This window comes from Oenanthe melanoleuca, chromosome 13, assembly GCF_029582105.1.
Source record: "Oenanthe melanoleuca isolate GR-GAL-2019-014 chromosome 13, OMel1.0, whole genome shotgun sequence".
Lineage (NCBI taxonomy): Eukaryota > Metazoa > Chordata > Aves > Passeriformes > Muscicapidae > Oenanthe > Oenanthe melanoleuca.
The window spans coordinates 14264880-15193406 of NC_079347.1; the positions used below are offsets into that span (position 1 = coordinate 14264880).

A 928527-nucleotide genomic window follows, 5' to 3' on the forward strand; every position below is an offset into this window, starting at 1 on the left:
GTAAACAGATTCCCCAGCATCCCTTCTCCTCCTGGAGAAAGGCACAGGCAGCCAGGAAGCAGCACTCCTGCCTGGCAGGGGTCTGAGGGAACTGGTCAGCACGGGACTGTGGCTGGTGGGATCCCAGTTCTCCCAGCAGCTCTGTCTCAGCCCCTGGCCTTTCCATGGGTCCATTCCTGCTGCTTCCTGAAGAAGTCCTGGAGCTTCCTGCAGTTCCCAAAGGCAGGAGGGATGGATTCTGTTCAGAAAGTTTCTGGGTCTGACAGTTTCACTTCAGGGGCAGGGTTGGCTTGGGATCAAGGAAAGGGACATGATTCAGCAGATCCCTTATTTACACTGAAAAGTCTGGGGATACTGAGTCTCAGCATCAGCTCCAGTTCCTCTTCCACAAAAAAAAAAAAAAAAAAAAAAAAAAAAAAAAAAACCCCAAAAAACCAAAAAAACCTGCAGCCAAAGGGAATGGCAGGGCTAGAGCTAGGAAAAAAACTCCAAACCTGTAGTTTACAGTGGCTACACCACCAAGGGCTTAAGCAGGAGGATTCAGTGCTCAAATGCTGCTAATGCAGCTCAGGCAAGGGCTGGGACAGACGCGGCCTGGCAGAGAGACAACTGTGCCAGGAGAAAAAGGGAGAAGAGATCAGGAAAACAGAGGAATGGGCTGAACAGTAGGAATTTTCATTCAGTGAATGGAGACATGATGCAGGAGAGGACTCAAAGCAGGGGAGGCACAATCCCACTGCAAAGCCCCTTTAGTTTTGTACCAGAAGGGCCTCCCCAATGCTCTCCTGAGGCTCATCCTGGGCCATTCCCACACAGGACACATTCCCTCTGCACTGGGCTCCAGGCACTGCCAGTGGTGGGAGGTGCTCCCAGTTCTGCCCCATCTGCTCCTCCCTGGGGCTGGGCTGGAGCTGTGCCATCACCCCTTTCCAAAAACCCTCTGGACAAGGACTTGGGCTTTCCTGGTGGGTGCCTTACACAGCATTTTTGAATGGAGCTACTTGACCAAGGCAGGATTTGACATAAGGGGAGATTTTAGCATTTAAACTGAGAGCCTGTGCTTACCTGTGCTATGCCAGCTCAGACTGTAGCACTTGGACTCGATGATCTGAGGTCTTTTCCAACCTACATGATTCTCCAATTTGAACAGTTACCCCACAACAAACTCAATAAAACCTACTTGGCAAAAACTCACCCTCTCATGAAGTGTCCAGTGTGAATCTGGAGAAGTTCCTACAGCTTTTCCATCAGCATTTTCCAATAAAGCACTGCAAGCTGGAACACTGAGTGCTTTGTGTTGGTATTTAGGGTTACAACAGGAGAAAAATCCCACGGAGCTTTATAGAAGTGGTAAATCCAGCAGGGTCAATCCCATCTCTGACTCAATAGGATCAACATGCAGCTGAAGCTCACCTGGCCCAAGGTGCCATGGCTGGGCTTTATCTCACACACACTCTCTGCATTTATCCCACATTCACCTGCTTGGACACAAGAACATCCAGGAACTGCTGTCACCTCACTGTCCTGCATCACCCCACTCACACATCCTCACCAACTGCTCCATTCTGCTCATTTTCCTGAAAATCAGAGCTGTTATCCCACATGGTGTCAAGCAGTGGGGATAAAAGAGGGGACAAGTCAGGGAAGCTGTGCACAGGGTTAATCAGGGGAATCAGGACATCCTTCCTGCAGCTGTGCAGGTGACAGCCAAGGGTAAGTGATAAGTACAATGATCCTTTTCTGGAAGCTCTGGTGACACCAAGTTCCTCCTCTGCTCTCTGCAACTCCCTGGCAGTAGGTTTGAACCATGTAGGGTCAGCCTCTTCTTCCAAGTGACAAGAAGAAACAGCCTCAAGTTGTGTCAGGGGAAGTTTAGGTTGGATATTAGAGAAAAGATCTTCACTGAAAGGCTGCTTGGGCATTGGCACACGCTGTCCAGGGCTGTGGTGGAGTCATCATTACTGGAGGTGTTAAAAAAAAATCTATGGATGTGGCACTTTGGGACTTGGCTTAGTGGGGGCCTTGGCAGTGCTGGGAGAGCTGCTGGACTCATGGGGTTTTCCAACCCAAATGACTGTTTGCTTGACACCCTGCAGAATTCCTGCTCCCCATGCTGAACTGGCATGCACAGACCTCCCAAAGAGCCCCAGACAGCAGCACTGCAGCAACTCACAGAGCTCCAGGTCAGGGGGCAGAAAAATAATCACCATCCCAAGCTGTAGGGGAGGTTGTTTCAATAAAACTTGCTAAACACTGACCCAAGAATAGCCACAAGGCAGGGAATCAAACCTCCCAAACAGCACAACTGCCTCAGGCACCTCAGGGGGTAACAAGGAGAGGGTTAGATACAAAACACCAGTTTTGCTGAAGGCAGACAGAAAGCTCTACAGCACTCACTCACTCCATGACTACCTTTGCTCCATCAGAACAAGGAATTAATGCTCCCCTCTTTAGAACACTGCCACTGGTACTTGTTCCCAGCTGTGGTGGCCCCAGGCCAGCTTATTCCTTTCTCCCAGCCTGGTCAGCTCAGATGCCTCCTCCATGGCCAACAGCAGAGCAGGATGTGTCTCCCAAGCCACCTCAGCTTCAGCTGGACACAGGGACCATAGACACCACAGACACTAGGAAGAGAGAAGTCTGGGGTATGGTGCTTGTGGCTTCAGGACACCAATTCACTGCTTATTCAAAATTCCTTTTTTATCTATACCCCAACAACTTGCTCTATCAACCCAAAGAAACATTTAGAGTTAAGCAACAAACAGATTTGATCATGAAAGGACAAGAATGGCAAACACACCCAACCCCCACTCGCCCCGAGGTGGTTTCACCTGACTAGACAACAATAAGAACTAAATCTCACACAGGGAAGGACAGGGTGGACACAGAGAGGCAGAAACACAATAAAATAGAACTGTGGGTGCCAAATCCAGGGAAGAGAAAGCCATGAGCTGTGGGAAGCACCAGCTCCAGCTTCCCCCAGCACCCCACGTGTCTTGTGCTCTGGCTCCAGAGCTGATCCCAGCTTTTCTCAAGTGAATCCACTGGATCAAGGACTGCGGTGCTGCAAACAGCTCATGATAAAATCAGAGCACCAAGACTTTCTATCAAGTCACAACTTCCAGAAAGGAACAGTGTTGGGCTTGGTGAGAGCATAGATATTTCTGCATGAAAACAGACAAACAACTCCCAAGGGCACTCCAAGTCACCCAGAAAGCACTGCCTGTGGTCAGAGCAAGCCAGGCTTTGCAGGAAGCTTAAAAAACAAGATGAAGGTGACTGGATATAGTTGAGAGAGGGACAGTGCAAGACTGGAGCCTCAGGGAGAAGGCACAGAGCAGGCACAAGAGGAAAGGAAGCAATGTGAGCCAAAATAAATGGGCAAAAGGCACAGGTAAAGCAAAATAAAAAAACAAAAAAGAAAAAAGCAATCAAACCAGAGAGTTTAAGGGAATTATTTAATGGTGATTGAATTGCAACACAATACAAGAGTACAGACAGTGTTAGCATGAATCTAGTCACACACACTTCCAGGTGAGGGAGAGGCAGCAAGGACTGGCTGCTGGGATTCCTCCCAGAGCCTCCAAGTGCAGACACTCACACAGGGCTTGGTCTCCACACCTCCTGCACAGCAGCATTTGTCCTGCTTGTAACCTTCCAGACACCCTCAGTGCTCTTGTCCCTGTGCATTCATATAGGAAACCACATTTGCCAAACCCCATCAACTGAGATATGCAGCTTTTCCTCCAAGCCTACCCAAAGAGCCACGAATGGAAGGAAGCAGTAAGTGTGGGGCTGAAACTCCATTCCAGCTACCTGCAGGAGAGGGAGGGAGGCTTCCCTGACGCTGCAAGGATGAGATTTTTCTGAGTTTCTGTATTTAATGGGGACAGCCTTCCTGCTGCTCAGATACACCTCCAGGCTTTTATTCTCCCAGGAAGTGACTTCCAAGCTCTGTCTGGACACACTGGAATGCCTGGAGCCTTAGCCAAGGGCTCCTCCACCTGGAACAGGAGTGCTGAGCACATTCAGAGCTCCTTTGTTATCCTGGGTCTTTAGGTGACACATCCACTCCTGCGAGCAGTTTTGCTACCCCCCACATCCCCGTGCCTCCTGCCTTGCTTCCCCCTTTGTGCACAGGCACAAAAAAATCCACCTTTCAGTGGGCAGAGCTTCCCATCGACCTTCCCTGGGATTCTCATCTTCTGTACATCAGAACCAGGAACAAGAGCAGCTCTAGAGATGTTTTGCTGTTGAAGATGATCAAGACTGTCAAAAAACAGAGCCAGGTATTGCTGTCTGCAGCCACAGCTGCCAAAGAACAGGAAAGACCAGAGACATGGGACAGGGAACAGTTTGCTACACCCACTAAGGACATCAGATCATATCCAACTTAGCCCTGCTGGTTTTCCCACATCATTTGATGGCTGCAGACTGAACAGAAGAGTCTGAGGACACTTCAGGATGCAGCTTAGTTGGAAGGACTGGGATGACACAGTAATAATTAATTAAAAAAATCCTTCTTGCCTTGCCCAAAAGCTATGACAGAAATGCAGCAGCACATCCCACCACATGACAAGCTGGGTATTTCAAGCACAGTAATCAGGTCTCCAGTACTTCTCAGGATCAGTTCCATCCCAGTCTGCAGGTCCACAGAGGTTGGGCTTTGAGCCATGGGAATGTTGAAGCCAGCTCCTGCACACTGACGAGTGGCTGCTCAGTGCTGAGCCAAGAGAGGTTCCAGAATACATGGATCACATTCCTCCTCTAGGTCACTCTGAGCAGTGGACAGGCACTGATGAGCACAAGGAACGTATCCAGGCACAGTGTTCCAGCTTTGCTGCCAGAGCTGGGGTTTTCTAAGCAGCCCAGCACTATTTTTAAATAAAGCACACTTAGCACATGACAGGATAGAAGGGAATTACATGAACACTCTACATCCACAGAAGGCCCAGCACAAAGAAAGCCATGCAAAGGGAATCAGGCGACTTAAATTACTAAATCAAGGTAAAAACTGGACAGCAATGGAAAAGGTTGATGACATGACAAGCTCAGAATTCCTAGAAAGTTAGTGACCAGAGCCCCTGGCCTCACCTGCTGTTTGACATTAGAATATACTCAATGCAGAGCTTCAAAGGAGCAAGATTCTAGTCCAAAAACTAGCTAAGCTGGGTTAGGTTTTTAGTTAACTGCTAAAGGCTCCTCCATCTAGTTCACAGTACAACCCTCAACAACAAATAGTCAACCCACAGAGCACATCCTCCCATCTCAAACATCACCAGACCTGCTTTTATTACACCACAACTGTGTCATGCCATCAGCAAAAAGGCAAAAGATGTTTAAACACCTTACTGCAAATGAGCTCATCCCAACATGAGAAGAGTTAATCCATCCTCAAAGCTGAAGCTGTTACAGGTTCAGGACTGTTTCCATACATGTTAACATACTTGTTAATGTCCTGTCACCTCATGTTAGTGGTTCCTGCCCCACCAGAAACCATCCTCCTCAGCTCCCTCAGCTGTCACTGCTCCCTCCTCTCTCCTCCCATACAGTCTCTGATCTCTTCTAGTAACTGCCAATTTCCAAAGGCAGTCAGATCTGCCACAAAAAACATTCTTGGGTGACTCAGTTGCAAAGGAGTTAAAGAGAATTACCCCAAACTGTTCACAATCAGTGCAACCCTTTCCCTGTATTTCTCAGTGACCCCATGGAAAAACATGGAAGGGAACTCCACCATGGCCAAGGTGTATTGGAGTCCAGCAGGAGCACAACAGGTCAGGAAAGGCAAGGCCATGGATCCAGGCTGGCACAAACCCCAGCCACACCAGCAGCCACCAGCTCACACTCCAGCTTGATGCCACAGGTGTTATCCAGGGTCACAGGCTGATTTCCACACAGACCAGACACCAACACCCTGTGGATAACACGAGTGCCACGAATTTCAGGTGATCCAATCTGAGCTTTGCAGCCCTGCACACCAACCTCTCCCCTTCCCCTGTGACCCAGCAGAGTCCCTCAGCCAGGACACACGGCCACATGCTCCCTTCCTTCTCCAGAGAAGTTCTGCTCTGCCCTGGAGCCCCTTGCCAGCAGAGCAGCAGGATCCTCGTGCCTCTGGAGAGGGCCACAGCTCCCTGCAGGAGGGCTCACACCTGCCAGCACTGAGCCACCAGGACATTGAGAGATGAGACAAGAGGAACAGATTTAGACCAAAAGCAGTGGACATTTATTCCTCGTTTGTGCAAGAGTGTCAAGATGCATTTGGGAATGGCTGGGACAGACCCTGTGGCCGGAGAGCCAGCGGCTCCAGCCTCTCCTGCCCGATGGCTTGGGTTACAATTCTACTAAGAGGAGATAAACTTGCAGACTCACCTACTGTCACACCAACGATGCTGGCAAATACACTTGTATACAAAGAAAAGTTTCAAACTACATTTTTTTCACTAGATTCAAGTGAAGACTTTGTTCCAAAAAAAAAAAAAAAAAAAAAAAAAAGACACATACAAGTACAATTTAAAACTGTATGAACATTTGCAAATGTTTAGTGCAAAGTAATTATGTAAAAGCTACATTTTATGAAAGTTTGTGCTGATGTGTTTGGTAGGTTTTTTCTTTTTTTTTACCCTTTTACATCCATTTTTTTAGTTACATAAGGTTTCACTTACCTACAGTACATATGCATTGTGTTAGGTCCCATGCAAGTGGGAGTAATACCATCAGGCTTTGTAAAATGTCACTCTGATTCGCATTTAGTAAACTGCTTATTTGGTTTAACAGTCAAGTTCCTGGCACACTACACATCCTGATTTCATCTAAGTGCTCAAGCTCCTGTTTGCCTCTTCAGGTGCCTTGTGTGATGCAAACCAAACTGCTTCACGACTTCAGCCCAAAAAGTTTTTTTAGAGAAATCCACCGTTAGTTTAAGCCTGTAACAAACTGCTCTGAAAATTAAAAGCCTATTCACACAAAGTTATATGTAATGACTGTAGTAATCAGTTTATTACACAGATTAATTCATTCTTGAACGTACAAGCTCCAGGGGAGCAGTTGGGTCTTTAAATACACACAAGTTTTCTGTCATATGGATTTTTTTTTTTTTTTACCCTTACATCCAGAAAGACCTAAGCAGTTAAAAAACTTAAGAAAAAATAAGAGCTATTAGCTAGGTATTAACTGAGAAACCACATACAAACCAAAAAAAGTATGAAGGGAGGGAGAGAGTTGAAACAAATCAACATCACTTGATGCACTAATAGCTCCAATCCATTTAAATGGTGACCGGTTAAACTTAGACCTTAAACACAGGATGTGGGTACAGTTTCTCATTGGTCATAACATTTACCTAAGGTGTAGGTCCTTCAGAATAAAATGAATACAGAAACAGCTTCAAGTTCTTCACCTTGCTTTTCATAACTATTATGAGTTTAAAAGGATTCCACTTAAAATCCTTCATGGATCAGCAACACTGTCCCTAGAAAATCTGAAACCCACCAGAACACTCCCCATTCCCATTTGATTTCCCAATTTAACTCAGCAAGGAATGCTTTTAGGCTCACAAAGTTATGACTGAAGAACCAGCTTTTCACACACACACTTCTCTGCTAGGAGTCAATGTTGGTACGGGGAAATACAGTATTTCTAGTTTGTTGTTCCAAGTATGTACAACACGCAGCACTGCTGTATCAGGTAAACATGTGCACAGGGGAAGATGAGGCGTGGGCTCATAGAAAGCAGTCAAATGGAAATCAAAAGGACTTTCTCTTTCAGAGTTCCCCTATCTTTATTTGTAGAGGTTATCCAATAATTTCTTTAATTACATCGCATACTTCTGAGTCCATTCCCGAGCTATTCTGTTGTACCTGTATGTACAAAAAGAGGATTTACTTAACATGGCATCTGCACAGTATTTCAGCTCCAGCACTCTAGTCTACACATGGCATGAAATCACAGTATTATCATCAGTTTGTGAAGTTTAAAAGCAAAATGAAACATTATGCAAACAGGGGAAACAAAGCCCACGGTGCTTCATGGAAAAGATACCTGGGTGTATTTACAACAGGAATACACGATCTTTGTGACTGGAAGCACAAAATGGAGCAAGAACAGGGCTGAGGAGAAAGGATTTTCAGGAAGGCTTTATCTGTGCCTCCCCCAGCCCCATCTGCTGTGTCCCTGGGGAAACTCTTACTGTAGGGTTTCACTTGGTCATTCTGGAGAAGAGATTAAAATGTTCCCCCATCTCCTGCTTCCCTGCAAAGTTAGGCCCAGGACCTGCCATCAACTCATCTTCTAAACCCCAACAGCCTTATTTCTTCCTACACATTTGGCTGTTTTGATGACTGTCAGGATACAATGATTTGTCCATCAGAATCTTTTTATTCTGAAGGCACAATATAATTCAGTTCCCAAGAAATCTAGCTTTTGCACCCAAATACCCTTTACAGCCAAAGGAAGCTCAGTATACTTGTGTAAAAAAAAGCAGTTGTGTGATTAACTGCACTGCTGAAAGCTTCTCTCTGACAACAGAAGGCAAGCTGTTCATGTTCTACAGAATTTGTAGAGTAAAACACAGCCTGAAGTTTCCTAGAGTTATATACACCAAGTTGCTTTGGTGTTAGAATTCAGTCTGTAGATAACGTTCCTTAGCTTAAACAATCTGACAATCCACTTGTAGCTAACTCTCCTTCATATCACTGCTCAGAGACTACCCAAGGAGTAAGTTCCTTCTGTTTAAACTCAAAATTTATTTCCCTATTTTCAGAAAAAATAGGAAGGCGTTCTGCACACTTACAAGTGCAGATAATCACTGCTGATTTTGTCTTCAAATATGTGCTGCTGGTCTTGCAGCTCTCAAAACCAGGATGCATAAACTTCTCTAACACTGCTCCCCAAGTATGCAGTAGAGGAAGCGAATTTGTGGACTGTTTTCCCTTCCCTGATCAGATCTATTAGGGAACAGAGAGGTATGAAGTGCTTACAAAAACACTGAACTGTAAAGTACTTGTAAGCACTGAAATTTCTCTATTATTGCTTGAAAGTCCTCCTGCCCCACTTCTACACCACTGGTTCTTCCCTTGTGTTGTTGAGTGAAGGTAAAAAAGGGAGATTTTGTTATTTCTTTGTATGACTCCAGACCCAGAGCTACCATGGAATATTCTCCCATTGGAGTAACTTGCTCTCCCTCTGGTGGTTACATGGGATTAAAGCAGCTCAAGTGGTGGCACTATGAAGATCCCAGGGAAAAACACAAAAAAAATTCTAAGACGACCACAGTGCTTTGATTTGCCTTTTTTCACTCTCACTCTTTTCCAAATAACAGTTCCTCTCAGTTCCCCTTTGCTGTGTAAGTGTGGATTCTGCCCTGTCAAATTCCATGGGTTTTGGCTTCCATACTCACTTTTCTCTATCTGTTTTGTAGATCCGTGCAATCTCAGGCACTAAAGGATCATCTGGATTGGGATCACACAACAGAGAACAGATGGACAAAAGTACTAAGGAGAGAAAAGAGACACTGAATTAGCTCCAGGACAGCTGAGGACACCTGCACCAGTCAGTCCATGCATTTCCTTCCCTTCCAGCCAGTAGCATCAGCAGCATTTATTTAAGGTTGCCAAGGAGCATCAATCCCACGTAATTCAGCTGAGTGATTTTGAACAAACTCCTTTTACCAGTGAACTACACAAGTCTTCACAACCACAACATCACAGTAACCTCCTGGACAGGTCTGTCCAGCAGTGGCCTTAAATCACAAGAAGTGTTCTGCCTGAGCCTGGTACCCAAGAGTCCTCTGGGAAAACATCTTGCTTTTGCACCCAAAATTCAACTGTGTTCCCTAAAGCAGCCACCTCATTGTTGGATGACTTGGACAAACATTTATCAAAAGTCAAACAGCAGACAAGTCCAGCTGAAATGAAGGAAACAAGGGATGTTCACAGCTACTTAAGAATCACAGAATGGTTTGGGTGGGAGGGACTTTAAAGCTCATCTTGTTCAAACCCCTGCCATGGGCAGGGGCACCTTCTACCAGCACAGGTTGCTCTAATCCAACCTGGCCAGGAAAACCTGTTTAAAAATAAGCTGGTCTTGCAGTGAATTGAGAGACTTAATTATTTTCCAAGCATAAGGGAAATTGAGATAGATTTAGTGTAGAGCAGCATTCAAATGACCCAAAAATGCCCAGCTCCTTGCTCTGCTATCGACCACAGCCCCTAGAACTGGAGTGTTTCACTATAAATACATGGTGTGTGTATCCCAGAAGGCACATCCCGCTCGGCAGAGTGACAACCCTCATCCATACAAGGAGCCAGGACACTGCTGCAAAGCCACAAATAGCACATGGACATTCCTACTCACTGCAGAGGAGAAAGCAGGAAGTTATAAGCAAAGCATATTGGGACAACACTACACCAGGCATGGCAGGGACATCTTGCCCCACTCCTGAAAATGCCAAACATTCCCTTCTCTCAGCCTGTTTGGATCAAACAGTGCCACTCCATCTGTCCCTTCACCAATTGCAGCAAAGCAGTTGTCACAGTGCAGCCTCCAAGCAAGGTGCAGATGACAAGAGCGAGGAGTTTGAAGACACTAAACACAAATCTGCTCCAATTTCCATCACTTGCAGGAGGCAGAGCTATCTATGAAAAATGAAAGGAAACAGAATGCAGCCCATAAAAACAACACAAGAGTTAAGATAGGTTAAAACAGGGCCACAAAACAAAGACCACAGAATGGCTTGGCTTGGAAGGCCCTTCAAAGTCCATATTATTCCACCCCCCCTGCCATGGGCAGGGACACCTTCCACTAGCCCAGGTTGCTCCAAGCCCTGTCCAACCTTGCCTTGGACACTGCCAGGGATGGGGCAGCCACAGCTTCTCTGGACAACCTGTGCCAGGGCCTTACTACACTCCAGAGAGAAGATGAAAACAGGTCTGATATTCAGTTTATTTTCAAGTGGGAAAAGAGTGAAAGCTTCCCTTAGGTCTGAACTGCACAAACTGCTAAGTGTTGTGAGCACCAAGAACCCACAAAGCCACTTAATTCAGTTTTCCCACCTGTTTCTGTAGACCCTTCACTAAGGAATTATCAATTCCCAGTTCAAAGCTTCTAAAACAGGTTTGGTAATAAACCAGTCTTGGTTTGGGTGAACATATTTCAGATTCTAGAAAAAGGAGCAAAGCTCTTCTCCCTTTTCCCAGTTTTCCACAGTGCATTTGTGAGAGTTAAGAGCTTAATGATTCTCCCCATCAACTGACACAGGGACCATTTACTGAGCTCCCTCTCAGCTCAGTGTGAAGGTCTGCAGAAGCCACTGCTGCTGAACTGTGTCCCTTAGCAAGGCAGGGCCTCTAGCACAGACCCAGCACCAGTTCTCTTCCCACCTATAAATCAAGTAAAGCCCATGTTAGTTTTCAAAGGGAACCCCTCTGCCACTTCACACTGCTCCCAGTCAGTGCAGTTTCAAAACAGCTGTTTCTCCAGCAATTTTCCTGAAGCTCATTTCTTTCTGTCTGTCAGACTCCACTGCTTTGGTCACTGAAGTTTCTTCAGCTGTAGGATACGCAAGGCAGGTCCAATCTGAGCCCTGCCTTCACCAGAAGACACAGGAAATCAAATCTAAACTTTTCTGGTCAACTGTTATAACTACTCCCTCAAGTTTTATCTTATCACAGTTCTTTAAAAACTCAAGGACTTTTTTTGAACACAGTGGCTCAGCCTTCATCAGCAGAACCACACTGCAGGTCTGCCCACTGCTCTCTGCCTACCTTCACACCCCTTTTCCTAACACTCAGCAGTTCACTTTTCAGTATCACTCCAAAAACACTGAATAAAAATGGACACAATCATTTGGCTTCAAGCTGCACTGCCACGTTCAGCTGCTTTGATTTATTTTTCTAAGTCTTCATTATTCCAAACTATTCTCATTACACTCGCTCTTGCTGGTGACTTCACATAATTCCCTTTTTATCTGTACATCCTCATCAAAAAAAGCATTTTTAACTAAACTGGTTTAATTGGATATCTTGCTGAACCCAGCTATTTGTCCAAAATCAATTCTGCAAGTTTCTCCTGAGGTTCTCCACTAGAATACTGCACATGCACATGTTTTTAGACTAACATGCAGAAAAATGCCTTGGAAAAGGCACCACCTCAAAGTTTCAAGTGCAAGGGTAAAGGGGAAGCAGCCCTTACAAATGCCAGCTGTTTATCAGAGTTCTTTGATGCATCAGAGTAATGAGTTAAACCAACACCATGGAATAAGAGACTCACCAGGCCACCCTCCTCTGCAGTCAAGATTACTGCAATGAATTCCACAGCAAAGCCTTGACATTTTCTAATTAAATGACTATAATGTTACTATCAGACAATAAAAAGAGAATTCCCAAAAAAATCTGGAACCACAGAATCGAGTTGAATAACTACACAAGGCAGGTAAGTGACACTTTACACCTGAACATCCTGCATGGCCATAGGCAAAGCTTGGCAGCATCCCCTCAAGTCTCTCACTGGCAGGGATGTACCGCAAGTGTGCACTCTTTGAATTCAAGTCTGGATTTTTCTCAGTAATAGCAAAATAAATTTTACTTGCCATTGACACAAGGGATTAAACCCTTGAAATAACTCTGTACAGAACTATTTCTCTTCTTATCACTCTTAGCTGTCAGAGCTGTCCAGCTACTAAGCAACTTAAACCACTGTCAGTTTAAAGCTCCTTTTCACTTGAAAATTGGTTTTGCTTTGTTTTATTTCACCAACCAGGCAGCCTACTGACCTCCAACCCTTCAACTACACTCCCCATCTATCTCTGCAGCCAACAGATACAATTGACTCTTCAGTGTGCTTCCTGCTGCCAGGGACTAGCACAGACCAAGTACTCCTCAACACCAAGGAGCAGAACAAATCCCATCAAGCAGAAGGACTGCTAACAAAGTGATTCTAGAAAATGGGCTCAGCTTCCCCACAGAGCATTGACAGAAATGCATTCTCATCAGGCAGAATGATCACTGAACACTTAAGACTGCTTGAGCAACATGCAAAATAAGGCTCACCAGTGTAACACTGCACAACTGAGATCCAAGTTCCCACTGCAAGTCTTTCCTTTACAAAGCATGAAACACTGAAATTCACAGGCAATCCTTCTCCAGGCAGTTCCTCTGTGCAGAAAATCATGCCACTGACAGCCTGTCAACAAGACCAGCTCCAGTCCCCCACAATCCACCTTAGCAGCTGCTGTGCTCTCACACCACCAAGGTCAGCCCACCATCCTCCATGGGCAACTGCACCTTCCTGGTTCTGCCCCACCTCAGACTGAGCAGATGTAGATGCAAATTCCATATGTAAATTCCATGGCTGAGTTTCCTCTGCTATGAAGCAGCTCAGCCATTTGTCAGGACAATCCATGGTGTCAGTACTCCACAGGTCCTTCCACTAGCCTTCCTTGCACTAGCCAAACAAGCAGTGCAGAAGATAATTTAAAGCCCATCTGGCTATTGGAACATCCAAATTTAGGTGTGTAAAATTCCTGGAACTCAGAGGTGAAAAGACTCTTCAAAGCAGCTGATCCTCTCATCTTCCAAAACACAAACCCCATTTCATTCACTTTTGTCTGCAAAGCCTGATTGGTCTAATATCCACCACTCCAGCCACCCCCTTGACACAGGGTACCAACCACTACAGATCCTGATGTTTAAGTCTAGCTGAAGTTCCAAACAAACTCGTTCCAGTAAAGCACTCATCTATGGGGCACTTCAGAGGAAGGAAAAGCAGCTGAGGAGCCATGGAATCTCCAGCTGAATTCACAGAAGGGAAATAAATGGCACTTATTTTTCCAAGGTAATGAGCTACCCAGAAGAAACAGCTGGTGTATTCTGATCCAACTGCTTTTTTGTGCAGTTACTGCTCTCCAAAGAGGAGCCACTTTAGAATCCATCTAGGAATAAAGGTCCATCTCTAGGCAGGCTCAGAGACTGCACCAACAAAATGCTTGCTACAGTACCAAGAAGGTGCTGAGATGTTGGTCTGCATGCCAGACTGGCAGGACAGCAGGATGACACTCTCCATCCTGGCTGGAGTCACACCAGAGTGTCAGGACCACCTGATAATGGAAAAGCTCATGCAGTGACACAGAGCAGTTGGATAAAACAGCATCAATCCCTGGCCATTACGAGCTCACAGCAGTGGCAGCAGCCCACCCCACATGCTCTGTCCTGGGTGAATGACAAACACTGTGCCAGGGCTTTCCAAAGAAAGTGATTTGTCACCTCCTGGAGGCCAGGCCATGGGTTCTGGCAGACAGTGCTGTGCTTCTGGTCCAGCCCAGTTTCTGAGTGTGAAAGGAACCATTTGTCAGCTCAGGTTTAACTGAGCCTGGTATGCTGGGAGACACCTCTGCCAGCAGAAATGGGAGCTTTGGACATGTGATGCTGCTGAGGAGTAGTTCTTAATTCTGCTTTGAAGGGTTTATCCAGCTGTCCTGCTTCTCTCACCAGTGAGGGCTCCTTTGTTCATCATTAGCCTGGCAGCCTCCACATCAAGATTCACTGCTGCTTCCATCTCTATTCCTCAAAATCAGGAAAAAAACAGATTCCTGTAAGGAGCATTCTCTTGCACAATCACTGTTTTTGAGTTTCAGGCTCCAAACTCTTGAAACTTGAGATGCACAGTTGTCAAAGTTTTATCAGCACTGACAGATGTTAAGCTTGCAGCATTAAACACTGGAAACACCACTGACCAACAGGTTCAAATGCCTGGCTCCTGACTGTGAACAAGCAAGATGCATCCAAATAAATGAAAGGAATTCTGGCCTCTGCTAGAGTTAAATCCTATTTCTTAACCACAACCCCATTTCCAACTCCTCCAGCCATCTTCCCCAGCCTTACAGGAAGTGTACCTTTAAATCTGAGCAGTTTAAACTTCTGCCTTCAAAGCAGCTTGCATTCCTGCTAAGTCAGTTCAACAATTTCTGGTGACAAAAGAAGAAAAGTTAAGTGTTGCCCAGTCTATCACAGACTGGTTGAAGCTGGAAGAGATCTCTGGAGATCATCTTGTCTCAAGCAGAGCCACCTAAGACAGGTTGTCCATGACAACCTGTCATGGACAGGGGCTCTAGAGTATCTCTAAGGTGGGACAGGCCACAATGTCCCAAGAAATCCTGTGCTGGTGGTCAGCAAACTCACAAACCACAACATCAAGTGCTTCCTGCTGTTCACAGACCCTCCTGTGCTTCATCTTGTGCCCACTGCCTTTTGTCCTGTCATTGGGCACCACTGAGAAGAGCTCTGTCATCTCTGTATCCTCCCTTCAAGTATTTACAGACACCGATAAGATCCCCCTGAACCTCCTCCTCTTCAGGCTGAACAGTCCCAGCTCTCAGCCTGTCCTCCTAAGGGGAGATGCTCCAGCCCCTCCATGGCATTCCTGGCCCTTCACTGGGCTCTCTCCAGTACATCCACTTTCCTGGGCTGGGGAGCCCACACTGGATGCATGTTCCAGACACAGCTTTGTCAGCACCCAAGAGAGGGAAAGGATCACAGCCCTCCTGGCACCACTCCTCCCTGCACAGCCTTTTCTGGCTGTGCACAGCTCAATTACAGTTGTGAGAGCTGAAACATAAAAATGGGCATTTCCCTCAGAACCCCAGCTTGGCACAGCTGGAGAGAATGACCCATGCTCTGTGACAAAGCCATTCCCAGTGATGTGGGTAAATGCTACAACAGGCAAACTACAAGCCAACATGATCAGAAACCAACTTCCTGATTTTGAAAACAGCACTGTGAATGTCCAATTCAATCTCTCAGTACTATTACTTCCAGCAGATCTTAGTTAAGTGATTCTTGAAGAGCAACATCACAAAAAACCTTCACTGCACCAGGCATGGAAGCCTGTAGAGTGGGAGCTGAGGTCATACACAAATGAGGCTGAGGTTGCTCACTGCCCCTCCAGCACATCCACACAGGCTGCATGACTTATTTGTTACAAAACATGGGGACAAGTGGGGCAAGCCAGCAGATTAGTCCAACCTTCACTCCAGAAGTGCTTTAGTTCAGAATTAACTCTTGCACAGCCACTTGCCAAATTCAAAAGAGTGTTTTTCCCCCAAAATGGCTGAAAATAGCTGTAATAATGTTAAAACACTTCATTCTCCTGTTTCAGGCAACAGGGATTCTTATTTATGCAGACTTGGAGATAATGTTTTTAATTTAAGCCTACACATTCTGCTTAAGCCTTGGAGTTCAAATTACCCACCACAATGTAGTTAAGACTATATTTCAAGATTATTTATTCTTCACTATGTATTCTTGAGGGAACACTGAGTTCAGAATTACTAATATAAGCAAGTCAGCTGTTGTACTGAGACAGCCACTGCTGTTCTCCCAAGTTTTAACAATTGTAGGAGGGACAGAACAAAACCCCAAAATGCCAATCACCACTATCATAGCCACAATCACTTTATTAAATTGTTTACAGAGGGCTGGCTCAACAGTGTGAGAAGCCAAGACCCCTACCTATACCAATAAACTGAAATGATTAAGTAGCACTGACATGATTTTTCAGTCTTTCAACCAAAAATTGGCACATTTAACCCAAAGGAAGTCACTGCAAACCTCTTCCCTTCTCTCTTTCAGGTTGAAGTGAAAAACATCTTCATTTACCACACATGAACTGCAAGGATAACAGTGAGCTGCTGACAGTGCTGCCTCCCAGCTGTCTGAGGAGGAAGCTGTGCAGGATAAGCTCTTTCCTACAAAGACTGTTTCTGCTCTTCCCAGATTTCTCAGTTAATAGGAAGCATATTTTTTCATAGCTGTGCTCTAAGTTATCTGCTTACAGATTTTAAATTCAAACAGCTTGCTTCCAGTAGCATCCAATTTAAAGGGTGGCACAATTTAGGAAATACTCTAAGAAATCTACACTACAAATAATAAATTGCTGATTTGGAAGAGGTGTGAGTTTATTGCTGAATGTTTTAAATCTTATTATTCACCCTGAATTACCTAATCCAACAATTTTTCCTGCTAACAACACATTCCTTCTTTGATAATTTCGCCCAGTTACTAGAAAGCTGAAATATCCCTGAAGACACATTCTAATTTGACTGAACACAAGATTTCAACCCCAAAAGATTCAAATTGCCTTTGTGGACTTTACTTCCATTTGTTCAAGATGGGAACACTTCCCCTAAGTATCAGCTCTTTGCTTATGAAGTCTGCCATTTGACAGGACATCCCTGTGATTCTGAGGAAAGTATTCCTATAAAATTGCCTCTAAGAATTTGCTTTGTTGTTTTAATTCCTTCAGTAAACGCAGCCCAAGGGAGCTGGGACAAGGTTTTCTCCTGGGTTAGAGCTGTGTGCAGCAGTGTGGGCATTCAGCTGAACTGTTCAGCAATGAGAAGTGATCAGCACTACAGAGCCCCCTAAACCCAGGAGGGAGAAGGGCACTGGAAGGGGCAGGTGGCACAGAACAGTCACCCTGATCCCATGGCTTATTCCAGCTGAGTCACAAGGATATCATTTAAAAAGGGTAAGAAAAAAAAGAATTCAAAGCAGAACATAGAGGGAGATTGAGATGTTGAAGCATATTGCAAATGTATTTGGGCAGTAAAATTAACAGTAGGATGTATTTTCTGAATGATTAAAACTGACAGCCACTAATAGGCAGCTCACTGTCACCCTGGACCAGCCTCTTAAATTCTTGCCCCATCTTCTCCCAGTGTCCTAATTGCTGTCTATCTTCCAGCATTTTCAATCGTGCTGTCTATCACCCCATCATCCATATGGTCACTTCAGACTCCCTAAAACAATACAGCATTTTCTTGTTAAGCACCAATTAAATAAAACCAGAACAGACATCAGTGCTTGGGGCTAATTTAGTGCTTCTAAGAGCAGCCAGTACTGACTGGGAGCACTTGTAAGGAAACTGCAGCAACCTGACAATCAACCATTTTTTCTTCATTGACACCACTTTTTCAGTTCTTTCAAGACTTTGAGCCTTGTGCCCAAGCAGATTCTGACAAGAGACAAGGAGATATTGTTTTGCCTTTCCATCTGCTTCTGGAAATGCCTTTAGCTGGACAGACAAGGTGGGAACTTCTGTGGGTTCAGGGAAAGGCAGACAGTGATGATGTCCAATGGGATGTACCAGGATCACCTGTCTGAACCAGAAAGTGCCTGGGAACATCACATGTAGTTGGAGATAAGGACAGGCAACAGGAGAGCCTCAGAGCAGGGACACTGTGAAGGACAATGTAATCAATGTGACAACTGCAGCATTTGATTACAAGGACAGTGTGAAGCTACAGAACAGAAGGGTTAAGACATCAAGCACAGGGTAGACTCCAAATACTTCTAAATAGCCATAGCTAGACCTATAGATTTGATCATCAGTTTGCAAATCTACTGTTTCAATAGCCAAAAGAAATACAGCCTGTGTCTTCTTTCAAGATGCTTAAAGCCTCCTATTTATATTAAATATGAATATTGCTTTACCAGACAAAGGCTACATTCCAGTGCCCCACAAGCTAACACAGTTCACAGGGACCAAGATGCTATTAGCTAATTATTTTAGATTGCTCAAGCTAGGTGAGTTTTAAACTGTGTTTCGGTAGTCTACATCATTGGAAGTTCTGTTAAATTACTAACATGGACTATGATGTTCCCTTGACAGAGAAATTTTTTTTAATGTGACAAAAAACTAGCAATTTTACTATTTTTTAAAATCCACAGCTGCTCCCTCCCTTACATATTTTACTCTGTGTGTATCTTGAACATTAAAGTCTAGGTTTTATTTTATACATATTTATATCTATTTTTAGTTGGTGTTCTGAGGTAAGGTGGCAGGAGTATGTACTCTGTAAGACTTATCTGATCCACTGGCAAGGCTGAGGAGTCTCCCTATGGCCACAGGGAAGCTTGATGTCCTGAGTGTCCCATGCTCAGGAATTTTCTGCAAGCTCCATGGAGAGTCACAGGACAGAAGCTGTGACCACAGAAATGGTGGATTCCAGCAGGAATGCAGCAGTTTTTACATCCCAAATCAGTACTTCATTTTAGCAAGTAAAATGAAATAAGCATTGGAGGTACCTTTTGAAATAGTTAGTGCTGGGGACCACTGTGATCGTAGAATATCAAGACAAATGCTGCCATTACTGTTAATATTTGGATGATAGATTCTTGTTGTAAATGCAACCTGCAGAAGAAGGAAAATTTCAGTGTAGGCTCACAAATATACATCACATGTATCCACATGGTACCAAATATATTTATGGCAGAAGCCACTCACCTTAGGTGGTTTGAAGGGATAATCTGTTGGGAAGTGAATTGTCAAGAAAAATACTCCACCTTGATAGGGACTGTCGTTCTGTTAATGAAAAAGAATCATTGCAGCTTGAGGAGTTACCACACGACCACCAGCCATAAAAAGCCACGAACATCAATTCTCTCATACTTACTGGTCCCATTATTGTAGCTTGCCAATGGAACACTGAAAAAGAGAGAGATTTACTTCAGTTTGGAGAAGCTCAAGTAATGATCTACTTTCTTCCAGACAAAGCAGCACAGAAAAGTCTATTTTAAAAACAAAGCCTTCTGAAAGGCTGCAGGGAAGCGAGCCAAGGAATTAAAGAGAGACAGAGGGAAGCACTCGACACTGCAGCCTTCACTCCAGGACTGCTGTGGTACCACACGTGCCCTGCAAAAAATCCCATCACAATAAAAATCCACCTAATTCCAGACAACTTCTCAGACTCAAAATTGTGAGTTTAAACGTTGTAATTTCTAATGATCAGCTGAATCAGCAGCCATGACTGCCCTCTTTGAGCCAGCTACAGCAAAGGTCCAGCGTGAACTCACACCTGTGACACATGGAGGAGAAGCTCAAGCTCTGTGTAAGCCACACGTACAGAGGTGACCTAAACCAGTGGTGTCCTCACAACCTTTAAGCCTAATCTCCACAGAGGCCTCAAGATTCCATTAAAGAAGCAGAAAGAACCATCCTAAGAGAATGCAGGAATGATAGGCTGCCCCATACTTGGAGCAGCATGTGCCAGGACACACTTCAGGTCCAATAGACAGAAGTTAATTCTGACTTGTATGCATCTGCCCAAGAGAACTTTCACCTGCTAACAGAGGATGTGTGAAGAACGTTGCTGGAAGAGAGTCAAAGCTGACAGTTCATTGGAGGTGCACAGGGGAACTCTGAGAACTCCCCCAATCTCCACAGGCTCCAGTGCCTGTGCAAAGAGCACCAGCCTAGGAAATTATCTGTGAATTAAGACTATGGAAGCTTCCCTCATCAAGGCTGTCACCTACACAGCACCTTCAGAGCTGGGGAATTGTAGATGACTCCAGTTGTTTCAAAGAAGTCTCCAAGACAGGAGATAAAGCAACCTGGAAGTGTCTGTGCCTCACTGGCACCTGGTGTCGTCAGCTGTCAGGACTATCTGGGCCAAAAGCAGGAGTGGTACTACCTGTTCTCATCTAGCACAAGCAGTTTTTAATTACACATGGTACAGGCATTACACAGGTACAGCTCAGAATGATCTCATACAAGGAAGGAGGAAAAAAGCAGAGTGGGAGCAGCCCTGCAAGGCCAGGGGAGAAGAGTGTTGGGTTGGAACAGGTTTGTTTTAATCTACTCCTACATTTCTACAGGAATGTGTAACTTTCTGTACACTTCAGCATTGCTGAGTAGCTCAGAAATTATTCACAAAGATCTCAGCAACTCATTTTTATCGTTTTAGAAAGGATACCTGAGCTTAGAGCTCTCAGCTCTAACAGAGACAGAGGATTTCACTATTTAAATATTCACACTCAGGAGCCTAGCTTTGAGAAACTCTACATCCAGTGCAGAATTATGAAACCAGGACAGCAGCTCACATACAGCATTCATCCATCTTCCAGGGGTTCAGACAGCTTCCCAGGAGCTCCCTGACACCTACAGCAGGACAGGGAGAAACCTGGAGGAAAGGACAGAGGGGCAGCAGAAATCCCACAGGAGATTGTAGCCAATCACAACAAAACCAGTAAAAATCTCACAGGCACCAGCAGATGCTGATAAGATTCACTGTGATTGCTCTGCAGAGGCACCACTGAAAAGAGAATCTTAAATAGCCAACAATTCCCTTAAACCCAACAAAACCCCAGAAATAAAAACCTATCCACAGGCAATCTCAACTTTTTGAAAGCCAGAAGGGAGGTTTGTGTTTCCTCCCATTCAACTCCCACCCCAGACTTGGATGGTTGTTTAACCTAAGCTTTAAATCCTGATAACATCCAGGACAAGTGTGGTGAATGCAGAGATGGATTTATCATGCAGACCTTATTCCAATTGATTCTTTCCTTTGAGATCAGCCATACAGAGGTATTTACACAGGCAGGGGGCTGTTGGCTTTCAGTAGGTCAGTACAGGTACATGTCTGGAAAAGGCTAAGCCACTGGAAGCACACCAATGTCATCCAGTCCCCAGCACATTTCCAAAATACAGGCCAGAGGTGGGTGGAAGCAAGTAAAACTACATTGCCAAGAAAATCCCATTCCTACAGTTCAGGCAGGAACAGCCCTTTACTTTCTGAGGTTCACGAACTACAGGGATGAGAAGCTTACAGCTGGGGACAGTTTGTATCAGCTGGAATAGCCACAGGACAGCACTTTGCAAGCACAGCATGTCCTGAATGCTGGGAAATGTCGCTGTGACAAGGCAGCTGCTGCAGACATGGGGCACAGGGACCTGGGAGAAGGCACCTTTCTGTTGCTGCCACTGCTATCCACTTACACACATCCAAATTGTGACTCTCAGGAACAAAAGTCTTTCATTAGAGGTCTTTGAGAAAGGTGGCACCAGGAGAACTGAATAATACTTTAAAGCTTTCTGTACTCAGTAGTAACTTTCCATTCTCAGCCTTCACCAACTTCTGTTATCACCTCCTCTGCCAGACAATCGTCATCACCTTTGATAAGGCTTTGGAAAACAAAGAAGTTTATCATGGCACAAATCACACTTGCTAATTTAAGGGAATAAAAGCCTCTGACTGGCTCTCCAAGCCTCTTTCAAATACTATTTGGAAAGCAGAAATCAGTTGTGAAGTAACTACTGCTGAACACCCTCAAAACCAAGCTGGGCTTACACTCATTTGAAAGAGCTGCTGAACAAAAACATTCCCACTAATTTCAGTATTTTCACCCTCAGGTTTCAAGTGCTTTTTTTAAAATGTAGCCCTATATTTCTACAGGAATGTATAACTTTCTATACACTTCATCACTGCTGAGTAACTCAGAAATTATTCAGAAAGACCTTGGCAGCATTTTTTAATTTTAGAAAGGATACCTGAGCTTAGAGCTCTCAGCACAAAGGAGGGTTTCCCTGCCCCACTCTCCCGTGTCTCAGGAGCCTGGATCTGACATCACTTGTCAGACCACACTGCACAGCAAATTCAGTGTGTGCTGTTTAGGGGGCATTGCAGTCACAGCTTCAGAGGGTTCTCCAGGGGCCTTTTCCACATGTCAGAGCTGCTACAGGTAAGAGTGTGAGCACAGACCAGAACAACAACCCCCAGTCACACCCTAGGTGAAGAGACTTGCACAGGAAGACCAAGACGATTGTCTGAGCCTGTCTCTTACACAGGACCTGGCAGTGCATGCTGATTTGAGTACAGTTTTCAGACACCATGTAAGTTTAGATATCTGAGTTCAGAAGGCTGTGGGCAGCTGCTTGGTTTGACCACAGATCTACTGAGGTTTTCTAACTCCATGCCCCATGAGAATTCCAGAACAGTAAATTTCAAAGGTGTAATTTAAGATGTGCATTGAGTTGCCCAATCAATAGAATGGGAATAACACCACTGGCACACAAAGAAGGTATAAGAGATAAGGAAGAGTAGCAAATTTCAGATCAGGAGGTGGAGTATTATCTAGTACTCTAAAAGAAACAGAAGGCTTCTCCTTGCTGAGGAACCAGACATCCCACTTCAGAAAGAAAAGCAAAAATGTGGGAGAGGGCAGGTGCTTGCTGAGAGCAGATACTCACTGTCATCCCCGACAGGCCCTGCTGAACACTGTGCTGGAGGATCACGTGCCAGGTCGTTCAACTCCTAAAAAACAGGAAGAGTTTGTTTCACTTCATTTCAAAAACAACCATGTCATTGCTCAAAGGCTGCTAGGGGCACTCAGGCAGAACCACAGAACTAATAACCAGGACTCTGCAAAGTAAAGTTGCATCTTAAACCCAAGAGATACATTTGGCACAGGCCTCAGTGACCTGTCCAGGCTCCAGAGCCCTGAGTCACAGCAATCCTCACAGGAGTTGCCAGGTTTGCCTGCACTGGTCCCAAGCATTACCAAGGTATTATATCTTCCACCAGCCCTGGGTCACAGAGAGATAAGATGGCCTCAATCCAACAACACTCAGTATCAGCCTTATTTTATTTCCTCAGTTGTAACAGTTCCAGTGCTGCTCCAGCTACAGTGATCCAGTTTAGCACCTCCACAGCCAGCCTGCAGCACACACAGCTCCCAGAACCTGGGGCTGTTTCACCTCCACACATATACATCAGTGACCATGGGTGAAATGGAATAAAACACGAGGCCTCTCCTACCTACAGACCTCATCAAAACCCCCACTTTTCAGTGGCTGTGTCAGTCAAATTTTCCTATGAAGAAATCCTATGAGTCTGAACAAGCTGAGTAACTCACAGTACACCTGAAATATACTATTTTGCTTCAATTTGAAGCAAAATTTCAGCATTGTTACCAGTAATTCACAACAAACATTTGCCCAGGAAGTGTATGCTTGGTGGGAAGTGCAAATAAAAGTAAAACTTTTAAAGTCAAACTTTATCTGCTCCATTTCTGGCTCAGTCACTGACCTGCTTTGCATGATGGGCCTGAACATATTACCATTTTTCTCTGTGAACTCAGTCTAGAAAGCTAAACACACACCAGATAAGGATTACAACTATTATCTAGTGCTCAGGAAACACTCCCATGCTGTCCCTGGTCCATTGTGTGTTCAGCTTTTCACCTCCCAGAACACTCCCGACTGGAATCTCCATACCAGGCTTTTGGCAGACAAAACATTTAAGTACAATGATTAAGACAAGCTGATTGCAGGAATGGAAGAAATTTGCCATTTAATGGCCTTTTGTTATTTACAGGCAGTGATTAAGCTCTTGAACAGATGATCTCTGGGAGTTCCAGCTTCTACTTCCCAGGAACTGGGAGGCCACCACTAAGCAAACCCACAGACACAAATGCTGCCTCACATCAAACACACCAGTCTGTGGATTTCCCCCTCTGGATGCAGTGCCCCAGAAAACCTCACAGGCCCTGACACACACACAAGTTTGGGTTTTGCCCTCAGCAACTTCCAGCTTCTAGAGAGCCCTGCTGGAAGCCTCCTTGACTCGACACCAGACTATGGAAGGTATTCTAGTGCTCCTGCTGGGCTTTTTCCACTTGGTGCTCAGCATGGACATGAACAGGAACAGACACTGAGCATGAGGCACCTGCTGAAGAGCCTTCTCCCTCCTGGAGCTGGAGAGAGCATCTCCAAGTGTCTTCCAAAGGCACAAAGCCCTCTGGAGTTGTTCAGCACCCTGAACCACCAGGGCAGCATGGGAACATGCAGAAACCTACACACACCTTCCTCAGGGTCAACCTATTCAGACTACAAAGGATGAAGTGAGTCCACACACAACATGAAAACTTTAAAAACAGCAATGTATCTACTCCTTCTAAAGGTGCATGGTATACAGTCTGCTTCCAAACAGTATTGGACTCAGATTTTCTCAAAAAAATCAAACTATTCAATACTATTGTATTCAAAACCCCAAACACACAACTAAAAAAAATGTACTCCTTACCACTTCTCATCCCATTTTATGCATCAATATTATACATCCACAAGACTTGGAAGGTACAATTGTAAAAATGAATCCATGTTTTCCATTCATGACCACAACCCACCATGGATATTGATGAACACACAACATGCACCTTCCCTGCTATAAAAGGGAAATAGTTACAAACATGAGCTTGGGCACACATTCCCCCAGTTAGTAGAATACACAGCTCCAGAGCTGCCCTGACACAACTCCTACATCCTGCTGCCCAAATACACCAACCACTTCACCAAACTGCATAACAGAGGGACCACAAGGTAAGTCCCCAACAGACACAGAGGCAGCAGTGAAGTTCAGGTAGTAGCAGTTTCTCACCAAAATACTATTTCATTCTCTACATCTTCAGTTCCAGGGAGACTTCTGAATTTTCTGAAGCCCTGAGTATTATCTCAGTAGAAAGTGATGACTTACAACAACCACTTGTACCAGTGACAAGGTGGCATTTCAGGTTCTGCTCTGTAAATTCACAGAGTGAAACATCACAGATTAAAAGGTCTATGTAAAAACCAGTGTGTAAGTTCCTTGTGCTTAAAAATGTATTGCACCAACTCTCAATTCAAGCCCCTGCAGCACAAAACTCCGCAAATTTTGCAAGAACAGCTTGGAGAACAAGTTCAGCTCCTCCCCTTCACCCCTCAAGACTCCTCTGGAGTGCAGGCACAGCTGCTTCTGCCTAGAGGAGAGGCAAACACACCCCTGGATTTCCTGGCAGGGCATGGATAAGCCCTTTAACACGCCGTGCCATTCCCTTCCAGCTGCTCTAAGACTCCCACTACACCTGCAGAGCCAAGCTCAGGAACAGGAAAGGAGCTGCTCATGGCTCCATCTACCCAGGCATGCACAGAGAGGAGCACCCACAGCTGCTGCACAGAGCCAGGCACCTGCCCCAGAGGTTGCTCTGCCTTCTGCAGGCTCCTGTTCAGTCCCAGAGAGGTCCTGGCTTCCAGCTGTTGCTGAGGGATTCTGAGAACCAGCTGGTTTCTGTAACTCAGAACAAATGACTGGAGTCCCCATAAAACTGGAACTCATAACACACAGAGGATTCAGTTACAGTTTGGTATCATCTACAACCTGAATGTATTGGATCCCAAGCTGCAAGGCCCACTGTTTTTCCCTGTGATCCAGGAAGTCTTGCTGGTCCATGATCAAAACTGACCTTGACCACACTAATATTAAGCCAAAACCTGAAGAAAGCCACAGCAGCTTCCACTCCAGACAGTTTTTGATCCTTAAGCACATGCAGGTTTTGCTTCAGGAATTTACAAGCAGCCTTTAGATCAAGTTCCAGTTTGAGTTACTCAGCTCCCAGGGCTGCCTCACCCTGAGCTGGCTTTCTAGCTGAAGGCATCTTACAGAATTTAAAGTTTCTGCCATCTCCCCTAAGCAAAATACCCCTGGGGCTAGGCCCACTGCTGTGGATCCTACCATTAACCTGACCCATCTCACAACTTTTAATGAGTCCCTTAGTAAAAATGAGGAAGTGGACACACACCACAAGCAAGGTTCTAGGTGTCCTGCCTAAAGGTCAAGTTGAACAAACCTACTACCATTAAATCCACAAAGGATATACCCTAAAAGCTACAAAAATCTCACAAGAAACTGACATTTAGGTTCCAAAAGGGCATGATTAAATTGGGTTAAGTTCACAACAAACCAATCCCTACTCAGGGATTTCAGGGAAGCATTTTAAAGAAGATGGAACGTGCTTATACCAGAGATCCCCCAAGTGTGCTTCCCAAGTCATGAAAGGCATCAGCTGCCAGCAAGGCCTCGAGGCTCACAGGTAAACCAGTGCCACCAGCCTCACTCAGCCCCACACCACCCTCATCCCTACCCTCCTGTTCTACTTCCCAGGAGCTGGTACATTGCCTTTAAGACACACCTCAGTGCAGGCATCCACAAACTGCACAAGAAGCTTTCAAAAAACTATCAAACACAAATGATTTAAGTCTTATAAGTTTAACCCTGCACATGTTTCAAGTTGATAATTATCAACTCCAAAGACATTTGTTAGTGACATTCCAATTTACTCCTCTAGACAACAAATCCCTTCCCAGTGTAACACACTCCTGGTAAAACCTGCTCTGGCCAAAAGATAAGACCAGTTTTAAGGATTAAGTTAATGCTAATACAGCCTTCAGTAAGAATAACCAACATAACTGCAACATCAAGAAGACAATCAGGCAAGTAAAAAGCCAGCACACTTTTAGTCAGCTCCAGCAATTTCACTGAGCCTTGGTACACAGTATAGCTCCTCAAATCCACTCCAACACACTATATGGTTTCCTCTGGATTATCCAAAGTCCTCTTAGCTTGAACTCCATGGGCTTTCCACTCTGCTCCAGTTTGAGCTGCTTTCACACCGTACTTTACTGAGACCACATTAGCTTGATTATAAACCTAATTTCTGCCTCAGGTTGCTGCTGTAAGTGAAATAAGCTTTCCATCTGCATTTGGCAAGTTTACTTGCCTGAAGCCCCTGAACCCTTCAGCAATAGGCAGTGTAGGGAGATGTTATAAAATCCTGACTTATGTAACCAAAAAGGAACTCGTAGCTACTTTAGCCATGAATTGCTCCCAGCTTCCAATAGAGTAAAGCCAAGCAATGGGGAATGAGGGCCAAAGTCGAAGGGATCACACCCTGCCTCACCTCAGGACCATGGTACAGAGGAGCTGCCAGCTCCCTGTGCAGGGCCAACGGGGCAGGAGGATGGGAAGAGCCTGTTTACCTTTCCTGGGCCAGTAGCATCTCCCTGCCAAGTGCCAGAGCCTGTATCCAGAGACATTTCCCTCAGCTCTGCTCTCTGGGCAGCAGACAGTGTCACATATGTGCACCAAGGTCACACCAACAATTTCCTACAGTGTCCATAGGTGCCCTCCCACCCACAGAACTGTCATTCCAGAGCATCTGCCACTCTAATGCTCTCCCCACAATTAACAGAAGCATTTGAATCCTTTCCCTTTGACAAAAATTGCTTTTGCAATGCTCAAAACCGCTCAGACCCTCCTACTCTGACCCCTCACAAGACTCTGAAGTCAGAAGGCAAGTGAGCAGCAGGAGAACTCATGAAACACAGCAATAACCAAAGTACATGTTATAAACAAGCTCTGATGTAACTGCCACCTTTCCTTTTTATTTTTTTTTTCCCAAAGCCTGAACAGGAAGAAGACCAAAGCAATGTGTAACTTCCTCCTGGTGTAGAGTCTGAGTATCAAAACACCTCTCTAGCTAACAGAAGCTGCAGCAGCATTCTCTGTACACAAGCTCTCCAACACAGATGGGCTGTGCTGGCAGCTCCACGCACGCAGCGAGAGGCCCAGCGGAAGAACCCAGTTGCTCCCACTGGCTGCTGTACAGAACTGGCAGCACAGAAATAACACCAGGTCTGCTCAGCACAGGTAGCACAAAGACAACTCTGGCCACCAATGCTGCTCTGCACCTTGTCCTCACACATCCCACCCACAGGCACTGCTCCTTTTGGCAGAAGTGATGCCTAAGCATCTCTGGACTGCAGGACTACAGCAAGTACTAGCACCCTCTTCCACAGACAGCTACACAGCACTATGCCATCCAGTTTAACTACCCGGTTTTTGGGTCTATGTGCTATAAGCAGTAGTAATCCCCAATTCCTCTGCTACAGAAAGTGTTATACTTGAGCAGGGCTCAAGCACAGCTGCTGCTTTCCCTTCCCCCTCACCCGCTGATCGCACAGGGGAACCCCTGAAAGACAATGAGCCAACCCTTCCCTTGCTTTCCCATTCAAAGAACTCCAAACGGTGCCCTAGTTATCCACTTGTAGGTACTGCATTCCCTGAAGGTAAGCAACACAGATGGGTTTGTGGCTGAATCCAAAGGGTTTTGGCTTAAACTTTAAAATGGAAGGTCTTCCTGTACATCTCTTCCATCCTGCCTTGGATTGCTTCACACTGCTTTTCTTATAAAATACATCTAGAATAAAATAGATCATTTTTACACATATATAAAAATACCAATTCAATTACTATACTATGCTACGTTACCCCCAAGGACCCTGCCTGGCAGTATTGCTTACACCTCAAATACTTCTCACAAGAAAAGATTTCAAGTTTCAGACCCGTGATCCAATAAAAGCACCTAAATAAGAATTTGGAGCCGCACAGCCCGAAATACTGTGGTGAGTAACACAGGCAGCAATCTGAGAGCAGCTCTCACCAGCCTGAGCTCTTTTGGAGCATCTGCGTAGAGAACAGCTGCTGCTGTGTGCACACATGTTACCCCAGCTCGAGCCTCTGCACAATCCCAAGAGCAACTGTGCCACCAGTGACATACTGGGACAGACCCTGCAGGCTCCTGTGCTGCCTCACACGCCAGCAGCAACACTGGCTCACTGCTTGTTCTGCCCTCCTCCCAGCCCAGTTCAACATACGAGGGGCCATTTCAGGTAACACTGTATCAAACCTTCACTCTTGGGATTTTCTCCTTTCCTGTGTTAACCGAGGACACAAAAATTTGGACAAAAACCTCATAGAAAGCCTTTGTGGTTCAGTAAAAACCCCAACTGCCAAGAGCAGGAGCCAGTGGCCAGACTGAGCCCTGCACACTGATATACTATGACTGATAACACCCTTAAAAAAAGCCAAAGCAGCAGTTTTCTCTCCCATCATGTCTCTGTGCTCAAGTCCACTGGGATTATTCCTACTCACTCCACAAGCTGCAGCAGCAAAGGTCAGAAACTGGCTGTCCCCTCGTTATCCTGACAGGGACAGCCACGACAGACTCCCAGAGACCAGAACAACCCTGAGATGATGATAGGAGTGCTCTCCACGGGGTTTAAAATAGCCAGAGCGTAAACAGCCAGCCATGATTACCGAGGCAGTTACACTGAGACACCCACAGCAACTCACTCAGAGTGCTCCTTCCAGCCTGTAGCTTCACGCCCATCCGACTTTCAAAGCATCTGGGCTGCTACAACAGGCAGATTTATTTCCCTCCTCATACGCTGTTTTGTGGAAATGCTGCCTCCAGCCCCATCACCTCCCTCTCCTGCACAAGCACCACACTCACTCCACTGAAACTCTCCTTTCAGAGCTCACATAAAACTGATTTGGTGATGTTCTCACTACTTCCCAAGGCTTTGAAGACTCTCATACCCCTACACAGTCCCTATTATCTCTTGGCATTCTTTATTCTTGAAAAGCAGCACGAAGAGCCAGTCCACAAGTACCCAGCTTTAACAAAGACTCCTCACGTGCAGCTTTTCTCCTGTCACAAACCAGCCTGGAAACACACATGCTCTCAGAGTGTTGACTCCTGACCCTCGGTATGCACTGAAACTACAACCAAGCAGCTTTCCTGAGTTACCTGACACAAGATGCACCCTCCCCACAACAGCCCTGCACTGCTTGCATGCGCCCAGATCCCCACAGCCACATTCTATTCAGCATCCATTGCTGTTTCTCCCAGGTCTATGAACCCACTGCCGAGGAGTAAGAGCTCTTCCAAAGCACCCGTGAACCCACAAACACTGTGGAGAGTCCTTACAATGCCTTGAGGACCACTGAAGTAAGGGACAGAAAACTGCAGAGAAGCAAGACTCAGCTGGAACACAATTTCCTTATTTAACTCACTACCAGATCCACAGCTGGAAAATCCAACAGTCTAAAATCATACTCAAAATATCTCCCTTCCCAGGGCTACCTATTCCACAAGCATAAGAAAGGCTTCAAGCTCTCTTCAGTTTTCTTCTCCACCTGAGCTTTAACCTGATCAGTAGGACACACGAAGCTTTACAAAGCCTCCAAGGTAACCTACAACCAAAGCAGAGATGTTAACACAGACCCGACACTACACACAAAACCAAACAGGGCTACAGAGTGAGCTATGAGGCAGTGCATTTACAGCTGCTTCTAAATAAAAAATAATTTACATAGTGATCAAAAGAAGAAACGCTACAGGAGAGCTGTTTCCTACACCAGAACCTTGTACAGATTCCAAACTGACAGCTACACATTTTACAGGGTAAAGGATAAAAATTCCCTGCCTTAGTCACCAAGGTAATATACGTGGACTGCAATTACCGTCGAGGGGTTTTTTTCCCTGCTAAAAGACACTGATGATCAAGCAAGCACTGTCCTAAGACGGCAAAGAACTGGGCAGCAGTGTTTTTCCAAAAGGCCGGGACATGGAGCACGGCGCAGCTCCCGCTTCAGGGGAAGGCAAGCTTGTAGCTCTCCCTACAAGCCTGCGGGATGACTCAGGCTCTACAACAGCGCTGGCTCCATTAAAAGAGCACACCAGAGTACTGTGTGACAGGTTTATAGCGCTGCCCGACACCGCGATCCTTGTCGCTGCTGGAGGAGGCAGAGGAGGCCTTGGACACGGGGCTCCGAGCCCAGCCACGCCGGAACTTCCAGCGCGGGCCACGCTCGCTCCTCGGAGCGCCTTCCCCCGTCCGGGCCGGGCCGAGCCCCGCGGAGCCGCAGCAGCTCCGGGGCCGCCGCCACCCCCGGCCCGGCCCCGCCGCCGGCGCCCCCTCGCGGCCCCGGCCCGGCCCCGGGGGCCACGTTGCTCCAGAGGGGGCCCGGCCGCGGTGCAGCCCTGCGGGCAGGCCCGGCCCGGCCCCCCTCGAACAAAGCGGCCGCGGCCCCCGGGAGCGGCCCCTGCGCTGAGCCCGGCCCGAGCCCCGCGGGGGGGAACCCGGGCGGGCCCGGCCCGGCCCGGCCTGCCCGCCCCCCCCACTGCAGGCCCGGGGCCCTGCCGGGTTATATAAGGGGAGCGGGCCGGGGGGAGCGGGGCCGTGCGGGGCCGGGCCGGTTCGGCCCTTACCTTGTGGATTCTCTTCAGCGCCATTGTGTGCGCGAGGCGGCGGCAGGAGGGGCGCGGGCGGAGGGAGGGGGCGGCCCGCGGGACTATTTGCGAGGGGAGGGGGGGAGGAGGAGGAGCGCGGAGGTGGCGGCTGCGCGGGGAGGGGACGGGGAGGGACGAAGCGAGCGGAGGGGCGGGAGGGGACCGGGGCCCCCCGGGGCGGCGGGGCCGGGGCCTGGCCGGTGTCGGGCGGTGGCGGCCGCGGGCTCAGCGCTGCCGCAGCTCCTCCGTTCCCTCCGCCGCCGCCGCTTTATGCGCTGCCTCCGCGCCGCCCGCAGCGGATCACTCCGCCGCGCCGCCGCCGCCGCTGCCCTCGGGCACCGCTCCGGTTCCCGGGGCGGAGACGCCGCCGTGGCCGGGAGGGGAGGGAAGGGAGAGGCCGGGGCGGGAGCGGCGGGAGGAGGAGAAGAAGCGGGAGGAGGAGTGGGGGGCGGGGAGCTGCGGGGACTATTTGTCGTGCGGAGCCGCCGTGCAGAACTCTCCAGAAGGGGGAGGGGGAGCGCGCGGAAGGATACGGCGGCGGCGTGAGAGCGCGCGCGCGCCAGGCGGCCGCCGCGGCTCGTGACGCCACTGCGCGTTCTCTCGCGAGAAGACGGGACGGGAAGAAGTCCCGGCCGAGCCGGGCCCGAGCCCGCGGGGAGCGCGCGGGCCTGAGGGGACAGGGACAGCCTGAGGGGACAGGGACAGCCTGAGGGGACAGCGCTGGCTCAGGGACAGGGACAGGGCCGGCATGAGGGGACAGGGCTGGCTGAGGGACAGGAACAGGGCCCGACTGAGGGGACAGGGACAGGGCCGGCATGAGGGGACAGGGCTGGCTGAGGGACAGGAACAGGGCCGGCATGAGGGGACAGGGCCGGCCTGAGACGCCGCCAGCCCCGGCCCCTTGTGGAGCTGCCTTACCCTTCGCCCCCAAGGTGCTGCCCGGGCCCAGCGCGGAGCCCCGAGGCCCTGACCCGGGCAGGGCCCTCCTGGAGCACTTCAGTGGCCGCAGGGGTGACTGGCCTGTCCTGATCGAGCCTGTGGGCTTTTGGTGGTGGCCGCTCGCGGCCCTGGGAAGCACAATGCACGTTAAATGGCACTGAAAGCACCGCTGGCGGCACAGTGTCCCTGCTCCTTCCTGCTGCCCATGTGCCCAGGTCGGGTTGAGGGTCTGTGGTGCTGCCTCTGGACCATGGTGGGTTGTTCTTACTTTGCTGCCAGCCTTCTGTGAGAATTCAGCTTTTCTGGAGGCAGTAGCACAGAGTGTATTTTGAATTACTTTCTTCTCCTTCCCTATTTGTTATGAATAAAATAACCCACAAATTCATAAAATGGTTCTTTGGGTGGGGTTTTTTGTGGGATTTTTCTTTTTTTTGCCAACTACTTTGGTTCATTTTGTGGCTTCCTGCTCCTTTGTTTCCTGTTCATTTTGGGCACCCCTTGATTGCCAAATTCCAGACAGCCCTGCACAGCTCATTGATCCCATGGCAAGGCAACACACCCTTCATCCTGGCCACAGCACTGGAAAGACTCAAACACTAATCCCAAGCAGTCCTGGCTCTTAAAGCTAGTTCTGGGTTGGGGTAAAACTGCTTTTCTTCCAGCATTTTCTGCTTTCCTTTTGTATGGCCCAGCCAATGCCAGATCCCAGTTGGGCAAGCTGATCCCCACCACTGGAGGTGACACCACAGATTCCTTTTCTCTAGGAGATGCTCCTGTGGTGCCTGAGAGCAGGACAGCCCCTTGCTCAAACCTGACCAAGCAAACATCATGGCTGGGACCGTATTCCAGGGCACAAAAAGCTTCCCACCCCTTGGGAATATCTCTGGAACCAACTTTTTTCTGTTTCTGGGGCAATTTTCCAAGTATCCTCAAGTCAGAGCTCTAAGGAGTTCACGTCAGCCAAGAGGAAAGTAACCTTCTTTCTTGTATTCACAGGAGAAGTGTTAGATTTTTGTCCCCAGAAAGGGATTAAAAAAATGGTTTTGTTGTGGTTGTAGTATGAGGGATAATGATCATCTGCTGCTTGCTGCCAGCTGGATGCAAACTGCTCCATGAGATAAGAAATGGAAGCAGGAAAGTCATTTTCATAATGCTTTTCCACAAAGTAAGACCCAAGACATCCAGGAATGACATTCCATAGAATCTCAGAGTCACAGATTGGCTTGGGTTGGACAAGATCTTAAAGCCCATCCAGTTCCATCCTCTGCCCAGGGCAGGGACACCTTCCACTATCCCAGGCTGCTCCAAGCCTTGTCCAGCCTGGCTTTGGACACTTCAGGGATGAGGCAGCCACAGCTTTTCACACCCCCCCTTGCAGCATTTGAGGAGATTCCACCTGCAGCTCCCTCTCTTCTGTCTCCCTGGGCTGGAGCTGCTCCTGCAGACCTGTGGGTGTGGCTGTCCCCATCCTGGGGACACTGCTGTGCCCTGAGCTCCTAAAGGAGGAGCCATCCCATGCTAACATCTCCCAAACATCAGAGCATCACCAGAGGAGTTCTGAGTCTTGCCTTATCCTCAGGTGACTCCTGTTCTCCATGTGCCTTTCCTTCACCATCTCCCTCTCATGGGCTCTGCTCCTCAGGGTCGAGTTGCAGTGCTGTATTGGGGAAAAACTTCTTGAAGGGCTTAGGGAAAGGCACAAGAATTTAAATGAATAGAAATTTCCCAGCCAATCTGACTAAATCTTGTTATTCCAGACCTTGATAACTTATGAGGCCTTGGTTAGAAGGTGTGAAAAAGTCACTTTAAAGAAGGAAAAACACAACTGGGAAAGGAGAAACCTCCAATGTTTGGCACACACTGGTGGGCAAGATTCAAAGAAAAAAGAAAACTCCCAGAAAAAAGGACCAGGAGTAGCTTCTGTCTCAAAGGTGCTCTGCCCAGCAGCTCCACCCCAGTCATAGGATCATGGAATCATTTGGGTTGGAGGACCTGGAAGCTCATCATGTTCCAATGACAGCCTGTGACACCTCCAAAATGGGCAAAAATGGTTTTTCCACCCAACATGTAAGGGGGGGACTCAGTGCTACAGGACACTGCAGGTACTGGCAGCTGACAGACTCAGAAAGCACAGATTGATCCCCTGACATCTATTAAATTCAAACTCTCCTGGGAAAGTTCTGGGGCAGAATCTCAGTGGATGAGGGCATGCAGCACTCAGAGCAGCCCCACGATCCAGGGATGGAGGGATGCTCCATCCTGCCACCAGGATTCATTGCTGAGGGGCCCAGGCTGGGGTCAGGGTGAGGCAAAAGATCTCCCTGGAAAGGCATCGCATCCCTATGTGGGCAGCTCCCAAATCCTCGGGCCGGGACACCTCCCTGGCCCCACTGACTGCCACCTCCTTTGTCCCACCGCTGAATGCTTGGACAAGAAGGTTGTCCGAGGAGCATCTGGACAATGCTCTCAGGCACCAGCTGGGATGTCCTGTGCAGGGCCAGGAGCTGGACTTGATAATCTTTGTGGGTCCTTTCCAACTCAGGCCATTCCATGATGCTGTGGTCTGTAAAAGTGCTTGGCTCAGAGAGTGAGAGCCGATGTGTGCTTAGGAGCTTCAGGAAGCAGCTCTCCCACTGCCAGCAGATCTCGTGCAGCACACGGTGCCTCCCCACTGCACCAGAGTCTGGCCTGGTTCACACAGCCCAAGGCCACACTGAATATTGCAGAGCACTTTATTTTTTCTATTTTGTGGCAAAAAAAGCAGCCCTGTCACACGGGGCCTCTGAGGGACACTGCTGGTGCAACTGCAGCACTAAAAAACACCGACTGCAGCACTTTTAGTCAAGGGACCAAAGCCACTTCTGACACCAGGCTGGCACTGGAACCCCATCCCTGCAGGTATCCCTGGTGAAACCTGTCACTGGGCAGCCTGCCCTCTACATGAAGCCAGCAGCTCTACCTGCTTTCACAGAGCAATGGAAAAAAGGAATTAAAGGAAGTGCTGCTGCCATGCCCATCCTGCAGCAGAGCCAGCTCTGTCACACTGCTTCTGCTGCCTGCTCACAGCCCTTCACTCAAGGGATGCCAGGGAAAACACCCTGTTCCTGGCCTGGCTTTTGATTGGGGACGTGCTGCAGGTATCCAGCTTCTGTCTGGGGGCAGGTCTGGGCACCACAATATGAGAAAGATGTGAAGCTGTTGGAGCATCAAAGGAGGGACATGAGGATGGTGAAGGGCCCAGAGGGACCACACAAGAAGCAGCTGAGGGCACTTGGCCTGTCCAGCTGGAGCAGAGGAGAATGGGGTCAGATCTCCCCAGGGGTGCAGCTCCTCCTGAGGGGCAGCTCTGATCTCTTCACTCTGGTGACCAGGGACAGAACCCAAGGGATGGCTGGAGCTGTGTCAGGGGGATTTAGTCAGGATATCACGGAAAGGTTCTTCCCCCAGAGGATGGTCAGGCACTGAACAGGCTCCCCAGGGAATGGTCCCAGCCCCAGCCAGAGATCCAGGAGTGCTTGGACAGAGCAATCAGGCACAGGGTGGGATTGCTGGGGTGTCTGCAGGAATGGGAGTTGGACTAGATAATGCTTGTGTGTCCCTTCCAACCCAGGATATTCCATGACTCCTCCTGATCTCAGCAAGGGCTGCAGTGTTTGCAGGTTGCCTTGCTGAGGTTTTTTATGCATCTAAAATCTTCCAGAATAATGTGTGACTTCTTGTTCCCTCTGCTTGAGCAAACAGGGACAGAGAGAATGTCAATCAAGACACGATCTGGAAAAGCAAATCGTTGGCCAGAGGAAGGCCAGGGAGGACAATGAGGGCAGTTTCAATCCTCACAGGGAGACCTTGGAGCCCCTCCAGTGCCTAAAGGGGCTCCAGGAGAGTGGGAGAGGGGCTTTGGACAAGGGTCTGGAGTGACAGGATAAGGGGAAATGACTTCCCACTGCCAGAGATGAGTATTAGATGGGATATTGGGGAGAAATTCTTCCCTGTGAAGGTGGAGAGGCCCTGGCACAGGGTGCCCAGAGAAGCTGTGACTGCCCCACCCCTGAAAGTGTCCAAGGCCAGGTTGAATGGAGCATGGAGCAACCTGGGACAGTGGAAGGTGTCCCTGCCCACAGCAGATATTGGGAATGAGATGAACTTTAAGGTCCCTTTCCACCCCAACCATTCCATGGTTCCAAAATTCTATGAATTTTGAATTTGAAATTCTATGAAACCTCATTCCTGGAGTTTAGACTCATCTCTTGGTGTTCTGCTCCAAAGAGAAGTGAGACAGAAATACTGCAGGTGTTAGTGTGCTGAGGGTAGAACTGAAAGCCAGGCCAGGCTTTGTGGGCAGGAGAGCCACCAACTGCTTGGGGAGCTGCCAGAAGGTGTCTGGAGAGCCAGGCAGCCCATGCACCACACTGAAGAGCCAGCCAGGGCAGGTCAGTGGAGCCTGGCTGGAATGGGACAAGCTTTATCCCAGCACTGGAGGAGGAAGTGATTCACTTGATGTTTTAGCTTTGTGTTGACAAAGCAAACAACATATTGGCTGTACCCACAGCCCTCCCAGCGCTGGGAACGCTGGCCAGATGGTTTGCTGGGGTTTCTAAGGTACCACTGAAACAAGCAGGTCCTTGCCAGGCCCTTCTCACTCAGTGGGTTTGAGGGTGCTTGAGTTGTGTCCACAGAAGGGCAGGGGAGCACAGGTCTGAAGAGGAAGAGCTGGGGGGCTCAGCCTGAAGAAAAGGAGACTTGGAGGGACCTTCTCTCTCCACAGCTCCCTGACAGGAGGGGGAGGCTGGGTGGGGGTGGGCTCTGCTCTCAGGGAACAGGGACAGGACAAAGAGAAATGGCCTCAAGCCAGCACTACTAGAGGAGCTTTATGCTGGATATTAGGGAAAATCTCTTCACCCAAAAGGGTTGTCAAGCACTGGCCCAGGCTGCCCAGGGCAGTGGTGGAGTCTCCATTCCTGGAGGGATTTAAAAGACATGTGCACCTGGGGACTTGGGTTAGTGGTGGACTTGGCAGTTCTGGGAAAACAGTTGGACTGGATGACCTCAAGAGTCTTTTCCAACTTAAATGATTCTTTAGTTCTATAATTTTAATTAAAAGTGAACCATGGGCACGTCTGAAGCAAGATCCTTATGCTGTGAGCCTGTGACAGCCTCCAGACACCCTGGTAATGTGGGTCTGTGGGGACTGTCAGGGTCTCCTGGAACCAGGAGCATTCCTGGACAGAAAGCAATGGGACCCTGAGTGTGTTCTGGACAGGCACTCCCTTTCCCAGCCTGTATCTAGCTAGTTTGGCTCCACAGAGGCCATGGGTGACCATGCTAAGGGCTTTGTGGAAGGGAAGGTTCTCCCCCCATCCCTACAGCCCGTTTTCATGCCATTCCAGGTAGCTGGGTCCAACACATTTGATGTGAAATCCCTGATGGCAGTTCCTGTCTCGTCCATCAGGTGTCTGACAAGGATTGTTGGGAAGATTTGCTCCATCACTTTCCCAGGGTTAGAGGTGACATTGAGCATGCTATAGTTCACTTCCTCAAAGCTGGGGGTGAGGTTTCCTTCTCCCATTCACCAGAAACCTCCTGATTGCTACAATATTCCAAAGAGATCAGAGAGGAACCTGACCAGGGCATCATCCATCTCTCTCAGCATTCTTGAGTGCATCCCACCTGCTCCTATGGGTTCACCTATGTGTCCCCTAATCCATGTTCTTCCAGGATGGAAATTCCTCTCCACTGCTTGGGACAAGGAGCTGGAAGTCTTGAGGGCCTCACTGGCCACCAACATCCTGGTGCAGGAAGGCCCTGCTGTGTTGCCAGCACTCATGGGCACTGCTTCCCGACCTGGCATCTCCTGGAAATATGTGGAGTGGGAGCATTCCAGGGCTCTGTGAGTCACCTTCTGCTAGATGGAACTTGAGTCTGTTTGTCCCCTGGCAACCTGCTGAGTTGAATCGATGCAATCTTCGAAGTCTACTGCCCTTGACAGATTAAATCTCAATAAATTCTGGTTTCCTTCCTCATTCCAGTTCCTCTCAGACCGCGTCCTGGCATATTTGGGGCTTTCCAGGATGTGCAAGCTCATGGATATCGAAACCTGGAACAGCCACCAGAGCCTGGGTTTTCTGTGGGCAGAGAGCTCATGGATGCCCTGTGTGGGAGAGCTCTGGCACGCTACACGCTGCCTGCTGCTGCCAGATCTTCTTTCATTTTCACTTTCCTGCGTGCCTCTCCTGCAGCTCCGCCCGTGGCCCCTGCAGCCCGCACATCACAGAGGTCCGGGTGCGTGTCTGCAGCAGCCTCTGGAAGGAGCCCCAGCTGCCCGGACAGAAGGAACCGCAGCGCAGGAGCCGCGGGGCTGGCGGCCGGGAGCTGCTCCGGTGAGTGCGGCCAGAGCAGTGCAGCCCTGTGGCTGCGGAGCGCCCGGGCTGGCATCCTTTTGGGATGGGCTGCCCAGCCAGGCTGCGTCCTGCCGAGTCCATCGGGCACAGGGCACAGCCCCGAGGCGGGAAGCGCAGGGGAGCCTCCCCAAAGCAGGTCCGTGCGCTTTGGGGCGCTCAGTGAGTGCTGGGCGCACGCAGCCCCTGACCGCTCTCACCGCTCCTGCAGGGCTGCTGAGGACGAGCTGCTGCTGTGGGCTGGGCACACGCTGTGCTGCCGCTGTCCCGCCGCAGATGAGCCGGGAGCCGTGTCCGGGGCAGCGCTGCGCCCCGCGGATCCCGCGGATCCCGCAGCCCCGCGGCGGGCGGGCGCGGCGCGCCGTGTTCGTGCTGCTGGCGCTGTGCGCCGCGGCGCTGCTGCTCGCCGGACAGCCCCTGGTGCCCACCGCCCGCAGCCTCTCCTTCCACTTCGCCACCCTGCAGATCGGGGCGCTGCTCAAGGGCGCCTGCTACCTGGCCGAGGAGATCTTCCACCTGCACTCCCGGTGAGCCGGCGGGGCTGCCACCACCCTGGGGATGTGCTGGGGTTTGCTCCTGGTCTCGGTGCCCACAGCTGCCCTCTGTGACAATGATGTGCTGTGCCCAGCAGCACACACTGTCCTCTGTCACCCTCCTGTCCCTCTGATCTCTTGCTCCCTGTCCCACCCTCTCCCCCTTTCCCACCTGCCCAGCTCCCCTGTATGTCTGTGGATGTCTCCTCTCCATGGTAATTCCCTAGTGTGCCCTTTCCCTGGGGAGAAGACCTTGGGCCCCAGCCTTTCCCCACCACCCAGTGCAGGGCAGGGGCTGTTATCTCCCTTTGCTGTCCAGGGTGACATTCCATCTGCTCCCTCTGAGTCCCAGGGGTGCTGCAAGGGACCCAAGCCCTCTCCTGGCTGGGGGCACTGGGGTGTGCTGGGCAGGGTCCCACATGGCTCTGTAGTGCTCTGGAAGGTTGGTGGCACTGGCCAGGAGATGAGAGCAGCCCTGGCCATGGCTGCTGAGGGTGGTTGGCTGGCCACCACACCCTGGCCACCACACCTCCTGTGTCCCTCTCCCACCCAGGCACCATGGCAGCTTCTGGAGGGCCCTGAGCACCTGCTTCCCCCCAGGCTGGCATGGGCCCATGCTGCTCATCTGTGGCTCAGCCTATGTGGCTCTCTTTGGTGATGGGCAGCCACTTGGCCTCCACTTCATCCTGGCCAGCCTGTGCCAGCTCCTCATCCTTGCCTTGGGGCTCCAGGTAAGGTTCCCACACCTCCAGCCTGTCCAGCTGCCTAGGGAGCACTTCAGCTCTGGGTGGATGTGGAGGTATAGCCTGTAGATGACCTCTGCATGCCCAGCCCACCCAGAATGAGCCTGGTGGGAAGAACACTCTCAGCTCACACAACCACGGCCCCCCCGACAGGAAAAAAAGGCGTATTTTAAATCTGTCAGTCAAGCTGTTGCTTGAGAGTAAAGCAGAGCCTGTGTGCTCTCAATTATCAGTGTGGTGTGGGGGCAGAGGTGCCTGTGCAGCATTGGGAGGGCTCTGCTGTGCCCCAGCGGTGCTGGGAGGGTCACACAGGCTGCAGGAGGTGCTTCTATCAGGTGCCTGTGGGACAGGACACCCATCCCCACCCAAACACACACCCAGAGCTGGCAGAGGCCACTGGGAACCCACCATCAGGCACTGGGGTGCCTCCTCTGCCACACTGGAAGCACAGGTTGCACTAGGACACAATCCCAGTGGAAGGTGCAGCCAGGGAAATGCCTGGCTCGCTCCAGCCCCAGTTCCCTCCCCTGTAGGGGCTGTGGGGGCTGTCAGGGGCTCTGCCCCATTGCCCTGCATGGTGGAGGAAGGAGCTGGTGGGGTAACTCTCCAGATCTCCTTGGAGTTCTCCAATCCCTGTGGAGAACTGACTGTTGCTGGAGGGCACAGGTGGCTGCTGTCATCACCTGGTCTGTGTGTCCTTCCCTCCACAGAAGCCCTCAGCAGTGGAGATGTCTGAGATGTCTGAGAGGTCCAAGCAGAACGTCGCTCATGGGCTTGCCTGGTCCTATTATGTTGGGTACCTAAAAATAGTCCTGCCACGTACGTAGCTGTTTCCCTGCATTCTCATTCCTACAGACAGAAATAGCCCCTAATAACAATCCTTCCACTTTTACAGTGTTAGCAGGGAATGGGGAACAAGGCAGAATGCAGCTCTACCCACACCAGGCACCTCTGCCTGATGCTTTTTTCCATCAGGGCTGAAAAAGTCCATGGAGGAATTCAGCAGAGGCAATCCCAACCTGCTGGCATGCAGGAAGACCTGGAAGCTCCACATCTTGATCCCTCTGAGCTGTGATGTCTATGATGACCTGGAGAAAGCTGACAGCAATATCCAGTACATGACAGATCTCACTGAAACCACCCTGGCCCGAGCTGGCACCAAAAAGAGGGTCTACAAACACAGCCTCTATGCAATCAGGGATGAAGAAAACCAGGTATGCTGAGAGCAGCACTGGGAGCATCATCCCAAAAGTCTTGCTGGCCCCAGAAGTGGCTGTAAGGACAGGAGACTGTCACCTCTCCTGTTACATACTCCCAGCTTCCACCAGGCTTCCACAAGATGGAGAGATCCCATTCCTGCACCCCTTCCTGCTGGCTGCCTCCTCCCAGGCTCAGCTGCAGGGACGGTGGGCTTGTTCAACCCCTCCTGGAGCTGATTTAAGTCCAGAAAACAGTAGAAAACTGAGCAGATGTGTGCTACAGAGCATCACTTCCCATAGGATTCATGTTTCCTTGTGTTGTGAAGGGATGCTTGAAGATGTCTGTGAGTCATTATTTGACTCCCTTTTTTGCCCCAGTCACCCCTTTTCTAGGCTGGTGAGCCCTAAATCTCTCCATCTCACATTGTATTCATCTCCTCCCACATCTCCTGGCAGACTGGCCCCTGTCCCTTCCCCTGGGAGGAGGGAACACGCCGGTGCCATGGATGGAGACATTCCTGCTCTGGGGAAGCGCAGCTGGCTGCGGGTTTTTCCCACTGCTGCATGCTCTGATGCTGAGTTCCATCTGCCAGGCTCCTGCTGAGTCACTCTGCTTCCTGGAGCTCCAGCAGCCTGAGCCTGGACCTGGCCTTCCAGTAATATTTGCCCCTCAGCTTCCTGCCCAGTCGCTGACAGTGACGCAGAGCCCACGAAGGCACCTGCCCCAGGGCACAGCAGTAACTGCCTGCCAAGGCTGGGAACTTCCTGCTGCTCTGCATTTACCTGGCATCACACCCCTCCTCCTTCTAATTCACTCCATTACACTTTCCAGTTTACCCAGTGTAAGACTTACTGGTAACACTGCTCCCCCTTGGCGTGTTTATGGCTTTATCAGGTTTCTCCTTGTTTCTTTGCTCAGCCTCCCTCCAGCTGTGCCTCCTCCTTTCCTTGTTTATGTTTATGTTTATGCTCTGCCCCCCAGCTCTCTGTTAGGATGCTCAGACTCAGAATAATAGAATAATGGAATAGGCTGGGTTGGAAGGGACCCACAAAGATTAGCAAGTCCAATGCCTGGGCCTGCACAGACACCCCAACAATCCCACCCTGTGCTTGAGAGCATTGTCCAAGAGCTCCTGGAACTGTGTCAGCCTTGGGGCCATGGTCATCCCCAGGGGAGCCTGTTTGGTGCCCAGCACCCTCTAGGAGAAGGAGCTTTCCCTGATATCCAACCTAAACCTCCCCTGACACAGCTTCAGACATTCCCTGGGTCCTGTCCCTGGTCAAAGAGAACAAAGATTGGTGCTGTTCCTCCACTTTCCTTTCTATAGCAAAAAGCCACCAAGAAGGTGTGATTACAGGGAAGGGATGTCTCCTAGGGGACCAAAGTCCATGGGGAAGGTCAACTTCCAGGCTGCTCTTGGGAGCACTGACAAAGCCAGTGGCTGCCCCCCATGGGCAAAGGGAGCCCACCTGGCAGAGGGGACAGCTGGACCTGTCAGGCCAGCTGCTCTTTCCCTGCTCTGCACAAGGCAGGGGAACCCTGGGGCCAGACCCTGTTCCCAGTGTCCCCAGAGCAAGGCAAGGAGCCACCGAGAGGCCCTGAGTGCTCTGCCCAGTGCCAGGAGCTCCCAGCAGCCCTATGCCCAGTCCTGTGCCCATGTGTCCTTCCCTCCGTGCAGCTCTGGCACTGTGCTGTGGAATATGCCACCCCACTGCAGTCCCTCTACGCCATGTCCCAGGATGAGTGTGCTGCCTTCAGCCGCGAGGAGCGCCTGGAGCAGGCCAAGCTCTTCTACAGGACCTTGGAGGAGATCCTGAAAGGCTCCAAGGAGTGTGCAGACACCTACCGGCTCATTGCCTACGAGGGTGAGTGAGGGGAAGGCTTGGGGTGCCCGGGACAGGGGCTGTGCTCTCCCAGCCCCGAGTGACCTCGGATCAGTGTCTGCGCAGGGCTCGGCTGATGGCCCCAGCCAGGGGACCACGGTGGAGGAAGGGAGGGGCTGCATCCCCACATAGGAATGTCACTGAGCATGGCATCACTGGCTGGGTGAAGGAGGGCATTGACCCACTCTGCTCTGGGCTGGGGCGGCCTCACCTTGAGCCCTGGGGCAGGTCTGGGCACTGCAATATGAGAGAGATCTGAAGCTGTGAGGGAGTGTCCAAAAGAGGGACATGGGGATGGTGAAGGGCCCAGAGGAGCCCTGTCTAGCTGCAGTAGAGGAGAATGAGGTCAGATCTCCCCAGGGGCTGCAGCTCCTCCTGAGGGGCAGCTCTGATCTCTGCTCCCTGAGACCAGGGACAGGACCCAAGGGATGGCTGGAGCTGTGTCAGGGGGATTTAGTCAGGATACAGGGAAAGATTCCTCCCTCAGAGGCTGGTCAGGTACTGAACAGGCTCCCCAGGGAATGGTCCCAGCCCTAGCCAGAGCTCTAGGAGTGTTTGGACAATGCTCTGGGACACAGTGTCTGTGCAGGGCCAGGAGTTTCCCTGGATGATCCTTGTGGATTTTTTCCAACTCAGAGTATTCCATGATTCTGTAATTCTAAAGACTTCCTGCTGTGGGTCTGAGGAGCAGGGAAGGTGGTGGCAGCACTGGTTGTCCCAGCTGGAGTCCCCAAGGACTGAGACAAGCTGTCTACTGCAAGGATTAACAGCAGGCATGCAGGGGAAGCAGCAGCTCCCCTCACTGTTGATGTTCCTGGAAGAAGCTGCTGGGGCTGTCAAGCCCTCCCCAGCAGTGGGATGAGTGTGTGCTGGCTCAGTGCCATTCCTGCTGACAGGGGATGGGAGGGAGCGAGGCTTTCCCTCATTCCCATCATCTTTTCATCTCCCATCCCCTCACCTCCACCAGATGAAATCAGCATCTTGCTGTAATGAATGCTGGTTTTTTCAGAGGAAACTCAGCACTCTCCCTAATGGGGAGAAGCATTTCCATCCAGTGAGGCAGTTCCCATCACAAGCACTACTGGGAATCCAGCACACAGTGCCTGTAATTTTACACTCCTCCCTGCATTTTTTCCCTCGGCCATGCTGAAAGTGGGAAGTAAAAGCTGTATTTTGACTGTGCAAGAAATTCTGCATATTTTGGGGCATCTCACAGGGACTTTGCTCCCTGCCCAGAGCAGTGCCTCAGGACAACCAGTGAAGGAGGGTTTTGTCTTCCTTCTGTTCCAGAGCCAGAAGAAGCAGAGACCCACTTTTTGTCCAGAGAGATCGTGTGGCACTTGCGGCAGGAGCACCAGGAGGAGATCGCCGTGCTGGAGGGGAGCGACCCGCACAGCCCGTGCACGGCGCTGGACTCGGCAGAGCTCAACCTGCAGGTCAGCGTGTCAGACCTGCCACAGCCCCTGCGCACTGACGGCTTCTAACACCCAGCCCTCGCTGCTCCTCGGGGCTCAGGTCACCTTCCCCCAGCCCCTTCCTCTTGGAGCCTGTGCTGTCCATGGCTGTGACCCCCAGCTCCCGCCCAAACCTCCTGTGCAGCACGGTTACTGGAGAGCTGACTCAGCCCGCAGCCCTGTGACATGCTTCCCATTTTCTTTGTTATGTACAGCTCATACGTTCTTCTGTGGGTGTATTGGTTTTTTTTATCTGCTTTGATTTCTGTCATATAAAGCATTTTCATCTCCGGGACAAGTTGCAGTATCCTAAATTTTGGGCACAATGTGCAGCCTGCCCCATGTGGGATAGGAAAACGTTTTTCCCTCAGAGGGTGGTTGGGCACTGAACAGGCTCCCCCAGGGAATGGTCATGGCTCTAAGGCTGCCAGATCTCCAGGAGACTTGGATGATGCTCCCAGGCACAGGGTGGGATTGTTGGGGTGTCTTTGAAGCACAAGGAGTTGGACTGGATGGGTTGTGGGTTCCTTCCAATCCAGGACATTCCATGATTCTGTGATATGCTCTGGTGTTGGATTGGCTTTGGAAATGCCAGCCACAAGTGTGCCTGTGTGTGCTGGGACAAACACACCCAGCCCACGTGGCTGGACTCATGGAGCAGCTTCTGCAGGCACAAGGAGCATGGGCAGGACTTCAGGGGAGCCTCCAGCCTGACCAAAATTGTTGGTGGAGAGCAGGCTCACCCAGGATGGGAAGATGCTGGGCAGGTGCAGGCTGGAGCTGACACAACAGCCTTGCTCCTGCCCTTGGCTGCCCAGCTCCTTTTAGAATCATAGAACCCTGGAATCACTAAGGCTGGAAAAGCCCTCTAAAGTCATCGAGTCCAGCACTGCCAAGGCCATCACTAACCCATGTTCCCAGGTGCCACATCCATGTGTTTTTTAATATTTCCAGGGAGACTGACTGTCCTGCACAGCCCATTCCAATGCCTGACAACAATTTCAGTGAATAAATTCTTCCTGATGTCCAAACTGAACCTCCCCTGGGGCAGTTTGAGACTTTTTCCTCTGGTGCTGCCTCTTGTTCTCTGGGAGCAGAGCCCCACCTGGCTGTTAAGGAGTTGTAGAGATGGAGATGGTGCCACCTGAGCCTCATTTTCTCCAGGCTAAGGCCCCCCTCAGCTCCCTCAGCTGCTCCTCATCTTGTGCTCCAGACCTTTCCCCAGCTCCTCTGGACATGTTCCAGCCCCTCAATGTATTTCTTGTTGTGAGGGGCCCAGAACTGGACACAGAATTCCAGGTGCCTCACCTGGGCTATATATATAGGAGTCCACCTTTCATGCACGTGGGAGAACATGGTGGGAGATCTCTGCCCAGCTCCAGCCCAGTGATCTTTCAGGAAAGATTTGGCTGCATGTTAGTCCTGCTGGGATTGGGAATTGGAGCCCATTTCAGGATGGGTTCCAATTCAGTTCAGCAGTAAAACCTTAATCTGCAGCCTAATCTCTGGGTACTGCATCTGTGCAAAAATGGCAAAAACGGCAGATGAAAGGGCTGTGAAGGGAGGGTTGGGACAGCAAAGGCCACTGCAAAGAGGCAGCTGGTTTGCAGAGGTATCAGGAATCCTTGCCAAGGCCTCTGGGACGTGCCAAGTGCCTGGTGCTGAACTGACTGGAGAGGGAAGACAGCAGGTGAGGGACCTGGCAGGAGACACCCCGAGTGCAGGGAGCAGAGTGGGGGTCTGGCCCTGGGGCGTGGGCAGGACGTGGGTCCTGGTCACCTGAGCAGCGTTCCCAAGGGCACAGAGCAAATGCTGTGGGCACCTGCTGGGATGCAAGGGAAATGCTCAGGGCTGAGCTCAGCAGCATGGAGCAGCCAGCAGCAGCTGTGAGAGCAGCAAAGCCACTGCAGCCCCCGGGGGCTCACACCTTCAAACCCATCCTTGTGGGGCACAGCTCCGTGTCCTCCTGGATGCCCTGCTCCCTTCTCAGGTGGAAGCTCCTTATCTCAGCTATCACTGCAGGCAGGCTGGGCTGCAGATGCCGATAAGCTCAGGCCATATTAGAAGGGGACAGGTTGAAAGACAGGCACAAGCCCAGAGGAAATGTGACAGCACAGCCTTGTTCCAGCAGCAGCCGTGCTGCCAGCCAAAGGCTCAGCTCCTGCCACTGCTCAAGGGCACAGCCAGGGCCAAGGTGAAAGCCTTTGCTGGCAGCAGGAACCAGAGGCAGGGCTGGATCAGAGGCAGGGAAATCAAACCTCACAAGTGGCAGCTTGCTGCTAAGCTGGCAAACACAGAAAAACCAATTCCCCCTTGAGCTCTCCAACAGCACAAATAGCTCAGTTTTAGTGCTAATCACAGCATCCCACAGCAGGTCTGACTCAGACTCAGGACTCTCTGGCTTGGAGGCAGACCCATCCTGATCCATGGGGAGCAGCAATGCCACCACACCTCAGCAAGGTGAGCTGAGCAGGACCAGGGACCACCACAACCCAGCAGGTCCCAGGAGCAGCAGGGAGGGAGGTTCACAGCCAGGATCCTGCTGAGCAAGGCACAGAATGGCTGCATCCTCCCTCCAGCCACGGCTGGGGCCAGGGCTCAGCTTAGATGCAGCTAGGACAGGGTTTCTCCCAGCCCTCCCTCACATCCCAGCTGTTTTCCCATCAGAAATCCCAGGAACCAGCAGCAGTGCCCACTCATGCTGCTCCACACAGCACAGAGCCTCAGTGTGGAACCTCGGGGGGCTGAGTTCTCTCACAGATTCTCTGAGGGCGGGTGCTCAGCTTCCACCATGATCTACAAAAACTGATTCTCAACAAAACCCAGAATGGCTTGGGCTGGGAGGAACCTTAAAGCCCATCTCATTCCCACCCCCTGCCATTAGAGAGACATCTTCCATTATCCCAGGGTGCTCCAAGCCCTGTCCAACCTGGCCTTGGGCATTTCCAGGGATCCAGAGGCAGCCACAGCTTGTCTGGTCACCCTGTGCCAGGGCCTCCTCACCCTCACAGGGAACAATTCCTTTCCAGTAGCCAATATAAACCTACTCTCTGCCAGAGGCAGGCAATGGGTTCACCTCTGGAGGTGAGAGCAGTGACAGATCACAGGGCTCTGCTGCCCTCACATGTTTTTCACCAATACCCAGCCTTGCACTAAGTGGCACTTTTCAAGTGGAGTGATTGTGTTCCAAGAAAGGCCCTTGCGCTCACTCACATAGCTATTTTTTTTTTATTATTTTTTTTTATTTTATTCCTTTCATGAAATAAAAATCCAACTTGAAATGTGGCTGGTTTGAGAAAAATGTCAGGTTCACCAAGTCCACACCTGCCTCTGGATAAAGTCTGGAATCCTGCAAAGCAAGGAAACAACAGCTCAGCACTCAGCCTTCAGCAATAGTTGGACTTAAACTGGCTATTAATATTAATAACAATATTAATGCTTCTTCTTTAGGCTGCACCTGCCACTGCCTCCTGAGTCTCTTTCCTTTCTTTTCCCCAGTGCTCAGTGGGAGCAGTGTAATAAACACTGAGAATGTATCTAAATTAACTTGGAGAGCAGCAGCCCGACAGCCCAGAAGGCTTCACGGAGCTGCCTCTGTGCTGGCATAGTACCCACGAGAGTAACACACACATAACCCCCAGCACCACGGGCTTTAATTAAATTGTGCCAAGCACCTGAAACCAACATTCCCCTCAGCCTTGCCTGCAGTTCTGCAGTGCCTGTTTTCCAAGCTGGAACACAGCAGTCCTGGTTTCAGTGGCAACATCAGTGGCTGTGTCAGCTGGAGCGTGGCCCCAGCACAGCTCTGTGGGGCTTTGGGCTCACACAAGAGGTGGAACAGCCCCAGGCTGTGCCAGGGACTGGATATTCAGGAATATTTCTTCACTGAAAGGCTGGTCAAGCACTGTGACAGTGCTGGAGTCACCATCCCTGTGGGTGTGACCCTTGGGAGTCCGTAGCTTTTTAATGTTTTTTAGCTTGGCAGGGCTGCATTGGTCGGATTGGATGATCACAGAATCATTTAGGTTGGGAAAGAACTCCAAAGTCATTTTTGCTCTTTCCTTATTCTGTTATTTCTGGGAGTATATGTGGAAATTCCACCCTGGAGCTGAGGAGTGCCCATCAGAGTGTCTCCTCGAGGCTGAGTGAGCGATTTGCCCTAGGCACTGAGAAAGGTGAAAAGCATCAATGTCTGTTCAGTAATTATTATCTTTAATATCATACTAATTGATACTAAATATTTTATATATACTTTAATATCATACAGCTATTGATACTAAATATTGATTTAGTATCAGTATTGCTTCAAAAATATTGCACTGCTCTAGTAGCTAGAACTACCTTCACTGCGCAGTAAATAATTCTGAATAACTTTACAACGTAATCCTTACAATCATTAATTTAAATATTGTATTTATATAAATAATTTTGGGTTACCATCCTTAATCCTGAAGGGAGTAATATAAAAGCTCAATTGTACTGCTTCAGGCATAAAACACTGGCCAAGCCTGGGACTGGATCTGACTCCTCAGGGAGGAAGAGCCCTGGGAAGCTGCTGAGCTTGGGACCCCCATCCATCCTGCCCCCAGGGCAGGACGGTGGCTGGGTCCTGGAAGCCCTGACGGCGCTGAGGGGCGGCCATGAACTCTGTCAGCCCGCCCGGGGCAGGTGCCGGGGACCCGGTGCCCCTCACGGCCGCTGCGGGGCCGGTACCGAGCTAAAGCCGGGCCGCGCCTCAAGAGAAAACACCGCCCCCGCAATATGGCGCCGGCCGGCCGGCGTGAGGGAGCATGAGCTATCACGTGACTCCGCTCCACCAACCAGCGCCAGGTGCCGCCCCCGCGGCGGGAAGGGGCGCGCGGGAGGAGCCGCTGCCGCCGTGACAACCAATCAGCGGCGGCTTGGCGGCGGAGCTGTCACGTGCCCCCCCGCCAGCCAATCAGCGGCTGGCGGCGGCGGCGCCAAGATGGCGGACGATAAGGTGAGCGGGGAGGGCCGGGGCTGAGGAGCCGCCGGGCCTGTGGCGCGGCCGCGCCGGTTTCTCCCGCGAGGGGCGCGGGAATTACCTCAGTGTCTCCTGCAGGACTCGCTGCCTAAGCTGAAGGACCTCGCCTTCCTGAAGGGGCAGCTGGAGAGCCTGCAGCGCAGGGTGGAGGACGAGGTGCAGGCCGGCGTTGGGCAGGTAACGTGCGGGCTCGGGGCGGGCCGGCCGGCCGCCGCCTCTGAGTGGGACTGGTTGGGGGGAAAAACAAATCCCAGGGAAAAAACAACCCACAACTCAGCCCTGGGGCACGTCCTGTGTCGCCCCCCCCCCAACCCCCCGGCCGTGCCTCACTCCCTGTGCTCTCCCCTCAGGACGGATCGCTGCTGGCATCGCCCTTTCTCAAAGGCTTCCTGGCGGGATACCTGGTAGCTAAGCTCCGCTTCTCCGCCGTCCTGGGCTTCGTGGCCGGCACCTGCACGGGGATTTACGCTGCCCAGAACTACGCCGTGCCCAACGTTGAGAAGACGATTCGGGACTATGTGAATTCACTGAAAAAAGGTCGGGACTAGCAAGGAATAACCCGGAGGCAGCAGGGACTTCAGGAACGGTTCTCCTTAGGTAGCAGGCACAGAGCACCCCCAGGGCTCTGGGAGGCACATCACCTGCACCCTTCTTTTCCTTGGAAAAGGGCTTTGCACCACACCACTGCGACACGTCAGGGGGCTGGGATGGGTGTTAGTTCGGCATCATGGCAGCAGTGATCACTGCACTAACCCACAGCAGCTTGAGAGCACTGAGGGGCTGCCAGCTGCCTTTTCTCCTTACCCCTCCCTGTGCCCCTGTGGACTGAGGGGCTGGTGTGACCTGTGTGCCCTGCCACCCAGCCCACGGTGTGCCCTGGCAATGTGCTTTGTGTGGCTTCTCAGGACGGCTTGTAGCTCTCCTCCTAACGAGAGACAGCACCCTGCTCTCCTGCTGCATCACAAATGTTGCAGGGAACATCCTGCTTCAATCAGGCTCATTAAATTCTTGGTATTTGGTCTCTTCAGTGTTGCAGGGTGAGAGTCTGTCTGGCCTCCCTACACTGGCAGCAGCTCACTCATGCTGGAAATGGGAATGTTTGGGAATGCTGCTGGCTCTGCCAACAGGCTGCTCCAGAGGGGGCTGTGGGCACTGATGCTGCTGCTGTCTGTGGCCATCTATGGCTCTCACGCCCCCCTCCTGACCCTCTGCAAGGTGGACGGGGCCATGCCCTTCAGCTCCACGTCGGTGGTGCTGCTGGTGGAGCTGACCAAGCTGGCGCTGTCCCTGCTGTTCCTGCTGGCGCGGGCGCGGGAGCCGCTGGCAGCGGCGCTGTCCTGGCGCCACGCCGCGCCCTTCGCCCTCTCCGCCCTGCTCTACGCTGCCAACAACAACCTGGTGGTGCACATGCAGCTCTTCATGGACCCCAGCACCTTCCAGGTGCTCAGCAACCTGAAGATCGTCAGCACGGCGCTGCTGTACAGCCTGCTGCTGCGCCGGCGGCTGGGCGCGCGCCGCTGGCTGGCGCTGCTGCTGCTGCTGGCCGCGGGTGTCAGCTACAGCTGCGGGGGGCTGCGGGCGCGCGGCCAGCGCGGCGGGATGCGCCTGCACCTCACCCCCGCGGGGCTGCTGCTGCTCGCCGTCTACTGCCTCATCTCCGGCCTCTCTGCCGTCTACACCGAAGCCATCCTGAAGAGCCAGGCGCTGCCCCTCAGCCTCCAGAACATCTTCCTGTACTTCTTCGGGGTCCTGCTCAACCTGATGGGTTCCCTGTGGAGCGGCACGGAGGGAGGGTTCCTGGAGGGCTTCTCCCCATGGGTGCTGCTGGTCGTGCTCAGCCAGGCTCTGAACGGCCTCATCATGTCCGTGGTGATGAAGCACAGCAGCAACATCACCAGGCTCTTTGTCATCTCCTGCTCCATCCTGGTCAACGCTCTCCTCTCTGTTGCCCTGTTCAAGCTGCAGCTCACCCTCCTCTTCTTCATGGCCGTGGCGTGCATTGGCCTGGCTGTGCACCTGTACTATGGAGTCACATAATCACTGCCTTCCTCCCACGTGTCTGGGCAGCCCCAGCCCTTCCTCAGGGCTGGAATCATTGCTGGTGGGTACCTGCACAGCTCCAAGAATCCCCCCAAGGAGTGCTCTGGGGGAGAGCAGCCTGTCCCTATTTCCACAGGGAATCTGCGCTCTGCTCCAGTCTATCCAGGCTCTGTGCCATGAAGTTCCCATTGGGATCAAGCATGTGCAGCCTTAGGGAGGCTCCTGAGCCCTTATGCATGTCTCATAGCCTCAGGATGTGCCAGGGGAGGTTCAAGTTGGTCCTTAGGAGTAATTTCTTCACAGAAGGGTTGATTAAACATTGGAAGGGGCTGCCCAGGAAGGTGGTGCAGTCACCAGCACCGGAGGTGTTTAAGGACTGCACATGGCACTTAATGCCACGGTTTAGTTGGCAGGGTGATGTTGGGTTATAGGTTTGACTCTATGATCTCAGAGGTCTTTTCCCACCTACATGATTCTGGGACTCTGTCCCATATCCTCAAGCTGCTTCCTCACACCACAGTGGCCTGGGAATGCTCTGGCAGTAATTGGTCCTGCTGTACCTCCTGCCAGCCCAGCATGGGACTGGTGCTGTTTCAGCTCCCATGGATGCTGCTTGATCCCTTCCACTCCTGGTGCTGCTTCCCTGGGCCTCTCCCACCTCCACGGTTTTCCAGCCTAGCCCCTGCCTGGAGCCCTGCTGTCCACAGACCCCATGTCCCCTTCCTGGGCTCAGTATCTTTGCAGAGCAGACTGGGGCCTGTGGGAACTTTCACCTGCTCTCCAAAAGGGGGATGTCCCCCAAATTTGTACCAAGTTTCTGGGAGGCAGAGGCCACCCAGGGTATTAAAGCTGCCGTTCAACAGCATCTGTGTGTCTGTCCTGTATCTGCTCACCCTGTGGGAAGGGCTTGGGGGCCAGCGGTGTGTACGAGCCTGACAACACTCATGGGTGGGGGGGCACCCACTTTATTCCATGTGGCTACAGCTGGGGGCTGCCAGCCCTCCCACCAGGCTGAGCCTGTGCTCCCAGCACCGAGCAGGGTTTTCCCTCGGGAGCAGCAGCCGGAGCCGGCTGTGCCTGGGATAACTCGTGGCTGGGGCTGGCCGGGCTCCTGGCATCCTGGCTCGGTGCAGGGAGGGGTCCCCAGGCCCTGGGCGTGGCTCAGGGGGTCTGTGTGCTGCCATCGGCCGTGCCTGCCCGTCGGCCGTGCCGCAGCTGCTGGTTGTGCTCGGCGAGTTCCACGGCGTCCCGGAGCGCCTCCTGCAGCAGCGCCCGGTGCCGGCGCTCCAGGGCGTCCCGCTGCTCCTCTGCCAGGCGCTGCTGGTCCCGGAGCACCTGCGGGATGCCCGGCGGTCTGGCACAGCCCTGGCACAGCCGGCAGAGCTGTCCCAGCCCTGCCTGCCCACCTGCAGCAGGTGCTGTCTGCAGGCCTGCATCTCCCGCTGGTGATGGTGCAGCAGAGCCTCCAGATCCCACTCGGCCGCCTCCCGCTCCCGCAGCGCTGCCTCCAGGCTCAGGCCCAGCGCGGTCACCTCCCGCTGCCAGCGCTCCGTGTCCCGCTGTGGGGGACAGGGACAAGGTCAGGGCCGCTCCAGGGTGTCCCTGCTCCCTCGGGCTGCACCAGGGAGAGCAGTGCCGGGGAGGGGAAGAGCTGGCAGTGCCGTGCCCACCTCCCCGCTGTGCTCCGGGGCTGGCCCGGCGCTGGCCCCGAGCTGCCGCTGGAGCTGCCGGCAGTGCTGGGCCCGCAGGCGCTGCCGCTGTGCCCTGGCCAGGGCGCGCTGCCCCTCCGGGGGTGGGCACGGCCGGTGCCCTGCCTGGGGGAGAGCAGGACGGGCTGGGGTGGCACCGGGAGCCAGTGCTGGCAGCGCAGAGCTGTCCTGCACAGGGACCTGTGCGCTCCCACTCACGCTGTCACACCCGGGCCGTGGCTGGGTCACTTTGCTCTGGGATGGCTCCTCCAGCAGCCCCTGCCCTGCGCTGGCCAGAGTTTGGCTGTTCCCTCTCTGGCTTCCACTGTCACCCCGTCCTGCTGTGTGGGGACAGGGGAGGAGGATGAGTGTCACATGGGGGGCTGAAGAAGGACGTTCAGATGGAGAGTGAAGCCTTTCCCACCCTGTAAAGCCATGCTCTGTGCCCACATATCCTCCACCCAGCTGTGGGATGCGTGCCTGGCCCCACGCTCTGGCTCTGCTGGCCCCAGGCTGGCACTGGTTGGGTGTGTCTGGGTCACCGGCTGCTGGCCTGGTGCTGTATTCTCTGCAGAGACCTGGTCCTGTCAGAGGAGATGTTACAGGGACACAGCTGGGATTCAGGGCCTTCCCTGCACCAAGCTGTCCCTGGATGAGGGGCCCTGGCCTGGCCTCTGCCCACCTCAGCACTGGGCTGGTGCATCTCTCTTGTCCCAAGCACCTTGGCCACTGCCTGCTTCTTCTCCCACCTTTGACTCTTCAGCACCTGGAAAAGGGGAACTGGAGGTCCTTGTTGGGGTGCTTCAGACCTCTAGGTCTGGCATGGCTCCAGGGGCACACCTCACCCCTGGGGCAGCTTCAGCCCCTGCCCTCAGTTCTGGACAAGGGTCCAGGATGGGTCAAGAGCCTGCACCTTACCCTGCCCAAGGAATGAGTTCCATCCCAGTCCCATGGATCCAGGGGATGGTTCCAGGGGTTCAATCCCATGGATCCAGGGGCATTCCCCACCTGCAGCTCCCTCAGGGCCCTCTGCAGCTGGGTCACAGCTGTTCTTTGCTCAGGGAGGTGGGATCCAGCCAGCAGCTCCACCCGCAGCCCTCGGATCTCCCTCCGGCGTGCCGAGATCTCCTCCTCAGGATCCCAGAGTGTGGCAGAGATGGTCTTGGCCAGCCCCTTCACCCGCTCAGCCAGTCCCAGAGCTGCCAGGATCTCCTCTCTGGAGGTGTCTGGGAGAACAGGAGCCCTGGGCAGGGGCCATGGGGACCAGCACAGGGGGTCCCAGTGCGATGGAGATGAGTGGAGCTGGTGTCCAGCTTCCAGTGGCTGCAGCAGCCAGGGACAGAGTGCCAGCTGTGGGGCAGGGTGGGGGCACAGGGAAGGGGCATCCAGAGTGTGTCCCAGTCCCAGGGGCTACCTGGCAGCGACACACACAGCAGCAGGAAGGTCAGGCTGTTCCCCTCCAGCAGCCGCTCCACCACCCAGGGCAGGCAGACAGCACCAGGTTCCCTGCACTCCCTGCACTCCCTGCACGTGGGGAGACACCCCAGGAGAGAGCTCCACACCACAGGAACCCAAGAATGGGTGGGCCACACATGTCCCCAGGCCCATGTCCCCAAGGAACAGTGACACCCCCTTGGCTTCCAGCCATGGGCTCCCACTGGGGTGTCCCTCCTGCTTCACCTCCAGGAATGGGATTCCCTGAGCCAGAGCAGGCACAGGGGTGGGAGCACAGCTCAGTGCCCGTACGTACAGCCTGGGGCAGGGCCCGGGGGCCCCTGGGGACACCAGGATCCTGAGGGCCGAGCGCTGGCGCCTGCCGCCCTCCAGCTCTCGCTCCACGGTGAGACTGAAGAGGCTGCCGGCCCTGGGGAGAGGCTGGTGTGGGAGGGCAGCCCCCACAGCCAAATCCTTCCCAGCCTGTGGGATCTGGGCCAAATCCCTCACCCCTGCACAGCTGAGCACCCATCTGTGAGGGGGTGCTGAGCACAGCCCTGGAACAACGCTGGGATGGCAGCCAGCCCCCTGGCATAGGCACTGATGGCAGCCTGGGCATCGGGCACGGCCACTTCTGTTGCCTCCTCCACCATCCTGGAAGCAGAAGGAGCCAAGACCAAGTGAGGAGGGTCACATCCACCCCATGGACTCGCTGAGAACACCTCTGTGTTCCATGTTCCCTGCCCAGCCCCACTCCTGATACCAGCCCCAGGAGCATCTGCTCAGCCATGGGCCATCAGGTACCTACAGGCCCAGGGGTGCCACATCCAGCACTTGCAGGGCCCGGCCATCAGGACAGAGCAGGTCCCAGGCTTTGTCATGGGTGCTGACCTGCAATGAGGGGGCTGCATGAGGCAGGGGGGCAGGAAAAGGGGGCTGCTGGCATCCCACACTCACCAGGGGCACACACTGCTTGTTGCCATGCACAGGTGAAGGTTGAGAAAGGCTGATTTTGGGATAATTCCCAGCTTTTCCAGCCCTGGCATCAGGGAAAGGGCAGAGCCCTGTGTGGAGCTTATCAGTACCCCAGAGCCAAAGGGCAGGACCCAGCCCAGTGGCAGGAGCTGCCATCACTCCTGTGTAGATCAAGGCACACTGGAGGGACCTTCAGGACACAGGGAGCAGTGACTGGCCCAGAAAGCCCAGCTGTGATGGAGCAGGAAGGGGTTAGAGGGCTCCCCTGATCCCACCATGCTGCTGGAACCTCTGTGGGCTGCTAAGGCTTCCCACATCTGGGAAATCCTGGAAAGAGAACACTCCTGGGATCCAAAGGTCTCCAGTCCCTGGTCACCCTCTGGATGAGAGGACTGCCCAGTACAGGGCAATGTGTGCTCTTGGCACAGCAGGGTCTGGGCAGTGGCAGAGAGGGACTGGGACCCTCCTGCCAGGACATCCTGCCCTACCTGAACCAGACTGACCATCTGCAGGCTCTGTGTGCCATCCCCCAAGGCCTCCAGTTCTTGGAAGATGGTGTCAATCACCTGTGGACAAGCTGGGAGCTGTTGGTTCCCAGGGCCCGTGGCTGGATCTCAGCCCCTCCCCGGTGGGATTGGGGTCTGCTGGGTGACCCAGGAGCCAGCACTGCACAGCCGTGCTGTCCCCTCTCCCTGCCTCCTGTTCCCTGTGCCCTCACCTGCCAGATGACACTCTGGAAGGGCAGCTGTGTCCCAGGGCCATGGGGGTCCCACAGCAGCAGGGACATGCTGTAGCCAAGAGGAACCAGGGCCAGCTGGGGTTTTGCCAGTTCCAGGACCTTCTCCTGGAAGGAGAGACATGTCCAGCAGGGCAGGGTCATCATGGCACAGCCAGCATGATGCAGATGGCCCTGGCTCATGTGGCTGGGGACAGAGAAGGACTTGGGGCTCTCAGTACCTGTCCTGCATCCAAGTGGAAAATACCATCGACAGTCAGGGAGCTCTCCTGGTGCAAGGGAGGGGGATAATGTTCAGCTTTCCCCTATCCCAGCATGACCACAGCAGGGCAAAGGAGGCACTGGGCATGCTGGGATGGAGATGGCAGGGGTGGCACAGGGGGCCTGGCATGGGCAGGGGTGAGGAGAGACCCCCTCCCTTCCCCTGCTCTCTGGGAGCCCCCAGCAGTCCCCTGCAAGGGAGGGATCCATGGGGTGTAGGGCAGGATCAGCCCAAGAGCTCAGCTCCCATCAGGGTCCCAGGTGTGGCAGGGGGTGGCACAGAGCCCCTGCTCCCTCCTGGTTCTCCAGGGACCCTCAGACCCTGCGTGTCCCTGTCCTGCAGCTCTCACCTGGGGCTCCTTCCCAGCGTAGAGCAGCTGTAGGGGATCCTCGCTGCTGCCCACCCAGCTTTCTCCTGGCCCTGAAAACACCGAGTGGGGGATGATGTGGGGGTCACCCCCACCTGTCCCAGCCCTGTCCTGCCCCCCTTGCAGCCACATCCCAGGGCTTCACACCATTCCTGAGCCACCCTGTCCCTGTCAGCACTGCCAGACCAGCTTGGCCACTGGTCCCAGTGCCACCACAGCTGTGGCTGCCACCCTGTCCCTTGTTCCCTGAGTGGGGGCTCAGGGGAAGGCTCAGGGATTCCTGAGCTCTACCTGCTGCCTGGTGGAGTCCCAGAGCTGCTCGCACGCTGACATCGTGCTCAGCCTGCCGGGACAGAGGGGAAGGAGCCACACCTCAGCACCCCCAGGAGCTGGATGAGACCCCGGGGAGCTGGGCAGCCCCTGACAGGTCCCTCCAAGCCAGCCTGGGCTGTCCCCCACCACGGCACTCACCTCGTCCATGGGCAGCGTGGCACCAGCGAGCTGCTGTGGGGCCAGGGCAGGGATGGGGTTACCTGGGGGATCTGGTTCTCCTGCATTATTGATGCATGTGGGCAGAGCCAGAGCCAGCCTGGAGGCACCCTGCTCCAGGGGCTGAGCCCTGCTGCCAAGGAATCAGCGGGGCACGGGGGCTGGTGGGTGCCTGCAGCCACTCACACCACTGGGGTGCTCCCAGCTCCAGGAGGGACATTGCTGTCAGCCACAGCTGGGACATGAGGGACCTTGGACAGGCTGTCACAAGAAGTGACACAAACCACAGAATCACTAGAGATCAGTCACAAGAGAGCACAGGAGGAAATGCCAGTGCTGAGGATCCCCACTGTCTGTGGAAATGCAGAGGGTGGGGGCCAGGAGAGAAAGCCCAGGACAGCCCCTGCCCTCCTTTGGAAGGGCCAGGAGGAGCAGATGCACACGTGTCCCTCTGTCTGCCTGTTCCCTGTACAGAGTGAGACCAGTGCTGCTGCCCCCAAAACTCCCTCACCTGTGCCTCAGCTGAGGCTGATGCAGCTGAACAGATGGAGCAGGCAGCACTGGGGCTCCATCAGGGGCAGGGCAGGTGACATGGCAGGGACAATAGGGGCCTGTTGGGGCTGGGCGAGTTGGAGTGGCCAGAAGGAAAAACCCCTTGGGAGGTAGAGCCCTGGGACAGGGCAGGGCAGGGGGCTTTGAGGGATTCCCCAGCACTGGGCACAGTGGGATAATGCTGGGGGAAAACTCTGCTCCTCAAGGGAGCCAGACTGGGGGCTCCAGGAGCCCCTCACCAACACTTGGGGGTCCTATGAGCCTTCCCTTGCCCCTGTGGGGCAGCACTGGTGGGAATGGTCACACATCCCCTCAGACAGATCCAGGAGACAGGGATTTCTCCTTCCTCATGCACCAGCCAGCAGCTGCTGCTCCCTGTTCCACGTCCAGCCAGCCCAGGATTCCCACGGTGCAGGGGCACCCTGCTGTACACCCTGGTTAACACCAGCAGAGCCAACACCCCGAGCCACCAGCCACCCTCCACAGCCCAGTGCACGGCCCCACCCTGCCCTCGGGCTGCTCCGGGCTGGCACAGCCCCACAGCCCCTCCACCCCGGGCACGGACACACCCTGGGCATGCAGCAGACCCCGACCCATCGTGATCCATCCCTGGACCCTGAGCTCCTGCCCCTGGTCCTTCCCACACTCTGTTCCCCCACCCCCAGCCAGCCCAGGTGTTTGCCTGCAGGTTATGTGTACCAAACAGAGAGAGGGAGGGACACAGGAAACACCCGGGCACACCTTTAATGCAGAGGCAGGACAGGCCCTGGGGAAGGAGAGCAGGGCTTGGCCAGGTGCGCTCTGCCTGCCACCAGCCCCTTCTCCTCACAAGGACACAGTGTGACAGGACACAGGGAATGGCTTCCCACTGACAGAGGGCAGGGTTAGATGGAATATTGGAGAGAAATTCTTCCCTGAGGGTGGTGAGGCTCTGGCATAGGCCACCCAGAGAAGCTGTGGCTGCCTCATCTCTGGGAGTGTCCAAGGTCAGGGTGGATGGGGCTTGGAGCAAGCTGGGATGGTGGAAGGTGTCCCTGGCTATGGCAGGGAGTGGAATGAGATGATCTTTAAGGTACCTTTCAAATGAAACTACCCTGTGATTCTGTGATTATCCCCCACCCCCATTTTTTCATGCCTGTCCCTTCCCCATCCACCCCTTCCTCTGAATATTCCCAGCACTGCATTCCCAGGCTCTCCCTCAGCATCCCATAATCCATTTTCTCCTTACTACGAGATATTATCTGAATAACTCAGAACCCAGAATTAACCCATTTTCCTCTTATCACCTAAAAAGTTTCTGGTTGAACCTCCTCAAGGTCCCACTTGGACTCATCCACCAGTGCCTCAGGTCGAGGAATAAGGAGCTGCTCCAGTTCATTAGCATTGGTGTGCAGGGGTGTTTAATTCACTCATTTTCCTGTCTTTTGTGGGTTTTCAGTTTTTCTATTAGGCTGAAGAGCAGCCAAGCAGCATCCTGACATCCTGGCCCAGCCATAGCCCCAGGTGAGGAGAGCGAGGATCAGCACAGGGGCCATGGAGGCTCCAAGGGTGGCTGGACTGGGGGGGTTAAAAAGCATGGGGAGGCTCTGGGCAGGGACCAGCAGACCCCAGCAAGGCTTGGGGCATCTGAATGCTACCAGTGGGAATACGATGGAGCTGAACTCTTGTCCAGGGCAGGTGACATGGCAGGGACAGTGCAGGTGTGTTGGGGAGCTGGAGTTGGCCACAGGGAACCCCCTACAGGAGGGTGTGGCTCTGGGTTAGAGCATGGGCTCCACGTGAGGGGTGTCCCCAGCCTTGTCTGGGCACAGCCACAGCAGGGTGACCCTGTGGACAGCCCTGCTCCACCGGGGAGCCAGACTGGGGACACCAAGAGCCCCAAGACCTGTGAGCCTTGCAGGGGAAGCAGCAGTGGGAAGGGTCCTGGAGCCCCTCAGGCTCTGCTGCAGGGCCTGGTCCTGAGCAGACACACGGCCCCAGCCACACCCAGCAGGGCCAGGACGACGCAGAGCGGGGCCACCACGGCGGCGAGGTGACAGCGCAGCACCGACACCGGCACCTGTGCCACCGGCCAGCCCTGGAACTGCGCCGGGGACTGGCACCTGTACTGCTCGGGCCAGCCCTGCCCCAGGTGCCCCGAGGCTGCCAGAGCCTGCAGCCCCCCTGCCCCGGAGCACGAGCAGCTGAAGGGGTTGTCAGCCACGGCCACGTCCTGCAGGTGCCCCAGGAGCGTCACCTCAGCCCGCGGCAGCTCCGAAATGGAGTTGTTGTCCAGGTGAAGGGTGTCCAGCCTGGGGTAATTCCTGATGGAGGGGACGGCCCGCAGCAGGTTTTGACTCAGGTAGAGCTTCTTCAGGGAGCTGAGGAGGAGATCTAGAGCACGGAGGTGGTTGTGGCTCATGTCCAACACCTCGAGGTTGGGAGGCAGCGGCATCAGCACTTCATCCAAGCCAGCGCTGGACAGGTTAAAGTGCCGGAGGGATGCTGGCCACTGGCAGGAGGAGGAGGATGAGTTTGCCACGAGCTGGTTGTGGCTGAGATCGAGCTGCCGGAGCTCCAGCAGCAGCCCCACGCCCTCACACACGCTGTGGTAGGAGCTGAGGCTGTTGTGGCGCAGACTCAGCTCCTGGAGCCGAGGGAAAGCTCCCTGGCAGAAGGCGGGGGCCAGGCTGCCGTCCCCGAGGCTGTTCTGTGCCAGGCTCAGGGAGCGCAGCGCCCCGAACACCCTCCCCACGGCACAGGGCAGCCTGGTGACACGGGAGCCGGTGACAGCCAGCTCCTGCAGGGTCCCCAGCCACCTGCCCAGGCTGGAGAAGGCCTGCTCATGGCCCGTCAGCGGGGAGGAGGTCACGTTGTGGAAGCTCAGGGACACTATGGGCAAGGTCTGGCCATCCATGGCACTCCAGTTGCCCGTCCCCTGGAAAATGCAGCTCTCAAAGGCCAGCTCCTGCACATGGGTGTAGGAGAAGAACCTCAGCACACGGGCGAGGAGTATCTCAGGCACCAGGACATTCCCAATTATTATTTTCTGGATGACAAGGGAGCCCAGAGTTTCAATGGCAGAGGAGTCCAGGTCCCTGATGGGGAAGGCTATGTATTTCTCCAGATCTCCGCCCTGGAACTCCACCACAGTTGCCGAGAGGCACTGGATGATGCTGCTCATGGTCTCCTCGGACAGGTTGTAGCACACACAGTATTCCTGAGTGCGGTTGAAGAAACACCTGTCTCTTCTGCCTTCTGCCACCAGCAGCCCCAGCCCCAGGAGCAGCAGCACAGCCACATTCATGGTGAACAACCTAAAAACTGGAGGAGAAACAGTGAATGGCAGCTGAGGCGACCGCTCTGACCCAGACTGGAGGATGGCTTGGGCAGGTTCAGCCCTGCAGAGCCACCCCTCAGGACAGCGCACTGCCCTCATCCCTCCTGCACCCGCCCGGCCGCTGCGCCGAGACTCGGGCAGCGCTCGGGCCAGCAGCCAAACCCCAGGAGCAGCACCTGCGCCACCTTCCCTCAGCACGGAGCCTCCCGAGGCTCTGCACTGCCCTGCTGGGCTGCCTTGCTGCTAAACGACCAGGAAATGCCTGGAGAAATTACAAACGCGGAGTTACAGACAGTGAAGCCAGATGTGTCAGTCTGACCAGGGAGAGCCCAGCTCTGTTTGTTCCTCTGTAATCTGGGGCAGGAAATTGCAACAGAGGCTTCGTGTTTTCTCCTTTCTCACCCAGCGATTTCATTAATCACCAGCCCCCTAAGGGGTGGTAGAAAATGACCCCTGAAGGTGTGAACATATCCCTGCCAGCACCAGAAGCCGGTCAGCTGACAGAGTCTGATCTCTGATCACCAGATTGCAAAAGAAGCAGCAAGCAAAGAGTAAAGGCTGCTAAATATGTGCTGACTCAGCTCAAAGGGGTCTTTGGGGGTCCCCAGTCCAGCCTCCTGCCCTGAGCGGTTCTGATCAGCCCCGATCAGCCCCAGCTTTCCTTGGCCACATCCCCAAGCCCACCGAGACCGGAGCTCTCCCTACCTGTCCGTGCCGTGGCGGGGCTGCTGCACCCTCCCGAGCAGCAGCTCTCTGTCCTCCGGCACCTGCACCAGCGCTCTGGGACCCCGGGTGGGTTTGTCTAGTGACTCACCAGCCAGCTCACACCCAAAAGTTTCCTTGCTCCACTTCTGCTTCCTCCAGCTGCTGCCAAATCCCGGGCTGGGGTGCCAAAGGCTCCAAGTGCTCAGCTCCATCCGGCACCCGGTCCTGCCCCGGCTCCCGCCGGACGCCCGCGGTGTTCCAGCTGTGTTCCAGCTGTGTTCCAGCTGTTCCAGCTGCCGCTCCCGCGGCTGGCGCTGCCCGGCCGGGTCCCCACAGCCCCGGCTTCCTGAGCAGGACGGAGCCTCCCGAGTCGCTTCTGCTTCGCTTCCCTGCGGCTGCGGGCTGGGAAAGGTTGTGGCCGGAGTGGCAGCGCTGCTCATTTTCCTAGGAATGGTGATGGAACAGAGCGCGGGCAAGGTTCCCCAAGCGCACTTTCGGGTTCAGCCGCTCAGATGCTCGGGTATTGCTGTACCTCGAGGCTCCCCGGGTGCTGAGCACCCTGCAGGCAGTGCAGAGGGGCACAGGACTGTCACATCTGCCATCCAGACCATGCCCAGGTGCCGTGTTCCATGTAGGATGGGGATGGCACAACTCCCACCCATTGTCCAGGCAGCCCGAAGGTGCACAGGACATTCCTTCACCAGAAGGAGCCAGAAGTGCTCCAGAAACAGCTGGATGTGGCACTGAGTGCTCTGCTCTGGCTGACAAGGTGGTGATCAAAGGTCGGACTTGATGATCTTGGAGACCTTCTCCAGCCTGAATGGTTCTGTGATTCTATGATCTCTCAGGAGTTTTTTCCTTTCCCAGATTTCCTTGCCTATGTTGGACTCAGAAAGGGCTTCAGAAAGGGGATGAAACTGCATGGCTGGACAATGCAACTCCCAGTTCGTTGTTGTTAATGTGGCACGACACGTTGGTGCCACAGCTGGGGTGGGGTCCCTTGCTCTCTGGGACTGTTGTGAAGGGGTGCTCAGCAACTCCATGATTCCTCTTCTACGTCCTCGGGTTACATGAAATTCCTCAGCACAAGAAGGACCTGGAGCTGCTGGAGCAAGTCCAGAGGAGACACAGAAATGCCTCAGGGGCTGGATCCCCTCTGCTGTTTAGACAGGCTGGGAGATGAGGCTGTTCAGCCTGGAGAAGCCTCAGGGGAGTGCTAAAGTGCCTAAAGGGGCTACAGGAAAGGGACCTCGGACGAGGGCACTGAGCGACAGGACAAGGGGGAATGGCTTAAAACTGCCAGAGGGCAGGGTTAGATGGGATATTGGGAAGAAATTCCTCCCTGTGAAGGTGGGGAGGCCCTGGCACAGGGTGCCCAGAGCAGCTGTGTCTGCCCCTGGATCCCTGTCAGTGTTCAAGGCCAGGTTGGATTGGGTTTGGAGAAGCCTGGGACAGTGGAAGATGTCCCTGCCCCTGGTGGAGGGTCTGGAATTGGATGTGCTTTAAGGTCTCGTCCTATCCAAACGGGTCTGGAATTTCATGAAACTGATGCTGAGTGCACGATGGAAAAGTCACAGCTGCCCCTCCTCCCGGCCCCTTCTGACCATCCCGGGGCTGGTACCTTTAATTTCTGCCCTCCAGCCGCAAATCCCCCAACACCTTCCTGGGGAAGCACGAACTCTGCCCCTCGGTCCCACCAGCACGGCGGAAGGTCCCGGGGCAGGGAGCCGCCTCGTTTCATATTTCTGCTGACTCTCTGGGGGCTTTTTTCGGCCTCAGCACAAGCAGCACCCATCGCTGCGGCTGCACAGCGGGTTGAGAAACGGGGCAGGGGGCGGGGATGGTGTTTTCCCCGCCCCGGGCCCGCCCAGGCCCGGCCTTTTCCTCCTCCTCCGCTGCCGGTGCCGCTCCGCCATGTGGGGCCGGCGGGCGCGGCGCGGCGGGCACAGCGCGGAGCAGCTGCGGCTGCGGCGGCGGCAGCGAGAGGCAGGTCCGGCCGGGACCCGGGGCTCTGGGGGTCCCCCGCGGGTGGGAGGGACCCCCCAGCTCAGCCCTGGCCGCCCCCATCCCGTCCCATCCCATCCCCGCCCCGGCCGGGATGCGCTGCCCGCTCGGGGAAGCGTTTTACGGCGTCTCATTTAACCCGTGCGGGTTCTGCCGCGGATTCGCCGTTTATTCAACAATCCCCCGCTGTTTGGGTTTTCCAAGGCCTCGCCTACATCTCAGCCTGGACAAAAGGAGGCTCGGAGGGACCTTGTGGCTCTGCCCAGCTCCCTGACAGGAGGGGACAGCCCCAGGTCGGGCTCTGCTTCAGGGAACAGGAGGAGATGGAACGGCCTCAGGCCGGGCCAGGAGAGGCTCAGGGTGGATATTGAGGAAAACTTCTTCATGGGAAGGGTGGTCAGGCATTGGAACAGGCTGGAGTCACCATCCCTGGAGGTGTTTTCCAAAAACAAGTGATGGGGCACTTGGGGCATGGCTTAGTGGTGTTCATTATAAGGCTGGAGCTGATGATCTTGCAGGTCTTTTCTGACTTTAATGACGTTATGGTCCCATGTGAAATCCAACCTCAGGTCCTGAGGCCTCTGTCCCGTGTTCCAGCCCATTATCCCAGCAGTGGCTTAACCCTTTGTGTGCCCTACCCTCACCCCTCACTCCAGCTGCAGGCCCTGCTCGTGCAACCCTTCCAGGCTTGCACCGGGAGCGATGGGCAGCTCCTCCCTGGGCTGAGGGCGGGTGCGGCTCTCGGGTGGGGTGGAGCAGTGTCCTGTGCCGTGTGACGTGTCCTGGTGGCCCGCAGCCCTCAGGAAGGCGCGGCGGCAGGAGCAGCTGGTCAGCAAGCGGCTGCTGCGGGAGGACAGCGCGCCCGAGGAGGGGCCACAGGATGGAGCAGACGTCGTGCCAGACCCACTCTCAGAGCATGAGGTGAAGAAGCTGATGTTCTCCATGGCAGTGGGGGTCCTGGGGGTCTTCCCCAGATCAGCATATGTAGGATGCTGGGCAGGGGTGGGTTTGGGAATGGTTCTGATTCGCTGCCAGACACAGTTAAGGCTCCATCTTTATGCCAGGGTTCCTTTGCCTTGAGGATTAACGGGATGAAATCTTAATGCTGGCAGTGCTGGAAGCTCACCCACCTTTGAATTGCCTGGCCAGGTTCTGGAGCTGCTCAGGGGTGTGCAGAGGGGCTCGGAGGACAGGAAGCGATCGCTCGGCCGCCTGCGCTGGGCTCTGCAGAACGAGGACACTCAGCAGAAGTTTGTCAGGTCAGCCCAGGCCTGCTGTGGCTGTTACCAAGGGCATGTCCCCAGGAGCCCCCATGGGTGAGCTGGTGTGTGGCCCTGGGTGGGAGGTGACAGCAGCCTTTGGATCCCCAGGCTGGATGGCAGCATCCGGACGCTCACGGGGCTCTTCACCAGTAGCCTGGCTGACCTGCAGCTGGAGGCTGCCCGCTGTCTGCACGAGCTGTCCCACTCCAGTGTCCCCACGGTGGCCGAGGCGTGCCTGCCTGTCACCTCCTACCTGCTCACCTACCTGTCGGGACACAGCCTGGAGTTCACGGTGAGATCCGTGTTTGCCGGGGCCCTGGCACCTGGGAATCCTCTGGGGTGGCTGGTATTGACCTCTTGTGTCACATGTGGCTCACGTGGCAGTGCTGCTGAGAAGGGGCCCTCTGGAAGCAAAAATATTTTGGGATCACAGCCTTGCCCTCAGAGCAGGACTGTTCCAGTGCCCAGGTGTCTGACCTGCCCCAATGGTGGGGTAACTGAGTTTAGTTAATCATAGATCCCTTGGGTTGGATTAGAGTGGAACTACACTGAATTTGTATACACTGTGTTTATGTATATATCTATATCTAATCTATATGTCTGTATATGTCTATATATATCTCTATATGTCTATATACCTATATATATATGTATATATGGCAGGTTTATTTTAGAACAGTTTGGTTGCAGAGGAAAGGAGGTATGTAGCCATTTTGGTTGTTATCTATAGAAATGAAACAATACAAAAGTATAAAGATACCACTTAAAAAAATATATATAAGAAAGCATAAGGGTAGAGTGCCTGTAGCTCCATGCTGTGCAACTTGATCTGGGAAAGGAGCAAACAGCTGGAGTAGCTCTGGGATGCCCACGTGTTTCCAGCTGCTCCATTGGGAAGCAGGCAGGCTCAGAGCTAAGGAGCAAGGTGGGCACTGACCCCAGGTGCTGATCCTGTTTGAATGCAGCACACAGGCAGACTCCAGGAGAACCAGAGGGGCCTCAGGGAAATGTTGTCCTGAAATTAGAAGCCTGAAAAACCTCCAGAGTGGGAGTGATAGATCCCAACTTCAGCCAGATAAATAAGGAATGAACTGAAGCTGATTGAGCTGGGAATGGGGTGGCTGCAGAGTCCAGCAGCATTGGTCTGTGTTTCCCCTCCAAGGCCAGCTCCTGCCCTGCTCAGGGCAGTGTGTGGGACCTGAGGCTTTGCTGGCTGCCCACAGAGTCACCTCCTGCTCTGCTGTGTTGTTGCAGGAGCTGTGTTTGTACACACTGGGGAACCTCGTAGTGGAAAGTGAGGCTGTCAGGAAGCAACTGCTGCCTCAGGGCATTATTCCAGTGCTGGCATCCTGCATCCAGGTGGGTGAAACAGCTTAGCCACATTTCTGCTGTGCCCTGGAGAGAATTTTCTGGCTGCCAGCCCTTCTTCCAGCTGTGGGGAAGCTCTGCAGGGAGCTGTTCCCATGAGCATGAGGGTCACTTGTAGGCTCCCTTGCGCTCATTTTCATGGCTCAGCTCACCACCTTGTGCTCTTCTCCAGCTGAATCTCCCTCAGCAGAGCTGTGGTTTGCAGGTCTAAATGCTCAAACCAGGACTTTTTCTGTGTTTGGGCTAAGCCCAGTGAATGTGGGGAGGGGGACAGCTCAGCTCTGGTGTGGCCACAGGCTCCTGTGTTCCTCCTGGTCCCCTCTGTGCCCCCTCTTCTCCAGGTTCAGCTGGGTTTGGTTGGCACCCTGGCTCTGTCAGGGGGGTCAGCTCTGTTCTCTTTGCTTGCAGTCCCCCCACGAGGCAGTGCTGGAAGGTGTGGGCTATGTCCTCTCACAGCTCCTCCAAGCCAAGGAAGCCCCCACAGAGATCATCCCGTGAGTCTGAGCCTCTGAACCCTGCACCAGGGCCCCGGGGCCTCGAGTGGGATTTGTGTGCTGGGGACACGACACCTTCCCCATCCCAGTGACACTGATAGTTCAGGGCAGAATCCTGCCACAGCTGTGGAAGTTTTATGCAGATCAGGGAGCAGGGCTTGGCTCCTTCCCCTTGGCCTCATCTGAGCAGACAGCTCTGGTATTTCAGTAAAGGCCAGAAAGGAGCAGGGAAGGCTTGCAGGGAATTCTGGCTGTGTTGCTCTTGCAAAGGAAAAGATCAACTTGAGAGCCCCCAGTGCCAAAAATGTGAGCCCAGTCAAAGTGTTCTGAGCGTCCCCAGGCCCTGCCATGGACGGGGGAGCCCAAGGCTGCAGCCCTTGGCTCAGAGTCCCTTCCAAGTGTGTGTTTGGATGCTGTGGCCCCCAGTATGGGGTATAGCAGCTCTCTGCTCTGTGGCCAGGATTGGTGTCTCCCTGTTGGTGTCCTGCCTGTGCCTGCATTCACTCTGCTCTCTGCTCTGTGCCCAGCCTGGTCCTGGACTCGGTTCTCCCCCAGCACATGCTCCGACTGCTCTGCTCCGGCCTCAAGGCCGGCGTGGGAGCGGCCGTGGAGTTTGCCTGGTGTCTTCACTACATCATTTGTAGGTAAATGCATTTTTCTCCTTGTTTTGAGTTCTCTGGGAACAGCCAAACAGAGGCACGAAGGCTCATGGTCCTGTGAGGGGATCTGGATTGCCTGCCCTTTTCCCTTGGGAAATCAATTCCCCAGCCATCCTGGGTACCCCAGCTCTCCTACCTGAGCACCTGTGCTGACTGCAGGATCACTGAGCTCTTTACAGGGTGGTAGTGGGTGATAGACCTGAGGAGGCTGTTTCTAGTCCTCTGAATGTCCCCAAATTGCTTCCCCATGCCTGGAGTTATCCCCCCCACTTCCCAAGGCAAGCTTTCTGAATCCTCACACTTGTGGGGTTGGCCTAGGGCCACCCATCTGGGCTGTGCCAGCAAACCTTGCCTGCCACTGGAGCCAAGGAATGTGTAAATACTCAAGGGTCAGGGCTGTCATTTCCAGACCCACACAGATAACTAAGTGAATGTTTTTTATGGGCTCTTAAATTTTCTCATAAGCTCAGGAAAAAAAGCTGCTATTCCAGTGTGAAAGAAGCCACTGTTGCAATATGAAATAAGCCCTGTGGTGGTTTGGGAGGGCACTCTGAATTTCCAGGCCCTGTTGTTTGATGAGGGGATGTGGCAGTTTCCTCACTCCAAGCTCCAAGGCCACTGCACTGTCCCTCCCTTTGCAGGCACAAAGACAACGGGGTGCTGCTGGCACTGGGGGCTGTGCCTGCCCTCACCTCACTTCTGCTCGACCTGGCTTCCCAAATCCCCCAGGACACTCCTGAGGGCCTGGAGCTGGTGAGAGGTGGGCAGGGTGCTGGCTGTTGTCAGGTTGCTGTGGGTGCTCAGCTGAAGGGTTGTCCCTGTGTCACAGCTCGTGTGCCCCGTGCTGCGGTGTCTCAGTAACCTGCTGGCACAGACAGGCTGCCAGGGCCAGGGTCAGGGCCAGGACGGGCGCCTGCTCGTCGCCCTCTTCCTCATCCTGCAGTGCTTCCTGCAGCAGCACCCCTTCCTCGTGCAGGAGTGCCTCTGGCTGCTCAACAACCTCACAGGTGAGTGTCCCACGGGGTGGTGGCACAGCTGGACACTGCTGGGACCCGCCCTGGTTTTATTCACGTGTTCCTTCTCTGCCTACCCCAGCGGATGATCCCTTCTTCTGCTCCGCTCTGCTCTCCCTGGACCTGCTCCCTGCCCTGCTGCAGCTCCTGACGTGTTCCCAGATGGCCACTGTGCTGGTAAACCTTGCCCTGTGCTTTGGGAATGGTGGGGAAGCGCTGGAGTTTCAGGAACTCGAGTCCCACACTGACAGTGCTGGGGTTGGAGGGTGGTTGGGCAGCAGTGACAGCTTGGCAGAAGGTCTCGTGTGGTGGCAGTCACCAGCCACCTCCCCTGAAGCCACTCCAGCTGTATTTACCCCTTGACAGAGCCTTGTCCCAGCATGAGTGGTCCCAAGGCAGAGGTTAACTTGGAGCAGGCCTGGGAAGGCTCCTGCCACTTTCCTTTGAAAGACCCCAAAGCTTTAGGAGACTGGGGACCTTGCCAGGGGTGGGGGGCAAGGCTGGGTGTGCCTGGCACGGGGATGAACAGTGCCTTGGGGGTAGGTGTAAAGGCATTCCAAATCCAGTGGTTTGGTGGGCACTTGGCTGCAGGCAAGCACCTGGCAGGACAAGAAAAAATGGTGGAGAGGGACTTTGGGCAAGGGCACAAGTGATGAGAGGACAGGGAAAGGTTTCACACTGACAGAGGGCAGGGTTGGATGGGATATTGGGAAGAATTCTTCCCTGTTAGTGGTGAGAGGGTGCCCAGAGAAGGGACGGGGCTTGGAGCAACCTGGGGTAGTGGAAGGTGTCTCTGGCCATGGCAGGGGTTGGACTATGGAGGAGGATGAGCTTCTAACCCAAACCACTCCACAATTCCATGCCGTGGGGAGTGGCTCGGAGCCCTCCCAAGCCTGTCAGGAATCTGCCCATGGAGCATTCACTGCTCCCTCCCTCTCCCTCTCAGGTCCTGACCGTGCTGTGCAACATCGCAGAGAAGGGAGCGCTCCAGTGCCAGCGGCTGCTGCGGCAGCCCCTCCTGCCCCGCCTCCTGCCCCTCCTCACACTGCCCCACCCCGAGGCCGTGGGGCAGTGCCTGGAGCTGCTGCACCTCCTCTTCCTGCACTGCCCGGAGGTGAGCTGGGAGAGCTCAGGGCGCAGACTGAGGGGATGGGGAGGGATTACCGTGGAGGGGGGATGATTATTGCAGTTTGAGTAACAGTGATTGCCACACTACCCTCCACCCCTCACACCCAGGCCCCTGCCCAAGGGGACACTGTGATGCAGAGGGTGGAAGCCCTTCTCGTGTCTGCAGTTTCTTATTGGCAAGGACTGGTGTTGGGCAGTTTGTTTCCACCCCAAGTTTTCTTTGATCCTGTTGAGGTTGCTTCACTTGCTGCAGATCACAGGAATGAATTCTTCCCTGTGAGGGTAGGGAGGCCCTGGCACAGAGTGCCCAGAGGAGCTGTGGCTCCCCCATCCCTGGAAGTGTCCAAGGCCAGGCAGGATGAGGCTTGGAGCACCTTATGGAAGGTGTCCCTGCCCATGGCAGGGGGTGGGAATGAGATGGGCTTTAAAGTCCTTCCCAACCAACCACCAGCATGGTGGGATTTACCTGGATGGGGAATGCAGTGTCTGGGAGGGCTCTGGGGAATTCCTTCAGCCCCATTCCCTGGGATGTGGTGGCTTGGGCAGAGATGATAACTGTGGCACCCAGCCAGTTCTCACCCTTCTCCTCTCACACAGGCTGCTGCTGATTTCACCAGGCAAGGTGGGCACCAGGCCCTGGAGCAGCACCAGAGCATCCCAGAGCTGCAGGAGCGGGCACAGGCACTGCTGGACATGGTCAGGCAGTCCCCAGGAGCCCCCAGTGCCTGCCAGGCCACACTGGCTGCCTTCTCCTAGGCTTTGCCCCCTCCCTGCAGTCTCAGGGGGAATAAACTGACTGTTCAACCTGTGGCAGCTTCCCAAGGGCTGCTCAGAGCTCTGATGTGCCCATGCTGGCTGCATGGGGGGGCTGGTCCTTGTCACCACCTGGTAGTCACCAGCCCAGTGCCCCCCAGAGCCTGGAGCAGGGGCAGAGCTGAGCTGCAGCCTGGGCAGACTCTCCTGTGCCAGGGAGGGGTGAACGGCTGCATCAGCCATTCCCTGAGCTCTCAGTCACCACCAAGCTCAAGGTAAGCACATTGTGTTTATGAATTGATAAATTAAAGATACATTTTTGACATTAAAGATAATCAGTCAAGTCTCCAGCACATGTATTTCCTGCCAGTCGTCACGCATGGCTTTTCACCACACTCTCCAGGGCCTTGCCCACTTCATCTGCCGTTAGGTTGTTCAGTGGGATGCTCTTCTCCTTCCCAAACTCTATGGGAAAACAGACAGGGTGAGAGGGGGCAGGTGTGTGGGTCCTTTCCTGGTGCAAGGGCACTGATGTCAGAGCCCAGGCTCCCATCACCAGCCCTTCACACTCAGCACATCCCATGTGCCCATTTTTGTGCAGTGAGTGGGGTGGGGGTGGGAGCTCACAGCCAGAGGCTGGAAAGCCCCTGCTGAGCACTGGGCCCGGCTCTGCTTCCCCCGGGTCATTTCCCTATAGTGACCCCACACCCTGCCCCAGGGCAGCTGCTCCCTTCACCAGCATCCCCCACGGAACCCCTGAGCAGCCAGTGCAGCCACAGCCGAAATTCCTCCCTGCGAGGGTGGGAGGCCTGGCACCCACCCAGAGGAGCTGCCCAGCCCGGCAGTGCCCCGGGCCAGGCTGGACGGGGCTGGGAGCAATCGGCCCCAGGGGAAGGTGTCCCTGCCCACGGCTGAGCTTTAAAATCGCTTCTAGCCCAAACAGTCTGTCATTCTCCCCATCCCCGTTTTCCCGTGTCTGCCCTTTCCCCACCCCTGCCCTCCCTCTGACCCCTCCCATAAATACTGGAAATCCCTTCCAACCCAAACCATCCATGATAACTCCATGGTGCTTCCCGGCGGGCACCCCCTACTCACCGTACCGAGCCCAGAGCTTGGGCTGGATCCCGGAGCACTCGCGGATCAGGATGGGGAAGTTGGGATTTGCCTTCTTCAGAGTCACATAGTGCTGCTCGATGAATTCCCTGCGGAGGGAAGGAGGAGGCGCGTCCCTGTGGCTCAGCTCGGGAGTGTTTCGCTCCCCTGGAGGAGCACCCCCGTCCCGGCCCGTCCCCGCGCTGACCTGACGCCGCGGCTGCCGGCGGAGCGCTGGCACAGGTGGATGCGCAGCTCCCTCAGCCCGCGGCCCAGCCCGCCCCCGATGTTCTTCACAGCGGCCGCCGCCATCTTCCTGCCCGGACAACAGCGACGGGGCGGGACCTCGGCGCCTCCGCCAATGGGAGCGCCCGCCGTGCTCCGTCCGCCAATGGGAGCTCCCGCCCTTATCGCAGCCGCCAATGGGAGCTCCCGCCCTTATCGCAGCCGCCAATGGGAGCGCCCGCCGTGGGGTGCGCTGGGAGGGCAGCGCTGAGCGGAAGGGCCGCGCAGCGGAGGTGGGAGCGCAGCAATGCCGGACCGCGACAGTGAGTTTGGGGACAGGGGACACGGGACAGGGGACAAGGGGCATTCCCGGACACCCCCGGCGCCGCGACACTTGGCTCGCGCGGGCGCTGTCGCGGCGCTCGGGGCGGGGCGGGTTGCAGCGGCCCGGCGGGGAGGGCGGTGTAGGCCCAACTGCGCGGAGGAGCGGGGGGACCCCCGGGGACCCCGGTCCCGGTGCAGGGGACAGCTCTGCGGGGACGGGAGCGGCCACAGCCCGCGGGGCCGGGGGAGGGAGCTGGCGGGCCGGGAGCCCGGGGGTGCGCGGGGCTGAGCCTCAGCGCGGGGACTGACACCGGGTGCGCCCCGGGAGTGGGGCCGGGTGGTGTTTGCGGCCGCTTAGAGGATGCAGGGGCAGTCCCGGCGTGCGGGGACGGGACACCCTCGGGAGGCCCTGGGACAGCCCCTGGAAGGCACAGAGCAGGGACGGTGGGTCTCGCAGTGGCACCGGGACCCCCGTGTGCTGTACGCGCTGGCGAGGCCGGCGATCCCCTGGGATCGGAGCTGCAGGCGGACGCCGGTCCCCTCCTGGTTTGTGCGCGGGTGTGAAGCTGTGCAGGCAGTGTCTGAGCTCTCTCTCTTCCCTCCTCTAGATGAGCCGTTCTCCAACCCCCTGGCCCCCGAGGGCCACGATGTGGACGACTCGCACTCCTTCCACCAGTGAGTACAGCTCTGGGGCACTGGGCTGGGACTGGAGCAGCACTGTGGGACCCCAGGCCGATTCCCTGGTGCACTCCAGCTTTTGGGTTCCCTCCACAGGCATCTAGTGCCCATCTCGGTCATAGAGGATCTGCTTCTCCTCCAAAACTCTTTGGGAATGATGATTTCTGTTCCTTCCCTCCCTTGTAGATCCAAGCTGACCAATGAAGACTTCAGGAAGCTTCTCATGACCCCGCGGGCTGCGCCAACATCTGCGCCACCCTCCAAATCTCGCCACCATGAGTGAGTAGGGCTCTGTTTCACAGGTCCATGGGGCAATCCATGCCCCCTTTCCCTCTGGGGCTCTGTGCCCAGCTGACCTTCTCCTCTGCACTCTGCGGGGGGATATCTACAGGGGCTTTTGCCAATGAGTGTAGGAAGTGGAGAAGCAGGTGGGTTAGGGCTGCTGTAAATAAAAGTGAGGCTTCATGGCTGTTAAGACACTTTGTACAGGAGGCAGATTTTGTTTGGTGAAAATCAGTCTTTTCTCTTCCTCTCCCTGCCAACAGTGTGGAATTAGGGGGAAATTAAGGGTGAGAGACTGCTCTGTTGCATCTCTGAACACCCTAGTGCTCTGCTGTGCTTGAGGGACTGTTCTGCCCACCTGTCACCCATGTGTCTCTGCAGACTGTACATGTGTTTTTTCACCCCTTTGCAGGATGCCCCGGGAGTACAATGAGGATGAAGATCCAGCTGCTCGCAGGAGGAAGAAGAAAAGGTAAGTGGGGAAAGAGATGCAGCAGGGCTTGTCATTATACATCATGTCCTGCTCATGGAAGCAGTCCTGATCTCTTGGGTTCCCAAAGAGGGCCTTGAGTGGGTTATTGAAGAGCTCAGGCTGAGGAACTGTCACTGCTTTTGGGAACAGCTGTGAGAGGGCAGCAGTAGGATGGGGCTGCGCCTCCAGAAGAAGCAGGAGAGGCCCTGTGGGTGTCTCACAGAGCAGGGCAGTGGTGGGACATTGCACTGATCACTGTGTGCTTTGGGGCATGTCTGCTCAGCAGGACTGCACTGGACCCCTTCCCTTTGGAAGGGAGGATGGAGCTCCTCCTTAGTTTGCCTCAGTATAGCAGTTTCCTCCTGTTGTGTCCCATGGTGCTCTAGTGTGTTTTTGGGGAAGGGACTGGGAGCAGAATGGGTGTGTGAGGCCTCAGGGGCTGTTACCTGATCTCAAAAACATGAGCAGGTCACTCTTAACCCGAGCTGTTTCCCATTCCCAGTTACTACGCGAAGCTGCGGCAGCAGGAGATCGAGCGCGAGAGGGAATTGGCAGAGAAGTACCGGGATCGAGCCAAGGAGAGGAGAGATGGAGTGAACAAGGACTACGAGGAGACAGAGCTGATCAGCACCACTGCCAACTACAGGGCTGTGGGGCCCACGGCCGAGGCGTACGTGGGCTGTGCTGGGGCCTGGGCTCGCCAGGCTGGTCTGGGGGGGCTTTCCCTGATCTGGTTCCCTTCTCACTGCACAGGGATAAATCTGCTGCGGAGAAGAGGAGACAGTTGATCCAGGAGTCCAAGTTCTTGGGTGGTGACATGGAGCACACTCACTTGGTGAAGGGTCTGGACTTTGCGCTGTTGCAGAAGGTGAGTGCAGATACCACCATGCTGCTCCTGCCCTGTCCTCTCCCACAGACACACGGGGTGGGTGTTAGCACTTGGTCTTGGCAGTGAGGATTTCCCTTCCTCCCTTCCTGCTGCAGGGCTGGGGATCTGATGGGGCTCACAGATGGGCAGCAATGGCATGGGTTGGGCTGTAATGTGTGGATTTACTCTGCATCCAGGTACGGGCTGAGATAGCCAGCAAGGAGAAGGAAGAGGAGGAAATGATGGAGAAGCCCCAGAAAGAAACTAAGTGAGTGATTGAGTATTTTGCATTCCTGAGTGCAGCTGCTTGCCAGAGAGGAGGATGCAGAGGAGCCAGTCACTTGACTCTAATACTTCTGGTTTCTGTTTAGGAAAGATGAAGATCCTGAGAACAAAATTGAATTTAAGACCCGTCTAGGTAAGACTGTGTGGATGTGTCTGTTTCCCACCTTGTCTGTGCTGTGAATGTGGGAGAAATCCTGGAGGGTGAATGGAGAAATGAGAACCGTTGGAGGGGGGAGAGTCCTGAATTTGAGGACTGGAGGAAGTGTGTCCTTAGGAGGTGATTCTTGTGTTGCTGGTAAACTAAATACGCTTCACTGTGGGCTTGTCCTCTGCTTTCCCACACTCTTCCTTCTGTCCAGGCCGCAACATTTACCGCATCCTGTTCAAGAACAAGACCTACGAGCGGAACGAGCTGTTCCTGCCAGGCAGGATGGCCTATGTGGTAGATCTGGATGATGAATACGCTGACACTGATATCCCCACCACGCTGATCCGCAGCAAGGCTGACTGCCCCACCATGGAGGTACCCAGCTGCTCTCCAGCCCGCTTCACCTCACTGCTCTGAGGTGGCCAGAGCGGGTTTTTCTGGGAGGGGTTCCCTGCCAAGGAAGCAGGATGCTTCCTCGTGGATTTCCCTTTCAGGCACAGACCACGCTGACCACCAACGACATCGTCATCAGCAAGCTCACACAGATCCTCTCCTATCTCAGGCAAGGCACCCGCAACAAGAAGCTCAAGAAGAAAGACAAAGGTAGGAGGTGAAAGGAGCCAAGTAGTAGGAATTTAGTGCTTGGAGCATATCCCAAGGGAACGGGATGTATTTTGGTTTGTGGTCCCTTGTGCAGTGAGACAGTGGTTTCCTGAGAGTTGTGTCCTGAAGGCAGCAGCACGTGGGCCAGGCTGCTGGGAGTTTGGAACTGGGAGCTCTAGTTTCCCTAGTTCCCCAGTTCCCTGAGGAAATGCCCCCTCTTGGAGAGAGACACAATGGCTTTCTGGGGGGACTGCATATGATGTGACATCCTCCAGGCTTGCCACTCCTGCAGCATGGAATCCAGACAGGGACAGGGGAGCAGCACGGGGGACAGAGTGGATGACATGGCTCTCACTGCTGTTGTGTCCTTGCAGGGAAGCTGGATGAAAAGAAGCCTCCTGAAGCTGATATGAAGTAAGTGCCACCCTGCCTTTAGGCTATGGGGTCACAGCTCTGTCCCTTAGGGAATGGCATTTTGGCCCACCACATTTAGAGAAGGCTGAGTTTGGAACTGCTGGACCTGTGGTTTGTAGGACAAGGCTGGAGGCAAGCTCTGGTTTGGATTTCAGGCTTGAGGCAGGTGAGGGCTCACTGTTGCCCTGTACCACAAGGCTCAGGTCCTGCAGCAGAAGGGAATAGAAGTGCAGTGATGCCTCTGTCAGATGTGAAAACCGCTTCCATATCTGGTGTCCTTAGCTCTCAGTGCTGGTCCTGTGTGCTCCAGGTCATAAAGATGTGGTTATGGCCTCTCTTCCTGCAGCACATGTAACTCCAGACTCTTTTCCACTTGTAGCATCTTTGAAGACATTGGGGATTATGTGCCCTCCACTGCCAAGATGCCACGGGACAAGGAACGGGAGAGATACCGGGAGAGAGAGCGGGAGCGAGACCGGGAGCGAGAACGTGACAGGGACCGGGAGCGCGAGAGGGACAGGGAGCGGGACCGGGAGCGCGAGGAGGAGAAGAAGAGGCACAGCTACTTTGAGAAGCCCAAGGCTGATGATGAGGTCAGTCTCTACTCGTGAGGGAGACTGTCCCACCTGAGCTCTGCCCTCTGTGGGGTTGGGGGCTTTGGGTATCTCTGGTTGTTCCCCTATACATGCCAGTGTCAGCTCTTGCTGAGCTGTCTGTCCCCAGGGCTTGCTGGGTGCTTGTCCTGTCCCTCAGCAAGTGAGGCAGCACTAGCACCAGCTTGTTGGGTTTGTGCTTCAGCTCTGTGTGATTGATTGATTGATAATTCATTGACACTGTCTCTCCCTCTTCTTTGCAGCCCACGGACATTGACAAAGGTGAGTCAAGTGGTGTGAGTACTTGAGAGGGATAGGACAAGGGGGAATGGTTTTAAGCTAAAACAGAAAAATATGCAGATTTGATATTAGGAAGAAATTCTTCCCTGTGAGGGTGCTGAGGCCCTGGCAGAGGTTGCCCAGAGAAATTGTGGCTGCCCCACCCCTAGAAGTGTTCAAGGCCAAGTTGGACAGGGTTTGTAGAAACTGAGGATAGTGGAAGGTGTCCCTGCCTATGGCAGGGAGTTGGAACAAGATGGGATTCAGGATCCCTTCCAAGACAAGCTATTGTAAGATTACAGGTCTCCTGGGGTCAGCTGACCCCATCAGTGCCAAACTGGTTTGCTCCTCCTCTCATACCTCATGTGCAGCTTACCTTCCTGTTACTGTGTCCCACAGGGACTCTGCCCAGCCCCAGCGTTCTGCAGTGAGCTGTTCTTCCTCCCAAATTTAACCTGCTGCTTTCTCTACTCCAGGACCTGGCTCAGCCAAGGAGCTCATCAAGTCCATCAATGAGAAGTTTGCTGGAGCTGCTGGCTGGGAGGGAACAGAGGCATATCCTTTACTGTCTATGCCAGCCTGGCTGGCTGTGGGGCTAGTCTGCCCTTGCACACACAAGCACATCTGGGGGGCTGTCCTGCTTCACCTGGTAGCAGGGAAATGCTGCTCAAGCTTTGCCTCTCCCACACCAAACAAAAGCTCTGCACTCCCCAGTTTGGTTGTGTTGGAGCAGGAGGGGTTTTTCTAGCTGGCTGTGCCCAGTCTGCAGCTGTAAGGCTCAGCTCATGTGGTGCTTTCCTTAACGGCTGCCACTTTGAAGAAGCCAGAAGACAAGAAGCAGCTGGGAGACTTTTTTGGCATGTCCAACAGCTATGCTGAGTGCTACCCTGCCACGTAAGGAGCAGTGGGAAGCTGTGGGGTGGGAGCAGGGTGTGTTGAGGGGCTGCTGTTCTCTGGCAGCAAGAACTTGAACATTGGCCTCCCTACTTGCTGGGGGAGCAGGCCTGGCCTTGTCTGTGACAACAGCTGACTGGTAAAACCATCCCAAGCCCTTGCTTCAGGTTTTTGTTAGCTGCTCTCTGCTGTAAGTGGCTGCCTGGAGCCTGCTGCCCCTCAGAGCCAGGGGGAGGCTGAGATGGCTGGGATTCTGCTGCATTCCTTAATCCATGTGGTTGTGGAGCTCTGGCTTCCCTCAGTGGAAGAGGAACATCTTTCAGCCTGTAGAGTCATTGTGGAATTATTTCTAACCTTGGATGTCCTGTGTTACAGTCACCTGCAGGGCTTGCAGCTGGGGCCACTTCTCTCTGGTCCTGGAACTGAGTGTGTTTGGTCCGAGCACATGAGACATGACTCCCACCAGGAGTCTCCAAGGCCGTGGTCCGTCTCGTGGACTCACTCTGAACTCTTTCCTTGCTTTTTTTCTCCCCAGAATGGATGATATGGCTGTGGACAGTGATGAGGAGGTGGACTACAGCAAAATGGATCAGGTATGTTGGCACCAGCCTTTAGGAGCAGCTAGCAAAGTAGGCACCAGTTCCAGCTGAGAGGATCCCATGGAAAAGAAACAGCACTGGAGCTGCATGCTGAGTGAGATTTGGGGTTTGCTGATCTGCTCCCTGTCATGTGAGGGAGCAAAAAGGTGTCACTGGCACTTGACCCAGAGGTGTTGACAGGCATGATATTTCCTCTTCCACAAAATCTTCTGACTTCCTCTTCCACAAAATCTGGAACTTCTTGGGGGGGTGGATCTGGAGCCAAGGCCATCTCTGGTGGGAGATGGAGCCTTGTGGCTGGATGTGCAGGGCTGTGTGAGAAGCCCTCCCAGCAGCAACTGAGGAGCTGCTCTGAGTCATTCACTCCCTGCAGGGTAACAAGAAGGGGCCTCTGGGCCGCTGGGACTTTGACACGCAGGAGGAGTACAGCGAGTACATGAACAACAAAGAGGCTCTGCCCAAGTGAGTGCGGCTCCAGGAGGGGCCGAGTGAGGGCTCTGGGTGGGATGGCCATGCTGGCCAAGCCTGAGTGCTGGGTGCTGCTCCTTTGTGAGAACCAGAGGAGGAGCTGCGGGTCCTGGGCCTGGTGGTTTGTTTTTGCTCTTAATGTCGCTCTTGAGGACATCTTGCTGCTTTTGGGGGCTCAGGCCAGCTCTGAAGCATATGCTTGTGGCTGGGGAGATGCATCCCTCCCTCTGGCAGGCTGTGGGTCCCCTGTGAGTGTTGAGCCATGTCTTGCTCCTCCAGGGCAGCGTTCCAGTATGGCATCAAGATGTCTGAGGGACGCAAGACGCGCCGCTTCAAGGAGACCAACGACAAGGCGGAGCTGGACCGGCAGTGGAAGAAGATCAGCGCGGTGAGTGCCCAAGCTGGGCTGGGGCTGCTGCACCAGGACACTGCCCCAGCCACTCCTGTCCTCCTGCCCCACCCATGGCTCTTCAGTCCAGCCACATGCTGCCAGTGTGTGTGTGAGCATCCAGCTCTCCAGCTGGCTTTGCTCCTTGCAAGAGCATCAGCCAAATACTTGTGGCTTCAGTATTGCAACGGTGTCCGGAGCTCTATTTGGAACTGTTGTCCTGGGAGCAGCCCCAGTCAGGGGCTTTTTGCTCTGGGCTGTGCAGCAGATGAATGTGCCCAAAACTGTTAGTTTGGAGCCATCCAAAGGGGATTGGAGGGGACAGGACATGTTTAGTGGCTCCCTGCTTGCAGGCTGGCAGAGCTGGGAATTGTCCTGGAAGGGTGAGTAGTATGGGATGGGCTGGAGAAGGTGAGAACCAATGGTCTGTGGTGGCTAGAAAGGAGCAAAGGGCAAACAGGCCAAGCTTCTCTAGCTGTAGCTCAGCTCTGGCCTGGCTGCAGCTCTCCCCAGGTGTATCTGGCACCCTCTAGCCCCTCTAGTAGTTGTAAGCAGCCAGATTCCCTGTGCATAACAGGATTTTGTGCTTTTTCCGCAGATCATCGAGAAGAGGAAGAAGTTGGAGGCTGATGGGTAAGTACAGTAGTCTCTGCTTGTGGCTTAGCTGCAGGGGGCTTGTTAGGGCGCCCCCCCCCCCACCTTCTGTGATGTGAGTGTGGATGTCAGTGCTGAGTTCTGGATGGGAGGGTGGTGGAGCTACCTGCCCTGCATCCTCACCACTCTCCTGCCCCTCTCTCTTTTCCAGGGTTGAGGTGAAACGTCCCAAGTACTGATTTCTCCTGTGTTTCTTCTTCCCTCTCCTGGAAGCCTGGGAGCTGCCTTCCTGGAGTGTGCTGGTGTGCTCTCCTTGCCCCAGACACTGTCCACTCCGCTCGGAGCTGGGGGCTCTTCCCTCCCTCTAGTTCTTTGCTGTAGAGCCTGTACTGTGTAAATGTTGTAGTCTTAATAAAACCACATTAAATTTGTGTGTGGACATTTGTTTGTGCAGAGAGAAAGGGCCTGGCCACATTCCAGCCTCCTTTGGAGCAACAGGGATGCTAGGACTCTTCTACTTACCAGGCACACTTGGTGCTGACAGGGCAGACTGTGGCTTAGTGCATTTATTGTGGGAGCCCTTTGGGGTGGGGGCAGCATGCCTGGATAAAATTAACAAGTCTATTTGGGGGCAGTAATCCTAGCTGAACATTCTGTGCCTCAGGCCAGGGGGAAGAAAGGGATCCCTGAGCTCGGGTACTGCACGTGCAATGACCTGAAGCAGAGGCTGTGCAAGCTGCTCTAAGCGCTGGTAGAGGGCTGCTCTGGGTGTGTGAGATGAGGCCAGCACCTGGCAAAGCTTGTTCCCTCGGGCTGGGGCGCTGCTGGTGGTCCCTGGCTGGGCTGGGGTCTCTATGGGGCCCTGCAGGCCCCAGACCCTGCAAGGTGCCACCTGGTCCCTGGCTGCCCCTCCCCTGGGAGCGGAGAAAGGAGATGACGGTGTGATTTAAGGAGCCTGTGGGGCTTCCAGTGGTGAAGCGCTGAAGAACAGGAACACACGAGGCCTGGTGAAATGAAGTCACGGCCCGCAGGCGGGAGCCCCGAGGCGGAGCCGGGCCGGGCCGGGCCCACAGCGCTGGAGAAACGAGGGCGGGCGGTGCCGTGTACTCAAGGGGGCGGGGCCATGCAAATGAGCAGAGCGGCATGGCGGCCGCCATGGAGGAGGTGAGCACGCGTGGGGCTGCGGGACCCCCGCGCTGCCGGCCCCGGTCCCACGGCCCCGCTCTCGCCAGGAGCCCCCGGAGTCCCCGGAGCCGGCGGCGCGGGAGCCGCGAGTGCGGGACACCCCCGAGGACATCTGTCTGGAGGCCACGGCCAACGCCATCGCGCTGCACCCTGCGCGGCCGCTGCTGGCCGCGGGGGACGTGGACGGCGACGTGTACCTGTGAGTGGGGCGGGGGCTGGGGAGGGGTCTCGGATCTGGGACCCCTCGGCACCGGCGGCGGGCCTGCCCGGCCGCCCGCGGGTCCCGGCGAGCACTGCCCGTGCTGGCAGGTACTCGTACTCCTGCACCGAGGGGGAGAACCGGCAGCTCTGGTCCTCGGGACATCACCTCAAGTCGTGCCGGGACGTGGCGTTCTCCCAGGACGGGCAGAGTGAGTGCGGGGACGTGGGGTGGCACTGGGGGACGCCGGGCGGGGGGCACTAACGCGGCTCTCCAGAGCTTTTCACTGTGTCCAAGGATAAGTCCATCCACATTCTGACAGCGGAGGAGGGACGGCTGGAAACGCGCTTCCCCAAGGCCCACGAGTAAGTCCATACAGGCGGCTCATTCTGGGCAGGATGGCTGGGGCATTGTCCCCTTCCCTCCCTGGGCCGGGCAAGGAGGGCCCGGAGCGCTGCTCCGGGAGCCGTGACCGTGGGGCCGCGGTCTCTGCAGGTCGGCCCTCAACTGCGTGCTGCCCATCGACAACCACATCTTCGCCACGGGGGATGAAGGCGGGGCAGTGAAGGTGTGGGACCTGCGCAGGGGCAGTGCCATCCTGGAGGCACGGCAGCAGGAGGAATACATCAGTGCCATGACCGTGGATGGCAACGGGAAGATCCTACTGACAGCCAGGTACCGGCGGGTTTCATGGTCTTGGGGTCGGGCTCCCCATGTCCCTTCATGGCTGGAGTGCCCTGTGCCATGTTCCGTGCTCACAACGTGTCCTTTCCATCTCCCAAGTGGTGATGGCACTCTGGGAGTCTTCAACGTGAAGAGACGGCGCTTTGAGTTGCTCTCGGAGCCGCAGAACGGGGACCTGACGTCTGTGGTGCTGATGAAGGTTGGCACTGCTCCCCAACATGGAGCAGGATCCCACAGACCCTGTTCTTGCTCTGAGTATTTTGTTCTGCCCTCCCTCGTGCCTAGAGGGGGAGGAAGGTGGCGTGTGGCTCCAGTGAAGGCACCATCTACCTCTTCAACTGGGACGGCTTCGGGGCCGCCAGCGACCGCTTTGCGCTCAGGGCAGAGACCATCGACTGCATGGTGCCCATCACGGACAGCATCGTGTGTGTGGGGTCCCTGGACGGAGTCATCAGGTCAGGGGGCTGCGGTGGGGAGGGGAACTGTGGGATGGGGTGAGGGGGAATGCAGAGGGATGGAAGGGCATGGGAGCAGGAGAGATTGTGGGATATCAGGTGGGATAGGGAGGGGACGGTGGTGGGACAGGAAGGGGAGAATAGTGGGCTGGAGATGGGGTGGGGTGGGATAGGGATTGTGGAGGATGGGATGGGATGGGATGGGATGGGATGGGATGGGATGGGATGGGATGGGATGGGATGGGATGGGATGGGATGGGATGGGATGGGATGGGATGGGGTGGGATGGGATGGGATGGGATGGGATGGGGTGGGGTGGGGTGGAATGAGGAGGGTGTGGGATGCGATCAGCCTTGCCCAGGACACAGGACAGGAGGGCTGATGGCGCCCCAGGCGCTGCAGGCCCTCAGTGCCCCCGTGCCATGCCCAGGGCGGTGAACGTGCTGCCGAACCGCGTGCTGGGCTGCGTGGGACAGCACCTGGGCGAGCCCATCGAGCAGCTGGCCGTGGCCGCAGACGGGAAGCTCCTGGCCAGCAGCGGCCACGACCAGAAGGTGAAGTTCTGGGACGTGTCGGCGCTCGGCTCCATGGTGGTCGATGATTACCGCCGGAAGAAGAAGAAGGGCGGGCCTCTGCGCGCCCTCAGCAGCAAGGCGCTGGGCAGCGGGGAGGATTTCTTCGCCGACCTGCGGGACGAGGCCGAGCCGGAGACGGCGGCGGCAGCTGGCGGTGACAGCGGAGACAGCGACAGCGACAGTGACTGAGCGGGGCCGGGGCCGCCGCCCCTCAACGCCGCCGCCCCGCCCTGCTCGGGGGCGGAGCTCTGCGCGTCCATCTCGCGGGGCGCGGCCAATCAGAGGCGAAGCCCCGGGGAGTGCCCGCCTGCGGGGCGTGGCCGCGCTGCGTTGTTGCGCGTTCCGGACAGAGCGCTGGCGTTCTGATTGGCTCCTAGGGCTGTCAGTCACACTGGGCTGTAGGCGCTGTTAAAGGGGCAGCGCGTGTCGGAGCGGGTGGGGTCCCGTAGGGGGAGCGGTTGTGAGGGGGCGGGGGTGGCCCCCGGATGGCGGGACATGCTGGCGATGGTGAGGCTGGGGGTCCTGCCGGAGGGGGTGTCCCTCACACCGGAGGGGCCTGGACGGGGGCAGCAGGGCAGGCCTTTACGGATGGGGGCACATAGCTGGTGCGAGAGGGGCTGGGAGAGTCCCTGAGGGGGGTGTGAGATGGGGGGACATGGCTGAGGGCCCCTGTTGGACTGGACATCCCTGGTGAATGAGAGGACTCTGAGATGGGGGAATATGGCCAGGTGTATTCATCCCTTTCCTGCCCTGCTGTCCCAGCAGGTCAATTACCCTTTGTTAATTAATTAAGACTTTAGCTCTGTTAGAAATAAATCCAGTGCCTTTCACTTCCCAGCGCCTTGTGCTGGTGGTTTGGCTCATCTTCATGAGGCAAGGACTCCTGGTGTGCCCCAGGAGGGACAGACAGTCTTCCAGGGACTGCAAGAAAGAACCTGGAATGCATCCAAAGGCTCTTGGAGGATCCTGGGGATCTCCAAAAGGAAAAGGGATGGGGCTTGGCTGCTGCCCGAGGGACTTGGTGGGCCCAGATGTGCATCACAGTGCCATGAGTGGGGAGGGGGAGAGGGACAGGGACGGGGATGGGATGGGTTCTTCCCTGGGGATGAGCAGAGTAGGCAGCAGGGCCTGGAGCAGCATCAGATATGGCTGGACACTGTGGCCGAGGCCATTGGAAGAACCCCTCCACCTGCTGGGAAATGGGGAGGATCTGGTGCAGTTCCACCAGGATTTCTACTCCTGGCTGTGGCTCATCCCCCAGCTGATCCCCAGAATTGTCTGGGACCCCTTGGACCACCAACTGCAGCCCTCAGGTGCTGCTAGCCCAGGGGTTTGTGCTGCACCAGTTGGGATGGGAGCTGGGCCATCTACAAAACTGAGAGACACCTGAGAACACAAAGGGTTTGAAAAACAGGTGTCTGCTAAGGAAGGCAGGAGCCTCCCTTGGAATAGTTATTGTTCCTTAGCAACAAAACCAGGAAAATTCTTTAAGACAGAGAAAAACAAAAGGAAAAACCCTAGCCTCTGACATGGTGCTACCACATATCCCACAGGTCCACCAAAAGACACTGGGGAGATGCTTGGAAGAGCCTGAGGTGTATCAAAAGCTGGTCAGAAAGAGCCCAGTAGGTAAGACAAAGATTGAGGTGCCAGGGAATGCTGCTTCCCACACAATGGGCCCACAAGGCTCTGAAGGCTCCAAATCCCACCCTCTCCCTTTCCCTGCCTTTCCTGGTGTGTGGGGAGATGCACTGGACCCGCAGGGACCTGACGATGCAGGAGGAAAAGATGACATGACACAGCTGGTGCTTTCCAGAAGTCTTTATTCCCAAAAGAACATGTGACCTCCCACTCCTGAGGAATCATTCATGGTCAGCTGGCAACCCCACAGCTGCTTCCTCATTATGCAAAGAGGTTACAGGCACTCCACTCCTCACACAGCCGCTCCACCAGCCCACAGAATGTCTGTGACCACTTCCACACTCCCTGTTTGTGGCCTTCTCCTCCCCTGAGGCTCTTCCTCAGGAACCAGGAATGCCAGTAGAGGAATTCATGACAATGGAATCTGATGTTGGCACCTCCTCCGAAGAGCTGCTGCTTCTCCTGGATCTGCCCCTCCAACACAACACAAACCAGCTTAACAAGCCAAACTTGGCAGAAACAACAACCAAAAACGAGAACCAACTGAAGAGCGGCCTGGGGACAGGGTGGCTGCCACGGAACAGGGCAGCAGCCTTTATCCTCCAGAGCCAGCTCTCAAAACCGATGCAGACATCCCGAAGGACAGCTGGAACAGGGCCGGCAGCCCAGCAGGGCTCAGGCTCCATCGTGGCTTCAGCAGAGCGCCTGCCTATATCAGCTTGCACATCTTCTGCAGTGGAAAGGGAAGCGTCAGGCTCTGTCCTCACCCCCAAACCCCCTCCCTCTAGCACCCTGTGCTTCCAAACAGAAATCCCACCCACAGCTCAGAGGTGACAGTGTTACAGCACTACCAGCCAGCCTGGGTCCCCTCCCTGCCCCAGAAATGCCACAGATCCACACTCCCAGGAGACACTTCAAGACTTTGTTAAAGGCAAGGAGTTGGCTGTGCAAGGACTCACCAAGGCCTCCCTTAACAGCTGGAGAAGGTGCAGGGCCCCTGCCACCTTGGCCTGGTCCTGCTCGCTCTGGTCCTGCCTGTCCGACAAGACCCACGTGAAGCACGCGACGGGCACACCGAATCCTGGGATCGACACCTGGCACCAGAACTTCTTCCAGCCATCGGGGTTCACCTGGACACACTTGGTTGAGAACACGGGTGTCCTCAGGCCATGCTTGTAGCACAGCATGATCAGGCTCCTCAGCACGCTCTGCAGTGGCAGAGACGGGGCCACTGGCTCGGGCACTGCCAGGCTCTCTCCTCCCTGCAGCCAGCCGGACAATGGCTTCTCCTTACAGAGCTGCAGATTCTTCTTCAGCTGGGGGTCCAGCCAGTCCACTCTGATCCCTGCTTTCCCGAGCCTCAGGTTCCCTAGGAGACAGGAGATGCTCACCTACCCTCCATCCCCATCCCATTTGTTACAGTGATTTCCAGGATTTTAGGGGTAGCTTGAATCTAGGGCCAAGGTGAACAGATACCAAAGCCAAATGCTCCTTAGCTGGGGCAGAAATGGGTTCAAACCAGGACTTTGGAAGTCCCAGCTTGATGTCTGGGAAGTGTGTCCCCATCAGGGTATTGCAATCATAGGACAGGGCTCAGAGGGATTGAGCAGCTCCATCAGGAGTGTTTAAGGGACACTGAGGGGTTGGGCATCTCCACTGGAAAGGTTTAATAACTTAGTTAATGTTATACATGCCCTGAACTGGTGATGCTCCTGCTCTGAGCTTGCAGCTCCTGGAGACCTCCAGCAGCCACTTCATCCCACCACCAGTAGGATTGCCAGAAATCAACTGCACCGAGTGCAGCTGGCATCCCACAGGACAAAGGGAGACAGCAAGGGGTGTCTCAAGGCTGAAGTCACCTTGCAGGCAAGCCTGGAGGTGGGAAACACCAGGAAAACCAGAATAAACAGTATCCTTCAGCACCACTCACCTTCCATCAGGGTTTTCCTGGCCTGGGCAGCAGCCTCGTGCGACTTGTACTTCAGCACAGCGAGCTTGGCCTGTCTCTGGTAAGGGCTGTCATGCAGGGTGACACTGTGGATCCCCTCAGTGACCATCTGCAGACTGGCCAGCAGCTCCTGCTGGCTCACCGAGACGCCCAGGCCGCGGACGACGAGCTCGCGCTTCTGCGTGCTCCAGCAGACGACGATGGCGCGGCCCGGGCGCAGCGGGAAGCGGTGCAGGGTGGCGATGGCCCTGCGCGCGTCCTGCGGGGAGGCGTAGCGCGCGTAGGCGAAGCCGCGGTTCAGCCCGCTGAAGGTGAGCATCAGGCGGAACTGGTAGAGCTTCCCCACGCTCTGGAACAGCGGGATCAGCGTGTCCTCGTAGATGTCCTGCGGCAGCCTGGCGATGTACACCTCGGTGCCGGCCGGCGGGGGGCCGCCCACCCAGCCTGCAGGGACAGGGGGACACGGTGGCACCGTGCTCGTGGTGACCCCAGGGGTCCCACGGCCCAGCTGCTCTCCTGACATACCTGGGGGGGGCCCTCCGTAGCGCCTCTGCCCGTTGATCTGCACCAGCTCGATGCCCATCTCCTTCTGCCAGGCCTGCAGGGACATCTTACCTTGGTGATTCTGTTGGTCCATGCCTGAAGAGGGAGATTATGGTGGTGATTGTGTGAGCAAAGAGCTTCCAGCCTCCCAGCTGGGAGCATCCCAACTCCATCAGGGCACTGCAAGATCCACTGCTGGCCAGTGATGCTGGCCAGAAATGAGCCCCTCTGCTCTCAGGGAACCTGAGGAGCCTCCCACCACTCCCAACCCAAGGACTGTCCAAGCCTGCTCCGCATGACACTAAGTCCAGCAAATTTGTTAGAGCCTAAAGTCAACAACAGTTTCCTACAGTCCTGCAAGGGCTTGGAAAGCCAAAACTCTGGCAGCGGCTGCCTGGTGCTGCAAGAGGGAGCTGGAGCACAGAGCCAAGGAAAAGGAAAGCAGAAAAGCAGCTGAGTTATTACTGCCCTTGAAAATAGAGCAGCTGCAGGGACAGTTACAGGAGGACAGAAAGGAAAACAAAAGTTGGAGGAAAAAGTTTATTAGAAAATTAACTTTTGAATATTGCCCAAATCCTTGACCTTGTTACAAAATGAGATTAAATTAAAAGACACAGCCTTTAATGAACAATTAGCAGGAGTGTTACTGAAATTTTAGAACACAGGGAAGTCCCCACCTGTGCAACACTAATTGCATGCATTTTTGGTATCACCACGACTTTCACTCCATCCCACGTCTCACTAAGATGGGTGAGACGTGGGATGGAGTAATTTTCACAGTGATACCAAGAACTCTACGTGTAATGTCAGACTAATTCACCATTCCCAAGAACTAGGATTTACAGGTCGTCCACAGAGAAAACGGAGGTCAAAAGAATTATATAATAATGCATTATTTTCAAGAATTAATAGAATTGCAATTCTTCTCCCTCGGGGCAAAGATGAAAGAAACCCCTGACTAAAGTTAGTAATAAAATTTAAAAGCTGTATTATTTCCAAGAGGAGAAGATCCTGTTACAGCAGGATGGGATTTTACCGAGCATGGCCCCTAAATATAACTTGCTTCAAACTGGTCCTGAACAACGGTACCTTCGCTGTTTAGTTCGACTGCATTTCAGGAGACAGAACAGAGATGTTCTGAATGGGAAAAGGGACTTTTAGCTCTAGTCTGAGCAGCGAAACGAGCTCACATTTTCCATAGAAGCAGGTACAATGGGCCAAAACGGCAGAATTCAATGGGTTTTCCACACCCCATATTACCCCAGCCAAATGGAGGCAGAATGGGCTAATGGCCTATTGAAGAGGAGCCCGTAGCCATACAGGACTGAGTGGGATACTCAGGGTACTTCGCACGAACTGAATAATCGCTGTGGCCTGCGCGAGCATTTTATGCAAACCCTGAACGAGGTGCTCCACCTTCCATCCAAGGGGAACATCGGACAGCTTTACAATCAGGACAACCTGCTATGGTAAAAGAACGCAAATTAAAACTGCGCCTGTGACTGACTAAACCTCGGGGCACACTTGGCAAAGTACGAATAGCAGTGGTACAAAGCACAGAATTAGCGCGCAGTGGCTCTTCCTCGTTTTTAATGGGATAATAACTTGTCCGGGCAAAACCCGCAGAGACTTGTATTATTTCACTTTTTCAGAAAACGAAACTGGAAATGATGCCAGCACGTTTCCACTGAAAATCAAGTTTTCCATTGAAGGACTGCTTATTCTCCGCACAGAAGGAATCAGCACCAGAATGAACCAGACTGAGCACATAAATCACCAAACCTGACCCACTGGATGGAAACGTTCATTTTCTCCATCTGTAATGGTCACTGTGGTAATGGCTGTAACCATGCTTAAGCTTTTCAATGACCATTGCCAATGAAAAAGCCATAATTATACAAATTTAGGAGCTTAGCCTAATAACATTAATTTGGTAGAGAGAAATATAACCGTAATTTGTGAAGCACAACTTTCCACCAAAAAGGGGGGAATTTATTTACCCAGCTTCCAATGCTTCACAAAATATAAAAGGGAAATTTTAGCGAAGATAAAATGTATCCGCAACTGTCAGTTGTGGCACAACGAAAACGAATTTAAACCTCAGAATGCATTCCCTGCCTCTGAGGCTCCTGATAAGATCGATGAGATCTAATCTCCACAACTTTCTAAAATCGGACGCTATGCCATCAAATATACCAGCCAAAACAATTAATTTATCCTATTTAATCCTTTATGGTTCTCAAAGCAGTGAATTATCAATGCAGGTTGGTATCTCCGCAATTCAAGCCGCCATTTCTGTCTAGTGCCTGTGCACGGTAGTCGGCAGGGCTGCATGGACAGACCCTGAACCCTCCAAAACAATCACGGGAATAGTGAAAGCTATCTTGGGGACAGAATTTGGAACACTAAGTACCATGGATGCTGGAGCAAACAAAATAAACTCAGTAACAAGGGATTTATACCAATGCAGAGATCCATTACGACCCTCCTCACCAGCATTAGGAACTAGGCCCTTATCAGACCTCAACGGGAAAGAGATAAAAAGCCAGCAGCTAACAGTGAATGCCATCAGGTGCTGGCACCTCTCCACCTCCAAGGGGTTTCATCTTTTATGAAGCCTAAACACCAACTTCGAACGAGAGCGGGGACCGCACTGCGGAAACGCGTGCTCCAAGCGGAACAAAAGACCAGCCCCGTTCCCTCCCCCGAGCCTCGTGGCTCGGCCCTCTGGCTCCCGCGACGGTCCCCGCGCAGGGAACCGGCCCGACGGCTGCTGGGCTGTGTGGAGAGGCGGGACCCGGCTCTGTTGCACAGCCCGCGGTGCTAACGGGGGTCCCGGGCACCCCCGGGCCCGCCTTACCTTGGGGAGCGGCGAGGGGTGCGGCAGCTCCGCGCTGGGACCGGGACCAGAACTGCGAGCAGAACTGGGACCGGGACCGGCCAGCCGTGCCCGCGCTCCCAGGCGGGCTCCGCTCCTTTGGGAAGGGTCTCCCCGAGGGGAGCCGTGCCCGCCCGGGCGTTTCCCCCTCCGCCCGACAGCGCTCACCTTCTCCTCGCCGCCACTCGCGTGCTGGAGCTGTTCGCGCTGTCTGTGCCGGACAAAGAATGGACCCAGCACCGCCCCCGGCACCGCCCCGCCCCGGACCGACCCCCGGCACCACCCTCCCGCCCCGGCCCGGCCCGGCCCGTCTCGCTTTGTCTCGCCGGGCGTCACCTTGCCTCACCTCTCCTCCTTCCTCACTCTGCAAGGCAAGGCAAGGAGCTGCTGTAAGGGGTACAGCACCACCGAACTTCAGAAGCGTCAAGGTTGGAAGAGACCTTCAAGACCATCTAGTCTCATCATCAGTGCAATTCGACCTGAACAGTGCAATTAGACCAGATAACAACGACCCCAAAAGATAGGCCGGGTTTGAACCTATTCGTACTTGCGGAGCTGGAAGGCTTCGTGCTGCTTTTCCCAATACTTGCTAACAAAGGCGAATTTTGGTGTGGGTCAGAAACGTCTAGTAAAAGAAATCCTTCAAGCAGTGTCTGCTGCACAGGAGAGTACACTGGCCTAAGTGTCCAGTGCGTTAGGAAGCGCACCTGTGTGCGAGCCTGAGCTGTTAATGGTTATTGCCGCAACAACTGCCCGTGTCCATTTGTGGAGGCCGCCGGTGCTTTGCTGGCGCCGGGTCCAGGGCGAGGACCAGGATTTTGGCAACATGGTGGCGAAATCTGATCTGCATGAGACATGGGCGTGCACACCCAACACCGGAGGCTCTGGGGTTTGAGCCAGATGAGGGAGAAAGTCAGACAGACCATGGTGCTTGTTTTCATGCCATTGTCCTCCCCCTGCCCCCAAGGAAGGGTGACATTCGCAGGACATTCACCCCTTTGGGGCTGAAGGCTTTTTTATCCCTTCTGATGGGGCATAGCTGGCTCAACTTTGCTTAAGTGAGGGGCAGGGTCGTGGGTTAAAAGGGGTCATAAACCACCAAAGACCCTTCAGACAGTGCAAAATTCCCCTCCTCATGGGAGGTACCCGCGCTTTCCATCTAAACCTAAATGTATATATTAACCCACTGACTGGTGTTTCTTGGGCTTTCCCCCACCCCGAGAGATCAAGATTGTGACCAGCACTCAGACCACCAGATATCAAAATTGCAACAATCAAGTCTCTTCAATCGGGTCTAGTTACTGGATCTACGAGTGGTGACATCTTGCTACTCTTGCCCTTCCTTCCTCTTTCATTCTTATACATCCTCTTACCTGTTATTCCTATGCTTTTATATTGTTGCATTACTACAGATAATAACCAGGATGGCTACATCTCTGCTTTCCATTGCTTCTAAATGGTTCTAAAATAGATCTGTAATATATGATATAATGTAATTTGTGTAAATTTGTAAATTAATGTAGAATAAGTAATGTTTGTATGAATAAAATAATAAAAACTCAGAAACCAAAAGGAGAACCACGGATGAAAGGACACAGATCGCTTCATCACAGCATTGTAACAGCCAACAAAAGCAGGACAGCCCAGATTAACAAGTAAATAAACGTAGCCCCAATGGAGATGGCTCTCTGGGAAACTGTCCAGGGAACACCCAAACGATGAGCACCCTACAAGCACCCACGATTACGGTAACCAGAGCCATCGGGAAAGATACTTCTCAATAACAGCTTCCAGTAAACCAAGACCTGCCTTCATCAAAATTCATCGTCTCCCAGAATATGGTTTTGTCCAGCCCAACGCAGTGAAAGAAAACCACATGAATATGCGGAACGACGAAAGGAGACAAAGACCTCTGCTCTGGGCTAGGAAAAACTGTATGGAAACTAGGCTGACCAAGGAGGTTTTGTGAACATTGGGGGATCCCATGCCATAGAGATCAGATCAGAGTGTGTTCACCCAGCGCTGATCCCGGGCTCAACGCTGTCCCTTTTTGATTGCAGCTATCGAGGACCGTATTTCGGTATCAAAATAAATATCGCTTATTTTGATAATATTTAATTTGGATGAATCTCTTTATTATCTGTAACAATCTTCTGGCACAGGAATGCAGCCCCTCTGTTCTGGACCCCAAAGAACAATTCCAAACCCTTCACAGCACTGTCACTTGCTAGGCTATACTCACTTATTCCATAAGACCCCAAAGCAGCCTCACAGGGTCTTGCAGGTCCAGATACGACCAGTACCTCACAAAATTGTGGAGAGGGAGAAAAAAATATTACTATAAACCTTGAAATACAGACATGCACAAAAAATCATATCAAGGAAATATAAAGTTAATATAAAGTTATGATTTTAAAAAACAAAGTTTAAAAGTTTTGCCTTTTCTCCTTAGGAAGGAAGAAATAACTTGTCCAGCCAGTCTGCCTCAAGCTCTCCTGTTTATTTCTGAAGATAAACTGCTTGGCTATACCACTGTCTTGGTAAAAAATCCAAGAGCAAGTAGAAAGGGAAGTTAATAGTTAATTCCACAAGGAATTCCACTAATAGTTAGTTCCACAAGGAAAAAAAAAAGAAATTACTAGTGATCCAGATTCATAAAGACAGATGAAACACCCTGGGATACTGAAATAGGCTCTGCTCACCCAAGTACCTGCAAATGGAAACTCATTTTAGCTATGTGCCTATTTGTGAGTGCTGCTATAAAATGTAACTAGGTTTCTTAATATTTTGAGTAGAAAAATTACTGATTTTTCCAAAGAATTAGTAACTCATTCCCACCTCTAGCTAACGTCAGCTTGCTTTTCTGAAATGCATCTCAGCAAACCAAAGTTTTGCCACTAGATGGCAAAGTGAGACTGAATCTTCTCTCCTACACAATGTCAAATTTTATTTGTTGGATGGAGATAAAAGAGAAAAATATTAATACATTTTTATCCGTTTTAACCCTCTGATATTTTCCTGGAAAACAGTAGTTGCAGGAATTCTATTATGCAAATGGGAAGGTGTTATGGGAAGTGATATTAAGTGATCCAGGGGAGATCCTACTCTGGTATTACTTTAATCCACATTTTAGAGAAGAGCCCTGACAGATCAGGACAGCTCCAATGGACAAGAACTTTCTACCTGTGCTCCTTCATAATGAGCCAGGGATAAAAAGAATTGTCTTAAAATCCACTCATAGAAGAATACATGTGTACAGTTTAAAATACATGCAAAATGCTTGTTTATATGAAAAAAAAAAAAAAGTCTCTTCTGAATTCACTATATTTTGAACATAACAATGAAAAGCTGAAAAGCATAGGGTGTTCAACAGTTCAGCTCCTTGGAAACTCTAAGCCAGTCATACAGAGGAACATAAAGACTGAAAACAAAACTAACATTAAAAACAAAACTATAGCCAAGATGATGTTGGCTAGCAGCAGCTTTTTTTTTTTTTTTTTTTTTTTTTTTCCCTCCGACTCACCTGTGTATTTTCTGGTCTGTGAAATTCACTCTTGAAAACTTTCAGGATTGACAAAATCTTTTCCTGAGAAGGTCTGAAATGAGTATATGTTAGTGGAAAAGCTGTAAAAGTTTTTTTCTCTTTTTTCTTTTTCACAGCAGTTCACAATCACAAATGCTTTTGTTACTGGTCAGCAAGGTGCTGGAATATTCAGAGAACTGGAAATCTGTTAGGACCAGAATCCAGTTCTGAGTTTGTGTATGGACAGGAAGTTGCAACTGCAACAATGACCAAAATCCCAGGTTGGCAACCAGTTTACAGTATAAACCCCGCAAGCTTCTCCAGAGTTGAAGCTACAAAGTAGCTTTGTTTAGGTTAGAAAGCAATTGCCTGGCTGACTAAAAGGAGATCCCTTGGAAACGATGTCAGAGCCAATAAGCTGCTGTGTTGGGTTGATGTGGCCAGAAACGTGTGTTGTATCACCATCGGTGGCACATATTATCTGCTAATGGGCCATCTTTAAGACAAGATGGGGCAATCACCTTTATCTTTTCCACAATCCATCCTCCCTCCAGGAAGATATCATCTGCTGTTAATGGCCAGTGAGTCCCAGTGCATGACTGATAAAATTCCATCATACCACTGGGAGATGCTAAGCCTTTCCTACCTAGATAAAAACTGAGATTTGGGACAGCAAGGTACCTTCTTTCCACTGGATTCCAGAGGAAAGCCAGACCTTTCCACATCATCCCTGGAGCTTCAGAGGAAACTGCACCTTCTCCAGGAGCACTGCTGCAGCTGAACCACATCTGCCCCTGCAGGAGGATGCAGCCACCATTGAATGGGACTGTGCCAACACCCTGACTGACTGACAGGGTGTCAGGTTGGATTCTGACTCTGGCAGGGTTTGGGATTGTTCTTTGTAATACTGTATTTCTATTTTATTTTCCTAGTAAAGAACAGTTATTCCTAATTCCCATATCTTTGCCTGAGGGCCCCTTAATTCCAAAATTATAATAATTTGGAGGGAGGGGGTTTACATTCTCCATTTCAAGAGAAGCTTCTGCCTTTATTGGCAGATACCTGACCTCCAAACTAGGACAGCTGCTTATGGGTGAGTAATTAATTTGATTAAAATAGCAAAATGGGTTGAGTTAAAATAATTATTTTATCTTTAGTAGTCAAATAGTTGGATAGACTTGAAATACAGCTGTTAAAAAAACTTAAATGAAACAAAAATCATACCTTTTGATATCTTTGCTGAAAGAGAACAATTTTGGTTTTTTAATAAACCTATACCAAAAAACCCCAACAAAAACCTTGCCAAAACCCAAAACAAGGCAAAGCAAATGGAAAGCCTGCTATGGAAACAGTGAATGGGAATACCTGAGGCCTCAGCTCCATCCAGGGACAGCAGCTCTCCCAGACTCTGGTTTCCAGTGGAGCTGGGAAGGTTCCCCAGCACAGCCCAATCCTGCAGTGCTGCAGAGGGGACAGGAGGGGCAGGGATAGCTGGGAACAGAGCAGGAGCTCTCATGGTGAAAGGAAGCTGGGCTGGTGGAAAAAAGCTTTGAGGGTAACTGGAGCCTTGCAGAGCCAAGGTTTTGGCAGCTCCCCCTGGGCAGCAGGCTGGCCTGGAGCTGGGGGAGGAAATCTGTCCTTTTTGACAGCACAGGTGGAAAGGTTTGAGCAGTTAGCCCAGATTAAAGGGTGTGTTTTTAACTTCACCTTCAGCACCAGTGTCTCCATCACACTGGTGAGCTCAGGTGCAAAGCTGGTGTGCTCACTGGCAGAGTTCTGCCCCTGGAAGACACTGTTAGTGTAGAAGGGTCATGTCCGAAACAGAACATCATTTCCAGGTGTCCTTTTGGCCCCTTCTGTGTCACAGTGCAGCTGAGCCTGTTTGGCTCCTGAACTGAGCTGCTGACCTGCACTGAGCAGCCCAAATATTGGAGGAGAGTTCTTCACTCCCCAGTTCCTCCTTCTCAAGCTTGCAGCAGCTTTTGTTGTTAGCAGAACCCTTCACAGGTCTTGAGAACAACTGACTGCTAGTTGTCACAAAGTCACAAAGTTTATCTCCTTTTTTCCTTCCCTCATCTCCAACTTCCCTTTCTCAGACTTAGCAAGCAATTTTTCAGTCTTTACTCAGTAGGCAGCTCTGTCGAGGTCTCCTGAGTGTTCTGGCATTTGTTTGCAGCATTTCTGGACAAACCAGACACATTATGCCACTTATGACCCAAACAGAGTGGAATGAAACATGTACCTGAGCAAACTGCTCTTGCTAGAATATCTCTAAGTACTTGCCTTATTTTTTACAGGACTTTAGTATATATTTGATTCTCTTTGGTTTCTGAATCGAGTCCAGCTGCACTCTACAGTGGCTGTGTTTTAGGATTTCAGGCCTTTTGGATTTGCCTGAACTCCATCTCGACACCTGCTCAGAGTAGTGCAAATCACTGGTAATGGAAAAGATGCTTCTTCAAGTACGTATATATTTTTTTTTTCCATCCAGGCAAATCTTTGCTGAGGCAGGTAGGTTAGTTGGAATTTACCTCAGCTGCTGTTCCCATTCAAGTGTCATATTCAGGGTCCATCCATCCTGGCAGTGTGGGGCTGGGTGGGGAGGAAGCCTCCAAGTTCCATTCCTGCAAATTGCTTTTCAGACTAGCCTAGGTGTGAATGTGAATATCCCGAGACTTTCCCCAGGGGGGAGCTCTACACCTGAGCCAGGTAAGGGAGGATATTGACGTGGTAAAAAGCATTATCCCACCTCACAGGGTCTGCTTCCCTTATCTCCCTTATCTATCTCTGAACACAGCTAGTGTCTAAGCAAAGATCAGTTTGTTGTGCTCATCCTCCTCAGGTGGATGATGAAAATATCAGAAATTTCAGGAAATATCTGAACCCTCTCAGCACCAGGGCTGTTCTTATGATCAGAGGTTTGTCTACCATGCATGCAGTCTGGCCTCAGCAAAGCACCAAATTAATGCTGACATTTTAGTCTCTCCCAGTTAGAGGTAGGTAATGCAGTCTGGGAATTGGGCATGTCATGTTGAAAGGAGAACTATAGGCTGTCTAGGGTAAAAATTTCCAGGGTAAAAGGAAGAATCTACCCCGGTCTTTTAAAAACAAATTTGGGCAGGACAAGAGAAAACCACTTCATAAAGATCCACTTTGCTTTGGGAGTGAGATGAACATGAAGACGAAATTCTTACAAGATTTGGACTTTTTTTTTTTTTTTGTTTGGCTGTAGGGATAATGATGTGTAACCTGAGTTACTCTAGAAAAATAAACCCCTCTGAAAGGGGTTCAAATAAGCCCTTGACTCCACTTAAAACAGGGACAGAAGACCACCAGAGAGAGGTGAGAGAAATGGAAATGTTGCTGCTCTTTGAAGGCAGCAGAATGTCGGCAGTGTGAACCTCCCCCCTGTGCTGCCTAAAATGGTTTGAGTCTCACATTTTCAAACAAGACCATCACTGCATCAGAAAGAACTTACCATTGGCAGGTGTTTCTGAGGAGACACTTTTTTTGTGTGAAGGTTGTGTGACTGCAGGCTATAAAACACCTATGAAACACCTAGTTCTTTAAAAAGAGGGGGAAAATTCAGTAAAAAGATATGCACTTGATAATAGCAGTAACCTCAGTGTTTCTCAGCTTTTGAAAATCTAAGTTTAAAATCCATCTCATGAGCTTGCCAGCTGCTGTAGGAGTACATCTGAAAATTGAAATGTAGCAAATACAAAGTGGTGTTTCCTCTGCAAGCCTCACTGGGGCACCACATCCGATGTGTTTGTGATGTTACAAAAGTTGGAGAGAAAGACAGAGCTCAAGTTCATATTCATTTTTTAAGAAATGCATGAAATCTGCACGTAGCTATGATGCACTCAGTGCCACAGACAGGATGCAAGCAAATAATAATAGATACTTGTGTTAGAATTTCTGTGTTAGCTGCTCGTGAGACTGGGAGACCGACTTTAGAGGCAACTGATTTCCTCCTTTCTCAGCATCAGAATAAATGATACTGTAATTCTATAACACCACCAGCATAAATTTTGACCAGACTAATTAGTTTCATATTAGTGCAAATAAAGAGTAACACAATTGCAATTAGATCTGCTACACTGGGTTTGGGATGGAAACCAGATTAGAAGGTAATGAAACACATTTTAGAACAAGCAATTAGAAATTTAACACAGGCTTCTTCCTGTCTCCCTGCTTGTTTCCCTGTGAAATCCAGGGGGTGAGATGGGATGTCTGAGGTGTAGTTTTGTAACCTCCCCTTTACCTCTGCTGACAATGCAGCAGCAAAGCAACTTTTCCTTTGAGGATACTTTGTCACCCGTTTAGTTAGTCCTATTTCATCCCCAGGGCTAGAGGTGATAATATTTCTGTGATACTGTCAGGACATGTCTCAGATGATTCACACAGGTAATTTCAAGTAAGAACCCAGAAAACACAGCTGGAGCATGTATTTGATAAATGCTACTCTGCTTAGAACATCTGTGATAGCAGTTTAACTTCAGAGTTTTAAATGCCATGCTGCCATCATTTACCAGAATTTCTCCAGAAAAAAAGTAAAATACTCTAAATCAAACTCTGAATTACAAAAGGAAAGCTCTTACTGTGAAGATTTGCAGGTTTGATGTCAAACACATGCACTTGTGTGCAACACACCTGCAGATTGCAGACATGAAGTTAGGAGGTCGTCAGTGACTGGAGACAAGAGGGATGTATTTCATTTCTCCAGAAAAAGAAGAGGAACTTTCCTTCCCAGCCCTTCAGAGCTATGCACCCATTCTTACTAGGCCAGGAATCTCAGAAATTACCACCTTTTGTGCAGTCTAATGGAGGAGTGAGCCCAAGGATTCACAGCAGCACAGCTTTGGGAGGAGGTTCCACAACAAGAAAAGGGAGAATGGACATGCTGGCTGCTTTTAAAAACCAGACACACTTGGAATTACTCAATGTATTCTCAGCAAAGGGACCTCCTGATAGGAGGGTGCTTGAATTGGTTGTGCAGGACAGATGAAAGTCTATCATGTCCCTGTGGTAATAAATATAATTTTGTGAATTCTTTTTCAGGTACAAAAATCCTTGCAATAAGTAGCCAAAAATGAACTATTTATACAAAAGCAGCATAATAATTTTTCATATAAACTTGTATATTTTTTAGTTTCACTGAGTGATTCTTTTTTTTTTTTTTTTGAAGGGATGCTGACTATAATTCCATCACTAATTCATTAGTTCCTCATTATGTACAGCCCTGACAATAACCTTTAATTGTACAAAGAAGGATATTTCAGGTGCTGAAGTAAATTAAAGAAGTTTCTTTTTAGTGAATGTTTTCTTCTTTGGGGGGGCTTACCTAAGCTAGACTTGCACAGAAGAGCAACCCACATCTGTGCAGATAATATGACAATATTTTTATGCATGTATAATGTAAGTACATAAATATCTATGTGTGCAATTACAAGCCTGTGTAGCAGGCAGAGCATTTTCAGCCCTCTGCTGTGCTTCCTTGTTTACTTATTTATATTCAGAGAAAGGAAGTGGTAAGGCTGACTAGCTGAAACTTTTCTGAGAAGAGACCATTTTGTAGCAGAGGAAGCAGTGTCTCTCTGGAACCAACTCACAGCTTAATTTAAATTGAGCAGAACAGTTCCTTGACAGAAGCAGCTGGAAGCTGGGCAGGGAATTCCTTGGAGTTGGCCACACAGAGGGAATCCATGGCTGTGCCTTTGGCTGTGAGCACTCCCTGACTGGCTCGGGGACAAAACCAACCATGGACCTGCGGAACGTCCCCTACCGCTCCGACGTGCTCACCTGGGACCCAGATGACTTGGCAGAATATTTCAGGACGGTGAGTTTGGCCATGTTTTGTCCTCATCTGATGGAGGAGCAAACTGCTGTAACATTGGTTGGGCTAAATTCAGGTGTTTTATGACGGGCAAAGCTCGCTGCAGAACTAAAAGCAAAACCGCTGGTCAGTGGAAATGAATCTTGAAAGGGATTTTTAAATTGGCTGTAAGAGAAACTCATGGCTTATTTAGAGAAAATGAAACACATTGCTACAATGCTTGTTGGTGTGACATGCATTAACAGCTGTGGAAGGCACTAAGGTGTGAAGATTACAAGTTTTCTGTTTCATCTTCAATGGTTTTCAGAAGTGATATTTTTTTCCAAATTGCTCGGTGTAACAAATGAGCCTCTGGATATCTTTGTTAATCACATCGGGCTTAATATTGAAATAATGTGAAGTTTATTTTTTTCAAGGTCTCCTACAACACTGTGAGAGTCTTATCTGGGGAGCTGAGGCAAGTTTGATAGTAGAATTCAGAACTACTTAATACAGATGAACAGACCAGACCTAGAGTCTGTGTCTATGAAATCTCCAGAGAAGTGAAACTGCCAACCACTTAGAAGCCCCTAATTTTAGGGTGCAGGAGTTACTGGCACAGGAAAGTGAAACCAAAAACTGGAGATGGAACAGATGAGATCATTATCAATAGGTAACTTCAGACAAGAACGAAAAACATGACAACAATGCTGCAGGGGAAGTTGGACCACCATTTCCAAGAAATTAGGAAGGGGAAAACGGCTTTCTGAAAGATCTGATAATAATATTCTGAACCTAATGGATAAACTCCACGTTCTACCATAACTGAATGCACATTTTTCTGTAGTGTTTCCCTTCTAGTGATCAAGCTACTCTCCAGAATAGAGATAATGGCATTCTACTCTTGGGGAACTAAATCAGGGCAAAAGCTGTTTAAGTAATCTAAAAAATCTGGATAAGACAACAACGTCAGCCCAACACAGCCAGCTCTGGGCTGATCCTGTCACAAGTGACCAAATCTTGTCCCCAGATAAACTCAGAGAATGAATGAACCAGAACTAATGAAGAACCAAATTTTCAAATAATTTCAGATTTTTTTTATTGTTTAGAAAAAAAACAAAGGTGTTCATATTTGGGATATTCCAAGGTTTATTTTTAATAGCTTAGCAGCATTTTTTACCAATTACCAATCAGGATTGAGATTAGGTCTCAATCACAGTGACATATTGCTTCCTCCTGCATACAGAATTGTGCTGGTAACATCATGAAAGCACTCACATTATGAAAGAAATTATTTACAGGTTTACATCCAGTCTGCACAAAAGTTTTAATCTGTATCCTAATATATTTACCAGAATTAGGTCTGTCTCTTCCTATGAATAATTGAAAGTGGCTCCTGAAAATATCCTCTCTGCTCTTGGGCTGTTTCCAGGACCCTTTCTCAGTATTCCAAGTTACGATGTTACACCTTAAAATGAAAAAGTGGGAAGAGTTACAGGGGACATAAAGCTCCCTGTAAGAGTTTCTCTGCTTTAGGGGAGCTATCCCAGGTCATTTGTCTGCAGAACTTTCACTGACTAAAGCTTCAGACAGAGTAAGAGTCATTCTTTTGTCTCGAAGCCTCCAAAAGTCACTTTGTCTGCCTGCTCTCTGAGTTCCTTCTGATATGGGCCTGACCAACTTGAACAGAAAAATGCCAGATCCAAAATATAAATTGTGTTCTTACATTATGCTATTACTGGTCAAATAAAAAAAAAAAAAAAAAACCCAAAAAACCCAAAACAAACAAACAAACACCAAAAAACCAAACAAACAAACAAAACCCACCCACAAAAAACTACTTGGGACAGCTGTTGGAAATGTTTAAAGTCATGTCTTCCTTTGTGGTCAGCCTGTACATGAGCAACTTCTAAGGAGCATCCTTGTCCTAAATGCTACTGGAAAACATAATACTGTGGAAAAGCTTTACAAATATTATAGATAATTTACAGGATTAGTAAGGAGATTTCCCTGGGATCAGTCAGCTTTAGTTTTCCTAGATAATAGGGTTTTTGTTCTACTTCTGCAGCTGCTCATCCCAGTCACTATCACAATAACCCATTTTTTCAAATATTTCTTTGGGCCAGCCATTTGTAAATGTGAGAAATAACTTGTTCCTAAATGATGGAAACCTTTAAGTCCACTGAGGAATGTCTGTCATAAAAATCCATGTTTATGGGACAAAATGAGCCATAGAATATGAAGAGGTATCTTGAAAGCATCTACTCAAAGCCAGCCATATGTTTAAGTATCTTTATTGATTCTTATAATTAAGGGTGCAATAATCATCTTCTTCTCATTGGCAGCTAAAGTATAAGGACTGTGAGAAGGTTGTGAGGAAGCACAGCATAAATGGACAGAGGTTTTTGGTAAGTGCAGCTGTAAAATTCCTTCCTGTTAAATTCCAGACAAGTGATGCTTTTGGCTCCTCCTCATTTTGCACTGGCAGATGAAGAGCCACCTTCCAGGTGGTTGCTGAGGTATAAATATGGAAGGTAAATGCTTTTGTTAAAATCAGCCACACAACTTGCTTTAAATATGGAATGCTGGGAGCTCAAGCATGTTGCTCAATTTGGATATTTTTTAGTATTTTTTAGACTGACAGGGAACTTCTAAATTAAGAATATTGTCTTGAATTCATCTCTTCCTTTGAAGAAGTTAATGTTTTCAAATATTAACTACAGAAAACCCACATTTATCAATTACCCTCTCATACTAAAGAAGACAAAGCCCTGCTCAGAACAACTGGTCTTTCATGGAATAACTCCTCCATTCCTCTGTAGATAACATTAGATTTCTTCTGTAACAATACACAAAATCAATAAAATTTAAGAGCATCAAAACCAGTAAGCAAAGTCCCAGTGGCTTTAAATCAACATTGTCCAAGGCTTGGCCTAATTTTAGAAAAAGATGATAACTTCCACTGACAGAGCAGCTGCTTGCAGGTCTTAAATACACATCCATAAGGTGTGTGAGAGCTTTTAGTATTACTGCTTTTTACTTCTATTTTCAAATATTAGCCATTCTATTTCCCCAGATGTAGTAATTTTGGTCTTCTGTTTAATTAGTCGTAGTGGGGAGACCTCCACATACCTCTTCTGAAGTTTTGTATTTTTAATTTACTTGTCCTAATATTCAGTTTTTTGACATTTAATTGAGACAAAACATAAAAATTGTCAAGCCCCTGCTGTAGGAACAGGATTTGCCCCTTCCCTCTTGCTCAGGGTGCAGTCAGCATTAGTCAGAAGTGTCATGGGATTTATCCTCCCAGCCCCCAAGATCCTCCTCAGCTCAAGCAGTGAGGATCTGTGGCTGGAGTGGGAGTTCTGGCTCTGGAAGCATAATGACATTATGGTAGTTTGTGAGGTGCAAATAGTGCAATAACTGTGATTTCTAAGGGATTTTTGTGATTTTCTATTATTTCCAGAGTTTCTGTAATTAGCTCAGAGTGCAGCAGCTCTTCAGAGGCATCCCAACAGATTTGAAGGATTGTTTTCTACTGAGCAAGCCAAGCAGCTGCTCACCTCTGCTCACACTCCCTTTAAGCTTTTGAGTTACTTGGCAATTGAAAAATGAAAAAAAGGGAAAAGGTTCACCTTTAAACAGAACCAGAGAAGACATCCAGTAAAATATTCCAGAGGACAAAGCAATCTGGAAAAAATTGCTTCCCTGTATGAATGGTTTTTCTAAGAAACATCTTTTTACATTTTGTGAGTGACTGGAAACTGCCAAATTACATTTGCACTGAAGCAGCTGCTGAGTGTTTGCTGGGTTTGTAGCTGTTGTCAGATCTACATGATCAACCTGGCATAAAAGTGTTGCTCTAAAATTAATCAGAATAATATCCTAATTTCAGAGCCACCTTTCTGTGTATACTGGCTACCACAAGGAAAGTCCTGTTGGGATGGAATAGGAATAAAACCAAGGGACTCTATATAACTTATTCTAATAAAATTCTCTATTATTTAAAGCAGAAATGTGGCCCTTGTAAAAGAGTTTATACCTCTAATATTTGTGAGGTTTATCACTAGAATAGAACTCCTGAAGGAAGGTTAAAAAGCCTATAGAAAAATTCTATTCTTCAGAAAGTACTGCAGGACATTTCCATAACAGCAGTATATTTTTCCTGTGTTTCACTCCTCCCAGAGGCAAAATAGTGTGGAAAAACACAGATAGGATTTGTTCTGTTCTGAACATTGACAGGGACAGCTTTGTGAACCAATGTGTAATTAAAAACCTCTTATTGTTACCAGTACAAAAAGACAAAAAGAATCAGACTATCACTTCTGTTCCAAAGAGAATTCATGAAGCTTGTGATAAACTAAACAAAACACTAAACCAATGAAATCCAAAGTCTTCATAATGCCTGAATGTGTCCTAACTGTGGATTTGCACCTGCAAAGGTAGAGAAGGGATGACTGCAGGAGCATCAGGACAGGTTTCCAGCCAGCACATCTCAGTCAGGAGGAATCTCAGTCCAGTGGCTGAGAGGGAACAAAAATCCTCCCCCATCCCTGTTTCTAGAAAGGTTTTTTTAGGCTGCCAAGGTTGCTTTTAAGTCCAAGGGGTTTTCTAGCTATATGTCCCCTGGAATATGGGATTTTTCTGTAGTCTGTTACAGATAAGGTTCTTAGAACACAACTCCAGCCAGAGGTTCTGTATTTTAAAACCTACAGTTCTACCCTGAAATTTTGCAATCATGCACAATCTTGCCTAATTTCACTGTGTAGATATGGAGGAATTCAATATATCTGACTTCTAAAGTCAAGTAAATTCCACATTTTTGAATACATGTGTATGATTTACTTGGATAAGTCACAGGGTGTTCCATGGACAATTTTGTCACATATCCTGTCTTTCCTTTCCAGAACATGTCTGAAAATGATATTCAGAAATTTCCAAAGCTCAGAGTGCCGTAAGTAAAGTCAAGCTATTTTAATGTTAAAAATTATTTTAGCTGTTTGGCAGTGAAGTCTCATAGGAAATATGGGGCAAATGATTTGTGAGTGATTGGTTAGAGACTTGTTTATTGGAGTGTACGGAGAGAAAAAGAATATTCCAAAATAAAGGGAGTGTTGTCATGACTGCTCAAGCAAAATGATACAAAACAAGAAGATTGTCTGGGGGATGTTCAAAAGAACTCGTGCATAAACTCTTTGACTGACAGCAGCTACACAAATGTTAAACTTTTGTGCAAGTATCACCTTTGAAGTATGACTTAACTGTTCACTGCTTAACTGCTGACTTTAACTTAAAGGAAAAAAAAAGTCAGTTATGTCCACAACAGCTGAGGATTGGAAATTATTTTCATGTGCTTTTGCTTTAGGTGGGTGTTCAATAGAAATCAGTCTGGACCATGTGATTCAAGGTTCAATAGGTTTCTTCAGCAGCTGTGAATTAAGTCTTGAAAAAGTTTCCAATTCTTCTGAATAGCTTCCATAATTTCATAGAAGTTAGTTAATGAAGAACAATAATCCCATTAAGTCAATACTGAGTAAGAGAAATTGGCTTCTTCTAATATTTCATGGTGAAAAATGAAAGATTTAATTTTGGTATGAGTTGTCTGCTACATACTTAAGCTGGAGGCTAAGGCTAGAAGATTTCTAACCATGAGACACGTGGAGATCTCCACAGTCTTCCAAACAAAGGAGGGGAAAAAAAAGGGAATTCAAGCTGTTCCAGCATGGTTGTGTCTTTGTTGCTCATTTCCCAGTTCCAGACTCCCTCTCTTGGTTCATATCTTGATTTTACTACACAAGATACAGTTTGCTTTGCCTTTTCTGATGCCTCAGACCTGTGGGAGGTGTTTTGGGGAATACAAGAATACTGAAACAGTTTGTGCTCATGGGTGAGCTGAACCCAGCAGGACACCCTTGCTCTGACCAGATATGGCTGAATTTGAAAGCCTTGGATGTGACATATTTCTTAAAATCACATCTGTATTTTCACACAGTAAATATCCTGATAATAGGGGTTGGTGGTGTACAATATATAAGTAAGGAGGTCCAGATATTATTTTAAAAAGATGCTCTGATGTCTCAGAATTTCTGAACTCACTTTCAATTAGAAGAAACATTTAATGATATTGATGATAAACCTGATTGTCTGTGACAGACTCCTCTTACCATACTGTACAACTTGGAACTCTCTGATAATTTGTCCTGCTTTAACAGTCCTTTGGCAGAATTACCTCTTGTTCTCATTGTCTGAGCCTTTAGAGCTACTGGTGATTTCCTTTCAAATTTGTGAGAGAACAGTAGTCAGTGGATGGTTTAATAAACTCAGACATACCAGAGATATTAAAGCCATAGGTGAAATCTAACCATGTGGATCTGTTCCTTCCTCTTCATTGAATCTATTGGTACCTCAAAATTTGGTTTTCACACCCTAGAAAAAGAGAACAGCCTTTTTTAGACAGGTCTTTTGGGTTTCTCACTTGTTACACCCCAGCAGAAACTGAACAGCCTTTTCACTCAGATCTTTTGGATTTCTCAGTCAGAAGAGAATTTGAAATCAAGATCTTTAAAAGAAGAGTGAAGCTTAGTGCACAGCTTGAGGAAATGAATAAATAAGTAGATATTTCAATCTGAGGGAAAGCTCTGGAACTAAGGCTTCTATTCTCAGACTTTTTCATACTTACAAACAAGCAAAATATTCACTGGAAAATGGTGATTATACATGTAGAAAGGCCCTGCATGCAATGCTGCTGTTTAAAACAGGAATTTAGAGCTTTAACAGGGAAGAGAACTGGTTCTCACTAAGAACAACCAATCAACCAACCAAAAAAACCCACCACAACAATAAAACAAAAATCTGCTTAACCCCACAACAACCCTCCTGGATAGAATTAATGGGCAGAAGAATCTGCCATTTTTTAAACATTCATTTCTTTACTTCAGAATTTCCACATCCTCATTGAAACACAAAGTGCTGGCTGGTGACTTCTGCTAGAACACATTCACACTTTTCTTTTGTATCATAATGCAAACCTCAATTGGTTGTATCAAGAGTTCTTCTACAAGCTGAAAGAGGCATTAGCATATTAGAGTTATACTACCTGATACTTAAAATCAGTGCTAAAACCTGACTGCATTCTGCAAAAAGCTTAATATAAATAGCAGGTGTTACAGCATTGGCCAGTGATGAAATGAATAAAAGATAGATTAACAAGAGAGATTGTTCCTCAGTAAGTTTAGCAGGAATATTCTGACCTACATGGAGCCAGCACCTGGAATCACTCAAGGTGTGCAAAGCACAGCCTGCATCTACAGGCCTCCTGAGCTGGGTTTGTGGGCTGAACATTTATCTCTGAGCAAACCCACTGCTCAGGTTTTGAATATAACTGTGTCATTATCTGGGAATGATTCTGTGACTTTTCAAGAGTCAGAAGTAGGTCACAGTTGTCATTACAAGATGACATTACAGGTCATTTCCTGAATCTAATTATAAAACTCTACAACTTTCTGTTATTACTAATGAATTATTATTTTGAAAGTTAATCTCCAGCAGCCCAGTTACAGGTGCATGTCTTCATAAAACTTTTGGCTTCTTTATAAAAGCCCCAGATTTAAGCACTATTTTGAAAATTAAAATACTTTTAAAATCTCTCCACTGAAAGGGCTGAACCTGGAAAACTTTGTTAAAAAAGTTAATATTAATACCACTGTGTTTGGATACACCCCTGAATCCTCACAAATAACACACTGTGTCCTGAAAGAGATACACTGGTGAGACTGGGAAGAGATTTGGTGTATTTTACAAGGAGCAGACACTGACCATTGGTCCTAAGTGCTAAATGAAACTCAGACCTAATCATGAGGGTGTTATTAACATTTTGATAATAAATCTAATGAAGCAAGAGGCAAATTTACAGCTTAAGAGAAAACCAGAATTTTCCTACTGTTCATTAAAGCTACTGCCAGTCAAAAAAGGTCATGAAGCTTTATACTCGTGGAGAGCAAATTTGAGTCTTGCAAAATATTCTAAAGCACACTCAACAGAATGTGCCTTACTTAGTGTGGTCAAAATTCATAAACATAAAAAGCAAAGATTTCATTAAAAATAAAGCTGGTGGTTGGTTGACACCTGAATCATGGTATAAACACTGCAATTACTCTGTGATTCCTATTGTTTACTATCTTGAGAGAAAAGGGTTCCAATTCTCAGGATGCTGTTGATCCTCCTGGCTATTCCAGTGGCAGGTTCACAGCAAACCTGAGATTTTGTGGAAAAAGCCTTAAGGCATATCCCACAGCACTCCAAAGTGTATCCCATAGCACTGGCAGAAATTTCCAGCAGCAGGAAGCTCATCATTGCTCTCGTGGCATCTGCCAGCTCAGTGTGACACAGCCAGAGCCTGCAAACATGGCACAGTCTGAAAGTCCTTCTACTTTCAGAAGAGTAAAAGTGCAAACACAAAACTGGAGAAATGTGCACTTTCTCTGTTCAGAAGGCAAGCCTTGGGCAGATATCAGTGTGTGTGCACACATGCTCTCAGCTGGGTCTAAAGGTGGTTGCAAGGTTTGGAACATAACTGGTGTTCAGTCTGTTTTGAAGTCAATAAAACAGCTTTGCATCTGCCCAGCAGAGTCTTCTCAAAGTCCAAACCAAAGGCTTGGACCACCAGCCATGCTTTTGACAGGGCTCCATTTGCAACTGTGCAGCCTCCTGGCTCTAGAGGAACTTTATTCCACCTCTCTTACCCATCCCAAGCCCTTTGTCCCAGCACATGCAGAGTGGATTCTACTCATGCCAGCAGTGAAGTGAACAAAAGCCAGTTCTGGAGTCCTGGTTTGGGGGCTGGTCGTGTGTTTTTTTTTAAATTTCAACTTCCTGCCAGTTTTAAGTTTAGCAACTGGTGGAGGAGGTAAAAAGAGAATGAGAAGTCTGAGTAACATTTTCTGCAAGTGCTGTTGCCTTATCCTCTCCCATCATCCACTCCCACAGCTCAGAGAGCAGTGTGGTTTTGGTACTTCCTTCCTCACTTGGTGACAGGCTGCTCAGTGCACCAATCTTCCCTGAGAATGTTCCTTGTAAAGTGTGACCCACCTAAAATTTGCTTTCTTCTAATAAACCCTCTGAGGAATTGGTTTTGAAGCATTTCAAATGAACTAGAAGTAAAGATTAGACACTGTTCTATTATTAGATTAATAATTATTTTAGATTATTTTAAGCATTATCTTAATTTTTTGGCAGCAAGATAAGATGATCAACTTCTTCCTGTCAGTTTTTCCTAAAAACCAGTTGGTGTAAATCCTCATAGCAGGCAGCCCAGGTTTAGTCCAGAAAGCTTCCAAACACCCAGGGAAGTCTGAACTCTAAGAATTATTAGCTCCAAAGCCAGAGAACTTCATTTCACTTTTTTAGCTGAAAAAACCCCAAGATATTCTGGAAGATTCTCTGCCTCTTCCACAGCAGGGAATAAGCCACAGACAAATTCCATAACACACTTTCTGAGCAAAGCAGTGATGTGTGCAGGGCACTGCTCACCCCAGAACTTTTCCTGATGTCTCACATGGAATTTATTATTCACACAACAACTTCCTGATCCCCTGCAGCAAAAGGAAATGTCTGGGGCAGAACAGTGTTGGTTCCACGGGGAAGAAGAGCAAGGGCACTCCCATAACTTGGTGTTTCTTTGTCCAACGTGATTGGGCAATGGTGTCAGATTTAGACAGCTGTAATCCTTCAGAAATTGTTAACACTTGTGCATGTACTTATTTCAAAAAGGGCCAAGCATGATAATATTGGCTTCAAACCAGAAAACTGCAAAATGCTGCCTTAAATAAGAAAACCTAAACATTATTCTTTCTCTGTATTTCTTTTTTCATACTTGGATCCTTGAGTGCATATCCTTAACTTCAAACCACTCACCTTCATCCTTTTCAGGGAGCACTACCACTCTGATCCAAAATAACTTTATTGTGTTGGCTTGTTTTTCATATGAGATGTCTTGAAAACCTCTCTTCCTCCAGTCCTGGCTCGGAAGAGCAGTTAGGCATGAAAGATGCTCTAATTAGATTATTTGGAAAAAAAGTAGGGGATTGTTATTGCAGAGTAGCAGAAAAAGACATGAGAGGAGAAGAAAAACAAAAATAAGAAATAATGGCAATTCAGAATCAGATCATGGCCCATCCTAAGCTTTCTTTGAAACAAAATAATCATAGAGGCAAACTTCATTAGTAGCAGAGCAGAATTCTGGTCTCTCAGTAGAACTAACCCTGTGAATCTCAGTACTGACTGTCCTCCACTTGGAAAGATCTCTCCAGGCATCAAATTATAGGCTTTTGATGTTCCATGAATATTTCTGCCATGCCCTGAAAATGTATTAAAACACAGAATTAGATCAGCCTTTCTCTCTTCTCTGCTGGAGGGATTCTAGATGAGGGATGGCTGCAGAGGTAGGAAAAAAAAATGGAGAAGGGAATGTTCTCAGGGAACATTTGATCCCTGCTTTTGCAGCCATAAGCTCTGTTTTCCTGAAGTATTATTTCCTTTTTCCATGCAAAATCATACAAATGCCATGGCCACTATTTGAAGCAGTGTGATGTCTACAACACCCATAGATCCTAAGGCTTGCTGGGTTTAATGTTTATTTTTAATAAATCCATGATCCAACAACACGGGGTTTTGCCAAGGTAAAAACAGTCTAGTTTGTAGTTGGATATGTAATCATGAGTTACCAGATTAAATTTACCAAATACTGAGGGATAATGATGAACAAAATTATTTAGCTGCTTTGACAAATAATGGGTTTCAAGTTTTTTTAACTATTTTTGTTCTTCTTTCCAATAGAATTGTAAGTAAATTAAGCCAAGAAATAAACAAAAATGAAGGGAGGCTCTCTTTTCTTCCAAAATGGTGAGTAAGACAACTCAGCTTTCTGGTACAAAACTTTCAGATTGATCTTTTCTGGACTGGCTTTCATTTGATCAATAATGCCTGGATCAGAAGTGCAGCCTGCAAATTCCATAAAATAAAGCTCTGTTTCATTAATGTCATCTGATATCAAATATCAAATCCTGAGCCCATGAACACCCCAGATCCTTCTGCCATGTCCAGAACCAAGGAACATTTGCACATTTCATGCAGTTTTCCACCTGAGCACACAGCCTTTAAGAAGGCCAGGAAGCCTAGGCATATATTATTAATAAATCATCATTAATGCATTCCACAGGTCTATACATCATTATACTCTTTAATTCTTAATATTTGTCACTGAATATAATAATAGAAGAAGAGCAAAAATTGCAAGAACATTCTCTGAGAAAAGAACAATTCATGTCCCTACCCAGTGAAAACCAAGTCCAGTCTACATAATGTGGTTTTGCATCATCTGGTAACATGATTTTACAGCTTCCATTCACTAGAACCCAAAACTAGAATTAAAAACCATAAAAACCTTATTCAACCTTACATTTATGAACTTGACTTTGAAGTTTCTGTTTTCAGGATTGGTAAATGTATTTATTGAGTCCCCTTGCTTCAAACCACTTGACTTCTCTGACTTAATTCTTCTTGAAACAGTTTAGATTTTATTGAGATCCTCTATGTAAATATGAACTAGACTGCTTTTGGCATTTTGGGCAGAGTTAAACTCATCTATGTAAACTTCATTCTACTGTGACATTTAACTGTTGCCTTTATTTGCAATAGAAGCATCAAACATTTGACAGAAATAATTTATTTTTTTGTGCCTTTGTTGCAGGGCCCAAACACAAAAATCTTCAGACAACACAGGTAAGTGTATACTGGCAGACCTTAACAACAAAAAGTGTTTAAAAATATTAAATTAATACTTAAATTAATAACTGATGGGAGCAGGGTTAGGAACCAAAAATTCAAAATAATAAATGAAAATATGGGAGTATAAAGAAGTTTCAAAAAAGAAAAGCAGAGATGTAGGAGAGTAAGTAAGCAAAAATGATTTTAAAGTGAAAAGATGGTGAAGGAAGGCAAGAGCTGAGACTTTTACCTGAAAATCCTCAAAATGTCTTTCTTTAACCCAATAAATTGTATCAGTGCTTATATATTTCTGTTCCAACATCTCCACCCCTGCCCTTCCTCCTAGCAGCACTGCATTAGTGAGGGAAGCTGAAATTTAAAAAAACCAAACCCTTCTAAATAGTCTTAAACAAGGAGATAAGAAGTCTGGGCTCGTTCTGAAAACCAAAATTCTGTTTCAAATTCTGTAATTGAAATGGGAAGGGAGACAAACTCGAAATGCCAGCACCCAGATCATGGCACAGCAGGGCAGGTTTATCTCAAAAGTTTTGAATCAGGGTTTCAGTTTTTCACTTTATTGGAATCAGGATTTTGCTCAGTGCCCTCCGTGGCTGCCAGCCTGGCTCTGAGGGAGCAGCTCCTTCCTGCTGGGCTCTTTCTGTCAAGTTATTACATCTTTGACAAAGCTGTCCCTGCTCAGAAATGTGCGATTGTTCTGCTTTGTGTGAAAAACGAGGTTCACTTTCCTGGTAAATTTAAAAAGGTTTAATAAAAAAAGACAAATAGGAGATAAAGATAATAAAGCAAAAGGTTCTTACAGCTGGGTGCTTGACATTCAGCCAGGAGCACACAGTAACTCAGAAAACACTTAGTTGCATGTTGCATATTCATAGACCTTTATGCATTATTCAAAATCACACCCCTTAACCTATAAATCAATTTTTTTTTAAATTTTTTTTTCGTGGTGCCATCCTGTGCCTACTCCCTGATCAATAAATTCCTTCCCTGGAGTTCTGGTTATTTTCATCCAGATAGGATAACCCAAGAATGTGAAGAATTTCCTGATTATCTTTCTACCATTCTCTGAGTTAGTTACATGAACAAAAGCTTTTTACATCACTATGTTGTAGTCGAAGAAAAGCATATTTATCACACTACTAAGTTTTGTTAATAACAGAACTAAAAGAAACTATATTCATACAGCAAAGTTTTCCAGCATTATGCATATAGGATTCATTTTAATATTTGCAAAATGCCAATAATATAACGTGTATTTGTAACACCTGCACAGGGTACGCCCAGGATGACGGCGGCTGGTCCTCGTTTGTGAGTATTTGGGTTATAAAACCCCCTGGCTCAGGGGGGCTGTCTCTTCCTGCACTGGCTGCTTTTCCTGGGGGCAGGAAAAAGCAGGAGCAGCAATGATGGGAGTGGCTTCATACAAATTTCCTGGCTGAGAAAATTCTCCCCCAGGAATTCAGAATTACCTTCCAACCAGGTCTCCACAGAGCCACAGCTGAATTTTACATGTTTCAAGCTCTTAAAAGAAGTGTCTAGTAGATGCAAGGTTGCTGTGTTCTGCAATGGCAAATTCTTGCTGTTTTATTCTCTAGAGCCAATTTGTTGAACATTATTTTTTTAAAGCCACCTAGACTGCAGAAGTTCCTCCTGCCTTTGGCACAGGAAATGCCTTGAGAGTCAGCAGGTGAAACACACCCACCTGAGCTGCTGGTGCACAGCCTTGTTCCTGAAATCTCTGAGGCTGACCAGTGCTGATGGCTTTTCTCCAAAAATAAAAGGGAGAGGCGTTTTTAGAAGACACTTGTTGCTGAGTTCAGGGGAGATTTGCTGCTATTCTGGGAGCACAACAGATAAGGTAACCACCTACAGAGGGCCTGGGCTCTGTGCCAGGGCAGAGGACTCAGGAAATTCCAGCTGTGGTACCAATGACAAGTGCAGTGTTCTTCTCTCAAGCCTTGGCAGATGTGCAGTGACCATACTGACCCTGTGAGGTGCTGCAAACGAGGCTGGTTTGGCTCGGGAGGACACCAAGACCCAAATCATAGACCTCAGTTTTTATGAATAATTTTCAAAAGTTGGGTTGCATGCTGTAGAGGACGTTAGAAAGCAAGAGTTAATATCAGCAGCATCAGCTGCTGCTCCATCATGCTCTAGGAACACTGGCTTGTTTGCTGGTGCCTTGTCTGTTCCCTAAAAACCTTATCTTGTCCTTCCACTGCACTCACTGTCATCAAATGATATTTGTGTCCTTGCTGAAGCTCTTGAGTGCTCCATGCAGTAGTGGAATGTTGCCTCCTTTCCCTCTATTATTTCAACAGATTTTTTTTTTCCCTCAAACCGGCTGTAGAAATTTGGTATTTTCTAGAGTGAAAATTACCACAGTGAAAGGCCCCAGGAAACTGCTCTGAAGGGTTTAGTGTTCTCTTCCTGCACCCACTTTTTGTGCTCGTTTGCCAGGATGATGATGATGACTATGAAAGCCCTGATGAAGACCAGGAAAAGGAAGATGAGGCTGACTATGAATCACCAACAGAGGAGCCTGAGGAAGCAGAACACGACAGTGATGGCTACGAGCCACCTCCATCCAATAATGATGAAGCACATCACAATGTCATATTTCCTGCCAAGTCACTTCCAAGCAGCACAGATTATATAGGTAATTACTAAAAATTAACTGCTATTAATAATTTACAAATTAGATTTTCCCATGTTGTCAGCCACATTTTAGGTGGCTGATAATGGAATATAGAAGGTAACAGTGTAGTTCATGAGCAAGATTTAGTGACACAAACTCTGTGAACTTGTGACTTTTGAAGTTACACTTTCTACTTTGGACAAGCTCTGTTGGAGTAAAGATAAGTTTTGTGTGATGTGTGCATTATTTAGCCTTGATTTGGGCCTGTTGATACCCATGTACATGCTGCAGTAGCTTTAGCAGTGCAGCCTTGGACAGAGCAGGTTGTCACAACAATGGCAAAAAGATTCTAGTGGAACTTGGGAAAAGAACAATCAGCTGTTTGTTTTATGTCTGATTCCTCAGCAGCCTGGAGGTGTGGAGTGCATTCAGGCTGGCTGGTGTTCCACACACTGTGCTGCAGGGAATGAAATGAATCCTGTGGCCAAGAGCCTGGCAGGGGAGTCACCCCCAAGGGACAGACCAGCCTGGAACTCCCCACACAACACACTGATCCTAAAGCAACTGCCAGTCAAATCACAATGTCTTTGTGACTGATTAACTTCACTAGCCAGGTTCTTGTGAGGGCTCTTTGCCATAAAGATTGAGTGAGATTTAAATAACCAAACTCGGTTAGTTGTTTAGTTTGGAATTTCTGTTTTCTTTAGACAGACCTTCAACAACCAGATCACCACATCAGCCTCCACATCAGCCTCCAGTACCACCCCAGCGACCTGGCCCAGCCTCATTTGGGGGAAGAAGTGCTACTGTATGTTCCTTTCTTAAAATCTCACCTATTTCCTATCCCAGAACCTTCTTAGGAGTCCAAGTGTAGAGCCATTTTTATTTACCTAGTGTATGAAGAAGAAGCCATCAAAATACATTTGAACTGTGTTACAAGGTGGCCATTGTTCAAGGAACAATTAAATTTAATGGAAGAAAAAGATTTGATATATTTAATTATTTAATTAAATGTATTACTTTAGATTTTTCAACCATATTATTAATTAATATTAATTAATATTATATATAAAATATTTAATTATTTCATATTACTTCATTGATTCTTACACTGGAAATATACACCTGCTTGTGAATGCCTCTCCCACATAGATTTATATTTGTAAGAGATGCCTCTGTTATGAAAAAAAGGGTGTTTTTCCAAGCTATAGTTCCAGCAGTTGCCCAAATGGATTAGGACCACATAAAAGTGTAAGAGACTGTATAATCAGAACACTGATGACCAAGGTTTGATTCCTTTCTTTCTCCTGCTGTGGATACTTCAGAACTGAAAGCTCTTGTGCTGCTGACAGCTGGCACTGTAGGTTCAGTGCTTGCCAGAACAGATGTTCTAAACCCACCAATGCACACACAAGTAAAGGTTTAGGAAGTGAGGAGGGACTTTTGGTGGATGCAGTGTCACAGAGATACAACAGCATTGTTGAAGCTCCTGTTCCTTTCCTTTGACATTCCACCCCCCTTCCTGAGGAGACATCCCACTGGAGTGCTGGGAGACACAGCAGATGGAGGCAATTCTGCATCCTCCAAACCCCAAAGAGTGCAGCCATGCCTCAGGAGGGTGCCTGGCTCCTGTCCTCCCTGCAGTGAGCAGAGACCTGCTCCTTGTGCTGGACTGGCAGATGGGCATGGTGGGGTTAACACAACAGAACGGTGAGGACACTTTTTAACCATTTGTTAAACACTTGTTTTAGCTGCCAGCCTTCCCTCCTTCACCGAGCAACGACTTGAGCAGAGACAGAAACATGAAGCCTTTGAAACGTGAGTACAGCTGGTGCTCTCTTTGTCAGGCTTTTCCCACAGACTGCAGCTCTTCTCTCTTCTGACTCTTCCTCAGTTCGACTCTCTTCTACCACTCACACAGGAGTCTGAATTGTTATTTTAAGAAGTAACACCAGGTCTAATCTACACAAAATAAAGATATATTGACCTATGGTGCAGATCAAGCAAATGTTCTCACACATTTGTTGTGTTTAGCCCCAGCTCCTTCTATAGACAGAAGCACAAAACCCTCTCTGGATCGCCTTGCTCCCCCATATGAAAGAGAAAGCCCAGGATCAGGTCAGTATTTGCCTACATTAATATCACTGGGGTTGCTTTATTTACTGAAAATCATCAGTTTGTATATAATTAATGCAAGAGAACAAGGCTCAACCAAATGTAAACAAAATAATCTGTTTATGAATAAATTATGTGAGCAGAACTTGCAAAGTGGGAGAGAAATTTCCTCTAGAGAACAGCAGCCCTGGGTTAGACAGGTGAACAGAAAGACATCCTGAGAACCTGTGCAATAAAGGTTTGATGTAAACCTAAGTGACTGAACAAGGAAATATGCAGTAGGTTAAAGGAGGAAATCACCTTTGCATACAGAAGTAATGAAACTCTGCATGCACTGCTGTAGGTAATGTGGCAACAGACTTAAAAGAAGGCTGAGAACTAATAAGACCCAGAAAAAAATGGCATTTCCTTCAGAGCTGAAAACCACATTATAGAAAGCATCTCCAGATATGACTCTACAATTTTATTTATTATCTAAACTCATATCTGTTATATAATGACAAAAAAGTATCCAGTAGTTCAAAGCTGAACCTTAGATAATGTGATTGTGACAAATACCATGTTGAAAAGGTTTAAATTTCCCTTTCATAAGAGAGATTGCAATTTCACTTGCAAAGCCAAAATATTTTTCTGGCTTACATTTCAGGATATGAGTTCTTCAACCTGCAAGAGTAACTTTCAATTTTATTCAAAACTCATTTATTTCATAGGAAGTTTAATTAATTAACTTCCATTTTTTTCTAAATGTAAGCTTTTGCTGTTTTCAGGGAAGAAGCCAGGCATTCCTGAAAAGGTAAATTTTTTTTTGTGATTATTGACAGTTTTTGCCTTTTTTGATAAACTTACACATTCTCTTAACAATTCCTTGTTGTTTTACAGCCTCTGGTTTCACAACTAAGGTAAGAGTTTGTCCTCTGCAAATGATCCTCTCATTGCCAGTATTCTCCAGTTTTTCCTTAATAAGCAACTTTTTGCCTTTATTTCATCTCATTCCTGCTTTAGATCCCTGGGAGAACAGTTAGCAATGATGCCAAAACCTCCTGTCCCACCAAGTGACAGATATGAAAGAGGCAATCCACCTCCTCTAAGGAAACAAAGCCCTGGGAAGTAAGTGCTCATTTAATTGAAATTCAATAAAGAGGAAATGAAATTTCACAAAAATATGGACAAGCATATAGGTATGCTTGCTGTAAATCAGGCAATGATGGTCAGATTTACTGGCACTGCATGACAGCAGGGTCTGTGCCTATCAAAGTTTTGGGTTATTAATATGCACAGGATGTGCTTGAAGCTGCAGAAAGGTGTGAATGCAGAAAAACTCTCTCCAGTCACATCTGAATGAGCCATTACATGGGGCATGACTCACTTCCAGGTCATACAAAGATATATATGATCCATGTGTTCTGCACCAGAGCAAGTTCTTGCCCCAGGGAACATTTTTACATGAGTTCTATTGCTGTTGTTTTAGAGTGTTAGAAAATGAAAGCTTTACTTTCCTCCCATTGATTTTATTAGCTTGCAAAACTCCTTCTTAACAGCCAGCAGCATTTTCCAGCAGAACTGGATCATTCCCCAGCTTTTTCTAGACAACCTGGGGGCTGAACACTGGCTGAATGTAAAACAAGAGAAGAAATAATTGAGATCTGCTAATCAGCCAGGATAATTTATCAGAGAAACAAAGCCTGATATCCTTATGATGTGCTCCAGCAGTGTTGTCAAATATTACAAATGAGTTCAGGACTTGAAGACTAATGTATCATCACTGTATAAACTTGTTTTAAGCTCTAATCATGTAGTCAATTCATCAGATATTTCCCTTATTGATAAAATCAAGATGGGCTAAGGACTACAATAATGCCTTAGATTATGGCTGAAAATTAGAATCTTAGATGTTTTTATGAGGAAAAAGTGTTTCTGCATCCACTGGTCTCTAAAACTTACTTCATGTTCTGGTTGAAAATATGGCCTAATGCACACAAAGTGAATGAGTATTATTCCACCTGTGATGAGTGTCTTGATTTCATTTCAGGCAGACTTGGCCACCACACAAGAAAAATGAAGTAAGTACAGTCTCAAAACACATATTTAAAAGTATAGGGGTTACAGTAAAATTAAGTACAGTATAAACTGATAATGCTGGGAAAGGTAAATTTGTTTCTTGTATAAATTATAAGGAATACTCATGAATCTTTCACAGCACATGGGGTGTTTTTAAACAGTTCTTCTGTGTCAAGCTCAGTTCTCAGTTCCCTGAGAACTTTGTCTTGGATAACAGGAAGAGTAAGGCCAGAATTTCTTCTATGACACGGGAGAAGTGGTTTTGATTAAAGGAGAGCTGGGCTTCTGGGGATTTTTTCCAGCTTAAGCTGACCTAAAAATTTCACTTTCAGAAAACTCTGAGAGTCTACACTTACTTGAAGGAGTAAGGAAAAGTTTACATCTGCTGAGGGTTTATGACTCTTTTAGGTTAAAATGTGTTATGGGACATCCATCACAAATCTTGTTTGTAAATAATAACTGTGCTTTAATGTGAAAACTTTGAAAATTATTTGGTGTTGATGAAGACAAAACACCCAATATTTTAGAGAGAAGTGACAGTGTAGGTATAAGGAGTCTTTGTATACTCAAAACTCACCAATGTCCAGATTTTGTTTTGTAAAACATTCCTAAAAACTATGCTATAATATGTTGCTAATTTTTTTTTTTTTTTTTTTTTCTTTTTTGCTCCCAGGAAGAAGAAGACAGTAAGTATTTCTACAGTGGTTTTTCAAACTTGAAATCTTTCTTTGTCATAGTTCTAAAGAAGAAAAAAGTAAAAAGGAAATTATTTCAGAGTTGTTTCCTCAGGGCCATTTCTAAAGTCAGGTGGTACCTTGATAGGCTGTAGAATTTTTATAAAGTGCCTCATGCAGATGTATATATCAAAGCCAGAAACCCCAGGAAATCAATAGCTAATAGCTTCCTTCAGTCAGCCAGTTACCAGCCAGCAGGATTTCTTATTTTGAAGTACAATACATTAGAGTGATTTGTGTTCTGCACACAGCATCAAACAGCTGGAAACAGAAACTTGTGTCTCCTAGTCCTCATCAAACCCTGCTGGCACCAGGCTCTGTGCAATGTTAGTCACTTTTATGAACAGAAGCAGAACTTCTTCCATGTACCAGCAGTGTTTATAAATTACTGCAGAATGCTGATTTCTGAAATTAAGTTGGTAAAGTGACTCCAGAACAGAAGCAGGACATTTGGCCAAGCCTCTATGAATTATCACTGCCCCTAAGCCTCCATAAAGAATAAGGTTATTTAAGCTGTGCACAGCACAGCCAACCTCTTCCAGTCTTACTGCTAGTTCAGGTCTGAGGAGACTGCAGAAAGAAAATGTTTTATTTCATGCTGGGAGAAATCTCAGAATGATGTTCAAAAAGGTGATATCAAATCTGCTACTTAGAAGCAATGTGACAGAAAACAGGTACCACCTTCAGCTCTGCTGCAGTTAAGGTACCTGAATTGTGGTTTATCCAAAACAGAAGTTAGAAAATATAAATGTTGCTAAAGTTCCAGTTTATTTTTGATTTTAATACCTACTTTTAAGTTCTCAGCTGATCATATGAGTTTCTAATCTGTAACTAACACACCAAGGACTGTTTATTGCATTGTGTTTATCTAATTAAACAGCAGTAAGGTGACAGAATTTCTTCCTTCTACTTCATTTAAGAATACTCATGTAGGATTTAAGTTGCTTTCTCTTTCTCTCCACAGCTGCCCTCCAAAGACCAGTGCCACAGCTGTCTTTGCCCCCATACAGCTCCAATGCATTCCCACCCAAATCTGTCAAGCCTCCACCTAAGCCAGTTTTCAACAGCATTCCTGCTGCAGAAAGGTTTGTTTCACCATTATTGGTCATTCCTTTTGTATCTCAATTTCTTGGTATTTCATTGCTGAGACTGTGCCCTTGCCTCTACAAAATGCTGGTTAGTGCTGTTGCTACTATCCAGGAGAATCCTTTGTAGAATTGAAGCTCTGTATCAGTGGAGCAGAGAGTGCACATCAGGCAACCATGAAAAAAACATGAATCTCTGTTTTATGGCAAGGAAGCTACCTAAAATAGAGGCTAGACAAACTTAAGGGAATAAAAGCAGGTATTTATTTATTGAAGGTCTTCAAAAGGTGCACCTTGGGCAGTCAAAAGCCTCTGAGGGGCTACACCCCAGATGGACAATGGTAATGGATTTTTCAGACAGTTAAAAGTTTGTGTGTACATATCAGGGGTTAATCCTCTTACAGTTTCAGGTAATGAAGTCATTTACTCCAAGTTTGCTCTGCCCCAATTCACTATTTACATCTCTCAGGGCCTGGGACAGTGAGGTGTCCTTCAGGCCTAGAGAGGAATTGTTTTGTGTGAATGAAATGGGAGAACAGGAGCTGACAGGCTGTGGAGTTTTAGAGTTATGCAGTAAAGCAGTGCAGAGTCTGAAATCCTGAGGCATCAGGATCCTACATGGTACAAGGTTTCCATGCTTGAGACACTCTCCCATTGCTTGAAGGATCCATAAGAATGTCCTTTTGGGAAGGGATCACCTCCTACAAAACCAGGCAGGAGTCAGGACAAAGGGCACACTCTAGGAGCTTAAGTGGTAGAGCTGCAACTCCTCACACTTCAAAACTTAAAAACCCCACAAGCCCAGTTGTCTGGAGTTGAATCTGAAAGAATTTTACGTCCCTTTTACTAAATTTTACTCTGATGGTTGATAATTCCTATTTAAAATTGTGAAACTTGCTGCAATTTTTTTCCCAGCTTCAACTTTCAAATATTTGGTTGTTATGCCTTCATGTGCTAGACAGAAGAGCCCCTAACTAAATTTTGATTTCTGATGTACTGTGTAACAGACTTTGATGACTTACAGTGGGCTCCTTGAGTCCATGTCTGATGCACATTTTCTAATCTCTGTATTTTTTTAATGGCTCTTTGATGAATTCCTCACATTTACCATCATCCTCTGAAACTGCTGACAGCCAAGCAAAACAAATATTGCAGTAGCAATTGCAAGGTCATATGCAAATTGGACTATTCCTATGATGAACACTTCTGCTTATATTCAAAGAGCATTGCCAAATTTTGCTGTAGCAGAGGCCCCTGGTTTGACTGATTCTCTCCCATAAATCAAGTCATGATAGGGTGTTTTTGTTGTGCAAACAAAATTAGCATATTTATTTCAGAGCCTTTTCAACAGCTCATTTAAGCAGAAGAGAAATATGCACAGAAAAGGAAAGGAGTGCAGCCCACTTGTTCTCAATTCGGCAAAGAAACAAAAAATAATAGCAAAAATTGAAGAGTGGGACTCTGTTTTGAGCAGTTTTGGATGTGGGTTGAGGCTGGCAGAGATCTCTGGATGTCTCCTGGTCCCAGCTCCTACTCAGCAAGGTCACCTTGAACAGGCTGCCTTGAACATCCAGATGGCATTTGAATGTCTCCAAGGAAAGAGAGAGACTCCACAACATTCCTGGAAACCTGCTCCAGTGCTTCGTTGCCCTCACATTAAAAAATGTTTCCTGATGTTCAGAGGGAACCTCTGGTGTTGTCACTGAGCACCAGTGGCTCTCCCTTCAGATATTTATGTGCTTTAAAAGATTTCTCCTGAGGCTTCTCAGCTCCCAGCTCGCTCAGCCTTCCCTCCCGTGGGAGATCCCCTGTCCCTGATGCTGCTGGCTCTTCTCAGCTTGCAACAGAAATGTGAAGCTGCATTTTTAGCTATAATGTTACAGAAGCCAGAAGAAAATAACTCTGTAAGTGGAACCCTGCTGCTAGAAAGGTCTGGTGAGCAGCTCCTGCTCTGGAAGAAGGACAGAGTAATTCCCTGTGGAAGCTGCACAGGCTGAAGGACTTTCCTGCATTGATCCTGGTACAGAAGTCTTGGTGGCCTCTACTGATTATCTTATTCAGATACTGAGCTCCAGGTAAACTTAAAGGTGGATCCACTTACACAAAAAGAAGGAAAGAAGAAGAAAAAGAAGAAAAGAGAAGGCTCTCCTCATCCTGCACTGGTCTCAAGGGACTCTCACATTCTGTAAAACAGGCACACAGTCAATCAGGTGATGAGAGCAGAGAAATGTTGTAAAGAAATGTTGTATTTATACTGACTGCTCTATTTTATTTTTATTTTTTCAAACAGTGCTAGAAACCTGTCTTCAGCTGGCTCTCTGAAACCACCACGTTTCCATCCAGGTTTGTATCTTGCATCCTTACCTTTTCTTTTATTTTTTCTTTTTTAAGTAAATGAAAGTTGAAAGGTAGTTTCAGTGCAGTCAATATAATATATCTTTTTTCTATGGATATTTCTACTTGGACTGTGAACAGAAAGCTGTCAAGTTCCTGAAAGGAATCTTGTGTACCTTAGTCTGAATCAAACATTTTTGGCTTTTTTTCCCCCATGATGTTTGGGCTTCCTGCCTAATTAAACCAGTGTCAGAATTTCATATAACCATCCTTTTCTGTATAGTACTGAGAGCTGAGCTATGCAAATCATTGTGGTATACACTCCAAAAAGGTCAGAAAATGCTTTTCATGTGAAATATGCTCCATATTTATCTTTTGAGAAAAAAATAATAAAGAAAACTTACACATCAGTTGCTTTACAAGTAATTTTTTTGCTCATGGTAACAGCTGTCAGTGTCCTACAGTGACATTTTTTACTTTCTAATTGCTGAGAAGGTAAGGATTGCAAAGAGACCATCTTACTTCTGTCTCTAAAGAAATCAAGATTCTCTCAAGTGAGTAATTGTGGTACAGAAAATTATAAAATTCCACCTCTATTTCAAGTTCATCTGTTCTTATGGAAATTTGAACCACAAAAGCTCAGTTAAAGTCCCTGTGCACCAAGGATGGAATTGTGTAAAGAGCCTGGTTCTCACAGAGAAGCCTAAATCTGATTTCAAATAATTTCTAGATGTCTCAGTACCTGGGTGATACAAATACTTCATGCTTCATAAAATAAAGATTCTGCACCCTGGGTGCACAGATGAAATAGTTTTCCTGGTTTTAACATTGTTTTTGTACTTCTGTATCTCTGAAGGCAGCAACAGCAGATCTCCTTCAAGAGGCCCAGCTGACATGAGACCTCCACTGCCCATTCCTAGCAGACAGACTGTTCACCAGACTAACATGCAGGAAGATGAGGTACAAAACATGAACCAGATCTGTAAAGACAACAAGTTTCCTGGTTTTAGAGAGAACATCTTTCAAAGTTGTTTTTCTAGTCAGTAGTCACTGTCAGGACACTACTGAGTACTTTCAGTTCCCTTTTCTGTGTCAAACTGTAGTGCTTTATTTTGTCATCATCACAAAAAACAACAATAGCTGAACCCCAGCAGAACAAAATAAAAAAAGTACTTGTTTGCTGGGTTGCTTATTTCGCACAACCTCTTTCAGGCAGCATCAGATTTTCAGTTTTCCTTCCACAAAACTTTGATGAATTAAGGACTCATTCTTTTAAGTGCATTTTTGCTTCACATTTCCTTAAATAAGTTTAAAGCAAAGTACTCATGGTGATAACACTGCTGGGCAACCACAAATAGTGCATTCACAGGAAGTCTGCATTATTGTCTCAGATGATAGTTAAAAAACAGACAAACGAAGGCAAAGGATTTCTTTGTGCCTAGTGTCCAGGTAGACAAAAGAGAACATGCCACTTACAATCTTTTACTGAAAGTATTTGAAAACATCTGTTTTTAGCTTACCTGCAGGGGCATTATAGCTAGATCTGTAATATTTTCAAATTTATCAAAGTGAGCAGGTAATTTAAAACAGCTTAGCAGCATTTTCCATTCCATAACAAACAGCAGTGTGATCCATGACGCCCATACCCCAGAGATTCTGCACACAGACACACACATCCCTCTCAGTGAGATTCCTCTCTCTCTTTGCATGTGTCCATCCCCTGGCAGCTGACTCTGTCCTTGTCCTGTCCCCAGCCCCAGGGCTCTCTGAAGGAGGAGTGGTACGTGGCTTTCCTCAGCCGGCCCGAGGCAGAGGCAGCGCTGCGCAGGATAAACAAGGTACCTGCAAAGGGCTGGGCATCCCACCCCCTCCTAGGCCACAGACAGCAGCAAAATGAACCACAGCTTCAAACAAGGCTTATTTGTACATGTGGAAAGATATTAAAGTCATAAATAGGATTATTGCTGTGGGAGCTGTGGTTACCCTGTGCTGCCCCACAGCACTTGCCATGAGCTGAAGATGGCATGTGCACTGCTCCAGGGACAGTACCAAAGTCCAGCTTATGAGGTCCCATTCAGTGCCTTTAAGAAAGTGATTTCAGTGGAAGACTTGCCAAAACAGATCTGAAATAAAGGAAACCAGAGGGAGTGGTACAGTATCACTGCCTTTACCTAAATTACACTGGCAGGGTCATTATTTTAAGCTGTCTATAAATACATCACATAGGAAACTTGATTGGCACTTAGCAGAAATGAACTTCTCTTCTGGTTAAAGTGATGTGAGGCTTGGTGTTTGATATTTTACTTCCTCCTTTTATGGAATCTCTCCCTCATACAACACCATTCGTACCTTCCTTTAGAATCTGCTTTTGTAACAGAACATTTGAAGTAGCAAACTGAAAGACAACACATTTGTCAAAAGACCTAAATGCTTTACCAGTGCAGTTTCTCTTATCAAAAAGGAACAAGATTTCAGAAAGAAAAAACACTTGAAAGCACAAGCGCTCTAGTGAAAGTTGTTACACTGATCAAACCCAGAAGTGTCTCTTATTTGTCATCTTTCATTTTTCATGTTTCAGGATGGAACATTCCTGGTGAGAGACAGCTCACGAAAAACTGTTACTCACCCATATGTACTGATGGTGCTGTACAGAGATAAAGTGTACAACATCCAGATCCGCTACCAGGAGCAGGACCACTTATACCTGTTAGGAACCAGCTTAAAAGGAAAAGAGGTACATCTGCTTTTCACACTACTTCTTTTCATTTTAAGGCATCTCCTGCCTCATTACTCCGTGTCAGGTGACTGTTCTCCTGGGGTGGAATTCTGCTTATTGTCTTAGAGTTATTCATGGGAGAATATGGGTATTGCTGGAAGTAGAATCAGGTTATGCTGTTTGCACTCAGGGAATGAAGGGGTAACCTTAGAACACAGCCATTGGAAATCCATGTGCCTGGTTAGGGAATGTTTGTTTACCACTGAGATACCAGATAAGGGACATGCAGAGCTGAGAGCTGATCCATACCTGCCAAGTTACAGCTTTGCTCCCAGACTGGTGGCTCAGCCCCAGCCTGCAGGACTGTGTGGATTTGCTGGCACCAGACAGACTGATCAGCACAGTTCTGATTGGGACAGAACCCCTGAACTCATCAGCCACCTCTGAACTCTCAAGTACAGTCATCACATCCAGCACAGTGACAACAGCATGTATTAAACAGAGCAAGACTATATAAATTAACTGTACAACATTGTACACAGAGTTTCTGAGGTACAGATCATGGCAGGAATGAGAACAGTTGATCTGGACCTTATATATATTTTTATAATATTGATAAATATTTAAAATTTAAAAAAAATATTTTGCTTCTATTGGTTACTAATAATTCTGATATTTTGGGCTTAGCCTTCTCATTTTTTCCATCCCACAGGAATTTTCTTCTGTAGCAGATATCATTGACCACTTCCAAAGAACACCCCTTCTTCTGATTGATGGAAAAGACAGAGGCTCAAGAAACCAGTGCATGTTAAAATATGCTGCAGGACATTTTTAAATGAAACTTTAGAGAAGATTACATATGGTACTGAAGCCTACTGAAGTTCATAAACTTCAAGATATTTCCCTTTTCAGCAAACTAAAATCATGAAGTCATTAAAATTCACAGTTTCAAAGAAAAAGTACTATGTTATTTTTAAATTATGCCTTAAATACAGTACTCTATGAATATATTTTTCCTACAAAGTGTTTATTACTTTCCTTAATCATACAGCACATGAGAATTTTTATCTTCCAAGAGATGTACATTCTCTTGAAATTATTTCCCCACCAAATCTGATAAACCATAAATAAATATCAGTACAAATCTCTGCTTTCATAAGGGCTCTTTTTTTGGATCAGAATTGCAGCAGCAATTTTGTTGTTTGAAGTGATACAGAGTAGACCCAAACACTGTCAAAGCTGAGGAGTAGACAAAATAAAAGCCAGTTTTTACCTCAATAAGTCTAACTCTACTTGCTTCTATAAAAATATCAACTCAGCTCTGAAAGACACACAGGTTTCAGTGGCACCAAAACCCCTCAGCCCTGGAAATGCAGGTGCCTGTCAGGATCTGTGTCTGGGTTATTCAGCTGTGAAACTGTCCCCACTTTTCCAGGAAAACACCAACCCACACACAGCACATCCTCTGTGCCACAGCACTGGGGATCCCATGCCTCAGCCCCCAACTGGAATTTTGTATTTCCTAGAATTCTCTAATCTCACTCAGAAAGAAGATTTTCTCCACACAGATCTCTCTTCAGCTGTGTCTTTCTGACCAAATGAAGCAACTGCATTTTTATAGGGAGCACATCAATAAAATTATCATCACCTTGAAGTGATCTTTAAGTGGCAGAACACCCCCCAAATCTCTTGGAAGGCACCCACAGTCAGGCCAAACTTACTTCCTCTTGCACAACTGCTTTCTGTTTTAACTGTATTTTTAAAGAAAAAAAGGGACAGTCACAGTTCAAAAATACAAGTTGCAGCTGAGGAACATTGAAGAGTTTTCCCTCACCTTTGTAAACTGGGATTTATCCAATCCTTTGCTTTGGGTTTCAGTTTTCTTTGTGTTCTGACAAGACCTTGGTTTGATAATTATGACTTTGTCACACTTTTACTCCTTTAAAGCCATTGTGTCTTTATCAGTTAAAGCACTGGAACCAAAATTCAAGGTAGAAAATACCTTCCACACAATCTGTAAAGCTTCCCAGGTAAAATAATCAGATTTAAGAAACAGTTTTACTTACAGAGATATGTTTTGTAAATGTTCCTTTCTAAGGTGTTTAGGTAAGAGCTGAAATTCAACGTTAGCAAAGTTCATTTCCATGCAGCTATGAGTCCAAAAATAAAGATAAAAATAAAATTTTAAAAATTCTTCAGCTTCTAGCTCAATATTTTTAAAAATTGACTACTAATCTGGTTAAAGAAAAGTCAGTTCTAATATTTTTCAAAAACTGTTAAAATTAAGAACTACCTCCTCCACATTACCACTAATTCTTGTGAACTGTAATGCTATTCCTTGAAAAATCTGACAACACAGAAACACCTCCTATGGAATTGTGTTTTATTGATTTTAAATCATCTCACCAGTGAAAGAGAAATAAAATATAAACCAGCATGAAAATTTCTAACATTGCATATTTTTTAAAGTAGAATAAATCTCTATTTGATTATTCAGAGAAATATATTTGGTGTAAGAATAAAAATACATCTCAACATTCAAGCATGACCACAAGTAAAGTATGATTGAATATTAATTGCAATGAACTACATGAAAATAGTGGCTGTGCAAATGCTGGGCCAAGATTTCAGCATTGAAACCACAAACTCCTCCCTATTTTTGTAGCTATTTGCATTAGAGAGTCATTGCAGAAAGCGGAATGAAAAGTACTTTTGGTTTTCCAGAAGTAATCTGCTCTTTGACCCATTCCTCAGCAATATTTTTAAGATGAGGAAGACAGCTCAAAACACAAATTGCAGTTCCTCCTTCACTGACACTTGCTTATCCTGTTTCCCCAAGCACAACTGAGATAAGAGAGCAGTGACTTGTAGCAAATTGCAAATTTTGTTACTGCTCCAACACATCTTTGTTTAAAAGGAGAAAACCACGTGAAAATCTTCATGCCCAGTTTCCTGACCTTTTTGATTAATCACATCAGTCTTTCCAGCCCTAGTGGCTTAATTTGGGAAATGTGGGTTGAAAAACCCTTCTCAGAACCAACAACCTACTTTTTTTTTTTTCCATTTCACATGTTTAGCTTAAAATAAAAATAGTCTAACTGCAGGAAACCATGCTAGCATTGTACAGTTCAAACTTAATTAAAAGAAACAAGATGAAGAAGAAAGAAGAAGTACCAGCAGCTTCAGCAGTATTAATAGAAATACATGAAAATGAATGTTACTTAATCTGTCAAACTCCAAGCCTTTTCTTCAGCTTCTCTTAAATCTTTGGCCTTCCCAGGATGGTTGAAATTCAGAATCAGGTCACAAAGCAGTAGCTGGCTTTCCACTGAAACACAAAGGGCAGTGTCTCAGCATGGTATTTATTGAATGATAGTGAATGGCAATCTACAGACAGCATTGCTTTAGTGTTCATCTATCAAATCACTCAAAAAATTGAAGGGTTGCCTTGTTTCACTTGCTTCAAGATGGTTAAATTCAGTTTGGTGTCAGCATGTTACTAATGTTTGCATTAGAAGACTCAGTGTTCCTAGAAAGGAATAACTGATCACCCAGCAGCTGTTTCCCATGGTTAACTAACACGATTCTATTGCTCTCTAACTACTGTTCCATTAAGTTTTCAAAACACAAGAGCAAAGCTATTGCTTCATTACATGAAAACCCAGTTGTCTGACACAGAAAACCAGGCCATTCACAACTGCACACTCTAAAAAGAATGTCTTACAGTTTTTTTGTTTAACTGGATGCTGAAGTCAGAATTACCATTTATTTTCTTCAACTCATTGGACATTGTGTCAACATTTTTAATTGCAGCCTCAAGGTTAAACTGTCCATTAGAATTTTTGATCACCTGTATGAAATAGGAGCAAAACATGACTGGCCAGGCACATATGATTCATTAACTCATTTATACAAATAACCATAATACTCCTGACATTTTTTTTTTTCATTTTCTTAAATAATATTTTACAAAAACTTCCCCCAGTTTATAATTATCCACTTAGACATGGCAAATTACAGCTATGGAAGGTGAACACTAAACACTCAGGGTTGGGTTTTTTCCCCTGTTACTGTTCTCTTATTGAAAGAGCCACAGTGAAATTAATCATGTCTATGAATTCCTCTCCTCATAATTTTTCATGTTTGTTTTCGACCAACCTTTTCCTACAGAATGGAAAATTAATCGAGAATAATCATTCAGCCACAAGATGGAGCTACAGTGACATTAACGTGACGAACACACCTGGTCACTATTAACACTGAGTGTTAATGAACCTGCCAAAACACACCCAGAAACATTTGTAATTAGTTTATAACCAATATCTTCTTGTCTGCTTTAGAAATCATGTTCCCTGACTTAAACATTTAATTAAAAACCAATCCAAATCTAGACATAATTAAGACTATTAACCATTTGAAATTAAGTATAATTTGAAATTTCAAATGTGTACTACACTCCTCTTCAGGAATTTTTTCCTTATGAAAAATTTCAAAGAGAAGTGCACACAGCACAATTTCTGGCCTAGTTGTAAGCTCTCTACTTGTCATTCAGGAATTCTAAAAATAAAATCTGGAAAAATTCTGGGTGATTCATAAATAATGTTCCTTATCTAGAAAATCTCAGCACATTAAGAAGTACTACCAAAAAAATTAACATACATTTAATACAGATTCTTTGTCTGAGTCTCTTTTCCCTTCAGTCAGTGGCTTTATGTTGAGTTCTTCAGTCATGGCTGAGGCTTCTGAAAAGACAATCCCCAAATTATTAAGGATTAGTAAGTATAAAATATAGAAATTTATATCTCACATAAAATATGTAATAACATTTAAAATATAATGACTATACATTATTTTCATTAGTGTTATTTGTAAGTAGAATATAAGAGGTCAAACAATTTTAATTCTTCTTGAGGAAGAATCAAAAGCTTGGATTTTATTTATTTTACCTTTAGGGAGAGTGTTTCAGTTTTTTTCAGAAGTTCAAGGTGGAATTACTAACAGTGGATGTGTAATGGTGGTGAAGAATTCCTCAAATATATTAGTGTGCTTTTTTAATTGAAAACTTTCTGAGAGATCTAGAAAGGCATTGAAATTGGTTTCTAATGTCATTTATGGAAGAAAAATCTAAGTCAAACACAAAAAAAAGTGTTGAATGTCTATGGTGGTGCATCTTCCCCTGGCCACACCGTGATCCAAGGTTCTTTAAGAGACTTTAAAACTCTCTTTTTGGCACATTTTGCTGGTGAGTAAGAGAGCTGAGATTAAATACCAGATCCCCGGGCTTGTTCTTCCCCCATTCCTCCTACTTGTCTCTCCTTACACGTCAGGACACCCCGGGCAAGCTGAAGTGTGTGACAGCTGTTTCAGCCCTAAAAAAGGGGGAGAAAAAAAGGAGGGGGGTTTATTTCACCCTGGGGGGTGTTTTCAGGAGGGGTGCAATGACGTGAGGCAGAAGGTGCCCAGCCCTGGGGCAGACAGACAGCGTGTCCCCTTTGAGTGCCCTCCAAACAGGCTTCAGGGAGGGCACAGCTCCTTTGGGCTCCTGTGGGCCCCTGCCCTGCACAGGGTGAAGCCCCTGCACAGAAGCCAGTCCTCCAAAATTATCCAAAACGAGCTGCAATATGGTTTATGCTGGGAGGCACCATAGAGGTAACCTGGTTCTGCCATGGGCAGGGACACACACCTTCCACTGGAGCAGGTTATTCCAAGCCATGTCCAGGCTGCCTGGAGCAGCTGGAGGGGTGTGCAGGCAGCAGCTCAGCCCTTTCCCCCAGCAGGGAGGACACTGCTGTCACCACAGCCAGGATGGGCTGTCCCCCACTGCAGCAGCCCCAGGGCTTGGCTGCCTCCTGCTTCTCTCAGCAAGGAAAGCCCTTGGTGTGTTCCTCTTCCAGCACATGAGAGGTCAGCGGGTTGCAAGAGTCCTGGGGTAGTCACAATTTTAGGAGTGGGTGGTAGAAAGCAGCTGCAAATGCTGCAAGAGCTGAAGAAGAAACGGAGAAGAGAGGACTGAGGTGTCATCAGGAGCGGTGAATTTCTTGCTGGCCTTTGAGACCCTGCCTGTGGAGAGCTTATTGTGTGTGCAGCAACTAATTTACAAACAGTCAGTTCTTTTTTGCCATCAATTCAAATTCATATGGAGTAGAGTAAGTTATACTATTTGAGCAAAGCTTAATAATGAACCTGAATTTAAGGAAGCCAAGAGAGGCACTTTGCTAGACAGATTTATCCATTTAGACCGTGCTCAGTGTTAATTTAGCGATGACCATTGCCCTCAGAGGCACATCCCTGACTTGAGCTGGAATCAACAAAACCTGCTAACTAATGATCTGGGTTTGGGAGCTGCTCATTTCTTCCCCAGTCTGTGCTGTAGTACTTAAAGCCAGGGACACCAAGCTGGGGAGTGGCTGTCAGCACTTTTCTCTAATTTACTGGAACCACTTTTCCTGCTGCTCAGCATTCATCTGTATTTTAAACTCACTATTTGGCACCAGTGGAGAAGGAATAACCAGGACCTCAGAGGAGAGTGGAATTATTTGGATGTGCAGGAGAGTTTGTTTTCATGAGATTTCTTCTTTAAAACAAAGCATTCCAAATATATTGGTTTATGACTGAATTGCAACTCAGAACAGCATTTTCTGGTACGGCACAGCTAAAGTGTGATTCAAAGAGAAAACATGATATGCTGCTTACATTGTGGGGCTTTCTGGAGATGAGAAATGCAGAGCAGGAAACCCTTCACACATGCACTAATTCCTGTACTCTACAGCCTTTTGGTTTGCAACCTCCTGCCAGCACCTCGGGGCAAACAAGTTAACTGTGCCCCTTCTGTGGTCTCTAAGGAAAAAATCCAGCTGAAGCTGCTGGTTTTGATGGTAGAATACAAAACAGAGGTATGTACAAAAGAATATATGATTGGTTTTATATATCTTCTAAACAAAAGGAATCTACAAAAGTTTATATAAATATAGATTCAAAAAACCAAATGGTATCCTAGCAATGTCCTGAAAATATTTGTGTCAGTAGAAGGAGCAGATATTTGTTTCACTAACCTGTAAAGCAGAATGCTTCAACTGATAAACCCTTTTCTGTCAGTTTACTTTCTACGTTTGATTTTTTTTCCCACGTGCTATAAATAATCATTCACAATGTATTTAAATTATTCTGTAAACTAACAGTAGAAGCAAAAACAGGATATTGTAATGACCAGAAAATTTAGATTCAAAATATGTACAATAAATTGAGTTGCCAGAACCAACCGGACAAACCAAATAGAGTGGTTCTTAAATCTGGGCCTTTCTAAAAATAATCTTCAATAATGTGAGATATTAAGCAGAAAGGTGACCAGCAGTGCAGGAGATTGACTGTACATGGCATTTTTTTAAAAAGAAGAGAGTGAGAGATATTTAATTTCCTCACTCAAACTTACTTGGAACAGAAACACTTTCTGGATTTTCTTTGTAAGGCAATAATTCAAACTGAAACACTGAAATTACAGGTTTAAATTATTAAGTTACACTGCTATGAGGAGCATTCTCGTAGGTGTTGCTGGCAATTTCACATCAGCATTTCAGTTTATGAGCTGCAGTTTGCTCCTTGCCTGAAGTAAACCCACGGGTTTATGTGCAAAGACACCAGAGCTGAAGCTCTTTAATCATGGGCTGCTCTGGCTGTGTGTGCTACTTTACACACAAACCCCCTCTGTCCCCACAGGCTTTCAGAGAACTGATTTGGTTGTAGCAGGCAAAGCTGTTCAGACAGTTTTATGAATTCCTGATAAAGACAGAATTACTACCAAACCAGTTCTCTAAGGAGGGGAAATGATCAGGAAGACTAGAAATTTATTTCAGGGTGCAGAATTAGGGTTATGATGGAGATGAGCAAGCTCTGCAGGCAGCTGAAATAGGCAGATCACTCTACAGCACTGCCTTCCTCACCTCTGCAGTAAAATTACTTTAAGTATAACTTCAGACAAAATAAAGCAGTCAAATACATAACCACTGGACAGGAGAGTTTGAAAACAATGGATATACAAAATTATTTTCCTGTATAGCAAAAGATGAAGTAGAAAGAGAGAAACCATGATCTTGTATTGTATCTTATGGTTACAAAGATGTTTAAAGAAATTGTTCCAGTGGGAAGTAGAAAAAAAGTGTATTGACTTCAAAACAATATTTGAGTGAGCAGCTTAATAAACATTTAGAGAATCTGTCCTTTAAGGAAGTCACATTTATGCCACTGCAGTAATAGATGAGACATAAGGAATCACAGAATCACCAAGGTTGAAAGAGACCTTCAGGTTCATCTAATCCTGCCATCTACCACCATAATAATTCTTAAACTACATCCCCAAGTGCCTTAAAAAGTTTTACTGAAAATATTACCATTTGCTGTTACTGTGAAGGCTTTAGCTTTCATAAAAAATTCCCTAGTGGGTCTAATAGGACAACTTAAAGTTTCAATGCATGTCATTAAACTTTCACATGACAGCTTTGGCAAAAGAGAAACTGATTTTTTACGATCACCTGAATATAAACATTTTTAATCCAGATTGAAAGGAAAGTCAAATAGAAACCAAACCAACACACACAAAATACCACGCAACCTTGAAAAATGACAATAATTTCAGATAAAATAATGTATTTTATAAACTTTGGAGCACATGTCAGATTTTAAGTGATGAAAACTGGCAAATGCTGAAGGCCAACAAAAATCTGACCAGATCATGGTACAAAAACAGTAAAGCAAAAGTCAGACTTTGTCTTTAAAAGTCCAAGTAGTTGAGGCAAAGAGTGGTAGGTGAAAAAGAGTGCTAAGCAAATGGCCTTGCCTTAAAACATGCTCATGAAATAGGAAGAGAAAACCCTGAGTTGAAATATATATTTATGGTATTATATATATATATATATATATATATATATATATAATATGTCTGATAGCTTTAAATAGCTTTAAAATGGCTCTTAAATGTAATATTTAAGGTAATTACATGGCCTGTAAAAAACTGGAATATTCAATAACTGAAGACGAGTGCACATCTAATGCTAATACAGATGGAATTGTGTGTTGAAGCTGCTTAGTTGGTATAAATATCTTTTATGCAAAAATAAAGGTATATTTCCTGCAGCTCATTCATATATAACACTTGTGCTGCTCAATTTTTTACTAAAGTCAGGTGCAGAGTTTCTTAAAAGATAAACAGTAGATATCAATTTGGCTCTGGTGGGATAATTTGGATAATTAATCACAAATTATATTTTTTGTGGAACTTGGGGAGATTCACAAATATTTTTGCTTTCTATTTTTGCTATCTGTTCTTTTTTCTGTTGTCCAAATATCAAGGAAAGGGAGAGCTGCTGGTGAAAACTTGGCATGCAAGGCCTGTGCCACTGGGATTTGGAAGCACAACTGATATTGCAGTGGTTTTTAAAGTGAAATTCACATACATTCATGAGTTGAGTGGAAGATTTTCAAGAAGCATTTAGAAATTCCTCGTGCTTTATGGATTTCACAAGAGAAGTGATTGCTGATGCTATCAAATATTTTCCCAGTTCATCATAAAGCCATTGAAATGACACAGGGCTTGACAGCAATTGTGAACCTTTACATGTTTACAAGCAGCTGTCCAGAGCCATAGAACTGTTTGCTTCTAGCTCTCAGGGACACTCACATCTGCTTCTCTAGAACCTTTCACACCAGATGCCATTTAAAAAGATTTTAAATCCACTCAGGGAAAGGAAGTTTATAAGGCAAGGATCTGTGAAATTGTCTCCAGATCCTAAGAAACCAGTGAATCCAGTTTCTTTTGGAAAGCACTGAGCCCTTTTGACTGAGATGTCATTGCTTGACAGCTCTGTTTATACAGATATTTCATCACTGATTTTTTATCTTCCTAGATTTTTATAGAAGTAACAACATAGTGCCTGAAATACTGCAGAGAGAAATAAGGGAGTGTGCTAATACCAGTAAGTCAAGTTTATAATTTGCCACGCTGCAAATTAGCCCTTCTTCATTTAAATGAATTTAATACCATCAACTGTAATGGTTAGAGATACAATGTAGATATTACAGTTCTGTTAACTGCTTCTGTTGTAATTATCCACATTATTTTTCATTTGCCAGCTTGCACACATTACTACATGAAAAGCTCTATAAACATTAGAAGTACAGAAATGAGAACTGAACAAAAGAATTTAATTCTGCTCAAGGAAATAGTATTATAATTTTGAAATTACAGGCTTGAGTTCTTTTGTTGCTTTATCAGAAGACTTCTTTTTGATTAAGTCATGACATGGCCAGGAGAAAGCACAATAAAACATCCTGAACCAATTCCTGTCTCTGCTGTTTGAATGGGCATTTCCCTGTAACTAAGGCTTTTTTTGCAAATCCTTTATTTCATAAATAAAGACTTCACTCTTGTAACACTTTCATACTCTATACATACAACTGTGTCACAAAGTCCACCTAACACACTCTCAGTGTCACAGTCTCTGAAAGGTGGAAGTAGAGAGCAACAAGAGAGAAGCCACTAGATGCCCTCCTTCCCACAATCAAAGTGTGCCAGGAAAAGGAAGCAGAAAGCAGAAGATGCTTGCCTGAAAAGGCTGGTGGTTCAGCCCAAATGTGAGAATGACAAGTATCTAAGAGATGTCAGATAATTAATGGCACTGCATTAAAAGCACATTGTGTTAGCTTCCCACTCAGGGATCCTGTGATCCTGGGGAAGGCTGGGGCAGGGGGAAGGAATACAAACCAAAACAGAGGTTGCTCACATTCTGTACTGGCTGTGATTATCCCTCCCAGTGTCACCCACAGGAGGGAATATTTATGTGCGGGAAAACCTCATGTTTGCACGTCCTGGCTGCACAAAACCCACCAGGTGTGTACCTGGATGATGCCATGCTCCATGTGCAGACGTGGAAAAGATGTATTATATTCTGAATCAAATAAGCAATCCAAAATACTGGAGTACTCACAATTCCTTTAGCAGAAGGGAGAATGTGTGAAATCAGTTATTTCAACTGGAATTTAACAGTTCTCCAACTTGGAGCAAGACTGCTCTGAAATAGCTTTGACAGATGTTAATCTGTTATTAGCTGTGATCATTTTGTGGCAGCTACTTGGCCTTAAAGACTAATATCTGCCACTGTCCCTGGAGGGATTTAACAGACATATAGATGTGGCACTTGGGGACATGGTTTAGTGGTGGCCTTGGCAGTGTTGGGGGAATGGTTTGACTTGATGGTCTTAGAAATTTTTCCTTCCTTAACAATTCTATGATTCTATACTTTCAAAATTGGGAATCAGGCCCTTCTCCTTGTTGCTTCACCAAACTTGGTTATGCCAAAATTATGCTTCTTTTCAGGGTCTTTCCTGTTCAGATAAATTTTATATATATACACCATTGCTTTAATTTTTTTATCTAATAAAAATAATTTAAAACGTGCAATGAAACTGTGTAAAAAAAAGTACCCAAAACTCCTCAAAAAGACAAAAATGAGAATTTGGAAGACAGTTTCAGGAACAGGTCTGACATTTGATAATTTCTCTTGTAAACTCTAAATGGGCAAAAACTCTTATGACATTAGTAGGTTTCTTTGGTACGACAGAGGAATAATTTAGTGACAAATTAGGCACATTTAAATGCAGCAAAATATCTATAGTTATACATAATCCCCATTTCTGTGCATTCTGATATATTAACAGTGACATTTAACCAGAGAAATATTTTCCAACCCTATTTTATTGTGCTCATTTTTCAACAAGCTTGGAAGCTGGATAAATCATGGAAAGGGTCTGTGTGATTTGGTTATTAGACTGATGCTGCAGACACAGCACAAAGAAATGGGAGGTGCTTCCCATTCCCACAAGTAACACAGGAGCTGGATTTGGTAGTAAATGAAGTCAGTCCTAACATTTTCAAACTGCCTGGACAAGAAATAGCACCATGTGTAAATTTCCTAAAGTGGAATGTGGCTGTCAAGAGTCAGTAACAGCTGACACAAACCAGGCACCTTTTCAGTGCCCTCACCACCTTGATTCCCTGCACATGATGGACCTGTGATCCCTCCAGCAGGGTGAGAAATGGATTCCAGACACTACCAGGTACAAATGAAGGCATATTTGCCATTGGCAAGGCAATGCCAGGTGCCAGCTGCCTCTCTGCTTTCTGTGCCTATGTCAGCTGTGTGCTGACACCAGTAAACTCACAAAACGTGTTTTCTGCTGGAGGCACTACACAGCTGACATCAATAAAAGGTTCAATAAAAGCTTTTTCTTCAATTTCAAATCCAGAGCTAGTTAATACACACTGTACCTTCTACCCTCACAACAGCTGAAATCCAGACTGTCTGGATCCTATGCATATTATCTAAGTGCTTGCAATCAAAATATCCTATTCCAGCCCAGCAGATGCTTTAGTTGCCCCTCAGTAGCAGACAAGATAATTTCCAGGACTTTTATAAACTTACATTGTGAGGCTTTCTCCCTTCACATCTCAGGTATACTTTCTGGAAGTGTGACAAAATATTTAAATAAAAGGGTGCTCTGTTTGCTGTATTTTGCAGCCAGGCAAGACTTGCTTCCCAAAATTAGTTTACTCAGTTGAAACCCCGAGCAGCAGCAGGACTGAACTCCCAGGCAGGATCAGTCATCTTTGCTGAGAGCACATCCCAAAGCAGTGGATGTGGAGTTGTGCACCCCAAACATTTGCAGATCCAGGCACTCTGATGTGGCTGCAAGGACTAAAATGACCTGGCCAAAGTTCCCTCCTTTTCTGCTTGGCTCCCACTGAAGGTGCAGAAATATCCTTGCAGCAAAGAGCTGTGGGTTCAGCCAGAGACAACATGTTTCCAAAGCACTGAATTAAGCTTTGTAAGCACCAAGAAAATAAAAATGGCCCATTGAAAGTGGAGCTTTACAAGCTAATTTAATAGGTTATTTTTGTTCCTGCCCTCCTCAAGAATCTGAGGAATTTGATATAGAACAGTTGGTTTAACTTTGGAGAATTCATGCACATTCACAGATAACATTACTTGACAGGTATTACACCAATTTCCTAATCCATTCACATTATTCCTCTGCACAGACCTCAGAAGGAATGAAATAAAGTAGGATTATTTCTTAAGGCTTAATACTGTTTAATATCTCTTTTGACATGTCTGGGACATGTAAATCACTATAAATTTCCTTCCAAAATTAAATGAGATATACCGAAATTAAGTAAAGTGGAAATGGTAAAAATGTTCTGACATCAATTTCCAATTTATGCATAATAGTGCAGGTTTTTTCTTGCTGACAATTGTAAGAGAGAGCTCTAAATAAGGAATCTATGAAATTGAAAACTCCCTTACCTGTGTAAATATTCAACTATTCTGAGCACACTTGCCTCAATATTTTATTCACAAACCCCCTCCCGTAATTTTCATTTGAATTGATATTCCTCAAAGATATTTACTTTGAATTTACACTCTTGCAATAGAGATGATAAGAAAAATGAGCAGCTACAAAATAAACTGCACACTGCTGGTCAGGCTCCTTGTCCATGGCTGTAAAGAAACTGCAGGTTTTTGTCACAGAACTGCAGAGGTTACTGTGCCTCAGAAAGAGACATACAGGGATCCTAAGGAGCTGTCTCTGAACTAAATCCAGGAGAGCACAAAGATTTTATTCAATGAGAGGAACAAAATTTGTCTTAGTGAATATTTGAATACAGCCGAAAGTTTGGCATTGAAGGGTTAAAATACAGTGTTATTCCAGAACAGTAAAAATCTCTGTGTGGCTCTAAAATCAAGGAAAAAAGAAAGTAGAGAGGATAAGGTCATAGAATAAAAGGGCTCTGCTTTGATAAAGACTTTGGTCTGGTAGCAATTTACATAAGTGACTTTTACACCTTATCATCTGATCATAGCTTGGGGCCTTTGTTATCTTGGTTGATACCAACACTGATCACTGAACTGTAGGATCATTTTGGTGTTGCTGCTCTGCTGTCATCCTGAGCCCACCTTAGCAGTTAAAGGAAGCAATGGGGCTCCACTGAAAGTCATGAGAGCATTTATCTTCTGGAGAAATGATGACATTTTACTGCCCAAGTTTTTATGACACTCAGGTTATATTGCTTCAGTGTCTGCTTTTTATAGCTTTCTCCTCTAGGAAAAAATTGTGGTGTAAATGTGCATGAAATGTTTGTAAAGAACCACAAAGAGAGGAATCTGGAAGAGTAAAATCCTAGTCTGACTTACTTTAATCATCATATCTCACCAGGGGAACGTGTGCATTGTGTACATATAACAAATCTTAGCCTTTCTTACAAATCAACCTTTGGTAAAGCAAAAATTCATCAGCTCTCTGATGCTCAGTGTTTCAAAAGTGACTTGTTTGATCTATTCTAGGAAGGCCATTTCTTAACTGTAACAAATTTGGTTTTGATAACTGTACCACTGAAAAATAAAAGTACCACAAAAAGATTCACAAATACATGTATGCTGTCATTCCAAAACAAGAAGGTCAAAACACTTCACCCAAATGATTCATGTAAAGTTGTTTTATTACCTTTTTCTTACCAGTTTCTCTGACACAAAGGCCTACCAGCTGCTGAACATTACTGGGCAGCCTGGCCTCAGCCACTTTTTGAAAAAACTGCCAGAAGCAACTTTCATGTCATTGTTCATTAACACTTTGATCACATTAGCAAGGATTTGTTGGCAAGTGCTGGTGCAATAAAATACATTTTAAATGCTTTGGGTGTAGAGTCTGCTGTGCCTAACCAGGCAGGCATTGCCCACTTTTGAAAAGTGTTGCATGATTTACCCTTAGCCCAGGCACTCTCTTTTGATTAAATCCCTCTCTCCTTGCTGCTGGGAAGCAGAATTGGCAGCAATGAAGCATCTTTAATATTCTGTGTAGCACACCTCTAGAGGTCTTTGAATACGTAAGTTCAAATTTTGGTTTAAAAGCTCCCTAAATTTGATTTTACTTGGCTGCAAATAGGTAACCTGAAAATGAGCAAGTAAAATATTACAGCTGATGCAGAAAAAAATTAAATTTCCACCTACCAGTACACATCAGTCTAAGGTGAAGCTCAGTTGTGAGTCACTGGAGCATTCCCACCTTGTCTCTGAAGAGCTGCCCAATTAATGGGTCTGTCACAGGTAACCCAGGGGCTACAGGATACAGCAGCTGGGAAGTGACATAAAGTCACTTTAAATAAAGCTCTGCACACCTGCCAGATTGTTAAAATTTTTGGACAGTGCAAACAGTTCATGAAGTGAGGGGCAACCTGGTTCATAGGCCATTGTTTTCAGAAGGAATTAAATGTGAGTAACATGATTATTAACAATTAGCAGTTCCAGTGCTCCTGCTGGTTTGCCTGAGCCTTGATGGTGTCACCAGTAAATGGAAGCACTTTGGACCAGATTGTTTAGGTGCTCACTGGACTGCATCCACTCCAACACTTTCATGAGGATAGCTGGGCAAGCAGTGACATTTTGGTCTTTTCCAAGACTAGGAAGGGAAAAAGAAAAGCTCTGGCCATTAAAATGACAGATTTCCCAAGCAGGCAGTTAGAACAAAGAAAAGCAAGGCACGTTTCATAACAACCCACATGCAAACAAAACACTTTGCCTCAAAAATGGATGACTACTGAAACCAATGTGTGGACATTTTTTCCAAAGTGCTGCAAGGAGAGCAACACCATTGACCTCAAGAAACTTTGAGATGGAGCAAGGCTGTTAGCAGGATCATACCAGTAAAATGCTGTTGAGGAGCTGAAATCTTTTCTCATATTTTCCCCACCTTCTATAATCTCCTGGGTTGTGGCTACAGTCAGACCTAAGCTACTGTATTTTTTTCCAGATTAACATCCTCCTCAGAATTTAGAATGAATCTCAGAATGGTTTGGGTTGGAAGAGACCTTAAAGATCATCTTGTTCCACTCCCCTGCCATGGGCAGGGACACCTTCCTCTATCCCAGGATGCTCCAAGTCTTGTCCAGCCTGGCTTTGGACACTTCCAAGGATCCAGGGGCAGCCACAGCTTCTCTGGGCACCCTGTGCCAGGGCCTCACCACCCTCACAGGGAAAAATTTATTCCTCAGACTTTCTAAGTTTCTGGAAAATGTGGATATTATATTCTTCTGCTACAATTTCTTTCTTTCCTTATGGTGTTTCCTGGCTGGTTTTCCTATGGGTTTTGTAATGATATTTGTAAAGAATTACTTGATAAGGACTTACTTCTCCATTTGTCTTATTTAATTAATATGAGAATTTGGGGTTTGCTCTGAAGAATAAATGAGTACTTTAAACTAACCAGGGCAGAACTTCAGTAGTTACACACAGAGAATTCAGAGATACTTGCCCAGACATCAGCTGGAAAACAAATCATGGCCCTGCCTCTTTAAACATTTAAAATATTTGAATTTTTCTAACCATTTTGCTTTTGAGATGAGGAAGATGCAAACATTCACCAACTGTCCTCTTACCTCTGCCAGTCTGAGCAGGTTGTTTATGGCTTGGTGATGAGGGGGCCAGGCCCTGTGTCACCCTTTGCAGTGACAATGCAGAACAAGGTCACAGTTTCTTTGCTACAGCTTCTAACACACCTCGTGCCTGGCTGCAGAGCTCTCCCTTCCCCACTCTGACTTGCTATGATGATGAAATACCACCAGCACTTATCCAGCTGGATCCCATAAGATCTCTTTGCTGCCTACTCTGCCAACATTTTGACAAGCTGGGCTAGGAAAAAAAGGCCATGTCCTGGATGGATATTTCTTCTTCAAATGTCATTATGGCTCATTTCCTTCTGCTGTAACCTTGTGGGGTGGTCACAGGTGAAGTGACAACAGGGCAGAATTGGAGGATTGCAGGAGGAAGTGGCTTTTAAATCTTTTCAAACAATCACAATTTCATAGGGTTCAGCCTGTAAGACAGACTGGGTGAGGAAGTAGAAGACAGTGCCTGCTTTATAAAAGAGAAAATAAAGTATTTATGAGATCTTCTTTCTCTCTTCTCCATTCTTAGCATTATGGGAGGCTTAGTCTGGATTTCTGACACTCTCAAAATTTGGGATGTTCAGGTTAGGAATTTTTATTCACTGTAGCAGGAGCCTTCCACTCTCTGCACTCAGGAAGTTTTTCCATGGCTCCAAGGTTACAGCAACCTTTGCAGCCAATTTCTGAGGTGTGTTCTGATCCAGAGCACACTGCAGAAATACCATCACAAACCAGTTTAAAGGAATTCTGGTAATGTGATTAAGGCACAGTAAGTGGGTGGTTGTTACATTGATTTTTCTTCAACCATTTCAATTTCAAGGAACACATGAAAGAGAATGCTAATTTTGTTGTTGCTGTTGTTTACTTTTATAGCCTTCTGTACTACATAAACTCAAAGGAATGAAAATGTGCTGTATACTTTTCTCATGCTCAAATCTATCCAAATCCCAGAGGATGCTTAAAAGAAGACTTCAAAAATTGGAGGAGGGGATCTGTTATTTCTCAACTATTTCCCCATCTCATATGCTCAAAGACATAACCTGATGTGAATTTGTGATGCATTTCAGCTTGGGAACTCTTACTCATCAGGATTTATCGTTGCAGCTCAGTTTCTGCCTGTGCCTCCTCAGGAAGACTGTAATTTTTTTTCATTGCAAATGGATTGCCTGGGATAAATACCTGACTCTTAGTTTGTAGGCAGGGAAGGTCAATAACAACCTTTATAGAATCTCTCCATAAAAGGTGACAATAAATAACAGTTTAACCTCTAATCTATATTAACAGACTACCTTTATTTATTGTTTGACTTGTGCAGAGACAAAGACAGGTAATCCAAAAGGAGCAGTCACAACAGCAGGTAATGACCTTCTTTTACAAGAATGAGCAAAACCCATTTCACTTCAGCATCATGCACGGGGCTATTTTGCAAAGAAACACTGTGTGTTAGTTGTTGAAACTTTTTCATGCATTCCCAGAAACAAACTACACTATTCTGAATATTTTCTCCTCTGTGCAGTAAATAAAGTCTTTCATGTTGACAATGCTAATATTATATTTTAAAAGATATTTGCATTTGTGTTTTTTGTCATTTTTTATTGCATTTTATAAATCCCAGAGCAAAGACCCACTAAGCTCACTCTGAGAAAGCTTCATTTCTTGGGATAGCATCACACGGTGACACAGGTGGGATTTCAGTGGGGGTCACTGGCTGGATCTCTGGGGACCATATTCCAACCAGAATCGAGGGTAGGAGTTGGGAGTACAAGTCAGGAAGGTTAATTTTAAGTGGCTTTTAAAATGGAATGATTTCATATGAATGATTTTCAAGAGTGAATATTCATAACACAAAGTAATCTTAATGTATTTTAGTCCAACTAGTGCATTAAACTACTAGATAATTGTGGGAAATATGGGAAAGGGGAGCAATAAGATAATTTTATCAGTACTTGTAATTCTGGGATATAACAAAGCCATTATGGCATTTGGGGGTAGAATAATAAATTACTAGCAAACATTATTTTTTACGTTATGCACATGTTGTGTTTTATCGAATAAGTATTTTCTAATATATGAAAAAATACATATAATTAAGTTGTTTTTTCCTTACTTTTATTTTTCAGTAATGCACAAGACATGTAGCTGGAAAATGCTCTTCAACCTTAAATTATGGAAATAAGAAGCTAATTTTTAAATACAGGAAAATATCTGCTGGCTATTTAATTTGTTCTTAAATTACATCCTCTTGGTTTAAGAACACCTTAAAAGATTGTCCAATTCATTTTTTAGTCTCTTTTTTCACTAAGTGAAAGAATTGATTTCTAGATGATTTTTAAAGATTTTTTTTCTTCCTCTTCCTACATTATGAAGTAATTTGTAACATCAAATGGCAAAAATCTCTCACATGGAGAAACTGAGGTGGCAGGTGAAGGATTATTAGAGTTGTAATTATGTGAGAGGGGTTTTTGAAAGCACTGAGTGTAAATGTAAATTCTAGGACAGTTTGCCTCGCCTTAGTGTAGGAAATACAAAAAGAAAGCCAAAACAGTTATGAGAACGGAAGATTTTAATTTTCTTTTCAATTACTGAAGGAGTTGGATACCAGCTCTGTAAATTTACAGAGCGTGTTTTTTTGACTTATACTGATTAATAAGAAATTGCAACAGATCTGCTCAGCACTGTGGGAAAGGTCAGTGGCAATTTTTGAAAAGATGGCCTTGGAAACACATTGGCCTTCCAAAACAGAGTCATCCAAAAGTGCCAGCTTATTTTCCTCCATTTTTGGCTTTGCAATTCAGCTTTCTGATTCTGCCATTTTTATTATGTGCAGTATTGTGTGGATCCATTCTATCAAATTCTGTTACTTGGAACAATAAGGCTGAGCATGATTCAAATCCTGAGTTAAATGCACATCTAGCAGCAGAAAAATGGATTTAGTGGTATGACAGGATTTGCAATATAAAGATACTGCATTAAAATTTAATTAAATAAAAGAATATTGTAAGGACTGCCATTCAAGCTAGCATTGTAGCTGTGACTAATTAAATGTTTGCACTGTGAGAACAGTGTGGAGATCACATGCTGGTTCCTTTGGAAACAACATATAATATATATTTTTGCTCAATTTTGGATGAATGGTCACCCTCTAGAAATCAGATGTCCTTTTTTCAGGATCAGCAATGCTGGTTTTGATACCACAAGTATTTAACATTGTGAAGACTTTCTCCTGAGCAGATTTATTGCAGGACAATTGCATTATTCCTTTGAACTTCAAAACACAAGAAGAACAGATTTCAAATCATATCAGCAGCCAGATAAGTACAATCTTAATTGCAATATCGATATGGAACAATTTTAAAGCTTTATGGCTGTATAGTCTTCTGTGCTAACATGTGGATCAGAGTAACACACAAAGGAGTTGGGCTACAGACCCAGAACAATATTCCTACATTTCTGTTCAGCAATGATTCTTAGTTGCAGGAAAAAAAAAAAAAGAAGTTGCTATTTTCCTATTCTTTTAATGGGGTAAGGGCTTTTGTTTTGTTGTTTTATTTTGTTTTGTTCGCTTTTTGTGAGAAATACTACTTTGTACATACACAAGGGAATTCAAATAATTAATTGATACTTAGAAATATGGAAAACCATTGTGATTTCTTTCTATTGCAAGTAGATAAATCCCATAGACACAGAAAATGTGCCCCTGTGGAAACAAGTGTCTCATTTTCATTACACCAAACAACTTTCTTGACAACTTGACAATATTTGCTGAACAAAATGTTGGCAATAGAAAGCTTTAAAAGGCATTTCATAAGGCTACACAATTCCAGCTATTTACTTTTCTTAAGTGAAATATTTGTTGCAAATAGGAAGTAAGGGAACAGGAGGGAAATGTTTCTTCTGTATGAATCCCTTTATTTCATGGCTGATGAAGGGAAGTGAGTGCAGGCAGATTGGAGTGCTGTGGCAGCACACAAACAGCACCTGACTCCGTTTGCCATATGAGAATTGGAGACAAAAATATAATTGCTCAACATTTTCAGAATCTATAACAACAGGTCATGACTAAATACTGCTCTCCTCTAATTTAATTCAAGGAGAGCCACATACTTGGATTTAAGTGCAAATTCAAACCTTTGAATTTAACTTGTCTTTCTTCTAAGTAATTGTGGCAAATGTATTTTCTTTAGTGATTCTTCTCAAATAGAAATAGATACTGAAATAAAAACTGACTCATGGGGTCCTAGGGAAGGCAAGATTCTGCTTAGAACATTTTAAAATTAATTTGAAAATTTCCTAAATATCAGTGACATTTCCAAAAGTGCTGAAGAGTACTGCTGTTGGATATAAAAGTAACTATCTTGTTTTTAGCTCATCTGTCTTTCAAAGATATTTATCTGAGACTTTGGGTAAATTTGTAGCCCCTAAGATAGACAAAATACTGATAACTGTCAAGGATTAGGTAATGCAAAACTAGGCATGATTTTCTTTGAAGGACATTGAAATTTTAATGTTGCAGATAAATAACATGACCCATTTCTTTATTTGAAATTAATTATAATATTTAACATATTGAGCATACACCACTAGAAAAGGTCATCTGATCTTTGGGATTCTCTTGTAGCACAAGAAATATTAATAATGCTGATCCTAAAAAGAAATAGTTTCAAAAATGACACAATTGAAATCTGGAAATACATGTGCCCAGGTTTCCATTTACATGCTGCAGTATTTCCTAATCACATTACAGTGTCACTTCTGTATACAACAAGAAATCAACTATTTTTATTTTGACCAGGGCTTTCACACAAAGTATTAATTTACTTTGCAGCATAATGGAACCAGTTCTGCTGTCACCACAGAGAGCTGCTGTGCACTGCATCAGAAAGAGAAATGACAGAAATTCCAGCAGCAGCAGAATTTAAATGTCTCTTTGTACATCTGACATGTGAAATATGTCTTTAGCTTTTGAGACAACAAATGACATTTGGTTTTGCTAAGAAGGCTTAGCAAGGGAAAGGCTCATTCAAAAATGTCACTTGTATTACCACAGAGGTGTCCTCTGAAAATGAGCCTAAATATGTATGGAACATTTTAATACTTAGAAATTTTTCAGAAAATACCATCAAGCAATTCAAGTTTTTTCCTTCTGGAAATGCAGGCAAGCGCTCTGACCTAGTTTTATGCATTTATTTCTCCACTATTTTTTTACCCCAGCCCTCCCAGTTCAGTGGACTTGGAAAATGCTAAAACATGACTTGATCTTTGGGAAGACAATGAAGAGCACAGCAAAACCTGAGCACATTTCTATCCCATTTCAAAGAGTACTAGAGTAGAGTGCCTTTTGAACTTCCTAAAGTTAAACATCCTGTGGCACGGGAAAATATATTTAAATACCCAAGACCAGTTTTGCTGAATTAAAAACACAAAAATAGTTGTTTGGAAAGACTAAAAGGTATAATTTTTTTCATTTATCAATGTGATAATAAGATTTCCTTAAAACCAGATGAACTTCAAATGTCCTTATCATTAGCATGCTGGTATTTTCCAGTGTTTGTATTTGCTGGCAACCTTTTTGTCCTTCCAGGAGAGAACACTTGTACTTATTTACACAAAATAAAGACAGCTTCACTTTGTAATTTCAATATTTTGGGCAAGCAGTAATATACCAGTCTGCTAGCCAGTCTTAGCAGGAAATAGTCCTAGTGCTGATCACAATGAGATGACTCGTGGTCTCAGCTCATTTTGAGAAGTTTAGTAAACATGTTATCACTAGCACAGGGCTGATGTAATGTTTATAAGTTCAGTCTGTCCTGTTTTCCAATTGTTGGTGATACTCTTGTTACCAAAACAGCCTAAAAGTCTTTTCTTCATCATAACCTTCTGAAGGTCACATACAGATGATGTTTCATAATGATTTCATATTTGAAACACATTTTTAAAGAGAAATCCCCCATGATGTCGAAACACTTCCCTGAATTGAAAACTTTAATTCTTATTTATAATAAAGCTTGAAAAATTTGACACTGCAGAAAGCTTTTAACTCATCATCTGATCTGTATGTAAGTAAAATCCATTTTGTCTAAATAATGAATAAGTCAAGTCGTGGTGGATTATCTATATGGCTGCAAATATTTACTTAACATTATGGTTAGACGAGTATCTACATTTGTTAACATAAGGATCAATACATGTCCTTTGGGACACATGAGCTAAGGCTGACATAATCACAGAGGAAAATCTTTATGTATAAATTAGAAGGAAAGAGAAAAGCTGCAGCCTGGATAACCTGTTTTGTTAAGTTTCTGAAAAGGCATCAGGTTTGTTAATACTCTTTTTACACTCAACACATTTTCCAATTCAAACTGTCTTAAGAGTGATTAAAGTGTGACTATGATCGTGTCACACACACTTTTCTCCCTTTAATTTCTAGGCTTATAGCCTGTCAGTGTAAATGAACTCAGTGTAATCCTGACACTCCAGGCTGCAGTGATTCCATCACCTCTGTGCTGACAGTGGGATCTCTGCTCTTGTGTCACCATCTGGGACCTCACTAGAAATGCTGTAGTGGAAAATGAACCCAGTTCCTCAACCTTTAGCTGAGCTGTGTCAGGGGTATCACTTGTAGCAGTGTTTCTGTAATCCCTCTTCACCTCAAGTAAGAAGTTATAACTGAATGCACACATCAGGAAGATCTGATGGATAGGGGAGTACAACTTTTAGTAATTTTCAGAATAAACCAACACTTCCAAATTTCTCAGCATTATACATGTATAAAATATTTATGATATGGAAACTCACTACTGCTCTCATGCCTCAGTGCAGCAGGGATGAGTAAGAAGTCATAGGGCAAGTTCTGTTTTCAAGATCTCAGCAACTTCTTTAATTACCTCCATAGACAGAAATTTCTTTCCAAGACAGACTTTATTGGATTGTGCAAATGTCTTTGTTTTTCCTACCTTTTGCCTGTGATAAAGGCCCTCAGGAACTTCCTTCAGTACTTCACTAGGAAGGTGCCCATGAGAATTTCAGGGAGAGCATCCAACACCTTTTATTTGCTATGTACACCATCTTTTATCATTTTTGCCTCAGCTGCTTCAAAAGTTGGGGTTCCAGGTCTATGTCTAAACCAACAGAACTCAGCTGTTTGTCTGATATCTGAAAGGGTCACTGAAAGTGCCACTTCAGAAGCACTGAATATGCAGTAAGAGAATGAAACCAAGTAAACAAAATGCTCCATTGTCAAGAAATGGAGATGACAAATTGCATAACTTATTATTATTAATTATACTTATCTAAGTATTACTGTACCAGCATAAAATATCTTATCTTAAACAAAGCCATAAAAACAGTTGCATAAGAAATTTCAGTAATGAAATACTGGCTGCTTTCAAGCCTACCATATCTGCAGACATTTCTACCAATTAGATCACCCAATTATGAGACAAGCCCAGATAATCTGCTAAAGTCACATTACATTTTCTTTTCAGTTGCATATATCTTTGCAGAACTAGCACTGAAAATAGAATTTTGCTTTCACAGAATCAATGTATAACATTTCTGAAAGAAACATATTTGGCTCTGTTGAAATCAAATGCCTTTCTGTTTACTCTTATCAAATTCTGTGACAGAAACAACTGGTTACTAGTTAATAATAGAATAATGCTAATACTGCACATTATTTGTTTCCTATTCTGAGAGGTTTCTCTAGTTTGGACATAAAAATGCAAGCATAGAAAGAGATTTTAGATCCACACTCTACAGTACAAGGGTGAATATACAAGTTTTTGATTAAATTGTACTTTACTGAGAATTTTTTAATAATGACATTTTGCCTTTCATCTTGTTCAGTCTCAGCTCTGAACCAGCAGTAAGTGTTACTGAAGGTAATTTCCTGCTTCTTCACAGTTTGGTGCCAACCCAGAGCAACCTAGTTGAATGGACCGAGTCATTAAACTGAATGTTTTGTGTAATTTCAGTTTAAAAAGAAGTGTAATGAGTAAAACATCCCAGTTTGCAGATGCTGAGTTCACAGCTGCTGCTTTTGTTTATTGATGCATAGTCCTACTGCACACAAAAATTTGAGCTTTCCTGTCTTAAGACTGCAATGTACTGGTCCAGGGAAATAAGATACAGGTGAGGTTAGAATAGAAGAGCTGAAATGTTGCACACAAATAAACAGACACTGTACAGCTCCTCCTAAATCTGCTTAGGCTCATGCCAGACATGTTTCACCAGGATATCAGCAGATACTGAAATTCAGTGTGCTTGAGCAATGTTCCCATTGAATGTTAAGTTGTCAATAAAGGAAAACCATGAACTTCCTATGAACTTCTGAAAACCGATAAAGCTCCTATGAAAAGTCTCAGCTGCACCTCTACAACAGCTTTTGCATGTGGGGTGTCTCAGCAAGTTTTCCCTTGGTGGCCACAGAAAATCTGCAAAGTGTTGCTCCACACTGCTGCAGAGGTTACAGGAAAAATGCCAGCAAGAGTACACTTGGCTTACAAAGTCACACATCAACATGTCTGAGTATACATTGCCTCAAAGAAATCTCTGGAGAACTGAGCTGCCACTGAGATATAAAATATAGAACAGATATTTTTAAAATTTCCTGCTTGTTACCTGTTGCTGTCATGTCCCTAGTTCTGAGAGTCCCCACAGATATTTTGCTTATTTCTTTGTGGAAAGGGCTGTTGAGCCCTGGCACAGGCTGCCCAGGGCAGTGGTGGAGCCCCCTTTAATGGAGGGATGTGCCAGACATGGGATGTGGCACTTGGGAACATGATTTAGTGGTGTCCTTGGCAGTGCTGGGTTAATGGCTGGACTAGTGATCTTGGAGGTCTTTTCCAACACAAAGTATTCTATGATTCTTTTTATCTATTACTCTCCTCTCTGGTAAACAGACCTTTCAAAAGGGAATATACAAAAGCAACATCACAGGAGAGATGGGCACCAGCTGAACACAATTCTCTATTCAGTATTTATTTTACTATAATTATGCACCAATATCCTAAGGCACAAGGACATATGTTAATATTTTCAATTTGCAGGTCTCTCTAAGAAGTTTGGAACAACACAAGTGAAAAGATCCTTCCAACCTAGTGAGCAAAAGTTGAAAGGCAGGAAACCTGCTGAAGAGTCACAAGGCCTTGAGGAGCAAAGCTATTCTGCATTAGGAAAAGGAAAGAGGTTGAACTCAGTTAAGTTCTTGCCAACAAAAAAAAAAAAGTGAAAAACAACAGTGTCCGTAAACAGGATTAATTTTCAGAAAGAAGCTTATGCTTATTGTTCCAGCAGACCTGCTCTTAAAACTGTTTTAATATACATTATTCCATACTTGAAATCAAACTCAATCAAGCTCTTTGGGTTTGTTTTTTCGTGGTGCTTTTCCCTTGCTGAAAGCCTTATCAAGGCTGATCTATATGAAAGAAGTGTTTGATCATTTAAAAATAAATGTTCAGCTTTCCATCAGACAATCAGTGAAAAAGGGAGTTCTTTATGACAGTCAGTTATAAACACTTCTGGTTCATTTTTTACTTGGATTTTTTCTTATATTTAGTGATGCTTACTCATTCCATGTGCCTATTTTTATAGAAGGAACACAAGAATACTTGAAAATCTGTTTAAGGAAGTGCAATATAGGGGGCCTGCAAATTTTGCATACAAAAAGACAGGCCAAGGAGTATTTATATCTACTCTTGAAAAAAATGAATACATGGGCCATTGCCTATTTTTCAGGAATTTTAGAAGGTCCCAGAAAATGACATTGGTTTCCTTTTTATATGATATTAAGAATACATATTTCTTCTATATTTAGTAACACTACTCCCTGCAATGGGGATGGTTTTGAGATTCATTGGCATTAGTCAGTCTGTGGGTATTTGCTCAGTGGAACACAGTTCCCAGTTTCTAGTCAAGGCAGGCAGACTGGAGATCACTTCAGGAGCCCACGGTTCCTGTTTGAGCAGCTGCAATGGAAAGTTCTCATGCAAAGGGGGCACTGACTGCGGCACTGCTATGCCAGGTGCCAGTCATTCCCACCTTGCTGCCAGCCAGGAGCCCTCTGCCAGCCCTGGCACCAGTGGCACAGAAGCTTCACCAGCCACTGGCTCTGGAGCCACTCCTGACAGCACAGCTGGGGCTTGAAAGGGACCTCTGAGCACAGCCATCAAATATTCTAAAACAACATAAAAAAATGGAAACCTTTGCCTCTGACCCAGGCAGTAGAAGTTCTGTTAAACTTTCTAGCATCAGAATCACTCCCAGCACACCTCTGCCTCTCTAGCATCCCCTTGGAATAGCACAGGCATGGGGGAGCAGGAGGAGAGAGGACAGATGGCTAAAATGTTTTCTTGTGTCCTGTCAATCCAAGCCTTACAGTAGCACAACACCACATGGGGCCTAACCAGCTCCTTCTTCTTTTGTTCCAGTCTGTTTGTCTCTGATGAACACACTACTTTAAATTGATTCCCAGAACAATGAATAAAAAATGAGCAATTAGGCAACCTACTTCACCAAACCTTATTCCCACCATTGTCCATCTGGTCTCATGCTAAACAATTCACTGAAGAGGGACTCTTGCACACAGCCACTCCAGTAACTTTCCTTTTTGGTGCTACCTCCCTGCCCAGCCATCAGTTTCTGTCAGTCTCCCTCCTCTGTGCTTATACTTTGCATGTCCTTCACAGCACTTGTTCTAACCACCTGCATTCCTGTCTTGCCAACATAGACACATTTAGTTCTCTTAAAGCAAACATTTCAAATGAGACTCTGCAGATGGAAGAAATCACGAGGTAGCCAGAGCTCTGCAGTACAGGTTGGATCAGTCACTGTGTACTCACCACTCTGGAGCAGCAGGACCATGACTGTGTCATGCAAGACAGCTGGTCAATACCAGAGCACTGGAAACAGGATTCTTACCATTCTGCAAATTAAATCTCTGTTCAAATCTAAATGGAACAATGTTTGTAAGAAAGCAACCCTATTTCTACTCCCAACCATTGGCTCTTCTAAATCTGTGGAATTAGGGTTGAGAAATTAGGTCATTTGCATGGACTTGTGTGGCCAGTTCCTTTTGGAACATCCAAAACATGAAGATGGTTTTGAAATTCTCATGTCTAAACTATTTATTTCCATAAGAAACAAATTTTCATTAAAATGTCATTTTTCTTCCAGTAACCACATAAAACTCCCCAAATGTGTTATGTACCCTCAAGAGGGCAGCATGGTATTTCAAAAATTCACCTTACAAAGGGAATAATGTCTTAGCATAAGAGTAGATTTTAATGAGAGCATGGAATTAATGTTGCTGTAAATATTAATTATAAAAAAATTAGGCAAAAAAGAAGGTAAGTCTATGGCAGGGCCATGTGCTCACCTGTCCATGGCTGCTGTTCATGCAGCACCACAGGGATTACAGAAGCAGCTGATGCAGGACTGCAGTTTCCATGCCAGTTCTTGCTTAAGCAATACCAACTGTGAGCAATCTATTCAAAATTGTGGTGGCATTGTGTATAGGGCAAGGAAGAGCCAAGCTCTGTGATAATGAAATTTGTGCCCGCAAGTAGTGATAGTGTTATTACACTAATAGTATATTAGTACTAATATTACACTAATAACACTATTCATGTTTTCCAATGGTACAGAGAAATTAAGGATTAAAGGAACACTGACTACAAGGTGATGCCATGAGTAACTGAGTATGGTTGACTTTCATGGCCCTGAATCATTTTGTCCTTCCATAAAAGTATTGTTTCATCACAGAAGACTTTTTTTCCCTCTCTCCTTGTATAAAAATTCCCATGAGGATCTATTCTTCACCAATTTATATCTTCTGATTCTTATGTCAATATTATCAGTTAGCCCTTACACTGCTTCTGTTTTGTTTAATTAAATATGTTTCCATCTTTCATGCTATGAAAAAAATCTTCCAGTTTCTTGATTGTTTTAGTAAAAATTCTCTCTGCCTGTTCCCATGTAAATCTTTCCTGAGCAAGATAATAACTTCATTCCAGATGAACAATCCCTGTCACTGTCCTTAATACTTCTTCAAGTATTCTTCAAGTATTTCTATTGGAAATACATCATGTCACCACATGTGCTTTTTCAAGCACTGATGACTTAGGGATGGCAATGGTAGCATGTATTTGGAAGACTTGAAGAAGGAACAAACTTGGGGGTTAGCTGCAGGTACAGGCTCAGATTCTGCCATCACTGTGCAGCAGGCCAAGACAAACAAGATTGTATCTCCCATAGCTCATTTTAGAGTGGTGATAATATCTACCATGCTACTATCTAACTGGAACCACAGCTATAAAACTATATAGAAATATAATACCATACATCTTAATAGGATACTTTTCAGCTCACTGAAGTAGTGCCTCTGCTGTAATTCCCTCTCTAATGTCCAAGGTCAGCTAAGTGCTCTGATACTGGTATACCACTGCATAACCCATAGCACGTCATGTATTAGGAGAATTTCTTTACTCAGTTGAATTTTCCAAAACAAAACTTCTCTCATTCCAGAAGAATGCTTACTTGAATTATTCCTTAAATTGGTGTGATTAATTTAATCATAAATCCTGTGTGCTAAGAAGAAAATTTCTAACAGCACTTTTACAACTACTGCTACTTAACACCCTTCTACTATCCAAATGTAGTACATTGCAAAATAAAAATTAATTTCTTCCTGATTTTCTGCAGGGTTGTTTTTGTTGTTAGTTTTGGGTTTGTTTCTGAGAAAGCATTTGACCTGAAACACAAAGGATTACTCCTGACATCAGTCAAGAGCGCAGTGATTGCACAACATCTGCAACATTTCACTTATGGTCAGGATATTACACGATATCCATCCCAAATGTATCAAATCTTCCCAGGTTATTTGTGCTCAGCACGGTGTGTTTTGACCCTACAGGGAATTATCTATGATTGGACCAAGCCAACCCTCATGGGGGACACTGAGATGGCATCAAACCCCTGCATTGCTGGCTCAGTAGGAGCTGTGCCAGTGCTGAACTCCTCCCAGGGAGCAGCTCCCTGCTCCTGTGTGCATCCTGGGTGAGCTGGGTTTGGTGCCCTGCCAGCCTGAATCCTGCTACAGACAATGTGTGTGTGATTTGGGGGAGATAGGCAGTGCTGCAGGGGAAGAGGAGCTGACACCACACTCATTTGCCTGGTGCTCACATCTAGAAATAAATCTTCCCTCCCCCCGAGAACAGGAGTTAACACCCTGTGAAACAACACAACATCCACAGCATCTGGCATTGCACAGCATCCTGAACAGGGAACATTTCATCCAGTGCTTGGCCAAGGAGCTTGGTGAGGCTGGATACCAATTCCAGTTACATGGCACAGAGAGCTTCAGAAAATACAGAATTTGAGAAAGGACCCAAGGTGAAAGACATTCTATCTCATGCATGTGGTGCAGTTCAGCAGCTAACACAGTTAATACAAAGGAAGATACAGTAACAAGTTCCTTTCTCCTATTCCTTGTTCACCAGACTGTTTGCAGGCTCATTTCATCTCTCAGAATGTATCATTGCTTCTTCTCTAAGTAGGAATTTGTCTTCCTCTCCTAAAGTTTTTTGGGGGAAGCTGTTGTAAGACTTCTACATTTCAAACACTAATCCAATTAGATACTCTTAATTTTATAAGGTTTCTACTCATTTAATGAGTGATTTGATGAGAAGTTAAGCAAACACTAAAAAGCTTTCAAAATGAATCACTGTAGAGCTGAAAAAAATATAGAAGACACCTGACTTAAAAAAGGAACAATATTTTCCTGACTGACCTATACAAGTGGGCTCTCCAGTTACATAATTTCTAGGAATTTATAGGTAGCCTTTCTACATGCCTGGATCACTGATTCATTTTGGTATTGTTTAATGCTCCTGCTTCTTGTAATGTATGGACTGTGCAGATGCAACCTACAGCCTTGCTGACATTTAGCTGACTCCTCTCAGATTCTGATTCAGAGATCAGTTTCCTTGCAGGGAAGGATGAGCACACTCTCATCTATGGATTAGTTCTCACAGCTTTTTTATCTAGTTGAGAAAGGAAAAGAGAAAAAGTGACAGACTGTGACTCTTCAGAATAAATCCCTAACTCAGAGCTGCAACACTAGAACAGTTCTTCTGATATGGCTCCATGCAGGTAGGGAAACTGCAGCTGGAAAAGGTTCTTTTTTTCTAGCTGACCTCTGTGTTTCATTGTCCCAGGTACACAGCATTATTCAGTCACACAAAGCAGGTACAAATTGTGCCATTTGCATATGTGGAGGTGTGTTATTGTAGTGAAAAACCATGAGGGTGGCATTACTCAGTACTGTGCACTGCCATCATTTATCCTCTTGAGAAAGTGTACACCGGCACTTCTCTCACTCTCCAGACTCTTCCTGGGTCAGATTCATCGTGCAACCCTTTTTTGTTTTGCCACTTGCCAGGTGGCAAAGCTTAAAACTGTATCTTCTGGAAAGAAATGGCAGGAAGATCAGACTCTAGTCATGTTTCCCTCCATCCCCAACACATGTGCTGTACTGAGGTTCTATTTCCTGACTGGAGAAATGCTCAGCCTTCCCAGCTGCTGAATACAAAGTTCCTTCTCAGTATGCTGTTCCAAAGCAGCCCCTTGTTTTCATGCTTCAATCCAAGTGCTTGGACTCTATGCCCACCTGCCCCCTCCTACTCCCAACCCCAAGTTCTACGTGACTGGACTCTTCCCTTTCTTGGCAGTTAGCAGGTTTTACACTGCATTATTAATTACCTTGAGAAAAATCAAAGGATTTTCACTGGAAAACATGAAGTAAGTAAGTTACCAACAACAGCAAAAAAAAGGAGCTTTCCACACTTAATGCAGATATACAATCACTTTCTTAAAAAAAATACCTATATATATATATATATATATATATAAAATATCTTCTGATATGAGAGCTCAGCTAAGAAATTTAGTGGTGCCTACTGACTTCTGTTAAAGAGTTCTTGGTGTTATTATTGGATAAAATTAACTCAAACAGAAGGCTTCTATATGATGAAAAAGATCTCTGGCTGGAGTGTGAAAGAGATAATAAATGGTTTTTGCACTCTGTCCTCCAAATACTGAAAGGAACATGTCAGCCCAAAACACTTCAATTGGGAGAGCACATTGGAAAAGGAGATGGAGAAAAGTAGCTCTGAAAGAAAGATCATAGGGTAAAATAATACAGATTAACAAAAATTCTGTAGGAGTCCTGTTTCTTAACATGTGTTAAGATTTCTATCATCACTGATGTTAATAATTGACATGAAGTACAGTGGGAGTTAGATAACAGCAGAAACGTTCAGGCCAGGACTCATTTCATTTTCCAGTGGTGTGAGGCACTGGGTAATGGGGGAATGCACAGCCATGTCAGAGATGATCTTGTTTCACTGAACTGCACCTCAAGGAATTTTATTCTGTCTAGAAAGAGATTCCTGCTTGTGTCATGCAACAGGATGTGTCCTTCAGAGAAGCAAAAAGAAAAGGAAGCTGAATTTGTGTTCATGAAACTGAGGAATTAATAGCAAAGCCTTAAGTCAGATATAAGCTGCATGGGTATTGTGCAAGCCTCATCACACAGCACTGCCATCTCACCCCAATTTATGACCTGGAACACAGCAACTTTTACAGCTTTTACCTGGAACTGCAAGTTGTACCAAAGCATACAATGATTTTATAAATACAAGGGAAAGAGGTAAAAGTTTCAAATTTGCTTGGCTCTTTCACCTAGCTCAAGTATAAGCTGGACACATTCTGATGACACACTGCACCTCCAGACTCTGCAGGTCACACTGCTGGTATTTGAGTTCAGGGTTTACATACAGTCACTCCACATTCTCTGAACTCAGAATGCATGTGGAGGCCAAGATGAGCTCTCTAGCACAAGTAAAAATAAATGAGCAGGATCAGTTTAAGCATGGACATGACCTGTGTGATCATGTGGGCAGGCCATATTTTAATTTTCACCATCATATCTGATAGGAGTCCTCACAGAGTGCCAGAAAATCTCAGCCCATGAGGTCAGTGTCCTCTGAGTGCAGCTTTCCAGCCCTCAGAATTCACCACAGAGAAGGAAATCCGACTTTTGCTTATCTTTACACTGCCAGAGTCCCTACTTTTTAGTTCATACCACCAAAAGCCAGCTCAAACCAGAGGTGAATCTACTTCATGATACAACAAAGGGCTATCACTGTTATTTGTCCTGTATGTTCTTATCTCACAGCCTGCAATTATTCACCACCCTGGAAATCAAACACTAAGCTATTTGTACATTCTCTTTGAAAATACATTTCAATTTCCTTTTACTTGAACTGCCCTGTCCCTTTCCACACCTGCTGAGTGCATCAATCTGCACAGCACACCCTGGATATACCTGAAGAGTCTGATGACTCACACGAGACAGAGAGAACATTATCACTATAGAGAGAACACAAGACTCAAAAGTGTGATGCAATTATATACAGAGGGATGTGTGTTCATTAGCAAATAACCACCAGAATAAAAAAACTCCAATTTTGCTTGGTGAAGTTACAGTATGTTGTGACTGAAGAGCAGGTTCTGTTCTCAGAAACATAAAGTTCTCTTCAGTACATGACAATGTCAGCTACATGGGCACCCAAGTCTGTATTAAACATCAAAATCCTGTGCAGGAAAACTGTAACTCTAATTCCATCTGTTTGATATATAGAAGCATTTTTTTTGCTGCATGCTAGTTTAGCCTTTATGAAATCTAAGTTTGTACTGTTCTAAGCTGTTGCAATCTATCTTTTTCTCTTCTGTCTGGAGGCATTTTGTACTTTGCAGAGAAGACAGTTGGGAGAGGCTGATTTTATGGGAACAGCAGGGCACATGGACTGGTCTCCTATCTAACATTTATAGGGAAGGTTTCCTTGGTTTCAGCACAGCTCATGGGTACAGTTGAAGGTACAGCTTATTTCTCTGTACTGTCATTCAGCTTAGAGTACTTGGCTTCAGAACAAATATTTTAGAATCCCAAAGCCATCCTTGTCCTAAATCTGTAACCTGCAGGGATGGCTGCCTTACCTCCCTCAGGTTTTGTATCTGTTGGTTTTACTCCTGAATGTTTTGATGGGTTTGTATCTGTTGTTCTTACTTCTGAAATATTTTTGCCACTCCATGAGGTATTTTCACCATGAATGAATAATTTTGCAAATATTCAAACAGAGGGCTCTGAAGATTGCTGGGCTTCAATGTTTGTGAAGGACAGCCACATTATTGCTTCACATAGTCTCTGCTCATTTGTTTAAAATAATCTAATTCTTACAAAAACAATAAAAAAAGCCTTGAGTACCTGGAAATCCTGAAAGTAATACTCCAATCACTGCACATCCTGAGGTTGATTCAGTGAAGTTCTTGTCACAGATCAAACTCATGTCCAGTCTGAGTTCTCTTTGTGTGATCACTCTCAAGTGAAAATAAGGTTAAAAATAAATTTATCTATTGTATTTCAGTTTTCTTTGTTGTGAGTGAGCTATAAAAGCACATATTTAGAGCCTTACTTTTATGCATTACTTGTATTAATTTGGTGTGGAACACCACTTCTGAATTAATAGCTGGCTGAGCCCTGAGTCTGCTGAATCTGTGTTATGAGGGAAGGAAAATGAACCAATACTTTATTCAAAGTTTTCCTGGCAGTTTGTCTGTTCTGATGATTTAACTGTTATTTACACTGAAACCAACATGCAAGAAGATTGCAGCCTATGACTCCCAAGGGAGCAGCTATGGAATTTCTGCATTCTGCAGAATGTTATGGGTTGGCAACCTCTCCTGTGTGCTACACAGATCACTTCAATCCCCTGTGTTTATCCTATAAACAAGAAAGTGCTCCACACTGCTGTGCTAAAGAAAACAGCTGAAATCTAAAGCGGCTCAGTCCTGTTTAAGCTGTCCCCAGACACACTCCCCACCACGCGGGTTTGTTTTCCATTGATTTGTTAATGAAAGCTGGCAGCAAGTGCTACACTTCTACTGAGCATATTAATCATTGAAAGAAAACAGTATTTCTTCAGCTTTGGCAATTCCTGTACTCCACATAAATAAGGCCTCCTGCTTCCCTGTTAACCCTGTACACAGTGTAGGATCCCCTAAAGCATTTGCTTTCTTTGCAGTGGTGGAGTTCTGCTCTAAGCCTGGGTGCCTGCTGTGGAGTCAATTAAGATCTGAAAGCATCCATGTGCTCCTGATTCAGAATTCCACTTGTGGCAAGAAGCACAAACACTGCATGACCGGTGCTTGGATTATTTTGAGAAAAAAGAATACAATGCTGGTGCAGCTGCTCATTTTCCCAGAACTGAGTAAGAGCAACTTCAGCTTAACCCAACAGGTTTCTGTCATTCACAGCTACCCTCCAGCTCTCACTGTGTGTGCTGAGTGCCTGTAAGGCATCAGGGAATACCTTATGCCACAAATGCCCTTCATAGGCTCTAGCACAGCCACTTTTCAACTTGTTGTAGGGTGACATGGGGAGGGTCTAAGAGCAGAGACTACCAGAGACAGAATTAGCCCTCAAACAGGCTTTTTCTTCTCCTCATCCCTAGTTTATGGGTTTTGTTACTAATGGTTCTCTTGAGGCAGCTTTGTCCCTTGAGAACAAGCTACCCTGCACACACTGCCCTGAGAAAAGCTGCTTACAGCTCAATACTGGACCAGAAAGCTCCAAAAATTTAGTTCCATTGCACTACTAATCTGTGCCATGCAGCACATGTCACTCTACTTATGGGGACTTCTCCAGAAGGAAGGATGGGACTGTTTACTGGCTATTAATCCAGTAGTAATAAATCATCTATCCTCTACAGCAAAGCTGCATTATTGCAGATGATAATCACAACATTTGTATTGCCATATCCCCACGTTCAAGGCTTTGACCAGGTTTACAAACATGAAGAGTAAATCAGAGAAATGCAGTTCATGCACCTGTGGAGGCACCAATCCACGGCTGAGGGAGTAATCAAGTGCAGGCTATTAAAAAAATATTTCACTGATAAAATAACCCACTATTCACATATAGTTGCTTTATCTCCTGTGATGGAAAAAATCCCTGAGGTCGATTAAATGCAGTGGAGGCATCAATGATGACTGTAATCATCCTTTTATTTCTATTATTTACACTCCAGCTGCACAGAAGGATATACCTGCTTGGTGACCAAATCAATTGTGCTGCAAAATTATGGAAAATTACTGTGAACACTTGAGCATAACTAAAGTCCTTGGTAGGGGGTTTGCATATACTAGACTATAAACAATAAAGTCCCACCAAAATATCAATAATACAGAATATTTTAGTGTCTTGAATTAGGTTTAACTTCTTTTATTTTTTGCCCTTCTAAGCCTCACTTTCAAATTGCTTCCTTAAATCAGTCCTTGGAGAAATAATTTCATTGCCCATCTTCATTAGTGTCTGGAATGAAATAAGTGCAAATTATAACAGGCAAATTAGTTTTACTCTGGCCTACTTGGGGGCAGTTTTATTCACATTTACTCACAATTTGATCTTTGCTCACTCAAGTACAGTAGCAGAGATTATCCTGGGGTGACAAAAGGGCAGTGGGCTGTCCCAGAACAGCACTGGACAGAGCAGTGCCAGCAGGAACATTGCAGTTCCTACAGCACCTGCAGTAGGCACAAATTTCAGCTCCCCAGTTTAGACACCTTGGCAATAGAGTTCCTGACAGATGGAAAATTCAGTGGTTGTTAATGATGTGGTTGGTCTATATCTCTCCAGCAGACACTGCATTTTTCAGCCTGAAACTGGTGTTTCCTAATAAGAACTGGACTAATCCAGCTTGGTGTTTCCCTGAATTTGTGTGCAATCTGCAAGTTCATTTTTCTTCTAGTTGTTTTTAGTTTTCCTCTGTCCTGCAGGTTCACCCTAACAGTGTAAGTTTATTGTGAACTGTATTTATAATATGAAAGATAGTGATAGTTGAAGCCCTTAGAATTAGAATTATTTCATTTTATTTCTCCTTTTGACATGAATGTTTTATGATTTGTGTGACTGCAAAGAAAATATCCCAGATGAATACTAACAGAATACTGATTCTCTTTCTTTTTAGTTCCTGTGGTCTTTAGCACAAGAAAATAGTTAGATTCCTTAACAATTTTTGAACTAATTTTGCCTCATTTCCCACAGAAACCAAGCTGTTCCCAGTTTACTGTACTAAAGAAATTCCTTCAAATCAGATCACCAAAAAAAATCTGTTACTATTTGCCTAAATTGTTAGCTAAAAAGCTCAACTATACCAGTGGAAAAGGATTAAAAAACATTTTTTTAAGCAATAACCTGCTTTTCTCATCTAAATCAACAAACTGTTGCAGAGAAGAAACAGCAGACTACAAAGAAAGAAGATGGAATGGAAAAAGGAAAATAAGATGATCTGTGATGTATTTAATGACTTACCATGACACATTTGTGAGCCTGTGAGCACAGAAGATACATTTTACACACAGGGAACAAATAAATCCATTCTAGCCAATAGAATTTATCCTCAGTCATTACTTCAGTAATATCAAACAAGTTTGATGTTGCCTCAGCAGTAACACCCAACTTCTGAGTGACATTTAAAAGCAGTAGTGCCTTGAATCTTCTATACCATTAACCCCCAGAAAAAAATTTGAAACATCTCTCAATGTGCAACTAGAACATAAATCAGAACTATTTTTTATGCACAGGATGATACCAAAGGGCTGAATTTCAGCCATTTGCACTGACAGAACCACACATTCTCACTTTTCCTGAACCTCTCCCCAAACATGGATGCTGGCATTCAGAGGCTGCCTGCTACAGGTGGGGGAAGAGCAATGACTCAGCCTTTCTGCTATAACTAAAAAAGAAATGAACTTGTAAAAACAGGGATTTTTAGTGTATCAGACAAGGTTATCCAAATAAAACACAATAGCTCTGTGATATCACTAAAGGCAATGACACCTAAATAACCACATAGAGAGGTGTGATCTGTTCTTTGCCAGTTACTCGTTAACCAATCTTCATTAATCATAAAAAATGTTTTTACATATTCTTGATTCTATAACTGCAATCTCCCAATCAGTGTTTTGCTCAGGTGGCCTTGGTGCAGCTACTATCCCTTCTTTTCTTGCTAAGATATTTTGCAATAGTAACTGATGAGTTGGAGGTTCCAGGCATAGTTTACAGATGAAATCTCTTGCAGTATAATCTTGATGTTTCTTTCCAAGAAAATTTTTCATTTACCAATTAAAAAATCAAAATATCTTTTATATAATTTTCATCAGAATATTTCAGCAGTCCATTACCTGTGGGAATATATTTTATAATACTCTCTGGGACAAATTAAAAATGAAAACAAATGTAAAACTAATTAAATATATTTCATTTGTTGCAATGAATGACAAACAAAACTGAACAAAACCAAAAATCAAATTCTGTATAAAGCTGTTTCCCTGCTTTTCAGAGCTAATTCAAAGCCATTTACATCATACCCAGAATAAATAGAAAAAAATATTAATATTAAAAATGCAGGAATCAAAACTCATTCATTCAGTGTTAATCCTGCAGTGACTGCAGTACTGTTGTATCTGTAGCCAGCATTCCAATTCTGTGCTAGGTTTCATTCCTTCCAATCCCATGATATTATTCAGAGCAAAACTTGACTTATCAACATAATTGACTTGTATCAATCACTAATCACAGTGCATTAATGCTGTTAATGAAGTTACAGCGGCGTGATTTAGATAACACTGTGAGGCACAGCCTTCCTTAGAGCTGTTAAGAGAACTGCACTGCCAGCTCAATCGTGCTCCTCAAACCCAACACCTGAAGTGTAAAAGCCATGATCTTCCCCCCCAAACACTTCTCTTTGTCAAAAGCAGGAGTGTCAGAAGCTCAGCCTCCAAGTTCCTTAAATATCTTTTCTTAGGTGACCAGACTTTCTGCTTGCTGCTCTTAACCTTGCAGATAGGCACAGATAACACAATGCTTATCTGACAAGCAGGAGGTCTGGCAAGCTGCTTTCCAGACTCAAAAAAAGCAGTCCTCTGTCAGGACACTGGGGAGCATAAAACTGGCTTGGGCCCTCCCTGTGTCCCAGTATATCAAGGTTTAAGCTTCATTGACTCCAGTATAGTGGCCCTAATCAAGATTTTTCATGCCTCAGAGAACAGTACAGCTGCTAAAGCTTCTTTAATAAGGGTATAGCTGGGGAAGCTGAACAGGAATTAGCTGAAAAGAGATGACTTACTTCTGGCCTTATTAAGCTGCAATTTATTTTAAGTCAGGCTGCAACATTGTTTTGCTCTAACATAAAAGAGGAATGTTGGTTGGAGTGATTTAGACAAGTCATTGATTCAGTTCCTCTCATTTCCTGCATTTTCTCTTGCAGTATCCTTCAAATTCAGGAAGCCCAATGCACTGTGCTAAGTCTCAGGAGAAAGTCCTGAATTTCCAATTTCCCATCAGGTCAAGCAGATGCAGCCATCTTCCCAGGACTCAGTGGCAATATGGCCTTTAAAAAGCTTACCTTTAGATTTCATAGCTTTTCTTATTTGAATGAAATTAATTTCCTATTACCTTATTGAGCCCATGTTGTCAATGTTAACAGAGCACTCTGATAAAGAAAGCACTGGCAGAAGGCAGGTCTTGCTAAATGGACACAGCCTGGAATTTCAGTCAAGTGGACTGAAGATTCTTCAACAGAATACATTTTACCTTTGCAGACCAGTATTATTGTAGTAGATTAAGAAAAAAAAAATCCCTTATTGAAGATCAATTTATTCATTTTTAAGTGGCACATGTCTGGCCTTACCATAATTCTCACAGGAATAGTCCCATAGGAAACATGATCAACATTGAGGTAACACTGAGCATATGGGGCATGGGGTGGCTCCATGGGCACCTGGAATAACCAAGCAAATAAACAAATAAACCCTGATATTCCTCTCTCTAGCCAGGACAAGGAGAAGCCTTTGCTGAAGCAGAACAGAGAAATTTTTCCAGAATGGGACATTTTTGTGCTGGATGGGCCACAGGACAAGACAATGCAGAGGAGGCACATCCATGTGTTAAATCTTGAGGCATCTGGCTCCTGATGGAGGAGGACTGCCAAGCATTTCTTTTGATAGTTTAAAGTTGCTTGATGTTCTCAGTTTTTGACCCTTGGGATTAGGCCCCTGCCAGAGGCACACTGCAGAACAGCAGCAGATTATCCCCTTTTTACCTTCCCTTTCCTACTTTTCCCACACAAAGACAGATAAGGGATCAAGCTAAACAGATTATTTCCTGCTGGCACCCACAGCAAAGTAAAAAATCCAAGTATTGCACAGCAAATGTGTGCTCTGAAGATTCAGTAATCTGGAACTGAGCAACTAAGAAGAGGAGTTAGAATGTGTTGAATATATATGATAACCTATATTTCCATCTGCCTCCTGGCTCAGCTCTGAAAGGCTGCTGCTCATCTCCTCTCCACTGACCTCACAGGAGGAGAAGGGATCCTGTGAAGTGCATGGAAATGCAAGATGATGTGCCATTCAGCAGAATCTCAGCTCCAGGACCTGGAAGTTCATCACAACTCCTTTTTCCCAAGGCAGGATATCTCCTCACACACTACCGTCCCTATTTTCTTAGTAATTGCCTTGAAGCTTCCATTAGGCCACAAAGTTAAAAATCTCACAAAATCTGCCTATAATGAAAGTATATAAATCTTTCACTTGCAAACTGCTCATTAAGACTATTCCCACTGTTAGGAGAATCTACTGTTGGTGAATACTGGGTCAAAAAGCTAATTCCCTTGCAGTCCTTTTACTGTCTTCTTAATGATTACTGAGAGTCCGGATATGAGAGCAAAAAGTATTTAATTCTTTATTCAACATGAAATTGTCTTGATTTATACTCTTGAAAAATTAATAAAATGCCTCTGAGACAGTCTATCTCTGCTGCCAGGCTTGCACAAAGTATCTGCTTTATCTGCTGAGCTGTGCAGAACTGTAATAGAGAATAATACTTCTGCTTTCAGTGCTGCATTTACTGTAAATTTCCATTCTTCCAGGAAAGTTCTGACTGACATATTTAGCATCTCAGATCTGACTTCAAGAGGGGAACTTAGCTATTATTTGTTCCACTAATACTTTTGAATGAAGATCTAGTAGTTGAATTTGGTGCCAGGACTCAAGACAGAGACAGGACCTTTGCAAGAGGCTGGAAAAACCAACCCCTCCTGAGCTTATGATAAAGGCACCACCCAGATGTTCCTTCTGTACCAGGGTTCCTCTTTCCACAAATCACAGCACCATCCATGCAGATAACAGGACTCCCATACAAAGCTTAGTTGGGTGTTGCCAGATTTACCCAATTCTGTCTGACAAACAGCATCCCAATTATCCTGTGCTTCATTACCTGTCACATGTATTTAATTAAAAATAGCCAAACATCTTGGTTATTCTTGGTGATGATGGCACAGATGCATAGGATCATTCACAAGGGTCTCAGGGAGGGAAAAAGTAGAATGTGCTGTGTTCAGGCTTTAAAACTTTATGTATATTTTCTTGGCAAACCACTCATTTATTGCTTTTCTGCATCCTGTTTCTTTATGATCTTAATTTTTTTGCCTGTGAAACTCTAGTCTGTCCTACCAAAGAGAAACATTGTCAAAACATGTACATCTACACACTTTAGGAAGGAGATTTACATCCAATGTAATATGAACCACAATGTGGAAAGTGACCATGTTTCTAATGTTAAAATCATTGAGGATTAAATGTGTTCTCTTGGAGACTGGAGCTGCTGTTCAAATGTTCCAGTCCTATAATATTGATAATTGTTTTCAGCTTCAGAAACAATCCTTGTTTGCTGACTTTCAAATAACCACTGAAGAAGTTAATCAGCAGCCAGAACAAATCAGCTTCCAGAAGGCAGTGTCAGTGAAAAGGAAGTCAAGCACAGTTGCTGCACCACCTTTTATCCCCTTACCTTTATAGTCTAAGCCCTTAAATCTGGAAATGCTCTTTGCATCTCTGTCGTGACATGGCTGAACTGCTGAATTAGAATTTCCATGCACTAAAAGTGTTAAACAGAGCCAAAGTAAAAGAACAATTGGAAAGCAGTTAATGAGCAATGAACTTCTCTTATTTTACTATAGAGCTCTTGAAAAGCTGCCATTCCACTTGCCCACAAATCCAGATGCACACATATGCACAATGCACACACAGGTTTAATCTGTTTGCATGTTTGCAGATCACTTCAATACAGCACAATCTTTATCAGTGATATGAAGAAATGTCTTTGCAGACTTGCCTGTGACACACTTCAGAAGGAGCTGAGACAGAGTTCTGGTTTCCAGCAGGTTTATCTTTTTTCTTTTACCTCTGACTAACACAGCAGAGAGTCTATTACCAGCATTTTTCACAGTTGGATCTTTTAAGTTTAATTTTGGGCAGCAAAGATATAAAGTAAATCCTTCTGTCTTTTTCATTCCTCTAAAATAACCCCACTCTCTCCTTGGAGCTTATCTGAAAACTTGAAATTGAACTAAAGAACATCTCAGAAGAAAACACAAACTGGACAATAAAATGCATATACAAAAGGCTCTGAGCATTCTTACCCTAATGCATAATTCAAAGAAGTTGAACTGAAAAATCTTTAAACTCTTCCTCACTTACCTGCACTAAAAAATATCAACAGATGATCCAACTTTGTTTCAGGTGCACCATCAGATGAGCAAATGTTTCTCTTTCTCTGTGAGAAGGGATTCCAGAGAAGGCCCCTTGGCCAGCCCTGCTCTGAGCCAGCAGCCCTCAGGGCACCTCAGCTTCCAAAGGTCTTGGCGTGTCAAGAAGGTTTCACAACATGCAGTGATCTCTAAAGAGGAAACAACAAAATATTTAATGTTTGCAATGCCTCATAACACCTTATTTCCCAACTTGCATCCAATTTCTGTCAGCAGCTAGCACTATTTTCATTATCCTCCAGCCCAGGCAAACCCTGTGATTCCTGCTCCACTGGAATGAGAAACAGAGTGAGAAGTGGAAGGTAACTGCTTTAAGGAGCACAGCAAATCCATAAACACCCCTGAACTTGAATGCATCAAAAAAACCAAACTACAAAACATCTTTTTCCATATTTCATAAATATTAGATTGGGTACAAATAATATAATCTATTGTATGTATGCTTTAATTCCCAAGGCTTCCACAGACATTACATTCAAGTGTTCAATTATAACAAACCAAAATACCAAATGCTGGGCCATTTAATGAGTTAATTGATTCTCAGAGGTGTCAGGCACTTTGTATCTTTACTTGCTCAATTGTTTCTTCTGCCTAAAGCAAGATGCAGCTCTGACTCTATTAGTTCATTATGCTGTAAATCAGAGAAAGAGGAAAGAGAAAAGACCAGCAGGAGAAGCAAACATCATCAAGGTTGACAAGAATGTTAAATGAATTTTCTCCCAATATTCTGCCTAAGATCATTTCAGTAATAAGAGTGAAATAAATTCCAGACATTTTGTTCTACAAGTGAAATGTTACCCTTTCATCTCACTAAAAACAATTCAAACAGAAAGGAAAGAAATGGCTGCCAAAAGTTCTTAATTAACAAAGACCCCTAGTGAGGATGAAAAACGTACACATCCAATCTCTTGGCATTTATTATCATAGCTCCTGTCAAGACAGGAACAAATTGTTCAGCTACATTGCAGAAGTTTTTAATACAGAATCCATAAAATTTAATTCATGGAATAAACCTCTTGGCAACTGCTTTCTAGTTAAGCAAAACTGGTTTCTTTCCAGATCACTGATCTTGTTTTGAAGGTAATTACATTTTAAAATTTTACTTTTTCTCAATATTACTTTGAAATATCTCTTTTTAAATAGATAATTATATAAAAACAGGCTTCTCCATTCTTCTGACATAATTTTTCATCAATATTTAATTATTCTAGTTACTATCTACTAAAAGGGCCCATATTCTGGAGTTTCATACCAACTTCCACTGTGGCTGGGATTCCTCTGAGCCTTTTGTTAATATCTACAAGAAAACAGATAATCAGATCTTTCCTTTTAAGGTTATTTTTTTGAACAAGAATCCTTCCTTATCCTAAACTGCTGGGAAAAAAAAAAAAAAAGAAAAAAGAAAAAAAGAAAATCCTGGGAGAAAAATATGTTTTCTCCTTGTTGTTTAACCATAAACTAAAATGAAAATATAAACACACTACCATGTGCAAAAATATCCTGCTAGTGTCCAAGGATATTAAAACTCCAGACATCAGATAGGGCTGGAGTGCAAAAGAGCCTTGGCATTCATGTGGGACCATGGGGCAGCTCCTGGCCATTCTGGCTCAGAGACCAACCCCTCTTGTGACTCTTCATCTTCCCTGCAGATCACTGCTCCTAACCCCTAGGACAAATATTTAAAGAAACAAAAAACTAGTTTGTGAGCTTGAAAGTTAGGTTAATTACTGAATAAATATATAACTAGAGAAGATAGAGGTGTACTTGGCTTATTTGACTAAAAATTCAGACTGCTCTCCTGATCTCCAGCCATGAGTGGAGATAAGTGAAATTTCCGGACACACCGGAAAATGTGTAGAACACAAGATGTGACTTGAAATCTTATCTCCCTTCCATTGACATGCAGGGATGTGTCCTGGCTTTAACAAGAGTGGGGAAGGCTCCTAAAAGTCTCTCTATTAAAACACCAGTGCTCAGTCTGCATCCTACAGGCTCAATATTGCCCCATTACAACACTGTTTCAACAGCCTGTGGAGCTTTAGTGACAGCGCCAGGCAAGAAAAGCTGTTATCAAGAAAAAAAATCACCAAGCTCACTTCCTTCTATTGCCTTTAAGTCCAAGGTAAAAAATATATATATAAAAAAATGATGCAGTCAGGGCAAGACAAAGAATTCAGCTCCTCCCATTCCTAGAATAAGGCAAGTCACCTTTTCAAAGTGGATATGAATGGGTAGATTAGCTCAGAAGAAGCTGCAAAGAAATCTAGAAATACTTTATTCAAGCAAAGGCCCTAATTATCTTGTCACAATCCAAGTTGTCAGGAAACAGGGACAAAGATGCAGCTCCAAACAGTTTCTGCTTCCCAAAAGTTACTGTATACCTACAGAAATAGGAGCATGACTACAGAATACATGAGTCTTCGTCAGAATTAATCTACAGAACTAAATTCAAGGAAGTTATCATTTCAAATGTATTTTTTTTCATTAAAGACTTGAGTATTTCCTAATTTAAGCACTACAGCAAGCTCCAGTTTCTTCTTACCAGCTCTCCAGTGCCATTTTGAATGGCACCAACCTCGTAATTATCCCTTATTATTTGTTTTTGACCCTTTTCATTACCTCTTCTCTGCTTCTTTAGAAAATTCGTTTTAAAATTACTGATCTCTCAGAAAGCCTTGATGTTTCACAGTGTTCTCCTATCCCAAATCTTTACTTTAGCACTCCAGTTTTCTCTCTAATGAAGATTTCAATCACTGTTTGCTTTACTGACAACCACCTTGACTGGCTGTGAGCATAATGAACTCCCTTAACCCCAGAGGAAGCCACTGCAAACCTGTCAGGGTTAATGGGCTCACGGGCTGCTGATTTCACTGCACGCTCTCCCAAAGGCAGCAGGAGAGTCCTGCAGCAGCCTGACCTCCACAGCCTGCCAGGAGTGGGAGGGCAGGAGGAGGGATGGCCAGGGAGCCAGGCACGCTCCTGTGTTTTCAGTAAACACTGCCTGGAAAATGGGCCGGCTTTATAGCCCAGATTAGAGACCGAGATAGACAGACAGAGCAGCTGGCTGCCATGGAAGAGCCCTCTGAGGGGAACTGCAGGGCTCACTTGGGGAGGAACGTGCCAGGGAATCAGGCAGCAGCTGGTGCACAGCAGCAGTGCTAGCTGAAGGTTGTAGTACAGACACAGAATTAAAGCAGTGGCATTCTCTGCTACCAACAAAGCTGTGCAGCTGCTCAGTCCCTGCACAGACCTTCCTGCATCTGAGCCTCATTCGCTGGAGCTTCAGCTCCATTTCTAGATTTTTTGTGAGGGTATGCACGTTATAGGAACTGCAGCTCACCTAGGAGAGTCCAGATCACCACGGGCACTCCTGGTGGTGGATCTGAAGGCAGGTCCCAGCTGTTTGCTGTGCAGCTGCACTGCTGAGAGTGTTGAACTACCCAGCCCAAAGCCTGCACAAACTGCAGTGTGTAATTCCTCCTGCCTCCAGTAAGAAAAGAGCCTGACTCAAACTGATTTGTCTCCAGAGAAGAGCAACATGCAATACATTTGCAAATAAGACACTGAAAAAGCAATGCAAGTTGCTGCCTATCTGCTAAAGAGCTGACTCTAATTGGAAACATGGGCACCAATGTCACTGGGGCAGGACATGTCCTGCATGGGAAAACAACGTGGATGTGAAGTTTCTTTGGCTTGGTTTGATAACAAAGTTTTGGAAAACATGCAGAAGTAGCTAAGCAAAGATAATTACTATGTATGGAGAAGGAAAAACAATAATTGCCAGGATACTTAGGCACATGTGGGTGTAGAAAGTCACAGAGGATTATGACTTTCTGAATTCATAAAGATGACATTTCACTGCAAAGAAAGCTCTGTTCATATACTGATTTTGAAGGAAATAGCCTTGAGGTTGCTCTAATCCTGCCAGGGAGATTGAGTACAATAAGTCTCAGATCACACCACTGCATAGGAAAGCAGCCAAGACAATGGAAGGAGTGGAAGTAAAAGTCTCCAGTGGATTTGTAGGTCAGGTCCTCAGCTACTCCAAACAGGCTGCAGTGCTCTACCTGCAGATCTGAGGCCTGGCTGAACACTGTGTTTGTGAGAGAGGAACATGGAACAGCCAAGCAACCTCTTATTTCTTCACACTGCGGCTTTTCCCAGGAAGCTTCTTTGCATTGCTTATATGAAATGCTGGAGCGAATCTGGATCTCTGAGATGTCTCATTTTCCTTAATGCTCACAGTTAACTGAAATATTAAACATATAAAGTGCCACCCTCTTATTATTTAAAGCCTAAATTAACATAATTACCATAATTAAGACAAATGCTTTTTCTAGTCTATTATGTCTTAGCTTTTCCTGAAGGCAAATTCATTATCTGCGGGCCAGCTTTTATCTAACAATGAAAGCATTATTGAAATTGGTACCATTAATGTTCATCAAGACATGCATGCATCACCTCTTACCTTGATATTACTGATTTCTAGCCCGATTGTCTAGGCAAAAAATTTTGTGGCTCATTAGGAAGATCAAGTATTAATTGAAAAAAAAAATTGAAATAGAAAAGGCTGTACTACCAAAATTAAAAGTACAGAAATCTTTAACACCGATCAAAAATGCGTTAAACCAGTGGTCAAAGCCATGAAGTCAAATCTCATTAAGTTTCCAGTTTGGAATTTACTTAAGGCTACAAAAAAGAGGAACAAAAGAGCTCACAGACATTTTAAACTAGCCAAGTGGGTTATTGTCAGGAGATGTGCAGCACAAGCTTCTCACTGACCGTATTCAAGACCACCCTGAGATGCAACAAGGCCTTGGGGATATCTTGATTATATCTCTTAGCTGCCATGATAAACACAATTAATTCATAGAATGAAGTTCTGATGGGCTATAACAAAGAATAACTATGAAGCCACATGGCACATAATGGCACTGCAGCAATGCCTCTGTACCCACAGCCAGTGACTGAGGTTACTCTCCAGTACTCAGCTACCTGCAGATATCAGCACAGAATCTTTTATCCTTCAGCTTTTATCCTTCAGAAAAAATAAATTCCAGTTTAGCTCTTCCTTTTGGTCTCGTATTACAGTGTGCACTCATAAAAGGAGTGCTATTTTATTTAAATATAATGTCTCAGTTACAGCAGCAGCAGTATAAACTTTACTGAATGTTTTATTGTCACACAGCATTCCTTGCACTAAAGGCACCTCAGCCTCTCTGAATGCTCCTGGAAAGGATTGCTCTCCTGTAAGGTCAAGCTGACAATAAGCATATCTCAGTTTGCCATTCCCCTTAGCATAAGAAAGTCCTTTTAATATTCCCTTACATGTTTTCTTCTTTATGAGAAGCCCAAGGGAGTGCTCAGAGGCCTGGGCAGTGCAATACACTGCAGTGAAAGAAGGAAAGCAGGAGAGTGGAACACACTAGAGGGACAAGGTTGGAGCCACTGCATTGCCACTGTCTCTACACAGACTCCAGGACCACAAGTGTGCCCTCTGAACAATTCACTGTGCTTGCCACCTGAGCCCTGGCAATCAGATACTCAGAGAGGATCAGTACTGGCACCAAAATTAATGTTCAGAATTCCAAAAAAGCTTACCACCATGCTAAAATTAAGGGTCTTCATTTGGTGCATTTTGCTGGAAGGTGAGAACCCAAACTCCAGTGTGAGAAGCTGCCCCCAGTCACAGTGGCTGCCCACTGTCAAATCTGTCCTTACAAATTAGTTCTTATCAGAAGTCAGACCACAGGCACAAAGTTCAAGTGGGGTCTTTGTGATCTGGACAGTTGGTTTCCATTTTTAGGAGTAAAACCCATTAAAATATTCTACCCTGATTTTCTTTTCCTGTTTGCTGAGTTTGTGGTATGCCAGGAATGCCAGCTGTTCATTTAATACCTCTCATGACTGTATAGAGAAGATATTTATTTCACTGCCTCATTACTGAAAAACTGGCAAGCAAGGGTAGTGCAGAAAAGGACCTTTCCATGGCAAGGGGTGCTGGCCACAAAAGTGTTGGTTTTCTGCTACAAATGATCAATCTGTGTGGCAGTCACTTTGTTGGTCCACCTAGAAATGTGGTTCAGAGATTGTTCATTCCTGGGACTGAAAGAGTTTTGTTAAGCAGTACAAAGACCAGCAACTGTCCTCACTGTTCTGCAAGGCAATTTTCCTTGATTGCTGAAGCAGCCAAAACTCTATCACCTTTTCTGGAAGAACAGAAATGTGATTCTTTGATTAAATACACCACATGCAAAGCTGGATTTGACAGACTTTATAATGAATTACCCTAATTTTCTATTACATTCATATAGAGTCCTTTACCCCAGCAGACAATTATTTGACTGATCCTTTTCCACTGTAAGCAATCAAAACAGCAGTGCTCATGATTCCACTGCTTATATCAACAGGGCCTACTCAGCACAGCTGTTCAAACATTTGTTAAATCACTTCACAGCAAATAACAATATGGTGCAGCATGCCTGTTTCTCATTTCAACCATAGCAATATTTAGCATGCATTAAAAAAACATATGCTATATTCACAAAATAATCAACAGCAGCCTGCAAGTCTCAGAGGATACTGGAAAGTTCCATAGGCAAGTAGAGTCTTAAGGGCTGTGAAAGATGAATAGCTTCATTCATCCTGAAACCTAATTCCTAAGAATGTGTACCCAGAAGTTCAAACAATCTGACTTTTTACTTTGGTGCCCAAAGGCTGGGCCTGATTCTGCATCTATTAATTTATTTTTTATATACTGTAGCATAATCCACAATCCACTAAAAATACCAGGAAACTGTTGTGATAGAAGGAAAAAGTGGAAAGAATGCCCAGCACTAACACATTAATGTAAGCAAACAGAGGCATGAAGTGACTCACTGGAAGAAAATAATCTACCAAGGGAGCAAAATTCAAATTTTTAGATTTCTTTGCTGATGTCCAAGCCACTGGACCCTTCTGGGTTCCCAAATGTGTCCTGATCTTCTACACTGCTGCACCCTTAAAATTTAGACAAGCAAATCTGAAAATCTTGTATTGATTACTGAGCTCTGAGTAAAGATGTATTTCTCTCCCTGCATATCTCCCTTTCCTACAAGGACCTTAGCAAGAACTTTATTAATTACACAAGAAAAGAGACCATCACCTGGACTGGCTCATGCCTATTCCTGTGCTCCTGCTCCAGGACTCCAGAGCACACTAAACCTGCTGGAATGTGCCAGGAGTGATAGAATCAGCAGCCAGCCCCACTCCAAGCTGAGACTGCAATAGCCACGGCTCCCTCTAGACACAGGTTTTAGATGAGCTGCTGCTTGGCAAAATATCAGAACTCTGTTAAAATTTTACTCAGCTGAAGAATCCACAGAGCTTGTTTTCTTGCAGAGTTCTGTTCAGTCTCCTTGATACAGATCTAGTGCAGCCTGCTGCTTACAGAAGGAAAAGTAGAGATGCATTCACCTGGCAGCACAAGACCACAGCCCCTTTCTCAGGACTGCTCTGGTTACACACTCAGTGTCTTTGGAGAGTCCATCCCTACTTGTTTCCCTCTTTTTATCATCTCTATATAGCCTTACTATCAATTGACAGAAATTTCCAAATCTTTCCATTGTTCTGTTTTCCTCCCTCAGAACAGCACAAGGCATTTTTCAAGTATCAAAATTAATTTAAAGATTCTATTATTTGATTCCAATATGAACACATTACAGAGACTTCCAGATTACAAATAGCACTGGAGGATATAAAAATCTAGTTGTGTACAGTGGTATTTTTGAGCATTTAAGCTGTTATCTCTCACTGGAATTCACTATGACTAAATTCTTTAGAACCATCTCAAAAGGATAAACCTTATAGTATTTATCTATGACTATAAAAAAAAAACTAGACATGACCCCTATTAAGACCACTGTGGCATTTGTGACCTCTTATAGAGTTATTTATAGAGTTATTTATTCAGTTTACAGTGTGTATTTTGAGTGTATACATAACATGAGGAGTAGATCTCATGAGTGATACAACTTTGTTCTGAGAACTGAGGAAATGTAATATTGGAAGTTCTCCATGAACTGTCTGAAAAGGCTTTCCACAAAAGTTTCTTGTGGTTGGAGCTAAACAGAAAAATGTGTAAATGCTGTTTGGGTTCAGCAAAGACCAAGTCTATATTGCCTTTTCTATTTCAAGATCTCTATTTATTTAGAAACCTAATTTCTCAACCTCTGGTTTGCATGTCTTTGACAACTTTCATTCACACCATATGCAAATACTAAATGTGTTACTGTTAGGAGTAACATGAGATGATTTATTATTCATTTAATCAGATGAATCTGCTAATTCCAGAAGACAGTAGTTTTGAATTCTATCATATTTGCATTACCAGTAACTGGAGTCAGCTAAGCATGTAGCTGGGTCAGTTTTATGGAGGGCTATTAGAGAGGGTTTAGTTTTGCATATTGAATGTAGACTGCTTTGGGATCTCCAAGGAGACTGCTGACTTTCTGCTCTTCCCTTGGACACTTCTGGCCACTGCTGGAGGCAGGATCCTGAGCTGGATATCTGACTACAAGGAACTTATTATACATGATACAGGTATTTTATGTGGAAAGAGCAGATAAAAGGTATTTACACTCTGTATTAGCAGGACCCTGCTTCACACTGAATATCCTCCATTCTCCAAACCAAGACTGTAGTTAAACAAGAATTGTTAAACAGCTAAATTAGTTGAAAATATGAAGTGAATCACTGCTGCCTCTCCAAGCACAGCACTTTTTTGCAGGCTTAGAAATATCTTCTGCTTATTTTTGCTAAACTCACAAAAGTGTGAAGTAGTTGTAGCCAAGGCAATGCCATGAGAAGGGCTCCCAGAGCAGCAGGAGGAGCTGGAGCCAGGCTCAGGGGGCTGCTGGATGCAGCACAGCCACAACCCAAAGGGATGGGCTACACCCCTGAATGGGCCACTGCATCTCCATAAACACCCATTGTGCTCTCTCAATTAACAACAGATTCAAAGCTGAAAACCATGAGTGTGTCTGCTTGGAACATTTAATTTGGGAAATTGGTAAAACATGCTCATCTCCTTTGGCTCCTTTTTCTCTATATTCTTCCTTAATAAGGCCTCAGCGTTTCACAGCCACTGAAGAATTCAAAGAATGCCATTAACCAAGATACCTCCCTGATAATTAAAACTAAATACTTGTTCTGAAAGAATTCCATTGCAAATCTCAAGTCTTACTCACAGAAACTCCTTTTCAAGCCAAAATATAACAGCTTTTTGGTTTTTATGTGATGCCTCAGCCTTTTTTTTTTTTTCTTTTATCACTCTTTCCCAATAATTACTCCAGCACAATAATGGAACTGTATTATTATTCTTTCATAACTTACAAACCCCAGTTTCCAAGTTCTGGCCTCAAGAGTTTGTTCTCTGCTTGCTGGGTTGCTTTTAGAGTGTGTTTATCACAAGGGAGAGAAAAGAAGAAGGGAAGAAGGGAAGAAATAATAAAGGGAGTGGTGGATGAAATGAATTGCTGGAACTTCTGTTCTCATAGGGCAAGGAAGACGTGCCAATGGCTGAAAAAATGGAGAAAACCATTAAGAAAAGCTCCTACATACTTCACCAGGATCTTCTATTTTTCTGGAGAAACAGATGAAAACTCAAGCTCAGATTTGTTCTGAGAGTTGTCATATACAAAGACTCTGATATGGAATTCTGTTTAGCACCCCAGGACAGGCAGGAAGTCAAGAAAGCCTTTTGGCTGCCAGCAGTGAAAATGCTGCTGCATTCATGCTGACAAACAAATGTGGGCACAACATCTACACATAAATATTTCAGGAAACCTGCCTCCTCAATTCAAAAATCTAATCCTTGTCTCATTATTAATGTTGGAGGGAAAAACTTATTAAATATGTCATAAAACCTTATTTCCCTGAATACATCCAAAAAAACGAATACCCCATCAAAACTGAGATTAAACCACACTTACAGTAGTTGATCACTTTATGAAATGCTACATTTGTACCTTGGTTTTGTATTGAAGCACCTGTGACTGCTTATGGGTATAATATGTGAATTTTATGCCTATCCAAATACAAAGAGTGGCTGTAGAGGAAAATAAATTGATAAATACAGCCATATCTGAATTCTTCCGTTCTGTGGATTGCCACAGAAGTTTCAATTCTCAAGGCATCTTCAAACTTGTTTGGCTTTAAGATTCACAGAAGGGAAAGAGTTTGTGAAATAACTAAGCCTGGAGCTCAGAAACTGCACCTCATTTCAAAAATGTTTGAAATGCTCTCATTTAACAATTTCTGAAATGAAATACAGCAGACTTTCAGGGCTGCAACATCATCTCTTCATTTGCAATGCAAAGTTTTACAAAAGCTTAATGGAATTTAAGCTGGTGTTTTTTTGTGGGGTTTTTTGGTGTTTTTTTTTTTTTTTTTTGTTCTGTTTTGTCTTGGTTTTTTTTTTTTTTTTTTGGTTGTGTTGTTGTTCTTGTTGTTGTTGTTGTGTTTTTTAATTCAGAGAATTATCCTTCTAGACTCTCAGAGACTGGCCCTGACAACGAAAAAGGAGGCTGAAGTACTTAATTTATGTTAGATACCATATCTCAGAGCAGTGTGAGACAGAGGAACACCCTGGAACTTGCTGCTCATCACCTCAGTAGAAAAGGGCAGCACTGCCCTTTCACAGACACTGACATAATACTCCCAATGTAACAAACTGCTTTACATTATGGGAGTGTGGCATTTCAAAAAACATCCATTTGCTTTCTTGCATCAAAATGAAAAAAGGCCTAGTGCATTGTTATGTCTTTTTAGTAGGTATATTAAGATCTAACAATATAGCTGAGATAATGACTTTGCTTGCTAGCAATTAATGTTGAAACAGCACAAGATATAAGAGAGTATATGGCTTAAGATTCATTTTTCCATGTTATAAAATCCAGAACTCTCTCTGCTATCTTACCCTTACCACAGTGCTGTGGGTGACAAGGCTGTAAAATATGAGGAATTTTTGTTATTTGTTTGTGAGGGGTTTCTTTGCTTTGGTGGTTGGTTGGTTGGTTGGTTGGTTGGTTGGTTGGTTTGAGTTTTGTTTGCTTTGATTTGGATTTTGGCTTGCTTGGTTCAGGTCACCATGTTTTCAAACTTTCATTTGAAACTCTCATGCAAACTGAGAGTGCTGAGACTCATATAAAACAAGGGTTCAGATAATGAATTTCAGTTTCAATTATTTCTGCTTTCTCAGGTTTGAGAGCTGTCTCTGCAGCCTATGAAGCCGTTTTGTACCATCACAAGATTTGTGCTTTAAATTCAAACCAGGAGCTCTAAAAAGCAGAGAGATGCAGTCAAGCTCTAAAAAGCCAAGATTTGCTATGCTTCTGTTTAAAAAGAACATTAAATTCTGCACCTGAAAACACAACTCCACATAAACTCCCTCAGAGTAAAGCCTCAGCTTGGTTCACTCTTGTTCTATAAAACTGAACAGTGAATAACTCTAACATTTCATTAATTTTGGAGGAATGGAATAATGTTAAAAGAGTACAAATCTATAGCCTGAAGTGGCGGGTGCGGGGGAAGAACTGGAGGCTTGGCTGGGGTTGGAATTCATCCCTTGGGGTTGTGAGGGGGGCAAGGACAGCACTCCCCACCTGCGGGGAAACACCGGCACTGGAGGAGCAGCAGGGCAAGGCAGAAGGAACAAGGACAGCACTCCTCACCTGTTGGGAAACACTGGCACTGGAGGAGCAGCAGGGCAAGGCAGAAGGAACAAGGACAGCACTCCTCACCTGTTGGGAAACACTGGCACTGGAGGAGCAGCAGGGCAAGGCAGAAGAAACTAAGATAACAAGGACAGCACTCCCCACCTCTTGGGAAACACTGGCACTGGAGGAGCAGCAGGGCAAGGCAGAAGCAGCTCGGGCATATCCAGAACAACGTGCCCGCTGTTGTGCTGCTCATCACCTGCCCAGCAGCACGGACATCCTTTCCTTCCCCATCTCCAAGTTGCTCTTTTCCCCTGCAGCCAGCAACCTCCATGTCCCATGAGCAAACCATTGTCTGTGCCCAGGAGCAGGGCCCTGGTGAGGGGCAGGGCCGGTTCTGTACCTCGGCACACGCAGGGACTGCTCCGCTCCTGCTCCCAGACACGGGAGGGGGGACAGCACTGGGGACACTGAGGGCACAAGGGGCCGGAACGGGCCGATAGGCGGGAGGGCTATGGGGGTTCAGGGGGAGCGCTGAGGGGGTCAGTGAGGGTGCTGAGGGGGGTTCAGCGGGAGCTCTGATGGGTTTCAGCAGGAGAGCTATGGGGGTTCAGCGGGAGCTCTGACGGGTTTCAGCAGGAGAGCTATGGGGGTTCAGGGGGAGCGCTGAGGGGGTTCAGCGGGAGCTCTGAGGGGTTTCAGCAGGAGGGCTATGGGGGTTCAGCAGGAGGGCTATGGGGGTCAGTGGGAGCTCTGAGGGGTTTCAGCAGGAGGGCTATGGGGGTTTCAGCAGGAGGGCTATGGGGGTTCAGCGGGAGCTCTGAGGGGGTCAGTGGGAACCCTGAGCAGGTTCAGCGGGAGGGCTGAGGGCCGGGCCGGGCCGATGGGGCTCCGGGGCCTCCTGCCAGCCCCAGCCCCGGCTCCTCGGTGGGCGCACAGGGCCTGCACTGGGCCGGGACACACACCAGGAAAGGGCCACAGCCAGCTCTAGGTCTGACTTTGCTTTATAGCTACAGTGACAGAGATACCAGAACCTTCCTGCAAGTCTCTACTAGGTGTTTGTTACTCTTGTTATTTTACACACACACACACACACACACACACATACACACACATATATCTATATGAGAGATCATTTATTCTGAGAGCTCAGTCTCTCTGCAGTGCCTGAACACCAATGCAGTGTTTCAGTGGGCCCTTACCTGTCCTCCTTCATTTCCACCTCCAGACTCCAGAGTGTGACTCCCTGCCCAGTCCCTGCAGTCCCACAGCCCTGTCCTGGCCTGTTCTGGGTCTGTCCCTCCTGCCCTGGCCCTGTTCTGGGTCTGTCCCTCCTGCCCTGGCCCTGTTCTGAGACTGTCCCTCCTGTCCTGGCTCTGTTCTGGGTCTGTCCCTCCTGTCCTGGCCCTGTTCTGGGTCTGTCCCTCCTGTCCTGGCTCTGTTCTGGGTCTGTCCCTCCTGCCCTGGCCCTGTTCTGGGTCTATCCTTCCTGTCCCAGCCCCATTCTGGGTCTATCCCTCCTGTCCTGGTGCTTTGGTGATGGTGCCCTGCCAAGGAAAAGGCTGTTGGACTGATTTGGTACGGCTTTTTTTCCTGACAAATTCATGTTAACTGTGACTTTCACCCTAAAGTGTATGGCCATTTGAAAGATACGTATTTGCTAGCATGGTTGAAGGGTTTTTCTTGGAATTCATTTTAGCTGGTTGACTTTTACAGATTTCCTATTTCCTTCTCTCTTAAAAAAAAACCAAGGCAAAAAAGGTACGTACCTTCCAGCCTTTGCAATGCTTCATCAATTTTCTGTCATAACCTAGAACAAACTGTGTCAGGTTTTATAAAACTAATGATTCATCTTAGTACAATCTAGATTGCTCTTTTTAGTTTCTCATATTTGACCTAAGAAAAAAATTACTAAGTTTTTGTTGACAAAAACAGAGACCAGACTGGTAGGCTTTGAAAAAGAAAACCTTCTTCAAGGAGATCAAGTCTTTTTCACACACTTGTCCATTTCCTAAATACACAGATGTCCATTTTGTAAATTAACATCCATTATTTTTGTTATACCAGAGTTCATTAGCACAACCTCATCATTTTGGCTTCATGCAAACAAAATTCTCTAACTCAGCAGCTGTAATCCAGCTTGCTGGAGTAGAAATACTGAGTGGAGAACAAACTGATTAGAAATGAATACAGGGATCCTACTGGAAAAGTGAGGTTTTCCAGAGAGAACACTATGAAGGACAGCAGAAGTGATCTAGGCTAGAAGGGAGGGACTGGACTTTCTTCATCACATAATGTCAAATACAGGAAAATGCAGGCAGACTTAATATGTAAAATGGTGTGAACTATTCATGATGTGGAAATGAAGGAAATCTGAGCTGCTGGTACAAGGGGTGTGGAGACTGCAGTGGAAGCTGAGTCAATCCCTAGACCAGAGCTGGTTGGTTACAAGGGAATAGCTGAAATTTCACTTTTACAGGCCTGTAGCAATTATATGCAAAAATGTGATTTATGAAAACGCTTTGGTGTTTACTGCTTATCTCCAACTGAGCTTTAGAGGTCCTGTTGAGAATAACATAAAATGCAACATTTTGTTCCTGTGTAATAAGCAGTAATTAGGAAGCAATTTTAATTAAAGCCAGCTAGGGTTTTGCTGTTTACAATAACTAGCAGACAATGACTAAGTGTACAGTATGTATGAATGAGGGATTAAAAATATTAATAATGAAGATGTGTTAATAAAAGTATTGCTTTTCATTACATGACACACAGCACAAATGCTTAGATAGGTTTTACAGGTTTAACTGACTATTTCAGTTCCTAAGTAGGCAACACTTGAAGCTATACACTTCATCCTGCATCCTTTGCTTGCTATCCTAATCCACCACATTGCCACTTGCTTTTCAATCTGTCTGTAATAACTCTCTGGATATATTTCTAAAATTATATTTAGACAAGACAGAAAGAAGAGACTGTGGTAAGCTCAATTCTAACTTTCAGTTCCAGTTTTTAGATGCAGAATTGTCTTCCAAGTATCTGCTTAGCCTCAGTGAGAAGCAAGTTACTTTTAAATCTTCAGAATGGAACATGGGGAATCTCTTTGTTCAGGAGACAATTGCGTTTTGTTTATTGACTGATAATATCAGCAGTAGAATTAAAACCATGGGTTAAAAACTGAAGTTTGAAGGCTGGAAGATTGAGAGAAATGAGAGTTAAGATAAAAACAGCACGACACTTGTGCTTAAGGCAAATCATGAAAAGGACCAGGAGGAAGTCATCAGCCAATGATTTCTCCAGTAATGCCTGATCTGCAACAGCCTCACCATCTGTTGTTTAGGTCTAAATATTTTGAAGTCACACTATATTTTTCTGAAATACTGATTTATTTATATTTTAAATGAATGTCTTCCTTCAGTGTTCCCCCACAAAACTCAAGCATTTGCAGAAAGACACAAAGCTGTTTCTGCCCTACCTAAGTTGAACAATGTATTAGAAAACCCCCAATTGGTTAGCAATTGTCAACATGTCTGCCATTTCTATGTTCTGTCTTAGAATTCTATTCTACTTAGAATTTTTCTAAGTAAAATTCTTATTGGCTGTAGCTTTAGGTCTGTCCCTTTGTGCCCTCCTGTAACTGGTGGTGAAGGATACGGAGTTCCAAAGATGGACTGGGTTAAAACTAATTGGACAGGAGTCATCAGTACTTTGGGAAATTAGACATACATTGGGCCAGTTTTGATTTGCCTTGAAAAAGTCAAGCCACTGAAAAACCATGCATGCTGAACAAGAGCAGAAAAATCAATCCTCCAAACAGAATCACAATAAAGAAAAGCACTTTGCTTTTCACTAAGTTCCACAATATGGAACTGCTATCATGACCTCATTTAAAGTAGAGCCACTGCCTTAGACACTGAGCTTCACCAACTTGTTTGCAAGTACAATTCATGACCCATTTCTCCTCTTCAGTCCTGGTTTTAGGTAAAGGTCCCTTCTGGTACTAGCTGAAGAAAAAGCTTTTAGAGCTGAAGATGGTGTGGCCATTATGCTGCCACATCAAGCATGTCAGTGACATGAGGTGAAAAGACCACCACTAAAAGCCCTCCCAAAGCCCCACCTTAACCCCAACCAAAAAGTGCATCGAGTTCTGCCACATAATAAAATTGTGTCTTTTTTATAGCAAACTAGTGTACCTTGTTGCATGGGCACAACATATCTTAGATACATTATGACCCAAATGAGTCATTTTTTATAGCAGTGAAAATAATCTTTGACGTGTCTTAATGCAACGGACTACTGTTTTGATTAAGGCCTAGATTACCTTGGCCTGTCTGATAACTTCTACCAAGGGCTAATTTTCACAATAAAGTTGGGCTTTTATTCAGTTTTCTACACCCTGCAGAAAAAGCTTCTGATATAATCTTTATGAGGATTACTGGCTGCCTCCTGCAGTGTGCAGGGTAAGGCCATCAGCCTCTTTGATGAGCACAAGAAGCAAATCTGTGGATTTGCTCTGCAGGAAGGATGCAACCTCCTAGTTCTCTACTGTTGCCCTGTCCCTTTACAGCTTCTTGTGTAGAAAAACTGTCACCTGACCAATCCCAAATCTCAAAATTCATCTCAGAAACAGCCTCCTCTCTGGTGAAGGCAAATTCAGACTGCTGAGACTTTGTCAAGCTTTCACAGATTAGTAACATTCATTGGACCTGGTTTCCTCCATACCAGATGAGAAAAGAAAAGCAGCTTGGCAGCAAGTAAATATTTAATTTATATTTCATTTTAAGTCTCACCAGATATGACCAGAAATGGAAACTGGAAAAATTATCTATTATGTTGAAAAATGCAGCTTGAGGATAGTATGCAGAGTATAAATTATGCTCCACATTTAATGAATGATGTGAAACAACTTTCCAGAGGAGTATCAGTAACACAGGCCCTTGTATGACCTATGCCTCTATCAATTTTTTTGGGAGATCCCAGAGATAATATTCCCTGGATCAGAGCAGCATGCCTGACGAGTGAGCTCCCCTCACTGCTGGAATGTGACACGAAGGAGTCCCTGCCAGAGCGGTGACAGCGCAGGAAGGTGCACAGAGTGAATGTCCTGCACTGCTGCACTGGCTGAGCAAGCTCCCAGTTCTGCTTGCCTGGCTCCTGGACTCTGATCCGTGCCCAGCCAGCAGTCTGCTCATAGATGTGAACTCGAGCTGTGCCTGGAACTTCACCTTGCATTCCCTTTAGGTGGTTGAGACAAATCAGCTCTCTCCTGGCCTGGCTGGTTTCCCTCAGCCCACGCTATCTCTGTGTGCTCCAGCACTGCAGTGCCCTAGGGCAGGATTAGGCCATTTGTTTATGTATAAACACATGGCACACTCCTCATGCACAAGTGTTTGTTTTTGCATAACTGGCAGATAACAGGGCTGTAAATTTTATTGCTAAATATTATAAACATAGATCTACGATGTTTCCCCCCAAGAACTGTGGTTTGAGTTGGATTCTGATCTCACTTTTGCCAATTTCTTACCTGATTTACCAATCATTTACCCATGCGTGATATTAGAGTAAAACTTTATGGGTTGCTTTTCAACAGCACTGACATTACTTGTGGGTACTGTTTAACATAATATGAGCAATTAAAAGAAAAAAACAGGCTATTTTTCATCAATATGCAAATGAAAATTATTAAAAAAATACATTTATTTCCATAATTTTTTACTTCATTCCTTATTATATATATTCCTACCGTATAATGAACATAACTCTTTTCTGATGGTTTTACGAAAACAGCTGTTTTTATTTCTGCTTTTCTCTATTCTTTACATTGCTGGGTCATGTCTTTTCCCAGAAAATCTCTCAATCTAAATTTCTATTAACACTTATTTCTTCCCATTGTTTTTCCTTCTAGAGTCAGAATTTACCACCACAGAGAACAGCTGCATTCTACTGTTCCTGCTCCACATTGTCTCAAGCTGCTCAGGACTTTATGAGGTAATTTCAGTACTATCACATCTCACCTGAAACAGAGTATCTAAAATATGTGATAGGAGTGCAAGAGTTTGCTCTTCTGTTCATATCTTTAGACACCATGAAATCCCTTTCCATACATGTTCCCTTTCCATTACCAGGATATATGGGATTGAAATATCAGGTGCTTCTTTGTACACTATTCTGTGTTAATTAATATGCATGATCCTGTCTTTTTGTGCTTGGGTTCTTAGGTTTCATGTGCTATGTCTGAAGTGTTATATAAAGTTATTTTATTTGTATCTATAGTGTCATCACTTGCTGGTACTTGAAAGGTCATCTGTTACAGAAGTGTTATTACAAGCAGCAGGGCAAGAGAATTAATGCAGTCACAAGCTAAATGCCTCAGACAATGGGAAATGCATTTACATTTGTATCACCAACTCAGCACTGGAAAACCTCCTTATAAATGTGCATCATGAACATGTGAGTAATGTCCTAACAGGGTTTAGCTATTCCATATAGCTGTTTTGGGTTTACCTTACAACTACTAGGTGATGCATGCTGAATTAATAACTATAATTCTCGTAAAGATCAACTTTTATACCTTGGCAGGTGTAGGGTGCACCTGATTACCAGCACTAATCAGAAGAAACTGCAGAATGATCAGGGCTCTTAAAATTTTGATCCTTTCTTAGAGTGTTTTCAGCCCAAATAATGACAGATGCAGAAAGCTAAAGAGAAGACAGCTCTACTGAGTCAAAAAATCTGAATAATGAAAATAAGATACATATATACACACACATACTTTTGTAATCAAATTCTGGTATTGTAGTTCTTTAAAGAGCCATCACAATTCAGCTTAAATGTGTCTGTTCAGTGGGAATGTTAGCTCCTTTCTGCAGAAAGGTAAGGAGGGCTTATTGTTTCTTAGGAGGCTGCACCAAGGAGATAATTACAAGCTGTAAGATACAATCACATGAACAGGGTATGGAGTGCAGGGCAAAGAGGGGTGATGGTTTCCACCAGTACCTTTGATAGCAGGATAGGGAACTGCACTGAGTTACAATTTTTAGCCAAGCCCACAATAACCCAGGTAAGCTGTGTCCTTGTCCTTCCTGTGACTGTCAGCTGTCATGGTAACACTGCTATGCAGAATAAAGGGGAAGGGATTTAAAAGTATCCTGAAAAGGATAAATCTGATTTCTGCTCATATCCTTGCTAGTGATTTTTTTAAAGCAATCTCAAACACTCTTGTTTGTGACACCAACTTACTGCCTCACCTCAATACGTCCATTCATTCCAAGCCTCAGTTTCCAACTGAACAAAATGCAAATACATGCCTGACTTGCAGGAGGCTGGCATTTTGCAGGGAAGCATAATGAAGACAGTTTTATAATGCTTTTTCCTTCCTTTGGAAGCAAAACATACACTGGACACAAAGGAAAACATCAGTCTGCATTTAATGCATACAGAATTATTCTCTGTCACATATTAGCAGTGTTCAAATGTGAGCATAAAGCAGACAGAGGACCAGGTTTGCAGAGCAAATTCCTGTAACTGTAATTGCTGTGAGAGATTAATTGTCCTCACTGCACCTTTACCAGGCAATTTGACTTCTGTGGATTTCTTTACCTTAATTGAGCTGTGCTGCCAAGTTGAGGACACCTTTTGCTTCCGTTCCAGCCACACAGGTTCCCCTAGAAAACAAGCAAACAAATAATTTAGTAAAATACTAAGGAAAAGCTGGTGTGCATGGACAAAAGACCTGACTGTTGGGCTTTATTAAATGGCCTTTGTTTTTTTACTGTATGTGGAAAGTGGATTCAATCTTCCCCTGAGTTACTGGCATTTGTTTGCTTATTGTTTCAGACTGAATCCATAAGCTTTTAAACTTGGGCAAGACAGGTAGGATGCATAAATCATTTCTTCTCTTGTGGTCAGGGCATGGGCAATGGCTGTTATGGCCTCATAATATCTTTTCCCACTCTCTCCTGGCAGATTATATACAGGCTGGATTTGAAGTACAGACTGATGATAGATTTCAAAAGTGAATAGTGGCTTTTTCAGTGTTTCAAAATTAAATAACTGGAAAAACCTTCTAAATACCTGGAACTTCTGACAGATATTTCAGGTCACTTTGCAGTATCAGACAAATTATTCTTATGCTGTAAGTGTTAGCAAATTTGGAAAAAGCTGTTCAAGAACTCTGTGATGAAAAACTGTTTTTCAGGTACATTTTCCTTTTAAAGAAGGAGGACATTCTTTTTTTTAATGGTGGAGGTAAAGGAATCATGTTATTGATCAGAGAGTGATTCAGTTAGGTGCTGTAGTTATGACAATGGGTTCCATCTGGACACACAGCTGAGTGCCATTTCAATGATAGTAGGAGCAGACATTTTCCACCTGAGTTTAACCTACAACAAATGCAATTAGTGAAATAGTAAAGCTCCCCAGGCTCTAGAACCAGCCAACAGAAGTGCATGTTATTATTTCACTGTGTGGGGTACAAGCAGATACATTCATTTCACTTGAAATTTGTGATGCAGCTTTAGCTACACTGAGAGTTAATAACCAGCAATTGGCAAAAGCAGTAAATTCTGGCCCTTTACACAAACTCTGATGCAGTTTTATAAGCAACCTTTAAAACTAGGCCATTCCCTTGTTTGTGTTTAATTACACATGCATTTAATTTTGATTGTTAATTTGTTACAGCTCATTTTCTCTGTTCTATCCATGTAATTATCCCATTCCCATAAAATAACTGTCAGGTCCAAAGTGCCTGTGTCCCCTTTCCAACCTGAGTGTGCATCTGCAGTATGTGGTTAAAGCTTGCAATGACCCAGGGACAGGGTAAATCTGGAGTGCTCTCTGCTCTCATTTCAGGGCTCAGGAGCCCTAATTCAGTGTCATTTGGAAATTCAATGTGGAACAAAATAGTGAGCAAGAAGGACCATTGAAATTCTTATAACAAAGCCCATCTCCCTTCTCCTAATACACACCTATTTTTAAAGCTTTTGATGATTTGAAGCTGCTTGAAATTTTCATAGTTTTTTTTCCCTTGGAAGATAAGATGAAAGTGTCCCATCAAGCAGTTACCTAAATACAGAATTAGTCTGAAATTATGTGAGACCATGGATGAAGCTTTGTGACAGAAACCTTGGTGGCAATTTTAGTTTAAGTATTCCAGAGTCCAGTCCCAGTCCCTGTCTGTTGAGTTTCATGCTTGGTCCACAAAGTACTGCTCCTTAAACCCTCCAGTTTATTATAGGATATGTGAAGCATAAATAGAAAAAATACAGACCACTCTTGCTTTTTATTTTGGGTTGTTGTTTCTTCCTTACTGGGAAAACATTGAGTGCAACAAGCAAAATTTGGAGGCAATATAGTGGGACTTAAAATTTAATTTTCACAAAACTTCAGGAGTATTTAAAGGTTAGCACTTCATTTACCTGATATTATTCAAATCCAGCCTGTACATATCTCCAGAATTATTTGCACATAATACATAGACCTGTGTGCTTTGTCCCTACAACTGTCCACTGAAATCTAACATAAAACTTCTAAAATAAATTTTGGGCGAAAATTTCCTTTACAAATATAATCTGCAAACTCAAACTAGTTAGCAGATGAATAATCTCAATAAATATATAGCAAAAATATGTAATAAAGCAGACAGCTTCACTGTTGGATCACACAGATAAGAACAGTGATACCCCAACCGCCCCAGGAGCTCTCAAAGTTGTGCAGAAACCACTGTGACACTGAAGTTCAAAATTTGCAGGAAGTAGTTAATACTTCTGCTGTCAGTTGTGTCAAAACCCCCTAAACTTGGAAAATTTTCGAGTTGCAGGCTTTTTGTTTGCTGTCCACACTGAAGGGTTTGGGTCAGCCCTTTCTCTGTCATGTTTGTTGCTGTTACTCCCCCTGTATTTGGGATAACAGGACACTCCAGCCATCACCTGTCCCACATGGCAACAAGGAAATACCAGCAGTATTAAAGGATTAATCTGACCACAACTGGTGGCTTCTGTTTCATTCATGTTCCAGAATTGTCATGTTTCTATCACTGCATTTCTAACTTTGCTTTTGTGTAAGTGCTTGACTGCTTCATTTTCATATTATCAGTTATGATCAACAGATTTTTCCACAGCTATGACCTTATTTTTCCCCTTCTGTGCAGGACTAGGAATGTTAAATACTTTGATGGGGGGAAAAAAAAGTCCTGATTGGCAGTGATCTGAGGACTTTAGGCCTTTAAGGGCAACCTTACTAACTTGCCAGGGGATAAAAGACCTGGCCTCTTTGCATATTTATTTGCATAAATACTGTCTTCAAAAATTGCATAAAGTTACAATATATGATTTAATGCTAACATAAAAAAAAAAAAATCAATTGAATTTACAATATTTGCTTTAAACAACACACTACATGAAAACCAGAAATATTACAAGCAAACCTGCAGGTGACTTATATTGTCCTATCCTTGCTTGAGGGCATGCAATTATATGTTCTTTGGCTGCATCTATTTTCTATCAAAGTGGTTTAGGGATTTTGAAGGATACATAGAACAGGAAAACAATGACTGTTCTGCATGCACATATCTTTCAGAGCATATCTCATTTTTTGGCACATGTCTACTTAAGGTGCATGGAGACAAGGTTAGATAAATCCAAATGTGAAAACAATCTTGCTCCATAACTAGCCAGAGTTAGCTCAAATTTATCACTTCCAAACAGAACAGGAGATGACTTTGTGCTCCTGGAAAAATGTTCAGCTTCTGTAAGCTTTGCATTTTTCCTCAGAACAAATCTGGGATCAATGAAATTTAATGCTTAGACCAAATAAAAAGTGACCAACTGGGTACAGAGGAGGCCATATGTCAGATGACACAGGTGATGAAGACTCAGTGCAAAGCACACTTTCTGAGCTGTAGCTCTGTGTGGTGTCTGCTGTGGTGCATGAATGGGAGTGGCCTTCAGTGCCAAGGGAGAAACAATGACCTAAGTGTGCAACATCTGAGAACCTGTGATTTAACAACATACAAGACTGACCCTGTAACAACCCAGCAACTTTTCTGTAGGCGGCAAGGAAAGTGTCAGAGAAATTTTACTCTGGAATTTCCTCTTATGGAGAGGGAAAGAGATTAAATATTCAACAGGAATTAGTAAGAATCATGTATCATCCCAGGAATAGTTTTCAATACTTGCCTTTGCATGCAGGATGCATGTTTGTTCACTGTTGTTCTAAGTGGTATTTATTCCACATGAGGAGACATATATATCCTTTAGCATGCATGTTTGCATTGTCCACCTGATGGATTGCATAGGAATGAATCCAGTAAAACTACATGAAAAATAATATTCATTTTATGGTACCTGTACCACTCATTAAAGCTTGTCTACTCAATTTAAATTAAAGGATGTGTGATAAGGCATTAATATTAATTTTAAGTCATCTGGGTAGAGTTTTTCATTAAAATATATCATATTAAAATATGTAATATCATAAAAAATTCTAAAATTATCTAAAATGTTACCTATTTCACTACAGAAAGAGAAATCATCATGCAAGTTCATGGGGTTAAAGAAGTATAAGCATGCCAAATGAGTATCTCCAGTCTGGCAAAATTAAGGAGCAGGTCCAGGAGAATTCCTCACACCTGAGCTAAACAGGGCTGTTCACAGCTGTGGCAGGCCCAGGGTAAGGAAGGACCCTACAAATTAACAGACAACAAGAGTAAATAAATATCAACCTCCTCATCATTTCTTCTTCTGTACAAGAATTGTGTTAAACTAGTTTGGGTTTTTTAAATAACAGTAAGACTAATTAGAAATCTTCCTACTTTGTGATGCAGTAAAGTGCAGGTACATCATATGGGCACAACAGTTGAAGTCAAGTTAGATCATGGCTTTATTAGCATTAAATATCCAGGTTCCCAGCTGACAAGGGAAAAAGGTATCCCTCCGTCTTCTTTGAACTTCTTGCATTCTTAACATTCCTTCCATAAATCATTTAATAGCTGCCCTATTCATAGGAAAATGTATTGCTGAAGTTAAACAGTGGTTTTTCTCCTTCCACTCTCATTGGAGACAAGCATAATAAATTCTGCCTGATTTGCATGCAAGTTTGCATACACAAAACTCGTCATGAACTAGCAAACAATAAACTGCTCATGTCAGAACACATTGTACAAACAACAGCATCAAATAGCTACTGAGCTGTATTATTACCCTGCTCTGCTGTGCTACTGAGACTTCTCCACACAAATCTACAGCTCTGCAGAGGCAACAGAAAGGATAAACTGAGCAGCTTTGTGTCTGCAATTGTGCGGCAGTCCAATAACCTCTACTGCTCTGTGGGACACCCTGACTCCAGGGAAGTTCTGAGGGCCCAATGAACCTGTATGCAGAATGTATAAAAAAGTTTCCCTGATGACACAAGTCAATTTACCGTGTGGTGCCTGGAAGCTTCCATCATTCAGGTACTGGGCAATGCACAATTAGTTTCTCTGTGTTGTGTTGCCATGAAAGTATCAGCATTACACTATGGGCAGGTGGCTTCTGCAGTTGGAAGCTCTGCAGGGATGAAGTGTGTTACTAATCCAGCTGTCATAGGTCACCTATACACAATTTCAAACACTGGGAAGAGCTCTCCTGATGTGTCATAGAGTTACATCAGAGCTTCTGAGAGCTCCTCATGCAGAGCTTGATGCTAACATCTGTTACTGCATGCCTACCTTACCTTCTGGAATCTGCCAGAGGAACAGAAGCAAAGGGAACTAATTAGTGGAACTCATCACTGGTGATGAGGAGGCAGCCAGAGAGATCTGCAGCTGCAGAGGATTGAATGAGAGGAGCTGGAGCAGTTCAGTGCAGTTCCAGAATCAAAGCACGCCTAACATGAAGAATACTGCTGGCTGTCACACAATGAAAGCACTTTCTAGAAGACTGGAATGGCTGCTTTTAGAATTGACTCAACTTGGCAGCTTCCTTCTTAAAGAGCAAAGGATATCTTATGCTGCACAAGGGTAAAACCACTTTGGGCAAAGACATTAGCAGAGGAATGCTTGTAGGATTTAAAAAGAATCAAAACCATGCTGAGGTAAAGCACAGTTTGTAATTGCAATTTAGCTAACACAAGACATATAAAATTCATTTTGGAGAGGTATCCTGAAAATGAATTTGCACAGAATATCAGCAGGCAGGGTATTGGACAAGTACACTTAGGAAGGGTTGTTTTGGTAGATCACAGTTCTTACCCCTTTAGAACTAGACTTGCAGCATAAATAAGAAAAACTAAAGTGTCTTTCTGTCCAGGGCATGACAGCTCTGCAGGTTTCTAGCCCATGGCAAGCACCAGCTGAGGTGTATTTAACAGCAATACCTCCAGGACTACACCAGTACAGTCTTGCAGCTGTCAGCACTTAAAGCAGGGAAAGCTACATGTTCCAAGTGTACAGCAGGCTTTTGGTTCATAGCTCACAGATCCAGAGGTCTGGTACTTAGGTAAAAAATTACCAGGTCCAGTGCTGCTCTTTCCTAAATCCTTAAGAAAGAGTTATAAGGATTGCTGCAAAGTGCTACAAACTGGAAGTCTTAGGAATTGGCAAACCTACTGGTAAGATGTTCCTTATTTTCCTCCCCTGGGAATGCTTTCACATGAAGTAACAAAGCAACCATTGACATTACTAAACAGTGAAGAGTTTCATAAAGTATCCCCTCATGAGAGAAAGTTAGTGCATTGTAATTCAGAGTAATCTGGCAAAGTTCCCACTGCTGTTTATGGAAGAAGTAAATACTGTGAGGCCTGAAATGTGATTTTCCTATGCAGGACACCTCTTGGTGTCATCTTTGAACCTTTAAGCTCTCATCAGTTTATCATCTGGGAGCTCAGACATTCAGAATCTTGCAGTTAAACCCAAACCTTTAAACCTTGTGCCCTAAATGTCTGAATTGTAGATGGGGTTCCAGGAGGGCTGCTGGGTCACAAGGAACCTCAGCTAAACTATTACTGCAGGACTCCAGGCTTGCAGCTGATCCCATAACGAGGTGCAACAACCCTGGCAGTGGCACAGAGGATCTCTGTGTGCCGAGCCCTCTGCTGTGAACCCCAAATCTCTCCTCTCCCTGGCACCAGAGCCACAGCTGAAGTGTCACAGACTCCAGGGCTGCAGAGCTAGGACACAGATGGGGGAAACTGTGGAGTAAGGACCCAGGGAAGGTGTTTCTAATGGGATCAGTGACAGTGCAGCTGCCCCAGGGACTCAGCAGCAATATAGCTCAGGCTGACATAGGAACTTGTTACTCATTAATCATTAGTCAGGACACTGCCTGCCAGTGAAAGCTTCTAATATTTGCAATTTTGCTGTGAAGGAAAGCAAGTAGTAACCTACTCTGGCACTTTAGGGCTGGATGTGTTTGTGTGGAGACAGGAGCAGCCTGTAAGGGTTAACATTTAAACCAGGAACAAATAATTGCAGAGTCATGAAACACGGTGGTATGTGAAGACAGCTGTGTCTCAACACAAAACACACTCTAAAAATGAACTAATCAATCAAGAATCTTAGCAGGGAAAACTATTCAGAGTTCATGGAGCCCAGATTCTCTTTTTGAGCAGTTTAGTAAATATTTTTATTAATCTCACTATAGATCTATAAAGATCAGTGATATTTCAAATATATTTTAATTATGAGTCCAACATTTGTAGTGTCTTTAATAGCATACTTAAACAAACAAAATAATAGGCAAAAAAAATCCCTAAAACCCAGATGCTCTTGCATCCAAAACCCTTACACTGATCATATTGGTAAAATACAGGAAGGGGAGCATTACCTTTGACAGAGCAGTGCTGCTGCTCATATGAGAATAGCTGCTAAGTTTCCCTGCAGCTGCTTCACTGATGTGCAGGAGCTCCAGGAATGCATTGACATGGTTGGTTACCAAAACCAGCTCTCTCTGAAAAAGACAAAAGTACAGATGAAGACTTGTTTCATTACAAAGTAGTGCTGTTTGGAGGAGAAATAGGATTAAAATGCATGCAATCACCTTTCCACTTCTCCTTGAAGAGCAGCTCCACCAGCTGAGCTGATGTGCCAAGCCAGCTCAGTGGCTTCAGGGGAACCAATTCCTTGGTGTTCAGGGAAGCCACTGGAGAACAAACCTTTGTCTGTGAACTGGAATTCTGGCAACACTTCTTCAGCATGCAGAAGCCAAGAGTGGATTGGGTTGACTGCATCTGGGAAGCAGCAAGGCACAAGCTTGTTTTTGTGCACACCTATATGGAGTTCCTGTTACTATTTGGGATTGGGCACTAGGAGAGTCAAACAAAGTAACAAAGGAGTTGCTTTTTACTCTCTGCTGTCACTTAGCAATGTCATTCCTCTTACTTTATTTTCCACCTTTTTCCCCCCATACTTTTGATCTCTAAGTTCATAATGGAACATTTTCCATTTTAGCACTAAAGAAAACAGTTCCTCTGAGTTTGTGGACCATGTATTCTACAGGAACTGTATTTCTGGGCAATTTGTGGCATCTCTGCTGAGTCCAAGGCAAAAGCACAGTGACTGAAATGTTTCTCTATGACAAATGCTGCCTCTGCAGAGATGCAGGGCATACTGCAGCCCACCCAGCACACTGAGATTCTGTAAAGGCTGGAAGATTCTGGGGCAGGAGTTACAGCTCAGGCCTCAGCACGTGCCTGACTTGAGAGAAACTTACAGTGATGGCACAAGGACACCACTTGTCCTTTTCTCTTCTTATTGAACAGAGGTGTTAGTAGTGTAGGTAGACTTCAATTCCCAATGGCAATTTATTATAGTGGATCTAACACTAGGAAAAAGTCAGAGCAACCTTGATAGTGAAAAACTTGAAACATAAAAGAAATGAAATAATAAATAAGAATGCAGGAAAATTGCAGTCATATTGGCTAATTGACACATGAAAACAGTCTGCCTTCTGAAATTTTAAATGATTGGCACCACTTTGCTCCAGCAGGAAAACTCCAAGGGTGATTTTTATTCAGTGATGGTATTTTGCATAATAGCAGCCAATTATATTTGCCAGGCATGCAAATGCTGTTGGCCTGGACATGTCATCTCAGCATCTGACCTTCTGCTACCACTGCCCTGCTCTTCCTCACACAAATTGCTCAAGTCCAGCTGATAAAGAGACTTTAAAAGGCTTAAATAGTGCAGGAAAAACAAACACAAATACACACTCTTCTACACAAATGCTTTATTAAAAATGCTTCTGGGTTTATCCATTTTGAGATATTACTCTACATAAAAATGTGGAACTCGAGTCAAGTCTTGGTTTAAAAAAACTTCTTCTATATTTTGAAATGTTTGTTGCTACAGTAGAGTGTAGGAAAAATAAGAATTATTTGTAATATTTACATAAGGACAAACAGCACAGACTTTTACAAAATGAAAATAATACAGTACAGAGACTTTTTACAATATCTGGAGTTGATACTCTGAAAGATCCAGCCTTTGAAACTAAAATTCAGAGACAGCTAAACTTCTTACCTTCCTTTTCTTCTTCCCTCACCTCCCACCCCAGTATTCAAACCCTTTACTCAGTTGAAATGGTTCATGTAGAATGTTATGATATAACAAATGTGTCTTCTTCTTAGAAAAAATATGTCTTAAATATATATATTTATATATTCAGGATTCAGGACAGGTCCTGTTTCCCTTACATGACTAGATTTACACATGTAAGGAATAAAATTGACCCTGTAATTAGAACTGAAAACACAAAGGTCCAACAGCAGAAGACAATTCCAGTGTATTTTGTTATGCTTCCCTTTAGCTTCAAAATCCCTGTTGTGCCCATGATGATGTCAGTTTGCTGCACAGCCACATTCCCCCTGGGAGTGGAAGGGGGTCTGGCTTCAGACAAGGTCTGCACTGGCACGAGAGAAAGCCAAAGACTGCACTCACCATTCAATGTTGGTTGTTACTCACTATATAGTGGTTTTTATTATGGAACCTGCAGTGTTCAGGAGAGCTTTGGCCAAATAAGAACTTGCTGAGCATTTAGTACAGGCAGCTTTTACCTGAAAACAGGATATTTAAAAGTACCACAACATTTCTGTTATCACTTTAAAAAGCACAGCAATGTTAATGCCATGCCAGAAAGAGCCTCCTGCCTAAGGCAAGCTGTAACTTCTCAAGGACTTCTGTAGAGGACCTTGGCTGGCAGCTGTACAAGCAGTGTCTGAGGAGAACTTTTCACTATTCTTCCTCCTATGATCCCTGATTTTTCATGTGGAGCTGCTGAATGTGGGGTGTTTGTGATTTCAGTATAATGGGTAACAAGTTTGTGGCTGTCAGGAGGTGGGTGCAGTGTGGCCCTAGAGACAAGAGGCTAATGCTAATCACCTGCCCATGGATCATTTCCTCTCATAAATAACTATCCTCTAGTGTCCAGAATCCTTCCTCTAAACCTCTGTCCCTTCCCTGGAGTACAGGGTGTTGTTTGTGCTGAGGCTGCTGTAAAAATGGGTGTTAAACTGGTTGAGCACTGAGTTGCTGTGGCCAAGGTGAGCAGAAGGCATGGAATTGGACCAGTCTCCCACACCATGGCTGGGGATACTGGAGAGTGGAGAGTAGGAATTGAAGCCTACCATGTTCTGCCCCATTTTGTCAATGGGTTCAGAGCTGAGTCCCACGGGCCCGGAGCGGCTCCCCGAGTTGGAGCCGTGGACATAGGCGGTCATGCTGGAGAGGAAGTTACTGAGGCACGGGCTGCTGGAGGAGGGAGGAGGAGATTCTTTCTCAGGTGAATTGTCAGTCCCAGGTGATGAGCTTTCCAAGATATCCTGATGCTCTGCAGCTTTGGGGCTGCCAGTCAGGGTACTGTCCTCGGATTTCTCGGACGCAAGAGCAGCAGCGCTGGCCTCAATGTCAGACTTCCTCTTCCTCTTCCTGCGAAAGTTTCCGTTGTCAAACATCTTTTCACAGTTCGGGTCCAGAGTCCAGTAATTCCCTTTTCCTGTCAAAGGAAAGAAATCCACACTTTAAATTTAAAAATATGCACACAAACAAAAAACCCAGTCATTTAGGTCTTTACAGTGCTTCTCTCATTTCACAGAAACAGAACAATTGCATGAGCAATACACATGTATTTTTAGTCACTCAAAAATACAAATCTGTTGAATTCAGAAAAGAAATTTAAAGTTCTGGGTTCTATCTTTTAGCTCTGACTCTTCACACAGGCAAAACTAAAAGTGGAGTCACTGGGAGGACTTTTTGTTTTGTTTTCTTGGTGAGGGAAAGAGGTTTTCAGTATACAGCTGGTCTTCAGAATTTATGGCAGAGAGTAGTCAAATCTCACATTGGGCTGCTCCTCCAGATTCAGTGGGGTAGCCTAGATTTCTAACTAGGAAGGAAGAGACTTCTGGCCCTCTACTGCAGAATAATTTCAATCAACTTTTAAGATTCTCAGTGGTTCTTAACAGCTATTGATAGGAAACCATGAATACAGGAATATTTGACAGCTTACCAAGCCAAGGGGTTGGTAATGGCAAGGGTGTCATTTCAAGGAAAACACTAATTGAAACAAACAAATGAAAAAAAGCAGCCTGGTCTCTTCTTGAGAATTAATGCTGACTCCCCAAAGACACTGGATTTCTTTGACAAATCCCCCTCCCTTGGATTCCCAGTTAAGTCCGACACAAGTCATGCATTACACCAGATGGGTTTTGAGTGTGCCTTGCCCAGTTAAGTGTTCCTGTGGGTGCTGAGTCTCAAGCTCAGCTCATTGATCCATTCTCAAGAAGACCCAGGGCAGGAGAGATTTCCCTTCCCTCTAGAGATCTCACAGCAACACTGATTCACACCTCAGCTATGCCCAGCTGCTTTCTGTTCAACCTTAGAAAACAAAGTGCTACTGTGTCTATGGGCTACGATGTCTTTTTACAGTGCACTGAGTATTTTGAAATTCATGAAGTTTAATTAGAGGTGGGGGAAAAGGGGGAGAGGGCTATACCTGGATCATCTTCATCTCGAGGCACCTTCTTGAAGCAGTCGTTGAGAGACAAGTTGTGCCGGATGGAATTCTGCCAGCCAGCCTTGCTTTTGTTGTAGAACGGGAAGTTGTCAGCCACGTACTGGTAGATCTGGCTCAGAGTCAGCCTCTTGTCAGGAGCCCCGTGGATGGCCATGGCAATGAGGGCAGAGTACGAGTAAGGTGGTCTCACCAGCTTCATCAGCTCCTCTTGGGACGGCAGGGGAAGCCAGCCAAGGTCAGCTCCTCCCAAGCTGTGCACGTTGGGCAGGAGCTGCCTCTGCATCCCGTACGACTGCGGAATGAAGGGGCTGGTGTTGGATCCTGGCAGGTACGATGGCGGGGTGATGGAAGGTCCATTTAGCCAGAGGTAGGGGTTGGGAGTGGCGCTGTAATCCGTCGTCTCGAAGGTGCTCGGTCGCTGCGGGCTCGGGATGTTCTGCGGGTGGAAGAAGTTCTCGTAGTAGATGTTCATCTCCGGAGGCTCTTGGCCGATATTTGGGAACTGTGGGCTGCAGCGAGGCGGGGAGTGCGTCTGTGGGTCAAAGAAGCTCATGCTTTAACCCCGGCAGCTGGGGAGTTGTGACACACCTGTGCTAGTGCTCCTTTCCTGGGACAGGTGCATCACCTGTGCCCTTCCCTAGGTACTTATGCACCTGTAAATGTTTCAGCCTGTGCTGCAGGCTCCACCCCGCAGCCCTGAGTGGCTGCAGATGAGGACGATATCCTTTTTGGAATGCTGGCAGTCCCAGTCAGTCATCGATGTCACATCAACCAAACGTGAAAGTTACAACTGTTTATCTTCTTAAATGAATGAAGGAATTTTCCACTAATGTGATGCACATGAAGAAAGCCTAGGGCTTCTTGAAGTTAAAATTCAGAGATCCTCCTCTTTTTACCTTTCACAGTGAAGCTTTTTTTTTTTTCCTATTTTTTTCTTGTTAAAGAAAAGCCATTTTGTGCTGCTGTTAGTAACACCTCAGAATGCAAAAGCCATTGTCACTAGTCAATGAAACAATAGAGATATATACTTAAGGAAAAGAAAAGAAAAAAGAAGAGAAAAGGTCAGACCTTTTCCTTTTGTAACTTTAATTGCAGACTTGCTTGTACTTCCCCCTAGGCAATCACAGTACTACAGGCAAATTCTGTGGCTGGTTACTCACGTGAGTAATCTTACTGATATAAATGGAATTAACTCCCTAAAGTAAGGATTAATCTTCTGCGGAAAAAAATTTCAAGCTTAATAATCAAACCTTTCTTTAGAGTTTAATTGGTGAACTGAGATGGGAAATCATTACGTTCTTCTTCCTCTTAGTTGCAGGATTGGTGCAGGGAGCTCGTAAAACCTCTCAGCACAACTTCCAAACAGGAAAGCAGTGACAGTGTTTGGCACAGCTTTTTTAGCCAGGTTCCGGTAACTTCATCTGTATCTATACAAAGAAAAGCTGATTCCTTAAAATTAACTAATAAGGAAAAACCTCTAGCCCTTTTATGATTTGCAGAAATCATAGTGCTTTGCATGGCACCCTGCATGTTTGAGGGAGGAAAGAGCAGAGCTGCAATCTCACCACCCCTGCCTCAGGATGGCAGCTCTCCCTCCACTGCATGAACGTCTGCACTGGAGGGAGAGCAGAGCTGCAGTTCCCTTCACAGTGATATTTGCATATTTTTTTGTGGTTAAGGCACACACATCATTTAAAACTTGCCTCAGCCCTAATACCCATGCAATCAAAGAAAGTCATGGTATGACAGGGCCTTACACATAGCTCTTGTACTATAATTTCTGCAGAAACACCAGTTTTGTCCCATGGATTTGAATTCCTGGCTCTACCAAAGGCCTTTTACTTTGTCACACATTTATTTTTATCTTTTGTGCTGTAGCACAACCACCAAGTCTCTCCACTCCCTAAGAATTAGTGATTCACTAATGTCATGTCCATATTGCTGCTTTGAAAGGTATGAAAAAAAATTCCATTGGAAATACTGCTAAAATATTGAGTACAGCATGACAAAGCAAGCCAATTTGCCAGCTCAGAAATGCAGCTCTACAGCTGTTACTTTAAAAATCCATGCTTTCACTGCACAGAAAATCATTTGTAGCACAACAAACAAGCTGCTACTTTAATTTGAATGGCTGAGAGCTCAGAATATGTAAATGCTAAATAACCTGTTCAGAGACACACATTAAACAGTCAACAGTTAAGTGGAGCATGGTGGGACTGGCTTATTTTCTAGGTGACAACTACTGTGTAAAAGGTGACTTGGACAAGAAAAAAGGAAGAAAAAAAATATTTTTTCAGGAGCTCATAATGTGAGCCTCCTCAAGGGGCTAATCTGCAATAATCTTTTTCACCATAAGAATCTGAGTTACAAACATGCAAAATATTATTTGAGCAACATCCCCTACATCTTCCTAGTTAACTTTCTAACATAGAGTTATATTTTAAAATTATATATGGATTCCTCCAAATAGTGGTAGAAATATTGCTAATAATAGCAATTCATTTAGAGAAGAGTCAATAGAATAAAACATATAAGAAACACTAGTAAAACCACATTTAGAATTAACTGAAGAGCAGAATATAGTGAGAAAGGTAAACATCATACATTTTTGACCTGCTCAATGAATTAGATTTTTGCCAAAAACCCCTTGAAAACAAGAAAAACTTGTAAACTTATTTCAAGAAGTAAAAAATTCAACTAACTGCACCATGGACTTTGATGAGTGACATCTAAATACTCATTCCCTGAGGTATGCTGCATGCACAGTGACAATAAAAACACACTCAAGTGGATGCTGAGTGAAAACAAGCTTTGAAAAAAGCCCAGGCATTGCAAAGGGAAAAAGCATTGCTGGGGAAGGCTGGAAGATCTCCTGTGCCCATGACTGCTGCTGAAGCTCCGTGCAGTGAGCAGGGGCAGCCCCAGCTGTGCTGTGCTGCTGCCTGGGGATGCCCAGCCCTGCCAGCCCTCCCACCTGAGCAAAGTGTCCCAGCAAGGCAGGGACTGGTGTGGCTGAGGAGGGAAAGTGCTGCTTTTACAGCAGGGAGGTGCAGACACATCTGGGCTGCTGCCCATGGAGCTGTGAAAGGGGGGCAAAGTCTGATCCCTCCCTGGCATGGCTGTGCTGGCACAGCTTCCAGCAGGGACACGATCCCATCAGCAGCACTTCCAGGCTGGCTGGGCCTGATTTACTCAGACTATAAACCGTGCCAGGAAAAAGGCACTTTGTCAGTACTCTGGGCACACCTTGCTGCTGCTGCACACACTCCTGGGTGCTCTTCTGCTGCAGATGCTCCTTTGCAGGCAAGGAGGCAGCAAGGAGAGAACCAACCCTGTTCAAGCTCTGGTGGCTGGGTCAGAACTGGAGGAAATTGAGTCTAACCAGGAATACTGTCCTGGGGTCTTCACCACTCATAGTCTTCCTTCTGGCAGGGCTGAAAGAAGGTAGTAATCCCAAAAGTGTAGAAAAGAGAAGGAAAACCAGTGAGGCTTCCATATAAAGGGGCTGGGAAAAAGTGGCATGCTGACCAAGCTATGCTAACAGATCTTGTTTAGGGATTAAAAAACCTACAAATAAATTGGAGACTGCTGCTGGAGAAAGTTTAGTGATCATTATTTCCAAATGCATTGGGTCAGTAAGGTCTGACTAGGCAGGACACATCATATTTTTAACATCTCTTTACTGCATTCCAGCACTGCACAGCCCTGAGTCTCTACCAGCTGGAAGCCTGGTCAACCACAGACTATTGTCAAACCCAAGACTGTTGATAACTCTTGCATTGTACAAATATTTGCTCCTCTCAGTTTCTTGAGTGAAGCTCCAAAATCTGCAGGGTTGGGGCCCTGCCCTGACAGAACCATTGTTATCCATAGGTTTTTTAGGTCATCTCCCATGTACCCCTCTACTCCAGCCATATTTCTTCAGGCTGACTACCCCTCTATAAAAGAAAAGATAAGATCTGAAATCTTGGGTTGAGAAAGGTTCAGATTAATTTCATTTAAACTCAGATTTCTCAGCATTTCCACTTATACTCCACAGTAACCTACACATCCTGTGTTTCTGAAATGCAGTGACTCAGGAGAGGTGTGCACACACCAGCACAAGGTTCGTACAAATGACTCCTGTGGTCACAGAGAAGAGGGGAAAATTGTTTTTAAAAGAAAATAGTCCATATGTAAGTCAATATACCAAGCAACCCATCTTATTTCAAACAATTCACACCCTGAATTCAGGAACTTGTCATCAATAAGACATTTTCACACAGTGAAAATTTCTCTATGTCCTCGGTTGCCTAGTAGATTACTTCTAGAAGTTTTCATGTCTTATTCCACTAGTCATCTGCCCAGCATATCCACAAAATACACCACACCATGAGAAGGAACAGGCTGTAGCAGGCAAAGCAATGTCATCTCAAGGACATTACAAAAGCAAAAGAAATGTAAAATACAGCACTGCAAAAACAGGGGAACTGAACTTTATTTCTAGAAAGGCAGGTTGAACATTAAATTAATGGAAAAGGCAATATCATTTGGATCTGTGCCATAAGTGCTGCAATGCTAGAATGCCCCTAGACTTTTCAAGCCTTCCAAATCACTGTGGATTTTTGAAGCAAGTTTATAACTGGGTTTTTAGAAGGCTGTGAAATCTTGTAAGGGCTCGTAGCTGCTCTCTGACCATGGGAATGATGACAATAAAATAGTCATAACTCCTACCTCCAAAAAGGCTTTCTACCATCTCCTAACATATAATAAATATGGTGGAGGGGATTAGGTGTCCCCTGACTCGTGTATCAGTTGTGACAGGCCACAGGCAGCCAAGGAATCCACAACTTCCCTTTGCAATCTGTGACAAATCCTTCCCGTGGTAGAATCTGAGGTGTCCCTCCCAGTTATAGGAAATTAATAGAGATACAGACCCTTCCATAAATTACACTTTGACAGCCTCACCACTGCTGCAGCTCCTGAGCAGCCAACAGGGCTGCCTCTTTCAGACTACCTGCTTGTTCTTCGACTCTCACCACTAAATGTGTGTTTATATAAGAAATCAATGGTGCTAAAATTAAATGAGATCTTGTATGGACATCAACACAGCTGCTGAAGAAATTAATCTGTACACACTTCCAAAACCCTTCAAAGTTTGCACTCTTGTGCACTTCGATGAAATTAATTTATTAATTTCAATGCATTTCAATGACTTATAGAAAAAAAAAAAAAAGTAGCAACATGCTACTGCTTTTGTTTCAGTCACATTTCAACATCAAGTTATTTGCTGCTGTGGGTAAATCAGCTCCTCCCTCTCCACTATTCAAATGGAGATTTCACTGAAAAGACATTTTAGAACCCCAGAACTTTTCAGAAAACATCACTTCCTTTTTTTGAGGAAAAAAAGTTTTTTCAGTGTTTTATACCCTTCAGTACTTGCACGACACAAACACTTGGGGGAAATTAATTAGAAGCTGAAGCTGGAAAGCGAATCGGTGCCAGCGCCGGGAACTTCTCTGCGGACACGGCCAGGCAGAGATAACTCCAGGTTGTTTTATTGCCGCCAGGTTTGAGTGCAGCAAGCTGAGATGACCCAGCCTGCCAACAGGCTGCTTCAGGGCGCTGTTAATCCTGGCAGCTCCAGGAGCTGCGCTGCGCCCCAGAGCCGCGACACGGGCCCACTATCGCGACATCCTGTCGCCCCCCGGCGACACTGTCTGGGAGTGCACAGCTGCTGCGGACTGCCCAGGATCATCGGGATCCATGAAAATAAGCCATTCGATATGTAAACATTTTAAACTTTCCCTAATTCTGGTAGATTTAAAGATGTGTTTGTTTTAGGTTAGTTTTCTTTTTCTTTTTTAATTTTTTTTTTTCCTTTTCTGTTTCCCCATCCTGATTTCCAATATTCCTCTTTTCCCATCTTGTGAAATTAGTCCAAATGCAGTTGTAAAGAAGAACTCTCTGAATTCAGGGACTGTGCACTAGTGCTACCCTGAGTGTGAAAGCAACTGAAGTAAAGTTTTGCATTCCTCATTATTTGTAGAATCCAGGTATCCAATCATAAGATACTTTAGTGTACAATAAAATACCATACAAAGTTGAAAGGTCTTCATCTAAAGCTACTCTATCCAGGGGTGTTTTCTTATATCTAAAAGTATATAAATAAACATTCTGCACAAAGTCTTCCCTCAAAGTATCTGTCAAACGTGGAGATTTGTTCAGACTTTTCTAGTTACAACAGTACAAGAGTCCTGCTGCCTCACCTATATAAGTATTTTTTGGCTGCCCTCCTGCCTGTTTTCTGATGTCCATCACCTTTTGAATCAGTCACCATTCATACCCATGGGGACACCATCAGCAGCCACCTGCCGTGAGCTGAACTAACCCAAGCACTGGCAAGGCCTGTCAAGGGTTAACTGTGAATGACAGGTCAGTCATGCCTGGCAATGAACCTGGTACTAAATGCAGGTTGAATACCCACACACAGAATGGGGATCTGGAGCTGCAGGGTGCATTAATCCACATGAAAAAAAATCATTATCACAGATGCTTCATTTGTTCCAGCTCTGACACTCACAGTGTCTCAGCACAGGGTCAGCCACAGAAGCTGTTCTGGAGCAAAAAACTACATTGAAAAAGGATAATTCTGTACAAAACCCAATCAGATCCAGCTGTCCTCACTTTAAAGCCATGATTAAATTTACCTAACATTTAAAAGTTTATGAAATCAGTGGCCTAGCCGTGGTTTGTTTGCAGAGCAATTCTTCATTTACAGTGTTAATCTTTAGCACATGCCGCATCATGAGAGCAAATCAGAACAGAAAATTACTCAGAGTCAATAAAGAACAATTCTGTCCTCACCCCAGAGCAGTAAACGCTGCCAATGCTGAAGTCCTTCCAGCTGAGGGCAGCCCCTGGAGTGTTGCTCAATGTTCCCCCTCAGAAGGACCTTGAATGCCTAAGGGCAAGTAGGAGCTGAGTTCTGGCGGGGAAATTGAAGTTCCATGGAGTGCCTTCTCCAAGGATAGGAGATGGCTGCAAGCTTTTTTTTCATGGAGGCTTCCATATTCTTAAAAAAATAAAGAGACACATCTAAAAAGATGGATGTCCCTTCATCCAAAAAAATAATGAGGGAAAGAATGCTTAATTATTTCGTTTTCTTTCCTCCTTGGAAACAGTTTTTTTAAAAAATGGGTGCTGCAAAACAAAAGTTGGCTTTAAATCCGCTGATTTCTCTTGATTTCTAAATGAGAAAAATGCTGTGTTTGGTTAAGTTATTCCTTTTATCTTCCTCCACTCTGGAGAATTGACTTGTGCTTTTGTTTTAAACAGAATGCCCTAATTCTGGATGATACCCATTGACATTGGCATATATGGAACCAGTCTCTGGGATAAATGCTCCATTATTTGAATAGTTTTGTACTGAAGCTAGAACAAAAAAAAAAAAAACAAAAAAAAACCAAAACAGAAACAAAAACAAAAAACAAAACAAAACAAAACAAAAAAAAAACTAAAAAAGGATCCTCTGATGTTTTAATGATACTTAAGCTAAAATCCTTGAAAACAGAAGAGAAAGTGAGCAAGACAATTATGTGGTTGGGTGCCTTTAAATACAATTCCTGGACCTTGGCTGACTTAAACATAAACCAGATTTAATAAAAAATAAAACTACTTTCTCTTTACCTCTTCTTTCTAAAAGTGCCCTCATCCCATGATCAGAGGGGAACAAATGAATTCAGTGATGTCTAATGTGTCAAAGGACTCCTCACAGCATAACCAGGGTGGCACCAGTACCCCCAGTGGGGACTGGGAAAAGCTGACCTTTAAGGTCTTTTCCAACTCAAACCGTTTCATGATTCTTCTCACCCACAATTTCTAGTGTCTAATAAAGAAGGTTACAGGCTGTGTGTGATAGAGATAAGAGTTCAATGTCAAGCAGGTACACAGACCTATCACACATCCAAGTTCCAGAACAACGTGTTCCTAAGGTCTGTAAAATCTTTAATAAAACTCTCCTTCCTCCTCAGAAATTTGATCCTTATTGACTTAGACTCTGACCATTTTCCTACAGCTCACACCAGCTAATTTTTAATGAGATTTTAAGGGCAATAATTTCCCCCCAGAATGAATACTTAAGTCATAATTTCATAATAAGGACTTGGTATGGCTTTATGGCACTATCAAGGGCAGGCTGGATGCCCAAGTCAGGTAAGGATACTCTGAGTACCCTGATGTGGGTAAATGCCAACATTTGCTGTGCAGACCTTGTGCTGCACTGACACAGCAGCTCCTGGGGCTGGACCAGCACCTCCAACATGGTGCTGTGCTGCTCAGAGACACCCAGGCACCTGTGTCTGGCTAAAATTGAGATTTCTGCCTAAACTGAACTATGTGTGCAGCTTAAATGCATCTTAGGTTATTGCAGTGCAACACCTCAGTGCAGGTCAGCTCTTCAAATCTCAGCTGCACCTGCAGCTTTCCTGCCCCTGCAAACAGCTCATTAATTACAGACCACACAGCCCCATCATTATCCCAGTGCCATGTGAGAGCAAACCAGACTGTCACCAGCCAGACGACTGGAAATGCCAGAGAGAAGGGAAATAGCAGGTACAGAAGAGCACAGAGAGCATGCTGTGCTCCTGACCTGCACAGGCAGAGCTGAACATTCCTGCTGCACTCATTCTCTCACAGCAGCCAAAGCCTGACCCTGTCCTGGAGGAAATTGCTGCCCTCTGTGCTTCACCTCAAAGAATGTCAAACACAGGTCCTGTCCCCCACCTCTGTACACATGAACTAAAGGCCTGTGGAGCTCATGACAGAAATGGCAGCAATCAGTGCTCACTCACATTTTTAAACAGATGTTGCCACACTGGCACTTTTCTGTCCCAGGGCATCAATTGTCCTTCATGATGTCCTTCATTTGTTTGGACTAAATGTCAGTATCCACAGTTTCTGGAAACTTGTGAAAGGCTGCAGCTTGTTGTCCAAACATGCTTAAAATTCCAGTTCTATGAATGCCCTGTTCTTGACAACTATTTTTCTTAGTTAATTTTGCTTTTCTGTTCAGAGTTGATTGACATGATTTCAGGCTTGGAACTTAGGCTGGCAAGAGAAGGATAATCTGTGGTGTGGGACAACAAATAAAATTATCGCTGATATTTAGTATACCAAATGTGAATCTAAACCCTTCACCAAAAACTGTTGTAAAATCTGAGCAAAACACAAGTATGAATCTTGAACCACTGGCTTAACACCCAACACCAAACTTTCTTTGGACATCATGCTCCTGCCTTCCTGTTGTTTGTTTCTGGGCACTTCTTTCACTGCCACTTCTGCTACTTCTTTATTTGGAGTTACAGTATTCCAATAACAATTTATAATAACAGCTAGAGGTAAAACTCTATTATTCCACTCACCTGAAAATATCTCTGCAAGATACAAGAAATGAAAGGTAACCTTTAACAGGTATTTTTACAAAGAATAAACAGCTCCTAAATAGTCCTCTTCTTACTCATTTCCACTAGAATAAAACCTTTTCTTTTAAAATACTTGTTTATTTTGTGCTATATTCAGGGTACCTGCAGATAATATTGAAGGACAGCTTTGATACCCTCCCTTCTCTTCCCCCAGGTTAGCAAGATGTTAAATGTGCACCCTTCAGCCTTTCACTTTCTCCCACTCACAGATAACCTCCTCTATTAAACAGAAGACTTTCCTAGGAAAACCTTTTTCTTCCTCTGTGCCTCTTCAGAAGCATCATCAAGTTGCTGTGGAAAGCAAATAAAACAAAATGAAACCAAAAGTCTATCAGAATTCATGTCAAACACTGCAGTTAGTGTTAAAACTGGGACCATTTTGTTTTGCTTTCTATGGTTATTCTTGGTGAAGGTGCAGCAATAATTTTCAATGGCAAATATTCCAAACTTCTCACAGAAAATGGTCACTAGACAACTTGTAAAGAGAGCCTAAATTCATAAAACTAATTTATTCACACTCTATGTTAAAGTGTTGATAGAAAAACTTAGGTTTAAACAAACTGCAGGTGTCTTTTCACAGATTGAACTCCACAAAAGAATTACTTTAACCTCTTTGTCTTTCCCAAAATCCATAGAAATGGGAACAAAGCCAGTCCCCTCATCCACAACACTGTACAAGAACATCTTTTATTTACTTAGTATAAACCTATGTCAGTGTCTGAAACATAAATGGATGAGTGAAGGAAATAAATTATTCACCTTTAGACCCCCCTATATGTGGAAAACACACTTGGAGAAAGGTTATAAAAGCTCTGAGGTGTTGATCTGCAGTGCTGTGGAGCTTCACACCAGTGAGGCATCACCTGGCAGCTCCACCTCAGGACGTGAGAAGACACAGAAAATCAATCTGAACCCAGAAAACTTGGGCTTGTAGAATTCTGTTTGCTGTCAGTAAAAAATGATTACCTTCCACATGATGGTACCTGGAGATGTCATGGAGAAAGGGTCAGGGCAAATAAACCAGATTTGTAACATTTTATTGAACAGCAGAAAATGGAGCTTTTGTTCATCATGCTGCTGGACATAAGGTCAATTTGCACATGTGTAAATAAACTTTTGCATGTTTGCCACATAATAGCTGCTGTTCTGAAAATAACTCAGGGAATGGTGTCAGAGCCACGGACATCAGCTGGGGAAGACTGAGGATACAGAGCAGTGTGCTGGGAGGGATCTGAGGGCTGTAAATCCAGCTACAGCCACACAGTAAATTGTCAGTGGCTATTTTGTGCTGAGCCATCTGTTGCCTTGGCTACACTGCCAGAGAGGGTTTAAGGATATCTGCAGGGTGCCTGTACAAGCTCCAGAAAACCAAAACTCTGCTCTTTGGAAAGAACAGACCCTGGCTTGCAGTGAGCATTGCTGCTGGCCTTTACACACATGTCACTTCCCAAGCTTTGTCCCAGGGATCATCCAGCTCCCTTTGACATGTACAGCCAGAGGTTTCTGTTCCAAATCCCAGTGGACACATCCTGCAGTGTTTTCCTCAAATGTTTTTGCTGTATCTGTATCACAAGTAACTCATCAGAGCCCATGGGGGTGTTGCTCATATTCTCCATCAGTGCCTTTTTTTAGAGTAGAGTAATTTTTAGGTGCCCTAAAATGGAATATTTGTGTGTAGATATAAGTAGTTTCAGCTGAGAAGTGGTCTTGTAAAAACTGATCACAGATCTGTTGGTGAAGTTTTGAAATGCTGCTCCACAGACTGCTTTCCATCTTCCAGAACTCTGGAAATGCGCTGAAAAAACACCAAAACAGATTTTCATATGTTAAAATTGACTTTGTGCTGGATTCAGTAATATGTGTATTAAATACTTGTGCCTTTAAGCTGTAGCTAGAAAATACATTGACCAAATCCTGCATGTTTTCAATTCAGCAAAACCTTAAACCTGTGTTCCAAAAATGGTATGAAGCACTTTACAACTAGAATTTTAGCTGTAGTTAGTCCTTTTTCTGCCTGTAAGAAGGATGTAAGAATGTAAGAAGGAACATTCTATCCTCTGTATTTTATATGCTATTTAGGTTTAAATATGAGTGGATGAGATAGTGCTGAAAAGCTGCAACTCCTGGGTCTGAAAAGAATGAGTATGTGATAAATTGAATGTAAGTGAAATACTACAGACTTCACATTAATAGGTTATTCTTGTTCCTACCAGAAAAATGTGATTATGAAAATATTTAACTGAAGGTTTTCCTAAATGTTGCTATATGGTCCCTGAAGGTGTTATCCTTTTATTTTTTATTTTTTATTTTTTTTTAAAGAAAACCCCAAAACACTGCAGAAAGTAATGAATACAAATGAAACCTATTGCCTAGGAAAAAATGAAACCAAAACAACAAACACTTTGCATTGAAAGCTCAGAAAAGTTGGAGTGTAAAACATTACAAATATTTCAGAATACTTATGCAGTAATACATGTTGGTAGCTACCTACATCTGCACTAAATGTCACCCACTACCTTCAAAGTAGGAAAACCTTCATGTTCTGTGTTCGAAAGGCTGCTCTGGAGTTATTTTTTTTCCTGTCAAACACTACGTTAGACGAAATAGTTTTAATTTTGTGAATATTTCAGACGTCAGTAAAGTCAGCTTTAAGCAAGAGTGAGACTCCAGCCGGAGCCGATTTCCACTTGGCGCTCATCATCTGCCCCAAGCAGAACCCGGCGCTGCCCCCCCGCTCGGGTCCCGATCCCGATCCCGATCCCGATCCCGATCCCGATCCCGATCCCGATCCCGATCCCGATCCCGATCCAGATCCCGATCCAGTCCCGGTCCCGATCGCGATCCCACCGGGAATTGCCGCTTCCCTCCCTCGGTCCCGGCTCTCGGCGGGCCGCCCGCGCCCTCTCGCGGTGAGGGAGCGGAACTGCACACGCAGGTGCATCCCTGCATCCTCCCGGACCTGCATCCCTGCATCCTCCCAGTCCTGCATCCCTGCATCCTCCCGGTCCTGCATCCCTGCATCCTCCCGGTCCTGCATCCCTGCATCCCTGCATCCCTGCATCCCTGCATCCTCCCTGTCCTGCATCCCTGCATCCCTGCATCCTCCCGGTCCTGCATCCCTGCATCCTCTCAGTCCTGCATCCCTGCATCCTCCCAGTCCTGCATCCCTGCATCCTCCCTGTCCTGCATCCCTGCACCCTTCCAGTCCTCCATCCCTGCATCCTCTCAGTCCTGCATCCCTGCATCCTCCCGGTCCTGCATCCCTGCATCCTTGCATCCCTGCACCCCTCCATTCCTTCATCCTTCCATCCCTGCATCCTTCCAGCCCTGCAGACCTGCTTCTCTGAATCCCTGCACCCCCCCACCCCTGCATCCCTCTATCCCTCCATCCTTCCATCTCTGCATCCCTCCATCCCAGCACCTCTCCATCCTTTCAGCCCTGCACTCCTCCATCCCTCCCTCCATCCTTCCATCCCTCCATCCCTGCACCTCTCCATCTTTTCAGCCCTCCATCCCATCATCCCTCCCACTGGAAGTGCTGCCACAGCCAGCTTTGCTTCCACATTAAGCTTCCACCCCTCTCTCTGACAAAAGCATCAAAGAAAAAAAAATCAGAGTTTGACTTATGAGCCTATTTGTCTCAAAAACAGTTAATTTTCATATCACAAAGTTTTTGAACATGTAACCCTTCCTTTCTCCCCCCTACAAACACACAGGACCTACCATTGTTCTGAATAACTGGTTCACTTTCTTCCTTTTGAAGGTTTTCTTGTCACCATCTGAGGTGGAAGGAAACACTGGCTGGCTCAGCCTGTGTGAGGCAATTGTTTCATCGGGTGCCACAGTGCTGACAGACAGAGTTAATCCTTAGAATGGAAACAATATTAGTTACACAAAATAAAACCAAAAAGGAGAGTCAGACTGTAAGACAAAGCAGAACTCAAAATTGTGAACTACTGCAAAGACTAGAAAAAATTGAGACATTTTTAATCTGGCTATAACTTTAGAATAAAAAAATTGAATAACAGGGAAACAATAAACTTAATTACATTGAAACTGATGAGTGAAAAATAAAAAGAGCCAATGTGGCCAAAGAATTAAAAATAGATAAATGCATGACAAAGAAGTGGGCCATGGCAGTGTGTTGTGCTAAACATCTGTTACAGCATCTGGAAAGAGAGGGGCAGTGGGAGGGATAGATGAAATGCAGGCTAAGAAATAGGATGTCCTATGGAACCAGGGGGTGAAACTGGGCCTGTTTTCTCTGTGTGCCCCAGCCCAGAGATGAGCTCCAGCTTTAGCCACCCTTTCCCCTTCTCTTTCACACAACCACCCCTCTGTCTAGGGGCAGCTGTGTTATCTTGCTTCCCCTGCCTCCCATGGTGAGGGAATCTATGGGATTCCTCTCTGGCTTCAAAAGCCAGAAGCTGAAATCCTGTTATGGGGCAGCCTGTGGGGATATTCATGCCCAAAGCAGAGCATGGAGCATTTCTCCCTGTTTCACACACTGCCCTTGGCTGTGAGCCCTCGTTTCTGCCCCTCAGACCCTACACAGCAGGGAAGCTGAATAAACCCTGCCTCCTTCTAGGCAGCAGGAATGCTCACACTGCACAAGGAAGTGAAATTCAGAGCTCCAGGAGCTCCGTTTTAGAATTGAGAATTCAGTTTTAGAATTTGCATTTTGCACAAGGTGCTATGGTGTTGCCAAGCATTTGGAGCAGTCCAGCCTCACATGCACAGTGCACTCTTCAATAATACCCTTTGTCCAGAGGATTTCACAGGGGTGGGGAGATCTGCCAGCCCTGCTTGGAGCAAACCCTTCATTGCTGTTTTCTTAACACCCTAATAAAGTTCAGAGCTCTCAGCCCAGTGCAAGCACCTTACCTGGGATAGTTGGCATGGAACGACTGACAGTGCTCATCTGCTTGAGGACAGAAGTTTTCTGAGGTGCCACCACGTGTTCTGAGAGGTTGGTGTCACTCATGAACTCGTATTTCCTTGAGAGCTGTTAAATAAAAAAGCCCCAAGATTAATGATGAACTGAGGCTTTGGTTCATGTATCATATTATGTACAATCTAAAAACATGCAAGACCTTTGCACATAATTTATAGTTAGATAAAAACTTTTCATTCTACATAGAAAAAAAGAATTCTAAACAAAGTTATAGAAGCAATCTGTGATCTGAAATCTGAATTCCTAGCCTATTTTTGGCATAATACCATCAGACAACTCTATGTGTGAACTGCAAAGCAAAATGAAGTTTTGAAAACATTTTTCTCTATCGTATTAACATGCCCAGCTTGGCTGCTGCAAAGCCTTGTCACTGCTTTTTTGAAGCAGAAGAAAATCCTCTAACTCAATACACAGTGGGATCCCCAGTTTAGTGTATGTGTTATCAAATTTCATCAAAAACCAAAGGTGTTACTTGGTTTTGTATATCAGTGCTTCTCAAAGCATGACTGTGCTTTATCTCTCTTTTGCATAAGGACATGCAGTGTAAGACAGTCACAACCATCTGTGAGTTTCTCTGTGCTTCCCCAGTCTTGGCTTTCTACTTCATTCATTTCACCTTTGATGATTCCTTCAAACATTTTTGATCAAATTATTTATGCTCCCTCCATGTAATTCAACAATCTGCTACTGCCTGGCTTTTTAATTCAGACATGGATTGTGTATCTAGAGGACATTTACTAAAATAAAATTCTCCTGAGGATTAAACTCTCTATAAAAAGGGCCCAGTGTAAGTTACATAAGTCACTGTAATGATCCAGCAGGGCAATAAAAGCCCTGGGATGATCTATGGAGCGAGAGATGCCAGCACTTCCAAACTTCAGTCTGGCACCATTTAAGGAGCTCTGTTTGCAATCTTGCAATTTCCTAACAGCTGCATGTTCCACAACAAGGTACAAAACGTACAGGGCTCATCACTTTTGAAATAGCCCTGACTGTGAGGAGCTGCCATGAAATGTCAGCACAGTCAATTGCCTCTCCACAGAAAAGCAGCTTAACCCTCCCCACTCAGTGCTCCTTTCTGAGCTTCAGAGTCTGCAGCCTTGGAGCTCTGGTATCTGTCACCAGAAGCCAGGAGAGATGATCTGATTTTCTCACTGATTTGTTTCCTCCACAGCATCTTGCATGTTTCATTCGTGGCAGGACAGATCATCTCTGCATCCTGCAATCTTCCCTTTATGGCAGCTGGAGTTCTCTGGGATATTTAATTATTTTTCTAAGGAAAGGAGTAATGTCCTCTTTTTCATGGATTATAAAATACTAAATCAGTAACATACACTTTTCATGTCAGTGATAGAAATATCAGCTGCTGTCTTCTCATCAGCAAACACCACACTGCTTCTTTTTGTTCTTTTTTTGGACCTTCTCATCTTGACTTCAGGATGAGGATTGATCTGTGGAGCAGTCTCCTCTGATTCTGCTTTTCCTTGCTTTGGTAGCACTGCTTCCAGATCAAAGCTGCAGGAGCAAAGGAAAGAAAGTACAAGTTGCTGAGTGATATTTTAAAAGCTGCTAGTATTCTGATGTCATTTCCCCATGAAATATAAATGCAGGTCATTCTTTCCTTCTACTTTCTAGGCAGCCTTGCAAACTGCTGGCAAAAGTATCTGATGTGCTTCAGCAGCTGGCAGCTGGAGATACAAATAAAGTGTCTTCAGGCAGTGTGACCATCCTAAAATGTAGTGAAGAACATAAAACATTCAAATGAGCTCAAATTGCTGTTTAAAGATTTGTGCAGCAGCTTAAGAGCTCCTCAACTGAACAGAGTAGAGCTGACATGGCAAGTTGATGTGTGGTGACTGTGGTGCTGAAAGCAAGACCTGCTGTTGTGGTTGTACAAGAACCAAAGTGGAACTGAGTATTGCCATCTCTTGCCACGTTTCAAATGCATCCTCCTATTTATTTCACCAGATTGGACAAGAATGCACATACCCAGAGATTAACCTCCCCTCCACCTTCTCTTTTCTGCTAATTTTTACAGTTTAAAATTTGGGCTACTTCTCACTAAACTACAACAACAACAACAAAGCCCATGAAATCAGTGCTGGCTTTATTTTGGTGCTAGCTTTACTCCCATCTCAACCTTAGGAACATGGGACTGAACTTATGTTACAACATAAAAATTGATATATCCAGAAGTGTGGTGATTCTGGTGACCTGTGCTTCCCAAAAACCAATTAGCATCCCAAGAACTAAAAGCAGGTGCAGGATGCTGTTGCTCCAGTGGGTTCTGTCAGAGGTGTCCTGCTGTACTGCAGCACACAAATGATGTTTGTCTGCTCCCCCCTTCTGGAGGGGAAGCTGCAGGGCAGCAGGAGCCTCAGGAATCTCAAAGCAGAACAAGTGGTGTCCTAAGAACCAACCCTTTCACATTAGGGTCATGCACCCCTGGACTTTTTCAAAGTGAACCAGTCAAAAAGGGAGATCAGATGTTTAAAAAATATTCAAACACTGCTCAACAAGTTCAGTTTTATCTGTACCTTGTTTGGGAAGAAGTTCTGTGTGCCTGAAGGATAATTTGTAAAGAGAAAAAAACAATTTATGGATAAAAAAGCTATACCTGTGATTGTTCCTTCAAACTTAAAAGCCTTTTTGTTTTCCAGTGTTGCAGTTAAAACACATTAGGCAAAGCATTTTACATTACTACAGACTTTACAAAAATCTTCCACCTCCTTTTCAAGTTTGTAAAAATTGTTCCTTTCCTATTCACATTTTACAAACAAAAAGATGCTAGTTAAGTTAAAAACTCTATAAAAAGAAACTTGTAAAAAACCCTAGATCTTGTTAAATTTTTGAAAAGTAATTTAATTTTTAAAATAGTTATTTTCTGAAAATGAAATGTCACTGTTTTGTTTTTTCAATGAGAGTTGAACACACTTTGTCTATTAAGACTGAAACACTGTAGTTTTCAGCCTGGAGGAAGTGATAGCCACAGTTAAAAATAATATTGGTGTTGTCTGAAAAGGCTGCTGGTGGTCTTCATTCCTTTTTAAAAGTCTTTTTGTTTCATTTCATAAAACTGATTGAAAACCAGAACTCTATATATTTATATTTATATTTATATTTATATTATATTTTTTATATTTATATTTATATTTATATTTATATTTATATTTATATTTATATTTATATTTATATTTATATTTATATTTATATTTATATTTATATTTATATTTATATTTATATTTATATTTATAACCAACCTTTCTGAAGGAAGCTTTTTGGGGGTGCTGCAGTCTGAACCCATGGAGCACATGGAGATGAAGGATAACTGGCGGTAGGACTTCAGCATCGACCTCGGCCGCCCGACCCTCTTGTCATCAAACTCTGGCTACAGGATGGCAAAGAGAAACAACCTGTCAAAACCCCTGCATCTTCAATTCACCCTCCTCAACCAGGCTGTGCAGGTGTGTAACACCTGGCATGAAAGAAGTTGTCTGCTCCCATTAATTACTGTGATTTATCCTCTGTCTGGGTGAATTCTCACTCTTCAAACTGCCCAATTCACAAAGTACATTCTCTCCAAAATTTTAAATAGGCTGGGTCTTTTTAAGTGCTGGTCTCCAAGAGTGCTTGAGGGTTCAAGCAAGAGGAAAGATTTCTGATTGGGAATTACAGCCTCTGTTATTGCAAAATAAAAACCATATTCAGATAGATATATAGAATTGTCATCATGCAGGTGTATAATACAGCACATATCCTAAATTTAAGTTAGAACCTTGCTACTTTTCCCCCTGTAACAGGAGAAATAAATCCTATTATAAAATTACCAATGCTGAAAGCAACAATATAAAATAATTTCCAAAGTAACTGGCATTTAATCACAAAAAACAGGCAATGTCATTCTTGCTAGCCTGCAAAATTCAGATAGAAAATTTTATTCAAGAATTGTCTGGAGAGTTTGTGTTCAGAAGTTATCCCTCTATTCCCAGATATTTCAGTTTGTTCTCAACTAATATTTATAGTATTATACACATGACAGGTTTTACTTCACAACACAGCTGGAAGTGGCTGGCACAGGGAGACATCAGTTGCAGATCAAAGCCCTAAACCACTAAGAAAAATTACAGAGAACAAATATGAGAACTTGTTTTTACTTCCTCAATAAGGCTGAAAAGACTTGCAATTTTAAGTCTTAATAAAATATACTCAAAATCTTCCAGAATGAGGAATGTTTGATGTGTCAGAGGATTGAATCAGCTCTTGGTTGATACAACTCAGATCCTACTACCTTTAGATCACGAGAAAACCCATAAGAAAAAAAACAGCATGCTTTTCTTTAGAACAAGAAGTGTGTTAAGTAAAGAGAAATTGGGGTAGAGGTTAAAAGGAGAGTAATACCAATTCTCTGGTTCCATATTGTTTTTCCACTTTGACTTTCAAGTGCATGAAACACTCCTCCATCCGGTCATGGAAAGGACGAAGATTATCAGAAACTCTTCTTTCATGGATTCTAATTCCAGCCCCAAGGAAAGGTATCTTAGGAGGAACAAAAGAAGAAAAAAAGTGAGACTTTTCAAGTGGGTCCAACAGCCTCTCTGTTTAGATTATCTGGGATATCAGCTGCAAAACTCTTCCTGTGACTGTGGATTTGCCCACTGATCTCAGCTTGGAGTAGCAAATACAAGATGCAAAAGGCTCATGGAAAATGGGCTTTTCCAGTAAACTTCTGAAAAATGTTGGCTGCCTCACAGAGGCTCTCTTCTCTCTTCTGTGTATTATCATGTTATGAGATTTGTGCAAAATACTTTTAGCTCTCCTTCAGCCACTAACCTTTTCTAACTGCTTTACTTCATCTTTTAACTCTTTTGCATTAATATCTGGAGTTTTTGGTAAAATCCACCTAGATTCCATGCTTCCTTTCTGTGTTCTGACTCAGTAAATATTGTGAACATTGGTTCACCCATCACATTGATCATATTTTATGGAAGTGCAATTTCAGTGTAACTTTTAAAATCATGGTATTAAAGCCCATCTGTTACAGGTCTGTTTGTCCTCCTTAGAGGGATTTGCAGGGATAGGTAGAAATTACCCCTTATTTCCTAAATGCCAGATGGACACTGTGGTCAGTCAATCCCACTGAACTCACTGAGTGATTCTGATGGCCAGAAAACAACAAAGCTGTTGTGGGCAATGATACAGGAGAAACTGTAAAGGTACAACTCAAATAATAACCAAACTGGGATGAATCAAAATGAAATAGGAAGAAACTTCAAAAACAGTAAGAAAATAGTACAAACAATTCCAATAAACTACTTGGAAGATTCATTTCAAGCTAAGAGAGGAATAAACAGTAAATTTTTGCTGTTCCTCATCTATGAAAGAGAGACAGAATCATAGAATCATTGAATAGTTTTGGGTTAGAAGGGACATTTAAAGGTCTTCCAGTTCAATCTCCTGCCATAGGCAGGGGCATCTTCAATTCCATCATGTAGCTCAGAGCCAACCTGACCTTGGATGTTTCTAGGCATGTTTTTAAAAGTACAAAAAATGAGACATGGAATATGAAGAGAACACCTTGAGCCATTCCTTTCTGATAGTAAAATCCCAGGTGAACTCTCACTATTTCTAACCATCCCTCTATCTCTCTATTGATACCAATGATTTCTATTCTGGACTGGTTAATGGAAATAGAATGGATAATTTCATGGGTTTTTTTCTGCCCCATTATCATTACCAGGTCAACAGAAAGAGCCATTTGCCATTGAATCTCAGCAAAAATAGAGTATTTTCTGCTACCACCTTCCATAGGTGCACTTTCCTCCTTGAGGACAAAAGGGTTCTGCAGGCTGGTTGTCTTAACATATATACACTGTATATAAAGTAATAAATAGTAAACCCAAATAACCTTAGTGTTGCCAGGGGAGGGAGAACATTCAGTTCTCCTCTGGAGATACAGATTAAAAATATTTCCTAGTAACCTTCCATGCTATTTGCCACACAGAAGACACATAGCAACAGTCTTGAAGGGTCACTGAGCATGAAAATAATTCCTGAGAGGAGTAAACACTCCATTAATGTTTCTATGAGAAAAAAAAAATTCCACAAAAACCAAATATTCTAGGAAAGAGTTGTTTCCCAAGAGAGTTTATGATATTTGCCAACTCCAGGAATTCATGAAATCATTATGGCTTTTGTCATGCTCTCAGTTTTCTCTTCAGCAATACAACCCAAGTTGGAAATCCTGGTCCTTTTAACCATAAATGTAACCTGCTATATGTGGCTTTTGATAAACCATTCCAGATGATGTGTTCTGCAAAATACCTTTCAGGGGTTAAAAAAAAAGAGTGGAAATGACAAAATCACTTCAATGCTGTGTTTCTCCTGCTAGACAGGGTTGGAACAAAGGAACCCCTGGTGAAGCCCCAGTGGTGGCTGCCAGTGAGAAGTTACCTGCCAAGCAATCAGATCTTTGAGTCTGTTCAGTTTTTCTGTATCCTCTGGATGGTGTTTGATATATTCTTCTGTAAAGAAAGCCTTAGACAAAAAAATTAAATAAATACAGTCCATCATTTTGACAGGTAAAGAAATCAAGCATGTATCCACAGAGCCCAGCTGGTGCTCAGAATACTGGTCATCAAAGAGGAGAGACTCATGCATGGTCCTCAGCCAGATGCTGCTGGTGATAATTTCTCCCTCTATCAGTTGGGAACTGAGGTGCACTTCATAAAAAGAAGCATTTGGACTTTATCCAGCACTTCTTACTTTGAGACCCTTATTATGAAACCCAATTATTGTTTCTTTCATTAAGTTTACAGTGAAACTAAAAAGGCACAGATTTGAAGTGTCATATTTTACATCAGCTGATAACTTCAATTATTCTGGTTTGCTTTCATAGACAGATGTGACCAGGAAATGAGGATATGAGGATCCCTTAACTGATGGAATGATGGCTTTCCTGTTCCCCATCCTCACTTTAACAAAGGGTGTAGGAGGATTATGAAATGATGAACCTGAGAATGCTCTTTGCAGTGACTCAAAAGCTCCTACCTTCTCATATTTAGCAAAGCCACCCATAACAGCTGGATCAACAATTCCATTCAGAAGCATGGAAAGTGGATTAATAGGGAGGTTCTCATCACTCTGGTACTGGTTAATCATCATCAAAATCTTTTCATTTGTCGTGGACATAGTCTCAATAGCATTCTCCAAAGGACTAATTGTGCACTGTAAAGAAACAAGAACAAGAAACTTCTAAGGTTCATAAAGACATAAACAGATCTTTTTGGTTTTATGAAACTCATGTACATGAATGACAGTTTTGCAATTCAGCAAACCCACACAGGCTTGTTCAACTCTGGAACTATAAATCAGCATAAGATATATTGATCCTGCACTGAGCAGGAGAAAGATTAAATGGAAATAACAATGGTTTTGTACATGCATAAAGAAGTAACTGTAGCCTTGTTGATAATTTTGCAAACTGGTTTGTACATGAGGATTCAGCTGCTCCAAATTGGGAGGGGCCTGGCACGTTAATACTCACCTGAGATATGGAGACCACCTCAAACCAGCGCAGGATTCCTGGAAGTTTGTAGGCTGTGACAAATGATGTCCTCTCAATCCACATAGACTATTAAAAAACAGCAGGAGAAAATGATACTTCAGGATTGAAACTTTAATATTTTTGTCTTCTGAGATGTCAGGGTGAAACAGATGTAGATGGAAAACATATGCATATTTTAGCATAAAAAGACACTGCAAACTAAGTCTACACTGTGATGTGAACAAATAATCTTCCTGATTTCAGATTAGGAAATCCCCAGGCACAAAGCCTGCACAAAGCAGGGGAAAAATAAAATTACCCTTGAATCTTTTAGTTTGTGTTCTTATTTTTGCCATTACAGATGGAATGACTGTCATTAAATGACAGAGCTCTCTCCTCTACCCAGATTATATTTCCTACCTCCACATTCAAAAGGTAATTCTGCAATTAAAAGCAGTAATGGCCCCATAACAACTTGCCAGCATTCTGACTTTTTGTTCCTCACATTTTTCTTTTCTAAACAAGGCTGGCTGTTGGTATTTTAGAATAGTTCAGAATAGTCACTGTTTCATTTACCCTGCTGCTCCTTATTCCAGTATCAGCTCAGTGAAACTGCCAGTACTGAGAAATACCATAACAGAAGTAATGAAGACACCCCAGCTGTCCCAGTTCCCACCTCTTTGAAGGAAACATGCATCTTATCTATTGTCTTCAGCAATGAAAACATCAACAATTCAGTTCTTGTCAAACCATTTCAAGGTATATTCATAAATGGGCCCAAAACTCTGTAGTTTGCAAAGGCAGCCAAGGTGCAGCCTGAGTCTTGACAATACATTCTGGGAGGTCAGGGTAGAGTTTGTGTCTGAAGTGTTGATTTAACAGCAGGTAGGAAGCTCTTACATGAAAGTGTTGACTCTGCTAATCAGCACACACCTAACAGAAATTGTACATTTTGGAAAGAAATGGCTTTTCTCAGCAGTATGCCAAGAGCACAGCTTGGATGGGATGCTTTTCAAAACAAACCATAAAATACCAGATACCTGTAAAATAAAAGTACAGACACTCACCACAGTTTTGTGCTTTACACTGAAAAGTAATTTATGGTGGTGTAGATTTCTTAGAACATTTGAAGAGTGAAGGCCATTCCTCAGCATTCCACCATTAGACATGGAAGTAAAAATGACATAGGCAGTTCTCTCATGAGGTGAGATTTCACAGAAAGCAGACAACACTCACCTCATTGCCAGGCTGGCAGCTGATGGAAGTGTTGCAAACACAAAAGCAGCAAAGCATTTGATATTTGCTCACCTGTCACCTCAATCTGTAGCAGAAAAATTACTGCTTAACACAAACATGCTGAACATGTTTAACTGCATAATGTTTACCTGCAGCTGGAACAGTGATGTATAATTATGTACACAGGGGGAGTGCTGAAATAGAGAAGTCTTGCATTTGGTTTTTTTGAACCAGATCTTACAGTTAAGGTGTCTATAATGAGTAATCTGAGCCTAAGGAAGGAGCTAGGATCAAAATTCAGTCACAGTTACCAGAACTACATCCATCACCTTGTCATTAATTTACTTACAGCAAATTCATTTTCAGGGTCAACAGATCCTTTTCTGACTGGTCTTGAATAGTGGAAGCGCTGCACGTTGTTTGACTTATAAAAGCTGAAAGATTTTAAATGACTCTTGTAAAATGCAGAAACCAGAAATTAATGGATCTCGTTATTGCAGAGGAATATTTCATTTTGAGTAGTTGACTTTTTAATTAAAAGTAAATTTACTGCTCAGAAAAAAAAGGATTTTACTGGAAACTCAGAAGGCAACTACTTTATCTATAAATCAGGGTGAACACACAGTATTTTACAAGTATTAAACTTCAACTTGGGACTGGGTGTATTTCCCAGGTATAAAAATTCTAGAACTTCCAGATGATTGTTCAAATCTACAGGAGGACTAGAAGATATTTCCCTCTCCTATCTTGCTGTGGCACGTGCCCTGCTTGCCAGCTTTATCCTGGTTTATGAAAGGAGTCTCTTTCCTTCAAAAGAATTGAGTGAGCAGGGCAGGGACTTTCACCAGGACTGGAACACAGCACACGACAAAGCAATTTAATCTTGTCAACAATCCCTGCTCACAATGCTGAACAACACTCAACAAATTAAACAACTGAAGCCATTAATAATGATCTCTTGAAATAGATAATAGAATGTGTGTAAGTGCCTGTAGAGGGGTACACTAATGTAAAGAATCCTTTGCAAGTTAATGTCTGTTCTGTTCAGCTAATGTTTCATTCTCCATCATTGTGAGCACATTTTTCCACTCAATTTGCAACCACTTGGCTTTCAGCACACAGGGACTGCAGAATTTTGGCCAAGTATTTTGCTGTCCACAGAAGAATCTCTTCTTCATCTCCTTTAAAGATGAATTAAATTTAAGCCCTTGTTAAGTAAAAACTAATGTTGTGGGGGCAAAAAAAATCTCAGAAATCTCTTCCAGCAAAACTGAACCATGTTTTGAAAGCCCAGAAAAACAAATGGAGAAGCCCCAAACATCTGAGTTAAGCAAACCATGATATGTTATTTCATAGGAAATGATAATTTCTGATCCAAACTGCTAAGATTATCTTAATCAGTAAAGAAAAGTAACTAAAAATATTGTCACACTGAGTCAGATCCCTTTATCTGAAAGGACAGATATTTTGGAGCTCTTTGATAGAATAAATGCATTGCCATCTCCTACCATAATGAGGAATTAAATTTCCAATAAAGTAAACTCATAAAAGTAGATCCTTAAGCCCAGATGTAATCAGCAGTTTGGGTGAATTCTGCAGCTGAGACAAACCATTACAAAATCTCCCCTATGAGCAGGGATTGTACTTTAGGTGGAACACTTTGCTTCACAAACTGAAGCAGTTTGAAGTGTGACTGGTTATACACCGAAATCTGGTCCTACAGGACCACATTTATCATCTGCCTTTCAGTTACTGATTTTAAAATGAATCAAGTTGAAATTAGAACCACAATTTTTGTGGCTTTTTGGCCTGTGTTTGTTTGTTTTAAAATCCTGTCACATTGGTGCATGTGGGAAGGTGATTCTTATTTTTCCACTCTGAGCCAGTTGCTGCTTCAGGAAAGATTCCACAGGGCTGCAGACCAAGGACACAACTGGTTTGGAAGCAGCTCTTGGCCAGTCTGTTCTCAGAACACTTTGGCCAATTCATTTCTTTTATTCCTCCACAAAATCCATAGAACCAGCAGAAATCATTTTGCTGCCGTGTATTCTGCACTGGAGCAGACAAGATAAAACAAGATTCCATCATTCCAGAGCCTACATTCAGAGCCCTCTCTCCAGTCTGAGAAGCTGTGCTGAAAACTCAGTAACTTTGACCCAAAGCACAGATTCCACCTCCTTGCCCTGAGTGATTTCTTCAGTGGGAGGTGGGTGCAGGCTCCTTGATGGAATTCCTGGGGAGTTTCCAGGACACACTGGATGGAGCTCTGAGCCATGTCCCTGGGGGTTGGACTGGGCAGCCTGTGAAGGTCCCTTCCCTCACAAACTGTTCTCTCATTCTCATCAGTAAATCCAGACAACAAAAACTCCAAGATTCATTGGCAAATGACTGAATTCACAAAATAATGGTTGTCAGTTTAATAATATGGACTGATTTTCATTATACTATCTAGAAATTCACTTACTTTATGATTTGATCAGGCACTGCCTTATTTTTGAATCTAGGTTGCTCCTCCAGGACTGGCTGCACTGTAAAACATTGGATATCTGAAATTGTGAAAGTTAAGGGCATGTTATTAACTACTAGCTTGACATACTGTAGGCTGTAGGAGAAATAAAAAAAATAATAATAATCAAAAGAGACATTTTCTGATGAAAAATATGAAGTGTCCAGGGTTTCATTTCTGGAGTTTCCTTGGCCAAAAAAGGAAAAATCTGCCAGTATTAACCAGTGAATACATATTAATTCTGAACTGTATATTTTTATTATTTCCTGAGCTTGAATATCTGCAGCAGAATTTATCACACTGACTCATTCATTAAATTTTTAAGCTCAGGCAACTTACAAAAATAACATCAACCACATCTGATGCTAACAGTTTCACTGTTTAGCTTTAGGCATGCATAAAGTCATGATGGTTAACATTTCGTTTTGAAATCTGTAACTCAGCAGCCCTTTTACTTGAGATTTCCTTTTTCTATAGAAGTGCTGTTCTTAAAATGTGAATACTGTATTTATAAGTAAATATATCACATTCTTACATATTTCAGTATGTTTGAAACTCATGCCCTCTGGTTAGATCCTTTTGCATAAGTGCAGAAGTAGTGCCTATCTCCTGCTCCTTGCAAATAGATGGGCAAATTCTACCTCAAGGACTGAAGCATGTGTACTCCAAAAAAAAAAAAAAATTAATTAGCTAAGAGACAAGACAGGATGGGGAGAGCCTGGATTTCAAGCTTAATGTCCTATTTTAGACAAGCCTGTAATATTCCCACTTCAGACCCAACAGTGTGAAAAGAAAAATAGTCCCTTTCTCCTCCAGAAAGTTCTACCAGAATAGACTCAAGAAAGTATGTGAAGTGCTACAATATTACCTTGAAAATTAATAAAGGAAAACCAGCAGGCAAAAACAAATGTCTGATAAAACGAGGTGATCATGTATCTGCTCAGTCAGTAATGACTCAAATCAGAAGAAAAAGATAATCAGAGTTATTCTAACCAAGAAAAACTGAGGCCATTCTACAAGTTGGTTTACAACATTTGTAAGTTAATTTTCCTAAGAAAATTTCTGAGGTGCTTAGAACATGTTTATGTTGCCAAGAAATGGAGTTGATACCAAAGTGTGCTGCCAGTCAGAGCAGTGCTCAAAAACATGAATTTATTATCAAAACACAGCAGCTATGAATGTGAGGTGACAGAAAATTTGCTGCTTTAAACTGGGTCTCTTCAAGTGTGTGACACTGCTTTTGCCATTTGAAGAAAATAAAGCTAAACCATGTATGAAGTAGAGCGAATTTTCTTCCCTGAAGGGCTGTCAAGCCCCAGCACAGCTGCCCAGGGAAGGGGTTGAGTCACCAGCCCTGCAGGGGTTTAACAGACATGCAGATGTGGCACTTGGGAGCATGGGTGAACAAGGTTTATGGCTGGACTCAACCTTAAAGGTTTTTTCCAACCTAAATATTTTTATGATGGATGAAAGAGACAGACTCCTTAGAGCTGCCAGGAAAACAGGAGCTCTCTTAGGAACAACCCAGAAAAGACGTGGAGGACGTGTAAGCAAACTGCAACCTGAGCTGCCACCTCAGTAAACTTTCAACCTTTCCAGGAAATCATAGTTTCACTCATATAAACTCATGCTAAGAAGGTTTCCCAGTGTGGACACTGCTGAAGGCTCATGGAAAAATCCAGATTTTTCTCAGGCTGTTTGCTTTCTCAGCTCCAGCTCAAACTTTTCCCAGGCTGGGGATTTTTCTCAGACACAAACCAGAGAAGGAAGAACACAGATAAACACCTGTTGCTGATCACAGAGCTGTGTGAGTGTCTTGTGATTTGCAGAAAGCATGTTTTCAAAGAGGTGTTGCCTTCTTGGACCAATGAGCCTTTTCTGCTTTGTTTCGCACGATCTATCCTATATAAGAGCGATGGTTTTTCAATAAGTCACTTCTTCCTGCTGCTTGGAAGGAGTCCTGTGTGTTGCTGCATTGTTTGGTGCTCCCAGTCGGGCAGGGACCCCAGCCCTCTGCCAGGTGCCACGTGTGCAAGGATACACTGGCCAGGAGAGCTCCTGACGTCCTCCCCGGGCGCCGCGGTCGTGTTCATCCTCTCGGCGCTGGGAAACCGGCTCAGCAGCTGGGCCTGGAAATCCTCCCTCCTCTCGTACTCCTTGCCACGGTAGATGAACACCTTGTTCTGCAAGGAATGGGCAGTCACTGCCTGGGCTGGGTGCTGCTGAGGCAGGAGCTGCACTTTCACGGGAATCTCATGGCAACCACAGCAGGGCCCAGGTTTTGGAATGGGTGCTGCTCTTTTCTGGGTGTTAATCAGCTCTAAGGCCAAACACCATTTTAACCAGGCTCTGGAAAGCAGCACTGACTCTCCAGAGACTCTGGACTCAGATTTTTATTATTCAGAAACAATAACACCAGCCTGTAATTCCACTGTTTTCCCAATGTTTTCAAGGCAGCTTTGGCCTTTAAACTTGGCAAGCAGGGCCTCTCATTGTTTCCAAGTGTGAAGAAAGCCTCCCTATTAATTGTTGTGTGTAAGAGAGGATTTTAGTAGTCAGAAATATAAAAAAAATAGGTTATTTTTATGGTCTCAACTCATGCACTACTGTGGTTAAAACAATGACCTCTTAAAAGGCTACAGTACAATCCAGCTGTGCACTACTTCCCGAGATCATCAGGTTTCCTTGAAAAACCAGAAGTCTGGATTTCCCTCATGGTAGTCAAAACCAGAGAAAAGTGAAGAAAAGAGAGTAGATTCAGCATATTTGAATAAAACCAGTTCAAACTTACCACAGTTGTCCTAAAGTAGGAACTGCAGCCATTCAGGAGAAAACTCAGAGCAGCACAAGACAGCTGTATGAACATGTCAGCTCTAAGCATATTAGAGGTCAAAAAGGGAATCTGGACATTGATCATGAGGAAAACAGGAAAACAAAAGGAGGACGAAACTAGATGAAAAAGTAAGAATTAATCAAGTTTACCCTAAGAAATGTTGGGAATCCTTGGCCATAATATCCAACAGCAAAATAGTCTGGCTTAGGTCTCAGAATTTTCATGATGTTTTCATAGAACTTTGCTTGCTGGATCTGAAAGCAAAACCAACTGAAATTACTCATCTTTGGGGGTTTTATCAACACTTTTTTAACCTCTACTACACTTGCAAGAGCTGTCAGCTGATGAGCCACAGCAATAATCAATTTCCACACAGGATGCTGCAGAGGGACATTAAACAAGTTAGGCTTAGAACAAGTTTTTCCATAAAATACCAAGTGTCATCTAGGTGTATGTCTGTGGGAATACAGCACTGCAACTCAAAACTGACACAAATATCTTTGAAGTCATGATAAAAAAAGAGCAAAAGAAGTTCTTTTTTAAATACACAGCATCATTCAAGAATATAAAGTTTTGATTCCCACAGATTTCCTGAGGAAGATTCAGGGATATCTATCGAATGAGCCCTAAACATCTGCTAAAAATCATATAAACATGAAATACTGAGAGTAGAAAAAATGTTTGTGGGGGGTGGGATCCTTTTTGGATTCATTAAATTTTAATGAAAACAAATAACTGAGTATTTTATTTTCCTTCAAATTTTTCCTTCTACCCTTTGGACCTCGGTCTAATTCCTTGTGCTGTAATATTTCCACAGTGCTGATTAGGACAGAATTATTCAGGCTTGTCAAGATCCAAGCTGCTAAAATTTAAAGAAAAATTTAGGAGGAAAAGTTCATCCAGGTGTTCCTTCTACCCTAAGGCAGTACAGAGGCTTCAAAACATGGCCTTTAAATTTCCCTAGGTGAAAATATGTTTATTTCATCTACAGACATTTCAAAATACCTCAATAAACAGATGTTCATGCAACTTTAACCAACAATTATTTATGAACCTTTCCTTTACCACTGGATTGCTACAGTGAGACAGGAACTCTTCAACACATGAATTAAAAATCCATTTTAGACCACAAGCTCATAGGCAGCTCTGCTGTTTGATAGCTGAAAAGCATTAATTTCTGTGACTGCAATAATTTGAAGATCTATATATAATCTTACCAAGTTTTGACTTAGAAGTTCATAGTCAAAAACCTCCTTTTCATATTGCTCTGCAAGTTCTTTGCATAAAGAGATGGCTTCTTCCCACATCTGCAATGCAACCACACATTCAGAAAGTAAATCCAGTCCCAACAAACAAATTTTCAATGCATCAGAGTTTAATAAAACTGCAGCTTTATTGATTATGCTGTCTTTAAGTGCAGTCATTTATTAACTGCACATTTAGAGTGGAAGACTCAGGGCAATCATAAACTTAAGGAAAGCAGATTAATGTTAAAAAATAAAAGTGTTTTACGACTCATTATAGGAAGGAATAAGTAAACCTACTTTATTATTAGAGTAACATTTTTTAAAAATTCACCTAACCTTTCAGATACATACCTTTCAGATAACCTTTCAGATTAAAGAAAGAAAAAGACTAAACCACTGAGGTGATAACATTCAGAACAGATCCCATGTACAGAGCAGTTTCTGAGGAAACTGACACCTGCCTGTCCTTAAAATACACACCATTTAACAAAATATTCTGCAGAATCACAGGGAGCCTTATCAGCTAAACAACTACAGCTCTGAAATTTCCACTTGCCCAGGGTAGCAGCTTCTTTCTTTCCCCACAGCTTAACAGCTGCCTGTAACAGAGTGTCACTGAAAAACCAGGACTGCTTTTCTCATCTCCTCTGGCCCTTCACTAAAGTCAGGATATTTCTCAAATTCTGTGTCCTCACCTGCTCAGAACAGAAGAGACAAAGGGGTCCCAGAGCAGAATTCTCTGCTGCTGAGAGGACAGTGCCAGGCACATATCAGACCATTCCCAGGGGCTGCCAGGGGCTCTTTGGCCAGGTATTCCTGACCCTGAGTGCTGGGTGCTGCACATCAGGAATTCTGAGGGTTTGGCTCTCCTGGGACAGTGGCTGGGCACTGCTGCAGTGCAGTCACTGCAGATGCCAACAGCAAATCTGAGAGGCTGAAGCTGAAACTTTCAACCTTGTGAATTATGGGAAGGGTTTCTTTTGCAAGAAGCAGTAATGAATTTCCTTCCCCCTCCATACCTTTGGTTACAGATGAACAAGACATAATGACTTAAAGGTTGTATTGGGTCATGGGATTAATTACCTGGCACTGCAGTTTCTTCCTGCTTTCTAGTCCTTTGCTTTATTTCCAAAATTCTCAGCTCTAATGCCATTGCATTGACAGGTAATTTTATTGACTTTTTTTTTTTTTTTTGTTTTAAATGGAACTGAACTGATGTACTGAGCATCAATCTTTTTAAGTTTAGGATACAATTCTCAGTCCTCTCTGAAACAAATATGTCTATTTTGAGCCATCTGGATTTTTCTGGGATAAGAGCTGAGTGGTTTAGAAATGGAGTCTGCATAGTCCATACTATTCTTTGAGAAGGGAAGTGGATTCACCATTTTTATTGTATTTTGCTGGTGCCTGACAGATGCTTGTGACAATGTGCTGAGACATTAGCTCTCTTTCTCTGTGAATGAGGTCATGGAAAGAACATCTTCCTATGGAACAGATATGCTCTGGGAATAAGCTCCAGGACACCATTTTCACTTGACCCACATTTCAAAGAAGCTTTTCCTCACAAATGTTTTATACAGGGCACATTCATTAAACACAGCTATTCAGAGCAGCACAGCAGAGAGATTTGGAGGGGAAGAACTCTCCAGACCTACCTTTCCTTTGTCAAAGTATTCTATGATCTTCTCATACAAATTCTCTTTCAGGTGTCTGTAGGTCTGTGAGCACTGGAACTCTGTTGACATGACTTGGGGTGCACACTGCTCATCTGACCACTGACAGTGAGAACACATCAAAAACAATTTTCAAGTTCAGTGTTTCACATCAAAGCCCCCATCCCACGAGGTCTGGTCCCCTGGGCTCTTCTGAATCTTCCCAAGTCCTTTCTACCCATCCACAGACAAACTGGGATTGCATTCACTGCCTCCTCAGACAAGTGCTGTGTTTCATGTGATAACCAGCACTAGACAGAATATCTAAAAAATATTTTAAAATGCTATACCTGCCCATCCTTGCCCCACCTACAAATTTTATATAAAAAAATCTAAGTGAGAACTTAGTTCTCTTTTTTTTTTCCAGTGATATCATCTTGGCTGACTTGACTTAGATCCTCTGTATTAAAATATTTCATATACTATTATCTTTGTCTATACTAATACAGACAATGTATCTCATATTTATATGATCATAAAAAATCAAAAGGAAGTGTAAGCAAAATAGCATAAATTTATATAGTTCTGCACTAAAGTAAATTCCATAAGAAATATCAGATTTTTGCTGACAAACATTTAAATTTGGAATGTCCCCTTGTAATGGAAATTGATCTTACTGACCATTTTAATTGATACTGTCCATTACATTGGTAAAGAATGATAGGTATAGTGAAAGATAATTAACTACCAGCTACAAAAGAAAGCAAACATAACTTGGTGATGTAATTAATATTATTTAAAATTAAAAGTTAGATGTCCCCTTGTGATAGCTGGAACTGTGCTTAATTTTCCTAACTTTTATGTTTAGGATAGTAAGAAATTAGGAAAATGAAAACTACGTTTGTACACAATGTTCTCACTGTAAAGGAAAACTATTTTTTCTACCATATTTAGTTTCAGCAATATATGTCTTTTAATCATCTACTGGAAATACAATTTCAACAATTAATGTTAATCTACTGCAGTATTTCTAACTAGAAACTTGAATACCCCTGTGAAAAATAACTCAGAGATTAAGACATTCACTTAAGAATATCAAATTGAAAACTGCAAAAGCTTAATTACATATTGAGTTTGGAAAATCTAACCTTCAGGAGCCACGTGTGGAGGAGAAGGGTATATGCTGCTTCTGTGTAATTCTCACAATCTAAATGAAGATCTCGCAATTTATACAAATACCTGATAGAGGAGAGAGCAAGGATTAGACTGGAGACTGGCATGACTGCAATGTGAGTGTCAAAATGTGCCAGATAACAGGAAACTCTGGATGTCACACTGTGACCCCAAAGAGCCTTCAAGGACACTGGGGGGGCTGGAGCTCTGGGCATGCGTTCACATTTTGCTGTGTCCTTTCTGTGGGTGGAACTGTGTGCAGGAAAGGAGAAGGAGCCAGCCCTGCCCCGTGGCAGACAGGAGGGATTGCTGCACTCCAGGGCCAAGAGAGCCCAAAATTCCTGCAGCTCTCCTCAGTGTCCTTCATGCACACAGGGGCAACCACAGCAGGTCACAGGAGGAAGCACAAAGGGGAAAACACCAGCCCAGAAAGGAAAGCAGGAAAGCACAACTGGGAGGTGGTGGGGGCAGAACAGCTGTAATAAGTTGAATTTTCTCCTTGATCCCCATGGCAGCTTCCAGCACTGTCACTGCCCACCATGGGGCTCAAGATGCATCTACAGCAGCCAGGGAGAAAATTGCATCCCTTCCTCTAGCTCACAGCAGGAGTTCTGAGACTTTCTGGGCAGCCCATGATGCTCCCATTCCCAGCTGCCAGAACAACAGAAAGTTTCCAACAGCTCCAGGGTGGGCTCTGAATCCCCTCCAGGGCTCATTTCAGATGGGATTCTGGCCTTTGTTATGCAGATTTTGCAGGAGAGGACAGGCAGGGAACAGGGAGATTTTGAAGCAGTAAGATTTGCTGCAGCCTACATGCAGAACTCTTGGAGACAGCAAGAGGCACACCTGCAGGAATTTGCCATTGGAGACAAGAGGCCATGGCACACCTGGAATTTGCCATTGGAGAGAAGAGGCCATGGCACACCTGCAGGAATTTGCCATTGGAGACAAGAGGCCATGGCACACCTGCAGGAATTTGCCTGTGCAGCTGCAGTTCCCACAGAAAATGCCTCAGCTGCACCCTGCCTGTGGACTGTTGCATTTTGAAGGAGATTCAGCATTTTGAAGGAGACTCAGCAGACTGGGCCATTCTATAAAACCAGAATGCTTTCCCTGCCGTCCTAAATGTGTGATACACCCCCACCTTAAACCTCAAACTTATCTGCTCTTTCTTAATTTTAAGCAATAGACAATGAATCTGAGTGATTTGATCAATTAAAAATTAATTCTTGTGGAAGAAAATGCTGCTGAATACATAGCACAGATTCCCAGTTGCTGAAGGCTAAGCTAACAACAGAGTGAGAATGCAGATGAGGACAGGGCTGCCACAGAGTCATTTGGGATGGCAAAGTAACAATAAATACAGAAATCCAAGCACTATGATAAAACCAGAACTCACAAGACAATATTAATTCCCTCTCCAAAAGAGATCCAATAGATTGGTTGCCATACCTGATGTACATTTCTTCACGGTTAATGTTCTTGTAGAAATTCTAGGGGCACAAATATTTAAAGTTACCTCCTAATGTCCTTTAATAAAATTATACACACACACACACATGCACACACACACACACACACACACACACAGAGACTGAGGTTTTGCTTTCCTTGGTAGTTAGAAAGCATAGAGAGCATGAAAAGTAGAATATTTACAGACTATCTGAAGTTTAAACTTGGAACTACTTCTTCAATTATTTTTATTAGTTATGTGTATGGTTTTATACATACATATACTTCTCCTAGGTCAGAATGGGACCATACTGAAGGCTTTTCTACTGAAGAAGAGGAAAATGTGGTTATCCAAATCATGAACAGAATAAGCCACATGCTCCAGCTACACTTGGTGGAAGCTGGTACGTATTGAAGCAGATGTGTAGCACTGCAGTTATGTACAGTGTTGTGCAATACCTCCAAAGAGGCCAGTTCCATGAAAAAAACTCATTTTCTGTCCCCATGACATGTTTGCAGGAATGCAAGCTGCTAAGGCTGTGCTAAATGCATGACAAGAATTGTGTCCTGAAGAGCTGCAGAAATTTCCACAGCATGGCACAGTGATTATTGAGGAACACAGAGTGTGTGAGTGGCAGAGGCTCCTCCTCAGCTTTGAGGAACTTCCTGGAGGAAGAACCTCTCTATGTGATATCCTCATTACAAAACAGGAATAGAAAAGAAGACAGAGTGGTCCAGGACAAGATGAGAGCCTCAAACCTTTTGGTACCCAAGTGCAAAGGTGCCTTGCAGGTTTCCTGCCCACATTTGAAAACTGTTACTGTTGAGATGCTGAAGCAGCAAGCTCCTCATCACAGCTTGACTCTGTCAAGAGCCCACTGTCCCACTAAGCCTGTCAATAGGTACAGGCATGTCAGCAGCAAACTTCCTTATTTATGCACAGAATCAAAGTGGATAAAGCACACAAACCAAACAAAGCAATGGGTGAGCGCTGCTCTCACACACATATATCCAAAGAGAGATAAAAACCTCTTGCCCCAGAGTTTAAATCACTACAGAGGGCTGTCATCCACTCCTGCCCCACTGAAGATTGACCCCATGTGTAATAAAGGGGCTGGGATGCCCTCCCTCCCCAGCAGGGCAGGAGGTACCAGCAGGTTCACAGTGCAGCTCATGCGGTTGTCCTTGCTCTCGTCGCTCATCACAGCACGATAATCCAGCAGCCTCTCCAGGAGCCCCCTCACCAGGCTCACAAAGCTTTCCACCAGGCTGCAAATGCCAGGGTGCTGCTTGGCACACTCTGTAAGGCTGCAAGGACAGAAACATCAGGACAGTTCTGGGGGTAAATACTGACTTAGCCTAAATCAACTGCAGAATGCACTGGAAATTCCCTCTGTGAGTTGGTAATTTAGATATGCAGAAGACAGATGGCATATAAATCAAATGGGAAAAAAAAAAAAAAGAGAGAAAAGAAACATTTACTTTTCTTGTCTGAAAATGACACTGAATTCAAGGGTGTACCCACAACTTCAGGATAGAGAAATCTGCATCTGTGCTATCACAAGCTCAAGTCTCTGAAATGTCCCACTATTGCAATAAACACTGCAACACTGCACCATCCTCCCCTCAGCATAAAATGCAAAAATGTTTTCCTTCTCTTTGTACTGTTACATATGAGTAAAAGTTCAAATGAACAAGAATTATAATTTTAGTTCAAAAAAGACATCACCAGAATATTTTACTTTGAGAAACAAGAAAAACCAATCAACTTTCTTCAGATTGACAAGAGCAACTTGATCTCTTCTGATAAAAATACAGGAAAGGGAATTTTATATTTTGGCATCATCAGTTTCAATTCACATTAACAAAATATTAGCATACACTGTTTCTAAAAAGTGCTGAAATGATTTAGGGGTAGAAATTTCACTTTACTGTCAGAACTTTGTTTTCAACATTTAACTGTTTAAACAACATTAAGTGATTACCTGCATCTCATTAAGGAATATTTTCTTTCTTTGCTTAAAAGAAATAATTTCTTTCTTTGCTTTTCTTTTGTTTCCTCTACTTAACATTCTGGTTAATCATTGGGATCCTCTCTGGCAAACTGCATTTTTTATACATAGTATATATATTTATATACACACACACACATACATATATTTTCACATATATTATTATAAATACAAGCATTGGGTCAGGCAGATATGCAGTTAATTTCCTCCAAGGCAGTCCTGCTTTGTGTGGGTAGCTGGGAAGGTTCTGACCTCTTAGTGCTCAATTATTCATTGAGCTCTACATCATTGTTTTGCAGACACTCAGGTAAAAAAAAAAAAAAAAAAAAAAAAAAATCAGTAATTTTTAGACACAATATTTTTTTAAATTCTAATTAAAACGTATACTGTTTTAATTAATAGCAACACAATTTTTGTAACTCCTCATAATTATTTGAACCTTCTTCAGAAAATACATATTCATGTTGACTTCAATTGCAAAGAAATCCTCCAAGCTCTGGCCTAGAATGGAACCTCTGCAGAATACCCAGGATTAAAGTTTCAAATCAAGCAAAGTAAAAGCAGCATCTAAAGTTTATTCCTTGGATTGTGCAGCTCCAGTGGAGTTACTGTCCTGGCACAGAGGGAATGTCTGAAAGAACACTGATATTGTACAGGACAGGAGGGACAGAGGCCAGCACATAAAACCAGAATATTCCAGTTACTCTTGTCTGACTGGTCTGAAACTGAAATATTTAAATCAATAACTGACACATGGCTTATAAAATACACTGCAAGTGGAATGGAAACACTACAGGGGCTGAAGAGTGACAACTGACAACAAAGGCCAGAGCACATTAAAAGATGTTTGGGGCAAAGAAAATAAGAAAGCCTCAGAAACACATAGGAGACTGGAATATTTTACAGGAAAATTGTGTTATTTTACATCTAAAAGTATCAGAAACAGTGTGAGACACTAATGAAGGAAAGTACAGCCACCATTCCAGTGACTATTATGGATTTCTGCCACATTTCCCCTGGAAAAACAGCAAACAAGGCAGGGCTGTGAACGTTCCCTGACTGCACAATGAGCATGAGGACCAAGACATCACATTTTTTCCCAATACAAGCAGAAAAACATTGACATAAACCACAAGCTATTGCTGGGTCTCACCCAGCATGAAGTACATAACTCCAGTCACTAAAGAAAGGTGAACCAGAGTCCACATAAAGAACTACAAAAAGAACAGGAGAGAAGAATTCCTGTCTCTTGAGGGAAGATTCAAAAAGTTGTATTGCTCAGCTTTATACAATAATCCCAATAAAAAGGACCACAAAACTTCAGAGGATTTTTTTACCCCCAGGAGGGAGCAAGAAACCTTTGAATTTTTAAACAGAGCTTGAAAAAAAAAATAGCAAATTTTAAATAAAGAAAGATTTGCAATAAAGCTGGAGAAAAACAACTGCATAGCATGGGCCACTGCAATGATGGGGAACTGGAAAGCTGCCAAGTGCCTTTTCCTGATGTCCTGTATTAGGAACTAAAACGTGGCAGAGCTCATTTTCTGAGCCTGAGGACAAGGGACAATGCACAGCTTGTGTGCATGGAGCTGCTCTGATCCTCCTGCCCTTCCCAGGCAGGGCAGCCCTGACTGCTCTGCTGTTGGGAACAACTCCTCATCCCCAGGACAGGTCACAGCCCTCAAGGGCCACACTCACATTTAGGTCTAGGAAGAGTGCTTAAACCTCTGCTGAACCTGTTTAGTTAATTTTTATGGGCATGGAGAAGTTCCCAGCACCCAGCAGCGTGGGCAAATGTTGGTTGCAGGGGTGAGCAGCAGCACAGAAACCACTGAGTGCTGCCAAATCTGCCTTCAGGTGACACTGGAACTGTACAGCAGGAGATCTGCTGATGAAAAAATGGCCAAATGAAGAAACCTGGAGACAAATTTAACTGGGTCTCCTTCCAGCTGGAACAGGAGTTTGGAGACAGAGGCCTGAAATCCCTGCTGTGAAAGGTGTGAACTGAGAGAACAGGTCCTGCCACAGGCAGGTCAGCAGCCTCTGCTCCAACACTCCATCTACAGGTGTCATTTAACAAAATCTGGGGATGGGATGAATTGTCATCTTTAGAAATGTGGAAACTTTGAACTTGAGGCCTGCTAGAAAGTGGGGCAGTACCACTGGGAAAACCCAGATCTGTCAGAGCAAGAAGAGGTCCTTGCAAAGGCAGGAGATCAAAAGCTCTGTGCTGTGTTTGATGACACTCCTTGACTGCACTGCTCAGAGATGGGGTTTGACTGGAGAAAGCCACTTTCCAAGAAAAGGGCTGGAATGAAAGAGCAAACAAGGCAAGCAAATAATGTTACACAGCTCAGGAAGAGTGAACTTCAAAGGGTCACAAACACAGGATCTGAGGGAAGCTTTGCTCTTTGCATAGATAAAGTCTCAGTTTGGACACTCTCTCTAGATTTAAGGCAATGTAGTATTTCAAACAAGATGGAACAATGTTCAGAAAACATTCCATATGATAAACTGAAATACTGGGGTTGTTTACCCTAAGGGAAATCCTGAAGGAAACTAGACAGCAACATTCAAATTTGATAAAAGCTGCTGCAAAAAGAAACAGAATAAATGATTCTTTATGTCCCCTGTGTGTGTACCCAAAGCCTTCATGGTTCATCTGATGAGAGATGTGACTTTGAAAAGATTGCTACCCCTACCCAGAACTGCAACCCATACAGGAAAAAAACATGCACAAGACATCACAAAGGCTTATTTAAATTCAGACTTGTCTGAATAATCTCTTGGAGTCTAATCTAGATATGTAAAAATGCAGGTTAGGTATAACTTCTCCATAATTTAGCTGAAGCACAAAACAGCAAAAAGCAACCAGGAAAATAATTTCAATGAGCAAACTACAGTGCAAACCAGGTGTAGGGAAGCATTATGGTATTTCCAGCCCCCTTCATGAAAAGAGTCGTTAAGATTCTATTTTAGGTAAGGTTACCAACCTGAGAAGTGGGAACAATAAGATAGAAACACATCCTGAAGGCATTTGTTCTATTTATTCTCATGCAGTACTTACATGGACTCAAACAGCTGCATGTAGTGTTCATCCCCTCGTCCTCCTTCCACCTCATGATCCAACTTCAAAATGATTTCATTTTCAAACTAACAAAGAAAGAAAAATCAAAACACTGAGCAGCTATCCTGAGGTCAACACACTTCAGCATGGCATAAAAAATGTACCTTTGATAATCATGTCACATATTCCCCAGGGTAAAATGCTTGGGCATATTCTGGTCTGGGCTGCTAGCACAGCTGAAAACCTGGACACAGATTTTCACAAAGCTTCCCCTGCACTGGGTACATGAGACACAAGCTGTCTGCAGCAGCTCAGACAGTCTCTGTCCTCATGCAAACAACTGCACCCTGTTCATTAGACAGGAAAGATCTACCTCAGGGCTCTTGAAGAGTCATTAACACATCAAGAGGCACAGGGAGAGCATTAGGGGAGACCTACATTGAAATAAAGCTCAGTTGCTTTACACAGATCTAATTATTAAAACCACTGTAAAAATGACAGAATTCATTACTGTGCTAATGCAGCAAGTTTTCATGTTCTTCTTTGATACAAAATTTCACACAATTGTCAGTACACGAATAATTCTGCTTCTCCCTGGAGTGTTTCTGTGTAATTGAGAGCTTTGGCAGGCTGGGATCATCCCATCAGAGAGCTGGAAGCCTCTCATGGTACAAAGAATTACTGTGGTATTTCAGATATAGTACTTTCAGATAACTGCAGTGGAAAACATTTTACCTTATTTCAATATATCCTCATCAAAACATTCAGCTCTGAGCTGGAGAAGCCAAGCCAGGGCTACACAGAGGAAGACAGTCCTTCCTCTTAGAGAACCAAGCAGGTCACAAATTTCTTCAGTTTTAAAGAACATGACATTCTAAATGAAAATATGATACTAGATGTACTTCCTTCAAGTAGGTCATGATTCAAACTCTCCACCCAATAAAATGATTCATCATTTTTCAAGAACAAAGGCCAAACTTCCCTCTCTTTCCCCCAGTGTCCAGCCCAGATCTGCTGGCCACCCTGATCCTGCAAACTGCTCTTGAGGCAGAAACTGAAGCAGCTGCTGCTTCTTCCAGGCTTTGAAACAGCATCTTGAGCAGCCAAACTCCTCCACTGCTCACACCAAGAGCAAAACCTGGGCTGAGAGCAGTGGCAGTGCAGCTGCACTCTGCTCTGGAAAGGGGCAGGGAGGAAGGAGCCATTTCCACCACTTTGTTACTCTCAGGTTTTACTGCTCTAATATTAATTCATTCTCTGTTATTAGAATACAAAAGAAAGACTGCCTGTTGAACAGTGCATGCTACATTAATATTAGAGAATAAAGAGCCATCATTGAAAAATAGCTTAGCAGAAAAAAAATAAAACTGCTCTGTCTCATCCTGGTTGAAATGGAAGTCTAAAGGGCTCTGAATTAATTTTTGTGTGCAAGCAGGATGTGTATTAGTATTCAATGTGGGTAGCACAGGTGCATGGCAGTTTCAGGACAAGGAAACATTGAGCAAAAACATCCAATCCAGCCATTTTCTGTGGGCTTACTGCAGTAAGACAAATCTGTGAATATAGTGCAGGTCAAGCACCAGTTAAATCCACCTCTTAAAGCCTTCCTAGTACTTATTCAGCAGGTAGAGAATTGATTACTTCTCAAAGAGGCAATAATTTCACATTGCTGGATCTGAACAAAAAACTCTTTCTAAGCATCTTTCCTTCAGTTTCTCAACGAGCTGTAAGAAGAGAAAAAAATCAGCTGCTTGCATCAAAACAAATAAAAAAGTTGGCAAAAATATAAAATAAAGTTTTAATGTTTCTGCACATCTAAATTAAGCTCTGGAAAGTGTATCTTTCCTCTCACTTAAACAGAGTATGCCTAATTGTCACTAATTTGGCACCCAAGTTCAAAGTTTAGCTTTAAACTGTCTTGAGTTGCAATACAAGATATGACCAGAAATGTGAATTCTGTCACCATCTGTTGAAACCAGGTTGGGCAGTGACCCTGATCTCCTGGCACATATTATCTGCTAATGGGCCATCTTTAAACCAGCTGGGCAATCATCTTTATCTTTCCCACAGCCCATCCTCCCTCCAGGAGATATCTCCTGTTAATGGCCATTGAGTCCCAGTGCATGACTGATAAAATTCCATCATCCCACTGGGAGATGCTCCAGCCAGGGGAGCAGCCAAGCCTTTCCTACCCAGATAAAAACTGAGATTTGGAACATCAGGGCAGCCTTCTCCACTGGATCCAGAGGAAAACTGGACTTTTCCACATCATCCCTGGACCTTCAGAGAAAACTGCACCTTCTCCAGGAGCACTGCTCCAGCTGAACCACATCTGCCACTGCAGGAGGATGCAGCCACCATTTAATTGGACACCCTGGCTGATGGGATGGCAGGTTGGATTCTGACTCTGTCAGTGCTTTGGGTTTGTTTTGTAATACTGTATTTCTATTTTAATTTTCCTAGTAAAGAACTGTTATTCCTAATTCCCATATTTTTGCTTGAGAGCCCCTTAATTTCAAAATTATAATAATTTGGAGGGAGGGGGTTTACATTCTCCATTTCAAAGAGAGGCTCCTGCCTCTCTTAGCAGAGACCTGTCCTTCAAACCAGAACATAAACCCAGCTGCTTCTCTAATAGATGCAAGGCATCTCCCCAGCTCTGAGCACACCTCAACACCAAAGCACAAAACACATCCATGTTTTCCACATGGATCTCTGAAACACCAGGCTGTGAAACTCAGCCCCTGCTGCTGAGATCAATCCTTCTGAAACCCCTACACACAGCAAGGTTTCAAGGGCTGAGAGGAAGAAATGGGGCTGTGCCAGAGGAGCTGGCTGAGGACTGCCAGGCACTGCCACAGAACCAATGTCTGCCCCCCAACATGGAGCCTGGAACCCCAAGAGCACAGCAGCAGCCAGCACTGCTTCCTGACACGGTCCCCCAGCAGTCAGCAAGGAAAGCAAACACAGAAACTTCCCCAGATGGCTCCAGCAACTGGCAGAACCCACGAGAGATACTAAACTGAAAATACCAAACACAAACAGAATGATTTATTTGAAATATAAACACAGATGAATTAATCTTTCCTAAGCCAAGTTAAATCTGCAGTGTAACTCAAATCCATGTTTATTTAAATGATATTTTAATTTTCTCTGGAAAGAGCTAATTTTCCTTGTTTATTTATTTATTTATTTACTTTTTTAAAAGCAAGAATTTTTCAACTCCTGGGCTCAGATCACAGTTAGAACAAGCAGAACTAGATCTCTTGATGATGTGTCTTCCTTTGGGAAGTCTTAATAAAATTCACAACCTGATCTTTCAAGGAAAGGCAAGGTGGGTGATCAGCATTTGGAGGATGGGACTTTTTTAACCCTGTGTATCCAACACATAAGCAATGAGTTTCTCTTCTGATTTGAAAGAGAAAGGGATCTATCTCCAGGACTGAATCTATCCACAGACACTGAGAGATGAATAAATTGGCTTTCCAAGATTCCCAGCTCTCTGAGCTCATGATAGGCAGAGCCTTGATAGCTAAAATTAGTGGATATTAATGGCTCCCTCTCTACATCTTCAATTAGAGTTAAAATTACAAGCTTATGTAACACTGCTCTGGTGAATGGAAATTACATGTGCTAAGTAGAAGAAAGGATTGCAAGAAAATGTCTTACTGTGTCCTACACCTACATACAGATTCCAAACCATTAAATGTATTTGTAGAACAATTCATTCTTGAGACAGCCACAGGTGGAATTGTGTTTTCTCTGGGATTAGACGATTTCCTAGAAATAGCTAAATAAAATTTCTTGCTTGATAAATTCGAATGACTTGATATCCTTACTGCCTGTTGGTTGTGTGCATACAGCCCCCAGCCCCAGCACACCCTCTGTGCCCCCCAGAACAGAGCCCTGTCCCAGCACAGCTCCAGGGATGTTAACAGACACAGGATTTTTGGGAAAGGTTATTAAATCATGTGGGAGGTACCAGACAAGCTCTGGTTCCTGTGCTGGTACAGACTCAGCTCATAAAGATGTTTCTGTTTGTGCTTTTCCCCCCCCCTCTTCTCTCATTAGAGAAGATTTGATTAGAAATAAATTATTTATATTTTTAAAGTTCCACAAAATTATGTTTTAAGTGAATGTCATTCTGGGCTCCTGAGTGCCCCAGGCACTCTTGAAATAACATGTTGTCATTCTCAAAATTTTATACTAAAGCTTTTTAAAAAACCCTTTATACTACTGAATGTCAATTTGCAAATGAAAATTGCCCACTACCAAAACCTGTAGTTTATGAATTTGTACATCCAATAATTATCCATTCATGTAACCTATTTTCTCCTTTTAAATTAAGGTGGTAACAATATTAAAACATAAAACTCAATATGCCTTTCCTTTAAAATACGTATTTTAAAAAACTTACCAGAATGGCTAAACTTAACAAAGGCAAGTTTTTTTAATCTTAATTACCTCATGCATAGCAACAGGGAGGATAAACCCCGTGATTCTTGATGAGGAAATGATCACAACTCCTAAAGCAGAACATTAGAGTCCAATGAGACTCAGCTGCTCAATTATGAAATAGCTTTTGCACCATCTGATGAAAACTCCTTCTTTTCCTTAAGCTGCAATAAACCAAATGTCCTTGTTCCTTGGCACTGTAAAATACCACCTGAAACTTATTTTTATGGCAGGAGAAGTGATTCAGTGGGCACTGGAGTGCCTGGCCTCTCCCAGGCTCCCAAGCTGCTGCTCCTGTTAGTCAGGCAGGATGACTGATGAGTTTTTGGGATTCCTGGGCTGCACAGATCTGTGTGTCTCTCCCAAGAGAGGAGGTATAAGCCGTGAGCAGGAAAACATTTTTAAGAAGGCAAATATAGGACTATCAGGACACGGAGGGAACAGATGCACAGTAACAAAGTGGTTTTTAATCTTGGCCTTGAACCAAAAGCTTTGCACTGTGGAATACAGACCAAAATGGAAATTCCATCTGCTCATTTGTTCCACACTTCATTGACACAGAAATGCCCCAAATGATTTAAAGTATTAAACATAGCTGGGTATACAAGATATTTATATTTACATGTCTCTCAAATGATGCCTTTTTGTTTGCCATTTTCCCTTACACAGACTGTCCTGAATTAATTATTTGTGTAACTACAAAGCTGAATATCCAGTTTATGATTTACTGTGGGAGGCAGAGTGCAAACACAGAACAAGGTGAGTCCATAGCCAAAGAGCTCGAGGAGAATGGAGATGTCAGGCAGGGATGGATATTCCACTGCTCAGGCAGACACAGCAAGCAGTGGCAGCAAATTTAGATTACAATCCCTAATGTCCTGCCCCACATTCCCATTTCTATTCCATCAATCAAAACTATTTCATAGTGACTTAAAAAGTCTTTTTCCTTTGCAAAATCACTGCCAAAAACACTCCAGGAATTTCAGTCCATCACAGTGATTACTTTTTCTCACAATAAACATTTAGAACAAGTTACAGTTTCCTGGTAAATCTGATAACATATATTTAACTATTCACTGCTCCTCCTGTCAGATACTCTGTATTGAAACCTGGAAGTTTTGGCTTACCAATATCCATGTCACAAGAGAGGTGGATAAGGAAATATTTAGATTATAGAGGATCCCTAGAGGTCATTTAATTCTATCTCCTAATTAATGAAGGGCTGACTTCAATGTAAGTCTTGCTGCTCAGAATCTTTCCAGTAAAATCCTGAAAATTTGGATTAAGATCCTGCAATCTCCCTGGGCCCCTCTTTGCTATTCCATCTATTTGTTGCTGCCATTGCAACAAGTTCTGCCTAAGTTGAACTAATTCACTCTGGAGATCCTACACTTGCTGTTTCTTTGCTTTTTAATATTTGGGATTTCACTTTGTGTAAGCAGAAAAGCTCACTTGGCAAACATTTACCAGAAATACTGAGCATGTGACATTTCAATGCATTTCCATGCAGAGCATTTGTAATTACCTTTTTGAATTCTCCTGTCCTCTGATATTCACACAGCATCATGTCAAAGAAAATTGGGATTGTGGCTTTTCGTAGTTCGACTTCTGGAATAAGAGTCATTTCCAAGATGGGCCCAACCATCCCTGGGATAAAGCAAATTTTATTCTGGCCTGAAACAAAACCAAAAATTGAATATTTGAGGAGCAAACCAAATATTTTTAGGAAGACATCTAGGAGTTGCAATCATTTAAAGTAGTGTTTAAGCCACCTGTGTTGGTCAAGTCTTACAACTCAGTCACTTATTTTCATTTCTTCTCTAAAGCTGGGGGCATGTGAATGGGTTTTGTCTCCTTCTAAGGGGCCAGAATGCAGTGCCAGGAATAAGCAGGAATGCCAGAGGATCTGATATTTTCAGTGAAGAATTCAATTTTTCAGTTTTTGACATATCCTTATAAATATTTAGAGCAGAAAGTAACAAATTACCCTAAGAACCTCCCAAATTCTACCAGCAGGAGAGCAGGACAGGGTAATGTCACATGGAGTAACCTTTCTGGAAGGAGAAAAACCATTACTGGCTTTTAGAATTAAATCAGACATTGCAACAATGAATCAAAAGCAACCAATGCATCAAAATCAGAAACACCATCCCCAGAACTCAACTGCTGAACCCCCAGGGAATGATCTGGTAGGACCAGGGTTCCAGCACCCAAATCTGCAGAACACCTGGCCAGGTCCCAGGGGTGCCCTGATAAATGGAGCAGAGCAGAAAACCCAAGGAGCTCTGTGGGTGTCACTGCTGCCTGAGCTTGTAAGGAGACAAAAACCTTCTCATCAGCAAATGTGAGACTTGTTCCAAACCAAGGAGTGTTCTGAGTCTGATGCTCCCCTCTGATGTGTGCCCTGTGATTTTTTAATGCAGATGCCACAGAAAAATTTTCCAAGATAAAATGAATATTCTACCTAAGTTCAGTTAATAGGAAATGATCCCAAAGGAGTTAGCAAGAAACTCTCAAAGGAAGAGCAGCAGAGCCTGGCAGTGTGACAAATGTAGAAATGTTTTTTGGAATTTTAATACAAACAGATTCTAGATCTGAGTCTCCTAATTTGCAGAATCACAGGTTCAGGCTGAGCAGTGACCATATCAGGGAAAATTCATCCAGTCTCAGTCCTGCAAAATAAGGCTCTGAAACCTGATTTCAGTCATGTTTGAAAGCTGAGAGAAGGTTGTGAGTTCTCTTTTAAATACAAACCTGGCTGTAGTCCAGCTGTATCTCATATTGGCTCCAAGCTTAATCACAAGAGTGAAAACATATTTTAAGTTCAAATTCAGAAATATTTACAAAAGCACTTCATGTTCAGATACTTTTCAATGGAACAAACATTATGTGACAGATTTAGGGGCAGTGAAGCTCAGTGTGCTACTCACCAAGTTTGTACCACATGTCACGGATAGCAAAGCCAATTAAACGTCTCATATCTCCATATCTGGGAGGAAAGGAAAAGGAAAGGTATTTTTATTCTTACCTTTTTTATCACTTTGCTACAAAATTAAATGTAAGATAAAGGATATATTTTGCTTACTTGTTCTGGATTTTGTTGTATTTTGCATGGGAAAAGTTTTCTAGCTGTAGTGAATCTTGGGTAATAAAAGCCACAGCCAAGTGAAAATAGTTGTTCCACAGCTGTAAATTGAATATAAGGAAATTATAATAATTTTGAGGAAAGCAGGAATAATATTAAATGATGCATAATGCAGAATAATTCATGAAACCAAATGATGCAAGCAATATGAGATTTTTATATTATGCAGAGATGTACATCGTTAGTATTATGCAATTAGCAGAAAAACAAGAAAGATGAATTTTAATAACCACTACTACACACTTGCTCTTAATAACAGAGCAGCTGAATAAATATTGCTAAAAAAAGATTCACATGAGATTCATTAGCCAGCAACATGAATCCCTGAACCAAAGCAGGACTGGGGGAACATGTTACATGCTGGTGGATCTTTACAAACTGGAGCTGAAGGCATTTGAGCACCACTTCAAAAGGCATCTCCTGCCTCCTCTTCGGGCACTAATTCAACAGCCATTTGTGTGAAATTCCAGTGTCATTTGTGAAGAGCTTTCCACATGAAAGAAGGACAAAATACACTCCTAAATAACAGCTGATTGTACTGAGCCTGCACTTGAAGCAGAAAAAAAGCCTCTGTGCTTACAGAGCACAGCCCTTAATTCCTGAAAGCAAACTATTTGTTCTACACACAATCAAAAACAAGCACTTCTCACACACTAGAAATGGAAAGGGAAAAGAGAAACTTCTCTAGGAAACAGAAATTTAAGGAAGGAAATGCAATTTTCAGAAGCTTTTAGACAGTCAGGAGCCGCTTCAAACACTTAAAAATGCAGCTGCAGCTAAAACCAGGGGTAGGGCTCAGTGAGAGAGCAGAAGGCAACGGGAAATCGATTCAGTGGTGATTCAAAGGGTGGAACTAAACATGGGACAGAGCTCTTCATTTCGTGTGGTCCAGTACAAGCCTGGGTTGGGAACCCCCAGGGAACAGCCTGGAAACAAAATGTTCTGTCAGAGCTGAAGTGGCCTCTGTCCTTTGTAGCCTGGAAAACTCTGGTGTGCAAATACCCAGGAAAAACAGATCCCAGCACACAAACCCACACCCAGAGCCACAGACATTTCCCGTAATAAATGCCATTCTCAAACGCCCTCTATGTTTGTAGATGATGCTGCTGTTAATTTGTTCCTCCCTGGAGGCTGTGCCCAGCCCCTGGAGGGCTCTGTGTGAGCACAGCTGGCCCTGCTGCACACACCAACCCTGTTCTGCAGCCAGTTCTGAGCCTGGCTCACCAGCACTAAGGCTGTCTGTACCTGAAGGGCCACTTTCACTCTCACCAAATATTTTAAGAGGCTATTTTGACCAGTGTGGAGTTCTCAGCCCCTTGGGAAGCTGTTTATTGATGTGCAAGGCACACACTGTGTATGTGTCAGTTACAGCAGTCAAATGGAAAATTTCTCTAATTGTTCTAGATTGTGGGGAGAAAAATGAAGGCTTACTCCTAAATGGTCTCTTATTTCATTTAATAGCTCCAAGTTGAGTGCCACCTTTGTCAGACACACCCTACAGGCTCCACCTGATTATTTATAAAATCCTTTTCCTTCCATCCTCAGAGTACTCCAAAATGGCTAAAAGATGGGATCCTTTCCCTTTCAAAAGCATATTCAAATTAAGGACTCACAAGGTTTCAAGCACCAAAACTAACTTTAAAACTCTGTGAGACAAAGCACCCTCTCTCTAAAGTAAAATAATATGGAAACAGATTTTAAAGATACAGTTATTCTTATGAGACACATTTTGTTTTCTCTTAACCCCACAATAAAATTCCAAGGTGTTTTGGACATCTGTTGAATTGGAAAATGTGGAATTAATTTAGCAGGAAATTTCCAGCCATCTCACAAAGAAAAGATTTGGTAATTATGCTAAAATATCATCCAGGAGTAAAGGCTGCAGCCTCCTCCTTCACACACCTCTGAAAGCTGATATTTGCTGGTGGAAGGATCAAATATGAACATCAAACTCTGTAATTTGATAATTTTCAAATGTGCAATACAATATCTAATATATAAAAATATAACAGTTTTATATTTCCAATATAGTTAATTTTAGCCAAATTTCCCAATGGTTTCACTCCCTATTAACCTCTGCATTGTTTCTGCAATGTTTATCACTGTCATACATACATTTTTTGCAGTGTGTATTTTTCCCCTGTGTATTTGTAATGCACTGAGGGTTTTGATTTTGGGATTTCTTAAAGAAAATTTTAACATAAAAAATAAGCTGCACAATTCTGTTTGTGATGTTAAAATACATTTCATCACTGGTGAGTTAGTAATGGAGCATAGCTCATGCAAGAGGGGTGGGAAAACACAAAAAATAAGCATTTCCTTTCAAATCACACTAACATTAGATTTTGGACCATGCCTTCTATAATAAAATTCTGTGGCATAGCTGATTAATATATGAATTATAATCACTATAAGAGCACAGATACAGAATTCTAATCCTTTCTAATGCCCTGTAGATGTAGTGCTAATGGAGGGAAGGGAGGAGGAGCAGGAATCAATAACATTTCCAGAGCAGAGGCTCTGCAGCAGCTGTGCCCCAGCACAACAAAATGCTTTGGGTTTGTTCACCCTGCCCTGCCCCAAATGTGTCCAGTGACATTCCCAGAGGAATTCTGAGAGGAATCCAGTGGCAGCAAGGGAGGGCACTGTCACAGGGCAGGTGTGTTCTGCATGGAAACTCCTCCTGGGCAGAGCAGGACTGGAAGCCAAAGGTGGTGCAGGTGACAGTGACAGAGTGAAAATGCTGTGCCCTGGACAGAGGCAGCACCTTGCAATGACATCAGCTGCCAACAGAAACAAAAATGTCCTGGAATCATCCTATCTACCACAGATGGCATCTTCTCAGACAGCTGTTGCAATATTGCATAACTACAGAAAATCGAAGTTTTTGTTACAATTAAGCCAAAGACACCAGGGTGACCTTTTTCAAAATATATTTCACAATTTTTAAGATTTTTGTTTTCTTGTTAAGCCTCTTCTGAAGAGCCCATCTCAACTCCTGCACCTTAAATCCAGAATTTACACCTTTTGATGGTGTAGCTGTTCTGCTGCCCTGCACAAGCCCAGCTGCAAAGCAGTGGTCTGGACATGGTGTCCAATCTTCACATTTGAAATTGGCAGATTACTAAAGAACTGCTACTTGATACAAACCAGCAAAATCCCAACATTACAACATCTTTTAAGAATGGCTGAATTTCCCTTGCCTTTACCAGGAGAAGCTGATAATGAACCCTACACCAGCAGCACTCCAGAGAAAAGGAAACATCAAAGGCAGCCCACAACAAATCCTCCTACAACTGCAGGAGTGCTGCTGACTGGGGGGCACCAGTGTGAGGAGGTGGTGGGGACACACAGGACACTGTGCCTGACACAGTTCTGCAATCAATTAGGAGAATCCTTGGAATATTATTTTAAATATTATTGAGAGCAAACAAAGAAAAAGATGGAAAGGAGAAAAATAAACAAAAAATATTTACAATCACACTAAGATAAGACTTTTTATTGACATGAAATGCAACAAAGAATGAAATTTTTAAAAACCAAGGACTAAGACACTGATTGTCATGGTGTTCAGGGCAAAGTCTAACCTCAGACCTGCTTGCCCTTTTTTTCTTGTATGCCACCAATATATCTCCTTATATTCTCTCCACAGGGTCATCCTGAATTCAGAGTTTTAATCTAGAATACTTTCCACAGTTGCAAGCCTTCAGATTTTTCCTTGCAAGCTCTGAACATGTACCTGGAAGGACACCTGCCAGCTGAGCTGCTCCAGCTCCACATGCCAAGGCAAGAGCTGCTAAACTCTGCTAAACTGATCAGACAGGTGAACTGCTGAATTAATTCTCCAGAATCCTGGAGTGAGAAAATATTCCCTGCCTTTCTAGATAACCAGTTTTAATATTTAACAGAACCTCTTTGTATCTAACACAAATGTAAGAAAATAAATTCTTTCAAATCCAGGGACATGAATAGAATAGAAACTGCTAAATATTGAGGGTTTTTACCTACTCCAATAATTCCTGCTGAAACTCCAGATTTCTGTGCATTAAATCCTCATGTTCCAGTTTATGTTCAGCACTGAAGAATGCAGAGTCATGCATTATGCAAGATTCTGTCCCTGTTTGTACTGTAGGCACCATGAATACTGGGAGCTCTCCTTCACTCCCACTTCATGGTTTATTTTTGGTCAATCACTTAATGAAATTTCACTCTCTTCTCTTCTGTAAAATTATTTCCTCTGGAGCTAACAGCTTTGTTTTATCAGCACAACAGTAAATATTCCATAACAGAAGCCTTGCAGGCAGACCTGGTTTTGTTGTGCTAAGTTTTGCTGCGTGCTGACACTGGAGAATCTCTGCAGGACACAACCTCTGAGTGCCACTGATGCACTGAACCCATCCCTTGTGCACTCTGTGTGCAAACCCAGAAAAAACCCCAACCCAAGGAAATCACCCCTCACCCAGCAGGCACTAAACTTTAGTTATCAGATGATTTTTTTACCTCCAAGACCAAAGACTCCCAAGCCCATGGTGGCCCTTGCTGCCTGCCCAGTGCAATGACAGCCTTGGTGCCAGAGCTCTGGGATCAGGGAAGGGCTCCCTGCCAAAATGGGAGGGTGAATCTGAGTGCTGACCTTGCTAAGGCAGGGAATTCACTGCTGTGCTGGGCAGGGGGTTGGGATTGTTCTCTCTATCCACCAGCCTGAGCATTGAACCTGTGGCTTTAAGGCAATGCTGAGCTCTAAGCTTAAGGACTGGAGCCACTCTTGATCAGACACAGCACATCCTTTCCCAGGCCCCAAATGGTAGCACCTCTTTCCCTTCTACCTGAATCACATAATAAATGAAAAAAGCAAAGAAAGAGGCCATGAATATTTTTTTTCTCCATTTAACAGGCTCAACCAGAGTAATAAAAAATTTTTTTCACTGCATTTCTCTAGATTTAAACCACACTTTCTTCACAGTTGACTTGCTTTGTTTGCTTTGGTTGTCTACTATTTATGGCCATGCAACCACTCAGCCAAGTGAAAATCCTCAGATCTATTTCTTTAAACAGCTTTTCAAATTCTTCTTTTAATTAAGACTTTGCTTCAACTCTTAATAATCTGATGTGAAAACACCATCCTGCAAACAGTAAAAATCAAGCACTTGTTTATAGAGAACTTAAAGTGTGGCACCTTTTTATTTTAGATAACACTTTGATTTGCATCTCTGCTCTCCCCAGCCCATTCAGCTCCTCCTGCAGTGTCTGGGCTCAGGGAGCTGCCCCAAACACAGGGCAGGGTTGGGATGTGTGGGGCTGGAAAATGAACAGCCCATGTGATTATCAGGCTGCAGCTCTTAACAACCATGACACTTACAATCTTCCAAATTTTCCCTCAAATCAAAATAGAAAAAGCAAGTTTCTTTGTCCTATTCTCAATTTTTAATAGGAATGTAAATAAAAATTGAAATACAGCTACACAGTACTATACAATAGGGTGAACTACTTTATGAAGTACAGGAGTTTCTCATTGAGTTAACCACTGCTCAGGTTTGCATACAGCCAAGATATATTAATTAAAAAAATACTGTGGGAAATCAAATTTATAATTAAGGATATTAGAAAATGTACTTTGCACTATTCAGACCTTTTTTAGTCCAGCTGCAATTTTTTAAATAGGTGTGTTTAGGGAACTCTTAGAAGGTTTGCAGAGCTTTTATTAGGAAAGAAAAGTAATACCTTGATTTCAAGTCTCTTATGAAGACTATAAGGGTATTACAATTCTTTACAGGGCATCACTTATTTACTAAAACATTGCTTACCTTACTCAGAGCCTCCAGATATTTGACAAGTCATGAATAAAAGAGCATTAATGCCTCCCCTTGAACTACAAGGGGCAGAGTTGAACTGCAGCATCCCTGGTTGTTTGACAACACTTTGGAAGGCACAGAATTGCCACAGGAAAGAGCTGAAATAAAGACTCCAGATCAAACTGCTGCTTTCAGGCTTGAAAAAGGCAGTGCACACCTTAATAAAACTTCGACAGATCCAGTCTTTATAGCCTGGGTGGTTTTGGTATCCTGCACATGGTCAGGCCTTTGTTATCTGCTTTTAAAAATTACTGACACCTCATGCAGCAAAAAGGGATCAAGTGCTACAGAAACAACAGGTTATAAACTGCTTGTTAATAAACTGATAGAGCCTAAGATTATCTCATAAATATGTCAAGGGCCTGAGAGTTTCCAACAGGGATATTTACTAAAAAAATACATTTAAAGTTCATTGGAAGAAATATATTTAATTGTGATTCAAAAATCTTTATAAAACCCATAATACATATACACATACATATGTATGTATACATATATACATTTGTATAATCCCACCTTTAGAAGGTAAAACATTTTTAATGAAATAAGGCAGGAAAAAGCTCTACATTTCCTACTTGGTGCCACTATAATTGAGTGTGAATCTTTTACATTTCTTTTCACCACTGCTTTTCAAAATCTCCCTGTGTAACCACGAGGCTCCTCTGCAGCTGTTTGGGACCAAGAGGTTTTGTGCTGAGCATCAAGAGACCAATTCCCAAATAGGTTTTAGCACAAGTGGAATCATTTAAAACAGATTGAAAACTGTGAGATGAACCATAAAATAATAAAGCCCTGAACTTTATGTAAAGGGTGAAACAGAATAACTTCACACACCATGATCACACAGCACTTAATGACAAATCCTGAATCTAAAAGTATATTTATATTTTAATACCAAATTAATGAATGTGAAAACTACAGATATTTTCATTTTTATCTAAAGGAAGCCAAACATGGTAAAATGCATAACAAAATAGTTCTGTTGCACAGAATGATATTGAACAAACAAAAAAACCCATCTAACTCTAATTAAAAATTATTACAGAAAGAACTAATAAAAACAAATAGATGAAGATAGATTTGTCAGTGAAGACTACAAGTCAAAAATAAATTCTATCTGCCAAAAACTCTAGGAAACAGCAAAGTTAAGCTCTTTCTGTCCAACATCCACAGCACTGACATTGTAAAGCCTCCATGTGCTACTACTGAGATCAACTTTCTGAAATCACTTGGCTAGCTAAGAAAAAAAAAAGTTTTGTGCTAGCCAGTCCTGAGCAGAATTACAGAAGAAAATACCCTGGTGGGGTGCCTTGTCACAAATGATCAAAGCCCAAAAACCATGGAAGATGGTCCAATCCTGCCACTCAGCCCCAGTATCCTGTCTGACACTGTGAATATCAGCCTGATGCTGACACTGAGCACAGCACCAGAGGGGCTCTGGCAGATGTGCACATGCTGCCTTGGCCCAGCTAAAACACTCAATACTTACTTGGACTTCAAAATTCATGTTCTCCAAAAATTTCTGGTTCATTGTCTCAGCAAATTTGTTGATGGCTCTCAAGAAGACCCTAAAAAATAATGAACAAAAGGCAGTGATATAGAAAAATGAATGTAAGCTTGGCAATCAATCCCCACTGTGTGTGATAGTGGTGGAAGCACATTTGGCACTGAACACACTGGGAGCATCACACCTGAGCACAGCAGTGACAATCTGTACAGTGGCACAGGATTTACTGTGCTGCCCATAAAAAAATTACACAACTGTCAAAAAGTTCCTCCACCTCTGCTGGAAAAGTCAGACAATAGAATTTTGCTTCCCCTGCTGCACACTCTGCTGCATTCCTGAGAAAACAGAGCAGTTCTTTCAAATCCAGTGTCACCTTCTGCCAAAGCCAGATCATTCACAAGGGTGGCAACACCTCCTGAAACAGCTCCTGTGCTCACATCATTAATTAGGAGCTGCCACTTCAAAGGTATTAAGTGCAGCTTTTCAGCTTTTTTACAGGTGGGGAGGGCAGGACAACACCTCTGCCCACTTTATAATCCCCAGGTGGATTATAAAAACATTCCAAACACTGAAAATACACATTCAAAACACTATACAGTTCTTCCAAGAGTAAGAGCATGAACATTACCCCTCCAGCCTGAAAAGCAGCCCCTATTTAAGCTCTTGATTAATGCAGCATGATTAAGTCATGTTTCTAAAGCTAATTTCTTTGTCTGACTTCCCAGCACGGGACATTCGTGAAACAAAAAATCAATTTTATCTTTAAATATTTATAAAGTTTATTTTAATAATTCAGTTGTTTTCAAAATTGGAAATTGACTGAAAGTGATCATCTGCCTCTGCTTCATAGGTAATTTTTTTAAAGCTATTAAGTGGAAGTATTTCTATGGAAAACACTGTAGGGGCAAACAGAAAGGTGAACACAAGGCAAAACCAATCCTAATTGCTCAAATATATTGATTGGCTGTCAACTAGATACTCCCAGTCAGGAAAAAAAATCTAATAGTTACAACAGTCAGGTCCAGAAATCCCCACTATCTCAGTGATTAGCAGCATCAGAGAAAACAATAATTCAATAATTAGGATTATCAGCAAAAGATTAAGAAACAGCAGGATATCCATATGTTACTGACAAAGGAATGCTGTGTCCTTGTGCTGGATCCTCTCTGGTGTTCCTGTGCCCCAACTCAAAAGGATAAACAAATAGGAAAAGGAAGAAGAGGGCAGAAAACACACAAATAATTGTGTGAGATTATCAGTCAGGGACCCTGACAGAGCAGGGAGGTGACAGGATCTATAAAATCGAAAGCACTGTGCAGATGAGAGGCTGAGTGCTCACAGCTTCTCAGGGCAGCATCAGAGAGCTCTGAGCACAACCAGGATGTGCATCCAAAATTAGCAAACCCAGCTTCTGTGTGAATCTTGCTCTACTCTGCAGCTCTTGGCTTTGGGATGCCTGAGTTTTATACTGGCTCAGAAGTGATCAGACACAGCAAAGGAGAAACTGAAGGGAGCACAATTAAATACCATTGGCCATTGGTAGAGCACAGCAAACAAGCTCTGCTGTTACACTGGTCCCCTGGCAGCAGAAACAGAACAGAACAGAAAGGAGTTTTAGTCCCATCACACACACAAAAAAAGAGAAATCAGAAGGGCTAAGTCCAGTTTTGTAACAAGGGAAGTAAAGAAAGAGTTCAGCTCTTGGCAGGTTTATGACAGGGAATCCCACTGAACCACTGAGCAACCACCCAGAGGAGTTCCCTGCTTCACTGGAGCAGCGACTGGCTGGAGTGACATCCCCTCTTGGGGGTTCTCCAGAGGAAAATGTTCTTTGCAAAACCTAAAGAAGAATTCTTTCCATCTGTGTAACACTCCCCTGTACTGCTGATGGGATCAAGGAACTCCAGTAATCATGCATGCAGTAATTATTGCATGCAGTAATTATGCATGGTGTCACACCTTGCCAAGGTGGCAGGGGGATGTAAGAGATTTCTGATGCTGCTGTCACTCACAGCATCACCCCACACACCCAGCTGAGCTCCCTGGCCAGCATGGTCCAGGGCATCCTCTGATCTCATCTTCCAGCACTGGCTCAGCTGATCTTGCCAGCTGAATTAAGGGGCTGATTTGTGACAAGCCAAGAGGCATCAAATCTCCTGCAGTACAAGAAATCAAATTTTGCTCAGTGCTCTCACTTGCTCTGCTGAACACCTGGTGCACACTCACAGGGCTGCCCTGTGCCCCAGTGTCATTTCCCAGGCTTGGTCACCTTTATGTGATCAGCTCCTAGATGTGATTCCTGCTGGAAGCAGTCCCACTCTGCCCTAGAGCAATAAACACATCCTTCCCCAAGGCTCCACTCACATGGGGACATTTATCTCCTCCAGCTGCCTGATACTTGACACAAACAGTTCAGGATGTTGCAAAAAAAGGGGATTCTAGAGGAGTGATTTATTTCAGGCAGCACAAAACCCCACACAGCTCAGCAGAATCAAGACAGGTTATTCTGTATCATCATCATTATCATCATTATTCTTCTGAACAGGAATTTTAGGTCAGGGCCTTTTCAGTGTTCAGTTTTCTGTAGCTTTGTATTGCTCTAGACCCTTGGATTTACAAAGTTTGTTTCTTGCCAACTCACATAAGCAAGTTCTTGAGCTCCAGCTGCTCAGGGAGAGCATTTCCCTTCACTCAGAGTTTTTGGCTGGAGCAGGAGGGGGTGTCTTCCATTTCTGAGGCTTTTAAATTCCCAGATTCTGTGCATTTCCACACTGTTCCAACACCATGGCAAAACACATCACCTAACTATCCAGACTCTGGTATAGTCAGGTGAGAATAACTTTTCTTGCAATAAAAAAATCCCACACTTTTCTCTTTACTTTTTTTTAAAGAGTACTTTACCCTTTAAACAGAAATATCATGCAAGATAAAGTAGAAATAATCACAGCTTAAACACACACGAAATTTATTAGTGGAAATCCATTTCCTAATATGGAGATATTACTGGGTATAATAAAATTTTTGTGAAGAGCTTGTGGTTTACTTTTAGCCACACAGAATAACCTCAGGGACACCTAAGAAATACTGAGGAATTGAATGCCCAGTAGAAATAATGGAAAATATTAAAAATATTTACTGGTTTCTATACAATATAATTATATGTAAGCTGTCTTCTGTAAACATCCCTTTCACTCTCACAAATATTTTTATCTGACAGACTGGAATGACACCTTTTCAGGGAGCTTGCAATATTTCCAGGCTGTCAAGTTCCAAATATTTTCATGCATTTGTATTTTGCCTAAAGGTGTATCTATTCCTGTCATTGGGAGTCATTTAGGCAGAGGGTTTGAATCTATTCCTGGCTCCTGCCAATGCCTCAATGATTTCACTGTCCTGCCTCAGTCTCCACTTTCACCAAAAATGGACATTAATTAAGTAGCCACAACCATGAAAATACTTGTAAAACAGTGTGAGATTTTGATGAAAAAAATGATAAAATATAATTTTAAATACCGATCTTTAAAGACTTGAATTAAATTGTCACATTTTCAATTAATTTTAATGAAATTATAATTTTTCTATGGTCATTCACTATGGAATTAATTTCTCATCAGTTTAAATAATTGTGATCTAAAACTGCTGAAATTCCTTTACCCACAATAACTTCAATGATATTTCCTGAGTTTATGAGGATTGATGCTTCTAATGTACAGCTCATATAAAACTCTTGGGCCTGAAGATTTATGGAAGATCTTCAAAGTCCAGAGTCTCTGGGCTAAATGTGGGTATAAAAATGCAGAGTTTTGGCTTAGGACAGCAACAAAATTGCCATGGTTCAGCTGCTCCTGTTTCCATCTCTGAATTTCCTGCTGCTTCTGCTTTACTTTATTGTATTGTCAGAGACATTTGTTAAAAATTTTGGCCAGAAAGAAAACCCAAAGAATAGAAACCTGTGCCACTGTACTGAGTTTCACACAATTAGATGTCTGTTCTAGGGGAGAACAGTACCTCGAGTAACATAGAGAAATAATTTAAGACAGAAAAAACTGAAAATTCATGTCACCCTAAGATAAAAATTTGATTTCAAGCTGTTTCTTGCTCAAAATAAAACAGAGGGATTGAGATGGAGCAAGGAAAGAATAATGTGTTTATAAACAACATATCAATCAAAATAGGATTTCAAGGCTATTTCTCAGAAGATGATGATTTTGTTTAACAGGAAAATAGGCCTGCATATTGTCCTTGCTTTTGAAGTGTAAATAAGTAATAAACCTAAAATTCAGATCTGCAACTCCAAGTTATTTTTAGCAAGCTAGTTAGGATTGTTACATCAGCTTCTTGCAACATAAAACAAGGAGAGGATTTAATAAAACAACCAACCAACCAAACAACATCCCCCTACAAACCCTAAACAAACAAAACCTTAAATTCATATTGACTATTCTTAGGTGGCTTTGCAAAAGCTGGCCTTTTTCCAAACAAAGAACCCTTCTGGGTCCACAGGATGATTCTGGGAAAGGTGCATAAATCAGATCCAGAATTAGAAATTTCCAAAATAATGAACAGACCTTTCCTCTGACTGTTCAGGTGAATTCTTTTAAAGCAGTGCCCAACTGCAGTGAGATGCTCTTCAATGTCTTTTCAGGTTCACATGACTCTACAATCTGTGAGTTCACTGCTGCAGCTCTCAGATGAGTAACCCAGATACTGAGGTGAAGGCTGAATGAATTCACTCAGCTCTTTATGAGCATCAGCTCCAACTCCTGCTTGCTGTGGCTCCTCAGGCCGTGGCTGCACTGATGCACTGACAGGTGGAAAAAATGAATCAAGTGTGACCTTCCACTGGATAATCAGACACAGAAAAAGGAAGTTTAAAAGAGTGTATTCTCTGTGTTGTGAAAACTTATTCAAAGAAGTCATTAAAATGATGGCACACATGAGGTTTTTAGTCACATCCAAAAGCCAGTGAAGGCACAGATAGTTTTTACAACTCAGAACTCCTTCCCACAAGCCCTAAGTGCTTTTCCTGCTGAGAGTTTTGTCCAAAATTGAAGCCAGAAGGAGTTACACTAGCTTCACTGTTTTTTGAAATCCCCCAAACTGATCAATCAGCATTTTCACCAGTGAATCCTCACTTGAACAGATGAGGAATATGAGAGAAGTTCTTGCAAACCCTGGAGGATTTACTGATTGTTATTTTTAAAGGTATTTTCTGATAGAAAAAGTTTGGCCATTATGCCAGTTCTATGAGATCTGGAGCAGGGAATAGCACAGCCAAAATAATACTCGTACATAATTTATATCAACTTAGTATCATCCTCATAAAATGTTGTGCAGGAGACACCTGATGGGGATTGAAACACAAGGGAAATCAGCTTAATTCAAATGATTCTCCTGTGGGCTTCTGTCACCTTTTCTTTGCATTGCTGTGTGCAGAACATGCAGAAGAAAGGACATTACAGAGTGAGAGGATTCAGAGTGGGTCAGACCCAAACCCCAGTGCTGGCCACTGTCCAGGACTGGAACAGTGAATGGCAACCATAAATTAATGCTGGAGGGTACAAAATACACAGAAGAGACCAGACAAGCAACCAGTGTGGCAGGAGAGACTAAAACACTCAGGTACTACAGGTGAAATAACAAAGCAACAGCAGAAATTATCTCCTAATAGCACAGCAATCACTGATTTAGAAACTAAGGGTAATGCAAGATGGAAACAATATTTAAAAACCTTGTGGCTACATGAAACCCAGTTATGAAGAGCACAGTAATGGCAACACTTGGGAAGAAATCCACTTCCATGGTAACTGGAGAAATATGGCCAGTGGCACAAAGAAAGGAGAATAATTTCATCATGTTTCTCCCTTGTGTCAACTCAGCTTCGCTACAGGCTGAAGAATAATTTCTTGAACCATTCATATTGAATTCTAATGATAAGGCAACTGCCATATTCCTAAAATCTTTTCCAATGTACACCCAGAGTGTAACTAAATAATATGATAAGAAAGCAACTGCTGCAAAATGGCTGTGCCCCAGCTGCTCCTGTCTCCATTATAATACTGGGGCTTGTTTCAAATATATATTGTGTTTTTCCTTATTAGCATTATTTGAAAATTTGCATTAAACAGCTATGCCAAGCATCCAGAATATTGCATGCTGTAATGTGTCAGAGTTACTCTGACAGCAGCACAATGAAATCCCAGAGAAAGTCAGGAATTGCAGTGGCTCTGAGCCAAATTTCCACGTGGGACCCTTGCCTTGGCCAACAGGCTCGTTGGATGTGGCTTTTCCTTCAGCATCTACCCAAAACATGCTTCAAACACCGTGCAGCTCTCATCTAGGAGCCAAAACACATTTTCAAGTCTGCATATTAAGTGCACATTTTATGCCAAACTCCTGGAAATGGGATGTTTTGAATGCTTTAAGGAGCTTCATAGCTTGAAAATGAAGCACACAAAGAGCTGCCAGAATGGGCTCTAAGTAAATCAGCTTGAGAGCTTTCAGTACTTCATTACTTTCAGTAATTTTGCTTATATTGTGACTTTCTTCTCATTCTGTCTCCTTTGCTTTTCTGTGCATTCCAGACAATTTTTTGCATAGTAGAAATATTCTGAATTAATGAAAAAATTAACAATCACATGCTGTCTTTAGTGCTAATCAAGACTGGGAATTAGACATGAAGATGAAACTCTTTTCTTAAAGATGAATGCAATGTCTTAACAAGGTTGTGTCAGGATGTCACACACTAATAAAACTCCCACAGTCTTCACTTTTAAAGGAAGTTTGAATTGATATTGCAAAATAACTTCTCCATTCTTCCACTGATTTTCATTGCATTGAACCAGCAAACTATGAATTTTAAAAGAGGTGATTATGCAGCAAATACATAATACACCAGCAGGGTTATTTTGTGATGCCTCTGGTAAAAAATGAAAATTAACTGTTAAAAATAATGTTCAATACAAGGAAATTGCATATATTTTATTTCTGAAAATCTCCAATTAGATGAAGTTCTGGTCAAAGTTACTCAGGATGGGGAACACAGAAGGATTGCTCAATTGCACTTACAACTAATGAAAATCATGAGTATTGAATTTTTAGTCTTTTCTAAAGTGACACAGAACAGTTTGTGTGGGTAATCTCTTCAATGTTTTTTACTCATTTGCACATATATTCTACAGAGGGGAAAATACTCCTTGTTGTCTTAATCCCCAGATGTTTTATTAAAATTAAAATACTTGAAAACGTTTTATAACAGGCCACACAGCAAAGAACCTTCGGGGTTTCTATCTGCAAGTTGAAGGAAAATAACAGTTTATCTCACTGACTTCCTGAGAACATCAAATTACCAAGTTTTTTTTTTTTTTTTTTTTTTTTTTTGGGTGTTGAGTTGTTCTCTCCACTGAGGACTTTTCTTTTACTTCAGGGATCTCTTAGTCTGGGGGTGTGAGCATCCCAGCAGCTGATAGCAGGGAAGATGAGACACTGCAGTGGGAGTGGGGATGGAGCATCTCCCTGCACGTTTTCTCTCTGCATTTCAGATAAAAGATTAAACAAATGACTGCTGTTAAAACCTGCCAGGCATCCACTCTGTACCACGACCACAATGGGCAGCTGCCTCCCTTGCTGAGCAGATTATCTGCTGCAGCCAGCACATGATGAGGTGTTTGGATTCCTGCAATCAGGTAATTCCACAGCACAGATAACAACCAGCAGCATGAGAGTTAGTGCAGGAGGAGCCCTTGGTGCTGGGAGGGTGCAGGTGGTGGCAGGGCAGGGTGACACTGGCACAGGCAGAGCCAGGCACCTGCAGGGGGAAGAGACTCTGTGCCAGGCTGGGTGCTGGAGCCCCTGGGAGTTTTGATCTTTCTGTGCTTTCTGGCACTGCCCCCAGGAGAACACTGATTTTGGTTGAGGCCTTAGAGAAGGCTTCCAAATTTGAGTGATGGAGTTGGAATCAAGGGTGTGTGGTTAAATAGAAGTGTGTCATTTCACATGGTGAAGGGTTTTAAATTCGGGGATTTTATGATACAGTAATAGGTATGGGATGAGATGGAGGATTTGGGGTGTTTATTTCTGTCTTCTCCCTTCCTCTTCATGATTTCAGGTAGTAATTTTTGGTTGTGCTGTACTGAGGGTCACACATGTTTGGTTATTGGGTCAAAAGTATAAACAATATAAGTGTTATTTCTTTACTGGACTGTTTTTCTTTAAAAGACCTTGTCACTAGCTATATTCAGCTCCATTTTGCTCACTTTGAGCTGGTAGCTGGAAGTGTTGTTCAATTCTCTGTACTTTAGATAAGATTTAATAAACAACCAAGTCTGAACACAAAAAAATCATGTCCTTTGTATTTTTAATCCTGGCTCTGAGTGAAGACAGAAGAAAATGAAGACAAGGCACTAATTAGGTGGTGCAGTTACCCCATTTACAGCTGGGAGCTGCCAGCAGAGTACCAAGGGACCAGCCACAGCTGGAAGTGAAATTCTCCATGGGAGCAAAGCACTGCCCCTGCTCTCACCCATTGCCCCAGCTATTGTTCATGTCATTTCCCTGATTACAAACTCTGACTTTTGTAGAGACTGAGAAAGACAATGAGGAAATTGAAGAACCTGGATTTAATGGGCAGGAGACACAAATTTGAGAAGATTGAGGCATTATGTACCAAATACCCCAGCATGGGAAACAACAAAGAAATAAATAAATTTCCCTCTGAAAGGAACTTTATATTAACAGGGAAACTGCATTTCAACAAGGACATTTTTAGTCTCATAACAAAGCCAAACTGTCCAAGGACACATCCTATCACTGTACACAATTAAATCAATGACTAAACAGTAACATTGCACTTGTTATAATACCTTATTTACCCCTTTCTGCAACTGTGCGTAAAAGAATATTTTTGTTAGACACTTATACTTGTTGCTTAAAATATTTTTTCATACATTAAAATTACAAAGTTCTGCAATATGTCATAAGCCTATGTATAAACATATTCTGCTCCCCTGAATATTCAAGCCCTTATAAAAACAATGGCATTTCTATAAGATGTTTAAATCAGTCAAAAGTTGCAGAGGAAAACAAGATCAAAGAAAAGAATTACTTGTGTACAGCAGATCAGTCCTCTAAATTCTGCCTTATTTGCAAAAAATAAACCATAACACCATCATCCAACCTTAGTTACATAAATGAACCAGCTTTCAGGGTAAAACTAACCTAAACTATTCATTTGGGGGTTGGTATGGGTTTTTTGTTTGTTTGTTTATTTTTAAAATATGACAAGTTTTATTTTCACCAACAGATAAAGGGAAGACTGAGAGGCTGCTCAAATATTTTAATTAATTTAAAGTTTTTCTGCCTTTCAACTTGGGTTCATTGAATCACAGAATGGTTTGGGTTGGAAGGGACCTTAAATCTCATTTCATGGCACCCCCTGCCATGGGCAGGGACACCTTCCACTGGGACAGGCTGCTCCAAGCCCTGTCCAGCCTGGCCTGGAACACTTCATTCCTAGCTTGTGCTCAGGACCATGAATCCCTATGTGGGAAACAAGTTTTTCAGAAGCCACAGAGCCATTCTCTGGTGATCTTTGGAAAAAAAAAAAAACCAAACCAACCCACAAAATGCCCCCAGGCTTGGAATCCCTACTGTCCTCCCTTGAACAAGAAGTCCCAGCAGTCCCTTGCTGGACACCAAAGGGGAATTTCCTCAGCATCCCTTTGCTGCCTGGCCAGGAGCAGGACAGCCCTGCAGGCTGAGGAGGGCTGGGGTGCCTGGGCTGCAGGTGATTGATTTGAAGGCACTCTGAGCTGGGGCTGCACTAACAGCAGTGCTCCAAGAGGGAGCTCCACCAGAGCCACTCTGCAGGGTGTCACAAAGCAGCTCATCAGCAAGTGAACAGCTATTTTTAGTATGTATAATGAAAGAAAATTGACAACAATTCCAGCTCTTTTGACAAATACCTGCAGTGCTAAACCTTTCAAGTTAGGCTTAAAAAGCACTGGGGAAGACTTGACTGTGACAGATGTCTGAAAATACTCAGATACACAGGTAATGAAAACATATTTTAGAAAAAGCCGAACTTTTGGTGTTAGAAAATACCCTACAGTGTTATCTTGCAGGAGTTTTTTCAGCAAGTAGGACCTGACCTTGAAATGTGCTGGTTAAACCCTGTTTCCATTTATTTTTAAATACCTGAAAAACAATGTGGGCAAGGTTCAAAAAAAAACCAACCCAAATTGGACGTGCAAACAATCAAAGTGCCCACTAAGACACTTCAGACTGGACACCAACCAAACTGATCCTAGGTACTAATTATGATAAGATCAAATACTTCAGACTCCCTGTGAGGAATTACCATTTCAAAGCCCAGAGGACAAGGAAATGGAAGGGAACACTTTCCCTATGTTTTCTAACCCTGTTAAGTGCTCCTTTCACTCAGGGAATCTGGCTCCCCATGCACTTCATGTTGACAATAAAGTACATGAATTTCCTGGGAGAAATTATAGCTCTCTAAATTAAAATTATGAACAGCTGAAAGATAAACAGACTATATGGTATTACCTAAACCAGCGTAGCATTTCCTCACAAATGCCATGTAATTAGGAATTACTGCTTTTAATAAGTTAATAGCTAATGTCTAAGTGTCATGAGTGGAATAAAGTGCCCACACAAGCAGTAGTAACTAATAAGAAGAATGCAGTAAGCAACTTTAATTATAACAAAAGTTAATTAAATCCACCACGGAGGATCACAAAAACAACTCAGATATTATATCCTCATGACCTCAGTGATGATGTTACTGTTTCCCAAAGTGTTCTGCCCTAGCTAGCATGTGTTCTTTCCTTCTTGCTGTTAATGGAAGAGGGGGAAAAAAAGGAAAAAGAAAAGGTATTTCACTGTTTCATTATTTATTTCATTATTTCATTATTTTATTATTTCATTCCCCCTTTTCATTCTCTGTTGCTCGTTGAGTGCTGCCTGTCACACACAGCCTCTGCCTCTCAAAAGTGCTTTGGGCTGAGCATGCTTGGGAAGCAAAGAGCACATTGTTTATCATAGTGGTTTAAAGTCACTGAAGTTAAATCATTCCATCCTGATATAGGAAAAGCTCAAGAAGTAAGTTGAGTCAGTTGAGCTTCTACTCCAATTCTTTCAACTCACCCACCAGAATTTCTCCTGGACAGGAATGTGCCATTCTCCCTTCCTTTGGAAGAATTTATTCTCTCACTGTGTGTCCCCATCTATGCCAGACATCAAATTTTATATCCCTGATGTCATTCAGGCACTGCTGTTTTTCTTCCAGATGACAGGAATTGGGGTGTCCAGCTCAGCAAACAGGACCAGACCTGCAGTGCTGGTGATGTTCCTCCCTCTCCTCTGCTCTCTGTAAATTGCTGATTTCACATCTCTGTGCTGCAGTCCCTCCTACAGCAAACTCCCCCCAGTTCCCACTTTCCTTGCAAGCCACAGAACCCACAGGGTCATGCAGGGGACCAGGATGTGCTGCACACCCTGAGGTGCCCCCAGCTACCCCCTGCCACTGCCCAGGGGACACCACACACCACAGATGTGCCACAGCCCTCCCCAGGCTCTTGGCAAATGAGACAAAACACCTTCTTCAGGGAGGAAAAAGCCTGCATGGAGCCTCCTGATCACAACAGGGGAGTAGAGAATGCAAGACTTGCACTGTGCTGATAATTTTTGTGTTTGGTTTGCTGGGGTTTTGCCTTAATTGTCTTTTCTTCTCTCTGTGTTATTATAAGAGACCTAAGCCTGATCCCCTGTGACTTTTTCCTCTGCTACTTCTCTAGTTTGTGGTAAAGAATGTTAACAAGGCAAATCTAGAAAACTAAATTAGTCTTCAATTTATTTTGTAGAACATCCATTCCCTCAAAAGAAAAGAAAAAAAAAAATCCCAAAACCCAAACAAAGAAAAAAAAAACCCCAAATTTCTTTAAAGACTAATAAAAATCCTCCTTCTCAGTTGATATAACATAAAATTAAGATATAAAATAAGATCAATAACTCATTTCCTTATGCATTCCAGAGAACAGCAACATAATCAAGGAGTATAAACAGTGCCAAGTCATTTTAGGTAAGCAATGTATTTACAGGAGAACTATTAAATAGCTTCTAAACAATTTTTTTTTTTTTTAATGCTGACTTATTTATTTACACAGGATAAAGCTTAGAGCAACAAAACCTGCCTGGAACAACTTGTGCACAGAGTTCAGAGTCATTAGGAGGCACAAGAACACACATAGAGTCCTCCAAAGCAATTTTTAATGTCAGGACCTGGTGCAGTGCAGACATCACCAGGTGAAGCCCCAAACCCCAAAGGCATTCTTTGACCAAGGACAGACACTTCCCACCCTCACAGAGTAAAATAATCCTGTAACTGTGGACAATGCAGGTGTCAGCAGCATTTTCTAGATAAGAGGAACAGTTTTACACATGAAAAGTTTGATGTGCCAGATGACTGTAGGTAGTTTAGTATTAAACTGGTGGTTTTTAGAGTAATCCTTGCTACATCAAAACTAGTTGCAATCTCAGCAGCAGCAACATGAGGATGTGCAAGGAGTTAGATTTTACCTGGGAGGCCAAAGACTGGCTCAGACAGAAAACCAGGAGGGATGAAACCCCTGTAATGTACAAAACATTACCTGAATTTACACATGCACCAGCACATCTGTAGCTGCCCACCTCAGAAGAGGGCTCAGGGATCCCTCTGCACAGTCATTAATGTCCCTGCACATCACAAGTGAGCTTTGAACACCTGACTAGCACCTCTCTATCCACTAGAGTACAATCTTCCCTTTTGAATCAGGGAATGCAAAAAGCCCCAAACAACCTTTTCATTTAACATAATTCCATTCAAATCCTAGCTTAAAATGTATCCAGTATAAAACTCTGATATCACAAAACTGTAAATTTTATTGACAAATCATTTCCTCAAGACTGAGGAGAAGATCAACTTTACTGAGCATTCTCAGTCCTCTATTTTTATATATTATAAAAGTGGAAGAATTGTGTAACTGTGGCATTTTGAATAAACAGCATCTGTGGACTAAATTAATTCAAACCTATGCACTTTTGACACTTAACTCTGAGACCTGTCCCTCTGCAACCTCTAGAAAACTCAGTGTTTACCACCACCTCTACAAAACTAAAATAAAGGTAGTACATGTGATTGTCAACAGAAGTCTTGCTTTAAAAGTGTATTCACTTGGTAACACAATCCAGCTCTAAACTCAATGTATTTCTTTGAAAACAAGAAGCCAGAATAAGTTCAGCAGTAAAGGTAACAGCCAAATAAATTTTTAAAAGTAACTAATTTTCTCCTTTCCATTTTAAGTGGACTTAAAGCACAGGCAACAAGCTGTTTAATGGATTGTTTCAGAATGTTTCAGAATGCCTCCTTGGCATTCCCCATTCTGGAATGATAAAGGAATCCTAGACTGCACTGAAAAATGTTTTGTAGGCAGTGAATTGAGTCACTCTGGACAAGCAGAGAGCACAGCTCTGCTCCTCCCCTTTACCTGTTCTGCACCATGCTCATGGCCATCCAGTCCGAGGGGTAAACGTTCTTCCCAATGAGATCCTTGAACATTATGAATGTCTCCATCAAGAAGTCCTGGAACAACAGAATGCAGTCAGGCCAGGGCTGTGTAACACACTTGGAAATATTTCTGAGTGATGAAGGAGCCAGGATGGGGGGTTCCACTGTGCTCTCAGTGAAGTCAGGAGAAGAACTCCTGGTGATATCAGTAAATCTGAGACTGGAGACAAAATCCTGTAGAGCAGCAGTCCCAAATTCCAAATGAAAGCTAAAGCCACAACATTAAAGTCATTGGACTGGGCTCTTTGGAAAGTGGAAGGCATAAATGAATGGAAAGAAAAAGTTGTGGTACTTCTGGGTAAACTTCGATATTTTTTATGAATTAGTCTCACTATGCATAAGAATGAATGGGTTTGAAAAATACAGGATTTTTTCATTTTTCACTCCACTTGGTCCACATTTAAAAATTCAGTTACGGCACCATTCTGACTTTAAGAAAGGAAGGAAAGTGATTAATTCTTGACAAATGCATCTATTGTCTCCATGGACTAACTGTAGATGTAATCCAAAGCTGTGCCACTACCCTGCCTTACCTGACAGCTACACCAGGAATGCAAAAGGACACACAGAGGACTATGGAAACCTGGTACCATTAAATTATGGCAGAAACAATTACAATAAAAGGATGCACTACAAGAATAGGGCATTTATTGCATTTAGCTTACAATGTTATTTGCACCAGGAGTGTAGACTCAATAGTGAAAATGAAAATGGAAATGGATCACCATGTGTGAAGTGTGAAGGGAATGTTAACTAGTTGAGGATAGGTTTTGCTCTTGTTTTGTTGTGAGTTTATTCTTTCTATTTTTCCCTTCCTCAAAAGAGTACAGCACAGAGATCCCATTACTAATTCTGGATCATTACATCACCACCTTGTTGCCAGGATTAACAGAGAAATTTGTTTCTTTCCAAATTTTTGGGTACAGGGTTGTCCAGTGCCACCATTAGAAGGGGGAGGCAGTGCAATAACAGAATTCATTCTAGGAAGAATCAGACAAGGAACTCCAATAAACAAATCTACTGATTTTTTACAGGGAATCAAACACTATAACTATCAACTCCATGATCCCTCAGTACTCACCACTAGTTCTGAGCTTGTCTGGAAAGTTTCAATGTACACTGAATAATGCTGGTCGTTCATCTGGTTTAGGATCGCTGTCATGCACGCCACAAAATGACTCTGGAAGCAAAACAGGCAGAACCAACACATCTGGATTATTTAAGATATTGGACTGTACTCCTTCTAAAGTTGAAGCATGAGAAATCCTGAAAAATCCCTTTATGTATGTAAAAATGAATAATATTCAAGCTTTGGCGAGCCCAGATGAAAGAAACAAAGTAAGAACTCCAAAAGGATTATTCCAAAGCTGCCTTGGCAAGGGATGGGCTCTTGTGAGAAAGCTGCATCATTAATGAGGCACCACATGGAAACACACATTGTGACAAGAAAACTTCTTATATAAAGTGCAACTCAGTATCACCTTAAGACTCCTAAAAGGGAGTTGATGTTCCCTAGGATTCTTCTATTTTGAATTAATGGGAAGAAAATATGTTAGAATCAAAAATTTCTAGTAATTCACAGGAAGAAATAGTGCAAGAAACCCTCTTTTTTACATTCTGCAGGTGTTTAAGCAGCTATTAGAGAACTCTCAAACTTTATGAACATTATAACCTTCATATCTCAAAACTTCTTTCAGGCCTCCTCAAAAGAAGTATTTAGTCTTTCTCAACTCCAAAAGTCAAAATGCTGAAAGATACAACATGATTTCCAGCCCTGAGTTTTCACTGTAAGTTACTGAAAGTCTCAAAGCTGTTTCTTTCCCAAGCAATAATAGTGACTCTAATGATTTGCAGTTTTCCTTTAAGACCGTGAAGATTCCTTCTTTTAACCTGCTGAAGTTTTAATTCTCAGTTTAAAAACTCCTTTCCACGCTTTGATTTTATTTCAACAACAAAACTGATGAGCACGCAAAATATTTTTCTTCGATTATTTAATTCGAGAATAAATAATTCTTGAATTATTTAATTTAAGAATAATTTCCCTTGGATCCTTTCAGCGTGCTGGCTCGGGGGTGGCCAGGCTGGGTGTGCAGGAGGTGATGCTGGGATGCTCGGGGTCACTCTGTTACATCAGTGGTACCCAACCATTTTGTCCCCGTTCCAGAGCAGGAGCAGTCCCTGTCTCAGCTGCTGCCTGTCACCACTAGAGGTCTTGTGCTTCCCTCCACGAGCTGCTCTCCGCCGTGTGCTGCCGGGGCTTTATTTATTTATTCCTACGTGAGCAGACCCAGCACACTTCTTGCATACAAAGAGTGAAATCACAACCTAAAGGACCTATCCTACCTTCTTTTGGAGTGACCTTAGTGCTAGTGAGAGCCTTGCCTACTTTTTAAGGCTAAGAAGACTCATTTTCTGCAGGTAAACCAAAAGCTTTCAGGTAAGAAATCGTGTGTTCTCGGGTGCTGATGCTCTTCTAAAAGAAATGCTGGATTTCCTGCAGTAGTACTTCACTTTTACAGTTCTGGAGCAGACAAATCTTTGCTGTGGTGTTAAATGCATAGCTGAAAGGAATAATGAATTGCAAAGGATTCGGTACCAAAATTGTGTGGGGGTTTTCTTCTCATGTCTTGATTTTGAAAAAAGATTCTGGGCAGAAGTGGGAGAATTGACACGAAAAGCAGCTCGTATTTTTAGTAGTTAAGCATTCACCACTGAATGCCTTTCTGGGCTCAAGTTAAATAATTGCTGCTTGAAATAAGCAGCATTTCTTCACAACCATTGAATAGATGTGTTATGATGCTTAAGGGCATAGAGACTTTAAGAAGGTTGTTTCTTTTGTTAAAACCAACTTCAAAAAATGTGCCTAGCTATGTCTGTGATTGTGGTACAGCAAAAATGCCTTAGTGACTGGGTATGGTGATTTTAAAATTAACAGATGATATGCTTGGAAAGAGCCATAGCAAAGATCACATCTTGCTGGCCAGGACCCCTGTCAAATTAAAACCTGTCAAATTCACACCAGTCAGACTGAATGAGAATAAAAAAGGTGTCAGTAAAGATGGTTTGCTGCACAAACTTCCTCCATCCTTTCCATGTAACTGTAAAGCAGGAAATTACAGATACTGTTTGATCTGTAATAATATTCTTGCCAGCAATCTCAACTATCAGAAATCATCTGATAGCATCTTTATAGGTTTAAATCTTGCCCCTCCCTCCTAATCCCCAAATGGCAGCAGTAAATATTCATTCAGATCTCTGAAGTGCCCTGCACCCCCAGCTCTGCCACTGAACTGAAGGATAACACAGGGCTCTCCACAGCTGTGATCCAACCTGCAAATATCTCTGTGCATTCACTGAAATTCTCCTCTGGGGTTCAAGTGCCTCTCACTGGAGTGTGCAAAGAGCAAAAACTGCCTGTGAACACAGAAAGTTCTGCACAAGAGCCAGCTCTTGTGCCTGGACACAGCCTGAGTGTTCACAGGATGGGCAGAAGAAATTCAGAACCACACAGCACTCTATTAAAACACTTATTTCATTAAATCAAACGTTGCACACGGGGAATGAATAGTATAAAAGAGGTTGAGGCAGACAAGGTGAAGTTCAGGTAGAATCCTAGCAAATAATGTTAGCTGTGCTCAGGCTTGTGAATTACAGCAGAAAACATTGATTATAACTAGGTCAAATGTATAAAAAATAAATGTATCAAAGTAAACACTTGACTGCTGAGACAACATGAACATTAAAAAACCCCAGAAACACCTCTGCATGATTGTAAAGTGATCTAATAATATATTTCCCAACTTCACTACATTAATTTCCTTATGACCACAAAAGCATCCAGAAGAGAAATAGCACTGAATTCTACTTTTTTAATTATCCAATTTTCTGTCAGACTTTACAAAAACTTGTAAAGGTATAGGAAAATTGACAGTATGAATACTGTACTGCTATCATGAGCAGGAACAGGAGTAAATAGGTAGTAAAATGAAAATAAAACGGAGGAGAAAATGCCCAGGAAACATTCAAATTCCCACATAATTAATACCATATAAAAATGAAATAAAGTGCTGGGTTTAGTATAAACACTGCAAAGTAGTGAGTAAGGTGAAAGAAATGTTTTGGTTGAGTATATACCAAGCACATCAAAAGGAATTGCAGATTTATTCTGTAAAACAAACAGGGCTCCCTAAGGTCAAGCAGGAAGATGTGAAATCTCTTGCACTGCTGAAAAAGTGCAGGTTAGCTGTGGATGCAACATGTACAGGAAAAGAAACAGCTGAGGAACATCAGGATCATATGAGTAAGATGACAAACTTCAACACCTAGCAACTAAAGCCAGCACACTTTATAATAGCAGATGGTGACAGGTTGCCGTAGTAACTTCAAATAGAGCAGCAGCAAAAGGATGAGGCAAATGCACTGGGAAAACAACAGAAATACCATGGAATAAAGCTACATGTAAGGGATGTAATCTTGTAGAAGGGTTTCAGTGGCTGCAGGGTAGGCAATCCTCATGCAGATGCACTTCTGGAAGGGCTCAGGGGGATATTTATTTAATGTAGGCACTTAAGTAGCATTTACCCTCATTAATAGAGCACTTTGCCAACACACAGCCTGAGTGCAAACACAAAACCACATGGAAGTGCTCATTTTGCTCACCCTCCCTGTAGGGTGAGGTGAGGGGGGCTCTGCACCATCCTCACCACCTGGGATCCCACACTAATGATTGATTAACACACAGCTTTCTGTATGGGGCAAAGAAAGTTATTCAAGCTACCCAGCATTTCTGTGGTGTTTGCAGCAATCATAGATTAGATTTAATTCTGAGCTCCCTGAAGTTTCAAAATTCATTGTATGTCAGAAACAGTAGTTGTAAAAGTAACACACATAAAGAGAGTGACCAAGAGTTTCATTGGGTCAAAGAGTTCTGTTTTGGTTGGGGTTTTTTTTGTTCAGAAATAAGTACAAACTTCTTTCTGGAGGAAAAGTCATAAATATGTCGTCTTGAGTGCAATTAAAGAAAAACTAACCGTTCCCCTATTTTAATGGAGTGTTAAAAACCATCAATATTTATATTGTACCACAAGCCTGTTATTGAGAAGGTCTCCAAAAATACTGTCTTCACAGAATCATTGAGTCATCACAGCTGCTCCTTGTCATGAGCTAAAGAGCAACTTGAAAACAAGTGTGGAAGATGCTCAGTGATGCCACAAAGAACCAGGGTAGCCTGAAACCACAGTTCCTCAGAAAACCCCATGAAACTTTCAGAACTGTGGCACAGGTTGAGACAAACATCTTGATCATATTATGCAAATACTAAACTATACCAGTCTGAAAGGAAAAATAAGCAGAATTCCAAGTGAATTGCTAATGCAGTAGTTCTGTTTCTCTCCAGAAATAGATGTCCCTGCCAATGCATGTGCAGCCCTAAAATGTACTGCTCTGAGCTGGGAAGGCACAAATACATAAACATTAGGGCAGGCTGCTATGCAACAACCTCAGTATCCATCACGAGTGAAATGGGGAATAACTCCCCATCCATCCATGCTGGAGCCTGGCAGAGAGCACATGGCACTGGGAATTCATTTACAGCAACATTCATCTACTCTTGGTGGGTCTGAGTTTTTAATTTCCCATTTAGACATTCATACAGTTCATTGGTTCTGTCTCCTTGTGTTTTATAGCTGACTGAACAGCATCCTGCATCCCTGTCTCGCTGACAGCCTTGGGTTTCTCACTGAAAACATGCTGGGCTGTTTCAGCTTGTTCCACCCTTCTCTTTGCATTCACAAGATTTAGCTGAGAGGATGTACAACTACAAAAGCAGCAGACTAGCAGGTGGAACAATACAGAACGGTGTTTTAACACAATGAGAGGAACAGCAGCAGCTCTGTGCAATTTTAAGATGTTACAAGTTAGACAAGTGCAACAATTTCAGTATTGTTTCATTCAAGACTTTTCCATACATAGATAAAAGCAGTAAAATAATGGTTCATGGTAGGACATAAAAGTAGCTTGATTTTAATGGATTATATCCTTTGCCATCTTTGTTTTTACAGGGGTGTATTTTAAGCTTTGTACTGATTTTTCAGCAATATTCCAAAAAAGAAGATTTTTCATTCTCTGCAATGCTTTTTCTGCTTCTGGGTCTTGTTGTTTGGCTGGTTTTGTGCCATAAATCCACTCCAGCATTTCTGCTACTGTCCCTGGTTGATAGGACCACTCCACCATAATTGATTTAACTTCTGCTTAAGTCTGTGTTCAGACACAGTTGTGTAATTTACTACTTTTCCTGTAATATTAACTTTCATCTTCAAGGCATATTTACAAATAAATTATGAATAGCTTTAATCAGTGAGGTCAGAAGGCACTGAGCTGAGCTCAGCTGGTCAGGGCATGGTGCCCAGTTGTGGGTTTAATACCTGTATGGGCCATTCCCTAAAGAGTTGAACTCAAGGATCAACCCAGAATATTCTGTGATTCTTCTATGGTGCTGTGATTTGGAATGAGCAATCATTGCTTGGAAACTGAACTAGTCCAGAGCATAGTTATCTAGGAAAATAAAAGAACAAAACCAGCTGTTTCACCTCCTCACGTAAGCCCTGCTGCCACACTCCTGATCTCAGCTCTGCTCCACCAGGTGCAATCTCCCCCTTTGCCCACAGGGATCTGTGCAGCTTTTCCCTCCTCCTCTGCATCCCACAGCCACCTGAGCTGCCCCCAGCCTGCTCAGAAGGATTTCCTGCCCTGCACATGAGATGTGCACTGGGACACCCCCGTGTCCTGGGGCTGTCAGGCTGCTCATTTCCCAAATTCCTCATTCCAGGTGCTGCTGCCGTGCCTGGGTGCCTCTGAACCAGATGGGCAGCCCAGCAGGTCCCAGTGCACTCATCCCACCTTAGGGATGATGCAGCCAGCATTCCTGAGAAACTGGGGAACTGCACACGAACCACAGGCAAGGAGTAAGATTAAAAATCCCACCTATGGTTTATTTACTGGAACTAAGATTGGCCAATCTCTTCCAATTGAAAGAAACCAAGTTGGGAACTTGCATTTTGGAAATCACTGCGTTTGGTTCCACTTGGAAACCAAGTTGGGAACTTGCAGGGAGTGAAACAGGGGCTGGGGGAAGAGTTCCCTGCCCAGATGTGCAACAGCAGGAACCAACCCAGGCAGGAGAGAAAACCAACTCCTGCAACAGGAGACTGAGAGCAGAACAGAGCAGCTGTAACCCCAGGGTCAAAAAGAGAAGAACTGAGCAATCCAAGCTCTTCAAAGTGCAGTACCATCTTTTATTGCTAAGCCATGTACTTTAAATTTGAATGTCTTGGATGATGATTCACTTCCTTAAAACGAAACAGAGCCACCTCTGTTTTCCCAGAACTATATCACTCTATTTGATTTTGTTCTTTTTCAGCTGCACTTACTGAAGACAGAAAAATTAAATTAAATTTCAACTACTTGATCAGAGATGAGACTAATAAAATATATTTGCGAATGGCTAGAACAAAGCTTTATCTCAATAGTTCTGTTTAAAACTGTTGAAAGTAATTTCACTCCAGAAACTTCCTTCTAACTTTTAAATAGATCTTATGGAGAAAATAGGGCCCAATAAAAATAATTTTCCAACAAAACACATCCATTACACTAACCAGTCTACCACAGTGTTTGTTTAGGATTGATTAATAGCAACTAGCAACTGTTAGAACAGTTTTAATTTACATCTGAAATATTTTTGATATTTAAATGATATCCAGTAGGGGCTTTTATTAAGTTTTAAATTGTTTTGTAACAGTGGGCTCAACTTTTAAGCTTCAAAATATCTTGGAGTCTGGTTAGCAGAGTAATGGGCTAAAACCAAAAATTCATAGCAAAACCCAAAATCTTTCTAAAGAGAGCTTTTCATACTGAATCTTGGGTAGGTTGCTTAATGGAAAGCATAGGGAATTTTCCATGAAAGAAAACCCTGTGGAAATAGAGGTGTAAAGATGAAAGGATGAAACTCCAAAATCACAGAATGTAATGGACACAATCTCCAATCCACAACCTACAGCCAATTACTCATCCTCCTCAGGTGTGGATCTCTTCAAGGGATGTCACTTACATCCAAATTGATTGAATTTCAATTATAATGTAACGTTATAGAAATAAAATGTATCATAATCTAACAATATACAGATAGAAACTTCCCAGACAGAACTGTCTGCATCAATTATTTGTGCATATGCTAATCTGTATTTTTTAGGGGATTCTAACAAATTATCCCTGGGCTCTGGCAGAATAAGGAATGCTCCTTTAATAACTTAGCACCAGCCCAAGAGCTGGATTCATTACATACTTACAGTAAAAGTAGAATGAAGATGAGAGTTGAAATTCCTTTGAATAACTACATCAGGGATTATTTTGGCTCTTGGTTTTTCTTCCATTTTTTTAACAAGAAAAAGAAAAAGCACTCAAAATCCTGTAAAAGGTGAAGAATTCCAGAGTGCCCTGGCTTAGGCTCCATCAGGGGTGTGACTGTCCCTTGGCTGCTCAGTTACTGCAATCCAGGAGCCTCTGGATCTTAAACACAATGGGACAAGACTGAACTCCCGTTTCTGGCTGTTTGGAAAATGCCCCAGGATGGTAAAAGCTGGCAACTCTGCTCTCCTGGCATTAAATCCCTCTGACAAAAGATTATATCCTTATTCTGAAATTAAATCTTGCTCCCCAGAAAAACCCCAAATGTAAACCATCCTCAGAAAAATGTGTGAGTATTGATGTAACAACACTGTTACAACAGGTCTTCCTAAACACAAACTGGGCTCCAAACAGTTTTCAACAATTTCCCAAAGATGATTATCAAAATATTTTGTGGTGCCACATCATCTGACCACCTGAACTCCTTCTGGGGATGATGACTGTGTGCCAAAAGGACACTTCACGTTGATTTACAGCCAAAATATTCAAGGCTATTTGAGGAGATTTATTTTTCCTCATCTCAAAACCAGGATTTCATTCCAATAGATTGTCTTGCTAAGAAGCCAGAGTGCCAGCACCTTCTCCTGGACAGAGCAAACTGAAATAATGAGTGCAGATACAGGTTAGGGAATTGCAATCCCAGCAGGAGACAAACAAAAGCAGAATCACACACCTACAAAAGCAAACTTCATCAATGAGAGTGCCAGAGAAGTATCATTTGTTATGCCTCTGATATTTAGAGTTTGCATCACCTGAGCAGTCTTATAGTCTCTTATTTTTATGATTAGTCACTGCAACACAGAGTGTGTGGGAGCATCAGTACATATCTAACAACACACACAGAGAAAAGGTGATGATTAGAACCATTAAACCTACACCTCCACTATATTTTCCATATTAGTGCTGTTGGGTTTAGTAGCAGCTCCAGGACTGTGCTACTGGAGCTGTTCATAAAAGCCTCTCAGATCATGGCTGGTGGTGTCACCTCTGTTCTGGTCCTCCCTGCAATGCCACCAAAGCACCTGGTGTGCAGCAGGAAATTTTCTGTCTTTTCACTTCCATAGAGGTGAGGGACAGAACAAGCATGGGGTAGATGCTGTGCCATCACACAGTCAAAAGAACTACCAAGAGATTTGAGGAGATATATCTTGACAACATCATTATGGTGAGTTTTAGAAACAAACTCTTCTCCCATAATTATTAACATCAAGCCTTGAGCTGAATGTTCCATTACAGCTTCCCAGACCTGGAGCTTGTGATCTATTGTGTGGTTCCTGGTCAAGGACTCTGAACTATGGCTGCAACATTATAATATTAAGGCAAGAGTCTGGGAAGCTGGAGGGACTGGAATCAAATTTTCCATTTAGATTATTATCAGTTTTCAAGGCATGTTCATTAAGAAGAAAAAAAAAAAAAAAGAAACTTATTCTGTTCAGTTTTTGTTTCAAAGGAAGCTGCTAATATTTTATATTTTAAAACAAGGTTTTCTAGACTGCAGAGCTCAGTTAGGAATCCAGTAATGGAGAGTATTTTTTTCTGAGAGTATTTCTCTTCAAAGAGAAATGTCTTTCTTATATTCAGAAAATATGAAAATAAAGCATTTACTACTAGATCAAAGCCATTTGTCATTTTTGAAATGGCACTGTAGTCACAGAAGGTAAAAGTGTCTTTTATTTGATCTTGTCTTAATACAAGACCTTCAATACCATTAAATACAACACACATTAAAATATTTTAGTAACATTTAGCAAATAATTACAAATAATTTTTATATATTAAAAAAGCAAAGAGGTCACAACCAAACAGAAGAAGAACTAATACTGTTCATATGTTGATTCTGAATGAATCAGGCAGTGGAGAAGGAGGAAATTTGGGATACAGCAGCAGTAGTGGAGCTCCTTTACCCCTTCCAGGTCATCATAGAAGTCTGTGCTGCAATCAGAGTTCCAGGACATGCAGGTTGTGCAGCTCAAGGCACAGATGTTCTGCAAGAACAGAGCATCCAAGCATGAAAACAGGAAAGCAGTAAAGTGGTCCCAGGGATTTGGGAGAAGGCAGAAAAAGGAGCTTGGATTGGAGAACACCCTGCAGGATTTCAGAGCAGGTGCTTTGGTGGCCAGACACTGGGCAGTGTAGAAGTGCAGGGTGTGGCTGTGGGCTGGCAGAGTGCTTTGGGCTGTGGAAAAACCCAAATGCTGCCCTTGTTCAGGTGTTCCCCTGCTGCTGGCCCCAAGTCCTGCACCACGGTGTCCCCAGAGCTCCAGCCAAGCTAAGGTGGAACAGCCTGATGTGCAAACCTGTGCCATGCCCTGGGGACGTGCAAAGGGCATGGAAACAATCCTGGTCAGTCTAACAGAAATCTTAATTATTGCAGCAGGAGCAGCTCTGAGAATGCTGGGATTTTCTGGAAGCTCTTCACAAAACAAGTGACACCAGCGTTACAAACAACTCTATCAACCTATGAAACTTATTTTTTAAAAAAAGGAAAGGATGTTCTCACTGAACTAGGTCGATTCCTGTTATACAAGGATACACATGCCCTCAGGCTGCCAGTGAGACATTCCTGCCTCATAACTCTTTTTCTGGACTTAAGGGAATAACAAAGCAATCTTGACAGATTACACATGGCAACCTTTCTGTGGGTTCTATCAATTTTTTTAAGGTGTTTAGTTGTTGGTTTGTTTTTTTGGTTGGTGTTTTGGTTTTTTTTTTTAATTTTACAGGACAAACCAACCAACCAACCAACAAAATCCTGAAACACACACTTAATTTTATGCAGCTAATATATTACATGATAACCCTAACCCAAGCTTCTCCAACAACTTCTGGGTTGTCTGCCTGGCTCAGCTTTGTGGCAAGGTACTCATTTGATTTCTTGTGTAACTTTTTCTGGAAAACATTGGAAAAACTGCATGTCCAGCCCTGTCTGAAGTGAGACACAACCACACCTATGTGCTCCATGTTTTACTTGCCTTCTAAATAACACTGGTTTACATTTCAGTATTTTGCAGTAATCATACTGCAAAATTAAATTAAACCTGAAGCTATTCCCAAGGAGACCTTTTACATTGAAATTATTCTTTAAAATAAAAAACACTACAGTATTCTGAAAATAACCTCATTGCAGGGCCATTAAGGCAACCCAGTGTTCATATGGAATAATGAAGGAAGGAAGGAACTTCCATAAAATTGCTGATATTTCACTAACAGGCCCTGGGAGATCATCCCAGTGATACAAAAAAGAAGAAAGGTCATCTTTGTTCTTGAGACAGGGCAGGCCATATTCCATATTATGTAACTGCTTCAGAGATTGTTCTTTTGTTCTCCAACTAGAGATAATAAAATCATGTAAAATATTCAATTACTTGGGCCATTCTGCATCCTTATGCTTAGGAGAGAATCAGAAAGTACAGGGAAAGTGAGTTTAAGCCAATATTCATCAGCTTATGCAATTAACTTACATATTCCTTTCAGATATTTCAAAGCATATGAGGAACTGAAGTTTCTATTAATTTATACAGAATGCTGAATGTCTTCTATCTCCTGTCTTTGGAATTAATTGCCCTCACTTGTGCAAAAATAATCTGAGTACACAAAAATTTCTTGAAGATACTTATTTCCATGCAGTGCAGCCTTTGGGTTTATTGCAGTTCCCAAACAGAACTTCTGGACTTCTTCAAACTGCCAGCCTCAGTAAAGCCTGAATACAAGAACCCCAACCCTGAGTGACAAGCAGGTGCCACACAGCTCAGGACACTGCAGATTTATTAGATGTATCATCAACTATTAACTTCTCTGACTATCTAAATATAACTTTGTAAGCTAGAAATAAAATTTGAATTTATATAAGGTATGAAATCAGTTGTAAGGTACCAATATTGAGAAATGAGAAAGGCAAGGAAACAAACAGGTTTTTGTTTTGCCCTTGACATCACTGGGACATGAGCTTGTGCTGCCCAGAAAAGGTGTTCATTTCTCCAGCAAGGTTCAGAGCCCTTGGAGTGTCCAGGCATGTTCATCTTTCCCTTAGAGACCATCAAAGGTCACCTCCCTCCCTCTGTGGTGCCATCTCAGAAACTCAGCAAGGCGAAGCATCACCTTTCCCAAGAGGAGAGTGAAATGCTTATCTATGTTTTTGTGATTTACTTCTGTAAACCAAGACTGCCCCTTTGCTCTTTGGACATGTTCCAGGACAGATCAGACACAAGATCCATGACTCTAAATGTGCCCAGCAGGACATAAATTTATCTATGTGATACTTTAGTGTGTCACCAGATCACTCTCTCTCCCCATCTCACTTTTTCTGCCATGGGATTGAATTCCTTCAAATACCATAATTATCATCTCATTACATGCACTATTTCCTCCTCCTAAGACCCCACAGTTTCACAGAATTTCCTCCATCCTCTGTTTCTATGGGAATTATGCTCTGTGCCCAAGACCCCCAGCTACTGAATCTCAGCCCTTGGCTTCTCCAACAGTGACCTCAAACTGCAGAGCCTCAACTTCTTTACATGGAGAACTGATAGATTTAAGAAATTACTTACAGTAATATTTCTTGACTATTAAGAAATAACAAATATTATCAAGATTAAGAGCTGATTATTGAGATATATTTAGTAACAAGGTTGATAGAAAAACTGTAAATTCATCCTTTGAGTTTTAAGGCTTTTTAACAGGTCACCTAAGTCCTTCAGTCATCAGGGGCATTTGAGCTCCAGCCAGAGTGCCACACCTTTGTAACTCAGGCTGTTTCCAGCTTCATGAGAACCCAAACAAGCTTTGGATAAAGAAGAAACACACATTTTCTTTTAAATATCAGGAGAAAAAGTTGCTTGGCAGTTTTTTGAAGTTCCACATTCCAGCATTCCTCAGTACCTGTTAGTACTGAGACAGTTTTAGCTCTCATTATCTGCCCCAAGCCAGCAGTAGCCACCAAAGAGTGGTAAAAATTAAAGAATATTATTTGAATAAAATGTGAAGAACAAATTAGCCAGTTGTTTGTCTTACCCCAGTGGGACAAGTTTTGACTCAATTTTTAGTCCATTGCTTTGAAGAAAAACCACTATCTAGCCATAAACATTTTAATAATATAAAATAATTCTACTCAAGGGAATAATGCTGGAACTTATAATGGGTGTCTCTGTCAAAGCATGAGCTGCAAAGAAACTTTCATTTTCCTGGTGCTCCTTACATGGGGATTGGTGCAAAGCTTGGAGAGCAGTTGTGAGGCTACATTATTTTTCAGGCTATAAATAATTAAATGGAGTGGGGTTCTTTCAAATCCTCTCCTCACAAAAAGCAAGGCTTTTCAAAAGCAAGTTCTCTCTACCTTTAGAAAAGGTAGTCAGGCAATAATGATGCTACAATTCAAATATAAAGGCACTTGCCCTGCATAATAATAATCTGTGCACCTCACAAACAACACTAAGCTGCAGACTGCTTAAATATACAGGGCAGAGGAGGTGTATAAATTGATAGAATAAAGTCACAGAAAATTAAGGATAAGATGGTGAAGCAGACTTAAAACACAACTCTAAAAACTACCTTTACAATGTCCATAAAAGAGAATAAACCTGCTGCCTTTCTCATGAATTCAAAGAGAAGTATTGCACAACAGACCAACACAAGTAAAACACACCTGTGTTGTCTCTTGCATTTTTCTGTTGCAACACAAAGCTGCTAAGTTGTTAAGTCATGGTACTATGAGTTGTGTTCTTACCAAATACTTGTCTTAGAAATCTGCATTTTGAATTTCCTTAATGCCTTCATTATTGATGACATGAACCAGAACTAAAATTTGCAACTGCAAAGTCAGAAGAAGAGAACAAACATGCAAAGATTTATCATGCAATTCTCCTCTATTTAAATGTAACCCCTCAAAACACAGGTGACTGAGCTCTCCAACATCAGCAGGCTGGTGTATTTTATATATATATATATATATATATATATATATATATATATATTACTTATAGCAGAGACTCAAAGCAAACAGAGGTTTCTCTCTTGCTCTGCTCCTCACTAATCCCCCTCCAGAATGGATAATTGTGGCTTCTGGCAGGTTGAGGATGGAATGAAACAGAACTCACACAAGAACTTGAATTACCAACCTTGCTGCCAATCACACCACACTCCGTTCTGCAAACATTTACAGGGGAGATGTGCCCAGGCACCAGACTGCCTGAGCAGAGGGCTCTGCAGGGTGACAAAGCCTGAGAACAGCTTCCTGTGACACTGAGAACAGTCGTGGCCACAGCTGATCAGAGATTTTATCCCCAGCTCGTTGTACCCAACCTCCATTTCTCCCCCACCTGTAGCTTTTTGTGCCAGAATTTGGGAGCCTGTGGGAGGTGCCAGTCTCTGCAGACACCCTGCCAAAGCCAATAAGACAATTCCAGTCTCTCCTGCCCTTGCTGACCCAGGCTGAGCTGCCATAATTCAATTCCCCCACACCAAAAATGTTTTTCAAACCCAGCATCCAGCAAGAGGCACAGCCAGGTGCATTCAGCTGAGAGCACAAAATCCACTCTGGAGGATGAAATATCCAGTTACTCACATTCCTGATGTCACTCACTGGGCTGGAGGAACACAGGTAAGAAAGGCTCAGGATGCAATTTTAAATTCCAGCCCTGCTACCACGATGAGAGCTGGCCCAATATTCCCAGGCAGGTTCCAGTGCTCAGGGATCAGGAGCCATGGGATAATGCACTTCAGTGGCAGCTTGGCATGGGTTCTTCTCTCATTTGCTTCCCCAAATTCCCAGGTTTGTGACACCAGTGAGAGTAACAGTTGACTCCTTACATTTACTGGAACTCCCACACACTGAAGTGGCAAAAAATGTTCTGGAGATCCTAAAGAATCCTAAGTGAGCACACAGTGCTTACAAGGCATTCCACAGAGCTGCAGCACAGCACACTGCTAAATCCTTCTGGATGCAGCTTTGCCATGTCATTCTTGATCTGAAAGTGATACATTTATTGGAAAAAACCCACAGAAACCAACTGAAAGCTAAGGGGCTGCAGCAAGTACACTCAGAACTTGCTTTTTAGAATTAAATAAATACTGTAATGATGCAAAGAACCCCAGTGTTGAAGTCAAAGTCTTTAAAACCACTTTGTACTGGTTTTAAATGGTTTTTGTTGTAGCAGTCTCTCACCAGGAGAAAGGTGCTGGGCAGTGGCAACCTGTCACACAGGAACCATGAAAATGCAACTTCTAAGTTTGCTACTTGGGAACAATAGTAAGTTTTGCTGTTTTAACAGGCATAGTCAATATAAATGACAACCAAAGAGAAAGTTCAAAAGGTCATTTTCATGAACTTCTCTGTCTCTAACCAAGTGCTGAGGGCTGCAAAGCAGCACAAGGTGCAAACCTGCCTGTGCTCAGGTTACCTACAGATCTACATACAGCTCTGTTCACGTTTGATGAAGCCTGAATATAAACCTAAAATGATGCAAGGTGTAAAATGTGTGCACACTTTGATCCAAACATCAAGTACTTAGCAATATTTTTTCAACTGATAAGATTTATCCGAGGAAGACACTGAAATTTTGTGCTGTGAACCAGCTCTTTGGACACTTTCCAGCTCACCAGCCTGTCACATTGGATAACTTCCCTCTCCCTGTAGGCATTCAAGCCGTTCTTCAAGGGAAATTTCTCAGTTTTAAGTACACTCATCTTTGCAAACTAACACTGAAAAAAAATCCAACTTGTGTCTGTATATAAATGTGACTGAAATGCTTCCCTCTTAAGTGAATCAGGAGTTGTATCTTACCTCCTGACACTGAACCTTGCACAAAAAATTTCCAGCATATGCTCCAGAAGAAATACTGAGATAACAATGTTTTCTAATCCATGAAGCCTTTTTCTTTTTTTTTCTGACAGAGCAAATGGAATCTATCATCTTTTCAAAGGAAAAGAACTTTCCTTTTTATTGAAGTAGAATAAAGGAATTTCAACTACCATGGTTCTGAAAGTTATTTCAGAAATAAGATCATCATGGTTTTATCTCTTAGTGCATCTTCAGCACTTCATGTGGAATGGCATTGCATCATCTCAGCCAAATTATAGGCAAACCACACTCAATTTTCATCCCTAAAACTTGCTTAGCTAAGTCCATTTTCTGCTGCAGTAAATACCACAGCATCTTCTCTACCCAGTCTCACCAACCTGAAGTAATTTTCAGATCTTGCTGTAAAATTAATCCAAGACAAAATCCTGTAATCTCTTCCATCACTGAAATGTTCCCTTTCTGAGGACAGAAGTTTCCATCTTACCCTGTATTCCTTATCTCTGTTAGATCCTCTTCTCCAGCCACTTGATCCCACCTGGAGGTGGCTTACAAAACCCACCAGCAAGATTTGTATAAAAAAGTTCTGGCCTTCTTCAGTGCTTTTTGCTCAAGCAAAGTTCCTTCAGCATTACCAAGCCACTGCAGCAGGGAAAACTGAGCACATACAGGAACATCCAGAGAACTCCTCTGTGGCCCTGCACACCACCAGAAACATTCTGTGTACTGCCCAATTAGAGTAAGAAATAGAAGGATATTACACTAGACAAGCTGTGCACTGGAAAAAACTCCTGGTACCAAACTATATTCCACAAATTACTCCATCTCTTATGATAAACACATTTACTTTCATAAATAGCTTTGTGCTTTGTTCTGTGGGACCCAGAGCAATAAGACTCCTTGTTGTGATCAACAACAGGCCCCTGTACACAGAGGCCATTTAAAAATCTCTCTCAGCAGTTTCATCTTTCCTGTTCCCTGCCAGCTTTTCCTGTGTATCACAACAAGCTGCAAATTTGCACTTCTGGGGGACTGTTTCTACTTTATAGGCTCTGCATCTGTCACCCATTTTCATTGGAAAATATTCCCTTCAGAGGCCCCCTTGCATGCAGTTCCTCTGGAACTCTGAGCACATTTCCATCCTTTTCCCTCTGCAAGAGAGAAGGGCAGGAAAAGAGGTAATTTTCAGCATCATCCAATTCCAATGGTTTCAAATCCATCTCTAGCTCTCCCTGCTAGCTGGTGATGTATGTTCCACTGCAGTCTCCAGGGACTTCAGAAGCATATCTAAACTTATCCTCCACATCTCTCATTATTTTGAGGAAAAAAAGCCCAACATGACTTTTATGCAAAGAAGAGCAATGACTAAATTAGGCAGCTTGGCCAACAGCTATTGCTGAAGTTTCTGATGGAGACAGAAAATGAAGTGGAACAAAAGCAACACCAAACCAACACACTTAAAGCCTTAATTCAGACTTGTTAACTGAAAAAGGTGCATTTCAGACATTAACTTTTTGTTTAGAAAAATGAACCTGCATAGAAGGAGAGCTCTGCAGTGGCCAGGCTGTTTTCAGCCACAACAAGCACACAGATCACAACAGCCCCCACATTCAGCCTCTGATCCCAGCAAGGCTTTAGGAGCCCTGGAAAGATTTGTAACATGAAGGGAAAATGAGAGTCACACAAATTTCTTAGAACTTGAGAATCTCCCACCCAGGAAACAGCAGAGTATCAATCACAAACCATAATTAAATACAGCAAGCTGCCTCTCTAAACTGAAAATGTCCATCTAGATGTGCATCATAGAAAATCTCTATTCTACAGGACAAACCACAAATCAGACATGACAGAAAACTGCTGAGTCTGAATACATTATCTTACAGTTACTACAGCTGTCACCTATCACAGAATCAGAACAGTTTATGTTGGATTGGACCTTAAAGATCACCTGGTTCCAGCCCACTGCCATAGAGTGAATTGGGAAATTTAAAGTGTGGATGCTCAAAAGTGGAAGGTAAATTATTTAATCATCTTCCTGCTGAAAGCCCCCACAAACTTCTACCTAGTTCCTTTATTTATTGAAAAGGTTCTCTCCAAACATTTTATTTCAAGAAATATATTTTTTTATACATGCATAAGGAAAAAAATTCTGAAATACATCACACACTTCTACTATAAGAAAAGCATTTATTTTTTGAACAAACTTGTCAAATGAAAACTTAAGTTGCCCAGCTGCAGCTGAAAGAGTTTGAAAACCATTTTAAATAATTAAATTTTGCCACAAACTGCAGAAAACCCCCAGAACCACCACTCTCACACATCTGCACTCTTCCAAGATCCCCACTGTCTGTTGCTGCATGGTTTTTCACTCCATGGAATTCCCTGTAATCTCCATTTATCCTCACCATCTGCATTTCTCTACCCACAGCTTCAGCCATTAAACTGAAATATGAACCAAAAAAATACATTTGACTCTGTTGAAGAAATCGGGAAGGCAGAGGCAGGAAAGATGGAAGAAAAAAAAATATAAAAAATGTCTTCTTGTCAAACTTGCTCTGCCTGGCAGTCTGACTAAGCTGTGTGTGCCTTTCTAAGAACTCAAACCCACAATCCCCAGATTGGAAAAGCAGCTCTAATGCTGTTTGGGGCAATATTCTGTGATTTCTAGAGTAAGAAATTTCTAGGGAGTGATTTCTAGGGGGTTCCCCTCTTACACCCTGGGATACAATTTCAGTGTTTACACTGAAGAGTAACTACCACACTAAGAATTGTGTGTGCAAAGCATGCAGATACCTTAAAAGCCAAGATTTAACAGTATCAGCCAAGCCAAAAAGAAAAAAAATGCAACAACATCAGTCAGATTCACAAACTCAGAACACTGGAAAGAGGAACATGAAATGTGAACTTGTTTTACAATAACATGAACCTCCAGCACCTCACAGGGCTCTTACCCAGGTGGGGATGGAGAGTGGAACAAAGCCAGGGAGCTCTTGGAGCAGAGCAGCCAAGGCACAGAGCACTGCCTGGGACATGGGACAGGGAAGGGATGGGCAGGAGGAGGCTGCAGGGCTGGATGTGAGGTTTGGAGCCATGGAACATCAAACCCCAGTCAATTTCTGCTCCTGAGCTCTTACTATTACTACAAGGCATTAATTTAAAACTGACTTAATCTTTTCTTTATGAGTGAAATAACTTAAATTAAGAAATTGAAAGCATTTCTATGAAATGGATCCTTAGGATTTTTCCTGCTTCAGTCAATGCCAAATAATGAGGAAAACAAGAACTTTAAATTGCTGTGTCAGGAAAGAATGAAGAATTAGATGCTGGGCAAGGGAAAATGTTATTTAAACTTAGCAATTGGCAATGTTGCACTGATTTGTTAACTCAAGAACAGACATCTATAACTCACTGAAATTCACCAGTCTGGGTTTTCAGTCCAAATATTTGAACATTCCTAGCTATATATTTCTTTTCTTTCAGATTGATTTAATACAAACAACAGCACCAAAATGTTCATTACAACTCATAGTAAACCCAGAGTATTGGATGACAAGGTAGCTAAAAATCAACTGAGTTAAAATAGCAATTTTCAAATTAAGAATGCAGGAATGTAGCTCAAATGCCTCTACAGCCAAAGGAGAGAGTCTCATAAAACCCTTAAGGGCTTTTTACTTTTATTTAAAACACAAAGGATTAGCTTTCTAAAGCTTCTTTAGGAATTTAATTGGCCAAGTATAACTTTTAAAGTAGTCCATCTGCCTGGAGCACAGCAGCTGTGATGGGGAGAATGCTGCTGCAATATTTGGATAAATTCTCAAACGAAACCGTAAAACGTCTCTGGTAATTAGTGGGTGATGTGAGAACTCAGAACTTGGCACTGGAATGTTGTTTGCAGAATCTGCTGGACTTGTTTACTGTGATTCTTGTTTCCAGTGCACAATCAGCACAGAGATTTCTATGACTTCATGCATATCACAGAAGTAAAATTTGGTATTAATTTTTTTTTATTACATATTTATTTCCTCAATATCTTACGTGACATTTCTTTCTGCAGTGGAATAACCCAACACTCATTTTCTTCTTAAAACTTTATAATACAGTAATATCACATTACTTTGCTTAAATTATATTACAGTGCCTAAATGTTACATGATGCCACATAATAGTTTGCTATATTCTGTAATGAGATCTTTCCCACTGCACCCATCTCCTCAATTCTTGTAAATTAAATATGGTAAAATCTGTGCAATGCTTAAATAAAAGGTTCTGAGCTAATGGAAGCAGTAAGGCTAATGAAATGACCAGTGAATTAACAGGGAACAGGATTAAAAGTAAATTACCACTGTGCTGGGAATTTAGCTGCAATCTTTTACCCAAATCTGAACACTCGAAAATTAGCAACTTTAAAAATAAAAAAAATAAATCTGAGTTCTGTTCAAACCTCAGCTTCCCTCCAAATTAAGAACTCACACTTGTATTGTTCAGTTTTGGATATTTCATCCATAGCAGGATTTAATGGCCATTTTCAAATCTGCCTGCTTAAAGTGCTAAGATCTGCATTTGGGACCATATTCAGGCTCATGATATTCTGTATCTGTTGTATATAAATGCATATATCCATTTTTTGAACATTGTATTTAATATTTTAAAAACTTAAGCCACTTCAAAATTCTAGAACACTTTTCAGTTTCTGTGCAAGCATCTCATTGCCAAAGTTACAGAAGCAGTGATGGTGGAAAGTTACTAGGAGACAGCAGAAGAAAATCACACCACTTGCCAGTTTGCTCAGCTACAACCCTTGTCTTTTTATTTTCAGGAAAGGCTTTCTGCTATTCTGCTTTGTCTGGTTACCCAGCCTGGACCTCTGTCCTGTTTACAGAACTGAGGGAAGCCCTTGGACATGATCTGCCTTGTGTTTGCAGGAACTGCAGTAACAACCACGCATCAATAACTCTTCTCACTGAATCACACTGGATGCTGTGCTTTGCCCTGGGCATAAGTGGTGACATTTTCCTTACCTGTTTGGGAAGATTTTAACTGGACATTGAAAAGATGGCTGAGGAAGAAAAACCATGTCTAAAGAAAGCAATTCAGCTCGGTATTAATGGATATATTCCATCAGTACAACTATGCATCAGAAATGAAAGTGCCCCCCAAAGTTGTTATGCTTGTTTAGACAACATGCAAATAAAACACATGTGACTGGTCTATCAGAAAAAAAAAGGTCCCTAATGGAGAGCTGCTGTCAAATGAGAGCTACCAGGAAAGCCATAGACTCAACCTTACCTTTAAACTAGTTACCTGAAACAGCCTGCTGCAATTTTGTAATACAAAGACCATGTTATCCATAGCTAAAAGGATTTCTGCATTCCTGAGTTGCAAGAAATCTTTCCTTAAATTTTATATTTAATTCATCTTAGTTTCTGGTCTAATCGAAGGAGGATCCCCAAAGAGAACATGCCAGTTGAAAATATACATAACACCAAGGAGAAGAATGATAAGCTCCGGGAGTAAGGTGTCAATTTGTATCTTAGGAACAGCATCACCAAGCAGGTCAAATGTCAAGTGAAATGGGCCGCAGAGAAGCGCGTTGCTTGCAGACCCTGAGCTGCGGGTCCCCGGCGCAGCGGGCCCCGGGGGTGCGGCCGGCGCTGCTGAAGAGGAACAGCCTGGACTCGGCGGAGCGGGCGCGGCGGCCGCAGCACCGCCGGAGCCGCTCCCAGCAGGTCCGCTTCAAGGAGGATGGGGCCGGCTCCCGGGCAGACACTGCGCTCACAGCCGGGAAAACGCAGCTCTTTAGGGATCACAGCTTTCTGCTAGCTCAGTCCCCAACTTTTCCAAGGGCTCAGAAGGGGCTTCGGAATATTGCCATACAGACTTCGCCCAGCCTCAGGAAACACTTCCCTGTTTTTAAAAGGAAAAGGCTGACAGCAAGCAAATCACTGACAGAAATGCCAGATGAGCCTGCAAACTCTATCCAGGTAAATGGCAACCTTTGTGAACCAGACACTGTGTCCTCAGAGCTCTGCTACTTGAGGATAAGCAGTGACCTGGAGGAGGGATGCAGGGATGGTGAGGAGGGCTTGGCTCGGAGGCCATCCAAAGCACAAAGCAACGGGCCGAGGCACTCGGGGGATTTCTCAGTGTCAGACAAGACAACTGCTTCTACACAGGTGCCTGAATACATCCATGTGAGTTTCCTACAGGACAGGAACGTCCCCCTGGATGCACCAGACACAACCACAGCCTCAAGTAATTCACTGCATTCTTCTACCGCCATCAGCAGCAGCGAAAGTCACGAAAACAGCACACTGTCATCTGACTCTGACAGAGCAGAGCCTTGCCTAAGCAATTCTATGAGCTGCAGCGAATGTAACCCCCACTCTGCTGCTGGGGAAGTGCAGAAAAGCAATTCTGAGCTGCCTGTAGCCAGTAAAGATGCCAGCAGTAAGGAAACTACTCCAGTGTCACCGCCACCAAATCCCAGCTCATCTCCCTGTTCCCTCAGAGACTGTCACCAGGCAGGAGAGCACAAGCCAGATTCCAGCTGTGTGACCTCAGCAAGTGATGATTTCCCAACAGTGTCACTCACCAGCAGCACTGCATCAAAACCATGTCTGCCATGTAGCACTGAAATCGAGAAAAATCCCACCCAGTCGGATGTTTCCCAGTGTAACAGCTGTTTAGAAGGATTTCACAGAAAGTCTTATCCGCCAAGGAATGAAATAAACCCACAAAGCAACAAAGAGATTAACGAAATAAATCAAATTCACTTGGAACATGGCGAACTCTGTGCCCTACAAGGCAGGCTGCAGTCTGTAGAGGAATCCTTGCAGTCGAACCAGGAGAAGATTAAAGTCCTTTTGAATGTAATCCAAGACCTGGAAAAATCCAGAGCCCTCAGTGAAGGGTATGGTTCATTTTTTATATTAGTAATCCATCAGAAGTGTAAAGTAGATGTTAGCATTCTTTTAACCTTTGCTACTGAGAAACACAACTCTTCTGATATTTAAAGATGAGTTTGCAAAAATGCATCTTACACCCTTTTTGTGGTATTTGGGCCTCAGCAGAGAAGCAAGTCCCTTCATAGCCTGACTTTAGCTGACACTGCCTTTATAAAATCCAGTGCAAGACCCAGTTTAACAATCCCTCTGTTACTCAGATTTAAGGTGTCAAAGCATGGCAAGGTCAGATACTCATGGAGTGCCAGACTAAGGACAGAGCATGTGAAGGCTGCCAGCAAGAACTCACTTCAGACTCTCAGGTTTCAGAGTGGCTCCCTTCTGCACCCCCATAACAATGTAAAACCCCTGTATTTATTGTCAGTATGGTGACACAGGGACTGTGCCAAGGCTGCAAGCAGTATTTAAGCATTATTATGCATTATAAATAATAACAGTACCATACATGCAACTAACATCTAAAGATTCAACAAAGTTAAAATAGAATTTTAAGTATTTTTAACCTCAAAACAGGTTTCAGAATATCATAATAGAGCTTTCCAAACTATCAACAGCATCTCTTACTTACAGTAATTGCATCTTGGACACACTTTAAAGTTCTGTTTTGTTGTAAAGTAGTATATCCTTCAAACAATTTATCTTTGAAAAACTCAGCAATAAATCAAGGGAATAAAGGTTCCGTTTCATTTTTTAAAGAATAAAGAACATGGAGTGGCTATGCTACAATAAATTTAATCTTTAGCACAGGCATCTCATGCATGTAGATAAATCATTCATGCATGCAAAACTGGACTCTTAATTTTAAAATAAGGTAATGTGGTATCAGTTGTATTTACTGATTACAATAATGACCAAGTCAGGTAATATTCCACATTTCCACAAACTGTGCAAACACCTCAACAAAGAGGCTGCAATGAGGGTTTTGTGTAGGCTTAATTTCAGAAAGAGCCCAGAGCATGAGGCTGCTGTGCTCACACCACCCAGCATCAGGGCTTTACACTTGTTCCCATGTGGGAACTAGGATAGAACCAACTGAGGCCACAACTTTTTATACCCCAATTTTCCAACAACTTCTGAAGAAAAGAAAAAAAGTAAAAACAAAAATCTATTTTGAAGAATTTTTTCTTTTTCCAAATATTTTAGCTTGGAATTGAAGTTAACTTGTATTTCTGTTGAATAACTTCCAAATTTACAGTTCAAATAAGAATTACACTCATTAAAATTTTTAAAATAATGTAAATCAAGTTAGCATGTGATTTTACTCCATAAATATTACCTTTTTTATCTGGAAACATTAGCTGGTAATGTCCATCTGGCTGTTAGCATGGAAATACTTTCATTAACTTCCACTGTGCCCACACAAATTCTTGTTCTGTATAATATTTTCCCCGTACAATTCAGCTCCAGATATTCTCCCTCAGAGGCTTGTTCTATATGATTTTCTAGCACCAAATTTGTAAATTTTGCCTAAACACAAGGACAAAATCCATGTAGACAGACTAACAGCAAAAATGCAAAAAAAATTTACACCTCTAAAAATTCAGGTAAGAGGTAAGATTCAAGGCAGGGATCCAAGGGTGTCTCAATTTTCATTTTTCAGCTGTAATCCTCGTTCAACCTGACTGTGGTTCCTCAGGAAGTGACAGAAAAGAACACCCACTCATTCTCCTCTGCATGCAGTTCTCTAGGGGAGAATCTAAGTTTAAATTGCAAACCTGCCCATAGCAAAAAAAAATTTGCAGTGAAGCATGGTCAGATCATCCAGCAATATTTATAATTCATTTCTGCTCAGTTGCCACATGGTTTAAATGAAAAAAATTGTCAAATGTCTTGAAGTGTCACTCTGAGATTGAATGGGAAGCTTCAATCCACCTTGGCAGACATCTCACAGTAACACTGAATGTTCCAAGCACTTGTGTTGATAGCACAACAATGCACATGAAGAACTCCCATCTTCCCCAAAGCAATCAGAGAATTATTTTGGTACCAACTGATCTCCCCTAATTCAAATAAAAGTTGTTAAATATAAGTGGTATACTTTCTTCAGACATAATGAAGAACCTGTTTCTAATGCACATCTCTCCATCATAAAAATATTTCAGCTCTGGTTGGTGTTAAGCATGAAAACTCACTGTTCTTGTTTTCTCAACACTACAAATTTGTAACTTATCAGCAGTAAAAATCTGACTTGGTTATATTCAAATAAGGAAACATGAAAAGGGAAGGCTGGAAAGCATAAGGATGGAGATCAGACTGATCTTATTAAAATAGCAGATTTTCAAATACTTGAAAGTGTGTTTGTTAGAAGCAGCCTCATGTCAAGTATTCATGCAAGAAGCAGCAACCAGGACTCTCAACAGCACGAGGTGGGAAAGGTGCAAGACAAGGCTCATAGGTTTGTGTGTTTTGAAAGGTACCTTCCAACTTAGAATTTGACACTAGAATTTCTAGCAGGGCTAACAGCAGTGTGAACAGAATGGCTTTTGTTCATGAGAAGAGCTGTGTTGTTGTGTCTGTAACCCCACATCTCATGAGCTGCTGTCTGTTCCAGGCGTAACTTCTACCACACTGGGCAGGACCTGAACAACTGCAGCACCTGCCAGAACACGGCGTGCATCATTTACAGGTACCCACACAGCCCTGTCCTGCCTGGACACCCCCAAGTGCTCAAAACACTGTTTTCACCACACCTACAAAATGTCTGAGTTGTGACTAACCCAGTTTTCAAAAAACCCAAGTGGTTTGGATGATGTGCTTGGTTTGTTCCCCAAGCAGGAAAGGATTCACAGGGGTGTTAGCTGAAAGGAAAGGGGGGCTGGACTTGGGAGAATCCAAACAGGAACTTCCCTCTAAAGCTTCACAGTGTCATAACTGGCATGCTTTGAAAACCTGTGATGCCATTTCTGATGATGAAATTCCTCTGTGCGATATGATTTTTAAGCTGGGGTTTCCGTAATAATTTAAGATCTTGGAAAAGAAACTCTCAGCTCTCTGAATGACAGTGAGCTACAGCTACAGCTCATGTTAACATGGAGAACAAACCCAAAACTCTCACACTTTTCACCTCAGTTGTTATTCATTTCACAGAGTGCAATTTGAGTGTAGATTCAGATTTGAAGTGCAGTTTGTGCTAAACTCTTCTGGCCAGAAAGCTTTGCAGGGCCACGTTCTGGGAGCTGCACACCTTTCAAATGCTGTGTCTGTACAAACCCTGTCAGAGCCTTCAGCTGTCCAGACATCAACCCCAAAGCCTGCAGTCTTGCTTGTACTGCACATGTATCTCATCCAGTCAGCAAGGGAATTTATAGAGACATTATTTAATCTCTGAAAGTCAAGGCAGAAAACCCACACCTTGGGTTACTTGATTACATTTACAAAAACAAAGGGTAAGAGAATTTCTGTTTGAAGCTGAAGCCTTTCCCTTAATTTCAAAGAACATGGCAGCCCATTATCTTCAACAGTCTGTCATCACTATAACCTTAATTTTTAAAATGGAAATAATTAATAGAAACACATGGAAGTGTTTCTCACACTGCATGAACTAAATTTAGTAAAGAGTTTAATAAACTAGAACAGCACTGGAACCTATTGTTCAACATGCAACTCAGTTCCATAGTGATGTCCTAAACCCCTGGTAATGAAATTTCCAAGCAATTAACATGTCAAAAATTAAACACCACAACTCCTCTGAGACAAAGCTGTAGGTCTTCATAGCCCCCTGGATACCCTGGGAAGTTACATGACTTATCCAAGTGCACAGACTGTATCCATTAAAAAAAAAGAAAAAAGAAAAAAAGATATTTCCTTTACTTCATCATGGTCTCTGAACAACCTCAGTGTGTTTTATGGGACTAGACATGAACAGGTCACTCCCTAGAATTTATACACAGCCCACCCTTGACCACAGGACGCCTTCTCTCTTTGGAAAAATACCCTGTGTTCTTAAATTTACATGGCTTCAGTGCAGGATAGATCTTGAACAAGCACCATCCTTCAAAGGAAAGAACAGAGGAAGTAAGAAAACATTCAGGGGCTTTTTGATTTACCAGGTACTTTGCAACAATAATGGTGCCTGGAGGCTGGCACTGCAATGATTAATAGAACGTGTACAGAACACAGGTGCTCTAAAAAAGTTTCTACTTGTAAGAGACAAAGGAAACAGAAAGGAAACAATAGTTTTTGATTTACAGAGGTGTTCCACAGGATGTTGTTATGAGAAAAGCATTCTGAGTGACTAATACTTGAAGTTCATTAGACAATATGCTGAAAGAAGCAATTGTTGTCAGTGTTTGCTCCTGACAAACACGTGCAATTCCTGTGTTTTATGTGGCCTGAAATGTCCATGCAAGTATTTTCCCCTAAGACAGCACCACAGTTGTGATTATAAAATCAAGTTTATTATCCTACTCCCAGTTTTCCTGCTCTGAGAAGCCCCACTCCTGATGCAAACCCTGCAGATGCAGAGTGCTGTGTTGCTGTCACTGAACAATCTTTATCACACACAGCCCCTGAGTCAAACAATGCATTAATCTCACAGAAATCCCCTCGTGGATTACACTGATCACTAAAGTAATAAAGAGCTTTTCAGCCTAACAGTGGCTGTAAATTCAGCTTTATTAACTACCCAGCAGGGATTCCAGGCTTGGGATTTTCCATCTAGATCATGTAATAGAAATGTTTGTATTGTAATAAACAAATGCAAGTAGCAACCAAAACTAGTTATCATGGGCAGTATTAAATGAAGACTGAATTGACCTCTTGTCTCTGAAGATGATATCTCCAATATTAAATTAAAAACTCTGGAGAAGGGTGGAGAAAAGGAACATGAGCAGATGCTACCCTTATGTATTCTATAAACCCAACGTTTATTCTCCAGTGCCCTTGGTCTATGAATATTGAAAGGTATTAAGTTGCAGTTTGAGTAATAAGCTGATGAAATGCAAGAGCCACTGATCTTATATCACTTCCTTTTGGTTTTTTTATATTTATTATGCATTGTTTCTTGTTCAAGAGATTCTTCTACTCTTTTCTAAATGAAAATAATCTTCCTGCTTTCTTTTTATCCATTGAGTTATATTGTTTCATGAAAAATCCCAAGACACGTGAATTAAGGGAAACAATCTTCTAGCTAATTTTAACATACTATTTAATGATGTTTATGGATTTTATATAAAAATACAATTAAAAGTTTTTAGAGATTTGCACATTTGCTAACTTAACAGTTTTCTTCTGGTCAGTGTCAAAATCAGCTTCAGGGTCTTGAAGTGACATCCCAACCCCCCCAGTGATGCTCTTTTCCTCCCATCATGGAAAACACAACATTTCCACTCTCCCCTAAAACCTCCAAAAACCTTCACAGCTGACACAACTCTCTCCTGCCCAGGAAAGATGATTTAAATAAGGAAAATACATACAATACTGCTTAATCCCTGTCCACACTGATTCTTTTGAACTTTACATTTATTTCTATGCACTCATCTGCTGTTACCTAATTAACATCTTGGCTCTTGTTTGACATCAATAATAATTAGGGCTTTCAGTTGGGAAATGATTTCTGTTTTACTTAACTAACACAATTTACTGGTTTAATTTCATTTTTTTGTTCCTACCCTGTGTCCTGGTGGGAGACACTAATATTTTAAAAAGTTAAGCAGTAAGAGTTATTAATTATGAACATATGACACTTAGATTATAGGATCAAAATCTGTCCTTTGAATAAAATGTCTTGAAAGGTCAGCCTAGTACATTTTCATTTCTGTCCCATTGCTTTGAGCACAATGTTGGAGTTCTTAACTCACATGAAGTAAAATTTTTTCTCAAAAGAAAATTAAGAGGGGAACTTATTTTCAAAGAAGCAGCCCCTAAACCCCTTGTGTTTAGCCCAGGCTGTATCACTGAATAACACCAAGTTATTCTGAAGAGGGAAGCAGCCTTTGTTGTGTTCTTTAAAGGGAGAATTTCTCACTTACTAACACAAGTCTCTCAATTTTTTTTCCATAGTGTAGAATATGACTTCAGACAACAAGAAGGAAGATTTCATCAGATATTGAAAACACTGGACAATGCAGAGCAAAATCCAGCTTCAGCTTCACCTCAGAAGCCACCACCTGATCCTCCAGCTCCAGAGAAAAAGGAGTTAAGGAGAAAGACAAAAAAGGTGAAAAGAAAATGCTTCTGGTGGATTTGACTTCCTCATGCATCCTTTTGCATTTCAAAAGACACTAAAACAGAAAGAGCTTGACAGCACACACCTGAAAATGTGCTACTATGAAATCACAAATGTTTAGAATGCTTAATTAGAGTATCTGAAAAATGAAAATAACTGAATTTATTTAAATCAGCATAATGAATAAAGGTGCATGAAGATACTATTTTCAAGAAAAGAAATTGTTTCTTTCAAAAGAAAGTTCTCATTTTTTTTCAAGGACACTTTCATATCCTTTGTAAAGACCTTTTTTTCAACCTTCCAAAAATAACAAGGTTTAAATCTCTACTTTAAAAAACAGGGGTAGACAAAGCTAAGCATGTCACACAGCCTTCATTTCCATTTGTAAGCAACAAGGACTAAAAGGAAAAAACTTCATCGAGCTTTGAACAAACCACATCATCAAGAATGAATTCAGGGAAACCTAAATTGTTCAAAGAAATCTCTTCTCAAAGGAGACAACTATAATTATTTCACTTCCCCACTGAAATATTTCTGTTGCTGTCATCTAATATTGAACGACAAACAGAAGAATTTCAGGTTAAGTTTTAACTCCACCCTTTTATTTGTTCATTATAAAGAGCATTTAGAAGTTTCAGCCATTTGATGGACTTCTCTGAAAAGAAGTGGGGAGTTGTAAAACAAGAGAATGTCTCAGAGATTCTTGTCCCAAGCCCTGCTCAAGCAAGGTCCAGTGCAGTGAATTTGAGCTGTGAGCACCTCCAAAGACAAGAATCCTCAGCTCAGTGGGGGAGGCTGCTCCAGGGTTTTTCCCTAACATTAATCTGAATTTCCTGCATCCTGGTTTGTGCCCAGTACACCTTGCTCTGTCCAAGCAAGAGGAGCTACCTGGATAATGAGACCTCTCTCCTAAAAGACTGAACACACCCAGTTTTCATTGCCTCTCATCTCCCATGCTGCAGCCAGGAATCCTCTCTGACCCTCCAGTGAATTCATGTCTTTCATATCCCTGGAAAGCTAAAACTGGACACAATCATCACAGAATTGGCTCAGAGGTCATCACACAATTCCTGGATAAAGAGGAATAACTATTTTGGCTACTGTGTCACTGAATCATTTGCCCAGTCTCTCCATTTAATACCTGCATTGCTGTACCAAAATATCCCAAGATTATTTTTCGCCTTAAGATGTAAATTAATATATGATAAAAAACTGAACATGAAAATAATATTTAATGAACTGATATGTATTACAGACATAAAAAAATTATATATGCTGAAAAGATTTTATGAAATGTCAATGCAGCTACTTCTTTCCTCCAAAAATTCTCAAGTTACCATTAGCACAGGGTGTGCCAATGGAACCCAATTTATGATTGGTGATCCTATTATTTTACTCATAAAAACATGGTCACCTTTCATATGGGGGGCAGGGGGAAAAATGTTTTCCAAAGCAAGTTGAGTGGAATGTACTGCAGATCTTTTCTTAGAAGTGGCCCTGGTTCAGGGTATTCCATAGATTAATCCCTGCATCTTATTTTTCTAAGTCATCCTGTATTAATTGTGCAATGTTAGTTTTAAATGTCTGTACACTTTTTGTACACTTCTGTGTTCCTTGAATTCTTAGGGTTAATTACACATTTGAAAATACATTAAAAACAATTTTGCACAGAAGAATTTTGTCTGGAGGAACTAATTTCTTTATAAAACAAATCTTCTAGAAGAAAGTATGCAATATGCCATGGCTAAATTTATTAAAATTCTAAAGGACTGGCACTTAAAAAAACATCTCCTTATTAATTTCACTTAGTACAGAAATGACAGGAACAAAACTGTTGTTATTTTAGAGGCTTTTCAGATGGAAATTAATTTTTTACTAAAATGTCTTCAGATGCCTTTAAGAGAGAGAGAAAAGCTCTTCACTAATAGGTTGTGGTTATAAAAAAAGTAAGAATTTAATGGCTCCATCATTACCCATCACTATGTACATGCACTGCTTCTGCTGCTGTGCCAACAGCATCCCTTGTTTGCATTAGTCTCTATAATTGATGCAGTGAAGGATTTATTAGTGTATAAGTTATTCTTGTGTATTAAAATAACATTTTAAGACCCATGTCCCCTGTGGTAAAATATAATAATAAGCAACCCCAAGGGCTTTAACACTGGTAAAAACACCAAGGGGTTTTTTTCTGTATCAAACTCATTTTTAATAATTTATGATACAAACACAATCTTTTTGCCTTTTTTTTTTTGTTGACAAGCACAAAAAATGCTCATTTTAAGCTATCTGATTTTGGGTTTGCCCACAGAATGCATATGATGCCTTCAATTTATTTTCAAAGGATTCAGATCCTTTAATTTAAACAAACCACAACACTTTGGTTCACCACATAGCACCAATCAATTCCTGGGGTCAGGAGAACTATGCAAAACAGAAACACTTTTTAGTTTAAGAAAGTCCAACCAAAGGTAGCTACAAGAAAGGCTCTAAGTCTTTCTTATGACCTGAAGAAACATCAATACTCATAAAAATCTGGAATACACTGATTTAAGTGCTTACAGGTTTCCCATTTTTACATCTGAACCTGATGGGATTCAGAACCATAACCAATTTTTAATCCTTAATCTCCCAGTCACAATTAGCTCCTGTTTTCCAGATTCCTGATTTGCTGGGTTTTGATTTCTCTCTCAGTCAGTCAAGCCTGGGTGTGAGGATCTGGAATTGTTTGTGTGTCCCTTTGCCCACAGGGAAGCACAGGAAAGGTTCCCAGGCAGCCAAGCCTCAGCCATGCAGGAACATCCACTTCTCTCCCAGCCTTGCCTCTGCCAGAGCTTCCAAACTCACCCTTCACCCCAGGCACTGTTTTCCTTGGCAGAAAATATGGAATTCCAGTGCTGTGAAAGCACTTTCCTTCAGGAGGCTGCAGGGAGTTTTCACCCCCAGCCATCCCCACAGTGCTTGACACCCAAAAAGTTTTCTACATCAAACTTGAGAGAGAGAACATTGAAACAAAAGGATTTTTCCCACTGAAAGGTGCTGGTGACACCAAGAACAGGAACAGGGCAACCCAGCTTAGCTGTTTGGACTTTAAAATGTGCATATCTTAGCAACATAAAATAATTAAAATTTAAAGCTTTGTAACACATAATTGGAGAATCTTGGCTATATGAAAATATTATATGAAAGCATTGTGTGTTTTTAATTGTTTAATATTAAAAATATTTTAGTAATTAATTCTAAATTCCTATAAAAAATAAAAAATAAAGAACTACCAGATACACACTATGCAATTTACAGTGTGGGAAAATACATAGAAAGAGCAGTAGAAATTGGTAGGCTGTTGGAAGATAAAAGTATGGCTACAAAAAACTTCTCTGATTTACAAAACTACAGCATAATCCCCAAAACCAGCCCCCAGAGCAGGAAAAAAATGTTAGAAATACAAACACATTCCATAATAAAATTGAAAAACAACCCACAAACCCCCCATAAGTTGTCAAAAAACCCCACCAAAAAACCCAAACCACAGCTGCTTGACAGCACTTAATGATGAAAATATTGTAGGCTTCTGAGAAATAAATATTTAAGTGATATATGCTATATATTAAACATTGCACAGAATGCAGTATATTAAAAAATTACTATATTGGAAATAGTTGTTTTATGGAGTCAAACTAACTTTCTTTAAAAGTTAAAAATGTGTGAATAAAATCCTGATTTGTCTCTTGTAACAGCAGTTCATGTAGGGCTCCTGATGGTTCTGTGCACTATAATAATCCTGCCAGCACAGACACACAACATCTTCCTAATGGCATTGATCTCATGTATGTTTTGTATATTTCTAGGCCCTTTGAATGTGATGTTATCTTTTGCAATAAAAGGAGATATTTTTATTAGGTTTCAGGAGTCAATTAATAATAAACAATGTTTAGATTACAAAGGAAGGGAACAGCTGCTCTTTGGGAAAAGAAAAATTATTGGAAAACTAACAGGCATGTCATGGAATCATTCTGCAACATTTCCAGGTAGAGCAAGGATCTTTATTTGAATACCAAACAAAAAAGTTGTAGTTTTCAGCTAGACCATGACTATATTTGAATATATCAAATTCTCCAACCATGGCAGCTCTGCAAATACTTTCTATGGTTGTTTGCTCTAGAGTAGCTTTGCTTAACAGAGCTCACAATTTCTTTGGGCAAAGTTTTATTTGTACAATATTATATATAAATAATGTCTAAAAACATCTCTGTGTAGCACAGCTACACTTATTTCATCATGTTAAACTGATATTGGGAGCAAAATCAAGTTTGCAAGTATTAAAGGAAACCTTTAAGGTGCATGTGGTGGATTTATAATTTTTCTATTTACCCAGCCAAGCCAAGATTCAAAACAAGTATTTCTTTGTTCTACATGCACTGTGTTCACATTATAAATTTGACTTCTGTAATTCTGTAGGAGGACTTCACTGCATGGCTATGACCTTTAACTAAAAGTCTAAATATCGTGAAATACTCAAGGTAAAGCCTGAATAGCCAGTTTCAGACAACAAACTTGTCCCTTTTTGTGAAAGAGTAGAAGCACTTCTACAACTACAAACAGTCAAGGTTTTCTGGGGTTTTAAGAGTGAAAACAACCAGCAGCTGTTAAAGCCTTCAGCTGCTAAAACACCACAGTGAAGGCAAGAGTGGCATTTAACTAAATCTTCCCTGCAGTAGCTGCAGAGAGCCAAATCACCTTTGCACCAGCACCTCCTCCTCCTGGGGAGATGATTTCTTTCTGAGCCTGGCTCTTCTCAGTAATTACATGAACACAGCTCCAGCAGGCACTCACCAGCTAAGCCCAAGGCACAGCCTCCCTTCCCTCTCCCTGAACTGAGCACCCAGGCAGCTGTGAACCCACATCTCTGCCAACGAGCTGCAAGATTGTCAAAAGATCACCTGAACATGAAAATTAACCTGTTTATCCCTGTCAGGAAGCAAAAAAAAAAAAAACCCTCAGGTAAATCAAATCCAGTTATGTGTCAGGTGCAAGGTGTTTAAGCTTGCAAGGAATTACAGATCTTGTAAATTGTAGCTATTGTTCTTATCAGTATAAATCAGCATTAGCAATGCTTTCCACAGTGTTTTCAGGTTATAGTAAATTACACTGCAGAAGTTAATAAAAACACTTGCAATATTCACAAACACAGCAGCAGATATAAAATCTACAGAGTAACCTGTCCTCCTGGAAGTGATGCTTTAGCTCCATTTGAAAGGTCACTTGTACCTATATGACCTCAGCTACACAGTCCAGAAATTCCACATGTCCCACCTGTACTCACAGAATTCACCACATTTCAGCAACTCAAGCTCATCTAAGCATTCTCCAGGACATAATTCTTGACTCTCTGCTTTATTTTGTGAAGGTTAAGCAAGTTTGGCCCTCTCAAAAATGTTAAAGCAAACCTGAAAATTAACTTGGTGAACTAAAGTGGCACAAAGAGCATGGAAAAAGCTTCTTTTGCCAATTCTTTCTGAATACAAAAGACCTGTGTTCCTTAAAAACAATTTATTTGCATGTAAAAGGCTATTCTGTTGAGAAGTGCTGCTTCAGCTGTAGAAAATGTAGCAATTTATTGGAATCCCACTTTGAAAACCCTCTAAAGTGCCCAATGTACACATATGCAGAAGTGCTCATGAACATAATTAGAAGCAAGAGAACCATATTTCGAAATTCACACTGAATTTGTTCTTTTCAGGTTAAAACAGCTGAAGAAATTACAGTAGATGGGAGGGAGTAAAAAAAAGAAACAGATTTTCCAAGCCATTTCAATTTACTGTAACCAGCTTGTTTCGTACTGGTTTCCTAATGGATCTTTTATGCAGGATTAAAACAGCTTCATTTTGCCTTTTCATGTGCTGTTTATTGCACCCAGAAATACTCCTTAATAGACTGGTTAGCTCATGCAAAGCACTCATACCATGCTTTCCTTGTACAGAAATCATTCTCCAGCACTCCAGAGAACTGAAAGGGTCACTGATCTTCATTCCAAACCATTTCCTGTTGTGACCCTGGATGTGCCCAAGGGTTCCACATGAGCAGCAGCAGCCTGGAGTCCCATAAACAGCCACAGAGATGTCTCAAACTTGCAGATGTACCACCAGGGAGTTCAAAGCAACCACTGGCAAATATTTCCTCTGAGGAACTCAATTAGTCTCCTCCATTATTAGGAGCCTGATCATTAGGAGGCACACATGCTCTGGTTGGCAATGATCTAAAACTGTTATTTTCTAATAGAAATAAACAGGGGAGCACAGGGCATTTTAAAAGGCACACAATGTACCTCTTGTGGCCAAAATCATCAAGTAAATGATGCTATGATTTTTGTAGAATAAAATAAATCTCCAAAGACAAGCTGTTAAAAACCATCTTCCCATAAGTGAACAGTCTGAAAGGCAAGCTCTGAATTCCCAATGAATTCCTTGCATTCTCACAAATAGTCTAAATCCAGAGGAGTGCTCAGGAGATATGTACTTTAATCTGAGTAAATTGAAGAATCTGTCCTCAAATATGACTCTTAAATCATCAAAAAAATGTCAGGTGAGTGTTTAGTGCCAGCACATGCCCAAATAGAATTTTTTTAGATTAGTAGAAATGTCTCTTTTCAATGTCTTAAACCATGTTCTTTATGCAGGTTTGTAAAACTTTCTTCTTTTTTGAAAATATCAATTAACTTTATTATTTGTTCTCTTAAACAGGAATCTTTCAAATCTCATACTGTTCAAATCTTACACTACGCTGTGACTACATTGTCACAGATGAATGAAAAAAGATGTGAAGCTTGAGACTTTTTAAATTAAAAAAAATAATTCAAAAGGACTCCACAAATGCTATATTTGCACTTTTTCCAGGATAACTATAAAATGAGTTTCAAAGCATTGAAAATGGATTAAAATATTACTCACAATTAGTGGATCTCGTCCCATTGTAATAACAGTTCTGTTCACTGTGCGTAGTAACTGCACCATTATTTCTTGAATGTGGTGATAAGTTGAAGCCTGCAAATGAAAAAAGCCAGAGTTTTGATATTAAAATCACATCTCTTTGAAAAGTAAGAAGAAACCAATTATTTCCATTTTGACAGTTCAAGTTGTCCAATATAAGAGCCCTATTGAAAGAGCAACACTAATTCTTCTTGCTCACACTGCTCCTCAGTTCCAGCAATTTCAGTGGAACACTCGTGCCCAATTTCAGTCCAATTCAGCCCAATCTACTCCACAGCTGGTTTTTGTTTCCAGCAGTCACTTCCCATCTCTGTTCTGCCCCTGAGCAGTCTCTAGCCCACCCCTGGTACAGTTACTGTGAGGCAAATTCTCCCACAGCTGCCCACATCTGTCAGTGCTCCCAGGGCAGGTGGACTCAGCAATGCTCTCAGCTGGCAGTCACAAACACAGAGTTACTAAAGGAGAAAGCTGTCCTCATTTACCTGAGCTGCTCTGGGAGGGCACAAACTGGACATGGTCTGCACAAGAACTGCTCCTGTTGCCTGAAGGACATTTGATTATTTATTCTAAAACCCTAAAATGGGAATGACCCTCTGTTCACCAGCTTCACTGACCTTACTCTGATCACTCAACAACTTGGGAAACCAGCATGCAACAAGAAAGAAAACAAATTTCTAGTAGAAAAGGATATTTAGCTTACACCAAGACCCTTATTTAATGTCAGATATAGTATGGAAAGCACACCACAATCATAGAAGATGTGGTTAGCTTTAATAATATTTATTAATTAATAATTAATAGCCCCAGCCCCAGTACCACCCCAGCAGAAACTGCTTCAAGTTCTGATTTTCCTCTGAGTCAACCAGCATCTCATCCTTTTTCTTTCTCCTATTCTGATTGCCCTGGATCTTGAAACAGGGACCTTCCTCACATCTGGCAATTTATTCACTATTACCATTTAGTCCTGCATCCTGTGACAGTGACACACACAAGCTGAAGTGATCTCCTCACCTGCCACAGCATTTCAGAACTTGTTATATTCTATAAATGAACAATGTAGCCACAGAATAATTTATGTTTGGTGTTTCCTTCTTTAAAATTTCACTTTCTCTGGTACAGTCCTATGTTTATAACACAACTACACTTGAGAGTGCCTGCACAAAAGACACATTTGATTTTATAACACTGTTTACCACTATAATTTAAAAAAATTCATAATTTAATAATACAATCATCATAACTTAAAAAATATCATCAACATCCAAAACTGATAAACTATGTAACTCTTAGCACAGGGATGTAATTTGCTCATTAGTTTCTCTTTTTTTTTTTTAATTCAAAAATGAGGGCTCATATAAGTTCACTTCCATATTTCAGTATGTGCTATACCATAATTAGTTCAGAACATTGCATAATGAGTTTTAACATTTAGCCCTGACTCCATGGTTAAAGATGATCTCTATTCCAAATTCACAAGTAGCACATAACAAACCTCTCCTGGAAAGACTATTACATATGCTCAAGCACACAAAGGTTATTTTCTGCTAGACCTTTGAATTTTCAGAGAACATTAGCAAATGAAATAAAATGGTTTCTCTATGAAACTGCGACTCCCTTTCTTCTGGATAATCTAAGAAACAATTGGGCATTGCTAAATTAACAAAAGTTATTTTCACACATTGTCAATACATGAAATTTCTGCTTTTATCTTACAGCTTCTAGCCTCAGAAGAGAGTCTAAGAACCAACTGCAACATGAAACAATCTTTTTCACAATGATGACATGAGAAAACCCACCATCATTTGGCTTCAGTCCATTGATTAAGCATAAGATCTTTTTAGGAGCTAACTTGTATCATATATAAATGTTCCCTTGGAAAACATGAATTGTATTATTCCATTTAATTAAATATGGTGATCAAAAATGTTTGTCTTCCCTGTTGAAAAGATTTGTCAGGGCATGGAACAAGCAGAGTTCATGCTCTGCAGGCAGGTCAGCAGGGAGTGTCTCACAGAGCTCAGACACCTTCAGGCTCCTTGTTGGGCTGGATAGCACAGATTGGCACACAGATTAGTTAATAGAAAATCCAAACCAAACAGAACTTCACTCTCTTTCAAAGACATCTGCACAGGGTAAAGGAGACAGTGTTTGATTTAGCTTTCCTCTTCTATTTAAACTACTACAGGATCAGGAAAAAGAAGCAATTCCATTTTTCAGAAACAGAGTCAACCTTGCACTTCAGACTCTGATGATTGTTCACTTGTTTGGACAGTGGCACACAGGACTCCCTGAATGGCTGCTTGGGAATCCCAACATTTCCCAACCTGTACTTGAGACACCCACTTGGAAACACTTCTGTCATTCCATCTCTGCTGTCCCTGCTCTGTGCCCTCCCAAACTCACCCAGCTCCACCCTCCCAAGTGGTGTGGGGCTCAGTGAGAGACTCAGGAGGCCTTGGCACTGAGCAAGCACCATTCAGCAGTAACTAAAATTTCATTCCTGCATTATCAACACTGTTCTGGTCACAAATCTAAACCATGGCAGCCACAGAGAAACGAGCTCTGCAGCAAGCAGCTCCTGTGTGCTCCCTCTCTGGTGCACCCAGCTCTGTAACTTGTATTCTTTCTTTGACACACATATAAATAAAGGCACATATAAAAGGATAATAATTTCTTTTTCAAACCATAACTCATAATCCTGCATTGTTCTAACTGAAAAGTCTCCACAGAAGACCTTAAGGTAATTGGCCCTGAAAGAACATGCAGAATTCCTGACTACATTCCTTAGAAATTCTCTTTAGCTAAAGCCTTAAGATCCACCATAAATTAGGGAAATGCTTAAAAATATTCTTTACAATTCTAAAATGCCTCCAGGCTTGTTTGCTAGTGTTTGCTGAACACTTTAAAATGCAACTGCTGCCAGTTACTGACAATGCACAGAACAGGAAAAGATTCTTCATCTCTCTTGCACTTACAGTCTTTACCAAAATTTCACTGTAGATTCCAAGAGAACGCATTTACCACTACATTTAATTTTGTAAGCACTAGAAATAAAAAATTGTTCTGATTCAGTAAATATTAAAGCATAACACATATGTCAGATTAGAGACAAAGTCACCTCATGGGAGACTGCCAGGTTGCATGAAACAAAGTGTTGCAAAGAGGGAAAAGGGAAGTGGTTTTAATGAAAATAGAAGCAAAAAAATCACTGATTTCACCATGAACCTTCATCAATGACTTACTTGCAGTTCTGAGATTTAAATGCATTTCACAGGTGCTTGAAGCTCAATCTCAAGCTATAAAGCTAATTTCAGACATGATTAAGTCAAAACAATGCCATTTATATCCAAAAGTTGTTTGCTGGAGAGGAATCTTAAAACCAAACCTAAGCATCTCACTGAGATGCCCAACAGTGACTGTCTAGTCATAAAAATAAACACACAAACACTACCCAAAACAGAGATTTTAACAACCTGCTGGCTACCTGCAGAACCCAGCAGTGAGGCAGCAGCTGAAGAAAACAGAATTTGAACACAAGGATCTGATGCTTCCCATGCTCCCACTTGCTAAACAAGGTGAGGCAAAACAGCAGAGCAGAGCTGTAATATCAAAATACCCTTTCCTTTGACAAAGAAAATGCATTCTTCAAAAATTCTGTAACAACTTCAAAGATCACTTCACAGAATGAATTTTCACCTCATGAAACAGAACAACTACAACTACAGCTGTTTTTTCTCACCTGTCCTTTGTGTCTGTTCTATTTCTGGTGACTTTCACAGAATAAATGCAACAGAAAAATATCAAAGTTAAGTTTCCAAAATGTTTTGAACACTAGTCTGAAACCAGGTTTCTCTATTGGGATGGAAAAGCCAGGAGAAATAGGGACAAGACATTGGTGTTATTAATATTGCAATGTGATTCTGCTACTAAAGGCTGAAGCTTTCTCCTCCAGCAGGTCCAACCATCCATTTTCTTAGAAAGAGGCTAAAAACTGCAGGGAATGAATTGCTGACTAGAAAACTACATTCATTTTAGGGTTCAAGTGTAATCCCAGCTGAAACAATTTGGTAAATCACCAAACCAAGTGTCTGTATCTAGATCACACTGAATAAAGGCATCCTAAACAATAACGCAGCCATAAGTGAACCTTTAATTTGCCTTCAGGTTACAAAGTATTTTCTGCTGCATGTCAAATACAGCCTTGAAACAAGATTTCACTTTAGCTGGAAATTTTATTTTAGCTGGAAAATGAACGTGTGTTACACTCCAGAGAAATCTGTCGTGGCTCTTGAGGACAAATCACAAAGTGTGGTCTTGGTTGCTGCTGTGTTCCCCTCCTTTGATCCTTTTTCCTCCTTCACATGAGTTATCTCAATAGAAGATTTTCAGGATCAGTGTTTGGTTAAAAAAATCAGATAATAATCCATGGATTCCTTTGTCAAGGAAGGAAAAAGCTACGAGTAGTGGCCACACATTTGTGTTGTGGTTACAAAGCCCAGTGTTACAGCTAATGGCACATGCTTAACATATTCTAAAATCTGTGTTTTCCCTGAGCAGCAGTTGTATTGCCAGAGGCAGGCCAGGGTATGGACTCTCTGCAACAGAAGCAGCTGGTTCTTTTTTTGCTATCCCAACTATTCTACAATATTTCTTAGCAATATGATGTCTCTAGAAGGCCCAGCATGTTCTGATAGCACTGCTGGATTTAAACTTACCCCAAGGGGCTTTTCTCCTTATCTCAGAAAAGCATCAGAATTCACTGCAAGCGCAATCTGTAGGTAACTGTGACCCAAACATCTCACAGAGAATCTCCAGTTTACCTTCCCTGAAATAAACTGTTGCAGAAATGCCACTTCTGTTGAACTAATGCCAATCTATTTTTTTTTTTTAATGCTTGTGTTTTAAATTCTCAGCAATTCTTCAGCTGTTCTGCATAATGTTCTCACTCACACAAAGAGGAGCTACAACCCATATTTTCAGTAGGCTTCAATGAGTCTTGTACATGTCAGCAACAGCTGCTATGGACAGCAACTGTTGAATTCAAAACCAAACTTCATTTATGTGGTACACACAGAGGAAGTATTTCTCCATCTTGCTGTACAATTGTGTTTCACTTTATAAAGGATGCAGTAACAAAACTGGTTACTTTGCATTTTAGCCTTATGAGATTATAACTTCAATTTTTGCCCTATCATGCTTTCACCATTTATCTTAAGAAATACATTTCAAATTCAAATGTTCCAATATTTCTTTTTATCCCCTTGGATCAATCCCTCCTGAACTGCTGAAGTCTAAACCAATGAGACAAATAGCTCATAACACACATGGAAAGACTGCCCTGTGCAAACTGAAAAGCCTCAGCAGTATCAAAGATTTTATGAAATCAAGATATATGCTGTAATGATTTCATTTACTAGGAAATGATCCAAGAAGCCACAGTGAAAAACTCCTAAAATGACAACTTGCCTTAATCCAAAGTCTGAAAAGTTTGAACATATGTATCAGGAAACTATGAGGAAAAATCAGCACATATTCACATATTAAAGAAATTAAAGCTTTCCTAATGTAATTAATTATGATGCTTTCTCAGAATAAATGCCTCAAATTATGGAGAAGCTTCATATAATAACCTACTGCTCATTAAAAATTGAGGGACTAAAAAGTCAATTCAACATTCTCTCAAATGAGGAAAACAACAAACCACCCAGATGAAAATTTCAGTGTTCCAAAATTTCAGAAGTCTGATAAAGAAATTACAGTCTCCAAGTGAAATATAGTAAAAAGCAATCTGTTTTCCCCAGACCTTGCTGAAAGCAAAAAAAGAAACTATACCCTACAACATCAGCATTTGTTTCAGAAGCTACAAGGGTTTTTTATGAAAGGAACCAGATGAAATTTGAAATTTATTCTGTATAATTAAAATAATTATAGAATAATCAAAAAGTGGTTGGAAGAGACCCTGCAAGGTCATGTAGTCCAACCCCCTGCAATGAGCAGAGACACCTCCAGCTGGATCAGGTCACTCAGAAGTCAGCATTCATCTTTAATGCCCTTTGGTTTAAGTTTATGAAAAATAGGAGAAAAGTTCAATTTGCCACTGACTTGTACTAAATATTTGAAAGAGATTAATCATCATCAATAATTTACTTCCTAATCAGCTCTGGCTTTCTACAGACTTGGGTTCTACATCATCATCAATACTCACAGGGTCTTGACAGCTGAGAACCTCCAGGATGCTATTAAGTAATTCAACACTGAACTTCCTATCCTGGACCTGGAGCTGCTGATCCTCCTTCTGTTCCAGCAATTCCTTCAGCATTTTTGTAATCACAGGAAGCAGAATGTCCCTGCATTCTGAAAGAAAGCAAATTATCTTAACAGCAAATATAAATGAGCTACTATGTGCAAAGAAACACTCCCCCAAACACTGAAACACAAGATGATTTAACAGCCACAGTCTCAACGTGGAATTGTTGGTTTTCCAAACATGCCTCAGGATTATTTCAAAATTGGCTGGTATTTTCATAAGTCAAATGTTTTCACATATCAAAAGCAAAAGCTCCTGATAAAAATAATTTCCTTTACTTAAATTCTGAAAGCTGTTCAGCTTATATCAAACACTTTGGGAAAAATTACTCACTTACATACAAAGCATCTTGACATTAATTGTGTTTAAGTAATGACAGGATTTTAATGTAAGCAAATTACTGTGTTTATTAACTTGTTTCTGAAAATAAGACTCAAACAGCAGAATAGAACTACCTGCATAATTTTTGAAATATATCCTCTAAAGGTACATAACAAATGCAAAGAAAATACTCTAATGAAAGGCCTATCAAGGCTGTGGTAGTGCATGTGCATACATTCACCCTTATTTAAATGTAAGGAAGCTGGCACAAATATGAACTTACATTCCAATCTTACATGTACATTGACTATTTTAAGAGAGAGATGCTTATAGGAAATGTCAGGAGTACAAGATACACAAATTTGAAATAACTTTAATGACAGCAATATCTATCCAGGAATGAAAAATACATAGTTTTTTAAAAGAATGACTTAGAGCACCTGGACACACAGTGCACTCCCTGATAAACAAGTGCAGGGTGAAACTTGGTGAGACTTTATCTAATGTGGTTTACAATAAGCCAGGGGCTCAGAAACCCTTCAGAATAAGGGGGTTAGTACAGGAAGACAGAAGGGAAAGAAAGACAGACAGAAGGGAAAGAAAGACAGAAAGACAGAAAGAAAGACAGAAAGAAAGGAAGGAAAGACAGACAGACAGAAGACAAGGCAAGGTAAAAGAAAGAAGGGGAGAAAGAAAGAGAGAAAGAGAGAAAGAGAGAAAGAGAGAAAGAAAGAGAGAAAGAGAGAAAGAGAGAAAGAGAGAAAGAGAGAAAGAGAGAAAGAGAGAAAGAGAGAAAGAGAGAGAAAGAAAGAAAGAGAGAAAGAGAGAAAGAGAGAAAGAGAGAAAGAGAGAAAGAGAGAAAGAGAGAAAGAGAGAGGAAGACAGAAAGGAAGAAAAGAATGGAAAGCATTTTGAATTTTGCATATGAGGTAACAGAAGCAATCCACACAGATTATTCTTATTTGAAGTAACAGCTCCAAGCCACATGAAGCCAAGAGCTTTTAATCATGTCTAAAGAACAGAATAATTTCTTGCCTCAGAAAGTATCTCTACTCTTGGTAACTATTTCTATAATACTTATGCCAAGCTACAAGACAAATCTAACCAATAACTAAATTACAAACTCACCAGTGAGACAGCAGTTACAGAACACAAAACCTGTTTGAACAGCAGTGTGAAAATGGATTTCACACAGCCTGCAGCTCCTTTGTGTGCCCAGCTCTGCACAGACACTGCCTGCCCTTCTGCAGGCCACAGACACCCTCTGCAGCAGGAGCCAAAGGGCTGCAGGCACAAACTCAGGGTCAGCCCAGACCAACACTCCCAAAGCACCTCTGTGCTCATGGGCACACACAACACCTCCCTCCAGAAGGCAGCACTGGCAGCTCCATGGCCACCAGCTGCAGGCAGCAAGGTGTCCTGTATCAGAGGAGATGGTATCAAACTCATTACTCCAGTGACAGATGGGACAAACCCATTTCTTGCCATTTTAATCCCTAACACTTGCACAGCACCTGGAGTGAGGCATAAAAACTGTTTCACATATATTTAACCTGTATGGAAATATCAAGTAAAATTTCTCTTTTCTGGCCTCCACTCTGCTCCATCCCTGTGTTCCTTTCCAGATTCTCTGACTGTGTGCAGGATATGCTGAAGGAATGATTCAGCACCAGCTAAACCTCACATTTCTCTATAGCATTGTGGATCCCATACACCAAAACTCACCTTCACCCCTCTCTCTACCTTACAGCAGAGTTCCACCCATGGCAACACCTCAAGTTCTCTGCTCTGCTCACCTCAATCTGCTCTGGATAACTGACAATTTGAATTTGAATTCACAACTTACTCTAACAATCTGCAATAGACACAGTAAAAGCTACAACTCACACAACATGAAGATGAATATATTTAAGCAAGCACATTCAACCTTTAACTAATCTGCAATGACACATAGATATACAGATTCCAAATCAACAGCATGTGAGAAATTCAGCTGGTGACTCCCCATAACTACCATTCTTAAAAATAATTCCTTGAAAACACTTTCACTTCAAAAAGCATCAGTAGGGAGTGCTATGCTAACAGGCTGTTCAGAACAGTCACATCACATTATGTGACATCTCAGCCACTTTTCACCTCTCAAAGAAGATGGAAGGTTTTTGCACATTCCAGTTTCATATCTGCCAGGATAAACATACTTACTGCTCTCACTCCTTCACAATAATTTCCAGCTCAATTTTAAGCCATTAGATGTCCCTTTGAACTGTCTGACAGTTAGCAAATACAAAAATTCCTTTGGGGTAGCTTTCAAAGTTACCAGGAGCAACTGGATAATAAAAACCTATACCTAATGAGCTTTATTTCAAAAGCAAAGTAAGAGACTAAACTGAGCAGAGTCATTGATCAAGAGGAATCCTGTCTTCTAGATAAAGTACATTTTTAATTTGTCCTCATATAGAAAATAAAACCCTAGGATTCAAGGTAGATGGTATGGGTATATTAATCACCAAATTACATCTGACTTCACATATCAGTGATACCCATTTGATCAATAATCAGGAAGCACAGATGAGATCATAACTAACAAGTTGCATCAGACAACTTAAAGAAGAGTGGAAGCAAATTATATTGAATTTAAAAATCTTCCACACCAGCCTTCAGGGATCACTTAAAGCTCCCTACCAGAATGCAAAATGCCTGCTGCTGTCTACAACTCACTTAAAAACCACACATGTATATTTTGGTGAAAGAATCAAGTCTTTGACACAATTTGTCTTCCATATAGAGCCATTCCATACTCTTTAAACATGGAGAAATGAGGCTTCTTGCATAGACCAAATTTTCTTATTGCACTGCTGAGGCAGAAGGTACAATGTGTTTCCTCCAGTTTTTAGAGCTAATTACTCTGCAAGCTCCAGTAATCCTAGTTGTACTTGGCAACATAAATTAAGATTGGATCCATATTTGATACATACAGAATCTCTTAAAAGGACTTAACATATGCAGCTTATCAATTATTTACAGGGCATTTTCAGATGTGAACAATGTTGTAGTGTCAAGCTACATGGAAATTCAAAGGTTGTTTAACTATTCTTAGCTATATTATTTCCTTTACAGAAAAATCACACTTGCCATTGACACTAATATGAAAAAATCAATAGATTTTAGTAATAAAAATTATCTTTTTTGGTGTTAATTAGATTGGTTAATATTAATGCTTTATGTCTATATTTTTTGACTGGCTGCTAGATAAACTCAGCTTGTTGATTATACAGGAGAATTACTTAATTTTGTAATGCACTTCTAGGACATTGTTCATAAATAGAAGAAGAGAAAAAAAAAAAAATAAGGTTTTAGAAGACCCTACCAGTTAAAATAATCCCATATGAGGATGAACTTCCAAGATACTCTGAAAAACACTTGCAATCAAAGCAACTGAAAAATACTAGTATTTGTAGCCTTATCTCAGCCTGAGCCTGCAGGTAGACTAAAGTAAACATAAACCTGTCTGTGTGTATTTATATCTTTGAAAACCCAGCTAGAACAATTTAGCTAGAACATTACACAAAATATATGAAATCCTTGTACTATCTTGGGACAAAGAAAAGTTTATTGAGCCAGTATGTAAATTTCTGATTATAATACTAGGGTATCATTGCATTAGTTATGTAAGGAAAATGAGCCAAGCTGGGGGGCTCAGCCAGGGGGAAGGAGGCTCAGGGGGACCCTCTTCCTCTACAACTCCCTGAGAGGAGGGTGCAGAGGGGATGTTGCTGTCTCAAGTAGCAGAAACTGCCTCAGGTGTTGTCCAGGCAGAGGATGAGTGATGGAGTCACCACCCCTGGGGAGATTGAAAAGATGTGTGGATGTGGGGACATGGTTTAGTGGCAGACTTGGCAGGGCTGGGTTTGCAGCTGGACTCATTCTTAAGGGTCTTTTCCAACCCAAACAAATCTCTAAGTCTGTGATGAAGCAATTCACATTCTCACACCTTCTTCCACACCTCAAGAAAGCTCAAGACAGACATGGGAGAGACATGGAGGGGGCAGAAGCTTATTTAAATACTAGCTGCTTTCTTTTCTGCTTGATAAATACTGTAAGAACATTGCCAGCATAATCTATCCTTCTTTAATGTTCAAAAGCATGAAAAAGCCCAACTGTTCTGACTGTTTTTATTCTAGTTGCCCCAAACTTTATTTGAACACATAAAACATCAACATACAGTTGAGCATCTTGCATTTTCTTCATCAAGGTCTGTCAAAAGATTTAGTATTATGCATATTCATCAATCCCAAATTCCAGCACACTTCTTGGAGAGGTTCTCTGGCAGCACCTTCCTGAATAAGGACAGGTAGATTCATTGCCATCCAAGATGAAGCAGTTATATGTTTTCTATTCTGGGTTTGGTTGAGTCTTTTAACCCTTCTATTCACCTTATTCCCTTTGGAAGATACCTAACGATTTCTTACGTGCCAGGTAAATTAAATTCAAACTCTTAAGTCATTAATGCAATCATGTCATTAAAAAAGACATTTGGGTCTCCTTCAGCAAAAATCACAGACGGGTTTCATTCTTGACTGCCTCATATGTGCAGCCAAAATGGTAATAAAGATTTAACACCACTTTTGTCTCCCTTAGGAAACACTACTCTTGATTCCCTGGCAGGCCTGTAGTCATATCCATCTGTTAGGATGGCTTCATGCCCACTTAAAAACTGGCATGCCAATTTAATAAGGACATAGGTGTCATCTGAATACAGATTTAGAACAAAGCCTTAAAAATAAAGCCAGTGAACAACACTCTTTCAATGAGGTGAGACTTCTGATGGCAGCCAGTGCTCAATTAAAGCATTGTGCTTCTTCACAAAGGACATCTGTTCACAACTGCAGCAATCTTCCTGTTAAAAGTCTTCCCTCTTTGTTATTTGCAATTTAACTCTTTGCCTTACCAGAAAGCCCCAAAGTAATTATTTTTAAATGGTATATCTTTCATTCATTGTTAAATCTAAATTAAAATTTCACAGCTTAGATAAGAGCCACAGAAAGCAAAGTACCTTAGGTCACCTACAGATTCTGGCAGCACTGCAAGATGCAAATTCTCTTTGTCTGCTGGGCTCTAAGAGGAAGATGAAGGAAGGAGGAAAAGGGTTTCTGTGAGGCCAGCACAGCACAGTGCTGGCAGCTGAGGTGAGGCAGGACACAGAGCAGGTCCAGCACTGACCCCAGGAGCAGCTGCAGGAGCTCCACGTCCCAGGGTGTGTGCAAAGATGGGCAATGCCAGCCAGTCCAGGCAGCCAGAACCTCCAGCACAGCCCTGCCAGCACTTGGTGCCTTTTCCACATCAGTGCTGGCAGTCTGCAGCACAGCCTCGTCAGCACATCCTCCCTGCCACAGTCACAGCTTTAAGGCCCCTTCCAACCCAGGCCATTCCATGATTTTGAGAATTTTGACAAATTCCAGCTCTCACCTTTCCTTATTTCACTTTAGTGACCCCCAATATGTGTCATCATCAACTGTTTTACTATGTTTTTGATCTCTCTTTTCTATTTGAAGTAACTGTAAACCACGTTCTACACATATGTCTAGAAGTTAATTGTTAAAACTAGCTCATCTAGCTTGACTGCCCTCCAAATAACAAGATTTTTTTACAAAATGTAACTACAAAAATGCCATAAAGGGGCAAGTCTAACAAAAAGTTATCAGCTGCAATATCAAGCATGTCTCTTACTCATCCATAAACACAAATAATGGCTTTAATCTACATATGTTCATCACAAAAGTATGCAGATAAATACCAACAGATATGTTTATGCCATACTCATCTATACCAAAACATTGCAGCAACAGAACCTACAAAAGATGAATATTTGAAATTTATGACTTGAAGTGATGTTTTAGAGGTAATGTACCCCTAAAACCCCCCCCAGTAAATAAAAAAGTTAAATTCAAAATTCAAGACTGAATCTACAGGATAGACTGGGTTTCTATACAGAACATTTTTAAAGGATTATATGAACAGTGACTAATTTCAATTTTTCCCAGTAGCCAAAAACAGCAGGCACATGCATTAACAATCTCCAAGTTCAAGAATTTTAAAAATGTTGAGAAGTTGTGTTGAACACAGGGAAAGGGGGGAATAAAAATCACAGAAAACCCCCCACAAAACCCTAAAAATTTAGGCTTACGAACTCTCATCAGTAGGAAGCAGATACTAAAATAATAACAGTAAAAATCAATATTCAGTCCTATAATAATTAAACTGAAAGATGATTAATCAGAAATTACTCCTACTTCTGCTTTTTTCTTTTTTAAAAATATTTTTCTTAATAATCCTGAAGGGAAAAGCAATACAATATATCAACATATACTAGCAAGAACACTCAATTTGTGAAATGAAGAATTTCACAGGTAAAACTCAGTGATGTACACGAGGGTTAGGGAATCAGTGTGATCATGGGTGTGTGCAAGAACTCTTGTTTAAACAGTAATAGAACAGAAAGAGCTCTTCAGTCAGAGAAAAAAAAAAAAAATTGCTCCAGTCTCAGCATTTCTTCTGGCATCTGGCAAATTAACCCCTGGTGCTAACATATGTCTCTGCTGGTGCTGTCCCAAATTCAGCAGGTGGTTTGCAGGTGCTGAGCAGGCAGCAGCCAAGGCTCAGAGCCCATCCCTGCCCTGCCACAGCTCTGCCCCTTGGGCTCAGCTCCTGCAGCACAGAGCAGGGGCCAAGGCACCACCACCAAACACACACATTTCGTCATGTGTGCCACCACTTTGTATTCATTTCACACCAAAAAAACCCCCCCAGTTCTCTCAACACTACTCATTTACAAGTTTCAGCATAATATCAGTAAATATTCCAGGTCCAGCTTAGAATAAACATCTAGTTCCAAATGCTATAAACTCAGCAACACTAACTGCAGTGAAAACTCCGTGTAATTTATGAACTTCTATATCTTAATTTGTTGTTTTCTCAGAAACAGAAAGATGGTGGAATTTTGGCAATAAGTTTCCTAAAAATAAACAAATGAAACAGTAACTCCTGAAAAGTAGTTTTACATAGAAATTAAGCAATTCTAGCAAAACTTTTTCACAACAGGGACAGAATAATCCATTACTTCCTCCTAAACAGAGTGACAGATATGACAGGAGACAGTTTCTTACATCATAAAAGAGACTCTAAAATCCCATTACAGGTGCTCATATGAGACAAGGCAACCATTTCTTTCACTTTGGTATTTTAAAATAATAAAATATCAAGTAATCTAAAAGCAAAGTGTCAAAAATTAAACAGATTTCTTGTCCTCTGACCAAAAAGGACTTAATATTTTCTAAAGACAAAACTGCATAAAAGTCTGCTCACACATTCCTAAGTGCCTTGGTGGAAGTGCACAAGCAGTGGAAAGCATCCATCATCCTCCACTCAGCCCCTCAAACACCTGCACCCCCATAACCCCTCCAAGTTACAGAGCAGGAACAAGAAATCAATGCCTCTACAAAAATCTGGCAATGTAATTTAAAGGCTTCTAAAAGTGCTTTAGTGCTGCAAGGTGCTTGAAGATCAATTACAGCAGAGGTGCACGGGACCATTTCCTATCTGATGAAAGCACTCTATGAGTCTACAGTGGAAATTTTGAATGTCTGGGAATACCTAGCAATAAATTCAGTTTACCCTCAAGGTTTCCAACTTCAGGTTCACATGTAACTTATTGAATAAAGGCAAATTTCACTGGCTTTAAATTTTTTTTTCCTAAAACACTTTCCCATGTTTTCACAAGTCTGCTTCTTTAGAAAATGCTGTGAATATCAATGGGTCAAAGAACAGAAATGCCAGTATATGCAATCCAATCGATTTATATAGATAATACCTCTGGGAATGGATGTAAATTAATTGAACAACTGCAATGAACCACCTGGAAAGAGACTGAAGTCTGGAGGAAAAATGGATAATCTGAAACGTACGCAAATTAATAGACTTCACTGTAATTAGCAGTGTAGTTAAATATATTCCATATTCATGGCAGAAAAAGTACTACCTGTTCCAGATAAATGTGAACTTTGGTTAATGATACTGTTGGCAATCTTACCTTAATTATCATGCTGCATCCTATTCTGAGATAGCCTACATGTGCTTTCTTTCTTGTAAATGACCTTCCAGCTCATTGAGTGCAGTAATGAATCAGGCAGTGTCTACACCCTACACACACTTGGTTCTCTACCTAATTAATTTTAAAATCAATTGTACTTAATGTAGAGCAAAAAAAGCACCTTTAGAATTTTCGATTTTAAGCCATGGTAATGTAAATGAAAAAAGATTTGTTTGCTATTTACCATGCAAATTATTACAACAGCACAGTACAGAAATGTTTTCATACCACTATAATATTATATATTATACAATAATATATATAATAGTAATGTAATAATATTGCATTATATGTTATATATTAATATAGATACTTAATTGTGTATTGGTCTTTTCACATTCTGCAGTGCCTGCACTTAAACATGATGTGGACTTCTCCCCCTATGGCAATTACAACATTAAGGCTGAAAACAAAATATAAATGCAAATAATCAAAAAATATAATTTAGATTAAAAAACACCTTGAAATTATTAAAAGGATTATTTTCTGCCATCAGTAATGTAGAGGCAGTTGGGTGAAAGGAGAGGTGTAAAGATCATTAGCAAACAGAGAAACTCCAACATTAAATACCCCAAAGGATACTTGGGTAACACCACTGAGGCAAGAGGAGCACTGTTAGCTGGCCACTCTGTGTTAGAGGAATGACAATTCCATGGAATCATCTCAGGAAATGGAAAATATATTTACAAGAGTCTATTTGGCCTTGACCAGGTTGCACCAAGGATGTTGTCAAGATATGCCTGCCACTCCAGTAAGAAATAAAAAAAAAAAAATAGCAAAGTTGTCATTTTCAGCCATTTAAAATTCTAAAATAATGGCAATTCTACATCCTACATTACCATCAAGGAGCAGTTTAACTCTGGCACTTCATCACACTACTGACATGCATAGTGTTTAAATGAATATTTTCTAGTTAGCAAAAATATTCTCTTGTTAGTACTACCATAACATAAATCATGATATTGCTAAAACAATATGTCATGATAAAGCTAAAACAAACAGGGTATATTTTAGTTTCATTTTAAAATGACAGCAACTTGATTTCTCTATTTTGAGCAAGTTCTTCTTCAGAGGACTTGTTTTAAACTAATACATGAAAAAAAAACCCAATCCATTTCCCCAGACTCCTCAAAAAAGAGCACAGCTAAGTATTATTATATAATTACATACCAAGTACTACTATATTGACTATCACAATAAAAACATTTTAAGGTAGATATTGCACATGTAATCCCTACAAGCCCATAAACACACAGTTAATTTTTACATATTATGTAGTGGGTGCACTTTGCCAATTATTTGTGCAAGTTTGGATCACAGTACCCAGATATACAGGATGCAGGTGAAAGAGCAGGGCTGGCAAATCAATCAGGATATGCTGCCTTCATGCTCTCAGCTGCTTGGTTCTGCTGTCAAGTGTCTGATGTTAGCAAAAAATAGAGGAGAGCTTCTGGCCAATACATTTTTTAAATCTACAAATTAAAGACTAAATGAATCCACTACCTGTCAGGGAAAAATTAAAATGTATTAATTATCTGGTCAGCACTATGCAAAACCCACCATTTATTGGTTTTATAAAAGGTCCCCAGAATTAGAAATCCTCCTAGCAAAATCTCTTATTCATTATTACTTTCAAAATACAGAAGCTGTGTCTTCTTTTTAGAATTCACAGTGCATCCTAAGGTAGACATAGTCCATGACAGACCATCTATTTATTTCAAGACATCAGACAAGCTGCATTTACAAGCAGCCAGCAATCTATTATTATTATTTATCTGCAAGTAGTAAAAGCTTTAGAGAGTATTTTGCATTAACAGACCTCAGCTAGAGGAAAGGCCTGTAAAACACATGAAACAAGCACCACACTAAGCAGACTATAATGAAAGCTTCTTGGGAATCCAAAACCCACTCTTTTCTCTTCTGGAACACACAGAGTTATGGAAGAAAGGAGCTGTAGGATGCACACTAGTGAATAAAACTGTGAAGAACATATCTTTTGTATGCTCAAGTGTTTTCCTCCTGAATCTTTATTAGGGTTTATTCTTTATTATACAAGCCTGGCATCTGCTGTCCTGTCCATCACTCCTGATCTGTGAACCAACAATAATTTTTCAGTGAGACAAGCTTCTTTAAAGAAAAAGTATTGGACCAAAAAAAAAGTTACTTAATTTCTCAGCATTAAACACAGGGTAGCTGACTGAACTCTACTAAGGTCAAGGGTTCAGGAGAGTGCCTTATTTATACCCAAGAGTCTTTCACTCTTGTGAGAGGATATTTTTCCTTCTGGTCTAAATTCTGCTCACCACAAGCACCACAGATGAACCTAAGCTTGGCCCTTCTGATTTTAGAAGCAGCAGCAGCAAAGGCAGCTCACACTGCAATGATGTATCAGACTGCTTGTAAAACAGAAACACAGCACAAACTGTCAATGTAGGACTAGAGCTGTTTGAAAATTAATTAGGATCTGCTCTTAATAGCTTGGATCAGTGTCTGGAGATACCTCAGCAGCAGCTACTTGTATTTCAGCAATTCAAAGCAAATGTGAATTTACACATAGATTTAAAAAAATCACAGCTGTTGACCATGAAACTATTAACATAAAGATAGGTGAAAATATTACCTAATTGAATCTAAACAATAAAACCACCTACATTATTTTCTTGACTCTTTTTTTTCCCCAGGAAATCTACGATGGTCTTAAAACACAACAGGCACAGCTATTTATTGTTAAAGCTTACAATATACAATTCAGTCTCAATGGAATACAACACAGGACTAAAAAGAAAGTGTAATTTTCATCTGTCCTGGCTAGTTAGAGCTGCATCACTCTCCTGGCAACTCAGAATGAGGTGAGCAGAGCAGTGCTGTCTCAATCTACTCACACACAGCACTATTTGCAACCCCCTGTTGTACTGTCAAGCTCCTGGAATCATTATCTCTAAGTTGTCAGAAACTGGAGCTCAGCTGAGGAGTCCATGTGCCTTTCAGGTTCTGAAGGTTATCTACACAAAAAGGTGGGGAGAGAGGAGCAACCATCCAGTCCACAAGAGAGGAGTCAGAACACTTGACACTGAGATGAAACTAATCATGTAAAACTCTGACAGGATTCCTTCAGCAAAAATTCACTGGTGCTAATAGGAAGGAAAACTGAGCACAGTGGTGATAAAGGCAATTCAGCATCATTAACACTCCTGGGAGCTGAGAGAGACACTAAGTTCTGACAGAGGTTGAGAAGGACTGTAATTCCTGTAAGTGGAAATGCTGCATTGCAGCTGAGCATACACAGCACAACCAGATTTTCCTTTTGTCCTCTTCCCAGGCAGAGGCCTTATATAACATCTGTGTTCACAAGGCTTCACTTCATGTTCCTGTTCCATTATAGACTTTAAAAAGGGGTGAAAGGATATACAGCTCACCCACCTAACCACTATAACATAAGAAAACCACACAAAAGTGCTCCTCTGAGCCCCACCTGTTCCTTGCTCTAGGCCAGCAATCACACTTAGCACAGCCCTTGCCATCCTGTGGAAAGATGAATCTCCTCCAGAGCTCAGGCTTCTGGCATTCACACCCTCAGTACTTGTTTGACTTGATTTCAAATGTGAATTGCACAACATGCAACCCACTGAAAATTTTCACACATTTATTTGAAGCCTTAGAGGCATTTTGTATTTACCTTGTTTTTTAAAAAGGTTGCTGCGCACGATTTCCTTCATGGACTGCACTTTCTGCTTCTGTAGTTTCTCTGGGGGAATGCAAGTGTAAAACTCATATAGCAGTTGGCTGCATGGAAAGGAAAAATCTCATAAATACCATACAGATGAATTCATCAGGTGTTAATAAAGGACAGAGAGAAAGAGCAAAAGATCACATATTTCTAAATATGTATCACTTTTTAAGACTTACATTTATTTATATACTGACCAGAATATTTATTTATATATTGACCAGAGACCAGTAACAAACATATCCAGGGACTTACCACTGTCTTGATTAGCCTAAACTGAGCTACAGGAATTATTTGCTGGCAACTAGGAAATGTTCAAGAGTGACTCACCTCAGTAATTTGGCATCAAAAACCATTTCAACATCGTGAAGAACTGATGGGATGTACTTCAAGGCAGCAACCTGCATTGACAGACAGATCATGTTAATCCTGTGTGCTTGTACATGGACAGCACAGAGCCCACCACTGAGACAGATACACACAAAACAAACTGATAAACTCAGACTTCTTTCCCCAGACTGAAATTTTACATCATATGTGAATAAATTTCACCACAGAGTTGCATATGCCAAGGATATGCAGAGGAACTTAACAAGTCCAGGCTTTGTGGATTATCTCCTTGCAGACCACCAGAAGTGTCATTATGATGAAAATAAGTAAACCAAGCACTGATCAAGGCAGGAGCTGTATCAGTTCCATCCCAGAAATGTGCCCTGCAGGAGGCAGAAGTCAGGGTCACCCACCCACCCCATGACACCTCTAGAACAGATGAAAAGGGGTGTCCTGTCCCTGACCAGCCACCTGCAGCCAAGCTGTGGGATTGTTTATCTCCTCCTATCAATTCCTGAGCTATATTTTGACAGCATAGTGGGATAATCAAACCTTACCCTGACATGGCTAAAAGACAAGTTACTTTTCTTACATGGACAAGAAAAATTCAGCAGACAACTTCAGGCTCAAAATCACCACTCATATTTAAGGCTAATATGCATTAAAACTAACTTGCTGTGGTTTACTTCACTGTGCAGCTTTAGGGTAAAAATTCCTACTAACATTTTGCTAAAAAAATTAGTTATGTGAAGTCTTCTATTATTGATCTATCTGATGAAAGCCTATCTAAGTTCAATATTTCTCTTACCCATGTAAAGCAAGCTCCTTGTTAAAAATAGTCTCTTTTTTGAGACTAGGAGGCTTAGAATTAAGACAATCAGAGCACAGCTGTCTTTGGCCTTCCTTTAGACCTTTGAAACACAATAAAGCTATAATTTTATTTGTATGAGCTTCCACTGCACTAGCCAATTAAAAAAACCCAAAAAACTCTTTATGTCTTGATTGAAAAAGAGAGCTTAGTCTGCAGCACAAGTGAATGCAGTGTCTCCTCAATGCTGGCTTATGATACCCTCAGATAAAGTCATTCTCCTGCAGATCTCATCCCACACATACACAAACCTAGAAAGGTCAAAGGAGTGTTTAAAAGCTGTTGCAACTCCAACAAAGAGATTGTATCTTCTACCAATCTTGGGAAATCCCTGGGCTATTTAAATCATCCATACAAACACCTGTGTGGGGCTGAAAGTGCCTCCAGCTTAAATTCAAACACGTGCTACTCCTCTCTTTTCAAGCAACAGAGACTGCACAGCAGCACCTGAATTTCATTTTAGAGCCATTCACAGGTACTGTGAAAGATGTTTGATAAAAGATAGAGCCACCAGTGGCCACGAAATACTTCAAGCAGTACTCCACTGACACCTGGACTATTGTGCTGTCTGACTTTCACATATTCCCTGTTCTGCACTTGCACAGGAGGGAAGTGGGAAGGATGGAGTTGCAACCTCTCTGCAGATCCACAGTGCCAGCTGAAGCACAATAATGAGTATATCCCCTGCACTATTTTAGACTCCCAAGTTTCATTTGCAATAATTGCTTCAAATGATGCACTATGGACACAACTGAGCACTGCCCCTAATGAAGTCATAAAAATCCCCTAGTCAGCAGTACAAGATGTTCTGCATTCTTCAAACCCTGAGAGATTAGTTTTTTAAGCAGGATACAGATAAACCCACAGCACTGCAGAAAATTATTTCTTACATATACAATGTACAGTTAAATTTATTTTAACCTTTACTCCTGACCAAGCTTATTTTTAGCCACCCTCTTTTTGCAGTATTGCATTATACATATTCATGACACTCGAGTACCCGTGAGATGAAAAGTACATTTGAAGAAATCACTGGTGCTCTGTTTCTTAATCTAATTTTACTTGCCATCAAGACAACTTTAGGAAGTTACTGTGCCATCCCCCTTTGTGCACCACTATCAGTACTTTTCTAGGCTTATTCTCTCATTAGAGAACCGTACAGAGATGCATGAAGTCCTTAGAATCTACTGCAGCAGCAGCAGGGTCAGTCAAAATTTCATGGGGAAGAATGAGAGAAAGGCAGCAGCTTCATATTCCATTATTTTTCATATTTTTCAGTGCCACAGACAATGTCTTGTTCCCATGTTTCAGTGACCTTGAGAACATGTCATCTAAGGTTTCTGCAAGCAGGCACAGCACAGGGAGCTGTGCTTTCTCCAATCAGTGCCTGGGGAGAGCTGGGGAGAGCTGACATTTGCAGCAGACAGGACCATCTGTGGGTCAAACGTGGTGTGTCAGCTGGGGAGCAGAGCAGCTGGAAAAGGAGCAGGGGCTTGATTTGTAAATTAAGGTTGAGAGCACAAGCTGGTCAATGAAAGGGCACACTCACAGACTACAAGTCAGAAGTCAACAGCAGGATGATCTAAAAAACATATAAACTGAAATTTAAAAATCATTCATTCAATTTTATTCCCCAGAAACAGAGGGTGATTTAAACAGGCACAAAACAAATCCACTAAAAATGATGTTTTTCTTCCCTGAGTGCTCAGACAGAGGATAGAAGGTACTGATACCTCACCCCTTCACCAAATTTTTTGCAGCTTCTGGAAACTGATTTCCAGGCTTCCAGATTTCAAGGATTTTCTCCCCCAGAAGTACAGAGTTCATGAAAAAAAAAAAAATCTCTAAAAATCTACAAAATTCACCAGCAATGGCTACAGAAGTAAAGTTTTGGTTTTTTTAAAAGGCTAATGTGGATCAATATGTACATTTCAAATTTGTCAACAACAAATTAACAATGCAGTCTTCAGCTGTCCCAAGCTTGTATGAAAAGTACTACAAAACAGAACCAGTTATCTGCCCTTCCCAAAGCCCAGGCAATACAGTAAGTCAAAGCCTCAATCCACTTCAGTCAGCTTTAGAACAAGGACTGAAAAAAAAAAAATTAACTTTTTGTAAACCTATACAACACTTAACAGATCAGGGAGTAAGATATCACTCAGTAGATAAAGTTAAATTGAAACAATAAAGTGCTTCTGGCACAGATGAGACTGTTCCATATAACACATCATTTTACAAAAAATCCTTTCTTGAGTGAATTAATTAATGCAAGTCTGAGTGTGATTTTATCAGTAAAAACAACTGGGAAATTACTACTGGCTAAAATACTGAGTTCCAAATTTAAAAAATATATAGCAGAGACCAGGAAACTTCAGGTTTCAAAATAACTCTTTAGATCATCTACAGTTGAACCTGATAGACCTGTAGACAACCAAGGATGAAAGAAGAGTTAAAAATTCCCATTCAAAGGCTCTCCAAACTAGTTCAAGTTTCAATATCCTGAGAAACCAAATTACTTTCACTTTCTTCAGGGCTCCTAAAACTTTCTTCTCTGATATCTTCAGACCATAATCTGCTTGAACACATTCAATTGATCCTACCAATCTATGTTCCACTTATCAAAGATAATTCCAAGTGTGACAGATTTAAGTCAATTTTAATATTCCGATTATTCCTGTATTTTTCCAACAGACTCTCTGAAGTTCCCTCTCTGGGTACACAAACTGTAACATCCATGGAGTCCCATATGTCTGTAGAATCACTGAATAACCACCTGTCCCTTACTCTGCAAAGTTAATTTGTACAACTACAACATCCATCACTGTCATCTCAAATTCCCCAAAGGAAATCAGTGTTGGATTTAGGCAGAGGCAGATTTATGAATTTCTTTCTACTACTTTCTCTTCCTTTTCAGCAGAAATTATCTCCATTTTCTGGCCTGTATCCACCTACCAGAGCAGGAGTCTCAAGTATCAGCACTGAAGCCTCCTCCAAACAGATACAGAAATGCTGTTTCTTGAGAAAACTGTGGGTGCCCATGGAGCTCATGATGAAGAGGAAGGGAGTGTTAATTTCATATTTTTTGCCCCCATTAAACTTATTTCCAGCAGCCAGCACTAAACTTCAGCTGGACAATGCTCATTCCATGCCTCTCCTATCAGAATTTTATGACATTATTACAGTAGTTTTTATTTACTGTATGTAAAGCAATCTCTTTGTAGGCTTCTCTCAGAGACACAGCTGTATGAGTCATCAGTATTTAGAGCAAAAGCAAAGTTATGATATAAACCAGCATTTCACATCTGCCATAAAAGGTTCCTGCAAAAAAGAAAACTTTCACTACCTTATGCAGATTTCGAGACCCCAAAATCCCACCAGTGCTTTGGGGTTAGGAACAAATAGGAGCCATTTTGCAGTCATTAAAAATAAAAAATTTTGATTTTCAGTATGGCATTGATCAAAGCATAACTGTTTAACAAGTAGTCTGTTTATGAAACACACTGATGTGCTCTTTAACATTAGCATAGCTTTCCTTTAGTCTTTCTCAGAGATGCTCAGCTCTGTTTTCAAGGTTCTGCTGTTTCATCAACCAAGATATTGTCCATGTTTGCTGAACAGGTACAGCACCAGGAACTGTCATTAAACATGGAAATCTGGAAATGAGGGTAAGCACAGCCACACTCCCCAGCCCATGGACTGCCACAGTGCCTCTGGCACCACCACCTGCTCTGGAACCCTCTCAGAGCCACCACTGCCCCCTGCACACCCAGAAACTGTTCAAGGAGGAAAAGTTTTCTATGAGCTTTCCTTGTCACTCTCAGGAAGAAGCTGCCCTGCTCATCAGAGTATCTGATTTATTTTTACATGATTTAGAATATTACTGTAACCATGGCATTATACAATTAACTTGAGATTTAATTTCTCAGCTCTTTTGCAGTTGCACATAAAACGCTCCATGCAAAGTGTCAGCTGATACAAATCTCAAGATCAGCCACCTGAGGTTTTATCCAACACAGGCTTTTTCACAGGCTTCCACTTATAATCTAAGTCATATCAAAAGGAATCAAAACACAAAACCAGAGGAGAATTCAAGCCCAATGCACACAATGAGTTTTTAATAAAAAATGTTTGAAGCATCAATAAGGCTACTGTCTAATAATTAATCTTCTACATTTTACAGGAAATCTTAATTGTTTTTCATCTTATTACAGAACCGCAAATTATTTGATATTAATGATTTTAGTAGCTCCTTGTTTTCTAGTTTTCTTTAAAACATTGGATTCTGAAGTGTTAGAATAACTAGATTGACATGTATGGCAAATCCTGATTCTATTTTCAGTTTAAACAATGTAACTCCCAAAGACTGAGACAATAAAATTTATTTTCCCAACTAAGACGGTGGAATCCCTGCTTAGCATTTTCTGTAGAAACTCAAGAATCAAACATTCAGGTCCCACTGGAGGTTTCATGTCATTAGATTGTTTGAAATATTCCAGCATCTGTGTCTTGGTTCTTTCCTTGACTACACTCACAAAATTTCTGCAAGTGTATCTTATCCTGACCTTTTCAAACTAGTCTCCAAATTTATCAGACAACCTACTCTTCCAATAGAGAGGAATCACAAAAGAGACATACTGGATAAATTTCCTGAGTGTCTTTTCCTCAGTTTAAAAAGAACAAAAATAAAACCCCCATGAACAAAAACCACATAGAAAACCAAATCCAACTGGTTTCCAAGCACACACCAACCTGCAATAAAATGGCAGTTTTGTGCTGGCTTTTCATCAGGTTGTTGATGGATTCAAAGAGTCTCCTCATTGATTCTTCAAACTCTGTTTGTTCTTTGCCTTCATATAATCTGTTGAGAGATGCATCAGGTTATCCTTTCAGAATCAGAAAGTTTCATCCTCCCAAATGCAACAGATTTAACATTAAATACATATTAAATAACATATTTCAGAAGTTGATCCAATATTATGTTCATAGATATTTCCCCAATGGGTTATAATGTATTGTGTAGGGATTCTTCAGTTTGAACACTGCAATAACAACTTTCAATTGTTTTAAAAGCCTCTAAAGCATGACACCTCCCAGATTGGAGCTTATATAAATCATTTTACTTTCAAAGTAAGTTATATGTTAAAAAAAAAAAAAAAAAAAAGGTTTTATTTTTCCCCCCTGCTACAACTGAGCTACTGTAGGGTATTTTCCACAAACTATGACAATTTTTGTCTTTTGCTGCTGTTGCCACTTTTTCCAAGAGCTATTTTTACTGGCCCCATTAACCAGTCTTCTTTTTGAAAAAAAGTCTCTATTTGACACTTGAAAGTTTAAAAGTGCATTTAAATTGAGCTCACCCCATTATTTTTCCATTCTCTGTCTTAAAGTTTGAATCCCTCAGATTATCTCTTCTGTATTGTTCATACTGGCTCTTAGCACTAAACACTGCCTACACAAACAGCAAAAACACTGGTAACATGTGAAATTAGTTATGTGAAACAGCTGTCAAGAGTTAAAGAAAAACAAGCTAAGAAAAAAGCCAAGATGACAAGAGAATCCTGAAATGTGAGTAGAATATTGTGAGCTAAGTGCTGCCTCTTCTGCTCCATCAGAAGAGAAAAATTCCTTTTTAAAGTCATGTATTGCAGTGTCATTTGCTTTTCTTTTCAATGTGAAATGTAAGACTGCCTACAATAATAATAATAATAATTGTCCAAATGAATTTAGAGTTTCAGACCTCTAGGTAAGTAGGAGTAGATATGTGTAGCTAATCACCTGAATATGCAACACATTGCAATACCCTACTTTATGACAGATTGTCCAATGAACACTTTTAGCTGCAAGATAACACAAGGGATTAAAATAAGGACCAAAGTTCTCCCTGAAACAAACCCCTTCTGCTTTCTGACCTTCATCCAGACAAGAAATTTTCCATAATCCTCTACACAATGCTTCCTTCCCCACAACACTAATATACCCTTCTGCCATGATACCTATGATAAAAATATAAGATAATGTTGTATTCTGTTCTACTGAGCACCATCTCCTTCCTTACAGAGCTTTACACCTTGTTTACCTGTATCCATCTACAAATAGTAAGTTCCTAGAGACAATAATATTTTTAAGTAGTATCCATCCATCCATCCATCCATCCATCCATCATCCATCCAATTCCTTCTGAATCTACTACTTCACCAAAACATCATAATCCAGTAAGTAAACTTAATTTAAAAAAACTATAAATCCACATGGATTTTTTTTTTTTTAATGGACAGTGGAATACCAGAGAAAAACTATATTAGAGCTCCCACTGAGCATAAGAGAGCTAGAACAGACCACCTTCCTGCTGTGGTGGATGCCAGCCACCAGCAGCACCCAGCAGTCACTGTCCCCACTGAGCCTGAGCTCTGCCCCTGCAACCTCCAGCCACAGAGCAGGGGGAACCAGAGCAGCTCCAGGGGAACCAGGACACAAGGAGAAAGGTGAAGCAGAGGAAATGGGTCTGGGGTGTATGGGGAGAGCACAGTTATCAGTGTGTAATTCTTCTCCTTCCACTTTTAATTTCCTTTGTTCTCCCCTCCTCCTGCTCCCCTAAACCTGAACACCAGCTGTAAATACCACTCCTCTGTTTGCCTGAGCTACACACACCCAGTCCATTGAGTCTTCCTTAGGAAGAGGTCCCAAACTCTGAATTCAGTGGGCCATGGTCACAAAAGGACACTGTCTGTGTCTGAGGGCTGAACACAGTTCCCAAGGACAAGTCTCCAGCCTCCAGCCATCTGTTGGGACGTTTGGCCACTCACTGGTCCCAGGCCAAGACACCTGACACAAAGAATAATCTCCCTTTGAAACCTGCTGCTGTTACTAAATCCATCTCTGCAACTTACACTGAGAATCAGAAAGCAGATTTTGAATATTACCTCTACAAAACATCTCAGCAATATCTGTATTTTAGAGCAGTTGCCAGTGTTTTATGTTTTATTTGTAAAAATAAAAAGAAAAGCTCTGTTCTACAACTAAATTTTTCTACTTCTCAGGTCTCCTATGTCTGATATTAGACAGCTAATTAAATTGCAATATCCGAGTACTTACTGGGAAAATAATGTCCTTGATCTAACAATGAACTTGAAAACATATTCCAGTGCTTTCAGAGTTCTGAGGATAGGTTCACATTGCTCCCCTCTGCTGGAAGTATCCAAGTATGTCTTCAGAACACTCATTAATTTCCTGAAGTTTAAAAACATTTTAAAAATAATTTTCATTATTATTTTTTAATTACCTTTTTAGCTTTTTTGGCAACTCTAAATATATGTTCATGCTTAGCTAAGCACATACAAGAAAGCAGACTGTGTGTATTTCTGGATTTATCTTACATAAATTCTGTCAGTATAAACAAATGAGGAACAAATTCTTAGCCGCACAAGCAAGAGAGAAATCTGAAATGCCAAAAGAGCAGCATGACTTTACACAGTCCTGGAAGCACCTTTACAGAAGTTGGTAACACACATGCACACAGTATCACAAAATATTCCTTCTGCCCACCTGCACTGAGCAGTGATTAAACACCACTGCATGCTCTAATTAACAGCATGCAAATATTACAATATTCCAGCACACAACAATATCTGCTTAAATTATTTATTTCATTCAAACACTTCCTTACTCTGTATCCAAAAGCAGCTTCTTGCTGAAGACACAGCCAGCTACAAAAGAGCAGAAGTTAATCTAAAGCTAAGTCCCTTAATTTGTAGTTATAGAATCATCTTAAGTGATTAAAGCAATACTAATGATGCAATATTAATCTTAATGTAGCCATTGGAACTAAGGTAAGGGTGGTTGGGGTTTTTTTCCCTACATCTCTACAAAACTGGAGACCTGCTGTCCCCTGCCCTAAACAAACAAAGCCAACTCTGTAACTAACAAACTCCCAACCCAGCTCACATTTCAGAACCAAAATGCTTCCAGCCTCTCAGCCTCCTGGCCATTACATCCATTGTGTGCTTCCATTTTCTCCTTTTTACAGCTTCTCTGAGTTGGAACAATATTATTATATTTATTGTATGAAGGGGTAGTGCAAGCTCAGCCCTCCCAGAGCTCTCTAAAAGCCAGGAGAAAGGATGACTCAACAGGAACTGAATAAACAGGTTACAGTTTGGCCAAGCAACCGTGTCATAACATGATTGTAATATTTTTGGGACACAGTATTTCCTTCCCAGCTAGGCCACACACACTTGTTTATTTCATAAATGATTCTGGAACCAGACTAAATCTTCCACAATGTGCATTGAATCAATAGTGCCAAGAAAACAAATGATGTGGGGAACAATCATAAACATTATTTGATTAGATCATCAGAAACTCCCAGCCAGGTAAATCTTAGAAATATTTTAGGCAGATAAGGCTGTCCTGAGAGGTTCTGTACCCTCCCTTTTCTTCTTTCACAGTGCCATAAAGCATTAAATTACATGTGCTTATTACTTATGGAGTGAGAGAGGAGTGAAGAAGAGCACATAGTCTGTGCTTGAGCTTTCTGAGCTCACTAATGCTCCCTTCAGCTTCACTGAGGTGTGAGAAAGGGCTGATTTTGCACTGCTGCCTTTCAACTCTAGGAAACTCATGGTCCAGTGCATGATTTTTGTGACATTTTGTGTTGAGCTAGAACTGATGCAAATTCAGCACAGACACTAGAAAATATCCCCAACTATTCCAAATCTTCAGCTCAGGGCTTCCATGTACCATTCATATTCCAAATTAAAGTTCTGCTTCAATCTGCCACTCCATTAAGCTGCCAGGATGAGACATCAGGTAGATTAAAACCCCACATCCATCCTGTCAGAGCACATTCCAGAGATCAGCACCAGCTGAAGATGGTACCTTCCTTCATAATACAGTCATTTTATCCTACCATCATCTGCAAAAGCCTATTCTAAATAAAGGATTAATCCAGTTTTTACTCTGAGTCCATGTCTTCCCATCTGGGTGTTATGTGGAAGCTCCAAAAGTTGAAAACAAACAAACAAATAAATAAAAAATTCACTACAAGTCCATCCATTGGCGTGACCATGTAACAAATACTAAAATTCCATTTCACAGCAGGACACATAACAAATGCCAAAATTCCAGTTCACTGCACTGAACCCCTCCTGATACAACATCAGACTAAAATGCATATGAAGACTTGACAGTTCCCAAATAATTCTTTTCCATTTGAGTTTGCTTGATATGAAAAAAAAATGTGGAAACCCATGCAAATGGGTTAAGGAGATCTTTGAGTCCTCACTTGAGGCATTTCAGCTTAAAGCCAGGGGTACAAGTGGAGAGGATTTTCAGCAAAGCATCTTTTGATAAATTTGACAGGATACAGGTGAAGTGCTCAGACACAGCAAAATCCAGGTGACAGAAAACAAATGCCAAAGAATAATTTAACCCCAAATCATTTGCTATGGGTTCATTAATTCAGCTTATAATCAAATGTGTCTCAGAGGCAGATAAGCACACTGCAGCATCAAAACAACAGTCACCATAAATTACATCAGAAAAGTCACAAGCAGGATTTACTTCTTTTACATGATGGTGGAGGTTTGGGGAAAAAGAGAAAGAAGAGAAAACAAACTTACTTGTATGCCAAGGTTGCACTGAAGTGCTGTTGGATGTATGCTTCCAAAACTGTGTTAAAGTGCTGAAACTTACGGTCTGCAATGAGCCCTATGATATAGATCTGAACAGACACGGACACAATTAGCCACAGTCACACTGCAACCTGAAATATTGACTTGCTAAAAATATTTCTGGTCATTCACTACTTAAGCTTTTAAAGAAATTTGATTTTTGGTCAATGAGTAATATTCCTCATTTCTATAGAGACTAATTCTCTGAACTGAGAAACTTGATAGTTTGTTCAAAATTCTAAGGTTCTTTATTTTGACAAATAAATTCATTGGTGCTGATTCTTACCAGTGCATCAAAGACAAGGATGTCATACTCATTACTGTGGGAATGTTCCATCATGATGTTAAACAGAGCATCCAATGTGTCCTGGAGAAACTACAGAACATGAAAGGACAAACTGATAACCAATTCAGCTTGAAATCCTCACAAGAAAATTTTCTGATAGTAGATTTGGTTTTCCTCGAGTTAGAATTTTACTACCTTTACTGAAGCATCACTTAACTTGAGGAAACATTTCCAAGGGTTTAAGCTCTAGTTGCTTTAATTTTAAGAACCTACATCCTCAGACACATGAGCAATCAATAAGACATGCTTAACTCAAAGCTTATGGAAAAGATAAAAATATACAAATGACAAAACTTGTAAAACTATTTTCCTTAGTGACACAGATTAGTGGTTGCTATTTTCATATATACATGTTGATTAAAAAGACTTTTCCTGCTTCTGTGGTGTGATTCAAATCCTGCTCTAAATCAAAGAAAAGTAACTCAGTGACTTGGGACACAAATCTTTGATTTAAAAAAATCCACTCATCTTTCCTCTTCCTTTTTTTTTTTTTTTACAATTCTCATTCCTTCTCTCCAGAGACATCTAATATCTATATTTAAAACACAAAGGTAATAGCATCAGCCATTTTCCAAAATACTAACAATTTTTATTCATATACTTATTAGGTTAAGAAAGTGCTTTGTTGTGTACATAACACATTTTGGATTTAATAACAACATGTAAATTTATATTAAGAACTGCAAAGAAAGCAGAAGGAATTGTTTGCGATACTTCAGATAGAGAAAAGGAAACAGATGAATAGAGATTGTGGAAAATATTTTATCATTACTATCTTCATCTCCCAGGGATAATCTTGAAAATCCCCCAGCCCAACAATAGCCAGCACCAGAGGTATCTGAAATCAAAAGGCAGGAGGACAGCTGGCCAGGGCTGGGGAGGATCCTGTCCTGGTGTTGGCTTTCCTGCTCCCTCTCATGAGGAGCTTTGTTCATGTCCTTGCAAACTAACAAAGGCATTATGTATGAAGGGGCCTGAAGAATAACTACTATTGGAATAACAATGTAAAGATATACCTTCACTACCTCCTCTCCATCCACAATCTTCAGCTTTTCCAGGTTCTCCTGGAGCAGCTCTGGCTTCATGCGCCACTTCAAGAGGCCCAGCAAGCCCACTGACAGAAATGAAACACACAGACATTAACATTCAAAACCTGATTGATCAATCTGTGCAGATGTTCTCTTTCTAACTGTTCAGGAGGCACCTACCATTCTGAGTTAACTTTGTAGAACAAACAAGGGTTGAAATGTAGAATGCATCTTTTGAGCTGACCGAGAGCCCCCCAGCTGTACTGGAGCTCCGGACCAAGGTTCCGCCTTTGTTCTCTGTGTGCAGACGTGTAGAAGGCAATGCCAAGTAAGCACCAGCATCCTCCATTTTTTTACTGTCCCCCTGAAAAACAACACACCATTCATTACATATTTCACACTATCAGGTTTAAAATTATACTTATTTAGCACTTTCTAAAGAAGCAAACAAAACTGAGGTGCAGGAAGGGACTTTGAGGGGTAACAGCCCTGGCAGAGTGAAAACAAGAGCCAATCTCTCATTAAAATGTCAGTGGGTGTGGAGCACTGCAGAATATTGAGCATCACCTTGAAGACTACACACAGGGTATAGACAACATGATTGTAATATCTGCACACAACTTAAAAGCAGAAAACAGGACTGAGTAAGGAAAGAATAGTAGCACTATTTGATATCCTCATTATAGTTTTATACCTGGACCTTGAACATAAAAGATCAGGGCATGGTAAGATTATATTTTAAATCAGACAGTATGCTGCAGTAGCTAAATGATACAGAATATGCCCTTTTCAGCAGAATGAACAGTACAGAACCAGAGAGCCAACAGAGATTTTTCCCTCCTCTCTTCCATCAACCTCTGTGCTACAATCTCACAGATTTTCTGGGTCTTACCTTAGGATTCCCCAGACAGGAAATGAGGTTTAGACTAAGGCAATAAAAATCACTCTCCTCACTGTTTAGAGAACACAGTGTTGCTTTAACAAAACTACTCCAGAAAATTTCCCTGATGAATTTGAGATGTCACTTAAAGCTACAACCCTGTGACAAGATACGACTCAATTGCAGACCTTTAGTCTACAAATGTGCACGAACAAGCACCTGCAAAAACCATGATCTAGAAAGACATTTTAAAGTTTTGCAGTTTCATCTGGTTCAGCGACTTCAGATGTGCAGTTTCTACTTCATATCAAAGAGGTAAGGTTAAAAATTGACTATAAAAGACCTAGACAGACAAGAAGCAAAACCTTTATGCAGCAAAACACACAGCAGTACTAACATCTATGATTGTATCAGGCTTTCCAAGTAATTACTACCCAAATTTCTGGAAGCAAAAGAAACTCCTGACTTCCTCTTTTTGGGACAAGTCAGACAGACAATGGGAAAAAGGATGTTTTGATCCAAAAGTCTGTCAAAAAGATCCAATGCCTAAAGACAGTTTAAACTTAGCAGTTTTCAAATTACTTATTTTAAGAGGCCAGGTGTATGACTGCTTTATACACTACAGCTTACAATTACTGTTTTTAATACTAGAATAGGCAAGCATATGTCAGAAAATCTGTCTCTCACAACTGCAAACTAGGTCAACTCCATTTAGCATTTCTCATCCAAGATATCACTTTAAAAAAAAATTACTGAGCTGATGCAGAAATGAATTAGGTGGAATTTCATAGCCAACATTAGCCACAGTCCACAATTTTTCTAGTCTCAATGTTTTAAATGATAGTTTCAATGAAGAGAAGATAAATAACTATATGCTGCCATTAATCTCTTTTGGCTTGCCTAAGCAACTTGATTTAGTTGCATGCATCTCACTTGGTATTAATGATACAGCAAACTTGTTTGCTGAGAAGAGTGTGAGAAATAACTTAAGCTTCCTTTGTACTGGAAGTGATTTCAGGTTCTTAGTTCCTACTAGACACCATTCTCCAAGAGGGCAAATAAAGCAAAAGTCAAAACATCTGTTCTCTGCTTCCTTCACAAAGTCAAGCCAAGGCTATTCTTCACATCCAAAACCAAATTGTTGAAACTTTCACTTTTGTTCCTGAGGAACTACACAGCAGTTTAAGACAAGCATTTTCCTAAGACAGCATTCCCAGATTATTCATGAGATAAGTATTCCAAGTGGATCAAACACTTCCTATATCCAGCAAGAGGAATGGTACCCACCCAGGAACAGACCTGCAGCACAGCTTTCTCCATACTGCTGAAGGCCAAAAGCACAAATACCAGTAAAAAGAGCAATTATCTCTCACTGTGCTTAGGTAATATCTTTATGTCATAAAGACATAAAGCAAAAAAGAAAGAAAGAAATCTGAGCCCATACCTTTAGGACTAACAAATCATGGATGCCATCATGGAGAGTTGTTCCATCCTCCTTCATTAGTCTTATGTAGGCCATTGCAAAATTTTTTTCTCCTTTATCTTTAGCTGCAAAGCAAAAGATTTTGGGTTGACTACCCATCAATGAATTAAAATTCACTGAAATAAAAATTCTCTACTTACACTCTTGAGTCGACCTGTGCCTGAAGGTGAAGCGCAGATGAATCCTCTGCATGTCCTCAATGGGGACTGCTACCTTTGGTAAAATCAGGAAACAACGAGGAGAGTTATGGGGAGTGGTTTCACATGTAATGAGCCCCTATTTTAGAATAAATAAGCCCCACTCCTTCTGTTTCCAAGGTGCCTTTCAGAGGCCATTTCAAGCTGCTGAGCCTGATCTCAGCAGCAAAGTGGGGGCTGATTATCTGTTAGACTTTGCTCAAAGTCTGGTACCAGCAAAGAAGTGAAGCACAGAACCCAGTGAGTTAATGCACACAGGTGCCAGAAAATAATCACAGAGCAGAAAATAATCCTACTGCTCACCCTTTTAGCTACAGAGAATTATACACTCCTGTATTATGCAACTCCCACCTTTCAGATACAGAAATTGACAACCAATTTATGAAACAGGTGAAAAGGCTATAAAAATTCCAGCAAAATACACTGAGGATATTTTAGTGATTAAATTTAGTGTAAAGCCTTGAGGAGGATCACAAGAACTTGCAAGTGCTTTATTCACAAAGCAGCATATTTTAGATAAAACATGCTACAAAAAAAAGGTCAGCTGGGTAAGGGAAAGCACAATTTTCAAGTTTATACTTCTAAAAATTTAAGGACTTGCACACCTTTGTGTGCATTCAAAACTTCTCTTCACAAATCTTACTGAACAATGCCTTAATATTATCAATGCTTTTCAACAATATCTCCTGTTAGTGACCCTGTACACAAGACTGAATTATGGAGTAATTCTTAAAAAGAACTAGTATAATAAACAATAAACAGAAGGGGGGAATGTTTTCAAAACAACAAATAAGCTTCTGTTTAAAATCACACTTCCCTTCCCTCCCTGTCTTTCACCATCACAGGTAGCACACCTTAAGGTAATAATTGCAAACTTGTCATACATGGCTATTTTGTCTCTAAAAAATCATGCAAGCCTGCTTTGTAAGAACTGTTTCTGGCAGCTCCTGGGCATTTTCCAATCATAGACATTAAAGCTTGATTAGGTAATTGTCAGTGTTTCTCTAAAGATAAGCATGACAGCTTTTCCTTTTTGAAATCAGAAGAGAGGGTTGATGTTTTCATTTGGGTTTTGGTTTGGCCTTATTTGTTTTTTAATTGAAGCTCCTCATCTCCATTGTTTCACCAAAATAGAACAAATGCAGTATTTCATTTTTGATGAGCCCTGTTAGGACATAAGGTTATCTAAGATGATCTCATTTGTTTTGCTGAACAAAACCTACACATCATTTTCTAGGCCAAATTTCAAGCCTCAGTGATCATGTATCTCTAATAACTGATGGATAACTAAGACTTCATGCTTCAGCTGTAGTCAGGGACAAGATGTTTTTGGAGGAAGATGATGCTGTGCAGCCTTTCCGTGTGAGGCATTGAGAAGTGAAAAAATAAAGTAAAAAATAAAGTGAAAAATAAAGTAAAAAATAAAATAAAGTATCCCTGCCATACCTTCAGTGTCTCCATCCACCGTGGCTGTTTGACCTGGTAGTAAACCACAGATCTGTACTCGCTCACAGGCTTGTCCCCTGCTCCCAGGCAGACAGCATTCTTACAACAGAGGGAACAAAGGGTGCTTAGTGCCTCGTTAACTTGGGTAAATGTTGGTAAATTAACTCCAGCAAAACCAGAAAGTCCCCTCAGAGTCCCAAACTGGGAATTCCACCCTGGTCCTGGGACATGGCTCCCCACCATGGGCTCTGCTTCCCACCCTCACTCAGGCTTGAATTTGGATATGGCATCATTCAAAATTAAATAGCAATGACAGCACCCACAGAGGGGAAGTACCAAGGTGCAGGCACTGCATTTTCCAAACCTCTGAACACAATGGAAATAAAAATTTGCCATAATCTATGGGTACAGCCAATGTAATCCCATTTTACAGGGGTCACACACCGTGGCTGTAAGAGATGTGTGAAGAACATAAAATCAACTTGATTTCTTCATCTGATGAATTCAAGTAACCAACATGCCATCTCAATTAGTCGAAGAAATACAGAAGGAAAATAAAAATTAAAATCTAGTTTCATTATTCTGCTTATTTCTCCATTTATTTTTAAATACTTTCTTCCAGCAGAGTCTCAGAAGCTCTAGGCTGCACACCAGAATATTTTTGTTTATATGTGAAAAGGCAGAATACAGAATAGAGCTAACTCCTGTGCATGTGAGTCATGGTCAGGTGCTGTCATAGGTACAGGCAGTGTTTTGTAATCAGGGCTACAGTTTGTTGTGTGGACCTAAAACCTTGTGTGGGATTAGAAATTTCTTTACTCAAGTTTTCAAATTACATTTTAGGTCAAGCAGTTAGTTGCAGTTCATAAACAAGTCATGAACCACAGGGTTTTATTCCATCTTTATTTTATCTCAGGAATGCCTTTATGATTTCATCCTCATGATCCCAACACTATAAAGCTCAAAAAATAACAGGTCAAAAATCCCCTGAAAACCAAACTGGTGATAAACCCTAAGGAAAAGACAAAGGATCTTCAAAATGGGAATAGACAAGCAAACACTGTAAATATTTATGTTGCATGTGTAATTGTTGTCACTAATTTCACTCTTTGCCATGTACTTAATTCAAGTGACAGTGACAGAGATTTCCTGCACAGATCACACGTTTATGTAGCACAAATGGTACTTCTAACATTTCAGTGTGCAAACTGCATTCCTCCAGGAATTTCCTCAAGAAAAACCCTAGAGTAAGAATGCAGTAATTGTCAGAATCAGCATTTGTTCCTTGGCACAGCTAAAATAGGTCATTCAATGTTATTCCTCGTTAAAATTTTATGCAAGACTTTTATAGGGCTTTAATAGACAGATCACTTTAAAAATCATAAAAATTATTTGTCACAAGATGTCACAAGATGACACAAGTAAGGGAATTGAGTTTTTAATAGTGGTGTTTTATTAAATGTGTAAGTTAAGCCTTACATCAAAAATGCAGCTCGTGTTTCTATGCCCCTCACAAAGAAAAAAAACAACAAAACTTACAGGCAACACTTTTCCTTCTTCATCACAGACACACATTATCACTTCCACATTTCTCTGAGTTGTTTTATTGTATTTATCAAAATCTCCATACAGCAATGTAATGTATATGTCATTTCTTATATCTCCTAAAAGAGAAATGGAAAGGTTAATAAGCAATTAAAATGATCTGAGAGCACAGGATCAGCTGAACAGCACCAGAGTGCCTCACTGTCTGCTGTGAAACGGATTAAAATTTATTATTGTCCATCTGAACTTGAATTTTCAGTTCTTTATCCTTGCTGAGGCAAAACTAGGATGTGAGGAGAAGCCAAAGGGAGCTCGGAGTGACTCGAGCAATTCTCGTCCTGCCCCGACACCTTCTGGTGAGCTGGAGCATGATCCCACTGCAGAGCTCCCCGAACACTCTTTTTATCTCAAACAGCTCTCCTTCTGCAGGGAGTGTCACATTTTAACCCTCCCCTCTGAAGGAATTCATATGACTTTTAAAAGGACCGAAATTTTTCTCTAATTGGGGCGAGGGAGGTTTCCATCATTTGTTTTTTCAAAAAGGAGCCCAGCAGTGAGTGATTCCCATTGGAAAATATCTTGTCATACACACAAATGAAATCAAGATATTTCACATTCGTTTACTATTATTAAAGGACAGCAATAACTTACAATGAAAACAAGGTTAATTTAAAATTCAAGTGACATCCACCAGAATCTTCTTACAGGGTAAGAAATTTATGTACAAGGAGGTAGGTTTATCCCTCACTGCCTGGATTTTATTTTTCCTGTTTAAGTAGTAAAAACTACTTTCCAAGGATTTCACTATTTTTATAAGCCTCTAATATGGGAACAAAACTCACCATGAGTGAGCTCTGAGTTAGCTAATACAGAAATAAGTAAGGCAGCAGCTGATGCCTATTGACATAGGGAATGAGCAGAAATCCCTTCCTATCACAGAACAGAGCACCTCCTACCTGGCATGATTATTTCAGGGAATCCCAGCTTTCTGGCAACAACTGTGGTTCTGTCTACAAGGTGTGGGTAATCCTTTCTAGTCTGAGTGACATCTCCAACCAGCATTTTCACAGTTACCCACAGACCTGTTAGGACAAAAAAAAAAAAACACAAAAAAAAAAAAACCAAACCAAACCAAAAAAAAAAAAAAAAAAAAAAAAAAGATTACATTTTTGTTAGGAAAATAAAAATAAATCTGTCTTCAGATGATTGCTGCTTCTATCCCCCCAAACAGGGATAAGATTCTGCTTTTCCTACTTCCCATAGATGAAAGCAAAAGCTCTACAATGCAAAGCTGTCAATACTAATTTAAACAGCCCCTAAAATTCTTTAACAAACTGATGGTTCCTCAATGGCAGCTTCAAAGGTGACCCATTTCCATGGTAGTACTACAGCTCCAACATGAAATGAAGTTTCACAAAAACACCACGTTACTTAAAATAAGGAAAATGTACTTTACCTTGTCCACCACTGTCACCTTTTGATGCAGTGATTTTGCTCAGGAGACTGTGTAAAAAGTCATTCTCTGCCACTACCCTGCAAGAGAAACAGCAATGTCTGCTCAGGAATTAAGTGCTAAATGTATCAGACTCCATTTAGAACATAAGTGACTAACAGCCTCAGTCTTTGCAGTATTGCCTGGTTGTGGTATATTTGGTATTTTTATTACCTCTCACTCAAGGTGCAGCCCACTCACTTTCAGTTGTGTGTACACTGCAGTGAGGAAGAGTCAATCAAGCTCCAGGAGTGGTGTTTTGTGAGTGACAGTGTGAATGCACTCACCAATGTGCCACTCCAGCTCAGTCCACTTTCCCTGACAGCCAGAAAAATGAACTTGGAGTTTTTATCAGCTACTTTTGAATTTAGAAACAAATTCTCACATAGCAAACATGCTGGGTCAAACTGGAAACAAGTGAATAAAATAAACCAGTGTGTCATAGCTGGGTGTTTCAGAATTAAATTTACCCTCCATAGAACATAGCAGCAGTGCTATGTAGGACACACAGAGTTATTTCCAGTATTTCCACTGGCATCACTGCATCTGATCTGCGAGCATCAAATTTTTAGGCAGCTGCTCTGGCATTTCTTCTGAAGATAGCATATGATAATTCTATTTCTTTTTAAAGGAAGCACAGTTTGTACTCAGATTTTTCTCAAATTCTAAACAGAATCAAGCTAATAAAACAGATTTATCCTTGCTTGTAAATCTCACTTGTAACTGTTTGACTTGGGTTTGTGAAATCAGACATGGTACCAGCTGTCTGAAGGACACATTCATGGAATTATTCATTAATTTTATGTGCTGTGGTACCTCTGCAATTCTACAATGCCACTTAAAGTCATACCTAAATAATTAGCACTATTACAACATAAAATTGTTAAAGGAAAGATTTCTTATTCTTTAACCATTTCACAGATTGTTACAGCCACAGAGATAGATAAACAAATATCTTCTTTCCCATATTAAAAAAAAAAAAAAAAAAAAAAAAAAAAAAAAGAAGATATCTGTGATGCTCTTACGGGTGAAAGGGAATGAAATGCTGCTTTTCCTCATCACTTTCAGATTTTCCTTTTATGATATCTGTAATATCCATGACTAGAAGAACAGAAGAAAAATAATCATAGAATATCATCATAGAATCATCAAGCACACATAAAAGCATTTTAGAATAGCTTCTCCTATCTATGAACATTCTTGTGCCTCAAGGTAAATGTGGATTTTGCACCAGCAGGGGAGGGGCTGTGGGGCAGAGCATTTTGTGCAAAGCCCACACTACAAAAATGCTGCTGTGGAGAGAGAGGGAGAATTCAGACTAGCTTTAGTGTAAATTTGTGAATACAAGTATCAGAGCTTTGGTGGCGCTTTGGGACATGATCACTGACTTTATTTCATCTGCAAGGGAATCCATTTCTAAATTAGTTCTGTGCTTCCAGTCACACAGCTTGGCACTACACGGATAATTAGGAAACTAAATTCAAAAGCGCATTTCTGACTTGAACCGAAATGCCAAAACGTAGGTGCAGATTTTACAGCCTTCAAAAAGTACAGGAACCAACTGACAGAGCTGATGGCTATTCTGGCAAGTCTTGGTGGAGATTTAGTATCCAGGGCTGCAAAAGCCACAGATCCAGGTGGGGCACAGCAGTACCTGCCACGCCGAAGGGACGCCGCAGCCCTTGGGTGTATTTCTTGGAGTTGCTGTCCCTCAGGTCCATCCTGCCCACCCGCACGATCTGGCAAACTAAATAAATTCTGTCTCTGCTAAGGTCTTTATTCCCAAGATCCTAAGATACAAACAAAAAAAGAACCGTAGTGTTACTTGGGGGAAAAGCAAGTTGTGAAATTGAAACAGGACCTCCAGTAATAAACTGAATCTTAGCAATCAATGGGGGGAAAAAATAAAAAAGGCCCCCAAACTAAACAAACCCCAAAAAACTCAGCAAAGAAAAAAATCTGAGCACATCAAAAGGATGGAAAAACTGACAGTTTAAAGCTTGAAAAAAATACAAGGTAAGGTAAATAGAGAGAATAATAACAATCAAGAGATACAGCAGATAAAACCAAATAAATCAAATCATCAAGAAATTCACGAGGCAGCAAAGTGGTCTGAAGAAAGGCCACTGAAGCATTGTCACTGCCTTAAAGAACTCAGTGACTGTCACCTTGCTCTGCTTCTTCATCTTGATCACTCTTTATGAGATCTGACAGTGGCCACAGAGAAGAGAATTGCATTTGCAAATACAAAGGGAAGTAAACTGGAAAACTTACTGTGAACACCACTTTAAGATTGTTGAGCATATCAATTTCCTTTGGAAAGCCTCGACTCCCCCACCTCACCAGATAGTTCTCACTGTTTGGAAGACAAATATCTCACTGTCAAGTGATTTAACAATTCTCCCTTAAAAAAGCTGCATAACAGACAGTCTGTGGTGATGATTCAAATCTAATACCAGACTAAAAAGACAAGAAAAACACTCTACAAGTATCAATAGTAAATTTTAAATGAGTAACTTGAATGTAACACAAATGGGCACCTTCTTTTTGAGGCAACTTTAGCATTGTCATAGTGTGTTTGATGGGAATACTCAACAGAATCTTAATCTACCCAGAAATTAATAAATTTAATTCTTTTTCCACTCTTCCCCTTTTAGCACTTTACTCCAAACACCACAATATTGCCCATCTAGAACAATCTCTAAAATTTGGACTCAGGCTTTTCCAAACTTCTGAAAAGTTCAATCCAGGAATTACCTATGAAAATATTTGGAAACTCAGAATCCTTTAGTAGCAGACAGCAAGAAGATCTGTCCATGCTTCCCTTTGCTTTTGGTTCCACTCCTTTTATTTAGATATTCTTTGCACTATTATAGTATTACAGCACATTGGTAATTATTTTACTTCATTTTGGCTGGTTCCCTTTGCTACTCTTGTGCAGTCAGAGGAGGAAGCTTCACCTTATAATTGTTGACTTCTGTGGGTCGTACAGGGACATAAAGAGCTCTGCATCCTCCCCAATCCGGCACACAAAGTTCCTCACAAAGACATACAGGCTGTGGGTGGGGGATGAAGACATTCTGGAGTATGATGCATAATCTGGTTGATCCTTGGACTGCTCAGGAGGAGGAAAATCAGTTAATAATAATCCATGAATTGAAATGGGGCTATACTACAAGCAGTTTTACCTTCTATATATGTAACAGTTAAAACTGAAAATGAGAGCAGGGAGTGGGACTCAGCAATTATAATTCCCTTCCACCTTGTGCTATTCTATGACTTCCATGTCTTAGGCCAGTTCTTCAGCCAGCAGGCAATGATGGAAAGGGGAAATATTCTCCCCACTCTTAAAGAAAAGAGCAAATATCAAGATGTCACCACAGAGACAAGTCTACAAGCTTGAAAGAATTTATTTTTGAACACAGTAGGCTGTAGCAGAAGCCTATGATCCACATCACAGTGGGGCTGCAGAGTGCTAGAGCAGCAGCAAAATGAAGTCAGACTCTTTGAAGAGGAGACAATAACATGCTGAGACCAGGACACAGCTGAGCAGGTCCACTGACTCAAAAACAGGCTCCTGAATTCCACCTACCTCCCATCTGAGCTACCAAGCAGCAGCTTCTTAACACTTCTAAACCCATTGTTTGTCCCTATTTTTAAAATAAGTCACCACAGTCTATTGCAGACCCCCAGGTTTCATCTTCCTTATATTGTCAGTTAATTACAAGGTGTTTTACAGTGATTTGTCATGGGTGTTACTGAAGTGTCATGACAAACCAACTATTTTCTGTTTGGTGTTTTACTTGCTTTTTTACAGTTTCTTTCTCATAAATGGAGAAAAGAACCAAAGAGGCTTACAAATCCCTGCAGAGATTTAATATTGCAAAAGGTCAAGGAAGTGTAGTCACCTGCTTTGCATTTAAAAGATTTAATTTATGCACTTGTCAGCTTTGCTTTGGCACATGAACTTCTGGTGTCTAGAAGATTATTCTGAATTTACCCTAGTTCCTCTTCAGTGAGCTTAAATTCTTCAGCTCCATCAGACTAAGTAGCAAGCAGCACCACTTAGCAAACAACCAGGGTAGTCACCAGATCTTGTAAAAACAAGTTGTGGTCAGTGCTGCTTTCAGCCTGAGCTCCAAGAGTCTGACTATTCCCTGTGCAGTTCAGACTGTTGAGCAGTCCATGGATGGAGTGGAGACATATTTCTATATAAGAGCTCAGGGATGGATTTAGGACCAGCTCCAAACACGAGCTTTCAGCCCAGCCCACAGCCCAAATCCAGTGTACAAATGCAATTCAATTTGAGGCTTAGCCATATTTATAACACAAGGCTGGGGATCTACTCTTAAGTCAGAGGAAAAAGTTACCACCAAATTTTGTGGTTCCATCCTTCAACCCTTAGACTAGTTTTTCTTTGGATTTTAGCAAAGGAAGCATCAAGTTTACCAGTCATTCCTACCATTTCCTCCTTAATTCGCTCTGTGATTTTATTAGTTGCTTCTTCATGTGCATGAAACAGGCTGATAACACTGGTTTTATCTGGATCCAAGATATTGCCATCTTCATCTCTAACTATCAGGTCTAGCTCGAGTACTCTGTGAAAATACAAAAAGCATAATGGTAGAGTTATTTCCTTCTATATAAAGCTTAGAAATGGAATAAACAAAGAGGCATTTAGAGATTTAAAGTTATAAAATTCAAACACATGCAACAGTATTTCACTGAAGAAAAAATTAACTATACCCCATGATGTTTTTAAGCTGCTGTCCAGTATTTATGAGTTTTTAGGAATGTCACCAAAGCACTGAAATGCCTCTCACATAAAACAGATGAAAATTATGTTCAACAATTTCTTGCAGTCTTCATTGCTTTTAGCTTTTAACACTCAACATTTGTAATTGATATGTTTAGGGTCTTTCTGTCATCTTCTGTTTTTATGTTGCTCCCTCACCTCTCTGTCCCAATACTTGGATCTCTTCTGCCCTGCTCTCATAGCAATCATTCCTTTTTTCCTGCCACTCTTTTGCCCCCTCTCCCACAGTGACCCCTCAGCCTCCATTGTCATTTCCCCTTTATTCCTTCTCCACAGTTTGGCAAGTTTCCTTCACACCACACAGCTCAACCCCACGCTTTCAGGAGCTTACAAACACTTCCAGCTTGCAATCCAAATAATTTTAAACATCCCTTCACCCTGCTCTTCCAAGGAAACACTTTGCTGTCTCATAATACAGAAAGAATATACGAGTGACAAAACAGAAGTCTGAAAGCAAATTAATTTTAATGTTGCTCTAATCACAGCTCAGCTTCTTTGATTGGAGAACTTCCAAATAAATTCTGTTTTTGAGTGAGCATTCAGCTCCACACAGTGGAGTAGGATATGTGGATTCTGCAGTGTGCTCTGTGTGAATACAATTGATTACAAATTTGCATCCAAATCACAGTGAACATGTTAAGAATTTCAGAACACCTTGTGGTTATTTTTTATGTTCAGCCACATGTAATTGTAGACTTTCAGCTGCACAGAGGCCTTCAGGCCACAACAACCACAGTCACTTAAAATAGCAAAACACAGTTTATAAGCAGATTCTAATGCCTTTAAAAACAATACTGTGAGGACTTTTTTACCAAGCTCTCTCTCCCCTCCACCCCCTTATCAGATGGTGGGACACCATTAACCTCACACAGACCCACAGTTTTGCCAAAAAATATGTTGTGCTGCAGTGACTTTTTGCTAGCAAGGAGCAGACGAGACACTTTGTCAAGTAACTATTCTGTCCCTGGCAGTTTCACTTCTATTACCAGAACCAGAAATCAGCCTGGAAATTCCCTAATGAATTGGGTGTGGATGTGTTTGTTTGCAGACCTAGAGCATTCTGTCAGCACCACTCTTGAGGTCCCTTACTGGACACAGGCCATGTTTGTGACAGATGGCTGAGTTTTGGGCCCCCAGCATGCTGGTGATACATGTACACACAGGCTGGTTATCTGATCTCTTATCTTCCCAACTCACAAGCTCATGTATTTATAGTTAAGAAATAAATCAATATTTTGAGAAAGCATTTTGCTATGAAAAGCCTCATTGTGGTATCCACGATCAGCACAGGAGTCACAGGGAGAAGTCTGAAAAGGAAGATTTTCTGTGAGCCACACTTCTGAATTCCAGCCTGTAAACATGAAAACTTGACCATCATCTCTTTGCTGCTGTGCTTTGAACTAAATCATGCTTTCCAGAAGCAGTGTAGGCCACTTACTTGTTACCATAGTCAATTTTGGATGTGACTTTCTGCTTGAGCTCCTTGAGCTCGTCCTTGGGCAGGGTCCCGGACAGCAGCTGCGACCGCCACTCCATCAGGTCACACATCATGGACTGCACCTGCTGGAACCGAGCTGTCTTGTTTGACTAAGGGAGAAAAAACCTCTGTGAGTTTCAGGCTAAGAGCTGAACTGAAACACTGGGCTTGACAGCTAAAGGCTACATGTCATAGGTAATGCTAAATGAAAGCAGGAACAAGAAGTAGGCATAATAGTGATGTCTCATGCTACAGATCTTTAAGGACAGAATAGCCCATGTGATCCTAAAGAAATAAGATGAAATTTTGTATCAGGATAGGGAATTGTGTTATTTTTGTTCCATTTAATTGTGTTGTTTTAAAATTGTTTAACAAATTATCATCAAGAGAAAACATTACAAAAACTATTCTACTTATGGGAACAACAACGCTTGATTGTGGTATTAACACATTTAAGAGAAAAATGTGAGAATACACAAAAATCACTAAAGCAGCTCTAGTGTCATTCACTGAAGATAAAGCAGGGTTTTCATTGCTGGCTTGATCAAGAAGACTAAAAAGTGACAGGTTTCAGAAAACTGCAGCACATTCAAGATGCCTTTGCCCCAACAGAGACAAATTAAAAATCCAGTGGCTGGGATCCTGGAACAGCCAGCACAATTTTTGAAATGGCTAATTATTAATAACTACTTGCTCCCAGTAACCCTTGAACAACTTGTGTTCTAGCAATCCAAAAGCAACATGAATCTTTTTCAAATACATCCCAGTTACCTTTATATTCCTATCTGGAAACTTTTCAAAGCAACAAATCAAAATTACAAAGAATTTATCATGCACAGGATACTCAAGGGTGAAACAACAGGCATGAAGTTACACCACTCCTCAGCAATGTTAACTTTCCCTTTACAGAACCATCCAGGCTGGAAGAGACCTTCAAGATCATCCAGTCCAAGACTGATGGCTGGACTAGATTTAAACTCACATTTAAAGCCACTGAAGAAAATCTTAGCAGTGAGAAAGCAATTTCTTAAATCCACCCAGACCCTGCCCTGGATGTAGGAAGAGACTCTAATTTGAACAAGGCCCCAGTGTGCATGAACAATGAACAGGACTGACAGGCAACAAGCTGCATGTGAAATATCCTACCACATAGAGCTGCTTCCAGATGCTTCCCCATTCCCAGAGAGTGGTGGTAACTTCTTGGACTAAGGGAATCTCAGAAGGTATGACATTTTCTGTATGTCTAGGAAAGAGAAGGAAGGATCACAAAGAGTGTCTGTGTTTCATGGGTCTGTATTTATTATACTTGCTGTGGGTGAGGTACATAAATGCCTTAAAACTCATTCTTCAGCAGACAACCTCAATAATGCAATAAAACAGATAAATTCAATACCTTTTCTTTTCAGCAGCAGCTTCCTTGATGTGGATGAAGGATTTAGGAAATATTCCCTGATGAAGGAGAAAAGAATTATAAATCCACACTTAGTCTCCAAAAACATTCAGGTAACAACCATGACTGTGAGCATAAACTGCAGTGACAAACTGCAATACCTAAACTAACTCCTGGTTAGTAGGTTTTATGCCTAGAGGGATGCATTTCTATTTCACAGACAAATAAAAGTTTCTCTTCAAATGTAGAATGCATAAGCATCTTTCTTCCTAAGAAATACCATTTCACACACCAGAAAATAATTCAATTAAATACAATTAATAAAATACTAAAATAATAAAATAAATTAAAAACAATTTAAATTCAGTAAAGAAATGCTGTGTCTGTGCATCATCTCACATCTATTTTAACTGACCTCTGTAGAAAATAAATGGTCACCAGACAAAAAGTTCTAATGTGACTGTCTTTGCTCTACAAAAGCTGAAATGTCTCAAGTCATCCTAAAGGAATGTTTGACAATCTGCCCATGACAATCCTCCCCTGAGCTGGCAAATCTCACCTTGGTAATTAACCAGATCCTTCCTGGATTTTTCTCTATTCAATAACTCACATATGGTACTTCAAGTACCACAATAATTCAATAACAAATGTGCTACTTTACAAAGCCTTTCTCTGAATTACATTGTGGCTTTTATAACCATTTTCTTTTAAGCACTGGATCTTAATCAAAACATAATCATTTCTTATCACTTCCACATTTTTTTCATTAAGATTAAAGTTCAAAAAAGTCCATGAAGAAGGAAAGTAAAAGAAAAAGGTCCTAGTAATGGTAAATTTAGTGATATCTTAGTACATAAAATTAATTATACTTCTTAAAGCATGTTATGCATGGTGATCTTGAAGCCCTTTAGCAATATTAGGAATTAATTAAGAATTAGTTATAAGGAAGTGGTTAGTTCTGGTAAATATTTTTCCTTTTTAGTTTTAGGCTAAATTTTAATTGATAAAAATAGAAATGTTATGTAGAATAAATGGCAATAACATTTTCAGTCAAAAGCAATGTCAAAGTAATTAAAACACAGGTGTAGTGTTTTAATACATTTAAATTTAATACATTGCTCTTCCCTAGAAAATCTTATACCAAGAAGAAGATACAAACAAAGATGCTTTTCTTCTAGAAAAGTGCAATTGAAAGTAAGAAGTAATTTTCTTGCTACTTAACTCAGGATTCATCATACCCAGGGTAAAAACTTTTCCTCTGTGACTTTCCATTTTCAGGTCTAAGAATACTGACTTTATAAAAATTCATATGATTTTTGTACATTATAGATATTTGAGAACTTAAGCCTCATACAAGTTGCTTATATTGTAACCTAAAGAATCCTTGGGAAAAGTACAGGAACAAGCATATCTAGCAGCAAATTGATTCCAAATTCAATTCAAATGGTGGCTTCAACAGTTGTTAACCTGAAGGCACAGTCATTTTTCTTCTTCATTGATCTGCTTTTCCCAGTCCTCACTTCTATTTACCAACACTGCCCAGGATGAATGCTGATCATTTTATTCATCTTGGAAGGAAAGAGTGGAAAGAGCTTGAGAGACCAGAAGAGAGAGATCAGGACCATCTAGGCAGAGATTCTCAAAATCCACTTCATGGGCTGAGCCCTTAAAAACAATCCCATAGGAACAGACAACGTGATCTTACCTCTGCTCCTTTGTACCTCACTAGGTAACCCTTGTACCAACCTAAAAGGAAGAAAGATTACTTGGTGTGAGAAAAAAACATGCATTACATAGCACACAATAAAGTCATGGGGTTTATTTCACATAAAAAATACCTAGCATGGTGTATTTATAAAAATCAACAGTGACTTCAAGCATGCATAGCTGAAAGTGTAGCAGGGATTATATCAAGGATGACTTGCATATTATCAAATATGATTATATTGTCTGCTTTCAAGCCTTACACAGTAAATACAGATAATTGTACACAGAATTTAGCACCCCATGCTCACATTAAAAAGGTAGAATAAGATATTTGTTCTGCAAAGTAATATGTGCACGCCCTTAAATATCTATGTTAGCCACAATCCCCCACAGTCCTGGGTAGCCCATGGGGCACTGACAGTACAGCACATGATTGTTACAGATCCAATTTTCTCCAATGTGGTAAGGGTGAGCCATTTTTGTGCCATGAGAAACTACTGTTGTTGGACCCAATCATAATAAGCAGCTTCCTGGTGAAAATTCAAATTGAAATGTCAAAAAAACTCAGGGCTATTATTGGCTCCTGCTCCATTTGTAACTAGAAAGCCCTTCTGAAAGACAGGAGTGCAAAACTGCAGCAGTGGCAAGTTAAAAACTAAAACAGCCTTTGTTCCATCTATTCCAAAGTTAAGTCTTAATAAATAAATAAATAAATAAATAAATAAATAAATAAACATAAAAATCAGAGTTCTTACTAAACAAAATCAGAGGCCACATCCACTGTGCATACATTCCATCATAGAAAACCACCTGCACAGCAACAATGTTTAACTCTGTCAATACTACATTTTTCATCCCACAGAAAGGATTTATGACCAAAAGCATACATGTTCTAATGGTATTTTCATGAGCAGATGTGATCTCTTTGCTATCATCCTTTCTCTCATGGTATTGCAGCCATGCAAGCAAAGCATAAAATAATAAAAATAAATGCCAAACAGCACAATATCAAAAGTGATGCTAAAAGTTACAGGATGATTGCTGACCTCAAAGAAAGACTCAGGAGAGATTTTTTTTTTTTTTTTTAGGTTTTTCTGCAGTGGGATTTTTTTTCCTCAGTGCTTCATCAGCAATAAAATTTCATCTTACTGCTAAAACAGAATTATTTGCACATAGTCTCAATTTACAACTAAGTGTGTTAAATTGGTTTCATCCCATTTGCTGTGACAGAACATATATGTCCTGTGCATAAATTTTGTGCATGCAACACCAACTAAAACAGGACATAAAGGAGCACAGGAACAATCCTGTCACCATTGGTTACTCACCAGCTGCAGCTGGCAGCATATTTTGAAGATAACTGATAAAAGATGAACTTCACTCACACAATGAGAAGGATTCCACTTCTTCATTGACAAACATATTTCATAAAGCAAGGCATGACAGAGCATATCCAGGGCAGGGGATTCAGAAAAGCTTTCAGATAAAAAATAACCCCATGAGATCTGCACTCCACTCACTAGGCTGGGCTGACAACAAATGGATCCCAGGAATCCAAAGCCTGAAATGCTATTTCTGCAACTAACAGACAATACAGGGGGATGAGGAGGTTTGTGTGTTTTGTTCTTAGCCAAAATGTTTGAATGGAGGCTTAAAGAATTACTTTTGTTAGGAGAGGACAGGAATCACTGTGACTCTGTTGACTGCTGAGTGGCATCTATGCTTTCACTGATGCCTAAAGATACTGACTTAATCTTACAAACAGAAGAGAAATAATTATGTTTTTGTGCTACAGTACATTGCAAACATGGTTTCTCAGGTGCTCCTCCCTCAAATCCTTTGTTGTTTCTGGACAAAACCACCTAGAACTCTGTGGGCTGGGCTCAAACAGCTTCAAAGTGTTTGCAGCCCTGTGACCACAACACACCAGGAGTCTCAACACTGAGCTGGCTCTGCCCCTGTGCAGTGCAGCAATTGCTCTCTCTTTAAATACTGCACTTAGTAAGGCACATGTTCTATCAACAGTAGTAGCCTGAAGAAGATAATTTTACAATTTATTTTTCAAAGCTTTAAGCAATTTGTAATTTTTTAAAAAACTCTTGACCTAGTCAAAAGCATCACTGCAAATCAAAAATAAATCACTCCTACAGTGACATTTGCAGGTACCTAACTGCTGAGTTAGTAACAGTGACTCCACTCTCCTTGCTTTATACTAATGGGAACCTCAGTATCTCTGTCAGACCTACATGAAGTTCTGAGTGCCCATCATGCATGACTTGACTTGCACTTTTGCTGCTTAACATGTCCAATAAGTTGATTTGCTTTCAGAAGTGTTTCTATCGTGCTGACACTCAGATTTCTTTAACTGGGTTTCCTCATTATACAATAGGATGATTAGTGTTCTTAATATCTCCTAGCAAGAAATATTTAGTTTAGAGGCAAAAGTACTCCTTTAAATCTTAAATCAATTTTAATGTAACTTTCCCAAGGTATATCACAAGCTGGAATAAACTTCACAAATTCTACATTCACCTTGATGACTTCCTCATTTGGTAAAGGCATCCCAAAAAACCACATGTACTGTAATACATCTAATTTTGGCTCTTCAGAAAAGATTAGGTTCTTCCTCAAATACACCACCACCACCACCACAAAAAATAAGGGCATTAGAAAGCTACTAATACAGGGACCTGCTGTGAGGTGACAGGATTATGTTCTTCACAAAGAAATGGAAAATGTGACTTACCTTCACAGGACTCCAGGATATGGACCACATCACCAATCTGTAGAGACAGCTGTGGTACCCCTGTGCCTTTGAAATTGTATATAGCTGGAAAATTGGAGGATGAAAACAATATTTTTCAATGCAGCCACACACAGTGAAACTAAAAACCACATGTGGTTATCAAGGTTTGGACACTGGGATCAATACACTAGGCTAGACAAACAGAACTATAATTCTATCAAGAGGCTCCATTTGTCAGCATTAAATAATTTCTTTTCTGGTGAGAATGGAAAGGTGGTGAAAAGGGCAAGCACTGAAAGCAAAAATCAAGCAAATGAGCCCCACAGAAAACTCAGCAAGCTCAGGGACACCAGCTATTGATCAGCTCTGTTCTGCACAGGATTTAGGAACCCTGCTTAAATGTAGGTCTTTGATAAATACACAGCCACAGTGCTGGGAATTGTTTGTCTACTGGCCTAAAGGATTTAAGCAGTTTACAGAAATTTATGGCTACACTGGTATGAAAGGTCAGAGAGATGCCTGTGAAAACAGAATTTACTAAATTCTTTTTTTGGTTTAGATGCTTTAATTTAATGTGAAATTGTGTTTCATGAAACAGAACCAAGTTTCACAATTTTCTGTATTCTCTGTATGACTCTGAAAAGAATACAGGAGCAGTGGATTTTGAAAGTGTTCTAATCAGAAACTTATCTGCATGTGGTTAAAAAACACCAGCATTTCACAGAGGAGTCAAGAAAATGAGCTCTTCACCAGTTGTGTTCCAGGGCTACAGGATGTGGGTTCCTACAGCAACCATAACTCTGTAATTTTTTTTTTTTCATGGGCTTGCTTACAAATTTCTACAACAGCATTACAGCAGAAGTGATTATTGAAGCTACAGTCACACAGGGGGAACTGGCTAAAATACAAACAGCTGGAAGCCCAATCTCACTGTGCAGGTGGGAACAGCTGAGGGTGTTGGTCAGCAGAGCCTTGGCTGCTGGCAATGTCCCCATCCAGCCACACACAGCAACCAAACCTGAAGGATTTTGGATGAGGGAAAGCTGATCTATAAAGCAGAGTTTTACCTTCAGCATCTTCCTGCATTCCTTTTGCTCCCCTCTCCAGGTTTCTAAAGCAGGATATTCATCTTTGCTAGTCAAACATGTATAATGATGCATTTTATTTAAATATTTTATTTATTTTACTTAAATTATTAAAGTCTCAAAATAAATTGCCTTCCAGGAAAATGCCTGAAGTGGGAGTGTAGAGCTAAATAGATTTGTCCTCTTCACTTTACAAGTATTCCATTAACCATGTTTCTTGTTTCTTTTGGCATCATTTTATTTGTTATATTTCTGGAACAGAAATTAGAAGGAATTTCAGATTGAAGAGGCTTACTGGACCAAGAATAAATTCTTGTTTTTGTTGACATAAAGTGAGTCCCAGCAGCTCCTTCTCCTGAGTGGGGAGAGCAAGGCTTGAATCATTCAACATATGGGGAGGAGTAAAATAAGTATAACTTTAAAGTGAGGCTCTGCTGCTCAGATTCAGCCATTTGTTCAAAAGAATGTTGAAAACATTTCCTCAGAACTGCCTTAGCCCAACACACAATTGTTATGACATTTCAAGATACATTTCCCTGGAGTGTTTGGGAGCTGGGGGGATGTGGTGTGTTCCCATGCTCTTGTACTGTCTTCCTGAAAAGTCCATGGAGATCAAGATTAATGTTGACCAGTAAATACTTTACTCTTCAAAATATCACTGCTCTACTTAGTTGTAGCTGTCTCAAAATATAGATGCAAATTACTGAGTCATATATTTACACTGCATTTCAGTTTTGCTCTCTTAAAACTTCATTAACAGCCCTGAACACACTGAAAGGTGCAGCAACAAACTGACAAAGGAAGTGGCTCTATCAGCTTAGATATTTCTAAATGAGTAAGTGGAAACTCAACAAGAGATATCTTACTGTAGAACTTGGATAGTTTGGTAGGATGAGTTTAAAAAAATCCCTGTAGAAAGTTTTGGGCTATAGACCTATCTACGCATTTTATGATAAACCACATCCCAAACCAGCTTGCAAAAACTGTAACAAATAACCCAACACCAGCAACTACATCCACAGCTCTTATCTACAGCAACACAGCTTGAGCATCACATCTGCTTTCCTTTTAATTATTAATTGTGAAAAAATATTTGACCATTATGTCCACTTATGTTTTCTGTCAGCTGTAAGTGATGTCATCTCCCTTTCAAACTGAGGCCCTCCTGTATTTGTGAGTGTCACCTCAGAGTTCAGCAGCCAAAAGCAGGGTTCCCTTTCCTCCACCCTCTTCTGAGATTCTCAGGGTTGTTGTGTGCACAAACATGTTTAACTCATTATCTTCAAAAATAATATATGAAAACCCCATGTGAAGTTCAAGGTTTTTTTGGTGGGATACTCACAATGGGTTGTCAGCTTTTTAAAAAACAAATTCTCCAGTGAGTAAAAATAAAAGACCTTTCAAATCACTCTGAAGAAGTTCCCTACTACTCCTCTCCCTGGCACCCTGCATCCCAATCATAAATAGAAAATGAGCCAGCATCCTTCAGGTGCAGGAGTGACCCCCACTCTAAATCCTAACAGCAATGACTGACCTCAGGAGCTGCTGAAGTCATGAAAATAAGATTACAGGGAGAGATGTGGATGGCAGATGCTCTCCCCAGCCCCAGGCTGAGGTGTCCCCAGCAGCAGTGGATCTGCACACAGATGCTGCAGGATTCTCCCAGCATGGCACAGAGAATGCCCAGAAACTCTGATTTTACAGCAGACTTTACAGTTCACTGACAACACACTTGGAAGACTTTCCTCTGAACGAGCAAAGAAGGAAAACCATGCCTTTAGAGCTCAGCATACCCTCTGTGCTAATTTGACAAACAAACAAAGAGCCCAGGGCCAACCCTGAGATCCTCAGCTCCCTCTGGAGCACACCACACCATCAATATTCCCCAGGGAGCAAGTGGAAATGCCAGGTCAGCTGCTGGCAGAGCCAGCCTTCCACACTGACCCCAGGTGGGCTCAGGAAAGTTCCCCCACATCCCTGAGGAGTCCCAAAGGATCCTTCCCTGCCAGCCAAGCAAACGTGCTCCAAACACGGTGAGCTCAGCAGCTGCTGGGTGGCTTTGCTGTCACATCACACCCAGAGCTTGGGCAAGGACATCCACCAGTGTGGATCACCAGTGTCCATCTCAGCAGGAAAAACGAGGGGTGAAGAAAATCCCTCGGTTCCATCCAACTCCTCCCCATCCAGCCAGAGCTGCTGGGTCTGACACACACACTGGATAAATATGTGAGCACACTCTTGTACAGATGGCTGTGGACACAGAAAACCTTCTCTAACTTAAATTACATGTCCTCCTCAAATTAGAAAATGGCCAGCAGAAAAAACAACAACCCAGCCTCATACTGTGGACCTTGTTAGAGGGTTTTCATACACAAAACACTCCAGAGAGTCCCAAAATCCCAGGTAACAGAACCCTTTCCTCAAGAAGATGCATTTCCTCAAGGTTAAAGCCCCATATTCTTGCTATTTATCTGATTAGCCTGTAAGCTACTGCAAAATGGGAATGATAAATGAGGAAAATCCCACAAATTGCAACACTGAAGCCATTTATTAGCCAAAAAAATGTGTCTTTGCTGTCTTCCTTCACAAGCAGTCCCTGTCCTGCTCCTTATAAAAAATACAAGCACTACATGTTTCATTTTGAGACTCACCTTCCTGTAACAAGCCATGTTTCCAAGTTGTTTTCCTTGGCTACTTCTCCACTCTTACACAGAATATTAATAAAACCTAAAATTCTAATTTCACTTTACCTCAACAAAAGGACAATTTGGTATGATTTTGATGCAATAACTCATATATGTTCTGCATATTCGAACAATTGCTAATTAATAGGCTCAGCAAGAACCCTGCTTTATTTTTTAAAATATGCAGCTCCACTTTTATGAGTAGTCAAGTAGCCATAAAAGATCAGTTCTTGGTGTTCTGGTACCATTTTCTTCCCACAAGAACAGGGTGAAATTATTCAGCAAGGAATTCAGCTACTTATTTTCCTTCTTAAACTCGATAAAACTAGGATGGATTACAAGAACCAGGAAACTCTAACATACCCAACTAGTCAAATAAAAATATTGCCACTGACTCTTTACCTTCCCTTATAAAATTGTAGCACAGCCATTTTTCTTAGAACTCTTCATGAAGACCATAGTATTTAGCTGTGATTTTTCCTTTTCATGAAGGACCATGGATAAGAATATTATTTCCCCAGCTTTTACTGTTTCCCAAGGAGCTGGAACAGTTTGTTGGGTTCAGAGAGTGCATTTCATGGAGGAAACCTGCCCTGAACAAAGCTCTGCTCCCTTACACCTCGATCTACTCAGATTTCAGAGATGTAGAATAATTTCAGAGGATTGCAGTTGATAAAATCAGATAAGCCAGTCTCAGCCATGTGCACTTAGGCTGAGCATGTGCTTTCCTACACCCACTCCTTCCCATAATTTTGCTTCAAAAGGACAAACATGCATTTTCAGATTCAGCAGAACAGGAGTAAATCTGATGCTTGAGTTTAAATATGTCAACATAGTATTTCACCAGTTTGTCACTTTGCTCAGAGTCTGAGAAGATGGCAAAGACTTTCCATCAGAAAACTGCCACTCAAAGCCACCAGCCTGCCATGAATATTGCATCCTGTCCTGTCCATAGGAATAACACAAATTTATGCTGGGAATGCTGCAAGACTAAGAACAGGTTTAATGAGTAAAACCAGGATTGTACTTTCCTAGTACAAAACTGAGTATCTGCTACCTGGACTACTCCATTTAGTTAAGTAAAACAGGCTGCAATCTACCATAACCAAGGGATGGTGTGGTCTTCCAGATCCACCCTGCAGCATATTCTGCTCATCCAAAGTGTGATAAACCAAATATTCTCAATCTGAAACTCTGCTCATCAGCAGAAACTGAAAGCATCAGGCAAACTTCTAATAAGAGACTTGAAAATTCAACGTGAGGTTTGTAATCAGACTTAAACCCAAAGACTTTCAAAAACACAGAAGACAAAATAGCCCTGTATGCTCAAAAATCTTTCAGTGTGTATTATTCAAAAAGCTCATCAACTTTCACAGAATTTATGACTCAGTAGACTCAGTTTGCCCATTTTTCTTATTTCCCTCAGACACAGGAGGCATGCTAACACCAGACTGTAAATTCAAAAACCTCTTTGTGACCATTGTCAATGGTCACTATTCCATGAGTTTCATTTGCTTAAAATTTGGCAATCACACTATTTTCTTGCCAATTTCTAAGATTATAGATTTCTTTAATTTATGGGACAGGAATGCCAGTGATGGTGGTATATGCTTGTTTGGGTTTGTTTAATTGTTTTAACTATTCTGGGTGCAAGAGTCCCTCATTTTTCTCACTAATGTATATAATGAAAGAAGTTCTGTTCCAAGACAGAGTAAAATAAAATGTGAGCCAAGAGTTTGGCTAAGGAAAGGAACTTCTGGGTATAAGCTAAAGATTGTTGAATTTGTACTCATACATTAAATTCAAGTAATTGTGCAAAAACAGGGACAGAATGCTCTTACTGAAGAAAACCTACCTTAGGTATGCCCACTTACATCACCATTCTAATATCGTTGGGAAGTCCATTTGGTTGTTGTTTATTTTGCTTTGTGACACACTAAACCACAGACATAACTGGGATCTTTACATACAAATATAAAGAGCTTTGTAAGGTGTTTAAGTAGAAAACCTGTCTCTAACCCAGGAAATGGATTGTGGCCAGCACGCTCACCACTGCAGGACACAGCATGCTCAGATTGTCTTTTACACCAAACTCTGGGCTCACAGAGAGAGCAGCAGGGGAGCAAAGCAGAGGGGAAAGGAAATAGCAGCAGATCTGCAGCATCAGTTCTTCTCAGTGACCTACTCTAGAGTAAATTGCATTGCTTTGGACATGAAAACAAACATCACTGGACAGTCACTAGTTTTTAAAGATGGTTTTTGCTGTGTGAGGTTTGTTGTACCTTTCAAGTACCATACAGACTACTGCAAAAACTCAGTGCTTTCTACTATTTTTAAAATTGAAACAGAAAATACTGACACCGTTTATTTTGTAATGTAAACTGCCACCAGAACAGGCTACTTCCATTTTGCAATTCTGCTACTGATGTTAAACAACTTGTTATATTCCTCTTATTAATTTCTTGTTGTTACATTTTATTTCATTAAGCCAGTTGGGTTTTTAATGTATATCACTAAAAATATGGCCTACTTAAAATAAAAAATGTATTTTAGAAGCATTTAGGTTAATAACTAAGTAGTACCATGCATCTTTCCAGCACTTTAGCTTTGATTCCTACTTGTTTAAGGCTTTTTTTCAACAGCAATTCAGTTCTTCATACAAGTTAACATCCATTTTAAGATTATTTTCCTACTAAAGAGTACAACTTACAAACTCAAATATAGGTATGTAACACTGACCATAAGTGCCAATCTTGCAGAAGCATCTATAGGATTCCTCTTTGCTTACATTTGTTCTCCATAACTTCTGGGGAAGTTTACAACCTGTTATTTATTCAGTCTGCTCCTAGCACAGCAAGGTGGGAGAAGCTGCATTACTGTGAAATGGGAAAGCTGACTCAGGTGCACTTCACACCATTCTGTTTGAATTTTTGTACAAAGTTGATCTTTTCAATTAATCCATGCTGGTAAAGAGGACGGCGTTAACCCATCACACCACAGAGAAACCTGCCCACATCCTGCTCAGAAGACAAAGACAGTGCTCCAACAGCAGCTCCCTGAGCTACTCACCCACGCCATTCTTGTCTGTGCTGTGCCAGCTGGCCATGAGCAGGTCGGTGCTCCGAGGATGCCCAACCTGGAGCCAGGACTGGGGGATGCAGAGGGCAGGGCTGGGGGATGCAGAGCTCAGGATTTGGGGATGCAGAGCTGAGGATGCAGTGCTCAGGGTTGGGGGATGCAGAGCTGGGGATGCAGGGCTCAGGGTTGGGGGGATGTAGAGCTCAGGATTTGGGGATGCAGGGCTGGGGATGCAGAGCTCAGGATTCGGGGATGCAGGGCACTGGGTTGGGGGATGCAGAGCTGGGGGATGCAGGGCGCAGGGCTGGGGGATGCAGGGCGCAGGGTTTGGGGGATGCAGAGCTGGGGGATGCAGGGCGCAGGGTTTGGGGGATGCAGGGCTCGGGTTTGGGGGGGATGCAGGCGCAGGGACACGCGCAGACCCCGGAAGCGCGGCAGGCCCAGCCCCGGGACCTGCACCGGCGGCTGCGAGGGCTCCGGCAGATCTGCTGCCTCTCAGAGCTTCCTTCCTCTTTCTCAACTCAAGATACTCTGCCCCAGTGTCATGGGGGAGGGGAATCCCGAGCTGGGTGTTGCTCCTGCCCCACGCCAGCTGTGAAGGCAGAAGCACAGAGGGACCAAAGGCAGGCCAGGACAGTGTGGCACCAGCCTGGGCTGCAGCGCTGGACACACCAACGCCAGGCTGGACAGGTTGGACTTGACAGGACACTACATCTTAAAAACTCTGCCTTTCTAACCTGCCCTCAAACATGGATTCGTGCTTTTTGTGTCTCCTTTTGTGTAAGCACAAATACATTGCATAAGATGATAAAGGTTGTACTGTCCGGGAGGACTCCAGCAGCAGAGACTGTAAAGCAAAGCCTGGGGGAAATTAGATAATCCTAATCAGTTTCATTTGTTTGTTCAAATGACATCACAGTTTTGTTTTGTCACATAAATTAACAAGTTATTTCAACCTATAAAAAATTTTAGAAATGCCACATGCCCAGTAACTCAACATATAGTTAACTATAACAAATCAACACACAATTAACATAACATATAATTAACTGTCTTATTAGACAATCTACAGCTCAGCACTGCCATTTAAAGTACATTATCCAATGTCAACTTACTAAAGGTTTTCCTCTAAGTAGAACAATTACTTACCTCAGTTGTTTTATATTATTTGTGTCTCACAGTAGTGACAGTAAACAAACATAGCTTTCATCATTTGCTTAAAACAGGATTTTTTTCTAGCATTTTGTAGCATAAAACCCTGGATTTGTAAAGTCAAGAAGAGCAGGAACTATCTCATGGCTATGCATTTACTGTCAGTAAGAATACCTTAGTAAAAGAAGATAGTCTCAGTTTATGTAGCTTCATTAACAACAGACTGAAAAACTGAGCTGCACAGCAAACTTCTTATATTAGTGAAGGGACACAGTCTGATTCTATGACACACAGATCTCCTGAGTATTTTGTTCAAAAAAAGTAGCAGCCACTGGGCTGTGCTGAACAGAACTCTGCAGAAATGCTCTGATAATGAGATGCAGCTGCCTGGAAAGGGAGAAGACTTGGTCATTTAAGGTGACATTCCCACCTTTGTAGTCACTTCTGCTGTGATCAGAGGTAAGTAAACAACTGATGACCTGAAGCCACCCACATGCATAGGGTTAACAAAATGCCAGGCACTACTTCAGACCTGGCTGTCTGTAAACAACCCAGGGGGTTGCAAGACTGCTCCCCAGTGTATTCTTTTCCATGATGGATTTTAAGAAAGTCTTAAAGAACTTTCACCTTAACTACTGAGTCTTTCACTTAGAAACTAGCCAATCCATTCACCAGAGGGACATTAACCTGTAGTATCATGACTCAAATGAAGTAATCCAACTTCCATACAAATACTCCAAGAATTAATAGATTTATCTTAAAAGTTCTCAGAATTATTCTGCATGAACTTCAGGAAGTTAAAGAATTATCTCCCAAAAACAACACACAGCATTACACTTTCTTATTATTTATTGAGAGGTACTTTTTTTTTTTTAACAAAAAGTTCTACAAAAGACATCACCTTCATTTGAAAAAATGGATACATGTTTCTTCTCAAATACAATACAGGCTACATTGTATAAAGAAAGAAATAAACCTTTATTTTAATTAATAGTAAAAATACAAGAATCCATAGAGTTTCAAACACTGACCAACAAAACACACAGTGATTCACCTGCACTTTTGCAAATAGGTCGGCCTGAAAGTTCAAAGTTATACATTAGGAGGAAAAATATTAAGAATTCTGAATCTAGAAACTGGAAGAAATTTAGGAGCACATCACTTAAGTGAGTTCTCCATCAATACTGTCTTGCCTGTCTTAGCATGTAACCGGTTCTGTTAACCAGAACTTCTCCTCCACGACAGCCCCATGCTTCAAAGAAAGAGCAATTAATGTGTTTAGAGACTGCCAAGAGTGGAGAACAGGCCACACCTCAGGTCAAGTGCAGGGAACACAGGAGGTGCCCTTAGGGAAGTTACCAAAAGTGCAGCTCTGCCAGGCAATCCCACCCTTCATACCAGCAGGCAGATCAATATTCAGGTTAGCAATCTGTGCACTGATGTGAGACAGAGTTCACTCAGCAGCTCCTGCTGAAGCAGGACCCCAAAGTGCCCAGGTTCCTTGCAGAAGTGATTTATTGCTGAGCACACTGAGTTTCAGAACTTGCCTTAGAAGATACATACAATGTGGAATGTTTCTTCTTCTGTGTTTTCTTCTCTGTTGGGATTTTAGTTTCTCTCTTATCTTCTTCTGTAGTTTCAAATCTGGATTCAGCTGTTAACCTATAGGCAAAGCAATCATTCTAAATACATATTTAGTTAATATAAACCAGGACTAACATAAGAATTTTAGGCAAAATCAACAAGCCAACTGGCAAACAAGACCACCCATATACAGAGACAGAGCAAGCACATTTTAAGAAGAAAATGAGACTAAACCAAAGCATTTTTATATCAGTCTTAATGACATTTCATCACTTAAAGCTCCCTCTACACCTCAGCTGCTGAAATGTTTGGTAAGAAAGGTTATTGGATATATGAAGTGGCTGAGATCAGCTTTCATGAAACACCAGTGACTGTCATGCACAGAGAAGAGATCCAGACCCCAAAAGCACAGCTCCAGGTGAAAAGTCTGAGCAGCATCATACAAATGGGATGAAATCAAGCTTCTTGCTTCTATACCACCAAAAAAACTGCCTTTAAAATAATATGCTCCTTTCAACCTCACTCTACATTACTAAGGCCTTCAGCTTAGTGCTTGAATGTCCTAAGCTGGGGGAAGATTTCTTTTCAGGCTCTAAATGATATCATTTGTTATTGACAGGTTTCAACTCTGCTATGAATGTAAATGGGGATAAAACTGTCTCATTGCTGTTAAAAAGATAATTCTGAAATCAAATCATCAAGTTGTGCTCAGATGCCTAAATCTTGTTTTTAACTTAATGAACATGCCATTGGACCAATTGATGAATAGTGGTATTTTACCCAAGCAAATCACCCACAGCCCATTGACTGTTACACATGATTATTTCCACAAAGAAAGAAATTATGGAAAATGAAGTTTCAAATTAAGCATCACTTTATATAGCAACACAAACCCTGCACTCATTTATTAGCACATGCATTAAAGCAATTCTCTGGTGACCCTGTGTATTTTTAGTGGTCTCAGGAGCCCTCAGTGAGCAACCCACACCATGGACAGCTGCTTTCAGTGATGTTTTTCCCAACACTAATAGCTGCTAGTCAGTTGTTAGACTTATTTACAATACAGAAAGGTGCAGCTGAACATAAGGACTATGAAAGGAGCTGTAACAAAAAAGAAAAAAATTTGGGAAAATTCAGCTGCAGATTCTAACTGCTGTCAAACTATGATGCATTGCAGGCCATGTGCATGTTATTCCCTATAAGCACTGTCTGAACAGGCTCTGCTGTGCTCCTCCTCTAGAACAGGGTTTGCTCCACCATGTGCTTTGCATTAAGCTCAAATTTGTAACTATGATAGCTGAGCACCTTCTGTCCATGGTCACCTTCATTCTGAGCTGGACAAATCATTAGGTGCTTACAGCTAGAAGGAATTATTCAGAGAAAAAAAGTGTTCTTAGCAGCCACCATGTGGCTTGCACTCCCCCAGAAGCTGCAGTTGGGGATGGACAGTTTCTGTCCATGAATCTGCTCCTATGGCAGATTCCCTTCATTTGTCTCTCCCACTCTTCTGCCTTAAGCAACCCCTGTCCAAGGCCAACACAAACACCACTCTAGTGGCCAAAATTGCCAAAGAGACCCTATGAACAAGCAGAAAGAACTCAAATCAGAAAAAATAAAAACCACATTCACTTAAAAAACTATGTCCAAAAGCAGCCCAACTGGATTTATAAAAAATATTGCCCTTTTAGGATATTACATAATTCTCTTAGTATATAATGTAACAACTCAGACAATCACATTCACCCTGTGCCTCTTGGGGAGGAGGATATAGAAGCCAGGACTGAGGGAGTTAAGCTGAGCCTGGGAAGAAGGGCTGGGGCAATTTTCTTTCTCTTTCTCTCTCACTGCTCTACTGTCTTTAACTGGCAAGGAGCTAATCTTCCCTAAGTCTGGTTTGCCTATGACCAGCTGACCTCTGTCATCTTTACCCATAAACTTTTTCCACCCAGTGCTCTTGTTTGTGCTATGGAAGAGAGGAAGGAGCAGAGATGTGCAAGCTGAGGTTCACCCCAGAGCCCTCAGGAAGCAGCCCTTAGAGCTCTGTCCTGGTTCATCAGGTGTCAGCACAGGGAATGGATCAATCAGAAAGAGCAGACAATGGTTACACACTTCAAGCAAATGCTGGGGAAATTATGACATGATTCAAGCTTTGACACTACAGACTCCAAAACTGAGATAAAACTGGAGCTCCTTCTACCTGTTTAAGTAAGATGAACTTGTTTCATCAGGTGGAGCTTTACTTTCCAAGGCTGAGGGCTGTGCCTAAAACCCCAGAGTATTATTAGTTATCCAGATCTCCTGCTGAGCCAAATGGCAATTGGCCAAAGCCCAAGTGAAGTAGATTTGGTGTATGTAATCCAACTAAATAATTTAAGGGAGCAAATAAGCTCCTAGACATCCAAGATCTTGTTTAGATCAAACTCAGGCAAACAACCTCAAATCTCAAAGCAAAATAAATTGTGCAGCAAGGGCTATAGTCTACTATTTCAGTTTAAGAAGGAAAAAAAAGCATTTAAATAGAGAAATGTATCTTTTTATTGACCAATTAGTTGGCTAAACTAAAGACATCACTGCACATAACCTTTGCATTCCCAGAATTCCAGTATGCATTGACAATTAATAATCACCACTTGAATATTTAAATCTGTAGTCCCAACACTCTATCATAACCTAATCAGTGCCACCACCTAATGAGCTACCCCAGGGCTGGCTGGTGCCCTGCACACACAGGTGTTGGCTGAGACTATCCAGCTGTACCTGCTTAAATCACCACAGCAAGGAAGTCTCTTCACACAAGGGAGTTTGTCACCTCCTCAAGCACACACAGATCACTTCTGACCACTTCCTCATCACCTCCCGAGCTGAGATGACAAATTCAAACACCACTTTCTAGAAATAAAGTTTGCAGCCCTTTCACAGCTACGGTGGCTCTGCTCTCCCACAATTCATGGGGTAATGTCAGAGCTCCACTAATTATTCCACAAAAAAACTATTCCAGGCACAAAACCAACCCCCAGAGACCACAACAGCCTTTTCAGCTGCAGCACCACATTTTAGTTAACACAAGGTGAAACACTGACAATTATCCACCCTTATTTCTTCCTCCCACAAACTCTCCCTTTTCAGGTCCCCACTCCTGATCAATTTGCCAATATTTTCTGTGCTCAAGGTTCAGCCACATCCATCACAACAGCCCAGAAATTCTTTCAGTATTTAGAAATCCAGCTTCTCAATTACTCAGATTTCAACATTACTTCCTATTTTATAGGACATTATAGCAGATCAGGGGTAAGTAAATCCTTAATGTTATCTTAATATTATATTATTATATATTATTGGAGGTCTTAGTAGTTCATTAACATAATCAGAATCAAACAGAACATTCTGCCTGGATTTGCCTTTTACAGGCTCATACTATCACTGAAAAAAAGCTTAACAGCTTATATGGAATTTTGTGGTAGCTTAATTGGTGTGGTGGATTTTTGTGTTTGTGGTTTTTATTTTTCAAAATTTTTCATGTTTTGTTCCTTATTTGAATCAACAGCAATAGGTACAAGATTAGAAACCTCCCCCTGAACTATGGTTTCATCTTCATCTTCCACTTTTTCTACTCTCTGCTTTCCAGCATCAACTCCATAAATAATTTTCACTCCTTCCCCTCCCTCCAGCAGGTTTCCCCCTCCAGTTCCCATAAACTATTTCCAGCAGTTTCCTGTAAGCAGACATTCTATCTTCTTTTCCCAAAGTAATACGAGGAAATAAGTAAACCTCTTATATCAGGTTACATTCTGCCTTTTCCTTTATGTGTAGAGGACATTGTCAAAACCCAATACCATCACTAAATTATCCCAATCTTTCCACTCCACTTCCACCCACATCTGACCTTCCAGATCTTCCCTCCTCACTAACAATCCCACATTTTAACACAGCTGCTAAAACGGCTGTTTCTGCCATATTCTCTCCACAGTGTAAGAAGACTGCAGTGTTTGGCTACTTTAAGTCTGTTAATTGCATCCATGCAACCTTGAGTAATCAAAGAGCCAAAGCATCAATCCAGTTACTCCTGAATGCCATTAACTTTGGCTACTTCTTCCAGCAGATATTAGCAAGTTGCAAGCCCAAAACATCTGGACTAGCCTACTTTTTTCTAACCCCAAACACTCAAATATTTGTTTACAAAGATTATGAACAGAATACAAAAAGCTTTAGTTGAAAAAGTAGAAAGTCAAGGTCAGCATTGTTTTCATTGGACAAAAAAGTTGGAGATGATTGTTCTCACTTATTTTACCATCTAGCAAAACAGAACTTCAATTCTCAGTTCAGGGGAAAAATTTCATCTTAATTTGGCAGTTGTGTTTCCAGCTATTGTGCATCCAGACCACACATTTCATTGGTCTGACAACACAGATTAATTCTAATTAATTCTCTATTATCTTGTATAATGAAAGTTAACACAATTCAGGTGAAGAATTACTTAAATAATTTTTAGGCTTTTAGCTAATTCTGGAAGTTGCTGTGAGCTGAAATTAGGCATGAAACTGGAGCATGATTCCAGTTGCCTTTATTACCTTGAGCTGTAGCACAGCTGTGTGGCAGTTTTGAGAGGACCAAGAACACAGTTTCTGATGCTGGAGCAAACCAAGTGAGCTGTCATGCTCCCTGCACACCTGAAATGTCTTCAAGCAACTGTAAAGTTATTTCAGGGACAGTTTCAAGAGTCTTTCTTATTAGTCAGTGTTTTAGTCCTTCTAAAAGGTAGCGAGAGGTTCAGCGTGGGCAGCTGGAGCTGAGGAATGACACTGCATGCAACACTGAGGAAATAGATAAAGAGGTGGAGAGCACAGTTCATGCAGCGAAAGAAAAGAGATGCAGGTCTGTGCTGATTGCCTTGAGCAGAGACAGAAGCTGACACTGACCTGGGGACAGCTGGAGATGAGGAATTGTTTCCATTTCTGCTATTGGAAGTAAAGGCAACATGGTTCTCATCTTGAATCCTAACTCTTTTTCTTTCTCTTTCAGGTTCAACAATGTTTCGTATTGCCTGGAAAGCTGTATGTAGTGGGGATGCTTGGAAAGGCTGTTTTTTTGGAGAAGCATCACTTTGCTCCAGGTTCTTGGTAGTCATCTTTTTCCCCTCCTTACTTGGCAATTGAGTATGAGCAGTTTCCTTCACTGGACTGTTTTTGCTGTCAAAGTACTCACAAGTTCCATTCACTGGAATCTTCTCCCTCTTCTTTTTAATTTTAGGCCCTTTAAGTAATTCTAAAGGAAAAAAGGAATATACTTTTTGTACAAAAGAGAAGCTGCAGATGACTTGTCCCCCCAACATGTTCATAATAAAAGTAAGAACATTTCACATGACTAAAGAGGAGCTTGGAATAATTCTTAATAGACAATTTATAGCCCTTAAAAAATGTTTCATCATATAATCTGATCATCCCAACAGAAGTTAGCTTGAAAGAGAGACAACATCTTTCTCCTCATCCACTCTGTCTTTTCACCAAGGCTGTGAACTGCAGGCTGCTGACATAAGCTCCCACAAATAACATTTTAAAGTTAAATCCTTTGGGTGCAGACATAAACAACTTTCTGGTTGGGTCTGGTTCCCTGTTCATGGAATCCCAGAATAGTCTGGGTTGGAAGGGACCTTAAAGCACATCTTGCTCCCACACCCTGCCATGGGCAGGTGTTGCTATAGGGCTAGGATGCAGCAAAAGAATATAGCAACACACAACTTCCTTCAGAGGCAGAAAAAAAGCTATTTATTAAAAAAGCAATCACACTTTTATAGACTAGATTGCAGAGCTGAGGATAGAACCAAACTGATTGGTCCAAGGAAGGTAACACCTCTTGTAAACATGCCTTTACCAAAACATCCTGTAGCTCACACATCCTCCTGTGCCAACAGCAGGTGCTAATCTCTGTTATTAATTCTTTCCCTTCTGTTTTCCTTGGAGTAGCTTGAGAAAAACTCAAGCTTCTTTTTTCCCTAGCTCTCACAGTATCCACAGGCAGGGACACCTTCCACTATCCTAGGCTGCTCCAAGCCCCATTCAGCCTAGCCTTGGACACTTCCAGAGATGGGGAAGTCACAGCTACTCTGGGCACCCTGTGCCAAGGCCTCCCCATCCTTACAGGGAAGGTTCTTCCTAGTATCTCATCTATGTATTTAAATAGAATCCTCTTCCTCCACAGCTCCCTTGGCTTTGCACATACTCAGGTATCAGCTGTTTGTCAGGTAGGCCTCTCCAGTCAAAATTTAATCCATGTTAACTTGAGCTACTAAACTGCTTTCCTGTGAATGCTTTGCACCTTATTCCAAAGCTCCTGTCAGCTGCCTTACATCCAGAGAGCTGAGGCTTCCCATCACCACAAAGACTCTGCTGCTATTCTGGGAAACACCTGAGATTTGATCCCACCCACTTGAGCATGGTTACCTACCTGTGCTCTATAAAGCCCCTGAACATCTGTAACTGTAAAACTGCATTCTTTCATCTCCTCCAGTCAGTGTTCACATCCTCAAGTGAGGTCTTGAGCAAGGCAGGGCTTTTCTACTTCATCTCAGCAGATTTTGGATCAGGTTATTTCAGAAAGTCAGCTATTTGAGCATTAAATTATGGAACTAAACCAATGTCGTCTTGTTTAATGTCATTCCATTTCTAAAGGCTGAGAAAATCAGAAACTTATATTTTCCCAAACAGAAAAGAAGTATTTACCTTCAGGTTCGTATTTCATTTTCAGCTCATCCAGCATAACCCGCAGGTTCATGTTCTCACTCTGACAAGCCTGCAAATGCCTCTCATTTGTGAAGAGCTTCCTTTCAAACTCCAGCACCCTTTGGCTCTCATACAGAGCTTTCATTCTCTGCAGGGATAATTCATTTTTCAGTGTTTCCATTTCCTTGCTGAAGTGGGAGGAAAATTATACAAATCAGTCAAGACCTGGATTGGTTTTGGTTTTTTCTTTTAGTAAAGCAACAACTAATCACTCGACTTCACCTTGAATTGATATTTACACATTAGTAGGAAAAAAATAAAGCTTTTTTTGTCCTATAAAACATTTTGAGTCTTATTATCTCACTTTTTATAAGAGAAATAAACATACACAACCTAAAGGCTAAGACTTTTCATACAGTTTCCTTACAAATTAACTTTTAATTGACTCAAGGTCTCAATTGCCCTGTATCTAGGAGTATTAACAACACTTCTAGAAGAAAGCAATAATCATAAACAATATTTCTGTAGTTATCTTTTGAAACATAAAGGAAGCTACAATAAAAGAATTTTCAGTCCTATAACAAAGGCAGGTTGGCTCCAGAGCATTAGAAAATGGAACAGAACAAAACCCATCTGCACATGCAGTCAGTGCATACAAACAGCAACAAGAAAGGAAGGATGAAAACAAGTACCTAGAAGACAACCCTGCCACAACCAGGGCCTCAGGCTGAAAGTACTTACTTTGAGTTGTCAAGTTTAATTTGCAGTAAATCTGCATAGTAGCCATTTTCAGAATCACTTCCTTTTGCACCATTAGCAGGTCTGGACTCCTCCATATTCTCATATAAACTCTGATAAAGAACAAGTGTCAGGCTGTCAAGCAGTGACCTTTCAGAAGCACATTAGCTTAGTTCTTAGGAGACATTTTCCATGAATTTTGATGGAGAAGCCTCATCATAGAGGGATTTAAACACAGAAGATAAAACTCAGCTGCTCTGGGTACATTGTCATTTGTTACAAATAGCACTAAAACTGACAGCTCTCTCTCATTCACTGAAAACAGGAAAAAAAGTGAGTTCCCAATTCCAGGTTTGCAACTGCAGAACAGCTTCCTTACTTTTTACTTGAAAATACAGGGTGTTTAATTAACTCACAGGGACTTTTTCTCAGCATTTATTTCTAGGCTTCAGCAGCTGGACCCCAGAGGAATACCAGCCATGCTAATCAACAGTCAAAATCTCAAAATCAATTACATATTTCAGATGAGGAAATTGGTTCATAGTAAAGATACTATAAATGCAGCAATATGTGACACGGGTTTTTGTTTGGTTTTTTTTCCTGAAAAAGCAATACACAAATTTAATCCTGTCCCAGAGACCTCCCAGGCCTCTGTCAGTCACTGCCTAAAGATACTTTTGATGGTTATAGGAATCATTCAATTTCCCAACACTACTTATTTACGGCCTAGAGACAGAAGTAAGTACATCTCACACTTAAACATGACAAAACTGATAAAACAATCAAGCTTCCTCAATTATTGCTCAAATGGGTTAAGCCTGGCTTCACACCACTTGGTTTAAACACAGAATACAGGAGGCTATCCTGGAAAGCATAATCCTACTGCACCAGCTAATACACCTCAGTCTGCATTCCAAAGCTCTGATAAGAAAGGGCCAAACATGTCCAGAAACATGCAAGAATTAAGAAAGACTCCAATTTTTCCACTCTGCAAACACACAAACATCAGTAGCATTACACTGGTGTATACAGAAGTCCTAATGTGTTTCTCACTTCTCAAAATAACAAGATGTTTTCAAGTTGCATAAGAGGATTAAAAAAAGTTTTACAAGGATGATTAAGTAATTCAGTTTTGCTAGAAAAGAGCATGCTTCAGCTCCAAAGTTAAGACACATCAAGAAAATAAATATCTAAGAAATTCAACAGAGCTGAGACACTAAAGGCTAAAGCCTAAACAAACACAAGTAAAAGTGCCAAATGACTACACCTTCCCTGTTTAAAATTGGATGTCACAGCTCAGTGAGCTTTGACCAAATAACTGAATTTAAATGCTAGAAGTAGCTATAAAAGATATGAAAGTGCTTCACACAGGACAAAAAATTGTTTCTTCAACTCAGGTGTTGGGTAGGGTATAATTTTCTGCTCCTCTACACTTGAGGAGTTTAATATTTTCCAGCTGTAAAATACAATTCAGGTCAAATAAAGATATGAGTCAGCTTTTGGATCCCTTTTCAAACCTGAGCATAGACTTCAGATAGTTTTCATAATTCTTCTTGTTCTCATGTTTTTGTTTCCAATTAGTTTTCTACTTAATTAAAAACTACATACCTTAAATTTTTCTAGCTGCCTCACTTTCATAAGAAGATCTTCTATTTCACCATTCTTTTGCTCTAACATGGACTGTAAGCGTTCCAGCTGATCAAATTCTGCTTGGGAGCCCTTCAGCTGTAGCAGTGTAGCCATTTGCAGCTGGAAAAAAGGAAAAAAACTATTTACAACAAGTATTGGGATAAGTGACTGAAAATCCCAGCCTTTTCACAAAACTGTTTGGGTACTCAAGCCTTTCTAAACCTGAATACAGAAGGGCACTGGATGCTTGAACTCAGTTATTATCACCACAGACACTCCTGGCATGAGGGCAGCAGAGATCTCACTGAGCAGTGCAGTCCTGAGGTGTCCCACTCATCTCTATTGGCTAAGGAGCACACAAACACACTGCCAAGGACACACAACATTCCCCATTCACACCATCAGCACCAAGCCAGCCAGAACCCAATCTCAGTCCAGGCTGATTTGTCACAGCTAAAATGCATCCTGAGAACTCACTCAGGAAAACCCACAAATTTAACCCCTCATTTTTTCAGTTCTGCTTTTCAGGTGTAACACCATGTTTGCCTTCTACAATAACACTCTCTGTCATTACAAAGAAGAAGTTATAAAAATATTACATTTCTAGCAATATTTCTTTAACATAGTAATATTGAAGTACAAGGGTCTTAGTACATTCAGTTACAGGTGATACATTAGACATTTAAACAACAGGAAATACAAAAAATCAAAGACTTCACAAGGTGTTAGTGAAAGCTTAGGTATTTTTATCAGTCTAGTTAATATGGATAAGGTAACACGGGAGAAATCACAGGGGAAGGATGGAGAGAAAAAATTAGATTACAAAGAGAGTAAGAAGAGCATAGAATCTCCTATGTCAGGTAAAGTTATTGATGATTCCATGCACAAATTAGAGCTAATGAAAGATTCAATCATCTCCTCAGAGCTTCTTACAGGATGTAAGGGAGGCAAAATTGTAAACTCCACCTCACTGGCTGACTAAAACTATCCTTACAGTTCCCAAGCACAGACACCCAACCTTGCTCCCTTTCCCCTTAAAAGTCTTCCTGCTAACTGTCAGAAGTGCAAATTGCAGCTGATCTACATAACAGAGGACAGGAACTTAAAGAAACTGGAAAGGATGCTCTGGCCTAGGAAAAAGACACTAGAAGTGGTAAAGCTTTCCCAGGAGCACTGTGTACATTCTGTTCAGGAGACAGGTCCTCAGGATTTACCAGTAAATACCACAAAGTGAGGCTCTTCAACTAAAGATGCAACAGCAGTAACCCCTCCTGTGGTAAGCAGCTTTGAGAGATCAGCTAAACTCAGACTGAGCTTAACTGCATCTCAGTGCAGCATAACACAGAAGATGCTAAAGGGATCTAAGACAGCAGCTTAAGCTAAACAGCTGTCCTAACCATCTACCCACCTCCAATACTATCAGAAAAAAATTACAAAAAAATCCCAATTAAAAGCATTAAGTGCTAATACAGGGATACCAATTTGCCTCTATTCTTGGTACTTTCAGTATGAGGTGTGTTTCTTACACCATTCAATCAGTATGACTGACTTATATCACAAGGAGAACATTTCCAAAGGAACTAATCCTAGCCAATGACTTTCCTCACTCAAATCTTTGCTGCATCAGAAAGACTGTTTGAACTATGTTCAACCTATTCCACAAAATCTAGGTAATACAAACCTTCAGTGCAACTCACAATTGTCACCCTTGATGTTTAAGCACTCTCCTCAAACTGCATGAATAAGTAGCTCATCAAAATGAAAGATCTACTTTAGCATTGGAAAACTCATGAGACCAACATGAAAACAGCTGGCAGCTCTGCAGCATTCCCTTGACATTATCTTGTAAATCAGCTTCTGCTAACGAGTTATCAACAGTACTAACCAACAGGCTCCCATTCTATAGCAGTGGAGTTTAACTTAAAGGGTTATGAAAGTTATGACTTATTCTTACACCAAAAATAGGGAAAAGAAAACAAAATGGACAAAGACAAGAAAGAAACACGGAAGTAGAAAAACCCACACCCCTACAGTAGGATAGTGGTAAAAGCCTGAGCCTGATGTTTTCTTTATACTCATTCCTGACAACTGTAGTTAATAAACAAATACTTGACTCAAAGTACAAGAATTAGAAAAGAAAACAAAATTATCAAGACAAACTGAATGCTAGTTTGGCTGACAGGAGCTGTGTTTTAGTTTTATCCATTAAACAACGATTGCCAAAATGAACAAACATGGTGCCTTCACTGTAAAGTGGATGTTGTGGGACCATAGGAGTCAAACAGCACAACATCATCTCACTTGTTTTTTTTCCCATTTCCCTCCCCCAGACTACTGCACAACATTTTAAAGATAAAAAATCCCCTGGCCTGTGCATTAAAGCACTGGCTTATCAGACCCAAGGACACCCTGGAGTATTACAGCAATCATCCTACCTTCATTCTTTGCAATTGTTCTCTACTGAATGCATGCTGTTTTTGTAGGGACTGATATTTTACTTTCACACTGATCAGCTGTCGTTCCATTTCTGCCCTACGGTCCTCCACCTACAGAACATTGTGAACAATTATTACTGTGAAATTACAACACTTGCTGTCACTTGGATGGTGAGTTGGATAAGGACACGTTGCTTAGCAATTTGTGTTCAGTCTGCAAATACTGCTTTTCCAGGAGCACTACTAGAGAACCCAGGCTACTGTCATTGCCCTGTGATAGAAGTGAGTAGACAGTGCCACTGAAGCCAAATCAGCGAAATGCAACATATTGTTCTTTTGATGTCAAAATAAAGTAACATTTCATATGCTTCAGTGTTGCTGTAGAATAGTTTTGTCCACTGGCAACAGTAAAAAAATCTGAACTCTTTCCCCAATTTCACCCATCCCCTGGATTTAGCCATGAAATATAATGCTCCCTATGCATTTAAATCTTACTCAAAAGTTAATTCCAAAACCCTCCCAAACACTCCAACATCCAGACATTTTCAGGAATTTTGTAAGGCAGCTTTTATCAGCATCTGTTAAAACTTCACATACTATCTTCTACATTAAAGAAGGATTTATCAGCTGAACAAAACTACTTAGAGTCAAGAGCTGCAGACAGAACCATCATGAGCCCCCAGCCACAATTTTTGACTTGATAGTCAGATAAGCTGAAGTGATTCCATTAAGTTTACTAACTCCTTATCTTCAGAGAGACCATGAAATGTCTTTCCACATGTCAGATCAACACTGAAGTCATATTTGAGGAATACAGATACATACTGGCCAGATCAAGTGCAGATATTCTCATATTTTCGATACAATATAAGAAAGAAAAATGAAAATACTTCTCAGGCATCTGTTGCCTAGTTGTACCTCAGCAAAGAGAGAATTGCCTTTACTTGTAGGGTCCAAAGATTGCTGCACTGCGTGATCCAGCTGAACCTGAAGCTCCTGATTAGCCTCACGAGCTTTCTAGATTAAAGCAAAGAGGATATTGGTAATTTAAGCATCTGATGTACTGCATACATGAATTTAATCAGAGTTTTAACTCTTTAATTTCCTATACTTTAGCAGAGATTATACCATACTGAAGTCCTTAACTGTACATACAGTTTAGTAACTAAGAGACAAATTAATTTCATTCCACAAAACACTTAATATTCTACACAACTAAAAGCTTTTAAAGATATGCTTTGATGTCTGTCAACTGGATTCATGATAAACAAACCACTCTCCCACCTGTGTTCATCAGTCACAATACTTCCCAATACAAGATTCCCCACAGCATTCAGCAGGAGCTTGAAATAAAAAGGAGAATTCTGCCAGTGACCTGTGAGAAGGTCCCCAAGAGGCAGAACAGTACCATACAAAGGCTCTCCTTTAACAGCTGCCACAAAACAAGGCCAACAGAGAGCTTCTACCACCAGGCAACACCAAACATGACCCACCATTATCCTTCTCTTCCCCCTCTCTCTCACAACCCCTCAGAAATCTTACTTCACCAAAACCTGGCAACACAGCTTGTGCTTGGGGATTATCTACCACTGGGAAGTACAATTAAGAGAATACCTCTAATGCATTAGAGTAAAAAACAACTTCTTTTTCCCTCTCTTCTTTTTCCCCCTGCAGCTGCTCCAGCTGGTTCCGTAAGTTACTGTTCACAAGCTCTAACTGTTCTTTACTGCACTGCAGCTCGTTCAGCTTTTCTTCATCATTGGCCTAAACAAACAAAAAACAAGTAAGAAATAAAAAAATATTTAAAATAATTTCAAGATAAGTAGGCCTAAGTAAACCAAAGCCATTTATTAGCAATAATTAGTTTTAATACAAAGTATTATCTTGAAGAAGAGAGGCTATTAAAGCTTAGCTATTAAGGCTGTTCTTTTTTGCTGTGCACATCATCTGAATAAAAGTCAATCCTAATGTGGCTCTGTAGACAACACACATAAATATGAAATGAACAACAGGGCAGAATTTCATCTTCAACTAGGCTACACTAAAAATTCAGTGCTACTCACACACCTTCTGACTCTGGAGTTCAGTGAGCTCTATCTGCAGGCTGAGCATTTCTGAAGACATGGTCTCATGCACACGCTCAGACATCAGGTGCAGTTCTTCTGACTTGGCAGCAATTATTTCCTTCTGATGCTCCACTTTTTGTCTCAGTTGTTTCTCTGAGAGTCGAGTTTCATCCAGTTCTGCTTTCAGGTTCTCCAACTTAAAAACAGTTGACAACTAAATAGTAACCTTTCATGGTAAATTCTTGAAAAGCACAATACTTCTAACTGTTCCAATGACAGAAAATTTCTTGGAAACACAAGAGTAGCTTTTAAAAATAAGCACTGAAATTTAATGTTATTTATAATGATATAAGTGACTACACAAATATTTTTTAAAAACCAAGCAAGCAAGTTACTACACATTGTAACTGTTTATTTCTTTTGGCAGTTAAGAGTGCAATTAAATTAAGCACATAGTATCTAAAATGGTATTAAACAATCTTTAAGCTATAGTTACCAAACCTTATTTTTAAGGTCACTGATTTCTTGTCCATAGGCTCTGTCAAGCTGTTCTTTCTGTTTATCCAGTTGCACATTTTGCTGTTGCTTAAGGGAATCACACTCAAAATTCAAGCTTTCCAACATTCGATTCTTGAGTTCAATTTCTCTCTGAAGAGTGTATTTCTCTTGTTCAAATTTCTGAAAGAAATGACATACTAATAAATCTAGATGTAATTGTACACAGTTCCTTAAGCATTTATGAAAAAGCACAGGCTCAGAACCAAGATTTTGTAGCTCATTTAGTCTTTTGTTGGGAGTGCCAATTAGAAAGTTGTAATACACGTTTAAAAAAATAAAAATAACTGCTCTAAAATGTTATGATTTATAAATGTTGTGATTATAACTTGACTGTGCAATATTCTCTTTTTCATGGAAACTCTGTATTTCATTGCACTCAATATGAAAGGTGTAGGTATCATAAAAAAAGGTGTAGTGTCATAAATTTAGCCTGAGTTTTGCCCTTTCTACCTCTACAGAATCCAATTATGTTAAAAATTACTACAGTCCATCAAGAAGAACAGCTGAGTTCAACAGCTTTTTTAAGACAGCTAAATTGTCTGTTTCATAACAAATCCCATCAAATCTTCCAGAGTGAAGAATAATTTTTAAACAGTTTCCATCTATGCTTAATTGCATGTTTGCTAATTACAAAGGGCAACTACATTTTACTCTTCCATTCAGCTAGCAATTAAGGAAAAGAGAATCTAGACAGCAAAAATGCTAATAAGGAAGCCAAATTAATCTAAATATGCAGATTTTTTTTTCCTTTTTAAAATAACCTAATTCTTGAGACACAAACCAGAATTAAATAAAAAACTAAAAGCTGTCAAGTATCAAAGTGACCTCTGTGGCCTAGACACAGTTTATCAAGGAGAGGGTTAGCTCTCAAATACCCAGGGCAGGAGCTTTAACACAAAGATAAAAACTGGGCACAGGACAGGTTTGGGAGTGCACTGCTTGGCCAGAGCCAAGAACAACAAAACCCCAGCAAGAACCTGCCTGCACATTGGTACAAAAGAACACACAGAGCTTTCTGAGAGGCTTTTGTGCCTGCTGGTAGAGCCCACACTCGTGTCCACAGTAACTGCCTTGGCTCTCAGACTGCAAAAAGAACCAGAGAGAGATTCAAATGCTCTAAAGAATCTGTAGGGTAAGCACAGCTCCCACACAAAATGTTATTCTGCTGTATGAAGGCCCACAATTCCTACCCTCCATCCCTGGAATCTAAGTTACCAGCCAGGCCTAGAAGTTGGCTCCAGCCCCTCACACAGGATCACAACCTATGGGAGCAGCTTGACAGCTCAGTACCTGCCCTCTCTGCTGGTCAGCAGGAAATGATGATCCTGCCCTGGCTTCCTTGGAACTTGTTCCTTCAGCTGCCTTTCACACAAAGCTTACTAATGGTAAACTGACCAGAATAAAAAATTCTGTCCATTCAGAACAGCAGGGTGCTACAACCCTCCAACTGCTACAAAACAAACCTTTCAGCTCTATCCCAGGAGAGGGGATGGATGCACAACCAAAAACAGACTAAATGAAGATAAATTATTTATCTAAAACATAGGCTGGCTGAATACAAACATGGTTAAAGCCTTTATGAAAAGTGGAAGAGATATTCCCAACTGAAATTTTCTCAAAAAAGAAAACTGGTCAACTAAGTAATACCTCTATAATTCAGCACTACACTATTCCTTTTTCTGAGCTGCAAAGAAGTGTGCTAATAAGTTCAGAACCCCTGGGTATTTGGAAAATTTGAAAACTTCACTACAGAAGAAATCAATTTTACAGTCTTGCTGCTAGCATTCTTCTCACAGCTTTTAAGTGATGTAAGTGACTGGGAGAGCATACCCGAATGAATTGCTAAACAGAGGCAAAACACATGCTCTGAAGCAAATTTACTTTAGCATTTAGCACTCATTTTACATTAAAGGCAATTAGTCCTACATGATACTGAACACTTGATGCATAATTAGCTATAACACCCTGTCCCAGTTAGATACAATTATGCTCAATGTCTTAAAGCTGAAAAAAAAGCCCTCTCTACAACTACTTAGAGGTTTATTAAAACGAATCTCAAAGGCATGTAAAACACCTGTGCCCTTCAGAAATTAGCTAAAACAAAACAAAGTTTTGGTTTTGAACTTTGAGAACAAAAGGCAGTCATCACCTCAGTTTTCTCAGTCAATTCACAGCATGTTTGATCCAGCTTATTTTGAACCTCAGTTTGGGACTCCAGTAAATGCAAACCATATTGTGCTGCCTTTCTTCGCTCGTTCTCTGCTTCCTTCAGTTGCTGTTTAAGACTTAAAATGGTCTCTGCTGCCTCCATTTTTCTTTTTTTATTCGACACTGCAAACAAAAATTATTAAAAGAATATATTGCAGTAAATACATTTTACAGGTAAGAGTAGTTATCTGAAAGAAGTTACTGGATTTCCTTTCTTAACCAGGATAGAACAATGTATTTTTGCATTAATAGAGGACACAAAAGCTCACAAAGAGACCTGTGAACAGTAAAGTAATAGTCATTTCTTCATAAACTTGGTTACTGTCATATGCTTGATTATGTCTAACATGCAGCAAAAGCACTCCCATGCACCCAGTCTTGTTTCTTTGTACATCACAACCAGAGTCTATTTAGGATAGAGCTCTCTTGTCAAGTACAAGAGAATTAAATAACCTTAGCAAAACACTGCTATGCACTTAGCTGACACTGTTTTCTCTGTATTATGAACCAAGTCCAGCATTTCTTGTGTACAAAAATAACACTTAAGTTTGGCGTAGGCAGCTGCCTTAGCAGGACAGTGTACTCCTAATAACATTATGTGGGATAGAGAAACAGATAAAAGGTAAGGAAGGGAAGAGTCAAAAATAGAAGTCCTGTTAAAATATATGGGGTTTAACACAGTTCTTTGCATTTATTTAAGTACTTAACAGTCTTTCAAAGTTTAGTTACTGCACGCAACTTATTTGTAAATAAACATCTCCTTGTCACATTTCAGAAAATTCATCCTTTTCTAACTGTAGAGTACAGCAGAAAACAGAAGGTGAATTTTGCAAAATGCTTAGTCGAAGTAAATCCAACAAACCCAATATAAAAAAAAAAAAAAACCAAAATCAAGTCAAATTAACACCATAAGCTTGTATGACTGCTTGCTCCCAAGCCTGCTAAATCTGCCCGCTGTAAAAAAAAATCCTATTAAGACAGAAAACGCTAAGTAACTCAGGCTCCTGAACAACATATGCCAAGAGTTTTCTAAGAAAGTAGGAAATTGCAGTGAGAGACATACACACCAAAAAAATTGCAATTAATTTTTCAAAGTCAGGGCCCATAATTTTATGCAATTTCAGAATTAAAGTAATTCTGTACTAAAGACCTAACTCCTGCTTTTTCTTCTCAAAGAAGCAATTTATTTGTTGCCATTTCTTACCGGCACATACATCATTCTTATGAATGCTGTAATATCCATCCCTCACTTCTTTTTTTGCTAACTTTTATTCAACATGAATAACTCCTAGTGGAGTTATCCAGCTTCTCCTACCATAAAATTATTTAATTAACATGCAGAAGTAATCGTGCCAATACTGTGCCAATTCCTTTCCAAGACACAAGACTGAAATTATCACATTCTGGTTTTTGCATTTTCTCCTCACTTGTTGCTATGCAGGTTTAACACATACATACAAAGAGACTTTAAGCAGCCAAGCTTTGAAACTTCAGTTTTCACCTCTAACCACTGCAACACCTGAAATACTTGTTTAACACTTATACCAAAATGAGCCAGTGAAACACAGAAATTTTGCCTACCAATAATTGAGAATAATCATCAGTATCATACTAATGCAAGGACAGGGACACCATGTACAATATGATAATGAGGTGTAGCAATACAAAAACATAGGCAACAACTTCTAGCTTGCATTTCCATTAGTAAAGAGGATGAATGAATCATTGTTCACTTACATAAACAGAATTTTAAAAATAGCTTTATTTTCTGATCAGACACAAATACAGAGGCAGCACAGCCATTTGGTAGCTCCTGCTTTACTAAATAAAATTAATATCATGTTTAACTCACCTCCAGAAGCCCATTGAAGTAATTCTTGACCTTATTCTTGCACTCCACCTTTAAAAGAAAAAAAAAAAGGAACAGTCTGGATGAGTCTGAGCTGCCACCACAGCACAGCCCTTCAGAGCAGTCCCTTTTCAGAACAGGCTTAACCCTGCTGGCTGCCTCATGAACATGCAGATCACAAGCTAAACCCCTACATAAATGCAAATCTTATTCAAATCTCACTTAGGCAGCTGTCAGACAGTTTAGATCAGGGAATGCTGCCACAGGATGGGTGCTCTGCAATGGGCCTTTGGGGCAGGTAAACAGGCCAAAGCCAGAGTCGTCTTCTTCTGGTACACCTGTAATTTTAAGGGGATTTTTGTCCCACTCTCTCCTAATTCTTCAATCTATTTTGCATTTCTCTTCCAGTTTCACAGACAAGAACTCTGAGCTCCTAATAAATCATTTACTAAACGACAGGAAAAAAAAAAAAAACAACTTATGGCTTTTTTCTTGATTTCATAGTTGTAGAAACAGCTTTCCTACTCACACATTCCTGCTGACTATTAGGGAAAATAGCAAGTATACCTTTTGGAGCACAGCCAATCTCAATTTTTCCTTGCCAATTCTGGATGAATTAAACAAGTCCAGGTAGTTTTATTCATGAAGTTGTACAGTGAAATAATTGCCAGCAATTTAACTTTATACACGAAGCTAAGTAATTTGCTCTGAAAATAACGTTTTAAGATCAATTAAATGGGTAGCAAGGTGAGTAGGCAGGAGATGTAAATAACAGACATGTGCCTTCATTTATTCTAACATACAAGAGCTACTCACTTACGGCTAAATATCTTCAAACACTTAATGAGTGATTCTATGCTGAGAGCCGCACACCTCGATTATTCAACCACTGAAGTACTCTTTAAAGAAAGTAACAGGGTAGGAGATAAAAAGCATCTCCTGGCAGGCCAACTTTCTTCTCCCACTGTAGCACAGTTCTGTTAAACGCTTTTCCCAGGGCCACATGTAACAGCTGTGTGTGTTCTGGTGCTGCCAGCAGCACGTGTGCAGCTTTCTGATCAGGAACACAATTACCAGGGTGCTTTTCCCCCTCAGCCCAGCATTGCCCCGAATCCAGCCACTTACTTACACAAGAGCATATCTGCGCCTACCACGTAGCACACCCGGGCTGAAAGATGTCCGGAGCTGATCACCTTCCACAAACAGCTTCTTGAGTGGGTCAGGACTACAGAGAGCAAACAAACATCACACCACAGCCTCATCGTTCAGCCAGCACCGAGCGCCGTGTGTCACCAGCGCCATGTCCCCGCTGAGCCCCACACCGGTGCGGGCCCCCGAGAGCGGCGAGGACGGGCTCGCTCCGCTCCACCGGGGGCTGTGGGCAGCAAACGGCCGCACCCGCTGCAGGGAAGCGGGCGGGCGGCGCTGGCAGCGGCTCCAAGAGCGCAAACGCCCCTCGCTGGCCGCCCTTCGGCCACCGGCCCCAGTCGGTCTCCTGTCGGTGTCCCCTCAGCCGCCCCCACCGCCCTCCCCGCACCGGCCGTTGCCGCCGTTCAAACTCGGCTCCGCGGCGCCGCCCAGGTCTCGCGAGATCCGCCCGCCTCCGCGCAGGGCGGGCCCGTGAGGGGCCGGGAGCTCCCGGCGCTCACCGTGACCCGCGGGCCCTCCCGCAGCGTCCTGCCCGCCCCGGCTCTCGGTGTTAAATGTCACAGCGTTGTCCCGACCGCGGGAGCCAATTCGCACACTGCGGAGAGCGATTTTTGTGCTTTTTACCAGTTTGCCAGAAGTAGGGAGCTGGGTGGTGACATGAAAGCTCGCTCACCGATCAGCAAAACTTGGCGGTTTTCAGCGAAGGCATCAGCACTCATTGATCACGAATCCCGTAACTTTTCCATTCGTGAGTGCTCAGGCCGCTGTTTGCTGTCGTATCTCTCGTTTCTCCTGATCCGCAGCTCCCCCTCCTGAGGGGATGTCACCTGCTGCTCACTCAGCCAGGCCTTCCCTTCATTTCTGCGCAGCTTTGCCGTCCAAGCCACACGGCAAGGTCAGTGCTTGCAGCACAGCCGGCAGTATCCTTCTGTTCTTCTCCCTAGCTTGCTCTAGTTCCTGTTCATCCTCACTTCCGAACCAGGGAGGATTCCAAAGGAGGGATTTTATAGCGCTGAAGTGTCCGCTATTCGCAGATTTCCTAAGGCAGTGAAGATCTGAGTGATAGCCACAAAGACCAAAATTCATAAGCAGGAATGTTTTACCATGGCTGTTTGGGAATCCAAGCACAAGTGTCTCTGTATTTTTTTTTCCTTTTCCCAAAATAAAATCTTAGTATTTTTTACCTTTTAAGCAGTGATTTAATTTTTAATCTGTTCTGCAAGATTACTATATTTGTGTACTTACTGTTCTACTTGTGACATAAACGTGATAGCAAATTCTGCCTTTAGTGAATTATCAAGTAATGCAAGGTTAAATTCAAGCAATAGGCTGTAAGTAGATGCTAGGATAATAATCCTATTTGGAGCAACTGGGACAGAAATAGATGTTCTAAGAAAAAAGGGGCTTGGAAAATAAGCAGTCTAAAATTTGACAGAGGGAGACAATAAAACACCACTGCTATCAAGATTATGCTACTTCTACTTTCCTGTCAAAATGAGAGTCTAGCTTTTGTCAATAGAAATGGGATTAAAAATTAGGTACAGGATGGTCTAGACAGAATACCAAGTTGATTAAAACAGGGACAGGAAACGAGACAATCCTGTTCTAATCCCGATCCTGCTGCGTTCACCGTGTGATTAACCAAATACCCACAGCTAAACCCCCTTGTTTTAAAATAAGGATAGCAGTGACTTAATTAACAAATCTATAGAACCCGCCTGACAGTGAGTACATCTTGGGAAAAAATTAAAATAAATCGTAAATGCTAAGTATTAACATGGTTACTCCACCCTCCTAGCCTGCTAAATTATAAAAGAGAATAGGTGCTGCTTCCCCCTCTTTGGTTCCACAGTTAGCTGTGATAGCTGTTGTTAAATACATAAAATAATTTAGCACACTCTGTAATATTTTTCTTAGTTTAGAATTCCCATTTATGCTTTAAAGCAGAGTTAGGAGCTTAGATGCAAAGTAATTAATTCATTATTTCAAAAATCCGTTATCTTCAGACCTGTTCTCTCCCCCTTGCTGAAATGGCAATCACTAGGACAGCTTTACAGCTGTAACTACAACTCGTGAATAGCAGACAGGTACGGGGTGCTGACAAGCTGTTAGCAATTTGTCAAGCGGAGTGACCATCGTGCCAGAATGCTGCAGACCATTCCCCGGTGTTACAATATCTAATTCTGGTACACACCAGGACTCCTCAGCTTTGAAGCTGGATTTCACCAGGCTGTAAGAAGAACATAGAATGACAAGGTCATCATGTCCATTGATTGTGGTAAAGATGGCTTTATGGGAACAAATACTTCCGTCCCACTTATCTATGAGAGGACTGTCACTTTTCATGTTTCTTTTCAGCTTAGGTTATATTTATTCCCTAGCTTGCTACTGTAACCAGAAATTTACTATTAGGCACTTTCCTCCTGCTTCTGACCTCAACAGCAACCACTGCCCTTTAGAGATTCCACAAATGCAGTAGCTACTGAAGCATAAATGTTTCCTAAGTGTGGAGTTTGTATACTTTTGTTTATTGACAGTTTGTATCAGCACACTTAATTAAATCTGAGCACTGCTGACCCTGTATAAAATGGAAATCCATGTTTTGTGGGTCTTATCTACCAGCAGGCAAGAATTCCACATAAGTAAGGGATTAATTGCAGCAAGTAAATGTGTTGATGGTTTGGTTTATTTTCCCCTCTGAGGAGGAGGCTTGTTGCTTTTATCTGCATAATAACCAATGAGTTAAAAAAGCCCTCTTGGTCTTTCCCTGCTAATTGCTCAGGGTAACATATGAGCTGACAAATGTTTTACTAACTGTGCCTGAGATGCCAAATGCTCCATTTGCAAGGAAGTTCCAGCAGTCTGGTGAGAAGTGCTGATTACTGCCCCTCACTTTGGCACAACTGACCCAGGCTTCACCATAATAAAAACTTACTGGATCATTAGAGTGGTTTATTTGTTTGTTTGTTTTTTTATGTGTTCTTCTTGCTCTTCATTATTTAAGAACACTTAAAGCTGCACAACTTAAAGCTATATTATTTGCTAGTGCAGCTTCATAAAAGCCCAGGTTCAACTCTATCCGGATTTTTCAGCAGATAAATATGAAAATGTTCTGCTTTTTTGAGATGGGACATTTCACCTTCCATTAAATGGAAGCCAGAATATTAATATGTTTTAATTTATTACTGTGAATACCAAGAGCAGTAATAGCAATGCCTGAGTTGTTCTGTGAGGAACTCGAGCAGCTCAGTAATTACAGCAACAGATTGAAGGCCAGTGACTGTTTCTAAGCCTCTCTAAACTATTAGACAGTGACCTCATCCAAATCACTCCATCTCACTATTTCAGTCCTCTTAATAAAACACGTCTTTACTTAGCATTTTTCTTACCAGTCTGACCTTAAATAGCCTTCTGTGGCCACATGTGATCACTGCAAAATCTATCAAATAGGTGTGAGAGTTACAAAACCAAACTCTCAGGTTTGTAACACCGTTATGAAACCTCTCCATTACTTTTATTTAGATTGGTCACATTTTTACTGCTTGTTTGAATGGGAGAGGAGCCTCACAATGAGCTTCCAGGTGTCATCAAGGAACCCAGCTATGAAAATATACTTTCTTCAGTGTGCAATACATTATTTTAAAAAAGGGTAAAATTTGATGCATCTTTGATATATTCCAAATATCCATGGTTAAAGCCACAACTGCAAGATGTTGCTGAAAACAACAAAATAACAATGCAAGTTTTGTGATAACCTCAGGGAGTTGATTTTGTTGCTGGTTTATATCTGGTAATTCAAGGAATCAGCCAATCTCAGAACAAGGCTGCCAAATCCTCATGCAATAGAACCCGGAGTCTAGGGTGACTCAAAGTTATTTTAACTTTTCTTTTATCGATATCTTAGAGAGCCATTTGAACTTTACACCGAGAATAAATGCAGGTATCCAGCATTACCACATTGGTTCTGTGGTAAAATACCCCACTCCTCTTTTCCTTTTATTTTGAGTTTACTTAGTTGGCACAAGCCCACATTCAATTTGTTGCAGTGATATACAGCTCACTCAATGTTTAAATGCTGTTCTCCTCTTTGGCAACAGCATCAAATGAATACTTAAAAGCCATATTTTTTATATAAAAATATTCATATAGGCACCGTCGTCAGCAATTCTAATTTGTATAGCCATGAACTAACCCAAAAAATTAACATTCTCTGAAACTCCTTACAAATTATTGCGGGATTTTAATATGCCCGCTAACAGCAGAGCTCCCTAAGGCAGTTTCACACCCGGGGTTCCCTGTGCCGCAGGATTTTATTCCAGGATGAAAATCTGGGAATGCCGAGCCGCTGCCGCGGTCTCCAGCCCCACCTGGCGGCCGTCCCGCGGCACTGCCGCTTCCCGGGAGCCCTGCACGAGGAATCCAAACCGCCGAATATTAACGGGAAAAATTCTCTCATCAGCCAACACAGCTTCCTTTTGAGCAAAGGTGTGGTTCAAATCAATTGTCATGGCTGAAATTCCACCCCGCACCCGCTAAACAGTTGACAAAGGGATTGTCTTTAATTTTGATTGATTTAGATTTCATCCAGATCATCAGCTGGACGACAACTTTAGCACTGTCACTGTGAATTTTGAGTAAAAAGTTTAATCAGTATTGCCAGCTTGAGGTCATTAGCTATTCCACCATCAATAACTTTCACCTGGAGCTCGTTTCAGACCTGCTATAAAAGAGCCTGACTTCCCCTAAAGATGTGATAGTTTAGATGTGCTGTGTAGGTGGCTGTAAAAGGAAAGGTTGTTTTGTTCTTTGTTTCTGAATGACTTTTTAATTAAAATGTGCAATGTTTTTTGTGTCAATCATGTTAAGCTCTAGACTTTTTCTTGGTTTAGCTTTTCCCAAGCAGCATTTTAAAATGTGGGATGGTGTGACTGTATTGGAGTTCTTGTAAACTGCTATTCCATCATTTTTTTAAACTATTAGGTAATTTTAAAAATGCTAGTTAGTCCTGTCTATCTCTGACGTTTACAACAATAAAGAACTCAAATAAAAAACGAGAAGTGAAATGTAGTAAGCTAAAAGAGCAGCAATTCATGACAAAAATATTTGATAGCTTAAAAAGTGAATTTTACTCTTGAGGTTAGCTTTTGCTAGAAGATGATGTTGTGAAATGTTCAAGCTAAGGTTGTTATAAGTTATCTGTGTCTTATATTATTTGTAACACTGGTTTTATTCACAATGGGGATCGTGTTCACAGTTTAATTTAGATGCTTTAGAAGCAATCTTATATAGAAATGCATGAAAAATCATCAGTCGTGTTTTTATGTTGCTCCACAGAAACTAAAAATTAAACCATAGAATAGTTAGCTGCTATTGGGTTTGTGAAGTATTACTTTGTTGTTGAGTATATTTATCATAAGTTGTAATAGCAGGGTAATGAATTGTAGTAGTTTAGCTTTGTTTCTGTTCTAGGCTTTCCATTTTTAAGACTGCTTTTAACAATGATTTTTTTTTTTTTTTTGTTTTATCATAACTCTTGATTTTACTTTTCACCCCAAACCCTGTCCTACTCCATCCCCCTTAAAGGGTGAACTCAAACCCTTTGTTTCCTAAACCTAGGGGATGCTTTCCTGTTCTTGAGGGAATTTGGCTGATGCTGTTTGGGGCCAAGCAGTTCTGCTCTGACTGTAGAGCTGTCTAATGTGTCCTGAGACCACCTAAGTCAGGAAGGAATTGATGATGTAGAAGTTTACTAAGTTAACAGTATCTGATACCTGGTTCTATAAAGAAGCAGCAGATGGAGAGTTTGATGGCTTTGAGAAAGTTTTCAGTCCTGTAGGCACCAGTTTTGTCTTCAGCTGCCTGCTTCCCTGTTCCAGCTGCATCTTCACCCTCAGCAGTGCCAGTCTCATTCTGGGACTGCTGGGCCATTTTGGCCTGACCTGTTAAGTCTCACCACAAAGCAGATAGATTTTTTTTTTTTTTTTTTTCCCCAAAGCTTCTGGAAAATGTTTGTAAAAACCTAAACACCCCTCAGCCTTTTTGTGGTTTGGATTTTTTTTTTTTTTCCTTAGAGTGATTGTTTTCCCCTTATACTTGCTTTTGAATGCAGAATGAAAAATAAAAGTAATGAAGTGAAGATGATTGAGTAAAATGGGGTAACTAGAGAGATGAAACAGAAGGGTCTAATCACTTAAATATGTTCTTTGTTCTTTCTATTTGCTTAGCCTGGTAAAATATTCTGACATTGAAAATCCAAGTTTCATTTTCTGTGTAATTACAGTAATTCATAGCTTTACTGGCAGATCAACAGCTTAATTTTTATTTCTAAACATAATTAGCTTTTCTTTTATTGTTAAATATTCATGCTGTATCTCAAAATATAAAACTATTTCATCCTGAGTGGAAGCTCTCACAAAATGTCTCAGTGAAGATGGCCTGGAACCATATTTACTGCTTTGTGTCTATGATTTTAGTACTTAATAATATAATTGATCTGTTTCCACAGACAAATTGTGCTATTGAGTAGCCTAAAATATGTGCTCCAAAAAGCTTCCCAACCATGGACCTTACCATGGTGAGAAGCAGTGTGTCCAGCTTTGCTTTAAAGTCTTGCTTTAGCCAAACCTAGTCTGGATAATCTACTCACACTTAGGAGGTGGATTCACCTGAGGTTTTTAGGTTTAAAAGTACCTCTTGAGCAAACCATTATCATTCTATACCAATCCTGCTAAAATATCAAGTTGCACACATATTCTTGTTTAGGTCTGAACTTGGGCAATGTTAACTAAAAAATGCCAGTGTGAATTTGAGCCAATTCTCATAGGAAATCTCAGCAGCAATGGCTTGTAGATGTTTCCTTAAATTAGAGGAGAAATGTGACTGATTCTGAGCATTAAAACACTCTTCTTAAAATATTGCTTCTAAGGATTGACTCAGAATTAGGAGAGCAGCAAAATAGCCACATTGTTCAGCACTCAGGGCCAGTTTTTGGTGGACTGGGTCTGCGCCATTATAGAAAAATGATAAAAGAATAATGATATAGAATAAGATAAATTGCTGGGGTGCTACTTTCTGCTAATTAATTCAGTGTGAAGGGAGGCATCACTTCTTGTTGCATTCTCACTAGTGGTGAGTAAGGTGAAAGAATGCTTCAAACATAAATGGGTGCAAAAGAAAAATGAAGTGGTAATGTGGTGATTTACCTGGGTTCTCCTACACATCTTATAAATGATGGTGTACTCTGGGTAGCTGGGCAATAATACTGTCAAAAGGTTAATTTAAACTTTATTTGCTTATGTTTTTATAGCTTTTGAAATATTTATTTATTGCTTTTGTTATATTTTCATTTTGGGTAGTATCAAATTAAAAGAAATCCACATATTTATGTATTTTGAAAATATTTGTTGAACTTGTTAATAGTCTTGGTAAACCCTAGATGTGGTAATAGTCCTGTGACAGGCACTGCAGGCATTCTCACATGGTCAAAGCAGAGCACTGAAGGTGCCTTTTCAAGGGTAGCTAAGCTGCACAGTGAAAATCTTTTGGCTATTTGATCTTTAGCAGCAATTAGTATTACCATGCTAAATGTGCATCTAAACCCTGAATTACAAATTAGGATACTTATGCGTGTCTTCATTAAATGTTTATTTATGATCATAGCAATGAGAACACTGTTAACTTCTGTTAGATGTTTGAGGTTAAATGCTCTTTATTTTAATTGTTAACAGACTTTTTCACACTGATTATATCAAAGGATAGTAAAATCAAAATTACAATGAGCTTTTTTTTTTCCTGTGGTAGGCAGAATGTCTTTGTAGTCTCAGGATCTGTTTGAAATTGTGTGTTCTGATTTGAGAAGCTGGGATCTGGTTTAGTTTAAATTATCATGTTTAGATGAGTAATAGGACTTTAGAAATACTTCTGAATATGGCAATTTAAAAACACATTGCTGATTTAAGTAACGAACCATGAGATGACACTGTCTTTCTCCAAGTGAAAAGGTCAGATTTGCTTTGATACTGTGATAAATGTTGGCAATTACTGGTCTTGACTTCTCATAGACATGGCTTCATATTAAAAGGGATTATGAAGAAGGCTTATGGATTAAGGTTGACAACAGCAGACAAAGTGTTTGACTGGAAAAATAGCAGAGACCTGTTCTATGGTCTAATGTGTCCAATGCAGGGACTTAGGAAATGAGGGAATAGGAGAGAGAGGGACAGATTCCTACAGGAAAGCTGCCTGCTGAGCTGGGCCTTGCCTGTCTCCTTTTCTTAGGAGTAATCTAAAATCAGAATACAAGCTCCACTGGACTTCAGTTCTCATCAAAACTTTTTATTTTATTGTTAACATGGATTTTTATATCTGCTGTTGGTGAGGTTTGTGTTCATGGTGTTTAGTTACAGTTGTAACTTCTAATACCTTGGCATTTGTTGTATTTGGGGAACTATTTAAATTAGGTGGTTTTATGGCTGGTTTGTGCTTTGCCTTTAGACTTTAATTTATTGTATTTTATTATTCAGGGTTGCATGGGGTAAGACTGTTCTGCCTGTGTAATTCTGTACTACTCAGTTTTCAGTAACTTCAAAGGGAAATTCTTCTAATCAACTTTTCCATAGAAAGGCCACTAATGTGAATAAAGTTAAATCATGTTTCTTTTCAAAAAGATGTGTGTAAAAAACTTTAAAAATCCTGTTAGTTCATACAAAAGAATTGCCAGCTGAAGTCTTATTGCAGTTCAAATGCTGCTGAACCAGATGAAATCATGAAGAAAGCATTGCATGTGCCATTTTTTGCTGCACAATGCATCATCTATGCCAGACAGTGAGACAGGTGTGCTTTCTCCAAATAACTGAAATTCAGTGTAATTTGGACCTCAAGTTGAAGGCTGTGTTTGCCCTTTGAGCTACAAAAATGCTTTCCCCCTCTGCTATGAAAATATGGCAAGGTGGTCAGAACATGTACTGTTTCTTTTTTTTTTTATCAATTTAATTGTATATTTAATTTCTCAGTCAACTTTGAGTTGTGCTGCAACTGAAGGGCTTGGCTGCTGTGTTGGCTCTTTCCTGTTCCTGCCTGGTTGCCCCTTCAACAATATTAGTGAGATTTCTATGGCTCCTCAGTGACTTGATTTAATTTACTGCTAACCATGATTAGCTTTAATCATGATACAGGGTGATGTTCTGTGTAACTGCAACAATTCCTTGCTGATTGAATGACTGATTATGAAGATAATGGTTTTTTCTGTATCACATCTTTCAAGGCTTTGCCTCACTGCTGTATCATTTGCCACAAGTCATTTAATGAAGACTGACAATACAGGGCAGGTAGTGTTTTTTCACAGTAAATAATTATATACCACATAAAGTTATTAGACATTTTTCCTTTGGATTTTATATTCTAATGATGTTTCAAGTGAATAGCAGTTCAGAGGTTTTGAGAGTTGTGATATGTAAATATTTTATGTGAGCTGAGTGATGCATTGTTTTGTGCTCAAGCTTCACATGTGTAATCAGACAATAGTTTATCTGCCATTGATTTGCTCCAGAATACTCACAGACATTTTTTAGACATTTGCTTGATCCTCAAGTGTTGTTTCAGGAAGTATCATAGCCTTATGAGAAAAGACTGAAACTGTTTTTATCTAGAATTACCATGAGGGATATTCCCCAAAGCTATTTTTATGCAAAAAGTAGAGGGTACTTCTGATATCCTGAATTTATTGGTGTGTAAGAGTGCTTCCAAGAGGTACATTTAGAAAATACTTATTTGCATCAGGTAGTGATAACTGCTGAAATTAGGAATTTAAGTCTTCATTGCTTCCTTAGGTTTCTGTGGCAGTGAATGTTGTGCTGTGCACTGGCTTTGAAAGCAAAATCTAATTAAACCCTGATGTAAAAGAAGAGACATCAACTGCCAGGTTTAGGGGAAGAGGTGATTCATTTGGCTGCTTCCAGTGCCCAGCCTGGAAGGTGCTCATCAGAAAACTCCCATCACTTCTAGGGGGAAAAGTGTGCAAGTCCTGTAATTAATTACACAGACACTCATTACCTAATGTCTTCTGCTGAGGCTGGTTTTTACACACTTAGCAGATTTTAACATTAGGATTTTAACTCTTGAGGCATTGATTCTGTACAGTTGACAAGATAAATTTGCTTAAGCAATTCACTCTCTAGACATTGTGACTTTGGAGCATTGCAATCTCTTATCTAGTTAGATGCTACTCCCTTTTTAGCTTTGACTACAACATTTTCAAAACCTGTATTTGAGAATTAAAGCCCTTTTGAAACTATGCATTTCCTATCTGGATCTCTGCTCTGCTGTTCCAATTTACTATTTGAACTATATTAATATTCAATATCTGCAAGAAATTTGAGGCCTGAAGGAACAGACACTCCTTAAAAGTTCTTTATACTTAAATTTCTAACAGAAAAAGTCAGTCTAGGGATTTATTTATTATTTCAGATGCTTTTGCACTAGGCTTTGAGTTATATCTCTCTGCTATTGCCATAATTCAGGAAGATGGTCAGCCTAATCTGAGCTTTCTGAATTCAGCCACATCACTATATATGATCTATATGAATGATAAATGATACTTTTCTGTCTTGTGCTTACTCTTCAGGTGATTCTCATGATTTCAAGGTTTTCCACTGCTGCTGATTAGCTGGATGAATAATGAAAAGTACAATGAAGCTTAAATTCAGAGAATTTTCAGCACAAAATATGAAACACTAATAAAGAAAATCTATGAACATTGTATTGTATATGTAAAGTTGACAAAGATTTTATCTCTAGTTCAGTGTATTAGAAACCTGAACTAGAAAAATTACTCAGAGTTGGCTTGAATTGTGGGAGATTGATGCCTCTGGAAACACAGTGATCAAATTACAGCTCTGCTGAGTTGCTTTGTTTCCTAGAGTGGGAGAATAGGATGGATCTACACTTCCACTGAAATACTTTCATGAAGTTGGAATTTGGTTTATTATTCTCACTTCTGTCCTGCTGTGTTGCACAAATACAGTACACTGCCAACCAGAAGAATAACAGATTGCTCACTGTTAGGTACTTAGGCCCTACCTTAAATTGAGCAGCTGCCATAATCTTAGGTCACTTATATAATTTTTTTTTTTAATTTCTAGCAGAAACAGTTTTGGCAGTTGCTTCCCAGTTTGAGGAGGCAAGTCCAAATGAAGGCTTTTCCTTAGGCAAGCTTTTAATGTGCTGGGCGGAGCAGGAAGGCTGGTCCCCTGAGTCAGTTGTTTACCACAAGTTTTCTTTTATTGGAGAGCACTTGTGCTGACTCCTTATACACCTTTGTAATGATAGCTACTTATTCCTGCTTTTCCTTCAGGGGAGTAGAATGAAATGTGCTTAAGTTTTAGGCAGAAAACTGGCAAAAGTTGATGTAATTAATGCTCCTTCCAACAGAAGATGAATTAAAATGAATTGGAGCAGATTGGGTTTAATCTCCTTGGCTGGCATCTTCAAACAAATGAGGTGTTTGAGACAGTTACATGTTGAGCACCTGCCTTTCCTCAGGACTCCTGAAGTTCTCAGCCTTTAGTACAGTCACATCCTGATGGGAGTTGGCTGCCAGGCAGTTTCTTGTTTGCTGATTTTTCTTTTTAAATTTTTATTTAGCCCTTTATGGGCAGCTATTACCCAGCAGAGAACTTGTGTTATCTTTTAGAGCTGCCTCCTCTTCTGTCTCTGCATGTAGTCATCTTGCTTCTGGATTTGCAGGTCAGTAAAGAAAGTTAAAAAGTGCAAAACAGAAAGCAGCTGATGGATTTTAGCTTAATTAGAAACATGGTTTTGTCCATGGGGATAGAAGAGCAAAAGGACCACAAAGGTATTTAATATAGCAGACTTGTCAGGGAAAGGAATTCAGATTATAGTGGAGAATGATTGAGAGGAGAATTTGTATTTAAGCTACCATTCATCATTTGGTATAGTATTTTTAGGTATAGAAACTTCAGTCTCTGAAGCAGTTCCCAAAAGACAGATGTGTGGAATAATTAAGATATACTTTATTTGCAGGCATTTGGGATATGACTTGGAATGAGCAAAATGCATGTATAGGTCTGGATTAACTTTAACACCAAGCTGGGAAATATTGTGCTGAGTGCAGAGCCTGTATTAGCAAACCTCCTTGTTAATACTTTCAGTAGCTTTTTGCTGTGAATTTTCCTCCAGCATGTTGTGTTACCAGAAGTTAATGGAGAGCTGTGGATGCTGAAGATCTCTTCAGGAATGTTGCTGGAGTCTTACATGATGTTTATATTTATGCAGTTCTGAAGTATTAGGGATCAGTTTATCCTGACAGTCTTGTCCACTCCAGTTTTCAGTAGAGTACTTTGTTGAATGTAGGTAGGAAATGAAATGTCTGCTTTTCAGGGGCTGTAAAATTAAGGATTCAGAATGGAAGCCGAGGTTTGTGTCCCAGTCTGTTTGAAGTGATGTTTTCAGTGACTTTCACAAGTAAAGTGCATGGGTTTGCCAGTCAATATGGAAATAGTCACCAGCTGAAGCAGCAGCTCACCTGTCTTCTGCCTGAGATTTTATTTATTCTAGAGAAAGACATGTGGCTCTAGTAACTAACATGGAAGTAAAACACTTGTGGAAATGGATATTTTGGTCAAGCATTGACATACCTCATTAAAAACCCCTGCAACTAATTTTTCAGTATTAAATTTTCAGTATTAAATATGCAAATAGAGCTGAAGAAAGCACAATAAATATCCAGTGGCTTTGTGCTGCAGGTGTTTTTTTGTTTGTTGTTATTCTTCCAGTTGAGGTATATTTTTGTCAGAAATCTGTGTGTGCTGTGCTTTTCCTTATATAGCTTAGTGTGAAAAACAGCAGTCAAATCCTGAATTAAGCATTATCAGATCACATTTCATGGAACACCTATTTACTTATCACTAAATAGATGAATTGCATTAAAATATTGTGCTGTGGCACCATTTAATTTTCTCAGCAAATGAGGTGAATAAAACTGAAATGGAACTGCTCAGAAAGATCTTTTCCTTTCAACTGCATACTGTAAACAGAAATTATAGCTGTCCATCAAATGTGACCTTGGTGACATGCCATGGAGATGGCTCTTGATCCTGAAATTTCATTATGATTTTGTATATTGGCAATGGGTTTAGAGGAGCTCATTAGGTCAATAGGTTGGTTGAGATTGTGGCTGAATTAATATATTTATTAGGAGCTCAGGAATCTTTGAGTGTAACTGCAGAATATTTTTGCTGTATGTTAGCTAGTGAAGTTACATTATCAAGCAAGGGGTTGATGAAACTCAGGTCAGGTTTACATTTTATCTTGTCCACTGTTGGTTTGCACTGATCTTTATGCTGCTGTACAGGAACTAGTTTAAGGATGAGTTGGGAAGATCCAGGTAAGTTCAGCTGCATGAGTGGCCACACACTTAAGGGGGCTAAAAAAGAACCAAGACACCTGCTGTGGTAAAATTCTAAACTTTCTTTAAACTACCAGCAAGTTGTGCTCCACCACACTGCAGGAGTACCAGAGATGGGTGAAGAAGAAATCAGTATTTTTCATGGGCTCTGTACACAGGGCAGTATTGGGGGATTAATCGTTCCCCAAAGGCTTTGTTTCAGCTTTTTCTGCAGAACAGCAGAAATGAGCTTGTTCTTGGGGTGGGAGCATGAATGCTGTCAGGTTTTTCTGTTGTCCTCATAGATTTGGGCATTTGGATATTCCTTGTGCAACAATAATCCATGTTTGATTCAGTGTTTCTCCAGAGCTGCTGTACAGTGAGGTGTTGGCCCTGAGTTCAAAAGTTTAGCATTTTACTCCCTCTGAAGGCCCAGTAAAACCTTGTTTAAGCTTGTTAGCTCAGACTTTTGATAATATTTTGTGCTTTTGTCTGGAAGCTAAGATAAGGAGGTGAGAGGAAAATATTTGGGCCTAGTGCAGTTATGGTGGACATGTGACTTACACCTTAGCTGCTGTTGGAAGTGTTTCCAGGCAAACACTACTTTTAACACATCTCTTTTTGCCATAAAATCACCTTTGGACTCAAAACTTTACAGCTTGGAAGAAGTTCTTGTCTGCCTTCAGCAATAAAGTGTGGTTTTTATTGAAAGGCAGAAACTGAACATGGGATTTCATGTGGAATTTTACTGAACCTGTTCATATCTTCTGAAGACATATTCAAATATTAGTGGTGGTTGGGTTCTGGGTGTTCTGCTATTGCCACAAGCCAGTGAGATGTTTGGCATTGGTAAACCTGTCCCACCTAAACAATTAGCTGAATTTCCATCTCTGGGCAAATAATTCTGAATGATTTTCTGCCTAAATACAGCATTTCAGAATGTTCGGTCACAGTTACTATTTTTTTGGCATCTGTTGATTATTCTGGCCATAAACCAAGTGGGAAGAGAGGGCATATCCTGGGTCATTCTGTGAAAGTCATGTCTGAGACATGTTTGACTAACACCTATCACAGGGGAATGTGAGAAAGTGCTGAAGTTCAATCACAAGGGGAGACAAATATAACTGGGAAAAAGTCATGTTTTGCATTATCCATGATATGATTTCTCCTTGATCCCGTGAACACTTGCAGTTTCCAAATAGAATGTAATTAGAAAGCATGTGGACATCCATGTGGTGTAATTGAGAAATATGTTTAGAAGAATAAATCCCTACCAGCCAGCTTTCTTAGCTGGTGCTTTGAAATTCTCTAATTGGATTATTAGCAGATGGTGCCATTTCTATTGTTTTGCCTCACAGCAGTCTTTTCTCAAAAAGAAAGAAAAAAGTGCTTTATTTCCAATTAGAGGACTGTTTCATCTGGAAAATGTTGCCTTTAGTAATCTGCCTCACAGCTATTATCAAATAGTGGTAGATAATGATTTCACTGATTCACAGATCTTTCTTGGAGAATATGGATTATAACTTGTTTCCACTGAAAAGTTCTGTGGTACTTAAGCTGAGGAATGATGCCACTCCAGCATTTGTGCTGAAGGCCCTTTGACTGACTCCTTTTGAAACTGAAATGTAGTTTAACTTTAATTTTTTTCTTGTATCTACTTCACTAACAGCTGAAAATACTCTTTCATTTATAAGGAAATAGGCTGTCTGCCACATTCAGGCAGCAAATAGCTCAAACCATTTCTCTTGCAAGTTTTGTGGAGGTAAAAAGTTCTGCTTATAACTAATTAATCTTCCTGAACACAGTACAACTCATCATTTGTTGTTTGGATATACATAATTAATCTTTGCAACTGGAGCATGACTTTGCAACAAGACTTGGGATATATCTTCAGACTGAGATCTTGATTTTATTATGATGGGAGTAAACAAGCAGAAGTTTAGTCTTGAATCAGTAACTTAATTCACACACTATTTTCTAATCAATTTCCATTTGCTTTGACCTATAAGGCTTATTTTTTTTTTTTTTCAGTGTGTAATAAGTCCATTTTGACTATCAATATGTAGGCTCTAAGATTCCTGATAAAGACAGGTAAGTTTATCTGTTAACTTAGGGTTAAATTTTCTCCTGTGTTTAGAAAAGCTTTTGTTGCAGAATGCTGCCTTTATGAAAAACTTCAGTAAAGTTTCCTCAGGGAAGCAGGAGATTTCTGTAACTAAGATTTACAAGACTAGAGAGGATGTAGAATTGCCACTAAAGCATCATGAAGAGCAGATACTCCCAAAATCCTGAATTGACATCCTAATTTTTCTAAATGTCAGTAAAAGTTGCTGAAGTGTCTGTTAGTGTATGTGGATGGGACCATTGGGTCCTGACAGCATTTAGCATTTTCTATCTGTCCTTTCTAAACCCTAGCAGGACTTAGATGTGTTGTTTGGCTCTGCCAGTATTGATGCCTCCTTCAGCTGAAAAATATCTTGGAAAACAAATGCAGCTTTTAAAGAGTTCTGCTTGAGCTGTTGCTTAGAAATTGTGGTTTTTTCGTGTTAAGAATTTGATCTGTTTTGGTTATATTTGCTCACCAATTTGGCCACCAAAGCTGTTAGAAGTGAAATACAAATACTTGCACAAATTTATATCACATCTAATCAATCACTTGTAATGATTGTCAAATGGATACAGCATTTAGTAGTTATTAAATATTGCACATTTAATCAGATACACGTAGAACATCCTGCAGTGTTTGCAATTTCTATACTGGATAGGGAAGTCTCATTTATTTTCCAATCCCTTATAAATAGATGCATTTCTCAATGAAAAAGGCAACATTGCAAATTGGAGTTGTTTACTGGAGCAATATCTGTGATGAAGCTGGAGAGGAAGAGTTCTGTTAAAGTTGGCCTTGATAGAAACATATCAAGCAGACTGACATTTCTGGCACTGACCAATGATCTTTTCTAGGCTTTGGAGCAGCTTTCTAACCTCTGTGTCTGGGAATAGTCTCAAAAGGAAATAGAATGATTCCTTTTCCTTTAATGGCTCTCGAGTGGGCTGTGAACTCTGGGGTTTGTGTTGGTGATTAAATGTTCCTCACTGCCTATACACTGATTTTTACTATGGAAAGGCACTGCTATCATGTACAATAAACTTGGCTGTGTGGCTCCAGTGAGATCCTTTGGTACATCCTGGATGCAGAAGCAGTGGGTTCAAAGGCCTGATCTCTACAGCACCTGCTCCTCAGTACTGAGTTGTTGGCAGTAAAATAGGGCTCTGAATGATCAAGGTCAAGCAATGAAATATCACATGTATTTACCTAAACAAAGCACCTGGGCTTGAGTTGGAACCAAAAGATTTAGAATTTGGATAAAATAAGTGAATTTTATTGTTGTATGTTTGTGAGTTTTTTACTGTTTGGAATTAAGAGTTACTTCAGCTTTATGTTGTCATCTGGTCCTTTCTGAAGGATACATTTATATTTCTGTTTTGGACAGCTGTAGTAGTGACCTCATTGCTGCAGCATGTGTTTATGGGAATTATCAGGCTTGAAACTTGTTATGAGGGTTTTGTGCCTTGGGTCAGTGTCTGGTTTTTCAGGACATATGCTGGGAACTCTGGGGTGATGCTGCTTGGAGCTGTTTGGTTCAGATACTGATGATTTGGAATGTTCTGTTTTAATGGGTTAAGTGAGCAAATAAGAGGAAGTCTCAAACTTGTGTTCAATTTGTATGTACTGAAGTTGCTCAATGTTTCTTCTGGCCAGATCCAAGGAAGGGCCCTCACAAAAGCTGCATTGCACTGTGAGTGCCACTCCAGCTCTGCTGAAGTACCAGTGCTCAAAGCTGCTGCACATTGCCATCCAATTTGTGTGCCTTTTCTGCAGTCCCCAGGAATGTATTCTAGGCAAGAGAAGTAGGCTAAACATGGACAGAACACAGTCTGGTTTTTCTCTCAGGAGTTGGTAAACACTTGTCATAAGAACTTGATGGCTGAAGCCCCAAAGAGGAAAGCAGCCTCTTTTGGGTGGATCCCTGGGATAAGAGGTGGAAGGAAGGGATGTGAATATCCACTGGGAAGAAAGGATAAGAATGGAAAAGTGAAAGGCAGGCTCAGAGCACAGGTAGTTCACATGTACTCTTTCATGCATGAGGCAGGGGCTGGGACTCTGTGCAGAATGAAAAGGAACCTGAGAATTATAAACAGAGGAGGTTTTGTACATGCTTGGTTGTGTCCTGATATTTTCTTTTCTGATGATATGCTGCTTTATTAAATCAATAAACTTATCAATTGCCATTAAGGAAATGAGTTCACTCAGAATCCCATATCTTCAATCACCTTTCCCACCCTTCAAGATGGGGATTTCACTGATGTTTGATAGCTGGAAACACTTTAAATCTAGACCCTGTTGCTGTCAAATTTAGCCCGAAGTTTTGTTGGGGGATAATTCTTTTGGAATGATAATGCTGTTAGAATGTTAGTAAATCCAAAGTCTTGCAATTCTTCTGGAAGTTTGGCTGTTACTAATAAAGAGAAAACCTCTTTCTGTAGCCTGATTCTTCTACTAAGGTTGTGTATTCCAATAAATAGTTAAATTTGCTTAATTGACATCATCTCCAAGTTAGGGTGAGTGGTTTGCCAGGGTGTCTGTGGCTGACCTTAGCTAATGTCTCAGTCACTTTTTGTTACTGGAGTAAAACTTTTAAGTGTTGATTTTTCTTCTTTATTGGTGGATTAAAATTTTTGAGTTCAAAGAAAATTGTTGATCCTTTGTAGCCGCTGAAGTAAAACTCTCCCAGCATTGTTCCACTGACTCTGCTTTATGTAATGGTGTCTGCTTCAGGACCAGCTTAACTTCCTGGACTAGTGCAAGCTTACCTAAATCAAAAGATCATTACCCAGGCTGGCAAGGCAGCCAAGCAGGGCACAATGATGCCATAAGTTCTTATTCTGCATGGTGGTTCTTGTCCCACTGAGATTCACCAGTTCTTGTGAATCTGTATTCTACAATCATTAAGCACTTCTTCTCAGGATATGGCAATCCAGATTTTTACCCAAGAGGACTGGCTGGCTGTTCTTGGTAGTTCACCACATTGTTTCCAGTATAATTTTGAGTCTGATGCAGATCTAGTATTGATCTTATATGGTTGAAATCTTTTCACATAGGAGCTTTCAAACATTTGGATCCTTAATGGAGTGAATTCTTTTCAAGCAATCCAAGCTCCAAGAGCTGACAAGTGAATCACAAAGTGCAATTTCTAAGACAAAGACAGATAAAGATATGGATGTGTGCCTGAATGAAAATTCTGCTGAGAGCTTATCTTCTGCCTTCACCTCTATGAAATTGTGCCAGTAACTTGAACAATGCAAGCTTTTCTTCCAGCAGTGAAGTCATGGTACTGTCCTCCAGCAAAAATCACCTCTTCCAGGTTCTGAAAGCAATGCTCAGTAGTCTTGTTACTGAATTAACTAAGTTACCAAAAAGCTGGCATGGCAAAATTGAGGTGTAAGACCTGATCAGGCAGTTTGAACTAAGTCAAAATGTTCAGCTGTGTCTGTAGCTGGCTCAGGTACAAGCATTGTGGTCATGGAGAAGGGCTTGGAGCAGATAAATGGGAAGAAATGTTAACACCTGTGTTACTTATCCCTGTTCCTCAGGGATATTTGTGTGGGATAGCAAAGCTGTAGCTGTATTTTAAAGGCATTCTTGATTTGTATTCATATTGTTTAAGTAGTTAGCAGTGGTCCACCACCAAATATCACTATGCTTGACCCTCATTCTGTGCTGAATTTTGCAACTGGATCCTTTCATTGAGCTGTGAAATTTGAGGGAGATGTTATAGTAACTGATACCTCAGGTATTGTGCTGCTCTCATATTTAACAAGCTTTGTTTGCCAGCTCCCCAACCTGTGACTGTTGCCAGAAGTGTTAAACATATTTCCTGCTTTTCTGTTTTTTTTTTCCCGTGTTTTCTGATAATTTTTTAATATTGTCAACTCCCATGGGCCTGGAACAATTGTGGAGCAGGCAAAAGCCAATCTGGAGACAACAGGGCTGCATCTAAAGCTTTGTTTTAAGACAGGGCCCAATAGATAGCACTACTTGTGCTTTTGAAGCTTTATCTTGCTTAATCAAAATCCAGGCAAGATGAAAATGTTTTTTCCATGCCAGATGCCCTGACTGGCAGATGTCTCCTGATCCTTTAGGGGGCTGAGTGGGTTTTGTCTTTTTTTTGTTGTTTTGTTTTCTTCACAGAACTCTTTAATCATAGCAAGTGTGACTGAGGTCTCAAACACAATACAGAAGTGTTCCAATGCTTATGAATTTTTAAGATCTTATCCATCTTATGAAAATGTAATTAGGTCTGCCAACTCCTGAATTTTCCTTCCTTCAGTTTTCTTTAATGTTAGTGGGGGGTCCAAAGCCTTTTGCCTTTGTGTGTCTGTGGAATGATCCTTTCATCAGAGTTGGTAGGTACTGCTGTGTTTCATGAGACTCAAGCCTTGACCATGCACAAGAGGAATGCCATGGGCAGGGCAGTGACATAAAAAAAGGCTTTAAGGAGGAGTATAGCATCTGGAGAGCTAGATTAGACATAGTAAGGTGGAGAAAAAATGAGGATAAAATTAAAAAGATCATATAAGAGGGTAGCATTAATTGTGTTAACATCACAACAAATTCTTTAGAGCTGTACTAAAAATTTATCATGAGTTCTTCAATTTCTGCTCCAAACCAGCTATGTAACACATAGTGTCAAAAACACTGCCTGTACTACAGTGAAATAACTTCTAACAGAAAAACAAACCCAAAACAAAATGTGAAAATCAGTGGGTGTTAATCATGTTTGTTCACAGCAGGATTTCTAGTTTGTATTCCATTTTTCAGGAGTCAACTTGTGCACATGGAGCAAGTATTTAAAAATAGCTAACTGGGTGAGAAAATAATTGTGTGCTATAGCTACTTTAAGTCTGGAAGGTTTTGCTGTTCTCAACTTTATAGAATTTGTTTAGCAAAATTTCAACAACAGCACAGCCTCTCACAGACTTTTTCCCAGCTCCCCTGCTCCAAGTTATGCAGTAGATAATCTTCAGTTCTTTTGCAACTATTGAACCCTATGAAGGGACTGTAACCACTTTTCACCTGTTCAATATCTGTATAGTGAGTTTAAAATTTTAAATCTTGATCATATCTAACCCAGCCTTGCCAATATTAAATACTTTTATCACTGACTCCCCACTTTATATGAGCATTGCTTTGCTTTCAAGGTTTCACTGATCTGACACATGCTTGAGGGTTTTGTGTGTTTTTGTTTTTTTTTTTTTTGGTTGGGGGGAGTGTGGTTTTTTTGGGAGGGTGGGAGGGATTTGGTGGTGGTAGGTTTTTTTTTTTTGTTTGTTTGTTTTTCTCCCACTAGAGTCCAGTTCCAAGTCCCTGAAACAACTATGAAACTGGTCAAGTTTCACCTCACAGATTCTAATGGAAATGTCAAGGGGAGAAACAGAGCTCCCATCATCACTAACTCACTTGAAAGTGATAATCCATGAATTTATTGCTTACCAAAAGGAAAACAAGCCCTTCAGCTGTATTTAAGCAGCCTAAATGCTAGTTTTGCTGGCAGTGTGTCATGCCCTTGCTGTCCTGGTCCCCTCTCTTTGTGCACCATGGCAAGTTTGCCTCTGTGGCAGTGAAGGATGTGCTGCATGTCCTGGGCACACACAGGTCTAAGGCTGTGCTGTGACTCCTTCTCCAAGGGCAGGCTGGTGAATGAGAACTCATGTTTTTAGAAGTGTCAGTAGTGTACAAGGTCCTTGTGCTGCTCAGTGCACTTGTCACACACGAGCTCCCCAGTTCTCTGTAGCTGTTTGACACGACCTGGCTCACAGAGCCCAGTGAGTGCCTTTGGAATTACTGGAGATGAAAGCAAGTAACTTTGAGGACAGTTTCTGCCTGCTTGAATGTATGATAATCTTCTGAGTCCCATGATAAATCAGTGCTGTCACAGCTTATTTGACATGCCATTGCTAATGAAGAAATACATCTTTCAAATTAATCTAGATGACAGCTTGTCATCTTTACAGAACTTATTGACTGTGACCAGAATTTTGAAAAATCATGGAGTATCTTAGATCAGGATCCACAAGAAAATGCATTTGACAGTTACCCTTTATCCAAGCTGGTTTTGCCAAGTGTGGTCTAAGTGGGATAGTAGAGATTACTTAATGTACTGTATTAGGTCTCAATTATGAATTTGAATTACTATGCTTATTTTCTTTATTCTAGCCAACATCTGTATGTGGAAAAACATGGAAATTAATGTACATGTTTAACTGGCTCTGAGGAGGGTTTTGACTTGGAACAATATTATCTAATACACCTTCAACTACCGTAAGTTTTACTTCCCATTTCATAGGCAAACTTAAGACTGCTAATAGCTAATTATCTTAGTTCTACTCTTCTATTTACTTTTATTTTTTACCCAGCTGCCACCTTACTGCCTCACTCCCCACCAAAAAGAGAAAGTGTTCCGAATTTAACTTCTTGTTGATTGTTTCCAGGAAAGGAAGATTGATCCCAAATTACTTATAAACATGATTTCATCAAGGGCTGAACTTGTCTAATGACAAAACAAAACTTAGGGCGTAGTTTCAACTGCTCTGCTAAGAGGGCTTTAAGTCAGAGAAATGTTTTCCTTTAATCTTTCTTGCCTCAACATGTGTCCTGTTCTTCCTCCCATCATTTTTTAAAATCCTGATATAGACTTATATGCAATATCCTAAGTTGTTAATATGTTGAAGTTCTGATGAAAGGAAATAGTACATAAAACAATTTGTTTTGGCAGGAGTGTGTGCCAAAAGCAAGCCCTCCCTTGATGTGTCAGTAGAGAAATAAACACAGGAGGGAGGAAAAATGCTGGAGAAACAAACACAAATAGAGTTTGGATATAGAAACACTATAAGTTTACAAATACTATCTATTAAACAAACATTTAGATTGGAAAGTTAAACAAAATGAAGTTCTCCAGATACATGAAAGCTCTTACTAGTAAGCCTTAAAATAGAACAGAAGATATGAAATTGAAGTGATGAGGTGATTGTTTCTCTTCCCAGTTTGTGTTCTTGAAAGGCTTTGCACGTGTTGCTCATATATTGGAGAAAATTCAAGGTTTCTCATTTGAGCTGTGGCTATAATTTTCCTGTCTTGTCCAGCCATGAGACAGCATTTTGCTTTGAGGAATACTTGGAGGACAGAGGTTTTTGTTTGTTACTTTAGATCACAATAATTTGTGGCCTGTTGAGTGTGTGGCTTCCAGAAACTTGTGTCTTGTAGGAGCGTTGGGTCACGTGAACTGAAATAACTTCTGGAAAAGAAAAGGTCAGGGTTGTGTGAGACTCTCCAGGACAATGGAGGTGCCTGGAAAATGGTGGAGGAGGTGAGCAGATCATCTTCCCATGGACAGCAAGCCAGGCTGGAACACAGTCTGAACAGGCTTGTCTGCTTTATGCTCCAGAGCTTCCAAGGATAGGGAGAATTCTCTTCAGGGCTCTGGAGCCCTGTTCTGGCACAGCCTACAGCAGGGAGTGCCACTTCACCACCACTCACCTCAGGTGATGAGGCACTGAGTGTGGGGTGTCAGGGCAGGTGAACTCATAAGTCTGTAAATGAATTGACATCCCAGTTGTAGTCCTTGAAGGGATTACTAATGCACTGCCCATTAATATAACCCATGTGAAAACCACAGAAATAGCCCCTAGTTTAAGTGCTGCAGATATAAGGGTTACTACAATCACAAAAACATTGCAAAGCAAATCAAAGGAAGGATAAGCCATTTCACAATGATGGTCTCCCTTCTCCACAGAAAGGTGTAATGCTGTCACTTGATGCCAGAGATGTGGTAACCTTAGTTTGCCACATGAATATCCTGGAATTTGCCCGTTGTATAGGATGTGTAGTTTGAGTGACAACAACTTTTCCAGTTTTGAGCACCAAGTGATTGTAAAAGAATTGAATCTTACAGTGCTAATTGCAAATATGAAGACCAAAAATCCCAGAAGCCTGGCTGCTCTCTATGCATTCCTTGTGCAGTAATGTAACATGACTGATGTGGATTTAACTTGCTGAAATTAAACCTTATGCAAAGGGTTCATTTAAAGTTCTCAAATGCTTTGGAAAGTTCTTTAGCTTGTATTCCAACAAGTGTGGCTGCAGTATGTCAGCTTCTTTGCAGGCTGCTAAATAGCATGTGACTGCTCCATGACCATCAGCCATGAGACCCTTGCAGTTCATTTTTTACTGACTGAGGTGTCTGGTAGGGCTTTTTCACCTCCTTGGATTGAGGGATTTGCAGAATTGATAGTTTCCCCTGGGGCCAGCAGTGTTGAGGGAGGGGAGGACAGTTTGCCTTTTATCCTATGTAGCTGTCATGAAGATAGCATTGAAGCCACCACTCATTCATGCTCTTGAGAGGACTGTCTAAGATGTTCTGCTTCTTGGGCAGTTACAGGTTTAGGGAAAAAAGGTTGTTTGGCTAATTTAGGTGCATGGCTCCTTGGGTTGCTTCTCTTCAAAAACTCATGAGATTGTCTTGCTTTCCATAGTGTCTGTACAACATGCTAGGAATTACAGCACCAGGAGTTTTCATCTTTGCAAAAAGTCCTATGTATGCACCATAAAACCCCCACTTAAACTGCTTTTTCCTGCACGAGAGGGAAACTGAGATCCTGCCTCATTTTATACTCCTTTGTGTATTTGCTATTAGGGTGCTTCTCTCCCTCAAGTAAACTCAAAAGCTCAATTAGGACACTTAACTCCAAGAGCAGAGCCCTGAAGGAATGTGAGGGAGGCAGCCTTGCCTTCTGGGAGGTATTGCACCCACAGAAGGGCTGTGAGATCAACAGGAAGAGTTGCTGCAGAAAAGGGCCCCAAGGATGGATCGAGCAACCTGTGGATGTTCCTTGAGCAAAGCTTTTCAGTGTGACATTCCATCCCCACCCTCCCACCACTTCTCACTGCCAGAAATAAAACCAAAGGAGCCTTCTGGCTCAAGACTTTATTAGAAGTGGTTTGGAACTATAAACAAAGATTGCCCTTTTTGATTTCTGCTGTGTTGAGGGAAATACAATGGTGTGATGTAACTATAAAGGGAAGGGTGGCATCAGATGCCAGATTCCATGATCTTCCTAGCTGGAACAATATGTAGGCACTGCAGGTTTTGGCTCACTGAGTTGAAAGTGAGATGACTCATGTAAAATCTTAGCCTTAGGAGTCTTGTTCATTCTGATAATCAGTAACTTAATTAATGCAAATCTCTGGAAACTAATGAAAAGCAAACAGAAATCTATTTGATTTACCACTCCTGTAACTGACTCTCCTTGAGCAGGAGCATGATTAGTCAGCTCCACTGCAAGATGCAACAGGCTGGGCTGAGCTTTCAGGGAAGGTGATCACTTAGAGTAATTATGAGACTGTTAATAGATAGCAGTCCAAAGACTTATCCACTGATGATAATGAGAGAAATTGATAATCCACCTGTTTCCTTTTGCTTTAATCTGTGTATGACTCATGGCTAGAGTGGGCTTTTATGGCAGTTGACCTAAAAATGGTCAACAACTGACCAGGCACATTTGCCAGCTGCGGTTGAATGGATGTTCCCAGAACTGAATTCTTCCCTGTGCTGGCTGTTGACTTACTCATTTCCTGGGATTTATCAGTTTCTGATGAAACTAATTATGGTAGAGGATGGTATCAGGTTTTGATATGGAAGACTCAATTTGAATTGCTGCTGTCACCAAATTCATTGTAACTTAGAGGTTTTCCTTAATTTAGTTTTATTTTAAAGGTGTTCTATTGCAAGTTCTTGACACTGAGCTGTACTCCTCCATTTATAAAGGCTTTAAAGGCTGGAAAGAGATCTATGAGGTTTCTACTTTAGGTTTGATAGACATCTTTAAAATAATTATTGTTTAGAAGACATGTTTTTTTCAGAAGTGTGAAGCATACTAAAACCTAGGCAGATGATATCACAGAGTAACTGGGTAATTGAAATCACCACACTGGCTCTGGTAGGTGCTTTTTATATGAGAATTGGCTGTTTACTGATCTTAGCATGGGATTGTTTTTTCTTAAATCCCCACCTTTTTAACCTCTATTAAGCATTTAAGATAAATCAAATACATAGCAAGTCTGTACATACCTCAGAGTGTTAAAATGCTCTTAAAGGAGTCTGTCCCGCCAAACCCTGACAAAAAAAAGGTAAAAAATTCTTTTAGAGGTGGAAATGGGGGGTAAGCATTACATGGTGTGTAGGAAAGGAACAGTGAAAATTATTCTCTTACAGGAATAATAAATTGTCATCTCTTCTAATGCTCTTTGCTGCTGCCTCTGTCACTTTGCACAGATATAAAAACACAAAATAGACACAATGGGCTTAAAACATTTTGTTTTCTGCAGTCTTTGTGGCTGAGGAAAGTACATACCATAGTAGGAAAATATTTCATTCTTAAATGAGGAGTATAATCACAGAATATCCTGAGTTGGAAGGGACCCACTGAGAACATCAAAGTCCAGCTCCTGCACAGGACAGCCCCAAGGATCCCATCATGTGCCTTACACTTCCCTTCCATTAGCCCTTCTTTAGCCATTAACAGGATGGGAAGTGTGCCAGCTCTGATGCAGTCAGGGAACTGCACAAATGACATGGATTTTTCAAGTATTATTTGCAGTTGTTTCTTATGAGGGCCTAGTCCCTCCTAAATATACAACAGCTCTCACTTCAGTCAGTTTTGCAGATAGCAAAATGTCATCTCTTGTGTGCATCCATCAAGTGCAGCACTGCCAGAATACTGATGCAGACAATTCATTTGCTGAAGTGTTAGGAAACAGTCCTGGCTCCACTGTCCTTCATTTTTATTGCCTGTCTTGTTTGGATCCACAGTAAGCTTGGGCTTGGCCCCTGTTACCAAATTATTGTACCAGATATTGACTGAGCAAAATGTTCTCCTTTTCTCTTCTTTGCTATTACCAAGATAAATTTTGTATGTATTGAACTTCTGTGCAAGTACTGATAGGCTTTTTTTTTCCCTGCAAACATCAGTTACCCTGGGATAGATGCTGCAGATAAGAACCTGAGCTGATGAAAAACAGTGGTGCAGAAAAAAAATTCAGTAATGCAGAAATTGTGTATTTTCTAGGAATAGTTTATTTTTTCAGTTATTATCAATGCTTATCATTTTCCACAAGAAATTGATTTATTTTTAGATAAATAGAATGACAGTAGTGGCTACTCTTTTTGTCTTTGATATACAGATTTCAGAGGTTGTGTCTAGTTTTCAGGGAGTTGGAATGGCAATATGTTGCCTTGCCAAATGTATTTTGAGTGGGTTTTTTTTTTTTTTTTTCCTGAGTCACAGGCTTTGGGGAAGGAGGACACATCCTTTCAGCTGAAAAATCAAAGGGAATAAGAATGCACATAAAAACTTAATGTGTGTCCCTCAGGATGGGTGGTGACACAGGGTTCTCCTCCTTTAGTCCCCTTAACACCCCCAAATTACTTATCCAAGGTCTTTCCAGTTCCTAAGAACTTCAAGTATGGGAATAAACTGCTAAAATCCTCCTTAGGATGGTCATTTATAGCTTGTGGATCAGGAATGCTGCAGGAGAGGAGGGTTTTAATGTCACAGTAAAACAACAATCAAGATGGAGCTTTTAACTGCTGGAATTTGAGTATAGGCTGAGGAAGTTTGGAGAGGTCAGGTCAAATGGGCAGGAAAAAACCATAGCTGCTTGTAACTCCATGGGACTTACTGATTTTAGTGTTCTCCCCTTCTCCCCTCACTTAATAAGGGGTGCATAAATAATGCATAGCAAGTCTTGGGGGTATATTACTGGATAACAATGCTTTTTGCAGTTAATTCTGAGCTAAATATATAACTTAGTTGTAAAAATTTAACACTGAAAAGTTGATGTGAAGCCTTATTCTCAGAATTCAGAAATTCCTTCAGTGGCTCTTGGAATGACCATGATGAAATAACATTAAAAATAGACATGGATCCATTTGGCCCCAGTGCTGTGAATTCTGGGCACTTTATCAGTCTTTCCTGCTGTTTGCAGTAGCTGAATAGTGCAGCTCATGACTCATTTGCTGTGAGAAACCAAAACATTTCCATGACTTATGCCATGCACTCAGTAGCTGCTGGATGTCCTCGAGTGCCCAGGTGTGCCATTGACTGAGGTCAAAGCTTGCATTGCAGTGTAAGGTGCACCTCTCTCAATGTGCAGAACGGTCCTGCAGGGCATTTCTGAGGTATCTGCTGATAAAATGGAGCTTTGACTGCTTCCATTGTGTCCACATCGCTGAAACTTCCTTGTGGGAGGGACAGGAGACACAGCTGTGCTCTTCCAGCTGTGCTCTTCCAGCTGTGCTCTTCCAGCTCTCCCCTGGCCAGGCTGTCCCTGCCCTGATCCCCCTCCCAGCCTGGAGCTCCATCTGCCCCCTCTGCTTTTAGCCTTCTGCACAACATTTAACAGAGGAACTTTGTTTAGCTTTTGCAATGCCTTCACATCTAAAAAAAACCCCATAGATTTTATTCCCGTGAAAAATGGTGTTGATCCAGAAGCTTTTAAGGTTTAGTTGGTGTGATCTGGAGCTTAAAAATGCTGTCACAGGATCTTCTCCTCTGTAACTAACAGTATAATTTATGAACTGTTATTAAATTTAGTTTTCCTATTGAAAAGAACAAGAAACTGAATCCCAACAGCTTCAGAGTTCAAGCAATTGGATAAAATATAAAAGATAATTTTAATATATAGTCTATGAAAAATTTATTTTCTGAAATTTTCTCACTCAGACCAAAATATGCACAGGTCAATTTGAAGAAAGCATTTAGGAGCTGTCTGCCACATGCACTCCAGTGATGACTGCAGTGCTGGCAACTCCCATTCCATGGAAGGATCTGATCAAATGATCCTCCAAGGAGTGTGCTGCTGATGGTCTGGGCAGTGTCCTTGGATTCCTGCACTGAGCTCTGGCTGTGCTCCTCTGCAGAAGAGTCATTTGCAATTCTCTCTTCCTTCATCACCTTCAGCAATCTCACCAGTGTTCCAGAATTTTGGCTGTGCTTCATCCTCGTGTCCATTTGTTTTCTTGCAGTCTGTCACTTTAATGCATAGCAGTTAATAAAATAACAAAAATGTCAGAAAGAAAAATACAGTATGAGAGTGGTAGGTAGACTTCCCAGCAAAAATTGGAAAATGAACTTGAGCAGATTGTAAAACAAACACAACTGCCAGCAGAGAATTGAACAACTACCAGGAGCTGGGCAGAGGCATTGAGGGCTGAACTTTTTTGGTTGTTTCTGGGAAAGTGTTTTTATACCAGTCATGTCAGAGGTAACCAGGTACATTCTTTCTCACCTGCCCAGAACACAGGGCAGGTGAAACACCAAACACTTGGAAATTGGGAAGATCCTAGATTTCACTGAACTCTTTATGTTCTCTGGTTCCTCACAACTGTGACTTTGCAGATTTAGTGTCACTTTCATTTTACTGATTTTTATATGTTTAAATCAAAGTTTGATCCATCTTAGAGGATAAGAACAAACTGAACAAATGCTTTGAGCAATTTTAATTGGTATCAGTACTGAGCTGAAGGCTCAGTGGGTGCTGAGGTTGGAGTTTTTTCCTTCACTCTTCAGGATATAATATTGCCAGTAAATGCAGAGGCATGTAGGCTGTGGCTCAAATGCAACAGTGAGGGGTAGGTAGGTTAGGAAACTACTTTGAGATAACTTGGAGTTCAAGAACAGTCTGAACTGTTTATTTTGGTGGGTTGGAAATTGTGATTTTTCAGGTATAAATGGAACAGCAATGCTGGTGATCCACAGGTGGAGCTGTGGCTGCCACAGGTAACAGCTCCAAGATTTAAACCTTTAAACAGATCAGCAAAGGTGCAAAGGTGTCCAGAGGGAGTTGATCTTGCTGTATTATAAAGTTAAGTAAAATTTCCCATATAGGAAGTTAAATCTTTCAAAGAAACCTGACAATTCTTCTGTGGTGTGGTGTGATTGCTTCATGAGAGCTGACAAGCTGGCTCTGCAGGAAACAAACTTGTTTTAGAAAAATTGCTGTATATGAATGACATCAACTCAGTCTTGCTGTGGAATGGAGGTCTCAGTGCCTTAAATGGATGGAATGTAACAGCAAACAGAGAACAGGGAGAATTATGAGCTTTTATGGTTTTTGTAAATATGTGAGCAATATTTTGAAAAGCCAGTTTAGTACTCCACTGAATATTGATGTCAGTAGCTTTATTTTAAATCATTCACTTTATTGAAGTAGAAAGTGACAAACCATTTAATCTCAAATTGTGCAACAGAAAAAAAAAAAACATTATCTAATTTTCATCTCTCTTTTCAACTGTCCTGAAGTCAGGAATAGTTCAGTGCATGTGTGCTTGCACCATCCAATCTTATAATCCATTTGGGATAAATAGAAAGCAAAAATGCTTTTATGAGATTTAGTTGTGATGATTGAAAGACCCTGAACTATGGCAAATTTCTGTGGCTCAACTGAAGTCAAAGAGTGTGAAACGGTCAAGGCAGCACTTGATGAAATTTAATTTAACATAGACCTATGCATGTGGAAAGAACTGAGGGTTTAAATGAGTGAAAATGTTACAGCTGCAAAGCTCTCATTGGCTGGAAGGTGCAAATGAAGTTTATGTTTGGGAAAGGAAAACCAAAGAAATTTCTAACCATGCTGTAAGGCAGGGCTCTGCCAAACACTGATCCCTCCCTGAGCTGCAGGGAGGTGCTGCCTGTCTTGGAGGTGGCTTCAGATAAAGTTTGAAGCATCTTGTGCAGAGGTTTAATGTCTCACTGCTTTATTTCATATATAACAATGCTGCCATGGAAATTAGAAGCTCAGAATATTCATCTGGATGGGGGTTAAGGTGTTTCTTTAAAACCATCCTCAGCTCTGACTGATGTGTGTGACAAGATACAGGGACAGAGAAGAAAATTTCCTGGTTTCTTTCTACCACCTGCTATGTGAAAAATAGAAACTAATTTGCAATAATTCATAATTTTTAAAAAATTATTTTATATTTATTATTTCTAATTTCAAGTTTAGTTTTAATAGATGCTTATTAAATTTGATTATTCTAGTGGTATTATACATTCTTCATATTGAATATGTAAGCTCTATAAACAGTAGAAGTACTGAAGTGATTTCATAGAGGTTGGCAGGGTTTTTTTGAGGTCTTCTCTCATTTGGATCACTTTCCAGCTTTTTGAAGGCTGGAGTTCATGGTTTCATTCTGCCCTGTCAGGATAGCTGTGGTTTGTGTGAGTCTCCTCACATGCATGATAGGCAGAGTGTCATTCCAGCTGAGATAGAAATACTCAAAAATACTCAAAAGGAATATTATTGCCATTTGGCAAGGTCACTGTTAGTGTAGTGAATGGATTATAAAATGTGGCACAGAGGAAGTTTCAGAGGATTAACTAAAGTCTTTATCTTGGGAATTGGTGGACTGTGAGAGTGAGTAGCTGGCAATTTTATTGTCAGGCCCAACACAGTGCTAAATGAAGTGTTTAGGTTATTAAAAAATACATCAGTGTCATTGTGTTTATTACCCAAAGGTTTTACTCATTCTCTTGTTTTGGAGGAGATCTTGGCTCTGGGCAGTGACAAAACTTTGTGTCAATATTCCTTCAAGTTCTGAACCTTAAAGCTTCAAACAAATGAAGAGCCACAATTGCATGTCAAACTTGAGTCTCAGACTTCTCTGAGCTCATTATAGATGTCAGTGGTCACAAGACACTTTGTAAGATGAGCATGGCAATGTAAAACATTCCTAAAGAATACACAAACTCAAAATTTCTGATGACAAAACCAGGTTCTGCTTAAGGGACAACAGATGTTTTTTCATCTACCATAATTCCAGTGTTTAACAATATCCCAAGAAGAACCAACTACTTGTCTAAGGTTCTGTTATCCTCCAAAGATGAAAAAATAACTTTGAAGCTGGGTTAGGAAAGTACAAAATTGGTTTGTATAACACTTAGGTAAAATCTACATGGGGCAGCTGTGGTTTTTGGACTTTATTTTATCTTCTATTCCACTTTTTCAGTGGGCTGTAAGTGTACAGTGCCACTTGGGAGGTCTGTTTCCACCTCCTCTCAAAGTTTAGGTAGGTCTTTCTGACCTTTAAATGCAAACACAAAAAAATTCATAAAAATATATGGCCACTTCAAATACTGGCCCATTTTTATCATTTTCTCTTTGATAGTATAATCTGTCTATAGAATACAAACAAAGTAAGAAGGAATTCTTGAACTCTTAGTGCCACATTAGTAATAAATAAAAATGTGTTATGAGGAGAGGCAGATCAGTATTTTAAGTAAAGGGTGGAAATAAAAATTATTAAGAGTTTATTTCTACTGAAATCATAGTGGTATAGCTGTAAAATCTTGAAGGTTGTGGTCTTCAACTTTCAAGCTGAAATAATCTAGGAAAAAATCTAATTTAAATGAAGCTGCCCTTATGCTGTACAGATAAAAAAACTAAATACCCAAGGCAAAAAACCCAAACAAACTCCAAACCAGAACTCTGAAGGTTGTAGTAATAGTATATCTATGTCTGATAGCTACAAGTTAGGGTGCTGTGTCATGTTCTCAAAACTAATAATAATTTTAATAATAAAATGACACTGTGCCTTTTTTTATTATTATTTTTTTTTCTATTCCTAAACCCTTCCAGAGGTGTTAGCAGTGTGCCTAAGTGCTGTTCCCTAGTGATAAAAAATGACTGGAAATGTTATTTCTCCACCCATATTAAAAATCTTTTATTAACATTAGTCAAGAATCTGTTGCTTCAGTGGCAGAAAGTAACTCCAGGTCCAGTGCTAATGATCCACCAGACAAAAAAACCCAGCTCTTCTGATCTCTCCTGAAATAAGCACTTTATCTGTGTTATATTTTTGTGTACTCAAGTTTGCCTCCCACTCCCTGAGTCTTATATAAATGTAATATTTTGGTGCTTGTTTTCCTGCCCTCTTTGGAGTGGTTCTCATTTCTCTCATGAGCATGACTGGACTGCATTCAGGTTTGTGTGGGTGGCTGTGTTCCAGCAATAAGTTCTCTCAAGAGTGTTATTTCCCTCACTGTTCTTTCAAGAGGGTTATCTTGGGGTTTGTAACCCACTGTTGCCCCTAACTATTGTTCCCTTATTTTGTCTGAATTCCTGATTAATGGTTTGCAGGAATCTGAACTCATTTCTTAATTCATCCAGACTGGTTATCTGGTTAGTTTTGAATTTTAGTATTGTTCTTTTCATTAATTCCAGATATTGCCAGCAGCATGCTGATGAACTATGTTTGATTACATGTAATTGGTTAAATGAAAATAAAAATAATTACTGCCTTGAATAATACTGGAGCTATGTGGAGTTCCAAAGGAAAGATATTGTGTTAGTGGAGCAAGAGGTACCCAGGTGAGTTTCAGACAAGTAAAAGCCTTTAAGTTATATGAAGAATCCATGGGAATTCCTATCCAAGGTGAGTTTCTCAAAAATATTTTGTGCCTTGGTAGCTTGTAGGCTATGATGCCCAGGCTGAATCTTAGCAGATTTTTCCCCTATCTTCAGACAATTTCTCTCTAAAAATACTCTGAATGAAGTGGTATTGGAAGAAAACGAATTTCTTAAAGTTTGCAGAGTTTTTGTGTTTTTGAAGCTCTATTCCACATACTCGTACTAAAGGATGTGGAGTAGGTGTTTCCCAGTATTCTGTAATTTAGCTGCCATCCCTGAGGGGTGAATTGTCACCATGGAATGTGACATTGGGTTCTGGGTGTGATATTAATTCTGAGTTTAGCAGGCTGCTTCCCTGACAGCTTTTCTCTCTGACAGGATTTCTAGAGTTCTGAAAAACATCCACACTTGCTTTGTTGTGGCTTGTACAGCTGTTTGTGATGAGGAAGAGACTTTTTTTTACTTCAAGCTAATGAGTTAATTAGATCTTTAAAATTATTTTGAGCCTGGTTTAGTTCATGTCCTGAGGCCACAGGAAGAAGTGCTTAGAAATCAATTTATTGGTTGCTGATTAGCCCACAGCCTCAAGTGTAAGCAAAGTTCACCTATTTACATGTTAGCATTTACTTAGCAAGTTACCCTGTATCCAATTATTCCTCCAACTTTTCTTTTCCTGTTTGAGGATTTAAGAGAGTTTTCTTCTCTTCCTCCTAAATTCTGAGAATGTTGTGCTTGTATTTGTGATCCTGCTGAGGTGCCTTTTGAAAGAATGGATGTTTCCTTACATTTGGGCAAGACTTTCAGTTTAGACCAAGATGTTTTCTCCTGTTAGGTCCCTCAAGGGTTCTTTGCCACCCTCTCAGCCCTCACACTGTGTCAGCCACTGGCCCCCAATTTTGCTGCCAGCCCTTTGTTACTGTCTGGTTTTGGTAGTGACACAACTGCCAACCTTGGCCACATTTCTGTGAAGTGGCTCTAATTCACTCTACATAGACAAATGGCCTTTGAAAGAAAAACTGTTTTGAAGCTTTCAACTCTCCCTGGTGGATTTTTCCTCTAACATTCTAATTATCTAAAATAGACTAGAAGTGTAAGCATAAAAATAATCCTGTCAGCTCTGAATCCCTGGTTCTCAGGAGTCTCTACTGAGTAGAACAAAATTATTTCTGTGTTAAAATCACCTGAGAAAAAAAGTTTAATGCAGCCCTTACTGTCTTGAGTTACCTTGAGTTTTTTTAATTTAAAAAACCCAAAAAACCAAGCATCCTGAATCTGTTACTTTGTTTTGCTTCTGTCAATTTATAGAAATTCAAGAAGAATTTTAGTTGTAGTGGCAACTTGGTAACAACAAATGCAAGGAATAATATTTTCAGATGCCTTTGTTTCATTTATTGGCACATTTCAAATTGTGACATGTATCAGAGAATGGAGTGACTACAGAATAGATGGCTAAGTACTTCTGCTATAGAGCAAGAGCAGAAGCATAAATTCGTATTTATAGGGTCTCCACATCCCAAAGTGAGCCTCAGACTAAAAAGGTAAAGGAAGTTAGGGAAAGGGAGGTGTTGGAAGACCAAGGAAATGGTTGCAGCAAGCTGCCATGGATCAGGGGAAAAGGAAGCAATTGGCAAGGGATCAAAGTTTCTCAGAAACTGTTAAACTGTCAAAAAACCACAGAAGAAATAGTGAGTGTGAATACTTCCAGGGTTTAATATTTTGGGGTGCTTTCTTCTTTGCAGACTTTGATTTTGTGTGTATTCCAAGATAATAAATTTTCTAACTGTGCTGTTTTACAGCTACCTTTGGATCTAAGCTTCTTCTATTTCTGGTACAGAGTTGGGAAAAATGAGCTGTAGTGTGTGTGCATCAGTTCTGAGAGACCACAGATGAGCTGGGTATACCTTGGTAGAGCTCTGTTCTTGTTCATGCCTTACATTGAAAAAGATTCTCCTTTTCTGGTTGCATGGATTTGGGGTTTGTTTCTGTGTTGTCTTTATTTTTTTTTCATTCCCATGGAACACAGGTTTCCAATAGCAGGCTTGGTGTAGCAGCTTAACCAGTTTAGTGTTCTCAAAATTAAGCTCAGCATTACAGTAAACAATAGGGCAATAGAAAGCTTTGCAGCACTAGGTGATGAGTATTCATGACTTGAGAAACACAAGGAAGTCCCACATCTATTAGAATGTGAAATTGATTGATTGTTCACAACATAATGTTGAAAAAACCCATACTGACCTCTGAATCAGCCCAGAGCGTTATTTAGCAGCAGTGCACTAGTTAAACTCTCAAGCAGTTAATTAACAGAAACTTTATTTTCCTGTTCAGTGAAATCTAGGATGCTACCATAGAAAAGAAATAAATTTGAGCTCAATTTTAGTCCTCCTTGTTTCAGCTGATAACTCAGTGTCTCAGAATTGGTTCTTCATTGTTTTAATCAAGGTTACTTTTTTGATTTCTGCAGGAAATTGCTTTTGGTCCTGGTATTAAACTGTCAGTGATGTGCTACTTTAGCACTTCATAAAGGAAGTAAACATTTGTCTTGCACTAAGTAGTGAGAGTTTGTGAGTGCCAGCTGGTTCTTCTGGGCGTTCCTCAGAAAGGAAAGGGAGCTTGAAAGAAACAAATTACTTTTTTTTTTTTCCTTCTCTTTACTCAAGATGTACCAGTAACACATCCATCAGTAATTGGAGGGATGTAATGATGTGAGAACTTTGCTACTTTCCCTGACTGCTGAAGCTGACAAGCATGTGAGGTATCTTAGAGCTGTTCCCTGGTTATAAAAGCAAGAATACATTGGCCAGTTATATTGAAATGTAAATGCTGAAACAGTTAAAAAGAAAAATTATCAGTTGTACACACAGTAAATGTTTGCTGCAGGAGATGCTTAGCTGTCTGTCATTGACCAAAATATGTGGAGTAAGGAGAGCAGAGGTGCTTGGAGGATCTACAAATACCTCATGTACCTGCAGTGTCTGAATTTGTGACTGTCTCTTATCAATTGATGTTTCCCCACTCCCTGGGCACTCCTGGGCACTGCTCCTTTCCCTGCTTATACCAGTTGTGGAAATTGTGTCGTTTCTTCTCAGGAGATAATGTGAAGCTACAAACAAGTTTTCAGAAAAGATCAGTCTTGCCTCAGTCACACCTTTAGAAAGGCCACGATCAGCAGATGAAACTGAAGCTCTCAGTGTCCCTTCAGCTGTCACCTTTGGGACACTCAGCACCTGCAGTGCCCCCTGTTCCACCATCTCTGCTGTGGAAGAAAAGCAATTTTAGGCCTGGCATTTCTGGGGCTTCTTTCATGACTGGAGCAGCATTTCTTAGATGGAGCACTTGGAGACACTGATTTATAATGTCACTTGAAGGAGCTGAATGACAGTCCCCACACTTGAAGCAATAGTTCTTGCTGTCACTTTCCTCTACAATCTGCTGGGATAATTTCTCATGCCCAGACTGCTGTATAAACATTTTTGATGGGAACATCCATCACTCGTTGCTTGTTTAGGTGTTACTAGGCACTAAAAAAAGCAAGCTATTTATTCTAGTAATTAGAATCTACTTAAATCTTAAAACACTGGAACTTTATTAAAGTTGGTGTGTATCCTGCAGTGTTTATATATATATATATATATATATATGTATATGTGGTAGTATGGATTTTACCAGCATTTTCCAATCTATAATAATCCAACTGGTTTTAATTTGAAGTTGGAATTTCACTCTATTTCAACTTTGAAGTATAGTTTTAGAGTTCCTGTAAGAAGTAATTCCATATGCAGTTATTCCATAAATAATTCCAGTGATTCTATTAAATATTTAGATTGCATAAAGTCATCATCACTTGTCCTGAAATTTGATAAGCACACTGAGTGTTTTTTAGTGCAGGAAGGCACAGATATTTTTAAGGAATGCTTAGCACAGTTTTACCTTGTGTGTTCTTCAAAAGCATCATTAATGAATAAATTTTTTTCAGTAACACAAGAGTTATTATTTGTTAACAAGAAAAAAATGAGAATATTTGAGCATTGTTTTAGGATGTTTTATTGTTAGGGTTTTTTCCCAAAATGAGAATTCTGCATTATCTCTGAAGTATTTGATGTTTATAATTTTGGATAGCTATTTTTGGCTTTGGAAGTAGTTTAATGCAAAGACATGTGAAAGATAAGCCAAATTTTCCCTCCTTACTTGTTAATAACAAAACCAAAGACAACACAAACACTTCCTATTTAAACATTCCTTTTGCTGACTGGTTTAGGGGGTGAGGCTGGACACCTTAATGACTTAACAACTGCCTTCAAAAGGAAACTCAAAATATTCTGACAAGTCTGTCCTAGTAATGAATGTTTTCTGTCTAGTCCAGTGAGGATGTTTCTGGAATATTTCCCAATGTTTCTGATGCATTTGTGCATTGTTAATAGCAATTGTTTGAGATTTCATATAGGTATTTAAGTCTTATCAGAAATCATGCTTTTATTATGCCAAATTATTTATGACTATAAGAAATACAGAAGATATGCTGAAAGAACCTTGGCCAGATCCTGGGATATAACAGGGAATTAAGAGATTCAATTTCTGGTGGCCAGAATCAGTATGGGACAGCCCTGTGCAGCAGGAGAGCAGAGAAGCAGGACTCTTTCAACTTGATTAGTTGTTTCAGTGTAAGATTCATGTAGAAATGTCTTAATTTCACAATATAAGTAAGTGGACTAAAATAATCACAAGAGTGCTGGTTTTAGTTTGACATTTCCAACACCTATTCTACAAATTCAGTGCCATTTAATGAAAGTCTAATAATACCTGGTTCCTTCTCCAGGCAAGTTTTTCTTATTTTTGGGTTAATACATCTGAAGACATCAGATCCTCAGCTGAAATAAGTGTGTGAATAATGAATACAAAGCATGCATCTAATCTAGGTTTAACTGAGTGTTTTGAAAGAAATCACCTTCCCATAGCAGGTTGGGTTTTTTGTTTTTATGCCAAAAGCAGTTACCTCATGGCAATAATTAACCATACAAATGTTCTCATTCAGAATGTCATTATCATTATCTGGTTTTGGTGGGGTTGCTATTGCAGAAGATGTGGCCTTTAGTAATACATTCAATTAATTTTACTTTGGGGCAGGATTTAGTGCTAAAGCTGAGCCTTTCAGTAGCTGTTTTTGTTATTGCACTGTGAGAATTGTGCTGTTCTAAGGGTCTCTCCTTGTATGATAGATTTTTTTTTTTTTTTTTTTTTTTTTTGAGAGTAGGACCAGGGAACTGACATACAAAGCTCCTGCTGTGTGTTCCTTGAATTTGTCCTTCTGCATCACTGTTAACTGATTTGCCATCCTGCATGTTGCTGGTTTGCTTGTTCACCTTGAGGCATCTTCTTGGGTCTCACCTTCCTGTGTGCTGCTCAGGTGAGAAGTGAGAAGCAGCTGCCTGCTGTGCAGCTGTGACCAGGGCAGATTATTTTAGTTAAACAGTGTTTGTGCACTAAGCATGAGGATCTTTCTGTACCAGTTGTCCCCTGAACTCGTTGGGGCAGTGTAGGAGCTCTGTGCTGTTGTCACACGTGCAGCTCTTTAAGGAGAAGCTGGAGTGAGGAAAGGAGGCAGCAGCCAAGCAGCTTGTGCTGGTGGAGCTGTGGCTTTGCTCTGAGAGCAGCCTAGAGCTCCAGAGAGGATGCACAGACCCTTGAGTCCCACGTGGAAAGGACTTCACCTCTCTTGCAGCACATTGAGCTGTTCCAGCTAATTCCTGGAAATTCCATGTTGCAGAAGTGGGTCTGTAAAGTCTCAATTCGTGGCATGCAGCTGAAAGGCTGTGGGTTGGAGGTGCTGGTGACTGTGCAGCAGGATGGGGCACACAGAGGTTGCTGACTAACCTTGGAATTGCTGAATTCAGAATGGACAGTCAGCTACAGTGAGCTGAGTCTTAAGAAGGTTTGTGGCATGAGACTAAAAAAATGGCAAATGTGTGCAGAAAACTGCTGCTGGCAGCATATCAAATGCTGAATTCATTCCTGGACTTTGTGCTCACCAAAGTGCTCCAAATGGAAGAACAAACTTGAGCTGGGAGGGCTCTCTGTGGTGATAAGAGTAGCTTTGGGGGCAGGAATTGAAATGGACTTTGAAAAATTATCTTTTTCTAAGGTTCAGTGAGCCTTGTTGATAACCTGTGATAGATTAGTGAAGATCTGTGAAAAGCTGTGGTTGTTCAGTATTAATGAACCTTGTCATTCCTTCTATAAGCCTTTAAAGGCTGAATTCCATTATTTAATTTACTCTATATAGTTTCCTGAATATTTTGGTAAGGAACAATAATCTTAAATATCTTATATTGTATTAGTGTGATGAGCACTGATCACAATCTGTACTGAACACAATAGAGTAGATGAAAATGATCATTGTCAGCAAAGTGAGTGTGTAAATTCAGGAACAAGTTGCAATTTCTGCATTTTTTTTCCCTCCTCATATTGGATGAAAATAACTTGGTGGAAAGTGTGAAAAGATCTAGTTAAGGTATTGATTTCTATTCTCATAGGTGATGCATAGTTTTTATTTTTACATGGTGTCTGAGGGATTTGTTTTTACAGGGAATACATAAAAGGTAAATATCTAAAAGGTACTTAAGCAATAGGTATTGAAAATTACATTACTTTTTTCACCCAGGAAGGCATCAAAAGCTGATCCAGATGAGTGCTGAAATAACTCTGCAGAATTTATTGTTAGTGCATTAAATGGCCTGAGCTTCCTCTGCAGTTCAGTACTACCCTTAAGTGATTGTGATGCAGTTTTGGAAACCACTTTTAGATGAGTAATGGTTCAAGATTTATTGTTTTGTGTGTAAAGGTAAATAATGTGCACATACAGGTACTCATTAGTTTGATCCTAAAGTTTTCTAAGTTGACATAGTTGCAAAGCAGGTAATTTAGATGCAATGCACTTGGAATATCAAGGAAAGCTTTAGGTATTGATTATCTGAAAAGCAATTTATAGCAATGCATTTAATTTGACAGATGAATGTTGAAGGTAGCAAAATTTTAATAATGGAATTTTAACAAAGTAAAATACAACTTCAATAGTTAAAAAATAAAGCAAAAAATTGCCTCTAGAAAACAAGAAAATATCCCCAGAAAGCCACAAACTTCCCCATGATTTTTATGAACTAATTTTTGGTTCCTGAAAGTATTTGCAGTCTGAATAAAGATAGTCTTGCAGATGTTAGAGTTCTTAATTTTAAACAAGTTGAAGGAAAATACGTCTCCTAGATCTGGGGAAAAAAAAAAAAAAAAAAAAAAAAAAAAAAAAAGAATTAAGTAATCAATAATTACAGCCAAAATATTTGCATTAAGCAGATCCAGAGCACTTAAAGATTTTGGCAATAATTCTATGGAAGGGGTCAAGGGGTCTACTACAAAATCTGGGTATTTCTGTGTCTGTATACACAAGTAATACCCAAAGTATACAGCTTAACATATTTCATCATGGTTGCATTTCTTCTTAGTCTGCATTTTGTAACTCTGCTGCTCTCCAAAAACATTCTCTGTCAGTTCTTGGAATGGCTCTATTATTGCCAGGATACTTGAGAATTTTAAATGAGCAATAAACTTCAGCAGGAAGAACAAATCTTTTCCTGGCCTTATAATCAAGGAACTTAAGGACTGAGGAAGAAAAATCCCTACAATTCTAATGTGTACTAATTTAGATGAGTGATTTCAGAAGTTTGTTTTGCACAGTTAAAGATCTCTTTTCACAAAGCTTTTTGAGGCAGCAATAAGATAGTTGAACAATGTTTCCAAACATAGAGTCTGAATTTAGTCTTTGTAGCGTTGCCCAGGTTTAAGGGGAGGATTCTTCCCGTTCCTTCTTTCTTTGGGAGATGATGCTCAGGATGATAAAAAGAAAACTCAGATTCTGTGGTACATCCTGAGCTTAGCCATGACCTCTCTTGCCCTTGCTGTTTAGAGAATTCATCTCTAATATTTGTATATACAGGAGATTCTGCCTGAGTTTCATTTATGTTTCTGAGTTTTCCATGTTTTCTTTTTACCTTGACAAATGGTCTGTGCAGTCAGAGCATAATGATCTCCTTGGTATTTAGTTTTGCAGCAGCACAGAAGGCAGAGAAGTTTCTTTCAGAGGTGAAAATTCCAGCTCTAATTGCATTGAATTCAGCCTTGCTTCTCTCTTGGAGCTCAGCAGCATCTGCAGGTGGCTGTCCTGAACCTACTGAAAGAACTGCATGTTGTTTCAGAGCTGCAGCCCTTATTGATGCTGAAAATTCATTGTGGCTCCTTTTTACACCAAGGGTCATCATTTTCACTAATTTCTCTGTCTGGGTTGCAGTGAATGTGAAAACTCCAGATTTTGCAACACCTAAAGCCTGTTCTGCAGGTCAGGTAAAAATAACTCCCAAGTGCACCATGATGAAAAGCTGAGGGAAACTGATGTTCAGGTGTGAAAGGATGGCTCTATGGCAGCAGTGTGTGGTGTGTCAGCATGGGTAACTTCATGAAAGTTCATTTCAAATGCAGTTGTTTTAGTTCAGTTGTTTTAGTTTTAGTTGTTTTAGTTTAGTTGTTTAGTTTAGTATGGGAAGCCTTTTGCTCTGGGTGTTCCCCTCTACCTGTTCCTCCCTGTGTAACTTTGGTACAGAAATACTTTGCTTTTTTTCAGAGATTTAATATTTTCTAATGAAAAAAATGAAGTAGAGCAGGGCATTACAATCAGCCTACATCTCCCTAAAATGTTACTAAATGTCCCTTTCATTTGAGTTTTCAGAAACTGTTTTTTCCCCCACTCAGTCCAGTCTCCAATAATCAAATTACAGAAGCACAGGATGAAACAAAGCATTGGCAACAGCCCAGAATTCAGGTCCAGCTTGTTCTAGTCAGGCACTAACAATGTCAGCTAAGGAGAGTGAAGAGCATGTGAGCCCCTGACTACCTGGGCTGAATCTCTTGTTTAAGTACCCAGCTTAGGGAGCAGGGGTGGCAGTGACAGCAGGGGTGACCCAGCTGCAGGAGGCAGATTGACCAAGAGTTTGGTGAGTGGGGCACAGAGATGCTCTGGCACTGCTGGGAATGTCTTTCTGAAATGTCAGAAATAGGAATAGCAGCGAGGATCAAGGTGAGCACCTGGAAGGGAAACCTTGCAGTCCAGCTTGGCTGAGTGCTGTCTCAAAGTACAAAGTACAAAGGCACACTTCCTGTTGTCTTTGTGTGGACATGGTAAATTTAACATCACTAAAAGATGATGGAAAATTCATAATTTAAATTCTGATGCCAGGCTCTACAGAAAGGCTTGTGAAAGTGATGTCTCAAGCTGGATTGCCTAAAAGCTGCATTGAGAGAGTGAGCAGAATGCTCACTAGACTGGATGGGGATCTGAATGTGTCTAGCCTCAAGTGTGATTTTGAATTCAGGATGTATTTTGCACAAACTTTAGGAGTTGATGTCAGCTGAGCACTGGAAAGTGACATGGGAGAGAGAAGTGAAGCTAATGTTGAGTTTGAATAGTGGGAGTCAGTGCCATGACATGGAACCAGCCAGAGTTGTTGGCCTTGGGCACTTGGCAGTAGTAATTTATGTCCTGACACTTAAGGTGTCAGTAAGCAGTGATGTTATTAACTGTAGTCAAAATACTTGACTATATTCCCACTAGATATGTTGTTGTGATAAAAAAAAAATAAAAATCTCAAAACAAATCAAACCAAACACCCTTTTCTGTTCCATGAGTTGGCCTTTGCCCCTGCATATTTATTCTGCCTAATTACACTGGAAAGATTTCCAATCCAAAATGCTGGATCAAAAAAATAACCAACAACTTGTTTGTGTGAAATGAAGAAGTGAACAGTTTAGACTTCCAGTTGAAACTTCAAAGCCTTTGTTTGACATTTTCTAAATCTGTCTCCTGGCTGTTTTAGGCTCTAAAAATGCTACTTCAATAATTAGATTGCCAGAAAAATTCCCACTAACCACATAAATTTCCACTTGATGCACTTGGACCCGTTCCAAGTTGCCTGCTTACAAAAGACAAATTCTGTCCTAATTTGTGGAATCACTTCTTACATTTTGGTGCAAGGAAGCAGTTATATGACAATAAAATGGTGGAGAAATGTTCACCCTAAATTCAAACTGATCAAGAGTGAACAGGAATCCAGGCTTCCTACAGCAATTACTTTCTACTTTCTTCGTTTATTGTATGTCCAGTAACAGAATGACTCTATTGCTTCTTTTTTGTGGCCACATATTTTGGGTTTAGTTCCTTCAGATCTTCAACTGCTTACTGCTTGATTAGTCACTTTCTTGATTCCTGTCTCCTGTTCCATCTACTTCAAGAGTTAAATACCAAGCCCAAGTGGCCCAGCTGGTGTTTTGTGCTCACCACCTGGTGCAGAAGGAAGGCAAAGCTGTCATGGCACAAACAGCCCCAATCTGGGAGCTGTGTCCCATCCCAGCCTGGCTGGAAACTAGAGAAAATTTTAGTAAGGAGGTAATATACAAGTGGATCTTTATTTGAAGGCATTCAGGGGCAGCTATGGAAAGATGTCCACAAAAGCCTTCAAATAAAGATCCACTTTTGTATTACCTCCTTATTAAAATTATCTCAAGTTTCATTTCTAGATTGAAAAAAAGGCAACAGGCTCAGTGCTGAGCTGTGCTCCCTGAAACACAGAACAGTTGGGGATGGTGTGGGAAGCATGTGCAGTGGATGCTGCAGAGTGTAACCAAAATTCTGCTGGCCAAGCTAAAATGAGAAAGAAGAGGCATTAAAAAAAAAATAAAATCAGACTAACAATGCAAGTGAAAATAATGATTGGAAGTTGTAAATAATTGTTTGACAGTGGTTATGGAGGAAAAAGGCTGTTGCCAGATAAGTAGCAGTTGTATTGAAATTTGAACTATGTTTTCTGCACAGCATCTTGGAAAAAAATTCCATTTGTGGTGTGAATTTTGCTTTTCTCCATGCTTAGAGGTAGATGATTGTATATGACAGACAGTAAAGAAGGTACAAGTTCCAGTAAAGGACATTTTAAAGAAAGGGAATAATAAATCTTTTGGACTATTCATAATGAGATAGTAATCTGCAATGGTAGATGTTCTACAATCTTTTAATGGTATAGAATGGGTTTCTAAGGCATCCAACCTCAAGCTTAGAAATAGTTCTGACCATGAAGCCAGGTTTTAGAGTCACTATTGGGTAAATTGCTATTTTGACATTCAGAGACCTTTTTCAAGAACCAAAAGGTTAATAGCATAAGGTCTTTTCTTTTGTAAATTGTATTCTCTGTGAAGAGGTTTATTGAGGGTGAATCATAAAATGCTTCAATGCTTCTTGAAGAGAAAATCATAGAAATGCAATTAGATTATGCAATCCTGAGAGTTCACATATAAAGTTACATAATTCCAGGGTTTCTCTCCTATTTCTCTCCTATTTCTTCCACAGTGACAGTGAATGATGTCATAAAATTAAACTGTTTGAAATCAGGGCTACTGCTTGCCACCAGAAAGAGTTTTATTTTTCAATTCTGTTCTTTTGTTTCCATATATTGTATGTTCATTGAAGAAAGCACAGTTGCCCTTTTAATCCAAATGTTCCTAAACAATTTCTCTTGATAAAAGACAACCATGATCACAAGGAAGTCTAATTTCAAGGCCCAACACATTATTTACCAATCTTTGTAATGAGGAATGTTAATATTTAAGGCTTTAATTTCTACTTTAAAAATGTTTAAGCTCTCTTAATAATTCAAAAATCTGAGCAGATCAGTCTTTTTGTGCCTGAAAGCAGAAACAAGATTGGAAGTATCACTTTTGAGTTTTTTGTGCCCATCAGCTTCATTAAACAGACAGCATCTGGTTTCCAATTAGGAATCATATTGGACACAGACTGCTCTCATTCCAATGGGTTTTATTAATTTTATATAGCAAGTGCAAGATTCAGCTTGAAATCTTCAATTCTAATGCCTTAGAATAACCATTATGGAATTTTCTTTCCAAGTATTGCCTTGGAATAAGTTATGTGAGGAAGCCTGTGCAGCCCAGAGACCAACCAAACCCTTTTGCTCTGTGCAGTGTGGCTGGTCACAGTATTGTGCTGATGCTTATGGTTTCACTGGGAAATTTCTTGTACTTTTCCCCCCCTGGGGTTTGGGAATGTGAAATTAGAAAGCCTAAGCATGCAGAAACCTACAAAATGTATTAACTAGATATGCAAATCTTTTGAAGTGGAAAATTCCATAAAATGCTCTCAGATCCTTCATTCTTTGGTGTTCTATGCCTTTCATACAACATGCAGAGCAGATTTTGAAGAGTACTGTTAAAAATACTGTTCTACAGCCTTCCAGATCAATGTACATACATATGTAAGCACTTACAGGGAAAAGCTGGAATTTTCTACAGTACTTTGCTTTCAATTACCATATCCATTAAAGACATTCATAAGGGAAAAGAAATGTTCTACTGTCAAAGACCACAAAATGTTCACATTAATAAAACATTGCATATTTACAAAATACTTTTAGTTCTTTATATTTAATGTAGATTTTAACTTTAGACAGAAAAAATAATTCTTGAAACATGCTTTGAAAAGCTCAGACTGCTCTATAACCTGGTGTGTATTATAAATCTTTACAAACTACTAAATGGAGGCCAGGAGGCTGACTTGCCAAGGTCATAGCCCCTAAGTAACACAAAAACAAAATCCAGGTTTTCTGGTTCCTGCTTTAAGCACTAGATATTTCCTCTCTGTGCTCAGAAGAATTTTTAATGTGAGTGTGTTGGCAAAACTGCCTAAGCTTTGCACTGAACATATTTTTTTAACTTCTGATGAGTCAATGGTAGGAAACCACTCTGTTGTGAGTAGGTGAAGACCTGAACCCCGATGCCAGCACATGCTAAATGATATTTTAACTTCCCTTGCTGCACCTTTAGAAGCAAACATTCTAGGAAAGCACTTATGCTTCAAACCCAGACAGTTCTGCTCGACACATTGGTCATGTGAACCGTCCAGGGTGAGGTAATGGAACATTTCACACTGTGGCAGTGGCACTGCTCTGAGTGCAAGTGCTAATAACATTCAATCACAATACACATGTGATTTATAACAGCTTTGAATGCTTCATTTTCTCCAAAGATGCCAAAACTTGCAGCTCAGTTTTGTCCTCCAAGACAATGCAAGGTAACACTCTTTCCATTTGAAAAGGCTTTATTTAGGGTACATCTTGCCCCATCTTTCTGATTTGGGTTCCAAACAGAGGAAGTGTCAAATATTTAAAATTTTAAGTATTTAGGTTACTGCAGCTCTGAAAACTTGTGCATTTAATCCACCTCAGTGGTGGAGCAAGAAGCCTGTATTTAAATTTCTAGCCATGGTTTGTGCCCCTCTGACTGTTTGGGGGTTTTAACAACTGCTAGAGTAAACAACCATGAATAGGGAATTATTATGCCTTGAATTAGAAAAACAAAACAAACAACAAAACAAACCCTAAATGTCCTCTGATGCAGAATCTCTCAACATTGCTTAGTGACAATTTCTGTTGGACACAGAACAAGCTGAAGCAATGGAAATACTGCTTCACATGGTAGTGAAGGTCATGGTTATGCACTTTGACTCTCCAATTTCTCCTATGACCATTGTCCTGCATCAAAATTAACACCCTCAGTCCTGAAAGAATGCCATGCTGTAACCTCCTCCGCCTTTTATATATTTCATAAGCATTGAAATTATTCAGATCTTCTAACTAATTTGGTATTTTCTTGCAGAATTATTATACTCCCTGTAAACAGAATGAAATGTCTTGAGTATTGCCTGCTACATGCAAACCATGTTCTTCTTGATTGCAGATTTAATGTTTATTTATTAGGAGGTTTTTCTGTGGTAAAAGCATAGAATAGTAGGTTTTGTTTCCTGTCTTCCTTCTTCTGGTCATTCATTTACTTCAATGCTGAGCATGAAGCAGAAAAAGCTGTAGCAAGTTGTGTGTGCATGAGACAGGTAACTCAATGCTCTATAGCTGATGGAATATATGGCAGGGCAAGCAGCAGAGGGGATTTAATGTGAAAGGCTTGTTTCTGGTACAGGATACAAATCTAATACAGGAAAACCTGATTTAATTTACTAAGCTTTTAGTGGAACTACTTTTTGTTTACTTCATAAGCTGTAATTTAAAATTCTTTTGACACATTTAAAACATTTTCAGCAGCTGTGAAGGTGCATGATCCCATCTCAGCATTGGCTTTCTGGAACTTCCCACTTTGACTACTGGAGCAACAGCAGATTAGAAACTATAGTAAGGAGCAAGTGAATTCAATACCATCCATTATTACAATTTAATTGACAGAATAAACTAATTCCAAAGTTCAAGGACAATTGCAATTCATTCTCTGAATCTAAGCAAGAGAGAAAATAGATGGTTTAAGTTTCATTCATGTTCTCCTACATAATTACTGGAACTGGAGTTCTGCTCTAAGTGGAAGAAATCCCCTTAGATTTCTTCCATTAAATCCATTTAAATTCCTTGTTTCCTTAAGTTCCCACACTTTTTGTGTCCTGTGTGGTGAATCCCTGTGTGCCAGGGGACAAAGTGGCAGAACCCTTCTGACTCATCTTCCCCCTTACCACATCTCCCAGTGGGAGTGGGTTTATGAGTAGAAATCTACGGGTTGCTGGTCTTTTAACGTGTTTGAAGGGCAAATAAGTCTTCTTTCCTTGTCTGGACATTCTAGTTTCTATTTCAGAGGAAACAGCAACCTTGAGTAGTGTCTTGGATCTGACGACTGTTTTCATTTTATAGCATTGTAAGAGCGGCACACGCTTATTTCAATAGGCACAACATTTAAAAACGAAGGCACGGGTGCAAACATCGTTTGCTTGCCTTAACTCGTTATTAACAGAGAGAATGAAACAAGGTTTTAGGTTAAGGAGAGGAGCGATCGCGGCCGCGAGAGGGCACCGCGACCCCGAGGCAGCTCCGGCGCCGGCACCGCGCCGGGTCCGGGCTGCTCCGAGCCCTGCCAAAAACCTGCCAAAAGCTCCTCGGCACTGCCGGGGCTCCCGAGTGCTTGCTCTATGTCCTTGTTAGGCAGTGCGCTCGCAGACTCTATGGAACTCGCTCTGTGTCATCGCGTCCCCGGTGGTTGCACCAGCGGCTTTAGAATGAGGCGGGGTTTGAGCAGAGCGCGTTCGAAACGCGCACACCAGCCGGGTCATGGGAGGATTCATTCAGCGATGTGTCTGATGTGCTTGAGAGCTCCTCTTTGAGCTGTTCAGAGCGCCTTGTGACTTGTGATAAGAAGTAGTCAAAATCAGTCGTTTCCTCCTGGTGGAAGCTCTGCTCTGCTGTGCCGGTCTCCTGCAGCACGACCTGCTGGGATGCTCTTCAACCACAGTGCCACAGGCTTGGATTCCTTTCATGGATCTTACTTTTTGCCCATAAGCTTTTCGATTTCAGGACTTAACGCAGCTGACCAGTTCCCATGAAGTCTCTAGACAACTGACTATTGTGCATGCTAAAAAATGAGCGTTTGGGAGCCACCAGCTGCCCTGCACATGTGCAGGACACATGCAGAGCACCAGTGCAGCGAGTCCTGTGCTGCTCAGGCATGTCACACTCGCTGCACAGCGTGTGCCTGTGCACAGATGCCCAGGAAGTCCCCAACGAGGGACACAGTGACGTTCTGCATGACACTCCATGTAATTTATCTTGAAATTAACTGCAAACACTTGTGCTTGCGTGCTTTGCGAAGAATGTGGTGGAAGTTCAAAATTGTCTAGAGAAGGGATTTTTTTTTTTTTTTTTTTTTTTTTTTTAAATTTTCCCCCCACTTATCTCCCCCCAAGCAGCTGTGATGGTCTGGTTCTACCCACCCTGCTCCCAAACCCCAGCTTTCCTAGGCTGGTATGGAGGGTGCTATTGCAAGGGTGTTGATGGTGGATTCTTGACAGAAGGCAGCTACAGGAGCACTTAGATGGCAGCACTGCTTGACTGTAGATATATTCTGAACATCTACTTAATAAATGTCATCTCATGCTAAGGGGAAAGAAGCAAACCTACTTTTCTTCCTTACTTTAAAACAAATATTTATGTATTAGTCAGTTTTCAGAGATGTTCTAAGTAGTGAACTACTAATTTACTAAGAGAAACCGTATTTCTTTGTACTATATTTCTTATTGCAGGAGTAGCAGGCAAGATTTACATCCCTGCTGAGCAGACAGCACACCTTTGATAGTAATTTTGTTTGTAAGGGGTTTTACATATATGGAAATGTTGGTAGTGTCTAATACTCAAGGAAATAGTATAGATAAAAGCTATCCAGCTTTAGATGGCTCCTAAAAGTAACTTGCATAAATTTGTATTTATATTAGGAAGAAACACTTTATATATTCAAATTATCCAATAATTTGTAGTTTTGTGCAGTTTTGTCTTACACAGGCTGTGCTGACCTCTGCCAATGCCCTACAAAGAGAATGAAGAGTGACTTGTTTGCCAGCTTGTGGCAATTGCTGTGAGCCATGGGATGTGTGTGAAGGAAAACCAACAGAGTTCACACTCTGCTCCACTGTGGTGTGTCTTGAGATTATGGACCCATCTCCCTTTAAGAGCTATTTTAACTGGAATGTAGCAAAATGTGCTTCTTGGTTTTTATAAAAATTGAATATGTTTCAAGGATAGGCTCAGCTTTTGGCTCATCAATTTTTCTTCCACTTAATCAGGTTCACTTGCCTTTCAGGGAAATTTTGTTGTCAGGGAAGCATGGAATATGTCAACTGCTTTGGATGACAGTGTTGAAGAGGTTCTAGGGTTGTTTTTTAGAATTTGAAATTCATCACAGATAAACAGTTACAAAAAAATTCCACTGGCTATGATGTCTGCATTACTTATAATCTTATTTACTGAGCATCCATTTCTTCTGTACCCCATCCTGAGGCGAGGGGTGTGTGCCTCTCCTTAGGGCTGTCTTTAGAGCTGGGAAGATGATTGCTAGTGAACTAGAACAGGAAAAGAGCCTTTCCTTGGAATGATGTTGCCTGGCTTCCAAGGAAAGTTAGGTTCCAACAGAAGTATTTCCACTGTCAGAAGGAGCTGAGGGCGTTCACCATCAGTCTGTGCGGAGGAGACTTCAGAGCTTTCCCAGTACTTTGTCTTCCTAAGCAGTGCAATTTCTGCCGTGCTGGTCTGAAGCAGCTGTTCCTTGTTCAAGGGCTGATCTCTTGTAGGCTCACACTCAGGGAGGGTGCCTGCCTCAGAATAGATAGTGCTGAGTGCTGGTGACATGCCTGGAGCTGGCTGTGCTTTTGGCCTCTCCAGAGGGAGCAGGAGACGGGCACGGCTCAGCCCCGGTTATCACTTTGGGCACCGTGAGGCTGAGAGGGCTCTGGGGCTTTGCTCCTTACTTCTGTTCATGCTGGGGGCCAAAGTCATTCTCCACTGCCTTTTGACCCAGGAAAAGAGAGGATATATTGGGAATCCAGCCAGGGTGATGCCCACCTTCCCGAGCTTTTGGTTTCTGTGGATCTGGCAGAGATGAGGGGATAGTGTTTTCTAATCTCTTCTGGAGCAGCATAAAGCAGCCACTTGAAGGGGTGACAGCCAAGTCTCTCTGGGTGTTTTCAAACCTTGTGTCACTTGCCACTGAGCCTTCTTGGGCTGGATACTGTGATATAAGGGCCACTTCACTGAGCTTTGGGGCTCTCTTGTAAGAGGCTCAATGCCAAGGCTTGATTAAGGTGGTTTCTACAAACAAATACAGTATTTCATGCAAATAATTCACCTTATATAAGAAAAACAACTTTCTTGCTTTTTCAGACAAAGACCAGGAGAGTCAAAGGTTAACTTGTGGTCTTGCTTGTTTTACTTCATAAATTTGCCTTATCATGGAAACACTGGAGTATCAAAACTTTGCTTGTTACAGAAGTAGTTGCTTTGCTGACTGTGAAGGAGGACACTTCACTGGTTTGGACACAAGCAGCTATCCATGAGGGCAGGAATGCCTCAGGTAATTCCAAACTTCAGTAATCAAAACATGAAGAAAACATTACCAGGAATGAACAGGTTATTTAGGATGTGCTGCTGCAAACTGGAAGACCATATGTATAGCTTGTGGTGAACATCTTGCAGTGGTGTTTCTCCTACTGGCCCTTCACTTAAAATACTAAATATCTGTAGAAAGAAAGATGAGAGTACATTTTGAGCACAACCTGAGAACCTGGGTCCTAGTGTAACTTATCCATGTCAGATCTTTGGAGTGTTGTGAGGGTTGTGTGGTAATGCTGGCCATGATCCTTGTTGAAAACTTCCCTCCCCACAGCATCAGAGCCTAGATTCCATAGTCATGGACCACGAGTTTGTGATGCAGATAAAGAACAGACTGTCTTAGTTCCCAAGTAAGTTAGTCATAAACGTGTCTTTTGAACTATTTTTACGTCTGTGAAATAAGAAACAAGGTTTACTGAAACAGGCAGATGTTCATGATGTGCATACACCAGCTTTATTTTGGGTCAGGAGGTCACTGTGTGTATGGTGTACTACAGGCAGACCCTTCCTGCTAAGGGGCCAAGACTTACCTTAGAAGAAATCCTTGTGGCAGGACGTGCCACTCTCCCAGTGATCCGGGACCTTTGGGGTGTGCTGCCTTTTTTGTCCTCCTTAGGTAAAATAACCGAGCCTTAAACCGCACCAAATCGGAACAGAATGACCATGTGCAGGGACCCTGCTTTTGTCTTACTAAGCAAAGTTTTACAAGTTTCAACTTTTGGTGCTGAAGTTCAGTGCTCGAAACCCAGCAGCGATCCCAGTCCCGGGGCGGGAGGCGCTCGGACTTGGGGACAAGGATGGTGATGGTGTGCGGGGAGCAGAGCCCGGGTGTGCCGGGAATGTGCGGGGAGCAGAGCCCGGCTGTTCCCTGTGATGTGCGGGGAGCAGAGCCCGGCTGTCCCTGTGATGTGCGGGGAGCAGAGCCCGGCTGTCCCTGTGATGTGCGGGGAGCACAGCCCGGCTGTCCCGGGGATGTGCGGGGAGCAGAGCACAGGTGTGCCTGTGGGGGAGCACAGCCCGGCTGTCCCGGGGAGAGTTGGGGAGCAGAGCCCGGGTGTCCCTGTGATGTGCGGGGAGCACAGCCCGGCTGTCCCGGCAATGTGCGGGGAGCAGAGCCCGGCTGTCCCGGGGATGTGCGGGGAGCAGAGCCCGGCTGTCCCGGGGATGTGCGGGGAGCAGAGCCCGGCTGTCCCGGCAATGTGCGGGGAGCAGAGCCCGGCTGTCCCTGTGATGTGCGGGGAGCAGAGCCCGACTGTCCCCGGGGATGTGTGGGGAGCACAGCCCGGCTGTCCCTGTGATGTGCGGGGAGCAGAGCCCGGCTGTCCCTGTGATGTGCGGGGAGCAGAGCCCGGCTGTCCCAGGCAATGGCGGGGAGCAGAGCCCGGCTGTCCCTGTGATGTGCGGGGAGCAGAGCCCGGCTGTCCCCGGCCGAGCAGCCGCCGCCAGGGGGTACTCGGGGAGAGCGAACGCGGCCAACAAAAGACGGCGGAGCCTCGCCGGCCGCAGGGGCAGCGCGGAGCCGCTGCGCGCCCGTTCCCGTGCTCCAGCCCGCACATTCCTTCCCGAAACCCGAACCGGGGCCGGGCTCGCCCCTCTCTGGGAGCCGCTTCCCCCCGCCGCGGCGCCGGGCGGGGAAGAGAAGAAGGGGCTGGGAGGCTCCGCCGAGTCCCCTCCGCGCTGTCCCCGGGCCGGCCCCGCCCCGCAATGTCCCGGTCCCCGTCCCGGTCCCCGCGGGTCCCGAACTCGCGGCGCCGCGGGCCCGGGCCGGGCGGGCGGTGACGTCAGGCGCGCCGGCCAATGGCGCGGCGGGGGGGGCGCGCCCCGCTCCATCCCCGCTCCGCGCTCGGCAGCGGCGGCAGCGCCGCTCGGGCACGGCTCGGCACAGCCCGGCACGGCTCGGCACAGCTAGGCACGGCTCGGCACAGACCGGCACTGCCCCCACTGCCCGCGGCCGAGGGGTCGCTGCGAAGCGCCGGCCGTCCCCTCCGCGGGTTACCTGCCCGGCCCAGGTGGGGCGGTGCAGAGCGGAGGAGGCTGTTTTGGAGGTTGCCGCCGCTCCTGATGGATGTTTTGTGTGTGTTTGCCTCCGCTCCCGGGTTCTCTTTCATCTGAGGACGCATCTGGCTCGAGCTCTGTTAAACTATCTGCCTTCTGGTACCGTTCGTAGATAACAGAAAGAAACCTGAGCCCGAAAGGCAATTCCCCACCTTCTTCCACCTAACGTGACCTTCTCGGGCGCCTTTGAAGCTTTGCTGGTGCTCCGGCGATGATGGCAGTGGTGGGTTCCCTTGGGCTGTACTAAGAGCCTCTTGTTTTCTTTTCCCTTTTTTCTCAGAGGCATTTCATCTTTAAGGGCCGCCTGCTCGCGCTCACTTTTATACCCACTGAAGCCATCGAGAACCATGGTGTCTGGTGGAAGAAGTGCGTTTCTGTGCCTTGGAATGCTCCTGAGCTTTTGGAGCTCCGTGAGTTGGATGCCTGTTGGAGGATGCCCGCATAAGTGTACGTGTATTGCTTCCAACGTGGATTGTCACGGACTGGGACTCAAAACTGTGCCGAGGGATATTCCCAGGAATGCGGAGAGACTGTGAGTAAAAACCGTTAAGGGCTTCTCGAGCACTTGCAGGAACACCTGGGACGAGTTTCCCAACACCTGCCTATCAGTGCAGAGTGCTCGGTCACAGGAGTTTCAGCAATCCAACACGGATTCATGTTTTCAGGAGGGAAGGGGAGGAGCTTTCAGGGGTTCCAGCGCTCCTGCCGCTGTGCCTTTGTACGAGCGATCAGTTTCAGAGTTTCACGTTAACTTTCAGCTGCCGCCTGATCGGGTTTTGCAGTGACTTGCTTGAAATGGAGTTCGGAGCTGTACCTGGAGTGCTCCCGGCTGTAATCACTGTCAGTGCAAACACCAATTTAATATGCAATTAGAAACCTGGATGTTTTCACCTGGCGGCTGGTAGCAGTTTCTCCTTACTTTCTCAGCACGGTGATTTCATCACCGTGGAAAACCGACTGCTTCCATAAACTAATTCAAATGGAGAAATCACATTAGCAGCCTCTAATTTCTGTTTTAAACTGCTGCGGGCAAACTGGTTATTCAATTTTTAATCTGCTTCAGGGTTTATGATAGCAGCGTAACGCTGTGGGGAGCACGGAGAATAATGAATGTGTTCATAGCAAAGCCCTTGTATTGTTAAGTTCTCGGGAGCTTTTTTAGCTGACTGTTCTTACTCAGTGAGTTCCTAGGAAGAAAGCTGAAAGCAAACTCGAGTTTTCTGATAGAGTTCTGGCACTCGCCCGGTGCAGGGGACGGCGTCTCTGACGTGCCTTAATGCAAAGCAGATGGCACATCTCAGAGAGTGCCCGGTGCGGGATAGGGACGCGTCCAGGGAGGGAGGAATGTTAAACTGAGCCTCTGTCGGTCCGGGACAGGGACTATCCAGGGAGGAATGTTAAACTGAGCCTCTGTCGGTCCGGGACAGGGACTATCCAGGGAGGAATGTTAAACTGAGCCTCTGTCGGTCCGGGACAGGCATGTATCCAGGGAGGAATGCTAAACTGAGCCTCTGTCGGTCCGGGACTGGGACTATCCAGGGAGGAATGTTAAACTGAGCCTCTGTCGGTCCGGGACTGGGACTATCCAGGGAGGAATGTTAAACTGAGCCTCTGTCGGTCCGGGACAGGGACTATCCAGGGAGGAATGCTAAACTGAGCCTCTGTCGGTCCGGGACAGGGACTATCCAGGGAGGAATGTTAAACTGAGCCTCTGTCGGTCCGGGACAGGGACTATCCAGGGAGGAATGTTAAACTGAGCCTCTGTCGGTCCGGGACTGGGACTATCCAGGGAGGAATGCTAAACTGAGCCTCTGTCGGTCCGGGACTGGGACTATCCAGGGAGGAATGTTAAACTGAGCCTCTGTCGGTCCGGGACAGGGACTATCCAGGGAGGAATGTTAAACTGAGCCTCTCTCGGTCCGGGACTGGGACTGTCCAGGGAGGAATGTTAAACTGAGCCTCTCTCGGTCCGGGACTGGGACTGTCCAGGGAGGAATGTTAAACTGAGCCTCTGTCGGTTCGGGACTGGGACTGTCCAGGGAGGAATGTTAAACTGAGCCTCTGTCGGTTCGGGACTGGGACTATCCAGGGAGGAATGCTAAACTGAGCCTCTGTCGGTCCGGGACTGGGACTATCCAGGGAGGAATGTTAAACTGAGCCTCTGTCGGTCCGGGACTGGGACTATCCAGGGAGGAATGTTAAACTGAGCCTCTGTCGGTCCGGGACAGGGATGTATCCAGGGAGGAATGTTAAACTGAGCCTCTGTCGGTCCGGGACTGGGACTATCCAGGGAGGAATGTTAAACTGAGCCTCTGTCGGTCCGGGACTGGGACTATCCAGGGAGGAATGTTAAACTGAGCCCCCGCACGGCGCTCCCGGGTGACCCCAGGAGAGCGCACTCAGTTGTGCCTCATGTGGATTAGCCCATAACTTAAAATGTTTTTGAACTTGTAAGCAAATGCTGTAGATTGTATGGCCTGACTTCCTGTTTTATTTCCTTCTGGGTCATAGACTTGGGGAAACTTCAAATTCTCAGGCAGTTTTTCCTCCGAGGAAGAAAGCTAGATGAGGTTACTAAGCAAACAGTTTGTGTGCAAAGAGCCCTCCTAAAGGCTAAGTTCTGTCCCAGAATGAAATTTTATAGAATCCTTGGCTGTTTCTAAATGCATTTTATAGCTCTGAGAGCTCTTAAATGATAGCAATATGCAGCTTTCTTACTATGCTATTCTACAGCCTTTAATGTTTCGTGGCCGTATCAGCCCTCCTTTTAACCTCAGCTGTGTGAGCAATAGCTTTCAGATGTCAGTGCTATAGAAACCAGAACTTCTCTGCCTGAAACCGTGTACTCTAAAATCGGTGGGTAGCAACCTGGCATTTTAGAGCCAAAAAAACCCCAAATCTGGAACAAACCCCACAACAATCCAGCACCAGGGGAGCATGCCAAGTGTGTGTGATAACAGGGGTGGTTTGTGTGCTTCACTGGTGAGGTGTGTGAATGGTTTAAAGAGTTAAAGGCTAGAATTAAACTTTTAAATTGCAGGTTAAAATGATTCACAAGACCAAGGTTAGTTGGCCACCTGAGAACCATTTCATAAATGGTAATTTGTTATAGCTGGAGTTGTAGGGGGGCTGGATTCATGTTGTTACTGGGTTTCATTTGCGAGAATGAACATCACAGAGAAGTGAACTTTGCTTGCCTGCTGCAGGAAGCTGAGCCAGAAGAAGGAGGCTCTTGGCCTTGGCAGATTAAGTGTTAAAAAGAATGAAGGAGAACATAATCACTGTCTTGGTCTTGTTCTTTTTGGTGTTATTTACAGATTTTAATTTTAGATTAATGGCTGTGAAAAGAACAATAGTAGCGATTTCACAATATTCAGTTTGAACATTTAACCTCAGAGATACCACCGCTGATAAATCTGAAATGTAGCTGTGTTGGATGGTTTGTTTGGGTTTTTTTTTTGCATATATAAATAGTGTATTGTTGGATCATTCAGTGGCTGAAACCTTGTGGAAATAGGATACAGAAGGTCATGTGGTAACACTTTATCTGCCTTTTAAATACTGTTTTCAGTTTTCACTTCTGTCAGTCCATCGTGAGCGTTTCACTATTTTTGTAGTGTTCACCAACATCTTCATTACATCTGTTTTAAAGCTTATATCAGTTCTTTGAAATCTAGATTTCTGGTAATTGCACTAAGTTGGGTTTTCTAATGTAAGCAGTAGAGAGAAGGCTCTATTCCTCCGTGTCTGAATTCTGCTCGTAGGTGAAACATCAGTCAGCCACAGGATACATCAGAGGATCTCATTTTGCCCTGTGGTCCACAGCAACCTGTAACTATTTATGACATAACACTGGGTTGATGTGTAATATTCTTACTAGTATGTTTAGCATGTAAATAAGACCAAATTGATCATATCTGGAATCACAAAAATATTTTTTTATCTCGGAGAAATGTTTATATGTTGGGAAAATAATTTTAACAAGTTTTTTAATGGCCACACACGAAGTGCGTTTTTAAACTGTTTTGCTCTGGAAAGGTATTTATTTCTTTCTGCATTCTCTTGAGCTAAAAATTCTGCATACCTGTTCAAGTCGGAAACTTTTTGCTTTAATTAGTAAGAGATCTAATGGCACCAATTAAAATATTTTGCCACCAAGCTTTTCAAGTTATGTTTGGACAAATGTTACAGATTGTTTGGGCTAGTGGAGCCAAGTTAAATATTATTCAAATTCGTGTTAATATGAAACCCAGGAAAACTGAAAATATAGCATTAAGGGAACAATGGGAAATATCTTTGGGGCAAAAGAATTTCTTATTGAGAAGTTCTGTTAAATGAGCTAGCTTTGATTCTTCATGAGAAATGAGATGCATGCTTGATTTATTTTTTTTTCTCCTGAACACTTTGAAGGTCTGTAGGTTTGTACCTGTGTTTTCTACCTTGAAGGAAATCCACAGATTAATTTGTGATCCCAGAAACAGAGTTATAAAACAATCCCATACTTTCATTTTTAATGTTTAAATTTTTTTGATCTTTAATAGTAGCTTTGCAAATATAGCAAGTGTTAGGTTTGTGTTGCAGTTTTTACCTTGTTATTACATTCTATGATAGTCTTCTAATTGTGTGGTTGAGATGGAAGCTTTGGCTCAGCTCCCATGAAAGGCTCAAAAGAGGTGAAAACTGTCTTGCTGCACAATGAAATTACTCAGTCTGGAGAAAATAAGTGGTGAAGCAACTCCTTGTCACTTCCAGGAGTGACTTTCAATTATCCTTGTTCTGGAGAAGGAACGCTCAGGATAATCATCCTATTCCATATTTGCAGTATGTCCTCATGTTGCAGAACATGATGCTCCTCAGAGGCCCTTGAGCAGGGTGGTAGAGCTGCCCTTGTGGTTGTTGTTAGTATTTACTGATCCCTCCCACACTTGTGAAGCAACTTAGCACCCTACCAAAAACAGAAGTTGATGGAATTCTTGTGTTCTGGAGAAAAACTGGTAATTTATTAGTTAACTTCTGGACTGGGCACAGTGATTCTTATCTTTTAGCTGTGCAACTGATAAGATATTTTTGCCTAATAAAGGAAGAAAATTTAAGGATATGTAAACACATCCATGAGAATCCCAAATATTTTACCTTTCTGAAATATTCCTTAGGATTGCTCAATCATGATCAGAGTTTCCTTTGCTGTGCTTCAGTTCTTGGATGTGATTCTTTCTAATTTCCTTCAGTGGAAATGTTTTCTATATATGTAGAATATTATACATGTGGCTGTTTATAACACTTAATAATGCTGATAGCCACGTTTAGTTTGAGATGATGCATAAATGCAGTGGGCAGATCAAAGCCACCTGCCTGACAGCTGAGTTTTCAGCTCTGGAAGAAACAAGTGATACTGAGACCCTGCTCAGAAGTCTTCTGGGTCAGTGTCTGTTTGAATGTGGAGCATGAGCCTTTGTGTTTTTCCTCCCATCCAAGCCTGGTTATCTCCCTGTCTGTTAGCAGCACATTATATATGTATAAAAGCTCCTTTGGAGAATTTAACCATGTTTGAGTTCCTGATGAGTTTATGTTTGGTGGCTTAGGCTCTTGTTTAATTGATAGCTCTCCTGTGTTAGTCATTGCTTTGTTTTGTCTTTCATTTGAAGGATTCTTTACCTTGCTAAGTTGATAAAGCTTCCAGGACTAATCTGTTCTGTGCTTTGTCTGAGCAGCTAAATTGAGTGTGTCCACATTTAGGTGCAATTTAGAAGCTTAGTCATCTGCTTACTCCTGAGTTTTCATGTGGTCTGGGGTTTCTGTTACACAAATATATTATTATGGTGGTTTTGGCCTAGGTGCATGGAGCTGCTGAAGTTGCACTGGCTTGTAATAAGCCTTCAACTTCCTCATTTCTGTCTCCAAATTAAATCTCAGCTCCTGTCTTGAATGATTCCATATTCCTGCAGAAGGCTATGTTAAACACATGCAAATGTAATTATGTGACTCTTACACTGACATTCTGCTTTTCTAGAGTCCTTCCCACTAGGGATTACCACTCATTTGTTTGTAGTAATTGTCTCCAAAACCTTTCTCAGATACTTTTTCCCTGGGTCATGTGTCAGTAAGGCTTGGAAAAGCTTGCTCTTGGAAGGACTGCTGCTGGGAACACTCATTTGAGTTCCTGGTTTAATGGGGATACTTCCCTCTCCTAGTGCAACTCTGACCAGTAGTGCTTGAGTGGATGTTGGCAGAAGCTTGGGCAGGATCAGTCTGTTAAATTTGTGACGTGGTTCTGAAGCAATGGTAGCAGGAAGGAGGATGGAATTAGCTGCTGTAAATTGGTAGCTGCAGAAGCAAGTAGTGGCCATTGTCATGTTGCCTGTATTTATTTGCACAAATTTGGATTAGATTTTGAGATGAAAGAGACCAGGCTACTTCCTGCAGAACTTTTTAATGAGCTTCTCTGAGACTATTTGGTTTTATTCATATTCTTACTTTAGCAGCTGAGTATTGATTCATGCAAAGGAATTAGGCCAAAGCAAAATTGCCCCTCTAAAGAGCAGCTGCTCTCTTTTAGGCAGTCCTAAAATACAGATGGATGAGGATTGTTTTTATTCCCTAGAATTTGTACATTGTATGGGTTTGAGGAGGCATGTAGCCAAGAATACAGGTATTACCTGTATGTGAGGCCAAAAAAAAGTAAATCCTAATACTCTTTTATTGGCATAGTAGTTGTATAAACTCCTTGTGTTGTGCACTGTTGTTTGACCTTTATAGTGAAAACTACCTGGAATCTTTTGGAATGTCACTGCCAGGCTACAAGCATTTCCAGTTGTGTTTAAAACACAAGTAGCTTGTTCTGCATGGACATTGACTTCTGGTATTTGTTGTCTGTGTTTTCAAGAGTATTTAGGCTATTCCTCAACTTCCACAGAGCAGAGAAAAATGATTTTCTCACAGAAATCTCACAAGCTGTTTGGGGATAGTGATAATAGGGGAAAAGAGCTTGTCTCTACTAAGGGTATTCAGTGAATAATTTCAGTGAATCCTTGCAGAGAAATGAGCTTGTTTACTGCAGAGACTATTCAGAAGGTTTAAATCAGGATGTGTTCCCTTCCAGCAACTAACAGCTCAAATAACTTGAAGCTTCATTTCCCAAAACCCTTGATAAAGCTTGTGTGGTGCCCCTCATGCTTGATTTCCCACAGTGTGGCAGGGAGCACCTGCAGGAACCCATCCACACATCTTGTGGTCCCAGCTCTCTGAAGGGGCTTCTCTTTCCCTGCTGGGTTTATTTGCTAGTCAGTGATTGTCAGTCTGTGTTTATAATCTGTGCATCCCTGCTGCAGGGGTGCAGATGGGAGCAGTGGTGGTCAGGAAATGTGGTAGAGTCACTTCTGTTCCCTGTGCTCTCGTGAGGGACAGGCTGGTGGAAATGTGCCTCCTTTCTGCTGCTGGTGGGGTCTCAGGAAGCTTCTAGAGTTCTCATTGATTCAAGTATTTTAGCATTTAGATATGGATTTTGGTCTAGGACTGTTGTGGTGACTCCCATCCCTCTTATGTTCACTGACAGGTTTTGTTTGCCAGTGTAAAGCTATATCAATTCCATTTTTTTTGTTTGTTGTTCAAGTCTTATTCAGGATAACAAAAGGCTGGGTTCCAGTCATATTTGGGTTGCAATATGGTCCAGGCTGCTCTGTTTTCAGTATTTTCCAAGTCTTTTCTCCAGAGATCTGTAATGCTTTATTTCCAAGTCTGTTTTCAGTGTTTTCCTCGTCAGACATGTCATCATTTAAGATCTCGAATGGATCTTGTCAATGGCAAGAACTGCTTCTTCCCCATTAGCAAATGGCCTTGTAAGCAGCTGACAGTTTGTCTAATGGTATTAAATGCATCAAAGATAAGGGGAACAGGTCTGTGCTCTGTACTCAGTAAATTTGAGATTGAGTTGAAGGCTATCTCCACAGAAAAGGGAATTTAAGAGGCTGATTCTTACCTCCTCCAGTTATTTTCAGCCTTTTTTTCCCCCCCATGAAACTGAATCTGGTTTGTCAGTTGTCTCTGTCAGAATAAATTTTTGTATTTCACTTTTGCACCATCTGTTTGATGGCTGCAATATATGTTTTTAATGTTATGATTGATAGATTTCTGGAGCTTGCAATTAGATTTTTACCTTTCTATTTGTGATGTACTTCTTTTTCTAAGACCCTAATCTTGTCTCTCAGGTAGAAATGAGAATGTAGCCACTGGTTCAAATCTCCTTTGCTGTCACTGGTGAACATGAATGTGGTTAAAATGAGGCAGAAAACTCAGTTTTAAAGCTGGTCTTGTCTTGACTTTCCATTGATCAGTCTTCAAAATCTATCTGAAATTTACTTCTAAATTGATTATAGAATTGATGTTACCCAGCAGTTCATTTTTGCCTGTTTTCCCCAGTAGTTACAATACCGTTGCAGAAATGATTCTTGGCTTTCTGTCAGAGGGACTCCTCAGGAGAGTCCTGTGTGCCTCCTGCCCGGAGGATGCTGTGCCTGCTTTGTTCCTGCTCCAGCTGCCTGGGGAGGGCTCAGCCTGCTGGAGTCAGCACCAGGGCAATGAGAGACCCAAACACCTGCAAATGTTCTTGGAGTCCAGGCAGCACTGGGGATTTTGGGACACCTTATCCCTGTTGGGACCTCATGCTGCCCTGTGCACCACGCTCAGTGTGGTTTGGGGCAGCAGTGCTGTATTTAGGAATTAATTGGAGTCAGTGTTGTATCAGGAGTTAATTGCCCCTCCTCTGAGGTGTGGGGACACAGTGGTGACATTGTGCTGTGTCTCTGCATCCCAGCAGGAGCTGCCTGCAGTCTCCCAGGATGTTTTCTCTGCACCTGGCCAGCTGTTTGATTCTACAGAGACACAGATTGCTGATTCTGTTCCAGGCAGGGCTCTGTGGAAGGGGAGGATAGATGGCTCTGGAGGTCAGTGGTTTGGAGACCAATAACCCATTTTTAACAGCTTGTCAACATGCTTGTAGAAAGTGTGGAGAGGATGGTGATGAGCTCCATTTCTATAGATATATTCTTTTTTTTTCTTTCCAGTCTGATGCTGTTTCTTGAGCAGTCCTTGTTTAAAAAGAACCAAACAGTGTTGGAGCTGAGGACAGTGCCTGCTGTACTCATCAGTTCTGTTTCATCTGCTTGTCTTCATCCCTTTGCTCTTTTTTCTTTGCAGACAATCCTTTGGGAAATCTTTGTTTGCACACTGCTCAGTATGAAGAAATCTTGAGCTATTGTATGGGTGCTTCTAGGCATGACAACAGAAATGGTAATGAATTTCATTTATAGTGGAGCTGAGGTTCTGATCTCCAAGATCACAGCACCATCAAATGCAGAATTTAATGTCTGTCTCCAAATTTTATTTCAAGAGCTGGATTCTGTCAAGGTTGGCTGTTTCAGTGGGGAGAGAGAGGCACAGAATGGAGGGGAAGAGTGTGGAAATCAAGTTTCTCATGCAATGTGTCAAAAGATAATAATGTAACTATTAGGAAAATAACATTTTGATAGCAGAAGCAAGGTGTATGCTTGTGCATGCTAATAGTTAGGGACTATTCCTGAATCCTTGGGCTTTTTTTTCCTTTGGTCTTTTCCCTTTTCTCCTGTGGTAGGTAAGGAATGTGATAATTAACTGGTGCAGAATACAAGTGTTAGTAGACTGTGAAGTGTTACTGGTGTATGTTGTTGTGGGACCTAATAAATAATCCTGAAAGTTTCAAATGATACCCTGGGTTGAGAGCCTTCCTCACTTTCACAGGTCAGAGTAAAACCAAGTATCTTAAGGCAGTTTTGCAAAACTGTCCTACTGAACTGTCATCTCTGACATTTGCTCTGGCTGTGCACTGGGCAATATTGAGCACTTCTTCAAATATTTTAGCAGCTTTTTAAGCTGAAGTTGTACTTGGTTGTCTGTCTGTCTGCCTAAGAGGGTTTTCAGTGCTAGCATAAAATGCAGTGTCATATGTTACAGGATACTACCCTAATGAAAGGACTTTGACTCACTTGGAAGAGTTTTTTCTACAAACAATTTGTCCAAAAATAGAAAATATTCCAATTCTTGACTTCTTTTCCTTTGGAGATTACCAAAGCCTTGACCAAAACCAGAAGACTCTTCCTTAGAATTTTGTATCGTGTTCCTTGGGATGTGCTGTCTTATCCAAGGTGAAGGAACAAAGAAATCCTGCATTGTTACACATTCCCTATCTAAGAATATAATTTAACTTTACATTAATGATTTTTTTGCTCTCCCAATAAGGAAGTAGCAAACAGCAGTTTGCCCATTCTCTCTGGTTTAGGACAGAGTGTGTAGCATGTAAAGTTCACATAACAGATGTGGTCCCAGGACATGCAGCCCATTAAAGTAATCCTGCATATGTATGCACTGCTTGTCCACAGCAATGTATGGAGACAGCAATGTTTAATTAAAACAGTTGTGTTGTTTAAATATGACTGAGAAATTTCAGCAGGGAGAAGATGAGTCCAGAAGGCAGTTTGTGCCTTGTGCCTTCCTGTTTGTCCCAAAGCACGTTTTGCCTGGACTTCAGTGGGAACTTGACCCATGGATTTTCTCCAATTTTGTCTTTTGTCTGTATGATGGCTTTGTTTAGACTGGGGAGACATTATATTAGGAACTTTTTTTTTTTTTTTTTTTGAAATGCTGATTTTGGCAAAACCTGTATGAAACCTCTTTGTTTGGGGAGGGCAGCAGTGCTTACAGCATCACTGAGCAATGTGGGAGCCTCTGGGTCACAAGCTTGTGTGAAATAGTTGTAGAGTGGTGAGAAGAGGCCCGGGCAGTCTCATCCTCTTGAAGTGGTGGAGCTGGTTAGAGATGGGGTTTTGAGAACACAGCTGGGCAGCAAAAAGGAGAACTCATTATGAGGGAATGGTACAGGGAAGCAATTGGGCATTTCTGAAATGCCTAGATAAATGCAGCAGGGAGGTTAGCTGGAGAAAAGAAAAAAAGAGATGAAGGAAAAAAAAAAAAAAAAAAAAAAAAAAAGATGGAAGGGAAATTCTTGAGCAAAAAGAACTTGTTTTCCAGAAGTGGAAATAGATACTGAGAAATAAAGCCCTGAGGGAAAGGCTGGTTCTTCAGAGAGAAGAAGACACACATCTGGATATAAGTTTCTCAGATAAGAATGTGAAAGTGTAGGAAACAACCCAATGATCCCTTGGAGCTTTGAGTTTTAATAGATAACATGTGAAAAGGCAGCAGAAGATAAGGAACAATCAGAAATGTTTTATGGATTTTTGGGGGTTTGTTTGGCATTGGTTTTGGTTTTGTGTTCCTTTCCCCCCCCGCCCTGGAAAGTTCTTTAGCTAATTGCTTATGAATTCTTTTAGAAGATGAAAATGGATTGTTCCCAGTTGATGTTAACTTCACTTTATAGAACAGATAATTTCCAAGTTGGTTCTTCCATAGCCCTCATGTATGCAGCAGGGCTAGTGCAAAGTGGTTTTATAAGCATGAGGAGTTTCAGTAACTTGAAACATCAGATTTCTGTGCAGAGGCTTTAAGAAAACTTGAGTTTTGTGTTCATTTAGCAAACATTGTGAAATCAATTCAGCTTTACTGCAGCAAGTAAAAAAACCAAAAGTGGGATGAGGATGGAGGATGAAGAAGGTGGGAATCTACTCAAGAGTGAAGAAAATTGCTGCAACATCTGGTTGCTAACATCAGGTCAATACAAGCCTTCCTTCAAAATTCATTTTATGCATTAAAACTGTCCTACTCATTTTATTGCAACGTTTTGGCTTCCTCTGCTCCTCAGTGGCCTCTGCAGACATGTTACACTCAGCGTGGTGGTGCTAGGAATGAAGAGAGTTGGTGAAACTGGATGCTTTTTGCATTAAAAAAACAAAGCCCTGAACAGCAACAAAAAGAAAAACCCCAAACATAAACAGAGATCTCTCTCACCTTTCCAGGAACAGATCTGGGAAGGGTTTCTAGTCTGTGCATGTCTGAAAGTAAGCAGGGTGATGAAATCAAGGCTTGGTTTTCATTGCCAGGATTCACTAAAATAATTTGCTTGTTTGTAGAATGTCTTTCCAAGTTACCAAGAATTTACAGCAGTCAGGAGCAGGTGTGAAATATTGCAAGTCTGAAATATCAGGTTGTCTATATTAGTTAAGAGCATCCAAGCACTGCAGTTTCTTCACTGTGATCTATTCAGTCACACACCACACTGTTAAGTGAAATACAAAATTAGAGCAATGTGTGTTTTGCTGAAGTTTGCAGCAATGCTTTTTGCCCAGATGAGTCCAGAAGTGTCAGACATTGAAGCACAGGCACATCTCTGTTCATCTCCTGATGAGATTGTCTGTCTGGTAGCTGAGTGAAAATCCAGCCCAGGGAATGCTGGACATGGTGTGATCTCTGCCTTGGTGGCAGTCTGAGCTTTGGAATAGCACTGGGCTGGTCTGACCACCTGAAATCCGTGTAACCAGCTGGTCCTGCTGGACATGGAAGAGCAGCTACAGTTGTAGGAGTTAAGTAGGAATGGCTAAACAAGATCAAGAATTGAAAAGAAGTAAAAAACAGTGACCTTTTCTATGTGCAGTTTTTAACCCTGGGTTTTATTTTTTAGGGTGAATTAAAATGATACTTGAGCTGATCTGACACAGAATTGTACTCACTTCTCTTGATGATGTGCACATCCTGCCTTCTTCATATTAAACCATGTTTCTGTAGCAGCTGTATTTTAAAGTATTTTCTATTTTTTTAAGCTTCATATTTAAAGTTTTCTGCTATTCCCTGAACTTCCCCCTGAAACAAAAGACAACAAATACTTGTTTTACTCTTTTCCTTTGCAGAAATGTAGAATCATGGAATTGTTAAGGTTGAAAGGGAATTTGTGAGATGTCCTGGTTCAGCCTCTGAACAAAGCAGAACGTGGAATTCATGTCCCTTTGGATTCTGAAAACCAGAAATTGCCTCCTGTAGTATTTTCAGTGACTTTCCCAGTAGCCAGCTGAGGCTGCTGCTGGCCAGCCTGCACTTTGCCATGCTGTGCTTTTTAACCTTTCCAAGGCAGAGGTGGTACTTGCCCGTGTTGGAGGTGTCAGGGGGAGGCTGAGCTGTGTCAGCCTGATCTCTGCTCCAGCAGATGTGTCCTGTCTTCCTGCAGGCTTGGCCAGGTCAGGAGCTCTCAAGTGATGCTTGACTTGATCCCCTGCCACTCCTGGCTGTTCCTCTCCTCCTTGAGCACCAGAACATGGGAGACTGTGCTGGGGAAGGCTCTGAGCACCTCAGTCTGTCACTGAACCATCACATCTTGTTTATTATTTTATAGCTAATGCTCTGCTAGGAGCTTTTCTTGATGACCTTTGCCAGCTTGAGCTCCAGAGGAGCTTTCACTTTGCTCAGACCATCACTTGAGGCTTGGGCAGTGTTTCTGCACCCCTGGGTGCTGTTTGTCCTCTCCCTCCCTGGAGCTCCATCACCAGGTGTGCACTGGCACACAAGGAAGGGCCAGGACAACCTCCACCCCTTTTGTTCTTCCTGTCTCTATTTCACCAGGGCACAGGTGCCACTGCCAGAGGAGATCTGGAACTCATCAAGAGCAGGACAGAACTCTGGGGACAGAGGTGAAGGACACAGGAGTGTAATATGTACTGTTCAACATTATGCTGTCAGCATAACCATTCCTTTATGTGGATAATAAAACCTTTACACTCTAATAATTAGACAGGAATTCCTGCAGGCTGAGACAAACATGTATTTCCTTGGAAGAAGCAGAATGCTTGAATTACTCAATCCATTATGCTGCTTTCTGTGGGCCTTGGTATGACTTCCACTGCTGTCTGCTGTAGGGAATTCAGCCACTGCACAAGTTGAATAAGTTAAGATTGTTGTTTTTTTTTTTTTTTTCTGGGTATTTCTTAACACTTGTAGTTTGCCAAATTTTTTTTTCTTGTTTTTATAAAGATGAGGGCAGAAGTGTGTTGTCTGCAAGCAGTTCCAGATCATTTGGACACTTAATGTGTGTTCTTAACCAAGCACTGCTGTAATGGGCTTGAGAATGGACAGCTTATTCACAAAATGAGGGCACTTAACCTCCAAGGTCCGTTTTCCTCATTGTTCAGACAGAAAGAAAACAGTCTGACTCATACCTGAAAGCCTTCAGCAATCAGAACAGAGGATCTAACCTTTTTTGAATTAAAAGCTGTCGTGTAGGTGGGTTACAAAAACGTGATGGACTGCAGCATGGGATTTGCACACTCCAGCTATTGTGTGGCTGTTTAATTGCTGTTTAAATTTTCCTGAGGACTGAAACTATCCAGTGTCACATACATGGTATCCAACAAGTACAGCAAACATGATGAAATGTTGAGTTGTGGGTTGATTGTTACTCTTGTGTGAGATGTGCACATTGCTGGATCCCAGTATTGCTGTGTGGATCTCTGCAGTTCTCGCTGCTGAAACTATGCAGAATATTTAGAAAGAACTGGTGGTTGTGGCAGGGCTTGTTTTTTCCTCTCCTGTTGTTTTTCCACCTGTGGCTTGTTCTTACTGCAGATCAGGCAAGGGGGTCTGTAGTCTCTGAGCTGCTGGTTATAGTTTGCAGTAGGATCTCCCCTTAACCTTTCTTTAATTTAAGTTCAACAAGCCCAGGTGTCTCAGCCTCTGTTCAAATGTCATCAGACAGCTTCCTCATAGTCTCCTTCCTGTCCTGGAGAGCCTGCCCTGACCCAGTATTGCAGATGGACTGTCTAAACATCCACAGAACAGACAGCAGTGAATTCTTTCAAATTCTCAAACCCCCCTATGTGGTTTGAGGTGGCCCTTGCTGCTTCAAGGGGCACTGCTGGAGTTTTGGGGCACAATGGGACTCCAGCAGACTTTGCTGCAAAGCATCTTCCTGCTCATGCAGTACCTCACCTGTGACTGTTGCATGGGTTTGTTTCCTCTCAGATTGAGGGCTTTGAATATTTTTCTTCCATTGAACTAAATGATGTGAAATGTTCAGAGAGTGCCAGTCTTCCTAGAGCTTGGTAGAAATAAAAATAAATTCTCATGCTCCTTTGCAAAGTCAGCTGTTCAGAAGAAAAAAATAACTAGAGTCTTATAGAGATGAAATGTACTGTTTTTTTCTTTTTTTTTAAATGGAATTACCTCAGCTGAATATGATTTTGAAGTTTTTGTCTTTCTTTAGAAGTGATGTTCATACTTGCCTATGTGATTTGGAAACTAGTGAAATTTGTGTATTTCATAAAGTCCAGTCCCAGGAATTCATTTCCTGCATTGCAAAACTTGAGATGAAAATATGTTCAATCTGAAGATATGCAGATTGTGCTGCCAGAGGGCTTTAGGATAGTGTTATAATTGAGTAGTTTATCACAGTAACTTTGAAGTTCTTGGATTGAAGGCAAAAGAGAGAATTGCCAAGTGCTTTCTGGTGGGAATTATGGTCATTTAAGGTTAAGAGGCTGGTGGCAGTTCATACCCATTAAAGAAAATTAGCTGCACAGCAGAGGTCCTGGAAAATGGTTAAAATAATAAAACAGATACTGGGGGTGTGAGGACTGGAAAGGGCAGCCAGAATCTGCTGTGTGGGTACATTCACACATGGGGGTGGGTTTTTGTCCCTTTCCTGGTCCTGGTTTTAGCATGTTCCCAAACCAAGAACTAAGGCACTCCTAAAGAGGGGAGGCTTTATGAACAGCTTTTTGCCTCCAGCCCTGCATGTAGCTTTCCTAAAAATCAAGAAGTTTTTCCTCATGGCTTTAAGTTTCTGGAGTGCAGGAGGTAGCCAGGTCAAGGGTGAAAAATGCATTGCTGTGGAAAATGCAGGTTTCTCCCAGCTCAGGTTTGGGATCATGGAGATGGGATGGGGAAAACAAAGCACAGAAAAACTTCCAGGGAATGTCTCAGCTGTCACTCAGGATGGTTTGGGCTGGCAAAGTCCTTCAGCAGTGCAGTGCCACAGGAAAAACCTCATTTCTCAGGGCTGAGGGGTGCTTCAGTTACTTGGAGGAGTTGGGCTAATGAAAAACATCAGTAACTCCTTAGGTCCAGGAATCTGGATTAATTCATTATCACTTCAATTTTAGCTCCCACGTTTTCAATGTTGATTTACCATTTTAAATAAACCCTTTGGAATGTGGTGCAAATTAATCATAGCCAAGGATGTGTGGTGTCACTTCAAAACAGGTGCTCTTAAGTTTCTTCAGAAATTATTTTTCTTCTGTTCTTCATGAACATTTGGAAGTTGCATGAATTGTGTCCCAGGTGAGGTTTGTTTTGATGGGAATTCTAGATGGTGTGCTGGATCCTGACCTCTTTTTAGGGGGAATAACAGAGGTTTCTATTAGTTCCTAAGCTTTGTTCTGTGACACACAAATTTTAGGCATTCCTTCTCAGAAAATACCAAAAATGAGGTGAAGAGAAATGCATATTTTCCCTGTAGATTGTGGGTGTTGGTTGAATCAAGATTCCTTTCAGAGTGTTGGGTTCTGGGCTGATTTGTTTGTCCCTACTGTGACAAATGTTTGTAGCTTTGAACTGGTGTGTGGCAACCATTTTGAAAATGTAACAGGAACAGAAACTAAACTTTGTGTTTGAGGCTCTGTGACTAGAAATGAATATTTACCTTACTGAGGAAGCAGCTGGACAGGAAAGAATCCTAGTGCTGTTTAGCTTGGGTAAGAGCTGTTTTTTGAAGTGTATTTAATTTTTCCTTAAATACAGTTTCCCTACTGCTCTTTTTGAGATGAGCTTCTCTACTGCTCTCATTGAATTCTTTATTGATGTAAATGAAGAAATATCTGAGGACTGTAATTAAGTCTGGTGCTCCTTTTCCTTAGATAGCAGGTTTTTTCTGTTTTCCATGGATTTTCATTTTGTGTAATGTTGTCTTAGGTTAAAGACAAATCATATTAATTAGATAATAAATATTTTTCAAAGTACTGCCCATCTAGGACTGTGTTTGTCACTGAAATGCAAAATCAGCTGCCATGAAATTGTTGGGCATCAAGTATTTGCAATTCTGTTGTTTGGAATGTCACTGTTTGCCAGATGGACACCTGAGAATTCTCTGAAGCAGACAAATTCATTGTTTTTGAGCACTTAGTGATAATAAATGGCTTTAACCAAATGCAACAACTGTGTTCCTTCTAGAAAAGGAACTAAATTTAGGCAATTTCTTTTCTGACCAAAAGATAACAGAATTAGGCCTGAATCCTGGTAGTTTTTTAGACCAGAAAAAAATGTTTGTTTGGTTGTTTTTTTGGTGGTTTTTTGTTTTGTTTTTTTTTTTTTTTTTTTAAAGGACAGAATAGAACCTCATCTTAAAGCAAACACAGCATTTGCAGTGAGAACAGCAGAATGAGTGTGGTATTTTTGTGCCCATGAACTTGTGAAGTGCCCATGTGTCAGAGGCTGTGAAACCAAACCATTACAGAATTGTAATGACAACAGAATTGTAGAGACAACTGGTTTGTGCTTCAGTAAGACTCTTCAATTTGGCTTCTGTGTGCCTGGAAAAACAAAACTGGGCAACCAGAGCTCTAAAATGAGCAGCTGATTGAAAGACTCCAAACTTATAGTCTGGAAGATGTTGAGGAATTAAGTTAGGGATTGACCTGGGTGTGTTGAAGATTCACAACTATGATGAGGGCCCAAACTTTATTATCCAGATTATCCTGGATATTATAATAGAGAGAGGGTTCAGAGGGTAGAAAAATGACCTCTGACTGCAATAGGAACTTGCTACAATCTAGTAGTGTTGCTTTGAATTTTTATATCCTTGTATATAAAAGGATTTGAACGTTGTATCAGGTATTTTAGTTATACATATCTACTGAATTACTGAAGATTGTGCAAGATGTGCATCTGCTTGCTGTTGTTGTTGGCCCTTCTGTAAGAGCTGCCCTGCTGGCTGGGGGTGATGGGGTGTCAGACTCAACCCCAGCTCTGTGCAGAGGAGCTGGGGGGATCAGGAGCTGGGTTTGCCAGGGCTGGAGCACAAAGGGTGAAGAGACAAGTGGATTTACTTCTCCAGTCATTAGCTTGATCCAGTCCAAGGAGGAGGGTGGGGGCTGACAACAGCATCCGGATGTTTTGGAAGAGTTGAGTGGTTGAACAGAATAATTATCAATTGAAATGTAGCAGAGGAAATCTGTGCTCTCCTGGCATGCTCCTGGGAATGTTGGTGCTTTAAGACATTGAAAAGTCTGTCTTAAATTCACTTGATTGTCTTTACAGAAGAATGAAAGATGAAGCAATTCAGAGGAATTATTGCAATGAGGCAGGATTTGCTCCAGTTGCTCCAAGCATCCCTGTTTGTAATAAGTGTGTACATTGTGTGACTCAGTCTTCAGCATCTACAAAATATGTGTTGAATTAAATTGTTATTAGAACATAGCAGGATATGTTTATGAGTAAAGCTCCCTTAATAGCTCATCTGAACTCACTTTCATGATGTCTTATACCATTCTAGTCCAATTCATATTTCTATTCTCACTGAAATAATTCCTTCCACGTCTGTTTTCTTAAAGCTACCACTGTAGCTGTACTGTTGTTAGCATGCTTTATCCTACAAATCATGCTAAAATAAATTAATAAATTAACAAGGCAGACCTGATGTCAAGAGCTTTACCCAAGCTGGTACAGATACAATTTCTGATTTCTTTTTAATGGAATGATAATCAGCTTTGCTGCTGACACTGCAGAAGAGACCTGTATTCCTTAATGGAGTTTTCTTGGATGTTTTTAATTGATTAGACTGTCTTATTTCAATGTGAAATGTCCAAGAGCAGTAGCTGGTCCTGTGGGAGAGATAGATATGTTGAGTAGGATTCAAGATCTCCTTGGCCCCAAATACTACCCAAAATGCAGGAATTCTGCACAGTAAGAATATTATGTAGAATTATTTCATCTGGATATAGATATGTGTTGAAGTGAAATATAAATTAAATTTGCCTTCATGGTATTATTTTCCTCATATCTTAGACCCAAATGATTTTTTTCCAAGAAATCTGTTTGGTTCCAAGAGTCCTTTTGAACACTGATGTGTTTGAAAGCCAACCAAGATTACATGTTAAGGTTTAGCTCTTTGTAGTTGAAACCCACTAGTGAGCCCATAATCAGCTGCCAAACTTTATAAAGGAAACATAAAATATTATGCTGCCCACAAATACCAGCTGTAAACCACTAATGTCTGCATTAGTTCAGTAACTTCAGAGTCACAAAGTTTAATTGACTAATGGGGTAACCTGTGGCAGTCTGCTGCTTTGCAGCAGCATTAGACCTACTGTGAAAAGGAGGAGGAAATTTTACATAGTTCATCACAGTTTTAGTCTGTTTTTCTTCAAATGGCAGATAAGCCTTGAGGCAGAGCACGCTGGAAAAGGCAAATGTTCAGAAGGTAAACACTGTTTTTTAAAACAGACAGAGGCTGCAGTTATGGTTTGAGCAAAGTGAACTTCATGAGGAATGTTTCTCTTAAGGTTGGGGCATGGTGCAAGTAATTGGAATAACAGAAAAGGAAACCTTTCACTGAGACACTAAACTTTGCAAGTGATTAATAGGATGATTGATATTGTGTATACAGGATAGGCTGTGCCAATCTGCATGAGTAGAGGAAAAAGCAATCTCAAGATACGTGTTGATCAAGGAATGTTAAAGTCTTTCAGAGCAGAGCACTGCAGATTTCCCCAGGGAAGGATGCTGAGCGTTCCTGGGGCTGAGAGCAGAGAGGAGCTGTGCTTGTGTGGGGCTGGTGTCTCAGACTGGGTGTGGTGGATGGCAGGAGTGGTGGCTCTGCATGCTCTTGTTGAAGCCAAGTAAAGCTGTGCTGGGATCAAGCCTTACCAAAATACACAAAAACTGGGGCCACGGACACCGTGTTGCTCCATGTCCCTTGGCTGGCTCCTCTCAGCCTTGGGGGATTCCAACCAGCTTAATGCTCTGTTTTGCTAGAGCTTCTCTGAGATAAAGGGAAAGCTTGTGATGGAATGCCATGAAAAGCAGATGGGGAGCACAGGCAAGTCAAACACGAGCTATTTACGCGTTGCTTACTCCAGACGTAATTCTTTCCAACAGCTCTTGCAATCAGCTCACTGGCACACCAGTGAGTAGTTAATGATGCACCAGGGTAGAAGAACTGAACTGAGAACAGGAGAGGAAATTAAGCTGGAAAATCTGAAAGATGTAGGCAGTGATTCAAAGGTATTCTTGGGGAAAAGCCTGAGTCAATCAATAGGATAAGGACAAATGGAAGAGAAGGGCAGTGAAAGTGCCCTGGACAGGCTTTGTGGTTTCTTCCCCCAGTGAACCTTTCAAAACACAGCTGACATAAGTCACATAGGGGTACAGGCTGTCTTGTTCACATAACTGAAACATTCCCCTCATTTCCTTATCTTTCTCCTTACTTTCTATCTGTGCTTTCCTGACAGGAGAATGTTTCTTGTATCACAGAAAAGTCTCACTCTAAGATGCATGGACTAGATCCTATAGTTTGTAAAATCTGTTTATAATCCGTTTTATGATGCAAGGATTTTATTAGTACTATTTTGATGTCTGTCAATAACCATTAGAAGTAGATTCCAATATTCTTAAACACTAAATTCTGTACTCTAGTGCATCACATACTGCTTCACTCCAGTTAAGGTCTTGCTTATATGTTAGACTCATTGAAAGATTGATGTCAAATGTTTGAAAATTTATGCCAAAAATATTATACATTTTGGGTCTACATGCCATATTTTTGATGGTGTGGAGACCAGAAAAGAAGACCAGATGTTTGTCTTGTTGGATAGCACTAGGCCAGGGAGAACAGTGTGAACAGGACTGAAAACCATGGAATACCTAGGGCCAAATAACAGGATGTGCTCAGCTGGCAGAAATTTAGGGGCTCTTGGCAAAGGCAGGTCTAGAGAGTAGAAAATGGCAAAGCAGGTCCTATGGCACCAGGGAATATTTCAATCATCTGGATAGGAGCACACTAAGGACTCACTGAACTAAGTTGTCCTCTTTTCAGGCTCTGTCTGGCCAAAGTTTCTGCAGCAGATTGGACTCACTTGGGTTTACAATAATAAATTTGGGGCCCTGTACTCTTGTTTCAGTTTTTGTGCTAATTGAGTCTTGGATATACAGAATTGTAGTCCAAGGGGGAAAAAAGCATATAGTGAGCACTGACACTAGAACTAAAAATGAGAGAAACTTAATCTGTGAGAACAATATGGAGGAGGAGGAAGCAAAATGCATCAGGATCAATGACTGCTTTTTGAGATTTTAATGCAAATGTTTGTTTGTACAGTTTGGGCAGCTGGTGGGTGCTCCAGTGATGCAGATACTTTCTGCTAATGGAATTGTGGGTGTCACTTATAATGTCTGAATGCTGCTTTCTTTGTCCTCTGCAGGGATCTAGAAAAAAATAACATCACAAGAATCACAAAGACAGACTTCACGGGGCTGAAGAATCTTCGTGTCTTGTGAGTACAGCACAAAACTTGTCTGGTTTTTACAGGACTATTTTAGAGTGCTACTACTTAGAATTTCCATAATCCCAGAGATCAAATTATTCTTTTAAACCAGACAACCTGAACATTTTGTCATGTGAGACAGTAATTTTTAGCTCTACACTGAAGTGACTGTAGTTGCAGAGATGTTCAGTTGTTTCTTACTAGCTTTGAATAAGTCATGTGGCAAAGACTTTGGTCTGCTTTGCAATCACTCATGCATACATCAATTATCTTGAGGCCCTAACAAATAGGACTTTCAGATTTTGGCCACTGTAAGGTACAGTCCCATTATCAGCATTTTGCATAGTATTAAGCAGAAGTTGATCAAGGCTAGCTGTAGAAGTTGAACACAAGGAAACTGGTGAGGTTTTTGGTCTAGTACACAGTCATAAATACAAAGATTTCAGGTGATGCTTTGTCATGATCTCAGTATCTGTCAAGAGTTAACCATCCCTGTAGATAGGCCTTGAACAAAGTCAGCAGACTTTGTCATTCCTGGTTTCCTGTTTTCTCTGCATGAACCTCAAATAACACCACTAGGTTAGTGATGAAAAGTTTTCCTCTGAGTATTTTCTAGAGCCCTTAAAGCTGCAACTGTTGAATTGTTACAGTTCTTTAGTGATAATCCAAGTAATATCTAAGTCCTGCTAAGGAAAAGGTGAGTCTGCTCCTGCTACCTTAACACTTTTGAACAAGTTCTCATACACTGAGGAAACACCACGAATCCATGGAAAGTCTTTTTGTTCTTGTGGTGTTTCTCTCATCTCTAGCAGAGGAGTTGTTTAGATTTCCTTGGCTCCCATCCCAACTGTCAATACCATTTTGGGAGTCTATTAAAATAAGTGTTCTATACTATATAAATGCCAGTAGTTGTTTCAGTTTGATTGGGTTTTCATAGTTCCAGACATTGCCTAATGCTGCTGCAGTCTTTTATGCCTTCAGGAAGAACCAAAATGTACAACTGCCATCTTTACATGGAGCTTTTTGTCCTGTGTTCATTCCAGGTTTATGTTCATTTGCTCAGACTTTGAGTAGTGTGGTGTCTGCCACAAAAGTCATTGGGATAAAACATCCTTCTGACTTTTCTTTGGTTAATCTTATGGTATCTTCATAATTCTGTTACTAAACGCATATTTTTCCTTTTTTTCCTCTCTGCCCTGTTTGCTGGGGGGTATAGTGAGAAGGCAGAAATCCCAATGATTTCCCAGAAATCCCAGCCTGTCCCAGTGTTCCTAGAAAGGTAGCCTAGTCCTGTTTGCACACATCAGAATGAGAACTAGGGGCAAGTGATCTGGAAACCCATAGCCCTGGCCAGGCAGAAAAAATCCTCCAGTCTCAAGCAAACACCACACATTCAAAATGCTCCTCTGTGCACCTTTCCTTTCATCCCTTACAGCTTCATCCTCTTCCTCACACAGTATTTCCTCCCTGCCTTTAACAACATGACTCTCTCATTCACATGCTTGGGTTTTGTAGTTTTATATTTCCACCTTCTTGGTGTTTTCTGTGGATACTCTCCTACTGTCTGTGCCCTCAGCTCCTGTCCAGTCAAAGAGCTCTGAGCATCCTCAGAGCACTGAGGGCAGGAGTGGCTGCTGAACAGGCAAGAATTGTGTTTTTCCCTGGTCCAGACTGTTCAGAGGTGTTTGCACAGGATGTTCAGAGGTGCTCAGTCTCTGCATGAGTGCTCTGGCAGAAGCAGGAATGGGTGTGTGCTGGAGGGAGGGACAAGGTCACCTCACATGGGGTTCTTGGAATCTCTCTTCCTTGGCTTCCACCTCACCTGTGAAGAGCATTTCTGCTGTGGCAGAAATTTTGGCATTTCTGAATGGCAGTCATGCCCTGCACCCTGTAAATCAGAGAGAAGTCAGCCTCCTTTGCTTGTAACTTATCCCAGAGTTGGTGTCAGGTGGAGAGAAAAGCAGGATCAGCCTCAGTGGAAAGCTGGACCTGGCCAGGTGTTTGTGCACCCTGTTGTACCGTGGGGCTGTAGATTTGTCACACAGCTGAGGGGTGGAACACCTTTGGAGCACTTACAGAGCATTTGTATCATACAAATACATACATACAAATATGGATTTGTATTTGAAATCAGAGCTGAGCAGAATCTGGACCAAAAAAAAAATTGCATTGCCATTGAGTGGGTTCCTACTGTGGGCTGTAGAAGTCAGTTATCTGAATTTTGGCACACAAATATCCTATAAAGATTAGCAATGTCCCAGGAATGTCACTGCCAGCCTCCAGACAGGCACCTTTCTGAGCAAAATGTGGTTTCAGAAGTGGAGGAACAAAAACATTTACCAAATGTGGAGGTCAGGAGGAAAATTTGGAGTCAATTTCCTGTTAGTAACCAAGAGAAACAGTGCTCCTCTGCCCCAATTAACACTGGTATTGGTACTTAGGTGAAAAGCATTTTGATAATGTTTAAGGAGAAGTGGGAATGCTTTTATATTTTGTTAAAACTAACTGGTATTTCTGGAATTGCAGACACCTGGAAGAAAATCAGATCAGTGTGATAGAACGTGGAGCTTTTCAGGACCTGAAACAACTTGAACGTCTGTGAGTATCTGCATTTATACCCATGAAAAACCTACAGACTGTACCTCACTGTTAATGACCCATAATGTGTAATGATAATAAAATTAACTTGCTTTGAGAGAGAGAGAGAGAGATGAGTACTTGCCTAAATTAAAGTATGCTCTTAAACACAGCTGAATTTATATTACATGATAGCTAATACTTGAAATAAAGTGTAGAGTGGCTGCCAAGAAAATAGAACTGGCAGTGAAATCAGAGTCTCAGTAGCATCATCAAAAGGACATTATCTGGGCAAGTCTTCTAACTGGTATGTAGGGGAAAGATTTTTTTTTAAAAAAAAAAAATAATTTAATATTATTGTATATTTCTGTATTTTATATATGTCTATGCTGATGGAAATTGCAGTTTTTTTCCTTTGAGAACCACAGTATTTCTAAAACTGCCTTTATATTATATTTAGTTTTCTGATTAGCTTCATTTCCTCTGAAGTAGCATAATGGCAGTGATAGCACTGGATCCCAGGGTATCATGGAAGACTTAGTGGAAGAGGGATTGCAAATTCCCTCTGCTTGTGATAGCAATTAAGTTAATTTCTTTTCTTTTTTTGAGAAAGTGAATATAAGAAGTCTCTTAATCTGGAATCAGTTTATAGGAAACTCCTGGCCCTGCAGAAGTGCAAATTGAAATTTTAAAAAGGGTAAAGTTAATTCTCCATCCAATTGCTCTTAGCTGTGTGTGCTCCTCATCATCATCATCATTAATTCTGTCTGCTTATGGTGGGAGCAGGACAAAACCTCTGTAAAACTGAAATACCTTGGAGAATTATTCTTTGTTAGAGGTGGGTGAGCAGAACAATGTCACAAGCTGCTTTGGAATGCAGGCTTTTTATGCTTGATTGGTAACTGTTATCTGCAAGGCATTTCTTGTAGGACTTGTTATTTTCCCATTGATATTTTCTAAAGCAGCTTTCAAGAGTTAAGTGCCCACTAGCAATTATTCAAGAGAAGTCTGGTGTATTGAGCTAATGCTGTGCTAAAGCTGTTTCAGATGATCTCAGGATTAGATTTGCATTTGAGTTGTTTAATGAGGGCACTGAACATTTAAAATTAATTTACCCAGTACTTTTGTCAAGAGTCAGAAAAATCTCCATCTATGGCAGTAAGGGAGATGAGTTTTAAATTCTGATTATAGCAGATTTTCACCTATATTCAATTAGAAATTACTTTCAGGTGCAGAGTTTTTCCATAGCTGATTTATTTAAAAAAAACAAACCTCTAGCTTAATTTTCTGAAATTAAACATAGCCTGACATTGTAGAATAGTTTTTTCACGTTGTATATCATCTTGAAGAGTCAGTGTCCTAACTACCAAGTCCTAGTTTTAATCTCATTTTATAATCATTTGTATACATATATAAATAGATCTTTCTCATACTTATATTTAGATTAAGATTTTCTCATATCTATATTTAGATAAAGGTTCACATAATTAAATTTTGAAAGAGTTTGGAGAAACTTCCAGGAGAAGGGCTGGCTATTGGTAGGCAGAACCCAAATTCAAGTGTCATCTGTGTGTTGTGTTTCTGCAGAGCCTGCTCTGCCAAGAACTGAAAACAATATATATTGTGAAAGCAGAAGGCAGGAAATATGATACCTTTAATAGTGTCTCTTTAAGTCTGTGATGTTTGAAAGTTTCAACTTGTTTTTTCTTCCCTGTACAAACTCTTAACTTGGCCTGTTAACCATACTGCATCTCTGCTTCTCTTTTAGGATTGCCTGTCATTAAAATATTTCCTAAATTAATGTAGTATGAAAGGGAGGTCTGGAAACTTGCAGCTTTTTGGTATTTTAGTTTAAATCACTTTTAGGACAAAACTGTAAATCTGGGATTGTTTTGTTTTTTTTCTATGAGTCAGTAGGCTTTGGAGAATGGACTGTGGAAAGTTTGGCGTAACTTGCAAAGGCTAAATTGCAACATTTTAGGTAATATTAAAGCTATTTTATTAAGTATTGTCAAACATTGCAAAATGTTAATGAAGAAGGTATGTTGGTTACATTAAAAAAAACAACCTGGCTTTTTTCCATTTAATTTCTTTCAAATAACAAATAAAAATCACTTACGTTGCTTCGATTTTTGGAATAATGTTCTTTTTTCATCTATTGAAGTGGATGCAAAAGTAATCCTTAACTTATTTTTAAACAAAGCAGCTGCACTGGGTCAAACTTTAAAGAACAGGAGTAATTTCTATTCCTGGCAAAATACCACATAAAAAGGTTTTCATTCAAAGTAACAGTGGAAGTATGTTCCACTCCTCTCCTCATGGTAAGCATCCAAAGGGCTTAAGCTCAGGTGAATGCTGGAGCTCACTTTAGTTTCACTTGTATGGACACTGAAGCAGTTCCATCATTATTATCTAAGCAAATTAGCAAAATTTTGTTTGTAAAAAAAGTTTATTTAAAGTAAACTTTAAGTAAAATGTCTTTAGAGCTGATATCCACTGCTGCCAAACATGACATGGGGGAAGACCTCCAGTTATTTGGATTTACTGTAATTTTTTTTTTTTTGGTGGGACATTAATGCTTAAAATGCAAATAAAGGAGGACATTATCAGAATTGAATATTAGCTCAGTAAAATTTGGCCACATCAGTTGAAGAAAGAACACCATGCAAAGTATCTTAAAGTGACAGACAGCACAAAGCTGAGAAATGAATTATTGTGGAAGTGGAAGGTAGAAGCCACTTCTTATTTTGGCACATTTGTACTCAACACTTGGAAAATGGAGGAATTTAACCTGTTGTCTCATAGCAAAATTCCATGTATTCAGTGTAAGTTCTGCTGAATCCTAAGATCCAGAATCCTGAGAAAGACCAGTGGTACTCACCACAGTGGAAAAGCCAAAATGTTTCCAGTGCTTTTATTGCAGCAAGGTTGTCTAGCTTTATTCTAGAACATAAAGATTAGTGGTGAGGTAGCTGACCCCTGTTTTTGATTTTAGCATTTCAGTTTTATGCTTTGCTATTAACACCGTGTAGGATTTTAAAATAAACGATTATGAAATTTCACGTGCCAAGAGGATCAAGAGGCGAATTGGTGGGTCTGAAAGATGAACTGACATTTCTTCCAGAGCCAGATGTATGTCACACATTTATGTGAAAAATGAGGCAGGATATAAGACACCAGCAGATCCTGACTTTTCCACGACCAACTGCCAGAAATTGTCACGTAGCTCTGTAATCTTCAAAAGAATGGACTTTGGCTGATGGCTGCTTCTTTCTACTCAAATTAGTGTCTTTAGCAAGCATGAAAGGTCTCAACATCTGAAAACACTAAAACTGTGTTTTTGTTGTTTAGGGGAGGGGGGAAAAATGTATAAGCTTGGCCAAATCAAATCTTCTCAAAGTTGGGGAAAATAATTAGCTCTAAGAAAATAGCAAAAGGCTAGAATCCAGATTTTAACTCTGGTATGGTTTTGGTTTGGTGTATGTGAAGACAGAGGTCAAAATGGAAATGACATTTGATTTTTAACTGCAGTGATGCTACTGTGCATTGAGTCTTTGTAAGCAGCTCCCCAAATGCTTGATTGAGGTATTAAAGTGTATTTATTTGGCACAGTGTACTGCAAAATTGCTGTTAGTGACCAAAGAAGCTAAGGAAAACAATAAATTGTTACGTGGTGCTTCACAATCTGGATTTCATAAATTGAGATTGAACAGGCTTTAAATAAACCATGTAATACAAAAAGCATCTTCCACAATTACCATGCTGAGTGGAGAGGTTGGTAGGTGCTTCAGAGTAGCTGGGAAAGTAATAAAAGCATTGGGCAGTTCTTGGCTGCTGTAAACAAAAGGCAATCCTTGGCAGCATGCACCAGTCCAGAGTGTTTGCACAGGGCTTGCAGAGTGTGCAGTTTGGCTGTTTCTGTGGAGCTGCATGCCCTGCACATTTCAGAGGCCACATGGCTCTGTGAAGGTGTCACACAGCTCAGATGAAACCTTTCAGAAGAAAAAGCCTTCTTGTTTCCAGTCCCCATTTTCCTGTGACAGGGTGGGTAGCACATCCCACTGGAAATCTGTGCTCATGGAATGGTTATCTGGAAATGCAGGAGAACAAAGGCACCCTAAACTGGATTTAGAGTTGTGACTGGGTATTTGATCAGTTTTATCAGTTGCCTATGTCCCTCTTGCTGCTCCAGCTTCCACAGGTGAGTTGGTTTAGTACCAGGGGCTGCTGGAGGTGTCTCTTTCCACGCTGGACTGATGGATTTCTCTGCTTTCACACCACAGACAGCAGCATCCCCCTGGTTCCTGAGGAACTGGGTGTGGGATGTGTCAAAACCTGAGCTGCACTTTCCTGCTGGGCAGAATTCCTGCTGCAGCAGCTGCCTGCATGAGGGAAGAACAGTCCTGTGGAGTCTAATCCCAGCTCACAGTCTGGGTGTCAGTGGTGCCATCTTTTGTACATAGGGGACAACATTTCTATCACAGACCACTTGTAAACTGAACCACTCTGTGGGAGCAGGCAAAGAATAAACAAAACTGAAATTGCCTTTGTGACACATGGAGGTGAGTTCTGGTTTCCTGGTTAGAAGGATAGATCAGTACTTATTTATTCAATATGAAGCTCCTTGTTGCATTGGCTGATGCCTTCAAATTTAAGTAATATTTATTGATATTGGTTAATATTTAATTAATTTTGTTCATACATTTTCCCCACATCCTCTGAGAAATTATTTCAGCCATAAAAACGAGGAGTCCTGTAACCAATATCTGACAAAGCAGTCTCTCTTACCTTGCATTTTCAAGCAAATTTAGCATTGCTTTTCAAATGAGTGTGTGTGTGTGTATGTGTGTGTGTGTGTGACTGTTTACATTGTGAAAAGTCCAACATGACAAGCCAGAATGTTTTGGGTGGGAGTAACTGGAGGGGTGTTATTGTTTTTACTTCTGGGTGCTGATGGGACAATCATGGAGAAAGGAGCACTTGGTGCTGCAGAATTTTTCTAGGGTTGAGTCCCTTTCGTTCATTTTTACTCTCATGTCTGGGATTTGTTCAGGGCTTCCCTTTCAAACAACATCTCTGAAAAACACATGATAAATTCATTAATTTATTTGGAGGGACTAATTGTTTTAACTTGCATGGGTAGTCTGACTACTTTATTCAAGAGTTGTGTTGATTTGGAGTGTGGGTCTGAGGTTCTAGGGGCTGTAATGCAGTTTTTACTGTTTTAGGGTGCCCATGTCATCATCACTACTTCACCTGCTGTTTTCTGACCCTGATAACAATAGAGTAGCAGCAAAATCCTCATGTAGCAGCTTTCCATCTTCACAGATTCCTTGCTGATATTATTGCCCAGGGTTGCAGAGTTTGACCTGCTGCTGGCTCAGAGGTGCCTGGAGGGAGGCTGGATGTGCTCTCTGTTCCTGCAGGGCTGGGTGCTCACTTACCCTTCCTGCAGTGCACAGATCAGCCTCATCAAAGGCATCTCCACCCAGGCTGCTGAGTACACCAGCCCCCATCCAGCTGAGAAATCCAGGTGGAAAAGGTGGAAAGCTGGCCGAGGTGTAGAGGAGGATGATCCATCCTTGCCCTGAGTGCAAATTGGCTCTGCTGGAAATGGGATGGGCTCTAAGTCAGTCCCAGAAATGGGGACTTGCTGATTTTCACCTCTTGCAAGAAACTGAAGTGCCTCTCTTTTCCAAGTCTAATTCTGCCCCTGCTGAACTAGCTGACCACCTTTTAATTGTCAGGTGAATACTGTCCTTTCCATGGAGAGGGCTGAGGTGCTTTGGCAAACCCTGCTGTGTATCATGCCTGGAGCAGAGGTATTTAATGGTCTTCCAGCTGCCCTTCACCCCTGCAGGAGCTCACACAGGATATCTAGGATATTTAGAGGAGACCTGTCAAATCACCAGTCAGGAACTCTTGTTTCTTATAAGACTTGCTTAATAAAACCCAGGCAAAATCAGTAGCTTCCCTGAGGAATGTGAATTATAGGAAGAAGATAAAATAATAAATACAAATTTTATTCATGAGTTATGATGGAAACTGCTATGCAAGATGCAAATTGGATTGTGAGCTTGTACAGGACAAAACCAGTAACCAGGATGGAATAGTTCTTGTGGATCTATATGGGGGTGTGTGTGTGTGTACAAATAAAAGGGTAAAATAGATACTGCCAGATTGAATGTGAGTAGTGCACTTCAGTCAAGCACCACTGGGGAGGAATGCAGGTACCACCTTTATCCAGTCTCACCTTGGCTCAAGCTGACAGCTCACCTTGATTAATTCTTGGGAGGGAGCTCATTAATTGTGTATTGCTTTTGATTCAGCATTATGTGCTGCTCTTGGCTCAAACAGCCAAAATAAATGTTCCCAGGATATGGCTCACATGCTTCACTTATCTGTCAATGCTGTGCACTGGCTGCTCTGGAAGATTTCACTGAGATGTATTTTTCTTACACTATTTAAATGCCAGTAATTTAGAGAAATGTCAGTTCTTTGTGTAAGTGATGTATCAGATATGGTCAGGAAAGATTATTGTTCCTTTTTATTTAAAGGAGCTGTCTTGTTGCTGTTTCCACACTTCAGAGATACAGTCAACACAAAACTGGGAGAGGAGAGGGATCTGCAGCTATTAGTACAAAAAGTCCTTTTTTCTGCAAGGGAATGTTGCAAGATGCCTGGTACATGCATTTCCATATAGAGTCAAGATTCTCACAGCAGTTAAGGATGGGAGAAAATACTTGAGTAAGGTCTGGTTCATGCAGATACCCAGTTCTTATGATGAATAAAGTATTCTATCATTTATATTATTTTTTTTCAGAAAAATTGTTCCCTTATTTTGGCTAATTTTCCCTTATTGTAGATAATGTTCCCTTATTTTGGTAGTACAGTGCTAGTGACCAGGCATGCTAAATCATCTTCCATTTGTACTGTGAGCAGTAAATGCACATCCCAAAATGAAACATACTAAAGCTTTAAGACTGTATTAACATTTTTATAGCCCAAAATACATGAATTTCTCTTTGAATTTTTTAAATTCCATATCTGTAGCCTCCAGTTTTGTCAGGAATTATTCCTAGCAACTTATTGAATTTTCTTCAAAAGATCTCCCACAGGGCTGAGGGAACTAGAACCTTAAAACTAGAGAATTCATGTTATTTTTCAGAAAAGCCAAATTTAAAAATGGATTTTTTTTTTTTTTAGTTTACTTAAACTCTAATAATATGAATTCTGTTCATGGTTACAACTGAATTTTGTGTAATATAAATGTGCACCACAATAACCAAGTAGTCTGTATTCACACAGAGACACTTCTGTAATGTCCAAGCCTCAGTATCTCAAGATTAATTAGTGTTTACCTTCTCCTGCCAAAAGGGGCTTGCAGGTAGAACTTGTTTATTTTTTGGGAGACACAGTGGTTCAAGTGTGAGTATAGATCACTAGTGGAGTACGTGTGTGGTGAAACAAAAAAAAAAAAACAACTTGAAATGACTTCTAGACACAAAACCTGGGTCATTTTCAGGTGCCCCCAGTCTGTATTTTGCTTGTACAGAAAGTCACTGTCCTGTTCAGTGTCTTAATAAAGCTGTCTGTGGTTCTAAGTATTTCAGTATTCTAAGTATTTCTGTAGTTTAAACCACACTGTGAAAAGGTCAGTTGATTTTTAGAAGAATCACTGGGAACATGAAGCATAAAGAAAAGCTGAAACATGAAAAAAATATATCTGGGGCTTTTTTTGGAGGCAGACTTTGTCATTCTGTAGGCACTGGGTACTTGGAAAAGAGCAGTGCTCAGCTGTGTCATGTGCTCTGACCAGGGTGTTACCTCAAATGAGAGGCATCTGTGGCTTGGATTGTGGTGTTGGGGTTTTTTCAGTATACTAAAGCTCATAACTTCAGTTTTTATTGAAATAAATCAATCATTACTGCAAGCATTGGAATTTGTGTCTTTTCTGCACAGGTGAGCTGCTGTGGTGTGAATACAGGTTGTGTGATTGAAAATATTTTGTATTTCTTATGATCCATTTAGAAAAACCTGAATATTGCCTTTTCCTTTTCATATGAAAATTGTTGAAATTATGGCAAGCTGTTGATTTGCCAAAAAAATTCTGCATTTGCTCCCCTTGGGCTGAAAAAGTAGGTGCAGATGAATTGAGGAACTCAATCTCCCAGTCAGCCTGGCAAAACTTGCTCTCCTGTGTGGGTGTAGATGTGATAATGTGTGTTCCTGCACCCCAGACACTCCTATTGGAGTTGTACTTGATATGAGGGGCACAAACATTCTGAAAATTTCATCCTTCTGCTCTTGGTGCAAGGGCTTGTCCACACAATCTGGAGGTAAACTGGAAAGAAAGGTGAAAATGAACAGAGAACTTTGATCAGCTGATGCTTTGTGAGTGCCCTGCACTACCTGCTGCTTTGGGTTTCTACTGGGCCATCTTTATTTAGCAAAGGAAAAAAAACAACAAAAAAACCACAAAACCAACCAAACAAAAATACCCACAAAAAACCCTACCACGGTGTTAGTTATAAATTAGTTCAAAGATGAATCCCTTCCACTCTTTCTTGTCCATGAATTTTGTCCAGGATCCCTATTTCTGTGCTTATTTTTATGGGACTCGTGTTGAAATAAATTTTAAAATGATACAGCAGCTGTCACTTCCTTACCCTTTGGGGACAGTGAATGAAGTAGTTTTAAGAAACCACTTCTCTGAAGATGAGTAGGGGTGATATTTTCTAATAAGGTGTGTGCAGTTGGAAAAGTGATAGCTCCTGGTTGCTGTGCTTAGGTCCTGTAGGCTCCTAGAGGGCACTGATACCATCAGATTTCATGGCTTGCTCTGTCTGTAGCACATAATTCTGTAGTTATACATTACTCAGCCATTGCTGGACAGCCAAGCTCTTGGTTATGGCTGGTCCAAGAGCGAACCTTTTATTTCTTTTGCAAACAGCATTTAAAAAAAATAAAAAAAAAAAAATTGAGAATTGGCCCCTCTTTTCCGAGGGAAGCCATTAGCAGCTCTGTCAGTAGGGCAGCACAGGAGGAGTCCAAACACAGGAAAAGTGCAGGGGAGGCTGAGGGCAGTAGCAAGGAGCAGGATGCAATGCTTCAGTGAGAGGGTTTGGTTTGCATTAGTGCCTCTGACCAGGGCCACAAACAACGAGGTTTATTTTAACAACATGAAAATAAACGAACCTGATTTCATCAAAAACGTTTTTGTAATAGGTCACTGACCCACAAGAACTCATGGAAAAACAAATTTGGGTCTCGTTTATGCAGACAAGAGGTTCTGTAAGCACAGGAATCTGGAGCTTCCGAAAGCAGCGGTTACAGAGCAAGTGGGGTAAGGACAATTCCACTGGAACAGCTGAGCAGCACTGGACATTACATCACAGCTTTTAAACATTGTTATTTGCTGTGCCTTGTTTGTTTGATTTTAGCAGGTTTTTTTTTAATACTTGAAGATTTATGAGGATATTTACTTAAGGAAAGCACTTAAGGATTTAGCTGTCTTTTCTTCCAGATTTGAAAGGAAATGCTTAAGTGTGTGTGTGTTACTGTTGGGTAAGAACTGCTGCATCAGTGGTCTGGAATTATTTGGGTGAACTTTATTTAGCTTAAATAATTTCATCAAAAGGGTTTTGCTTCTTTGAGCTTCCTCATATTAGAAGGATTATGCTGCTTGCCATCCCAGAAATACCATAAGTGTTGGCTGAATTTCATGTTGTCAAGCACAGCAATCCTCAAATAATCCTGCTCCTGAGTGAAACAATGATGAATTCAAAGCACTTAACCTCCTTTTGTTCTTGCAAAATACAAGAATGTGCAGGTTTTGAAGTCTCTCTGCCATGGATCAGATCAGTACAGTCTTGACTTTGCTTTTCCTGTGGCACAACTCCATTTCAGCTGTGTCTGTTGAACTGGAGCTCCCCTCAAGCTGCACCTTCCTTCCAAATGGAACAGAACAAACCAATCCATGTTGGCTTATATTAACTTCATGTTAGTGTCATGTTCTCAGTTCCTTGGAGATAATCTCTTCTCTGGATCTTTCTGCTTGGTGAAGGTGTTCTAGTATGAGAATCTCCCAAAAAAGAGAGGATTTTAGGGTTTATGCAGATGTTATAGATGTTCCTTGTAAGTTTTCATACTTGTATTTGGTAACTCTAAGTGGAATAGATGTCCAGTAGTGTATTGGGAATACAGGAGAGAAATGGGAGCTGCTGGGTACTGAAACACTTCAGAACAGCTGACCCTGCATTTGAAACCTGGGAAAGCAGAAGTGGATCAGTAATCACAGGAACTGGGCACTCTCAGCTTTGAGTCAAGGTGCATTTTGTGGCTGGTTGCCCCTGTGGCTTCCCCAGGAGATGCTGTCCTTTGGCTGGGCTGTGATAGGTAACTCCCACTGCTCTAGGGCAGTTGAGAGCTGTTTTTCTCTTTGATCTGTTTGAATAGGGCAGTACCTTACTGGTGTTGGCTTTTTGGTGGTCAGGTTGGACTCAGGTGTGCAGTGTGCTCTTTCTGCCACTTTATCATTCCCTTATTGTCATTCCATTGGCTTGGGAGTTTGGACTCTTCCTGTGAGCATCCAGTTTGATTTCAGCAGGAGATGGTCCTGCATATCTTCCTTTTTTCCTGGTCCTGCTTGGCACAGATCCCTGGGAGAAGGAGCACCACAGTGCCCCAAGCATTCCTTACTATATATGGATGGTGTGGGGAGCAGGGCTGGTGCTGCCTTGTTCAAACAGGACCAGGGTTCTGTTTCTTCTGCTAAAAATTGCAATAATAGCTGTACTTAGAAGTTCTCCTGCTAATTGTTCACAGCAATTTCTGACTTCTGGAAATAATATTTATATAAAGTGTTAAGGCTTGTCAACAGGGGCAGCATGGCTTAGAGATGTGAACACTAAGATTTACTTTTCCTTTCTTCATAGGCTTTCAGCCCTGACCTGGAGAGACTACTCACTGGTGCAAAAAATGGTTTAGTCATGTCCATGTTACTGTCTTTACAAAAATTGATGAAATATTAAAAGTTATGGACATTTAGGGGTATTCAGATAGATGATGTTCCTTGGATCGTGTTCCTGTTCTTTTCACCATAGTCAGTGGAGTAGTGAAAAATTAACCACATTTTTATTATTCTGTATGAATGTTTTGAAGTTACAAAGTGTGAGTCCCTAATTTTTTTCAGATTTGAAACAGAAGGACTTTCTAAAAAGCTTTTCAGAACCTGAGAAGCAGCTTCAGCAGAGACCATCTCTGCTTGAGGGTTTACAGATCAAGCTTTTTTGGCTTCTTTGGATGATAGTTAAAAGAAATTGTTAATTTTTGTACATTAAAGTCTTCTGCAGGCAGGTAAAGCTACTATACTGCATGTATGTAACTCAGCAGTTCTGTAAACTTTCTGCTTGTTAAGAGATTGGGCATACACTCTGCTTGCCTCTTCTGGATTTAAAGGATTTTCTTGCTGTTGCTGTTGTCATCTATAAACACTCTGACACTCTGAATCTATTCTCATCTTCACAGGTTGGCACTAAGGTTTCTGTCCATTTTTGTATCACTTTAGGGCATTGATTGCAGTTTTTTATGATCATGGGCATGTAATCAGGACATTTTTGTTTTTTCATGTTGGCTTTGGGAAAATGTTGAAATCTAAAGCTGCTCCTCCTGCTTTCCTTGCCAGTGTTACTAGTTTGCTCCTAGCCAGAGACCATCTGTGTAGTTCTGTCCTCCATCCTAATGTCAGATTTTTTCATATGAGGAGATACTTAGGGAAAAAAAAAAAGATGGATTTTAATATTGAAAGCTGTGAAGTGTTATAGAGCCACAGTTCCTGTGCTGCTGAAATGCACAGACATGTACTCTGCACTTCTGAGAGAGGGGAGATAATCTTTCTCAGTGTAATGAGAAGTTGGTAATAAAGGTTATTACTTGTGACAGCTTTGAAAATGTGAACCAGGACCACCCAGCCTGCTCAGTTTGTAATAAGGGATCTCAAAGTTATAGCTCCTATAAACAGTTTTCCTTCAAAAAATGGTCCCTTAGCAACTTGCAGTGGTATCTCTTCCCAGATTTTTGTAAAAGATTCTGAAATAACACATCACGTGGATAAAGAAGTTCATTTATCCCACCCCATAATCCTGTAATATGGTTGTTCTGGGCTTCCTCATAGTGCCCTTATTGAAATTCCATTATAGATCCTCTGGCTGTATTTCCTAGGGCAGTAATATAAAGAGGTGATGACAGAAAGTAATGGATAAGGTTGACTTTTTTTTACTGGGTGCTGCATCTTGACTGTTTTTCCTTAAGAAGAGGAAGTGATACAGAGGAAAGCAGGAGTTACACTAATGATCACAATGGATTTCTTGACTCTAATAGGATTTTCTGGTGAAACCATTGCAGGCAATTGGCTGGGCTCCTGTTCCTGCTTCCCAAGCCAGTGCTCCAAAGAAAAACTTAGTTACTCCTTGGAGTTCAGTAACTGCTGTCTTTCATTTTGAGCCTGTTATGCATGAAGTCATTTCTATTGCTCATTGGTTCTGCCCAAGCTTGTGATGTAACCACTTCTTCCTTAAAGTACCTTGTAGGAACCCTTTTAACTGCATCATGTTCCCTCTCCAAGGATGATGCTCTGGAGTTCTTGGCAGCAAAGGAGAAAGAGGGACCTTGCTTATTGCCAAAAGGGAGACCCAGATGTTCTGAGTGTGAAATACAATAAATGGCCAAGATGGGGAGCGAACACAAAGTTACTTGGATAATTTCTGAATGAATATTAGGAGCTGAAGTAGCAGGACTGCTCCTATAAAGCTACCAATTTAAAAACTTTAAAAGCACTCTAATTTTGATTATTCTCTTGCATAATTAATTGTGTAGCAGGTAGAAATGTGAATATGGATGTTAAACTTGAAAGTTGTTGAACTTGTGTGGAAAGGAACTGAGTGCTACTTATTTAATGAAAAATATGAAGTGCTTTGATTTGGGTCAAAGCTGGCAATTATCAGTAGAAAGGCAGACAGGATTTGGAGGCTGATGGGTATTAAATATTTGTGGGGATGAAAACAGATAATTGCTCTATTTGGAGACAATAATAAAACTGTCAGGTGTAAGTTAGAGCCTGTGTATCAGCTTAAACTTCTGGGTGGAATGTGTTCAGTAATATCAGTTAATATAATATTGCAAGGTATTTTAAATGACAAACAAAGATGTGCAGAAGAGATTTTTGCTGTGATATTATCTAGCAGAGCCAGATCCTTTGCTTTTTTCCTCCAAAGCCATGTAAATTTGGTTATTTCTGCTCAGACCTTGAATATTTGCAGCTTGCCTGAAGTAAATGATGATATGGTATTCTAAATTTTCAAACTGAGTCAGTGGCATTATGACAAATCAAAATGCATTGGAAAATTGCACAGTTTGAATAAATAATGCTTGCACTGCTTTTGCATTGGGCTTTCATATTGATTCCACAGTCCATGGGAAGCAGGCAAGTGTCTCTTTGAAGGGACTTTGAAGGAGAAAATTTCTAGGGAGTGAGTGGGCATCAGCTCACTGAAAAGAGGGGTTTGGGTTTTCTCTGATTTGTTTCTTACTCACAGTAAAACTGTCCTGCAGCTGTGAGAACAAAGCATGAGGTTGAAAATTGTCTGTCTCAAAATACTGGCTACAATTATATTTGGTTTGATCTGTTAATGTTGCTTCCCCTCTTTGTACACCTTGTATATAAATGAATGGGAAGCCAAGGATTGTGATTGCACTGAAGCTTTTTCATATTATCCAAATTAATTGTATAAGAAATGCATAATCTGACACTTTAGATGCTCTTTTTACCTGTTTATTGGATTTCTGAACTCTGAAATTCTTCTGAGCCTTGCCCTGGTGATATTAGCCCAGAGAAGGAAGGCAAGTTCTGCATGTGAGGGGTGTAACACTGCAGGACTGTTGGGATGTCTTCTCCTTCAATTTGCAGTAGCAAAGAATCTGGTTTAGATTCTTCTTGCAAAAAGATTAAAATAGCTGCAAGTTGAGCAATATTCTAGTTCTGCTTCCATATGCATTTTGTTCTTTTCCATCTATGCTGATCATGCCTTCAGCAGAGATTAAATTTAGCTCCTCTTTGCTCTTATTGTGAGTGGAGCTTCATGAGACAACAGAACCCAGACTGGATGTGACCCTTGCAATGGTGTGAGCATGAGGGATGCAGCTGAAATCAGAAAGTTTCTCCTCCAGGAAAAGATCACCTCTGCCTTAAGAACAATTTGAAAATTTTCTTACCAATATTGAGGACTTTTTACACACCCAGAAGTTATCCAGAAGAAAAAAGCAAAATTATAATTTATATTAAAGTAACCTTCATAAAGTGTAGGTCTTTTGCTCCATTTGTTTCAGAGAATGATCCTGATAAACACCTTCAGCTTCTTTCCAGGCTTCAATGGTTGTTTTTTACTCCATGTTTTAATAATCAGGGGAATCTTAATAGTTAAGTTTCTCTCCTATCCCAGTTTCAGACAGAGGAAGGAATATGATTAGCCTGGTTGGAGCCAGGAAGGCAGGAATTTCACAGTTAATAACTTCTCCATTGTTTTTTTAAGGGCCCTTGATATGCTGTGATTGACACAGAGGTTGTTTCCCTCTACCCCTTTGCCTTCAGGACACAGGAACCCCCAGTTGGGCAGCAGGGGAAAAACTGGTGCTTGTTTATATATGTGAGCAAAATGTTTTTAGGAGGTGAGAGGAAGTGTTTGTGCTGTGTTGGAACAGTGTGTTTGATGCTGTGTGGGGCTGCTCTAAAGAAAACATAATGAACCAGAGGGCAGCATGGTATGTATGGACTTAGGAAGGTCACAAATTCTATTAGTCTGCATTTTAGGCCATTTGAGTTATAAAGAAAGAAAATGCAGTTTGTGACATGAAAAAGCTGTGAAGTACAGACATTTATGTACTAATTGATATGAGAATAGAAGTCAGCATTCATTATTAAGAATTACTAAGAACGTGCCAGTGATATATAATAATTTCAGAAGTAGCAGTATTTGACTTTTGCACTGAATTCCTGCAGACAGAAGAGTGATGTTTGGCTTTTATCCTCTTCAGCTCCCTAAACACCTCCCAGCAGAAGCAGGGTGAATCTGAGCCTTGTGAGAGAGCAGTGCCCTGGTGTGTCCTGGGCTCCCTGCATGCCCTGGAGCTGATGGATGCACTCTGGAGACCCTTGGCTTGCACATCCAGGACTTTGTGTGCACTTGGTGCCTGGCCAGCTCTTCTGGGTCACTTCTGGGGACTGAAGGAGCAGACTAACAGCACAGAACATGCCAAGTTCTGTTTCCTGTGCACAGCAGTGCTTAAAGGAGTCTGGAAGATGGAGGGAGCTGCAGTGTGTGGAGATTGTTGACTGCACAGCCAGCATGTGTCTAATCAGAGTTAATAAATTTGACTCAATGCAGGTATTGCCAGAGCTGATGTGACTCCTGGAGAGCCTCTCTGCACAGTTCTTCAGCTTCCAGGAGGCTTTGTTAGTCTGGGCTCCATGCTGTGCACATCCAGAGCACTGGGAATGATCTGCTCATGGCACTAGATGATTGTGCATCATTCTGCCCAGTGCTCCGAATTCCCGGAATACTTTGCAGGTCTTATTAGCTGTAAAGCATCCAGTTTGGAATACACTGGAGACTGAGCAGCTGCATTCCCATCCAGCAGTCCCAGGTCAAATAATGTGGAGCAGATCTTGCCTGGCTGTGCCCCAGATTCCTCCCTGCCCCTGGTGTACCTGGCTGCAGGGCTGGTGTGTTCCCAGCCTCAGGAAGAGCCCAGTTCCAAGGGTTTCTTTTTGTGCTGCATCCCAGGTGGCATTCCCAGTGTGAACAGTCCCAGGGATTTAATTTGATAATGGTATTTTTAAAAAAAATTGTAGTCTACTGTTCAGATTCACAAAGCTGACCTGTCGTTCCTCCATGGTGTAACCACTTCTAGCTGCAAAACTGGCTTGGATTTAAAGTCATTTTCCAGTTATATCCTGATGTTATTTCTGTTTTAAGTCACTAATTTAAAATCAGGAATATCTATATTTATTGATAAAGTACAGTCCCAGGAACAATGTCCTCAGAATCATTTCACAAGATTCTGGCTAGTTTTGTTTATGTTTTTGCAGACTACTTTTATTTCACTGTTATGTGGCTTCACTATTTTGTTATAAAATCAAAGCACTGCTGTAATTAAAGTTGGAGAGCTGACAGGAGTGAGATTTATGCAGTAATGGGATGGTAATGGGTCTAGGCAAGCGTGTGGGAAGGGGATCAGATCCCTTGGTGTGCCCAGGCTGAGCTCTGCCCCTCTCCTGAGGCACAGCTCCATCCCTGTTTGCTTCACCTTGCACTGGCAGTTTCCCTCTCTGCCCTACAACTGATGCTGATAGGGGATAAACTTCAGTTCTTGTCAAATGATGTGTTAGGAACTCTTCCACTGCATCTCATCCATGTTTGGCACTTCTTTGTCAAACCAGAGGAAACAGTGCTTATAAATGACCATTCAGAACATTTGGTATTTTCATTAAATAATCTTTAAACACATCTCTGTCTCTTTTATTGGAATTTAAAAACATCCTGTCTGGTACTTTGATACTTCTGTATTGTGGACCTTCTTAATGGGCTTTCTCTCAAGCCCAGGAAGAGAAATAAGAGGTGCAATTGGGATTTTTTCCTAGGTTATTGGTGGCTTTCTGGCACATCATAAATATGAGCACATTAAATGTATCCTACATCAAACATGTCTAAGTTTCTATGAGGTGATCTAGTCTTATATTTCAGTAAGTATTGCAGTAGAAGTTATAATACAGTAGGTGATGTTCCACAGAAACAACCTCCTGTTCATTGCTTCAGTTCCCCTGAGAATCAAACTATGAATAAAGTGACTTTTGGTGGAAGTCTAAACTTGAAATAAATCTTAGGAAGTGGTGGAAGGTTTGGAGAGTCCCACAGCTTGAAACAGGACATGGATGAACTCTTGTCTTCAGGTGTTTTCTGCTACATTAATTTGAATTAATTAATTCCTTATCAATTAGTAACATAACCTGGCAGTAGAGAGCTGCAAGCTCTGGTTTGTGGCAGAAATAAAGCTCACCTGAAGCTCCTGGAGGATGGAATCTGTGCAGGAGCACTGACCACTGCTGGGGGAGTTTGAAAATCAGGTTTACATAATTTAAAGGAAAAGCAGAATTTCATTGAGTTCTTGGCCTTGATACACAAATTCAGTTTTCTTTCTGCTGCAGTGTAAAAAGAATTTCATATTAAAAATATTAAGTACATTTATACCCACACAAAATGTGTAGTTCCAATGAAGAGCAGGTCACAGTGTGAACTTTGCAAGGGTCCTTGTGTGGATGTTACTTCATATAATGTTTGAAAGAAAATCAATATGGACAGAACTTCAGGTTGAGATATTAAAGCTTAGGAGACTTAAAAAAGGCAGCTTCAAACTTGGTCCTTTTATGACCTCAGATAGGAGAGTGTTGGCCCATACAAATATTAGGAAATCATTTAAGATGTTCAGTCTTCTGGATTAATTTGATAATAAATTAGAGAAAAAACCTTGATGTTAAGTTTCCCCCCCCTCCCCAGGTTGTTTGTGTCACTGCAAGTTGAAAATGTTTGACATCTCAGGTTGAAGCTTGCTAACCTGGAAATCTGATTTCTTGTTACTACATATATTTTCTTGTCTGCTTTTCAGTGTGAAACCTCCTGTTCTAGAAACTTAATCTGATTTTGATTAGTTTCTTTGGCTTAAAACAATAAGCATAAGCTCAGCATTTATGAAATCCTTGCAAGTAGAGAAAAGAATATTCTTAAAACAAATTCCTGGGATGTTGCTTTGGGATGAGTCAGATGACTTTGGGTAGGCAGTGCACAATTATGTGTACATTGTGAGATCTGAAATGATAATCAGACAGGAATAAACATTTGACACTGAGTGTAATAGATGCATTTCACTGGCACTCTTGCATTTTGGATGATAAATAAGTTGATTTTGTTCAGAGTTTCTCAGTGACTAGTGGTGGCCTTGGTGAAGGAGGAGTGCTAAGCCTTGAATAAACAATTTTTTTGGTTATATTTCATCCTGTTATTCTAGAAGATAAACATGATTAACTGAAATAATGACTTTGATGAGGGCTAAGTAGCATATTGCCATCAACCTTGAATTAAATAAGATTGTTTACTTAGGTATAAAATTGTGAAATGTCACATGGGTGCAAGGGAATCCAGTTTCAAATCTTCCCATGTGTTTTCTCAAATGCAAAATTTGCATCTCTCATGTTCTTTAAAAGTTCATTTGCTTTTTTGTTCATTTATCTCAAAAACGCTGTTGAGTAGTTGGTAAAAGCTGCAGGAAATACTTCAGCAGATACAAGTATTGGTTCTCATGTGGTGTGTGTAATGCAGTGCTGAGGCTCTGTGAGCTTGCAGATGCAGCCTTTGATCTGTTCTAGGTGTCAGAAAGAGAAGTTAAAATTCCCCTCTCCTCCATCACCCCTTTATCTCACAAGACTTGTTCATATGGTGGCCATGTGAAAACTCTGCCATTTGAAACCCCACAATGTTAGTTTGATCTCAGGAAGGCCTTTCAATTCCAAAAAGTCTTGAATTCTGATAGTGAAATTGCTCAGCATGCAAGAAAACTGGGAAGCAGATATGGGATGCTAAGTAGCAATGGGTTTATAAAAGTTCCAGGTGTCTTTGGAGATCAAAACTTCAGCAAAAATAGATCTGCTATCAAAGTGAACCTGGAAGGTGGGTTGGGAACAAAGGCACACAAAGATAGGCTCATGTGTGAATTTACAGAACAACTCAGCTTCTCCTTTATGCAGTGGGGTTATTTGTAATTAACTCAGGTCAACTCATTATGCAAATTGTTTTCATTAGGGCTGGGAGAACAGGTGACTGTCCTCATTGAAAAAGAATTGAAGAACAAGATTGTGTCTTCCCAGCAGAACTGCTTTTAGATTTTGCAGAGCTGTCACACATTTCATGGAGAGAAGGCTCATGCTTTTTATAGTTACAGGGTTGGAAAAGCTTGGAATGGTTGTTTTCTAAAACCTGGCAAGTTGTCACCAGAGTAAAACTCATGTAGTGAGTGAGTAAAAGGGACTGGTGTATAAACACTAATCTGTTCTCTAAAATGTTCCTGGAAGAATCTTCAGGATTAATATTCTATTTCAAATCACCATGTAGTCATCTGGTTACCCATATGTTCATATTTTCTACAACAGTGCTCAGGTTTTCCAAGTGAAGTTTCAAGAAAATTCTTTTTAAAAAGAAATTATGTATACTCCAGAAATAATAGCTAATCTGGGAATAATCTTGGTTGGTCAAGTTACTGAATTTACTGTGCCTACATTTTTTGAAGGAGAATGAAAATCCAGATTCCTGCCAGTAGCTGTTTCTGAAGCAGAGTGAACTGAGTGCATGATTCTTAGTAGGCATCCAGAAGAAAATTTAAAAGTTGTGTTTGTGTGCTCATGCCTGTTCAAACTTCATGGTGCCTGTCCCTTGGCTCCCCACCTTGTGGGTGTGGCAGGTGCTCTGCAAATGACACAGTTTGTATAAATAAAATGCACAAGGCATTGGCAAGTTCACAGCATGAGGTTAATGCAAAGGGAAATTCATGTGTTTATGCATAACAGAATAAACTTCTGCAAGATAATCTAATCTATTCTTTTTTTATTCTGATTGTAACTGTTTAGGCGTCTGAACAAGAATAAATTGCAAGTTCTTCCCGAGCTGCTTTTTCAGAACACACAGAAGTTGACGAGGCTGTGAGTATAACCTGATTTATTTTCCTGTGGTGTGTTCCTGTTTTATATTCCTTATTGTGCAGATTCACGTGTTTGTGTTTTGACTGCGGCGAGAGGTTTAATTTCTGTGACATTAAACTGCAGTGAGTGAGGGTTTTTTAGGGGATGTGTTATGTTTGCTTGTGTGTAGTTGTAATTTGGTAGAGGATAAATACCAGAGGGAAGAGAAACCACAAAATTTTTCTGTTCCTCATATATTCACCAGGATGACGTCAAGGTGACTTATTTTGAACTCTCTCTGTAGAGCTACAGAAACCATGGAAAGTGTCAGGTTCATGTGTTTGGTTCAGGCTAGATGTCCACTGCCTGTATTTATTTTAAAATAATAGAGGTACCTACAAATTCTTTAGTTTGGAAAATGATCTTTTCAAGTGAGTCAAGGCTTTGCTTTGCCAGGTAGACCAGAAAAGCTATGGCTCCTGCCTTAGGCAGGAAGAGGAGAAATTGTGGAGAGGTAAATTATTTCTTACTTGAAATGTAAAAACTGTATTATAAAATATTTATATGACATCAAGGTCCATTTTAACAGCAAGAGAAGGGTATCATGAACTTGGCATTATTTAATTTTGGTGGGAGGAGGAAGAAGGTTGTGTTAGATCAATAACTGCATGATTTCTAAAATATATATATTTTTTTAAAAGTGTATAAAAATAAAATGGATGAGCACATGCCTGCATAGTTACTATTTAAAAAAAAAAAAAAAAAAAAAAAAGGAGTCATCTGCCTTTTTAAAGGAGTAGTCAAAAACTGTTTGAAATAATTTTCTGGATCCTGCCAAAGTTAAACTCATGATCCAGACTGGCTTTTTGAAATTTGGTAAAATTGTTCTTTTAATGTTTGAGTTTGACTATGGAAGATACTAAGACTTGTGATTTGGTTAGTGAAATTGTGAAACTCCATTCATGTCGAGTTTTTATAATTGTTTTAATACATTAATGGGCAATCAAACAAACCATTTAGACAGTGCAGTAACTTTTTCTTCCTATGGAAATACAAACCACATGGTGATAGTGCAGATTAATTTTGGAATCGGATGATTTTGAAGAAGTAGAGTCTTGGTTTATGTTTAAAAGAGGCAAGCTGAACAGTGCTGTGCAATAAGTGATATTGGTAGTTTGAAGAAATTCTCTAACAAACTTCTGGTGTTGTCCAAACTTGCTCATGAAAAACTGTACAAGTCACTGCCATCATTCTGCAGATATTAAAAAAAAATATATATATTAAAAAGATAGGCTATCAAAAATTTCAGTCTTTAAATCTCCTTGGAAAACTACTTGTTGGTCTTGTTTCTTGTCATGACTTTTGAATTCACTAGGAAATGTTTGCTGAATAGATTTGCTTGAGCTGAACAATTTGGTTGCATTTCCTAATGTTCTTCATGGTTTTGAAATGTTGCATCTTGCAGCTCTGCTTGAGTATAAAGTCTGAGCTGGGACATAGTTGCAGATGCTTTTATCTGTTCTCTGGAAGGTGCCAGTTGTATTTATTTGTTAGAAGAGTTGCTTTAGGTGGGTTGGCTGTCTAAGGGTACGATGATGATTTCAAGAGAAAAGCTTTTATAGAGTTTACCTGGATCTCTGCAAATTCCAGCTTAACATGTTGAAAATTGCTCTGTGAGTGGTTTCATTGTACCTGGATATCATGAGAAGAACTCTCTGGTAATTTGTGGTTTCAGTGGAATGCTGTGTGTGTTGATAACTCACACAAAGAATTGAAGTGAAAGTGGCTGAGGCTCTTCAGCACCACAGAGTGTGTTTTTCAGTAGGCCCTGTAATCATGATACATTACAGCCCTTAACAGCAAGGGCAGTAATTTTGCTTTTAGAATATAAAGATTGTAATAAAGTTCCAAGAATGGAATGATTAATCTGGATGCTGTGTTCTGTAATGCCTCCCAACGGATGCTGTCGGAACATTTGTCTTTATTCACTGACACTCATTCAGCCTTGCTTACTGTTGAACAGTGCATTAGATAGATCACTTTAACACTGTTTGTCAGAAGAAATTCACTTTTTCTTTTGAAGATACAACTGTTATATAAATAGAGTGTGTATTATAAGCAAATAAATCCTAGCTCAAGTGAACTGTTACAGTTCCAAGTGTAGTTTGGTTGCGTGTTTTTCTGTCATGGGATAAGGATGAAAAATTTGCTTCCTACTAGAATTTATTAAAACACACCCACACATATGTATGGTTGCTCTCTATTGTTTCATGTTTCTGTGTTGGTCCCACTGCTGGTAGATCCAGAGCTGTTCTTTCTGACTTGTCTGGCTCCAGCAGTGCCCCTCTGCTCTCGGGTGCTTGAGTGGTGCCTGCATTCCTCCCTGCAGCTGCTCTGACCCAGCCTCTCCAGAAGAAAGCAGGGCTGAGAAAGTGATGAAAGGGCATAAAAGCAGTGAAACAAAAATTGGTAAGACAGGCTGATGCAGGGGTGAGGTAGATCCTGTGGAATTTACAAGGAGTGAATTTAAATGAACTTTAAAAAGTGTAGATAGTGCTGGTCTTAGTTTTAATTTTCCATGGTACAGCTATAGTACCTCTGCTGCTATATTTTTCAGCTCTTCACTCTGAGTTGCTCAGATGTTACTCCTTTATTTTCTTCATAATAATTATAATCCTTATAAAATAAAAAGTCCAAAAGTTGAGTATTTTAACTATGTAAGCTTGCTACAGCTCAAACAATGCAAAATTTTCAAGAACTCGGTGCAATGTGTCCAGATTGTAAGATCTGGGTTTATTCATTGGAACAAAGAGCTCCTACTCTTGTCCATGGAGAAAAATAGAGATGAATTCTGTGATTCTGAGCTGCCCCCTCCAGCAGGCATGCAGTGAATGTAACAGTCCATGGCTTTGTAAATGAAGGTACGAGCTTAGCTTTTTTTTAAGATAAAGCAAAATAGAAAGATGACATTCTAAGTTTGAGTAAGAGTGTGAAAATTGAGCATGTTTATTATCAGGAATAAAATTTTGCTGGAGATGGAGTGACTGAGCTGCAGAAACATGGAGGGATTTTGTGTGCTGGAGGGTTTCAGGGAAGACCTGTTAATGTTTCAGGAGTAGGTAAAGGCTGAAAAAGCAACTGAGGGATTTTCTCAGTGTTCTGTCAGCCAGGCTGAAACCTGGGACTTTACTGGAGGGCTTTACCAGCTTTGGTTCTGTAGATTGGTATGAGCAGAATCTCTTCAGCCCTGCTGCTGCTGGGAATCAGAATGCAGGGCAGGGTTTCTTTTGCTGATGTGCTTTAAGGCTGCAGGACAAACCTGGGGGTTCTTGTGCTGCTCCACGTGCACATGGCTTGGGACAGCAGTGCTGGTTGTCCCTGATGGGTTCTGTGTGTGTCACCAGGTCTTGCATGGTGAATTTCCACTGAAATCCACTTTCTGATAAATACTGAAATTGAATTAAAAAGTTTCTCAGATTATAACTGCATCTTCAACCCTCACTTCAATTCCAGCTACCTTTGGCTTTTTTCTCCAAGCCTCTCCTAAATTCTGAGCTTCAGGATACCCTGGCACCTTTTACAGGGCTGGTTAGGCTTCCTTGCCACATCTGGTTGATATTACAAGCAGGAATATATATAGTGAAATAAACCTTAAATGGAATATGAGGTGTCCCACAAAAAGAGTTTCTCATAAGGCTTTGAGCCTTTTCTTCTAGAAAGAGTGGCTTTGGGACTCATGGATTTTGTTTGCTTTGGTTTAGATAAGGGTTTTAAGTTGAAGTTGGATGGTGAGAGAGCCCTTGCTTAGGTTTTCTAGTGGAAATGTTTCTCATTGCTCTGTTGCCTTCACTGGTTTAAAGCTTCTGAACTGTTTTATCTGGGCTAATTATCCAGTAATTCAAAATGCAGGCACTTTTAATGAGGAAAAACTGAATCAAGAAAAAAGATACTTTAAATGAATTGAGAAATAAAAGCATAAAATATTTTTTTTTAGTAGTTTCAGATACTTGTAAATATCTATCTATAAAGGAACAGGTATTTTTAATACAGGTGATGAAATGCACAGAAAAAGTATAATAAAATGAAACATGCAATTTAACAGCTATAAAACTAGGTTTTGATTCTAAGGCAATTATTTTCTTATATCTGAAACAACTTGTGAAATTTATCTGCAAATGTTGCAAGCAAAGATTTGTGCCTGCTGGAATCCTGTTTCCTTTGTGTGCAAAGCTGCTGTATAAAAGGATTGTGGTGCTTTTCACTGAAAAAGCAAGTCTACTAGGGGTCCATGAGATATTTATTTATCTTTGAAAACAAAAGGGGGAAACAATTTTCCCACAAACACCCTGTCATGTAACAATATATTTGTTTCATTGTTGAAGCCTCTATACCTCAGGCTATCTGCTAAGCAGCCATGGTAAAGCTGCTTTGTATATGTGAAAAAAACCTCTTATAAGGGCTCTAAACTCCTGCCATGAGAATTAATGCCTCTACCAAATTTATAGCCATGGACCATTTGTTTGGGCTATTTATTTTTAATGAACTGTCTTAGTTGTCACTTGACTGAGCAAACCGGGCTCTGGAAACTTAGATACTGAAATCTGATACCAGAATATCAGGATAGTGGAAGCATCCATTAGACTCTGAAATGAATTTGTTTACTTTTTTGAGTAGTATCAGAATTTAGGTTTTATTCCAAAACTGAGTGTCTTGGTGTGGGAGCAGAGCCCTGTGGTCCTGAGCTGAGACAATTTGGGTTCATGTGCCCAACACCATCCTGTTTAAATGTTCTAGTCATGGTGTCCCATTATTTTATGGCATCATTTATAGTTATTTCTAAAGTAGGCTACAGTAGCACAAACTACTGTAAGGAGACATTGTAGACAAGTTATTTGTTTTAATAAAATGGCATTTCCCCTCAGTATCAGGAGCAGCCATTCTGTAAAGAGCTGCTTGTTTTTAACATGGTGTGAGTATTTGTACAAATTTGTGAGATTTGTCAGAGCTATGTCAGTGGGATGCTCTTTTCTTGTCATGGAGTATTTTGAAAGTTGATTGATAGATGGGTAAAATAGTGAGCACACAAGGCAAATTGTGTGAGTAGCCTTAAAAAGAGGCAATATTCAGTTTTAGCAGAATCACACAGCTGAGGTTGTGTGCTGGGCTGACCCTGGCAGGACACTGGTGCCCAAAGCTGCTCTGTCACTGCTCTTCTCAGCTGGGCAGAGAGAGAAAATGTAATGTAATTATAATTGTGGGTGAGATAAGAGCAGGGAGAGGTCCCTCACCAGTGACTGCCACAGGCAAAACACACCTGGCTCAGGATATAAACTTTATTGACAATGAAATCACAGTAGGGCCATGTTTTATTTTTAGAAATTGCTATTTGCCATCTCTTTCCTTGACTTGTCCACTTCCTTAGTGTGTGTGTTTGATTTTGTGTAAGTAGTTTCCTGGGATAATTCCTGGTAGGAGCAGCTGGAACCATTTAGTCAGTGCTTTACGTGAGGGGCTGCCCTGGTTAGACACAAGAGTGAAGGTGTTCCCACCTTCCCTGTGGGACAGGGCTGTGCAGGCAGGGCTGGCCCAGGTGACAAGTGCAGTGTGTGCCAGGTTGTCCCCATCCTGCTTCCCTCTGAGTGCCTGTGTAGCTCAGATGTTTGCTGTGGCCAGGGGCTGTGATTAGCCCAGGATTGCTGCTGGAAGCCCTGTGAGCAGTGCCACCTGCAAAGCTCCTCCCCAGCCCCATCCCCAGCTCAGAGCATCAAACCACGACCAAACCTGGTCAAATTCTGCCTCTTTCATCTCCTGGGTGTCATTAGAAGCTGCTCTTGGAAAAGCAACCAGATCATAAATTTTCTGTGTGTCCTCTTTATTTCTCTGTTTGTTCTCTTTCTGGAAAGAGAGCTCTCCCAGATTGCAGCCTGAGAGCTCCATTATCATTTCCATTAAAGCAGGATCCTGACAATTCAATTGTTGCAGGAGTTTGAGCTACGGTGTTGCCATGACAAAAGAGCATGGGCTTGTAACAGGGTGTTTTTGTGGTTCTATCCACATCCAATAATTGTAGTTTTACTGTGTATAGATCACAGCAGGGCTTTTCAGAAGACAGTAAATAATTACAGTAAGTGTTTGCTGGTCTCTGGGGTGCACTTCTGGCTTGGGAAAGATGTGCATTAGGTCAGGGGCTTGTGCTGCAGATAGCTGGATGACATTTACACCATTTATCAAGCTGAAGTCATTCTAGATCTTCTTTTGGGCTCTGCTTGTAAATAATGTATTTAACCTTTTTTTTTTAATACAAGTGCACACCAATTTTATTTGAAGAGTATAAGGATCTTCTTCTGTCTAAATTAGTGAAGAAGAATAATTAAAAATATAAAATATTTTTATAGTTATTATTTTGGGAGTAGAAAACAAAGGAGAACATGTTGAAAAGCCAGAAGGCTTCCTCCTCAGTGCTGCTTTTTCCCCTGTGTGAAATGGATTATTTGACAGTGTACAGATGTCTTGCATCCCCTCTTAAGGGAAACAGGCTCAGCTGGGGAAGAAAGGGTGTTTTGTGAAATTGCTGCTGGGTTTTAGTGGCGTCTCCCTTCTAAGGAGGGTTCTACTGCCAACTTCTGTGATCAGGTCATCTTATTACAAAGCTATTTAAGGGAGTTTGTGGCAAAGGATTATACATTTCCAGAAGAAATGCCACACATGCAGATTAAGCAGAAATCTGCTTTGGAAATAAGTTGTTTTACTCTGTTAGCTGAGTAACTACTGCTTTACATTTCCAATGTTTTTTCCTTTGCTACTTGAAGGGTGACATCTTTTCATTGATAGTCAGCTCAAGAAATCAGGAGGCTCCAAATTAGTGGGATTAATTTGCCATTTATTATTTGATAATTGTTTGGTAACCTTAGCCATGCTGCTGGGTGTCCACTTTCCTGAATGTTAGGGTTTTTAAAGCACTCTCAGATATATTCTAGTTTCAAATCACATGGTTTGGAGATAGCACATTAAAAATACTGTTAATATGCTGTAACTGGCTGCTCAAAGCAATCCTGAACTGCAAAACGTTAACACCAACAGCAACCTTGTGAACTTACTAAGTCCAGTCCATGATTTTGCATCAATACAGCCCTTGTAAGCAGTTTCTGACGCTGCCACAAATTTGCTTTACTCTTTGTATCAAACAAGGAATACTGACAAATTCAGTGTGTGCTCACAGTTAGACATTAATTCCCATCAGAGCTCATTCTTTTTGAGAACATCCTGGAGGTGTTTAGCAAAATGAGGCTTTTCTGAACTTGTGCAGAATCTGCTGCTGCTCTGAGTGAGTCCCAGCAAAGGCAGCTCCATGGTCAGTCACCACCTGGGTTCTGAGTTCTGTGTGTGCTCTGCCAGCTCTGAAATGTGTCCTTATTAACAGCCTTCAACTTCTGTTCTCAGAGTGATGAGTTTAAATGGGGGAAAAGCAGTGACTCAGCTTCTGGTTACCAGGGCTTTCACATCCCTGAGCTGTGTCTCAAAACACAACACTTGTGGGTGGGCATTTCTTGGGTTAGTCTTCAAAATTTGGGGTTTTTTTGCTTCTGTGAGCAGCAGTCCAGGTTCTGTAGCTCCCTGCAGTGCTGGGCTCTGGTCCCTGGGCTTGGTTTGGGGTGGTGGCAGGGCAGGGAGCTGCTGCTGCTGGGTGGATTTTCTGTGCCACTCACAGGCTGCTTTCAAGCCTGACAGAGGATTGAGTGGCTGTGGAGGCTGCAGCTGGAGATTAATTGGGTTATATCACAGGTATATTATTACTGGGGGATTCTGACCTGATGGTTTATGGGCAGTTTTTTCTGGAAACTGGATAACCTTGGTAGTCTGTGCAGCTCCAAGTCTGTCAGGGTCAGATTTACTGCATTTGCTTTGTTAATGGGGTTTTTTTTGGCCTTGCCAACAGAGCTAGTCAGCAAATGTCAGCACATCACGGTGTACTTGCACTCAGTATTGCCTTATGGATATTGCTTTCCTTGTTTGCAAACTTCCTTTTAATCAATTAGTTATTATGTGAATGTTTTTTTGCCTTTCCCCTTCGTCTGTGCTCTGAAATGAGCTGAAAAGTTTTTTTCTGAGTGTTCAGTATTTCTGAGCTGCTGGAGTCTTGTCAATGGTGAGAATGAGCAGTGGGAAATTCACTTGTAAATTGTCATTACTGCAACTAGATGACAATGCAGAGTGAATATAACTCTGTTTTCTTTCTGGTGAACAGGAGATTAGAATACATTTGGCATTATTTTCACACTGAGGCAGTTTCCTTACACAAAGCAAACGTAGGAACAGATTGAACTGATGACCTGAAGTGCAGACATCTCATCTAGGCAACAGGAAAAATATCATAATGATAATGTAAATATTTCTGCTGCTTTCCATAATAGACTGTCATCCTGAGGCCAAAGATGAGTTTACATTCATCCTCTTGTAAAAGTCCTTTCAAATACTTTGGAAATATGTTGCAGATAATGAGAATTTCTTTTAGTGTGTGTGAATAGTAGAAGTAGGGGACATGATCATTGGTGTAGAGATACTAATGAGTGTTAAATTACAAGTGCTGCACATGAAGTCTTGATTTTCATCAGCAGTTTTTTGGCTTCAGCTCTTCTGGTTGTTTCATAGCAGCAGAATCCTGATTTACCTACAGAGATTTATTGCCCAGTCCCAATGCTCCATGGGGAATGGGTGCAAGGCCAAATGCTTCCTTGTTTTAATTATCATTTGGTTTTCTTCTTGAAATCTGCAATGTGTACAATGGGAAGCTTAAGTCAGGTTTTCTGGAGCTTTTCCATGTGTTTCACAGGGGTAACAGGCCATGCCTGTTTAAAGTATTTCAGACACTTAAAGGTCTCAAAAATGAAAGCTGCTATTACTTTTAAATGCACTAGGTTTGCTTTTGAAATGCAGTCATAAATGATCCAGGATTTCATTTTGATTCCAGCCCTGCAGCTGGGAGAGCTGTGGGACTGCAGCCTGGGGCTGTGTGTGCCTGTCAGGAGGGTCAGGAGCTGAACCAGGGGTTTGATCTGGAGCCTGACACAGCTCCACACCCCCAGTGCAGACTGCACTGTAAAACTTACAGGGGTAGGAAATATTCATGAAACAAAATTAAAATAACCCATGCAGGTCATTAAATGCTACAGTGCCACGAGAATAGATTGGCAAGGGCAGTTTGTCAGCAGCTTGCTCTCATGACTGAGGCAGGGATGTTGTACAAGGTGTGCCTTTGAACTGCTTTTATTTCTTCATTCAGTGTAGCACATTGAAAACAAAAGGTTATGGCACCATGTGTTATACAGGGTCCATGAGCTGATTCTTAATGTTTCCCTTATATAATACTTTGGAACTTAGTGAGATTATTCAAATATGCAGTAATTGCCACTGTTGAATATTGAGATTTTCTACAATGAAAATGCAAGTACTATGAGAAAATTGACTGAAGCATATTTGAAATTAGGTACCTGCCTTTTGCTTTGCTCTGTTAAACTCCCTGATGGGCTATTGCTAAAGACATCTATGAAATGTTTCCTTCAGGAAACAGCTGATATGAATTTACCCCATCCCTATTGATCTTTGAAGGAATGCTAAGTTTAATGTTCTGAGTGGTTTCTGTGTATGGTACAACATCAGTGCTCGGTGAACTGTGAGGGGGAAAATGCTGACAGGAAAAGCCTCTGATATGAAACCAAATATTATGCTTATACAGTTAGTTTCTTCTGTTGAGAGAAAAATCTTGTACCCTAGCACACAGCAGGAGGAACAGAGCTCCCTGTAGTCCTGACAATCATTGCTGGGCCAGCCCTGCCTTGTGTCCTTCCTGGGGGTGAGGTTTGCTGAGTGCACTGGCACATTCAGCCTGAGCCCCAAACTGATTTCTCTACCACAAGCACAAAGGGACTGTATCCTCAAAAGCACTGGATGGAATTTTTGCTTTTTTCACCTTGAGTTTGTGCTTTCCTGCTCTATTTTTTCCCAATAATTGCTCGATTAACCCCTCACCTCAGAATCCCTTACTAGGAGCAGAGATCATGGTATATTGTGCTGGGTTTTTTACTAGGGCTTTTTCTGCAGAAGTGGCAGCCTTTGCAGAGTCTTGGGGTTATTTGATCCCTGAACTTGCTGGTGTAGGAGGGATTTCACTGAAACACTTCCCTTCCTTGGCTCCAGAGGCCTCACATTGCTGCTGCTGTTGAAGAGCTTGCCAAGGGCTGCCCTGGAACACCAGCCTGGGACAGTGCACTGCCCTTGGGCTGGCTGTAATCCCCAAAATCTGAGTCCTTGGTGGGTTTGTTGGGAGGACACGATGGCACATCCCTGTCTCAGCAAGCGAATCTCAGTTTTGGTGACTTTCTGGTGTTTGCTGTGAGATGGGGGATGCAGGGCTGTGCCCCAGTGTCCCTTCCCAGCCCTTCCTCTGACAGGAGCAGAGTTATGTGACATTGCTCAGGTGGGCTGCTCAGCTTTGGCTTTCAGGGCAACATTCGTGGAGTATTTTGATAAAGTGCAATTTACATGCATCAGTAATTACAGGCTCCAGAGGGACCATGGCATTTTTTTCCTGACAGGACAGAAAACAAATTTCCCATAAGCCTGGGGAATGCAACATGCCACTTGCCCCAGTTGGTGGTGAACTTCAAAGGAAAATATTGTTTCTTTTTACTGGCCTCGGGTTTTGCACTATTTTATCTTCAAAACTGGTATTTCAATTGCTTGAAGGGAATTATTTTTCTTCACTGCTTGTTACTCATTTTTTCCCAAATGGCATTGCTAGTTTTTAAAAATGAGGACCACCTCACTCTTGTGCAGCTGGAGCTTATTCCAGCCCCTCTTTAATGAGGTAAAGCCATTTCATTGTGTTTAAATAAGCACAGGAACAAAGGGCCAGTTGCTGAGCTGGCCTGTGGATTGCTGTGGCTTGCAGCAGCCCATGTGTCGGGTGTCAAACTTGGCAAAAATATCAGCTAGATTGTTTTTCACTTTGTACTTAAGGTTTGTAAATAAATACAATTGTATGGAAAGTGTAAATGATACACCTTTAAAAGTTGAGACTTATTTATTACCATTCTGGTTTTTTCACCTCTCTTAATTCACTTGAGAGAGTCCTTCCTTTCTAAAGAATGGAATGGAAAGGGGAAAAGCATCTTAGGGCACATTGAGCATACCATGAAATATGGAAAATGAGCACTTTTCACTCAGGTTGACTCTGCAGCCTTGCCCTGAAAATGGGGCAGGAGTTCAGTCAGCAGAGGCTTTGTGAGGCATTCTGTGTGTGTGCCCCAATGTCTGGGTGTCAGATTGGCAAGAGGAATGCCAGACTGAGCTGCCCTTGGGGCTTTCAGCCTGGCCTCTCCCCTGTGTACCCTGAAAGATCAACACAGTTAAAAGCTGAGGGGAAGCAACTTTAATGTATGAAAATTTCCAGTATTCATAAAGAAGCCCTAGCAGCTCCCAGTGAATATTCAGCAGCTAGAGGCATGCTGGGGATGCTGCTGTGCTGAGCAGCCTGTGACAATGCTTCTGTGTAACTTTAAACTGCACTTTTTAAATTATGCAATGCTTAGATACATCACTGAGGTCTTTTCTTAAGTAAATTTCCACAATTGACTTCATCTGCACAGGCTGGGGGGATTAGCTGTAGAAATAGTCAGTGGCTTGTCTGGCATCAGCAGTCACAGGGTTGTTAGGAGTTTTTTCCCCACTAATGTGCCTGCTTTTCAAGGTTTTCATATTTAGTATTGTGGTAGCCAACCCATTTGTTTCTTTCTCCTGTAGAAGGAGATTTTTCTGGTTTTCTTGCCAGAAATATAAGAATATATATATACAGTACAATATAAGAGAATGGAGCATATTAACATCATCAACATTTAATTGGCTGTGTTTTGAGTGGGAAGTTGAACCATATGACCTCAGAGGTCCCCTACAACCTGAAGTATTCTGTGGTTAAATATGTTATTTACAGTATTTAATCCTGGGGCTTGGAAGCTTTTAGCTGGTTCAAGGTTTGGCAGATACTGTGGATGGGATCCAAACCGTGGAATTTTTGTGTTTTTTGTCCTTTTTCTATTCAAAGTGAAAGGTTAAATGTAGTAGATAGGATTTTTGTGGGTGCTGGAAGATCCTGAGCCTAAGAGGTGCAAGACTGCTCATCATCAGGATGTTAGAGGAAGAGATGTTGGTTTTCAACTCCCACAACCCTGGAAAGGGATCAGGAGCCAGAACTGATGAAGTGCTGCTGAGGAAAGCACATTTTAGCTGAGTCCCACCCCAAACTGTGCTGTTTGAATCCACTTGGAACATTGACTTTGGTGTCCTTTTCAGAGCTAGGCTGTGCCTTGGTGATCAGTGTTTTTACATTTTATCATCCTGCATCTATTGTGGGAGGAATTTCTTTGCTTTATCCCTTTGTGAATGTGTCTTGTAAAACCAGAGTGGCTGCTCTAGTGGTGGGCTCAGGGGGTAACACAGGCAGAGAGGTGCTGCACAGATTCTGTTTGAAAATACTACAAAAAAGGAAAAGGAAAAAGGGAATATTGTAGAGATGGCTCCTGTTCTCAGGGTTTTCCTTCCCAAAATCCTGTTCAAATTGGACTTGGCATGGCTGGGGGATCAAGGTTTTCAGGAGGAAGCATCTGCTCTGTGTTCACATCCAGAGGTGAAATCTGAAAGAAGGAGGTTGGGCTCAGCCTCCCATTATCTGAGAATGTAGCTCTTGAATTTAAATGTTATTAACTTAGTTTCAGGTTGCAGCTACAGAAAAAGGTTTGTTCCCTTTCTCATCCTAATCAGATGATCTTGATTTAATTTTCAGATTTATTTCCAAACAGTCTCCAAGGTAATGTTACTACAATGTCAGCAATCTATTTAAATTACAGAAAAATCCCAACTATTTAAAAAAAAAAAAAAGAGTGGTTAAAAGGAAATGTTGTCTTAATGTCCACTGGGTTCTGCTGAATTTCAGGCATGTTTTAAGCTGCTGCAGCACTGTCACTGTCACTAGCCCATGTCACAAATGGGGTTGGGATGTGGAGATTGAAACAGGCCAAACCAATCATTTCATGATTTTGAAATTTGTGGTAAAGCTCCAGCTAAGGAAAATATAACATTTCTTGCATGATGATACTGGTGATGCTTCCCTCTGACACTGAAGGGAAGGACTTCTTAAAAGTGTCTTCAGGGAGGCTCAACTTTATCATTTAATTAAGTTAATGAATTACAAACTTATACTTAAATGTGTAAATCAAAACTTTTTTTCAAGTAGAGTTGTTGGTTTTATTTCTAAAAAATGTTTCTGTGAGTGTTTCTGGCAGCCATCTGTATACAAAATATTAAAACAAAAATTCCAGAATCTAACATTTGTGTTACGCAGATTAATTAATTTAGAGTTCTCAGCTAGTCAGCCAAAGAAATGATTTATGCTGTAGAGACTGGCATGTCAGGGACAGGTAATACGTGAAGGAACTGTTAACTATGTGCATGAGACAAGTACTTCAGTTTTAGGAAGGTTTATTTTTGAAGAAAAAATGAGACATTTAAAATGTTTTTCTGATTTATTTTTGTAGTAAAAGACAAATTCAGTTTGTGAGTTGATTAGAACCATATAATATTATTTAGTGGTTACTCATTTTATATTTTTACAGACTGAAGACAGACATCACCTCACAGCCCTGCATCTTAATTAATTCCAGATAGCATAACTATCTTTAATTACTTAATTATCAAATTATTCTCTACTTTGTTATTTTGAAGGGACTGCAAATAATTGAGTACATACTTTACACAGGGACTTCTCATGAATCCATACATCCCACTTGTTACTGTGTATTGATGATGCTTATTGAGATTAGTACATTATTGACTGACATTTCATAGGGTGATGCATTTTATAATTCATAAGAGAAAATACAGAAATTGCAATTGCTACTCAGTGCTCTTATTCCTTTGAATTATGCCCAAGCACCTGAGTATTTGAATTAAAGGATGGATAAAGTATTTTCTTTTTGCCTATTGCCAACTTTTCCCTTGCTAAAACACATTTAGAAACTTTTTATGGCAATTATGGCTCTTTTTTGAAGAATTTTGTGTAGGTGTGAGAAAATTGGTAGCATTTATTTCACTTGTAAAAAATATTAGAGGACAAAAGAGTGATCCATCTACTGAGAAGAGGAGCCAGAATTGGCATCTGCCAGCCTGGAAAGGGATTTGGTGGCAGTTGTTTGTTTCTGCTGTGGCATTTGGGTTTTTCCAGGAGAAGTCATGCATGGCCAGAGGAGCTGGGTGAGGATTCCTGGTCCAGATTCCTGATGCTGCAGTGCCAGGGTGAGTTCTGCTGGGCTGGGCCATCTCCTGCAAGCAGCATTGCTTCCCTGCCTGAAATCACAATGGCACAAAGGCCAGCATCATAAACCCCTGGGAAGAGATGCAGTCCTTCTCAACTGCTGCTGACTGGAAACAAACCCCACCCAACCAAAAAAACCTAAAGTCAGTCAATTAAAATAAACTAACAAAACCCAGCTCTGTCCTAGGTCGCTGCCTTTGCACAGCAGAGTCCATGTTCTAAATATACCAAATTACAGAGAGTCAGGAGAGCAGCTGAGGCTTAAATTCTGCATTACTGGTGGCTCTGACTGTGTCTCTTTGTACTGAACTCAGGTGTGTTCAGAGTCCCTCTCCTGGAAATCTCACATTGCTCTGCTCAGCATTTCCAGCTGGGTTAGGGAGTAACAAAAATCCTGCATGGAAAAAACATTTCTTCAGTGACTATAAGTTGAGTATATTAAATACCTATTGGAAAATATTAATTATTAGATAATAAGGCAAAAAATTTACCTGATAAGGGCAAGGAATTTTGGAATGTGGTGGGCAAGACTCGGTGTCCTGATTGGAATTTTCAGTTGTTGAATTAAGAGTTTTATTTAAACAGCTTGGATTCGAGAGGATTGGATGGCATTTTGAATTAAGTAACTTTCTGTGGGTTAGTTTACTGTTAGACAGCAGTGGTGTTAAGAGCTGATGATTTATTTTATTGTAGGTAGCCAAACATCTTTGTGCTGGTTGTTCCACTCACACATACATTTTACTCACCCTCTTGGTAGATACTTTTTTCCATCACTGCTCTTGCATATGTTGTGCTGCTGCTGAGTTGCTCTTGGAAACCATTTCTTAGTATGGACATTGGGACTGTTTTTTGAGAAAATGCCATGCTTAGTAAAAACAACATGTAATGCAACAGCCCAAATAATTACCAATGTGCATACTATTATATATTCCATAAAAGTGTTACAGTAATGCTACTCCTTGCCTTCAGCTTGTTGCATTATTGGCATACTGTATAAATAGCCAGCTATTGAGATACCTGGGAATTTCTGAATGAAAGCTTTTATAGAATTAAAAACTGCTGGGTTTGGGATTTAATGGGAATATTGGGAAAATCAGACACTACTTGAATTGTCTGAAGCTATTACAGAATAAGTAAATTCTAAAAAGACTGTATTATGATCGTTCCTGTTCCTGAAATCCTGATGTTTTTTCAGCAGTTGTAAATCAGTGCTTAAACAGTCTCTTGATATAGAGACAGGACACAAAGGGTTTAGCTGTGCCTTGCCTTGAAAAGTCATGGAATTTTTTGGTTAAACACAATGAACTTGAAATGGTGATATCTGAGTGAGTGATCTAAGTAATTTTTGTTGCAATTTTCTTCAACACTCCCATTGCCCAATTTTTGTGGCATAATAGAAGGACACAGATCAGAAATTGAGTTATGGTTCCTGGCAAAATGGTTCCTGATATTAATAGAAAGGAATAAAATAAATCTGAGCCATTTCTATGCACCACTGAAGAGAATGTGTGATGGTGAGCCTGGAGCAGCAGCCAGGCTGGAACAGAAACAGGCCTTGAGTTTATGAGCTTGAGATAAATATTTAAAAATGCCATTTCACTGCAGAGTGTATTTTTCATATTTAAGTTTGGTTTCCTTTTAAAGTGTGTGTCAGATAAGAGCACCTGCTACTGCTGCTGGTGGGCAGGTCTGGAAGCCCAGGCATGGCCAGGGAATGGCTCCAGGGACAGTGGGGAGGCAGAAAATGGATTCAGCATGGGTTGGGGGTGAAGCTGAGAGGGGCAGTTTTGGAGAATTTCAGCTATGTCATGGGAAATGGCCACAGCCAGACTTGTGATTAGCAGGAGAGAGCAAATCCTCTGGGTCACTGCCAGGGTTCAGGAGGGCAAAACACTGCTGGGCTATCAAATTGTTGCCATACTTTGTTTAAAGAAAAAAGGAAGGGGAAATATAAGTGGGGAAGAAAAAAAAAACAACAAACCTAACCAAGAAGCAGATGATTTTTTTGGGTGTCAAAGGTGCCATCATTTTAATGCTGCTGGCATGTACATCCTGAGCAATGCATGAGGACAGAGAAGGGCTGGAACAAGTGCATTCAAATATTGAGGGTATTGAGGAGTCTGAAAAGTTAATAGCTACTCAGTTGTTTGGTTTTCTTTTTTTTTTTTTTTTTTTTTTTGGATTTTTTTTCTTCCTATAAAATGTACCTACATCCAGGGTATTTATGTATTAATGGTCCCAAAATTACTTTAAGCTGAGTATTCTGTATCCTGAATGCAAAAATGTGGCAGATTGAGGGAGTCTGAAAAAATATTTTACTTTTTTTTAAACAAATAACAAAAGTGTATTCTGAAAGGATGCTAATTAGACCCAAAAGCAAAGTAGACAACTGAAAGTACTCTCAGTACACTAAAACCCATTGAATTTTTCTGGTGTGAGGCAAGCTGCTGTAAATACCTGCTGTATTGGCCAGACCTGCTGAGTGTGATTTGTGAGAGCACTGAAACAGGAGTTTGCTGGTTGTGGGACACTGCAGCTTTCCAAGCCAAACCTCTTCATCCATTCACCTCAGGTAAGCAAAGAGAGCTGTTCTGCCCAGCCCACGGGGCTCTGTGTGTGTCAGGCCTTACATTGTGCTCCAATTTATTGTCTGAACACTGGGCTTTTATTTATTTCTTGTTCCCTCATAATACTAATGACATTTCCAGTTGATTTTTCTGATTTTTCATTTCCTTACATGTTTCAACTTTCAGTAAATACAACTCCACATTCTTTACTCGTGTGTAAGTTACAGAAAACTTACCCTAAAAGCGAGTCCCTGCAATTTACATGTCAGCAATTTTATTTTGCTCTATTAATCTGATTGTTTGAATTAGTACATCCAACCTATTTCTTCAGTAAATGCAGAACACTTACAGGTTAGTGTTTCAAGAATAATACTGTAAATGAGCAGAGTTTTGCAGACTTGTATGCCAAATGCTGACTAGATGTAGAGTTCTTTCCCACACAGAGCTCTCCTTCCCCCACGCTGATGCATTTGGGCTGCCTAAAAATCCAAACCTAAGAAGGTATAAGTAGTATATATATATTTATAAAGTATTCAGAGTGAATCAGTGTTGATTTTGAGATATTTCTTTGCAAGGATAGGTTGAATGTCAGCAGTCAAGTATGCTCTTGTTAGTGCTTGAGATTGATGGGTTGTCTCTTGAAAAACATCAATTTCCTAAATGAGAATTCATCCACTAAGAGGTAGCTAAACCAGGTGTAGGAGTAATAGCCAGGCTTATCCCAGAAATAAAGCTGCTCACTTGAGGTGACTTCTGAGTCTCTGGTTTGGTCTGAGACTTTGGTTTTAGGTGTGTTTCATTCCTGAAGGATAAATGGAATGGACAGGACAAAGTGCATGTCTGTTCTGTGCTGTCACCAGTGGCTCCACTGAGGACTCTGTCAGTGACAGGCAGGGTCTGAAAGGGAGTTCTGAGGAAATCTCAACCTCTTAGCTGAGGGATTAAGAGGTCACCACAAGAACTTCTGGGCACGTAGTCCTGGAGTCAGAGGCTGAGGCAGTGCTGTAGAGGCTGTAGGGTGTGTTCCAGTGCAACCAGTGACAAAATATTACTGGGAACTCTTGGCAAATTTGGGGATATAGTGGGGGGAGGAACAGGTATGAACTGTGGGACAATCTTCAGAGGATGGAGAGGTAACAGTGTCTAACACAAAGCTACCTGGAAACATAGAGGAATTTCCTGAAGTTTTCAGCATTCTTAAAACCAAATGAAAGCCTAAAAATGCCCAGATGTGTAGAAGAGTTTAGCAGTGTGAGTGCATGAATACCATAATGATTGACACACTCAGTCACTTTGAAGTATGTTTTAAATTATGTTGTTTTCATGTAGTGCTGTGTGTGAAATGTTTTGATCTCACATAGGAAGAAGAGTTAGGTCTGTAGCAGCCACATGACTGGTGTGAGAGTGCTTTGCAGTGTGTTTCTGTGCCTGGAAAAACTGGCATCTTGTTCCCTGTCATCAGCTCACGATGCGAAAAGGAAATGTACAACTGCTGAAAGTTGTGCAAGGAATCTGGTGAGGAATCTTCTGTCTTTGAAGATCGCCATATGTGAGGTATTCATGCATGTTTTGGAGATGACTTGGTTCTTGGGACTCCTGAAGGTATTAGGGAGGAGTAGCAGGCTTGTGTTTGGCACCAGTTTAACAGCACAAACCAAATCACAAATGAATAAATATGGTAAGTTATTGTCTCTGTCAAACTGAGCACAGTCAGGAAGCTCTGTCCAACTGTGATCTGTGTGGTCTGGCTCCTGGCAGTCAACATTCTGGAAGTGTAGAAGTTAATGTTCCAGAAACTTATCTGCAAGGAGCTGTCTGAGCTCCTGGTGGGCAAGGCTTGTGTTGTCAGAGATCAGATCGTGTTGTTCTGATAGCAAACCATCCATCTTGTTCCTATTGGCTGCCTTGTCCAAGTGAGGCTCAATTTCCAGGCTAATGTGCCTTCCAAGTACTGAGACTGCTGAGGTTCAGTTGCTGGAGGGAAAGGTGTGCTCAAGGAGCTATTTGGAGTGAATATACATGGCTTGAAAATCATGAGAAGTTTCTAAAGGGAGAATGGGAAAGAGTAACTGGAGTTCAGAGAGAGACTATAAATTGTGCCTTTAATGAAACTCCATGCTGGGTTCAGAACTGGAACTATAGAAAACAGATAGTGTACTCCTTAAAAATAAGAAAAATCTGCTTCTGTTTCAATGCAGCCTTTCTTCCCTGTATGCACCTTGCTGTATTTGTGGTTGCACCCTGAAGCACCTCCCCATTCTCAGCTGTGAGCTGACACTCTCCTGCAAGCCCTGCTGGTTCATGGCAAACTGATTCCAAACACTCACAGCTTTTAATCAGTTCTGGAAACATATAGAGCTGCATGGTGCAGTTCATGGCTTCCATATCAAACTTGATAAAGGTAATTAATTTTCAATAGTTGCTGCAAATCCCAGGAAATTGTTTGTTTGAGAACAGAAGCAGTGCATGGCGAAATGAAAGAGATTCCTCTCCTCTCCTGCAGGATAACAGTGTTAAAGGAAAAAAAGACATTAAAAAGGGATGAAGTCAGAGTCAGCTTCCATTCTGAGGCTGGTGGAGCAGGGCTGTTGAGTGACCATGGAAAAAAAGCTCCACGATTGTGAGAGTGGGAGATTTTCACAGGGCAAATCAACCCCTTAGTCAGGGAATTGTGTGTTTGTAAACAGGATGCACTAGATTTGCTTTTTGGACACTTATATATGTTAATACTTGTCTTCCAACCTTGCCTCGATTTCCTTGGGGCTGATTCATCACTGGGTTCTGTTTTGCACATCACATCCTGATGTGGATTGCTGTGTAGGTTTTCTGTATTTCTTGTGAAATAAAGTCCCTGAGGGTGCCAGGTCAGAGCTGCTCTCCAAGTACCAGCCAGCAGAAAGGGGGAGAGATGGTGAAGGACAAACTGGGTTCTGTGTGTGGGTGGTATCTAAAAGCATTTGCCCACACTTTTCTTTCATGAGCTGCAAGTCAGTCGTGTGCATTTGCAGTGACTTTATTCTGAATTAAGGTGAGCTGGTAGACATGCAGATTTTAGAGCCAAAATGGTTCTTAGCTACAGTGCTTCTGGTGGAGTTCTGCTGTTTTGCCACAAAACAGATGGAGCTTTACTAAGGTGTTTCATAAAAATTCTGGGGATGGCTTTGACAGACAAATCAGGAGTAGAATTTAGCACTCAGATGGCTCTAAGCTGTCCCAGGAAATTCTCAGCAGAATTCTCCCTGGTGATTAAAAAAATCTCCTGAGTAGGGGCTGTGAATGTTGAATTCAGAGAAAAGTCTGCTGCTTCTATAGTAATGAGACATAATTGAACTTAGTGTTTAATTCACAAGAATGTTTTGTGAGGGATATTTGGGCCAGTGGAAGGGAAACAGATTGTACTAATCCAGGTAGGCATTTTTGAGGAATAAATTTGAATTTTTCTTTGATGTTGAGCATTACCATCAACTAGGCTGGGCCTAGTGGTGGAGTGTGCTTATGGTTTTAGTTTTCTATTCAGACAAGCAGAAAATGTACTCCACAGCTTGGCCATCTCTGCTTTTCCTGAGCAAAGCCAAGGTGAGTCAAGATCCTCATTTCAAGCTCTGGAAACCTTTTGGCCACCTTTGCATTAAAATAATGAGTTTGTCAATTCCTTGTAACTTGGGTTTGTTTTTTTCCTCATTGACTTTTTGGTAGCAAAGATTGTTTCACAAGCATGTGTCCTGTGTCTCAGTAAATGTTGTGTGAAATGAGAGCTCTGTAAGCTCCCAGTTCTCTCTGTCCATTGCAGTGTTTGGGTAATGAGAACGAGCTGTGTGATGTTCCTCAGCCTGCACTGAGAAACCCTGTGGAGCAGAACTGTTGTGGCAGATGAGAAAATATTTGTCAGCAGGTGTAAAATCAGAGATAAGTTAACTTGAAATACTGGTTAAGTTCTTTGGGAGCAGATGAGGAGTTTGGAGGTGAGTGACAGGGAGGAAGGGAGGTGGGTTTTGTGTAGAGCCTCCCTTGCCTGGGGTGGGTTGTGGGGCTGACTCCTGCAGGTGATCAGGAATTCCTGTGGAGCATTTCCATCTGAGTTCTGCTCCTGTCAGTGGCTGCAAGGTTTAGGGGCAGGGTTTTACTCTGAAATGGCAGAGGGTGTTCCTTCAGCTCCACAGCCTGAGCAGGGACTGAGGTGGTGACTTGTCAGTGGAGACTGAGTGGAGGTGTCAGCATTCCTGGCAACAGCATGGAACATTGATCTTTCCAAAATCATAAATAGATGTGTGTTTGTTTTAACAGGCTGATCAAAGCATTGACCTCTATGGCTTTAGAAATTTAAATTAACTTTACCATTTTTTAAAAAATGCAACACTAAAATGAAGAATTACTTCTATAGTATTAGGAGTGTCAGAATATTGATTAGTGGCTTAAATCTAACCTGCCTTTGGAAATGTTCTCCAATATAAATGTGAAAATAGGAAAATACTAAAGTGATAAAAAAGTGCTGTTCTCCCCTGGAGCCTGTTCTGCCTGTTAAGGTGTAAGCCATAACCATTTATGTCTCCCAGAAATAAGAAATATATCTGTTCTCTCAGCTGGGTGAATAAATGTTGTTTAGCCTAACTTTGACTTGGTTGTAATGTTTATTTACTGTTTGTTTTCTGATGTTAGTTTGGACTCTTGATATGAAGTGTACATTGACTGTACCATAGAAATGCAAAATCACAGGTGTAGTTACCATGGCATCTCTCTTCTGGGTTTGGGAGTGTGCAGATTTTACTTTGCTGCTTAATCTGTAAGTAATCTAAGGCCAGATAGACTTAACATTTTTCTTTGCATACCTTAATGTAAATTTATTTTCCTTAGTCTATTTTACGAATTTTACAGACTATTTATAGATCTGTATCAAACTGATTCTATATGCAAGTGTTGCTAGATTTGTCTGGCTTTTTCCCCATTTATTTTTTGAATTGTAATTTCATCTGATGGAAGGTAATCACTGCATTTTTAGATACAGACTGTATGTTAAAAATAACCCTCTGAGCTTGCTGCAAAAAGAGATTATGCAGAGAAATAGAAAAGTAAATATAAACTTAAAAAGGAGATGAGATTACATCTCTGACTTATGCTTAGGCATTTTAGGAGGAGGCCTGCTCATCAGCTTCACTTCAGAGTCGATTTTGCTATTAGTGAACTTGTTGTGATGCTGAAAGCTTCAGTCTTTAAATAGAAGAGAGTGTGCAGCTGTTTGGGGTTTTTCTCCTCCTAAAAAGGCAGACAGACTTTAAATCCCAGTTCTGCAGCTTCTCCCTTGTTTGCAGAATTACCAGAGGGAGAGATAAGAATGAGTTTTGTTCCCTTTATCAGTGACCCTCCCTTGGCTGATCTGCCCCTGAAAGGAGCTGACAGACGATTTTCCTGCTGCCATTAAAATGGGAAGCATTGAGACAAACTACAAGCTAAGTTCAGTCACAGAACACCTCTGCAGGTGCCTGGGGCAGGGAATTCTTGCCTGTGCTGCTCCTGCCAGCTGAGCAGGGAGGCTGAATGGGCTTGTCCTGTTCAGTGATGAGCAAACCCAGCTGTACAGAAAACCAGCTGCTGTTCAAAGGCTGCAAGGTGACATAAAATAGAGGAACCCAGGGTGGTTCAGGTGGAGAAGGGTGGTGAGTTAATGACCATTCCTCAGAGGTGAGCAGGGATGCAGAGCCTTGTAATGTAAATATTCCAAATAGTTGCTTTTGGAAACCTATGTGTGTTTTTCTTCTGGGCTTTTTAAAATCCAGTTAGCCAAATAACCCAAACAATTATCTTGTATTTATTTAGGCAGGAAGCCAGCTGCTCAATTTGTCCCTATTAACTATCTGAGAATTTAGAGGAATAAATATTCTCCGTAATTTTCATTCCCTTGAAGTAAAAAGTATGTTAAAAACCTTCCCTGTTAATGTCCACCTTACTTTTGTCTACACATCAACATTTGCTAATTGAAAAACTGCCTCATTTCAGGACAACTAATTTAGCAGCTCACAGAAAATTAATGGTAATTGTAACCTTTGGACAAAAGCCTCTGATTAATCCTAAGTATTTTGTGTGCAAAGATTCACAAACTTCTGCTGATTAGGAAGTAGGAAAAAAAAGTCAGTTTATTTTGCTGAAATTATTTTTAAAAGCTCTTCGTTTAGTGCATCTCCCTTTCCTGTAAAAAAAAAAAAAAAAAAAGCTGCTACTTCTCTCACCTTTTGACTTCATAAAAGTTTCCCAAATAAAGTAGCAGTGTTTATTTGGAAGGTAAATGTTTATTTTTGTGCCTAAGGACAGGATGTGTTTGGGTCAGAAAATCCACTGAGATAAAGCTACAGAGCACAGGCACACCAGAAATCCTGCTTCAGACAGAGGAAATACCAGAATTCAGACTGGAGATACTGGGGATGCAGCAGGTCTTGCTTCTCAAAGGTTTATTAGGTGAACAGAAAAGTAGCAGAAAGAAGTTTGTGAAATAATACTGTTTAAGTGAAGTTTCTTGGTAATTAGTGCAAATGAGCAGCAGTTTGTGCTGCCATTGGCACAGCTGCACTCTCTGAGCCTGGGGGGATGTTCCTGCTGCACCTTTGGCACCCAGGGATGCCAGGGCAGAGGGCACTGCCCAGTTCTCACTCTCAGTGCCTGGTGCTGCCAGGGGGACCCAGAGGGGAGATTGCAGATCCCTGCACAAAGCAGTGCATGCAGAGGGTGGAGAGCAGGGAGAGGAAATGCTGCTTGGCTTGCTTGTTCCCCAGTAGCAGAGTTCTAAACTCACATGTCTGTATTTGATGGTTGTAAGTGTGACAGTCCTTTAGAATACTTAAAACTTGCATTAGCTGGTGGTGTTTAGGCAAGCACAGTTTTATCAGTGAATTTTGCAGTATAAGCAGGGAGATCACTATTCATTACAGAATTTGCTGTAATAAAGCAGCTGGTTCCTCTATCCCTTCCTGTTTCTATTATTTGGTTTTCTTGGTGAGTGAAATTCCCTTTTCTGTTTGCTGTCCTGTGACAACCAGAGCTAGGCAAACCCCATTAAGAAGATTGGGGCCTTTCTCTATAACCTTACAGGAGCTGAAATGGAAACCAGCCACTTGAGTTGATTGCATTCAATTTACATTTGTTGGTGGGTGATATGACACCTGCAGCATTGATGTATAAAACCTCCTTGGGTAAAGCACAAAGAACAATAATGTCTGACTGCTCCAGCAAACTTTATTTACTGTTATCAGGCAACTTGTCTATTTATTTATTTATCAAGGCTGTATTTTATTGACATTTTTGCTTGGTTAGGGTGTTGTGTTGTTTCCAAAACCATGTCTGTGATATTTGACAGATCTGAATTGTAAAGCCAGATATGTGTCACAAATAGCACAGAACAAATTTTTGCATTTCTAAATATTTATCAGCATTTATACGAAGCTACCTGTGTTTGTATCTACAGTTACAATTGTTGTAGGATTCAATTCCATCAGTAATGATATCAGTTCTCAGATACACCAAAAGATTTTGCAGAGTCAGTTCATCTGTAATGAAAAATCCTCCTAATGTACAATTACTAGTGAAATTCAAAATCTGTCAGTAATTCCAGGATGAACTGATGTGTAAGTGAGGGGTGAGGGAAAGTTCCCCTGAAAATGAGCTAATGAGCATCTGGCTCTAAATGGGAAATTAACTCTTGCATTTAGGAAACAGATCATGCTGGTTAACAGGCCATTGTCTGAATTCAGCCCTTGTTTGTAAGTATATTTGTAATTCTATTTAAGGCTAATTGTTGGGTGGTTTGTTTTGGCTTTTTTTTTTCTTTTCACACATAGAAGAACCATTTGATTGCACTTTGATCCTACTTTGGTCTTCTGTAGAATCTTTATTTAAACTTTTCTGCAAATGAAGAATTTGGTCTTAGTTCCTCTTGTGGGCAAGCCACAATTTTTTTCCCCTATGCTATTAATGGCCATTTAGTTCAATATTTCAGTCTTTAGATGAAGAGCAACTTCTTTCAAGCAGTGAGAGCTGGAAATCCATCCCAGGGTTTTGTAGGTTTGGATACACAGAAGGTGGTGCTTTCCTACCACAGCAGGTTGGGTAATGGCACTTTTCCCCCTGTAGTGGAAGTTCTGGCACCTGATGTGCAGGACAGGACTTGAATTTAAGAAATTGTTGTGGTTTTAGATATTGCTTGGCTGCTTGCTGTGAGAAGTGACATTCTGCATGTCCTGTGTGAGTGGCTTCAAGAAATGCATTTTCTTTCCTCAGAGGTCTATGAACGTACTGCTGTCATTTGCTATCTTTGAAATTTAAATTCTAACCAAATGAACAAAAACACACTGAGATTTTTTCACTTCTGGTTATGTGTGAAAAACTAGAAAGCAATAAAAGGTATAGGAGAAAGAGATGCATGGAGGAGATGTCTTGCTTCATTCCTATCCTTTTTGAAATTATATTATTTTGCAAAAGGCTACACTTCAGTCATCAGAAATAGGAACAGAAGTGGCTGGTGACCTGTGTTATGCAATTGTTTTTGCAACCTTAGATTCAAATAAATAAAAAATAAAAAATAGGAAAACAGTAAAAATCAAAGCAACTTCCCTCAAAACCCAAACCCCAGAACAGAAAATCATCTCTACATCACTCTCTTTTAATGATGTCACTTTCTGCATGGATCTTCCTAATGGATTGTGACTTTTTAATTTTCCTTATTATAGTTGTGCATGCTGCAGTTGAAGAACACTTCCAAACATCTGTGCATTGGTTGGTGCTTTAAATATCTAGTATAAAATTTGGGAAATTAACTATGAGCTATGAGAAGAGTATATCTGGATTCCAAAGTTTTGTCTTTATTCTCCTTCCTTCTGAGAGAGTCATATAATCCTCCATGATGGTTCTGAATGTTGATGGAGTTTTCAAATGAATGGAAATTCAGTGCTTGTGACTATTTGCAAGTAAATCTTGAGAACACTGTGAACTTTGTGCATGTGGGCAATGACAACTGCAAGTCTCTTTCAGCAATTAACTTAAACTCAGCTACTTAAAGCTGTGCAAACCTGTTCAAACACAGTGAACTGACAGGGGGGACATCTCCCTGGTCTCTCTAAAACTCTGCATTTGTTGTACATGGCTTATTTTCTTTCCAGGTTTCACATACTTACAGAAAGTGTCCAGAGGAGAAAATAGAAACACTGAGGAATTAAAATGAGCAGTGTTGCATGTGTGTCTTAGAGGCATGGCAGATTTGGAAGAAGAGCTTATCTCCCATGCAAATTTAGTGTCTGCTCTTCCAGACTCTGCTCATTTGTAGGGGCTTTCATGGGAGCTGCTTCTGATATTTGATAACCAATTTTTAATAATCAAAAACATATTAAAGGAGTTTTTGAAACATGATGTTACAAATTGCATTTAAAGAAATAACAATCCACTCCTTAACTTCTATGTACTGAAAAAAAAGTTTAGGAATGGAGTATTTTGTGCTTTTTCTGAAGGAAACATGGTTATTCACTTGCAGGCTTTTTAATGCTGATATGTAATAGCAGCTACTGCAGACAAATGGTCCTGTGAGGTTTTACTGACAGCTGTGGTGATGGGTTTGGCATCACCAAGACTCCCTTGTAGCCAAGATCTCTGACTTTCTTTGCTGATGCATCTTAGGATGTCACCTCAGAGGAACAGTGATTATCTGCATGCTTTCTGAGACTGAATTACTGGAGATTAAATGATTGCACTGGCATCACAGTTTGTGTCCAGTTAGGGAAGCTGACAGACTCTTGTTATGGAAAAAGAACCTTAGTTAAATAAAAATACCCCAGCAACAAAGCAAAACCAACCCCCACAAACAGACAGTGGATCTTTGTGTTATACCTATATTTACAGTTAAGGTAATCAGATTTTATTTGTAATGATTTTTAAGGGAAGTGCTGAAGTTGAGAAGCAGGAGGCTGAAGGATCCTGAGGGCTGTTGATGGAGGCAGCACAGAGCTGTACTCAGTGTGGATCTGCAGCTCCATAATGTGCAGGAAATGTGTTGTTTCACTTGGTGCTGCAGGATCAGGGGCACAATCCATCTCACCCACTGTTGTGTGACGAATCAAATCACTGTCTGACAAGATCTGCTGCTTGGGAGCTCTGCAGAGATGAAATGAGCTCTAAATTCAAGGGCATGTGAGAATAATACTTTAGAAAATACCTGGGGATGAGAATTAAATGTACCAAAAAGAAGCTAAAATGTTTAATTTGTAAAGGCATATTTGCTGTGTATAGTTCAATAAGTTAATGCTTTCCATATTCTGTGCTCACAAAAAGAAAAAGCAGAATGTGTGTTCTTAAGCAGTTCCTCAACAAGGGCTAGTCCCATTTCTGTCATTAACGAAGGATAATGTCTGGAGTGGCAAATGTCCAGGAAAAGCAATCCACTATAAAGGCATAGTTACTTCAGTCAGAGAATTTGAGCTGTGGTTAAAGTATCAATATTAGCTTAAGCAAGTATTTGGCAGAGAGAGAGCCCAGAACACGACTGGTTACCTTACACTGTGTGCCTTGCCCTGCTTGCCACAAAACCACTCTGCAGCAAGAGGATGTCTTAATCCCTTCTCTGCGAGGAGGAGGCTGCTTAACAGCCATTCCTGAAAGATCTGGTGTTTAGTGGGACACAGGTGGAGCACAGAGCTGTGTCCTGCCCTGCAAGGGGTGTCTGGGCCAGGAGGAAGGGATTTAACATCCTGGTTTCCCAGTTCCTTCCCCGAATTCGGGATGCCTGAGCGAGTGTGTCACTCGTGGTGCACCATCTCACATTCTGCCTCTCTCTAACACTCCTCCTTGCTGACTGTGGGTTTCCTGCAAATTCAGGGCTATGGCATCTGTGCATGAGCTGTTTGCTGGGAGAATTCCTTCCCTTTTATTAGAGTGCTTGTGTAACCAGTTTCAAGCTATCAACACTCCTTCACACCCTTCCCCCATGCAGATATTTAAAAATAAAAATGAACTCAGTCTTGAAGTGGGAAGCATAAGAACCTTTGTGGGTTATTCCAACTATGTGAATATATATGGGCCTAAGTATTGGTCAGATAGGAAGCTTAATTTCAAATGACTCCTTTGGGAATGTCATTCTGGAGGGGAACAGTGCTCTGCTTGATCCAGCTCAGTCATGTTCTCTGTCAGCATTGCTCATGTGCTGTCGGTGTGTTTCAGGTTATTTTAGAGTTTTGGCCAGGTTTTACCATAGATATTCAGCTATGAGGTCTTTATGCAGCTCCCAGTACTGTGGAGCTGTGGTAGTTTTTGTTCAGAAGCAAAACATTTTCAGTCTTGTACAGAAACTGGCTGTCCTGACACACCCTTCAGTGTTTTCCAATTAGAACTTAACGAAATGCAGAAGTTCTGCCTTGTAAACAGATTATCTAGTCTGATACAGCAATATGAGAGTAATTGGAAATGTGCTGTAACCTTTCAGGGGATGTGTGAGTGCCCTGTGTTCATTCTCATGTTATCATTCTCAAGAGTTGATTCTGTGGTGAAAAGTCAAGAAAGGTTAATCTTTTCTTAAATGAGATTAAGGCTGGGGAGCAACATGATTCACATTCCAAATATAATTAACCATAAATGCATAAAATGCACATTTCCTTTGACTGTGATGAAGAACACGGGGATTTCTTTTTTTTTTTTTTTTTTAAAGCAGCATCAATGCAATTTTGGAACATAAGATGATCCAGTAATGCACTGAGTAAAGTTAAAACCAGTAAACTGATAATTGGATTGCATTCTGCATTAGTTAACAAAATTTAAATTTCTTTAGCAGTGTGTTTATTTTGTTTTGTTTGTTTGTTTTCTTGTCTGAATCTTTATCCCTTGATGGTTTTTTTCCTTGAGTAAGAATTTCAGATACAGATTAAATTCAGGACCATTGGTATTAAATGCATATTCTCTGAGCATAAAGGTCTTTATAGAAGTATTTCCTAATCATTAAAGGTGTTGGTATGAAATAAGTTCATCTTGGATATTAAAAAGTTTCAGTTCTTGAGTGGCTTGGGGTAAAGAGTGTTTTCATAATGGAAGACCACAATCAAGACCAGCAGATTTCCCTTATATTTTCTCCTTTTCAGTGCCCAAATCTCTTCAGTGCAGAGGTTTTTAGGTAACCTGATTAAATTATTAATTTATCAAGTTCAGGATTTTATTTGCCTTTTTTTTTCCCTATAGTTTTACCTTTCTTAAGATGATTCTAACAAAAGAATGCACACTATTGCAGTATTATCTTGACTTGATTATTTTGTGATAGATGGCTTTGGCATTCTCTAGTCTCATCCTTCCAAAGTATTTTGAAAGATTTTTTATTCATAATAAACATCTTCTCTCAGAAACTGATAATAAAGGTCTGTTAAGAGTAGGAATTAAAAATGTCAATTTGTTTGAACAGCTTGTGTTGTTTTAGTACAAATTGTTTGGTGAGTACACAAGGCTCCAGTTCCATCTGAATGGCACTAAATTATGCTGAACTAATTATATTCTTGCTTTATGTAGCCTGACATTTAATTACAGAAATTAAATTCTCTTTGCTCACCTCACCCCACGAGTGCATGACATGCAGCTCTTTCCTGGAACTCTCTTTCACCTGCTTTATCTTCCCATCAAGATCTCATTTGCAACAAAAATGTGTTTTCATGAGAGCTTTTACCTGAGATGTTGCCTTCAAGTTGCAGATCATAAACCATGTAAGCAATTGGCATAGGTGCCATTTTTTAATTATTTTCAAAAGTGTGCATCAGTCTTAACTGATGGAGTTGAACCCTTTTCAATAAATGATGATTTGACCTTTTTTGTTCTCCATGGAAACCAGCCTTTTAATAATGCTACTGTTCTCCAGCAGCTTTTGTGATGTATCTGGATCTGCAAACAGATATTAAAGGAGAATAATTCCACAACAACACTCCCTTCACCCCTTCTAAAGAACATTTACTTTAAATTGCGTTTTCAGGTATGAAAATTTGGATGAGGCATTGGATGGAATGGTAATGGTAAGGGAATGGTAAATATATCAGCTGAAACTACTGTGGAAACAGGGGCTGGAATGGCAGAATGGAGCTGTCAGTTCCCAAAGGATTGCTCCTGTTGGCAAACATGGATTTGCCCCTGCAAGGAGCACTCCAAGGAGAAGGAACATTCCAGGGTGTCCCTGCAGTGGAATTAGGACAGGGTACAACTGTACAAAATGCATTTGCATAGGCTCACAGCATAGGAAAGGAAAAAGTTAATTTCCTGTAAACATGTTAAAATACAAGGAGATCACCAGAAGTCAAGTTTAAGCACTTAATTTGTACTGAACACAACACATAATGTTTTTTGTCCTGTGGTAATCTCTAAAAAAATCTCTCAGAAAATTAAAACTCAATCTTTGTTATTATGTTGCACTTTCCTTTTCAGTGTTAAGTTTCAATCAAATGTTTTAGCTAGCACTAAGCTGTGAAGTGTAGCTGGAGATCACTGGGACACATGATGGCCCCTGGGTTTACCTGGAGTCATTGGAAAATAGGATCTGATGTTGTCAGAGAAGTTTTTTCTGGCTGGATGGTGACTCCACCACCTCCCTGGGCAGAACACTCCAGTACTTGATCACTCTTTCCTTGAAAAACCTTTTCCTAACATCCAACCTTTCTCTCCCCTGGGTTAAACTGGGGGAAAAGCTGGAAAGGGAAGATGGCAGTGTGTGTTCCTGGCTGTAAATTGGATTCAGCCTCATGGAAGGAGCAATTTGGATATTGATGAATTTGTGAAGTCACTGAGGTGCTCACAGGTGTGAAGCTTTCACAGCTCCCCTTTGATGTCAGGGAGTCTTGTTTCCTGAGGCTGCTGAAATTCTGCAGAACAAACATGCTAACACCAAGGAAAAACACTTAGATTTAAGTGGGGATTTTCAGGTTTAATTTGAGTTGCTCATGGTCTAAGCACTGCATGATTGTTGACCTGAGCATTGCAGTGACTGCAGTGGAGTATAAATAATAAATTGTGTAAACAGGGACAAACACTGAGCTGCAAGTGTCACACACCTGGATCTTCATCATGTACCAGTACCAGGGACCAGCTGGTTAATCCTTTCTCAGCAACAAATTAATATATTTAAGCTGAAGTTTCATGTCTTTGTGGTCACATTGCTAGGAACACAATTGTGTTGTCTTCAGTTTATTTTGTTATCCATGTGTGCCTGTTGCTTGAAGAACAAAGGACTATGTTTTTGAGTTAAAGCAACTGGTAAATGATGACAGAAACACTGACTAGTAGAGAAATTGCATACATTTACCAAACTGCTTTGGATCTCCTTGAAGGGATTACAAATTCCTGCAGTTTATTTAGAATAAACAAACCCAAAACTTATGTCCTCTTTCCTTTCTGTTGTGTGGTCTTTTAATAAGGTCCTTTTTTTTTTTTGGTGGCTCCAATTAGAAGGTTTTCTTGTGCTAAAGATTGATTAGGGGGAATTTAGAAGAATAGAGCTCTCCAGTTCAAGTTACAAAATATACAAGGCTGCTCAGTAATTACATTTCCTGGGGCTGCTGCCTGCACTTGATTCAGAGGTTGCTGTAGAGTGGGAAGGACTCTTGAAAACCAATATCTTGAAAATGTGGCAATTCAGTGCCTTGAGAGGGGACTGGCAGAAAACTAAGTCTATTGTAGAGATAGAATGGTTATACTTTGTTGTTTTAAGGAAAAAGTGCCCACACAGTTACAAAACCTTAGTTTTGATTTGAAAGGATCATAACCTGGTCAGAAATGTCAATTAATGCTAAAAGAATGAAAAAAAGATGATAAAAGCTGCTCACAATGGGGCTGTGGTGCTCAAGAGACATAATGGCATTATGGCAGAGCACTGGCTGAGCTGGCATAGCACAGTTTGTGTGATTATTATAATGTAGGATATCCCAATTCTGAAGTTAATATTGAAGTAAGGTTCTGTCAGAAGGTTGTACTTTAAGCATTTTCAGTAATTTAAAAAGAAATAATTTTTGCAATATATGGGTTTGTTTCCTTTTTTCCAGGTTTCCTAATGAATTTGATTGAAAAATAAGAAAATATTATAGATATTGCTTTAGCAGTGATGCTTCTTTAATTTAAAAAGCACAGGTTATTTAGATAGGTTCAGATTGATAGAAAAATTAGAATAATTTCAACAATGGGTGAAAATCCCAACTAAAGTTGCTTTGACTGAAAAAGAAAATTGCCTTTGGGCAGAAAGATTTTAAAGAAATACTTAATATATGTTATTATCACATCAAGAATTTGTAGGTTAAACGTTTTGCCCTAGAGCCTGACTTGGGGCTGATTTAAAAGTGCTCACTGTGGTGTAGGTGTAAATATCCCTCAGGGGCAGGGCAGGGCAGAGGAAAGGATTGCAGGCACAAAATTATTAATACTGGAAAGGCAAAGGATGCCAAAGGAGAAATGAAGCGGAGAGAGGAATTGCCAGAGTGCAGGGACACAGAAAGGGAAGGACAGAGCTGAGTATTTGCTTCCCTTCTTAAATTTTAAATTAGCTCAGAAATTTACAGTGTAATGTGTCATCCATTTTTTGGTTGTTTTTGTTGGGAAGTAATTTGTGTGAACCAAATAATGTGGGCTTTTTTGTTATTTGGCTTTGTAAATTGCATGTGAGCATACATTAAATTGATTAAAATATAGACTGCAGGTCTCCCTATCTCCTTTTTTGCCACCACTCTGAGAAGACTTCTGCTTTTTTATTTAGAGCACTGAGACCATCAGCTAATTTAATTTGGTATCTTTCAAATATCCAATTTCTAAAGTATTTTTGTTGAATGCAACATGTATTTTTCTTCTTATTATACATTTTTATGGTTCCTTGAGTTTCAGAAATTTAAGAATACTGCACTGAAGAAGGAAATCTTAAGTTTAAATGATATTATAAAGAAACATTAGCTGCAAAACCAAGCAGTGATACTTTTTGCCCAAGCAGTTTTTACTTTGGATGGATAAAACTGTGCTGTTTAAAAACATCAAGATTTTAGCTTGCAAATGTTTGAAGTATTTGATAACTGAAGGGAGTATCAAAATGTGGGAATGGGATTCAGAGGACATCTTTCTGTGCAGAGGAGAATACATGTTTCAGGCTGGCTTTTTAAAAGCTCAGAGGATTCCAAGAGATAAAAAAACTGAATAAATCTAATCTTGTATAAGAAATACCATCTCCCAAGGGACAGCATTCAGTGGCTGAATGCTTTGTAGTTTTATGGTGCCTGAGACCTTGAGGCTGTTTAAGCACCTTTATTTCAATTTCTGGAAATTCCAAGCTCTCAATTCACCTGGATCCCACTTCAGTAAATCCAAAGCTGCTGCAGTCCTCGATGTTTTATTGCTCATGACAGGGGAATTGCTGCCCAATGGGCAGAGACCGCTGGAGCACCAGTTTGTAAAACCTGAGAGACTTGCCCAGAAATGCTCCATCCTCCTTGAGCTAGGTGTGTCTTCAGTTTCAGAAAGAATTACAGTGAAAAGCCCAGTTTTATTTTACAAGCAGAAAAAATTATTCAGAATTAATGCCCCTTCTCTTTATGGAGTAAGGTTATTCTGATGGAATCCACATTGTCACCCATGTGGTGACAAAGCAGAGATTTGTACTCCCCCTTACCCTGCCACGTGTTGTGGCTAACCTATAATAATTAAGAAGAAATAATAGTAATTAAAAAATCATTATATTAGGCTAAACTAATAAGAAAGAATTTTTTAAAAAGTTATTTCTACCTGGTGTTCAAAAGGAGGAAAAGGGTCTCACTTCTCTCCCAGCTGAGCAAGTGAAGCCCCAGGGCATGAGACTGGTTTTAGCCATGGTGTGAGTGTAGGTAAATAAGTGTTGATAGGGAGTTGTAATGTTGAACATTTAATTATATTGTACTTCCCCATCTGGCTGTTGAATGTTAAATGTTTGCCTCTGGGTGCTACAAATTTCTGTTCCTGTATGTATTTGAAAGCAGCCTTTGGAGTGCCATACAAGATCTACATTTTTGTCTTTTTGATCAAATGGAAGATTGAGTTTATTTCTGAAGAAACCAAGGATTTAAAGAAGTCCTCTTTGGTTTAATCTCTTTGTATCAACACATCTCAGAGTGCCTTTCTTCTCAAGCAAGCAGGTGTTTTTGTTGAAATAGCTAACTGTAGATAGCAGTCCCACTGCAAATGTTAAGGCAAATCATTAAAAAAATCCAGTTTCTGTTAAGTTCTTTCATGCTTTTGAGAGGCTCTTCCTGCTGGAAATATTGGTGCACTGATATACCCTAAGGGCCCCTGCTGTAGGCTGAGAGCTCAAAAGGTGAACATTAAAGTCCATTATAACATTTAGGGTCACGAGGCTTTTCTCATGTGGTCTCTGTTTACTTTGGATGCTCCTTTGAGGCTTTTGAGTGTGAAGTGCTGGAAGAAAACACAAAAATCCAAATTTCAGGTTGTAGGAAGACAAATAGCTGTGGGAGAATTCCTTTGACAAATGCTCTCTGCCATGGATATAACTGTGACATTTTGGGGGAATATTTTATCCTTTGAAGCTGTTTGCCTCATTGTCTCTCTCTTTTCAATTTCTCATTATTTTTATGTGCTATATACCAGTCATCAGTTTGTATTCTAGATTCTGGTTTTACTTTCATTACATGGCAACATGCTTTCTCCATTTATCTTGGTAAGCACTGTTCCAGACTCTTTAAAGAGAAGTTGCTCATGCAAAAACTATGCTGAAGTGCAAATCTGGACATATTCAGAGAGCTGTTGGATTCATTTTGCTCAGGCTTTCAATTGATTTTAAGGTATGAAAACCTGGGCTTTTATCCAACTGGCCAGGCCTATTACACCATCTGCTTTTGCAGATATTGCACCTTTCTTTGGATCTGCTAGTGATATATTTAAGGTATTCACAGATGCCGTGGTGAGAGGCACCATTGTGGATGTCATCAGTGATGGGGCAGTGGGAAAGCTCAGATCTGGGGAGGTGTGATGTGACTGCCTTGCTTCTAAAAGCCAGTCCAAAAAAACAAGATAGTTAATTCCTGTTTAGGATAAATGTGTCATTAGCACAGGGACTGAGGGAGGAAAATTAATTTTAGTGTTCCTGTCATGTTAGGTAAAATGATGCTGTTTTACAGAAAATCAATGTTTAGCAGTGTGTGTGAGAATAAAATGTTCTATGTTAAACCCGAGGAAGCTAGCCCCAGACTGGTATTGGTTTTTTGGTATTTTGTGGATCCTTATGTGAAGAATTTCCTCTGATTTTGGGGCATGTAAGGTTCTCCCTGTTGGACTTGCCACCTTAGAGCTTTGGATGTGGTGGTCTGAGTGGCTCCAGTGTTGCCTGCAGGTCCATATGCTCTGTGTGATTGAACAAGTTACACTGAATATCCTTCTCTCTGTTTCTTTTTGCTTGCATCACAATCCCTCCAACAAAACAGCATCCACTGGCAAATGTTCTTTACATTCCAAGGAAAATGGATGGGCCCGTGGGTTCACATGGGTACACCACCTTTCCTACCAGGGAGTTTGACACCTGGTAATATAAAACTCTCTCCAAAACACAGCTCTGCTTTATCTGTGCATGAAACACTTGTGGAGCCATCCTGTGCAAGCACAGATGGAAATCTGTGCACTGAGCAGGGGCAGCTCAGAGATTAGATCCTTGAAATTTTGGGCTGTTCTTTGAGCAGCAGGAGAAAGATTTCCTGCAGGTTTGTTTGATGACTGATCAGCTTGTGCCAAAGGATGCAGCTCACTCAGACTTTGGCTCCATCTGTGAGAGTAACTGAGTGTGGTGCAGGGAGAGTGGCTCACAGGTAAGAGAGCACAGCAAAAAAAGAAATAAGAGCAGCAGCTTCTCAGGCACTGCTTGCAGCAATTCTTCCCAATTGAATAAAGTACATTCTAAGGAATGAAATCATAGGGACATTCAAAAATATTTAGGAAAAAAACTTGACACATTGTCTATTTGAATTAGTGTTTAACAAAGTACCAGATTTTTCTGTTCCCTAAGGCTTTAAACTGGATGTTTTAAATGGAAAAAGACTTGAGATGCAAGTGCTGTTAGCTAAACTTCATGGAAGGATCAGCCCTAAGTCAAGGTGAAGCAAGAACATCATCAGTGAACAATTTGGATGGAAAAAAGTAATATGTGGATGACTGTGTAGAAGTAAACCTGATTTATGTCATTTTGAGCTAAATCACAGGTAACAAATCTCACATCTCTGAGGCAAATTAAAGCTGGTTCTCCTGAGGTGGGTTTGTACCCTCTCAGTGGCAGGCAGTATTAAACACAGAGTTACCAGGAGAGGCTTGGGGTGACCAAAGCTTTGTTCATTTACAGACTCAGCCCCAGGTGAGTAAATGTGTTGGTTTGTGCATCTGCAGCTGCAGCATGCAGTGCTCAGATTGCATCTGCAGCCAGGCATGACCTGCAGCCTTTCTGGAGTGCACACAACTCCAGCCCCTGCACATCAGTTCTTCCCAATCATGACAAGCGGCTTTTGACTTTTTAAAAAATGATTTTCAGCAGAGAGCATTTAGCAATGTGGAGAGCAGCACAGCTCAGATTACAGATAGCTCTGTAAATGACTGCTAGGAATGGATGGACAAGCACTGAGAGATCACTTTTGTCAGATTTGGCAAAATGTGCCCTGTGAAATGGGCTTCATTTCACCAGCATTTTTTGCTGCAGGAAGGAATGTTGATAGACGCTTCAGCATCACCACTTGCCCATGTTTTGACATTCCTATCAGCCATGTGCTATTTGCAGGGTTGTTTGCTTTCAAATGGTGTTGCTTTTTGAAGTTTTTTCTCATCTACTTGTGCTTGTATTTTAATTTTTTTGGTTCACAGGGATTTTTGGAGCATCTCAAAATACACAGGTTTTGTTTATGTTCAAACAGAATTTCATTTCAAGATATTAAGTCTTTTTCTAAATTTTCTTCTGACATAAAGTTTTAGAATGTATCTTCCCCTGTATATGGGTATAATATGGGTGGCCACCATGTTTTCTTCTGTGATTGACAACATCACATTGCACAGGTTTGGGCAAAATGTAATGTTCCAGAATTGAAATTTCTGTGATGCACATTAATTTTTATTTGTGCATATGAATTCTTTTCCAACTAAACTTCTATGAAACCCTTTAACTGTTAATTACTTCTAAGTTCTTTAGTATTGTGCACGTGAAATTATCATAATTTAACATTTACAGAAGCTTAAAAATTACTCCTGAAATAGGGAGATGTTAAAAATTTTTTGGGGGAGTGATTGATTAATTAGGAGCATTCATTGTTTTTCACATGTGCAGATTTCTTTGAATTTTAGTCTATTCTCTCAACTTTGGGAAAAACAGGTCTGCTAAATGAGTTTCAGAAACTGATTCCAGGCCTGATTTCTTCAAGCAAGGGATTGGTATGGGAGGAATGCTGTTATCCTGCATTCTGTGGCCTGGAAACCTCAGGAGGATTATACAGGCAGAGGATGCTTTTTTCCTTTTTTAAAATGTTTCTGCACTTCTCATTTGGCTTTATGAGTAATAGTGGGAGAAGCTGTTTGCTTGCAGATAAAATTTATTCAGTGGCACTTGATGCCTGATGCTCCTGGCATGTTGTGTTAATGGCACATTTGTGTAAACTCTCACAGCTCTGAACTCCTCTAAGATTTGTCTTGTTCATCCCAGGATCTGATGATAACCAAGATCTCACTAGAATAACCAGAATTTAAGGGGAATCTCAGGGAACTCTGGTTTATTTGCAAAAGTGGAAAGTGTTACCCAGGTGGTGCCATTTTGCAAAGATTACTTATCAAAGAAAGCAAGATGGGTTTGTGTGTGAAGAAAAGAGGCTCCCAAAAATACTGCCTGAATGTAAGGGAGCCTTGTTTTAATTTCAGTGGTTGCAATAATAACCATGTAAGGAGCATCAAATAGGCAGTCTGAGCTGAGCAGGGAAAATTGTGGGGTGAGACCTCCATTTGTGCAATCAAAGCATGTAATAGAACTCGATTGTACACAGATTTATACTTATGACAGCCTTCATTTTACATTCTATTTAAGAGGACCTCTGTATCTGAAATTGAGTAGCAGGCTTGCCCAAAATAAAACAACTTCAGAGAGGATGCTGTTTTGTAGTGCATTCCCCAGCCAGCCTAATCAGAAGCCATAAATCAATAGGAAAAATAGGACATGCCACTAATTAGTCAGTAGAAAATTCTACCAATGTGTTTTTCAGTAGAGACCTGTGCCAAAAAGTCCCCCACTTGTTGAAGGCATCTTTTCAACTTCAGTGAGTAAAAGACAGATCTTTTTTTCCAGAAGGAAATTTATGTAAATGGTATGAGATCTGTGTCTAACTGGAGTAAACCAACGTACCACTAACTGAAATCAAATGTTTGTGAAAGTGTCTCTGGGATAAATCTCATCCTATCTGATTTCTATTAGCTGATTTGTTTTGTAGTTTAATGGCTGTCAAATTTGGCCCTCAGTGTCAGAATCCTATTTAGCCAAATGTCATTGCCAAGGCAATCTAACAAGCAGTGCTCTTGGTAAATAAAATCTGGCAGAAGGTTCATCAGTGCATGTTGTGGTTCTGCCAGCTCCAGTCTGTATTTCACACATGTGTGAATTCCTCAGTGTGTAGTACCTCTTATCAAAAAGGCATATTTTAGTTTCATGCTTGCCAAGTTTTTTTGGAAATGGAAAGGTCCCCTCGAGTTGAGCTCTGCAGCTCACAGGACGAGGCCCAGATACCTGCTCCAGTTCTGTGTGTGCAACATGCAGAGACCTTGTGGATGCCAAATAAGAATCTAATATTGAAAAAGCTATGAAATAAACATTCTTCTTCTTTCACAACTGTTATTTAATTTAAATTGTGTTATTCTGTGGTGTTCTGGTGTCTTTGCCCAGCTGTTAATTAGGACTTTTGACATGCACGGCTGCAGGGGTGATCCCTGAAGGAAATATTTCCTTGTCTTTCACTTTCTAAACACAATTTATGTCTTTCCAGTTGAGATATTTGCATATAAACGGCTATTCTGATGCACATTCTTGTTGAATTGCTTCATAAGTCTTCTGAGTTGCTTCACAGGAATGAATATGTGCAATCTACATACAAAAACTGCTGCATATGATGAAAAAAAATTCTGTTAAATTAATGAATTTTATGGGAAGAGCAAGCTTTAGGAGAAGCAGAAAGTTCTGTGAGATATGGGATAATTTCAGAGTATAATTCCCCCCTTTTTTCCCTTTTATTTTTTAAGTTCAGGTGCAAACATGTCATTTCACTTTTAGCCATGTGCTTGAGGATTTTTGCCTTTGGAAAGAGTGGACATTTTATTTATATTTATCATGTTTTTGTGAGGTGACAGCACCATGTGATATGAGAGAGTATCTGTGAAACACATTAGTGCCTGAATTTTATCTTTACTGATGTTGAATGTCAGACATATCCCAATGGAATGTGAATAGGGCACTTAAGTCCTCCAACAATTCAGCTTTGCCACAAAAAGGACAATTATTAAGACTCATTGGAGCCTGAAACTTGTAAATCAAGTAATGTGGAAATTCAGTATTACAAATACATGGAAATCTTGCTCAAAATGCATTTAATCCTGTTGAAATGAACAAATAAAACCCCACTAAAATGCCTAACTGAAGAAACCCCCAAGAACTCCAAGCTCAAATCTGTCCTAGTGGACTGGCTAGTTCTTTACTCCCCAGTGAAAAATATATTAAAAAGAAAAAAAAAAAAAAAAAAAAAAAAAAAAAAAAAAAAAAAAAGCAGAGACAATAGCTTAATCCTTTAGTAAGTAATGCTGATATTGCATTTTACTTCCATAAAATAAAACTTTTGGCAGAATGCAACAAAAGGTGAACAGGAGTGAGGCACTCCAAAATCTGTGGTTTGTTAAAATAATGGCTTTTTAAAAACATGGGTGAACTGGGGGATCTTCAACCCTAGGAGGGAAGGACAGTGGTTCAGCAAAAGTCTCTTGATTTTTCATCAGCTTTTTCCCCTGATGCTGGAAATTGGAGATTTTCTCCTGCCATGACTCAGCTGTGAGATTGTCGACTCCATCACTGTGTTGTTCTTGTCCCAAGGTCTATTTAAAAAGTGTGTAATATCCCAGAGTAGGCAGGGACACAGAATGCAGCTTGTGTCAGGTGTGTGTCAGTGTGTCCCAGGGGTGGGAAGGGAGGTGAGCCCTTGGAAATCCCTGGTGGGATAACAGGAGGGCACAGATCCCATGGGGTGCAGCCTCCCTTGTGCTGAGCACTGCTGGGCTCAGTGTTGGCTTAAGTAAACAAGTTAAGCTTGTGCAGGGTATGTAAAAAATTTGGAATCTCCATGCTTGTTTTCCTACAAGAGAGGATTCTTTGAGGATTTCGTTGTCCTGCTTTTGATAAAATGATTCCTCAGTTTGTGTAATCATTGTGCAACTCAGGCTTTTGTAAAGGGGTTTTGTTTATTGTAAGAAGGAGACAGATGTTTTTTGTAAGAACTCTTTTTTTTCCCAGTGCTTTATAACACAAAAACACAAAGTTTGTTACTTGGTGCTGTAATCCATGACCAATTGTGCTGTTTATAACTTGGTGCTCTGGTTATTTCAGTGGTTGTGTGAAGTCTTCATTGAGGAAATAAAGCAATACTCTCATGGCCTGAGCTCTGTAGTGAGTGCTGAGAAACATCCTGAAGGATTTGGAGCTGCTGCTTTGGATATGCTGTTGAATGTGAATTTCTCCCTACCTTGCACCCCTGTTGGTCATAGGAAATATGAGAATGGTGAATCTTGAGTTGCATAAATGAAGGAGGATAAATTATTCCATCATGGTGCCCATTGCACCACCAGTTCTTAAATGTGCTCCTGGAACTGTTAGAGATGCTTTGGGCAGGACAAAGATGATTCCCAATCTAGTGAAATAATCTCTGCCTATTTTAGCAGTGGTATTTTGGGATGGATGGAGTTCCCCAAGGGCTCAGTTGGGAGAGCTTGGCTGTAGAATTGCCATATCTCTCTTTTCAAGGGTGCCAGGAGCCAGTCATCCTGTCAGTGCCTTGATCAGAGCTTTGCATCTCCGTGCATCTGGGACACATTGGTTTGTCTGCAGTCCCTGTTCCAGGTGGTCAGGCAGGGAACCAGCTCTGTGATCAGAAACCACACGTCCAGGAAGGGCTGCAAACTGAGTGTTTGTGCCTGGGTTCTCACTCACCAGGCAAGGGTAGTTAGAGGAGAAGACTATTTCTGGCATAACAAGGGTATAATTTGGAGGAATAAACTCTTGCTGTATGTTCTAGCCATTTTTTAAATGCAATTTGAAGTTTCCCTTAAATATGCCATGAGATCTGTAGCTCTGGCAGGAGATGAATACGATATTCTTCTAAACAACATCGGATACATATGCATCCCCGGATGTGGCAACGCTCGGATTTCCTCCCAAAAATTTCATAGCAAGCAAATGTACAGAGTAGGAAGTGAAAAATATCTTCCAGTGAAAGATTCCTGACATCTTTCTTGCTACTAATGCAAAAAAAAAAAAAAAAGAAAATAAAAACAAATCTGTCATCACTGAATCACTGCATTCCATGCTCATAATGCAGCAAACATTTAAGGCAGTGATGCTTAAGGTAACTTGCAGGGAATGAAGAAGAAAAATGATCCCATATATTATTGGGAAAAAACCCCAAAGTCCTCATGAGAACACAGCATTGAAAGGTGTGGAGAGGTGTGTTCTTCTTCCACTTACTCTCTTTTGCTTCACCAGGCTCTGGAGCCCGAGTTGTCCAGCCCAACATTCAACACTCCATTTTTGCCTCCTGAAGTGTATCCTTCAGCTGAAAAATCAGTTATAGAGTTTCCTATGCTGAGATACTCCCTTTAAAAGGGAATTTAAGAAAGGTTTGGACCTAAATCCTACTGGAATGAAGTAACAATTTCTTGGCTCATAAGTTCTGAAATCAAGTTGAAGGGTCAAATTTCTGAAATAAATTGAACCAGTGGTTTTTTTGTTTTTGTTTTTTTTTTTTTTTAATTCATAGTCATGTCAAGACCTTTACTGTAATAAATTTAAGGCCAAATCTTATCTGAACTGCCAATCTTTAAGATCTTTCCAATGCTTATCTTCACTTTTCTATTGAGAAAGCAGAGATCAGACTTCAAGTTGTGGATTTGCCAACATCTGTCTTCAAGCATTGTAGCACAGGTGCCTGCAAGGAATATTTTAAACAACAGAATTGTGGATTGCTCATAGACTGCATTGTATTTAACAGTGGCTGCAGTTCCAAGTCTCTTCCATGGTAAAGAATCCTGTTCTCTTTCCCAGTTTCCAGAGGGTTTCCATGTGCAGTGGTGAGGGTGGCTGCAGTATTCACTTGGCATTGCATGGAGACTTTTGGGATACACAGCATTAGGCTGGATCAAGGTTTGGAGGAAATCATCTGTAGGGTGTCCTAAGTTGTTTTGGGCTTTTTGTTTGGTTTTCTATATGTTTTTTGTTTTAATCAAACAAGTGGTAGGACCAGTGAGGATTGAATATTGCTTTTTTCCAGCCTTATGTTGCCTTAATATGGTAAGAGCAAGAAAAGAAGACAAAGCATTTTCCAAGTGTAGTGCTGGATCCTGTCTTGTGTGGGTCTGTGCTTTGTGCAAGGATGAAACACTCTGTTTGGACACATCCAGTGTGGTTCTGCTAACTAAAAATCTCAATTTTCTGAGGGACATATTGCCATGGTAGTCCAGGGAGCTTCTCCAGCAGGAGCAGAAGAGGAATGCTTGAGAGCAGCAGGACTCTGAGACGTGTGCTAGCACAAATCTCTGATACACGTCATGTTTCCTAGCAGCTGGAATTGGTTTTGAGGGGCTTTTTTTGCAGAGTATTTCTCTGCTCTTTTTATGTCCTTCCTGCTTTTTCTTAATGTTCTCTTCATTTTCCCTTTGCAGATTGCAAGTGCATTGAAAGTGAGAATTGACTTTTCGAAACTGCTATTTTTGAGTACAAAATCAGGGCTAAGAAATGTGTGTTTTCTCCATGTCCTCGATGTTTTTGCAGGGGGGAAAAAATGATACTGTTATATGGAAGAAGGGGGAGGCAAGCAGCATATGAGGAAATCCAGAAGCTGGGAATCATAGCCCAGCTAAGACTGACAGGGAGGTCCAGTCCAACCTGCCTGAAGTTGTGTCCAAACAGATTCTGAGCATCTCCAAGGATGGAATTCCATCAGCTCCCTGGGCAACTTTATTCATAAAATACCTGCTGCAGCTGTTTATTCTTGCAGACAGCAGCTTACTTGCTTAATTGCAGGTTTATTTAGGGTAGCAAAAAGTTTGCAGACCAGATTTTTTGGCAACTTTATTATGAAATACAGCTTAGTACAAATTCTGTCCCTTTTAAATGAACTAATTACAATGAAAACAGATGTTTGTATTTATTGAGGAGAGGAAAACCTGTTGCAAGATACTCTTAGTCCAGAATTAATTGACTTAATAAATGCTTGAAGATTAATGAAAGTATAGCTCTATGCAGCCTTAAATAATATTTAAAAAAAATAAAGTTATGTTAAGCATAGAGTGGTTTGGGTTGGAAGGGACCATATTGGTTTTCTAGTTCAATTGACAGGGATGCAGCTCACTAGAACAGGTTGCTCAGGGGCCTTGATGTGAAGCATGAATAAATAAATAAAAATGAGTCACCAGTATTTATTTTTTAAGTTAATAAGCTAATATTAAAATTTAAGTGTTAAAGTTAGTATAAATAGTCTGAATTACTTCTTTTATCTGAATTTACTTGGAAATGAAAATAATTGCCATAATTCAGCCCAGAATGCTCAAAGCTCGGTGGTGCTGCTCCAGGGCTGAGCACAGGGCTCAAGAGCTCAGCTCTGCCTTCTCCCTCACCTTGCCTCCTCTGTTTGCACCTGCCAGAGCTACACTGGCTCAGCAAGAGGACATGGAATGTTTTGGATTGGTGTGACCTGAGCCCCCTTCCCAAATAAACCTGGAGCCACATCTCCCGCAGGAGGGGAGCTCGCTGTGCTCAGGGGGCACAGCTGGCTGCTGAGTTACAGCTCAAAAAGCAAAATCCACTCTGCCCTGCCCAGACTGCCTCCTGCATTTGGAAAGAGCTGTTGTTAGAAGTGGGATGGGCATGATGGATTTTTTTTGCCTGGAAAAATGGGTGTTAAGAAAGTGCCAAACACTGAAACATCACAGAGATCTTCCTCTCTCTCTTTGGTAGGTGGGTAGTGGGAGGGGAATGACACTTCTAGAAATTTCATTCATGTATCAGATGTGTTTGTGTGTTTCTGTTTTCACAGCTGTGTGCTTCAGGAAGATTATTTGCTATGAAACTGAGGAATAGTAGCCTTAAAAATGAGCAGCTCTTTGGCAATGTGGTCTCTAGTAAGGAACTAGGAGCCTGAGGGACTGGGCACAGCCTGTGGGTTATGAGGCTCCCTGGTTTCTGTGGGATTCCTACAGAAGGGCTCTGAACTTCCTGCTGGCAGGAGCCTGTGGTTTTATATTGGAACAGCACAGAAATATCCTATAGGAAGTGGAGGCTGGGACTGCATTTAAGGCTGTGGTGTGTGTGCAGTGCAGGTGGCTGGTTCCATGCCCAAGTGTTACTTCTGTTGGTCCCTTTATAACCCTGATGTTTTCCTGTTGTATCAATATCTTGGTAGTTTTATTCAATTATTAATCAAGGTGATGGATTGTTCTAGAGAATTTTTGCTGCTTTTGAATTTTTTTGAAAACTGCTCTATAATGCAGATGCTCCTTTTGTAATTTCACAATTTCTTAAGTTTCTTGAAATCATTCCAGGGTTATGTTTGAGTTTGGCAAGTTTTAAATTGTAGGACTGCCATAGCAGTTTTGGATAGCTGGACTAAATAAAGTGGTGCTGTAAAACACTTCTCTCTTTCCAAAAAAGCAGTGAGAAGGTAGCCAGACGTTGAATGGCAGTTCTTGTGCAAAGCAGTTAATCTTTATAACATGTTACTTAGAAATATGTCAGCGTGCTCAGACATTGGCGAGTGTAAATTTAGTGGTGATTAAGTGAAATCATAAGTTATGCTTCATAATATCTTTCAGTCTCTTTTTCTGCTTTCCCTGGGCAGTAGCAGGTTTTTTTCGAAGGTGCCAAGTTTAGTTTATAAATTAGAAATGTGTAAGGAAAGAATGTTCTCTGCACTGACTCACTCTGGTGTCTGGTCTTTATTCCAGGCTGTATTGATGACAAAGTATGCTGTGAATTTAGAACATCTACAGCCCTGGAGGTGGCAAATTGCTTTCTGCTTTACCTCCAGGGTTTACATGCTCATCAAGCTTGCTTGGCCTTTTCTACACCAGTTGCTGTTGCACAGCAGAGCAGTAACACAGGTGTGCTCTTTCAGGGAAAAATGCAGCCTTTCTGTGATATCAGTCTGTAGAACTCCTGCTTGCCTCCTTTGCATTCAAAAGTGTGGGTTTTTTCTATTTTTATTTTTTTCTATTACTCCTGAGAGCTTATGTAATTGATAAACCTTCAAAATACCACCTAGAAACTAATTAAAAAAAACAAAAAAGTTTGTGATTTTGACATGATTTTGTTTAATGAGGACTGTGATGGCTAATCTGAAATCGCTTCAGTTAAAATTAAATCCTGAAGTAAAATATTTGAACGGTCTCTAATCTTAACATGGGAAGCCACCACAAAGAGAAATTTGAAGGAAAGCCACGTGGGTGCTGCTGCATCTGACCAAGGCTTTGTTCCCTTTTCCCCTTTGGGAACCCATCTGTTCATTTCTGTGGGATGCAGATTCATGCCCCCTTGGAGAGCAGCAGGCTCAGAAGCTTCCTTCACATCCAGAGCTTATTTGGTATCATAAATTCACTTATTTACATCTCTTATAAAAGAACTAGTTTGGGGAGAGAAGAAGCTTTCTGGATCTGTCTCTTCATAGGTCACAAGTAGTTGTTAAGGAATTTTCCTTCCCTACTCATTTTATCTTATGTTTTTGATTTGTGCAAAGAATTGACTGAGCTCCCAGAATAGGTGACTTAGGTGTTAGGCTTCAAGTAGATTTTTCAAAAAAAAACATTTTTGCCTGAATGGTGGTGTGCATAATTGTTGTAGAGGTGTGTTCTGATTGAGGGGGGATGCCAGAGGGGGTATCAGTGCCTCTGAGAGATCTGCAATAAATTGGTTTCATTTCCTCTCTTGACTAGATCAGCCAGACAGCTGTTGCTTTTCTCTTGGTGGTGAGGTTCAGCACTAAATTAAACTCTGCTATTACACACCTAGCCCTGCAAATGATTTCTGCAATCATCTACAAGTGTTTTTTTCCCAAAGACAGACGATGAGTGTCGGAGAGGGAAACATCTCTGCAGAGGAGCTGCTGCAGCAGCCTTGGTGTCCCTCATGCAGTTTTACAATGAATGAACTCTCAACAATAATTCTGTCAGTCTGGAACTGGAAATTTGGGTTTATTGCTACATAAATATGGTTTGGAGTCGTTATCTCTGCTCTGGGTAATTGCCTACAGATCGATCAAAATCCTAAAAATAGCAGCTGATAAGATATGGGACATGCTCTTCATTTTTTATTAATCTGAGGTGATGCCATCAAAGTAGTAATTACATTTCCATGGACTAATTTTATGGAGCTTGAATCTGTAGGTTTCTTTCTTCTTTCACCTTTTTCATCATCTTCATACTGGAAATATCTTTTAAAACTTTCACTAAATTTAATTCTTTTACTGCTACTTTTTATTTCTCCATAGATTTGAACACATTTTTATCTGTGCTATTCACTTCAATTATATGACTTTCACAGACCTTGAAAAATCTTTTAGGAGTGTACTTGGGTTTTTTTCCCAATAGTTTTATATATTTTTATGCACTAAAATACATTTGTGCTGTTAGGGTATTGTTGTCTATCACCGAATTCATATGTACAAATTTTCCTTTGCTAGCCCAACACAACTATTTTAAGCTCACAATGTCTCTTCTTGGCATGACATTATGTTGTTACATACTCAGTTGGCATTCTGATTTTGATGGTTTGAGCTGAGGAGTTGGTGCCTGGGCTGGAGGAGGCCACAGAATCCCTGGAGCAGCTGAGGAACGTGGTGCTGTGGGAGGAGGGGGTTGAGCTCTGCAGCAGCCTGTGACACTTCAATGCCATCCTGACACTGCTCTGCCTTCCCTGCTGTGCACGGGTGGAGGGCATGGAGATGGATAATTAAACTTTGAACCAGCAAACAGAGCTGAGGGGCCAGGGCTTTGAAGAGCAGATGACAAGGACAGTTTCCTGTGGGCTGCCTTGCCTGGGATGCAGCTTCACGTGGAGCTCAGCCCAGCCCCTCCTGCACCAGCACCAGCCTGGGCAGTGGCACAGCAGCTCCATCCCTCTGGAGCCACAAACCCATCAAGGGCTTTTCCTAAATTGACTGGGGTGATTTGTGCAGTGCAATCTGCTTCCCCTTCCAAAGCTCTTTGGTTTCTGTTTTTGCAACGATTCCAAAATGAAATTTGCCTTTATTACATCATCAGTAAACTCATACAGTTAGAAGAACCTACAACCTTTTGATATTTTATGCTCAGGCAAAACTGGGGGCAAATCAGACTAGAAGGGTGAGTGTCCAGGCTTCCCTCCTGATGCTGATGTAAGTGCTTTACCCCTGCAGATGCAGCTCTGTTTGTGGAAGTGTTGCCTGGCAGTCCCTCAGCTGGGTCTCTGTCAGTGGAGACTCTGCCACTCAAACCCCAGAATTTCTCTAATTCTGTCCTGCCAACAGAGTGACAGCCCAGGAGTGGCTGCACAGACTGAAATACACTCTCAGACATGCAGGCTGTGCACATAATCATATCTATACACTCGTGTGCACAGGCTTTATAACAACTCAGCTGAAAATGTCAGCACTGAAGGTCAGTCTGCCCAGTGCAAATTAACTTTAAGTTCTTTTTGGGTACAAGTAGAGAATATTTGTTTACTGTTGTCAGCTTTGAGCTTATATGTGTTATTCACTGTCAGGAAGCTCATTCTCCAAATAATAAATAGACCTGCCAGAAAACTTTTAACCTACCTTAGAAATATTGTGTAGGAAAAAAATGTCTTTATAGATTAATACATGTTTCTTGCTGACTTTGTAAAAGAATTTGAGGGTACATAGTAAACTTTTAATAAGAATTTATGGTTTCCTGGCTTACATTTATTGTGTATTGATAAGAATAATCTCATTGTTTTAACATTGCTCTATTGGCTTGTATTCTTTTCTCTGCCTCCCATTGGTGGTTTTTTAATGAGTCAAAAAGAAAAAATATCCCTGGGGAGAACCTGAGAGCAGAAGGTAAAGTTCAGAACCAGAAAATTGTTTTCTTGTAAGGGACAGCACCTGGCTGACCCTCTGTTGTTTGAAATTCTTTGTGGTTGGAGTGTAAAACCTTTGCCAGCCTTTGCCCTCTGGCCATTAGCAAGTCAGCACAGAGCTGGAGAATTTTTGTACCAGCAAAGGAGCAAGTGGATGGTGGTGGCTAAAAATACCCTCAGCATTGTCCTGTGAGAAGGGGCACAGGCTGCATGCAGCAGGTGAGCAGGGTGAAGATTGAACCCTCTGAAATGTTTTGTGCTCCTTGATCCACCAGAAAATGTCCATTTCCTCACTGCCTGGCTGAGATAACTGTCTGGTACTGGGGTGGAGGGAGAGAATTTCATAGCACAATGAGTGGGGGGTTATTTTTTGTTTTCTTTTTAACTTCAAGGCAAAGTGTGACCTTCTAATGCCTTTTTTAACCTCTGAGCATTTTTTCAGTTCAAAAGCAGTTTAGTGGCAAACAGTAATTAACCTGAAGGGAAACACATCTTTGAGTTTTATTGTATCTCAGTATATGGGTCAAATTAATAACAGTTCAGAGGTATCTTCTGTGGCATTTGAATATATTAGTAGGAAAAAACCCAGCAGACTTAATTTAAAATTTATATTTTCAAAGATCTAAGTAAGAAAACTCCTTTATTAGAGCAGTGGTGTTTTGAACATTTAAACTTTTTGGTGGTTTTCAATACAATCTTACTCTTTTGAGATGGTGATGGACATCAGATGAAAGTTTGGGGTTATTTAGGTTTTCGTTTGGTTAGTACATGATTTCTGATACAATTCCTTTGTAATGTTTCAGAGACAGCTTTTTAGTGCAGTCTGACTTTTTTATTTATGAACAGAGGACAAAGGTGCTGTTACTTACCTGGGATCACAAACCCCACAAAAGGGAATAAATTTTAACACCCAAGATTTTCAAAGCCTATTACTAAGTCTTCAGAGGAACTAATATAACATCCTCAACCTTGCTTTGGGCATAAGAAGATTGTCTTAGAAGGAAAAAAACTAAATCAAGACATAAAGTGAAGCAACATCTTATTTTTCAAAATATCAGCTGTTTAACAGGTTGAAATCAGGCACAGTGTTTGTAGGACACAGAACTGGGCTCTCCATCTGAGGGTGTGCTCAATGTTCCTCAACTGCTCTGGAGTTTTTTCTTTAAAGCACTTTGGCATCATCTCTGCTGCACAAATGGGGTCTGAAGGTAATAATGGACCAACAGGTCTTTTAAATGACTAATGACCTTCCTAACAGGGAGAACAAGAAGAAAATGGTGGTGGGAGGGCAGAAAGAAATCTAAATTCACTCAGTGGTTTTTACTGCCTGAGAACCCCTCTCCCAAGCTGTTTATAAAATATTAGGTTTGCATTACACAGCTGAAGGAATTCACAAAATGTTAAAGCTGTGACTAAACCCAGCCTGTTAGGGTTTTTCCCTTTGGTGCTCAGAGAAATGGGAGTTGAGGGAATTGACAATGAAACACTGCAAGTTCTCAGCAGGAATATAGCTCAGAATTGATATTTGCAATGGGGAGGGAGGGAATTAAACCCAAACACAAACTTCAGCACCATTACCCCAGCAATGCCAGGAATGCATGGCTCTGGGAGAGCTCCTTCCCTCCCACCCCACCCCATCCTCGTCCTGCAGCTCTGCACAGCCCTGCCCAGAGAAGCAGGGAGAGATGGTAGGAAAAAGCCAGAGCTGGAAACTCTGAAGAAGGGCCTTTGAAAAGGGATCATGTTCGTTCTCTGGGCCACACAGCACTAGGAATTTCCATAAGGGTGAAGGAATTTACGATGTGCAGCCTGTCCATGAGCAGCTCCTGCAGCCTGGAAAGCTCAGCCTGCTTTTCCTCCAGGAAGGGCTGGTGGCCCTGTGTCCCAGCTCACCTGGGGCTGGCTGATGCCCCTGCTGATGCCATCCTGGCAGTCCCTGCTCTGGGAGACCCTGTGCCCTGTGTTGGTAGCAAACGTGAAACCTTCCTGTTCTGTGTCACAGGTCAGCAGGGGTGGCATTGTCACTCACATCACCAATGCTTCACTGTGACACAACTCTCCTCTGAAGCTGAGCACAGCAAATATTATCCAGCTTCACGGTTAAAAGCAGATTTTTAAAATTTTGTTTTAATTCATGGTTATTTCTGATATTCAAGGAGTGTGTTTAGTAACTTCACTGAGACATCTAAGTAGTTACAGCAAACATAACAAGTTATCCTTTACTGCAGTGGTGTTTCCAGCAATGAAAGACAGAAAATATTTGAGGTTAATGTCCTTCAGTTTCCAGAAGTGAAGAACAGCAGCCCAGATTTCATATCTACAGAGTGACCCTCTACTCTTTTCAAACTACTCTTTATGGCAATCCATCAGGAGAACTGAGTACTTGGACTTAAATGTCATAAAGGTCACACAAAAATTCACTGGCATAACCACTAGTAAACCTTGGAATCTTGTTCCCAGAGCTCCACTGAACTCTGAGACCAAGGCATTTTCCTCCTGTCACTGCTCATTCCTGGCTGAGTGGATCTTCTCCTTCAGCAGTTGTGTCAGTGACCTCCTGCCTTTCCACAAATGCCATGTGGCTTCTTTTCCTTAAAGCTTTGCTCTCCATCAGCTCTAACAGAGCATTTTCCCTTTATGGCAGGGGTCCTGGGCAGGGTTTAGCTGGTCCTTTCGAGGTTTTGTCGTGTCCAGCTGCAGGTTCATGCCTTGCTGTGCCATCTGTGCCTGCAGAAGGCTCAGTGCTCTCCCCAGGAGGTTCCAGCCAAGAGCAGTGACACAAGCTCATGGGTTCTGCTGGCCCTCAGCTCTGCCCTCCACCTGGCAGAAAAAACCACAGGGAAACAAACACACCCCTTGTCAGGCATACATGGGGATGGCAGAGAAATAACCCTTCATTTGCACTTGTTGGAGGTGGGACTGTGCTTTGGAGCCCTGGCTCTGGGCTGGTGGAACTGGAAAAGGGAGAGATTTCAGTCCCAGATAAGGAGCTGCTCACCTTTTGATTAACCAGACCAAAGCACTGGCCCTCTCAACACACTGTGTAACGTGGAGAGGTCCAAAAGAAAAGCACTAATATTTCAGCTCAACAGAATGCAAAGGTCAGGGTATTTTTAAGTTCATACCATTCAGTTTCTGAAATGCTTTGTAGTGAGCTGTAACCCTGTGGTTTCAGAACAGAGCAGTTATTCAGGTTTAGTAACATGAAAAGAGTTTTATGAGGTTGAGTATAAAGAAGTGTTTCCAAGTTATGCTAGGAAGGCATATATAATTACTTTTGAGACTGTTCTCAAAAGAAATCACTAGAAATAGAGGATTGATAGATGTAATTTTTAAATTTTTTTTTTCTTTTTATTTTTTCCCCTTTTTTTTCTAAATAGTACCATTCTGCAGTAAAAGTGCAGTCAGTGCTTCAGTGATTAAATATCTGGAAAAGCTCTGGAATGGCTTTGTATTAGGAAAAATAAGGCATGTATGGGTAAGTTCCTGGCTGTGGATGAGGCTTTTTGGGATTGCTCCTATGGGCAGCTTCATCAGCTTTACTGGTGACAGTGGTTTGAACAGTTTGAGTGATGCTGTGGAGGATTTAGGCTGCTGACAGAATTGAGTTGATGTACAGGATTGAGGTGCTGGTTGGTCAGAATGGGAAAAGCCTTGATATGTTTAAAAGCATTTTATAAATTGGAAGTATGATGGCTGTTGTAGGTGTGATCACATGAGTTTTATTTCAGAGTGAGATCATTATTTTCAAAATTTAATTTTTAATTCTACAGTCTTATCCTGTTTTAAGATTAATTAAAACCACAGTAATTTTGAGTTTCCTCATTCTCTAAGAAATTTTTCAATGGAAGCAGTGAGTTATATCCTGTCACATTTCCTTCTGGTGCATAGGAGTGCTAAGAAATCCTAGGACATGGAAAATTGAATATGTAATTCTATTTCAGTTTTTGGAATTTAATTATGTAAAAGGAATTTAAAACACTGCCTTTGAATTATCAGACTGTCTGATTTGAGTCAAAGTAGTCTTATGTGCTGCTGCAAGTATGCTGGAAAGAAAAAGGGAGATAAATCTCAGTTAATAAAAAAATCTGATACCTGATCCTGCCTTTAAATGTGTTTAAGTGATGTATTCATCTTGAGCATGGTCTTGCTTCTGATAGTTTTTGCCCTGTGGTTTATTTTGCAATTGCTAAAGCTGTTCCAGATGCCAGAAGTGTCAAACAGACAAAGCAGTGATTCCAGTCGACTTAAATTCAGATTATTGATTTAAGGGGTCAGTAGCAGCATAAAAATACATTATACATTTAATGTGTGAACTGACATATAAAGTCTTTGAGTGGCATTATTTTGGTGACAGGCAAATATTTAGTATGGTTTGAATTCAAAATCCATCAGTTTTTAAGCTAAGGTAGGTAGAAGTGTTTGTAAATACTATTTTAAAATGAAAAATCAGAAAGGAGGATTGTCAGATTTTCTTACAGGGCTTTGGAACAGAAGAGCCATTCTGGATTTATGGTTCAAGAGAAAGTCAAACATGAGTTATTAGGATGATTGATGGGAAACTAGGCCATGACTGTAGTGCAAGCACTCTTTCTTTTGTGGAAAAGGTTTTTCACCATCAAAGTTTTCCACCATCACATGTATTCCTTTTCTTTCCAGGTATGTTTAGCCAAAGATTTTCTTTCACTTGCCTGTGCTCTGGGATTTTTTTGTCCCATTTTTCTACTGAAGGATGCAAGGCTGTTAGCACTGCTACCCTCTGTGATGTTGAGTTAGGGCCTCTGGGGTATAAAAATAAAGTACAAAATTACATCAGCATTTATTTAGAAGAATTATCTATTACTGATCATTGTTATCTCCTGAGCATCCACAGTGTATGAGCACATACATTTTGTATGAGTGGCCTGTGACCTGAAAGCTGCTCCATGTGGGTTTTCCCCAAGGATTTATTGACATTAGATGAGGATTAGGCATTGAAATCAAGGCTGCTGGGTGAGGGATCAGCTCAGTGCAAAGTGCAGTTCAGACTCTGAGAACTTCTAGTTGTCTGTAAAGTTTTTGGAAATCTCCTTTTCTAAGTGATGTCAGTATTTTAAAATCACCATTACTGAGAACTTCACCTTTCTATTGCATCCCCCACCTCCCTGCCTCCAAAACCTCAGTTAGAATTAAACAAATGGCTTTAGCTTTAAAATATAAACCCATAAAACTCTGAGTATAATGCTTGGAGACCCCCCACCACCACACACACTTTTAATTAAGTGACTGTGTTGTTTCCAGATGAGAGGAAAGATGACTCATTTGGTGACTAAATCTCTATTTTGTATGCAAAAAGTAAAAACATTCTAAGAATTACTTCAAGTTGCACATAATTGGAGGTACTGTGTCTGTTCTCAAACTAAAATTTTTCAGTCTGACTTTTATTTTTTTGTCTAAAGCTTAATTTCTGGAGTCTGAAGTTAAACTTTTAGGTTTAATGAAGTTTTAACCTTATAACAGCAGTGTTTTACCATGGAAAATGCCAGGCTTCCAGCAGGAAATTGTGCTTACACCTTCCATTATCAATGTAAGGTATTATTTTAGTCAAGAGTCTGAAAATACAAAGAAGGAAGCCACTTTAATCAATACAAGGCTCTGCACTGGGATTCAGAAAACTTGGCTTGTTTACAGATTTGCTGGTGTTTAACTATGTGGTCAAGGGCAAAAATCTGTTACTAATAATTGTTCCTGTGCCATTATTTACTTTTCTTCATCAGTGGCTCATTGTAGGGCATCTCTGGCTTACACCAACCTTACCTGCACTTTCTGCCCCTGGTGTGATGAAAATGGTGACTGGCAACAAATACCAAACCTGAAATGCTTCAAGTGGCTGCAAAGCTGCAGCTTTTCTACTGGAAAAATTCCAGGGATTTGCCTGGAAGCAAGGATTGGCTTCTGGGAAAAGCACAGAATTGACTGCACACCTCTGCACAGAGTTTGAAAATAAAAACTTGATGGTTTTGTTGCATCAAGATACAAGTAGTTGCCATATTCTTCTTTTATTAGAAACTGAGGGAAAGCTTGAAAAAAACCCCAAATTTTGCTTTGCAGCCTTTAATCTTTGTCTTTAATTAACCTTGGAGGACGGTGAAACACCTCTGGTAGTTTTTTAGGGTTGACAGTTGCTTATTTATCAAGTGCAGTGGGATGGTGAAACATTAACAATCCCCATTAGATGTCAGGACTTGGACAGATGCAGAAAGATGCATCTGCTAAACTCACTTTAAAGGAGAGACATGTAAAGTGTTTATTGCACCCTGAAATTGAATTTTGCATTGGTGATAGTGCACTGAACTTACTTTTCATGCTGTGACTATGGTTATAATAAAAGTTTTAAATAAAATATCTCAGTAAGTGTGTGTTTTTATATGTGTAGCACAGTTTTATTCTTTGACTCCTTGGCCATGGTGCAGCTAAAGGAACAGGGGGAACATTTTAAAAAATGATGAATATTTCCTGAGTAAAAATGAGATGTTGTTGGGAATGTAGAGAAAGACAGACTAAATCTCTTCTGTTTCCAGCATGCTGTCAGCTGGGCTGAGTCATAAATTCTTCAGTCAACAGCAGTTCTACGAATGCTGGGAACAGAAATGTTAGTCTTGTACAGAGAGTAAAGAGCTGAGACTTGCAAGTGAACTGAAAGGACCATGATTCATTAAAATCTGAGAAAAGTAGAGGTCCACAGGTGAGAACAATATATTCTTGTCATGTGCCTGCTCAGCACAGCACAGTCATTCATCATTCTGCTCCTTGCTGTAACCAATGTGTGAGGAGCTGTGTTTCCCTTCCAGGCATCTTTCCCTTTTTTCCTTCTTCTTTCCCCCACCCCCATCCAAAGAAATGGCAGTGGAATTTTGCTCAGATATTTGCTTCTAGTTCCCTTGTTGAATCTTCCATAAATCTTTATCTGTTGGGTCAATTACAAGTCATTACTAAAACAATTCATTATAGGCTTCAGTAAAGTTAATATGGTTAAATTATGAACAACTGGAGGTTGTTTTCTTTCCTGGAGTTTTCCTTGAGGCTGGCAGGATGGTGTGAGGGGCCACTGGGGCTGGGGAAGGGCAGGGCAGGGCTGGCTCCTGCCTGACTGACCCAGTGCTTTGGGCTTTGTCTTCTTAATCATTACACCCCTCCTATTTTTATTCTGTCCACACATAAAATAGAACAATTTTTTTTTTCCTGTCTCTTGTTGAAGTAAAAGGTTCTCTTAAAGCAAAATTTATTGTGGATTTACAGGCACAGGGGAGTGGTGCTTCCCAGCCTTGCTGGCAGAAATGTTCCAAGCACACAGTTCACTATTTTGTGTGACCTAATAGGGAGAAAAACCATTATTCTTCTTAAAGACTGTCATTTAATTAGCTTTGTAATGGATTTCCTTTGACTTCCTCTGCACGAGAACTACTCCATTAGTTCATTACTGTGATTTAAATGCAGCTAATTACAATCATAGCTAAATAATTGTATTCAGGTATTTCAGCATATTTTGATTCTCATATTAGCAGTTTCCAGGCAATGCATCTCACTTGTGTCTCATTTACAGCCCTTTTAGAAATGAAGTGATGGTAACATAAATGTCTTTGTTTCTATAAAACAAAGGGGAAAATCAATAATGTCATCTATAAAGAATGTAGGTGTACCAGCATTGAAAATTATATGAGTGTGAAATGCTTCTTGTCCACTTCTGAATGAGAATATCATATTCCTCAATAGCAGTTGGTGTCTTCAGACTTACTGGAATGGAAACCAACAAACAAAACCACCTGATGGAATTTCAGTCCCAAAGCCTGTAGGGTACTGATAAATCAGGCAGAGAGGTTCAGTGACCTCATTTTTACATAGTGGACTAAAGCTAAATCAGAAGCATTTCAGAAGTGGAACAGGTAATGTTTTTTCTTGGTACAATGGTTACTAAGGGCTGGTAATGGATTATCCTGTTGTGTAGGGAACAGAGTAACTAAGCAGGGACTCCTTTCCTGTCCAGTGAAAAGCAGGTTTGAGGTTGCAAGGCAGGTGTTTGTTGGTGTGGGGAGTGAAGTGATGCTTCCTGGTGAGTGCTGAGAGCAGGAAGGGGGATGATCTCAGGCATGGAGCAGCTGCTCCAGGGCTCCCTGCCCTGCTCTGTGTGTGTGGAAATGCAGCCTGGCTCTGGGGGCTGGGGCTGGGCTCTGGGGCACACTGCTGCCAGTCTGGATTTTCTGAGGATACTTTCCTCCTGGCAGTTTGTACTCTCCAGGTCTGGTTGGGTGGGCTTTGATACTTGCTATGCCTGCTCCAGCTCCAGGACAGTGCTGCTGGTGGGTATGGTGTGCTGGTCATTAGGATAGTGAGGGTATGGAGTGCTGGCCTTGATGCATTTTAAGTGTGGGGTTCTGTATGACTGTAGATGTGACAGTGATTTAAAATAGACTCAAGTCTATTATGTGTTCTCCATAATTTTGGTATGGGAGGTTTTCCAGCATGAGCATATAGTGAAAACTCAGACGGCTTAACTTGGAAAAACCCAAAGCTTTGCAAACTGTGATGTGGCTGAGTCTGTGTTAAAACTGCAATATTAAATACACATTTATAGCACAAACATTTATACTATTAATTTACTTTGTGTCTTTGTGCTCTTGGAAAGCTTTCTGTGTGTGAGTGCAGTAATGCTGTGCAGTGGGGTAAGGCAGGTTCATAAATCTAAACCAAGGCACTTCTAGGCTGCAGACGTGTCTGCAGGTCATTTTCCATTTATGCAGAAAGAACAGTTGCTGTAACTGGGATGTGGTGTGGATCCTTTCACTGTACTGGAAATGCCTTTGTCCAAATTGTGCAGATGACAGAGTGGGAGCAAAGGTTTATAAAGTGACTTTTCTCCTGAGCTGCCAGAATTGGGCTGCACCTGCAGCTCCTTGCCCCTTCTGTCACCCCAAACTACCCTGGAATGCTTTGGTGCTCCAGTGGGAGTGTTGGACCTTCACCCTGCTCACCCCTGCCTTCTAAATTGTGATTTACAGGGTTTACTTTATTCAGAAAGTCTCACTGAAACACCAAAAGAACAGCTCAGGGGGTTGTGGTTTTGAGAGAGACATTGCTTGTTCTCATGGGCTGCACATTCTCCTGCAGTTCAGGTATTGACTGGGATGATTTCAGGTGAGGGAGGATGGGTCTAACAAACTTCTAGCAGAGAATGCTTGGGATTTCCCCCCCAAACCATGTTCCAACAAAGTTGGCAAATAAGAAAATAAATCCTTCAAGGAAAAGGGATTCAAGTATTCTGCTGCAAGTGCTCTGGGTAGTGGAAGGGTTTGCCTGAGAGAGAGCAAACAAGGCTGTGTCTGGTGCTAGAACTTAAATTCCATCTCAGTTTGAGTGAAATCTTCCTGAGTAGAAGAGGATGGTTTGTGGTGTGTGCCTGTGAGTTTCCACATCCCAGGGGGAGGCAAGTTCCTGACTCCTCATGTGGGACACTGCAGTTTATTTGTGCTGTGGTTTGTACGGGGCTATTTTTCAAAACACCAAATTGTAATGGCACAGAACACACCACATGTTTTTGTATTGCAGTTGTAGTACAGACTTGCCCAACTTTCATTTTTAGTGTATCCATCTCCCTATGCTTGATGCTGTAATGTTCCTCCATTTTGTGCAAAACTCCTCTTCCCCTTGTTGCAGCAACATGAAGGATAATGTCAGCTCTTCAATATTTTTTAAGAAAATACTTATTTTTTCTGCAACTTGAATACAATTATGTTCAAGTTACCAATTTAATAATGCTGACTTTCAGAGTAAAACTTAGTTTTACTGTTTCTTTTTTCTGCAGCTTATTAAAACACTGTCTATATTTTCATACACTTTAATCCTTGTACACATTTTCTGATTTTACAGAACAAATTAAAGTGTGTTTTCTTATTACTGTACATCATTTTTATAGTTCTTTTTCTCACTCTATAATCCCAGTGGGATTTTTTTTCCTATGCCCTTCAGTGGTTTATGTAATAAGCCCTAAATGAATGAACATGTTGCTCTTTGCTAGCAGATAATAATTAAGGAGGTGCCTCAGATAATAATTAAGAAGGTGCCTCAGAATACTTCTAGAGTTGAATCTCAAGAAAATATCTTAATTTTAGCATGCAGTTTGCTATTTTTTGATGAGCTATATGGCCCTGTTCTACTTCCAACACTTAAAGAATGTGGTCTGCTAAGAACAGATGGTGTCATTTAAGTTTTATACTGATTCTACTTAAACTTTTAAATGAAGTCCTTATGCTTTTAAATGTTTAGTTAAGACTTACTGATTGTTAGCAAATTGAGAAGAGTTGGTCACAACTGATTACCTGTTTAGAGACTGAAAGAAGTAATTGTCTCAATTTTGAAAACTCTGTAGTCATTAACATCATTAGTGGATTCCTGTCATCTTCCAAAGGAAACAGTGAAGCTGGTTCATAAGCTGGGAATCATAGGTGGACTTGGGCTTTTCCAAAAGCCAGGAAGTGGTAAAACACACATGTGGTTTGCTTTAGTTGGGAAATTAACTTGGATTCTCCACCAGTGAGGCTGATACAAACGAGAAATCACTGATGTATGTGCTCTGCTATGACACTGTCAGAAGAGATTATTTGGAAGCACAGAAGTGATGTGTTTTTGTCAGCTGTTTGCCTCCCTTTGTGCAGCTACAGAAGCTGTTGTTGTATAAACTGCCTTTCACATATTTCTCAGTTATCAAAGTTGCTAAATAATATTGTTCATCATTTGCACTCACTATTTGTTTGATAACTGCATTAATTCAGCTAAACTTTCATTTAGAGAGCTATGAATGTTCTTTTAAAGAAAAACAACAACAACAAAAAAAATCGCCAAACCAAAACCCACCAGACCAAACTCTCAGAAATCCTGAAAATGGAATGCCAGGTGAGAATTTCCCTTGCAAGAGATGAGTGAATAATCTCGGTATAATACTCAATGTGTTCCCAAATGCATTGCAGTGTGGCTGTGATTGCTTTGTCTGGGACATCCTGATAGCAGACCTTGTGATGAAAGGAGAAAAAGGCTGCATGCCAACTGCTGCTCCTGCCCTTCTAATGCAGCTTCCCCCATTCAAAATTCAGCCATCCTGATGAAGATATTTCAAGTTCTGTTTTCCACAGCAGGCTGGGCAGGGGCAGCACTTTGTGTGTGTGTGTTCCCTGCTGTGAAAAGTCAGCCAGGGAGGAGGACTGGGCCAAACCCAGTGTCTGTGCAGTGCAAGGGATTATGGAGTGCTCTTATGATAATTTGTGCTGTCAGAGCTCTGATCCCTGGCAGGGGAAAAGGACAGTATATCTAACTGCTGCAAAAAATTTCCAAAGGGATCAGGTACTCAACTGTTCCCATCACCATGAATTTGTATTTCAGCTTCTTTCCTAACTCCTAGAGCTGCAGAGGAATTTTAGGGGTAGCCTAAAAATTCCTTGGTCCATGAAACATGTCAGCAGAGCTCTGTGTGCCCTGAGTGAGAAGCTGTTTCTGGCTGCAGAAATGTCTGCACTGGCTTTTGACAATACATCGAGCACTGTTAAGAGCTGCTCTTAGGGATTTGCTCCACAGTTTTGTGGTGTTTGGTGTTACCAAAGACTTTGTAACTATGGAGAATTTGAACCAATAGTCATAAGTGTAGAGTTCATTTCAGTAAAGGGGTAGAAAAAGTAATTTGGGGTGACAGAATGCTTACCATTGCATTGCCATGGGCATTGTGTGGTTTTGCCAATTAATTAAATGGTCTTTGGTTACATGAGTGTGCTGAGTACCCAGCAGGCTGGTGTGGCTCCTTGTGGATTAGCCTTGGCTCAGCCTGTGAGAGGGGAACTGCTGCTAATGAAGAAGTGATTCCACTTAAGGAGATGCAGATGTGCCATGAAGTGTCTGTGAAGCAGCATGTTCTGTGGTGTTTGTTTGTGTAAACAGAATATGGGCTCCTTTTGAAGCAGCAGAATAAACTTAATCAGCTTCAGGGCACTAATGAACTGACACTACCAAAGGGGCAGAAATATTGATTCAATCACTAATAAGAAAAACTTAATAATGAAATGTAGCCTACTATTAATGTGTAAATTAAAAGCAGATGCTGAAGATGAATGAATGCATGGATTAATATTGGGTTTTGTTGTCAGAATTTATGTTGATGGGAAATGGAGGAAATGTACCCTTACAGAAATATTTTGTAGTGGTTGTTAACACCTTATACTCTTTCTAGGACTTGCCTGTTTCATGCACTGCAGTATAAATGTGTAAGCTGTTAACAGCAGGATGAACATTCAGCAAGTTGAAGGAGCACCTGCTCCCATAACTGAATCATTGTTCAAATCCCCACTGCTTTTCACAGGTTTAAACCCTGACAGGGATTCAGGTTTACTGGGCAAGACATCACACAGGGCTTGCAGTGCCCTGCCCCAACCAGTTCTTGCAGGCTCTGTGTGCCCAGGGTGGCTGCAGGGGGATTGTGCTGGGGAAGGCTGAGGTGCTGAGAAATAGGGCTGGGCAGCAAATGGAGCAGAAAGGAACCTTCCCCTAAAGTTATCAATAATGAAAGACTTCAGTAGCCTGAGAAATTCCACCCCCTGCTTGCCCCAGGAAAGGGATTGCAGGAACAAGAAAACTATTCAAAGAACTCCAGGTAGTAGTAAGGCTGAGCCCCTTCCAAACTTTTTGGCTCCTCATTGTTGCAGTTGACACTGATGATCTTTCCAAAATCAAGTGCTTGTTACTCTCAAGCAAATATACTGTGAGTATAAGTAGTTTTGCCTTTAAAGAATGAGAAATATATGAAGCACTTGAATAGAAATGTAGGCTTATTAAAGAAAAAACCAAACAAACAAAAACCAAAATAGCTGCTACCTCCCCACCAAAAAACCCCAACACTGGTTTGATTTAGAATGTTTCAGTTTGATATAAAAGTTATTTAAGGCCTTGAAGCACTGGATTCCACAAGCTGCTTTGTCAATGAGCTCTTAGATATGACAGTGGCTTTATGATTTTTCTAGTGCACAGCCACCTCTGCAGTGGGTGCCACTCTTAGAAGATTTGGCATGTGCATGAATTCAGCTGTTGAGTGTTATCTCTATTTAGCTGGCCAAAGTAGCTAGTCATTTGAGAGCATGTATTCTATATTTGTCAGACAAGTTTCTATGCTTTAAGAGTCACAAGCTGACTCAAAGTGGTAAAACAGCTCTTTGTGCTGCTTTGATGACACTTATCTTTGTCTAGGTCAGACATTTTCCTCTGCTGTGGTTCCAGAGCATTGCTGTTTTGTGACCAGCTCAGCCTGCTCTGTCTTGCTTTTTAACTTGCTAAAATGGTGGGAGAAGAGTACAAAAGTGGAAGTAGACAGTGAATAAAATCTGGTATTTAGTTCCACACTGTCATGAAGAACCAGGTAGAGATGTGAAGGGCTGATGAGCTGTAGCTAATAAGAAAATCATGATGTGCATGCAGGAATTCTGTCACTACTAAACCCACAGAAGAAAATATTTTGGTTTTTTACCCTTCTTTCAGGCCTTTGCATCTAGGGAAGGAGGTAGCATCTGCTTTTGGCTGGACGATGAGTGTGTCACCATTCTTCTCTTCTAGTTCCTCCTTTAAGCACAAAGTGTAATTCCTGTGGTTTGGGCCAGGCAGCTTCTACATGACATTCATGTCCTGGCTCTGAGGGATATTCTAATCCTAGCATTGGAGTTAAACACCTCTCAGCAGTATTCCTAGGATGCTCTAGATAAGTTTTTGCCATCAATCCATCTTTCACAGAGTACATGTGCATGTTAAAGGGGACACAACCCCTGAGCATCTTATTTCAGGCTGCCTGGAGAATATTCAGAGATAACAAAACTCGATCTCATTGTCACAGGGCAAGCATTTCTCTGATTTACTAATCCACAGGACATAAAACAGTGTCTAAGCTAGGCTTTGTCAGACCAAAAGCATGTAGGGCCTGGATTTGCCCCATGCAGATGATTCTGCTGTTCCTGGCAGTTCTCCAGGCTGCATTTCCAGGCAGCTGGCTCCTCTCCCTCCCTCCAGGTATTGACTGACCCCCAGCCCGCAGTGTTCACAGGAGCATCTCTGGCTCTGGTGTGGGGTGGCTGCTCCCATCCCTTCCCAGTGTCCCTGTGGGATCCAAGGGCTCTGTGGGTGTGCTGCAGCCTTGCTGTACATGGAAAAGCAGCCTGGAGCTGTTGGGGTGCAGAGAGCTGAGCAGACACCCCTGGTGTTATCCTGCAGGACATTGCTGTTCCTCCTCACTCCTTCCTGCTGGACTCCCTGCCAGAGCAGCATCTGACTTTGAGCTGCTTTATTTAACTGAAAACTTTGTTTGACTCCTGTTACCCACCTGCCAGAGAGAATTTCTCAATGTCTTTTTTCTCTTCAGGCCACTGTCCTGGCAGTTGCCTTTGTGTAAATCCTGGTTTGTGAAGCTGACAGAGCAGGGGGTGCAGGCAGCCTGGTCTGCTGGAGTGGGGCTCATCCTGCTGCAGCCAGGGCTGACACTTAATGGTGTTTGTGTTTAGTTTCAGTCAGGATACTGTGAGGAAAATTTAATTCAGAGAAACTTAGTAATCACCAAAGAAAAAGGAAGGATGGGATTTAATGAAAAGGCAACAGACAAACCCTGAAATCCCAACAATACTGTTGATTGATTAACTTTGTTTCTAAAACATACTAATGCTGAGATAAAGAAATGTTTAAAAAACCATTTGAGGACATGTGATCTTTGTAATGCTGATTCACTGTAATCTGTCAGAATGTAAATTGTATACACTTAAATCCCAGATAATCCTGTAATTTGCAGCTCTTCATACTTCAGATGATTTGTTATATATTTCAGAAGCAATGCAAAAATCATATTTGGGTTTAGTTCTATTGCTTTTATTAAGATTATATTTAGAGACTCCAGTGAAGAATGGAGTACCACATGTGTTCAATAAAAACATGGTTTGTGTTTAAAGGAAGTAAATTGGGAAAAGACCCCAAAGTTTTCAAGTAAGCCCTGAGTCAGCTGCTCTGAAGAGAAGGCTCTTGTTCCTTTCAGCTTCATACCTCCATCCTGTGTTTATCTTATGGATGAACAACCATGATGTTACCTTTTCCAAGCTGCTCAGTTTGAATTAGATGTAATCTTCTGTAGTGGGGACCCCAGAGAAGCAGCCCTGGGTGTTTAACAGCAGCAGCACTTGGGCTCAGTCACATTTGCAGTTTGCTCACATGGTGCTGGGACCATTCCTCTCCAATGTTATTCCAGGAAATACCACGCTCAGGTATGCTAGGAGAGTCTGCCCTTGGTCAGGATTACAGTCTTTTGTGGATGTGAAATGGCTTAGAATAACTTTGCCAATTTTTAACTAAATGTTTAAATATTTTACTTCACATTACTTAATTTACTTGTGACTTAATTTACTTCGTGACTGCTCATACTGTGTGGATTCACTTAACAGGAAACCTGTCTCCTCTAATCAGGTGCTTTTCAAGCTTTTTTTTTTTTCCTTTTTGAGTTTAGGAATTCCTCAGTTAACTGCTTTTGTGTGATTGCTGATGTCAGTAACAGGCTCAGTTCCTCCAGAACATCAATGCAATTACAGGCCAGAGGTGCAAATGCCCCTTGCCTTGGGAGAAACAGGTTTCATCCATCAATTATAGAGGCATGTAACCGTTCCCAAGGTAATTTAAATGTTTTCAGCCAGTAAGGACAGCTAATTCTCACCCTTCCAGCCCCAAGGAGCCCTGGCACTGCTTCCCCAAATCTCCTCACATCTCTCCAGGTGGTCCAGGCTGCGGTGCTGACCCAGGCAGGCTCAGCCCCATGCCAAGATGTTTCTGAGCAGTTTCACTGCTCAGGTGGAAGCAGCTGCTCCTCAGTGTGCAGAAAACATTCATACCTGAACCTGCAGTAATAACAAAATGCTTTGTATTAGTCCCTTCCTGTTAATGAAGTCAACCATAGAAATAGCTCTAAGATTTAGATACAACAGTCCAGGTATGATACAGCTGACACAACAGAACAAGACATGGGTTTTGATTGAAATAGTTTGGGATGGTGGAACAAAAATCCTTATCATGACAAATATCCCTTCAGTTCAATATTTCTTTTAGAAATTAATTGCAGCAGCTTTTTAAAAAACAGTAAAAAATAGTAATAGGAAAGTAGCTGATAAGATGCAAATATTAAGTTTCATTTTTGGCTTTGTCTGTGTATACTTCTAAGAAAGTATTCCAAGTGGAGGATTAAGATCCCAGAACATTCCCCTAGTCTTGATTTAGTTTAGAGGAGAAGTTCCTCGCTTCAGAAGCTGTCTGGAATTCTATCACACCTCTAACTTGTTATTTCTGAAGCTATTAAATTTGACATTCAACTCTTTTGTACTGCTGTGCTGTGTCAGGATTACTTCCTTTGTCTCTTCTCTGTTTCTAGTTGCACTGATATTGTTTGGAACTATTAATGTAAAACTATTGAAAAAAGATTCTTTTTTTTATATTTCTTTGGATGATGTGATGCTTGAATTGCTGCAGGTCTACCACTGGTGATTTAACTGGGGCTCATGCAGATGTTGTTGACTTTCCCAGTTTATATTTAGCTGGATTGCCTTGCATTTGCAGTGGCTGCCCTTTGGAAGTGAGCAAGCATCACTCAGGGTGCCAGAATTAATCAGGAAACAGCATGGGACAGCCAGGAGGGCTGCACTGGAGTGCACCAGGGTGTAAATGGGAATTCAGTGGTTCTGCAGCTGGAAGAGGTAAGTGTGGCCACCAGCAAGCAGAGGGGCTGGCAGATGTTTTTGAGTGAAGGCATTTGGCTCAGAGATCACCATTTGCATCCAGGACCTCCCAGCTCTGCAGGGATTTCAGCAAGCTCACCATAGAACATCCACTGGGCCATTTCATGCTGGGCTTGATTGTCTGCTCTGCTGTGCTTATCCCTGGGATAAAGGGAGGGTGTAGGGGACAGTGGAGGGCTTCTCATGTGGTCCTGTTGCAGCGAAATGCCTGAAGATTTCAACTCAGTTGGGAAAACACAGCAAAATAAATTGGATTTCTACATGAGGAAAGGAAAATTTTGCTGCTCTTTTCAAGCACAGTGCTAAAAGCATCAGCCCAGCTGCTGTACCTTGCCTGATCACCTCCATTAGTTGACAAAGTCAGTTATTAAATAAAACAATAGCATAAGTAGTGTGAGTGATGAGACTATACCAAATGAATTTTGTATGAAAGCAAAGTATTTGCTGAAACCAATGCATCCTCATTTATACTTCATTTAACCAGGGAAAATATCATACCAGCTGTGCCAATACTTAACAGTAACTGTGAGAAGTGCCCAACTATCTGCTTTGTTTGCTGGGAGTTGCAGGCTGTAGTGAGGTGATGAAATCCAGTTAGCATTGTTATATCACAGCCTGTGCACTCAGTGCTATTATTGTTATATCATAGCTGTACACTCAGTGCTATTATTGTTATATCTCAGCCTGTACACTCAGTGCTATTATTGTTATATCTCAGCCTGTACACTCAGTGCTATTATTGTTACATCACAGCCTGTACACTCAGTGCTATTATTGTTATATCATAGCTGTACACTCAGTGCTATTATTGTTATATCACAGCCTGTACACTCAGAGCTATTATTGTTATATCATAGCTGTACACTCAGTGTTATTATTGTTATATCACAGCCTGTACACTCAGTGCTATTATTGTTATATCATAGCTGTACACTCAGTGCTATTATTGTTATATCACAGCCTGTACACTCAGAGCTATTATTGTTATATCATAGCTGTACACTCAGTGCTATTATTGTTATATCATAGCTGTACACTCAGTGCTATTATTGTTATATCACAGCCTGTACACTCAGTGTTATTATTGTTATATCACAGCCTGTACACTCAGTGCTATTATTGTTATATCATAGCTGTACACTCAGTGCTATTATTGTTATATCACAGCCTGTACACTCAGTGCTATTATTGTTATATAACAGCCTGTACACTCAGTGCTATTATTGTTATATCATAGCTGTACACTCATTGCTATTATTGTTATATCATAGCTGTACACTCAGTGCTATTATTGTTATATCACAGCCTGTACACTCAGTGCTATTATTGTTATATCATAGCTGTACACTCAGTGCTATTATTGTTATATCTCAGCCTGTACACTCAGTGCTATTATTGTTATATCTCAGCCTGTACACTCAGTGCTATTATTGTTACATCACAGCCTGTACACTCAGTGCTATTATTGTTATATCATAGCTGTACACTCAGTGCTATTATTGTTATATCACAGCCTGTACACTCAGAGCTATTATTGTTATATCATAGCTGTACACTCAGTGTTATTATTGTTATATCACAGCCTGTACACTCAGTGCTATTATTGTTATATCATAGCTGTACACTCAGTGCTATTATTGTTATATCACAGCCTGTACACTCAGAGCTATTATTGTTATATCATAGCTGTACACTCAGTGCTATTATTGTTATATCATAGCTGTACACTCAGTGCTATTATTGTTATATCACAGCCTGTACACTCAGTGTTATTATTGTTATATCACAGCCTGTACACTCAGTGCTATTATTGTTATATCATAGCTGTACACTCAGTGCTATTATTGTTATATCACAGCCTGTACACTCAGTGCTATTATTGTTATATAACAGCCTGTACACTCAGTGCTATTATTGTTATATCATAGCTGTACACTCATTGCTATTATTGTTATATCATAGCTGTACACTCAGTGCTATTATTGTTATATCACAGCCTGTACACTCAGTGCTATTATTGTTATATCATAGCTGTACACTCAGAGCTATTATTGTTATATCATAGCTGTACACTCAGTGCTATTATTGTTATATCATAGCTGTACACTCAGAGCTATTATTGTTATATCTCAGCCTGTACACTCAGTGCTATTATTGTTATATCATAGCTGTACACTCAGTGCTATTATTGTTATATCACAGCCTGTACACTCAGAGCTATTATTGTTATATCATAGCTGTACACTCAGTGCTATTATTGTTATATCATAGCTGTACACTCTGAGCTATTATTGTTATATCATAGCTGTGCACTCAGTGTTATTATTGTTATATCTCAGCCTGTACACTCAGAGCTATTATTGTTATATCATAGCTGTACACTCAGTGCTATTATTGTTATATCTCAGCCTGTACACTCAGTGCTATTATTGTTATATCACAGCCTGTACACTCAGAGCTATTATTGTTATATCATAGCTGTACACTCAGTGTTATTATTGTTATATCACAGCCTGTACACTCAGAGCTATTATTGTTATATCTCAGCCTGTACACTCAGTGTTATTATTGTTATATCACAGCCTGTACACTCAGAGCTATTATTGTTATATCACAGCCTGTGCACTCAGTGTTATTATTGTTATATCACAGCCTGTACACTCAGTGTTATTATTGTTATATCATAGCTGTACACTCAGAGCTATTATTGTTATATAACAGCCTGTACACTCAGTGCTATTATTGTTATATCATAGCTGTACACTCAGTGTTATTATTCAGCCTGTGCAGGCAAGTCCCTGGGTTTGACATCTGAGTCTTCCCTTGGCCAGTGATGGTTCTGTCTGTTGTTGAGATAGTTGATGTGGGAATGTGGATAAAATGAACTAAATGCCCAAAGAATCACAAAGATGTAATGTCTGGTTTGCAATCAGATATGGCTGTTGTGTGGACAGATCCTTTTTTTTAAGATAGGCATTAAGTACAATGTTTCTCTTGAAGATCATTGACTTCAAAATGTATTTGGTTGTGTGTGGTAATTTTAGTGTTTTTATATACAAAGAAGCTGAAAGTCAAGGGATAGCAGGAGCTTTCACTGGGTCATGCAGTGGGTTATTCTGGCCAGGGCACTCAGCAGCTTGACATGAGGTCTGGGAGCTTTCCCTGAGGAAGAAGTGGTGCTGGGCCTGTGTGAGCTCTGCCACACTCCATGTACATGCTCTTACTCCAGATAGAACCAATTTCAGAAAACCACCTTAAATTAGGCAAATAAAAGCTTAAATAAAAGCCTAACACTACAACAGCAGCAGACAAAAGCAGCAGCTTTACATCAGGTGGTGAAAGATCACTTCCTAAGAAATGCCTTGGTAACCCAAAGAGTCCAGAATTTGGTTGGAATGTCTTCCACAGGCTCAGGGTTTCTCTGGTGAGGCTGCTGGTCTGGTACCTGGCTTCAGAGGAACAGATGACATCTGGATGTGTAACCCCAGTGAATTATGATTTCAGAGTTCTCAAGGTGTGGTAAAACTTCATCTTTCTTTGTAATTTGCTTAAAACAAGGTCTCCTTGCACTGTGCACATGGCCTTGAGCTTGGGAGCTGGAAAAAGCCCCTTTCCCTGCATTAGCAGGCTGAATGTGTCTCTTTCCCATCACATCCAAGGGGCTGGAAGGACACTGCCATCTACAAGAGCAGGACTGGCCTGCTTGAAGAGGAGTTGGTGCTCCTGCACTGGCAGATGGTAGAAAATCAAGAGGTAGAACTGTGATTTTGAAGGGGAAGTCATTGTTCAAGATCTCTTTTGACAGCTGAACTCTGTAAAATGTCTGTATTTGCAGAAGGGATGATCAGTTGGTAGTGACAGTAAAAAATTGGATTATTCTCTTCCCTTTTGTTACACTGTCTAATGACTAAGGAGGCCAAGGGGAAACCTCCCACCTTGAAGTGCTTAACCAGATTCCACAAAGTCCATGGGCAGGTCCGAGGAGGAAAGACCTGTGATCTTAATCTGTGCACTTAATTGGTTAGGCTGGAGTAAGTCTAATGGGGAGAATGGTAATATATGGATGGCTCCAGATTTCATAAATCTGTTAAATATGATTTGATGGCTTGTAATAACTAATAAAACAACCTGATCTTGTCTTGGAGACACTTTCTGTAGTTGAGAGTATGAAGATGTTGCAGTGAAACATCTGGCATTCATTTCACTCCCTAAAGGAGTAAAGACATAAAGGCCTTTGAACAAAGGTTAATTTGTTCCTTTTTGTGCAGCGTTTGTGTGTTACTTGTCCTGCTGTTGTAGGGAAACTGAATTCCCCACTCCTTGTGGGAGGTGGTGGAGCAGGGAGTGATGTCAGGTGTGTCACACATCAGGTGTGCCACACATCAGGGGTGTCACACATCAGGGGTGCCACACCCGTGTGCCTGTGCCAGGTGAGGGTTAAGGAAGGGCAGTGAATGCTGTGATGGACAGGACTGTGTTTTTCTGCAGGAATTCTTTGGTGGGATCCATTCCAGAGGGTTTTTGTGCATGCAGCACAGCACAGAGATGTGTCTGCCCTGCAGGCCAGGGTAACAGCTGGGTTGCAGAGGGATTGGACTGGGAAAGCCTGGTGCTAAACTGCAGATCCAGAGAGAGATGCTTAGGGTGTGACTGTTCCAGTGGGTGTCTGAAGTGACTTCTCATCAAAACTTTAAGATTTTATTCCTTTTTTCATCTTCTGACATACTATTGCTTATGAAACTGTGCACTGAATTTCAGCCTTAGGTGTACAATAAAATTGCAGCCAGGTATAATTAAAAATATCTGTGTTGGGATTTTAAGTCTTCAGCTTCTCTTTTCATTCTGTGTACAACTCAGATGAAGGATTTCCTATTAGCTTTTCTGGAAGCCTAATTTCTCATTTTACTACTTTGATCAGTTTAGCATTGATTTAATTTGTAATGATTGTTTCCTTTACTGCTAGATTGCAAGATAAGTGTTGCCAAATTAACTTTATTTGTGTGTTAAATTGGAATTTTGGAGATGCTTTGCATTCCTTTGCAGGGAAGGTTTGTCACATGCCACTGTAAGTTGTTAACAGACAGCTTATTTTAAGAACTGATGGGCCTGTCCCTGCCCTGCCTGATTATCCCTGTGCCCCCTTAACTGCTGTGTATTGATTCCAATTAACATGACTGACATCCACCACTGAGGGTGAAGTTAATCAGCCAGAGGATCTCCTGTTGTGAATTCATTTCCTCCTCTGAGCTTGTCCTGTGCAGTTGAGCATTTAAAGAGACTAAAGCAGACACTGCACAGAAACATCCAGTCTGGGCAACAAGTCTGGGGCTTGGAAACTAAAATTGCGTTTTTAAAAGCTGTGCTGGCCAAATAAAGTTGATACACTTTTGAAAGGTCAAGCAAACCACCTTTCCCTTCTATCTTGATTATTGATTGCTGGAAAAGGTCATCAAACTTGGTCAAATTTCAGCAAATATGTTTTTCAGCCTAGCAATGACTCAGATGAAACAATGGGAGGTTTTGTTAGTGCTGGTGGCATCAGTTTTTATATTTATGCTTTGGATGGTGAAACATGAACAGTTTTTGGAACCTGGAAATTTTTAGGGCAGTAGAAAAATAGAGACTTTCTTAAGTTGTTAATATTTATGAGGGATAAAATGTTTGCTTTTATAGAGGGAAGGTTAGCTGAAAGGACTGAATACCCCCCTGAGCACAAGCCAGGCAGCAGCACATGTTCAGATTGTCTGCACAGCCATCCCTTCTTCATCACTGCACCTGGCCCCACCTGCAGCATGAAAATTACCACTGTGGGCTAAAATGTCTGTCTGGGTTGGCTTAAAGAGTTAAGGAACAAGTAGAGAAGGAATGGGAGACCTGGAATAATCATAATGAATTGATAACTATCTGGTTTTCCTGTGCCAATTTAGCAATTTGTAGCTGTTAGAATGTGAGCTACCATCTGGCTTCACAGATCTCTATCTCCTACTAAATTACCAGGACTGGTCCAGCTCCTATTGAAAGTTTGTAGCTCTGACAAGCAGCAAATAAAGAGAAAACCCTGCTGAGCCCACAGATAAGGCTGATATTCCCCTCTGGACAAAAAAAATTGCTGGGTTTTAATTATTTCCTAGTTAAACACTTAGAAAGCTCAGCTCTTTGTATAAACTACAGCTCTGCACTGTTTGTTTTTCTAACTGCATAGCTCCAGTGTCTCATGTAGGAATGATGCTTGCTACTGTAAGATCTCATCTTGCAATGGAAATGCTGCTTTCATTTTTTTACTCTTTACTGAAGCATTTTTGTAAATCTTGACCATGAGAGAGACAAATTCAGTGAGTGCTAATGGCCCTGTTTCCTTGGTGTGGTTTTATGCATTCTGGCTATGGCTGGTATGGTTTTGTCCTCCCAACATCTCATGACATCAATAATAACAACAAGCACAGTGATTTTACTTGGATTGTTTTTCTTCTTGACCAGACTTAGTGTGAGTAACAGGTATACAGTAAACTATTGTGCAAATATATAAACTTCTGTACAAATATTATTAGGAGCACATCACACAACCAGGCACCCAGCTGAGTCTTGCTAACTAATTCCTCTGCTCTGTCTCCCAGTATTTTCAAAAAGGTGATATATGTATAATGAAAGATTTATTACATTCAAGCACATTTGTCTCCAGTTCCACATGAACCCTTGCAGAAGGTAGGCTGTGGAATTGTCTCCTGTGATTCAAGAGCTGATTAATTCAAGGTGAATTGTTTACTTGGACTAAGTGTGGTTGTGCATAAATTTAAAGTTAAAAACTGAAGTTATATTGAACAAAGACATCATTTTTTTCTTGAAACAAGATTTATTCCTAACTCTGAATGATTGTTACATCAACATTTGTGAATTAAAACTGTGATGGGAGATAAATGGTTTTCCTCTTCCTGCAAGTACAACTCAATACCTGGACACTGAAAACTAGTCCTGCAGAAAATATCCCTGGTTACCCTCAGCCACTGAGCAGTGAAGGTGTGGATCTTGAAACATTCCAGCACTTTGTATGTTTAACTGGAAATTTTACAGTCCCTCTGTTTATTTTGGTTTCCAGCTTATGCTGTGGCATGTCACAACTGCAGGTACTGCATGTCTGTAGTAGCTTATCCAAGCAATGTATTCCTGAGTGGTGGCACACTGGGGATGGGGACTGAGCCTCTATTTCCCCTTTCCCTGTTGCTCCTGGAGCATGACTGCAGTTATTATGGCTAGCAAACTTTGATAACAGGTGTTAAAATAAAAGCAGCCTGTACTGAAGTTTCCAATCCAGAGTAGCTACGAGAAAACCAGGAGAAACAGGCTGTTTCTGTTTGGAGAAGAAGCTGATATTTAGCACAAACTTAGGAGAAAATTTCTTTATAAGTGGGCAGGTGGTAACACACTGTTGTATGCAGGTCCTTGTACACTGAATTGAGGGTTTGTATTGCAATTAAACACACCTTTTGTGAAAACTCTGCACTCTCCTGCCAGTGCTGCATTCCAGGCATTTCTCTTGCAGCTGATTATTAGGAAATTGAATCACCAAACTAAACAGGTTTGTGCACACATCTCCAAACTACTTAGGCTAATTTTATTGAGCTGGAGCTGCCACTGTGAGTATAAGCCTGCTCTATTTTAAAAACAGACTATTGCACTTTGAATTGTATTGGAAACTTCATCTTACTAGTTACTGAGACAGCAGAGAGTGAAGGGCTTGCCACGACAAGCACTTGTGATTCTGTGTCAGAAATGCCAGTGTTCCCTGAACGGAAGGAGAAAGATTTATTTTTTATGATCACTGTTATTATTTTGGACGGGGGATTGTTTTTCTTCCCTGCTTGTTTTTGGCTTGCTGTGGGCAGATGTAATAAATGATGTAACACTGTAACAGTAGGAAATGACCTTCTGTTCACCGGCTCAGATACTACAAGCACAACCTCCTGCACGGACAGGAGGATTTTCTGTTTTGATGAATGGGCTCAGATTTTATCTGGTTTCCCATGGTTACTGGGAAGCAATAGCACAGTTAGCAAAGCTCCAAGGAGGGGGGTCCTCTGCTATTTATAAGTCCAAAACCTCATCATAAAGATTTCTATCAGAATATTTCACAAATAGTCTCTCAAAGTTCCATCTCCTAAGCAGAGGCAAATGCAGGTGGTGGGTGTTAAAGAACTGGGCATCCAGTTGATGGGCAGCCCATCTCTGAGCACCTGAGCAGCAAGGTGGCTTTCAAATGGACAGAGAATACTGGAGAGACATAAATCCTACTGAGGGGTGTCCTTTAAAGCTGAGCCAGAAAACATGGGAGATACCGTGAGGCAGTATGGTTTTAGAAGTTAAAATTGCATTTCCTGGTCGTGTGGATTGCACATGAACAGCATCCATAGGCCAAGTGTCTACATTAACAGGAGAGGAAGGGGGAATAATCCCTTCCTTGTCTGTCTCCTTTATTTTTTCCTCCAGTTGGGTGTAACCATTTAAATTTGGCTCCTTTTTAAATTTTTATTTCATTTTATTTTTAAGTTTGACCTCTTGTCAGGAGAACATGAGAAGTGGAGGGGGTGAAGAGGGAGAGGAGAGTGTTACTGAGAAGCAAATCTTTATCACCACCTGATTCTTTGGTTTTTCTAGGTGCTTTCTGAGAACTGGGGTAGGAATTTGCTTTGGACTTTAATTATCCTCATTCCTGCATGAGCATCATGCAGAACCTGTGGCAGATGCAGCACAGGCTGCCTTACCTGTGGGGAAGTTGTTGCTGTAAGGGCAGGAGTGATTTCTGCCTTCCAGCCCTACCTCTGTGTTTGGTGTTGGTCTTCTGGAACTGCTGGGAAACCTTTGAAGAGTGTATTTTGATTAAAGCTGTAGGGTATGTGAAATTTATTTTGTGTGCTTCAGGTTACAGTTTTTGGCTTTGAAGGGGGACTAAATGGAATCTAATGCTTTATATCAAAAAGTTCAAAGAAATATCAGCATTTTTAAATTTTATAATCATTTTTATTATAATAGTTAGGCAAGTCATTTGTCAGTATTATCATTCCTGCCATTTCCTGTCCATACCAGGCTTTGTAGCCATCTTATGGCTAGGTTTAGATAAAAATAGGACCACAAATACATAAAATGTTTGTAAGCACTGCACTTACAACACAGTTGCAGCCACAGCAGGCAGGCACTGTGCTTGATAAAGACTCTTTTTAGATCATGTGTCTTTGATAACTTCTAATGCAGGGAGCCAACCCTTTGAAATAAATTGATCTTTTAAGCAATGATTTTAATAATGTAGCTAAGAACTTTTTTGTTATGTAGAACAGTTCTTCTTGGTCTCAGCTTTGACGATTAAATTCATTTTTCATGAATTCACAGTGCTCCAGGCTCCTGTGAAACCTTGCTTAGCTTCTGAGGATTTTTTTTTTTTTCAATGTGTGATGTGAATTGTGTAAAGCCTTTCCATAATCAGAAAGGTAATTTAGGCCTTTGCTGACCCCCTTTCCCCCCACCCCCCTTCCTCTGAAGAGGGAAGTTTCAATAGAGTTGGAAATTCTCCAAAGGCTCTTATACAACTGGTACTTTCTGCTTTAACATAATGCAATCTTTCCACATTTTCTGTTTTTCCTTAATTAACGGGCGGATGGAAGGAGTGTTAGATTCAGTTTCACAGAAAGATTTTATGCAACCACACAAGATAGTGTGAAAAAAGGAGAAGGAACTTCATAGGAAATAGTATTTTTGAAAAGTCAGCTGCATTTTAGCAGAGGTGGTTTCCTCCTGCTGCACTTTGTACTGTATTGCTGGAAGCACTGTGATTTGGTGAGCTGGCTGTCTCTCAAGGATTCATGGAAGGAGGAATTGTTAAATAGAGCATTCTGTGCTGTGGAGTGGCTTTTGGGCTGCCCCAGCCTCCATTCCTGCATTTTGGTCGAGCTGCAGTGTTGCTGTACTGCAGCTTTGGGAATCTGTTTGTGTAAGGAGGAAAACTTCCAGCTGGGGAGATGCAGAGCCTTTAGCACACAGGTGCAAACAGGGAAGCTTTTCTGCAAATCATCCATGCAGAAATTGAGAGCTTAAAAACTGTGCACAGCAGTGCAAGTCTGTGAAAGCCAGGGGAATGGCTGGAGACTAGAGGCAGTAGGAGTTTGTGAAGTTAGGAAGCATCAGGAAAGGGAATATTTGACAGCTTTAACAGATACTAGCAACAGAGGAGGAGTGAGGGGGAGGGAAAATCAAAACTGGATGGGTGAAATTTTAAGTTGCTTGTTTTTTAAAGGAGTAGGTAGTTCATGGAGCTTAATTGGGGATAGGAATATGTGTCTGATAGTCTGTGTTCTGCATAGAGCAGACTGTAGCCAGCCATAAAATAAATGCTACCTAGGTTACCACCAACCTCTTTCCCTGCAAAGCAGAAGTTTTCTAATTAAATAGCTGGGTGTTCCTAGATGTAGTTCTGTGTCTGTAACAGATTCCTTCTGCAGACAAACGGAAAATGTAAAACAAAAATCCCAGATGGGAGACCTGAAGGGAAACTTCTCAGCATAATCTTGTGCTAGTGATTACACGGTGGTGTAGGAGTGCTTGTATGAGTGAATTTCAGTTTAAGGAAATCTTTGATTTCTGTGAAGGATATTCTGATAGTGTGGAAGGGAAATATGTTGCGCTGCAGACCACAGATTCACTTTAACAGAACTTATCCCTAGTTTGTTCTTCTAGCTTCACTTTAGCATCCAGATTCAGAATTCTGATTCAAGGGGGTTGCTGACACATCAGATGGGTTTGCTACCATTTAGAGGGGCCTAGAGAAAAAGGCCAAGGTGTCAGTGGAGCTCAGCAGCTTCCTGCCCCTGGGAGGAGCCATGCCCTGCAGCAGGACATGCCCTGCTGGGGGCAGGGGGCAGAGGGGGGTCCTGGGGCATGACATGGCCAAAGACCAGCAATGTGCCCTTGGGACAAGGCTGTCACAGCTGGAGCATCACCCTGGGCTGGCAGGGTGGGACACACCTGAGCAGGGCTGGGGTCAGCAGGACAGGACAGGAATGCTGGAGTGAGTCCAGCCAGAGGGGATTGTTCTGGGTGAGAACTTAACTGGGGCTTGTTTCTCCTGTGCTTCTTGCAGTAATTCAATAGGTCCATCCTGAGTTCTCCTCACTGCCACCTGGGATGGTGTGTGAGAGGGTTGGCTGGTACCAGCTGGAAAAAGTTGGGTATGGTCTGGTAGGGTAAATCTTGGCATAAAAGGGAACAGCTTCCTTGTGCTTTGCTGTGTTACTGCTGAATTTTGCATGATGGATGTGTCTGTGGTGCTTGTTTCAGAGGATTTTAGTGAGAGAGAGTAAAAATGTAGGTATTTGTTTTCATCTTTATAAAAACAGATTTTTACTCTTTTCTGAAGTTCAGAGAAACCGCTCTTTCAACTATGAATTAAATATCAAAACAGAACAAACAGGTAGAAGTCTCAATCCCTTTTAATGTATTTTTCTGTACAATAATTCCTAAAGTTGGGTAGAGCCATCACACTTTTCACTTTTTATCCCTTAATAAGAGATAACCTACCGAGATCATAAGTTTTCTGGGGTCTTTTGAGGTTTTTAATTCAACACCTTTCTGTAAAGCTCTGTGCATCCCTTCTTGGCCTCTTCCCTGGCAGAGGGAGTAGGGGAGGTGCTCTTCCAGCTGGACCAGAGGTGCAGAAACCCCTGGGAGCTCAGTCCCAGTCATGCTCTGCACTAAACTTCCATCTCCATTTTCCTGTGCAGGAAATGACAGTGCCAGGCCAAGGAGGCTGCATGGACAGAAAGTGTCTGTCTACACAAACACACACTGTGGCAGTGTGAGCAGCATCAGAAAAAGCCGTTTTCTTTTCTTGCAGTTGGATTTTTGAAAGTTGTATTTCAGTCATTCATCATCCATATAGATACTAAAATTAAGCATTACTGAAACTTGGGTGTATTATTTTGAGACAGAAGGCTAACATTCTTATTTAGATTAACTACTGTTTTATTAAACCAATATACAGAGATGGTGGAGGTATACACAAGCTAAAAGAAATACTCATTTTGTTGAACCAAGCTGACAGGCCATGATTACAGATCATCTATTTTTGTGATGCAAACTGGAAATTAATATAAACAGCATGGACCAAACCAGGCTTATGTTTTGCTTGTTTTTGATAGGAGCTGTGTGGTAGGGCTGTCTCTGTAAATCAGCTCCAAGATTTATTCAGTGTTGTCCTGTGAAAACAGTCCAACTTAGTACTCATTTCTGAGAGTAACGTTTTGCTCTCTAGAGTTTTTAGCTTTGAGATAGGGAATACCATTAATTGTTGAGTGTGATGAAAAAACACTGTGTATAAAATCCAGTGTTCCCTAAATATCAGATCAGATAACAGACACAATTCCAAATATGTAAAGAGTGGGCAAACTTTGATGACAGTATGATAAATCCTGTGGTAGTTACAGCTAAAACAGGCTGCTAATATGCATCTGAGCTCAGGAGATATTAAACTATATATAGATTCTGCTATTCCTAACAGATTGTTGTTGAGATACCTGACACATTTTTTGATGTTACATGCATTCAGAAGAGCTGAGCTTTACATAATTTCTGGTTAGTGTTAGTTATGTGAAAACATATTAAAATGAGTGGCCTAGTTAGGAAACTCTGTCACATACACAGAAAGGCAGGTTGGAATATTTCTGCCAAAAATGCAGAAACTCACAAAACCAGGATTTGGGTTCTGTACATTTCTTTTGAATCTGGCAGAGTTTCAAACTCAGGGAGAGGTGACCTGTCACAGAGCCCATCATTGGAATAAAAGGACCTGAGTGTGTTCCATTTTTGTCACTGTCACCTGTGTGCCCAGGCCCTGGGTGGGTGAGCAGAGGGACCAGGTCCTGGTAGCTAAACACCAGCCACAGGAGAAATCAAATACATTTTATCAGCCTTTGGTAAAAGATGAAAAAAACAAAGAGAAAAGATGGTGCTGGGGTGGGGATTCTCTGATGTTATGCTCTGGATTCCAGTGGGGATAAGCCTGGCTGGGGTGAGGGGCAGGATGTGTGCACTGTTCATGACTGATGGAGTGCTGGTTCTGCACATAGTGCTGGTTCCTCACTGCTGGAGGAGCTCAGGGCTTTTGGCTGCACAGGTCCAGCTGCTCCAGGCCAAGACAGTTGCAGAAGAATGTATTTATTAAATGGGCAAACTAGTTCCCTCTAACAACCTCTGGGAAATTGTGCAATCATTTCTGCTGAAGGTTTTAGCTTGCTTTGCAAAAACGAAAATCAGCTGGGAATAGCATTGTCATCTTCAAAATATTGTGTGGTGCCCCTTATCAGCTTTATCTATAATTTCCAGCATTTCACAAACCATGGCTAGTAAATCTGGAGATTATTTTTAATCTTGTCCTTAGAGTAGTGTATTTGGACTGTGCTTACAGCCAGAGCATTGCTTTGGGTTTTCAACACCTGAAATGTGTCTAAGTTGACCTTGCTGTTCTCTTTGGGTATTCAGTTGCCTGTCATTGATAGGTGATGTAATAGGTCATATGCTGTTCAAGTATTTCTAGGTCTTTATGCCTGTTTATTACCTTCTAAATGTTTGCTTGCTCATTCTGTTCTCTTTGCCAGGGGCTGTTAATCACAGTAGTTTATATTTAACCTTTAGCACAGAGACAGGAAAGTTCCATATTTTTCTTCCTTGCAGGACAATACCTGAGGCAAGTGCTCCTGGCCACTCGAGGGGACACATTTCTAAGGCAGATGGGGCTTTGCTTTTCCTGCTGGGTGTCTGTGTCTGATAGAAATGCTGTCAGAGAACCACTGTAATCTATTTCTTGTTTGCTTTGTACACATTTGGGGAGGTATGGATTTTCCAGCTCCTCACTGAGGCTTTACTCAGATTAACCAACTGTTCCACTGCTCCTTTGCTCTCTCCCATCTTTTGCTCTATAGAATGGAATAATAAAGTAATTTAACTCTTGAGAACCATCTGACTTCTGATCACAAAATTGTGTGTTTGTAATGATTCAGCTGAGACACCAATTTGCTGTTGAACGTTTTCACTGTGTGGTTAAAGATTTATTTTCAGAGAAAAGCATCCGCAGATAATGCAGTGTGATTGTGGAGCATCAGCCTGCTCTGCTAAATACTTCCAGTCCTTTGCTAGGATCTTACAGGAGATTTATCTGATTTTATACACCACAATAACAGTAATAAGTGCCAGAGGATGGAATGACAGAAGATATTTTTGCAGGCAGCTGTGGGGATGCAGAAGGTGGGACTGTGCTGGCTCCTGGCACAGCCTTGTCCTTCTCCTGCCATGTGCCAAGGGCTCATCCAGGAGGGGCTTCAGCATCCTCAGAGACCCCCTCTGCCTCCTTGGGGTGCAGCCACACCCAGATCTGCTGCTGTGCTTCTGGGTCTGCTGAAAGGTGGTGCTGGGGATCTGGGAGCAAAGGGGAGCTGCCTGCAGGACCCAAGGTGTCCCTTCACCTGATAAACACAGAAGAGACAACTTATTAAAGAGTGTCTGCTCAGAGGAGGAGATGCTGACAGCGCTTGGGTGGATGACCCTGAAGATCCTGAACTTCTCTGGTGTCTGGGAGGATGCTGTTCTTGACACCATGGGGGTTTGGGTGTGAGCACTGCAGACAGCAAATCCTGCTTGGATGTTCTGGGCATTACAGGAACAGCTCATGTTGTGTTTCATGTTGTGTTTCACGTGTCTCACGTTGTGTCTCACGTTGTGTCTCACGTTGTGTCTCACGTTGTGTCTCATGTTGTGTCTCATGGTTTCATGTATTTCATGGTGTGTTTCATGGTGTGTTTCATGGTGTGTTTCATGTTGTATTTCATGTTGTGTCTCATGGTGTGTTTCATGTTGTGTTTCATGTTGTGTTTCATGGTGTGTTTCATGTTGTGTTTCATGGTGTGTTTCACGTTGTGTTTCACGTTGTGTTTCATGGTGTGGTTCATGTTGTGTTTCATGTGTTTCATGGTGTGTTTCACGTTGTGTTTCATGTTGTGTTTCATGTTGTGTTTCATGTTGTGTTTCATGTGTTTCACGTTGTGTTTCATGGTGTGTTTCATGTATTTCATGTGTTTCACGCTGTGTTTCATGTGTTTCATTTTGTGTTTCATGGTGTGTTTAATGTTTTCATGTTGTGTTTCATGTGTTTCACGCTGTGTTTCATGTTGTGTTTCATGGTGCATTTCATGTTGTGTTTCATGGTGTGTTTCATGGTGTGTTTCATGGTGTGTTTCATGTATTTCATGTTGTGTTTCATGTTGTGTTTTATGTTGTGTTTCATGTGTTTCACGTTGTATTTCATGTTGTGTTTCACGCTGTGTTTCATGGTGTGTTTCACGTATTTCATGTTGTGTTTCATGGTGTGTTTCACGTTGTGTTTCATGGTGCATTTCATGTTGTGTTTCATGTTTTCAGGCATTTCATGTTGCAGTGGGTATAACTTTGCTTCATCACCCTCTCAGTATGTTTTCATAGACAGAAAAATAAACAGTGACAAGGTTGTTTGGGCTAAGATGTCCAGAGTGTGTGGCCTCTGGCCCTCTCCAGGCTTGTGTGAACAGGTCCTTTAACAATTCAGAGATGCAATTTTAGCTCTTTCTGAGTATTCCTTAACTGTGCTTCAAGTGGTAGTAAAATAGTCAGTAAAATATTATTCAGTAATAAACTGAATTTACTTTGAATGACAAAAAGTGTGTATAAGTAAAGGAACTTGAATTTGGGGAAATAACCAAGCAAAACCTGCTTATGCCAGAATATTCCATGATGCTTCAAGAAAACAAAACATAAGCAAGGCTTGAGTTATAACCTATTGTATATTTAATTCCTGCTTAAAAGAGAAAATCCTGTTTGAATAAAAAGAACACATCTCTATTGAGAAATTAAATGCTCTGTATTTACATTTTCTTTATGAAATGAGGAGTGAAGTCATTGCACTGCATTCTCTTTTGCTTTTCTGACATTTGATTTCATACTTTTTAGTTGACTCAAGTTCTACTTGCCATAAAAATAAAGAGATTTGTTTTCCCTTGCATAATTAAAAACTACTGCTTCCCTTGGATCTTCAGCCAAGGGTTGATAGGTTTATTTTTTTTCCTAATTTATTTTATTTTTTTTTAATGTTGCAGCCTCTTCAGACAAGGTTTTAATTTTTAGGGGTTTTTATTACTTTCATAGACTGTAGAATTGCCGTGAACTGCACAGAATTTTTGAGAGCAGCTGAGACTGCCATCTTTAAATCATTGGAGCACAAAGAGAGAAGGAGCAGGTGTTGTAAAGCACTTTGATCTCTGTTTTGCCAAGAAATTAGGTAGTGGACACCTAGGCAAGGTCTCACAAAGGCCTGGACACATAACTTAGAAAGAGTTTGGAGTTCTGACCAGCACTTGGAGCATCAGAATCTTGGAAACAACTGCATTTTGAACTGGGAAAGCCCACCCAGTTCTTTTTAGCTTTTATTTTTCCTCCTCACTAGGGAAATCTTTTCAGTTGGACCTTGTGTTATGGAGGTTTTTCACCTACTTGCTTTAGCTCAGCACTGCCAGAGGTGGGGCAGGACAGCACACAGGCCAAATTCTGCATCAAAGGGCTTTGGGGTTTTGTTTTTGTTTTTTGATTGTTTTTTTGTTTGTTTGTTTGTTGTTTGGTTTATTTGTTTTGGGTTTTTTTGGTTTACTTTTGGTTTGTTTTTTGGTTTTGGTTTTGGTTTTTTTTTGGTGTTTTTTTTTTTTTGGTTTTTTTTTTTGTTTTTTTGTTTTTGTTTTTGGTTGTTTTTTTTTGTTTTGTTTTTTTTTTTTTTTTTTTTTTTTTTTTTTTTTTTTGTTTTTTGTTTTTTTTGTTTTTGTTTTTGTTTTTGGTTTGGTTTGGTTTTTTTGTTTTTTTCAAAAGGCCAATCTCTCTGGTGCTGCAGGTCAGAGCTGAGTGTGTTATTTCTGAAGGTGCACCAGACACTCAGGCTGTAACACCCTGCACTTGATGTTTGGCTGGCAGAGGCCAGGAGTGAAAGCTCTAAATCCTGCCCTAAGAACTTCTAATGCCTGTTGACATAAATGAGTATTGAGGGTTCTCAGCACACTGAACCTCCACTGCCACAGCCAGAGAACAGCTTTAAACAACTCGATTTTATTCCTGCTTCTGTCCCCAGCCTGGAATTTGGATCCAAGCTGTTGTTGTTATTTCATAAATCGCATTTTGAAAGGGAGGCTTCCTTGCTTCTGATTTATTTCACCTTCATGTCTGCTGTCTTCAGCAAACCGTTCCCATAAATGATTTCAGATGATTTCAGGATATTTTATTGTTATTTTCTCTGGTGAACCAGGAACATAATATTCTTCGTCTCTGTGGAGGAATTCTAGGCAGAGCAAATAATTCATCTCTCTGCAGAATAATTTTATTATTGTTTCTATTGCAGAAAGTTACAATTGCCCTATTTTTAGAAATTACATAAACTAAATCTGAAAAGGTTTTCTTAGAAGGACCAAAAAGGAAGGAATGGATTTTAAAACCAGTGTTCACACACTAAGAGAAGGGTTGTATCTGTTTTCTTTTCTAAAATTAGATGCTGTGAAATATGGTGAGAATTAAGTGAGTGCAGAATCTCTGCTGCTGTACCCTGTGTTTGGGTTAGTGATACTCCATCCTCCTGTACTCACACACTTGGGGAAAGCCAGAATGCATTGATATTCTTGTAAATACAGTGAACTGATCCTCAATGCACCAGTATTGGTAAAAATGGACAGCAGAAGGGGTTCTGTGCCATGAATCCTCTTTTCTCTGAGCAGGTTTCCTGTGGTCAGGCATTTTTATAGAGCTCTTGTGCAGAAATAGAAGAACAGAAAAATTAAATATTAACACTGGCATTTGGAGTGAGTGGCCAAAGTGCTGAGTCCCAGGGGGTGGGGACAAGCAGCTGAAATGTCTGAGTCCCTTGGAGGATGCTGATCATTGGCAAATGATGCCCCAAGTACAATCAGCAGGAAAGCAGCTGTGAGCTGGGTGTGTTTACAGCAGCTGAAACACACACCTGCTTGTTGGCTTTGGAGCTCTGCTTATTTTCATAGCTTGTGGCCATGGCAGAGGCTCCCTGCCAGAAAAAGTTAAATGTAGAATATCCAAAAACTTAGCTGAACAACAAGCTCTGTCTTTGCAGGGATTAGAATATTTGCATGGCACAGAAGTGTTCCCATTGGAAATCCTGATAAAATTATTACCAAGCTTATACAGATTTCTCTTCGGATCCCTTCTTGGTATGGAGGTTTGAACAGAATGAGTAGGAAAAATATATGAAGGGAGAAATTCTTATTGGGAAATCTTTTTTTTCTGATGAAGTAGTGTGGAATACTTGCTTGGACTGCTTATTTCCTGGAGTATTTGAGGAAATTTCAGCGCTCATTAGGATTTTACAAACTGTGGATATTTCCATGAGATTCTTAAAACACTTGTGAGACAGAATGATAAAAGTTTTAATTTCCTTTCTCCTAGTCCTATTATAATTTTATGACTATATGGATATAATAATAATAGTATATATGCAACAATCTTAATGCCATATATCCATATATAAATGAGGATTATATCAGAATTGAATAATTGTGACGGAACATTAGAAATGGAAAGTACAACTTTTTTTATTTGATAAGTAAGGTGGCAAGGCTGAAAAAAGTTAACTGCTGTGATACTGGAGGATATTTCAGGAAATTCTAGAAGTTTGTGTGAGTAGGGTAGGATGTGCTTTTGCCTTAGCTGTAAGAAGAATGTGATTAATTAAAATGTTATGTGCATTTCCATTACTTGTAAAAGTGCCAGTGAGCAGCCATTGATTTTTGCAAAAGCATAACTGTTTTATATCCCAGAAAGCAATTGCCTGCTGCTTCTTCCTCCAAACAGCACTTGTGAATGATGCATTAGAATATGTAATTTTATATTCCCTGGCCTGAAGAATGCCAGAAGTAAGTGCTGAGTCTGAGTGAAGAGATGTAAACGACTGGAAGATGCTCAAAGTTTCTGATTTGGTTGCCTGGAAGTGTAAAAGTGTAAAAAGATCTAGTTTTCTGTGAGGGATTTTCTCATCAGTCAGGTAATGCTGTGGATTATTGCATCCCTCTAAACCCATGGCAGGAGGCTGGAAATGTGAGTGTTCAGAGCAAGGTAAAATTGCAAGAGGATGAGCACCATGAGATGACAGAGAAAAGGAAAGTTTGGCTGGGTTGGTGTAGCTGCAATGGTGTCAGAATGTGCTCCCTCCTTCTGTGGGCTTTGAAATTGTTCCTCCTCCTCTTTGCCCTTGTAATTTTCCTTTAATCATTCCACAGAACTCGGGATAGATGTTCTGATCTCAAACCCTCTGCTGTTGAATTCGTGTAACCCTGGTTGCTCAGCCAGGCCAGGAGATTTCAGTTTTCTCTTATGCAATAACCTGTTTTCCAGCTTTGTCTCTTTGTCTGCCCTTCCCTGAGCAGTGTGGGGACAGGAACTGGAATCAGTGTTTTACAGCCAGCACACTCTTGCCCTTGTGCCACGTGGGGAATCCACACAGGAGCTGCAGCTGGGATGAATTTACCTGGTTTCTGTGGTGGGATACAGACACACAAACAACCACACTTTGGTTGAGACACCCTTAAATCCAAATTGCACAACTTATCATGGAGAGTCTGTAAACAGCAATTTCTCTCTGAGGCAGCAGGCTCCAGCTGGATCCAAGCCCCTGTATCCTCAATCATGTTATCCCTTAGGATTGATAGATTTTGTGTTAATTTTATCTTTAAGAATAAAAGTCTGTTTGCTTGTTTTTTGAAGCAAAGTAGACTATTATGTAATATCCATTTATTTCAGGGGAAGAAGTAGATCTCTGACCATGGGGCTGGCAGAGCTGTGGGCCAGCAGCAGAGCTGGTGCAGGGCAGGGTGCAGGGGTTTGTCGTCACCAATAATATCTTGGGTTCAGCATTCCTTCAGGTTTACATAGCTTTGTAAAAACATTTCATTTTTGAGATACTCAATAGGGCAAGAGGAGGATTTGCAGACAGAAAAGATGAGGGTGGTTTTTTTTTTAGGGAGGAGCATTTAAATGTTTTTAGCCTTGGGCTATGAAGTGCTGGAAGTGCTACAGAATTTTTTTTATTTTTACTTATTTTTATCTGTGCGCCAGGCACTCGTCCATGCTCTCTGCCCTGCCAAAAAGGCTTCAGCATTAATGTGACAGACCACCCTGCCCGTGGGTGAGGTGTGTAATTCTTTCTTGGAGCACAGATCTCGAGCAGAGGCTGCTTGTTATGTCGGAGTGCATGTGGTTTTCTTACACGAGTTACTTGGCAGTCCAGAGAAAATATTAAACTCTACTTAACTTGGAAAGACCAGGAGGTCTTAAATGCATAGTAAAAAATGTCTGCATTTCATTTTTTCTCCTCAATCTCTTATGGAAAATCTTGGCAATGGTGAAGAGAGATCTTCCCTCACTCTCAAGTACATCCCCATGTTTCAGTGTTCTAACCTGTCTGGGTCAGGAATGGCTGCTGCCATTTGTGTAAGAATTTATTTTTTTTTTCCTCCATGGTTGCCTATTGTATTTATGAACAGAAATTAAAATGACTGGCAACTAAACTCCCAAATCCTATGTTTGGTCCTGGGAACTACTGGGAAAGTCTGTTCTCCATTTTTACAGGTGGCCCTTGGGCCTGCTTGTGCCACACAATTTTCAAAAATATGTTTTTCACATTAGAAGTATGAATACTTTTCAGCATCAGTATTACTATTTGTCATTATGAGACGACAATTTTTTTCATTTAGTAGCTTTCATTAAAGGTCATAAATTAAAGTTTTTAAAGCCTTTTGCCCATTAAAACAAACAAACAACTTGCAGACTTTAAAGCATGTTTAATTTTTGGAAATCATTAGAAATTTTCTCCTCTAAGGATTTTATTCCTTTAATCAAAATTCCTACTGACAATAATGGAAATTTTTCTTCTTATGTGGATAGCCATTTAAACAAATGCTGAATATTTACCTTTTTGCTTACTACTTTTATAATAATATTGATGTTAGAATGCAGTTTGGAAAAGTGTCCAACTTACAGGGTTGTTTTAGTCAGAATTGTGCCACTGTGCTCTGAACACTGGTGAGAAAACAAGGGCTGCTGGCATTCCCATTCTGCCCATTCCCTGCAGCAGCTGAGGAAGGATCTGGGCTTTGTGCTGTGTACATGGAGGGGATGGAAATGGGGATGGGAATTGGGAATTGAGAATTGGGATGGGATGGGATGGGATGGGATGGGATGGGATGGGATGGGATGGGATGGGATGGGATGGGATGGGATGGGATGGCTACGTGAGGGGTGGGGCAGCTGCCAGGACAGGGAGAAAAATTCCCTGCACTTAGATGTGACAAAACATGAAAGCAAAGGAGGGGCCAGGGGAGCAGGGCTCAGTCAGATCTGACTCTTCAGCACTCAGCAGCTTTCCAGGAGTTCACAGCTTAGACCCAAGATCCTTAAGGAGCAATCCCAGCGTGTTCTTGCTCGTGCTGCACTGGGAGCCTGTTGTGCAGGAAGTTTTCTGTGCTGCCTCTCCCAATGTGCCTGGAAAGCAGCCTTAACATGGAGCTCCAGATGTTCAGAACAAAACTGTGATTTGGGCTCCATGCAAAACAAACAAGCCCCTCTCTGATCCCTGGCTGTCAGCAAAGCTTCTCAGCAACCAGGCTACTGCAGGGCACCTCTTGAAATTAAATCCTTCATGCCTTGATTAGTTCTTTGTGTGCTACACTTGTTTGGAAAGTTTTCTTGCCAACCTGGTGTGGTGCAGGATTTCCCCCTCTCAGACCCAGAGAGGGCTCTGAAGCTGCTCCTGGTGCTCAGTGTTCCCAGAGCCAGTGCTGAGCCAAGGGCAGCCACCTCTGGAATGCCTGTGGCCACAGTGCCTGGAGCAGAGGGCTCACAACCAAAATGCCTTTGGATTCCAATAGCAGGGAGCCGAATTTTGAATCTCAAGGAGAATAATAGGAAAAGCAGCTGCAGAATCTCCCAGCACTTCGTGTACAAGCACTCATTATAAAAATGAAAAATTACCATTTCATCAAACTGACATAAAATTGGCTTGTCAAGCATTGAAAATAAAATGCGTTTTTCCTTTATGTCTCATTCCTTTTAGCTTTTCATGATACAGTTCAGTTTTCAGCTTTTCCTTGTGAAAAAGCAGCCACTCCTAGAATCTTTAGGAAAATGAAAGCCATCAATTTCATGTGAATTCACATGAAACTGAGGTTTTTAGCCATCCACCACCAAGACTTGCTATGGAGTGGCTGTCTGTACCCAGCAGGTCTTGGAGCAGTCTGGCTGTGGGTTCTCTTCTACTCTGGATGAATCAACCTGGTTCATTAGAACTGTTAAAAAGCAAACAGCTCCAGCATGTGCTATGAAGCCAACACTACAGAGCACAGCAGTTGAAATGAGTAAATAGCAAGCAATTGAGCTTTGATGTACCTAGATATGCCTCTAGGAATCTGCAACTGCCTCTGAATTCCCTGTTTAATCCACTGTATGTGTTTGAACTTATGCAACAACCTAAATATTTGGGTGTTGTGTTTTAACCATCGTGTTTTCACTGGGTTTTGGAATATATGGAACATTTGAGCATAAAGTTCAGTCATGTTCTTGATGTGTTGATTGGAAAATATATTTGTAATCTGCCACAGAAATAATGATGTGTCCAGATGTGGAAATCAAGTACCATTGAACTCCTGCTGTACTTTACAAGCTCCAAACACCAGAGCTGCTACAGAAATGGGAAACATGTTTGTGAACAGGTTATTCCCCTCCCTTTGCCTGCTCAGGCTCTGCACCCAGAGCTCGTGTCCTGCCCCATCCTGTCTGTGGCACTGCCCTGACATGGTGCCCATGGAACAGTCCCCAGGAGCATCTCCAGGATTCCCACAGCTGCAGGTGAGCAGGACAGGAGGCTGGGCTGTGGCACCTTTGATCATGGTTCATTGCTGCATTTTGGCTATAGGAGTGGCAGAAAGGATAATGCAACATAGTTCTTCATGTAAAGGGAAAGTAAAAGAGAGCTTTATTTAAAGAAACACTACACTTATATATAGGGTAGTTTGTGCAGTATGAAATAGAAAAGGCTCGTTGGTCCAAGAAGGCAACACCTCTTTGAAAACATGCTTTCTGCACAACAGCACGTGTCCAGCAGGTGTTTAATCATTGCTATAACTTCTTGTCCTTGAGCAGCCTGAGAAAGGGCTGCTCTCTTGGCTCCAAGTACTATCCTCACTACAGTTCATTACCTGTGCACCTCAGTTCACATCCTGGGTCAGCACTTAATTCCTGATCTTCTCCCTGTGCTCAGCTACGGAGGATACACAGGTGGAAAAATCCTTAATACAATACTTCCCGTTTTAGGGAACTTTAGAGGATCCTGTTTGAGTGACTCTAGGGTTTTTTTTAGAGGGAGCAGGACTTTCTGTGGTTGTTAAAGCTTTCTGGGACAAAAAATTCATCCTGTATAGAAGCACAGTTGGAGCAGGGGAGGGTGTGAGCCTGGGTGTGTGCCCATGGCCCTCTCAGCCATGGGCTGCTGGAATGTCCCTGCCTTGATCCAAACCTGGGAAAATAATTTCTGATCTGTTGCCATCAAAATGAATTCATGAGGACTTGTTTGCTGCCTTCTCTGTGTTAACACTGATGGGATTTTTTACAAGCATTTCCCAAAACCAGGGCATTGTATAACCCTGGGTGGTCTAACAGAGGCATGTGATTTTTAGCTCTTCCTGGGTTTCCTGCAGTTGAAAATGGTGCTATTTGCTTTAGAGCTGCTTGACTTGGGTTTGGCGAAGGTGCTGGGACTGTTATGATATACACTGCTAAACAGAGCTGCAGAACTCCAGCCAGCAGCCCTGTTTGCAGAGGTGGGGGATCTGTTGGAGTAGAATTTTATTAAATTTACAGAATAAAATTAATTAAAAGCTAGTAATTTCTAACATCTTATTTACAGTGTGTACAGATTTAATGAATTGATAGGTTTTAATTTGCACTTGGCAATTTGTTGAAGTAATTTACTTTGTAATTATTTCATGATTGCTAACACTTTGGTGCCATGCCACTCTCTCTTAAAATTTTGTTGTTAGCTTTGTGACTCTCTGATCTTTGTACCACTTTGTGTATGGTAGTTCTTCATATCCTCTTCTAATCTTTGACTTTGTTCTAACTTAGACTTTATTCTATCTTCCTTTGCTCTACTTTTGTCTTTTCCTGATCTGTGTGTGGCCAGCCTAAGAGAAAAAAATCAACTTAAGATGTTGTTTTGGACCAGTCTATGGTCTGTTTAGATGGACAGCATTTCTATGCTGTTTTTTGCATAGCAATATTATTTCCTCTGCCACAGGTACTTTCAAGGACAGGGGGTTGTCCCCAGAGCACTCCAGTCTATAGGAATACAGAAGTAGAAAGGATGTTCATGTGGAAATTCACTTGAGTGATGTAGGTTCACATTATATCCGTGTTATGTCACCTGTTCCCCGTGAAAAAAGATGTTCTTCATCCCTTAATGATAAGTTCACCTCACCTTAATCCCCTGTGGAGTGTGAGGCTCAGCTCTGGCTGCCCTGCACAGCAGCAGCTTCCCAGAGCCCAGCTGTGCTGGTGCTGCTCCGGGTGCAGGAGGAGCAGCCAGGCTTGCACGTGTGCTGGGGGAACGTGCGTGGAAAGTGAAGCGAGGCCAGATGGAAGTGCTGTTAAATATCCCGAGCAGCCCATGTCTTAAAAGCTCTGTTTTCTTTGTAAAGCTTTCCTGCTATTCCCTCAGCCTGGGAAATGTATCCCCAGTGTTGTTCAGAGCAGTCCCCAGTAACAGATGATGTGCTTGCAGCCAGAGCCCGTGGGGTGTTCTGCTCCTTGGCAGTGACGGGTTTGTGCCAGACTTTGGTGGAGGTGTGTCTTCCTGGTTAGGCAAATTCCAGTGTCATTTGGGCTCCCCTGGGCCTCCTCAGTGCTGCTGACCTCAGATAGCCCTCCTGCTCCAGACCAGCCTGGACTTGTTTATCTCTTAGCTCACAGGGTGCCTTTTACTACTGTGTCTGCTGCTTGTCTTGAAAAGGAAACTTGAAGTGGTGTTGCTTGCTTTTCCTCTGGCTCACACTTCAGTCTCAGCCTTGTTATTCTTAAACATACTTCAGAGAACTGCTAGAAGGCTTGTACAAATCTGCAATGGTTTGTGGGCTTATCTCGGATGTATACTTTAGTTTGAAGTATGTGAGATTTCTTCTTGCCCGTTCTCTGCTAGATTTAAAAGTTACAGCTTGAAAAGTGGCTGCTGGTAATGGCAATTTATAACAGCCTGTGTCCTGGAGCATAATTTATGATGAAAAAAGCAGAGGATTTAGCAAGTTTAAAGCCTCCCTGTCTGTTGCTCTGTTTTAGGCATTGTGGGATAATCTAGCATATGCCTAGTTAGTCACTGCTTCAAATGGAGATGTGTTTCAGCTTTGGTACCTGATGTCTTTTGCAGACGGCTTAGATAACGTTGCCTTGTGAGGTGCAGCGTGTTCTTCCATTTGCCATGGATGCAGAAGGGGAGTGAGAGACCTGGTGGTCATTTTGTTTTTGCTGTGGAACACAGGTTGTTGTTTGACCTGCTTGGAACCAGGTGCAGGGATCAGATCCAGTGTCTCTGTCAGGATTTCTGGTGGCTGTGGGTGATGGGTGGGTGTGAAGTCTGGGCTCCATCACAGTGCCCCTGTCTCTCCTGCTCTAAGCCAATGCCTGGGGCAGGTTTGCTGTGCAGCCTGGGTCCCACCTGCTGCTGTGGGGACTGCCCTGCCTGGTGCTCCTGGGCTCCAGGGTGGGCAGGGAACTCATTTTGCAGAAGTTGTTCCTTGGGTGCAGTCTGGGAGGAGAGCAGATGTGCTGGCACCTCCTTAGTGATCACTGCTGTGCAGGACTGACCTCACCACCAGCCCAGTTTACTCTCTGAAATCTCTTTCTGTGGATTATTGCTTTCTTTTGAGTGTCACCATTAAACACATTAAACACAGACTTTCTGTTGCAGTGATTTATGCTAAGATAAAGTACTTGTTGATACACAGGGGTTTGGTGTCTCAGTTTCCGAGTCTGGTTATTCCCCCTGCATTAAATTACTGTGTCCTCTGAAATGAAAGCAGCTGAAGTTCAGTGTTTTATTATTTCTTGCACCATTTTGACAAACTTATCAATGTGGTCTGAAGTCTGAAGCTGTTATTTAAATAATACAGATGTGTTTGTTCAAATTTACATAGTGTAGTCCTGGTTTCTTTCAAGTTCATGACCAGCTTTGCCTCAGATTTAAATTTTTTTTTTTCCAGATGCAGGGAGGCTGAAAGGGTGGGACTTTCTCTGCCTTGCAAGGTCACAGAGTGAGGCAGCAGGAACAGAAGCCTTGCCAGGGCTGGCAGAGCAGCACCCTGTACCAGAATCCCCATTAAAATTTTTTTAAAAGATTCTCTAAGCCAGTTGGTTTTTCATCAGTGCCTGTGCTTGCTCATGCACCCAGAAGCTTGACAATGAGAAAAACAGAAGTTCAATAAATAGTATAGCTAGAAAAAGAGTACTTAAATTCTCCTTTCTTCCCCCATTTTGAAGTGGAGAAATCCTTTTATTCAGTTTGGATAGTTTTGATAACAGAGCTAGGATTGAGCTGAGGTCTGCATTATAAAGATGCTCTGATGCTTCCAAATGACTCCTAATTCTGTGAACTAACTCTATTTTGTTTATTAGAATTGTCAATGTATTTAGATTTTCCTCATCTAGTATAAGCATTCTAACATCTGCACTTCCATATAATGATTTCAAGATTTTTTTTCTTGCCACATTTTACTGGACTTTTTGTTAGCTTGATTTATTATCTTCCTAAACTTATTTCAAAATTCACGTGGCATGTAACTTCCTTGGAAAGTTAAATGTCAGGCAAATGGCATTGCTGTGTTAATTTAAATTTAATCAATAGATAATGTGCTGCAGCAGGAACACAGAAGAGCTCAGCAGGTCTCTGACTGGAGATGTGAATTTTCTTTCTTAAAGAATTTTGGGGTACTGTGCAAGAAATGGATGCTTAGTATTTGTCATATGAAATCTCTGAAGTCAATTATTCTCTTTCAGTTAATTTAGTTAGAGTTCATAGATTTTATTATATTCTAGTATTTTCTGTTTTTTTGTTTTTTTTTTGGTTTTTTTTTTTTTTTTTTTTTTTTTTTTTTGGTTTTTTTATGGCCATTGTCACTATTATAAATAAATCCTTTGAGTACCACCCAGCTTGTAATTTAGTTTGGGGAAGGAACTTGTGCCTGTTAACTTGGCTAAAATCTGTGAGTATGGCTTTTGTAGTCATGAGTGGGAAATGTTGAAAAACCAAAGGACAGAACAGTTACTTAATTTGCTTTGAGGGTAAAATTTGGGTAGTACCATGGTTTTTATTTGAGGATAGCTGTTGGCCTCTACAGAGAATAAAGGACTTAATACCTGACAGCATGTGGATCACTGTAACCTGCCAGAGGAGGTGCAGGTAGGCCAGAATTTTGGTGTCCTTCTGTACTATTCAATTACTTTCTGCCTGGTTTTGATGCTACTGGCTCCTTTTTAATAGCAAATGAGGAATGAATCAGGGTATGGTAGGATAGCTGTGAGTGTTTGCACTTCAATGATTTCAAGTGCCACCCTGAGAAAAGAATGTGAGTAGAGTAATATATTTCCATTGAGAAAGAAATAAAAAATTATAATGTCCACAGCCCAACCCTTCCTGAGCACAGCACGTAGCAGGTGATCCTGAAAATAGCAAAGTGAATTAAACCAAAAGGAAGCTCTTCTGTCTGAAATTTTGCTCTATAACAAACATGTTATGGGAACTTTGTCAGTGACAAGAAACTCTCTGTGTTGGTTTCGTCTCCATGAGTTGGTTGCATGTGTGGGAAGGAAGCATGGCTGAGATCACCTCTGACTTTTCTGTTTGAGGGTGTAGATTTAGATTAAATGAAGCAAATTGGCTGGCAAACTCAGGAATCACAAGCTCACAGAGCTGGTATTTCTTCATTTCAAAGGTTAAAAGAAAATCAGAGAAGCTGTAGCAGAAGTCTTGAGATTTAATTGGATGAGTAACTTTGACCTAGGCAGAGCCACTGTAATAGGAGCAGGCTAAATACAGATGCTGGTACATTCTGGAAGGTTTGCTATTGAAGTCATAGGTGTTTCTGCACTGAAGGCTGCTAATATAAAGTCAAAATAACAAAGCATGGAAATATGGCAGTTAAATACATTCCAAAAGAATCTGTAAAGCTTCTTAGAAGTATTTTTCCTTCTGCTTGTTCTGCCATAAATTTGGCAGCTTTATATTTCTTACCACAGAACTGCCTGTTGGTGTAAAGAAAACCAAATTCCTTCTTTGCTGGTCACCAGCAACATCCCTCGTAGCAAAAGGCTCAGACCTGGCATTGGCTTCCACCCTGAGTCATGTATTTAGTAAACATTTAATTCAATTTGGGTATTCACCTAGGGAGGAGATTAAATGAGAGAGGTCAAGCAGCTGCTGAGTGTTGAGTAATTCTATACTTTGGACATGTTGAGATTTTAATAAACATCAAGGTAAATGGTTTGAAATTGGAGCTGGGATTTGAGACTCCAGAAAGAAAGGGTTCGTCTTTCGGTTTTAATTATGAAACCAAAGAGACCTCTATCCTCGAGTCCTGCAAGCTGTAGGAAGGTATAATGAGCTGTGTTCAGCTTTGATTCTGTATGTGAGAATATCCTTCAGCTACAGATTAAAAAGACAAATATCCAAAAATATTTTTTAAATTGTTTTGTAGGCTACCTACCTAATTCTAAAAAGAGCCTGCAGTGTAGTACATGTTCAGGATTTACAGACTGTCTGTGTTACCAAGTTCAAAAAAAGAGCAAACAGGACTTGGGTGCTCTGTCTATGATATCCTTAAGCCTGATTATGTGTATGTATGATTCTTGAATTCAGTCTTTTATTTACATTGATATGAATAAATAGTGATTTGGATCGATATCTCCGTGTTTATTGTGCATCATTCACTTTTCTTGGGTTGAGGAAGGTGGTTTGGCTTTCAGGTGTCAGCCCAGGATGCTGCTGCAAAGGTCACTGTGAGTCTGCTGCTCTCAGGTGTGACAGTTTGCTGTGGCAGGAGGGGGATCCCTGGGTGTGTGTGCTGCAGAAGCTGTTCATCTGCAGCTGCACAGCATCCTCACAAGCGAGGCTGCAATCCATCACTCAGCCTGTGAAACAAGACTTTGCTGCCCTCAGTTTTGGAGTTTTTAAACAAGTTTCCCCTCCCACACTGCCCTTACCCTGGGAAGGAGCTGAGCCCCTGTAAACACCCACAGAGCCCTTCACTTTTGCTCCTGCACATCTGCCCCTTCCATTATTCCTTGTGGTGTTTCCTGATGAGCACAAGGTGCTAAAGCCCTTCCTGTCACACTGACCTGGGCTGGTCTTGTTCCCTCAGAAGTCCCTCAAATGCCTTCCTCGTGTGCCTTTGGTCTGCCTTGCTTTTCACTTGTGATATATTATCCCTTGCCATCTGAATATCATCTTTGTCTCTCTTTTTATCTTTAGCTGCTTGGAGTCCTGGTGTGTAATTTGCAATTTTTAAGCTACAGTGACGATGGATAGCTTTGCACCTCAGATCCAAGAGATCAGAATGCTGCTGTAATAAAAACTGATTGGAAAATAATTTATTTTCGTTTTCTTCCACATGATGAGATTTATGGGAGCTTCCCAGGTGTAACAACATCTGCCCCGTGTGACCTTCAGCTGGAAGTGAGTCTCCTTTGGTTCACAGTTCAACCTTGAAGCTATGATTTATTCAGCTCCAGAATATTTAGGATAACTCATTCCACCATGAAAAAAAAAAAAAATAGAATTTGCATTTGAAGTTATAAGTTTCTTCTGCTTGTAGATTCACTGTGTAGGTGATGTGCAAGTAAGAAGAATCATGGAGACTTGTCCCTACTTTGAGTTACATACAAAATACAGGCAGAAAAGTTGTTAGCTTGGTTAAATCTTCATGTATTTTGATTTGTCAGTAAAGCCATTATGGTTTTAAGGCTCTTTCAAAGAATAAACCATTCAAAACACACTTCTCCAGACTTAGAAAATCTGCTTAGAGTGCTGACTTTGAAATATTAACCTTAATTGTCATTCAAAGCGTGCAGTAATCAGCAAGTGATTTGAACTCTGCTTTGTTTTGCTGAATTGATCCTGTTAAAATGCTGCAATCAGGGGTGATTTGTGTGGGTAAGGCTTTACTGAGCAAACAGAGCAGTGAGACTGTCCAGCTGGTCAGGGCAGGGTGTTGGTGGGTCAGGACACGAGCTCTGTTTGCAGCTCTGCTGCAGCCACAGACACGAAACCAGAGCCATTCCACACACACAAACAGGAGCTGCAAGTTTCATTGGTTTGGGTTGGTTTGGGTTCTGGTTTCTATCTGTGCAGCTTTTTTCTCCACAGATATTTGTATCTTGGTTTTGAGAACAAGTATTTTATTTTTTTAAATTTTATCTTCACAGGGTGTTCTAGCAAGAATTTTATGCTACTATGTGCTTTATCAAAAGATAATTCTTGTTTAGATGCACTGGTGATTTTATTTGATTATTTGATTTATCTATTTGATTTTATTTGATGTATTCTAATTCCCCACACATGAGAAGCAGTAAAAAATAGTTCTTGTTTTCTGCTTAATATCTCATGCAATCTCAGTGTGCACTGTCCAGCCTTCCCAAGCTGGAAGTCCACAGCCTGCTCTGTCCTTTCCAGAGAGCATTCCATATTTCTTGAGCTCTCTTGTGGTTATCCTGGGTTTGGTGCCATGTCACACTGAGCTTCTCAACTTTGATAAAGGTATTTTCCACTTTACCCAATGTTTGAGGAGGCTTCCTGCTGCCCTGAGCAATTAACTTGTTTTTACATCAAAAAAAAAAAAAAAAAAAAATCTGAATCACCCACCAAGCTTGTTGTCTAATCTACTCCTTCATTTCATGGACAGGCTGCTCAGCACCAGTGCCCATTTATCCCCAGCTTCTGTGCCTTACTTTTTAATATTATTAATGCACACAGAGACCCTTTCCTTTTATCCTGTGACTGCTTAGTCTTTGCATGTGTCTTTGGTGAAGGACTTTGCAAAAAGCTTTTCAGAAATTAAACCACAGTGTAACAGCGAGGTCACCTTGAGCAATAGACTTATTGGCTACTTAAATACATTTTTTTATTTTGTGGCAAGACTGAATTCAATAGACACCATGCCAGCAGGTTTTCACTGTATTAGGTCAGTATATGTCTTAATCCTGATTCATGCACTCCCAATTAAATACCAAGATTCCAGGAGTCTGTTTCCTTTGAATTGCTTCTGAATATTGTCTTTGCCTGTGTCACCTTCTGGTTGTTTCCTGCTGAAGTCACTCGAGCTCTGCAGTTGTCAACACAGAAATGTTGTGCTCATTTTAAAGAGCTAAAAGCAGCTGGGTAGAGCAACATGTGAAGCTTATCCTGAGGTAGTGAAAAACAAAATAAAAGCCAAGGTATTTGTCATTCTGAGTCAGGGCTGCTCTTTGAATGACACCTCTTGCAGGTGATCTTTCTGTGATTTTTATCAGTGTTGTAAAGCCTTTCCCTGCCTTTTCATTTGTGACATTTCCTCTGGCTCCCACCTGATTTAAGGGAAAGCTTCAGAGTGGGAACTTACTGAACTCCAGTGTAATTATTTCCACATTTCTCCCATGGCCTTAAGCCTCAGGGGCATATCTGTTGCATCTTTATCATCTTTTTGCCCCTCTGCTACTACTCTCTGGCAGTTTTCTTGCTTTTGAAATCTATCAAAACACATAGTAGTACTTTTTATACCTTTAGCAAGCTTTTTCCTCAGAATCCAGAATATGCCTGGATTTGATCTCATTAGTTTTTATTTACTATTGCAAAGCTGGTATGTCTCTTCTCTGAGATCCTTATATGCCTATGCTACCTGAAACACACTTAAAAAAAAAAAAAATTATGATACCTAAAACTGTATAGCATCTATAATTACTTTCCATCACAAAATAACTGATCTATAAGTAGAACAATTTCTACTGCCAGTACACATATGAACATGCTTTTTTGATTTTGGTGTGGTTGCTTGTGATTTTGCTTATCTTAAATTAGTGATTAACTGGCACTTGCCTCCAGTCTCCTCTGCTGCTTATTCATTTTGACTCTACATGAAATTAGGATGCAGCAAAATTGCTACCTGGAGTGTCCTTTGGTCAACCAAATTGTTTCAGTGGTTGGAAATTTTAGGACCTACTAATGGAAGAGTGTATAATTATTTAGATAATTTCATGTCATTTTACTAAACAGAATTATCTTAATATCCCTGTGCAATCCAGCAGTGTACCTAAAATAATACTTTGATGGGCTCTATCAGTACAGCACATGGAGATTTGAGGATCACAAGCACACAAGTGGCTGCACCATGCTACCTGTGACTTGCAAAGCCTCTGGAACAATCCAGCTGCCAGCATCAGCTTTGTCTTATTCTGCTGCTGACCTTTGTACCAAGAGAAAATATTTTAAAGCAAATTTGCATCAGGTGCCACTGCTTGGTTTAGTGCATCTTGCAGATACTTTGAGCTTAAAAATAACCTCCAGAAAGGAATTTTCAGCTGCTTGTATCTTTCTCTTGTGTGAGAAATTTTAATGAACACTTTACTAAAAGAATACTCAAGTTTCTTTATGGCTCTTCTTTTAAAAGTTACCTGTTGCTGTCTTGGCTTCCACCTGCAGCTCTTCTCATTCCAGTGTGAGGTTATTACCTGCTGACCTTTGCTGAGGTCAGATTACTTTGAGCTTTGTATCTCCTGTGCTGGAGGTTATATTTGTGTAACCCAAAGGTAAAATTTCATTGATGTGTCAACATTTATTTTCAACTGGGCACAAAGTGGTTGCTTGCCTATCAAATAGCTGAAGTCAGCAGCTGATTTTCATAAGCAGTGGAGTTACAATTGCCCTTTTTTCTTACTGAACTCAGTGTGTTCTGCCATCTGATGTTCAAACCAAGCTTCAAGCAGCATTTAAAAGTAGAAGGTTTTGCCCTCTTCTACATTTATGTTTTTTAGAGCAGTACCTAAGAGCCCTGGCAGGGGAGCTGTGGAGGACACCAGGCATTTCCCATGGAGCTCAGGTGGGCATTGCTGGGAGGGATGTGAAACTGCTGTGGTTTTTACTGGAGCCACCTCCTGCACAGAGATGGTCTTAACACACATCTCTGTATTTTCATAGAGAGGGGAAAGGTGTTTTCTGCTTCCTACAGCATTACAGATTTCTCTGTGTGGTCCCCTGCTGTGCAAATGGCAAATATCTGCTGTGATTGCTAAAACAGTTCCATCAAAGTTATTAATTGCATAATTAGAATGTATAAATAAGACTTGTCACATGACTTTGACTCTCTTGCTGAAATTTTAACATATGATGATGTGCTCTGGTAGCATGCTGTAGTAAAAGTGGTAATTGAACCATCAGACCACAGCTTCCTTCTAACATATATTCCTTATAATTATATTTTTCCATGGCTTAAGAGAAAATTCACAAGGGGACAGTCTGGCTCTTTGCAGGGCTTGCTGCCTCATAAATCAGTGTCACCATTTTGACTGAGGGGCTTGTGAACCCACTGGGCTTGTTGTCTCTTAGCGGGTGTCCATGGCACAGAAAAAGATAAACCAAAAATAGTCCAACAAGTTATGCTTTTTCCAGAAACAACAAGAAATAAAGACATTCTAGGGATCTTGTGACTTTGAGGTTTCTTTGTGTTTCTGGTTCACTCACCAGCCTTGCACAGTAGAACACTGAGCTTTGTGTAGCATCCCCAGATTCCAGGTTTCCTAAATTATAAATGCCCTGGTTTAAAGTCCATGTGGTCCAGAAGGCATCAATGGAGAGAAGAGCTCAGTTCCTTCTGGCCTGTGAGAGGTGTAGGGCTTCTACTGCTTCATTCTTCAGCATGAAATCTGCCAGGGGGGCAGAACTGTGATGCCAAAAATTAATTAGGAGGGAGCTTGTGTGGGGTGAGTGAGTAAAGGTTCTCATTTCAGAGGGAAGAGAAAGGGAAGAGCAGAGCTTGCCCTCCATGGCAGGGGGGAGCCCTGAGCAGTGCACAGGCTGGGGCAGAGCAGTGGTTGTGGGGCTGCTCTAAAACCCCCAATGGGACCAATGAGCAAACCAGGGACACAGGACAGTCAAAGCAAAAACCCCAAACCAAAGTAAAAAATTTTAAAAGTCTAGAATAGAGAAGGGGGAAAAAAGAAGGGAGAAAAGCACAAAACCAAATAAAACCCCAAACCCAAAACATCAACAAAGAATATATAACCTGTGAAAAAACCCAACCATTTTTAACATTGCAACACAAATATCTAATGGGAAGTATTGGATCTTACTCTTGTCAACAAGAATATTTAATTGTCTAGTCAGTAATTAAGAACACCTTTCACTGCAAGGCTCCTAGACTGCCAATAGTAAATAATTAATGCTAAAGGAGTGTTATTTCTCTAAGTGGTGAGTGCTTGTTTCCTCCTTCTTCCACTTATGGGAGTAAGTGAGCAATTTGCATCTCACATCACCTTTAAAGATTCATATTCTTTTGGATTAAAAATCAGTTTAGAAGTTTTCAGTATGTAAAATTGCATTGAGTGAGATAGGGAAAAGAAAATGCTGAGAGGAAATAGAAATCATGGGAGGAATCCATATTAGCAAAAGCAGCCCTCACTCTACTTGATGTGAGATCAGAATATCTGTGTGACATAAATTTATCCTGTAAATTGCTGTTCATTTTCTGGATGATTCAGCATTTGATACTTAAATATTAGAAGAGTTTTTTTATTTATTCTCCTTTGACAAATCAACAAAAAAAAATATGGTGAAAGAAGTCTCCTTTTCTTTGGCTTTGTACTCATTAAGTATTTAGGTTGCAGCCCTTTGTTTTGGCTATTTGCACCTGTGCCTTCAGGGAAATATTCTTCTAAATATCCTTCAAGACTGTTGCCACAGCCAGGTGAGTCTGGATGTTTTAATGGCTGCACCTATAGAACACATACAGGCAATGGTAATTACTTCATGAGCAATGCACTTTTTTTCCTTATGCAGTTTTTAAGAAATCTCAAAGTATTTCTGCTGAGGGGAAAAAGAGATTATTTTTAGGATTTTTAAATTCAGAAGTTCTGGCAAAGAAATTAAACTTTCAGTCTTAAATGAGGATATGCACTTAATGTGGTCTTAATGAGGATATGCACTGTGAAGTTTCTAGAAGGGAGCACATCTACTGCCTTAAATGACTTCAGAATGGGGTGTCTGAAATGGCAGTGATGGCAAGCAACAGCTTTGCTCTTAGACCAGTAAACTAGTTAAATGCCAGAATATTCCCCATGACTTAATGGGAAGGTGGTAATTTATGGAGCTGCTTTTGTGTGCAGTGGCTCACAGGCAGCAGAACACCTTGGGTCAGCAATGCTTTGGCTGTGCAGCCCCATGCCCAGGGTGTGTTAATGTCTGTCTGTCCAGCCCCATGGCTGTGTTGATGTCTGTCCAGCCCCATGGCTGTGTTGATGTCTGTCCAGCCCCATGACTCTGTTAATTCTGCCCAGCCCATGCCCAGGCTGTGTTAATGTCTGTCTGTCCAGCCCCATGGCTGTGTTGATGTCTGTCCAGCCCTATGGCTGTGTTAATGTCTCTCCAACCCCATGGCTGTGTTAATTCTGCCCAGCCCATGCCCAGGGTGTGTTAATGTCTGTCTGTCCAGCCCCATGGCTGTGTTGATGTCTGTCCAGCCCATGGCTATGTTAATTCTGTCCAGCCCCATGCCCAGGCTGTGTTAATTCTGCCCAGCCCATGCCCAGGCTGTGTTAATTCTGTCCAGCCCCATGGCTGTGTTAGTTCTGCCCAGCCCATGCCCAGGCTGTGTTAATGTCTGTCTGCCCAGCCCCATGGCTGTGTTAATGTCTCTCCAACCCCATGCCCAGGCTGTGGAAAGCCCCTCTGGCCATGCCCAGTGAAGCTGGGCTGGTGGCTGCCCCATCCTCGTGCCCTCACCCAGCCCCTGCAGACAGAGCAGGTGTGTGTAGCAGTGCCCCAAGGCAGTCCCATCAGCTGGTTTGCTGCTCTTCTTCCTTAGTTTTTGAGAACCTAAGTATTATTCCCTGTGCTCTGCCCTTTATATTTTCTGCATAATTGTTTTCTTTGACCTGTAGCACATCCAGACAACCTAGGTTGGTAACACTGGACAAGGCTTCCATGCTGTGCCTTTGCCCATGGCCAGACAAACCCCTCCTTATACACTTCTAGACAAGGCGGTTGCCTGTTTTTCTGAGGTGTGAAGACTGAAGGTTTATAGATGATGGTTGGTTAGTTTTTGCCCATTCTATAAATGCTGTATAGTGACCTCTGTGAACCTGATTGGTTGTACAGTCTCAGTCTTTCCAGTAATCAGATGCAAACACATTTGGAAGAAGAGAATCCTACTCTCATTTGTTGGCAATTTCTTTGATAACAGTGAAGATGATGATGAAGACTTAGTGCTCTTCAGATGTCCTAGTGAAAAATGGTCATTAATAAATTTGAAACTTCAGTGTCATCAGCAAAAATAAAAGATTTCAGTATGAGTGTAGAGAGAGAAAAATCATTACATTTCCTTTTCCTTACTTTTCCTGCTTCCAATGGGTTCTTTGCCTCCAAGAGATCAGTGACTCACTGAGCATATGGCAACAAATCTGTGGAGCTGGTAATCCCTGTTAAAGCAGAGGCAATTTCCAAAAGCTAGGCTCCCTGATTTATGAGGAAGGGTGTTGCTTTCTCCCTTTCTCCCCACGCTCCCATCAAACTCTCTCTGCACAAGAAGGCTTTGTTTCATCTGGAACGTTTCGAGCCTGCCTTCTCCCGGCGCTGGGGCAGCACGTGTGACATGAATTGGCTCTGGCAGCACAGCACTGGCTGGAGCTGAGCAATGTGCTCATGGATCAGACAGTTGTTGCAGTGAGAATGTGTTATCCCTCACCCACAGCAGGCAAAGGTCAGGAATTGGCTTAAGCTGTTCTTCCACATGCTCCTCTGTCAAACTCAGGGATTTTTCCTTCCCATTTCTGAGCAGGTTGCTGAGTTTGGTGGTGGGAGAGGCCAGCAGCTTCTCCTCCTCAGATAAAAGAAGAACAGGAATCTGTGTGATTTCCTTTGGAAGTCAGCACTTCCAAAGTGGCCTTGACAAACCCATGGATGAGCTGTGGCATCATCCCTGATGATCACACTGTCCCAGCACATTGCTCAACAGCTCCATTGCAGTATCCCAGCTGAAGCAGAGGTGTCTTCCAGCTGCCAGCTTGGTTTTTCCTGGCAGTATCATCTTCAGTATCTTTCTGGCAGTATCTGTTTAATTATCCCCTGTGCAGCCTGTTCTTGAGGCCTTCAGCTGGCAAAGTGTTTATGTGAAATGTAGTTCGTGTTTGCTTCTGGAGTCTGGGTTTTAGAATAACAACAGCAAAACATTGGGTGAGGTATTTGAATTTAGGTATTATTAGCAACAGGTGGTCTCTCTGAATAGATGTGTTTTGAGATTTTTTTTTTCTTTTAATAATACTTATTGTAGCTTTTTAATAGTAAGCCATGGTTGTTAAGCTACAAGACCTGGCTGGTACCCTGATAATCACTTTAATGAGCCCTTAGAACTGCAGAATCCCATGTTAACCTCATAGGTTTGTGTGTGGTTGAAACAGTCTCATAGTTTAATATAAAGTTGTAACTATGTCTGGGTAAAAACAGAGAAAGTGTTGGTGATACTGAGCACCAAAAGCAGAGTCAGAGTTCCTGGTGTGACCAGTCCCACCATACAGCAGATGTCACCACGTTATCACAGTCCCACACCTTGATTTCAGTCACCCTTAGCCTGCCAAGAGACAACTCATCTCCATTCTTGGTCCCAGAAGGAAGAGGAAAGGACAGGACCCAGCAGGTGCTCACAAGTGCTGAGGGACTGTGTCCCTGTGGTCCCCAATCCATCCTGCTGCCCATGCTGGCTGTGGGCAGGGATCAGCTCCACCAGCTTCAGCCACACCTCTCTCTGCACTGGAGCAGAAAAGGGTAACTAGTGCTAAAAGCCATCCAGTGATATTAGCTCTAATCTCACTGAAGTAACTTTCACAAAATTCTTGTCCCTAGAATCAAAGCATTACCTGTGAATAAAGCTTTCATTTGGAGGTTTTAAAGCCCTAATGGATGTAAGAAGCTTGAAACCTCGAATGCTTACAATGCCCAAGCTGAAAAAATTGGTGAATAAGGTGGTATAAAATCAATAATAGGAACTTTTCTCAAGAGTTCTAACTACTAAAATTTTTCAGTTGTGTGTTTGATGCTGTTGAACAATTAGCTGACTATCATTGTCTTTCATAAACCGTGTACAAAGCCAAGTCCCCATTTGTGGGACTTTGGAGATTCTTAGACAACTGTTTCCAAGATGGGGTTGGAAGAGTATCTAGGAGAAATGTTTTGCTAAGCATGAATGTGCAATTACCAGAACATTTAAACATAATTTTAATGTATTATTGAAATTTATTTTGCACTTTATTTTTTCTGTTCATCATTCATGAAGTTTTATCTAAAATATTGATTTCTTGGCTTGCTATGCTAATTTTGGTTTTATTTTTCATGTGTGGGATAAAGAGTAAAAGTGACTTAATCCTCAAAAGCTGTGAGGAATGTTGGATCTGGCACTGGGAAAATGCCTGGTTTGCAGTGGGAATGGTATGGAAACCAAATATTTCTAATGCTTCCTAAAAGAAGAAAAATGAGCAGCTGAGGACTTGCAACTTTCAAGCTTTTATCACAAACAACTCATTAAACTATTTTGTCAGCAATTTTTGCAATAGCTTTAGGTTGGAATAACACTTTACCTGCATAGTTCACTTTTCCACAGAGAAAACTCAGGGTGGCAGAGGGTAAAAGCACAGGTAAAATTTGGCTGAGCATGGTTCCCAGCCATGTGTGAGTGGCTTCAACCATCCTGTCTGAGTATAAACCCACTTTGTGTTCTGGATTGACAGTGCTGCTCCTCATGAACTCTCCTGCATTTCTGTCAAAGGAACCAGTGCAAAAGCCCTGCCAGACCAGAGCACCAGCACACACAAGTTCTGCCTGAGAAAACACGGATTTTTAATGTCCCTCTGTGGAGACAGCCTTTAAAGCTGGGATTGGGAGAATTTGCTATGCTTCCCATTAACTTGCTATAAATGTTTTCATTCATTTACTGAGCTCCTTCAGGCAAGCATCACAAGTTGTGTGAATGAAGTTTTACACGAAATTGGACTGGTTTGCTCCTGAGTTTTAACACAGTTGTGATAGGATTTGGTTTGGCTTAAACATATGTTTGACATTTGTGGTAAATCTAATTGATGGTTACTGCTTTTATGGCAGATATCTCAGCCTATTTTAGACCAAAGTGTAAAACTAGTTTGTAGGCATCCTTTCTAATCTCACTTTTGTACTCCTACAGAATTATATGGATCATGATGAGGGCACTTCCTGAAACTGGAATGCTGCAATGTTGTACTGAAGAGATTGATCTTTGCTGTTCTTGCACTATTGGTCATGTTTCTGCACCAGTTGCTGCATAATATATTAAATACTTTTGTCCCATAGTTTTATCTGATGTTTGTATTCCTACTAGAAAAGTAATGAAAATATCTTTTAAATGTCTGGAAGCAAATATTAATGTTACCCTAGCTAAGTGTTCCTGTACTGTAACTGCAAAAGCTAAAAATATGAGCTAGGAGGCTTAATACCACTGGGAAAGACACAAATAGTTTTGTTTTTTTCCTTCTAAGTAAAAAATTGTATTTTCTATAGACACAGCCTCAATGAAAGGTTATTATAGGCCATAATTAGAGGTCTTATTGGTGACAGCCTTAATACCAAGGTTGCACTCAAAGTAGCATGTTATAGGTATTGTGTGAAAGAAAGAAACAAATGAGGAAAAGGGAATTTTTCAGTGCAGGAAGGGGTCAGTCCTTATGATGTTTTGCTTAAGCCAGGAGTGGTTAGAGGCTGCTGTGGTTTTTTGACTGAGAAATCTCCCCAGGCATGTGATGTGATGACTGCAGGGGGATGGCAGGGCTGGGGCTGCCAAGGTGTTGCTATTTACTGGTTGCAGACCTGGCATATTCCTGGAATATTTCTCCTGTTATATTTACTCCTGCTGTATCTGGCAAGAGGCTTTAGGGGTTCCCCTGCTGGTCTTGCTCAACTCCAGCCCCTTTGTCGTTCCTCTGATTAATTTGACAGACCATTGCCAGGCCCAAAGCCAGACCCAGAGATTTTCTCAGCAGCAAAACATGAGAGTAGGAAAAGAATCCAGGCAGCTTTTCAGTTTCCCTTGCTTTGTCTGTAGTCTCTGTATGTTAATTTGCAAATTGGTGTGCACTGAGCACACAGCAGTGTGCAAGTCCCTGCAGAATGGAAATCAAACAAATGTTCTCTCCTAACATTTCCTAAATCTTTGCAAGTGGCACAAAGATTACACTCCTGCTTTGGAATGATGAAATGGTTTCAAGCTGATCTGTGGAAAATACTGGATTATGATTTGGGCATTTAATAATTTCTGTAGAAAAAATATATTCGCGTTATTATTTTTCCATGTTCTTTGCCTAAAAGGCAGGTAAGGTTTCTGGCACTTCCTTTGATGCCATTCACACAACTCAGGGAATTAAATTGCAAAAGAAAGGAGGAATGAATGCAGTAAATGGCCCACATGGTTCTCATGTACCTCGTGGCTGTTTGGCAGTGGTGCATTTTCCTGTGCTGAGCTTTCTGTACATATTGAGCTGTAAGATGAGTTGCTGATTGATTTGCACCTGAATCTCTGGCTGCTGTGGGGGTGTCTACAGAGAAATGGTGTCACCTCTGGTACAAGTATGGCTTGGAAAAATATGACTTGAGGGAAGGGAAAACATGCCAGGCTGGTTTATACAGGGGAGGAAATGCTTCCAAAACTCACAGTCCTCATTCACAGCATTAAAATATTTCTGTGTTGTCATTTTACTTCTCAAATTTGGGCAGTGAAACTCAAGTATTAGTAGTGTTATTTTGGAAATGGAATAAATTGGCAGTTCTGGGTACCAAAACCTGCAGGAGTATGTCATTCCAATCATATTGTCAGTCAAAATCCAGCCAGCTGGATTGGGTTGACTGAGGTCAATTTCTCTGTGTAAAAAGGAAGTTTGATTTCTTGGGTTTTGGGTTGGTTTTTTTTAATGTGAAAAGTTATCTGTTGAGTCAGCTTGTAACTAATTTTTAAAAGTTTTTTGAGAACCTTTTTCTGAAGTCAAATATAAAAGTCAAGAAATTCTTTTCAGTTAGCTCTCATCAGTGCCAGTTGTTTTAAGTATCTCAAGCATTGCCAAGCTATTGTCACCAAAATTTTTGGTTTCTTCTTCCCAGAATCTTTCAACTTCAGCTCTGTTTCTATATTTCATTTTCTCCCTGGACAGGATTTTTCAGATTTAACTGAGGAACACAGTTGCCATTAAAAAATAATATAAACTTGGCTACCAAATCATATTTCTTGCCAGTCCTACCATTTTCTGTGCATGGCATTTGATGTTTTCTCTGTGCCCTGCTTGTTGGCTTGGTGAATCTCCTTCTTTTGCCATCACCTGGAGTGGATGTTCCTCCTCCCCTTTGCCTTTAAATGTGGTGGGAGGACACTCTGAGGGCATCAGAGGATGGCAGATGGGAGCCCTGTTTGCACTTGAAGGTCTGAACTGAGCAGAGGTTTCACACAATTTCTATAATTGTGTGAACTTGGACTTGTATTGCTGGGTCTGTACCCACAGTCACAGTTCTGTGAGGGGGCAGAGAATTCTGATCAAGTGAGAATTCCTTTTTGGGTTATGTCTTTTCCTGAATCTCCTCTCACTATTTAGTTAGCTCTGCTGGGGTTCATTAAGAGCCACACCTCATCATTCCAATGTGGAGGCTGTTTCTTCCCTCTGCAGAGGTATCCTGAGATGAAAACTTCCCTTCAGCAGGAGCCTGGCTATGATGGAAGTTTCTTCTGGTTTTGCTCTGGTATTATCTCTGAATGCCACGTGTATACGTTGATTATTGTGTGGTCCTTTAGGCTTTCTGCAAGGGTTCTTACTTTTGATAAATTAATATTTCATTGCTTTTGACAATTTCTGTGAGTTTTTTTGCAAAGTTGTGTTTTTGCATTTAACCTGTTGGGCTATGTAGTGTTTCCTGTACCATTTGGACCTTTTGATGCTTTTTGTAAAATGTTTTCTTTCCTTGGGGCATCATTAATCAAAGCCGTGGCTTTCTCTTGGTCCTTCTAAGGCAGCTTCTGATATTTCCTTCAATCTTCAGTGCAGTGTCTTTAAATAGTTGCTGTGCTGCCCAATGTGGACTTTGTCAACTGCCCCTTTGAACTCCTTTTTGAGAATTCAAGGCACTCTTTTTCTCATGTTCCTGCAGTTTCTGCTTCTGAAGTTAAACAATAAAATCCACATTGCTGCTCCTGCAAGGCCATTGCATGTGAGGCTGCTGTGGTCAGTGCTGCAGAGAGTTCTGGGGCTGGCATTTCCCTCTGCTCAGGGGAACTCTTGTCCCTCTCTTTAGGGTTCCCTGCCTGGCCATGCAGATCTGCTGCTGATCACACTGATGCCTTAGGATTTCAGCTTTTATGTTTCAAGTCCTGTACTGCATTAGAGAACTCTAGCCTCCAAACAGTGTGAGTTCACCCTCTTCACATTTTGGTCAGACAAAATAATCCCTCTAGGCCTGGAATTCAAGGACACCCTAATGCCTCAGGCCCAGGAAAGTATGAACAAAAGTGAATTTGAGGGGAGCAAACTGGGGGAATAGGACTACATTACCTGCAGCTGTAGTTGGAGGATTAAACCCTGATATGTAAATGGACCAAACTTAAAATTGTCTGAAAAACCCATGACCTTTGTCCATCTTGGGTGTAGCCTCTGGGAGGCTTTTGACTGCCCAGGATGTACCTTTTGAAGGCCTTCAATAAATGCCTGCTTTTATTCTCTTAACCTTGTCTAGCCTCTGTTCTGGGGAGCCACCCCAAGGCATCACCACCCTTGGATGTGGCTCTGCCTTTCCTCCTGATGTGATGTTTTCTGCTTTCCATGGAAAGCTCCCATTACCCTTGTGTTTTTTCATCCTCTGCAACATTTCTGCTTTCTTCCTGTGTCTACTTAGATGCTTCTGTTTCTGGGCTTGCTGTTGCTACCAATGGCACAGCAATAATGCCAGAAAACATTTACAAATATCCAGAAGCCCTGTCTGGCTTGAACCTCTGGTGCAATCTCTGGTTACATTTCAAGGAGCTTTCAAAAGGTTTAAATTTGAGTAAGAGGTGGTGCCTGCTAGCTACAGCCAGATTGCAGGACACACTCCCACATTCTCCCTAACACAGGAAATAGAATTATCTGATAACTCATGTCTCAATACTGATTGCTGCTGTGCTTCCCCAGTCTCCCTCTGCTTTTGCAGCATGTGCCAAACCCTGACAAGAGCTGTCAGTGCTCGTCAGTCAGCATTACCCAGCAGCAGCTCTGCCAGTGAGTGTTTCCTGTAACAGGACTCTGCAGCAGGCTGGGGAGCTCAGCTGCTCCCCTTCCCTGTGAGCTGGGGCTGCTGTGACAGCAGCTGGGGATGAGCACTGAATGAGAGACTCTGCAGAACTGTGGAGAAGTCAGTACAAATGTGATGTGGGAGAGATGAGGGTGGGGAGGAGGAGGAGAATTCCCCCAGCTGTGGTGCAGCCACCCCCTGCCTGTGCTGGGCACCCTGGGTGTGTGCAGGATGGCTGGGCAGGCTGGCACATTATTTAATTAAACTGCTGTTCACCCTGGAGCCAGTGATGCTTGTGCCATGCTGTGGATGGATTTTTATTTGATTTCTGTGTCAGCCCAGCTTGCCCTGCCATCTCAGTGAGATTCTGCCCATCTCTAAGAGAAAAGAGCCTGAGAACACAGAATGAGCTGGAATAGAGACAAGCTTCTCTACTGACCTGAATGAGAACAGGGCTATACCAAAGGCTTGGCTTTCTTTACAGCAACAAGTGATTTAGTTTTTAAATTCTAAAATTTCTGGGGTGGGGGAAAAAAAGAAAGGTTGAATTGATTCTGGCTAGTCCTGGTTGCTCACAGGTATCTGCTGCTCTGCCCTGTGTCCCTGCATAGCAGAGAGGAGCAATAATTTTACTTTTCTCTGCTGTTTGCAACTCCTTCTGAAGTTGAGGAAATTTCAGGAGGGACAGACTAGGAAAATGTGTTTCTGAATATAGATTTTCTTTTATGAACAGATGAAGGAAATGAAGAATGTAATTTGCAATTAAAACCAAAACAAATTTACACTTCCACTTCCTGACGAGTACAGCTTTGTATTTAAATTAAAAATATTTCCTTAAAAAGAAGAAAAGAATTAAAAATTGTATTTTCCTATAAAACATAATTACTTTTAACTGATTTTAGAGGGTGACAGGAGGGCCCTGTAACACTTGAGTGCCCTGTGACATTGAGTGCTCTGTGCCAGCACACCTGACTGTGGTCCCTGACATGGGAATGGGGGGAACAGCAGCCATAGATTGCTTTGCCAATTAATAAAACCCATGTCATGAATGTCAAGTACAAGATGAAAAGTTTTATAAAGGGGGAAAAAATCAACCCACAAGCAAGAAAAGAAGTCGAGAGATGAGCCTCAGCTGGAGATGTCTGTTCATCTCATTATTTTTATTATATGAAACTGGTTTATACTTGTGAATTTTCTTTGCATTAAATTCATTGCGAAAATTTTCCTTTACCCCACTCATATGCTAAGCTGTTCTCTAAGTATAAAATGTATTTCTTTGTAACATGTTTTTTCATGCATTTTGTTTGTTGGGTAACTTCATAATGCTTTTAATGTAGTTTGTTTGATCTGTTGAGGTGAAAACAAGATGGAAAAATGCGAAAGAAGGGTTGGTAGTTTAATCATCTTTTGCTACTGAATGCACTTTGCTCTTACTGTGCTTTTATTAAGAAAAGCTTAAAAAAATTACTAGTGACAAAAATTTCCTGTGAAGCTTCTCTACATCTTTAAGGCTCATTATTCTCCTTGTTTAAAAAAAAAAAAAAAAAAAAAAAAAAAAAGAAAAGAAAAAGGAATTATGTGTAAACATCAAGAGCTTTTGTTCCACCCATCTTGAGCTTTGGTTTTATTTTTTTTTTTTTCACATACATCTGTCATAGTGCTTTCTTTACCTTCAGTGTATGAACTTTTTCAGAAAGTATATCAGTAATTTTGGAAAGAAGAGCTATTTCTAAGGCAGCAAATACCTTCTTGGTTTATTTTTAATGTGTTTTGGAAATGAGGAGTAAATTGTTCATCAGGGCATTCAGGAGCTGTTGCCTGGATGGAAAGGGATTAGTGAAGGAAAAACAAAGGAAATGTAGAACTGGACACTTTTTTTATTTCTTTGAGCTGCATATAGCATTTCCGTGGAAAATATTTGTGTTTTCATTTTTATTTGTATGTCTAACTGGTTTAAGTGTGGAGAAATATTTAATTAGGGATTAATGAAAGACCCTTTTATATGACAAATGAACATGCCTTCAAGCTAATTTCCTCTGTTTAAAGCTCCACATTTCTGAACTTTTAATTACAAGTTTGAAAGAAGCAAAATAAGTGAATAGATTTCTTTATGAGAAGGTTTATATCTAAGCCATACATGTCTCTGCATCCTTTCCATTCTGTTTCAGCAGGGTTAGCACAGTTCTTCAGTGAATTTGTGCTACATTTGGCTTTTCTCCAACTCCTTGGAGCCACAGTAAGGGACCTCTCACTGCTGAAGTGATTCTGTTGTTTTGTCAAGTTATTTCCATAAATCCAGTTCCCAGTTTAGCAGTCAAACTGGAGTTTTGCTCCTCATTGGCCATGTTTGCCTCAAGTAGCCATTTGGGGGGCTCACAATGCCAGCTCTCCCCTCTCTGAACCAAGGAGGAGCAATGCAGGACTCAAAGCAACAACTGTGAGCAACCAGGCTTGGATTTCCAGCTTGCCAACCTTTACTGGGGATGACAAAAGCAGTTGGCATGGGCTGTGTCCTTCACTGCTCTTAACCCCACAAACCTCTCTCTTTGTCATTGAAGAACAGCAGGGTTTGGAGCTCCAGGGACTCCTGTATCACTGGGAAGGAATTGCAAAGGAGTTTTTTAATAGGTGAAAGAGCATTGCAGAGCAATGGGGAAACCCAGGGATCTGACAGTGAACTTTTGGTCTCAATAAAGCAGTTATACCAAGTTTGGGTGGAATTTCTCTGAACTCCACTAAGAGGGAGAAAATGTGGAAAATGCTTCCTCCAAGCAAAATATGAACAAAATGTTGTGATTCATTAAACTCCTTCCTACTTGCCTGCAAGTGAGAACCTTAGAGTTATTCAGCTGAATGGTGCATGGCCCTGAGGGGGCAGAGCTAACAGAAAAAGAGATGGCTTCAGTCCAAAGAGCAAAATGCATGTTTTCAGGGAAATCAGGCAATTTTGCTTCAGGCACATCCCTACTTGCACAGTGAGTTTGTTATATCAGGATTTTATGTTGCTGTTTACTTTGGTTTTAAATAAGAAATGAAAGCTGCCTTTGGTGTCACAGAGTGTCTGGAGGGTGCTCTGCAGAGCAGACCATCTGTCCTCCTGGACACCCAGTGAAAATGTTCCCTGGCTTTGAACATGCACTATGTGATTCTGCTAAGAAGATGCACAGGATTGTCTTGAAGAAAAACAAAAAATCCCCAATAACCAAGACCAACCTTTTCCTTATCTGGGGAAATCCTGCTTCTTGACACTACCCTGAATTTGTTTTATATAAAGCTCTCAACTGTTTCAGAAATTAAGCTGACCACCTACAGATGAATGTGGTTAATTCCAAGAGACACGTGCAGAAAAACTGCAGATATCACCACAGAGGGATTCTGCATGAAAATTTAGAAACAGAAAGCTACTGGCTGCTGAGAGGACATGGGAAAAGAAACCCTGATGCTGCAAGGATCTATTCTGTGTTGTGGGAAGAGCATTGACTTAGCTCCAAATGGTGAGGAGAAAAAGCCATGAGTGCTCCAGGAGCAGCTGGAGGAAGGAGCTTCTGCAAAGCCCTGGGAGAGAGGCAGCGAAATGTGAGCAGCACAAAAAGCTGATCTGCTGCAGTGGGCTCATGGCTGGAATTTTAGCCCCCACAAGCCTGCCAGTGGGGTGAAGGGAAAACTTGGCCAACTTGTAGCTACTACACACAGTGACTGGTGAGATTTGTGTGTTCTCTCTTCACCAGGAGACATCTGATAGGTGCTGTTCCATTACACTGCTTCCTTAGAAGCACAGACAAAAATTCACCCTTGTTTTCTCATTGCTCCTTTGTCTGCAGATCCTGTCACTGGAAGCATCTTTGTGCAGGGTCAGGTCATGGGATCACTCTTAGTCCTGTGCAGATGGGAGCTCTTAGTTTATTTTAAGCTTTTGTTTTCCTAGATGAAAATGATTGTTCTGCAAGTTGAACTCAGAGTTTTAGAATGACTTTTCTTGAGCACATTACAGCACCCACATCCTATTGAATCACACTGTGTAGGCTCTTGGCAGCAGCGACTTCACATCTGTTTTACAATTTTTGAATCTCTCTTAATATAATAAAGATAATGTTTATGAGCCTTTAAAACTGTGGTGTTGGAAAGGGTCGGCTGACTGCTGAAAAGCTGGTGTGATGATGAAAATGAAATAACAAGAATAGACATGGTCTGTATTATAAAAACATGTCTGACATGAAAACAATGGCTCCTTCTAATCCTTTAAGGCTGGGACTACGGGTTGTCCTGTAGATGCTGCCTTCAACTTCATTTAACTTTGGCTTGAAAAGGGAAGGACTATATAAATACAATAAGTTGATCTTTGGTGGGATAACTTGTGGTGCCATGCTGCTATCAAAGGGAAGAGGGACCCCAGAGTGTTGCTGTAGGGCAGCCTAGCCCTGCAGCTGTGAGCACATCCAGACTCTGCTGAGTTAGCTGTTCATCAGGCACAGGAGATGAAGACACCCAGACATTCAGTGAGCAGGGGAATGGTAAATGTCAGATAATTTCAGTATGGGATTTTGATGTGACTGCTAATATTTGTGGGTGAAGTATTATGAATTAACAAAGGCCCTCTCTGCTGATGTGCATGGAAGAAATGCTAACTGGGTAATGCAAACCAGATAGGTGTAATTAGCATGCAGCTAGACTTCATTAAAACATATGTGAAGGAATCATTTAGCTTATTAAACAAAAACAGTTGTTGGTTCAAGAAGTGTTTCAGCAATCCTCCTTCTTAACAACAAAATTTCCTTTCCTCCTGTGTTATATTTTTGAGAAAATATTGGGAAAATGTAATTGTATTGATTGTCCTCTGTTGATGGGCCTGTTTACTGCATTTCACTTGTCAACTGCTGCAGTCAGTCAGTTACACTCACTTTCCAGTGAACTGATTAAAGAACCAAGTTAGTTATTCCTGTACAAAGGGAAAAACTTCTGCTTACAGTCCATGTTTGCCAAAATAAATTCTTTGTACTGATGAGGTGTGTTTTCTAAAAAGAGGGAAATTGTGTTTTCTTAATGGGAAGAAACAGCCAGTAAAAATTGCTAGAATGTCCAAATTTGGAGAAATTTGGTTGCCTGTGTATGCAGCCATTGTCAGTGGGTATCAAAGAATGGACCTGGAATACAAAACCCCAGGGTTCTTTTTAAAAAAAAAAAACAAAAAACAAAAAAAACCAAAACCTCGAGGAACCAGAGCTGAATGTGTTTTCTATCAGGTGTTTTCCACATGCAGAATCCATGCAGTTTTCTCAAGGATTTCTCAACAGCATTCAGAGAGAGCACTGGCTGCAGCACACTTGGCTATTGCTGTAAAGTTCAGAACTTTTTGTCTCAGTTGCTCTCAGTCACCAGGCTGCCAAAGGCTGGATCTCAAAGTGGGCTCAGGGACAATTCTGCACCTTCCTGTGTTCAGGAATATCTGAAGATGTCTTATTTGAGCAGAATAATCTCACAAAATGTTTTTCTCTGCACCAGCTGAAGATTTCATTCTCATTTTGTGTAAGTAGACTGGCAGATGTGTTGGAAGGGTTTTCCCTGAGAGAAGGGGAGCTGTTTTCACAAACAATTTTTACTCTTTTCTTGCATTTTTATATCTGTCTCACTGTCTGAAAAAAGGTGTGACATTCAATCTTGGGTTTTGCAAAATTGAGTGAGGAAAGCTGTGGTTTGCCAGAATGGTTTCTTTCAAGAATATATTTTTAAAATTACATGTTTTTTTCCTGAAGGAAAAATAAAATGTGCTTGTGAATTAAAAAAAAAAAAAAAATAATAATTTGAACCATGAGAGTAATTTTGACAGTGATTTCATGTTCTGTGGCATTGCTGCTGGTGCAGCATTTGTCTGTGTTGCTCTGGGTTGGCTGTGTGTGCAGCCATTACCAGTGTATTTATATATTTATATATTCAAGCAATGGATCTGGGATAGAGAACCCCAGGGTTCTTTTAACAAAAGCCCTTGTGGAACCAGAGCTGGATGTGTTTTCTCTCAGGTGTTTCCACAAATGTAGTCCACACTTGGATGATAACTTCTTACCCTTTTGAGAAGTTAAGATGCAGTGCTATGGTTATTGCAGTTCTGTAATGATCAGTGGGCACTGCAATTATTATGGGCTACCAGGGGTCAAGGTTTGGGTATAAACAGACTGCAATTGGAAAAGTTATTTGCTTATAGCAAAGTATCACGAGAAGCATCTTAGATGCATTGAAGGTAAACAAACAAAACTGAATCTCTGAGGTTAGCCTGCAGCTCAGAGTCATCATTTTTCCTTGGGATTGCCCCAGTTGTTTGGTAAATTCAATGTTCTTTCATGTTATTGGCTGAATTGGAAAGTTGAGAAATGTGAAACTAGAAAGATGTTGATGTTCTGGACATAATAGATGATATAACTCCAAGGCTGAGGCTAGCTTGGATAGCAAGTCTGCTCATGTAATTAAAATTGGTTGGACTTGCAGGCAGTTCCTTGGCTGTTTTACAGGTCAGCATCAAGTAGCAGGTTCTGTTTTGTAGCCTCTTATTTATGGGAGCATAAACACCTCACTATCACCATTTCAAGAACTTTTGGAGCAAGAGTATCTGTTTAAATCTTTCTATTGAATGCATGCACCTGCTCCAGCCACAGTGTGAGCACCTGGCTCAGGTGTCTTCAGCTGCAGTGGAGGGGTTTGAAATCCAGAATGAGCAGAACTACAGAATCACCAGCTTCTGATTCTGATGGAAAAGACACCATCTGAACTTTCCTTGCAGAACATTGCAGTTACCAGGAGCAAGTTTGATTATCCTGCAGGGGCTCCAGCAGGGAGAGACCTGGAGCTCTGAAATGATAAATATTCCTAATTAACAGGAGGCCCCCAACATTTGACATCCCTGCTGATCAGAGGGTGCACTGCCCATGTTGTGTCCCAGACCACCAGGTGCTGGAGAAAGGAGGAAAAACCAACAGAAATGTATCATTTCTTGCTTTCAGTGGCAGCAATAACCTCACTAAACAAATATTGAGAGAAACCAGACACCAGAACTTTTCTGCGTGAAGACCTAAAATTTCATTGCTTCAGCTCAGAATTAATAAATTACTCTCAGTCAGTTAACAAAAATAATTCCTTCATGTGGTGGTGGTCCAAGTCTCTCTGAAGATCTGTATTTCAGTCACTGGTGAGAAATTTCCATTGTTCATGAATGTCATGTACTATGGCTCTCACATTAAAAAGGGAAATAATTTCTTGAAACCTGAAGGAAACTGTGTTTCCTGAAAGTGTGCTGACCTGTAAACTGCTCAGTTTGTACTGCCTGCTGATGTTCCCTGAAATTTCAGTGAGACAAGAGGGACATCAAAAATTAGAATAGACTAATTGCCATTATTTTCCTATTGTATTATTAGTGTATGTTAGTTTTTTTTTATTGTGAGATGTGTTTCATTTATGGAATTCATTGTTTGTCTTTAAATAATTTCTCTATTGATAAAATGTGTCATAATTCATATCAGTATCAGAACATTTGTTTGATATATCCAGTTAAACCAAACAATTACTACAGGACTATTTGTAAATTATGGTAGTGGCAGAAAAATCAATTAGATGCTTGTTGCAAAAATCATTACATTGATTGCATTTTATTTTTTCTTTCTTTTGCTTAATGCAGAATGGGAATGACAAGAAAATCAACCTACTACTCTAATAGTTTTCTGTAGGACTAGCAATTATACTTGTTACTGAATTTATGATCTCAATCACAATTTCATTATTTTACATTTCAGTACACACAGCCAAATGTGATAGCTGTGAGGATTGTGAGTTTATGGTCGTGAATTTCTAGTATGTTGCTGCATTCAAATTATTTTAATTATTCATTCTGAAATAGTGATTGTTTCCAAGTTTTGGTAGCTACTAAGGGGAGGAAAATAGAGCTGCTTCATAATTCAGTTGAATAATATCAGATATTTTAGCATCTCAAAAGAGTTTGAAAGAAAACTGAAATGCAGTTTAATCATACTTATTATCTACAAATACATATATGATATTTATGAAATAAAATTTTAAATAAATGTATAATGTAATGGCAATAACCACATATTCCTGAATTTCACAGAATCATAGGGTGCTTTCTTCCCTTTCCTCCTCCTTGGTCTTAATGCAGAATTGTGTGTGCTTCTGAATGAGAAGGATCTGGAATTCACCAGGGAATTCTGCCACTCCTGATGGCACTGGCACTGAAATCTCTTGGTTACATGATGGATATTTCTTTTTCATGTTCTCAGGGATGGCCAGAGATAACATATCTGGGGTTTCTACTTTCTATTTAACCATGTGAAGAGGGTGAGCAGACCCAAATTTGTGCTAATTGAGCTCTTACTGCTACACCAACTGTTCTCCATCCCCAATTGCTTCAGGTCTGGCACCTGAAGACTCACATGAGCTCCTTTTCTTCTCCTCTACAGAAGACAGATAACTGTAAAGTCCTGTGAGTAGCACAGCATAATAAATACTATTAGATGGTATATGTGAAAAATCAGCTTTGGAATTTCACTACAAAACCAGAATAATCTTCAGGATGCTTCGGGGCTCTGATGCTGCATCCTGCATCTCAGTATCTGGATATAAGGTGGGGCTTGTTCTCCATGAAGGCAGGAGAGCTGTGGACCCCAGAGTGCAGATTGTGCAGTCTCCATCCTCAGAGGGTGTGAAGACCACACAGGATAAAGCCACGAGCAACCACATCTGACCTTGGAGCTGGCCCTGTTTTACACTGGGGACAGTCCAGGCTTCCCTTCCATCCTGGATTGCCCCATGGGTGATGAGTGAGAGGACACACAACCCAATTTCTGCTGATTTTGGATGCAGTTGGGAACAAGATGCTGCTCTGAAAACCCAGACATTTTTTCTGGCATAAGTATTTTACTTATCCAAAATAATTTTTCCCAGATATTCCTTTTAATTTAGTGTTATTTCTGTCCCTGTGAATACACTTAGTTGAAAGTCATGCAATTAAACTGAGTCATCCACATTAGTCACTCCATTTTTATCGTATGAAGAGATTTCCTTACATTTTCCTTTGCTGGCTTTGTTGTGACCCTCCTGAAATGACACATTTTCATTCGGAGAGAAGTAAAAATGGCCAGTAAATCTAGGTTTGTAATGTGCTGGGACTTCAATTAGTTTCTGAGCTAATTAATTTCTGAACTCAGAAACTGATTTCTGAAGCAATCCTTCTCAGGCACGATTACTGTCTTGCCTTCTCAGTGTATATGGCTTTCATTATGAAATACAACTTTTTAATCCAAACTTAGTAGGATGATAACTTTTTTTTGGAGTAGGCTTCCAACCCATCTTTCACTTTTTCCATAAGCTGTCTCCATCTGTTTTGGGAGATGCTGTTTGAAGAATGAGTCCAGTGCCCGATGGTTATCTGCTCTGACTGACAGCCAGGGTAAGGAATGCACAGGCCCAGCTAGCAGGAGCATGGCTCTGCAATTACAGCACTGGAATGGCATCTCTGACCCTGTGAGCCTGTGAACCTCACACCACGCTCCTCGTGTCGCTCAGGGCACTGCAGCCACTTGGAGTTCCAGCAGGTACCTAATTCTGTGATTAATTGTGCAGGGAGGAAAAGAACTGCAGGCAAATAACTGGAGAATTTCGTTCTTTGTTTGTACACTCATCATTTCCAGTGGGATTAAATGGAGAGATGTGAGAATTTGTGATATTCAGGCCACATTCCTGTGTTAATGAGTCACCTTGAATGCTTTTGCCATAATTGCACTTTTACAATGTCTTGTTATTCAGTACCTTCCAGTCTGGTGCAATAGGCAGTAAAATCAAGTTTTGCCAAAGAAAAGGGTAGAATTAGTGATTTTAAATGAAGTTTCATTGGATTTGTGGGTTTGGTTTGGTTTGGTTTGGTTTGGTTTGGTTTGGTTTGGTTTGGTTTGGTTGATGGGAGTTTATTCTGTTTTCTTTTGTTTATTTTTGCTTGGGGTGACAGTGACAGTTGTACAGAAAATACCATTTGAGTTTTAGTGGAGTTCACATGGCTCCAAGAGCTGGGTGTCACTCCAGCAGCAAGGTTCAGTGATAGCATTCACACTGCTGATATCAACATCACCTTTGAAAGCAGCCAGTCCCTGGAGGGAGACCTTTCAGCTTGGCTAGACTGAAGCATTCCATAGTTTAGATTTTAATATTTCTGGCCACCTCTGAACTGTGGTGCAATGCTCATTGGAGAATACAGCTTAATAGAGCATAGAAGTATTAGTGATCATGCACTGTTTATCCTGCATGAGTGAATGATCATTCAGTGTTTAATACAGAATGATGTGCATCTGAATTTTTGCTTACATAAAATCAGTGTTTGTTCTCCTGCCCTGGTAATTGGAAAATCCTTGCATTAAAAGACCAGTTTCAGCAAATATTTATAATTCAGTGAAAGATTAGTTTCATTTGCTTGCATTTAATGGAAATGATGATTTGTTTCATAGGTTCTGCCATGAATAGGACTGGGGAACTTGGTTTGGGAGGTGCAGAGGGAGTCAGGCAAGCAGGAGGACTGCTGTCTCCATTTGTGTTTTCCTTTCATATAATTTTTGTAGATGAGTGTTAGCAGTATTCTTTAAACTGGCAAAAAGGAGTATTTCATGCATTTTTCCTAGCTGGGCAAACTGTGTGGTGCTGCTGGATGCATCTGGCCAGGACAGACCCTGCCCATAGTGTGCTTTCCCCAGAAATCCCTGTCGTGTAGCTTGCTTTACATTTGCCTTAATGTCATCTTATTTACATTAACAGTGGATGCATTCAATTCCTTTAGTTCTCCGGATGAATTTCCTTGGATAGAGCCATGGATTTCTTGGGATAGAGCCTGTGTGGCCTGTTCCAGTGAGCAGGAGGGTTATCAGAGGCAGCTGAGCTGTGCTAAGAGGATCTGGGTGCAGCTCAGCTGATCACCCAGGAGCTCTCCCGTGTGAGAGCCTTTCCTGAGCGTGCCCATAAATATTTCTGTGCAGATGTAAGTGTCTCCTGAGTGTCAGGCTGGGAGCAAGGTACAGATGGCTGGTGGATCAGTTTCCTCTGCAGCCCCTCTGACTCTTTCACCAGATGACTGGTGAGCACACAGAGCAGGGGGAAGCCACTTGCTGAGTGCCTCACATCAATAGAAACAAATGTATTTTTGGTTACTTACAAATGTGTGATTGCTTGAAGAATGAATTTCCAAGGAAAGGGAAGTTGGAATATAATATAATGGGTTATGCAGGCTTCTGGCTGGAGACCTTCAAGGGTTTGTTTTATGTGTGTCTTGTTTGCATTCAAGTGCAATGAGAGGAGTACAGAGCTTTTTTTGCTGGACTGTGGTGTTAAGGGTTCACTGAAAATGAATCTGAGGAACAGTCTGTCATTGCAATAACATCAAATCTGTTAAAGATCTCTTTAAATATTAAAAAGAAGTTCTGGATTAAAACAGAACCAAAGGTGTACAGAAAATAGAGCAGGATTATTTTCTTAAATATCTTTTATCCTGAACTTGTTCCACAATGATTGCTTTAGAAATAAATTTCTGTAATAAATATTTGCATGTTATACATGGTGAAAATACAATGAGCTGAAATGGTAGAGTGTAAGTTGAGCAAGTAACAATCTCAGAATTATTCAATTTGAGGAGAAAATAGTCTACACAAGGATACTTTTGTGGTTAGGACTGGTTGTTTTAACCATTGGTGATGTGAAGAGTTGCCAAATGTGTTGTTTGTGATTCCCATGCCTTCCCCACGCAGAGTCTAAAGAGAAACAGAAAACCCCCAAAGTAAATAAGAGCTGGGTTTGCACAGAAACAGTTGTGCAGCTCAGCACTCATCATCAGCCAGGCAGGATGGAGCCAAGAAAGGCATTTTACAGCAGATGCTGTGAAAATCAATTGTTTTAAGTGGAGATAGCTATTTAAACATCTTATTATACAATGGGGTAACTGCAATAGATCACTAGATAAAATAATAAAAAAATTTCTCTGTTAATGATGTTGCCCTCGATCTAATAACGAACTGACAGCACACTCTGTTGGTGAGACCAAGCTCTCTGCAACCTTTCCTTGCATAAAGATGGTACATCACAGTTCTGCATGAAAGCATGCAAAGTGCTGAGCTTAAGTACCTGGTAGGAATATTTTTAAAATTTCCTGTTAGAGGAAGAAATCACAAGCATTCTAACAGAGGGAATCGAGCAGCAGGGGTATTGCATCTTGTACCTGTGATCTTTGTGAAATATTTGTCCTCCTAGGTGACAGAAGCATCTTTGAGCCCATATAGAAACATTTCTAACTGCAGCATTCAGAAATAAATTCTTGTTATTTTGGCTATGCCACAATGTGGCTCTTTCATTCAATTAAATTATACAATTAAATTTCATGCAATGAAGGGAATGAAAGGGAGGATGAGGGAAAGTGCCTTTTTTTTACTGGAATTTTTTAGGAATCCCTGTCTTTGCAAATAATTTCATGGAGTCTAAAGTCAGACTAAACAGTGTATTAGAAATGTATCATTGTATGGAAGATTGCTTCTGCCTTGGTAAACAGAGTGGGGATAGAGTTGCTCTTTGTTTGATGTGCCTTCTAACCTCACACAGTACATTTAATTCTTCCCAGAACGTACCAGTGCGAGCAGGGCTCTTTTGAAGGCTCCCCTCAATGCCTGTACCCAAATTACAGAGTGGTTACCAGGCACACACCCACACAAAGACAGGCAGAGGCACCACAGGCCTGCTGCTCTCTGAGCCCAGGGAAACTTTTATCCTGCTTTTCTCCCCTGCCCAGCGCTCCAGAGCACAGCCTGCTTTTATTAGCGGGTGTCAGTCCTTTCCCTCCTCCCTTCCCTCCCTGTTTTTCTGGGAGGTTCATGCACCCTGGAGAGAGCCCTGATGGGAATGGGTCCAGAATCTGGATTTTGGGGAGCTCTGGGGGCAGGGCTGTAAAGGGAGGGGGAGGGAACAGAAGAAGAGGGGTTTTAATACTGTTAGGGAAGAGAATCTTGGGTAGCAGTTTGGTGGAGAGTTAAAAGATCAGACAATAAATTTACTTAACAGAGACTAATCTACTGGGACTGAACTTCATATCCTGTTTTGGGATAATATATTTCCTTCTGTGCTCTGGAATGAATCTGTCATCTCAAGTCTAATAATGAGAGGCAGAGGATTTTTAATCTCTGACCCCCTTCCATATAATTTAATAAAGGCTGGTTTCTTTATTTTATTTGGAAGCTAACTTATTAAACTTCTTCTTAACTGCTCCTCTGAAAAGCACAATTCAGGATTTTGCGTTTTCAGGTTTTTAAAAATGAAATTGGGTTTTTTCTTTAATGGAGAACAATGATCTGCTTTCAAAACCGACTGAGAGCAGAGCAGTTTATCTCCCAGCAGCCCAGCAGAAAGGCAGGGATGGGAAGCAGAGTCAGGCACGCTGTTTGCACATTCTTGGCTCCGCATCCTCGCCGGATCCCACCCGCCTGGGGCAGACAGGGATGGGAGACCCAAAGCTGGCGTGTGACTCTGCAGCAGTGAGTGATCGCTGTGTGGGAAGCTGAGCTTCAAATGTGGGAACCACATGCAGAAATAGCTGCAGAATTCACCATGCTCCCCCTCCAGCAGGCTGCTCCTCCTGTGGCAGTGGCTGCCGTGGAGGTGCCACACCACTGACCTGACACAGAGGCTTTGCCAAGCCCCTCGGTCCTCTGCAATTTGTTAGGAAAAGCTCTCCTCACCCTCAGCAGCCCCCAGACGAGCTGGGTTTATAAATCACTCCATGGGCCTGTTGAAAGCTGCTGCTCCCAAGGAATGTGGTGGCAGGTCACGCCGAGATCTCTCCTCTTGCTCTGCCTGATTCAGGGAGAGCCAGAAAAACATGGCAAAGAGCAAGGCTGCCTTCCCACTGCACATTTAGAAATAGAGTACAAAAGGGAAAAAAAACAACCAGCAAAGCCCTTTCCTTAAAGGTTTGCCTGTAGTTGAAGTCACTTCAATTCAGGGCTGGTGTCCTCTCAAGGCTCCTGTGCCAAGGATGTCTCTGGCTCCAGGCAGGTTCCTCCAGTCCTACTCACCTCAGCTGTGTATCTGTGACATTCAAGGCACTCCTGAGATCTTGCTTCCTACATGAGCCTGTTTACCACAGACTTCCTATAAAAAGCCTTTTCATGCAACTTACTTCAGCTTCTGAGCTTTTACTTTTTTTTTTTTTTTTCTTCCTATTCCAAAGGACCAAACATGACAGGGAAGAATTTCAAATTTGCCACAGAGAATTCTAGATGCTGAATTAGAAGGGGTAGTGCAGGCCATGCAAAAAATTTCTTAGATTCCTGTCTAAAATAAAAATGTACTCTTGACAGCAATTAAGAACTTATTTTCACACTTTCCAGAAATTCCAGTCTAAGCAGGCAACTCTTGAAACTCAGTGCTGAAGTTCTTACTTTCCTTTTAATCTTCCAGGTAGCCATGCCCTGTGTTCAGTTCATGTTCTGAACACTTTTGCTTTGCAAATGCTGCTGAGGTGTGGGGGCTCGACCACCTTGCAGTGATTGCACACTCCTGTGTTACTCAGCCCTTTCCAAAAAGGGCCTTTAGAAAGCACAGATACAGCTAATACAGCCTGTTCTTCTGAAAGTTTGCATTCCTAGTATTAACACAGAGGACAGCCCTTTGTTTTTGAGCACTGAAACTCAGAATTTGGAATATTCAGATGCTGGAGTCCAGCTGAAGAGAATGAGGGGTTTGCAACAGCTGAAGTGGAGCTGTGCTGCTTATACTTCCCACTCAGTCCTAGTGTTGGGGACATGAGAACAAATGTGGCTTTTCTGAGACTTTCTAAGTGACTTTTTTGTGGATGGTGTAGGATTAGTAAATTCTAAAAATCTTGAATTTAAAAATAGGATCAATTTAGGGATGGCAGCCCTCTAGGGATCACGATTAAAATGGGAATATTTTGTTATCATCTTTGGTTTCCATAGTAACAGCAAGTTATAGACTCATCAGATTCCTGGTCTCTTGGATCCCACTGTTACCTTGTTGTTGAACAGCTTTCCTCTTCAGAGCAAAACCCAATAACTCTTATTTTCCACTAGCTGTAACAGGTCCAGTAATTAGAACAGTAAATTTTGTCCAGTAAATAGGGTATGTACTTAGCTGTGCTAATGTGATTTTACAGCAGAAGAAAAATGGTGGTAGTGGCAGCTTTAGAACTGATACAAGTATTTTTGTATAATTTAAACAGCAGTTATGGGGAAAAAAATAATAGTTTTGTTTAATCTTGATAAATTACATATTATGGATGTCTGTGTAGTAATTTGTCTTCAGAGACACTTATTAAAATGTTTTATACACACAGGACATTTACTCTTTCATTTTGAGTATAAGTGGAAGAAAAAGCAGATAGATGCAAATTGACTATTCATGAGTGGTAATGGGGACAGAAGTGCAGGATGAAAGACAAATGGTGTTTTTTCCTTGGGAAAGGTGATTTTCTGCAGCATAGAGACAAGAACCCAGGACTAGAACATCTGGAATGTTTGGCTTATCCCCATTAATCTTGAAAGTCTATCTTGTGACTTCTGTGGATTTATATTTTCCCTCCTTTTTAGCACTCTGAGTCATTAGATTGTCTGCTTCATTATACACATTAGTACATCACACTCCATAAATCCAGACAGGAACTCCTATTCTGCTGAATCTGGCTGTTATTTCTGCATTTGCTGTCTGTGTGCATTCATATCCTATTTTTTCCCCCACTTTTTTGAAGGTTCCAAACTTAGCTGTTTGCTTAGTAACAAAGACCTAAATCCACATCAGCGACCTCAGGGGGGTCTGATGCTTCATGCAAAGCAGGCAGAATTTCGAATCACATTCATGAAGAATCCTCTGGACTGTTGCTGGATGGAAAACTTTTCACACACACTCTCTTAAAAAAAATTAAAAAAAAATTGAAAAAAAGAATTGAAGAAAGAGAAAACAAATATCCCCAGTGGAATGGGAAGCACAGCACCCTGTCTCACCTCTGCAGGGTGTCTCTCCAGGTCAGCACCAAGAGGATTTTAACTGGGCTCCTGGGGCAGGTGCTTGTATGGTTTGTGCTTGTTCTATGAGTAAATAAATTACTTCAGTCTCCAGGACTGTCTCCAGGGCCTTTCAACAGCACTATAAATTCTTATTATCCAGACAAAATCAAAACTTATTTCTAGTAGAAAAAGCAGGTCTTTTGTTTCCTTTTTCCTTTTTTTTTTTTTTTTTTTTTTCCATCTCAAGTTCTTTTAAGACAAAAGAAGCCAGGAAAAATTGCCTAAAATATTAAGACCTTCAAGCAGACCCAGCTTTGTCTTCTATAATTAACTGGGTAACACACAGGGTTTTCTTAAGAGGAAAAAAATTGCAAGTGACTCAGCATTCCTGGTGTACCCTACAAATACTATGGAGGGCTGAAAAAATGTCCTTTTCAGTGTATTTTAATCAGTAGAATGTCGTCTTAGCATCAGGTTTACTTGAGTGATTGTGCAGCAGGAGAGCAGAGCCAAGTGGTTTCTGCTTTCTGGTTTCCCCTGCCTAGGGAGAAGCCAGGGAAGGCTGATGGCTGCCTGGTGCTAGATGTCACTGCCTGTCATCAGTGACATCTGACAGATGTCACTGGTGCCAGTTTTTCTCTGTAAGACACACTTTTGGGCTGTGCTATTCTGAATTTTTAAGTGAGTGAAACTGTTTAAATGGCAATAAATCATTCTTCAGGCTGGCCAGAAATAAGAGTTCATCGTCTAAACTGCTGGAATGGTAAAATATTTTTGCGTATCTTTATGAGCATATTCTTCTGAAGTTTATATTTGCTGAATTCTGGGTATGTTAAAAATGAAGAGGTTTTAACATTTTGATCTGTGTGCCTAAAGGTGGAAATAAAGTCTGAGCAAGATCATTAAAGCTGGTTTTCTTTGGAGGATCCTTCAGCTTTATCAGTAATGAGCAGAACATGATGTGAAACCATGTTAAATTCGATTTAATTTATAGAATAATGCTTTGTGGATCTTTTCAATAACTAAAGAACACAATTACCTCTGTTTACAATGATGGCTGAATGCAGAAACCTCTTCAAACTTCGTGCCTTGAGCTCCTTGCAAGCTGAAGAGCTTTCTGGACACCTGGGGTGCAAGAAGGAACTGTGAATTTTGAAGACAGAGGGAGACTGACCTGGTTGTTGCTAATACTCTTGGCCATCCAGAAGGTCTTAGTTTTCTCAATTGAATTTTTCTTTTATTTTAATTATTTTTGTTAAAAATGTGTTCTCCATTTATAGTAATGGGAAACAGTGCAGAGTGTAAATACCAACTCTGGAAGGGAAGGGAAAAGATGAAGCTATAGCAACAGTGCAAGGCAGGCAGACAATAAACACTCTCTTGGTGGAAAAAAATGTGATTTATGGAAAGGAGATAAGTAAACACAAATGGCATATAACTTAGTGTAGTTGCTGTAGATATTACATTATTTCTGCAGTGAATATATAGTGAACAATGAACCTGTGCTCTCTGAGAACTTCCTGAGACATATTTCAGCTGTAACTCTGTATTTCAGTCACAACTATGAAAAAGATGCTTTTATTTGCTTTAATGTGGGAACAACATCCATTTGTTTCATACCTTCACAGCTACAGGAGTGAATAAACTTCCCTGAAATAACACAGCTGAAAATCCTGATATTAAGTTTCCCATTGTGGTTCACCTTCAAGTGTATAAAATATAAATTACAGCCAAAGTCGTTATTTTCAGCAAGTCTGGAGGATGTGATTCTGTGCATTATAGGGAAAGGTGTGATGTGTCCATTTCTGATGCTCTGACTTCTCCAGGCAGCTTTATACAGTCACACTTGATCTATCAGAAACTATAGTTGCTGGAAAAGTTATGAAAACATCAGCTAATATTTTACAGACTTGAGTTTATTTTTCCAAGGATTTTACCTTTCATTTATCCCAGAGCCTTTCTTCAACAAACTGGGTGGCAAAAATATCATATTACACTTGAATGATGGCACACTGGGTCCAGATTTCCCAAAATGTGTGATGGATGGATTGGAAGTGTGTGGCCACTGACTCATAAAAGGAGTCTGGACAAATCAAGCCTGATCTGTGCCTGGTCCCTTCTCCAGGTGTTGGTGTCCCAGGGAGGCTGAGGTTGAGCTCCTATCCTTGCTGGAAGGAAGGGGGTGGCATTTATCTTGCAGAAAACAAATGTCCCAGTGCTGGAAGTTGTGTTGGCATGGTTTGATGAAGGCATTTCTGCAGCTACATCTAAATCAAACATCCCTCATGAGCTTTGGTGGGTTAAATGGTGTCTTGTGGGTGGAAACTGCAAAAAGCAAGGGGAGAGCTGGGTGTTAGTTTTATCTACCAGATATATGCATCTCATATACTTATTTACAAGGGGTTTTTCTCCTTGGCACAGCAAGGCAATTCATTGTCTGTGAAATTCCACACACTCTCAATATTTTTGGGCAGTGTGGGTAGGTAAATATTGTGTTTTGTTCAGTGAGATTTCTAATAGAAAACTGTATATTTGCTATGAATCACAGATAGCTATACAGTAATCTTGCATATTGAAACTTCTAGTTACAGAAGCAACCCCAAAATATATTAGAATCTTACTTTTCATTCCTATCAATAGTCAAGACTGTTTGACAAGTTGGGGTTTTTTTTAACTGCTATGACAAAAGATTCATGTAGAATACTTTTATTAACCACAACCAAGACATTGTAGAATCTTTAATCTGAGAGTTAGAAATAAGAGATATTCACTTTGCACTTGCCTTCTTGGACTAAAATCTGTGTGAAGAACAGATGTTAATTCAAATTGCACTGTGCCTGAAGACAAGAACTAAAGAATTATAAATATGATTATTTGTTGTGATAACCTAATTTTAAAGGAGAGGTTTTAATTTTTGACCATTGAGTCATACAAAGCCTCCAGCCAGAATGATCTATGGATTCAATTTTTAGTATCTGAAGCACTTGAGGAAATAATTCCAACATTTAGCTGTGTCAGTGTCAAAACTATTATTTGTGGAGTGCAATTGGCTTTTTTTTCCATTTGATAATCTGGACATATAGAATAAAATATATTGAAATATATATTTCTAGTCAGGGCAATTAGGAACCTTTTCTGCAATGGAAGATCTTGTCCTTGAGAATGAGAGTCCAGTCATGGTAAATGATGAGCTCTGAAATTGCCAATTTAATACTGTGGATATTGGTTTGCATTTTGATTTCTTAACCTCAGGAGACAGAATACTCATTAGAGTACTTAGGCAGAGTAAGAACTAAAAATTACCACGTTTTATGGGTTTTGTTGTGTTTAATCCACACCCTGGTGCCAGCAGTGGCTGTGAGTGGCGAGTCCAGATTTCAGCTCACAGAGCTGTGAGCCCTGCATTGGTTCCTGTCCTCAGCACCTGCAGAGTGTCCTTGTTTGAGTTTCTCCCAGTTCATCAAGGACAAGGAGCCCCAGCATTTCACTGGCAGGAAAAGGGAAAGGGCAATGCCAGAGAAATTCGGGGCTCTTCTTCCTCAAAGCAGCTGCAGGAGGCCAGTGCTGCTCTGTCCCAGGAGTGGAACTGGCCTGTTTTAATCTGCTTTTTAATCTGCTGGTGCTCAGCAGCATCTGCAGGTGAGAAGCAGTGGTCAGCACTGGGACTGAGCCCCTGTCCCCACAGCTCTTGCTCTCCCACCATGGTCCAGCCCAGCCCAGCCTGGCACAGGCACTGGGGTCCTGCAGACTCCTTTCAGAGGACACCAGTTCATGCACTGGACTCTAAAGAGCTGGAAAGGCACTGGAGTGGGCCCAGCTGTGGCTCCTGGTGGGCTGAGGCACTGATCAGCAGAGGGCACCAGATCAACACAGCTGCACCTGCCGGGATGGGCACAGGTTGGCCGGGATGCAGCCAGGGATGCAGCCAGGGATACAGCCAGGGATGCAGCCAGGGATACAGCCAGGGATGTATCCAGGGATACAGCCAGGGATGCAGCCAGGGATACAGCCAGGGATGCAGCCAGGGATACAGCCAGGGATACAGCCAGGGATGCAGCCAGGGATACAGCCAGGGATACAGCCAGGGATGCAGCCAGGGATACAGCCAGGGATACAGCCAGGGATGCAGCCAGGGATGCAGCCAGGGATGCAGGCAGGGATGTATCCAGGGATGCAGCCAGGGATGTATCCAGGGATGCAGCCAGGGATGCAGCCAGGGATACAGCCAGGGATACAGCCAGGGATACAGGCAGGGATGCATCTAGGGATACAGCCAGGGATGCAGCCAGGGATGTAGCCAGGGATGCAGCCAGGGATACAGCCAGGGATACAGCCAGGGATGCAGCCAGGGATGCAGCTAGGGATACAGGCAGGGATACAGGCAGGGATACAGCCAGGGATACAGCCAGGGATGTATCCAGGGATGTATCCAGGGATGCAGCCAGGGATACAGGCAGGGATGTATCCAGGGATGCAGCCAGGGATGCAGCCAGGGATACAGCCAGGGATGCAGCCAGGGATACAGGCAGGGATGCAGCCAGGGATACAGGCAGGGATACAGCCAGGGATGCAGCCAGGGATACAGGCAGGGATGCAGCCAGGGATGTATCCAGGGATGCAGCCAGGGATACAGCCAGGGATACAGCCAGGGATACAGCCAGGGATGCAGGCAGGGATGTATCCAGGATGTATCCAGGGATGCAGCCAGGGATGCAGCCAGGGATGTATCCAGGGATGCAGCCAGGGATGCAGGCAGGGATGTATCCAGGGATGTATCCAGGGATGTATCCAGGGATACAGGCAGGGATACAGCCAGGGATGCAGCCAGGGATGCAGCCAGGGATGTATCCAGGGATACAGCCAGGGATGCAGCCAGGGATACAGCCAGGGATGCAGGCAGGGATGCAGCCAGGGATACAGCCAGGGATACAGCCAGGGTTGTATCCAGGGATGCAGCCAGGGATACAGGCAGGGATGCAGGCAGGGATACAGCCAGGGATACAGCCAGGGATACAGCCAGGGTTGTATCCAGGGATGCAGCCAGGGATGCAGCCAGGCTTTCATCTCCAGCACAGACCCTCAGAGTGCCTGCTTTCCTGGAAGGCTTTGGGATCATAAACATTATTTCCATCTTAAAAGAAAATTTCATGTGAGCAAGCTGCTCCAGTACTGCCTTTCCGAAGGCTGTGGGATGCCAAGCTGCATAGTCACAGCTGCTGGAAGCTCAGATGATCTGTTCTGTCATTTTAGAGAGATTAAGATTATTCAGTCATGACACTTGAAAACCAAGAGAAAAATATTTTAAAGTTGTTTTTTTTTGAACAAAAGTCCAAACAGTCCAACATGAGATGACTTTGGAGAGGTAGGATGGCATTAATTTCACATTGCCAGAGTAGCTGCATGAGAAACCTGAAAATGCATCAGGTATCGGAAAATGAATGAACTAAGCTTTTCTAAAAGCTCCACCAGCTTCTGGATTGTTTTTCTTTTAAGAGTTGCAAAGAAATTTAAGTTTATCAAGATTAACACCTGAAAGAACAAGAAAAAACCCCAAGTATTTATTTAGAGAAGGGTTCACAGGTTGCACTGGAAAGTGCCAGCCTTGCAGTGCCCCAGTCCTTCCTTCCCTGTCTCAATACAGCAAAATATCCTCAGCCCCTGCTCACTTTTCCTAAAGGCCATGCCAATGTTTAACTAACATAAAGCTCTGTTTAGTGGGATAAATGTTGGGTCTTTCTTAAAACAAGAAAGGAAAGGCAGAGTAGGTGAAGCTGCAGATACCAACTGTGTTTTTCAAGCCATGCAAGTTTGCTTTAATGTTTTCACCAGAGTGCATCACCCCACATAATTTATCCATCTTTTTATAGCTGTGCTAATGATGTTCTCATTTCTTTTGTAATCTGTTGCAGTCCTACACATTAGATTCAGTGATGACTTTGCAGAAAACACAGATTATGGTGTTGGCAGGAATTCCCTTCCCTGGAGGTACGAGACATTTGAGTTAGGTGAGGAGGGCAGAGGTTGCAGTTTTTCCTGGCAATGGTTCAGTGCAGTTCTATATTTATTGTGACTCAAAAAAAGCCTTTTATTTAGTCTGTGTATGAAATGCCTCTTGCCTTTCTTTTGGAATTAGAGAAAGTTGAGAGCATTTTATATCCTCAGAGATTTTGCATTTTTTACTAGTGAATGTCAATGTGGCAGAAAATTTTGATTAATAATACCTAAGGCAGGGGGAATACAGGGCCTGAGAGAGTTGCAGTTTATTTGGGGAGAGCAGGATTAGGGTATCAGTTGCTAATCTGGCTACTGCTACAGCACTAGAGCAATCTATATTTAATTTACTTTTTCTGATAATGATATGAAAAGGAAAAAATCATTTTCTAGGCCAGACAAATGTGTGTATGTGTCATGGAAATGTTTTAAGAGACCAAAATTAGTTAATAATACATAATATTGAAGTTAATGCATTAGTTTAATCAATGAGTTATACAGGTCAATGAACTGAAACTGATGTTAGAGGGAACTGAAAAGAAAATTAATAATTTAAACTGTACTGTATGTTTTTCATAAAGCTGAATACAGGGAGAAGAAGAGATGGATAAAAGGAAATAGAGACATAGATAATCTATGTAATTCATCCACCTGTTCCTTCCAGTAAATAAGAAAATCTGTTTTCAGTCCTAGATCAGCCTTCTTTACACAGGTTAGCTTCTACTCTGTCTCTTTGTCCTCTCAAAACATTTTCAGATGTTTAATGTTTCAAGAATTAAAAATCTCCCTGTAAACTAGGTGTTTTTAGTAACTCACATGCTTGGTTATGGGCAGCACATTCTCTCAACTGGGGCTGAGAAACCAATCCTAAAGCATTTGATTTGTTCTTTCCTCACTGATTGGAAGTGAAACAAGTCAGTGACTGAAATCCAAATGCTTCTTAGGGCATCAGTACCTGATCTCCCCCACTAATATATAGTATTTAAAAAGGACTCTTTGCCTGCCTACAGCACTCAGGCTGCTCAAGTTTTGCCTGGTGAAGTAAAAGAATGATTGAAGTGACTGGGGGATCACAACATCCACAATATCCTTCAGGGTCCCTCAGCAGCCATCAGCAGGGCCATGGGGAGCAGGTCAGGTGCTAAGTGTTACCCTTCTAAAGGGTTCTAGGGAGCACCTAGGGAGCCTGAAGTCTTGCAGACTTTTTTGATTAACTGCTTGTTTAGGGAAGCATGGAGGTATTTTCTGCTGTAGCCTGAACACCACCTCTGAATACCAGAAATCAAATAAAATTCCCTATTTCCTGCCTTCCCAAAGGAACTGTATTACCTATAAACCTTGTTTACCTTTGGGCTGTGATTAACAATTCCCCACAAGAAAGCATTTTGGATAGTCCAAAAAGGAAAGGCAAACAGTGATATACATGCTTCTAGTGTCAATGTGAGAAAAGTAAACAAGGAAAAATATTTATATTTCTGTGACTTCTCATTTGGCTGTTTTGTTTGCCATTTAACTAGTAATGAATGGGATGAGAAAATATCCAAACTGTGATTTTCAGTGGGGAATAACAATAACAGTCAGATTTGTACATATTTCCAGTACATTTTTACTTTTTTTTTTTTTTGGCTAACCCATGTCCTCTTTTATGTGCCAGCAGTGAACATCTATGTACAAGTGAGCTGTTTTTTAATAAGTACCTGAGCATCCATACTGTGTTTCCTACAGGATTTTTCACACCACCACTCTGGGATACAATTGCCTGTCCCTGACTCTGAGTTTTGTGTAGAATCCCAGGATTCTACATGTGGTGGGAACATGGAAGGATATGTCAGGTCAGTGAGTGAGGTGCAGGAAAACGATTGGTTTCATTCAAGCAGAGCCTTCTCAGGGTAGTTCAGCTCACTGGCCATCCTAAGTTTGGTTTAGTCTGGCATCTTCTCCTTCTCTGTCAGAGTATTAAGATCTTTACAGTCTTTTGAGACTGCACTCTCAAACCAGGAAATTCCTCAGTGTTAAAGATGTGTTTCAAAATGGGGGTGTCTGTGTTGGTTTTTTCTATTTGGTTTGTTTAAGATGCTGAGAATTGGTATTTACTGAGTGCCCAGCATCTGGGTAGTTGAGATGAAATTAATCATATCTCTCTGTACCGAATTCCAGTGATTTATTAGAAAGAAATTACAATGACAACCCATTAGCTTGTGTGGACAGTCTATGATCCATTCTTGCTTATGGCTTCCTAATAAACAGTGAAAAATCAACCATTGTTTCAATTCCAACGGTAGAGCATGTGAGTAGTGAAAAAAAGTCTTTGCTGAAGGCAAACTTACTAGGTTTTGCCAAGAAGCTTGTGCAAATGGCATTAATTATGAAAAGCATGATACATGTCATACAACATTTATGAAATTGAAACAAATGGATAAGAAATTTCATTTTATACAAAATCAGCACCAATGTTTTTGACTTATTGGTCAGGTTAGGTGTTCTTCAACAGTAGAAGAATATTCTATTATTCAATTATTCTAATATTTTTACCCCATAGACAAAAAAACCTTCATGAACAAAATCCAAACCCGCACAGACTGACAAGGGGTTGGCCCAGTCTTCCTCATAACCAGGTGCCAGAAAATGCAAGAGGCTCAAGGGTCTTTTAACCCTGAGCTCATATTCCAAATTTACATTCTAGAAACTTTGTTCAGGTGCCACCTTGCAGTAGTTTGTTTTGTAAGTGGAAAGTCAAGTAGTTGTGCTGAATGTATTCCTGTCATTTGTGGATTGTGTGCATTTGGATAATGTAAAAATATCCCTGTGAACTGATAGGCTGTGGTATCAGAACATCTCTGCTTGGAATCACGTCGACAGACAAGGAGATCACTTTCTGCATGTGTTTTTGGAGAGCTTCAAGGAATTTGAAAATTAGTGGAAACAGCATCTGCCAGCTATTATTGTAGTGTTGTTCTTCCTTGTTTAGCAAGTTGTCAACAACTAAATTGACAGAAAATCAGGCAAATGTATTTTTGTGCACAGTCCATGACAAGTGGTGGAGGCCCATTTGTGTCTTTTCTTGGCAATGACATTGTAGGTTCATGTACAAAATCCAAGCAAGTTGTCACTTCACTGAGAGACACTGAGTTAAGACAATCAAAAATACTTGCTTTCTGTTATAATAACTATTTAATAATTCTAGTGTAAATAAGAACCAGTTAGAAAATAGAATGTAGTGGCAAGATACTTCAACTATCTCTGAAGTGAGCTAAATGCTCCTTTTAGCAGTTGAGCCTTTACAGATGTCAGCTGAGGAGAACAAACATCTTTATTATTTATTTATCACAAGTGAAAACTGATTTGTTCATCTAGATACTATTTTCATTTTTCTGTCTCCATCATGTCCACTTCAAAGCAAATTATAAGCTGAGATTCTAAAATAACTTCTTTTTTATGGATGCATTTGAAGCTTCCCTCAAGGTGGATCTTAGTCAAGAGAATCTAATAAGACATTGTCCATCTGTGACACTTTTCCAGGAAATGCTCTTTTATCTTTAATTTGCATATAATTTTATTTATGTTAAAGTCACCATAAGGGCAATGGAAGTTTTTACTGTCTCCTTCAGAGATTTCAAACCACCAGTTTTAGAACTAGATATGTGCAAGAATTGTGTTCAGGGCTTTGGAAGAAGAGGACCTTGGCCCCAGTTTTTTGAATTGACTGCACCTTCAAAAACTCTTTTCACCATATATGACCAAAAAGTATTTTTAAATTCTGGGATTTTGAGAGTGAGTGGAGATTTTAGGCTAACTGCAAGAAGGCTTGTAGGAAAGATCTGTTAAGTATGAAGGAGGTGGGGGAAGAACAAATCCCAAACTGTTCCATGCTTCCTTGTTCCCTTCTAAAATTCTGAGTTGATATTGCAAGGAAATTTTTCTTTGGAGTGTAATGTTTACTTGGGGAAGATGGTGTTAAAGAAAAAAACCCTTTTATTTAGCTATGACATTCTTAGGATCATTTAGCTGCTAGATTGGGCTGTGCAGTGTTTGAAAAGAGGCAGAAATTGCAAGATAAGATCAACTGCTCACCTGGGGAGACTTAGAAAAGTTTCATATTTGAAGCACATGTTCCAAATGCTAGTCAGGAATGGATAGCATTAAATTCTTACATCTGGCATAGAGCTGCTTGCTTTTATGTTGGTTTCTTTTCTTGTTTTATTGTTTAAAAGGATAATAAAACTTCACAATAATATCTCATAATCAGTATAGAATATCTCCAGGCACCTTTTGAATGGTGGCTTTGCCAAGAAGAACATACATTGTGGTTTATTTTGCCTACAGAAATGCTGAGGGTTTTCATCTGGATCCCTTTGGAAATAAATTTATGATTTGTACCAGTGCAAAAAAAAGGAAGAGGAAAATATTCTGCACTGGCTGAATAGATGGTAATTCATTTTGACTGTGTGGCAAGCAGAATTAATTGTCCAAGTAAAGTTACACCTTTGGCATGGCTTCAGCTCTTGCAGTTGCCATAGATGCTTCCTAGCCAAGGTTCCTGCCATTTTCTTTTGTTTTTGGTATGGTTCTGGAAATGTTGTAAAGAATAAACTCAAAATCCACCTTAAGATGAACAATAATTCCAACTCATAGTTTTTTAGTGTGCTTTAAAACGAGTTTTAGCTGTACTTCACAGATACTGATCTTCACTGCTTATTTTAGGATTGCAGAAAATGGACTAAGAGCAAGGAGAAGACTTGAACAGAGAATGTTTGTGTATTCATGAGAGTTGGAACTCTTTGGAATTCTTTCCAAATATTCCACTTTGTTTCAGTTGATTCTTTTTTATTCTGAAATCTAATTAAATGCAGTGTTGGCAATGGGCTGTCCATTTGCTGTTTGCTGCTGGCAGATGTGTGTTAGCTGGATCACGGGTGCCCTGTTTGTCCACTCCTCCCTGGATGTTGGCTGTGGCCACTGTTGGAAACAGGTGCTTCAGCTCAGACTGGTTTTACATTTCTGTTTCTGTGGTTTCTGCTAGAGATTTTTTTTTTTTAACCAGTTCAAATTCCTCTAACAGTTCCTCTAACTGTTTCCTTAGGATACTGAGGGAATCAATATCCATGCATCTTTTAAAAATTTTTGTCACAGTGCTTCCAGCTGGTGACTCCATGCTCATTAAGATCTCTGAGGTTACTCCTTCCTACAGTCTTTAATCCTCCCCTTAGTCTAATGGGGTGGCTTTTAGCTCTCTCTAAAGTAGTTCTTTTTTGAAGGTATCAGCCTGAATATTCCCAGGAAAGTCTAGATGGTGTTTCCAGGAGGAGGAAAGCCATGCTTTGGCAGTGAAGTTTGGTTGGCCACACTGACATGTTCTGATGTCCTTTCCTGGAGCCAGAAACTGGGTGGTAATCCCATGACTTGTGCATCCCCTTGTCCTGCATCTCTTTAGGCCCTTTCACTCTGTGGCCCACCTCAGTGAATCCATGGCTGGGTTTTTCCAGATTTACAGTTCCACCAGCTTGACTTTGCTTTGATGTTTGGGTCTAACCACATAGAATAGCACACTGCTCATTTTTCTTAATGCATGAGAAACTTATCCATATTATTAAGCTGTTTTTTTTTTTTTTACTCTTTTCTTATAGATGAACTATCTGGAAACATTCTGGGAATAGGCTGCAGTTCCAAACAGAGTTGTGATTACTAAGCAGTTGGATTTTTGCCATCAGCAAATGATCATTCACTTAGTAATGTAGTGAACCATCTTAAGAGAATTTGACTTGTTTGTCTCCTGTTACTGTTGGTTATAATAATTTATCTGATTCAGGCTCTTAACTCCTCACAAATTGTTCCCATCAAATTAGATTTGTAGTCTGTGACAATGCTAAATGCAGTTAATTGTTTATGGAATGTTCTATAGCATAGTGATAGAGACAATTTTTATCAATCAGGTGGCTCTAAAGCATACAGATCTAACTCTGCAACACTATATTTCAAAAATCATTACTGTTGCTGTGGAAAGTGCCAGTCATGGTTAAAGATGTCAGCAAATTTAAGAGGAGGACGGAAAATATCCATTTAAAAATCTTGGTTTAATTTAAAAGTTAATGCTGAAAAGTGTGCAATTGGAATTTTATTTCCCTTCTGTTACACCCACTGATGACTGTCATGAGAGCAAGAGGCCAGACATGGGACTAGAATTGTGCTAGTTAAGTAATTTACTAACTACTATTCTGCAGTTCTACTCTTCCTTTAGACTGCTGGCTTCAGCTATAAACCTGAGAATTCTTACACCTCTAAGATGTTTTACTAAACAAATATTAATTTAATATTAAGGGTTACAGAATGGAAACTATTGCTTATACAGTACTCACAGTATTAAAAGGACCACATGTTATATATAAGGTAATTTTCCATAGAAACACATAAATTGAATCCTTAAAGAAATACTTTTCTTCTGATTCTTTTTCTGTAGACAGTTTCATCAAGCATGCTCCCAACAGATAATGTGAATGTCAAGGTGTAAACATATCTTGAAACAACCCTTTAATTTGTCATGAGAAGTTATTAGAGTGACTAAATTATGTGACTTCCTCATGCTAAGTAAATCCAAAATGAAATTTAAGGAAATTTAAGGTTTAATTCTGTTGCATTCCAGAATTATGGAAAGACACATCTTGGAATTGGGATTGATTGGGACATATTAGACCAGATATGTTGACATTGGAATCTGATTTAATTCTGTAGATGCTCAGATACATGAACTTATGCTGAGCTGGCAGCACAATCCCAAGAGGGATGCTTGCATCTCAACCAGCTTTTCCTAGATCCTGACCCTGCATTTCCCCTGGTGTTATGGCTCATGACTGTGGAACCTTTTCTGTGTCTGAACTGTTTTATTTTTTTAGCCAGGGCAATTATGTCTCCCCAAGATATCTGGAGAAACACATTTGGTCTGCTTTGCCTTTGACACATTTCTCTGCCAGGGCCAGAGGTGTGGGTCAGACTTTACAGGGCTCCTGGCATCCATCCTCCCCCTGCAGTGCATGTGCAGGACCTCCAGAAGGTTTCACTCAGCATAAAGGTGTCCAATGTAATGTTTTAGCTTGTGTGACTTCCTCACAGAAATTTTAATTGTGCTGGATGCAATGAATAAATCAATAAATGTGATCATTTTTAGAATTCTAGGTTAAGTTTTTTTCAAAATAACTCTGCTCACATTTAAATTGTGTAAATTGTGTAAATTGGAGATGTCTTTTGTGCCTTTTAATTACAGCATTGACTACTGTCTCAGTCATTTTCCATAAAATTTTTAGTTTATGAAGATATTGTGAAAAAGCAGAAGCCCCATTTTTATTTCACATTGTACATTTGTCTTCTTAACTTGATCAGTAACAAGCAAATTTCACTCTTGATATTGGAGGAGTTCAAAGTTTAGCCTGTGTGTCTTCTTAAGCATCACATATGGGAAGGAAAATCTTATGTACCTGACAAGTTACTTTTGTTTGAAATATTTTTCAGATGGGATTTTTTGGGGAGGTGATAATTCACAAGAAAACAAAATCATTAATAAAGTCAAAAAACTCCTTTGCCTTGGGGTTTTTGGGTTTTGTCTCAAACCAGCAAAAAGGAAACACTTAAGCCAGATAGAATTGAGCTGCCTACAATACCTCCACATGGCTAAAATTGCTAAAATTACTGGGCAATTTTGATAAGTGGTTATTATATAAAAAAGGGGTTTTGAAATGCTTTACTGACCAATGGCTAACCAGGGCCATGCCATAAAGAGATTTTAAAGAGAAATGGAGCAGATTTTCAGTCTCAGTGCATTAGGAACTGGTACCAGGTGGCTCAGGAAGAGCATCCAGGGTCACTTGGTGCTGTTCTGGCTGAAGCCCTGGATCCCTCCTGTGTCACAGCTATGACACCTGCAGCTTTGGGTTTCCATCCACCAGCTGGACTTCCTTTTTAATTCTGTGAAACTGTCTGCTAAAAAGAAAAACACTGTGTGTTCTGTTTATCTTTCTTATATATTTAGGAACTAAAGAAATATCTTGGTCTTTATCATGAAGATAAAATTCTCAAAACTTATAAAACTCAGCTGTAAAACAGGAAAATTCTTTGAGCTGGTGTTTTTATTTTTCTGCTAGATGTTTTTTAGTGTCCAGGGTGTATATTTGACTCAATTTTCCATGACTGCTCAAAGTAGAAAGCCCTGAGTTATGCTTTATTTGTAAGGCATGAGCAACCAAAGCAAGGGTTAAGCAGAGTCCTAAAAAAACCTCAGGTTATGTAAAACCACATGCCAAGTTTCTAAAGTGAAAGGCATGAAAACAGGTCCTAAATCACTGTGTCTGCAGAAGATGAAGTCTCCAGTATTTATTATTTATGCACCATTTTGATTTGCCCAGGAGGAAGCTCCTTGTGGGGATGAAGCTGTAACTATAGTGATAACACACTTGGAGCTGCAGCCTCCAGTGTGGGGCACAGCCAGGAGAGCACCACAGCATCCTCATGCTGTGCTAGATAGGAAAAGGAGCATTTACCTCACAGTCATTTCTTTTTTTATGGGAAACTATATGTAAACCACAGAAGAAAAAAAAAATAAAAATAGAAGGTAAAGAGATGTTGTTAAAATACTTAAAGGAAACATGTGCACTTCTTTTCCCTATGTATTCCTCAACAGCAAAAAGAGCAAGGAGTTTGGGATTGTGGGGTTGTTATTTTTCATTTTTTTTTAACCCAAGATAAAATTGGAAAGATAAAATTTAAAAAATTTCTTTTCTAAAGACAGCTTTTCAAATGCACTTATATAAAAACATGCTGGGGTTGTTTTGTATGTGTGCATTTGGATTTAAGTCTCTTTATAGCTCTGGCTAGAGCCAAGCACTTGAATGGAGACATGAGATCTCCCCGTGCCTCTCTGGACCCACACGTGCTTCCCTGCTCCTCCAAATCCTTTGAGAAGAGCTGCCAGATGGAGAAACGTGAGTCCATCCATATGCATTCAAATTTGTAAAAAATACAGATTTGATACTTATCTCAGAGGTTTCTGAGTGATCTGAGGATGTTTTGAAGGTTTTCATGAGGTCACCTGTTTGATTTTTACTTGTTGCAGGTATCAGCTCTTTCACTGCAATCTGCTGGCTCTGCAGTCAGCTCCCTGAGCTGGTTGGTTCTGTCAGTCTCTTCCTGTGCTGAGTCTCTGTGCCTGTGAAAAAAAATATTACTCTTCAGGAAGATAATAGCCACTGAAGAAAAGCTCATTATTTTGTGACAGACAGACTGTGTCTCTGCAGAGCTTGTTCAGCACTCAGGAAAGGTGCTGAGTTCTCAGCACACCTGGACCTTCTGTGGAAGGGACATATGGGGAGAAGAGATGGAATGGCACTTTTAAAAATTACTGTTCTGAGCTACCTTGGCTCCATGATTTTTCTGTACTTGACTTGCATTTTGTTTAAAAGTTGTTAATTATCAAGTGAGTTTTTATTTAGAATGACACATTCTGACACAAGATATGACAGTAATTTATATACTCTAATCAGTTCAGTCTCAAGGAAAACTTTCATTTATCTTCTCTTTGCTACTGAAAGGTTTGAAATATCAGTGTGTAATATTAAGGCTTGCTTTATTTACCCCCAATGGTGTCTATTCCTCTCTTCCCTCTGTAAGAATTTGCTGTGTTCTCTGGGGACAGCACCAGAACCAGTAGTCTGAATTCTTTGGTTTTATCCCATGTCTATTCTTAACTGCATTCTCCTCAATAACTCACTTTATCTGTCTGTGTTTCTGTTCATCTCATGTAAAAAGTTGGAATAACAATATTGTGACTTCCTTGGAGATAGTAGTATGAATTTCTTTCTGAAAATCAGTAAGTAAAATCTCTGTTAAGGTGCAGTCCCTGTTTTTTTTACTTTAAATAAGATGTCTTAAGAATCTGCTTCTCAACTTGGACAAGATGCCTGTGGAAGTATCAAGTATCTTGTCAAAATAGTAAAAAACATTGCCTGAAGTGAAGGTTTTTTGTAAACTGCAGAGAGAAAAAAAAAAAAAAAAAATTTAAAAAGTTTTCAGAGAGATGTGTGGTTTTTCTTTGCAGGAGGAGAAGATAAAATTTTATTCTCTTCCCTCATTAATGGAAGTAGTTTTCAAACATTATGTTTTCCCCAGACACTTCCCCCCACTCCATATTCCCTGATTCTTCATCTCACAGACACTGGTGGCTTTTTCTGAGTAAGCTTTTCCAAAAAACTGAGACATAGCAAAACTTGGTACAGAAAGGCTGGTGTCAGAGAATCATTCTCTGCCATTTCTGCAGTATGTCCCATCTCTGCTGGGTCAGTCCTGCCTCTGGCAGAGCTGGATGTGGCGGCAGAGGAGCTGCAGTGTGAGAGAGCAGAGGACAGGATGAGATGACAGCTCCTGAGGGTTTGCACAAGACAAAGGAGAGAGCACTGCAGCTCCCAGGGCAGAGGCAGCATTTCTCAGTGTGATTAAGTGCTTCCATGGAGCTGCAGCAACTACAATAGCACGTACATCTGGTAACTTCACTTTCAGGGAATGGTTTTGCCAGATTTTTCAGCATTTCAGTGAACATGTGTATGTTTATATTGGAGAAAGGAGTTTGCTTTAATGTCATCCCTTCCGAGACACACTTGGTAATAAACAACTCCAGATCACACCTTACATTTTTTATCAGGAGTGAACTCAAAATGTTAAGCTGAATTTCAGACTAAAGCTATTCATCATTTGAGAATACACCTGGGTTTTTGATAAAATATGTGTGTCTCAATACAAGGTTAGTACATGAAATTCAGGCACCCCAATTTTATCTAAATATCAGATTAGTGTGTGAAATTCAGGCACCTCCTGTTTGTTATTTTCTCTATTTTAGGTCATGATGTCTTTTGATTTCTGTCACTGAAGTGATTAGAGCTGAATGAATTTTCATGCGTACAGGTTGGGGAATGAGAGGAATTGGTGCCATGTGTTTCCCATTGTGGGAACCTTTATGATATCATCGACAGAGAACATGCTCAATATGCCTTCCAGACTTGGCCTGCTATTCAGGTTGTGTGATTGCTTTGGACTGTGTCAGGACAATATTCATATTCCCCTTGGTGCATGAATATTAAAACATTTAAAGCATTTAGTCGATAAGAGGAAAGATTCTTCCCCCCCCCCCCCCCCAAAAAAAAAAAAAAAAAACCAAAGAAGAGAACCTTTATATTCCTGATGAAAATACATGCAGTATCTCATTTAATGTCTAAGCCTCATTTTGCCATGGGCACTCTCAGAAGCTCCCTATTCAATGGAGCACTAATGCTCACCTATCCATCCTAAGGTACTCTCAGAAAAACACATTTTTGGTCCCAGTTGCTAGAAATAAAGTCCTTCTGTCAGCATATGGGTAACAGCTGTCATTACCACCAGCCAGTTATATTGTCTGCTGTCCCAGTCCTTTATCTGTCCAACTCCAGACACTAATTCAGAAAATCAGAATAAATAATCAAGGCATGTGGAGCTGGGGCCAAGCGTTTTTTATTTACAACACCTGTTGCCTTTTGGAGGGTTGGCACGGTCAGTCTGAGCCACAGCAGCTTTCTAGATTTCCTAATTGGATTGCATGAGAAGTGTTGTTGCAGTTTGGTTTTTTTTTTTGTGTGTGCAACTCTTCATTTTTTATTTTCATTAAAAGGTTAAAACCCAAAATAACACCACACATCTTCAGCAAAGGACTGGGTAAAAAGTTTGCAGTGGGGGGAGCTGTGCCCATTTTCAGCTGTGATACACTGATTAGGTTCAGCTGGAGTGCTGTGCTCCCCCAGCTCTTGTGGTGCTGGGGCAGGGGACATTAAACACCTCAGAGAGAAAGCTCTCCTGCCCTCCTCCTCTCTAGTCTTCTTTTCTTTACCAATGTGTATGCTCATGGCAGCTTTCTTTATGAATCCTTAGATTTTCTCATGTAAATTTTCAAAGTGCAGTGTGTTTTGGGTGTGGGGAGGAAGAGAAAGGAGGGGAAGTGCCTGTCTTCCTATTTGCTCAGATATTTCCAAACTTTTACTTTTTTTAAATTAATTTCTGCCTCCTGACACCATGTCAGTTTAAGCTGAGGTGTTTTTGATGTTTCAAACTAAGCAGAGCTTGTGTGTCAGTGTTTGAGCTCAGTCTGGGCTGCTCCAGGGATGGGGCTGCTGGCCTGGCCAGGTGTTTGGGGCACCTGGTCTTTGTTGTGTTGAGGCTGTAGTGGCCCAGAGCAGCTCAGCACAGCCGTGCACAGCTGTGCTTCCCTGGGTGTGAGCTGCAAATAGGTCCCTCATGTGAGCTTCCTAAGGCACCTAAGTTTGTTATCTTTAGAGCAACTGCTGGAGCTGGAAGTACATGTGCTTTGAAGGACACAGCCTCTTCTGCAGGTGAGACAAATTATCTCCCTTTCAACCAATTAGTTGAATTAGCTAATAACTGTAATGAATAATATTTTATCTGTCCAGGAACCTTGTATTGCCTTTGTCTTTAAACTGTCACAAAAATTATATCTTGTTTAATCAGAATTCATATCAGTTTTGTGTGCTGAAATTTAGAAAAGTCGATAGAGGGCTTAAGTGTCTAACAAAATTAATTAGAACTCTAGAGTCATTTAGGCTCTTAAGTTCCAATACCTCTCACAGTTAATTATAGTAATTTTTAAAAAATTAATATTGACTCTCTTCTGTCATGGGAAAACCACAAACTCAAAGCTTGAAATATTTCTTGCAAATGTATGTAGGTACATACAACACACCACACACATATATATATATATAAATAGATATATTTTATATATATATGGTCTTAGCATCCAGTTCCAGTTTCTACAATGGACTACAGTGTACACTGTGGTATGGCTGGCTTTGCTATCTGTAGCAACAGAACTGAAAAATTATGCACTTGAGTTCCTAGTGGAGGTGATTTTCTGTGCTATTTAAAAAAAAATTAATTTTGTGAGAATTGATTGGTCTTTAGGTTTACAGCTACACAGATGCAGGACAGAAAGGAGAAATGAAAATACAGTTTCTATATGCACACAGCTATATGCATGTATTTATCTTAATTTGAAATAATTACTTTCTTGCAGAAGAGCCAATGATTTTTCTTTTCTGCATGTAAACAACATTTATTAAAAGTTAGAAAAGATAAAAATACATTTTGGATAAAAAGCCACTTAAAACTCTTAAACTAAATTATTTTTGTTCTAGAAAGAGCCACCTTTTCTTCACTGAAAGTTTTTGGGAGTCTCAGTGAAATAGCTGTTCATGAAGGCTTCTGCTGCTGGGCTTTAATCATTTAAGCAAGGACGTAACATGTATTATATGTAACATGTACTCCATGTGTACCTATAAACCTACATATTATACTCAGATCTAGAATCCATACAAGAGACCTCTGAGTACTCAATGTCCTGGCAGAATGCCTCAGTGGGAAATGAGCACAGCCAGAGCTGAAGTGGCTCCAAAGCAGTGCAGGACCAGCCTGAGCCTGCACCATTTCAGTGCTGCCTGGGTGGAAGGGGTGAGGAAGGAAACAGGGAGCTGAAGGTGGTAAAGGAGTCTACAGAATAAACCCACCTGCCAGTTCTGAGGTGCCTTTTCAAAGACCATGAGTGCCTCTAAGTGGCAGGAGTAAATAAGTGTGGCAGAGTTAAATCTTCATGTAGCACACTCCAAATGGGATAAACATTAACAAATCCATGCTGAAAGGATCTCTCCCTTTGCAATTTCCTGCATTGGAACTACCACACTCTGGAGGGGAAAAATCAAAATGCAGACATGGTGTGACCTGATTGTGAGGAGATGCTGTGGCTTCCCTTGATGGAGTTTCTCTCCATGTTTCAAAACTCCCTCAAAGATACCCATTTTTAGCAAATCTGTGTAAAGAACCACACCTGTGTTTTTCACTGTCCCTAGAGTTGCTGTTTATTCTTCAACCACTAACTAGAACAAAATGTAATAATAGTTAGGGTTTGTTTCTTAACTAATATCCTGGCTGTCCACATAGTACATCTGTAATGGGCAGCTGCTGGGGGTGGCTGGCAGTGAAGTCAGGCCCTGGAAAAGCTCTGTGGGCTCAGGAGCTGTCCCCTGTGTGTGGCACATCTTTGTACAAGGATGCTTTTGGAACAGATTCCTCCTGCCAAGGGAGCCCTTCCCCTCCACCACAGCTCCCCTCTGGTACAGATACTTCATTTTGTGATGGGATTATTGATTTTGTGTGCTGCTGCTGTGATTTCATCCATTACCACCTAATCCAATCTTGTCCAACAGTCACAAGCCCACCCCAAAGGGACAGGTCTCTTCTGGACACCACCACAACCAGAAAGGAAGAAAGTCCCCATTTTCTGTAGTCTTGCTAGACAGTAATAGGGTTTTTCCCCAACATGATGGCTTTAAAGAGGTATCTTTTTTCTTTTTTAAAAAAATATCTTTTAGATTTCTATAAAGATGACAGAAGAGTAAAATTTTATAAATTTACATGTTTTGTCATCTTGATAGGAGCATTCCCCATGCTCTGTGAATGATCATTCCTTTGGTAGTTATGTAACTTTTATTTTGCTCAGTAAGTTTTTATTTCAGGTTCATGTAAAAATGCTAGTGTGTAACAAGTATTTTCTGATTAAATGAGATGGCTTAAATAATTTTTTTTTCTCAATAACTGAATTGTAATGATAAATTTGATTCTTCCAATCCTAAAAAAGTTCAGAATTTTGTTTTTCATTAAGAGCAGTAGTGGAGGAATCCTTCAGTTTTTAGAACTGTGCTTAAGATAAAAATGTATTTTGTATGTTCTAAATTAGTGTGAAGATGTGTAAATGTCACAGGTTGTTAATTACTTGAAGCTAGGAACCTGGAAGGAGGACAGGAGGGGCTCTAGTTTTCCTTTGATGGAATGAAGTTTCATGGTCCTCCATAACTCAGTGCTGAATGAAGGAGGGGGTGTCTCCCAGGTGATAAATTTGCACTGTGTAGCCTAAAATTTATTGGAAGCTGAATCCTGGCCATGGGGTCAGTTTAGGAAAACTCTGCCAGGAGAGCAGTTCTCTGGGCCTGGTACCACCAGCATGATATAATTAAATATGCTGTTTGGCCAGCAGATCAGAGTGGGAGTTGGAATTAGGGTATGAGAGCAGTGCTAGCATAGCCAGACAGGCAGGGTGCAAATCAGCCCTGCTCGTTGCATTCTTCCTTATTTAAAAGGGAAGAAAAAAAAAAATTAAAAAAAAAAGAAAGAAATGGGGGTGAAAAAGATTGGTTCATGTTGTGATTACCTCTCAAAAGGAGGTCTTAGAAAGCCTGACACTTAGAGGAGAGGTAGGAGGGCAAGATGGGGTGGAATGGCAAAGCAAGATTGATCCTTGAGAGGCTCAGGGAGTGGGGGGAAACATGTTACAAATGGTAATAAGGCAAGTTAAGAAAAATGATACCAGATGTGGCTGTAATGCCAACAATCAGCAAAAAAATGTAAACATATATAAAGCTGTAGTAATAAAGCTGTTACAGCTGTAATGTTCAGGATGGAAAGAAAAATGAGGTCTCTCTTTTTAACTTCAGCTCTATCAGGCTCTGGCCTCTCCAGAATCTTGGTTTCTCCCCTCACCCACTCCATCCTGTTAGACCAGTGATCCATCTTCATGGAAATTTGGTAGAGATCATTTCCAATGTTTTGTATAAAAATAAAATACAACAGTGCTACTATAGTACGTACTATATATACTACTACATACTGCTATATAGTATATACTATATATAGCATCTTTTACAATGAATGGTTCTATTTATATTAAAGAACATTTTTGAACTCTTCAGCATATTTCACAACCAATTAAATTTCTAAGTGCATGGAAGCATGTGAAAATTGATCCCATTGAATCCCAAAGTGTGAGGGTTCAGAGGAGCCCTGTGCAGCCCTGCAGCCACACATCTGTGTGTGCTCTGTCTCCTCTCCTGGATCTCAGTGCTCTGAGCTGTGGTGTCCCCTGATGCTGGCACAACAGATGTAAGGCCACCCAGGTCTGCCCAGGAATCTGCTTCCTCTGGATTCATGGCTCCCACTGTCTACCTCACCAAATTTCCTGCCTCCTGTTCCAGACACACAGGACTCTGCCCCAGAGCACCTTAAAACCTGTAGAGAACTGGGTGACAATTTCAAGGGCACACATTATTTTCTCATCAGTTATAAGATCTGGGAGTTCTTATACTTTGTTAACTCTCTTTTATATATGCAGATCTATATAACAAACATACCTTTTCAAAAGATTGTGTATTTCTGCAGACAGATTCATGTCTGCAGAAAGCTTTGTTTTTCACTGGTTATGAGCTTCCTGATAGAATATTTGATAATTAAGGTGTTTTTATTGATCCCATCATTCTTCGTTGTTTTAATAATGTAATAGCTCTTGGATCATTTATTAAGAATGATGAAAACTTTGAGGGCTTTGAGTTGTTCCCAGCTTTCTGGGACTCTCTAATAATTGCATCACATCAGCCTAGTGAGTTACTGCAGTCCTAATGCATCCTGAGTGTGAATGACTAAAAAGTCTCGTGGCTGTTTTAAGAGCCGTAAATTTTGCATGTAACTGTGCAAAAAAGTACAACCTTTTATGGTCTGTGGTGTTCAATCACTAAGTGTGTGCCATACTCCTCTCATTTTATGGGCTCTTGTACATATGATTAAAGGAAATATTTTTTAATAAGCTGTTTTGTAAAACTACACTCTGAGCTTGCAAGGAGTGGATACATTTTAACAGTGCTTGGAATTTCCAGTCCTAGTTATTATTCAGAGTTGCTCAGTCCTTTCCTTATTTAGTCAGGAAGCTTTTCAGATTATCTGTCAGATGATGTTCCACTCAGCCTGAGCAGTTCATTCACGTATTCTCACAGTCCTTATCACAGCATAAATACTTCCTGTCCTCTTTTGTTGTGATTTTTTGACTGCATCCCTTATTTGCATTCAAGTGGGGAATATCCTAATGCCCAGGCAAGCCCTTAGGATTGTTTCCATCAGGAAGGACTCAGCTTTGGCTCAGCTGGGTGACTCTGTGCTGTTGGCATGACTGCAGCAGGATTTCAGGCTGGCAGTACAGAAGTGCTGCTGTCAGGAGGAGCTGTAGAGTGCAGCAACATTGTCTGCTTGCTTGTCTGTGCCTTAGGTGCTGGTTTTGAGGGTGACACTTTGATTTGTACCCACATGGTCACCATTTCTGATACATAACCTTCTGCTAAGATGACACAATCTGAAATTTGTGGCTTCTACAGGTGTATTAATCCATTAGTTCAAATAGATTTCTTTATTCTGTCTCCTCAGTACTGATTACGTGAAATGTCTTCAATAACTCAAGTTTTTGAGTCATGCTTTGGAAAGAGTCAATTGTCTTATTAGTGATTTAAATTTCCTTTCTATTATTGCTTCATGCAAAATAGAATCACTGATTCTGTCTGGGACATCCCAAACCCACCTCTATTCCTGTTTCCAAACTTGAACTATGTGGAAGAGGCAGTTTTAAAACAGGGAAAAAGGCTTTTGCACATTGCTGCTATGGCCCTGAGAGCACAACCTACAACGTGTCAGGTACTTCCTACTGTATACAGAGAAAATACAGAGGAAATAGGTGCTGGAGGAAAAAACAAAACAAACCCTGTTACAGGATTGTAATGAGCCACTTTTCTCAAATGCCTGTACAAAAATATTCTCCAGAAGACTTCAAGGTGATAAAAGTAATGGTTTCTGGGAGCTGTTTGTTACTGAGTTGAAAATAGTAAAGAAAACAAACCCAAAACCAAGAAAAAGCTTTATGCAACCCACCTCAAAAAACACAGCTCTGAGCTATGGACAACAAATGGAGCAGAGAGAGGAAAACTGCTGTTGTCAAGTTAACTTACTGCTGAGCAATTCCCTGTGATTTTTGTTGATCAGATTTATAGTAACTCAAGATGAACATTTGAGAGAACAGTGTGTTCCCACAGGTACCTCTGCAGTTCCTTGGAACACTGAAATAGTTGTTCGAGATGCAGACTTTATTTTCAGAGAAGTCAACTTTATCACGAAGGCCACCCAGAGAGCAAAGAATTCCAGTGACTCCCTGGAAGTGCTGGTTTAATCTCTTGTCTCCATGCTGCACCACCCCCAGCAGCCCTGGGCAGACACGAGGCTGCCGAGATCCCCTTCCGAGCCTGCTGAAGGTGCTTTGGTTCCTCCATCACAGAGAGGAAAACGTGTGTGGGGAATGGAGTGCAGGCAGGAGCCCCAGCAGCCCTTTGCCCCGAAGATAAGGAGGGATAGATAAATAAATAGTGACACTGTGGTCAGGGAGGCAGGTAGTTCAGAAGGGAGGCAAGGAGTCAAGTGTGGGAGTTGGGAAGCTGGTGCAGACTGGGAGGAGGGAAGAAGAAGGCGTGGGAGGTCATTGATTATTTTTTTGAGTGCACCATTCAGTTTCAGTCTGTAGTTAAGACAAGCTTCGAAGTTTTTTACAGGGAGTTTTAAAAATGTATGTACCTACATAAAACACCTTTAAAAAATCCTCATTATTTCTTTTTAAAATGTGGGCATTTTAGCCCAAAATGATTATTTGAATGATACTATAATCCCTCTCATGGCCCCTTTATTTTCTCTTAGGGGACTATAAATGTTTTTGTGAGAGGAATCTTCCTGCTGGAGTAACCAAAATTTAAAATTTTCATTACCATCAATAAGAACATAAACATCTGGGTGCTTTTCTTGTTTTGGGTGGCTGCACTGGCTCCTCTCAGGAAGGCCGGGTCACTCCAGCAGTGACGGCGAGGCTCAGCTCGGCTGGCAGCAAGCGCATTGCCGGGGCCGAAGCTCCGTGCGGGGCGGGAGGCCCAGCTGCGGGTGCTGGGTTCCAGTGAGGGCTCGGCCATGGCGGTACCTGAGCCGAGGGAGGGAGCCGAGCTCCTCCCGCCTCTCTCTCCCCCAGGTGTCACTGTTGGCCCGCACTGTGGGGCCGACACCGCCGCGGCTCCCTCACCTGCGGGCCCTGTGCCACAGGGCTCGGGGCAGGCCGTGCGCTGCTGCAGCGCGGCCGGTGTTGGTGACAGCCAGGGCAACGCTGCGGGCTGTTCTATGGTTCGTGTGAACGCGGACTGTGCATCTCCTGCTCGGGTCAAGCGGCGCTTTCCAGAGCTGAGCTGCGGACAGAGCTGGCGGGAGGATCAGGGGCCATAGAGCAGCGTGTGGGCTGTTGGTGGGGCTGTGCCCGGGCCGCTGTGCCTCTCCTGCCCTCAGCACGCTGAGTCCTTCCCTGGCTCCGTGAGGGGAGCAGGACACGGAGCCTTTGTCAGCAGCTCCGCGAGTGTCCCCGGTCCCCACTCCCTGTTGTCACCCCGGTCCCCACTCCCTGGTGTCACCCGGTCCCCACTCCCTGGTGTCACCCCTCTCTCAGCCCACCCGGCACTGCTGCCGAGGGACACAGAGGGGAGATGGCAGCACCGGCGCCCTTGAGGAGCCAGAGCAAATCCACCCTGCAGTGTCCCAAAGCTGGGAAGGCAGGCTGCTGGCTTCTGGTTAACAAAAACGGAGTGCAAATTGATTTTTTCCCAAAGGTGGTTTTGATTTGGGAGAGGCCGCTGGTGTCGCTGCCCAGAGAAGCGGGGCCGGGAGCGGCGCTGGGCCCCGCAGCGCTGGTGGGCTCCCCTTCCAGCGGGGCCGGCCGCCCTAATGAAATAATCGCAGAATGCCAGGCTGTTATCCAATTAGGCTGACATTTCACCAGCGCTGGCCGCTAACTGGATTAGGGCCATTGTGAAAGGATTAGCTGTGCAGCAGAGCCGAGCGGAACGAGCGAGGCGCCGGCGCTGGGCACGGCCGCGGGGGAAGCAACTCATTACGTACAATAATAACACAAAGTATTTAAATCTGGGACACTGTCGTGGAAATCCTGTGCGTCCTTGGGACGGATTTTTCTGATAAATAATTCAGGGTAGTGGAAAACAGAAGCATTGATCTGACTCTTCTTTCTTAATAATTGCTGTTGCCATCTGCATTGCCGCAAGAGCTGATGTGCATTTTCTGGAGTGACAAAATAACCCAAACACTTCTGTATTTGAAATGTTGGAGTTCATTTTATATCTAATACTTAGTGTGATGATGTGCCTTCTCTCTGAATTAACTATTTTTAAATACATTAGACTGATTAACAATCACTTCTGTAAGTTCACAGCGGGTTCAATATTTCCCAACCGATGGCTTTTCACTTGCATTTTCTTCTCCTTTGTTTCTCACTTCTTTCTTTCCGATTTGGATTGGTATAAACACTGAGTGATGGTTATTATTAACCAGTCAGACTGTGCAGATTTCAATCTCCAGCCTTGCACTTCACTCACATTAACCACGCTGTCACTAAATGCAGTTCTAGTTTGATTATTGTAATTTTCAATGCATGATGGGCCTTGCTGTGTTTTCTATGTACAGCATTTCTGAGGCTGCTGAAGAGCTGCTTTCCTACTGGAGTACAAGAACTGCATCAACAACAATAAATTAAAAAAAAAATAAAATAAAATAGGGAAAGAAAAGGATATGAGTTTGTCAGAGTTGAGAAAACAGTGCATTAAAATTACTTTGAAACTATTTTGTTCTGCTTGTCTCTCTCCTGCCAAATTGTACTCTCATTGAAGTCAATGGGAACTTTGCCATAGAATTAAATAAGGACATAATGGAACATTGCTAACGTCACTGCCTTGGCTTTCCCCTCCCCTTCCTAAAATGGTTTTCTTCCCCTCTCATTTCTTTCTTTCTTTCTTTTTTTTTTTTTTCTTTCAATGAAAGCCGGCACAATAATTATCTGAAGCCATATTTAGTGAGTGTAATTATAGTATCTTTTTTCATGCATGTATTTACTCTAAAACATTAAATCTGATTTCTTTTCATTCTGGAAAAGATTTGCCATTACGTAAGCAGTATTAGTTGATTTTTTAAAAAATTACATTAATTGTTTCAGCATCTTATGAAGTATTGTACTCTGTGAGAAGAAAAAAAAAAAAAAAAAAGTATTAATAGCTGTGAGTGAGGTGGCTTTGGGTACATTGGAGCAGAGGCTGCCAGCCCAGGGCTTTCCTTACTAGACCTGTGCTGGTACCAGCTTTAGTTCCACACTGTGTCACTTGGATGTGAAGCCTGTCTGTGGAAAAAATAATTGTCTTGGATTTCCCTGGTGGAAGTGTTTGGATTTGATTCACTACCACAAATGGCTTTTTAGCTGCCTTGTCTGTGGAATTTGTACATTTCCAAGTATTTCGTTCCATATAATTATTTGGAAAATTTTGAAGTAAAAGCAATTCAGCACTTATTTTGTTGTTTAATTAAAAAGTGTGCTAAAATGGAGCTGTTCCTGCTGAAATTTTTTAAATGAGATGTTAAATCTATTAGGAAGATCTCAGATCTGTTTCATTTTTATATTCCAGTTTCTGCTGTGGACACAGGTTTTGAGCTTAACTAAGTCTTAACTTCAGTCTTTCTAAACAGGGCTACAGTTCAGTAGTTCAAATCTAGAAATCCATGGAATTTGCTGTGAAAACTGCATCTCTTGCTTGTGCTTTAGCAAGGCAAGTTCCTTCCCTGATCAAAGCCAATCAACACCGAATGTGTACAGATTTCTTTTTACTGGATGACTTGCTAAGGGATTGAAGCTGTACTTCCTTCTAACTGCTGTGATGGAATAGGCATAGGAAATAAGACATGCTGAAAATCCCTGTTGAAGTTTTCCCAGATTCAGCACCTAATTTTCCTTTAAAGTATACAGCTTAAGCTGCTCATTTTTCCACTTCATGCAAAATAACCCCAAAGTAAAGCAGATTTGGGGAAATTCCTCCTCACAGTGCCAGCCAGTGGACAATCACTTTCCAAGCAGGTTACACTTGACCCTCTCCTACTACCTCTCTCCTACTTTTCCTCTGCCATCATCTTGTGGTTTTATGGGTCCTGTCTTCCCCATTTCCTGATTATGTCCGTGGAACTTGATCATGATATGAGTAATTGGAGTTCTGATACAGGCTTACAGCATGCATTACAATGTAATATGAAATGTAGACACTTCTGCTCTAAGTGGAAGTGACAGATCAGAGCTTACAAATTGCATTCATTCATTTAAGAACCGCCTGGGACCTCTAAATTGATCACATGTGTTGTATGGATTATGTAATATTAATTAGAGTGGTATCCAATAGTGCAGCTGTGGTCTTTGATGGTTCTATTAAATCTCTGTTTTCAGGGGGTTGTAATTCAGTTCTGCAAGTCTTCTATTTCATGGGAGGAAAACCTGAAGTATAATTCTTTCTTCATTGAAATGGAGAAGTGTTAGTATTGGTAGATATAAATTCAAGAGTGAATCAAAGAAACAACAATATCTGTGAGGTCTCAGATTTCCAGGTATTTTTATACCTGTACTCAGCTTTTATATCCCTAGAATGAGCACTTTTCATCTCAAAACTGAATATTTTCTGTTTGAAATAGAGATAATAATTTCTTGCTCTACTAGTGTAGTGGTAATTTTTTACATAAGCTGATGACACTTTTGTGTTTCATGATATATGTTGTCAATTGTTGCTACATATTTATGGTATATAACTATATTCCACAAATATAAATATACACAGTCTATAAATATACACAGTATTTATGATAGACATATGTGGTCATTATTAGTGCAGGATTAAACTAAGGTAAAGGTGGGACATTGTTTGTCCAAAGGAAAAAAAGAAGTTAAATTTTGAAGTGTAAGATCACATCTTCATGATTCAGTTTTCCTAAGTTCAGCTTTTCAGCAGTATTGACTTGATGTTAAAATATTTGTATGAGGATGTGAATGTGCTGCTGTTGTTTTGTGCAATATTTTAGCTGCTGCTAGGTTGGGTGATTGTACTGGGCCATATGTGATGTTAATGTTTTGAAGTTAATTAGGATTACTCACAAACTTTGCTCTAAAACTTAATTTCTGCTAAAACTCCTAAGCAGTATTCTAGGGCTGATTTAATTTGCAGCATGAATGGTGCATCTTCTGATTCACACCTTTAGGCTCCAGTCTGTCTCACAAAAAATACCAGATAGTCGTAATATAGAGAAATTAATGGGCTGTACTAACTTCCTACAAATTATATTAGGAATTTCTAAATGGCATTTGAGCTCTTTAGGATTATGAGCCTGGTTGAGTGTTGGTGAAAAAGTGACATTTTCCCCTTCATGTCTAACTTCCAGTTCAGAATGGCAGCAAACTGCTCCAGGCTGGATGCTCACAGCCTTTCCTGCTGCTGGAATATTAAGATTTCAGCAGTATTGTCTATAAAATGATGGATTTGTACTGTTTTCCCCAGACAATATGTACAAAACTTGTTTTCTAAGGCCTGCATAAATGCTTGTTATATAGAAAGAAGGTTCCTATTCTGGCATGTAGGGATAAATATCTGTCATTATGGAGCTGATTTGGGATTTTTTATGTTTCTCAAAACATATATTAATATTCATGTTGAAATTATGGGCTATAAGTAGCACGTCTCCTTTTGGATCCTGTTTTAAAGGAACAGTGGCCCACATTCTCTTTCTTGTCCTTTTGATTTGTTATTTATTGATGTTTACTCTGAAGTTTAGAGCAACCTTTTATAAAGTAGTTCTTTCCAGTTCCTCTCAGTATCTTCCAGCCCTGAAGAACTGCCCCAGGCCCACATGCACATTTCATTCCTCCCATGTACAGCACAAGTTATTTCTCAAAGCAATGATGCTTTTTAAGTTTGCAAAAGCATTGCAAAGCAATCTTCAAAGCATTCTGGATCAACCTTACTCCAGTGATGGGAAAATAAGATAGTTTTCCTTTTTCTCCCTGTTTGTTCACTGCTTCACTTTCAGTATGTTCAATGTAATGAAAAAATGGTATTTATTTTTTTCTTGTAAAATTACAAAAAAAACTATGGAATGATCCACTAGAGCATGAAAAAGATTAAAGTTTTCCACTGGGATCCCTTAACTTGCATCATGGTTGATACTCACATTTCTTTTTAGGTGAAAATATAAAACATAAATGTGGATACACCTGCCTTTTTATAAGGATTTTTGTTGTGAGGTCTGGATTGGTCCACTGATCCATGTATTTATATTGTTAATCTTTGTAGTTGATAGAGACAATTAATTTTGCTTTAATCTTTTGCCAAATGCAAAAAATTATCCTTCTGTTTTAAGGAGCTCCTTGATTACAAGTGTGATTTGCATCATCTGGTGAATTAAATTTTAGCTATATCACAAAACATAATTAGAAGCAGAATGAGCTCTTACTATTCTTTAAACTTCATATTCTTCTGAATTTATTTTCACTTAATTGTACTTTAAATATGAACAGATACTTCTTAGAAAGTAACTTTTTAAAAAACACCCCCTTTGAAAATGCTTTTAAAAAATTACTTAAATGTCTGCTGCAGTGTTTTTGCCAATAGGAAATATCAGTTCTGCATGGAAACACAGAGTGTTGCCTTATGCTTATTCAAGGGAGCAGTGCTTCCAGGATTGCTTTTCTTCAAACATGTACTTGATGGATTTTAGTTTTTGGAGTCACTGCAGCTCTCTGCTCACCCAGCCATTAGGAAGTCTGAATTCTCTGTATGTCCAGGACTCTGCACAAGGAAGATGTGGTCATCCCTCATGGATACTGATGCAGAATTTCAACACTTTGCTCTCAGTTAATTTCCTCTCTACTTCTGGCTAAATTTTCCATCTCCATGAAGAACTTCAATTTCCATGAGAAATCAGCCTTTTAAAAAAATTTAATTTAAAAAGCTATTAAATAGACAAGCTGGACAGCAGCATTTTGCAGCTACTGTTATGTTGTGTGATCAATCTGGAAATGTGCAGAAAAGACTTTTTAGGATTTAGTGGGCAGGTCCTTTCTAATGTGCCACTCAACCTCACAGGTCCCCACATAACATCACTGCAGTATTTATCATTCCAAAATGACCTGTTGTTTTCCTGGAACTTTTTCTTCAGCTTATACTTGTCTAAAATGAGTATAATTGTGTACATTTTAAATCTTTGATTTTCCCCCCATTTTCTTCTTTAAATGCATAATGAAGTAATTTCAAGGATATCTTTCCTAAATTTCTAAGTAAGGGTCTCCTTTGAGGCTACCCTCAGACAGGGGTATGGGAAAGGTTTAAAACGTGGTTTAAAACTGTTCTGTCTCATTCCCTTGCTGCAGGTCTTAAAGCAGCTTTGCCATAAAATCTGGTGGATATGTACAAGTTTTAATCATCTGGCTTAATAGTGTGGCTCTTGTATTAAATACCTGCTGAATGTTTGAACCATATTGTGCTGCTGGAAAATCTACCCAAATGAGATCTCACTGGAAGTTAGAGTGGTAGGAGGGAATGAAATTCACGGGAATTTTAACAATCTACTGTTTGAGGAGTAAACACTTTTAACTTGAAATGTGGAAATCAAAGAAATGAAGCAAATAAACTTTTATTACTGAAAATTTTTCTGCGTAGTTTTTTGATGTCTCAGCAGTTTCATTTTCATAAAACTTCTTCCTTCTACCTGATGACTGAGATTTAGTCATTCCATTTTTTTTTTTTTTTTTTCACATGAGGCACTTAAAGGCTATTTTTGGAAGAGGAAGTATGTTGATTGTTAGGTGTCAATGGCATTTCCAGTCTGTTTACCTGTTTTGTGGCAATTTTCCTCCAGAATAAAGGTTTTTGAAGCATCTAAGCATCTGAAGAATTTTAAGATCCCTGAAGCTCTTGAGTACTTTAAGACACATCACTATTTTGATTAAACTAACAAAGAAAACTTGATAGATTTGATCAAGACTAAGACTTGTTTGAGACATTACTTTGTATTTTTTTATACCAAGAGATTTAATTTTAATTTTATACCAAGAGAATATAATTTTAAACTCTATGCATAATGAGAATGTTTCAGCATCCAGCATAGATTAAATACCATTATTTTAGTTCTTAAACTATAAACAGTATTTTAAAGAATGACATAGACTATTATGTAGTTTACTGTGTCCCTTCCTAAAGGCAGCAGAGAGGAAATGAACCAAAAGAAATGCAATTATTCATGACAAACAGCCAAAGCAACACCAGTAAATAGTGAGACCACTGTAGTTAATGGGCAAGCCACAGTGGATTTTAAGATGATAAACCAAATTATTATACTCATATTTATTTGATTTTCTCAGTGTAACAATTTGATGTTTTAACACAGGAGTTCCCAGGCTGCAGATCATTTTTTACTGTGTGTAATGATCCCATTTGTTTTGCTGTCCCTTGTTCAGGGTCAATTCAAATGTTTCCAACTTTACCAACCCTTTCCTGTATCTCCACCTAAATGTTGGACCCTGACATTATTTATTTTCTCTCTCTTGTTAAGCATCCTGGAAATGCAGTGCAGGTGACTCAGGTGTAGCCCCTGCTGAATATGGAGGCAGTTCCATTACAGCAATAAAACCTTTTTTTTGTGACTTTCATAAGCCCGTTTTGTTATGAGAAAAATCTCTTATCTTCAGCCTTTTTCTGTCTTTTAGTTTCCTGTAGCTGAAATGCAGCGTTTACATCAGTCAGTAGGACACTCAGTGCTCTATCCACAGCTTTATTTGATGCTGCATCTAAATTCCCTGCCTGTATTCATCTTTCTCAAGTCAATAAATACTCGTGAATAGTGAAAAAAGAGACATAGTGAAAAATGGTGTCATTTACAATCTTGTTTCTTGGCTCTTGGACAGAATTTCTGATTTTCTTTGCCATGCTCCTCCTGGCACCTGTTACCATTCTCTGTCTTCCCATTTCTCTGAAATGTGAGTATCTCAGCTCGAAGTTGCTCCAAGCTGAGCTGGATTCCCTTCCTGACAAATCCTATCCCTTCCAAATAGTGCTAATGTCTGTTTACCTGGTGAGTTCTTTCTGAGGTGTATTCAATTTAGTACTTCCAGTATCTTCTGCTTGAACAGAGTCCTTGATTTAGGTAGCATTGTGTATATTATTTATTTATTCAGAAACTATACATAAAAACTGTAATCTTGCAGCAGAATGGGTCATTCATGTAGCAGCTAAATAATCCAATTATTTTATAACTTGATAATAAACCCGACTTTCTGTTAAATGTATCAGTCATCTGTTAGTCTTTCAGCTCTGTGGAAAAACATCTCTGTGGACTGGGGGATGTTCAGTTTAGGAAGCTGACACTGGTCAGTGAAGCACAGCTTCCCTGGATGAGGTCCAGCAGTTACAGTGTACACTTGTGTCAACAAATGCCTATAAACCACCCCAGGGCCTGTGCAGTCACCAGAGTTACTCAGGCACTTCAGAATCCTTCAGAATTCAACTTCAGGAGAATTTTTCAGGCAAGTTCTTCCTTTTAAGATAAGTGGCTGGGCATTAATGCAGGGAGTGTACATCAGGCATTTCTTTGGCTGATCAAACTCTAAATCCCTTGTCCCACTGCCCAGGGCAAGTGTCCCACTCTGAAGGGACCTGCTGTCCTCCTGCTACATCCTGAGGGAATATTCAAACATAGTTTAGTGATTTCTCAGCAAGCCACACTGGCTCAAGACATATCCCAGTCAAGCAAGCAAGAAAAATACCTGAAATGTTTATTTATCATAAGTGGAGACAAACCTAACTTTCCTGCATGCATTTGTGTCACATAAAAGTACTTAAAATTACTAAAAAAATTACAGCATTAGGAAATGCTGAACCAGGCTCTCAATAATGGATGATTTTGCTCTTTTCACCTTTAACATTAGTTGAGTGAAAGGGAGTGATAGCACTGAAGAATTATGTGGCACTTGCTAAATTATGTTTTGTGTCCCCTTCTACCCTTTCCAATATTGCTAAATACTAGGAAAATTCTGGAGCTGTGGGTGTTGGAATAGAGACTGTGTGTTGGAACTCAATGGAAATATACTTTCCATCTGACTTTAGTTGAGCTGCATTTTTAATAATTTAATTCACAAATATCACATACTAACTCAGCTCCTAGTTACAGTATTTATGCTAAATAATACAAATAGTACTTGTTGATATACTAAGTGGAAATTTTCATCTTGAAATGCGTTGTCTTTTGTAAGGCAGAACGTCCCTGTTTGGGTAAGTAAAACGAGTCTTGCAGACTCTTCTGGCAGGATGAAATCCAGGCTTCATGGGTATTTGAAAACTTAACTAAAAGTGAATTCTCAAAATCCTTCCTTCCTTTTTAAAACCCAAGGACAACATTGCAATGCAGGGGTGCTGAAACATTTGAGCTTTCACTCTAATCTACACTTCAGCTTTAAATGTCATGAATTAAAGTAATTGAGATTAATAGAATTCAGTTCTGAGCAAGACAAGGCATGCAGGCTGTGAACTCTTGCTTGTACCTTTCATTGTACTGTGTAAGGGATATTAGGAGTACTGAATAGATTCCCATGAAATAAATGTGTGTAGTTTTAGTAATTATTATTTTTTCTTTTTTTTTTGAGGGATTTTCTGAGCAGCACAAACTATTTTAGATAACAGAAATTACTGTGAAGGGCAGGATGTTAACAGATGTATTAAAACTGAAAAAATTGCTTTTGCAAACTGATTATTTTGCAGGACGGTTTTTATATCTTTTAAAATACATATTTTTCTCTTTAGAAAACTGCTGAATGCCTCTTGACATGAGATTTTTGCAGTATTTAGGAGAAATTTGGGCAGGTAGAAGGTCTGTTCATTGCTTGTTAGCCAAAATATATCCCTTGCCATGCATGGAAAAGCACAGGTTGTGACAAATTAAATTTCTAGAAAATATCATGAGTGGAGAAATGACAGAAAAGTAGGATGAACAGGAGTTTTACTTAAGAATTGAGGAGTTGTTTATGAAACACTGTTTTGTGTTACCTGTGTGTGTGTTGCTGCAGTGTGGTTTTATCTGGTTGTTGATGCTCCTCTGGGAGGGCACTTGTGGGAATGGACATTTAAACATACGTGACCTTAGGAGGCCCAGAGCTGTCAAGAAAACAAAAATAGCCCCTAGCATATCTTTTAGCTCCTGGAGGACTGAAAAATCCACTGGGTTTTTGAAAACATGGCTCCTTTCAAGGGGGAAAATGAGCAGAAGATAATGACTATCTTTTTTTTTTTCTTCTTCTTCCCCCAAGGGAGCGGACACAGCAGTTTTTGTGTTTTCAAGAGCAACAGATTAAGATTTTCTAGGAGTTTTCACAGAGGCATTATGGAAAGCATGTTTTGCCATGTGAGATTTATAGTAACCCTCTAAGTGTTTGGTAGCACTGGGGCCTGTTGGCTTTCAACAGCAAACCCTGTCTGTGGCAGTGACAGGAGGGGGTGATGTTATCATGCCCAGAAGGCAGGGGTGACACTCAGCATGTGGAGCTGGCTGAAGAGCTGTTGGGATCAGAGCATCCACAACCTGCAATATCCATCCTACCCAGGCAGCCCTGCCCACTCTGGGATTCAGAAGTGCTGCTCATCTCTCAACCTGAGAGCAGATATGGAGCTTCACTGAGCTCAGAAAGAAAAGCCCCGTTTTTATGACAACCTAACATTCATGCTCATTTGAACTCTGAGAAAACAGCTTTTTGTTCTTGAGTGGAGATGCAGTTCTTGCAAAATCTCCCCCATTACATGAGGTATTAAAGGAAAGGAATTAAGAGAAGTAGTAAAGTCATGATGACTGAACAAATTGTTGGGCTCAGTTCTTGCTTTCATCTTCAGGCTATTACAAAGTCAATTTAAATGGAAAAGTGAGCACGTAGCAACTGTTGTGTGTGTCGAGAGGAAATTGTGTGCATTGCAGCTGATGGTGCTTTCAGGAGTGGGATGAATCTGTACCTCTGTGTTTGCAGTGAGAGCTGTGGGGGTGCCATGGCCTTGGCCAAGGAACAGCCATGGAATTGTGTTTTTGTGTGTTGGTGTTGCCTCATGCTGCCTTCATTCTCCTCCATCCAGGGCAGGGGATATTACAGGCAGGGAGGTTCTTTTAAGGCCCAGGTGGGTGTTTGAAATAAACTACTTTTCCAGTGTTCAGCTCACTCCTTGAATTGCAGTGAGATTTAAGATTTTCTATCCTGTTGTCATACTTTCCTGTAAGACTGTGCTGATTCATCAGAAAAAAACCACTTTGTTATAACACAGAAGAGGTGTTGAATGAATTTAATGAATTATATGGAGGTGATTTTTTTTGCCTGGTATTTCTATCTTGTGGGAACAGGTCAGAGCAGAATTTCTTCTTGGCATGGCAGAAGATTGGGCTGTTAGTAGCTGTGTGTACTGAGCTGGACTCCTGAGTTGAAATATTTCAAAGTAGGCCATAGTACAAGGGAGAGAAAACATTTGAGAAATTCTGTGTTGGATCTTGGGGATCCAAGCCTCCAGTGGACTTTTCCTAGCTCTGTCAGTACTTGGGTTTGCTATCACTGGGAATTCAATGTCAGCATTCATGATATGTGAAAAATTATACCCATGAATTTTGCAAAGTTTATTTTAATATTATTACAATATTTAAATGCTTTACATTAGTTGTCTGGAAAGACAAAGTATTATAATTATGATATCTTGTTTTTTTCATGTCTGTACAGTGAAGAAATCCCTCTTAGCAGGCACAGTCTCATAGTAAATAGCACTGGAGGGCTGCAGAGAAAGTGGATGTGCAGTAGCAGGAGTGCCAATGTAATTATATTTTGTTCTTCTGTGTGGTTACTCCTAGGGGAGAAGGAAGTTAGTGATTAAAGTGATTAGGTACCAATATTGTTGTGGTATTTTATGGCACCCAGGCAATGCTCAGAGCTGTGTCACTTCATAGTGGAGCTTTGTATATGATTTACTCAAGGTAGAAGTATTTAGAGTAATTAAGGGGAATAAGAGCTTAGCTGTTTAGGGGTAATAATGGCTACAGAAGTAGCAATAGTAATGATATTTTGAAACACGTGGTGACAATCTGGCTCTCTCTATTTCAGCAATGGTATAGTCAGAGCTCCTGGTGGTTTCTAAAGCAACTGTATTATTTCTCTAATTGACAGATCTTATGCAATCAAGCACCTTATGCTTAACCTTTGGTTGTATTTCCCCTTATTTTTTCCTGACCTTGAGTGAATGATTGTCATTTTATGTTCCAGCTGAAGTCCTTGAAATGTTCCTCTCCAGAAAGGGACTCAATATCGCTGTGCTGTTCCCTGAAGATTGCTGGGTACTGCGAGGGTGGAAACCATTTGCTATTACTTAATGAAAAAATGTCCTCCATAAATCACCTCTTCAAGTGGAGCTCACAGTGAAACAGCATGAGTCTTTAGCACTGCCAGCACTCTAATAGACTTATATATCCTGGGTACTCATTATTTGCTGGTTGTTAATTATAGAGTGTGTTTAAGACAGGAAATCTGGTGTGCTTCTTAAGGAAAAAGCAGCATGCCCCATCCTACAGATGAGAGGGAGAGGGAGCAGACAAAGGAGGGGAAGGAAATGTCTTTCAGTTTAATTTAAAGGAATGGACTATGTATCTCACCTGCCATGAAACCCATCTGATGTTTTAATGCATGTAATTAATGTCTGCGTGTTTTTACTTTTTACCCCTGAATATTGAAGCTAAAGGATTTTAGGACCTCTAGAAAGGTTATTGCTGAGGTAATTTGGGTGCCTCTTTGGGAGATGTCATTTGCCATTACGGTTAAAAAACCCCAAAACTCTTTGGGTAGATGTGTGAAGCATGTCCCTGGGTGGGGGAAGATGGAGCTTTAAGATCTTTGTGCAGCTCCCTGCTTATTAGATCTGTTAATCTAATTAAGTGGTTCACTCTGACTTCACACAGGCATGAATCAGAAGCAATTCATCTCTGAAGTCAGTTGTGAGCAATCATTATCCTGGTGGTGGGGAGATGAGGGCTAAATCCAGTGCCTGTGAGATCACCTCTCCTCCCAGCTCCAGGAGATCACATTCACATGTATGTCACTGGGTAAAGTGTATAAATAGCTTTACAGCAAGGATTGACAATTCAACTTTTCCTTCCTCCAGGCAACTCTTACTGGCTACTTTCTATTTCTGACTTTCTGGAAGGTTTAATTTTCTTCCTGTCAATGGCACAACTTCAACAGGGAGGCAGAAGGGCTCTGCCAGCAGAGCTGCTCTTTGCTGTTGGGGACTCCCTGTTCTGTCAGGGAGTGGCAGGATTTGAACCCACTCCAACAGGAGACAATGTCTGATGCTCACTGCCTGCTTTCCAAGCTGCCTTACAGAAGGAAATCCTCCTTTGGCTGAAAGTCTGCTTCTCCTGTTTGAGAGGGAAGAATTGGAGGGTAAATGGAAAAGACAGAAAAGGTGGTGTTCACCTGGTCTTTGAACCCAGACTTTGTCATTCAGCTCTATGTTTGTTATCAATAACAATAAAAAGCCACAGATTAGTTGTAAGTAAGCTCACATGTGATCTTGGAAATAGTAAAATGTTTACTTATGGGGAATGGAAAACTTAGTGCTCTGTTGGAGATGTTCTGTGTGAAGCTGTCATACCCATGGGAGCAAAGAAAATAATTGGAACAACAGAGGTTTCTCTTGATTTCTTGCTAGCTAATGATCCTGATTTGTCAAAATGCAGGAGGGATAGACAGTATTCCTTTCCTCAGAAAAAATCTCTCTGTATCTTAATTTCTGATAATGTATACACACATTGTCCATTAAATCTAAAATTTTCTTCCATACATTCCTGGCTCCTCTCAGATCTCATTGCATGTGGAAAGTGCTTAAAAGCCAGCTCTGTTCTGGAATAGTCTGCATCCTGTCCAACCCAGGTGTTGTGCCTTGGAGCAGAAAGGAGTTTATAGAAAACTGACAGTGGGCTGTGTCTGTGGCAGGTTCCTGCCTTCCTGCAAGATGTGGCTGTACAGAGTCCAATGGTTGTATCAGACCAGGAAATCTGCAAGAGAATGGGTTATGAATGGAGTGCTAATTAACATAGGGAGTTCCTTCATAGAGCAGTTTTACTGTACTACAGGCTTTAATAAGGCTAATTACATGCAATTTATATCAATAACCTGTCAGGCTTGAAGACCAACAGTATTAAAGAACCTGTGTTAGGAGCCATAATTTCCTTAAGAATACTTGGCACCTTTGAAGACATCCTTTTTTGAGATAATTGCTGTCATAAAGCCATGATGTAATTTTTATTGATGGATAAATGTATATTTGTATTTACAACATATAAGCTTTATAATTTTGCAGGAGGTGAGTGACTTCCCAAAGCCTTTTTAGTAGGGGTGCTGGCATAGCTGGAGATTAAGACTTGTCTCCAGCAGAAGTGGTAGAAGAAAAGCTTTTCAAATAATTAAGAACCTGACTCCAAAAAAAAACCCAAACAAAACAAAAAAAAAGGAGACATGGACTTACTGGAGAGAGTCTAGCAAAGGGCCACAAAGAGGAGGAGCTGCAGATCTGACTTTAGAGGAGAAGCTGAGAGCTGGGGCTGTTCATCCTGGAGGACAGCAGGCTCTGAGGGAGGTTTTGTCACTGTCTGTGAATACCCCAGTGAGTGGGGGTAGTGATGAGGGACTCAGGCTCTTCTCAGTGGTGCCCAGTGCAATGGGCAAAATTGAAGTCTAGAAAAGTAAACAATTTGGAAATTGAGTAACCCCCTCGAGGTGGCCCTGCTTTGAGAAGGGAGATCCAGATGATCTCCAGAGCTTCCTTACAAACTCTGCTGTAACTGAGATGACTTTATCTGGTGATTATCTATCCAGCTCTGACATATCAGTGCAAAGATACTTGGTCGTACTTTTATTCTCTCTTTATACCTGTTTGTTTTTTCACCTTTCAGTGCTGATTTTAGACAGAAAAGTGGCAAGGTCATGTTCTGACCTACGACTGTAGCACCATGCTGCTAATCAGAGGTCATTCATACCTCCTGCTCCCTAAGTTTCTTTTTCTAAAGAGCCCTCTTCTAAACATTTTATTGCTTTATAGCCCTGATGAAGAGAAGGAAGCTTAGCCTGACAGTTCAAGAATGGCAGTTCTGTATTCATATAGGCACCAGCTGTATAACTACTGCTGATTGCCTCAGATTTCTGTAAAAAAAAAAAAAAAATCCTAATTTTGTAGCAATTTTCTATGACCTTTGCTTACTCTTCACCTCGGTGTTGGTTTCCAGATGCCTGGACTCAAGTCCAGTGGTTGAGCTGGAATGTGGCTGTTGCCCCAATCAGCACCATTACCTTACCCTGTATAAATGAGGGGAGGGTTGGCTCATTTCAGTGGGCAGAGCTGACCTGAGCCAGCTGGGCTGTTCCAGGGGGCCCTAATCCCTGATGGGACTGCACTGGTGAGCAGTGATGCTGCTGGTGGAAGAACAAACCTCACCCTGTGTCCACCACACTGTAATCACTGCAGGAAAGCCTCTGCTTCCCTGTCTCACAGCTCCTGGCAAATTCCTGGAGGTCAGAGCTGTCAGACAGTGAGTGGAAGCCTTGACAAAGCACAGGGGAAGGTTTTTAATGCTGAATTTGGCACAGGGCTGCTCTGGCTTTGCTGTTTGTGAGTGCCCGTGCAGTTGAGAAGTTTGTGTGAGCTACTCAGAGCTTTGCCTTTGCAGTGATCTCTCCCAGGGGTGAAAGGCAGTGCTTAAACAAACATCCCTGTGCTCATGTGGACACGTGTGCTGTGGGGAATGTCAAACCTCCAGCTGTGACCTCAGCACTGAGTTACTGCCCGAGGTGGTGACAGCCCTGGGAGAGGTGCTGGAGTGGCCAGGGCTGGCAGGGTCAGGGTTCACCCTCTTTGGAAAGCTGTACCTAAGAGCTGGCAATCCATTATAGAGTCCTAAAGCAATCCTTCTGGCAGTATTTGTGGAGGGGCTTTTATTGGCAGCCTGAGTTCCTGAAGGCATGCTGGAGATGAGGAGACTGCAATAATCAGGTGGCAGCAAGGAATAAACTCTCCCCTCCAGTGAATGCAGAATTTGGGAAGGTCAGGTCAAGTTGGGAGAGAAGATGGGGCAGAGAATTGCAGTGGCTTGCAAACCCTGCTGGAGGAAAATCTGGTGGTTTGGACCTGACTACAGCTCTGCTCTCTTCCCATCCCACCAACCAGAGCCACAGCAGAGTCTTAGTAAGTTGAAGGGTTTAGATGAAAATTACTTGGTTTTCAACTTATTTTTTGTCAACAAAAATGACATCTCTGTAAGGGTTTACATAGGTAATATAACCCATCTTTTTCCATTTTCTTCTCAACAAAAAATATTTTAAAAGTTATCTTGAAATGTTTTGGATCCAGGCAGTGAAATAATTTGCTATCACCACAAGGAGGCTGAGGATCCGTCTGCTTTCTCATGTGCTTTTTATTGTTACAGCCTTTGGAAATTATCCAGAGCAGAGAGAGACTGGTACCTCTGATGTGGCATCTTCTAATTCTCTGCAAAAAATAAATATTTGTCATGTTCTGGCAAACTCACAGCAAGCAAATAAGAAATGTGAATTTTGTAACTGAAAACACACTGAACATCAGTTAAAGTCCAGCAGTATCAAGATCTTCTCATTTTAAATTTTCCTCAGAACAAAAAGATATAATGAAAAATACTTTTTTTTTTTTTTTTTTTTTTTTTTTTCTGTTTCCAAGTGAAGCAGAGATTAGAAGAAAATAGCCTTATCTTTCCTTTTTTTCCATAAACTCCTCCTGAAACATGCTTGAAGCACTGGAAAAATTAGTAGGCATATGATAAATGGCCCACAAGCAGCAGATGCAGTAATCTGTGTGCCTTTCTAAAATAACTGTCTTAAGGGGAACTTTTATGTCATTATTTCTTAGCCATTCTGGCTATCAGAATGGCTCTGCACAGCAGCATATATCATGCTTTTATTTTAATTAAACAAATCTCAAAGAAGAGCTTGTAAAAATGTAACCAGAGGTATTTTATAGGATTTGAACCTGAGGTCATTTTGTTCTCTTCATCTCATTTGCATTCAGGAGTTTCTCCACATTCTCTGTAAGCAGAAAGGTTGTGGGGCACAGGATGGGTAAAGATCATGGCTTGTGCAAGGGGGGCCGTTTCTACATCAGAAGATTTCTTTGTGATGTAGCCACTATATAACATTTATATCTTCTTTGGCAAGGGAGAAGTGGCCATTTATTTTAGGAATTTTACCCTTTCATTTTTCAAAGCAGGTTAATGCATTTCCTCAAACACCCTTGGTCTACAAGCTGTGTCTGTATTTTCCTTCATTACAACCCCAGACAGCCTTCTCAAACACTAAAGGGTACAGTTTTGATTATGCTGTAACCCTTAATATTTTTAGAATCACTTTTTAACAATGTTTTCTGGTTTATTCTTTGGTAGCAAAGAGGCAGATAAGCAAAGTGCCCAGTTCCTAAGAATTATCTTGGAGACAGAGCTGAGTGCAGTAGTTTCAGTACAAGGTAATATTGAAGTAGATTGGCTCAATGGAGCTTTAGTGGAAGGAACATTCATAAAGAGCTGTGTGAGAGAGTGTATTAAATGGACTTGTGTCAGGATGCATTTGTTATATTTACTAGGGATTTGCCTGCTTACTACACAAGTATCCTTTATTACTGTATTGAATTTAGACATCACCCACTCCTTGGCAACATAACTTTTTTTCCATTGTGTGTGCTGCAATTTACTTTTTATTCTTGTCCATCTGCCATCAAACCCACAACTGATGTATTTTTTTATCAGTGTTATAGTACTGCAGATCCAGAAGGTTTTTCAGTGCAGTGATTTCTGCATGGTGTATTGGTAGTTTGGCTGCCTCCCTTGGGGAAATCCAGGTTACATTTTACAGTAGGATTGGTGCTGACATTTGTGACATGAATTTATTAGGGTAGGATCTTGTTAGTTGTGTGATATTTAACAGAGTAACTTCATACAGACCTTGTATTGGCTTGTAAAACAGTTAAAACAGTTTTTAAAACAGTTTTTGCAATTGACACCATGGGATTAATGCTGAGGTGTGAGCTGTCTGCTTTTCACAAGAGATTTCTACATTCATTTAAATAGAGAAGAGATTCTTTCTTTGAACTGCAGCACTGCTGAGCTTCACAGGGCTTCCTATGACAATGTTGAAGACTGGGACATCAGTCACCCTGTGGAAAAGAAGCTTCCTTCAGGCAAATATATTTTATTTCTAAGCTTGAAAGTTAAAAAATGCATATGTGTTTTAAAAACACTTTGGGTGTATCTGTACAATGTATAAGACAAACAGAAACATATTTGTTTCACTACAACCACAGATATCCTTCTAATTCATATTATTTTAGTTACTTACTATTATAAAATGTGAAATAGATCTTAAAAAACCTGAATGTTTCATATGCATGAAGCCTGTTGACAGCATGTACGGTTCAGAAATCTGAATTCTGGATAACTCAGTGGTTCCGGTATATTAGAGCTGAATTTTTTCACAGATGGAGTTGTATTTATTCTGAAATCTTACAGTAATGTGATATGATTATTCTTGATTTTAAAAATATTCTCCAGTGAGGGAAGTGTTCAAGGACTGGCTGGATGTGCACTTAGTGCCATGATCTGGTTGACTGGTGATCACTCAAAGCTTGATCTGATGATCTCTGAGATCTTACCCAACCTAAACGCTTCTGTGACTCTGAATTTGAATATTCATAAAAAGTGTAGGCTTAGACCTGCAAATTCAGCAATGGACTATTAGATTTTCTAAATAATGGTTGCATCTTTATGAAATGTAGATGGCTGCTGATTCCAGAAAGCTGCAACTGGACCAGCCCAAGCTAGGGGAACACCTGGGTGTGACACCCAGCAGAGCCACCTCTTCCTATGTGAAGAGAAGCACAGCTGTGCTGAAAATATTAAAAAAGGTTCATGTTGCTGCTCCCTGCAATATATACAGGATATTTTGTTCCACTGGCTATTAGGCTCTTACCACCTTCTAATTAATCTGGATGAAAAGGGATTGAAAATGCAAATAGCTTCAAATAGCTCAAGCTGAAAGAGCAGGGAGTTTTTCTGAGCCATTAAAACAGTTCTGGATAGAGGCTTATCTGGCACTGGGTTAATAATGCACATCACAACACTCCCAGCACCTTGCAGTTCCTTTGGCTTCTGTTAGCAGCACAGCTGGACTGCTACACCGCTTTTACCTTGTTTAAAAAAGAAATCTAATTGGTCATTAAACTGCATTAGCATCTCTAACGACCCCAGGTATCTCTTATCAGCTTTTTTCCTTGCCTGTCTTCAAGGAACCTCTGTCAGCCTCTTTGATGCAAGCTTTAAGAACTCAGCAGTATAGTTAAATGAAAAATTTTGTTCTAAGAAATGGTGTGATAAAATTTTAATTAATCTTGTAGTTTATTCTGCTCCCTCAAGAGAAAGTGAATCCTTTCTCTGCAGTATTTATTAGTGTATGGATTTATTTGAAGTTCCAGTGCTTCTGTGTTAAATTGAATAATATTTTACTTTCTAGAGTAAAACACGTAGGTATGAAATAAAGGCAGCAATATATCAGTCTTTATGTTCAGAACCTTTCTACCACCTGAATATTTGACTTTTTTTACTTATTTCAATGCATCTGCATTTTTCTTTTCTGTCATTACCTGATTTCATGTGAAAATTTCTTCATGTGGTTCTTTTTTTCTTAATTCAATAGATTTGAAATGGCTACTTATTGTATCATCTTGGCATCTGGCTAGTGTAGCTCCTTTGAAACAAGCAATGTGCTTGAACAAACCCTTATAAAATTAACCCTTTTGATCTAAGCAGACAGGTGCATATACATTATGACTGTAATTCTTGCTCTGTAAAATTTATTTAGTGAAAGTAAAACATTTTTGTGCTCTCTTGTTAACTTATTTCCATCCAATTGAGCATTTAACAGCATTTTCAAAACATTTTTAGAATTTATTATTTTTACATCTTCTAGTATATCTAGAAGATTACATCTGCTGTCTAAAGCAGTGTCTCTTAACTGGAAGGGAAAAAAAAAACAAACTAAAAAGAAATCTGCAAACCTGCAATATAAATAAAGCATTTCAGTCGTGTTTGGAAAGTTGTAAATCCCTATACAATAACAAATGTTTTAGAGTAAGTTATAAATCCCTCTGCAATTGAACTACATCAGAAGTATCTTTATCCTATGGTCAGAGCATAGAAAGTTACACATATTTTTGTCTGTGGTTTTTAGGTTGATTAGGTTTGGGGTTTTTTACTTTCTCTGCCATATTGTTGGGGTTTTTTTCTTTTTTATCTGTGAATTGTATCATTATTCTCCTGCCCAGTGAGGGGCTTGGGGTTTGCCTTAATGATTTACAGCTGTTCATGTGAGAAGAGACAGGCATGCAAACTAAATGTACAAAAAATATGTATTTTGATACCAAAATGTTAAGGAGTGTTACAGCACTGTTACAATACCAGTACTCCCACCACAGGCTTCATGCATATGCATGATATGAGACCACCACGTGGGAGAAGCACTGTGAGCAGGGGGGAGACAAAATGAATATTGATAAAGCATGTCACAAACTGTGAACAGCCCACAGGAAATATCTCATCTCGGTGGGTGTGCTTAACTGAGACAGATTAAAATCTAAATCCATGCAGCTGATAATGTTTTTTATCTTGAAAGGTCAACTGGGTATTTGACACTCCTGGTCTGGCCAGGAAGCTTTGTAAAAGACATTGGGGAGGGTGTCTTCAATACATTTTATTTAGAATGGACATTTATGGCTGGTCGTTGACCTTGGGATTCCATTAGCAGTAATGAAGGGCAGCAGTAATGCCTTGTGGAGCGCAGTAAATGATGCATATACACAGATGAGAGCAGTGCCCTGCTCCACGCTGGGCTGGGCTGTCCCACGGTGCTCTCCCTGCATTCCTGGGCCCAGGAAGATAAAAGCAAACAGTTAGTGACACTAAAAACAGTGGCACTGCTTTGGAAATATTTTTAGTTTACAATGTGTTGGAGTTGCGCTTTTTCCGTTTCCCTTCTTCCCTCCTCTCCCTTTTCTGCCTCCTCTCTTTGGAAAACATAAGACAAAATTTCTAATTCTCTACAGAAAAGAGGACAAACTCTATTTGCCTACTCACATATGAGTTCAGTTGAGGGCTGTCAGAAAGATATATTACCAAGTACAGCAAAACGTTTCCAGAGCACCCTTACATGAAAATGTTTTAAACTCCATTTATTTGTAGAGTTTCTAACTGGCTCTGGGTGACATTCATTGTACCAGAAGCACAATGTGTCGTGTTGAAGGATCAACAATCACAGAATGATTTGTGTTGGACGTGAACTTAAAGGTCTTATAGTTCAAACCCTCTGCCATAGGCAGGGACAACATCTCCAAGCTCAGCCAGTCCACCTTGATGAGCAGGAATTCAAGCAAAGGTACCAAGGAGGAACTCAAACTGAAATATAAAGTGTGCAAGAGCTGGAAGCAGGGAAAGGTGACCAGAGAGGAATACAGATATTGTCTGTGTGTGTGGGGTGGGACTGAGGAAATCATCCTTGTGGCTCTCATAGTTATTGTTCTTGTTCCTCTTTGGTGGGACTTGAGGCTGGTTAGAGCCCAGAGAACTTCAGATGGAAATGAAATCAACTTCCTAATTCTATGACTTCCCCATCCCCGTGACATTGTTTCATTTCTGATAATGAGAAGTCCCAAAGTCTCAAGTTAAGCACTATATCAGAAATAATCAGGCTGGCTCATATATGATGAAAGCATAAGAGAAAAAACTAAATAATATTCTGAGCTGCAAACATTCAATTTAAGGCAGTGGTCACTGAGAATAGAATATGCACTCCTTATTTGTCATCATAGTTGGATTTAACCTGAGACAATTTTTAATTCTCTTGATTTTCTTCAATATTCCAAATTAATTTATTATTAATGTGAGAGGTTTTCTATGTGTGTAGGGCATGAATGTGGTGGTTTTTTTCTTGTTGGTTTCTCATACAACCAAATATTTTCAATATATCCCAGAACATGCAATTTCACTTTTTAAATATCAGCTTAGTAAAAATATGTATATGTATATAGCTGCATATACTTCAAATAATATTCTCTAGATAATACTTCAGTCTAATCTTCCTTGAAAAGATATAAAGAAATACCTAAGTATGAGATTTTGAGCTGCTCTTGAATTGTGAAGAACAAATGAAGTTATGAGTTTCACATTTGAGTGACTTTTATTAATTGTTTGCCTCTCTTCTCTGCACTTGGATATTATTTGCCTAGAGAAAATAACTCAGCAAAAACTTGTTTAGACTAAAATTCTAACAAACTGCATAGTTCTATCAAGTTTACCTAAACCCACTGATTTTTCTTGCCCTTCTTTCCATCCTTGTTATGCAAGTTGTTTAGCATGAAATAACAATTTTTTGATAAATCACTAAAAGACCCAAACAATTGTCATTGTCAGCAAATTAAAACCATAAAGATAGCAGGCATTCAGGCTTTAGAAAGTACATTGTTTTCTTAGTAGAATAGGTTGCAAATAAAAACAATAAAAGTTGACCACTGAGCCATGGCAATGTTGGCAGAAGGATGGAGGTTTTAAAGGTCATATTGGATAAATCTTATTTTTAAATGCAAAGTCACCTGAAAATCATACATTTCCTTGAGAAAAGACAGTTTGCCTTTGGAAATGAGGCTTGCCAACCTTTTTCATTATACTAAGCTGGAAAAGCAATTTAGAACCTCCTACAGACTAACATTTTCCCTTTCAAAACAACAGAGGAAGAGAAAAGAGAAGCTGCCACCACACAAGCAGGAAACTTCACCCATGGTTTGTTCTCCAGTGGCTGCCACCAAAAAAGCCCCTTTTCCTGAGTCAGAAGGATCATTTATTCTTTTTTTGGGAGGTTTTGGAGTATTCCTGATGGGATGGGCTTTGCTCCCAGCCAGCTGTTGTTGTGGGTCTGGATTGTCCCATGGCAGAGCTTGGGATCTTGTGGAGCAGCATCTCCAGCCTGGAGCCTGTGGGGTTGGGGGTGCCCTGAGCACAGTGTGGAGTCAATCTTGCCTTAAGACAGGTTCACCTGCTTTAGTGAGGAGAGAGGGAAAAAAGGCAAGTGTTGACCTCTTCTTCCCCACTGAACCAGAACTTGACACCTTAACCATGTATAAAGGCCTTGCTTTAAATTGGGGCAATTTTTTTAATGCCTTCTCTCGTGGAAGGAGCTGAACTTTTTCAAATTTGAGCCTGCTGAAGACATCTAAAGAGCTGTTTTCTACTCCTGAACAAGTTTCTGAAGAGAGCACTCTGGTAACCACTTGATGTGTCTATCTAGTATTTTGTAACTTCTTTAATGCATGTTGATAAAAAGTTGAACTTTAAGTTGAACTGTAATGCTCTAAAGCAAGCTGGGTACTTCTGCACTTCTGACTCTGGATCAAGTGCTAGAAGTTCCCATTTGAAGTGGAGAATAGGAAATGCTCTCCAAGGTTTAGCTGTGCTGTGCTGGTGTTGAGGTGTGAGGCAGAATGGGTTCCCTTTGGCACAGGTAGGCAAGAGTGGTTTCCACATTACACACAGAGAAACTCTTTTTGTCTCACCAAAGGTGGAAGGTGGAGCACACTGGGTACTCTGCTTCCTTTCAGTATTGCCAAACATTAATCAATCCCTTATCCAACAGACATTGGCTGCATGCATTCTTGGCTCACCTAATTTCATTAAAAAATTAAAAAATTAAAAGCTGATTTCATTAAAAGTAAAATATTTAGTATTAGTTTCACATTAAAATATTTTATTAGTTTTAGACAATATTTGTAACATATTTTTTGCTTTTATCCTACATAACATTACTTAAGTGAAAGTTTTAACATGATATGCTAAAAATCAGTTTATTACAGTGACTTTATTTTCTGCATAATTGCATACTTAGATTTGAAGAAACGATTTTTCTCTTTTTAATATAAATATATTCACCAGATAGATATTCTCTAATTATTTGCTCTTGACATGCATGTTTTTAATAATGATTTGGCATATAAGTGAAAAGTAGCTCTTCATCTTGTAAAACTTAAAGCAACAACTAATTAAAGCAGTAGTTCTGTTTTACTTGAAGGACAATTATTTCTTTTGCAATGTGTTGCAAGCCTTGGTTTAAAGTAAATGAAGAGTATTTTCTGTTTATAAAACTGTTGCATTCTGAGGTCCTGATTTGAAGGTCACTGCAGCAGTTGGGGTGTGGTGTGAGCAGCAGTGCTCCAGGAGCCCAAGGACACCCAGGGAGGCTCTTGTGAGTGGGACATCAATTTCTTCTGGAAGATAGTTTAAATTGAAGTTTAATTTGGGGTTTTTTGTTTTTTTTTTTTTTTTTTTTCTTAATACATTGCTGATGCCTGCAATTGCAAGTTGGAGTACTGTAAAGCACCAAAAGTTTGGAGAAGCTTCTCTGGGAAATATTTTCTGGTGCTTCTGCAGGACACTACAGTGTCCTGATGCTACAGCAAAACTGGGTTTGTCACTCTTAGAAAATGCTGTCTTTGAGATACTGCTTAAACTATGAGAGCATCCAGGCAGCTGAGTTTCATGCTTCCATTTGAATTGTCAAAAGAATCCTGTAACTTATTTTTTTATTAATGAGAAAAAATCCTGAGCAACTTCTTCAGTAATGAGAAAATTGCTCATTAGGGTGTTCCAGCTTTGATTCTGTAGTTTCTGTGATTTGGAGTCAGATACTCAAAACTTCAGTCTCATTAACACTGAGGAAAAAATAATCTTTTTCTCAAGTGATTAGTTCTAATCAAACATTTAAATACCCTAATATCAGTACCCTGATAAGAATGACTTTTGGTTTGGTTCTGCAGAAGGTCTTTTGATTAAATGCTCTTCTTTAAATTTATGAACATCTCTGTTCATCCTTTTCCAGGAAGACCAGAGCACATTCTATAACAAAGTTGTGTACCTGGTTTAGAACTAGTACCGAGAAGAAAAATTAAATTTTTTCTCTCTTAACCAATCAGATCCTTCCATTATTCATAAAAGTGGAACACTTAAGCAGTTGTAAGGGGTTCAGCTTTGCTTTGCAGTATTGTTTGAGCTGAAATTAGTGCTGCTTTTCGTTTTCAGTGGATGAAAAACTTGGAAAATAAATGCCTTTTAAGAAATTGCATATAACCCAGCAATTTGTTATACAGTTTCTTTGCTTTATGGACTTTGATGTTCCCTATGAAAACTAAGATTCAAAGTTACCATGTAGCTACTGCTGTCTCTAATGGTGATGTATTGAGATGTCACACCTGTCAGCAATCTTTCATAGAAAATATTTAGTGTTAAATGATGTCAAAAGTCAAAGATGAATAGTTTTAATTTAAATTTAAAATATTACCCTTTCATCTGCAATTTCACAAGTGACCATAAGAATGAAATTTAGGCTTAAAATAAGAAGGGGAGATATTCTGAGAATGTACAGTGAGGTGAGGTAACAAACCAATTTAATGTCATCAGTGCAGAAAAAGAGGAAAAAAATGCAGTTCTGAATGCTGAGACATCCACACTCTCTGTAATGAAGGGACTCTGCTCATGGAGAGGTCACAGCAGACAAACCAAGTGGGAAAGCTTTGACTTTTTTGGTTTATAACATCTTTATTAGGCCACAAGCTGGCTGGAATGAGTAATTTTTTCCTGAAATGTAGTTTATTAGTTATAAATTTAGCACTGTGTAATGAGTTATTGTTTGGTATTACTTTAGCCCAGCCTCCCCACTTCTGCAGTAAAGGGATGGAAAGCTGCATGGAAATGGTCAGCTGGAATTTTCAGGATGTAACCAAATACTCTAAGTGAAATGTGTCATTCCAACAGAAAGCATTTGGTTGTAGTTCACCCATGTGGAGAAAACAGAGGGTACCAGAATCAAATCAGAAATTACTTGTATTCTGTTTAAATAGTAGCTCTTCAGTACATGAAAATCATTGTCATAAATGCAGCAAATTCTCCTTGGATTAACTGAAAAATCAGTTCATGCCTTATATGTTTGTGAAAATAATGGGGGGAGGTAGGATGAGGTACAAATTATTCCTCTTCTTCTTCTTTCCTGACATTTCAGCCCTTGGTCTTAACATTTATTTTTTTTTAACCTAACAAACTCCTTTATATCAAGGAGTTTATCCTTCACTGTCACAGATGCTGGCATGGAATTCAGCTAAAGAAATCGATTTAGTGTTTTGATAAAGGAGAAAAATTAGGTTGGCTTTACAGAAAAAAACATTTAATAAGGGTAAGAAATAAAGTCAAAACACAAGGTTTGTCTCTTACTGACCAGAAATAAGACATGAAAAAGCATATAGCTGCTCAACTTCTTGCTTCTGAAGGACCACTGTCCAGTTGCATTTGGTTTTAACTGCAGTTTAGTTAGAGGTCTTAAAAAACCTGGTGCAGTTCATGGAATAACTAAAATAAATACTTTCTTGAAGTATTGAAGAAGAGGCAGAATCTCTTCACTTGAATACAAACCCGAAATTTAAATTATGCAAAAGCTTGAGCTGGATATTGCTTTTCAAATAAAATTCAATAGATTGTTCTGTTCTTCAATAGCTGAGAGGAAAGGTGAAGGAATAATAAATGCTCTTCTTTTACTTAGGAGTTTGTACTTGAAGCTCCCCTGGGATGGTTTTTGTTGTCTTCAGTTTTTCTGTATTTTTTACCAGGCAATGAGAGAGAGAATTCCCTGTGAACAGAATTTTCTCCTTAGTTTGTTTTTGGCAGAGAAAAGGTGTTTTGTGTTTTTTGCACATGTGCAGTCCTGCTAGGAGGGTCTGCAGCAACTGCAGGGAAGGCACTTTTGCAACACTTCCCACTTGAGAAGGTATTTCCTTTTTACATGGAAGTCAGGCATTTCTCCCAGAGAAATCCTTGTCTTAGAATATCCTGAGCTGGAAGGGACCCACAAGGGTCACCAAATTCCAACTCATTTACTGTAGAACAGTGTCACTGACACAGCTGATGGCTTTGTCAAGGTTGCAGAGTACATTTAGGATGGAGCCAGGAATTATGCCAGGAAATGCAGCATCCAGTGGTTTTTGTTTTTTTACCCCAGAGAAGGCGGATACAAAATTGGGAGCAGTCCAGGATGGGAGTATAAGTTCCCATTGCTTGTGGTGTAAGATCCTTTTGCTTCAAGGCATTCATGCTGCCCTTGTCTGACAAGAAGTCTTTGTAGTAACTGCAAGTCTGGAGAGAAAAGTTTTTCTTAGTTTTTGCTTGGAGGAAAGGCATCGTAGTGAGCCTCAAAGGGGAAAAACCCTATAATCATTTAGGCTGAAGTGCTTCTTAATTCAAATGGTGTGCTACTTAGAGAACTTGATAAGAAGGATTAGAAATGGAAAAGAAAGACATTTTTAAAAGCAAAGCTATTACAGGGTTCATTACTTTATTTATACGTTCTCCAAAATCACATGAATGAAGGGAAAAAATGAGGAGAAAAAATACTGGCTTCAGTTCAGAATGTCAATTACTACTTTTTTTAATCCTCTTTTCACAATTTATTTGACATCTTGAACAGTAGCCAAAAAAGCTATTATAACTATAAAACATATTCATTGGCATAAATCTCATTAAGTTGAGCAATTTAATTAAGGTATTGACATGCTTAATTGATACGTGCAAGGAGAGACCATTTTCATATCTAATTTCCATACGTTTTCTGCTTTTAAGAAAACTAGCTCCGTAAAAATGTTATAGATTCAGCTAAGCCCTGTCATCCCAAAGGAGCACTTCTGCCATTTACCTTGATTTAGTGCCAACCACTCTTCTAAGTGGAGCTCCATTAAATGGATCTGATGTATGTCTGACTCAAACATGCGTCAGCTTCTCTTATGATCAATAGTGGAATATTTATATTAATAAAGCACCAAGTTAATTAAATAAAATAGTCTTCTGGGTAAACTTAAGATACTAGGGGATGGGCAAAGAATCAATATACTCAGCCATTTGAACATTAACTATGTGCTCTGAAATTTTATGTGACCTTAGCAAAGATGCTTGCAGTGCTGGAGTCTTGGATTCACAGAAACCCCCAGGGCAGGAATCTGCTAAGCATCTTAGACAGGATTTGTTTATCAAGGCAGAGAAAAAGCAGCAAACAAAAAAACCTTGGGTCTGTTTGGCCTCTGTGGCTTCATTCCTACAGACACATTGGAAATCCTTTCTTCTGGATTAGGACTGAACACAATCAAATGGTGTTCTCCCAGGTGCCTGAACTATTCCAGTGTTGCCAGAGAAGGGGCATGTGTGACAAACTTGCCACATTAGGGTTTATCAGTGATGGTGATGAGTCATAGGAGCCCTACAAAGACATTTTTAAAACTATCTTTTGGTAGTTGGGCACACATGAGTGTGTCTAGTTCTGGTGCATTGCACGTTTCAGCCCAAAGCACAGCTGTCCTTCAGCCTTCTCCATGCCCATGGGCTCTGTCCCCACAGACAGAGCTGGGAGAGAGATTTCTGCATGAGTGGGTGACCTGTGACCACCATGACAACCTGCCCCTGTTAGAGGTGCACTCACGAGTCAGTCCCAGACTCAAGTCACCACTGTGCCCTGACAAGCAGACTCTGCTGTCCCTGTGGCACTGATGCTATTTCAATAACATGCAGATGGCCTTTGAAGGAAGCAAGATCCCTCAGGTACTGTTACAATCCACAGCTTCCACTTCATCCTGCCTTTTATCTACATTTTAAAGTTTCAGTACAGTAAAGTGAAAAATGTGGTTTTTTAATCCTGCAGCTTTAATGAATACCTCACTTTAATAACCAAAGAAGATGCTTGAAAGGCCAAGGCAATATTAATTCATTATTAATAGTTTATTCAGTCAGTTCAGAACTTGTTCTGTGTAAATATCCTTCCATCTCTTTAGCCAGGGACACCCTGACATTGCTAAAATCACTGATATTTCTGGTCCAGAGGCAGTGATTGTTCCAGAGCCCTCAGTTCCTGCATTCCTTCTTCAGGCACAGGGCTCCTTCCTCTTGGGGTTTAAAGGAGCTGAGATACAACTGAGGGAATTAGAACATGTTCATTTGGGACTTCTCTCCTCTTTAAAATCTCCCATATGTGGTCTGGACTGTGTTGAGCCTGCAGTCACTGCTGAGCATCCCCTGACCATAACCAGGGCTCAGGAGCTGAGGAGAAGATTTCAGTGAGGTGATTATTTGCTGCCTTCTGTGTGACAGACACTATCTGCTGTGAGAAGTGACAAAATCAGAATGTAAATCCACAGGGAGGTACATTATAGAATAATGTGCAAAATTTAATAAAACAGTCAGTAGTAGTACTTCTGGGATATTGCAGGGAGAGGACACTGACAATGTCCTGTGATGTGTGATTTTGACCTGGTTAAAATGTTTCTAATTACCAGGCACTAGGGAAAAGCTGAAGGAATAATCTCCTTTGTCTTTGAGTGAATTGCCTTCCAGTTCAGCACTTACTGGAAATACTTGGTATAGACTCTGTTTTTCTAATTATGTAGAATCTTCTGAAGAAGACAAACATATTGTGTGTTTATATGTTTCATCCATGAAGAAATAAATGTAGGCCCTTATTTAATATTAATCATCAAAGTGCATGTGGGTTATACCTGACAGCTGAAAATATTTAATGTATGTTAAACTACTTCTGTTCTATTATTGTCTTTGGTAAAAGTGTTAGTAATGCATCCCAACCCTAAGATTTAGATTTTGTTTTGCCTTTTTCCCTTTACATCATTCTGTGATTCAGAAAGACTGAACAAAGAGTGCAAGCTAGAAAGAGCATTGGAACCATATGTGTTATAGTTGTATATAATCTATATCATAATTGTATAAACTTACCAGGGTGGGATAGGTTTAGTTAGAAAACCACTTTCTGTGTTAACCGCAGTTCCCTGGTATTTAGAGTTGTCTTTCCACAAATCTAATGTTCAAAGAAAGGAAGAGTGATTGCATCTGAGCTGGGATAAAAACAGGTTCCATGATGAATTCCTTTCTGGAACCAAACAAAAACCTTTGTGTATGGAACTGGGATGCAGATTTCTTGTATATTTTTTGACTGACTCTTAGTTTCTGTCTCTTGATTGTTGGTTTTCCGCATGACATCTGGAAGTAATGATGTGAATAATATCAGGATGTAAACTTTCCAAGTCTTATAATGAAGTTAAATTTCCTTTTCTGATAAGACAAGACTATTTTTGTCATATGACACATGACACCCCTTTAGCTAATTGTTTTTTTCAAAAGCTTGCTAAGGAGGTGTCATAAATTGAAAAAACTTTTGGGGTAATAAGTCAAGTTTTACTGTCATATTTTCTCCTGGAGACTCACATAACTATAATGGACTTTGGAGCAAGTCATCATCATTCCCAGCAGTGATGAAATCAAATCATGCTGGAATTTGATGTTCTTTGATTTGAGAGTGTCTCAGCAATGAAACAGCAAAGTGTGGACACATTGGAGTCTGTTGTGCAGGAGCCACTCCTCCCTCTTCCCTGGTCAGCTTTTTTACATTTAATTCAATTCTGTGAGCTGACACTGTCAATCTGAAATTCAGCAAGATGCTTGACAGGCAGTCGGAGGAAAGCCGAGTTCATTTCTGGAAGTGGCTTTATGCAGATGAACTCTGTGGGTCTCTGGAACGAGGCATCTGCTGATGAATCAGAGGAGTGCCCTTGTTCCCTCATCAGCTTTGGGACCAGAGCTCAAAAACCACCACAAGCACTTTTGGGAGTTGCTGTAAACCATTCTTGCACACCCAAGTCTCCCTATGAGTAATTCTGTGTGTTTGAGGATAAAAAAATAAAATAAAAAAAATGAGTCTGTTTTCAAAGTAGAATCTGGAGGATTTTGTTATGCAGTGTTTGGGTGGATTCAAGGAAGTTAATTCAGCTTGTAGCTTGTTCAGGCCATGCTGGTTTGAAAGTGGCAATGAAGTCCTAGGAACATTGTTAATTCTCATGAATTATCTCAATTTTAGCTGAGTTTTCAGTAAAGGTTTAGGTCTTTGATTCACTGAAACATTCAAATAACCCTCGGCAAGCTGAGTAGAAGGATTGCAAGTTTAACTTCTCTTTTGGAAAAATTCACCATTTTATGTGCACTTTAGCTGAAAGCTACTTTTGGTTTAGATTTGTGTCACATTAGCATGTTTGTTCTACTAGGATACTTGAGTTTTACTTTCTCTACTTAAAACACCTACATTCTATATAATATCATGGCATTATTGAATGATAAACTTCCTGTGCATGGAGTGGGATTCTTGAAGGTGCTTTACCTAGGTGAATATTCCTTGAAAATGAAGAAATTATTTGGTTATATTCCAGTGAATCTTTTTTTTGGTGAGGATAAAGTAGGAGAATGAGGGTTTGTCAGGGTGTCATGCAGCAGCAATGGTCAGGGTGATCTGCTCTGGAGTCCTTGAAGAGCTGCTGGGTTTGTGGATCCTCCCATAACACAGAGAGCTGCTATTACTTAAACACTTGCATGAACATCCCCACTTAAGTGAATCACTTTGTGGTATTACTTCTTGGTCTAATCAATCTAGATGTCACATCCACACAGAAAAATGAATTATGGCTACAAAGCAGTCTGAAGTGGATCTTCTTACATCTGCAGTGTCTCGCTGGGACTGCAGGGCTAAATGATCCATAGCAGGGAAGATCCAGAAAGGTGAAGCTGTGGAAGAAAAAGAGAAGCTAAAACATTATAAAAATGGGAAAAGATGCATGGAACCCCTCTGTCTTTTGTCTTGGGCTTCAGTACCTGTTCCTGCAGTCTGCTGAATATCAGTGGAATAGATATTGCTGGTCCAATATTCTAAGTTAGTTTTAAAACTGTGAGTACAGCTCAAGTACCAGTGTGCCCCTCTTGCATGGGTGCAGGTTTTACCACAGAACAGGATAAAGGCCCTCTGATAACCACAGCTATAAACAGATTCTTGTTTTTCTCACTGCAGTGCATTCAAATACCTTGCAACTCATTTCTACCTCTCTGGAATGGATGGAAATTCAAGTTTTACTATCCAAAGATTCTCTATCATTTTTATCACTTTTTTTTATAGCCACAGGAATGTCTGTAGTGATCATACAAACAAATTGTGTAATTGGCCTCTTTCAGGAGAACTCAATGAAAAGATAAGACCTAGATCTTTACACATGTAATTGCTACTTAATCCTAGGAAAAATCTTATTTTCTTAGCTAAAGTACAGGATCTGAATTAAAGAAATACTATTATGATTATTGTTTTCATTCTACAATGTAATGATTAAGTGCATAAAATATTAACTGGTGGGATTTATTCTTATCAGTATATTAGTAAAGTGTAAAAAAATCTTCAGTATAAAAATATTCATTATTAACAAAGGCAGAGTTAGGTTAAGATAGATCAGTCAAAAGAGAGTCTTGCTCTAGATGTTGATCAATTATCCAAAGACTGTGCATGTTTTATTCTTTATGATTTCACATGTTTATCCTCTAAAATAAAATCTCACCATAATTTAAAAATATATAACCAATAAAGTGCAAATATCTTTTTGTTTAGTGGTCAGGCAGGGCTGTGGAGGCTCCTGTCTCTCTGGGGAGATCAGAGGGTGATATTGCCTTCTGATGTTTAGAGTTTGCAAATGCATAGGATTTCTTTCCAGTACAGCTCAACAGACAAAAGTATAACCTCCAAAACAGGTCAGCAGTACAAAACCTGTGATTTTTAAAATTAGCTTAAGATAAAGGTACCTCCATATAGCTGCATTTCTATTTTAGAAAGTATTAACATTAATAAGCAGTGAAAGAGCTTTTGAATTCACATTGCTTTAGCAGCAAGAAAATATTGACAAAAGTAGAAAATGATGGGGAGAATAATTTATTTATTCTGATGTCAGGGCTTCAGTCCTTCCTCTCGGAGGTGTGTGGTATTCCCAGTAAATCACATTAGTGCCTCTGTGTCCTAATCTCACTTCCAGTGCAGTTGGAGGATTTGGAGTTGAGTGGGAGCATCATGGCCCTGGGAGCCTTTGTTTTGTCAGCAATCCAGAGGTTCAGTGGTGCTGGAGAATTCCAGAGGAAAGGTTTTCCTATCAAAGTGGGTCTGCCTGCAGCGTGGAGTCAGAGCTGTGTCTCTGCTGGCAGAACACTCCCCACATACAGGAAGGCTCAGCAGATGAATTCCTGTGGCATCAAGTGGAATTCCTGATCTCTGGGACTGACTGGGAAGGGATTTTCTGTCTCTTCCCACACTCTGCTGGAGCACCTTCAGTCACACGCTGCCTCTCATTGTGTTCCTTTGTCTCCCCTATCAAAAGGAAGGATTAATTATATTGATAGCATTTTCTAAAGCACTAAAATCCTACATTAAGTACTGCTAACAAAGACATCTTATTATAGTCAGGAAACCTATCCTATTTCTAGTGGGCTGCTTCTCTTCAAGAGTTTCCTCTGAGTCCACTGGATGTTACCTTCCAGTTCCTACTCCCTGACATATCCAAAATTGAGCATAAGTACTTGGAGGAAAGGTTTTACTTTTGTGTGTATGTTCCAAAAGACAAAACAGATGCTGCTTTCTAAAATGAAAGCTCATGATCAGTCTCAAGATGGGTGGTTTTAAAATAAGAGTCTCCTAAATGCTGTCTGATCACTATTTGCTCAGCATTTTGGAAATGGCAAGAGGAGGGAGAACTGTAAAAGTCATAAAGACAAATGTTGCCTTTGATTGGACACTGGCACTGATTACTCTTATAGTTTATTTAAAATTATATAAAAATATTTACTCATATTCTCAGAGATATTGTGATAGATTTTTTTCTGTGTGTTGGTTGCATCAGCTGACATGTGCTGTGTCTCAGTGAAACAAGGTGGGGTTTGTGGTTTTAAATTTTTTTGTGTGTTTTATGCAACAAAGAATATTCAAAACCTCTAATGAAGAATTAAGTAATCACAAATGAGTATTCTTTCGTCTTTAAAAAAAAAAGACTTCAGCATGTGCTGTGTGATCCCTGTGGTTGTGTCAGGACAGAAGTCATGAAACTGCACAAGTCCATGCAGGTTGGATCCCTCGAAAGATCTTTATTAACAGATGGTTTTTAAATTGTCCTTGGAGAAGGTGGAAGATGATGATAAAATAATCATCTTCTGCTGAGATCTTTTCCCTCTGATTCCTCAGTGAGCACCCCTCCCAAATCCTTAGGCTCTGGCTCTGCTCAGCATCCTGCTCTCCAGAATGAAGGTGTGTGAGGCTGGGGTTAAAGAGGCTGCGTGGGGCTCTGGGCAAGTGCTGAAATCCAGAAGTGCAGAGTTAACATCTATCAGTGCAACTGGATCACCAGAGAAAGCCTGGTGTTTATCTTCTGGAGGCTTAGCAGCAGTGCTTGTGCAGCAGTGCGTGACTGTGTGAAAGCATTGAGCACTGCTTTAATTGGATTTTTTGAGCTAAATTCCCTCCTCAAAACAAACAAAACCAAACCAAACCGGCATTTCCCCTACAGCCTCCCAGAGCACGAGTGGAGAGCCAGCTGTATTGTATTTAGTAAAAACACAGTCACCTTGTTCAGGGTGCACAACATCTGCAGGACCTGCTCTTGTTTTGCAGAACTCAGATGCTTGTCACCCTCTTTACTTTTCCTGCACTAGGAGGAGGAAGGAATTTTTTTTCCTTTTAGAAAATCAGCAGTGGTGCCAAGTTTCCACAGAGTAATGCTTTACAACACTGCTGTTGTTAAGCTCTTGCCTTGTAGCCCATCAGCAACAACACTTTTCCATTTTTCCTTCAGACAGAGAGCTACAAGTGCTGCTTTCAGTAAATACCATTTTTACCCTGACCCTGCTCAGAGGAGAAGCCATTCCTGCACTGAGGGCACAGATGCTGATGAGACTATCAGAGTTGCCTCAGCTAATTACTACTAAACAGTTCTAATTACTGTTGGAGGGACCTGATTCTGGCAATGAATTCCTCACTTGGAACATGATAAATATCTTGAATTTATCTTCCATATTTACAAGGCTCAAAGTTTCTGAATTGTCCGTATCAGTTAACCCAGTTATTCTTTTAATCTGTCTGTAGAACAGGAAAGACTGTAATACTGAACAGTTTTGGGAATATTAGGACAATAGCTCCTAGGTAAGAATAAGACTTAGTGGTTGAAAATGCTGAATATTAGTTTTAATTAAGAAAAAAAAAAAAAAAAAACCAAAAAAAAAACCTGCCACATGATTTTGCAGGAAAAATCATTTTGTTCCTTGATGTAAATTAAATGCACAATATTCTGTGGTGGAATTTTCACAGATATAATTAAATAAACTCTCTTTTCCCCCCGAGGATGTCCTTGGTCTTTCTACTTCTTTTTCTCTTGCAGACTTTTCCTCTAGAGAGCATTGGTCCTCTTGCCCTGTCTCTTGTCTGAATGTAGGAGTTATCTTCCCTCACTTTTGTTCTATGACAAAGCTGACTTGTATCATTCCTCACTTTATTGACTTTCTTATCTTTTATTACATGTTACTTAGAGACACCTATTATCTTTGGATTATACTCTCTAATTTCTCCATCTGTTACTCTTCAACTCCTTAATTGTGTTACTTAATTCAGTAAAACATTGCAGGATAGAGTTTATGTGTAACATGTTGTACAAATTAAAACTAATTCTAATGAGACAAATTGCAGTGACCAGATTGTGTTAAGTATGTGACCTTTAGTCAGCCTAGTTCAGCCTAGTTCTTGTCCAGTTGTAAAGAAAAGTTAGATTGAAGAATAGGCACTAAATTTTAAAAGTGCAAAACCTCAGGAACGTTTTATTTTACTTAATTTTGATCAATGCATTGGATTGAAATGTTTTAAACCCAGGAGTCCTAATTTGTAAAAGAATGCAAACTAGCTACCAACAGGGATGAATTAATTCTCATTTCTCTCAGCTGCACATTCTGTAGCCAGAGCAAAGCTGGTGGGCACAGTGCTAATTTCTTGGCATTGCTGGCAGCTGGCCCTTCCTTAGTATCAGGACTCATATCTTCCATTAGTTTTGTTTTGCAAAGCAGATAAACAGTGTTAGCTTTCCAGTATTATTGTGGCAGGAGGAGAGGATAGGAAACAATCTTATTTTGCACTCAAGTCCCATATCCAGTTAAAGGAACCAGTGTTTTATGGTTTTGTAGCAGCTGCTACAGAGAGCTGTGTGTGAGTTCCCCTGACTTATTCCAAGAACTGAATTGTGGATAAGGCTCCTGAAGAAAGGAATCAGGTTTGTTAGGCTGGGCTTTCCCTTCATTTTAGCTAAACCATTGTTTCCATGTGTTAATGGCTAAATCTCTGAGTTTGCAGTTTTGCTATGGAATCAACATACTGGGAAGGTTTGGCTGTGAAGAATTTGCTCTGGGTGACTCGTTCTGTGTATTAAACTCTTCAGACATTAAAGGCAAGCTGAGTTCTTTATTGGATAATGCTGCATGGTGATCTCCCAGCCCATTTGAGTGGGAGAAATAATTAAAGATTAGTGTTCAACCACATTAAATACTTTTTAATCAAGCTGTTTTTCAGGCAGTTGTGTAAAAATAGTCTTTTTAAATTTGCAAATCTGTGTGTTAAAAAAGGTTTGGAAAATAACTGGTAAATCCTCTAAGGGTGGGGGGGTTTTTTGTGCTTAAAAAGGGAGAAAACCTAAGCATAATGCCATCAATGCTGATTTTTTTGTATTTCTTATAATATATGTTATTTTTAATACCTTTGTAACTTTGCAAGTTGTGTTTAAGTAGTTGTTTTAATGTTTTAGATCTGTAGTTCAAATGAAGATTCATTCTATGGGTGTTCGTAGGGTCTGTGTTCCAATTATATGATTTATGTTCTCTTACTGGTAAAATAATAATAATAAAAAGTCTTAATGTATTCTATTGCTCTGTTAGATAGTTGAATTTCCACTTAGGATGCAATAGGCAGTGTTGGAGCAGAGAGCTAAAACCAGCACTACGGCAAAGACTGCAGAGGCACTTAGGAAACGTCAGCACTTTTAGATGGGCTTTTTTTCCCTTTCCAATCCTTTTATCAGTGAGGCACTTGCAGTTCACATTTGAAGATCAGGAAAACAATATTAGACTTGCAGAGGGAGTTCATCTGTCCAAAGCATTTTAGCTAAATTAAAATAAAAACTAAGGAAGGTGTTGGCTTGTGCCAGCTCTTGCTGGAGTCTGGGTTGGACTAACACGTGCTGGGTTTTGTCAGCTCCTGCCTCTCTGCTCTGTGCAAAGTGGCAGTGCAAGTTCTTTAACATCTGTGGCTCTGTTCCCCCAGCTCAGAAATGAGGATGCTGATTCCTCTGGGGCTGTTTGCTGTGGAAGGTGTTGGATGAGCCTTTTGCTGTTCTCCCTGAGCTCTGTGAGCTGCTGCCTGTCCAGGCTGTCCCCATCACTGCACTGCACCAAGCTGGGGCAGGCTGCAGGGTGTGCTCTGTGCCCTGCTGGAAAGCTGTGTGCCAGGTGAAACTGCACAGAACTTGCCTGTATTTATCACAACAGGAAGGATAATTCAATCTAGAAACGTTTGCTTAGCTCAACACTGTGTTTGATCAGCATGCAGACGAGTGTGCTTTGGCTGTGTTGGTGCTTTCTCCACAGAGCAACTCTTGCAAGGAGGGTGCTGCTGATGCACTGGCACATTCTGCTTTGTCCTCAGGTCAAGCGATTCCAGCTCTCTAACACTGCCTCTTAGGGTGAGGGTTTTTGGAAATCTATTATTCCCTAGGTCTGGGATTTTTCAGATTTCCTCTTCAGGATACATGATGTTCCCCCCAGGCATTCCTTCCATTACAGAAATAGAGAGCTTGAAACTCCTGTCTAAGAAATAGGAAATCTATTAGTAATCATCACCTTTTTTTTTCCAGATTTGCTGTGTACTTTTCTTGAATACTGCCATATTTTTCCGTCTGCTTTTTGTTTTGGTCTCACATTAATTTATCTGGTTTTCTACAGTTACTATTAATAACTAATATTTATTTTGCATACCATTGCTGTAAGCTTCCCATTATGTCTGCTATGAGAAGCAGGGAATAAAAACGTGGAACTTTAGGATAAACTCAGTAGACAAATTTCTTGTTGCAGCCTTTTGCTACCTCAGAGCAAATTTTGTGAAGTGCACAGGCTGAGGTTTGCTTGCTTATGATGCTTAATAAAACTCTGGCACAATGTCAGGAAGCAGAGAGAAACACACTTCTTGACCATCTCAAAACAGGATGATTGTGATTGTGAGAAGGCAGTTACAGAAAAAGAAACATTGGTGACTTTTCTCCCATGCTGTGTTACTAATGCCATGCAGGCTGTCAGTTCTGCAGCCCACTAGAGAGATTTATGGAATCAGTCCATGATCCAGGAGATTGAAAGAGGCAGGATTGTTAGCTAGAGGAGAGTGCCTTATAGAAAATAAAAATAATACACTTTACAAGAAGGTTTTCATGGAAAACAGATGAACTTCCTGCAGTCCCCTGGTTTTGCCTGGCCGCAGGTTTAAAGTTGAGCATAAAGACAAAGCAGAGATCAAATATATAAATTAGCCCTTGTAGAACACAATGATGTTATGCAATTTCACTTGAAAACCTGATTTGCTTTTACACATGACTTGCAGTGCACAATAAAATACCAGACAAATGCAACTTGAGATGGTGGATTAAGTGTGGTTTTATTTGACCACACAATTCCACTTTTCAAGCCCTTTTTGTTCTGCTTTGCGTGTGTCTTCCTTTCAGATCTTACTCATTTTTGCCCTGCTAAGCCATTTTGTCACACTTTTACCACAGCTCTGCTGTGCCTCACTGTCACACCAAAGTGACAGCCTGAGACTTCCTCCTTCTGGCTCTGAAATAGCCTTTACTTTGTCGGGGTTGCCTGATCATGTCTGGGTTGAAGGTCTGTCTTTAAAGAACTAATATTTTGTTGCTGGCCAAATAAAGGGAAGGTGAAGGAGGGGTCAGAGTGTGGATCAGTGTTAAACAAATTGTGAAGGTCAGAAAGAATTTTAATCTGACTTGAAAAAGAGACTTGTATCCAGCAGCACATTTTTGTTTGCAATAGTCTGAATGGACAATTGTGGCTACTTTGAGAATTTGGTGTAGACTGCATGACTGGTATAAATTGAATTAGTCTCATGACAAGGACATAGTCCCCTTTTTTCCTTATCTGCCTGATGGAAAGCAGAAGAAAGCCCTGTGTGGCACGCCTTGACCTGCAGTGTCAATGTGGGCTTTGTGACAGGCTCTGATTCCTGGCCTCTCATTTGATAAAACCAATTTGGTGGAGGCTAGAAAGGAGCTTGCTGAACACTAAGTGTACTTACAGAAAAGGGTGTCTGGGGGTGAGTACAGAGGGCTGCCAGCCCCTCCTAAGCATCATTAAAGAGCCAGAGTTTCTGAAAGGAACTGTGGGGACACTGTGTTTGGGGGGACACACTCACCCCAAACAATGCACTCTGCAGTTCTCTGCAGGATCACCTTTATTTGTCCTTTGGTCTTCACTGAGCCTTCCCTTTCCTCCATTTGCTTATTTCTTACATTTTTCTTTCCCACTCCTCTGCCTTCCCTTCTTCTTCCATTCCTGTCTTGCCCACCCTTTTCCCCCTAAACTAGACTGAAATCTCTCCCCCTTCTCAATGCTGAGGGGGCACCAGCAGCAAATTTGGGGTAAATGCTATTTTTCCTTAGCATGAAAAAATCTCAGCTTCCTGATTTCATGTCCATCCCCCAGCCATTCCTGATGCCCTCCTTCCTGCCTCCACTGCACTGGATTTATAGTTCATCTAGGGGAAAAGCACCCAAATGCAGGCTGGGTTAACAGGAAAATGTTACCTGCACTCACAATGCAGATCAAACCATTTCTTAATGTGCTTTAAGTACTAGAAAGACTTTTTGAATCACTGTTGGTTGTTTAGTGGGGTTTTTTTTGTTGTTGTTGTTTTTGGTTTTAAGGTTAAAAATTCAGTTTTTCCCATTGATACATAATGCAGTGGGATTTTAATGCATTAAATTAAGAGCTTTTCAATGTAAACTTAAAAAGCTCACAAGAAAATGATTGTCATGTTTTTCCTGAATATTAATTTCAAATAAGGAGCTGTAATCTGAGCAGGGGTAGCCAAGTGTTTTTGCAGTCAGTAAACAAATAGAAGCATGCTGAGAAAATTACATTTACACGACAGGGTTGTGATTCCAAGGCATGAGATTTGGCTGCAGGTACTGTGACAGTGAATCATGGCATGGTGCCAGCATCATGAGCACATTTGAGTGATGTTTTCTCAGAATGCTGTCATTGGTATCTGGGATTCTGGTGGTTTTGGTTGGAGAGTCTTTTCAGCTCATTCCACAGACCTCTAGAGGAGTGAAACAAAACTGAAAATACTGTGTGGTATAACAAATCCACCAATATCTACTTTTCCAAGCACGTGGAGCTTCCATTAGCTCATGCAGATTTGAGAAATGTGTTCTCTTTGTTAACACAATGTATTTTTTTTTCTGTTCTTTTATTCAGAGACCTGAGTGAAAACCAGATAAAAGGAATCCCTAGAAAGGCCTTTCGAGGAATCATTGATGTGAAGAACTTGTAAGTGACAACTTCATTAATATTTGTGGTGAAAACCTTTCTCCTCACATTACATCTGGCTGTTGCTATCAGTCTGAATACCTTGTGTTCAGCTCTGTGCAGCACCAAAGGGACCCTGCAGGTTTTTGTCAGAGGCCTCAGAGGCTGTTTTGGTTCTCATGCCTGTGAACACACCTGGGGAGGTTTTGAGCTGAGGAAGAGAACATACTCAAAGGCTTCATCCCTTCCTGCAGTACTGTCCTGGAGCAAGATGTACATGGGAAAAATTACTGGTAGAGTTTGGGGATGGAATTGAAATGTTTTGCTTAGTTTTAGTTTTCTGTTCCATCACTTCTGTCAAAAGTAAATATGACAAACTGTGGTACTCAGGCACAGAGGCTGAACACAAATATCAGAAAATGAAAAACATAATGGGAGGCTTTGACAGCTTGTATTTAAAATTAAAATAATTTATAAAAGCCTTTTAAGAGAGAAAACAAGTCTTTGGGTTTAGATTAATGAAGCCAGAATGTCCTAAACTTTTGCTGTAAAGTAGTCTGAAATATGTGTAAAGACTTTGAGCTCTGTATTTCCAGAGCTGTTGGGGGCTCTTACAAGTTCCAGAACAGAAACCCATTTCCAATGCACCCTTGGCTTTGCTGGAGTCAGCACGAGGTGAACTGAGCAAGGAAATAACAGAAATAACTCGGCAGGGTCGGGATTTCCTGGGACAACCTGCAGCCACTCTCAGAAGCATTTCAGAGCCATTAGTTAGCATTGTGTTACCACACCAGTAGCTAAAAACTGATCCCCACTGTGTTAAATATGGGAAGCACAGCATAAATGGTGTGCATTTGTTTTTAAATCCAGCTGAAGGAGATCTGAAAAGAAGCCCTTTTTTACAAAGTCTTGCAACATACTAATGTTCTGTTTCAGATCTTGCCCCAATGGAATGCTCTCAGGGATGTGATGTGATTGCTGGGGCATCCTGAGAAGGGCCAGGAGCTGGACTCGATGGTCCTGAAGGGTTCCTTCCCTTTTGTCATGTTATCATAAGTTCTACTTGCATTGTGTGATATACAAGAACAATTGTTGGTATTTTGTTACAGAAAATCTAACTTCCCTAGCTGTAATTCACTGTTAGTTGTCTGACTTCATTTCAAATAACAAAGTTTGCATTCAGAGTTTAGTTCACCTCTGACAAGCTGTCATAACAAGCACAGGTGTTTTGATTTATGCACCCACTCAGTGCAGAAAGATCCAGGGTTTCTCCTTTCCATGAGCTGATATCAAGGGATGACTGGCTGGAGTGCTTACAGGAATTGTACAAATGTTGGGATTTAAAGCTTTACCAAAAACTTGCATCTGTCAAGTTATGCAATATCTATTGTTTTGCTGTAAAAGACACAGTATCAGGAGTCTACCTCCTGTAGCTGCAGTTTCTGATTTCTGTGAGCACTGAAGTTATCACTGAGTCATAAAATAATTCTGGTTTGGAGTTGTCATCCAGTCCAGCCCTCCAGCTCAGCAGGAGCACAAAGCTTGGAACTCTAACAGAGTGCTGTTGTGAGCCAGGAGTACTGATTATGTAGTTAAATGGCAGGAGAAGCTGACTTTTCACTCACACCTAGACATTCTTTCTTGGTAAGAAATTAAGAATCCTGTGCCCAGGGTGGTCCATGGGAGCAGGTGACTGTTGCTTCCAGACACAGACAAGTGGCCTGTAAAAAAACACAGCACAATCTGGAGCCAACTTGCTGTTGGAAATGCATTCAAATTTCTCCAGCAATAGCTGTAAGGGTGTAATGCTAGCTGAACCAAGTTCATAGTTAAAGTTCTTTAAGCAGTGAGCTCAAACATGCTGATTCCCATTTTCAGCCTGTGTTTGGCAGCCAGGTCTCTCCCTCCTGGCTCCCAGCAGTGACCATGGCATGAGCAGGGGTGTTCACCTGCCTGAGCAGGAGAATGAGCCTCTGCCTCAGGGTGCCAACACCTGCCTGGTGACTGTGACACAAAGGTGCTGATGGCACAGCAGCAGGGTTGCCTGTTTCTATGGTTATCACTTTGCAGATTTATTGTACTGTCTCAGTGTTCTTCCACTTTATAAAGTATGTTTGTGAGGCATCCTGGAGACTTTTGGGCACAAGAAATAAAGCTACAAATTGTCCCATACTCCTCAGCCCTTTCCAATTTATATTTGGAATTTGTATAGGGAAAAGCTGACATGGAATGGTCTCTGTTTTCATGGCTTGACCTTTAACATGGCCTCATATTCTTTCAGGTTATTCCAAAAGTGTCCCAATGTCATGGCAAAAATAATAACTCTGGAGATATCATAATAGGGGCACAGCAAGTGCTAGACCATATGAAAGTCTCCAGATTAATGCTGTCTTGGAAAGCTTCCCTCAGGACAAAATGCAGAGTTGATGGGATAGAGCTGAGCCAGGGCATGAATTCCTTTTGCTCTGAAATATGTAGCCTGAGGGCTCAATATAAGTTACAGTGGGTGCCATTTGGGAACCCTGTGAGAATTACCCTGTCCCAGCATGGCCATGGCAGTGATGGACACAGAGTCACAGGCTGTGTCCAGCTAGAGCAGGCTGGTGTAAAAAAAAATCTTCTAAATGAAGAGGGGCTGCTGCATGTGAAGCAAAGAGTCTTTGGTGATGTTCCCCAAGCACCAGGATTGCAGGGCTGGCTTGATAAAGGAAAAAAATGTTTAAAAAAATTGTTAAAATTATGAGGAGTGGGGGGGGAATGTTATAAAAAGCAGTATTTTTCACTATGTCTTTCTTTTTAAATGGTTAAAGCTTTCTATCTTTTATCATTCTCATAGCAGAACAGTGAGCCCAGGAAAAATGGGCTTGGACTAGGGCTGTGCTAAAGAGAAGTTTTAAATGTCAGGGAGCCCAGTGTTTTTTGCACAAGACAAAGCCAAAGCAGAGACTGGTCTTTTTCAAACTCCTAAGTGGGAGAAATTTCATTGTGTGAATTATTTTCATATGAAGTGTTTTCTGCTGTTTGAGTACAAAAATCAAAGAATCTGCACACAAATAAATTAGTATATTTCTAACTGAAATGTAGAAATAATTATACAGCCTTTAGAAAGTTTCATGAGCACATAATGTCCATTACCAGTAGTGAATTTATTTGAGAATTTGGCAAAAAACTGACATTTTGAACATACTGTGGAGTAGATGCATAAACTCTGCTCAGTGGCCCTAAGAGCTGAACAGGAGAGGGCAAGAGAGGGCCAGCCTGCAGAGCACACCTGTGTTCAATTTCTGTTACTTATTACTCAGAGAACAGGAAATGTTTCTTGCAGGAATCCAGCCCCAAGTAAGCACATTTATTTCAAGAATTAAAGTATATGGGTTTGGGTCTCACTGAACTTTGGGCTAACTCAGTGCTGTGGTCTTCCATCATAAAGGAATAGAGAGCTGCTTCTTGGATTTCTGCACGTTTCCCCTGCTCACATCACATCTTGGCATTCAGGGGAGTGTTTCTCTGCTGAGGCATTCCTGCAGTTGCTCAGCCCACCTCACTGAGGGCAGCCAGAATCCCAGTACAGGCATTTGCAGAGCTTCATGTTAGGAAGAAATTCCTCCCTGTGAGTGGGGAGACCCTGGCTCTGGCTGCCCCTGGATCCCTGGAGGTGTTCCAGGCCAGTTGGACAGGGCTTGGAGCACCCTGGGATAGTGGAAGGTGTCCCTGCCCATGGCAGGGGGTGCAACAAGATGATCTTTATGATCCTTTCCAACCCAAATCAGTCAATGAGTCTATAAACATTCCCAGTCAGGGAATGGAGAACAGGAACCCATGAGCAGTGTGGAATGGCAGAGCAGCAGAGCAGAGGGAGCCACCCTGACCAAGCAGCCAGCCTGTGTGAACACCACACAGCTGGGGCCACACACAATGACACAGGCACTGCTCTTTCTGTCAGGGGGTGCTGCAGTTCCTTGTTCTTGATTCAGTGGAACTCAGTTCCATCCATATTCAGCTCCTGCCTTTTATCTCTCAGGCTTTGGCTATAAGATTCTGTAGCACTCAGATTCAGGGGGAAAAAAGTTAGCAGGTTCATATGTCATGATAATGCAGGCTCATTGCTCATTTCTGTCTGAATACTTCTCAGCCTCACCTGAGATAATAGCTCCTATCACTGGACCTGCAAGAGGCTTTCCCTGCATCCTGGGGCCACTTGGCAAATTTTGGGTAATATCCTCCTTGATAGCCCTAAAGGTTCTTGTGGAGGAAGAAATGAAGCATTTAGAATTATGTTTTTAAAAATACAGAAATACGTCAGCACATATGTAATGTTTAACACTTCTGCAAGTCAGTACACATTTATTTTCCTAGTGGTTAAATTACCTCTGCAGTGTGGAAAATCAGAGCTCTGTAAGTACTGTAAAATATTGTTGTACCTATTAGTTTCAGTTCCTTATTTGTTAAATGGCTTTTCCTGGAAGATTCTGTTACCTTTTCTGCATACATCTACTATTAGCATCAATCCATGGGACTTCTACAAAAATTAAACATCTCAATTGCACATTCTGGTTTTGGAAAAAGCTGAACTTGCTCTTTACATTGAGAGGTATTTTGCATTCACCTACACAAAATATTAAAATGTTCCTATGTAATTTTTTTTAACCAACAGAGCCAGCTCTGCAGAGCATATTTGTAGCTTCTGCCATTCAGCCATAAGAATAATTAAACATACCTGTCAAGATAAACTAATGAATAAACTAATGAATAAAGGAAATAATGGTTGATTTGTGTGTAGCCATTTCACTAGAAGAAAGCAAGTGATTGTGAGTTATTTGCCATACATAAATATGCAGTAGATCTTCATGAAATGTTACACTGCCAAACATAACTCTTTTAGTCTGGGTTCTCCAGGGAAGCTATTATCCAGAGCCCTCTGAAATTCCTGGCTGTAGTTTCTTGCCATTTGTATACAGTATTCAGTGTTACTCTTGCAGTTTGCAGTAAAATAAAACAAAAGGAGGAAGATAAACAGCTGGCCAGATTTTCCATTAGTTTGGTGCAAAATCTGGAATAAGCTTTTGAAGCCAGTGGTTGGCCTTGAATAAAAGCAAAGAAATGCCTAGAGGAGAATTGATTATCACATGTTGAGTTATGTATTTGCTTATGTATCTCCCAATGGACTGAACAATATGTAGCTATAGTTGATGGTGTGCATGAAAAGCTCAGTATATTTTAAATAGGAATACATGAAAATTTAAGGACAAAGAGCTAGCTAAACAGGTCAGAGGCATGGAAAGAGTTATTTGGAATACTCATTGGAGACAAGCCTTTTGCACTCTTTAGGGGGCAAAAAGATCACATTACTTCAACTGTATAAATTTGTAAATAATTTTCCTCCTCCTTGTCCATAAATTCAGACTGCACTCAATGTATTCCAACAGTGTATTCCTTTCTATCTCCTGTAATTGGTCTTCATTGTGATAGTGGCCATAATGAATTCAAGAGAGATCTCTGTGGCCAGCACATTTGCTTTCCTAGAAATGTCATTGTCATGCAGCATTATTATAACATTAAAATAACAAGTTACCAACTTACCACCTTCTATGGAGAAACACCACCTGCAGCGTCAGTTAATTTTATGAATACATTAGTTTGAGCTTTTGCCATCTGTTCTACCCCTTGTAATAAATGCAAAAAGCATGTATTTCACAATTAACTCATTAAAAGGATATGATTGATTGGAATGCACACACATGTTCCCCAGCACGGCTAAGGTGAGGTGTGCAGAGCTGGCCAAGCACAGACAGAGACTCAGAGCCGCAGCAGAGGACATTTTGTGAGACAGAAGTGCTTCTCTCCTGGCATCCTCAGCCCCACACAGGGCCAGCACATCGAGTGACACAGAAGGGTGACACTGGCTGCTTCACTGTTCTCTTGAGAGCTGTGGTCCATCCCTGCAGGGGCTCCCTTGCTGTTCCCTGCCTGAGGTCACCGGGTTTGCTTCTCTATTCCATTCTGTTCTGAATCACTAACCTCTAAAATTTGCCTGTCCTGATCTTTCTGAATAGCTTTGCTTGTCTGTCTTATAGCAAAAATAAGAGAAAAAAGCAAGAGAGATGAAATACTGTGCAGGCTGGATTTGGGCAGGCAGGAAGGTGTAGGGAGGAATTACATTTTCATTTGTCCCAGCTGGAGGTGCCTTCCTGCTCGCTCTTTTTCCATCAGGAATGTTACAGCTGCTGCAGCCACAGCCAAGGGAAAGCCTGTTAGGAATATGGAGATGAAAACTTGACATTTAATTCAGAAACTGCATTCTTTTAATCAGTTTTTTGTCTGCCTCCAGTGAATCGGCAGAGCCCTTTTCCCTCTCTGTGCTGCATTGGAGAGATGATGTATTCATCATCTGCATCTTCCTGATGGTTTGTGGGAGCACAGGATCCTGGGCACAGGGTCTGTGCCCTATCTTGTCTTGTCCTTCTATCCCTTCCCTTGCAGAAAAGTTTTGTGCAGGATGGCTGAGGGTTAGTAAGGGGTCTGGAATAAAAAGCTAATTCTTCAGTTTTCTAGAATATGCTGCACAGAGGCAGTGCCTTCTGAGTAACTGTGCAGAATAATGCTGCTCTTTGGCAGTTTATTGGAATTTTCATAAAATACTGTGGGGTTTAAGGGTTTTTGCAGCCCCGAAACTTGTGAGTGTCTCTTTTGACATCATAAGGAATAGTCATTATTCAGAATTACCTTCTTGAGAAGATAGTTTCATAGGATTTTTGCAAGGTGCACTGATGCTAAGAGATGCCAGTTCAGCAGGGATCTTGCTAGTGAGTGAGCCAGTTTCAGTCTTGATAATGCATTTTTGTGAATGCTTGGCATTAGTGTTATGTCAGCCCTTCAAGGGATGTTTTACAAGGGCATGAAGTGATAGGACAACAGGGAATGGCTTTAAACTGACAGGGAGCAGGTTTACATTGGACATTAGGAAGAGATTCTTCCCCATGATTCTTCCCTCTGAGGCCTGGCACAGGGTGCCCAGAGGAGCTGTGGCTGCTCCATCCTTGGAAGTGTCCAAGGCCAGGTTGGACAGGGCTTGGAACAGCCTGGGATGGTGGGAGGTGTCCCTGCCTATGGAAAGGGGTGGAATATGATGGTCCTTAGTCCCTTCCAACCAAACTCTTGTGTGGTTCTGTGGTCCTGTGATTCACGTGGTCAGCTGGAGGGTTTGGTCCCAGCCTGCAGGATATTCCTGTGTTTGAGGAGAAGGGCTGTTAGTGAGAGTGCTCTTGCATTATTCCCCAACAGCCTGGGATGGTCCCATGCACAGCAGGGAACAGTGGAACAGACATGCAGACTAACAACCTGCAAAGTCTGCAGCACACATGGCAAACACTGGGTAACCCCAAAACCACTCCATGAAGAATTTAAACCTCTGCCATGTTTGGTAGTGTGATCAGACCATACTTGTATTTTTTAAGCACATTTGGGTTTATGTAATCCCCTTTCTCATGTCCCTCACTAATAAGTGAAACACCAGGTGGACAAACCAGCACGGCACGATCTTAAATCTGTTGAATGTGCTAAACTATGACTTGTACTTCACATGAGATTGATTGCACAGGTTGAAAATGCGCCGCTGTTTTTATTTATTTATTTATTTTTTAAATGAAAACATCTGCAGTAAGTAGAGTGGGTGTCTGCTCTGTTCTCTTGTCCACTTGCATTTCAGGAAGTGTTTGTTTTCATGGATGTCTGTAGTTGTGGGCTCAACTGGCCACAAGGGATCTGTCACTGACAACTTATTAAAAGCTGAACCATCACTCCTGAGGAACAGATTTCCTCACTGTAAAGGCTTCTTTCCCCTGAGTAAAATGTCAGATAAATAAAAAGCTGAAATATCTCTTAAGTGTGTTCTACTTACAAAATAGAAGTACATAAGCCAATACTATTTAGTAGTGGAGGATGAATGTTTGGTGGCATTTAATATTTTTTAAATTTTCATTTTTCTGTGCTAATCAGAACTGACTACCTCCATAATAAGGTTATTCATAATTCTGATTTACTCAGCTTCTGTATTCTGGATATCCATTGCAGTATATATTGGTTTTAGTACTAATTTTTGGGCAAACCACAGATTTTTTAATATTTCTTGTAGAAGTAAGACAAACATCAGTATCAATTGTTTTCTCCTTTTCTGGAAATGTATTTCAAGCATTATTGAAAGCCTGCACTTAAATTGTTCATATGGTAAAGTCCTAATGCTGATGACAAGAAAGATGAAGTATCCCACACAAGCCTAAGTCATCCTTTCCATCTACTTCAAATTCTGTTCTGATCTCCCCTATGCTTTATGTCTTGCATAATTTATTGCCTTCTCCAGCCTGAGAGGGGCTCCTTCTGCAGCCATGAGCAACGAGCTCTGTTCGTGGTCATCAGTGGGGTTTGAAACGGGACATGGATGTGCTGTGTCCCATCAGGAACACGACAGCTGACACAGGGATGGGGATCCTTTGCACAGGAGACTGAAAAGGTCCAGTCTTTGTGTGCCAGAACCTCAGGCTTGATGGTCACTTTTACAATTTCTCTTTGATTAGGTAAAATCCAGGAGTCTGGAGATTTAAATTGTATATAACTCACTTACCTAAATGGGACATTGGTGGAATTTTTTTAACAAGATGACAAGCTCCAGGTCCAGAGTTTGATAAAAGAAAACCTCATCCCTAATCCTGAATGGGACCCATTATCTGGGGTTTGAAATCTGCTACAAAAAGTCAGGGTGACTATTGCTATTTCCAGAGATTACTTATCTGCTTACTTATTTCACTGAGCTCTGCTCACTGCTTTCTGGGCTTGTTATTCTTTTATCCTAATGAAGCACAGATACATTTTGATGCAGCACCCATCCTGCAGCACTGCCTTTGTATGGAGAGTAATGAAGAGCAGATTTGGCTCTTTTCTGTTTTAATAGACTTACAAGAGTCTGTCTGACAGAAACAAACTCCAGAAAATACCTTGATTTAAAAACAGGCTATGTGGTATTCTTACTGTCCTTTTGATATAAACCTTGATTAAAATGGGATGTGACATCAGTTGAAAAAGTATGAAAATCAAATTTTCTTTATTACGTACGTGTTTAGGCTAACCTGTGCCTACAGTTTATCTTTGTATAATTTATGCTGTCTTTGTGCCATGCCTTCATTTTGAATACATTTGTTGAAGATTTCCTGTAGCATTCATCTATGATTGTCAAAAGGAAGTTTTATTCTAAAAAAAAAAGACAGTACTGGTTTTAATTATAAATCTAAATAGCTTCATAACTAGAGTGAACTCTGAATTTACATCATTTTTATGATAGCCACACCATTCCAGGTTTATTGATTTTGTCATTTGCTTCATTACATTTAATGCAAACCTTTTGTATGAAATTATTCTGGTGCTGTGCTGGCCACGGAGGGGTCAGCATGTGCAGTCTCTAGCCAAAACAGCACAGCAATACCATTTTAGTGCAGACTCCGTGGAGAAAGGGGGGTTGTAAACACTGTCCACCAGCAGAACAAAGTTTGCCTTTTCCACTTGACCTTCCCAGCTGGATGATGTTAAAACCACAGCTTGAGTTGTCTTTTTTTTTTTTCCGCTCTTCTCTCCCTGTGTTTGGCTTCAGCTCTTTGGTCAGAGTGACAAATGTCTGGTACTGGAGAGAAGAAGGTGTTGGGCAGAGGCTGCTGGATGCTGGCAGTGCCAGGCTGGGCTGGGAATGGCCTGGCAGCACCAGTTCTATGCCCATGGAGAGAGATCTCCCAAAGGAGATGGTCTGCAGGAGTGCTCATCCCCTGCTCAGAAGATGTTTTGAAAAGATTTTTGCTTTTTGGATTTCAAGGCAGAGACACTGGGTTTCTGGGGTCTCCAGTTGTTTTTCCGTTTCACTGGGATTAAATTCTGATATTTTGTTGTGAAAATAGGTAACAATGTGCCCGGATTTGCTGTACTTTTTAAGGTGTCCTTGCCCATATGGAACTAGGTGATCTTTAAGGTCCCTTCCAACCTAAGCCACTGTGTGATTGCATAAATAAAACTTCTTGAGTTCTTAATTAATAATATATCACTTTTTCTGGATAACACAATTATTATTTTTAATCTAACTTTATTTTTAAAAGTGATGCAAACACTATGCAAAACAGGTAAATAAATGGTTCCTTGTTTTCCCAGAAGGCAATGACTTAAGCTCAAAAATTAATTTCAGTAATTGATTGGGGGGCCAGATTTCCTGCACCACTCTTCTTGACCACAAAATGAGATGGATGTCCCCTTGCCTTTGACCTCAGCTCTTACCTCAGCTGCAGCTTTTTTCTTGACCCAAGCCCTCAACTCAGCTGCAGCTTTCTGTGTGAGAGCAGAGCTGCTTATTTAAAACAAGCCTGTGCAGCTTCTTGCCACATTTAGAGCCCAGAAGGGAATGATTACATTTCTCATTCAGTGATTCAGTCTGTTCCATCACTTTGCTATCCTGCAGTTGGGTGGCTCCATGAGATAAAGTGCAGAAAAACAAAGCCACCTGCAATTCAATTCAATACAAAATTGATATGCCTTGAAAGAAAAATATTAAACTGTAGTGGTATAATTGTATTGTAGAGTTTTTTCATCACAAATTGTTTTTATATGAACATATGCTCACTGTGTTTGTACAGCAAGGGATGTTATATAGTCCTTTTAAACAGCCCATTTGCAGCATCACTTGAAAATTTCCTCAAAAGAAGCTCAGGTCATGTTTTTGCTTGGATCTGCAGTGTTTTCTTCCTGTATAAAATAAGGATCTAAATCTGAGCAAAGCACAGAGGGAATTCTCAGGCACTCAGATATTTGTTATGAGATTAATAGAAATAAAGTTGATTATCTTGGTGCAAATCTGAGAATGGCTTTAGTATAATAGTTTTGAGGTAGGCAAGAATAAAAGCCTTTTGTTTAAGGCCAGATGACACAGGGTGAGTGGAGACAGCAGCAATGGAAAAGGCTGTGAGATGATGGTCTCATTTGTACAGCTGATTTCTGCTGCTGAATATCATTTCCCCCCACTTTTTGTTTTCCTACCAAAGGCCTGTGGGATCTAATTTTGCTTTTGTTTACCCTTTGGTAGTCCCATAAATGTCAAAGAAACAAATGAAAGAATTCCATCTTCATGTGGAAGTAACCTCTGCTCCAGTCTTTTGTGGTTTTTTTAAAGCTCTTTTTGGAGTTATTTTTCCAACTCATTGAGCAGCACAGTAGCACTGTGGTAATGTGCACACACAGCTTGTCCAAGGTGCATTTTCACACTTAGGATTCTTCTTCCTTTTTCTTGTTTGACTAGGGAAAGCAAGGATTTTGGAATTGTTTATTTGAAGGAACAGTAGAGTTTCATGACCAATCTATATTATTTCCCTATATAAATTCTGCATCAATATCCTGACAATCACAAGTTGCTTATATGGCAGTCATGATACTTTAATGCTAGAATATAGAGTGGTGCTTTTCAAAAAAAACCCCCAACCCAAAACCAAACCTCCAAAACCTGGAATTTAACTCTTTAAAGAGATAACAGGCTGTATAAAGCTGTGATGTGGTGCACAAAATATTTTAAGGCAAATGATTTGCTTTAAGATGCCCATTAGCAGTTCTTGCTGCCATCCAGCCTGCCTCTCAGGGCAGCAGAACAGAGCTCTCCCAGACACATTAAAAATGGCTTTTTGTGGCATGGGGTGGGAAATTGAGCTTTCTGGTATGAAAATTAGCTTTAGAAATGAGACTGACTTTTTTCCCCCTTTTTTTTTTGCATGGCCCTTCAGTAGACTCTTATGCGAGTTTCACCCTTGAACCTACTTTATTTAGTATTTAATTTATATGCTTAAACTCGGGTCATATGCAGCAACAGCTATTGATTAGGTCCTGCTTTTAAACCCAGTCTTAGAGGGAAGATTACTGCTGCAAAGAGGTCAAGTGGTTTGCCTGAAATAATTCACTGAGTGAGGGGCACTCACAATTATCTGAAGCATTTGAGCAGGGGGTTGTTGTTGTTGGGGGTGGATTTTTAGTTTGGTTTTTAGCTCTCTGCCTGCAGCTCTCGCTGCTTTCCAGACATGTGGTGCTCTCCCTTCCTGAGGAGCAGCTGAGCACATAATTAAGGGTTAATGTTCAGGCAGGGAGGGGGAGCAGCCAGCCCTTCACCATAAGTTGGGCAATAAGCAGCTCTCTCAGGACAGTGACTGAGAAGGATGGAGAAATGTCCTGTGAAGCCAGTTGTTCAGGTATCCTCTTTACCTACTTACAGAAAAATTTGCTGCTTTGATTGCAAGAAAGAAAAAAATCGGGGCAGGGCTTTGTTCTGGCTGTTTTATTTCAGTGCTGTCACATCTCAGTATGAATTAGGTTTTTGAGGTTTTGGCTAAAGGGTCAGGTGAGGTAACTGGTGGGCTCTTGTGATCCAAACTTGCTGCCTAATCCTACCTGGGAATACAAGTTTTCTTGCATCCTTTTTGTCATGACAGTGCTGGCAGAGGAAGCAGATTCTCTATGAATGTATTTATGGATTATTATCAGGAAAAAATACTAACAAAATATACACCACTTAGCAAGGAAATTTCAAAGTCATCTGGATAAGTTAATTTTTAAGATTATTTGATAGTGGTTTCAAGTTTGTAAGGCTTGTAGCATCCTTATTCAGTGACTAATGAGTAAATGTGAATGAGCAGTTTAGACATGTAAGCATTTATATTTAAATCACAACATCTAGGATGACTTGAAGGTTGTTTTAATGATTTCCAAAGGAAACAATTTTCTCTAAAAAAATATTAAAAGTGCAATTTGCAGAGAAAAATATTGAAGTCTGTAACTTCCAGGAAATTCTGTACATAAACCTGCCTCTACAATATTTTCTGTTGATATCAGAAGTGCAAAAATTATTTAATAATACTAACCATATGTCTAACAGTAAACTATCCTCTGTCCATATTTTTGTTTTTAATTTGGGCATGCAGTTATCTCATGATGCTGTTTTTACCAGTTTTTGATGGAATAATTCTTTTACACTTATATTCACTACAAGTCCTGCATTTATAGATAAGTGCAGAGTTCTAAGTCACTCAGATCTCCTACAAGATGGAATAAATCCCTTTGGAGGTGACCTGTCCTCCTGCTCTTGCAGTGTATGTTGTTTTGGAGATCATGGTTGTCCCTTGGTACTTTGGGTTTCTGCACTGTGATGTTTCAGCTCCTGGGTTGAGTTATTCCTTGCCCAGCAGCTTCTCTCTCTGGAGACTGGCAACCCACAAGGAAAGCTGAAAGATCTCAGCACCTGCATTCTGCTTTTCAGTTCTCCCCAAGAATTAAGCTTAGGTGAGGATACAGCAGTAGGGTTTTGATGACTTTTTTCCTTTCAAGCACTGCAGCCCAGTAAAACCCCAGTGCTGTTATACATCCTTTACCTATATCTTTGTAAAGGTACTTTGTGGTAATAATAACATCAGCAATTATCTCTTGCACTGTTTTGATATAAACTCTCCCTCCTCCATGTTTTACATTAGTATTATACTGTCCCAAGGCTAGAGAAGAACATTTTGATTTGGAAATTACGTAGGTTAGTGGAACTGGAAGAGATGAGTTCAGTTCCTAAAATTTTGTAAAACTTAATGGCACTGCTGACAACTCTGGGGAGGAGACATAAATATACTAAAGGGTGAGGGACTCAAATGCTATTCCATCAATGCCAAAAATAGATGGATGCCATTTGCTTTTATGAATTAAAAGAAGCAGACCTATGGTTACATGTAGGTGGAAAGAAACTCCCTGGTGAATATGCACAAGATCTGTCACATATGCTCCATGCCACGTTTCTGAAGGGTACATGGCAGTGCCACATTGATTTGGTAAAACATTGTTTGGGGAGTTGAAGATCTGCTAACAAAAGCTGAATGTAGTCATCCAAACATATTGAGTGCTTATGGTTCATATGGGTGTTCAAATAGAACATTTGTTCCAAAGTGCTTGTAAATGTAAATCTGCAGGATGGATTGCTGTCCTTACCCCAGGTGACAAACATTTCACAGATTAATTTGGCTGCCTTGAAAACAGTAAAGCAAAATTACTTTTTTTGTCAACTATGATCTAGTTTGCTGTTAATTCCAGATCACTTTTCAAAGTATTTAAAAACTGAGGTAATTATTAAGTGCCTAGATAACAAGTAGAACATTGGTTTTAATTCCCACTTAATCTACCAAGTAACTTACTTATTTTGGTTCCTACAATATTTTGGAGTTTCTTTTGTTTTACTCTTCTTAAAGATTTCCTCTTTCTTGTTCTAGAAACTGGTTATTCTTTCCAAACACTTCTTGTTGTGGTTAGTTCCTTTTAAGTGTTTTAGGCTTTAATTTGTTGGTGCAGGTGTTTCACTGACAGGGTAGGTGAGTTTGGGAAGTGTTCTAGACCTGCTGTAGACAAAGGAGTGTGGTGGCAGAGGGGAACACAAGTCACAGAGGCAGAGCTGGTGTGATGTCTTCAGAAATATGTCAAGGGATGATTAATTTGGATATGGACAGCTATTCAGGGAAGAAAAACAGACATAAAGTTTGTGTTCAGCTGCCCAACAAACACTCCATGGCTATGAGTGGACCTCAGGAATGGGGACAATGAGGAATCAGGCTGGCCTGCCCAGGACTCCTGCATGAGAGACCACATTATATGTAACAGAACAGTTGATTTTAGTGCTTATTGAAATCTCTTGCCACTCTTCTTAGTTTAAGGGAAGTTGATTTGCTTACTCCTATATAAATACATGTATATGTAACTACCTAAAGTACATGTACAAGCACACAGAGTGCTCAGGAAAGTGCAGAGTACTATTGTTATAAACTTAGTACAAATATAAATCAGCACATAAAAGGACACAGCAAGATTTCACCCTTGCATTACAGTTTTTGTAGCATAAGCAGGTAATGCAGTAACCCAAAGCACATATTGTGTTAACATATTTGTTTGAAATCATGTAGGAGAACAAGCAAATTTGCAGCAATGAGGTATAGAGTGAGACTGTAAAAGTAATTCCAGTGGGATTCTGGATGGGGAACTTGAATGCATTGCCTTGAGTAGTGAGAATGAAGTTTGATTTAAGTGCCTTAAAGGCTTGTGGTGAGGTTCAGACTGAATTCCAATGTGTCTCTCTCACCCTTAGCACTGATTCATCTAAACTCACCCATACTCTTATCTAGAACTGATTGCAAGTCAGCCACAGCTCTGACTTGCAAAATGGGAAGTGATGCTAAGAAATGACAAATATAAACACTTAAAATCACAGGACCAGGGCTTTGAATATGCATTGAAGCAACCACTGCAAAACAAATTTCAAAGGTTTTTACAGTCTCTGTTGCCAGCCCTGTTTTGTATCTGTAGGAGAACAGCACAGGGCTGTAGTTATGTGAGGTACTTGTTCTTCCTGCTCTTCCTCAGCTGGCCTGAGAAATAAACCAGCAAAGCAGAGAAATGCTTAGGAGTCAGAATTTGGAGCTGCATGTCATTAGGAGCATTTCTGTGTCAAAACAAAACCTCTGCTAATACCCAGGCAGGTCATCAGTGAACAACACAAAACTGTGACTAAACCAAATGGCTCCTTGTGTTAAAGTAATCAAAAACACTTTTTTTTTTTGGTGGTGAATTTGTCAGTGGCCAATTTTACAACAGAAATTACTAGAAGGGGATAAATTCCATTTCTCAATAGCAAACTGCTGTTGCCTGATTGGTATAGAATGAAAAGGGTAAAACAAAGCAAAATCCTGGAAGCACACCTTTCAACCCTTCTTTTCATCTTATTGCCACCTATTTATCCTAAAATAGAAACCCACAACTGTGTTAAAAATGAAATTACCTGAATTGGAAGCCCTTAGAAAAGCTTCTGAGCCTGTGTTAAGCATGAGTGAGTGCTGGAAACCCCTCTCTGAATGATTTAAAATTAATGCAGCGTGTTGAATATGTAATTTTTAAATGATCTCCAGTGGCTGTGGGAGTTGGTTGAAGAACTGAGTAGGACCATGTTGAAAAAAGCCCCCCAGTGCAAAATAGGATGTGGAGATATTTAGAACTGTGATTCCCTCTCCAGCTTTAACTGGCCATTTTTTGTTTTTTGAAACAGTCTGGTAAAAAGGCTTTGACTGAAAATTTATTGGTGCGTTATACTAAGAAACTACCATTTATAACTGCAAGCTGTTAATTGGATATTATCCACAAGTTTTTAATATTAATTTTCTAATTACAAAAGGAAAAAAGTTACCAAAACAAAGGAATCAACTGTTTTGCCCAAATTTACCAGCCAAGCAGCAAGACAGACACCTTGCCATATACTCCCAATATTTAGTGGTTTGGTGTTGTTTACTCCTAATTTTTGTGCTAGGAGCTAGAAGAACATGTCACAAGTCATTGTATGACTGGGGGTGATAGCATTAATCTAATGTGATATGGGGTTTCAGAGGGGACAGATGTCTGGAGATTGAATGTCCAGATTTCCTTTTGCTCTGTCATCCCCCTAACCATGTGAAAAACAGGCACTTCTGGGCCTTGCCCTGGCACATTCCCCTTCCCTGCCCGCAGCCACAGCCTCTGAGCCCCACGACTTTTCATGTTTGCTGGTCAAGTCCAACCACCTCAAAGCCAGGAGAGCCTTATTTTCTTCTCAAACCTGAGTTTTCTAAGTTTTTAAATGTAAAAATGTGTCAGCAGTGAACATCACCAGAACTAACACGCTTTTTGCTAAGTGTCCCTGTGAGCCCATCTCGGGGTGAGCTCTGCACGTTCCTGTGCTGCTGGCACGGGCTGGGCCCACAGGCAGGACCAGGGAAACCTGCAGTGGTGTCCTCAATGTCACCCATACCCAGAACATCTGTCCAGGAGCCAGCAGAGCACCAGCCCTGCCTTATGCCACACTGTCCTACTGTCCACTTTAAAAACACCAATGATTTAAGCAAATTTTGTCTGTCTTTGACAACTGACAGCTGATATACTTTTTAATAGGAAGGGATGGAGCATTCTGAGTCTTTAAAGTCTTGGTTCTGAAATGAATTTATTACAGCACAGAACACACAGAACGATTTTTGGGAGAAACCCCAAATCCCAGCTGATGCTGTCGTACTGATGGGCAGTAACAGCTCGCCTGTTGGTTTGTTTTGCCTTGGAAATGAGTGTGACTTGTCTGCTGTTAGATCCACAGAAGTGATGCCACGATGGTGCATGAGCCTGTGTAAGCACTGGCCTTGCTCACAGGGCACAGATTCTGGGTGGGGTTCAGTGGTGCTGCTGTCCTGGGGTGGGGATGGGGCAGACTCCCTGTGCCTGTGCCTGTTCCTGTGTCTGTGCCTGTGCCTGTGTCTGTGCCTGTGTCTGTGCCTGTGCCTGTGCCTGTGCCTGTTCCTGTGTCTGTGTCTGTGCCTGTTCCTGTTCCTGTGCCTGTGCCTGTGCCTGTGCCTGTGTCTGTGCCTGTGCCTGTGTCTGTGCCTGTTCATGTTCCTGTGCCTGTTCCTGTGTCTGTGCCTGTTCCTGTGTCTGTGCCTGTTCCTGTGTCTGTTCCTGTGCCTGTTCCTGTGCCTGTTCCTGTGCCTGTGCCTGTGCCTGTTCATGTTCCTGTGTCTGTGCCTGTGTCTGTGCCTGTGCCAGTGCCTGTTCCTGTGCCTGTTCCTGTTCCTGTGCCTGTTCCTGTTCCTGTGTCTGTTCCTGTGCCTGTGCCTGTGTCTGTGCCTGTACCTCTGCCTGTTCCTGTGCCTGTGCCTGTGCCTGTTCCTGTGCCTGTTCCTGTGCCTGTGCCTGTGCCTGTTCCTGTGTCTGTGCCTGTACCTCTGCCTGTTCCTGTGTCTGTGCCTGTACCTCTGCCTCTGCCTCCCTTCCCAGCCAGAAACACCCGGGAGGAGGGAGGGGCTCAGCCTGGGATGCAAACAGCAGCCCCAGATGAGCAGAGGTCAGGGCTGGAAGGCAGCAGCTCCTGTTCCACCTGCAGCAGCTGGGTGGATGGAACCACCTGCACTCCTCTGCCCTGTTCTCTTTGCACATTACAAATGTCTGCTCCTTATTTAGTTTAAACAACTGCTGATTTTTTTCTATGCAGGTACCACGCTTTCAGATTTTCCAGTTTCATAATACTGTCCCTAATGATATGATTTCTTAATAATATTCCTAATCTGATTCCCTAGTATGACTTCCTATTAATAAGGTCACTGGTTATAACATTCTGAACTAGAAGTTTCCTTTATGTGTGGTATTTGACACTTGTCAACTGAATAGAACATAAAAATGTAAATAAGTGCAAACCTTCCAAAACTGTAAAAAACACCACAGTAAGTAACTTTCATTTTCTCAAACACCCATTTTATCTTCCTCTTTTCTTCCCCTTTTCCCCTTTGGGGCTATGGCAGAGGAGAACAACAGATGGTTATCAGTCAAGAGTAACTAGGGAAACGGCAAAACCTGCCCCAATTGCTATGGAGACAGCCATTTCTGTGCTTGGTATGCACTATTTGTTACATCAGCAACCAGAGAGAGTTAAAAAAAGGGAAAAAATGTTCTAAAGCACCTGATACTGAAAGGAAATCTCGTGTTTGTGTGTGTTTGTCCTTGTGGCAGGAGGAGTCTCCATGTTTGTTTGCCACTCAAGTTTTGCTTTAACCTGATATTTTGGTTATTTTGTGACAGCAGCATTTTGATTTGTGAGTTAATGTAATATAAATACTCAGAGTAAATACTTGGTGATTTTTAAAAGTGTGCAGAATAATTATTCATTTTCCCCTTCAAATCAGATATTCCTCTCTTCCTGAATTTAACAGCCTGGCAGCACAGGTTGGGTATGAAAACTGAGGACAGAGAATGTGGCTCAGCCCAATTATTTCAGACAGATGAGCTGTTTCTGCACAAAGCCTCAACCACAGCTTTGGCAAAACCTTGGGAAACAAAAAAAAAGAGAATTTTGGAACACTTGTAAAAATCTCAGAGTGAGATTGCAGCTTGATCACAACAGCTGTATCAATTTTTTAATGTTCTAATATAAGCAAGCTCTTATAGAGTGATTTCAATGAGGCATAAATAAAGAGTAAAAATTAGGGGGGAAAAATGCATTAAAAGCTGCTTTGAAAAAACTTCACATTATTTCAATTTAATTAAATTTAATATTACCTCAAAGCACCATCTTTCCCCATTTATTTACATTTCCTTATCAATTAATACAGAACTTTAATTTGGTATGTGAGAAATTTTAAATAGATGGGTTGGTGTCAGTTTCCTTAGATATTGTAATATTATTGAAGTTATGTAAGGGCAATAAATGTTATTGTCTCTCTAATTCTTATAGTTTATGGAAGAACCTGAAAACTAGAGTGAAAACTTTACAGGAAAGGGATGACATAGAACCAGAAAGAACCAGCAAAATAAAAAAGGAAATGGAAGGGTAAAATGTTTTCCAAACAGAGGTTCTTTGGAAGATATAATTAGAAAATTTTTTTCTTTTCTAAAAATGTTTCTATAATAATTTACAATGCATTTACATTCTTGTAAAATCACTATTGAAATTCTTTTAAATATTTTGGTGATGCAGTACCTTTAACATGGATATGTCTGATTAAAAAATGCAAATCTTCCCTTAATGAGGAAATGGCTCCTGCCTAATTTTTTATCTGCAGGTATAAATACTATCTACAACAGTAGTACAGTAATTTTATAAGTAAGAGTAAACCTTAAATATGCAGTTATTATAACATTGCTTTTTTATGCTAAATGTGAAATATGAGAAAGAAATTTGAACAGTATATATTACAGTCATCATTAACACTGCCTTTTATTTAAATATTTAACTAGATTTTGGGCAAAATATAGAAAAAGGTTATAGTAATTTAACTACTGTCACAGTATAATTAAAAAACAAATTAGCACTTGAGCTCTGCAGTGGCCTTGGTAGTGTTTGAAAATGGAAAAGAAAATCCTGTACTGAATAAAGTACAAAACACTGGTTATAAAGTCCATTATTGTTAAATGTTGATACATGAAGAGCCTCTTCTTTGTGAATGTGAGTGTGGCTAACTGCAGAAAAAATGCTGAAATCTCTTATATAGTTGGCGTGCTGTGAGGAAATTTTGCTAAATGTAGGGTTTTAAACAGTAATTTTTTAATGTTAATAAAAAAGTAGATTATTTCAGTTTTGGTAAATTTCACCCTGCATGAATTTAATTCTTTAATGTTTCAGAAAAATTTTGTGTTTTAAAAAAAAATCATAAAGCTAGTAACATGATAAAATTATATCAGTTTTGTTACTGGGGATTTTTTATCTCTCAAATGCATCTGAAAATTAAATATTCCTTATTGTTGTGAGCAAAACCTTCAAGGCTTGGTATTTAAAGGATTATTTCAAATGGCAAAATAATATCAACCTTGTAAACTCTTATTCCTTCTAAACAGTATTTGAAATTGACTCTTATTTATGATAGACCATGTACCAGTCTAAATGGATAAGCCAGAGTTACACTCTAGCAGGGAAAAGGAGTTTTAAACATTTAAAGTGGAATTTTAAACATTTAAAGCCATAGATTATCCTGTGATACAAATCTGTAAGGGTGCAGCATTATTTCACATTTCTTAGAAAGGTGTTTTGTGTCTAAGTTGTTTTCTTTCCTTTAAAACATCAATTTTAAATTTTATCAATTGGTTGCATATAGTGTAGTCACATAATTTTCCTGCTTTTCCTTCAATAAAAACTGAGAGTAGTTATTGAGTCCACATTAGAGCCAAATTACAGTAATACATATGGCTTTATGTATTATAGCTCTGCCACATGAAAGATGTCTTTTCCTCCAAAGACTTTTATAAATTCTTGGATTGTTTCTAAGCATTTGTCTGTGTCACACTCCACCTAAATCCCATTTGCCCATTCAATATTTTCCTTGCTTGAGTGCTTTGCTCTGTTCTCTGAGGTCTGCTGGTATTGCTGTTGTTATCTCTCAGCATTGTCTGGTTGCTAATTGCCTGTCACGGAGATCTGGGATCCCTGGAGCCTCCTGGGTGGGGTCAGGGTGGAAAATTCAATCTCAGGGGAGCTGCTGGGTGTCCCAGCCTGGGATCTCAGCTCACTGACCTGTTCTGACAACATCACCCAGCCCAGCTCCAGGGCCTGGGGCTGCTCAGCTTCAGTGCTTTGTGTCTAATGCTTGAGAGATCCAGCATTTAACCCAAACACTTTAGCCCAAATGCAAGTTAGGTGTCTATGGAACTCAGCAAAATTTGAAAGTGTCACAAGCTCACTTACTGTGGTTTCATCCATCCTTCAGCAGCTCACTGTATCTCTGGTCAGAGGCAGTCAAATCACTTGGTAGGTTTAGATAAAGTTTGAGCCTAGTGCTGTATTCCTTCAAAAGGCAGAGTAAATGCAGCTATGAAAAGTCCATGTATTTTTAAAATTGCCCCTTAAATCTGAGTTTGTGTCGTCTGACCTTTTACCACCACTTTGTGCATAACAACTGATTTGTAATCTCGAGGAAAAGATTTTCTAGAAAAGCTATGAGTGCTGGCAAATAGAGGTGGCATTTAAATCTGAATCAAGGCTTCTGCAGCCCAAGACCATTTTTAAAAATTCACCTGTAATCCTGGAGCAGGTGAGGTGTGTCTCAGGTAGCTGCCCTGAGCTCTGTGTGCCCCAGTGCTGTGTTCAGAATAAAGCAATGGAGAGATGGGAGCAGTGTCACAATGTTCCTCAGGGAAATGTAGGTTCCACCTGCTCTGAAATATGGGTTTTTTCCTTTTTTTCTTTTTCTTTGTTTTGTTTTTGTTTTCTTTTTTTAAGTTGAAATTTTACCTTCTCTGCATATGGTAATTATATTCAAGTAAGATGTTTTTCTCAACAAATGTTAGGATGCCTTCAGCCCTTCGAGGAGCTGCATGCACAGCCTGCACACACTGAGTGTGTGAGCTGGCTGCCAGTCTGCATCACAGGGGGTTTGTTTTGTCTTCACAAGCATAAAAACATGTGCTGAACACCTTGGCTTTCTGTAAGACTTCGCTTAAACTTTTCCCAAAAGTTTAAATTTATCACTTTGTTTTGGAAGGAAGACATTTAGATTAAACTCTCAAATTTCTAGTCTTGACTGAACCGCTCACCAGGCTGCTGTACAGAGGCAGAGAAATAGGATTTCCATCTTTACACACAGAGATATAAATAGGGAGGCAGAGGGTCTTAAAACCTAATTTTAAGAGAACTAGCAGTTCTTTTCCTTCTGAGAAGAAATTCTCATATTTCAATGCAGATGTGAATGTGCTGGGGTGACAGGTACCAGGAGACACGAGCTCTGTGACAAAGGAGCATTAAACATGTGAGTCTCACCCCAGAGACTGTGAAGAATTGGTTCATGGGCCATGGAATCAGGGTGTATCACTAATGAATATGTTCCCTATTTACTGATAGCCCTGCTAAGTGTGTGTCTTCTGAGCATTGAGAGGTTTCCCTTGCTGTGATCCTGTGCATCGATCACACAGACTAAACCTGGTTCTTGGCAGTGGCATGACTGGTCCTGTGGAAATATGATTAAAATGGTCATTAGGCTTTTTCAACAAAAATCAATCTATGTGAGTAGCAGGTTTTAAAAAAAAAAAACAATACCCACCAAGGAATCTCTTTAATCAGAAGGCTTTGAGGGTAGCACACTGTGGGTTTATTTGCTTATTTTAGTGTATTTGGCAGAAAAATCAATATCATAGTATAACTCCAATAAAGATCATACAATATATAGTACTTCCCGTAGAAGGAGCAGCTGATTCTCAAGTTGAGGCTCCTTTCTCCTCATCATGTTAGTATCTGCCAACCTTCTGCTTCATAAAGCTAAGTGTAAAGTACTTAATCAAGTAGACAGCACTGTATTTAACCCATTTGAAGTTTATTCCTCTTCAAAATGTACCATCCCTTCTGTTTGAGCAACATATTTTTATCAATTAAACAGTGATATCAGGACAAATCTTCTCAGCAGTCAAAACCAGAGAGGTTTTAGGATCTTTTGCAGGTGGTCAGAGTAACAAAGAGGACATAAATATGCATGTATACATGTATATGTATGTATACATATTTATACATATTTACCTAGATATGTTTATATGCTGTTCATTAAATGCTACACACAGAAAAATACTTTTTGGAGGATTGTACATCCCAGTGTGTGTCAGTATTGGAGGCATTTCTGAAGTTTTGTCAAATTCACAGTTCTCCAAAGTTAGCGAATTCTACGAGAAACCTCAGTTGGGGCTTTATGGTTGCTAAGGTTTTTAGTAGACTTTAGAGTGTGAGTGGGTTTCCTGCACTTTAACTCATAAAAATGGCAATGTTCATTGATACAGACTACATCACTAAGGATGTTTCCCATGGTTGTCAAAGATGTACATATCCAGGATGCTCAGTGTTAGCAGACCAAAGTCAGTCTTAGAGGGGTTCATAAACATTGTATTTGCTGTTTGTGCTTTATTGTTGTGTAAGAAAGTTGCTGCAGTGTCTATTTAGACCAAAAACTAGATGCAGTGAATAACTGGAAAGTGGTTGGTGAAACTATACAACTATATTATACATGAGTGTAATATATTTGCTATAGTTACATATTTTTGTAACAAAAATCAGAAACTACAGTGTAGTCTTTGTATCTTTATTCAAGATACTTTACCCACGTAGTACAAAAAGTCTCTGCCTCATGAAATCCAAAGTTTATGCTGTACAAAGGGCAGTAATAGATAAGAGTCAGGATCTTGCATCTATTTTTTCATGAAATGCAGATATTTTACTGCATGTGACTAGATATGTAATTTTATTTATCTAAGTGTAAAATTTAAGGGATCAGATGTCAGAAAATGTAATCACTGAATTTTAAATTGCAAGTTTAATTCTTTTAAGCAGAGGAGACAGATGTAGCTGTCTTGCTGTATCCACATATATTGCAAAATACATTTAAATCATGCACATACAGGGAGACAAATGAGAGAACTCCGCCATCCAAATATTAAATTACACGTTTTGGAGCAAAATAGTGTTTTAAGTGTACATGTGTATAATGCTTTTTGTCACTGGATTGCTCTCCCTGATGCTGTTAGACAGAATCTGTATTTAGTCAGAAATCTTTCAATAGAAAGAGCTACCAGATGGGACCAGTAACAATGCAGAGAGGCATCGAACCACCACAGACATTTGGTGCTTAGAATAATAAAAAGACTATAAAATTAGATTAGTTGAGTCTAATTTGGAATTGGTATATTCCCTATGCACTCTCACAGCTCTTGGGTAGATAAAGCCTGAAGATTTAGTACTGTCAGGACAGAGGACTCCAACTTCCAGTAAAAGAAAAAACGGCATTCTGGGAGGTCACGGAGGGCAGCCCAGTGACCTCCAATGATTTACAGGCCTTTAGCTTAATGAAATTGTTTCAGTGACATGACGGTAAAAGCTCATAATGGATTGGATGCCCTAATGTAATGAAATTACTCCCTTCTGCCTTTAAAAAAAAAAAAAAAAAAAAAAAAAAAAAAAAGAAAAAAAAGAAAAAAAGAAAAAAAAAAGGCGCAATTAATATTTACTGAGACCTGCCAGGCTTCAGTGTGCGGAGCGTGCAGCGCTGTCAGACAGCCGCCAGCAGCCCGAGCAGCGGCAGCTGAGCAGGCGCTGCCAGGGGGTGGAGGGACACCTCGCTGGCGGGGAAGCCCCGACCTGGCGCTCCGAGCCAGCCTTCATCCTCTCCCTTCCTTTCTGCAGGCAACTGGACAACAACCAGATCAGCTGCATCGAAGATGGAGCCTTCCGAGCGCTGCGCGACCTGGAGATCCTGTGAGTGCCGGGCGCGGATGGGCGCTGGGGTGGCCGGGCTGAACCCCTGCGGGGCTGCGGGTCCGGGGCACAGCCCCCTGCCCACTCAGCAGTGCAACCGCACACTCCCCCGGGCTGCCCTTCTGCTCCTTAAACCACAATAGCGACTTGTGCTGCCGCTCCCGAGCAGCGCGGAGCTCGCCGCTGCCAGAGCAGACGGGGCTCAGCAGCATTCCCTGCGTGTCCTGTGCCTGGTCCGCAGCCCGGATCCTGCCGGGGCTGCCGTGCCGGGCAGAGGATGGGTGACAGCTTCATGGGCAGCGGTATTGCGAGATACGTGACCGCTGCCCTAGACAAAAGCTGTTTCAAAGGTGTTTGGCGTGTGAGAGGGAGGAGAGACGGGCGCTTGGCAGGCTTGTTCAGTGCAGTCATTGGCTTCTGGGGAGGATCCTTCTCTGAGGGCTGAAATAACACCACGTTGTGCTCTTCATGTACCACAAACTTTACACATAGGCTGTTAGAGCTGCAGCACATACTGAAAAGAAGGTTTTGATGGCGAAAGCTGACTCTACCGGAGAAGCAGCTCGTTAGATTTAGAGCGCTGTCATTGTAATGTAAATCCAGTATTACCCGAACTTGGTATGTGAGCAGATAATTTGCTTATTGCTAATAGTAACTTATTCACTTAAAGAATAAGTTTTCACAATATAAACTGCTATAAAGCTTTCCCTGTCAGCCAGAGTTAATCCTGCAAACTGAGTGTCAGTGCTCCTGAAAGCTCATAATTGTGAGCCGAGATGGAGGGGGGTGGGAAGGACACGCGACCTCTCCAAAATTCAAACCCTCGTCACCCACCGTGAGTTCATGGCAGAGCATCCCTGACCCAGTGCACACCTTCCTTCAGCAGGGAAGGCCAGCCCAGGCTGCTGCAGAGCTTGCCCTTAAATTCCATGGGATGAAACAGCAAATGGTAGGTGGATGAAATGAGCACCTGCCTCAGCCTCCTGGCACCTGGAGACTCAGCGGAGTCTCCACTTGGGCAGAGCTGTGGGGTGGGACAGGCAGCCTGTGCCACTCACCACGGGGGTCTGGGCACGTCTGATCGTGCACAGGGTTGTTCCCAAGGGTGGGTCCACCTTGTAGCAGTGCTCAAAGGAGTTCTGCCCTCTGTGACAGCAGGAGCTCTGCTTTCAGAGGGACCTGGTGGTGGCCGTGTCTGTCACAGCCCCTCTGTCCCCCAGGCTGGGACCCTGACGTTGATCAGATAGTGTGTGTTGCTCATATTGAGCTAACAGAAGGTTTCTGCAGAGTTTCTTATCTGGGAACTTAAGTTATCAAGAGTATTTGAATTCTGTAGTAATAGCACTTTTCAGGAAAAGCAGTGTGTTACCACTATAAAATTTTACTTGTCTGTCAGATTGAAAAGTCTACTGTGTGGTGAAAGAAAAGAAAAAAGGAAAAAAAAATAAACTTCTCTAAAACAGGCTTTTGGTTTGGTTTTTGAGGGACTGATTTTCTTGTCTGCAGAGAGTGAATCAGTTCTCTGCTGACAGCAGACTGTGCTATAACTTTCACTAAATAGGCTGTACAATAAATGGAGCCCTTTTTTGCAATATACTGAGTTCTGCAGGCACTGCAGAAGTTGCTAGGAATGCATTCCTTCTCCCCTGGATGTAATAAATGCTGAATTAGTTTATTTACCTCTCTGTTTTTAATTGGTTACTTCTGTGCGGGTTATTTGTGGATAGGAGAAGATGAGATGAGGATATATAAAATAGATCATAATCACTTCTTCAGTGCATTTTTAATTTTCAGCACAGACACACTGCTACAGGAACAAAATCAATATTAATTCTAAAAGATGAGAAAACAGATTGATAGTATCTATTTCTAAACATATTTTTCTTGCAGTTACAAAATGCATGTTTTCTACTTCCAACATAATATGATTTTTTTTGTGTGTTTTTCTTCAAAGAAAGTTTGAGAATTTAATCTATCAAAATAAATTTGCTAAATGCCCCAAAGAATATAGTATCTTTAGTTGTAAAACAGTCATAAATGTTAAAATTAAAGCTCTCTGAACCATCAAAGAACATTAACAAGTGAAACCAAATTTCTGCATTTCAGACCCACTGTGTATTTTATGCAGTTATATTTTAACATGTAATGCAGTATCTAGAAAATATTGAATGATTCTTGCAAGAACAGTTCTAATTATCTATTTGAACAGTTTGCCAGGGTACCAAATAATATATTTCTTCTTCATCTTACTGAAATCTTGTGGCCTTTCTGATATTCAGTGTTTCCAGGCCTGTCTACAAAATTCTAAATTTTATCTATAACTTGGGACAGAGCTTTGCTCAAAAAATAAAATAAGATTACTCTGTTTAGAAACACTTTGGTTTCTGGGTTGGTTGCACATTTCATTCACCTTGTGCTCCTCAAAAGCCATGACTGCAAGGAGCTTGGTGATTCAGTAGCTGTAGGAAGAGAAGCAGGTTTTGTGCAGTTATCCTTCAAAATGCAGAGCACACCGTGACCCGTGTGACTTATTCCTTCTTATCAACAAGTTGTTTTCATTTACTGTTCTCATTTTCTTGTTTGGCTTTATAAATATGTTCCCATACCAGCTAATAGCACAGAAGCAGAGATGCAAACAGGACTGAAATTTGTGCCCAGTTTGAGAACTTGGTGTGGTGTGGGGAGCTGTGAGCTCCGGCTGCAGCGTGAGCAGCCCAGGGTGGGAATGTGGCTCCCAACGCCGGCTCTCGGTCACCTGTGTGTTTAGGAGCCCCTGTGCTCAGTGCCACACAAAAATCCCACTGATTTTATGGCCTGACCTACGTAGACCCTAAAGCAGGTGCTGAGTGCTACTGCTGACTCTGAGTTTTGGGTTAAAAGATGCTAAAATGTTGAGTATAAAGTGCTTTGGTGCCTTCCCTTGATTGTCTTTGCCTGTGCAGCAAGTTGAAAATAATGTCTGAGAAATGACCTGCAGAACTGATGGACTTAACATCCCATCCTGGTAGCTCTGCATTGGGGCTGGCTTTGTGCATTCTTGCCTCAGATTTTCTGAGCAGATTCCCACAAAGAGTTTGTTTTATATCTGTTGATAAAATAGGAATTTTTTCTTATTGACATAATTCCTGTCTTCTCCTTTCTATAAGACGGTAAAACATATTTCAATGGGTTTGGTCTTGCATTCCAAGACGTAGAAAAGTGTGTGCAACAACTGAAACAGCAATAAAATGCAAAATGGGCATATATTCATAAATTAGTGAAAAAGTTATTAGCTGTCTTATGACTTGTTGGCATAGAAATGCACAGAGATGTTGAAGAAAATTGGTGGGAAACCATCGCTAATTAAAGATTTTTTAGTAGGAGAAGGTCTCTGCTCTGCTTAATTTTTACTTACGTCCTGTGGTGATATCTGGCAATAACAGTATTATTGAGAAATATCTATTACTGTAACAGTAAGTATGATTAAAGGTTATTAAAAAACCCTAAAACCAAACAAAAAACCCAGTGCAGTCTTCAAGATAATCAACCACTATTCTTGTGGTGTGACGATATGCTGTTCATATATTTTGTAGGTTAGAAATTAGTCCATGGTTTTATTTCCAAATGCCCAAAACTATGAAGTATATGAGATAAAATATGTCTAGGGTTCAGAATTTCATGTCTCTCAGGACACATGAATAAAAGAAATTAATTTCAAGATAGCTCAACTGGATAAACTGGTAATACTGAGTGCCTGAGCATACTATTGTCAGTAGACTGGGAGGGCTGAACCATTTTTCTAAGTAAGAAACAGAACTCAGTTTAGCAAAAAGCCCATTAATTTATTTGTCATTGTTTTGTCTCTCTGGGATAACTGGAAAACTGTGTGGTGGCATGGGAGCTGTACTTGTGGACAGCACAGAAGCAATTATGAGTCACTGTTGACAACTTAGGTGGAGTATTTTCCTTTTTTTTATATTGTAAAAGCTGTTTTTCTCTTGTTTTATAATGATAGCCAGAGGGTCCAGAGCTTGAACAAATTCTATTCGTTGCATAAGATTTTATCATACCAAGAGCTAATCCTAGGAGGTCTGTGGGTAGTATTCTGTTAAAGATGGCAAAAGGGTTCTTGCTGTACAAAATGATTTTGGGGTTTGTTTGTTGTTAGCCACAATTGTAGGTCTTTCATATCATATGGCTGAGCCTGAAAATCCTGAGTTTCACTTGCTTTTGGAATGAGTGAGCACTGACTGCCGTTGAGCCCGTAGCCGCACGCGCTCAGGGACTCACCGGTCCCCTTTGGGTGCCTCAGTGTGAAACATCGTGCCAATTCATCCAAAAGTAGCAATGAAAAAGTGCAAGTCTAGTCATCCAAATATTTGTGACTTCAGTGCCAAATGAACCATAAATGTATTATATTAAAAAGATTATTTCTTCTGATTGCGAAGTGTAATAACGCTAAATGCATCACATTTCCTTTCCCAAAATCTTAAAATTAAAGAAATGAGAGAAATTTGAATTGTTCTGTCAGTGTTTGCATGCAGAACCTTTTATTTGAAAATATTTCTGCCACACTCTTCTTCCTGCTCCATGACAAGCCCACAAAACCACAAACCTGCAAGGGCTGTGCCGGGGTTTTTGAGCTCTGATTTGGCCCCGAGCCGTGTCGGGTGGGACACAGCCAGTCTGTCACACCAGCCCAGCCCCAGGTCTGTGCATTGTCTGCCACATCCAGGCATTGCAAGCATTTATTCCTGCTGTCCTTGTTTGGATTCAGTATGTTCCTGTTGTAAATGATTATTTCGTAAAAGGTTTAGTCTGTGCAATTTCTAATAGCGACGTCGTGGATGAGTGTGCTTATAATGCACAATGCCTTTTGTCATAGCAAACTTCTAAGAACTTTTCTGAACATGAATCAATATTATGTGCTATACTAGAATTTCATTGTTCCTAGGGTTGCCTCTGTATGCTGAACACTCAGTTATATAGTCAGTTTTACTTATTTGTAAAATACTATTCTGGGCATGTCTTAAGTAGATAGAAGATTTTTATTTGCTTTCACAACCTGGAGAGACAGGGAGTGAAAGTCATGACATAATTGTAAATATATGAGATGTCATTGCTTAATGAAAGCCTGAAAATGCCCCACAAATGTGATTTCCTCCTCTATTTTGCTGGAAATTACGGTCAGTTGAGGCAATCAGGATCAAATTTGAACTATGTAAATCATATTCCTATAACTGATACCAAAATACCTAAATACGGTAAAGAAAATGAGAATTCTTTGTCAAATGATGTGCATAGCTAGTTTACTTATACTTGAGTACAGTGAAATTTAAATGATTGCTGGTTTTAGTTTATGTTTTTGTCGTTTGGGTTTTGGGGCTTTCTTGGGTTTGTTTTGTTGGTTTGTTTGGAGTTGTTTTTTTACTCAATGATGTATATTAACTCAAATGTATGTAAATTAATAAAAGCAATTTAAAATCTTATTTCATCAGTCAACATGAAAAAATGATATGTGTAATAAAAAGTAATGGAAGGGAGTAACCACTCGCAGCGTGTGAATAATTGAAGGATGTACCTGCTTGGTGAAATTAGGTGAAAAACAAGGAGTTTGGCATTTCTAGGAGTAGCCACAGTTTTCTGTGTTTAGGTTGTCTCACAGAAAATCAAATTATACCAGAGGAAGTCAACAGTTGGTTTGGCAGTAGAGAAATAGTGTGACCAAAGTACGGAGGTATCAGTAGACAAATTGGAATTTCCCTTCACTCAGTCCATTATTCGACTGTGCCTTAGTTTCTTCTCTTCCCATTCTTCTGCCTCCTGTATCACTGTTGGTCTGTAAGGGAAGGAGAAATGCTCCTGGAGAACCTGGTTACTACAAGGTTTCAGTTACACAAATAGTCAAAGATTAACTACAGAACTGGCTTTTTTCAGGTGAACTTCTAGAAAGTGGAGCGCCCCCCCAGTGGACCCTAGGGAAAGGAGATGCATAATCAGCATAAGGAGTTGATGGAGGAAGATGGGGTGCATACGTGGTTGTTCGATAAGAAATGTTTTTATTTGCTGATGCATGTCCGTGGGAGATCTGGTGTCCCTGCTCAAGATGTGGAAATGAAATCTGAGATAACCTCTGTTGTACAGCAGATTACAAATGGGAGGCTGGAAGTGCGGCATGGTGAAAGGAACACTATCCAGATGGCACCATGGTGACAGGCTTTATATCAGAGACCAGCCGAGACAAAATCAGAGTGGCTGAGAGAGGGTCTCTGAAAATCACTGATGCCTGTTACAGATGTAATGTAACTCTCTCTTTATGGGGAGAATATATTTGCATAAATTCATTGATCAATGATTTTGTTAATCCTGCCGTATTCCAGGCATGTCCTCGCAAATTGATGAACATTTCTATCAGTCCTAGGTCCGGATGCCTAATTATGTTACATATTTAGAAAGATGGATTTTTCCCTTCCTGGAGCATGTGTAGTAGTTGAATGCTGTGCTCATTCTCCTTCCCTGCCCCATTAGGTTGGAGGGTTTTTTCCCTTTAAGAATAGCCTGGAGCCGTACAGGCTGCAGAACTTATCAAGATAAGAGCAGTGACAGGTTAGAATTATTAGTTTCATGAATCACTGACCAGTATGCTTTTTGAGGAAGCCCAGTTTTATGGGTTGTGTCATTTAAGCCTGGTGCTGCAGTCACTGCTCTGAGAGATTCCAAAGTCAAAACTCAGGAGATACAGAGATTTCTGGCAAACCTTCTCTCCCATGATATTAATTGTTTCATTTGCATGCTCTGCTCATCTTGTGACCTGCCCTCCCTCCCCTTTGACTAATACAGTTTCTTTGTCAGTAATATAAAAGATGTAGAACAAGCATTTTGACTGTTGAAAGTCAAGTGAATGTGAACGACTTAATCCAGAGGACACTCAGCTGTGTATTTAATGCTGATGTGCAGCTCAACACCTTAACCAAGGGCTGAGCTGAAGACTAGGATGGAATAAAACTCTCTGCTTGTGAAGTTGAGGTGATGACACACCTCTGAGGGAACATGACGAGCTCGAGGTGGATGAGCAGTGGTTTGATGCCGTACTTTGCGGTTCATTGTTTCTATGACTCCCCAAAGCAGCAGGATGACGATGCTCCGGGAGCTGGATGTGGTTCTGTTGGCACCAGTGCAGCCTCTGGGGCTGGAGGGAGGCTGCAGGTGTGTGCACCACAGGTTCCTGTGGTATCACTGTCAAATTCCCTGGGATGTCCTCAGCCCTCCTGCGACACCGTCCAGGGTTCAGAGCTGGTGGTGTAGGGGGGAGCTCTGCCTCCTCTGGGCTCAGTCACAACAGTGAAAATGATCAATACAAAAAACATTTCAAAATGCATAACTGCTCCCCTTCTTTTTTTTCTGTGTGCAACTAAAGGCATTGTTTGTGACCAGTAGGGGGGTAGATGGTTTGTCTTTCTCAGAGGTTGCTTTTGTCCCTCTGCTGTGCTAAGTACAACATAGACAAAGGCTGTGAGCTGTAGTCAGTCTTTGTTCAAGGGAGGACTCAGAAGACTGGGAAGAAAGTGAAACTGTGATGGGAGCTCTGTGTGCCATTGAGTTGAAGCAAGATGTCAGATATTTTACCTTAAATTGTCACTGCAGGGACCAGGGTTCCATGCATTACATATTACTGGCATTGTCCAATATTTTTAGCTATAATAATATTATATAATGCAATACAATAATATTGTGCCTGTAATAAATTAGATATCAAATCAGTAACATGTAGATAGTTAGCTTGAAACTGCTTGGAAGTGAAGTAGGTAACTATATCTGCCCCTGAAAAAAATCCATTGGTAAAACCTGCTTCTGATCTAAAGATCAAATAGGGTCTTTTTTCTTGGTGCTGAAAAGATTATGCATATAATGTAGGGTATATATGGGTATATATGATGATGAGAACATTTTAAAATTAATGTTAAATCAAGAAAAGTAATTTTTAAAACTTAAAAGAAAGGAATAAGATTAATATAAATCAGATTTTATTTACATAGCTTATCTAGTCCTGGGTTTAAGAAAAAAAAAATATAAGAGCTGCTTGAAAGATGGAAATAAAAAATAATGTCAAAGACATTTGAAGACCAATAATCACAATTTCTATGTTAATTAAGTTATCATAAATGAAGCAATTTCTTGTTAACTGGTTCAATATTTTTGAAGCAGAATTGCGTTTCTAACGTTTCTGTTTTGGGATGAATAATCTGAATGCATTGGTTTTAGTCTTTACGAGTGATGGGTGGCCATTCTTGGGACATCTACACATCCTTAGAAACAAATCTAAAAATGCTGTAAGGCCATCCAGAAGCCTTTGTTATGATGTACCATGTTGCTCAAGTGTTTTGGAGAAAATAGCTTGGTCAGTTGAAAAAGCATCAACGGCTACACAAAGCCATTGACGGAAACGACGTTCAGTTGTGCCATTAACTTTTTAAAATTGCTCGTATACCCCTTGTCTGCTCAGTGCTGGGTGGGGTGAGGCTTCTTGGTCTGCAAGTGCCAGACTGTCACTTGGAGTGGGGTTTGTTTGAGGGTAAAGAGAAGATAACACAGTGGGAGCCAGTTTGATGGCTGTGCTGGGAGGGTTCAGCAGCACAGACTGGGCAAGGTCTCTGTTCATCTCTAGAACCTTGGGTTGAGTCTGACAGCAGCAGGGCTTTGCTGGGTGAAGGGAGTGTGGGGCAGCATCCCTGCTCATGGCTGCCAGCGCTGGACTGGCTGCTGCGATCGATGAATTGCCGCAATGCAGCATCTCTGCGACGGCGCCTTGGAGGCCAGACCCCCGTTGGTGCAGGAGGCGGTTGCGGGCTGGGCGGGCTCTGGGGAGGGGGAGCCCACGCCGCAGCACCCAGGCTTCCTACTGGCTCCTTGGGCAATTCCAGCCGTGTCTTAAAAGGGTTGGGTCCATCTCGTCTGCGAGACATCCCGTCTTCCCATCCGCGGGAAGGGCGTTGGGAGCCAGGTGAGGCACTCCAGCTGAAACTGGTGGCACAGACCCTCCACAATGGCAGGTATATTTTATTTTGGGTGCATGCAGAGAAACAGCCAGGTGTGGAGAGCAATAGACTTTTATTTAGCTACAGCTCGCGCTCATAGAATATTCCTGAACAAATCATGGAGGCGTCAATTTTTTCTGTGTATATTTTATTTTGCGCTTTTTCGCTCTGTGGACTGGAGGCAAATGAAACACTGTGAGTATTTGCTATTCAGATTGTTACGGTTTCTTACCCGTATTGCATGAATATAAGCAGGTATTGCTGGTTCTCATGGGCAGGTGGAGTTTGGGAGAAACGTAAAAATTGGAAAGAGGCATTTTTAAACATATTGACCTTTTTCTTGTGTGATGCACACAAGTACTGTCTAATGCCTTATTAAAATAAAATCCTGATGGAAAGCAGATTCCTTTCCAGCTTCACCAAGAAACGTAATTGCCCTTATCTAGAAACTACGTGTAGTCTTTGTTCTTTCGAAGCGTTTCTTTCCTCTGTAAATGTAACTTTTCCTTAACAACTGCTCATACATGCAAGTCTAAACTCACAGAATGTGTGTATCATGCATTCCCTTTTCATTCACGTGGATCTATATTAGTCTGTATTTATTTAATTTCCAACGTGGATGAATTACAGATAGGGACATCACATACCGTTAGAATATAAAGTTATTCCACAAATACCTTCTCAGTCCCTTGCACTTTGGGGAGGCAATTTTGGCAGTTAAGGTGAGGTGTTCTCTCTATACAAGATTTTCTTGATTTCCTTGCTCTGCTGTCCAGAGCCAGGAATTGCCTGTGCGATTCTGTGCTGCACCATGGCCATTGTCCTCTTTCTGGAGCTATGGAAGATCTCCTCCTGCTGCTCTCTCCCAGTGAGAATGCTGATGGCCATGGGAGCTGAGACACTGAAATCAGAGTAAGGGCTGTTATTTTGCCTGCAGGACCTACTGGTTCTGCTGTTGGGAAAAAATTGAACCCAGGGATTCTGGCAGCCCCCTCTCTGTGGATTCCCATCGCTGCCTCTTTCAAGGCATTGGTAGAACCTTTTACACCAGCAGTTGTCTGAGCTGCCGGCAGTGCCGTGTCACTGTGGGCTGGTGGCTCGTCCCTCTTTGTTCCGCAGGCTCCCGCAGTCCCGCAGGCGCTGCCGCATTGCGGCATTGGGGTGGCCACGGGCTGGCACGCTGACCATCCCAAGGAGACTGAGTATTGCCACAGAGCACTGACAATGGATGCAGGAGTCCATTTTTATCACTTTCCCTACCTCAGAAAAGGCAACTGATTTCTGTCTGCCACACAGAATGGCTTTTCTGTTGGTGGTGTGTTCCTTGGAGGAGTACGGGAGGCTGTGTTCATGGTGGGAGGAAGGCTGTAAGAATAGAGGCTTTTATCATAAAGCTGTAGCTTTAAAAGTGCAATGTACTCAGGACAGGACAAATTAAAACACAGCTTTGAAGAATGATACCGTTCTTTCCTGATCCAATGTTAATCAATTTCTTTAGAATGTCTTTTGGAGAAGCCCTGTAAGGAAACACTCAGCCCTGTAACACTCAGCTGACTGAATGCTGAAACATTCTATCTTGGAAGTCTCCATCATTAAAAGCCATCAACCTGAACAAATGATCAAAGTTGCTTGCTCCTTTCAAATTTTGGAGTTGATTTGAAGTGAATTGTGTTTATAAAGCTATTACAGCTTCAGAAAGGATTAACCTGAAACAACTCTTTAGTCAGGGACCTGAGAAACTGTTTTATTTTGCTGAGGAGCTGGTGCAACAAATTTAAGGTTAGTATAATCTGACTTCATGTTGTTGATTCTTTTTCATCTTTTCCATAAATTCACTCTTCTCTCTGAAGAGACTTTCAGACCTCTGTATGCATTGAGAACCCAGTCCTGTTTCCATTGATTTTGTCAGGAGCAGCACAGAATCCATAGACCACAGTTCCTGACATGCATGCAGTTGGGTGACACCAAGAGCCATGTTTGGTATTGTATAACCTAAAAAAAACCCCAAACCATCACTACTTAACATTTATATTTTTTATATTAAAGTGAAATAATTGTATTGAAAGCTTATTGCATTAATTCATTGAACAAGAGGTTTTCAAATGAATCTACAAAACAAAATTTAGGGGTGTTTAAATGGAATGCAATTATACTTTTGATTTCTGTGGTTCTTGCAAAAATCTCTGCCTAAATAAATGGATTGCAGGGACTGGATTCACTCCCTGCTGAAATCAGCAATGGGATTTGCTCTGACTGCAGCAGACATTGGTCTGGGTATTATGACAGCTGGATTTGTTCCCAGTGGTTCTAGGCAATAATATCAGCCCTGAAATTTGGTACCATAGAGAAACATCAAAACTACCCTAATGATGCAAAAGATTTACTCAGTGTTCGCATAAATACTTTCATTTCTTTTAGTCCAAGTCAAAATTCTGGATGTAATTGGGACTTAGAGCCACAACAGGCATTCCCAATGCATACACTGTACTAAAAATTGTGTAGCCTTTGGGCAAAGACCTGAGAAAATGACTTCAGGAAAGCCAATGTTCATTTGCTATTTTTGAGTTTAGAAGAAAAACTCACTGGAGAATCCTTCATTCAAAAATAAAACAGTGGCAGAATAATTTCAGCCTGCATTCTCTTATCCTTGCACCAATGCTTTTGTATTTTAATTCAGGCTGAACAGAATTTGTATTTTCTGCCTAGAATTAAAGTGCCATGTAAAAGATTAAAAAACTGATTGAAACTTCTCTAAAAAGCTTTTTCAACTCTCACTAGGCAGAGATGTTAGAAGGAATTGGGAGATGCAACTGGTACATGTATTTTGTACAGGTGATAGAGGTGATTTGATTGTGTGGGAAAATAGCAATGACTTTCTGTGCAGAGAAAGAGAAACTAGAGAAGCAATAAGACATTTCATATAAGACCATGTGAATGACATTCTTGATTAAACATCTAATGAAGTACACAATCTAAATTTGTACCTGCTTTCTCTGTATAAGCTTTATTATGTTTTATTTTACATTATCCTATTCTCTGCTTTATCTTGTTTTGTAATATTTTATGTATTTGAATGTTGATGTAAGTAAGTAAATTAAGGCATAATGATATGTATGTGCATATCTAACATAAATTCATGGCTAAAGGTAACACCAGAAGGGTTTGGCCATATGTCACCAAAATCCTTAATTTTACTCATGTGTGATTTTTTTATGGCCTTTTGCCCATTTCCACTGATTCCTAGTCCCAATCTTTATCTGGACAGCTTGCCCAGCATTTTCTTCCTGCAAGTTTTCTTTTTCCCTCTTGCCTGCTCTTAACCCCGGCTCCTGAGCTTGCCCATCCCATAGATTCCATCCAAGGCATAGCCAGACTCCAGGAACAATTAATGCAGTAATTACAGGACTTAAGTTAATATGCCCTAAAATTATAACTGTGAGCAAATGTGAGCATCCTGGTTCTTGCCAGGTGACAAAACAGGCATTTTAAATGAAGAATCTATTATTGGAATAACTTCGTTTCCCTAAAGCCTGATATTTTTGAAAGGAATCTCACTTATTCAAGTGAAAAAAAAAAATCTGCCTTAAACATCTGGCCTTTATAATAAGCTTAAATAGTTAAAATCTGACAGTTATATGCAAATTAAAATTAGCCACAGAATGGGAAGAACCAGACAATTGTAGCAGTAAACACTGCTGGCAGTTTTGTGCATAATTCTGTGCTAAGCTTATTTACTTTTTTTTTTCCATACATTTCTAAAACGAAGATTTTCTTTCGTCTGTATCCTTGAGATATTCATACTTCTGATGTCAGCTTCCCAAGTTAATGATGTTGGAGCCTCTCACGTTGCTGTGAAGAGAGCACTTGTGAGCACATTGTCAAAAGACTAATACTAGAACAGAAACCACAAATTGGCAACCAGTTATTTTTATTTCAGTGGCTTCTCCGTGTCACCTGGAGACTATTTAGACCATTATTTGCCTGGGCTAACGTTGTGTTTAAAAATAGCACTTGTCTGGTGCCAACTCATTTTAGAGTTGGGTACAAATATTGAGACAACCCCCCAGCTGTTACAGCTTGTGCTGCTAATTTGAGGTGTCAGCTCGGAGCTCTGCTGCTCCATGTCAGTGAACGAGGCCCCTTGTGAGATCATTATGTTTCCCAACAGTGCCGAGTAACGCATTAATCAGTGCAGCATCAGCTGCTTTCATTATCTGCCCACATGGTCGTTGTGGGCTTTAACTTAAACAGTCTGTGGTGAGATCAAGGAATTGAGTACAAGAGGCACTCGGGGCTCACCACAGAGATGCAGTTGAGTTTTGGGCATTGCCTAACAAGCAAACCTTGGATGCCTTGAAAGTCCAGGGTGACTGCGCTCAGGGCTGAGGGATGGAGTGCCAAAGCCACCTTGCTTTTCATCAGAGGCCATAAGAAACAGTAAATATTTAATTCAATGCAAATTCCTCCTGCCCTGTGTGAAAAATAGCTCTTTACAGCTATTGGAAATATAGCTCCTTTTGCCCTGCAATCTGAAAGTTAATTACAAACATTAATTATGGCAGCATATGAAAGTCAAGTCTTGGGTTTATTACTAAATATAGATTTAGATTCCCTTTTTGGAATTGCTGCTGTTAGTTTTACTGGGTGATATATGAGGGCTGGAGGGGGTCAGAAGTTGCCATCCACTGTCCCTCCCTGCGGCAGGCCCATCGAATCCAATGCCATTCCTGACAGGGATTCATTTAGTATTTTATTACAGGCTTCCCTCCCCATGGCTGCACACTCTGTAACAGCTCTTTTCTATATTTTCCCTGTTCTTATTGTAAGAAACATTCTCTCTATATCTAATGAAAATCCCTCTTTCTGAAATTTAAACTTGTTGCTGCTTTGCTTAACCCCTGAGTGAATACAAGGAACAGAGGATGCTTTTTTCCTTTGCAGTGGCATTTTGTGTTGTTCAGTGGTTTAAAAGTAAGTGATGTGAATCTGCTAACACAGAGGTCTGAGGTAATGGCACTTAGTGTTGAATAATGCTGTTGGTGCAGCTCCCAAATTCATGTTTTGTCTCTGTATTTCAGACAGAACAAGGTCCTCCTTTTATGTGCATAAATACTGATGGTGATGTCTAATCTTGCATAGGCTCAACAGTTTCAATCCACATGTACACTGGGAAAAAAATCCTTCACTTTTATTTACCACACTATACACAGACATCCTCCAAAGCTTTGAGGTCTTGGATGTTGTGTTTCTGACACTGCCAGGGGCAGAGTAGTGTTGCCTTCTGAGCTCCACTGGCAGCTTAGGCAGAGCTGTTCAGCTTTTTATTTTTCTTTTTGTTTTTTGCCTCACTTCATCCACTTCTGAGTAGAAGTAACATTATCAAAAAACTGTTAGCACAAGAGGCTTAATTATGCTTGGAGATGCCTTGGTTAAGTCTGAATGAATTCCCTGGTCTCATTTAGTGGATATATAGTTGCACTGGGGATAGGAGCTGGGAGCCCTGGCAGCAGTGGGAGAAGCAGGAATGGGGGAGTATGACAGTAATTCACTCCTGGGAACATTCCCAGCCTGCAGACACACCATTTGTAGCTATCCATTGCATGCACATGGATAATAATCTTGCATTAGGCCCAATTACATGGTGTTATGGACACACAACACAGGGATTACACACCCAGCCAGGAGCACCCCGTGACAGAGCAGTGGGGTAATTGGAGGAGACAGAAGGAAATGTTAGTGCTCCCAGTGCTGCAGGGCATGGCACAGCTCAGCCCCACCAGCCTGGTCCCCTTTGCTTTGCTGCTCTGTTTCAGTGTCTCACTTTCAAAACCCAGATTTATCACACAGGGAGGTAACCTAGCACCAGCTTTTCACAACTTGTTGAGAGAGTTTTGAGTGGGAAAAGGAACTGAACATCATTGCTTAACTTAGAGTGAAGCCCACAGACATATGAAAGCCTGTACTGCCAAAGAAAGGCTGGAGTTTGTAGGATTCCTGATATCAAATCCTAAACCTGCAGAAAATCTACACTGCCCAAACATAAAACACATTCAAACCCAGCAATAATCTAGTACATGAGCTGATGCTTTTGCAGATCTCTTTCTCCATTTGCCAATCACTGAATGGGTCTGAATTTTTCTGTCTTACTGAGAATTTTGCCAATTGTGTGGTGTCCCGTGGTCAGCCAAATGTAACACAGAAGCAGCCTGGTGTGGATCAAGTACCTGAATAGCCAGCACAGCAGGCCTCTAGTAACTATGGGAGATGCTTACTAAGCCTTGGGGGAAAGTGTTTTCCCAATTTGAATTAAGTTTGTATTAAAATGTCGCAGTTTGATTAGCTGTTTTGCTAATCAGCTGCAGATTTGGATTGGGAAAGAACCCAGTCTCCACTACTGACAAGGAGCAAAGAGCATCTCCAGCATCCAAGAGGTTCCCACCTGCCCCTTTCACTTGAATCTGTCCAGGCTGAAACAAGAAGCATCACAGTGGCTATTGCACTGTACTGCTGCACATTATAAAAATGCCTTATTCTTAGAAAAATTGACATCTGAATAGGTATTTTTTTCCTTTTGTCAATGATCGACTAGGATACCAGATTTTTTTTTAAGCTGGGATGTAGCAGGTGGTATTGTTATCAGTGGTGTGTGTAAAACAAAAAATCCAATGCTCCTGTATATTTTCCCACTTGAAGTGTGTCTGGAAAACATTAGACAGTCATTTTTTTACTAAATAATTAATGTTTCAGATATTGCTATTGTGCTGTGTAACATTTTCTGTCAGAGGAGATCCTTTTGGTACTAAACCAGATTAGAGCACATGGATATGTTGCCATGAAAGTATGATTTCAGGTTAAAAAGTAGACAGGCATTCTGATATTTTTTATAAACTCTTAATTGTATTAATTGAATTCTAAGTAAGGGAATCAAAATCTCTGTGTAGTCTGTGATTTACAGAACTGAGATTGAATATTGACCTGACAACCTGGGATTTCTGCTCTCTGAATTAGTCCAAGGGACCTGAAAGAGTGCTTAGAGTTTCTGAGTTTTTAAAATAAAATACTTGTACTGTAAGTAGAGTTCAAAATTTGAGTAGTTTCCTTTTTTTCTCAAGGCTTCTGCCATAAAACTTGTATGATTTCCTCTAGCATTAGAAGTATGTGGTTTTTTTCTGACTCTCATCAGTCCTGTGCAGGAAGAATAAAGAATAATGCATAAATATTACAGAATAAACCACACACATGCCATTTGTTTGTGCAGGTTAGTGATTTTAATGTATTTATGTTGAGTCTGGAATTACCAGCTCTGTGTCAGGGAACTGCAGTGGTGTTCATGAATTTGGAGCAAGTCAGAAGAGAGCAAAAATGCAACTGCATGAAATTAAATTTGCACCAAAAGTTTGAGATAAGTAATTGTTTTCAAATAATGACAGGGTTGCAGACTGAGCACTCTTTCCTCTAGGAAAATTCTGATTAGTAGGGACTATAAATCTCTATTTTTCAGAGGGAGGAAGGCAGCTCCACGTGTGCCAGTTTGGGTGAGGGGCAGAGCAGTGAGTTAGGAGAGCAGCTCCTCTGGGGCTGTAAATTGGAGTCAGTGGGACTGTGACAGTTCCCAGTGCTGGAGGATGTGCCACCTCTGAGACTGCTGATCTCAACATTATGCATCTTCCAAGTAGTCCTTGGAGGATCCTTAGGGCTGCTGCAGTCTGCTTCTGCTTACCCTGCAAGATCTGACAAGGATCACAGCCCAAGGTGGGAAGTTGGCTGGCATAAATAATATTGTCTATAACCCCAGCCTCCTGAGTCAGCATTTTGGGTGTGATTAGTTTACAGGGAGAGGACTTCTAAATGAGAGGACAGTGCTTTTTACAAGGGATGTGTTGGGTTCTGGAAGAGGTGAGATGTTTAAGGCTGAGGACCACTCAGCAGGGTATGTGTCCCCCATATGATGTTGGAGGAGTCAGAAGATTCTGGAATTCCTGTTTCTCACAGGTTTCTGGTATTTATGAATCTCTTTCTATAGATACAAATTTTGGGTGGATCAGTCTGAGGCTAGCACCTTGGAGCAACCAGCAGACTACAGGAGTGTAATTTATTTTTTCCCCTCATGTACTAAAAATGCTGCTGTATTGTGTGTTCACCCCTGTCAGGACACATCTCTTAAAAAATCATTTCTGGGAAGGAATCACGTGCATGATGGAAAGGTTTGCAGGATGTCTCTAGAGCACATCTCTACCTGAACATGTTCCCATTTCAGAGTTCCCTCTGCCTGGGAGCTGAGTGATGTGCAGCCAGAGCAGCAGGGTTAAATTCCTGCAGCTCCAGCTGGGCTGTAGTGCAGACAGTTCACTGGCAATTAGTGCCTTTTGCAGTGTTTGGCCTCCTCTGTTCTGAAATAATTGCTGTTATCATAGATGTTTTATTGCCTTCATTATGGTTAACATTTAAATATCAATGAAATAGTATTCTACTAAGTCATCTGTGCAGTAGCTGTCTGCTAGAGTTATCCCTGAAATTTGTGTTTAAGGAGACTATTAATTCAGCACTGATTTAGGATTCTTAGAAGGAGGGTTATATGTTTGTCAATGAACTGTGGGAAATCTCTGCTTATTTGAAAATAAGCAAGTATTTGAAACTTTTGCAAAACCTGAGCCATTCTCATTTGATATCTTGCAATTAGAAATGCTGTGTGGTTGGAATAATGCTTAATCTGTTAAACAGAAATATTTTAAGAACTTTTACAATATATTTGAATCATCAAGTCAGACAGTAACAGGTGACCTTTCTGCATGCAGCTGAATTGCATTGGGAGACAGGGATGTGTTCTCTGCCCTCAGTGCAGAAGGAAGATCACTGTCACAGCCTGTTCTGCCTGAATCCAATCCACATCCTTTAGAAATCAATAGAAAAATCTCTCTTAAATTCCTATGGCCCCCATTGACTCCTGTAGTGCCATATGTGACTGATTCAGACATCAGCTATGTCTGTGATTTAATGTTTGTGAGCTGACTTTACATGTGTCTTTTATTTATCACTGCATACCTAAAATCTTCCATCTGAGTGCATAACTCATTTTAAAGTAACAGGCAACTAAGGCAGAGGGTTGCCTCAGAATTATATTTTTATATTTACAGGGAAAAAAATGGTGCAATTATAAATTCCATTTCTGAGCCCTGTTTGAATTTCCCAACATGTAAAGAGCAAACACATACAGATACTGAAGGGTGTGTGTGTTGATGTATATATTCATGCACTCTCAGTGGGTTTGTTCACTTTCTGAAATTGTTGTTCAGGCTTGTTTTTAGCTCATTGACCACAAAAGACTTTGGTTACATCACTGGGTGAATAAGGGAATGGAGCACAAGCAATTGTATGGCAGAGAGTTTCATTTTGCACCATATAATCTGCCCCAGTGGGATGTGAGTTGTCACTGTGACCTTAGCAGGGACTGAGAGGCAGAGCCTCCAGCCCTGGTGCTCTCTGCCAGCTCTGCAGCCACAGCACAGCCCTGTAGGCTGGCAGCCACAGCTGGCAGAGGGGCTGGCAGCTCCAAGAGCTGACTTCCAGCTCTCCTGCTGAACTTGACTGTTTCCACTTCATCTTGCCCTTCAAATTTTTAGTAGGCTGCCTTGGAGTTCTTGCATATTGAGAATCTGAATCCACAAACCCAGTGGTTTGTACCAACGTACACCCATTGATCCCAATACTTGGCTGTGTGCTTCTTGTTCAGTTTTTAATATCTTTAAGTTTTCCAGAGGATCTGGAATAAATACTACATGTTATACTATAAGTTATCATGTGCTAGGACTGACAGCTCTTATCAGCCTGGTGTATGAACGTGTGTGACTTGACTGATACAGATCTCTGGCAGCAAATCTCACATGCAGAGTCCAGATTTTCAAAACTCTGCTCACAGATTTGGAGAGGAAGGGTAATTTTGCTCTGTTGGTGCAGTTTGCTGTCATGGGTATGTCAGCCCCCAGGCTGGCTCCAGATTGCCAGTGCATCCATCTGGTGCAGCACTGTGCTGGAATACCAGCTCTGATCCTGCTGGGAGTGCTTGGGTGCTGTCCTGCCAGGATGCAGCACAGCAGCAGCAGCAGCAAAGCAAGCTGCCAGTGTCAGAGCTGCTCCCACCCTGCTCCTCAGTGTGCTTGTGCAGAGCCAGGGTACCCTGCACCCTTTTGTGTGTGTGTGTCTTCCTGTGTGCCCAAAACCCATTGTTAATAGGGTAAAATCTAATTAGCTGTAATCCACTGATGTTTTTGATGATGGTTCTGCCAAGGGATTTCTGGGCAGAATTGTAAAAATGGCTTTTGAATTGGCAGATGACCAAGAAAGGGAGTAAACTCCTGGAAGACTTTTCTAGAGCTTTGGATTAAATGTCCTGTATAAATACATGACATTGGAATAGCTAAGTAGTTCAGGGAAGGATGACATGCTGTTAGGTTGCTTCAGCAGGTATGTATTTGTGCATTCTTCAGCACACACATAAACACACAGAAGCACTATCTTCTGCCAGAGTTACCCTGTGGAATTCTGTGCCCCTTGTGGAAAGTAAAGCTCGTTTCATGCCCTGGTGCTATGGGCAGCACGTGCTTCAAACAGGCAGGGGCAGGACTGGCCATGCTGGGACACTGAGTGGTCACCAGCCCTGTCCATTCTCACAACAAACTGGGATGCTGTATTTGCAGATTTGGTGCACTTGCAGCATGGTAATTATGCCCTGTTGAAGTGCTTTCCATTTCCTGTGCTATCTTGATAAACTTTATAGTTTCTAATTTGCTGGAGAGTCATTGATATAATTAGGAGCTACACAAATGGGAGCAGCACACTGAGATGATGGTAATCTCAGCTCATTCTTCCTGAGATGCTCTAAAGGGATCCCTCCAGCAGCTGAGATTTTCTCTTTGCTTTGACAGAGCAGCAGCAATCCTTCTCTGCCTGGGTCAGGACATGCTTTATTACAGGCTGCTCCACTCCCCATATATTTTTTGCTGAGAAAAGGGAGGAGAGTGAGCCCATCCATCCGTGTGTTTCTGAGGAGCAATGGGAGCTGTCTGTCCATGTCAGTGGGATGTGCTAACAAGCCTGTGAGAGCCAACAGCTCTCTCTTGGTCACACTACTTCAAAATCCTTCCAATTGCCTTTAAATGCTGTGCCCAAGTCTGATGTCCCCCTGCTCAGGCTGCACCATGTTATCAAAGATACAGACAGCTGCATCTGTTCCAGTAGTTGGTAAAAACTCATTTTCTGTTTACCCCAGATGTGGTAGCAGTGACCTCCAGCCATCCTGAGGCTGCTGTTGGTTGCTTTCACTGAGCAGTATCTTTCATGGTACGTCACAAATTGAGACAGCTATCAGGGACTCTGTCTTCCTGCTTGCCAAGAATTTTAACTGGTTGTTTCTGTAAATTGTGTGTTGGTGAAGAAATATAAATAATTGATCAATCTCTTATTCTCTCTTTTTTTCTCTCTCCTAACAGTACCCTCAACAACAACAACATCACCCGCATTCCTGTTACCAGCTTCAATCACATGCCAAAGATCAGGACTCTGTGAGTAGAACCTTCTGTTATTATAATACAATCCTGATGCTGTAAGCCAACTTTTTGGCTGTTTGTCATCTGTGATAATGTCATTTCAGTCCCTCAGGGGCCTGGGTGGCTGCAGGGCTGGGGAGCCCCTGGGGAGCTCAGGTTGGCTTGTGAAGGGGTCTGGTACCCACAGAACACTGAGAGCCACTGTTGTGGATCTGCCCAGCATTAAATAAGAGTCAGTTTTATCAAGATTTTGCAATTACCTGGAAAATAAAGTGGCACTTTTTTTTTTATCCTCATGGGAAAATCCATAATGTGAAATGTGTTCCAAGTTGGAGCATCAACAAGGTCATAAAAAATGCTCAGATGGATCAAATTATTGAATTTTGTTAATATCCTGTGTTTAAATCCCATTTATTCTTTTCAAATTCCAAATAGTAATTTCTGAAACAAGGCATTTTTAAAGAACAGGAAAAAAGCATCTTTCCAGATACTTTCTGAAACAAAATGTCACTTATTTGGATGGATTTTTTTTTTTTTATGAAAGCTTCTCTTATATCAAACCCATTTGTTTTTAAGCTGCATGCCATTGCACTGGAAAAGCTCTGTTCTTTAGTAGATCAAAAAACAATGACTGTGAAATCAGACTAAGCATTTGTATAATTTAGCCATAGCCTACCAAAACCATTTCCTTAAGTAAATTATTTCTTTAAATTCCTTTAGGGAATGCAAAGCTTCAGGAAAAGTCACATCTAAACAAAGCACCCCTGTTTTTCCTCCAGATTCTCAAACTCATCCAAGATGTGTTTAATTCTAAAGGCAAAGAAAGGGAAATAGTAGCTAGCCTGAAGATTTTCTATGCCACTGAAAAAATACAATACTTCAAGGATGCTATGCATACATGTGTAAAATGTATTAAATAAATTAACAGAACTGAAGAAAAATGGCTCTTGCTTATGTCAATCTCTCTAAGATAACCTCTGACTTAAATTTGCATTCTTCATCAAATGATGACATTATTAAATCTTAATGTCAGTAATTAAACGGAAATGAGATGTTTGTCTTTTAGAAGAGAATGGCTAAAGAAGATAAAGGTGTAGAGTTAAGGTTCCTGGAGTTTTGCCTTTTCTTATTCAGTCACAGTGGTCCAGAAAATTTGCCTGGCTTTTCCAGATTAGCCAGTCTTGTCTGTTAGCAGAGCTCAGTGCCTTCAGTGCCTTCTGCCATTTTCCTTTCAGTTTAATTTCAGAGATGGCTTTGTATATAGCTCCCTGGAGACTTACACTGACTAATCCCCCTCTGCTGTAATTAAGGGGGAAAAAAAAGAAAAGAAAAAAAGGGAAGGAAGTCATAAATAGGATTTATAAAGGGAAGCTTTTCTATTGAATTCTGAGAGACACATTTTATAGAACATGAATGCTGCCCCACTCTAAAAGGATTTGCTGGAAATTTAATTTAGGGTCTATGGATAAAAGGGCAACTTTAGCAAACTTGCATTTGTATTCATTCACCTGATGTTCTGTGAAGTCAGTTTCATCAGTATCAAATGACAGGTTTCAGTCTCCAAAGACTGCCAAATAATACACAGCACCTCTAGCAGGTAAATGAAGGGATTTGTATACAGATACTGTTTGAGGGAAGATGTTAGTACTCTCTAGACTTTCTTGTTGGAAATGGGTCATGAATGATGTTCCTCACAGTTTGGTGAGTCTACTGTTTTCTTAAAAAATGGTCAGCAGTGTGTCCACCTTCTCAAATAGCCTCACACTTAGATGTGCTTTTTTTTTGGGGAAGTCTTTTTTAGGAAATCCCTGGTCTGAATGTTCCTTAAGTAGGGATGAGCCCTTTTTCCAGTCAGCTGTGGCCCAGTGCAGTGTGGACAGTGTTTTCCTTTGTGTCCCTTTTGCATTCTGGTGAGATCCATTACAGGACATTTGGGGATGCTCCTGCTGCTGCTACCTGTGCTCTGATGATTCTGTGAATAAACAGCTTTTCTTCATGGCTCTCAAAACGATCTGCCTATTGTGGAAGAAAATATAAAAAGTATATTAACCTTCAACATGAGCCCTCAGGGGAAAAAAGAAAAAGGGAAAAATGCCAGGAAGTCTTGAAGCATTTGAAGTGCTGAAGAATTCTTTACTAAAATCAGCTCTTCTGTACTAAGATTTTTTAGTTAACTCTCTTTTCTGTTCTTAAGTTTTATCGATTTTTAGCCTTGATTAGAAGTGACAGGAATTAGTTTTTATTGATCTGCTTTCCTTTGCTTGAAGCAGCTTTATTTATGATAAAGCATGTTCCCTTTACCTATTTGCTTAATGGTAAGTGTCCTGTTGTCTCTGCATCTGTGAATTACTGCTGAGACAGGTAATTACATTATTTCTTTTAATTTTTTTATTTTAAGAGTAAACTAAAAATGTGAGAAAGCACTTCAGCATTTTTTGTGTTCCCAGGGAATTGGTTTATAATATTTTGAAGTACTGTGAAAAGTCTTCTTGATGCTGTATTTATTAATAAAATTATCAAAAATATATTCTGGTAGGCTGCTGTGTTGAGATAGGGTCTCTAAATGATCTCCTCTCCAAAGCAAACCACAAAGTAGCTGTGCCAAAAGGCTTGAGGTGATGATGAGGGCTCTGCTGAGGCAGAGCTGGTGGTTTGCACTACTGAAACAAGAACCCCAAAACCCAGATAAGTCAATTTAGTGGGAGGAAAAAAGCCAGCTCACAGAACTGGAAATCTGCCTAACCCTGACCCTTTTTGTGACATTGTGCTTTTCTCACTCATGCTGGCATACAGGGGTGTAGGGAATGCATGGGATGAGCTCAGTTCCAGGAGGAAGGTGATGCTGAGTGTCATTGTTGACTGCTGTGGTGGGAAGAGTGAGACACTGAGGGCCTAAATGAAACCCTGACTCTCTTAGGTTACTAATTCTTATTTAGAATGATTTCTGGCTGGATGGTATTTATGTTTTTATTTGTTCTTCCACAAAAAGGCAGATTAATGGTTCATAACAGCCAAATATTTTACTGGAAATCTAACTTATTGCAGCTTCAGTTAAAGAGCTTCACAATCCCTAAACTCAGGGTCTTCTAGCCATCTTTGTAAAACAATTACATTTTACAGTACTCCCAGGAGATTAGTGCTTTCCATCTCTACAGGATAAACTCTCAGTTCCAGATTGTGGATTTTTTTTCTTTCTTTATTGTGTCTGTCCACCCCAGACATACAAATCTGGGCACTGTCAGCCCGGGCGCCACTGCTGAGCTGAGCTGCTGCTGTGCTGTAAGGACAGCTCACAGAAAGACATTTCATTTCTTTGGGGGATGGACAAGGCTAAATCTGGTGCACACCAATTGTGTGCCTGTAATATTAGTGAATAATGCTTGGTCTAACCATTTCTGACAGGATTTTTAATCTGGTTCATCATTTCATTTGGTGCAACACTGCAAATGAATGAGTCATTACAGGAATGAGAGAATTAATGTCCTGGACTTTTGTTTTGACCTAAAGTTTGGTAGCTATTTAAATGACCAAATTTTTTTCCCTGAACCCTTCATCATTTGCAGATGTGATAATGGTTCTGCCAGGCATGGAGCAAGCTGAGCAGTGAGCTACCCATGAGTGGATCTTTCATGAGCTGAAAATTCCTGTCTGGATCCTTTATACTGGTGCTAAATTACTACAGGAAAAAGAGCATTGAACTTGTACAGGCAGCACAGGAACAAAAATGGTATCAATAGCCTCCAAAGTTTTATTTTGCCTGTCTTTTCCCAGAATATTCTGAGTTGGAAGGGGCCCATAAGAATCATCAAGTGCAAGTATTCAGTGAATGGCCCATACAGGGATCAGACCCACAACCTTGGTGCTATTACACCATGCTCCAACCAGCTGAGCTAATGTGGAGGGCTTCTCTCTCTCCACCTCTGCTCAAAGGATGAAGAAGAGGGAAGAATCACTCATCATCCCGTTCTTTAGCTGGTCGTCATGTTTAACAAGCCATTCACTCAGAATATCACATCCCTGCAGTTCTTTCTGACATGAAACCACAGACAAAGTGATTGTGTGACGCAGTCTTAAATTCTGCGTATGGCCAGCTCTAGGTGGATCATTATTGAACTTATTTTTTTGAAAACATTACAAATAATAGCACAAATTCATATCTGACCTTTGTATAATATCCCATGGCAGTGAGGACAGTCGAGCCCTGACCCCTCTGTAAGCAGGACCCTGCAGTGATCCCACTGAAACGGCAGCAGAGAGCGGGGCAGGCTGGCGGTTGCTGCCTCTGTGGGTTTTGTTTAAAACCCCATAACGGTGGGTTTGCTGTGTGTTTTGCAGGCGGCTCCACTCCAACTTCCTGCACTGTGACTGCCACCTGGCCTGGCTGTCGGACTGGCTGCGCCAGCGCCGCACCATCGGCCAGTTCACCTTCTGCCTGGCGCCCGTCGGCCTGCGCGGCTTCCTCGTGGCTGAGGTGCAGAAGAAGGACTTTGTCTGCTCTGGTAATGCTGCCAATTCCTCCTTTATCTATCTCATGTTGCTGTTCCCACTAAAAAACCAGCGTGGAAAATGGCTGTGTCGCGTTTGGATGCGAACAACAGCCGTTCTGTTTGTTTTTGTGGTCGTTAAACTGCATGGGAGGAGATCAAATTGTTGGTTTTTTCAGCTTTTTGAGAATTATTGGATTCCAGTTAACATTTTGGTTCTCAAATTACTTCTTCTGCTTTAACATTGCCTATGATATCAACATAAGAAATCAATTAAGTGTGGATAATTTGGTATTTCTCAAGGGAAGAGCTCTATAGCTGACTGGAATACAAAAGAAAGGAAATGGAAAATGCAAATCTGAGTCTGTTGACAAATGATTGGACTTTAGAACGTGAGGAGCAGATTTTATCCCAGAGACTGGATCAGGGATTCTCAGGGAGCCAATGCACTTTGCTGTTGTAGCATTTCCACACTGATAAATGGGGCTGATGATACTCACAAATCATGTGTCTGTATGTTGGGCCTATTCATCAAGTCTCTGGAACTGCACTTGGCTCTTGTAGGATAGAAATACATTTTCCTAAAAGGAGAAGAAAAAGAACAAAAGAAAAAAAGACAAAAAGTGGAAAAAGAAATCCCTGAGTTGGGTTGAAAGGAAGGATGTGGTGGAAGAGCAGACATGGCAGTGTGTATGCATGGAAAAAAGATACCAGTCATAAATTTGGAGGTAGTTTGCAGCCCCAGTGACACTGGGGGCTTGTTATGGAGATGATGTGAGTCTGAACCTTGATAGACTGCAAGTCTTGTGCTGTTTTGTTGCTTCTCCCTGACAGCCTGTGAGCCCTAAAGCTTTATCCTATGGGTACATGGATTGGCTGATGGAAATACAGTAGAACTGCTGTGCCAGAAAGGTTTTAGGAATGCCTCTTTTTGTCATTCCATTTACATGTGACAAAGTAAGAGAAATGGTTGTATTTAGAGAAAGAAGAAAGGTTTGACTTCACTCAACTGTGGTTAATTAATGCCCAGCCCAAAGGTGTGCAGAAATGTGATGGGCACATGGAAAATAAAGTTGTGCATAATGCTCATTGAGATCTGTTATTTCAGAGTGCTGTGCAGCTTCTTCACTGTGGAGATCATAGGCAGTATAGCTGAGAAGTTACATCAAAAGTTTAACTAAAGAAAAAGTTTAGAAATGTAACAGTCTTAGAAGAGGAAGGATAAAACAAATGGATAAATGAATGAAGCTATTAGCAGGAGCTAATTTTACCAAAGAGGCAACCACATCTTTTTCTTTTTTTCCTTTCATGAAATGAAGTTTCAGATGGAGCTTGAGTTCTGCTATTTGGATTTATGATACAGTGAAGTGGAGGAAAATGAGTTGTTTAAGTCAGGAGAAGAGATAATAATTGCTGAATGAGAAATGTAATGTGAACAGAACTCATTTAAATGGGGTTGTCTGTGCAGACACTGACTTGCAGAAGTGACGAGGTTTTTAACAGTTCCCTGTTGGACCAAGAGGATATAGGCATTCTCTCAAGATTTGCCTGCTTTTGTAAAAAATATAAAATCATGAAAATTCAAGGAAAGAAATTTTCGGTGAGGTAGTCCATCAACTGTATCCCTGTAACTCTCATTTGGGAAATGAAATGAAATGTGCTGAAAAAGAAATTCATTGGGAGAGCTCATTTTAGTGGTGGATTTAGCTGAGAACTCAGCATAGTACATGCTAGTTCAATAAAAGCCTACATGGACAGCTAGTTTAAAGAGGATATAAATCTCCCCTTCTCCCATTACAGTTCTTATACCTGATTTTACAGCATAATTTGTTAATGTGTGACTATGAAGTCAAACTAGGACAGGGAGTGAAGAGTGAACTGAGCTTGTCCCTCTGCAAGGGAATTTTATAGAAGTTAAGGTTATGTGAATTACTGTAACCAGTCTTGAGCTGGCAGGGAGAGCCACCTTTGTATCCCAGTTAGGAAGAGCTAAAAAATAAAGTGGTGAACTGCTCTGTTGAAGTATAGGTTCAGAATCTCAAACCCTTGTGTTTTTACGGCAGTGGGAATATCAAAGCAGCAAAAGAACACTCAGCTTTTCCTTCACTCCAAAATGGGCTTCATCAGAGCATTCCAGTGCAAAACTGGTGCTGCTGGATGCTTCAGAGGAGATAGAGTAGAATCATAATTTGGGGAAAGAAGAAACACAGCATTGAAAAACTGGCTCGTCTTTATTCTTTGAACCGTATGCAAAAATAGTGATGTTTTATAATTTTATGAGAAATGTTTCTTTGGAAACAGATTTTGAATGCTGCATGCCATGAGGGAAAAGAAGAACTGAAACAATGATAGAGAAGTGCCTTAAATAGAAGCCAAATTTCTGAATTCCCTGTGGACGTGTCCTACACCGTGGTGTTTGCATTAGGTGCAAAGTCTCTCCAGATAAAGCTGCTGAAGTCAGAGTTATGTGCAGGTGTATTGAGGTAAACTGAGTCATACCTGTGTAGCCTGGGTGTCAGTCTTTCAAAAATGTTGGTCAGCTTATTCTTACAAATTATAAAAAAGCTGATTCAGATGGTGCTTGTAGGTCACCTGTGAGCAGTGGAGAAGCTGTTCCAGGTTTCTCTTGTTGGCTCAGAGCTGGAGGTGAAGGTGCAGCATTCAACAGTGCACAGTTGCCTGGAGATAGGTCTGGAAAAATGTCTGGTTGGGTTTGTGTTACTGTGGAGAAGGGGAAGGGTCAGGGACAAAGTGGGACTCACCAGAGGAGAGTGCCAAGTGCTGCTGGCACTCCTGTCACCCACCAGGGCCTTCTGGCTGACTCCTTCAGCAAGCTGTCCCCTCTTTTCAGGAGAATCTCTCCTCCAGAGCCCCTCTGACAGAGCAGCCTTCCTGGGCCTTTGCCTTCAAGGCCATCTGTTCCTGGAGGAATCTCCAAACAGCCTCTTCCTCCTGCACAGTTGGTTATGGAGCTCTGGGATGCCTTTGGGGAGAGAGTCTCCTGCAAGGTGGGATGTGTAGAAGAGGAAATTCTGTGGCACTGGAGGATGAGCCCCTTGTTGATGTGCTGCACAAAGATAGTGGGCTGTATTTCACGTGGATAGGGGGTGTATTTCAATTGGATAACAGGATATATTTCATATGGATCATGGGGTGTATTTCACATGGATGGGGTGTATTTCACATGGATGGGGTGTATTTCACATGGATAGGGTGTATTTCACATGGATAAGGGGTGTATTTCACATGGATAGGGTGTATTTCACATTAATAAGGGTGTATTTCACATGGATAAGGGGTGTATTTCACATGGATAGTAGGGTGTATTTCACATGGACAGTAGGGTGTATTTCACATTAATAGGGGTGTATTTCACATGGATAGTAGGGTGTATTTCACATGGATAGTAGGGTGTATTTCACATGGACAGTAGGGTGTATTTCACATTAATAAGGGGTGTATTTCACATGGATAGTAGGGTGTATTTCACGTGGATAAAGGGTGTATTTAATATGGATAGTAGGGTATATTTCACATGGATTATGGGATATACTTCACATGGATAAGGGGTGTATTTCACATGGATAGTAGGCTGTGTTTCACATGGCTAAGGGGTGTATGTCACATGGATAGCAGGGTGTATTTTACGTAGGTAGCATGATGTATTTCTCCTCTCCCCACCATAGCTTTGCCATTCACTGCCAGGCTGCTGTGATGAAAAAGCAGTGTACTAAGCAAAGACAGTGTCAATTGAAATGCTACCTGTATTCTGGTCTTTGGGAGATGTTTATTTTTATATTCCCTTCGGTAGCAGAAAAGCATCTGGGGGTGCTGGCTTATGCTCAGTACCTCTTAGAGCTTTCCAGTCTTTGCCTGGATCAGACCCAGCTTCCTTCCTGTGCTCAGATGCTTCACTGTTGGACTGGCTTCTCCTTCTGTGTCTGTGTCTCTCAAACAGGTTTTCTCTTTCTTGCTGCCTATTTATCTGTGTTTTGTCCTCCTCTGACCTCCTTATGATAGTAATTTTATTTCATTTTCCTCTCATGTAAGTTTTATTATGACTCTTTCATTTTTCTTCTACCTGCTCCTTACTTATTGAAGCTGAAATTAGTTTACATATTGATCAGTTATGTCAAGTTATAATGTGTTTTCTCACCTGCAACAGCTGTAGAGCTTTGCAAACAAAGCAGTGGGTTCATGAAGCTATGCCATCAGCAGCATCTTGTTCTTTTCAGGGCTCTCTGTGCAGAAGCCACTGACACCATTTGGAATTTTTTTTGCAGTGATGAATTGTTCTGGTTTTCCTAAACATATACTTGAGAATATCTGTGCATCTAAACATTGTGTCTTGTAGTGTGATCTGTACATACTTCAGCTGCTGGCCAGATTTGTTCTACTTTTGGCCAGCATCTTGACAGTGGACAGTGTTTAAATTGGAGTATGAAGATTGACTAAGATTTCCCAGGCTGGACCAGACATTGATATTTTGAAGAGTTGATGAAATTTTTATGTCTAAAATATGTGTATACTTTTCAAAGATATTTTTCTTTAATAATGAAACATGCATTGTAGGAGAAGGAAGGTGGATCCATACAATGTTATATTTTTATGTTAGAAACAATTTTCTTTGATTCTTGATCTTTGGTTCCCATTCTGAGAGTCTCAAAGAATGTAAAGAAAATCAAGATGTATAATTTAGACTAAATAACTTATAATTCAGTCTGAAATTTACACAAGAGATAAATTACTACCTGTTTTCTGGCTAAGTAAACTGATACTGATTTTGAGAGGCCACTGGATTGACCCAAATCTCAGTTGAAGATCTAGATTTTCTGATCCATGTGGTGAGACTGCAGCTGAGGTATAATAAAGAGGGAAATGTGTTAGCTTCCTGCTGCTTCATGCAGACTGGAAACCCTAATAAGGAAACAAATTTACTTGTTTGGGTGAGGTCAAACAGTCTTCAAACATAGCTGTTACTCTGGCCAGACCACGGAACTCAGGAGATTGTCTTGCTGATTTCCTGATCACTTCATAGCATGTTGCTGAGGAGACAAGCAACAACGAGTAGCTAATCAAATAGCCCTCTTCAGGCTTAGCATCTTAATGAGAGCATTCAGGAGATGCCAAAGGGAAAGGGCATGGAGAGGGGAGCTGCCCCCAGCTGCTCCTGGTTAGGACACCCTGCAGTCCTGGTGTGCACAGCAGCAGTGGGACAGGAGGCACTGCCAGCACGGGGGATGGCTGCTCCTGGAAGCTAAACTGGGGCTGTTTGCTGGGGATGCAGGTTTTGCCAGCGATAGGGTGCAGGTTTTGCTGGTGATGGGGATGCAGGTTTTGCCAGGGTATCCAGTTTTGCTGGGGATGCAGGTTTTGCCAGAGATTCAGGTTTTGCCTGGGATGCAGGCTTTGCCAGGGATGCAGGTTTTTCTGGGGATGGGATGCAGGTTTTGCTGGGGATGCAGGTTTTGCTGGGGATGCAGGTTTTGCCAGGGATGCAGGTTTTTTTTTGGGGATGGGATGCAGGTTTTGCTGGGGATGCAGGCTTTGCTGAGATGCAGGTTTTGTTGAGATGCAGGTTTTTTTCTGGGGATGGGATGCAGGTTTTGCTGGGGATGCAGGTTTTGCCAGGGATGCAGGCTTTGCTGGTGCAGGGCAGTGGCTCCTGACTAGGGTTCCTCTCTGTGCAGTCCATCCCTGTTCATGCAGATGAGCTGCCCTTGTTTTTAAAGAGCAGGATAAGCAGTCTGGGAGGAGGAGGAGACCTCTGTGTGTGTGTTTGAATGGTCACTTTCTGCCTTGTGGGACACCCTCATTGTTCAGCTGTTTCACTGCTTTTAGAAGGGACCTTATCCACTTCATCTAACTGTGACCCCTTTCCAAAAGAGTGACCTTTGGGCCACCTTAGGTGGTGGCAGCTGTTTTCTCACTGTTCTTGCTTTTTGTGACCATCCACAGATCCAGTAAGTGTTCTTACAGCGGAGTCTAGGCAGGATTTAAAGTTTGTATCACTTTTAAAGCCTTTTGGTAAAAATTGTGGTTTAAATTTGATCTTGGGAAATTTTTGTGGAATGCTGATGAATTTTTACCTCCTGTTACAATTTGCTATCACAAACTTACATTAACATTTATTCTGAAGAAACATTTCAGTACTGTGCTTTTGTTAGTTGCTCCTCAATTGTACAGGAAATTTGGAGGGATACTAATCACTATTTATCAGATTGTTTGTTTTCAGTTTCCATTAAGTTTCCTATTACAAATCTAAATTTATTCTAGCACTAGCAGTGATGGTGTTTCATACTGTAGGAATTTACTTCTTGACTTGCTTAGTATGTAAGATGCCACATATGGTGTTTTTCATTTGGGGGACCATCCTGTGAATCTGAAAGATAAATATGTATTTATTACAGCACTTAATATTTCTTTAAAGACCAAAGCTGAAAATTGGCTTTTAATTACAGTAAATTTAGTTTTATTACCGAAAATGATGTCTTACCTTTCAGTATAATTAGCCTTTTTTTCTGGAACTCTCTTTTCCCCAGAGCAGTATGTATAGCCCTTTAATGCTTATTTAATGATGGCAGGTTGGGGTATAATTATTCAGCCACTGAGCTTTTGAACTGTTGCTGTAAAAATAATAACATGATTAGCTTTTATGTTAATGTCCAAAGCTGGTGGTTTGTTTTATGAGTAGTTATGTTGGTAGTATTTTGGTACAGAAAAAAAAATGCTTCATGGCAATACCACAGCTGTGCTTGGAGCTGTTTCACAGAGAGCAGTCGTGGTAAATACAGAGGAACAGGGTAGACTTTGAGTAAGTGGAGAAGCCTTTGCATGAAATCTGTAGACTTTTTCTGTTTAATACTTATAGGTGATTGGCAACTTATTTATTGATTCACAATTAATAAGACTAATGAAAGCAAGCACAGAGCTGCTTATAAAATAATTCCAGAAATTAATAGTGGGTAAATGCAAAGTTGCATAGAGTGAACACCAGGTTTGTGTGAATTTCTTCTTTATTGACAGTGAAATTAGTGATGTTACATAGTGGCATTACACCTGTGGTGGGTTGGCTGCTCACACTCCCCCTCCTCACAGCACTGAGGTGAAACCAGGATCTGCTCTAGCACCTCCTTCCCTGTCTCATTCTCTGCCTTGGCTGCTCCCAGGGCTGTTTCTCACAGCTTTTCCCTTACTGCCTGCTGCCTGGCACCTCCCTCCCTTTCTCAGGTGCACTCTGACAGAGGCACCAGGGGCTGCAGGGCAGGCTGAGCTGTGCAGCCCAATGGAAGCAGCCAGAGCTGGTCTCTTCCCACAGCAGCTTCCCCGGCAGAGCTGGGCACCAACACCCTGTAGTCAAACTGAAAGGATCTCCTGGCTCCTTGAATTTACCCCTTGGGATGGCAGGCAGGCATGTTTAGCTCTGAAAATCTGTAAGAATTTTGTTCTATAATTTCCAGACACCTTAAAGAGCCTGAATGTACCAGGGCCTCTTGCAGAAGACCAGAGGCAGCAACCCCAGCCTGTCCCCGGAAAGGTCTTTATTTTCACTGCCTTCCTTAGCATGTTCCAAATGCCAAAGAATCTGGTCCATGGAATCCCAAGGCAGCTCAGGGAAGGGGATGGTGCCTCACTCTTCAGTTCTTGCCCACTGACCTGGAAAAAAACATTTCCTCCCTCCAGATCTGTCCATGGGGAAGCTCATGACCAGACTGGAGCCCTTGGATGTCATTATCAGGAGACATGTCCCACTGTGTCTGCCATCTCTGAATGGCTGTGCCAGTCTGTAATGCCTCTGGCTGCAGTGAATCCCACCCTCCTCCTCCTCCTCCTGAAGAAAACAGCTTTTGTGCCAAGGCAGGGATAGCCCCCTGCTTGCTGCAGCAGGATGCAGATGGGCGAGGAGCAAAGACAAATGTGCAAGCAAACAAAATCATGTAGTATTTAAAACTCCTTTTCAAATAGCAGTAAATCAAAGCCTAAGGACTGAGTAGTCTTAAAGTATTTTTATTCCTTCCCCAACTTCATCAAACTTCATCATGGAACATCCACGATGGATCACCTGTTTAGAACTGTACTCCCTTCACAGGCTCACAATTGATCATGACCATTATCCATCTTTTAACCTTGTGCAGGTGGCATCCTTTTCACTTAAATAATTTATGTTCCTCTTCATTTTTATGCTTGAATATATTTATAAGTTCACTGTATTATTTCTGGACCTATTTTTAAATGTCACTTCATATGCACCTTCAAGAGAGCTGATACAACTTGTGGAGTTGGCATTAATGAGATGACTGTGCACAGGCACCATTTGGGCTGCAGGAGCACTACATCTTTTAAGACTTTCTGTTAGAATTTTTTAGTCTTTGGAAGAGCAGGCAGTGTCCATACTCAGAGAAACAAATGCACACTAGCAGCCTTCCTTGTGTGCAGTAGTTGGAAAATTCAGTTCTACCTGCTTAAGGTGAACATGCCTGTGTTGACAGGATTGGACAATGGCCTTGAAAGAAAGGCTCAGAGTGGGTACAGGGCATAAGAGATAATCTGACTTTTCAACCCCTCCTTTGGAAGGCTTAGGTGGAATAAATTTCCCTGAGAGAAAAACATTTTTATCATAGTTTTATAGACTTAAGTTGTCTCACAGGTTGTGTTTTACTAATTCTTCAGAAGAAGAAATTCACCCGTTCAACCTCAAATGTTATGGTTGAGGCTGCTTCTCTGTTCTACTGGTTTTTTTTTTCATTTTTATTAATAGTATTCCACATAAGTGTGGTGCTATTATTCTTAATTAAATAATTGTAATATCAGTGCTTTTAGGATAAGATAGTGTGCAGTAAGGTCTGATTTTCAATGATGTTACTTTACTGATAGATTGTGAAACTAAGTAGGGTCTTGTAGAGTAAAGTGGGATTCATTCATTAAGCCAGACCTTCCTTTCAGTGTGGTTGGATATTTTCAGGTTTTTTCCTTGATATTGATTTGTAAACTGATTAGTGTTGACTTTTGCCTTACAGAACTGTTGTGCCTATGTGCCATGAATTTTTAACAGATAAATTTGCTCTTTGGGAATGTTCAGCAAAGCAGAGAACTTGGATCAAATAATGAATATTCAAGACTGGCAAGCCTTTGCATACCATGAACTCAATGGTATTAACATCAATTAGGAGCTTAAGTTACTAATCATAAATCTTAAAGCTGTGTTCAGCAAATAGCTGTTGAACAACCATAGATGGAAATATTTGCTTCAAACATTTGCTGCACATTTGTGTAGGATAAACAAATTCATACAAATTTTGTCCATTAGAGGAATATTTGCCCTCAGTAAGGAATGTTAATTTTGCATATGGTCAGTTGTGGTTCTCTTGCCCATCTCTCTCTGCAGGACTCTGTGCTCAAATATCCTTTTAAACTGGGATGCAGACATCAATTAGGGGCAGCATCTGCTTTAGGTGTTTTCAAATAAATTAGTTCATATCACTGGGAATCTAGAGCAAACTATGGCTCATGCAGTAGGAATTGATTTCAGATATCCCAGCATGGTCAGAACTTCCAGTGGGTTATTTAATTATACCCAAAAGGTCATACTCTATCCATGGATCTGCAATACTTGTAGTGTTTTGTTTATTGATCAATAATTTCATGTCTCTGATATACTTTAAATGATGTAAAGTCAGCACAGGTTTTTAACCAGGAAATCCTGTCAGATTTATCTTAAAGTCTGTTAACATGTTTTACAAATAACTAACATTTTGCTGATGGAAAGGAGCTGCTGCAGAGGTGATTGGATAGGTGAGGAGGTAATAAAACATGCTGCTTAGTGTGCTGTAATTGGGTGTCAGTGCAAATGAGATTATTTAGTTTATTTAGTAATTGCAAAATTTATTTTAGATGCCTGTGACATTTAAACTGTTCATTTATACACCATAACAATTATATTCTAATTGTAATATTAGTTTGTTTGCTGCTTTAGAAAGATGCCAATGAGGGACTTATTTGAAAACAGCATTTGATTTTCTGTAAACCTCTGGGTCCTGTCTCCCCTGTTTTTCCTCTTTTTCCCTAACCCATAATCTGAGACTGTAAATTAAAGGGCTGCCTGATATTAACAACCATAATTATTTACACTGTCATTACACTGCATGAAGTAAAAAAAAAAAGCATAGTAATTTTTGTTAATCATGCTCCTACCCTGGCTTCCACATTTTGTTAGTGTTTTAAATTTAGCAAAATGTATGATTGAGTTGATGCTTTTTATCTCAGAGAAAAATATAATTAACATGGTGAACTAGGGCTGCTGTGTATTATAAAAAGTCTGCAATGGCAAGATGACAGATTGTGAGAACAACTTCAGAAGGGGAATAATGTAAATGCAGCTGATTTGTCTGTGACCATTTCTCTGCTGCAGCCACTTCTACACTTCTGCACTTGTGAAGGACACAAAAAGGAATCTTGAAATATTTCTGCCTTTCCTGTGCCTTTTCTTTCGAAGAAGTATTGGCAGCAAAAGGAAAATTCATTTTTAGGTTTCAAATATCCTTCTTTAGAGGCTGTGCTGTGTCAGGGCCCTTGATCATCAGTATGCTTATAGTCTGCAAACCAATGGAAGTCATAGCCAAGTTCTCATAACTTTAAATTCCATAGCCTACTTAGACTTGTTTTCTTGACCAGTCTTTCTTTAAACAGTTCTCCAGAAAAATACAAACATTACACTGATTAAACTGCCTTGGGTTCTTTTTGTTCTTTAATTCTATAGACCTGCAAACAATGGATCCTCATTGAAGCAGGGCCATTAAATCCAAATCAGATTTGAAATTCTGTTTCTAATGTTATTCAAGAAACATTCACCTTAACAGATGATTTTTTGTGTGAGAGCTGATGGAATATGTGCTAGATGCCTGTTGAGTGTGCATGTGCAATACAGTATTTTGTTCTTTGCCAAGGAAAAAAAACATAAGCAAAAGCATTCCATCAGGATAATAGCAATTTATACACAAGGTATTTTTATCATTAAAAGGCTCAGAAACCTACAGTCTAGATCTACTTTTGCTCATGAAGGAGAAAAAATTGTGCTTGGGGAGGTGGTTTAGAGATGCACATGGCAGTGCTGGGTTGGTGGCTGGACTCAGTGGTCTGGAAGGTCTTTTCCAGCCTTAATGATTCTGATTCTCCTGCTGCTACCTGCTTTTTGTTCCACAGAGGCTTGTTTCTGTTGTTTCTCCCTTTTCAGACTGCTTTATCCAATCCCCTCTTGCATGCTCTGCCTTTCCTAGCACTCTGCAGTGCTGCATCACCAGAACTGGGGAGGTGCTGAGCTGAGCTCAGCTCCACTGAGCCTTCTGCTGTTGGTGTCACAACTCACTCTGAGAGCTCCATCAGCTTCTTTGATGCTGTGCCCTAGCAAGAAGGGAGAGTACTACTGCTTCTCTAACCCACAGTGATATGTTGTGGTGTTACAACTGTGCAAAATGCATTTTCCCCTGCTACAAAGCCTCTTCAGAAAGCACATCAGACATGGAGATGGTAATGGCTGTGTGGGAGATTTGACCTTGTTACCAACTTTTTACCTTCCAGAGAAAACAAGGATTGCTCTGAAGTTTCTTCCTAATTTGATAATTTCTCCCTTCCCTAAAAGCTTGCAGTAGCTCGTTTGCACTCACCTGTCCTTCATTTTGTTTTGGCCATTGTACCACAGACTAGGCAGAAAAATAGAAAATGTAAAATGTTGGTGATCAGGTCCAAGAACAAACCTCTTGTTCTTAAACAAACAGAGGGTTCTGTGCATTTTGAGGAAATATAAACTACTTTTGGAAGTAGTCACAGTTCAAATCCTACAGGTACCTTAGACTCCATGAAGGACAAAGCTGGCAGTGCTGTTGTGCAGATTTCTGTTACTTTTGCAACAATTCTAATAATTGATAGTGTGGTGGTCTGTGTGCCCTGCATTTCTATTGCCAGAAAAGAAACCCAGGAGAGCTGCTTTTCCTGCCTGTTATACATGTACATGTTTAATTAGTGACATTTTCCTTGTTTAGTTCAAACAGCTACCACTTAACTACTGTGTTAAATGCAGGGTCACGTGTATAGACTGTGTTAAACCAATAAAAAGATTTTGAAACTGGAACAAGTCAAAGTTTAGGTTGCTTGATAAATATGAATTTGTTTCTTTGGACCATATGCATATGGGTTTGGATATTAATTACGTTATTGAATTCTTTTTGCAGTAGTTTTTTAACCCAGGTGATTCTTCAGGGTGACACTGAAATAGTCTCTGTCTTAAGATAAAGGACTGTTGATTGAAAGCTCCTTACCTGCAGCTGTCAAGGTGGTTGGAGAGGGTATTATAGCAAAGAGAAAGGATCATTAGGATCATCTCATGGTGGAAGAAGCTGCCCATTCTCATAAAGAATGTTTTTGACCCCTGTCTATGCTCAAATTTCCTGTGAGATCCATTTATTTCTAGATGGTTATTACCTCTTAAAATCTAAATTCTGGATGCCTGGATTGGAGCTCTGAGGTCTGCACTGCCAAAATGCAGCCACTTAGAGCTCTGATGTTAAAACACTACTCTGTGAAACCCAGAGTTTTCTTCTGGTGTCCTGACAGAAAGTCAGGTGATCACCCAAAAAAATAATTTCAAACCCAGTATTCGAATTTGGCAATGTTTTGCCCACAATCGAAATTATCTTACCCTGGAACTCGACATTGTATTTTAATATAAGGCAGTTCTGTTATCCCTGGTTACAAAATAATATTTAAAGAGGATGACAGAATGCTTGAACTTAAGGAAACTCAGACAAATTTAAATTAATTCCCATTCTAATGAAAGGAGTTGTGTTTTGCTTTCCAGGAGGGCTTCCTCTGCAAGTGTAAAATCACCTGCAGAAGTTTTCAGCTGATGTCCTTTCAAATTGTGTCTGCCTTTGAAAGTAATGACACTTAGAGATGCCACTGGAATCCCTTTCCAATTTGACTTTTCTGTGCTGTTTACAAGGTTGTGAAAGCAGGGACATATGTAGCTTTCTATAGAAGCTGACACAGCTGTGCAGAGTTAGAGTTAAGCCAAGCAAGTATGGAGGTGTAAATGAAGAGAGGAAATTTATAGGAATGTTGCATTTATAGAAAATCTTTATTTGTCTGAAAGAACATTGGATTGCAAGTTGGTGCAAATATTTTTTTTTTCTTTATTTTTATTAACTTTTTGTCACCTGTAGTTAGAACTGATGAAAGTATCAATCATGGGTCTTTTCAAAGACAAACCCCAAGAAGGTGCAGCTTTGTGAGCAGGTTTTCCACATTTTTGTACGTATTTGTGTTTTGACAACTATGATGTTTGTTTTTTCCCACCCAAAAGGCCAATCTCTTACAATATTTGTCACTTCTTACTAGCACAAGCCTTCACATTTAGCCATCTGTATATCAAGATAAAGATACTTGAGGCTTCTTGTGTTCCATGTACTTTGGAAATATGACTCACTATAAATAAACCAATAACTGCTACATCTTGATAACCTCAATTAGCATAGCAAACCCATTTTATCTATGGCTAAATGTATGCATATATCAAAACTTTAAATGTAGGAATCATAACCATTTGAGTAAAATTGACATAATTGCTACAGTTTTGAAAAAAGTAATGACACTTAATTAAGCCTGAATCTAATGAATTGACTAGAATTTGTATAGAGCAATGTCCTCATGCTACTTTTCTCTCTGTGTAGCTTTGTGTCTTTGTGTCTAGCTTAAACAAGGGTTTGAAGGTTTGTACTCATGATTTTCAAAATTCTTTTCCTGTTTCCATTAATTGCATTGTCTAATCTTGAAAAAGCTGGCTTTATATTCCCAGTCTTCAGGCCATGACAGGTTACCTGATTTCAGAACCAGAAGTCATTGCTGATGATAGTCTTCTCTCAGTGTGTAAAAGGAATCAAGTGTTTGTGTAAGGGAAATTTCTAGGCAAAGATAACTTTTGAAAATACTTGATCCTAAAGCTTAGTTTAAAAATCTTTGAATGAATTGATATGGATGAGCATGAAGGTGACCAAGGAAGTGTTCATGAGGAAAAGAGATGGATAGAGTGGAGAATGAGGAGGAAGAGAACACAGCAACCTTTTACGTTTTCTCTGCAGTTGCTTCGTAGAATATTATATTCACTTGCAAATACATTATTACTTTCTATTAAAGAGGATCTGCAAAGCTCAGAGCCTGCTGTACTTCGTTGTTCAAATCTCACACAATCATTTCTAAAACCCTTTTATGCTTCCCGTGTGTGCCAGGTGCGCAGTCCGAGCCCCCGTCGTGCAGTGCCAGTTCCATCACTTGCCCCTCTGCCTGCACCTGCAGCAACAACGTCGTGGATTGTCGGGGAAGGGGCTTAACAGAGATCCCAGCCAACCTCCCAGAGGACATCTGGGAAATGTAAGTGCCAGCCTAATGCACAAATCTTTTCCATGTCTCTCCATTTTTATTCCATTTCACAGCCTCCTGTGTGGAAGAAAGGTGTATGTTTCAAAAACTGTTTAAAGTAGTTGTCAGGTGTTTTGTAGTTTTCCTCTTTAATTTGTTCTTTTGGTCTAAAGGCTCAAACCATTTTAAAATGTAAATTAAGATAGTTTGATACTGTTCTACCTGAAAGCAAGATAAAGTTATTTGGGCCTTAAGTTCAGATTGTGTTTACTTTTCACAAACCCAGAACTGCAGTTCTGTAGTCAATAAATGAAAATACACAGTCCTTTCTTATTTCTAGCCAGTGATTTCCCCATGAGATGGAGGAACATCTTTTTAGCTTGGCAGGATGCATTTATAATGAACTAGAACATCAGAGCACATTGTCCCTGCTGATTTTACCTTCTATATCTTGTCTTCCACATTTCTAGTTCTTTAACAGTTTTGTGACTCCTGTTGTGGAATCAGATGCTAGTTTTACAGACTTGTTTACCTTTACTACCTTTAGGAATTGGAACCATCTATTTCTGTGCCCATGACTTCATGCTACTGTGGTCCTGAAATGCTGTTACATTAAACCATTTTGCTTGTGGTTAGTCCACAGGGAATGCAGATCAATTCTTTTCCTATTTAGGTTCTTATCATACTGAATTTTCTGACATCCAGCTAGCTTTTGCAGTCTACACAGTATAAATTCAAATATTTGTATGGTCACTGGAGTAATTCAGCTTCTTGTTGCTGCAGAAATACTGGTATACAGCAAAATTTACCATAAATTCATAAAGCATAAATTCATATTGGAATGTGGAATGTTCTGGATTGGAAGCAATCCTAAAGACCATCTACCATGGGCAGGGGCATCTTACCACTATCCATGGTTTCTCCAAGCCCCATCCAACCTGGCCTTGGACACTTCCAGGGATGGGGCAGCCACAGCTTCTCTGGGCAGACTGTGACAGAGCCTCACCACCCTCACAGGGAGGAATTTCTTTCCAATATCCCATCTAACCCTGCCCTCTGGCAGTTTTAAGCCATTCCCCCTTGTCCAGTCACTCTAGCCCTCATCCAAAGTCCCTCTCCAGCCCTCCTGGAGCCCCTTTAGGCACAGGAAAGGGCTTTAAGGTTTTCCCAGAGTCTTCTCTTCTCCAGGCTGAGCCCTCCCAGCTCTCTCAGCCTTTCTCAGCAGCAGAGGGGCTCCAGCCCTCTCATGTCTGTGTGGCCTCCTCTGGACTTGCCCCAGCAGATCCATGTCCTTCTTATGCTGTGGGCATAAGAACCCCAAGGAATGTTGTATTCAACTAGTTCTTGTATTTCCCCCTAACTCAGTATTTTCTTGCAAGCCAAATTGCTCTGGTAAGAACCCTTGACTTACAAACTGTTCTACAAAAATGAAACACACAGCTGCTGCTCTAACACAGTTATTAAAGGTGACCTACATTTCACTCTATTTCAATATTAATTAAAAATGTTTTATTAAGCCTTCCTACTTTTCTTCATTAGCATGGATAGGCAGAACCTTCTCTGACAAAGCAGCCAACAAGTCCTAAAACTGTTTTTGTTGATAAAAACCTATCACAAACCAGGAAACTGACTTGTCATGGGGCATAAAACAAGCATCATATGATGCTAATTTTCCCTCTGCCACATATGACTTAGAAGTCTGTTGTGTTACTCTATTACTCCTCGAGGTGAAGGACTTTATTGCAAGAATGTTTGCTATTAAGTGATTTAGAAAAGCCAGAAATCTGTATCTCAGACTTGCTTTTTCATAATTTCATAAAACAGGTAGCAAGAATGTAGAAATGCAATTTGGTTTTTTATAAAGCTGCTTGTTCAGTTGGGAGCTGACAGCAGCAGCCAAATTGACTGAGGAAAAATGAGTTAGGAGAAATTGAAGCTGAGGAATACAGACTGTGTGCTGAGTGCTACAGAAGATTCTCTGCTTGCAAAGTGATTCTGTTTTGCTTTTCAGAGGAGAAATGAAGAGTTTGTATCATAGAGAAGCACAGGAGAATAAACACAGAAAAGTTTTGCATGATTACTTGGGTGAAAACAAAAGTCATTAAGCACCTGAAAAGAAATACAGAAATGCATATGATGTGATGGTCATTCCACTACACTGGGTCAGCATCAGTCAAAGGAGAGGGTGCAGTTGTGTAGAAAGAGTGAGAGAAAATGCATGCAGGGTAAATAGGGAGCATGGTGCGAGTGCAGAATGGGTGTGGTGCTGGAGAGCTGTAGGGAGGGGTGACAGACAAACTGAGTGGGGACAAAGTCTCCAAATAATCTGTTTATCTGCTCAGACTTGATCACAGCCTTGCAGCCAGTGCCTGTCAAACTGAATGGCAGCTGAGGCCACAGAGCCAGCAAAGCCAGGGGATAGCAGAGATGTGTAACCAGTGTGGGAGCCTGGGAGGATGCTGTGACAAACACCTGCAGCAGCTTTCCCTCTGCACGTGGTTTGGGCTGCTTGGCTCAGGACATGGGCTGGATAGATTCTTTCTCAGTCTTTAGTGATTCCCTGGCATAAACCAGCCAAAGGACAGCTTTCCTGCAGGTGCAGATGTGGGCACTGGGGGCACTGCCAGCCCTGGCTGTAGTGTCCAAACAGTATTTGCTTCAACGTGCTGCCTGCCACGTTTGTTTGATGCCTCCCAGTCATGGACAGGTATCAGTAACTCCCTATTAATCTTCTCCCACCTCACAACACTCTTCCTCTGCCTCTTCTTTAGAATGAAGTTTCCATGCTGCTTGTCTGCCTCAGACTGATGCACTCATTTTTTCATTTGTCACTGCAAGCAAGGCTATGTTTTAGGATGTGAATTCTGGGCAGATCTTGTCTGAGAATTTTGTACACCTTAAAACAGCAGTGCAGGGACCACCACTTGTGCCTTTGTGTTTGGTAACAGCTGGTGCAAGACCTTCCTGATTGAAAGCAGGGCACAGCCCCCCTCCTGCTGCCAGAGGGTGCTCGTGCCTGGAGGCAAATGCTGGAGCAGCAACCACTGGCACTGGGTCCTGCTTCTCTGAAAGATCATCAGATTACTTAAAAGAAGGAATTAATTATTTGCTAAAGCTAGAGGCTGGATTGTGGCTGGGACAGATGCTTAAGAGAATGTAAACAAGCTGAGCCCAGTACAGAAACTGATGGGAAAAGAAGGGTGAACTCAAATAAGGAAACAACCAAACACATGAGGAGAAGAATTGGGAACAAAGGAAATCGAGGCAGGGTGAGAGAAGTGCTGTGAGTCTGAGAAAGTGAGGAATTTTTAGTGATAAGGCCTGAGATTGGTGGCAGTGGAGACCAGCTATGTAGGGTGGACTGTGGGGTTTGAGGTCACTAAATTAAATGTATTATCTTTTTCAAGTAAAAAGAAATAAATTAGAAAGTGCTAAAAATGCCAGAGTTAAGGTTTGTAGCTGCAGTTGTCATTTGAAGCTTTTGTGTATATTTTTAATGGTATTCACTTTAACAACAGCCCTGTCATGCTGCTGTTGAAAGCTTGGATTCATTTCTTGCTGTCTAGGGATGCATCAGGGATGTGTATGTAGATAGGGTCTGATCACTTGTTGCAGAAACAGGAAAATTGTAAAATTGGGGCTGTGGGGAAGATAATCTCATGAATGCTGTTCAGAGAATTGGGTTATATATCTTCTTGCCTGTGGTTTTATTAATTGATTCTGGGCAAGTGACTTGCACAAACTTTCCTTGGGTGGTCACTGGTGATGCAATCTTGGGTTCTGGCTGACTCAGCTGAGACATTCAGAAGTGTTGAGGACTCACAGCTGCAGCAAAAGTCAACAGGCACTGTGCTTTGAACACTTTGTGCTGTGCAGTGCTAATTGCTCTGAAAAACCAAGTTCAGTCATCTGCAGACTTATAAATCAAACTCCAGAATGTAAAGTGTCTCCTTAAATCCTGAAACAGGTCTGAGATCTGCTCACATCATGTTTGCTTCACCACTGTTACTTAACCTGTACCATGCTCTGCATCTGGTGAGCTTGAGAGAAATAGATTTGAATGAGCCAAGAGTAAAGCTGGGAGGGATGTACCTGAATCAGAAACAAGACCCATTTCTTTAAATGCTGCTGCAATTGCTCCAGACAGTAAAGAGGCTGCCAGTCCCTGAAGGGAAGGTGCAGGTTGGGCACCCATGTTTGGTGAGGCAACAACCACAGCTTTGAATGGCAGCTGAGCAGGGCAAACAGGGCTGGCAGCCCTCCCTTCCACCAGCATCCAGGCTTGGCTAAGGTTAGCTTTATTCACTTGTTCTACATGGGTTTAGTATCTTCACTTTTGATAGCTGATGCTTTTGTATGTAGGAGTAGTACATGATTAGTATTAGTATAGTGCAGAGTTTCTACTCTTAGGAAAAATTCTAGAGTCTGAGCACAGGAAAAATGCAATGTTGGTTTTCTCCTGGTTCTGGCAAAATGAACACAAACCCAATTTTCTGCAAGATGATCACTTTGTAATGTAATGTTCTACTTGTTCTACCTTTAATGAATGGTTTCCTGACAAATTTAATGTCATGAGGGTACCACTGTGCTGGGCAGTGTTGCAGACCTGTAAGCAGAACAGTTTGCTGTGTTTGTTGTTTCAGGAATTGTCTCAGAAAGAAATTGCCTTCTCTATTCTTCAGTACCTGCAGGAATGTGCATTTCAGGTGAATCTTTAGGAAGCTTTTGTGATTTGAAGAAGGTGATGAACAATTTCTGGACATTTAAGTTACTGGTATATTTAAAATTAATTTTCCTCCAATTAAAATAAAGTCAGAAAAGCTATCATAGAAAGATTGAGCACAGGTAACTATTCATTGTAATAAGAGTAAGTTTTTGTTATATAAATTACAAATTAACTACATGACAGCATTTTTGTGTTTATTAACAATTGGCTTTGAAATTCTCAGTTTCATAAAGGCATGAGGTTTTCCTCTGATCAAGATATAAGTGTGTAGAAACTGTAAACTTTATGTATAAAGGAATGACAGTTTTTCATTTAACATTGTTCTTCCTCCTGAAAGAAAATTAAAATAATTTTCCCAGGCTTCCAGTAAATACTGCAGCTGAATCCAGCACAGTATTTTTGAAGACTGCAGTAAATGTTCCATAATTGCCTCTGGTGGCAAGTTCTCTGGCTGGAGAACCAGCTTGGCTCTTCTAGTTGAATCATATAATATGATTTTCATTCACTGCTGTGAATTGGCTCTGGACAGCTTCTCATGTCTAACCTGACTACCATTTTCTGGATCTCACCAGACAAACTGTGTCTTGCATTCCACACAAGTTTATTTTGTCGGGCCAAAAATATGTAGAAAAATTTTTGTTGAGTTCAAACCACAAAAATAATGAAGAAATAATAAATAAAATACTTTAGATTTATAGTCAGTGTAGAAAATATAAGTATATGGAAAACTATAAGAATGCAGGTGTCTTCTATGCTGAGACAAATTAAGGAAAACAGAAAGCTGCATTTCACAGTTTTAGAAACAAGCAGCAACAGCAGGGAGTTTCTGCTGCAAGATCAAGGCAGATTGTTTCCTTGCATCTTTACTTTTATTTCTGAAGTTGTGTAACTAATGTCATCTGCAGACACAAGAAGATGGGTTTGCTTTGATAAATCTAGATTTCACATGGTAATTTTCATCTTGGCCATAGCAATTTTTACTTTCTTCACTGCTTTTTATAATTGGGAGATTTCTTTTAGAAAAAAAGTTGCAGATCAGTTTACTCAGGCAAGCTGTGTAGGAGCAAACTTAAAAGGTTTGTAGGTTTGAGATTGTTTTGGTTTTTAGTTTGGTTTAGGTTTTGGGGGGCTTGTGTGTGAGTGTGTGTGTGTAGCCTCTTTTTCCCAGAGACATCACTTCAGTCCAGTATAAACATAAATTAATAATTACCAATAAAAATAAATGGTATAACTAAAAAGGTATATATCTTTTATCTAATACAAATTTCACTGCAAAGCTCCTGTGTAGCCAAGCAAAATAAAGAGATTGCAATATATAATGAGTATAAACATTCTTAAAGCTGATTATGAAAAGGAAAAACAATTACAGAAAATAAAATAGAGAGCATAAAATCACAACTTTGACATAAAATATACTAATCAGATTTTTTTACTGGATGAAATACTAATTGTCTTTTGGCTAACACATGTTCTGTTTATTTTGCTTTAAAAGACTGTGAAAATAAGACAGGTTTTGAGGGATGTCTATTGTCAAATGACAGAATCTGTTGAGAAAATATTACAGATGGCAGAATTTCAACTACCAGAAAGCTACTTAATTTTCCTGCTAATTTCTGGTGTTCTGCCTTTTCTTTGTCAGTATTGTAAATGTGCAGTAAAAACAGATGCTACAGAATGTACACAGCCCTTAACAATAAGTTAGAGATTTTGAAATAACTTTTTATCTTTTCTGTCAGCTTACTTCAATTTTCACTAAGTCTGAAAGAATAATTTTGTGTTACAACTTGACAAATAAAATGCAAATCAGCTTGAAGTCCTCAGATCCCTGAGCTAGTTACAGCATTGGGAGAAAATGTGAGAAGTGATCTGGCCTGGAAGTTTCTTGAAATAATTGGAAGCCAAAAGAGGGTGTTGAGAATCGACCTCCTCAAGCAATAATTAAATAGCAATGTGATGTGTTTAAGGGTTAGTCTTTCTGGGACTGCTTCACTTCTCAGTGAAGCAAATATTCTGGGTCTGGCTTGTTTAAAACTATTCCTACAGGTTTATATTTATCAGATTCAGCCATTGGTGAATAATGATTGCTTTCACATAGGTACTGGAGAAACTCTCTGTCTCCCTTCAGGAAAAAAAAAAAAAAAATTCACACCAAAAAAATCCCAAAAAAATAACAGTGAAAAGTGCTGAGCAGAGGTCTGACTTTGAGTGAGGCTCAGAGCAGATGCTGTGCTGTGGAGGTGAACACCAGAACTCCATGCAGCACCCTGTGGGATGGGCTCTTTGGAGCCTTCTGAGCTAAAATCACTGGGTCTGTACTGGAATCACTGGGTGTCAAGGTGTGGCATCCACATCTCTGCTGCTCATACAGCACATCTCAGAAACATCAGCATTCAGGACCTCATGTGCTGGATGAATGAGGTACGGACCTGCAGGGACCTGGAAATTGCCACATCTCTCCAGCTCAAGGACTCAGTTTCCTGCACATGTGTTCACAGGCCTGCAGAGAGGCAAAGCTCCCCCTGCAAACCCTGAGTGCACACGACCCAGTAAAGTCTGCTGAGGTGGGAAATTGCCTGTCTAGTCTAGAATCAGAGCAGGGAGGCATTAGTAGTTTGTATTCTACCCCCAAAACAGCTTCTGTTTGATTTAAACATCCCCACAGGTGATGGCTCAGGGGACTCACCTGGGGACTCTGCTTTTACATCTGGGCACAGCCCAGCAGCAGTTCCTGCAGTTGTGGGGCTGCAGGGGAGGGAGCTCAGGGCTCAGTGCCCTCATCCAGGGATAAAGACAGGAAAATGTGTGAATGAGACTGGCAGGGACAGTACAATGAAAGGTGATGAGAAGGGCCAAACATTCCCACCAGAGGCGTGGAGTATCACAGTGGTAGATGGAGAAACTTAGAGGTTTGGCAGAACAATTCTTCATTCTGGTGTTAATGTGGTTAGAGAGACGTTGGTGTTTTGTCAAAAGAGATTTTGTGAAATGCCAGTCTGCAGATTTCTCTGGTGTTTCCTGTTTGTCTGTGTGCTATATTTAATGCAAAATTAATGTGCTACAACACAGAGGATGGATTTGTCACATTCTTAATGTGGCTGCCATCACAAATTCAGTGGTTACCAGCTGATACCTGAGCAACTGGTCAGCTACACAGCTGAAACTAAATTCACTGCAGTGTGTCAGAAGATCCAATGTCACTAGCACTGCTTTTAGAATAACACCATGGTATCAGGTATCAAAACATCTGTTTTCATTCTGAAAGATGTCTTTTGGAGAGCAGAATTATCTGTGTAACTTCCTAGGTAGATTTACATTGACAAGTCACTTCAGTGCTGATAGGATTTTGTCTCTTGAGGATCTGCCCTTGGCTGAGTTGTTAGGAAGCAGTCCTGTCTCGACAGCTAGACCCTGAAAATCAACACTAAAGGGAATATGAAGGGAAACTCCAGTTGTCACCTTGTATTAATACAGGTGGGTGGTTTACTGGCTCTCAGCTCTCCATTTCCTAAGGCAGACTCCATAAGAGGGATTTATAATGCATATTATTAATTTTATTTGGAAATCATTCAGGTGCTGCTATGAAAGGCAGCAGTATAAAAGTCTTGGAGGACTGTATGTGTTTAGGGGTTTTATAGTGGTGGTAGAGTCTGGCTGGGGTGGAGGGTGAAGGCTTTAACTGTTAAAACAAGCAGTAAGTGTAGACATCTAAAATCCTCCATATCCTGCCATCCCAAAGCACTTTGTTTTCTACCTGGGGACTGAGGGGTGAGAGCCACAAAAAGCTTTTCCCTGGGATTTAGGTCCATGAGCACTTTCTGAAGCAGCAGGACTGCAGGTTTTGGCCTTGCACTGTGGCTGTTTCATGTTTTACTGCTGGATGAGCTGTAAGTCCTGACTGCAGGGCAGGATTCCTCCCTTCTCTCCCAGCCAGGGCAGCTCCTCGCTGGGGCTGTCATTGGGTAAGTGCTCCAGTGCAAACCCAAACCTGTTGTGCATGGTAGGAGTAAAGCTTGTATTTCAGATGATGAGGCAAGAAAGGCATCAGGGCAGGGATTAGATCCAGCTCATATCTGTAGTAAGAAGACCGTGTGTGATGGTGATTTATTTAGTATGGTTTATTCACCTTCAATACTGAAAATACACCTGTGAACTTGCCTTCATCAGAGACCAAAATGCATGATAAGATATGAGTCCAAATTATGAGATAAATGTAAAATAATGGTCCAGGTAGGTTTTTATAATCCAGTTGTTTCAGTCCCTGGATTGATTGCTGTGTTCCCTAGAAATTTCCACCTTCCTAATACAAATGGTTCTCCCCAGCCCTGGGTTTTGTCACCATGGTGGATGTGAATGCTCCTTCTTTCCCCACCCAGTTCCCTGCAAATCCTGCATATAGGGCAGGAGGCAAACAAGGTTTTTTCCTCCCCAGCACCCTTCACACAGGCTGTGTGTGTCCTGCCAGGCGTGAGGTTTGTGCTGCTCTCCCGTTTCCCTCTCTCACAGGTGGCTTTGGCTCGTGGCTGTTTCTCCTGGCAGCCCAGCAGAGCCCCAGCCCAGGGAGCAGTCTGGCTCATCCTCTCACTCTCTGTGTCCCAGCAGGGCCGTGGGTGCCTGCCCCAAGCACAGGGACGTTTGTGACACGGCTCAGGCAGGGCTCGTGGCGCTGTTAATGGGGCATGGCTGTCTCATTTGTAGGCTCTATTCATCTGACAGCTGAGAATTATCAGTACTGATGCTTCACTCCCTCTCCTTTTCTCCAAGGTAGTGATTTGTCTATGTTATGGGTAGGTAAGCTTGACAAAACATTGCACATTAGCTGCTGAGGCAGTGTTTGAAATGGGAAAATTGCTGGCAAACTGCTCCGTTAGAGACCCAAATAACAAATTCTTTCTTCCCCTCAATGAAAGGGAGATAGTTAAGACCCAAATTAATACATCTTTCTCCCCCAAGTCTGCAGGGGGAATCACTCTTCAAGATGAATGGCTTCATCACTCCTGAGTGTGAGCTAAGTCCCTGTTAGGCAGAGTTCTTATCCTTTGTGTTCTGCCATCCTGGGCGTGAGCAATACAGGCACCACCGGAGGGGGTGATGAAAAGATTTGCACCTCAGTGAACTTTGAGATGGATTAGCATGGGAATTTGAGTGCTTATTCTTTACCCTGGGATAGTTTTTCATCTTTAACTGCATGGTTTCCCCCTGTTTGTTTTGTTCAGTTTTTTTCTCTGATATGTTTACTTTTTGCTGTCATTGCTGCAAAGTCATTTAAAAAAAAGTGGGAAGAAGGAGAACTTTATCCTGTCTAGCATCGTGTTATTACAAGAAAAAATGGATCTCAATCCAGTGGGCCCTCATACTTTCCAATCTCTGATGATATATTAGAAAGGAGAAAGGAAATTGTTCCTGTCCTTTGATGTTGTTGTCAAAGCCTGTAAAATAAAGCTGGGAGAGGCAGACAGAGCATTGCTGTGTGTTGGGAGGGGGAGATGTGCTTCAGTTCATCTCAGCACTCAGCTGGCAGCATGGCATGGCCACAAGGGCCACAGAATGAAAGGAGGAGCAAAAACCACTGGGAGTTTGAACACAGCCAATTCACTTTATCAGTTTTGTGAATTCTGTTTGGTGAGTCTCTTAAATAGATCTGAGTATGAAATACCACAGGAGAATCAAGGAAAATTTTATTGAGTTGTAAGAAACCTTTAGTGGGAGGGAGGGTAGTAATTTAAATTATCAAAATTTAGCCCTTTAGGACTATGTGTCTTGTACAGATTTCTCAAATGTATTGTAAAATTATTTTATAGTGTATTCTGGTAATACCCCCCAAAAATGTACTCCCAGATGTTGCTTTGCACTAGCACAGATGGTTTTATAGTGTATGACAGCACTCCATAGTGTAGGGATAGACCATAAAAAACACAGTTTTCCAAAGGTCATGTTCTAGTAACCTAGGTAATCTTCTCTGAAATAAAATGTGGCTGCAAAATTTACACTTTTTCACTTTTTGGAGGGGAAAAGGACAACTTTAGGTAAGAATACTGCTTTTCACTTCATTCCAAAGATGGCATCTCTAGCAGTTTCCCATTATGTGTTTCTTAATTAGGCCTTCATCACCCTGAAATTGCCAACACCCCTTCTGGCAGAACCTAAAATTTCTTAGAATTTTTAATTTTCTGCTGTACTCCACATGTCATGTGTGAGCTAAATGAGGTGAAAGAGTAAAGTACTAATACAAACAAGGTGCTTTCTGTTATTTCACTTGTGAAACTGCATTGTGTTTTTCAGGCTATGTCTGCCATTCTATAACGAGCATTTATGTAAAAAGTAAATAGAAGTCAGATCAGTATTTCATTCTGTTACAGCACAGGCTCATTTAATGCAGCACTGGACTTAGTGCTGTGTTTTGTGCCCGAGTTGGAGCTCACACACCCTAATGAGGGCTCGTGGAGCTCCTCTGGTACCATCTGCAAGGTGCAGTGCACTGAGCAGAAGGTGTTAGAAACACTCTTTAGTCCTTCGTTTGCAAAGGGCTTCGTGGAATAAAAAAATGTCAGGTGCTGTGGTGGAAATACAGTAGCAGATGACAAGAGCCTTGTCCATCTATCTGGACAGACCATCTGCTCCAGATTTTGTAGGAAAGGATGAAGAGTTCACTAGGTAGCTTCAGAATGCAGCTCTCAAATAATTCCTGTTTCTGTCTTCCTTTCCACTTTTTCTAGAAATTTCCCTTTTTTAATTTTATTTTTATTACTTGGGACCTGTGTCTATTCCAATTTCAGATATTTTTTTTCACCCTGCGAGGGAAAAAAACTCTGTGTGAATTTCCACCCTTCAGTCACTAAAATTGCCTTGGAATTTTACTTGCAAAATGCTACACGCTTTCCCCATCCCTGTATTTGGGTTTCCATGTAAGGACTGCATGCTGCCCTGGTGTGCAGGATGGGTGAGCCCCCAGTTTCCATCCCCAGGGCCAGGAAATCGGGCAGGCATGACCCTCTTTTGTTCCTAGAAGTGCCTGCACAGGAACACTTGGGAGGAGTTAAACACCCGGCTGGCAAGCTGACAAAAAGCCTTTATGGGAAGAGTGTGTGCTGCTAATTCTGGTGACAAACACCCAACAATAGTGGCGTGCTGGAGCTCACAGCAATTTGCATTTCACTGTGGACTTGCCAGAAATAAAGCGTGTTATATTTAGACCAACTGGAAGGGAAATCTCAGACACTAATTCAAATCACAAAACAAGGAATAGAATTAACTCTGATCACAACCTTGGAAAAATAGACGGCTACAGATATAAAAGAGGGTGAGCACATTGGCTGTACAGGCTGACTGTGCAAATACCAAAATATTTGTACTTAAATAGCTTCTCAGAGTATAAATGAGCTGGCAAATTATCTTATTTTCAAGGGGATTTTTTTATTTTGCTTATGAAAGCACAGATCACCAGAGGGATAGAGAGCTTGCACATTTTCTCTCTACTATTCCCTAGTACTTTACAAACCTTGATTTACTTCCCCCTTCTGCCATTTCACTTTATTGTCATTTCTGGTTCTAAAGTTTTTTTCTTCCCCTCTGCATTGCTGCAGCAACTTGAAATGACTGGAGTGCCTCATTCCATCATTTCAATATGTTTTTGTATTTCAATTCTAAGCCATTCTCAACCACAGATTTTTTACTATTTAAACTGTTGCTTTTTAGGACACTTCAGGGAAAAAAATACACAACATTTCAATAATAAGTAAGAGCAAGGTAAAACCACATTTTGGTCTCAGTCCCAGATCAGGAGAAGTTTAACTACCATGGTCAGTGGAATTGGTTTGAGGATCCACTTTTACATTTCTAATGGAGATGAAGGTTTAAAGTTCATCTGAGGAGAAGACATTCCTTTTAGCAGGAGTTCAGGGAACTTGCTGACAAATACTTGAAAGTACTACCAGGAAGGAACAGAAATTAATGTCAGTGGTTGCTGCATGTGGTGTCTTAAAGCTGCTTACATTTTATGTTAGTGATACATGCATTTATGGTACTTCATAAAAAATATTTCTTTCAAGCCAAATCATAGAAATAAAAACAGCAGATTTTTCATGTAATCTTGTCCATACTTTAGAAAAACTTAAGTGTTTCGTACTTGGAATAGGAAGATGCAATTCTCTTTTTTTTACCCTTTTAACATAAAATGTTCCGCATCCTCTTAAAAATCTGAATTCATCTTGCAGTGAATAAATAATAAAAAATAATAAAATATGCCTATTATTCTTTAATAATTCCATGAGCATTACCTTAGCTTTTGACACTTTTTTCTAGACCAATTTAGCAGTCAAAGAGATTATTTTATTTTTCTAAGTAATTTTCTCAGTATTTTCTCTATTTAGTTAACTTCAAAGTAAAAACATGTTTTGCATACAACCCTGTAAAATTGCTTTGTATTTATATAAATTGTGCTGTCATATTTTACTTGATTCCTCTCTTATAGCTGTGTAGTTAACTTGTATATTGCTTTGTTTGTTTTCAGACGTTTGGAACAAAACCTCATCAAAATCATTCCCCCTGGAGCTTTCACCCAGTACAAGAAGCTTAAGAGAATGTAAGTTTTAATAAGACCAACATGCAAGAGCAATCATGGATCTTCTAGCTTCAAGTTCTGTATCTTCATTTTAGAAACATATTGGCAATTCTGTGTTGAAATCACTGGGGATTGCACAAATCATCTCTCCAGAGTGTTAGCAACAATGGAATTTGGTTCAGGATGCCTAGCAGTGCATGAAATCCTTAATAATGCTTAATTTCACTTCCTATTATAAACGATGTGATTTAATTAGTTGTTAGTCTGTTCAAACTTCAAACCTGCTTCCTCAGAAGAGATTTGAAGTTCTGTTTCTCTTCTCATCCCTTCTGTGCCTGTCTGCAGCACGTCAGGGTGGTGACCCCAGTTATAGCAGGAGTCAGGTTCTTGCAGAGCAGTGAGGAGCTCTTTGTAGTGCCTTTGATGTCCTGATGTTGAAATGGTTTGACTGTTTACAAGAAAACAAAGAAACCTGCTGGGGCTTGTTTTCTCTGTTGCTTAATCACCAGTAGATACCCAGATAATTCTTCCTTTTATTACCTCCTGTGTTTTCTCTTTGGATTAAAAAAAGATAATAATCCTGATGTGTAGTGGTGCTGTCATGCAGATAACATGGGGCATTCCCCCAGTCAGGTTTTCCTTTCATTTTTGACTGATATGTGAGAGATGATGTGACAGTTCCATGAAGACACAAATCAAACAAAGCAAGTTACCCCTACTTCACCACAGTATGGAGATATTGATGTTGCCACTGGAGCAGTAACTTCCAGAAATCATTCAGGCTTTGTAGATCAGGGCTAATGCTGCTGGAAAAGTGCCTTTGCAGTTCTTCTCTGAAGTGAACAATACTGGAATTAGGACACTGTCAGCTCATTTCACAGAACACACTGGATTATCAGATAGCTTTGGGAAACTGAAGGGAGCTTGCACCATACCATGTATTTAAGGGCAAAGTTGCTGTTTTCCAGTCCCAGCTTAGCAAGTTCCTAGAGCTGAAGAGCTGTAAATATGGATCTTAATATTTAACAGGTCAAATCATCAATCTTAGATGGTCTTTAGTCTTCTGTCTCACTTCCAATATAGCTGTATGTATTTTTAAAGAAGTACTGTATTGGATAGTAAGATGGTAATTTCAGTGAATAATGATGGATCCCTCTTCAGTGACCTAAATTGTAACTTTTTTATTATTAAAATCACTACATAGTTCTTTCTAAGGTATGACTAATTTTAGATTTTTGTGATGTTTTACTGTCTTTTGATTTTTCATTGATTGGTGAACTCTAGTTTTATGAAAGTTGACCAAAAAATATTCTTTAATGTGGATAGCTGCCCTATGCAATGCAGCATTTGCTATGTGAAATGATTAATGTTAGAATTTCACAGCAGAATTCCATTAGCAAGTGGTGCTAACAGCTTTTTGGGATATAATTGGCATAATCATTGAGATGTGAGCTCATAATGAAATAATAAGTTATTGTGCCAGATGATCTGTGCCAAAGCTTAGTTAACATGGCAGGGTCTTGTGGGAGAACTTGGGGCAGGTATTTGGGCTGCAGAATGTCCCATAACAAACCAGTTGTTTTGCTATTTATTTATCCACCTGTCTTCTTGTTAAAGTTTAGTTCCTGCTGGACAGTGAGGCTCTGGATTGAGCAACAGTTCTGTTGCACATAATGTTATTGGTGGCATTTTTCTCAGTATTTAAAGAGATTATTGACACCATCTTTTCAGGATTCCCAGTCCTGTAACACAAAAATATACTTTGGTGAAAAGATTGTATCCTAAAGCAAAAGAATCATCCATCCTTTTCCTTTAGAGGAAGGACAAGTTTGATATTACTGAAGTTTTGCTAACCTTTCTTCATTTCTGTCACTTGGATTTCAATGAGCAGTGCCATACCAGGAAGATTATCAATTTAATTAATGGATACCCTACTGGGGGTACAAATGAAGAACATTAAAATAATTGTTGTTATTGTTACTATTAATTACTATAATAATATTTTATATCATTCAGAGGATAGTATTAGCATAACCCTTTAAATTTTACTGTATTTTTCTTCTTCTGGTGAATAAATATGCAAGAAAGTTAGTGATAATAGTCCTCATTTGCAATTCTGTACTCTCTATATTTTGATTCTTTACTGAGTATTTCCTGCAAGATAATGAAGTTTCATTTCCTTAGCTAATTGGATAACTGAGATTAATTATTAAATTAGATTCACTTGTCCAACATAATCTTGATATGACTTGATATTATTAGGTCAAGATGATAGCAAAAAAATGTATATTAATTCAAGTGTTATACTTGTATGTAGCTGCAGTTTGCTGTTTAGAATGTCTCTTCAACAACTTCCAGTAGAGCAAGAGTGAGAGCCAAGAGCATGGAACAACTTCCAAGGATGTGGTTGCACCTCTCTAGCTCAGATGCTTGTAGTGGCATTTCATGTTGTCAGACTAATTTTACCACATTTTAGCAGAAAAAACATTGAGATTCCACAAGCTTCCCAGTAGCTCTGTGGAGTTGTGACATTTTTAAGCAGCTTCTACAAACTAAACCATATATGACATGGATTTTGCTGAGTGCTCTTGTCAGATGAGAACAGTCCATTTTATATGTTGGAGATAATCAAGTAATCTGTTTTTAATAATGTTAGTCAACAAAGGGAGTATTCAACCAATGCTATTAATAGTTTTGCAGCTGGCTGCATCTAAAAATAAATCTGTTTTGTTTCAAAACCTTTTACAGTGAAGACATTTAAGCCATACAGTCATGTGTTACTCAGCAATGTGCAGGGTATCTTTGCTCCCCTGGTGCCAAGTCAAAACCAATTTATGTCCCCAACTGGTGACTGAGCACAGCCAGTCTCCAAGGTGGAGAGTTCAAAGAGATTTCTACCATGCTGTCAGAGGGGCAGGGAGGGAGTATGAGGTGACTGATGTCATCCCTGCCTGAGTGGAGTCCTGAAAATTTTATTACATTTCCAGTTGAAGAGGCACATTTCCCCTGAGTGGTTCTGAGATACCACCCTAAACTAAGAAAATAAGCCTTATGTCATCTAAATTGTCTTATTTGTGCAGCTTAAAAAAGCCTCTCTCTGTCTTGGTGTAAATGAAAGACAGAATAGGACAATCTCACCAAAGCAGGCCAGACAAAGGGAACAAAAATACGAGAACAAAATTGAATCCCTTTCTCTCAGTCAAGTCAGAAGGAGATGGAACCTCCTTATCCAACATCAGAGGAACTTGGGCTCCAATGGAAAGGAAATAATGTGTCTAATTATCTTCTAATGCTGATTGTAGTGCATCTGCATGAAGTGAGAGAGTGCTGCTGCCCAGCATGGCATTTCTGCACGTTCAGGCACCATTAGTTATACACTCATTAGCATCCAGACATGGGGGAGAGGGAGGATGGGAGTGTTGAGATGTAGCAAATCACCAAAACACTGCTGAAATACTTCCCTCAAAAACTAGATGCCCCTTTTCAGATGCTTGTCATTGTTCAGCAAACTCACCTTTTCCCATGATTTTGGCAGATTTTAATACTTTCCTCAATAAATAGATAGGCCTGATCCACATCATAATTCTGCTTATTAGAGAAAAAGCAAGAGTTAGTAGAAACAAGTTGCACACAAACCTGTATAAAAATAAAAATAAAAATAAAAATAAAAATAAAAATAAAAATAAAAATAGTAAAAAATGTTCCTACTTTCATGGTGGCAAGTTTGACTGCTGTAAGTTGAGCTGCAAAACTGAAACTTTCCATGAATCCTGTCCTGCTAGGCAGGATGGTGTAACAGAAAACATCAGTAGATTGCAGAGTAATTTTTATGAGCTTTGAAAAAGATACAAGCCTTAGAAAAGTTACTGAAACACCAAACAAAAAAATCCCACTTAACTTCATCCCTAGGTTTGAAAAGTTTGAGGACCTCATGAAAATTTTCACCAACATAATTTGTAGCTCAAAAGATGTATAGAATGGAAAACCTCCTTACATTCTGATTAGTAAATTCTCATTCAAGTGATGTTTTATTTAGAGCCTACTTGGATCCATAGCATGTGTCCCAGTGGACATATCAGTGAAGATGTACTTGAAATACTGTATTGCTTCAGCTATCAGTGAAGAGATTTGTTGCTGCTTTTACAAGCTGCTGTCAGCTGTCAGGGAGGGCAGTGAGGTGCTGAAGGTTGTGTCCCAGCTCAGCACCTGGTGAAGTGATGGACAGAAAGTCTGGGTGGCAGTGACAGTCACGATGAGGCAGCCAGCTCCGAGCACCTGGGTGCCAAGGGCAGTGAATTTGGCTCCTTGTATAAAGTGGCACACTCTGTATTTATCCTTGTGTTCTTGGCTGGTTGTATTCAAATTGAAGAGTACTTTCCAAGCCAGGAGAACACTTTACTTTGAAAATCCAGCAGGCAATGCTGAATCCCACTCACAGCACAGCCAGAAGGGTGGGATCCTGCTGGGATCACTCAGGGTCCCTGCAGTGCTGCTGGCTCCAGAGCTCCACAGGTCCCACTCAGAACGTGCTTGAAGCTTCCTCCAGTGTCTGAACTTCAGCACATCTGGGCTGAGTGGATTTTGTGCTGCTTGTGTTTTCTAGGCCATTAAAGCCCAGACCTCAGTGGGACAGTGCTGAGCTCCCTGCTTTGGGATCAGGGGCTGGGCACTCTGCATCATCTCTCTGCTGTTACAAAGCTGCCTTTCCATGCCTGCATTTAGATGTTCAGACCACCTTTATGCTTTGTCATGGGCTGCTCCTCGTGCTTGAGGGCCCCCACAGGGTCACAGTGCCATCTCCAGTGTTAGTGGCTTTGGGATGGTTTTATCAACATCACTGCTGTTCTTCAGAAAAACCTTTTTTTAACATCTGTAAAATGAAGGACCTTATTAAGAAGGGTGCTCTCTATTGAGTCTGTGGCCTGTCATACTGACTGATGTTTTCTGATCCTTCCTGGAATTTACCTATCTCTGCCATTACATAGTTCATCATTTCTCTGAGATTATATGATAGTTTACTTCTGTTTTTATATCAAGTGTGTTCTTCCAATAAGCTACAGCTAAAATATTTTCTTTAGATTTCTGTTTGCTAAACATTTTTTTAATTCCTTCTTTTCACAGAGACATCAGCAAGAATCAAATAACTGACATAGCACCTGATGCATTCAAAGGCTTGAAATCTCTCATTTCATTGTAAGTAGAAAATAGAACTGAATGGGCATTTGGGGAGAGCTTGCATGTAAGAGGAATAAAAATGATAATGTGCTGTCTGGGGGAACATATGTTTCTGTGTGCAACTGCCAGCTTGTGTGAAGCATCTGATCTTTTGTAAATGAAAAATTTTGTAAATGAAAAAAGAAGTTTAGAAAGTAGGGCTGTCTACAAGTCTCTCATAAGGCTGCTGACTTCTGCACTTCTTCAGATCAGAGCATGATTCAATCTGCTGTACACATGCACCTGCAGCCCTACTCCTGATGGCACACCAACACCTCACCTTAGCTCAGACATGACTGGTGCTGTTAATCAGGAAAGAGTTGGGGAAATATTTCCATACTGAGTTTTCTTCTATAGTAAAGGAATTACACTCTCTTGAGAGTTTTCTGGTTTATTTGGATCTTTGTGATGTGGGGCTTTTTAGGTTGGTTTTTGTTTTTTTGGATTTATTTTGGTGGTGGTGGTGGGTTTTGGTTTGTCTTTTTTTCTTCAAATTAGTTAGGGAAGGACCTAATCATAAGAAAATGTTTATATGCCTTAGCTGTAATTATTGCTTTATTAAGCTGGAAGGGGACTAAGATATGATTTCATACAGAGAATAAAAAGAAGGTAGGATCTCTTGACAGTCATTTGTTTTTCTTTATAGAATACAGAAAACTGATTTAGCACCAAGTTGAATTTACATGCAGCTGTATTTCAGCCTAGGTACCCATGGCACTATTAAAACAGTCAAGCTTTTAATGGGTAAAAAGAGCAATACAAGGTCAGAAGCTGCATATTCAGGATAAATTAGAATACAGTGGTAGAAAGCCCCATGCTGGGAAAAGAGGGAAACACAACTAGAATGGTATTTACCTGTGTTAATTTTAAAAACAGTATGGAAACAATTATTGCATTAATATTCATATAATCCAGCTTGCTTTTTAAAAACTGTAGTTTGTTTCTACAAGCTGCCATAATTTTATTTTCTGAATACTGGATAATTCTGAGAAACTGAATAATTTTTTTACTAGAAGAATATTAGAAGGTAAGTAAGTACTAAACTTACATGTTGCAGTAAACCTCTTAGCCAGAATGCAGAAGGATTGGCCCTTTTTTTTGTGCCCTGAATCCAGCTGGGAGAATGCCAGAAATCTATATTAAGTGTTGCTGGTGTTTGTTGAATAGTTCAGGCGGTGTTATTCAACATGCTGTGGAAATGGTCAAATCCCTCACTGCTGTCTGGAAACAATTCAGCAAGAGTGGCATTTACTGAATGCTACAGTTTTGGCTTAGTATGAAACTGCTGCTGATGCTGCAGTGCTGCAGCTTCCTGGTCCTGGCAAATCTCCTGGCTAGGAGTGAGCTGTGTGGGCAAGACATTTCCACTGGGCTTGAGCTCCCAAGGCAGAACTTACTCAGTTTTAGCATAGTTAATTCAGATACCCCCAGGTGGCCTCAGGAGTGTGAAGTCCACATTAGAGTGGACAGAGAGGAAATGAGAGTATAAACTGGGCAGGAGCTTATAGTGTTTTGAGTTGCAGACAAGCAAGTGACATGACTGTGTATTCTCTGCCCAGTCATCCAAGGCATCAGATATTTTAAATAAATGATGTTTGAATATATTTATATCCAAGTGGGTAAAAAGTGCTTAAGTTCATCCAATAGGTTGTGGCAGGGAGATGGGATGCAGCACAGCAAAGGCTGTAGCAAGAGAGCTGTCTGTGAGTCTTTCCTCAGTTCCATGCTTGCCTCAGTTTCCCTCCACCACAGACACACAGATCTGTACCAGTTTCTCCTCTCCTTGGCAGCCTTGTTTCTAGGACAGTATCAACTCCAGTCTTGAAATTATCAGCCAACTCCTCTAGGGTCAGTTGTCCACTGTGGCTTTGCTTTCTTTTGAAAGGTTTCTCCCCTGCTGTTCATTGCAGGTAGGTCTTACAAATGTTTTCCCTATAGATGACAAGCTTCATCTTTCATGACCTGTCACCAAGACCTGTCAGGTTCCTCCCTGCAGTTCTTCCAGTTTTGAGCCCTAGGTATCTCGATGGAGAAGATGATGTGCTGGTCAGCAGAATCTGGGTTTCTCTGAAGAAAGCTTCCCCAGTTCTCTGCCCTTCAGAAGCAGAATATCTTCTTTTGGCTGAACTTTGCCATAGCCACCAGCCCACTCACTCAGGCCCAGAAAGATAAGTGCAAGAGGAGAGACTCCTTGGAAGTGCCAGCCCTCCCAATGACACTGCCAGTGGAGAAACAGCAAGGAGGCAGAAATGAAGTGAGACAGTGGCTTACCAGTGTTCTCCTTTATAGCAGCTCAGTCTTTCTGGTGCCCAAGGCCCCAGTAACTTAGGAACACTGCTCTGCACACAAGGAACAGCTCTCACTGCTCCTGCACCTCAGCCAGATGTGATTGGTGCACACATTTTAATGAGGCATCATCAAGCTTTAAGTTCTGCACAGAGCAGCTGGACTGTTCAGCTAGCTGAGTTCCAACTAGAAGAAAGGAGGGGAAAGTATTAATGCACAAACAAGAGTAAGCAACTTGGTTTCCATTAAAAATGAAGTGCTGCTGTACGACCTAATATCCTTGTGCTTTTTTCTCTGTTTTTATTCCCATTTTGTGCTCCTCCCTGTGCTCCCTGCTTGCATGCAATCACAGTGCTCCCTATGGGTCTGGAGAGCCAGAGTGCTCCTCTGGAAGGCAGCCAATGTTGTTAGTCTGCCTGCCTAATGCAGGCCTATATTTAGTGGGTTCTACTCTGCTTTCTTCTGAAGTCAACTTGGTTTGGTGTTGCCAGGCAGAAATGCTGCTCAGAGCACTCTGCCTGTTGTTCTTGTTTTGAGATAGTAGAGAAAATAGTGCATTGCAGTTTTCAAAACATGGAATGTTTATAACAGAAGCTGTTTCCTCTAAAATATATAAAACTTAAATCTTTTAAAAGTGCTAAGTGATCAATTTGCTAACAGGTCATAAGTTTTTATTGTAAATCCATATATTTTCCTCTAACAGGAAATTCACCTATGGGAGTCAAACAGGACACAAAATTATTATACTTGAAAGCAGCCATTTCTACCTTGGTTTTCTCTGCATTTAGCAAAAGAAAGACAAGCTTGTTCCTGTAGGGTACTCTCCACTCCCCACATGCAGGAAAAAATTAAGTTATTTTTCTATGCCAATTTTTAAATGGGATTTTACTCCGATATTATTCTTAGCAACAAGAAATTTCTACTTAGAAACATTTGAGGATGCATATAACTTCTTTTTTTCCTGGTTGTTACAGAATAAGGAACTGGAATCATTATGCTTTAAGAACTTTTTGCTTCTTCCTCCTAGAGTTTTCTGGTTTTTCCTTTTCTTCTTGTTCTGCTGGAAGAATTAGTTTTGCCATGTAATGCTTCCTTCATATAAGTATGAGAGCAAATAGTACCCTTGCATTGAGAAGTGTGGAAAAATTGGTTGGTTGCAAAGGAAGATATTATCTGAATTTGAAGGAAAAGTTTGAGAAACACTGTTTATAGTACCTGGTGTTTGTGTTCCATGGTTAGCAGGGCCTCTGCAGGCGTTGGAGTGGTTAATAACAGCCCAGAGCATGGGGACAATAGAAATAGTTTCATGTTTCAAGATTGCTGCACACACTTTCTAAAGTAAATTAGTTTTTCATTTAATTAACTCAGAATCTGTCTGGTATGAGCGAGAGAATTGTGTCAGCATTTGGTTATTGTTAATAGTATCAAAGATAAATGTAATTCTTGGGGTCAGTAAACGTCCTACAAATATAGGAGTGGAAGGCCATATCCAGACTGTCTGGGGACATTTTATGAGATATGACAAAATAGTCTAAGCCTTCAGTGTGTTAAACTGCATGAATAAGTTTTAGACCGTTGCAGAGGGAGAATTCCTTTGGTTTTGCTCATATACTGAATTAAGCTAGTGAGCACTTCAAAAGCTTAGATCAGCCTGGGCACAAAGACAAGAGACAGCTTAGGTTTTGACATAGCAGTCCCATTTAGACCATCATCTCCTGGGTGATGATGTATGGGGTGTCATTCATGGTGATTTGAAATCTGCAATAAAACACTGTCTATTGCAATAGCTGACAAACTTATTTTAAGGTTACAAATTGCTTTGGATAGTTTTACTGTGATTTATTTAGCTTAGCTTGTTCTGAAGAAATATGAAATAGTGCAGGGAGAAAAAAAATTACATGTCTAAGTTTCTTTTAGATATTAGAAATTTATTGCTGTTTTTATCCCTATCAATTCGTCCTCTTCTGGAAACCTGAGTTCATGTTGATCCTGTGCCATTGTACGTAGCTTGGGAAATATAATTCTTCCTAGCAAGAACTGTTTTCACAGTCTGAAAGTAAGTGAAAAGCATTCTGAGGACTGAGAAAGACATTGCATAAAGTCACAATTTGACACTTCGGTAAGAATGTTTCAGCCCAGCCAAAATAAAGGAACACTTAGCTGGAAACCATATGGTCTAAAGTAAGGGATTCTGTGCTAGGCTTTCTTACCTCAAAAAACTGTGTCACCTTCAAGGGAAAAATCTCTGTATTCTGTGATCTGACTTAATGAAGCAGCTAAATTGCAAGTACATTTGCAAGTAAGGAAGCTGAGGAGCAGAGACATAAAATAAAGAACACAGCAATTACTGTTTCACACCGTTCGAGGCTGGCATGTTAAACTTCAGTGCACCTGAAAGGCCATGTGTTGGTAAATCAGTGCAAATTCCCTCATTTTAAAATGGTGCAAGAGGTCAGAAGGGATAGAGACTGTGAAGAATCAGTGTAAATTTCATGTTTTCAGACCCTTCTGCTGAAGGTTTGGTCCATCATTGATGATGTTCTCACCCATGGCTACGTGTGCTTGCTGTGCTTTCTTTGTGTGGTGTGTCCCAGATTACAGATCAACCTATGCAGTGACTATTTTCACTGTTTAATCTTTATTTTAGAATATCATGAGTTAAACAGCAAAACTTGAAGTTTAGTAGTAACAATTAATTATTTAATTGGAAATTTAATATCTGTCTTGGGATAGAAACATGGTTAGGGGACTGTTAAACTGATGCTAGAATCAGGCTGAAGAAACACAATGCCTCATTTGTAAGTGTTTTAAATTTGTATAACTTCTTGCTGCAAGCCCATAATGACTCTTTAGGGTGCTGCTCCCAGGGATTTCCAATGCTTGCAGTATGCCAGGGGTCTGTGCTGTATGTGCTGTGATATTTGTCAGACCCGTGGCTGATGTGCTTTCCTAAAGATGAGAAGCCAATGAAGAACCAGGATCCCCCACAAAAAAATCTTAGTAATTTTTTTGGTGTTCTAATAAATGTTCTAATTCACTGATTCACTGTCTATTGGCAGCAATTACTGAGCTAATATTTTTTTATTACATGCTAACTTTGTTAGTGTATTTTTAATTTAAAAAATGCTTTGGGTCTAAAATCTGAGGTGGTTTGGGATAGAAGAAGGGTTGTATTCCTGTGCCAAGCTTGCACATTAGCCAGGACACCTGCATGTCCTGCAACACGTGTGAGGGAAGCAAGTGAACACCATTTTAGGACTTGTAATACCAAAGGGCAGATCTCCCAAAATTTACTTCTGCTGGTAAAAAGCACTGGAGATTATAAATGAGGCTCTTGAATTGAATTGGTTGTGTTTCCAGCTATAGGGTTTTTTTAAGTTTTGTTGTTTGTTTGGGTTTTCTGTGCTCTTCCCTGCACCAAGGGCAGTGGGAGCTCCAGAGAGGAGCTGCAGTGCAGTGCAGATCTCCCCTCCCTGTGCTTCCCCTGGCAGGGCCATTTGCCTGCAGTCCTGGCGTGGCAGGCATGGCATGAGATAATTTGGCTCTGTGCAGTGCTGAACATGAATATGAATTAGAGACAAGTGCCTGAGCTCTCATACTGACTTTTGTTTAGCTGCTAATCTGTTTGAATGCTAATGTGCCACATGCACATAAGCCAAATTAGTTAGGAAAAAGCTCATTTTCCTTTTCATGGCTTCTAAAAATCAAACCTTTGTTTTATTTTATAAGCTACTTTCATCTGTTTTATTTTGCTCAAAATAATTAAGAAGATGTATAAACACATCCAAAGTTTAAAGTTCACTAGCACACTGCACTATGAGCTTCTGGCTCTCAAAATAAATTTTAAAAAATTTTTCTGAGGGTCTTATTTCTCTATTTTCATTCAGTAGTACCATAGGACATAAGTCTTGATATTTCTTTAAGGTTTTGCTTTCCCTAAGTGTTTTACCTCTACAGCCACAATAACCCTGGGGCTGGAGTGGAGATGTTTTACTTTCCATGGGCATTTTGTAAAACTTAGCTTCTCAATTCTTCTTTGCAGTTGTTCTATGCATTATTGATCAGCACTGCTGATCCTGCTCCTTCTCAAAACTAAGGAGGATATTTTTCTGGAATCCCAGAGTTTGCAGTCTAAACTCAGTGTACAGATGATGCATTAAAGCTACAGAAAGCTAAAGGAAGGTTTTTCAGAAAGACTGGAAGGCGAAAAGGAGGCATACTGGGTTCTGTGGGCATTGATGTTTTAACCTTTTACAAATATTTTATTTGCAGAGGTTTTGCTTTTGCTTTCTGATACCGGTGCACACATCTTTGTTCAGAAGGAAATCTGAGTCAGCCTTTCACCTGTAAGCTTAGAGCCCAGTGAAATCCAGGGACTTAAATGTTCTGTCTAAATGATCCTGTTAAACCTTTCCAAGTTCCACCATTTCCATCTGGTTTTGGATAGAGTGTAAGAATCTTCATGTATTGCATTACATTTTGCTGAAGTAGGCTTCAACAGCATTTTGTTGTTTGTGTTTCCTGAAGTGAAAGTTAAGAAACAATCAAGAAAAATTTAGGAGCATTCTTTGCTCACCAAAAGCACTAACTGAAGCAGCACATTAAAAGCCACCATCCTGACTCTGTACAAGATAGAGAAATTGTTCCATTTGTTTAAAGAAAATAGAATGCTGGATGGCCATTAGTTTCTTGAGAAGCACTTCAGTTCCTGCTAAACTGCAAAAGTAATGAAAAATTAGGTTTCAGTTCAGGTTTTGGTGTTTAAATGGTGTTATTTTGTTTAGGCTCAGAAATGATCTGATCTGGGAATGCTCCCACAGGGGTGATGGACTCCCAGTGGCTGATGAAGAGTAAACTGAAGTGGGGATGCTCTGGGAAGGCCAGGGGGTATTGGAAATGGTCTGTCATGCTTAGAGTTTGCTTTTCACTATGTTCAACTCTTTCTAACATTTCAAATGTTGTAAGGCAGGGTAAGCCAGGATTTCTGCCAACATCCAAGTCTCACATGGCCTTTTGATTCATTGCCAGCCTATTGTGACACATTAAAAAGTGATCACGTTGTGATTACATTAAAAAGTGGGTGACTCAACCAATTTAGTGACACATAAGCAGCAGAGTTTTGGTATGAGCTGGTTTATAACCATTTGCCATGTCCTATGTAGAGCACAGAAATTACATAAATTCTGTTTTTCCCAGTTTAAAATGTTTAGGTAAGGTAAAATGTCAGAGGGAGCCTCATCATCTTCCCTTTTACCAGGACTCACATAAGCTCCCCAGCCACTCTCTGTTTTTGACAAATGATACTGACCTGCAGAAATGGCATGAGCAAATACTCAGCCATGATTGAATTTCTGGTGTTCCTGTCATACATGATTTTGCTCTGATCACTGGGTAACACATCTCAGCATAATAGTGGTTCTGTCTCTCTTCCCCCTTCATTCAATTTCTAATGATAATATATATGCATTTTTCCATTAAGAGAGGAAATATTTTTAATGTTAAAACTGAATCATCAGTTTTATATATTTATATGTCAGGTCATATATTTAGGGTTGATTAAATATACACAGTGACTCTCTTTTTGTTATTAAAGCTTTACTGATCTTTATAACTAAGCTATACCTAAATTATTTTTTAATATCTGAAATACATGTCTATCTCCAGTTCAGGATAAATTTCTTTATATTAGTTCATCGAATTGGTAACAACAGCTGGTGAAACCATAATATTTTATCCAATGATGCCTGTGTCACATTTCATGCCAATTACTGTATCTTAAGAGACTCAGTTATATGAAATTTTATTGACAACCAGCTTGTGCTCTCTGGCTTTTAAATTCAATATTACTGAGCAGAATTCTAGGTTTTGCATCAGACAGTGTGCCTTTCAGTGGCTAAAATATTTTTTAAAAGGATGGGAAAAAAATCCCTTAGCAGAATGAAAAATATTTCAGATACAGTTTTTGGATTATGTCCAGTTTCTACATTAAAAATGCTTTCCAACACCAGACGAAGCCTGAATCATAACGACTCATTTAATGCCATGTGCTCTCTGAAAAGAAAATGAGATCAGTGGTTAAATGAAATGCCCACAGATCCTGGGCATGGTGCACCATGATCAATAAAGATGATAATGCAGAGATGTGGGAGGACACTAAACCGGGCTGTTATTTAAGATTTATTTTGTCTTCCTGAATCTTTCAGAGTGCTCTATGGAAACAAGATCACGGAGATTCCCCAGGGCCTTTTTGATGATCTTGTGTCTCTGCAGCTGCTGTGAGTATGATCCCTTCCTCTTCTTTATTTTACTGACTAGCTGGATTTACTGCTCTTTCAGCTTCTGACATTAATAGAACCACCTTTTCCACTGAAAACTCACTGGGATGTGCTAGTCTGTTGTTTCTATGTCAGGCAAGAGGGAGGCAAGGGCTGAAAAAACTAAAAAAGGGAGGTGTCAACAGTTTTATAGCACAGTGTGTATAATGGATAAAAGACACGGAGGATTTAAGCGTGGGGAGGAAATGAGAGACTCGGTCCAAGAAAGGAAATTTGGTCACTGGCTGATGTGTGGGTGGGGATGCCATCTGATTGTTTTTACACATTTAGCACTTGTGGTTGAATGTCTGGATCCTTGAGGGCTTCTGTGCTGCAAGAACCTGCTGGGGCAAGTGAAAGGGCAACGTGAGAGGTGTGATTGCTGCACCTTGTGCTCAGTTCCACATTCTTATTTTTTCAAATGGGGTTAGTTGCAAGAGAAATGATTTTACAATATATTGTTATTTAAAGTATTTTATGCCATGTGTGATTTAACTTGCAGTCATGATCAGGGTAAGATGTACAGAGTGATATTCAGTGTGTATTAGTGGAGCTGAAAAGATTTTCTAAGCCAAAGGTGAAATTGCAAATTTCACTCACTCTTGTCTCCATGATCACATTGGGAACCAGTAACTCCTTCAAAGGGAAGGGAATCATCAGCCAGTCAGTAGAGGGAGCAGCAGGGAAGTGAGTTTAATGTGTATTCCTGTTCTGATTACCATCATGGATGATGCACTCAGAAAATAAAGGTGATGTATCAAAAGTGAGTCAATTCTGGTTTATGTCACATACAGCACTACACTCCAATGCTCCAAACAGTAAACTATATTTAAAATAGAATATGAAGTAGCTTTTAGACATGTTACTTGAAGCCTTTCTGACAATCCTGATGTAGCCAGCAATGAATTTCCCAAAGATTGTCTTTGCCATTGGATTTTTCACTGTGGTTGCAGCCTTTGCTACCCTTATATGGGATATCAAAGCAAGCTTAGATTTAGATCAGCATTCATGAACAAAGCCAACAAGTAAAATGAAGTCACTGGAATGAGTCTCTATGCTAAGTGAAGGACTGCTCAGATGTGTAATTTATCCATAAGACCTTAATTGCAGACTTGGACCACCCTGTCCAGTGCAGGGCAAGCAAGAGCCCCTTTGGTTTGGCTGTGACAGTCCCTGAGCTGGGGCAGTGGGGAGCTGCCCATTGTTTTATCTTTGCCCTATGCACCTTTTTCTGGCAGCTCCTTTCCTCTCTCCTGCCCCAAACCTCACAAGTTTTCTGGTACCTCAGTGTTTCCATGGCAGCCTGGGCAGTAAGAGAAATTTTGAGGATGGTTTGCCAGGTGTGAGAACAATAATTATGAAAGTACATAGATGATGGGACTCATCCAGCATTGACCTGTGAGAAAAAAACTGTATTTTAAAAAATCTGAGATTTACAATCTTCCTCCTCAACCCAAATATTTTACAGTTACAACTTTGAAGTGATACTCTTCAATACTTGTTCTGTCTAATACAGGATGCTTTACAGATGGAATCCTTCCCAGCAGGAAAATATAAATAAGAAAATCACTCAACACATGGATCACTGTCCTATAAAAATGTGGATCTAGAACTTTTGCATAAGGCATTAAGCAATTTTTACTCCTTTATAGACAGTCCTGCATGTAGAGCAGGCCTTCAGTGAAGTGCATATTTAAGACAAGATACAATTGTTTTGAGTCAGAATTAGCTCAAGTGATGCCTTGTTGTTAAGGAGACAAAATCTGTGTGCCAGGGAACCACTGAAAGGTGTTATGCTTCAACTATTTAAACATTCTCAAGCTGAAATAGTGTAAGTAGGTTGCTCTGTTTTGGGGTTCCCAAAATACCATGACCCTGGAGCTTTCCAGGGTCTTCTTGAGCATGTTCCTATGTAAAGTGTCTTTTGGCAAAGGAGCATTGAATGATCTTGTTTTAAATGCAAACAAATGTCTGCAGCTTTTTGGATTGTGGCTTAGAAGCAGCTGTTCTGGGATTGCTTGTAGTATTTTAATGGCTACTAAAAAAAAAATAAATGGCATTCGTTGGTCTTAGACCTGCTGTTGAACAATTGGAAGAGTGCCCTATGATTAGATCTAATTTAGTGTTCCGTGGGCACTAGATTGGATTTCTTCTTATTAGTCTGGAGACACTCTGATAAGAAGACTCTGATTAAGGTATCCTGGTAGCCTGGCTGATTTCCTGAGCTGAAGCAGGAGCAGTTTTGAAAATGTACTGGCTTTATGATAAAGCAGGACACAATGAGAAAAAGGGAGTCCTTGTGGGTCCTGTATTATTTAGAAGGAAAAACTATTACTTAGAAAGAAAAAAAAAATTTTAAAAGGAAAGAATAATTACTGTGAAATTTCAGAACAGATAATATTGTTGTTAATTGTTTTGGCTAGAACTCATCAGAGTTTCTCAGACATTTGATTATTCTTCAGTTTAAATATACTGTCACAATACAGGCCCAGGTTATTCTGTATTCTGGCTGAATTGTTGTCTGTAAGGGCCTAACACCTTCAGACAGTAGCACTGGTGTCAGGAGCCCCAGAGCTGGATAGAGGAGTTCTCATCTCAGGTATGGTCACATCTTCAAGTGTTTGACTTTGGTGTAGGGGAAATTAATTCAGAAAAAGTCTTAGACCACCTGACTGGCATCAGCATTCTGCATTTCTGCCCTATGAAGGCAGAGGTGGTAAGCCAGTATTATATTATATTTGGCAAGAAAATAACTAGGCATGGTTAAATAATAAGGGTTTTTGAGGTTTTTTTGTTGAGGGATTAGGGTGTGGTTTTTTTTAAACTCTATGGGTTTAATTCAAAATGTTTAACTATCTTTAGTTAACATTACCCACAAAAATAATTGCAATTGGATTTTTGTTAAATTGCTGATTTCACAAATCTTATGTGTTTCTTAAGTGTGCAGTGGTAACCAACAGAGCAGCAAAATTCATTCTTCAAGTCCAACAACACATCTGTTCTGTGCAGCAGAAGCTTTTCTTGGACCATGTAGTTTTCCTTATCCTTTTTGAAGGTGCCAGAGGAGAGGATGATAGAAAGCTTTGTAGCTACTGTACCCTATCCTCATACATTCTTCTTTTCAGCAGGTTGTATAAAGTGCCTTCTGGGAATTTCAGGTCAATTTGGGTTTGAGAGATCTATGTTGTTTTCTAGAAGGGGATAACTGTTTATTTTTTTTTAGCTTTTGTGGGGTTTTTTTTATACAGTAAATGGAAACTTTCATTTTATTGGGGTAGCAATGCATCCAAGCTGTGAAATGGTGTTTGATTAATTTGATTGTTTGCACTTCTTGCATTTAAATACCAGAAAAATGGCAAAGGCTTCAGCTTAAGGTGGAAGTTTTTGAGTAATCATTAGCTGTGGACGGTTAGTCCAGGAGACAGATAATCCTGGGACAGATAAACCCAACAGCAGCATGGGCACCAAGTTTGTGAGCCAGCATTTGTCACATCTAAGTAACAACTGCCCTCCCTGCAGCCACATTAAACCAAACATTCTGGGACCTTTTATTGCGCCGTACGCCGTGCGCGTTGCGCTGCTCTGGTTCCAAGGGCAGCCATAAAATCTCTGCTGTTTAAAGAGCCTGCTTAGCAAAATAATATGAGAGAGGAAGTCTCATTTTTCAAATCTCTGGCAAATATCAGTTTTATATAAATGCTTTTCCTTGAGGAAATTTACTTTGCATAGTTAGTAACCATGCAAGCGCTCAGGAGAGTTGATCCCAAATCTTCTGCTTGTGATCCCCATGTTTTACTGAGCAAGAAAAATCCCCATAGAAAAATCTTCTGTTTTGATGTTGCTAAACATCAGGAGATCTACTCCTGTGGTACATATATATTAAAATAAATATTAAAACGAAGCCAAAAGCTGACAGCCTTCTCCTCCTTCACCTAATATCTGGTCATTAGGGAAAACTCTACTCTGCAGTTGGATAGGACCAATAATCTCATTGGTGCCTGGAGTTTGACATATTGACAGATAAAGTGATGTCAAAAGTGGTGACAAATTATCACTCATCTAAGATGGGTTAAAATTGGAACTAGATATAATATTTACAACTTCAGCTGACCCTAAAATAGACTTGTATGAAGTGACAAGTCATGTGTGTACTTTCAGAAGCTGCTATCATCAGTCTTCCCAAAATTCAGCTGGTCAAATTTTGGTTTGAGTGATTATTTTTTCCTAACTTGCTTTTTATTCTGTTTTTTCTGGTATGAATAAGGCAGATACTTGGTATCCCCAGATCTTTTCTGGTGAGGTTGCTTGGAAAGTATCTTCATGGCAGATTTGCCAAGTTTGAAGTGCTTGTGTTGATTTGTAATTCTAAATTGAATCACAGTACTGAAGAGCTCAAAGCAGGATCTACCAGTTATTTATTGTGTACTTTTGGGGCTTGGTAGAATCTCAAGGAGAATGCTGTGGTGTACAAACTCATATAGAGTGTTTAAAAACAACAGAATGTACATCAATTCAAATATTTGGCACTGTATACATTGCACTGTTGTATGCATAAATATATTAATCATCAATGTAAACAGTACAGAAATGTCAGAATAAAGAAAATACAATTTTCCATTTACAAGTATTTAACAGCACAGTAGTCTTTTTGCTTCCCCATAGTGATCTGGGCTTTAAGTGATGTATAAAATCTTTTTCTGTGGAGTTCTTATTTTTTCTCATGGAGAATAGACAACTAGCAGTAAAAAAAAAAGAGACCTTGTGACTAGACATAAGGGGCAAACATTTTCCCAATGATGTCAGGTAGTAGGAGTAGGGTGCCCAGAAAGCTGTGCATCCTCTGTCCTTCAAGGTTTTAAAGACCAGACTTTATCCAGACTGGATAAAGCTCAAGGTAGCCCAATCTGACCTTGTAGCTCATCCTGTTTTGGCAGCCTATCAGCACAAGAAACCACTGTAGCTTCCTGGAATTCTGAATTATCCTGTGATCTGGTGATCTGCATTAACTGTGTGTGAATGAGTCATGCTTTGAGTGGGTTTCAGACCAGGTGACCTGGAGGTCCTTTGCAACCTGTGTCATTTCTGGGCTTTGTGAACCTAAATTCTTATAAAATGGCATATGAGCTTTCCTCTTGATTATTCAAAATATTTCTGGCTACAGCATAGAGACTATGCCACCCTCATCCTTCCAGTCCAGGACAGAATGCTTCTCTGCACAGATCTGTTTAATTGCTTTAGGATTGCTTTCCAGCCATTTGCCTCAAGCTTTTTTCCTTCAGATTTCTGCATTTAGGTTGCTATTGTGGTAATCTTACTAAACTCAATAGCTGCTGTTAAAAGTGAGGAAGCAGCATCTGCCAGACTCAGAAATACAATTACAGTCAAGCACTAATGAAAGATTGCAGCAGCATCTGCCTTGCCTGTGTCACTTGTGAGCCTGGCTGCATGCAGCTTCCCAAAACAACTGCTCATCCCCACGTCAGAGTGATCCAGCAGCCCCTCTGACGCCAGTGCTCCAAAGTGACAGAAGCTCCTCGTTGTTATTACACACAGACCTAACTCTGCTAGCCCTGAGAGCTGTGAAAATGTGTTTGTTCTGTTGTGCATCCGAATTGTCATGTGGTTATCTAGAATCAGCTGTGGTCTTACCTGCAGGCAGAAGTTAGACACTATTGAATTTCAAATAACAGAAGTCTGGGTGCTGTGACAATAAGTGTTTATAATTCTGCAGGTAGTGACAGAAGTACCCCAGGATTGTTTCGTGGGTGGTGTTCAACCAGAGTTGCAGCCTTTTGGATCAGAAAAGGAATTTTTGAAATCTCTTTCTAAATTCCCACCAAAACAGGACTGCTAGACTGTGTCTGTGCTTCCTTTTTGACTCATTATCAGCTTGCGATTTTTCCATTTTAATTTGCTGTGAATAAATTTGTCATCACCTTCATCCAGTTTCCTGAACATGGAGAAACACTTGAAGCTGGTTAAGCAAGCATGATGATGATTTCATGCTGGTTTTTATCAACTGAAGCACTGACAGACTCTTCAGTGGTCAGTCATCACATTAGAAAATGTAAATTTTACTAGATGTTTAAGTATCTCAACACAGTGAGACACAATCAAAATGCTCCCTGAAAGTCCAGACTGTGTTAAAATGCTCCTGAAACTTAATATAATTATTTTGCCAATAACTAGGCAGGGGCACACCCAATGCTGTCATTAGATGCTGCTTGTCATTGGCTGCTGGGATGACCAAGTGTTTGACTAGATGCTGTATTGACACTTCAGCTGTTCTCCCATGAAAAATTGTATTAAATCAAGGATGACACTTGATTCCCTATCAATTTCAAGAGAAAATTCTGAAAGATGCATGCTTAACTTTTTCTAGACCTCCTGTAATGTGTATTGTATAAGCTAAGGAAAGCTTTCTGCAGAGAATTCTTTCTTTGCTGCCTTATAGTGCCTCTAAATGTAGGTGAAGCCTTCAACTATTGATATTTTATTAAGGTCATGCCTGTTCAATTTGTATTCTGCTGTTACCCAGGCAAAACTGTTACCCAGTTCTCCTCTCCCCTACAAGTCTCCTGTGCCTCTTATATCTGTTTTTTCTGGTGAGTTCTCATTTTCCCCAGTGGAGTCTGGCATGTGGGATGTGCCAGCCAGTTCATGGGATGCCAAACATTTTCATTCTCATCGTGTTGTCGTTGCTGTCAAAACACAAAGCTGGTGAAAAAGGAAGAGAAGCTTTAAAGTGCCTCAGTGCAGTTTTTCTCCCCAGCACTTTCCTTTAGGCTCACTCATGTATTTAGGATGGTTCCTGCTCTATCCTGGAGCACCAGAGGCCAGCCTGCAGTCACCAGCACGTGTAGGGTTGCCAGGCTGCTGTTGATTCTCCAAGTTTTGTGGTTATTTCCTGATAGTTTGATTACTTGACTTCACTGAGATAAAAATACAAACATGGCCAAGGGTAAAAGCCATATAAACATTCCCATTTGCTCTTAAAAAACAATTTTTTCAGTCATTTTAGGTTTGGAGTTCAGAATGTTATTTAAATGTTAATCACTTGAAGCTGTGCTTGGGCATATAATTCAATTATGGGACCATCTTAATTATGCAGATGGTGCTTATGAGCAGCTGATACAATTACAGAGCCAATTCAGTGCACATTCATTTCAAGGGCTTAGCTGAAACTCGTTATTATTTCAATGTGTGTGGACAAATCCACTTTTTCAGGAAATGGGTTCATGGAATTGTAATAGTGTTCTGCTCAGCTCGTTGTTTCAGTGGTGTGCAAACCACAAGGCTTTTAACCATTCTCCCTATTCTGTGGTGGTCCAAGGCTTGTGAGAGGTTTCTTCAGGTTTTTTACGTATCCAGAGGGATGAAAGTGGAGACTTGAGTTAATAATCCATCATCCCTCTGGGTAGCAGGAGGTTTTATTTCTACTTGAATATTTAACCTCCTTTTGAATGGTGCCCCACATCTGGAGGCTGTGTGTAAATCTCATCCAATCAAGCTAATAGCAAAATAGGAGAATTAGTGGAATTTACTTTCACCATGAATTGGTGCAAAAAAAAAATAGTATGTAATTTCTGCTAAAATAGAACTCCACATTAAATGTTGTTCCTTCTTTTTATGTAAGTCCTGTAAAGGAACCCTTAGTATGTTTTATGGCCTGGTTCAATGTTCAAGGAAGATTCTGCTTCCTGGAATATGTTTTTCTCATCTCCCTTTGTGTCAGTTTAAAAATCCTCTTAAAACCACTTTTAACTCCATGTGAGGCCTGCCTTGTGTACCTAATTCAAAGTTAGATGTCATTAGTGGAGCTGGGATAACGAAGAAAGATTAAGTAAAGAGATTTATAGAGGGGAATATTCATAGCAGATATTTTAAAATAACTGGGAGTTTTGAAAGGAATATGAACCTTAATGATTCTGGCCAAAAGTCATCATCTAACTCACAGTAAGTAGGAGGAAAAAATTTTTAGGGATGATGTATTCTGCTTCCTCAGTTTTTCACTTCTCCCCCATTTCTCACTGATTCTGAGCAGAAATAAGTCATTAATGTAACTCACCATCCACCTCATAAGGCTACACCTGTATTTCTGTTGAGCAGACTATCTGTGATATACAGAATACATGTTGTCACCTAAGAAAAGCTGTTTAGGACCTGAATTCCCACTTCTAAACAGTCTGCAGAATTACTTTTCTATTCCAAATTACTCAAATGCTTAAAGGAGAGTGTGTGCCTCCGTATTTGTGGCTGTAGAGAGGATCACTTGCTCTCATTTTCAGTGTTTGGCTCTAAATAAATATCACAGATTATATCACCATGAACATAATCATCAAAAATCCGTGCCAGGAAACCTCGTCACACTGTAAATTCTGTTTTCCATGGGGTTTATTCATGTTTTGTTGAAACTAATGGGAGAATGAATCTGGAATCACTGCACTTGCAGGCCAGTTTTGCTCAGAGGGTTTTTTCAGTGGGATGGATCAGTAATGTAGACTTTGTGCCTGATCTTTGCACAGGAGAGAACATCATCTGCCCAGAGCAGCTCTGCTGTGCACTTCTGAGGCATCCCAAGAAAACCTACAGGTTACCCACACGTGGAAATACAATTGTGGTTCAGTTGTAAATTCCCTTATTTTTGAGATTGTTTTCATTTTTGCTTTATGCCTTGTTACAAGTACTGCTTGCAACATAAGCCATTACTATAATACTGGGGAAAAAAATCAGCATCTAGCAAAATAAATTGAAGTACATTCTTGTTCTCATACATACTTGTTCTCATATGTACTTGTTTTGTTCCTGGGTAGCTCAGGTGCCAAGCCTCTGTCATAGGACAGCCAAACCAAGCTGAAGTGCATTTCCTAAAATTGGGATGGGACCAGTGCAAAAGGACAGGGGGTAGAAACCAAAGGATTTGTGATGCCTGAGAGCATGTCTAGGATATTGTTCAAAAGTCCGTACCTGGTCCTGCCTCTTATTACCTTGTTAAGCCATTCTTTTTGGATAAGATACTCTACAAGCTGGAAAGAGAAATGCATGTGTGAGATCCAAGAGGAGGAAGATTGCTTTGGTTTGGACACACAAATGGCTGTTACAAGCAAGCAGGAAGAGTTGGCATTTGCTGTTGGAGTCAAGGAGGAGGAGCTGTTCCTGTAACCCAATGGGAAAATTACCCTTTTACTTTTGAGGGAGCCAACAGAAGTGTGGATTAGGTGTCATGGAAATACAGATTCCAGAGAGGTCATACTAGTGCTGCTTATGATTTCATAAAATTGTTTTAGCTATTAGTTCATGCAAAAATGTAACCTCATTTATCCATCATTGCCTTCTATGGGATTTTGTCTTAACAAATGTCAGACTTAATTTTCCCCACGTACAAAGGAGAAAATTTGGATAAATTGATACTGACTTTCCTGTAAGCTGGGACGGGGAATTCTCCTTTGGAGCCCTCTCATTCCAAAGCTTTCCTGTTCTCCTGGAGCTCTCCATGCTGCCCAAGTCTGCTTCATCTCCTGTGTGTCACAAACACTGTAACTTTTGGCTGCAGTAAGGAGGCTCTGCCAAAACAAAAAACAGCAGAGAACTGTAATGAACGTGTGATGTTCCAAGGGTTTCAGGAATGTAAAGGCAGAAGAAGCATCTTCTGAATTACTTTTTGGAGAACAGAAAAGAAAAGCATCACATGCAGCTAACAAGCTTGTGTTTCTTCCTGAGTGGCTGCCCTCTTGTCTTTAGTGGTGTCTGTGCAGTTTGTTGAGAATAGAAGCTCCCTGTGCTGTTAGGGGTGTCTTTAAAATGATGCATTTGCTTGCTGAGGAATAAAGGATATATTTTCCTTTTTGCATATAAACATACATGTGTTCTGTTTTCATATTAATGTGCTGCCTCAGAGAGAGTCACAATGATGTAATATTTAGTTCTTTAAATTCATTGACAAGGGAAGAATTTTTTGCTCAAGAGAGCTGATTTAACAACATATACTGTTTGCAATTTACCATTTTTCTCAGGCTGGTTGTAGTCAAAAAATGTGATTTTGGCTTTGCTACGAAGAATAGGTGATTTCCTGCCTATTTCCTTTCTAAGTGCAAGATACCAGCTATGCAGATGACAGTGACAAATTAAGTGTTCTTGTGTTTGATTGTCTCAGCAGGAGATGCAGCTTGTTGTTGGGCTTGTATATACACTTATTACATGGGACAGAACTCTGGATGGGTAATCTAACAAAACTTGCACAAGTACTGTCCAAGATTTTCTTGCTGGACTGATTAGTTCCACCAGCTGGTTGCTGTGTAGTTGTAAAACATTTTTTTAAAAATAGTATTTAAATTGCCTTTGTGCTGCTTTTCCACTTTTCCACTGGTGTGACTGGAATTCATAGAATTGTGGGACAGTAGAGGCTGGAAGGGACCTTGAGTGATCACTTGAGAATTGTATAGAGAACCCTTGCTTAAAGCAGAGCCAGGTTATCAGGTCAGAGCAGGTTACTCATGGCTTTATTTGGTGTCATTTTGAAAACCTCCAAGGACAGGGACTGAGGACTCAGCTCCTGTGACAGCCTGGGCCCCTGCCTGGCTGTCCTTGGGTGTGAACTGAGTTTCCATTCAGCAAGTTTTAGCCCAGACCTTACACTTCCCTCTTTTTGTCTCCCAGTAAAAACATCATTTCAATCTTCCATTATCAAATTAACCCTGCACTCCTTATCAAAAGATTTAAAACTCACAGAATTTCAGTTAGACTTAAGACAGCTGCTGGTAGAGAAAATAGAAAAATTAGGGTTCTTCTCATGGACTGTGTGTGCATGGAATAGCAAGGTGGGGAGTCATTTATATTCTTGTGTATATTAAGCTGAAGGCTTTCTTAAATCTTTGTGTAGAATTTTGAGCAAATTGTGAGAGGGCTAGGCATACAGCCCCGCCCAACCCCAGCTTTTAAGTATTTTAAGATGGCTAGCACTGTTATATGTCTGTATATTCTCCAGCTATGAGAGCACTCATGTCCATTGTGAGTTCTTCACCTTTTAAATGTGACAGGCAAATGAAGCCTTTGCGTGTGGTTTAGCTTTAGTGACTAGGTTAAATTTTTTTTTAAGATTTAACCCCAAAGTCCAATCTATCTATATTTGATTATTACAAGATTAATGAATTCTAAACCTTTTCTCTGTTTTCAGGCTTCTCAATGCCAACAAGATCAACTGCCTGAGGGTGAACACGTTCCAAGGTCTGCATAATCTCAAACTGTTATCTCTTTATGACAACAAACTGCAGACCATCAGCAAGGGGCTCTTTGCACCTCTGCGATCGATCCAGACTCTGTGAGTATGCAGGCATATCATAAATGACAGCTCTCTCCTTCCCACCAAAGGTGTTGTCTGGCTTTGCATCTGACATTAAGACAATTTGGAGGAGCCCCTCCTTCCCTCACTGAGAGAAAAGGAGCAAGAAAAAGAAGTGTTGCATCAGCTCAGCGAGGGCAGGATCGACACAGCCTGCCCTTAGTGACAGAAATGTCAGAACTGTGTGAAGCTCAGGATGTTTGTTGGGGAGATAATGTGTGCATTTCACTCTGGATAAGATCTGAACAGCAAATTCTGTTAGGATCGTTGCCTAACAGTTTTTAATGAGCCAATGAGTTGGCATCTCTCCTGCCAGGGTCTGAATCCTGCTGTGCAGTTCATGACTTCTGTAACCACATTTCAGCTGACATTCCACTTAAGAGGAATGATATGTTGTATTATTTGATCCATTAAGAAAATCCACTAAACATTTTTTGCATTTGGAGGCAGTGGAATAGGCATCAGAAGCAAAAATATAGAAATGATTCAGTATTTTATAGAAGAAGGTCTCATCCTAAAGCTGTGAGTAATAAGATAATAAGGTAAATAGTACTCCTTCAGAGCTGGAGTTGGCAGCCTGATATTCCAGTATTAAAATATGCATGGGTGTGTGTACATATATATATATATATATATATATATATATGTATACTGCAGTGTCTATGTACACATGCTATAGTACTGCAATTTTTGTATGCAAATGCACATTTATATATTTCAATACTGGGAATGCATGGGCTGAATTAGTTGTATAAATGTCTTAAATCATATACAAATGAGCTGACAGGAATGATTTCTTGCAGCAGAGTTTCTGCCACATCCTCAGGCAGCCACAAACATAACCTGAATTTCCAACACATATTTGGCCAGTGTGTATTGCTGCAAACCATTAAGGCATTGTAATAATCACGTGCAACACCCCCAGTTCTGCCCCCACAGCTCTACCAGGCATTCTGCTGCTGCAGCTTGTTGTGTATGGACACACATAAACTGAGGCCACAGAGAGGGCTCTCTTACAGAGGTATATAAGGTTTGTCAGGTTAAACAGCAGGTTTTTTTGATGTTTATAGCACTTAGGTATATTTCCCATAGGTGTCTACAGGGTTTTTCTGGTGTATGAATATTTCCCATTGGTTTCCATGGGGTTTTGCTGGATTTCCTGGTAGCCCTTGCTTAGAATATACTTGTCACTTCACACCAAGGCACTTTTTCAGGAAAAATGTAAATTCATTCTTCCACTTTAATACTCCAAATGATTGGCATCTTCTGCATTTTTTCTAGAGCTGCAAAACCAAACCCAAATTCTTTTTTATGTGATTCTTTGTTCTTTGGACCTTTCACAGCAGGAATGGCTCTACTGCAACAGGAATCTTGAGTTTCTTCAGGCCCCTTATGCTCTGTGTGCATGCTCTGTCCTGGACTGCCATTGCCCTGTTCTATTTTGCACTTATTTTGTTCAGCAACAGTTCATAAATATAACTGCAAACAGAAAAGAAGTTTCTACAAGTAGGAAACAGTAACAGACTGAGAGAGTTCTTGTGAGGCTATAACTTTATACCTCTGTCTAAACCAAATTGAAACATCTGTCTTTTCTTAACCTGTCTTTGCAGTTATTGGAGAGCTGAGTCCTATCCCTTAGAGGTCAGAGGGACTGATGCAAGTTAGCTGAGCTGAGATTAGAACAGGGCTCTGGGAAAGACCTGACAAACTCTGCTGACAGAGTGCTCAGCTTTGTCAAGCAAAATAAAACAGCAGCAGAAAAACACTGTTTCTTTCTGAGATGCTCCAGCAGATTTCTGTTACTAAAGTCTAAATGCCCAGTTAAAATCAATGGTATAATACTTATTTCCAATTTCATAGGAAACAAGTTGAGCAAATTTTGGTGAAGGATAGAGTGCAGTTGTACCTTGCCTAAACATTTCAGTCTTTAAATTAAAACCTTTTGCTTCAGGAAAAACTGCATATAAAGGAAGTACTATTACACTGGATGAGCATGTGCAAATATTAATTTCACTCTTGCAAAAAAATTCTGCCTTTGCTCAAAGATCCAAGGTGCTTTACTACTTCAGTAGTAAAGATAAGATTTCTTTTAAACCAGGATACAAAATGGTTTTCAGGTAAGGTGCATGTCAAGCTCTCAGGAGAATCAGTGGGACTTGGGAGACAGCAGCAAGTCTGTGTCCTTTAAGGGGGGCTTTTCTACCTCGGTTGTTGTTTCCTGGGTGTGAGGACTCGCTGCAGGCGTAATGAGCTGCGAGCTGTGAGCGCTCGCAGGATCCCCGTTCACGTGTGGCTCCCTGCGCTGCCGCCGGGCCCGGGCTGGGTTTTATTTCGGGCGCCGATTCAATTGCTCCGCTCCTCAGGTTCGGCGTTGGCGAAAAAAACAACGCTGGAGCACGGTGTCACAGGTCACTCCTGATTAAACATGCCGTCCTTCTCGCAGACATTTAGCTCAGAACCCATTTGTGTGCGACTGCCATCTGAAGTGGCTGGCTGATTACCTGCAGGATAATCCCATCGAGACGAGCGGCGCTCGCTGCAGCAATCCCCGTCGCCTTGCCAACAAACGCATCAGCCAGATCAAGAGCAAGAAGTTCCGCTGCTCAGGTAATTCGTTTATCCAGCCTCTGCTGCGCCCTCCGTTCAGGGATAAGCAGCTCCAGAGAGCCCGCTAATCGAATCTGCGGGACAGTGTTTGCTGTAATGGATATTAGGGAGCATCTTTGGAAATTAAATTTGGGGAAATTCGGTTAGTTCGACAGAGAGCCAATTACCTTATGGATTTAAAAAAAAAAAAAAAAAAAGAGAGAGAGAAAAGAAAAAAAAAAAAAAGACGGTCTCTAGCTGTCTTCTCTTAAAAACAAAGAAAAGAAAAAAAGATAAAACTCGTGGTGTTTAATCATAAAAACTTACTAAATTATGAAATATTTAAGGAAAAGAATGAAAATATATGTGAATCCATGTAGGAAATGTTGTATTTTGACAGGATTGTCATTTGTATGCAAGCAGAGCTCTTACTGACCTAATGAGAGCTGAGCTGAAGTTTAGTTCCCCCACCTAAAAGGATGAGAGCAGTAAGAGGTTTTCCTACAACTGGCAATGGGCATTTCTGATCTGGGTTGGGAGTGAAGCTGGGGATGAGGGAATGGCATCAGTTGGCATCGATTCATGTGCTCTCATACATTCATTTGCCTTACATCCTTAAGTAACACACACTAACTCCAGTAAAATTGCCACCAAAGTTGGTAAGATTTTTGGTTTCAGCAAGCTTTGATTTAAAAGGTACATAATAATTCAGGCAAAGGTATGGTGTTGTGAATGAGACAGAAAAATGTTTCCACCTGGAATTAACCTCCGAAGTAACATAAAGAGCTTTTTCTTAATCCTATCTCTTCTTTATTTATGGTTCAGCTGTCAGTAAAAGAACCACCACATGAATGCCTTACACAGCTCAACTAAGCAGATGACTGCTTCTTCATGTATTTTTCCTATTGTTTATATTGATTATATCTATTTTGGATTACTGCATTTTTTGTGTAATGTAAAGACAAGCAGGTTTCAGTAAGCAAATCTATTAGTGTGTACTGAGGAGAAAAATTACTGTTATTGATGGAGTACCTTGCGGTGTTTTCTATGAAAATTACTATGATTTTTCTCTTTTTCCTCTGCAAAGAAACATGATTAATTGTGTTCCTGGTGGTAAAAGATGAATGGCTCTAGATGGGGATGCAGCATGGAGCTGAGTGGCAGCAGCCCAAAACAAGCTGTTGTGATCTGTGTGCCTCTGTGAGCAACGTGCCGAGCTAAACCCTCCCTTCATGGGGGAAAGAAAATAAAGATAACTTCATTTGCAGTCAGCTTTTCTTGGGCAGGCTTGTTAAGGTCTTCAATCCCTGACTGAAGCCACAAAATTTATAATCAGGCCTGAAATTATGACATACTTTATCTAGATTTTTGGATTGTGTCCATCATAATAACAATGTAATTAGCCAGTAATATTCATATTTAAAGAAATTAAAATGCATAAATATAGTTTAGAAAGGAAAGCAGCCTGCAGAAACAGATCTGTATAAACCTGTACCCAATTTGCCATTGTTATTCTCTTCTGCTGTTATTAATGGGCTAGAGGAATTAATGTTATGTGCATGCATGCATGCTTAGAACAAAGGTACAGGCAATTGGAGAAGGCAAACACCATCTGACACCATTTAGGGGAGGTCATAAGAAGATTTACAGTGCAGAACCCAGTATCTAGTGATGCTGAGAATAATATCTTGTGTGAGTTTTTATCTTGGGGGTCCTTTCCTTGAGGCATTAGGCTGTTTTTCCCTGGGTCTCCAGCTCCACATCTATATCAAAACCACATGAAAAAGGCATAAACCTGACTTATGAAGGAGGAGAGCAGGGATTGAACAGCTCCAGAACAAAGATTTCAGCTGGATGAAAACTAATGCTGCTCAAAAGCCCAATAGAGAAGAGATCCTTGCCTGTAGTTTCCAGATGGTGATGAGATACATTGAACTCGACTCACTGTCTGCTCACATGAGACAGGGAACATCTAATGGTTTAGAAAATCTTAGTTTCTAAGTCAGTCCATGGAACAGATATCCTTGGTACCTATTATACTCATCTTGTCCCTTTGAATCATGGCTGCTTCAGGCTTGGCATTTAGCAGGAATTTTCCATGTCTTCAGTTTGAGGAATATGCTTCATCCCAGGGTCTAACACAGCACATCTTTGGGCAGAAATGTCCATGAGGTATGAATCTTCATTTAGAGCATTGGGCAGGGCTTTTTGTCATCCAGGATGACACAATCCCACTGGGATGGCAAGGCTTAGTAACTTGTCAGTGTCCTCACTGTCTTTGGGATTCTCTCTCCCTCTCTAGTTTTTACATCTTCTGCTCAGTGTATGAGAAAACAATTTTCATTTTCAATTCTTCTGTAAATGTGCAACTCTTTCTCAAAGGGTTCTTTTTTTAGGATCCTGGTATTTTAATGTAGTTTGTGTAATACATTTAGTACATGTCAATTGTCAGAACATTTTTTTTTGAGGGGAAAACATAGGGAATGTGAGGGGTTGGTTATGGAAGAAATGTGAGGGATTTTATCCTCACAGAGTCTTTGACCTTTTAGAAGAGCTGAGAATGCACAGAAAGTGTGAGCTGTGGGAACAGAGATACTCAGGCAGTGCCAGAATCACACCCAGGAGCAGTTAAGCCTAGATGAGCTTAATACTTTGGCATCGAGGGAAGGACAGTTTTAAAGTCATAAAATTCTGAGGTTGTCCTGAAATGATCTGTGTGTCTTCCACATTCCTTTTGACAAGGGCACATAGTGATGGGACAAGGGGGAAATGGCTTTAAACTGTAAGATGGTTGGTTTAGATTGGTTACTGGGGAGAAATTCTTCCCTGGGAGGGTGGGCAGGCTCTGGCCCAGAGAAGCTGTGGCTGCCCCTGGATCCCTGGAAGTGTCCAAGGTCAGGTTGGATGGAGCTTGGAGCACCCTGGGACAGTGGAAGGTGTCCCTATCCATGGCAGGGGAGTGGGACTGGATGATCTTTAAGGTCCCTTCCATCCCAAACCATTCCATGGTTCTGGGATCATAAAGGGGACTATCAGAAAGGACCTGTTATGAGAAAAAAACGTGACTGTTCAGTAAATTAAGGGAAGAAAGGGAAGTGCTTTTTCTCTAAGGATAGGAGAGAGGAGTGGTTAGCAGGAATGGGGAAGAACAGCTGAGATGTTTGAGGTTTCATCAGTCTGAAGTGGCAGAGGAGCATCAAGAAGGCAATGTCAAGAGGACACAGAAGCAGATGGGCTAAATAGAACTGTATTTGATAATTAAATGAAACTCTGAAGACAGATCTACAAAACTTCATTCTGCACACTGTTTCCTTCACTTTTCATCCCCCCATCCTGTTAGATAGCATCTAGCCAGAAGTACTTACTTTCTTTTTTTCAGTTGATCAGTTTTTTCAATTGAGGCACTTTTCCCAGATGCTATTTCCTCCCAGAACCTAATGACTCAAGCTTTTACTGATAACAATGGAGCAACATCTGCAAAGGTTATGAGTGGCCATAGAGAGGAGCTTCTGTGCAACAGGTAGATAATGTACATAATTCTTTTTAAAAGGAGAATTGGAAGCATTATAGCATGAAATGAAGGAACAGCAGGGAACAGGACATATTTTTGCCCAGGGCTGTGAGACAGGCAAAGCTTTTGAATATACCATCAAATATGTTTAAACTTCAGATTGCAATAGATACTATGTCTTGTGATTTTTTTGCTTTCCATTTGATGCAGTGCACCACAATAATAACAAATCTCCAGCTTGCCCCACTGTCTCCCTACAGCTATACAATCTGAGACTAAAAAATCTGAGATGTTTTCTTGAAAGGGAAATCAGAAGGACAGGCTGTGACTAATTCTCTCTCTCTTCTGTTTAGAAAAGGGAAATACTGTCATTTTCAGTAGCAACAGTGAAATTCTGGTGATCATTTTCTTTTTGGCTGCATCTGCCCACTCTGACCACCTAAGGATCCAATGGTGCTTGGCAGCCTTAGGTCACTGGAGGCTCCCATTCTTAATATGAATAAGGGGAAAAAAGATCAACACAAATATCCTGCCCAGGAGCATTTGATTAAGTTCACTACAGATCAGTTTTGTTTTCTAAGGCAGCACTGGGCTTTAGGAGTAAGGGAAATGAATCTATGAGCAGATTGTGTCGTCTCTGTGGTAGCTTATTGTCACTTCAAGACTTGGCAGGTTCCTTGATTGCTGTGTGACACTGTGTATGAAATAGCTTTTGGAAAGAATTGCCCTTGCATTCAGCTGTATATCTATTTCTCCCTGAGATATGTTTGCATTTTTCAGTATATTGTGCATTTCAAAAGCAATGAAAGTTCCACCTGCTGTACTGACACAAACTATCTCTGATAATGATCAAAGCAATGTGTTTCTACAAACATCACATCACAAAAGCTCTTTATCTTCTAATTCTTAGGAATAAGACTTTTATAAAGAAGATTGCTATTTGAAATACTCTGAAGTGAGCCTGCCTTATTGCTTCCTCCTGCATACATTGTGTCTAACTGCCTTTAATTAGTTACTTCAGTTCCAGACAGTGCTATACAATCAGAAGGACTGGGGAGAACAGGAGGAGGAAAATGAACCATCTGCCAGCATTATTCTCTCCTTTTTGGACACGACTTCTTGTTAACTCAACCCAAAGCAAAGTCAGCCTTTGTGGTACATTTGGGTCCAAAAATGGCATATTTAGGGCTAGTGTAATTTCTCTCATGTTGTCCCCAATTATTAGGTAGTAATGTATCTGCTTTTTGTACACTCATAATTTTCAAGGCACTTGATAAAACCTTTTCTCACTAACTGCAGCTTTTCTCCTAATTCTTTATGTGTCCTTTCCAGTTTCTGTCTTCATACACACTCACCTTCCTTGGGTTACCTGTCTGCTTTGGAACAGACTTGCTGTTTCTTGTAATCACCTGAAAAGTCCTTCTCTCTTCTCTGCATTGTTGCACCTCTAGAAGCACAGAACTGCCATGGATGGAGTCCTGCATGTCAGGGCTTTAGTGTCCTCCCTGTGGCAGTTCACACATTTCATGTCCCCCTTTCTGCTCCTGGTGATGTGCAAACACTGTTTAAGATTTTTGAGCTCTCAGCTGCAGTGCATTGCTATTCCTCAACCAGTGTTTAAAAGTCATGAAAGGGAGGAGAATTTAACCCAGATCTTACATAATTTATCTGATTGAAACACTCTCCAGTTGTTCCATAATTTGCCAATCACTCTGATGACAACTTTGCAAATTCCTTTCATTTTTAATAAGCAAATAGTCATTTGTAGACCATGGGCTCACACTCCTGCCCTTAGTATTTTCTGTTTGGTGGAAAGCACAGGTATCCACCTGCTCCTGTCTGCCTTGTTGCAGTGCTACAGGAGCACGTTTTTGGGGATGTGGTGATCCTGCCCATGGTGTGTGGGGCTACAGCAGCTCCTGAGCAAGCCTCTGGGTTTGCCCTGGGTGCTCCAGACCTGCTCATGTTAGTGGGAAATCTCATCTGAGGCCAAGCTCCAGCACTTCTGTCACCACAGCTTTGCCTTGCTGTTGAGGGAAATGGATAGTAAACACTTCTTGTGATTTGAGAAACTGCATTCAGATTTCTGTCTGTGGTTTGGTTTGGTTTACTTTGGGGTTTTTTGTACATTTTGGTTTCATTCAGTTAAATTCTGTGGGTTAAATTCTGTCAGTTAAATTCTGTACCCCTGTTTTCCCCCGAACAACCTTCAGAAACCCTCTGAATATTCCCAAGCTGAAAATATGTTTGTGGTGTGTAAGAATTATTCTTATCTGAATGGAAGGTTGTTTAACACCAATAAATCACCTGCGGATTAAATCCTACACTGAATTTGTAATTATGAATATTAATTTTTCATGGTACACTGAAACTGAAAATATTTGGGCTTTTGTTTGCATGAATTCTTCCTGAAGCTGAAGTCATTAGAGAACACAATACAATTGCTATGACTAATAGTAATGGAGCTGTGTTCCCTTGTACTGTGAAAGTGTTGCTGTTGTTAAATTAATTGGACTGTAGTGGATACTGATTATAGCCCTCCCTTTTCTGCACATCTCTGATAGCAGTTCAGATCTTTATGTTAAAATTTGTCTCAGTTACTCTGAGCCTTCACTAGTGAAGAACACGATGGTGAAGGGTTCTGGCTCTGCAGTGGAAGGAAAGAATGGAAACCATTTCATTCAAGGAAGCATAAGCTTAACATAGAACAGGTGGGTCTGTTTGGCAGAGAGTATGGCTCTTAAGAAGAAAGTAAATTGACGTGTTTCAGTCAGAAAGTTTATTTTAGGCTCTGCCTCATTTTATTTTTGAGTTGAAGTAGTCTTCAAAAAAGCAAAATATCTGAACAGCTTTGTTACCCACCAACATCCTTATCTGCAATTATAGTAAAGAGGCACTGGGAAGAGGGAAGATGACTCCTGAGTCACAGATGCATCCAAATATCACAGCTATCCTAGATTCCCCATGTGGGCAGAGTGCAGGGCTGTGTGGATTCCTCCCTTGAGATTGGAGTTGTCCTCTTAATTAACTGTGTCAGAAAGCTGAGTGATTGATTTGCTCTTTTGACCTCAGAAATTATGATGGGACAAAGTTTGCTCTCTCCTCTGATGTTGCCATTCCATATGTTGAGGTTAAGTTGAGCAACACCAGAGGTGCTAAGGTAGAACTTCTTGTGTGTGTAGTGGTCACTTGAATGGGATACAGAAAATAACTGGGGAGCTGCTGGCATGAAGAGAGCTCATCAGCTAAAACCAGTGCAAGGATGTTGGGGCTGCAGGTGGACAATAAATTTTTCATCTGGCTATTCTGAGGCTGCAGCAGTCTCCTGAGGTGCTGCAGCCTGATGGGACTGTTAAAAATAGGTGTTCAGATTTGTATACAAATTCTTTACCAACTGCAGGTTCAGTAACCCACAGAATGTGGATTACAAGAAGTGAGTGAACACCAAGAGCAAACCATGCAATGCTGTTTGTGTGAAAGGTGTCTGAAGGGAGGGGTTTTCATGGAAGCTGGCAAATAGCTGGAGATGTATTTCACTTTTCAGCTTCTTTTTTTCAAACATTTATGCAGGACAGTCTTACGTACATCCAAAGGCTTATGGAATTTTCCTAAATGTAATTTATAAAACAGTGTGTTTTCCTAGTATTTCTGCTCTCCTGTATTCTAGGGACATAAATTAGGATTTTGACAGATTTCTTTGTGTGCTGGTACCTCTTTCTCATTGCAGTTGGTGATTAGTTTAGGCAGTTATTGTAAGTGGTGTTTAATTAGTGCAGCACAGGAAGAGAGACTTGTTCAAATATTCTCATGGGATTTCTCATTTCTCAGGAAGGTGTTCACAGAGCTCAGGCTGCATTTGTGTCTAGTAGGACTGAAAGAGTTCATTGACACTGAAATTACTGAGTTTATTATAGATATCCCACTTAACACCATAAATCAGTATATATTATAAAAGTCTTTGGAAGATATGAACTGTTACTTGTCATTGTTTAACAGAATACTGTGGATTAATTTGTTTGAAGAGCCCAGCCAGAATTTCTGCTTTATTAAAGCAGTGTAGGAATAAGGATATAGGATTCTACATCCTTCACTGGAGCCATACAAAATTATTGGCAGGACTGCTAGATACAGATATCATTTCTAAGTAAGTGAGGTGTGGATTCCAGAGTTAGGCGTACTTTGAATTAATCAGGTGAGAAAATTTATGTGGTTTTGTGCCACATTGCATGAGTCACAAAAGAAAATTAATAATCTAATGTTTTTATCAATTAAGACTCTTGCTAGTTTGCAGCTTGTGGAGAGTGAAGATTTGTGTTAGGTTGCCCTAAAAAACTGCTTCAGTTTATTTCTTAGATTTCAAAGATAGATGAAATTCCCTTACTTTCATTGCTGAGCCAAACCACAGTGTGGGATGGATAAGTTAACACTGTGCTTATTTCCTGAAGTTCCCAAGTAGCTCAGTGTTGGCTTTTCTGCATAACAGTGCTGGGTCACAGCAGAATGGTGAAGCACAGAGCCCTGCTGTATTATCTGTCATCTCTGCTCAAGCACTTGCCTTGTTCTCCATGTAGGTAATGAATAATCTGCTTGGTGCTGACTTTGTTCTTTGGGCTCTGCAAACCCCTTACTAAGGAAAGTGATTTGTGTTTAAAGTACAAGCACTAACCTTCACTGAAGTCCAGCAAAACACTGTGAACAGTTGCAGAGGGCAGTTGCTTCCTCTCTCATCTGGGAATCCTGCAAGAACATTTGAGATGTGACTTTCAAAATCATTGTCCACTGGCACAGCTCTGCAGACAGTGGAGTCAGCGAGAGCTTTATTCCAGTGGGAGCAGTCAAGCCTGAACTGAATGCCCTGCTTTATATGTCAAAGTTGCAGGAATGAGTTACAAGAACAAAGCTGTTTGAAATAATTCAGGATGTTGGAAATAGAGAATGCACAGCTTCCATCAGCCAATGATGTACAAAACACAACAAATATGCTCAGAAACAGCTGTCTATGTCTGTAGTAGCATGTGTGTGCTACCCTACTGGAAAGAGCAGAGGAAACAAAAAAAAAAAAAAAGAAGAGAAGAAAAGCAGTGGCAATTACAGATTGTCAGTGTGAGTGCCAGCAGCATGATGGCCTGTGGGAGCTGAAATCAGGCTCAAAGGGCACTCAGGGAGTGTTTAAGGGCAGAGCTCGGCCATCAGCTCCAAATCTGCTGGTATTAACATGGGCTGCGGTATTTCTAAGGTTGCATTTAAATAAATGGAGCAAACCTAAATGGCATTTTTACTGAAAGGGGACACCAGGGGAGAGTAAATAGTAAAAAGCAGCGTAGATTGGGCATTCAGTGTGTGGAAGGAGCAGTGAGAGCTCCTCTGGTAGCGTTTTCTATCGTGTCAGCTCTGTCTCTGAACTCGCCCGGGCTCTGTTCGTGTTCACTAACCCCAATTGTGCTCCAGGGTGTTCCTGCAGTAGCATAAAGGATGACCTCTTGTATCCAGCACCTTTTTGCATGGGTGGAGTGGAGAGCAGCTCTCCGTGAACCTTCAGCTTGTGCTTCTCCATGCTGCTTCCTCTCAACGCTCCTCTCTCTCTGGCGCTGCCTAACTCTGACTCTGGCTGTCCATGGGGTTTTCCTTTGTGCTTGATCTAACCATGTGGTAGAACAATACAAATGGAACATGGTTCTGTCAAGCACCATGGAAGGCTGCATACTCCCTGCAGCATGGCATGCCTGGATACTTCTGCTGGGGCAGAAGCATCGAAAGGTGAGGATCCCCTTTCCCTTTCCGCACGGGGACGTGGAACAGGTGAAGTGTTGCTAACCAGGCTCCCAGGCACTGCCAGGGAGCCACAGTGATGTTTGCACAGACTTTCCACAGGGCTTGCATGCAGAATAACCATTTCTAAGTAATTAATCTGTTCAATTGCTCTCACAGTGAAGGAGTCAGGCATTCTGTTGGTTGATAATATTCAAGGGTGATTCCAGCCATAACTACAGAGATAAAAAATAATTTTTGTCTCCTTACCTTGCACATAACGTCAGCTGCATCTGTCTGTTTGAGCTGTCCAGTGAATCCTTCCACTTGAGATACACTTTGGATGCCATTTCTGCAACAGGACACCTGCTACTCAACCTAACTGTGGACCTGCTCTTAATGTGCTGGCAATGCATTGTGAACAAATATAATGCAAAAAAAAAACTTCAGAAGGGTTTGCAAAGTATTGTGTTTCATCTCTTGAAAATGACATGGCTAACATGGCCTGTATGGAAACACCACTATCCAATAATTCCATAGGGCAACGCTGAGTCAGCAAATCCAAATGGGCCATTTTAGCTTTGACAGCTTAGGTAAGATCTTCAAAATACTTCTGCCTAACCCTCCCTACACAGAGATAATGACACCTATTCATAAAGGACTTTGTGGGGCTCATACAGAAGTTTTCTCTACTGAAATATTGCCTTGTTGTGCAAATTTGTCACATATCTTTTATGGAGCTGTCAGAAGAACATCTAGGATTCTTAGATTTTATCTGTATTTACTGATAAAAATTAACACTAGCAATGAGGAATTAGGACCAAAAAATGCACTTCTTTTTTATCCCCTGAAAGAATTGTGATTTCATGGTTCTGGGAAGAACTTCTGAGATTCCTGGGTTTTTCATTCATGTTTTAGACCAGCTGATCTCAATGGTCATATTTTTGGTACCAAATTTGAGGCAGTTGGATCATTTTCTAGAATGAATGTATCAGGTCACTTTTCAAGCCCTGTTGAGACAGCCTGATTTGTAGCAGAACAGATCCTCCAGAATGCCTTTTAAGTCCTTTGGGCAAAACTAAGTTTTAAAAACTGAAATCAGGTTTTCTAAACAATGCTTTAGAAGAGGAGTAGAATGAAAAGGTATTTCTCTCTGTCACCTAATTCTCCATGTGGTTATCAGAAAGGCACATAGAATGTTTGAGCACTTGGAAATGAGATGTTTCTATATCTCAGTGCTGCTGTTCTGTAGAATGCCATGGTGTATTTGTTTTATGATAATAAGAAATCATAGTACCTGATAGTGGTGTCACTTTGGTTGTGAAATAAAAATGTTATCAAAGTAACTAACAAATCAAATAACCACAGCTGCCCTCAGTTACACACAGGCCTTGCTGTTGCCTTGGCTACTTGTTTTACAGCAAACTTTAATTCTTCTTAATTTGGGGAATTGCTAGAGACTGGAGAGCAGAGGTCATGCATGTCTTCTCTGTGGCTTTCCATGGATGATTTTATAGTGTGCAAGAAGTATTCCATGCCTGTGGTGGTGAACTCTGCTTCCTGAGTCCTGTTGTGTTCTCTCAGAGCCCTGCAGTCAGGAGGAATGGATGTATGTGCTTAAACAGTTCTGCAAGCAGATGGCTGAATTTCACATTGCTATCCCAGATGGGAATATCTTAATAGAGCAGCCACCTGTCCAAGTGATCTCAAGGCTCAGGTCAAATAGTAAATTTTATCTGGTCTTTGGCAGGTGATTCCTGCTGTCTCTCAGGCTAAGAAATGACTGAGTACTTGCTGAGCACATACAGGCTGTTGATTACTTTTGACTCACTGATTACCTGAGTAACTCTTATTTAAACTCAAAAAGAAGAAGAAGAAGAAAAAAAAAAAAAAAAAGAGAGAGAGAGAGAAAAGAGAAAGAGAGAAAAACCAGAACAACCAAGAAGTATGAAGGTGGTGTTTGCTCCCTTCCTCTCCTGCTGAGCTGAGAGACCTTTCTTTCCCCTGTTTCAGTGGTGGTAGCTGTGCACAGGGGCACAGGCAGCATCAGCTTCTTACAGCTGCTGCAGTGTGGAAGGTTGTGTGCCTCACAATCAGGAGAGTGGGTGCCAACTATATTTACCCTATGTAACTTCATTCTGTCTGTATTTTTTTCCACAAGAACTTTCACTAGGAAACTTATAAGTGTGCCTTCAAGGGTTAAGTTGGGGATTCCCAAAACACTTTCTGATCACCTGTTGTTGGTGAGTTATTCAATGTGTACTGTGATTGTAGCAGTTTTAATAAACTCTGGTTCTGATAACTGTTTGTCTTTGGTATTGTTTCCAAGGAATTGTAAACAATCAAACATTCTGACTACCAAGCCTGGAGTGCCTAGGACTGGAAATCAAATGTTAGATTTTTGTAAAAGGATAAGAATTTAAATGGTAGTGGTGTGGGGAAAATCTTAGACTGTATTTTTATAATGCTTTCAAATGCCCAGTGGTCCTAATACTTTATGTGCTGTGCTGTCAGGGAAGTTGCACTTTAGATGTATAATTTATAGCAAGCACAAAAACCAGCAAAGTATTTAGCACCACTATAGCAGTAAGGTACAAATCTGAATGTCAATGTTCTCATATTCCAACTTGGAATACCAAAACTAAACCAAAGTGTGTCTGTGGGATCAAAGTGTTGAATTGCCTGTAGAATTGTTTTCACTGCATCACCCTGTGGAGATAATGCATAACATAAACCTTGTGGAGATAATGTGTAACATAAATTAAAAATAATAGTGGATTTAGGAAGCATCTTTTTCTTTCAGAAAATAGTACATGGTCATAAAATGGGCAGTGGTGTATTTATCAGTCTGGGAAGGGGAAGCAGGTGATGAGTGTCGTCAAGTCTCTATAAAAAAATTTCAGCTCGAGTTTAAGTTTTTGTTGATGTTTTTGGGTTCTTCAAACATTTCTTCAGCTCCTCTCTCTGAGAAAGCCTTGTAATTGACTTTTAAAAATTTGGAAAACTTGAAAAAATGTTTCTTGGTAATTTCAATCCCTGGGCCTTGCACAGGGTTCCTGCAATGGGTCTGGTGCTTCCATTATGAAATATGAAGTGAGTGGGCAGGAATTGCATGGTGGGGGTTTGGCAGCACTTTGCTCTCATACACATTTATTAATCCTCCTGGATCCTTGAAGCACTGAGATCGAGTTTCCAACCTGCTGCTATTAAACAAGAAAAACCAAACCTGAAAAGGACAGATTAGTTCACTGAGCCTAATTGGAAAAGCATTTCATTAGAATGGGTCAAAAACCCAGTCAAAGAGGTCTGGCAATCACGATGTAATGGCACATCAGGGAGTGCTTCTCACTAAGTATGCTCTACCCATTCCTTAATTAAAATGAAAATGATTTAAACTGCTATTACTTTCCTTTGCTGTTTGTTTAACATAGTTAATAAAGATATCTAATTGTTGGAAAGTTGACAAGGTTGACTAATAAAAGATTGCTCTAAAAACCAGCTCTAATAGCTGAGGTCTGAACATTTGGGACTTTCAAATGATATCTTTAAAGGTCTTTTGTCATTTGAATTCTTTCATGAGATGCCTTTTCCTTGTTGCTGGACTAAATTCCAAATGGGAAAAAAGTGACTTTGCTGGAAAATATCTTAACAGGTAAGCTTGTTAGACAAGGAATTAGTCTGTTAAGGGGAGAGTGAAAAACCAGGGACAGGTCTTGGGAGCAATTTTTAAAATTGCTGAGCACAAGTCCTTGGCAAGTATTAAAACTGTGTGCGGGAGCTGGGGGATGACAGGAGGCAATGCTGAGGATGGATTCCATGATACCCCTAGTTGCTGTACTTATCAACAACTGTTTGCTGGAATATATTTTCCTTTTATTGCAGGGTCAGAGGATTACAGAAGTAAATTCACTGGCAAGTGTTTCATGGACCTGGTGTGTCCCGAGAAGTGTCGCTGCGAGGGGACGATCGTGGACTGCTCGAACCAGAAGCTCACGCGGCTGCCCAGCCACCTCCCCGAGTACACCACTGACCTGTGAGTGTGCCTCTGCCAGCTGCTCAGCTGGCCTCTTCCAGTGTCTAAATGCTTTAAAAGGGACTCACATAGTTAAAGGCACCTCCTGCTTTCATCCCAGTGTGAAAATGGGAAAGCTGATTTTATTTCTGTTGCACCACAACTCTCATTTCCTTAGCATTTGTGCCAGCTGTGGGGGTGAGAAAGGAGCCACGGCCCCGTGCACCAGCCATGTGTCCTCCTCCAGTGCTGGCCAGGCCCAAGCTGTGTCCTTCCTTTCCAGTCTACCCTGGAGTCCTCTGCCTCTGCACCTGGCCATTTTTATTTAAGAAATGGTTTTAACTATTTGAGTGAATCTGTGATCAGGAGCTCATTCCATCTCGGCATTGCCTGCTACTTGGATACAACAGGTCTTATTAAACTAATGTAACTTCAAGAAATTTGAGTATGAGAAAACATTTTTATTGTTTATCAACTCAAGATTCTTTTCTTGCATTAGCAGTCCCTTCAAACAGAATTTTCTTTTTTGAGTTAGTGTTGTATTTATTGTACTTATTCTGTTTAAAACCTCATAAAAATTATTGAACTGAAGTCAAGAAAAAATACAGCAAAGATTCTACATAGCAAAATGGAGCTATGTGCAATCAGAGAAAGAATTTTACATCCCAAGCCTGCCAAGACAGTGGCCTTCACATTCATTTTGAAGATCAGCAGAGTTTTATAGGAAAGGACCTGATATCAGAGCCTTTCTGGTTACATGGACCACATCTCCAATTGTGTGTCTCCTGTAGCAGAATGCACCACAGAGGTTCAGTCACACAAACGAGGTTTGTGTGCAATAGATCAGGTCAATAATTCCTTATCCCATGCACTGGAAGATGAAGGGGCCCTGACACTGTCCTTTGGCATTACACTCTTTAAGGCATCCTAAGCTTTTACTATAGATAGTCCTCTATGACCCTTTTCCTTCAAAGCTCAACTCTTGTACCTGTAGGAGTCTGAGGGAGATGGCAGAGGGTGCCCTGCTTAAAAAGGTCATGGTTCTCTGTGTGGCAGCCCTGAATGTCACAGGGATATATTTACAGGCAATGTAGATTAATGTAAAACATTAAATATTTCTTGGTTTGTTCCTCTCAGGCGTCTAAACGACAATGATATTTCTGTTTTGGAAGCTGTTGGACTCTTCAAGAAATTGCCCAACCTCAGGAAAATGTAAGTCTGAGTTGCTTGTTAGAATATATGCAGCCTTGGGTTGGAAAGAAGGAGGAAGGGATGAGTTTTTTATCGTTTAGTACTGCAGTAATAGAAATCACTTTTTTAATGTGAGTTTAACGAAACTGAAAGAGTTCCCTGTCGGATGGATGGGCACAGTTTAACCACACTGACAGATGAAGATCCCTAGGCCGATGTTTCAGTGGGTTTTTAAGGATACATGTCTTAGTCTTTCACTCAAAAAGACTGACAGGAATTCTGTCCCAGAGTTTATTCCAATGTATTCTTATTGTTAGAGAAGATTATGACATTTAGCATTTTGGTCTTGTCTCTCAAATGTATTGTGTGCCTCCAGCTGTGGTGTGGTTGTTTCAAATAGTCAAAGGAAAATAGTATTACAAGATATGGACAATGGCAGCTTCTGGTGATCATTATTGGTTTAGAGAGGAAAATAAATTAGCAAACATATAGATCAGTTGTTCAAATATAGCTGTATAACTCTGCTGACAGTCCTGGCATAGTGCATTGTATATATTTAATAAGAGCAGCATTTTGGGAAGAGAGTAATATGTCAGATACCTGCTGATAGCCTTAAAAATGGATCCTTTGAAAGTTATTTAAAGTTTTAACCCTATAGACCCATTGCTAATGTCTCATTAACTGTTTGCTTTTAGTAAGGTTTTATTGTTTGGATCAAACCAATTTAGGGAACCCAACCAAACCAGGCAATTAGTTCTGCATTTGTTTCTCATGGTTTGTGCCATCTGGAGCTTTCTGGCCATTTGAACTCATGCGAGATCTCAGGGGCTTTGGAGGCAACTGTGGTGGGATTCTTTTTATTTTTGCAAGAGTTTCAGGCTCTGCAAGCTTGGGGTGGGATGGTATTTGTGTCAGTCAGGCCATCAGACTTGGGGAACTAATCACAAACGTTTGCCTCATGTTTTATGAATGATCAATAATTTGTAGCTACAGTGCACTCAGAAAATGATGTTGACATTGTTAAGTGCTCTGTTCCCTGTGTAAGTAGATAGTAAACAGGAATGAAAAATGCATGCTATATAAGTGTACACTCAAACTGGAAAACATCTGTCCTCATCAAACCTTCAGGATTTATGGTTTGAAAATTGGAATAATTTGTTTTTATTTCAAACTTCTGCAGGGAAGTGCAGTGCTGTCCTTCCTGTCCACATCGATCACTGGGAGGGAGGGATGCCTCAACAGGAGCTGTATTTGGGCATAAATCCAGCATGAAACCGTTGTGAGAGTATTTTTAAGAGTTTGTTTTCTGTGAAACAAAAGATTCTTTTATCTGTCCTTGGTAGCTGCTGAGGTCAGAAGTGTGCAAGAGCAGGTCAAACTCATGGCAAGAAGAAGCTGCACCCCACAAAGTGTCTCTTGCTGGGTTTTAGTGGCAGCCTCCAAGCAGAAGCTCTTTAGGAAATCTTTGTAGCTGAGCTCTTTTCTTTTGTTCTGCCTGATGTTCTAATGAAATTTCTCCATTTTAATTAAAGGCATTTTCTGAAAATGGTCGTTTTTCATATGAACAGACCAACATTTCAACCACAACTTTACTCAGTGGCCTGATCCTTAAAAAGCCAGATTAGACTTCTTTTCCTGTTTCTTCCATTTTGTGAAAAGAAGGAATTACCAGGAAGAAAAAAGCAAACAAATACCCCTTTCCTTCCAAGTTAACTAGGCCAAATCTTTCTGCCAATGAAAGGCCCCTCTCCACCATGCAAGAAGTGAAATGTGGGGGAATGCCACAGGTGGGATTGCTGCTGCTCATGGTCCCAGAGCAGCAGCTCTGTGTGCCAGGAATGTCAGCACAGGGTCTGCACTGGGGCTCACTGATGCTGTTAAATCACAGAGGAAGAACATTGATCAAATCCCCATTTTCTAGTGTCTATAAGGGACAAGAAACCTAACTATTATTTGGTTGACAGTATTGACTTTGTCTCATCATATATTCCTTGTCTACTTAAGTGTTAAAGGCAAACAGCAGGTGGAGGAATCTGTCTGGAAATTAAATTGCTTCCTAGGCTGAAGAAAACAGCTCAGAGTTTGCAGTGGCAGGGCATAAACCTAAATAATATAATTTTTTTCTTTTTTTTTTCTCTGAAATACTCTTTTTTTCTCAAAATTAATCTAAATATCTGTAATATGCATATCTGAAGGGTATTTGAATACTTGTCTTCTGGTTGTCTTTCACTTGAGTTTAGGACTAGTGCCAGATCCATGCCAAGGAACTTTGCAAAGAATCTTCATTTCAGAGAACCATGGTTCCACTGTGGCTGGTAAAGCTCCAGAAAAATTCCAGAGAGAGACAAAATGATGGGAAAAAAAAAAGGAGTGTCTGACCACCTTTGCAATAGGTGGTAGCACCAACCCCACCTCTAATATGTAATTAGCTGTTGTGGTGTATTTTGTCTGTAAATAGTCCTCCTAAGCTGAACCTTACTGTATGATGTGTCAGCCTAGGATTTAATACATTTTAATGCAAAACAAAATTGAATTCTTGATATAGAAATTTAAAGGTTAGAGATACAAAATGCAATGAGATGCCGCATTTTACATAATAATTAAATTGCTACAATTACCCTGCTGGTTTTTAAAAGGTTAACATATCTGCACGTGCCTATTAAAAAAGATAATTAACTTCAATAATTAACTGCAAAATCCCATATACATAATGCTACTTTCATAACCTAAATTTTAATGATCTTTGTGTTTAATGCTTTTTACAATAGAATAAAAAGATTGGTGCAGATTCTTCTAGACAGGTCTAATCCAGTCCAGAAGTAATTTACTGGGTTCTCCAGTGACCTCTGTTTTGCTTTCATTGTGTTCTTTCCATATTGCCTTACCTGATCTTGCAAGTGTAGAGGGAAAGCTGAAGTCTCTGAAGGCTGAAGTCCCATCCCACTGACTTCAGGCTCCAAGGACTGTGTCGTTGATATTTTACAGTGGTTAGCAAACAGCACTTTGAATCTGCCTGAAGTGCAGGAGAAATGAAAAGATGCATTTCTGAGCTCTTGAAGAGTGGGAGCAGCTCCAGGACTTGGACTTTTGGGGGAGTGCTATCCCAGGATACAGAAAGGCTCCAGGATGCCCTCCAGCCATGGGAGCTGGAAGCTCCTGCCATTCACAGGGAATTAATTATCTTTCCAGGGAACTCAACACATCAGGGTCTCAGGTAGGGAGGGGGGAAACAGGAGACATCCCTATTCACAGAGGTGAGGTTTTGACTTCTGTGGAAGGGAGCAGTTCTTTTCTTGCAGCAACTACCAAATTCAGCATGAAGCAAATGCTGGGACCTCCACCAGTTGTCAGTACCTCAAGCTGTTAATCAGAGAAAAAACCTTGGAGTGCCTGGGGACTCCATGGCAGTGGGAGCCTGGAGGGGTCTCCTGCCCATGAAAGGTTCAATGTCCAAAATCCCCCTGGTGTCTGACTCAGAGGGAGCACAGAGATACCCTGGCTTGCTGAAATGGGATACTGACCCACAGGCAGAGGCTGCAGCCCCCAGATGCCATCTCTAGAGTTTGCCCACTCTCCTGTGCTTACAGGAAATCAGTGACCATTCCCACTGAGGTCTCAGCAGCTGTTTCTGCAGGGAAAAAAATTCAGCAATGAGCTCACTTTCAAAATAAAAAGGTGAACTGCCATACTTCATGCACTGCTGGGGAGAAAGGGGACTGACCTCTTCTCTTGAGAACAAGAGTAATAAAAAATATTTACCTCAAAACCTGAAAGGGTCATCTAACAGTTCATTCAGTTAAATCTTGCCAAAGTTACAAAGTGAACATATAACATGGTCTTTATTATAAGAAATGTCAGGCTGTCTTGCCAATAGCTGGTACTGCCAGCCCACCTCCAGCATGTAATTGCCTTTGAAGGCTTAATTTGGCTTTAAGTATTTCTGCTAAATTGAACTGTATGGAGTGTCAGACCAGGATTTGAACATTTTACATGTAAAATAAAATTGAATCATGATAAAGTTTGCAGACTAGGAGTCAGTTTCAAAACCAGGATATCAAGTTTCTTGGGGAGGCAGAAATAGTTTGTGCCCTTGGAAATGGCTGTTACCTGTTCTTCCTTCCCCTAAACATGAATTTTGCCATGGCAAATGAGGTTGCAGTCATCTGTTATACAGAAGCAGACTTTATTTTCTGGAGTGTGCTGTGCTTCATGGTGTTTGGGCTCATTGTGTTTTTTACAGCAAGGCCATCAGTCTGCTCTGCTGGATGAGTATAGGAGTGTCACTGGGTGCAATTCACTCTGTAGTATTTCAGACTTTCAGCCATGCAGCTCCTGAAAACAGCTCACACCATCAAACCCAGCCAGACTATTGGTAAAGGCTGTGAAACCCTCTCAGCATCCTCCAGGGGAATGCAGCAGCTCTGGCCTTTTCCTCCTCACATGTGTTTAAATATTCCAAACACATCCCCAGCAGACAGAAATATTCTAGGGAAACCCCACTCAGATCAGTCTGTTTTTATCATAAAACTGCAGGGTTGGATGTGAGACCGAGCAGATCTCTTGTGCTTGGGCTGGGCTCAGGGGTTTTCCAGATGGAAAGGTGTGTCAGTAACTCAGCAGTAGGGAGCTGAAATCCTGACATTGACCCAGCAGGTACAGCAGGGTGAATGCTTCTTAAGCTGAATAGAATCCAGCTTGCTCTGTGTTGAAGTTTTGTGATCAACAGAAATAATAATATCATAAACTTCAGCCGTAAAGTAAATAAAATTCAACTGAAAAGTGAGCTGAGTGAACAATGTCACCTTGATAGCTTCTTGATCTCTTCATTTCCTATTCACAGCCTCCCATAAAGCAGACCCAGGCTTTCTGAAAATTTATTTTGACCTCTTGCTCAAAATAAAAGTCTGGAAATAGGATTAAATGCTATCATCAGGGTAAATCAGGAAGTCCTTATGGAATAAGCCTTCAGGAGTTACCAGGCTGAGATCAGGCTTGGCTCCCATTTGGGCCCTGCCAGAGGGCATAGGAATCTCAAAACTCAGTCTCTTTTCAACTGTCTTCCAGCATTTCAAGAAGAATTCCTGGTAGAAGCTCAATGTTGCAAGAGGGTGGGGCGTTTGTGTACTGGGAGTTTGCTATAAACTGTCAGTAGGCTTTTTCTGATAAAAAATTCCTTGTCAAGTGTGATGATCACATATAAAAGAATCTTTTAGAGCTGGGAAGGATGGAGTTAGAGGTCTCTGAGCTGCAAACCAGGCAGAAGGTTACAATGCTTTTATTTTTTAAGATTTATACCAGCTGATTATTTTTCCTGGTAACTCTAGACTAAAAAGTACATAATTTCTCAAGTTTATTATTCTAGCTGTTCAGACTTTAGGAGGAAAAATTTTTTTTGGATGACTGAATGTTGTCATCTACCACTTTTTTTGTTGCATTCTGATATGGAAACTCTAATTCAGGAAGACAAATAACAAAATCCAGGTTGGCAGAACATCTGCTTTGACAATACTCCAGGCAGGATTTCAGGGCTATAACGTCTTTACCTATTTGTTATTGCAGAGCTGCTCTTTTCTCTGCCTTGCAACTTTGATTTCAACATAATCTTGGATTTTCAAATCTTTTGCATGGGAATGGTATTTATAATTGGCTTCTTCTGAGACTGCTGGCATATTTTTGGGTAATTTTGTGTTGCTGAAAAGATCAGGCATTATTAACTCAAATAAGAGGAGTTGTCTATCTGCTGAAGTCCTTTGACAGCAATTAAAATTCAGATGTTTGCAATCCCTTTGCAGATTGTGGCCAGTTTTTGTCTCCAATACTTGCTCTTTTTTGCCTTCAGTATCCAATAGACCATTAAAATTGCCCCCATGTTTTAATGTATGTACCTAAGTATCTTTTATATGCTAAAAAGTAACTAATAAAATTTTGTAACTACAAAGGTAGATCAGTTTGCAAAGTCTTTGTCTATGGCAGTAACTTCCCTTCCCTTCCCCCACAAACATTTACTTACTTATTCTGTGCAAATATGCATCGTGGCATGATCTGTACCAGGAGGGGCATCTTTGGGAGCATTTATTTATGCCAGCATTCTGAAGAGATGCTGAGCTATAAACATTTCCACTAGAGAAATAGCTGAGCCCCAAAATTAAATGCATATGTCAGAATATCCTCCCTTGACTTGCTTTGACACTGAACATAAACTCTTCATGTGAGCGTTAGCACAAAGCACTAAAGTTCTGGAAAGAGAAATCTGTGTGTAAGTATTTCTATATGTTTTTATGTTATTTTTGGCTGATTGCTGGCGTTCTCCTATTCTTTCTGATCACAAGAAAGCACAAGAGGTGATGGGCCACATGCTGTAGGGCCCACTCTCTGACAGTTGTTCAGCAGACATAAACCAGTGCTCTCCAGTTTCCCACATGAAACATATTTCCAAGGCTCTTTTTTTTTTTTTTTTTTTTATTTTATTAAGTGATGACTTCTGAAAAGAGCAAGACCCACATTATTTCTATCTGAGGCCAAGCTGTCCTCTTTCCATGTCTTCTGTCAACTTTTATCCCAGTAAGATTGCCAGCTCTTCTAAGCAGAGTAGCCCAGGTGTTAATCTGATACCTTGTCATTTGTTTTATATCACCTGGAATTGGATTTTGGAACTATTACTCACACTGTGTCTGTACTGGGATCATTTCTGGGATAATGTGCTATTCTGCATGAGTAATGGTGTTGGAATTTAGCATCTTCTTGGGACCAAGAACACATCTTGTACTTTCTCTTTTTGTTGTAGATAGTAAAACAAAGAACAATGTTTCCTGTCATAATCCTCAACAAATAGAATTATTCATCATAATCTATACAGGACATCATGGGAGCTGCTTGAAGGACTCAGGCTCAAAGTTTTAATGTGCTTAAGGCCTTCTATATAAATGTTTTAAATAATTAAATGCCATTTATATTTATGCATCTCTGATGGCACTTTTATCATTCAGAAATTGTCTGTTCACTGGGGTTTTCACAAATATGAAATATTCAAAAGATTAATTTTGCATTTCAGGAGAACTTCATTTGACTTTGTAGATCAAAGTTTTCTAATATTGATCTATAAGCAAACATCTTGAGACTGTATAGGCAGAGTAAATATTCAGAAAATAATGCTGTGTATTGCAGTGGCTGTGAATTGGCAATTAAGAGATACTTGTTTCCTTTTGAGTGCTGGTTTTTTATTTAAGTGCACATACTAAAGTTGGTGTCAGATACATGGTACAGTGAATAAAAGTTGTCCATATTTCTATTTGTGACACCATTTCAGTGGCAGTAACATTAATGACTTTTGCCAGATGAGCACCAAGACCCAAGCATTGTCCATAACTTTATGGACATGAATCAGATGCTGGAAACTTCCTGTTTATTGTTATTGTTGGAATCACTTACTGTTTCCTGAGATATGGATAAGAAAGAACTGCATGAGGTGTTTAAAGCTGTTAACTGCATTAATTTAAATTACCTTCATATAGCTGAAATAATTGTGGTTTTGCTGAGTGCAAGGGAGCTATTTGTAGGAACACCTTTGCATTTCTGGATGCTTTCCTTGCTGAGTGAATGCCTCTCTAGATAACCACTAAAAGGAGCAAATTCTTCCCATCTTCCTCCTTCCCGTGTGACATTTGGAATAAAACCCTGCTGATTCTCTGACTGTGACTGGTTGTGTCCTTCCAGAAACCTGAGCAACAATAAGATCAAGGAGATCCGGGAGGGCGCGTTCGAGGGCGCGTCGGGCGTGCAGGAGCTGATCCTGACCGAGAACCAGCTGGAGTCGGTGCACGGCCGCATGTTCCGGGGGCTGGCGGGGCTGAGGACCCTGTGAGTGCAAACTGCTGCTCAGGACCTGCCACTGGCAGCCAGTGCGTGTGGGAGGGCTGCAGCACGTCTCTAGTCCTGGGCAGGCTGGAGGCTTGTGTGCCATTTCTGTAAAATGGGCAGATTTTCACAGGAGGGATGATTGGGCTCCTGTCACGTGTCAAATTTTTGCGCTTCCAGTCATTTAATGCTTTTATTATTTTCTTATTTCCTGTGGAAACGATGAGTAGGAACGTGTTTGCTATCTCTTTGTCTATCCTCCCACTGTTCCTCCACCCAAATTGGAGCTGTGCTGTAGAAAGAAAACACTTGACTAGGCGGGGCTGTCAATGAATCAAAATGCAATTAAAATATGCAGTTTATTCATTAGCAAAAAACACTGCTTATGTTGCAAGGTATCATGACACAATTAGTTCAGTCCTTACTCAAGTGTAAAAGGAAATTCAAGTTTCATTTCAAGGACTTTGTTCTGTAATGACAAATATGGAACTTTTGCTGTTCCATTAACATTTTTTGTGGTTACAGCCATCTGTTCTTTAATTTAATGTATGCACTTTACTAAGGGATTTGAAAATACTGCCCATAGATATTAAATCAATTTTTATACTGTAAAGCAGCCTGTGGCAGTGCTCCTAAACAAAATTCAGCATTTTTTAATAAAAAGATGCTTAACATTCAAGCTATCCTGCTGACCTGACCTACATTTCCCCCAGCTGATAAAGCAGTCTAAATATACACAGCATGATATGAGGATTTGTGAGTCTAAGTTTTCTTTCAGGAAGGGCACACAGTGCATGGTGAACCATGATATGAAACCAAAGGGTTTGGCTTGAGGGACATATATTGCTATCCATTAATTGACTTTCAGCATTAAAAGAGTAATCTTTTGGAAAGGGGCTGCATTTGTGAGGGTCATGGTCCAGTTTTTAAAAGACTCTATGTTCCTGCAATGTAATAAATCACTGTACAGGATATATTGGCATTCAAATTCATCCATCCCATCTTGCAGTTCTGCTGCCTGATACGTTCCATACAGGGCAGGAGAAATGCTTCCACTGCTGCTAAGCCTTATTCTCTCATTTACTACCTGTTCATTTTAGAGCTTGTGCTCTTGACCTGGCAGAAGTGTGTCTGTGTGCCCTGTGGGTCTTTCCTGACACAGTTTCACCCCAGCTGCAATCCCAAAATGACAGAGACCGTGGTGCTTCTGGTGGTAACTGCACAGAAACCAGTGATGCAAAAGCAGCCCAGTGCTCAGCCTCAAACGTGGCATGTGTGTGGTGATGCTGTGGATGTTTTCCCAGCCACATCTAATCTCCCTCTGGTGATTTTCAGGTACAGCATTTCAATGCCCAGCTGGCAGATACCAATATCAGATTTAAATTCAAACTCCTCTAAGGAAGTCTGAGTTTCCACTGTTCACTGCATGAATTTGATACTCAGGAGTTAACCCTCCTCAGTTTGAAGGATCAACTCATTGCAACAGCAGCATGGGCTGAATGTATTTTGGAGATCTTTGGTAGTGTGCTTTAATTACTGAATAATTTTTCACCTAAGTAGGAATATCACAACAGTGCAGTGGTGTTTACAGACCCAGATATTGATTGGCATGCAGTGTAACAAATACATGAGCCTTTTTTGCAATGGAGTGAAACAAGATACTCCAGTCTTTCAGATTAATTGGTCTTTATTGTGGAGTTCATTGTTACCATAACAACTCAGAGAGATGCATCTTCCAAAACACAGCACTGATTCATCTGGTACAAACACCAAGCAAAGACCATTTTATAGAATGATTACTGGGTTTTGTCTCCACAATTAATGATGATAATGACATTCCAGAGCCTGTGCCAGGTCTGGAAATCTTTCCTAAGATATTTCTTGATTTTTGATGAGGATACTGTTTCCTTCCATACTTTTACATTGTGGATTACAAAAAACATTCAGGACATGAGCAGAAGTAATGCAGACAGTATTGTTATTGTCACACACTTCTGGCAGTCTTTCTCAATTGATCCCTGAAATACATCTCAGCTTACTCTCAGATATTTATTAAATTGAGCCTTTAGATTTTATTTCAAGTTTGCCACTAGTGATAATTTTAATTGCATATTGCTTTCAGACATACAGCTCCCATCAGCCTCTGATGTTGAGTGGAAGAGATGAATTTTAAATTCTTGAGACCATGTTTACATGAATCTAACCCTCCTCTAACTCTTTTCTACTTCAGCAATCAATAAAAACAGAATGGTTTCCAAAGCTTCTCTTGATGCCCTTGGTAAAGCACCTCCCATCCTGAAATTGTACCCCTTCCCAGTAGTTCTTAATGCCCTGTTTTAATCCTTGTAGGATGCTGAGGAGCAACTCCATCAGCTGTATAAACAACGACACCTTTGCTGGCCTGAGCTCAGTGAGGCTCCTCTCTCTGTATGACAATCACATCAGCACCATCACCCCTGGAGCCTTCAGCACACTGGTCTCTTTGTCTACAATGTAAGTTATCTTTTTATGGATGAACATGTCATGGTGCTGTGCTGTGCTTTCCTTCTGAATAAAGGACTTTTCAGTTGATATGGAAAATCTCATCTAGGTAAAGAAAAATCCATCCTGTTGCAATCACAGGTTTGGAGGATACAAGGTGTGATTTAAAAAAAAAAAATTAATAGTTTCAGCTGGCGTGGCTGAAAATACTTGGAGGTTGCCAGCCTCAGGGAGGATGACTGTTTTGCTGTGTCACTGTGCCCAGTGCAGGGGAAGGTCATGTAAAACAATTTCTGCAGATCAAAGGAGTGTAGCTTATCACACACTCAGCTCCCTGAAGCTGCTTTAGTGCCAGTAGAGTCTGATTTTGTAAGAACAACTTTCTTGGATTTCAGTTAAATTAGTTAAAGATCAGAAGTCTACGAGCTAATTCTTAGATTTTCAGAGCATCTGAAGAAGACAAAATAGTCAAGTCTTACTGAATATGAATTTGAAAATCCCAACCTAAGCTTTATTTTCTTTCTCTTACACTTTTCAATCATTCCTTGAAATATTTCCCATGCTTCTTAAATATTTTTAAATGCTTTTTTAGTATGTCCATTTTAATAAAGTACAGACTGATAAATATGGAAAGAAAGTCTGCCTTTTGTTTCCAGCTGTGAGAGGGGACCCTGGTGTTGCTGTTAATGGAAATTGTCTGTCCTGAAAATACAGCCTAATTGTCCAGTCTAAATAAACTCAATCCTATTGCATTTCAGGATTGAAAAACATTTCCCATCATATTTGGGCAAAGAAAGAAGTGTTGAATCTCAGCTGTTTTGTTGCTTACACTTTCCCTTTGCTGTGGCAACTTTTCACCAGCAAATCAGTTATCATTTTGGCATCAGTCCGTGCAGCATAAGGAACACAGAATTTTCTTTCCTTTTACATTGTGTAGTCCCAAGAGTCTCCTTGAAATTGATGGACAAAGAGAGAAACACAAGCAGATTATTTATTTTTATGTTTTCAAGTCTCTGGTCAAAGCAAGTGGCACTTGCTGAAAGCTTGTTGTCACTGTGCTGCAGGCAGTGCCTGCCTGCTCCTCTCAGCTGTCTCTGTGCTTCCCTCCCTGAGTCAGTCTGTGAAGCCCCTGCTTTGCTTTCATAGAACTGTCTTTGTCATAGTTTGTTAGAAAATAGCCCATTTTCTTTTTTCCTCTTGTGAGAGCAATTAAAGCTGCTGCTAATTAGAATGCATTGCTTTGGCACTGATTTGTAATCCTGTTGGTTCCAAGCTGTGCCTTGGTGGAAAACTTTGTTCCTTGACTCATTTTCATTCTGTGTTTGATCTACAGGCAGAAAAGGTGTGGTTTTGACTTCTTTAGACTTTGGTTGAGGCCATGGTGGTTTTTGACACATAAATGTAGAATTCAGCTTTGTTCATTTCCCAGCAGTGCTCTGTTGTAGGTGGATTTACTGGCTGATACCACCACTGAAGTTAGATGGTGTCACTGCTTTCCCTGCTCAGCCCACACTTTTACATCTATCAATGGCAGACAAAAATTCATGCAAAGCCCCATTTCCATTTTTATCCTGGCATATTTGCAGCACTAAAGGATATTGTTCCTTTTGTTCTTACCCTTTGTGAGTCAGTCTAGTTGATATTCTCAAAACATGGGCAGCTCTGAAAATAATGCCCTATATAATGATTTCCAATAGAGGAAGAACATCTATTTTGTAGGAAAAATAGCAATTTTTATTTTGTTGTTGGTTAAACTAGGCACTGTAGCATCTTAATTTGAAGTGCACTTGCACTTCTTCTCATGGAGAATTCAGTCATGTTGTTTAGTCCTTACACAGTCAAGGGGAGATATTTGCAAGCAGAACTCCTTTTCCATGGATTATTATTGAAATAACTTCATGAAGCTAATGCCAGAATGACCAATAAATATTCTTGTATAAACTTAACCTGAATTCCAGAATATATTTTCGACCTAATTTCAAAAACATCCAGATGTATTCCAGCATGTTTTTCTAGCAGGTCACTAGAATCCATTTAAATAGTTAATATTCTGAGACTTCTTTGCAATTTTGAAGAGGCACTTGTAGTAGGATATGCATATTTCATTCCTCAAGACTTCTATTTCCCCTTGATTTTTAAAATATGTCTATTTCCTTGAGTAAACACTTCTGAATTTAATGTTAGTACAAGATCTCTGCTAAAAGTTTGATTGCTGCATTTCTGTCTGAGTGGGTAAATTGCTATTGTATGTGTAGGAACTCTGATTATTATAATGATGAGTTTTCACATCAATTTTTCTGCCCAACATTACTGTTTCTGATTTGAGAACTCCACTTGAATAGTCAGTTTCCTCAGTAAAGCTTTGGCATATAATTGGCTTTTCCAGACTTTCAATTCCATTTCAAGTCAAGTAGGAAATGTCTTTATCCGTGTGATACTTTAAGGAGAGACTTCATCTTACATTTCTATCAAAAGTTGCATCACAATCTTGCTGTGGAAAGAGCATGTATGTAGGGACATGTGTGGACTTCATACTGCATTAAAGCTAAAAATCCCTGCTCTGCAGCTGGAAAAGGATAAAATCTAGATGTTGCTAAAGTGGCAGAAGAACTTGTGGAATTGCTGACAAGATAAATTTGTCCTTTTTTTTTTTTTTTTTTTTTTTTTTTTTTTGCGAGTGATTTTAATTTCTAAATGAGAGATCTGTTTATTTTTTAATTTTATCTGTAACAACCTATTTCTTTCTTACTTACTAAGAAAAAGCATAATCCAACTTCCAAACTAGATTCCAAAAATTTCACATCATATATTAACCTGTGTTTGCAAAGAAGAAAAGGAGGCTTTGTGGATAGTTACTGCTGCTCAACTAGTGAGAAGTAGCACATTAAGTCAAAGCAATCTCTCCTCTCTAGACAGGGATAATTACTATTTTGTGATGTGGAGCATTTTGTAGATTGAATGTTCATGAAATTTTTTGATACATCTTGGTAAGATGCTCTCTAGATGTGCAAAATATCCTTTACTCTCAGAGCTGCTGGTTTTCCAGAAACCTGAATATATACACCTGCTGTTTGTTTCCAGTTGTAGATGATTTAATTCTGAGGATTTGTGTCATGGAAGCAGCTCTGTGAATATGATCTCACTGTCTTCCATCAGTGGAACAAATGGCCTTTGAAGCACTGCTCACTCAGTGCAGTTTAGACATTTGGTTTAGGCACTCTGCTCATGCCAAAGTGTATCAGTGTGGAAAATATAAAAAGCATCCTGCATGTGGTCCCATTATGGATTAAAGAAAAAGGAAAACAATTCAGAAGGAAAGCAGCTAGAATTAGAGTATTGCTTTCAGTCTGTCTGAAAGCTCTTGTGTAACCTGTTAGTTTTCTCACCTTCCTGTGGCATTTGAATCTTAGTATGAAGCAGGTGGAGTATTTTTATAACATTGTGCTGATTTTTCTGCTCCCTCCAGTTCTCCATTCTCCACAATGTCCAAAGCCTGTGTCAGATCCACGTGGGATTAACCCCAGAGCTGCAGGGCAGAGCAGTGATTGAAGTGGGCTGTGCTGCAGTGCTGAGAGCAGCTGTAAATCATATTGTGGCTATGTGATGTTGGCCTAGAATGTACAGAATTTAGGAGTTGCTTTCTAATTGCTCCACCTCAAATGTACCACATGTTTTTGTCTTCAGTACTGTTGTTTTTCTGGAGGGATTGTTTGGCTGAAGTCCTAATGTGATTTTGACTGCCTGTTTAGGTTTGTGAAAGCATCTTGCAAGTGAAGACTTACAAGCTACTTCAGCCACTACACCTGCACTTGAAGTGCCTGTTTCTTGCCTTCAAATGTCTTGTCTTAAAAGATATGCTATGTTTTAAAGAAGTTCCATTATCATCTTTCTTTCTGTGCTACCAAATATTAACTCTTGGACACATTCATACATGATGTGAAAATTCTACCAATATTAGCTTAGATACTTTATTTTCCATACACAGGCCTTGACAGCTCATTCTTCTTCTATAAGGCAACCTCAGACTGAGGCTGTTGATTCTCCCTATACATAGCTGATTCTCTCTGTACATGGCATAGTCAGCTCTCCCTTTTTACCAGGGATCTCTGGCTCTTTCTTTCATCTGAAGTTTAGTTAGGAAAGAGTTGCTAAGCCAGGCTGTGTTAAGGCTCCATCCCTCTCATGGAAGTGTCAGATGATTGCTTTGGGGGCTGCACACCACAGCACCATGCCTAGGCTGCAGCTCTGAATGGAAGATATTTCAGGAGCTGGAGCAAGATTTGAAGCAGACCCCACAAAGTTCACAAGGCAGCAGAGCAGATGCTTTTCTCTACAGATATCCAGACCTAAGAAAACTTCCTAAGTGGCTCAAGATGACAGTGCTGCTTTGTGTATGTATATATGTACATATATAGAACTATCCTTGCTGTTTCAATAGGAGCCTCAAATTCAACTTGCCATGGCTCCCTCCTGGCTCTGGTTTTTATGGGCTGGGACAGAGGCAAAGGGGAGAGCACATGAGAGTGCTGGGGCAGCTACATGCCCCATTTTGATCATTTTGATCATTTTGAAGATCATGCACATGTGGGTGTGAGTGAGATGAGTTTAGGCTTGGGTGTGAGCTGTAGCTTGAGTTGGATTCCACAATAAATCCAGCCCTGGTAGAGATGTATGTTTAAATAATAATTTTAAGCACTTTGGTTTCTAAACATATGTCTATGTATGCATAACTATATATATTTTAATTACAATCCCAGCCCTAATACAAAACCTGCATAGAACTTCCCAGATCTGCAGGATGGAGGAGGAGTCTCACAGGAACAGAACACAGGAAAGAGCCTGGACGTGGAGCCCCTCATCTTTCTGCAGTTATTTCAGTAGTTCTGTATGTTCATGTGTAATGGAATCATGTTTGTTCCCTTTCAGCAATTTGCTGGCTAACTCCTTTAATTGTAACTGCCATTTGGCCTGGCTGGGGAAATGGCTGAGGAAGAAGAGAATTGTCAGTGGAAATCCACGCTGCTTGAAACCCTTCTTCTTAAAGGACATTCCAATCCAAGATGTAGATGTCCAGGACTTTACCTGTGATGGTAAGAAAATCCAATTACATTTGGTTCTTGTGGTAATGTTGGCACCTCTGTGAGAAGGTCCCTCCCTACCAAGCATAGTAAACATTTTGGTTTAGTGATGGAAAAGACAGACACCTAGAGCTGAAGATCATTGTTCTCTCTGAGTGATATATTTTTATTCTTGATTTCCAGTTTCTGAATTTTTGCTATCTGTACCTAAATATAAGAATTAATTTATTATAGACAGATGCTCTGCTTTGTCTAATCCTGGTGTTATCTTGGTCCTTCCTTACTATTAGTTAACACTCTGAAACCAGTGGGAGTCATGCTTGCTTGGAAGGTCTTTAGATTTGGGTGCTGTTCAGGGTCACCAGCAAAAGGTGTATGCAGGGAAATAAAAACCCACTTATGTGAAATGACTCAGTGATGCTTTGTACTTTGTCGGGTCTATGTGGGTTTAAAAGAAAATACCCTGACATTTCTTTCATTCTCCAGGTAGTTTTTGTCTTCTGATCCAGCAGACTTTTTTAACTAGTGAGGAGAAAATTGCCTGGTGAATGCCCTGCTAACTTGACTTGCAGCTTGTTAAGACCAGATAGGCTGGAGGTGCAGTTAGTCATACCTCTAAAGAGACAAGAAGAGTGATAGAAGTTCCCTACTTAGAGTAAAAATTAATTCCTGTCCTAGTCAAGCAATCTGGCAGCAGGCCCAGGTTCCTGAGCTCAGAGCTCAGGAGACCCAAGTTTAGTCATAAAAGAATAATTCACTTTTAATTTGAGAGAGAAAAAGCCCCAAAACCAACCAAAATCCTGGTCCACAGATTGACATTCCACACTTGGGAGAAAAGAAGAATCCTGGTGCACAAAATGTCATTCCACAGTTGGGAGCTTTCTCTGTCAGGCAGTAACTTGGAATTGAGGCAAATGGAAAGTAGTGGCAGGGTGTGAAACACAGAACACAGGGGAAAATGAAATATGCTGAAAAAACATGCTCTTTCTGCAGGTTTATGAAGGACTTTGAATTTTGTTTCCAGTCATTAAACTCAGCGGGGAAGAAAAGAAAAAAAAAAAAATCTCTGTTCTTCTGTAGTCTGGTGGTGCCTCCCCAGCCCTCTGAATGCAAATGATTCCTACCCACAGAGTCAGGGCTAGTTCTGTTATCTTGTACCAGGACTTCCAGTCTTTTTCTTTAATCTCAGTGCTCATGGGTGCCTCCAGCAGAGAGAAGAAAGCGGCAGATCTGTCTCAATTAGCGCTTGCATCAGTGAAAAGGAGGAGCGGGCTGGCGGCAGGCTGGGCGCGCCGTGCGGGCAGCTCGGGCTGCCTGTGCTCACACACAGTTGTGAGCTTCCCCTCCTGTCATCCCGGGAATGTGCCACTAAGTGTTTCCTTTCACATACATCGTGATCCTGCTGCAGCCATGTGCCTTATGTTTTGCAAAGCCTGTTGCTTTTGGGGAAAATCCATGCTTTAATGTTCCCAGCTTCAAAGCCTTGGTTTCTACTGCAGAAACCCTATTGTTCTTCAATTACAAGATTTAATCTGCTGTTTATGGATCTTTGAAACCATTTTTGGAGAAAGTTGATATTTTTATGTGTGTGCAGATGGATTGCCAGCCATTGGAAGTGTGCTGCTTCGGTTTGTTGTTTGCCTGGTTATCGTTGTTAAAAACAATGAGGCTTTACAATTCAGATCATAAACAAAGTGCCAGGCTGACTTTGAAAAGTAAAAAATAAACATGCAGAAGCTGAATTTTTAAAAAGTATTCCAAAAGGAGAGTAGATAGTGAGTATCATCTGTCTAGATGAATTTAAAGGCAATGTGCTGGTTGAGTTCTCCATTTCAGCTGGCATATTACTGGTGGGGAGAGGATTTGGGATTCATGCACTGGATTGCACTATAATTCGAAGAATTACAGAGTAGCTTCTCTTTGGGAAAAAAAAAAAAAGTTCTATTCAGTTTGTGAACTGCTCATGTTGCTTAAAGAAGCTGCATGAAGGCAGGTTGATCCGAAGCATTGGATCTGGATTCAAGGTGCCCCTCCTTGCCACCAGTTACCTTCAGAGCAGGTGCCTGGAGCTGGAATGCTGATGTCCTCTCACTCTGCCTCTGTCCCTGTGCAGGTAATGATGAGAGCAGCTGCTTGCTTTCCCCTCCTTGTCCTTCCCAGTGTACCTGTGTGGACTCCGTGGTTCGCTGCAGCAACAAAGGGCTGCGGGCGCTGCCCAAGGGAATTCCCAAGGACGTGACTGAGCTGTAAGTTACCTTTTACCTGTCCCCTCTCTCGAGAAGTTCATCAAACTGCAGCACACTGAGCCTTTGTGGGTCCGTGGGGGGTTTGCCTTTGACTTTAGTCATCTGTGCTTTGGTGATTCCGTATGTTCTGGCCATGATTCTTACTCTTATTTGTCCCTTGACTGAATAAATCACTTTGTAATGGGAACAGAGTTTATCTGTCCTTGTACCCATTAATTCTGAGTGTAGGAACAAATGCATTTATTAGTATCAAATAATCCTGTAGTGCTTCTGTAGGAGCCCAAGCTCACAACAGGCAGTTCGAAGGGATGATGAAAATATGTTCCTGAGTTACACAGCTGTGAGCTAATTGTCCTCAGAGGAGATTAAAAAAGGAAAAAAAAAGGAAGCTGGTGGTAGAAACAAGGAATTCTTTTCTCCCAACCTCCTGAAATGGCTAAAATAACAGACAATTAGATTATATTGCAAAGTAAATTCATCCTAGTTGAGAACCATCTCTCTAGTTGTCTTTTCATCTATGCCTCCCTAGGACTTTGTAGTGGATTTTCTTTCCATGGAAAGAAAATATCGTGGTGGAATTGCTTGACTTAAGTAGTTGGCAGTAGAAATACTGAGCTTTTCCCCTTTAGGCCCTTATTCAAATCTATCCCAGGTGAGTCATTACTAAAACTTGTTACAATCTCATCAACATTTCTATGTGAAAATAATTGGTTGAATTCATTGGTATGTTTGATGAATTTTATAATGAACTAAAATCTGGTTCTGCTATTTTATAGTACCTACTATTATTTTTACTCCCTTCACAGGGAGAGAATGGGGTTCACACTGTTTTTCCCAGTGCTGTAAACAAATACAAGGCTTTGTTGGTGAATTAAGGTACTGGAAGTGCCTGGGGTAACTCAACATGGAAACTGCATTGATGAATACATCCTTGGAACACCTTTGACCAGGGTGTGGTTAATAGTGAATTGAATCAAAAGCCAATTTCTGGTCTGGATTCCTTTATATATTGCCATCAGTGTTAAGAAGTCTGCAAGGTCATCTCTGCTCTGCTTTTGTTCAGGTGTCATTGCATTCAAATGTAGCTTGCCAGCAGTAAGGTATCACAGATGTTACTCTGATTTCCACTGCCACTCTGAGGAATTTTTATGCTTAAATTTTGCATCTTGAGTTTTACTGATACTATCTGATACCCTGACGACATAGCTTTCACAAAAAGAGTAAAATTAATCTCATATTCTTAAAAACTGCTATATTTCTTAACCATGTCTTGGCAAATGAGGCAACAGCCTGGAGCTGAGCAGTTTGAGTTCAGAGGAGTTTACGTGACTGTCTTCTTCAAGGAGCCTCTTGGCTGTGCAAAGCTCTAGTTCAGCTTTCTGCTTTCCATCCAGAAATGTGTCAGCAGAACACAGACAGCCATGGGCTGCCTGGCTCTGAATATTTCATATTCTGCAGATACAACCTTTGAATCTGTCCCAGCTGTCTCCAAATTCAATCCTGATCTCATTCTCCTCTCCACCGACATAGACTGAGCTCCTTATTTGTATCTACACCAAAAGATGGGTTGCAGGTACTGAAGCATGAAATTTCATACGTTCGTGGAAACTGTGACAAGAATGAAATAAGTAAATAAAAAATAATCAATCTTGCTTGCTTTTCTTCTGCTTCCAGATAGAGATAGAGATACTGCCCATAACCTGCTATATCATGCAGGTTACAAGTTACCAGTGTGAAGTTACACATTTTTATTGCTCTGTGTTTGAGAACTGCCGTTGTTGCTGTGATAAGCAGCATCTGATGTGAAACCCAGCCTCTTGCCTCATCTTGAGGACAGCTGGAACCTGGAAGAGGGAACCCAAAATCTTCCTGGGCACAGGGTGAGAGAGACTTGCCTCGTTCAGTTGCCCAAGCCCACAGTCACAGGTGCCAAGGAGGTGCCAAGGACATGCAGAGCCTCTTGTCCCTGTGTCCCACAGCTCCCTCCCTGCAGGGACAGGATGCACAGGAGCACTTCAGTGCAATTTTCATGAGTGCACCAGTCTGACATTTATAACCTTCCATTGCTGACGTATTCATCTGCCAGGGACACTGGTTGCAGTGCTTTTTATTAAACTGCAGTGCTTTTGTGCAGTGTTTTTTAAAGAAAAGAGCTGCCACGTATCTACTTAAAACACTCTCTCTTGGCTGAATGTGGTCTTCTCAGAAGTTTCTTTTAATTCTCTTAGAGGTCTTAAAACAGTCTTAAAACAAGAATCCTTTCCTTGTAACAGGTATTAAATAGCACTGTACAAAAATAAGCATTTCTCTTGCACAGGCACAGAGGGGAAATGTTACCCTTTCTGGGTCCAATTTCACTGTACCTACACTCAGCAAAAAGATCCCCAGCAAAGTTTTATTGCAGGGTGGACAGGAGACACAGGCTCACTCCTTTCAGCATTCATTCTGAGTTTCTGTTTCAATGTATATATAGACAAGACATGTGAAAACCATTATCTCCTTCATGTTTAGAGCTTGGAATGATAGGAGACATCCCTGTGTTTGATTTGTACCACCCTTGGGAGCAGGGATTACCTTGGCAGGGAAGGCTTCCATCTAGAACAGAGTTGAAAAGATCACTAAGTGTCCTGGCTTTTCAGAGGAATGATGATGCAAGAAATTTCTATTTCCTAGCTTTTTCTTCAGAAAACCCTGTCATCATGGGCAAGCCTTCTTCCAGCTTCTTGGGATAGGAAAATATTATGTTGTTTCTTGAAAATTCCTTCACTGTATATTCCTCCACTGTATATTTACATACTGCCTACATTTTTTCCCACTGTTTGCTTGCCCTGAAGAGAAACCTTGGGTTTTTTGAACGTATTCAGTTTTCTGCTCCAGATGTTCAGAAGTAAAATGTTCATGCAATGAGCTAGTTTGGAACTCAGCCTTGCTGCTGCTTAGTGTTTTAGGCTTTCCTTTTCTTCTGTTTTTTTCCCCTAAATCTGTTTGAACTAAGTTTCCCATGCTCTTTCTCCTTTTATGTATTACCTCAGTGTGTGAATACTAGATCTTTTCCTTTTATTCACAAAAGTATAGTCTATTTCTAATAAAGTCTTATCTGACAGCATCCAGCTGCTTTTATGGACCTACAGCAAATAACATTTTGCACTGGGGAAAAACATTGGAGGCAATTATGTGGACAGTGTGCACAAGCTGTAACATAATGAGCATGGTGTGTTTTAGAATAAATATGTACCAATCATGTCATCTCTAGACTCCAAATGTTGTCATGACACCAGGCTATAGGATAGCACTAGTGGGATTGTTAGAAAAACCTGCACCCATACATCATTGTTAGTGATTATTTTCCCTTCCATTTATATTAATGCAGGCTAATATTTGCATTGCTTTTGTCATTTCTCTTTCTCTCCTCACAAACCTCTCTCCCATTTATGTTTCATGTTCTGCCTGGTAGGTTCATGTATTTGACACATGAGTTTTCATGTCTATTTGGAGGTATTTACCACCAATCCCAACCCTTTTTTTCCAGCTTCCAAGGCATTTGTGATTTCCTTGGACTTGTGACTAAAAGCAGTGGCTCATACCTGGGCCATGCTAATCATGCTACAAATATAATCATGCTACAAATATGCCCAGAGCAGTTTGGATAGGTGTGGAATATTGTAACAGTTTAGCACTGTTTTTCAGTTTGCCTGTCTTGCTAATGATCAAAGGGAAACTCTGGAGTGAGATATTTGATGAAAATCAAATTGCTTGAGAATGCAAATGCTCCTGCTTGTCCAGCAATTCACACTGTTTTACACAATGACCCCCAGCACAGGCATCAGGGAATTTTCCTTTGGTAGTAAAGGAGAGAAACAATTGGGTTATGTGGTCTTGCTGATTTTCTGCAGAGGGGGATTCTCCCATTGAGAGGAGGGAGAGTTCTGTAGAGGATATTTTAATTACAGGTGAAACAGAGGAATTAATCTGCATTTCAAACCTGATAGTTTAGAAAGAGCAAATAATATCAATACTATCAAATAACATGTTGAGTGGCTGGTGAAGTTTGGGTACATATCAGAAAAGTGACAATAGCACTAGCAGAGACTAAAGTTTAACTTTCTCTCAAACACAGCCATGTTTCTGTGTGTCAGACATGGAGGTTGTGGTCTGATGTACAAATACAGCAAAACCCAGAGTCCAAATCTGCCAAAGCTTGCAGAAGTTCAAGATCCATATTTGAACCTAGATCCACACTTGATTTTTGTTTCCTCTCAATAAACTGTCATTGAAGCTCTTAAATTCATGTTTTGTGGATGTTTCATCTTTCACAGTCCAATTCTTTTCTAGACCACCATTTTTAGGAAATGAAATTTGACTCAAAAATTTTGGATACTGGGTATAGACATTAAAAATTTTGGAGTGTAACTTAATTTTCGAGCTCCATAAAGTTGCCAAGTATCTTGGTTTTTGTAATGTAACATTCTTTGTGGAATATTTAAAGAAAAGGTTTTGTGCCTTTTCAATTACTGCCTGAGAAGTGATTTCTCTCTCCAGTTTCTCCTCTTAGCACAGATTGCCACTGTGAGCTTGACTTTATGGCTGAATAGACATCTCAGTACAAAAAGGATTCCAAGTGATTCAAATTGTTGCACTATGCTCTGGCACCTTGTGCTGGTTATATCACCTCCAATCCAAGTGGTTTCAGTACAAAAATAGACAAGTTGGAAAAAGATCAGCTGTCATCTTTTATGCATGGTTTTAAATTTTTTATGTGCAATGTTGGTGTGTGTGTGGAAGGTGCTGGATGAGCCCTGGGACTGCTGCAGGCCCTGCCCCACAGTGCCAGCCCCCCTGGCCATGTTCTAGAAGAAACCTTTCCAGGCAGGAAGGTGGTGGCTTCCTTTGAGAGCTGAACACATATTTTGGTTTTTTTTGGTTTGGCTTTTTTCACTTTTTTTGCACTGGTAATTGTCTGTTGGTTGCCTGAGACTTGAGGATTCTCAGCAGCATTCACAGGGTGAAAAAAATAAAAAAAAAAAAAAAAACCTCCAATATGTTATTTAAACTAGAGCCTAGGGACCTTAGGGAGCAGATGAGGTTGTTTTGGTTAGCAGTGTCTATTTTAAGGTAACTGACACTCAGTCTTGACTCTGTATATTAATAAATTGATTCCCAGAATTAAAATTAGACATGTACTTTTCTTCATTCATACCAGAATTTCTTTGCATACCAGACTCCATGGACATCATATTCCTTTGGCTAAAGACTGGAAAGAATTAAAAATTTAATCTTCCTTCCAAATTCACTCTTTTATGGCTATTTTGAGGAGTTTCTTGGCAGGGCATCAGTAGCTTCATCTGTGTTTTTTTATTTATATAGATGTATACATAAACACACAAAGTTTTGTGTCTCTGCCCATTTGCCCTCAGGAATAATTCTTCTATTCACTATGTCCAGCTTCCAGCCCCCTGGCAGCCCCCATCCATCCTTCAGAGCCCAGCAAGGTGGGGAGGGGCTGGCCCCTCCTGCACCTCCCCTGCTGCAGTTGTTTGCCTCAAATCCTGCATCCCAGATCCTCGTGATACTTGGCAGGCTCTTATGCCCTAAAAGCCTTGGTTATTTCAAATTCCCTGTACTTAAATATGCTTTCAGAATGAATGCCTTCAGCTAAGAAAATGCTGCCATGCTTTGGATAATGGGGTGAGAGGTTTAGTGGTGGTGAATTGTTCTTATGGATGCATGAAAAGTGTATTATCTGTACTTTAAATTGTGTTTATTCAGAAACTGTACCACTGATATGATTATTGCAGTTTTCTGCTAGCACATTTATATAACCATCAAATTGCTGCAGTGCAAATCCAGAGCTGTTCAGAGCAGATCTTCTGTAGGAGTTTAACTCCAGGGGTCTGCATGTCTATGTTAGTCTGAGTCATAAAGCACTGAATTAAAATGTGCACCCTTGACTTCTGATTGCCCCAGAAAGCAAAAGAGGAGGGAAAAACTTTGGCTGACTAGCAGCAGTTTGTTTAAATTGCAGGCTGTTTCATATTGAGATCAACAGGAGAATATCCTGAAAATATGTTCCTGAAGAATTCAACATATTGCAAGAGTCTCCTTTCCGAAATGAAAATCATATATAACTTCCAGATACATAATACATGACCTGCTTTTGATTTCCTTTAGAAATCCTTAGAATTCTGCATTTGGAATAAAGACTAGAACCTTAACCTGCCCTCTTGCATGGGTTTGAGATTTGTGATTTTCTGGGATGAAGGAGAAGGCACAGACTCCCACCTTCCTGCTGCATCCACAGCAGACCATGACTGGGGGAAAGTGACATGGTTTGCCCTGTTAAAAATGTGACATGCATGTCTAAATTCTGAGAATCTCCTACATAACAATTTGTAGTGGGAAATTACCAAGGAACTCCATTTTCACAAGGATTTGTAACAGATTTAGCCAAAATTAGGCAAGTGGCTTTCCACTTGCTGGATGCAGATACCCATGGGAGGTGTAGGTGTGGCACAACTAACCTGTCCTCTGCTAGTGAGACTCTGTCCCTGCTTTGCTGGCTGTGCAGCTCTCACTCAGTGCTCATGATCATTGTCAGGGGAGAGATTGATTAGTTCACTAGGGTTTTTAACTGAGAAAGAAATTTCTTTTGGTTAAAAAGTCAGAAGCTGGTATTCCCACCTTGTCCAGCCCAACCCTGGCAAGGAGTTAGGTGAACTCCAGTGATGCTCTGGGGTAACTCTGCCAGGATTGGATCCTGTGCACAGGCAGAAGGGATGACTGTGAGGCTGGGTGCAGTGGTTCAGTTGGAGCTCAGTAGAAAAGAGATTTGAAGCAGCAGAAAATGCTGAGAGGTCATTAAGATGAAATAAAAAGGGGGAAAATAATGCCAGCTATAAAATACATTATGTAAAAAAATTACAGGTTTTTTATAGATTTTATTTTTTTAATTATGTAAAAATAAAGTTTGTGGGAAAAAATCCTTGGATTTAGTTTACACAAGTATCTCTGTATGAGATACTTGTGTAGAAAGGGAACATAGAGCACAAGGATAATCTATTATTACTGTTGTTTGCTATAGTAAGTGCGGAATAAGGAGGTCTGTTGCCAAAGAAAAGGAAATTGTATGTGTGGAATAAAAATTCTTAACATGATTATCAGATTCTGTTTTCAGCAGCAGAGGCAGCACATTAAGTGTTCTGGTGTCTGTGGGCTGCATTTCCTGGCTACACTTGATTATGTTTCAAAACATTCCATATCAATTGCATTGCCCCGTGTCTACCTCAGGAAAAATCCCTGCAGCCTCATGTAAGGAAGGGAGGTATCATTTTCTCTTTTATCCCACGTATGGAGGGAGGAATGCCTTCCTCCTCCACAGTGCCTTCTGAGAAGGATGGATTTGTTTCCCAGGTAGATGCTGCTTTTGGAAGATGTCTGGAGAAACATCTTGACACTGCCACAGTATCACAGTATCACAATTTTCATTGGAGCCTTATTACTTTGGTATCTTCCAGGGGTACCTAAAAGCCAAGGTTAAGGAAAAAACTCCAGCTCTGTCTCTATTTTATTATAACAAACAGGGAAATGCCCACGTCCCATTGCTGCCACAAGTCAGCTGTGCAGACTGGAGTAGCCACGCTCTCTTTTGGCAGGCTTTTTAAGAGCTATTATGTTTTTTCAGGGGTTTTGCTGAGTATCTCACTGATCATGTTTCTTCAGTGGAGGAAAACTGCAAAAGGGAGGCTCAATCTGCCTGTATGAGGAGTTAGGATTATCCCCAAAGGCTTTAGCCCTGCCATGCCTTTGTCTCCTTAGAAATAGGTTCACTGGTGTCTCAGACAACTTCCACACTGGAAACACAAAATATGTTGTTAAATCTATTTAGTGCCTGTAGGAGGAACCTCTATTCCAAGAGCTCTTGGTCTTTGATCTTTAATTTATACCAAGTTTTCCTCCTGTACCAGCATGCTGGGAAAAGGAGAGGTAAGGGTGTATTGCTGTGGTGCCATCAAACTTGTGGATGTTTGTGTTGATGCTGGAATAAGTGGGACCTTTTGCAGCACAGAGATCTGGGAGTGCAGCTCCTCTTCCCATTCTGGCTGCACAAGGAGCTTACATGCACAAGACAGAGCCTCCCTCGCAGGTCAGGGAGCAGCCAGCACTGTTGGAGACACTTGGGAAAGGTAACTCTGAGTTCAGAGCACAAGCCATGCAATTTTTCTCCCCTTTTTCAGCTGCTGTCACAAAAGAACCAAATGGTCATTTCTGTTTGCTGTAGGCCAAAGATCCTTTATGTACTTCCAAGTTTTAAAACAAATAAAGTAAAACAATAAGCTGCTGTCGAGTTTTGCATGGGGATTAATTCATTTATAAAGCAAAAGCTGTTGGAGTTTTGAAGCAATGAATCAAAGATAATTTCATTAGTGACTGACTTTATATTGTCCTCATCCATGGTGCAGATTGAGTGACATGAGTTCTTGTTAATGTGTTTGTGTATTTGTCTGACTTTTTTCAGGTACTTGGAAGGAAACCATCTGCCTGCTGTGCCGAAGGGGCTCTCTGCCTTCAGACACCTGACACTGATGTAAGAAACACGTGGTTTCAATGTCAGGAAAATTGCATTACTCTTTCTGCACTATGCTGTTGGTGGAACATAAATAATTGGCATTTGGAGGGGGGAGGAAAAAACCAACACCAAACCCCAAAACCTTCCGTAATTTGAATTTGGAAAGAATTTCACAGTAGACAGTGCTGCCAATAATTGTTCATAAAGAGTGAGGTGCCTGAGAAACCCCTTGCTCTGCAGGACCCCAAGAGGACAAAACTCTCACACAGGCTGCTGCAGTTTCACTTGGCAGATTTATCTGTAAAGGTCATTAGCAGAGGAGACACATTAATTTGTGCTAGATGAGGCTGTATTTATAATGCTAAGGCAATGACAATTTGCATAGCTGTTTCTTCTATGAATAGTCAAGCAGATAGAGACACAGCTAGAGTTTGTTCTGTAAATTGCTCCCTGAAATACACAGGAGTGAAATTTTCTGCCTAAATTGTTCATCAGGAATTTTCAAATGCTCTTGGAATCAGCTGTGCAGATACTCCAGTTCAATGGGCTGGGCAACCTCAGACAAAAACAACATCGAGCTAAAACTGAAATCCTTTGTTTTAAGAGTGTTTTTTATTTGGAAACATCTCTAATTTTGCTTTTCAGAGGAGATCAATAACAAAACAAAATGTTCTGGTTGAGCCTAAAACACATTTTAAAATGAAAAATGAAATTTTGTTCTAGTAGCTGTCAATATGAGGAGCATATGGAAGTGGGGTGCCTGGAATATATTGCAAAGCAAGTTGGAACAGTAAATATTCAGCAGTGCTTGTATCGTTTATTCAATTGTTCTTTTCATTGAATGCTATATCTGGAAATATGCCTTAGTATTTCTGAGTCTGAGGCTTTTTAGGGGAGTCTGATGTGCTTTTCCTTTAGAGCCTATTCAAAGTTGGTCAGAAAATACACCAGTTGATAATATGTGACTTTTCAATTGCCTCAAGCCTTTTTCTGGGCAGATATTATGTAAGCTTACATTTTTCTTAATTCATACATGTAAATGATATTTTCTCTGTGTGTTTCTTTAGTGATTTGAGTAACAACAGCATCAGTGTATTGGCCAATCACACCTTCAGCAACATGACTCAGTTATCAACGCTGTAAGTAGCCCAAAGTTTTGATAACAGCTTTAATTGCTTTTCCAACACCATCTAAGGTGTTGAGCAATTAGTGTATCTCTTGTTGCTTAAACATGTGGCTTTCCATGCTTATCTGTGGTTGAGTTAGCAGTGGAATAAGCAAAGCCAACACAGGTTTGTGACTGTGCTCTCCCCTTCTCCAGCATCCTGAGTTACAACAGGCTCCGGTGCATCCCTGTCCACGCCTTCCACGGGCTCCGGTCTCTGCGAGTGCTGTAAGTGCAACCCTCCAGAGCAGCTGAGCTGCAGCTGCTGGCAGGAGGGTTTGGTGGGCAGGTGGTCATCAATTTTCATATAATTAGTGTCAATGTATTTGTACTCTGGTGCAGTTTGTCCAGTAGAGGCCAGAGCAGGTGAGTGCTAAAGATGCAATTACGTATTTGCAGGAGGAATGGCTTTTCTCTGAAAGCTTGGATACAAGAACTATCATGGAAACAGGTCTCCAAAGTCTTCATAGAGCCTGTCTCTTCTGCCTGAACATTGTTTGGGTGCTCCACAGGAAAGAACTTTTCTCTTAGTTTGTATATACTTGTTCATAGAGTCTGAGTTTCCATTGGATGCTTCAGCAAAAGCGTCTTTCTGGAAAACTTGTGCATTTTCAGAATATTTTCTATTGATTCAGATTCAAGCAGGCAAGCTAGAATGTGATCTGAAGGGAAGTTAGAAGCCCTCAAACTAAATCAGTGAATAAATCATGTCAGTGCCTGGGCACCAGTAATGCTGAGATGCCTGTCTCAAATGTCCCTAAGTTGTCAATAAAATTACACCTCCTATCAAGTGGGGGCTTGCTTAGAGATATCCATGTGTGGTTTATTTCTTGGGAGGTCCTTTTCTGCACTATTCCTTTCTTTCCAGTGCTGCTTTCAGCAGCTTTCTGGATTAAACCATTTGTTTACAATCTCTTGTGAAAGTCATCTTTATATTTCCTCAGAGTGCGGCTGTGGGTCTGTTCCTCACAGCAAGAGCCTCCTCCCAGCTTTCCCCTACATCTGCAGGACTGGCTCCTGCTTCTGTCTTGTGTTCACTCCCTCTCACTATCAGAAACAAACCCTGGGTTGGTTTTGTGGACACCTGGCCCCACGTCAGGAAGGTGGAGAAGGCACTTTCCTCCCTGTGCCCCAGAAACATGAGTGGGTCACCATGACTTGCACAGTAGCCAAAGGGGATGAATTAAATAGCTTGTCTGTGGTGAGTTTGTTCAGTGTGCTGAAGGAGAAAGAGCTCTGAACTCAAAGCTCAGGACAGAGGAGCTGAAGATTCTCCTGAGTGCTTTGAAACTTCACATTGATATTTTTCGTTTAAAAAAAAAAATAAAAATTAGATGATGCTCAGATGCAGAAGTTTGTGTCAATTTAAAGAGAAGTGGTTGCTGTGCACTGGCTCCATAAATGTGGAATCAAAGTGTCAACATGGGCAGTACTGGGACTGTGGAACCAATAAGGCAGAGCTGCTTGGCTGAGACCTTTCACTGTGGTTTCAGTGGTAAAACAGATATCTCAGTTTCAACTTCCCAAATTACAAGACAGCTTTGGATTCCCACTTTTCATTAGTAAAAACAAGAAAGATACGTGATTTGGATTTGTTGTTTTACATTTGGCTTGGGATCCTGATTTCTAACACACTAGGATGGTCACATTTGAGCTGTTACATGAGTCCTGAAATTCAGCCACAGATTAATATATTCTGTTTCATGGCCAAATAAATTATTCCATATGGAGCTGTCTTCTGGCCTGCTTCTGATATGCAAGCTAGCTTGATTAAAGCTCATGTGGGGCTCTCTACCCTGAATTACAGTGTAGATAAACTGTGCCTCCTCTTTCCAATAGCTACAATTTGTCTTTTCACTTCTGTTCTTACAGGCCACATATGGGCAAAAAGAGAGGGCAGTATTTTAATGACAACTGTTGTTTTTTGGCTTTTTAAAATGATCTGCTAATCAGAAAGTATCTTCCTCCTTCAAGGGAGAAATCCACAGTGCCTTGCACAGAGCAGTGAAATGAAGCCTAGATGGGAATCTCTGCCTCTGCTCCCTGCATTTGGAAGCCTCCAGATTGATTTGATTTATTATGGCCCACAAAACTCTGGTATCAGCTACAACTTTTGCCACGTGTCATCACTGCTGCTACTAAAAATCAATCCTCCAAAGAGAAAATGGTTTCCAAGAGACAAAATGAAATCTGTTATTGTCAGTTTTTTATTATCCATGCTCTCAGGGGAACTTAAAAGAGAAAACATCAGCAAAACAATTTCCACTTTTCTTTTTATAAAAAGGATATAGGGATCTCATTACCTTTGGCTGTTCATGCCTTTGAAGGTAGCAGACCTTTCTCATGAAGGTCTTCCAAACTCCTTATGTTTTCTGTATTTTTGCATCTGTATGAATTACAGTAAATAAGTTCTCTGAAAATCATAATAATCCTGGCTGTATGATGCACTTGGTCTTTGACAGATATTTCATTCTGAACTCCCTTTCTTAGATTTTTCAGCGCAATGAGAAAATTGCAGAGTCAACATGTTTATGTTTAAGCCTTAATATCTATCAATGTTTACACAATCAGATCTTTTATCTCAGCATTCACATGGTTTATCCACAGCAGCAGCCAAAGGGTGCTGGGGAGCTCAGGACGTAAAGTCTGGAGAATTTTTTAATAAGCAGAAGTTGGTATCAATAAGTTTTTGAGCCAAAGCTGTTACAGTGAAAAGTTGTGGATTTGTTTTTCAGTTAATTTGTCCAAAACTAGTCTTCTTAGAGACTAAATATAAACAGATTAAGGAAACTGAGATTGAGACAAATTTTAAGTATTAGAACTCTCTGGATGACCTGAACAGATTATTTTAAAGATTATTGTGTAATCTCATATTTTTATATGTGACTTATTTAAGAGGCTAAGTCCAAAAATTAAATTACTTGCTAAGGTCTCTAAATAATTTTCCATGTTATGGTTAGGGGGAAAAGGGATAAAATTACCTCCTGAATATTCTATTAACAGATATTCCAGTTTTAGTGAAACCTGTTGGATATTTCCTGCAGTTCAAAAGCTCAGACAAACACTAATATGCCTGATGATAAAGCTGTCACCAATAATCTTTGGGCACAAAGTTTTTTCAGTAGAGTTTCATTGTTGGGTGCTGCACTGATTTGACCTAACAGAAGCATTTGGCTGTTTCTTTTTTTTCTTTTTTTCTTTTTTTCTTTTTTTTTTTTCATCAGAGAATGATTCCTTGTATTTATCCAATGAATTTGTAAAAGTTCTGCTGTTGGGATAGTGGAGCAGTGACAGTGTGGGCTTTCCCTGACATCTGAGCTGTGTGGTTCCTGCAGAGTTTGGCACCCTTGGGGTTCCCTGTAGGAGTTTGCCCCTGGTGGGTTGTGGCTCTGTGAGCTCAACCCTTCAGCCACGTTTCTGTCTCCACAAAAACACATCCCCCTTGTGTCTGCAGTGACCCACTGCTGTGGACAGTGGGCTGGCAGGCAGGACGTGGGAAGGGTTTGCAAAAGAAAAACAACCAGAAAACCCCAGCCCAAAAGGATATGTTGAATTAATTTCCTTCCCTGAAGACAAAGGAATAAGTTAGTGAGATTCTGTGTTAGAAGCAAGTTTTGGTTTCAAGAATTCTGGACTGTTCTGTTTCTCTGACCTCCAGAGGAGATCCACATCACCTTAAACCCATACCTGTGCTGTTCACTGGAGTTTAGATAAGAGTATCCCTGGAAGTTGTGCTTTTGAGGGAGAATGCACAGATCAGTGTGTATGCTTTAACTGTCCTAATGTGAAGGATTTTATTTGACCATTTGCTTATAAGGATTTTTGGTATAAAAATGTGTTCCTGATGTTGGTCCAAGAGGAAAGATTTTGTAGCACTGTTGAATTCTCTTGCCACTATTTATTTCTGCGAGTTTTAAGGGGGATTTAGCATTTGTCATTTCATTTTAGTTGCAGGAGTGATGATATTTCTGACATGATTTTTTTTATTAAAATGCAGGCTCTTACATCCATGAAACACCTCAGTGTTTGGGACATGTAATAAAGCCAATCCTTCTAAGGTTTTTATTTGACAAGTTTAACTTCTTACAGATAAATGGCTATGTCATTCCTCAGCTTCTCTTAGATGTTCCAATACACCTAGAAAAGAAAATGTAGTCCTTCACAGGGTAAATGTGACTGATACAACCCAAAGATTAATATAAGTTGTCTGTTTACAGAGAATTGTCTTGCAGTTTGAAAGATCAGCAATAAGCTCATTATGAGCAGCTGCTTCTTTATTTGTGCTTATGTCATTGACCATTTTGATGACAAGTGGTGGGTTAGGCCTCCTCACCAACAAAATACTCCTTATTTTATAGCTGTGGGGTTTGTCTCACTCAGTTGGTAATTCTGTACAGAATTAGTGAGTGTGTTTTATCTGGAGTTACTGTGTGGGAGCTCATATCCTTCCTGTTCCTGTTCAGATTCATTTCTTGGAGATACACCCTTATATATGCCAAGTTATTATTAGTAGTCAAAACCAAGAGAGGCTTAAAGGAAAATTTCAGAATTTAGGATGTTGGAAGGGCATCATGTACACCTTGGTGCAGCTGAAAGTGGTGTTAGGGAAGAAAGGTTGCAAGAAACAGATGCTTTTCTTTCTTTGGGGTCTATTGTCTGTTTCCATGGGTTGATATTTGGATTGCTTTAAACCCAATGTTTCAACAATATGTGCACTCACAGAAATAAAAACTGTGATTGCTGTGTCAGCAAATCACCTGATAAGTTAGAAAATAAATGACTCAAGGGCAAGAGCTGCTCCAAAATACAGAGCATCTTTCTGTTTTCCTCCCTCCTCTGCCATGTCTGGGGCACTGACAGTAATTCCCATTTATGCCTACCTGTGTAAACCACACACAAATGTATTTCTCAGAAAAGAGATAAAGTGGGTGCTTAAATTGTCCTGGAAACAGTGCAGAACCCTTTCACTCCTTTCAGGGGATCTTAAAATGCTGCTGAAAAATGATAGTTTCTTTGCATTGGGTGAATAATGTCCTAAAACAACTGATTTCAGGTGCTTTCCTTGGTAGCACAGAGATATTTTCTACTGCAAGAACAGGAATGTGTGGCTATATTTACCCTCAGGGACCCTTGCTTTCTCTCCTAGGATCTCTCTGAAGTCAATACTTAATTTAACTTTCACAATTCTTATTTCCCCTGCTCTGTTTTTGCTGTGCTTCTGGCTAATGGGATTGTGTAAGAAAACACAGGTCTGGATGTGAGGGTCTACTTGTCATCAGTGCACTTTTAACAGCATAAATGGTATGTCACCTTTTTAATTTACAGCAGCACTCACCAGCAATTCTGATTGCATCATTGTTTTAAATGCCAGCACCTAGAGGCAGGAGTGATAAAGCATGGCAGTTCATGAGTTGTGAAACTCACAGAAACTCTCAAAGAATCAAAATTAAATACCCTTTTTAAGCATCAATTCCTTCAGTTGCAGGCATCAGACAAAAAAACTGTGGTTTAATTCCTTCCTGCTTCTCCCCATTCTAGGACACTTCATGGAAATGATATTTCCAGTGTTCCTGAGGGTTCTTTCAATGACCTGGTGTCTCTGTCCCATCTGTAAGTACTTCTGCCTGGCTTCAACTCTTTGACTGATGGGTTCAGATTTGTAAAACAGCACATATTGGTAGGATTGTATAGCTTTTTGTTTTTCCTGCTCACTTTTCATAATGTGCTCTGGATAGTCAGAGTGCATTTGTTCAAAGGAAATTTTAAAAATGCTAGAACCTGTTGTTATTAGTTATAAAAATATTTTCTTAAGGAAAACCAAATGAGCAAGTGTGACAGTTTTCTCTGCTGTGAACTTTGTGTTCAGGATTTTCTTTCAGCATTGTCAATGTGAAATGCAGAGTATATTATGGTTTGAGAGTGAGACAGGAAACCTCCCACAAAGAGCAAATATTAAGCAAATGTGAATTCTTTGCTTAATAAGTGTCATATGTTTTGCATACTGGAATGTTGTCAGTATATGGACTTGTTGATGAATCACTAGCACAAACATATATATTTAATCACATGGAAATTGGTCATTTCACAGAATTAATACTTCATTCCATAGTTTGCAAAAATTACCAGGCATTTCAGCTTTTTGAGGAAATGACTATTATACTGGTAGAGGGCCAGGAGACTTTCAAATGCAGTTTAGTTGATAAAATAACAGACAAAGAGCTGCAATGACTCCAAACTAAACTTGAGTGACCAGAAAATGCTTTTTCACTGAGATAGTGTGTGATACTTCACACTATTAGATAATTGATGTAGGAAAAGTAATTTTGTGCAATACTTTCTTGATTATTGTCCTCAGTGAATCAGAGGGCTGGACATGTGTTGGTCCCTTTGTGGAGTGAGTGGTTTCACAGGCTGATACAGATGTTTTCTGCCCTGATGCTCATGTACACACAAGCAGATATGTGTGCATTTAACATAGGTTTATATCTATTTATTGTCTCTTTTTAACCTTTAACATGCCCTCCAGAACACTTCCCTGAACATCAGATTCAGATTGTATTGAAGTGTTTTCTGGATAGCAGACACATGCCTGGAAGCTTTCTGTCTGTTCCTCTGTGGACAGTAAAAAATAAAAACATGTCAGATTGGTAGGGACAGAAATCATGAGAGCAGCTTGGGCAACTTGAGCAAAGAAATAATCTTCTCTGTTTCCAGCTTACACCTTGGTATCATTTGTTTTCCCTGTTCCCAGTTTAGTCAAGTCATTTTATGTGTTTGGGATTGAAAGTCTGACTGAGCTGAAGCCCCATACCTGCTTTTGGAAGTGCAGTGACACCTATACTGGGAATCTGGCTGCTGGGGGTATTTTCAGAACTCAAGGAATAAACATAGCATGTCCCATTTGTTTGGATTTCCCTCAGGGTTTACATTAAATGAAGTGGAGATCCAATTTTCCTGGGTAAACCGTTCACCTTAGGGAGTGATAAAACCCCCTTTGGCCCAATACAATCTCTGCAGTCTTTCTGTTTAGATATATGTGCTGCCAGAAATGTAAAATACACAAAGCCCAAATGAACAGTAATAAATAGGATCCATAAAATAAATAAGACCTGTCTGGGGTGTAATTTGCACAGTTGAACAGTTGAATTTTCCAGTGCAATTGTGCTCTCCAGTTTTTTTAAAGAGGATCCTGAAACTTTTAGCAACCACAATTAATTTTTTCTTCATGTGCCTGGAAAAGCTGTGCTTACTCATAACAGTCATATATAATTGAAAATAAATGCATTTTGAGCCCCTCCTCATACATACATCTTCAAGGAGAAAACCTGCACTTGGCGTCAGTTTGAAAATAATACAAGGACTTGCTACCCATCAAACTCTTACGGCATAGGAAAACAAAAATTTGTCTTAACTGTACAAGGTGGTGGCTGAGGGTGGGATTGGTGTTGTGGCAGTAGAGAGCTGAGTACTGGGGTGTGGGGAGGATGGTCAGCCCAAGCCTCCTGTGGCAGGACAAGGGGGACATCAAACTGGCTTTTAGAATTGCAGAGAGATATTTGTGTAGACAAAACCATTGATTTTAGTCAGAGTCTTTTGCAATAGTTTTGAGTTGGTCTGTAATTGGAAGAACAGAAGTGAAAGCTGGATGGTCCAATCACTTTCTCCATAGCTGTTTAAAGCCTACAGGAACATTTTCACCAAATTTCATTTATGTCTTGAACATCATCTCACTGTAATTGAAATAACATAACAAGCTATGTAGCTTTAGCTCACTGAATTTGGAGGTAGGTTTGTATGTGCTGCACACTGGTTTTGTTAAGTATTTATTACTTTATTTAGTTGAATCACATAATTGTCTATTTAAGCTGTGACTCTACTGACATTTTTAGTCCAGGGCAATGATAGGAATGCTACAGCACTACTGTAAATTCATGTATAATATTATTTAAAAAGACACAAAAAACTGCTGGAGTGCAACTGGGACCTTCCCAGTTAGGTCAGTTCCTGCAGCTGCTGTCCTTCCCATTCACTGATACAGTGTCCCAAGCACTGCCCACACACACACTGACCCCATGGCACTCCAGGGATTCCACAAACCCTCAGGAACAGATGATGTTGAGTACAGCAGGTATTTCCAACATATTTCCCATAAACAGCTCAGATTTCTAATCCTGCTGAATTATCTTCTCTTTACACAAAATTTTATTAACTGCCTATAAAAATAAGTTGCCACCTCCTCTTTTTTTTCAACATAGAGTTATTTTAATTGACTTTATTCAGAGTTTCCTCTAAACAAAATAAGTGTCTGAACAGAAATATCTGCCCAACATTTTGAAAATGCTCCTGGTGGTATTTCCTTACAGCAGAAGATATTTTTACCTTCTGGGAATATTTTGCTGTAATAGGCAAAGAAATTAAGAAAGTATGTTAGAAGTCATGAATGAAAATATGATAATTATCTCTAGTTCCTAGAAATGAATTTTTAAAAAATCCAAAAAATATCCCAAACCAAACCAAAAAAATAAAAGGCAAAAACCCCCAAACAAAGCACAAACCACAAACAGAAGTGTGGAAGGATGCATTTCTAAAGCTGTCAACAATGTTATTAGTAATCATTTCTAGTAACTATAGAGCAGCTTTATTTCTAACATAGTTTATAAATATTAATTAACATGGTAACAAGCTTTCCGTTGTCCTCCCACTCATATTTTATATATGGCACTTTCTCAACACTAAAAATTTCTCAGATTTCACTGCTGCATTTTGTTTGACCTTGGACAAGTGAGCCAGTTGATCACAGTTCCAGGGTCAAAAAGTCAACCCAGTAGTTTTTCTCCATTGTAAGCAATGGATTTACAGGAGGAGTGGATGGATATTTTTTAATGCTGAGCTGCAGTACACATTTAATTTTGATGAATGAGCCCCAGACAGGGTTTGAACCCATGAACTCTCATTATGAATCTGTCTAGGGCACAGTGGGTCCATTAGTCACTCCAATAGAAATGTATCAACAAATTTACTGAGGTTTCTATCTTAATATCCTGCCTGATATGTTTTTATTTGAAAGAAGTTTGAGTTTACAGTATCATCTTAAAAAAGTTTATAGCATATGTAGAAACTTTAAAGTCTAAAAACCAATTTGAATCATTGGTTTCTTTAGTGTCTCTTCCTTGTGCTGTTCTTTATTTAGTTTATTTTCCTTTCATGTCAATTCAGGTGTTGTACAGCTGAAGTCTTACACAGACTTTGAGCAAAATAAATACAGACTTTCAACACACATTTCTTCACATTTTTAACAATTAGTTGGCTTCAAACTGAGTTTTCTGAAGTGTAAACTTTGTAATTGACTGCTTGCCTGAAAAGACACTTTCTTTAAGAGAAAGAGAAGTACAAATTAATCAAAGTAGCACCTAAATTTAAGGTAAAAAGGTTGGTTTTCTTTTGGATAGATGTCTATGAATAAAAGAAAAATTCTGAGAATTATAATATCACTATATAAATGCATCTTCTTCAACAATTTGACCTAACTCAAATGATGGGTCAAGCAGCAAATGTGTTTTCAAAGTCATAAATAAACTTAGCAGACACCATGTTGCAGTTTGGAAAATGGAGGTATCTTCTGCATATGTGTTTCATCTGGTGAGGAGTCATTAATGTGAGTCATCAGATCCAAACTAAATTACACAATTCAGTGTTAGAATATGCTCAGGAAGGACAGAGAATTAAAGGGAATCAATGTGATAAATTTGATGAAAGCATTATGTCTAGTGACATTGCTCAAGCACGATTGTTTGAAAAAGGGATCTCTTCTTAGGTATGAATACAACTGCCCTAACTAGTGATGGGAAGAAAAGAGCAGGAGTACTGTGGGAGATAAGTCTGAAATCCTTCCTGAGTACTCATTCCACGTTGGGAAACAAAGCATCCCTGTGGAAATGTAGAATAAACTGTGTTTTGGTGGGAGCTGTTGGTCAGAGCTGTTTGTTATCTCTGCCAAATAACCTGAGCTAATTGTTTGCACCTCGAGGGCTCTGGGCACCAACCCCCTGCACTGTGACTGCCACCTGCGCTGGCTGTCCGAGTGGGTGAAGGCGGGCTACAAGGAGCCCGGGATCGCCCGCTGCCGCGGCCCCGAAGCCATGGTGGACAGGCTGCTGCTCACCACGCCCACCCACCACTTCCAGTGCAAAGGTAGGAGCCAGCTGGACCCCTCTGCCCTCTCCTGCCCACAGGCCTTTCCTTCTGTACCCTTGGTTGTTGTATAGCATTGTTATGACCCTAGATTTGAAATTCCCCGCCACTCCTTTTTTTCTCTCTTTTTTCCTCTGGAAGCCTTCAAGAATAAAGCTTGGATTTTCCCAGGAAGAAGAGCCTCCTTGTTCTTTTGCTTTGTCCATGCCCAAATTCCCTCCCTCTCTGACCCAGAGCTAGCCAGAGGCAGGTCAGAGAGTGGTGGGGATCATGGCAGTTGGCGCCCAACGTGGGGCTCGAACCCACGACCCTGAGATTAAGAGTCTCATGCTCTTCTGACTGAGGGGGCAATCACAGCATTTGGTTCTGCACATCGTGGGGGAGTTGGGGTTGGGTTTTGTTTTCCATCACGTTCCTTGTGTTCTTCCCCAAAGTGCAGTTAACTGCTCCACTGGCAGGAAAAGCAGGGAGCCTCAGAGCAGAGCATTCCCAATGCTGACACCAGGTTATGTAATGGCACATTAGCATACAGGGTGTTGTTAGAACTTATTCAAACAAATAATTCATTTTGGCCTGTGACTTACCCAAAAAAAATTAGGAAAATAAGAGGCATCATAAAAACATAGAGCACTTTAATTATTATGTACATTTCCTTAAAAACTGAGAAACTGAAAATTCTTCTAGAAAGCAAATATTTACCAAAAGTGCATTTTCATCTAGAGATCTGCAACTGTTCCCATCAGTGGTGATTCAGAAACTGCTGATTATGGAAAACATGTAATATTTGAATTCAGTGTGCGTTCATTCAGGAGAGGGTTGAGGTGCACTCTGAACAATTTGGGGTGCTGCTTTAAAGAGCACTCAGACAGATGATCCACTTTTTTGTGGATTAAGTAAGTAGCTCATTAGTGAGTGGTGGAGATGAAGACATATCTGTGTGTTCTTGTAATAAAAGAGTTTCAGAGGTTTACTTAGCTTACCAGCAAGTACTTGAAGATGGAGCTATATTTATAGTGGAAAAGATGGATCAGTAGCCCTCTTAGAAATGGAAATGAGGGCATAAAGCCTGTTTTTATGTCTCTCAGAGTGCCATGGCCATTTACAGCGCTGCCTGGCAGGGTGATTTTATAGGTGTTGGAATTAAACTGCTGAACAAACAAATGATGGTGTTTGGGTGAGTTTAAAACACAGGTTCCCAAGGCTGAGCTGAGTTTTATATCCTTTCAAATATATCTTTAATAACTGTAATCTTATAATTTAATTACTTTGAAGTGTCAGTCTCAAAACTATCAGAACTCTGACCATAATTATCAAACCACAGACTTTACAATAGTCTCTCAAATGTGAAGTACAAATACAAGAAGTACTAAAAATACCAAAAAATGCACTTGTGAACCATGAAGTGAACCAAAGAAAATAATTGATTTTGTATATTAAACCAGATCTGAATATTAAACCAGAAAGAGAAGCTGGATGTCTTCATTCTGAACCTGTGATACATCAAGAGTTACTCTCATTTTCTCTCTAAACTAAATAAACAACTCTCAGGCGAGAGATTAGTAAATCTGTGATCCAGGATATTAGATGTTGTTGTGTGCTTCCTATGTAAATATTAGATTGGTCCACTAGAAAACTCATGTTCTTTCTAATATCCCAAAAGTCTCTATAGCTTGATTTATCTGAACAGAAAAGGAGAAAAAATGTATAGACCTGGAGTTGGTCTTGCACAAGCAGAAACTGTTGATGGTCTGAACAAGTGGCAGTGAAGTTCAACAAAGGCTCTAGAAAAATTCACCTTTGCTCATGAAAATACAAATATTTTGAAAAGCAGTGCATGACTTGGCAGTGTCACTGCACCCCATTCCCATTCCAGGGAGCGCTGAGCCCCCAAAACCCTGGGTCCCAGCACCAAGGGTTGGCCTGTGCTGGGCTGGGTACCTTGGGCTGTTGCATGAAGGTCATGCTCAGATGTCCTCTGTGACCTGCAGGAACTTTTACAGCAGAAAAAAATTTAAAAGTAGTTTAACTTATTCTTGTTAAAAATATGTTTTTAGCCTGTGCCTGAGCAGGAGGTTATGTCTCAGCAGAGCCAAGGAAATAAAAGTGTGTTATGTGCAAGTCATGCAAACTCAGCTCTGCTTTTTATTAACTTGCCCTCCCAGCAATGCAGTAGAGGAAAGGAATGTGCTGGGCTGAGGGCATTTTGCTATATGGATTTATAAATCAAATCCACAAGGGCAAAGTAATGAACTACTTAACTGCTAGGAACTAGCACTGTTCTTACTAGCTCCTACATTGATTAGCTATGATCTATGCCGTAGAAATAAATGGAAAATGTAAACGTATTATGAAATAAATAGCAGAACAAATTCTGGCTTACTAACATCTAAATCTAAAAGAGCAACACTGCTGCCTGTCTCATGAGCTCTCAGAGGAGCCACCTTTGTTTATTCTTTGTCTATTTTACAATGAAGATAAATGTAACTCAGATATGTCACATTCCAGCCTGTCAGTGCCAGGAATTCAGGTGTGATTTCCTTTTGCTGTCCTAACTCCAAGGTAAAAGCATGTATGGCATGTAGTTAGACATAAACACGAAGACATAATAGGATGACAGCAGTCCTTTATTTAATTTCTGGAGTTTTTTCTTCCTGTGTATTTTTCCCTCATTACTGCCTGTGCACTCCCAGTCAGTCCCTGATGGCACTACCATCACTAAGCACCAGGGCACAGCCTGAGACCCTTCAGTCCCCATTTCTGCCATGTTCTTACCCCTGCTGGTGCTCTGCAGGCATTCAGAGTAAACAGTGAAGGTTTATAACTCGTGCAGGACAATGCAAAGCAAATCCCTGGCTGCAAGGGATTTTTTCATCCCTAGTTCTGGTAACTCTGAAGCTCCACCTTCTCTTGTACATCAAATTTAAGCTTATTTTCTTCACTTGCAGGATGTTTCACAATTCTTACTGTGCATCATGCAGCAACAGAAGCTCTGTGCCCACTTTTGATTACTACAGGATCGATTTTAAATTATTTTAAGATGTATTTCTGTATTTCCTGGAAAATGATATAAAATTGTTTTAAGGTCTTAACTGCCTGATATAATTTAAGTCACTTTAAAGTGCTAGGTTTTATTTTTACATATAAAAGCCAATGAGTTAATACTTACTAGTATTAGAAATGCAGCCATTTTAAAAATCACCATGCTTTAACTGTAAATATACCTGTGAATATAACTGCCTAAATAAGCTTTCTGCAAAATCTCAACCATAAAATATTGATTGCCTTGGGACCCCAAATGTAATTAGTGTTGTTTCAGCTTGTGTTTGTTTTCATGCTCACCTACAAACTTCACTACTTCTCTGGAAGATTTCTGCTACAAATAAGAGGTTTATTAGATGGTTTAAATATGGTCATGTGTATTTATCTGCATACGTTTACATCTTTGCATATTTGGCTTTATTGCACTTTGCTGAGATAGCTCAGTGTTGATCATTCTTCTGGGCAGAAAGGGAAGAAAATAAGTTTCAAACTCTGTTAAAATTAAGGATGGTAGAGCACTTTGCACCTAAATATTCCCATAAGCCTCTAACTAAATTTGTCTTGTGCATGGTTTTTATTTATGTCGTTGCATCTGCACTTTCATTCTTGTTATCAGCCATAGAAATGTCAGGTTACAGTTCCCTGGGGTTGCTGTTGCAGGATTTCCAGAACTGAGAAAAGGAAAAATTGCTGAAAGCTATATGTATATATATAACCCACTCCCTGGAGGTTCCCAACATGCTTTTTTCAGAGCATATGTTTGCATCTTCAGGAGAATATAAGCATCATTGAGACTTGCCTAGCACTTGATTTAAGTACTTAAAGCCTCTCTGATCCCTGGAATCCCCTGGTGTCGTGCAGTGCACCTGCAGCATGTGTGTGTGTGCCAGTGCTTGGGGGAAGAGGTTTGTGTGTGCATGGGAGGCACTGACTGTGCAATCCAGTTCCTGCTCACCTCTGTGTTTGCCTCTCCAGAGCCAGTGGATCTCAGTGTTGTGTCCAAGTGTAACCCCTGCCTCTCCAGCCCCTGCAAGAACAATGGGACGTGCAGCAGTGACCCCGTGGAACTTTACCAGTGCACTTGCCCTTTTGGTTTCAAGGTAAGACTCCAAATGAACTACATGAGGAGCAAGAAGCTGTTCCCCATCACTGTGGTTCTTTAATTGTTATGATGTGAGAAGTTAATTTTACAGGCACTGGGCTCCAAAGTTCCCTTGCTCAAGCAGGTTATGTGTGACACTTCAGCTGTGCCCTGCCACAAATGTCATCCTGTGCAGTTGGAATGGCTTTGCTTTGTGCTGTGACTGCACAGATCATCCTGAGAGACTTTCTCTGGCTGCCCCTGTTGTGAGCAGAGTGGTTGGGCTGTACAATCTCCAGAGGTCACTTGCAGCCATGGACATTCTCTGATTCTGTGATGTAGATATTCGTGTAAAATGGCAAGTTGGTTTTAACATCCTTTTGGTTTCTTGTTTACTGCCAGCAGCAAGATGACAATTTCATAGGCTTACAGTCACAGAGAAGGCAGTTCAGATGAGAATTAAGGGCCAGCTTGGTCCATGGTGACAGAATGTTGATACCTGGTAGTTTACATCCACCTTCCACAGACTGATGAGCAGAAGACTGATCCCTGATCAGACACAACCCTGAATCAGCTGTTTCTGAATTCAGAGCCCTAATGTCCACTGAGGGATCTGCAAATAAGAATCCTGTGGATTCCAGTCATTTTGAGCAGTGCCAGCTTCCTGATAACACGCTGGGAAATGGGGAAAGGGTCACAGAGTAAAGCAGTTTCTTCAGCAGTGATGGATGACTCCCCTAGTTCACACCGTGAGAGCTTAAGGACACCAGGCACTGTCTCAGAGCTGCTGTAGCTGGAAATCTAGCTCAGGAGTCAGTAGCTGAAGGATTAAGTATAAGTAATAAATGAGGCATGTGATCTGCTCACAGCCTGGGGGGCTTCAGGTGCTATGGCCAAAGTAGGCTGCATCCTCCAGGTTGGGATTTTATTCCCCTCTTTGGATATTTCTTACAGTCCTGGTCAGTTGAAACAGATGCTCATAAAATACAAAGTAATAAGAATTATAGGGGAAAAAAGGAGGGCAAAACCAGACATACATGTGGGAAGTAAGCACAAGTATCTGTGTGTTACATTTCAGGTAGGATTTAGGAATTAATTGGTACTGATGATACCACCATTTCCCTTCTCTTTTTTTCTGGGATGCATCCCAGAGTAATTGATAGATCCCTGAAACATTGGAAAACAGGAAATATAAAGCTTATGTCTTCTATTTCACCCCATTGCCCCTACACTTAATATTCAAGCATAGTAACAGTTCTAAATAATTGAAAAAGACACTGGAAATTTCCCATCATCAGAAATTTTTCTACCCATTGGCATATCAACCAGAAACTTTTCTAGGATTTAAAAGATCATATTTTCAAAAATTTGTTTACCTGAAACTACTTGATAGCAATCTGTTTGTCTCCTCAGGTTAATAAGAAAATGGTCATTTTAATTTGATTTTTAGCATAAATTATGTTGAATTCTTCAAATGGGAACTTGAAAAGTAAATTATTTCCGAGCTAGCAGGAGAACACATAAGTCTTTGCATATACCTTACTCTCTGTAAGACGTGTATCATGGAGCAGGTATCCAGGTTATTTTAAGTAAAAATGTGTTATGAGCATATCTTTTTTGCCTTTAGATTTTTGTTTGCTGGTTATTCTTTTGGTTTTTTTGCAATATCCCTTATTCACAAAGCTTTTCTCCTCACTCACACACTTTCTCAGGTGATATCAGTGTGTGAATGCAAAACCCAGAACCACTGTGAGCTTATAAGCACCAAGCTGCCAGCCAAGCATGGCAAAGAGCAAACAGACCAGGCATGGCACTTGGAGCAGGGTTTAAAAATACTGGGTAACAGTTCAGGGAGAATTGGTGGAAATTTAATAAGCAAAAAAAGAACTGTGTGTCTTTACCAGAGGTTTTTGAATAAAAATGAAATATGACAGGTCCAAATGCAAACCATATGAAAGGAGCACTCTATCTACCACACAGTTCTCCACCAGAGATTCATGTTAATTCAATAACAATACCTTGCTTCCTTCTCACCAGCCAGCACCAAACAGCTTCATCCATCTGGAAGCTATTTCCCAGACCTTGATAAATTGCCCTAAATCTGCCCTCTCAGCATTTGTTTTTCCTTGTTTGATGTAGATTTTCAAAAAATCCTGTGTGGAAGAGTGCATCAATAAAAGGGGAAAACCCACCCTTTTTACAAATTTAAACTGGCGGCTTCATAATGCTCCCTGTGAAGGGACAGGCATTGCAAGCAGCTCTCTGGGGCTCCTGTGCTCATGCCAGCCTTCAGAAAAAACAGGGCAGCCAGCAGAAAGTCACCTAAGTTACCAGGTGCCAACTAGTTCCTGATGGATGAGGATATTCTCCCAGTTTACTGCATTCTCAAAACCCTGTGGTCTGCTTTTCACTGTCACACTGATGAGGGTTACTTTTCATGCTCACAGAGGTGTTTTTGCTATTGAATGTAAACTTTGTGGGCTTTTAGCAATTTTAGTGCTGCCCTTGATGGTTTGGGTAAACTCACAAGTGAGATAAGTCATGGACCACCTGAGCTGCGAGGCTGGAGAGTCCCAGGGGTGTTTGATGAGGACAGAAACAGAGATTGCTCATCAGGAACGGGAGTGCTGAGCTGCTTTGCTGCTCTTTCCTTAAAATGGGTGATGAATGTGCTTGTTGAAGATAAGCCATGGTTGAAACAGTGCTGTTGTGGCTGTACTTTGGGAAGAAAGCCCAAGGAGTGGGATATGGCACCTCCAGCATCTGGCAGGAGCTCCAGGGTGCCACCAGTGCTGGCAGGAGCTGGCTCTCCATGTTATAGAACTGTGTTTTCATATTAAACACAGGCATAGGTGTCATTCTCCAGTGGGTTGGGGTTTTCTTTTCTCTTCTCCATGGCATTCTTTGAATGGTTATTTAAATAATATGTGTGGTTTAGATTGTGAAGTCTGATTGTGAGTAGAGGGATGGAGCTTTCTCCTGCTGGAAATGCTACTGGCCACCTGCAAGAGCCAGTGTGTGTGAGTGCAGCTGGGGCTGGGGAGCAGATAAGGGAACCTACCAGCTCATTGATTCTGTAGAGTGTGTGGCTTCTAAGTATTCCCACTGACATTGCAAAATTGAGTCCATGAGTGTTGGAATTCAAGAGATTAATCAAACTTGCAGTCAATAAGCCATTGGGAAAAAATTCACTTTAATAACTGTAGCAGAAACTAAGATGAGTAAAACCAACACACTGTGTATTTTGTCATTGCTTTATGCTGAAAATGCCCTTTTGGAGTTTTTTGGCTAACTTTTGTCTTTTGTACTTTCTTTTTCCTGAAATTGAGGTAGCAACAAATAAAGGATAATTAGCTTTATTTCAAATAGAATTATTTGTAGAACTGGGGGAGGAGTTTAAAATATATTTTTGTTTTGCCTGAAATGAAAGAACATTGCCAACCCAGAACAGGAAGCTCAGTGCCTGCCTAGGAATCTCCAAAGCCTCTCTGATTGCTCAGGTAAAGGAGCCAGAGCTGCTGGAATGCAGATGTTTGTCACCTCTGGGTTCTGCTGTCACTGAAAGCTCTCTGAAATGGAAAGAGAAGATAGGTAAAATTGGCACAGCTCATATCCCACACTCCAGGCACCAGATGCTGATGCATGTCTGTGGTGGAATTGCTCTAAATTTTATCCAAATCTGTTCACCTCCCTGGTGAGTTCAGCCAGTGTCCTGACTTTTCTTGCAGCCCTGTGGTGTCTTGAGGGTTCAAGCAATTTCACCAATCATCCAGGATGACAGATACAATTGGAAAAATCCTGGGCAAAGCTCTTGGGCTCTGGAGAGACAGCATTCTTTGCAGCCAGACTCTTGTGGTGGGAGGCATTATAGTGAAGCCAGAATGATATTTAGTGAGGAAGCTGGCTCTAAAGTTCTGCTAGGAATTTGGCTCTTCCCCCTCCCCACCTCCCATGCCTGGTTTTTGTCCCTGGAAACAAGTTTAGAAGTGGAGGGTCTCAGAGCGGGATGTCTCTGGGAAATGGGGGATTCACACATACCCCATGTTGTGCACTGATATAAATTCTGTGCAGCACTTGATGGTGTCAGTGCAGCTGGGCAGGAGCTGTGGCTGCTGAGCACAAGGCTGACATGAAGAAGGTTTTCTCAGCACTGCCCCTGTGCCACAGGTGCTGCCCTGGCCCTGGCTGGGCTGAGTGGATGGAACCCAGGGCAGATTTTGGCTGCTGCTGTGCTGAGTCTGTGCCTGGTTTGTCAGGCTGATCCTGTTTCTTTGGCTCTGTTAACACACACACGAGTCCCCATGTGCATCCCTCAGCACACAAATAAATCCCCAAGCTGGAATTGCAAAGAAGAAACTGGGAGGGACTCTAAGCAGCCTGCCCTCATCCACACGAGCCAGGAGAGCAAACTCCTCTCTCTGCCTCCACGTGTTGCTCTGCCCTGGCCTCTCTTCTCTCCCAGTGTCAGGGTCAGGGGGACAGGCACTGGAATGTCAGCTCAATGCCAAGATTTCGTGTAGAAGAAACCAGTGCAGTTTGTGTGAGGTGGTTCTGCCTTGAACTTTCATTCTAATAAATTCTCCTGGAGTGTGTGTTTATGTGATCTGGGGTGTTTTATTTTTGTTTGATCATTTTAACCATACTGAAAATGCTTATTAATGAATGGCAAAGAAGTATTTTCCACTCATAGTAAAATAAAAGAGAAAGCCTTTAGGGATGAGAGGTAATGGGTGGCCCCATAAAATGAGTAGATCTGCATTTATGTGTGGATTTTTAGGGCAAACACAAGTAAGCAGTAAGTAGTTATAATTTATTTCATATAAAGCTCCTAGGGCAGAAAAAAAAATGCAGAAATCACAATATTTTCTTCTATGTGCTTTTTCTGTAAAATTTACCATGCAGCAGTCAGAATTGTGTTACTTGCTTTTTGCCCTTTCTGTTGTAGTAGGTCTAAAGAAAATGGAGATTTACATGTAGAAGAGCATAAAATGAATGGCTTAGGGAGGGATTACCACCCCAGTTGCTGGCTGAAGGTGTCAAGGCAGGAACACACCCACCACAGGCCCTGTAAAAACCCACTCATGGAGTGTGGCAGCCCCTAATGAGGGCTCTTAACAATAAAGCAGCTCTGAAGAAGTATTTTGATTTTTGTAAGGCCAACAAGAAAGCAGATGTTGAGCAGCTTCAGGCATTCAGTGTGTTTGTGCAGTGCTGCATCAGAAGGAGCTGAGCAGTTCAGGGGATGGGGAGCTGTGCCCACAGGTGGGAACTGTCACATTCATTCTGTTGTCAGCATGGATTATTCCCCTTCACGTTGGTTTTCCTGGTCTAGTTCTAAATAAGTGACCAGACTTCCGATCTTTCTTTTCCCAGAGTAAAGGAGAAGTTTTTATTGGCATTTAGTCTGAATTTCAGGCTCTTGTTCTTATGTTTGCCTGGTCCTATTACACTAAATAAAAATTTTTCTTCCTTTGTGGTTTTTCTGCCTTTCAGGTGATTGCTGGTTCCTATAATTCTGCTTAATCAAGTTCTGTTTAACCAGGTCTTAATTTTCTGCATCCCACCATTTCTGCATGATTGAACCAGTTGACGTAGTTGGCCACAGCTGAAAATCCTTATTGTAAATTTCCTTGTGATTTTCTGTCATCTGTTATCCTTGAGGCTTTCTTGGCACTGAGTGTACTCCATGAAATGGCTTTTGGGTTTCTTTTGTTGTCCAAGAACATGAACAGATATTGTCCTGGGAGGTTGATTGCCTTATTTTCTCCTTTCCTTTGGAGATGGTGGAATTGATGAAGTTGCTATAAGCAGGCTGAGATGAAAAAGAAGAGTAAAGCCACTCCTGTTAATAGAAATGATCTAATGCCAAACTTTTTGGGAATTAGACTGGGATTGGATTAATGAGTAGGGATAAGTGCACAAACACTGCAGGTGGGGTTGTCCCAAAGCTCTCTCACCCCCATGGTCCCTGGGGTCCCCTCCTCAAACTGCTGAGAACCTCTGACATAAATATTCTGCTCTTGCCTCACATAGTGGGCATGTCCCACTTGTTTAGTAGTCTGAAAAATTCATGTGCACATTTGATTCTGAAATCACTGCTGCCTGCCTGTGTTACCTGCCAGTTCAGCCACTATCAGATTGATTTCAGAAAGGATTGCTGGTGTCTCTGAGCTGGGAAACCTTGCACGGGAAGCTTTGCAGATCTTCCACAAGCAAAACAGATTACACTGACATTTCTGCTGAAATAATATGAATTTCAGTGTGAGACCTTTTATCAACAGAGAGCTGTTGCAAACCAAATGCCTGCATCCTTAACAAACAGGGATGTGCCAGCAGAAGGTTCTTCCAAGAGACTGGGACTCTTCCAGCATCTTTAGCTCTATTTATTTCAGAAACCCAGTGAGCTTTTTGGAGAGATTTTTTAATCAGATAATCTCTGCCTCATGTTAGGCTTCATTGGGTTTCTGTTCATAATGTGTGCCTCCTCTCCAGGCAGGCTGTTCAGTAGCTTAAGTATTAGGCGTAGTTAATTTAAAATACAACAATTGCTTTTTATTTCTTAAATAATATTGATAGTATTTTTGTTATCTATTCAAATGTCCAGTCTTTGTAACTTTCTCTACAGAGTTCATATTGAAAAGGACTGACTTTGGATAGCCTGAAAGGGGAAGTTTTATTGTCACTGCAAAATGTATTTCGAAATAAATAGGCACTTAAATATTTTGAAGGTATGAAAACCACTGTTCTCATTCATGAATACTGGTTGAATTAGAGACTACATAGGAAATATTCAGTGTTGGATTTACATCAAATATATCACATTGTATTTTATATATAGTTAACCCTCAGCAAAATTAACTATTTTCAGTGTCCCTAATTTTCTTCTGCATCTCCCAAAATGTCCACACAATAGTCTGGATCAATCAGTTGCAACCTTGGGAGCTCTAGAGCACCTGTCCCATCCAGTTTGGCACTTCTGGACTCATTTCAGACATGTGCTGTGTGAATTGACTCGTGATGGATTAATGACATATCTCCTGTCATTGATTAAAAGCCCCAAAGACCATTGAAACCCAAAGTGCTTATGTAAGGAGAGGTTTAGAAGGGCAATCAGGATTTGCATGGTAATTAATATAATTGCAAAATAAACCTCAAATGTCCACAGAGAATTAAATTCCATACTCATAGGAGAAGAACCAGAGTTTTTAAAAAATAATATGATGAATCCTTGCACTTTGACATTGACAGGCATATTCATGATTACTAGCTGGAGAAGTAATGGAAGGTGTATTATACCCTGGAGGGTCATAAATCTTTCTGATTGAAATAAAATAAGGCTTAAGAGAGCAGAGTTTGCCTAATTTGCTATAAATTGACAATTGTGATTTATTAACAAGGACAAGGAAGTCACTAAGAAGTGCTGCTGCCATGGCCAGTTATTGTTTAATCAGATGCCAGATGAAGCTAGACTGGCATAGAGGTAACTATGAAGAGGAAGATGGTGGGTTTTAAATTTTGACTGTATTTTTGCTTCTGATAGTAGCACTGAGAAAGTTTGCAGAGGGAGCTAAATCAGCTGAGTGGTGGGAGGGACAGCACAAGAACAATATCAGGGTCTCTTCTGTTCATAACCTGCCTTCTGTGCCATTTAGCAAATAGTATTTCTCATGTTTATGAGCAGCAGGCAACTCTGTTGCAGTATGGATATGTCAGTGTAAGTACAGCTGTATAAACAGAGATGCTGAACTGAAAAAGTAATTCAGATTCTGCTAGGTAAATTCAAATTTATATTAAAATCTTTTATTCCAAATGAGAGGGGGATGAAATAAATTGATTTTTTATGAAATCAATTGGCTTCTAACAGCAATCCTCAGATGTCACATTTTTATTACCCCATTGGGATGGGTGACTGAAATAAAAGAATCAATTCATCCCCAGTGTGAGTGGGGATTTGTCCTGAGGTGTGGGTGTCTGTAGCAAGGTCTGTGCTCAGAAGCAGGAGTCACAAGATTTTTGTGAACAACAGATGATCAAAATCTCTCAACTTCCACCTGGCAATTTGAAAGCAGTCTGATCCAAAATTGCTGTGATATTATCTGTGCCTTGCCAAATAATTTGTATATATGCCTGAGCAGATGGATCTAGCGCACGCCCTGCCAGCTCTTCTAGTTGTTTGACCTTGCCAATGAGCATCAGATAATTCTTTTCCAGATTGAGGCTTGGCCATTCTGTCTATGGCCAGAAAGAGCATAAACAAGGAACACAGTATCACCTGGATCTGCTGAAGAGCTTCATGTTACTGTGTGTGGATAGCAGTGTCAGCTCTGCATGCGCCTGAATATCCGTGCAATCAGCAAATCAGTTCCAAATGGCCTCACTGGTAAAACAACACTCCTTCCCAATGCTGCACTGCTTAGTCCTTCCTTTAAAAAAATTTAAGTTAATTTTATGTTTTGAAGTTAGTTCCATTCTTCACGCACATCTCTAATTATTTGAAGCATTCCCTTCCCAAAGCTGTGTTTGCAGGGATCCATCAAGTCCCTCATGCTGCACCAGATGCCCTTATGGCTTCCATAACTGCTCTAAGACTTGCAGTACTGTAAAACTTCTTTTTATGATCCCATTATAGCAAATACTGGGTTTCCCTGCCTTAAGAGGCTCTGAAATACACAGCCATGAATAGAACTTGAGAGAGCTTTTCCTAGTAAACTTGTAACTTGGAGCGTTGGCTGGGAGGCTGAATTTATGGTATCGTGTTTCCTCGGTCAATTACGCAAAGTTCTTCTTGTTTCTTCATTGTATTTATGGCTGCTAAATGTGTTTATTACAGGGAAAACTGCTGAATGCCTCATTCTTTTTCTTCCCAGCTTAATTTTCTAGTGGAATTGAAGTTTATGTGATAAAACTTTGTTCATGAGACATCTCATTCCCTTCCTGCCCTGGAAAATTTCAATTTACCCTCCAATTTTGACTAGTTTTGGCAGAGGGATAAAGGATTCAAGTGATGAAAGAAGGTAAAAAATGCTATTAGGTAAGAATTAGCATCAGTTTATACCTTACTGGATAGCTGCATGGCACAGCTTCAGAAAACCTTTGATCAAAGTTCTCACTTTACTAAGCATGAAAGAAGTAAAACTCAAAGGAAAAAGCTGCATTCAAAAGTTCAGACAGAATTCTCTTTCTGTGCTGAGTGTCTGTGTCTTCTATTGCTTCTGGATTTTTTCCCCTCTCCTTTCCTCTTCCCATCTCATTTTTTTATATGAGGCATCAAGAAATTACTATTGCACACCACATTTAGTCCTTCCCTCTGCTGATGGACCTTGCAGGTCTGAATTGAAGGGCAGGTCCCACTGACACATCCAGGTGTAGCAACAATCAAGTGTGTGCATCAACTTAGTTCAAAATAATTAATAAAACTGATAAAAACCTCACCACACTCTGTGGGAGCACAGCACAGCTCAACAAAGTGGCTGCAAGTGTCTCATTTATTCTTCATTTCCCAGGATTAGGAGGTTGAAATGTTAAAGCTGGGAGATACTGGTAGGTTGGATAACATTCCTGGATGTGCTCATGGAACACAGTGTTCTTCTCAGTTATCTTTCTGTGAATTTTCCTTCCAGCCTATCATGAAGTGGAAGATTTACTAACCCTTTTCACTTAAATGTAATGGTTTCTTATTAACTTCTGACCAGGAAACCCATAAGACAAGTGTTTTAATGTTTGTGAGACTGAGACTTGGATGTGGATGCATTACTCCCACAATTAGGAATGTAAAGGACAGAGTGTGCAAAACAGTGTCTTTGTAGATGTAATTTTGTCTGTTTTCCCTAAAAGCTTTAGCTGTATTTAGACCTTGATAATTAAGTTGTTTATGAAAATTTCCTGCTTCTTAATTTAAAGTCTCTATCAACTATATTTGTCTTAATTTAGTATTTTTACTAAACACATGAATGCTACCATCTGTTCTCCACATATACCATCTAACTAAAATTTATTATGAACACATTGTATGTTGTTAACAAGTCGAATAAACTTTGGTATTTCTGTTGCAGAGCTCATTTTTCCAGCATGCTGTGAAACACTGTAGTCATTGAGCAGGGCTGTAATTAGCTGGAAAGAGGTCTCCCTATTCACAAACCAGGGAGGTTGGATAGATTCCTGCCTGTCTGCAGGTGTCTCCCTCACTGCCTGGGTCGTATTTTCCCTGCAGTCAGCAGTGATGGTTTTGTACACCAGGAGCTTTCCACCTTCTGCCTGTGCTGAGCTCTGTGCTGCCACCCCTTTTCTGCACCCACTGCTGTTAGAAATGGGAGAACAATCTGTTGGGATGGGCAGAGTTCAAACCTCTGCCATGTGAGTGTGAATGAAACTCATAGTCTATACAGACAATACCAATTCTTGAAAATTAACTGAAAAAAATTATTGCAGTGGTTAAAACAGTGTCAAGGCAAATGAGTGCTTTTTTACTGTATTGTCCCTTGTTCTTCCTGCTGAGGGTTCTTATTAGTTTTTGCTACTTGTTATTGGGTGTTTTATTGATCATGATATAATGTTCCCAGTATTGGATCCTTGTAAAAGCTGGAATTTGGCACAGCAGTGCTGAGGAACAGCTTGTAGATACAGTAACGCCCAGTATGGGTAATTTCAAACAAAAAAATTACTCTTTCTGTATATGGTGAATAGTTCTGTTCTCATTCACTGAAACATGGAGCTGGAGCAGCCCAGATAAAGTCTGGACCAGCTGAGGTACTTCATCTTTAAAAGGACAGCTGGACTCTGAACACATACATCTTCTAATAAGTTGCAGAAATTTCCTGTTTCAATGCCTAAACCTTTCCACTCCTCCAGAAAATGAGAGAAAATATATTAAAGTGGTTTGGATCTAATGCCTTGCTATCAGACTAGACAAAAATTTATTGTATCCTAGAAGAGCTCTAGAAGAAAAATATTGCACACAGAGGGACCTTCATCCTCTTTCTGTGAATTGCTGAGACAGTCCTATCTTCTTGCCTGTCCTTGAAACAAGTCTGCACCTCTTTTTCTGCTTCAGGCCTCATTAAAAGGCTCTTTAGTCTTGAAGCAAATAGACAATATTCTCCTTTGTAACAATAGTTATTTCCAGGCAGTGTAACTCAAGGAGTATTTCCCAGCTCGCAGATAAATTAATTTTAGTGATTCTTGACAGCAATTCCATTTTTCCAGTAAGAAGTCTTACTGTAAATTGAGACTGGAGAATTGCATTATTCATTTGAAAGATGTTTCTAGAATGTCTTCAGGCTCTTCTGGGTAGTGACAGTCTCATACAGAAATAAAATGGCCTTGCCTTGCTGTAAATTTATTAGTATCACTATTTTCTGCAGCTTCTCTCCTCTCAAAGTTCTTTGTTTTTCAAAATCTTCCTTGTTGGAGAGGTTGTACTTGTTTTGTGGGCTCTCAGTGTGCTACTCATGGAGTCAGCTCCGAGAAGAGAATCCTCAGAGAAGGATTAAGTGTTTTTGTCCATTTATTACAATGAGCAAACTGAGTCAGAGAGACTCTCATTTTCTTAAAGCCACATAGCAACTTTGTGCTGCAATTGTCTGGTTCAGCAGCACATTCTAATGGGTTTCCATGCTGTCTGAAGCCCAAGAAACCAATAATTCAGCCATGTTCAGTAGGAAATGAGAGCAGAATTTGTCATGTAAGACTTCACGTGCCAGTGCAAGAGACTGAAAGGGCATTGCTCTAATTTTAACATTTACCTTCATTAAATTTTTACAAGAACATTCAAATTACTCTGAGTAATTATAGTGGAAGTGATGGGATTGTTTTATATGGTGTTCAACTGTGACAAAAACCTTCAGAAAAACAGATGCCTTGGTGCTTGCTCCACTTGGCTGCCGAGGGTTTAGTATTTTAGTGATGCAGGGGGGAAGGGTTTGTATGAAATAGAAGTTACTGGTGTTAGTGAAGTATCTATGTAATAATGAATTCTTCAGGGACACAGGAAAAGTATAAAAACCAACAGCTTCACTGCAATAAGGTGGTGAACACGCAGGGCTCAGGGCACAGATGGGCAGTGTTGGAGCAGGGTGGGAGCAGATCAGTGCCACTGCTCCATGGCTCACATCCACACAGTGCTGGGGCCGCATGGTGCCAAAATAAAACCTGCATGAGCTTCCCTCGGCACCATCCCAGCTCTGCCTGAGCATTTGGGGACTCAGCATTTCAGATGGGGAAGGACAGGCTGCTTGGCACACGGAGCAGGGATGGAGCAGGGATGGAGCAGACCCCTGTGCCAGGCCCTGGGCAAGGGCTGTGCTGGGATGAGCTCACAGCCAGGCACAGGCTGCCCACGCCTCTCTCCTGTCCTTTGCAAGTGCTGCTCTTCTGCTACAACTGTGAAGAAGTCTGTCCCTCTCTCCTTGTATTTGCAGGAATTTTAAAATGCAAACTGCTTCTCCTCACTCTGGGGAATGCTGGAGATAGAGCCTCAAGAAATACAGCTTTGTGAGCAAAGCTTCTCTGTGGTGTTGGATGATTATAATATAAAAAGTATGATATATGTGTATACATATTGCTGGAGGCCAGCAGTATGAGGCTCAGTAAGGTCAGGTTGCTGCCCTTGGCTCACACCAATCCCTGCAGCTGCAGGCTGAGGGCACAGGGCAGGAAAGCTGCCAGGCAGGAAGGGACCAGGAGCTGCTGGTCTCCAGAGACAGAACAGGGCTGCCCAGGTGGGAGGGAGGCCAGTGGCAGTGGCTTGTACCAGAGGTAGGGTGGCCAGCAGGACCAGGGCAGTGACTGCTGAGGCCACACCTCGAGTGCTGGGTCCAGTCCTGGCCACCATCACTGCAGGACACTGGGGAACTGGAGCGTGTCCAGAGAAGGGAACGGGGCTGGGGAGGGTCTGGGCAGTCACAGGAGGGGCTGAGGGAGATGGAGACCCAGCCTGGAGAGAAGGAGGCTCAGGGGAGACTCTCACTTTGTACAAGTCCCTGAAGGAGGGTGCAGCCAGGTGGGGGTCAGCTCTGCTCCCTGGCAGCTGGCAATGGGACAAGAGGAAATGGCCTCAAGCTGTGCCAGGGAAGGTTCAGGTTGGATTATCAGGAAAAACTTCACTGAAATGCTTGTTAGACATTGGAATGAGCTGCCTAGGAAGGTGATGGAGTGAGGATCTCTAGAGGTGCTCAGGAAACAATTGGGTGTTGGGTGATTGTCACTGTGGTGATCAGCCAAAGGCTGGACTCAATCCTGTTGGTCTTCTCCAGCCTAGTGATTCTGTGACAGTCAGTGTGCCTCACTTCTTACCTCTGTTCTTCACATGATGGCTGCATGTTCTGCCTGCTGCAAAGTACTGAAGATTTCAGAGTTATTTGGAGGACTGAACTGTATGACATGTGAGGAAGAGCCAAGCACCAGGAGTGACAGACCAGATCAAATGAGCCCTGTACTAGAGTTCACACTCATAAGCTGATTTGGGTTTTTTATGCCTTGGTTAGGCTGAATTGAGGCTGCACCAATTTCAAGATAAGCACTCCAGAGACATTAAGACCAAAAAAAGCTACCTGGACTGAATTATTGTATCTCCCAAGATACTTTTCTCCTTGACTGCAGTAATCTACCAGCTTTCCAGTAGATGAGCTGGCAGAGGTTGACTGCTGGCAGGATCTTCAGCAGGAAGAGCAGAGTGATCTCTTGAACGCCTTGTGATTTCTTTGAGTATTAAGGCTTTGGGGTGGCTTTACTCCACCCTACTGTGTCAGTAACTCTTCAGTGTATTTGCCAGTTTTACAAATAGCTTGTTCTAATCAGCAGAATATAATGAGCAGAGAAATATGTTTATGCCTTGAAGGGTCAGCAAAAAGTCAGTAGCAGTGGAGGTTGCTCAAGCTGGTGAGGTTCAGTCAGAATTGAGCTATGTTCTAGGGCAGTCTTAAAGAATGGAACTGAGTCAATGAAGAAATCTTGGTGTGTTCTGTGCAGAAATTCCAAGTCAGCTCCCACCACACAAAGGGTCTCTCCCTGGTGGGTTCTGATTCTGGGAATGAGCAGTGTGTGCTGTTGCAGGCTTTAACTGAGTGCTGGTAAATGCAGGTGGTGAGTGCTGATTCCACGTGGGTTTGTGCTCACTGTGTGTGGCCTTCTGCTTACCTTTGGTCAGGAGTCGTTCTTTTCATTGTAATTAACATTAAAGTGTGTTGGAGTGCTGGTGGAACCAGCTGTTTCCTTAAAACACTCCAGTGAAAGAGTTCATTAGTCTTGAATCTGAAGTGATCCTGAGATACCCACCAGTCCCACTGGACAAAGCAGTTGTCCTGCCCAAATTCTCACTGAAGTCATGAATAAATGTGATCATTAATAAAGAACATTAGGTGATGTCATGGGTCTGAAGACCACAGACCTCTTGTAAGTGATGCCACAAGTAGAGTGAAGGAACAAGAGACACTGACTCAGATGACATGAATCTTACTAACATTGTGGTTTTTTAATTTTCCCAAATAGGGTCGAGACTGCAGTGTGCCCATGAATTCCTGCATTCAAAATCCATGTGAGAATGGAGGGACCTGCCACCTCACAGAGACAAATAAAGACGGATTCAGGTAGTAGCACAAAGTTCATTTAAAATGAGATGATAAAATTTAATGTGTTTCTGGTTTGCATTAATGAACTGTAATGGCTACTTTATAGAAACTGCTGCATGTGGCACTTCTATTTGCCATACAGAACTATTGCTTTGGTTGCAGTGGTATGACATATTGTTTCCTGTGAAACAGGCCTCCTTATTTCCTCATAATGGAATATATATTTAAGAGCTTTTGAACAGTCTCTATGATCTGCATTGTGTTATCTGTTTCCTTATTTTCCTTGGGGCATTTCAGTCTCACATCTAAGCTGTTTTTGTATTTGTAAAGTGAGCATCTGTTGCTTGACAGCCAGATCCAAAATGTTTTCATGCTGAAGAATCTTGCAGACAAACAGGCTTTAAAGAAACAATTAAAAAGCATGGGGAGATTGCCACATCTTAAGCATTGTGCCTGCAAGAGAATAACCTCTGCAGCTGGATATTGTGGCTTTCAGTTTGCCCATATAACAAAGATGTAGGTGGGGATAGTCCAAGAGAAGTCCAGAAATTTTAATGAGATAGCTGGGAGCTCTGCACTGCTGCAGGCACTACTTCACAGCAAAGAAAATACAAGTTTGAGGCTTTGGTCACTGATTGTCATTCAAGTTGACAGAGTTTCTTTTTAAAAAACAACTGCTAGAATTTTCATAGATTTGCTCCTCCATATTTATGCTGTTTCTTGCAAAAGAAGAAGCAGTAAACAAAATAAATGCCCCAATGCTTCTCTCTGTGCCTGCCCACCCTCAAGAATTCCCTGCTTCCAGAAGCAGATGCAGCACATCACAGGACACAGGACACTGGTGCTATTACAGTGGAAAAGCCCAGGTTGATAGGGATGAAGAGATACTGTCAGGCTCTGTAATGAACAGCAGCTGGAGGTTTTCCAGCGTGGAGAGCAGGAGCAGACATGGCCACATCTCCATGAGGGGCAGTTCAGGGCTCAGCTGGAGCCCTGTGACAGCCCTGAGCAGAGCAGAGGAGGCTCCAGGCTCAGGATGTGTCTGCAGGGTCATGGTGCTGGGAGAGGGGGAGGCTCAGCAGGTCACAGCACATCCAAGTGGTTGTGCTGCTTGACTGACTATGTAAATTCTGGTGAAACCACTTCTCTGATCTGATCTACCTCCTCTTGATTCAGATTTTAGCAGGCCCAGCAATTTTTGGAGTAAAAGTTCAGGTTCAGTTTCTACTTGAGAGAATTAATGATCTGGCAGTCTTCAGTTCACTTTCCTTTCTGGTCATTCATGTACATAGCTCTTTCCAGCTTGTGTTGATGTAAAACCTCACCACATTAGAGTATCTGCAGTTTGTCACTCAGTACCCATTTTTCAAAAATATAGCTGATACTATAAATGCAGTAGTAAAACATTTTATAATATCCATAATACTAGAATGAGAACTTTCAACATACATTTTGGATTGGATTTTTCTTTAGCATTTTTGTTTTCTTCTGTGGTAGTAGATAAAGAGTTTTGAATGACCCAAACTGAGAGCTACTTATGAATTTCTCTCATGAATTGAATGAATTTTACAATTTCAGAGGTTTTGTTTCAGCTCCAAATGAACATTGTTTTCGAGATCCTTTATAAAACTGCAGGGGTGGTTTTGTTGCTGAACAACATTTGAGGCTTTTTAGGGAAGGATTTGCTTTTATAGTTATTTATATAGTTTCAGTTGGTCTAATAAAAGACACATAAAACCATATCTCACCAAAATCCTGCTGCATAAAATTGAATGTTCAGCACATGCATTGCTCCATTTTCTCCTTGTTTTTAATTCAGTCAGTCCATAATCTCTGTGGCTCTGCAGAACTGTGGAGCTTTAGCCTGGCTTAGGGAAATGTGGTGTGGAGATGGAACAGTCAGTGACAAGGAAGATATAGAAACATTTCTAGATTGAATTTGGTTGGTTGGTTGGGGTTTTTTGGTGGGAAATCTCTCCAGTGGATGGCAGCAGTCAGAGTTATGTGCATATAGATTGTGTTCACCAGGATGGGAAAATGCTGCCCTTCATTATGTGCTGTGAGGAAGTGGATGTCAGAAACATTTTCATGAGAGGCCTCCTTGGATTTTTTTGTTGTGTGGCCTGTAAAAGAAATTATATCTTCTGTATATTCTCTTCCCTAGGGAAATATATTCATACACAAGTCCTGCTGCCAAACTTGTCAAATCTTTAGTCTTGTAAAAAGGAAACTTAAGCCAAAGTTCTCTCCCTATGAAATGCCAAGCTGTTTAACTCTCAAGTTTCTGTGGCCTTAGACAAGAGAATTACTATTTGAAATAATGTTAAGGTGATGATGTTCCCCCCAAAGACAGGAAACTCTTAGTTATGACTGAGATTCCAGCCCAATGCCCCTGCTGTGCCTGGTGCCCACAAGGGCTGTGAGCAGCAGGGGCCTGAGGCTCTCAGGTTTGCTGGAATAGCAGATCCTGGTGGGACAGCCAAGGGCAAAGGTTCAGCTGAAGTTACTCTGTCCTCTTTTACCCTTGCACTTTTTCAATCCTGAGTAATTTTCATATTCTCTTCCTTCAAGTAGGGGTGACCCCTGTGTTGAAGAACAGATAAGTGACACGGGGTGACTCAGAGAGGAGTGGAAATGTGAAGTTCTTCCTCCCTGTGAATTGCTCTTTGTAATGTAATCTGTGCCTGCCTTGACAAAAGGTTGCCCAAAAAGTCACTTACTAAGGCTGATGAAAGAGATGGGCAGTGAGACATGTCCTGGTGGCTCAGCACACCTGGAAGGGAGGCTTTGGCAGGAGCAGAGCTGTCAGCTCTGCTGCACTTAGCCACAGGCAGCAGCTGATCTCTGATAACCTGCGGTGCTGGGAGACAAAGGCTCTGGGTTATTTTAACTTTTCTCTATATAAACCCCCCCTCCTTTTCCCAGATGGCTTTTTTTAGCATTTTCCACAAACTGTAAGTGCCCTCATAAATGTAAAATCCTGGAACTGATTAACTGCCGAGTGTTAATTCTGCCTAGTTCAAGGAAAAACATTGCACTTCCAGACTTACAGGCTACTCCATTGGGATCTAGACATAAAAGGCATCTTTGCCATGAAATTGTATTATTCCTGAAAGAATTTACTATATCTATTTAAAAGCTAATATTTTTTGAAACCTGAGACACTGTATAGATATGTATTTTAATAAACAGATGCTAAACTGTTTTGATAGAGTTTATTAAAAAGAAATCTAATATAGTAAGCTTTAAAACTTTAAACTTTAAAAAAAAACTTACAAAATGCTTTGGGTCCAAAAGTTTACCCCAAAATGTTGCCATTTGTGTTCCCTTGAAACTTCATGAGGATAATGGGATGTTATTTAATTCTTTATAGGAAAACACAACTCCAATCCATGAACAGGAGGAATAGGGACTTTGGACTTTTATTAAAACACAGCAACTTAGGAAACAGTTGTTTCCTGCATGTCTCCATTGTTTCCAACATGAAATGCATGAAATGGATGTTTCCATCCACATGAAATGCTGTCTCACACTGTTCACTACTGAGTCACTGCAAAGTTTTCATCATTGTCTCTGGAATTCATTTTCTCCCTTGGTCAGCTGGAACCCAAGTTTGATGACCTTCCAGTCACTCAGCAGACTTCATTTTTCTTCTAAGCCTTTTCTGGGAGAATACATACAAACAGTCCCAAACTGCAATTCTTCCAACATGTGGTTCAATCCAGGTCCCAAGTTGTATGTTTTATCTTTTCATTTCAGGCCTCATATCTGGTACATTTGAATGCAAATCAAAATAAAGAATCGTACGTAAGCAATAATGTAAAGACTCCCTATACTGCAAAAGGACCAGTAGCCAAATGTCATCAATTATCCTGACATTTCCCTGAGTATGGAATGTGTCCTAATACTGAGCAATTTATGTTAACAATCCCAAATGAATTGTTACTAATGGTAACTCCACTGTGAACCATTACCGTGATAGTGTCTAATAATGTCATTTTTAATTGCATGCATCCAGGCTGTCCCAGCCCTTTTGTGGAAGGAAAATAGCATTATGTTCACATAAAAAATCAACAGCACAAAGCCACTCTTGTTGCTTTCCTTTAAATGGAGTGAAAAATTTCTGTTCCCAAGCTGAGACCTTGTCTTCCAAGTTGCAGCCTGGAGCATATTTTTTTGACTGAGTTACAAACCCCTGAAAATAGGGTTTTGTAATCAAAGAGCAAGACATGATGAATGTATCACTGTATTTAATTAGATGTCTTTAACCCCCTCCCTGACACTTGCATTGCCACAGAAGATGATGTGCCAGCTCTTCTTTCCTCTCTGCCTCCTGTGATCCTCTGGCTCTGGGTCAGCAAGAGGACATGTTTTATTAGCAATAATGAGCTTGAGACAGGAAAAGAAAATATTCCTTATTGATTTATTGTGTCCTAAATTGGATTTATTGGAGCAGTTTGGTTTTGGTTATATTCATGGTGAAGGTTTTCTAACCCTTATGACCTGTGGATGGTCCCTGCAGAATGAAGATGACTCAGAATGTGACCAGTGTCCCTCTTCTGTACCCATTTGGGAGATCTCACTATTGTGAGGGCTCAAGACACATTCCCTTCCCATTTTTTGTCCTCTTTATTACTCCTTTCTGAGATTGCACATCACAAGGAATCTAACCTAATCCTCAGGATCCAGCCTGTGACTGCTGAGGGTGGATGCAGAGCTTTGTGCCATCCCTCCCTTGGGAGTCTCTGCTCTCTGCTCAGGCTGTGACACACAGGAGGAAGGGAAGGAAAAGTCCTGCAGCTTTCTTCACAGATTCTGAAGAGCTCCTTTTTCTCCAGGGTTTTCCTCATCTCCAACCCATGACACCTGCATCAAGCAGGATAAGCACCTCAGGTCCACTTTGTCAGAGCTGAAAACAGCACCCTGCAGCTATGTCTGCCTTGGAAATTCTCCTGGTTTCCAAAAGCAGTGGATGGCAATTAGTGTGACGGCTGTATTGCGTTCTGGTTTTCATCCTCATCAATCAGTAGTGCTTTTTATTTGTGCAGCTCCTTTTCTTCCACCAGAGCCTGCATAAGAAAGGAAATGAACAGCAGAGTGAATGTGTAGTTTGGACTGGGTCTCCAAACAGCCCTTTCTGTGACTACTGAACAGCAGTGCTGGCACTTCAAAACTGACATTTCAAATATCAGTGCTGCCTCTCACAAGATATTCCAGATATTACTGGAGCACTTACCTCCTATTTTTCAGGCTCTCTTTTAGGAAACTCTGGCCTCCACCTCTTCATCACTTACAGACAGCTTAAAATAGAAAGGTTCTGTTTGTAACCATAGCTTCTAGATCTAGAGATGAAATGGAGATTGAAAAAAAATCAAGCCATTCTTCAGCCATTTAGTTTGCTCCCCTCCCTCTAGGGACCATACATCACACTCCTGTGAGATAAAATGTCTAGTGCAATTATTCTTCACTAGTGTCCACATCTTCACAGAGCCATTACTAGCTCTGCCGTGGTCTGTGTTTTAGTTGAATTATCTGGGCATCATCAGCTCTTCTCCAAATAGATGTTGGGGGAGCTGCAGACACAGTGAAATCTCACAGCACTTGTAAAAGCAATCATTCCCAAACATTTCTTGTTTGGACAAGTGACAAAGTAGTAATGAGAAGAAAATGCTCATGTCTGTAAACTCAACTCAAGCTGCTGTTCTTTGAAGAGACCGAGGTATCTAAGAGCTGCCAAGTTGTCCTGTGATTGTGCAGTCCTCAGCAGGCAGATGTCCACATTCTCACAAAAACATTAACAGGGAAGCCAAGGATTTGAATATTGTGATGAATATTTACTCTCCTGCCCTGGAGTTGCTTACTTCAGCTAAGGGCCATAGTTATCAATAAAGCAAGCAAAGGGAGCATGGCAGAGGCTGGCTCCTGAGGATGATTTTTGTCTCATGTAAATAATTACATGACCCCAGGACCCATCAGAGTGCATCCTTCACCAAACACTTGGGGTTAAATTGTTGTATGCCTCACAGCAGCAGTGAATGTGGCGCCAACTGACTGTTATATGTTTTCATTTCAGTTTTATACCTCAAACCTCCTGTTCCTTTAGATCCGTGCTAACTTCTTTCTTTTTTTCTTTCTCCAAAGCTGCTCTTGTCTTCTTGGATATGAGGGGGAGAGGTGTGAAATAAACCCAGATGACTGTGAAGATAATGACTGTGAGAATAACTCTACGTGCGTGGATGGGATCAACAACTATGTGTGTCTCTGCCCTCCTAATTACACAGGTAAGGAAGGGCCACAACCAGGGAACAGGCATCCATGAGAAGTGCCAGAAGGGAAGGGTCCCAATTCATGTTTATTGAGTGCATGGGCATATAATTAACTGAAAAAAGTCCCCTTTTAAATAACCTGAATCTCTTCCTGAAAAAACGTCAATTCTACTAATATTGCAATACATGTGCTCAGAAACATGGCCACTTTTCTGAGTCAAAATATTGATGCCTCATTGTAAAATACATTAAAAACCAGTATTTTAGGGGTCAGAGAAGTCTCTACTTCAGCATGCACATTCTCAGTACTGAGCTGAACCTGATATACTCCTGTCCTGAATTTTGGAAAACCTTGGCTGAGGGGGCATGGCTTTCACCTGAGATCTCAGAAGTCTGCTTGTATTAAATTCAGTGAGCCTGACAACGTGCTGCTAAATTCCTCATCTCCATTTCACAAGTGGACAAGCAAAGGCTGCAGGCTCAGTTTTGTCTTCAGTCTGACCCAGGTTGGGGAGCAGGGTCAGCTTCTGGCTCTGTGGTCACAGGGGTCAGAATGGAGTTAGAAACGGGATGAGTGTCTCCAGTACTGTCCTGCACTGCAGATAAATCCCCTCCTGAACCTTCTGCTAGAGCAGAGACTCTCCTAGGTGGAATCTAAAACTGGTTTCCCCAAGCCATTCTGAAGCATTCCCTGGACTCATTCACACAGTGTTAGCTCAGCCCTCCTGGCTCAGCACGGAGGGTAAGGAAACACCTGCAGGAGTTCCTGCTCCAGCCTTTGAAATGGGGCTATTGCCTCGAGCATGGAGAAGCAATGAACGGCTTCTTGTACACTGGAATATATTACATGTCAGGGGATTTAATGAGGATCAAGCTAGAGTGGCTGAGTAAGGCAGGAGGAAAGCTTCTAGAATTTCCAAACTCTTAAAATACTTTTGTGGCTGATACAAAGGAAGCCCATGTAAATCTTCAGCTAAGAAAAGCCTTGTGACTCAAATGTACATTTATTGGGTCTCTAAAATGATATTTTTGCCAAAACCTAAAAAAAATTCAGCTTAGCAGAGTAAAGAGCTTTGCTTGTAGGATGTTGAGCCCGTTGTGCTTACTTGTGCACTATTTATGTCAGCTAATCTTGGGTGGTTTCTAACAGAACTCAATGCAAGGAGGCAGAGTCTTTGCATTTACAACAGGAAATGAATTTGACCAGCCAAGGAAAGACATATCCAGTAAGGAACTGAGCCCAGTATATATCCAGTATCCAATATATGCAAATGTACTTTCCTTTCCACAACATTATTGCAGAGTTTTTTTTTCCCAGACAATAAAGGTAGGAAAGAATTAGATTGTGATTTCTTCTCAAATGGCCATCTGGATAATGGCCAGGGAACTCCTGTGATACTCCAGAGTCCATTTTTAAATATTTTTACTCAACTTCCAGCAGGTTTTGTTTTGTTGATTTTTGATTTTGGGGTTTTTTTTTACCTGAATGTTGTCTGTGCTGTGCCTACACACAGGAGTTTGTCAAATACGAGGTCTCACTGTTGCCATGTGGGTAATATACAACCACACAATAAGCATGTGCTATCATAGTACAGGCAATAAGTTTGATTATAATTGAAAAAAAAAAGAATTTTTGAAAAAAAGAAGGAAATACTTCCAGGAAAGGTAATATGAATCATAGGTGGAAAAGGTTGCAAAAACTGGGGTGTTGATTAAATTAGAATCTGAAGGGTTACAATAGGAAGGTTAAAATAGGAAGAGTTTAGTGAACTGTGGTACCAGAATTGCCTTAACCTGCTTTACCTCCATTTTGGAGGGGGATATTTCATCAGATCTGATCAGTCACCTGGAGGACTGACTGCAGTGCAACTGGCTGGGCTGAAATGTCCCTCAGAGCTACCCTGGCCTCAGAGCAGGGCAGGGAGCAGCATAAAATGGCTGCAAGAATTGAAGCCATCAGCCAAACAAATGTACACACAGCCCAAGCAAACCTGAGAAATGGTGTTGAGGGTCCTTAGGAGTTGAATCCAAACACAAGAGATGGGGCATCGTGTGAGGTTGTTCCATTGACTGAACAAAAGTGGAGGAAATGCCATGGAAGCACAGAGGCAATCATGAAAGCACACCTTGAAATGGTTTTTGTGTGTGAGATGGAAAGAGAGGGATCTACTGACCAAAGAGTTTGACTGAAATCCCCTGTGACATCCAGGGAATCTCTATGTATATTCTCTTTAGATGAACCTTTTTGTACTGAAAGAATATCTGACACTCCTATGGCAGTGTCTATTAAAAAGAAAAAACAAAACCTTATAACCAAAGCAGAAAAAAAAAAAAAAAATTAAAAAAAAAAAAAAAAGTAGTTGCAGATGAGTTCAGTATTGCATAGTGTATGAAGGCCAAGAGTTCAGAGGGAAAGCAGTTCACCCCAGAGGCCAGGAGTGCTTATTCCTGTGCTCAGAACTGTGCATTGAGGTACCTGCCTCTCTCTGGTGCTGACTGTGCTAAATGCTGTGTTATCAAACTGTGTGTGCTCCAGCCTTGCCAAGTGTATGGATTTGATCTGCATGGGGATGAGCAAAGAATGGCAGGGGTGCAGTCCAGGGAAGCAATTTTCCTGTGAAGCAGTCTGGGGGACAATGAGCTCTGGATGCCTGAAAGGGCACAACCATCCTTAGCCAGGCTGTATCTAGCAGGACAGAATATCTAGGTGATATCTCTTTATCCTGTACCCAAATATTACCCTTAGCTCTGTTGTTAACATGTAGTAGACAGACAGAGAAGCTTTTTTTCACCTTTTTTTTTCATCACCAAGACTTGTATAGAAAATTGAAGTTTCTTTGAAAGGTTGACTGGCTGGCTTTTGTGGCTGAACAAATCCAGACCATCCATTTTTATCAGTGTAATTATGCAAGAGTTGTTGGTTCCATGTACAAGTGGGATTTCTCAGCTGCAGTTAACCCCCACAGGCAGTCAGGAGTGGTCTGTCTTGCACTGGAGCTGTTTCTGCACTGATAGCCTGGGATGTTTGCAGCAACCTGAGCTCAGAGGTGCCCAGCTCAGTTATTGCAGATTCCTGCTTTTCTCCCCTGCTAAGCAGGGAGCCTGAATCCCTCATCACTCCTGTGCTCTTGGGTGCCACAATGCTGGTAACACTGAAGTGATATTTCACTGCATTTATAGAACAAAATTGTGCAGTAATACAAAAAATAGTCTGAATGCAGGAAGGAAGATCCAAGAGTGTGTATGTGTGTTGTTCTGTAAGAAATAGTTAGGGTCCCCCTTGGCTTAGTTGAGTAATGGTTAAATCATGATAGTAAATCTTATGTTCCTAAATGAAATATAAATTAAAAATGAATGTGTTGAAAATTTTGACTATTGACAGAGTCACAGTATCCAGGCTTTGGTTTTTTCCATACCTTAGTGTTTTCCTGCTCTATCTGCTGTCTGCCTGGTGTTACTTGTTATAGCCTTTTTAGGGAACAATATCCCAAATTATGATGCATGAATTTTGCTTTCATTCGTTGGAAAAATGAAGACCAAAAATCTTTCTTCAATTAATAAGATTTTGCAGTGTTTTCTTTTAAAATTCTTTGACAGTCCTTCCCCCGACTCAGAGTAGATGAAAAATGGCCAATTTGTTAAGTGACTGCTGAGGAAGGAATTTCCCACACTCCAGCCCCATTTCACTTTCATTTAAAAAAAGAAAAAAACCCACACCAAAAAGCAGCCCACACTCACACAATAACCTCCTTCCTAGTTCTCTTCCATCTATTAACTATAAAACAATGTAGAATTACAAATGGATTCCATGAAGTAGTAAATGAAAGTTAAAGAAGACAAAACTGAGAGGAGTGGAGGCAGACAGCTGAATGCCATAAAAAAGCTTCAAACCTGTACCCACCATCACCAGGTTTCCTCACCATTCTTAAAATCAACATTTTCAATATTTGTTGCCTGTATTTAAATAACCAAACCAACACTCATGCCATGTAGCAGAGCCCTGATGTCTTTAATTGTCAGCTGATGTCTTATTTTTTCCTCTGCCCAACTGGTTATTTTAATCCTGAAGCTAAATTATAAACATAAAATTCCTCCAGGACAATCATGTACCCAAATCCAGCCAGTCTGAGGAGTCTGGGGCTGGTTTACAACCTACTTGGACTTTTGGTGGTTTGCAGCTCTTCCCTAGTTGTGTAGTCTCTCCTTCCCTTCAAAAAGAATTATCCATAGGGACATCAAAAGGGAAGGATATGTATTAGATCAGCCATCCTGGTTCTTGTCCTTTTTGTATTTTCCTAATCTCTGCCTTTTTGGCTGTAGCATGGCCTGTCTCCAGCTATTGATACAAACATGGTGTTTTCCCTTCAGCTTTGTGGTGTAGGAATGTAGGGCAAAATTCAGAGAGCTTTTCCCTTCCACCCTTTTCCTGTTCACTACTGTTACAGACCTCCTTCAGACCATCACTGCTTTGCTCCCAGTCCTAGACTCAAACACAGAATCTCATCCCTCCATCCTGTCCTCAGCCTCACTGCCCTCTGTGCCTCCACATGAACAGGGGTCCAAACATACACAGAGGAACAAATGGGCTGCACCAAACATGCCCTGGGTGCTTTGAATGCTTTGGTGCTTTGCCTGCTGGTTTATTTGGTTTTGTTGTTTACTGTGAATTTTTCCTCCTCCTGTCTGATTTTAGCAGAAGCAGAAATATATAGCACTTACACACAAAGAAAAACCCAACCAGGAAATATATTCCTATTTGCCAAAGGTCCTAAAAAGCCTCAACAATGCCCTCACCTCTTTGTTCTGAAACCTTAAAAAAAAAAAAAAATTAGTGGTTTCCACTGCTGAAAATAGGTCTTTACTAAAATACACAGTAACCCATGGCAGAGAGAGGGCAGGAACAAGTGTTTTAAAATAGTTTGCTTCCCTGGGAAAAAGCTGCAAGTGGTTTGTATCACTGACAGAAAAATCTCTCTCAAAATAAATAATAATAAAATAAAGCTAGGAACTATTTCTGGTTTGATGTGTTTGGAAGTGGAGGCTAAGATCTGTTTTACCTTAGGGGACCTTGTGGTGTCCTGTGGTTGATGGTATCTGGGAGTTTTTCAGCTCTGCTGCTTTTAGAGCCCAATTCCCTGTTAGTGATTATGGGCCCTTTTCCTGGAGCGTCCCATTGTGGTAACTCTGTCTGGCCAAAGCCAAGCACCCACTGCAGCCAGGCAGCTCCAGGGAAAGCAGCTCAGTGGTGGCTTGTGGCTGGAGCCCTCCTGTCACTGACTGGTGTGACACAGATGTGGCACCGATGTGGCTCTGTCCCTGAGCCAGCCAGTGACCCCTGGACAGGCTGAGGTGGATCATGGCACTGAAGCTGCTTTTTCCCCCCGAGTTTTTGCTACAGGAACAAGGAGGTTTGAGGTGGCGTGGTTCAGCCTTGTGGCTCCACAGGGATCTGGGCTGCCTAATAAATGCTGATGGCTTAAACAAGTACTTAACTATCAACTCCCTTTAAATTTTGGAACTTCAGCCATAATTTCAAAACAGAGAAAACTGTGGTCAGAGTTTAGTATGTTTTCTTCCTTTTTATTTGAAGGAGTTCTGCCTTACATGGAAGTTTCTCAGTTTTAGTTACTTGGCAGATGTGTACTTGTTTTCTGTGTGAAACACAAAAAGGCACCCACATCTCCCAGTTGGATAACTAGGAATGAGAAGTGCTGGAAGACCTGGAAGGTTTGGGCTTTGTTCAAGAGCCTAAGCCCATTTCCAGCCCTGTTTTATAAAGAGAGAAGCACATGTCATTGCTATCAGATTGGACTCGAATCTGATCGTACTGGGAGGAAATAGCACAGCAACTGGCAGTGCTGCAGCCTGTCTTCAGCCTCAGTGTGGGTGTCCTGCTATGCTGGAGTGCTCAGCTCCAGGATCTCCTCTGGTCAAACTCCCATCTGTAAAATGTAAAGTGTCATGTTTGTGGAATAGGATATACCAGAGAATTCCTCCTTGCTCATCAGGACACAGCATGTCTGTATGAAAGTCAGCTACTGCTGTCCTTCAGGATGAGCATGGTGAACTCATCCTCAAGTGGGATGTGAGAGTCATTAAATCCAGTCTGTCAAGAAACACAGTGGGAAACAAGGAATTCAGCTCCTGAAGAGCTGTGTGCCATGGAAGGGACCCACACTGGAGCAGTTCTTGGAGAGCTGCAGCCTGAGGGAAGGAGCCCTGTTGGAGGAGTCCATGAAGGACAGAGTCAGGAGGAAGGAGTGCTGCAGACAAGGCATTTTTAACAGGCTCCAGCCCCTTTCCCCACCCTCTGCTCAGACCTGCAGGAATCCACAGCATGTCCACTGTCCTCTCTGCCAGCCCAGGAAGGACATCTCAGATAATGTGTGGCATCTCAGGTGTGACTTGCTGCACTAGATTGTGGGGATAACTGAGCTGATCCTCAACTGATTCCAAACGATTGGAAGACATCCATATGGATAAATGCAGCTCAAAAATGTAGGGTGTCCAGCAAAATGAAGATCTTTTCCAGACACAGTGGTTCTGAGGAATAGTGATTCATGCAGGTCACCACCTTGGAGGGGCACTGGAGATTGTCTGGTTCAGTTAATGTTTCACACACTGTCTTGTGTGGCATTTGGGATGTTGAATATGGTTTTTCATACTTCAGCAGTGCATAGAACCCATTCCTTCTTCAAGATTCTGAAACAGTGAAAGGATCATTATTTCCCTGCTCAGATCTGGTTTTACCAATTCTCCCTTTGTTGAACCTTAAGGTTAGGGAGAATTATTCCTTGAATCTGAAAAACAAGCCACTGTGGGAATCCCAGTGTGGAATCAAACTTAAGGGTTCCCACCTAACAGGTCAAAACCAGGTAAGTGGAAACACAGGAATTTTTAACAATTAAGACAGGATAAAAAGCATGTAGTAACTCTTTGCCTGCTAAGTATTGTGGGCAATGTTTGTCAAGCAAAAATAAACTTCAGTGATCATGCAGAATTTTCTCTGCTACAGTGCATTTCAGGTGATTTCTTTTATGTTTTTGTATCTAACACAATAGCATTTGTTGCTGAAGGATTTCACAGAGCTTCTCATTTATTTATTGCAAGTTGAAAAGTTTGGAAGTAAAAAATTTTTTTTTTTTTTTTTAATTTTCTTAGATGAGCCTCAAATAATTTTCATCAAACATCAACAACATTCCTTACTGAATTACTTCCTTGGAAGAGCACCCTGTCTGTTCCACTCAACCATTTTTAGGTTGTGTTCTGAAACTTCTAATTGGCACCAACTTCTTTTTAATGACTGAACAGAGGGAAGAGAGAAACAAAACACAGAAAACATTTCTTCCAATACAATTTATTAGATATAAAATGAGTAATCTCCTATGAGGAAAACAGCACAGTGTTTTTTATTAGCAGCAAAGAGACGAGTTCCATTCGGACTTACCTGGCAGAGTTCAGAATGTTGCAACACTATTTAACCACTCACCCTGTGCAGCCTGGAAAAGTTTCCACACTGTGGATACAAGCCAGGCTTTCTCCATCCTTTCTTCACCATAAGCACGTTCCTTTTCTCAAGTAATATTGTGAAATTCTCGACAGCATATTTTCTGCCAGTCTTGCAGGCCCTAAAAGCTTCTCTTGCATTAAGGATGGGGATATTTTCTATGTTGTTTTGTCAGTATATTACAAGTATCACCCAACTGACACATGGAACAAAAGAAAAATCTTTGAACTCACTGGTTGCAAATTGGTGTTCTACATTGTTTTTTCAGAACTGCAGTTTCACTTAAAGATAAATAAGTAAAATACTTCTACTGCATCCAGCTTCTCTTTTACTGATTAGGGTGGAATAGTGTAGCTTGGATCCTGGTTTTAAAAGTCTAATGGGGCATGAAATAAATAGCTCTCATGACAGCACAGAACGGAAAAAAGATAGATGATTATTAAACTGTGTGTAAAAGTCATCTTTATTACCCTATTGTTGTTTTGGCTTCGTTCTGAGACGTGGGGAAGGCTGCAGCAAAGCCTAGCGTGTTTCTTGGCAGCTCTTCATAAGCACTGAGCCCTGTGGAAAGCCCCATGAAATTCATGATTCTGTTGAAAAACAAGGCCAGGAAAATGTTGCAAGAGGAAAAAATAAAAAATAGCTGTGTTTTTTTAAGGCAATGCCAGTGAATGGACAAGGGAGGTGGTATTGAAGTGACAGAATACCTTGGCTATTGTTGGGGGATTTTTTCCTCTCTCTTATTTTTTTTTTCCTTTTTATTTTTTGGTTTTTTCTGCATGAGTCAGCAGCAAAGGGAGATCCACCTGTTAAAGTTCCACTTGTCCTTGTAACTTGGTTCTAATCTGAAAACAGCAATATTTTGTGGTATATCAGACTGCTCTCTTCATCTGTCCAGCACCTGCTTGCATGTTACCTATTCTCTTCAGCTTTGATTAAAGAGAATAAGTGTGCCTTGATGGAACAAAAAGCATTATTTGGGATTAAAAGAGTTCTTTAACTGATTAGAAAAGAAATGTACCTGTGGTTTTCCTGTCAGTTTTATAGAAGCACTTCAGAAACCCGTGTGTACCCAAATTGGAGCTGTGATTTGAGAACATGTAGGAGAGAGGAAAATGAGGAGATTGGATGGTTTTCTACACTTGGGAAAGCATTTTACTGAAGTTTTCTCTTGTTTTAGCATGATCAAATATCCTCCACGAAGAGAATCAGTGCTGCTAGGAGTTGCCCTAAGATGAATGTCCGGTTTGTTTCTAGGTTCACATAACTATCCAGTGAGAAATTTGGACTAGACCTTTAATTGCTGCATAGAGAAGCAGCCCTGTGTCACTCCAAAAAAAAAAAAAAAAAAAAAATCACATTTTTCCTCTGATACTGACATTAAAGTGACCAATGAATATTGTGCTCGCAGCTCTGAGGGCAGATTTTTTGGCCCAGATATTTTCTGAGTGAATAAAATATGAGAAAGATATTGTGTAGCTGCTGCTTTGGGTTTTGCTTTTCAAAAAGTGTTTTGTTTCCCTGGCATGGTTTCTACAGCATCTACTGAACATTGGTGGAGCCTGAAATAATGACCAAGAGGTATTTTCTTCCTGAGATGGGGCTGCTCTAGTTGCAGAGAATTCCCAAGTGAGCTCCCTAATGAGTGATAGATGTGAAAAATATCAAGAAGGATCCTTAAATGTTCCAAGTTTTACATGAAAAATATCATTTTTTTGGATGCTGTGTTTGGTACCTAGCCTAAAATTCTCCTACATTTTGATAGTGGTGTCTTTGGAATGACACAATGAGTCATAATATTTGACATTTGGGGAGATTTTTACTGGATCTCTAAGCACTTGTCAAGACTGTTCAGAAGAATACTTTAAGGAGAATTATGATTTCCTTTGAGAGTTTTGATACTGTTCATATTTTTTTAAAGCTTGTTTCCTTTGCTTCAAAACAAAACAAAAGAAAAAATAGAAACTTCAAAAGTATGTATTGACCATTTTTAGTGAAAGGATAGTTGAAGTCATCTATCCACACTCTCTTCAGTTATTAGATGGTCTTCCAAAATTATTTCCAGCTTTAGCTCATTTGAGCTCTTTTAATGTCAACAGCCAGTTAATTTTTTTGATGTTTATTTTCACATAAGATCCATAGCACATGAGGGACATGGGGAATATCAAGATGACAAACTGGCAGCTCTCCAGGCATTGTAGCAAGGTCTGACCTGCTCACGTTCAGCTCTGCCCCAAGGCTGAGGGAGTGCCTTTGTTAGTTTTTGGGAGTGTTGGTGGCCTGTGGATTTGGGGATGGCAGTAAACAGACCTATCCCAGTTCTGCCACCTCAGAATGTGTCCACAGCTGTCCCCAGTGTTCACAGCTGTAAGAACTGGACATCTCTCATTGCTTTTGAGGAGCAGCAAAGAACAGTGGCCAGCCTGAAGCCCAGTGAAGATCTGTTCCCTGGTTCCCGTGATCTGCAGTGTTCAGTTGCTTTGGCACATCCCTTTCCTGAGCTGGATACATTCACTGTATTTGCACAGGGTTTGTCCAGGGCTGTGAAAAGCTGGTAGCTTTTAACAGTGGTGACTTCCTGGGATGCCTTGGCTCCAGGTGGAATTGCTTGTCTTGTAACTGATTCTGTGAGCAATAAACTGCAGGTTGCCATGCCAGGCTCTCCTGGTAGTGCCAAACCCATCCCAGCACAAAGTCAGGAGGGTGTGTATGGCCCATGAGGATGGGGTTTGTCTGGCACTGCCCCCTCCCATGCATTGTATTCCTGCTGTCATTTACACTTGGCAGCTCTCAAAAGCAGAGCTAGGGCACATTCCGTGTTTCAAACACACAAAAAAATTGAGTAATTGTGGCAAATACATATGGTACTTCCATTCTAATAGGGAGAGTCATATCAAGAGCTGTGTATCTTGTACTGGAGGAAGGCTGGACACGTGGGAGGAATGACCTGACAGAGCATTAGCACCTGGAAGTTAACAAACCTCACCTATCAGCACCCAAGTCATCCTCAACACTGTGCTCTCAGGCAGCCTGCCAGATCACAGAACTGATAAAAGATGGACGGTTCTGATTTGCATTTTCTGTCTGAATTTTGATCTTTGTGGTTTGCTTGGCTTGTGTTTTCAAGTGTTTCTTTGTAACCTCTAGAGTGTGGAGAAATGTAAGGATTTTTGAAAATGGCATTTCTCCCAAGACAGGTGGAGCTGCAGCTCCATGAAAACCTTCCAGAACAATGCCAGCCCACCGGTGCCTCCCACATTACCCTTTTCCCCCACCATTCCCTTGGCCTGTTGCTTGTGTGCTGGTGTGTACCATGTATAGGCACAGAAATGTATAACCTTGAAACCCTGCAGATGTGCTCCTCTGTTAGAGCTGCACTGGGGCTTTGGGACTGTAGCTTTTGGGGGGTTCCATGTTGAGATTACCTGACCTTTGCTTTTCCTGCAAGGCTTTGAGAGGTGTGGGGTAGCTTTCTGTTGGATCTGGGGAAGGCAAAGATCTCTGTGGTCTTTGGCTGGATCTCAAATCCTGGGGTACTGAAGTGTGACCTAATAATTTAGGACTCAGAGAAGGATTGTATTTAAATAAACTGTCACGGTTTGAACATTCTACAACTATTAATTATTAAAACTTATACAAATCCAGGGAGGCTCGTGGCATGTTATACACTGTACCTAGAAACAGCTGAGCTGGGCTTACATGAGGTGGATTTTTTTCTGAAAAGACATCATCTCCTGTGAGCACAATAGAGCTAGCACTTCTCTTATAAATAGTGAATGTTTTATAATTGCATGCAGTCCTAAAGCTGGTTCCTATTACAGAGAGTCGCAGAGTTTTTGGGGGGAGGGTTTGTGGCTTGTTGTTCTTTCCCAGAACGATGTCCAATCAGCTTCTTTGGCAGCATATTAACCATGGCTGAAATATGTGCCCGTGTGAAAATGTTACAGTCTAATGAGCAACTTCACTTTTGTGTCACTTTCTTGCTTTGAAATAAGAGGTTCTGGGTCAGGAACTGCCCATTTGATCCCTCGTCTGTCTCCAAGTGGAGTTTATACGTCAGTGCTTTTTATACAGCCTTTCAAATCCATGTGAGAGAAACAGTGTGGTCACTGTAGGTCAAAGGAGCTGATTTAATGAAGTCTCATGTGCCCTCAACAAGCAATTTTGTCACTTCCTGCTGAACTACTGAGCTGTCTCCACTTAGGGAGATTGGCCATCCCCAGACATCATGGGTGTTCAGGATTGTTCAAGCTGTGTTACAGCTTTTTTGCTTTTCCTTTGCCCCAGGTGAACTGTGTGATGAGGTGATTAACCACTGTGTTCCTGATCTAAATCCCTGCCAACATGAGTCCAAATGTGTTCCCCTGGACAAAGGAATCAGGTAAGAATGTGTGTGTTTTGGTCTCTGCACAGAGGGCACATCCATCCATTGGCTTGACTGGGGTTGATTGGCAATGAGTGTGGAGCAAAAATCACCAAAATTAACACAAATAATGCAAGGCTATATACATTTCAGTCTAAGCCACATTTTAACTTTAATGCATCCACACATACTTTCCTAGCTTTCTGTGGTTTACTGGAAAATAATGGATGTACCCTCAGAGCAGAGGAATTATTCTGGAATAGAGCATGGCAATAGTAGAATTTATGGAACAGTCACTGCAAAGTACCTTATCCTACATCACAAACCAAGGACAGTTTCCTTATGTGTTCCTTAGGGCACTTATAAATGTAACAGGAGCCTCAGACCCAGAGCTGGATGGCTCCAACTCAGGAGCTGCCTTTTCCATCAGCCTTGCTTGGCTCATCTGGGCTTTGGTGATGTCTGTGTTTGCATGTTCCCATTGGGAATGACACTGACTGTTCCACAGGGGCCAGAGAAAACCTTGTGTTTTGAGTGGCAGCAAAGCACCCAGAGGTCTGGGTTTGGGGAATTGGGAGAGGGGCACAGTGGCAGCATTTATCACTTACCTGAAGAGGGGCTTCCAGAGCAATTTAGCAAATAGAGACAGTCAATTGAAAAGTCAAGCTCTGTGAAAAGCTTATCAGGAAAAGATCTTCGGAGACAAATCCAAGAGAGTTCAGTGCAGAGTGAGCTGCTCTCTGCACCTTCCTCTAAGGCTGATTTCACAGCCCAGGGCAGCCCTGGGTGCTCACTGATTCCCTCCTGGGGTTCTGTCCAGCGCACCCAGGAGGAGGGAAGGCAGCAGGCTTTGTTCTTCCTGCTAACTTCCAGCTGGGGTCAGATCGTGTTCTGTGAAGCAACCAGCATGTCAGAGCCATGTAAACTGACACACAGGACACTTCAGGAGAGTTAAAAGGAAATGAACCAAAATCTTAGAGAGGGTGGTTATCTCAAGGGCAGCTGACTCTCTGCTAGCCAGGCAGTGCAACACAAGCTTTCAGACAGAAATGCTGCCAAATCTTGAAGAAGATGAAGCTGTTAAATGATTGGGATGGTTCCTGAACTGATGTGTAGCAACTGGATAAGGAGGTGTGTGCCAGTGCATAAATAGTCCCTGATGTTCATTCCAGGTTTCATTCCCAGTTAATCCATAATTAGGTAATCCAGTACCTTTGGCTAATTCAGTAATACATAATGTTATGAGGTGAAGGCTTGTAACTCAAATTGCCTTTTATTAGAGCACAAAGGGATGGAGACAGCTGTGGCCCTGAATGGTTTTCCCCTTGCTGGAAGCATTGTCATACCTGCCACCCAAACAATTTGAGTAAATAAGATATTTTTTCTCACATGCTTGCTAGAAAAGTGTTCTTCACAGTAGGGCCATTAACCCCTGAGGGGAGCCTAAATAACTGCTTTAAGGTGTTCTTCTGCTACTGTTTGTTGTGCTATTCTCCCTACTATTCATAGAACACTACAGAAAAATCCATGATTTCTTTATTCCTTCTGTACCTTTTTCTTTCTAGCAGCCAGACCTGAGAGGTGAAGAAGCCTTGAATGTAGAGGTGTCCAAGCATTGCTATTCCTTTCATACTTTAGTGGCACCAAACCATACAGAAATGAGCCCTGAGGAGCTGTGCAGTGATGAGCTGCTGGGGCTCACTGAAAACAGCAGCCTCTGCTGTGCTGTAGCTGATCCCTGAGCAGCCTGATCTCCTGATGGTGCAGGACAATGCTCCTGCAGGAGGAGCCAGGCTCCTGTCTCCTGATGGTGCCAGGCTCCTGCCTGTCCTCTGGCTGCTTCCAGAGGCAGGGACTGTTAATGGCAGGAGTCAGGCTTGTCCCTGAGCTGTTTATGCCCTGGGCACACCAGCCTGTCTGTCCTGCCCTCAGCTCTAGTCAGTCTGCAGCTCTGCAGAGGGAAGAAAAGGTGACAAAGACAGGAAAAAAAATAGGAAGCCAAGTTATTTATTGACGTGGGGAGGGAAATTCCATTCTGGCTCTGCGATAGGAGCCTTGATTCACGGCTTTAATACAACAGACACTGAGTGCATGCAGATGCAAATCCCCTCAGACAGGCCAACAGTTTAAATACCACTGGACATGATTTTAGGCTCTCTGTGATACTGGGAATGTTGCCATCACTACAAGGCTGTAACAGAAAACAAGATTTCAACTGTAGTGGTGTCAGATGGTCACTGGGAAATGAGATAACGATCTAATCATGTAAATTACTCTCTTACCAGGATCTGAACATGAAGGTTTCTTTCCCACCTTCTTTAGTGCATCAGACTTTTACTGATTGACCCTCAGTCTCTTGCTGGCACTTTGTGGGATTGTGGGATAAGGATGGAGTTACCATGCCACCATTCCCTGATGGCACAGACCCTGAGTTTCTAGGAGAAATCCAGATGAAGAACTCATGGAGTTGCATTTCTCATCTCCTAGACTTCAGGCAGGCATTTTTTGGTAGCTTCAACCTAGATGTGACACACCAAGAGCTCAGAGAAGACTGACCCAAAAAGAATTCCATGCTTCTAAAGCCAAGTTTGGAATCAAATTTCAGTGTGTCTTGGGCTGCACAGAGCTTTGCTTTTGGAGTTAAATTTGCAGGTGGCTTTTTTCCCCTCCAGCCTCCACATCTTTAGTATGCTGCTTTACTATATAGAAGAAGAGTAGCTTTCTGTATGCCAGAGAACAAAACAAAACAAAAAAAACAGCCTTTAACACAATAAAATTACTTCCAAAAAATAACTTCAAGAAAGAGCATGTTTTTCCATTCACTGTAGTGATGTTGGAGCATGATATAAATATACTTTATTATTCTAAAGCTTGGAATTATTACCTGACAGCTTAAAATGCTGATTTAATGCAGCCCCACAGAGAAAAGTGGTGGTTCTGTCATTACTGAGATAGCCAATACACATCATAAAATTGATGCATGGCAGCCCTGAATAAGGAACTGCACATTGTTCATTATTACATCACTTTATATTAGGACTGCAGGGATCAATAAAAAACAACAGGATTAAATGCTGCCAATTCCCTTCACAAAGTCTTTTGATTGACACTATTGCCTTGCAGGTGTGTCTGCAATGCTGCCAGAAAACTCTGCCCATTTCTTAGGGTTTGGGGCAGGAACAGTTTTTGTTTTTTGTTCTTTGCTCTGATTTGTCCTCTCCATTATGTAAATCACAGTATTCCCTGAGCCACCAAGGTGCACAAAAGCAATTCACAGGTGCAGAGCTGGGACATGGAGCCTCCTGTGCTGCAGAGGCTGGGGATGGGTGGGTGTCTGCCTGCACCAGCCCTGCCCACAGAGCTGCAGGTGAATGGGCTTTGCCCCATTTCCTCCAGGTTCAGCCACTCAAGGCAGGCTCTGAAAGGGACACTGGAGCTCTCATTCTGTGTGCTGGCAGCCACTCTCTGGCCATTGGCACTCACAGGACACTGTTCCATTCTGTAGTGTCACCCAGCTCACTGCCCTGCCCAGCAGCAGCCAGGAGCCATGTGCTGTCCCTTGGAACAATGGCTGCTGCCTGGGAAGTGGAGATGTTTTTTCCTTATCACTGCTGTGTGTCCAGTTCCTCTGAAGAGGTTTTCCACAAGGTGCCTCCTCCTGCATTTACCCCACCAGGCTGCTGGCAGGGAGGAGGAGTAGGGCAGCTGAATAGATTGATGGAGCAGTGTCTCCCCTGATGCCACATCCTCAGCTTTATAAAGTTTCTCCTCTTCCAGCTCTCGGTGACTAGCACACTGAGTCCAACCACAGGCTCTAGCAAGAGCACAAACCTCTCTTTTATTGCTGAAATTCTCTGTAGCTCTTCCCCTGATTTGGTTGAAGTGGTATGCCTTTTGTTTTCCAGATGTTCAACAACATCCAGCTGGGAGGAGTAAAATGTGTTTTATGGACTAAAGAGTGTTCATGACTAAACATTATCTACAGTATAGATTCAAAAAAAGGCTGCTCAGCAATCCCAAAAGGTGTGATCCAAGTCAGAGACTTCGGGATGCATTTTCTATTGTCAGGTTATAAACTTCTGCAAGACTTATAAATAGTAATGCTGATGCAGCCTTCATACAGCAAACTTGAGAATTGTATAAAATAAAACCAACAGGTAATGTCTGCAGGCTTGGGTACATCCCACTGTGCTCCATCCCATGGTGTCACCCACAGCAGAAGGTGCAGTGTCACCCTGGCAAAGGACATGCTGCAAAGACAACTTTCCATTGTTGCAGCAGCATTTTGCCTTGCAAATGAATGGAAGGTGTCTCAAAACTTGGTCTTTCTCCTTGAATTTGCTGGGGTTTATAGATTGTTTACAGATTGTTTCCATATGGAAGATGGACCCTTCCTGCATTCCATGAAGCTGCTCAAACACCCAACAGTGTCAGGCATTGGCAAAATCAAACTCTGGGGCATCAGAGCCACTGCCCTTGCAGAATATTGCCCCTCAAGTCTATAAGGTTAGGGAGGGCACTGTCATCTTCAGCACAATTGGAGTCTGCCAGGAGAACACCCTTCTCCACAGACTCAGCTGAGGAGAAGCTGTAGGATGGTGGTGCTTTTGACTTGAATTTCAGCAGATTGCAGAAGCTCAAATGCAGCCAGAGAGGAGGGACCTGAGCCTTTCTGATGGCAGGAACTGTGCTTGGTGCTGCCAGGAATAACTGCAAACATCTCCCCACCCCAAATCCAACAGGTGCTAGGCTGCCTGCGTGAGCTGCTGGTGTGATGCTGAAACGAGCCATTGACAGGGACGTTCCTGCCTTTCAGGTGCGAGTGCCTGCCGGGTTACAGCGGCAAACACTGTGAAGTGGATGACGACGACTGCGTGGGCCACAAGTGCCGGCACGGAGCCGCCTGCGTGGATGCTGTCAATGGCTACACCTGCGTGTGCCCCCAGGGCTTCAGGTACTGGGGCGGGCTGACACGGCACTCATCTGTCCTTCCTGGGAATGGGTGATCTGACACGGCACTCATCTGTCCTTCCTGGGAATGGGTGATCTGACACGGCACTCATCTGTCCTTCCTGGGAATGGGTGATCTGACACGGCACTCATCTGTCCTTCCTGGGAATGGGGCTCTAACACAGCACTGATCTGTCCTTCCTGGGAATGGGTGATCTGACACAGCTCTGATCTGTCCTTCCTGGGAATGGGTGATCTGACACAGCTCTGATCTGTCCTTCCTGGGAATGGGTGATCTGACACAGCTCTGATCTGTCCTTCCTGGGAATGGGGCTCTAACACAGCTCTGATCTGTCCTTCCTGGGAATGGGAGCTCTGACACAGCTCTGATCTGTCCTTCCTGGGAATGGGTGATCTGACACGGCACTCATCTGTCCTTCCTGGGAATGGGGCTCTAACACAGCTCTGATCTGTCCTTCCTGGGAATGGGTGATCTGACACAGCTCTGATCTGTCCTTCCTGGCAATGGGTGCTCTGACACAGCACTGATCTCCCATCCCATGGCAATGGGTGCTCTGACACAGCTTTGATCTGTCCTTCCTGGGAATAGGAGCTCTGACACAGCTTTGATCTGTCCTTCCTGGCAATGGGTGCTCTAACACAGCACTGATCTGTCCTTCCTGGGAATGGGTGCTCTAACACACCACTGATCTCCCATCCCATGGCAATGGGTGCCTCTTGTCCTGTCCCTGCAGGAGGTTGTCACAAGTTGACTGGGCACAGGGCCTGGTGATTTTGGGGCAGTGCTGTGTGAGTGCCTGCCCCAGCCATCCCTGCTAACACACTGAGCACACCCCCTAAGACATTCTCATAAGTTATATGGAGATAAACCCTGCATGTCCAGAGTGAGCAAAGGATAATAAAATTGCATTTATGAACCCTCACAACTGGCTGCAAGGAAAACTGGAGTCTGAAGATTTTGTGGCAGTGTCTCTGTGCCTCTTGGACGAGCTCAATATGACTCAGGCTGTAAATTTCCAGCCTCTCATTCTGACAGCTGCCAATATATCTGACTCCTGGAAATCTCTCTGTCTGTCAAAGATAAGTGTGCTCCTCCAAATGGATTCACTAATCATTGCCTGGGGCTGGATACTGGCTTCCTTCCAGCTAAACCTTTTCTGTGTTTGAAATACATACATGAGACAAAGAAGGAGTACCTGAAAAGATCAGTCTTGACAAAGCAGAAATTGCATGAACACTTATAAATCATCTTCTCTGCTTTGTATCTGCAACTGTTTTCATTCTTCTTGCTTTCATTCTTGCTGTTTTTGGGGTTTTTTCCTTCCCTCTCAACACACATTTCTGTTGCAAAGCAGACAGCCTTCCCTGAATAGGCATTGATGTATAACATGATGTCAGCCCACGGTTTCACAGAATCAGACTTGTTATTTGCAAGGTATCAGCTATCCTCTGAATTTCAAATTCATACCCTTCTCTCCATGTTTCACTCTGTGCTTCAGTCCATTTGATGGCCTTAGGGATCCTGCAGATTGGTGGCTGGTAAGGCTAATGTGACTGTGGGATGTAAATCCTCAGTGTTATGTAGTTGTTAGAGTTGAGAAAGGGGATTGCAAAGCCATGTCTGGAGTCAAGGGTAACTCGAGCCAGTCATCAGATGGGACTGACTGGGAGACTTGCTGCAGGTCCCCTGATTTTTTAAGGCCTGTAAGCACTAGGCAGTGATGAATATGAGGGGGGTTTTTTCTGGGAAAGCAGAGTCACAGTGTTTGTGAGAGATGTTCTGAGCTGACACAGCTGGGTGGAGCAGCAGGGGTAGGTGGGACACTGGTCTGGTCCCTTCCCATGTACCAAAGAGCTCTATTGGCCATTTAGGCAGTGCCCCAGGTTGTCTGGTTTCACACCAGGGGCATCAAGAGCAGAACCTGGAACAGTCCAGTCTTCTGTCTTGATCAAATGAGGGGGTCTCATTCCACTAACAGTCCTCCAAGTAGAGGAAGCATCTTTCTACACAAAGCTCCAAAACTCAACTACCAGCTTAGACAGCACTCCACAGCCCAAGGCAGCCATGGGCAAGCAAATTAATCCCACTGCCTCTCAACAGCACAGTCGGGATTAACTTGAGTTCTCCTATTTGCTTTCTTTTCTTTCCACTAGTCCATGTCACTTCCCTAAATTTCCTGTGCAAGATGCAAGGAAGACAAGGGTCTTTGGGGAGAAAAACCTCACACTGAGCACTACCACACTCCCTTTGCCAAGGCAGACAGCAGGATGGAGCCCCATGTGTTCTCCATGCAGACTAGTCCCTGATCTTGTTTGATTTCAGGATTAAAATTCTGCTAACAAAATATGATCTCATTATTCTTTCCATGACTCAAACCTTTTGTAGTTTAAAGGCTTGCTGCTCTGAAGGGTGTTCTGAGGTTTGGGATTTTTCCTGTTAAGATTACAAATTCAAATATGGTGATTGACAGAGTTCAGCCTTCTGATGTTCAGGGTTACAGACTCCCCTGTCCTCACAGCTGCCTTGGGCATGGTGATGTGTGGCAAGGAGATAACTCTGCAAGTGTTTGAAGGCTGCAAGTGTTGATGAAAAGGAGAGAACACAAGGGTTGGTCTGACAAAGGTAACTAGGAGACCTAAGATGATGATTAATTAAGTTTTTTGGCTAAGTATCAGGAATAATTTTCCAGCAGTGAGTTTGCAGTGCCCTCCCAATTATCCAGAGCTTATGCTGTTGTAATGAATGCACAGGCCTATAATGATTTTATGGTTGTCACTACGCTGTGTGTCAAAGCCACTTGGAGCCACACACTAAAAAGATGTTCAAACTTCCATCCTCTCATGGCTGAAAAAATGGCACTTGGGTAATTCTAAACAGTGTAAGTAGGGCCTCATGTACAATGAGGCTCTCATGACAGCCCCAAAAATCAATAGTGGCACCATGCACATACTCTCCTATTTCATCCTTTCCCATTCACTGGTCAGGTGTAATTGTGCTCCTTGCAGCACCTTTCCTTAGCACTCACCAACTTCTCCCAACTGCAGAACATGCTTTCCTCCTGAAAAGTTTGCAGTGTTTTCTTCCCAGAATAGCACTCATTTGCCCCCTGCAGATGAAAACATTTTAGAGAATTTGTGAGCCCTGCTGAATAAACCCCAAGTTCTCAAAGCTTCCCTCCAGCAATCAGCCTCACAGTAGTGTTGCCTGATAAATGCTGCTCTGGTGGGGAAGCACACATTAAGCTGCAGAGCCTGATGGAAGCACTGCTTCTCTGTGGTGCAGATGCTTCTGAGTTCTCCACTGGGACAGATTGCTGCAAGGAACTCACAGTGATTATTTAAATAGATGAGATTGTACCAGGCAGAATGGACTTGGCCAAGCTATGGAAGTCAGGCTGTGTTCCACATTCCATTGCTGGGAAAATAAATCCTATTAATTATTTCTAAATATATACTGTTAAAAAATGTTTAAAATTAAAAAGGAAAGGGCCTTGACAGATACTGTTGCTAATGTAATTTCTAGGTGCCAGTATCAGGAGAGCTGCCCTGGTAAAGCCATGCACCAGAGGGGTGTCACAGCAAGCAAAGGTGTGCAGGAGCCATATCAGGAGCTTGGGGAATCTTTCAGAACAGCACTAAGCACAGACACTCTGGCTTCTTCCAACATTTGCTTTCTGTTAGTGGAGGCTCTTGCAGGTCACATGGATTTTTTATTATGATTATTTTTAACTTCCAAAAAATTAAAATTATATACACTGAATTTTCCTTCTGTTTTCTCCTTGCTGCCGAAGACAAAATAAAACAATGGGCATTAGGTAGAGTGAAGCTCACAGGCTGGGCTAGCAGTGCTCAGTTCTGCTGGTACCTCTGGAAAGGGGTCCCCTTGTTTGCCACTTAAAAGAGCAGAGTAGACTCAAATCACAGATCTAGGATGGGGAGGTCTCAGGTTTGGGCTTAAATGGCTCACAGATTTCACTGGGAACCTCTGCAGGGGACAGTCAGGGTGGAAGCTGTTTCAGGCAGGCTGCATGCCTTGCAGAGCTGAAGAAGCAGTGCAGAGGGCAGTACAGGCTGCTCTCAGTGTCTGCCTGGCTTGTTCCCATCCAGCACAAGATTCCTGCCAGCACTCAGCTGTGCTCCTTTCACATCAGGCACACAGTGGCTGGGCCTCAGAGCTGCTACTCCAAAGCAAATGGCAGTGCTGCTGGATTTTGGCTTTTACACTTTTCAGATCCTGTACTGCTTTAGTGTGTAACTCTAAAACTCCATAGCCTCTAGCTCCTGTTCTCCCATTTTATTCATATTTATTTCCTCTCTAGGCCTGAAACTCAAAGAAACCTCACTGTCTCAGGCCCTGAGAGATGTAAATAGTGAATTGGGGGGGAGCAAACTTGGAGTAAATTACTTCATTACCTGAAGCTGTAATTGGAGGATTAACCCCTGATATGTAAATGGACCAAACTTAGAACTGTATGAATAACTCATGACTGTCATCCCACCTGGGTCACCAGAAACTTGTTGCCGTAGAAAGAGAAAAAACAGCAACAAGGCACTCTCTTACTTGGTGCAAGAAAGAGCAATTTATTGAAGGAAGCCATGGCTTTAAATAAGGTACTTTGTGAAAAACAAAATACAGGCAATTCATTGGACAGAGAAAGAGACACCTCTTCTCCCTGGCTTTCCCATGGATCTAGCAGGTGTTTATCTCTGTTATGATTCTATCTCTTGTGTTTACAGTAAATAAAAAGTCTCCAGCCTGGGAAAAATCCTGGCTGGAGCTGAGAAAGTTTCACGGCCTGAGAAAAAGGCTCAGAACCTGAGAAAAAGACCTGGCTGAAACGTGCCTAGGCCTTCAGCAGAAATGATGCCTCGGGGTGGCTGCCTAAAGCAAAGGCTAGACAAGTAAAGAGAATGAAAGCAGGTGTTTATTTACTGAAGGCCTTGCGCTCGAAGGCGTGAGGGCGCGCCGTGACCCGCTGTTCGCTCTGTGCCCGCAGCGGCCTGCTGTGCGAGACGCCGCCGCCCATGGTGCTGCTGCAGACCAGCCCCTGCGACCAGCACGAGTGCCAGCACGGCGCGCAGTGCGTGCTGGTGCAGCACGAGCCCGTCTGCCGCTGCCTGGCCGGCTTCGCGGGACCGCGCTGCGAGAAGCTCATCACCGTCAACTTCGTGGGCAAGGACTCCTACGTGGAGCTGCCCTCCGCCAAGATCCGCCCCCAGGCCAACATCTCCCTGCAGGTTGGTCACACGCTCCCCGAGCGTGCCCGGGTGTGCTTGTGTCCCGTGCTGGCAGGGCTGGCCAGCATCCTGGGGAAACCAGCCCGTTTCTGAGCCGCTCCTACTCTGAATTCACTGAAATGTGAAGGACAGACTGAGGCAGCAGTGTACCTTTGTGGGCACACATCCTGCCTCCAGAATCTGACTGGCAACACAGCCAGGGATGATTCAGGAATGCTCCATGTCTTCCTTCTGATTCATAGCATTGTGTTTCATCCTGTACAACTTGGTGTTTAATGTCATGACATAAAACAGGCTGCTCTGACTGACCTCTCTGGACAGTATTTTGCTTATTCAACAGACAAAAGGCCTGGGATTTTGTTACAGGCCTAAGTTCATAAGACAACTGAAAACTGGTTCTTAAGTGAAATGGGAAGTTGACCTTTGTGTTTGAGCCCACCCAAGGACACCAAGACCTTTTTGTGCCTCCTGGCTCTTGCTCTCATTTCTGGTTACATATATGACGTATTAAAGTATATTTGAATTGCACGTATTATTTTGGTTTGATTTTAAATATAGGTTTACTTCTTTTATTAATAATTCTCAAGCAATTTTACGTGGTTATGAATGTTTCACAGGTAGCCACAGACAAGGACAATGGCATCTTACTGTACAAAGGAGACAATGATCCTTTGGCTCTGGAGTTGTACCAAGGACACGTGAGGCTCATCTATGACACCCTGAACTCCCCACCCACCACAGTATACAGGTAAGTGGCTAAGCTCTGCCAAGACAACTGACTTCCAAAATTGGTGGAGGAGAGGTAGGATTTTTCTGAGCAATGTGCATCAGAGAAAAACTTCTTATTTTACTTCGAGGTATCTCTTTTATGTATGTCATTAGATGAGAAAGTCGGAATAAAGACTTAGCTAAAGGCTGCATGGGTAAAAACTGACACTTACTGGCAATACCAGTGATGCTGTGTCCTCCTGTAATTGTAGAAAAATGCATTTTCTTATCTACTGTGAAGTTTTGGTTTCTGGTGAATTTTGTCCTTGAAATAGTTCAAATTAATCCATTTCTTTGTTGATATCTAGCATTAAGTGACTGTACCACAACAGAACAGTGAATGTGCAACTGCAGGGTTAGAGTGTCTCAAATAGTAGAAGGGCTGAACTCTTCTACAGGGTGAATATTTTTAAGGAAATTCTTGCCTATAACTACACAACCACAAAAAAGCACAAATGGCAAAGGTAGATTGTAGGGTAATTTGACCTTCAGACACTTGGCTTTTGAGGATATGAAATCCACAGGTTTTATTCACTAGTCACAAGAAAGAAAAGCAAATGCAAGGAGACATTTCTTTAGGAAGGAGGAATGTGCTGCCTTTTTTGCCCACAGTTCCTTCAGCATCCCTCTCCTCTGGCTGTTATTTTCAAGCCCTGTTGCTCCAGTTTACTCTGAGCATAGATGGAGTTGTGACCACACAGACAGAGCATTTTGGCACTGTGTGCAGCAGAGCAGCAATTCCTGCTAGAGCATCCTGCTAGGGCAAGGGATAGGGTGGGTGTCATCACGCATCACCCACCTCGTATTTTTCTCAGAAACTTTTCTCATCACTTGCTAACACTTGAGCTTCCCAGGGAATTTTCTTTAGGAGAAGGGTGACATTTTGAAGAAAATGAAAACATTCTTTCTGTATTATAGTAGACTGGATAATACCAGTGCAGACATGTTGCCAGGAAGAGCACTGGCTTGTCCCCTGTAGGAATGAAGGAAGTAAGTTGCCCATGGTTTTCACCAGCTGGATGGAGGGGTGTGAAAAATGTCTCTGTGTGTGGTAGCTCATCCTAAATGATCAGCTGGTAGAGCAAAGCTGAAGCTGATAAACAGTTTTATGCTGCTAATTAGAAAGCTCGTTACGTGTGTGGGCAGCACAGGGTGACAGGTCCGTGTGGGTGTTTGCTGGCCATGGTCACAGCACAGCAGACTGGGACAGGAGCTGCTGCCACCAGCACAGAAACAGCCCTGCATGGATCTGCTGCCTTCTGGCAGAGCTGCCAGGGGTGGTGGGTGCCGTGTCCTCCTTGTCCCCACGCCCTTCGCAGGATCAAGGAGGAGGGAGGGCTCCATTCACACTGACACCTCATTACCATAAGATTAATGGCCTGTTCACCACATCTTGTGTGCTGTGGTCTGCTGAGATGCCAAAGAAGCTGCTTAATACGATGCCCTTTCTGAAATGTCACTCTAATCTTTTATTAGTTTAAGGAGTGGAGCAAAATGGGATTAGCATGGAGCTTGATGGGAAAAGATTAGGTTGATTGAGAAAAACTGCAGCTGAAGAATGTCAGAAAGGGCCTCTAAATAGATTAAAAGACTTGTTTTCCTTAAAGGCTGAAGAAGGAGCAGGAAAACCTGCTTGTCCCCTTACAAACATAGGATTTAATGGTAGAAGGCATAAGTGGATCAGGTTTGACCTCTCTGTTTGATTTTTAGCTAAGGCATGAGCTCTCTTTGGCCTAAGACATGACTTCTAGCTTGGCACAGAGTTTTGACAGGAAAACACCAAATAAGAGAAAATCCCCCATTTCCTTTAGTAGCTTGGACAATGGTCAATTATTTCCATTATCCAGGCATTGGCCATCATTTCTAAATTGTGTCACTAATACCTTCTGGATTGTTTAGAGGCTTTCTCAGGGGAAATTAAAGTCTGCTTATACCTGGATCTGGTTCCCATGGGTTTATCTGGACTTTTATTTGCATTTCCTTCTAATCTGCATTTTGATGAAATGAATGGCTGGTTCAGTGTGATGCATTTTATCTCAGCATGAAGAATTTGGGAAAATCTTTTCTTCAACTGCTACAATTTTCATTTGTCATTAAAAACAAGGTTGCCAGGAGAACCTGTAACATCCTGGTCTCACCACTGGTAAAACAGTTTGCCTTCCCCATTGCCTCCTCCCTGCTGTCTTGTTTAGACACCTCATTTCAGTTCCAGCAAAAATGAACTGTTTGCCTTTGCAAAGCTCTGTTGAAGGCTATTAGATTAATTTTCACAGCCATATCATGTTCTGCTCCCCTCCAAAGCAGTCCACTTTTTGGCCTAGATGAGCAGGGTTTGGCTCTTGGTTTTCCCCAGAAGAGTCTGCCAGAAGAGGAGGAGGCCTTAAAACACTGCCTGGTGGGAGCTGTGCCAGCTCCAGCTGCAGGAAATCTGTCACTGACCTGGTCCTGGGTTGTAACTGAGATGTTTCTCTGGCTATTTCAGGTACTCTCAGGATGGGATGTGGGAAGTCATTGGCAAGCCACATGATCTGTAATTGCTCATCAGAGTCTCCACGATAAGATTTATTAATAGTACTTATGAACAGTAAAATTAGCAAAGTGCTTGGCTAATACAGGTAATATCCTGTAGGGATGAGATAAAAGCTGTTGTTTGGGGAGCCAGCAGTGAGTCAGTCACACTTGGTGGTATTTTTCCACAGGGATGAAGCAGTCCCTGTGTTGCAGTGCCAGGCTGTGCCCCAGCCCCGTGGGACAAAGCTGGGGGAAGGTTTGCAGCACACACACTGTGAGCTCTGAGGGGCTCTGCTGCAGGGCAGGGATGTGCCATAGGAGTGGATTGCCAGGAAAGAGATGTTCATTTTTAACTCCTCTGGGAAGGCAGGTTGGCCCTGGCTACCAGAGGGAACCCGTTCCTGTATTTTAGTTGCTCCTCTGAGCAGACTGAACCAGGACTGCATTACCAAGTCAGTCTGGAAAAGCCCAAGATAACTAGCTGTACATTCAGCTTTGCTTAACATGTGTTTGTTCCTGTGGTAGGTTTGGATAGGAAGGTTAAAGTTGACATTGGGCTTCTCTTTCATTCCAGTCAGGTAAAGGTCAGCACATGTCCAGTGAAAAAGACTACCTAAAATTCACTGTGATTATCATCAAGTTAGGGAGAAATACAAGTTAATCCATTAATAGAATACAAGGCAATGACAGAGCTCACCCTTTAAAAGAAAATCTGTCTGATCTTTTACTGGAACCTGTCACTTGTGATCTGCAGAAAAATGGTTTTTCCTGGATGTCAGAGTAAAGCTCTTACAAAAGATCCATTTTTAAAGTAGGATTCCTAGTTATTGTTTCTCTTATTCTATTTAAATATTCTATATGTGGACAAATGAGAACATGAATCTGAGTGCTTTATTTCTCTCCTGGTTTCTGCACTGCTCAGAGTTACTCCTCCATGTCATGGCAGTACTTGGTGCCACTCCAGCAGTGAGTTCTTCAAATGAAGTAAATCTTTTACACAATGTTGTACCTTAATTTAAAGATGACAACTGGTAAAGAACATGCTGCTTTTATTTACTACCACAATCCAATTGTTAAAAGTTTGAATTAACAAAGAACAGTTCATTTCATAGTTCCATCATTCAGCCATTGACACTGGTATCTGTTTAACTGTATTCTATAGGGAGAACTCCATATTTTCAGTCTTTTTTCCCACATCTGTTCCTTGAGCCAGAGATAAGACCTTACTTGTAAACTTTTCTCCAATAGATTTTATGCTGCCATACAGTCATATTGATTTGGATGCTGAAATAATCCTTCCTAATAGAAATGGAAAACAGAACTTTGACACAAACTGCTGATGTAATTCCCTCCAGAGTTCCCAGATTGCCATGTTGCATACAGACTGTCATATCTGGTAAAGAGCAAGATGCAGGCGTCGTTGGTGTAAAATCATGTTTTCATGCAGAGTTCCTGACAGCAGTGAAAAAGGAGGCAGTTAGGAAAAGATAAGAATGAATTATATTTGTCTTTCTGTAGAGACTACACCCAAATTGCATTATAATTCCTTTTAAAAGTATCCTTGCATAATCTGCTTTCAGAAATGCTACATCATTAAATATATTCCTTGTAGATTGTATCATGCAGTTCTCATGGTCTGGCTGACTCTTACATAGCATAGATGGATGTTCCTGTGGTTAAAGAAAAAGGCCTGAAATGAAGGAGCTTACATTCCTACTGTATCTGTTTCAGATGTGATGACTGCAAGATGACAAATTAAATCTGGTTCCCTGTGCATGCTAAAATGTAGAGAAAGGCACGAAAAACAGGAAAGGTGTTTCAGAAATGTGCTGCAGGTCTCTGGAGGGTGAGGTTCCTGCTCCCCTGTCCCTCCAGCCTGTGGAACAGCACAAGGTTCTTATGCTGGTGGCGTCTGCAAACTCTTGTGCCCTTCAACTCCCTCAGGCTGTGCTTGTGGCTCTGGAGTTGGTGTCCAGCACTGTCCTGGCCATGCCACTGCTGAATGGATGTGCTGCTCCCCAAGGACTTCAGTCCTCCACTCAAATTTCTGAGGTTGAACAGTTGCTTTGGTAGTGGAAGAACATCCACACCTTCCACAGAGAGGGATTTTGCGCCATTGTCTCTTCAGCTGATATTGCTTATCTGCAGTAAAGCCTGGGAGGCTTCACCATTAATTCTCTGCCTTCTGGGGAGGAATGTGCTGGAGGAGTGAGAACATTAATTATTCTTTGGATCATTATTAGAGCTTGTCAAACTCAGTTTTTGGCAAAAGTGTCTTTGCAGAGTGCACTGCATGACTGGTCCTTTTCTTCCTAACACCTTCACAGTCTGCAGCCTGTGCTGTGCTCATCCCTGGTGGGATGCCTGTTTGATACTCTGCATGGGCTCTAAATAGGCTGTTTTTCAGACATTTCTGTGAGGCATCACTGAGCTCTTTACAATTCTGCATATTTGCAATTCATTTTATTCTTTCTATCACGCACTCCTTATTTTTCAGGTACCCCTTAGGGATTCTGTATCAAATATAATGAAGGAAACTGGCATTAGTCTCTGACCTGCACAGGAAAAATTGTAAAATCTGAATGTACTTATAGATCTTGCATGAGCCAAGGCAAAGGACAGATGAGTTATTTTTTTACCTTTATAAAGGGCTCTGGAGTATTTAAATGGGAGAAAAATGGCAAGTATGTGTGAGTTCTTGTCAAGCTACAAACATTGCATTTCCTAGTTTTTCTTGGATTTTTGTGAAGTAGGACAGTGAAAATGTAAGGTCAAGACCTTAAAATATCGTTTAACTTTTATCACTAGGTTGAGATTCAAATATTTGCTTTCATGAAACATGGAAACTTTTTTTCCTGCTGAGCTGAAGCTTAGGAAGGGTAAAGTTTTGTCCTTTAGGCTGCCAAAGGACTTTGCAGGCAAAATCTTGTTAAGCTGAATTAATTTTTTTCTTTGTAAATCTCTGCAGTATCTCTTGCAAGAATGACAGTTTCTCATCTGCTCTCTGTCTCCACCCAGCTCATTATCTTCAGCTCAATGTCTGAGTACCCAGAAGCTGCAGACCCACACTTCATGTCTCACACATGTATAGGGTGTTTCAGAGTGAGCTTTTTGCCAGAAGAAAACAAAACCTTTCACAAAGTGAGCCAGTGCTGGCCTGTCTGTGGTACCAGGTACAGCAGTTAGGAATGGGTCATCTAAAGCCACTTGTCCTGTGGTAATGACAAAAATAAAAGTTACATTCTCTGAATTCCAGGTCACCTTATTCAGGGGCCAGAGTCTGGAGCTGTGAGTCTGCACTCAGACATCCCCTGTCAGCAGAGGCCAGGCTGGAGAAAGGTTGCAAATATCTTCTAAAGGCATTTTCCTGCTACACCATAGGTCACTGGTCCAGTAGTGCATTGCCAAAGTTGGTTAATACTGATTGCATCAGAGGAAGGTTGAAGTGTTTTCATAATAGAAACTGATGGAATAAACCTAATCATAATCAAAATTACTTTATAAACTTCCTGTGCACTAATGACTGGCTCATGTCTTAAATTGTGAGGTTTTTTGCCTTACAAAAACATGTAGCAAGCTAATATGTTTATTTTTTCCTGCCTGTAAATTTCTTGTGAACATGATGAGTAACACAAAGCTTAGATGTGTACCATGTGTGATAGATTCATATCCCATCTATGGCTCTGGATCCAATCGATGCAGCCTCTGCTGGAAGCAGCACACACAGACCTGGAGCTGAGGGAGATCAGGAGGTGCAGGATGGGTCTGTGCAGGGTAATTTCTGTGTTTCTTCCCAGTTGGAAGTGGGACCCACAGCATGCCCCAGTGCTGGGGGGAAAGGTGGGCATGGCAGCTGTCAAACAGCAATGGGTTTGGTCATTTCTGTGGAAGGAGAAGATCCAGCTGTATGAACATTGCTATAGTGAGATGGAAACAATTTCTAAATAGACATGATTTTTTTTTTTTTTTTGGGCTTAGCCTCCCGTTTCAGGTAAAACCCATCATTCTCTTTCAATCTGACTGGATGCCCTGTTAATTGTACTCTGCAGCAGCCTTACTCCCTGCTGCTAATACCTGCATATTTTCCAGAGCTGAAAAGGGGATAGATGGTCTAAAGTACTGCCTGATGTAACAACTGTGAAGGCACCTGGTGGATTTTCTCATCAGAACCTGCGATTTGATAACCAGCTGAGTGGCAGAGCTGTTTTTCTAGAAGGTGACCCCATGCACCCTGCTCTGTTCCAAGCCCTGGTGGGGCCAGGGGCTGTGTCACAGCCTATCCTGGTGTGTGACACTCAGCTGTACCCATGCAATGCTGGGGAGGACATGGCACTCAATAGCACTGCAGAATCTTGACTCTGTATTTCATGGGTTTGTAATTTTGTCTGGTGCATGTCAGTGTGAGGACACCAGGATGTGGTAGCTCCTGATGCCACCGTGTGCAGTGAGGAGCCAAGGCATCCTGGTGGAGAGGCTGGGCAGGGAGCAACGCTCTGATCTGTCTCTCAGGAGAGCCCTTGGACTTCAGAAGTGCATTCCAGCTGGTTTTACTGCCATTGCACTTGCTTTAACACATTCTCAGCAGAATGAGGTATCCAGCTCTGCTGGTGCAGCTTCTGCTCCCAGCAACTTCTGCTCCAAGCAGTGGGGCTGGAGGAAGCTGTGAGACCTCACCCAGGTCAGGGACACTGTGAGAACCCACTGCAAACAAGCAATGTTTGCCCTGGCTGGGTGAGTGACCCTTTTATGAATCATCTTGGGAAAGGGGTCAGGATTGTGTTAATTGCATGTAGCAGGAGTGTAAAAAAGGTCCTTGCTTTTCCCTTAGAAGGTCTGTAATACAATGACTTTCACTGCTGGCAGGGGTGCTGCAGGAATTGAATTATGGCTGGAAATTAGATATGCATAGCCTGGCCAAACGATCATTAAGGGAGATATGGTAATCAGCTGCCAGTGTTCAAGGGCTGTAAACACCAGGAAGAGAAAGATGGCTTATTTGGGTGGTCTACAAAGTTGTAAGTAGGAGAAAAGGTATAAAACCAAGCAAATTAAAATGGAGGTATCAAGGCAAAAACTCTTAATGTTGAGTACTCTCAGCCTGAAAGACCTAACACTCAAGTCATGTAAAACAGGATTGAACATAACAAAAGAGTATATTTGAAGCTGAAAGTGAACTTGAGTGCTTTAATATTCCTTTCACCTCTTATTTCCCTAGTCCTGTGTTTCATTAGCATTTTTCATACTTTTTTCTCAACATGTGGTTTTTATTCAGCTCCTGAAGATGATAGTGCTTGAAGTGATGTGTTATTGTGGAGGTAGCACAAACACCACTCCAATTATGATTTTGCCTTTGTTGCTATGGAGAAGTTTAAATCTATTTTAGGCCAAGGACTGATTATAGCTGGAACTAAGGGTAGGAGGTAAGTGTAGCTTGGAAAGGTGAGAACCCATCACTGCTGATACCCGCAGTCAGCCTGGCACCGTGTGAGTTTCACAGCTCCCAAACTGCTGACATCTCAGCACAGTTCCCTGCAGCTCTCACCTTGAGCTTTTCATTTTGGTACCTCTTCTCTGGTGCTGTAAGCTCCTTAAACTCTTTTGGGCATGTATTCTTGTTTATTGCCTTCTACTTTAAATGTTCTCAATTATCTAAGTTCAGTGTTCCCCATGGCCTTCACCCCCCAGTCTCTTACCATCCTTGTGTTTCCTTTGTTTTGTGTGTCAAATGAGGCGTGTACCCATTAAGACAGAGGTCAGGAAAATCTGGAGACTGTAGCTAATGAATTAATGTTCTCATTTGCATAATTGATGGTTATATATCTCCTCAGTGACACAGTTTGCTGTGATACTTAAAGCTATTTTTGGTTTTGACTCCTCTGTCCTGCTGTTCTCTGCTGTCTACAATAAAGGTATATTACTAGACAGCGAAAAAAAAAGCCTGACCTCAAAGCCCAAATTTTACAAGTTCCAACTGAATGCTTTAATCCTTTAATGCATTTCTGTTCACTGGCATATTTATAGTGGCTCAGCTCTAAATATCTCATGGGTATTAGGGCAAGGGGAGTCAGTGTTTAAAACATCTGTGTGTGCTTGGGGCTGGAATAGAGGGGAAAGAAAATATATAGGGGGAAGAAGAGAAATAGCTGAAAAATGAGAGTGGAAATCAGTTCCTTCCTGTATTCCCTGGGGTTTTATGCTTAACACACATCCCTCTCCCTTTGCCTCTCTGTGTTGTGGAGTCTGGGCTGCCAGCAGAGGCCATGTGCACTGTGTGCAGTGCCCTGTGCAATGGCTCCACTGGCTCTCCTCGCTGGAGCTGCTCTGGCAGAACGGGAGCAGAGAGCTGCCTCTCAGGGGAAAGTTTAATTTCTCTTCATAGAGCCTGTCCAGTGGCCTCCCTTCCTGTGAGGGAACACAAGGTGCTGGACCCAGGGCTTTGGAGGCTGGGCTCTCCTCACATCCCAGCAGTTTCCTCTTCTTTTTGCCAAATTTGACCAGATGCCACGGCCAGCTCTCCATGAGGGTAACCCCAGTAAGAGCAATGGACTGGGCTGTGCAAGGCATGCAAAGTGAGCTGTGGAAAGACGGGTGTGATGGAGAGAGAGGAGGGGTGCTGCAGATGAGCACAGTGGGGAAATGCCAGACCAGGTGTGTCCTCAGCAGCTGCCGAGCACGACCCAGAGCAGAGGTGCCTGGCTCCTGAAAAATCCTTTTGCCTTAGGCGAAACTTTCGCTTCCTTTTGCTCCTTACTTTTCAGCAAGTTTAATTATGAAATTCCTGGAAATCCTTACTTACACTTCAAGTACTTAGTCTTTAATCGTAATTCCTGCCCTTTTTTCAACAAGGATATGTAGGAAACGATACAATATCCAGTGGCGTTGGCACAAATCGCTGCGGTTGGAAGCCAGCTAAACTTTGCTGGCTGTATTAGCGGCTTGGGAAGATCTCAGGAGCGGCGCACGGTTTGTCAGCGCCCCGGGAAAGGCACGGGTGCGGCTCCAGCTCCCCGGGCTCTTCCTGCCGCACCTTTCGGGTCCCCTCCTGGTGCTCGCTCGCACGGGTTGATTCGGCTTTACTGTGACTCGGGGCAGCCCGGGCGGAGCGGGGCCGGGACCGGGAGCGGGGCCGGGAACGGGAGCGGGGCCGGGAATGGGGCTGGGAACGGGAATGGGAGCGGGGCTGTCCGCTCGGTTCGCGGTGCCACGGCGCCCTCTGCTGCACCGCGCTCCCGGACCGCATTCCCGGCTCTCATCCTGAATTCCCGGCCCACACTTCACATTCTCGGCCCGTATCCCGCATTCCCCGCTCTTATCCCGCATTCCCTGCTCCCATCCCGCATTCCCTGCCCGTATCCCGCATTCCCAGCCCGTATCCCGCATTCCCCGCTCTCGTCCCGCATTCCCTGTTCGCACCCCACATTCCTTACTCGTATCCCGCATTCCCTGCTCACATCCCGCATTCCCCGCCCGTATCCCACATTCCCAGCCCGTATCCCGCATTCCCTGCCCGTATCCTGCATTCCCTGCCCGTATCCTGCATTCCCTGCCCGTATCCCGCATTCCCTGCCCGTATCCCGCATTCCCTGCTCACATCCCGCATTCCCCGCCCGTATCCCGCATTCCCAGCCCGTATCCCGCATTCCCTGCCCGTATCCCGCATTCCCCGCCCGTATCCCACATTCCCTGCCCGTATCCCGCATTCCCTGCTCACATCCTGCATTCCCTGCCCATATCCTGCATTCCCTGCCCGTATCCCGCATTCCCCGCCCGTATCCCACATTCCCAGCCCGTATCCCGCATTCCCTGCCCGTATCCCGCATTCCCTGCTCATCCCGCCACGTTCGGGGCGGACAGCTCGGTGCGGGGTGGCCCCATAAACCCCGACAGGAGGCGGGTGTGTCCGTCCCGCGGCGGCCCCAGAGGGAAGAGCCCTGTAGGAGCCCCGATCCCAGTGGGATTCAGCGGGGTTTGCACGGGACCCTTGGCAGGGCGGCTCTGCGGGGCCCCGATGGGAGGAGCGCACAGCGTGCGCTGCTCAGCGCCCGCCGCCCTTCATCCCCGGCCAAGCCACTGTCTCCGGCTGTCTCCGACCACTGCCGGGGCTCCGAATGCTCTGAGGAGAGTTCGTGCAGCTTTTCTCTCACCACTGGCCTCTCCCCCACGGTTGTCTCCATCTCAGAATCCTAAGGCGTCTGAATGCCTTTCCGTCAGCAGCAGCAGCAGTAAGTGCTCTCACACAAGTATCTGCTGGCGGGGGATTTCCTGTCATCCTGGCTGTCCACATGCAGCTTTTCTATCATATCTCTGTGTCTTCTCAACAGCAAATGAGTGCTTTGCCTGTTCTAACTTTATCTGCTTTACAAAACTGCAGTGTTGTGTGATGGCTGTGAGTTACTTTGTTTCTCAAAGTTCAGGCAAAGATTATTTTAATTCCGGGTTAAAAAGTGAAAGAATCAGAATAGAGTAATACTCATCCATGTGTTCCTGCAGACCGGGACCTCTCTTTCCAACAAAAATACCAGCTCTGGGTGTGCTGAAAGGCATCAGCACCGTGTGGGGTGGCTGCTCCCATTCCCAGGACTCACAGACTTTTGTTTGCCTGCTAGTCAAGGCATAATCTGGAGAAAGCACACTCTGTGGAGAGTAGGTGATGGATGCCTGTGAAATCCTGGCTCTGGGAACAGCCAGTCCTGCCAGATGTGATAATGTTGTCCTCTGACACATGGCCATAGCTTGGCCTTGTGCAGATAACCATGTGGTTTGTGTGTTAGCTTCAGCTATTGATCCTGCTGGGGAAGGGCTCCAAATCCTACAGCCATCCATCCCACCTCCACAGTGCTCAGCTCTCACAGCCTATGGGGTTTGGCTCCACTTCTCCCTTTCATTGGTACTTCTGCACAGATTAACAATTACACGTGTGCATTTCCATTTATCTCACACCTTTCAGCTGGAAGTCCAAGTGTTTCCCCCTGGGAACCAGGCATTGCAGAGAGCAGTGAGATAAGCAGGGAGCACAGAGGGATCACCCAGTCGGCGTTGCCCTAGCACAGCTGCTCCTTGTAACACAGCAGACACTTAGCAGAATTCCAGAGTACCTAAACTCCAAGTCCAGAGCAGCTGTTTCCAAACTTCCTTGAGCTGCCAGTCCACAAAGTGCAGTGCCCAAGGTGTGGCCCCGCTGCAGTGCACTCAGGTGGGGTGCAGTGGGGACAGGCTTGTCCTTCCCAGGGGCACAGGCTCAGCCCCTTGGGCAGTGAGTCCAGCCACAACCTCTGCCTCTCATCCTGGCCCACAAACTCACTGCCTTTGCCAGGGCCCTGATACAACTGCTGTGGTCCAGTGTCTGCTGGACCAACTGCATCGTGGTTTTGTTCAGTGTCAAGCCTTCATGTTTTTTTCTTTAAAACTCTTGGAACTGTACCATCAGCTCCAGGTTCTTGAGTTCTCCCCAGGACACTCTCACCATCTTGGATATGGGCAGCAGCCACAGCCCAGTCTTCCCCTGCAGGTCAGGAATGAGTGATTAAGCCAGCAGAGCTTTCCTGGGAACTTTTCTGTGGCAGAACTAACTTGTTTATTTATGTAAAGCCACACCGTACAGGTGCTCATACACTGCTGTCTGTTACCTTATGACCTGTGTAACCTTACATGAAGTTTTGAAGACCTGTGTGTTTGTGATTCATCCCAAAAACCTATGGAGAGAGCAGGACTGCAGAGGCCAGCTCCAGTCTGGAACAGCAGTGTGCTCCTCTCAAACAGCACATCCCCAGAAATGCCTGCAGTGCTGACTTGCTGCCTGACATCTCTCAAGTATAATTGGTTATGTCAGATCTACCATAAAACACTATAAAAATGAAACTTCTTCCAGCAATAACTGAATTCCAGTAATCTCCAAGGCATGTAATCTGTTTGTGAAGGTCCTATTTCCTTGCTGCAATAGCCTTACACATCAGCCCTGCAGGACTGGGTGCTAAAGACGGGCACAGCATGTCATCTAGGTTGAGAGTGGTCACATCTAAAAGGTGATTCACATTTAGAGATGAGTGTGTCTCTTCCTCTCCACTGACAGTGAAGAAAGTGTGGGTAAACAGCTCTGAGACATTGATCTTGCATATTTACAAATCACCTGAAGGGAACCCGACCTGTGAAATTGTAACTTCCTGTGAGAGGATGCTGAGCTCATGCTTATTTGAATGAGCAGAAACCCAAAGTTTGACATTGTGCTATGGTGTGCACCACATGTGCAGCGATCCCAAATCCAAGCAGTGTTTTAGGATGCCCAAAGCTGGTGTGTTCTGTCATTGTCCACACATAACAGCACCCCCAGCCTGAAGGGAGCAGTCTGGAAAGGGTGCTCACAGGCTGCACTGTGCCTGTGGGCAGTTCACAGAGCCCACAGGCTCATTCCAGACCTACCACTACTGTTATCAGATTGTTGTTATGCCCTGGTGTCTGAGTGCACATGGAACAGATACTGTGCTTTTTAATTACACCTACAGCAGTGGGAAAATCCCATCAGATCTGTGACTACCACCCCAGTTTGAAACCCAGGTAATCCACCCTTGCCCCTCCCTGCTTCCAGGAGTGCATGAAACTGTCTGGTTGTTTTAGAGAATTTCACCATGCAGCATAAAGGTTTGAGAGCTGAGGCTGCCCTGAAAATAAAAGAAAAAAGATTGCGTGATGCAAATGGAATGATATCACTGCATCTTTTAATGTCTGAGGGAGTGCACAGGAGATGAAGGTGAAGATTGTTTGAGTGCAGACTAGGAGGTTGCTGCAGGCTTCATGCATCTGAAAAATCAGTGTTAAAAACAAACCAATAAATACACACTAGTATAACATCTTGTCTGCTCAGATGGCTGCCTGCTCCCTGCCTCACCACCTAACAATTCCTATTGTTTTATCTTCAAGCTTCAATCTACACCTTAACCTTAAAAAGGAGTAGCAATTTGTCATTTTTCCTCGTGTTCAGGTAGGATTATCTGCTATTGAACAAAGCACACAGGCCATTTATGAGCCAAAACCTCCTGAATTCCTTCTCTGGCTTTAAGAACTTCAGTCTGTCCTTACTCCTCAGTTCATAGTTCCAGAACACTTGTGCTGTGAGGAGATGCTGGTTTCAGAGGCTTCTGCTGTCTCACCCCACACTGCAATCTCTCCTGACCCATGTGAGATAATTAGAGTTTAAACCACCCGTACGAGAATTTTAAAAAATTATTTCAGTGATCCAGCCTGCAGCATGAGCACCAAGCAGTGTGACAGAGGGCAGCAAGCTGTGGCTGAGAGCACAGGATGGGATCTTTTGGTAGTTTTGTCACCAAAGCCAGTGTGCCATGTAGCTACACAGTTGCTTTTCTGCCCTGGGAAAAGCACCTGGAGTGGCTGCTCTCCTGATGAGCTGCCCTCTGAAGTGTTCCACATGTGTCAGCACTGTCTGCACAGGATCAGTGTCAGTCTGCTCCTCCCTGCTGGAGGAACTGCTGAGAACACTCTGACTGCAAACTCCAGCGCTGGGCTGTGCAAGGTGTACCACAGGGACACAGGATGTCACAGAAGCAGAGGCTGTTCCTTGTTCATCTTCTAATTCTTTTTTTTTTTTTTTTCCCTCTTACTTTTTAGTGTGGAAACAGTAAATGATGGGCAATTTCATAGTGTGGAACTCGTGATGCTGAATCAAACCCTGAACCTGGTGGTGGACAAGGGGGCTCCCAAGAGTCTGGGAAAGCTCCAGAAACAATCTTCTGTCAGCCTCAACACACCCCTCTACATTGGAGGTACCGTGAGTTGCTCTAGAATTGAGGTTTTAACATGTTTTCTCAGAAACAAATCATCTTCCATCCTGTGGAGAAAGCTCTCACACAGCCACTGCAGGAACAGCCCACTTGGCAGTTCAGAAGCTTCCAGAACTGGCTGGCACCAAGGTGTCATGGCTGAAGTGGAAGTGGATCAGCGGGGGTATCACAAATTGTTATGGCAAAAAAAGCAAACTAATAGTCAGTGAGTTCCAATATACCATAACTGAGCAGTATTTCTGCTGGAAGTTTTATGGAGGTCTAAAAATTGGAAATTGGGTAGAGGTGTCTGATTAAAAAACATCTTAACACACAAGCTAAGAACACCTTGGGTAATAGTTTTCTCATTGGAAACTGAAGCCACAGTTTTAGACAGATATTAGAATTGACCAAACCTCAGTTAAGAAATTTTTTCACATTAAGTACTGAATCTGGAGGGAAGAAGAGGCCAAATGGGGTAGGGGAACAATGCCCAGAATAATGACTATAGCACTGATTAGGTGTCTGGTTACAAGAGACAGAACAAAGGCTGGTTTCTGCCCATTGGATTGTTTTTGCCAGAACCCCCCCTAGTTCTATTCTGGACTGAATGTTGAAATCTCTCTTTCAGTGACACGGAGTTATTGAATTTTTAGTCAGCCTATTCCAAATACAAAAGTCAGCAGAATGGTAATAGACTCAAAAAGTCTTTGAGCCTTTTCTAATGAGATCATTGAAGCCAACTCACAGCCAATAGTAGAAACTCTTACCAACTTCAGTTGGTGCTGGTCAAGGCTTTTCTAAATAATTTTCTTTAATAACACTTTTCTAAAAGAACCCTGAATATTGCCCTTGTAAAACAGAAAACTGGCTAATCTTGCTTTGTACAGAGCTGAATCTTTATAATTGGTTCCTATTAAGAATGTCACAGGCTATTAAAGAGCATTGTGCATCAAAGATAATCTGCTGGTGCAGAGGCCATCACATTTCTCCCTTTAGCACAGCACAAAAGACACCAATCCTGCAGCAATTTATACACAGGGAACTTGGGAATTAATCCCATGAAAAAGTTTTGTTAACGGATGAGCATCATGGATCAATACTAATTCTCAAAAAGTACCTAACAAATTCTCAGGAAAAACCTGAGGTCTGGAATGAAGGACTGCTGGATACCAGGATCCATGGCCTCAGTAAAGACTTTTGCTGTGGCCTATTAAAATTCTCCTGCTTTTTTCTAAACCCCCCTGTTCTTCATGTGCCACCTCTTCATGTGCAGCCCTCCCATGGAAGCCAGCTGCCCTTCCTCTGCAGGTGATTTTAGTTATAGTTGCCTCAATTACCCCAGAGCAATTGCTCCTGACCTACAGTAAGGTTAATACAGACATGAACCTTCAGGTGCTCACAGTTTTGTCCACCTCACAACCATATCACCTGTTCTAGCAACTTTCCTCCTAACACTCAGTTAAACAGATGCTGGATTTGTGTTAGGACCACCTTTAACAATGGTATTACTTATAGACAGCAAGTTCAGAGGCCTCACATGGCTGAAAATGGAAGCATTGCCTGTGCTAATGCAGCTGTACATCCAAGCTGGCATCAGTGGGGAAGGTATAAAACAACATCCAAAAGAACCTGCTGGTTCTTCATCCAGCTGTGTGAGCCCTTCCAAACCCTTGAACAAGATGGGAGGTGCTCACCACAAAGCCTTGGCCTGGCCCTTGGAGTGCTGTTCCCTGTCTTTAGAGCCTTCCAGCACTACTTTCCATGGGATGCATTCTTACCACTCCCTGTCTTAACACTGTGACCCACTAAAGCCAAATGAAGGCATCCTCAAACCTTTCAGAAGAATAATTGCTATTAAACTGTAGAGAGAAGGAACATTATCTAAGGACAGGAGCATGTGGCTACCAGGCAAAAAAAAAAAAAAAAAAAAAAAACAAGGTTTGGTTTGGTTTGCTTTGGTTTTTCTGGATTTTTTTTTGTTTGGGTTGGGTTGGGTTTTTTGGGGTTTTTTGGGTTTTTTTGTTTGTTTGTTTGTTTTTAGTCATGTACTTCTTACAGATGATTGGGCAAGTGAGTTTATTTTTTTCTTTCCATTTCCAGAATGAGCAATGAGATTGTGCTACCTTATAAAGGTCCTATGCAAATTAATTATTCAAAGATTTTAAGGGGCTGTGACAAAAGAAGCTTCAGCAATTACAATTTAACTATTATTATTGTAAGTGTAAGTGAACCTTCCCCTTTTGCTTTTATCTGAAGGGATCCCAACCTCTACTGGATTATCATCCCTGCGCCAGGGTGCAGACAAGACACCAAATGGTTTTCATGGATGCATCCATGATGTCAGAATCAACAACGAGCTGCAGGATTTCAAGGATTTACCACAGCAGTCCCTGGGAGTCCTTCCTGGCTGCAAATCCTGCAACATCTGCAAGCACGGGATCTGCCGATCCCTGGAGAAAACCAGTGTGATCTGTGAGTGTCACCCAGGCTGGATGGGCCCTCTGTGTGACCAGGAAATTGGAGATCCCTGTCTTAACCACAAGTAAGCTCAAACAAACGGTGATGGGAGAGCAAAAGCTTTACAGCTAATGCATATTTCACATTTCATCTTGCAAAACCACATCTGACTGTGTTTGGAGGTGCTGGGTCCCCACATGAGGTTATTGACAGTTGTGAGTCTGCATCTGTGGCAGCTCTCAATTTCCACTTCTTGTTCAGATGGTGCTGACTCACCAAAGGAGCCAGTGGTCCTGAAGGAGTTCAGCTGTTAATGCTGCAGGGCATTCCTTCAGCTGTGACTCTAGACATTAAAATACAAAACCTCCTGTTAATGGGCATGGCTTAACCCCAGGAGGTGGGTGCCTGCACAGATCCAGAGCAGAGCTGCCTCTGAGGGGGAGGTACACATTTTGGGGTTTTCTCCCAGCAGCACTGAGCCCAGTCTTCAAACTTACTCCCTGAAGACCGTTATGCACTCCAGTGTGAGCAGTTTTAAATTTCCCAAATAGCTGCCTTAAATACTACACTTTGAAACAGCCCTTTAAAGTGCAAGTTTAAAGAATAGCATGGTGTTGCATGTGAAGGGAGCTTGAGTGTAAAGTATTTACAGTTCAAAGGCTCAATAACCACATCTCCATCAGAAACACGGGATGAATAGCTTTCTTATGGCCAGTACACAGGAAACAGTCCCGTGCAGAGCAGCAGGCTGCATATTTCAATGTTGTTTCATAAGCAGATGGAAGTACTTTTGTTTTAGAAGTTACTTCAGTTGCTGTCTTGGAAGGCTCTTTTCATGAGCACATGCTTTTGACAGGTAAATTGATGCAGTGAATAATCACTCTCAGAAATTTAACCTGGCAAAGGCACCATTTTAAACTTGCTTCTGGTTCTAATTCTGCAAAGTACTGAAGTCTGGAAGGTGTTGAAAAGCACCTGACAGTTTACAAACCAAAGGTATGAAGACCCAAATGTTTCCTTGAATTTCCAATGTCAACACAAAGCTGCTGTGGTTGGACAGAGAAAAATAAGGGAGCTCCAGATGTTTACAGGATGAGGGATTGTTCCTCTCATAGTCCAGGGAGGGTGAGGCAATGATGAGCATAGCCCCTTGCTAAGGAAAGTAGCTGTGTGTATTTTTAATGCTTGCACACTGTCCCACCTTTCCTGAATCACTTCAGCCTTTTGGAGCTGGCTCCCTAAAGCCCTGCCCGGTGTATCCAGGGGAGTGTGGAGCCCTGCTGGCAGGTGTCTGCTCCAACACTCACTGGTTAATCTCACTGAGGAAATGCACCTGGTAAAGATCAGGCAACCTCTGGTTCCTGTGGCAGAAAATACTGCTCTATATGGACTGTGACTCCCTTCATTACAGTATTACCTGACTGAAACTGCTCTTATAATCTGTCCTTTTTAGTTCAAGGCTTAAAAATTAAATGTACAAAAATTTAACAGAAACAGGGAATAATTTTAAAGTACTAGAGAGAAAATAAAAATAAGAGAGACGTGGGCTTATGTCAAGTTGCATTATGCCAAAGGTTTATAAGCCCTGAGCAGCTTTTCTTTGGCTGGAGAGAGTTGCTTTCCTCGCTGTTCTCAGCCCATTTCAAGTCTGCCCCTGTCCCAGAAGGGGAGACAGTGTCAGAGAACTTGCTAAGGATCAGCACCCCACCCTGTGGTGTTCCTCGGAAATGCCAAAGCTCGCTGCAAACCTCAGGAGCCAGGGAACCCTCGACTACAGGTGCCTTCTGATAAGTCTGTGCATAGCTTTGCCACAGGCACCTTCATTTATCACACTGGTTTTCATCACCTGATATTATTTGTACAGTAATCTGCTCTGGAAGCCTGGGCATGCAGCTTGATTGTTGGCACTTAGTTCCACGTGCTGGTGCTGTAAATGTGAGCTGTCTCGTGTGCATGCCAAGCCTTGGTCTGTGCTCATGGAAGAGCCTAATGTTTTCTACCTAGGTTCACAAATTCCAAATGTATTCTCTGAATGTTATCCAGTATTCACTGAAAAATCACAGTTTTCTCCAGAGTGTTTGACACTGAGCTGCTGTTTTTGGATTAGTGTCCTGGAATTAAATGGGCAGAAATGCCAAAATCAAACATTTCTGGGAACAGGAACTTTCATGTCTAGCAAAGAGCAGCACTAAATGTTTCTGTTTCCCCAGGTGTCTGCACGGTAAGTGCACGGCGGCCGGCGCTGCTTACACCTGCAAGTGCATGGAGGGCTACACGGGCACCTACTGCGACAAGAAGAACAATTCCTCAAGCCCCTGCAGGACTTTGAAATGCAGCCACGGGCAGTGTAAGGTGTCGGAGCATGGGGAGCCCTACTGTGAATGTGACCCCGGCTACAGCGGAGAGCTCTGCGACAGAGGTAGGCTTGGTCCCGGGCTGGAGCTGTGCTGCTGCATTCCTGCTTTACACCTAATTTACAGCTGCTTTACACCTCTCTTCCCTGCAACTCGGACTTGTGGGCAATGGCAAATAAAAGATAAAGCTAAGCCAGCCTCTGCAGAGCAGTAGGGAGAACAGAACCACATAACAGTAGGTAGCTGCTATCACATCGAGAAACGGGAACATGGAGCAAAGAGTTTTATTCTCTGTCTCCTGAATCCTCGATCTTTGCTGCTCCCAGGATTTGGGTGGGACGTTTAAAGAAGAGGTTGTGAGGTTTACCCTCAGCAAGCAGGGATCAGTTATTTGCATTGCTGGGAAGGGAGGTCTTACAAGGAGGAATTGCTCCTCTGAAGTGGCATGAGAGATTCTCAGCTCACTCCTTCAGATTGGGCAGGTTTCCAGGGGAATCCCACAGGTCACACTGGACTGTCCTGCAAGGGCAGAGGCCCTGCTCTTCTGCCCTGACCTGAGAAGACTCCCTGGAAACTCAATGAATTTTAACTGCATCCTTTTTGCCCTTTTTTGCTCCTGTTCAGAAGGAAGGAGCTGGATTCTATTATTTTTATTTAGGTTGTCCCTTTTCTGTGTATGAACCACAGACTTTCCAAATTTTACACATGCTCATCACCAAAACGTATCTGGATGCTGCACAGGGACTGCAGAACAGCACAGACATTTTCAGGTATCCCAGACCACTAGTGTCACACACAGCAGGCTGACCTTTGCTCTGGAGAAGCAGACATGGTAAAACTAATTCTTACTTTGCAGGAGTGTTGCAGGACTCAGCACTCAGCATTCATTAAAACACTTCCAGGCTGCTGATCAAAGCCAGCAGGCCCTCTTACACCGGATATTACACATTTGTGCAGACAAGCTCTGTTGTGGCGGCAGGTACAAAGCAATAAACGATTAAGGCTCTTCTCGTGCCATCTGTTTGCCTTGAATCACATTATTGTTATAGATAAAAACGAGATCAAGCCGAATTAAATATGATTAAAATAAACGATATTTATTTTGCGACCGAAACGCGGTCCTCGATAGCCACAATCAAAAAAGGGACAGCGCCGAGCCCGGGGTTGGCGCTGGGTGAACACACAATGATCCGACCTCTACCGCTCCGGATCCCCAAATGTTCACAAAACCGCTTTAGTTAGCCCAGTTTTTATATAATTTTTCCTTGCCTGCAGCGGAGGTTTTTGTCTCCTTTCATCGTTCTGCATATTCATGTGGTTTTCTTTCACTGCGTTGGGCTGGACAAAACCATATCCTGGGAGACGATGAATTTTGAAGAAGGCAGGTTGAGGTTTACGGGAAGATGGAACTGAGAAGTAATTTGCAGATTTTGGTTTACGGGAAGCTGGCATTTGGTTGTATTTTTTCTGATGGCTCTGCTTATCTTAATTGTGGGTGCTTATCGGGCCCTTATCGTTTGGGTGTCCCCTGGCCAGAGCCATCTCTACCACAGCTACGTCTATTGTCTTGCTAACCCGAGCTTTTCAGCTTTTGTTGGCAATTACAGTGTTGCGATTAAGCAACTCCCCTCGCAGCTTTTGGTTTTTAAGTTTTTTATAATTTTTATTCATACAGACATTGCTTATTCTACATTAATTTACAACTTTGCACGAATTACATTATATCATATATCGCATTATGAACCCAGGGCTGCTCGCTGACGTGCTGGGAATATCCAGCAAAACAGTTCCCACCTTTCTTATCCTTCCCCTCTGTGTTGTCCCAGCAGAGAACCTGTGCCAAGGAGACATCATTCGAGAGGTGGTGCGCAAGCAGCAGGGCTACACCTCGTGCGCCAGCGCCTCCAAGGTGCCGCGCCTGGAGTGCCGCGGCAGCTGCGGCGCCGGCCAGTGCTGCGTGCCCCTCCGCAGCAAGAGGAGGAAATACTTCTTCCAGTGCCTGGATGGCTCCACCTTCACGGAAGAACTGGAGAGACACGTGGAGTGCGGCTGCTCAAAGTGCTTATAAGCCATTCTCCGCTCTCTGGCCACTTTAATCGACTCAGAAGCGTTATCAAAATGGGACCTATTTACTTGCAGAGTGAAGAAGAAGAGAAGAATTATTAAGTATATTGTAAAATAAGCAAAAAATAGAACTTATTTTTATTATGGAAAGTGACTATTTTCATCTTTTATTATATAAAGTATCGCACCACTTTGGGTATATGTATCATATAGTGAGCTATTTTTACCATGAAACTTTTTTAACAGTTGTAAGAAAAAAAAAATTCAAAAGCTAAAAGGTTAAAAAAAAATTATATATATAAAGAAAACATAGCCTAACAGGAGGAATGTGGGGTGACTTTATGTGTATGCACAATGAACAGATGTTCAAGGAAAGGTGTTCCAAGGACCCGCCGCTGGACTGACACGGGCTGAAGAAAGCTCCGAGGCCCTGGCTGGGAGTGCCAGGTGAGCAGATCCCCGTGACCGACTGCATCCAGGCACCTGAGAGCCTCCCCAGCCCCTTCTCTCCCCAACACTGCCAATGCTGGTCTGCTCCTGTACAGTGGCCCCGCCTGCTGCTCGTGAACTGGTTCCCTGGAGCACACAGGCACTGCCGGAGCTTGGGGCTAACTACATTATTTGACTATTGTAATACTATAATACATTTTTTTGCTGTGTATGTTGTATTTATCTGTGTTCACATTATATTCTGCAGCAACTGTATCTATAGAGCACAGGCAGCTTTATCCAAAAGAAGGGTGCAAAGGGAAAGGAAGTGGAGAAATTTATGTTGCTTTGGGTAATTTGGGGGCAAAAATGTGAAATAAGTGCTAAGTGATGCCTAATAAATGACACAGTACTTTTGTGTAAACTCCTCAGCTATGTTATTTCCCAAGTTTGTGCCTTCTTGCTCCCAGTCTTGAGCCCTTTTTTGTATATGAAATGTAAGGAATGCACTGCTACATAGTTTATCACACCTTGACACTTTAACTTGCAAAGGTTGTAAAGAGCATGAAAATACCGCAGGTGCCAGAACGCACCTGCAACATATCAGCTTTTACTGCCACTGTCACTTGAGCCACGGGTGTGAGCTGCTGGCTCTGAGCAGCTGCCTGCCTCCCCACAGCTTTCCAAGCCAGCAGAAGTTGCACTAAATCCATGAGAAGATACTCAGCAGACACCTGTCTGCCCCAGCAGTGCTGCCCTGCAGGGAGGGGTGTCACAGCCCTCACAGTGCAGCCTGACCTGCTCAGCCAAAGCTCTTCACCTGCTCCGTGTCCTGCACTCCTGCCTCCTGCAGGACCCCCACTCACCTGGGCTGTGTTCAGGGAAACTGCTGAGTAGGAAATGGAAATCAGTGCAGGGACTCATTCTCACTGTGGATGTGAGGGAAAAATTTACTCTGAGAGTGAGTTTGATTTTTGAAGGGTTTTTGTCAGGGCTGCCTTTCAGAGTCAGGACATACATGCAAAGAGCACCATGGTTACCTTGAATTTTCTGTTACTGTAAGTTTCAAACCTCCCCATCAACAACTATTCTATTTGTGTAATTTCTTTTTTTCTTTAATGGAGTAAGTATTATGATCCTTTCTTCAAGTTCTCTGTCTCTAAGAAAGGTAGTGAGATGCTTCCTAGCAGCCATAAAGTCCTGGGAACGCTTACTGGTCTCACCAAAAGGCTTTCACATCAGGGGATTCAGCAAAGGAGGAACAGGAAAGTTGAATCAAGAAAATGGGACTTTGGTTTGATTTGGGCTTTGGAAGGATGCACAGAATGCAATGTCATGTCCTGTCATGACAAGTAGAAATGTTTATTTCCCACTAAAGCAAAGAGACTATGTAGCTATAATACAGCCAGAAAGCTGTAACGTGCTTATTGTTCTTCTGCTACGTTATTCTCTCCTTAACTGCAACAGTTCATTCATATTTCTCTGTTACAGCCAGAGCAACGCAAGCAGAAGGGACATAACCAATGTAACAGCCATCTCAAAAAATCATCGGAATAACATCAGTACATGGAGCTGGCAATTAGTGAAACATAAAACAATCACTGCTTAATGTGCCAGACTCTGATTGATACAGTACAGCTCAAAAGCCAGGAAAAAACTAACCCTGGATGCAAGTACCATGGACTGCTTTTTATTTCTAACATAACATCAGCAGCTCATAGCAGCTGGGGTTTGTGATGTACAACAATATCACCTAAACCACAACCTACATGCTTTAAAAATTCATGTGAGTAACTGCAAACACTTGTACAAATACGTGCCAGGCACACCACTACCATTAATGTTTCATTCCTGCTTAAAAACATTTTAATTTCTAAAGCAGCAGCTGCTGTGGTGTCAGGCAGAAGAAATCCAGCCTAGCAGTGGCTCACCAGCCCTCAGATTTGTAGCTGCAGAAACACAGCCCCTCTTGAACCTGTCCAAACCTGTGTTCACTCTGTCACTGGAGCAGCAGCACTGTGACAAAGAGGGTGACATTTACGGGTGGCCTCACACCTGCTGGAGGGTGCTTTGAAAGCAAAGCCTGGCAAGGCAAAAGCCATCAACATCTTGTTAACACATCACTCTGGGATTTACTTAAGCCAAGCCTTGCAGCAAAGGGACCAGCACAACTCAGCAAGGCCCGCCCTTGTGCCTGTCGGGGCACTTCAGTGCTAAGAGCTGGGATAAAGAACTAAGAAAATACCTATTTTGTAACCAAATGATGCAATTTTTGTATGCTTTTAGGCAGCACTTGCCACTGTATAGTGATGCTTTATGTCTATGATTCTCTGACTTGCTATAGAATTATTTTAAGAAGAAAATAAAAAAAGCATTCAGATGTGCCAAAAATGTGAGGTTAACTGAAGTGTAATTAGCTCTGAGAGTTCCTTTGTAACTTGCCTAATGTCACAATAGATTTCAAGAACTGTGGGTACAATGCAGTAGTTTTTACCTCCAGAAAGTTTTAATATAAAGTGAAGAAAGATGCTTACCCTTTAAAAAATGGCAATGCAGACTGGTGTGAACTGATGTATTTTATTATTAGATTCTCATTGTGATGTAAGTTTAAATAAATTGTTGGGTTATGGAAGATTGTAACACCTTGTGATGCAGATTCTTTCTTTGTATATTTGAGGTATCGAGTCCAACCTTCAGCATCCACAAGGCAGTTCACAGGAAATGATGGGGAACTACAGACATTCCTTTTGGACAAAGTCAAAGAACAGTTGTAGTTAAAGATGGTATGTACACTAGTTACAAATTTTTATGGCATCACAGCCTAATATTTTTAGGAATTTTATATGCACAGGCAAATTAAGCCACAAAGTTTTCGATCCTGGGCATTTTCTTTAATTAAAGCTTTATGTGCTACACTTTTTTAAACTGAGAAAGGCCTGCAGCAAAAACACACTCATTAATTAATGTTAGAATAAATGAAGAAATACTGGGAATGGAGCTGGAGGAGGTAAGGCTGAGGAAATGGAAGTCATACAGCCAGCCATGGATGGAAGGGATCCATGGCACACATACACTCCAAATCTGCTGCCACACCACTGTGATTATTATTAGTGACCCAGCTGTAACAGACCTCTGTCATTCATTGCATTCCAGCCTTAGCATAGAATAAAATGAAGCTCCCACCTAGTCCTCTGCCTTCTCTCACCAATGTCCCTGTACAACACTCATATATTGCTAATTATTCGTCAAACTATGGCCCTTAAGAGTTCCATGCAAAACTGGTGACAGCAGTTAGCCAATAAAAACACTCAACCCTAATGAGCATCATTAAGTCTGAACTATGAAGGTTAATTACATAATTGTAGCAGATGGCAGCATTTTCACCTAAAGCAAACCCAGCTGAGCTCACTAAAAAAGCTAGCAGGGAAGTGTTCGAAAATGTCTGGGTAGCGGCTGCCCTTGCTAAAGAGTTTATTTGCATTGCTCGCGGCTGTGCAGCTCAAGGAAGCGCAGCCTGAGGATACAGCGCTGCTGTTTGTGCTGCTGCCTGCGCTGCGCGGGTGCCGCTGATCGGCCGCTGGTGGGAGGCGAAGCGCTGGAAGGGATCTGTGCCACGTTCCCTTATCTCCGTGTTTTCTGGGCGGCAGGGAATAGTTGGATGGAGCTGCTGCTCGCACGGTAGTTGGCCGCGGGGTTTGCGTTGTTCTCTGGGGCCCTGTCACTTCTGGTCTCTGTGACCTCTTTTAGGAATCACCTCCCAGTTCCTACTCCCGCTCACACCAGGCAGCCCCGCGTTCAGTGGGCGGACAGGCGGAGCTGGCTCAGCTTTGCCGAGCCCAAGGTGCTCCCGATGCCTTGGTTTAAGGCCCAGCAGGTGTCACGCTGGGTGGCCAGTCCGGTATCGTTGTTTTCCAAGTGTTTTTCCCAGGTGTTTTCAGGATGCGCTCCGCAGCCTTCGAGAACGGCGGAGGTGAACGGGGTCCGCCAGCAGGTGGCGCCGCAGGGCGCACCGGCCCGCTCCGCTGGGAATGGAATGGAATGGAATGGAAAGGAAATTGGAATGGAATGGAATGGAATGGAATGGAATGGAATGGAATGGAATGGAATGGAATGGAATGGAATGGAATGGAATGGAATGGAATGGAATGGAATGGAACGGAATGGAATGGAATGGAATGGAATATAAGATTTCCGTGGGAAGGGACCTACAACAGCCATTTGGTCCAGCTGCCTGAGCAACTCAGAGCTGCCGGAGTCACAGCCCGTTGTTGAGGGCACTGTCCAAATGCTGCCTGGGGTATGACTGCCTCTCCAGGAAGCCTGTTCTAGACTTTCCACAAAAAAATGTCCCCTGATGTCCTGTATAAACCTCCCTGGTGCAGCACTGAATCTTTCCTATGCCTGCTGTCTGGGTCCCGGGGAGAAAAGCTCAGCACTTCCCTCTCCATGTTTCCTCCTCAGAGGAAGTGCAGAGTGCAATGAGGTCACCCCTCAGTCTCCCTCCCTCCAAGCACGAGTCCTCAGTTGCTCTTCACAGGAGCATGTGATACACAGATTTTCTGGGAAGTTTTAAATAACAACTTCTCAGGTTTTATTGATCCTGAGCCATCAACGTCAGCGTTGTTCACCTGTGATGACAGGAGTCCTTGCTGTCCCCACAACATGACATGGGATCATTGTGGGTTTACCCCAGGAAACTGCATGAAGTGGCAGCAGAAGGGTGGCCCTGCTGAGCCCCAGGAGAGCATGTGAGACCTGAGGGTGTCCCACACCTCACCAGCACCATCCCTGGCAGCAGGACAAGAGCTCCATGTGCTGGCATATGGGACAGCTTGTGCCTATTCACTGTGGCAGCCTCAGGACAGTGCTCTCACGTCAGTGTCACACGGCTGCTGTTGATGTTGATTATTTCCATGCTAGCACCTTATGCAATAACAACTGATTCTGCTGCTTCTACCCCAATTCTGCTGCTGTTTGCTCACACACACCGAGGCAAAAGCACTGCAGAGTTCATTACCCAGCAGAGTCTCCAGGCTGGCAGGCACACACCCCACAGCCTGTGATACCTCTGCTCTGTGAAGAAAGCACAGCTGCTGCTCCGAGCACCTCCACCCTCCGAGAGCCCTGCAGGCAGCAAGGAACTCCTCGGGCATGGAAGGAGCGTGCAGGCAGTACAAGCAGTACCTTTAGTATGAGCAGCTTACCCCTACCCCGTGCAGGGGGCACCCCACGGTCTCACAAGCAGGAGGAACAGAAGCGAGACTTGCACAGCTTTGTACCTTGTTCTATGAGATCTCTTGACCTTCTCCTTTCCCAGGGCTTCTGAGCTTTCAAAGCACAGGAATGCTCAAGGTAGTCTGGGGATGACAGTGCCTTCTCTGACTTGTCTATGAGGTTTGTCCCCATGGCAAAGGGATCACTCCTTTTCAATAAAAATAATCTTTTACAAGGCTGTGCCTTATCTGGAAGGAAAAGTGCACGTCCTACCTCTGAGGTGTGGGTGGGAGGAAAGCGGATTAATGAGTGTTCAGGGGATAGCTCAAAACTGACAGGGAATCAGGCCATTTTCAGTGGTCCAGCCCTCCAGCTAATCTTCCACCAGCAGCATTTAAGCAGCTCCTCTGCTGGAAGAAGGGGGGATGTTTGGAGTGATGGTATTCATCTCCCCAAGTCACTGTCACATGTGATGGAGCCCTGGTCCCCTGGAGATGGCTGAATACCCATGGGAAGCAGTGAATTCATTCCTTGTTTTGCTTTGCTTGCATGCACACCTTTTACTTTCCCAATTAAACTCATTCCAAGAATTTTCTCACTTTTACGCTCTCAGTTCTCTTCCCAATCCTGCTGACAGGGGAGTGAGGGAAGGGCTGTGAGGGGTTTGACTGCTGGCTGGGGTTAAAACCTCGACAGGCAAAAGCCTCAGCCCTGCCTTTGACAGTTCTTGCACAGCAAAGTGACAGAAACCAAATGCCACAAGGTAGTTTAGGTGGGGACTTTGCAGCACATGAGATAATATCAGGCTTTCACCTAGCATGTGATAAGAGCAGGCACAACAGGCAGTTCTTATAAAGCAGCTTAAACTTCCTTAATTACACACCAGCATATTTTGCATCTCTTAACCTGCCCTAGTTTCTCCTGATAAAGCATTCATTAAACTGTTGGGGGTGGGGGAGTTTTAATATTTTTCTTATTTACTATGTTGAGGTAAACATCAAAGTGTGATTTATGGTGCCAAGACAAAGTTGGTCACACAAATAAATAAATGACATTCTTATCTAGCAATGAAACAATTTTCATTTCAGCCCAGTAACACTGATTTTTAAAAACGTCCTTGCCTTCAGGTATATAATTCATGTAGAATGCTCTCATCTGGTTTCATTATCCAAAGATACTGCTTAGTACTTTAGGACAGTAGTTATAGAAGTGTGTGTGTATACATACATATATTTATATAGCTGATCATACATTCACCTTCAGATTTATTTATTCTTCCATGGGGCTTTTCCAAGCAATGTGTTGACTGACATATAAATAACTCCAATCTCAAAGTGCTCATAACTTATAAATCAATTGCTCTGCAAATTACTTAATGTTCTGAGCCTCTCATGGGCCTGAGTTAAACTTCAGTTTGAGCAAAGCCTCAGCTGTGAGATGAACTAAAGATAGCTGAACATTGATCTCAGTTTCATTTTTTGCAGTTTTATTTCACATATTCTGTCTTAGCTGTGACACTCAGATAAAACACAGCAGCTTATTGTGAAGAAACCCAAACTTCAGATTTGCTGATCTTGTTCTTAACTGAATAGCCCTTAGCTCGTTCATTATCATAGAGCCCTTTATCTATTCCAATTTTTCACATGGGGAGATGAGCTGAGAGGGTTTGCTTGATACAATAGCTTAAAGTGGGTACTAAAATTCAGAACTTGCTCCTAAAACTCATGCACAAAATACTCATTTTTGTCCCTGACAGAGTCAGAGGCTGGGAAAGCAGTCAGTGAATCTGCATTGCTGGAAAGGGAGAGTTATCCTTTCCTCAGTGAAAGGCTGGGTCAGGAACTTTTCTGCCTGTTTCAAGACAGCAGCAATCAAACAGCTGTCAGGCTGTACACTATGTTTTTTTCTTATTTTTCTGGGTTGCATGTCTTTATTTATTACCAGCACTTCCCAGGGATGGTATTTCATTTCCTCTAGAGTTAGAAGGTGTGTAAGAAACAGTCAGAGTGTCAGTGCTGGGAAAAAAAAAGCCTCAGAATTAAGGTAATAAAAAATCTCCCCTGCAGATCTGTTTTCCCCAGCCCCACCAGAGATGTCTGCAAGACACCGGATAGCTCATTTTACACCAAACATTCCACACTGCACAGTCTGGTGACAGGCAGGAAATTACAGACTCTTTTCCAATCACTGTGTATATTTATGAGCAAGTTAACTTCCAGGTAGCAGCTAAATTCTTGTATTCCCTAACACGTATGTAAATGCTTGTGTTTAATGTTTCAATAGTAAACTACATTGCAGTGAAAAACCACAAAACCACACCAAAATTTCCTCACTTTAAGAATAACACAGGGAATTTCCACAATGACATGTAGCTTATAGAAAGAGAGAAGTTATGCAGCCTTGCTAATACACTCTGAACTTCCTTTAAAGGATGAGAAATTAACACTTCAGAGTAAGTTTTCCAAATACAGATATTTCAGAAAGAAACATGATAAATGGGAAAGGGAGTCAACATGAGAATTTCAGCTTTTTAATGTAAGATTCTGGAATAAAATGAACAATAAATATATGACAGGTTTTACATGTTAAGGAGCAGTGGGGGAATGGAGGATGAAAACATGTGGCTCCTGTCCTTACACAACAGGTTTGTGAGTAAACCTCATGCCCAGGAAACTGAGCATTTAGTCTTTCCTTGGTTCGAGAATGGTTATTTCAAAAGAGACTTTTGCCAAAGCTAAACTCCAGACACAAAGAAATTTCAGCTTCCAAGACAGAGATTATGCCCAAATCCTCCTCCTAGACTAGAGCTTTTAGGTTCATCCTAGGTCACAGCAACTTATCTATAATTACATGGTACTTTATCACAAAGGAGAGGTGAGAAAGTGGAAAAAAACCATTATGAATTCTTCCGGAGAGGGCAGGGCTGTGAGCAGTAGGCGGGGGGGGTCTCACCGTGTCCTGCCAGTGCGTTTCCCTCTGGCTGCAGACAGGAGACTGCACACCTCGGAGGGGATGTGACATGCACCGACAGCGCTCACACCTTTGTGCACATCCTGGCCTGTGGCAGGAACAGTGTGAGCGACAGCCCCAGGGCAGGGACTGTCCCCTGTGCTGCTGAGGGGCACCTCAGGGCCATGGCCAGCTCTGGACCGCTCAATTCAGGAAGGACATGGAGGGGCCAGAGCGAGTTTAGAGAAGGGAATGGAGCTGGGGAAGGGTCTGGAGCAGCAGGAGCGGCTGAGAGAGCTGGAAAGGGGCTCAGCCTGCAGAAAAGGAGGCTCAGAGGGACCCTGGGGCTCTGCACAGCTCCCTGACAGGAGGGGTAGTGAGCGGGGGAACAGGGACAGGAGAGGGAAGGGCCTCAACCTCTCCCCGGGAGGCTGGATATCACAGGGAACTTCTTCTCACAAAGGGTGATTAGATACTGCAATGGGCTGCCGAGTCTCTGTCCATAGTGTTTGAGGGAAGCCTGCACATGGCACTCAGTGCTCTGGTCTAGGTAACCTGGTGGTGTTCGCTCCTAGGCTGGACTCAGTGATCTGAGAGGTGCTTTCCAACCTGATTGTGTGATTAAACATCAGCCTGTTGCACCAAATGAGTTAAAATTTCTAGGGAAATAAAAATTTTGGTGCAATCACTGGAGTCCAGGCACAGGTAAGAAGCCATTTCCCAAACTGCTCTGGTGCTTAAATGTGTGAGCGCTTCAGTCTGAGCAAGGGGAAATGAAAGCAGACTTCAACTGCCCGTTTTATTTAGCGACACAGAGCACTCGCGTGGCTCTCACAGCCCGCAGAGCGCGGACCCCGGGGCCCGACTCCGCCTGCAAGCGAGGGTGTCACCGCGGCGCGGGGCCCGTGCCCGCTGCCCCTGGCCCGCTGCCCACGGCCAGGCGCGGCGACTGGCGGCGGGCCCGCGGGGCGAGGTGCGGGGCCGTGTGGTGAGGCTGAGAGCCCGGTGGGGTGAGGCTGAGCCCGTGGGGTGAGGCTGATAGCCCAGTAGGGTGAGGGCCCGTGCGGTGAGGCTGAGAGCCCGTGGGGTGAGGGCCCGTGCGGTGAGGCTGAGAGCCCAGTAGGGTGAGGGCCCGTGCGGTGAGGCTGAGAGCCCGTGGGGTGAGGGCCCGTGCGGCGAGGGCGCGGGGCCCGCCGGGAGCCGTAGGCGCGGCTGTTGGACTGCGGCTCCCGGCGCGCCCCGCGCCGGGCGGGGGCAGCGCTGCGGCAGCGGCGGGGCGGGCGCGGAGCCGCCCCGGCCCCTTTGTGTGCGCGGCCGCGGCTCCGGCGCCGCCGCCATCTTGTGCCGGCCGGGCCCGTGTCCGCCGGGGCTCCGCGGGGCAGCGCCGGGGCCGCGCTCCTGCACCGAGGGGCCGAGCGGAGCCCTCCCCTCGCTCCCCGCCCGGGGCTCGTCCCGCGGCCGCCGTTCGGCACCGTCCTGTCGGCGCCTCGCCAGCGGAGCGCGGCCGCCCCGCCCCGTCTCCCCGCCCCAGCCCGAGCGCCGATGCCGCCGCTGGAGCGGCCCCTGCCCGGGCCGCGGGCGTAGCGGCGGGCGCGGCCAGCGCCGCTCCCCGGGAGGCGGGCGCCCGGCGGGCGAGGAGCATCAGGAGAGCGAGGCCCGGCCCCGCGGAGCCGCCGCCGCCGCTGCCCGCCCCATCAGGCGAGCGGCTGGAGACCCGCCCCGGCCGGCAGCGAGCCGGGCCCCCGCCGCAGCACCATGAAGATCAAGGATGCCAAGAAGCCGTGTAAGGCCGGGCCGGGGGAGGCGGCGCGGGGGGCGCGGGGCTGCGCGGCGGGCGGTGCCCATCCATGGATCCGGGAGATGCCCGCAGAGACCCGGCTCGCTCCTGTGCGTCCCTCTGAGCGAGGTGTCGGGGTTCAGGTGATCCTCAGTGCTGGCGTCGGAAGGACTAGAATAGAAAGTGCAATAATCAGTTTCTTGGGGATGGGGCTGTGTTTGATGAAGATGGCACTTAAGCACTGTGCTGAACATCTGCGCAGGTGGCTGCAGCTGCTACAGTTTTGATTTTTAAGGGCTAATCAACTTCTAATTATTTTTAGAATATTTACTAATATTTAGATGTAACTTTCATTAAAATACGCTGAATGCTATCCTTTAATAATCACAGCTGTAATAATATTTCTTGCTATGTGTTATTCTGGAGTGCCATGTTTGTTTTGGAGGGCACAAACATGGTTCAGACTCAGGTAAATGTAAACAAAATGTCTTAAGATTACAGCTTCTTCTTGGAAAGAGAGATTTGGGTTGAGCGTGGTTAATCTGCATTGCATTGATGTGCTCTCAGTGTAACAGATGCACAGCTGTGCAAGGCAACACACCTGCCAGGCTCATACAGGTGTGCCTTAGCTGAAAAGGGTGCAGGTATTGCTCCATTGAGTTCAGAATCTTCTTTGTCATCATACTTCAGTACTTACTTTCTGGGTGAGTTACTGTATAGAAACTGTGGCTAGTCCCAAATTTCTAGGCCTTATGACTAGCTAATGAACAGCATAAAACTAAGACAGGATATTGGAAGTTGATGTTTTAAATCTATTTTTTGAGCAGCCCAAAAAGAAGAAAATCACCAATCTCATATTTAACACAGGAAGTATTAGCATAGCTCTAGAAATGGCTATAAAGGCTTTAAAAGTACATTGTTTCCTGTGGTTTGTTGGGAAACCCTAAATATGCATCTTATAGCACACAGTTAACCATCACCTCTTGTTAGTGCCAGTGTGTGGAAATTGCCAAACTGACTTTAATTATGTTTATGAAGAGTAAAATTCAGGCAGCATTTTTTTCCCTTAGTATAATATTAAGAAATCTCATCAAGACAGCAGTAGCTGGCTGTAAAATGTTATAGTGGTTTGATAATTGAAGTGGGGAGACTATGGCTGCTCCTGCTGTAGAAGCCTGCTAATTTCAGGACTGTCTCTGCTGGACCTCAAAGCTTTGGTTTTTTTAGTGGTGGATTTAAGCCTTATGGTTAAATAACAGTGCAAATGTTATCAAGAACTACTCAAATATGCTGAAGTTGTAGTTACTCTTCCAGTTCTTGAATTTGAACTTTGGTGTTGGTTTCATGGTGGGAATTAGAAACTGTTGGAACTGCATAAGCAGGAGGGGAAGGATACAGTGTCAAACTACGTTGTTTATTTCTTCCTGACTCTTGAACACACTTTGGAGCTGGTGGCTTTTAAAAGATAATAGCACAGAGTTTCTTTGGCAGTGAACTTTAGACTCAATCTGCAAGTATCTGCTCATGGTTAGTCACACTGAGAGAGCAGCTGAATGTTTGAAGAGGACCAGATCCACAGAAGCCCTGAAGATGGAAATTGATGTTCAGGGTTCTGGTACCCAAATACTGCTATCAGTTTGGCTTAAGTGCTTATGGACATGAAAGCTGAGTTTGGCTCACAATACCACTTTTAGACTGTTTACAAATCGTTTGGCTAAGACACTTGTAGACGATTTTCAATACAATTGCTGAGTGTAAGTTCCTTAGCCCAAGTGAGCACCTAATCATCTGTGATGGAGCCAGATGTGGTTCTGGGGAAAAATGAATAATTGTTACTTGATTTAAGAACCTGCAAAGTAGAATTGAGCAGATTGCTTTAGTCTATCTGTACATTTATCTGTGGTGTTTAGCCTCAGGAAGGAAGGCCTGATAGCAGTGACTGGCATGAAAGAGGTGAGGGTGGAATGGAGGCACCAAACCAGTTCGGAGTTCCTGATGTGGGTACACTGCCTAGACATGCTTGTGTGGTCCTCCCTTCCAGATCTTCAGCTGACTAGTGCTGTCACTAATTTGATGGAGTAAAAACTGTGAGAAACACAGCAGAATTTATGGAACGTGGCTTCTGAGATTTGCTGTCTTGTAAGACACTAGTAAAGGGCCATTTAAATCTCATCTGCTGGTGATGAGAGGAGTCAAGCATTTTAAAGGAAGAAAAATTAAAGTCAAGAAAACCTTCTACTAAGTCAGTGTAGCAGTGGAAGCTGGAGAGGTTGTGAAGTCTCCATTCTTGTAGGATTATTGAAAAACTTCTGAGGCCTCAAAGTGTTGACTGCACAAAGCTGTAGCTGACCTCATCTCGTGTTGGCTGTTGTCCTGCTGGTGTAACTGAGAGGTCACACCAGATGACCTCCAGAGGAACCTTCCAAGCAGCAGTTGCGTGATAGCTCTTCTGAGGAAATGCCCATGGGGAAGAATGGCTGGCAATTTTCAAGGAAATTTCCAAAGGTTATTTGTGGGTTGGGATGATAAATGTGAGAGCAGCAAGTGTTGCAGCACTGCTGCTGTGTGGGATCTGCCCAAAGGGAAGAGAGCAGGATCTCATTCACAGGGAGCCGTGCCTGTTGGCGGGGGAAGGCGAGGGCACTGTGCCAGCGTGCTGCGCCCTCCAGGGGAGCTGGAGCCCTTCCCCTTGGCTCCCGAGCCTAACCCAGTGCTGAGGGAAGGGCAAAGACTTGGAGCATTTGATACACTGTGTATGTTACCTTTTGCAGTTTGTTCCTTTTGATTGTTCAGTGAACCTAGATTGAGAACAAATGCCTGCATTTCCCTTGAGGTGAATTGAGACACGCTAATATATGAATGTACATTGCAGAGATTTGCAAAATCCTGCATGAATATAAAGGATTGATGAACAATTTCAAGTTTATTTTCTCCAGTGTGATTCTATGGATGCATGTAATCATTGTGGACACATGGAGGGTTAGTGTAGTAAAGTTGAGGAAAAATCTATTTGGGTTGATGGAGAATCCCTTATAAATAGATGTTTTGATTTTTTCCCCCATGGAATTTCCTGTATAGTTTTTTTGGTATCCTAGCATTTTCTTATTAGTCCTTGAAATCTGGTTATTAGCCCATAGCAGATGTTACAGGGTCTCACTCAATTGCAGTTGAAAAATGTATTTCTGATAATAGATTAATACTGCCAGGAGCAGTATATACTAAAAGTGCATCTTTAAGTGTTAAATTATGCCTCTGCATTCTGTATCTCGCCATAATAACACCTATCCCCAAAGAGACCGCTGCTGAAATGTCAACAAAATTACCAGAATGAGCAAGGAGGGAGAAGCTGAAAGCTGTGATATTTTGTCTTGTATTAAGCTTTATGTGGTACCCACTTGTAGAAGTGATAAAGCCCATGAAGAGCAGTTACAGTAATTGCCCATTACCACCTGTCCTCCCACTGTGAACGGGGCTGTTCTGGAGCGTGATTAGAGCTGCTTGAGTGGGAGTTTGCAGAGCGTGATGGAGTTTTCCAACAAGGAAAATGGGAAGATGTGCCAGGGTGTGTCAGATACATTTAATTTGCATGTAAATTCTGTCCAGTCCAAATGTATTTTGAGCTGGACTTGGAATATTTGAACCAAAGACCTCTTACACAACTTGTTAAGGAGAGTAAGTCTCCAGTGTCTCAAGGACTAAGGACACTTAAGTGCAGTTTTGCTCTGTAGAGGCTCATAGGCCATTTAGATTGGTGTTCATGGGCACAGCAAAGGCATTTTGCTGCCCAGCCCTCAGGTTAATTTCATTTAATTTAGCAGTTCAGCAAGCTTTGGTGTGTTTTCTCTTAACTCGTCCCATTGCTCACATTAGCTGCCTTAGCACCCCAGCTGATTTAGCTGTTAAAATTTGCCATCAGGTTTTACTTTGCTGCATGCTGATGTTATAGGGAAGTGCTGGAAGTATAGGAATGGATGCATTTGGAGAAATTGCACAATGCATTTAGTTTGTGTTTATAAACACTAACTGTAATAGTTCAGTATAAGTTTTAAATAGTTGTTTGCCTTGTCAGTATTCAGATAAGAATGGGATCAAGGTTAGTTTTGTTATCAAAGGCTACATACTGAGCTGAAGTAGAGAAGTTTTGGGCATCAGAACTGATGATACTGCATACTTTCATACAGAACTGTTGCAGTGCTGGCAGAAGTAAGTTTAAGTTTTTGTGGATTTCATCATCCTTTTTCTTTCTTGTATTTGAAGGCTGTATAGCATTTTGAACTTTGGCACTGTTTGGCAGTTGTTACCCAAGCCAGGTCTGTACGTGGAGTGCAACAGTCTTGTTTCTTAATAATGCAGAAGCTGTCTTACAGAGATGACACAAAATGTGGTAGGCTGTTCTTTGCTGTCACTGACAGCTGCAAATTTATTTTTTCCCCATGGTGCCAAACTCCCAGCTTGAATTAGGAGTTAGCTGCTCTTCTTTGAAGGTTGGTTCTTGTTAATTTATACAGGATTGACCCAGAGTGTTACTTTATCTTACAGGGAAAATGAAGTATTTCAAAGGTGTTTGTGTTTCCAATATGTCATTGCGTTCATAGGAAAGAGGTTGACAGGAATATGTTTCTCAGTTTTTAAAAGCGAAATACAAATAAAGCATTAAACTGAGCAATCTTAGGCCTGGCTTAAAAAGGAGGGAGTAGTTAAGTCTTTGTGTGTACTTCTGCAGCTTTGGATCCAGAATGGATGTACAAAATCAGAATGCAGGTGTATGGTCTGGGTGGAAAGCTTCGAAGGTCCCCTGAAGTACCCATGGAAAAGGAAAGCGCTTCAACCTTTGTGCTTGCCTTGGCACAAACAAGACGTGTACTGTAATTATTTCATTTGGCATCTGAAGACCTTTTATGATAAGATATAAGTAACCTTAAGACTGCTGCCAATGACTGTGTACAGCATGAACTTGAGACGGGCAGACATAAGAGAATGAGGCTTCCTTGTGTATCTCTGAAGATTATTAAGGTTTAGATAACAAGCAGCAGCCACACCAGCATGGCTTTTCTTACTCAGCAGAACTGCTCCATCATTATGTGACCACAGCACTCTTGCCTTGCAGGAAGTGCTTTTCTAATTGCAGGAAGCAGTTCTAGGGAATCCTTTTAAAGACTACCGTTTTTTTTAAATTCTGAGCAGGTTGCCCCTCAAAGCCGTCTTCACAGCATGTACTGAGCAATCTGTTGCTTTGTTGCAAAGGTTCCTGGTTGCTATGTCTAGGTAGGAACCACAGTGGCTCCTGGCAGGGCTGGAGAGTGAAAGAAAATCTGGATTTGTAATTAAGGAGGTTGTACATTATGCTACTCCACTTGCTGTCCTGAAGATAGTTAAATTTGGTGTGAAGTAACACATTAAACACCATATGGGTTTTGGCTTCCCAGTTAGTGTTCTACTTCATGTATCTGTCTCTTCTTGGATAGTAAAGATCTGTATTTTGTGTATTCTTAAATAGAGCCTGGCCTGACTTCCTAAAAGCAGAGTGTATGTTTTTGAAAGAGTTTTATGTAGTTTATGCAAGGCAGTTGAGCTTGTTAAATAAAAAGCTGGATTCCTACTTTTCCCTTTTTCACATTGTTGCTGACCACTTCACAGAGGAGCTGAACTTTGAAAAGTCAGGCCCTGGATTTTTTTCTGTGAATAGAAGTTAAATTCTCAGCAAGGAATATTTCTGAGCTGTGCATCACTTTTTGTGGAATATTTCTGGGAACAGCATTTAGAGGAAGAGCTGAAAAAATATTTTAATGATCTAATCCCCACAGAGCTGTGCAAAAAAGTCCAGTTTTAGTGCAGGGGAATTGACTCTCCTTATGGATTGAAGCTGTGAAATGATGGTTACAGTTGTGCAAGTCTTCAAACCTAGTATCTGCAGACCTGTAAGCTTGAAAAAAAGCTTGGGTAATTGGCAGTGGTCTCATCCAGATATATTTCTGTAACTGTGACTACTGGAAGGATCAAGCTGATGTGTGGGGATATTATTTTTCTAAAGGTTTTGCTGTTGGCATTATGCTCCTGAATCTCTCAGAGAAGCATGACCCACAAATACGAGTAAAAAAATACCTTTTATAGTCATTTATGTATCCCTGAATCCAGATATGATGGATCCTGAGCCAGGATCTACTCTAAGTAAACCTGCAGCAGTAAGAGGAAGGCTCATGAGGTTTCCATGTTGTGTCCATGTACAGCTACATTCAAATTCAGTAAAATCAGTGTATTTCTATTATTTAAAGACATCTCAGGCATGAATAAGTATCCTTGTATCCTTGCAATCCAACTGATTATGCCCTTGCCATTTGTGTGTACATGGATCCCCTTCTGTGTTTGGAAAACAAAATGGCTTTAATTTTCCTGGCTGCACCTGTAATAAAATCCATATAAATCAACCAAGAGTGGCTTGCATGCACAAGAATCCTTGTGTAACACCTTCTTGCTGGTATAAGGACTAAGTTAACACTACGTGGGCCCAGTTGCTTGTCAGAACTCCTCCACCTTGCAAATGAAACTTGAGCAATGTATTTTACCAGCCAAATCTTGACAAATTTTCAATGGAAAAATGTAAAACTTCCTATGATATGTCACAAAGGTGAAAACTGGCCTATTTCTTCCGTTTCAAGGTCTGCAAATGGCTGTTAAGATCAGTCAGTTAACCCAGAAAACTGATCATATACAGCATGATATTTTTCAGCATAAAATGTGCTCCCATTTAAATTATGGCATAAACGTACAGTTCAGCTGTTCTTGTTTGTTACTTGGTGTACAAGATCTATAAACCTTAAGACTTACAGAGGCGTGACTAATGCTGTATTTCCAAAAGCTTTTTGAATCATTTAACATGGGATGAAGTGAATCTTCTGACAAACAGGCATGACTTGCACCAAATCATCCTTAAACTCATCACATGAACTTTCAGCTGTTCCCCCCTCTTTCCTTTTTGGAGGACAAGATCCCAGTTATTCACTAGGCCTGGTGAACGGGAAGAATCCAGGTAGTGCTTGGGTTGGTGTGTTGTGGTTGAATTCTGCATGGGTTGGATTGACTCCTACAGCATGTTCTGGGCTGCTGAGTGATATTCATGACAGGAGGTTGAAACTTGGTGAGGTCACTTAATAAATCCTCAGCTAATTGTGGTCCATCAGTAAGATGACAAATTTTCTTACGTCCAGACAGGTGAAGAAGGCTGGCATGCAGTCACAAACTCAATTTGTGTGTGTCTTTATGCTTAGTCTTATGCTTAGCCCTCAGTTATATGGAAGAGGTACCAGCTTTACAGAACTTCATTTCCACTTCAAGCTAGATTTTGCTCACAGAATTTACCTTTGTATTTAAATTGAGTTCTTCAAGATAAGATAACCAACTAAAACTTTTTTTGTTAATATCTAACAATATTCTCTTGATGCCCCTTTCGGAAAGTTGAGGCATCATCGAGATTTCTTTTCTTCTTAAATTTAGCACTCAATAAATGAGCTGACACACAGCCAGCCTTGCCTAAATATAGTAAAATATTTTGGTAGATCATTCTTCTCAAGGATAGATCTCACTCGTAATGTAAATACAGTGTAATTGCATCTTGCTCATGATAAGCATATTAACATCTTTCTGATTTTGTTCCTGTGTTTCATATCTTCTGTAAGATATAAATTACATCTGAAGAGATAAATTGGAACTCAAAAAAAAAAAAGCAAAAAAACCAAAAAAGGGGGCAAAACCAAGCAAGTTCTAGTGTCAGCTGGGAAACAGAATATGAGCTTCCCAACTAGGCATCCAGGATCTTTTTTAAACTTAAAAGTTGAATTTTAGGTACTATTTCTGGGAAATGACAATGGGAAAGCACTCAGTTGAAGATGTTGTCTTTGCTGTAGGGTTTCTGAGTATCTGTTTCAGTGCACTTAGTTAGGAATATTTATTGATAGAGGCATATGCAAATTTTGGTCCTGCATGTCATAGACAAAATCCCTTTTAGGAACTGCAGTCATCCCACATACGGGACAAAGGCAAAGCATTTGTGGTTTAGTGTTGTTATTTCGTAGTACAGAAATTCCCCCTTCCTAGCTAAGATACCAAAAAAAAAGAAACCAAGAAATGGAACCTAAATTCAGTAATATTAATTTTCTCTTTTGCTTGCACTTTTTAATAGGACTTTTTGTTATCCCTTTAACTTCAGGAGATAGAAATTGAGCATCATAACTGCTCAGTTTTTAAAGTGCATCCAAATACATTAAAGCTTTTGTCTCAAGCACATTATGTGAGGGATTGTTAGAGGAGGAGTACCTGGCCTGTCCCTGTTGTCAGCTGAAATGTGTAACCTGCTTTCTTCAAGTGTGCATTGCAGTCTTTGTGCTGAACTACGTCAGAGCTGTTATTTTAGAAATGAAGGTTATTTAAATCCTTTGCTCTCAATAAAAAAAAAAGTGGTTGAATTTTGTTGGAGTTGGTCGGAAAGATAGGGTATAGTTTGGGGAGTTTTTAGTTCAGCTTTGTGAGCACCTTATAGCTTTTAAATGTGTAGAATTGCTCATTTTTCCATTTTTACCTGAGGCCAGAGAGATATTGAAGGTCATGTAATTGAGATGAGCACTCGTACTTTTCTCCTGTGAGATTTGCTGTTAATGTCTGTCTTGTTGAAAAGAACAGCCTGGGTTCAGTATGGCTTTTGCTCTTCAACAAACCTAATGGCTCATTCTTGTATCTTCACAGCTTTCCCATGGTTTGGCATGGACATTGGGGGAACGTTGGTCAAACTTGCCTACTTTGAACCTATTGACATCACTGCGGAGGAGGAGCAGGAGGAAGTGGAAAGCCTGAAGAGCATCCGCAAATACCTGACTTCCAACGTGGCCTACGGATCCACTGGCATTCGGGACGTCCACCTGGAGCTGAAAGACTTAACCATCTTTGCTCGAAGGGGAAACTTGCACTTTATTCGGTTCCCAACTCATGATTTGCCTACCTTTATCCAAATGGGAAGAAATAAAAACTTCTCAACACTACACACGGTGCTCTGTGCCACTGGCGGTGGTGCCTACAAGTTCGAGGAAGACTTCCGCACAGTAGGTAGCCTGGCCTGCCTCTGCCTCAGGCTGATGCTCAGAGCATTGCTGCTGATGGCTTCAAATAATCTGGATTTTGAAAAACTCTGGAAAGCTCTAATAGTTTTTCAGTACAAGTTGTATTAAGTGTGATTGGAAGTTAGAGCCTTCCTGGAATCCACAGCCCCTGTTAATTGTCCTTCTGTTTATGAGAGAATGGCAGCTTAAATATTATGTGCAGAGCTATGGAAGAACTGTAGCAAGCCTTAAGCCCCACAGAATTTCTGAGCTGTGGTTTTCCTGTGATCCTTGGAGTGTTAATGAAGTTGCAGGGAGCGTTAGTATGATGCCATTGAGCTTACTATGTGCTGGTACCTCAGAAATTACTGTTTTGATTTGTAAGATGGGGGAGGGACCCCAAAAACCTTGAACAGATTTGCAGATGTGAGTTCCACCAAGGTGACCCTCAGTGGGCCTCTAGGCCACTTTTTATTGATTTAAATTGATGAGAAATGTTATTAATTTTTCAGTGGAGTAGTCCAAGATCTGGATTTACACTCGGATTAAATTGCTGGTTTATGTATTCAGAATTTAGGTCTGGGTTCTCTGTTGGATTTATAGTAGCATGGAAATTCCTGAATTAGTCACGTGAGATAGCTTCTTAAAAGTTGGGCTGTACAAATATAGTCATAAATTTGTAGCACATTTGTGCAATGTTCGAACATGTTGCTAGAGTCTTTTTCTTCTTTCTTAACACAGATTGGAAACCTCCAGCTGCACAAACTGGATGAGCTTGACTGCCTTGTCAAAGGCTTATTGTACATAGACTCTGTCAGCTTCAATGGCCAGGCAGAGTGCTATTATTTTGAAAATGCCTCAGATCCCGAGAGATGCCAAAAGATGCCTTTTAACCTGGATGATCCATACCCATTGCTGGTTGTTAACATTGGTTCAGGAGTCAGTATTTTATCAGTCCATTCCAAAGACAACTATAAAAGAGTAACTGGAACAAGGTAAATTAAAAACTTGCCTTGGGGTTGTTACTCTATGGGGCAATGACATAAGGATCTTTCATGTGAGGAAATTCTATTTAAAAGCAAATTTTCTCTGTCCTTAGTCTAGGTGGAGGGACCTTTCTTGGGTTATGCAGTTTGCTGACAGGCTGTGAAAGTTTTGAAGAAGCTCTGGAAATGGCATCCAAAGGAGACAGCACACATGCTGACAAGCTGGTTCGGGATATTTATGGAGGAGACTATGAAAGGTTTGGTTTACCAGGATGGGCTGTAGCATCCAGGTAAGCAGGACTCTCTTGGTGGGTTCTTTTGTTGGTTTGGGGAGCTTCAAAAACAAGACTTACACTATTAATGCAGCAAGAACTGCTTTTTTGCAAGATTTTATTGTAGTCAAGTCTCATTTTTATCCTAAAAGTGTGTATCCTCAGCTTTCCTGGAGGTTTAAAGCTCTGTGCACCTGCAGGTACCTGCTAGGTAGATTTTGAAGAAACCTCCTGAGGTATTTCATGCACAGCTTTTTGTGAGTCAGAGGAAAGGTGAGGTGATGGCGAGTGCAGAGGTGGTGTGGTGTAACCCAGCAGGCAGCTAAACACCACCCAGCCACTCAGGCACTCCCTCCAGTGAGATGGGGAAGAGAACTGGGAGGAAAGAAATAAAATTGGTGGGTTGAGATAAAGACTGTTTAACAGGACAAAAATGGAACAGAACAGAATGGTCTCCTCCCAACTCCTTATGCACCTTCATTGTGCTCACTGCAGTGAGGAGCAGAAAAGGCTTTGACTGTGTGCAGGCCCTGCTCAGCAATGACAAAAACATCCCTGTATCAACATCTTCCAGCACAAATCCTAAATACAGCTCCATAGTAGCAACAATGAAGAGAATTAACTATCCCAGCTCAAGCCACCACACAGCTACTAGGAAGAAAATCAACTTTGTCCCAGTCAAAACCGGTACAAGAGAGGGAAGAAAGTACCAATTTATTTTTGTTTTCCTAGGATCTTCTAGTAAAGCCATTGTCTAGCAGAAGGTGAGTGGGAGATGGCTTTCGTGTTGCTCTTACAGTGGAGCAACTCCCAATTATTTTTTGGAAATGTGGCTGTCACTACAGACACCTGATGTAGTGTTCTAACAACTTTTCTTGCTGATGAGGGCTGTTGAGCACAGTTTCCACCATGAGAATGAATGTCATTGTCAATGACAGAGGACTTTTGTCACAGTTACATGAATTATTTCCTTTGGGGAATATTATTGATGATATTACAGCTTCACTACCCTTACAAAAGATAAGAAAAATAAACTCTACAAGCGAAACTAGTATGTACATAGGAGTGTTCATTAAATCTTTGCTATTATTCCATAGTGAGTCATAATTCATGGCAACTTAATTGTTCTCCCTCTCCAGCCACCTGAGTCCAGCCTCTTGAGAGCCCATGTACTGAGAGGTTTTAACATGTGCAAACTTTACACTTTAGTCGATATGTTTTAACTTGCTTTATGTTGGTACGTTCTGTTCTCATTTGCTTTTTAAGATCCTTAAGAGCTTTAATGGCTTTTTAAGTTGTAGAATAATTGGGATTCTTGCTCTCCAAACTGACTTAGATCTGACACAGAGTCCTTGGTGGTGAAATATCACATAGCTACGGATTCTTGTTGTTTCTTTTGTGCTGTGCATGGTAAGGGAAGTGCCTTTCTGATCCAGATCTCTTCATTTGTGCAACCTAAATTGCATTCTGTCAGCTGTTTTATTTTGTTTCAGAGGGTTGTGTTCCATCATAAAACCATTCAATTAATCTCTGGTTTTCTTCTACTTCGAGAATAGAAGAATTGATAGGTAATTGTGAGGAAGCAAGTATGAGAAGTGGAGGATTTACCAAGTGACTTAATTTATAGTGACTAGATCTGCAGAGTAGTCTTCTGTGAAGCATAAGACTGTTTTGTTGTAGGTGGTTCTTTGTGGAAGTCAATAATGTGAACAAAAATATTTTGCTGGGGGCTGTTATTGTAACACAATTAACTGTTTCCTGTGAAGGAATAAATACAGTGTAGTGTCAAATTGCTGTATTTAATACAGACTTAAAAAGCGAGTTCCTCAAAGAGGAAAAATGAGACACAGGTTCTGTTACAGCATAAAAAATTCCATTCTGAAATTATTTCAAATGTGCATGAATCACTTTGTAACTCATGGTTATTTCTCCTGTTCTAGTTTTGGGAATATGATCTACAAAGAGAAGAGGGAGTCTGTCAGTAAAGAAGATCTTGCAAGAGCCATATTGGTCACCATTACCAATAACATTGGCTCTATTGCCCGGATGTGTGCAGTAAATGAGGTAAAAGCTTCTGACAAGAAATGATCTGTCTATTTGTCTTCATATTAAATGACTGCTAAAATGGTGTATAATTTTAAACCTTTTAATACATTCTCAAATGAAATGAGGGAATTATGTAGTAGCTTTGAGTTGGGCCTACAGTCACCCTGTTTTAGCAAGGGGACTTCAAGTCCTTTGTCACGACATCCTGTTTACCTGCAGGCTTTGTGCTCCATTCTTTTAACAAAGCTTCTGATCAGGTGCCCTCCCCATTGGCAGAAATATCCTTGTCCTGCTTCTCCAGACAGGCAAAATATTCTGGAGCAATTCCTGGTACTTTAACCACTGAACAGTTGGGTTGCAAAAGACCCCTGGAGATCATGTATTCCAACTCCCCTGCCAAGGCAGGGTCACCTAGGGAATGCATCCAGCCCTGAAACACAAATTCAGAGACAAGCTGTGGACTCTGTGCTTGGAGGTTTCAAAATATGTGACTTAAATGCTGCAGATCCTCAAGTTGCTGAAAGTCCTGCTTTTACCAGTGCATAATGGTGGTCTCCAGCAGTTCCTCCAAGCTGAATTTATTCTCTGATCAAAGACTTGTTTCTAGTTAAACATTATTTTTAATTTTTTTCTAGCTCTTGAGAATTAAAGATTGCTTTGACACCTATCATCTTGCTGGTTGATACAGAGAAGGCTTCCTGCCATCTTCTGTTTCTCAAAGTTTAAAAAAAGAACCAGTTTGTATTCAGTATTCGTGTGGACAGCCAAGAAGTTGGGGAAGAATACTGAATTTAGGCATAGAAGATATGAGTGTCTGAGCAGCAGGGATTTCTTTCTTCATTATCAACAAACTTGGGATAAAATAAGGTTTAGTAACAGCTTTTTTGGAGACTATGCACAGCTGAATTTAGAGCTCTGCTTAAAATCTTTGGATGTGATTGTCTCAGAAGTACCAACAGCTTTTGCTTAATTAGAAGCCAGATTAATTAAATTTTCTGGTTTTAATATTGTAGCTTCTTCCACAGTTTCTTTACCTTTCTCTCATGTCTGTCCTGGAGAAGAAAGGTAGTTTTGTGAGTGTTATCTAATTTTGGTTTTTTGCTTTATGGCAAAGCTCAATAACAAGAGAGTTAAAATGAAGGTGAAGTTGAAAGTACATTCTCATGTCTTAGGCAAATGTATGCAATTTATATTTGAGGGTGGGAGAAAAGGAGGATAAATCAGAACTTGTAAATGGCACAAACTAGCTTTATTCCGAGGGGTTTTGGTCTAATTCCAGCTATGTCACAGAACTGCAAACCATAAGAAGTAGCTAATAGGGCACATTGAACTGATGTAGAAAGATGAAATAAATGTAATTATTTTGACTTCCTGCAGTAGAGCAGAATTATGTTTTTGTGCTTTAACTATGTGTCTACTTTGTCTTCACTGGGAACTAATCAAGATGGTTAAAAAACAGTTGCATATTAGACATTTGACTACAGGTTGAAGTGTCATATTAGTTTTTGTAATAACTTGGATATGATCACTTATTTAATGCAATTAAGTGCTTTCTTAAGCACTGTGCTAAGGAATAACACAATTACATTTTCTTTGGTTCTTCCTCTCCTGTTGTTAAACCAGTGTTTCATGTTTTTGCTTAATGCCGGATTTACTTCAGTTAATGGGGAGTATTAAATGATTTTCACTTTTTTACAATTGACTTGATTAACATTCACAGCTCACTTGTAGTATTCAGCTCCTAGTCTGATGTCAGGCTGAGGTATACTGAGGTCTGAAGATGAAAGGAACATCTGTCATGTCTTACTGCCTTCGGCTTCTTTACAGTGCTGCCTTGTTGCATATGGATCAAGCAGCATTGTACAGGGCTATGAAGGCATTGAGTCTTCTCTACCAAACAGAAGTGTCTTTCATTTAATTTCACTTTTAGCTGGGCTCTTTCTTTAGTGTAATTGCTAAAAATGCTCACTTAATTTGAAACACAAATGCTACTTGTCTGTAAATTAAGTCCTTTAATTCTCAAGGGTTGCACCATTTTTCCTTTTCCCCAAGTATGCTTGTTTTAAATTTTGGAATCATGTTTTAATTGTGGGTTGTTTGTTTTTTGTGGTTTTTTTCCTTGCTCTAGACAGTCTTCTCTTTCATAGCTTAAGTTTTCAAAGCTGTGTTAAACAGTGAAAAGACTTAATCCTTTGCTGTTTTTCTTTTTTTTCTTTTTAGAAAATAAACAGAGTTGTGTTTGTTGGCAACTTTTTGCGTGTGAATACTTTGTCAATGAAGCTTCTTGCATATGCACTGGATTACTGGTCAAAAGGCCAGCTGAAGGCCTTGTTCCTAGAACATGAGGTATGCTGTGGCTCATTTATCTCTGTCTGTTGTTTCACCATAAATCAGAAAAGCCTCTATTGAGTAGCTCTCATGTGTGATATCCTAAGGCACCAAGTGCTCAGTAAATATTAGAAATAAGAGGAGGTTTGTCTTGCTGAATTGGTTCTCTGGGAACAGTTTTCTGCCAGGGAAGTACTTCAGTCACTTTGGGGTATCACAGTTCATGCTGTGGATCTCTGGAGAGAGACAAGAAAATGTTAAACTCTGTGCTAAGGGTCACCAGTCTTCCTTGGGCTTGGGTGGAAACAACAGTAAGTACTGTGTTTCAAAGAGTGCAGAAATGTAAAGCTTGGCCCTTTGAAACATTTCCATTGTTCTCAGCTGAGCTTGAGCAATGTCTTGAAAGTCGGGACTGCTTTGACAAGGCCTGTTTTCATTCCCCTGCAGACCCCTCAGAGCTGTTGTAGTGATTGTATGCTTTGAGAGTAACCTGCTTTTGGGCAGCTTCTGCCATCTAGGCGAGTATGCAGTGCTGAGCACTTTGACCTGTTTTGGTTAAAATACAGGCAATCAGTGTTAACTACAAGTGCAACACTTGCTGACTTGTAGCTTCTGGGCAGTGGATTGGGAAATTTTGTCCACAGTTTCTTGTTCTGAAAATATTACAGCATTCCATCTGTTCACTTCAGTTGATTCTCACAGCTCTTTTCCTTTATTGCTTATCCCGAGACTGACAGTCTGTCCTGATGTCCACAGTAACAGTGGAATGGTTCCTTTTAGTTCTACCCTCTTTAAAATTTTCTTGGGTAAATTTTAAACTCTTACATTTGCTCAAGTGTATATTCCAAACACTTGAATACTTCTTAGTTACAGGAAAGGGGAAGATTTCACTCCAGAGGGGGAAAATAATTCAACAGGAGAACGTGGTTCTTTGCATGCAGGTACATAGACAATCCAAAAGTGTAGATTGCTCAAGGAATTTTTCACTTGTACTTTAGTAATAATATTGCTATAGGTATTGAAGATTTTTGAGCAAGCAAGAGATGCAGCTTCTCTAGGAAGAAACCAAAGAAACCAAACCTGATTTCAATGCTTTTGGTGTCACTGATACCTGTCCTAGAGATCCTGCAGTGTATGGTGAGGCTTGGCAGGAAACCTCCTAAAGTTAAGCTAGATAAGAAGAATAAAATGCTTGTTTCACAAAGCCTTCAGTAATTACTATTAAATATTATATATTAAAAGTGTATAGTGTTCTTTCTTCAGCATTGATCCATCAGAGGATTCTTGTCACTAAAATGTGATTACTGCAAAATTTAATACCCTACTTAAACTTGATTTTTTTTTTTTTTTTCCAACAGGGATACTTTGGAGCTGTTGGTGCTCTGCTTGGGCTGCCAAATTTCAGTTGAGATACCAGATGTCACTACACTGAACTATTTTCCACCTGAATGACACTTGTTTGTTGATGGGAACTAAATCTGGGGACGGGAGAAGGAAATAGCTGATTTTCTGTAACTCTTTTTAAGAAGTGATTAAGCTACTGAGTATTGTTGTTGTAAGGAACGGGGTTTCACTCTGCTGGGCATTGGCAAGTGAACTGTTTGTGCTATTATTTATGTTCTTTGGTACGTGTAGCCAGTAGAGAACTTCTCATATGCAATACATCCTCTGAAAACAACTTTCCAGAAACTCCAGAAAAAGGAATGCCAAACCCTTAAGTTTGCTCAGGATGCAAATATTGCAGGTTTATTCCCAAGGCTTTAGGCCCATCAGTTTTCTATGTAATTGATGTCTGAAAAATTATTTTCATTAGTTGTCCTGTTTTTATGAGCACAAATTTTATGTATACTTTCAGAAAACAAAAGACAGCAAGGTACTATTGAAGAGATAAGGAAACTATAGACAATTGCTTCCCACAGTAAACACAGTAATTATTTTATTTTTATGTGTAATGGAAATAATATTAATGCTTTCATTTCCAGTGGGAAGAATAGAAACATAAAGAACAGCCAAAGCAACAGATTAAGCAGTTGATACTTTGAAGGTTTTATGAAGATACTCACCTTAATTTACTGGGAGATTCAGCTGGTATTTTGGAAAGATTCCTCTATCTTTGATTGGATTTGGAAAATAGTTCAGTGATTAATGAAGTCAGGTTCTGAGGGGAATAATTTTTAATTTTTTTTATTTTTTGAGGACATGACTTCCAAAATGCCTTCTGGATTACTTTTTTTTTGCCTCATAAGTTCTGCCATCGTGAATCATCATTTGTAAAGGTACAAAGCCTGAGAGAATTGAAGAAATCAGTGTCAAATAGATTAATTATGGGACCTCATAATTCTGATGTTTTAGCTTATTTCTGTTTTTGATGGAAAAATTTTTGCCCCATCCTACTGATTTGAAATTGTAATTTCCCCATAATTTTGTAAGAGTTGATCAGAATTCAAGTAGATGTTGAATTTGAAAGGTTACCTTTGGATTTGGAAGTTTGTTTTTGGAAGTTGAGGACAGCATCAGAGTTTGTATTGCAGCAGCAAATGGACCAATATTTAATGCACTTCAATATGGAACCATGCATCAAATTGTGGCCTTGGGATAAAATCCATACTCTGGAACTGATTTTTGGGGTTTTCTGTAGACTTCTAAAATTTACAGTTGTGATTCTTACAATAACTTTAGTCCTAAAGCCAGGGCATGAGATCTTAAACTTACAGGACTATTGTAAAGTCAGTAGCTGTATGACTTTTTGTGGACTAAAGAGCTACCCAATTTTGTGATATTTTCATGTTAAATTTATTTCCTGTAAGTGCATGAGGAGCAACCAGACTCAAACACATTCATATCTTGGGGTTTCAGGTTTTTAAAACTGATTGCTCTAGTATTCCACAGCATGGCTGTGTTGTATTTACAGATACATCCCCTTTATGTTAGAAACCCTTGTGCTATCTTCAGTCTTCTCTTTCTCAAAATTCAAAGCCCCAAACTAACATCAAAGGTTTTTGCTTTTAAATTTTTCTGTGGTCCTTTAAGAGTACAGTACTTTAGAGTAGGCAACTCATTAAGTGCAATGCTAATCACAAATGCAGTTCCATTTATTGTTGCTTTTCCTGGTACTTGTACTACATTGCCATTGTGCTTGCTTTGATGTTTCACTATAGACCTAAACAACTAAAAATTACACTCACAGTTCAGCTGATGTAATGCTAAATCAGAGCGCTTCAGAAAATAAGTGAATACGGTTTTTATAGAATGTCTTTATAAATGCTGTAAGCTGTTCCTTTTGAGTTAGGATTGACTATCAAAAGTAACCTTTCTGTGGTTATAAAACTGTGTAATAACTTAATTTTCTGAATGTTCTGGCAGCCTGCTGAAAATTTTGCAAACTAACTGCATATTTTACTTGCAAAGGGTGCTTTAGGAGACATACTACATCTCCATTAGAAACAGTTCCTTTAGACCATGTTTATTGCTACTTCATTTGTGATACTGAGAGTCCTCTTGAAGCAGTAGTTAGAAGCTACTTGTATATTTAACCAAAAGCACATATAGAAGATGATTACCTAATACCCATAGTTAATTAAACCAGTTGAAGTTGATGTGACCTAACATACATTTTTTAAGTAAACTGTACAGAGTTACAAAATAAGCAAATGGAGTAATTCTTGAATAGCTGTACTGTATAGAAACTACTGTGAGAATCAAAAAGTATGCCCTACCTCTGTTATATTTCCCTTGAGCTTCTAAAAAAATTGGCTTCCTGTTGCTAATTTTATCAGCACAATTGTTATTTCATTACAAGAGCAACCAGAGCAGTTGTGAAGCCCTACTGTAAAGCGCAGGGATCCTGTATTTAAGCCACATCTTTGGGTTTCATCTCATTTTTTGTCAACTTAGAACTTGTTACTAGTCTCTAAAGATTGACTCTACCACCAGGAGAAATGATAGGCATCACAAATAGTTGCAAGATAAGCCTTAATGTCTTTTCTTCTAAATTCTCTTGTAAACAGGTTGAAAAGGCTTGTTTCTTTTATATGAATCACTGAAGTATGTTGCTTTTTCCTGATGTAGTCTGTTTTTACTTTCATCCTTGCCATTTCTTTTCCTCAGAGCTAATTGGTTGGAGCAGCTTTAGGGTGAATTGATTCAGTGTGATATACTATAGTAGAGAAAATTTGGGGTTTTCTCAGGACTGCTGTTGGCTTCTCAAGTGGAACCAGTTTCTAGAGGAAGATTCTGTGATAGTTGTTGAAAGTAAAATGTAAGACCCATTTTGAATGTGTAATCATTTGCAGCTCAGTCAGCCATGTGAGTGCCTTTTAATTTTTTTCATATAATGCCAATTCTATGGTACTGGGACTTTATCCATGAGGTTTCCTAACCAATATTACTTACCAGAGAAATGGCAGGTAATTCTATTGGCTGTGGAGATGATCCTTTTAATCCAGTGTAGCAAGAGATACCAGGAAAAAAAATCAGGTTTCTGGTTTCCTATTCCTGTAGCCCTTAATCTTGGGGTAAGGATTTTGCATTTCTTGGTCTTATCCCTCCAGCTTGCTTCTTTCAAGTATTATGCACAGTTTTAGTGTATCAGTATCTCCCTAAAAATCATGCAAGTTTATAGTGAGATAAGTACTGTTTATTTCTGAGTAGAGAAGTTCAATCTTAGGTGAAGTTATTCCAAGCTATTAAACATAACCACTTTGAACTTTCTAAGTCTACTTGGGTAATTGCAGTTTGAATGAAAGGGGAACTCTTACAATACATCTTGAATATTTAACAGGCTGGAATTAAAACACCCTCAGTGTTCTTTACTGAACCTAGCAGAGGTTTAAATACAAACAATTTTTCATTCTTTTGAGTAAAGTCTCAATACATTTAGGAGTTCAGAGAGAAGCTGCAGCAATACACCCGGTGTGTTAGCTTGCTCAGGATTTCCAAAGCATGTTCAGGTGTCTGCCCTGCCTTTTGGAGATGTTTCACTCTCTCAAGCACCTGTGTGATTCCACCAACAGGTGCTCATAACACAGAGTTACAGAGTGGAAAAAGAGAGACCAGCCACATTGTCCCACTTAGCCTCAGCTGTATATTCAAAAGCTCTGGCTTCTCCTGATGGATCATCTGTTCCTTCAGTGGTACTGTGACATTCCTACTTGCACTGGAGTTGGTAGTATAGATGCAAGGTGCCTTTAAGGGCTGTAATACTCTCTGTCACTACCCAATATAGGTTTTCAGGAAACACCTGTTTCTATATCAGTTGAAATAACTTCTCATTTCTAGGTATTTCAAAATAACAATGGGGTTTTAACATTTGGAACTGTCTTGGTTTAGTTCAGTTTTCTGGCTAATGCACCAATAAATGTTACAGTTTAGGTTTGCCAATTTTAATATACTCAGAACTTCTGAGTGTGCCCTCCCCCCAGGTGCCTTCAATGCATAACCAGCACAGGAACTAATTAAAGGGTCTTTCATCTAGAAGAAATCTCTGCTAGATAAAGACTAGATGGTGTCTTTCACCTCCAGGCAGTAATAGTCATTACTGGATAAATTTGGGGTCAACCTGTTTTTAAATATCACTTTCACTGTTGACATTCTGGATATCACTGTGATCCTGAAGAGGCAGTGAGTTCAGAGCAGAGGTGAAGGTCAGTGTGGTTCTGTTGAGCTAGTTCTGGTTATAAGAAGATTAATTCTTTCCCTTGTCACTTGTCCTTCTTATCTACATCTTTTTATGTAGGCTTGAAAACCATGTAATGTGTAACAGAGCCTTGCTGAGGTTAAAAAGTGAACAAACATCTGTGGGTCAGGTTGTAAGTGTTTGAGCAAGGCCTGTAGGTCCCAGTGCAGAGCTGGGCACGCACTTGGCACAGTTTCTGTTTGGGTGTGGTAGTTTTTTCATTTCCCATTAATGCACAGTTGGCGGGGATGGGCTTCACAATCATTGTGAATAAAATGGGAGAATTTAGTCCTCAGACATGACCATGGGATATTAAAAAATGCTTTTTCACAGTGTAGAAGGATAATTCCTGCTTAAAGTTTTTTAAAGTTTTACTGATGTATTCCAAAGTACATCCACTAGTATTTTGGCAACTGTGGTAAAAATAGTAATTCTCTTAAGTCAACAAGTCTGCAAACAAGCCTATTTTATTAGTTTCATTTACATCACACATGGAAAGCATATTAAGTATTCTTAAAAACACACTTTTGAAAACATCTCAAATGATGCTGTAATATGTCTGTAATTATTAATGTGCTGATGGAATATGTTTGAGCAATCTCAGTTTGTATAACTGAGTGTCAAATCCTGCTTACTCTGTAGTTACTTGAGTAGATCATTCTTTTAAATTAATGAGCAAGATTTGGCCTCAAGGTCTTCTGCCTGGGGAGCACAGTAATGCTACTTTGCATATTCCTGCTGGTGCTAAATCATTTGTTGAATATAAAGATTCTAAATAGAAATTGTAAATAAAATATTTATGGCCTGGTCCTTTTGACAGACTTAAATTTTATCATTTGCCAATACTTTTTGGCCTTATTTTGAGTTTCCCTTTTGTGTTTGGTTTTTCTGACTGTGTGGACTGTGTTTGTTAATGTGGCAAGTCATTGGCAGGTGTGGCTTCCTGTGCTGCTTTATGTGAGGCCCGTGGCACATTAGGAGACAGATGAGTTTTCATAGCTGGATTTCCATGTTATCCTTCATCTTGTTTTGTTACTGTAGCTGTTTGCATAGATTGTGTCAAGTAGAGCACAATTGGCATTTGTTCTCTGCTAAAACTTCCAAGAAAGTCAGTCAGTACTGAAAATGTTTAGGAAGCTGTTGAAAAGTCAGAAATACCCATTTAAAGTAATTTTTGAATCTAAATATTCTAATTAGAATTGCCTATAAAATGAACTGGATTGTCTTTGCTATAAATTTCTGGCATTTCACAATTCACATTTCTGGCATCAGTTTAAGAAATTGTAAATACAAGCTTTGGGAGGAGGTATGTTATTTTCAGATTGTGCATTATGAAAGACTAGTGAATTAGTATTTTGAGACATATTCAATTACAACACCTAGAAACATGAAAATTAATGTGCTTGTTTTAGGGTATAGAGGGCTTTAGATATCCTGCACTTGTACATTCTTGAGTTTTGGCATTTTAACAAACATTTAATTTTTCATTTACTGTCTCATCATATGCAGGCCTCATAATCACCAGATGCTGTCTTCAATTATTTGTTTTAGTTAGCAGAGCAGAGAGGTAAATTTGTAACTTGTAAACCCTGGTAGGATGGAAGTTCTCTGAAGAGCCATTTGGTTAAGTTGCCTTATTCTATTACATTGCACTCATGGTATGTCTCTGCTTTCTTGTTTACTGTTCAGACACTGAAGATGTGATGTAAAAATATGTGCTACAAATTTTTCATCATAAATTACTCATGAATACCTTTGTGTCACCTGTTTAAAAGCTCTTGTAAATGATGCCTTTATGCCATCTGTAATACAGCTCTTGTAAATTGTTTAAATTATTTTTCTTTTTATAGATTCTCATTATTGAATGTACAGATTAGATCCCTTTAATATGTCACTGAGTAATTTGATTTGGGCCCAAATATGGACAATACTGTAATTCATCCCATCAAAACTGTAAATAATTCTTTACTGCTTGTTTGCATGAGTGAAGTTTGAATTTCATTTGCTTTGTCATAAACCAACTCCTCTGTCACGGGCCTACTTTTTACAGTTTATTTCCTGGTTTTATTACCATTTGTTCTGTACGAATGTTGAAACAGTACTTTGTCTTTTCCTAATAAATAATTTGAGATTGTTCATTGTTGGCTTGCATTTGTGGGTTTTGTGGGAGGGATTTCTGGGTGTGTTCTTTTCCTTTGGCATTGTAATTTTCTGCAGCATTTGATACTGGGGGTTGTTGCAGAATTATCTTTAACTAAAGCAACGTGACTGCTGTGGTTTCATGCTCTTTTCTTCCTCTAATAAGATGATAATTCACAGCTCAGGTCCTCTTTTCAGAACACTGGATGTGCTAGGCAAACTGGTTTGCAGCATTGAAGAATGAAGTGTGCTCTGGAGGCATTGCAAGCTTTCCCCATCCAAATCCACTTGGGAGCACCTGCTGCTCCCTGCACATGGATGGGGAACTCTGTCATTTTTACTGAATAAAATGCTTCAAGTGCAAAGTGCAGACCATGTATATAAACCAACTGCTCCTCTCTTGGAATTGCTCTTTGCTTATGTTTTGAAATGCATTTCAGCTGGGGTCCTTAACTGCTTCTGATGCAGCCCATATGCAAGCTGAGGGGACAGGATAAACTTTAAGCTTCATTTACTTCTATATTAGCTGGTGATCTGATTTTTATTTTTTTTAAAGTTTGTATGAAACAAGTGACTTCCTCTTACTGTAAGACTATTCAAGCCAGCTGTATTTGAATTTTTGTTGGACTCAAGAAATGCAAATCTTTAATTTAATAATACTTGTAACTTTCCTATTTTTAGAAATACAGATTAAAAACTAAGTTTGCCTTTAAATCCTGGAGTGGAACCCTCTCCTCTCAAGGCCTGTCTATCTACAGGTGTTCAACAAGTAAATCCACTTTGCCATTTTGGGGTACAGGATAGAAGTTGTACAGGGTTGGCCTGGATGTGCTGTTCCCAGGCTGGAGGGAGGAGGCAGATGTCAGCCAAAATCAAGAGATGTGTGGGTGCTTGTGAGCTTGGAGAGCCTGGTGCCATCCCTGGCTGATGATCCCCATCCCTTTCCTGGAGGGGCTGTGTTAAAAGGATGGAAGGCTGAGTCTTTCATAACCCAGAAGTGTCCAGATATGTAAATTACTGAGCTGCCTCTAATGAAATCTGTTCATGCACTTTTTATATCCCAGGCTTTGGTCTGGTTTGTGGAGAGTTACTGATACCATTTGATAGCAGACATTGAATATTCCCTTGCAGGGTTCACAAGGGTTAACAGCAGTAATCTGAGGAAAAGGCATCACTTTCCGGGTCCCTGTAGGAGAGCTGCTCACAGGATGTGGGCAACGCTGAGCTGCTGCTTTGGACACCTCCCTCCCTGCTTTCCACCTAGTT

At 41.7% G+C, this 928527-nt stretch overlaps 17 protein-coding genes and 1 long non-coding RNA gene across 31 annotated transcripts; 10 read left to right on the forward strand and 8 right to left on the reverse strand.

Annotated features, from left to right (window-relative positions):
- Positions 1-6970: 6970 nt before the first annotated feature.
- On the reverse strand, positions 6971-32042 carry UBE2D2 (ubiquitin conjugating enzyme E2 D2). Its single transcript, XM_056502235.1, has 7 exons — positions 31698-32042; positions 23020-23083; positions 19448-19479; positions 19279-19356; positions 19080-19185; positions 9398-9491; positions 6971-7859 (listed from the first exon to the last, which is right to left on the reverse strand). The coding sequence occupies exons 1-7, from the start codon at positions 31719-31721 to the stop codon at positions 7814-7816; spliced, it is 444 nt and encodes a 147-aa protein (XP_056358210.1). The 5' UTR covers positions 31722-32042; the 3' UTR covers positions 6971-7813.
- Positions 32043-38718: 6676 nt separating this feature from the next.
- On the forward strand, positions 38719-45142 carry STING1 (stimulator of interferon response cGAMP interactor 1). Of its 2 annotated transcripts, XM_056502226.1 has the most exons (7): positions 38719-39034; positions 39264-39579; positions 40139-40316; positions 41039-41147; positions 41304-41542; positions 43207-43393; positions 44702-45142. In XM_056502226.1, the coding sequence occupies exons 1-7, from the start codon at positions 38797-38799 to the stop codon at positions 44893-44895; spliced, it is 1461 nt and encodes a 486-aa protein (XP_056358201.1). In that variant the 5' UTR covers positions 38719-38796; the 3' UTR covers positions 44896-45142. The 2 variants fall into 2 exon arrangements, with proteins under 2 accessions (XP_056358201.1, XP_056358200.1); XM_056502225.1 differs by lacking the exon at positions 43207-43393 and having other exon boundaries at positions 38734-39034.
- Positions 45143-49752: 4610 nt separating this feature from the next.
- Positions 49753-50897, forward strand: SLC35A4 (solute carrier family 35 member A4). The gene is made up of 3 exons (XM_056502512.1): positions 49753-49846; positions 49949-50047; positions 50221-50897. Exons 1-3 carry the CDS (start codon positions 49832-49834, stop codon positions 50416-50418), a joined length of 312 nt encoding a protein of 103 aa, XP_056358487.1. The 5' UTR covers positions 49753-49831; the 3' UTR covers positions 50419-50897.
- A 53-nt stretch (positions 50898-50950) lies between these two features.
- On the forward strand, positions 50951-52775 carry LOC130258808 (probable UDP-sugar transporter protein SLC35A4). Its single transcript, XM_056502511.1, has one exon. It carries the CDS (start codon positions 50951-50953, stop codon positions 51905-51907), a length of 957 nt encoding a protein of 318 aa, XP_056358486.1. The 3' UTR covers positions 51908-52775.
- Positions 52776-59217: 6442 nt separating this feature from the next.
- Positions 59218-62774, reverse strand: CD14 (CD14 molecule). 2 transcript variants are annotated; one of them, XM_056502513.1, is made up of 2 exons: positions 62547-62774; positions 59218-61716 (listed from the first exon to the last, which is right to left on the reverse strand). In XM_056502513.1, the coding sequence occupies exons 1-2, from the start codon at positions 62647-62649 to the stop codon at positions 60347-60349; spliced, it is 1473 nt and encodes a 490-aa protein (XP_056358488.1). In that variant the 5' UTR covers positions 62650-62774; the 3' UTR covers positions 59218-60346. The 2 variants fall into 2 exon arrangements, with proteins under 2 accessions (XP_056358488.1, XP_056358489.1); XM_056502514.1 differs by having other exon boundaries at positions 62438-62633.
- Positions 62775-64318: 1544 nt separating this feature from the next.
- On the forward strand, positions 64319-71456 carry TMCO6 (transmembrane and coiled-coil domains 6). The gene is made up of 12 exons (XM_056502516.1): positions 64319-64427; positions 65238-65362; positions 65591-65700; positions 65812-65995; positions 66958-67062; positions 67480-67565; positions 68093-68209; positions 68866-68977; positions 69054-69231; positions 69320-69414; positions 70184-70351; positions 70963-71456. Exons 1-12 carry the CDS (start codon positions 64352-64354, stop codon positions 71119-71121), a joined length of 1515 nt encoding a protein of 504 aa, XP_056358491.1. The 5' UTR covers positions 64319-64351; the 3' UTR covers positions 71122-71456.
- Positions 71389-72562, reverse strand: NDUFA2 (NADH:ubiquinone oxidoreductase subunit A2). Of its 2 annotated transcripts, none has more exons than XM_056502517.1 (3): positions 72419-72562; positions 72214-72320; positions 71389-71583 (listed from the first exon to the last, which is right to left on the reverse strand). In XM_056502517.1, exons 1-3 carry the CDS (start codon positions 72520-72522, stop codon positions 71492-71494), a joined length of 303 nt encoding a protein of 100 aa, XP_056358492.1. In that variant the 5' UTR covers positions 72523-72562; the 3' UTR covers positions 71389-71491. The 2 variants fall into 2 exon arrangements, with proteins under 2 accessions (XP_056358492.1, XP_056358493.1); XM_056502518.1 differs by having other exon boundaries at positions 72219-72320; positions 72419-72558.
- A 101-nt stretch (positions 72563-72663) lies between these two features.
- Positions 72664-80755, forward strand: IK (IK cytokine). Its single transcript, XM_056502421.1, has 20 exons — positions 72664-72758; positions 73368-73434; positions 73624-73716; positions 74132-74191; positions 74694-74861; positions 74945-75059; positions 75257-75327; positions 75431-75477; positions 75704-75867; positions 75987-76095; positions 76470-76509; positions 76889-77102; positions 77366-77384; positions 77858-77935; positions 78194-78275; positions 78811-78868; positions 79248-79336; positions 79622-79730; positions 80329-80363; positions 80536-80755. Exons 1-20 carry the CDS (start codon positions 72743-72745, stop codon positions 80561-80563), a joined length of 1662 nt encoding a protein of 553 aa, XP_056358396.1. The 5' UTR covers positions 72664-72742; the 3' UTR covers positions 80564-80755.
- A 681-nt stretch (positions 80756-81436) lies between these two features.
- WDR55 (WD repeat domain 55) lies at positions 81437-84259 on the forward strand. Its single transcript, XM_056502422.1, has 8 exons — positions 81437-81488; positions 81557-81708; positions 81819-81919; positions 81986-82073; positions 82204-82383; positions 82492-82591; positions 82678-82847; positions 83278-84259. Exons 1-8 carry the CDS (start codon positions 81468-81470, stop codon positions 83609-83611), a joined length of 1146 nt encoding a protein of 381 aa, XP_056358397.1. The 5' UTR covers positions 81437-81467; the 3' UTR covers positions 83612-84259.
- Positions 84260-85227: 968 nt separating this feature from the next.
- Positions 85228-90635, reverse strand: DND1 (DND microRNA-mediated repression inhibitor 1). The gene is made up of 5 exons (XM_056502423.1): positions 90601-90635; positions 87537-87650; positions 86994-87455; positions 86023-86432; positions 85228-85793 (listed from the first exon to the last, which is right to left on the reverse strand). The coding sequence occupies exons 2-5, from the start codon at positions 87646-87648 to the stop codon at positions 85773-85775; spliced, it is 1005 nt and encodes a 334-aa protein (XP_056358398.1). The 5' UTR covers positions 87649-87650; positions 90601-90635; the 3' UTR covers positions 85228-85772.
- An 8880-nt stretch (positions 90636-99515) lies between these two features.
- LCP2 (lymphocyte cytosolic protein 2) lies at positions 99516-127305 on the forward strand. The gene is made up of 21 exons (XM_056502221.1): positions 99516-99797; positions 102119-102181; positions 104681-104727; positions 110607-110672; positions 111520-111551; positions 112828-112862; positions 114015-114213; positions 114900-115000; positions 115944-116010; positions 116227-116310; positions 117075-117100; positions 117187-117206; positions 117310-117414; positions 118337-118367; positions 119039-119051; positions 120064-120184; positions 122475-122527; positions 123375-123478; positions 124273-124356; positions 125097-125252; positions 125947-127305. Exons 1-21 carry the CDS (start codon positions 99720-99722, stop codon positions 126067-126069), a joined length of 1608 nt encoding a protein of 535 aa, XP_056358196.1. The 5' UTR covers positions 99516-99719; the 3' UTR covers positions 126070-127305.
- Positions 127306-127381: 76 nt separating this feature from the next.
- Positions 127382-180616, reverse strand: LOC130258646 (uncharacterized). 2 transcript variants are annotated; one of them, XR_008841528.1, is made up of 5 exons: positions 180343-180616; positions 167377-167575; positions 129894-129976; positions 128997-129084; positions 127382-128562 (listed from the first exon to the last, which is right to left on the reverse strand). It is a non-coding gene; the product is annotated as an uncharacterized LOC130258646 (long non-coding RNA). The 2 variants fall into 2 exon arrangements; XR_008841529.1 differs by lacking the exon at positions 128997-129084.
- A 14705-nt stretch (positions 180617-195321) lies between these two features.
- On the reverse strand, positions 195322-200250 carry FOXI1 (forkhead box I1). Its single transcript, XM_056502222.1, has 2 exons — positions 198097-200250; positions 195322-197100 (listed from the first exon to the last, which is right to left on the reverse strand). The coding sequence occupies exons 1-2, from the start codon at positions 198668-198670 to the stop codon at positions 196547-196549; spliced, it is 1128 nt and encodes a 375-aa protein (XP_056358197.1). The 5' UTR covers positions 198671-200250; the 3' UTR covers positions 195322-196546.
- Positions 200251-208251: 8001 nt separating this feature from the next.
- DOCK2 (dedicator of cytokinesis 2) lies at positions 208252-359219 on the reverse strand. Its single transcript, XM_056502223.1, has 52 exons — positions 358955-359219; positions 352117-352200; positions 349369-349409; positions 347667-347722; positions 347420-347516; positions 346235-346383; positions 344443-344578; positions 342941-343095; positions 342255-342336; positions 341635-341770; positions 341006-341081; positions 339945-340021; positions 339445-339570; positions 338483-338607; positions 336944-337042; positions 335441-335513; positions 335262-335365; positions 333118-333301; positions 332926-333023; positions 331850-331939; positions 331513-331613; positions 328988-329122; positions 326645-326753; positions 321028-321098; positions 320647-320753; positions 308402-308550; positions 302158-302250; positions 266915-267013; positions 265754-265848; positions 252195-252273; positions 244794-244894; positions 244639-244697; positions 243234-243382; positions 237254-237339; positions 233326-233482; positions 232175-232215; positions 230698-230788; positions 229553-229672; positions 227868-227957; positions 226800-226904; positions 225859-226000; positions 223776-223857; positions 221661-221745; positions 220076-220162; positions 219580-219756; positions 218983-219066; positions 216931-217068; positions 215793-215920; positions 213867-214047; positions 212463-212583; positions 211302-211444; positions 208252-209373 (listed from the first exon to the last, which is right to left on the reverse strand). The coding sequence occupies exons 1-52, from the start codon at positions 358989-358991 to the stop codon at positions 209299-209301; spliced, it is 5505 nt and encodes a 1834-aa protein (XP_056358198.1). The 5' UTR covers positions 358992-359219; the 3' UTR covers positions 208252-209298.
- Positions 268087-296704, forward strand: INSYN2B (inhibitory synaptic factor family member 2B). The gene is made up of 4 exons (XM_056502224.1): positions 268087-268270; positions 286902-288995; positions 291599-291673; positions 295048-296704. The coding sequence occupies exons 2-4, from the start codon at positions 287644-287646 to the stop codon at positions 295232-295234; spliced, it is 1614 nt and encodes a 537-aa protein (XP_056358199.1). The 5' UTR covers positions 268087-268270; positions 286902-287643; the 3' UTR covers positions 295235-296704.
- Positions 359220-360948: 1729 nt separating the features above from the next.
- SPDL1 (spindle apparatus coiled-coil protein 1) lies at positions 360949-381881 on the reverse strand. Of its 6 annotated transcripts, XM_056502549.1 has the most exons (14): positions 381436-381881; positions 381028-381123; positions 379902-379949; positions 377991-378172; positions 375785-375961; positions 375285-375479; positions 374832-374981; positions 374136-374234; positions 373218-373328; positions 370762-370902; positions 369157-369266; positions 368416-368603; positions 366616-366961; positions 360949-361777 (listed from the first exon to the last, which is right to left on the reverse strand). In XM_056502549.1, exons 4-14 carry the CDS (start codon positions 378150-378152, stop codon positions 361630-361632), a joined length of 1827 nt encoding a protein of 608 aa, XP_056358524.1. In that variant the 5' UTR covers positions 378153-378172; positions 379902-379949; positions 381028-381123; positions 381436-381881; the 3' UTR covers positions 360949-361629. The 6 variants fall into 6 exon arrangements, with proteins under 6 accessions (XP_056358524.1, XP_056358525.1, XP_056358526.1 ...); XM_056502550.1 differs by having other exon boundaries at positions 381028-381495; XM_056502551.1 differs by having other exon boundaries at positions 381024-381481.
- A 51936-nt stretch (positions 381882-433817) lies between these two features.
- Positions 433818-897430, forward strand: SLIT3 (slit guidance ligand 3). 3 transcript variants are annotated; one of them, XM_056502337.1, is made up of 37 exons: positions 433843-434148; positions 434330-434581; positions 455430-455501; positions 458019-458090; positions 477799-477870; positions 668035-668106; positions 692822-692893; positions 713394-713465; positions 717786-717949; positions 732211-732352; positions 745573-745644; positions 750745-750816; positions 759327-759398; positions 770611-770754; positions 773219-773382; positions 786503-786653; positions 787770-787844; positions 795537-795680; positions 798027-798170; positions 803085-803248; positions 805350-805482; positions 813995-814063; positions 815113-815184; positions 815367-815438; positions 820749-820820; positions 825238-825401; positions 829416-829540; positions 844006-844103; positions 850227-850366; positions 862146-862239; positions 867038-867175; positions 872190-872430; positions 873048-873178; positions 887332-887486; positions 889743-890028; positions 892154-892362; positions 894124-897430. In XM_056502337.1, the coding sequence occupies exons 2-37, from the start codon at positions 434397-434399 to the stop codon at positions 894363-894365; spliced, it is 4566 nt and encodes a 1521-aa protein (XP_056358312.1). In that variant the 5' UTR covers positions 433843-434148; positions 434330-434396; the 3' UTR covers positions 894366-897430. The 3 variants fall into 3 exon arrangements, with proteins under 3 accessions (XP_056358311.1, XP_056358313.1, XP_056358312.1); XM_056502336.1 differs by having other exon boundaries at positions 433818-434581; XM_056502338.1 differs by having other exon boundaries at positions 433835-434581; positions 894127-897430.
- A 6806-nt stretch (positions 897431-904236) lies between these two features.
- PANK3 (pantothenate kinase 3) lies at positions 904237-927260 on the forward strand. Of its 3 annotated transcripts, none has more exons than XM_056502129.1 (7): positions 904237-904736; positions 913467-913819; positions 914558-914811; positions 914916-915092; positions 917015-917138; positions 919341-919466; positions 920807-927260. In XM_056502129.1, the coding sequence occupies exons 1-7, from the start codon at positions 904709-904711 to the stop codon at positions 920855-920857; spliced, it is 1113 nt and encodes a 370-aa protein (XP_056358104.1). In that variant the 5' UTR covers positions 904237-904708; the 3' UTR covers positions 920858-927260. The 3 variants fall into 3 exon arrangements, with proteins under 3 accessions (XP_056358104.1, XP_056358103.1, XP_056358105.1); XM_056502128.1 differs by lacking the exon at positions 904237-904736 and adding an exon at positions 904757-904840; XM_056502130.1 differs by lacking the exon at positions 904237-904736 and adding an exon at positions 904788-904873.
- The last annotated feature ends 1267 nt before the right edge of the window (positions 927261-928527 follow it).

Excerpts from the sequence above, each read along its gene's own strand:
- SLC35A4 (XM_056502512.1), top strand. Across the intron at positions 50,048-50,220 it reads TGCAGGCCGGCGTTGGGCAG|GACGGATCGCTGCTGGCATC; the intron begins GTAACGTGCGGG and ends CTCTCCCCTCAG.
- PANK3 (XM_056502128.1), top strand. The coding sequence starts at position 904,801 with ATGGATCCGGGAGATGCCCGCAGAGACCCGGCTCGCTCCT. Across the intron at positions 913,820-914,557 it reads TCGAGGAAGACTTCCGCACA|ATTGGAAACCTCCAGCTGCA; the intron begins GTAGGTAGCCTG and ends TTCTTAACACAG. Across the intron at positions 917,139-919,340 it reads GGATGTGTGCAGTAAATGAG|AAAATAAACAGAGTTGTGTT; the intron begins GTAAAAGCTTCT and ends TTTTCTTTTTAG.
- SLIT3 (XM_056502336.1), top strand. The coding sequence starts at position 434,397 with ATGGTGTCTGGTGGAAGAAGTGCGTTTCTGTGCCTTGGAATGCTCCTG. Across the intron at positions 770,755-773,218 it reads CTGCGATCGATCCAGACTCT|ACATTTAGCTCAGAACCCAT; the intron begins GTGAGTATGCAG and ends TCCTTCTCGCAG. Across the intron at positions 787,845-795,536 it reads TTGCCCAACCTCAGGAAAAT|AAACCTGAGCAACAATAAGA; the intron begins GTAAGTCTGAGT and ends GTGTCCTTCCAG.
- LCP2 (XM_056502221.1), top strand. The coding sequence starts at position 99,720 with ATGGACCTGCGGAACGTCCCCTACCGCTCCGACGTGCTCACCTGGGAC. Across the intron at positions 99,798-102,118 it reads TGGCAGAATATTTCAGGACG|CTAAAGTATAAGGACTGTGA; the intron begins GTGAGTTTGGCC and ends TCTCATTGGCAG. Across the intron at positions 124,357-125,096 it reads CGCTGCGCAGGATAAACAAG|GATGGAACATTCCTGGTGAG; the intron begins GTACCTGCAAAG and ends TTCATGTTTCAG.
- NDUFA2 (XM_056502517.1), bottom strand. The coding sequence starts at position 72,522 with ATGGCGGCGGCCGCTGTGAAGAACATCGGGGGCGGGCTGGGCCGCGGG. Across the intron at positions 72,321-72,418 it reads GCCGGCAGCCGCGGCGTCAG|GGAATTCATCGAGCAGCACT; the intron begins GTCAGCGCGGGG and ends TTCCCTCCGCAG. Across the intron at positions 71,584-72,213 it reads CAAGCTCTGGGCTCGGTACG|AGTTTGGGAAGGAGAAGAGC; the intron begins GTGAGTAGGGGG and ends GTTTTCCCATAG.
- DND1 (XM_056502423.1), bottom strand. The coding sequence starts at position 87,648 with ATGGACCAACAGAATCACCAAGGTAAGATGTCCCTGCAGGCCTGGCAG. Across the intron at positions 86,433-86,993 it reads CAGGAAAACCCTGATGGAAG|GGAACCTGAGGCTCGGGAAA; the intron begins GTGAGTGGTGCT and ends CCTGTCTCCTAG. Across the intron at positions 85,794-86,022 it reads AGCTGTTAAGGGAGGCCTTG|AAGATGTGCAAGCTGATATA; the intron begins GTGAGTCCTTGC and ends TTTCCACTGCAG.
- TMCO6 (XM_056502516.1), top strand. The coding sequence starts at position 64,352 with ATGTGGGGCCGGCGGGCGCGGCGCGGCGGGCACAGCGCGGAGCAGCTG. Across the intron at positions 64,428-65,237 it reads GCGGCGGCAGCGAGAGGCAG|CCCTCAGGAAGGCGCGGCGG; the intron begins GTCCGGCCGGGA and ends GGTGGCCCGCAG. Across the intron at positions 69,415-70,183 it reads CCCAGATGGCCACTGTGCTG|GTCCTGACCGTGCTGTGCAA; the intron begins GTAAACCTTGCC and ends TCTCCCTCTCAG.
- UBE2D2 (XM_056502235.1), bottom strand. The coding sequence starts at position 31,721 with ATGGCGCTGAAGAGAATCCACAAG. Across the intron at positions 19,480-23,019 it reads AGGGCCTGTCGGGGATGACA|TGTTCCATTGGCAAGCTACA; the intron begins GTGAGTATCTGC and ends TCTCTTTTTCAG. Across the intron at positions 7,860-9,397 it reads TACAAAACAGATAGAGAAAA|GTACAACAGAATAGCTCGGG; the intron begins GTGAGTATGGAA and ends TTGTACATACAG.
- LOC130258808 (XM_056502511.1), top strand. The coding sequence starts at position 50,951 with ATGCTGGAAATGGGAATGTTTGGGAATGCTGCTGGCTCTGCCAACAGG.
- DOCK2 (XM_056502223.1), bottom strand. The coding sequence starts at position 358,991 with ATGGCCAGCTGGCACAGCACAGACAAGAATGGCGTGG. Across the intron at positions 333,024-333,117 it reads TACAAAGTTAACTCAGAATG|TGGGCTTGCTGGGCCTCTTG; the intron begins GTAGGTGCCTCC and ends CATTTCTGTCAG. Across the intron at positions 308,551-320,646 it reads CAACCTTTTTAAAAAACAAG|AATGCAGGGACATTCTGCTT; the intron begins GTAAATACAAAA and ends GCTTTCTTTCAG.
- FOXI1 (XM_056502222.1), bottom strand. The coding sequence starts at position 198,670 with ATGAGCTTCTTTGACCCACAGACGCACTCCCCGCCTCGCTGCAGCCCA. Across the intron at positions 197,101-198,096 it reads TCGAGATGAAGATGATCCAG|GAAAAGGGAATTACTGGACT; the intron begins GTATAGCCCTCT and ends TTCCTTTGACAG.
- IK (XM_056502421.1), top strand. Across the intron at positions 77,936-78,193 it reads TGGCTGGGAGGGAACAGAGG|CTTTGAAGAAGCCAGAAGAC; the intron begins CATATCCTTTAC and ends TAACGGCTGCCA. Across the intron at positions 78,276-78,810 it reads GCTGAGTGCTACCCTGCCAC|AATGGATGATATGGCTGTGG; the intron begins GTAAGGAGCAGT and ends TTTTCTCCCCAG.
- CD14 (XM_056502513.1), bottom strand. The coding sequence starts at position 62,649 with ATGGAGCTGAGCACTTGGAGCCTTTGGCACCCCAGCCCGGGATTTGGC. Across the intron at positions 61,717-62,546 it reads TTTTGGGTGTGAGCTGGCTG|TTTTTAGGTTGTTCACCATG; the intron begins GTGAGTCACTAG and ends TTTCTCCTCCAG.
- INSYN2B (XM_056502224.1), top strand. The coding sequence starts at position 287,644 with ATGTCAAGTGAAATGGGCCGCAGAGAAGCGCGTTGCTTGCAGACCCTG. Across the intron at positions 288,996-291,598 it reads TCCAGAGCCCTCAGTGAAGG|GCGTAACTTCTACCACACTG; the intron begins GTATGGTTCATT and ends TGTCTGTTCCAG. Across the intron at positions 291,674-295,047 it reads ACGGCGTGCATCATTTACAG|TGTAGAATATGACTTCAGAC; the intron begins GTACCCACACAG and ends TTTTTTCCATAG.
- SPDL1 (XM_056502547.1), bottom strand. The coding sequence starts at position 378,152 with ATGGAGGCAGCAGAGACCATTTTAAGTCTTAAACAGCAACTGAAGGAA. Across the intron at positions 375,480-375,784 it reads TCAGTGACCTTAAAAATAAG|TTGGAGAACCTGAAAGCAGA; the intron begins GTTTGGTAACTA and ends ACTGTTTTTAAG. Across the intron at positions 368,604-369,156 it reads ATTAAACTTGACAACTCAAA|CAAGGAAATGGAAACACTGA; the intron begins GTAAGTACTTTC and ends CTCCCACTTCAG.
- WDR55 (XM_056502422.1), top strand. The coding sequence starts at position 81,468 with ATGGCGGCCGCCATGGAGGAG. Across the intron at positions 81,489-81,556 it reads TGGCGGCCGCCATGGAGGAG|GAGCCCCCGGAGTCCCCGGA; the intron begins GTGAGCACGCGT and ends CGCTCTCGCCAG. Across the intron at positions 82,592-82,677 it reads CGTCTGTGGTGCTGATGAAG|AGGGGGAGGAAGGTGGCGTG; the intron begins GTTGGCACTGCT and ends CCTCGTGCCTAG.
- STING1 (XM_056502225.1), top strand. The coding sequence starts at position 38,797 with ATGGATGCCCTGTGTGGGAGAGCTCTGGCACGCTACACGCTGCCTGCT. Across the intron at positions 41,148-41,303 it reads CCTAAAAATAGTCCTGCCAC|GGCTGAAAAAGTCCATGGAG; the intron begins GTACGTAGCTGT and ends TTTTTCCATCAG. Across the intron at positions 41,543-44,701 it reads TCAGGGATGAAGAAAACCAG|AGCCAGAAGAAGCAGAGACC; the intron begins GTATGCTGAGAG and ends CTTCTGTTCCAG.